This window comes from Moschus berezovskii, chromosome 6, assembly GCF_049115385.1.
Source record: "Moschus berezovskii isolate FMDL1 chromosome 6, NW_MosBer_1.0, whole genome shotgun sequence".
Taxonomy (NCBI): Eukaryota; Metazoa; Chordata; class Mammalia; order Artiodactyla; family Moschidae; genus Moschus; species Moschus berezovskii.
The window spans coordinates 44971362-46065024 of NC_142465.1; the positions used below are offsets into that span (position 1 = coordinate 44971362).

Consider the following 1093663-nt stretch of genomic DNA (forward strand, 5'->3'; position numbering starts at 1 on the left):
AAATTATTGGTATGGGTCTTTGGTTTTGAGGTAGATGCAAGTTCAAAACAGAGCCTGTTCACTAATATCTCTAAGCATATGGATAACAGATAAAGATATTCCCTTAAGAAAGCCTTGTTAAAGCTGAAACAATACATAACAAAAATAAAATCTAATTTTCTTACGTATTATCCTACTCATGGTGCAGGAAAGATTTCCCAGAAGAAAAATATTTGAAATATAGAACATGAAACATTTCAATAAATATATGCATGGATCTATCAAACATGGAACAATTCTTCAAATTTGTCACTTACTTTTGCAAAAGATGCAAAGTGCCACAACCAAACACAAAAATATTAACTTCATGGTGGTGATTGGGACCTAGAAACGGAAAACAGTCATCGTGGAGAATCAGATCCACAGGGTTCCTTCTGTCTAGAGCTTTTATACTCACTCATACCACTGTCTTTCATCATGGCCTAGGTGTGGTAAGCTTAGTGCTGACAGGGCAAAGGTAAATATCATAGCACACCAGAGATGAAATCCATCTCAAGTCAGTTTAGTGTCTTATTTCTGTGACATCTTCTATCTTGAATTAAGTCCAGCTCACGCCAAACGCAGACCATGCCTTCTTGCCACCCTAGGCAAACAGCTAAGGCAGGAACTAAAAGTCCCAGGATTAAAAACCAAATATGCCAATGATGTACATTTATCTGTACTCTATTAATCATTGCAAAAGTCTTAATACCTCAAGAAACTCAAATACTATGATTAAATATTTCAATTGTCTCTCCGTTAACAACGAAATGTATTTTAAACATTAACCTACCTGGAGACAAAGAACTCTTTTCTTATTGATATATTAACAGGTATTTCCTCGGAGAAATATGTGACTATCACATAGGGTATACATATAGACATACTGATGTATTTAAGCGCACCATGGTTATAGTAATTACTACTCACAAGGATACATAATTCTCCAATAATACACATTTTACCATGAAATTTATAATCAGGCATATAAGTAAGTAGAAGATGTATGGAAGCAAGAAAATCAGAAAAAATGTTTCTGGCCAAAACTTGAATACAAAATGTCAGCCATGAATGTTCTGGGATAGAAAAATCAAGCTCAAATTAGGATTTAGGAAGAGAAGATTCAGTCTGGGCTGGGCAGGTAGAAAGGGTTGAATGCCTGATACTGGTCAATTGAACCTGAAAAACAGAAGGGCTGACCCCATGGATCTGATGATGCTTTGATGCTTTTCATGGCTTTGATATGCTTCTCATCTGCTCCCAATCACTACCAAAGAAAAACTTCAGAGGGAAAACAGTCTTCAGTTTATTCTCTCCAGAAAAGCAGAAGAATCCCAAGAAAGGGAAAAGGTATAAAAACCTTCCTTCCTTCCCTTTTATTCACTCATGTCTCCACTAATTCCAAGGAAAAAGTGATGCCTGCCTCTTTTGAGGGCCTCCTCATAACATACTGAGTGCTTGTGCTCCTGGGCTCCCTGTACCTGAAGATCTTGTTGAATTCTTAGATCATTTTGAAAGGGACCAGAATTCCACAGATTTATATACTTAAAATTCACTTTCTTATTCAAAGTAACACATTTACTGAAGGCCAGGAATTTTTTAATCTGACATCAGTGAAAGTACCAGATTTTTACCTGTAGAACAGAGACCTAGAGAGAGGAACACAGAAACAATGGGGAAGAGAATTTCATGCCACAAACAGAGAGGGAGGTAACAGAGGACTACACCAACCATAATTTTTTAAAACCCAGCTCTGATCCTCTCAATAACTCACAAATAAAGACTGTATGGTGAGAATTTTTCTCTAACACAGAAAACGAAAGTACAATTCAGAGAGAACATTGCCACCATTAAATACTGTCATTTGTGATGTTCTTTTCTTTAATCGTACACTTCCTTGTGGAGATTTGGTCCCTTCCCATTATCATTGTGACATAATTATTCTTTCATGTGCTTGACTGTGGGTTTAGGCATGTAGGAGACCCGAATGAAACATAAAGTTACTTAGAGGCTTTTGGGGGAAATAAGAATATAAGAAAGATAGAATTTTCTATAAGTAGAGTTCAGTACACAGCACTATCGAAGTTCCAGGAAAGACAGAGATTTTTTCACCTTGAGCAAATCAGGGAAATTTTCATGGTTTCATAGTCTAAGAGCTGGAAAAAGGCTTGGACATGCAGAATCAGGGAAAGATTCCAAGTGGGAAATGCATTAAGAATAAAGGCAAATGCAATTTCAAAATTTCAGTGTCCTCCATCTTTCCAGATCACTACTTCTAGTAGTCTGATTATAACAATCCACTGATTCCCACTCAGAACCATAATCCATTGAGCCTATTTACCTTATTTTCATTTCATGGCAAGAGTGAATATCAACATTTTAGGAATAAGTGAAATGAAATGGACTAGAAAGTGTGAATTTAATTCAGATGACCACTATATCTACTTCTGCAGTCAAGAATTCCTTAGAAGAAATGGAGTAGCCCTCACAGTTAAAATGCAGTACTTGGGTGCAACCTTAAAAACAACAGAATGATCTCAGTTCGTTGCCAAGGCAAACCATTCAACATCACAGTAATCCAAGCTTATGCCCCAACAACAAATGCCAAAGAAGCTGAAGTTGAACTGTTTTATGAAGACCTACAAAATCTTTTAGAACCAAATCTAAAAAAAAAAAAAAGATGTCCTTTTCATCATAGGGGATTGGAATACAAAATATGGAAGACTAGAGATACATGGAATAACAGGCAAGTTTGGCCTTGGAGTAAGAAATGAGGCAGGGCAAAGGCTACAGAGTTTTGCCAAGAGAATGCATTGGTCACAGGAAACACAGCTATCCAATGCCTCAAGAGTCAATCTACACACGGACATCACCAGGGCAATACTGAAATCATATTGATTACATTCTTTGCAGCAGAAGATAGAAAAGCTCTATATATTTAGCAAAAACAAGACCGTGAGGGGACTCTGGATCAGATCATGAGCTCTTATTGCAAAATTCAGACTTAAATTGAAGAAAGTGGGGACAACCATAAGGCCACTCAGTTCCGTCACTCATTATATCTGACACTTCACGACCCCATGGACTGCAGCATGCTAGGCTTTCCTGTCCATCACCAACTCTCGGAGCTTGCTCAAACTCACATCCATTGAGTCAGTGATGCCATCCAACCATCTCATCTTCTGTTGTCCCTTTCTTCTCCTGCCTTCAATCTTTCTCTGCATCAGAGTCTCTTCCAATAAGTCAATTCTTCACATCAGGTAGCCAAAGTATTGGAGCTTCAGCTTCAGCATCAGTCTTTCCAATGAATATTCAGGACTTATTTCCTTTAGGATTGACTGGTTGGATCTCCTTGCAGTCCAAGGGACTCTCAAGAGTTTTCTCCAACACCACAGTTCAAAAGCATCAATGCTTTGGTGCCCAGTTTTCTTAATAGTCCAAATCTCACATCCATACAATGACTACTGGAAAAACCATAGCTTTGACTAGATGGAGCTTTGTCAGCCAAGTAATGTCTCTGCTTTTTAATATGCTGTCTAGATGGTCATGCTTTTCTTCCACAGAGCAAGCATCTTTTAATTACATGGCTGCAGTCATCTTCTGCAGTGATTTTGGAGCTCCCAAAAATAAAGTCTATCACTGTTTCCATTGTTTTCCCATCTATTTGCCATGATGTGATGGGATTGCATGACATGATCTTCATTTTTGGAATGTTGAGTTTTAAGCCAGCTTTTGCACTCTCCTCTTTCACTTTTATCAAGAGGCTATTTAGTTCTTCTTTGTTTTCTGCCATAAGGATGGTGTCATCTGCATAACTGAAGCTTTTGATATTTCTCCCAGCAATCTTGATTCCAGCTTGTGCTTCATCCAGCCTGGAATTTTGTATGAGATACTCTGCATATAAGTTAAGTAAACAGGGTGACAATATACAGCCTTGAGGTACTTCCTTCCCTATTTGGAACCAGTCTGTTTTTCCATGTCCAGTTCTAACTGTAGCTTCTTGAATTGCATATGGATTTCTCAGGAGGCAGGTCAGGTGATCTGGTATTCCCATCTCTTGAAGAATTTTCCACAGTTAGTTGTAATCCACATTAATCCAAGTCTCCTGTTGTGCTCCTGGACTCCCTGCTCCTGAAGATCTTGCTGAATTCTTAGATCATTTTGATCTAAGATCCATTTGATCCATTCAGGATGGCCTGAATCAAATCCCTTATGACTACACAGTGGAAGTGACAAATAGATTAAAGCAATTAGATATGCTAGACAGAGTGATTGAAGGAATATGGGTAGAGTTTTATATCATTGTACAGGAGGCAGTGACCAAAACCACCCCCAAGAAAAAGTAGTGCAAGAAGGCAAAATGGTTGTTTAAGGAGATCTTAAAATAGCCGAGAAAAGAGAAGTGAAAGGCAAAGGAGAAAGTGAAAGATATACCTAACTAAATGCAGAGTTCCAAAGAATAGCAAGGAGAGATAAGAAAGCTTTCTTAAGTGAACAATGCAAAGAAATAGACGAAAGCAATAGAATGGGAAACACTAGAGATCTTCAAGAAAATTAGAGATACCAAGGGAATATTTCATGCAAAGATGGGCACAATAAAGAACACAAACAGCAAGGATCTAACAGAAGCAGAAGAAATTAAGAAGAACTAAACAAAAAATATCTTAATGACCTGGATAGGATAAACATGACAGTGTGGTCACTCATCTAGACCAAGATATCTTTGAGTATGAAGTGGGCCTTAGGAAGCATTCAGTTCAGTTCAGTTCAGTCGCTCAGTCGTGTCCGACTCTCCGCGACCCCATGAATCACAGCACGCCAGACCTCCCTGTCCATCACCAACTCCCGGAGTTCACTCAAACTCATGTCCACAGAGTTGGTGATGCCATCCAGCCATCTCATTCTCTGTCGTCCCCGTCTCCTCCCGCCCCTAACCTTTCCCAGCATCAGAGTCTTTTCCAGTGAGTCAACTCTTCGCATGAGGTGGCCAAAGTATTGCAGTTTCAGCTTCAGCATCAGTCCCTCCAATGAACATCCAGGATTGATCTCCTTTAGAATGGACTGGTTGGATCTCCTTGCAGTACAAGGGACTCTCAAGAGTCTTCTCCAACAAAACAGTTCAAAAGCATCGATTCTTCGGCGATCAGCTTTCTTCACAGTCCAACTCTCACATCCATACATGACCACGGGAAAAACCATTGCCTTGACTAGACGGACCTTGGTTGGCAAAGTAATGTCTCTGCTTTTTAATATACTATCAAGGTTGGTCATAACTTTCCTTCCAAGGAGCAAGCGTCTTTTAATTTCATGGCTGCAATCAGCATCTGCAGTGATTTTGGAGCCCAAAAAAATAAAGTCTGACACTGTTTCCACTGTTTTTCCATCTATTTCCCATGAAGTGATGGGACCAGATGCCATGATCTTTGTTTTCTGAATGTTGCATAACTATGAACAAAGCTAGTTGAGGTAATGGAATTGGAGCAGCCTATTTCAAATCCTAAAAGATGATGCTGTTAAAGTGCTGCACTCAATATGTCAGCAAATTTGCAAAACTCAGCAGTGGACACAGGATTGGGAAAGGTCAGTTTTTATTTCAATTCCAAAGAAGGACAAAGCCAAGGAATGTTCAAACTATTACACAATTGCTCTCATTTCACATGGTATCAAGGCAATGATCAACATGCTTCAAGCTATGCTTCAACAGTATGTGAACCAAGAATTTCCAGATATACAAGCTGGATTTAGAAAAAGCAGAGGAACCAGAGATCAAATTGCCAACATCTGCTGCATCATAGAAAAAGCAACAGAATTCCAGAAAAACATCTAACTTCTGCTTCACTCACTCTGCTAGAGTCTTTGACCTTGTGGATCACAACAAGCTGTGGAAAATTGTTAAAGAGATGGGAATACCAGACCACATTACCTGCCTCCTGAGAAACATGCATGCAAGTCAAGAAGCAACAGTAAGGACCATAAATGGAACATGGACTTGTTCAAAACTGGGAAAGGAGTACATCAAGGCTGTATATAGTCACCCTGCTATTTAACTTATATGCAGAATAAATCATGCAAAATGCTGGGTTGGGTGACTCACAAGATGAAATATAGATGACTGGGAGAAATTCAGCAACCTCAGATATGCAGATGACCCCACCCTAATGGCAGAAAGCAAAGAGGAATTAAAGAGTCTCTTGATGAAGGTGAAAGAGAAGAGTGAAAAGCCGGTTTGAAACTCAACATTCAAAAAACTAAGATCACGGGCATCCAATTGCATCACTTCATGGCAAATAGATGGGGAAACAAAGGAAATAGTGAAAGACTTTATTTTCTTGGGCTCCAAAATGACTGCAGGTGGGGACTGCAGCCAAGAAATTAAAAGACGCTTGCTTCTTGGAAGAAATGCTATGGCAAACCTAGACAGTGCAATAAAAAGCAGAGATATTACTTTGCCAACAATGATCCATATAGTCAAAGCTATGGTTTTTCCAGTAGTCATGTATGGATGTGAGTTGGACCATAAAGAAGGCTGAGTGCCAGTGAATTGATCCTTTTGAACTGTGATGTTGGAGAAGTCTCTTGAGAGTCCCTTGGAGTACAAAGAGATCAAATCAGTCAGTCGTAAAGGAAATCAGTCCTGAATATTCATTGGAAGGACTGATGCTGAAGCTGAAGCTCCAATACTTTGGCCTCCTGACGTGAACAGCTGACACATTGTAAAACACCCTGATGCTGGGAAAGACTGAGAGCATGAGAAGAAGAGGGCAACAGAAGATGAGATGGTTGGATGGCATCATTAACTCAGTGTACATGAATCTGAGCACACTTGGGGACATAGTGAAGGACAGGGAAGCCAGGCCTGCTGCAGTCCATTGGTTCACAAAGAGTCAGACATGACTGAGCAACTGAACAACAACAACAAGAACTTTTCATTCACCTTCTCTTCCGTCAACAATTCACATACTTTCTTCCTTGACTTGAAGTCTATGATCAACCATTATCAGTACTCCCTGGCATGAATCCCCAGTTCCCTAGACCTTCGACATACTTGCTGGACAATAATACAACCATGGCTTAAATTAAACTTTTCCCTACCTATACTAGGCAGATAATCATCACAGGGTAAAAACACATGGTCATACTATTGTATCTCTGTTAAATTCACTACCCCAAGTGGATCCTTAAGACAGTCAGTCAATTGTAATACAAATTGCCAACATCCACTGGATCATGGAGAAAACAAGAGAGTTCCAGAAAAACATCTATTTCTGCTTCATTGACTATGCCAAAGACTTTGACTGTGTGGATCACAATAAACTGTGGAACATTCTGAAAGAGATGGGAATACCAGACCACCTGACCTGCCTCTTGAGAAACCTGTATGCAGGTCAGGAAACAACAGTTAGAACTGGACATGGAACAACAGACTGGTTCCAAATAGGAAAAGGAGTACGTCAAGGTTGTATATTGTCACCCTGCTTATTTAACTTATATGCAGAGTACATCATGAGGAACACTGGGCTGGAAGAAGCACAAGCTGAAATCAAGATTGCCGGGAAAAATATCAATAACCTCAGATATGCAGATGACACCACCCTTATGGCAGAAATTGAAGAAGAACTCAAAGGGCTCTTGATGAAAGTGAAAGAGGAGAGTGAAAAGGTTGGCTTGAAGATCAACATTCAGAAAACAAAGATCATGGCATCCGGTCCCATCACTTCATGGCAAATAGATGGGGAAACAGTGGAAACAGTGTCAGACTTTATGTTTTTGGGCTCCAAAATCACTTCGGATGCTGATTGCAGCCATGAAATTAAAAGATGCTTACTACTTGGAAGGAAAGTTATGACCAGCCTAGATAGCATATTAAAAAGCAGAGACATTACTTTGCCAACCAAGCTCCGTCTAATCAAGGCTATGGTTTTTCCCGTGGTCATGGATGGATGTGAGAGTTGGACTGTGAAGAAAGCTGATCGCCGAAGAATTGATGCTTTTGAACTGTGGTGCTGGAGAAGACTCTTGAGAGTCTCTTGGACTGCAAGAAGATCCAACCAGTCCATTCTAAAGAAGATTAATCCTGGGTGTTCATTGGAAAGACTGATGCTAAAGCTGAAACTCCAGTACTTTGGCCACCTCATGCGACGAGTTGACTCACTGGAAAAGACTCTGATGCTGGGAGGAATTGGAGGTAGGAGGAGACGGGGACGACAGAGAATGAGATGGCTGGATGGCATCACCGACTCAATGGACATGAGTTTGAGTGAACTCTGGGAGTTGGTGATGGACAGGGAGGCCTGGCGTGCTGTGATTCATGGGGTCGCGGAGAGTCGGACACGACTGAGCGACTGAACTGAACTACTGAACTGAAAGTATTTGCTTTAATGCTTGTCTAATTTGTATTTTTCTCCTTCCCAAAAGCCAATATTTCCTTCCCAACCTCCCTGTCATCAATCACCTTACTTCCAAATTTGCTAAGAAAATAAAGAAACATCAAAAGAGAAAATCTACATCCACACCCTGAACTCTGCTAACTTTCTTATAAATACAGATGAACACTGTGTGCTGCCACCTAAGCTTGACCTCCCATTTGTGTACTGGATGCCATCCAGGAACATCATGCCAGTAATTTGTTCATCTCTATCCATATTATCAAGTTTTCCCTCCTCGTCTGTATTATTCCCAACAGTATAAATATATGCTATTATTTGTCTTTACTAAAAGAAATGAATAAATGTAATAAAACAAACAAATTTATGTATCTGAACTATTTCTCCACAAACTTGTTATTTTTTAACTGTTGAACTCACTTCCCTCCCAGGTTTCTTACCACTTCTCCACTGCCCTTACTGGTTAAACGTCACAAGGGAGTTTCTTATGCTCATTGACTCCAGCTCCTGACTTCTCATTGTCTCAGGAACTTATTAACTTCCATTGTTTACTCTCTAGCACTTCACACAATATGCTCTTGTCCAGGACACAGGTGATACTCTTTTGTGAATCCAATGGTCAGTTTTCAGTTCTTACTCTTGCCTGGAAAATCCCGTGGATGGAGGAGCCTGGTAGGCTGCAGTCCGTGGGGTCGCTAAGGGTCGGACACGACTGAGCGACTTCGCTTTCACTTTCACACGTTGGAGAAGGAAATGGCGACCCACTCCAGTGTTCTTGCCTGGAGAATCCCAGGGATGGGGGAGCCTGGTGGGCTTCCGTCTATGGGGTCGCACAGAGTCGGACACGACTGAAGTGACTTAGCAACAACAACACAATAATATTTAACACAATTCTTCTTTCTTGACACACCTGACTTCTGCAATTTCCAGTTTTTTCCTTCTTCATTTCTTACTCCCCCTTATCTTCTGCTGATTCCTTCTCATCTACAAGCCCTCTTAACAAATGGACTAGAAGCTTAAATTTGGATCTCTTTTTCTAAACACTTTACTTCTGTGGTAAGTGTACCCAAGTTCTATGGATCTGCAAGGCCCTACTCCATCAGTCCCAACTCCGATCTCACCTCCTGCCAACTTGCTCTCTTGCTCTTTCCTCCAGGCTCAGAGGCCTCTCTGTCTTTGGTGAAGCTCACCAGACAGAATCAAAGTCTTTGCATTTGCTATTTCTCTAACTGAAATACTTTCTCTTTGGCTATCCACAGAATTTGCTCACTCACCTCATTAAAACTTGAGCTTTAATGATATATTTTGCAAAAAGCTAATGACCTGGTTTACATGTTATAATTATTTTCCTCCAAAAAACTCTTTTCAAGGCTATAATTAAACCTCAGCCTTAATGAGTTAAAGCCTCTCTATATGGAAAAGATTTAAATTATGTTAGATAATTTATATATATTTTAAATAAATGTCCAGGAGATAGTTAAATAGCATAAATATTTGTCACTATTACTATTTCTATACCCTAATGTTTTATTAGAATTAATATTTTAATTTGAAAGCAAATTAAAAGCACTTATAAGTTTCTTTTAAAGTCATTTTATACTTTTATGCAATTACTAATATGTCCTCTAAATACCAACCCCTCATCTCATATAAATCTTTGCTCAAATACTACCTTCTCAGAGACAGTTTCCCTGAATATTTTAAATTGCAAACCTCACCCCAAGGCCCTTCTTCCCTCTCTCTGCTTGACTTTTTCCTCCATAGCTTTCACCACCATCTAATGTATGCATTTTTATTTAATCTGTTTAATACATGTAACTATTATCTGTTGTTAATTTTACAATGCAAATTCAATTAGGACAAGTATCTTCAATGTGTTTTGTTCATTGTTGAGTCCCAATACCTAGAAAAGAGCTTGGCATATACTAGATGCTCAGTAAATATTGAATGAATCATTTAATGAATAATTTTTGTTGGACTCAAAAATAAACATAACATTAAATAATATGGCAATAATAATAATAATAGGTGCTAGTACTGAAGCTATTTATGTTAACAGATTTAATTCAACATAATACAGTATCACTGAGTTAGACATATTGTACTAAAACAGAGAACATATTGATAATTAAGAAAAGTTTCCCACTATTTGAACTTTCTAGTCCAGATTTACTCTCAATAAAACAAGGAAAATGCTATACTAGAAGTATTAATAGTTTTCTTAGAGTTTATCAATTCCGATTTGCCTAGTAATAAAAAAAATTGTTACAAAGTTTTAATATGTTTCTTAGTTTTTCAATCTAAAGTTAATAACCACAGATCAAATTTGATTTACAGTGGTGCTAAAAGTCAAGATGACAATAAAATGCCAGTAACTATATTTATATTTGTGATCTTTTAGTTTTTTTTTTCAATTTTCATTGTGAACCAGATAATTCAATGATTATGCATGAAAGCATGTAAGCTACAAACCGCATTTGTTTGACCCAAGTGCCTCTCTCCTCAACCACTCCTTTCAGGATTACACTTCAGGTTATTCTTTTTGACCTTCTAAGATTGCAAAGTAACCATCACTGGCATTATAAAAGGAAAAGTATTTTTAAAGGAATTAAAACTATCAGCTTAGCAAATGTTAAATAGTGTTCTTAAAAACAATTTTTCTAGGAGGTAGACTCACTTTGTTCCGGAATTTCTCATTAGATAGCTTGTGTTTACAAGGAAATTAAGCACTTTAACTCTTTTGTAATAGTATATTGTTTGGATAAAACCATCTAATAATACTAAAACATACACTGCATAACTATGGTACATTGTTTAAAACACATCCATCAAAAACAACAATAGCTAGATGTTTCCTTCTTGATTTTAAAGGATGTGGCTTAAGTGTCTGTACACAGAATGATATACTGGTGGAGGAAAAATCAACATTTGAAAGAACAGTGACATTAGAATGGGAAGATAGTTTGTTTTATCAATACTGTTTGTACCAGAAGCAAATACAGAAAATGTTAAACAGTGTATGTTTGGATTGCAGAACCAAGTTCCCTAGTTTCATATATTATGATCTGAAACTATGTTTGAAAGTTGAGTGTCTGGAAATTAGAACAACCTTTTTGCTGTATGGGAAGCTTCATATTAAAAAAAATACAATTGAATTTTTGAATATTATTTAAATTTATATAAGTAATTAACAATATTTAACATTATATATAGACAATGAATAATTTTCTACAGTAAATTACCACCTCCAATTTAACTTTGCCAAATGTTCTTGAAATGATATTTCATAAGCAGAAGAAACTGGTTATATAGGAACAGACTTTCAGAGAGTAATTTTATAAAAGAATAAACAAGAAACTTTGTCAGGGTTCTGATAAAGATATTATAGTGGCCTTGATACACATAGCTATTCAGTCAACTTCTCTGAATAAAATTTTAAGAGGAGTTAGAACATTGGCCTTCTCTTGATAAAGAGGTTTATGGAAGCCATATCCCTCACTATATGTCTTCTCTCTGCCCTGGTATCATTGAAATCGTTTCTTATGCTCAATGTAAGACATATTTTTAAAGATCCCTCTGCTGCTGCTGCTGCTGCTAAGTCACCTCAGTCGTGTCCGACTCTGTGTGACCCCATAGACGGAAGTCCATCAGGCTCCCCCATCCCTGGAATTCTCCAGGCAAGAACAGTGGAGTGGGTTGCCATGTCTTTTAATATTACCTTCTCACCCCATTTATTATATTGTTCCCTCTTTCCAGCTTTCTTCTGCTTCTTAGTATTCACTGCTGTCTTTTCATTCTTCCTGCACTTTCTTAGTTAGGCATCCTTCTCAACTCACTTCCATTAGCCTTCTACTCTATAAACAGAATTCTCTAAATGGTCACCATGGACAGCTTCATCACCACATTTATTTGCCTTGTTATTTAGTCCCAATAGATCCTTATTGAACATTCTGACACTTTTGATTCCACTGGGCATCTTTAAGCTGTCTCCTCCTCAGCCTGTTCCCTTCTATCTCTTCTGAAGCCAGATGTGCTCCAGCACCTTCTTTCTCCAGTATGACCCTCTTCATTGGCCATCTCATACTCTCACATTTTAAAATGATGGTGTTATAGAATGAATTATGATCCCTCAAAGATTCATATGGTCAGGTCCTAAACTCTAGTGCCTTCAACTGTAACCATATTTGAAGATAGGGTCTTTAAAGAATTAAATTAAAATGTCATTAAAGTGGGACTCAATCCAATATAATTGGATTGGTTCTTATAAGAAGAGAAAATTTGAACAGACATGTGTACAGAAAAGACAATCTGAACACACAGGGAGAAGATGGCCTTCTATGAGCCAAGGAGAGAAACCTAGAGAAGTTTCTTCCCTCACAGCCCTCAAAAGTAAACAGCCTTGTCAACTCCTTTATCTTAGGTCTCTAGGCTCCAGAACTGTGGGAAAATAGATCTCTGCTGTTTAACCAGGTGGCACTAGTGGTAAAGAACTCGCCTGCTATTGCAAGAGTCATAAGACACGCGGGTTTGATCCCTGGGTTGGGGAAATCCTCTTAGAGGAGGGCATGGCAACCCACCTCAGTAGTGGGTTGGAATTTTGCCTGGAGAATCCCATGGGCAGAGGATTTTTGTGGGCTACAGTCCACAGGGTCACAAAGAGTCAGACACGAATGAAGTTTCTTAGCAAACATGCTGTTTAACCACCCAGTCTTCAATCCTTTGTTATAGCAGCCCTAGCAAACCAATACAGATTACCTCTCAAAGGTCACTTACAGATCTACCTTTGACACATTGTTTTCTCTGTCTTGGATCAGCACTCACAACTACCTACTGAACATTCCCATCTGCATGTTTTACAAAAGGCAAAAATAAATGTCAAAAATGAAATAATCATCTGCCCCAGACCTGCTACTCTTTTCTACTTTTCAGTATGTCTTAATACTCAACACTCCAAGCTTAGAAGAATTATTTTGTGTGTATAGTGTTAACTGTAATGTTAAAACTGAGTAAGGCAGTGTGCAGTGATATTAGCTAGCAATAATAATTGCTAATAATAATTGATATTAGATCAATTAATAATAATAATTGCTAATAGCTAGCAATAAATGATACATTTCCTTATTTAGGGAATGTTTTGGAATGATTTGTTCCCTCTCAAACCATATGCCCTGCTAAAAAACTAAACACAAAGAGATAAGAAGAACTACAGAAATTTAAAACATTTTTTAGCAAATGTCTTCAGGACAATTTACTTCAGTCAGTGCAGGTAGATTAGTATGATCTCATTTTTAATTGAGAGATAATATGAGTAAGTATATAAAATGTAAATGTATAATTTAAGAAAATTTTATACAACCAAACACCATCCAATCATCAATGTTTTAGATATAAAACATTTTCCAGCATCCTAGAATCCCCTACCTGCCTGTTTCTCAATTATAATTCCTTTCCTCCTTTATAAAGATGATCACTGTCTTGACATTTGTAGTCACCATTTCTTTACTGCTTCTAGTTTTGCCATGTATCTATGCATACTTAATATAGCTCAATTTTTCTTTTCATTTTTATATGAACAGAAGCAAAATGTTTATGTTTTGCTTTAATTGCTCAATGCAATGTTTATGAGAATCACCTAGGTCTTTTATTTTATATTGTGTGTCTATGTGGAGCTATCTTTTCAGTTCACTTCAGTTCAGTCACTCAGTTGTGTCCAACTATTTGCGACCCCATGAATCACAGCGTGCCAGGCCTCCCTGTCCAACACCAACTCCCTGAGTTCACTCAAACTCATGTCCATCGAGTCGGTGATGCCATCCAGCCATCTCACTCTCTGTCGTTCCCTTCTCCTCCTGCCTCCAATCCTTCCCAGCATCAGAGTCTTTTCCAGTGAGTCAACTCGTCACATGAGGTGGCCAAAGTATTGGAGTTTCAGCTTTAGCAACAGTCCTTCCAATGAACACCCAGGATTGATCTCCTTTAGAATGGACTGGGTTGGATCTCCTTGCAGTCCAAGAGACTCTCAAGAGTCTTCTCTAACACCACAGTTCAAAAGCATCAATTCTTTGGCGATCAGCTTTCTTCACAGTCCAACCCTCACATCCACCTAATTTAAATACTCAGGTCTTCTTGTATAAAGATTGCTATCTTTTATCAGTTCTAGCCATTTCTTAGCCATTGTCTCCTCAGATACACTTCTCCCTATCCTTCTTCTAATGGTCCAATCAAAAAATTGAAATTCTTACCCCCATCCCACAGGATTCTTGAGTACCTAACATATATGATTAATCTATTTTGCTATACCTGCTGCACTATAAAAAATATCTTTTGACTTATCTTTAGGTTCACTAACTTTTTGTTCATCTAAAATGCTATTAAACTAATGAGAGTTGGACTGTGAAGAAAGCTGATCACCGAAGAATTGATGCTTTTGAACTGTGGTGTTGGAGAAGACTCTTGAGAGTCCCGTGGACTGCAAGGAGATCCAACCAGTCCATTCTAAAGGAGATCAATCCTGGGTGATCATTGGAAGGACTGATGCTAAAGCTGAAACTCCAATACTTTGGCCACCTCATGTGACGAGTTGACTCACTGGAAAAGACTCTGATGCTGGGAAAGGTTGGGGGCGGGAGGAGAAGAGGACAACAGAGAATGAGATGGCTGGATGGTATCACCAACTCTGTGGACATGAGTTTGAGTGAACTTCGGGAGTTGGTGATGGACAGGGAGGCCTGGCGTGCTGTGATTCATGGGGTTGCGGAGAGTCAGACACGACTGAGCGACTGAACTGAACTGAACTGATGACACTTTGGGGCTACCCCACTGGCTCAGCGGTAGAGAATCTGCCTGCAGTGTAAGAGACACAGGAGATGCAGGAGACACAGGTTTGATCCTTGGGTCAGAAAGATCATCTGGAGGGAAAAAGGGCAATCCACTCCAGTATTCTTGCTGGGAAAATCCCATGGACAGAGGAGCCTGGAGGTCAGTCTACAGGGTAGCAGAGTCAGACATGACTGAACATGGCTTGGTACATGCATATTTGCCCCCAAAAGTAAGTCAACAAAAGACTCAATTTCACTGTGCTCTCTGAATGCAAAGACAATAAAAAGGAAAAAGATGGCTTCTTTTTACTGTAAGTATTGTATTTCTCCTTTTTAGAAGTTTCACTTGGTTCATTTTCAAATCTCCTTAGTCATGCAATACTTCTGGTTTCCCGGTACCTGAAAAAATGTTCAAGCTTATCTTTCTTGCAGACTCTGTTTCGCAGTTCTAATATTTGGACTCTTAGATGACCTCTTTTGCTCTGGGTCGATCCTGAAGCTTCTCTCTCATGTTGTCATCTTTACTGGTAGGTTTCGTATATTAAAATGTACACCACTTGTCTTTAAAAACTTATGGTACTTGAGAAAAAGGACAAATATCTATTCCTTCAGAGAAGATGTAAGTTGTTTTTTATTTTCTAGGCACCTAAACAAAACAACTTTCAATAGTCTCTTGATGTGTTTTGGAAACACACGTGATGTTAATTTGGTCTGTAAATCAGTTATCAATTAAGAGTTACAATGTCTCAAATTTATTCAAGTCTCCCAGTTTTATTCAAGTACACTAGTCACATAAAACTGAAATTACCTCGTTTATGTTATAGTTTCCTCTTATAAGAAGGAACTGTACAGAAATTTTAAGAAATTAATAGACGTTTTAGAATGCCGAATTAAATTTCCCATATATGACTATGTGCCAGGGGTATTGTGCTAGTCTATAACGCAGCTCAGACATGGTGGATATGAAGCAGATAAATTTTTTAAAAACCCATATTGTAGGAGGGGAAGGGAGCAAAAAGGGATTGATTGCAATACATGAAAGTTACTTACAAAAAAAGTAATTCTTTGCTAAGGCAGAAGAGTTTTCATCAGATTATCTTCAACCTCGAGCCTCTTCTCTACTCCCAATTATCCTCCCCCGCTAATAACAAAAAGTCAGAGCATTCTCACTCCACCCTGTACCACAAAACATTACCCAGTTCAGAACAGGGATGTACCATAAGGAAATAGGCAGCTGCAGGCAATTCACTGGAGAAAATTGTAAATCCTATCAGTCACACTAATTTTCATATTAAAAAATTATGTCCATAGTTAACACCATTGACAGAGTTGCACTTAATATGTTTATTTCAGTAATTGCAGAAAAAATATCCTGTTAACTGTTTGCAGCTACCACCTTGACACAAGGAAATCCCCTTGCTATAATAGTCTGACATGGAATTTAGACCAATATAGGACAGAAAAAGCAAACCAGTAAACAGCAATGAAACTGACAAGAAGGCCATCTCTTTTGCTACTTTGGCACTGTTTCATCGATATATGTCTTACTGTCTTGATGAAAAATAGCTAAATAGTTCACACATAATCAATAATGCTTACCAGAATTAGATTTATAGAGGCTTCCTTTTCTTTACATCTAAAATTCCCATATAAAAGTATATTTTTATTATGGTAAATACTTATGATTTGATAATGGTTAGTAGTGTTTTTGCCTGTTACCCCAGGTGTTTCTTGACTTCCTAGTTTTGCATTCCAGTCCCCTCTAATGAAAAGGACATCTTTTTTGGGTGTTAGTTCTAAAAGGTTTTGTAGGTCTTCATAGAACCGTTCAGCTTCAGCTTCTTCAGCGTTACTGGTTGGGGCATAGACTTGGATTACCATGATATTGAATGGTTTGCCTTGGAAACAAACAGAGATCATTCTGTCATTTTTGAGATTGCATCCAAATACTGCATTTTGGACTCTTTTGTTGACCATGATGGCTACTCCATTTCTTCTAAGGGATTCCTGTCCACAGTAGTAGATATAATGGTCGTCTGAATTAAATTCACCCATTCCAGTCCATTTTAGTTCATTGATTCCTAGAATGTTGATATTCACTCTTTCCATCTCCTGTTTGACCATTTCCAATTTGCCTTGATTCATGGACCTAACATTCCAGGTTCCTATGCAATATTGCTCTTTACAGCATCAGACCTTGCTTCTATCACCAGTCACATCCACAACTGGGTGTTGCTTTTGCTTTGGCTCTATCCCTTCATTCTTTCTGGAGTTATTTCCCCACTGATCTCCAGTAGTATGCACCTACCAACCTGGGGAGTTCCTCTTTCAGTATCCTATCATTTTGCCTTTTGATACTGTTCATGGGGTTCTCAAGGCAAGAATACTGAAGTGGTTTGCATTCCCTTCTCCAGTGGACCACATTCTGTCAGACCTCTCCACCATGATCCGCCCGTCTTGCGTGGTCCCACATGGCATGGCTTAGTTTCATTGAGTTAGACAAGGCTGTGGTCCATGTGATCAAATTGACTAGTTTTCTGTGATTATAATTTCAGTGTGTCTGCCCTCTGATGCCCTCTCACAACACCTACAGTCTTACTTGGGTTTCTCTTACCTTGGACGTGGGGTATCTCTTCAAGTCTGCTCCAGCAATGTGCAGCCGCTGCTCCTTACCCAGGACGAGGGGTATCTTCTCTCGGCCACCCCTCCTGACCTTGAACGTGGAGTAGCTCCTCTTGGCCCTCCTGCGGCCATGCAGCCGACACTACTTGGAAGTGGGGTTGCTCCAAGAATGCTCAAACTACCACACAATTGCACTCATCTCACACACTAGTAAAGTAATGCTCAAAATTCTCCAAGCCAGGCTTCAGCAATACATGAACCGTGAAATTCCAGATGTTCAAGCAGGTTTTAGAAAAGGCAGAGGCACCAGAGATCAAACTGCCAACATCCGCTGGATCATGGAAAAAGCAAGAGAGTTCCAGAAAAATATCTATTTCTGCTTTATTGACTATGTCAAAGCCTTTGATTGTGTGGATCAAAATAAACTGTGGAAAATTCTGATGGAGATGGGAATACCAGACCACCTGACCTGCCTCTTGAGAAACCTATATGCATGTCAGGAAGCAACGGTTAGAACTGGATATGGAACAACAGAGTGGTTCCAAATAGGAAAAGGAGTACGTCAAGGCTCTATATTGTCACCCTGCTTATTTAACTTATATGCAGAGTACATCATGAGGAACGCTGGGCTGGAAGAAGCACAAAGCTGGAATCAAGATTGCCAGGAGAAATATCAATAACCTCAGATATGCAGATGATACCACCCTTATGGCAGAAAGTGAAGAGGAACTCAAAAGCCTCTTGATGAAAGTGAAAGAAGAGAGTGAAAAAGTTGGCTTAAAGCTCAACATTCAGAAAACTAAGATCATGGCATCTGGTCCCATTACTTCATGGGAAATAAATGGGGAAACAGTGTCAGACTTTATTTTTCTGGGCTCCAAAATCACTGCAGATGGTGATTGCAGCCATGAAATTAAAAGACGTTTACTCCTTGGAAGCAAAGTTATGACCAACCTAGAAAGCATATTAAAAAGCAGAGACATTACTTTGTCAAAAAACATCCGTCTAGTCAAGGCTATGGTTTTTCCCGTGGTCATGTATGGATGCGAGAGCTGGACTATAAAGAATGCTGAGTGTTGAAGAACTGATGCTTTTGAACTGTGGTGTTGGAGAAGACTCTTGAGAGCCTTTCAGACTGCAAGGAGATCCAACCAGTCCATCCTAAAGATCAATCTTGGGTGTTCATTGGAAGGACTGATGCTAAAGCTGAAACTCCAATACTTTGGCCACCTCATGCGAAGAGTTGACTCATTGGAAAAGACTCTGATGCTGGGAGGGCTTGGGGGAAGGAAGAGAAGGGGATGACAGAGGATGAGATGGCTGGATGGCATCACCAACCCGGTGGATATGAGTTTGAGAGAATTTTGGGAGTTGGTGATGAACAGGAAGGCCTGGTGTGCTGCAATTCATGGGGTCACAAAGAGTGGGACATGACTGAGGACTGAACTGATTGAGTAGTGTTTTTAGTGTTCCAATTAGAAGAAAAAAATTAATGACCACTTTTTTTTTAATAAATCGCTCTTATTTTTTGTACAGTACTCAAGAGTGAAAAATTCTTAAAATTTCTACTAGAATTTGAAAATACAATATATTATGCCCACTGGGTTATATCCTGAGGTCCTGACAACTGGTCGTACTATCAGTTCAGTTCAGTCGCTCGGTCGTGTCCGACTCTTTGCGACTCCATGAATCACAGCACGCTAGGCCTCCCTGTCCATCACCAACTCCTGGAGTTCACTCAAACTCATGTCAATAGAGTTGGTGATGCCATCCATCCATCTTATTCTCTGTTGTCCCCATCTCCTCCCGCCCCCAATCCCTCCCAGCATCAGAGTCTTTTCCAGTGAGTCAACTCGTCACATGAGGTGGCCAAAGTATTGGCGTTTCAGTTTTAGCATCAGTCCTTCCAATGAACACCAGGATTGATCTCCTCTAAAATGGACTGGTTGGATCTCCTATGGATACTGAATAAATCTCCAGGAGAAAACTTCAGTTGGCAACTCCTATAGTAAAATGTAACATACACAGATTAATACAAAGTTTAGATGGATTACAGACTTATATGTGAAAAACAAAACAACGTTTTAAAATTCACAAATGTGCTTTTAAAATGTTTATTACTTCATTTACATATAATGTTCATTTTGTATTTCTCCATAATTGTCTTTTGGAAAAATTGGCATGTAAATGCAAAATAACAATGAGAAATATCACAGGAACAAATGGTTTCATTATTTCTGACTTTTTTTTTGAACGTCACAACAAATAAAACATAGGTCCTTTTGAAAATGGAGAAAAAGGGTTAAGAATTTATAAATTACCATTAACATAAATTTAAAGGCTTCATATAATAAAATTCTGTTTCGAGTCTATTAACTAGACTAGTTATCTATCATAGGCTTCCCTGGTGGTTCAGACGAGAAAGAATCTGCATGCAATGCAGGAGACCCAGATTCGATCCCTGGGTTTGGAAAATCCCATGGAGAAGGGAATGGTAACCCACTCCAGTATTCTTGCCTGGAGAATCCCATGGACAGAGGAATTTGGTGGGCTTCAGTCCATGGGGTTGCAAAGAGTCAGACATGACCAAGCAACTAACACTTTCACTTTACTTTCATCCTATCACAGAGAATAGTTTGAAATAAGAAATCTTGGTCAGGGCCAAGAGATTTACCAAAAAAAAAAAAATTCTTTAAAGCAGAAATGACACTTAAATGGTTACCTAGGTACTTGACCCTGACACTCCTATTATGAAGGGAAGGGAAGTGAAGTGAAAGTTGCTCAGTTGGTCCAACTCTTTGTGACCCAATGGACTATAAGGTCCATGGAATTCTCCAGGCCAGAATACTGGAGTGGGTACCCTTTCCCTTCTTCAGAGGATTTTCCCAACCTGGGGATTGAATCCAGGACTCCTGCATTGCTGGTGGATTCTTTACTAGCTGAGCCACAAGGGAAGCCCAAGAATACTGGAGTGGATAGCCTATCCCTTCTCCAGCAGATATTCCTGATCTAGGAATAGAACCGGGATCCCCTGCATTTCTGGCAGATTCATTACCAACTGAGCCATCAGGGAAGCCCAACACTCCTACTTTAGGAATTTATTTAAACAGTTTAAGTATAATTTAGAAGACTAGGTTAACAGGTACCCATCATAGCTAAAGCTCCTTTCTGTTTCAGCAAACTGGAATGTTACATTCTTATCCCCATGGTCTTGGTGGGAGTTGTAAAATTCTGTAACTCTGAAAATAGAGTTTCTACCTGACTGATGTAGAATTTGCAGGTCGCAAATTAAGGAAGAAGATGAGTACTAATATTTGGAGTGAAGAAGATTGGGAACAAGTAGTCAGTGGTGTGGTTTAACACTTAAAATAAAAATTAAAACATAACAATATCACTTGAAGGACTGAACATTTTATTTACACCAATTATAAAACTTTATGATTTCACATTCAAAGACAGAGTTGCAATATAGGAAAGAAAATAGCTATGTCTTTCTTGGATAGGAGGATTTCAAAAACATGTTGGTTTCTTATCAGCATATTTTATGGCATTTTTTTTTAGATAAAGTGAAATTGTATGAGATGCATTGTTTATATTAGCAACAAAAAGAACTCATGTTCCAGCAAAGGGTTTCATTAGTGCAAATTCAATGACTATTTACAAGTATATATGATAACTGCATTTTAAAGCAATCTAAGAAGGAATGTATTACATTAAAATTTTTCTAATATTTTTATTCCACTTCACAGAATATCTAGACATTAATCCAGTAATAGATCTGTCTTAATCACAGAACACAAATAAACATAACCTTCATTATGAGTAACAAAAAAAAGTATCCACTTTGTAAATTTCAGTATGAGTACTACAATCCAGTACTTTTTAGATTTCCTTTTATTACTTAATCCACAAACTTAATTAGGATATATAAGAAATATTAACATTTAAAATAGTTCTTTAAAATATATTTTAACTGGTAACAATTTTGTACATTTTTACAAAATAAAATCTATAAACATTCCTTCATATACACATTAGCAAACAGGAAGTAGTAGAAATTTTTCTTTTTATACATAAACATTTTTTAAAGATATTTACAAGAGAAGATAACCATTTTTCCATCCAAAGATAAAGATTTCCAATATCCCTCTTATTCAACAGATATTCTTCTCATTTTTTCAGCTAATTCTTTTCTCACTTCAATATGTTTTTCTAAATTTTGCACTTCATGTGGAAGATTGATGTCCCAAACAGACAAGCAAGACTGTATCTCTAGAAAATTAAAAAACAAATCATGTTATAAAGATCTGCAATGAAACATTTTAATCTTAATTTTGTTAATTTATATTTAGCTATTGGACAAATGTGTATGTGTATATATGTGTGTGTGTGTGTGTGTGTGTGTACATGCTCAGTCGTGAATGACTCTTTGTGGCCCCATGAACTGTAGCCCTCCAGGCTCCTCGGTCCATGGAATTTTCCAGGCAGAAATACTGGAGCAAGTTGCCATGCCCTCCTCCAGGGCATCTTCCCAACCCAGGGATCGAACCTGGATCTCTGAAGTCTCCTGCATTGGCATCTAGGTTCTTTACCACTAGTGCCACCAAGAAATACACACACACACACACACATACACACGCACACACAAAATACACATATGCATATAAAAGTAACATACTAAATTATTACCATTTATAAGAAATTATATTTGGAAAGGTATTTAAAATACATTATAGAACTAACAAATTTTAACAATGGACCTTTAGTAACATAAAACTTCATTTTCTGAAAGAATAAAGCTTTTCCAAACACTTTTCAAAATCAGACTATGATTTGGATAATATGGAGTAGGTAAGATCTAAGGAAAAATACCTATGTTGGGTTTGAGCTAGTTCTCATTTAATAGTGGTTGCTAGCTCTACTTCACCTGAAAAATATATTACACTGCTAAATCACTAAAACTTAATTTTGAAAATTTATATCTAAATTATTTGAACCATAAAGAAGCTATTAAAAATGCCTAAAGTTTTATGCATATGTAATATTTACCTTAAATGTATAAAAACATAATATGTTATAATCATTCATGTCATTACAGTCTGCTTGGAATATAGTATCCTATTAAACATTACCTTTTTGGTGTTGTGCACCTTCAGCACTTTTCTGGTTATATCCCAAAACCAGCATGACGTTTTTAAGACTTCCTTTATTAAAAATAAAAGAGTTCTATTAAAACAATATAGTAAGTTGGACTTTAAAGAGTACAAAAGTTCATATTTTAAGATACAAAAACCTTGGAAATTAACTTACAATTCCACTACTTAAGAGATCCCTCAACTGAGTTTGAACAAAAAATACTCTGCAAGGCGATGAACAAAAAATACTCTGCAAGGTGACCAGTACGTTTTTAAAGTTAAAAAATTTGATCTACCATCTTGCTATGATTCTTATTGTGTGAATCTGAGAAAACAGCTTAAACTCTCTGCAAAATGGGCTCAATATTTATATATTACTCCTCCAACAAAAGCTATATATCAAAGAGAGAGTGTATGCAAAAGTGATTTTGATACTGTAATGTGCTGGTCAGATGTGAAGCATTTGGACAGAGAGTTGCATGAACATGTAATATGCTGACACACTGTTGTATAACCATACTTTATTCTCAAGTCATTCAATAATTTATTCAACAAATATTCATCAAATCCTATGAAGATGTACACCAGGCCTTAGGCTAGGGCCTGGGAATAAAGGGGTATAAACACAAGCAGACCCAATCCATCACAAAAATACGGTTAAGTTCTGTAAAACTAGAGTTCATGTAACTTTGGGGCTTCCCTGGTGGTTCAGCAGTAAAAAAAAAAAATCCACCTGTAACGCAGGAGACATGAATTTGATCTCTGGGTCGGGAAGATTCCCTGAAGGAAGGCATAGCAACCCACTCCAGTATTGTTGCCTGGGAAATCCCATGGACAGAGAAGCCTGGCGGGCTTTAATCCATGGGGTCACAAAAGAGTCGGACATGACCTAGCTATTAAACAACATCAACGGATGTAACTTTAGCAAATGAATAATAAAAATGTTGGAACAGGATGAAGACAACAGTAAATTCCTTTTACAGGAATGTATTAAAGAGAGATAAATGGAGTTAATGGTCTAGTGATGAGATTAGTTACTAAACAGTAACTAAATTAACTAGGCAAAATGAAACAGCACCCACAAAACTTTGAGGTAGGATGAAGCATGGTATTTAAGAGGGGCTGAACTTTCTTCTAGAGCAGAAAAAGCAAAGAAGAATACGGCAAATGACAAGGGCAAGAGAACTGAGGTGAAGCTAGATTATGCTGTATATTGTAGATTATGTTCAAATTATTTAAAAAATAAATTAAACCCATTGAAATTGCCCTATAATGTCAGTAATGAACAACCATCTGGATACCAAGTACATACAAATTAAAGGATACAACAACCTTGGTAAGACTAAAGAGACAACCCCCCCTACACCCACTACTTTGCTTGCATGGACAAGTGTCCTGGCAGTCGCCAGTCACTAGGAGCCCCTAACTCTAACTTTTGTGCAACTCTGATACCTATTCATGGAAAATCTGTGAGACTGAAGAGAAACACTGATCTTTCCTTAATACATTCCTGTAAAAGGAATTTACTGTTGTCTTCATCCTGTTCCAACATTTTTATTATTCATTTGCTAAAGTTACATCTGTTGATGTTGTTTAGTAGCTAGGTCATGTCTGACTCTTTTGTGACCCTATGGATTGTAGCCCACCAGGCTCCTCTGTCCATGGGATCTCCCAAACAACAATACTGGAGTGGGTTGCCATGCTCTCCTCCAGGGAATCTTCCTGACCCAGAGATCAAATTCACATCTCTTGCACTACAGGTGGATTTTTTTTACTGTGAAGCCACCGGGGAGGCCCCAAAGCTACATAAACTCTAGTTTTATAGAACTTAACCCCATTTCTGTGATCAACTCTGTATAAATACTAAGTCTATTCCCTAAAGCAATTAACTAGTCAAAATAAGAGTTAAGTGTGAGCATCATGTGCTATCATGATTTCTTCACAGTTGAGTAGAAAAGTAGGAACAACAGAAAACATAAATAAAACATAATGATTTTCCAGTATTTGTATTTAGATTATGAAGTACATATTGCTATAAGAATATACACTGTAGCAATATATACTGTAAAAAAATATAAATTTATTTATAGAAAGAAAAACTAAATGGTATTCCTTAACAAGGGTAGAAAGTTATAAACTAGGATCAAAATAATCATCTGCTTAAATTTCTTTGTCAAAAAGTTAACAATACTCAACATTTTATATTTTTGCCTTAATTATAAAGAAAAAAGAGAAAGCAAGACCTAAATTTAGTGTTCCCTTGCAATACCTGCTTCTTTTATGGGACTAGAAACATCTACTCACTTCATGCTTATAAGGCCCCTATTCAAAATATATCTTGCAAAATTTCCCTATGAATTTCTGAGACACTTCATACTATGTTGGGAAGTGAAGAAAAAACATATTCTTATAGTCTTAAGAGAATATGAAAAAAGATTTAAAGGAAGTAAACTTGCCTAACTGTGCAGTCATCATGACTCTAACAGAATCACAAAAGTTGTGAATTATACGTATAATTTGACGAGTTGAAAGATCAAGGAGTAAGATATGGCCTCCTCCAGTTCCTATCCAGAGAGCAGTGTTCTTCTGGAGGCAGAGAGTCTTCACTCTCCCAGAATAAGACATTTTGTGTTTCAATTCCTTGCTTACTCTGACCAGTTCCTCCCTAAACCATAAAGAAAGCATGCATTAATCCTTTTTGTTTAAAAATAAAGAGATAAAATAAATGTGACTATATATACAGACACACACACACATAAATATATATGTACAACATTTTGGATTATGAATACGTGACAAGATTTATTACATATAATTAAAGTTATATGAAACTAATTTTGTTAAATATAGAATGTCAAAGAGCCACATTTTGCTACTTAAAGCATAAATTATCAAAGATAACACAACAATTGCCTCTTAACTTCAAGAAGCTCTGAAATAAATAAGATGGATATAATTTTTATATATAACAAGCCTATGCATTTCAGCAAAAAATGAAAAGCATCTGCTTAATATAAAGAAAAAAGCATTAATTTCAAAATTTTTTCATGCAGTTTAAAAGTTATAAAAGAAAATAAAAACTATAGTCATCTACATGTAAAAGATATGAATCCAAATCACTGAATTTTTCCCTGAGCTAAAGAATAATTCATGACAAAAATGAGGTATCCAGAATGAAAAAATTCCAACAATTTTAGAACTCCAGGAAAGGACCTTTTACTAGGCAGAGCTGTCAGGTCTTCCCAACAGAAATCTCCTCACCAACCAGAGAAAAACTAAAGTGTTAATAAACTTTGAAATCTCAATTTATGGATATGGTATATAATCAAAATGTTCTCCAGAAGATTAAAAAAAAAAATCTATACAGTAAAACCAAAATAAAACTATATAGTAGCTAGCAAATAAGACTGGTGATGGTCCTGGATGCCAGCAGCAGCACACAAGGTATGCGGGTGATGTGAAGTCTCCTACACACTTGATCCTGGTCAGTCTAGCACATTTTGCACCCATATTTTATATTGTTTTGTGACTTTTTCTTTGTAATACCTTGAAGAAACCATATTATGTTTCTATTTTTCTCCAAAGATGAAATTTGCTGGATACCAACAGATGGTGCCAAAAAACATTAACGATTTTGTTTCTGAATTTTTTAAAACATTTTTTCTATTTAGAAGTATAAAGGAAGAAAAATAGGCCATAATTCCTCCCTCTATGAAATCTGAAGTGTAAGGACAGTTCTTACAGGCATAAAATAAAGAACCAATGACACTGTACCTACATCCAACAACACAGTGAACACTTAAAAATTTGTTAAGCAGATAGGTCCCATAGCACTCTTTCCACAAGAAAATAAATGAAAAAATATTAATTTACTTTAAAAAGTGCACACAATCTATTAGTTCACAGAGTTTTTCAGTCTTCTTATCCCACACTTCCACAAACGGGCTATTTTTCTTAGCGACATAAAGAACCGTGTCTACCACCACTGCTATGATGTTGGAATCACAGAAAGATGCATAAGAAAATCTAGAGGGAAAGAAAAGAATGTCATTTATTTTTTATTATTTCAAAATGTAATACAACTTCATATTAGCTGTTAATGCATATAAAGGATTAACACTATTTTGAAAAAGAAACAATTATTTCATATTATCCCCTAACCATTCTGAACAGAATACTTTGATACTTCACCTTCTTCTGGTTACTACATATTTCTTCCTTGATAATAAAATTTAGTTTCCTATTTTATTAATTTCAGTTTTATTTGGTTATTTATAGAATATTATATTATCTGAATATGTAAAGTATCTTGATTTCTAAGAAAATCATCATAATATCTGTAACTTTATAATACTGAAAAAAATCCATATTGTCAAGAATGACTAGGAAATTAAGGGTCACCCATTTACACTTAAAATCATAAGACCTTTAAATCCACCTTAGTGGCAGTCTTCAAATACTAAAATATATCTGTCTCAACACAAGCCAGTCAAGTTACGGGGGAAAAAATTCCACACCATCATCCAAATATTAGAAAGCAAACTGTGATTTTTCCCCTTTGAAAATAAAGGAAAATTTCAGACATTTTTAAACATCTACCTTCCAACCTAGTATATTTGGCATTTCACACATTTTGCAAACAGATTGGCCACCAAAGACCCCATCTGCATGGCAAACTCCAAGTTGTACTTCAAAGCTTAATTTAAATGTCAGCTCCTCTCAAATTCTTCCCTGACTTACTGAAACAGACCAGCCATTCCCTTTCCCATACTGATGCATTAAATATAAAATATTAATCTATATTTAATAATATTACAGACATTATTAAATATAAAATCATATTCATTAGTATGTCCTGACACTACCCTGTCTTTTTACCATGGTATCTGATTAATGGGACAGAGATGTTAAGACAACGGGTGACAACTTCTGAGAAGTAAATATTTCCAAGTGTCTGTGAAACTGGGTCTTAATCTCTTTTCAGAAATAAATATCTTTGAAAGCCTGATATTTATGGCCATTCTATCTAGTAAAGCACTGATATTCCAAATCTTAAAGGGAACTTTAGGGGGCTAATTGATACCATGACCTTATAACATTCTATGTAAAATACAATAATTGGGGGCGGAGCTTTTCTTCTTATATCTTCAGGCCTGTTTAAGTTGGTTAAAAGTGTAAATTACAGAATAAGAATGAGTGTGTGTGCTAAGCTGCTTCAGTGATGTCCTACTCTTTGCAACGTTATGGACTATAGCCCGCCTGGCTCCTCTGTCCATGGGATTCTCCAGGCAAGAATACTGGAGTGCGTTGCCATTTTCTTCTCCTGGGGATCTTCCCAACCCAGGGATTGAACCCAGGTCTCTTACATCTCCTACACTGGGAGGCAGGTTCTTTACCACTAGCGCCACCTGGGAAGCCAGAATGAGAGTAAGTGTAACCAAATATTTACCATATGCTAGGAAACAAATCTCTGGGGGAAAAAAAAAAAAAACCAACAAGAATATCCTCATGCATGAGAATTCACCATATATAGCAGTGTATCTCAATTCTGGCCACACTTTAGAATCACTTGAGAGCTAAACATAAATACAAACATGGGGGACCCACCCCAGTCTTAATTCATCTCCTTTAATTGCTCTGAGGTAGGTCCTGGGCATCAGATTATTTTCAGCTACCTAGTGGCTCCATTCTAAAGGAGATCAATTCTGGGTGTTCATTGGAAGGACTGATGCTAAAGCTGAAACTCCAATACTTTGGCCACCTCATGCGACGAGTTGACTCACTGGAAAAGACTCTGATGCTAGGAGGGATTGGGGGTTGGAGAAGAAGGGGATGACAGAGAATGAGATGGCTGGATGGCATCACCGACTCGATGGACATGAGTTTGAGTGAACTCTGGGAGTTGGTGATGGACAGAGAGGCCTGGCGTGCTGTGATTCATGGGGTCGCAAAGAGTCGGACACGACTGAGCGACTGAACTGAACTGGCTTCTAATGTGCAGCCAATTAAGAAGCAGGATGTCTAGTGGTATTGAGAAAATTATTTTTAAAAGTACATTTATAAAATTTTGTGACAGCTATTGTGAGGGGAAATAACAAATACAATAGAAGGGAAAAAAAATCTAATTGCCATAGGTGGGATCACAGACAGCCACCCAGAAGTGACTCTTGGACTAAAACAGACAAGAGGCATAGTAGTCATCCAGAAAAACAAAGAACCACATGTAAAGGCTGGAGTGAAGGGGAGTAGGCTGTCTTCAAAATTGAGACAAATTCATTTTGGCTAAGGCACAGAGGGTAAGGAGGTTGCAAAATATGAATCTACAGAGAAAAGCAAGAACTAAATCATGAAAGTCTGGTAAGTCCTCTCAAGGAACTTGGACTTCATGCAAAGGACATTGGAATACCACTGGTCAGTTTTAAGTAGGAGAGTGGCATCAGCTTGATTTGCATTTTAGAACAATCCCTCTGCCTGAAATGTTGAGAATGGATTGAAAGGAAGACAATCAGAGCTTTGAGAACTCTGCTATTGTTAAAATGGCCAGGCCTTTGATGGTAGATGGCAGCTTGGCCCATGGTAGCAGCAATCAAACAGTAAGAAGTATAAGTATTTGAGGGTCAAGAAGAGCATCAAGTGGATAAAGAGTTAGAATCAGAAGAATCAAGGATTTTTCCCAAGTTTCATTCTTGGGCAATTAGATGGATATTGAGAAACTAGGATATTCCCTGAGAAAAAGATTTCTCACTTAAAGCTAATAATAACCATGATAATTATCTAACATTTATTGAGAGCTTACCAAGTGCTGGATCTCATATTAAGTTCCTTATATTACTTTTTATTCTTCAGTTTTTCAAGTATCTCTTTGAAACAGGGTACATTACCATCCTCAGGTTAGAGAAGACCTAAGATTTGAGAAGTTCTTGCCAAGTTCACACAACCAATACATGACAAAGCCAGATATGAACAATCTATGCTCTTATCCAAACCCTACACTGCTTCTCACTGAGGAATATGATTAATAAGAACCAACTGCAATGCTTTGGTTAAAACACAATTTTAAAAACTGAAACAACAAATTGGAACAAGGTTTATATTTTATTTTATTCTGCTTGAAATTGGTATCACTAACTTTTATTTTGAGGAAATGTCTGCATAATTATCAGCTCTGCTGCTGCTGCTGCTGCTGCTAAGTCACTTCAGTCGTGTCTGACTCTGTGTGACCCCATAGACGGAAGCCCACCAGGCTCCCCCGTCCCTGGGATTCTCCAGGCAAGAACACTGGAGTGGGTTGCCATTTCCTTCTCCAATGTGTGAAAGTGAAAAGTGAAAGTGAAGTCGCTCAGTCGTGTCCGACCCTCCTTAGTGACCCCACGGACAGCAGCCTGCCAGGCTCCTCCATCCATTGGATTTTCTAGGCAATAGTACTGGAGTGGCTTGCCATTGCCTTCTCTAGAGCAGACTTAATTCCTAAGGTTCATTTCCTACAATCAATAGTTAAAATTATCCACAGGGAAAGTGTGCAAGATAAGTGGAGGAGAAGACCCTGAGTCGACCTCTTCTCACAGGCACATCATCACAACTATTGGAAAAACAATTACAGATTAAAAAAAGACTAGAACCTACCAGAAAAGATCTTCTACAAACAAAGATACAAAGAAATCAAATTGAGAGAGATAGAAGGGATTGGGTCATGATATAGTCAAATCCAATACCCCCAGGTAGGCATTTCACAAATGGGAGAATAGTTACAACTGCAGAAGCACTCCCAAAGGAGTGAGAAGTTCAAACCCCACGTCAAGTTCTCCAATCCAGAAGTCCTGCACCAGGAAGATGAGCCCCCAGAGCATTTGGTATTGAATGGCAGTGGGGCTTACTTTCGGGAGTCCCAGAGGGCTGGGGAAAACAGAGAATTCACACTTAAAGGGCACACACAATATATCACATAGTCTGGAAAAGAAGTCAGAAGCTGGGGTAGGAGGCAACTGCAGCTCACCCAGGGGACACATGCCAGCAGGCCAACACAAGCTTCAAGAAACCAGAGGCCACACAGCCAGATATTTCAGGAACCAGTCCCACCCACCAACAAAACGCTCTGGGACCCCTTAGCCCTGCAACAAGAATCCATGACTTGGTTCTGCCAGCCAGTAAGTCACACTAGCTCCACAACCTGGTTTTATCCATTGGTGGGCAGGCAATAAACCCTGGGTCTTCTGGACCCTGACTCCACCCACCAGCAACCCAGCACTAGTCCAGGGCTCCTCAAAGTTCCACAGTCAAATGCCTGGTAACCTAGTACCACAAACCAGAGGCCATCTCAGCCTCCACACAAGGCAAGATTGAGCAACCAAATGAACCAGAGGCCAACCAAGTTTAGCAGACTGCTCACATAGTCAGCTCCAACAGAAAGACCCTTACAGCCCTCATGGGGGAACCTGTAGAGAATATAGCACTGGTGATGAGAGGGGAAGACACTGCTGGGAACAAAAGATGTCTCCTGCAAAAGGCCAGTTCTTCAAAGTCAGGAAACATAACCAACCTACCAGATAAGTTAATATAGAAGAGCAATTTAGGCAAAAGTAAGTGACAGAGGAACATGTTTCAAATGAATAAACAAGATAAAACCCCAGAAGAGCTAAGTAAAGCTGAATAAGGCAATCAACCTCAGAAAGAGTTCAGAGTAGTGATCGTAAAAATGATCAAAGAACTCAAGAGAATTGACTCACAGAGCAAGACATTAGAAGTTTTAACAAAGATTTATAAAATACAAACAACAACCAAACAGAGATAAAGAATTTTTTTTAAGTGAAATTTAAAATGTACTAGAAGATTAAATGTATTAAAGATCAATAGTAGATTAAATGATACAGATGAATGAATCAATAACCTGGAAGAAGCAGTAGTGGAAAATCACTATGGCTTAACAGAAAAAAAAAAAATAATGAAAGAGACTTCTGGGACAACATCAAGCCAAATAATATTCATTATAAAGTGAATAAGGGTCCAAGAAGAAGAAGAGAGACAGAGAGAAAGGGGCTGAGAGCATAATAGAAGTTATAATAGATGAAAAATTCCCTAACCTGGGAAAGGAAATAGATATCTAAATTCAGAAAGCAGAGTCCTATAGAGGATTAACTCAAAAACAAACATACCAAGACACACTGTAATTAAATTTTTTTAAATAAAGAAATAGAGATAATATTATAATAAAAGAGAAGAACAACAAATAACATACAAAGGAATTCCCATAATATTATCAGCTTATTTTTCAGCAGAAAATTTGTAGGTCAGAAGGAAGTGGTATAATAAATTTAAAATGATGAAAGGGAAAAACTTAAAAACCAAGAATACTCTATCCAGAAAGTCTCCCATTCAGATTTGATGGAGAAATCAAAAACTTCACAGACAAGCAAAAGCTAAAAATGTTCAGCACAGCCAAACCAGCCTTAAAAGAAATGTTAAAGTAACTCTCTAAGTGATAAAGGAAGGGCCACAAGAAAACTGAAAATTATAAATTGAAAAACTTCATCAGTAAGGGCAAACTGGTACTAAAGACAGAAAGCATCCACACACAGAACTAGTAGTAAGGGTAAAAAACAAAAGTAGTAAATTCATGCATATCCACAATAAGCAGTTAAGAGACATGCAAAGAAATTATATGTAAAATATGGTATCAAAAAACCGTAATTGTGAGGGGAGGAGAGAACAAATGCAAGGTTGATAAAATGTATTTGATATTAAGAGATCAGCAACTTAAAACAGTTAAAGACTCTGCCTGCTATGCATGAGACCTGGATTTGATCCCTGGGTTGGGAACATCCCTTGGAGAAGGGAATGGCTACCACTCCAGTATTCTTGCCTGAAAAATTCAATTGTCAGAGGAGTCTGGCAGGCTACAACATGGGTTGAAAAGAGTCAGACACAACTGAGAGACTCTCAATTGTATTTTCTTCCATATATATTTCCACATGTAAAACTCACAATAGGGACAAGCCAAAAGTCTATAATAGATATAAAAATAAAAGAGAAAGGAATTTAAAATAGCACTAAAGATATTCATCGAAATACAAGAGAAAAGAATAAAAGAAGGAACAAAATACACCTGGAAAATGCACCTGCAAAAACAAACTCATTTAACAAAATGGCAAAAGAATATGCATATGAATAACTATTTTAAGTGTAAATTGGACTAAATGCTTTAATCAAAGACACAGTGGTAAAATGGACACAGAAGCAAGATTTGTATATATGCAGCCTACAAAAGACCCAATTCAGATATAAAACTTACTGAAAGTTCAGGGACAGAAAAAGATATTCCATGCAAATGGAAATCTAAAATAAGCTGGGGCAGCAATACTTGTATCAGAAAAAATAGATTCCAAACCAAAGACTTTTACAGGAAACAAATAAGGATATTACAATAATGATCAAGGGATCATTCAAAAAAAGATATAACAGTTGTTAACATATTCACCCAACACAGAAAAATCTACATACATAAACCAAATATTAACAGACATAAAGGGAGAAATCAACAGCAATACAGTAATAGTTGAGGACCACAATACACCACTTACATCAATGGACAGATCATCCATACAGAAAATCAATAAGGAAACATTGCCCTTAAATAACAAATTATACCAGATGAAATTTACATATATATAAACCGAAGCACATTCTATTCAAAAGCATTTGAAGGCACATACTTTACAAGTAGACATGTAACATACTCTTGGATAGATCACATGCAAGGCCACAAAATAAGACTCAGTAAATTCAAGAAAATTCAGTTCAGTTCAGTTCACTTGCTCAGTTGTGTTTGACTCTTTGTGACCCCATGAAACACAGCACACCAGGCCTCCCTGTACAGCACCAACATCCTGAAACTAACCAAACTCATGTCCATTGAGTTGGTAATGCTGTCCAACCATCTCATTCTCTGTCATCCCCTTCTCCTCCTGCCCTCAATCTTTCCCAGCATCAGGGTCTTTTCCAATGAGTCTGTACTTCACATGAGGTGGCAAAAGTACTGGAGTTTCAGCTTCAACATCAGTCCTTCCAATAAACACCCAGGATTGATCTCCTTTAGGATAGACTGGTTGGATCTCCTTGCAGTCCAAGGGACTCTCAAAAGTCTTCTCCAACACCACACTTCAAAAGCATCAATTCTTCGGCGATCAGCTTTCTTCATAGTCCAACTTTCACATCCATACATAACCACTGGAAAAACCATAGCCTTGACTAGATGGACCTTGGTTGGCAAAGTAATGTCTTTGCTTTTTAATATGCTGGCTAGGTCAGTCATAACTTTCCAACCAAAGAGTAAGTGTTTTTTAATTTCATGGCTGCAATCACCATCTGCAGTGATTTTGGAGCTCCCCAAAATAAAGTCAGCCACTGTTTCCCCATTTATTTGCCATGAAGTGATGGAACCAGATGCCATGATCTTAGTTTTCTGAATGTTGAGTTTTAAGCCACTTTTTCACTCTCCTCTTTCACTTTCGTCAAAAGGCTCTTTATTTCTTCTTCACTTTCTGACATAAGGGTGGTGTCATCTGAGGTTCTTGATATTTCTCCCGGCAATCTTGATTCCAGCTTGTGCTTCTTCCAGCCCAGCATTCTTCATGATGTACTCTTCATATAAGTTAAATAAGCAGGGTGACAATATATAGCCTTGACATACTCCTTTTCCTATTTGGTACCAGTCTGTTGTTCTATGTCCAGTTCTAACTATTGCTTCCTGACCTGCATACAGGTTTCTCAAGAGGTAGGTCAGGTGGTCAGGTAGTCCCATCTCTTGCAGAATTTTCCACAGTTTGTTGTGATCCACACAGTCAAAAGCTCTGGCATAGTCAATAAAGCAGAAATAGATGTTTTTCTGGAACTCACTTGCTTTTTCCATGATCCAGCAGATGTTGGCAATTAGATCTCTGGTTCCTCTGACTTTTCTAAAACCAGCTTGAACATCTGCAAGTTCACAATTCACGTATTGCTGAAGCCTGGTTTGGAGAATTTTGAGCATTACTTTACTAGAGTGTGAGATGAATGCAATTGTCTGGTAGGTTGAGCATATTTTGGCACTGCCTTTCTTTGGGATTGGAATGAAAACTGACCTTTTCCAATGCTGAATTTTCCAAGTTTGGGTACATATTAAGTCCAGCACTTTCACAGCATCATCTTTTAGGATTTGAAGTAGCTCAACTGTGATTCCATCACCTCCACTAGTTTTGTTCTTAGCAATGCTTCCTAAGGCCCCCTTGACTTCACATTCCAGGATGTATGGCTCTAGGTGAGTGATCACACCATCATGATTAACTGCGTCATGAAGAACTTTTTTGTACAGTCTTCTGTGTATTCTTGCTACCTCTTCTTAATATCTTCTGCTTCTGTTAGATCCATACCGTTTCTGTCCTTTTGAGCCCACCTTTGCATGAAATGTTCCCTTGGTATCTAATTTTCTTGAAGAAATCTGTAGTCTTTCCCATTCTATTGTTTTCCTCTATTTCTTTGCACTGATCACTGAGGAAGGTTTTCCTCTCTCTCCTTGCTATTCTTTGGAACTCTGCATTCAAATGGGTATATCTTTCCTTTTCTCCTTTGCTTTTCACTTCTCTTCTTTTTACAGCTATTTGTAAGGCCTCCTCAGACAGCCATTTTGCTTTTTTGCATTTCTTTTTTTGGGGGATGGTTTTGATCCCTGTCTCCTGTACAATGTCACGAACCTCTGTCCATAGTTCATCAGGCACTTTGTCTATCAGATCAAGTCCCTTAAATCTATTTCTCACTTCCACTGTATAATCATAAGGGATTTGATTTAGGTCATACCTGAATGGACTAGTGGTTTTCCCCACTTTCTTTAAGTCTGAATTTGGCAATAAGGAGTTCATGATCTAGAGCCACAGTCTGCCCCCGGTCTTGTTTCTTCTGCCTGTATAGAGCTTTTCCACATTTGGCTGCAAAGAATATAATCAATCTGATTTCAGTGTTGACCATCTGGTGATGTCCATGTGTAGAGTCTTCCCTTGTGTTGTTGGAAAAGGGTGTTTGCTATGACCAAATGTTTTCTCTTGGCAAAATTCTATTAGCCTTTGCCCTGCTTCATTCAGTACTCCCAAGGCCAAATATGCCTGTTACTCCAAGTGTTTCTTGACTTGCTACTTTTGCACTCTAGTCCCCTATAATGAAAAGGACATCTTTTTTGGGTGTTAGCTCTAAAAGGTCTTGCATGTCTTTATAGAAGCTTTTAACTTCAGCTTCTTCAGCGTTACAGGTCGGGGCATAGACTTGGATTACCGTGATATTGAATGGTTTGCCTTGGGAACAAACAGAGACCACTCTGTCGTTTTTGAGATTGCATCCAAGTACTGCATTTGAGACTCTTGTGTTGACTATGATGGCTACCCTATTTCTTTTAAGAAAATTGAAATCACATAAAATAGCTTTTCAGACCACAGTGCTGAGACCAAAAATCAACTATAAGGAAACAACTACAAAATACACAAATACATGGAAACTAAATAATATGATACTAAACAACATGGGTCACTGAAGAAATCAAAGAAGAAATAAAAAACAACCGAAGAGAAATGGAAATGAGGCATGAAGGTCCAAATATAAGGGATACAGTAGAAGCAGTTCAAAAAAGGTAATTTTATAGTGAAACAAGCTGACCTCAGAAAAATTAAGATTTTCAAATAAACAAGCTACCCTTTCACCTAAAGGTACTAGAAAAACAAGAACAAACAAAACCCAAAGTTAGCAGAAGGAAAGATATCATAAAGATAAGAGAAGCAGTAAATTATATACAGTCTAAAAATCCAATAGTAAAGATAAATAAAACTAAGAGCAGGTTCTTTGAAAAGATAAAATTGATAATCAACAAAAAAGAGAGAGGGTTCAAAATTAATAAAATCAAAAAGTAAAAGAAGTTACAATCAACATCACAGAAATACAAAGGATCATAAGGGATTGCTATGAATAATACTACCCCCCTCCCCCCAAAAATAGGATTACCTAGAAAAAAATGGATAAATTCCTAAAAGTGTACAATGTAACAATAAAGAATCAGAAAGAAATGCAAAATATGAACAAACCAATCACTACTATTGAAATTGAGCCAGTAATAAAAAAAGTCCCAATGATAAAAAATCCAGGATCAGAGAGCTTCACAGATGAATTTTACCAAACATTTTCAAAATAATTTAGAAAATTAAAGAGGAAGGAATATTCTCGAATTTATTCTATGAGGCCAGTATCACCCTAGTACCAAAACCAGACAAAGAAAACACACAAAAAAGAATATTACAGGTCAATACCAGTGATAAACATAGATGTAAAAATCCTTAACAAAATATTATTAACCCAAATCCATACATTAAAAGGATCTTCTACTATTATCAAGTAAGATTTAACCAGGCAATGCAAGGATTTTTCAGTATCCACAAATCAATCAATGTTATATACCACATTAACAAACTAAAGAATAAAAATCATATGATCATCTCAATAGAGGCAGAAAAGGCTTTTGACAAAATTCAACATTCATTTATGATTTAAAAAAAACTCTCCAGAAAGTAGGCACAGAGGGGACTATAATACAGGTCATATATTGCAAGCATAGAGCTAACATCATTCTCACTGGTGAAAAGTATTTCCTCTAAGGTCAGGGACGAGATAAGATGCCCACTCTCACCACTTTTATTGAAGATAATATTGGAAGTCCGAGACACAGCTATCAGACAAGAAAAAGAAATGAAAGGAATCTAAATTGGAAAGAAAAAAGTAAAACTGTCACTGTTTGCAGATGACATGATACTACACATAGAAAATCCTAAAGACACTGCCAGAAAACTAGTAGAGCTCATTAATGAATTCAATAAAGTGGCAGGATACAGAAATCTGTTGCATTTCCGTGCACTAACAACAAACAATCAGAAAGTGAATTAAGGAAACAATTCCATTAACAACTGCATCAAAAAGAATAAAATAACAAGGAATAAACCTACCCAGCAGATAAAAGACCTGTACTCAGAAAATGGTAAGACTGATGAAAGAAACTGAAGATGACAGAAACTGATGGAAAGATACACCATGTTCATGGATTGGAAGAATTAATAATATCAAAATGATCATACTACTCAAAGGCAATCTATATATTCAATGAAATCCCTACTAAAACACCAACAGAATTTTTCACAGAACATAAAATTTGTATGGAAACACAAAAGATTTAAATAGTCAATGAAATCTTGAGAAACAACGTAACTGGAGGAAACAGTCTCTGACTTCAGACTAGATTACAAAGCTATGGTAATCAAAATAGTATGGTACTGGCACAAAAAGGCACACGTATCCATCAAATACAAGAGACCAAAAATAAACCCACTCACTTAAGTTCAGTTAATCTACAACAAAGAAGGCAAGAATAACAACGTACAATAGAGAAAAGACAGTTTCTTCCATAAATGGTGCTGGAAGAAACAGACAGATATATGGAAAAGAATGAAACATAGAGGATTCTCTAACAACATATACAAAAATAAACTCAAAATGGATTAAAGACTCGAATGCAAGAGTGGATATCATAAAACTCCCAGAAGGAAACATAGGTTGAACACTCTTTAACATTGCAGCAATAATTTTTTTTTTTGGATCTGTCTCCTAACGCAAAGAAAATAATAGCAAAAATAAATGGGAGGAGCTAAGTAAACTTAAAAACTTTTGCACAGTGAAGGAAAACATCAACAAAATGAAGATAACCTACTGAATAGAAGAAAATATTTGCAAATGACATGACTGATAAGGTGTTAATATCCAAAATATATAAATAGCTCCTATAAATCAACATTAAAAATACCAAAACAAAATTAATAAAAGGACAGAGACCCATTAGGCATTTTTCCGAAGAAGACATACAGATGATCTACAGGCACATGAAAAGATGCTCACCATCAGTATCATCAGTTCAGTTCAGTTCAGTCACTCAGTTGTGTCCGACTCTTTGCAACCCCGTGAATCACAGCACGCCAGGCTTCCCTGTCCATCACCAACTCCCGGAGTTCACTCAAACTCATGTCCATCGAGTTGGTGATGCCATCCATCCATCTCATTCCCTGTAGTCCCCGTCTCCTCCCGCCCCCAATCCCTCCCAGCATCAGAGTCTTTTCCAGTGAGTCAACTCATCGCATGAGGTGGCCAAAGTATTGGAGTTTCAGTTTCAGCATCAGTCCTTCCATCAGAGAAGCTCAAACTAAAACCACAGTGAAATATCATCTCATACCTGTCAGAATGGCTATCATCAAAAAGACCACAAATAACAAGCATTGGCAAGAGTGTGGAGAAAAGGGAAACCTCATACACTGTTGCTAAGAAAAGGGAAACCTCATACACTGGTTGTGAAAATGGTGCAGCCACTATGGAAATAAAGTATGAAGATTCCTCAAAAAACTAAAAATAGAACTACCATGTGACCCCAAAATTCCACTCCTGGGTATTTATCCAAAAAAATTAAATATTTGAAATGATACAAGCACTCTAATAATAGGCAAGATATGGAAGCAACCTAAGTGTCCACCATCAGATGAATGAAAAAAGAAGATACGGTATGTATAAATATATAATAGAATAATACCCACCAATAAAATTATTGAAATTTTGCCATTTGCAACAAATGGATGAACTTAGAGGATATTATGCTAAGTGAAATAAGTCAAAGAAAGACAAATACTATTTGATCTCACTTATATGTAGAATCTAAAAAATAAAACAAACGAGTGAATATAACAAAATTAAAACACACTCACAGATATAGAGAACAAACTAGTGTTTATCAGTGCGGAGAGGAAACAGGGGAGAGCCAAGATAATTAGGAGATTAAGAAGTACAAATTACTATGTATAAAATAAGCTACAAGAATATACTGTATAACACAGGGAATGTAGCCAATATTTTATAATAACTATAAATGGAATATAACCTTTGAAAATTTCGAATCCCTTTGTTGTATAGCTGAAACTTATATAATGGTGTAAGTCAACAATACCTCAATAAAAAAAGAACAAAGAAAATTATCCAGAATATATGTGTAAAATTCATATCTTTAGTAAAATAATGAGTTGTCTTTCAAATTCCATGTTTAATTTGATACAGAGATAATGAAAATGATAAAAATTTAAATTGATGAACACTACTAAAATTACCATGGATTTTCATATTTTATCCCAAATGTGATTAGACTGGGTGATTTTTTTAACGTTCCAGTGCTTTCTAAGTTTCATAATGAATAATTACATTTTCAACAGAAAAATAAAGTATGCATTTTGAAAGATTTTTGTTGGAAACTACAGACAGTATTATTGACATGATTACAAAGAATAAACATTAATAAAATGGCAAATTAGCTGCACAGAAAGGAATAACTCACCGCTGATTTGTCCTTGTCTCAATGAGTTTCTGAATGGTGAAATCATCAGAAAATGAGAAAATTTTTGTACCACATCCTCCCCACATAATGTTTTTTTCAGTTAAGTTCACAGATTCACTCAAACACATCAGTGGAGTGCTGACATTTCCTATGTTGAGTATCTTCAAAGGAGTGGCTCCTTTACACTTTGCCAAAAAGAGAAAACACATTCAGTAAATTGAGTATCTACAGAGTGAAACATGTAAAATTTGAGCTTCCTAAAAACTACTTTCCCTCTTAAATGGTTTCAGTTCAGTTCAGTTCAGTCGCTCAGTCGTGTCCGACTCTTTGCGACCCCATGAATCACAGCACACCAGGCCTCCCTGTCCATCACCAATTCCCGGAGTTCACTCGAGGTATAAAAATAAAATTTCAGTATACATTTTTCAAATGGCTTATAAAAACAGGATTTAATCCAAATAGTATTCAATTATCTTTATAAGCAATCTCTTCACTTCTCCATGAAAAATTTGTACAGCAGCAACCTAAAAACTATACTATAATTATTTCTTTGTCTCTCATTAGATAATAAGCTTTTTTGATAATGAACAGTATGAATGGGTAGGATGTTAAATGACTAGATGAAACCACAGATGAATGAAGGGTGGAGAAATCAATGCTTTAATGATAAATGTGAATCTTAAGAACAGAAAGTCAAATGATTTCTTCAAGATTAAAGAATAGGTTGAATGCAAGCCAGACTTAAAACTTGTTTCCCTTGTCTTTCCCACAATATATTTATAAGAAATTATCTACTTCACTTATATAAAAATGGAATTATTTCCATCACTAACACTATATTATAAATCAGATCTCATTTATCAATTTTTCCTTGGTTCATTCATATACAGTTAATCAGCAAGCACTTATACAGAATCTATTGTGTACAAGGCTTTCTGAAGCAATGAAAAGACAAAAAGCAGTTTCAGGGAGTTCATAATCAGAAGCAGGGTGGTGATGAACAAACATAAAACAATTTAAATTTTGATGCAGAATGTGTTCAATATTTACCTTAACAGTTTTATCTTCAAAAATCGCTAAGTTGCCATCAGCAGTTCCAACTAAAAGGAAATTTTTTTGCTTGCTAAAAGAAAAAATGTCAAAATTGTAAAAAGAATGATTATATTGACCAAGATGGCTTCACATTCTCCCTAGCTTAACTAAACTTAAGACAGGTTTTTTTTCCTGGTTATTGGCCCTGACCTCCCTTTCCTTACAGCATTCACTTGAGAAAACGTACATTGTAACTTCTTTCTCGGCCCATTTAAAATGCAAATCTTCTCCTAGACCCTTGCAAGTTTTATAATTTAAGAATAACTTTCTCAAGGATATGGGAACCTTCTCTGAAATGTCATCAGGAAGGATGACATGCCTTCTCCTAGTCTTTTTAAGACAGTAGGAGCTCAATTTCAATAAGCAACAATCAGTAAACACAGATGACCTAATCACATTGACCCTACTCTTCCCCCAAAGGCCTCCAGAGGTTTTCCACTAGCTCCTTAAAGGGTTTACAAACTCTCCCATCTTTTATTTCAGCAGAGCTGAGTTCAATTTCTCTCCCCTATTGCAATTATCTTAAATATAAAGTCTTCCCTGCCTATTTGACTTCGTCTGATGAAATTTTTGACAGTATCCAAACAATAATTTTTGGATCATTGCCAATGGAGTTTATATTTCAGCCACCAAAACTTGGACTTCACATTTTTCTAACACTTATTTATTTTCTGCTACTGACTGAAGGATATGACATATAATCTAAATGACTCATGGACCCATACTGCCACAAATATTACAGCAATTAATCTATCACTCATATCTGAAATTCTGCCATTTCAATAACCGATAATGTTTAAGCCATTTTCACCTATTAACAACTTATGAATTCATTTACTGAAGTTTTGGTTTTTTAATCTGGTAGTTAAGTGCTATGCTTTAGAGGCATATAACAGAGTATCGATATACATGTATTCAGAGAAAGAATAAGAACTCTTTTTAGTAGAAGCCCTATGAAATTAAATTCCTGTCATGAGTTGTGAAGAATTAGAGCCATAGCTGAGGTAAAATGGAGCAAGGCTGGGGACCTGAAGAAATGACTGACCTATTTTTTAACTGCGTCAGCCTGATCTGTATACAGGAAAACACCAATATCTTTGAGGCCTCCGATAACTCCCTTTTTAAAAATTTTTTTATTTTTAAATTTTAATTAACTGAAATATACAATGCGTTTATATCACTCAATGAGTTATAACTCCCTTTAATACATGCAATCAATGGGAAAATGTTAAAAATTAGCAAGTTGTGCTGACACTGTAACAATTTTGCACATAATTAAGTCAACTAAAAGACAGGTAATGCTCCTTCAAGGTCAAATTCACAGTCTTACCTTTGCTTGGAAAAAGAATTGCAATACAAGCAAGTAACAGAATCAGTCATCTTTTCAAGGGTATGCCTCTTTCTCCCATCTTCAGTATTAATGACGAGGAGCACGCCAGACTGTGTTCCAGACACAATCCAACTTTCCTTTTCAACAGGAAGATACACCAAGGCAAGGCACAGTATTCTACTATCAGTAACTTCCTATTAAGAAAAGAAAACACACTCTAAAGGACTTTTTCTACCTTAAGTGGCTAAAATTTGTACAGAATTATATAATCCACATATTCAACTTTTTATTTTCCTGCTTTTAATTTTAAAAACAGTGCTGATTTTATTTAACTTGCAATAATAAATGTTAATTGGCAAAGAAAAAAAAAAGTCTGTCTAGAATGTACCTGAAACTAAAATTTAAAAACTGAAAATTATTTTCAGTTTCATTTCTCACTCCACAAAGTAATACAAGAACACTGTTCAACCTTAAAAATAATATTGAGGCACAACACATTTCAAAGCAACTACAAAATATTAGATTTTTTAAGTCTAGAAATTTACTTTGTATTTCCCAATACAATTAGTGACCCATCTTGTAGAAGTCAAGCCCAGATCTCCTCTGTCACCCACCCTCAGCTGCTCTGAGTGTTGGCCATTAAGAGCTCAAAGCTGCACCCTTCACTACCTTCAGCCCACAGGGAGCTGGCTTGTTCAGAAGTGGCTGGGAGATTACCCCACTCCTATCATTGGGCAAATTGTGGCAATGACCGACTGATAAGTGGGAATGATATATTAGACCACTTGCTTGGTGAAAGAATTAATCTGTGCTGTTATCATATTCCAGAGTTTCTTGTGGGTAATGATTGAAAGTTGGAGGGCTACATACAGTCCATGGGATCGAAAGACTGAGCATGAATGCACATACACAAAGCTTGAAGCTAGACTTCCTCAGAAACTACATTTTTGCTGAGCTTCTTCCCCTGACCTATGTGGCTTCCCATATCTTCTTTAAAGTTTCTCTCTACTTGTGTGCTCTGCTTAGTCATTCAGTCATGTCTGGCTGTTTGCAACCCCATGGACTATAGCCTGCCAGGCTCCTTTGTCCATGGGGATTCTCCAGGCAAGAATACTGGAGTGGGGATTCTCCAGGCAAGAATACTGGAGTGGGTTGCCACACCCTCCCTCCTCCAGGGGATCTTCCCAACCTAGGGATCAAGCCCAGGTCTCCCACATTGCAGGTGGATTCTTTACCATCTGAGCTACCAGGGAAGCCCAAGAATACTGGAGTGGGTAGCCTATCCCTTCTCCAGGGGATCTTTCCAACCCAGGAATCGAACAAGTGTTTCCTGCATTGCAGGTGGATTCTTTCCCAGCTGAGCTACCAGGGAAGCCCTCTCTTTCCATAAATCACTCATATAAAATCCTGTTTCAGGCTCTGTTTTTAGGGATCCTGACCTAAGACATACACTGTGGTTTTAAAACAAAACACATACCACTTAATTTCTTGTGAATGCACTTGTTCTAACAGGAACCTAATTTCATAACAATTCTACCTTAGCCCTTATTTAATTTCTTCCTAAGTAACTTTTCTTTTAAAAGAACCAGTTGATTTGCTGCAGTTCTACTTGAAAGTCATGGGTAGTGTTGAGAATCTCTCAGACCTCTTTCTTGGTTAGGCCCCGGACAATCACTGTCCACCTAGCAGTCGGACACCGATAGCTCTGTCACTGTGTCCCAAACCAAACACTGTGCCTTCAAGCCCTCCCTTGGCCCTGGCCCCAGCCAGACACTTCACACCTATGCACTGAATGCTCCCAAGTAACTTTTTTTTTTTTTTTTTTGAACAGAGGAAAATTTATGCGTCGAACCTGGACTGGTCACTTATGATAATATACATGCTACAATTCCATTCTCTCCAATCATTCCACCTTCACCCTCTCCCACAGAGTCCCAAAGACTGTTCTAAATGCCTATGTCTCTTTTGCAGTCTCTTATACAGGGTTCAGGTTACCATTTTTCTAAATTCCATATATATGCGTTAATATACGGTATTGATGTTCTTCTTTCTGGCTTACTTCACTCTGTATAATTGGCTCCAATTTCATCCACCTCATTAAAACTGATTCAAATGCATTCTTTTTGATGGCTGAGAAATACTCCATTGTGTATATGTACCAAAGCTTTCTTATCCATTCATCTGCAGATGGACATCTAAGTTGCTTCCAAGTAACTTTTTAATTGGAACAAGCTTTAAAATAACTCACAAAGTGATTTTTCTAGAATATCACTAATTTAAAGAGTATTTGGATTTACCTCAGAAGTATATCTTTCTGTATTTAAGTCAAGAAACGAGAGCTGTCCTTTGTCAGTGTGCCCACAGCCCAGCCAAATCCTCACATTCTTGCTGTTATGATTCATAGCAACCATGCATTCCACAGTAAAGCTTTTAGGTATTGATATACGTCTCATCAGACAGATTAACTCAGCTGAATTCAAAATGTCAAAGACCTGAGAAGTTTAAAAAATAACACAAAGCAAGTTAACACATGTCTGCTTGAAAGATTATGATGGTAGTTTAGTCGCTAAGTCGTGTCAGAGTCTTTGAGACTTTATGGACTGTAGCCCGCTACGCTTCTCTGTCCGTGGGATTTCCCAGGCAACAATACTGGAATGGGTTGCCATTTCCTTCTCCAGGGGATCTTCCTGACCCAGGGATCAAACCTGCATTTCCAGCTTAACAGGTGGATTCTTTACCACCAAGACACCTGGGAAACACCTTGAAAGATCACATCATTATGCATAATGTTACAGTTAAATGTTACAGTTCCATCAAGAAAAATCTAAATTTGTTATTTAAACTGTGATCCACCTAGAGTAATAATATTAACAAACTAGAGATAAAATTATATTAAAACAATACTTATTTTTAAACTGTGCATGGTATACACACTTTATTATGTAGGGTGTGTTTTGTAACTTGAAAAGAAATCCCCAAAGTGCCAAATTAACAGAAAGTTAGCAGAATCAGGAGCTATTCTTCACTCAGTTTTATACCACAGAAACACATCATGTTGAAGATAAATATGCAAGCCAACAATACACTAGAGTTTCTACCAGTTGAAGGGAAATGAAATTTTGATCTTTGGGAACAAGCTTCCCTGGTAGCTCAACTGGTAATGAATCTACCTGCATTGCAAGAGACCCCAGTTCAATTCCTCGGTTGGGAAGATCCCCTGGAGAAGGGATAGGCTACCCACTCCAGTACTCTTGCCTGGAGAATCCCCATGGACAGAGGAATCTGGCGGGCTACAGTCTATGGTGTCATGAAGAGTCAGACACAACTGAGCGACTAAGCACAACATGGTAACAAACTCACAAATCACCTCTAGATTCTGTTTTTGTTTTTCCTTAAGCACTAAAGAACTAGAGAGATCGCATAAAGCCAATGTAAGAAAACAACCAGGAGTAAAGAAAACGGAATTAGAGTCTCTTGTCACAGCCACTTGCCTGCCATGCAGGAGACTCCAAGAAAGCTCCTTTTCACCCAGTGCCTCATCTGACAAAGGTATGAGTTCACCTATCATGCCTAGCACACACAGTATTTTAAATAGGTATGAGAAAGTTTTTGAATACTGTCATATGCTAAAAGAAAAAAACCCTCAAGGTGATAGGTAAGCTATAAAATACAAGTGAAGTATAAGCAAAAATTAAAAAAAGAAAGAGTAAAACAAATAATTAAGCTTTGGAGAATATCACCAAGATATATTTTTTAAGTTTGTATGATTAATACTGGTAGCAACCAAAATTAAAAAGTAAGACAAGTAGTCAACATGATTGTGGGTTGTTTGATAAAGGCAGTGTATACATGTCCTCAGCTATTTCTCAGTAGGAAACTGAACAAAAAATTTTCAATTAATTATTATATAAAATTGAGAGTCCACAACATAAAAACACCTGTTATTTTGACATATTAGACGTTTTATTTAAAACATAGTAAGAGGGACTTCTCTGGCAGTCCATTGGTTAGGACTTCCACTACAGGGGGTGAGGATTTGATATGGTCAGGAAATTAATATCCTACATCATGAGGAACACTGGGCTGGAAGAAACACAAGCTGGAATCAAGATTGCTGGGAGAAATATCAATAACCTCAGATATGCAGATGACACCACCCTTATGGTAGAAAGTGAAGAGGAACTCAAAGGCCTCTTGATGAAAGTGAAAGAGGAGAGTGAAAGGGTTGGCTTGAAGCTCAACATTCAGAAAATAAAGATCATGGCATCTGGTCCCATCACTTCATGGGAAATAGATGGAAAAACAGTGGAAACAGTGTCAGACTTTATTATTTTGGGCTCCAAAATCACTGCAGATGCTGATTGCAGCCATGAAATTAAAAGACGCTTACTCCTTGGAAGGAAAGTTATGACCAACCTAGATAGTATATTAAAAAGCAGAGACATCACTTTGCCAACAAAGGTCCGTCTAGTCAAGGTAATGGTTTTTCCCGTGGTCATGTATGGATGTGAGAGTTGGACTGTGAAGAAAGCTGATCACCGAAGAATTGATGCTTTTGAACTGTGGTGTTGGAGAAGACTCTTGAGAGTCCCTTGTACTGCAAGGAGATCCAAACAGTCCATTCTAAAGGAGATCAATCCTGGGTGTTCATTGGAAGGACTGATGCTAAAGCTGAAACTACAATACTTTGGCCACCTCATGCGACGAGCTGACTCACTGGAAAAGACTCTGATGCTGGGAAAGGTTGGGGGTGGGAGGAGAAGGGGACAATAGAGAATGAGATGGCTGGATGGCATCACCAACTCGATGGACATGAGTTTGAGTGACCTCTGGGAGTTGGTGATGGACAGGGAGGCCTGGCCTGCTGTGATTCATGGGGTTGCAGAGAGTCGGACACGACTGAGTGACTGAACTGAACTGAACTGAACTGATGCCATGCAGTGTGACCAAGATATAAAAACAAAATAAAAGTTAAAAAACTGTAAGAGTTCTATTTCCAATAATATGATAGAAAAGGTTATTTGGACAAGCCTTCCAGCTAACTACAATTTAAAATGCTGAAGAAATTATTTTTTTAACCTCTTAAAAACATTAGGGATCTGACAACACCATACAGAATTATCAGGTCAAAATATTAATGAAAGGCGGAATCCAGAGAGGTCAGAAGAACGCCAAAGCCTGATTTTCCCTTAAGGCCCTCATCTACTGAAGTAAAACTGATGTGTGGTTTTGAATGCCTTGTGGGGCTAGTGGGAAAGAGTTAAAACTCGGGATGCCCAAAGTGGAGAATGTAGTAACGGGATAAAACTGGGATTCCAAAGGGCCGCATATTCAGAATAAATGAAACTAGAAATAAACCCATGCTCCACTCCCACTCCCACTGGTCTATAAGGAAAGTGGCCTTGGGACTTTACAGACACAGGGTGAAAAAACAAAAGAACCCTGAGAAACTGTTATTCACAAGCTTGCTCTCAAAATTTACAAATAAGATTCCCATCACCTAGGTGGTTCAAAAACATTCAAGCCAGGAACTGAGTTTAAAGCAATTCACAGCAAAAAATATCCAATAAAAGATGTGCAAGACCTGTATGCCGAATTGTAGAACTGTACTGAAAGACACTTAAGACCTAAAGAGAGAGATAACCCACATTCAAGAATACAGAGACTTAATATAAGGCTGTTGCCTATAGATTTAATGCAAGTCTAATCCAAAGCACAGTAGGATTTTTCAAAAATGTTAACAGTGATTTAAAAACTTACATGGAAAAACTAGACCAAAGAACAGCTAAGGCATTCCTAAAGGATAACAATTGGGTGGAGGGTGGCGGGGGTTGGGGGAAGACTATTAAAGCTTCAGGAATTAAGACAGGACTGTACTGGAGGAAAAACATGTAAATTGACCAATGGAAGAGAGTATGTGTGTGTGTATCTTTGAGAGTATATCACAGAGTGCAAATGGAAAGAAAAAAAAAAAGATAAATGGAAGACAAAGGAAGAAACAATTTCATAGATGAAACTGGAAAATAGATTATCCAAATGGAAAAAAAAAGAAAATTGGATCTAGGGAAAAAAAGAAAATTGGATCTAGATAAAAAAACAATTCTTGATGAATTAAGAACTTTATCAAAAGCAAAACTTTTAAACTTTATGAAGAAACCATAAGTAAATGTTTTTATGGCTCTGAGAGAGAGGGCCTTTTAAAACAAGATTCTAAAACTAATAGTCATAAAAGTAAGCACTATTAAGTTTATCTCTATTCAAGTTAAGAAATTCTGTTAAGCAAAAGTCACTCCATAGGAAATAAAAATGCGAACCATGAATTGGGAAAAGAAATTTGCAACATACGTAACCAACTAAGTTTTAGTATACAACGTAGAAAAGAAAGAAGCTGTTTTTAAATTTCATTTTTATGCAAATAATCTAATAGAAAAATGGGCAAAACAATGAACAAGCATTTTCCAGAAGAGGAAACATATATTACCAATGAATATATAAAGAAATGTTCATCCTTATTAGTAACTAGGAAAATGTAAATTAGTGTACAAAACTGAATCCATTTTGAAAAAAATTAAGAAGTCAGATAGTACAAAATTTAAGGAGAATATATTTTAAAAAATAGCTACAATAATATACAGGTGATGAAACTGTTAAGCTGGTACAACTAACTTCTTCAGAAAATGATTTAGACATTCCCATATTCCGTGATTCTGAAATTCAACTCTTAGATATATAACATAAAGCAATTCTTATGCAATTTGCACTAGGAGATGTACACTCATGTTCATAATAGTACTGATAATAGCAAAAAACTAGAAACAATACCCACTGATATGGTCATGGGTAAATACATTGTTGTGCATTCAAACAATGGAATGAAATAGCCGGGAAAGAAATCAACAGCTATGTTCAACAATATGGACGAAGCTCACAAAACAATGTTGGGAGAAAAACTGAAAAATCTCAGAACAGCATGTGACTGCTTCCATTGTAAATAAATTATGAATACAGGAATATTAAACTGGGTATTGAAACCTTAAAGAGGAAATAAAAATGATTAACATGAGAGTTTGAAGAGTGGCTGCACTGATAGGGAAAGAGAGTGATGTAATCAGAAGGAGGCATATGTGCGTTTCTGGGATGTTGGCCCTTTGTTTTGTGCCTAGGGTGGTGAGAGGATGTAAGAGTTTTGCTTTATAACTAACTGTTTTAAACTGTGAGTGTATTTATATGTTTCAGTATATATATATATATTATAAACAGATAAATGTTTTTATGTTCTGCACAAAATATTGATAAATTTTAATGATATGAATACCTGGGCAGAAGTAGGTCTTTCTTGAGGATTTTCTTTCAAACATTTTTTAATTAACTTCTCAACCATAGGCCATGGGGCACAACCATATTCTTTAACTGGATCTAAAACATTAAAAAACATATCACACTAAAACACTGAACAAATCCGAAAGATTATTTTATTTCTTCTCAATGTGTACGAGAGGTCCAGACACTGCAAAGGAAACACTGATCTCTACAATCCCATATTTACTATGAACTGCTTATCACTCTTAAAGCTAATTTTGTTAATTACCTCTACTAGAAACATCAAAAAAGTCCTTGATTTTTACAGTATAAAAAGAGACACATATACCAATTGAATAAAAATAGATTTTCATTTCATACCTTCATTTCAAATAGATTTTGAAAACACTTTTGTTCATATATTAGACTTTTTTGCAACTACGTTTATTTTAATATTTGAAGTAGACAAGCATGCAGTCCTCATATCCCCACAGTCAGGCTGTGAACATTTGTGTTTAAGTATGCCGTTTTTCTGATTGGTGCAGAACAGAGACCTGAAAACTTTTCCTGGAAAGCTAATTGATTATGCAAGAAGTATTTAGTCAAATAATAATAGATTTCCTTCTGTTGGGAATCTTTTAAAGGTCCCCCAAGAGGAGATAGTTATTTTCCCTGTAGCTGGAACACAGTGTACACTCAAAACTTTTAAGTGAAAAGCAGAAAATATGAGAAACAACTAAATATATTTAAAAGAATATTTCAGAATGCAAACTGAAGTAACAGTTAACAGTTAAGGAATGAAAGAAAAAAGTCCTAGAATTCCTTTAAAGCATGAGTGAAAGTGAAAAGTGAAAGTGAACTTGCTTAGTCGTGTCCGACTCGTTGCAACCCCATGGACTATAGCCCACCAGGCTCCTCCATCCATGGAATTTTCTAGGCAAAAGTACTGGAGTGGGTTGCCATTTCCTTCTCCAGGGGATCTTCCCAACCCGGGGATCGAACGTGGGTCTCCTGCATTGCGGGCAGACATTTTACTGTCTGAGCCACCAGGGAATCCCTTAAAGCATGAGGAAACCATTCAAAATGAGATCTGATCTCATTAAACACTCATTTACTAATTCTTGCTAATATTTACTACTAAAAATTTTTATAGTAAATAATTTGTTTTCATTCCTGCATAGAAATTACTTCACTCAAAAAAAATGAAAATACTCCAAGCTAATGGACACTTAGTAACTCTTCATGAGAAGAAAAGTCACTAAACCTGGACTTATAATAGTATTTCCTTTCCTGAGTATTCTTCTAAATATACCTAATAAATTAACATTTAGAATACTAAAAAGAAACCCTATATCTTCTATGTTTCTCATATGATTTATATTAATGTCACAGAATTTAAGAATATTCATGCACTAAACAAATTATCGGTTATAAAATGAATTAATATATAAATAAAATTAAATAATTTAGAAATGAAGCTGCTAAATTAAAATAAAATAATCTTTATTATAGATAAAACTTACCAGGTAATTTCCCTTGTATTGCCAATTCATCGAACTCATTTGGAAACTTCAAACCCTCTGCTATTCTACCTCCAGTTGTCAAAATGTCGTAAAGTAGCAAACCAAATGAATAAACATCAGCTTGTTGGTTATAAATAACATTTCCTCTAGCAACTTCAGGTGCACGAAAACCTGAAAGGAAACAGACATACTAATAAATATGCTCAAACCCAGGGCTTATACACCCAAGGAAGTATATATGTAGGCCTGTATGCTGATGAACAGAAGATGAGCCTAAACAGGCCATATCATCTCTAACTGGAGACATCTTAAGTCAATTAAGAGCCATGTCCCAGGACATTTCACCCACGGTCAATTCTGAAGAATAATAAGGACAAACATGCAATAATAAATTATTTAGTGATGTTTCACAGTTAAATAAAGCCTAAAAGAGGGAAAAATATCTACATCCTTCTTAATAATAACTATTCTCTGGGTAGTATTTCAAACAGAAGAGGTTGTCATATGTGAAACGAATCACTAGTTCAGGGTCAACGCATGTTATAGGATGCTCGGGGCTGGCATGCGGGGATGACCCAGAGGGAGGATAAAGGGAGGAGGGAGGTGGGAGGGGGGTTCAAGAGGGGGAACTTATGTAAACCCAGGGCAAATTCATATCAATGTATGGCAAAACCAACCAATATAATATTGTAAAATAATTTGCCTCCAATAAAAAATAATTACAAAAAAAAAAAAAGAAGAGGAGACAGGAGGCAGATTTGCAAATTTTACTCCAAGTCACCTTAACCTGGCTAAAATGTCAATGGACTTATTATTTCAAGAACGTGTGACTCTACTCCTTCAACTCAGTTGAAAACTAAAAAGAAAACCACAACTAAAACGAATAAAAGCCCTCTATCTCAAGTGAAGGTTAATGCCTTAAATTCTTTTATAAGGAAATAAAACCTTTCATCTCACAATAAAGATAAATCATTTTAATCACTTCAGAAAAAAAGAGTAATTTCAACATTACCTATAATAATAAAAATATTAACAATCTAAAGAAAGCCAACTATAAAGAAAATAAGTTAAATACTGTAAACTATACAGTAACTTAAAATAATTTTTAAGATGTTATAATGTAAATAAAAAATGTATAGTATAATTCTGAATAGACAAAATTATCACCTGAATTAATTTTCTTAGCTGTGATAATGGTATGGCTATTATGCAAGCAAACATCCTTATACAATACTAAGAAAATACATGCAAATACATTTCAGGATGACACAGCATGATATCTTCAACTCAATTTCAAAGACTCAGACTCAAACAGAACATAAAGAGAACAACAATGTGGCAACAAATTAATAATCAAATTATTATGAAGGGTATTTAGGTATATATTATACTATTCTTTCAACTTTTTCATAGGCTGAAACATTTTCAAAATAAACAGTTAATGGGAATGTGCAAAATTAAAACTACAAAGAAACACATTCAAATGTAACAACAATTATTTCCAATTATGAGTAGCTTTTATTTTCCTTTATAATTTCAAATTTTCCACAATGAACATATATGATCGCTATGGTAAAAATATATCCAGAAAAATACAACGAAGTATGTATTCATATCCTTCAAGGAGTAAAGGACTGAACTGAGAAACAATGTTTTTAACAGCACTTCTCAGCGAAAGACAAAGCTCGTCAACCCTTCAACAAGCTAGAAAGAGTCAGAAGGATGGAGACAACAAATTTGAGCATGATAATCTCTACTGAACTAACTGTAAACATTCTCTCATGAACATTTTGCCACATTTATTCCTCTTCTCTTTCTCTGTTACCATTTCCACACATTTGTATCTGTGTGTGTGTCTTCTTCCTTCTCTGTCACTCTCTCACTCTTTCTCTTTCTCTCCTTGTCTTTGTGCATGTACATAAAATATTTGACATTATAATAAGTTGAAGATAAAATATTTCAAACCTAAGTATAATATGTATCCTTAAGATAAGGATACATGGGGATCTTTAGGCAAGAATACTGGAGTGCGTTGCCATTTCTTTCTCCAGTAGACCACGTTTTGTCAGAACTCTTTTCTATGACCTGTCCATCTTGAGTGGCCCTGCATGGCATGGCTCATGGCTTCACTGAGTTATGCAAGCCACTTTGTCATGACAAGGCTGTGATCCATGAAGGAGATCTTAAGAACCCTTTGGACTACAAAGAGATCAAACCAGTCAATCCTAAAGGAATCAACCCTGAATATTCATTGGAAGGACTGTTGCTGAAGTTGAAGCTCCAACACTCTGGCCACCTGATGCAAAGAGCTGACTCACTGGAAAAGACCCTTATGCTGGGAGAGATTGGAGGGAATAAGAGAAGGGTGTGGCAGAGGATGAGATGGTAAGATAGCATAACTGACTCATTGGACATGAATTTGAGCAAACTCCAGGAGACAGCGGAGGACACAGGAGTTTGGCATGCTACAATTCACAGGATCACAAAGAGTCAGACACGACTTGACAACTGAACAACAGGATAAGGACATTTTCTAACATAGCGATAATATAATTCTCACACCTAAGTGAAAGAATTATATAAGTAGTTAAGATAGTTCTAAAATAGATCCCTAATAAACTGTACCTATGACATAATGTATATATATCACAACAGTTTCTAATTTGTATCACTATAGCATTTTACAGACACGTTCCTGAATAGGCAGATGAGAACTTTCCATTTTACAAAGAACATAATCATCACAAAAATGTTAGATGTTTTCCTAAGGACACACAGAAAATAAATGGTAAAGTTAAGAGTACTTAAAAATCGTGGTTGGATCTCACAGCAGGCTGGAGGCCATCCCTACTCACCAGCATGCCTCAACACCAGCTGCAGTTCCACCACAACTGGAGGGTGTATACAGCGCACACAGAGGATACTCTGAGTACCTGCCTCTGGGGGCCACGTGGGACTGCACTTATGATTCACAGAGTATATCTCCTTAATAAACCTACTCCTTCAAGAACAGGAGAGATCACAGACTTACTCAATACATACAAACAAAAACAGAAATTGAGGCAAATGAGAAGACAGAGGAAGCTGTTCCAATTGAAACAACAAAACAAAACTTCAGAAAAATAAAAACAGTGATAAGCAATCCACTTGATGAAGCATTCAAAGTAACGGTCATAAAGATGCTCAATGAACTTGAGAGAATAATGAAGGAACACAGTGAGAAACTGAACAAGGAAAAAACAAAAAAATTCCAAAACAGAGTTTATAACTGAACTGAAAAATCACTGCTGCTGCTGCTGCTGCTAAGTCACTTCAGTCGTGTCCGACTCTGTGTGACCCCATAGACGGAAGCCCACCAGGCTCCCCTGTCCCCGGGGGCTCAATAACAGATTAGATGAGGTAGATCACTGACAGTGATCATTCTTCTAAGATGATGGAAGACAGAGCAATGGAACTCATCCAGATAGAGAAGTAAAATAAAAATACTGCTTTACATGGACATACATTAAAGTACCTTTGTGGCATCATCACCCAGAATAACATCTGTATTATAGGGTTTTCGGAGGGAGAGGAGAGAAAATGGCAGAAAAAATATTTCAAGGAATAGTGGTAACAGTCTATAACAAATATAAACAAATGCATTACTTTGCCAACAAGTCAAAGCTATGGTCTTTCTAGCAGTCATGTACAGATTTGAGAGTTGGATCATAAACTAGGCTGAGTGCCAAAGAATGGATGCTTTCGAACTGTGGTGCTGGAGAAAACTCTACACATGGACATCACCAGATGGTTAATATCGAAATCAGATTGATTCTATTCTTTGCAGCCAAAGATGGAGAAGCTCCATACACTCAGCAAAAACAAGACCTGGAGCTGACTGTGGCTCAGATATTCAGCTCCTTATTGCAAAATCTAGACTTAAATTGAAGAAATTAGGGAAAAACACAAGGCCATTCAGGTATAATATAAATCAAATCCCTTATGATTATATAGGGGAGGTAATGAATAGAATCAAGAGACTAGATCTGATAAAAGAGTGCCTGAAGAACTATGGACGGGGATTCACACCACTGTACAGGAGGTGGTGACTAAAACCATAGCCAAAAAAAATAGATGCAAGAAGGCAATGTGGTTGTCTGAGGAGGCCTTACAAGTAGCTGAGAAAAGAAGAGAAGCAAAAGGCAAATGAGAAAAATAAACTCAACTTAATGCAGAGTGCCAGAAAATAGCAAAGAGAGATAGGAAAGACTTCTTAAGTAAATAACGCAAAGAAACAGAGGAAAACAATAGAATGGGGAAGATTAGAGATCTAGTCAAGAAAATTAGACACCAATGGAACACATTTCATGCAAAGATGGGTACAATAAAGGACAGAAACAGCAAAGATCTAACAGAAGCAGAGGAGATTAAGAAGAGGTGGCAAAAATATACTGAAGAACTGTAAAAAAAAAAAAAAAAAAAAAGATCTTAATGACCCAGATAACCACAACAGTGTGTCACTCACCAGAGCCATACATCTTGGAGTGTGAAGTCGAATGGGACTTAGGAAGCATTACTATGAACAAAGCAAGTGGAGGTAACAGAATTCCAGCTGAGCTATTTCAAATCCTAGAAGATGATGCTTTGAAAGTGCTGCACTCAATGCCAGCAAATTTGGAAAACTCAGCAGTGGCCACAGGACTGTAGAAGGTCAGTTTTTATAAAAATCTCAAAGAATGGCAATGCGAAAGAATGTTCAAACTACTGAAAGGTTGTGGCTGTGAGCCATGTGCTACACTGGGATTCATGACCTCCAGAAGAAAGGATTTCGAACCAGAGCCAGAGATGAAGCTTGACCACTCAGAGCTTTTTGTGTAGCAAAGTTTTACTGAAGTATAACAGAGATAGGGAAAGCTTCTGACATAGACATCAGAAGGGGACAGAAAGACTGCCCCATTGCTAGTTTTTAGCAAGACAGTTTGTGTCTGTTGGCAAGTTTCTAATCAGAGGAGAGAAATGCCTCAAGGCTGAGGGAGTTTCACCAGGCTCTTCTCCCACAATATACCCTTTTGACATATTGCATATAGTGACACAAGGTATGTCATCCCCAGCCATATAACAATTAATATGAATACTGGCTTGCTGAGCCATTATCTGCACAAGGTTTGAGCAAAAAAAAGAAGTCTGCCACTTGTACTTTATTCCTCTTGCCACTTGGGGACCTTGGGCCTTCCTACCTGTTACCCTTTCACTACTGTACAATTGCACTCATTTCATATGCTAGCAAGGTATTGCCCAAAATCCTTCAAGGTATGCTTCAACAATACAGGAACTGAGAATTTCCAGATGTACCAGTTAGAAAAGGTAGAGGAGCCAGAGATTAAACTGTCAACATCTGCTGCATCATAGAAAAAGCAATGGGAATTAAAAAAAAAAAATCTAATTCTTATTCACTGACTATACTAAAAGCTTGGACTGTGTGGATCACAACAAACTGAAAAATGCTGAAAGATATGGGAAAACCAGACCACCTTACCTGCCTGCTGAGAAACCTGTATGGAGCACCAGAAGCAACAGTTGGAACTGAACATGGAACAACAGACTGGTTCAAAATTGGGAGAGGAATATGACAAGGTGTATATTGTCACCATACTTATTTAAACTATATGCACAGAACATCACATGAAACGCCGAGCTTGATGAAGCACAAGCTGGAATCAAGATTGCCGGTAGAAATGTCAAGAACCTCAGATATGAAGATGATACCATACTAATGGAAGAAAGCAAAAAGAGAAACTAAAGTGCCTCTTCATGAGTGTGAAAGAGGAGAGTGAAACAGATGGTTTGAAACTGAACACTCAAAAAACTAAAATTGTGGCATCTGGTCCCATCACTTCATAGCAAATGGAAGGGTAAAAAATGGAAACAGTGACAGATTTCACTTGGGCTTCAAAATCACTGCAGATGGTGACCGCAGTCATGAAATTATTATACACTTGCTCCTTGGAAGGAAAGCTATGACAAAAGTAGACAGTGTATCAAGAGCAGAGACATCAGTTTGCCAAAAAAAGTTCATATTGGCAAAGCTATGGTTTTTCCAGTGGTCATGTATGAATGTGAGAGTTGGATCATAAAGACGGCTGAGTACCAAAGAACTGATGCTTTCGAAATGTGGTGCTGGAGAAGACTTGAGAGACCCTTGGACTGCAAGGATATCCAACCAGTCAATCCTAAAGGAAATCAGTCCTGAATATTCATTGGAAGGACTGATGCTGAAGCTGAAACTCCAATACTTTGGCTACCTCATGTGAAGAACCAAATCATTGGAAAATGTATCCTGATACTGGGAAAGATTGAAGGTGGGAAGAGAAGGGGACAACAGAAGATGAGATGGTTGGATGGCATCACCGACTTGATGGACATGAGTTTCACCAAGCTCCAGAAGATAGTGAAGGACAAGGAAGTCTGGTGAACTACAGCTCATGGGGTCACAAAGAGTCAAATATGACTTAGCAACTGAACAACAACGAAGACTCTTGAGAGTCCCTTGGATGACAAGGAGATAAAACCAGTCAATCCTAAAGGAAATCAACCCAGAATATTTATTGGAAGGACTGATGCTGAAGCTCCCATATTTTGGCCACCTGATGTGAAGAGCTGACTCACTGGGAAAGACCTTGATGCTGGGAAAGACTGAAGATAAAAGAAGAGGGAGGAAGAAGCTGAGATGGTTGGATAGCATCACTGATCAATGTTCATGAACTTGGGCAAATTCCAGGAGATAGTAAGGGACACAAAGGCCTGTCATACTGCAGTCCATGGGTTCACCAAGGGTCAGATACGACTTAGCAACTGAATAGCAACAACAAATGGTTGAAAATGTCCCTGAGGAAGATTTCCCTAATCCAGTCCCCAAACCTCTGAGATAAACAAAAAGAGACACACACCAAGACACATTATCTTTAAAATGGTAAAAGTTAAGGGTAAAAGTAGCAAGCAAAGCAACATATTACACACAAGTGAAATCCTTTAAGACTATCAGCAGACTCTTTGGCAGAAACTTTATATGCCAGAATAGAGAGACACGGCATGTTCACAAAGTGCTCAAAGGGAAAAAAAAAAAAAGCTTCTAACCAAGAATACTCTACGCAACAAAATTATCATTGAGAACTGTAGCAGAGATTGGGAGTTTCCCAGATAAACAAAAGAAAAAGGAGCTCACCACTTTTTCACTCTCCTCTTTCACTTTCACCAAGAGACTCGAGTTCCTTTCTCTTTCTGCCATAAGGGTGGTGTCATCTAAACATCTGAAGTGATTGATATTTCTCTCAGCAATCATGATTCCAGCTTGAGATTCATCCAGCCCAGCATTTCGCATCATGTACTCTGCATATAAGTTAAATGAGCAGGGTGACAGTATACAGCCTTGATATACTCCTTTTCCAATTTGGAACCAGTCCATTGTTTCATGTCTGCTTATGTTGTTTCTTGAGCTGCATACAGATTTTTCAGGAAGCAGGTAAGTTGGTCTGGTATTCCCAACTCTTGAAGAATTTTCCACAGTTTGTTGTGATCCACACAGTCAAAGACTTTAGCATAGTCAATGAAGCAGAAGTAGATGCTTTTATGGAATTCTCTTCCTTTTTCTGTGATCCAACAGCTATTGGCAATTTGATCTCTGGTTCCTCTGCCTTTTCTGAATCTAGCTTGAAGTTCTCAGTTCATATACTGTTGAAGCCTAGCTTGAAGAATTTTGAGCATTACTTTGCTAGCATATAAGATGAGTGCAATAGTGTGACAGTTTGAACATTCTTTGGCATTGCCTTTATTTGGGATTGGAATGAAAACTGACCTTTTCCAGTCCTGTGGCCACTGCTGAGTTTTCCAAATTTGCTGACATATTGAATGCAGCAATTTCATAGCATCATCTTTTAGGATCTGAAATACCTCAGCTGGAATTCTGTCACCTCCACTAGCTTTGTTTGTAGTGATGCTTCCTAAAGCCCATTTGACTTCACAATCCAGGATGTCTGCCTCTAGATGAGTGATCACTCCATTGTGGTTATTTGGTCATTAAGATCTTTTCTGTATAGTTCTTCTGTGTAGTCTTGCTACCTCTTCTTAATCTCTTCTGCTTCTGTTAAGTCCATACCATTTCTGTCCTTTATTGTACCCATCTTTGCATGAAATGTTCCCTTGGTAGCTCTAATTCTCCTGAAGTGATCTCTAGTCATTCCCATTCTATAGTTTCCATATCATGGCTACTTTAAATAATGCTGCAATGATCATTAAACTGCGTAAGTCTTTTTGAATTAGTGTTTCTATTTTCTTCAGGTAAATGCCCAGAAGTAAAATTGAAAGATCATACAAAATTTCTATCTTCAATTTTTTGAGTAACCCCCACCCATATAGTTTTTGGAGGCTAAAATAAATCATCAATTATTTATTATTCATTCAATAGATTTATTGTGTATCTTTTACATCAAGGTACTATTAAAAAACTTAGAACCTTTGGCATTTTCGACTGTTAGAAACATTAGGATTTAGAATTGTAAGATCTTAGAGTAGGGAGAGACTTGAGGGGTCATGTAGTTTAATTTTTAATTCATGGCACATAGCTTTTTCTTGGCGGGGGGGGGGGGTGCTTCCCTGGTGGCTCAGAGGTTAAAGCGTCTGCCTGCAATGTGGGAGACCTGGGTTCGAACCCTGGGTCAGGAAGATCCCCTGGAGAAGGAAATGGCAACCCACTTGAGTATTCTTGCCTGGAGAATCCCATGGATGGAGGAGCTTGGTGGGCAACAGTCCACGGGGTCACAAAGAGTTGGACGTGACTGAGCAACTTAACTAACTAACATAGCTTTTTACATTAGTGTTTTTTTTAATCCCTTTAGATAGCAATCCACAGATCTTATGGCTGCACAAAAGGTTAGAATTTTTCTCAAAATTAGTCAGAGACAATAAGAAAGATAATTTTGAGGATACAGAAAGGAATATTTACTTCAATAAGGAAATGGTTTCAACCTTCTTATCTTCTCCCTTTCAAAATATAAGTATCTTCACTGACACAATCCCCAGTAGGAGAATGTAATGTCTTTTATATAGCCAGGAATTACCTCAATTATATAAAAAAAAAAATACACTCTTAAGTGCTTCTTGAAGTTCAGCCAATGAATTTCTAATGATTTTATTTCAACCAATGAACTTCTAAAGATCTTATTTCTTGATCATGCTAACAGTTTCTTCTAAAGTTATCTATGGAAAACAGATGCCTTTAGGAAAAATCTCCCTCAAATAATAAACTCTAAATGATGACAGGGCTTTAATCCTTCAGATGGACTGGTCTGGATCAAACATATTGTCATGCTGCTGCTGCTGCTAAGTCACTTCAGTCGTGTCCGACTCTGTGTGACCCCATAGATGGAAGCCCACCAGGCTCCCCCGTCCCTGGGATTCTCCAGGCAAGAACACTGGAGTGGGTTGCCATTTCCTTCTCCAATGTGTGAAAGTGAAAAGTGAAAGTGAAGTCGCTCAGTCGTGTCTGACCCCTAGCGACCCCACGGACTGCAGCCCACCAGGCTCCTCCATCCATGGGATTTTCTAGGCAATAGTACTGGAGTGGCTTGCCATTGCCTTCTCCGAAACATACTGTCACAGATAGCAATAAAATGACATTTAATCAAAAAGGTATACAGAGCAACGTGAAATATACTAACCATAACTATATCTTTAAATGCAAAAATGCATAAAGCATTACTATAATTCATGTCTCTGAAAATGATAAATCTATTTGAAAATCATTAACTTCAAGAAGTCTGAGTAGATAACACTTTAAATCAGACTGTCCTATAAAATTAAATACTTAAAACATTGATTACTCTGCCCAAGCACTGTGACACAGCACTGAGACTGAATGGAAGACTTGGACCCAATATGCAGGGAAGATGCGACAAAGGCGACACCAGTGGAGCAAAGACATAGTCACAGAAATGGCAACAGCAGAAGTCGCTTCACAAAGAAAAAAGGAGTAGCTACATTATTCAGTGCAACTAATGAACTCTTGATGAGCCAAAAGTTTCAACATAATATGTAAATCTACATTTATGTGGCTGATTCATGTCAAAGTATGGCATAAACCACCACAATATTGTAAAGTAATTCATCTACAATTAAAATAAAATTTTTAAAAAGTATTAAAAAATATTCCAATTACATGGATAATACTGGAATTTAAAAGGCCTTCCTAATCACTCTATCAGAGATGGGTGATGTAAGTCAACAGGTTGAGAACTAGGTAATACATTGTCTTTCAGTTCAGTTCAGTTCAGTTCAGTTCAGTTCAGTTTGTCGCTCAGTCGTGTCTGACTCTTTGCGGCCCCATGAATCACAGCACGCCAGGCCTCTCTCTCCATCACCAACTCCCGGAATTCACTCAAACTCATGTCCATCGAGTTGGTGATGCCATCCAGCCATCTCATTCTCTGTCGTCCCCTTCTCCTCCCACCCCCAATCCCTCCCAGCATCAGAGTCTTTTCCAGGAAGTCAACTCGTCGCATGAGGTGGCCAAAGTATTGCAGTTTCAGCTTCAGCATCAGTCCTTCCAATGAACACCCAGGATTGATCTCCTTTAGAATGGACTGGTTGGATCTCCTTGCAGTTCAAGGGACTCTCAAGAGTCTTCTCCAGCACCACAGTTCAGATACCTGCACAGGACAGTTACTACTGACTCTGCCTTTGATATATCACTGACTAAATGTGTCAGGAAAAATTAAAGATTGTTTTGTCTAAAAGAATCAAACTCAGCAATAACATAATACCATAAACCAGATTAAAAGACAAACCCTAAACTGAAAAAAGTCTGCAATACAGGAGAGACAAAGAGTCAACATTAACTGAAATCAGCTTTACAAATAAGAAATGTAGATAAATGAGTAAAGACAGAAAAATATACAAAACATGAAAGGAAAAATACATGTCCTATATATAAATAGATATTTGAAAAATAAAAACATTAAACTATCACTTTCTGACTATTACCTTCATGAAGATTAAAAATAATAACAAACCTAGAATGGACAATAGGTGTTCTAATTCAAGTATTTATGGAATTTGAATTGATAAACCTTTCCAGAAGAAAGTACTGTTTCAAAATTCAAAATATGCTGATCCAGCAAAATGATCCTGAGAAATTTACTGTATAATAATTAGCTTCATAAATGGAAAATTTTTAATTTACAAGTCTTTTAATGAAAACTTTTTAATATTCAAAAAGTTAGAAAAAATAAATAAACAAGATAAGATATAGTTAAGTGAATTACTAAAATATTATGTAAATGTTAAAACTGATATTTAACACAGAAAGATTTCCCTGAAATACTAAGTAGAGAAAGAAAATAAAGAAGTAGTATTTATAATATAATATGTATATAAACCTCTTAAGCACATTTAAATCTCGATATATCTCTGTGTTACCAAAGTGTTATTATTCCACTAATTTATGAGAAATACATCTATCGACCTGCTCAGTATCATTCGCTGCTTTCATGTCAGGACCTTACGTTTTGGAAATAAAATCTTAACTTAAAATGACTTGCTTGAACTACTCATCATGGAGTCTTTCACGTCAAAAACCAAAATGGGGAGAGAAGGGGGATGGAGGGCATTAAAACCTAAGCTACCAACATAACATTTAATTATCAATCTAAATCATAAGCTCCTCCAAGCTACTCTACATGTTTCCTTATCACTGATGACTTCCCTGGAAGAGCAACTGCAATTTCTTCAAAATTGTTTGCCTTGTATTTAACTATGCTGGTGACCATAGTAGAAACAGGAAAAATAACATTTCAAGCTATTCAATGTAATCATCATTAAATTTAATTTGGGATGAAAATGAACATTTTTAACATTGCTTGTCATTAGAAGGCAAGAAATAGAAACATTTCCTGCCTGTTTACAAAAGGACAACGTTGTCATCTGATCTAATACTGTAAATGACCTATGGTGGGTATAGATTGTACTACTGTACCACATGGACACCCTGTTTAGCATCAATGACCCTCAAAAACCAGAAATTTTAAGCACTTACTAAAATCCTAAATATACATTGTTTTATTAGGCTGTTCAAATAAGTCATTTATTTAAACATGTGTCACTTCTAGGTAAAATAGAAATAGGGACTAGACTTACTATCCTGCATAAAACAGTGAAATAACTAGACAACAAAGACAGAACTCTGAATACTGGGAAAAGAAGACAGTGATCCCTGAGAGACAGCAAGCAAACAAGGTGGGTTCTCTGAATGCCTTTCAGAGGACTGGAAAAAGGAAAGGCAGGCAGAGCTGGGCCTCTCGGTTAAGAAGACAAAGCAGAATCTGGGAAAGCAAAGACAGATAAGGAATGTGCCAAGGGTGGTGCTAAACCCTTTATATGAATTTCTCTTTTCATTTTTACAACAATCCCTAAACAGATACTATTATTAGGTACTGCTGTTTAACCAAGGAAAGGAATTAGGTGATTTCTCCAGCCCCAGCTAATAAGTGGTAGAGCAAGGATTCAAACTAAGACACTCTCACTTCAGAGCCCAAGTTTAATAGAATTTATTTAAAACAATTCACATTTGCTTCATTTTTGTTCGAACATAAGTCTAAATCCTATTTATATATACTCACTCCCTTAACATTTTGTTTATATCACAGACTCAAACTCTCAAAATCTAGAGTAAATTCTAATCATTTTATTAAAAATTTTTTTACAAATAACACTTTCCCCAATGTGAGAAAGTACCAAAATTAACCTGCCTATCTTATAATTGATTAATATAGGCAATGACACTGTTTATATGATGCAAAGATGGGAATCACTTGGAGCTCATTTAAATAGCCTCACTGTCTGGGCTCCACGGTGACTCCATGGTAAAGAATTCACCTGCAATACAGGAGACCCAGGTTCAATCCCTGGGTCAGGAAGATTCCCTGGAGGAGGAAACGGCAACCCATTCTAGTATTCTTGCCTGGGAAATCTCATGGAGAGAGGAGCCTGGTGGGCTACAGGCCATGGGGTCACAAAAAAAGTTGGACACCACTTCGCAACTAAACAACACATGTCTGGGCTCCACCCAGACTAGTTAAATCAGAATCCTGGGACCCACACATTTGAAAGTCTTCCAGAAGCTTCTAACATGTACCCACACTGCGAGCTTCTGCTCCACATCTGTAAAGGACACAACCCCAGGGGATACATTCTTAAGCCTACATGCTGTCTAGTTACAGCGAGAATTAAAAACACAACCAAATAATCCTCCATCTATCACTTAGAACACAGGCAATTTCTTGTACAAATCGTTTGCTACATTAGTACATTTTGCCTGAAATGTCTCCTCCTGCTTTTCTATCAATATTTATTATTTTCTCAAATCTCAAACTTCTCCCTTAAGATGTAATTTCAAAATCACCTTCTCTTTGAAGGAAGTGCTAAAGACCTATGGCTCACTTAAAGACTTGCTCCTCTGCACTATCACTGTGCCTTGGACTATGTCTCCTGTTGAAACTGACACAATGCTTTATAATTATTGTTTATAGCCCTATTTTTCCTGGCAAAATGTGTGCTTCTGGAGGAAAAAAATTCACATTTATTCAGGCACATTCTCCAAGTTCACCACTAAAGCAACTGCTAACACACTTGGAGCAACTGCAATATGTCAGTCCTTCTCGATGTTACTTACATGGATTGTTTCATTTTATCCTGACAATAACTCTGTTGAAATAGGCATTATTTTTCTCATCACAAGTTACAGAAATGAAAATTGAGTCCAAAAAAATGAATCTTGATGAACACCACACAGCTATGTTAAGTAGTGTTAATACTTAATTTGGTGTTAAGTAGTAACACCAGATTGGCATTTGGTGTTTATAACATTCAATATATTATTGCCAAATGTATGGATAAATGAATAAAAATAAGAATATTTTCCCCTGGAGAATTATTATAACAATTACAATGTTAAAATAATTCAGAAAATATGATTCATTTGTCTAGAAACTGTATTTTTCAGATAAGGCTGCATTTTTACAAATGGAATGAATTAAGATGCATAAATCAAAGATATGAGAAATTTACAAATTAGGTCTGACTATATATGACAACTCCAGTGTTCTTGCCTGGAGAATCCCAGGGATGGGGGAGCCTGGTGGGCTGCCCTCTATGGGGTCGCACAGAGTCGGACACGACGGAAGTGACTTAGCAGCAGCAGCAGCATATATGACAAACTACATGTAAACATATACTTTGCTTTTACTTTCAGAAAAGTCTGAGTAGAGCATATTTCCTATCAGATGATAGGTATAACCAGAGAATAACATTTTTGTTTACCCAAAGACTATTGTATTTCTGTGGATGTTGACTGAGTGAAAGTCAGTATCCATCTCAGTCAATGGCACAAGGCCCAGAATTAACTGTTAATACCAACTGGATATAATACAAACATATCCAATTGACTGAGTTAAAATTGAATCTCTTTAAATTATTTGTAGTTGAAAGTTTCCATCCCATAATTACCTTTCAAAACGTAGACAGACATGGTGCTGTGGTTCTTGCCAGTAACTGAATTGTTAATACCTTTGTCCACAAGCTGTGACGGTCATTGGCTGGGACTGTGCTCTTAGGAGGCACAGGTTTGTATCCTGTGTAACCCTAAACAAATTTTAATAGCCCCTAAGCTTTAGTTTCCTTATTTCTAGACTAGGAATAGTAATACGACTTATGTCAGAGGGTCATAAGCATTAAATAAGACAATCAAGCCATGAAAACGTTAAGTGTGAGACAAGCACCTCTGTTAATGCCTTGAAAGGTTTGCTCCAATCACCTCCTTCCCTGAGACAAGAGTAATGAACCCACACTCACAGCCCACATGGGATGAATACACCACAGTAAGAGTTAGTACAAAAATATACAAGAATTTAACAAACGCATGGTCTTCTGTTTCTCTAAAATTTCTAAATTAAACCTTATATTGTTTCTCACGAAGTTTCAAGTAAAACATTAACAAAGAAGATTCATCAAAAAGGAAAAGAGAAGGAAAGAACTAAAATAATATGAGTGGTAATGATCTTCCACTCAAACATAATTGCTCTGGGGAAGGGATTATGATGGTGCTAGCAGTGGTAACAATTCCGTTCCGTTCTGTCGCTCAGTCGTGTCCGACTCTTTGCGACCCCGTGGACTGTAGCCTACCAGGCTTCTCCATCCATGGGATTCTCCAGGCAAGAATACTGGAGTGGGTTACCGTTTCCTTCTCCAGGAGAACTTCCCGACCCAGGGATCGAACCTGGGTCTCCCGCATTGGAGGCAGACGCTTTAACCTCTGAGCCACCAGGGAAGCCACTGTTATTTAAAAAGTTTAAATTTGAGTTCAGGGCTGATGTGATTAAAAGTGTTCTAACAACAATAAATACATTAATGATAAAGAAAAGCTCCAAAATACAGCTAGGAAAAATGCTTACTATGCAGCCTGGGGAAAAAGGGGGCAGAACAGAAAGGATCAGGCTCTGGGTTTTCCTGTCATGATTTTTCTCCTTTACTTGTGTTATTGCACATTGACAGAACAGATTAAAAGGGATCAGGAACAAGTATCTGACTTGATATGAAAAATCAGTTGGATACTGAACTACAGGCAGGTTTTGACCCAAACCAGGAAGGAAGACACTTAAAAAAAAACAAAAAAAAAACTGGATGGTGGAAGGGTCATGAGTTGGAAGAGAACTGAAACAAGCTGGCAGCTGGTAGCCCAGGCACAATCAATAAGGATCAGAGAGATCCACTGCCAAGTAGGGGGCTGAGGCTTCAACATCAGGTCTCCTTTCCATGAACAAAGTGACAGGGCTGAGGGGAGGAGGAAGAAATTGCAGGCCCCAGATGAGTGGCCTGGCCTGACTTCATGAGATATGACAGTAACGACAGATTTTCTAAGAGAAGAGGCTGTCAGGTGCCTACATCTCTAGGTGTGTTTATGAGGCCTTTGGAATCCCATCTTCAGTACTTGAGATTTATGATCCTATCATTTTGCTTTGTTTGACTGGATTTTTAAATATAAAACCTCATTTAAACCTCTGTAAGTACATGTTACAGTTGCATGTGATCCAGGGAAGCGACTATAGGCATACCTTGAAGATATTGTGGATCTGGGGCCAGATCACCTCAATACAGCAATAATAAGTGAGTCACACAAATGTTTTGTTTTTTTTCTAGTGCATATTGAAGTTGCTTACACCGTTGTTGTTTAGTCGCTAAATTGTGTCCGATTGTTTGTGACTCCATGGACTATAGCCCACCAGGCTCCTCTGTTCATAGGATTTCCCAGACAAGAATGTTGGAGTGGGTTGCTATTTCCTTCTCCAGGGGATCTCCCTGACTCAGGCATCAAACCCACTTCCGCTACACTAGCAGTTGGATTCTTTACCACTGAGCCACCTGGGAAGCAAAAAAAGGCAAATAGCTGTCCTTCTCCACCAACCAAAGCCTCTCCACCTTTTCTACATTACATAGAATATTTTACCATACAAACAGCTTGCTTTGATTACAAAAAGGCAAGTCTCAGTAAAGATTTGAAAATATTGAATGGCTGGATTCTTTCATTTTAAGTAAGAGGTTTTATAAAGGGTTAGCACTTGAAAGAAAGCTGATCGCTGAAGAATTGATGCTTTTGAACTGTGGTGCTGGAGAAGACTCTTGAGAGTCGCTCGGACTGCAAGTAGATCCAACCAGTCCATTCTGGAGGAGATCAATCCTGGAAGGATTGGAAGTTCATTGGAAGGACTGATGCTAAAACTGAAACTCCAATACTTTGGCCACCTCATGCGACGAGTTGACTCACTGGAAAAGACTCTGATGCTGGGAGGGATTGGGGGTGGGAGGAGACGGGGACGACAGAGAATGAGATGGCTGGATGGCATCACCGACTCGATGGACATGAGTTTGAGTGAACTCCGGGAGTTGGTGATGGACAGGTAGGCCTGGCGTGCTGTGATTCATGGGGTCGCAAAGAGTCGGTCACGACTGAGCAACTGAACTGAACTGAGCACTTGAAAGAAGCAAGACAAAGCACACCAGAAGCTCTTTTCCACATTAAGTAAAAAAGGAAAATATAAATAAGATATTATATCAGGAAAACTTCTTATAGGATGAAATATTTTAAATTTCTCAAGAAAACAATTTTAATTTCTCCAAGGCAGACACTGGGTAACAGCATAAGTCACACCATACAGCAGTTTATTAATAGTAACAGCATTATGTCCAAAATTAACTAAAGATAAACTAAAAGATAGTTTATTGCTAAAAACTGCTAACCATCATCTGAACCTTTAGCAAGTCATAATACTTTTACAATAGTAATATCAAAGGTCACTGATCACAGACCACCATAACAAGTATAATAATAATGAAAAACTTTGAAATACTGTAAGAATTACCCACATGTGACACAGAAACCCAAAGTTAGCAAATGTTATTGAAAACTGGCTCTGATAGCCTGGCTTGATGCACGGTTGCCACAAACCTGCAATTTGTTAAAAACAATAACAACAACAACAAAAACACAACAACTGCAAAGCACAATGAAATAAGGTATGCCTATATAGATTTAAAGCCAAATAGCTCTGGATTCAATTGTCATTTAGATTGAGCTTTATCTTGGCCACTTACTGCATGACTTTGTGCAAGTTACACAATCTCCCTGAGACTCAGCTTTCTCATTTTACAGATGAGAAGATAAAAGCTAACTTTCAGCCCTGGCATGAGGATAGAATAACCATGTGTCTAATGTACCTGGATCTGAGCCTGGGATATAGCAGGTGCTGGAGAGATGACAATTGTCTTATTATTATTGAACAATCCAGAAACACTTGCAGCCAGAAAATATACCTTGAAATATTTATGAGAATGCATACTCTACTTCCAACAGATAGCTATGTAAAATGAAAGAGAGGATATGTATATAAAAAATAATAAAACCAGACATTGGAAGCTGGGACCATTTGCTTATCTAAGGACATAAATTGAGGAAAGGAGAGAGGGTCGGGAACAATTTTGACTACTAAGATAAAGTATTTTCTTCTGTCTTAGGAATATGTTTTAATTGAGCTGCAGTCACCAAGATGATGTAAAGCCACTTGCAATTTTATTTACAAACAACCATGTAAGATTTCTCTAAGGATAGAGTTGGCCCCACTAAACAGATGTCAGCCCTTCAATTTTCTATTCCCACTCAAAATAAAATCTGAAAGACAGGATGTCTATACAGATCACTTGTCCTGTGACAGTTTCATAATAATGAATCTGAGACAAGAAGAGGAAGGAGAGCTGAGAAAGGGAGAGAGGATTTCACGTGGAAAGAACATGTCTAAGATCATGAAAACACAAGAACACAGGAAACAGGATTTTCACTGGTATAAAGTCAGTTAACAACTAAAGTAACAGGAGTATTAGGGTAGGTTTGGTAAAAAAAGGGCTAGAGATGACCCTTAAAAGCAACGTTAACTGATGATCTTATGACCAAATGTTTTAAAACTTTTCTTACAAACTTCCCAAATATCAAATTTTAATCAAAGTTCTTTTGACTTTCAGCTAACTTTGAGATGCTTTAGAGGACCCCTGAGGCATATCAAAGAAATATTAACTATATTATTCAGTATGATAAATTACATAGAGAACATTATCACATGAGCAATAAATCTACCTGAAAAATACACTTTATGAATGAATGCTATTTATACAGACATTCTAACAATTATATGAATTTGGATATGTCCTCAGTTCAGTACAGTTCAGTTGCTCAGTACTGTCTAATTCTTTGTGACCCCATGGACTGCATACGCCAGGCTTCCCTGTCCATCACCAACTCCCAGAGCTTGCTCAAACTCATGTCCATTGAGTCAGTGATGCCATCCAACCATCTCATCCTCTGTCATCCCCTTTTCCTCCTGCCTTCAATCTTTCCCACCATCAGGGTCTTTTCCAGTGAGTCAGTTCTTTGCATCAGGTGGCCAAAGTATTGAAGCTTCAGCTTTAGCTTCAGTCCTTCCAATGAATATTCAGGAAGGATTAGGATTGACTGGTTTGATCTCCTTGCTGTCCAAAGGACTCTCAAGAGTCTTCTCCAGAACCACAGTTCAAAAGCATCAATTCTTCAGTGCTCAGCTTTCTTTATGGTCAAACTCTCACCCATACATGACTACAGGAAAAACCATAGCTTTGACTAGGTGAACTTTTGTTGGCAAAGTAAAGTCTCAGCTTTTTAATATGCTGTCTAGGTTGGTCATAGCTTTTCTTCCAAGGAGCAAGCGTCTTTTAATTTCACGGTTGCAGTCACCATCTGCAGTGATTTTGGAGCCTAAGAAAAGAAATTCTGTCATTGTTTCCATTGTTTCCCCATCTGTTTGCCATGACGTGATAGGGCCAGTTGCCATGATCTTAGTTTTTTGAATGTTCAGTTTCAAGCCAGCTTTTTCACTCTCCTCTTTCATCAAGAGACGCTTTAGTTCCTTTCTCTTTCTGCCATAAGGGTGGTGTCATATGCACAACTGAGGTTATTGATATTTCTCCCAGAAATTTTGATTGCAGCTTGTGCTTCATCCAGCCCAACATTTCATATAATGCACTCTGCATATAAGCTGAATAAGCAGGGTGACAAAATACAGCCTTGACTTACTCTTTTCCCAATTTGGAACCAGTCTGTTGTTCCATGTACACTTCTAGCTGTTGCTTCTTGACCTGTATACAGATTTTTTAGGAGGCAGGTAAGGTGGTCTGGTATTCCCATTTCCTTAAGAATTTTGCACAGTTTGTTGTGATCCACACAGCCAAAGGGTTTTGGCATAGTCAATAAAGCACAAGTAGACGTTTTTCTGGAATTCTTTTGCTTTTTCTATGATCCAACGGATGTTGCCAATTTGATCTCTGGTTCCTCTGCCTTTTCTAAATCCAGCTTGAACATATGGAAGTTTTCGGTTCACGGACTGTTGAAGCCTCACTTGGAGAATTCTGAGCATTACTTTGCTAGTGTGTGAGATGAGTGGATCTGTGCAGTAGTTTTAACGTTCTTTAGCATTGCCCTTCTTCAGGATTGGAATGAAAACTGACCTTGCCCAGTCCTGTGGCTATGTCCAAGTATAATGCTATAGTTCTATTTGTTATGTTAGAATGTTTTATGTCATAACAGTAACCAAACTTCTTTATCAATTACACTTTAATAAAATATTTAAATATGATTTTAAGTCTTTTGTCATTTACAGACAGTTATTATACTCTGATGCTCTTACAAAAGTGCTTCATCTTCAAAAGGATTCACAGGAAGGCTACAGAGGCAGTAACAACAGTTCCATACCAAGATGATGGCTATGCAAAGATTCCAGCCTATATTCACACCAAACAAGAAGCCATCCTGCCCGAGGCCCCTAGATCAGGCATCCAGAGATCTTTACTTCTGACAGACAGGGTTGACACCCCTACTCAGCCCTGAAGCATCTACAGAAGATAAACATCACCCATCCACTTCCCATTATATACCAGGACTAAAATCTCTGAGGGATTGATTGAGACAGGGAGGTGGCAAGGTACAATCTTTAAAAGAATAACATAGCCCAAGAACATGACATAACCTGATTAGAACCAACTAGGTCCAAAGTGGCAGATGAGTTGACTTTCACTAGACCTTGAGCCTCAGTATACACTCACTGTAACACATCAGCAAGCTAATGACACACTCACAGGCAATGTGACAGTTCCAAGGCAGACCATAAAGGTCAAAAACTGGGCAATAGCCCAATGCCTAGAAACCTTCTCCTCTTTCCCAAAATAGCTGGAATACTCCTCCCACTCATCAGCCAATGAAATTACTCACCCCTGTAAAAACTTACCACCTTCATGGATCACAGCCTTGCTGTGGTGAAATGCCTTGAGTAACTCAATGAAGCTATGAGCCATGACTTTCAGGGCCACCCAAGATGGACAGGTCATAGTGAAAAGTTCTGACAAAATGTGGCTCACTAGAGAAAGGAATGGCAAATCACTCCAATATTCTTGCCTCAAGAACCCCATGAACAGTATGAAAAGGCAAAAAGAAATGACACCAGAAGATAAACCTTCCAGGTTGGTAAGTGTCCACTATGTTACTGGGGAGTGTGAAGAGGCTGGGTTAAAGTAGAAATGACTCAGTTGTGGATGTGTCTGGTGATGTAAGTATAGTCTGATGCTGTAAAGAACAATATTGTATAGGAACCTGAAATGTTAGGTCCATAAATCAAGGTAAATTGGACATGATTAAGCAGGAGATGGAAAGAGTGAACACCAACATCTTAGAAATTACTGAACTAAAATGGACAGAAATGGGCAAATTTAAATCAGATATCCATGATATTTACTACTGCGGGTAAGAACCTCTTAGAAGAAATGGAGTACCCCCTCATGGTCAACAAAAGAGTCCAAAACGTGGTTCATGGGTGCAGTCTCAAAAATGACAGAATGATCTCAGTTCATTTCCAAGGCAAACCATTCAACATTACAGTAACCCAAGTCTATGCCCAAATCACTAATGCCAAAGAAGTTAAAGCTAAACAGTTCTATGAAGACCTATGAGACCAACTAGAACTAACACCATCAAAGATGTCCTTTTTTCTCATATGGAATTAGAATGCAAAAGTAGGAAGCTAAGATTCACCTGGATTAACAGGCAAGTTTGTCTTTGGAGTACAAAATGAAGCAGAGCAAAGGTTAACAGAGTTTTGTCAAGAGAATACACTGGCCATAGTAAACACCCTCTTTCAACAACACAAGAGATGACTCTACACATGGACATCACCATAGGGTCAATATTGAAATCAGATTGATTTTATTCTTTGAAGCCAAATTGGAGAAGCTCTACACAGTCAGCAAAAACAAGATCTAAAGCTGACTGTGGCTCAGATCATCAGCTCCTTACTGTAAAATTCAGGCTTAAATTGAAGAAAGTAGGGAAAACCACTAGGCCATTCAGGTATGAAATCCCTTATGATTATACAGTGGAGGTGATAAATAGATTCAAGGGATTAGATCTGGTAGACAGAGTATCTGAAAAACTATGGACAGGGATTCATAACATTGTACAGGAAGCAGTGACCAAAGCCATCCTAAAGGAAAAGAAATGCAAAAAGGCAAAGTAGTTGTCTGAGAAGGCTTTACAAACACCTTAAAAGAAAAAAAAAAGAGGAGTGAAAGGAAAGGAGAAATGGAAAGATATACCCATCTGAATGCAGAGTTCAAAAGAATAGCAAGGAGAGTTAAGAAAGCCTACTTAAATGAACAATGCAAACAAAAATAGAAGAAAACAATAGAACGGGAATTACTAGAAATTTCTTCAAGAAAATTAGAGATATCAAGGCAATATTCCATGCAAGGATGAACACGATAAAGGATAGAAACAGTAAGGACCTAACAGAAGCAGAATAGATTAAGAAGAGGTGGTAAGAATACATAGAAGAACTATGCAAAGAGGTCTTAATAACCAGTGATAACTGGATGCAGATAACCAGGATGGTGTGGTCAGTCACCTAGAGCCAGATATCCTGGAGTATAAATTCAAGTGGGCCTTAAACAGCACTATTACAATGCTAGTGGAGGTGATGGAATTACATGTGAGCTATTTAAAATCCTAAAAAGATGATGCTGTTAAATAAATGCACTCAATACATCAGCAAATTTGGAAAACTCAACAGTAGTCATAGGGCTGGAAAAGGTCAGTTTTCATTCTTATCCCAAAGAAGGGCAATGCCAAAGATGTTAAAACTACTGTACAAGGTTTGCTTATACAGTAAGGTTTTCTTGTACTGCAAGGTTTGCTCAAAATCCATCAAACTAGGCTTCAGCAGTACATGAACCAGATGTACATGAACTTCCAGATGTACAAACTAGATTTATAAAAAGCACAGGAACCAGAGATCAAATTGCCAATATTTGCTGAATCATAAGAGAAAGCAAGGGAATTCCAGAAAAAACTTCTGCTTCATTGACTACACTAAAGCTTTTGACTATGTGGATACAACAAACTGTAGAAAAATTCTTTAAAAGATGGGAATACTAGATCACCTTACCTGTTTCCTGAGAAACCTGTATGCAGGTCAAGAAGCAGCAGTTAGAACCGGACATGGAACAATGGACTGGTTCAAAACTCGTAAAGAAGTCAAGGCTGTATACTGTCACTATGCTTATATAACTTCTATGCAGAGTACGTCACGCAAAATACCTGGCTGGATGAATCACAAGCTGGAATCAAGATTGCTAGGAGAAATATCAATAACCTCAGATATTCAGATGATACCACTCTAATGTCAGAAAGCAAAGAGGAACTCAAGAGCCTCCTGACAAGCATGAAAGAGGAGTGTAAGAAAGTTGGCTTGAAACTCAACATTCAAAAAACTAAGATCATGGCATCCAGTGCCATCACTTAATAGCAAATAGATGGGAAAACAATGGAAACAGTGACAGATTTTATTTTCTTGGCCTCCAAAATCACTGCACACGTTGACTGTAGCCATGAAGGTAAAAGACACTTGCTCCTTGGAAAGAAAGCTGACAAACCTAGACAGCAATTTTAAAAGTAGAAACATCACTTTGCTGACAAAGGTCTATATATTCAAAGCTATGGTTTTTCCAACAGTCACGTACAGATGTGAGAATTGGACCATAAACAAGGCTGTTGTTGTTTAGCTGCTAATTGTGTCTGACTTTTTGCAACCACATGGACTATAGCCTGCCAGGCTTCTCTATCCATGGGATTTTTCAGGCAAGAAACTGGAGTGGGTTCCCATTTCCTTCTCCAGGGGATCTTAATGACCCAAGAATGGAACCCATGTCTCCTTCATTGGCAGGTGATTTCTTTTACCAATGAGCCATCAGGGAATGAAGGCTGAGTCCCAAAGAATTGATGCTTTCAAACTGTGGTGCTAGAGAAGACTGCTGAAACTCTCTTGGACAGCAAGATATTTTTCCAGTGGCGAGAGTGGTAAGAACCTCCTGCCAAAGGAGGAGATACAAGAGATGCAGGTTTAATCCCTGGGTCCAGAAGATTCCCTGGAGAAGGGCCTGGCAACTCACTCCCGTATGCTTGCCTAGAGCCATGGACAGAGAAGCCTGGTGGTCTTCAGTCCATAGGGTCGCAAAGAGTTGGCCAGCAAGGAAATGAAACCAGTCAATCCTAAAGAAAATCAACCTTGAATATTCACTGGAAAGACTGATGCTGAAGCTCCAATACTTTGGCCACCTGATGTGAAGAGCTGACTCACTAGAAAAGACCCTGATGTTGGGACAGATTGAGGGTAGGAGGAGAAGCAGGCAAGAGAGGATGATATGGTTGGATAGCATCATCGACTCAATGAATATGAGTTTGAGCAAAGTCTGGAACACAGTGAAGGATAGGGAAGCCTAGCACACCGAGGTCCGTGTGGTCGAAAAGAGTCAGACACGACTTAGCGACTGAATAGCAACAACAACAAAAAAACTGACAATCCCATACCCTGGTGCCTCTCTTGCCTTCCAAGATGATCCACACTCTGTCTGTGGAGTGTGTTTCTCTTGAATAAACATTCTTTCACTTTAAAGAAAAAAAAAATGCTACATTAAAATATAAGGTAAGAAAATGATGCCCGTGATTTCTGGAGATCATAATATGACAGTATATGCATAATATGATATAATAAGCAGAATGGATATGTTTCATTTTACATAATAACCTTGACTCATATTGTTTTACAGGGTCAAAAAGAGACACTTCAAAATTTTTAAGTATTTAAGTGTTAACAATCTATCAACTATGAAGAAAGAAAAATGAAGTTCAGTAGTTAAAGGTTAAAACTTACGTACCAATCAGAACCCTCCTACACTGTTGGTGGAAATGTAAATGGTACAACCACTAGGTAGAAGAGTGTGGAGGTTCATTAAAAATACTAAAAATAGAGCTACCATATGATTCAGCAATTCCATCCCTACACTTATATCTGGAGAAAATCATAATTTGAAGAGATACATGTACCCCAATGTTCATAGCAACACTATTTACAATAGCCAAGACATGGTATCAGCCTAAATGTCCATTGATAGACAAATGGATGAAGAAGATGCAGTACATATATACAATGAAATATTACTCAGCAATAAAAAAAAGAATGAAATATAGCCATTGGCAGCAACACCAGGTGGACCTAGAGATTACCATACTAAGTCAAAGACAAATGTCATATCACTTATATGTGGAATCTAATTTTTTTAAAAAATAACACAAATGAACTTATTTATTAAAAATAAGACAACAGAACTTATTTACAGATATCAAAAACAAACTCATGATTACCAAAGGGAAAATGTGGCAGGGAGGGTTAAAGCAGGAGCTTGGGATAAACATACACACACTACTATATGTAAAATAGATAACCAACAAGGACCTACTGTTTAGCACAGGGAACTCTACTAAAAATTTTTAAATTAAAAAAAAATTCTTTTAATTAAAAAAATTTTTAAATATATATATATATGTTGCAACATAGAAGAGTGCAACAAAGAACTCCAGCAGCACCAAAGTCCTTATCTGAAACTCTTGGAGCTACAATGATTTAGGGATTTATACTTTTCAATATTTAAGAAAGTTAGTAATAATGCATATAATAAATTACAAACCTTCAGTGGGATCAGAGCCAGCACCCTATACTCAAACATGTTTATATTTCTGCCATGAAACATATACATTCACAGTGAGTATGAGAAATAAAGATCATAATGACAGTCAATTCCATTAGGAAAATTTCACCATGAAATCAGTTATTTAAAAAAAATCCTTGGATTTTCAAAGTTATTTAGATTCCCTAGTTACAAAAAAAGAAAAGGTTTATGATCCTAAATCTGGTTTGCCTCATTTTATGTAAGTGTTAACAGTAGCTAGATTAAAACTTTGGGGTTCCCGTACCACCTCTGTAATACTTCAATGCTTTTAAGAAATCCAACTTTTAGAAACATAACTTGACATCAGACATACTCTATGTTTTGTAATTTGACTTTTTCCCTAGAAAATTACATCAGTTGATTTTTTTGCCCTACTGGATACAATGACCAAAATCACAAATATACTGGTCACGATTATAAATGAACATCTGTTCGCAGCATGATAGGCTACAGTGTTCTCTTGAGTCTCCTGAACGCACAACTCAGGGCAGTGGTTATCTGTCCTGAAGAGGGAATTATCAAACAAACCTTGTCACCTACCTGGAGTGCCCTCTGATGTTTTTATCCCCATTCTACAGCAGTACTGAGCAATCCCATAGTCTGCAATCTTGGCGATGATGGCAGCATTGGGATACAGGGTGAACAGCAACACATTGTGGGGCTTTAAGTCACGGTATATAATCATGGCCGAATGGAGGTATCTGCCATAAAATGCACAGGAAATGTTATTAAAATGATTATATCATAATATATTTTGGCATTTTTAAAAAATATATATATTTAGGAAAAGCATCAAAATTCTGTGCTAAGTTTTACCTTCAAAGTTAAAAGATACTGTAGCAGGAAATCAAAATACGTAAGTCCAGTTTTACATAGAAAGTTTATGCATTTAAAACAAACTAAAAGACATGTTAATTATGATAAGTGATTTAAACTTTAAGGCACGACCACTTTAAGCAGAACATGTATTTTTTTGAAACTTTTCTGTGTACTTTAATAATCACTAAAAGGAATTCTGAATTCCCTCAATATTTTGTAAATATTTTAATTGGTTTAAAATGAAAATACATTAAACAAGAATTGATAGTATTTTGCTATAACTCCCATTTATGTAACAATTTTAGAAGTTCTTCATAGCCTTTAAAATTCTTCTCTCCTTTGATATTTACTTTTTTCTGAATAAAATATTTCCTAATTTTTTGGAAAATGTTTTCTACTTTTTCAACAGTTAACAAATTAAAATACTTTTTTTTTTTTTTTTTTTTTAGCTATTTGTACTGTATCATTTGAAGATGCAATCTACTTTAAACCCAGATCTACTAGGAATTATCAAAGAACAACTTGAATTGAGAGCTGGAATGAGTAAACCACTGTCTTAGGAAAGGTGATGTGGGGTATTTTAAAGTCTTTCCTTTTAGAAAGTGATCCATTCAACCGTTGACAACCAGAGTTTGACATTCACTGTAGGTGAAGAATAAAAACTAGTTAATATAAAAAACAAAACTAAGTTTTCCTCTCAACCAGGTCTTGCCCATTTTAGAATCATGGCCAAAGAGCTATTACTAGTTCTAAAGTAACTCTATTACCTTTCCTTACCCATCTAAAAAATTCAGATTTTCCCCCAGCTCTTTTTACCCTACCCCATGACATCAAATTTGCCATGGTTCTGCATATGACCTCACAACTATATTATGTCCTACCATGAAATTACATTTTTTCACAGAACTACAAGGCTGTATATTGTCACCTTGCTTATTTAACTAATATACAGAGTACATTATGCGAAATGCCAGGCTGGATGAAGCACAAGCTGGAATCAAGATTGCTGGGAGAAATATCAATAACTTCAGATACACAGACGACACCACCCTTATGGAAGAAAGCGAAGAAAAACTAAACAGCCTCTTGATGAAAGTGAAAGAGTAGAGTGAAAAAGTTGGCTTAAAACTCAATGTTGAGAAAACTAAGATCATGGCATCCAGTCCCATAACTTCATGGGAAATAGATGGGGAAACAATGACAGACTATTTTCTTGGGCCCCAAAATCACTGCAGACGGTGACTGCAGCCATGAAATTAAAAGACGCTTGCACCTTGGAAGAAAAGCTATGACCAACCTAGACTGCATATAAAAGGTCTGTCTAGTCAAAGCTATGGTTTTTCCAGTAGTCATGTATGGATGTGAGAGTTGGACTATTTAAGAAAGCTGAGCACCAAAGAATTGATGCTTTTGAACTGTGGTATTGGAGAAGACTCTTGAGAGTCCTTTGGACTGCAAGGAGATCCAACCAGTCCATCCTAAAGGAAATCAGTCCTGAATTGGAAGGACTGATGCTGAAGCTGAAACTGCAATACTTTGGCCAACTGATGCGAAGAACCAACTTATTAGAAAAGACCAGGAGGAGAAGGGGATGACAAAGGATGAGATGGTTGGATGGCATCATGGACTCAACGGACATGAGTCTGAGCAAGCTCTGGGGAGCTGGTGATGGACAGGGAGGCCTGGCGTGCTGCAGTACATGGGGTCGCAAAGAGTAGGACACAACTGAGTGACTGAACTGAACTGAAATTACATTTTTTCACAGAACTTAAGAGAGGTAAATTTAAATCCTTTGTTGTGGCTTTTGGTTTAGGCTCACCTTGTATCAATAAATATTTGCTCCATTACTGAGTACTAATCACTGCTAGAAGAATTAGGAGCAGAGAGGCAGAAATACCCTGAACTTTCCATTGATTGATGACCTAAAATGTATGTATCATTTAAATTCATCAATAGAAGATTCCTTCTCTTCCAGGATGTAGTTAGAACATTTGACATTAGGCCTATTCCTTTCAGTAGACATATTTTTGGCTGAAAGTAAGAGAGATATACTAATGAAGCTGACCTTAACAATAAGTAATAGGCTTAAAAGAAAAATTTACTGAGGGCTTACTGAAAGGCCATTAGCTACTCTTATCCTGTTGAAGAGAAAAGCTGGGAGATTAAGAAGAAAAAAGTTAAAGCCAAGTCATACATTACTGAATAGCATCCAAATCCTTCCTAATGCATGCCTCTTTCAGAATATTTAAAGACTACAGACTCTCACAAAACACTTTCCAAAGGTTAAAAAAATTAAACTTAATTTTAAATAATGTCAGTGGGAAGGAAAGATTATCTGGATTAGTTAAAATGCTCAATTACAGAATTTAATCTTAAAAGCACAGTTTTAATAGCTTTAAATAGCAGAATAGCTTTCAAAGCATAACAAATACGGATGTTGCCTTAGTAAGAATAATTCAGCCATAATTTATGTATTATATGACAATGATCATTGTCAAATATTTTATTAAAATAAACTGGCTAAACTCAATTTAGTTATTTTTAAATTGTGATTGTTATCAATGTTGTAAAGAAACTTCTTTGTAACTTACAGTAAACCTTATCTCACCCTGAAGAGAATTATTCTAAGAATAGAATATCTTCATTCATTTAACAAATATATATTGGGCACCTATGAGAGACAGTCCCTGGGGATATAAAGTCATCCTCGTCTCCCCGCTCTTTAGGGCCACAATCGAGAGGGAGAGATGGGTATTCTAACAAGATTGCAAAAATGTGATACTTCCCTAGCGTTTGGTACTACTTCCCTAGTAGTTCCAAAGCAGATTCTCCCAATAGACTATAAGTTTTCAACCTTGATAAGAGCAATATAATCTCTATCTTTCTTTTCCCTCTTCAGCAGCCAGTGCAAAGTCCTGCATGGAGCAGAATCAAGAAACATGTGTTAGCCAGGTCAACTCTTCATGGTACAGTCAGTAATCACAGTGAAGACAGTATGTGAGCAAATTCTAAAGGAATATGAGTTTTCTAGGAGGACGATTTTTTGACAAGACAGGAATGACAAATGCAAGAATAGACACAGATGCCAATGAGAAGTCAAGACCTTCAGCATGGTTGGAATGAGGGCAATGGAATGAAAGGAGTCTGGAGAGGCAGGCAAGAGGCATACATAAAGAGTTCTGAGGCTACGACAGGAATTTAGATGTGAGCTCCTTAGCACTTGAAATGCTAAGGAGTTTAAAGAATACTTAAATTTTTATTTTGGAATGATATGATATCAGAAACATTCGATAATTACCTATAAATATCAGACAAAGACAGCAGTAGCGGCATAAAAATAAATTAATCAAGGACCTACTGGACAAAGGAGTACTTACTTTTTGGCGGGGAGGGAGTGGTTTGGATGTGACTACAAAGAATTTTGTTGGCAAATGGGATACAAAGTAAAAAACAGATTCATGATGAAACAAGAGAAAATAAATTCAATTTTGAAAATATTGAAACAAACTTATAGGAAATATAGGTTACTATATCTTCAAAGGTTCAGTTCAATTCAGTTCTGTCGCTCAGTCGTGTCCCACTCTTTGCAAGCCCATGGACTGCAGCACGCCAGGCCTATCTGTCTATCACCAACTCCCAGAGCTTACTCAAACTCATCTCCATTGAGTCGGTGATACTCCAGCCATCTCATACTCTGTCGTCCCCTTCTCCTCCCACCTTCAATCTTTCGCAGCATCAGGGTCTTTACAAATGAGTCAGCTCTTCACATCAGTGGCCAAAGAATTGGAGTTTCAGCTTCAACATCAGTCCTTCCAATGAATATTCAGGACCAATTTCCTTTAGGATGAACTGGTTGGATCTCCTTGCAGTCCAAGGCCTCTCAAGAGTCTTCTCAAACACCACAGTTCAAAAGCATCAATTCTTCGGTGCTCAGCTTTCTTTATAGTCCAGCTCTCACACCCATACATGACTACAGGAAAAACCATAGCCTTAACTAGACAGACTTTTGTTGGAAAAGTAATGTCTCTGATTTTTAATATGTTGTCTAGGTTGGTCATAAGGAAAAAAGATAGGACATTGAAAGATGACCTCTCCAGGTCAGTAGGTGCCCAATATGCTACTGGAGATCAGTGGAGAAACAATGCCAGAAAGAATGAAAAGATGGAGCCAAAGCAAGAACAACACCCAGTTGTGGATGTGATTGGTGATGGAAGTAAAGTCTGATGCTGTAAAGTGCAATATTGCATAGGAACCTGGAATGTTTGGTCCATGAATCAAGGCAAATTGGAAGTGGTCTTAAACAGAAGATGGCATGAGTGACCATCAACATTTTAGGAATCAGCAAACTAAAATGGACTGGAATGGGTGAATTTAATTCAGATGACCATTATATCTGCTAATGTGGTCAAGAATCCTTTAGAAGAAATGGAGTGGCTATCATAGTCAACAAAAGAGTCCAAAATGCAGTACTTGGATGCAGTCTCAAAAATGACAGAATGATCTCTGTTTGTCTCCAAGGCAAACCATTCAATATCACAATAACCCAAGTCTATGCTCCGACCAGTAAGGCTGAAGAAGCTGAAGTTGAATGGTTCTAAGAAGACCTACAAGACCTTCTAGAACTAACACCCAAAAAAGATGTCCTTTTCATTATAGGGGACTGGAATGCAAAAGTAGAAAGTCAAAAAACACCTGGGGTTGCAAGCAAATTTGACCTTGGGGTACAGAATGAAGCAGAGCAAAGGCTTATAGAGTTTTGCCAAGAGAACACACTGGTCATAGCAAACAAGCTCTTCCAACAACACAAGAGAAGACTCTACACATGGACATCACCAGATGGTCAACACTGAAATCAGATTGGTTATATTCTTTGCAGCCAAAGATGGAGAGGCTCTATACAGTCAGCAAAAACAAGACCAGGAGCTGACTGTTGCTCAGATCATGAACTCCTTATTACCCAATTTATACTTAAATTGAAGAAAGTAGAGAAAAACCACTAGACTGTTCAGGTATGACCTAAATGAAATCCCTTATGATTATACAGTGGAAGTGAGAAATAGATTTAAGGGACTATATCGCATAGACAGAATGCCTGATGAACTATGGACGAAGGTTTGTGACACTGTACAGGAGGCAGTGATCAAGACCATCCCCGAGAAAAGGAAATGCAAAAAAGCAAAATGGCTATCTGAGGAGCGCTTACAAATAGCTGTGAAAAGAAGAGAAGCAAACAGCAAAGGAGAAAAGGAAAGATATACCCATTTAAATGCAGAGTTCCAAAGAACAGCAAGGAGAGATAAGAAACCCTTCCTCAGTGATCAGTGCAAAGAAATAGAGGAAAACAATAGAATGGGAAAGACTAGAGATCTCTTCAAGAAAATTAGAGTACCAAGGGAACATTTCATGCAAAGATGGGCTCAATAAAGGACAGAAATGGTATGGACCTAACATAAGCAGAAGATATTAAGAAGAAGTGGCAAGAATACACAGAAGAACTGTACAAAAACGATCTTCACGACCCAGATAATCATGATGGCATGATCACTCACCTAGATGCAGACATCCTGGAATATGAAGTCAAGTGGGCCTTAGGAAGCACCACTATGAACAAAGCTAGTGAAGGTGATGGAATTCCAGTTGAGCTATTTCAAATCTTAAAAGATGATGCTGTGAAAGTGCTGCACTCAATGTCTTCAAAGGTAGTTGAGGATTATAATAAAAAGCTCAAAGCAGCAGACAATTTAGAGATACAAGTTAATAGCTGAATATACAATATGTAAAATATAGATATGCAAAAGATAGAATATTTAACATGAAGAAAGTTCTTGGATGTCGCTCTAAACAGATCCATCATTTAAGGGGCTGCAAAATCATGTGACTTTATTGCTTCTTTCTAGATCTGTAGTTATGACTCTATGCTAAAATATATTTGGTAAGACAAACCCTAATGCTGAGTTTTTTAAATACAATTACTGCTGGTAGAAGATTGTTAGCTATTAAAATCTATTAGCCTTTTATGGCACAGAACCCAAAAGGTACCTTGGCATTATGCCAATAACAAATCAGGCAAATGATAGGAAAATATGCTGAGATCATTTACTTTATCAGAAACTGCTGGACTTGTTATTTTAAGTAAGGTCTCTAAGAACCAGAGATCAAACTGCCAACATCCACTGGATCATCGAGAAAGCAAGAGAGTTCCAGAAAATCATCTACTTTTGCTTTATTGACTACACCAAAGCCTTTGACTGTATGGATCACAACAAACTGTGGAAAATTCTTCAAGAGATTAGAATACCAGACCACCTGATCTACCTCCTAAGAAATCTGTATGCAGGTCAAGAAGCAACACTTAGAGTTGGACATGGAACAACAGACTGGTTCCAAATCGGAAAAGGAGTACGTTAAGCCTATATATTGTCACCATGCTTATTTAACTTATATGCAGAGTACATTATGAGAAACACTGGGCTAGAGGAAGCACAAGCTGGAATCAAGATTGCTGGAAGAAATATCAACAACCTCAGGTATTCAGATGACACCACACTTTCGGCAGAAAGTGAAGAAGAACTAAAGAGACTCTTGATGAAAGTGAAAGAGGAGCGTGAAAAAGGTGGCTTAAAACTCAACATTCCGAAAACTAAGATCATAGCATCCAGTCCCATCACTTCATGGCAAATAGAAGGGGAAACAATGGAAACGGTGAGAAACTTTATTTGTTTTGGGCTCCAAAATCACTGCAGATGGTGACTGCAGCCATGAAATTAAAAGACGCTTGCTCCTTGGAAGAAAAGCTATGACCAACCTAGACAGTATATAAAAAGCAGAGACATTACTTTTCCAACAAAGGTCCATCTAGTCAAAGCTATGGTTTTTCCAGTAGTCATGTATGGATGTGAGAGTTGGTTTATTTAAGAAAGCTGAGCACCAAAGAATTGATGCTTTTGAACTGTGGTATTGGAGAAGACTCTTGAGATTCCCTTGGACTGCAAGGATATCCAACCAGTCAATAAAAGAAATCTGTCCTGAATATTCATTGGAAGGACTGATGCTGAAGCTGAAACTCCAATACTTTGGCCAACTGATGCGAAGAATCAACTTATTGGAAAAGATCCTGATGCTGGGAAAGATTGAAGGCAGGAGGAGAAAGGGACTACACAAGATGAGATGGTTGGATGCATCACCAATGCAACAGGAATGAGTTTGAGGGCTCCAGGAGTTGGTGATGGAAAGGGAAGCCTGGTGTGCTGCAGTCCATGAGGTCGCAAAGAGTCAGACATGACTGAGAGACTGAACTGAACTGAAGAACCAGATAAAGTTATATAAAAGATGCCATTTTTCAAACAGTGATGAATTTTTTTAAAAATCAATTATTCATTTCACAAATAAGTACTTTGGGAATCATGTAGACGATTTAGGAAAAAACCAGGACCTGGAGTTTGTTAAATTAAGGAAAATGACCAATACAGGTTTTGAAATAAAGACAGAGTTGCACTTTCATAGATTAATTTAGTACACGGTTCCCCCCTGGTGTTCAAAAGTAGATACAGCAACCCAGATCCAAATCTGCTTCCCTAGTGGCTCAAATGGTAAAGAATCTGCCTGCAATGCGGGACACCAGGGTTTAATCCTTGGGTTAGGAAAATCTCCTGGAGAAGGAAAAGGCAAATCATTTCAGTATTTTTGCCTGGAGAATCTCAAGGGCAGAGGAGCCTGTCGGGTTACAGTCCACGGGGTTGCAAGGAGTCAGACACAACTGAGCAAGAAACACGTTTTTGGTAGCTCTGATGGCAAAGAATTTTCCTGCAGTGTGGGAGACCCAGGTTTGATCACTGGTTTGGGAAGATCCACTGATAAAGGAATGGCTAGCCACTCCAGTATTCTTGCTTGGAGAACTCCATGGACAGAGGAGTCTGGCGGGCTACAGTGCATGGGGTCACAAAGAATAGGACACAATTGAATGACTTTTACTTATCTTCTAATAATCTGTTTTTCAATAGCTTCTGGGCTTTTTCAGGAAAGGGAATCTACTTATTTTATTCTCCTATTATATTCCTTATTCAGTATTAATAGTTAAATCTCATATGTCAGCAGTTTAGTTTTGTTTGTGAGCAATGTTTGTTTTCCTTACCATCCATTGTATTTAAGTTTTGTGGATACTGCTCAAAAGGAATAGACACTATTTAAGAAGTGAAGGAAGAGAAGGAAATTTGCATCCACTTTGAGGCTACCACGCTGCAGGCAGTCTTCCCTCCTTCCTCTCCTCCCTCTCTCCTCAACGCCAACACATATATTGAGGATGTGCTATTCTTGGTGGTGCAGTACAACTATGAACAACCTGAAAAGGCCCTATGTCATGGCACTTAGATTGTGGTGGCAAAGACAGACAATAAACAAACTTTTAAACTGAAAATATAAAGAATACTACGCAGTGATAATTGCTACAGGTGCCCAAGAAACATGAGGTAGTCAAGGACTTCCATTCTGAGGAATCTGAGTGAAATAAGTGAGTCAAGAGGCTATCTGCAGGTTAGACATTTCTGGCTGAGAGAAGAGGTGGTACACAGCCCCTGGTATATTCCGGAAACCTCAGGAGGGGTGTGGCTGAGCATGGTGACCAGAGAGTGTGGTGGGAGAGGTTTGATAACAGGAGAAAGATGTGATCCAGCTTCCATATTAGAACAATCACTCTGGCAGCCATGAGAAGGATGACTCCAAGCTGACTGGAGTTGGGAGGGGTGGAGAAGGGGGAAATCAAGACTTTAATTTGGGATGCCTTCAATTATTACAGACAAACTCAGGACACTCTACATTAAGTATTAGATACCGTGTAGAGACTACAAAAAACAGAGAATCAGAGATTTAAAATACAAAAAACAGAGAATTAGAGAAATAAAATCAAAGGAAAGTAAGTACATTAAGCAGTGATTTATTCCAGTCTCTATCTCCAAAGGCCATGGCCTTTTCTCTCTGCTGTGTTCCCTCTCCAAGGCTCTGTCTGGGTACCATCCAGCTGCAGGGCTGGTGTACCTCGGAGACACAATATGGTCTTTCAGGACAACCTGACTTAAATAACTAGTCCCTTTTCTGAAATCTGACCTCATCTCTCCTCATCAGAATTATCCACGATAACTGAAACTTTCCTTGATACTTTGAAGCCTCACCCATATTTTTTTAGGGGAGGGAGGTCAATGCATGGTTAAGATCACGGGTTCTGCAGCAGGACTTTTGGATTCAAACTCTACTTCTGTTAGTTATGAGGTGTGCTTTTCTTACTCTTATTTTATGAAATTACAAACTCTGAACAGGGAAATGGTAGTTTTACACTCAAATTGTTTGTGAAATATTACCAGTACACATTGTTACAGGGAAGTGCTGTCCTCAAAGTCTGAAAGCAAGTTCGGGCTCACATTCATTATGCACTGAACAGAAATCAGCATGACCTAATCAATTACCTCAAGCCATCGGCCACATGTAGCATGATTCTGTGCTGCAGCGTTCTGGTAAGACTGGTTTTGTCTTGCTGAAGCAGGCGGTCCAGGGAACCCTTGGAGGCTAATTCCATCACCAACATTCGAGGACGAATCCCAGCTGCCAGCAAAGATATTAAGCTGGGATGGTGGAGGTGGCAGAGCACCACCAGCTCCTGCAAAGTCAAAAATCATTTAAGAGTAAATAGACCATCAGTTCTTACCCAAAGGCCTCCTTCCATAAGTCCATCAACACTTGGAGAACAGTTTTCCCTGAGTGACTGGATTACAGCAAACTTTCCATTTCTTCTTTGAGCTTATTTATATTTTCCATGTTTTCAGAACTAAATCACTGGTTTTGCAACTACACTGTGAATTAAACATTTAACTTCTCCTTTTCTGTTTGCTTTGCTTTATCAGAATGTTTAATGCTGGGACAATACATACACTGTGGCAACATTAATAGTTCATGTCAGTCTTACCTACTGAATCTTCCTTAGCCACAGATCCCTGAGCAGCCACTACTGATCCACTGTACTTGGCATCTGATGAACAGCCTGCCTATTATCTCTGGTTTGATGACTAGAAAGGTTTACGGAGAAGAGTATCTAAGTCTACAGAAATATCTGGCATTGATTGCCCCCCACCTGAAAACTCTCTATTGACTTCCTGTTACTTTTAGATTGAGATCCCAGGCACTTACATAGCATTCATGGCCTGACCTGATCTCTCAGACCTCATCTCCTTTCTCTCTCCTCCTTGTTCATCACCTTTCCGTAACACCTGTGTCATTAAATCCCCAACAGCCCAATCCCAGCATACACCCAGCTCCTTCCTTCCAGCCACAGGGTATTTGCCCTTGCTGATCCCTCTGCCTAGAAATCTCTTCAACCTTCACATTGCTAAAGTTTTCTTGTCATTCAGACCTTAGCTTAAAACTCTTACTTCCTCAGAGTGATCAGCCCTGGTAATCCCCAGGTGCAACAACCTCTTTCTAATCCAAGAAGTTAGCTGGAACTGAGAGTTCTCTATCCTGATTCTAGGTCATATCACATGAGATTTTATAATCTCTTTCATGATATGGTTGTTTTTGAATTCTATACACATATTATTCTGTATATTTCACTCTACTCTGAAACTATACTTGAAATTTATAGCTTCTGTGGTATTAAATTAATTCACGTTTTAAACTGTGCTTTCAGCAGAAGCTCTGCTTCTTAACAACTAGCTTCAAAGATGGGCAGTATCAGTGCCAACTGTATTTATCAGGAAACTGAAGTATGAAGAATTCTGCAAGCTGAAGGCTCAGTGCCCTAAGAGGAGATTTTTAAGAACTCAGGCTTCAAACTGCAATCATACTTCCGGAGTAGATAAAAATCTTTTTTTTTTTTTCCTTCTATGTCTGATTATCTCAGTTGGCTAAAATTGATGAGAACAAGTAAATTTAGCTCTGTTTTCTTTCATAGGCACAGACAGAAGCCTAATCCAAATTTCCTATCCTAGAAAAACAGCTCACTGATTGCAGACAGCAAGAAGCAAAAGACTGTAACAGATCAGCCCTGATTCATAACCACAGGTAGAATGACCCTCAAAATGTAGCACTGAAGTGTTTTTCTTTTTTTTTAAAGAAACACATTACATATACCCTATTTTTCTATTTCTATTATTTCCTTGGTTCATCTAGCTGCCCATACATTAATCAGTCCCACATGCTTTTCTAGTGTTCTGATTTCCAACAAGGTTTCCTGAGCACGTTACATAAAATTTGAAACATGTTGAAGACTAATGATCAAGACTGAAAAATCAATTTATACAACAAACTGCCTACAGACAGAAAAGAGATTGTGCCCAGATTTGATTCACTGACTTACAAAATATTATATATAAAATGTTTACTAGTTTATTTCTAGAGCTACTGTGTAACTTTTGGTACTAATAATTAAAATTATTCCAGGACATTTTACACAGACATGAAATTTTTTCATTATTCAGAGTAACTAATATATTGCAACTGTACTTTTTGTTTACATTAGTTATTTATATTCAGATATAGGCACAATTTTTTTTAATAAATCAAGAAAAATAAGAATGAATAGACTCAAAAATACAGTTGAGTTCTGGTGTAAGAGTTCTGGTGGTCCACACTGGATTTTATCTATCTTCACTGTGTCTCTCTCACTCATCCCTACTGTTGGGAAAGACTCAGAAAAAAAGAAATAAATCCCCACCAGTATTCAAAACAAGAAAGGGCAATCGAGTGACTACCTTGGTTATGCATTCAATCAACTTTCATTCTTCCTAAGAGTATCCTGGACTTTTACTGTGGCACCCAACCCTCACCTAAACAGCTGATGAACTTTAAGGGGAACTAATTCCAATCAGTTTAAGGGGAACTGATTCCAATCAGTCCATCACGGACTGAATACTGCAGTCCATGGGGTCGCAGAGTCGGACACGACTGAGTGACTGAACTGAACTGACTCCAATCCCAGTTTTAGGGAAAAAGGAGAATTTTTAAAAAAATACCCTGTTCATTACCACAGTGACTAGTTCAACAACACAGGCCTAAGCCAGTAAGCAACAGCACTGCCCTGAATATTGGTGCTTGCTGAAAAAAGAACATGTGACTTAACTGAGTCCAGGAGAAGTTTTCCAATGGACTACTGTTGTATGGATTTTGGTTCCCTTGCAAAATGCAAGAGGTGCCCTCTTTTCCCTTGGACTTGTGAAGCCTGGAACAAGAATTCTCAGAATATTTTGTTTGTTTTTCAACAAGAGAAACAAAACAAACCTATTTCACTCCATAAGGAAAGGACAAAAGTGGGATTTTATAAGGAAACTCATCTTTGAAAACAGGGTCAATACAAGCATGTGCCAAACAAGGGTTCCAGAAGATTAACAATGTATTATTTAATGTATAATATTGTTGCATTTCTTACTTGTCTTAACAGCCTAAGTGATGTATGTTTATTAAAAATCTTCACAGCCACTTCTTCTCCTTCATAGGCTGCTCGATAAACAGATCCAAAACTGCCGTCACCTTTCAAAAAGAAAGTACAAAGCACTTGGGTTAATCTGTGCAAGCAGAAAAACTCAATAAATTGTATCTTTTGTAATTATATCCATTTTGAAGAGAAATCTGACCCACGAGTTTCACTGAATCAAGTCTTCTTTAATGTCTGCTCTTCCTTCTACTCCAGGAACCAAGATGCAACTAAAGATTTTGTCTCCAGCCTTTCTGTCTTCCTTTTACACACTTCCTACTCAATTACCTCATGCATTCCCTAACTTCATCTATCTCTGTATGTAGAGAATTTTCACATTCAAATCTATAGTCCCAGCTACCACCTGAACTCTACCCTATATTTACTGCTCTGTGTTGGAGATAAGCACTGGCGTGCTCTTCTGAATCTCAACTGTATTCCATCAAAAGTCACATTCATCATCTTTTCTCCAAAATAGCTTTTATCCAAACTTTCATATATCTGATAAAAACAAAACTCTTTTTGTGGTCATTCTGGAGTCAAAAACCAAAAAATTATCTCATTCTTCATAAGATAATGTGCCTCATGACAGCCCCACAGCTGACCAGCTCTCCTGCGCTGCCTCTCTTATGCCCAAGCCTCCCTTTCCACTTCCACTACAGCTGCACCCTCTTGGTACCTTCATGCTTTCTGCCTGCACGTGGGGGCCTCATGACTTCATTACCCCTAACTCATTCTCTCTCTCCTGAAAAATTAGCTCTGTAATTACATTTTGATTATGTCATTCTCTTGCTCAAAACCAAATCATACTACATTGTCTACCAAATGAAATCCAAAATCAAGTTCATATTCATACTGCAGCCCCAAGTTCCCTTTGTGATTCTCCTCCTGGTTCTACTTCTTCCTACTCTCACTCTCTAGACTCTGGGCCAGTAGTTCTCCTAGATTTGCCTTCACAGTACATCCGAAGAGCTTTTTGAACATAGGAAAGCCTGAATCTATCCTCAAAGATTCTGACCTAATCAATCCCAGGAGGTACCGTTCATCAGGATTTTCTTTTCTTTTAACTCTGCTGGTAACAGCATAAACCACCAGGGTTAAGAACAACCGATCTAGCAAGCTGGAATAGCCAAAATTTCTTAGACATGCTTTCTATCTTCAGACCTCCATCTCCTTGTATGCCATGATTTACAGAGCTCTTGTTTCTCCTGCAGCTCAATCAGTACCTCTCTGATTGTAAAATGTTTGTGAACAACTGCGTGAATTGTGTGTGAAGTGAAAGTCACTCAGTCATGTACAACTCTTTGTGACCCCATGGACTGTAGCCCACCAGGCTCCTCTGTCCATGGAATTCTCCAGGCAAGAATACTGGAGTGAGGAGCCATTCCTTTCTCCAAGGGATCTTCCCAACCCAGGGATTGAACCCAGGTCTCCTGCATTACAGGTGGATTCTTTATTGTCTGAGCCACCGGGGCCCAACCTATCTGCTAAATAAGAGTATAAAACATAGGTGCTTTTGAAGGTAGTCAAAATGTACAAACTTCCAGTTATACGGTAAATAAATACTAGGAATGTATCATGTACAATATGATTACTATAGTTAACAGTGCTATATAATATATATGGAAGTTGTTAAGAGAGTAAATACTAAGAGTTCTCATCAGAACAAAAATTTTTTTATTTTTATTTTTTATATATTAATATATGCAAGGATAGATGTTAATAAAGTTACTGTGGTAATCATTTCACCATATATATGTGAAGTTATTACACTGTACACCTTAAACTTATACAGTGCTATATGTCAATTACGCCTCAATAAAATTGGGAAAAAACACAGGTGTTTCAAAAAATGAACTTTTTGAACACTTCTACATAACATTGCTCAAAATGTGTCCATTAATCCAAAACACATCTTTTAGTGCAGTAAAGAGGTATATTTGGGAGAGTTGTATGTGATGACTTGAGACTCTTTCAGAGAAAGAAAATAGCATGCCTGGTACTTGCCTGTATCTTTCTAATCACAAGTCAAGTTTGGTGTTGGATAAGATCTAAGATTCAGTGTTGACAACTCAGCATTTTGCGTTAACCTACTAGTACTAATATATTCATTCCAGAGTTCTAAGGTATTTAAAATCATCCTAAATTTCCCAATCAATGTAAAAAATAAAGGTACAAAGGAGTTTATTTACTCCTACATGTCATATACCAAATTTTAGACTTGGTTTATTAATAATATTAATATTCTGGCATATATTTTAATCATCCTCTCTGTGAAAATTTAATTAAAATTAAATGTAAATATTCATAACAGCAACAAATACTCTATAAAGTCAGAATTGTCTTTAAATACTTTACATTAAATAAATCCAATACTCTTCTCAGTTCCCAAGGACTCATGGGAATATTTAGAACTTGAGTACATCACCAATCTAATGCTTTTGAATTTTTAAACCCAAATTGGTTACTGTGACTATTTTAATGAAAATTTATGATTGTTATATGGAATAACATAACTGCCACTATCACTGCATAGAGGTGTTCCTCCTTTATTTATTGTTTCTGCAGCTGGAAAATGGCTGAATTACTCCTCTGAAAATTTCCTAACTGCCTTACCTATCACTGACAATCAAACAGTTAAAACAAATGCAAGGACGTGTTTCATAAATACCTGTGCTTTCACAGAGGTGGAACCTAGCATACAAATGTGTGTGAGCAAAGCAAATTCCAGATTTGTAACACATTATTTAAAATATATTATCCCAAAGGGAAAACATTATAAAAATATATGAAGACACTAAAAACTGACAATTTAATTATATGTGAATATTTGCTAAATTATAAATAAAAACCGTACCCTAATTTTTATTCTCAAACCAACAAAAACAGTTACCTAAGAGAAACTCTGGAGCTTGTTCAAATTCCAGTTCATCATTATTCAACATAATATTTCTAGGCAGATCAGCCAAAATCAAATCAGGAGCAATCTGAGATATTGGAATTGTGAGCCTTGGTTGATCTGGATTTACTAGGAGGTCTCCTGAGAAGTACATAAAACATTTTTTTAAAGATAAACCTTTAAGATTGTACATAAATTTGTCCTTTTGATTCACAGAAATAATCACATATTGTCCATGCTTTCCAAGTACTCTTAGGTTCACTTTCCAATCTTATTTTTCTCTAGAAAATTTGAAAATGTTTTAAAAGTTGAGTTACTATCTATTTGGAAGTTTAAAAACTCATTCCTAGGTTCACTCACTAGAAAGTAGAACTCAGAACTGCTAGGCTATTGATATATGACTAGGAAATTATATATTCTTTACTTTCACAGCATTCATGGAACACAGCATATGGCTGACATTACTAAGTTATTCCATGTATCATCTATTTTAATCTTCATAACAATTGAATGGCATAGTTCTGGTTAGTAATCTCACTTCACAGATGACATAACATTGCTCAGTAGCCAGTATTCTAACTCTCACACCGACATTTTTTCTGAGTCTAGAGTATAAGATCTTACGGCAACAAATATATTTTTCTGAACTGTTAACTATAATTGAATGTAGTGTCCTCTAACTTATCCCTTATAAATAAAATCAATCAATTTTTACATTTATTTCAAAACTCACTTTGCAAATATTGAAAGGATCACTTAAAAAATTTGTAAGTTGTGTCAACACATACATACCTTCTTCTGCTTTCTTCATCAAGTTGTCAAGCAATATTTTTTGATGCTCTTCACCATCATTAAAACTATATAATGCCCATTTCTTCAGCAGAGTTTCTCCTTCACCACAAATATCAATCTCCAATAATCCAGGAAACCACTCTTCCATGAGAGAATCAATGTGGTCCACAACTTGGCCCAAAAGAATACAGCCTATGTAATCCAAAGAAAACTTGATCAACATCCTAGCTGAACCTGATCCTGTCACAAACTGAAAAGAAGAACTAGAGAGATTTTTTAAAAAGTTTAGATTTCTTTAGTGGTACAATCTGGGTTTGAATTAATTTCCTTACCTTTTCTACAAGAGGGAACTGTAATTTTTAAGAAACTCTCTGGGTGATGATCTAAAACTTCAGATCCTACCAAGCAGTAAGCTTCAGGAGACCAATTCAAGTAGATGCCTTGTCGCCAATACATTCTGTTTGGGCGAAGTGCTCGTTCTGAAAGAAATTTAAATGAACCCAAATATAGCTATTATTTGTAGTTCCATAAACTGTAGGGGAAAAAAATCACTGCACCTACTACAAGTGACAGTAATAGAGATGTATTTGTTTTGAAGGAAAGTACTGGAATTGTTAATGATATGTTATCCTTTAAATATAATATTAAATATTTTATACTCAATTTTGATATGAAACAAACAGATGCCCAGTAGATTACCTAAGACAGATTTCAGGTTCATGGTCAAGCAGTTTAACATATGTAATAGATGAAAAAGAGAATCATAAGCAGGTTCCCATAACTTTTTTTTTAATTTTTATTTTTATTGGAGGCTAATTATTTTACAATATTATATTGGTTGGTTTTGCCATACATTGACATGAATTCGCCCCGGGTATACATGAGTTCCCCCTTCCAAACCCCCCTCCCACCTCCCTCCTCCCGTTATCCTCCCTCTGGGTCATCCCCGCACACCAGCCCCGAGCATCCTGTAACATGCATCGACCCTGAACTGGCGATTCGTTTCACATATGATAATATACATGTTTCAATGCCATTCTCCCAAATCATCCCACCCTCACCCTCTCCCACAGAGTCCCAAAGACTGTTCTATACATCTGTGTCTCTTTTGCTGTCTCGTATACAGGGTTATCATTTGCATCTTTCTAAATTCCATATATATGTGTTAGTATACTGTATTGGTGTTTTTCTTTCTGGCTTACTTCACTCTGTATAATAGGCTCTAGTTTCATCCACCTCATTAGAACTGATTCAAATGAATTCTTTTTAATGGCTGAGTAATACTCCATTGTGTATATATACCAAAGCTTTCTAATCCATTCGTCTGCAGATGGACATCTAGGTTGCTTCCATGTCCTGGCTATTATAAACAGTGCTGCAATGAACATTGGAGTACATGTGTCTCTTTCAATTCTGGTTTCCTCGGTGTGTATGCCCAGGAGTGCGACTGCTGGATCATATGGCAGTTCTATTTCCAGTTTTTTGAGGAATCTCCACACTGTTCTCCATAGTGGCTGTACTAGTTTGCATTCCCACCAACAGTGTAAGAGGGTTCCCTTTTCTCCACACCCTCTCCAGCATTTATTGCATGTAGACTTTTGGATAGCAGCCATTCTGACTGGTGTGAAATGGTATCTCATTGTGGTTTTGATTTGCATTTCTCTGATTATGAGGGATGTTGAGCATTTTTTCATGTGTTTGTTAGCCATCTTTATGTCTTTGGAGAATTGTCTGTTTAGTTCTTTGGCCCATTTTTTGATTGGGTCATTTATTTTTCTGGAATTGAGCTGCAGGAGCTGCTTGTATATTTTGGAGATTAATCCTTTCTCAGTTGCTTCATTTGCTATTATTTTCTCACATTCCGAAGGCTGTCTTTTCACCTTGCTTATAGTTTCCTTTCCTGTGCAGAAGCTTGTGATTTTAATTAGGTCCCATTTGTTTATTTTTGCTTTTATTTCCAATATTCTGGGAGGTGGGTCCCAGATGGAGAAATATACTGTGTTCGTGGATTGGAAGAATAAATATTGTAAAAATGAGCATACCACCCAAAGTAATTTATACCTTCAATGCAATCCCTATCAAGCTACCAACAATATTTTTCACAGAACTAGAACAAATAATCTCACAATTTGTATGGAAATACAAAAAGCCTCGAATAGCCAAAGCAATCTTGAGGAAGAAGAATGGAACTGGGGGAATTAATCTGCCGGACTTCAAGCTCTACTACAAAGCCACAGTCATTGAGACAGCATGGTACTGGCATAAAGACAGAAATATAGATCAATGGAACAAAATAGAAAGCCCAGAGATAAATCCACGCACCTATGGACACCTTATCTTTGACAAAGGAGGCAAGAATATAAAATGAAGAAAAGACAGTCTCTTTAACAAGTGGTGCTGGGAAAACTGGTCAGCCACTTGTAAAAGAATGAAACTAGAACACTTTCTAACACCATACACCAAAATAAACTGAAAATGGATTAGAGAGCTAAATGTAAGACCAGATTCTATAAAACTCCTAGAGGAGAACGTAGGCAAAACACTCTCCGACATAAATCACAGCAGGATCCTCCAAGAAAAATGACATATTAATTTTAATATGCTTTCCAGCTAACTTCTCCAAATATTAATTCTTCATTAAATACATACCTCTTCCTGAAAGCATGTAAGGTGAAATTTCAAGCAACCGATTGATTAATCTTGACCAAAAGCCCATTGGAAAATAAGGCATTTCATACAGTCGGATGATAATTTCAGAGTTCTCACAATGGGGAAGCTCTATTACAGGCCTGTGGTCAGACAAACTAAAAATAAAAGCACACTATCATTATATAGCTTCAGAAAATGGCCAACCATATTGACCAGAGTGCTTCACTACTTGAAATCAATGAACTGATGATAATAAATATTCTAAGCAATTTTATTTTTTAGTAATGTTATTTCGCTACATACTCTTCGTACTTCAAAATTTAATGTTCAAATCATGCTCAGATAAAGTGATGTATAAAAGTTTTTCAGTAATTCTATTTACATTATAAATAAATTATTATAGTTAGTTATGTATAACAAGTAAATGGATTATATAAAACTTCATACATATGTCCTAGAATCAAGTGTATATGTGTGTTTAGAATTAGTTACCATCCATCAATCAGTACGATTTGCACTTTTCAATGTCATTTACTTTATAATATTTCCCAGGTTTTATAAGGCAGTAAGAAAAATTTTTATAACGCAGGGCTAGAATTTAGGCCTCCACTGTGTTGGCCATATCCTCTGAAAATTCAGTCATAAATTATTTAAAGACTCTATTGAAAACTCACCATTTCTCCAGAATCTGCCTAATAACTCCTTAAATATCATATAAGAAACAAACGTACACAGCAACACAAACACACACACTCTAATCTCCACCTTTCTTAAATAAACTGAGCATTGTCAAATCAAATAATTATATATATATATATAATCAGTCATTTACATCTTTAAAACGTCAAATGTAGTTTTCATCAGAAGAAAATGTTATACTTCAGTACAAAGTTTACACAAGAAGAAGAAAAAAAATATTACATTCATCATAGACCAAAGTTACTTTCACAACTAAAAGAATATATTGTAAATTTCCATAGGGTAATTAAATTTTTAAGTTTTGGCTTACCTGCTTGGAACCAGTAAATATTCTTCTCCAATTGGCAAGGCAATCTGGAATTTTTCTAGTAGTTTAAAGTACTGTGCCATGTAGTTCTTTGGAAATCTCTTTTTTTTTGAAAGAAATTTTTCCACATCTCTACGTGAAATAATTCCCTTAGGATGTTTTGGAAAGCCTTCCACTTTCACTGTCAAAATCTGAAAGGTTTAAACTTATACATAATCATAGAATTCATTTTCTGAGAAGTTCTGAATTTAAAGAATTGCCTTTGCTCAGTAAAAATGATCAAAACAATTCTAATGTTGTCAAGTACAACATAGGACCTAATTTCTCTACCTAGCAGCCACATAAGCCTAGCATCTTTCACACACACACATAAACACAGAAATTATTAAAATAAGTGAGTGCATCCAGATCAGAAACTATGGAGATCCTGTGATACCAATGAACCACAAGCCTTCCCCAGTTCAATTAATACATCCGTCCATTACCCCACAGGCTTATTACAGTCTCATCAATAATATATTCCTGAGGAAATTATCTTCCAGACTGTTATCACTACAGATTTGCAACAGAAATTTTACTTTACATTTATACAATCAGAGGTGGGTTTCCATTAGTGGAAAGAGAGGCAGCTTAGCAAATGAAGTGATTCTCAAACAAAGTAATCACTGAATTTCAGTGGACTCCATGCAGTCTGAGTCACAGGTCGGGGATAAGTCTTGAAAATCTGCTTTTTTAACAAGAAACTCTGAAGATTCTAATGTGGAGACCATAATTTGCGCTTTGATCATCATCACAACAATTAAAAATATGAGTTGAGAAGAATTCAGGTTCAAATCCAAACTCTGCCAGTTGTATGACCTTGAGAAAAGTATTTAACTTCTTTACCCACAGTTTTCTTCTTTGTAAAATGAGAAATAAAAGTGACTGTCTCTTAGACTTCCATGAGAACAAAATAAGATAACATACATAAAACACGTAAAATACATATCACTATTTTTAGCAAATAGGAAGCCCTCACATTTTACCAATCCTGTTTACATATTCCTATTTATTTTACTTGGATAATAAACTAATTTTAAAATGAGATTTGCGCTTAATTTTCTTTAGTAGATTTATAATATTTAAGGGATACTTAAATAGAAACAAACACTATTTATATTGTTATCATCATGTGGTTGGGTAAAATACTGGATTATAAAATCCTCAGGTCTGAGGATTTGTCTTACTCCACTCTGTTTCTAATTTGTACGCATAATGTTATTGAATCAGTGAATAAATCATTAAACATAATGGTATTTAATGCAATGTATAATGGGTCATTAGATAATTAAAACTATAATTTGGGACTTCTCCTATATTCTGTACTTTATAGCCCAAAATGCTCCTAAAGTTCAGGTAGTGAGGAAAATTGCTGTTTTATTGTTTCTAAAGTTGCTAAGTCCCTGCTGGTCTGAGTCCTTTTGAAGGAGGTTGCCATTACAGCCATTATCCCTACCATAGTTTGGCCTCAGGTCAAACTACAGGGAAGGAACAAATCCCACCCATCAGCAGAAAGAAGTTTTAAAGATTTACTGAGCTTGGCATTGCCCAACAAAAGAAGACCCAGTTTTCCCAACAGCCAGTCCCTCCCATCGGGAAGGTTGCACAAGCCTCTTATCCTCATCTATCAGAGGGCAGACAGAATGAAAACCACAATCACAGGAAACTAACCAAAGTGACCATATGGACCACAACCTTGCCCAACTCAATGAAACAATGAGCCATGCCGTGTAGGGAGACCCAAGATGGAAGGGTCATGGTGGAGAGTTCTGACATTCACTGGAGAAGGGAATGGCAAACTACTTCACCATTCTTGCCTTGAGAATCCCATTAACAGTATAAAAAGGCAAAAAGATATGACACTGACTGTGAATATTTCAGGTAAGTAGGTGTCCAATATGCTACTGGAGACGAGCAGAGAAACAGCTCCTAAAGGAATGAAGAGTCTGAGCCAAATAGAAACAAAGCCCCATTATGAAATGAGTCTGGTGGTAAAAGTAAAGCCTGATGCTATAAAGAACAATATTGCAGAGGAACCTGGAATGTTAGGTCCATGAATCAAGGTAAATTGGAAGTGGTCAAACAAGAGATGGCAAGAGTGAATATCTTAGAAATCAGTGAACTGAAATGGACTGGAATGGGCGAATTTAATTCAGATGACCATTATATCTACTACTATTGGCAAGAATCCTTTAGAAGAAATGGAGTAACCCACATAGCAACAAAAGAGTCCAAAATGCAGTACTTCGGTACAACTCAAAAACAACAGAATGATCTTTGTTTCCAAGGCAAATCATTCAATATCACAGTAATCCAAGTCTATGCCCCAACCACTAATGCCAAAGAAGCTGAAGTTGAATGATTCTGTGAAGACACTCAAGACCTTCTAGAACTAACACAAAAAGAAGATGTCCTTTTCATTATAGGGGACTGGAATGCAATAGTAGGAAGTCAAGAAACACCTGGAGTAACAGGCAAATTTGGCCTTGGAGCACGGAATGAAGCAGGGCAAAGGCTAACAGAGTTTTGCCAAGAGACTCACTGATCAGAGCAAACACTCTCTTCCAACAACACAAGAGATGACTCTACATGTGGACAACACCAGATGGTCAATACCGAAATCAGATTGATTATATTCTTTGCAGCTGAAGATGGAGAAGTTCTCAACAGTCAGCAAAAACAAGACCTGGAGCTAACTGTAACTCAGATCATGAATGCCCAATGCAAAATTCAGACTTAAATTGACGAAAGTAGGAGAAACCACTAGGTTATTCAGGTATCAGTTCAGTTCAGTTCAGTCGCTCAGTCGTGTCTGACTCTTCGTGACCCCATTAATCACAGAACTCCAGGCCTCCCTGTCCATCATCAACTCCCAGAGTTCACTCAAACTCATGTCCATCGAGTCGGTGATGCCATCCAGCCACCTCATTCTCTGTCATCCCCTTCTCCTCCCGCCCCCAAGCCCTCCCAGCATCAGGGTCTTTTCCAGTGAGTCAACTCGTCACATGAGGTGGCCAAAGTATTGTAGTTTCAGCTTTAGCATCAGTCCTTCCAATGAACACCCAGGATTGATCTCCTTTAGAATGGGCTGGTTGGATCTCCTTGCAGTACAAGGGACTCTCAAGAGTCTTCTCCAGCACCACAGTTCAAAAGCATCAATTCTTCGGCGATCAGCTTTCTTCACAGTCCAACTCTCATATCCATACATGACCACGGGAAAAACCATAGCCTTGACTAGACGGACCTTTGTTGGCAAAGTAATGTCTCTGCTTTTTAATATGCTATCTAGGTTGGTCATAACTTTCCTTCCAAGGAGTAAGCGTCTTTTAATTTCATGGCTGCAATCAGTATCTGCAGTGATTTTGGAGCCCAGAAAAATAAAGTCTGACACTGTTTCCACTGTTTCCCTGTCTATTTCCCATGAAGTGATGGGACCAGATGCCACGATCTTTGTTTTCTGAATGTTGAGCTTCAAGCCAACCTTTTCACTCTCCTCTTTCACTTTCATCAAGAGGCTTTTGAGTTCCTCTTCACTTTCTGCCATAAGGGTGGTGTCATCTGCATATCTGAGGTTATTGATATTTCTCCCGGCAATCTTGATTCCAGCTTGTGCTTCTTCCAGCCCATGATGTACTCTGCATAGAAATTAAATAAGCAGGGTGACAATATACAACCTTGACGTACTCCTTTTCCTATTTGGAACCAGTCTGTTGTTCCATGTCCAGTTCTAACCAGTGCTTCCTGACCTGCATAAAGGTTTCTCAAGAGGCAGGTCAGGTGGTCTGGGATTCCCATCTCTTTCAGAATGTTCCACAGTTTATTGTGATCCACACAGTCAGAAGCTTTGGCATAGTCAATGAAGCAGAAATAGATGTTTTTCTGGAACTCTCTTGCTTTCTCCATGATCCAGCAGATGTTGGCAATTTGATCTCTGGTGCCTCTGCCTTTTCTAAAACCTGCTTGAACATCTGGAAGTTCACAGTTCACATATTGTTGAAGCCTGGTTTGGATAATTTTGAGCATGACTTTACTAGCATGTGAGATGAGTGCAATTGTATGACCTAAATCAAATCCTTTATGATTATACAGTGGAAGTAACAGAGAAATTCAAGGGATTAGATCTGATAGACAGAGTGTCTGAAGAACTATGGACTGAGGTTTGTAACATTGTAGAAGGCAGTGATGAAAACCAACCCCAAGAAAAAGAAATGAAAAAAGGCAAAACAGTTATCTGTGTATGAATTACAAATAGCTGAGCAAAGAAGAGAAGCAAAAGGCAAAGGAGAAAAGGAAAGATATACCTATCTGTATGCAGATTTCCAAAAGATAGCAAGGAGAGATAAGAAAGCCTTCCTCAGTGATCAATGCAAAAAAACAGAATGGGAAAGACTAGGTCTCTTCAAGAAAAATAGAGATACCAAGGAACATTTCATACAAAGATGGGCACAATAAAGGACAGAAATGGTATGGACCAAACAGAAGCAGACAGAGGTTAAGAAAAGGTCGAAAGAATACACAGAAGAACTAAACAAAAAAGATCTGAATGACCCAGATAACCACAATGGTGTGATCACTTACCTAGAGCCAGACATCTTGGAGTACAAAGTCAAGTGGGCCTTAGGAAGGACCACCATGAAAAAAGCTAGTGGAGGTGATGGAATTCCAGCTGAGCTATTTCAAATCCTAAAAGATGATACTGTGAAAGTGCTGCACTCAATATGCCAGTCAATTTAGAAAAATCAGCAGTGGCCACAGGACTGGAAAAGTTGTTTTCATTGCAATCCCAAAGAGAGGCAATGCCAAATAATGTTCCAACTGCCACACAATTACACTCATTTCACATACGAGCAAAGTAATGCTCAAAATTCTTCAAGCTAGGCTTCAATAGCATGTATACTGAAATCTTCCAGATGTTCAAGCTGAATTTAGAAAAGGCAGAAGAACCAGAGATCAAATGGACAGCATCCCTCGGATCATAGAAAAGGCAAGAAAATTCCAGAAGAATATCTCCTTTTGTTTCATTGACTATGTTAAAGTCTTTTAGACAAAGAACTAGACTGTATGGATCATAACAAACTGTGAAAAATTCTTCAAGAGATGAGAATACTGGACCACCTTACCTGCCTCCTGAGAAACCTGTATGCAGGTCAAGAATCAACAGTTAGAACCGGACATGGAGCAACCCACTGGTTCCAAATTGGGAAAGGAGTACATCAAGGCTGCATATTGTCACCCTGCTTATTTAACTGATATATAGAGTACATCATGCAAACTGTCAGGCTGTATAAAGCACAAGCTGGAATCAAGATTGCTGGGAGAAATATACATACCCTCAGATATGCAGATGACACCACCCTTATGGCAGAAAGTGAAGAAGAACTAAGAGTCTCTTGATGAAGTTGAAAGAAGAGGGTGAAAAAGGTGGTTTAAAACTAAAGATTCAAAAAACTAAGATCATGTCACCCATTCCCATTACATCATGGCAAATAGATGGGAAAACAATGGAAACAGTGACAGGCTTTATTTTCTTGGGCTCCAAAGTCATGGCAGATGGTGACTGCAGCCATGAAATTGAAAGAAAGTTGCTCCTTTGAAGAAAGCTATGACAAACCTAGATAGCATATTAAAAAGCAGACATCACTTTGCTAACAAAGGTTCTAGATGTCTAGTCAAAGCTACGGTTTTTCCAGTAGTCATGTATGGATGTGAGAGTTGGACTATTTAAGAAAGCTGAGTGCCAAAGAATTGATGCTTTTGAACTGTGGTATTGGAGAAGACTCTTGAGAGTCCCTTGGACTGCAAGGAGATCAAACCAGTCCATCCTAAAGGAAATCAGTCCTGAATATTCATTAGAAGGACTGATGCTGAAGCTGAAGCTCCAATACTTTGGTCACCTGATGAAAAGAGCCAACTCATTAGAAAAGACCCTGATGCTGGGAAAGATTGAAGGCAGGAGGAGAAGGGGACAACAGAGGACAAGATGGTTGGTGGCATCACCGACTCAAAGGACACGAGTTTGAGCAAGCTCCAGAAGATGGTGAAAGACTTGGAAGCCTGACATGCTGCAGTCCATGGGGTCAGAAAGAGTTGGGCATGACTGAATTCTGAACAACAGAGTCACTAAGACCTTGTCTGACAACTCACTCTCCATCCCCAACCACACTTGAAGCTTTCTTTGTAGCAATTTGTACCACCCAACACATTAAGTACTCTTGCTTTGGTTGTTTCCTCCCATTTGAACATCAACTCCGTGCATGTAAAACCTTATTTTACCTACTACTATATAGCCCAAGTACCAGAACAATATCTGGAACAGCATTAGGTTCATAATACATATTGTTGAATATGTGAATTTTGGGAAAATAAAGTTTTGAGCATTTTATCATACAGTTAGGCTTTATAGGCACTAGAGTCAAACCACTTGGTTTAAAATCCCAACTCTAATTCTTCCTGAATATGAATAATATTACATTTATCAGTATGCAATTTGATAAGTTATTTAACCTATCAACTTCTTCATCTTCAAGATGCGCACTCAAATAGTACCGTTTTTTTTTTTTTTGAAAAGCATATAACCTCTCATATGTCAGCCATTATTACATACTTACTCTATTTTACTTAAGACAAACTGATTTTAAAACAGAAGTTTGTGCTTGATTTTTTTAGATCTATAGAGCACTACCACTATTTGGAAAATATCTTGGTGCTGGGAAAGATTGAAGGCAAAAGGATAAGTGGGCGGCAGAGGATGAAATGGTTAGACAGCATCACCACCTCAATGGACATGAATTAGAGCAAACTGTGAGACAGTGGAGGACAGAGAAGCCTGGTGTGCTTCTGTCCATGTGATCGCAAAGGAGTCTAACACAACTTAGCAACTGAACAATAATCACTACTTGTAGCAGATAGTTTCCAAAGACGGACACATTAATTTTTTTCTCTCCCTACATATGTAGGTTGCTTAATCTTTCAAGATATATAATCCATACATTTTCCCTTAAATCTGAACAAGACTTGTGGTTGCTCTGGTTACCAGAACATGGCAGAGCTAACATTTTACCAGTTCTGTGCCTGGCCTTTAAGAGGTCTACATATGTATGAGGGGTCACAAGGAGTTGAACCAACAAACCAACAATGTGAATATAGCCTTCCTGAAATCTCCAGCCCATCTTAATGAGGAAGTCAAGCGAATGACCCTTGCCAATGCCATGTGGAGCAGACCCACTTGGCTGAAACCAGTAAACCCACAGAATAGTGAGAAACAATAAACTGCTGATGTTTTTCTCCAATAAACTGTTGATGTTTTTCTCCAAATTTACTTATGTACTCTATGTTTGTGGATATTCTGCTACATACCAATAAAAAAACTTAAACCTTTTTGTAAATTTATCACCATTAAAATACCTCCTATTATTCCTTCTGTTTGGCTATTTCTAAGGCTAACTTATGCTCATCTGCAAGGAATGCTGCTGTTGCTGCTGCTAGGTCACTTCAGTCGTGTCCGACTCTGTGTGACCCCATAGACGGCAGCCCACCAGGCTCCCCCTGTCCCTGGGATTCTCCAGGCAAGAGTACTGGAGTGGGGTGCCATTGCCTTCTCCTGAAAGGAAAGAGACTCTTCCAAATTCCTCATACATTTTATCAAAACTAAATCACCATGAAAGCTTTATAATAGTCCACACCATTGATCCAGTGAGTCCCTTTCATATTTCATCATATAGTTAGTTGAGTTTTGCAAACTTCTTTGTGTGTTGATGGAAACTTCTTTAATAAGTTTAGTGACCTAAAAGCTCAGGTCACAGAGAGCGTGGATGGGCTCATTAGAGCTTCTGCACCATAAATTATTTCTGCCCTTGCCTTGATGATTCATGGAGGTGAATACCCCTATTTATTTTTATTGATTTAGTGTCAGGCAAGTCATTCTTGTTTTCGCTTGATTACTTATACCCTTCATTCTCTTTAAACCTTAATAAAATAACATATTTAAATATATCAGCATAAATAAAAATGATGGCATTATTTACATTAATAATAAATTTAAATAATCATTTTACTGACCCTTTAGATCCATCTTTCAAAATAACTTGAGCTGTTCAAATTCCTAACTTAATTTTCAATTAAATTAACATGCTTATAGGATAACTAATAGTATAAGTATGCTAATGAAAAGAGCTTTCATGGAGTTTCCACTTAATTACACCATAGTATCTTCAGGGATTTTATTTAGTCATGGTGGAAATTTGATTTTGTTAAAAGACAGTGATCTTGATGCAAACCAATTCTTTATTCTATTGAACATGATGTATCCACTCTAATATCCACATGTGTGCAACTTTAAATATTCTCCATTCATAAGGAAACACATGCATTTTTTGGTGCAACTTTAGCCTTTTCTTCACTGTACAGAGTTTAGTTATTTTCTGATAGAATGTACCACCCAGGGTAACAATTCTTCAGGGTATAATTAGAACCTCCTTTCCTACACAGAATGCATATACCTACACTATATTTCTTTTTATTTAATCCATACCTGGCACATTTTTCAAAAATACATGAATACATCTTAATGGTTTTGATGATTTTTTTTTTATTTTCTGAAATAAGTATTTAATTACCAAATGGGTTAAATATAAAATTTCACTAAAATTTATTGCTCATTTTTACCAAACTACAAAAGCAATATAGAAGATAATATTGTTATTATTGTTATTTTACAAGGGAAAAAACAAAGGCTGAAAACATTAAGAAATGTCAAAGTTGATAAGTATTCAGGAGAGATGTGAACTCTAGAGTTTACACTTGACCACTATACTTTCCTGGCTCTATTCTCATTGAATAGATGAGTAATATCACACTTTCCATGGGTTATTATATTAGGGTGAAAATCTAACTTAAAAATATCTACCAGAATAGGAGTAATTGTCCAATTACAATTAATTGCCAACTGTAATGTTTCAATATGTTCTCAGGTTCCATGGTATAGGGTTTAGCGGTAAATGAGTTGCCTCCTTAAAATATCTTTTTTTTTTTTCTTAGATGAAATTTAGGAGCTATCATTCAGATTATCTGAAGGGCTTTAATTAACATTATGGTTGATTAGAAAAGAGATTTCTAAGGGTTAAAAAGATACATTTTAGTAACTATAAATTATACTTATAAGAAAAATAGCTGCCAGTGAGTACACATGCTGAAGACTCACTCCCCAAGCTCATTTCAATTCATGATTCATCCAGACATAGTCGTCCTCCCCAAGGTGATTTTGTACTTCCTAAAATATTTGGAAATGTCTGGGCACATTTTTGCTTCTCATACTGGGAAAGCACTACTGGCATCTAGAGGGTAGAGGCCAAAGATGCTGCTGTCATCCTACAATGTACAACAAAGAATTACCTGCCCCCAAATGTCCATAGGGCTGACATTGAGGAATCCTGAGCTGGTGTTGTTTGAGTGGGTTTCTGCAGCAAATCTACAGAGAGGATTATGGTAGCTAATTAATATAAACTCATTGGTAACTGATTATGATTGATAGAAGAAATCATTTTCCATATGAAATATAAAGACAGCCATAACTACCGCTTTTCCAAATGCTAAGCATTTAGAGTTTTATATTATATTGAAAAGTCACAATTTCCCTCCTTGTTGTCTACACAGAGATTTCACAGGCTCATCAATCCAATTATGTCTGCCAGGCTTCTCTGTCCAAGGAATTCTCCAGGCAAGAATATTGGAGTGGGTAGCCATTCCCTTCTCCAGGCCACTCTTCCTCACCCAGGGATCAAACCTGAGTCTCCTGCATTGCAGGCAGATTCTTTACCATCTGAGCTACCAGGGAAGGCCAGAGTTTTATATTCCACTGACGAGTCAAAATTTCCCTTCATGTTGTCTAGACAGAGGTTTCACAAGCTCATCAACCCAATTTTCTTATACTTATTTACCCCACAGATTTTCACAAAGCTTTCATTCAATTGATTATATCAATAAACAAGCCAAACAACTGTGAATATAGAAAATGGTAGAACAATTTGTGTAGAAGACTACATAAAGAAAAACTTCTTGGATCTAGAAAGGTACTGTGGAACAGAGTGACACAAACACCTGTCTACGAATTGAAAACAAAGACATTAAATTCTAAGATATCTTCTCCTCCTCCACGAAGTTCTTCTTTATGCAGTCTTCTACACAAGTTGTTCTACTATTTTCTATATTCACAGTAGTTTCTATCTTCAGTCAGTTCAGTCACTCAGTTGTGTCCAACTCTTTGCAACCCCATGAACTGCAGCATACCAGGCTTCCCTGTCCATCACCAACTCCCAGAGTTTACTCAAACTCATGCCCATTGAGTCAGTGATGCCATCCAACCATCTCATCCTCTGTCGTCCCCTTCTCCTCCTGCCTTCGATCTTTCCCAGCATCAGGGTCTTTACCAATGAGTTAGTTCTTCACATTAGGTGGCCAAAGTACTGGAGTTTCTACCTTAACTAAACACAAACTCTATAAAGCTCAGTACTCTGTGTCACCTGAAGTTCACTACCCCCATGCCTCAGAAGTATAATACACCAACCTGTGCCATGACTTTACAAAGCCACTTGGGTTCTACAAAATATAAGTCACTTAACTGCAGTGCTGGGTCTTGAAAATGAAGAAGAACCCCTGTAGGAAAAATCAAAAGTGAAACATGGAATTTAGAATATGAAAATATCAAGGGGCTTCAGAGAGAATCTAGTCCAATCTCCTCATTTTACAGATTAGGAAACTTCAGCATTGTTGGGGTCAGAGCTGAGACCAGAACCAGGGCATCCTAGCTTTCATCTCAGGCAATCATTGATCCTCCAAGTGCCAAGTTAAACCATCACAATAATAATTCTCCTGTGAGTGCACAAATAACCTCCACATATACTAAATTCATTTGATACTATGAAGGATTTAGCTTGAACTTAAGAGTCTCACAGCTCCTGAATACTACAGTCAAGCTTCTAGAACCCACATGTTTTAACTCTGGCTGACTTTTTCCACTACTGTCCTTATATAATTTCTAAATTTTTCTCTTATGACATAATATATGATTCAACATCAGTACACACGATGATCTTTCAAAAAGAAAAAAATCAGCTACCTATTAAAGAATTTTGTCAGTATTCTTTTAAATGTAAATTCTATACAAGGTTCAGATATATTTTCACCAACTCTACTGCAGAGCTTTGAAAAAATATGTAATAAACAAACCTGATTCATTTAGAAAGTGAACTGCATGAGGAAGCTCATTTTCATCTAACTGCAGCTGATGTTCTCTCACAAGTTGTAATAATCGTTTCCGGTCAATTACAGGAAATTCAATTGGCACATTTTTACGCTCTGATAAAATGATTTTCTCAAGTTCTACGTAGCAGTCTGGAATCAGCTGCCCAACAACAGGCTGATCTCGGATCTATGAAATTACAGATGACAAGCTGTAAAAATCCATTTTATACATCTATGTTTCAGGTGGTTGGCAAATTCTGTGCTAATCATTCAGAAAATGATTATTTTTAATAAAATCAAGATGCAATGTAAAACCAATTAAATTGTGAGAAATAAATAAGATTATCTTAAAATAAGAAAAAAAAAATGAACACAGAAGCCAATTTGGAAAGAACTATCAAATAACATTGTATAGAAATAATTATCAAGGTATTCTGAAAACCCATGGCAAAATCCAGGACAAATCATTAACCTTAAATAAAGGACCTACTATTTTCTAAGACATTAAATCTACAGGCAATAGATATGCTAACATAAAAGTCAGGATTGTAAGAGCTTTTGGACTTTATTTTTTAGAAGAAAATATCCACATTTAAAGTAAAACTAAATTTTGTTCTTGCTATTTGAAAATGTAATATTAGTGGGATGTACATATTAACAGTGACGTCTGGAGACAGACATGAAATTTCCTCACCAAGCTATGCTTTTTCATGGAGACCTGAACTTGGAAAATTAAAAAATCATCTAAACCCCAATGATTCTATATGAGAGGATGATTTGGGGTCTCTTACACTTAGAATCTAATTAAAATAAAAATTCTAATAGAATGACCTTATGATGAAAGTTTCTGTAATAAAAATATTTCCAAACATTTTTTCTTCTTAAAAATCTAATTTTAAATAGAAATAGAACTTTAATAATAGTAAATGCCTTTGCAAACCACCAGGTGGCAAACTCTCCTCATTTCTCAATCCATGAATATATTCTTGACAATAACGAATAAAATTTCTACTTGAATTCTTCAACTTATTACAAATAGAAATTGGGTTTATTATACCTGCTTGCGCGTGTGCGCGCGCGCACACACACACACACACACACTTTATACTTGTTCTTTTTCTACTCTTAACTTGATCCTTCAGGAACTTGATTTATAGCAGCCGTAACCATTACTTACATATTTACCTCCAGTCAAGATTGTTTTGAGGTACCCCTTGAACCAGAAATAATTTCACTAACCTCCACTTTTCATATCCCCTCCCTTCATTATTTATAAATTAAGATAAAACAGAACTTCAGATTGAAGTTTGTGTTTAACCCAAGAAGGGAAACCTACATATAAAAGTAAACAAGAGTTCTCACAGTAGTCAAGTAACAAAGGGATGGACTTTACAGGGCTGGATTACAGGGTGAGCAAAGGATCCCACTCTGCTAAGGGGCTGGACAAGACTGAGAGGGACATTGTTGGCACTGATTTCTATTTTGTCCTACTTCCTTTAACCTTTATCATCGGGTCACCAACAGGCAAAAACAGAAAGCTTTTATTCTAAACTCTGCATGGACACATGTTAATAAGAGTGAGACACACAAAGATTAGAAAAGATCAAGATAAAAGGAAAAGATGAAAAGCAAATGAAAGGCCAAACAAAAAAGATTTCTAATAGATTAAAAGCTGCTGACTGAATACAGGTTGAGGCACCTCAGGGAGGAAAGAATATTCAAGTTCTGGCAGGCTTATTGTTTTGGGGTCATCTGAATCACTATTCTGCAAAGCAGCCAAATGAATTTTCAAACCAATATAACAGAATGATGCATCCATTTGCAATATATACCTTCCTTCAAATAATACTGCCATTACTCAAAGCATTTGTTTTTAACCTCCTCATCCGGTATTGACTTCAAAGTTCATGTACAAGTACAGAAAGCAGACTGGTCTTATTGCCAGTAAACTGGTCTAACTTGCTATTAACCTAAAGTAGTACCAGTCCAGCTTGATGAATCAACTTTATTCATAGACTTCTTCAACTAAATTCAGGTTTTATCAAAACAAACTCATACTTTAAGAATTCTATTTTTTAAAATATGATAAATGGTCTGATATCAATGATAAAAGAGAAGCTATTAAAATATTATAAGTAACAGCAAAGTTCTGTAAGTACAGATATGGTCTCAAAAGGAAACTCCCTGGGTAAAGAGAATACTTAATTGAATATATTAATTTGGCGCATTTGTTTCTTAAAAGTCATATCACTCTTTAATCACACGTCTCACAAAAGGGTGGCAAAAACTAGAGATAAATGATATTTTATTCTTCTAACATAAAACACCATTGACCCACATTTGTAAAAGCTTTTATCGACTGTGATAAATGTGTAGAAAGATATAAATGTGCAAATACTCTCTCCGGGCACCACAAAGACTGGCACACTTATAAATGGCTCATTAAGTTTTGGACGGAGCATAATCTGTGCAAATGGAACAGAACTAAGCTAACTGGACAATGTGGTATAGCCAAGGTGACCATATAATTTATCATCCAAATTGGAATGCTCTGAGAATGTAGTGAGACACAATTAATAATTACACTGCGACTGTCCAGGCAAAACAAGACCCTTGTTAGAAGCCACAGCTTTGATCATTAGTACTAATGAGCTAAACCAATAGAGACTAACAGTGAAATCCACTATTGCGTTTGTCATATTGAACTATTCAAAGTGTTTTTCAGTACAGTTTCAGTTCAGTTCAGTTCAGTTCAGTCGCTCAGTCGTGTCCGACTCTTAGCGACCCCATGAACCACAACACTAAAGGCCTCCCTGTCCATCACCAACTCCCGGACAGTTTACACCTTGCTATCTGTAGAGCCCAGGTAAAACTTCTTTCTATTTTAAGTATTAAAAACAAACATTTGTTCACCAATTTATTTGTGTTTTATGAACTCTATGAACTATATTTGTCTTACCAGAAAGAAAAACTTTGTAAATCAAAAACATAATTCTTAAAATAAAGTTTGTATGAACTAGAATACTGCTTATACATTGTTGAAAACCAAATTAGTGACTGTGGTGACCAGATGAGAGAGCCTTCTCTCAATAATGAAGAAAAAAAAAATTGAAAGGGGATCACAGTGACAAAGAAATGAAGGAATAACAAAGACCAAGATGAACATAAAACAGAAACTCCAAAAGAAAGGAGCAGATGGAGAAAAAACAGTCAAAGAAAAATACAAGAAAGATAACTCCAAGATCCCAACATCCTTCTTTATCCTTTTGATTGAATCACTACTATAGGACGTTGGGAGAGAAAGGGCATCAGAAACATGTCCCCAGATTCTCTCAGGAACATTCTCGCAGCGTCTCAGACGTCCTTTAAGCTTCTCTTAGGATCCTCAATTATTTTTAATTCCCAATTCTGTGAGTTCAAAATTAAGTCTAACATAAATAATTTTAAAATTAAAAGTACTTGAATAACACTAACAGCTAAGAAAAACCCACACTTTTAAGATAGTTGTTCTCTTCTCAAGACTGCTGACATTTCTTAGCAGTTGCAGAATGTAAGAGTTAATAAATTATATTTATCTACCACCTAGGGTAGACAATGAACCATGTTACCTTGAAATTAAGGCTCTCATTGATGATGGTTTTGCGAAGTTTTGCCAAAGCATCGGATTCCTCAGTGGCATTCACAAAGTGGTAATCTCGTATTGCAGGAAACCCTCGTTTGTTCAAGAGTTCCTTGGTAATTTTACTGATACAAGCTTTGCGCTGCTTCTCATCGGTAACATCTAAATGTGTGCCAACAAGAATCACAGGGGAAGAAGAAGCACGGGCCTATGGGGAAAGATACAAAACACTCTTGTGTTTGTTTTAAAATCAAGACTGCTTATATTTCCATTGACATTCACGTTCTACGAAATTCACTTGAGTCGAAATGAGAATTCAAAAGACTTCAAGAAGAAAATGACAACTGTATTTCCTTCCTTAAACCTAAGGAAACAAATTAAACTTAAGAAATTTTTAAGTCATTTTTATGCTCCTTCTTAATCTAGTTATTGTCACTTTTCAGGTGGCCTATATGACAGTAATAGCACATTTCTTTCTTCTGTGCCTAAAATGGGTTTTTCCTAAGTGTGCTTGGGCTTCTAGATAAAATAGTATTTAATAACACCCAAATAATATCAGAGTAATACAATTTGTTTTATATTTTCTCTTCCTTATCTGTGAATTAAAGCTCATTAATTCATATTAGCATAATTCGATGTGGACTCTACAAAGAAAAAACAAGTCACTAAAGCAATAAAGCATTTGGACAGTAATTTGAAGTAGAGGATTTATTTGGCAAAAACAGAACTATGTTCAGCAATGTGGAACTGAACATTATTTTTCACACAAAGTTAAAAGCACACTGTATTTCCTTCCTGACCACTTGCCCAGTCCTCATCTCTTTGAGAGCGAAAAGCTTTATCTAAATTATTTCATCTGATTGATGACTGTCATTTATAACTGTGTTGCTACTTCTGTCTTGGATATTCCTTTGGAAAAGGTGTATGGATTCATTACATATTCCGATGTATTGTCTATAGGTTATAAGATAAAGTCAAGTATGTATCTGCTAATACTTTTTAAGTTGGCCTGTCTTTATATTTAGAAATGTCTCTTAATAGTAGGCTTCCCTGGCGGTTCAGATGGTAAAGACTCTCCGGCAATGTAGGATCCCTGGGTCAGAAAGATCCCCTGGAGAAGGAAATGGCAACCCACTCTAGTAATCTTGCCTGGAGAATTCCATGAACAGAGGAGCCTGGCAGGCTACAGTCCATGGGGCTGCAAAGAGTCAGGCATGACTGAGCAACTATCACTCACTCACGCAAAGAAAGTACTACTGCAATTATACTATTTGCTAATTCTGGATAGCTGTAATAAAGTTTTTAAGAAAGGAAGTTAAAAAAATTACCAAAATGACAAAATAAGCTTAATGGAGCCAAAATACATGCCAAAATTTCCTGGCAAATCCTTGTAAGGTTTGTTTCACAGAAGAGCCTACTAGAGAATTATTCAATGACCATTCATTTTTACTTTAGTCTCAATTCTAAAAAGGCACATATTTTTAAAACCACATATACATGAAGGAATATCTAACAGCAAGAGACAAAATGGAAAAATTACAAAATTTCAAATATAATATTCATCTGGGACCATCTAAAACTGTAAGTCCCATAGGGCTTTACACTAAATTTCCTCTGAGGACACAGTTGGTAATGCATAGATTGCTTCTTTTTCTTACTACAGTTTATTTTAAATTAAGAAACTAATATTATATATAAGTAATTATACCAGGGAGCTCCCTGATAGCCTCGTGATTAGGATTTGGGGCTTTCACTGCTGTGGTCCAAGTTCAATCCCTGGTCAAAGAACTGAGGTCTTGCAAGCCACACAGTGCAGCCAATAAATAAAATAAAATTAAAAAGAATATTAAAAACATATATTTTATATGTTTTTAATATATTATATTAAAATATATTATATATTAAAAACATATAGTCTAACATATATTCTCATTTTTAACAGATTAAAAGCGCTTCAAATTTCTATACCTTTCATTAACATGGAACATACTATTTTCATGTCACAACTTAATCCTAAAATTTCCTAACTCAAAGTTTAAGTGCTTCTAAATTTCTTGCAAAAAAGTATTTGAAAAGTCTGTTTGATGGTACTATTTGCCCCCAAATAAATCACCTTATATACAATAAGAAATGGGATGGAGAGGGAAGTGGGAGGGGGCTTCAAGATGGGGAACACATGTACACCCGGGGCAAATTCATGTCAATGTATGGCAAAACCAATACAATAATGTAATTAGCCTCCAATTAAAATTAAAAAAAAAAAAACTAGAACATTTAAATAAAGAATAAATTAACTAATTAAAAAAAAAAGAAAACCCATGAACTATATTCTATTTTCAAATTATTAGATCATATCACCTTTATATTGAAAAGCCAAGGCTTCATGGCGTCAACTTCAGCTTGCCCTTTGCTGAGGTCATAGACCGCAAGATACAAGGCTCGTTGGGTCATAAAGTGGGGGTGAGTGCTGTAGAATTCCTCACGACCTAAATAAAGATTGCAGAACTTTTCAGTCTTCCAAAGAATAGACAAGAATCCTCTTCTTTAAAAATAAAGGTAGGTGGCCCTACCCACTATTTACCATACAAAAAAAAAAAAAACAAAACAACAATCAAAAGATAATAGCTACAAGATTACACTGGGTTTTTACTAGGGATTGACAACTTCTTGCTTATGTGTCAGCTAACTAGCTTCAGCTGACACGTGCTGGTTCCTAACATTTCCTTCCATGGCTTCTCCATTCTGGTGGCAAGGGAAGAATTAGGAGAAATAAATGACTTTGGAATAATTCCATATGATCCATCAGGTCTCTGTAGTATTGGAACAGAAAATTCAGTTTTTAAATCCCTGTTTTAAAACAGATATCTGAATAAAAAATTTTAGCAAAATAAATACCTGCAAAATCCCATACATTCAGAATGAGGTCTTTCTTCCCTTTGCCTCTTATTTGGATGGGCCAGTCTTTGACATCAATGCCAACTGTGGGACCTTGCATCCCAAGATCTGATTTCTTGATTTTCATTAATTGCTGCAATAATGTGGTCTTGCCACTCCCAGTATTTCCCACAATCATAAGTTTCATTCGGTTATAGGGCACAGCCTTTTTCAACCGCTGCTGAAGAAACCTGGTATTTGAAAAACAAAAAATAATAAACTGCTTAACAGTGTACTTAGGCTATAGGTGAATTCTTACACACTGAATTATTTTAAATATCAAACTGTCATAATGTGCAGTATGCAAAAGAACACATAACTCATACTAATGTAATAATGCATGTGTCTTTCAATGCACTGTTAATACATCTACTTTGTTAGTGACGTTGGTCTAGCTGATAATGATTGGAAGCCTCATCAAATATAATGACACTAGAAACAATCAAAGTATCAAAATGTTTGTAATACTCATTAAAATTTTATATAAAACGCATACACACACTATTTCTTTAAATATCACAAATAAAACTCTAAAAATTATAAAGCATAAAATTTTACAAAGCCCATAGGATAAAGAATCAAGGTAGATCTATGTTTAGGTTTTTAAAGAATCTCCATAATGTTCTCCCCAGTGGTTGTGCCAATTTAATTCCCACTAACAGTGTAAGAGTGTTCCCTTTTATCCACACCCTCTCCAGCATTTATTACTTATAGATTTTTTGATGATGGCCATTCTGGCTGATGTGAGGTGATACTTCATTGTAGTTTTGATTTGCATTCTCTAAGAATTAGTGATACTGAGCATCTTTTCACATGCCTCGTGGCCATCTGTATGTCTTCTTTGTAGAGATGTCTATTTAGGTCATTCACCCACTTTTGAATGGACTGTTTGATCTTTTGATATTGAGCTCCATAGGCTGTTTGTATATTTTAAAGGTTAATCCTTGTCTGTTGCTTCATTTGCAAATATTTTCTCCCATAATGAGGGTAGCCTTCTCATCTTATTTATGGTTTCCTTTGCTGTGCAAAAGCTTTTATGTTTAATTAGGTGTCAATTATTTGCTTTTATTTTCATTATTTTAGGGGATAAGTAAAAAATGATCTTGCTGTGATTTATGTCAAAGAGTATTTTTCCTATGCTTTCCTCTAAAAGTTTTACAGTTTCCAGTCTTTAATCTATTTTATTTTTTTATATGAAATTAGGTAGAATTCTGATTTCATTCTTTTACATGTAGCTGTCCAGATTCCCCAGCACCACTTACTGAAGAGGCTGCCTTTTCTCTATTGTACTCTTGCCTCCTTTTTATAGATTCAGTTCAGTTCAGTTCAGTCACTCAGTCATGACTGACTCTTTGCGACCCCATGAATCACAGCACACCAGGCCTCCCTGTCCATCACCAACTCCCGGAGTTCACTCAAACTCATGTCCATCGAGTCGGTGATGCCATCCAGCCATCTCATTCTCTGTTGTCCCCTTCTCCTCCCGCCCCCAATCCCTCCCAGCATCAGAGTTTTTCCCAGTGAGTCAACTCATCGCATGGGGTGGCCAAAGTATTGGAGTTTCAGTTTCAGCATCAGTCCTTCCGATGAACACCTAGGACCGATCTCCTTCAGAATGGACTGGTTGGATCTCCTTGCAGTCCAAGGGACTCTCAAGAGTCTTCTCCAGCACCACAGTTCAAAAGCATTGATTCTTCGACGATCACCTTTCTTCACAGTCCAACTCTCATATCCATACATGACCAGTGGAAAAACCATAGCCTTGACTAGACAGACCTTGGTTGGCAAAGTAATGTCTCTGCTTTTTAATATACTATCAAGGTTGGTCATAACTTTCCTTCCAAGGAGTAAGCGTCTTTTAATTTCATGGCTGCAATCAGCATCTGCAGTGATTGTGGAGCCAAAAAAATAAAGTCTGACACTGTTTCCACTGTTTCCCTGTCTATTTCCCATGAAGTGATGGGACCAGATGCCATGATCTTTGTTTTCTGAATGTTGAGCTTCAAGCCAACCTTTTCACTCTCCTCTTTCACTTTCATCAAGAGGCTTTTGAGTTCCTCTTCATTTTCTGCCATAAGGGTGGTGTCATCTGCATATCTGAGGTTATTGATATTTCTCCTGGCAATCTTGATTCCAGATTGTGATTCAGTTCAGTTCAGTTCAGTTCAGTCGCTCAGTCATGTCCAACTCTCCGCGAACCCATGAATCACAGCACACAGGCCTCCCTGTCCATCACCAACTCCCAGAGTTCACTCAAACTCATGTCCACAGAGTCAGTGATGCCATCCAGCCACCTCATTCTCTGTCGTCCCCTTCTCCTCACCCCCCCCCCCAAACCTTTCCCAGCATCAGAGTCTTTTCCAGTGAGTCAACTCATCACATGAGGTGGCCAAAGTATTGCGATTAGGTGACCATAAATATGTGGGTTTATCTCTGGGCTTTCTCTCCTGTACTGCTGGTCTATATTTCTATTTTTTTTTGTGCCAGTACTACACTGTTTTGATTATTATAGCTTTGTAGTATAGCTTGAAGTTAGGGAACATGATTCCTCCTGCCCCATTTATCTTTTTCAAGATTACTTTAACTTTTCAGGGTCTTTTGTGTTTCCATACAAATTATAAAAACTTTTGTTCTAATTCTGTGAAGAATGCCATTGGTAATTTAATAGGAATTGCACTGAATCTGTAGATTGCTTCGTGTAGTATATTAATTTTCTATCAATTCTATCAATTCTTTCTCTATCAATTCTTCCAATAGAAGAACATGGTATATTTTTCCATCATTTTGTATCCTCTTTGATTTCTTTCATCAGTGTTTTTTAGTTTTCTGAGTATAGTTCTTTTGCTTCCTTAGGTAGATTTATTCCTAGGTAATTCATTCTTTTGTTGTGACAGTAAATGTGATTACTTCCTTCATTTCTCTTTTCACTCTTTTGTTGCTAGGGTATAGGAATGCAAGAGATTTCTGTGCATTAAATTTGTATCCTGAAACTTTATCAAATTCATTGATAACATCCCAGCAGTTTTCTGGTAGAATCCTTTGGCTTCTCTGTATATAGTAACATGTCATCTGTTAAAGAAGTTTTACTTCTTCCTTTTCAATTTATATTCCTTTTATTTCTTTTTCTTCGCTAATTGCCATGGTGAGGGCTTACAAAACTATGTTGAATACGTGGTGAGACTGGACATCCTTGTCTTGTTCCTGATGTTAGGGGAAATGCTTTCAGTTTTTCACCTGAGAATGATGCCTGCTTGAGTCTGTCATATGTGGCCTTTATTATGTTGAGTAAGTTCCCTCTATGCCCATTTTCTGGAGAAGGAAATGGCAACCCACTCCAGTATTCTTGCCTACAGATTCCCATGGACAGAGGAGCCTAGTGGGCTGCTATTCATAAGGTCGCAAAGAGTCAGACACGACTGAAGAGACTTAGCATGCATGCATGCATTGGAGAAGGAAATGGCAACCCACTCCAGTATTCTTGCCTGGAGAATTCCAGGGACAGAGGAACCTGGTGGGCTGCTGTCTATGGGGTTGCACAGAGTCGGACACAACTGAAACGACTTAGCAGCAGCAGCAGCATGACCATTTCTGAAGAGTTTTGATCATAAACGGGTGCTGAATTTTGTCAAAAGCTTTTTCTGCATCTATTGAGATGATCATATGCTTTTTACTGTTTAATTTGTTAATATTGTATACCACATTGATTTATTTGCATATATTAAAGAATCCTTGCATTCCTGTGATAAACTCCACTTGATCATGGTATATGGTCCTTTTAATTTGTTGCTGGATTCTGTTTGCTAGTATTTTGTTGAGGATTTTTGTGTCCGTGTTCATCAGTGATATTGGTCTATAATTTTCTTTCTTTCTTTTTTTTTTTTTTTCTGTAGGTCTCCCCTGGTGGCTCAGTCTGTAAAGACTCTGCCTGCAATGCAAGAGACCCAGGTTTGATCCCTGGCTCGGGGAGATTCCCTGGAGAAAGAATCTTTCTTTGCGATATCTTTGTCTGCTTTAACTATCAGGGTGATGGTGGTCTTCAAGAACAAATTTGGGGATGCTTCTCCTTTTGCCATATTTTGGAAAAGTTTTAAAAGGATAAAAGTTAACTTTTCTTTAAGTGTTTTACAGAATTTGCCCGGGAAGTCATCTGGTGCTGGACTTTTGTTTGTTGGAAGATTTTTAATGACAGTTTCAATTTCATTACTTATGACAGGGCTTTTATATTTTCTAATTCTTCCTTGTTCAGCCTTGGAGCAATCCCACTGCTGGGGCACATACCCTGAGAAAATTATAACTCAAAAAGACACATGTACCCCAATGTTCATTGCAGCAGTATTTACAATGCCAGGACATAGAAGCAGCCTAAGTGTCCATCGACATACGATAGTTAAAGATGTGGTACATATATACAATGGAATGTTACTCAGTCATAAAAAGGAATGAGATTGAGTCAGTTGAAGTGACGTGGATGAACCTAGAGCTTGTCATAAAAAGTGAAGTAAGTCAGAAAGAGAAAAACAAATATCATATATTAACACATATATATGTAATCTAGAAAAAGAGTACTGATGGACCTATTTGCAGGGCAAGAATAGAGACACAGACACAGAGAACAGACTTGTGGAAACAGGGTGGGGAAGGAGAGGATGAATTGAGAGAGCAGTACTGACATATATATACTACCATGTTTAAAATAGTGAGAAGCTGCTATATAGCACAGGGAGCTCAGATCAATACTCCGTGATGACCTAGATGGGTGGAATGGTGGGGAAAGGCTCAAGAGGGAGGGGATATATGCATACATATAGCTGCTTCACAATGTTCTACAGTAGCAACTAACACAACATCGTAAAGCAATTATATTCCAGCAAAAAATATCAAAAACATCAAGGTATAGTATATAAGCATACTGTTATATTCATCCTTGATAGTGAGGCTCTATTTGATACATGTATTCATATATGGTATACATAATGTATATATTAATATATATTGTACATGCATACATATAACGTACATGGAAAGGAAGAGCATATTGGTTAAACTACACTGATACACATAAATGATTTTACTATCAGCAGATAATATGTTGCTATTCCTAACAACCTTAATGCAAAAGTAACTGAAACTTATTAGAAGTGCCACAAGTGGCTAACAATACCTTTAAATTAACAGAACATGTACATGTTCTCAAAAATAAAATGGATGCAGAAAAATACATCTAACCATGTTAAAATGTTGCCACAGCTCAAAATTAGAATAGTAAACTAAATCCTAAGTGAATCTTAGGGAATATTAACTGATTCATTCTCACAATTAATAGGACTCTGAGGAACATTCTTGATAATCTGTTTCACTAATAAACAAGAAAATCAACGTTCCAAATATCTATTTATTAAGACTTCACCATTCTTTGTCATTCTTCAAAGAAGCAAATGAGAACTACAATTTCTAAATTAGTCCAGGCCTATGACGAGTTGACTCACTGGAAAAGACTCATGCTGGGAAAGGTTGGGGGTGGGAGGAGAAGGGGACAACAGAGAATGAGATGGCTGGATGGCATCACCGACTCTGTGGACATAAGTTTGAGTGAACTCCGGGAGTTGGTGATGGACAGGGAGGCCTGGCGTGCTGTGATTCATGGGGTCGCGGAGAGTCGGACATGACTGAGTGACTGAACTGAACTGAACTGATGTTCTCTCTAAAATGTTAAAAAGGTTTAAAAATATTTTAAGTTACATAGTAGCTTGATAGCATAATACTCTGGAAACTTCTTACAACTAAACGTTTAGTTAAGAATTGAACAAATTTTATATGAGCATCTTTTCCAGTTTCAGGAAGGAAAATCATGGGAAATAATTATGTAGGATGAGGGGTAGTCATGTTTTTTAGCATTGCTGCTGACAAACACTTTGATCATAAAATAGAAAATTAAATGTAAATAAAGAAAATTTAAAGAAGAGAATTAGGTAACTAGATAACTCGGTAATTAGGAACTACAAGTTCACTGATAATGCAACAGTTATTAATTGTATGCCAGACTCTGTGTTCAGTGCCACGAATGAAACAGAGAGTAAACACAGCCATGGTCCTCGACTTAGCGGATATTATAGGCAAGTCAAGGATACATCGAGAGGTGATAACTGAGCTGAAACCTGTAAGATAAATATAGATAGGAGCAGTTTCTGGAAATAAAAACATGATTTTATGGGTAGTCAGAAAGTGAAGAGGAACTCAAAAGCCTCTTGATGAAAGTGAAAGAGGAGAGTGAAAAGGTTGGCTTGAAGCTCAACATTCAGAAAACAAAGATCATGGCATCTGGTCCCATCACTTCATGGGAAATAGATGGGGAAACAGTGGAAACAGTGTCAGACTTTATTTTTGGGGGCTCCAAAATCACTGCAGATGCTGATTGCAGCCATGAAATTAAAAGACGCTTACTCCTTAGAAGGAAAGTTATGACCAACCTAGATAGTATATTAAAGAGCAGAGACATTACTTTGCCAACCAAGGTCTGTCTAGTCAAGGCTATGGTTTTTCCAGTGGTCATGTATGGATGTGAGAGTTGGACTGTGAAGAAAGGTGATCGTCGAAGAATTGATGCTTTTGAACTGTGGTGCTGGAGAAGACTCTTGAGAGTCCCTTGGACTGCAAGGAGATCCAACCAGTCCATTCTGAAGGAGATCGGTCCTAGGTGTTCATCGGAAGGACTGATGCTAAAGCTGAAACTACAATACTTTGGCCACCTCAAGTGACGAGTTGACTCACTGGAAAAGACTCTGATGCTGGGAGGGATTGGGGGCGGGAGGAGAAGGGGACGACAGAGAATGAGATGGCTGGATGGCATCACTGACTCGATGGGCATGAGTTTGAGTGAACTCCAGGAGCTGGTGATGGACAGGGAGGCCTGACGTGCTGTGATTCATGGGGTCACAAAGAGTCGGACACGACTAAGCAACTGAACTGAACTGAATTGAACAAGACTAACATGGTCAAATGGTAACAAAGAATAGAATAAAGTTCATTATTAAAGTTCATAAAGTATAAAATCACAAACAAGCATACTTGAAAGTTTTGGTAGTTTCAAAAATGATCAGGTTGAGTAGGTCATCAGCTTCATAGGAAAAACAGAAGTAATTTTATATCCTTTAAGTAACTACTGGCATATGATAAATACTTCCTACATGAAACCCAGATCAAGAAGCCATTACATTCTGCTCTATTTCATTAGATTGATAATTGGTAATAAGAGAACAAAGATTAATAATTTCCTTTTAGAGTCCATTTCTACTGAAAAGCATAATAAAGAGAAGTCATTTTCTCAAACTTAACTTGGCCAGGAGGAAATAAAAAGCTCTTCAGTGGCACCAAATGAACCCATTCACTAAGTAAAAGGCAAATGACATACAGTAGATCATGCTAGATGGTCCTTTACATTCTTTTTTATTAATTGTAACTATATATCCACCAAAGTAACCAGAAAAGGACATCGGAAACAAATTTAGTAAAAAAGAAAGAAAATCAAAATAAAATTATCTAACCTTATGATGTCTTTGGCTTTACATCCTACATGTTTAAAATCAAAATTAAGATGCAGTTCATCCAAAGGAAGATCCCATATTTTGCTTAATTTCCCCATTTCATTGGGAAAGGATCTCAGTTCCAAGTTGTAGCTAACATCAAGAGATGTCAGATTTTCAAGACAGCCAATCTCAGGAGGAATCTTAATGAAATAAAAAAGAGCAAACGCTGTTGGTGGAAAGGAAGAAAAGTGTGCTGCCAAAAAAACAAGATGCTACTAGAAAACAAGAGAGGCTCAGAGAATCTATGAGCAAACTGTACAGCCTTCCAACAGAGTCCTAAAACTTTCCAAAGGTTTGTCAGAGTTTCCATCAAAAATGTTTGAAAACATAAATATAAAGGACTTACCCAAAACAATCTATGGCATTTGCTAAACCCATTCTCCCTTGGAAGCATATTTCATTGCTTCTCAACATTGAAATAAAGAAGTTTTTTATATGTATTCAAATCCAATCGTCGGTGGCTTCAGGCTATTCCCTTTCACTATGTTCTTCAGTAAAACCAAAGGTCTAATCACAAATTTACATATAATTCAACATTCTCAAAATACAACTAAATGTTTAAACCTTAGGTGGCATAATAATCGCAATATTCCAAATTTTTAAGTAATACTCATTATTTTTATAATAGCTAACAGTAATCTGATGCAAAAAAGCTAGGTACCAAAACTATGCAGAATTATTCTGGAACCTCATGATTTTAGACACTTTACTCTCTTTGGCTGTTATATGCAATAAACTTGAATCTGGCAAAAAAATATGTTTTCTTGGATGAATGGATAGTCAATTTCAGATTTATAACAAAGACTGGTCCATTTGGGTGAGGGGGTGGGGGAGTATGATGGAAGAATACAGAAATTTAAGAATGTGGAAAACAATGTCAGCTGAAGAACATAGGCTATACATGGCCTGGTGAAACTTGAGAAATTCAGCATGTCTGAGAGTCTGTTAACAGATCAGAGATTTCATGATAAATTGACACAATTAAAGCATTACATGTATTTGTATTTAAACATATATAAATATATAGATATTCAAAATAAAAGAGTACAAAAGGCAATCTTTAAGGAAATTAAGCATGTTAGTATACCCATTTACCTCAGGGTAGGATTAGATTTTATTCAAAAAGTAAGCAGTATCAAATAACAGATTTTGAAACAATCATCTATGATAACAGACATTACAAAAGCACATTTTTTCAAACTGGCAATAATTTTAAACAAATATGATCTCTTTACCTCTTTCAGTTTATTATGAGAAAGATGTAGTTTCTCTATTCTAGACCATCCACATGCTTTTTCACTCAAGTCCAAGATACTGATCTGATTATGACTAAACAAGAGTTCCCTTAAGTTCAAAGATCTCCAGTGCACAGGACCTGGTAGATGTCGAATATCATTGCTGCTCATATCTAAGGACCGCAGGCTGAAACAATACATCAAGAATAAAAATCAAATGAGTATTTCCTAAATACATGAAATAACATCACAAATAACTTTCAGCAGAGTGAGAATAAGATATAATTTTAAAATAATACTATTTAAGTCAGTTCTAACGAGGTGGATGAAACGAGCCTGTTATACAGAGTGAAGTAAGTCAGAAAGAGAAATAACAACACTGTATATTAATGCATATATATGGAATTTAGAAAGATGGTAACAACAATCTTAAATGCAAGGCAGCAGAAGAGACACAAATGTAAAGAACAGGCTTTTAACTCTCTGGGAGAAGGCAAGGGTGGTATGATTTGAGAGACCAGCAGTGAAACATATGCATTACCATATGTAAAAAGATGACCAGTGCAAGTTCAAAGCATGAAGCAGGGCACTCAAAGCTGCTGCTCTGGGACAACCCAGAGGGATGGGGAGGGGAGGGAGGTGGGAGGGGGTTCAGGATGCGGGGACACATGGGCACCCATGACTGATTCATTTCGAAGTATAACTAAAACTGTCACAATATTGTAAGTAATCATGCTTCAGTTAAAAGAAATTAATTAAAAGAAAAATTAAAAAGAAAACATATAGTACACAGGTGTAGGGTTTTTGTATATGTAAAGGTATATACAGTAGGAAAAAAAGGCATGTCTTAATAGGAACATTTAAATAAGCCCTAATAAAAACAAAATTGAAGTCTAATTTCCCTACTTGAGAAATAAAAATGTCAATCAGAACGAAATATCATATCTTATAAACATTTATGATGCATGAGAAATCATAATAAATGCAAAAACCGTCATTAAAATCCTTGCCTTATATACAAGATTCACAGATATGTAGCTTCCATTTCTCTCTACAATCTCATTCAAATCTGGAGGGATTTTTCAGAGGTCAGGTCCTCAAGTTTATTATCACTTTTACCAGCTTGTCTCAGTGTGAAAATTATCATAAGACTGAGTATGATATCTTGTATACAGTAGGCCCTCAATGAAAATTTGTTGCTTTCATGCAGGAATAGCTACCCAAAAAGAAAATGAAGTGTTCAGTCATTTCCGACTCTTTGCGACTCCATGGACTGTAGCCTACCAGGCTCCTCTGTCCATGGAATTTTCCAGGCAAGAGTACTGGAGTGGGTTGCCATTTCCTTCTCCAGGGGATCTTCCCAAGGCAGGAATTGAACCCCCAGGTCTCCTGCATTGCCGGCAGACACTTTACCTTCCGAGCTACCAGGGAAACAAAGTTTGTAAGAAATAGCAGGAAAACACATGCCACATATAAGTTTAAATGATTAGAAAGACTAAAGATAGCAACTGTGGTATATCTGACTATGTAAAATGTTGCCTGGACTTTTACTACTGTTACTGATTCCTTTCAATAAGCATATTTGAAGCATGATAAATTAATTCTAAGCTCTGCTAGACCAAGATTCAGATCCATAAAGAAACATTGTTGCTCTACTTTGTAAATGTAGATTAGATTTTGCTCTAGTTACCTTATAAAAATGTTGAAAGCAATCAAATTAATTTGACCATATGAAAGGTAAGACATGTATGTGTGTCCAAAAATCGTCAAGTTGTTCAAAGGCAATGCCTCTTGGCTTTAAGACTAAGCTTGGAGCCTAAAGGTGGCCAAATACATGCTCATTTGTAAAACAAGAGAATAAATTTAAAGAAATACATATGAACACTGGAAATGTACGCCTGAAAATGGTGTCTGAAGGTATAATTAGTTCAGTTCAGTTCAGTCGCTCAGTCGTGTCCGACTCTCCGTATAATGAGGGGCTGTATAAATTTCTAGCTCTCTAGGAAGAAACTTTCTTTATGACGCTAATCTCCTAATCAATTTTTATAAATAAGTGGTCTCCAAACACATTTTCAGCAAAGTATTATGTTTAAAATATAAGACCATCTATATTCTATAGGTGCTTGTATGTCAGAATTAAGAGTCTGAAATCAAGCTACTAGAGTGGTGGTTTGAACTGCGACTTTGGGCAAGTTACTTCCTATCTTTAATGAAACAGTGTTCTCATTATAAAGTAGAGATGACAACAGCAACTACTGTTGCTGTTCATAGGATTATTAGGAAGATTAAAGATATGATCCACTGTTAAGCAGTTAGAACAGTGTTCCACACATTTTAATGCTAGTTTTAAATTGACTACTATATATCTGTCCACACCTTCCACAGCTAAATTACAACTAAGTATTATTTGCCTGTATATGTTTATATACGCACACGTACCTTTATGGATTTTGCTTATAATATGTAACACTAGTAGAGTAGTAATTTAAGATGACAACACCTTTGAAAGCCATTTAATATTTGAATTTGCAGTTAACAGGAAACTTTATTTTTAATGAAATTAACTAAAAATATTCCCAAATACCTGAAACTACATAAATTTTCACCAAAAATGTCATTCAAACATAACTGAAATATAATTTCAAAGTTAACAGTGTCTTAGCAACATAATTCCCAAAGCAAGGGAAATTTTAAAAGTTAAAGTGACAGCAGTACAATCTCATTTGATTATAATAATGTAACCATTCAGTTCTATGCAACAACACATTAAAATAAGAGTTTAAAAGTCCAACAACAACTTAGGTCTTTTGTCTAATAAAAATCAAACATTCATAGATTTTAAAACATTAAGCTTAGTAGGTTTAGAAATCAATTACATTTATACCTCTAAGTTAAAACCAAGTTTCTGAAAGTTCTGTTCCAGTTCATGTGGTTTTTAAAATGAAAATAATAAACTTACTGTGGGAGATGTAAAATTGCTTCTGGGACACACGTGAATCTGTTTTGAGATAATTTTAGGCTTGTGATAGAAGAAGGCAAAAAAGGCATAGCAGCTAAGAGAAAATAAAGGTGAGTTAATGGACATTTTAATCACTTTAACTAGATTTCTACCAGATTTCACACTAAGACAGCTATCAGTGATCTGACATGTAATTTAATTTCCATTCTCACCCTGACAATAAAAAGTTCTACTTTTAAAATTAGTTAATACTACCACAAAATATTAAAATAATACACCATAATTATAAGAATCTTCTAACCCGAAAGCTCTACAAGTGTCTGAATATAAACTCTTCTAACGTCTGCACAAAGGAGAAATCATTAGAATATTCATTTCAAAATATGTGTGATATTATGTGACATATAATATGCTTGCATGCAAGCGTGCTAAGTATCTTCCATCGTGTCCTACTCTTTGCAATCCTATGGACTGTAGCCTGCTAGGCTCCTCTGTCCATGGGATTCTTCAGGCAAAAATAATGGAGTGGGTTGCCATGCCCTCCTCCAGGGAATCTTCCCAACCCAGGGATCAAACCCATGTCTCTTCTGTCTCCTGCAATGCAGATAGGTTCTTTACCACTAGCACCACCTAGGAAGCCCTATATATATTATATGTTAATTCAGATTACTGAAGTAAGTTTAAAAAACCATTTTGGAGTATTTTACTAATCCACAGCATGATATAAAAATTCTCTTTAACACCATCTTGTAAAGAATATTCTATGGAATAATTATGAAAATGAAATTGAAAGTGATAGTTGCTCAGTTGACCCCACGAAACGTAGCCTGCCAGGCTCCTCTGTCCATGGCATTTTCCAGGTAAGTATACTGGAATGGGTTGCCATTCCTTTCTCCAGCATATCTTCCTGACCCAGGAATTGAACCCATGTCTCCTGCATTGCAGGCAGATTCCTTACCATCTGAGCCACCAGGAAAGTCCATTGAATAATTATGGATGTTACTCAATAAAAGAATTCTTTGATCATATGATCTTAAGAGAATGGGTAAACATTAGGCAAAATAAAGTGAAATATCTCAAAGATGTCAACACCCAAGTCTCCCGCATTGCAGGCAGACTCTTTATTGCCTGAGCCACCAGGGAAGTCACTCCAAAGCTGTCAACATTTTGATGTATTTTATGAATTTCCAAAAGGGAAATACAGTATTAATACAAGGTACCTCCAAGGAATAAAATTCTATGGAACATAATTTTGGAAACTAAATAAATCATACTGCCTGTTTCGTCACCTGTAAAAGTGCACCTAAATCAGATGAAGTCTCAGATTGTTTAGCGATCTGAAAATCTGATTCTGTGAAAGTGGTTTGAGAAATTATTTCTTAACATGTTCAAGGTTAATAAAATGGGTTATCCTTTATCAAGAAAATCTTCAAGGGTCAAAATGTTCCAGGACATGACTGGAACATTAGAAGCTGTCTTCCTGAGAAGCAGAAAGGTACATGCTATACCTTACCTATTTCCAAAAAGTACTGGTAGCAAAATAAATTACTATAATAGAAGTAATTCTTCACTTAGGAATTAAGAGTCTTTAGGTTCAGAGATTCCTGAGCTTTCTCATTCTATGTGAGAAAGACTCATAAAATCAAAGAACTGAAACTTCATTTCACAGAGGAGTTTTTAATGGTTAGGGTTCCATTGAGGTTATCACCTCCATAGGGTGTTTTTCCAAATACAAGGCCATTTCTACAACTATTAAATTTGTGTCACGCAAAGAAAGCAGATTCCTGAAACAACTAATTAATTAATTCTATGTTCCTGAACATTTCACACAAAAATCTCAGTACTTCACTTTCCTCAATTAGTCAAGCAGAGATCATACTTGTCCCACCCTATAGGACCTTTGTGAGATTCAGCTGAGATGACATATTGATCATATGCTAGCCTCAGGGTCCCTCAGATGCTCTCTTTTCTAGATCCAATTAAATGCAACAAACACAGACACTTCCCTATCTCCACAATGTAGATCCAATCCCCTTGAGGTACCCTCATAGCATCTTGAAACTTATCATCATAGCACTTAGCACAATACACAATTACATTCATCTGTTCCATCATTACTTACTGTCCCTCTTCTGAACTTAACTACATGTTCCTTAAGGACAGAGTCTGAATTGCTTTGCTCATTAGTGAGTGAGTAAATCTATACCCAGTTTCAGGTTCATGGTAAGAACATGGTCAATATTCAAAAGGGTGAAAGGAAGGGAAAGAGAAGGAAAGTAATTCTATGTAAATTAATATGGATTTTATTGTTAGTAGTTTCTCAAAAATGTATAAAAGTAAAATATTTTAAAGTAAGTAGTCAAACTATATTCTGCTATTTAATAGAATTAAAAATTATTTTACCAAGTCAGGTATAGAACAGGCATGTGGGTGGCAAGGTATGTATGGCCTCCATTAAGGAGTTAAAATAGGGGGAAAGTTCCCATTTACTACCATGAAAGAATTTTGTTCCTCAATATTAGAATTGGCAGACAAGCTAAAGTGAACATAAATCCCTGATGTCTCACATGCTAAGAGAACATAGAGTATTCCAGGATTTTTAACAAAAGTGACAATCATATAGTCTGTGATAATAATATTTTGAACAGAGCAAGAGCTCAATGAAAACAACACATTAAGCTAACTAATTTGAAAACTTATAAATGATTAATTTGATTTCTAAAAAATAATAATAGCACATATACTCCAGAAAACTGCTGAACAAATTTCAGTAGGAAACCCAGTATTTCTGCTTCAACCATCTCAGGCAGCCATATTGAAATTTTAGTATAATCACAGAACCACAGATTAATGACTACTTGTACTCCAAGATACTACAGTTTTGGGCTTCCCTGGTGGCTCAGTGGGAAAGAATCTGCTTGCAGTGCAGGAGACCCAGGTTCAATCTCTAGGTTGGGAAGATACCCCTGGGTTCAGGAGGGAATGTCAACCCACTCCAGTATTTTTGCCTAGAGAATCCCCTGGACAGAGGAGACCAGTAGGCTACAGTCCATGGGGTCACAAAGAGCTGGACACAACTGAGCGACCAACACTTTTCATAAGATATTGACATTTTAGCCTATGATAATAACAGCATGTTAAACAGCATAATATAATTTTTAATATTTTAGAATTTAAAAACTAGACTAATTTTTAGAGTAGCTTTAGGTTTACAGAAAAATTGAGAGGAAAGTACAAAATTCTCCCATATTCACCTTTTCCCCTCACCACCACCAGCCCACACACATACATCTTTTCCCCATTATGAACACCTAGAATAGAATGTGCTGTGTGCTTAGTTGCTCAGTCGTGTCCGACTCTTTGCAACCCCCTGGACTGTAGCCCACCAGGATCCTCTGCCCAAGGGGATTCTCCATGCAGGAATACTAGAGTGGGTTGCCATGCCCTCCTCCAGGGAATCTTCCCAACCCAGGGATTAAACCCAGGTCTCCCACATTGCAGGCAGATTCTTTACCATCTGAGTCACTAGGAAAGCCCTAGAATAGAATAGTTTGGTATATTTGTTATAACTGATGGGTTGATATTATTAAGTAAAGTCCACAGTTTACAACAGAGTTCACTCTTGGTTTACAATAGAGTTTACTCTTTGACAGGGCTTCCCTGGTAGCTGAGCTGGTAAAGAATCCACCTGCAATGTAGGAGACTCCGGTTCAATTCCTGGGTCGGGAAGATTCCCCTGAAGAAGGGATAGCCCATCCACTCAAGTATTCTTGAGTTTCCCTGTTGGCTCAGATGGTAAAGAATCTACCCACAAAGCAGGAGACCTGAGTTCAATCCCTGGGTTGGGAAGAACTGGAGAAGGGAACAGCTACCCACTCCAGTATTCTTGCCTGGAGAATTCTATGGACAGCCAACACTCTCTCCCTCACTCCAAGATCCTGGAAATTGCTGGTTGTTAGCTTTGCCTTTCCCAAAATGTCATGCAGTTAAAATTATACAGTGTGTAATCTTTTCAGATTGGCTTCTTTAACTTAGTAATATGCATTTAAGTTCCCTCCACATTTCACGGCTTGACAGCTCATTTCTTTTTATCACCAACCTGCAAACTTTATATTTAAAACTCTAGCATAATATTTAACTGAAACACCACCTTTAAATCCCCACCTAAAATGTTCATACAGGGCTCATGTGATTACTTTTATTTGTTCCATTTGACCCATATAACACTCAAAATGACTGGAAAGAGAAGTCTCATAAAAAGCACTTACCAAGAAAATTCATTCTGGCACTTAAAATCTCCACTTTAGGACAAGTCTCAAGGAAGTCCTCTGATAAAGATGAAATGTGGTTTTTACTAAGGTTTAAAATCTTCAGTTCCTTCAGGCTCAAAGGGGAACATATTTCTGATATCTTATTTCTAGTCATAAGAGACAAGATGAGGATTAAATTGCATAAATTCACAGGCTTCCATCTTCAAAAGTAGCATCAAAGCACATTTATTAACTTTTAAATTAATTGTAAAAACTTAAAGTCAACTGATAGAAGCTATATTATGAATTGTCTCAGTTTTTTTTATCACTTTACCATGTAAAACTCATTACTATGGAAACAATGTCACTGTGTGTCAACCTTATGAAACTTCAATGTGAGGCAACCCTTTCATCTTCAATGAACTCCACACTCACCCTTCTAAAATGAGCTGTTCCAGTTTCTCTACCACATCACCAAGGTTCTCAGGAAGAGAAGATATCTGATTATACGACAAGTTAAACTGTTTCAAGGTTGGGCACTTCACAGCGGGGTCCAAAACTGCTGAGGGCCCAATGTCATTTCGAGAGACATCAAGGTTAGCAATACAATTCATTTTCAACAAGTAAGTGGGAAACGATGTCAATTTATTACTATGCAGATCCAAATGTGTTAAACATTTCAGAGTCTGAAAAGACAAAATTTTTAAATTTTTAAATGAACCATCTGAAAAACTTAAATCTAGCTAATATTTCTGTCATCCATACCTCTGGTAACTACAACCATTAGGACTTTTCCAAAAAATTGAAAATACAATCGACAAGACAACTTCAGTATACTCACTAGTCCTATCTGCTCTGCTATAAAATGGGTAAAGAAAGGAAAAATATTAATAGGTGGACAGTGAAAGCAGGTTCACAAAATAAGGTTTAGAGTTTAATTCAGCTTTTGTGGTAAACTATTCTTGTAATGAGTAAAATGGAAGAATAATGGGCTCCAACAAATACTTGTACAAATGACTTAAAGAATAAGCAGTACAACATAATCCTTGGAATATATTTTTCTCTAGCTTTAACATATTGCTTAAAATTTTAATATAAGTAAGATATAACGGAATCAAGATTGCTGGGAGAAATATCAATAATCTCAGATATGCAGATGACACTACCCTTATGGCAGAAAGTGAAGAGGAACTCAAAAGCCTCTTGATGAAAGTGAAAAAGGAGAGTGAAGGTTGGCTTGAAGCTCAACATTCAGAAAACAAAGATCATGGCATCTGGTCCCATCACTTCATGGGAAATAGATGGAAAAACAGTGGAAACAGTGTCAGACTTTATTTTTGGGGGGCTCCAAAATCACTGCAGATGCTGATTGCAGCCATGAAATTAAAAGACGCTTACTCCTTGGAAGGGAAGTTATGACCAACCTTGATAATATATTAAAAAGCAGAGACATTACTTTGCCAACCAAGGTCCGTCTAGTCAAGGCTATGGTTTTTCCCGTGGTCATGTATGGATGTGAGAGTTGGACTGTGAAGAAAGCTGATCGCTGAAGGATTGATGCTTTTGAACTGTGGTGTTGGAGAAGACTCTTGAGAGTCCCTTGTACTGCAAGGAAATCCAACCAGTCCATTCTAAGGGAGATCAATCCTGGGTGTTCATTGGAGGGACTGATGCTGAAGCTGAAACTGCAATACTTTGGCCACCTCATGCGACGAGTTGACTCACTGGAAAAGACTCTGATGCTGGGAGGGATTGGGGGCGGGAGGAGAAGGGGACGACCGAGGGTGAGATGGCTGGATGGCATCACCGACTCTGTGGACATGAGTTTGGGTAAACTCCGGGAGTTGGTGATGGACAGGGAGGCCTGGCGTGCTGTGATTCATGGGGTCGCAGAGAGTCAGACACGACTGAGCGACTGAACTGAACTGAACTGAACCATAAAGTAGTCATGTATATAGTACCAGTGTTATTTCATAAACCCTTCTTTCAAACAAAATATTTTGTCTTAAAAGTTTATTTTCTATTTTTAATATATTATTTATTTATTATATTACTAATAATTATATATTTGTTATATTCCTAATGTTTATAATCTATCATTTATTTATATCATTATATATTAATTATATAATTAGGCATCATAAATATATTATAAATTATATATAAATTTTTTAAATTTGTACTATAGACAAACATGTTTTACAAACTATGCATAATATATGAATTTTAAATATATAAAAAGCAAGTTATATGTTATAAACAATATATATTATATAACAGAAGATATTTATAGTATATATAATGATGTATATATTACATGCTATATATACAATTATAAATATAATACTATCTCATAATTATAAAATAATATATAATATAAAACATTTATTTTGTATATTATATATAATTAATTATAAATATATTATAATTTATACAATACATATTATAATCATAAATTATATAGCATTTATAATGTATGAATGTTATATAATATAAACATTATTTGAATAATATATAAATGATATTTATAATTATATTTATATTTATATCACACATATATTATATTTATGTGATACAAATATTGTGTGTTTATTTATATTAGGGACTTACTAGGTGGCACTAATGGTAAAGAACCTGCTGCCAATGAAGGAGACGTAACAGACAAGGGTCAAATCCCTGCATTAGGAAGATTCCCTGGAGGAGGGCATGGCACCCCCTCCAGTAATCTCGCTTGGAGAATCCCAAGGACAGAAGAGGTCATAATATTATACTTAACTATGTAATTATATACTTAAAGTATATAATTTATATACATAAATATATAAATATATATTATAAAAATACATTTTCATATAAATAAGAGTTAACCATAGAGTCGGAGAAGGCAATGGCAAGCCACTCCAGTACTCTTGCCTAGAAAATCCCATGGATGGAGGAGCCTGGTAGGCTGCAGCCCATGGGGTCACTAAGGGTAGGACACAACTGAGCGACTTCATTTTCACTTTTCACTTTCACACATTGGAGAAGGAAATGGCAACCCACTCCAGTGTTCTTGCCTGGACAATCCCAGGGACGGGGAAGCCTGGTGGGCTTCCGTCTATGGGGTCACACAGAGTCGGACATGACTGAAGTGACTTAGCAGCAGCAGCAACCATAGAGTAGTCATGTAATAATACATGTTTTATTTTATAACCTCCTCTTTCAAATGAATTTTCCAGTTTGCTGTGATTCACACAGTCAACAGTTTTAGTGTAGCCAATGAAGCAGATGTTTTCCTGGAATTCTCTTGCATTTTCTATGATCCAGTGGATATTGGCAATTTGAACTCTGGTTCCTCTGCCTATTCTAAATCCAGTTTGTACATCTGTAAGTTCTTGGTTCATATACTGTTGAAGCCTAGCTTGGAAAATTTTGAGTATGAGCTTGCTAGCAAGTGCAATGAGTGTAATTGTGTGGTAGTTTGAACATTCTTTGGCATTGTCCTGCTTTGGGATTGGAATGAAAACACCTTTTCCAGTCCTGTGGCCACTGCTGAGTTTTCCAAATTTGACGGCATATTGAATGCAGCACTTTCACAGCATCATCTTTTAGAATTTGAAATAGCTCAGCTGGAATTCTATCACCTCCACTAGCTTTGTTTGTAGTGATTCTTCCGAAGGCCCATTTGACTTCACACTCCAGGATGTTTGGCTCTAGGTGAATGATCACACCATCATGCTTGTCCAGGTCATTAAGATCTTTTTTGTATAATTCTTCTGTGTCTTCCTGCCACCTCTTCTTAATATTTTCTGCTTCTGTTGGGTCCCTACCATTTCTGTCCTTTATTGAGCCCATCTTTGCATGATTGTTCCCTTGGTATCTATTTTTCTTGAAGAGATCTCTAGTCTTTCCCATTCTATTGTTTTCCTCTACTTCTCTGCATTATTCATTGAGGAAGGCTTTCTTATCTCTCCTTGCTATTCTTTGGAACTCTGCATTCAGATGGGTATATCTTTTGTTTTCTCCTTTGCCTTTTGCTTCTCTTCTTTTCTGTTATTTATAAGACCTCCTCAGACAACCCTTTGGCCTTCTTGCATTTCTTCTAGGGGATGGTTTTGACCACTGCCCCCTCCATCAATAGTTCTTCAGGCATTCTATCAGATCTAATCCCTTGAATCTGTCTGTCACTTCCACTGTATAATCATAAGGGATTTGATTTAGGTCATACCTGAACGGCCTAGTGGTTTTCCCTACTTTCTTCAATTTAAGTTTGAATTCTGCAATATGGAGTTCATGATCTGAGCCACAGTCAGCTCCAGGTCTTGTTTTTGCTGACTACAGAATCTTTGAATGTCCTAATGTATAATATAAATATTATGTATAATATATAAATGACATTTATAATTATTATGTAATGCCATGTTCTCTTCATGTTTTCTTTGTTTTAGCTAGGCTAAACTCTAGTTTTCCTTTACTTCAGTTCAGTTCAGTTGCTCAGTCATGTCCGACTCTTTGTGACGCCATGAATCGCAGCATGCCAGGCCTCCCAGTCCATCACCAATTCCAAGAGTTCACTCAAACTCATGTCCATCGAGTCGGTGATGCCATCCAGCCATCTCATTCTCTTTCGTCCCCTTCTCCTCCTGCCCCCAATCCCTCCCAGCATCAGAGTCTTTTCCAGTGAGTCAACTCTTCGCATGAGGTGGCCAAAGTATTGCAGTTTCAGCTTCAGCATCAGTCCTTCCAATGAACACCCAGGATTGATCTCCTTTAGGATGGACTGGCTGGATCTCCTTGCAGTCCAAGGGATTCTCAAGAGTCTTCTCCAACACCACAGTTCAAAAGCATCAATTCTTCGGCGATCAGCTTTCTTCACAGTCCAACTTTCACATCCATGCATGACCACTGGAAAAACCACAGACTTGACTAGATGGACCTTTGTTGGCAAAGTAATGTCTCTGCTTTTTAATATGCTATCTAGGTTCGTCATAACTTTCTTTCCAAGGAGTAAGCATCTTTTAATTTCATGGCTGCAATCACCCTTAGGGCAGAAAGTGAAGAGTAACTAAAAACCTATTGATGAAAGTGAAAGAGGAGAGTGAAAAAGTTGTCTTGAAGTTCAACATTCAGAAAACTAAGATCATGGCATCTGGTCGCATCACTTCATGGGAAACAGATGGGGAAACAGTGGAAACAGTGTCAGACTTTATTTTGGGGGGCTCCAAAATCACTCCGGATGCTGATTGCAGCCATGAAATTACTCTTTAGTAAATATTTATTGACAGTCAGCCAAGTGTCAGTCATTAGTTTCTTCACAAATTACTTCAGTAATTATCTATACAGCCTCTACTATACTTACTAGGCACTGAGGGTAGACATGAAAGGGTAGACATGAACACGCTGAAATAGTTTCTGTTCTCAAGGAGTTTATAACTTAGTGAGGACAATATACCTTGGATTCAAATTTATAGTGTGAGCATTGGAGGAAAAAGAGTGGGTGCCACGGAAATGTAAACCAGTTGGTATCCAAACTAGCCTGGAGATTGGATCTCAATGAGCCCCTGTAACTTGGAAGATTTAATCAGGTAAAAGGATAGAGAGGGGCCATATTTTAGACACTGTGGTGGGGGTAGGGATCACCTTTCTTTCTTCTCTCTCTTCAGATACATAAACTTTAAGGGAAAGATATCACTTCAATATATTTAAAAACCATACAATTCTGCTTTTAAAGTGTCAAAATTATGGTAAATTTTATAAGTTAGAAAAAGGGGAAATGCCCTTGCAACAAAATTAGTTTTTAAAAAACATATAATCCATTATCAAACTTTGAAGTTCAATCCAAGAATTCGTTTAATAATTTAAAAGTTAGTATTATGATCATTTTAATTTGTAAGCATATCTTCTTTGAATTCTAATCTATAGTACATAAAAATGAAGAACATAATAGTCAGAGAACTACCCTATCAGCAGATTACTTTAAAATTTAATTGCTATAAAATAGGAATCTTGAGCATAAAAATCAATTTTTAAGGTGCATATAATTTTAAAACTTGATTAATGCCTTGTGGATAGTTTAGTTGAGCCTCTTTGTTTTGCAGACAAGAAAATGAGGGCCTAGAGCAGTTGAAGCAATATGTTCTTACTGTCATACAGTTGGTAGCTGAAGAAAGTCAAGTCCATCAAACCAGATCTAATTTAATTTAAACAGTTTAAGTTGTCTTACTAGAATTAAATAATTGAAGGCATAATCAACATGCAACCTTGCCAGGCTTTAATACATACCATGAATCATCAGGACAGAACCTAGAATTCCTTTTTAATCAGATTTCCATTTCCACTGTCTGCCCCCAAAGATGCATCTGAAAGACCACATAAACTAAGATACTTGTGTGACAACCTGAACAATGGAGGAACTACTGTCCAAAGACACAAAAGTAGAACCTTCTTTTTAAAGATTTAAGCATACAACTTAGATACAAATGTAGATGCTCTTGAAATATCCTGAGAAATATAAAGATAAATTAAATTTACTTCACATAGTTGCTGTGGAAAACTTGTGAGTGCGTTCTGGTGAAGCTCCAGCTTTTCAAGATGCTCCAAATGACCACTTATACAGGAGTTCTGGCTCAGGGCATCAACATCTCTTAGTTCATTTGCTGAAAGGTCTAATGATGTAATATATTCTCTCTCAGAAGGCAGGGAAGAAATGCTCTCTGAATGCCTCATATGGGACTGGAATTTTGATGCTCCTTTTGTCAAAAACAAACAATGGAGATATAAGTAAGTAATTTAACTTTACTCCGTAAATGCTTATTGATCATCTACCAGTGTCAGCTTCTCTTCAAGGCACTGGAATAGAAAACCAAACTATGAACTTTTATCCCAGTGTCAGACATGAAAGTAAATAATAAATATTAAATCGGGTAGTTTAAGTAGCATAAAAAACAACAGATCTAGAGAAGAACAGTAAGAGTGGCACTGGTGGAGGGTTTTATTTATATTTTAGGAAAACAGCAGGAAGGATAAAAAGTGTCTGGCATAACACCATGAAAGCTTAAATTTTAAATTTATAGTTGTGTTCCCTAGTGGCTCAGTTGGTGAAGCATCTGCCTACAATGCAGGAGACCCAGGTTCAATCCCTGGGTTAGGAAGATTTCCTGCAGAAGGAAATGGCAATACCACTCTAGTATTCTTGCCTAGAAAATCCAATAGACAGAGGAGCCTGATAGGCTACAGTCCATGGGGTCGCAAAGCCAGACACGACTAAGCGACTTCACTTTCACTTTCATTTTTCTACAGAATGATTTCTATGGAATCACTAGGTAAATAAAATTTGAAGGTTACGTATGATGAAATTGGTACCAAGAAAATTTGAATAATCGGAGGAAATTTAACAAAGTGGTATATTCTGCTCAAAATATCTATTTATTCATGCTTACTTTCAACTACTTACTGAGTGAATCGTCTGATGAAAATATTTTTCTTTTTCTCTTTATTAAATCTTCATGATCAAAAATGGGTCCCTATTAAACAAATAAACATTTATAATAAAATTACCATCACTGTTTAGAGCAAAGAGAACATTTTCCTAACTGATTTCTTTAGGAGTCACTATAAGATTACTGGGCTTCCCTGGTGGCTCAGTTGGTAAAGAATCCTCCTGCAATGCAGGAGACCCTGGTTCAATCCCTGGGTCAGGAAAATCCCCTGGAAAATGAAATGGCAACCCACTCTAATATTCTTGCCTGGGAAATATCATGAACAGTGGAGCCAGGCGGGTTACAGTCCATAGGGTTGCAAGACTCGAACACAATTTAGCAACTAAGCGACTACCACTGTAAGGTTATTATTATTAATAGCTAAAGTATTCATGGAACCAAGCCACACCATAAGACAGAGACCTACTCTGTGCTCCACAGACATGATGCTCCACAAAGAAAAAAGAATATAACCATTTCAAAGTGTACAGAGCACATATATGCCCCAGATATGCTCAAAAGTCTACAAACATAAATTCAAAATAGCATATGCACGCATGTACGCACAGACACACACACACATGTGTGTGTACACATGTGTATGTGTGTATTATATATATATATTTATATATATATATATATACTGGCTTAGCTGGTAAAGAATCTACCTGCAATATGAGAGACCTCGGTTCAATACCTGGGTTGGGAAGATCCCCTGGAAAAGAGAAAGGCTACCCACTCCAGTATTCTGACCTAGAGAATTCCATGGACTGTATAGTCCATGGGATCGCAAAGAATCAGACACGACTGAGCAATTTTCACTTTCACTTTCATATACATAGAGAGAGAGCACTTTCACACATTAGGGAATTTCTGTATCTAGCTTTGACACACAATTTCAGTTATTAAAAGAATGTAAAACAAGATATATAATATTTAACTACAGTTTTTACAATATAACTTACCAATGAACTGGAATGTCTTTCCAAATTTGGTGAGCAACGCTGCAAGGCAGGATCTCGGTAAAATTCTCCTACGCTAATTGAATTTGATTTCTTTTTCACAAGAAATGAGCCTTCACTTCCTATTTTTAAACAATAACATAAAGGCAAGTAAAAAATGCTGACCTAATCATAAGATGCTAGCATCATAGTTCAATCACAAAACATTTTTAAGCACATTTTCATGAATGGAATTTACCCAATTCCTTTTGTAACATCTTTAAAGTAGAAAATATAAACTAGGCTGACTTTTCATTTTCAAATTCAACATTCTTTTCATCCACAACTATTTATTGAATGGTTGTCACAAGACTAGAAGCTGAGTAAATGCAGGATAAAGAGAAACAGGAAAAGTCATCCAGGCCTTAAGCGAGCTCACAGTATGGCAGGAAAAAGCCAAGTAAAAAAGAGGTAGTACAGTTACAAGTGCTAAAATTAATACATGGAAGCAGAGAAAGTTTATACATAAATCTGATCAGTGTTATTCTTTTCTGTTTCTCTGAATTTTTCTTAGAAATTTTTCAAACCTTGTGTTAAATATGGGAATCACACTCTAACATCCAGCAAGTTTAAGTACATTTTCATTTAATTACACATTGTGCAGTTTAATATATGAAATGACATTAAAATAAATACAATGAGTTTCAGTTCAGTTCAGTTCAGTTCAGTTGCTCAGTCATGTCCGACTCTCCGCGACCCCATGAATCACAGCACTCCAGGCCTCCCTGTCCATCACCAACTCCCAGAGTTCACTCAAACTCATGTCCACAGAGTCGGTGATGCCATCCAGCCATCTCATTCTCGGTCGTCCCCTTATTCTCCCGCCCCCAACCTTTCCCAGCATCAGAGTCTTTTCCAGTGAGTCAACTCGTCGCATGAGGTGGCCAAAGTATTGCAGTTTCAGCTTCAGCATCAGTCCCTCCAATGAACACCCAGGATCGATCTCCCTTAGAATGGACTGGTTGGATCTCCTTGCGGTACAAGGGACTCTCAAGAGTCTTCTCCAACATCACAGTTTAAAAGCATCAATTCTTCGGTGATCAGCTTTCTTCACAGTCCAACTCTCACATCCATACATGACCACGGGAAAAACCATAGCCTTGACTAGACGGACCTTGGTTGGCAAAGTAATGTCTCTGCTTTTTAATATATTATCAAGGTTGGTCATAACTTTCCTTCCAAGGAGTAAGCGTCTTTTAATTTCATGGCTGCAATCAGCATCTGCAGTGATTTTGGAGCCCAAAAAATAAAGTCTGACACTGTTTCCACTGTTTCCCCATCTATTTCTCATGAAGTGATGGGACCAGATGCCATGATCTTTGTTTTCTGAATGTTGAGCTTCAAGCCAACATTTTCACTCTCCTCTTTCACTTTCATCAAGAGGCTTTTGAGTTCCTCTTCACTTTCTGCCATAAGGGTAGTGTCATCTGCATATCTGAGATTATTGATAATTCTCCCAGCAATCTTGATTCCAGCTTGTGCTTCATCCAGCCCAGCGTTCCTCATGATGTACTCTGCATATAAGTTAAATAAGCAAGGTGACAATATACAGCCTTGACGTACTCCTTTTCCTATTTGGAACCAGTCTGTTGTTCCATGTCCAGTTCTGACTGTTGCTTCCTGACCTGCATACAGGTTTCTCAAGAGGCAGGTCAGGTGGTCTGGTATTCCCATCTCGTTCAGAATGTTCCACAGTTTATTGTGATCCACACAGTCAAAGGCTTTGGCATAGTCAATGAAGCAGAAATAGATGCTCTTCTGGAACTCTCTTGCTTTCTCCATGATCCAGCGGATGTTGGCAATTTGATCTCTGGTTCCTCTGCCTTTTCTAATACCTGCTTGAACATCTGGGAGTTCACGGTTCACATATTGCTGAAGCCTGGCTTGGAGAATGTTGAGCATGACTTTATTAGCGTGTGAGATGAGTGCAATTGTGCGGTAGTTTGAGCATTCTTTGGCATTGCCTTTCTTTGGGATTGGAATGAAGACTGACCTTTTCCAGTCCTGTGGCCACTGCTGAGTTTCCCAAATTTGCTGGCATATTGCGTGCAGCACTTTCACAGCATCATCTTTCAAGATTTGAAATAGCTCAACTGGAATTCCATCACCTCCACTAGCTTTGTTCATAGTGACGCTTTCTAAGACCCACTTGATTTCACATTTCAAGATGTCTGGCTCTAGGTCAGTGATCACGTTATCGTGACTATCTTGGTTGTGAAGATCTTTTTTGTACAGTTCTTCTGTGTATTCTTGCCACCTCTTCTTAATATCTTCTGCTTCTGTTAGGTCCATACCATTTCTGTCCTTTATCGAGCCCATCTTTGCATGAAACGTTCCCTTGGAATCTCTAAGTTTCTTGAAGAGATCTCTTGCTTTTCCCATTCTGTTGTTTTCCTCTATTTCTTTGCATTGATCACTGAGGAAGGCTTTCTTATCTCTCCTTGCTATTCTTTGGAACTCTGCATTCAGATGCTTATATCTTTCCTTTTCTCCTTTGCTTTTCGCTTCTCTTCTTTTCACAGCTATTTGTAAGGCCTCCTCAGACAGCCATTTTGCTTTTTTGCATTTCTTTTCCATGGGGATGGTCTTGGTCCCTGTCTCCTGTACAATGTCACGAACCTCCGTCCAGAGTTCATCAGGCACTCTATCTATCAGATCTAGTCCCTTAAATCTATTCCTCACTTCCACTGTATAATCATAAGGGATTTGATTTAGGTCATATCTGAATGGTCTAATGGTTTTCCCTACTTTCTTCAATTTAAGTCTGAATTTGGCAATAAGGACTTCATGATCTGAGCCACAGTCAGCTCCTGGTCTTGTTTTTGCTAACTGTATACAGATTCTCCATCTTTGGCTCCAAAGAATATAATCAGTCTGATTTCGGTGTTGACCATCTGCTGATGTACATGTGTAGAGTCTTCTCTTGTGTTTTGGAAGAGGGTGTTTGCTATGACCAGTGCGTTCTCTTGACAAAACTCTATTAGCCTTTGCCCTGCTTCATTCCATGCTCCAAGGCCAAATTTGCCTGTTACTCCAGGTGTTTCTTGACTTCCTACTTTTGCATTCCAGTCCCCTATAATGAAAAGGACATCTTTTTTGGGTGTTAGTTCTAAAAGGTCTTGTAGGTCTTCATAGAACCGTTCAACTTCAGCTTATTCAGTGTTACTGGTTGGGGCATAGGTCTGGATTACTGTAATATTGAATGGTTTGCCTTGGAAACGAACAGAAATCATTCTGTCGTTTTTAAGATTGCATCCAAGTACTGCGTTTCGGACTCTTTTGTTGACCAATGAGTTTAGTTGGCAGTATTGTTTTGAGAGAGAGGTGAGAATTGCTTTTAAAATTATGGACTTTCAAGAAAATAAGGATCAATGCTAATGCTGAAGCTGAAACTGCAATACTTTGGCCACCTCATGCGACGAGTTGACTCACTGGAAAAGACTCTGATGCTGGGAAAGGTTGGGGGCGGGAGAAGATGGGGACGACCGAGAATGAGATGGCTGGATGGCATCACCGACTCTGTGGACATGAGTTTGAGTGAGCTCCGGGGGTTGGTGATGGACAGGGAGGCCTGGCATTCTGTGATTCATGGGGTCGCGGAGAGTCGGACACGACTGAGCGACTGAACTGAACTGAACTGAATGTAGAGCCACTTTTGAAATCCATGCTATTTTAAATTCTATCACCCTTTATCTTTGAAGCACAAAATCTGTGTCAAAACAAATTGTAAAATTTACCTAAGCAACAATCAATTTGTTTTACAATTGCATTTCTGATATTATCCTTTATTTAAAAACACTTAAAGAGAATTCTCCTTTCAGCCCTGATGTATAACAAACACTGAACTTAACCTCCCCACAACAAATAACTAAAAAGTTGGGCAATTTTTAAAAAATAATTGGTTTCAGACATGGGCTTCCCAGTAGCTTAGTGGTAAAGAATCTGCCTGCCAAAGCAGGAGATGTGGGTTTGATCCCTGGGTTGGGAAGATCCCCTGGAAAAGGGAATGACAACCTACTCCAGTATTATTGCCTGGGAAATCCCACAGACAAAGGAGCCTGGTGGGCTACAGTCCACGGGGTCACAAAAGAACGAGACACAACTTAGCTACCAAACAACAGGCTAACTTAGAAGTGTTCTAGAATCAGTTGGATGCCTAAGGCTCCTTGACCAAACTTCCTTCGGGCTTCCCAGGTGGTGCCTGCCAATGCAGGAGATGCAAAAGACATGGGTTCAATCCCCTGGAGTAGGAAATGGCAACCCATTCCAGTATTCTTGTCTGGAAAATTCCACGGACAGAGGAGCCTGGTGGGCTACAATCCATGGGGTCACAGGGTCGGATACAACTGAGTGACTGACCTCCCACACACACACACACACACACACAGAGATATTGGGCTGCAGACAGAGTTCTTATTCTTCTTCTTCTAAGTCACTTCAGTCATGTCCAACTCTGTGTGACCCCAAAGACGGAAGCCCACCAGGCTCCCCCGTCCCTGGGATTCTCCAGGCAAGAACACTGGAGTGGGTTGCCATTTCCTTCTCCAATGCATGAAAGTGAAAAGTGAAAGTGAAGTCGCTCAGTCGTGTCCGACCCTTAGCGACCCCATGGACTGCAGCCCACCAGGCTACTCCATCCATGGGATTTTCTAGGCAAGAGTACTGGAGTGGCTTTCCATTGCAAACAGAGTAGGACTGTGTAATCCCTGAAAGAATGAAAACAAATTATGTGAACCTTTCAGGCTCCCTAGCTTCCTGCCTGTAGGCAACTTAAGAGCTATGGGCAGTGAAAAGGAATTTAAATAAAGCCTAGTGGCCTTCTTGAGATGAGGAAATGGAGATCAGTGTTCATGGAGACTAACTTAGATGGGAGTTGCAGAGCAGAGTTATGGACAGAAAGGAAAACAAATGAAGCAAAAACCTAATTCTTTGAAAAAGACCAATAAAATTGATAAATCTTAAGTGAAACTGAAGAAGGGAAAAAAAGAAAGACAAAAACTATCAATGTCAAGGATTAAAGATCAGATATTACTAACGATCATATAAATATTAACAGGATAAGAATTATTATAAATATCATTAAACAAACTGGTAACATATAAAGAGGACAGATTTCTTGGAAGTTTCAAATTATAAAAACTGAGAAAAGAAATACTAGAAAATTAAAATAACCATAAATTGATTACTTTTATAATTAAAAATATTCCCTCTCCGCACCAAAAATACATTCCTAAAATACAAGGCTTTACTAATGAATTCTACTAAACATTTAAGAGCAAGACCTCTCCTAAAAAAAGCCTTTCAGAAAACAGTGGAGTCAGGAGCAATTTTCAATTCAAGAAGCTAGCATTACTCTCAAGGAAACAAAACTATAGACCAATATCCTTCACAGACGTAATATCCTTAATGAAATTTTAGAAAATCATATAAAATAATATTTTGAAGAATAACACACCATAACCAAGTGAGATGTATCCCAGAAAAACAAGTTTGGTTTAACATGAGAAAATTATGGTAATAAACTAAATAACAGAATAAAGGGAGAAAATATGCCCATTGCAACAAATGCAGAAAAGCATTTTCCAACACCCATTAAGATAAAAAGTCTCAGCAACTAATTAGCAGAAATGAGCTTCCTCAACTTGATGAAGAGTATCTATTAAAAAAAAAAAAGATAACATCATACTTAATGATGAGACACTGAATGCTTTCACTCTAAGTTTGGAAACCAGGGAACAATGCCTACTCTTACCACTTCTATTCAACATAATACTAAAGATCCTAGCAGTGCAACAGGACATGGAAACATTTTAAAAGACAGATTAGAATGGAAGAAACAAGTCTTTTATAGCAAAAGGCATTATTGTGAACATAGAAAAAATCTATGGAGTCAACAAAAAACTGTTAGAAATCATGAGTTTTGCAAGCCCATAGAATACATTAATGTACAAATAAATCAACCACATTTCTATAAATCAGCTGTGAATGAATTATTGGAAATGAATTTAAAAACAATACTATTTACAATAGCATCAAAAAACATGCAATAAAAAACACTGGAGGGAGAAATTTAAATACAAATAAACAGAAATAAATACTACATTTATATCTCAGAAGACTCATTAAAACATCAGTTCTCTCATTTATTTATATATTTAATCTAAAGAAATTTTTATTGATGTTAATTCTGTATTATATAACAATAATATACTATTTATACATTAATTTTATATTAAATGTAGATTTAATTCTAATAAAAATCCCAGAATAAAATTAATTGATTCAAAATGTAATATATGGAAATGCAAACAAACTAGTATAATAAGAACAATTTTCAAAAAGAATACCACCAGAGAACTTATACTACCAGATTTTAAGACCAGGTATTAAGCTAAAGTAGTCAAGAGAATGTGGCTTTGGATAATGATCTAAATCAATTGCACAGAATAAAGAATGCATAAATAGAACAACATCTATATGGTCAACTAAATTAAACAAACACGCCATTAACTCAACAATGAAATAAACTATATTCAACAAATTATGTTAAAACAACTGAATATCTATGTGGAAAAAAGTAAATGTCAATTCTTCTCTAATACTATATACCAAAATTAACTTAAAATGGATTATAGACCTAAAGGTAAAAGCTAAGATTTTCATACTTCTATAAGAAAACACAGGAGAAAATATTCACAAATTTGAGATAGGAAAAGATTTCTTAAATGATATAAAAACAACACAAATCAAAAAAGAAAAAACTGAAACACTGCAGTTTTTAAAAGTTAACAATTCTGCTCTTTGAAAAATATCAATAAATAAAAAAGACAAGCTATAACTGATAGAAAATATTTATAGTTCATATATCTGTCAAAGGAATTCTACTAAGTATATATAAAGAACTCTTATAATAACATAATAAGACAATAATACAACTAAAAATTAACAATGATCTGAACAGACACTTTGCAAAGAAAATATATGAATGGTCAATAAGAACATGAAAATAATCTCAATATCAGTAGTTTTCAGGGAAATGAAACTTGAGCCCAAATGTGCTAATACTACACCCTCAGTAGAACTAAAATTAAACTGACATACAATATGTGATGAACATTTAGAGAAGCTAGAATTATTTCGTATATTGCTGATGGGAGTATAATATGGTATAACCACTTTAGAAAACAGCCAGAGATAAGCAGATATCCTATTTATATGAAAGTTGAGAAAACACTAATCTAGTATACTGTGACAGAAAGCAGACCAGTGGTAGGGAGCCGGTTTTTATGAAGAGGCGTGTAAAAAGACTTTTTTGGATGACAGAAATGTTGCATAACAGTGGTGATGATTACATGGATCTATAAATGAAAACATACACTTAAAATGTGCATATTTTACTTTATGCTAATTATGTCTCAATAAAGTTGGTTTCTAAAAATACTTGAACTTGAAACATGAAATTTTTGGAATAATCCTTACTTATCGCCTTCTCAAATATGTTTATTCTATCACCCAAAGTTTTCAATCATACTAATCATACTATTTTTAAAAAATCACCTCATCTCATTTTTACCAAACTACATTATGTTAAATGTCAGCATTAATCACTGTCATTAATATCTTGTCACGTCAATATTTATTTCATGAGTTATTAAAATATTATTTTTAATTCTAATAAACCTAAAAATATTTATAATATACTTCCCATTTGCAAGCACTCTCTCAGACACTTCACATACATTTTTCCAAATTCCTATAAATAATCCTGGAAGGTTAGCAACACGACCTTTAATAAGGGTAACAGGTTTACACAAACCAAAAAAGGTTCTAGGCAGTGATGGAATATGAAAAACAATTCAAGTCTGAGTCAGTGTTTTCACTGCAATAGCCACCATTCACTGATTTGGGGGAGTACAATAACACTTAAAAATGTACAGATATAATGGTTAAGTAACAGTAAGCATTAACTAATGAATACAGTTTTTCTCAAGTTTTTCCAAATGAAATAAATCAGGTTTTTGACTCAATTTCCATTGTTCCATGCCAGAGTGTGTGTGTGTGTATATATATATATATTAAAGCACAAAGGGAGCAATTTTTTTAAATAGTCACCTTCACTATCCAGGTCATCACTTTGACTAAACACACTGTCAATGTAAGACTCAGGAATGAAGGTCCACTCATCAAATTTATCAACAATTTCTTCAGAAAAATTTCCATTGCTGCCTGAGCCAGCTCCTTCCTCCACAGAACTTTTCATCTGATATCTGAGCACCATCCTTGCCAGGGTGGATCCTATATCTAAAAATAAAGATATATCAACTTCTTAGAAATCAGTAATTACACAAATATAAACATATCAAAGTTACTTATATAGTTTCATACTGGTAAGTGAAATTTTTATTCTTACTTTCAAGTCACTTAACAATCATTCTATAAAGTAGCAGGTAATAAACTTAAATTTTTTTAAAGTCATAAAAATTTACACAAAGTTTTCATGTAGGTGACAAAACTGAACCATTATAAAACTAACTTGACTCATGAAGGGGCCTGGACTTGGAAGCCTGACAGTCCTGTGTTCAAGCTGCTTGCAAGTTGTACAAGCTGCCTGAGTGTCAGAGTCCTAATCGGGAAGTGAAAACATCAGTACACACAGCACAGGATTGCAGAAAAAATTAAAGAAAATCATGCACATAAAGTTTTTAGAATAATACTTAGGACACAGAAGATAATAAATGATATTCTTATTTTTATAAACTATTTGAAAAGTGATTCATTCTACTAAGAAATTTGATAAAATTTCAAAATTAACTTGCTATTTTACTGAATTCTATATTAAGTGTTATAATGAACAAATAAGTTGACATAGTTCTCATTGTCCTAAATATATCCTGGAAATTTTCTTCAAATATTACTCTTATAGCTCACATTACAACATGTGTACATAATTCAGTCAAGTACTACCTGGAAAATACTTTAAAGCTTTGAATTCAAAATTTTTTTTACTCAGACCAGCTGTCAAAAAAATTAAGGCTATGCCCTGCAATATTAGGAAAGATTTGTCAGTACTTGTAAAAAATTTCATACAGACCCAAAAGAATACAATGAATATAAACCTCCCCTCATATCTTCAAAGGGTCCTCAATTCCTTTCCATCAGAAAACAAAGATTAAAGTTAAGCAGGTTGTTGGCATGAGACTGACTAAAGACAAAACATGGAATCTAATCATCTCTCATTAGTTCCAAGGTCCCCAAAGGCAATCAGAGAATCCATTTCTGGATTTTTTTTTCCGGACATACTATTCTCATATTCAAAATTTATGGCTACCATATCCCAACTGTGTTTTCACCAATACTATTAATAAAAGAAACACTGTTCTCTGCTTTTTTTTCCCCTTAAAAATACATTCTATCTCTGGACATTTGGATTTGCAAGGTGCTTTTCTCTCAGTGATTGCAAAGCATTATAGTGTATGAATATATCAATTTATTATTAATTTGAATAGTTTCTTTGGGAAATATTTAGATTTTTCCCCTAATTTTTTGTCATTATGAACAATATTTAATGTGCATCCTTGAACCTAATTTTTTGTACATATTAAGAATGCTGTATCATGGATTCTTATCACTACATTATTTGATCAAAAAACTACATTTGTTGTTGTTCAGTCACTCAGTCGTGTCCCTCTTTTTGCAACTCCATGGACTGCAGCAGGCCAGGCTTCCCTGTCCTTCACGATTTCCCGGACCTTGCTCAAATTCCTGTCCATTGAGTCGGTAATGCCATTCAACCATCTCGTCCTCTGTCATCCCCTTCTCCTGCCCAGTCTTTCACAGCAACAGGGGCTTTTCTAATGAGTCACATTTTCGCTCCATGTGGGCAAAATATTGGAGCTTCATAATCAGTCCTTCCAATGAATATTCAAGACTGATTTCCTTTAGGATTGACTCGTTTGATCTCCTTGCACTCCAGAGTCTTCTCCAACAACACAGTTCAAGAGCATCGATTCTTTCACACTTAGCCTTCTTTATGATCCAAATCTCATATCCATACATGACTTGGAAAAACCATAGCTTTGACTAACAGACTTCTGTTGGAAAGTAATGTCTCTGCTTTTTATTTAATATTCTGTCTAGCTTTATCACAGACTTTCTTCCAAGGAGCAAGCGTCTTTTAATTTCATGGCTGCAGTCACCATCTGCAGTGATCTTGGAGCCCAAGAAAATAAAGTCTGTCACTATTTCCACTGTTTTACCATTTTTTGCCATCAAGTGATGGAACTGGATACCATGATCTTTGTATTCTGAATGCTGAGTTCTAAACCAGCTTTCTCACTCTCCTCTTTCACCTTCATCAAGAGACTCTTTAGTTTCTCTTTGCTTTCTGCCATAAAGGTGGTGTCATCTCCATATCTGAGGGTATGGATGTTTCTTCTGGCAATCTTGATTCCAGCATGTGCTTCAACAAGCCTGGAATTTCACATGATGTACTCTGCATATAAGTTAAATAAGCAGGGTGACAATATACAGCTTTGACATACTCCTTTCCCAATTTGGAACCAGTCCATTGTCCCATTTCCAATTCTAACTGTTGCTTCTTCACCTGAACACAGATTTCCAGGAGGCAGGTAAGGCCCACTTGACTTCGCACTCCAAGATGTCTGGCTCTAGGTGAGTGATCACACCATTGTGTTATCTGGGCCATTAAGATCTTTTTTTTTCTAGTTCTTCTGTGTATTCTTGCCAGGTCTTCTTAATATCTTCTGCTTCTGTAGGTCAATGCCATTTCTGTCATTTATTGTGCCCATCTTTGCATGAAATGTTCCCTTGGTACCTCTAAGTTTCTTGAAGAGATCTCTAGTCTTTCCCATTCTATTGTTTTCCTCTACTTCTTTGCATTGATCAGGGAGGAAGGCTTTTTTATTTCTTGCTAGTCTTTGGAAATCTGCATTCACATGGATATATCTTTCCTTGTCTCCTTTGCCTTTCACTTCTCTTCTTTTCACAGTTATTTGTAAGGCCTCCTCAGACAACCATTGTTGTATTTCTTTTTCTTGAGGATAGTTTTGATCACTATCACCTGTACAATGTTATGAATCTGTGCATACTTCTTCAGGCACTCTGTCTATCAGATCTTATCCCTTGAATCTGTTTGCCACTTCCACTGTATAACTGTAAGGTGTTTGACCTAGGTCATATCTGAATGGCCTAGCGGTTTCCCCTCTTTCTTCAATTTAGGTTCGAGTTTGGCAATAAGGAGTTCAAGATCTGAGCCACAGTCAGTTCCCAGTCTTGTTTTTCCTGATTATATAGAGCTTCTCCACCTTTGGCTGCAAAGAGTGTTATCAGTCGGATTTCAGTATTGACCATCTGGTGATGTCCATGTGTAGAGTCATCTCTTGTGCTGTTGGAAGAGGAATCTGCTATGACCCGTATGTTCTCTTGGCAAGCCTCTGATAGCCTTTCCCCAGCTTCATTTTGTACTACAACGCTAAACTTGCCTGTTTCTCCAGGTATCTCTTGACTTCCTACTTTTGCATTCCATTCCCCTGTGATGAAAAGGACATCTTTTTTTGGTGTTAGTTCTAGAAAGTCTTGTAGGTTTTCATAGAACCATTCAACTTTAGCTTCTTCTGCATTGGTGTTCAGGGCACAGACTTGGATTACTGTGATACTGAATGGTTTGCCGTGATTATTGTGCTATTGAATGGTTTGGACAGCAAGGGGATCCAACCAGTCCATCCTAAAGGAAATCAGTCCTGAATGTTCATTGGAGAACTGATGCTGAAGCTGAAGCTCCAATACTTTGGCCACCTGATGCCTAAAACTGACTCGCTGGAAAGGACCCTGATTTGGGGAAAGATTGAAGGTGGGAGGAAAAGGGAACAACAGAGGATGAGATGGTTGATGGCATCACTGACACAATGGATATGAGTTTGAGTAAACTCCAGGAGTTGGTGATGGACAGGGAGGCCTGGCGTGCTACAGTCCACGGGCTTGCAAAGGGTGAGACACTACTGAGCAACTGGACCGAAACTGAATGGTTTGCCTTGGAAATGAACAGAGATCATTCTGCCATTTTTGAAATTGCACCCAAGTATTGAATTTTGGACTTTCATTGACTTCGAGGGCTACTCTGTTTCTTCTAGGGATTCTTTCCCACAGTAATAGGTATAATGGTTATCTGAATTAAATTCAGCCATTCCGGTCCATTTTAGTTCACTGATTCCTAAAAGGTCAATTTTTTTTAATTACATGTACTTTATTAAAGTACATGGATATATATTTAAAATATTAATGTTGTTGTTCAGTCACTAGGTCATGTCAGACTTTTTGTGACCCCTTGAGTTGTAGCACACCACACTTCCCTGTCCTTCACTATGCCCTATAGTTTGGTCAAACTCATGTCCATTAACTCTGTGATGCCATCCCTTCCATCCATGGAATTCTCCAGGCAAGAATACTGGAGTAGATAACCATTTTTTTCTCCAGGGACTCAATTCAGGACTCAAACTTGGTCTTCTGCATTGCAGGTGGATTCTTTACCATCTGAGCCACCAGGGAAGCCCCATAACACTAACGGATATTGCCAAATTTCCCTTACAAAAGGACAATTTGAATTTATATCAATAATGTGTGACATGCCTGTTTCCACTTATGCTTATCAACAGAATTTATAACCAAATTTTTCTATTTGAAATGCACTAGTATAGATGCTAATGGTAACTAACATACTTACTACATATAAGACCTATATTAACTAGAAAACACATCCTTAAGTGAAATGCAAAGGATACTAACTTGAAAACGCAAAGTACATATGTATATTTCTACACATATATTTTAATTCATATGTAAGTGTATAGCAAGTCCAGGGAAAAAAATAATCTACATTGATTACCTATAGGGTAAAACTGTTATTTAATTCCTTAGTGCTATTTAAGTTTTTCTATTTTTAAAGGCACATACATTATTTTATAATAAAAACTAAAATACTTAACAAAGAAAAGTAACCTCACAGAAAGATCTTGGTTATGATTTATCTTTATAAAATATGGATTTGCTGGGTCATAACGAACTTAATGTCAATTTCAAGCATTTCATGATCAAAAAAAAAAAAAATCCAAGCCTTTACAATATTTTTTACTTCAGTTGAACCAAATGGAATGAAAACTAAAAGATTAGTGATTTTTAAAAATACTACTAAAATTAAGTCTTCTACAAAAGTTGCTTGGAAATCCTTACTTGTCTCTTTTCTTAAATAAGATGTCTTATCTGGAAATAAAGGACCAAGCCAGGAAGGTTCAATTTTTCCCATACAAAATCCTCCAAGGCAGATGCTATTATTGGCCAGATCCAGGGCAAGCCGCCTCAAGAGTAAGCTGATTATCTGGCTGTTGCCTTTCCCAATGCTGATTGTCAGAGCTTTCCGAACATCCTGCTCACGAGATCCACTATTCAGTAACAATTCTACCAGTTTGGGACTGCTTGCTTTCTCACATACCTATTAAAGAAAAAGAGAAGGTAAGCATATATATTTTATTTTAATCATTTTTCCTTTATAATACTGGTAATCAAACCTGGTGTGACTTTCCTCTACATCTTTAAATTTTCAGTTCTGTTGCTTAGCTGTGTCTGACTCTTTGCAACCCCACTGACGCCAGGCTTCCCTGTCCGTCACCAATTCCCGGACCTTGCTCAAACTCATGGACATTGAGTTGGTGTTGCCATCCAACCATCTCATTCTCTGTCACCCCCTTCTCCACTGTCTACAATTTTTCCCAGCATCAGGGTCTTTTCCAATGAATCAGTTCTTCACTCACGTAGCCAGAGTATTGGAGCTTCAGCATCAGTCCTTCCAATGAATATTAGGACTGATTTCCTTTAGGATTGACTAGTTTGATCTCTGTGCTGTCCAAGGGGCTCTCAAGAATCTTCTCCAACACCACAGATCAAAAGCAGCAATTCTTCAGCGCTCAGCTTTCTTTATGGTCCAACTCTCACATCCATACATGACTACTGGAAAAGACCACAGCTTTGACTATATGGACCTTCGTCGGTAAAGCAATGTCTCTGCTTTTCAATATGCTGTCTAGGTTGGTCATTCATGGCTGCAATCACCATCCGCGGTAATCTTGGAGCCCAAGAAAAGAAAGTCTGTCACTGTTTCCATTGTTTCCCCATCTATTTGCCATGAAGTGATGAGACTGGATGCCATGATCTTAGTTTTTTGAAAGTTGACTTTTAAGTCAGCTTTTTCACTCTCCTCTTTCATTTTCATCAAGAGGCTCTTTAGTTCCTCTTCGATTTCTGGTCTTTAAATTTAGAATGGAACAAAATAAGGCAAAACTCATTCTTGAAGTAAATTAGGAAAATAAAGTAAGATTGAAAGTGAAAGATTTAGAACCATAAATATCAGAGCAGCATAAATTAAATCTGCCATGTGAGAGCCAGTTACCATGAAAAAACAACACGATATGAAGTAGAACTCATAGGCATGAAGTCAAAATACCTGAGGTTCCATCAATTTACACATTTCTCACACTTTCTGGACTCATTTGGTTATTGGACGATATCTGGGAAACTGATACCTTAACATAACAAATGCTACTTCATTTACTTGGCAAATGCCTTGCCTTCATTTGTGACATAGAATAACTAAGTGTGCATGTAAATATTATTAAATTCACCAATGTCACATGCAAAGAACAGTCATCATTCACTGGATTTCCAGGACAGGAATTTGAATTTCTACAAAGATATATGTTGTCTCTCAGTTTTCTACCTTACCCTGAAAGTTATATTTTCAGAGCATGTCCTCAAGGTGGATTAACATGGTAACTGCTACAAAAACTAGAGTGACCATAGTAAGCAGAGAGAAGCCTTAGCAACCTACAGAATAGCACACTGGCCCAACCCCAGCAAAAGCTTCTGAAAGGCAATGGAATCTGATGTTATCAACTACAAGAATAAAATCATAAATAATAAAATTATGATATCAGGTACTGTGTAAACACATGATCTCCAATTATTTTTTAAAAACCCTATGCCATAAAAAGTATTACTCCCATTTTATAGATGAATATTTAGGAAAAATATGTGATTTGTCCAAAATCTTAGAGCTACTTAATGAGACACTTGGATTTGAAATCACATCTGCAGATTCCAAAGCTTGTAATCCTTTCACAACCCAATATTAATGATTTAAAAAATAAATATATATCTATTTAGGTTTTCTGCCTATTTTTTAACTGAGTGGCTTGTTTTGATGATATTAAGCTTCATGAGTTGTTTTTGTAAATTTTAGAAAAATGGGCAGAAGACCTACTTAGACATTTCTCCAATGAAAACATACAGTCAAGAGACACATGAAAAGATGCTCAGTATGTTAAACTAATAGAGAAATGCAAAGCAAAACTACAATGAGGTATCACCTCACAACAGTCAGAATGGCTATCATCAAAAAATCCACAGAAGATGACTTCCCTGGTGGTTAAGGGGTTCAGTGGTTAGGAATACACCTGCCAAGGCAGGGGATGCGGGTTTGATCCCTGGTCCAGAAGATTCCACATGCCTTGGGCAACTAAGCCCATGCACCCCAACTACTAAAGCCTACATGCCCTAGAGCTCATGCTCTGCAACAAAAGAAGCCACCACTACAATAAGTCCACACACCACAACTAGAGAGTAGCCCCCACTTGCTGCAACTAGAGAAAGTCCATGTGCAGCAACAAAGGCATCCATAAATAAATATATATATATATATATATATACATATATCTTTTAATCCACAAACAATAAATGCTGGAGAGAATATGGTGAGAAGGGAACCCTCTTACACTGTTGGTGGGAATGTAAATTGGTGCAGATAATGTGTAAAATAGTATAGATGTTCCTTAAAAAACTAACATGGAGCTACCATATGATCCCGCAATCCCACCCCTAGGCATAAACCCAGAGAAAAACATGGCCCAAAAGGATATATGCACCCCAAAGTTCATTGCAGCACTGTTAACAGTAGTCAAGACGTGGAAGCAACATAAATGTCAATCAACAGAGAAGTGGATAAAGAAGCTGTGGTACATCTATACGTTGGAATATTGCTCAGCCATTAAAAAGAACAAAATAATGCCATTTGCAGTAACATGAATGGACCTAGAGACTGTCACAGAGAGTGAAGGAAGTTGGACAGAGAAAGAGAAATATTGTATGATATCATTATATGCAGAATCCCCAAAGAATAACACAAATGAACTTATTTACAACACAGAAACAGATTCATAGACTTAGAGAATAAATTTGCAGTTACCTGGGGAGGAGGGATAATTAGGGAGTTTGGTATTGACTGGACATATTGCTATAGTACTTAAATAACCAAAAAGAATCTACCACATTTAAAAAAAAAAAATGGAGAAGGAACGTGAGAATGATACAGACAAGATGAGATTAGACATGTATTGATAATTCTTGAAGATAACTGATGGATTTGTATGGATTTATTACACTACTCCTTCCACTTTGGTGTATGTTTAAAATTTTCCATAATAAAGAAAGTTTAAAAAAATAAAAATTATTTTAAAAAGAAGTGATTTTTTTTTTAAGGAAGGAGCAGAGATTAATCAGAGGTGATGGTTTCTGTGGGCCAAAATCTGTCTCTTCCCACCCCTCCAACCACCAGAGGAGCCAGTGGTGGGACCCAGAGACTGGCACCATCCAATGTGGTTTATTGTGTGCCTAGTCGCTCAGTTGTGTCTGACTCTTTGTGACCCATAGACTGTAGCCCCCAAGGCTTCCCTGTCCATGGGAATTCTCCAGCAAGAATACTGGAGTGGATTGCCATGACCTTCTCCAGGTGATCTTCCCAAACCAGGGATCGAACCCAGGTCTCCCACTGCAGGCAGATTCTTTACAGTCTGAGCCACCAAGGAAGTCCAATGTGGTCTATTAAGCACTTGAAATTTGCTGTGTCAAATGAGCTGTAAGAGTAAAAATACTTCTGGTCTTGTAAAATACAAAATATCTCATTAATAATCCTTATACTGATCACCTGTCGAATATTTTGGATATATCACAAACTTATTTAATAATATTTTGAAAATATTGATTAAATGAAATATATCATTAAAAGTCTAAATAAATAAAAGGAAAGATCTTAATATTCAGGGTACCGGGTCAGGGGGAAAAGTTAGTTGAGGGAAATTCCTGAATTCTTCAGAATTAACGTGTGTCCAAACACATTTGGGGGCTCCAAAATCACTGCAGATGGTGACTGCAGCCATGAAATTTAAAAATGCTTGCTTCTTGGAGGAAAAGCTATGACCAACCTAGACAGCATATTAAAAAGCAGTGACATTACTTTACCAACAAAGATCCATCTAGTCAAAGCTGTGGCTTTTCCAGCAGTCATGAATGGATATGAGAGTTGGACTATGAAGAAAGCTGCTGCTGCTGCTAAGTCACGTCAGTCGTGTCCAACTCTGTGCGACCCCATAGATGGCAGCCCACCAGGCTCCCCCGTCCCTGGGATTCTCCAGGCAAGAACACTGGAGTGGGTTGCCATTTCCTTCCCCAATGTGTGAAAGTGAAAAGTGAAAGTGAAGTCGCTCAGTCGTGTCCGACCCTTAGCGACCCCATGGACTGCAGCCTACCAGGCTCCTCCATCCATGGGATTTTTCTAGGCAAGAGTACTGGAGTGGCTTGCCATTGCCTTCTCCAGAAGAAAGCTGAGCACCAAAGAATTGTTGCTTTTGAACTGTGGTGTTGGAGAAGACTCTTGAAAGTCCTGTGAACTGCAGGGAGATCCAACGGGTCAATCCTAAAGGAAATCAGTCCTGAATACTCACTGGAAGGACTGATGCTGAAGCTGAAACTCTAAAACTTTGGCCACCTGATGCAAAGAACCTACTCACTTGAAAAGACCCTGATGCTGGGAAAGATTGAAGGCAGGAGGAGAAGGGGCTGACAGAGGATGAGATAGTTGGATGGCATAACTAACTCAATATACATGAGTTTGAGCATGCTCCGGGTGTTAGTGATAGACAGGGCAGCCTGGTGTGCTATAGTCCATGGGGTCACCAAGAGTTGGACACAACTGAGTGACTGAACCATGTGTCCAAGAAGTTTGAGGGGACAGTGCTCTGGTTTGATGGAACCAACTAAATGCCCACCAGCCTTCAGGAACACCCCCATCTTCAATCTGTTTTATCGAGAACCACAACAGTACTTTTTTAGTCTAGATATAATCAAGTCATTGTACTATTTTAAAATCTTCTAAAACCTTTCTGCTCCAGGACACTCCCTCAAATACAACATGCAATTTTTCAAACCTGATTTATGCTATTTCTATTTGAAACTACCATGAGGCAGGACATCCCTTTTATATTCTTTACTAATTATCTAGCACTATGCTTTCCACAGAGAAGATGCTCAATAGATTTTTATAGCAGAATTTTCCTTGGAGGACCCAAACTATCCAAGATGATTCCTGACATATGGTGACACGAAAAGTGAAAGTGAAAGTCGCTCAGTCATGTCCGAATCTTTGCGACCCCACGGACTATACAGTCCATGGAATTCACCAGGCCAGAATACTGGAGTGGGTAGGTAGCCTTTCCCTTCTCCAGGGGATCTTCCTAATCCAGGGATCGAATCCAGGTCGCCTATGGTGACATGAAGAGAGAAAATTTGTCTTTTATACCAGATAAAAGAAATAAAATTAGGAAAATAATTCATGAGAGGGAAAAAAAAATTACTGCTCAGATACCCTGGTGCTCAAGCAGTGAAAGAATCTGCCTGCAATGTCAGAAACCAAGGTTCAAGCCCTAGATCAGGAAGATCCCCTGGAGAAGGAAATGGAAACCCATTCTTGTCTGGAGAATTCCATGTAACCCTGGAGGGCTACAGTCCATGGGGTCTCAAAGAGCTGGACATAACTAAGAGACCAACACTTTCATACACAGTTCTGTATTTTAATAATGAGGATAATTCAAATATATATAATCAAAGTGCAACTTATTACCCTTTCCCATCTTCTCTCTCATACTCTAATTTATAAATAATGCAGCTCACAATCAAAGCCAAGTACCTTAAGCTAGCGTTCAAGAATGAATGTACAACCCTCTCCCCTTCCACCACCACTATCATGAATCTGTTATGTAAACAAGAGATTAAAGCAGGCACAAGGGAGGCAGATTTTCCACTACTTACATAGAAAGTTAAAGTTAGTCCTCAGGCAAGTTACTTAACCTTTCTGTTCCTCAATTCTTCACATGCTTAATAAGTACTAGGAGTACCCCTAAGGTTGTTGTCAGGATTTTATTAAGGGCTCAGAGCAGGGCCCAGGTGGCAATGAATACCACAGAAGAGCTTGCTATTATTTTTATTCAGGATTAATTATATTTGCTCTTCCCATCATGACCTGATAAGTCTTATTTTCAGGTGTCTATTCATGCATTTTCATACCCAATATTAATCCTCCAAAAGCCTAGTAAGATTAACTCCGCCCTTAATAATGCAACACTGGTACCTGCATAAGTTTTGACTATGCTACTTTTTACAAAATAAGGTGTGTTCAAACAGTCTACCCAAAAAAAATCAATGTTTACTATTTGTTAGATATAAATAATCTCTGAAAACCAGGATAAATTCTTTACATTTAAAGATGTGACTTTGTTTTAAGAAGAAAAGATATAAATAAGCACGTTAAGTTCCAAAGAACTTGGAAAGAACAAAATAAAAACCCTTTTATACAAAAAGATTTGAATAAATTGAGAGAAAAGTAGAAAGCAGTCCCTGTGCAGAATGTAGAGTAACTGTACTTAAGGGCTTTTAGGTGTGTTGTTTCTCTACGAAAGACCTGGAGGAAGCTCCCTTTCAGTTCTCTGGCATATCCAAGTAACATTAACACATGATCTGAAGATCACACAAAAGAAATACAATAAAAACATTAAATTATTGAAGGAAATGATTCAATTATTTTTAATAACAGAGAAGCAACTATTTTCAATGCTGCCTGCTTAGATGAAATTTGACTAAATTTAAATAATTTGATTATGTATTTGGTTTTAATGAATAAATTAATTGTGCATGAAAATGAGTTACACATTCAATTTCTTTTTATGTAGATTGCTAAGTAGTACTACCTTAATCTTATTGTTGACAAATTGATTTGAACCCATAGGCGAGCAGTAAATTAAATAAAGTGAGGCTTTAGAAGTAAATTATTGAAAAACACAGCACTCTGTTGGTTATTTAATAATGCATAGTCAGTTCAGTTTAGTTCAGTCACTCAGTCATGTCCAACTCTTGGCAACCCCATGGACTGCAGCACACCAGGCCTCCCTGTCCATTACCAACTCCCAGAGCTTACTCAAACTCATGACCATTGAGTCAGTGATGCCATCCAACCATCTCATCCTCTGTCATCCCATTCCTCTCCCACCTTCAATCTTTCCCAGCATCAGGGTCTTTTCCAATGAATCAGCTCTTCACATCACGTGGCCAGAGTACTGGAGTTTCAGCTTCAGCATCAGTCCTTCCAATGAATATTCAGCACTGATATCCTTTAGGATGAACTGGTTGGATCTCCTTGAAGTCCAAGGAACTCTCAAGAGTCTCCTCCAACACTACAGTTCAAATGCATCAGTTCTTTGGCACTCAGCTTTCTTTATAGTCCAACTCTCACATCTATACATGACTACTGGAAAAACCATACCTTTAACTAGATGGACCTTTGTTGGCAAAGTAATGTCTCTGCTTTTTAATATGGTATCTAGGTTGGTCATAGCTTTCTTCCAAGGAGCAAGCATCTTAATTTCATGGCTGCAGTCACCATCTGCCGTGATTTTGGAGCCCAAAAAAATAAAGTCTCTCACTGTTTCCATTGTTTCCCCATCTATTCACCATGAAGTGATGGGCCAGATGCCATGATCTTAGTTTTCTGAATGCTGAGTTTTAAGCCAACTTTTTCACTATCGTCTTTCACTTTCATCAAAAGACTCTTCAGTTCTTCTTTGCTTTCTGCCATAAGGGTGGTGTCAGCTGCATATCTGAGTTTATTGTTATTTCATCTGGCAGTCTTGATTCCATCTGAGCTTCATCCAGTCAGTAAGGCATATTAAAGCACTACATAATTGTTTTGTTGGAAATATTATTATTTAGAAAATATACCTGAATACTACTGCAAACTCTAAAATTTATACAGTGAAGACAAACTAGAAATGACACGTAATGCACTCTGAAACTTAACTGAATTCCTACTCTATGTACAACAGTGAGTTAGATATTCTGAATGATACACAGATGAACACTGTACATCTCTACCTTCACACAACTCACAAAGTATAAAAAAGTGTACAAAAATTGTCATGGATTTACACAGCAAGTAAATATTTTGCATAGAGGTCAGGAAGTGTGGGAAGAACTTTATTGAGGACAAATAATTTGGTTTATATTTTGAAGGCAGAGCAGAAGAATTAGATAGAAGTGTTTGCGCAGTGCATGAGGGAAGGGAGAGAAGGAAGGCACGACCACAGTGCCACTCAACTGCTGGGTGGCCCATAGAAGGGCTGTCAGTGTGAACACACCCCAAAGTGTGCAGTGCACAGCCTACGAGGTCACCTGTGGTAGCTCTGAGGGCAGAACTTTCTAAACAGAGAAGTTGAAAACAGAAAGAAAATACTTAAAAGATGAATCCAAACAAAACATAACTGTGTGGTGTGTCCCTGGAGAGTGATTGGCACAGAGATGCACAGTAGGAGACACATTTAAAAGTTATTTATCATCTTAACAAAGTAGCTAAACATGTAAAGGGAATGATTAGACGATAATACCTAAAGAAACACCCTATTTCTGAAACTGTGAATCTAAATCCTACTACAAATTACAAGCAATTGTGCCATAAATTGATAAATTCTGTAATGAAGAATCATACGATGTAGGTAAGAGCTATACAATAGCAGGGTCATAGAAAAAAAGACAAAAGTGAATCTTTGAATATTTACCTGACAAATCAAAGAAGTTGCTTCTTTTGCTCGATTGGCATCTGCTCCCAACAAAAGCAGGCATTCAACCATGATGCTGTTATTCTGATCACATGCTCTCTCCAGCATAAGACTTTTTAACTCATTATCAATAGCCAATTTTGCAAAGCACCTGCAACAAAGGTTTAGAAACTAGAAAAAATGGAAATGAGGATTAGAGTCAGCGAAATGTGTTACAGTTAGAATACTGGTAAAAAACATTGTACCTGTTGATCCTTTTGCTCCATGATACTGGAGGACAACTGATGGAATATTACTGAATCAAAGGAGTGATGCACCAGTAGCTTGGAAAAAGACACTGACAATTCCAGTATTGTCAAGACTGTCTGAAATCCCTGAAAGTGTGACCAAAAATAATAATAAGGTAATTATGGACAAAAAAGAATAAACAAATGATATAAAAGAGAGACTGTATACAGTACTTAAAACTTGGGGTGTTCACTTAGGTAAGTAGATACATTTATTGGGCTTGTACTTTAAAGCTGTAACCTTTGTAACAATGTAATAAATACACCTTGCTCTCTCATTACTCAGAAATAAGAAGATGCACACAGAGAATAATATGCTAAACTCTCGTCTAGCCAAACAGGAAAAAAACCTAAAACACCTAATTCACCAAAATTTGGCTTTTAAAGACTCCTTGCCTAAAGCCATACCTACAAGTTGGAAGTTAGATATTAATCAGGATTAGACAGCAGAGTCAGCAGAGCCACAAGCCCAAATAAATCAGTGACTTGAGTTCTTTAATACAAGACTGCAGATCAGGTTCTACAGAGAGCCTAGCACTTCCCCCAACAATTTTTTGTGCTATCTTCTGAAATTTTAATCTCAGACAAATGTGAGCTCCTAGACTGTGTTCATCTTGAGAACATTTTAGAAAAGCTCTAAGGACACTCTGAGGTTTACATCCTTTTAGCAAATCATTTATAAGGAACTGATCGGACACACCATTACTTTTTAGAACCACTCAAAGAGTTGTCTAGGCTCTATTTATGTGATGTTTTAGAGAAAGAATGAACTTTAGACTTGCCTATTATATACCTTGGGTACATTCACCAAAGATCAGTTTTACTTTAAAAATTTTTATCTTTCCAAAATATATTAGTGAGATCATCCAAATGTTAAAAATTATTATTTTGAGCTCTTAAGATGCTGTTTCTATAAATGCTTCCTAACATTTGACAAGAGAAGCAGTCTGAGGGGCATGTGGTCCACCCACCTCTAGAGGAGAAGTCCCTGCAAACAAATGAATACAATAGCAAAGCAGATAATACAAACACAGAGAAGGCATATAAGTCAAACTCAAAAACTTACAAGCACTGAACTGGTCAAATAAAGTATGTTGGCAGGCAAAATTTAGCACACTGGTCAACAGTTTACAACCTCTATGTAAAAATCTTAAAATTTATGCCTAGATGAATAAATACTGAGTGAGAGCTTCATACCTGCACAAAATAATTTACTTTACCTCGGATTACTTACAATCAGTTTTGTCTTGGCTTTAGTCAACCTAGGTTCAGGCACATTACAGAAAGCAGATATATAAAACCCATTATTGGTTCTAATCTAAGAATGCTATATGTTCAGCACTTTATAATTTAAAATCTCACATGGATTTTCGCATTTACTAATAATATTTGTGCAAAGATCATAGCTTAGACATTTTCACTCCTGGTCAATGCTGCCACTTTTGAAAATATTTGCTGAGTATGGTTTATGAAAATTGTAAACTTCATTACCAAAAACACTACAACCAAGGCAGAAATTCTTAAAAAAAAAAAAAACAAACTTGTTTTGTTAACATTAAAATAAAAGTACTCTGAAACAATTTACTTTGTCTTCCCTGAATTAATCCTAAACCAATATCTTGGATTCCTCATAGACAGCTAATATAGATTGCGTTTTAAATTTTGCTTAATGAAGAACGTTTAAAATATTGCTTCACTGAAAGAACAAAATTAAGGGGAAAAATTACTAAGTAAGCAGCTCAAATAAAACAAAGAAAATGGCAAACTTCACAATAATTGTAACTTTTATTTATCCAAAATCTGAGCAAATAAAAGTCCCTTGGACAGGAAGGGGATCAAACCAGTCAATCCTAAAGGAAATCAACCCTAAATATTCATTGGAAGGACTGATGCAGAAGCTGAAGCTCCAATACTTTGACCACTTAATGCAAAGAGCCAACTCATTGGAAAAGACCCTGATGCTGGGAAAGATTGAGGGCAGGAAGAGAAGGGGGTGACAGAAGATGAGATGGTTGGATGGCATCACCAACTCAATGGGCCTGAGTTTGGGCAAACTCCAAGAGATAGTGAGGGACTGGGAAGCCTGGTGTGCTTCCGTCCAATTCCATTGGGTCACAAAGAGTTGGACATAACTGAGCAACTGAACAACAACAACAAAGAAAATAAAGCTCAGCTAGCTGAAATTTCTTTAGCACATGCTCTGCTTTTTCACAGAAAAGATAAATGACAAATGTACTAATTTTAGAGATTTAGTAATGAAACATAAAATATTTTGAAATTCAACCCAGTTCTCTTCATCTACTCTAATAAAAATACTATGAAATGATAAATGGCTTTCAGCTAACTAGAAAATACCCATTAGTGCTAAGCAGGAGTTACACCAGCTGCTCTGAAAGAGAAATCTGTACAAGATCTCAATTCCCTTCAAGATAATGCACATACTTTTATCTGTACTTCAGCAGTATCCTTAAATCGTTGTAGGGTGGAAATCAGGATTTTTGCCAGCAGATGCCCAGTTCCCATGCATAAATTCTTCTTTGTAATCAAACATCCTATAAGACTTAAACCCAGACACTGAATTTCTAGAAAAATAAAAGAAAAAAAAAGTACTGTTTTAAATCTCAAAGCTGAATAAAAAATTTAAACATGTCCAACTAATAGCTAAAGGCCTATAAAAATCTAAACCCTGACTTCAGTTGTACCAACCTTGGTCATCTGGATACATCTGCAGTGTATGAAGCACCGAATCAATAGCACCTTCCAGGGATAATACCTCTAATGCATCAGGAAAATGTATTATAGACGATATTACTTTCAATCCACACTTCTGAATCCCAGGATTTCCAATGAACTAAAAGTCAAAAGGATAATTAAGAAAATCTGCTGTGTTAAAAAATGAATTCTAACACATACCTTAGTTAAAGCCAGCTTATAGGCTGATGAAACATAAACTCAGGAGTCCAAATAAAATTACCATTTTTGATTCTGCCTTGTATCACTAATTACTTTTATTTATTATTAAGAATAAGAACTAACCTTTTTGCACTTATTAAGTACCTCTTCTTCACCAGGCACTGTGCTAAATAATTTCACATGCTTTTCTTTTCAGAGTATCCTTATTAAATATATACTAATATGATTCCTATTAAAAGATGAGTTCATTGGATGTAGATTGTACACTGCTGAGACGATACCAAGTCAAAGACATTTGTTGTCACAACCTAAACTCTTAACCATAAAAAAGCAATGCCGTCCCTCATCATAGAAAATACTGAGAATTTACTCTTTTTATATTTACATGCTATACCTCATTTATTCCCCATCAATTTTCATACAATAGGTTCACCAACTTTAAAGATGCAGGAAAAAGAGCTCAAGTCACATAGCTAACAATTGTCAGGACTAGAACTTCCCTGGTAAAGAATCTGGCTGCAATGCAGGAAACCTGGGTTTGATCCCTGGGTCAGGAAAGAGGGCATGGCAATCCACTCCAGTATTATTGCCTGGAGAATCCCCATGGAGAGAGGAGCTTGATGGGGTACCATCCATAGGGTCACAAAGAGTCGGACATGACTGAGCAACAAAGCACAGCACAGTCAGAACTGGTACTTTAATATAAATGTTTCTGCCATAAAAGTCAAGAATCTTAATCTCTTCCAACCTTTTAAATTCAGTTCTTCCAGAATTTGATATTATTTGACAGGTATTCTAATAGCAGCCACTACTTTTCCAAGGCCATCCTTCTCATTGACTAAGGAGAAAACAATCAACAACACACTTTCCAATCATGTGACAATCACAATCACACCTCCCGTCTTTCAGTGTCTGGGACATTTACCGAACTCTTACACTCTGCTTTTCCATGGTGCTCTTCATGATGTTCTAGGGAGTCACTCACCTAGAGCCAGACATCCTGGAGTGTGAAGTCAAGTTGGCCTTAGGAAGCATTACTACAAGCAAAGCTAGTGGAAGTGATGGAATTCCAGCTGAGGGATTCAAAATCCTAAAAGATGATGCTTTTAAAGTGCTCAACTCAATATGTCAACAAATTTGGAAAACTCATTAGTGGCCATGGGACTGGAAAAGTTCAGTTTTCATTCCAATCCCAAAGAAGGACAAATGCCAAAGAATGCTTAGGCTACTGTACAATTGCACTCATTTCATATGCTAGCAAAGTTATGCTCAAAATCCTTCAGTTTAGGCAGTATGTGAACCAAGAACTCCCAGATGTACAAGCTGGGCTTCAAAGAGACAGAGGAACCAGAGATCAAACTGCCCACATTTGCTGGACCCTGGTAAAAGCAAGAGAATTCCGGAAAAACACCTACTTCAGCTTCACTGACTATGCTAAAGCCTTTGACTGTGTGGATCACAAAAATTTTGGAAAATTCTTAAAGAGATGGAAATACCAGACTACCTTACCTGTCTCCTGAGAAATCTATACATGGGTCAAGCAGTAACAGCTGGAACTGGACATGGAACAACTGACTTTTTCAAAATTGGGAAAAGAGTAAGACAAGGCTGTATATTGTCACTCTGTTTATTTAACTTCTATGCGGAGTACATTATACGAAATGTCAGGCTGGATGAATCCCAAGCTGGAATCAAGATTGTCAGCAGAAATGTCAACAGCCTCAGATATACAGATGATACCACTCTAATGGCAGAAAGTGAAGAGGAATTCAAGAGCATCCTGATGAGGGTAAAATAGGAGAGTGAAAAAGGTGGCTTGAAACTCAACATTCAAAAAACTAAGATCATTCAAAAAACTAGTCCCATTACTTCATGGCAAATAGAAGAGGAAAAAGTGGAAGCAGAGATAGATTTCATTTTCTTGGATCCAAAATCACTGCAGACTGTGACTGCAGCCATGAAATTAAAAGACACCTGCTCCTTGGAAGGAAACCTATGACAAACTTCTTCAGTTTATTAAAAAGCAGATAAATCACATCACTGACAAAGGCCCATATAGTCAAAGCTATAGTTTTTCCAGTAGTCAGATATGGATGTGAGACTTGGAACATAAAGAAGGCTGAGAGCTGCAGAATTGATGCTTTCTAACTGTGGTGCTGGAGAAGATTCTTGAGAGTCCCTTGGACAGCAAGGAGACCAAACCAGTCAATTCCCAAAGGAAATCAACCCTGAATATTCATTACAAGGACAGGTGCTAAAGCTGAAGCTCCAATCCTTTGACCACCTGATGTGAAGAACTGACTCACTGGAAAAGACCCTGATACTGGGAAAGACAGACAGCAGGAGGAGAAGGGGTGACAGGATGTGATGGTTGTGTAGCATCACTGACTCAATGGACATGAGTTTGAGCAAACTTCGGAAGATAGTGAAGGACAGGGAACTCTTCTGTCCACTGGGTCAAAAAGAGTCAGAAACCACTTAGCCACTAAATAACATCTTCACTATAGAGCTGAAATAGCTTCCGGTCAGACCTCAAATTCTGATGTAGCCTCTTCAATAAAAATCTACTGCCTTCCAACCTGTTTCACTTCCCCCTGTTGTCACTGAACAGATTTTTCATTCATTTCCCAATAGAGACCCTCAGTACCTCTCATGTGTTTTTTATTCGCATCTTTCTTCATATAGGTTATGGCTAGAAGCATCATTTTCTCATCTTGTATTGTCCTCCTCCACCGCTGAACTGCTCAGCTCAGATATCATTTCATCTATCATCTCAATAAGACACTCATATCCTTGTCTCCCTTGGCAACTTTCCTCACCATTATTTCCATCTTACCAATTCCTTGAGTAGTAGAAGTATATCAGCTTGGAGCCAGTTAAATTTGGGTTTCAATTGTCTCATCACATAAAGAGTTCCATGAATTCCTGGGCCATTAAAAATGAATGAAATAACATTTGCTGAGAAGTAGTATTTAGTCAGAAGGTATTACTCAAGAATATAAAGAAATTCAAAGCAGTACAAAGTGAAGCTGGAGGGATGGCTCAGTGTTTGTCCAGGTTTCTTCACCTTGAAAATGATTCTAATAAGGCAGTGTTGTTATGAGGGTGAAATGAGATAAATCATCATCCATGCAGTAAACACTGAGTGACGGCATAGTTCAGGCATTGGGATGAACGAACACTGTTCTCAGAAGTGAAAGACTTCTCACTGGGAGAGAATATCCCTAAATCGATCTTTCATTCTATCAAGCTACCACTCCTCTTTCATTTCTAAACTTATTAATAGAAAAGTCTACACCCACTTCCTCTACATTCTTCCCGCCTCTTAATTTCACAAAATCAGGCTTCGTCCTAACCACTACAAATTAAAACCATTCGAAGAAAAAAGTTCTTTAACAACTGAATTGCTGCTCTTTCCTCCCCCGATTTCCACGACACAGTAATCTCCCTAATTATTCTCAAACTTTAAAACTATGTATTTATCTATCTCATTCACAATCACTTCTTTCAACTCCAAACTTTGTCCAAAGAACTTTTCTTAAAACTCTCCTAGTCATGGATGGAATTCATATACTCTCATGGCTTCAAGCCACCATAATAACAGCAGCAACCACAAGGATAACCAAAACCTAAGGAGCATTTGCTAGGTTCCAGACATTCTTTTAAGCACTTCCTACGCATTAACTCATTTAATCTTCACACTCACCCTATGATGCAGACACACAATTATTATCCCTGTGTTATTGGTGAAAAAAAATTGAGACACAGAAAACTTTGAGCAGATAAAGCATAAGCTTAAACTCTCTTAAGTTCTAAGTACACATATTTCTCTTTGCTTGACACTAGTATCTTGAACTTAGGTGTTCAAAGTTAAAAGTTTATTATCTTCTTAAAGAAAAAAAGAAAACTCAGATTGCCATTTTGAACTTCCTGTTTTAATTAACAGTACCACCATCTCTGCATCCTAGGGAGGCCAGCTTGAGGAGTACAAGTGCAGTAGCACAGGTCCCTGTGTTCAGAAGGGCCCCAGACCTGGTTTAATACTCTGCAGCCACAACCTTGAAATTCTTAATTTTAAACACAGGGTCCTGCATTTTCATCTTGTACTGGGTCATGTAGCTGATCCTGCTCTTAATCTCAAAATGCACCCATAGGCTTATTTTTATGCTAAAATTAAGTCAAATTGGTACCTGATGGCTCAGACAGTAAAGAATCAGCCTGCAGTGTGAGAGACCCAGGTTCCACCCCAGGGTTGGGAAGATCCCCTAGAGAAGGAAATGGCAACTTACTCAAGAATTCTTGCCTAGGAAATTCCACGGACAGAGGAGCCTGGTGGGCTACAGTCCATGAGGTTGCAAACAGTCAGGCACAACTGAGCGACTAACACTTTCACTTATATTTATAAAGTACCTGTTCTTGTCCTTAATACCATCACCTCTAACAAGTTTCTACTCAACTATTGGTTCTGCTATCTTGAGCTTCCCTAATCTCTATTTCAGGTGCAGTTTGATGATACACCTGATTACTAGCAACAGGAAATCCATGATTTGTCTACATAGAAAGAACATGCAAAGTATCACATTATTATATGTGATGGAGTTCAAATGACTATTTGATGATTTTATACTGATATCTGATTTTGACAGTTTCATAAATTTGAAAAGTAAATACCATTATGTATATATGCATATATGATATTTACAAGCCTATAATGGACTTTCACTTACTAAATGTTCTATCTTGAAAATAGTGATTCATTACACTGTTATTCAAATGGATTGAAATTAATTGACTAGCAAGTTTTGTCCACATGAAATTTTTGAAAGTACCAATGTTGGACGTCTACAAATATTAATTAGAAGCATCCTGTTAACTATGCTTCACAATTTTCCAAGTCTTTTCAAAGACTACAAAAACAATCAAAATATTTTCTCTAGTGACTCAGCTAGCCAACTCAAGGGGAAAATTCCTATACCAGGCTCTTTCCTAACTGCCAGCCAAGTAAACTGCAACTCAGAAAAACTTTCCAGAAAAAAATTAATGTATGGCTAAAAAGAAGATACCATAGTCCAGGACTAACACTGAGATATATCCTAATAAAGTACATTCCAAGAAAATGAATCCTTTGGGCATCCAGATAAAAATACCAAACCATTTAAAAATGAGAAAAGAACCAAATTGGTCTTAGGCTGTTCCACTAAAACATTCTGTACTACAGAACAGTGAAACGCCTAAGAGGTTTTCAAAGAAAAGAAAACAAAACCCCAATACTTTGCAATCAACCAAACTGTTTTTTCAAGAGTCCAAATACAGAGACAACAACAAAGTGTTCAGGAAATGAATCTTTTTTTAAAAGAAACAGACAACTAAAAAATAAATGGAAAAACTGTAGCAAAAGAACTTTCAGTGAACACTGAATCCACATGACTGTAGGAAGAAGATGGAAATAACTTATTAAGTATGGTTATAGAATTGAATGTAAATATTTAAAACTTCTCAATGTACAATTAATTTATTTAACAAAAGTTGATTAGAAAATAGGTAAAAATAGGAAGATAGTGTGAATACTTCAATTTTCTAAGCTTTTATAGCCACAAGTCAAAAGAGAGTTTTAAATCTAATAGTAATAATATTAACTAACATTTACTGACTGTATACCATGTGCCAGGCATTGTATAGAGTACATGGCATGAATTACATCATAAAATTCTTCATAATAACCCTAAGTGAAAAGCCATTTATTATCTCCATATTATAGACAATGTAATGGAGGCTTTAAAAGACTTGTTCAGAATACATTAGTCTGTAGATGGTGAAGCCAGATTCAAATACAGATATCCTGATTCCAGGGGCCACACACATTAGAATACGTTATACACTTAAAGCTATAAAACTAAAGACCATATAATCTGCTTTAACTGAGTAATAAAGGGAAGAGAGAAGATATAAAGAAGTGAAAATATATTAATTTCACCAAAAGTATGCATAATGTATTAATATATGTGAAGGAAAAAATTGACTACCTGGGTAATATATGTGTCATATTCATGGAAAACTGTACATAGTTCCTTGGCAACACATTAGGAATCTCACCAAGTTGTTTTTAATTCCTACATAGAACTACACAGTTTCAAAATATTATAATTTATTTTCTTAGTATATACTGATAAGGATTATATTGTCAGGACATACTAAATTAACCTGTAGTAACAACCTCAAAACCATCTATTTCTGCTTTATTGACTATGCCAAAACCTTTGACTGTGTGGATCACAATCAACTGTGGAAAATTTTGAAAGAGATGGGAATACCAGAGCACCTGACCTGCCTCTTGAGAAACCTGTATGCAGGTCAGGAAGCAACAGTCAGAACTGGACATGGAACAACAGACTGGTTCCAAATAGGAAAAGGAGTGCGTCAAGGCTGTATATTATCACCCTGCTTATTTAACTTATATGCAGAGTACATCATGAGGAACGCTGGGCTGGAAGAAGCACAAGCTGGAATCAAGACTGCCAGGAGAAATATCAATAACCTCAGATATGCAGATGACACCACCCTTATGGCAGAAAGTGAAGAGGAATTCAAAAGCCTCTTGATGAAAGTGAAAGAGGAGAGTGAAAAAGTTGGCTTAAAGCTCAACATTCAGAAAACTAAGATCATGGCATCTGGTCCCATCACTTCATGGGAAATAGATGGGGAAACAGTGGAAACTGTCAGACTTTATCTTTTGAGGCTCCAAAATTACTGCGAATGCTGATTGCAGCCATGAAATTAAAAGACACTTACTCCTTGGAAGGAAAGTTATGACCAACCCAGATAGCATTTTAAAAGCAGAGACATTACTTTGCCAACCAAGGTCCGTCTAGTCAAGGCTATGGTTTTTCCCGTGGTCATGTATGGATGTGAGAGTTGGACTGGGAAGAAAGTTGATTGCTAAAGAATTGATGCTTTTGAACTGTGGTGTTGGAAAAGACTCTTGAGAGTCCCTTGGACTGCAAGGAGATCCAACCAGTCCATTTTAGAGGAGATCAGTCCTGGGTGTTAATTGGAAGGACTGATGCTAAAGCTGAAACTCCAATAGTCTGGCCACCTCATGCGACGAGTTGACTCACTGGAAAAGACTCTGATGCTGGGAGGGATTGGGGGCAGGAGGAAAAGGGGATGACAGAGAATGAGATGGCTGGATGGCATCACCGACTCGATGGACATGAGTTTGAGTGAACTCCGGGAGTTGGTTATGGACAGGGTGGCCTGGCGTGCTGCAGTTCATGGGGTTGCAAAGAGTCGGACACAACTGAGTGACTGAACTGAACAACCTCAAAATTACATAAGCTGGAAAAAGAAAAGGTTCAATTTTTATTTATGTCTCATATGTGTTATAGATCTGGAGGGGGCCTCTGCTCAGCACAGCCACTCTGGGAGTTGTGCTAACTGAGCAACCACCATCTCAAATATCACAGGTCACAGTCCCTGAGAGAGTGTTCTATAAGATGTGTCACCAATAATTAAATGCTTGATCACAATGAAATTAAATGAAATCACAAATGAAACCTCTACTTACAACTCTTTGGCCAAAACCATTACATGATTCAATCCAACTACAAAAACACCAATAAATACAATCCCAGAATCACCAGAAGGTGGTAAACAACACTAATGAGTACCATGTAAGCATTTAGTTTGCTGCCACATTCTTCTTACTACAAATAATGCCACAATAAACATTCTTGTTAAAAAACTTTGTGTACATGTACACATGTATCTATATTATAAACTCTTAGAATGGAATAGCTGGTTAGAAAACATGTCCATTTTAATGTAGATGAGTATTATTAAATTTCCTCCAACAAGGTTTTTATTTTGTTTTGTTTTTAATTTATATTTCTTTAAAAATGATTGTGGGCTTCCTTGGCAGCTCAGAGAGTAAAGAATCTGCCTGCAATGTGGGAAACCCAGGTTTGAACTCTGGGTTGGTAAGATTCCCTCGAGAAGGGAATGGCTACCCACTCCAGTATTCTTCCCTGATTTAGAACCTATGCCAGATTCATTTTTACTTTTAAATTTCATTCACGTGAGATTTGATTCTTTAAATGAGTAATGTAAATACGCAGCTTCCTTTGCTTTCTCCAGATCGCTAATGCCAATGTCACACCAGTATAATCACTAAAGTTTTATAATACATTTGATAATCTATTAATATTAGAGTCAGGCCATATTAATTATCTTCTTTTTCTAAATTATCTTGATTATTCATGCAATTATTTAATTAACTTTCTCAAAAGTTTACATTAGCTTACCTAGTTCCAGAAAATACCATTGTTGTTTTTATAAGGATTAATAAATGCAGATTAATTTTCATTTTTAAAAAATTAGTAATTTTATCAAAACAGAGGGTATATATTTTCCTATGTTTAACTCTTCCTTTGTACTCCCAGTTGAGTTTCAGAGTCTTCTTTGGAGTAGTTCTATAAACTTGTATTTACCTTACTCCTATGTAATTTCTCTTTGTTTTTGTTACTGCTGTTGCTTTCACAAATCAGCTCTTGCTTTCACTATATATTAATCACGACTGAAATAAGCATCTTCGGTATTTAAACTGAGTACATTTTGCTTTAAGGTTTTTGAGAAGCGCACAAGCTCTTTGATTTGTGTACATTTAATGAGAAGTTTGGTCTGACTTCATAAGTTTCCTGACTGAAGACAGCAGCAGTGCCACTGCACACAAAGCACAGATGTGACCAAAATGCTGAGAGCTCTATTTTCTACCGTGTTCTCCAGAGACAATACTGGGTAAATTGATCTCTCTGGAACAGATTACTGAAAGTTTTCATGTGTAGAAAAAGCTAAAAGGATCAAGCATAAATGCAATGTTAATATGTCAGACAGATTCAACTGCAGTCTGAATGTTACTGGATTTCTGTACACCTCCAGACATTGATTCACTTTAATAAATACTTTTAATAACCTTTGCATTGTAAACCTTAGTTGAATCTTAAATTCTACCTTATTTGGAAGTTTTCTATCCAAGAAAAGGCTTATTTTTAATAGCAATTCATTTTACTGCATCAATAGTATTTGGATCTAAAATCTCTGATGCCTTGTAACATTAATTAAGAGTGACACATGCAATTATGAAATTTTAGAACTAAAAAAAAAATACATTCATCTTTTAGAGCATTTTTTTTCTCAACCATGGGAAAGAATTACGGGAATTACACAGGGGAGATTTTTAAAAATAAAACAGTACCACTTCTGCTTCCCCGTGACCTTAATTCCTTGCCCACAAATGGCAGTCACTATTTAGTGAGATGCTGTGTCATTACCCTGGTGTGGCATGAAAAATAAAGAAAGGGGTAGGGAGGTTCTCGGGTTTCCCTGGTGACTCAGTAAAGAATCCACCTGCAATGCAGAAGACCCTGGTTTGATCCCTGGGTTAAGAAGATCCCCTGGAGAAGAAAGTGGCAACCCACTCCAGTAATTTTGCCTGGAGAATCCCAAGGAGAGAGTAGTCTAGTGGGCTGTAGTACACAGGGTCACAAAGAGTCGGACACAACTCAGTGACTAAACAACAACACGGAGGTTCTCAATCACTTCTGGGATTATATATCAAAAGAAAGTAAGACCTTGGAGCACGGTGAATTTCTTGGCATCACAGTACTGATGGAAATACTTCTCCCTTGACTGGCAACTCCTTCCACTCTATCACATCTGTATTCAATAATGTTAGGAAAGATGACATAACCAGAATCAAAGTTACCAAAAGTCTTTTCTGGTACCACTTGCTTTTCACCAACACACATCACGAATAAAATTAACTATTCTTTCCTCTAGTACTGAGCTTCTCTGTTGGCTCAGTCAGTACAGTCTGCCTGCAATGCAGGAGACCCGGGTTCAATCCCTGGGTTGGGAAGATCCCCTGCAGAAGGAAATGGCAACCACTCCTATATTCATACCTGGTAAATCCCATAGACAGAGGAGCCTGGTAGGCTACAGTCCATGGGGTCCCAAGAGTCAGACACAATTTACTGTACCTAAAGTACTGTTCATAAAACTAGTGCAGCTCATAAGTGCTAATACCAAACAACTTACTGTTGTTTTATGTATAGCTGTTACTTCACCAGCCATATTATGAGATCCATTACAGAAGGATACAAAGCATATTCATTTTTGTCTTCCCAGCGCCTAACACAGTTCCTTCCACATTCTTATTTTCACCAAGTATTTCTAGAATTAAATTCAACCCAAAGCTATATTCAAGAATCATATTAAAGTCTGAGTAAAAATGACTCAAATATATCATAGACAATTACATTATAAAGTTCAGGTTAAAATGAATTTTTGAAGATCTCTCTGCAGGTTCTACTATTCAATTCATGACATTTTTCAAAGTATACTAAATCACAAGGAATTATGTTCATTAATTACGTTGACTACTCTTTTCCTTTCATAAAAACATTAACCTAATCTTTACATCTTTGCCCTTATATCTTTTATAAAGAACCAATTCATCTTATGTTAAACTTCCAAACCATCTTAATTCCATCAATACCTTTTGCATTGCACAACATAAACATAATTCTCCTCTTCTCTTTTTTCAGACTTAGTATGATTATTAATTTATTAATTATAGAATATCATTGCAAATGTACATAGTTACGTGCATGCTCAGTTGCTAAGTCACATTCAACTCTTTGCGACCCCACAGACTGTAGCCCACCAGGCTCCTCTGTCCATGGGATTTTCACCGCAAGAACTCTGAATTGGGTTACCATTTCCTTCTAAAGGGAATCTTCCCAACCCCGGGATCAAACACATGTTTCCTCCATCTCCTGCATCACAGGCAGATTCTTTACTGCCGAGCCAGCAGGGAAACCCAGTGTTTGTAAATGCCTAATACTAGGAAGAAACAATGAACACTGAGCTATTTCACAGGTTATTTCTAAGGAGTACAGTACAAAAAAGCACAGGGAGTGAAGAAAAAAAAAAAACTTCAATGTCGTTCCCTGTGTGTCTTCATGGACCGAATCTTTCAGCATGGGATCAGAAAAGAAAGATCAGGAGGACAGAAAGAGAAAACAGCAGCCATGGCTCCTGATATCACTCATGAGGTTAAGGTGAACATCCAGAGTTCTCTCTCTGACTGAATTGACTCAAATGATTTATCAAAAGAGCCTGTCAAAATTTGTAATTGACAGTGCACTTCTCTTAGCTGGAATGGCACATCTCTTCACTCTCTTACATCCCTACTGTCATCTTCTGCTTATAAACATATAACTTCTTACTATCATAGTAAACAGAACATGGGAAACTGAAGCTAATAAAAGCCCCCATATATCCCCAAATTTCATATTCTAGTTAAGAGTATAAAGGCAGAATCTTATACGTACCCTGTTCAAAGCTGCCAGGACCAATTTGTGAATATCATTCCTGAAACACTGCTTTTCAATCATATTTAGCTTATGCTGATATTCAGTATCTTCCCTGTATTCTTCCGGGATGCCTAAATGCAAAATGCATACAAATCATTTTCTCATAAAAGATTTAGGCTGAATAGAATGTCATTTATTAGGAATGATTATAATTAACCCAACAATACATATACATGTTGTACCTTTTTCTAATCCATGGTTCTCTAAAGTTTAAGAAATTTTTAAAAATTGTTCATCACTGAATATAAAATAAATACACTGTATGTGGATGTTTACTGAATTTAAAGTAGCAAGAAGTTACTATGATGGAGCAATTTTCTGGAACAATCTTTTTTTTGTGTATTAACAAATAATCTGTACTCATTACATGAAGCTAGATTTTTATGCAATGGTGGACGATTTGAAAAAAGTTCAAAGTTATTTGGACTATAACATAAAAAGGTCGGATATGAAAGGTAGACATAAAAGAGTAGCTGGAATAGCAGTGGAAATTCCAGCATTATGATAGTAAAGAACATGTAGTTTTATCAAAAGTCCTCTAAGGCTGTATAAAAGTATTAAGTAAGTTGGACACGACTGAGCGACTGAACTGAACTGAACTTAAAGAAAACATACTTTATTAAGCTACATTGTAGCTAAACTATCCCAAAAAGGTTGAAAAACAGAAAGTCAAAAAATATTGAACATATACAGAACATATAACAGAACATGTAAGTAAAATAAATGTGAATAATGTTTCTAAAATCTATGACTATATAAATAATTATTAATAAGCAATATCTTACAATCTTTCATTTCAGTAATTTGTATTAATAAAAGTAATAAGTTGGCTGCATATAAGTTTTCATTTACTTAACAAAAATTTGAATACCAACAATAAATGCAAAGGATTTTGCCGCATGCTGAGAATACCACAATGAATTTGACGGGCATGATTTTCACCCTCCTGGAACTTTCAGTGCTCATTTTAAAATTTATTCAAACAGGTCCTGACATCCATTACAGCTGTATGACCTTGGACAAGCCACTTAAACTCTTAGTGTTTCATTTTCAGCGACGAAGACCAGATTAATTTCTAAAGCTGCCTATTATATCACAAGCAGATGTAACCATTAAAAGCAGTCCTGTTGAAATGTAAAAGCTTCATGCCAAATGTAAGGAGTCTTACTAACTGTCTTTCTTACATTAAGACCAAATGAACACTCCCAAAATTTCATCTCTGGTCTTTGCCATATCACTTGAGGTTCTACTATCCAGAATCGATATAATTTCCTTACCAGATAATAGTCCTTTAAACTGTTTGAACTGAAAACTTTTTCAAGAAGGGATCCATAACCTAATCATCTCCAGATTACCAAGAGTTCCAAGCACAGCTCTTTAGGTATAACAACTGTTCAATATCCACTTCTTGCATAAATGTGTCTTTAGAAAGCACCCATTCTGATTCAGGCTGGTGCTGGTGCTAAGTCGCTTCAGTCATGTCCGACTCTCTGTGACCCCCAAGGACTGTAGTCTGCTATGCTCCACTGTCCATGGGACTCTTGAGGCAAGAATACTGGAGTGCATTGCCATGCCCTCCTCCAGGAGATCTTCCCGACCCAGGGATTGAACCCAAGTCTCTTAAGTCTCCTGCATTGGCAGGCAGGTTCTTTACATTAGCACTACCCGGAAAGCCCCTAACTCAGGCTGCCTAGGGTGAAAACCTTGCTCCATTATATAAGCTGTGACCTTAAAATCTTTGTATCTTATGTCTCAGTTTTGTCATTGGTAAAATGGCCGGGGCGGGGGGGGGGGGGGGGGAGGTGTAGAATCTGACTGATTTGCTATGAGAATTTTAAAATTTTATATGAAGTACTTTGAATAATGCCTTACACATTTGTTATTAACTAAATATAATTGAATGGGTTTTAATAGTTTCATAACCTCTTGAATTATCTCCTCTGCAAAGTAAATAAATTCAATTTCTCCTACTGTTTGGATTTATATTCAAATCACTTTCCTCTAATACACTTCCCAATATGCTTATGTCCTTTCCCAAAGAATTTTGCACTGTTCCCTCTAGAACTGACACAGGCAAGAAGGAACAAGTCAAACGATATTTTATTAAAATAAGTAGGTCTTTAGTATTACTCTTTTAAAGCACAGGCTCAATCACTTCGATAAGTTATTGTTATAAAAAAGGAGGAAGTGAACAGTACCAGATTGAAAGCAATTTAAGTAACATAATACTAGATGCAATATGTGCTCCTGAATTAGATACTAAATTATACCAATTTGCTATAATGCACATCTGTTACAATTAATAGCTTGAATACGGTTTAGTTAATAATTGTATACATTTATATCTAAACATCTTATAAGTACCTACTTCAACTTAACATGTCAAAACCATAATCATATTCAACCTTAAAACTACTGCGGTATTGATATTACAGTTACTCATTGACATACTGAATTGTATGCTATAGGATGGTATGTGCTCAGTTGCTTCAGTCATGTCCGACTCAGTGCGACCCTATGGACTACAGCCCACCAGGCTCCTTTGTCCATGAGATTCTCCAGGCAAGAAGACTAAAGTGGATTGCCATGTCCTCCTCCAGGGGATGTTCTTGATCCCTAACTACAGGATGGTATAGTATGGCATAATTACAGCATGATAGAATATGGTTATTTGTGTGGCGTGCTATGGTAAAACAGTATGTTACCACAGAGTGAAGTAGATGATTAAGCCTTTACCTAATAGAGAAATGTATTTATATATTGATATGCCTATAAGGTATGTCTATTAATATATATTTTCATATATAAAGTATCAACACGAATTTATAATATTATTTTCAAGGGCACCTGTTTAATATACCTAAAAACATTATAAAACTATGATTTATCATTTAAATACATCATTTCATACATCTAAATTATTACTATCAATGTCATTCACTTCAGGATCATCTCAGAACAATAAAACAAAGGAAATTCTATATTCAAAACTTACTTCTTAACTAAAAGAGTATTATTTTATTAACAGACAATTCTGAATGTCTTTTGTTTATCTTTAAAACTCAAATCCACTCTCAGAAGAATAAGGTGACATCTTTAAAGACAATCAAAAGGATTTTGTTTGCTTTTTACAATCTATAAAACTTTTTAAAACTCTCAATAATATCCAAGCAAAATTATGTCTGTTAAATTATATCTCAAAGGTTGTTTGACAATTTGAATGGGACATGATTCAATTCAAAATTTACTGAATTTTTGTCCAAGTTTCCAGGGGATTTTAAAAAAAAGACATGACTAAAGAAAACCCTTTCCTTGAAAAATTCTATACTCTTATACTCAGAAATATAAATACCAATATGACTACAGAAAATGGTCAGTTTAGGAAGATTTCATTTTAAAAAGACCAAAAAAATGAACTTCAAAAGTACTGCGACTCTCACAGAGCAAAATAATAATAAAACCCCTGACATTCAGTAGTCAGAAAATCACATCAAAGGTGCCTCCTAATCACCTCCCACACACATCCTCTCCCGCTTTCTTGGCTGGGTTCTCACTATGTCTCATGTGGCCATCACAGCCTCCAGCCTAGTCTCCTTGCAGGAGGCTCTCCCCTGCCAATCATGCTCCACACCATACTACTGCTGTTATAAATGGCAACTTTAGTTATGACACTGCAACTTCCAAACAACTTTAATAAAATTTTTGAATTGACTTGCATTAAAAAAAAGCACGAACTGCTCAGCCTTCTGTTCAAGGTCCTTCCCTCTCAGCCTCTGCCCATCCTTCCACATTCAACCCCAGGCACTGCTCTCCTCAACACCAGCTCCACTCATCCCAGACCATGTGTTCTTTCTCTTTCTGCTTGAAATGTCCCTCCTGGCCTTTTTACCAGGTCAGCCTTACTCACCCTTCAACTGCAAACATCTCTCACATACTCTTTTGAATAAACTATTTGTGCTTCCATAAATATTTTCATAGACTTTTATAATGTGAAAGTGAAAGTTGCTCAGTCATGTCCAACTCTTTATGACCCCATGGACTGTAGCCTGCCAGACTCCTCTGCCCATGGGATTCTGCAGGCAAAAATACTGGAGTGGATTGCATGCCCTTCTCCAGAGGATCTTCCCAACCCAGAGATTGAACACAGGTCTCCCTCATTGCAGGTGGGTTCTTTACCATCTGAGCTAACAGGGAAGTCCCGTAACAGGCTCTCTCAACTGTCTGGTAATAAACTATCTGTCTCTCTACCTCTAAGCTCCCATAAGTAGTACAATCCTGTCTTTTTTCACCTGTTTTTCAGACTTTTGCAGTTATCACAATGTACAGAAAATACGAGGCAATTAATAAATACATGCTAAAGGAATGGAGGAGCAGGTGTTTTAAATGGGTTTGGAGGACAAAAAAGTCATAACAAAGGTAAGCAGGATGCAAATAGGGTAACAATGGACACTATTGTAGTTAATGAGTAAAACCCACATGGTTATATTTGAGAAAGATGCATTCAACCACAGAGCAAAAGAAGGACTGGAAAGAGGCAAGAGAGGAAGTGTGAAAATTAGTCAGCTATTATTATAATTGAGACAGAACACAAACAAAAACTTTGAATTCAGCAATGTCAACAGAAATACAAAAGAAATAGCAGAGATGACACTATCCTTGGAGTTGAAGCACCACACTATGTTGCAGTTATTTTTCTGTAAATAAACTATTGATGCTTCTTATTAAATTTTAATGTAAATTTATCTGACCCTTCTATCTCATCATTTTCCCTTTAGTTTTATTTTTGGGCTAGTGCAAAGATTTTAATTTGGTTAGCAGAAACCAGTCCTTTAATTTTTGCCTAGAAAGCTGATATTTCATGAAAAGTCAAAAAATTCATTTACAATGACAGCTCTTCCCACAATCAATTATGTAACTTACCTGGAACTATAAAATGTAACATAGCTCGAAGTGCTTCCAGCTGCACTGATAATGATGTCTCATGACTTTTCATGACTGTTATTATTTTGGGAACCACTGCTGCCATTGTATCCAGGGAAGGGCTACTGGAGATATAATATTGAAATGCTTATTAAAAGTCCAACCTGATTCCAATACAAACACCAATTTGAAACAAGTACAAGAAAACAGAACTATGTTATCAGAAAAGGCTATGTGAACTCAGTAATATGAGCAAACACAATTTAAATTCTTATTCGGTTAAACTTTGACCTCAAGAAGTTAAATTCACAGTAAATTGGGAAGTCTTTTACTTCGTTTCCCAAACAACCTCCTTTTGATCTGTACAGGGTCATTGGCAACAACCCCTGGAAAGAAGGTATTATTTGCATTTTCTAGGTAGAGAATTTAGGCTGACAGAGGTTAAACATCAAGGTCCTTTCACTGGAACATGACAGAGCCAGCGCTGGAATGCAAACTCTGACCGCCAAGTCCAGAGAGCTGTTTACAGCATAACCACCTGCCCTTTCCTGATTAACACCACTGGACTTCTTGTATGGTAGTCTTAATTAGTTTTATTTGCACTGAAGTCTTGGTTTCTCTAAGACATTTTAGCTATTATTTAACATACACACAAATGTATGTTAATCTACACATAAATGTAGATGTCAGTAGGTCCTACCAAATTTAATAGAGGCAGCCCTTGCTTTTACATAGTACCATATTGACTAAAACTTCTGCATATCAGATCTGGGTCCTCACTTTGCATGGGTCTGGGGTTACTGACATATAGTCCCTCTTTACCATCTTAAGTCCCAGTTTAAACACATTCCCTCTTTACAGCCTCTCTCCTTTGGTCACCCTAGCTTGATTCACCATAGGGTATTCACCAATACCCTATGATTTTACACATCCCTGTCATAGAATTATCACCCTTTATTGTAATTATCTGCTTACAAATGAGATTTTTAGGGGCAGGTACGTTTTCATAGCTAACTCTGAATCCCCAGTACTGGATTTATGCATTTTGCATATGAGGAAACAACCAGAAAGATTAATTACCCAGAATCTATAACATCTTAAACTGTCCATTATTCCACTGTATTTTCCCCTCCTTATAAAGGTTCACACACTGACAGGACCATAAACAATCACAATTTAACATAAACTTTTCATTTAAATGTCAAGAGCAACATTTAAAAAAGAGATATTGTTTAAGGTTATGATATATAAACATAAATAGATAAGCTGGACTTATTAAATTACATTAAATTATTACATTTATATTACATTAAAAACAATGTATTTTTACATTAAAAACATTGTAATGCCATTCATTCTAAGTCTGTAAATATGTTATATACAGTTACTCATGCTACATGCATTTCACTTGGTCATATATGAAAGTGAAAGTGTTAGTCATTCAGTCATTTCTGACTCTGAGACCCCAGGCTCCCCTGTCCATGGAACTCTCCAGGCAAGAATACTGGAGTAGGTAGCCATTCCCTTCTCCAGAGGATCTTCCCAATCCAGGGATCAAACCTGGGTCTCCTGCCTAGGAGGCAGATTTTTTACCATCTGAGACACCAGGGAAGCCTTATTAATATTTAATTCCTGTTAGTAAAAACAGTTATGCTTTATTGGGGGCTTAAAACGCACCAGTCATTTTCCTAAGTCTTTTGTTCAAACTTATTTAAACCTTACATGATAAGCTAAAAACTTATGAATTTGTTATCATTATTCCTCATCATCAATGAGGATTCTGAAGTTTAGAGATCAAACAGTTGACTCAAATTAGTGGGAAAATCAGGACTCAAAATCAGTTTTTATGTCAAAGTTATCTCGCGTTCTTTGACCTAATAAAGTACAAAAATGTGCTGAGCACATCCTTCGGGAGGAGACAACCCTCTGTATTAATTCAGTTTTAGTCTTTTAAACAAATTTTAGATAGATTCCACTCCCCTTCCCTCCCCACCCCACCACTACTTGCCATTCTACCCCAAACTGGCATTATCCACCCCCAGATAAATGATATGGTCTCTCTGTGCCACAAACTAGACATATAATCTTAACATCTCTGTGCTTGAACTAAAAGTGATAAAATGCTTCCCCAGGTAAGGAATGAAAGCAGGAAGAAAAAACAAAGCTAATTCTAATGAATGAATATTGATAAATATTAGTTGTGAGAAAGCAACAATTAGAAGCCATATCCTAATTTTATATTTTATATCTTCCACATAACAAAATTTTTAAAACTGTTTAAGGTTATGTGCTATATAAGCATCATTTTTCAAAGCACAGTAAATACCAATCATAAAGCACAAGAGCAAATTTTCAACATATTTCTATATAAATAAAATAAGTCTATGTATTACTGACATGAGATTATGCTGCAAAATGTTTCCGTCTTCAAATGCCTTGTTTTTCTTTTTATTCTTACAATTATGCTCAAAATATTGATATTCTACCTGGTCCAATATTATATATTCTACATAAATTCATAAATATTTATTACCTTTCTTCGAAAAGATGATTTAGCATTTTACAGCCACTTTCAGCGACTTCAGGAGAATGCATATGCTTCTGCATTAACTCCAATACATTCAGATATATTCCTTTTGACAACAGGATCTTTCTAAAATTAACTACAAGATTTTTTAAACATTACTTGAATAAATGAAAGGACATTGTCATAATCTTGCAATAAGACATACTATTAAAGATAATCAAAGTTCATCAGGATATATATACAACTATATATTAATTTATATTTCAGTGACAACTTAAATATCATTAATTTTTTAAAATATATACTATTTCCAATTTTTTCATATTTATTAACCACATGAGGTTTTAGTGTGAAAGTTTCATTCACAGAGAAAACTAGGGGAATGTGATTACAATCCACGTGAAAAGAATATTTTTGAAGAAATACATTTTTACATAAGAATGAAAACTAAATTTCATTCTAATTATAAAACAACTTCACAAAATAACTGAACTGGTGTAGAGCAGAGGCTCACTGGTGACCTGGGAATAAGTTATAGATGAGTGAAGATCCTATCAGCTCTTGAGGGATGGAGGAAGTAATGCTGAAACCAGGTTGGGTTGCCCTCAGCCTTCTCCACTTACTCCAGTGGACCATGCTGCTGCTGCTGCTGCTGCTGCTGCTGCTAAGTCACTTCAGTCGTGTCCGACTCTGTGTGACCCCATAGACGGAAGCCCACCAGGCTCCCCCGTCCCTGGGATTCTCCAGGCAAGAACACTGAAGTGGGTTGCCATTTCCTTCTCCAATGTGTGAAAGTGAAAAGTGAAAGTGAAGTCGCTCAGTCGTGTCCGACCCTTAGCGACCCCACGGACTGCAGCCTACCAGGCTCCTCCATCCATGGGATTTCCTAGGCAATAGTACTGGAGTGGCTTGCCATTGCCTTCTCCGAGTGGACCATGCAAACATTATCATTTCTATCTGTGCTATGATACACAAAGTTATGAAAAGCACTAATAAAAAACATATAAAACATAACTACATATTTTCACAAAATAATAACAAAGCTTAAGAAACACATAGATTGCTTTACAATTGATTTCACATTATGTGTGGAAAATGATTAGGAAATAATTTTCCTCTTCATAATAAACTTTTTTCAGTAAATGCCAATCCAGTGTCTTAAAAGTTTCCATAAACCTTAAAGTTTCCATATAAATACCACTTATCTTGAAGCCTCTATATAAATATCAATTCCAACATTATAAACTATATTTCAACACTGAAGGTGGCACGAATGAAACTGAAAGAGCTTTAAATACTATTTTTTTTTAAAAATTAGTTATGCATCTGAAATTGAGAATAAAAGAAAAGATCAGACAAAACTCATAATTAGAAGTAATATATGTATTCTAAATTACTGACAAAATCTGAAAACTCATACTTTTTCAAAATCTGAAAAATCATCAAAATATGGTAAGAAGTTGGTTATTCAAGTGTTGTTGAGGATGTGGATAAAAGACAATGAAAAATGGTACAGTGCTATGGAAAACAGTATAGAGATTCCTTCAAATACTATGAACAGAACTACCACATGATCCAGGTATCCCACTTCTGGATATTTATATTTTAAAAAATATGAAAATAACACTAATTTGAAAAGATATATGTACCCCTATGTTCTTCATAGTATTATTTATAATATCCAAGATACAGAAACAACCTAAGTGCCCATTAACCAATGAATGCATAAAGATGGTATGACATACATACCTAGTACAATACTACTCAGTCATGAAAAAAGATGAAACCTTGTCATTTGCACCAACATGGATGGACCCTGAAGGTATTATGCTAAAGGAAATCAGTCAGATGATGAAAGATAAAGACTGTATGATTTCACTCACAGGTAGAATATAAAAAACAGAATAAACGAACAAACCAATCAAAACAGTGTAGCAGTTACCAGAGGGGAAAGGGGTAGGGGAGGGTGAAGTGTGTAAAGGGGATGAACGGTGTGGTGATAAATGGAAACTAAATTTTTGGTAGTGAGCACACTGCAGTGTATACATAAGTAGAAATAAAATGTTGTACACATAAAACTTATTATAAACAAATGCTAGTCCAATAAAAAAAATTTACTGATTTTTAATTACTCAGTTAAAAAAAGAATAATTTTATTATTTTGCTCAGTCAAATCAGAAGCTTTAATAGCTCCTCCTAAAATGGCTAAATTCTAACTAAGGAAATACTTTAAATCATAGAAGTTATTCTAGATCAGCAGTTCCCACACTTCAGAGTACACAAGAATTCTCTCAGTGACCTTTTAAAACAGATTGCTGAGTTTCAACTACACAGTTTATGATTCACTTGGGTCTGTATGGGGCCCTAGAGCTTAAATTTTTAAAAGGTTCCCAAATGATGTTGATGGTCCAGAGACCACACTTTAACAATCACTGTCTTGGACATTAACTCAATTTGAGATTTGAAAATTAAGAACAGAAATTTCATCATACAGTACACCTTGGAGAAAACATTACACCACGGAGTCACTTTAGAGTTTATAGAACACTTTACACATCTCATTTACCAGCTCTCTACACAATATTCATGACCTCTTCTATACCATTTTAGCAATAAATTATCTGCTATAAAAGATCAATAACAAAAAGCAACTTCCTTCAGGCCTTCACTTCAATAGTCACCTTGTTTCCTCAATGCCTAGTCACAGTTTCGTCACCTCTGAACACTAACATATATACTCTTTCTTTGTTTTATTTATTTATTTTTTTTGCTTCACATTCTTTGTGATACAGTCAAGGTTCACATATCATATATATCAATTCGCCTTTTTACTTATCTTTCCCACTAGAGTATAAGCTTCATGAACCTGGGATTTCTATTTATTTGATGTACCTCAGGTGTATAAAGCTCAATAATACTAATTTTATTAACTAATTAATTAAATGAATAAAATGTCACACAAGATGTTTGAACCTTGACCTGGGATCCACCATGACAAAACCCAGTTTTGCTGACCACCAAACCAATAATTTTCCTATAAAACTATACCCACCCCTTCATATGCAATGTTCCCAAGTGTCTTTCAATGGAGACTGGAATGAATTGCTTAAGTTCTTACTATTTTCATAAGGCAGATCTCCAAGGACTATTCAAAGGGATCTGAGGAAAGTTAACATGGCAGAGAACCAAGAACAAAGAAGTATGAAATCAGAAAGACCAGATAATTAAGTTTGAACAAAGAAATCAAAGTTAATTTCAAATGTAACCAATCCTCAGGCACCATAGTAAGAATCAGCCCAGGGAGTGATCAAGATTGCACAGAAGATTCTTCTCAGGAAAGACCATGAACTCACTTCCTCCCATGAGCACACCAAAATTTTAATTACTTACAGTGCAACAATCTATGAAAATGAGATGCAGAAAACTAGCAGAAAAGATATTCCACAAGTAAAGATACAAAGGAACTGCATGAGATGATAGGAAGGATGGGGAATGTGATACAGTGAACACCCACACTACCAGATAAGCAACCAATAAACAAGGGAATAATCACAGAGGTTATTTACAGAAGTTCTCCCTATGAATCAAGGGGTCCAAGCACCTCATTAATCTCACAAACCCGGAGGTAATGGGCTTGAGCCCCTAGAACATCTGGCTTTAAAATCCAGCAGGGCTTGCACAACGAGAGAGCAAGAGGGCTACAGGAATCAGAGACTTTACTCTTAAAGAGCCCATGCAAAGCCTCATACACTTGGAAACCCAGCATACAATAAGTTTAAAAGAGTCTGGATCAGACCCACTTGCTGATCTTGGAGAGTATCTCAGGGAGACAGAAGGCAACTGGGACGCCCTTGGGAAAGCCTCTCTCCAGAAGATGCTGCTGATAGCCATTTCAAATAGCATATTTTACCACGAGGACATTGGTACCGGCAAGTGCCATTTTGGAGTTCTGCATCTATCCAATTAGCACTAGGAATCAGCTGTGCTTACCAGCAGGTCGGCACCAGAACTGAAAATCCCCAGGGTCCACAGTCAGCTGCCCTGGGATTCCCAGGCTCACAGCCAGCCAACCAGGGACATCACACTACCAACCAGCATGTTAACTCCAGCTCCAAAACCCTGTGTCTGTAGTTAGCTGCCCCAAGATCTCCCAGACCTTAAGTCAGCCATGCCAAGACACAGCTCCACTTGCCCATAGGATGGAACCAGTTCTAGAAACCCCTACACTGTGTAGTGAGCCATACTACGACCCAGTCTTGAGCACCAATGACCAGCAGCCTCTACTCAAGGAGGTCTAGGCAGCTAACCCACCAGAAATGGACCCCACCTACATCAGCACCACAACATTCAGTGGCCCACTCAGACCATGCAGAGGGCACCACTAGATCATGCAGCTCTGTTAACCAGAAAGGAGTGTACTTGTACTATAACGACACTTCTCCAAGATTAGGAAACATAATCAATTTGACTAAATATACAAACAAAACAAAGAATTACGCAAAATGAGGTAACACAGGAATATGCTCCAAATGAAGGAAAAAGATAAAATCTCAGAAGAAGAATTAAGCCAAATGGAGATAAGCAATCTATCAGACATAAGCTCAAGGTATGGAGAAAGCAAGAGAGTTCCAGAAAAACATCTATTTCTGCTTCATTGACTATGTCAAAGCCTTTGACTGTGTGGATCACAATAAACTGTGGAACATTCTGAAAGAGATGGGAATACCAGACCACCTGACCTGCCTCTTGAGAAACCTGTATGTAGGTCAGGAAGCAACAGTTAGAACTGGACATGGAACAACAGACTGGTTCCAAATAGGAAAAGGAGTACGTCAAGCCTGTATATTGTCACCTTGCTTATTTTACTTATATGCAGAGTACATCATGAAGAATGCTGGGCTGGAAGAAGCACAAGCTGGAATCAAGATTGCCTGGAGTAATATCAATAACCTCAGATATGCAGATGACACTACCCTTATGGCAGAAAGTGAAGAGGAACTCAAAAGCCTCTTGATGAAAGTGAAAGAGGAGAGTGAAAAGGTTGGCTTAAAGCTCAACATTCAGAAAACAAAGATCATGGCATCTGGTCCCATCACTTCATGGGAAATAGATGGGGAAACAGTGTCAGACTTTATTTTTTGAGGCTCCAGAATCACTGCAGATGCTGACTGCAGCCATGAAATTAAAAGATGCTTACTCCTTGGAAGGAAAGTTATGACCAACCTAGATAGCATATCAAAAAGCAGAGACATTACTTTGCCAACCAAGGTCCGTCTAGTCAAGGCTATGGTTTTTCCCGTGGTCATGTATGGATGTGAGAGTGGGACTGTGAAGAAAGCTGATCGCCGAAGAATGGATGCTTTTGAACTGTGGTATTGGAGAAGACTCTTGAGAGTCCCTTGGACTGCAAGGAGATCCAACCAGTCCATTCTAAAGGAGATCCGTCCTGAGTGTTCATTGGAAGGACTGATGCTAAAGCTGAAACTCCAATACTTTGGCCACCTCATGCGAAGACTTGACTCATTGGAAAAGACCCTGATGCTGGGAGGGATGAGGGGCAGGAGGAGAAGGGGATGACAGAGAATGAGATGGCTGGATGGCATCACCAACTTTATGGACATGAGATTGAGTGAACTCTGGGAGTTGGTGATAGATGCGGAGGCCTGGCATGCTGTGATTCATGGGGTCGCAAAGAGTCTGACACGACTGAGCGACTGAACTGAACTGAACTTAATAATCAAATGCATCCCTATTTTATCAATAAAATGATAAAGTAAATGAGAAATAAAAAGTTAAAAGAAAAAGTTGAGATCATCAACTTAAAATAATTTTATACACACATACACACAACTCACAGTAATCACAAACTAAAAATCAATAATAGACAAATGATGAAAAAAGAAAGTAGTATAAACATAACGCTAAAACAGTCATCAAATCACAAGAGAAGGAAGCAAAAGAAGAAAGGAACAAAAAGAACTACAAAAGAAAAGCATCCAAAACAATGAATAAATAGCAATAAGCACACACTAGACATGGCAAGCCACTCCAGTACTCTTGCCTGGAAAATCCCATGGATGGAGGAGCCTGGTAGGCTGCAGTCTGTGGGGTCGCTAAGGGTTGGACACGACTGAGCGACTTCACTTTCACTTTTCACTTTCACACATTGGAGAAGGAAATGGCAACCCACTCCAGTGTTCTTGCCTGGAGAATCCCAGGGACGGGGGAGCCTGGTGGGCTTCCGTCTATGGGGTCACACAGAGTCGGACACGACTGAAGTGACTTAGCAGCAGCAGCAGCAGCAGACACAGGGTACCCACTCCAGTATTCTTGGGCTTCCCTGGTGGCTTGGATGGTAAAGAATGCACCTGCAGTGCAGGAGACCTGGGTTCGATCCCTAAGTTGGGATGATTCCCTGGAGGAGGGCATACAACCCACCCCAGTATTCTTGCCTGGAGAAGCTCCATGGACAGAAGAGCTTGGTGGGCTACAGTCCATAGGGTTGCAAAGAGTTGGACACAACTGAGCGACTAAGCACACAGCATAAATAATTACTTCAAATATAAAGGGACTAAATGTTTCAATCAAAAGAAAAATAATAGTTGAATGAATAATAAAACAAGATCCATGTATATGCTACCTACAGGAGACTCAAGTCAGATCTAAAGACACAGACAGACTGAAAGTGAGGGGATAAAAACAGGTAATCCATGCAAATAGAAAAGAAAAGAAAGCTAGAGTAGCAATAATCATATCAGACTAAGTAGACTTTAAATAAAGGCTGTAACAAATGACAATGAAGGACATTACACAGTAATTAAGGGATCAATCAACAAGAAATATACAACCCAATTAAAAAATAGGCTGAAGACCTAAACAGATATTTCTTCAAAGAAGACATACAGATAGCCAACAAACACAGGAAATGATGCTCGACATTGCTCATTATTAGAAAAATCAAAACTACAATGAGGTATCACCTCACACCAGGCAGAATGGCTATCATCAAAAAGTCTACAAACAATAAATTCTGGAGAGGATATGGAGAAATGGGAACCCTCTTAACACTGTTGGTGAAAATGTAAATTGATACAGCCACTATGGAAAACAGAATAGAGATTCCTTAAGAAACTAGGACTGAAACTACTATATAATGCAGCAATCCCACTACTGGGCATATACCCTGAGAAAAACCATTAAATTCAAAAAGATACATGTACCCCAAGGTTCACAGCCGCACTACTTATAATAGCCAGGACATGGAAGCAGCCTAGATGAATGGATAAAGAAGATCTGGTACATATACACAATGGAATATTACTCAGCCATAAAAAGGAATGAATTTGACTCAGTTGTATTGAGGTGGATGAACCTAGAGCCTGCTTTACAGAGTGAAGTAAGTCAGAAAGAGTAAAACATATATTATCACATATATATGGAATCTGTAAAAACATGATTGATGAACCTATCTGCAGAGCAGGAATAGAGATGGAGCTGTAGAGAACAAATCTGTGGACATGGAGAAGAAGGTGAGGGAACATTGACATATATACACTACTATGTACAAAACAGATACCTAGGGGAAAACTGCTATAAACACAGGGAGCTCAGCTTGGTGCTCTGTGACAACTTGGGGGGGTGCATGGTGGGGGTGAGAGAGGCTCAGGGAGGGGATATATGTGTACTTAGAGCTGACTCATGCTATGGCACAGCAGAAACCAACACAACACTGTAAAGCAATTACCCACCAATTAAAAATAAGCAATAAGTTACAATCAAAACCACAGAAATATAAAGAATCTTAAGAGATCACTACAATTACATGACTATAAAGTGAACAACCCAGAAGAAAAGGACAAATTCCTAGAAATATACAATCTCCCAAAACTGAAGCAGAAATAAATAGAAAATACAAACAGATTGATTACCAGTAATGAAACTGAATCAGTAAACAAACAAACAAACAAAAAACAAGTAAACAAAAGAGAAAAAAAAAAACCTCTCAACAAACAAAGGTCCAGCACCAGAGAGCTTCACAGATGAATTCTACCAAACACTTAAAGAATAGTAAATGCCCCTACTTCTCAAACTATTCTAAAAACTGAAGGGAAAGGAATGCTTCCAAACCCATTCTACAAGGTCAGCATCACCCTGACACCAAAACCAAAGGTATCACACAGAAAAAAGAAAACTACAAGCCAATATCACTGATGAGCATAGATGCAGTAATCCTCAACAAATATTATTAAACTGAATTCAACAATACATTAAAGGAATCATACAACATGATTCATCCCAGGGATGCAAAGATGGCTCAATATTCACAAATCAGTCAATGTGATACACCACACTAACAAACTGAAGAAGAAAAACAGCATATGATGATACCAAGAGGCAAAAACAAGTTTTGATAAAATTTACTATCAACTTATGATAAAACTCTAAACAAAATGAGTTTAGAGGGAGGATATCTCAACATAATAAAGGCCTTATATGAAAAACCTACAGCCAATATCATACTCAATCAGGAAAGCCGAAAGCATTTCCTCTAAGATCAGGAAAAAGACAAGGATGCTCACTCACTTCATTTCTATTCAACACAATGTTAGCAGTACCAGCCACAAAAGACAGAAATACAGGACATCAAAATGGGAGAGGACAGTCACTGTTTGCAGATGACATGATATATGCAAAGAAATTTCTAAAGATGCCACCAAAAATGCTAGAACTAATAAATGAACTCAGTAAAGTTGCAGATGCAAAATTAATATACATAAATATGCTATGTTTCTGTATAATAAGAATGAACAGTCAGAAAGAGAAATTAAGACAACAATCCCATATACAACTGCAATAGAAAGAACAAATCTAACTAAGGATGTAAAAGACCTATACTCAAAAAACTATAGACACTGGTGAAAGAAAATGAAGATGACACAAACAAATGAAAAGCTATACTGTGTTCAATTGAAAGATTTAATACTGCTAAAACAACCAAATTTTCCCAGGCAATCTACAGATTCAATGCAATTGCTATCAAAACATCAATGGCATTTTTCACAGAACTAGACTAAACCATTCTAAAACTTGTATGAAAACACAAAATACCACAAATTGCCAAAACCTTGAAAAGGAACAAAGTTGAAGGTATCATGCACCCTGATTTCAAACTATACTACAAAGCTATAGGAATCAATATAATACGATGCTGGCCAAAAAAAAAAAAAACAGACACATAAATCAATGGAAGAGTCTAGAGAGCCCAGAAATCAAAACTTAGATGTTCATTTAATCTCCAACAAAGCATGCAAAAATATACAATGGGGAAGACAGCTTATTCCATAAATGGTGTTAGGAAAACTGCACAACTACATACAAAAGAATCAAACGACTTCTTTTCACATGCTATACAAAAATAAACTCAAAACAGATTAAAGGATTAAATGAAAACCTGAAATCATAAAACTCCAAAAAGAAAAAATGCTCTTTGACAATGATCTTAGCAATATTTTTTTTCAGTCTGTCTCCTCAGGCAAGGGAATAAAAAGTAAAAATGAATAAATGGGACTACATCAAACTAAAACCCTTTTTCCCAATAAAGGAAACCATCAACAAAATGAAATGACCACCTACTGAATGGAAGAAGATATGTGCAAATGATATATCTAATAAGGGGTTCATATTCAAAATATACAAGAATTCATAAAATTCAAGATCAGAAAAACAACATTGTTAAATTGTGGGCATCAGTTCAGTCCAGTTCAGTCGCTCAGTCGTGTCCAACTCTTTGCATAGAACACTATAAACATTATTCAAAGACTTGGGGATGGCCAACACACACATGATAGATGTTCAACATTACTAATCATCAAGGAAATACAAATCTAAACCATAAAAATTTATCATGTCACAACAATCAGAATGGCTGTCATCAAAAAAAAAAAAAGCACAAATAACAAATGTTGGCAAGGATGTGCAGAAAAAGGAATCCTCATAAAGAGTTGGTAGAAATCCAAATTGGTGCAAACATTATGAGAAATAGTATGGACACAGTTCAAAAAATTAAAAACAGAACTACTGTATGATCCAACAATTCCACTCCTGGATGTTTACCAAAGAAAACAAAAACACTAATTCAAAAGATATATGGTCATACTAAGTGAAGTAAACCAGACAAAGAAAGACAAACATGAAATTATTTATGTGAGAAATCTAAAAAAGTGATACAAATGAACTTATTTTCAAAACAGAAACAGACTCACAAACATAGAAAACAAACTTACGGTTATTAAAGGGTGGGTAAGGAATAAATTAGGAGTTTCGGTCTAAAATATACATACTGCTGCTGCTGCTGCTGCGTCACTTCAGTCGTGTCCGACTCTGTGTGACCCCATAGACGGAAGCCCACTAGGCTCCCCCATCCCTGGGATTCTCCAGGCAAGAACACTGGAGTGGGTTGCCATTTCTATACTACTATATATAAAATAGATAACCAACAAGGACCTACTATAGAGCACAGGGAACTATACTCAATATTTTATAAACTATAATGGAAGAGACCGGAAAAAGATACCAAGATACCGTAAAAAAGATACCAAGGGAACATTTCATGCAAATGGGCACAATAAATGACAGAAATAGTATGGACCTAACAGAAGCAAAAGAGATTAAGAAGAGGTGGCAAGAATACACAGAAGAACTATAAAAAAAGATCTTCACGACCAAGATAATCATGATGGTGTGATCACTTACTTAGAGCCAGATATCCTGGAATGGGAAGTCAAATGGGCCTTAGGAACTGTCACTAAAAACAAAGCTAGTGGAGGTTATGGAATTCCAGTTGAGCTATTTCAAATCCTAAAAGATGATGCTGTGAAAGTGCTGCACTCAATATGCCAACAAATCTGAAAAACTCAGCAGTAGCCACAGGACTGGAAAAGGTCAGTTTTCATTCCAATCCCTAAGAAAGGCAATGCCAAAGAATGCTCAAACTACCACACAATTTCACTCATCTCACACGCTAGCAAAGTAATGCTCAAAATTCTCCAAGCCAGACTTCAGCTGTATGTGACCCGTGAACTTCCAAACACAAGCTGGCTTTAGAAAAAGCAGAAGAACCAGAGATCAAATGGCCAATATCCGTTTGATCATCGAAAAAGCAAAAGAGTTCCAGAAAAACATCTATTTCTGCTTTATTGACTATGCCAAACCTTTGACTGTGTGGATCACCAAAATCTGTGAAATATTCCTGAAGATCTGGGAATAGCAGACCACCTGACCTGCCTCTTGAAAAATCTGTATTCAGGTCAGGAAGCAACAACTGGAACTGGACATGGAATAACAGACTGGTTCCAAATAGGAAAGGGAATACGTCAAGGCTGTATATTGGCACCCTGCTTAGTTAACTTATATGCAGAAAACATCATGAGAAACATTGGCCTGGATGAAGCACAAGCTGGAATCACGATTGCCAGGAGAAATATCAATAACTTCAGATAGGCAGATGACACCAACCTTATGGCAGCAAGCAAAGAAGAACTAAGCCTCTTGATGAAAGTGAAAGAGGAGAGCAAAAAGTTGGCTTAAAATTCAACATTCAGAAAACTAAGATCATGGCATCTAGTCCCATCATTTTTAATGGCAAATAGATGGGGAAACAGTAGAAACAGTGAGAGAGTTTATTTTTTTGAGCTCCAAACTCACAGAAGATGATGATTGCAGCCATGAAATTAAAAGATGCTTGATGCTTGGAAGAAAAGATATGACCAACCTAGACAGCATACCAAAAAGCAGAGACGAAAGAATTAAACAGACATTTCTCCAAAGAAAACATACAGATGGCTAACAAACACATGAAAAGATGCTCAACATCACTCATAATCAGAGAAATGTAAATCAAAACCACAATGAGGTAACATTTCACGCCAGTCAGAATGGCTGCTATCAAAAAGTCTACAAGCAATAAAAGCTGGAGTAGGTGTGGAGAAAAGGGAACCCTCTTATACTGTTCGTGGGAATGGAAACTAGTACAGCGACTATGGAGAACAGTGTGGAGATTCCTCAAAAAACTGGAAATAGAACTGCCATATGACCCAGCAATCCCACTCCTGGGCATACACACTGAGGAAAGCAGAATTGAAAGAGACACATGTACTCCAATGTTCATCACAGTACTGTTTATAATAGCCAGGACATGGAAGCAACCTAGATATCCATCTGTAGATGAATGGATAAGAAAGTTGTGGTACATATACACAAAGGAGTATTACTCAGCAATGAAAAAGAATACATTTGAATCAGTTCTAATGAAGTGGATGAAACTGGAGCCTATTAGCCTATTATACAGAGTGAAGTAAGCCAGAAAGAAAAACACCAATACAGTGTACTAACGCATATATATGGAATTTAGAAAGATGGTAACAATAATCCTGTATACGAGACAGAAAAAGAGACACAGATGTATAGAACAGTCTTTTGGACTCTGTGGGAGAGGGCAATGGTGGGATGATTTGAGAGAATGGCATTGAAACATGTATATTATCATATGTGAAACGAATTGCCAGTCCAAGTTCGATGCATGATAGAGGATGCTCGGGGTTGGTGCACTGGGATGACCCAGAGGGATGATATGGGTAGGGCAGTGGGAGGGCGGTTCAAGATGGGGAACACGTGTACACCCGAGCCAGATTCATGTCAGTGTATGGCAAAACCAATACAGTATTGTAAAGTAATTAGCCTCCAATTAAAATAAATAAATTCAAAAAAAAAAAAAAGCAGAGACATCACTTGGCCAATAAACATCCATCTAGTCAAGGTTATGGTTTTTCCAGTAGTCATGTAGGGATGTGAGAGTTGAACTATAAAGAAAGCTGAGCACCAAAGAACTGATGCTTTTGAACTATGGTGTTGGAGAAGACTCTTGAGATTCCCCTGGACTGCAAGGAGATCAAACCAGAGCATCATTAAGGAAATCAGTCATGAACATTCATTGGAAGGACTTATGTTGAAGCTGAAACTCCAATATTTTGGCCACCTGACGTGAGAACTGACTCATTTGAAAACACCATGATGCTGGGAAAGACTGAAGGTGGGAAGAGAAGGGGACGACAGAGGATGAGATGGTTGGATGGCATCACTGACTCAATGGACGTGAGTTTGAATAAACTCCGGGAGCTGGTGATGGACAGGGAAGCCTGGCTTACTATATTCCATGGGATCACAAAGAGTCAGACATGACTGAGTGATTGAACTGAACTGAACTGAACTGATGCACGTACGTATGTGTAAAAGGCTTCCCAGGTGTCAGTAGTGGTAAAGAACCTGCCTGCCAACACCAAATTCGTAAGAGACATGGATTCAATCCCCAGGTCAGGAAGATCCCCTGGATGAGGATATGGCAACCCACTCCAGTATTTTTGCCTAGACAATCCCATGGACAGAGGAGTCTGGCCGGCTACAGTCTATAAGGTCACACAGAGTCAGATACCAATGATGCGACTTAGCACACAGCATATATATGCCTGCTGCTGCTGCTGCTAAGTCACTTCAGTCGTGTCCGACTCTGTGTGACCCCATAGACGGAAGCCCACCAGGCTCCCCCGTCCCTGGGATTCTCCAGGCAAGAACACTGGAGTGGGTTGCCATTTCCTTCTCCAATGTGTGAAAGTGAAAAGTGAAAGTGAAGTCGCTCAGTCGTGTCCGACCTTTAGCGACCCCACGGACTGCAGCCTACCAGGCTCCTCCATCCATGGGATTTTCTAGGCAAGAGTACTGTGCTATATACCTGAAACTAACACCACATTGCAAATTAACTATATTTCAATAAAAACAAAAACAAAGAAAAAAAAGTACAGCAACCAGAAAAGGCAGTATGACTGAGGACTTTGTCCTTTCATGGATGAAGGTTTGGGTCACTCCAGAACCAGGAGCCATGGAAGTTCCAGTTGAGGACAAGGGAAATATGGAATGAGGAGATGAAGACGGAAACTATAGATGCTAACTTTATATATATACACACACCAGCTATCACCTGGTGTCAATTACAGAAATGAGTACTGAGTAGCTTTGGCTAGTCTCTCCATGATTGTTACATGCATGTGTCTATTTGTATAAAATACTCCTTCTCTTAAAAAAAAAAAAAAAGCAGAAGTTTAAATCTCACAAAATCATGGTTGTTTTGTTGACATATCAAATATTTCCACGCAGATAAGAACTACAGCACCAGCACAATGTGTTTTGCACATGGTAAAGGTTTGTCTAGGTTAGTCATAACTTTCCTTCCAAGGAGTAAGTGTCTTTTAATTTCCTGGCTGCAATCAGCATCTGCAGTGATTTTGGAGCCCAAAAAAATAAAGTCTGACACTGTTTCCACTGTTTCCCCATCTATTTCCCATGAAGTGATGGGACCAGATGCCATGATCTTTGTTTTCTGAATGTTGAGCTTCAAGCCAAACTTTGCACTCTCCTCTTTCACTTTCATCATATTTAAAAGCAGAGACATTACTTTGCCAACCAAGGTCCATCTAGCCAAGGCTATGGTTTTTCCCGTGGTCATGTATGGATGTGAGAGTTGGACTGTGAAGCAAGCTGATCACCAATGAATTGATGCTTTTGAACTGTGGTGCTGGAGAAGACTCTTGAGAGTCCCTTGGACTGCAAGGAGATCCAACCGGTCCATTCTAAAGGAGATCAATCCTGGGTGTTCATTGGAAGGACTGATGCTAAAGCTGAAACTGCAATACTTTGGCCACCTCATGCGACGAGTTGACTCACTGGAAAAGACTCTGATGCTGGGAGGGATTGGGGGTGGGAGGAGACGGGGATGACAGAGAATGAGATGGCTGGATGGCATCACCGACTCGATGGACATGAGTTTGCGTGAACTCCGGGAGTTGGTGATGGACAGGGAGGCCTGGTGTGCTGTGATTCATGGGGTCTCAAAGAGTCAGACACGACTGAGCGACTGAACTGAACTGAACTGAAAGGTTTGTCTCCTCTCTGCTGCTGCTAAGTCGTTTCAGTCGTATCCAACTCTGTGCGACCCCACAGACATCAGTCCACCAGGCTCCGCCATCCCTGGGATTCTCCAGGCAAGAACACTGGAGTGGGTTGCCATTGCCTTCTCCAATGTGTGAAAGTGAAAAGTGAAAGTGAGGTCGCTCAGTCATGTCCTACTCTTCACAACCCCATGGACTGCAGCCTACCAGGCTCCTCTGTCCATGGGATTTTCTATGCAAGAGTACTAGAGTGGGGTGCCATTGCCTTCTCCGGCTGTCTCCTCTCTAACGTGCCTCAACAAAAGCAGCAAAGTCCAGTGTTCATTTTCAAGAGTGAGGACCCACACCCCTGCAACTCAGGCCTCTGCACAGCAAAGGAAGGGAGACTCAAGAAGAGCAGCTCCCCTTTCTGTCACTTCCACTGACTCATTATCCTTTGAGAGCAACCCCGATCAATCTCTCAGGGCTTGCCCAGCCAAAGCCTTTTATGATGGTCTTTTCAGTGCCATCAGAGGTGAAGTAAGAAAGAATGAAAACAAAGAAGTGATTTTCCTCTTGATCTGACTTAAATAACCATGTACGGAAACATGCATGAGGAGGCTTTTTTCACTTTACTTGGGTTTTCTACTAAAAGCTGATGCTAACACTGGTCTTTTTTTTTTCAAGCTTTCAGTGTTCTGTATTTTTCTCCCTTCAAAAATATCCTTCAAGAGCTGCCAAGTCCTAATGCTTTTATGATTAGTTTTCTCCCAAGATTTTCTGGCCGTATTTCCTATTTATTAGGGCTGAGCCCTAATAAGAGCAGCCTGAGCCTCAATTCTAAACCTCAAGAGTTCTTCCGAAGGTATAACAGCTATTTTTCTTTCCTAAATAATGGAAAGCTGTAAGATTTACATGTAAAAGACTATTTTTTAAAATTTTTATAATGGACAATTTTAGAATATTTTATAATGGTGAATCTCTTTCCATCTACTGCATTCCTAAGAAAAAAACACAGGAACAGTGTATAAAGGAAACTGGGGCAGAAAAGTGACCATTGGCCACTGTTACAAATATTCAAAACAATACCACTGGACACAAGCTAAAAGTCCATCCATAAGAAACTGGAACATAAATGAGGACATAGGTATACTTTGGGAAAATACACAACCACCAAAAATGTTAATGTGGGAATTTATATTTAGCAACATAAAAAAAGAAATACAAAATTTGGTTATAAAAGATTATAATAGGATACCATTTCTCCAAAAAACATAAAATGTATTGCATATGTCATGTGTAAGTACATACACAGAAATCCAGAAGAAAAACATCAAAATGTTATTTTCTTCTTTATCTTTTTACCTATTTGTCAATATATCTATACATCAGATATATGTATTTACATATTTGAAGTTTTTACAATTATCACTTTTATAATTTTAAAAATACCACAAAACGTGTTTCATTATACTAAAAAATATGGTGTACCTCTTACCATTTTGTTCTAACAGAGTTGACAAAGCATTTGCAGATGCCTGGAAGACTTCTTTTGATGAAGAATGCATCAGCATGGACAGCATCACTTCCCTATGAGCTGGGAACCTTTCACAAATTCAACCACAACATTAATAGTAATCTCTTTAATAATTAACTCAAATATTTATTTACTGTTATCTAATCTAACAACCAATAAGGGCAGATAAACAGTGTTTTATGCCACCTCTACTCACAGGAGAGAATTATAGTTAAGCAGTGTTCTATTTACATTATATTTAAACACAGTAACTACTAATAACGTAGTATTTCTGTTTCTTCAAAGCAGATAAGCGGTAGAAGGAGAAAACAGAAGACTCAGTAGATATATAAATAGGTGCTAAGAGTAAAAAGATTAATCGAGAAAAAGGAGATGATGTAAGTAAGAAAGCAAAAATTAAGAATCATAAAGAAATAGAGTGAAATTTTTTAATTTAGAGCATAAATATGTTTTAATGATCTATTTATTTTAACAATATCCTGTGAATTTTAAGGGATTAGTATCTATGAATTGAAATTTTTATAAATTGCAGCATGAACTAACCTTATCCTAACTTCTTTAAAAGATTGCTCAAACCAGATTAGAAGAGTGGTTTAACACATATTTTTCAAAATTTACAGTTTCCATTCAAACTAGAGACATTTAAATAAATAGAATCTGTCATTAACTGCCTTCTAATTGGCAGTAGATCACTATGGAAATGAGGGCTTCCCTGATAGCTCAGTTGGTAAAGAATCTGCCTGCAATGCAGGAGACCCTGGTTCGATTCCTGGGTCAGGAAGACCCCTGGAGAAAGGATAGGCTACCCACTCCAGTATTCTTGGGCTTCCCTTGTGGATCAGCTGGTAAAGAATCCGCCTGCAATGCAGGAGACCTGGGTTCGATCCCTGGGTTGGGAAGACTCCCTGGAGAAGGGAAAGGCTACCCACTCCAGTATTCTGGCCTTGAGAATTCCATGGACTGTATAGTCCATGGGGTCACAAAGAGTCGAATACGAATGAGAGACTTTCACTTCACTTCACTATGGAAACAGACTGTCAGAATTTAAGGTGCAGAATATTACTATTCAAATTTCCAAGGTAAGTCATTCAAAATTTAAAATTGAGAGTCTATGCAGAGCCAACAGTACAAACATAAGCAGTTGCTCATGGACATGAAACAAATCAGACATACAGAACTCCTGGTTACAATGTACATCTTTGTCTGGTCTTATGATGTTTAAATGGAGCTCCCATAGAAAGCATCCTCAAGAGCTGACAGTTGTACAAATAACCCTCTCAAGAGAAGACAGGTTAACACTACCACATAAAGTGGGGAGTCACTAAAGGAGGCTTCTAACCATATCTAATTACTGATATTGACAACCTCCTGGCTAGTAACCACAATAGAAAAGGTCACAGATGGCTCTGTGATTTCTGTCAGTTGAGAATAATTAGTACTTTTAAATTATTAGCCAGAAAACTGAAAGGATCTTTCTTGATGATTCATAACTTACTGAATGACTCTTGATTCTAAATGTCTCAGTAATAACTCTCACACAAAGAGAGTTTTACTATTAAAGACAATGGGCATCAAAATATATATCCACAAGTATTTTATGGCAACACTTAATATAAATACCTATATCTAAAATATTTCAAACAATAAAAATTTCAGTGAATTGATTAAAAAATATGACTAAAATTTTCTATCATATAAAATCAAAACTACTGACTGGCCATCTTCATCTCCAATCTTCTCATGTAAACTGTTTTGATACATAAGGAGATTATTCAGGGCCCAACAGGCAGCCTCCTGGATTCGGGAAGGAAAAAAAGAAACCTGTCAAAAAACAAACTATTGAACAAACAATTTTGAAGGACTATTAAATTTATGACAGAGTCTAACCTGCACATGCTTGTTCTTTCTATGCCAAGTTAATGCTTTGTAACAGGCTTCCAGCCAAAACAATTTATCTTCTTCATCATCGTCATTCTCCTGATTCTCATTCTTTTCCTCTAAGTCTTGATTTAAGAAAATGGTCTCAGCTTTGGAAAAATGTAAACATATAACTTATGTATACTTTGAGTGACCAACTCTTAAGACCATTATTTTCAAACATTATCGACAGAGCACTGGTTAATTAAAAGACCTCTTTAATATATTACACAGTTTATCATATTGCTATTGCATGTAGATAAATCAGATGAGGGAGAGGGTACCAAACAAAACTAATAGGCTAGAGGAAGATTAATTAAGAAAATGAACTGCTAATAATAAAGCTAAATTAAGGATGTATTCACTGATATCTGAACTGGAATATTTACCACAACTTTAATTCCCTTCAAAGTATCCTCTATGAGAAAATGCGTCACATGAGGAAAAGAAAAAGCATCTAAGGGTTCCTTCTCTATATAACTTTCTTGTTATAATGTTAACATTCAAGATCAAATGCACCTGAAAGAATTTCCTTGTTAGTAAAGTTACTTACTGAGGAGTGCTAAACAGCTGAGTGCTGCAATTTGTAATACTGCATTCTCTGAATACTGCTGCACAGCTTTCACCACAAATTCATGCACCTCATTTAATACCAGGATATTAAAAAAATTACCTAAAAGTTAAGTGACATATTAGCAGAATTCTCATCCATAGAACTTATATTACCTTTAACTATGTAACAGTATTTAAATCAACATATTTGAGTAGTGATAACTATTCTTAATTACATTAAAACATATTTACTGTAATTAAAATCACTTAATGATTGCATAAAGAACTAAGAACATTTCATGCACTCATTCAACTATCTTGCTTAGACAACAGAAATGACTGGGCCAAAAAAACTGTATGTTTGAGTTATAAGACTTGTATTCTTTGATTTCCTCTCATGTCTCGTTCTTGTTTATTTGCAAAGTCCTGTCTGACTTTTTTGCGACCCCAGGGACAGTAGCCCGCCAGGTTCCTGTCCATCGGATTTCCCACATGATAATACTGGAACGGATGGCCATTTCCTTCTCCAGGGGATCTTTCCAACCCAGGGATAGAGCCCATGTCTCCTGCATTGGCAGGTGAATTCTTTACCACGAAGCCACCAGGGAAGCCCCCTCTTGTCATCATCACATAAAAAACCATGAGGTGGAGACTTCCCTGGTGGTCCAGTGGTTGAGAATCTGCCTTGCAGTGCGGGAAAGGGTTTGATTCCAGGTCGGGGAACTAAGGTCGAATATGCCCCAGAGCAACTGAACCAGAGCACTGCAACTACTGAGCCCACGTGCCACTAGAGTCTATGCACCACAATGAAAAATGCCTCATGATTCAGTGAAGATCCCGCGGCCACAACCAAGACCCAACACAGTCAAATAAATATTTTTATACATGGCACTACAATATTCAGTGTACAAAACAGCTGAATTTTCCTGTCTTCTAAAAGATAAGAAAAAAACCTCCCCTGTCATTAAATGCTTGTACTATAACTCACTAACAATTACCACATTTCCTTGTAGGAATAAGAATGAAACTTCTAGCTATATGTGTAATTAGATAATCCCTAAGATACACAGCCAGAATTGGAAAAGATTCTATACCATTAAAAGCCTAAAGCCCACACTAAATATTAATCAAAGTTTCAAAATCAAAAAGCAGATTAACTAGTATAACTCTTCTGTATCAGCGTCTTTCTATGTTCGTATCTCTTCACATTCATCCATTAAGCTGACATAATCCCCAGTCCTTAGTCTCTAGTTTTGGAAAGTCATTTCAAAAAAGATTCTTTTCTACTTTTACTGACTTATCTAAGTTTCAGTTGTCTCACCCCTTTACCCTACTATTATTTCTAAGTCACTGCCAACAGCTGCTCTACCACTGACCAACTTTGTGACTCTAAACAAATACAAGTAGCCTTATCTTATTTTCAGACAATTTAGGTGAAAATACATTATGTTACTAAAGCTGCCATAAAAAGATAAAAAGACAGTTCAACATTTTCAATATATATAACTGACCACCAAAACATTATTAGCCAGAACGATAAATCACTTTTGAAAAAGACAGAATATACTATAGAAAAACAGAAAAAGGCAAATCAGGTATTCCACAAAAAAGAAAGCACCAACAGCAAAGAAATATTTGAAAAGACATTCACCTTCCTTTACAATTTTCATGGCAATACAGATGGTAGTAGCATAAAACAAGAAATAAACCAATGTCCATGGATAGGAGAATGGATAAATAAATAGTGAGATACCCACATAATAGAATACTACATACAACAATGCCACGCTTCCCAGGTGGGTCGATGGTAAAGAATCTGCCTGCCAATTCAGGAGATGCAGGTTTCATCCCTGGGTCAGGAAGATCCCCCGGAGGAGGAAATGGCTACCCACTCCAGTATTCTTTCCTGGATAATCCCATGGACAGAGGAGCCTGGTGGGCTATAGTTCATGGGGGTCACAAAGAGTCAGACACGACGGAGACTGAGCACACACTGTGTGCACATACAGCTCCACGCAAAATATTCATGAGTCTCATAAACACAGTTTTTAAAAACTTGCAGAAGACAACATTCAGCATAATACCATTCTTATTAAGCAATAACAAGCACACGTTAACAATTTTATTTACAGAGATATATAAACACAGTAAAATTTAATTTAGAGCAAAAGATTTATTAACACAAAACTGGACAGTGCTCACCTCTGTAGAGAAAGTGGTAGAAGGGCAGAGCCCAGAGTAGCTTTACCAGCACTGGTAACGTACTAATACTTAAGTTTGATGAGGAGATCTTTTGCATTGCAGTTCACATTTCTATATGTTATGTTTATTCTTTTGCATGCAATAAATATTTACGTAATAATACTTCAAATATAGCATTAACAATAAAATGAAATTTCTAATATTTCACACATTGATTTTTGCCACTCCTTTTAAAATTCCACCTGAGCATGGCATGACAGTTTCCAACTTTACAATATTTCCATCCAGGGTATGTTTATCGGCTACCTATCCACCAACATACAACATATGTATGCTATACACACTTACATTATATAGACTGTGATAAAAAATTAACCAAGAGTTGTAACTTACCTAACGTAAGCCTATGGAGCAAGCAGCAACTCACTTCTTGAATTTTTTCACTGATAGGGAATGCTTTCATGGCTTCTACCACAATATTATAACACCTGACATTGCCACTCATGAGGACTTCAACATTGCTACCTAAATTTAAAGAAATCATAATTATCAATACGGCAAAAATTTTCCCCATTGAAATATGCATATAAAAACATCTCATAGATATTTTTTTAATTTATTTATTTTAATTGGAGGCTAAAGCTGAAACTGCAATACTTTGGCCACCTCATGCGATGAGTTGACTCACTGGAAAAGACTCTGATGCTGGGAAGGATTGGGGGCGGGAGGAGAAGGGGACAACCAAGAATGAGATGGCTGGATGGCATCACCGACTCTGTGGACATGAGTTTGAGTGACCTCCGGGAGTTGGTGATGGACAGGGAGGCCTGGCGTGCTGTGATTCATGGGGTCGCGGAGAGTCGGACACGACTGAGCGACTGGACTGAACTGAACTGAACTGAATTACTTTAGATTATTGTATTGGTTTTGACATACATTGACATGAATCTGCCCCGGGTGTACATGTGTTCCCCATCTTGAACTCCCCTCCCATCCCATCCCTCTGGTTCATCCCAGTACACCAACCCCGAGCATCCTGTATCATGCATCGAACCTGGACTGGTGATTCATTTCACATATGATAATATACATGTTTCAATGCCATTCTCTCAAATCATCCCACCCTTGCCCCATGGCAGTATAATGGCTACAATACCGAATTTAAATATCATTTTCTGTCAAATAGCTATAAAAATACTATGTTGTTCATTGCTAATATAGAAGAATTTAGAACACATCTCTAGGACTAAGGGAAAGTTGCTTTATTCCCGTATCTTGGCTTAAAAACGTAAACAAATAGGGAAATCTGAAAATGCTCTTATGTAAGTCAAAATATGTAAAGTCCTGGCCGTTAGTTTTCAAATAAATGAATTTGGGGCCTGTTTCCTAATGAGGCAGTATTCCATTGGATAATAGATTTTAATTGTTCTTTTTTCTCAAACCAATAGAAAGAAAAGCAAGATTATATCACATAACAGAAGAGCTAGAATCAGCCATGACCTATTCCTATTCATTGCAGAAGGCCAGCAGAATAGCCAGTGTAAAAGCCAAAAAACCAAGCTTCCTGAAGGCTCTGCCACAGACAGGGAAAAGAATGGAGGAAGGGGAGAGAAGAGACAGAATATTAAAATATATGACTAAAGGATAAACATAAATGAACCACAAGGAAGGAAAGAATTCACTGGAAAAGGCAATTAATCAATAGAGAGAGTATGTGAACCCCTGTGGAGAAAATTAATTTATATGTCTCAATGAAATATTTACTATTCTTAAAACAGACAGAAAAAGGTGTGCAAAACAATTTTCTTTCTTTTTTGGCACAATCAACTAACTTTTTTTCCTAAAAATATATTTTTAATGTTTCAATTGTACTTTACATATGGAAAAAATTTTGTAATTAAAGAAAATGACCTCTTAAAACAATTACCTGCTTGTACTCAGAACCACAGATATGATTTGCTCTAGATTCAAAGGTAAAGTCTATAATGCTTGCTTTTGTATTTTTACTTGCCACTTTCTTTGACCTTTTCACTATGAATCAGCACATTTACAGTGAGGATATGACGATGTGGGTGGAAAAAAAATGAATTTCAAAACAGCCAGTACAAAACAAATAAATATATAGCCAAGGAAAGGCAAAATGAAAAATATATTCAGTTTGTTGGCAGTAGATGACTCAGAGAAGTTTAAATTCCATTTTCCGGGGATGGTCCTAAGATGGCAGAGGAACAGGATGGGGAGACCACTTTCTCCCCACAAATTCATTGCAAGATCTTTTGAATGCTGAGCAAACTCCACAAAACAACTTCTGAATGCTGGTGGAGGACACCAGGCACCCAAAAAGGCAGCCCATTCTCTTTAAAAGGAGGTAGGACAAAATATAGAAGATAAAAAGAGAGACAAAATAGTTAGGGACTGAGACCCATCCCAGGGAGGGAGTCGTGTAGGAGAAGTTTCCAAACACCAGGAAACCCTCTCACCTGCGGGTCCACAGATTACGCGCCTAACCACAAACCCCAGCAGAGAAGTAACCCAGATGTTTGCACCCGCCAGCAGCGAGTGGGGGCTGAACAGGGAGGCACAGACTGCCCCTCCCTTCCCACAAGCCAGAGGCAGAGAGGCAGGCAGGAGACAGCCAGAGCTGGAAGACGAGGGGCAATCTCGGCCCCAGAGACAGCATCTTCCACCACACTGTGAGCAGGCTCCCAATTGCTAACCAGTCTTCCTAGGATCCTGGATGGTTGACATCGCCAGGAGGGTTGCAGTCAGAGATCAGTTCCCCAGAGGAGACACACGGCACACCTGAGACTGCACTCCGACTGCATACCCAGGAAACCAAGGGGCTGGGACCGGGGAGGTGATAAGATGCACTGCCCACCTGGGGAGAGTGTGCTTGCCAAGCTGGTCGCCTGAGTTGCTCGGACCTGGGAAGGGCACAAAACGCAGGCCCAACCAAGTCTGTGCCTTTGTGGAGTACCCAAGAACCTGAGTGGCTTAGACCTGGGAAGTGCATGAAACCCCGAGCCCACTTTGGACAGTTTCCCTGCAGAGCAACCTAGAGCCTGAACAGTGTAGACAGGGAAAGCACACATGCTGTGAGGAGGGGCAAACCCAGTGTGGCCTAGACATTGCGAGCACTCCCTACCACGCCAGTGTTCTTTGTTTGCAGTGTTCCTCCCTCCACATAGCAAAACTGAACAAGTGAGCCTAAATAAGTGACCACCTTACCCACTTTGTGTCAGGGTGGAAATTAGACACTGAAGAGACTTGCAAACAGAGGAAGCCAAAATAAACAAAGAAGAGAGAACCGCTTTGGAAGTGACAGGTGCAACAGATTAAAATCCTGAGGTTAGCACTGACTACATTGGAAAGGGCCTATAGAAATTAAGAAGTATAAGCTGGAACAAGGAACTATCTGAAACTGAACTGACCCCACACTGCCCTTAACATCTCCAGAGAAATTTCTAGATATATTTTACTATTATCATTTTCTAATTTTTTAATTTTTAAGTTCTTTATTACTTCTTTAATTTTCATTATTATAACCTACTAGTACCTTGCAAAAAAAAAGACTTTTTAAAGAAAATTTCCTAAATTTTTTAATAATTTTTGTGATTTTATTTTGTTTTTTTAATATTGTATTTTTGAGAGTCTAACCTCTACTCTAGATTTTTAATCTTTGCTTTTTGGTATTTGCTATCAATTTTGTATCTTTAAGAATCCAATCTTCAGTACCCATTTTTACTTAGGAGTGTGATTACTGGCTTGATTGCTCTCTCCCCCTTTTGACTCTTCTTTCAATCCCCCAGGTCACCTCTATCTCCTCCCTCCCGCGTCTCTTCTCTACCCAACTCTGTGAATCTCTTTGGGTGTTCTGGGCTGTGGAGAACATTTAGAGGACTGATTACTGGCTAGATTGGCCTCTCTCCTTTTGACTCCCCCTCTGCTCCTCCTGGTCACCTCTGTCTCCTTCCTACCTCTTCTCTTCTCCGTGTAACTCCGTGAACCTCTCTGGATGTTCCAGACTGTGGAGAGCACATAGGGAATCCATTACTGGCTAGATTGCTCCCTCCTCTTTTGATTCCCCCTCTTCTCCTTCTGGCCACCTCTATCTTCCTCCTCCCTCTTCTCTTCTCCATGTAACTCTGTAAACGTTTCTGGGTGTTCCTCACTGTGGAGAATCTTTTCACCATTAACTTAGATGTTTTATCATCGGTGTGGTATGGATGGAGAAGACTTGAGGTTACCATGAGAATAAGACTGAAAGCCAGAGACAGGAGGATTAAATTCAAAACTTGAGAACATCAGAAAACTCCTGACTCCAGAGAACATTAATCAACAAGAGCTCATCCAAAAGCCTCCATACCTACAATGAAACCAAGCTCCACCCAAGAGCCAACAAGTTTCAGAGCAAGGCATACCAAGCTAATTCTCCAGCAATACAGGAACATAACCCTAAGCATTAAAATACAGGCAGCCAAAAGTCACACCAAACCCAGAGACACCTCAAAACTCACTACTGGACACTTCACTGCACTCCAGAGAGAAGAGATCCAGCTCCACCCACCAGAACACTAATGCAAGCTACCCTAACCAGGAAACCTTGACAAGCCACTTGTCCAACCCCACACACAGGGAGGAACCTCCACAATAAAGAGGAACCACAAACTTCCAGCGTACAGAAAGGCCACCCCAAACACAGCAATCTAAACAAAAAGAAAACGCAGAGAAATATTCAGCAGGTAAAGGAATATGATAAATGCCCACCAAACCAAACAAAAGAGGAGGAGATAGGGAGTCTACCTGAAAAAGAATTCAGAATAAAGATAGTAAAAATGATCAAAAATATTGAAAACAAAACGGAGTTACAGACAAATAGTCTGGAGACAAGGATTGAGAAAATGCAAGAAATGTTTAACAAGGACCTAGAAGAAATAAAAAAGAGTCAATCAATAATGAATAATGCAATAACTGAGATCAAAAACACTCTGGAGGGAACCAACAGTATAATAACTGAGGCAGAAGATAGGATAAGTGAGGTGGAAGATAGAATGGTGGAAATAAATGAAGCAGAGAGGAAAAAAGAAAAAAAAGTTAAAAGAAATGAGGGTAACTTCAGAGACCTCTGGGACAATGTCAAACACCTCAACATTCAAATCATAGGAGTCCCAGAAGAAGAAGACAAAAAGACAGGCCATGATAAAATACTTGAGGATATAATAGTTGAAAACTTCCCCAAAATGGGGAAGGAAATAGGCACCCAAGTCCAAGAAACTCAGAGTCCCAAACAGGATAAACCCAAAGCGATATACCCCAAGACACATATTAATCAAATTAACGAAGGTCTAACACAAAGAACAAATATTAAAAGCAGCAAGGGAAAAACAACAAATAACACACAAGGGGATTCCCATAAGGATAACAGCTGATCTTTCAATAGAAACTCTTCAGTCCAGAAGGGAATGGCAGGACATACTTAAAGTGATGAAAGAGAAAAACCTACAGCCCAGATCACTGTACCCAGCAAGGATCTCATTCAAACATGAAAGAGAAATCAAAAGCTTTACAGACAAGCAAAAGCTGAGAGAATTCAGCACCACCAAACCAGCTCTTCAACAAATGCAAAAGGATCTTCTCCAGGCAGGAAACACAGAAAAGGTGTATAAACCCAAACCCAAAACAACAAAGTAAATGGCAACAGGATCATGCTGCTGCTGCTGCTGCTGCTGCTGCTAAGTTGCTTCAGTCGTGTCCAACTCTGTGCAACCCCATAGACGGCAGCCCACCAGGCTCCCCCGTCCCTGGGATTCTCCAGGCAAGAACACTGGAGTGGGTTGCCATTTCCTTCTTCAAACAGGATCATCCTTATCAATAATTACCTTGTATGTAAATGGGTTGAATGCCCCAACCAAAAGACAAAGACTGGCTGAATGGATACAAAAACTAGACGCCTATATATGTGTCTACAAGAGACCCACCTCAAAACAAGGGACACATACAGACTGAAAGTGAAGGCCTGGAAAAAGATATTTCACACAAATGGAGACTAAAAGAGAGCAGGAGTAGGAATACTCATAGCAGACAAAATAGATTTTGAAATAAAGGCCTTGAAAAGAGACAACGAAAGATACCACATAATGATCAAAGGATCAATCCAAGAAGAAGATATAACAATTATAAATAAATATGCATCCAACATAGGAGCACCACAATATGTAAGGCAAATGCTAACAAGTATTAAAGGGGAAATTAACAGTAACACAATAATAGTGGGAGACTTTAACACTCCACTCACAACAGAAAATTAGCAAGGAAACACAAACTTTAAATGATACAATGGACCAGGTAGACCTAATTAATATCTATAGGACATTTCACCCCAAAACAATGAATTTCACCTTTTTCTCAAGTGCACACGGAACCTTGCCCAGGTAAGATCACATCCTGGGTCATAAATCTAGCCTTGGTAAATTCAATAAAACTGAAATCATTCCAAGCATCTTTTCTGATCACAATATGGTAAGATTAGATGTCATGTACAGGAAAAAACCTATTAAAAATACAAACATATGGAGGCTAAACAACACACTTCTGAATAACCAACAAATCACAGAAGAAATCAAAAAAGAAATCAAAACATGCATAGAAACAAATGAAAATGAAAACACAACAAACCCAATCTATGGGATTCAGTAAAGGAGATCAATCCTGGGTGTTCAATGGAAGGACTGATGCTAAAGCTGAAACTCCAATACTTTGGCCACCTCATGCGACGAGTTGACTCACTGGAAAAGACTCTGATGCTAGGAAGGATTGGGGGTGGGAGGAGACAGGGACGACAGAGGATGAGATGGCTGGATGGCATCACCGACTCGATGGACATGAGTTTGAGTGACCTCCGGGAGTTGGTGATGGACAGGGAAGCCTGGCGTGCTGTGATTCATGGGGTCGCAAAGAGTCAGACATGACTGAGCGACTGAACTGAACTGAAAAGCAGTGCTAGGGCAACGTTATAGCAATACAAGTTTACTTCAAGAAACAAGAGAAAAATCAAACAAATAACCTAACTCTACACCTAAAGCAACTACAAAAAGAAGAAATGAACAACCCCAGGGTTAGTAGAAGGAAAGAAATCTTAAAAATTAGGGCAGAAATAAATGAAAAAGAAACAAAGGAGACCATAGCAAAAATCAACAAAGCTAAAAGCTGGTTCTTTGAGAGGATAAATAAAATAGACATTAGCCAGACTCATCAAGAAACAAAGGGAGAAGAATCAAATCAACAAAATTAGAAATGAAAATTAAGAAACCACAACAAACAACACAGAAATACAAAGGATCATAAGAGACTATTATCAGCAATTATATGCCAATAAAATGGACAACTTGGAAGAAATAGACAAATTCTTAGAAAACTACAACTTTCCAAAAATGAACCAGGAAGAAATAGAAAATCTTAACAAACCCATCACAAGCATGGAAATCGAAACTGTATCAGAAATCTTCCAGCATACAAAAGCCCAGGACGACACGGCTTCACAGCTGAATTCTAGCAAAAATTCAGAGAAGAGCTAACACCTATCCTACTCAAACTCTTCCAGAAAGTTGCAGAAGGTAAACTTCCTAACTCATTCTATGAGGCCACCATCACCCTAATACCAAAACCTGACAAAGATGCCACAAAAAAAGAAAACTACAGGCCAATATCACTGACGAACATAGATGCAAAAATCTTTAACAAAATTCTAGAAAACAGAATCCAACAACATACTAAAAAGATCATATATCATGACCAAGTGGGCTTTATCCCAGGGATGCAAGGATTCTTTAATATCTGCAAATCAATCAATGTGATACACCACATTAACAAATTGGAAGATAAAACCATATGATTATCTCAATAGATGCAGAGAAAGCCTTTGACAAAATTCAGCATGCATTTATGATAAAAACCCTCCAGAAAGCAGGCATAGAAGGAACATACCTCAACATAATAAAAGCCATATATGATAATCCTGCAGCAAACATTATCCTCAATGGTGAAAAATTGAAAGCATTTCCCCTAAAGTCAGGAACAAGACAAGGGTGCCCATTCTCACCACTACTATTCAACATAGTTTTGGAAGTTTTAGCCACAGCAATCAGAGAAGAAAAAGGAATAAAAGGAATCCAGTTTGGAAAAGAAGAAGTAAAACGCTCACTGTTTGCAGATGACATGATCCTCTACACAGAAAACCCTAGAGACTCCACCAGAAAATTACTAGAGCTAATCAATGAATACAGTAAATTTGCAGGATGTAAAACTAACACACAGAAATCCCTTGCATTCTTATACACTAACAATGAGAAAAAGGAAAGAGAAATTAAGGAAATAATTCCATTCACCATTGCAATGAAAAGAATAAAATACTTAGGAATAAATCTACCTAAAGAAACAAAAGACCTATATATAGAAAACTATAAAACACTGATGAAAGAAATCAAAGATGACACAAAGAGATGGAGAAATATACCATGTTCATGGATCAGAAGAATCAATGTAGTGAAAATGGGTATACTACCCAAAGCAATCTATAGATTCAATGAAATCCCTATCAAGCTACCAACAGTATTTTTCAAAGAACTACAACAAATAATTTCAAAATTTACATGGAAATACAAAAAACCCTGAAAAGCCAAAGCAATCTTGAGAAAGAAGAATGGAACTGGAGGAATCAACCTACCTGACCTCAGACTATACTACAAAGCTACAGTCATCAAGACAGTATGGTACTGGCACAAAGACACAAATATGGATCAACGGAACAAAATAGAAAGCCCAGAGATAAATCCATGCACCTATGGACACCTTATCTTTGACAAAGGAGGCAAGAATATACAATGGAGAAAAGACAGTCTCTTTAACAAGTGGTGCTCGGAAAACTGGTCAACCACTTGTAAAAGAATGAAACTAGAACACTTTCTAACACTATACACAAAAATAAACTCAAAATGGATTAAAGGTCTAAATGTAAGACCAGAAAGTATAAAACTCCTAGAGGAAAACACAGGCAAAACACTCTCTGACATAAATCACAGCAGGATCCTCTATGACCCACCTCCCAGAGTATTGGAAATAAAAGCAAAAATAAACAAACGGAATCTAATTAAATCTAAAAGCTTTTGCACAACGAAGGAAACTATAAGCAAGGTGAAAAGACAGCCTTCAGAATGGGAGAAAATAATAGCATACAAAGCAACTGCAAAAAATTAATCTCAAATATATACAAGCAGCTCCTGCAGCTCAATTCCAGAAAAATAAATGACCCAATCAAAAAATGGGCCAAAGAACTAAACAGACATTTCACCAAAGAAGACATATAGATGGCTAACAAACACATGAAAAGATGCTCAACATCACTCATTATCAGAGAAATGCAAATCAAAACCACAATGAGGTAACATCTCACGCCAGTCAGAATGGCTGCTATCAAAAAGTCTACAAACAATAAATGCTGGAGAGGATGTGGAGAAAAGGGAACCCTCTTAACACTGTTGATGGGAATGCAAACTAGTACAGCCACTATGGAAAACAGTGTGGAGATTCCTTAAAAAACTGGAAATAGAACTGCCATATGACCCAGCAATCCCACTCCTGGGCATACATACTGAGGAAACCAGAATTGAAAGAGACACATGCACCCCAGTGTTCACCACAGCACTGTTTACAATAGCCAGGACATGGAAGCAACCTAGATGTTCATCAGCAGATGAATGGATAAGCAAGTTGTGGTACATATACACAATGGAGTATTACTCAGCTATTAAAAAGAATGCATTTGAATCAGTTCTAATGAGGTGGATGAAACTGGAGCCTATTACACAGAGTGAAGTAAGTCAGAAAGAAAAACACCAATAAGGTATATTAATCCACATATATGGAATTTAGAAAGATGGTAACGATGACCCTATATGCGAGACAGCAAAAGAGGCACAGGTGTAAAGAACAGTCTTTTGGACTGGGGGAGAAAACTAGGGTGGGATGATCTGAAAGAACAGCAATGAAACATGTATATTATCATATGTGAAACAGATCGACAGTCCAGGTTTGAAGCATGAGCCAGGGTGCTCAGGGCTGGTGCACTGGGATGACCCTGAGAGATGGGGTGTAGAGTGGGATGGGAGGGGGGTTCAGGATGGGGAACACAGGTACACCCATGGCTGATTCATGTCGATGTATGGCAAAAACCACTACAATATTATAAATTAATTAGCCTCCAATTAAAATAAATTAAAAATAAATAAACAAATTCCATTTTCCATTATTGTTCTGCCCCATCTACTTTTAACAGTTTAACTTTCCATGAATAAGACTTTATAACCATTACTAAGGAAGGGTATTCTTTCACAAGAGTTTTTACTAAAGTCAGATTCCATGTCTGAAATCATACATTTATTATATACATTTACTATGTATATATGAGATAGAAAGTATGTAGTAATACTGTCAAAGTTTTAACCACACTTATTATATTACATTATCAGGTACTGCTCTACATTTTTAACATTATTTAACTGATTTAATCCTCACAACTTTACACATGTGAAGATGAAATTATTACCTGATAAATGAATGTGTAAATCCTGTACAAGCCCAAATAGGTAATAAACGAAATACAAAATGCTCAAGTGTACTTATAAAACAGAAGGAATTGAAATTTGAAGTAACAGAAGCATTCACTGGTGGCATACAGAGCAAATTAAGTTTTTTGTACTTTTTTATTATAAAAGTGGCTAGATTTCACAGCATCACCAAAATGCTAACCAAGAATCACAAAATAAAGTTCAAACTCCTTCCTGTGGCTTTTCAGGGCTTTTAGCATCTGATTATGTCTCCAGCCTCATCCACTAATTCTTCTCAAGCCCTTACCTCACCTCCATTAATCAGCATACAAGCAGATGCTCAGGGCTCTCGTAAATTTCACACACACATGCATCCACACACTTACAAATATAGTTTACTGAGCTACTTTTATCCTCTTGATATTTCTATGCTTGCTTGCTCTAGGATCTTTACACTTTAAGATGTCCACCCTTGGGTTACTGCCTGCACTTCTATTTCATCTCACATTTTTCTGCACACAAAGCTGTCCTCATCATTCAAGACTCTGCTGAGAGATCTTGCCAGACTCCCTGTTTGTTCTCATAACCCTAGGTACTTCTGCCAACATTTGCCTTATAATACTCTGTAATCACTTCTGTGCTTATCTGTATCGTGTGCAGTTCTATGGGAATAGAAAAGGTAAGAAATATTTATATTTTTGCTACTATTTCTCCAGCACAAAGCCCAGAGCCAGCAGCAATACTAAATCAATAAACAAATATTAATCAGATAAATAAACAAATGGATGGCTTTATCACCTACAGGTTTCCAATAAAAACACTTTTGAAACACACTCAGAAAGAACATATATTGTAATTTTCAGGTTCAAGAAAGAAACCATGTATGCAGGCTACTTACAAGGAATTGCTAAGGAATGTAAACAGTGCAGTACATGAAGCACAATTTCCTCTTCATCTTCAAAATTTTTTAACGCACTTAGCAATATCATATAATCTTTATTCTCAACAAATTCAGTCAGTTGCTCCTCTGAAACTAAAAAATGAAAGACAAAATACTGACAGAGCTGAAACATGATTTAAAAGTTTAATTACTCAAAAATATAATATTCATAATTCATGATAAGACAGTATATACAACAGACATAAATTAAAGACTATATTTTAGTAAATATCCCTTCCTAGGGATTTTAAAATAGGAAAACAAAAGATTGAGGTAAAATAATTTTGTTTTGACCCATATCAGTTACTATTAGTTACTCCATGTTTTGAAATGTAGTGACTAGTTCTCAGGAAACCAAAATTATTTACAATTTCATTTGAAAGATTCTAGAGAAAACTAATCTATGACTAATAAAGATGGCCTATTGAACATATCACAACACTTAAAAAGGAGTGGTTAGTGGTACACTGTTGAAGGGCAGCTAAGCTAAATGCAAGGGATGAACATTCATCAAGAGGGATGAACTTCAGCAAATGACAAGTAATGAGACTTTGAAATACTCTATCTTAATGGTCTTGATTTCATCAGAGAACAACAAATGTCCTCATTAATTTTCATAATTAGTCTTTGGATCAAGCAGTGAGTTTCATTTAGAGTCATTTTATTGGGTGGGAACCTCAAAAACATGTATCAAAATCTGGTTTATCTGGACTGAGAATAACACTGACATAAATGTTAGAAAATGCAGCACTCTTCATGATCAACATTAGTTTCTTTATAACAATAGTCCATGTAATATAATATGAAATTGATTAGGTTCTTCTAATAAAGATGGAGTGTCACCAAATCTTCTCATTTTATGGAACAGTTTCCAGAGTATAGTTTTAAATTTTGAAAATTAACTTTACAGGTATCACTAAGTCCTGGGGAACCTGATACCCTTCAAAACTTCAGAAGTGTTTCTACTCTACATTTATAATCACAATATTGTTAGCGTTGATCTTTCTATCACAGTAAGATCTTCTTTTCAACATTCCCTGGTGCCTCTGCACAGGTCTTGGATCACACAATGCTGGCAAGAATTATGTTAACCCTTCTTTCATGAATAAGGATGTGCCCTTAAACTGCAGCACAGAAGATTTCAAGCTCTCAAGACAATAACTCCTCAAACTCTATAATGCCCAATTCTTATCAAAAGCTTAGTTGCCAGATGTAACATTTAGAGAAGATAGCCTGAGAGACATGCACCTCCTCCATTCCTCTCCTCCACCGAGCCCCTTCACCAGAGAGATGAGGCCCAGGCCCAAGCTGTGCTCTTTGATAGTCTTTCACTGAAATGACACTGTGTTCCTTACAGAATGTGTGCATTTTATCATCTCATCCAAGGAGACTCAAGGAGGATTTTCTCCAAGTCTCCCATGATTGCTTCTTCTGATTAATGGGTTTACTTTTATTTCAAGTAACCTTGTCATCAGTGATGTTTCTGCCTCTTTCCTTTGCCTGATAGAAAGCAAAGAACCAAATTTCTGGTCCATCTCTCTGCAAAGATACAGGATCTGAAGTAAGCAATAAATTTAACCTAGCATCATATTTTCCCTTCACCCATTTCCTCATTCATTTTTCCTCTCTAATATATTATAAACATCTATAAACTCTTTGAAGTCTTTTTGGAATAAGGCAGGAAATTAAACAGTATAAGGTGATCTATTCCATTCCTGGAACTGCCAGAAACTGGAATAGGTAAACTGGTATGGACACAGGGCCCACTGAGGTTCTTCTTATTCTAAACCAATACATTGCTGGCTCTCACAATGATACAAAAGGTGCCCTCAAAAAACTTAGTCAACTGAACTGTAATGGAGATAACTAGCTGTGTGCCCTCAGGCAGGTACTTATTTCACTTCTCTGATCCATTTCTTCATCAAGCCAGTGGAAGAACCAAGGTTCCAACTAACTATAAAATTACATGGTTATCTCTGTCATCAATCTCAGTGTTATGTGATAAAACACATATTAGTCTTATTCCTAAGGGAAACTTTGTAAACTTTTTGTTCTTTATCCAGAGCCTTGAGCAATTTCTAAAATCTCTGGTGATGACTCAACATCATAAACCCAAATTTAACCTGTGCTTAACTTCATACTTTCACTTTTTTCTTTTTTAACTCCTGCACATCCAGTTTACAAAGTGAACCTATGCCTTGTTAAGCAATGGAAGAAAGTTTACTATAATTGCATAATTTATAATTCATGAATGAAATTTATTCTGTAAAAAACAAGCAATATTTCTGAATTAACTCCATTACCTATCCTTGACTAACAATTCAAATTTTAATAAATAGTACAGTTTTAAATATCTTATCATGATAATTAATCCTACTTTTCCTACTATAAACCCTTATAAACCCTTTTTTTCTTATATAAATATCAAAATAAAGAGTTTGACATTTTTAAATACCTCTCTCAAACAGCACATGTAAAACTTTACATCCAAGTTTCTGGACTTCATCACTGGCTGAAAATGTGCGCATGGCATCGAAGATTAACAAGAAAATATCATTTTCTTCATCCAATATCAGCAAAGTGATTTTACCTATTTTGAAGAGAATAATAAACTCCAAATAAATAGCTGCTTTAACATTTAATGTCTTAATTTTTACATGAGGGCTATGATGGTTTGTGAACTTCTCTTTTTGATGAACCACTTAATTGCCCCAGTTGTTCGCCCTATGGTCTATGGTCTTTCTAAATGAGATAAATCCCCAGTACACTTTCCTATTACTTTATGATTCCCAATCAACAACCATTACCAAGACCTCTTTTCCCAAACTCCTAAAATATTTCTGCCTCTTAGACTACATCATCTGAATGCTCCATGGCTACCCGAAACCTCACCTACTCCAATTGCATCTCTTCATCAATGATACCACCTTCGATCCAATAGTTACCAGAGAAACTTAAGTCATCTTCCTTCTTTCATTCTCCCTCTCTCTTCTCATTCTCTGCCCAAACAAAGAATCAACTCATACTAAGCCCTTCAAGTCTAACCTCTAAATATTTCAAAAATTCCTTTTGAACTAGGCCCCTTCATTTCTGTTTTGTTCTGGACCCCATCACCTCTCACCTAGAATGCAAACACAATTGCTTAACTGCTCTGCTTGGTGCAAACTCCTACCTAACTAGTTAATCCCCTGCACTATATTTCTAAAACACAAATGTGATCTATAATTCCCTTTGAAGTCTTCTAAGACATTCTCATACTCCTCAGTCTGACAAACGAGACTCTTCACAGATTACATGTATCTCATCAGCCTCACGTCCCTCCCTGCACTACTGACTCCAAACACGCTAAGCTCTCTGCTCATCACAAACACATTTCCTTTGATATAAATTTTTGCATTTGCACTAGCTGAGTGGAATGCCCTTGCCCTTTACTACACCAAATATAATGCTACCTTAATTCAAGACATAACATAACAAGCACCTATTCGGTCAATAAAAACTGGAGGAGAGGTAGTCATAGCATACACGTGTACAGCACATAACACATCAGACATAGGTTGAAGCACTGACAGTTCACTCTAACATATGTAAACCACCACAGTCCCACGAGATAGGTGCAATCCTCATGTCAGAGATGAGAAAACAGCCACAGAAGTGACCCAGTAACTCTGCCCAAAGTGAACAAACAAGAGTAGGAGCTGAATTAAAATTTATACAGGTCGTGGACATGCCCTTAAATCCCACAAATAAGCCGAGCTTCTCTCTGTGTTCCTATGGTGGTTTTCTTCCTATCTCTGTGATGGTACTTTTCTCATTAAACTGAAATTATCTCTTTAAATGCTTTTTATCTCTTTGTTGGGATGTTCAATTCTGTAGCCACTAATCTCATGAGACTACTTAAACTCAAATTTAAATTAAGTAAAATTAAATAAAATTAAAATTTAGCTCCTCACATTTCCCATGTTCAACCACCACATATGGCTATGAGCCACGATTTTAAACATGTACAATATTTACTTCATTGCAAAAAGTTATATTAGACAATGCTATTGTACTGTGAACTTCTTCATTGCAGGAACTCTGACTCAGCTGTCTGAGTGTTCTCTAGTAGCCAGCATAGCAGTAAGTGCCCAATAACTATCATATCAGTTAACAAATAAGCCAAACAAAAAGTGACTCATAAATTAGCCTCTAATAAAGTATCTGAAATGAACTCTAAAAGACATTACAAACTTCCCTAAAAACTCAAAATTCTCAATGTTATATGGAAGAAATTAACTAGTCTTTTGCAAAACACATATCTAATTTCCTAACTGCCTGCATGCTGCTAATCTCAACATATTCATACTGGGAGATTTTTCAAATTCATAAACCACCTGTCCACCGCCAAATGGAGGATAAATCTTCACACACTCCCAAAAAAGACTCCCAAGGATGAGTTTAAAATAAATCATGATTAAGACTAGTTTGGCGGAGGAAATGACAAACCACTCCACTATTCTTGCCTGGAGAATCCCATGGATATAGGTGCCTGGTAGGCTACAGTCCATAGGGTCGCAAGCGTTGGACACAACTTAGCAACTAAACCGCCGAGTTAGCACATACTATCACATATTTTAATAAAAGGCTCTGGTGAAGTGGTGAGGACCTTCAGGCCTTTCCTGTCCCTCTTCTTTCATTCTCTGATCTTCACCCTCTGTCTTCCTTTCTCTTTCTTCTAATGGGCCTTCATCACTTAGCAAGGATAATGAAAGCATTTAAAATCTTACCACCCACACATCCAGCTCCTCTCATGCTCGCCTCCTAGACCTCTGCAATGCTGCACGTGCTGTTCTCCTGACCTAAAGTACCCTTCACACGTTGAAGGAAAGCCTCCCTATCCTTTCTGATTAGCTTCCCTGTAAGCAGTCTTTCTTCTTAGAATCTTACATCATAGCAAGTGTCCAGCACAGCAATGATCACAACAATTGCACCACAGCAACACTCTTTGTTCCCAAGTCCATTATCCTTCAAGCAGAAGTTTACTCAGGGAAAGAACCTAACACATGAAATAAGAACCTGTTTCTACTGCTTTTTGCTGAGGCAATCTCTCTGGTTTCAGGGTTCACTCAAGGGATGTTTTTAGGATTATGCTTTTAAAGCATATGAAGTATTTTACATGTTAAACCTAGCATTTAGCAAGGACAAAAGAAGAAAGGCTATATATTTTTATTATTACATATTACTATTATGTCATATTCTAGAACATGTTTTATAGAAAACACATTAGAGATATAATGGAGAACAAATACTCATGACAGGACATGTATGGCTAACAAACTAATGGGAATATGAGATGTGGGACCAGATCAGAGGAGTAAAGCTGAGGACAGAAATTAAATTTGGAAATAACATACAAGGTGATGTTTAAGGCCAATATGTTGGGTGGTATTTTTCAGAGAAAAAGTTTGGAAAAAAGAGATAAGGAGAGAAAAGGAAAATGGATACACAGAATTTTGGAAGTCATCAATACTGAGGTTATGATATCATATTTTTTAAAATTAAAATACATTCAGTAAATGGTTTAAATTATTTTTTAACTTGTGCCAACATTAAAAATACGTGCGTATATACTACCTGAAGTTAGGAGAAGATCTAAGGCCTTCAATCCAACTGTTGTCAGGTTGACACTGGCATTATGAACTGTTAGCATTTTAAGAATCAATCTGTAATTAAAAACAAAAATCAAGATCATCCTAGATGTTCACTCTTTTAGATATTGTCTTTTACTCATCTACATTTTTATTTATCTCATTTCACTTCATTCCCTATATTGAAGCTAGGTGTTTTTTCCCTATAAACCTGAGCCAGGCTTACAATGATTAACAGGAAATTATTATGAGTCTCAACAGAAAAGTTATAACTTTTTCCTCAAAATATTTAAGTTCAATTATTAACTATTTCACTCAATTCTATATTCAAAATAATACAGAGCTAAATGTACTAAGGGATTAGTCATTTTACATGTGATACAAACTTGTGAATTTTATGTAACGCATATTTATTAAATTATAGAGATATAATTAAAATGTTAGCTTGTATACAAAAATTAAAAACCATCTGAATATTTAAATTATTGATTTCTTACTATTTTTAAAAGAGAAATTTATATTACAGAAAGTGAACCGAGTATATCAGTAATATTCAGTTAGTTCAAATACATTTGATTTGAGCCCCTGAGTTATTAATTTTAAAACATATAGTCTGTAGTCTATTCCTACTCAGGGCTGATTAATTTTAAAATATACAATCTATAGTTTATTCCTACCCAGTGCTGCTTGGCTCTCTGTTGTTAGAAAATAGAGCTTCACTTAGATTCAAGAAACTCGGCACCTGGTCTCTAGCAATGAGGTAAGGAATTGAGAGACTCCTTCAACTCTGTTAATTCTCCTCCTACCTATGCTGTCCCTACCTCTTCTTGAATCATTCCTACTATTCCTGAGTTCATTACCACACAAGAGATTTCTCCTTTTGTACTGTAAGCCTTTAGGGGGGAAAAGTCCTTGAATATAAGGAGATATGTTTCACAATAACTATTGGCTGGAAATGATCTAATACACTCCACTATAGAGGAGTGTGTCTATATTGTTCACACTACTTCTGGCCTAAAGGAGGGGTGTAATAAGTATCTGATGAACAGAAGATGAATAAATGATGAGTGAGCAAATAAACAAATGAAAAGAAACTTCCTGTAGAAACATTCACGTTAACTGGAACATTCGGTTTGTACTAAAATATGACTAAGTAAGTTTTCCAAGTCTCCCTAAAGTTACAGATTACAAAGCTTTGGGGATTTGGGAAATTCTCATCCAAACCAAGGGACTCATAACATTACAGCTATAAATTGCAGGCATATTTTGCCTAATTCTTCGTTAAATGCTGTATTCTTTATTACTGACATAGAATTTCAGGGATTAGTTTGGAGATGAGAATATCTATTAATTGTAAATAGTCTCTTTGCAAAGCACACTCTTTAATGCTAGAAACTGAAAAACAGCAACTCATATTTATCAAAGATGGAAAAATATACGGGCATAGGTATACTCGCCTATGAACAAACAGCTCTTATTTGTCTAAATTTGCAGCCATGGTTAAAACTAATAGAGATGTAAATTTTAGTTTTGCATTAATTATGTTCTCCACAGCAATATATCTTTGGAAATTATAGTATTCACTTTTCTGAGATAAAGAAAAGTCACATTAAGTATAAAGAACACCTAAACTTGATGACAGAAGATATTTTATTAAACGTCAAGAAACAAAAAAGATATCCAAAAGTTATCCAAAGTTATCCAAAAAGGATTTTCCTGCAAACACAGAAAAAATTTTCTTAACTAATTATGGCTAAAGAAGTAGTCTCATTTAAGAAGTCATTATGTTGAAAACTGCAATAACATAGCTAGTAAATAGCTATCAAGATTTGGCTGCAGATGTGCTGAAAGATAATTTCCTCTTTTTTCTTCATTTTGAAAGCTGCAGTTTAAGCTCATTAAATATATACATACGAATATACATAAATGTGCTTTTAAAGACAGTAAAGCATAAACTTCTAAATTACTATTTAGAGAACATTTTAGTTTCCATATTTTTGTTTTGAAGAAGCAGTGGTTTGTGTCCTGTGCGTGTGCTAAGTCGTTTCAGTCATGTCCTACTTGGTGCAACCCTATGGACTGTAGCCACCAGGCTCCTCTGTCCATGGGACTCTCCAGGCAAGAATACTGGAATGGGTTTCTGTGCCCTCCTCCAGGGGATCATCCCAACCCAAGGATTGAACCCACATCTCTTCAGTCTCCTGCACTGGTGGTAGGGTTCTTTACCACTAGTGCCACCTGGGAGGCCAGTGTTTTGTGTCAATTCTACTATTAAAAAGTAAAAAAAAAAAAATATTTTATTCATTTGAATTCATAAGCATTCATCAACAATCTACAATTTAATGAACTGTATAACTATTATTATATTATTAAAATAATAACAACACCTAACATTTTACCTCAAATCTCAAATGTTAGTTTTCTAAGCTCTCTATAAATGTAAATCATTGATTCAAGGAAAACTATATGTATTTTAAAGGATTTTCATCAGTTTGGCTTGAATTGCAAATACAATGTATCAAGAAATGGGCTGTCATACAGATATTTAGTGCAGTATATTTTTACATACTTACTGGTGAACCCCAAGGACTTCCCAATCATGTCCAATATCATGGGGTCCCATTAAGCTTTGCATTGTATTTGGACAGATTTCTATTAATTTGCATAAAAGTGACCAACCCACCTAAAAATAAGAAAGACAGATATTCACATTTTAAAACAAACACACATATATGGAACATATTTAGTCAGAGAATCTCTTCATTCTTAATAGACTAGGTGACTATTATTTTAAACTAGTTATTTTAAAACAAAATTACACTCAAAATGCTTACTCAAAATTATACTAAAAAGGAGTATAACAAAATTATACTCAGAGAGCAAGTCATATAATTATAAAACATCTTTCTCCAAAAATCTACTGAAAGGGCATACAAAAAGTAACATTTCTGAATGATGAAGGAAACAGATTGCCTATTGTCTAAATAAAAAGCAATAAAATAAAACTTTAAAAATAGTTTTGTCCGTCTAGTCAAGGCTATGGTTTTTCCCGTGGTCATGTATGGATGTGAGAGTTGGACTGTGAAGAAAGCTGATTGCCGAAGAATTGATGCTTTTGAACTGTGGTGCTGGAGAAGACTCTTGAGAGTCCCTTGGACTGCAAGGAGATCCAACCAGTCCATTCTAAGGGAGATCGATCCTGGGTGTTCATTGGAAGGACTGATGCTAAAGCTGAAACTGCAATACTCTGGCCACCTCATGCGACGAGTTGACTCACTGGAAAAGACTCTGATGCTGGGAAGGATTGGGGGAGGGAGGAGACGGGGACGACCGAGAATGAGATGGCTGGATGGCATCACCGACTCTGTGGACATGAGTTTGAGTGAACTCCAGGAGCTGGTGATGGACAGGGAGGTCTGGCGTGCTGTGATTCATGGGGTCGCGGAGAGTCGGACACGACTAAGCGACTGAACTGAACTGAACTGAACTGAACCAAAACTATGACGTACAGGAAAGGCTAGTCTCAGGCAGGGCTTTGTACTTTTTAAGGCACATCCACTTTACAGAATTTATTTTAAATATTTGGGACTTTAATTAAAAGAAGAAATGAAGTAGTTTGGAATGGAAGATTAGGAAAAGCCAGAAATTTTGACACCAAGTATAAATTATCAGGAAAGATTGCTCCCCAGATAATAAAGCTTGGACAAATGGCAAGAGAAGCAGCACTGTCTGATGACAGTGTAACATCTTTACAGGTAAAAGAGAAAGGCACTATGAGATGGAGAGTAGGTAGATGGACTCCTCTAGACTTCTTCAGTGTACCTAAATAGAGGTTGATGAGGTCGAGACATCACAAATGTTCTTAAAGTCTTTCACATTTCCAAATGAATTATGATTTTACTGATGCATTTTAAATATACCTTCATTCAGTTCACTTATACAAGTGATGCCAGACTGAATAAGTTGCTCTTTACTTCTAAAAAATACATTTTTAAATATTAATGATATTTTAATTCCAAACTGGAGATTAACTCACACTTCCTGCCATATATTCCTCTCCAAATGTAAGGATTCTTCAATTCTTTCTACTATGTTACAAAATTACACTTATGGTCACAAAAAGAAGATGCATAGATATTCAGTTCTACAGATTAATGGAGAAGCGCCTAACCATGACCTGTGATAAATACCAATATAATATGAATTTTGAAAGCTGGATTCATTGTCAGCTAGAGTTGCTCAGGGAAGAATATAATACAGAAAAAGTGTGATTTGAGTCAGATTTCAAAAGAACTATAAATTTGGTCACTTAAAACAGTGAAATGGAAACTTCTAAAACTGATGAGCTGTGAGGAAGAGAAGTAAGATGCTAATTAGTGAGGAGGCTGCCAGAGAGGGGCCCACTGCTAAATGTGACTGAATGTTTGAGTTGGAGCTGAGTGGCACAGAGTTGAATGACCAGGGGAGAAATTTCTATGCATCTGAAGAGGAATAATGGCACACATTTCCTAATTGTTTACCCGAATAAACAAGGGGTATTTAATATGATAAAAGTGATTATACAAGAGTTCTTTACAAATACTGTTTCTAGATCTTTTCTGGATTAAGCATGAATTGCTTTACTCTGTCATTACTTCCTCTTACACAATTTCAAATTCCTTGGAAAGGAAGCAATTTTTGACAGCTATTTTTACCTGTATTTGAGTAGACATCCTCCTCCACGTAAGCCGAACAGATATTGACAATCTAGATGTCATAGAAACTGGCTATTTCTGTGCTTTCATAAAATATATCAAGATTTTTTTCATCTAAGTGTTTCAAAAATAACATTTGGAACAGGTTCTGGTGGAAAATAAATCATAAATCACACAGGATGCTATACTCATCTCTGCACCTGCATGGCTGACTCAAGGAGAAAACCTGTTTTGCTTTGGTTGGTGAAATAGCAGCATCAGTAAAATTGCTTTGCAAAAAGACTGAAGCAACTGAGTTTCTATGATTAAACAGAATCACTAGCTGCAAAGTGGAGGCAACAATTGATCCATTAATGTATTCAATTAAAAGCTTATCTTTCAAAAAGGGAAACCTCCCATCTTGGACAGTCATAATACAATTGGTAGTTTCACTTCATTATAATTATTCTGTAAACTCAAGTTATCGAATTATGCACAATGGGAAACGTCTAGGGTTTAAAGAAAATTTTAGTCACTTGCATATATTTCACTCACATCGAAGATGGAAACTGTGTGAATAAAGTTATGTAAAACGAAGAACACAGAGAAATGTTCAGATGACTTGCAGGAAAAGAGATTTACAAGACAAATAGCCTAACGACCAACTGTCTAAAGACTGTGATTTATTAAGAAGAACTAATAAAGTATGAAAAGACATTGAAAATAAAAATTCAGAGTCAGGAATGTCATGTTAAATTCTGAAAACAAACCTTGCTGTTTATTTTTGAAGGGTAATTTAATTCCCTAAATTCATCAAGTGCTTTTACTTCAGTACTTTCAGCTGATTCAATGTATAAAGCTTTAAAGGATATCTATATTAATTTCCCCAGAATATGCATAAATTTGAAGAAGAAAATATTTTCTTTTAAGTAGAGTATTAAAACATGCCTTTGATAAGATCAATGATAATTTAAATCAATAATGTCAGTAGACATAGCATGGCCACAGTATTTGTACCAAACCACTGTACTCTTTAGTTATGTGAAAAGCTTATGAATTCAGCGCCTACTATATTTTGAAAAAAGATTTTGAAGGTGTGTGAAACTTGAGTCCTGACGCTGTCACTAGCTCTGTGGTCCTAAATGAGCTACTTCCTCTGAGAAAAAAAATATTCAGTGAGATTTCTGAGAGGGAAGTAAGATTTCAGCAAGAATCAAATGATAAATACACACACATAATGCCTTTTGCAGGTTAATATACTGCGCTGCAACTAGTAATTCTATTCCATTAAATCACCAAATCAAAAGACAATTCCTTATTTTCTTACATACTTTGTCTTTGGTACCTACTGGGCAAGGATATTGAATGACATTCATAACCACCCCAAACAAACATGTCTGGGATCTGGCAGTTTCTAAAATGAAGAAGAATTCAGAGGTGGGTATGTTGCAGATTGGTGATGGACAGGGAGGCCTGGTGTGCTTTGATTCATGGGGTCGCGGAGAGTCGAACACAACTGAGCGACTGAACTGAACTGAACTGACTGATGTTGCAGATTTCCTTGGATTCTCAAGTCTAGCACTACCTCCTCTGCAGACCAAGCCTACCCAGGGCCCAGCTATTCAGAGTTGTACCTGGCAGACGAGACTCTACCAAGAACAGAATCCAAAGAATGGAGTATGACAAACAAGGCAATTTTAAACACCAAAGCAGAGGCAAGTAAGAAGGATGATGTGGGTGGAGAGCAGCAAGCACAAAAGGCCAGTGCTGGAGAGTGAATCATGTTTCATAGGCAAAATTTCAGACACTGGGTATTAAAAGAATAGTGTCTTTATCATGCCTCCATTTTTTTCTTGGTCTTATTTGCTAACAGCCTGAAAATCAATAGTCAGATGGGATATACTTCAGTTGAAGAAAAATAAAAATAACCATTTATCTCACATATATATATCTTCACATAAAAGAAGCTAGGTATATGGTTCACCCAAGCTAGACATAGCTGGACACAGAGATAAGCATAAGATAGATAGATACAAACACAGATTCAGATAATTCTTACATCGGTCTAGCCTCTCAAGTAGATATTAAGAAACACTACACCTCGATAGAGTTCAAAGTTCAATTCTCTTTCCCCTTAGAATCTAACATGCAAATGAAAAAAACTAATGTCAGTTCCCAAATCTCAAAATCTACAAAGGAAGTTAACCTTAAGCAGTAATTTTGTTTTGACGGTGTATGAGACTTAATTTTCATCTTAAGGCTCCTTTTCAAATATATCTGAGATATTTCACAGATTTCTGGGTTTCCTATGATACAGGTTCTAAAAGTTTCACTTTTACATTCATTTTATATGAAATAGTTGAGAAGTACAGATTTAAACCTACAAGGGAATCCTAAAACATTACTCTCTTAAGATAATATACAACGTGTACTACAGCTAAAGAAGGTTAGAAATCTGTCTTCAAGTTTAAAAAAGAAAACCTTAAACCTATGAGTTTGCCAGTAACTTCAATTCATTAATTTAATTATTAATTCTATTACTGTTCATTATTCCTTTCCCAAACTATTCACAATGGTGTCATCTCTAGAACATGCTGTATATTGGGAAGAATCTTAGAATAATTTCATTTAAACACTTACGAACACATCTAGCCAATAAAAGAAACCAAACCTCAACCCGTTAACATTCCCCTCCCATCACCATCCATATTCTGTCAGTTAATTATATAAAGTTATTTCTTAAGGATAATTAAGGAGCACAGAGTAGGCCCTCTTACACCGTTAACATTTGATAATGATTTAACAATGTTTCCATCTTAAAACCACAGACAGTGGTTTGTCAGGACAAATCTCAGAAATAACCCAGAACTCTGGGTACAAAGTATCAGTAGAAAATCACCTATTTCCAAAGAAGGGGAAATGGGCGAAATGAAAGCAACTCTTTTACCTGCTGTACACTAGCGACTCTCATATACGAGTCCAAGACGATCAACAGAGGCACGTGGACATTTTTGTCTTGAAATAACTTGGAGGCTGGAAAAGAAGGGGGTTAAGGCAAAGGAGCAAAGTCACGATTCATGGCACCCCTTTTAAGTCTGAAAAGGAGGGAGAAAGCAGAAGAAGTGTGGGCAAGACCTTCCTAGAATTGTCAGCTCTTTTCTGCCCAAAGGAGTAGAGAGCTTTCGACTTCTCAAGAGTGCAGGTCTGTGCGGCCACAAAGTTGGGAGGAGAAAGTTTGTTAAAAAGGCCGGGGAAAGCGGTGGGGTGGGGTGCGGTGCGGGCGGTAAGGAACAGTTTCCCGACAAAAGATTACCGTGATCGGCGTAAGTAAACACCAGCATATCCTCCAGGATTTGAACCAGCGTCTCTATCTGTTTTCCTTCCTGGACATTGTTCAGCCTAACTATCAACTTCTTCAGAGATTCCTCGTCCTCCTCCTCGCACCCCTGGCAGCTGCCACTAGCCATGACCGACCCTGCGCCGAACCGGCCGCCCCTCCCGCACTAAGGCCGGCCGCTCCGGGAAGGAAGGCGACGAGCGCGGCTCACCGGCCGCAGCCAGCGCTCCCAGCCAGCCGCATCCGCACCCACGCCCGCCTGTTTATGCGAAGGCGGCGGCTCCCGCCCTCTCTCGGAGCCCTCCTCCTCAGCCTCCTCCTCCCCCACCCAAGGCCGAAGCCCCGAGCAGGGGCCTGCAGGAGAGAAGGCCGAGGTGTGGCCCAGCGCAGAACCTAGACGGGTGGGCAGGACTCAGCGAGAGCGGCCCGGCCCGGGTGAGGCCGCGCCCGTGTCCCCCGCGCGGCCGAGACCAGACCCTGGGCGGGCGCAGCCTCCCGGGACCGGAGCCCGCCCGCCCCGGTGGTGGGGCCGGGAGTCGCGCAATAAGAAACCGACTCAGCGGACTCCGCCGAATGCCCAGGCCCCGGGCACATCTGAGGCCGAGGAGGCGTGCGGTCCTCACCCCGGGCCACCCCCTGACCCGCCAGCCTGGTCTCCTGCAGCCCGCGGAAAGTCTGGGAACTAGGAAGGAAAAAAAAAGCCGCCACAGATCTCCAGATCCAAGAATAGAAATCGGGGCCTTGGGAAAAGAGAACGCCGCCCAGTTGGCCCCTTTTAGGAAAACGTTCTCTTTGGAGTTCCCCCTATTGGGAGATGAGGAATTTCCCCCCGCCCCGAGGGTGGACATAGTTAAGCAACCTAAATGTGCTTTTCTATGGTTGCTACGACTTGTTTGTAGGAAAGGAAATAAAGACATTTTTCCTGTTAACTGAGGCTCTGTTGGCCAAAAGGCCACGAAAATTAGCTTCTGAGTTTGCACTAGGTAAGATTCTGAATATTGGCTCCTACCAAAAAGTAATGGATTCTCATTGCAGTTAAAACTAAAGAGAAATAAACACGTGGTAAGTGATATGAACAGGGGACAGATACAAACCTGAACGTTGTCCTGTTGATATTCAAAATTACTAAAGTTTTTGAAAAAAAAAAAAATGTAGTAATGTGTGTTTCAAGAAGAGAAACCTGAGCAAGAAAAAGGAAAGACAAGGCTGGACAGAGATGACCTATTGCCTTCAGATCTGTCCTGGAATAGGGGTGAGGTCATTCACAAAGAAGTTTGAACTGGAAGTTAGTTCTTCACAATGTAAATCCTTTTATTTCACTTCTGTTACCCAGTTCTGACGACAATTTTGAAATGGGTAAGACAACTACTTACCCTTCTTTTACTGATGAGGAAATGGAGATTTACAGCGGAGTCGCTAAGGGAAGCCTTGTTGGTGTCACAGGGTTGGGAAGTTGAGTCAGGACTTAAATGCAGGTAGATCTCTTAACCTCAAACTGAAGGTTCTTTACACTCTACCACTTTAATCAAGTCATGGCAGTGTTTGCCTTAGGGCTTCCCTCATAACTCAGTTGGTAAAGAATCTACCTGCAGTGCAGGAGACCCCGGCTTGATTCCTGGGTCCCTGGAGAAGGGATAAGCTACCCACTCCAGTATTCTGGCCTGGAGAATTCCATGGACTATACAGTCTTTGGGGTCGCAAAGAATCTGAGCCACTTTCACTTTCACTTTAATAAAAATGAGCTAGACTTCCTTAATATGTTAGGTAAGTAGACTGGAAATTCAAATTCAACCTGAATATTGTGACTATGTTTCTTTGTCAAAAGACTTTTTTGTATTTACAGACCCAGACTCAGATGTTCACATTTGAAATGATAAAATATTAAATTTTGCTTAGAGGTAATCCAGTGGTGGGGGAAAGAGTGGATGGAGAGCTGAAACAATACAAACTTTTGAATTGATACTTGTTCACCATAGTGATGGGTTCCTATGGATTACTGTTCTATTTTCTCTGTATAAAATTTTTCATAATGAAAAATCAAAACAAAAATCTTTCAACCTTGTCATCTATATCATATCTGAAGGGTAGCTTTTCCTAATTGATCTTGTTTCAACTTCTGACTTACCAATCAGTTATCTCAAAATTCCTAGGAATAACTCCCTTTTATGCCTTCCTTCCCGGAGAAGGCAATGGCAAGCCACTCCAGTACTCTTGCCTAGAAAATCCCATGGATAGAGGAGCCTGGTAGGCTGCAGTCCATGGGGTCACTCAGTCGGACACAACTGAGCAACCTCACTTTCACTTTTCACTTTCACACATTGGAGAAGGAAATGGCAACCCACTCCAGTGTTCTTGCCTGGAGAATCCCAGGGACGGGGAGCCTGGTGGGCTGCCGTCTATGGGGTCACACAGAGTCGGACACAAGTGAAGCGACTTAGCAGCAGCAGCAGCATGCCTTCCTTCCCATTCCTATGTATCAGTTTCTCCTTCCCCGTCTCCTAGATTACTAAGTTTAAACAAGTTAAAAGCATAGCCCCCTTCCAAAGAAAAGTAAATCTAAGTAAAAAATGTCTCTTCTCCTCAGTTTATTCCTCTGCCTCTTACCTATTTATCATCCACTCTATATCAGCCAGACTGGTCTTAGGCCGTGTGAGGTCATGAATTCTCTGCTAGGAGCTTTCTCCCAGACTACTGCAGTGGTAAGGCAAAGTGTCTTCTTGGTTCTCAAAAATGTTTAATGGGTTGCCTAAAATCCCATCATTTTTTAACTCTTCAGATACTTAACAGAATGAAAAGGCAAACTTCAAGCACAAATTCATGACAGAAGTAGTGTTCAGTGGAAAATCAATTGGTGCTGGAACAGTTCACTAGCTTCCTGGGAAGAAAAAAATAAAACAGACATTGCTAATTGTATCAAATTACCAAAACAAATTCCAGCTGGATTAAAAAGTTAATGAAAGTAACTAAAAATAAAATACAAATTAGCAGTTATTTAATCTTTGTATGAGGAAACAAAAACTAAGAAAGAAACTACAGATTGATTATGTGACTCCATAAAAATTCAAATTTTCTGCAATCAAAGAAAACATAAAACTAAAAAGCAAATGGCAAACTGAACAAAAAATATAATACAAGTGACAAAAACAATTAGACTTAATCTATTAAAAGTTGTTACAAATCAGTGGGGGGAAAATCACACTCTACAGGTACCCCAGAAGAAAAATGGATTAAAGTTTTGAGCCAGAAATTCACTGTGAATGGGCAATAAGTATAAGAAGAGTACATTCATAATTATACAAAAATTGTAATATGTATTTATAAAATGTAATTTTCTGTGTATGAGTGTACAATAATAAAAATGAGAGAGAGAATCAGGAATACATTCCAAAAATATTTTTAAAACCTTTATGGAGAAATTATTAAGCTATATTAAAAGGCATTATTAACAAGGTATAAATAAGTGAATAGTCCATATCAATTAATGAGAAGATTAACTACCAAAAAGATGCCAATTGCCCCACAGAGTAATAAAAAAACAGTGCAAGACTAATGAAAATCTAAGCAAGATAGCAAGTTGGTTTTTTTTTTTTCCAACGAAACGGACAGACCTAGAACAGAAGAGACACTTTTGAAAAAGGACAAAGCAGGAGAATTACCCAATTGGACATTGACTCAGGAAGGCAATGGCAAGCCACTCCAGTACTCTTGCCTGGAAAATCCCATGGATGGAGGAGACTGGTAGGCTGCAGTCCATGGGGTCGCTAAGGGTCGGACACGACTGAGCGACTTCACTTTCACTTTTCACTTTCACACATTGGAGAAGGAAATGGCAACCCACTCCAGTGTTCTTGCCTGGAGAATCCCAGGGATGGGGGAGCCTGGTGAGCTTCCGTCTATGGGGTCACACAGAGTCAGACACGACTGAAGTGACTTAGCAGCAGCAGCACGGAGTCTAACAGCCTTTATCAGTCTCCCAGAGAGGAAAAAGCACCCTACAGTGTCTTCATGTGAATTAGAAAAATGTGCACCTCCTTCCAGGTAGACACAGTTCTGTATCAGGGTGCACAGAGGCATGATTTGGACTTCAGACTCTACTCATCCTGTCACCCTGGTGTCCTAATGCAAGGTATATGAAGCAATCTGTTTACTGTTATTATGTTGTAAGAGCTAATCTGTGCAAAAAGCCGATGAAAGAGTATCTGGAACCCAGAAACATATCCTTACAAATATGGAAATTATATGAGAGATGTTGCAGTGTGTAACAGTGGAAAGAGAATATTTGATAAATGAATCTGAGAATATTGGTTGTAGAAAAAAATATTAAAATCTTTATCTCAGACACCATATTAAAAAATAAATTCCATTGAACAATTTTATATGAAAAACATAACTAAATGTTTTGAAAGTTTTGAGGGAAATGACATTTTACAACATTAAGATACTGAAAGGTAAGACATAATCATAACAGTTCATAAAGGAAAAGATTAAATAACACAGGGAGCCCAGTCCAGGGCTCTGTGACAAGCTACAGAGGTAGGATGAGGGGTGGGGGTGGAAGGGGGACTCAGGAGGGAGCGCACATGTGTATACTTACGGCTGATTCATGTTGTTGAATGGCAGAAACAACACAACATTGTATAGCAATTATCCTCCAATTTAAAATAGAAAATAAGTAAAGGAAAAGACTGTTAAATTCAAATACATTAAAATTTTAAAATGTATACAAAGACCCAACCAACCAAGTTAAAAGATGACTCAAAGCTGGAAGTTTTTTGCAATGCATATAACCAAGAAAATGTTAATAAGAAAATGTAAAAAACAATATGATCTATCATAAATCATTAAGAAAAAGATAATCTAGTTTATATATGCGTAAAAGACATAAAAGTCATTTACAGAAGAGAAAATGCCATTTAAATCTATCAAAGATTCTCAGCCCCACTAAAAACAAAAATACAAATCAAAGTCATAATGAGATATGATTTCACACCCCTCAGATTAACCAAAAATGAAAAGTTTGATAATGCCAAAGATTGCCTAGAATATGGAGGAACTGCAAGAACTATAGGGGCTTCCCAGATGGCTCAGTGGGTAAAGAATCCTCCTGCAGTGCAGGAGATGCAAGAGACTTGAGTTCAATCCCTGGGTTGGGAAGACCCCCCTGGAGGAAGGGCATGGCAATCCACTGCAGTATTCTTGCCTGGAGAATCCATGGACAGAGGATCCTGGCAGGCTACAGCCCATGGGATGGCAAAGAGTCAGACACAAGTGAAGCGACTTATCATGGACATAAGAAATATAGGATACTTATATAGTACCTGTGAGACTGTGAATCAAAAAAAATCACTTTGGAAATCTATATGGAAGTATCTATAGAGTTGACAGTGTAAGCATCTTATGACCCATCACTTTCTTTCTAAGGATATTCCTTGGAGACACTCTCACATATGCATAGGAAATTTGCATTAAAATGTTCAGTTTGGCATTTTTTGCTTATAATGAAAACCACTTGAATATCCATCAACACTTACATTTCATATATTTATGTAATAGACTTACATAAATCTGTGAAAATTACTGAACAAGAGCTTCATGAATGCTTGTGTGCTAAGTCGCTTCAGTTATATCCAATTCTTTGTGACACTATGGACTATAAGCCCTCCAGGCCTCTCTGTCCATGGAATTCTCCAGGCAAGAATACTGGAGTGGGTAGCCATGCCCTTCTCCAGGAGATCTTCCTGACCCAGGGATCAAACCTGTATCTCCTTTTCTCCCTGCATTAGCGTGTGAGTTCTTCACCACTAGTGCCACCTGGGAAGCCTGAATCAACATAACTAAACAACTAAATACATATATATATAATACTTGGATTTTTAAAAGTTGCAGTAGGACACATATCCTACTGGGATATCAATAATCTAATATTAAACACACAGAGTTACATAGTAAAAGTGTAAAAATTATGCATGGGACTAATAAATTCTAGCCAATGGTTACCTCTGGGGAGAGGAAAGTAGAAATGCATCCAGGAAGAATACATTGAAGGCTAGAATTGTATCTGTAACATTTTTTTTCTTAAGCTTACTTTTGGATACATGAATGGTCATTATATTGTTATCTATGCTCTGTATTCCTAACTTATTTCATAATAAAAAAAAATTAAATGTATTTCAGTTCACTGGTGCTCAAAGCAATAAATTTAAAAATAGATTATTCACCAAATTGGCAAAGAAGTCCTTGAAATTTGTTTGGAAGTTTGTGTAAGAGGAAATAATAAATTATTCATAATATAAAAATAAAACATAAAATAGTAGGATTTTGATCCAAATTTTGCAAAAATAACCGAAAAAGTACATGTCTAATGAACTACTGAAAGTAGATAAGATAAACACATATGTAACAAAAATTCTTATGAGGTCATAGAAGTAAAAGCTGTTTTTATGTGGTATGTATTTTTCTGTATGTTTCAAATTTTTCACAGCAAATAATGTATTATAATAAAAAATGGTTTCCCAGGTGGCACAGTGATAAAGAATCTGCCTACTAATGCAGGTGACACAGGAGACACAGTTTTGATCCCTGGGTGGGAAAGCTCCCTTGGAGCTTTGGAAAATGACAACCCACTCTAGTATTCTTGCCAGTAAAATCCCATGGACAGAGGAACCTGGTGAGCTACAGTCCATAGAATCACAAAGAGTTGGACATGACTGAACGACAAGAGAGTTCCAGAAAACATCTATTTCTGCTTCATTGACTATGCCAAAACCTTTGACTGTGTGGATCACAATAAACTGTGCAAAATTCTGAAAGAGATGGGAATACCAGACCACCTGACCTGCCTCTTGAGAAACCTGTATTCAGGTCAAGAAGCAACAGTCAGAACTGGACATGGAACAACAGACTGGTTCCAAATAGGAAAAGGAGTACGTCAAGGCTGTATATTGTCACTCTGCTTATTTAACTTATATGCAGAGTACATCATGAGGAACGCTGGGCTGGAAGAAGCACAAGCTGGAATCAAGATTGCCGGGAGAAATATCAATAACCTCAGATATGCAGATGACACCACCCTTATGGTAGAAAGTGAAGAGGAACTCAAAAGCCTCTTGATGAAAGTGAAAGAGGAGAGTGAAAAAGTTGGCTTAAAGCTCAACATTCAGAAAACTAAGATCAAGGGCTCTGGTCCCATCACTTCATGGCAAATAAATGGGGAAACAGTGGAAACAGTGTCAGACTTTATTTTTTTGGGCTCCAAAATCATTGCAGATGCTGATTGCACCCAGGAAATTAAAAGACGTTTACTCCTTGGAAGGAAAGTTATTACCAACCTTGATAGTATATTAAAAAGCAGAGACATTACTTTGCCAGCCTAGGTCCATCTAGTGAAGGCTATGGTTTTTCCCGTGGTCATGTATGGATGTGAGAGTTGGACTGTGAAGAAAGCTGATCGCCGAAGAATGGATGCTTTTGAACTGTGGTGCTGGAGAAGACTCTTGAGAGTCCCTTGGACTGCAAGGAGATCCAACCGGTCCATTCTAAAGGAGATCAATCCTGGGTGTTCATTGGAAGGACTGATGCTAAAGCTGAAACTCCAATACTTTGGCCACCTCTTGCGACTAGTTGACTCACTGGAAAAGACTCTGATCCTTGGAAGGATTGGGGGCAGGAGGAGAAGGGGATGACAGAGAATGAGATGGCTTGATGGCATCACCGACTCTGTGGACATGAGTTTGAGTGAACTCTGGGAGTTGGTGATGGACAGGGAGGCCTGGCGTGCTGTGATTCATGGGGTCGCAAAGAGTCAGACACGACTGAGCGACTGAACTGAACTGAACTGAATGAATCACTGAAACTGCACTTCCGTTTTGCTATCTATGCCTTATATATACAGAAAGCAAGTACTGTTTTTTCTGGTTTCTGAACTAGAGATAAAAATTTCAACTGTGCTTGTGATGTAATGTTCTCCCCTTGTCAGTTGAAATAATCTCTCATCAAAATCAAATCAAGTTACTCTGAGATTAGAACAACAGAGTATCCACAGTCTTCAAGCTTGGTTTGGTCAGGAAATTAGTCTCCAAATTTATATGCTAATATTATATTTTAGTTTAGAATTTTTAGAAGTGCATATGTATATGAGTATTATGCAAAAATAAAAGCAATATCATATAAAACCAATTCAATATCTATCCCACCCAAAATAGATCATTGCCTTTGTGTTAAATGGACATACTATAGGTGATCAAAAATATTTCTTGAATTGAAAAGAATAAATTACTGTTCACAGTACCTCTGTTGATAAAATAATATTAAGAACAACAAAATTAAATGATGCATTTTTTATTAAATTTCTTCATTATAAAAAAGTAACTTGAAATTTCTTTTTAGGTGAAAAATTATTTTTACAACTCAATAATTAAATGGTATCTTGAGAACATAGTTTCATACCCCTTCAAAGGGTAGTTATAAAATAAAGATATATAAACACTTAAGTTCCAAAAGAAAGTATATATATCAATGATATCTTTCACCACTAGTACTGGAGTTTCTAGAAAATTTAGATGACTATCATAGGTGAATGATTTTACTTAAGTCTGTCATAAGCATACATCTTTCTAGACTATTTAAAATTTTGATTGTTTAATTAGTTTAGAGTGCTTTTTTGAGATTAATAAAAAGATAAATTTGAACTATAAAAATAAGCATAGTCTCGAATTCAGTTCAGTTCAGTTCAGTTGCTCAGTCGTGTCCGACTCTCCACGACCCCATGAATCACAGCACGCCAGGCCTCCCTGTCCATCACCAACTCTCGGAGTTCACTCAAACTCATGTCCACGGAGTCGGTGATGCCATCCAACCATCTCATTTTCTGTAGTCCCCGTCTCCTCCCACCCCCAATATTCAGTTACTAAGTCAATAGCTATTGTGTATCTACTGTGTTTGAACTCTGCTTTGTACATTAGGGACCCAGAAGATACAATATCTACCTAAAGTAGTTCACAGTCTAGTGAGACAGATATTCAAACAATTATGAAGCAAAACAGCACAGTGAAAGTGGAAGAAGTCCAGGAGGTACAGGAAGTGGGTAAGAAGGAGGAAAGGGAAGAATGGAGGCAAGTGTGTAAAAGAGGAAGTGTTTACCAGTGAGGTAAGAGCAGGAAGGACTGAGAACTGTGCTCTGGTTTGGGGCACTGAGAGACCCTACTGACCAGCGTTCTATGCAAGACTAGCCCTGAAGCCTGCGTGCTCTGCAAATGGAAATGAGTGCTTTACAAGCACAGTTAGTCTTCAGGTATTTTTCAGATCTTAATGAGGTGTTATTTTTCACATTTCGAGCATTCTGAATCTACTTCTTGCTCCTTACTATCTCTCCATTAGCGTCAGTTTTCTGCAGCGAACAGTTGGAAAATGTTTGTTTTATTGCAAACCAGAAAAAGCCAAGAAAGAAAAATCTTATTACAGTCCTTGTTGTTATTGGCAGCCAAATCATGGGAATTATAGGAGTGAGTTACCAACCTCCACAAGAACTTAGAGAAAAAATGATGCATAAAATCAACAAAAGCAGATGAGGCCAAAAATAATATATTAAAATCACTTCAAAGAGACACAACTGCACCCAGGCTGGCAACATATGTTTAACGAGTTAAATATATTAACATGTCTAAAGAATAAATATATTTATGTGAAGGGGATTGGTAGACAACCATGAAAAGACAGAAAAAGAACAAAATAGGCAAACTTGAGTAATGCAAACCCAGGAGAGGTTCCTATTAAGATGAGCTTTAGTAGAGTGGACCAAAAGCAGACTGCACTGTTGGAGAATGTCTCTTGACCATTGGATTTTGGACCTTCTGATGAAGCTAACCTATTATGAATGAATGAATTTAACATTTGTTTGTTGAACCGCTGTTACTACCAAGCACTGGGGGTATGAAAGTAAACATAAAGTTTGCAGTCTAGGGATGTCATAGTGCTGAATGTTAAGTGCTATACTGAGGAATATGTAGGTTAATATGAGAATACATTGAAAAGGGAACTTTGGGGGGTAGGAAAATAATGAGAGAAGCCTTTCTTCTACTCTGGAAAGCACCGGCATGGAGGTAACAGGGAGCAAGACAAACATTCTAGAAATTAAACAATATTCAGTATAAACAGAGCCAGGAGTACAAAACAGAGTTGATACACATTGGATGCCTCAGGAAGCAGATTCTGAGACTGAGATTAGTATGGGGAGGGTTATTAGAGAGCACTCTTTACTAAGGAGTATGGCAGGTTAGGAAGGAAACAGGACTGAGCAGAGAGAAAAGCTGGGCTGTGATGCAGTGTCATCAGAGGGCTCAACTAAAGCCACAAGGGCTCTGGAGCTGAGAGGGCCTGCAGAGAGTTCCAAGTTGAGATAATAGGACCAGGTTTTCATTTCTCCATGTGGACCAGTCATTGAATGCAAGTATTTGGGGGAATGGAGAGTGGCATGACTTTGTGTGAGAAAATTCTCTTTCGTTAAGGCAGTTCTGAAAATGGATGACAGCTGAGGGCTATCTGCCAACAATAGTCCCAGGAGCTAGCAGAATAAAGCTACAGTCCTCAAGGCAGATCTGGTAGCTGACTTACAGTACAATTACATGACAGCTGGGAGATAAAGCAGGGAAGGTGAGCCAAGATCACATCATGAAGGGCATTGTAAGTCATTTCAGGGACTTTGGCTTTTATATAAGGAAAACAAGGTGGACAGTGCACAGTTTTGCTTAAAATAGTGACGTATGAAGATTTGTGCTTTCACTATGGCAGGAGTATTGTTCAAGGTAAGAAAAGAAATTGAAAGGACAAAATTGGAGGAAAATAAGATTGCATTTGGAAACCCTTGAAAGAATCCAGAAGAGAGATGGCAGTGACTTGACTGAGGAGGCTATGGCAGTAAAGATTGAGAACAGCAATGTATTTGAAATAAAATTCAATCACAGAATAAAATGAACTAGCCTACTGATTTGATTGGAGGTGCAAAGGAAGAAGTACAAAACTTACCAATTAAGTGATGGTGGTGTCATTCATCAAGCCAAGAACTACCAGAGATAGGGCAGGGTCCAGTGGCAAGCTCAATTTTGGAATCATAGATGTTACATATCTGTTGTACATACAAGTGGTAAGTGGTTATATCTATAGGTCAGGAGGAAAGGGCAAAATGTGGCCCTCCACATTTTTATTTTGGCCTCCAACTTAAAAATAATAAATTATCCAGAAGGAAAAGTGAAATCTCCTATAGGACAAAAAATACTTGAGACTATAAAGGAGGACTCCAAAAAAGGTGACAAAGAAAGAGCAGCCAAAGATGCGGGAGAAAAACTGATGGAGAGTGATGAGTAAGACATAAGGGAGACAGCGAGCTCAAGGGGAAAATCTGCCACCATGCCCAAACTTTCCTGGTAGAGAGATTGGGGGTTCCCTTGCCAAGAGCTACACCAGGAGAGTAACGTGGATTGAAGCCAGACCACAGGGGACAGGAGTCAGTGAGTTGAACTCGAAGCCCAACTCTAGCAAGAAAGCATATATCTTGGAGGTGGTATTGAAGTGGCATCAAGAATGGGGTATTCTATATAGTTTAATGATACAGAAAAGGCCAGGAGGAGATAATTTATTGAAGGAACTCCAAGTGGAAGCCCTGTGCTCACAGGATCTGGAGTATAAATAACAGGGTTGGAATTAACCTCAGGGAGGTTTTAGAGTAACCTAAAGGAAGGAGGAAGGGTCATTATGGAGGCAGGTAAGTTTGTAGGTAGAATAATAGGAAATAAGAAGAGTTCCCATTGTAACGATGGGACACCTGTGAGATTGTCTGTGAGGGTGAAGGATGGGAACATGTTGGAGTTGGGGATTAAAAGAAAGAAAGCTTTGAATTTGTATTGAATGGGAAAATACCTTAATTGAGTAGCTTGTTGCTTCTAAACATTTAAATAACCTAGTCACCTGATTTCATGCTCAGCAAACCACTAGTGTTTATAAGCTGATTTCCCTGTAGTTTTCTCCAAAAGTTTTAGTTATTAATGTGATTGTTCTTATGATTACCGAGAAGAACTGTACTATGCAGGATGATACATGAATTCTGTTCCTCATGGCAGTTATATTTCTTATTGTAATTAGTACATTAACATTTTTGCTTTGTACTACTTGGGAGGGTAAGTTTGGTTTGTGTGAATGCCCTTGAATAAGTTCAGTGTTCATGTGTTGTCCATATAGGCCAAGTATCTGTGCCATCAAATTCAGGAGCACAGGGCAGCATGTCAGCGTTGCCATGTACTCTGGGAGAAAGCCCCCTTGGAGGAGAGCCAACCAGATGTTTCTGTCTTCCACTGTCTTGAATTTCATATATTCTTTTAAGCTCTCCAGTATCAATTATGGGACACATCCAAAACCAGAGCTAAACTAGGAGAAGTAAATTTGAAAGCATTACAAGATATAGAAAACAGTTTAAGTCAATTACAAAATAATAGGGTCAGAAAGGGAAACTTTTGACAAAAAATAGAATAAAACTTCTGATTTGTTGACAAAGTGACCATCTTCTTCTCTAAAGGCACACCAATTCATTCCTTCATTGACTCATTTAGTTTATAAGTATTGATTACCCACTGCCTACTGGGAAGACGATTATAAGCAAGTCAAATTAGCTCCTTTCCCTACAGTCTCTACTGCCAGGATGAAAAGTGTGCAGAGGGAAAAATAGAATGGAATAGAATAGAAAATGTAGCTTTGTCAATCTCCTGATAAATTTCTTCTGTGATTCAATCCAATTATTCAACAATAATTAACAAAAAAATCTTGTGCCATATTTCATAGAAAATAATATTAAGATACTAAAATATCTTTTAAAAAGGAAATAGTGTTGATTGAAAAAAAAATCAGGTAGGTGTTCATTGGAAGGACTGATACTAAAGCTGAAACTCCAACACTTTGGCCACCTCATGCGAAGAGTTGACTCACTGGAAAAGACTCTGATGCTGGGAAGAATTGGGGGCAGGAGGAGAAGGGGACAACAAAGAATGAGATGGCTGGATGGTATCACCGACTCGATGGACATGAGTCTGAGTGAACTCCGGGAGTAGGTGATGGACAGGGAGGCCTGGCGTGCTGTGATTCATGGGGTCGCAAAGAGTCAGTCACGACTGAGCAACTGAACTGAACTGAACTGAACTGAAGACATTAAGGAAACATCACCTTTATTTTTCTAATTTGAAGAATAAACAAAAGAGAATGATAGACAGCATTTCTATTCAAGTTAGTACAAATGTTGCAACTGAAAGGTAAGTATCAATAATAATAAAATAATAAGTTAATATAAACATCCAGAGTAGGATTTTATCATTAAAATACATTATGTCCTTTAGGAATATAGCAAAGTCTTTAGTACAAGGTGTTTAGAATACTTAAACAGCAAATCACAATATATTGCATACAATATAAAATACACACTTCACCATATTCTGTAACATAGACCTGGCAAGGATAAGAGAAATAGAGGAGATGGATTATCACTCAACCATAAAAAAGAATGAAATAATGCCATTTGCAGTAACATGGGTAGACCTAGAGATTATCATACTTTACTAAATAAAGGAAGACAGAGAAAGACATATTATATGGTATGGTCTATAAAAAAAATATGATAGAAAACAGAAATACACCCACAGACATAGAAAACAAACTTATTAGAGTTACCATAGGGGAAAGTTTGTGGGGGGGGATAAATTAGGAGTTTGCAATTAATATATACTTATGACTATACAGAAAATAGATAAACAACAAGGACCTACTGTATACATAGGAAACTATACTCAATGTTTTTTAATAATCTCTAAGAAATAATCTGAAAAAACATAGATATATATGTATATATAACTGAATCAATTTGCTGTACATCTGAAAGTAACACAACATTTCAAATCAACTCTATTTTATACTTAAAAAAAATAAACACGAGAAATAGAGAAGATGAAAGCAGTAACAGAAGTTCTGCTGACAACATAAGCTAAGTCAAGTTTTTTATTGTCATGCATTCACACACACACGCACACACGTTCTATTTATAAATGATCCCAAAGAGGACTGAAAATCTTTAAAAAGCAAAGATTTTAATGACCAGAACACTTGCTACAGCAGAGAGAAGAAAGAGAAACAGAAATCACAGCTTGCAGATGTAGAAGTAGCTATGACACAGGGACTATGCTCCCCAAGTGTAGGGTATTTCTTTGTGCTTCTGGTTCAAGGACATTATGAACACATCCTGGGAAAAGTTTAAAGTCATTTTCCTCCGTATTGAGCAATGCCTATGTAGTGCATTGCTACATAAATTTCTTGTCACAGATGGGAAGAAAGGAGTGGATGGGTCACTGGAAATAAAGGGACACAAAATTTAGTGAGTACCTCTATATGTGCTTGTCAAGTCACTTCAGTCATGTCTGACTCTTTGCGACCATATAAACTTTAGCCCCCCAGCCTCCTCTGTCCATGGGATTCTCCAGGCAAGAATACTGGAGTGGGTTGCCATGCCCTCCTCCACAGGATCTTCCGACCCAGGAATCAAATCTGCAGGAATCAAATCAAATCAATGCAGGCTTCTCATGCATTGACAGGCAGGTTCTTTATCACTAGTGCCACCTGGGAACCCAAGCACCAATAAATACTACTTTATTCATGACATTTTACATATGTAACATGTTTAAATTCAGCAACCCTAAGAGGTAGCTATTACTCCTATTTTTCAAAAAATAAGTTTAAAGAAGTAATACCATACAGAAAAATAAACTCAAAATGGATTAAAGACCTAAATGTAAGACTAGAAACCATAAAATTCTTAGAGGAAAATATAAGCAAAACACTTGATGACATAAATTAATGCAAGATCCTCTATGACCCACCTCCTAGAGTAATGGAAATAAAAACAAAAGTAAGCAAGTGGGAACTGATTAAACTTAAAAGCTTTTGCACAGAAAAGGAACCTATAAGCAAGGTGAAAAGACAACCCTCAGAGTGGGAGAAAATAATAGCGAATGAGACACTGACAAAGGATTAATTTCAAAATATACAAGCAGCTCAAACAACTCAGTACCAGAAAATCAACCCAATTAAAAAGTGGGGAAAAGACCTAAACAGACTTTTCTCCAAAGATGACATATAGATGGCTAACAAACACATGAAAAGATGCTCAACATTGATTGGAGAAATGCAAGTCAAAACTACAATGAGATATCATCTCACACCAGTCAGAATCAGTTCAGTTCAGTTCAGTCACTAAGTCATGCCTGACTCTTTGCTACCCCATGAATCGCAGCATGCCAGGCCTTCTTGTCCATCACCAACTCCCGGAGCCCTCAAACTCATGCCCATTGAGTTGGTGAAGCCATCCAGCCATCTCATCCTCTGTCGTCCCCTTCTCCTCCCGCCCCCAATCCCTCCCAGCATCAGGGTCTTTTCCAGTTAGTCAACTCTTCTCATGAGGTGGCCAAAGTATTGGAGTTTCAGGTTTAGCATCTGTCCTTCCAATGAACACCCAGGACTGATCTCCTTTAGGATGGACTTGTTGGACCTCCTTGCAGTCCAAGGGGCTCTCAAGAGTCTTCTCCAACACCACAGTTCAAAAGCATCAATTCTTCGGTGCTCAGCTTTCTTCACAGTCCAACTCTCACATCCATACATGACCACTGGAAAAACCATAGCCTTGACTAGATGGACCTTGGTTGGCAAAGTAATGTCTCTGCTTTTTAATGTGCTATCTAGGTTGGTCATAACTTTCCTTCCAAGGAGTAAATGTCTTTTAATTTCATGGCTGTAGACACCATCCACAGAGATTTTGGAGCCCCAAAAAATAAAGTCTGACACTGTTTCCACTGTTTCCCCATCTATTTCCCATGAAGTGATGGGACCAGATGCCATGATCTTTGTTTTCTGAATGTTGAGCTTTAAGCCAACTTTTTCACTCTCTTCCTTCACTTTCATCAAGAGGCTTCTTAGTTCCTCTTCACTTTCTGCCATAAGGGTGGTGTCATCTGCATATCTAAGGTTATTGATATTACTCCCGGCAATCTTGATTTCAGCTTGTGCTTCTTCCAGCCCAGCGTTCCTCATGATGTACTCTGCATATAAGTTAAATAAGCAAGGTGACAATATACAGCCTTGACGTACTCTTTTTCCAATTTGGAACCAGTCTGTTGTTCCATGTCCAGTTCTAACTGTTGCTTCCTGACCTGCACACAGGTTTCTCAAGAGGCAGGTCAGGTGGTCTGGGATTCCCATCTCTTTCAGAATTTTCCACAGTTGATTGTGATCTACACAGTCAAAGACTTTGGCATAGTCAATAAAGCAGAAATAGATGTTTTTCTGGAAAACGATTTTTCTATGATCCAGCAGATGTTGGCAATTTGATCTCTGGTTCCTCTGCCTTTTCTAAAACCAGCTTGAACATCTGGAATTTCATGGTTCACATATTGCTGAAGCATGACCATCATCAAAAAGTCAACAAACGATAAATGCTGGAGAGGGCGTGGAGAAAAAGGGAATGCACTGTTGGTGGGAATGTAAATTGATACAGCCACTGTGGAAGACGGTATGGAGATTCCTTAAAAATTAGGAATAAAACCATCATATGACCCAGCAATTCCACTCCTAGGCATATATCCTGAGGAAACCAAAACTGAAAAAGACAGATGTATCCCATCGTTCATTGCAGCACTATTTTCAATAGCTATAACATGGAAGCAAGAACATAGATGTCCATTGATAGATGAATGGATAAAGAAGTTGTGGTACAAATCCACAATTTTCCAGTAATTAATGGAGTATTACTCAGCCATAAAAATGAACACATTCGAGTTATTCCAAACGAGGTGGATGAACCTAGAACTTATTATACAGAGTGAAGTAAGTCAGAAATAGAAAGATAAATATCATATTCTAATGCATATATTCAGAATCTAGAAAAATGTTACTGAAGAATTTATTTACAGGGCAGCAATGGAGAAACAGACATAGAGGAAAGACTTACAGACATGGGGAGAGGAGAGCAGAGGATGAGATGTATTGAAAGAGTAACACTGAAAATTACATTACCATATGTAAAATGGATAGCCAACAGGAATTTGCTATATGGCTCAGGAAACTCAAACAGGGGCTCTGCATCAACCTAGAGGGGTGGGATGGGGAGGAAGATAGGAGGGAGGTTTAAAAGGGAGGGGCTGTATGTATATCTATGGCTGATTCGTGTTGAGGTTTGACAGAAAACAACAAAATTATGTAAAGCATTTATCCTTCAGTAAAAAAATAAATTTAAAAAATAGTGTTAGAGAAGTTATAAATTCCCTAAGTAAGACGTGGAGCTAGGGTTCAAATATATAACTGTGTGAAATGCTGGGCTCAATTAAGCACAACCTGGAATCAAAATTGAGGGGAGAAATATCAATAACATCAGATATGCACATGATACCACCCTTATGGAAGAACTCGAAAAGGAAGTAAAGAGCCTCTTGTTGAAGGTGGAAGAAGAGAGTGAAAAAGCTGGCTTAAAACTCAAACCATTCAAAAAACTAAGGATGTGGCATTCAGTCCCATCAGTTCAGTTCAGTTCAGTAACTCAGTCTTGTCCAACTCTTTACAACCCCATGGACTACAGCACACCAAACATCCCTGTCCATCATCAATTCCCAGAGCTTGCCCAAATTCATGTGCACTGAGTCTGTGATACCATCCACTCACCTCATCCTCTGTTGTCCCCTTCTCCTCCCGCCTTCAATCTTTCCCAGCATCAGGGTCTTTTCTGACAAGTTAATTCTTCACATCTGGTGGCCAAAGGACTAGAGCTTCAGCTTCAGATTCAGGCTTTCCAATTAATATTCAGGATTGGTTTCCTTTATGATTGACGGATTTGATCCCCTTGCAATCCAAGGGACTTTCAAGAGTCTTCTCCAGCACCACAGTTCAAGAGCACCAGTTCTTTGGCACTCAGCTTTTGTTATGGCCCAACTCTCACATCCATACATGACTACTGGAAAAACCATAGCTTTGACTATATGGACCTTCATCAACAAACTGATGTCTCTGCTTTTTAATATACTATCTAGGTTTGTCATAGTTTTTCTTCCAAGGGGCAAGTGTCTTTTAATTTTATGGCTGCAGTCACCATCTGCAGCAATTTTGGAGTCCAAGAAAATCAAGTCTATCACTGTTTCTATTGTTCCCATCACTTCATGGCAAATAAATGGGGGAAAAGTGGAAACAGTCACAGTCTTTATTTTCTCGGGCTCCAAAACCACAGTGGATGAGGACTGTAGCCATGAAATTAAAAGACGCTTGCTCCTTGGAAGAAAAGCTATGACAAACCTAGACAGCATATATAAAGCAGAGATATCACTTTGGTCACAAAGGTTCATCTAGCCAAAGCTATGGTTTTTCCAGTATTCACGTACAGATGTGAGAGTTGGACTATAAAGAAAGCTGAGCACTGGCCATCTAATGGGAAGAGCTGACTCATTAGAAAAGACCATGATGCTGGGAAAGACTGAGGGCAAAAGGATAAGGGGACAACAGAGGATGAAGTGATTGGATGGCATCACTGACTCAATGGACATAAGTTTGGTCAAATTCTGGGAGATAGTGGAGGACAGGGAATCCTGGTGTGCTGCAGTCCATGAGGTTCCAAAGAATCAAACATGACTGAGTGACTGAACAACAGCAACAACTGGAAGCTATTCTCACCAGGAAGGACTGGGCTGTATACAGTCATCACTCTGTATGGTCTGAAAGGGAGAAACCCCCAGTGATATGGCAGACCTGGGGCCCAGATCATCATTGCAGTCGTTGTTAGAATTTGTTTTGGCTGAAAGCATATCAAGTAAGAGTTTCTGTGACTTTGACTTCTGATTTAAAGTTCACAAAAGGAGAAGATTTGTTTTAAAAATTGAGAGCTAAATTTGGGTTCCCACACAGTTAATTTACACATCATAAAATATAACCTGTATTTTATTGGCCACACCAGGCTAGGAATCAACAGACACAAGCATCAGTTCTCTGGAGCTGTCATCCCATGATTTGGGCCAATGTCAGTTCCTTCATGGTCTTCCAAATATGCCTGGAGCCCCCAGGATGTATATCACATGTGTTCCCCAAAGTATTCTTTTGACTATCAAGTAGAAACTAACTTAATCTTTTCCTTGGTTAGATTATAAACTCCATGATACTCAATGAGTTTTATTCACTCCTGTGCCCACAGAGTTTAGTTTTTTTTTTTTCTTGTTTTCTTCATGGAAAAGCATTTTAAAGGATTTTGGCATTTAATTGGTTGCTCCAGCTTTTCATATCTACAAATTTTTATCAAGTTTCTAAAGAAGTTTTCTTTCTCTAGTTGCCTTTCCGTATATACCGGTTACAACTACTGATTCAGCAGGAATAGACTCTCCAATGTGTAAAATTTCTGGTCAGTATTTCCATTTGTGGAAGAGGGTGCCACGCAACAGGCAGTAATAGAAATCTTGAGTCGCAAATGTTTTTAACCAGAAAAGGGCCATTTCCAATCTGGCTATTACCTGAAGATGGGCCCTTGTTGCACAGGACTCATTTATCTCTGTTTCACTTCCTTTGTTGCGATATCAAACAGCCCCATGATTGCAGCAGCTCAGGTCCACTTCTGTTTAAAATAAGGAAGCGGCAATATGCTTCTACTTTCATTTTAGGTTTATATCATCACCTTTTAATATTTCACTTCTGAAAATGAGGTTACCTTCAAAAACTAACCAGATTAACTGATTTACCAGGTTAGGCAGAAGTCTCACAACCCACCCAGAACTACACAGGGTCAGGCAATATGGAAATAGGCACTGGTGGGTGGTTTGCTCAAGGGTAGGTACACTGAGCTTTCCTAAAGAGAAAATTCTATGTGATCATATTTTTTAAAAATATTTCAACTATGTCATTAGCATTTGGAAAATTTAAAATAGTTTAAACATTAACTTTGTAGTTACTGGTTCAAATGCAAGAGGCATTAGCTTAATGATAACTAAAAATTTCCATTTTTCCAATGGCTGGAAAGAGTTCAGTGGATACCCTACCTGTTCAGGGCAGTTGAATGAACAAATCATTGTTATTTAGCTGAATTTATATGTACAGTTTATAAAGGAGATGTAGGTTACAATTTAATGAAAGTTACAAACATCTGAGACAAACAATGGATCCAAAAGCATATCTCAAACCATTTTTTATACTCCTGAATGGTATGAAGCAAATTGAACAAAAGTCACCTACATAATAATCTCATAGCCAACCAGAGACAGAGAGTAACAGGCAGAAAGGCTAGAGTGCCCTAAATGGAGAAAATAGGCTGCATGTCAGACATTTTTTATGTCTCTTAGGTGGCAGGAGGAAACAAACTACAAATGTCAGATTTTTTTCCCTTCTCTACACAAAATTTAAAGGTTTCTTTTAAAATTCTGTGTTGCCATGATGACACCTGGTTCCACCTGAACTTAACTTTTCTCAAAACTTGAGCTAACCAATGTGTTTTTCTTATGGAAGTGTTTTCCTTAAGCTACATTAATGAACTATGTATTTACCCTAGACTCTGTCTTTCTTCAAGTCGGTTCCGCCTGGGACTCAGAACCAATAATGGATCAACAAACTAGCATGTTTCACTCATACAAATGTTCTCTTAAGCTATGTTAATGAGACTATATATTTGCTTGGAAATCCCCCTTTCTTCAAGATTCATGCCAATCATTTTATTGCCAGGGACGACTCACCTTGTGCCAATGTTCTCTCAAAATGCATGTTGTGGGTGAGGGGCCTGGTACCACTCTCTGAGTTTTGAGACATTTCCTTTCTCTAATTAGCAGCTTGCTAGGAGGTATATAACTTCCTGCTAAAGACCAACAGGGGGGCAGTCTTTCTGCCCCCTTCTGATGTCTATGTCAGAAGCTTTCTCTATGTCTTTTATACTTTAATAAAACTTTATTACACAAAAGCTCTGAGCAATCAAGCCCCGGATCGAATTCCTCTCCTCCAGAGACCAAGAATCCTGGTGTCGCTCATGGCTCAGCAACAACCTTTCAAGACTAAAATTAGTTTATAAGGTGATATGCTTTTGAACTCACTTAGTTTGACAATTTATCTACTACTTTGTTATATTGAACTTAGCTTGTGTGAATTCTACTTGGGATTCATGATATGGGCTGCTACAGAGTTTATGTAAATGCCACATTTTCCCTGCTCTGTAATGTACAGTAGTACTGCCCACCAGGTTCTCGTGACATAGGCTGATATTACACAGTGGTATATAAAACATAACCATGTAGTCTGGTCTTCTGTGAGTAAAATAGACAGCCTTTGGCAAGGGGCCTGCATGGCCATAGACATTTTATCAGTTTTAGTCCCTAGTACTTGAAAGCCGGTAAATTTGCAGTTTGGTAGGAGTCACTGACATAATTTACCAACTCTTTGATTTCAATTGTGTCTGTGAGGTGGGAGCCATCACACACTCTGCTCATCTTCCAGGGTAAGAGATGAGACCAAACGTTTAATGATTCAGCATTGCTGTGTGACACAGGAGAAGCAGAGCTTTAATCCACAGTTACTCAGGATTTTATTGTGATTCTTTTAATGTGAGACACATTTAAAACCAGAGTTTGAGCAAATTGTGTGTTTGTGACCTGTTACATTAAATAAGCAAAGGGAAAAATATCTTTCATTCCAACAAGCTTGTAAACTTTAGAACCTCTAGGCAAAATAACTGGAAGTTAGGGGTTATAGAAAAGTAAGTAAGGGAATTCCCTGGTGGTTGCACTTCCACGTGTGCAGGTTCGATCTCTGATTGGGAAACTAACATCCTTCAAGCACTGATGTGGAGCCAAAACAAAAGAAAACAGCAAGTATAGCACCAGGACCTCTACTCAATATTATTGGTAACCTATATGCTAAAAGGATGAATTATCAAGGCTGTATATCTTCACCTTGGTTATTTAACTTATATGCAGAGTACATCATGAGGAACGCTGGGCTGGAAGAAGCACAAGCTGGAATCAAGATTGCTGGGAGAAATATCAATAACCTCAGATATGCAGATGACACTACCCTTATGGCAGAAAGTGAAGAGGAACTCAAAAGCCTCTTGATGAAAGTGAAAGAGGAGAGTGAAAAGGTTGGCTTGAAGCTCAACATTCAGAAAACAAAGATCATGGCATCTGGTCCCATCACTTCATGGGAAATAGATGGAAAAACAATGGAAACAGTGTCAGACTTTATTTTGGGGGGCTCCAAAATCACTGCAGATGCTGATTGCAGCCATGAAACTAAAAGACGCTTACTCCTTGGAAGGAAAGTTATGACCAATCTTGATAGTATATTAAAAAGCAGAGACATTACTATGGTTTTTCCTATGGTCATGTATGGATGTGAGAGTTGGACTGTGAAGAAAGCTGATCACAGAAGAATTGATGCTTTTGAACTGTGGTGCTGGAGAAGACTCTTGAGAGTCCCTTGGACTGCAAGGAGATCCAACCAATCCATTCTAAAGGAGATCAATCCTGGGTGTTCATTGGAAGGATTGATGCTAAAGCTGAAACTGCAATACTTTGGCCACCTCATGCGACGAGTTGAGTCACTGGAAAAGACTCTGATGCTGGGAAAGGTTGGGGGCAGGAGGAGAAGGGGATGACAGAGAATGAGATGGCTGGATGGCATCATCGACTCTGTGGACATGAGTTTGAGTGAACTCCGGGAGTTGGTGATGGACAAGGAGGCCTGGCGTGCTCTGATTCATGGGGTCTCGGAGAGTCGGACACAACTGAGAGACCGAACTGAACTGAACTGATATGTATATTCACTTTGCTATGCACCCAAAACTGATATAACATCATACATCAACTATGTGCTGTGTGTTGTGCTTAGTCGCTCAGTGGTGTCTGACCCTTTGCAACCCCATGGACTGTATCATGCCAGGCTCCTCTGTCCATGGGAGTTCTCTAGGCAAGAATACTGGAGAGGGTTGCCATGGCCTCCTCCAGGGGATCTTCCCCCACTCAGGAATCGAACCCAGGTCTCCTGCATTGCAGATGATTCTTTACAATCTGAGCCACCTACACACCAATAAAAACTAAATAAAAATTAATTAATTATTTTAAAGTAATCAATTAAATTGCTAAACTTACAGTAGAGATTAATGCTATAAGAAAATAAATTATAGTGTTGGAATATTATATTCATTTGAGTTTTATTGGAAAGGAACATTCTTTCTAATGTTAAAATATAAAGCTTCTAATTAAACCAAGCTCAACAAATATCCTGAAATAAGACTGTAACAAGGGAGATAAATATAATATACTAGTCACAATGTGTCTCTACCACAGCTGTTTAAAATATATACATTATTTTAGGCTGAATACATCATAGCAAAGTATACTTGTATGAATAAGCACCTAGTAGCTTTCTTTTTATTGGAATAAATTCCTATTGTAAAGTTTACCCTAAAAGGAATATGCAGATTATTCAAATTTTAGTGGAACGAATCCTGTAGAAATATTTTACTATCATTGTTGACAATTTCTACTCTTGAAACTAGGAAGGATTTTAGTAAACATAACTTAAAAAATGAACATAAATTAATGAATAGAAAGATGTACTTTTAATGTGGTTTATAATTAATGGGGAAAGCTTAGAGACATTCATATTCACATAAATAAGTTTACTAATGAAATAAATATTTACAGTTCAGTTCAGTCACTCAGTCGTGTCCGACTCTCCGCGACCCCATGAATCACAGCACGCCAGGCCTCCCTGTCCATCACCAACTCCCGGAGTTCACTCAAACTCATGTCCACAGAGTCGGTGATGCCATCCAGCCATCTCATTCTCTGTCATCCCCTTCTCCTCCTGCCCCCAACCTTTCCCAGCATCAGAGTCTTTTCCAGTGACTCAACTCATCGCATGAGGTGGCCAAAGTATTGCAGTTTCAGCTTTAGCATCAGTCCTTCCAATGAACACCCAGGATTGATCTCCCTTAGAATGGTATGGTTGGATCTCCTGGCGGTACAAGGGACTCTCAAGAGTCTTCTCCAACACCACAGTTCAAAAGCATCAATTCTTCGGTGATCAGCTTTCTTCACAGTCCAACTCTCACATCCGTACATGACCACAGGAAAAACCATAGCCTTGACTAGACGGACCTTTGTTGGCAAAGTAATGTCTCTGCTTTTTAATATACTATCAAGATTGATCATAACTTTCCTTCCAAGTAGTAAGCGTCTTTTAATTTCATGGCTGCAATCAGCATCTGCAGTGATTTTGAAGCCCCCCAAAATAAAGTCTGACACTGTTTCCACTGTTTCCCCATCTATTTCCCATGAAGTGATGGGACCAGATGCCATGATCTTTGTTTTCTGAATGTTGAGCTTCAAGCCAACCTTTTCACTCTCCTCTTTCACTTTCAACAAGAGGCTTTTGAGTTCCTCTTCACTTTCTGCCATAAGGGTAGTGTCATCTGCATATCTGAGGTTATTGATATTTCTCCCAGCAATCTTGATTCCAGCTTGTGCTTCTTCCAGCCCAGCGTTCCTCATGATGTACTCTGCATATAAGTTAAATAAGCAAGGTGACCATACACTTCTCTTATTCTAGGTATTATGATAGGTGCTAAAGACTAAAAAGAAATAAAAGCTTTTGGAAATTTTGGGTAGAGCATAAAATAAACAGAAACAACAAAAAAGTAACTATTTGAAAGAGATTCCTCATTTGCAAGTGATATATGCATGAGTTTATAAAATCTGAATGAGAGATTGCAAATCATGTAAAATTAAACAGTTTACTACAATGACAAAACACAAGGTTTATGTTTAAAAAGTTCTTCTGTATATTCTTGTCACCTCTTTTTAATATCTTCTGCTTATGTTAGGTCCACACCATTTCTGTCCTTTATTTCGCAAATATTGGCGTGAAATGTTCCCTTGGTATCTCTAATTTTCTTGAAGATATCTCTAGTCTTTCCCATTCTATTTTTTCCCTCTATTTCTTTGCATTGATCCCTGAGGAAGGCTTTCTTATCTCTCCTTGTTTGTCTTTGGAACTCTGCATTCAGATGGGTATATCTTTCCTTTTCTCCTTTGCTTTTTGCTTCTCTTCTTTCCTTAACTATTTATTAGGCCTCTTAGGACAATCATTTTGCTTTTTTTGCATTTCTTTTTCTTGGGGATGATTTTGATCACCACCTCTTGTACAATGTTACAAACCTCAGTCCATAGTTCTTCTGGCACTCTATCAGATCTAATCCATTGAATCTACTTGTCACTTCTACTATATAATCATACGGGATTTGATTTAGGTCATACCTGAATGGTCTAGTGGTTTTCCCTCTTTCTGCAATTTAAGTCTGAATTTGGCAATAAGGAGTTCATGATCTGAGCTACAGTCAACTCCAAGTCTTGTGTTTGCTGACTGTATAGAGCTTCTGTATCTTCAGCTTGCAAAGAATATAATAAATCTGATTTCGATGTTGACCATCTGGTGATGTCCATGTGTAGAGTCATCTCTTGTGTTGTTGGAAAAGGGTGTCTGCTATATGACTAGTGTATTCTCTTGACAAAACTCTGTTAACCTTTGCCTTGTTGCATTTTTGCACTCTAAGGCCAAATTTGCCTGTTACTCCAGGTATCTCTTGACTTTCTACTTTTGCATTCTAGTCCCCTATGATGAAAAGGACATCTTTTTTTGCAGTTAGTTCTAGAAGGTCTTGTGGGTCTTCAAAGAACTTTATAATTTCAGCTTCTTTGACATTATTTGTTGGGGCATAGACTTGGATTACTGTGATATTGAATGGTTTGCCTTGGAAACAAACATGTATCATTCTGTCATTTTTGAGATTGCACACAAGTACTGCATTTCAGACTGCATAAAAGACAGAAATGGTACGGACCTAACAGAAGCAGAAGACATTAAGAGGTGGCGAGAATACACAGAAGAACTATACAAAAAAGATCTTAATGATCCAGATTACCGTGATGTTGTGATCACTCACTTAGAGTCAGAAATCTTGGAATGCGAAGTCAAGTGGGCCTTAGGAAACATCATGAAGAACAAAGCTAGTGGAGGTGATGGAATTCCACTTGCATTGCTTCAAATCCTAAAAGATGATGCTGTTAAAATGCTGCACTCAATATGCCAGCAAATTTGGACAACTCAGCAGTGGTCACAGGACTGGAAAGGGTCAGTTTTTATTCTAATCTCAAAGAAGGGGAGAGTCAAAGAATGTTCCAGCTACCACACAATTGCACTCATTTCACACGCTTGCAAAGTAATGCTCAAAACTCTCCAAGCTATCCTTCAACCGTACATGAACTGAGAACTCCCAGATGTTCAAGCTGGGTTTAGAAAAGGCAGAGGAACCAGAGATCAAATTGCCAACACCCACTGGATCATAGAAAAAGCAAGAGAATTCCAGAAAAACATCTATTTCTTCTTCATTGACTACGCTAAAGTCTTTGACTGTGTGGATCACAACAAACTGGAAAATTCTTCAAAGCAGGGGAATCCGTTCCGTTCTGTCGCTCAGTAGTGTCCACCTCTTTGCGACCCCGTGGACTGTAGTCTACCAGGTATCTCCGTCCATGGGATTCTCCAGGCAAGAATACTGGAGTGGGTTACCGTTTCCTTCTCCAGGGGATCTTCCCGACCCAGGGATCGAACCCAGGTCTCCCGCATTGGAGGCAGACGCTTTAACCTCTGAGCCACCAGGGAAGCCCCAAGCAGGGGAATAGCAGATCACTTTACATGCCTCCTGAAAAACCTGTATGCAGTTCAAGAGTAACAGTTACAACTGGACACAGAACAACAGGCTGGTTCCAAATTGGGAAAGGAGTCAAAGCTTTATATTATCACCCTGCTTATTTAGCTTATATGCAGAGTACATCATTAGAACTACCAGGCTTAATTAAACACTAGCTGGAATCAAGATTGCTGGGAGAAACACTGATAACATCAGACATGCAGATGACATCACCCTAATGGCATAAAGCAAAGAGGAACTAAGGAGCGTTTTGATGAAGGTGAAAGAGCAGAGTGAAAAAGCTGGCTTAAAACTCAAGATTTAAAAAACTGAGATCATGGCAAATAGATGGGGAAGCAATGGAATTTATTTTCTTGGGTTTCAAAATCACTGCAGATGGTGACTGCAGTCATGAAATTAAAAGACATTTGTTCCTTGAAAGAAAAGCTATGACAAACCTAGACAGTGTATTAAAAAGCAGAGACATCACTTTGCCAACAAAGATTCATCTAGTCAAAGGTATGGTTTTTTACAGTAGTCATGTATGGATGTGAGAGGTGGACCATAAAGAAGGCTGAAACCGAAGAATTGATGCTTTTGAACTGTGGTGTTTGGGAAGACTCTTGAGAGTCCCTTGGACTGCAAGGACATCAAACCAGTCCATTCTAAAGGAAATCAATCCTGAATATTCATTGGAAGGACTGATGCTGAAGCTGAAGCTCCAATACTTTGGCCACCTGATGAAAAGAGCCGACTCATTAGAAAAGAAACTGATGCCAGGGAAGATTGAAGGCAGGAGGCAAAGGGGCAACAGAGGATGAGATGGCTGGATGGTATCACTCACTCAATGGACATGAGTTTGATGAAGCTCTGGGAGATGGTGAATGACAGGCAGTCCTGTCATGCTGCAGTCCATGGGGTCACAAAGAGTCAAACACAACTCAGCAACTGAAAAAAATAATGTTAACAAAGTAGTTTGCAAGATAACAACAGTAGAGTTCTAAAATTCAACTGGGAAAAAGGATTTACATAGTTTCATTAACAGAAACAATAACTACTCCCTCCCCAAAAACCTTAGGCATTTTCCTAATAAGAAACGTGTTCAGTGTCTATTAAACATATAAATACACAGAGAAAACATCCTTAAAATTTTTTAAATGCATGATGACTTAAAATAAATGGATATTCCATGTTTCTCGATGAAATAATTTTTTAAAAGATCTACAAAGCTTTTGAATCATTAAAGTAATCTGCAAATTAATTTACAAATATAACATAATCCCAATAAAAATGTCTCTGGTTTTATTAGTGCAATAACGTTTATTTTAAAGATACATCTACAAAGGCACATTAGAAAAACTGATAAAATTTTGAAAAAAATTTTAGAGAGAAAATTTGTTTTATTAGATATTAAAGTATTTTGCAAGGTGAAAACAATAGGAGAGTAGATAATTGTTGCAAATATTGTTAAACAATGGTGCAGAATTGATAAATCTAAAACAGAATTTAGTGTATATGGGAACTTAGTACTGATCAGAGAAACCCTATGAATTAACAGGGAAGAATTAAATTTTTAAATAGTTTTGTAGAAACTCAAGTTATTCAATGGAAGCAACAAGTTTATTTCTCACATTAGAATAAACATCAGAATAAATTCTAGACAGATTATGAGACTAAAAATAAAAATTAAAAATGTAAAAGTGTTTTCTGAGTATAAAATTTTTAAAACTCTACTACAAAGGACAATATTATATTCAACTGAATTTTTAAATGTTTAAATACTGTGCATACAAATACACTAAACTTTTACTTGGCAAAGGACAGAGGGAATATATTTGCAAAGTATATGGTGGATAAAAACTTAACATTCTTTCTTCTTTCCTATTCTTCTTTCGTTCCCTCAACAAACATGTATTAAATTCTGATTAGTCCTGTGTAGGGACTGAGGACGCAGAGGCAGAGAGCATAGATGCAGTCCCTGTGGCTGCTGCTACCCAAAAGCTACTGTGCGTGGGGAGAGTGTAGAAAATGTTCCCCTGATGGTTGCAAATCGGGGAATGATCTCAGCTCCATGAGTTCTCCTCAGCTGATGCCCTTGGGCAAAAAACATGTACAGCTCTGTTTGGGAACTCTCCAGTTCTCCTGCCAAACCAGCAAAATTGTCAAGTGAACATTATTTGTAATCAGGCAAGGCAGAGAGATTACAGGGCACTTAAACCTGAGCTCAGGCTTTAGGGAAGATAGCTGGGAGATGTGAAAATTAAACTGTAGGAAAATGTGCAAAATTTACACAGAGAGACACAACAGTGTAAATGCAAAAATGAGATTATCATTTTGTAAAGAACTCTTATAACCAATGAAGAAAAAAAATGGCATCACAAAATAAAATTAGGCAAAATACATTGAAACTCATAAAATATTACTCAAAGACCATGAAAAGTTTCTCATTCTCCCCAGTAATCAAGGATATGCTAGTTGAACCAGCAACTGAGATGTCAGTTTTTCTATAAACTTGAGTTAAAAGCCCTGAACGAACTTATACCCTTTATTCAAGTAATTCCATTTCTAAAATTCTTATATCAAATAAAACAAAAATGATAGAAACACAAAAACATGTGTAAGGTTGCTCATTGTTAAACTTTGTGTATGCTATTAAAATCAACTGATAAAAAGATTAACCAAAGGTAGTGTATCCAATCCAGTCAAGTCCAACTCTTTGCAGAGTCATGTGAGACTCTTTGAACTGTAGCCCACCAGGCTCCTCTGTCCATGAAATTTTCCAGGCAAGAATACTGGAGCAGGTTGCCACTCTCTACTCCAGAGGACCTTCAGGATTCAGGGATCAAACCTGCGTCTCTTGCATCTCCTGAATTTCCTACATTGGCAGGCAGATTCTTTACCACTAGCGTCATCTGGGAAGCCCTGTGTATCCAATATAATAAAGTTCTAACACATGCTATACCATGGATGATCCTTGAAAACACAGGCAAAATGAAAGAAGCTAGTCACAAAAGATCAAGTGAAGTAGTGATGGTTGCTTAGATTTAGGGGCTGGGGAAGAAATGGGATGGGTGGACATGGGAGTAGTAACTAAAAAGCATATGGTTTCTTTCAAGATAATTAAAATGCTCTAAAATTGACGGTGGTGATAGTTACACATATTTGTAAATATATTAAAAATCATTGAATTGTATGCTTTATACGGATGAATTGTATGCTATGTGAATTATATCTCAATAAAGTTTTTTAAAATGGTAAGTATGATAGCAAATAAAAAAAAGAAAGAAACCCTAATGTCCAAAATATTTTAAAATAGTTAATATTTTTACCTAAATCTGTATATCTAATATTAACATTGGTCACCCAGCTATTTCTGAATGTTGGTATTTTAGGGTGATTTTTATCTCTTTTTTTCTCACTAAAACTCTCCTGTAGATGAGAGTGAAAGTGAAAGTCATTCAGCTGTGCCTGACTCTTTGCAACCCCACAGACTGTAGCCTGCCCGGCTTGTCTGTCCATGGAATTCTCCAGGCAAGAATACTGAAGTTGGAAGCCGTTCCTTCTCCAGTAGGCATCTGATTATTTTTTACAATTAAAGGAAATGACACATTAGGAAAAAAAAGATTAAACAAACGTGTAAAATTTAAGAAAATGCTCAAAACAAAACTTCTGAAAGAAAAATATAGGACCTAGAAGTTAGAAAATAAAAGTAGTTCATTGGATTTCTTTTTAATTGGTTCTCTTTTTTTTAAATTGTGGGTAATATTTTACACACTTAACTTTATGTCTGACACTTCCTGTTTGAGCCACAAGCAATTTTAAACTTCATTTCTCTCATGTTAGTCATTCAGAAGAAAAAGCAAGCTATTTGTAAACGATATACAGCTCTAAAAACTCTATGTTCTTCTTGAAATTTCAAGAGAATAAAATGAAAGAGAGATTTTAAAAGAGAATTATTCAGTAATAAGATTTCTAAGTTGATGATTCACTTAGAAATGAAAAAACGTAAATGACTACTAACAAAACATTTAAAACTATAACATGCCTTCATGTTGAAGTATGGAGTTTAAACCACTTAGAAGCAATCTTTTCTAAAACCATCTTCACCAGTTCAAAATGGAAAGAACATATTGTAGTTATGCAAGGAAATATCTATAATTTTAGAAATTTTTATGTAGAGGTGAAATAATATAATGTCTATCATTTGCTTTGAAATATTTCAGCAACACGAAAGAAAGCGGAAAAATGACGGATTATATCTGGCAAAAGTTTGATAATTCTTAATTTTGACATTTTTATATATTTATTTTGTGTTTTGAAAGTTTTCATAACAAAATATTTTTGAGTGGAAGGGACTTTTTAATGTTCTTTAAAAGAATGTAAATAGAATTTAAAAAAACAGATCAAAATATGCTGCACATAGAGGAAGTTTATAAATCTTAGTGAATTTATGTGTCGTTAGCATATTTTAATATAAAAATCTAAAGACACATAAATTCAATTTTTTATTCCAAACATCTTTTTTCTCAAGTGGAAAAAAAGTTTAATTCTCAGTTGAAATTAGAAGAGGTATGAGACTTTCTCTATATTGCTTGTCCTAAGAGGTAAAATTCTGACCAATGGATATAAACTAAAGGAGGAAAAATATTCCAGAGGTGGACTAGATGGCCTTGGGAAGTTGTAATTTACTACCTCTGAAAATGCAACTAGGCATTCCTTCTCTCAGAAAGCCAACTAGAGAAAGACTTGAACCATCAGATATGGGGTTCGATTAAAAGTTCTTTAACTTTGTTATTCAACCAGAGAGTCAGTGAGGCATAATAATAAGCTGGTTACAAGGTTTATAATTATCAGGCCAATCATGCTCAACCTCTGGGCACCTATGACAGAGTATCCATCTCTCAGGGAGGGTTGTTGTGAGGATTGAATGATAAAATGTATGTAAAACGTTAGAACCCTGCCTGGCCTATGCACTATAAAATATTTTGTTTTTCTAACTCAAAAATATCAAACTTTATGACGATGATGATTAACATCAGAAGTTTTGGAGTCAAATATCTGGTTTCTAACTCCAGTTCCACCACTTACTATAACCTCCCTATCTCTGTTATTTAAACCTCAGTTATTTTAGTTTTCTTGATTTACTATTTTTCTTTCTTTAGATCTTTCCATGCTAACCTCTAAACAAGTGTTAAAATTCAATACTACCTATTGAATTTTCCACAGTTTATTGTGATCCACACAGTCAAAGGCTTTGGCATAGGCAATAAATCAGAAATAGATGTTTTTCTGAAAATCTCTTGCTTTTTCTATGATCCAACAGATGCTGGCAATTTGATCTCTGGTTCCTCTGCCTTTTCTAAAACCAGTTTAAACATATGGAAGTTCATGGTTCAAATATTGCTGAAGCCTGTCTTGGAAAATATTCAGCATTACTTTACTAGAGTGTGAGATGAGTGCAATTGTGTGGTAGTTTGAGCATTCTTTGGCATTGCCTTTCTTTGGGATTGGAATGAAGGCTGCCCTTTTCCAGTCCTGTGGCCACTGCTGAGTTTTCCAAATTTTCTGACATATTGAGTACAGCACTTTCACAGCATCATCTTTTAGGATGTGAAATACCTCAACTGGAATTCCATCAACTCCACTAGCTTTATACATAGTGATGCTTCCTAAGGCCCACTTGACTTCACATTCCAGGATGTCTGGCTCTAGGTGAGTGATCACACCATCTTGATTAACTGGGTCATGAAGATATTTCTTGTACAGTTCTTCTGTGTATTCTTGCCACCTCTTTTTAACGTCTTCTGCTTCTGTTAGGTCCATACCATTTCTGTCCTTTATTGTGCCCATCTTTGCATGAAATGTTCCCTTGGTATCTTTAGTTTTCTTGAAGAGATCTCTAGTCTTTCCCATTCTAATGCTTTACTTTATTTCTATACATTGATCGCTGAGGAAGGTTTTTTTTTTTTATCTCTCCTTGCTATTCTTTGGAACTCTGCATTCAAATGGATGTATCTTTCTTTTTCTCCTTTGCTTTTCACTTCTCTTCTTTTCACAGCTATTTGTAAGGCCTCCTCAGACAGCCATTTTGGTTTTTTGGATTTCTTTTTCTTGGGGATAGTCTTGATCCCTGTTTCCTGTACAGTGTCATGAACCTCTGTCCATAGTTCATCAGGCACTCTGTCTATCAGATCTAGTCCCTTAAATTTATTTCTCACTTTCACTGTATAATCATAAGGGATTTGACTTAGGTCACACTTGAGTGGTATAGTGGTTTTCCCCACTTTCTTCAATTTAAGTCTGATTTTGGCGATAAGGAGTTCATGGTCTGAGCCACAGTCAGCTCCCAGTCTTATTTTCTGACTGTATACCATCAGTCAGTATAGTTTAGGTTTTGCTGGCTGTATTTCTCCATCTTTGGCTGCAAAGAATAAAATCAATCTGATTTTGGTGTCAACCATCTGGTGATGTCCATGTGCAGAGTCTTCTCTTGTGTTGTTGGAAGAGGGTGTTTGCTATGACCAGTGCATTTCTTGGCAAAACTCTATTAGCCTCTGCCCTGCTTCATTTCCTATTCCAAGGCCAAATTTGCCTGTTACTCCAGGTGTTTCTTGACTTCCTACTTTTGCATTCCAGTCCCCTATGATGGAAAGGACATCTTTTTGGGTGTTAGTTCTGAAAGGTCTTATAGGTCTTCATAGAACCATTCAACTTCAGTTTCTTCAGCATTACTGGTTGGGGCATAGACTTGGAGTACTGTGATATTGAATGGTTTGCCTTGGAAACAAAAAGATCATTCTGTCGTTTTTGAGATTGCATCCAAGTACTGCATTTCAGACTCTTTTTTGACTATGATGGCTGTTCCATTTCTTTTAAGGGATCCCTGCCCTCAGTAGTAGATATAATGGTCACTGAGTTAAATTCACCCATTCCAGTCCATTTTAGTTCACTGATTCCTAGAATGTCGACGTTCACTCTTGCCATCTCCTGTTTGACCACTTCCAATTTGCTTGATTCATGGACCTAACATTCCCAGTTTCTATGCAATATTGCTCTTTACAGCACCGGACCTTACTTCTATTACCAGTCACATCCACAACTGGGTGTTGTTTTTGCTTTGGCTCCATCTCTTCATTCTTTCTGGAGTTATTTCTCCACTGATCTCCAGTAGCATATTGGGCACCTACTGACCTGGGGAGTTCATCTTTCAGTGTCCTATCTTTTTGCCTTTTTATACTGTTCATGGGGTTCTCAAGGCAAGAATACTCAAGTGGTTTGCTATTCCCTTCTCCAGTGGACCACATTCTGTCAGACCGCTCCACCATGACCCATCTGTCTTGAGTGGCCCCACATGGAATGGCTTAGTTTCAATGAGTTAGACAAGGCTGTGGTCCATGTGAACGGATTGGCTAGTTATCTGTGATTGTGGTTTCAGTCTGTTTGCCCTCTGATGCCCTCTCTCAGCGCCTACCATCTTACTTGGGTTTCTCTTACCTTCTATGTGGGGTATCTCCTCACGGCTGAGGCTCCTGACCTTGGATATGGGGTATCTCCTCTCGCCCATGGCTCCTGACCTTGGACGTGAGGTTGCTCCTCTCGGGCACCGCTCCTGACCTTGGACTTGTGGTAGATCCTCTTGGCCATTGCTCCTGACTTTAGATGTGGGGTATCTTCTCTCTGCCACACCTGTGCCGTGCTGCCGCCACTCCCAAGAGATGGGAAGACCAAACCACCTGACCTGCCTCTTGAGAAACCTGTATGCAAGTCAGGAAGCAACAGTTATAACTGAACATGGAACAACAGACTGGTTCCAAATAGGAAAAGAAGTACATCAAGGGTGTATATTGTCACCCTGCTTATTTAACTTATATGCAGAGTACATCATGAGGAATGCTGGGCTGGAAGAAGCAAGCTGGAGAGAAACAAGCTGGAATCAAGATTACCAGGAGAAATATCAATAACCTCAGATATACAGATGACACCACCCTTATGGCAAAAAGTGAAGAAGAACTAAAGAGCCTGAAAATTCTTTCACTTTGATGAAAGTGAAAGAGGACAGTGAAAATTTGGCTTAAAGCTCAACATTCAGAAAACGAAGATCATGGCATCTGGTCCCATCAATTCATGGCAAATAGACAGGGAAACAGTGGAAACAGTGGCTGACTTTATTTTGGGGGGCTCCAAAATCACTGAAGATGGTGACTGCAGTCATTAAATTAAAACACACTTACTCCTTGGAAGAAAAGTTATGACCAACCTAGACAGCATATTGAAAAGCAGAGACCTCAACAAAGGTCCGTCTAGTCAAGGCTATGGTTTTTCCAGTAGTCATGTATATATGTGAGAGTCGGACTATAAAGAAAGCTGAACGCAGAATTGACGCTTTTGAACTGTGGTCTTGGAGAAGACTCTTGAGAGTCCCTTGGACTGCAAGGAGATCCAACCAGTCATCCTTAAGGAGATCAGTCCTGGGTGTTCATTGGAAGTACTGACGTTGAAGCCAAAATTCCAATGCTTTGGTCACCTGATGTGAAGAGCAGACTCATTTGAAAAGACTCTGACACTGGGAAAGATTGAGGCAGGAGGAGAAGGGGATGACAGAGGATGAGATGGTTGGAAGGCATCACCAACTCAATGGACATGAATTTAGGTAAACTCCAGGAGTTGGTGGTGGACAGGGAGGCCTGGCATGCTACAATTCATGGGGTTGCAAAGATTCGGACATGACTGAGTGACTGAACTGAATTATTGAATGTGTCCATGACAAAGTATTGATATGCAACAAATGATGTCCATCTTATTGTAACAATGGTGACATTCCTTCACTCAAAAATTGTATAAGCCCAAGAAAAAGTAGATGATGCTGATAATTTTAATATTTGGTTTCCAATAATATATCTGTTAAAACTATTATATACTGTGCTAGAAATTTACTTTAAGAATACAAAACTTACTGCAGAGAGAATTTACTGAGAGACACACTCATCATTAGCAAAGCTGAGGAACCCTTTGAATATGCTGCCTGGAACTCCACCAGAGTTCATCCAGTCACTGATTGGTACCGGTATTATTACAGATAACTTATTCTCTCCAGAGTATCCACATCCTATTGCCAGGAGACTCTTCCAAAAGTAAAATCTCTTTGGTGTTTATGACTTATTTCAAGATCTTTGAGATAAAAGTTAAGAAACATAAAATATGAGCATTTAACATATTTAAATACACTGTTAAAATTTCATCAGTATCTAATGGGAAAAAATGCATTTATCATTCTGATTACTGACTGCCATTCAACAACAGTTTAAGATTTACTAATTTGTTGTTAAAGAGATATTTTCAAGTAAAATCTGTATAGTTCTCTTCATACCCTTGTAACTGAAGCAGAGTCCAAAACTGAGGGCACTTTGGTTTAAAATAAGAAGCATGCAATTGGGTATCAGCATCTAGCTTAATGTTCTTCCTATGGTTAGTGCAAAAAAAAAAAAAAAAGCGAAATGTAACTGAAAAATGTCCAAAATATATGACCTTTGCAATTTAGCAATATTAGAGACTTGTGTGTGTTAAAGCACAAGCGGTTGTGTCTAACTCTGCGACCCTATGGACTGTAGTCCACCAGGCTCTGGTGTTCATGGAATTTTCCAGGCAAGAATACTGGAGCATGTTGCCATTTCCTTCCCCAGGGTATCTTCCAGACCCAGAGATTGATCACATGTCTCTTGCATCTCCTGTATTGGCAGTCAGGTTCTTTACCAGTTGAGCCACCAGGGAAGCTCATATTAAAGATTTACTTTGGAAAAGTATGCATAGAATGCTGAACTCACTGTATCAAGTAATTTTGTTTTGTTTTGTTTTGTTTTAACTCTGGTAGAATTTATATATGTATGTGTATATATATATATATATATGCATAAAAAGAAGATCTTAAACATCTTCAGTTCAGTCGCTAAGTCATGTCCGACTCTGCGACTCCATGAATCACAGCACGCCAAGCCTCCCTGTCCATCATCAACTCCCAGAGTTCACTCAAACTCATGTCCACAGAGTCGGTGATGCCATCCAGCCATCTCATTCTCTGTTGTCCCCTTCTCCTCCCGCCCCCAACATTTCCCAGCATCAGAGTCTTTTACAGTGAGTCAACTCGTCGCATGAGGTGGCCAAAGTATTGGAGTTTCAGCTTTAGCATCAATCCTTCCAATGAACACCCAGGATTGATCTCCTTTAGAATGGGCTGGTTGGATCTCCTTGCAGTCCAAGGGACTCTCAAGAGTCTTCTCCAACACCACACTTCAAAAGCATCAATTCTTCAGCGATCAGCTTTCTTCACAGTCCAACTCTCACATCCATACATGACCACGGGAAAAACCATAGCCTTGACTAGACGGACTTTTGTTGGCAAAGTAATGTCTCTGCTTTTTAATATATCAAGTTTGGTCATAACTTTCCTTCCAAGGAGTAAGCGTCTTTTAATTTCATGACTCCAATCAGCATCTGCAGTGATTTTGGAGCCCAAAAAAATAAAGTCTGACACTCTTTCCACTGTTTTTCCATCTACTTCCCATGAAGTGATGGGACCAGATGCCATGATCTTTGTTTTCTGAATGTTGAGCTTCAAGCCAACCTTTTCACTCTCCTCTTTCACTTTCATCAAGACTTTTGAGTTCCTCTTCACTTTCTGCCATAAGGGTAGTGTTATCTGCATATCTGAGGTTATTACTATTTCTCCCAGCAATCTTGATTCTAGCTTGTGCTTCATCCAGCCCAGCGTTCCTCATGATGTACTCTGCATATAAGTTAAATAAGCAAAGTGACAATATACAGCCTTGACGCACTCCTTTTCCTATTTGGAACCAGTCTGTTGTTCCATGTACAGTTCTGACTGTTGCTTCCTGACCTGCACACAGGTTTCTCAAGAGGCAGGTCAGGTGGTCTGGTATTCCCATCTCTTTCAGAATTTTCCAGAGTTTATTGTGATCCACACAGTCAAAGGCTTTGGCATAGTCAATGAAGCAGAAATAGATGTTTTTCTGGAACTCTCTTGCTTTCTCCATGATCCAGCGGATGTTGGCAATTTGATCTCTGGTGCCTCTGCCTTTTCTGAAACCTGCTTGAACATCTGGGAGTTCACGGTTCACATATTGCTGAAGCCTGGCTTGGAGAATTTTGAGCATGACTTTACTAGCATGTGAGATGAGTGCAGTTGTGCGGTAGTTTGAGCATTCTTTGGCATTGCCTTTCTTTGGGATTGAAATGAAGACTGACCTTTTCCAGTCCTGTGGCCACTGCTGAGTTTTCCAAATTTGCAGTCATATTGAGTGCAACACTTTCACAGCATCATCTTTCAAGATTTGAAATAGTTCAACTGGAATTCCATCACCTCCACTAGCTTTGTTCGTAGTGATGCTTTCTAAGGCCCACTTGACTTCACATTCCAAGAGGTCTGGCTCTAGGTCAGTGATCATGTTATCGTGACTATCTTGGTCGTGAAGATCTTTTTTATACAGTTCTTTTGTGTATTCTTGCCACCTCTTCTTAATATCTTCTGCTTCTGTTAGGTCCATACCATTTCTGTCCTTTATCGAGCCCATCTTTGCATGAAATGTTCCTTTGGAATCACTAATTTTCCTGAAGAGATCTCTTGTTTTTCCTATTCTGTTGTTTTCCTCTATTTCTTTGCATTGATCACTGAGGAAGGCTTTCTTATCTCTCCTTGCTATTCTTTGGAACCAACCTATAGGCCACAGTTAAAGAATTTCCTAAACCAAGAAGGATTCCCAAAAGTTTTCTAAGGAATGTAATCTTCCTCAGGGCCTATGACTCCAGACTGGCAAATCTTAACTACCTTCTATACATACTGGTAAGACCTGGTGAAGCCCCACAATAGGTGAAGGAAGCAGAATGTCACAACCCCAAGAGTGAGATTGAGATCAATATCCAACAGGGTCACCTTATGAACAAGAAAAAATCATGAAATAGCGGCCAATATTTCATAAGCTATTCCTAGAGTTCTCTGCCCACACTGATTGGCCTATGATTCAAACCTGCAAACAAGAGAAAGATGAATCTGTTCCAGACTTTAAAGATAATATGAAATTTTTTTCCTACATTGTGAAAGAAGGACAGGTATGCAGGGACATGTCTCAAGAAAAATAGCCTAGGTCCCAATTTTTGCTGAGTCTCTGAGATTCTCCTTATTCTCAGTAAAACCTTTGGAACCTTGGAAATAAAAGCTGTCATTGCTCTGCTTTTTCCTAGAGTGAATGTTTGCTTTTAAATTTCCCTTCACAAGTTTACACTCTAAGAATGTTACTCTCTGAAATGCTCCCAGGGTGTACAGTATAGAAAGGAATAAAGCAAGGCTGTCACCACTTTAAACGCAGTTTACGATTCATGCCCCAAAGAAGGGAAAAAAATAACTACTGCAAAGACAGGATGAGTCATATTCAGTCATTGAGACTTACTGTATGTTTAAAAGCGTAAGGATCTGTAGCAAAATGACCTCAATCTCTGAGCCTATTGTTAAAAAGAATCTGGGAAGCTTGCCATTTCATCAAACAGAGCTTGAGGAAATTAACTATTATAATTTGTTTACTTATTTTTTAAAATATTTATTTATTTGGCTGTGCTGGGCCTTAGTTGTGGCACATGGGATCTTTGACCTTCACTGCATCATGTGAGAACTTAGTTGAAGCATATGGGATCCAGTTCCCTGAAGAGGCATGGAACCCAGGCTCTCTGCATTGGGAATGTAGTCTTAGCTACTGGACAGCCAGGGAAGTTTCAAGTTTCTTTATTTAAATCATCATATACTTAAGCATTATTAGTAAAATTTCTAGCAAATACTCTTTTGTTCTAACACCCTTAAACAGTCATCTTGTAGGGGAGCATTTTTTGCCACTCCAAAATGTTTCTTTGGTAAATGAATCATTTTAAGTTGAAACAATCAAGGGCCAAAAAGGCTCAAGAAGAAACTTGGACTTTCCTCTTTAATGTCTAAAAGAATGTATAGGCAGAGGACCTTGTCCAGGAAGGGAGCTATTACTATGAATAACTATAGTATGAACTGAGTGCTTAGACAGGAAGGAACCAAGCAAAGTCTGTTTGTTGACATTTCATGCTGTGTCTCATTGTCTCTGCACAACTAAGCAAACATCTATTTACCAAACTTGTTTTTCCATAGTCATGTAAATTGCCTTCCTCTCCTTGAGTTCCAAATCAATTCCCCCCAATATCCCTTTTTTTCTTTAGCTGAGAATTGTAGTTAAGTAAGGGTTTTGTTCCTTTTAGTGAGTTACTCAGTTTTTTCTGGAGCTGTCCGGTGTGTACGTGTCATTAAAAGTTAGATTTTCTACTAAATCGTCTACTATTAACCTATCTCCACATCAATTTAATTCTTAGGTCAGTCAGAAGAATCTAGAAGGGTAGAAGAAAAACATTTCTTCCTCCCTTACAATCTCTACACTCACCTTTATCCATCTAAGCATGCACGTTAGAGACAATCCCAACAGATGATCTCATTTGTCCTCTCATATTGAAATCTTCCCAAAGTCAAGATTTCTCACTTTTAAATATTCTACTGGCTTTATCAAGAAGTTTGTGAATTTTCTTAAACTTTACACATAAACATTCTTACTTGCTTCATTTGGAGTTTATAAGTAAATTGTTATGTTAAAAATAGTTCACCAAAGGAGATCAAGATGGTAGAGAAGGAAGATGTTGGGCTCATCTCCCCTCACAAACACATCAGAACTACAACTGTATAGATCTGGTCTCACTGAAATCAACCTGGGGACTAGTAGAAGAGCTTTTCTGTAACCAAGGATGTGAAGAAAGTTCCACACAGGGTCTGGCAGGAAGGAGAAAGAGGCCTGCATCTACTCAAGACCTGCACCCCTAATAGAGAACACAGAAAAGGAGGGGGAAATCACAGGCTTGGTGATCTTCTCTGGAGATCAAGGAATTCAAGTTACTTATTAGGCACCCCAGCTCTGAGGTCTAAGACTGGAATAATGAACACAACTGGCTAGTTTAAAAGCCAGTGGGGCCTACAGGAGGATTGTAGAAACCAAGACTCTGCTCTTAAGAAGCATACACACAGACTTGCTTACTCCTAGTCACGATGTGTAGGCAGAAGATTGAAAACTGCCCGAGGCTCTGGCCAGCTTGCCAGGATTACAACTAGTGTGCCCCCAGACCCACTCAGCCCATATGAAGATCCCACTTTAGAGCCTCTTTCTTCATTACTACTCCCCACTAAGGCAGTGGTTGCCATTGCCAATGAGAATGTGCACATGGAGGGAATAGAACCAGTTCTGACCTAAGTCCTGCTTCTGACCAAGGTAGAGGAAATCATTGCCAGCATGGAAGTTGAGGCACACACTTGGGGAGCGGGGAGGGGGACAAGACTAATTTCAGGGAAGAGATTACCAACACGAGTGGCCATCAATGTGCACCCTCAAAGGGAGCAAGACTAGCTCAAGGATACAGACTGCAATTGCCAGAGCACCTGCCCTTGCACACACTCAGAAGGGAACAAGCTTAAGTGTAGGGTGAAGAACGCTTAGTACATGAAGAATGCATAATGATGCTCCCACATAAGGAACCACTTTAAAGAACAGAATACTAACTATTTCACCAAATTTTACAAAGGCAAAGTTAAACAAATATGATTCAAATTAAAGGAAAAAAAAAAAAAAACCTTGAAAGAACCTAATGATACAGAGAAAAATAATTTACCTGATAAAATATTTCAAATAAAAAACATAAAAAGCTAACTAACTGGGGAAAAGAATAGATGAACACAGTGAGAATTTTAACAAAGAATCAGAAGGTCTAAAAAAGAACAAATCAGAGCTGAAGTGAATAACTGAATTTTTAAAAAATGACACTAGAGAAAATTAAAAGCAGTCTCCAGTTCAGTTCAGTTCAGTCGCTCAGTCGTGTCCAACTCTCCGCGACCCCATGAATCACAGAACGCCAGGCCTCCCTGTCCATCACCAACTCCCGGAGTTCACTCAAACTCATGTCCACAGAGTCAGTGATGCCATCCAGCCATCTCATTCTCTGCCATCCCCTTCTCCTCCCGCCCCCAACCTTTCCTAGCATCAGAGTCTTTTCCAGTGAGTCAACTTGTAGCATGAGGTGGCCAAAGTATTGAAGTTTCAGCTTTAGCATCAGTCCTTCCAATGAACACCCAGGATTGATCTCTTTTAGAATGGACTGGTTGGATCTCCTTGCAGTCCAAGGGACTCTCAAGAGTCTTCTCCAGCACCACAGTTCAAAAGCATCAAATTCTTCGGCGATCAGCTTTCTTCACCGTCCAACTCTCACATCCATACATGACCACGGGAAAAACCATAGCCTTGACTAGACGGACCTTTGCTGGCAAAGTGATGTCTCTGCTTTTTAAAAAGCAGTTTAGATAATACAAAAGGACACGTAAGTGATCTGGAAGATAGAACAATGGAAATCACCCATTTAAAACAGCAAAAAGAAAAACGTAATTTTTTAAAGATGCAAATAGCTTAAGACATCTCAGAGACAACATCAAGGATTTAACATTTACCTTATAGGAGTCTCAGAAGGAGAAGAGAGAGAGAAAGGAGTAGAAAATGTGTATGATGAGATTATGGCTGAAAACTTCCTGAACCTGGAGAAGGATAGATATCCAGTTATAGGAAGCACAGACACTCCCAAACAAGATGAATCCAATGAGTTCCAGACCATAATGTGATTAAAATAGCAAAGGTTAAATATAACAGGAAAATTGTAAAGACACCAAGAGAAAAAGAGTCACATGTAAAATGACCTCTATAAGGTTATCAGTTAATTTTTTAGCAGCAACTTTGCAGACCAGAAGGGAGTAGTATGATAACCTGATGCAAACAGTCAACTCATTGGAAAAGATCCTGATGCTGGGAAAGATTGAAGGCAGAAGGAAAAGAGGGTGACAGAGGATGAGATGGTTGGATGACATCATCAAGCAATGGACATGAACTTGGAAAAACTCTGAGAGATGGTGAGGGACAGGGAAGTCTGGCAATCTGCAGTTCATAGGGCCATGAAGAGTCGGACACGACTTGGCAACTGAACAAAACAATAATATCTCTCATAAGAACAACAATAATATCTCTCAAAGAGATACAAAAACTCTTCAAACAAATATTAAGAAGCAGAATCCCAAAATATATTAAAAGGATCATATATGATGATTCAGTTCAGTTCAGTCACTCAGTCGTGTCCGACTCTTTGCGACCCCATGAATCACAGCACACCAGGCCTCCCTGTCCATCACCAACTCCCGGAGTTCACTCAAACTCACCTCCATCGAGTTGGTGATGCCATCCAGCCATCTCATTCTCTTTGTCCCCTTCTCCTCCCACCCCCAATCCCTCCCAGCATCAGAGTCTTTTCCAGTGAGTCAACTCTTTGCATGAGGTGGCCAAAGTATTGGAGCTTCAGCTTTAGTGAGGTTTATTCCAAGGATGCAAGACTGGTTCACTACTTACATATCAATGTTATACCACACTAAAAAATGAGGGATAAAAATTACATGATCACCACAGTAAAGTTAGAAAAAGTGTTTGACCAAATTTGACCCTCATGCATGGTGAAAACTCTCAACAGAGTTCATACAGAAGAAACATATCTCAACATAATAAAGGCCATTTGTGACAAACTCACATCTGATATTACAGTCAGTGGTGAAAACTGAAAACTTTCCCTCTGAAATCAGAAGGAAGACAAGGATGCCTGCTCTCACCATTTCTACTTAACACAGTATTGGAAGTCCTATCCACAGCAATCAGACCAAAAAGAAAGAAAGGAAGGTCATCCAAATTGGAAGCGAAGAAATAAAACTCACTATTAACAGATGGCATAATACTACTGGGTTGGCCAAAAAGTTTGCTTGTTTGTTTGTTTGTTTTCTGTAAGATGACTCTGCTGCTGCTAAGTCGCTTCAGTCATGTCTGACTCTGTGCGACCCCATAGATGGCAGCCCACTAGGTTCACCCATCCCTGGGATTCTCCAGGCAAGAACACTGGAGTGGGTTGCCATTTCCTTCTCCAATGTGTGAAAGTGAAAAGTGAAGTCACTCAGTCGTGCCTGACTCTTAGTGACCCCATGGACTGCAGCTTACCAGGCTCCTCCGTCCATGGGATTTTCTAGGCAAGAGTACTGGAGTGGCTTGCCATTGCCTTCTCTGAAGATGACTCTAGTAGTGCTAAGTTCTCTTTAATTTCATTCAAAACAGTTTTGTTAGATTGTTTTGTGACAGCTGCCATATCAGCATGCAGTTTTTAAAAAGCTTATCAAAATTGTTGAATTTTTGTGTAGCCAATTGAATAATTTAAATGGAAGGGGAAAGCAACATTTTTAGCATATTATGATTTATTATTTCAAGAAAGGTAAAATGCAACTGAAAAACAAGAAAAATTTGTTCTGTGAATGGAAAGGGTGTTGTGACTGATTAAATGAGTCAAAAAAGTGGTTTGAAAATGGGCCAAAGTACTAAACAGACATTTCTCCAAAGAAGACATATAGATGGCTAACAAACATATGAAAAGATGTTCAACATCACTCATTATCAGAGAAATGCAAATCAAAACCACAATGAGGTACCATTTCACGCCAGTCAGAATGGCTGCTATCAAAACGTCTACAAACAATAAATGCTGGAGAGGGTGTGGAGAAAAGGGAACCCTCTTAACATTGTTGGTGGGAATGCAAACTAGTACAGCCACTATGGAGAACAGCGTGGAGGTTCCTCAAAAAACTGGAACTAGAACTCCCATATGACCCAGCAATCCCACTGCTGGGCATACACACTGAGGAAACCAGAATTGAAAGAGACATGTGTACCCCAATGTTCATCACAGCACTGTTTACAATAGCTAGGACATGGAAGCAACCTAGATGTCCACTGACGAATGGATAAGTAAGTTGTGGTACATATACACAATGGAGTATTACTCAGTTATTAAAAAGAATGCATTTGAATCAGTTCTAATGAGGTGGATGAAACTGGAGCCTATTATACAGAGTGAAGTAAGTCAGAAAGAAAAACACCAATACAGTATATTAATGTATATATATAAAATTTAGAAATATGGTAACAACGACCCTATATGCAAGACAGCAAAAGAGACACAGATGTATAGAACAGTCTTTTGGACTCTGTGGGAGAAGGCAAGGGTGGGATGATCTGAGAGAATAGCATTGAAACATGTATATTACCATATGAAACAGATCGTCAGTCCAGGTTTGATGCCTGAGATGGGGTGCTCAGGCCTGGTGCACTGAGATGACCCTGAGGAATGGGATGGTAAGGGAGGTGGGAGGGAGGTTCAGGATGGGGGACACATGTACACCCATGACTGATTCATGTTAATGTATAGAAAAACCACTACAATATTGTAATTAGCATCCAATTAAAATGATTAATTTTTTTTAAAAGTGGTTTGAGATGTTTTGCACTGGAGATTTCTCACTGGACAATGCTCTGTGGTCAGGTAGACCAGCTGAAGTTTGTAGCAATCAAATCAAGGCATTAATAAAGAACAATCAACATTATGACAAGTGGGAAATAGCTGACATACTCAAACTAATCAAATCAAGCATATAGTGTCATTTGCCCCAGCTTGGTTATCTTAATCGCTTTGATGTTTGGGTTTTGTAGAAGTGAAAAAACCTTCTTGACCATATTTCTGCATATGATTCTCTACTTAAATGTAACAAAAAAATTCTAGTTTTAAAACAAATTGTGACAGTGATGAAAAGTGAATACTGCACAGTAATGTGGAATGGAAGATACCATGGGGCAAGTGAAATGAACCACAACCAATCACACCAAAGTCTGGTCTTTATCCAAAGAAGGATTGGGAAGGGAGTCCTCTCTTATGAGCTCCTTCTGGAAAACCGAACAATCTTTTATGCTTCAGCTGAATTCCATCACCTCCACTAGCTTTGTTTGTAGTGATGCTTCCTAGGGCCCACTTGACTTCCCACTCCAGGATGTCTGGTTTTCGGTGAGTGATAACTCCATCAATATTACACGGGGCATCAAGACTTTTTTGTATAGTTCTGTGTATTCTTGCCACGTCTTCTTAATATCTTCTGCTTCTGTTCGGTCCATCCTGTTTCTGCTCTTTATGTGCCCATCTTTGCATGAAATGTTCCCTTGGTACCTCTAATTTTCTTGAAGAGATCTCTAGTCTTTCCCATTCTATTGTTTTCCTCTCTTCCTTTGCATTGTTCACTTAGGAAAGCTTTCTTATCTCTCCTTGCTATTCTTTGGAACTCTGCATTCAGATGGATATATCTTTCCTTTTTCCCTTTGCCTTTGGCTTCTCTTCTTTTCTCAGGTATTTACAAGTTCTCCTCAGACAATCATTTTTGCATTTCTTTTCCTTGGGGATGGTTTTGATCACTGCCTCCTGTACAATGTTACAAAACTCTGTCCATAGTTCTTCAGGCACTCTATCAGATCTAATTCCTTGAATATATTTCTAACTTCCACTGTATAGTCACAGGGGATTTAATTTTGGTCATACCTAAATGACCTAGTGCTTTTTCCTGCTTTTTTCAACTTAAGTCTGAATTTGGCAATACAGAGTTCATGATCTAAGCCACAGTCAGCTCCCAGTCTTGTGTTAGCTGACTTTATAGAGCTTCACCACCTTCAGCTGCAAAGAATATAATCAATCTTATTTGGTATTGACCATCTGGTGATGTCCATGTGTAGAACCATGTGTAGAGTCATCTGTTGTGTTGTTGGAAGATGGTGTTTGATATGACCAGTGCATTCACTTGGCAAAACTCTGTTAGTCTTTGCTCTGCTTCATTTTGCAATCCAAGGCCAAACTTGCTTTTACTCCAGGTATCACTTGACTTCTTATTTTTGCATAACAGTCTGCTATGATGAATTTTTTGGTGTTCTAGAAGGTTCGTAGGTCTTCATAGAACCTTTCAGCTTCAGCTTCTTTGGCATTAGTGGTAGGGCCAGAGACTTAGATTACTGTGATATTGAATGGTTTGCCTTGGAAACAAACAGAGATCATTCTGTCATTTTTGAGATTGTACCCAAGTACTGCATTTTGTATTCTTTTGTTGACTATGAGTGCTATTCCATTTTTTCCTAGGGATTCTTGACCACGTTGTAGATATAATGGTCATTTGAATTAAATTCATCCATTCCTGTCCATTTTACCTCACAGATTCCTAAAATGTCGATGTTCACTCTGGCCATCACTTGTTTGACCACTTCCAATTTACCTGGATTCATGGACCTAACATTCCAGATTCCTATGCAATATTGCTCTTTACAGCATTAGCATTTACTTTCACCACCAGACACATTCACAACTAGGCATTTTTTCCATTTTTACTCAGCCTCTTCATTCCTTCTGGAGCTATTTCTCTGTTCTTCTACAGTAGCATATTAAACACCTACAGACCTGGGGGGTTAATCTTTCAGTGTCATATCTTTTTGACTTTTCATTCTGGAATAACATGGAATATAATTTATAAAAATATTTAATCACTATGTTGTACATCTGAAACTAATATAATGTTATAAATCAACTATAATTCAATTTTTAAAAAGGAAAAATATAGTCCACCAAATAACTATCCTATAATGGTTTTGACAATGTCAAAAACTTTTAAATTATGAGGGAAAAAGTCATGTACTGTTACTGTCTTCAGCAGAAACAAAATGTGGTTAAGTTTGCAATAGGATTTCCAGTAAAATGCATACATGATATGCTAAGCACTCATGAGGTGCTCAATAAATATTTGTTGATAAATGACTGATGCTTTGCCTTACAGGCAGGAAGTGCCACTTGTTGATAAGAACATGAGTACTTTAAAATGGAAAATTTTAGGAACTTGAAGAGCCAAATGCCACTATTTGAAATAGCACTATCAAATATGTAGTTGATCCATTAACTCTTGCTTATGATAAGGCAACTGAATAGGACAAAGAACCTACATTTTGAAAGTTTTTGAATAGGTATTCATATTTTGTCAAGTTTGAGATTTAGATAAAGCAACAGAACTTAGGTTCCCCCTCATTTTGCATAAAAAAACCATTTTAATAGGTTTTGATTTGCATAAATGGCTTTTCCCAGAGGACAACTACCCAACCATCAACAAATGAATCTCACCATTGGAAGCACATGTTAGAACAAAAGAGCATAGTTTGAATTATGGCACAATTGGGCAGAAATCACAGTACCAACATTTATAGTTGCATGTGATCAAGGGCAAATAACATGTTTGAGCCTTTATTCTCCTTACCTGAAAAATGGAAAAAGTAGCATTTATCTTTTAGGATTGTTATAGGGACAGTGATAATAAATGCATAATAAAATATGCATTGCATTTTAAAATAACTATTATCAAAATTACAAAGAATATTCCGACTTGAAAAAATGCTTTAAAATAAGACAAAATTATGGAATGATCATTGATCTAAAAATAATAACATTCAAGACTAAAATTCTGGATATAGAGCATAATACAGAACCTAAAGTAGTATTTCCTACTCAATATACTGTTTTTTATTTTTCTATTTGTATAAAAAATGTCAAGCTTACAGAAAAGTTGAAAAGTAACATACTGAATCCTGCATATCCTTTACTTGGTTTCAACTGTTGCAGGGCAGGAAACTTTCCTCTACTCTTCCAGGTTCTTCTGACTGTTCTAAGAGTTAAATTGACTTGAGACAGATAAACAGGAAAATATCAAACAAAAATTTAATAACATGTATTTTGAACTGTGGTGCTGTAGAAGACTCTTGAGAGTCCCTTGGACTGCAAGGAGATCCAACCGGTCCATTCTAAAGGAGATCAATCCTAGGTGTTCATTGGAAGGACTGATGCTAAAGCTGAAACTCCAATACTTTGGCCACCTCATGCGACGAGTTGACTCACTGGAAAAGACTCTGATGCTGGGAAGGATTGGGGGCAGGAGGAAAAGGGGATGACAGAGAATGAGATGGCTGGATGGCATCACCGACTCGATGGACATGAGTTTGAGTGAACTCCGGGAGTTGGTGTTGGACAGGGAGGCCTGGCGTGCTGTGATTCATGGGGCCGCAAAGAGTCGGACACGACTGAGCGACTGAACTGAACTGAACTGAACTGATACAGAGATGGCATCACCGACTCAATGGACATGAGTTTGAGCAAACTCTGGGAGATGATGAAAGACAGGGACGACTGGTGTGCTGCAGTCCATGGGGTCACAAAGAGTCAGATACCACTGAGCCACTGAACAACAATAATACAAGGGAGGAACACAGGAAAACTGAAGAACTTGCTAAAATGGCTGAAAACCTCACCTTAAATACCATCTTCAGCTCAACACAAAAGAGGATATTTCCTCCCCCTTAAAGGGGAGGAAAACAATTTACAGGAAGATAGAAAAGCAAATGAATGGTAAACAAATGTTTGCTGAGTCATCTAGAGACAGTGGAACTCAGAGTGCATGCACTATGATCTCTAGTCCCTGTGAAGTTTTCCACCCATCATATTTAGCCCATATTAATTGCATATATCTCTGGTGACATTTCTATTCTGTGAACAGGACCTTATCTAAATTCTTTAGACAACTAAGGGAGAATGAAAGAGATACTTTTTTTTTTAACCTCTCTTTTAGCTCTGAGAGCTGTTCTGAAGAAGTAAGGGAGGAACCAGGATACAGAGGAATTTTTGCGACAAGGATCATGTAGTCAGAATATCAAAAGACTACTGTTAATTAAGGAAAACCAAACATCCTAAGTTGAGAAATTTAGTACTTTTCAATATATGGGAAGATGCAAGAATCTGGGCCCCCTGGAACCATTCTTTAATATGCACCTCAGCTATCTGTGGCCAGTATCCTGTGTTTCCCCATTCTGAGTCTCCTCAGGGTGCATCTTCGGAGGTGGCTGCTATGCCTGACTACTTGATGGTGGGCATCCTGTTTGCATCCTGTTTCCTCAGGATTCATCGTGTTGGGGAGGGGTGACTGTAATGTGATGGCTTGATGGCTACGACAACCTTTGTTTACTGATACGGCAAACAACATTTTTTATTGATACTCACTGCTGACTTTTGTCTAGTTTTCGTTCTGCAGCTTCTCCAGACAGTAACTCCACTGTGCAAGGTTGAGTTTGTTACACAATACCCACCAACCCCAGAGAACTGTCTAAGAGAAAGGCACTTTCGCAATATTGCTTTCTCCCCTCATCCTTATTGTTGACTGAAACCACTCACCCTGGTCAGGTACCATAGTAAACATTTGCGTGAATTGTTTTACCACAGGAGGTCGTGGTAAGGAACATGGAACTAACAAGCCACCACCAACTGGAAGAATTAAGAAAAGATCAAAAGGAGATGCCACTCCTACCAACCTCCCAGAATCCTCCCCACCTTGTATCCATTTTGGCTGAGTAATGCATGCTCCACCAGGAAGGACCCAGAGTTACACTGATTAGTCAAAGGCAACCTGAAAACTAATCCCATCACCATTAAACCCAAAACTGATTTCCTTTAGGATTAACTGGTTTGATCTCTTTGCAATCCAAGGGACTCTCAAGGGACTTCTCCAACAGCACAGTTCAAAATCAATTCTATGACACTCAGCCTTCTTTATGGTCCAACTCTCACATCCATACATGACTACTGGAAAAACTATAGCTTTGACTATACGGACCTTTGTTGACAAAGTAATATCTCTGCTTTTTAATATGCTGTGTAGGTTTGTGAGTGAGACACTACTGAACAACTAGGTTTATCATAGCTTTTCTTCCAAGGAGCAATTTCGTGACTGCAGTCACCATCCACAGTGATTCTGGAGCCCAAGAAAATAAGTCTTTCACTGTTTCCATTGTTTCCCTATCTATATGCCACGGTTATACAGTGGAAGTGACATAGAATGCTTCAGTCAGTTCAGTTCAGTCGCTCAGTCGTGTCCGACTCTCCGCGACCCCACGAACCACAGCACGCCAGGCCTCCCTGTCCATCACCAACTCCCGAAGTTCACTCAAACTCATGTCCACAGAGTCGGTGATGCCATCCAGCCATCTCATTCTTTGTCGTCCCCTTCTCCTCTCGCCCCCAACCTTTCCCAGCATCAGAGTCTTTTCCAGTGAGTCAACTCGTCACATGAGGTGGCCAAAGAATGCTTACTATATGCTTAACTATTGTTCTAAAGTCTTTATAAATTTTATCACACTCAATCCTTTCAATAGTCGTATGAGATCTTATGACTCCTGTTTCATAGATCAGAAAACTAAGGCACAGAGACAAAAAATGAGAACAACAGCTGAGGTTCAAACTCTATTATTGTGGCTCCAGAGGTCACAGTCTTAAACATTACTCCATACTGCCTATACAAACCTTGCTTAATTTGGGGAGACCCAGTCTTACTTTTTGATGTAGGCACAAATAAATTTACCTCCTCCTTTGAGTTTCATCCATTTAAACAACCTGATATGTGCATCTCATTATCTTTTTATTTTCCTCCAGCTTGCCATCTAAACTATCAGTATTTCTACTGAGGAATCTTGTATTTCTTTGAGCTCTTTCAGTAAGCCTTCATTCACTTTTGCTTCAATTTCTACTATTTATATAATGACTTGTCCTTCATATGACTAACCTAGACAGCATATTAAAAAGCAGAGACATTGCTTTGCCAACAAAGGTCTGCCTAGTCAAGGCAATGGTTTTTCCAGGAGCATGTATGGATGTGAGAGTGAGTCTATAAAGAAAGCTGAGACCAAAGAATTGATGCTTTTGAACTGTGGTGTTGGAGAAGACTTTTGTGAGTCCCATGGATTGAAGGGAGATCCAACCAGTCCATCCTAAAGGAAATAAGTCCTGAGTATTCATTGGAAGGACTGATGCTGCAGCTGAAGCTCCAATACTTTGGTCACCTGATGTGAAGAACTGACTCACTGGAAAAGACCCTGATGCTGCAAAAGATTGAAGGCAGGAGGAGAAGGAGATGACAGAGGATGAGATGGTTGCATGGCGTAACTAACTCAATGGAGATGAGTTTGAGTAAGCTCCAGGAGTTGCTGATGGACAGGGAAGCCTTGCATGCTACAGTCCATGAAGCCGGAAAGAGTCAGATACGACTGAGCAACTGAACTGAACTATCTTTCATATCTGACTTATCTTTGACATTGTGTCCATGAGATATACATATGCATATTTATTTATATAAAACCATTTAAATTATCTAAAGAAATATGATAAAAATAAAATTTTCACAATTATTAAGCAACATGGCTTTTTTAAAAAAATGTAGTATTTCAACTAATTGTTCCTTTTATTTCATACTTTTCTTACAAGGGCTTTAATAATATATCTAAAACCTCATCAGAAAACTCTTTTTTATCTTTGTGGAAATCTTAAATAAACAAGTGTATTTGCTGTGCAGTCAGTCTGTTGAAAAAAAAATCACATACATAGATATGTGCCATTTCTCAGATCAAAGAAATTCTTTCAGCCACTTTATTGTACAAATGCCACTTTAAAAGAAAACTCTATATACTTTATTACAAAACTGAATCTGGTCTTTGTCCAAGTCCTTTAGAAAACCACCAAGTCCTGGCAATTGTCCATATTCTGATATTTCCTTATGCACACATATTTCAGTTTTTCTTAGTTAAGAAGAGGCAGATTAGGAGTCACACTTCTCCTACTTTTAAAGTTATTTGTAAGGAAACTTACACAAATTCTAATCATTCAAATAATTATATTTCATAGTTGGTGCATCATACAAATGCAAATAAGGCTACCTACTGTGTAATAAATCAGAACTCTTTTATGGCAGTTGTTTTCTGAAGTACCTTTTAGTTAGCACCTTAATAAACATATAAGAGGGTAAATTAATGTAAACTAACAGAGAAGTTGTGGGAAGGTGCTCAGAATAAATTATACAGTCCGGTTTTACCTAAAACCTATAAGAGAACCATGCTTTTCAAATGAAAATTATATATCTTTTTCATTAGCAGCTGAGTTTTTCCACAGGCAGTTTTGTACAAGAAAAGAATAATGAAGGGATTAAATTGTGATGTAAAAAGTAACAAGTATCACAAGCTTTTAAAATTTTCTGCCTGGGTACTAGAATTTGATTTTTATTTCTCTTTCAATTTCTGATTTCACAAACTTAATATATATAAAATTATTTATTGTATCACAGTAAAAGAGTTCCAATCTAAGTAACTTAAAACAATAAATATCTATTATCTTCACAGTTTTGGTGGGTGAGGAAATTTGGAAACAGATTAGCTGGGCCGTCTTGCCTGGGCTCTCTCACAAGGTTGCAATCAGAGATGACAAGGGCCACAGTCATTTGAAGGCTTGACTGGACTAGAGGTTACACTTCCAGTCATAGGGCTGCCAAGTTGTTGATGGTTTGGTGCAGGAGTCCTTGGTTTTTCACCATGTGAGCCTCTCCACAGGCTGCCTGAGTGTCCCCATGAAACAGCAGGTGACTGGTTTCCTCCAGAGTAAATTATGTAAGAGAGAGAACAAAGTGATACCATTTTCATAACCTAGACTCAGAAGTCACACACTGTCACTTCCACAACTTTCTGGTTGTTAGAAGTCAGTCAGAGTCCAGCTTACATTCAGAAGGAGGGAAGTTAGGCTCCATCTTTTGAAATGAGGTCTATCAAAATACAGTGTGGACATGTTTTTAAACCACAAAAAGTGTTTTCTACTTTATCCTTTACTTATTATAAAGAGAGTTTAACAAAAACCCAAAATTATAGTAATAGAGACTTTATCTAATTCTCAAATATTTCCTCAAATTTTTTCAACAAACTTACTTAACAGCCCTGTATATCCTGAAAATTTTTTCTCACAATTCTATTGCTGTTAAGCATATATACTTGTTCTGCTTTCACCATCAGTATAATGGTGGTTAAACATGAATACTTTGATATACTAGACTGTGAGGTTCTTATCAGGCTTTGAGATTTAAAACTTTCTGTTGTTCATCTACCCCTGAAGCCTTAGATTTTGTATAGTGTATGTATCTTGGCTGATATTCAAAAGTTTGGTAAATAAATAAGTGAAGCATCTATATTCCTTAATTGTTGGTTTAGGATTCTTGGATCTAGAATTTCCCATCATATTCATAAAGTAAAATCAGAGATTTTATAAAAATATTACATTTTGGGCCCTGAAAAGTTATGGCAAAAATATATGTCATGACTTATTTTCATAAGAAAATGAAAAGTCATAGGGAGATAAAAGTATTGAGAAGAATAAACTGGTATATCTATCTGTTCCTCCTCCTACCCCACATACGTGTGTGCATATGACCTGAGAAGAAATGGAAGGGAAGTTTTCCAAAGAATAACACCCAATTTTTAAAATACTAAAACCCAATAAAACCCTGGAAAATAGGAGGAAAGAGTCATCAGCAGAGTCATCACCTGAAAGTGGGGCCAAAAATTTATAAAGGGAAACAAAGGAGAGAAAGAGTTGTTTTGGAGAGTGGAAGTGTAGGGGGTCATAACAGGGAAATGGTGGCCCAGATGGTAAAAAAATATCTGCCTGCAATGCAGGAGGGCTGGGTTCCACCTTTTGACTGGGAAAATCCCCTGGAGAAGGGAATGGCTCCCCACTTCAGTATTCTTGTCTGGAGAATTCCAAGGACAGAGGAGCCTGGTGGGCTACAATCCATGGAGTCACAAAGAATCTGACAAGACTGACCCACTACCACTTTTCACTTTTGCAGGGGCTGACAGTGCCACACAGAGGTCCTCTTAAAATTAGTAGTCATGAATTCAAAGTGATAATAATCAGAATGATTATGTGTTTTTTCCAGCCACTTTCAGCAGCTTGGGTACAGGCAATGAACAGAAAGGGACTGAAGTTGACCTATAGTTGGAGTTTTGCCCTAACTGTAGGGAAAGCAAGACAAGAGATAGGTTATGGTACACCATGGAATTTAAAATGGGTAATAAGATGCAAGGACAAGACAGAAATGATGAACACAATGGCACCCCACTCCAGTACTCTTGCCTGGAAAATCCCATGGATGGAGGAGCCTGGTAGGCTGTGGTCCATGGGGTCTCTAAGAGTCGGACAGGACTGAGCGACTTCACTTTCACTTTTCACTTTCATGCATTGGAGAAGGAAATGGCAACCCACTCCAGTGTTCTTGCCTGAAGAATCCCAGGGATGGGGGAGCCTGGTTGGCTGACGTCTATGAGGTCGCACAGAGTCAGACACGACTGAAGTGACTTAGCAGAAAGATGGTAGAATGAATGGATTGGAGGTTCATTGGAATTTAGGAATTTGGGGTACCGATTTTAGCTGGAAAGACAGGGAAAATGGGATATCTGAGATTACAATATCTAAGTCAAGTCCTTGAAACTGGGTGATTAGGATGATGTGAAGGACAGGATCACCAGAGAAGTAAAAGAATTAAGAAGCCAGGAGATGTATACCTCAACAGAAAGGTTCTGAGAAAAACAACTGAAACTTAGAATGCATCCAAAGTATCGATCCAATATGAGCAAAAATTGAAGAGTTTTTGCATGTAAAAACTTGTAGAACATAACACCCATATGCTAAAAATGAAAACACTCTAGAGTAGAATACAGATAAAATCTATAACCCCCAAACAAAATAAAGTGGTGCCTAAGAAATGCTAGCTCCTATATATAAAAGTGAAGAAAGCTGGAAAACATTAAAACAGGATCTGTTATATTCAGACACTTAGAGACTTTTCCTTTAAATGGCAAAATTTAAATGATAAAAAATATATTAAACGACACAATATTATATTTTCTCTTTTCTTTTACTCTAATCACACCACACTATCAGTGTTATAGCAAGTTCATGCCTCTCCACTTTGCCTATAGGTAAATTACATAAATAGAAACCTAATAGGCAATTCTTATAACATGAGTATGTGAATAATAATTACATTTATAATAAAATGTAATCATAATTTTTGAAAACGTAAAACAATAATATGACTAAAAGATAATTAAAGGAGAGAACTGGAAGGAAAGGCAAGGTGGAGTATTAACTTCTTCATCTTTCATGTCAGAAAGTGGTAGATATTGCACAAATCAATATAAATAAGGAGTTCAAGTGTGTTATTTCAATCAGAACTAATATTGACACTATATATAACAATTTGGAAAGTGAAAGTGAAATAAATTTCTCATACTTCCTAACAGAGAGATAAATGATTACAATATATGGGTATAAATGTAACCACAAAAGAACAAAAACAAAGTTTTGATTGCAGTTGCCTAAGGAAAATGAAATAGCTTAGTATTTGGGAAGAGGAATTACTCATTTTCATTTTCTGACTTTTAAATTCTTTGACTTGAAAAAAATATTATTTCTGTCTTTCAAAATCACTAGTTCTAAAGATAAATGAATAGTGGGGCAAGGTTTGGGGTAGGGAGTAAGTGACACACTATTTCAAATATACTTTTTTATGTATCATCTTAAGATATAAGTAATTACATATTTACTTAAATATATAAGGATTTAAATTACTTTATCCCATAAAGACAGAAATGAATAAATATCACCATTTTTTAAATTTAAAAATTACCTATAGATCTCGCTTTTTCTTCTTTATTTACATCATTATTGTTAGTGTTACAGTTCTAAAAGAAATAGGTAACGGTAGGGAGGAAGAGAGGAGAGAGAGAAAAGGAAATTCAAGCAGAAGATTGAAAGAATCTGATCTGAAAGTTAATCATACAGAATAGAGACAAGATAAGACATAAACAGTATCCATTGCCATAAATGACAAAACTTGTATTTGTAAATAGTTTTGTAGTTCCAGTGGTCAGAAAAGAGATTGCTGTTGGGCCCAAAGAACACTTATACAAGATTAGGAAACATAAAGGATCTACACAGTAGATCAGAACAAGTACAAAGAATTAAACAAAATGAATAGACATAAGAATAGGTTCCAAACAAAGGAATAAAGCAAAATTACCTGATAGAGTTCAAGGTAATGACCATAAAGATGCTCAATGATTTCAGTGGAATAACTGAAGAATAAGGAGAAGTTTGACTAAGAGTTAGGTAACATAAAAAGGAGTTAAACAGAGATAAAGGACATAACCAAAATGAAAATAATATACTACATTCTACAGTCCTCCTGCTGCTGCTGCTGCTGCTGCTAAGTCACTTCAGTTGTGTAAAGCTCTGTGACCCCAGGCTCCCCTGTCCCTGGGATTGTCCAGGCAAGAACACTGGAGTGGGTTGCCAGACATGACTGAGTGACTGAACTGAACTGTGCACTGTTGTTGGTGGAAATGTAAATTGGTAAGGCACTATGGAATACAGAATAAGGTTTTTCAAAAAACTAAAAATAGAACTACCATACCATCCAGAAATTCCACTTGTGGACTTTTTTTCTTTAAAGAAACAAAAATACCAATTGAATAAGATATATCCTTTTCTATGTTCATAACAGCATTATTTAAAAAGCCAAAATATGGAAGCAAACTAAGGCTCTATTAATAGATGAACAGATAAAAAAGATGTGGTGCATATATATATGTATGTGTGTGTGTGTGTGTGTATATATATATATATATATATATGGGCTTCCCAGGTGGCTCAGTGTTAAAGAATCTGCCTGCAATTCAGGAGACACTGGTTCAATCCCTGGGTGGGGAAGAACCCCTGGAGAAAGAAATGGCAACCCATTCCAGTCTTCTTGCCTGGGAAATCCCACGGACAAAGAAAATCCATGGGGTCACAAAACAGTTGGACATGACTGAGCAACTAAATGACTATATATATATATATCTGCATATATATGTTTGTGTGCATGTGTATGTGTATATATATATATGTATATATGCACAATATTACTCAGTCATAAAAGAAAGAATGAAATCTTGCCATTTGGGGTAGCATAAATGGACGTAGTGAAATAAATCAGACAGAGATAGACAAATATCATATGATTTCATTTGTGTGTGGAATGTAAAAAACAAAACAAATATAAAAAGGAAACAGGCTCATAGGTGATGAGAATAAACTGGCAGTTGTCAGAGGAAAAGGGGCTGAAGGCTGAGTAAAATAGGTGAAGAACCTCCCATTACAAATAATTAAGCCACAAGAATGTAATACACAGCATAAAGAATATATGAAATAATATTATAATAACTTTGTATTTTGTAACATATAAAAAATTACACTATGTTGCAAACCTGAAACTGATATAATATTGCAAGTCAATTATACTTCAATAAAAATGAATACACAAATAGTGGAAACCTCAGAAAGTTGAAGGATTGGGGATCTTATTTTATTTTACACTTATTTAAGTATATTATTGTGAGTTTTGAAACCTCAATGGACCAATAGACAGAATAAAGACTAAAAAGCAAAAAATAGAGTGCTTTTTTTTCTCATAACTAATAATCCACTGATGGGTAGAGACAATATTTTATTTATTTAATCTGCCACAGTACCTATTCTGTGATTTGCACACAAATTATCACTCAATATGTAGTTTTTGAACTCAGTTGGACAATTGTAGAATAATCATCAATACTTTGTAATTCCTCTGAGAAAATTCTTATCCAAAATTTTGCTGAAAGGTGCATTAAAATATTTGAAATTGACTTAGAAGGCTATGTGTATTTGTATATTTTTCATTTAAAAAACATACTTACTTCACTTAATTTCAGGTAACTATAAATTTAATATCACTGGCCCAGGTTCCGAAAAGTAAAAAGAATTTCTGGGAGAGGTAAGTAGGAGACGAAAAATGAGGAGAATGAAGATGGTTCTAACACCAGTGATTCTAACAGGAAAGGGACAGGGAAAAATCAGAAGACAAAGCCAATTACGGATTCATTCTCTTGAACCCATGGGACCTCAGGTAAGCCACCTAGTGTCTATAAGCCTTATTCCTTTCGGTTGTTTGAATTTTCTATAAAATGGGGGAAAGTGGGAGACATGCTCTGCTTGCCTCATTGGATGATAATGAGAATGAACTGTGTTGGGGTATGTGAAAGCCGTACAGACATTACACAATGTGATACACCATCATTCTCATTACCGTTGTGACACTAGATAAGAGCACACTGTGTTCTATGTACCCTTGTACTTATCTAGCTCTGCTGCTGCTGCTAAGTCGCTTCAGTTGTGACCCCATAGACAGCAGCCCACTAGGCTCCTCTGGCCCTGGGATTCTCCAGGCAAGAACACTGGAGTGGGTTGCCATTTCCTTCTCTAATGCATGAGAGTGAAAAGAGAAAGTGAAGTCGCTCAGTTGTGTCCGACTCTTAGTGACCCCGTGGACTGAAGCCTACCAGGCTCCTCCGTCCATGGGATTTTCCAGGCAAGAGTACTGGAGTGGGGTGCCATTGCCTTTTCCATATCTAGCTCTAACTCTGTGCAATTAAATAATCAATTTCCTTCATTTATTTCTAACTCGAGAGAACATAATACAACATATTCCAAAACAAGTCTCACTTGCCCCCAGGCCATACAAAGACACACCAAGAACTGCCTCAGTGGACCGTCAATCTTTGGGATCTTGATCTTCAATCTTTGAGTCAGGAAGTGAACTGGTTAAAGTGTAAAGACTTTAAGTAACTTGTAATTGTCTTTTTCCTTGACTATGTGTGTGTGAGTGCTCAGTTATTTCAGTCATGTCCAACTCTTTGCAACTCTATGGACTGTAGCTCATCAGGCTCCTTTGTCCATGGGATTCTCCGGGCAAGAATACTGGAGTGGAATTCCAACCCAGGATCAAACCCACATCTCCTGCATTCCAGGCACATTCTTTACCCAGTGAGCCATGAGAATACCCTGACTATGCACAATTTCCCTATTTAAACTAATGTTATACTTTGAGGATATTATTTATAAATGTGATATTCACAATAAAATCAGTACATATCCTGTTTTGGAATTTAGTAAGTTCATCAGAAAGGGTCAGAGTTAAATCCCTAATGTTTAGTAAAAAATGCAAAGAAAATTCACAGCAGAATAGGCTTCCTATGTGGAATTCATAAAAGAGAACACTATTAGTGTGCTATCTTAATATGAAAGAAACATAAGTGTGAATGATCACTTACCAAGCATAATATAATGAGAAAAATGCTGAACTTAAGCTACTGAACATCTCTTAAATCTCTATTTTCTTACTGATGCTGTGAAATTAGTACCACCTGCCTTATCAAATTGCTGTAAAAATTTAAATTGGCAAGGCTTATTAAATAAGAATAAAGCATATCATGGCTTCCCAGGTGGTCCAGTGGTATCTTTACCACCTGCCAACGCAGAAGGTGCAAGAGATGCAGGTTCAATCCCTGGGTCAGGAAGTTTCCCAGAAGAAGGAAATGGCAGCCCACTCCAGTATTCTTGCCTGGAAAATTCCACAGACAGAGAAGCCTGGTGAGCTGTCTGTGAGGTTGCAAAGAGTTGGACGTGACTGAGCACACATATAAAGCACATCATAGTCTTAGTTTCCTTTTTTTTTTTTCATCTTTGTTGAAATCTGGGTTAAAGCAAATCCTGCTTCAAAGGACCATGAGTGTGTTTCCCTCTCTTGAAGCTCATTTCTGGTGAGCTTCTGCTCATTCAACTCTGTAATATACACCTCCATATTCTTGCTTTAAATAGAGACCTCTGTAATTTGCAACATTTCTTTCTTACCTGTAGATTCTCTAATTCCAGATCTCAGACTCTGGCTCTTTCACATGAAAAGTATCTTCCGTGTGCTCGCTGCTTATGTATACTTTATCATCCTCTACATACCACCTGTATAGGCAGAAACAGTAAGATTGCAGAGTGACTTTATTATCAAGGATCCTCATTCTACCGCTTCTTAAACCTCCAACCAACACATAGTGCGTTTTCAACTAATAATAGAAAGAGAAGAGATATTATTTATCCAGAAAGATAAACGTTATAATTTCAGGTTGCTGATTTAGTTTTTAAAAATTTACTTTTGTTATTCACCTGGCTTGTGCATAAAGCAAAAACTGAAGTGCAAACAGATGAGACAGCGATCAGTATATAAACATAACATATGCCAAAGTAGAACTGTTGCTGCAGCTATCCAAAGTTACCTAGGTTATCATTGACAAATATTAGTATCTTCCTGCAGAACAGAAGAAATTGACAGCCACCTGCTCCTTCTTGCCTGGTGGAGTGAAACAGACTTTATCTTCTACTGACTCTGCTAAACTGTGCATTACAGGTGATCCAAAGCCACTTTGCCAACTATTCAAAAAAATATTACTTCACTCAGCAGGAGGACTCTACCTTGCTAAAAGAAAGGAAAAGAGACCGAAGAAAATGTTTAATCTAAGACCATCATTGTATAGATCAGAATGCAGGTCAAATACTTTGCCAAAGTCATAAAAGTTAGTTAGTTGTAAATAAAGGGTGAGTAAAAACCTTTCTGTTTAAATTAAGGATTCTTTCAGGAAGGCAGCATAATGTACCATGGTTTTATATATATATACACACATATGTAATATATATTAATGTATATTATATAAAATATTATATATAATATACATTAATATATATAATATGCATTTAAAGAGCATAGTACCAGCACTGAGGGCTTCCCAGGTAGCGCCAGTGGTGAAGAACTGCCTGCCAATGCAGGAGAGGTAAGAGACACTGGTTCGATCCTTGGGTCTGGAAGATCCACGGGAGGAGGGAATAGCAACTTACTCCAATATTCTTGCCTGGAGCATCCCCTGGACAGAAGAGCCTGGCAGGCTACCGTCCATTGGGTCGCAAAGAATCGGACACGACTAATGTAACTTAGCACCCACACATATACCTGTACTGAGGGAGACTGTCTTGGTTTGTATTATAATTCTTCAATTATATAGAAGCTACCAAGTTAACCTGTAGGGACTTCAGTTTTCTTGAAATTGTCTTACAGGATCATTGTGAATAGTATATGAGACAATCCACATAATATGTAATTGTACAACATATAAACTAAACACATGATGGCAACTATTATTATTCAATGGGCCAGAAAATCTAAACCTGTTAGGTCCCAAAATAACTTAATATCTTCGAAAGAAGGGATCATCTTACATTCAATAGAAATGTAAAGTCACATAAACTTCAAAATTTTAAAGTTATGTCTACATCACCAATAATTCAGTCCCTTTAAAATTCTCTTTTCTTTATCTTTGGAATGATTATCCTAAGCTTTCAGTAAATTCACCTGGCCCAGAGCACAACCACATATAATGTGGATTAAGAAATAAGGGTTTTTATTTTTGTCTAAAACTCATTTGAGCTCTTAAACCAGATTCTAGCTATTTTATATAATAAAAGATAAAGAAACAGAATTTTTTAAATGTATAAAGTATGAGGAACTCTGCCTAATTTGAGCCTTGAGACATGATTTAAATATTATTTTAAGGAAAAGCCTCTTTACCCATTTATCTATTGATGGTCTTTACCTGGCTTCCATATCCTAGCTATTTTAAATAATACTGTAATAATATAGAGGTGCATATACCTTTTTGAATTAATGTCTTTTTCTTTGGGTAAATAGCCAGGAATGGAATTGCTGGATTAGTTAGTTCTATTTTTAATTTTTAAAAAAATCTCCATGATGTTTTCCATAGTTGTTTAGTTGCTAAGTTGTGTCCGACTCTTTTACCACCCCATGGACTGTAGCCCACCAGGCTCCTCTGTCCATGGGATTTCCCACGCAAGGATACTGGAGTGGGTTGCCATTTCCTTCTCCAGGGGATCTTTCCAACCGAGGGACTGAACCCACATCTCCTGCATTGCCAGTGGATTCTTTACCACTGAGTCACCTGGAGAGTCCCTTTTCCATAGTGGTTGCATCAATTTACAGCCCCACCAGTGTTGCACAAGCATTCTATCTCACCATTCTTGCAAACACTTGTTATTTGTTTTCTTTTTGATGCCAGCCATTCTGACGCATGAGAAGTGCTACCTCATTGTGGTTTTGACTTGCATTTCCCTGACAATTAGTGATATTGAACATCTTTTCATGTGCCTGTTGGTCATCTGTATGTCTTCTTTGGAAAAGTGTTTATTCGAGTTCTCTGCCTATTTTTCAATTTTGTTTTTCGATGTTGAATTATACATGTTCTCTGCATATTTTGGCCATTACTCTCTCTTTTTTTCTTTTTCTCTTTGTGTTTTTTTTTTTTTTTTTGCAGCACTGCACAGCTTGTGGAATCTTAGTTCCCCGACCAGAGATTGAATTTGACCCTGGCTGTGAAAGCACCAAGTCCTAACCACTGGACCTCCAGGAAATTTTCTGGCTATTAATACCTTATCAGGTGTATCGTTTGCAAATATCTTCTCCCATTCAGTAGGCAGCCTTTTCATTCTGTTCACAGTTTTCATCACTGTGCAAAAGCTTTATAGTTTAATGTAATCCAATTTGCTTATTTTTAATTTTATTTCCCATGCCTAAGGAGACATATCCAAAAAACAACAATACTAAAGAACAATACTAAATTATGTATTTTCAAGAAAAGAATCAAGATGAAAGAGTAGTGGTGTGGGGCCTCACCTACCATCATGAACATATCAGAACTACAACTCTATATACACTCTTGCCGAAATCAACCTGGGGACTAGCAGAATGCCTCTTCAACAACCAAGATTGTAGTGAAAGATCCACACAGAGTCTGGTAGGAAAGGATAAGAAGCGGTATGATTGGGATCTGTGTCTGTTAGGGAACACAAAAGAGGAGAGGGGATATCACAGGCTTAGCGATCCTCCTTGGGGAGTGATGGGCTCAGTTCCTATAGCAGACACCCCAGTCCTGGGGGTCGGACACCAGGAAGACAAACTATCTTAGCTTTCTTGAAAACCAGTGGGGCTGACTGGAAGACTGTAAGGGAACCCAGACTATGCGTTAAAGAGTGCAAGCACAGATTTGCTTAATTCCAGTCATGGCACAGAGGTAGCAGATTGAAAACTTACCTGCGGTTCTGTCTGCCTTGCCAGAACTGACCTTGTATAAAAGTTGTCACTATGTCCACCTGCAAATATGGGATGATAAGTCCTTTCAGTTCAGTTCAATTCAGTTCAGTTGCTCAGTCGTGTCCAACTCTTTGCGACCCCAGCGACCCCATGAATCACAGCGCGCCAGGCCTCCCTGTCCGACACCAACTCCCTGAGTTCACTCAAACTCATGTCCATTGAGTTGGTGATACCATCCAGCCATCTCATTCTCTGTTGTCCCCTTCTCCTCCCGCCCCCAACCCTCCCAACATCAGAGTCTTTTCCAGTGAGTCCTTTAGGTGAGAATTAAAGATCCAGGAAGGCATAGATTTCTATGAATTTAGTAAAGAAGGTTGTTCTGAATTTAACTCACCAAATAATAAGTCTGTTAGGAAGTTGAGGGATATAGACTAATGAAGAAAAAAAAAAAAATAACAGATTGATATGATCTGACACAAACACAGAAGTACCATTAACAAACCTCATTTAATGTAGTTTTTGGTAAAACTTTGGGTACTCAGCAAAGTTGGAGAAAGAGCTTTTAAGAATTGTCAAAAACATGTATGAATGTCAAAGAACTTTGCAAGGTGAAATACATGAGTCAGAAAGGGACAGATATTATTGTCCCCTTGTATGTGGGATACCTAGTGTGTGCGTGCGTGTGTGATAAATCACTTCACTCATGTCCGACTCTGTGCGACCCTATGGACTGCAGTTTGCCAGGTTCCTCTGTGCATGGGATTCTCCAGGCAAGAATACTGGGGTGGGTTGCCATGCCCTCCTCCAGGGGATCTTCCCTACCCAGGAGTAGTCAAATATGTAAGTAGAAAGTCTGGTAGTTACCAGGAGTAGGAGAGAAGGGGAAGTAGACTTGTCTAATACGTACACAGTTTTAGTTTGGAAAGATGAAGTCATGGATATGGATGGTGATGATGGTTACACAAATATGTAAATATACTTAATGCCACTGAACTGTACACTTTAAAATCATTAAAATGGCAAATTTTATGTTATATGTATTTTCAGTTCAGTTCAGTTCAGTCGCTCAGTCGTGTCCTACTCTTAGCGACCCCATGAACCACAGCACGCCAGGCCTCCCTGTCCATCACCAACTCCCGGAGTTCACTCAAACTCATGTCCGTCGAGTCAGTGATGACATCCAGCCATCTCATTCTCTGTCGTCCCCATCTCCTCCTACCCTCAATTGCTCCCAGCATCAGAGTCTTTTCCAGTGAGTCAACTCGTCGCATGAGGTGGCCAAAATATTGGAGTTTCAGCTTTAGCATAAGTCCTTCCAATGAAGACCCAGGATTGATTTCATTTAGAATGGACTGGTTGGATCTCCTTGCAGTCCAAGGGACTCTCAACAGTCTTCTCCAGCACCAAAGTTCAAAAGCATCAATTCTTCGGCGATCAGCTTTCTTCACAGTCCAACTCTCACATCCATACATGACCAATGGAAAAACCATAGCCTTGACTAGACGGACCTTGGTTGGCAAAATAATGTCTCTGCTTTTTAATATGCTATCTAGGCTGGTCATAACTTTCCTTCCAAGGAGTAAGCGTCTTTTAATTTCATGGCTGCAATCAGAATCTGCAGTGATTTTGGAGCCCAAAAATATAAAGTTTGACACGGTTTCCACTGTTTCCCCATCTATTTCCCATGAAGTGATGGGACCAGATGCCATGATCTTCGTTTTCTGAATGTTGAGCTTCAAGCCAACCTTTTCACTCTCCTCTTTCACTTTCATCAAGAAGCCTTTGAGTTCCTCTTCACTTTCTGCCATAAATACATAAATACATATACATATATGTATTTTACCACAAATGAAAAAAAAGAATCATCAGGAGAAAGATGGAGGAAACTGACTAGGATAATGCAATTGAAATGACCATGAGAAACTAAATGTGCATATCTACTTACTGACAGCAAGTTTCCTTATTGTAAAATTTGTTTTTACCTTAAAATGTGTAGAAAATCTCAGCAAAAGAGTGCCCCCTTGTGGACCTCTGTGAGGTGGCAAAATGCGTAATGAATAAGTTCTCTAAAATCACACAGTTCAGTTTGTTAATGTGGTGTATTACGTTGATTGATTTGCGGATATTGAAGAATCCTTGCATTCCTGGGATAAAGCCCACTGAAAAATAAAAATCATATGATTATCTCAATAGATGCAGAGAAAGCCTTCGACAAAATTCAACATCCATTTTTGATAAAAACCCTCCAGAAAGTGGGAATTGAAGGGACATACCTCAACATAATAAAAGCTATATATGACAAACCCACAGCAAACATTATCCTCAATGGTGAAAAACTGAAAGCATTTCCCCTAAAGTCAGGAACAAGACAAGGGTGCCCACTCTCACCACTACTGTTCAACATAGTTCTGGAAGTTTTGGCCACAGCAATCAGAGCAGAAAAAGACATAAAAGGAATACAAATTGGAAAAGAAGAAGTAAAGCTTTCACTGTTCGCTGATGACATGATCCTCTACACAGAAAACCCTAAAGACTCTACCAGAAAACTACTAGAGCTAATCAATGATTACAGTAAAGTTGCAGGATATAAAATCAACACACAGAAATCCCTTGCATTCCTATACACTAATAATGAGAAAATAGAAAGAGAAATTAAGGAAACTATTCCATTCACTGTTGCAACGAAAACAATTAAATACTTAGGAATATATCTACCTAAGGAAACAAAAGACTTGTACATAGAAAACTATAAAACACTAGTGAAAGTAATCAAAGAGGACACTAATAGATGGAGAAATATACCGTGTTCGTGGATTGGAAGAATAAATATTGTAAAAATGAGTATACTACCCAAAGTAATTTATACATTCAATGCAATCCCTATCAAGCTACCAACAATATTTTTCACAGAACTAGAACAAATAATCTCACAATTTGTATGGAAATACAAAAAACCTCGAATAGCTAAAGCAATTTTGAGGAAGAAGAATGGAACTGGGGGAATTAACCTGCCAGACTTCAGGCTCTATTACAAAGCCACAGTCATCAAGACAGTATGGTACTGGCATAAAGACAGAAATATAGATCAATGGAACAAAATAGAAAGCCCAGAGATAAACCCACGCTCCTATGGACACCTTATCTTCGACAAAGGAGGCAAGAATATAAAATGGAGAAAAGACAGTCTCTTTAACAAGTGGTGCTGGGAAAACTGGTCAGCCACTTGTAAAAGAATGAAACTAGAATACTTCCTAACACCATACACCAAAATAAACTCAAAATGGATTAAAGATCTAAATGTAAGACCAGAAACTATAAAACTCCTAGAGGAGAACGTAGGCAAAACACTCTCCGACATAAATCACAGCAGGATCCTCCAAGACCCACCTCCCAGAATATTGGAAATAAAAGCAAAAATAAACAAATGGGACCTAATTAAAATCAAAAGCTTCTGCACAGCAAAGGAAACTCTAAGCAAGGTGAAAAGACAGCCTTCAGAATGGGAGAAAATAATAGCAAATGAAGCAACTGATAAAGGATTAATCTCCAAATTATACAAGCAGCTCCTGCAGCTTAATTCCAGAAAACTAAGTGACCCAATCAAAAAATGGGCCAAAGAACTAAACAGACATTTCTCCAAAGAAGACATAAAGATGGCTAACAAACACATGAAAAAATGCTCAACATCCCTCATCATCAGAGAAATGCAAATCAAAACCACAATGAGATACCATTTCACACCAGTCAGAATGGCTGCTATCCAAAAGTCTACATGCAATAAATGCTGGAGAGGGTGTGGAGAGAAGGGAACCCTCTTACACTGTTGGTGGGAATGCAAACTAGTACAGCCACTATGGAGAACAGTGTGGAGATTCCTCAGAAAACTGGAAATAGAACTGCCATATGATCCAGCGATCGCACTCCTGGGCATACACACCGAGGAAACCAGAATTGAAAGAGACACATGTACTCCAATGTTCATTGCAGCACTGTTTATAATAGCCAGGACATGGAAGCAACCTAGATGTCCATCTGCAGATGAATGGATAAGAAAGCTTTGGTACATATACACAATGGAGTATTTCTCAGCCATCAAAAAGAATGCATTTGAATCAGTTTTAATGAGGTGGATGAAATTGGAGCCAATTATACAGAGTGAAGTAAGCCAGAAAGAAGAACATCAATACTGTATATTAACGCATATATATGGAATTTAGAAAAATGGTAACCTGAACCCTGTATAAGAGACTGCAAAAGAGACATAGGCATTTAGAACAGTCTTTGGGACTCTGTGGGAGAGGGTGAAGGTGGAATGATTGGGGAGAATGGAATTGTAGCATGTATATTATCATAAGTGACCAGTCCAGGTTCGACGCATAAATTTTCCTCTGTCCAAAAAAAAAAAAAAAAACAGAAATAAATGTTATTATATAGACATTAAAAAAAAAATAAAAAATAAAACAGGTAAAGAATTTTTAAATGGTAAAAACTAGCAACAATGAGGAAAAATACAAAGGAGAAAACAATAAAACTAAAGTTCAGAAATCAAATACACCCATAAATGACTCTGCCAACCTAAAAAATATTATAAAAATCCTGAATAAGAAAAAGATAAAAGATTAAAAATGAACTCTATGTATGCCACAGAATATTTCTTACACACTCCTGATTTTGTGGTTATTATACCACTTCATTGTGATTATGCTTTTACTTGCTTATCTCCTTTGCTGGACTAAGCCCCATGATATAGGGAATAGGGCCTAATTTTCTTTGTATCCTCAGTGCCTAGGTACTGCTTGCTTGATATAAAATAGGTGCTCAACATGTTTATGGGACTAATGAATACATATTCATTTTATTGTAATAAATCAAAACTCATGCACTTGCAAAAAAAAAAAAAAAGGGAAAGTCACTCAAAAAAAAATAAATAAATAAAATAAAATAAAATCACACAGTTCTTCTCAATCATGCATTCCAGTTACTGCACATAAGACATACTTGCATTCCTTTATTTCAGGTAACTCAAACACCTCTCAAAAGTTAATCCATAATTATAAACTAAAAGAAGAATGCTGATATGTTTTGGAGAGATTCTTTTCTCTTAATTTCTTAGTTAACAGTCAAAAGACTATTCATTTCTTGAAAGTTTTAAAGGTTCAAGTTTAGTGGCTCTAATGCTAATTGTAACCTAGGATATTTAAATTCATATTGGATTTCTGGAAGAAGTTTCTCTAATGGTAAAACAATACATTTTTAGTGGATTTTTTGTTGGAAGAGAGGGCTTAAGATTAACTTTAGGGTGGTAGAAGATTGGAGAGAGGTTCAAGAGGGAGGGGACCTATGCATACCTATGGCTGCTACATGTTGATGTATGGCAGAAACCAACACAGTATTGTAAAGCAATTATCCTTCAATTAAAAATAAAGTTTTTAAAAAGATCAGCTTTATTTCATTCATTGCTACATTTTGTTTTGTCATCTCAGTAGAAATGACACCTTTTTTCCTACTGTCATCCAATTTTACTGGTAATAAATAGAAAATTGAAGACAATAATTATCTCTTCTATTACCACAAAGTGGTATGATATCCTTCCAAGACAGATATTTTTATTTAACACTTTTATTTTAAGTTGCTTTTTGATGATTACATAATTATTTCTCTTGTTCTTTATTTTTTAACCTAATTTGGTGGCCAAGGAACATGTTAAATAAACTTTTCAAGATCATTGGAAGAAAGAGTGGCAAAGCAAATTTAACATTCTGATGTATGGATTTCCTACAGTAATCTTGGAGCTGCTGCTCTAAAAATATATTTTTTTAAGTAGAAGTAATCTTGTGGGGATAGGATTTTTCAAGGTAATTTTATTTTATGGGGTAAAATAACTTACAGATTTTGAGAAAATTTCTTTTACAAACCTAAGTTCCTAATGATGAATCTATCAATTTTGAAGAAGACAATAGAAAGATGAATTGCCCCTGCTGGCATCATTCACTTGACCTTGGAAATGTTAGAGTCATCCAGAAATCTTTTTGGAAATATTTTTTTAGTGAAAATTTCAAATTAAATATCTTTCTACACTTTGATTTCTGTTTACTTAGGATCTAAAACCTGAACCAGTCTGGTATTAATGCGATAACTGTGAGTTACTTAAACAATCTGTGGTTATCCACCTTGAAATGATTTCAAGACCGTTGAGTCGGACACGACTAAAGTGACTTAGCAGCAGCAGCAGCAGTTATAAGTTCATGACATAATTATAGTGTCTGATTAGCAGGCTATTACCATTTCCAATTGTAACTATGTGAAGATCTTTAAAAACTTCTTATTTTAGAATAATTTTAAATTTATAGAATAATTGCAAAGACAGAATTTCTATATACCCTTCACCCAGTGTCCCTTCATGTTAACATCTTACATTACCATGTTACACTTGTCAAAATTTAAAAACTAATATTGGTACATTGGCTTTATTAATAGCTGAGGAAAGAAGTGAAAAGCAAGGGAGAAAGGGTAAGATATCAACAGAAATTAAAGTTCCAGAGAATAGCAAGGAGTGATAAGAAGGCCTTCTTCAATGAAGAATACAAAAAAATTGAAGAAAACAATAGAATGGGAAAGACTAGAGATCTCTTCAAGAAAACTGGAGATATTAAGGAAATATTTCATGGAAGGATGGGCACGAAAACGTACAGAAATGGTAAGGACCTAACAGAGATTAGAGATTAAGACGCAGAAGAGATTAAGAAAAGGTGGCAGGAATACACAGATGAACTATACAAAAAAGATCTTAATGTCCAAGATAACCACGATGGTGTGGTCACTCACCTAGAGACAGATATCCTGGAGTGTGAAGTCAAACTGGCCCTAGGAAGCTTTACTACAAAGCTAGTGGAGGTAATGGAATTCTAGATAAGCTATTTAAAATCCTAAAAGAAGATGCTCCTGAAGTGTTACACTCAATATGTCAGCAAATTTAGAAAACTCAGCAGTGGTCACAGGAGTGAAAAGGTCAATTTTTATTCCAATCCCAAAGAAGAACAGTGCCAAAGAATGTTCAAGCTACAAGATAATTGAGTTCATTTTCCGTACTAGTAAGTTTATGCTCAATATCCTTTAAGCTAAGCTTCAACAGTACGTGAACTGGGAAATTCCAGATGTACAAGCTGAATTTAGAAAGGGCTGAAGAACCAAAGATCAAATTGCCAACATCCATTGGATCATAGAGAAAGCAAGGTAATTTCAGAAAAATATTTACTTCTGCTTCATTGACTACATAAAAACCTTTGACTGTGTGGATCACAACAAACTGTGGAAAATTATCAAATAGATGGAAATACTAGACCACCTTAACTTGTCTCCTAAGAAACTTGTATGCAGGTCAAGAAACAACAGAACATTACATGGAACAAGTAACTGTTTCAAAATTGGGAAAAGAGTACAACAAGGCTGTATAATGTCACCCTGCTTATTTAACTTACATGCAGAGTACATCATGCAAAATGCTGGGCTGGAAGAAGCACAAGCTGGAATCAAGATTGCCAGGAGAAATATCAATAACTTCAGATATGCAGATGACACCACCCTTATGGCACAAAGTGAAGAGGAATTAAAGAGCCTCTTGATGAAGGATTGATGTTTTTGAACTGTGGTGCTGGAGAAGACTCTTGAGAGTCCCTCGGACTGCAAGGAGATACAACCAGTCCATTCTAAGGGAGATCAGTCCTAGGTGTTCATTGGAAGGACTGATGCTAAAGCTGAAACTTCAACACTTTGGCCACCTCATGTGAAGAGTTGACTCACTGGAAAAGACTCTGATGCTGGGAGGGATTGGGGGCAGGAGGAGAAGGGGACGACAGAAAATGAGATGGCTGGATGGCATCACTGACTCAATGGAGGTGAGTTTGAGTGAATTCTGGGAGTTGGTGATGGACAGAGAGGCCTGGTGTGCTGTGATTCATGGTGTTGCAAAGAGTTGGACACGACTGAGTGACTAAACTGAACTGAACTGAACAGATGAAGGTGAAAGAAGAGAGTGAAAAAGCTGGCTTAAAACTCAACATTAAAAAAACTAAGATCATGACATCCAGTCCTATCACTTCATGGCAAATAGATGGGGAAACAATGGAAACAGTGACAGACTATTTTCTTTGGTTCCAAAATCACTGTGGACGGTGACTGCAGCCATGAAATTAAAAGAGGTTTGCTCCTTGGAAGAAAGGCTATGACAAACCTAGACAGCATATTACAAAGCAGTGACATCACTTTACTAACAAAGGTCCATATAGGCATAGCTATGGGTTTTCCAGTAGTCATGTATGAATGTGAGAGTTGGACCATAAAGAAGGCTGAACCCCGAAAAACTGATGCTTTCTGATTGTGGTGTTGGAGAAGATTCTTGAAAGTTTCTTGGACTGCAAGGAGATCAAACCAGTCAATCCTAAAGGAAATCAACCCGGAATATTCATTGAAAGGACTGATGCTGAAGCTGAAGTTCTAACACTTTGTCCACCTGATGTGAAGAGCAGACTCATTGGAAAAGACCCTGATGTTGAGAAAGATTGAAGGCAAAAGGAGAAGGAACGGCCGAGGATGAGATGGTTATATAGCATCACCTACTCAATGGACATCAATTTGGGCAAACTCTGGGAGATAGTGAAGGACAGGGAAGTCTGGCTTGCTGCAGTTCATGGGGTGGCAAACAGTCAGACACGACTTAGAGACTGGATTAAAAAAAAAATAATTGGTACATTACTAATAACTAAACTCCAAAACTTACTTCATTTATCCACTAATGTTTTTCTCTATCCCAGATTCTCATACAGGATATCACATTGCATGTAATAGTCATACCTCCTTAGTCTTCTTTCATCTATGACAGCTTCTCAGCCTTTGCCTGTTTTTCATGACCATGACCATTTTGAAAAATATGTACTTCACAGATTGTCTTCAAATTTGGTTTTGTCTGATGCTTTTCTCATGATTAGAGTTAGGGGTTTTTATGTGTGTAGAACACTGAAAAGGTGGCAGCATCCTTCTCATAACATCAAGTCAGAGATGCTTGATATCATGACTTATCATAAGATAACTTTGATCACTAGGTTAAGGTGCATGTGTGCTAAGTTGCTTCAGTCACATCCAACTATTTGCAATCCTATGGACTGTAGCCCACCAGGCTTCTTTGTCAATGGAATTCTCCAAGAAAGAATGCTGACGTGAGTTGCTATGCCCTCCTCCAGGGGATCTTCCCAAGCCAGGGATCAAACCTGCATCTTCTGTGGCTCCTGCTTTGCAGGCAGATTCTGTACCACTGAGCCACCCTAGAAGCCCTAGGTTAAGGTAGTGCTTGCCAAATTTTTCCATTATTACGTTGCTGGATTTTCAATTTTTTTTTTTGCTATTCTTTGGGAGGGATCACTGTGTCCAACCCAAGCTGAAGGTGAAAGTAATTAAGCTCTACCTCCTCAAGGGGGGAAGTATTTGCTTATGTTATTTGGAATTTTCTTTGAGGAAGATTTGTCTCTTCTCTTTCATTTGTTTATTCAATTATTTCTTTATATCAATATGGATTCATGTATATTTTACACTTTGGGTTATTATCCAGTACTATTTATTTTCTTGCCCACATTTTCCAGCTTTGGCCATTGAGATCTCTTTCAGACATGTTCCTATGGCCTTTTGACATGCCCCATTCTTCTGTTTTCTTAAGCACTTCCTTACTTTCCAACATTATAGATGCTCCAGGTTCATCTAGTATTTACTAATATTTCTATTGCCCCAGTCCTAGAGTCAGCTCTTTCCAAGGAGTTACAATGCCTTTTATGGCAAACGGCATTTAGAAACCAAGATCAGGGCACTCAGTGTGCTCGTTGTTAAGTCTTATCTTCTAGACCCTCTGAGCAAATATAACTAAGAAAGTAATTATGTATATTAACCTATGTATAAACATATGTATATAATTATTTCTGTATCTTTCCATTCATAGACAGATGATAGATGAATGGATACATAGATAGACATAGAAATTCATATTAAGTCTCTGACATTAACCTAATACCACAGGGATCATTCCTGCATTTTGTGAGACTTGCTTAAAAATACTGAGTCTTAATTCCTCTTATTAATCTTATCATTTTTGGTAATATGTCTTATATTACTAAACAATGTTTGCCTTTTAGGCTGCTGCCAGTGCACTTTGGTGACTAATGATGTTGCAATATCATTTTCTATAAGTCAAGTAAAAATTTTTGACCCATGTGGCAGACCCTGCTGTTATCTACCTAATCCACTCTTCTTTATTCCTCAAACTTTAGGGGTAGCAATGTGTCCACGTTAAAAATTTTCCTCCTCAGACTTTCTTTAAGCCTGGGTCACCTTCATGCAATCTAGGTTTACCAGTGCACAAGGAAGCCTGCTGGGTACAGCTTATGCAAAGACTATTGTTTTCCCACTGAAACACATATTTTGTTCTTCATTTTGTTCTCTTTCTACCATCTTAGACACATGATGTATGGAGGTGGAGCAGCTCTCTTATGAACAAATAGATAATAGCCATATACTAAAGGTGCGGAGCAGGAAGAAAGAAGGATCCTTGTTTAATGAGTTCTCTAAGCAACTACATCTAAAGACTACCTACCTCCAGACTTCTTGTTACATGGGGGAAGCTATACAACTCATATTAAACTAAACTACTACAGCCTGTTATATGAAGTTGAACAGTCTTAACTGATACAACCCATTTGGAGTAATGGAAGAATAACTTTTTTCTGTCTAACATGGATGCTATGTTATTGCAATATGTGCCATGAAATATTAGCCAGAGGTGGTTTGTTGTATCACATTTATATGTTGAAAAGCATAGTCCAGTTTTAAGGGTTGATATGCAAAAATTTTAATGGTATTAGGCCAGCAAGTTTCAGAATAAGACAAAGGTTCCTCCATAGATACCATGTGAGAGAAAAAAGCTGTGAAAAAAAGGAAATTGTGTAGGACCCTGAGGTCATAAATTTGCTTCATAAGAGACTGTTTTAAAGGATGTGTATCAATATCTTAGGAATATAATCTAAAGATTCTTGGGATGGCAGGAGGGAAATATGGTGAAGGAAGAAGGGAAAGCAGGGGTGTGTCAGAGTTCATGGGAGAATGTGCAATATGAAAATAATCATATTTGAGTTATAATGACTTTGATCAATATATTTAATTTTCTTTGAAAATTGATAATGATAATACTATTAATAGACATGTTTTATGTTCTAGGCAATATATTTTGCCTCATAAAAGTATTATAACATTAACTTGTCACATTAATACTTTGCAGTTAGCTACTCTTAGTATCTTTGCTTAAAAGATTAGAAAACAAGTGGAGAAGTGTAAACTCACATATCTAACAAGTTCTGACATTTAAGATCAAATATGCCCAGTTCTAGGACCTATGTCCCTACTCACTCACTGAACTGTTTTCTTGTTTTTGTTATTACTGTTTTTCAGTTGATCAGTCGTGTCAGACTCTTTGAAATCTCATGGACTTCAGCATACCAGGCTTCCCTGTCCTTCACTATCTCTCAGAATTTGCTCAAACTCATGTCCATTGAGTTGATGGTGTTTCCCTGGTAAATAACATTAAAGGAAATTATAGGTCTCTTACTTTATCAAACAGCACTTTATAAAAAGGGTTTTTAAAGGTTGAGTAATGCTATTTTACTCCCAGTGAAAAATGAAAAGAGGTTTTTCCTAGAAGTACTGATAAGAGTAAATCACATTGCCAAATTGACATAAGTGACATATTCCTAGATGAATATAAAAATTTAAACGGACAGTTGATTCACATGAATCTATGACATTAGGTCATTACAGTGTCACTGAGAAATCTTTTCTCATTTTAACATAAAAAATGAAGTATATTTGTTTCATGTAAATTGTTTGTGAGAAGAATATGTATAGTTCTACTACATGCTCATAATTCAACTTTGTATGAGATATTTTGAATCATGCTAGGAATGACAGGCAGTTTTAATGTTATTCTGATTTAGGAAATGCTAGTTATTTGGGAGCTTAACTGAAATGCATAAATTATGACTTTTGAAAGATATTAGAAGGAATTTTTGTCATTTTTTTCTATACATAGTAAATGTATGTCATTGAATTCTTGAAAATTATTGTTTAAGAAATTAGGAATTAGACATTTTTACTGAAATAAGAAGAAACACATTTTCCAACTTTCAAAGTATAGTTTTTTAGTAGGCACACTGCTTTTTTTGGTAACACTGCCTATAACAGATTTTCACACTACTTAGATTAGCTTGGGAACCACTGGATATTTACTTATGAACATAAAAACATTTGTGAAGAGCTTATGGCATTCTTTTTTTATTTTTTATTGAAGGATAATTGCTTTACAGAATTTTGCTGTTTTCTGTAAAACTTCAACATGAATCAGTCATAGGCATACATATATCCATTCCCTTTTGAAACTCCCTCCATTTCCCTCTGCATCCCATCCCTCTAGCTTGATACAGAGCCCCTGTTTGAGTCTCCTGAGCCATACAATAAATTCTTATTGACTATCATCTATTTTATGTATGATAATGTAAGTTTCCATGTTACTATTTCCATACATCTCATCCTCTCCTCCCCCTCCCCATGTCCATAAGTCTATTCTCTATGTCTGTTTCTCAATTGCGACCCTGTAAATAAATTCTTCAGTACCATTTTTCTAGATTCCTTATATATGTGTTAGACTGTGATAATTATCTATCTCTTTCTGACTCACTTCACTCTGTATAATAGGTTCTAGGTTCATCCACCTCATTAGAACTGACTCAAAGTCGTTCCTTTTTATGGCTGAGTAATACTCCATTCTGGATATCTACCACAACTTCTTTATCCATTCAATTGTCAGTGGTAATCTAGGTTGCTTCCATGTTCTAGCTATTGAAAATAGTGCCACAGTGAAGAAAGTGATACATGTGTCTTTTTCAACCCTAGTTTCCTCAGGGTATATGACTAGAAGTGGGATTGCTGGGTCATGTGGCGGTTTTATTCCTAGTTTTTTAACGAATCTCCATACTGTCTTCCATAGTGGCTGTACTGATTCAAATTCTCACCAAAAGTGCAAGAGAGTTCCCTTATCTCCACACCCTCTCCAGCATTTATCGTTTGTGGACCTTTCGATGAGGGCCATTCTGACTGGTGTGAGGTGGTATCTCACTGTAGTTTTGATTTGCATTTCTCTAATAATGAGCTGATAAGAACAAGAATTTATGCATTTGAACTGCGATGTTGGAGAAGACTCTTGAGAGCCTCTTGGACTGCAAGGAGATCCAACCAGTCCATCCTAAAGGAAATCAGTCCTGAATATTCATTGGAAGAACTGCTGTTGAAGCTGAACTCCAATACTTTGGTCACCTGATGCGAAGAGCTGACTTATTTGAAAAGACCCTGATGCTGGGAAAGATTGAAAGCAGGAGGAGAAGGGGATGACAGAGGATGAGATGGTTGGATGACATCATCGACTCAATGGACATGAGTTTGAGTGAACTCCAGGAGTTGGTGATGGACAGGGAGGCCTGGAGTGCTACAGTCCATGGGGTCGCAAAGAGTCGGACACGACTGAATGACTGAACTGAACTGAATAATGAGTGATGTTGAGCATCTGTTCATGTGTTTTTTGGCCACCTGTATGTCATCTTTGGAGAAATGTCTGTTTAGGTCTTTTTCCCACTTTTTGATTGGGTTGTTGGTTTTTCTGGTATTGAGTTTTATGAGCTGCTTGTATATTTTGGAAATTAATCCTTTGTCAGTTGTTTCATTTGCTATTATTTTTCTCCCATTCTGAGGGTTGTCTTTTCACCTTGCTTAGTGTTTCCTTTGCTGTTCAAAAGCTTTTAAGTTTAATCAGGACCCACTTGTGTACTTTTGTTTTTATTTCCTTTACTCTAGGAGGTGGGTCATAGAGGATCTTGCTTTGATTAATGTTATTAAGTGCTCTGCCTATGTTTTCCTCTAAGAGTTTTATAGGTTCTGGTCTTAAATGTAGGTCTTCAATCCGTCCAGTCCATTCTAAAGGAGATCAATCATGAGTGTTCATTGGAAGGACTGATGCTAAAGCTGAAACTCCAATACTTTGGCCACCTCATGCGAGGAGTTGACTCACTGGAAAAGAGTCTGATGCTGGGAGGGATTGGGGACGGGAGGAGAAGGGGACGACAGAGAATGAGATGGCTGGATGGCATCACCGACTCGATGGACATGAGTTTGAGTGAACTCCGGGAGTTGGTGATGGACAGGGAGGCCTGGCATGCTGTGATTCATGGGGTCGCAAAGAGTCGGAAACGACTAAGTGACTGAACTGAAATGAACTGAACTGAATCTGTTTTGAGCTTATCTTTGGGTATGGAGTTAGGAGGTGTTCTAATTTCATTCTTTTACATGTAGCTATCCAGTTTTCCCAGCACCATTTACTGAAGAGGCTGTCTTTGCCCCATTGTATATTCTTGCCTCCTTTGTCAAAAATAAGGTACCCATAAGTGCATGGGTTTATTTCTGGGCTTCCTATCTTGGTCCATTGGTCTTTATTTCTGTTTTTGTGCCAGTACCATACTGTTTTGGAGACTGTAGCTTTGTAGTACAATCTGAAGTCAGGAAGGTTGATTCCTCCAGTTCCATTCTTCTTTCTCAAGACTGCTTTGGCTATTCAGAGGCTTTTGTGTTTCCATATGAATTGTGAATTCTTTTGTTTGAGTTCTGTGAAAAATGCGATTGGTAATTTGATAAGGATCACATTGAATCTGTAGATTGTGCTTGGTAGGAAGTCACTTTCACAATATTGATTCTTTCTACCCAGGAACACGGAATATCTCTCCATCTGTTTATGTCATCTTTTATTTCTTTCATTAGTGTCTTATAGTTTTCTGTGTACAGGTCTTTTGTCTCCTTCAGTTCAGTTCAGTTCAGTTCAGTTCAGTCGCTCAGCTGTGTCTGACTCTTTGTGACCCCGTGAATAGCAGGGCACCAGGTCTCCTGGTCCATCACCAACTCCTGGAGTTCACTCAAACTCATGTCCATTGAATCGGTGATGACATCCAACCATCTCACCCTCTGTCATCCCCTTCTCCTCCTGCCGCCAATTCCTCACAACATCAGGGTCTTTTCCAATGAGCCAGCTCTTCACATGAGGTGACCAAAGTATTGGAGTTTCAGCTTTAGCATCAGTCCTTCCAGTGAACACCCAGGATCTCCTTTAGGATGGACTGGTTGGATCTCCTTGCAGTACAAGGGACTCTCAAGAGTCTTCTCCAGCACCACAGTTCAAAAGCACCAATTCTACAGTGATCAGCTTTCTTCACAGTTCAACTCTCACATCCATACATGACCACTGGATAAACCATAGTCTTGACTAGACAGACCTTTGTTGGCAAAGTAATGTCTCTGCTTTTTAATATACTATCTAGGTTGGTCATAACTTTCCTTCCAAGGAGTAACCGTCTTTTAATTTCATGGCTGCAATCACCATCTGCAGTGATTTTGGAGCCCGCAAAAATAAAGTCTGACACTGTTTCCACTGTTTCCCCATCTGTTTCCCATGAAGTGATGGGACCAGAGGCCATGATCTTAAGTTTCTGAATGATGAGCTTTAAGCCAACTTTTTCACTCTCCTCTTTCACTTTCATCAAGAGGCTTTTTAGTTCTTCTTCACTTTCTGCCATAAGGGTGGTGTCATCTGCATATCTGAGGTTATTAATATTTCTCCCAGCAATCTTGATTCCACCTTGTGCTTCTTCCAGCTCGTTTCTCATGATGTACTCTGCATATAAGTTAAATAAACAGGGTGACAATATGCAGCCTTGATATACTCCTTTTCCTATTTGTAAGCAGTCTGTTGTTCCATGTTCAGTTCTAACTGTTTTTTCCTGGCCTGCATACAGGTTTCTCAAGAGTCAGGTCAGGTGGCCTGGTATTCCCATCTCTTTCAGAATGTTCCACAGTTTATTGTGAGCCACACAGTCAAAGGCTTTGGCATAGTCAATAAAGCAAACATAGATATTTCTCTGGAACTCTCTTGCTTTTTCGATGATACAGAAAATTTTGGTAATTTGATCTCTGATTCCTCTGCCTTTTCTAGAACCAGCTTGAACATCTGGAAGTTCACAGTTCACATATTGCTGAAGCCTGGCTTGGAGAATTTTGAGCATGATTTTACTGGCATGTGAGATGAGTGCAATTGTGTGGTAGTTTGAGCATTCTTTGGCATTGCCTTTCTTTGGGATTGGAATGAAGGCTGACATTTTCCTGTCCTATGGCCACTGTTGAGTTTTCCAAATTTTCTGACATATTGAGTGCAGAACTTTCACAGCATCTTCTTTCAGGATTTAAAATAGCTCAACTGAAATTCCATCACCTCCACTAGCTTTGTTTGTAGTGATGCTTTCTAAGGCCCAGTTGACTTCCCATTCCAGGATGTCTGGCTCTAGGTGAGTGATCACACCATTGTGATTATCTTGGTCGTGAAGATCTTTCTTGTACAGTTCTTCTGTGTATTCTTGCCACCTCTTCTTAATATCTTCTGCTTCTGTTAGGTCCATAACATTTCTGTCCTTGATCGAGCCCATCTTTGCATGAATTCTTCCCTTGGTATCTCTAATTTTCTTGAAGAGATCTCTAGTCTTTCCCATTCTGTTGTTTTCCTCTATTTCTTTGCATTGATTGCTGAGGAAGGCTTTCTTATCTCTCCTTGCTATTCTTTGGAACTCTGCATTTAAATGCTTATATCTTTATCTTTCCTTTTCTTCTTTGCTTTTCACTTCTCTTCTTTTCACAGCTATTTGTAAGGGCTCCTCAGATAACCATTTTGTTTTTTTGCATTTCTTTTCCATGGGGATGGTCTTGATCCTTGTCTCCTGTGCAATGTCACGAACCTCCGTCCATAGTTCATCTGGCACTCTATCTATCAGATCTAGTCCCTTAAATCTATTTCTCACTTCCAGTGTATAATCATAAGGGATTTGATTTCGGTCATACCTGAATGATCTAGTGATTTTCCCTACTTTCTTCAATTTAAATCTGAATTTGGCAATAAGGAGTTCATGATCTGAGCCACAGTCAGCTCCTGGTCTTGTTTTTGCTGACTGAATAGAGCTTCTCCATCTTTGGCTGCAAAGAATATAATCAATCTGATTTCGATGTTGACCATCTGGTGATGTCCATGCCTACAGTCTTCTCTTGTGCTGTTGGAAGAGGGTGTTTTTTATGACCAGTGCGTTCTCTTGGCAAAACTCTTATTAGCCTTTGCCCTATTTCATTTCATATTCCAAAGCCAAATGTGCCTGTTACTCCAGGTGTTTCTTGACTTCCTACTTTTGCGTTCCAGTCCCCTATAATGAAAAGGACATCTTCTTCGGGTGTAAGTTCTAAAAGAACCGTTCAACTGTTCATAGAACCGTTCAACTTCTTCAGCATTACTGTTTGGGGCATAGGCTTGGATTACTGTGATATTGAATGTTTTGCCTTTTAAACAAACAGTGTTCATTCTGTCATTTTTGAGATTGCATCCAAATACTGCATTTCAGCCTCTTTTGTTGACCATGATGGCTACTCCATTTCTTCTAAGGGATTCCTGCCCACAGTAGTAGATATAATGGTCATCTGAGTTAAATTCATCAATTCCAGTCCATTATAGTTTGCTAGAATGTTGACATAGCTTATTGGGCACCTACCGACCTGGGGAGTTCCTCTTTCCATATCCTATCATTTTGCCTTTTCATAGTGTTCATGGGGTTATCAAGGCAAGAATACTGAAGTGGCTTGCCATTCCCTTCTCCAGTGGACCACATTCTGTCAGACCTCTCCACCATGACCCGTCTGTCTTGGGTTTCCCCACACAACATGGCTTAGTTTTATTGAGTTAGACAAGGCTGTGGTCCATGTGATCAGTGGCTAGTTTTCTGTGATTATGATTTCAATGTGTCTGCCCTCTGGCAACACCTACCCTCTTACTTGGGTTTCTCTTACCTTGGACGTGGGGTATCTCTTCACGGCTGATTCAGCAAAGTGCAGCTGCTGCTCCTTACCTTGGACAAGTGGTATCTCCTCATGGCCACCCCTCCTGACCTTGAACGTGGAGTAGCTCCTCTTTTGTCTCCCTAAGTAAGTTTATTCCTAGATATTTTATTTCTTTTGTTGCATTGGTATATGGGGTTGAGATCTTAATTTCTCTTTCTGATTTTTCATTATTAGTATACAGAAATGCAAGTGATTTCTGTGTATTGATTTTGTATTCTGCAACTTTGCTAAATTCACTGATTAGCGCTAGTAATTTTCTGACACTATCTTTAGGGTTTTCTATATACAGTATCATGTCATCTGAAAACAGTGAGAACTCTACTTCTTTTCTGATCTGGATTCCTTTTATTTCTCTTACTTCTCTGATTGCCGTAGCTAGGACTTCCAGAACTATGTTGAACAATAGTGGTGAAAGTGGATGCCCTTGTCATGTTCCTGATCTTAGGGAGAATGCTTTCACTTTTTCGCCACTGAGAATAATGTTTGCTGTAGGCTTATAATATATGGCCTTTACTATGTTGAGGTAGATTCCTCAACAATTATAATTCTGATTGGAAACTTAACACTTCTGCCAGCCATGTATAGTGATTTCCATAGTTCCACATCATCATAAGTTGATAAACATATTATTTTTTAGTTTTTACAAATCAAATAGTCATGTTTTTACATGTCTTTTTTTTTAAATAAAACTTTTTATAGTTTTTACAAATATCACACTTTGCCTATAATTACAGCTTCTTGATTACCAATGAATCTGATTATATTCTTTTTCTGCAAGGAGTTTTTCAAATATTTTACTCATTTTGGGGGGTTGTTTATCTTTTTAATATTGGTTTGCAAGTTCTTTGTGTATTCTAGATACTAATACTTTAAATTAAATTTGTTTTAAATATCTTGTATTTTGATTTGTTTTTGCTTTTTTATGAATGTCTTAGTTTTAATGTAATTGCATCTACCAGACGTTTCCTTGATAACTTGATTGTTTCTTGCTTGAGAATCTTTGTTCTGCAATAGTAAAAATTCTCATAGATTGTTTTATAAAAGTATTATAAAATTATCTAATTCACCTACAATTTATTTGTGTGTCTGTGGTTGCAATTTTCCAAAATGGCCTCCAACAGTCCCTTCCTGCATTACTCTTACCCTTATGTATTATCCCTTTACAATGAATAAAGTTAACCTGTGTAATAAATAGTATATGTGGAAATAATGATTTTTGATCCCTGAGTCTAGATAGTAAAAGGCATTGCAGTTTTTGTTTTACTCTCTCGTATCACTAGCTATGGGAGAAAACAGCTGCCATGTTGTGAGGATGCTTAAGCAGCCCTATGGAGTATTCCATGTAGACAGGGCCTGAACCCACTTAGCTAAGAGTCAGTAAGAAGCAGGTTAACAACAGTCATATAAGTCATCTTTGAAGTCGATTCTCCTAAGTCTTGCCTTCAAAAGACTGAAGCATCTACTCCAAGACAGAACAATCAAATAAGCTGCACTTGTACTTCTGATTTGTAGAAATTATATGAAATGCATATGTACTGTTAGCCCTAAGTTTGGGGCAAATATATAGAACAGTACAGAAAATTAACACATTAGATACATAAGATAGCATTTAGATTTCATTATTTTTCACTTGCAGAATCAGTTTTTCCAGCATAATTTATTTTAAAAGTCCTTTTCACTACAGCTATCTGCAAGAGTAGCTCTGCCATTTGAAGTTTCTACTTAAATGTGGATCTGACTCTGGAGTTTACTGGTCAATTTGTTTATTCTTGAGTTAATTCTTCATTAGTTACTAAGCTATATAATTATTCATATTTTGATAGCAATTACAATTACCATTCACCAACACACATTAACATTTTTATATATTTTAAAATTTTTAATTGCAGGATAATTGCTTTACAGTGTTGTGTTGGTTTCTGCCATACAACAACGTGAACCAGCAATAAGTATAAAATGTCCTCTCCCTCATACCCTAGTTTTTTTATATTTGATAAAGTAGGTTTCCAATATTCTACAAAAAAGTCTTACCTATTTTCAACTTTTTGATCTTTTATGTGTATACTGAGAATCATCTTATCATTCCTATAAGAAAACCTATTGAGTCTTTTAGTATTTTAGCATTTTGAATATTTTAGTCTGTGTGTACCCATTTGGAGTTCTGTGTTCTTCACAAAGAGCATATGATTTTTTTATTCGATTTATATCTAGGCACTTCAATTTCATAAACCAGCATGGAGTATTATAAAATGGAACATTAAAGATGATACAATTTAAAATAGCATAAAAAGCAACAAACTGCTCATACTATATGCCAGAAACTGGCATAGTATGCACTCCATAATATTTTAAAGAAGATTTATGAATGGATAAATGGTAAATAACTGAATGGACAATCATCTACCATTTATTTTTGAAGTGACCAGTGTGCCTAACTCTAGCTTATCTATTTCAAATACCATTTTACTTAGGGACTCAGTATTATTAGGGGATTTTCCCCCACAATAAGAAACTCTGGTGTTTCTAGTTCTCACCTCAGTATGGCACCAATTCAGTGATACAGGATCTAAAAGAATAGCTTCATATGGGCATAAGACAGCATATTACATCAATTTGTCTTTTCTTTTTCCATGATTCCCTTTTCTTCTTTATAACTTTTGACTTGTGTTATTGAGCTCTTCTGCTCAGTATATTCAGCTCAACTTTTGTACTTTATTGAGGCCTTTACATATCTTTTCATTTGTTAGACTAACAGTTATATATTTTTCTATACTTTGTCAAAGTAAATAAGTTAGTTTTTGTTGTTTTCTTTTGTTTACTATAAAAATTACTCTCTTACTCAATGGAAGAGATTTCAAAATTATATTATCATTATTATCCTTATTAGTTCCACTATATGTGAAATTTCTAAAAATTTCCAAATATTCAACCCTGGACACCTTTCAGTGATATTTTTTAAATCTCTTAGCTATTCAGCAATTTAATAATTCTTTTTTTGTTATTTTTTTCAAAATCTGAGGAAAAAATTGCATATTGGACTTGGGCCAACAGTATGTGTTTCTCTCTGTGGATAAGCAAAATTTCATAAGAACTAAGATGATTCGAACAGATGTTCATGATGTAACTGCCAGAAAAAGCACTGGGAGTCACAAAGATAAATTCAAATTCAGTGCTTGGAAATTTCCCAACCTTGCCCAAGCATCTTCTGAAGTAGTTATTTAATTGCTTATAGGTACATTTAAAGGCCTTCCATAATTTCATTTAAAAATCACTTCTGAAATTTGGACTGCCATTCTTGGAAAAATGTCTTTATCTTGTCTTTCAGTGGCTCATTCATCTATAAATATATGTGGCTCTCCATGATTAAGTCGCAGCTTATTTCTTGCCACTTCCTAGTTTCAAATCCTCTTCCAATTATATGGAAATTACAGCATCTCATAAAGCATGTTATACTATTTCTCACCTCTGTGACTTTGCTCACTTTGTTGTCTTTCTTCAGAATGCTCTCCTCTAACCCCCACTGCCATTACCTGCCAGACAAATACATAACTGTGTTTTCAGATTCAGTCCAACAACACCTGTTTTAGGAAACATCCTCTGACTTCCATTCATCTCTTACAGCAAATTAACCACTTTATCTTTTGTACTCTCTCTCTCCACTTTAGGCTTTTATATCATGGTACCTATATTATTGTTTTGGCTTATTTGAAATTGTGGCTATTCCTGGGCAACCATAAATTATTTGGAGCTGAACATTTTATTGTCCACTTTTGAATTACAGTGGCTCAGGCAATAAAGTATCCGCCTGCAATACAGGAAACCCAGGTTCAGTCCCTGGGTTGGGAAGATCCCCTAGAGAAGCAAATGGCAACCCACTCCAGTATTCTTGCCTGGGGAATCCCATGGACAGAGGAACCTGGCTGACTACAATCCATGGAGTTGCAAAGAGTCAGACACAACTGAGCAACTATGCACACAGTAGTATCTGATTTAGAGTATGAATTCAATAAATTCACCTTAAAGAAATGAATGAGTGAATGTCTCTATTTCCATCAGTGATTTAACACTTAACTAGTAAAGATTTTAAATTCTATTCTCCCACATTTAAAAATTCTGACTTGTATTTAATAAAATCACAGGCATCCATTAGACATTACTTTGTCCTTTTCATTTGTCCCTAGCACAAAGTAGATAAATAATCTCCACAATTGTTAAGAGAACACATTGTAATGTGTTGTAGCATAGAAAAGTTATATATAAAACATCACAGTGCAGGCACTTTATTCCAATGTTTGACAGAATGCTGGACCAAAACTTAAAGAATCTTGAAAAGAAGGAATGCCTAAATAAGGATACCATTATAATGTAGATTTATATGCTTAGAACTGCAGTATATTCCTTGAATAAGTTACTTCATTTAATGTGTACAGCTAATCTATAAGATTTATGACTGTTTTCCTCATAGCAGATAAGGAAACTAAGTCTCAGAGATTAATTAAATCCCCCAAGGTCACACAGACTTAATTTGACTCTGGTATTTCTAAACTGAAAGCCCATGAATTTTTTTTTCTCCTTTTCTTTTTTATTGTGGTAAGAACACAATGTACAATACAGTATTGTTACTAAAGACACAATGTTATACAGCAAAACATTGGAACTAAATCACCTCGAGTAACTGGAACCAGTTGATTAACAACTCTCCATTGCCACCTAGCCTCCCACAACACCATCACACTCTCTACTTCTATACATCTATTTTATTTATTTTTAATTGAAGTATAGCTGCTGTACAGGTGTACAATATAGTGATTCACTATTTTTAAAAGTTATACTCCATTTTGAGCTTCCCAGGTACCTCAGATGGTAAATAATCTTCCCACAGTGCAGGAGACCTAGGTTTGATCCCTGGGTCAGAAAGATCTCCTGGAGAAGAGAAAGGCAACCCACACCCATTCTTGCCTGGAGAATTCCATGGGGAGAGGAACCTGACTGTCTACAGTCCATGGGTCACAAAGAGTCAGACACGACTGAGTGACTAACACACACATGTACTCCATTTATAGTTATAGTATTTGCTACATTCTCCATGTTGTACAATATATCTTTGTAGGTTATTTTATGCCTAATAATCTGTATCTCTTAATCTTTTACCTCTATAGCCTCTCCCCATTTCCTCTCCCCACTGGTAATGTCTAGTTTCCTCTCTGTATCTATGAGTATGTTTATTTTTTGTTATGTTCATTGATTTGTTGAATTTTTCAGATTTCACATAAAAGTGATATCACACAGTATTTGTCTTTCTCTGACTTATTTCACTTAGCATAATGCCTTCCATGTTCATCCATGTTGCTACAAATGGCAACATATTGCCATTTGTACATATTTCTTATGACTGAGTAGTATTCCATTCTGGAATGAAATATATATATTACATTTTCCTTATCCATTCATCTGTTGATGGACACCTAGGTTGCTTCCATATCTTGGCAATTGTAAATAATGTTGTTTTGAACAGAGGGGCACATATATGTTTTGGTGATTTAGTGGTTTTTTTTTTCCTCTGAGGCATATCTAGGAATGGAATTGCTGGGTCATATGACAGTACTAATTTTAGGTTTTTGAGAAAACACTATATGGTTTTCCACAGTGACTGTACCAACTTACATTAATCCACCAACAGTGTACAAATGTTCCTTTTCCTCCACATACTCACCAATAATTTGTTGTTTTAGTTCTTTTAGTTGATAGCCATTCTGACAGGTGTGACTTGATATTTCATTGTGGTTTTGACTTGCATTTCCCTGATGATTAGTGATATTGACCATCTTTTCATGTGCCTGTTGGTCATCTGCATTTCATCTTTGGGAAAAAACTATACTCAATTTCATGCCCATTTTTAAGTTAGGTTGTTTGTTTTCTTAATGTTCAGTTGTACGAGCTGTTTATATGTGTTGCGTGTTAACCCTTACCAGTCCTATCATTTGCAAATATCATCTCTCTGTCAGTAGGTTATCCTTTTGTTTTGTCCATGATTTCTTTTGAGGTTAAAATCTTTTAATTTTGGTTATGTCCCATGTCTTTCTTTTGCTTTTATTTCTTTTATTTAGAAGAGAGATCCAAAAAATATTGCTGTGATTTATGTCAGCTTTCTGCCTATATTTTCCTCAATGAGTTATATAGTATCCAGGTCTTTAATCCATTTTGAATTTTTATATAGTGTTAGAGAATGTTCTAATTATTAGAGCTCATCAATGAATTCAGTAAATTTTCAGGATACAAAATTAATATACAGAAATCTGTTGCATTTATATACACTAAAAATGAACTTAAAAGCCTCTTGATGAAACTGAAAGAGGAAGGTGAAAAAGTTGGCTTGAAGCTCAACATTCAGAAAACTCAGATCATGGCACCTGGTCCCATCACTTCATGGGAAATAAACTGGGAAACAGTGGAAACAATCAGACTTTATTTTGGGGGCTCCAAAATCACTGCGGATGCTGATTGCAGCCATAAAATTAAAAGACGCTTACTCCTTGGAAGGAAAGTTATGACCAACCTACATAGCATATTAAAAAGCAGAGACATTACTTTGCCAACCAAGGTCTGTCTAGTCAAGACTATGGTTTTTCCAGTGGTCATGTATGGATGTGAGAGTTGGACTGTGAAGAAAGCTGAGTGCTGAAGAATTGATGCTTTTGAACTGTGGTGTTGGAGAAGACTCTCAAGAGTCCCTTGGACTGCAAGGAGATCCAACCAGTCCATTCTGAAGGAGATCAGTCCTGGGTGTTCTTTGGAAGGACTGATGCTAAAGCTGAAACTCCAATACTTTGGCCAACTCATGCGACGAGTTGACTCACTGGAAGACTCTGATGCTGGGAGGGATTGGCGGCAGGAGGAGAAGGGGACGACAGAGAATGAGATGGCTGGATGGCATCACCGACTCGGACATGGGTTTGAGTGCATTCCGGGAGTTGGTGATGGACAGGGAGGCCTGGAGTGCTGTAAATCATGGAGTTACAAAGAGTCAGACATGGCTGAGGGACTTAACTGAACTGAACTGAAAAATGAAATATCAGGAAGAGAAATTAAGGAAACAACCCCATTTATCATTGCATCAAAAAGGACAAAATACCTGTACTAAATCTACCTAAGGAGGGAAAAGATATGTACTCAGAAAACTATAAAACAGTGATGAAAGAAATTTTAGATGACACAAACAGATGGAAAGATACACTGAGTTCTTGGACTGAAAGAATTAATATTGTTAAAATAAATGTACTACTCAGGCCAATCTACATATTCAATGCAATCTCTGTCAAAATACCAATTGCCTTTTTTACAGAACTAAAATAAATAATTTTAAAATTTGTATAGAAACAAAAAAGATCCCCAATAGTCAAAATAATCATGAGAAAGAACAGAGCTTGAAGAATCATTCTCCTTGACTTTAGATAATACAACAAAGTCACAGTAATTAAAAAAAAAAAACTGGTATGATACTGCACAAAAACAGACACATAGGTCAATGAAACAGTATAGAGAGCCCAGAAATAAACCCATACAATTAGTCAATCAATTCAGAAAAAGGAAGCAAGAATATACAATGAGGAAAAGACAGTCTCTTCAAAAGTGATGCTGGGAAAACAGGACAACTACATGTAAAGGAATGAAAATATTTTTATACTTTAGAGTCATTATATAAGTTAAATCATGCAGTATTTGCCTTTCTTAAAGTCTGTGTTTTAATTTATTAGTTACTGTATGTAACGTGTTAACATTTATGAACAATGACTATATTTGTTATAGAAGTGTAACGGATTTACAATATTGTGTTAGTTTCTAGTGTAGAGAAAAATGATTTCAATATCTATTTTTACATATTTTATATATTTTTCTGAATCTTTTCCATTATAGGAAAAAATATCACAAGATATTGAATCATGCAGTATTTGTCCTTCTGAAAGCCTATGTGCTATAAGTAGGACCTTGCTGTTAATTTTATATTTATTAGTGTGCCTCTGTTAATCCAAAGCTCCTAAATGATTCCTCCTCTCCCCTTTCCCCATTGGTAACTATAGGATTCTTTTCTATGGCTATGAGTCTCTTTCTGTTTTGTAAATATTTAAGTATAAAGAAGGCTGAGCAACAAAGAATTGTGGTATTGGAGAAGACTCTTGAGAGTCCCTTGGGCTGCATGGAGATAAACTCAGTTAATCCTAAAGGAAATCAACCGTGAATATTCATTGGAAGGACTGATGCTGAAGCTGAAGCTCCAATACTTTGGCCTCCTGATGTGAAGAGCTGACTCATTGGAAAAGACCCTGATGTTGGGAAAAATTGAGGGCAAGAGAAGAAATGAGGCAACAGAGGTTGAGATGGTTGGATGGCATTACTGACACAGTGGACATGAGTTTGAGCAGATTCAAGGAGATAGTGATGAACAGAGAAGCCTGGCATGTCGCAGTTCCTGGGGTCGCAAAGAGTCAGACACAACTTAGTGACTGAACAACAAAAAAAGTTCATTTTTTTTCATTTTTAAGTTCCATATGTAAGTGATATCATATGATATTTGTCTTTCTCTGACTTATTTCATATGATAATTTCTAGGTCCATCCATGTTGCTGCAAATTACATTATTTTATTCTTTTTTATGGCTGAGTAAGATTCCATTTTACATATTAATATAATGCCACACCTTCTCTATTCACTCATCTGGTAATGGATATTTAGGGTGCTGCCATGTCTTAGCTATTGTAAATAGTGTTGCTATGAACATTAAAGTGAATACATCTTTTCAAATTACAATTTTTTCTGGATATATGCACAGGTATAAGATTGCTAGATCATAAGGGGATTCTATTTTTAGTCTTCTGAGGAACATACACACTATTTTGCATAGTGGCTGCACCAACTTACATTTCCACCAACAGTGTAGAAGAGTTACCTTTTCTCCACATCCTCTCCAGCATTTGTAGAGTTCTAAATGATGATCATTCTGACTTGTGTGAGGTGGTACCTCATGGTAGTTTTGGTTTGCATTTCTCTAATATTTACTGACGTTGAGCATCTTTTCATGTGCCTGCTAGACAATTGTATGTATTTTTTGAAGAAATGTCTATTAAAGTCTTCTGCCCATTTTTATATTGGGTTGTTTGGTTTATTGCTGCTGAGTTGTATTAGTTGTTTGTATATTTTGGAGTTAAGTCCTTGTCTGTCCCATCATTTGAAAATATTTTATTCCTTTTCATTTTTTTTAATGGTTTCCTTTCCTGTGCAAAAAGTTTGTAAATTTGATTGGGTCCCATTTGTTTATTTTTGTTTTTATTTCTATTGCCTTCCGAGACTGACCTAAGAAAACACTGGTACAATTTATGTCAGAGAATTTTTCGCCTATGCTCTCTTCTGGGAGTTTTATGGTGTCATGTCTTATGCTTAAGACTTTAAGTCATTTTGAGTTTATTTTTGTGCATGGTGTGAGGATGTGTTTTAACTTCATTGATTCACATGCAAATGTCCAACTTTTCCAGCTCCATTTGTTGAAGAGACTGTCTTTTTCCATTTTATATTCTTGCTTCCTTTGTCAAAGATTAGTGGACCGTAGGTATATGGGTTTATTTCTGGGCTGTCTCTTCTGTTCTGTTGATCCATATACCTGCTTTTGTGCCAATACCACACTGTTTTGATTACTATAGCTTTGTAGTCTTGTCTGCAGTCTGGGAGAGTTATACTTTCTATTTTGTTTGTTTTACCTCAGGATTGCTTTGACAATTATGCATCTATAATGCATTCTATATTATATCTATATATTCTATATATCTAATTCTATATATATTATCATTCTATACAAATTTTAAGATTATTTGTTGTACTTCTGTGAAAAATGTCTTGGGAATTTTGGTAGGAATGACATTGAATCTATAGATTGCTTTGGATAGTATTGCCACTTTAACAATATTAATTCTTCCAAACCAAGAGCATGGGATATTTTTCCATTTCTTTGAAACCTCTTTAATTTCCTTTATTAATGGTTTATAGTTTTCAGTGCAAAAATATTTCCTCTCCTTGGTCAGGTCTATTACCAAGTATTTTTTTGGTGCTATTTTAAAAGATATTGCTTTTCTATATTTACTTTCTCATATTTCATCATTAGCATAAAGAAATGCAGCCAATTTTTGAATGTTAATCTTCTTTCCCATTATTTGCTGAATTTATTTATTAGATCTAGTTAGTTTAATTTGGAGTCCTTAGGGTTTTCTATATATAGTATTGTTCCATCTTCATATAATGGCAGCTCTACCTTTTTCCCTGCTAAATCAAATTTCCTTTCTTTCTTTCTTTTTTTTTTTTTTGGTCTGATTGCTGTGACTAGGACTTCTAATTCTATGTTGAGTAGAAGTGATGAGAGTTTAGTTCAGATTTTAGCAAGAAGGCTTTTAGCTTTTTACAACAATTATATAGGCTGTGGATTTGTCACAAATGGCTTTTATTATGTTGAGATAAGTCCCCTTTAATCCTACATTGGCAAGACCTTTTATCATGAGTGAATGTTGAATTATGTCAATGTCTTTTCTGTGTCTATTTAGATGATCATGTGGCTTCTGACTATTCTTTCATTAAAATGGTGTATTACACTGATTTCCGGAGAAGGCAATGGCAAGCCACTCCAGTACTATTGCCCAGAAAATCCCATGGATGGAGGAGCCTGGTAGGCTGCAGTCCGTGGGGTCGCTAAGGGTCGGACACGACTGAGCGACTTCACTTTCACACATTGGAGAAGGAAATGGCAACCCACTCCAGTGTTCTTGCCTGGAGAATCCCAGGGACGGGGGAGCCTGGTGGGCTTCCGTCTATGGGGTCGCACAGAGTTGGACACGACTGAAGTGACTTAGCAGCAGCATTACACTGATTGATTTGCAAATGTTAAACCAAGGAGTATGTCAAGGCTGTATATTGTCACCCTGCATATTTAACTTATATGCAAAGTACATCATGAGAAATGCTGGGCTGGAAGAAGCACAAGGTAGAATCAAGATCGCTGGGAGAAATATCAGTAACCTCAGATATGCAGATGATACCACTCTTAGGCAGAAAGTGAAGAGGAACTAACAAGCCTCTTGATAAAAGTGAAAGAGGAGAGTGAAAAAGTTGGCTTAAAGCTCAACATTCAAAAAACGAAGATCATGGCATCTGGTTCCATCACTTCATGGGAAATAGATGGGGAAACAGTGGAAACAGTGTCAGACTTTATTTTAGGGGGTTTCAAAATCACTGCAGATGCTGATTGCAGCCATGAAATTAAAAGACGCTTACTCCTTGGAAGGAAAGTTATGACCAACCTACATAGCATATTAAAAAGCAGAGACATTACTTTGCTAACCAAGATCCGTCTAGTCAAGGCTATGGTTTTTCCAGTGGTCATGTATGGATGTGAGAGTTGGACTGTGAAGAAAGCTGAGTGCTGAAGAATTGATGCTTTTGAACTGTGGTGCTGGAGAAGACTCTTGAGAGTCCCTTAGACTGCAAGGAGATCCAACCAGTCCATTCTAAAGGAGATCAATCCTGGATGTTCATTGGAAGGACTGATGCTAAAGCTGAAACTCCCATACTTTGGTCACCTCATGCGACGAGTTGACTCACTGGAAAAGACTCTGATGCTGGGAGGGATTGGGGGCAGGAGGAGACGGGGACGACAGAGAATGAGATGGCTGGATGTCATCACCGACTCGATGGACATGAGTTTGAGTGAACTCCAGGAGTTGGTGATGGACAGGGAGGCCTGGTGTGCTGCAATCCATGGGGTCGCAGAGTCGGACATGACTGAGCAACTGAACATGGTGTATAGGCTTTTATATGCATGTTGTATTTGGTTTACTAAAAATAGTATTTTGTTGAGAATTTTTACATCTATATTTATCAAAGCTATTGATTGGCTTGTTATTTTCTTTCTTGGTGATGTTTTTGTCTAGTTTTGGTATCAGGGTGACTGTGGCTACACAGAATGTCTTTGGAAGTGTTTTCTTCTATCTTTTGGAAGAATTTGAGATGAATCAGTATAAGTTCTTTGTGTGAATTCATCTGTGAAATCATCTGATCCTGGACTTTGCAGGGAGATTTTTAAATTACAAATTTTATTCCACTTCTAGTGATTGGTCTGTTCAAATCATCTATTTCTTCTTGGTTCAGTTTTGGTGGGCTGTGGAAATTTGTCCATTCCTTCTACGTTGTCAAATTTGTTGGCATATAACTGCTCACAGTATTCTCTTATGATTTTTTGCATTTCTGTGGTATCAATTGAGATTTTCCTTTTTATTTCTTATTTTGTTTATATGGGTTCTCTTTCTTTTCTCCTTGATCAACCTGACCAGATGCTTGTCAATTTTAGCCTTTCCAAAAAAAGCTTTATTGATATTTTATATTTGTTTTAATCTGTATTTTTTTTATTTCCTCCCTGATCTTTATTATTTCCTTCCTTTTGTTGACTTTAGGTTTTGTTTGTTCTTATTCTAATTATTTTAGATATTACACTAAATTGTTGGCTTGAAATTTTTCTTGTTTTTTGAGAAAGACTTTTATGTTATGAAATTTCCTCTAAGAACCACTTTTACTGCACTCATGGATTTTTTTTTGAAACTGTGACTTCATTGTCATTTATACCAAGGTACTTTTAATTTCCTTTTTGATTTCTTCATTGAGTCATTGATTTTTAGTAGCATGTTTTTTATTCTCCACGTAGTCATGTTTTCCTCATTTCTTTCCTTGTGGTTCATTTCCAGTTTCATGCCATTGAAGTCAGAAAAGATACTTGAAATAATTTCTATCCTCTTAAATGTGTTGAAGTTTGTTTTGTGTCCTAGTATGTGGTCTATCCTAGAAAATGCTCCCTATGACCTTGAAAAGAATCTATACTCTAAATTTTTTTTGGCTGTAATGTCCTGAAAATATCAATTAAAGAAAACTGTTCTATTGTTTCATTTAGGATCTCTGCTACTTTACTGATTTTTTGTCTGGAAGATCTGTTCATTGATGTGAGAGGTTAATGTCTCCTACTCACTGGAAAAGACTCTGATGCTGGGAAAGGTTGGGGGCGGGAGGAGAAGGGGACGACGGAGAATGAGATGGCTGGATGGCATCACCGACTCTGTGGACATGAGTTTGAGTGTACTCCGGGAGTTGGTGATGGACAGGGAGGCCTGGCGTGCTGTGATTCATGGAGTCGCGGAGAGTCGGACACGACTGAGTGACTGAACTGACTGACTGACTGACTGACTGACTATTATATTCTCATCAATTTCTACCTTTATGTCTGTTAGTATTTGTTTTATGTATTTAAGTGTTCCTGTATTGGGTGCATATGTGTTAATGAGTGTAATAGTCTCTTCTTGTATTTATCCTTATATCATTATACCAGGGCTTCCCTGGTGGTTCAGACAGTAAAGAATCCACCTGCAATGCAGGAGACCTGGATTTGATCCCGGGGTTGGGAAGATACCTTGGAAGACAGCATGGAAACCCACTCCAGTATTCTTACCTGAAGAATCCCCATGGACAGAAGAACCTGGTGGGCTACAGTCTATGGAGTCACAAAGAATCAGACATGATTGGGTGACTAAGCACAGCACACAGTGTCCTTCTACATCTTTCTTTATGGCCTTTGTTTAAAAATCTATTTTATCTCATGTGAGCATTGCTACCATCACGTTCCTGTCATTTCTGTTTGTATGAAATATTTCCTGACTTGTAATCTGTGTGTCTTTCATTGTAAAGTGGGTCTCTGGTAGGCAGCATGCTGTAGGCTGTTGTTTTATTATCCAATCTGCCATTATATGTCTTTTGACCAGAGCATTTACTCCATTGATATTTAAGGTAATTTTTTATAAGTATGTATTTATTGCCATTTTAAACATTTTTTCCAGTTGCCTTTGTATTTCTTTGTTCCTTTCTTTTTCTGCTTCTTTTCCCTTTTGTGGCTTATGGTTTTAAGTTATGCTTTAGTTCTCTTCTTTTTGGTTTTTCTGAATCTGTTGCATGTATTTTATTTGTGGTCACCCTGATTTTTAAGCATGTTAATCCATTATTCTATCTACTTGCTTTATTTTTTTTTTTTTGTAATTAATTTATTTTTTATTGGAGGCAAATTATTTTACAATATTATATTGGTTGGTTTTGCCATACATTGACATGAATTCGCCCCGGGTTTACATAAGTTCCCCCTCCTGAACCCCCCTCCCACCTCCCTCCTCCCTTTATCCTCCCTCTGGGTCATCCCCGCATGCCATCCCCGAGCATCCTATAACATGCATTGACCCTATCTACTTGCTTTAAACTGAGAGTCAAATAAACTCAAACACATTCCAAAAAAAAAAAAAATTCTATATTTTCTTCCTCCCTTCCCCAACATTTTATGATTTTGAAGTCCTATTTTACATCTTCGTATTTATTCTTTGGCTATTTATTGTAGTCATAATTGCCTTCACAAATTTGGAATTTTTTCCGTTATTCTGTGTACTGGCTTATTTAAGTGATCTACAATCCTTTCATATGTTTGCTTTTCCTATTGTGATTTTGTTTTCCCTGTATATTCTTGCTTCTTTTATATGTAAACAAGACCTGTCAACATTTCTCTTATGGTAGATTTAGTATTTCTATATTCTTTTAGTTTTTTCTTACCTAAGAATTTCTTTATTTCTCCTTCTATTCTAAATGATAATCTTTCTGGGTAGAGTATCCTCGTTGGCAATTGGTTTTTTTTTTTTTTTCCTTTCAGGATTTTGAAAACACTTTGAAAAATTTCTTCAGAGAAATCAGCTGATTGCCATATGGGGATTCCTTTATAACTAAGTCTTTGTTTTTATCTTATTTCCTTTACAACCCTCTCTTTACTTTTAACATTTGCCACTTTAATTATAATATGTCTTGGTATAAGTCAGTTTGCATTCTTCTTGTTTGGGACCCTCTGTGCTTCCTGTATCTAAATATAGATTTCATTCTTTAGGTTTGAGCAGTTTTCAGCCGTAATTTTTTCAAATACATATTTCATCCCCTCCTCTCTTCTCCGTATGGAGCCCCTATTATGTGTAGATCAGCATTATTATATTATTTTATCCCACTGTTGTTGTTCAGCCACCATCACATCCAACTCTTCATGACCCTGTGGATTGCAGCACACCAGACTACCCTATCCTTCACTATCTCCTTCATTTTTTTTCATTTGTCTTTCTGCTGCTGTTCTGATCAAATAATTTCCATTATCCTATCTTTGAGATCACTTATTCACTCTTCTGCATTATTTAGCTTGTCATTTGCCACTTTTAGCTCAGTTTTCTTCTCAACAATTGAGTTGTCTGATTTTGATTGGCTCCTCTTTATAGGAACTAGAAAGTTCCTTGTTACAATGAATGATCTGCCTTTCTTAATTTCCCATCATTTTTATCATCCCCTTTTTGAACTAGAGGCATACTAGACTGGAGAAGTTTGTTCCATTATTTGTTCTTTGAGGAGACTTCTCTTGTCCTTTCAGATTGGAGTGATTTCTCTGCTTCTTCATTTTACTTCTTTTTCTCTGATTCTATGAATTTATGAGAAACAGTTATCCACTGTGGCCTTGAAGAGCTGGTTTTATGTGGGAGCATCCCTGTGTAGCCTGTATGAGTCCAACAGTTTTGGTGTGAGGGTTGCTTTTAGTATGAATACCCTCCACATCTTTCCTCTGGGTGTGCTGGACATTATGCCCTTTATTGGAATTGTGATTGGTGTTGTGGTGGCCAGAGACTGTCTTGGATGTTGGTCAGCACCTCTTCTTTGCTCTGTGGCTGTTATCCTTCTTAGGAGCAGAGTCTACTCCCAGTCGTTGCAGTAGAAACCCCTAGATCCAGTTATAAGCTGCAATGTGAAGTAGGTTGGACAAGACTGTTGTCTCAGGGAAAGAAGCCACTGAGAATTCTTCTGTAAGAACTTTCCTCTGGGAAGTGCACACTGTGATGTCACATGTCACCTGTTTGTGAGCTCACAGAATACACTGTCCTTGGTACTACCTTTGGCCCCATCTCATGGGAATGCTGGTAATTTTCTCAGATGTCCCTCAGGTACTGTGCTCACAATGCTGCTAGCAAAAATCTACTTAAGTCCAAGACTTGAAACTGCCATAGTTGTACCCCATACCCACTGTGTGGGTTCCAAGAATCAACCCAGAATCCAGCCCTGCCTCCACATGTGCCCACGCACAAAGCCCACCTCTGCTGATGCTGGACCCTCTCCCATGAGAATGCCAGTAATCCTCCTGGATGTCTGGATGTTCTGTAGGTGCTGCACTCACAAAGCCATCAGGGGGGTAAACCTGCCATTATCACTCCACCGGCAGGAATTGACTCAGAATTTAGCTCCACCTCCACGTGTTGGCAACCTGCCTGCTCTTATTTGCTCACAGAGCTTGTAGCATCTGATTCAACTCACTTCAAACATGCTGAGAATGAGAACCCTGGTTCCATTCTGCACACACTCCAAGTTGTGACCCAGAGCACACTGTATGTCCTTTGGGCTGTCTCTGCAGAGCCAAACTGAGTCCTCTTCTTGAGTCTGTTTGCTGAGGCCTGAGTTTCAGCACCCAGCTGCTGCACACAAGAGTAGGTGTGCATCTGGAGCTGGGGAGTGCAGCAAGGTAGCCAAGACCTTCCGTGCTGGTCTCTCTCTATTTTACTGCTGCAAGTTGGCTGCTGCACTCTCCTTTGAGCCACTGAAGCTCCTTATCTGTCCTGGTTGATATCCCAGCTAGTAAAGGGAGTTCCCAGGGTGAGGGAACATTTATTCTTTCAAGACTCTCTCTCAGGATTGCAGGTTTCGTCCAAATTGCTTTTGTTGTTGTTATTTGGTCCTACCTGGTTATGTGGTGATCTTTCTTGCAGCTTTGATTATATGAGACCTGCCAGTGTGCAATAGGCATTTTGGAAAATCTTCCCATGTAGAGATGTATTTTTAGTGTTTTTGTAGGAAGAGGTGGGTGCCATGTTTTTATGTTTCACCATCTTGATCTCTGCTGAGTTGCTATATTTTTTAAAAAAATTAGGAGAGCAACATAGTTTTACACATCACCACCAATCTCCTTAAAATATTTCAACTATTGAGAAACACTGACTTCATGTTGACAGATACACATTTTTCCAAAATTTAATATTTCCTTTAAAATTCAAAGTTTATCATTGGCAACAAATCTGTCAGTTGTTTCCCCTGAAGTAGCAAATTTGCTTTGTGCATTTTCAAAATAAAAAAAATTTGCCCAGTACTCAAGTCTGAATAAATATTGTTTGTCAGCATTCTTTTAATGGTCTCAAAAAGAATAAAATGCTTACAAATAAATTTAATGAAAGAAATGTGGGACTTATACATACTCAAGACTGGAAAGCATAAATAAATGGGAAGACATCCCAAGTTCATGGTTCAGAAGACTTACACCCAGGGCGGATTCATGTCAATGTATGACAAAACCAGCCAATATAATATTGTAAAATAATTAGCCTCCAATAAAAACAAAAATAAAAAAAAAAGAAAGTAGTTTTCAAACTAATATACAGATTCAATCCAATTCCTCTCAAAAATCCTATCTGACCTTTTTCAGAAATTGACAAGCTGATCCCAAAAATCATACAGAAATTTAAAGAACTAAGAAGAGACAAAATAATACTGAAAAATAAGATCTATGCTTGAAAGAATAGTCTTTTCAACAAATGATACCAGGACAGTTGAGTATCTATATACCAAAAAAAAAAAAAACACAAGAATAATTCAAAATAAAACATAAGCCTAGATTCATGAGCTAAAATTATAAAACCCTTAGAAGAAAATATAAAAGTAAATTTTCATGACCTTGGGTTATGCAGAGTTTTCTGAAATGTGACAGAATTTATCTGTCTATAAATAAACTATTATTAAAATGCAATAATAAGACAACCCAGGGACTTACCTGATTGTCTAGTGGTTAAGACTCCTTGCTCCCAGTGTAGGGGGCTCAAGTTCGACTTCTGGTCAGGGAACTAGATGGAGATGGAGAAACTCTATACAGTCAGCAAAAACAGACCTGGAGCTGACTGTGGCTCAGATCATGAAGTCCTATTTGCAAAATTCAGATTTAATTAAAGAAAGGAGGGAAAACCACCAGGCCATTCAGGTGTAACCTAAATCAAACCCCTTATGATTATACAGTGAAAGTGACAAATAAATTCAAGAGATTAGATTTGATAGAGTACCTGAAGAACTATGAATGGAGGTTCATAACATTGCACAGGAGGCAGTGATCAAAACCATCCCCAATGGAGAAAAAAATGCAAAAAGTTATCTGAGAAGGCCTTAGAAATAGCTTAGAAATGAATAGAAGTGAAAGGCAAAGGGAAAAAGGAAAGATATACCCATCTGAATGCAGAGTTCCAAAGGATAGCAAGGAGAGAAAAGAAAGCCTTCTTAAGTGAACAATGTGAAGAAATAGAGGAAAACAGTAGAATAGGAAAGACTAGAGATCTCTTCAATAAAATTAGAGATACCAAAAAACGTTTCATGCAAAGATGGGTGCAGAACATTTTTGAACATCTTAAGAACAGAAATGTATGGACATAACAAAATCAGAAGATATTAAAAAGAGGTGGCAATGATATACAGAACAGAAGAACTATGCAAGAAAGATCTTAGTGACCCAGATAACCACGATGGTGTAATCAGTCACTGACAGCCAGATATCCTGGACTGCGAAGTCAAGTGGGCCTTAGGAAGCATCACTAGGAACATAACTAGTTGAGGTGATAGAATTCAAGCTAAGCGATTTCGAATCTTAAAAGATGATGCTGTGAAAGTGCTGCACTCAATATTCCAGCAAATTTGGAAAACTCAGCAGTGGCCACAGGACTGGAACATGTCAGTTTTCATTGCAATCCCAAAGAAGGGCAATGACAAAGAATGTTCAAACTAGCATACAATTGCACTCATTTCACATGCTAACAAAGTAATGCTCAAAATTCTTCAAGCTAGGCTTCAACAGTACATGAACCAAGAACTTTCAGATGTTCATGGATTTGGAAAAAGCAGATAAACCAGAGAAGTTGCCAACATCTGGTGGATCATAAAGAAAGCAAGAGAATTCTAGAATTCTAGATGGGTTCAAAATTGGGAAAGGAGTATGTTAAGGCTATATATTGTCACCCTTCTTATTTAACTTATATGCAGACTACATCATGCAAAATGCCAGACTTGATAAAACATGAGCTGGAATCAAGATTGCTGGGAGAAATATCAATAACCTCACACATGCAGATGACACCACCCTTATGTCATAAAGCAAAGAGGAACTAAAGAGCCTCTTGATGAAGGTGAAAGTTCAGTTCAGTTCAGTCGCTCAGTCGTGTCCGACTCTCCGCGACCCCATGAATCACAGCACGCCAGGCCTCCCTGTCCATCACCAACTCCCGGAGTACACTCAAACTCATGTCCACAGAGTCGGTGATGCCATCCAGCCATCTCATTCTCCGTCGTCCCCTTCTCCTCCCGCCCCCAACCTTTCCCAGCATCAGAGTCTTTTCCAGTGAGTCAACTCGTCTCATGAGGTGGCCAAAGTATTGGAGTTTCAGCTTTAGCATCAGTCCCTCCAATGAACATCCAGGATTGATCTCCTTTAGAATGGACTGGTTGGATCTCCTTGCAGTATAAGGGATTCTCAAGAGTCTTCTCCAACACCACAGTTCAAAAGCATCGATTCTTCGGCGATCAGCTTTCTTCACAGTCCAACTCTCACATCCATACATGACCACGGGAAAAACCATTGCCTTGACTAGACGGACCTTGGTCGGCAAAGTAATGTCTCTGCTTTTTAATATACTATCAAGGTTGGTCATAACTTTCCTTCCAAGGAGCAAGCGTCTTTTAATTTCATGGCTGCAATCAGCATCTGCAGTGATTTTGGAGCCCAAAAAAACAAAGTCTGACACTGTTTCCACTGTTTTTCCATCTATTGCCCATGAAGTGATGGGACCAGATGCCATGATCTTTGTTTTCTGAATGTTGAGCTTCAAGCCAACCTTTCCACTCTCCTCTTTCACTTTCATCAAGAGGCTTTTAAGTTCCTCTTCACTTTCTGCCATAAGGGTAGTGTCATCTGCATATCTGAGGTTATTGATATTTAAGGTGAAAGAGGAGAGTGAAAAAGTTGGCTTAAAACTCAACATTCAAAAAACGAAGATCATGGCTACCAGTCCCTCACTTCAAGGCAAATAGATGTGGAAACAATGGAAACAGTGACAGATTTTTTCTCTTGGGCTTAAAAATCACTGAAGATGGTGAGAGCAGGCATGAAATTAAAAGTTTCTTGCTCCTTGGAAGAAAAGATTTGACAAACATAGACAGTGTATTAAGAAGCAGAGACATTTACTTTACCAACAAACATCAAAGCTATGGTTTTTCCAGTTCAGTTCAGTTCAGTCGCTCAGTCGTGTCCGACTCTTTGTGACCCCATGAATCACAGCACGCCAGGCCTCCCTGTCCATCACCAACTCCCGGAGTTCACGTGAGACTTGGAATATGGAGAAGGCTGAGCAATGAAGAATTGATGCTTTTGAACTGTGGTGTTGGAGAAGACTCTTGAGAGTCCCTTGGACTGCAGGCAGATCAAACCAGTCAATCCTAAAGGAAATCAATCCTGAATATTCATTGAAGGGACTGATGCTGATGATGAAGCTCCAATACTTTGGCCACCCAGTTCGAATAGCAGACTCATTAGAAAAGACTCTGATGCTGGGATATATTGAAGGCTGGAGGAGAATGGGATTACAGAGGACGAGATGGTTGGATGGCATCACCAACTCAATGGACATGAGTTTGAGCAAGCTCCGGGAGATGGTGAAGGACCAGAAAGCCTGGAGTGCTGCAGTCCATGGGGTCACAAAGATCAGACATGACTGAGCAACAACTGATCACCTGAACAGCAACAAATTGAAATATTCACTATACAGATGAACCTTGAAAACATTATACAAAGTGTAAGAAACCAGTCTGACCATACATTATATGATAGCATTTGTACAAAGTGTCCAGAAGAGATCTATAAAAACAAACTAAATCAATGATTATCCCTGATGAGAGATGGAGCTTGTAGGAAATACAGTGAATGCTAATGAGTCTGTAGTTATGTAGTTTCTTAGCTTTATTATATCAGCCATAATAAGACAAATCTCACAGCTCAAATATATGATTTTCAAATCCTAAGTATGTCAGTGTGTATTCTTGCCAACCAGGTTACCTTCCAGAATAAACAAGGGCAGAAAGTGTCCAAGAAAACTGATGGAGTGAGTCTCTTGTTAACTTCTGTGGTTCGTTTCGTAACCTACTTGATTAACTTCTGAAAAACTACATTCTTTTAAAGTTATAGTCCTTATAAGCTACAGGAGTTTTTAGCAAGATTTAAAAAATTATTTTCTTACAGTATACCACCAGAGACTAATGGAAGTAGGTGGGGACATTTATTTTTCTCTGACCTTTCCTTTCTCTAATGCATTCAAATACTATTTAATGCTCAAATGCCCTTTCGTTTCAACATCAAAGTATCTAATTCACTGTTTATATTTTGTTTTCACAATAAAAAAATTGTCCAACATAAAGAGTACTAAAATGTATTTCACTTTTTTATTGTAGTGAAATATACATAGCATAAGTTTATCATTTTAACCAATTTTAAGTATACCACATGGTGGGCAGTAAGTGTATTCACATCATTGTGAAACCATTGTGTGTGTGTGTGCGTGTGTGTGTGTGCGCGAACGCACGTGTGCATGTGCAAACTCACTCAATCGTGTCTGACTGTTTGCAACTCCATGGACTGTAGCCTCCCAGGCTCCTCTGTCTATGGAATTTCCCAGGCAAGAATACTGGAGGGAATTGCCATTTCCTACTCTGCGGAATCTTCCTGACACAGGGATTGAATCCTCATTTCTTACATCTCCTGCATTAGCAGGCAGATTATTTATAACCTTGCCACCTGGGAACACCCCCAACACCATCATAGAAAGTAACTTTTATATAAATAACTCAATAGAAAATAAAATATATAATCAAACCTTCAATTTTGGAGTTGTTTTTATTTTCAAAACTTTTTTTGATTTAAAAATTGGCTATGTTCTCCTCTAGGAGTTTTATAGTTTCTGGTCTTACATTTAGATCTTCAATCCATTTTGAGTTTATTTTTGTGTATGGTGTTAGGGAGTGTTCTAGTTTCATTCTTTTACAAGTGGTTGACCAGTTTTCCCAGCACCACTTGTTAAAGAGATTGTCTTTTCTCCATTTAACATTCTTGTCTCCCTTATCAAAGATAAGGTGTGCATAGGTGCATGGATTTATCTCTGGGCTTTCTATTTTGTTCCATTGATCTATATTTCTGTCTTTATGCCAGTACCATACTGTCTTGATGACTGTGGCTTTGTAGTAGAGCCTGAAGTCCGGCAGGTTGATTCCCCCAGTTCCATTCTTCTTCCTCAAGATTGCTTTGGCTATGCGAGGCTTTTTGTATTTCCATACAAATTGTGAAATTATTTGTTCTAGCTCTGTGAAAAACACCATTGGTAGCTTGATAGGGATTGCATTGAACTTATAAATTACTTTAGGTAATATATTCATTTTCACAATATTTATTCTTCCAACCCATGAACACGGTATGTTTCTCCATCTATTAGTGTCCTCTCTGATTTCTTTAACCAATGTTTTATAGTTTTCTATATATAGGTCTTTTGTTTCTTTAGGTAGATATATTCCTAAGTATTTTATTCTTTTCGTTGCAATGGTGAATGGAATTGTTTCCTTAATTTCTCTATTTTCTCATTATTAGTGTATAGGAATGCAAGGGATTTCTGTGTGTTGATTTTATATCCTGCAACTTTACTATATTCATTGATTAGCTCTAGTAATTTTCTGGTAGAGTCTTTAGGGTTTTCTGTGTAGAGGATCATGTCATTTGCAAACAGTGAGAGTTTTACTTCTTCCTTTCCTATTTGAATTCCTTTTATGTCTTTTTCTGCTCTGATTGCTGTGGCCAAAACTTCCAAAACTATGTTGAATAGTAGTGGTGAGAGTGGGCACCCTTGTCTTGTTCCTGACTTTAGGGGAAACGCTTTCAGTTTTTCACGTTGAGGATAATGTTTGCTGTGGGTTTGTCATATATAGCTTTTATTACGTTGAGGAATGTTCCTTCTATTCCCGCCTTCTGGAGGGTTTTGATCATAAATGGATGTTGAATTTTGTCAAAGGTTTTCTCTGCATCTATTGAAACAATCATATGGTTTTTATTTTTCAATTTGTTAATGTGGTGTATTACATTGATTGATTTGCGGATATTGAAGAATCCTTGCATTCCTGGTATAAAGCCCACTTGGTCATGATGTATGATCTTTTTAATGTGTTGTTGGATTCTGATTGCTAGAATTTTGTTAAGGATTTTTGCATCTATGTTTATCAGTGATATTGGCCTGCATTTCTCTTTTTTGTGGCATCTTTGTCAGGTTTTGGTATTAGAGTGATGGTGGCCTCATAGAATGACTTAGGAGGTTTACCTTCCTCTGCAATTTTCTGGAAGAGTTTGAGTAGGATAGGTGTTAGCTCTTCTCTAAATTTTTGGTAGAATTCAGCTGTGAAGCCATCTGGACCTGGGCTTTTGTTTGCTGGAAGATTTCTGATTACAATTTCAATTTCCATGCTTGTAATGGGTTTAAGATTTTCTATATCTTCCTGGTTCAATTTTGGAAAGTTGTACTTTTCTAAGAATTTGTCCATTTCTTGAAAGTTGTCCATTTTATTGGCATATAATTGCTGATAATAATCTCTTATGATCCTTTGTATTTCTGTATTGTCTGTTGTGATCTCTCCCTTTTCATTTCTAATTTTATTGATTTGGTTGTTCTCCCTTTGTTTCTTGATGAGTCTGGCTAGTGGTTTGTCAATTTTATTTACCCTCTCAAAGAACCAGCTTTTGGCTTTGTTGATTTTTGCTATGGTCTCTTTTGTTTCTTTTGTATTTATATCTGCCTTAATTTTTAAAATCTCTTTCCTTCTACTGACCCTAGGGTTCTTAACTTCTTCCTTTTCTAGTTGCTTTAGGTGTAGAGTTAGGTTATTTAGTTGGCTTTTTTCTTGTTTCTTGAGGTATGCCTGTATTGCTATGAACCTTCCCCTTAGCACTGCTTTTACACAGTGCTAAATCACAGCAGGATCCTCCATGACCCACCTCCCAGAATATTGGAAATAAAAGCAAAAATAAATAAATGGGACCTAATTAAAATTAAAAGCTTCTGCACAGCAAAGGAAACTATAAGCAAGGTGAAAAGACAGCCTTCAGAATGGGAGAAAATAATAGCAAATGAAGCAACTGATAAAGGATTAATCTCAAAAATATACAAGCAGCTCCTGCAGCTCAATTCCAGAAAAATAAATGACCCAATCAAAAAATGGGCCAAAGAACTAAACAGACCTTTCTCCAAAGAAGACATACAGATGGTTAACAAACACATGAAAAGATGTTCAACATCACTCATAATTAGAGAAATGCAAATTAAAACCACAATGAGGTACCATTTCACACCAGTCAGAATGGCTGCTATCCAAAAGTCTACAAGCAATAAATGCTGGAGAGGGTGTGGAGAAAAGGGAACCTTCTTACACTGTTGGTGGAAATGCAAACTAGTACAGCCACTATGGAGAACAGTGTGGAGATTCCTTAAAAAACTGGAAATAGAACTGCCATACGACCCAGCAATCCCACTCCTGGGCATACACACTGAGGAAACCAGAATTGAAAGAGACACACGTACCCCAATGTTCATCGCAGCACTGTTTATAGTAGCCAGGACATGGAAGCAACCTAGATGTCCATCCGCAGACGAATGGATAAGAAAGCTGTGGTACATTTACACAATGGAGTACTACTCAGCCATTAAAAATAATACATTTGAATTAGTTCTAATGAGGTGGATGAAACTGGAGCCTATTATAAAAAGAGAAGTAAGCCAGAAACAAAAACACCAATACAGTATATTAACACATATATATGGAATATAGCAAGAGGATAACGATAACCCTGTATACGAGACAACAGCAGAGACTTGGATGTTTTGGAGCAGTCATTTGGACTCTGTGGGAGAGGGCGAGGGTGGGATAATTTGGGAATATGAATTGAAATATGTATATTATCATATGTGAAACGAATCTGACATAATTGGGGGCTCCCCACCTCAACACTCTGTGGATTTAAGAGGCCGTTCCTTCTGGAAGTGTATAAATTAGCCGGGGATAGAACTTGCACACTGAATTTACTAATTAAGAAATGAGAAACCAGAACTAAAAAGGTGGCATAGAAATACAAGAAACTATTCTTAAGTTATCTTTTAAAACTTTGAACAGAGTTACAGATTTTGCCATTTGTTATAAATTGGTATATGTAATTTAACCAGAACCATGAGAAAGTTGGTATTGTGTGAATTCTGAGGCACTTTCGACATGTTGTAGGAGTGATGTGGACTTTCTTGAGTTTTACACATTCATAAGTGAATGGTCTGTATCCTGTGCCTTTGTTGGTTTTCTGTGAGCTGTAGTTTCTGGGAAGTGAGCAGCTCTCATTCCTGTAACTCTTGTAACCCAGTCATTCGGGTGCCTCCTTCATGAGGATTCAGTGCGGCTGTGGCACTGTTATCCCTCTGATAGGAACTCTAACTCAGTGTAAAGCCCCAAAGATCTGTTACTTATTTTTATTTTATATTGTACTATATTTTATTTACAGTGTTGTGTTTGTTTCAGGTGTATAGAAAAGTGATACAGTCATATATATATATATATATATATATATATATATATATATATATATATATGAATTAACAAAAGCAGTTCCTGTATTTTGATGGGGAGCTCATGGTTTATAATATAAATGGCATTATTTTGAGAGAGGGGTAACTTAGGTATGGTATTAGGTTTTTTTTCTTTTTGCAGCTTGAGGCAGTTGTAAAATAACTTAATGTAGCTTTTTGCAACTGTGTATTCTATAGTATTTTTTTCATTTGGTGAAATTTTAACTGTTAATGTTTTTGGCATTGTGCTTTGTACCATTTATTAAATAAAAATTATTTAAAAAAAATAAAAATTGGAGGATAATTGCTTTACAATACTGTGTTGGTTTCTGCTATACATCAATGTACAAAATACTTTTCAATATTAAAGTAAAACCACAATTCTAATAAAGAATGTTATCATAAATCTTCAAATAAACAAGCAGTTTTATTGATAAATTCATGATATTATTATTTAAGAAATTATATTTAAAATACATTTACATTTGTAATTTTTTCAACCCAAAGATTTTCATCTAGATTTCATATTAAAAATAAAATAAAAATAAAGTCATTGATGCATCATGAGACAGATTGCATATTAAATATATTAAATGTCAAGCTTTTTATTCTAGTTTCACTTAAAAAATAAACTTCCATAAGGCATGGACAGATGTTAAGATAATAGCAGCTGTGGTGAGAATACATTTAAGGAAAAATGACAGTGTTTAATTGTTAAGATTATGAATAGCTCTTTCAAAGTATTAGACAGAACCTGTTATAAGATATTTTAAAATAATCAATAACCCCTGCACTGTGTTTTTCACTTTGGTACCAGCTGCTACTTTTTATTCTCTCTTGACAAGACATCAAACTCCAAGGCCATGTCTCCCTTGCTGTATCAGACAGGCTCAAAGCATAGCTACCTACTTAACTAGGAGAATTATTCAATTAAGCTGAAATTTCCATTTTTTCCTCTTTTTTTCATGTTGTTCCTTCTTTATGCTTGAATCTTTTATCCATACCCTCTTCATTCTTAGGGACTTGCTATCATGCATTTTTTCTTCTTTGGCTTTATGTTCAAAGTTTATAGGTTCTTTCCCCTATTCAGTTCAGTTCAGTCGTTCAGTTGTGTCCGACTCTTTGCAACCCCATGAATCACAGCACACCAGGCCTCCCTGTCCATCACCAACTCCTATAGTTTACTCAAACTCATGTCCTTTGAGTCGGTGATGCCATCCCACCATCTCATCTTCTGTTGTCCCCTTCTCCTCCCATCCTCAATCTTTCCCAGCATCAGGGTTTTTTCCAAGGAGTCAGCTCTTCACATCAGGTAGCCAAAGTATTGGAGTTTCAGTTTCAACATCAGTCCTTCCAATGAACATCCAGGACTGATCTCCTTTAGGATGGACTGGTTAGATCTCCTTGAAGTCCAAGGGACTCTCAAGAGTCTCCTCCAACACCACAGTTCAAAAGCATCAATTCTTTTGCACTCAGCTTTCTTTACAGTCCAATTCTCACATCCATACATGACTACTGGTTCTTTCCTCTATAAAGAACCCCTATAGGTCATTTCTAGATTCCCCACACTTAGTAAAGAAAAAAATAAAAATTCTTTTTCTTATCCCTCTTATTCCCACTTTACCTAGTATTTAAGATCTCCACTGCACTTCATAACCAAATTTCTTTATAAAGAAATTCACATCTCCTCTCTGATTTCTCACCATCATTCCCTCTTTAATCTACTAGAAACTTGTCTCTACTGAAATTGCCCATTATGGGGCCACTAAGGCCAACAGGTAAATTTTTATCTTTCTACTTGACCTCTCTCTGTATTTAACAGTTTCATGGATCTTCACTCTTGAAACTCTTTTGCTTTGGCCTGTGTAACACTAACTCTCACAATCAGTCAGTTCAGTCACTCAGTCGTCTCCGACTCTGTGTGACCCCATGGACTGCAACATGCCAGTGTCCATCACCAAGACCCAGAGCTTGCTCAAACTTATGTCCATCAAGTGGGTGATGCCATCAAACCATCTCATCTTCTGTCGTCCCCTTCTCCTCCTGCCTTCAATCTTTCCAAGTACCAGGATCTTTTTCAAGTGAGTCAATTCTTCACATCATGTGGCCAAAGTATTGGAGCTTCAGCTTCAGCATCAGTTCTTCCAATGAATATTCAGGATTTGTTTCCTTTCGGATGGACTGGTTGGGTCTTCTTGCAGTCCAAGGGACTCTCAAGAGTCTTCTCCAATACCACAGTTCAAAAGCATCAATCCTTCGGTGATCAGCTTACTTTATGGTCCAATCTCACATCCATATATGACTACTGGAAAAACCATAGCTTTGACTAGATGGACCTTTGTTGGCAAAGTAATGTCTCTGCTTTTTAATATGCTTTCTGCTGCTGCTGCTGCTAAGTCACTTCAGTCGTGTCTGACTCTGTGCCATCCCATAGGTTTGTCATAACTTTTCTTCCAAGAAGCAAACATCTTTTAATTTCATGGCTGTAGTCACCATCTGCAGTAATTTTGGAGCCCAAGAAAATAAAGTCTGTCATTAGCTCTCACAGTTCTCCATATTTTTCACTCCTTCAGTTTCTCTTGTGGACTTTTCCTTATCTGTCCTCTTAAGTACTGATGTTTTCCACATATCCAACATGTAAACATCTATGATAGGACAGCATATTTTATACACAATGTATGGCAAAACCAACCAATATAATATTGTAAAATAATTAGCCTCCAATAAAAAAATTAAAAAGAAAAAAATACTCAGTTACAAATTCCGTTCTCAAAGCAAGAGAGGAGTAGGTGGAGGAGTAGGTGGACATGGAGTACACTTTTTTTCCATGGATACATCAAAAATACACCTTCAGACACAAAAGTGCATATAGAACACCAGCTGAGAATGGTCAGGAGTACCTGACCAGTGGAAAATAATATATAGAACCATGCAAAAGTCGAGATCAAGCCCTGAACATTTGGAGTGGGAGCACTGACTCCAAGACCCTAGACTACCAGAGAACTAACCCTAGGGAGTATCAAATAGTGAGAACTCACACAAAAGAAACCACTTGAGTACAAGACCCAGCATCACCCAACCACCAGTAGCACACTGTGCAGAACACCTCATTTAAACACAAACAAAACAAAAATACAAACCCAATTATCAGCATATAGGATTACCACCTCACTCAGCCTTGCCCATCAGAGGAAAAACAAACAAAAAAGTCAGCAGAAATCTCGCCCTATATGAAGCTTACACAAACCACTGGACCAAACTTAGAAGGGCAGAAAGCAAAAGGAAGAAAGAATTCAACCTTGAAGCCTGGGAAAAGGAGATCTCAAACACAATAAGTTTAAAGAAAAAAAATGAAAAGGCAGATAAATACTACACAAATGAAAGAACAAACTAGAAACACAGAAGTCCAAGCAAATGAAGAGGAAATAGGCAAAGTACCTGAAAAATAATTCAGAATAATGACAGTAAAGATGATCAAAAACCTTGAAATCAAAATGGAGAAAATGCAAGAATAAATTAACAAAGACCTAGAAGAATTAAAGAATAAACATACAAAAAAAACAATTACTGAAATTAAAAATATTCTGGAAGGAATCAATAGCAGAATATCTGAAGCAGAAGAACGAATTAGTGAGCTAGAAGTTAAAATGATGCAAATAACTTCAGAAGAGCAGAATAAAGTAAAAAAAAAAATGAAAAGAACTGAGGATAGTCTCAGAGACCTCTTGGAAAATATCAAATGCACCAAAATTCAAATTATAGGGGTCCTGTAAGCAGAAGAGAAAAAGAAAGGGCATGAGAAAATTTTTGAAGAGATTACAGTTGAAAATTTCCCCAACAAGGAAAAGAAAATAGTCAATTAAGTCCAAGAGGAACAAAGAGTCCCATACAGGAAAAACCCAAGGAGAAACACACCAAGACACGTACTAATCAAACTAACAAAGAATAAACACAAAGAAAGAATATTAAAAGCAACAAGTAACATACAAGGGAAACCCCATATGTTTAACAGCTGATCTTTCAGCAGAAACTCTGCAGTCCAGAAGGGAATGGCAGGATATACTTAAAGTACTGAAAGGGGAAAATCTACAACCAAGATTACTGTACTCAGCAAGGATCTCATTCAAAAATGATGGAGAAATAAAAAGCTTTTCAGACAAGCAAAAGGTCAGAGAATTCAGTACCACCAAGTCAGCTTTACAACAAACGTTAAACAGACTTATATAGTCAAGAAATACAAGAGAAGGAAAAAGATCTACAAAATTAATCCCAAACAATTAAGAAAATGGCAATAGGAACATATATATCAATAATCACTTTAAATGTAAATGGATTAAATGCTGCAACCAAAAGACACAGACTGGCTGAATGGATACAAAAACAAGACCCATATATATGCTGTCAATAAGAAACCCACTTCAGACCTCAAGACACATATAGACTGAAAGTGAGAGGATGCTTCAGGACATTCCATCCAAAGCAGAACACGCCCTCTCCTCAAAGGCACATGGAGCATACCATATCTTGGGTCACAAATCAAACCTCAGTAAATTTAAGAAAACTGAAATCGTAGCAATCACCTTCTCCAACCACAACATTATGAGACTATATACCAATTATAAGAAAAATAAGTGTAAGAAACACAAACACATGGAGATTAAACAATACATTTCTAAATAACCAACAGGTTACTGAAGAAATCAAAAGGGAAATTAAAAAATTCTAGAAACAAATGACAATGAAAACACGTCAACTCAAAACCTATGGGATGCAGCAAAAGTTGTTCTAAGAGGGAATTTTTTAGCAATACAATCCTACCTCAAGGAACAACAACAACAACAAAAAAAAAAACACTGAATAGACTACCAAACTTTACACCTAAAACAACTGGAAAAAGAAGAACAACAACAGAAAGAAAACATACAAGATTAGTAGAAGGCACGAAATCATAAAGACCTGAGCAGAAATAAATGAAAAAGAAATGAAAAAAAAACAATAGTAAAGATTAATAAAATTAACAGCTGGTTCTTTGAGAAGATAAACAAAATTGACAAACCTTTATGGCAATAAAATGGATAACCTGGAAAAAATGGACAGATTCTTAGAAAAGTTCAATCTTCCAAGACTGAACCAAGAAGAAGTAGAAGTTATGAACAACCCAATTACAAGCACTGAAATTGAAGCTGTGATGAAAAATCTCCCAAAAAACAAAAGCTCAGGACCAGATGGCTTCACAAGAGAATTCTATCAAACATTTGGAGAAGAGCTAATGACTATCCTTCTAAAACTGTCTCAAAAAATTGCAGAGGAATGAACATTCCAACTCATCCTATGAGGCCACCATCACCCTGACACCAAAAACAAAGATAACACAAAGAGAGAAAATCACAGGCCAATATCACTGATGAACATAGATGCAAAAATCCTCAACAAAATTTTAGCAAACAGAATTCAGCAACACATCGAAAAGCTCATATACCATGATAAAGTTGGGTTTATTCAAGGAATACAAGGAATATTCAATATATGCAAATCAATCAATGTGATACACCATATTAACAAACTGAAAGATAAAAACCATATGATAATCTCAATAGATGCAGAAAAACTCTTTGACAAAATTCAGTACCCATTTATGATTAAAACTCTTCAGAAAATGAGCATAGAATGAACCTACCTCAACACAGTAAAGACCATATATTATAAGCCTACAGCAAACATTATTCTCAATGGTGAAAAGCTGAAACATTTCCTCTAAATTCAGGAACAAGACAAGGGTGTCTACTTTCACCACGATTATTCAACATAGTTCTGGAAGTCCTATCTACAGCAATCAGAGAAAAAAACAAAACAAAACAAAAAAAGAAATAAAAGGAATCCAGATCAGAAAAGAAGTAAAGCTCTCACTGTTTTCAGATGATGATACTGTACATAGAAAACCTTAAAGATAGTATCAGAAAATTACTAGAGCTAATCAGTGAATTTAGCAAAGTTGCAGGATATGAAATCAATACACAGAAATCATTTGCATTTCTGTATACTAACACTGAAAAATCAGAAAGAGAAATTAAGGACTCAATCCCATATACCATTTCAACAAAAAGAATCAAATATCTAGGAATAAACTTACTTAAGGAGACAAAAGACCTGTACACAGAAAACTATAAGACACTAAAGAAAGAAATAAAAGATGACATAAACAGATGGGGAGATATTCCATGTTCCTGGGTAGGAAGAATCAATATTGTGAAAATGACTATACTACCAAACACAATCTACAGATTCAATGCAATCCCTATCAAATTACCAATGGCACTTTTCACAGAACTCAAACAAAAGAATTCACAATTCATATGGAAACACAAAAGCCTCTGAATAGCCAAAGCAGTCTTGAGAAAGAAGAATGGAGCTGGAGGAATCAACCTTCCTGACTTCAGATTATACTACAAAACTACAGTCTCCAAGACAGTATGGTACTGGCACAAAAACAGAAATAAAGACAAATGGACCAAGATAGAAAGCCCTGAAAAAAACCCATGCAATTATGGGTACCTTATTTTTGACAAAGGAGGCAAGAATATACAATGGGGCAAAGACAGCCTCTTCAATAAATAGTGCTGGGAAAACTGGACAGCTACATGTAAAAGAATGAAATTAGAACACCTCCTAACTCCATACCCAAAGATAAGCTCAAAACGGATTAAAGACCTAAATGTAAGACCAGAAACTATAAAACTCTTAGAGGAAAACATAGGCAGAGCACTTAATGACATTAATCAAAGCAAGATCTTCTATGACTCACCTCCTAGAGTAAAGGAAATAAAAATGAAAGTACACAAGTGAGACCTGATTAAACTTAAAAGCTTTTGAACAGCAAAGGAAACACTAAGCAAGGTGAAAAGACAACCCTCAGAATGGGAGAAAAGTAAAGCAAATGAAACAACTGACAAAGGATTAATTTCCAAAATATGCAAGCAGCTCATACAACTCAATACCAGAAAAACCAACAACCCAATCAAAAAGTGGGAAAAAGACCTGAACAGACATTTCTCCAAAGATGACATACAGATGGCCAACAAACGCATGAATAGATGCTCAACATCACTCATTATTAGAGAAATGCAAATTAAAACTACAATGAGATACTCTTGCACTTTTGGTGAGAATTTGAATTGATACAGCCACTATGGAAGATGGTTGGAGATGCCTTAAAAAACTAGGAATAAAACCACCATATGACCCAGCAATTCCACTCTTAGGCATATACCCTGAGAAAACCAAAATTGAAAAGACGTGTATCCCATTGTTCATTGCAGCACTATTTACAATAGCTAGAACATGGAAGCAACCTATATGTCCATCAACAAGTGAATAGATAAAGAAGTTGTGGTACATATCCACAATAGAATATTACTCAGTCTTAAAAAGGGACGCTTTTGAGTCAGTTCTAATGAGGTGGGTGAACCTAGAACCTATTATACAGAGTGAAGCAAGTCAGAAAGAGAAAGATAAACATCATATTCCAATGCATATATATGGAATCTAGAAAAGTGGTACTGAAGGATTTACTTACAGGGCAGCAGTGGAGAAATGGACATGGAGAGTAGCCTTGGGGGAGAGGGGAGAAGAGGGTGAGATGTATGGAAAGAGTAACATGGAAACTTATATTACCATGTGTAGAAAAGACGTCCAATGATAATTTGCTGTATGGCTGAGGAAACTCATGCAGGGACTCTATGTCAACCTGGAGGGGTAGGATGGGGAAGGAAATGAATGCAAAGTTCACGGGGGAGGGGATGTATGTGTACCTATGGCTGATTTGTATTGAGGTTTGACAGAGAACAGAAAAATTCTGTAAAGCAATTATCTTTCAACAAAACATAAATAAATTTTTAAAAATTCAGTTCTTTTTTCCCCCTCAATTTTCCCCTCTTTAGATGCTTTCTCTCTCAGTGAAGGGAGCCACCATTTACCCAGTTATTCAAGTCTAAGCACCACTCTTGGCTTCTTCTCCTTCCTCTTCCCCCATGGTCCCAGTTACCAGGTCCTACCAAATTCTCTGCTACCCAGTTCATAACCATTCTCTCTCAGTATTCTGTGCTTCAAACTCAGAACTGACTTCTGACCAGTTGCTTTATCATTCAGTTTGATTCTCCATGATGTTTCACAGTTTGTTTCATGAAACAATGCTGTTTCACATTTACAGTATTTAAATCTGGTCATATCATTCCTTTGCTTAAATATCCATCAGTGCTTCTACATGAGAAAATAAAGTTTAAATTTGCCTACAGTTTCTAACCAATACCTGCTTCCTCCCACTTTTCACTATATCCTCCCACTCCCATTGTTCCAAATAATCAAACTTTACTTCAGCCAAAGGGAATTTATTAGATTTTTTCCAATGTATAATGTAGTTTTCTTAAAATACTTTTCTCACTTTTCCATTGGTCTTCCCAAGTGGCGCTGTGGTAAAGAATCTGCCTGCCAATGCAGGAGACACAAGAGATGAGAATTCAATCCCTGAGTCAGGAAGATCCCCTGGAGATGGGAATGGCTACCCACTCCAGTATTCTTGCCTGGAAAATTCCATGGACAGAGGAGCCTGGAGGGCTACAGTCCATGAGGTCACAGTCAGATATGGCTGAGTGCACGCACGCACACACACACACACACACATGCACTTTTCCCTTATCCATTAAAGATAACCTAGAGTATCACTATGTCCATGAGGTCCTCACTGACCTCCTCAGGCACAACCTCAGTTTAGTTCAGTTTAGTTGTTCGGTCATGTCTGACTCTTTGCGACCCATGGACTGCAGCATGAGCATGCCAGGCCTCCCTGTCCATCATCAACTCCTAGAGTTTACTCAAAATCATGTCCATTGAGTCACTGATGCCATCCTACTATCTCATCCTCTGTCATCCCCTTCTCCTCCTGCCTTCAATCTTTCGCAGCATCAGGGTCTTTTCAAATGAGTCAGTTCTTTGCATCAGGTGGCCAAAGTATTGGAGTTTCAGCTTCAGCTTCAGTCCTTCCAAGAAATATTCAGGATTGATTTTCTTAAGAATGGACTGATTGGATCTCCTTGCAGTCCAAGGGACTCTCAAGAGTCTTCTCCAACACCACAGTTCAAAAGAATCAATTCTTCGGCCCTCAGCTTTCTTTATAGTCCAACTCTCAAATCCATACGTGACTGCTGGAAAAACCATAGCTTTTACTAGACAGACCTTTGTTGGCAAAGTAATGTCTCTGCTTTTAAATATGCTATCTAGGTCAGTCAAAACTGTTTTTCCAAGGAGCAAGCATCTTTTAATTTCATGGCTGAAGTCACCATCCGCAGTGATTTTGGAGCCCCCCCAAAATAGTCTGTCACTGCTTCCATGGTTTCCCCATCTATTTGCCATGAATTGATGGGACTGGACGCCATGATCTTAGTTTTCTGAATGTTGAGTTTTAAGCCAACTTTTTCACTCTCCTCTTTCACGTTCATCAAGAGGGTCTTTAATTCTTCACTTTCTGCCATAAGGGTGGTGTCATCTGCATATCTGAGGTTATTGATGTTTCTCCTGGCAATCTTGATTCCAGTTTGTGCATCATCCAGCACAGCATTTCTCTTGATGTACTCTGCATGTAAGTTAAATAAGCAGGATGATAATATACAACCTTGATGTACTCATTTCCCTGTTTAAAACCAGTCTGTTGTTCCATGTCCAGTTCTAACTGTTGTTTCCTGATATGCATACATATTTCTTAAGAGGCAGGTCTGGCATTCACATCTCTTGAAGAATTTTCCAGAGTTTGTTGTGATACACACAGTCGAAGGCTTTGGCATAGTCAATAAAGCAGAAGTAGACATTTTTCTGGAACCCTCTTGCTTTTTTGATGATCCAGAGGATGCTGGCAATTTGATCTCTGGTTTCTCTGCCTTTACCAAGTCCAGCTTGAATGTGTAGAAGTTCACGGTTCACGTACTATTGAAGCCTGGCTTGGAGAAAGTGGTCTCACCGGCCTATTCCTTCGCCATCTTATTCCTCCCCTGATTCTTGTATTCTTTTTCCTACATTCCATTGCCTCCCGTCGTTCTGTGTTCCCCGGCGGCTGTGACTCCTAGTTCGGACAGCAGGGGCGTGGAGACTGGAGACCCCAGCAGTGCAGACTTACTCCTGCTGAGCCCGCCTCCCACCCCCAGTCCTTGGTGGCAGTGCCCGCGCCCGTGGTTGGTTCCAGCGGTTGGCTCCAGCGCTGCTCGCGCCCACTGTCCCGCTTGCCCTGATTGCTTTCTCAGGCCTTGGGCACTTCGAGCTTGCAAGCATGCCGCAGATACCTTGCAACCCATCTCCCAGGGGGTCGCTCCCAACTCACTGCGCAAATGCCTTTCTCTCTCTCTCTCTCTCTCAGCTCGCTCCCACTATCTCTCGTGTTTCAGTTTTGTTTTCAATTTTAAAAATGGTCTGTCTTGGGCTTTATAATACGTCCAAATGAGTTTTAAGTTTTTTTTTTTTAATATATAGGTACCATTCAGGGAAATATATAGCTGTAATGTTTCAGATTAGAAAATTAGATCTGAAGCGTTCCAATCACTTCTACAGATGATCTTCAGCTCTAAACTGCTTCTATGAAGTGTTTTTCCTAGTTGCTAAATGTCAAGTCATACTCTATTTTGAAGTTACTCCTTATCTTTACACCATCGCAATGTTCTTAATCTTTTCTTTAATGGAAAAAAGCAGTAATTGTTATTTCTAGGCTTTAGAAATAACTGTCTATCCTGTCTTACCCTTGAATCTAAATCTTTGAAACCTACTGTATTTATTCTTACATGCTATCTACTCTCAATGTCTTCATATTTAATTCCCAGAAGGTATACCAAGAATTCATACAGAATTTGTTTTGAATTGTCTATGTGGCTTAAATAGCTTCAATTGGTCACATATGGAGACTGTGTGATAAACATAAATCGTTAGTTAGAAACTAGTTTTTTATTCATCCTGTAGGAGTATGTGTGCTTAGTCGTGTCCAACTCTGAGACCCCATGGACTCCTCTGGAATCCCACCAGGCTCTTCCGTCCATGGAAATTTTCCAGGCCAGAATACTGGAGTGGGTTGCCATTTCCTTCTCCACAGGTACTATTATAAGCCCTGGTAAATAGTACTATCATCGATACATTACAATCATGCAGAATGACTAATTGTGTTTTAAATGAAGTATCTTGGTTACCATCATTCTGTTCAGACTGACACCTTAAATTTTATATATTTTCCTACCTTAGTATTCCTTTTGCCTTAATTCTTCAATACATTATTTTTAAATTGTTGATTTGTATATAGGTTTGTATAACACCTCAAATCATTATGGAATGAGGTATCATGTGAATCAGTTCAGTTCAGTTCAGTTCAGTCGCTCAGTCGTGTCCGACTCTCCTCGACCCCATGAATCACAGCACGCCAGGCCTCCCTGTCCATCACCAACTCCCGGAGTTCACTCAAACTCATGTCCACAGAGTCGGTGATGCCATCCAGCCATCTCATTCTCCTTCGTCCCCTTCTCCTCCCGCCCCCAACCTTTCCCAGCATCAGAGTCTTTTCCAGTGAGTCAACTCGTCGCATGAGGTGGCCAAAGTATTGCAGTTTCAGCCTTAGCATCAGTCCTTCCAATGAACACCCAGGATTGATCTCCTTTAGAATGGACTGGTTGGATCTCCTTGCAGTATAAGGGACTCTCAAGAGTCTTCTAACCAAACACAATCCCATGTATAAACATATCTTCAGCATAGACACAATAAAGAAGTCACTCAGTAATTTATACATTCAATGCAATCCCTATCAAGCTACCAAAGATATTTTTCACAGAACTAGAACAAATAATCTCACAATTTGTATGGAAATACAAAAAACCTCAAATAGCCAAAGCAATCTTGAGGAAGAAAAATGGACCTGGGGGAATCAACCTGCCAGACTTCAGGCTCTACTACAAAGCCACAGTCATCAAGACAGTATGGTACTGGCATAAAGACAGAAATATAGATCAATGGAACAAAATAGAAAGCCCAGAGATAAATCCACTCACCTACGGACAACTTATCTTCAACAAAGGAGGCAAGAATATAAAATGGAGAAAAGACAGTCTTTTTAACAAGTGGTGCTGGGAAAACTGGTCAGCCACTTGTAAAAGAATGAAACTAGAATACTTCCTAACACCATACACCAAAATAAACTCAAAATGGATTAGAGAGCTAAATGTAAGGCCAGAAACTATAAAACTCCTAGAGGAGAACGTAGGCAAAATACTCTCCGACATAAATCACAGCAGGATCCTCCAAGACCCACCTCCCAGAATATTGGAAATAAAAGCAAAAATAGACAAATGGGACCTAATTAAAATCAAAAGCTTCTGCACAGCAAAGGAAACGACAAGCAAGGTGAAAAGACAGCCTTCAGAATGGGAGAAAATAATAGCAAGTGAAGCAACTGAGAAAGGATTAATCTCCAAAATATACAAGCAGCTCCTGCAGCTCAATTCCAGAAAAATAAATGACCCAATCAAAAAATGGGCCAAAGAACTCAACAGACATTTCTCCAAAGAAGACATAAAGATGGCTAACAAACACATGAAAAAATGCTCAACATCCCTCATAATCAGAGAAATGCAAATCAAAACCACAATGAGATACCATTTCACACCAGTCAGAATGGCTGCTATCCAAAAGTCTACATGCAATAAATGCTGGAGAGGATGTGGAGAGAAAGGAACCCTCTTACACTGTTGGTGGGGATGCAAACTAGTACAGCCACTATGGAAAACAGTGTGGAGATTCCTCAAAAATCTGGAAATAGAACTGCCATATGACCCAGCAATCCCACTCCTGGGCATACACACCAAGGAAACCAGAATTGAAAGAGACACACGTACCCCAATGTTCATCGCAGCACTGTTTATAGTAGCCAGGACATAGAAGCAACCTAGATGTCTATCCGCAGATGAATGGGTAAGAAAGCTTTGGTACATATACACAATGGAGTATTACTCAGCCATTAAAAAGAATGCATTTGAATCAGTTCTAATGAGGTGGATGAAACTGGAGCCTATTATAGAGAGTGAAGTAAGCCAGAAAGAAAAACACCAATACAACGTACTAACGCATATATATGGAATTTAGAAAGATGCAAATGATAACCCTGTACACGAGACAGCAAAAGAGACATAGATGTATAGAACAGTCTTTGGGACTCTGTGGGAGAGGGTGAGGGTGGGATGGTTTGGGAGAATGTCATTGAAACATGCATGTTGTCATATGTGAAACGAATCACCAGTTCAGGGTCGATGCATGTTACAGGATGCTCGGGGCTGGTATGCAGGGGTGACCCAGAGGGAGGATAAAGGGAGGAGGGAGGTGGGTTCAGGAAGGGGAACTCATGTACACCCGGGGCGGATTCATGTCAACGTATGGCAAAACCAATCAATATAATATTGCAAAATAATTAGCCTCCAATCAAAAAAAAAAAAGGGGGGGGGAAGTCACTCCTCCAAGTGAATAGGAAATGAACTTTGTTTTGCCACAGCAGATTGGAGAATGCAAAGCACTCAAGTCAGAAATCAGAAAAGTAAACACAAGGAAACAGTGAAGAAACCATTCCCAGATAATCAGTAACACATATTTTTGCAGAGAAATTTTTTAGAAATTATACTTATATTTTTAAATAAGGGATGATAGTTAAAGTGAACCTTGAGGAAACAATCAGTCAAAACCAGAATGTGGTAAATTTTACAGAACAAATGACCCAATTTTTCCATAAATAAATAAGTGGAAGAGATAAAAGAGAGAACGAAAGGGAGGAAGGAGAGAAAGAAAAAGAACTGCTATAGATTGAGAGTTGTATGACCTTGTTATAATCCTGACTACAATAAACTGATTGTGAAAGACATTTATTAGACAATTAAGGAAAAGTAACACATACTAAGCATTAGATAATATAAAGGAAATATTGTCAATTTTAGAAATGTGATAATGAGATTGTAGTTACACTTTTAAAGACCTTATATATTAAAGATACATGCAAATATATTTATAGATGAAATAACATCAGATATTTGCTTTCAATAGTCTAAATGTATTCATTTTAATCTGCAATTAAAATTTTTTTAAGTTTAAAAGTAAGAAAAATAAAGCATACCTGATTCATAGTAAATCTCTAATAGCATTTAAATAAATACAAATTATTGGGATGGCCAAAATATACAAACTTTTTGGCCATTCCAAAATATTCTTGTCTCAGTCCAGGTTTTCTCAAAAGTAGCAACAGAGATAAAGCATATTTAAGAGCATAGTCTGCCTTCCATATCCACAGTTTTTCATCTGCAGATTTAACCAACTGTGGGTCAAAAATATTTTTTAGAAATTCAGGAAGTTCCAAAAAAAAAAAGAAAAATTTGAACTTGCGAAGCCCTGGCAACTATTTACATAGCATTTACACTGTATTAAGCATTAAAAGTAATCTAGAAATGGTTTAAAGTATAGGTGAATAAATAAATAGATTATATGTAAATAGTACATCATTTTATATAAAGGACTTATCATTCATGGATCTTGTTATCCTCAAGATTTCTTGAACCAATCCACAGTGGATAATAAGGGACAACTGTAGTGTTTGGGGTATGTGATTTCAGAGAACAACATTGAGAGTGAGAAAGAGTGAAAATGGAGAAGAGAAAGGCAACAGTGGAACGTACACTGAGCTGGCTATCACTTGGATGACAAGGAGCTTAATCCTGCACAAATCAAATGCATCTCAGAACCATTCACTGGGTAAAGTAAAGAGAAAACATTTATCAATCAGTTTCCCCGGTGGCTCAGTCAGTAAAGAATCTGCCTGCAATGCGAGAGACACAGGTTCAATCCTTGGGTCAGGAAGATCCATGGAGAAGGAAATGGCAACCCACTCCTAAATTCTTGCCTAAATTTAGTCTGGAGGGCTACAGTCATTGGGATCACAAAGATGGACACAACTGAGCGACAAACACTTTCCCTTTCCCTTCTCCAATGATGAAGGCTAAGCCACAGGGCATTAACACCTCTAGATTTCTTAGTTACTCAAGCATGAATATTGAGAGAATTCTGTGATATCTAATGACTTACCTGATAGAAGCCTTCCAACAGAAAGTAAGAGTTGCTCAGTGTTGGCCTGAGGCAATGTGCTGTCAGGTTACACTTGAACGAATCTGGCTGAAGTCTTCAGGAGAACTAGTCTTCACAACTAAGATCAGAATAAAAATATTAGAAGAGGCACACAAAAGTTGTTACAATAGTCTAATTTTCTGTGCCTCGAACTCACATTTCCAGTTTCGTTCTATGAAGTCCAGTTACAGAATTCCTTTCAATATGGTGGCCAGCTGGCATTTCTGCCAAGACTGAATATAAGAAAGTAGGTGAAACAAGCTTCCATTGCCAATGCTGCACCTGATTCCAAGGCCATAGCAGACATTATTTATCTCCCTCCTCCATTAACAAATTTAGAATTTTCTCAGCTTAGACATGCAACATGGCTGATTTATGCTGTTTTCCTTCTGGAGTGAGCCTGACTTCTACCCACAAAGAGTCTGTGCTCTTGATATCCTTGTGCCTGGCAGTCTGGTTGCTACAATCTTCTATCCACAATTGTCACTGGGCATGGCAGCACCAAGAGACATTCAGTGGGCATCACCCAGACACTCTGAAAGTCCCTATTATGTATCTCCCTGACTTCATTTTGTAGCCAGAACCCTAGCTTCTCATGGTAAAATTCAGAATAAATTAACACTACCAACACAAAATGCCTTTCGTTCCCTTTTGTTATATTACAGTACTACAAGTTTTCAAACATAACAACCTAAAAGTTACCAATAATACACTCAGAATATAACATTGAATATGGTAACAGAACATTTATCAAAGTAAAAAATAATATAATTAGCAGCAGCATGTGACATGTTGTACTTTGGTAAACCTAACCTCAAACCATCACCTTAAAATACAAAAAACAAAACAGGTGGCTGAACAGGTCTCAAAATACAAACATATGTTGGATAAAAATTTCTGCCCATGAACCATTTTAAAAACTCTAATTTCTGTGATTGCCTTTTATTCTATTTTAAATAATTTATATTTTTTGATTCAGTACAAATTAAAAGGAAATAGGTGGGATTAATTTTACCAAGTGTGGACAGAAAAAAAGAAGTCTTCAGTTCAGTTCAGCTGCTCAGTCGTGTCTGACTCTTTGTGACCCCATGAATCGCAGCAGGTCAGGCCACCCTGTCCATCACCAACTCCCAGAATGCACTCAAACTCATGTCCATCGAGTCAGTGATGCGATCCAGCCATCTCATTCTCGGTCGTCCCCTTTTCCTCCCGCCCCCAACCTTTCCAAGCATCAGAGTCTTTTCCAGTGAGTCAACTCTTCGCATGAGGTGGCCAAAGTATTGGAGTTTCAGCTTTAGCATCAGTCCTTCCAATGAACACCCAGGACTGATCTACTTTAGGATGGACTGGTTGGATCTCCTTGCAGTCCAAGGGACTCTTCTCCAGCACCACAGTTCAAAAGCATCAATTCTTCGGCAATCAGCTTTCTTCACAGTCCAACTCTCACATCCATACATGACCACTGGAAAAACCATAACCTTGACTAGATGGACCTTTGTTGGCAAAGTAATGTCTCTGCTTTTTAATATGCTATCTAGGTTGATCATTGGAGAAGGAAATGGCAACCCACTCCGGTGTTCTTGCCTAAGAATCCCAGGGATGGGGGATCCTGGTGGGCTTCAGTCTGTGGGGTCACACAGAGTCAGACACGACTGAAGTGAGTTGGCAGCTTGGATGCTTGGCAGCTTGGCAGCAGCAGCAGCAGGTTGATCATAATTTTCCTCCGAAGGAGTACGTGTCTTTTAATTTCATGGCTGCAATCATCATCTGCAGTGATTTTGGAGGCCAAAAAAATAGTCTGACACTGTTTCTACTGTTTCCCCATCTGTTTCCCGTGAAGTAATGAGACCGGATGCCATGATCTTAGTTTTCTGAATGTTGAGCTTCAAGCCAACTTTTTCATTCTCCTCTTTCACTTTCATCAAGAGGCTTTTTAGTTCCTTTTCACTTTCTGCCTTAAGGGTGGTGTCATCTGCATGTCTGAGGTTATTGATATTATTCCCAGCAATCTTGATTCCAGCTTGTGCTTCTTCCAGCCCAACTTTTCTCATGATGTACTCTGCCTATAAGTTAAATAAGCATGGTGACAATATACAACCTTGACGTACTCCTTTTCCTATTTGGAACCAGTCTCTTGTTCCATGTCCAGTTCTAACTGTTGCTTCCTGACCTGCATACAGGTTTCTCAAGAGGCAGGTCAGGTGGTCTGGTATTCCCATCTCTTTCAGAATTTTCCACAGTTTATTGTGAGCCACACAGTCAAAGACTTTGGCATAGTCAATAAATCAAACATAGATATTTCTCTGGAACTCTCTTGCTTTTTCGATGATCCAGCGGATGTTGGAAATGTGATCTCTGGTTCCTCTGCCTTTTCTAAGTCCATCTTGAACATCTGGAAGTTCATGGATCACGCATTGCTGAAGCCTGGCTTGGAGAATTTTGAGCATGACTTTACTGGCATGTGATATGAGTGCAACTGTGCAGTAGTTTGAGCATTCTTTGGCATTGCCTTTCTTTGGGATTGGGATGAAGACTGACCTTTTCCAGTCCTGTGGCCACTGCTGAGTTTTCCAAATTTGCTGGCACATTGAGTGCGGCACTTTCACAGTATCATCTTTCATTATTTGAAATAGCTCAACTGGAATCCCATCTACTCCACTAGCTTTGTTCATAGTGATTCTTTCTAAGGCCCACTTGACTTCACATTCCAGGACGTCTGGCTCTAGGTGAGTGATCACACCATCGTGATTATATGGGACATGAAGATCTTTTTTGAACAGTTCTTCTGTGTATTCTTGCCACCTCTTCTTAATATCTTCTGCTTCTGCTAGGTCCATACAATTTCTGTTCTTTTTCGAGCCCATCTTGGCATGAAATGTTCCCTTGGTATCTCTAATTTTCTTGAAGAGGTCTCTAGTCTTTCCCATTCTGTTGTTTTCCTCTATTTCTTTGCATTGATTGTTGAGAAAGGCTTTCTTATCTCTCCTTGTTATTCTTTGGAACTATGCATTCATATGATTATATCTTTCCTTGTCTCTTTTGCTTTTTGCTTCTCTTCTTTTCACAGCTATTTGTAAGGCATCCCCAGACAGCCACTTTGCTTTTTTGCATTTCTTTTCCATGGGGATGGTCTTGGTCCCTGTCTCCTGTACAATGTCACGAACCTCCGTCCAGAGTTCATCAGGCACTCTATCTATCAGATCTAGTCCCTTAACTCTATTCCTCACTTCCACTGTATAATCATAAGGGATTTGATTTAGGTCATATCTGAATGGTCTAGTGGTTTTTCCCTACTTTCTTCAATTTCAGTCTGAATTTGGTAATAAGCAGTTCACAATCTGAGCCACAGTCAGCTGCCCATCTTGTTTTTGCTGACTGTATAGAGCTTCTCCATCTTTGGCTGCAAAGAATATAAGCAATCTGATTTCGGTGTTGACCATCTGGTGATGTCCATGTGTACAGTCTTCTCTTGTGTTGTTGGAAGAGGGTGTTTGCTATGACCATGTGTTCTCTTGGCAGAACTCTATTAGCCTTTGCCCTGCTTCATTCCGTGTGCCAAGGCCAAATGTGCCTGTTACTACAGTTGTTTCTTGACTTCCAACTTTTGCATTCCAGTCCCCTATAATGAAAAAGACATCTTTTTTGGGTGTTAGTTCTAAAAGGTCTTGTAGATGGACATCTAGGTTGCTTCCATGTCCTGGCTATTATAAACAGTGCTGCAATGAACATTGGGGTACATGTGTCTCTTTCAATTCTGGTTTCCTCGGTGTGTATGCCCAGGAGTGTGATTGCTGGATCATATGGCAGTTCTATTTCCAGTTTTTTGAGGAATCTTCACTGTTCTCCATAGTGGTTGTACTAGTTTGCATTCCAACCAACAATGTAAGAGGCTTCCCTTCTCTCCACACCCTCTCCAGCATTTATTGCATGTAGACTTTTGGATAGCAGCCATTCTGACTGGTGTGAAATGGTATCTCATTGTGGTTTTGATTTGTATTTCTCTGATTATGAGGGATATTGAGCATTTTTTCCTGTGTTTGTTATCCATCTTATGTCTTCTTTGGAGAAATGTCTGTTTAGCTTTTTGGCCCATTTTTTGATTGGGTCATTTATTCTTCTGGAATTGAGCAGACGAATGGATAAGAAAGCTTTGGTACATATACACAATGGAGTATTACTCAGCCATTAAAAAGAACGCATTTGAACCAGTTCTAATGAGGTGGATGAAACTAGAGCCTATTATACAGAGTGAAGTAAGCCAGAAAGAAAAACACCAATACAATGCACTAACGCATATATATGGAATTTAGAAAGATGCAAATGATAACCCTGTATACGAGTCAGCAAAAGAGACATAGATGTATAGAACAGTCTTTGGGACTCTGTGGGAGAGGGTGAGGGTGGGATGGTTTGGGAGAATGGCATTGAAACATGTATATTATCATATGTGAAACGAATCGCCAGTTCAGGGTTGATGCATGTTACAGGATGCTTGGGGCTGGTATGTGGGGATGACCCAGAGGGAAGATAAGGGGAGGAGGGAGTAGGGAGGGGGTTTCGGAAGGGGGAACTCACGTACACCCAGGGTGGATTCAAAACCAACCAATATAATATTGTAAAATAATTAGCCTCAAATAAAAATAAAAAATAAAGGAAAAAAAAAAGTAAGGTGTGCTTATTATAGAAACTTTAGAAAATCTAGACAGTTCTTTCTAGTCCTTTCCAGGACATTTTAAAACAAATTCGAAATGTCCAGTACATACCATTTTGATTTTCGGTGTTTTTAAATTAAACATCTTTTTGTGAAACAGAGAAAAAATAAAATAAAAGGTCTTGTAGGTCTTCATAGAACCGTTCAACTTCAGTGTCTTCAACATTACTGGTTGGGACATAGGCTTGGATTACCATGATATTGAATGGTTTGCCTTGGAATCGAACAGAGATCATTCTGTTGTTTTTGAGATTGCATCCAACTACTGCATTTCAGACTCTTTTGTTGACCATGATGGCTACTCCATTTCTTCCAAGGGATTCCTGCCCACAGTAGTAGATATAATGGTCATCTGAGTTAAATTCATCCATTCTAGTTCATTTTAGTCCACTGATTCCTAGAATGTCGATGTTCACTCTTGCCATCTTCTGTTTGACCACTTCCAATTTGCCTTGATTCATGGACCTAACATTCCAGGTTCCTATGCAATATTGCTCTTTACAGCTTCGGACCTTTTTTCTATCACCAGTCACATCCACAGCTGGGTATTGTTTTTGCTTTGGCTCCACCCCTTCATTCTTTCTGGAGTTATTTCTCCACTGGTCTCCAGTGGCATACTGGGCACTTACCGACCTGGGGAGTTCCTCATTCAGTATCCTATCATTTTGCCTTTTCATACTGTTCATGGGGTTCTCAAGGCAAGAATACTGAAGTGGTCTTATTTAACAGAAAAGTGGAATCTTACCTATTGCATCAGTTATGCCTATTCTGAATACATTTACTTATTCAATAATAATATAAAGTGCCTCCGTTTATTTTGTACATGTGTTGCAAACATCTCTTCTATGAATTTGCCTTAATCCCCACAATAATCCTGCAAGTTGGGAAACCGAAGGGTTATAGGAATCATCTTACACAAAATCAAACAGTAACTAAACACCTAAGCCAGAATTCCAGTGCTGTTACCTTCAAATCATCATCTGGAAGAGCAAAAGAAATCATTCATTTTATAGATGTAAATATTGTTGGAAATCTGTTTAGATTTGAATCTATTGGATTGTCATTCTTTGATTCCAAGTCAAGAGCAGAGATGTTATGAAGAACTGAGAGATAATTCACAAACTGTTGTTTTCAAACAGCTGGTTTTTGTATTCTTCCATCATAGGCAGAAGCAGAAATCCACTTTGTGAGCTGCAAGCCAAGGTGCCCTGATTTATTATAGTCAAGGAGTCATCATTTGACTTGTCACACTTTCTCTCCTGAGATTTTGATACTTGAGTATAGTGACACAATATGAAAAAACAGATGAAGCATATTTTCTCCAGGGGCCACATTCTTACAACACAACCAAGCAATTCTGGCAGCTTAGTCTTCGGAATCTGTCATTTTGTGGGTAGTTCTTTAGTCTTTCTGTAGGTTTTATAATATCATGATATCTTTCCAATTAAAATTTTTTCCTTACATTAGGCAGCCAGTTTATATAGCTAGCCATCAAAGAAGCCTAAATTATATACAACTACAACCAAAAGTGATCATTTCTTTCTCTAAAAATCTATTGAGTTGACAGTTCACACCACACAATTCAGCATCAGTGTTCTCTAATTCCACCAGGAATGTTGCCTTCCTAGTTCAAGTGTGAACTACTTGATCATTCCTATCATTATTATTTGGCTTCTTTCTTACAACCTAGCAAAATGCTATGTACTAATTGATGAATAGATTTCAAAAATATGCTTTGAAAACATGTTAAGATGGATACAGGACTTCCCAGGTGGCTCAGTGGTAAAGAATCCACTGGCAATACAGGAAATGTGGGTTCAGTCTCTGGCTTGGGAAGATCCCCTAGAGAAGAAAATGGCAACTTACCCAGGATTCTTGCCTGGGAAATCCCAAGGACAGTGGAACCTGGTGAGCTACAGTCCGTAGGGTTGCAAAAGAGATAGACATGAGTTAGCAACTAAACAGCAACAACAAGATGGCTAGAGTGGTAAGGGATAAGAAGTCAGATAAGTCAGGGGTAGGAAATGAACATAAAGATCAGGGAATGGAAAAACAGAAAGTCAAAGCCTTCTCCTTAGATCCTGGCTCAACCCATTCATCACTATGACAAAAACACAGTTCTCTATCAGACAGCTATTCAGACTGATAACAAGTACATAAAAAACAATCATGCTGGCCATGTCAGCTTGTGTTTACTCAAATCCCCTCTCTTCTACATGAGGAAAAGATACAGGATTATTGGATTCCCATGACTCATGAGTGAGTCATGAACACAAATTTGCACAAATATTTTAAAAGTTACATACATCATTTTTACCAGTATTGATGATTATTGAAAATATTAAGAAAATTGACAGGAAGAAATTATAATCTCTTATTAGATACTATAAATGCATTACTTTGAAGAGTTTCTAAAGTTGGAGTATAATGACCTATTTTCCTAGGCTTATGGAGTATAAACAATTTATTTAATACATACAAGAAAACCTCAATGGGAAAAGGTGATTACTTTTAGTATATTGAATTGTTTAGGGAGTACTTATCATCCCACTAAGTCATTCTGAAATATGTATTAAGAGTATCTTTTGGTGGTTTACAAGGCATAGTTGTTATCAGCCTGAATGTTGAGAAAACAAAAAGGAAGAAAACCTTTTCAGGAAAAATGTTTAGATTTTTAGAAAATAGTTAACACTTCTGGTTGAATACTGTAAAGGCTAATATTTCCTCCTAGCTTTTAGTCATATAAATGCATGCCTTTTGACAATTGCAGAAGGTGATTTCACCTCAGATTGGTCTCATTTACCTTGAGACAAATTAAATAAACATTACCTCTTTATGTCTACTGCTCTCCTTCCTTCCCATAATTTTCTTTGAAATTCTTTTTAAAACATGTTATTATGATAAAGTATACACATGGAAAACTAAATTAAATATGTCCTTGAAACTTTTGCATAAATAATATTTTATGCAGCTAGTAATAGTCTGTGAAGTCATTCAATTTTGAAGGACATTCACAAATTCTACCCCCTACAAAACTAGATAAAAAATTATTTGAGGAGTTAATCCAGGCAGTGTGTAAAGAAACACAAATAAATGGGAAGCAGGAATATAAGAAACAGGTCAGCTAAGTCTTATCCAGAAGTTAAGAAAAAATTTGAAAAAAAAAAAAAAGAGTATCATAAGTCAAGATGCTTGGAAGATTTCCCTTAGAGTAGGAAAATTTAACAATACAGGGTTGCATGTATTTCTGTAGGCATCCAAACATATTTCTTGATTTAACACAAAATATAATTTATATAGTAATATTGTGTTACTGTTGATTGGTTTTTTAATTTAATTTTATTAATTTTTTAAAAAATTTATTTATTTAAATTGGAGGCTAATTACTTTACATTACTGTATCGGTTTTGCCATACATTGACATGAATCTGTCCCAGGTGTACATGTGTTCCCCATCTTAAACCCCCCCTCCCACCTCCCTCCCCATCCCATCCCTCTGGTTCATCCCAGTACACCAGCCCTGAGCATCCTGTATCATGCATCGAATGTGGGCTGGCGATTCATTTCACATATGATACTATACATGTTTCAATGCCATTCTCCCAAATCATCCCATCCTCGCCCTCTCCCACAGAGTCCAAAAGACTGTTCTATACATCTATGTCTCTTTTGCTGTCTCGTATACAGGGTTATCATTATCATCTTTCTAAATTTCATATATATGCGTTAATATACTGTATTGGTGTTTTTCTTTCTGGTTTACTTCACTCTGTATAATAGGCTCCAGTTTCATCCACCTCATTAGAACTGATTCAAATGTATTCTTTTTAATGGCTGAATAATACTCCATTGTGTATATGTACCAAAGCTTTCTTATCCATTAGTCTGCAGATGGACATCTAGGTTGCTTCCATGTCCTGGCTATTATAAACAGTGCTGCAATAAACATTGGAGTACATGTGTCTCTTTCAATTCTGGTTTCCTCGGTGTGTATGCCCAGGAGTGCTATTGCTGGGTCGCATGGCAGCTCTATTTCCAGTTTTTTAAGGAATCTCCACACTGTTCTCCATAGTGGTTGTACTAGATTGGGTTTTGGAATAAATCTACAAAAGATTAGAGACTTAATTTTAGTGACTGTCATAAACTTACCTATCAATAGAATAACAAAAAATACACTATAAAAACCAGAAGGTAAATGGGGGGAAGAAAAGGAAAAATTGATAGATAAGGAAGGCAGGTACACTAAATGTCCTTATGCTTCTGAGTAGGTAATCTAAATATACTGCTCTTTATGAATCTAAAAATGGCAACCAGGAACCTACTGGCCTTGAAACTAATGAAGCATGAGCTTAAGGAATGCTCACTTACAAGGATTTTCTGAAATGCATTGAGGGAGCCCTAGCAGTTTTGCTGTTTTTAATATGTATGTTCAGTCACTGAATCGGGTCAACTCTTTGTGACACCATGGACTGCAGCATGCCCGGCTTCCCTGTCCTTCACAATCTCCTGGAGTTTGCTCAAATTCATGTCCACTGATTTGGTGATGCCATCCAACCATCTCATCCTCTATTGACCCCTTCTCCTTCTGCCCTCTCAATCTCTCCTTGCATCAGGGTATTTTCCAGTGAGTCAGGTCTTCATTTCAGGTGGGCAAAGTATGAAGCTTCAGCTTTAGCATCAGTCCTTCCAACGAATGTTCAGGGTTGATTGACTGGTTTGATCTCCTTGCCATTCAAGGGCCTCTCAAGAGTCTTCTCCAACATGTCAGTTTAAAAACATCAACTCTGATGCTCAGCCTTCTTTATAGTCCAACTATTACATCTGTATATAACTACTGGAAAAACCATAGCTTTGACTACATGGATTTTTGTCAACAAAGTGATGTCTCAGCTTTTTAACACACTGTCTATGTTTTCATAGCTTTTCTTCCAAGGAGCAAGTGTCTTTGAATTCCATGACTGCAGCCACCATCCCAAGTGATTTTGGAGTCCAAGAAAATAAAGTCTGCCATTGTTTCCCCATCTGTTTGCCGTGAAGTGATGGAACTCGATACCATGATCTTAGTTTTTTGAAAGCTGAGTTTAAGCCAGCATTTTCACTGTACTCTTTCACTTTCATCAAGAGGGTCTTTAGTTCCTCTTCACTTTCTGCTATTAGGGTGGTGTCATCTGCTTATCTGAGGTTATTGATATTTCTCCTGGCAATTTTGATTCCGGTTTGAGCTTCATCTAGCCTGGCATTTTGCATGATGTACTTTGCATATAAGTTAAATAAACAGGGTGACAATAGAGAGGCTTGATGTATTCCTTTCCCAATTTTGAACCAGTCCATTGTTCCATGTCCACTTCTAACTGTTGCTTCTTGACCTGCATAAAGGTTTCTCAGGAGGCAGATAAGGTAGTCTGCTATCCAAATCTTTTAAAGAATTTCTACAGTTGTTAAGATCCAAACATTCAGAGGCTTTAACGTAGTCAATGAAACAGACATATACAGCTTTCTCAGAATTCTCTTGCTTTCCCTATGATCCAACAGATGTTGGTAATCTGGCCTCTGGTTCCTTTGCCTTTTCTAAATCCAGATTGTACCTCTTCAAGTTCTTGGTTCATGTACTGTTGAAGCCTAGCTTGAAGGATTTTGAGTATGACCTTACTAGCATGTGAAATGAGTGCAGTTGTATGGTAGTTTGAACATCTTTGGCATTGACCTTCTTTGATATTGGAATGAAAGCTGACATTTTCCAGTCCTGTGGCCACTGCTGAATTTTTCAAATTGGAATATTGAGTGCGGCACTTTTACAGCATCATCTTTTAGGATTTGAAATAGCTTAGCTGGAATTCCATCACATTCATTAGCTTTGTTTGTAGTAATTCTTCCTAAGGCCCACTTGACTTCAAACTCCAGGATGTCTGGCTCTAGGTGAGTGACCACACCACCATGATTATCCACATCATTAAAACTTTTTTATATAGTTCTTCTGTGTATTCTTGCTACCTCTTCTTAGTCTCTTTTGCTTCTGTTAGGTCTTTGCCATTTCTGTCCTTTATTGTGCTCATTTTTGCATTAAACGTTCCCTTGGTATCTCTAATTATCTTGAAGAGATCTCTAATCTTCCCATTCTGCTGTATTCCTCTATTTCTTTGCATTGTTTACTTAAGAAGGCTTTTTTATTTCTCCTTGCTGTTCTTTGGAACTCTGCATTCAGATGGCTATATCTTTCCTTTATTCTTTGCCTTCCATTTTTCTTCTTTTCTCAGCTATTTGTAAGGCCTCCTCAGATAACCATTTTGCCTTTTTGCATTTGTTTTCCTTGTGGATGGTTTTGAACATCACCTTCTTACAGTGTTAGAAACCTCTCTCCATATTTCTTCTGACACTATCAGATCTAATCCCTTGAATCTATTTGTCACTGTATAATTATAAGGGATTTGATTTAGGTCATACCTGAATGGCCTAGTTCTTTTTCTTACTTATTTCCATTTAAGTCTGAATGGAAGTACTTTGGTAATAAGGAGTTCATGATCTGAGCCACAGTTAGCTCTCTATGTTCTTTTTGCTGACTGTTTAGAGCATCTCCATCCTCAGCTGTATAAATATAATCAATATGATCTTAGTATTGACAATTTGGTAACCTCCATGTGCAGAGTAATCTCTTGTGTTGTTGGCAGAGGGTGTTTGCTATGACCAGTGCATTCTCTTGGCAAAGCTCTGTTAGCCTTTGTTGCTTCATTTTGTACTCCAAGACCAAACTTGCCTGTTGCTGCAGGTATCTCTTGACCACCTGCTTTTGCATTCTAATCCCTTATGATGAAAAGAACATCTTTTTTGGTATTAGTTCTAGAAGATCTTGTAGGTCCTCATAGAACTGTTCAACTTCAGCTTTTTGGCATTAGTGGTTGGGGTATAAAGGTTTGCCCTTGGAAATGAACTGAGATCTTCCTGTCATTTTTGAGATTGCACCGAAGTACTTCATTTCAGACTCTTCTGTTGACTATGAGGGCTACTCCATTTCTTCTTAAGGAATTCTTGCCCTCAGTAGTAGATATAATGGTCATAAATTCACCCATTCCCATCCATTTTAGTTCACTGATTCCTTAAATGTCAATGTTCACTCATGCCCTTTCCTGTTTGACCACTTCCAATTTGCCTTGTTTCATGGACCTAACATTCCAGGTTCCTATGAAATATTGTTCTTTACAACCTCAGACTTTACTTTCACCACCAGACATATCCACAACTAAGGTTGTTTCCGCTTTGGCTCAATCTCTTCATTCCTTCTGGAGCTATTTCTCTGCTCTTCTCCAGTAGCATATTGGACTCTTACTGATCTTGGCGTTCATCTTTAAGTGTCATTATCTTTTTGCTTTTCATACTGTTCATCTGTTTCTCAAGAAAGAATGCTGAAGTGGTTTGCCATTCCCTTCTCCAGTAGATCATGTTATGTCAGGATTCTCTACCATGACCCTTCCGTCTTGGGTGGCCCTACAAGGCTTGGCTCATAGTATCATTTGTATATGTAATTTTGTATGAACACCTTCTTTAAGATAGATCTTCCCAAATGTATGCATTTTAGGCCCCACGTAATCTGGATCCACTTCTGGGCCATTCCAAGAATGCTGGGAGAGACACACACCCAGAGGACCCTGAAAGTTAAAATTTCTTTAGCTGCAAAGTAAATTCAACCCTGATGGCAACTATCCAAATAACTAAAAGTAGAAATCATTGACACTCTTTCCATCTACAAGGTGGCCTTGGTATAACTAGGAGTGGTGGGGGGAAAGAAGAGGGACATTTATACTTCTTATTTTATAGCCACTGGTGTGGTTTTATTTATTTATTTACCTGCAGATAGATTTCTAACAATTTATTAATCAACATGCACTTTCCTCTTTCACATGTACAAACACTATTGTAGCCACAATATATATATGTATATTTTATCAACAATTGTAGTAACGATCTTTATTTTCCCCTTACACACAGATTTACCTTGGGTTTGGTGCTATCTTTCAAGTTAATAAATTCCATTTGTGAAAGCAGCAGTGCCTAAGATAGTAAAAAATAAAAATATCTGGCATTAAATTCTTGTTCTTAGGAAAAACAGCTGCAGAAAATATCAGAGAGTGTATTTTCTTACCAAATACATGGTGCTATTGACAGAACACTTAAAATACAGTATTTTATTCTTTTAAAGAGTTTTCTCATGAATGAATTTTGTTCTTTCCCTAGATAGTTTAAAATAGAAATTCATGATTTTCATCATAAAATCTTTGTAACATTACAACAAGGGTATTTTTCTCTTGTAAATAGCTTGTAATATTGTTTGAGGCAGAGATATTCAGAACTTGTGGTAGAGTAAGAAAAAGCTAATTTATGGAGATATTTCAAAGTCTGATGAACTGCTTTGCCAAGATAAAGTGTTGCTTTTTTTCAGATAATTAGGCTGTTCTTTAACTGCCATGAAGGAAGGCAGACACTAACTCCATAGTAACATGCAGATCAGCATTTTCCTTTTTGATACCTGGGAAACTTCATTTCTCTGAACATCTGCTCAGACATTTCTTTTCCTCAGTAACAGATGAGACAACTCATAGCAAAGAAAATCTTTAAACATTTTTAAACCTGAAAACATTATTTGGCATTTCAGCTACTTAAACAAATGATATTAAGGAATTAAAGATTTACATATGAAATTGTTAAGCATTGAATAATGAATATTTAAAAGAGATTATTGGTAAAATAAAGATGGGAAACTAAAGAATCTCCGAAGTCTACTCAAGTCTGTGTTTCTTTGAGTAACATGAAGAAATTTAGAGGCAAAAACAAAGCTGAATTTTAAAAATTCTTAAGTACTTTTGGAAAGAAAACTTAACTATGATGGTGTAGTCAGCACTGTTGGCATGAGAGATAATTGGTGAAAATAATGGTCTGTTTGCAGGAGTGAGCAAAAAACACATGCCATAGGGAAGTTGTGGAACAGAGAAAAAATGTAAGAATGTGTAGGCAAAAATGCCTGCATGTGAACTGTCATTGATAGGAATCATTTTAGAAGACATTTAAAAGCCCCAGAGAAGATGGTGACAGCAGAGTTAACAATAAAAATTTAAGTTGCATGAGTTATTTTGATGTAGAGAAAATGAATATTTGTAATTACTGTACAATAACAAAGTACTATTAGGAGCAGAATACCATGCAAGAATATTAAGGATTACATAAATGATCTGGCATCTTATTCTACAATTCAAAAAATCAGAGGGATAGAGGAAAGCATTAACAAAGAAGAGCAGAAAATTATTGAAAATTTATCAGTAGAGAATATTCATTCCACAAAATCCTATATATCCTGTGTTATTTCTCCAAAATCATCTTATTCCCCTTCACCTTCCCCCACCATACCCTGTATTCTGGTTGTATGATCTTTATTTTACGTGACCATGACAAACTGCTTAACCTCAGATCCCCTGTTCATGCTATTTCTTTTGCTATAAGTGGTCTTCCTTCTGTTCTTGTTGACCAGTTCTTTCTCATCCTTTAGTCTTAGTTTGGCCGTTTATGATCCCTAGTAAAGATCCTTATTAAATAAAGATCAAAGCAGCTTATGACTATTGATTGCTACTATCTCCCATGTCAGCTATCCTTACATTTGTTTTCTGCAAAATGCATTTCAAAAATTACTAATATTTTACTTTTAACACTAGAAATTCATTTCAAAAATAGAAATTAAGCTCAATGAAGGAAAGGACTGTGCCTTTTCTTTTTACTATTGTAAGCCTAAGACCTAGGATGGTACTTGGCATACAGTAGGCACAAAATAAAGTATGATTGAATGAATGACTTGCTTATTAGTAAGCAACACATTAAGTAATATGATTGGATAAATAATAATTGCAAATTGTAATTAATTGCAATCATAAATAATACAATGAGATAGGTAAATAAACATCTGTTCTAAGGTTACCTTTGGCAAACATGCTGTGTTTTCCCAAACTGTTTGGAAATCCTATCTTAGCATAGACCACAAAAGCCCATGGTATAGGTGTTAGCAGTCTGGCCTTTTTGGTTACTATAGTTAGGGGCCTCCACCAAGACTAGTAGAGTAGCAGATTTTCCAAACATCAAAGGAAGAGGCAGATGCTAAGCAGTCAAAAGACTTTCAAGAAATGTTTGCAAGAGTCAAGGGTCCTCATACTGGGATTGACTGAGTGAGTGAAAGTCGTTCAGCATGTCTGACTCTTTGTAATTGTAGTCTGCCAGGCTCCTCTGTCCATGGTATTCCCAGGCAAGACTACTCGAATGGGTTGCCATTTACTTCTCTAGGGGATCATCCCATCCCAGGAATTAAGCCCAGGCACATTCTTTACCATCTGAGTCACCAGGAAAGCCCCATGCTGGGATTAATTGTGTACAAATGATAAGGAAGAGCTTTATTAAATAAAAACAAAAGAGTTTGTTGAACGGTTATTCAATTCAGTTGCTCAATCATGTCCAACTCTTTGCGACCCCATGGACTGCAGCATGCCAGATTTCTCTGACCATCACCAACTCCTGGAGCTTGCGCAAACTCATGTCCATTGAGTCAGTGATGCCATCAACCATCTCATTCTCTGTCATCCCCTTCTCCTCCTGCTTTCAATCTTTCCCAGCATCAGGGTCTTTTCCAATGAGTCAGTTCTTTGCATCAGGAGGCCAAAGTATCAGAGTTTCAGCTTCAGTCCTTCCAACAGTTATTACTGAATTCCTATTGAGTACCTATTAAGAATCAATTGAGTGCCAACCTTACTGCTAAGTCCACAGAAGACAAAGAATAAGAAGCAATTCTTGTTTTCACAAAATTCAGAATCTAGTAGAAGAAACACATGTATACATACAGGACGGTTTCCCACAATTTTGAGAATTATGTTTTTGAGAACTCTGTGACTAGATAATTTGTAAACTAAAAATCTAAGAATTTAAGAGGCAGTGGGAACGTGGGACAAAATTCAGAAAAAAATACCAGGAATGTCTTATTAAATATGAGGTTTGTATACTCTTAAAAACAATTTTTCAGTGCAAAAGGGATCATCCAAGAATTTCTTTTGATATTAAAGTTCGAAATTCAATTTAGCAACGTTCTTCTTTAAAGTGTTATTAATAAGTTGAATATGCAAATGTAATTTCAAGTTTACTTTAGAAGTTTCTGAATAAGGTTTGATCTGTCAAACTTAATATTTTAAACTATTTTAAACTACACTTATAAAACAAAATATTCAATTCCCTCCTTAAGTCCTTTATGACTTAAAATCTTCTGAAGTATAAAATTAATTCTTATAAAGATATTAAGCTTCTGCATAGTTTGTTCTTAAGTTCTTCTAAGTGTTTCAATGTATGCATTTAATAAAGATTTAGTTTAAAACCAAAAGTTTAAATCAATCAGTAAATTACTCATTTTAAGTTGAATTGAATGCTTGACACATGATGCTCTAAAAGTTCAACTCCTTTTTTTTCATTAGGACATTCCCAATACCCTCAGATTCTGTAACATAAAGATGTTAATATGATGCTTTTGATTCTTTTCAACTTTTCTATGCTTAGTTCTAATTATTTTAATAGTTGAGAGATGCTTACTTAATAAGGACATAATTATGCCATCCCAGTTGAATATCTGCATAACTTCCGCTTGGTTTCACAATCAGAGCTTTTGACTTTGATGTTGACTGGATTGCTATTAGAGACTGATGGGACAGGTTTAGCATTAGCTGTATCAATATGATTTATACTAAATCATATCATTGGGTTCCATTTACAGATATCTGATTCTTTTGTCAACTGATAGACGTGTCATAGCCCTACCTGGGTTATTTATATCACATGATTGGGCTTCATACTTTGTAAGCACTTAAAATCTGTACATGTATTTTCCGGTGACCCTTATCTGGAAGGAGTCCTCCATTTAAAATACAGTCTTCCTAATTTTCAGGATGCACAACTCTAATCAATAGTGATAAGCAATTCAATTTAATGTTTTAATGGCTTAGTGTGACTAATCAGGTTCAACTTCTTAGAATTTGAATTGTGAAGAAAGCTGATCGCTGTAGAATTGACGCTTTTGAACTGTGGTGCTGGAGAAGACTCTTGAGAGTCCCTTGGACTGCAAGGAGATCCAACCAGTCCATTCTAAAGATCAGTCCTGGGTGTTCATTGGAAGGACTGATGCTGAAGCTCCAATACTTTGGCCACCTCATGCGATGAGTTGACTCACTGGAAAAGACTGATGCTGGGAAGGATTGGGGGCGGGAGGAGAAGGGGACGACAGAGAATGAGATGGCTGGATCGCATCACCGACTCAATGGACATGAGGTTGAGTGAACTCCGGGAGTTGGTGATGGACAGGGAGTCCTGGCGTGCTGTGATTCATGGGGTCGCAAAGAGTTGGACACGACTGAGCAACTGAACTGAACTGATAACAATAAGAAAATTTTAAGATTGGCAGTTTTTAAAAATTTGCTGCTTTTAATTTTTCATGTATGAGGAACACATGGCTGGAGAGAAAAATAACTGATATGGCAGCTTTGTGATGACATCTGACACCCAAGCCCTTTCCATCTTTCTCTTAATATCTCCATTTTTAGATACAAAATATTTAACATGCTTAAAAATAATAATAAAGTCAGCATATAAAATAGAAAAATATTTTTAACAAGACATACATTTTAAAATATGTTTTTAAAAATAGATGTATTAAGATGTACAATAAACTGCACATATTTTAAAGTGTAAAATTTGGTAAGTCTGACATATGTATACACCTGAAAAACCATCATCACAGTCAAGGTAATGAACATAATCATCCACTGTCACTGCTTCTACTAGCCTCTGCGAACTCTCCTGACATTTCTCCTACTACCAATGCCATTCTCAGACAACCAATATTCACTTTCTTTTACTATAGATTCAGTTCAGTTCAGTCACTCAGTTGTGTCCGACTCTCCGTGACCCCATGAATCACAGCACGCCAAGCCTCCCTGTCCATCACCAACTCCCGGAGTTCACTCAAACCCATGTCCATCGAGTCGGTGATGCCATACAGCCATCTCATTCTCTGTCGTCCCTGTCTCCTCCCAGTCCCAATCCCTCCTAGCATCAGACTCTTTTCCAGTGAGTCAACTCGTCGCATGAGGTGGCCAAAGTATTGGAGTTTCAGCTTTAGCATCAGTCCTTCCAACGAACACCCAGGATTGATCTCCTCTAGAATGGACTGGTTGGATCTCCTTGCAGTCCAAGGGACTCTCAAGAGTCGTCTCCAGCACCACAGTTCAAAAGCATCAATTCTTCGGCGATCAGCTTTCTTCACAGTCCAACTCTCAGACTATAGATTAGTATGTATTTAATATAACTTTATATATATGAAATTTTACAGTGTATATTATTTTGTCTGGTGTGTTTCACTCAGCACGATTACTTTGAGATTCATCTACGCTGTTATATGTATCAATAGTTAATTACTTTTTATTTCTGATTACTTTTCCATGTATAGATATACCACAGCTTGTCTAATCATCTGTGATGGAGATTTCAATTGTTTTCATTTACTCTTTACTATAAATAAAGCTTCTATAAACACTAACAAAATGTTGTATATATATATGCTTTCATCTTTCATCTCTACTTAGGAATGGAATGACTGGATCATATACTGGATGTAATTTTAACCTTTTAAAGAAAATACCACACCATTTTCAATAGTTGTATCATTATACAATTCCACATGCAGATGAATGTTCCAATGGTTCCACATCTTGTCTGCACTTAAATCTGTAGGTTTATTTTTAGCCATTCTGTTAGGTATGTAGTAGTACTTTACCAAGGTTTAAATTTACATTTCCCTAATGAACAGTGAGTGTTAAGTGTCACTTCATATGCATATTTGCTACCCACACATATAGTCTTTGGTGAGTGCTTTTCCAATTATTTTGTCCATCTTTTAATTGAGTTATTATTTAATTTCAACAGTCTTTTATCTGAGTCGTTTATCAGATTGTTACTGTGGTTCAGTCACTCAGTCATGTCTGATTCTTTGCAACCCCATGGACTACAGTGCAGCAGGCTTCTCTTTCCTCCTCTGTCTCCCAGAGTTTGTTCAAACTCATGTCCATTGAGTTGGTGATCCATCCAACCATTTCATTCTCTGTCACCTCCTTCTTCTCCTGCCCTCAATCTTTCCCAGCATCAGGGTCTTTTCAAATGAGTCAGTTCTTTGCATCAGGTGGCCAAAGTATTTTTTTCAGCTTCAGCATCAGTCTTTCCAATGAATATTCAGGACTGACTTCCTTTAGGACTGATTGGTTGATCTCCTTGCTGTCCAAGGGACTCTCAAGAGTCTTCTCCAGCACCACAGTTCAAAAGTATCAATTCTTCAATGCTCAGCTTTCTTTATGGTCCAACTCTCACATCTGTACATGACTACTGAAAACACCATAGCTTTGACTATACAGACTATTGTCTGCAAAATGATGTCTCTGCTTTTTAATATTCTGCCTCTGTTTGTCATAGCTTTTTTTCCAAGGAGCAAGCATCTTTTAATTTCATGGCTGCAGTCACCATCTGCAGGGTTTCTGGAGATGCAAAATTGCAAATATTTCCTATCAGTCTGTAACTTATCTTCTCATATATTTAAAAGTCTATTTTTAAAATTAATTAATTTATTTTAATTGGGGACTAATTACTTTACAATATTGTAGTGTTTTTTGCCATACACTGACATGAATCATAAAAGAACATCTAAAACTAGTAACTTCAACAAAGTTACAAGATACAAAATAAACATACAGAAAACCAATTATTTTTCTATGTACTAGTTATAAAAATGTGGACACCAAAATTATAAATACATATACAAAAGAGATAGCTAGTTGAAAGTTGCTAATAACATAGGGAGCTCAACCTCTGTGACAGCTTAGAGGCGTGGAATGGGAAAAGAGTGGAAGGGAGATTCAAGAGGAAGAAGACATATGTATGTGTACTTATTGCTGCTGATTCACAAATTTGTTGTAGGCAGAAACCTACACAACATTGTAAAGCGATTATCCTCCAATTAAAAAATAAATACAGTTTAAAAAGAATGGAATAAAAATTTCCTTTTATCTACTTTTCAGTTTACTATGTATGAGTATTCTGGTATAAAGTTACTTTGGTAGACTTATAGTAGTTATGGATGTCTCAATTATCTGTAAAGTAGCTTCACAAACTTTTAAAATTAAACATATATGCATTGCTTAAATTTTCTTTAAAAAAGTAAATTTGACATGCAGAATGTTCTGATTTTGATGAAAACTAATTTATCAATTTGTTCTTTTATACATTGTGTTCTTGATAGTGTATTTAAGAACTCTTTGCCTAACTTAAGGAAGCAAAAATTTTCCCCTCTGTTTTCTTCTAGAAGATTTTTATTTGTCTTAGACTCTTACATTTGCATTTACCTGGCGGCGCAGACGAGAGAGACGCCGGCCCCGGCGCAACCGACCACGCACAGAGGCGTGGCCGAGAGGAGCTACCCCACGTCCAATAGGCGGAGGTAGAGCGGGCGCAGGAGGGCCGAGAGGAGCTACTCCACATTCAAGGTCAGGAGGGGCGGCCTTGAGAAGATACCCCTCGTCCAAGGTAAGGTACAGCGGCTGCACTTCGCAGGAGCGGCTGTGAAGAGATTTTCCACGACCAAGGTAAGAGAAACCCAAATAAGACGGTAGGTATTGCGAGGGGGCATCAGAGGGCAGACAGTGAAATCATAATCACAGGAAACTAGTTGATCTGATCACATGGACCACAGCCGAATGTGGTCCACTGGAGAAGGGAATGGCAAACCACTTCAGTATACTTGCCTTGAGAACCCCATGAACAGTATCAAAGGGAAAAATGATAGGATACTAAATGAGAAATTCCCCAGGTCGGTAGTTGCCCAGTATGCTACTGGTGATCAGTGGAGAAGTAACTATAGAAGGAATAAAGGGATGGAACAAGCAAAACCAGTACCCGGTTGTGGATGTGACTGATGATAGAAGCAAGGTCCAGTGATGTAAAGAGCAATATTGCATAGGAACCTGGAATGTTAGGTCCATGAATCAAGGCAAATTGGAAGTGGTCAAACAGGAGCTGGCAAGAATGAACATAGACATTCTAGGAATCAGTGAATTAAAATGGGCTGGAATGGGTGAATTTAACTCAGATGACCATTATATCTACTACTGTGGGCAGGAATCCCTTAGAAGAAATGAAGTAGCCATCATGGTCAACAAAAGAGTCCGAAATGCAGTACTTGGATGCAATCTTAAAAACGACAGAATGATTTCTGTTCGTTTCCAAGGCAAACCATTCAGTATTACAGTAATCCAGGCCTATGTCCCAACCAGTAATGCTGAAGAAGCCGAAGTTGAACGATTCTATGAAGACCTACAAGACCTTTTAGAACTAACACCCAAAAAAGATGTTCTTTTCATTATAGGGGACTGAGATGCAAAAGTAGGATGTCAAGAAACACCTGGAGTAACTGGCAAATTTGGCCTTGGAGCACGGAATGAAGCAGGGCAAAGGCTAATAGAGTTTTGTCAAGAGAACACACTGGTCATAGCAAACACCCTCTTCCAACAACACAAGAGAAGACTCTACACATGGACATCACCAGATGGTCAATACCGAAATCAGATTGATTATATTATTTGCAGCCAAAGTAGGAGAAGCTGTATACAGTTAGCAAAAACAAGACCAGGAGCTGACTGTGGCTCAGATCATGAACTCCTTATTGACAAATTCAGACTGAAATTGAAGAAAGTAGGGAAAACCACTAGACCATTCAGATATGACCTCAATCAAATCCCTTATGATTATACAGTGGAAGTGAGAAATAGATTTAAGGGACTAGATCTGATAGATAGAGTGCCCGATGAACTCTGGACGGAGGTTCATGACGTTGTAAAGGAGACAGGGACCAAGACCATCCCCATGAAAAAGAAATGCAAAAAAGCAAAATGGCTGTCTGAGGAGGCCTTACAAATAGCTGTGAAAAGAAGAGAAGTGAAAAGCAAAGGAGAAAAGGAAAGATATAAGCATCTGAATGCAGAGTTCCAAAGAATAGCAAGGCGAGATAAGAAAGCCTTCCTCAGTGATCAATGCAAAGAAATAGAGGAAAACAACAGAATGGGAAAAACAAGAGATCTCTTCAAGAAAATTAGAGATTCCAAGGGAACATTTCATGCAAAGATGGGCACAATAAAGGACAGAAATGGTATGGACCAAACAGAAGCAGAAGATATTAAGAAGAGGTGGCAAGAATACACAGAAGAACTATACAAAAAAGATCTTCACAACCAAGATAGTCACGATAACGTGATCACTGACCTAGAGCCAGACATCTTGGAATGTGAAGTCAAGTGGGCCTTAGAAAGCATCACTACGAACAAAGCTAGTGGAGGTGATGGAATTCCAGTTGAGCTATTTCAAGTCTTGAAAGATGATGCTGTGAAAGTGCTGCACTCAATATGCCAGCAAATTTGGAAAACTCAGCAGTGGCCATAGGACTGGAAAAGGTCAGTCTTCATTCCAATCCCGAAGAAAGGCAATGCCAAAGAATGCTCAAATTACCGCACAATTGTACTCATCTCACACGCTAGTAAAGTCATGCTCAAAATTCTCCAAGGCAGGCTTCAGCAATATGTGAACCGTGAACTCCCAGATGTTCAAGCAGGTTTCAGAAAAGGCAGAGGCACCAGAGATCAAATTGCCAACATCTGCTGGATCATGGAGAAAGCAAGAGAGTTCCAGAAGAACATCTATTTCTGCTTCATTGACTATGCCAAAGCCTTTGACTGTGTGGATCACAATAAACTCTGGAAAATTCTGAAAGAGATGGGAATACCAGACCACCTGACCTGCCTCTTGAGAAACCTGTATGCAGGTCAGGAAGCAACAGTCAGAACTGGACATGGAACAACAGACTGGTTCCAAATAGGAAAAGGAGTGCGTCAAGGTTGTATATTGTCACCCTGCTTATTTAACTTATATGCAGAGTACATCATGAGGAATGCTGGGCTGGAAGAAGCACAAGCTGGAATCAAGATTGCTGGGAGAAATATCAATAATCTCAGATATGCAGATGACACTACCCTTATGGCAGAAAGTGAAGAGGAACTCAAAAGCCTCTTGATGAAAGTGAAAGAGGAGAGTGAAAAGGTTGGCCTGAAGCTCAACATTCAGAAAACAAAGATCATGGCATCTGGCCCCATCACTTCATGGGAAATAGATGGAAAAACAGTGGAAACAGTGTCAGACTTTATTTTTTTGGGCTCCAAAATCACTGCGGATACTGATTGCAGCCATGAAATTAAAAGACGCTTACTCCTTGGAAGGAAAGTTATGACCAACCTTGATAATATATTAAAAAGCAGAGACATTACTTTGCCAACCAAGGTCCAACTAGTCAAGGCAATGGTTTTTCCCGTGGTCATGTATGGATGTGAGAGTTGGACTGTGAAGAAAGCTGATCGCCGAAGAATTGATGCTTTTGAACTGTGGTGTTGGAGAAGACTCTTGAGAGTCCCTTGGACTGGAAGGAGATCCAACCGGTCCATTCTGAGGGAGATCGATCCTGGGTGTTCATTGGAAGGACTGATGCTGAAGCTGAAACTCCAATTCTTTGGCCACCTCATGCGATCGAGTTGATTCACTGGAAAAGACTCTGATGCTGGGAAAGGTTGGAGGCGGGAGGAGAATGGGACGACTGAGAATGAGATGGCTGGATGGCATCACCGACTCTGTGGACATGAGTTTGAGTGTACTCCGGGAGTTGGTGATGGACAGGGAGGCCTTGGATGCTGTGATTCATGGGGTCGCGGAGAGTCGGACACAACTGAGCGACTGAACTGAACTCAACTGAAGTGACTTAGCACACACGTGTTGAAAGCCAGTTTTGCATACGTATGTGGATCTATTTCTTGACACTGTCACATTATGGCTGCTCTGTCTGTCTGTCTTTACATAAATGCCACACTACCTTGATTACTATAACTTTATATTATGGCTTGAAATCAAGTAGTTTTTTTATTTTGACTGACCAACTAAAGCATGTTAGTCCTCCAACTTTCTTTTTCATTTTAAAGTTGCTTTGGATATTTTATCTCCTTTTTCTTTTCATGTAAAATTTTAAATCAGTCTGTAAATTTCTTCATGAAAAGCCTATTGGAATTTTGAATCTGATTGTGTTTAACCTATGGATCATTTTGGGGGAGAGTTAATATTTTAATGAACCTTTCAACCCATGAAGGTGGCATATATATATCCATCTCCATTTTTTTAGGTCTTTAATTTGTTCTAGCAGTGTTTTATAGCTTTTTCACCGTATAACTTTTTCACATCTTTTGTAAGATTCATCCTGAATTATCTCACATTTTTATGTCACTACAAATAGCATTTTTATTTATTTTTGATTGTTTCTAGTATTTAGAAATACAATTGTTCTTTTGTTTATGATAATATATCTCATAACCTTGCTAATCTTATTGGTTCTAAGTAACTCCAGTGTTCTTGCCTGGAGAATCCCAGGGACGGGGGAGCGTGGTGGGCTTCCATCTAGGGGGTCACACAGAGTCAGACGCGACTGAAGTGACTTAGCAGCAGCAGCAGCAGCAGCTCTTTTGTAGATATCTTTGGATTTGCTAGAGACCAATATGTCATTTGTAAATAAAGACAGTTTGATTATATATATATTTTTACAATTTGGGTGAATTTTGTTTATTATAGTAAGTCCTCTACATATGAACCTTCAAGTTGCGCACACTCACAATTGCAAGGATGTGTTCTCATGTGGTCATATAGTTAGTTCACGTGTCTAGCAAACACTGTCACATGTGTGTGTTCTCTACAAGTGGTTGTGCTTTTGTGTACTTTACTTACAGTACTCTATAGAGTACAGTAGTACAATATCTTTATTTAAAGCTCAGGATGTCAGGAAGAAACATAAAAGCAGCAGTAACTTAGCTGGTACTGCTGAGAAATGCCTGGAATTGAAGGCCCAGAGAAAGGACAAAGAGAGACAAGAGGAAGAAGTAGCTGAAGAACCAAAGAGATTCACAATGCAGGAAATGGCAAGGGAATTTTCTTTATTTGAGGAGGCATTTTTAGTTTCTGAGGTATAGGCCATGAGCGTAGAATGGTACACGAAGGTTGGAGCAGCCATTCAGAAGGAACCAGAACATTTGCCATCAAGTGTGAGTGAAATTGCATCTTGTTCTCCATCTCCTACTGCTGAAGATGCTTCAGCTGTACCATCTCCCACCTTCTTTCCCACTTCCAGTCAGTAACTCTTCTTGCTTGCTGACTTGATGCCAGCTTCTGTATGCCAGATGTTGTACTGTACTACTGTATATTTTAATATACTGTACTGTAAGATTAATATTCGTTGGAAGGTCTGGTGCTGAAGTTGAAGCTCCAATACTTTGGTCACCTGATGCGAAGAACTGACTCATTGAAAAAGACCCTGATACTGGGAAAGACTGAAGGCAAGAGGAGAAGGGGGCAACAAAGGATGAGATGGTTCCATGGCATCATTGACTCCAGGGACATGAGTTTGAGTAAACTCCAGGAGTTGGTGATGGACAGGGAGGCCTGGTGTGCTGCAGTCCATGGGGCCGCAAAGAGTTGGACACGACTGAACAACTGAAGAAGACAATTTTAAAAAGAAAAAATTTAAAAGATGTAAGTTTTTATTTTATTTATTTATTGGCTATACTGGGTCTTCATTGCTGCATTCAGACTTTCTAGTTTCAGAGAGTGAGGGCTACTACTCATTGGGATGCGCAGTCTTCTCAGTGTGGTGGCTTCTCTTGTTTGGGGGCACAAGCTCTAGGCACCTGGGCTTCTGCAGTTGTTGCACACAAGTTTAGTTGCTTTGTGGCATGCAGCATCTTCCTGGACTAGGGATTGAACCTTGGTCCCCTGCATTGGCAGACAGATTCTTAACCACTGGACCACCAGGGAAGTTCACAAGTTTTTAGAAATAAGAGACACAAAGCAATTTTTCTTCATACTAAGCAATAACAGATATCTGAAACAATTTTTAATGTCAACAAAGGCTTTAAAATTATGAGTATATATAGTTGGCTGCTTTTTCCCCTTATTCACTCTGTGAGTTTCTCTTCCATTGGGATGATAATTTAAAGCTGTCTTCACTTAGCTTGTAAGTCTATGAAATATAGCTATGAACACCTCCAGGGTTCCTACATGAAAATTTCATGGTAGTTTCACAAAACAAAGATCATGTGGAAGAAATTGACTTTGCGTTTCTTGTCAGTGCACTATTGCATTCTTATTTTCTTACCAAATCACTCCCTGGTGAATATCTGTCATCATTAGCCAGTGGCAATAACATATTTACTGAATATTTCTATACTCAACCAAATATTTCTTACAACAATTCAGCGATTTAGAGAAAATAATGAAATTATCTTAGCTCCTCAGATGACAATTTTTCTTTTGCATTGCAAAATAAGGAATGCTTTTTCACACTTGGAAGGCTTATTTTTCTTTTTGATACTGGGAAGAGCTGCTAAAGTAGTTCCATCTCTTTCTTGTTATCCACAGAGTTCAGAGTAATTTTTCAAGATGATGATTGATAAGTATATTGACTTAGCTTTCAGCTTGAAAATTGTCAAAATTTTCTTTTAAAAGTTTTTCAAAATATGTATTCCTGTTCTGTGTTTTGGAACTTATGCCATTTTTCTTCTATTTGACAAATTTTCATTTAAATACTATGCAAAACCACATAGTGATAAGCAGGGTGATCCTGTCTGGTTAGTAGCTAGGTAAGATGTCTATTAATTAAGAAGTAGAACACAGAGTTTGTGCTTTGCCACTTGTGATCTAGGGTTCCCCAAATTAATGATGAAACATACTATGATCACTCACAGGCCAGAGGACTGTAAAACTGTGTAGATTGTAAAACCCAAGCAAATGGAGTTTTTTACTTTGTAGTTTAATCAGTCGACATTTCATCAAAATTTTTGGCACCAGTTAGGAATAAGAATTCCTAACCGTGAGCTGAACTGTGGTCTTGGAGAAGACTCTTGAGAGTTGACTGCAAGGAGATCAAACTAGTCGATCCTAAAGGAAATCAGTCCTGAATATTCACTGGAAGGACCGATGATGAAGCTGAAGCTCCAATATTTTGGCCACCTGATGCGAAGAATTGACTCATTGGAAAAGACCCTCATCACCAACTCGATGGACATGAGTTTGAGCAAGCTCCAGGAATTGGTGATGGACAGAGAAGACTGGTATGCTGCAGTCCATGTGGTTGCAAAGAGTTGGACACGACTGAGTGACTGAACTGACTGAAGAATAAGAGTAATTTTGTTGTAACAACTTTGTGGTTTTATGTTGTGGCTTTGAACTGGAGAAAATAAATACCATATTGTTTTTTAAAATTTTAATTTCAGTCCATTGATCTCTCTCCTCTTAACCTCTTAAGACAATGTTGACTCGGTAATTTGGTACATAATAATTTATACAATCAGCTATTTTTGCACATGGGTCTGCAGTGTTTTCCTATTGGGAATGAGGGCAACTGAGAGTGATGCAAAATAAAGTGCTTTTCATAAAGTTATATGCCCAAGAAATAGCGCATTTATTTCTATTAACGTCTATAGGCTATGTTATGTATTTCTTAAGAAAAAAAATACTCGTTTGACCAGTAAAAAATCTGACACTACTTGAGTTATATTTAGGATTGGGGTCAGGTGGCATCTTATACTTCGTGTTATCTCAACTTGTTATTTCATCACATTATGCACAGATATGGAAAGTGATGTCTTATAGACCTGAGCCAAACAAATTCCATGCGTGTTGATTTCCCTCATTAATCATTCAATAAGTATTTATTGGGTCCCTATATTTGCCAACAATGTGTTAGACTCAGGGGACAGAGTGGTGAACAGAACAAACACAGGCCCTGCTGTCATTCACTAAGGACACTTTTCTTTGACTTTGGGCTTTTGTGCCTGTATGCTGAGTCGTTTCAGTCATGTCTGACTCTTTGCTATCCTCTGAACTGTAGCCCTCTGGCCTCCTCTTTCCATGGGATTCTCCAGGCAAGAATACTGGAGCCGATAGCCATTTCCTTCTCCAGGGGATCTTCCTGACCCAAGAATTGAACTTTCGTTTCTTATGTCTCCTGCACTGGTAGGCGGGTTCTTACCACTAACACCACTTGGGAATCTAGTAGTAAAGCACAGTCACCCTATTACCATGCTTACAACTTCAGATAGAATCACACGTGAAACGAATCGCCAGTCCAGGCTTGATGCATGATACAGGGTGATCGGGGCTGGTGCACTGGGATGACCCAGAGGGATGGGATGGGGAGGGAGGTGGGGGGGGGGGCTCAGGATGGGGAACACATGTATACCCATGGTGGATTCATGTAAGTGTATGGCAAAACCAATACAGTATTGTAAAGTAAAAAAAAAAAAAAAAAGAATGCAAAAGGAAAAAAATCACTGTTGCAAATGAATTTAGAAGTTCGTTTACAAACTGCAAACAAACATATTGAATTTTTAAAAACAAAATGATTAGTGAGGAGCTCATCATGTTACAAGAAACATTTGAAAAGTATTTTCCATTACTAGTCAAACCACTGATATTGGCTGAAGAACCAGTGTCAGACCAAATTAATAATTTCTCAGTAGCAACTTCTTACTAGTTTCATTAGTGATTTCATTTTGAAACAAATATTTCCCACTGCTCTCACTTCAGATTTCTGCATCCTATTAAGGGATTTCTTGCAACTTCTTTTTGAAAAAATCTGTTTTTTTAACTAGTTATTTGCAGCTACTTATTTGTTTCAATAAAGACTATTTTGATACCCTTCTATCAAAGCTGAGCTCCACTAGAATTTTGTTCCTAGCACCAATTTGGTACACTATGCTTTGTATTATTGTGTGTATGCTCAGTTGCTCAGACATGTCTGACTCTTGGTGACCCTATGGACTGTAGCCTGTCAGTCTCCCCTGTCCATGGGATTTTCTAGGCAAGAATACTGGAGTGGGTTGCCCTTTCCTACTTGAGGGGATCTTTTCGATCTAGTGATCAAACCTGCGTCTCCAGCGTCCCCTGCATTGGCAGCAAATTCTTTGGCACTGAGCCACCTGGGAAGCTCACTTTGTGTTATTAAATGTATGTAAACTGGTGACTCATATGGTAAAGAATCTGCGTGCAATGCAGGAAACCTGGGCTTGGTTCCTGGGTCAGGAAGATCCCCTCCAGTATTCTTGCCTGGAGAATTCCATGGATTTGAGGAGCCTGGTGGGCTACAGTCCATAGGGTCACAAAGAGTCGGACACAACTGAGCAACTAACACTTTCACTTTCAAACACAGCCATGTTGGTTTTTAACTACTTGGGATATACTGCATTTGAGAATAGGAACTAGGTACTTTATTTTATTGTATATATTAGAAAATTGATACCGGGAAATGTTAGAACTTCTTACCACTTTGGAAGAAGCCAGCAGAGGGCAAAACTAACATAATAAGAATAACAGAGTGGAGAATAGGATAGAATCTGGATCTTTGATACTGTTTTTCAAAGACTAATCATACCATTTCTGATGCTGCCACCTCTGGACATTCAGACTTATGTAATGACACTCTTCTCTAGTGTATAAGCAGTTTGAGTATGGATTTCCTGTTACTCAGATTCAAGCCATCTAACTACTGATCTACTATTATTATCCTCCTTTTACAGAAGAGAAATCTGAAGCTTAGAGAAAATAAGAAGGTGGTTACACAATCAAGGGCTTCCCTGGTGGCTCAGAGGTTAAAGCGTCTGCCTCTAATGCGGGAGACCCGGGTTCGATCCCTGGGTCGGGAAGATCCCCTGGAGAAGGAAATGGTAACCCACTCCAGTATTCTTACCTGGAGAATCCCATGGATGGAGAAGCCTGGTAGGCTACAGTCCACAGGGTCGCATAGAGTCGGACACGACTGAGCGATGGAATGGAATGGAATGTACACAATCAAGTAAGTAGCAGAGTGAAGATATGAACCCAGGTGATCCTGCTTGCAACATCTAGGTTCACTCTGCTCCCACTCCTTATTACCCACTTCATGGAAAGCTTTCTTTTTATTTTTAAAATGTTTTTTAGCAATTATACTATTACTTATGTAATTAATAAGTAATTAATAATTACTAAATGACCAAATTGATAAAAGTCCTCGGGCCAACAACAGTGCCCAGAATTGAGTGTAGTAGTATAGACATTTGCTAGTCCTTCAATTCGGAGAAGGCAATGGCAAGCCACTCCAGTACTCTTGCCTAGAAAATCCCATGGATGGAGGAGCCTGGTAGGCTGCAGTCCGTGGGGTCGCTAAGGGTCGGACACGACTGAGCAACTTCACTTTCACTTTTTACTTTCACATATTGGAGAAGGAAACGGCAACCCACTCCAGTATTCTTGCCTGGAGAATCCCAGGGATGGAGGAGCCTGGTGGGCTTCTGTCTGTGGGGTCATACAGAGTCGGACATGACTGAAGTGACTTAGCAGCAGCAGCAGTCCCTCAATTAAGAACTACAAAGGTCAATACTGTATTTTTGTTATTAATGCCATGTTCCTCTTTCCTGATACATGTATATACATATACATATATATATATATTTGCTTGCCTTTTCTCTTAGAGGAAGAAGTGTTCTTCCTCTTGCCTATGGCTAGGTTAACCTCTCCCTTAGCCATCTTGCTCTTTCCCTCCCTGCCTTGTTTGAGACTGTTCTATCACTCATGCAGGATCTTGAATTATCAATTTATTCTTTTCACTTCAGTGTGTGTGTAGTCAGTCATGTCTGATTCTTTGTTACCCCCATGGACTGTAGCCCTCTAGGTTCCTCTGTCCATGGAATTTTCTAGGCAAGAGTACTAGAGTGCCATTTCCTACTCCAAGGGATCTTCCTTACCCAGGGATGGAACCTGTATGTCCTGTGGCTCCTGCATTGGCAAGCACATTCTTTATTACTAGTGCCACCTACTTCCATATGTGAATACATTCAAATCATGCCTAACTCCTCTACCCTTTCTCTTGGTCCTGATATCTCTTTATTCTCTCCTTCATCATGTTTACCAAGAGACTTCTTGAAAATGCAGCCGAGTTTGTTATTTCCACTACGTTGCTGTTAATTGAAATTTCTCTCCTCAAAGTCGCTGAGGAGTAAGAGGTGTTATAACCCTCCCCACCCAAAAGAGGAGGAAGTGATAATATGTTGTGTTACAAGTTCTGTTCCTGTTTGGGCATGTTTATTGTTGAGTGAAGCCAACATGTATTAAAATATCCTCCATGCTTCATGCTTTCTTATATTTCCTGTTTCACGCCTCCATGTAGAGAGCAAATCCAGATTGGGCGTCGTCTGTTGGGCATGCTGACCATCCTTTCTTTTTACCTTCCATTCCTGCCTCCTTTATTCCATCTCTTCTTTCTTAGAACAAGTCAAAGAAATGTCAGATTTTGGGGGAAGTGCATCTATTATACCTCAAAATTTGCCTTGGGACCCACTTCTTTGTACTTATTAACAGTATATTTATTTTGATGCTACCATTGTTTATTATATGTACAGGAAGTGAGAATGATCAATAGGGCAGGATTCTGACATTACTACTGGGTTTCTGAGCATATTACCAGCAAAATATTATCAAAACAATAGTCTGTTTCTCAGCAGTCACCATTGACTTTTTTCTCTCTTTCTCCTTACCCCTGCAGTTTTATTGTAGTATGACTGACAAATAAAAAATGTATATTGTTAAGGTATACAGTGTAATGTTTTGATATATACATACACTGTGAAATGATTACCATAATCAAATCACAATTACCTTTTTCTGTGGTTAGAACATTTAAGATATATTCAACTAGCAAGTTTCAAGCATGTGTGCAGTAAGTTGCTTCAGTCGTGTCCGACTCTTTGTGATCCTATGGACTATAGCCCACCAAGCTCCTCTTTCAATGGGATTCATCAGGCAAGAATACTGGAGTGGGTTGCCATGCCCTCCTCCAGGGGATATTCCCAACCCAGGAGTTGAACCCATGTCTCTTAAGTTTCCCTCACTGGCAGGCGAGTTCTTTACCACTAGAGCCACCAAGGAAGCCCAAATTTCCAGTATACGATATATTAACTATAGTCATTGTGGTGTATATTAGGTCTTCATCATTGACTTTCTAATAATTAACTTCAATGATTTCATAAGAGCTTTTATTCTCTTTGATCTCTGTGCGATACATTTGATACTACTAGCCAGCCCCTCCTTCTTGAAACACATTTGGCTTTTATGCCATATTACTTTACTAGCTGCTTCCCAGATGGCTCAGCAGTAAAGAATCCACCTGGCAATATAGGAGCCACAGGAGACGTGGGTTTGATCCCTTGGTTGGGAAGATCCCTTGGAAAAGGAGACGGCATCCCACTCCAGAGTTCTTGCCTAGAAAAATCCCATGGACAGAGGAGCCAGACAGGCTACAGTCCATGGGGTCCCAAGAATCAGACACAACTGAGCACTTCACTAGTTACTTTCACAACTCAAGTCTGTTGTTTTTATTGCCCAGGATTTGTCTGTCTTCTGGCAAAAAAAGACCCCAGATTTATTATGGGAGTATCATCCCCGCTCCAATCTAAGCCCATATGATTTACTTACATTAATAGCTCAAGCTGTGGGCACTAACTGGCCTTCAGATATGAGTAGAATAGGAAATAGATCTTGGAGCCTGCTGTAGCAACTTGGTTACCACATGGAATTTGAGAGTGGAGACTACACAGAAGGAAGCAAAGTGGTGAGATGGAGTTCTTGGTGACATCTTGGTTTTTGAGTCCCATATTTAGTTATATTTGAAATCAGTCTATTATAAACTTTTCAGAGACAAGAGACAATAAATCCTCCCTCTCCATAATTTTGGCTTAAACCAGTTTGATGTGTGTTTTTCTTTGTCATCTGAACAATATCAAAACTGTATTTACCTCTGTACATAAAAATGCATACATATAAATGCATAGAGAATGTTCTGGAAAGATACATTTCAAACTGATAGGCATGGTTATCTCTGGGGAAAAGGGACTATTATGGTGGGAGAGATGACTGGAAAGGGATTTACAGCTAAAACCATTCTTTGACTTATTTCCCTTTTCTATCTGGTCCTTAGCGTTTCTTGAGGTTGTAAAGCAAGTGTACCTAAAACTTGAGTTTTCAAATCCACCTTGTAAACAATAATGATGCTTATAATTATTAATTACTCTGCAACATGAATTAGGTATATTTTAAAATTCCTTTTCATTTCTAGTAAATGAGTCGTTGCTGTACCATCATCTGCTCTGAAAATAAGAAAACAAGCACAGGATAATTTAATAGCTTGTCAAAAGTGTACAGCAAAACAGTGATAGTGACGGGACCGATGTCTTTTGATTCTTGGCCAATGGGCTTTTTATTTCACCATAATCTGCAATTGTGGCAGGCTTCAGGAAACTATATTTTACTCATGCTGTGGTACTAAAATGAACTTGGCACTCTTCAAGGGCTGGGAAGAACTCTATTTAACTCTCTGATCCCTTTTGTCATGTCATATTTCTTTTAGGATGTAACCTGTTTTTAGGTAGTTAGGTGACCTGATGATACGGAATGGAACCACTTTAAGTAGTTTAGTGTTCTATAGCACAAAATTTGAATTTCCAGCGAAGGATGGTCAGGAGACAAGGTGTCCCTGCTAGGAGTAAATGAAAGTGTGTTTCATCTCAACAAGAGGGAACCGGCAACAGTATCAGTCGATTCTCGCCTGGTAGTAAAGCCCAGCTCTTCAAAAACGATGAAATGTCTCACCACCAGATGGCGCAGTTTTATACCAGCAGGCCTGGGAAAGGGCGCACTCTTACCTGAATCTTTCACAGTAGCATGAGTATTATTAAAGAGTTCAATGCTCTAGAGTTAAAAGCTCTCTCTGTTTAACGGATCCCTGGGAATTATGAGAGAACCTTACTTAGAAGGTTTAAACTTACACAATAAGTTTAAACAGTTAAGCCCTCTGAGTCCATTAAATCATTTTTCCTAGTTGCGGGAAAGCAAAGTGTATTATGGAGATAATCATGACTGATAATCCAAACCAAAGCAAAGCAATTTTGACAAATTCTAATGTAACTTTTTATTGAAACAAGACAACAAAATCTTTTTCTTTAAAAGCAAAAAGTTCTGGCCTGCAAGGAAAAATAGACCTCAAACTAAGAAGTCTTTTACTCAAATAAGGAAAATAAAGCTGGTGGCTCAGCAGTAAAGATGATAAAATAAGCTGCTTACAATGCAGGAGACCCAGGTTTGATCCCTTGGTTGGGAGGATCTCCTGGAGAAGGGAATGAGTACCCACTCTAGTATTTTTGCCTGGAGAATCCCATGGAGAGAGGAACCTGGCAGGCTACAGTCCATGGGGTCGCAAGAGTCAGACACAACTCAGCAACTAACGCTAACACTGAAATGATAAAGAATAGAATTATATGGTGCTTTCCCTCCTGCCCTGAGCCTGAAGAAAGAAAGCAAATCAGAGGGACATAGTTTCTTTTCTAAAGTGAAGCTGTATAGAATGATTTACTAATGACAAGTCAAGGGGGGGGAACCCCACAAATTAATAACCCGCAATTAACAGTTTAAAAAACTGGTGGAAAGTAATGTCATCTTTGCATTGTTTCAAGCAAATGGGGCAGGCTTACCCAGTGGCTCAGCAGTAAAGAATCCACCTGCAATGCAGGAGACACAGGAGACCAGAGCTGGATTCCTGGATTAGGAAATGGCAACCCACTCCAATATTCTTGCCTGCAGAATCCCACGGACAAAGGAGTCTAGCGAGCTACATTCCATTGGGTTGCAAAGAGTCAGACACGACTGAAGGGACTGAGCACACACATCACACAAACAAATGAGACAGTTAAAATTGCCCCCAGAAAATGGAGGACAGCAGTGTAGATTTCTCCAGGGAGACGACATCCTTCCTTGTAGTGAGTGTGTTGATGGAGATTGCCTATTAAACCTCAAATCAGATGAAATCTTGGGTTTACTTTGTACCAGTGGGAGCTATTAATACTTGGTGACACGAGTGGAACGTATAAACGTGAATTTTCTTTTACACATCAGGGATCCATGGAACAAGTTTTGTGATTCACCCTGGGAGATAGGTTAACTCAGTCCTCAAAGAAATAAGATTTCAGTTCAGTCGCTCAGTCGTGTCCGACTCTTTGCGACCCCATGAATCACAGCACGCCAGGCCTCCCTGTCCATCACCAACTCCCGTAGTTCACTCAAACTCAGGTCCACAGAGTCGGTGATGCCATCCAGCCATCTCATTCTCTGTCGTCCCCGTCTCCTCCCACCCCCAATCCCTCCTAGCATCAGACTCTTTTCCAGTGTATCGTTCCTTTAAAAGAAGCATAAATTGAGGAGGGACTGGCGATAAGAAACTGAATTGCTCCGGAACAGATTCATTTATATCACACTATTATAAAAGGAAGGAAGGGTACTTGTTATATGCCATAACAGGATATTTTTTCCTAGGCCCTTCCAGCCTTGGCCATCCTCAGGCTTTTCTAAAGTGGTTCTCTCCTTGCCTTTCCAAGCCGTGCAACCATCGTAAGCCATTTCTCCGGGTCTGGAAGCCTAGTACCGGGCTGGCAAACACTGGCTTGCTCCTCAGCTGCAACCCCCAAACTACGGGACTTGGAGCAGTTAAGAAACCGAGAGCCACGTTAGAAGGACCCTAGGTCAGAGGTCGCGATCGCCCGGGAGGTGGGGTTTAGGGGTCCGGGGTGGGCTGAGGCTGGCACCGCCCGGGGAGGGGCGGGGCGTCTCCCGGCCCCGCTGGCTGGGGCTGCACGTGACCTGCGGCCCCACCTCCCGCCTGCTCCGCAGCGCCAGCTCGGCAGGCGCGGGGCGTGAGTCTCGAGTGAGACCCGCCAGGCTCCAACTCCGCAGAGCCGGGGCCGGCGGGCAGCAACTTTCTCCCCGGAGTGGCCGCGGCGGCAGCTGCTACCGTGGCAGGCGGAGCGGGAGCCGGGAGGAGGAAGGCGGCGGTTCCTTGTGCCCGCTCGGGCTGTCCAGCCCTCCGAGACCGCCAGCCCGCGGAGCCTCGTTCCCCCGGGCAGCCCCGGGCCCCTGCCTTATGTCCCGCAAGGCGAGCGAGAATGTGGAGTACACGCTGCGGAGCCTGAGCAGCCTCATGGGCGAGCGCCGCAGGAAGCAGCAGGAGCCGGACGCGGCGAGCACGGCCGGGGAGCGCAGCCTTCTGGCGGCCGCGGAGTCGAGCGCCAGCCTGCAGGGCGCGGGCGCGGGCGGCGGCGGCGTCGGGGACCTGGAGCGCGCGGCGCGGCGGCAGTTCCAGCAGGACGAGACCCCCGCCTTCGTGTACGTGGTGGCGGTCTTCTCCGCGCTGGGCGGCTTCCTGTTCGGCTATGACACCGGGGTGGTGTCGGGGGCCATGCTGCTGCTCAAGCGGCAGCTCAGCCTGGACGCGATGTGGCAGGAGCTGCTCGTATCCAGCACGGTGGGGGCGGCCGCCGTCTCGGCGCTGGCCGGCGGGGCCCTCAACGGCGTCTTCGGCCGCCGCGCCGCCATCCTGCTGGCCAGTGCCCTCTTCACCGCCGGCTCCGCGGTGCTGGCCGCGGCGAACAACAAGGAGACGCTGCTCGCCGGCCGCCTGGTTGTGGGGCTCGGCATCGGTGAGTTCCGGCTTCGCGAAGGGCGCCTGCGGGGCCCCTGGCGACTCCGCCCTTGACCCTGGTCGCTGCGTTCTTTTCCCCCTTCAGGGTCCCCGTCCAGTGTGGCCAGCTCCCGAGGATACTTCGCACCTCTCGCTGCTGTTCTGAGAGCCCATCTGTTTGTTAGTCCGGCCTGTCAGTCTCCCTCCAGGGTGGGGTGGGGGTGGGGGCTCGCTGTGGTCTCCCCCGAGCCCACGTGGACTCTGTCGCCCACGTGGACTCTGTCGCCCACGGACAAGTGAATCCGCGTGATAGTTGCCTCTCTAAGCCCTTCCCGGAACCCGGCTCCTCACCAGCGGTTTCCTTGATTCAGCCTTACCTGATGTCTATCTAAGAGCTTAGGAGGGAGGATCTCTTTACTCTCCAACATTGTCTCACTTTTTCCTCCACTACTAGACTCTTGCCTCTTCTAGGATTCCGACTTCCGAACCCAATCAGTCTTAAAAGATACAGTAAGAGAATTTTTAAAGTTCTTCAAGTCATCTGGACTCGACTCTTTGCTGCTCCTCACTTTCCTTCTCGAGTCATTTATCCTTAGGGTAGAGTATTATTTTATTCTCTTGAGTTAGTTTACTTTTTGTATTGCCTTTTGCTTTCCTTCCCCCTCCTCCCCAATAAATTCTTGACTTTCTGTTTTTCTGACCTTTTCCTTTGAATCTGTATTCACCCGTTTTCCTTTTTGTTTTGTCTCTCCTGCTTTCCCTTGGGTCTTGTTCACCTCCTAAATTCACTTTGAAACTATTCTCCCTATGGATAAATTCCCAGCAAGGTAGATGTTTGCAGTTTACTGCCAAAATGAAAGGATTAAGATTCCCTTGGGATTGGTTTTTCACCCTGGTTGCTGAGCAGGGGAGGTGCAGTTGGTAAGTTCTTGGCAGATGGAAGCTGTTTGGAATGTGCGCAGTATTATTAGAAAGCACTTTTGAGACAAAGTGGGGGTTGAGACTTAAATCTTACTAGTGATTTTTGTAAGGCATGCCGCTGATGCTTTTTTATTGTTTCCTTTCATGATTCAGTTTCTTGTTTCCTTTAGGGTGCTGTTGAAGTATTTCTTCCTTATGGCTGGGGATTGTTTAAAGAGCCCTTTAAACTAGGGCTCCTAATGGTCTGTCCATTCACCACTTGTTTGACGTTTATGCTTTTCACCTTTTCTCTGTAGACTCTATAGGGGAGAGAGCCCTATTTATACAACTCCACATGTAGGAACCATAACCTGAAACCCAGCTCACTGCACTTTATATCCAGAATTGGTTATTTTTGGTTTCCCTTTTGTTTGTTTATTCCACTGTTAATTAGTGAAGCAGGGCAAGGCTCTCAGTTAGATGTTAAGTTGGCTTATTAAAGTCTGAAATGACCAAAAGGTACAAATGAAATGAAACCTCTCTGTAAGAAGTACCTAGTGCTTTCAGGATTCTCCTCTCAGCATTCTCTGCATGGGACAACAGATTACATTTTTTTGTTACTTCTGACATTGAAATAATGTAATTTTAGGTAGCAAGATGTGTTCAGTAAGACTGAGTCTTTTTTGTGATTTTGGAATTCAATACTGTTTTGCAGAGATCTCTCAGTGAAGTTTCCTAGTGTTTAGCTATGGCAAGTGTTAGGTATTTGGGTTTTTTATTTAGTCTGTCATCTGATAGGAAAATCAAGCCCCTGTTGTATGTTTAAGGGCCCTTTCCAGATGAGCAGAACAGTGAGGAACATTTATGCTTCAGTAAGAGTGGCTGGGCAGGGTTAGAGCAAGATAGAACTAGCTAGGCTCTGTAAGGAAGGCTTACAGAGAGGGTTGTTAATTAAAAGAAGGTACAGTTACCCCAAGAGAGGAAAGCCTAAGCTCTTCCAGATGGAAATGGTATGTTGATAAGTAGTATTTTGACAGTAGAGATAGGGAAAGGACCTTCTGGGGCCAAATTTGGGAATGAGCAAAGAAAGAAAAGCATAGGCCATACTTGAGGAACAAGGTGGATGCAGCAAAGAGGATGAAGCAAGAGGTGAGGTTGGAAAGGTTGGTGTGCAAGAGCAGCATCTATGTCTCTGGCACCAGGGTTGCTTGCCTGATATTGCAGGTAGTTTATTTAGTCCTGGTATGGCCTGTCTTGAGAAGGCAATGGCACCCCACTCCAGTCCTCTTGTCTGGAAAATCCCATGGACGGAGGAGCCTGGTGGGCTGCAGTCCATGGGGTCGCTAAGAGTCGGACACGACTGAGTGACTTCACTTTCAGTTTTCACTCTCATGCATTGGAGAAGGAAATGGCAACCCACTCCAGTGTTCTTGCCTGGAGAATCCCAGGGATGCGGGAGCCTGGTGGGCTGCTGTCTGTGGGTCACACAGAGTCGGACACAACTGAAGCAACTTCGCAGCAGCAGCAGCATGGCCTGTCTTACTCATGGAGGGGCACCACTTAGACTGGAAGCCCTGATATAAAGTTGTGTAAAAAGCTCTCCTCACTTATAAAATGAAGAATGTTTTAAAGTTATAAACAGATTTTCAAAGAGGCCACATTACACATCACCACCTTTCAAATTAGGATCTATGCGATGCATGTAATTGTATTTGTAAAATTCTTAAAACTCACAAAGATGACTAACCATTCAAATAAGAAATTACAAATACTTTTAGCTACAAGGAAATGAGTCCTTAGGATGAGCATTTTTTTTTTTTTAGGGATACAAAATTAGTTTTGCTTGTTTACTGCACTGAATCTGAATGTACATCATACTTTTAAAGTAGTTAGATTTTGTGTGTGGTCAGGAGGTTTTTGTTTTTGTTTTCTATTATCCTTTTGATATTTAGTAATACTGAAGAATACCTTTGTGTCTTTTGGCATATTTTTCTGGCAAATTTGTAATGGAAATTTATTTCTTCCACAAATTTACATGTGGTAAATATAAAGCTAATAAGGACAGGGTTTTTTGTTCATTTTGTTCACCAATGTACAGTACTCTCAGCCTGTAGGAGGCACTTGTACTTCATGACTAAATGAGTGTATGGTAAGCAGAAGCATTAAAAAGTTACATTTCTGATAGTGTATCAAAGTATGTAAGTATTGTTATTTTTTTAGAGTATTGTGAAATACTTGAAAGACTATATAAGGATTTTAGTTTGTTCAGTTCAGTTCAGCTGCTCAATCTTTTCCTAATCTTCGCAACCCCATGGACTGCAGCACATCAGGCTTCCCTGTCCATCAGCAACTCCTGGAGCTTACTTAAACTCGTGTCCATTGAGTCAGTGATGCCATCAAACCATCTCATCCTCTTTCATCCCCTTCTCCTCCCGCCTTCAATCTTTCCCAGCATCAGGGTCTTTTCCAGTGAGACAGTTCTTCACATCAGGTGGCCAAAGTACTGGAGCTTCAGCTTTAGTATCAGTCCTTCCAATGAATATTCAGGACTGATTTCCTTTTTGACTGACTGGTTGGATCTCCTTGCAGTTCAAGGCACTCTCAAGAGTCTTCTGCAACATCACAGTTCAAAAACATCAATTCTTCGGTGCTCAGCTTTCTTTATGCTCCAACTCTCACATCCATACATGTCTATTGGAAAAACCATAGCTTTGACTAGATGGACCTTTGTCAGCAGAGTAATATCTTTGCTTTTCAATATGCTCTCTAGGTTGGTCACAGCTTTTCTTCCAAGGAGCAAGCGTTTTTTAATTTCATGGCTGTAGGCACCATCTGCAGTGATTTTGGAGCCCAAGAAATTAAAGTTTGTCCTTGTTTCTCCATCTGTTTGCCATGGAGTGATGGCATATAGATGGAGAGCATCACTGTGAACCAAGCTAGTGGAGGTGATGGAATTTAGTTTGTAATAGTTTAATGAAATCATTTACTTGTTCAATAAATACTATTTAAGTTCATTATTGATTCTTTAACTTTTGGAGTAGGCAGTAGTTAGATAAAAATCCCACCCTGGAGGTATTTATTCTGTAATGGAACAGAAAGGCCATCAGCAAGCATTTAAAGTACAGTAGAGGTAAGGCATGGAGAAGGCAATGGCAAGCCACTCCAGTACTCTTGCCTAGAAAATCCCATGGATGGAGGAGCCTGGTTGGCTGTAGTCCGTGGGGTCGCTAAAGGTCGGACATGACTGAGCGACTTCACTTTCACTTTTCACTTTCACACATTGGAGAAGGAAATGGCAACCCACTCCAGTGTTCTTGCCTGGAGAATCCCAGGGATGGGGAATGCCGTCTATGGGGTCACACAGAGTCGGACACTACTGAAGTGACTTAGCAGCAGCAGCAGCAGCAGAGGTTTCTGTAACTCCCATGGGAGACACAGAAGACTAGCAATTGCATTTTTGCGGAGGAAGAAAATAGAACAAATAATATATAGAAACATTTAAATTGGGGTTTGGGGGGGTGAGTAGGAATTCAACAGATTTACAGAGATCCATGAAAGAAGCTATTATTTTTTAGTGCTTTAGTATGGGATAGGTACCCTGCTGTTTTTACATATGTTATCTCATTTAATCCTTTTAGCTCTAGAAACTGGTCTCCTTTTCCTGGATGCATACCTCATAGATAGTGTGGGTTCCAGACCACTGAAATAAAGTGAATATTGCAATAAAGTAAGTCACACAAGCTTCCAGTGCATATTAAGTTATTTTATACTATACTGTAGTCTATTGTATACAAATAGTATTATTTACAAAAAAAAACTGCATATCTTAGTTTAAAATAAAAACAAAAATGCCAGTAATAATGTGAGTCTTCAGCTAGTGATCTTTGCTGCTGGAGAGTCTTGCCTCCACATTGGTGGCTACTGACTGATCAGGGTGGTGGTTGCTGGAGGCTGGAGACTGGCAGTTTCTTGAAATAAGACTACAATGAAGTTTGCTGCATCACTTCCTTTCACAAGTGATTTTTCTGCAACATTTGTTGCTGTTAGATAGCATTTTACCCATAGTTATAACTTCTTTCAAAATTGAAATCAGTCCCTCTCAAACACTGCCACTGCTTTGTCAACTAACTTTATGTAATATTCTAAATCCATTGCTGCCATTTCAACAGTGTTCATAGCATATTCACTAGCATATTCATTTCATCTTGAGAAACCTGGGATACTCCAGGCAAGATCACTGGAGTGGGTTGCCATTTCCTTCTCCAATGCATGAAAGTGAAAAGTGAAAGTGAAGTCGCTCAGTTGTGTCCGACTCTTAGTGACCCCATGGACTGCAACCTACCAGGCTCCTCCGTCCGTGGGATTTTCCAGGCAAGAGTACTGGAGTGGGGTGCCATTGCCTTCTCCAATAAGCTTACACAGGTATTTCTCAAATAATTAGACTTGAAAGTCAAAATTACTCCTTGATCCATGGGCTGCAGGATGGATGTTATGTTAGCAGGCATTAAAGCAACATCAGTCTTGTACATCTTCAGAACTCTTGGGTAACCAGGCGCATTATCAGTGAGCAGTAATATTTTGCAGGGAATCTTTTCTGAGCAGTAGGTCTCGATAGAGGGCTTGAAATGTTCAGGAAACTGTGTTGTAAACAGATGTGCTATCATCCAGGCTTTGTTCCATTTGTAGAGCATAGGCAGGGTAGATTTAGCCTAATTCTTAAGGGCCCTGGGAGTTTTAGAATGGTAAATGAGCATCGGCTTTGACTCACTGTCACCAGCTGCATTAGTCCCTGACAAGAGGGCCAGCCTGTCCTTTGAAACCCTGAAGCCAGGCATTGACTTCTCTTAGAGTAGTCCTAGAAGGAATCTTTTAATATAAGGCAGTTTTGTGTATGCTGAAAATCTGTTGTTTAGTGTAGCCACCTTCATTACTTATCCTGCTTGTGTCTTCTGGGTTACTTGCTGCAGCTTCTCTATCAGTTCTTGCTGCTTCAACTTGTGCTTTTATATTATGGAGAGGGTTTCTTTCCTTAAGCTTAATGAATCAACCTCTGCCAGCTTCACACTTCTGCATCTTTCTCACTTCTCTTAACCTTCATATAATTGAAGAGAGGCCCTTCTTGGTCTTCCCTAGTGGCTCAGGTGGTAAAGAATCTGCCTTCAATGTGGGAGTCCTGGGTCGATTCCTGTGTTGTGAAGATCCCCTGGACCCACTCCACTGTTCTTGCCTGGAGGATTCCATGGACAGAGGAGCCTGGCGGGCTACAGCCCATGGGGTCACAAAGAGTTGGACATGACTGAGTGACTGAGCACACACACAGGCCCTCCTCTGGATTAGGCTTTGGCTTAAGGAAATATTTTAGCTGGTTTGATCATCTGTCAGACCACTACAGCTTTCTCTGAATTAGCAGTAGGGTTGTTTTGCTTTCTTATCGTTCTTGTATTCACCAGAGTTCAGTTCAGTTCACTTCAGCCACTCAGTTGTGTCCAACTCTTTGCAACCCCATGAACTACAGTACATCAGGCTTCCCTGTCCATCACCAACTCCCGGAGTTTACTCAAACTCATGTCCATCAAGTCAGTGATGCCATCCAACCGTCTCATCCTCTGTCGTCCCTTTCTCCTCCCACCTTTGATCTTTCCCAGCATCAGGGTCTTTTCCAATGAGTCAATTCTTCTCATCAGGTGGCCAAAGTATTGGAGTTTCAGCATCAGTTCTTCCATCATTTCCTTTATGACTCATTGGTTGGATCTCCTTGCAGTCCAAGGGACTCTCAAGAGTCTTTTCCAACACCATAGTTCAAAAACATCAATTCTTCAGGGCTCAGCTTTCTTTATGGTCCAATGCTCACATCCATACATGACTACTGGAAAAACCATAATTTTAACTAGATGGACCTTTGTCGGCAGAGTGATGTCTCTGCTTTTTAATATGCTGTCTAGATTGGTCATAGCTTTTCTTCCAAGAAGCAAGCGTCTTTTAAAATTTCATGGCTGCAGTCACCATTTGCGGTGATTTTGGAGCCCAAGAAAATAAAGTCTGTCACTGTTTCCATTATTTCTCCATCTATTTGCCATGAAGTGATGGGACCAGATGCCATGATCTTAGTTTTTTGAATGTTGAGTTTTAAACCAGCTTTTTCACTCACCTCTTTCACTTTCATCAAGAGGCTTTTTAGTTCCTTTTCACTTTCTGCCGTAAGGGTGGTGTCATCTGTGTATCTGAGGTTATTGATATTTCTCCTGGCAGTCTTGATTCCAGCTTGTGCTTCATCCAGCACGGCGTTTCGCATGATGTACTATGGATATAAGTTAAATAAGCAGGGTGACAATATACAGTCTGATGTACTCCTTTCCCAGTTTGGAACCAGTCTGTTGTTCCATGTTCAGTTCTAACTGTTGCTTCTTGACCTGCATACAGATTTCTCAGGAGGCAGGTCAGGTGGTCTGGTATTCCCATCTCTAAGAATTTTCCACAGTTTGTTGTGATCTACACAGTCAAAGTCTTTGGCGTAATCAATAATTCAGAAGATTTTTTTTTGGAATTCTGTTTGCTTTTTCTATGATCCAATGAATGTTGGCAATGTGATCTCTGGTTCCTCTGCCTTTTCTAAATCCAACTTGAACATCTGGAAGTTCATGGGTCATGTACTGTTGAAGCCTGACTTGGAGAATTTTATTCACTGGAGCAGTACTTGTATATCCTTCTACTTTCCTTTGCAGTTTGGCTAACAGTTGCAAGAGGCCTAGCTTGTGGCCTGTCTTGGCTTGAGTCATGCCTTCCTCACTGAGCTTAATCATTTCTAGCTTTCACTTAAGAGACCTGTGATTGTTCTTTTCACTCTGACACTTAGAAACTGTTAAATGCAGGGATGTTAATTGGGCTAATTTAAATATTGTGTGTCTCTGGGAAACAGGGAGGCCTGGGAGATGGGGAGAGAGGTTGGGGAGCCAATGGTTCCTGGAGCAATCAGAACAGACACAAAGTTCCCATCTTCTGTGGGTGTGGTTTGTGGTGCCACAAAACAATTGCATTAGTAACATCAAAGATCACTGATGGTAGTTCATCATAACAATTATAATTATAATGAAAGAGTTGGAAATATTGTGAAAATTAGCAGAATGTGACCCAGAGACTTGAAGTGAGCAAGTACTGTTGGAAAAATGGTGCCAATAGATTTGTTCCGTCAAGGGTTGCCACAGACCTTCATTTTGTAAAACATTTAGTGTCTTTAAAGCCCAATGAACCAAGGTATGCAATAAAAATGGTATAGCAGTTAAATGATGAGGACACTATGCAAAATCAGAATTAAAAAAACAGAACCTTGGAGTCTTTTGCTCTTTTCAATTAATGAGCGTTTAAGTTAGAGTTAACAGGGAGTGTAAAGGCACCAAAAAGTCAAAGCAGTATATGAAGCAAAAAGTGACTGAAGGATGGTGATGGGTCAGTCATGAAACTAGAATGAATTTTGGGGGAGGATTAACTGAATAGGGTTTAGTTGGTCTTGGCTATGCAGGGGCCGTCTTTGGGGATTTTCAGTTGTAAATAATACCAGATTAATATCTGTTGAATCTTTTTTAAAATTTTAAGCCATTCTGCTTTTAAACTTTTACTTCCTTCTTCAAACTTCTGTCAGTCCCCCCAAATGCAGGAGGCTGCAAATAAGAAAAAAAAGTTTATTTAGGGTCTTAATAACTGTGATTCGGTATATACAGAATCTAGTAACCCTGAAAGAGAAGAGTTAAGTAAAGGCAAAAGATCAAGAGGTTGCTTAAAGTTGCCTGGTAAGATTTGTGATTGTCTCCATTCAAGGTGGAAAATGTTGATCCTTAAGGAATCAGAATAGAATTAGAGTGCCTGCATGCTCAGTGGCTAATTTGCGCCTGATTCTTTCTGACCCCATGGACTGTAGCCCGCCAGGCTCCTCTGTCCATGGGATTTCTCAGACAGGAATACTGGAGTGGGTTGCCATTTCCTTCTCCAAGGCATCTTCCCAACGCAGGGATTGAGTCCACATTTCCTGCATTGACAGGTGGGTTCTTTACCACTGAGGCACCAGGGAAGTCCTTAGAATTAGAGTAGGGGTCCATTGAGTATCTTGAGTTCCTGGCCTGTGTTCTGTGTGACTTTACCAGATCAAAGGTCAGATTCCATCCAGGCTGAGAAATGCATTTTCTTAATGGGTGCCAGCTGTATTTAAGAGAGCTCTCTTAACAGTACTGACTCAGTTTTGATTCTCCTTTGACACCTCTTGCCTCTTTGAATTTTGTAGTATTAGAAATCCTTTGCTGAGATAGTTACTACTGGGTGGCTAAAACATGTAGTCATGAATTACTGAAATAGGAAGAGTTGCAGGGCCCTTTAACAGAAATCGTTGAAAATCATAAAAGATAACAAGCTGTAGAGTATAATTATTCAATCTATAATTAGAATGTATAAATATATTGAGAATCAATGATTCATGTAAAATAAGCATAAGAAATCAGAGGTTTCTGATTTATTTTATGGGTTCATTTTCCTTGAGTAGTTACAGCAAAATTAGCTTATTGCGTACCCATTCTGAAAATGGCATTATTTATGTTTTGGTTTCACCAGAGGTTCTTTTGGTTCCTCTGGTCTCATCCTTGACTTAAGTCCTGGGACCAGGCTTTTGCCAGTGTTCCTGCTCTACTACTTCTGACACCAGAATTTTTAAACTTGAAGACTCAAATTTCAAATAGGACACAAATTTGCAAACTCATGAGTTTATTGTATTTCTCCACTGTCATCTTATTTTTATATCCTTTGTACAGTTATTGGTTTCTATCCTTGGGTTGGGAAGATCCCCTGGAGTAGGGAAAGGCTACCCACTCCAGTATTCTGGCCTGGAGAATTCCACGGACTGTATAGTCCATGGGGTCTCAAAGAGTCGGGTATGACTGAGTGACGTTCACTTATACAGTTATATTTTTTATGAATTTATTTAGCAAAGTTGTACCTACAATCAAAGTTTTCAGTTGTGGCTAGGTACAAGAGGATTGAAAGAGTGTAAGTTTGTGCATTTTGCTTCATTTGATTGTTGTCTGTGATCTTATATCTCTCAAGCATAACACGCAGACTGCTGTGAAGGATCAGAGTATAAGATCGTAGTACTGTTTCCATTGTTAGTGTGTCCAGAGCCAAAAAGCACAGAATGTAATTTCACCCTTTTCCCATTGGCGTTGGCATTCGCTGCTAATTGTAAGTGATGCTGTAGCAGCTGTGTGGGGCATATCAAAGAGTGTCTCAGTTCAGATGTTTACTGGTGTTCAGAACCTTTACTGAGGATGGACATGCCAATCTATACAGCACTGGGTTTGCTGAGTTAACCTTAACTTTACGCCAGTTTCTTCTCTGTCGCCCTCCGTTCCAGTACTCCCTCTACTGGACCACAGATTGTAGCTGCTTTGCTGCCTTTAATTAGAATGTTACGGCCTATTGAGTAATACTTTTCAAAACCATATCAATGAAAAATTTATTTAAGGTAAATAAAGTTAGAATCAGATTTTTAGATAATCAGCTAGTGCTATATATTTTTGGTAACAAACTTTGTTCCCTTCCCCAATGCCCACAATTTGTTTCAGTTTTATTTTCTTTTAAAGCAGAATTTCTGTGTTGGATTTATACTCTCTACTGGTATGCAACCGACAGGTCAAGTAAAGCTTCATTTGACCTCTGTTTCCTTGTTTCATAAACATTAACAGTTTATGTGCAATGCCCCACCCTCTTTAACTCCACACTTTTATATCTGCTGGAGTTGGCATTATAGAGTTACAGTGAGAATTATGACCTAATTATGTTTGCTTAGTAGTATTGCATGGCCCTCCTTGTGTGAGCTGTCAGTGAGATGACGTGAGTGTTAATGTGAGTTCTGTGGTATTGTTCATATAACTTCTGTCTTAAACATTTTTCTTTTTCATCCATCCATACTTCCCTCTTCTGTATTTTAAGCTCAAAGTAAGAACATAGTCTGATTCACACTAATGTCTGGGTTTTAACACCTCTGGTGATGCAGAACCTGCTGGTAGATCTCAAATGGCAAGCAGTCTTTGCCATCTTTACTCAAAAGCACATAATACTATTTTTCTTTTTTCTTCCTGATTGAACTTTGTTCCTTTATGCATCCTTCCTGTCTTCACCTCTTTTCATTTCCTTGCTTTTCTTTTTCTTTGACTTCATAGTGAAGAGGGAACAACACTTTTATAGAGGAAACTTTGATTGAGGGACAATCTGTACTCAGCTGCTGCTAAGTCACTTCAGTCGTGTCCAACTCTGTGTGACCCCATAGACAGAAGCCCACCAGGCTCCCCCGTCCCTGGGATTCTCCAGGCAAGAACACTGGAGTGGGTTCCCATTTCCTTCTCCAATGTGTGAAAGTGAAAAGTGAAAGTGAAGTCGCTCAGTCGTGTCTGACCCCCAGCAACCCCACGGACCGCAGCCTACCAGGCTCCTCCATCCATGGGATTTTCTAGGCAAGAGTACTGGAGTGGCTTGCCATTGCCTTCTCCACTGTACTCAGCAGAAAACCCCAAAACATTTTCCACATATGAAATTTAACTTCCCTGGATGTATAGAGAAACAAAATAGCCAAGTGTTAGAGCTAAGTCTAAACTCAAGTTGGGACTACAGCATGATTCACACTTAGGTCTTTTATTAAATATTGGCACCATTGTTTACAATGTTTTCTGGAATATGTGTCTAAATCCACACAGCAGAAGCCTCGTTTCACAACAGGCTGAGCAGTGTGCGGGGGCCCCCAGCACCACAGTGCACACCGGCATCATGGTGGCACCAGCATCCTTCTCTACTCATTTTAGTATCTCCCTAGTCACTTAAGGCAGAACGTGACTTGGAAATTGATTTAGCTGCCAACACCCTGGAAGTGATACCTTAACTTTCATTTAATGCTTACTCTGTGCCAGATACTCCTCTAAATATTTTACTTATATTCATATAATTTTCATAATAACCCAGTGAAATAATACTATTACCAGCACACTTCCTTGTGCTTTACAGACCATTGTGCTTTTTACAAAATGGAGTTTTGTGGCAGTCCCGCATCGAGTTCATCAGTGCCATTTCACCAACAGTGTTTGCTCACATTGTGTCCCTGTGTCACATATTGGTGATTGTTGCAATATTGCAAGCTTTTTCATTTTTATTATATTTCTTATGATGACTTGCAATCAGTGATCTTTTGTTACCATTGGAAAAGATTAGAACTTGGCGGAGGCTCAGATAAGGATTAATGTTTTTCAGCAATAAAGTTTTTTTTTTTTTGAATATATATATTGTTGAAATATAGTTGACTTAGAGTGCTTCAGGTGCATAGCAAGGTGACTCAGTTATACAAATACAAAAAACCATATATTATTTTTGAAATTATTTTCCATCATAGGTTATAACATGATATTGACTGTGGTTCCCTATGCTATACCGTAAACCTTTGTTGCTTATTTCATATCTATTTTTAAATCAGAAATCTAGCATTCTGTTCATACTATGTCAAACAAGTGGAATCAAAATGTCATATTTTTTAGGCAAAAAATTATAAGTTTTCTAAAACATATATATTATACATATTAATATCTATACACAAAAACTTTTCTGCTACAGTCGGTAAGGCTTGAGAAAGAACATCCAAAAAAAAAAAAAAGAGAAATCGGAGAACATGAACTCAATGAAATGGGAGCACTGAATATGAAATAGAAAAAGTGAAACAAACTAGATAAAAGTAAAATCAACATAGAGTCCAGTTGTTTTTAAACATGACTGCTCATTAGAAACATCTGGAGCTCTGGAGAAGAAATTTAATACCTGAGCATTTGTAGTTTTCAAAAAATTTCAAGATAATCTTGATATGCATCTGGATTTTAAAAAGTCATTACAGGTTTTTCTATTAGATCCTAGTTCTGGTGATAGAGAGTTCTATTATTTTTCTGTTGCCCAATCATGATGCAGTGGTATTAAGTGAGTAATGTTACATAATCACAGTAGTAAAAGATGTTCATCTGTTTTCAATAGCCAGACAAAAAATAAAAGATAATTACAATTGCAGGCCATAATGGGAACATGATTAACTTTAACAATATAAAATAAATACATAGAATTTGGGGGGGCTGGGTCAAGCAGAGTGATGTGGTAAATGGAAGTGCATACATGCACATGTTTTCATCAACCCAGCCAGAGTATGTCTTTTGGTTGGTGAATTTAATCCATTTACATTTAGGGTAATTATCAATATGTATGATCCTATTATTGTTTTCTGAATTGTTTGGGATTTATTTTCAGTAGGTCTTTTCCTTCTCTTGTGTTTGCTGCCTAGAGAAGTTCCTTTAGTATTTGTTGTAAAGCTGGTTTGGCAGTGCTGAATTCTCTTTAACTTTTGCTTGTCTGTAAAGCTTTTGATTTCTCCATCAAATCTGAATAAAGTCTTGCTGAGTAGATTATTCTTGGTTGTTGGCCCTTTGTTTTCATCAATTTGAATATATCATGCCATTCCCTTCAGGCTTGTAGAGTTTCTGTTGAGAAATCAGCTGACAGCCTGATGGGAGTTCCCTTGTATGCTATTTTTCATTTTTCCCTTGTTGCTTTTAATATTTTATCTCTGTCTTTAATTTTTGTCAGTTTGATTATTGTGTGTCTCAGTGTGTTCCTCCTTGGGTTTATCCTGCCTGGGACTCTCTATGCTTCCTGGACTTGGTTGACTGTTTCCTTTCCCATGTTAGGAATGTTTTCAGCTATTATCTTTTCAAATATTTTCTCAGGTCCTCTCTCTCTCTCTTCTTCTGGACCCCTAAAATGCGAATGTTGGTGTGCTTAATGTTGTCCCAGGGATTTCCCAGGCTATCTTCATTTCTTTTTTTTTTCTATATTCTGTTCTGTGGCAGTGATTTCCACCATTCTATCCTCCAGGTCATTTATCTGTTCTTCTGCCCCAGTTATTCTGCTGTTGATTCCTTCTAGTGTATTATTCATTTCTGTAGTTTATTCTTTAGTTCTTTTCTAGGTCTTTGGTAAACATTTCTTACATCCTCTCAATCATTGCCTCCATTCTTTTCCCAAGATCCTAGATCATCTTCACTATCATTATTCTGTATTCTTTTTTCTGGAAGATTGCCTCTCTCCACTTCATTTAGTTGTTTCTCTGGGGTTTTATCTTGTCCCTTCATCTGGGACAAAACTTTATGCTATTTCATCGTGATTAACTTTCTGTACTATGGTTTTGTTTTAGGTGCTGTGACTGCTGCTTCTAGTTTCTTCTGTCTGCCCTCTGATGGATGAGGCTAAGAGGCTTGTGTAAGCTTCCTGATGGGAGGGACTGGCATGAGAAAAACTGGGTCTTGCTCTGGTGCACAGGGCTTTGCTCAGTTCAGTTCAGTCGCTCAGTCATGTCCAACTCTTTGCGACCCCATGACTGTAGCATGCCAGGGCTTCCTGTCCATCAACAACTCCCGGAGTTTACTCAGACTCATGTCCATTGAGTCCGTGATGCCATCCAGCCATCTCATTCTGTCGTCCCCTTCTCCTCCTGCCTTCAGTCTTTCCCAGCATTGGGGTCTTTTCCAATGAGTCAGTTTTTCACATCAGGTGGTCAAAGTATTGGAGCTTCAGCTTCAGCATCAGTCCTTCCAATGAATATTCAGGACTGATTTCCTTTATGACTGATTGGTTTGATTGCCTTGCAGTCCAAGGGGCTCTCAAAAGTCTTCTCCAACACCACAGTTCAAAAGCATCAGTTCCTCAGCACTCAGCTTTCTTTATGGTCCAACTCTCACATCCATACATGACTACTGGAAAAACCATAGCTTTGACTAGACAGACCTTTGTCAGCAAAGTAATGTTTCTGCTTTTTAATATGCTGTCTATGTTGGTCATAGCTTTTCTTCCAAGAAGCAAGTGTCTTTTAAAATTTCATGGCTGCAGTCACCATCTGCAGTGATATTGGAGCACAGAAAAATAAAGTCTGTCACTGTTTCCACTGTTGCCCCATCTATTTGCCATGAAGCAATGGGACCAGAGGCCATGATCTGAAGGTTGAGCTTTAAGCCAACTTTTCACTCTCCTCTTTCACTTTCAACAAGAGGCTCTTTAGTTCTTTGTCGTCTGCCAAAAGGGTGGTGTCATCTGCATATCTGAGGTTATTGATATTTCTCCCAGCAATCTTGACTCTAGCTTGTGCTTCATCCAGCCCAGCATTTCTCATGATGTACTCTGCATATAAGTTAAATAAACAGGGTGACAGTATACAGCCTTGATACTCCTTTCCCAACTTGGAATCAGTCTGTTGTTCCATGTCCAGTAATAACTGTTGCTTCCTGACATACAGATTTCTCAAGAGTCAGGTCAGGTGGTCTGGTATTCCCATCTCTTTCACAATTTTCCACAGTTTGTTGTGATCCACACAGTCAAAGGCTTTGGCATAGTCAGTAAAGCAGAAATAGATGTTTTTCTGGAACTCTCTTGCTTTTCCGATGATCCAGCAGATGTTGGCAATGTGATCTCTGGTTCCTCTGCCTTTTCTAAATATAGCTTGAACATCTGGAAGTTCATGGTTCACGTATTGCTGAAGTCTGGCTTGGAGAATTTTGAGCATGACTTTACTAACATGTGAGATGAGTGCAATTGTGCGGTAGTTTGAGGATTCTTTGTCATTGCCTTTCTTTGGGGTTGTAATGAAAACTGACCTTTTCTAGTCCTGTGGCCACTGCTGAGTTTTCCAAATTTGTTGGCATATTGAGTGCAGCACTTTCACAGCATCATCTTTTAGGATTTGAAATAGCTCAACTAGAATTCCATCACCTCCACTAGCTTTGTTCATAGTGATGCTTTCTAAGGCCCACTTGACTTGGCATTCCAGGATGTCTGGCTCTAGGTGAGTGATCATATCATCATGATTATCTGGGTTGTGAAGATCTATTTTGTATAGTTCTTCTGTGTATTCTTGCCACCTCTTCTTAATATCTTCTGTTTCTGTTAGATCCATACCATTTCTGTCCCTTATTGTGCCCATCTTTGCATGAAATGTTCCCTTGGTATCTCTAATTTTCTTGATGAGATCTCTAGTCTTTCCCATTCTGTTGCTTTCCTCTATTTCTTTACAGTGATTACTGAGGAAGGCTTTCTTATCTCTCCGTGCTATTCATTGGAACTCTGCATTCAGATTGGGTATGTCTGTCCTTTTCTTCTTTGCCTTTCACTTCTCTTTTCACAGCTATTTGTAAGGCCTCTGCAGACAACCATTCTGCCTTTTTACATTTCTTTTTCTTGGGGATGGTCTTGATCCCTGCCTCCTGTCCAGTGTCACAAACCTCCATCCATAGTTCTTCAGGCACTCTATCTATCAGATCTAATCCCTTGAATCTATTTCTCACTTCCACTGTGTAATCATAAGGGATTTGGTTTAGATCATACCTGAATGGTCTAGTGGTTTTCCCTACTTTCTTCAATTTAAGTCAGAATTTGGCAATAGATAGTTCATGATCTGAGCCACAGTCAGCTTCTGGTCTTGTTTTTTCTGACTGTATAGAGCTTCTCCATCTTTGGCTGCAAAGAATATAATCAATCTGATTTTGGTATTAACCATCTGGTGATGTCCATGTATAGAGTCTTCTCTTGTGTTGTTGGAAGAAAGTGTTTGCTATGAGCAGTGTGTTCTCTTGGCAAAACTCTATAAGCCTTTGCCCTGCTTCATTCTGTACTCCAAGGCCAAATTTGCCTGTTACTCCAGATATTTCTTGACTTCCTACTTTTGCATTCCAATCTCCTATAAGGAAAAGGACATTTTGTTTTCGGTGTTAGTTCTAGAAGGTCTTGTAGGTCTTCATATAACCGTTCAACTTCAGCTTCTTCAGCATTACTGGTCAGGGCTTAGACTTGGATTACTGTGATAATGAGTGGTTTGCCTTGGAAATGAACAGAGATTATTCTGTTGTTTTTGAGATTGCATCCAAGTACTGCATTTCAGACTCTTGTTGACTATGATGGCTACTCCATTTCTTTTAAGGGATTCTAGCTCACAGTAGTAGATATAATGGTCATCTGAGTTAAATTCACCCATTCTAGTCTATTTTAGTTCGCTGATTCCTAAAATGTGGATGTTCACTCTTGCATCTCCGGTTTGACCACTTCCAGTTTGCCTTGATTCCTGGACCTAACATTCCAGGTTCCTATGCAATATTGCTCTTTATAGCATCGGACCTTGCTTCCATTACCAGTCACATCCACAACTGTGTGTTGTTTTTGCTTTGGCTCTGTCTCTTTGTTCTTTCTGGAGTTATTTCTCCACTGATGTCCAGTAGCATATTGGGGACCTACTGACCTGGGTAGTTTATCTTTCAGTGTCCTATCTTTCTGCCTTTTCATACTGCTCATGGGGTTCTTAAGGCAAGAATACTGAAGTGGTTTGCCATTCCCTTCTCCAGTGGACCGTGTTTTGTCAGAACTCTCCTCCATTACCTGTCCATCTTGCGTGGCCCTAATTGGCGTGGCTCGTAGTTTCATTGAGTTAGACAAAGCTGCAGTCCATATGAGCAGATTGGTTAGTTTTCTGTGATTTTGGTTTTCAATCTGTCTGCCCTCTTATGGAGAAGGGTAAGAGGCTTATGGATACTTCCTGATGGGAGAGACTGGCTGAGGGGGAAACTGGGTCTTGTTCTGATGAGGGGGGTCATGCTCATTAAATCTTTAATACAATTTTCTGTTGATGGGTGGGGCTGTGTTACTTCCCTGTTATTTACCTGGGGCCAAACTATGGTGGAAGTAATGAAGATAATAGTGACCTCCTTCAAAAAGTCCCATGCAGACACTGCTACATGCAGTGTCCCCAACCCTGCAGCAGGCCGCTGCTGACCTACGCCTCTGCTGGAGACTCCTGGGCACTCATGGGCAATTCTATTGTTCAGTTATCAGTGGGAAAAAATATATATGCCTTTTAAGAGATAAAGAATGAATAGTGTTAGTAAAATCTGAAAAATAATCGTTTTAGAATAAAAAGAATTTTAATAATGGAGGCGTTCATATAAAATTTCATTATCATGTATTTGGGCCAAGTCTAATTTATGACTCCATGTCAGGAACTCATTCTTTACAACATAGCAAGAAAATTGGAAACTGAAAATCCTGTATGTATTTCAAGGATTAAACATTGACCATTTAATATTTGCTTAGTGGCTCAGAGGGTAAAGCGTCTGCCTGCAACGTGGGAAACCCAGGTTCAATCCCCAGGTCAGGAAGATCCCCTGCAGAAGGAAATGGCAAGCCACTCCAGTACTCTTGCCTGGCAAATTCCATGGACAGAAGAACCTGGTAAGCGACAGTCCATGAGATTGTAGAATCACATACGACTGAGTAACTTCACTAGCAACTGCTTATAGTTTTGAAAGAAAAATTCAATGGTGAAAACAAGTTGTAAACACATGTAACAATAGCTTTAGATTTTTGAAATATAATTATTAGAAATTAACATCAGCATAAAATTTGAACCAGTTACTGCTCTACCTAATTCTAATATTTACTATAAAATTATAAAGAAAATAGCTTCTAGAATTCCTGCCCCCATTATTTTTGGTAGACAAGTTTAGTCAGTGTACTGTGGCCCTCTGTGATTCTGTAGGTGAGTATAGTCAGTGTACCCTGCCCTTTGTGATTTTGTAGGTGGGATAGCGTGTGTATCTGGGCTGTCTCAGAGGCCATGCAGGGTCCCTCTGCCCATCTGGCACTGAACTTTGTGAGGCTGGAACACATAAAAAAACACACAAAACCCCAAACTGTTTAAGTTCTTGGTCATGTCTCTTGAAAGCAAGCTTTTTGGTAACTCTTGTAAAATCTTTCATTATATTTATTCCAATGTTAGGGAAATATTTAGAATTTTTAGGATTTTACTCTTCCTTCCTTTGCTTGTTTTTTTTTTAAAATGATTTTCAAAGGTAAGATTCATCCAGTACTGTGAATAGCAGAATTCTAACAGTTTATCATTTTTTTTCTTGAATATTCTCTTTGTCTGTGAAAATAATAATCTTCATTGCCTGGGATATAATGCATACTTCAGTTCAGTTCAGTCACTCAGTTGTGTCCGACTCTTTGTGACCCATGAATCACAGCATGCCAGGCCTCCCTGTACATCACCAACTCCCGGAGTTCACTCAAACTCATGTCCATCGAGTTGGTGATGCCATCCATCCATCTCATTCTCTGTCGTCCCCATCTCCTCCCGCCCCCAATACCTCCCAGCATCAGAGTCTTTTCCAGTGAGTCAACTCGTCGCATGAGGTGGCCAAAGTATTGGAGTTTCAGCTTTAGCATCAGTCCTTCCAATGAACACCCAGGATCGATCTCCCTCAGGATGGACTGGTTGGATCTCCTTGCAGTCCAAGGGACTCTCAAGAGTCTTCTCCAGCACCACAGTTCAAAAGCATCCATTCTTCGGCGATCAGCTTTCTTCACAGTCCAACTCTCACATCCATACATGACCATGGGAAAAACCATAGCCTTGACTAGACGGACCTTTGTTGGCAAAGTAATGTCTCTGCTTTTTAATATGCTATCTAGGTTGGTCATAACTTCCCTTCCAAGGAGTAAGCGTCTTTTAATTTCATGGCTGCAATCAGCATCTGCAGTGATTTTTGAGCCCCCAAAATAAAGTCTGACACTGCTTCCACTGTTGGTATTTTAATAGAAATATTATAAAATGTCAAAATATGGTAGATCCTAAAACAGAGGCTATTCTTTATGCTTAAGTGCATGTGTATTTTATGTGCATTCACTCATTAACTAATGTTAGTACTTTCCTTAGTTTAAGAGTGAATTAAGGAAAGTGCCTATAGTTTAGGTAAATTAGTATTCTTAGTGACAGTGCTGAGATTCAAATCCAGGTTTCTGATCAAGCACCATGTGTGCCCTACCTCCCCACCATGTGATAAGTGCAGTTTTTGGTTGTGAAGGCTAAGTGTAGTTATAATGATATTTCCTAAGTTAGTATGTATAGGTGTGTGTGTGTGTATATATATATATATATATATATATATATATATATATGTATAAAATATATAATATATAATTATTTTTATGTTTTATGTGGTATAATAGTATATTATTAAAAACAGAAAAGATGAACTGAATAAAAACTTCAGCAGCAGATCCAACTATTTGTAAGAGTTTCATATTAAATTAGATAAGATAATAGGGAAAAGAAAGAATTATTAAAAGTAACTGGGAAAAACAAATGATATGAAGAAAAATAGTGTAAATGAATTTTGACTTCATATTCTCATTAATACCATATTGGTTTAAGAAACTAAGTTTAAAATAGAAACATTAACAAATTAGAGATTAAAAATCATTTGATCATCTCAGTAGAATGCAAAAAAAGCTTTTGATAAATTTCAACATTCATTTGTGATTAAAAAAAAACTCTCCACAAGTTAGGTATAGAGGGAACATACTTCAAAATAATAAAGGCCATATATTACAAGCCTGATGTAGCATCATGCTCAGCAGTGAAAAGCTGAAAGCATTTCTTCTAAGATTGGGAATGAGACAAAGATGCCTACTCTCACCACTTGTATTCTATAGAGTATTGGAACTTGTAACCACAGCAGTCAGACAAGAAAGAAATAAAAGAAATCCAAATTGAGAAAGAAAGCAAGCTATCACTGCAGATGATATGTTACTACACAGAAAATCCTAAAGATGACCCCCCGCCCCGGCCAAAAAAAACCTACTGATGGCTTGTCAGTGAATTCAGTAAAGTTGTAGGATACAAGATTAATATACAAAAATCTGTTGCTTTTCTTTACACTAATAGTGAACTATCAGAAATTAGGAGAACAATTTCACCTACCATCACTTTAAGAAGAAAATATGTAGGAAATCTAAGGAGGTAAAAGACCTGAACTCAGAAAACTATGACACTGATGAAAGAAATTGAAGATGACACAAACAGATGGAAAGATATAACATGTTCAGAAGAATTAGTATTGTTCAAATGACCATGCTGTCCAAGGTGATCTATAGATTCATTGTAATCTCTATCAAAATACCAATGGCATTTTTCATAGAACTAGAAAAATAATTTTAAATTGTGTCTATAAACACAAAAGACCCTGAATAGCTGATGCAGTCTTGAGAAGAAAACAGAGCTGGAGGTATCATGCTTCCTGAGTTCAGACTATACTACAAAGCTGCAGTCATCAAAGCAGTCTGTTTCTGGCACAAAAACAGGCACAGAGATCAATGGAACAGGATAAAGAGCCAAGAAATAAAGGTGTACACTCGTGTTCATTTAATCTATGACAAAGGAGGCAAAAAAGGTGTCTTGGGAAAAGACAAGCTCTTCAATAAGTGGTGCTGAGAAAAATGGACAGCTACATGTAAAAGAATGAAATTAGAACATTTTTTCACACAGTGTACAAAAATAAACTCAAAATGGATTAAAGGCCTAAATGTAAGACCAGAAACCATAAATCTAGAATAAAAGTTAGACTACTCTTTGACATAAATTGTACTAGTATTTTTTTGGATCTGTCTCCAAAGACAAAGGAAATAAAGCAAAAATAAACATATGGGACCTAATTAAACTTAAAATCTTTTGTACAGCAAAGGAAAGCATCAACAAAGTATAAAAAAAAACCTATGGAATGGGAGAAATTATTTGCAGTTGATATGACAGATACAAGGTTAATGTTTCAAAATATATAAATAGCTCCTACAACTCAATATTGGGAAAATAGGCTAAAGACCTGAATAGACCTTTTCAAAAGAAGACAAAGATGAGCAGCAGGAAGATGGAAAGATCCTCAGCACTGCTAATCATCAAAGAAATGCAAATCAAAATCACAATGAGATATCGCCCACATCTGTCAGAATAGCTATTGTTGAAAGGACCACAAATTACAAAAATTAATGAGGATGTAGAAAAAAAAGAACGCTTGTATACTGTTGGTGCGAATATAAATCCATGCAGTCACTATGGAAAACAGTACGGAGATTCATTTGAAAACTAAAAATAGAACTTTTGTATGATCCAGCAGTTTCACTCATGGGTGGTTACCCATGGGGGGAGAGAGGGAGGAGAGGCAAAATAGGGGATTAAGAGAGGTTCAAATTACTATGTGTATAACATAAACTACAAGGATATATTGTACATTACAGGGAATGTAGGCAGTATTTCATAATAACTTTAAATGGAGTATAATGTATAATAACTTTGAATCACTCAGTTGTACACCTGAAAATAATCTCAACTAAACCTCATTAAAAATATAGTGTTAAATGTCATCAAAATAAAATAGAAATGGAGTGATTTCTTTATATTATAATTTTAAAATCTTCAATCATAGATTTTAAAAGCAAAGACAGATTGGAGGAATATTGTGATGCATTTATTTACCTAAAGCTAAATATATTTATGCTCAAAGCATATGAAGTAGATTGGTCACAGCAGGAAAGAATGCAATTAGTGAATAAACTCTTGGGAAAGTGTTAAACCTTGTTAAAAATTAGAAGTGAAATTTAAGGTAACTTTGTACTAATTAGCAAATTAGAGAAAACTCAGGGTTATATTTTAGGAAGAGGTTTTTTGATTTGGGATATATTATATCCCAAACATATTGGGACACCAGCAGTTCAGGATGGTAGAGTAGAAGGACATGTATTCATCTCCTCCTGCGAGAGCACCAAAATTGCAACTAGCTGTTGGACAACCATTGACAGGAGGACACTGGAACCCACCCAAAAGAGATGCCCCATGTCCAAAGACAAGAAGCTTGCAATGAGATGGTAGGAGGGGTGCAAGCACAATAAAATCAAATCCAATACCCACCGAGTAGGTGACCCACAAACTGGAGAACAATAATACCAAATAAATTCTCCCACTGTTGTGAAGGTTTTGAGACCCACATCAGGCTTCACAGCCTGTGTATCCAACAAGGGGACTAGGAATTCCCAGGGAATCTGACTTCAAAGACCAGCAGGATCTGATTACAGGACTTCCATAGAACTGGGGGAAACAGACGCCACTCTTGGAAGGCACAAACAAAATCTTGCACGCACCAGGACCCAGGGGAAAGGAGCAGTGACCAGACATACCTGCTGTTGGTGGAGCGTATGCTCTGTACATGTCAGTCAGCAGTAGCTTGACACTGGGATGGGGCACTGGCAGCAGCAGTCTTGAAAGGGGCCCCTTGGCTTAAGTCCTCTTGCCACTTAAGTTGCCACTGCCTCCACCATTGAGCCCATAGACCCCAGGACTGTGTTGCCTCGGGCTAAACAACTAACAGGGAGGGAGCACAACCCCACCGATCAGCAAGCTTACACAAGCCGTAGCCTTCTCCATCAGAGGGCAGACAGAAGAAGCAAGAAGAACCACAACCCCACAGTAGCTAGAACAAAAACCACATTACAGAAAGTTGATCAGGATGAAATAGCAGTTATGTCCCACATGAAGGACCAAGATATATCCCTAGAAAAACAACTAAATGAAGTGGAGAGAGGCAACTTCCAGAAAAAGAATACAGAATAATGATAGTGAAGATAAACTATGATCTTGGGAAAACAATGGAGAAGATGCAAAATGTTTACCAAAGACCTAGATGAACTGAAGAACAAATAAACAGAGAAGGAATCAATGGCAGAATAACTGAGGCAGAAAAATGGGTAAATGGCCTGGAGGATAGAATGGTGGAAATCACTGCTGCAGAACAAAATATAGAAAAAGGAATAAAAAAAAATGAAGAAAGTGTAAGAGACCTCTGGACAACATTAAACACACCATCATTTGCATCATAGGGGTCCCAGAAGGAGGAGAGAGAGAAGAAAGGACCTGAGAAAATATTTGTAAATATAATAGCTGAAAACTTCTCTAACATGGGGAAAGAAAATAATCAACCAAGTCCAGGAAGCACAGACAGTGCCAGGCAGGATAAACCAGAGGAGGAACACACTGAGACAGACACACGGTAATAAAACTGACAAAAATTAAAAACAGAGATAAAATATTAAAAGCAACAAGGGGAAAATGACAAATAGCATACAAGGGATAAGATTATCTGCTGATTTCTCAACAGAAACTCTATAAGCCAGAAGGGAATGGCATGATATATTCAATGTGATAAAAGAGAAGAATCTACAACCAAGAATACTTAGCAAGATTCCCCTTTGGATTTGATGGAGAAATCAAAAGCTTTACAGACAAGCAACACTTAAGAAAATTTAGCACCACCAAACCGGCTTTACAGCAAATGCTAAAGGAACTTTCCTGCTAGGCAGGAAACACAAGAGAAGGCAAAGATCTACCCAGAATAAACCCAAACAATTAGGAAAATAGTAATAGAATCATACATATTGATAATTAAATGTAAATGGATTAAATGCACCAACCAAAACACAGACTGGGTGGGCAGATGAAAACGTGTGCAAGTATGCACTTCCACTTTCCACATTCCTCTACTTAACTCCCTAAATAGTATGTAATTATTTTATATTGTTAGATTAATCATATTCCCATTATGGCTTGCAATTATAATGATCTTTTATTTTTTGTCTGGCTATTGATTGTGAATAGTGATAAACATCTACTGTTGTGATTTTTGCTTAATACAATAATGGTATCATGATTGGTCAACAGAGAATAATAGAGTTCTATATCACTGAAACTGCTATTTATTTATTTATTTATTTTACAGTTAAAAGTATTTTTATTAAAAAAGCACAAATGCAAAGAAATGAACAGAGGAAAATTTATGCGTCGAACCTGGACTGGTCACTTATGATAATATACATGCTACAATTCCATTCTCCCCAATCATTCCACCTTCACCCTCTCCCACAGAGTCCCAAAGACTGTTCTAAATGCCTATGTCTCTTTTGCAGTCTCTTATAAAAAAGTCTTTTAATATAAAAACCAGTATCACTTTTTAAAATCCAGATGCATATCAGAATTATCTCAGAATTTTTTGTAAAGTGCAAATGTCCAGGTATTGCTTTTTTTTCCTTCTGCAAAACTCCGGATATGTTTCTAATGAACAGCCGTGTTTAAAAACAACTGGAATATATGAGGTGATCTTTTACTTCTATCTAGTTTGTTTCACTTTTTCTATTTCATATTCAGTACTCCTATTTCATTTAGTTTGTTTTCCAAATTCTCTCTCTTTCTTTTTCTTTTTTGATGTTCTTTCTCAAGCTTTTTCCAAGCATAGTGGAGAAGCCTTTGTATACATATATATAGATAGTAGTATGATACATATATATTTTAGAAAACATGAATTTTTACCTAGCTAAAAATTTTATGACATTTTGATTCCACTTATTTGACTTAGTATGAATCAGTTCAGTTCAGTTCAGTCGCTCAGTCGTGTCCGACTCTTTGCGACCCCATGAATCACAGCACGCCAGGCCTCCCTGTCCATCACCAACTCCCAGAGTTCACTCAAACTCATGTCCACAGAGTCGGTGATGCCATCCAGCCATCTCATTCTCTGTTGTCCCCTTCTCCTCCTGCCCCCAATCCCTCCCAGCATCAGAGTCTTTTCCAGTGAGTCAACTCTTCGATTGAGGTGGCCAAAGTATTGGAGTTTCAGCTTTAGCATCAGTCCTTCCAATGAACACCCAGGACTGATCTCCTTTAGAATGGACTGGTTGGATCTCCTTGCAGTCCAAGGGACTCTCAAGAGTCTTCTCCAACACCACAGTTCAAAAGTATGAATAGAATACTATATTTGTAATTTATATTCACTCAGAATTTTGATACAATTCCATGTGTTTTGGCATCTAGTATTACTGCTAAAAGTCTAGAAAATTTATTATCTTAGTGATTAAATAAAATTGTGAGACTTGAAACTTCTAATCCAATTCTGAGAATATAAAGAAATATTATATTGTAAAAAAGAAATAGGAAATTAACCTGATACATGTTATTAACTAAAAGTATAGATTTTGTTCAAATCTCACAAAATTTTATGTTAGTGTCCATTATATGTTTTCTTACCTTATTCAAGACTCCACGTTGTATTTAATTGTATTGAGCAGCTCCAACTGCATGCCACAAATTCTGATAAATTCCCTTGTAATTTTTATTCTAAATCTTTTCTGATTTTCTGAATTATGGCTTATTATGTATACTCCTCTGCCTAGAAAATCCCATGGATGGAGGAGCCTGGTAGGCTGCAGTCCGTGGGGTCGCTAAGGGTCGGACACGACTGAGTGACTTCACTTTCACTTTTCACTTTCCACTTTCACACATTGGAGAAGGAAATGGCAACCCACTCCAGTGTTCTTGCCTGGAGAATCCCAGGGACGGGGGAGCCTGGTGGGCTTCCGTCTATGGGGTCGCACAGAGTCGGACACGACTGAAGTGACTTAGCAGCAGCAGCAGCAGCATGTATACTCCTCATTTAAAAGTGGACATTTAATTTCCAAATACATGGGGTTTTTTAAGTATCTTTGATATTAATTTTCTCCTTTAAATGCTTTCTTATCTGCAGTCACCCTCTGTTGTTTCAGTCTTCTAACTTTATTGAGGCTTTCAATTGCTAAGCCAAAGATCTCTCTTGGTAAATGTCACACTGCACTTGAAAATATGTGGGTTATTTTCAAGTATCTTTTGATATTGATCTCCAACATAATTCCACAGTAATTAGAGCATAGACTGTGTATGATTTCAATACCTTTCAGTTCAGTTCAGTTCAGTCACTCAGTCGTGTCTGACTCTTTGAGACCCCACTAATCACATCGAGTCGGTGACCATGACATTTCTGCACCTGGCCTCTGGTGCAGAGTTTCAGTATCTCGTAGTTTATAGTCTGTTGGAATTTGAATAAAATTTGTGTCCTACTGTTGTGTGAAAGTTGTATAAATCTTAATTATGTCAGTTTGGTTCGTAGTGCTTTTCAGGTGCACTCTATTCTTCTCCTTCTCTGTACATTCATTCTGTTCATTTCTGAGAGTTTGATATTGAAACTCCAACTAAAATCTTAATTTAGCTACTTAATTGTAATAGATGGTTTAATTATATGTAAGTTTCTTCTATATTTTCTAAGTTTTCTGTTAATGTTTCATCATAGATTCATAGTTTTAAAAATAAAGAAAAATAAAATATACTGGAATAATTTTCTTTAGAGAATATTCTAGATAATAGCCAAGCATATTTAACATGTTTCATGCATTAGTCCTCTGTTCATGAATTCAACAAACCTAGTTTGAATTACTCATATATTAGATACAAAAGTGAATACTTGGAGTGTGGAAGCTAATACAGTAAAGTCTATGTTCTTGGAGTTCACTTTGATCTGAAATTCTTTGATCTAGAAATTTTGCTTGAGGGATTTTAAAAATTGATAAAAAGAAAATAAAAACTCATTTTGCAAAAATATATTGATAGATACTATGCAATTTTTTAGAAATCTTGGAAGAAACCTCCAAGTGCCTAGCAATTGAGAATTGATTATATGGAGGAACATTTTATTGCTGTTACAGTGAATACATGGACCTGAGATGCATATAAATCCACAAATAACAAATCCAAAGAATAGAACCTAGGTATATGGATACACTGATTATAGTTACCTAAAAAGTTATGGCTGGACATAGAATTTTGAAGAAGGCATAAAATTGTACATATATTTACACATCACAAAATGGACTTTATATTTCATTTTTTACTATTTCCTTTATATTCATTATTATAACTTTACCTGGATTTAAAATACACAGAGATGAACCAGCAGTAGAATTGTTTCACAAATGAAATTTTCCCACATATTTTGTGGAATGACCTTTTTAAGAAGTGATGACCAAAAAAAATAAATGATGACCAAAATGTTATAAAGACTCTAATCATATGAGAGTTACATGGTTGTATTTCTTTCTCCCAAATTTTAAGTTATTGAATGTGTATCAACTGTTTATAATATATCATGAACATTTTTTTTGATCTTTTTTAAAAAATGAATCCCAGGCAAGAATCTTGCTTGCTTAATCATGGAGAAAGATAGAAATAATCAGACCAATGGTGTCCATCCGCAAATTCCCTTATCTCCTTCGTGTTTCCTCAGATGTTGCTTCCTGCACTGCCCGGAAGAGTATCTTCCACTATATGTGCTCCTGGACAAGGCCAGCCCCTCTACTCGTGTCTGAGAGCACATCCCTTCTCTCCTATTTAAAGCTGTAGTTCCATCCATTTCCCCCCTATTATATATTTCTCTTTCCTCTGTATCATTCCCATAAGCATGTACACATGCTGTGATTTTTGCCATATGGAAAAATCAAAAAATTTTCGACTTCACTTTATCTTTCAGTTATTACCCCAATTATTTTCTTCTTCTTTTTTTTAAATTAACAACACAGTTGTCAATAGCATTCCTTCTCTTCAGTTTCTCTCTTTCCATTTCTTGTGAGCCTCCCCTTCCAGATGGATTTTGCCTTTACCATTCCATCAGCATTACTCTTGTCAAGATTTTATATCCTCTGTGTTGATTCATCCAAGGACAGTTTTCAGATCTCATCCTGTTTGACCTGTCAAAGGCATTTGATACAGGAAATCATGACTTTGTGAAGCACTTCCTCTGGCTTCTCTGACACCACACTGTCCTAGGTTTTCCTTAGTCTCTTCTTTCTCAATGGCCTTTGCAGATTTTTCTCTTCTCTAACACCTCTCTAACTTTGGCAGGCCCCAGGGGTCACTCCTTGGCTCTCTCCTCTGTGTTTTGAATTCATAATGTGTGGATGATTGCAGCCCTTCTCACTCTGTTGCCTTCTGTGTGCTGACAACTCCCAGATCTAGACCTCTCTCCAGGCCTCCAGGCTTCTGTCTACGGCTTCTCATCCAGCTTCCTGCTTTGCCCACCATCTTCCACATACCAGGTAAGGGCATTCTTCCTGGTATTTGGGGAAAACTCTTTGGAGTTGCCTTTGACTTTTTCTTATGCCACACATTCAATCTGCCAGGAAATCCTCTGAATCTGTATTCCTATAGATTATGTAACGGTAATTAGCTTCTATTGTATCTAGACTATTTTTCATCACTTCCACTGTTATTCACTAACATTTCTGCTAGCGCTTCACTTTGTCTTTTTCTTGATACTTTTGGTGCCTTTTCTCCACGTGACAGCCAGAATGATTCTTACATAAATTAGATTATGCCAGTTCACTACTACTCATAGTGCCCTCATTAGCTTCGCACCTTCTCAGAGTAGAGCACAGTTGCTTGCACTGCTCTAGAAGTTTTGCCCTTCCCCTCTTCTCTTGTGATCTTACTTCCTCCCACTTCTCCCTACTCTTGCTCCTGACCTCTAGGGACAGACAAGCCATCATTGCAGGCTTCTGCAAGGGCTGTTTCCTCTACTAAGAAACCACTCCCCAGATATCCACTTCAGTGTTGGTGGTGGTTTAGTCTCTAAGTCATATCCAACTCTTGTGACCCCGTGGACTGTAACCTGCCAGGCTCCTTTGTCCATGGGATTCTTCAGGCAAGAATACTGGAGTGGGTTGCCACTTACTTCTCTAAGGGATCTTCCTGACCCAGGAATCGAACCCAGGTCTCCTGCATTGCAGGCAGATTCTTTATCAATTGAGCTACAAGGCCCCCTAAGACTTCAGTCTTACATCTTTACGTTTCCTCACATGTGTCTTCGTGATTTCTTCCTTAATCTCTGTTTAAAGTTGTGGCCCGTACCACTGGCATTCTCTGTTCTCATTTTAAAAATTTTATTTTTGTACTCTTATTTTTTTCTCCCTGTTTTGCTTTTCTCTTTGATACTTTTCACTGTCTGATATTTATATTTTTTTCCCTCCACTAGAATTTAATCTCCATGGTTTTTATTTTTCTGTTTTGTTTACTCCTTTTCCATGAGTGGGTAGGATAGTATCTGGCTAACAGCAGACATTCAGTGAATACTTAATGATTAAAAACTAAAACTGTGTAGCCCTGGTGAGTAACATTTTAGCTGAGATTGGATTATCTATGCATCAGGGATGTTGTAGGAAGAGTTTGCAGTGGGCGGCTGTAATGTTCTCTAGGGTTGCTGCTGACTCAAGTCTCTGGTTTCAAACTTTTTAAAGTAGTTGGGGAAAAAACAGATTAAGTTCAACTAGAGATTTAAAAGTTTCACATTGTTCTCAGTTCCTGGGACAAAAGCAGATCTCTTCCTCAGTCTTGCAAGTCCAAGAAAACAGAAGTTGATATGTGTGTGAGAAATGACATACTCTCAGGGATCTCTGGGATGAATTGAGCTTCCCAGGTGGTGACAGTGGTAAAGAACCGTCCTGCCAATGCAGAGACTCGGGTTTAATCCCTCAGTCAGGAAGATCCCCTGAAGGAGGAAATGGCAACCCACTCCAGTATTCTTGCCGGTAGAATCCCATGGTCAGAGGAGCCTGGCAGGCTACAGTCCATAGGATTTCAAAGGGTCAGACCTGACTGAAGCCACTTAGCACCTAGCAAGGATGAATTTACAGTAACTGCTTTGACGTACTGGCTTCCCTCTGTGCTGCAGAAAATGAGAGTTAGATCCCTGGATTAGGAAGATCCCCTGGAGAAGGTAATGGCAACCCACTTAAGTACGCTTGCCTGGAGAATCCCATGGTGGGCTACAGCGCATAGTCACAAGGAGTTGAACACGACTGAAGCAACTTAGCACTCACACTTTGACATACAGTGATGAATCAGTTAGTGTGCAAACTTACTACATGGTGCATGTCCTTTTCAGATGCAATTAATGCTCTATTGGCTCTTCTCTTTCCTTGCAGGGAGATTTGTGTTAAGAAGTATTATGATTCAAATAGCTGCATCTTTGTAGTTGAACCTGAAGTAAAATGGGAGAGGGTGTTGGAGAGTAATATTTCATTAAGACTATAAAAGAGACTTGTTTTATATCCCTGACCTTTAGTCATCTTTGTGATGAGGTTCTACTTTTTAACCTTGTAAACCACTTAAACCCTTAATAACTGTGAAAACATCCTTGCATCCCAGACATACTTTCTTATGTCTTTCTCTATACCTCTTCTGGTAACATATGTGATATTCACATCTCATTGACCTCGATGGTCATAGTAACGTAGTAGCGCAAATAAAATCTACCTGCAGCAAACAAGTCAGGCTCACAAAGAATTTATTTCAGAGAGTTTCTCTGTTGGCCAGTTGATAAAGTACTTTCTGTTAAAAGCTTAGCATAGCTGCAAGCACTCAGTAAATTCTCAATAAAATTTACCTGATAATCTTGTTGTTATTGTGTTTTTACATAGCTATTTTTTTCTATCATGTTGTAAATTTGAAAAGTGCAGAGACCATGTCTTTTGCTCACCTCCAAGCCATTTTTAAATCCCTGTGGTCTAGCTGAGTGCTGGCACCTGTGCATGATTGATTGATCTGAATTTTTCCTGCCATTTTTTTCTGTTGCAGACAGACATTAGTAACTATTGGGTCAGTGAGCAGAACTAGATTATGCTGATTAAGTTTTCCTGGCATGTTACTATGAAAACCTTTTGTAGAACTATAGTTTTCATATTAGTATGAGTACAAGTAGGCCACTTACCTAGTTTCACATCCATAATTTGTAGCGAAATGGCGAGAGAAAATTTGAAATTTTATTTGAATCAAACTTTAGGACTGGATGAAAAGAAATGGAATTTACTGCATTAATATATGAAATGTCGTTACTCTTTGTTGTGAGCAGTTGGCTTTTATTGAAGTGTAGGCTATTATGGTACATAAAAAATAAAACAAAAGATTCTAATAATGTGGGTTTTTTTTTTTAGATCCAGTTTTCTTCTTATCCTGTGAAATAAACGATACTTTAGTAACAGATGAATGAATTTATTGTCAATATTTAACTCACTGTGCAAAGTATGATACATAAAGTAGAATTTATAGATCTTATTTTATATAGCAAAGTATCTACATGTGTACATCTTTATCAAGAACTCTTACTAAAGATTCTGTGGCAGTAACTTCATTTTCTTTTTCATAAGACAATACATCAATAAAGTAGCCACAAATATAAAGGATATTATTGACTGTGAATGAGCAGATATTGAGATCCAGGAAGTAATAACTCATTTTGAAACAATGAGTTTCTTAATTGATTAAAAAAAATATGAAAACATGAATGTTGGAAAAGATGCACATGATTTTGTGATACTCACTCAATCATTTATTTAATCTTCATCTGTGCAAGAGATTTTGTTTCAGAGTGTTTTCAAAATTCAGTTCAGTTCCACTCAGTCGCTCAGTTGTGTCCGACTCTTTGTGACCCATGGACTGCTGCACGCCAGGCTTCTCTGTCCATCACCAACTCCTGTAGCTTGCTCAAACTCGTGTTCATTGAGTCAGTGATACCATCCAACCATCTCATCCTCTGTCGTCCCCTTCTCCTCCTTCCTTCAATCTTTTCCAGCATCAGGATCTTTTCCACTGAGTCAGTTCTTCGCATCAGGTGGCCAAAGTATTGGAGTTTCAGCTTCAGCATCAGTCCTTCCTATGAATATTCATGACTGATTTCCTTTAGGATTGACTGGTTGGATCTCCTTGCAGTCCAAGGGACTCTCAAGAGTCTTCTCCAACACCACAGTTCAAAAGCATATTTTGAAAAGTATATTTTTTAAAAAATTTAATTCCATTTTCAAATATAATTTATATTTATTAAGATTCAAATTCTAGTTGTTGATATGCATTAAAGATTTGCATATAGATAGATAGCCACTGCTGTGGTTATTAGTTTATCTTTTATTTGGTCTAAGTGAACAACTACTGGACTTAATCCAACTTGGATTAAAAGAATTTGTAGATGTGAACTCAAAGTCACTGACAGTAAATTTTTTTTGTTTTTATTTCCAAGCAATCATGAAGATGAGGTATCCAGAGATAAGACATAGAGAGAGGCACATAGTGCCTTACTGTTTCAAAAGGAAATGAGTTCTAGGAATTCTAGATCAATAGACATGACATTAATTTTCAGAAAAATTATAAAATATTACAGTCAAGATTTGGAAGCATTTAGAAAACAGTCTGATGTATGTAATATGTATTGTTAAGCTAATGTTTTTTTCTTTGAAAGCATTGCTGGGTTGGTAGATCAGGGAAATTCTGCAGGTAAAGATTTTGACATTTTCCTTTCATTTAACAAATTTGTAGAACATTTACTTTGTACTGGGTGGTGAACAAAATAAACTTTATTAAACCTGTGGATGATAATGATAGCAAGTAATCTCTGAAATTTAGTAGTTAGAAAAGATGAGGCTTAGTTGGATACTCTGTTAGGGTTGAAGAGTAGGCTCAGATTGAGGTCACTAACAGGGTACCATCCAAAGCTCCGTCCTTCACGCTCCATGCAGATCAAATCTAAGAAGCCCAGAGAAAGCTAAATCAGTGTCATGGTGGTTTAGTTGCTAAGTTATATGTGATTCTTGAGACCCCGTGGACTATATAGCCTGGCAGGCTACTTTGTCTGGGAGATATCCCAGGCAAGAATACTGGAGTGGTTTGCCATTTCCTTCTCCAGGGGATCTTCCTGATCCAGGAATTAAACCCACATTTTCTGCATTGCGAGTAGGTTCTTTAACAATAACAGAGTAATATTAAAAATATTTTTGAGACAATGGATGCTTTGAAAAATTAAGAAAAATTAAAAGTCACAGGTAATATATTTCTAATATCTTTATACTGCCTTTTACATTTCAAATATCAGTCCTTATGACCGACAGTTAGATGTGGTCATCAGTGAGACAGACTCCTCCGGTGTATGTCCGATAGGAAATCTATAGGAGTCCATACAAGTAGGCAGCCAGCTTTTGGGTCAGAGAGACCTCTTTAAAAGGTGAAGGAGAAATCTACATTGTATTCATAGCCTGACTGGAGGACCTTTGTATTACAACCTGATTATACAATTCGAAGGACTTTGATGATTACAGTGGAGAAGTGGGTGTGCTTAGTTGCTCAGTCTTGTCCGCATCTTTGTGACGCTATAGACTGTAGCCTGCCAGGCTTCTCTGTTCAGGGGGATTCTCCAGGCAAGAATACTGCAGTGGGTTGCTGTGCCCTCCTCCAGGGGATCTTACCAACCCAGGGATCAAACCCAGGTCTCTCGCGTTGCAGGTGGATTCTTTACCGTCTGAGCCACCAGAAGTGGTTTTTGTCAAATCTCCAAGGGAACTTGTTGTCTGAAATGGAATAAATCAGCTAAGTTTGCTTACTGCCTACAAAAGGAAACACTATCCCCTTTTTGTAACTTTCTATTGAGTTCAGTTCAGTCACTCAGTGTCTGAGTCTTTGCAACCCCATGGACTATAGCCAGCCAGGCTCCTCTGTCCACGGGATTCTCCAGGCAAGAATACTGGAATGTGTTGCATTTCCTTCCTAGGAGATCTTCTTAACCCAGGGACTGAACCCAGGTCTCCTGCATTGCAGGCAGATCCTTTACCTTTTGAGCCACCAAGGAACCCCTTTGTTAGTGTTGATTTAGGCTAAAGGGAAAGAAGAAGAGTGGGGCAGAGGATGAGATTGTTGGATGACATCACTGACTTAATGGACATGAACTTGAACAAACTCTGGGAGGTAGTGGGAGACAGAGGAGCCTGGCATGCTGCAGTCCATGGGATAGTAAAGAGTCAGACACAACTTAGCGACTGAATAACAACAATTAGTGCTTAGTACAATAAATGTGGTTTGACTCTCTAACAACACCTGAGTCATTTAATTTTATTACTTTTGACTCTTGTCTTTTGATTTACCAAATTCCCTTTCCTTAAATATAGTTTGAGTCTGTTTTTATGAAATCAGGAACATTATTTCCTATTGTTCTTTTTATTTTATTTTTATTGAAGAAGAGAGATTTTATTGTCACATATTCTTAAGTCCCACCATTCTTTATTTTTACAGTTTCATAATGGTCCACAAAGCTCAAGATCTGATTTTTCCTTATTTCACATAGCAGCTGAGTTATTCTTTTCCTATTGTAGAAGGAAAGACTTGCCTTCAGTCTCTTCCTCAACCCCAAGAATTAGTTTAAATGAGTTTTAAACTTTATCTTCTTCATATGGACAAATATAAATAATGACGTTATGAGGAAAAGTTATTGGGGATGATTATAAGTTAGTGGGTAACAGTTCTGTAAAAATTTAAGTTCATCCATCACCAAAATATCAGTCTTTCCCCACAGCATGACTACAATTGGCTTTTTTCCCCTTCTGCTTCCAGTCACTCAAAGACCAAAAGATAACTAAAATTTCTGACTCCTGCTGAAAATTTGGGAGCCTAAACCAGGCAACTTGGAGGAGATAAGACTCATCACAGGTCAGAGTAGAAGGGGTATTGCACAGTACCCTGCTCAAGACCTGGGTGGAATTCTCCTTTTCTCCTTGATTGTCCTGTTTGGTTTATACATTTATATACATATAAATTTATATTCACTGCTGCTGCTGCTAAGTCACTTCAGTCGTGTCCAACTCTGTGTGACCCCATAGGCGGCAGCCCACCAGGCCCCCCCCCCCCGTCCCTGGGATTCTCCAGGCAAGAACACTGGAGTGGGTTGCCATTTCCTTCTCCAATGTGCGAAAGTGAAAAGTGAAAGTGAGTTCACTGATAACTAAGCTCTAATTGTCTTTCCATATTAAATCTGCTTTTGAATAATTGATTTTATTTAATTGCCTATTATTTACCAGTTTTTTTTTTTTAACTCTTTTTTTTTTTATTTTTTCGAAAACAGTTTTCGGAATATTTACTTAAAAACAACCTTATCTTAAAATGGAGTAACTTTGGTTTTACGAGCACCAAGCAAAGTACAGAAGCAAAAATGAGTTACAGGAGCATTAAGTTCTACATTAGGTCACAGCGTCTAATCTGAAATCACACCCATAATATCATTTTTCAGGATATCTGGGAAATAGTTATTTCCCAGGATGTCTGAACCATAGCTACTCTATTTTGACTTTTAATTGTAAAAAAAAAAATAAAAAAAAATTTTTTAATAGCCAAAGCAGATTTCACCATTAATGACGTCAGTGTTTTTCTAGGTATGAGAAGATGCAAGAATTGGAACTCATAAAACCTTTTTCTGAAAAGATCTAACTATCTGAAGGCCTGTACTGCCAGTTTTTTGTTTTTTTTTTTTCAGAGCACAGAGTGCCTCATTCCTGATTTTTACCCTGAACTTCTTTCAGGGGGTGTTGAAGTTCAGCAGCTTGCAATGGTCATGATGTAATCTTTGTAGAGGCAGCTGTCAAGTACCAACTTCCAGTCAGCAGGGTCCCTTCATAGCCACATATCTGACCATGTGACACCATTTCATGGCCATTGTGTCCCGCGGTGCTGGGAAGGCTCATTCCCAGGTCTAGGGAAGTGATGGGCCACTCAGTGTGCTAAAATTGGAGCAGGCCTTGCAAGTAGCAAAAGTCTCTGGACCACTGTCTTACTTGCCTCCTGGTCCAGGAAAATATTTCCTCTTGTTGCTTTTTCCCATACCCAGAGTCACATTATTACAATTATTGATCTCATATGGCACTGTCAGTTCAGCATTATATCACAGGCTCAGGGAAACAAGTGACATAGAAAATAATATAGCCATAGCTAGCAGTTATTAGTAAATTAAGAATTATAAGTCAAGAACTTTCATTAGATAAAGCCTGGTATACCCTAAGTCACCTGACTTCATTCGTTAAATGATTATAGTCTGGTGTTAATCTCCTGGTTGTACACTATGAAGCATCCGACCTTTATCTGAAGATTGGTTACTGAGATAAGCCTTAGAAACTAACCTGGAGTGTCCTTTTTAATAACTTAATTAAATCTTTTAGCAGTATCACGTAATAAGGAACTGTCTCAGCAGTGAGTCTTAGTAAACACTGCTGCTGCTAAGTCACTTCAGTCGTGTCCGACTCTGTGTGACCCCATAGACGGCAGCCCACCAGGCTCCCCCATCCCTGGGATACTCCAGGCAAGAACACTGGAGTGGGTTGCCATTTCCTTCTCCACTTAGCAAACACTAGATATTAACAAAACTAGAAACTTAATTTAACAATTTACAAAACTTAATATTCTGTGATTTTTCATTATGGAGGCCCTGTAGCCAGGGAGGCTTTAACCCATCACATAAAAAATGAGGTTTGTCAGGGAGCTGGGAAAAGCCAAGCAGCCATCTTGGATTTCCCATAGCCCTGACTCTGATTTCCAGCTGTTGTTTTTAATTTTCCAATTTAGAAGCAGACTGTTGCCATGATTTAAGGACATTAGAATGGCACAAGTCTAACAGAGTTTTTGTATAAGCAGAATGAGCTTTTACATGTCTACAAACCTGACAACTGGATTAATTTCTAAAACTAGCATAGGATCAGGCCTATGGTAGAAAAGCATTTGATTTATATGCAGAGGGCTAAGAAGTCAAGAAAACATTATAAATGATCATACGAATCAGGTCCAGCATTTTGGGCAAGCTGTCTACCTCTGATGTCATCGTCTTCTCATCCTGGTGTAGTGTAGTTTCTTCTGAAAAAAGTCCTTCCATCCAGGTTGGAGACAGTCCTTTCAATTATGTCCTTTTTTTTTAGTCCTGGTTGCAGGTCACGAGGCACCTGATCTTCATACAAAGATAGATCACTGAGATAAGCTTCAGAAACAAACTTAGGGTGTTCTTTAAGAATTCAATTAAATTTTACATTAATATCACATAACAGCAAGGAACTATCCAAGAAATGAGTCTTACTACCTCCATTGGTAGACCGCCATTAACAAACTGGGATTTAACATTTATTGAAACATCCTTTTCCCCCTAAAATAACCCTCATTTTTACCAAATATAACCAAATTAAGACTTGTTTAAAAAATAGATCTGTTCTCAATAAACTTGACCTGATTATTTATATAACGATAGACCTTTTTTTTTTTTTTGCTGAGACTTTTATGGAGTCTCAAACTTTATTTATTTTATTTTTTTTATTGGAGGCTAATTATTTTACAATATTGGTTGGTTTTGTCATACATTGACATGAATCCACCCCGGGTGTACATGAGTTCCCCCTCCTGAACCCCCCTCCCACCTCCCTCCTCCCTTTATCCTCCCTCTGGGTCATCCCCGCATAGCAGCCCTGAGCATCCTGGAACATGCATCGACCCTGAACTGGTGATTCGTTTCACATATGACAACATACATGTTTCAATGCCATTCTCCCAAATCATCCCACCCTCACCCTCTCCCACAGAGTCCCAAAGACTGTTCTATACATCTGTCTCTCTATTGTTGTCTCGTAAACAGGGTTATCATTTGCATCTTTCTAAATTCCATATATGTGCGTTAGTATACTATATTGGTGTTTTTCTTTCTGGCTTTATTCACTCTGTATAATAGGCTCCAGTTTCATCCACCTCATTAGAACTGATTCAAATGCATTCTTTTTTATGGCTGAGTAGTATTCCATTGTGTATATGTACCAAAGCTTTCTTATCCATTCATCTGCAGATGGACATCTAGGTTGTTTCCATGTCCTGGCTATTATAAACAGTGCTGCAGTGAACATTGGAGTACATGTGTCTCTTTCAATTCTGGTTTCCTCGGTGTGTATGCCCAGGAGTGCGATCGCTGGATCATATGGCAGTTCTATTTCCAGTTTTCTGAGGAATCTCCACACTGTTCTCCATAGTGGCTGTACTAGTTTGCATTCCCACCAACAGTGTAAGAGGGTTCCCTTCTCTCCACACCCTTTCCAGCATTCATTGCATGTAGACTTTTGGATAGCAGCCATTCTGACTGGTGTGAAATGGTATCTCATTGTGGTTTTGATTTGCATTTCTCTGATTATGAGGGATGTTGAGCATTTTTTTATGTGTTTGTTAGCCATCTTTATGTCTTCTTTGGAGAAATGTCTGTTTAGTTCTTTGGCCCATTTTTTGAGTGGGTCATTTATTTTTCTGGAATTAAGCTGCAGGAGCTGCTTGTATATTTTGGAGATTAATCCTTTATCAGTTGCTTCATTTGCTATTATTTTCTCCCATTCTGAAGGCTGTCTTTTCACCTTGCTTATCGTTTCCTTTGCTGTGCAGAAGCTTTTGATTTTAATTAGGTCCCACTTGTTTATTTTTGCTTTTATTTCCAATATTCTGGGAGGTGGGTCTTGGAGGATCCTGCTGTGATTTATGTCAGAGAGTGTTTTGCCTACCTTCTCCTCTAGGAGTTTTATAGAATCTGGTCTTACATTTAGCTCTTTAATCCATTTTGAGTTTATTTTGGTGTATGGTGTTAGGAAGTGTTCTAGTTTCATTCTTTTACAAGTGGCTGACCAGTTTTCCCAGCACCACTTGTTAAAGAGACTGTCTTTTCTCTATTTTATATTCTTGCCTCCTTTGTCAAAGATAAGGTGTCCATAGGTGCGTGGGTTTATCTCTGGACTTTCTATTTTGTTCCATTGATCTATATTTCTGTCTTTATGCCAGTACCATACTGTCTTGATGACTGTGGCTTTGTAGTAGAGCCTGAAATCCGGCAGGTTAATTCCCCCAGTTCCATTCTTCTTCCTCAAGATTGCTTTGGCTATTTGAAGTTTTTTGTATTTCCATACAAATTGTGAGATTATTTGTTCTAGTTCTGTGAAAAATATCGTTGGTAGCTTGATAGGGATTGTATTGAATGTATAAATTACTTTGGGTAGTATACTCATTTTGACAATATTTATTCTTCCAATCCACGAACATGGTATATTTCTCCATCTATTAGTGTCCTCTTTGATTACTTTCACTAGTGTTTTATAGTTTTCTATGTACAACTCTTTTGTTTCCTTAGGTAGATATATTCCTAAGTATTTAATTCTTTTCATTGCAACAGTGAATGGAATAGTTTCCTGAATTTCTCTTTCTATTTTCTCATTATTAGTGTATAGGAAATCAAGGGACTTCTGTGTGTTGATTTTATATCCTGAAACTTTACTGTAATCATTGATTAGCTCTAGTGTTTTTCTGGTAGAGTCTTTAGGGTTTTCTGTGTAGAGGATCATGTCATCAGCGAACAGTGAAAGTTTTACTTCTTCTTTTCCAATTTGTATTCCTTTTATGTCTTTTTCTGCTCTGATTGCTGTAGCCAAAACTTCCAGAACTATGTTGAATAGTAGTGGTGAGAGTGGGAACCCTTGTCTTGTTCCTGACTTTAGGGGAAATGCTTTCAGTTTTTCACCGTTGAGGATAATGTTTGCTGTGGGTTTGTCATATATAGCTTTTATTATGTTGAGGTATGTCCCTTCTATTCCCACTTTCTGGAGGGTTTTTTATCATAAATGGATGTTGAATTTTGCTGAAGGCTTTCGCTGCATCTATTGAGATAATCATATGATTTTTATTTTTCAGTTTGTTAATGTGGTGTATTATGTTGTTTGATTTGCAGATATTGAAGAATCCTTGCATTCCTGGGATAAAGCCCACTTGGTTTGATGTATGATCTTCTTAATATGCTGTTGGATTCTGATTGCTAGAATTTTGTTCAGGAGTTTTGCATCTATGTTCATCAGTGGTATTGGCCTGTAGTTTTCTTTTTTTGTGGGGTCTTTACCAGGTTTTAGGATTAGGGTGATGGTGGCCTCATAGAATGAGTTTGGAAGTTTCCCTTCCTCAGCAATTTTCTGGAAGAGTTTGAGTAGAATAGGTGTTAGCTCTTCTCTAAATTTTTGGTAGAATTCAGCTGTGAAGCCGTCTGGACCTGGGCTTTTGTTTGCTGGAAGATTTCTGATTACAGCCTCTAGTTCCGTGCTTGTGATGGGTCTGTTCAGATTTTCTATTTCTTCCTGGTTCAGTTTTGAAAAGTTGTACTTTTCTAGGAATTTGTCCATTTCTTCCAGGTTATTCATTTTATTGCCATATAATTGCTGATAGTATTCTCTAATAATCCTTTGTATTTCTGTGTTTTCGGTTGTGATCTCTCCATTTTCATTTCTAATTTTATTGATTTGGTTCTTCTCCCTTTGTTTCTTGATGAGTCTGGCTAGTGGTTTGTCAATTTTATTTACCTTCTCAAAGAACCAGCTTTTGACTTTGTTGATTTTTGCTATGGTCTCTTTTGTTTCTTTTGCATTTATCTCTGCCCTAATTTTTACAATTTCTTTCCTTCTACGGACCCTGGGGTTCTTCATTTCTTCCTTTTCTAGTTGCTTTAGATGTAGAGTTAGGTTATTTAGTTGACTTTTTTCTTGTTTCTTGAGGTGTGCCTGTATTGCTATGAACTTCCCCCTTAACACTGCTTTTACAGTGTCCCAGAGGTTTTGGGTTGTTGTGTTTTCATTTTCATTCATTTCTGTGCATATTTTGATTTCTCTTTTGATTTCTTCTATGATTTGTTCATTATTCAGCAGCATGTTGTTCAGCCTCCATATGTTGGCATTTTTAATGGTTTTTCTCCTGTAATTGAGATCTAATCTTACTGCATTGTGGTCAGAAAAGATGCTTTTTCCGATTCAATTTTTTTGAATTTACTAAGGGTAGATTTATGGCCCAGGATGTGATCTATCCTGGAAAAGTTTCCGTGTGCGCTTGAGAAAAAGGTGAAATTCATTGTTTTGGGGTGAAATGTCCTATAGATATCAATTAGGTCTAACTGGTCTATTGTATCATTTAAAGTTTGTGTTTCCTTGTTAATTTTCTGTTTAGTTGATCTATCCATAGATGTAAGTGGCGTATTAAAATCTCCCACTATTATTGCATTGTTGTTAATTTCCCCTTTCATATTTGTTAGTAATTGTCTTACATATTGTGGTGCTCCTATGTTGGGTGCATAAATATTTATAATTGTTATATCTTCTTCTTGCATTGATCCTTTGATCATTATGTAGTTTCCTTCTTTGTCTCTTTTCACAGCCTTTGTTTTAAAGTCTATTTTATCTGATATGAGTATTGCTACTCCTGCTTTCTTTTGGTCTGTATTTGCATGGAATATCTTTTTCCAGCCCTTCACTTTCAGTCTGTATGTGTCCCTCGTTTTGAGGTGGGTCTTTTGTAGACAACATATATGGGGGTCTTGTTTTTGTATCCATTCAGCCAGCCTTTGTCTTTTGGTTGGGGCATTCAATCCATTTAGGTTTAAGGTAATTATTGATAAGTATGATCCCGTAGCCATTTTCTTTATTGCTTTGGGTTCGAGTTTATACCCCCTTTCTGTGTTTCCTGTCTAGAGAAGATCCTTTAGCATTTGTTGGAGAGCTGGTTTGGTGATGCTGAATTCTCTCAGCTTTTGCTTGTTTGTAAAGCTTTTGATTTCTCCTTCATATTTGAACGAGATCCTTGCTGGGTCCAGTAATCTGGGTTGTAGGTTATTTTCTTTCATCACTTTAAGTATGTCTTGCCATTCCCTCCTGGCCTGAAGAGTTTCTGTTGAAAGATCAGCTATTATCCTTATGGGAATCCCCTTGTGTGTTATTTGCTGCTTTTCCCTTGCAGATTTTAATATTTGTTCTTTGTGTTTGATCTTTGTTAATTTGATTAATATGTGTCTTGGAGTATTTTGCCTTGGGTTTATCCTGTTGGGGATTCTCTGGGTTTGTTGGACTTGGGTGATTATTTCTTTCCCCGTTTTAGGTAAGTTTTCAACTATTATCTCCTCAAGTATTCTCTCATGGTCTTTCTTTTTGTCTTCTTCTTCTGGGACTCCTATGATTCGAATGTTGGAGCGTTTAACATTGTCCCAGAGGTCTCTAATATTGTCCTCATTTCTTTTAATTCGTTTTTCTTTTTTCCTCTCTGTTTCATTTATTTCTACAATTCTATCTTCTAGCTCGGTTATCCTGTCTTCTGCCTCTGTTATTCTACTGTTTGTTCCCTCCAGAGTGTTTCTGATCTCATCTATTGCATTATTCATTGTATATTGACTCTTTTTTTATTTCCTCTAAGTCCTTATTAAACCTTTCTTCCATCTTCTCAATCCTTTTCTCCAGGTTATTTATCTATAACTCCATTTTGCTTTCAAGATTTTGAATCATTTTCACCACCAAAATTCGAAATTCTTTATCAGGTAGATTCCCTATATCTTCCTCTTTTGTTTGTGTTGGTGGGCATTTATCTTGTTCCTTTACTTGCTGGGTATTTCTCTGCCTCTTCATCTTGCTTATAGTGCTTTGCTTGGGGTGGCCTTTCCCTCTTCTGGCCGTTTGTGGAGTTCTTTATTATGTAGTTTCCTCACTGTGTGTGGGGTTGTGCGGGTGACTTGTCATGGTTCCCTGGTTAGGGAAGCTTGTGTCGGTGTTCTGGTGGGTGGAGCTGGATTTCTTCCCTCTGGAGTGCAATGAAGTGTCCAGTAATGAGTCATGAGATGTCAGTGTGTTTGGAGTGACTTTGGGCAGCCTGTATATTGAAGCTCAGGGCTATTTTCCTGTGTTGCTGGAGAATGTGCATGGTATGTCTTGCTCTGGAACTTGTTGACCCTTGGGTGGTGCTTGGTTTTAGTGTAGGTATGGAGGCGTTTGATGAGCTCCTATCGATTCATGTTCCCTGGAGTCAGGAGTTCTCTGGTGTTCTCAGGGTTCGGGCTTAAGCCTCTTGCCTCTGGTTTTTGGTCTTATTCTTGGAGTAGCCTCTAGACTACTCTATCTGTCATTTCCACAGTGGTTCCCTCTGTTTTAGCGTCTGTTTGCTGGTCTCTTCAGTGTCTAATTTCTGCCCTGACACTAGGATTTGGGTGGATACTTTTTAAAGGCTCAGTTGTTCAGTCCTGTTCTGGGAAGGGATGATCGCTGTAGACAAATATCTCTGGCATCTGAGGGGAGTGCTCGCAGGATCTCGGCCACACTGGGTTTGTCCCCACTCACAGCGCATGTGCTGTCCCAGTCTACACTGCACAGGCTCTAGGTTTCTCTGCTGGGAACTGTCCGAGGCCGGTGCTGGGTTGTATGTACTTCCCAGGTCTGAGCAGCTCAAGTTCAGGTTCTCAGGTACCCCACACAATGCAGACTTGGTTGGGCCTGCGTTTTGTGCCTTCTCTGGTCTGAGCAGCTCAGGGGACCAAGTGTTTGGCGAGCATGGTCGCTGTGACTTATCGCCTCCCCAGTCCCTGCCACTTGGTTTTCTGGGTGTACAACCAGCGCACCTTCTCAGGCGGATATCGACTGGCCCGAGCCCAAGAAGTCTTGATTAGCAACGAAGTCTGCCTTCAGTTTGGTATCGGATGCCTTTTTGGGGCCGCGATTGCCCCCTCCGACTCTGGCTGCCCTCCCTTGCCTGTCTCGGCGGGGAATGGGGGATGGCCCGACCTCAGCCAGCTCGCTCTGCTCAGTCCTTTGTTCTGTGAGCGGGGCTGGCGGAGTCTTAGATTAGAGCTTTCCGCCTTTTCGTGGGGAAGCTTTGCTATCCCCAGTTCTCTCAGATTGCCCACGCGGCATTCAAGCCCAGTCCTCTCTCTAAGCAGTTCAGCCAGCCCCCTCTTGCTAATGGCGTATCCAGGCATCTGCGCTGCTTCTCCGCTGGGAGTTACCGTTTGGTGGGTAATCTGTGGGTTTTAAAAACTCTGAGGTTCCAAGGCTCGCCACAGATTCACCAGTGAGAGTGTTTCCTGGTGTTTGGAAACATCTCTCTTTTTAAAGCCTCCCTTCCCAGGACGGAGCTCCGTCCTTACTTCTTTTGTCTCTCTTTTTATCTTTTATGTTTTTTTCCTACCTCCTTTCGAAGACTATGGGCTGCTTTTCTGGGTGCCTGATGTCCTCTGCCAGCATTCAGAAGTTGTTTTGTGGACTTTACTCCGCGTTCAAATGTTCTTTTGATGAATTTGTGGGGGGAGAGAGTGGTCTCGCTGTCCTATTCCTCCGCCATTTTGTTCCTTCCTTCTATTGTTCTTTTTATAAATAGAGTTGGTAAAATATGAAGATGGCAACTCTGGAAGCCATGTGTATGCTCTCTGTGGAACTCTCTTATTTTCTCTTGATTCTAAATGATTCATTCTTCCACTTGCTGATTCCTGTCAAGAAAATCAATTATTTAGTGTTTTGGAGGTGATTGGCTTGCAGATAATCTTGTGATTTTAAGTACTTTTTTGGTAAATGTACCAGTTTCTGAAAACTGTCAATTATTTCAACACTTGCTGGAGTTATAATTGAGTTACTTAGATGTTCAAAGATTAGTAGACTGTCAAAATTAGTAGGTGTGGGCTCCGTAGTACACGTTCATCTTCAGTTTTGTTGTAAAAAAATATTTCACCAAAGAAATTCTTATCTTGTAAAAATGAAAGCCAATTGTTTCCTTACATGCCTTTCCAGGAGCTTAGGTCCCCACTGCTCCCTCTCTCCTTATTTTCTTCTTCCCTCCCCCACGAACATTATACTTTGGTGTTTTAACTCTTTGATGAAAAGTTCGGTGTTTCCTAGTCTTAGGTAGAATGTGAATAAAAGCATCTTAAGAATTGCTTTGTTTATTGATCTGTAATATGCCACATACATAGCATACTTGCAATATTTCGAGACAAGGCCCCTGGCTCTTCACCCTGATTAACATCCCCGCAAATCCCACCCATATAGAACTTACAGATCTGTGATAGCTGTTCAGGTAATATTTGCCCATCATTAAAAGGCAGCCACTCTTGATTACTGGGTTTGAAAGTATTTTGAAGAATCTATGATTTTACTCTATAAACAATTTAATGGCTAGTCAGATACAGTTTCATGTAACTTATAATTCCTTGTAATGTATGTTTGAGATCAGTTTGAAAGATAGCAGTTTTAAAATACAGTGGTCTAGTAAGTAAAATCAGTGTTTAAATGTCCTCTTTTCCACTTTAGATATTGGTAAAATATTTAAGTTCTACCAAGAAGATTTTTTTTTTTGTAAGAACTGCTTATACTATAGTACTTCTTATCTTTAACTCTCTTCCTCGTTTGAGCTTCATGTCCTAAAAGAAATTTTATGCCACTGATTCCTTTTACTTAATTCCTAATACTTAATTACTTTTACTTTAAACACATTTTCAGGCCATTAAAAAAATGAGGATCTCTCTTCCTCCCTCTCATCCTTCCTTCATAGAAAAATTTAGTAAAGTACGGTGGAAAGAGAAACGTGGAAGATTAGGAAGTGATTGTAATACTCTTTCTGTCTGTAGTTTTTTATTTTATTTTAAAAGATTTTATTCTGATAAAAGCAGTTATCTGCTCTTAAATCTTTTAAGTGTATGGTAGAAGTATTGATATCTATGGTACAATGTTGTACAGCCAAACTATAGAACTTATTCTTTGGGCTTAACTGAAATTGTGCTTAACTGAATTTATGCCCACTGGTTAGCAGCTCCTTATTTCCCCCTCCCCACAGTCCCTGGAAAACACTATTTTGCTCTGTACCTCTATATGTTTGATTGTTTTAACTATCTGATTTTAAGTGGAATCATGTAGTTTTCCAGTTCATTCAGCCTGAGCTGTTTCCTCTTCCTGAAATTTATTTTTCCCCTCTAGGCATTGTTCAAAGTATTCTAATGTATTAACTCATTTGCTATTTACCCACACAATAATGTTATTTCTCATTTTATTCAAATAGGACCTCAGACATGTGAGAATGAATAACTTTATGAAGCACATGCATTTAGTAAGTTGTGGAGGTGATATTTGAACACAGTGGTTTTGACCCAAAATTTGATCTATTAACCACTGCACCATGCTTCTTTAAGCCAATAATAAGAATACCTGTCTGCCGAGTTGGCATGAGAAGTAAATGGGACAAACTGTACAAAGGTCTTAGGACAGTGCCTGGCATATAGTTAAATATATAGTAAGTGTTAGCTATTAGTATTATATTTTGATTTTAATAAGTCTAGCATATATCTTTGTCAGTGGAGTACTGCAAATAATATTTATAGATTGTAATGTAAGTTGTTCCATGAACTTAAATATTTTATCAACCCCTTCTGAGTCCTAGGTTTCTTAGCTTTAGTTATACTGTACCTATAGTGTATGTACTTTAGCTATAGTATGCACTTCATAGTGGTCTTGTGAGTATTAAATTAGGTAGCATTATATAAGAGTAACTTGGTACCTATAAATGCCTAGCAGTGTTGACTTACTCTGCTATGTGAATTCCTTAAAGACAAGATCAGTGTTTTATTATTTTTGCATTCAACTAAGGGTATATCACAGCTCCTGGTGCATAGTAGGTATTTTATAAATGCTTGTAGAATAAATCTATGAATTCTCTGAAAGGAGAAAGAACAGAAGGAAGGATATATGTATGGACATTTTTCTCCTGGAGGTAATTTTCTTCTAGAGAAAAAAGATCATTTGAAGGCAACTTGGATTTAAAAGCTTAGTTTTTTATTTTAAAATTAAAGGTTAAACTGTTCTGATATTTAATTATGAAGTACTGGGCAGCCAAACCTGGCCACTTAAGGACTGAAGAATGGAAGAGAAAGTGGAGAGGCAGAGAAAGAATGAAAAACTTAGTAAGTACTATGCTTCTTATAGCAAAATTCAGGCTTAAACTAAAGAAAGCAAGGGAAACCACTAGGCTGGCCAGATAAGACTTAAATCCCCTATGAATATACAGTGGAGGTAATGATTCAGGGATATTAAATCTAGTAAACACTGTGCCTGAAGAATTATGGACAGAGGTCCATAATTTTGTACACGAAGCAGAGAAGAAAACCATCCCACAGACAAAGAAAAGCAGGAACGCAAAATGGTTATCTGAGGAGGCTTTACAGATAGCTGAAGAAAGAAGAGAAGCAAAAAGCAAGGGAGAAAGCAAAAGGTATATCCAACTAAATGCAGAGTTCCAAAGAATAGCAAGGAGAGACAAGAAGGCCTTCTGCAATGAACAGTGCATAAAACTGGAAGAAAACAACAGAAGGGGAAATAACTAGAAATCTCTTCTGGAAAATTGGAAATAATCAAGGGATCATTTTGCACAAAGATGGGCACAATAAAGGACAGAAATGATAGAGACCTAGTAGATGCTGAAGAGATCAAGAAAAAAATACATGGAAGAACTGTACAGAAAAGATCTTAATAAACTGGATAACTAAAATGGTGTGGTCAGCCACCCAGAGCCAGACATTCTGGAGTGTGAAGTCAAGTGGGCCTTAAGAAGCACTCCTGTTAATAAAGCTAGTGGATGCGATGGAATTCCAGTAGAGCTATTCAAAACCCTAAAGGATGATGTCGTTAAGGTGTTGTATTCAATATGTCAACAAATTCGGAAGACCCAGCAGTGGCCACAGGACTAGAAAATGTCAATCCTCATCCCACTTCCCAAGAAGAGTAGTACTAATGAATGTCCTAACTGTTGGACAGTTGCATACCTCTCCCATGCTAGTAAGGTCATGCTTAAAATCTTGCATGCTAGGCTTTAGTATTATGTGAACCAAGAGCTTCCAGACGTCCAACCTGGGTATAGAAAAGGCAGCAGAACCAGAGATCAAATTGCCAGCATTTTCTGGATAATAGGGAAAGCAAGGGAATTTGGAAAAAACATCTGTCTCATCAACTACGCTGAAGCCTTTGACCATGTGGATCATAATAAACCTGGATGTGAGTCAAGAAGCAAATGTTAGAACCCTGTATGGAACAACTGATTGGTTTAGGATCGAGAAAGAAGTATGACAGGGCTGTCTGCTGTCACTGTTTTTTTAACCTCTACTCTGAGCACATCATGAGAAATACTGGGCTGGTTGAGTTACAAGCTGGAATCAAGACAGGAAGGAGAAGCATCACCAACCTCAGGTATGTGGATGATACCACTCTAATGGCAGAAAGTGAAGAGGAACTAAGGAGCCTCTTGATGAGGGTGAAGGATGTGAGTGAAAGTGAAATATTAAAAAAATAAGATTATGGCATCTGGCCCTATTACTTCATGGCAAATAGATGGGGGGAAAAGGTGGAAGTAGTGACAGATTTCGTCTTCTTGGGCTCTAAAGTCTTTGGCTGGTGACTGCAGCCATGAAATCAGAAGATGATTGCTTCTTGGCAGGAAAGCTATGACAAACTTAGACAGTGTGTTGAAAAGCAGAGACATTATTCTGCTGACAAAGGTCTGTATATGGTGTTCCCAGTGGTCATGTACAGTTGTGAGAGCTGGACCATAAAGAAAATGGAGCACCAAAGAATTTATGCCTTCGAACTGTGGTGCTGGAGAATACTCCTGTGAGTCCTGTAGACAGCAAGAAGATCAAACTAGTCAATCTTAAGGGACATCAACCCTGAATACTTGTTGGAAGGACTGATGCTGAAACTGAAGCTCCAGTATTTTGGTCATCTGATGCGAATAGTCTTCTCATTGGAAAAGACCCTGATGCTGGGAAAGATTGAGGGCAGAAGGAGGAGAGGGCATCAGAGGATGAGATGTCTGGCTGGCATCACTAATGTGATGGGCAGGAACTTGGGCAAACTTTGGGAGATGATGAGGGATGGGGGGGCCTGGCGTGCTGCAGTCCATGGGATCACAAAGAGTAGGACATGACTGTGTGACTGAACAAAGTATTATAGGCATGTTACACTCTAAAACCCTAGATAACACTCTTTAGTAGTAGTTTCAGAGTCTTCATACCAGTGATCAGGGGCTTTTGGAAATAGAATTAGATGATTAGCTTTTATTTTCAAAAAAATTACTTGCACTTTGCTTGTGTGTCTTTGATAAATCCTTTTTGAATGGAACTGTAGCCAAAGGTGTAGCAAGGGGCGTGGAACATTGTTGATGGTGTGTGTGTGTGTGTGTGTGTAACATTGTTGATGGGGTGTGTGTGTGTGTGTGTGTGTGTGTGTGTGTGCGCGCGCGTGCGCGTGGTTGTATTACCAGTCAAGCAAACAACCTGGTATCTGATGAAATTAAACTGAGGACATATTCTCTGTATCCACCATCAGAGCTAAGGCAGCAGTTCAGAGGGAAGATAATGCATTTTTAGGATTGTTATGATGTTCTATCTCAAGGCCTCACTATATTTCTTGGAATGAGGTAGTGAAACTTATTTCCTGAGACTGACCTTCAGGAACTACATAAGAGAAGTCTAGCTTGACAGGCCAGTCCCTTAACTTGGAGATTTCTCCAGAAACATGGTGCAGTGTTAGGTCAAGGGAACAAACTGGGATCTGTCCATGGCCTTAGAGGCACACCTAATCACACTGCCCATTAATTGTGTCTTGGCAGTTATGTGTTCCTTGATCTCTCTGCTTGTGGACCAGAGGCAGCAGTGCCTCTCTTGTTTTTTCCTCGTAGTTTCTGTTTGGCTTTTAAGACTGAATTGTCTGGAATATCTTCTGCTATTGGAGTAAGGAAAAGCGAGTGGTATTTTTCACCAGTGGGAAAAATGAAGTATTTCTTACCCATAGGAATGACACATGAGACGTAACTTGTTTGTGAGCCTCTCTTGTTTCTCAGTTCAGGCTGTTTGTTCACGTTAGATGACCACAAGTTAAGAAAATACGTGGCATCAAAGGAGACCACACTTTCTTTTATCGTGGAAATGTTTACTTTTATCTATTTTTATGAACAGATAAAATCAGAAGTCTTCAAATTAAGCTGTTTTTCAGAAAGATGTTAGCAGTTAGGAACAGGGAGATTAAGGAAAATATCACCCTTCTAGGCCACTTGCATTTTGACTGCCACTGTATCTGCTGTTGGTGCCCAGGTTAGCATCTTTCAGGTGCCATTACTTCAGATGTTTCCCAGTTTTTTGCCCTTGCTTGGAAGGCAGCGAAGGCAGCGTAGAGTGGTGGAGTGGAGGGAACTTGGCATATGGAGTTGGAAATCTTGTGCTATGGTCTTGATTTTGTCTTTTTTTCAAACATGGGATTTTAACCACTCTGAGCTTACTTTCTCCTTTGTAAAGTAAGAGTTTCATCAGGTTCTGGGTAGAGTTTCTTTTAACATAGGCACTTCATTGACCAGATGAGAGGAAGGAAAAAGGAGTGCTGAGATGATCTGCCACCTATTCAGGCCCCTTTCTCAGTGTGAAATGGACACAAAAACAGAGTGGTCAGGCCTTAGCAAGAGAGAGAGCTCAATCTTACTCTCATAAAATTACAAGCTGCCACATAGATAAATTCATTATGAAAATGAGACTTTACGTCCAACCTTGTACTATGATACTTTTTTTTTTTTCATTCATCCTAAATCATTTTAATTTTTAACAAACTGCTGTTTCTCTTCACTGAGAATTGGTACTCAGTTCCGGATAGCTCTTCAATTGAAAGACCTCATTTATCTTGAGTTTTGTTATTTGAGTGATCATTGTGAGAAACTTGCTTTGCTGGCTATTTGTGTATTATTTCTTATTAAGGCATCTTGTTGAAGCTGAAGAGTATGCTTTTTGAAAGTGTTTTTTCATGAGAAACTGTTGCATTGAAAAGTGGCTTTGTTTTCATAGACCTTACAAATCTAAATCAACAGACATGGGTTCAAAGTAGTTATTGGTGGATAGAATGCACAGGTAAGTACTTGAGAGCCCAGTGCTTGTAGTTTGAAGTGTTTTTAAGGATTAAAGATGGAGAAGAAAGCATGACCCAGGTCTGGAGTTTCCCATTTGATTATTTTTTATGGTATCAGTATAAACTGAAATTTTACCATTATCTTGCCAGATGTGAACTTCTTCCTTAATTAGATACATTTAAATATATCAGTTAAAAGCACTTGGTCTAATGTTCACTATTCTTTATATTTGTTACTGATATTGTTGGAATGCTTTTTACTGCCTCCCAAATCCATATTTGTATATACTTTAAAGGAGAACAGCTGCATTTTAAACTATGATGAGTGATATCTAGTGCTGGTTAAAATGGAGCAGTAAATCCTCTGCATCCTGTCAGTCCGCTGATTATAGCTGAAAAGTCTGGAAATGATGCAAAACACAGTTGAGGACCGAAAAGTAAATGATAGCGGGCAAATGGAGGGGCGGAGGGTGGCGGGAAAAATTTGAAGCGTAACTGGTATGGCAGTGAATTTACTGTTTGTCTTTTCCCTCCTTAATCTTGTGGCTTTAATCTGTGGGTGGGCTTTTTTCCCTTTTTCCTCTCCTGACCCTGCCTTCAGGCCAGCCACAGTCACAAAGCTGTGTTGCTGCTGTGGTAGTGGCGATGGTGCAGGCACCAGATGCTGTGAAGAACAGTACTGCATAGGAACCTGGAATGTTAGGTCCATGAATCAAGGTAAATTGGATGTGGTCAAGCAGGGGATAGCAAGAGTGAACATAGACATCTTAGGAATCAGTGAACTAAAATGGACAGGAATGGGAAAATTCAATTCAGATGACATTATATCTACTACTGTGGATAAGAATCCCTTAGAAGAAATGGAGTACCCTTCATAATCAACCAAAGAGTCCAAAATGCAGTACTTGTGTACAATCTCAAAAACGACAGAATGATCTCTGTTCGTTTCCAAGGCAAACCATTCAGTATCACAGTAATCCAAGACTATGCCCCAAAAACTAATGCCTAAGGAACTGAAGTTGAATGGTTCTATGAAGACCTACCAGACCTTCTAGAACTAACACCAAAAAAAGATGTTCTATCCATGGGGTCGCAAAGAGTCGGACACGACTGAGCGACTGAACTGAACTGAACTGATTCATCATAGGCGGTTTGGATGTAAAAGTAGGAAGTCAAGAGATACCTGGAGTAACAGGCAAGTTTGGCCTTGGAGTACAAAATGAAGCAGGGCAGAGAGCAAACACCGTTTTCCAACAACACAAGGGACGACTTTACACATGGATATTGACCATTTCACCAAATGGTCAATACTGAAATCAGATTGAAGTACTCATATATGCGTGACCATAACATGTTTGAATCCCGAATCTATTAAGGGGATAAATCAGACTCAAAGACTACATATTGGATAATAACATTTATATGACATTGTAGAGAAGGTAAAATTATAGGGATGTCAAACACTAATTCACTAGGTGTGGGGCTGCTGTTCAGCTGCAAATAGACAGCACAAAGGAAAGCTTTATGATGGTGGGAATCCTCGTCTTAATTGTGGTGGTGTTTACATTACTATATATTTATCACAATTCAAAGAACTGTATACTAATTGGGGCAAATGTTATATAAATTTAAAAGTAGTTTTTATTCCCTTTTTTACAAATGGGGGAATTGAAACTTGGAGATGTTAAAGAAAGTTTTAAACTAATAATAAGTGGTAGCTACTGCTGCTGCTAAGTCGCTTCAGTCGTGTCTGACTCTGTGCGACCCCAGAGATGGCAGCCCACCAGGCTCCCCCCGTCCTTGGGATTCTCCAGGCAAGAACACTGGAGTGGGTTGCCATTTCCTTCTCCAGTGCATGAAAGTGAAAAGTGAAAGTGAAGTCGCTCAGTTGTGTCTTGACTCTTAGCGATGCCATGGACTGCAGTCTACCAGGCTCCTCCTGCCATGGGATTCTCCAGGCAAGAGTACTGGAGTGGGTTGCCAGTGCCTTCTCCGAATAAGTGGTAGAGAGAGCCCTTATTTCTTTTCTCTTAACTGTGGATTTTTTTAGTCTCGGCAGTATGATTTATTAGACTGGATAGTTCTTTGTTGTAGGGAACGATCTTGAGCATTGTTTGATATTTATCACTCTCTGTGACTTATACCTATATGTAACTAGAAGGTGATCTGTATTATAGTGAAAGTGAAGTAAAGTCGCTCAGTCGTGTCTGACTCTTTGAGACCCCATGGACTGTAGCCCACCAGGCTCCTCCTTCCATGGGATTCTCCAAGGAAGAGTACTAGAGTGGGTTGCCATTTCCTTCATCAGGGGATCTTCCTGACCCAGGGATCAAACCCGGGTCTCCTGCATTCCAGGCAGACGCTTTAACCTCTGAGCCACGAGGGAAGCCACTAGTCTGTATTATAGTTGGTGACATTTAAATATTCATTTTCCATTTATTTCCAGTCTGGAGGGAAATCTACCAAGTCAAGTACTCTTTCACTTGAATACTTGATTGAGAAGATTGACATTTAAGGAGAGATACAGAATGGCTGTTCAAATAGAACCTCATTGGATGCTTTAATTTTACTGGGGTGACTAATGTCCAGGTGATGGCTCTCAATTTTCAAGTCTATAAATTTGATTTTTCTCCTGGTTCTTGTTGGGAGTTTTAAAGCATCAATTCTTCATCGTTTGGCCTTCTTTATAGTCCAACCCTCATGTCTCTATGTAATCACTGGAAAAACCATGGCTTAAAAGTGATGTCTTTGCTTTTTAATGTGCTATCTAGGTTTGTTATAGCTTTCCTTCCAAGGATCAAGTGTCTTAATTTCTGCAATCACTGTCTGCAGAGATTTCAGAGCCCAAGAAAAGAAAGTATGTTACTGCTTCCACTTTTCCCCCTACTATTTGCCATGAAGTGATGGGACCAGATGCCATGATCTTAGTTTTTTGGATGTTGAGTTTTAAGCCAGCTTTTTCACTCTCCTCTTTCATCCTCATCAAGAGGCTTTTTAGTTCCTCCTCACTTTCTGCCATTAGAGTGGGGTCATCTGCATATCTGAGGTTGTTGATGTTTCTCCTGCAGTCTTGATTCCAACTTGTGATTGATCCATTTTGCATGATGTACTCTGAATATAAGTTAAATAAGCAAGGTGACAGTATACAGCCTTAATGTACTCCTTTCCCAATTTGTAACCAGTCTGTCGTTCCATGTCCACTTCTAACTGTTGCTTCTTGACCTGCATACAGGTTTTTTAGGAGACAGGTAAGGTGATCTGGTATTACAGTTGGTGATATTTAAATATTCATTTTCCGTTTACTTCCAATCTGGAGGGAGATCTACCAAGTCAAATACTCTTCCACTGCTTTTTTTTTTCCAGGGAATTTTTTAACCTTTCAATGCCAGAAACACATGGACAAGTCTTCCACTTTGGCATCTTTTTCTCATCCTGCATTTCATGCAGACCAATTGGCATTCTGTTAACATACTTTTTGTTCAAACTAATAATAATATGACTGATTAATTTACATCAGATTCCATTCATGCCTTTCTGAGGGCACCTTATCGCCTTGATTTATAATTGCTTTGATGTTAGAAAACCTTCAATAAAGAATGTGTTTATAAACCTTGTCTTAGAGAAGGAAGCCATAATCATCATAGCTCTTGTGTAATGATTACAAATGGCTCTCTTAAACTGATTACACTTAAGTAATAATGAGCTTTATAAAATTAGCGGTGCACAATAATGATTTAATGTGAAACTGTTGATGAAATTCAAAATTTAAAAAATTATAGCAAGAACGTGTGAGTGATGCCTTCTTTGAAAAAAAAAGTTTAAATGGCAAATGATTAGGAGATTTGAAAACATGAGCTGTTTGCTAAATGGTTAAGAAACTGTTGAAAGAAACTACTTCCCATGAAAGATAGGCACCATTCTTTGCTCTTCTCACCACAGTTCATATATAATTCATATAGTCTACATTTCCATTGTAGCAAGATAGCATCTCTAGACACTGTTTTTTAAAAAATTGAAGTATTGTTGATATACAGTGTTGTGTTTTAGGTGTATAGCAAAGTGATTCAGTTATTCATATATATGTATGTATGTGTATATGTTTATATATGTATATATATTCTTTTTCAGATTATTTTCCCTTGTAGATTATTAAAAGTATTGAGTATAGTTCTCTGTGCTGTATAGTAACTCCTGGTTGGTTATTTATTTCATATACAGTAGTGTGTATATGTTAATCTCAAAGTACTAATTTCTTCCTCCTCACCCGCTAACTTTCACTTTGGGTAACCATAAGTTTGTATTCTTTGTCTGTGGCTCTATTTCTGTTTTGTAAAGAAGCTCAATTGTATCATTTTTTAAAAAGATTCCACATATAAGTGCTATCATATGATATTTGTCTTTACCTGTCTGGCTTACTTCACTTAGTATGATAATCTCTAGATTAATCTATGTTACTACAAATGGCATTATTTCATTGTTTTTATGGCCGAGCAATATTCCATTGTTTATATGTACCATATCTTCTTTATTCATTCATCTGTAGATGGCAATTTAGATTGCCTCCATGTCTTGGCTATTGTAAATAGTGCTACAGTGAACACTGGGGTGAATGTATCTTTTCAGATTCTCATTTTTTCCAGATGTATGCCCAGGAGTGGGATCCCCGGATCATATGGTAACTCTATTTTTAGTTTTTTAAGGCACCTCCATACTGTTCTCTAAAGTGGCTGTACCAATTTACATTTCTTTTTTTTGATTAATTTTTTATTGGAATATAGTTGATTTACAATGTTGTGTTAGTTTCTGCTGTACAGCAGAGTGAGTCAGTTATATATATGTGTGCATATGTCCACTTTTTTTTAGGTTCTGTTTCTATATAGGATGTTACAGAGTACTGAGTATTGAGTAGAGTCCTCTTTGCTATACAGTAGGTTCTTATTATGGGCTTCCCTGGTGGCTCAGAGGTTAACGCATCTGCCTCCAATGCAGGAGACCCGGGTTCGATCCCTGGGTTGGGAAGATCCCCTGGAGAAGGAAATGGTAACCCACTCCAGTATTCTTGCCTGGAGAATCCCATGGACAGAGAAGCCTGGTAGGCTACAGTCCACGGGGTCGCAAAGAGTCGGACACGACTGAGCGACTGAACAGAACAGAACAGAACAGGTTCTTATTAGTTACCCATTTTATGTACAGTAGTGTGTATATGTCATTCAGAGTCTCCCAGTTTATCCCTCCCCCAGCTTTCCCCCTTGGTAATCATGTTTGTTTTCTTTTTTTTTTTATTTTCTAATTTAAAGATAATTGCTTTATAGAACTTTGTTGTTTTCTGTCAAACATCAACATGAATCCAAAGATGGCTTCATTTTCACTGCTCCCTCCTTTTCAACTTTTTGACAACTCTACTTTTCAACCTCCTTTTCAACTTTTTTTCTTTTTTCTTTTCTTTTTTTACTTTTTTTATTGGAGGCTAATTACTTTACAATATTATATTGGTTGGTTTTGCCATACATTGACATATTTTGATTTCTGTAGCTTTGTAGTGTAGCCTGAAGTCAGGAAACATGATTCCTCCAGCTTTATATTTCTTCCTTGAGATTGCTTTTGCTATTCAGAGTCTTTTGTGTTTCCATACAAATTTTAAAATTACTTGTTCTAGTTCTGTGAAAAATGCTGTTGATAATTTAATAGTGATGGACATTGACTCTGTAGATTACCTTGGGTAGTATTGTCACTTTAACAGTATCAATTCTTGAAGCCCAAGACCACAATATATCTTTACATCTGTTTGTGTCATCTTCAATTCCCGTGATCAGTATCTTATAGTTTTTGGTGTCTTATAGTATAAGTCTTTTGCCTCCTTCAGTTCAGTTCAGTTCAATCGCTCAGTCGTGTCTGACTCTGTGACCACGTGAACCACAGCATGCCAGGCCTCCCTGTCTATCACCAACTCCCGGAGTTTACCCAAACTCATGATGTCCACTCATGAGCCATCCAACCATCTCATCCTCTGTCATCCCCTTCTCCTCCTGCCCTCAATCTTTCCCAGCATCTGGGTCTTTTCAAATCAGTCAGCTCTTCGCATCAGGTGGCCAAAGTATTGGAGTTTCAGCTTCAACATCAGTCCTTCCAGTGAACACCCAGGACTGATCTTTTGGATGGACTGGTTTGATCTCCTTGCAGTTCAAGGGACTCTCAAGAGTCTTCTCCAACACCACAGTTCAAAAGCATAAATTCTTCGGTGCTCAGCTTTCTTTATAGTCCAACTCTCACATCCATACTTTACTGGAAAAACCATAGCCTTAACTAGATGGACCTTTGTTGACAAAGTAATATCTCTGCTTTTTAATATGCTGTCTAGGTTGGTCATAACTTTTCTTCCCAGGAGTAACCGTCTTTTAATTTCATGGCTGCAATCACCATCTGCAGTGGTTTTTGGGTCCCCCAAAATAAAGTCAGCCACTGTTTCCACTGTTTCTCCATCTATTTGCCATGAAGTGATGGGACCGGATGCCATGATCTTAGTTTTCTGAATGTTGAGCTTTAAGCCAACTTTTTCACTCTTCTCTTTCACTTTCATCAAGAGGTTCTTTAGTTCTCCTTTGCCTCCTTAGGTAGGTTTTATTTGTAGGGATTAAAAATTTTTTTTTTGATACAGTGGTCAGTGGGATTGTTACCTTAATTTTTCTTTCTAATCTTATTAATGTATAGAAAAATTTCTGCATACTAATTTTACATACTGAAACTTTACTGAATTCATTGATGAACTCACTTTCTGGTAGCCTCTTTAGGAATTTTTATATATAGTATCATGTCACCTGCACACAGAATTTTACATCTTCTTTTTCAGTTTTGATTTATTTTTTCTCTGACTTGTTTCTTCATATTGCTTGACATATATATATGTGCAAAATGTATATATTGACAAAATTAATAGTTCATCTTATTGAAGGTTTATAAAAGAGAATTAACTTTATTACTAAATACCATAAAATGATTCAGAAACATTAAATGAATAATATGTAATTTCTTTCATTAATTTGTATACACTTTTCTGAATATAATATTTCTGTTAGTGGATACCGTAAAGACTTTGAGATCGTAAATAAATCTATTTTTCTCCGTTTCCTCTCTCTCTCTTCCCTTCACCAGATATTGTGCTGTGCTTAGTCCTTCAGTCTTTTCTGACTCTTTGTGACCCCATGGACAGTAGCCTATCAGGCTCCTCTGTCCATGGGAATTCTCCAGGCAACAATACTGGAGTGGGGGTGCTATTTCCTACTCCAGGGGATCTTCCCAACACAATGATCAAACCCACGTCTCTTGCATCTCCTGTATTGGCAAGTGAATTCTTTACTATTGTGCCACCTGGGAAGCCAGTGGTCACGTATGGATGAGGTGTAAGTGGCAGAGGTGTAAATTGAATATTGTCTGTTAGTGAAATCCATATACTTTGCTTTCCCCATATATGACTATGTGATTTGCTTTAATAGCTAAGTTGAATTAATTTACATAGGAATAGTAAAATTAAGTCTTAAGGATTGTTAAGTCTCATGATTCTAGAAGAAAATAAACATTTTAAAATTCAACTTAAGGAGTTAGCTTTTCATAGTTATACAGTTGTGATATAATCGTTCATTAAGATGTAATAATTTTCTTTACATTAAGTTACCTCTTTTTTACCTCAAGCCTAGAACTTTGATGAAACTGCCTGGCAAATCCAGTAATCTTCCCCTCCTATGAATTTAAGAGCGCTTCTTATTGTTGGTATTCATTTCACACATACTATTATGCATTTTTATTAGGTGTATGTTTTGTGTCTCAAGCTATATTACAGGTCCCTTTATTTAGGCATCTTATAGCATGTATTGATATTTTCTGAATGAGTGATTATTATTGCTCACTAATATCTTAGTTTTGTTTTGAAAACACGTTGGGTCATCTTCTCACAGCAAATGTTTATTAGGTAGAGTTTGAAGGAACTGAAAGCCTTTGCTATTCTGTCATTTCCTGAAAGAGTGCATATTATTTCCTTGACTAGATCTCATATAATATTCACTTTTCCATTACATTAGTTATATTGTAGTTAAGCGAGATTGGAAGAAATGTCAGTGGGTTTGTTTTATGGCTGACTTTGGAGCCATTACCTGAATATTATACTCAGTACAGCTTGTTTTTCCAGTCACTGTTTTTTTTTTTTTTTTTTCAAGCTGGATTTATTTATTTATTTTTTTAATGTAATTACTTTATTTTTTATTGGAGGCAAATTATTTTACAATATTATATTGGTTGGTTTTGCCATACATTGATATGAATTTGCCCCGGGTTTACATAAGTTCCCCCTCCTGAACCCCCCTCCCACCTCCCTCCTCCCTTTATCCTCCCTCTGGGTCATCCCCGCATGCCAGCCCCGAGCATCCTATAACATGCATTGACCCTGAACTAGTGATTCGTTTCACATATGACAACATACGTGTTTCAATGCCATTCTCCCAAATCATCCCACCCTCACCCTCTCCCATAGAGTCCCAAAAACTGTTCTATACATCTGTGTCTCTTTTGCTGTCTCGTATACAGGGTTATCATTTGCATCTTTCTAAATTCCATATATATGTGTTAGTATACTGTATTGGTGTTTTTCTTTCTGGCTTACTTCACTCTGTATAATAGGCTCCAGTTTCATCCACCTCATTAGAACTGATTCAAATGTATTCTTTTTAATGGCTGAATAATACTCCATTGTGTATATGTACCAAAGCTTTCTTATCCATTCGTCTGCAGATGGACATCTAGGTTGCTTCCATGTCCTGGCTAGAAAGCCCAGAGATAAATCCACGCATCTATGGACACCTCATCTTTGACAAAGGAGGCAAGAATATAAAATAGAGAAAAGACAGTCTCTTTAACAAGTGGTGCTGGGAAAACTGGTCAGCCACTTGTAAAATAATGAAACTAGAACACTTCCTAACATCATACACCAAAATAAACTCAAAATGGATTAGAGAGCTAAATGTAAGACCAGAAACTATAAAACTCCTAGAGGAGAACGTAGGCAAAACACTCTCCGACATAAATCACAGCAGGATCCTCCATGACCCACCTCCCAGAATATTGGAAATAAAAGCAAAAATAAACAAATGGGACCTAATTAAAATCAAAAGCTTCTGCACAGCAAAGGAAACGATAAGTAAGGTGAAAAGACTGCCTTCAGAATGGGAGAAAATAATAGCAAATGAAGCAACTGATAAAGGATTAATCTCCAAATTATACAAGCAGCTCCTGCAGCTCAATTCCAGAAAAATAAATGACCCAATCAAAAAATGGGCCAAAGAACTAAACAGACATTTCTCCAAAGAAGACATAAAGATGGCTAACAAACACATGAAAAAATGCTCAACATCCCTCATAATCAGAGAGATGCAAATCAAAACCACAATGAGATACCATTTCACACCAGTCAGAATGGCTGCTATCCAAAAGTCTACATGCAATAGATGCTGGAGAGGATGTGGAGAGAAGGGAACCCTCTTACACTGTTGGTGGGAATGCAAACTAGTACAGCCACTATGGAGAACAGTGTGGAGATTCCTCAAAACACTGGAAATAGAACTGCCATATGATCCAGCAATCGCACTCCTGGGCATACACACCGAGGAAACCAGAATTGAAAGAGACACGTGTACTCCAATGTTCATTGCAGTCACTGTTTTAAATATTATGACATACAGGCCTAAAACTTTCTGGCCAGACCTCTTTACCTGGCGGCTTATTCAAAGGACTCAAAATTATTTAATCAATAATCTTAAATGTCTGCATTTAGTTACATCCATTAGATGACTCCTTTTAATTTGTGTGCATGTGTATGTATCTATATGTGCATGCTATCTTAAATTGTTTTCAATGTGTAAATTTCTTAAAACTTTTTGAAAAGTGTGTCAAATATAAATATTTTTAGAGAGACTGTTGGGCTACATGAGCATGAATATTCAGATCAGATGGTCTTGCCATTTACTGGCTGTGTGACCTTGGGTGTTTTGTTTACTTTATTCAGGCTTCTGATTCTTTAGTTAATTATAGGGCTAACAGTGCTTATTCCAGAGTATAGTTGTGAGAATTAAAATGAAAGCATATATATAAAACCAGGCTCGTAGTAGATGTTCAGGAAATCATTATTAATCATCTCCTGATTTACATCACCTTCACTGTGGTTAAATTTTGTAATATACTATCACAATTAATTATTCCTATCCTCTTAAAATAATTTGGATGTTTAGGTCACTTCACATTGCAGTGGAGAAGTTAGAAGGTATCTATGCCATATAGAATTTTTATAGAATCCTAGTAAATAGCAGTATTTTTTAAATAGTCAGGTTTTGAGTGGTAGCAGAGAGATCTAACCTTGTTAATAAAACAGCCAGAAGAATCTGTAATTATTGTATAACCTCAGCACTTTATGTTCATGATGATAATCCTGTTTATGTAGCCTACTATGGGCTGGAGTTTCTTTCATTTTTTTCTTTCTGGTCTCACTTAAATATTAGTTCTCCAATTACTCATTTTTTTGGAGCTAGACTTTACACTTTTTTAGATTGAGCGTTATGACATCATGGTATCATCAGTGATGGTATGCACTGAAGTAAACTGCTGAGGTTATACAATAATTATAGATTCTTCTGGCTATTTTATCAACATGGTTAGATCTCTCAGCTGCTACTCAAAACCTGACTATTTAAAAAGTGCTGTTAGATATCTACTAGGATTCTATAAAAATTCTATATGGCATAGACATCCTTGAACTTCGCCATTGCAACCTGAAGTGACCTAAACAGCCAAACTATTTTAAAACGATAGGAATTATACTATAAATAAAATGGGCTTCCCTGTGGCTCAGTTGGTAAAGAATCTGCCTGCAATGCGGGAGACCTGGGTTCAACTTCTGGGTCGGGAAGTTCCCCTGGAGAAGGGAAAGGTTACCTACTCCAGTGTTCTGGCCTAGAGTCACAAAGAGTCAGACACGACTGAGCGACTTTCACTCATAAATAAAATAATATTACATTGCACATAAAAAAGAGGGGATTGTTTTGTCATTGCATTATAAAGATATCAGTGTTTAAGTTTTTAGGGAAAATGTGTTTTTCTTTGAAATAATTTTTACATTCAAGTTTCATGAATTTTGATTTACTAAATTAACCATCAAAGTACAGATTTTTGAAGGGTTTCTAATAATATGACAATGATTCATCATGATTTCTCCTATTGCTTCTCACTACTAGCACTTTAGTATTTTACAGTAGCATCAAATAGCATCTTGATAGAATATTAATAGTCTCGATTAAATATTCTGTTGTATTTGTTGTGACAGAAACAGTATACTGAGATACTGTTATGAGATATAACAAACTTGTAATGGATTCCATTTTGGTAATTTTAATAAGCAGAAAGCTGTAGGACACTTGATTGGATTGAGATTCTTTTGATCATGAAAAGAAGTTCTTTGTGCTGTGGGAGTCCATTAACTTTTTTAGAACCATTGTCATATTTATTCTTTCCTTTCTTCTTTCATCAATAAATAATTACTTCACCCTAGATATTTTCATTTAAGTTGAAATGGAAGAAAATAACATTTATTATTTGTTTTTGAAACTTGTTATTTTAAGACTACTCAATTGTAAGAAATGGACTTGATACTGAAGTATATTTATAACTGATACTGAAGATTTTTTTTAAACAAAGACCACAAGAGTAAAATAACCCAGTGTTTGACATGTGTTGCATAAATACTCAACACTTGGTTTTATCAAAAGGAAAAAAAAATAGTTCATGAAATTAGAGTCAGTATTTTTATGAGGTAAGTTGAATAAAACAAGATGAAGTTAATAGCATTTTTGGAGTTGAACACCTTATTTAATCTATCCCCTTGACTTTCTGATTGGAATCATTTCTCCAGTTATAAATAGCCCAGGATTAGTAGTCCAAATGAATGTGTGTGGCTATTGTCATTTCCTGGCTTTGGCATTTCTACAATTAGTGTGGAAGTTGCTGGCAAGTTCCTGGGTGAGTGTTTTGATGTACTGACTTAGAAGTGGAAGAATAAAACCAATTTCACAGCTGCTGTGTGATTCTGAACAGAGACACGGAAGCTGTTTTTTTTTTTTTTCAGTTTTATACTAATTTAGGTATATAGACATCATGCTTCAAACGAATTGTTGGCCGGGATATCTCTTTTTTCTATTGTTTATCTAAGGGAGAGCAAATTTGGTTTTCAAGTAAATATTGGGACGGTTTGTTTGTGAAAGTTCCAGAGAGCAGTCCTTTAACTGAATTTTCTCTCTGTCTTTTGGCTTTAAAATTAAGATGTTACAAATTGTGGAACAATCCGTAATCTACAAAATTAACTGAGAGATTGTTTTAGTGATTGAAATGTATAGATTTATCTCATTCATTGGGATAAAATAAAAAGTTATTTAGAGAGACTGATGAAAGGAGGTCTATATAAAAATTGTTAGATACTGGAAAATGGTAATTTTATCTGCATTTTACTAGCTGGCTATTGACTTTTTCAGTAAATATCATTTAAAAATGAGGAACAGTGAGTTCTTACTCTTGTATCAATCACCAAGTTCTCACAAAGATAGATAAAGCAAGATATGTGTATAATTCAAGTTTTCATAAGGAAGACTTTTCTCTCAATTTAGTGTCTAATTAGTGTAGTGTTACACACAAAGATTTTAGGAAACCTTTCTTACTGATAACGAATTTGAATGTTTATCTTAAACTCTTTAAATTTTTTTCCCTAAGTTTGCTACTTTTTGAAAACATGGAATCCAAAGAGGACATACAGATGGCTAACAAACACATGAAAAGATGCTCAACATCACTCATTATCAGAGAAATGCAAATCAAAACCACAATGAGGTACCATTTCACGCCAGTCAGAATGGCTGCTATCAAAAAGTCTACAAACAATAAATGCTGGAGAGGGTGCAGAGAAAAAGGAACCCTCTTACACTGTTGGTGGGAATGCAAACTAGTACAGTCACTATGGAGAACAGTGTGGAGATTCCTTAAAAAACTGGAAGTAGAACTGCCATATGACTCAGGAATCCAACTGCTGGGCATACATACCGAGGAAACCAGAATTGAAAGAGACATGTGTATCCCAATGTTCATTGCAGCACTGTTTATAATAGCCTGGACATGGAAGCAACCTAGATGTTCATCAGCAGACGAATGGATAAGAAAGCTGTGGTACATGTACACAGTGGAATATTCAGTTCAGTTCAGTTCAGTCGCTCAGTCATGTCCGACTCTTTGCGACCACATGAATCACAGCACGCCAGGCCTCCCTGTCCATCACCAACTCCCAGAGTTCACTCAGACTTATGTCCATCGAGTCGGTGATGCCATCCAGCCATCTCATTCTCTGTCATCCCCTTCTCCTCCCGCCCCCAATCCCTCCCAGCATCAGTTTTCTTTTCCAGTGAGTCAACTCGTCGCATAAGGTGGCCAAAGTATTGGAGCTTCAGCTTTAGCATCAGTCCTTTCAATGAACACCCAGGATTGATCTCCTTTAGAATGGACTGATTGGGTCTCCTTGCAGTCCAAGGGACTCTCAAGAGTGTTCTCAGCCATTAAAAAGAATACATTTGAATCAGTTCTAATGAGGTGGATGAAACTGGAGCCTATTAAACAGAGTGAAATAAGCCAGAAAGAAAAACACCAGTGCAGTATACTAATGCATATATATGGAATTTAGAAAGATGGTAACTATAACCCTATATGTGAGACAGAAAAAGAGACACAGATATATAGAACCATCTTTTGGACTCTGTAGGAGAAGGCGAGGGTGGGATGATTTGAGAGAATAGCATTGAAACATGTGTATTATCATATGTGAAACAGATTGCCAGTCCAGGTTAGATGCATGAGACAGGGTGCTCAGGGCTGGTGCACAGGGATGACCCTGAGGGATGGTATGGGGAGGGACGTGGGAGGGGGGGATTCAGGATGGGGAACACATGTACACCTGTGGCTGATTCATGTCAATATATGGCAAAACCACTACAATATTGTAAAGTAATTAGTCTCTAAATAAAATGCTGCTGCTGCTGCTAAGTCACTTCAGTCGTGTCTGACTCTGTGCGACGCCATAGATGGCAGCTCACCAGACTCCCCCATCCCTGGGATTCTCCAGGCAGGAACACTGGAGTGGGTTGCCATTTCCTTCTCCACTAAATAAAATAAATTATATAAAAAAAAGAAAACATGGAAACCCAGTGTAATTTTTTTCTAGGAATATGAAAGATTGCAGTAAAGTTTAGTTTCAGTTTAGCCATTAGTTTTTATTCTGAACTTACTCTTAAAGTAGTTTAGAGTTAACTTTTTAATTTTGTTTTTATTTACAAATACCCTTTTCTCATTTTTGCTGAAAATCTTCAAATATGTAAAGTATGCTTTTTCCTTTCTGTTTTTTGTTACCAATATTCAGTATTTTCTTCTTTATATAATCACTGTATTTATAAGCTGTGGATCTTTTGCTTTCTCTTTGTGTTGCTACAAAAGTAAGAAACCAAATTTAGTGTTTTGTTTGTGGCTCTGGTGGATCTTTAGTAATCTCAATTTCTGGTCAGGGTGCTACCTTCTGTTATTAGCTGGGTAGGTTAAACTGTCTTGTTACAAAACAGTAGCCTCATTATAAACTTTATAGGTTTGCTATTTGGAATGTATTTCTTTGGATAGGGGTTCAGTTTCATTTTTTAACATGTGGATGGCCAGTTATCTCACCACGATTTGGTAAAAAGGTCCAAAATTCCATCTTTTCCCCTTGACTTACAGTACCTCCTCTGATTTACAGTAAGTCCCCGACACATGAACCTACATACGTGAGTTTGCATGTCCAGTCACGTAAGTTAGTTCACGTGCCTGGTGCACATTGTCAGATATGTGCATCCTCTACAAGTAGTTGTGCTTTTGTGTACTTTATAGTAAAGTAGTACAGTATAGTAATATACTGTGTTAGTATGTAGTATACTGTATTGGTGTATACTAATAATTGGTGTATACTAATATATACTAGGGTTTTGTGGTGGCTCAGATGCAAAGAATCTGCCTTCCCTGTAGCAGAACTGGGTTCTGTCCCTGGGTCGGGAAGATCCCCTGGAGAAGGGAAAGGCTATCCACTACAGTATTCTTGCCTGGGGAATTCCATGGACAGAGGAGCCTGGTGGGCTACAGTCATGGGGTCACAAAGAGTCAGACACGACTGAGTGAGTAACACACACACACATAATATATACTAATACATTGCTATAATATATACTGATATATTACTACATAGTAGGAAATGGCAATCCACTCCAGTACTATTGCCCTGAAATCCCATGGACAGAGGAGCCTGGTAAGCTGCAGTCCATGGGGTCGCAAAGAGTCAGACACGACTGAGCGACTTCACTTCACTTCATACTACATACAAACAGTATACTACGTACTGATATAGTATGCATATATATATAGTATACTGTATTAGTATATAGTATACTTTATATAGTAAAGTAGTATTGTATCTTTATTTCAAGCCCAGGATTTCTGTAAGCAAACATAAAAGCAGCAGTGATATAGCTGGTACACCTAAGATGTGCCAGCTGTTATGCTTGTAAAGCTACTGTACTGTAAAATTAAAAATGTTTTCTTTATTTTGTTTGTCTTTATGTATTATTTGTGTGAAAAGTACTATAAACCTATAGTAGTAAAGTACTATATTACACAGTTGATTGTGTTAGTTGGATTCAGTTCAGTTCAGTTGCTCAGTCGTGTCCGACTTTTTGCGACCCCATGAATCACAGCACGCCAGGCCTCCCTGTCCATCACCAACTCCCGGAGTTCACTCAAACTCATGACCATCGAGTCGGTGATGCCATCCAGTCATCTCATTCTCTGTCGTCCTCTTCTCCCTAGGCTAATTTTGTTGGACTTACGAACAAATTGGACTTATGAACATGCTCTTGGAACAGAATTCATTCATATATAGGGGACTTATTTTTCAAGGCTTCCCCTTTAGCTCAATCCGTAAAGAATCTGCCTGCAATACAGGAGACCTGGGTTCAATTCCTGGGTCGGAAAGATCCCCTGGAAAAGGAAATGGCAACCCACTCCAGTATTCTTGCCTGGAGAATCCCATGGACAGATGAGCCTGGTAGGTTCCCAGTCCATGGGGCCACAAGAACCGGACACAACTTAGCGACTAAACCACCACCACCACTACTATATATCAAGCGTTGATGTATGAGTGTGTCTCATTCTGAGTGTTCTCTTCTGTTGGTCTATATGTGCTATGTGGTTCATATAGCATTATAGTAAATCTTGACACATGAGAGGACAAGTCCTTTATTTTTGCTATAGTATAGTGACAATTCTTGGTTTCTTGATTGCCATTAAAGTGTCAACTTGGAAATTTCTATTTTATTTTTAGCTTGTCAAGTTAAAAAATGACCCACGAGCTTGTTGGAATTTTGATTTGGAATATTTTGAATCCATGTATCAACTTGGAAAGAATTAGCATCTTTAAAATTCTAATCCATGGACATGGTTTATCTATCAATATTGAGATATTCTTTAATGTTGTAAAAATAAAGTCATATAATTTTCTCCTTAAAACTCTTTTTTTTCCTCCTGACTTTACAGTAGTGTGAAACTACTTGGAATTTTGATCTTTTTCCAGGTTAGCAGTATGGTATGATAGTCTCTAGAGGTAGGCAGTGTGCGAATTAAGAATTGTTTTTTGTTTTTTTCATCTGCTCATTTGTGGTACAGCACTTAAACTGGCCTTTTAGGTTTAAGCATGTCAAGAACTGTGAAGTGTGTTTGGTTTTATTCTACTGGTAAGCTAAAAGTTAACCTGCCATAGTTTTATGAATTCTGATAGGAGACATGAGTTTCCTGGGTCAGAAATGAATGACAGTTTTTATGCACAGCAATACCCAGAGAATCAGCAATTTTACCTATGCTCTGAGCCCCAGTTCCTGCATGGTGATGTGAAGAGAACCAGATAGAACTTGCACACATAGTGGATTGTGATGCAGGAGCGTGTCCCTGAACTTAAAGAATTCAAACTTTGTAATGGGCAGTAATCATGCCTGCTTTCTGCTTTGGTGGGAGATACTATCTATATCTTTAATATTGTATTCAAAACTACTTTTGCTCTGAAGAGAGATACCCTCTCCTGCATTACAACACTGTTTGCTGTACTAAACATCCTTGAAAAGATAGTATGAAACAAAGCAGTCAGTGCCTATTTGTAAAACATGCAAAACTCAAGAGATACACAGTGATAATCTCCCAACAGAGTTTGTTTCTTGAAAGTTGTTTTTCAGTGGCTTAATCGTGTCCAACTCTTTGCGACCACATGGACTGCAGCACACCAGACTTCCCTGTTCTTCACTATCTCTTGGAGTTTGCTCACACTTTTGTCCATTGAGTCGGTGATGCTGTCCAACCATCTCATCCTTTGTCATCCCCTTCTCCTCCTGCCTTCTGTCTTTCCCATCATCAGAAGAGTCTTTTCCAGTGAGTTGGCTCTTCCCATCAGGTAGTAAAGGATTGGAGCCTCAGTATTGGTCCTTCCAGTGAATATTCACGGTTGATTTCCTTTAGGATTGAATGGTTTGATCTCCTTGCTGTCCAAGGGACTCTCAAGAGCCTTCTCCAATATCACAGTTCAAAAGCATCAACTCTTCATCGCTCAGCCTTCTTTATGGTTCCACTCTCACACCATACATGATTACTGGAAAGATTATAGCTTTGACTATATAGACCTTTGTCAACAAAGTGATGTCTCTGCTTTTTAATACTCTGCCTAGGTTTGCCATAGCCTTCCTTTCAAGGGGCAAGTGTCTTTTAATTTCATGGCTGCAGTCACCTTCTGTAGTGTTATTGAAGCCCAAGAAAGTAAAATCTGTCATTGTTTCCATTTTTTCCCTTCTATTGGCCATGAAGTGATGGGACTGGTTTCCATGATCTTCGTTTCTTGTATGTTGAATTTTAAGCCAACTTTTTCACTCTCCTCTTTTATCTTCATCAACAGGCTCTTTAGTTCATCTTTGCTTTCTGCCATTAGGGTGGTGTCATCTGCATATCCGAGGTTATTGATATTTCTCCCGGCAATCTTGATTCAAGCTTGTGCTTTATCCAGTCCAGCATTTTGCATGGTGTACTCTGCATATAAGTTAAATAAGCAGGGTGACAGTATACAGCCTTGACGTACTCCTTTTCCAGTTTTGAACCTGTTTGTTGTTCTGTGTTCAGTTCCAACTGTTGCTTCTTGAGCTGCATACAAGTTTCTTCGGAGGCAAGTAAGCCGATTGGGTATTCTGATCACTTTAATAAATTCCCACAGTTTGTTGTGGTCCACACAGCCAAAGGCTTTAGTGTAGTCAGTGAAGCAGATGTTTTTCTGGAATCCCTTTGTTTTTTCCATGATCCAAATCTATGATTGTAGATTTGCCAGTTCTTTATATATTTCTATCATCTTTTGTTGTCTGTATTTTGAAACCATTTAATATTATATACAGTTTAACAGGTGAATTGAAGCTTTTATCATTAGCAAGTGAGTGACCTGTTTGATCTTTAGTAATAGTTTTTGCTTTAATGTTTTTTTTGTCTGGATGAATATGGCTATTTCAGCTTTGTTTTGTTTTGTTTAGACTTTTCCTTGTTTATCTTTTGCTCTCAATCTTAATCCTTTTAACTTGGGTCTTTTTTAGCATAAAAATGAAGTATAAATTTTAAATTCAGACAGATTGCTTTAAATTAAGGCTAATTTCTCTTTTTACCTGGTGCATTTGATAATTTTACACATATTATAATTATTGATATAATTGTATTTATATCTATGTTTGCTCCCCCAGCTTATTTGTGCTGTTTTCTCTCCTCTTTGAATTGCCTTGTATTTGTATTTTTTTTCATTCAACTTTTTCTCAACTAGTTTGGAGGTCATATTTTATTTGCATATACTTTTTAGTACTTGCCATTGAAATCCATATTTAACGTAATAAAGTCTGAAGTTACACAATGTCTTTATCTTCCTTTTGCATGATATAAATAACTTAACCAGGTAGCGCTAGTGGTAAACAACATGCATCCAATGCAGGAGACATAAGAGACCTGGGTTCGATCCCTGGGTTGGGAAGAGGGCATGGCAACCCACTCCAGTATTCTGGTCTGGAGAATCCCATGGACAGAGGAACTTGGCGGGCTACAGTCCATAGAGTTGTGAAGAGTCGGACATGACTGAAGTGACCTAGCATGCAACAGCACATTAACTCGCTTTAACTGCCTCCCAACTTTAATTCTATGTTTTCATGTATTTTGATTTTCTTCCTGAGATTGAATTTATACACCACAAAATACTGTTAATGGGATTTTGTTTGTTTGTTTATTTTATTCTTTAGATGTTCATGTGTATTTACCACTTTCTATCAATCCTTGGTGTTCATTGGAGGGGCTGATGCTAAAGCTGAAACTCCAATACTTTGGCCACCTCATGTGAAGAGTTGACTCACTGGAAAAGACTCTGATGCCGGGAAAGATTGGGGGAGGGAGGAGAAGGGGACAACAGAGAATGAGATGGCTGGATGGCATCACTGACTCGATGGACATGAGTTTGAGTGAACTCCGGGAGTTGGTGATGGACAGGGAGGCCTGGCGTTCTGTGATTCATAGGGTCGCAAAGAGTTGGACACGACTGAGTGACTGAACTGAACTGAACTGATGCTCTTCACTCATGATCTTTCTTGAATCGCTTATTTGAGATCACTTGGTGTCTGAATTGGAGAAGGAAATGGCAACCCACTCCAGTGTTCTTGCCTGGAGAATCCCAGGGATGGGGGGGCCTGGTAGGCTGTACAGAGTTGGACACGACTGAAGTGACTTAGCAGCAGCAGCAGCTGTCTGAATACTGTGATATTATAATTCATAGGAAAAATATATTTGGTTATTCAGGTGACCAAGATATATTTCTCATATATATTTGGTCTTCATCCCCAGTTCTTGGATCACAACTTGAAAACCCTTGGAATTTCCTAAGTATTGAGAGTAATAAGTGTGTCATTTTTTATGTTAAGGAGGTGACTTTTGGAAAGCAGTTAAGGATGGAGTGGTTGTCTTTGGACCCAACCTTGTGATTAGAAGGTTGGAACTTTCAGTTCTACACCCTGACCTTTGAGGAGGGGATAATTCAGTCACCAGTGGCCAGTGATTTAATCAGCCATGCCTATGGAATGAATCTTCCACTAAAACCCCAAAAGGGTAAGGTTCAGAGAGCTTCCAGGTTAGAGAACACGTGGAGGTGCTGGGAGAGTGGCTCCTGGAGAAGGCATGGAAGCTTTGCATCCTTACCCCGCTCCTTGACCTGTGTATCTCGATCTGGCTCTTCCTTTGTTGTAACCTTTTATAATAAACTGGTGATCTAATAAGTAAAATTTTTCTTTGAGTTCTGTGTGCTGCTCTAGCATATGAATCAAACCCAAGGGGAAAATCGTAGGAATCTCTGATTTATAGCTAGTCAGTCAGAGGTCCAGTTGGCATTCTGAGTTGAAGGGAGTCACTGGAAATTCTAGTTTCTAGCCAGTTGATCAGAAACACAGCCTGGACTTAACAACTGGCATTTGAAACTGGGTGTGTGTGCAGGGGACAGTCTTATAGGACTGAGCCCTCAACCTGTAGAAGCTGATGCTTGCTGTCTCTGAGCAGGTGGTTTTAGAATTGAGTTGAATTCTGAGACACCCTGCTGATGTTCAAGAATTGCTTTTTGTTGTGGGGATCCCCCTCACTGAATTGGGTCCCCAAAGAAATACATTTCTAGAATTTTCTTATTTTGGAATTTTTCTTTTATTCTTTTAGAAGTTAACGTAATAAACTTTTATTCTCAGTCAACATGTGTAGCATGCCAAACTGTTTTTCACAGTCTGTCATGGATCCAGGCTGATGCAGGCTACACTGTCAGCGGTACTATCTGAGATGCATGGGCTTCCTAGTAGGTGTTGTAGGCGAAGAGAATGCTGGAGGGTCTGTACTGGGAGTTAAATGAATGCATATTCCTTTAGCTCATAGCTTTGCAGTCTGTCATGCACAGCGCAGGGGAATCTTCCCTCATTCTTGGTTGGAGAGAAGTAGATACGAGTAATCACTGACTCTCCTTAGGTAGTTTTTTTTTGTCATTGTTGCTGTAAAGTCATTATCATTTTTTTTTTCTTCTAGTTTTCTTGAACTATAATTGACACACATCTCTGTATAAATTTAAGGCATACAGTGTAATTATTTGACATACATCATGAAATGATTACCACAATAAGTTTAATGAACATCTTTTATAGATATAGAATTAAAGAAATAGAAAAAATAATTTCCTTGTAATGAAAAATCTTAGGATTTATTTTCTTAACAACTTTCATTTACTTGTGTTAATTGTATTTATTATGTTGAATGCTCCATCCCTGGTACTTATAACTGGAAGTTTGAACCTTTGGACTACCTTCATCCAAGCCCCTCTCCCCTTTGTTTTTGAAAGTGAATTTTTGTCTGTTGGGGTAGAAACGTAGATTAATTTTTGTATTCTCTCAGCACACTGAAAATACCATTTTGCTGTCTTTTAGTTTCCACTGTTGCTGGCAAGAAATCAGCTGTCATTTAACAAAGAAGTTCTGATGTTAATTAGAAGATTGGAGATGGCCAAATAGTCTCATATTTTTTCTTTCAACTTTGCATTTCCAAAGAAACTAGTTATATATGAGAATTTCCCTTCTCATGTCTTTGATCCCCTTCCATAAGTATGAAGAAAAACACAGGCTTAAAGTTGAGACATAACTGAAGAGAAGAAACTTCAGGACTTGAGGGATCTTTTCCAACTTTTCCAAGACAGATGTTAATAAAAGGAACTTTTAATTCTTTTGCATTTAAAGTTACTTGTATAAAAGTTTTCATCAATTTGAAATTCGTCATTTGAAACTGGATTTAAATGATATTTAGCTACATGTCTCTCTGTTGGTCACCTACTCAGTCATCCTTCTACATCTGTTCCTTGTATCTGTCTATCATATGTCTTTCTACCTACTCTGCCTTCTCTTGAAGGGAGTTGACTTTAAATAAAAATTAGCCCATTGAAATATGGTATTGACATACTTATAGATAAGGGATTTTGCAAAATGCAGTTCAAAAAGGCTAAGAATGAGCTAGGTATTTTTACTATTAAATTATTAAAGTAAGATGTGAGTAGCAGCAGGGGTAAAAGTCATCTAACGTGATCTTTTGATCTTTTGTCAAGGAATTGGAAATCACCACTTCTTTTCTGGTTGTGTCAGTGTCACAAAGCTGCTTGAATAGAAATAAGACAATTTCAGAGTTAACGCCACTTAACTTGTATCAAACTGTGTTTGACTATTACTGAGTCAGAGCTGCCATTAGTTGTACAAGTAGAGTGAAAAGATGTTTATAAGCCGTGGAAAGTAATACGGGGTTAATTTAAATGAACCTCTTTCTAAAGCCAGCTCTTTTCAGTCTTCTAGCTTGTCATTATTTGTCATATTACTTGGAGTGTAACAGTGTTAGTCTGGTGTCTTGCTTCTTGCTTTTTATAAATGTTAAGGATTCATCTATTCTCTTTAGACCCTACAAGAAAAAAAAAAGCATTGCAAAACATTGATATATGTTTCACTGTGACTGGCTCATACAATTTCAGAGAACCAGCCAAATAATCCTAGAGTTATGTGTATATTCCTGATATATTAAAGAACAAAACATGAAGTTGATTATATTTATTAAAATAATCTTGACTCTGTGCCAGACAGAACGTAAGAATCTTCCTTCTCCTTCACTCCATTTTCGTTTATCATTAGTGAGATTTAGCTTCCTTATAAAATGATACAGAACTTGCGCTCCTAAAAGCAGACTCTTTTTTTAATGTTCAGTTCAGTTCAGTCGCTCAGTCGTGTCCGACTCTTTGCGACCCCATGAATCACAGCACGCCAGACCTCCCTGTCCATCACCAACTCCCAGAGTTCACTCAAACTCATGTCTATCGAGTCAGTGATGCCATCCAGCCATCTCATTCTCTGTCGTCCCCTTCTCCTCCTGCCCCCAATCCTTCCCAGCATCAGAGTCTTTTCCAGTTTTTACCATTGCTCTTTAACAAACTTCCATTTTCTGTTTTTTGTACAGTAACTGCAAAAATTGTACATGTAGTAGATAATTCCCTATTTTATAGTACTGAAATAACAGGGAGTGAAAGCAAAGTTGGCTATGTTACCCATCAAAATTTAGAAATTTATAATAGAAACTCCCATGATTACCATGGATTATCATTGAAGAGTCCGGGGAAGTAAGTGTATGTCATTGGAGAGCTTAAATACATGTGCTCCTTTCTTCTGCACTTTTATTTGGTTAAGATTTTACCACTTACATTAATTTTTGAGTATAAACAGCATAGGGATATACATATGATCTAGATAGATAATATTAGAAGAGGTTGGGAAAGATAATATCTCTTGGTGGGTGGCTTATGTGATTTTTACTACTTAAAAAAACTCAAAAGTCAGGGTCATTCAGGCTACTTTTTAGAGACACAGGAAATCATTAGTGGAGATCTTGGGTAATATGGACATTATGTTGCTCTATGAATCTATGCCTGATTGAACATTTTTTTTTAAAGCAGAAATTTTAGTTTAATAATTATTCAAGCTTAGTGTTCTAACCAGATAAAATGTTTAGCAATTGTTACCAAGTCCTGGCATAGGAAAAGGGCAGTTAATGCTTTGAAGTGGTTATCAGACAAGCTCCATAATTCTTTCTGTGTTGCTGAATAAATATGTTGCTTAGAACTGGTGACAGAGATGAACCATAGGAAAAATAGTTAAGTGAGCACTCAGTGGCATACTTATTCAGGTATATTTCTGTAGTCCAAACTAAGTGAGGGTCAGATCTCCTAGCTGCCATTGTTGTTGTTGTTCAGTTGCTAAGTTATGTCTGACTCTTTATGATCCCCTGGACTGCAGCATGCCAAGTTTCCCTGTCCTTCACTGTCTGCCAGGGTTTGCTCAAATTCATGTCCTTTGAGTTGGTGATGCTATCTAACCATCTCATCCTCTGCCTACCTCTTCTCGTTTTGCCTTCAATCTTCCCAGCATAAGAGTCTTTTCCAATGAGTTGGCGCTTCGCATCAGGTGGCCAAATGATTGGAGCTTCAGCTTCAGTCCTTCCAAGAATATTCAAGGTTGATTTCCTTTATAATTGACTAGTTTGATCTGCTTGCAGTCCAAGGGACTCTCAAGGGACTTCTCTAGTACTGCAATTCAAAAGCATCAGTTCTTTGGCGCTCAGCCTTCTTTATGGTCCAACTCTTATATCCGTTTGTGACTACTGGAAAAACTGTAGCTTTGACTATATGGACCTTTGTTGGCAAAGTTATATCTTTGCTTTTTAATATGCTGTTTAGGTTTGTCATAGCTTTCCTTCCAGGGAGCAAGTATATTTGAATTTCATGGTTTCAGTCACCATCAGCAGTGATTTGGAAACTCAAGAAAATAAAATATGTCACTGTTTCCAGTTTCCCCCCTGCTATTTGACATGAAGTGATAGGACCAGGTCTTATTTTTCTGAATGTTGAGTTTTAAGCCAGCTTTTTCACTCTCCTCTTTCACCCTCATTGACGTTCTTATAGTTCCTATTCATTTTCTGCCGTTAAAGTGACATCGTCTTCATATCTGAGGTTGTTGATATTTCTCCCTGCAGTCTTGATTCCAGCCTATGATTCATTCAGCCCAGCATTTTGCATAATGTACTCTGCATATAAGTTAAATAAACAGAGTGACAATATACAGCCTTGTCTTACTCCTTTCCCAATTTTGAACCAGTCAGTTGCTCCGTATAAGGTTCCAGTTGTCGCTTCTTGACCTGCATATGAATGTCTCAGGAGACAGGTAAAGTGGTCTGGTATTTCCATCTCTAAAGGTTTTGCTGTTGTTAATTTCAGAGTTAATTTAGAAATTGTTTCAAAATTAGTAAATTGGTGATTTATTTTCTGAAATATTTCTTGCTCGACAGTGTCTTTCACATGCTTACTCCTGAAAGACTAGCCAGAATATACTTGGTTCACGACATTTTCTCCTTAAATTTGCAGTTGTTTCTATATGGTATTTTATATTTTATTATTTTGTCTATAAGTTTTTGTTTTTTTTTTTTCCTTTCTGCTCCATAAGAGGGGAATTCCCTGGTGGCTCAATGGTAAAGAACCCACTTGCATTGAAGGAGACACAGGTTCAACCTTTGGGTTGGGAAGATAGCCTGGAGAAAGAAATGTCAACCTACTCCAATATTCTTGCCTGGGAAATCCCATGGATGGAGGAGTCTGGTGGGCTAGTCTGTGGGGTCATGAAAGAGTCAGGTGTGACTTAGTGACTAAACATCAACAACAGATCCATAAGAAAAGTCATCAATTTTTGTTAGTTTTGCAAATCAGAACATAGGTGGCTGTTACTACCTACCCCGGGCCGATTTAGTTTTTTTTTATAATTGTTTCTTTTTCAGAAATATCTTTTATAATTTTAATTTCTTTTTAAATGGAGTTATATAATTGACTTTATAACTCAGGTATCATTAATATCAAGAGTACAACATAATTATTTTATGTTTATAGTTACCACAACATGATCGCCACAATAAGTTTAACATCCATTACCATACATAGACACAAAATTGTTTTCCCTTGTGATGAGAACTTTTAATATTTAGTATGTAAGCAACTTTCAATTATGTGATAAAAATGTTAAGTCTAGTCACCATGCTGTATATTATATTCCCATGACTTATTTATTTTCTGTAAGTTATGAAAGTTTGTACCTTTTGCTTCCCTTTACCCATTTCTCCCACTCCCAACATTGACCCTGGTGATCACGAATCTATTCTCTGTATCTATAAGCTTAGTTTTTTTTTTAATTCCACATATAAGTGAGATTGTATGGTATTTGTTTTAATCTGTTTTAGTATAATGCCATCAAAGTCCATTCATCTTGTCCATTTCATTCTTTTTATCGTTGAATAATATTTCATTGTATAAACATACCACATTTTCTTTTTTCAACTGTCCTTGGATACTTAACGTTGTTTCTGTTTCTTCCCTACTGTAAATAATCCTGCAGAGAACATGTGAAAGTGAAAGTCGCTCAGTTGTGTCTGACTCTTTGAGACCCCATGAACTATAGCCCACCAGGCTCCTTTCTCCATGGAATTCTCCGGGGCAGAATACTGGAGTGGGTAGCCATTCCCTTCTCCAGAGGATCTTCTCAACCCAGGGATTGAACCCAGGTCCCTGGCATTGCAGGGAGATTCTTTACCTTCTGAGTTGCTAGTGGACATGGAGATGCATATATCTTTTCCAATTAGTGTTTTTGGATAAATACCCAGAAGTGGGATTGCCAGATTATACCATAGTTTTATTTCAATATTTTGAAGAACATTCATACTGTATTCCATAGCAGCTACACCAATTTACATTCTTACCAACAGTGCAAAGGGTTCCCTTTTGTCTATGTACTCACCGCTAGTTGTTTTCTGTCTTTTTTATATTAATAATTTTACCATGCTAACTAGTTTGAGGTGATAGCTCACTGTAGTTTTGATTTGCATTTCCCTGATTCCTTTTCATATTCCTGTTGGCCTTTTGTATGTCTTATTTGGAAAATATTGCTATTCATGTCATCTCCCAGTTTTTAATTGGATTGTTTGCTTTTTTGCTATTGAGCTGTGTGAGTTCTTTATATATTTTGGATATTAACCCGTCATATATATGATTTGCAACTTCCTTCTCCCATTCAGTAGGTTGCCTTTTCATTTTTGTGGAAGATTTCCTTTGCTATGCAAAGCTTTTTAGTCTGAAGAAGCTCCACTTATTACTTTTTGCTCTTATTAATAATCTTTGCTTTTGGTGTCAAATAAAAAAAAATTATTACCAAGACCAATTGACAAGGTGCATACCACCTATGATTTCTTCTAGTAGGTTTTTGGTTTCAGGTCTCAGATTCAAGTGTCTAATCTGTTTTAAGTTTTGTGTATTTGAGTTAAGTTTTGTGTAAGATAGTGGTCTAATTTCATTTTTTTTGCATGTTCCTGTCCAGTTTTCCGAACACCATTTATTGAGTGAATTTGTCTTTCCCCTATTGTATATTCTTGACTCTATTCTCATAAATTAATTGACCATATATGAGTAGATTTATTTCTGCATTCTGTTCTAGGCAGTTGGTTTCCATGTGTCTCTTTTTTATGCCAGTACCCTGTTTGATTACTGTAGCTCTGTGATAGAGTTTGAAATCAGGGAGCATGATGCTTCCAGCTTTGTTCTCCATTCTTAAGAGTGCTTTTGGTATTTGGAGTCTTTAGTGTTTTCATAGAAATTTAAAGATTTATTTGCTTTAATTCTGTGAAAAATGGAGGAGTCGGGAGGGTTACGGTCCATGGCATCTCCAAGAGTCAGACAGGACTGAGTCACTAACACACACACAAACCTAATCCAAAAAAAATATTGAAAGGTCATCTTTAAATATAGAAAAAGATTCTATAGGAAAGGGAAAATCACAGTTGGAAAGGAAAACATATAACAGGATTGAAGATCACTTGAATAAGCCAGTACATAGTTTGTACAGTACAAAAAACTAACCAAAAATTTTATAAAAGTGATTGTAAATAAAATCAGCAGCAAAAGGATAAACATGAAGATGTAAATAGACATTGAAATCACAAAATGTGGGAGTAAAAAATGTAAATTTTTAAGAATGTGTTTGAACTATATGACTATAAGGCTAAAGCAAATAGATATAGTTTGGGTTAACATAATTAAAAATCATGGTAACCACAAATCAGAAACTGAATAGTTACACAAAAAACAGAAAGGAACTCAACCATAATACAAAAGAAGACATTCAAACCACAAAAGGAAAAACATAAAGAAGAAATGAATAAATAACTACAAAATCAACTGAAAAGCAGGTTTAAGATAACAATAAATACATACCTATCAATAATTACTTTAAATGTTAATGTACTAATTGTTCTTATCAAAAGTCATAGAGTTGCAGGTTGAATGAGAAAACAAGAATCTGTAATGTTGATACAGGAGATGCAAGGGATAATGACACAAAGTGATTGAAAGTGAGGGAATGGAAAAACATTTTATGGAAATAGAAATGATAAGACAATGAGGGTAGCAATACTCACATCAGAGAAAATAGTCTTTCAAACCAAGTCTATAACAGAAGAGAAGGGAATTATATACTGATAAAAGGATCAGTATTGAAAGAGGATATGATACTTGTTAAGATATATGCACCTACAAATACTGAGTGACATTAGGATAGGAATTGACTATTATTATAGAATAATAGTAGGAAACTTTTTACACCTCTCTCATTGATGGAAAGATGTTGCAGACAGAAAATCAGAAAGGCAACAGCCATCCTAGATGACACAGTGGACCATTTGAACTTAATTGATATTACAGGACATCTGAATAAAGCAGAATGCATTTTTCTTTCAAGATCACATAGAAAATTTTCTAGGTTAGACTGTGTTAGTTCAGTTCAGTTGCTCAGTCGTGCCTGACTCTTTGCGACCCCATGAATTGCAGCATGCCAGGCCTCCCTGTCCATCACCAACTCCCGGAGTTCACCCAAACTCTTGTTCATCGAGTTGGTGATGCCATCCAGCCATCTCATTCTCTGTCGTCCCCTTCTCCTCCTGCCCCCAATCCCTCCCAGCATCAGGGTCTTTTCCAGTGAGTCAACTCTTTGCATGAGGTGGCCAAAGTATTGGAGTTTCAGCTTCAACATCAGTCCTTCCAATGAACACCCAGGACTGGTCTCTGGTCTCCTTTAGGATTGACTGGTTGGATCTCCTTTCAATCCAAGGGACTCGCAAGAGTCTTCTCCAACACCACAGTTCAAAAGCATCAATTCTTTGGCGATCAGCTTTCTTCACAGTCCAACTCTCACATCCATACATGACCATGGGAAAAACCATAGCCTTGACTAGACGGACCTTTGTTGGCAAAGTAATGTCTCTGCTTTTTAATATGCTATCTAGGTTGGTCATAACTTTCCTTCCAAGGAGTAAACGTCTTTTAATTTCGTGGCTGCAACTAGGTCACAAAAGAAGTCTCAACATATTTAAGAGGGTAGAACTTATTTCAAGTATCTTTCTAACCGCAATATTATGAAACTTGAAATCAACCACAGGAAGAAAAATGGGAAATAAAGCTATCAAATGGAAACTAAACAACTTACTACTAAAAAAACCCCCAGAAACCCAGTAGGTCAATGATGAAATCGAAGTGAAAATCAGAAAATGCCTTGAGACAAAAGGCAATGAAAACATAACCCTACAAAAATCAATGGGATGTAACAAAAGTTAATCTAAGAGAGAAGTTTATGGCAATACAGGCCTTCCTTCAGAATAAAGAAAATTATCAAATAAAAAACCTAACCCACCATCTAAAAAAATAGAATAAGAATAAAACCCCCAAAGTCAGTAGAAGGAAGGAAGAATAAAGATTAGAGAGGAAATAAGTAAAATAGAGATTAAAATAAATAGAAAAAGATCAATAAAACTGAGAACTGATTTTGAAAGGATAAACAAAATAGACAAACCTTTGGCCAGGCTCACCAAGAAGAAAAAAGAGAGCACCAAAATAAGCAAAATAAGAAATGAAAGAGGAGAGATAACAACCAATGCTGCAGAAATAGAAAATACAAGAAGAAAATATTACGAACAGTTATGTCAACAAAATGGAAAACGTAGATGAAATGGCCAAGTTTTTGCAAACATCCAGTCTGCCATAATTGAGTCAACAAGGAACAGATAATTTGAATAGGCCATTCACTAGAAGTGAAATTGAGTCTGTAACAAAATCTCCCTGCAAACAAAATTCTAGGACCAGACAGCTTCAGTGGGAAATCCTATAAAACATGTAAGGAACTTATTCATATCCTATTCAAACTATTCAAAAAGATTGGAGAGAACACTCCCAAATTCACCTGGTGAAGCCATTAACCTGGTATATTACAAAAAAGAAAAGACTGATATCTTTGATGAATATATATGCAAAAATCCTGAACAAAATATCAGAAAACCAAATCTAACAATTATACAAAGCCTTAGATACCACAATCAAGTTGGGTTCATTCCTGTGCCAAAAGGATGGTTCAACAGATGGAAATAAATCCATGTGATATAGCACATGCATTGATTATATGATCATCTCAATAGACACATAAAGAGCATTTGATGAAACTCAATATCCATTCCTGATAACTTTCACCAAAGTAGGCATAGCGTGAACATATCTCAAGATAATAAAAGCTATTTATGACAAGCCCATAGGCAACATTAATACTTAGTGGTGAAAAGCTGAAAGCCTCCTGATAAATTTAGGAAAAGACTAAGATGCATACTTTCCACTTCTATTTATAGTATAATTGGAAGTCCTAGCCACAGCAATCAGGTCCCCCGCCAAAAAAAGAAATATAAGATATTCAGTTTGGATGGGAAGAGGTGAAACTGTGGCTCTTTCCAGATGATATGATGCTCTGCATGTAGAGAACCATAAAGACTTCATAGAAAAACTGCTTGAAGTAACAAATTAATCCAGCAAGGTAGCAGGATACGATTCACATATAGAATTCTGTGCATTCCTTTATACTGCTGCTGCTGCTGAGTCACTTCAGTCGTGTCCGACTGTGTGTGACCCCGCTAGCAGTACAATATCAGAATGACTGAGTGAATTAATCCTGTTCAAAATCCCAACAGGAAATATCTAGGAATATGCTTAACCGAGGAGCTGAAGATCAACATGCTGACAATTATGAAACATTGTTAAAGGAAATTGAAGATGATTCAAAGAAATAAAAAGATATTTTTGATTGGAAGAAGTAATATTGTTAAAATGGCCATGCTATCCAAAGCAATCTACAGTTTTAATGTGATCCCTCTGATAATACACATAACATTTTTCTCAGAACTAAACAAATAATCCTAAAATTTACATGTAACCAAAAATATCCAGAATTGCCAAAGCAGTCCTTGGGAAAAGCACAAAGCAAGAGGTATAACTAAGGCTACAGTAATCCAAACAGCATGGTATTGGCACAAAAACAGATATATAGATCAGTGAAGCAGAATACAGATCACAGAAATAAACCCACACACATATGGTCCATCTACAACAAAGAAGGCAAGAATATAAAATGGAGAAAAGACAGTGTCTTTAGCAAGTGGTGTTGGGAAAGCTGGACAGCTGAGTGAATTAATGAAATTAGAATACTCACACCATATTCAGAAGTAAACTCAAAATTGTTCAAAAACCTAAGTATAAGACATGCATGTATGCTAAGTCTCTTCAGTTGTATCTGCCTCATTGTGACCCCACGGACTATAGCCTGCCAGGCTCCTCTGTCCATGGGATACCCCAGGCAAGAATACTGGAGTGGGCCATGCCCTCCTCCAGGGATCTTCCCAACCCAGGGATTGAACTGTGTCTTTTAATGTCTCCTGTGTTGGGGGGTGGGTTCTTTTACCAGCACCACCAGGGAAGCCCGTAAATATCATAGATGACACTATAAAACTCCAAAAAGAAAACAGAGACAAAACATTCTGGCACATAAATCATAGCAGTATTTTCTTGGGCCAGTCTCTGAAAGCAAAAGAAATAAAAGCAAAATAAATGGGAAGTAATTAAATGAAAGCTTTTTTTTTTTCCACAGTGAAGGAAAAAAGACAAAAAGACAAACTATGATATTGGAGAAAATATTTGCAGATGATGTGACTGACAAGTGGTTAATATCCAAAATAAACAGCTTTTACAACTCAATATCAAAAAAGAAACAATCCAATGAAAAAATGCACAGAGGATCTCAATAATAATTTTTCCAAAGAAGACGTACAAATGGCCAACAGGCACATGAAAAGATTGTCAGCATTGCTAATTATCAGAGAAAATAAAATCAAAACCACAGTGAGGTATCACCTCACAATGGTCAGAAAGGCTACCATCAAAATGTCTACAAATAATAAATGCTAGAGATGATCCTGGGGAAAAAAAAGAACCTTTCTACACAGTTGTTGGAATGTAATTTGGTACAGCCATTATGGAGAGCACTATAAAGTTTCCTTAAAAAAGTAAAAATAGAGTTACTGTGCTATCCTGTAATCCCACTCCAGGGCATATATTTAAAGGAATTTATAATTGAAAAAGATAGATGCACCCCAGTGTTCATAGCAGCACTATTTTTAATATCTGGTACAAGGAAACAACCCAAGTGACAATCAACAGATGATTGATTTAAGGAGAAGCGATAAATGTCATTGTGCATATAATGCACATACACACGTACACATATATGTAATGGAATATTACTCAGCCATGAAGAATGGGATATTGCCATCTGCAGCAAGATGGATGGACCTAATACATTTCATACTAATGAAGTAATTAGAGAAAACAAATAGTATTATGATTATCACTTATGTGTACAATATGAACAAATATGCAGATGAATTTATATAGAAAGCAAAATTGTTCAGTTGCTCAGTCATGTCTGATTCTTTGAGACCACATGGTCAGCAGCAACAAGGCTTCCCTTTCCTTCCCCATCTCCTGGAGTTTGCTCAAACTTATGTCTATTGAGTCGATGATGCAATCCAACCATCTCATCCTCTGTCGCCCCTTCTCCTCCTGCCTTCAGTCTTTCCCATTATCAGGGCCTTTTCCAGTGAGTCAGTTTTCTCATCAGGTGGCCAAAAGACTGGAGCTTCAGCTTCAGCATCAGTCCTTCCAATGAATATTCAGGACTGATTTCCTTTAGGATTGACTGATTTGATCTCCTTGCTGTCCAAGGGACACTCAAGAGCCTTCTACAGCACCACAATTTGAAAGCATCAGTTCTTCAGTGCTCAGCCTTCTTTATGGTACAACTTTTACATCTGTACATAACTACTGGAAAAACCATAGCTTTGATTATATGGACCTTTGTTGGCAAAGTGATCTTTCTGCTTTTAAATATGCTGTCTATATTTGTCATAGTTTTTCTTCCAAGGAACAAGCTTCTTTTAATTTCATGGGTGCAGTCACTGTCCACAGTGACTTTTGGAGACCAAGAAAATGAAGTCTGTCACTGTTTTCAATTCTTTCCCATCTATTTGCCATGAAGTGATGGGATTGGATGTCATGATCTTAGTTTTTTGAATGTTGAGTTTTAAGCCAGCTTTTTCACCTTCATCAAGAGGCTCTTTATTTCCTCTTTGCTTTCTGCCATTAGGGTTGTGTCATCTGCATATCTGAGGTAATTGATATTTCTCCTGGCAGTCTTGGTTCCAGAGGACTGGGGAAACAAAACTTCCACAGGACTGGGGAAACAAACTCTTGGAGGACACAAACAGCCTTGTGCACACCAGAACCCAGGAGAATGGAGCAGTGACCCCTATAAGAGACTGAGCCAGACTTGCCTGTGAGTGTCCAAGAGTCTCCAGCAGAGGCCTGGGTTGACAGTGGCCTGCCATGGGGTCAGGGCCCCTGGATACAATAGTCCTGGGAGCTGGGACATGCTGGCATCAGTCCTTTTGAAGGAGGTCACCATTACCACCATTTCCCCTACCATAGTTTGGCCTAAGGCCAAACTGCAGGGAGGGAACACAACCCCACCCATCAACAGAAAATTGGATTAAAGATTTACTTAGTATGGTCCTGTTCATCAGAGCAAGACCTAGATTCGCCCACAGTCAGTCCCTCCCATTAGGCAGCTTCCACAAGAGTCTTATCCTTATTCATCGGAGGGCAGACAGTATGAAAAACACAATCACAGAAAACTAAGAAACTGATCACATGGATCACAGCCTTGTCTAATTCAAGGAACTGTGAGCCATGCTTTATAGGTCACCCAAGATGGATGGGTTATAGTGAAGCATTCTTACAAAATGTGGTCCAGTGGATAAGGGAATGGAAAACCATGTCTTTGAGTACCCCATTAACAGTATGAAAAGGCAAAAAGATATGACACTGAAAGATGAACTCCATGTCAATCGGTGCCCAATATGCTACTGGAGAACAGTGGAGAAATAGCTCTAGAAAGAAAAAAGAGGCTGTGCCAAGTGAAAACAAAGCCCAGTTGAGGATGTGACTGGTGATGGAGGTAACATCCGATTCTATAAAGAACATTATTGCCCAGGAACCTGGAATATTAGGTCCATGAATCAAGGTAAATTTGAAGAGGTCAAGCAGGAGATGGCAAGATTGAACACTGATATCTTAGGAATCAGTGAACTAAAATGGACTGGAATGGGTCCATTTAATTCAGATGACCATTATATCTACTATTGTGGGCAAGAATCCCTTAGAAGAAATGGAGTAGCTCATATAGTCAACAAAAGAGTCCAAAATACAGTACTTGGGTGCAGTCTCAAATGTGACAGAATAATCTGTTCATTTCCAAGGCAAACCATCCAATATCACAGCAATCCAAGTCTGTGCCCCAACTACCAGTGCTGAAGAAGCTGAAGTTGAATGGATCTATAAAGACCTACTTGACCTTCTAGAACTAAGGACAAAAAAAGATGCCCTTTTCATCATAGGGACTGGAATGCAAGAGTATGAAGTCAAGAAAAACCTGGAGTAACAGGCAAGTTTGGCTTTGGAGTACAAAATGAAGTAGGGCAAAGGCTAACAGAGATTTGCCAAGAGAATGCACTGGTCATAGCAAACACCCTCTTCCCACAACACAAGAGATGACTCTACACATGGACATCATGAGATGGTCAATATCGAAATCAGGTTTATTATATTCTTTGCAGCTGAAGTTGGAGAATTTCTGTACAGTCAGCAAGAACAAGACCTGGATTTGACTGTTGCTCAGATCATGAGCTCCTTATTGCAAAATTCAGACTTAGATAGAAGAAAGTAGGGGAAACTTGTAGACCATTCAGGTATGACCTAAATCAAATCCCTAATCATTTTACAGTGGAAGTGACAAAGAGTTTCAAGGGATTAGATCAGATAGAGTGCCTGAAGAACTTTGGATGGAGGTTGTAACATTGTACAGGAGGCGATGATCAAAACCATCCTCAAGAAAAAGAAAAAGGCAGCATGGTTGCCTGAGGAGTCATTACAAATAGCTGAGAAAAGAAGAGAAGCAAAAGGCAAAAGAGAAAAAGAAAGGTACATCTTTTTGAATGCCAAGTTCCAAAGAATAGCAAGGAGAGATAAGAAAGCCTTCCTAAGTGATCAGTGCAAAGAAATAGAGGAAAATAATAGACTCGGAAAGACTAGAGATCTATTCAAGAAAATTACAGATACCAAGGGAACATTTCATGCAAAGATGGGCACAATTAAAGACAGAAATGGTATGGAACTAACAGAAGCAGAAGATATTAAGAAGAGGTGGCAAGAACACACAGAAGAACTATTAAAAAAAAATCTTAATGACCCAAATAATCACAGTGGTGTGATCACTCAGCTTGAGCCAGATATACTGGAGTGCACAGTCAAATGGGCCTTAGGAAGCATCATTACAAGCAAGGCTAGTGGAGGTGATGGAATTCCAGCTGAGCTATTTCAAATCCTAAAAGGTGATGCTTTGAAAGTGCTGTACTCAATATGCCAGCAAATTCGGAAAACTCAGCAGTGGCCAGATAACTGGTTTCTAACTGGGAAAGGAGTATGTCAAGGCTGTATATTGTCACCCTAACTATTTAACTTATATGCAGAATAAATAATGCAAAATGCCAGACTGGATGAAGCACAGGCTGGAAATAAGATTGCCAGAATTAATATCAATAGCCTCAGATATGAAGATGACACCACCCTTATGGCAGAAAGTGAAGAAGAACTAAAGAGTCTCTTGATGAAAATGAAAAATGAGAGTGAAAAGGCTGGCTTAAAGCTCAACATTCAGAAACCTAAGATCTTGGCAACTGGTCCCATCACTTCATGGCAAATAGGTGGAGAAACAATGGAAACAGTGACAGACTTTATTTTCTTGGGCTTCGAATTCATGGCAGATGGTGACTCTAGCCATGAAATTAAAAGATACTTGCTCCTTGGAAGAAAAACTAGGACCAACCTAGACAGCATATTCAAAAGCAGAGACAATACTTTGCCAACAAAGGTCCGTCTAGTCAAAACTATGGTTTTTCCAGTAGTCACGTATGGATGTGAAAGTTAGACCATAAAGAAGACTGAGTACTGAAGAATTGATGCTTTTGAACTGTGCTATTGGAGAAGACTCTTGAGAGTCCCTTGGACTGCAAGGAGATCAAACCTGTCAATCCTAAAGGAAATCAGTCCTGAATATTCATTGGAAAGACTGATGCTGAAGCTGTAATACTTTGGCCAGCTGATGTGAAGACCTGAGTCATTAGAAAAGACCCTGATGCTGGGAAAGGTTGATGGCAGGAGGAGAAGGGGACAACTGAGGATGAGGTGATTGGATGGCATCACGGACTTGATTGGACATGAGTTTGAACAAACTCTGGCAGTTGTTGATGGACAGGGAAGCCTGGTGTGCTACCATCCATGGGTTCTCAAACAGCTGGGACCCCAACTCTAATAGTTGACTGAGGTACTGAACTGAACTGACCTGAATCTTGGGTCCAGCTGGTACTTCATCCAGAGTACAGTATGATGTACCCTGCACCTATGTTAAATAAGCAGGGTGACAATTTATTGCCTTGACATACTCTTTTCCCAGTTTTGAAATGGTCCGTTGTTCCAGGTCTGTTTCTAACTCTTGCTTCTTGCCCTGCGTAGAGGTTTCTCAGGGGGCAAGTATGGTGGTCTTGTGTTCCTGTCTTTAAGAATTTTCTGCAGTTTTTTTGTGACGTTGTGATCCACACAGTCAAAGGATTTAGTGCACTCAGTGAAGCAAAAATAGGTGTTTTTCTGGAATTTCCTTGCTTTTTCTATGATTCAAGGGATATTGGCAATTTGATATTTGGTTCCTCTGACTTTTTTAAATCCAGCATGTACATCTGGAAGTTCTCAGTTCATGTGCTGTTGAAGTCTAGATTGAAGGATTTTGAGCATTGCCTTGCTAGCATGTGAAATGAGCGCAGTTGTGTGGTAGTTTGAGCATTCTTTGTCATTGCCCTTCTTTGGGATTGAGATGAAAACTGACCTTTTCCAGTCCTGTGGCCACTGCTGCTGAGGTTTCCTAATTTGCTGGCCTATTGAGTGCATCACTTTAACAGTATCATCTGTTACGATTTTAAATAGCTCAGCTGTAATTGTGTTACCTCCACTAGCTTTTTTCCTAGTAATGTTTAATTTATTATTACACAAGAACAAAGGGAGGTAGGCAGACAAATTAGCAGCACGGGATTATCAGATATAAACTAATTTATGTAAAATCGATGAGCAGCATGTATTTACTGCATAGCATAGGGAACCATGTTTGGTTTCTTGTAATAATTTATAATTGTAAGTAATCTGAAAAAATACATATATATCAGAATCACTCTGTTGTACACCTGAAACTTACACATATTGTAAATCAACTATACTTCACTAAAAGCATATTCATTCTTCTAATCCATGATCATAGACTATCTTTCCATTTATTTATGTCTTCTTCATTTTATTTCATCAGATTTTATTTTTATCACTGTAGAGCTTTCCATCTCCCTTATTTATTCTGAAATGTTCTTTTTGATTTAATTTTAAATGAGATTGTTTTCTAAATTCACTTTGTAGTAGTTTATTACTATGTGTAGAATTATCCTTTGATATTCTTTTTGATGCAATTTTAAATGAGATTGTTTTCTAAATTCTCTAGTAATTGATTACTATATGTAGAAGTGGAACAGTTTTCTGCATATTGATTTTTTATCCTCTAGTTTTACTGAATTCATTTATTAGTTCACAGTTTTTCTTTTTGGAGGCGATTTTAAGGATTTTCTACATGTAGTACTGTCATTTACAAATAGTGACTGTTTTCCTTGTCTGTTTGCAATTTAAAAGCTTTCTGTTTTATTATTTATTTATTTATTATGACTGCCTAATTGCTGTGACTAGAAATCCCAATAATACTTTGAATGAAATTGGAGAGAGGAATCATGCTTGCATTATTTGTGATCTTAGATTTTTTTTTCTGCACCCCATGGCTTGTAGCATGTCAATTTCCCAACCATCGATTGAACCCTGGTCCTAGCAGTGAAAGCCTGGAATCCTAACCAATAGACTAGCAGGGAACTCCTCCTCATCTTACATTAAAACCTGTTAGTTTTTTTTATCACTGGTTATGCATTTTGTGGACTTTCATAAATGGTCTTATTATCTTGAGGTATGTTTCCTCTGTATTCAGTTTGGAGAGAATTTTTATCATAGTGGCTGTTGAATGTTATCAAAAGCTTTCCCTGCACATATTGAGATGACTATATTATTTGTATCCTTCATTTTGTGAATATGGTTTGTTATATTGCTTGATTTGTGGCTGTTGAACCATCCTTGCGTCCCTGGGAGAAATCTCAGTTGATCCTTTTCATGTATTGTTTATCCTTTTTATATATTGTTGCATTTGGCCTGCTAATATTTTGTGAAAGTTTTTACCTCTATGTTTTTCAGGTACATTAGCCTCTGATTTTAGTATACATATATATTATGCTAGTACATATTTATTGTAATATTATTGTAATTTATTATAATATTTATTATATATGTACTTAATTTGTATATTACATATTGTGTCTGTGTATATATATATATTTTCTTTTGTAGTATTTTTACATGGTTTTGGTAGGGTAATACTGGGCTTGTAAAATGAGTTCAAAGTGTTTCTTCCTCTTGTTTTTTTTGAAAGCATTTGAAAAGGGCAGGTATTAATTCTTTTTTAATATTTGGTAGAATCACCAGTGATTCACTTTCCACTTTCACACATTGGAGAAGGAAATGGCAACCCACTCCAGTGTTCTTGCCTGGAGAATCCCAGGGACGGGGGAGCCTGGTGGGCTTCCGTCTATGGGGTCGCACAGAGTCGGACACGACTGAAGTGACGCAGCAGCAGCAGCAGCAGCAGCAGCAGCAGAATCACCAGTGAAGTCATGGTTATGGTCTTTGTAGGGAGGTTTTAAATTACTGATTCTATCTCATTTCTAGTAATCTGTATATTTACATTTTCTATTTCTCCCTCCAATCTCAGAAGATTGTATGATTCTAGGAATTTACCAGTTTCTTCTCTGGTGTCCAGTTTATTGTCATATTATGTATTATGTAGTTTCTTATAATCTTTTCCATTTCCGTGATAACAGTTGAAAGATTTCTTCTTTTATTTCTGGTTTTACTTGTTTGAAACACTTTTTTTCTTGCTTAGCCTAACTGAAGATTTGTCAATTTTGTTTATGTTTTTGAAGAATGAACTAGTTGTTGGTTTCATTGATATGTTTTTCTGTTGTCTTTTTAGTTTCTGTTTCTTCTATGATCTTTGTCACTTCCTTCCTTCTACTCTTTTTCAGTTCAGTTCAGTCGCTCAGTCGTGTCCGACTCTTTGCGACCCCATGAACCACAGCATGCCAGGCCTCCCTGTCCATCACCAACTCCCGGAGTTCACTCAAACTCATGTCCATCGAGTCGGTGATGCCATCCAGCCATCTCATTCTCTGTCGTCCCCGTCTCCTCCTACCCTCAATCCCTCCCAGCACCAGAGTCTTTTCCAGTGAGTCAACTCCTCGCATGAGGTGGCCAAAGTACTGCAGTTTCAGCCTTAGCATAAGTCCTTCCAATGAACACCCAGGATTGATTTCCTTTAGAATGGACTGGTTGGATCTCCTTGCAGTCCAAGGGACTCTCAAGAGTCTTCTCCAGCACCACAGTTCAAAAGCATCAATTCTTCGGCGATCAGCTTTCTTCACAGTCCAACTCTCACATCCATACATGACCACGGGAAAAACTCTTTTTAGGCTGTGTTTATTTATCTTTTAGTTCATTTATGTGTAAGTCTAGTTAGTTCATTTGAAATTTAAAGATTTTTTTTTTTTGAAGTAGGCATTTATTACTCTGAAATTGCCTCAGAAATGCTTCTGCTGCATCTCGTGAGTTTTGGTATATTTTTATTTTTCTTTGTTATAGGTATTTTTTAAATTTCATTTTTTATTTTTTTGTTAACCCATTGGTTGTTTAATATTATGTTGTGTAGTCTTCACATATCTGTGATGCTTTCAATTCTATGTATTTGAATAGAAGTTTTGTACCAGTGTGGTTTTAGTCTGTAAATTTGTGGCCTTACATATGATCTATCCTTGGTAAATGATTCATTTGCACCTGAGAAAAATGTAAATTGTTGCCTTTTTATGAAATGTTCTACATATATCTGTTCAAGGAAGGCCATAGTTCAAGGTATCCTTTAAGGCACATATATTTTTTATTTTCTTTCTGAGAGTAAGATTAAATCTCCCCAGTAGTATTGTGTTATTATCTATTACTTCCTTTAGGTGTGTGAATATTGCTTTATACATTTAGCTTCTCCTTTTTAGGGGTGCATAAATACTTGTCAATGTGATATCCTCTTTTTGAATTGATCATTTATCAGTATGTAATATCCTTCTTATCTTTTATTACAGGCTTTGTTTTCAAATCTTTTTTGTCTGAAATAAGTATATTTACTGCAGCTTTCTTTTGGTTTTCACTTTTCATGGAATATCTTTGATCATCCTTTCAATTCTCTTCTAAAAATGTCTTCAGTTCAATTCAGTTCAGTCGCTCAGTTGTGTCGGACTCTTTGCGACTCCATGAATCACAGCACGCCAGGCCTCCCTGTCCATCACCAACTCCCGGAGTTCACTCAAACTCATGTCCATCGAGTCGGTGATGCCATTCAGCCATCTTGTTCTCTGTCGTCCCCTTCTCCTCCTGCCCCCAATCCCTCCCAGCATCAGAGTCTTTTCCAGTCAGTCAACTGTTCGCATGAGGTGGCCAAAGTATTGGAGTTTCAGCTTTAGCATCAGTCCTTCCAATGAACACCCAAGACTGATCTCCTTTAGGATGGACTGATTGGATCTTTTTGCAGTCCAGGGGACTCTCAAGAGTCTTCTCCAGCACCACAGTTCAAAAGCCTCAATTCTTCAGCGATCAGTTTTCTTCACAGTCCAACTCTCACATCCATACATGACCACTGGAAAAACCATAGCCTTGACTAGACAGACCTTTGTTGGCAAAGTAATGTCTCTGCTTTTTAATATGCTATCTAGGTTGGTCATAACTTTCCTTCCAAGGAGTGAGCGTCTTTTAATTTCCTGGCTGCAATCAGCATCCGCAGTGATTTTGGAGCCCAAAAAATAAAGTCTGACACTGTTTCCACTGTTTCCCCATCTATTTCCCATGAAGTGATGGGACCAGATGCCATGATCTTAGTTTTCTGAATGTTGAGCTTCAAGCCAACCTTTTCACTCTCCTCTTTCACTTTCATCAAGATGCTTTTGAGTTCCTCTTCACTTTCTGCCATAAGGGTGGTGTCATCTGCATATCTGAGGTTATTGATATTTCTCCCAGCAATCTTGATTCCAGCCTGTGCTTCTTCCAGCCCAGAGTTCCTCATGATGTACTCTGCATATAAGTGAAACAAGCAGGGTGACAATATACAACTTGACGTACTCCTTTACCTATTTGGAACCAGTCTGTTGTTCCATGTCCAGTTCTAACTGTTGCTTTCTTACCTGCATACAGGTTTCTCAAGAGGCCGGTCAGGTGTTCTGATACCTTACATACTAAGTGAAACTTCTGTCGGCAGTGTTTGTATGGATCTTTTTATTTACATATTTATTTATCTGTCACTCACTCTGTGTCTTTTAATTGGCACTTTTAGTCCATTTCCATTTAAAATGATTGCTGTTGGATATATTTATTTCTATTTTCTTAATTGTTTTGGTTGTTTTGTACTCAATACTTCCTCTGTTTCTTTTTCTTTTACTCTTTCTTTGTGGTTTGATGACTTTCATTAGGGATATGCTTAGATTCCTTTCTTGTTATCTTTTGTGTAGCCACTATAGGTTTTTACTTGGTGGTTACCATGAACCTTACAATTTATATTTAGAACAGTCTGTGTTAAGTAAATAGCAACTTAAATTTTAATGCATTATAAAGCTCTATATTTTTACTTTCCCCTACACATTTTATTTTTGATATCAAATTTTACATCTCTTTGTATTGTATATCCCTTAATAATTATTGTAGTTATTGTAATTTTTGCTACATTTTATATTAAAAGCCTTTATATTAGTTTCCATAGGTGATATATGTGCTACCTTCACTTTATATTTGCCTTCACTAGTGAAACTCATACTTTCATATTCTTGTTACTAATTAGCTGCTGCTGCTGCTGCTAAATCACTTCAGTCATGTCCGACTCTGTGCAACCCCAGAGACGGCAGCCCACCAGGCTCCCCTGTCCCTGGGATTCTCCAGGCAAGAACACTGGAGTGGGTTGCCATTTCCTTCTCTAATTCATGAAAGTGAAAAGGGAAAGTGAAGTCGCTCAGTCGTGTCTCATTCTTAGCGACCTCATGGACTGCAGCCTACCAGGCTCTTCCGTCCATGGGATTTTCCAGGCAAGAGTACTGGAGTGGGGTGCCATTGCCTTCTCCACCCTTTCTTTATTCAGCTTTAAAAGTCATTGTAAAATGCAAGAATACTGCTGTGGGTTGCCATGCCCTCCTCCAGGGGATCTTCCTGAACCAGGGATCAAAGTGGCATCTCTTATGTTTTCTGCATTGGCATGCAGGTTTTTTACCAATAGCACCACCTGGGAAATCCTCACTCTGTATAACAGGTTCTGAGTCATTCACCTCATTAGAACTGACTCAAATGCATTCCTTTTTATTGCTGAGTAATATTCCATTGTATATATGTACCACAACTTCTTTATCTATTCATCTGTTGATGGACATCTAGGTTGCTTGCATGTAGTAGCTATTGTAAATGGCTGCTGCAGTGAACATTGGGGTACATGTGTCTTTTTCAATTATGATTTCCTCAGGGTGCATAACCAGTAGTGGGATTGTTGGGGCATATGGTTGTTTTATTCCTGGTGTTTTAAGGAGTCTCCATACTGTTCTCCTTAGTGGCTGTATCACTTTACATTTCCACCAACAGGGCAAGAGGGTTTCTTTTTTTTTTTTTTTTGATTCAGTCTCTGTGTTGTTTTCTTTGTATTAAATGAAGCAACCACCTCTCTCAGTCTTGAACACTGTCCTTGTATAGGAGATGAACCTTACTAATTCAGCTCTGCCCTAGCTCTTAATTGGTTTTCAAACCGTTGTGATTGTCCAGGCAGCATGTTTTATTTTAAGTAGTGCCTGGTAACTGAGGGATGTGAAGACCAGTTAGTGTCCCAAAGGGGAAGATATTAATCAGCATCTAGATTCAGGTTGGTTGGGAGGCAAATGCTCAGGTAATGAATTTTAAAGAATGCAAATACATAGTCACATGGGTCTGCTGGTTTAAACCCTGAGGACTCTCTGAGATAGGAGTCTGACAGTATCACCTGGTAGCAGTCACAAAAATCAGGGCTTCCGACCAGTCTACTAGTTACTTCCTGGGAGATACTGATGAGCTTAGTGAGGCAGAGGTGGGATGCAAAAGTTTTGTTCCCCATTCTAGTATTCCTGAGCACACCTTCATAGCCTCTAGTTGTGTGCCAAGGCTGAAGCCTGCCCCTATGGCTGAACTTCCACAGCTAGCAAGGAGTCTTCTTTCACAGAAAGACTTGGAGTGTGTTCCAATCTGCTATCTCTCTTGTGCTCTGGAAGTGGTAACCTGCTAAGCACTGTCATTTTTGATTGTTTCAGTCCTGTTGGAACTAGGAATATAAGCTCCAAGGGATATCTCAGGCAACAGTCATAGAAACTAGGGCACCAGTCATAAAAACAGGGCAGATTCTGGTGCTCTGGAGTGCTGTAGAGGGAGAATATGAAGTTAATAACTTTCCTCCAAGGTCTCAGGATAGGTTTATCGTCAGACCTTAGATGTGTGTTTTTATTAGAATCCTGCCCCTCATGTTGCTATGATGGCATAGTAATAGGCCTCTTTCACAGAAAGATTGAACTCCCAAGTCTATTGCCTCTTCCTGTGCCCTGGGGGTGGTAGCTGTCTAAAGATTCTTTCTCTGTTGATCACAGTCCTGTGGGACCTGTGAGCCAAACCACACTGGCCACCAGAGCCAGGTGTCAATAAATGTGTTTGTTCCATGGCTGAAGCCATGAATATCAAGGTATTGGACAAGGGCATGAGCTCCTTTCTGTAAGATACTAGTTAGCTAGAGTGAGAGAGAGGGAGATTGCAAAGATTGCATCCACCTGCCTTTATTCACTGATAGCCCCTCTATAGGCCTTCCAAGTGCACCAAACCAGAAGCCAGCCCCTCAGGCCAAAGCTCCTGGAGAGGCAGATAGGCTTATTTCTAAGAAAGATTAGGATTTATTTTAGCCTGCTTTCTCTGCAGGGATCTGAGAGTGGCAGTCTGCCAAGAGCTGTCTTTCCAATTGTTCTCATAGCAAGGGCACTCAAGGACCAAGCCTACTGGCCTCCAGAGTCAGGGACTTCAGGAAATCAAATGCATCCCTTGGGTGGTAGCTGCAAAAATCAAATCATGGGTTAAGGCCAGACTCCAGGTATGTGTAGAAGATACCTGGAAGGTATGTGTAGAAGTATCTCTGAAAGATATTGGAGCTCTGAAGCACGGCAGAGGGGGAGTACAAAGATGCTAAGAAAAGGTAAAAAGAAAATAAAAGAAACAAAAAAAAATAGGTGAAGAAAAAGAGTTGATACCCATTGGCTTTTGCAAGTCTGATGAGAGTGTGCAAAATAGCACCCATTAGTTGGAGCATAAAGATGACACTAGTGGGAAAGGGAAAATCAAAAAGAGTTGTGGTTGGGAGATGGTGCCAGGTTTAGCACGGCAGAGAGAGAGCAGGACGGTGGCACCCACTAGCCTGCCTACCCGCAGAATATCCCAGAAGACTCCTGCCCCTGAGACAATATTTTATTTAAAAGGAGAAAGTGAGTCTGTTTCATATAAAGTCTGGTCACTTTTCAAAGTGCTGTTTCTTCACTGGGCCCTGGGGCAGATGAGTCTGTGCACTGGCCCTTTAAGAGCCGTTCCTCAGTTCATTCCAGCCTAATTGGTCTATATGGATATGAGTCCTATAGGTCTTCAAAGCTAGATGTTTTGGGGGCTCATCTCTCAGGTACCCATCTTAAATGCTGAGGTGCCTGTCAGTTTTTAGTCTTTTTCCAGAGGAAATTATTTTATATATAGCTGTAGGTTTGGTGTGTCTTTCGGAAAAAGTGAGTTGAGAATCTTCTTAGGTCACCATCTTGAACTGGAACTTCTACTTTCCATTCTTGTAGAACATCTCAAATTGATGTTTCATACTAGTTCAAATTTCATACGTCTTCATCTTTGTTATATACTGTCTCCAATATGGTATTTGCTTCTGTAATTATTTATATATCTTGCTATTAAATTTTTGGTATTCTTGTGATCCTTCTGTACCCTACCCATTTCCCTGTTTAATTCTGTTCTGTTGTATTTTAATTTAAACCAATTCCCTCCTCCTGGCATTCTGTTCCTGATTTTTAGGTAAGGTCCAACCATATATTGAAGAACAACCTAAACAGTTTTTGGTGGGTGTTCATTTGTTGTTTTGCTATTTTAATATTTTCTTTAATAGTTCCTTCTATTTTATTCCACAAACCTTTCTATTGATTGCATGACTATATCTATAGCAACTTCTAGCCCTGAGCTTATTCTGTATATATTTCTTAAGTATTTTATCTATACCTATGAAATTAAAATCTATATTCAGGTGATTCACAGACTTTTAGCTCATGTTTAGGTCCATATTGTTGTCCGTAGAACATTTACCTCTGGATGTCACATAGAGCTAAGGCAAAGCACGACTGTTGCTTCTGTCTGCTAAATTCACTGCCTTGACGAAAATGTGTTGATTTCTTATTAACCTTTGTGCATTCCATTTGTCAGATGTAAAAGCATACTGCTTCTGCTTTTGTAGCATTTGACACAGCTGTCTTTCTCTTATAACCTTGAAACTCTATTGTAAAAGTATCTTACACATCTAATAATTTCTATATTTGCTGTCTCTTCCCATAAATAATTTTTTTCCTTCTCGGTTCTTTTCCTACCTTGCTACATCTGTGTGTTCCAGCAACACTTCTTTTTTCTTCTTATCTGAATGCTGAAATGTTATACTGTTACTTAAAATGATCTTTTGCTATAAGGGTGCTAAACTAGTATCAAGATTATTGTATATAGCTACATAGCAATGCATTTTGTTTGACTGTTTTCTTTGGCATAAAGAATTTTTTGTTCCTTAGCTGTGTAAGAAGCTTTATACATTATGTCTTATGCTCAGTTCAGTTCAGTTCAGTTCAGTCGCTCAGTCGTGTCCGACTCTCCATGACCCCATGAATCACAGCACGCCAGGCCTCCCTGTCCATCACTAACTCCCGGAATTCACTCAAACTCATGTCCACAGAGTCGGTGATGCCATCCAGCCGTCTCATTCTCTGTCGTTCCCTTCTCCCGCCCCCAACCTTTCCTAGCATCAGAGTCTTTTCCAGTGAGTCAACTCGTTGCATGAAAGCTTCTATATTTATGGTACCTGCCTAACTTATGTAAGAAATTTGAGACCCCTTCATGGACAATAATAATATTTCCAATATAATGAGTTAAAGCTACTTTTAAAGACTCATGGAAAAATACTGCAAGTTATAGCCAAATTTTAATAATGGTTATCTATGGGTGGTATGATTAGAGAAGATTTTTATTTATTTATTTTTATTTTACAATATTATATTGGTTGGTTTTGCCATACATTGATATGAATCTGCCCCGGGTGTACATAAGTTCCCCTTTCTGAACCCTCCTCCAGCCTCCCTCCTCCCTTTATCCTCCCTCTGGGTCATCCCTTGCACCAGCCCCGAGCATCCTGTATCATGCGTCGAACCTGGACTGGTGATTCGTTTCACATAGAAGATTTTTAATTACCTTTACTTCTTATTTGTAGTTTTCAAATTTTCCCTAATGAATAGCATCTATTAACACAAGGTTAAAAGGATATGGTTTTGTGTATTCATCCCATAGTACTTAGGAACGACCATAAGCCCAGGTCTATGTTTAACACATAGACAATGACAGCATGAGATATGAACATTTCATTAAAGGGCTTGTAGTCCTGCTTTGAGAAATAATGTGAGCTGTTACCAGTTAAAAAGGACATGAGCAGATCAATAGAATATTCTCAAGTAGTGTAAAGGAGGAGGCCATTTAGGCTGTGAGAGACTTAACTGAGTTGAAATGATGGTGATATGTTTGTAATGCTTTCTTAGGAGCTTTTTAATGCTGTAGAACATAAACTCTGCTCGTTATCCTTATAGATAGAATCTTTCTCATTACCCGGCTCTTCCATTTTAAGCACTATGTGTTGTGTATATTTTCATCACTTTGGGACTTACTGCTTTTTGAAGGTGCCCAGCAGATTTTTTTCTTTTTTTTTTTTTTTACTTAACAGGAACTTATTATCTCACTGCTCTGGGGGTCAGAAGTCCAAAATCAAGGTATCACATGTCTTATTATTCAGGAAAGAAACAGAAACAAAAACTGAATTCTAAGGTGTTAATAACCTGGTAAATGTAGATACTTGATATTTAAAAGATTACAGACATACAAGTCCTGGGCAGGACAGCAAAACTGAGATAGTTACAGTGAGAGAAACCATTTGTTTGGACAAATTCTTGCTATTAAAATTTTTTCTTTAGAGATCATAGAGGAATAATTAACAAAATGAAATTAGGACATCATAATCATTCTTGTTCAAGAAGCATTATTATTAAAAGCTAGCTTCATGTGCTTCTAAGAAGCTAATTAGTTGCTGCTTGGCTTATTGTGCTGAGAGGCTATTGCGATTCATGGGTATTTACCTATCACAACAGGATTTTCTAATGTTATTTGGTTATGAAATTATTTATACTCCTGACTCAAGGCTTTAAAAGGACGTCCAGCAGTGTTTGAAAGCCAACTTTTGAGCTCAAGAGCATTTTGTGCCATTTGTGGTGAATCAACTTGGCAGTATTAGAATGTGTGAATTGGGTTGTACTGCAATGGCTGAGGTGCAGTTTTCTGGTGAGACTCCTCAAGCTAAACATGATAATGAGTTTTATTTGATGTAGACCTTTTTATTTTGTAAGGGATCACACTTTCAAAAAATATTTGGAAATAATACCAACACAGGTTTTTGTGCTTGTATTTACTCTAGTAAGCTATTAATAACATCTTGTACTACTGTACTCTGTATGTTAATTTTAATTCATGAGTTTCTGTGCTCAGTTACTTCAGTTGTCTCCGACTCTTTGCAAATCTAAGGACCATAACCCACCAGGCTCCTCTGTCCATGGGATTCTCCAGGCAAGAATACTGGCATGGGTTGCCATTTCCTCCTCCAGGGGATCCTCCTGACCCAGGGATTTCTTATGTCTTCTATATTGGCAGGCTGGTTCTTTACCACTAGCGGCACCTGGGAAGTCTGTTTAATGTATATAATAAATAATTTGTTTTTTCTTTATGAGATATTTATTTTTGAAATAAGGTAGAAATCAAAAGCTCTTTCTAGAACACTCCTAAACTTTAAATAGCATTAATTACATTCATTTATGAACAGGGAGGCCTGGCATGCTGTGGTTCATGGGGTCGCAAAGAGTCAGACACGACTGAGCGACTGAACTGAACTGAATGAAGCACTTTGGAGAAGGGAACGGCAGTCCACTCCAGTATTCTTACCTGGAGAATCCCATGGACAGAGAAGCCTGGCAGGCTGCAGTCTATGGGGTCGCAAAGAGTCAGACACAACTGAGCGACTAATGCAGCATGAAGCACTTAGACTGTCCTTCATAAGAATAATAAACTTTATTGTTTCCCCAAAGTGGAAAGGAGATTTTGAGGTGACATAGCTTTAATGTCGGAGAAGGCAATGGCAAGCCACTCCAGTACTCTTGCCTGGAAAATCCCATGGATGGAGCAGCTTGGTAGGCTGCAGTCCGTGGGGTCGCTAAGTGTCGGACATGACTGAGGACTTCACTTTCACTTTTCACTTTCACACATTGGAGAAGGAAATGGCAACCCACTCCAGTGTTCTTGCCTGGAGAATCCCAGGGACGGGGGAGCCTGGTGGGCTTCTGTCTATGGGGTCACACAGAGTCGGACACGACTGAAGTGACTTAGCAGCAGCAGCAGCAGCTTTAATGTTAGAGATTTTTCCAGTGTAGGCATTATGTTTAAAAATCCACAAATTATGGCTTCCCTGGGTGTGGCACAGTGGTAAAGAATCTGTCTGCCAATGCAGGAAATGCAGGAGACGTGGGTTTGCTCTCTTAGTTGGGAAGATTACCTGGAGAAGGAAATGGCAACCCACTCTAGTATTCTTGCCTGGGAAATTCTGTGGACAGAGGAACCTAATGGGCTACAGTTCTTGGGATCACAGAGTCAGACAAGGCTGAGCACGCCTCCATGTGTGTTGTTTTATTGACAGCAAAGTGAATTATTTTTTTGGGCTCCAAAATCACTGCAGATGCTGATTGCAGCCATGAAATTAAAAGACGCTTACTCCTTGGAAGGAAAGTTATGACCAACCTAGATAGCATATTAAAAAGCAGAGACATTACTTTGTCAACAAAGGTCCGTCTAGTCAAGGCTATGGTTTTTCCCATGGTCATGTATGGAAGTGAGAGTTGGACTGTGAAGAAGGCTGATCGCCGAAGAATTGATGCTTTTGAACTGTGGTGCTGGAGAAGACTCTTGAGAGACCCTTGGACTGCAAGGAGATCCAACCAGTCCATTCTAAAGGAGATCAGTCTTGGGTGTTCATTGGAAGGACTGATGCTAAAGCTGAAACTCCAATACTTTGGCCACCCCATGCGACCAGTTGACTCACTGGAAAAGAGTCTGATGCTAGGAGGGATTGGGGGCGGGAGGAGACGGGGACGACAGAGAATGAGATGGCTGGATGGCATCACCGACTCGATGGATATGAGTATGAATGAACTCCGGGAGTTGGTGATGGACAGGGAGGCCTGGCGTGCTGTGGTTCATGGGGTCGCAGAGTCGGACACGACTGAGCGACTGAACTGAACTAATGCTTAACATATGCTTGTTGAAGAGATGTGAGTACAGTGAACCTGAAGTCTACTACTCTTCCTGATCATTGGCAGTCTTTTATAGTTCTCCATTTTCATAAAGCAGTTTTATAAAAGGAGACTTTGTATGTGTATGTGAAGTCGCTCAGTCGTGCCCGACTCTTTGCGACCCCGTGGACTGTAGCTACCAGGCTCCTCCGTCCATGGGATTCTCCAGACAAGAGTACTGGAGTGGGTTGCCATTTCCTTCTCCAGGGATCTTCCCAACCCAGGGATCGAACCCGGGTCTCCTGCATTGGAGGCAGACGCTTTAACAGTTGTCTAACTTGAAATTGTATAATCTCATTCAGTTCTCATTTTTGTTACTTAACACGACACCTGCTGGCAGTAAGTCGCATAGCAGGTAATAGGAGCAGAGAAGAGATCAGGCCTTCCTGCCCCTTGAAGTTCATGTGTGCTTGCTAAGGTCAGTTCAGTTCAGTTCATTTCAGTCGCTCATTCATGTTCGACTCTTTGCGACCCCATGGACCTCAGCACGCCAGGCCTCCCTGTCCATCGAAACTCATGTCCATTGAGTTGGTGATGCCATCCACCCATCTCATCCCCTGTCGTCCCCTTCTCCTCCTGCCTTCAATCTCTCCCAGCATCAGGGTCTTTTCACATGAGTCAGCTCTTTTCATCAGTTGGCCAAAGTATTGGAGTTTCACCTTCAACATCAGTCCTTCCAATGAATATTCAGGACTGATTTCCTTTAGGATGGACTGGTTGGATCTCCTTGCAGTCCAAGGGACTCTAAAGAGTTTTCTCCAACACCACAGTTCAAAAGCATCCATTCTTCGGCACTCAGCTTTCTTTATAGTCCAACTCTCACATCCATACAGGACTACTGGAAAAACCATTGCCTTGACGAGGTGGACCTTTGTTGGCAAAATAATGCTAAAGTAGTAGGGCCAAAAATAAAATGTTCCTTGACAAATTTCCAAAGGGTCACATTTGAAACAGAGACACAGCAGTCAGTCTTCCAGTGACACATTACAAAGAGTAGGGACCCTGGGTCTGTGAGATCCACTTTGACATTAACTTGGCTATGCGACTTTCTGAAAACCTCTTATTGTCTTTGGGACTGTGGTTCTTTATCTTTCCTAAGGTCCCATCACTTCATGGGAAATAGATGGGGAAACAGTGGAAACAGTGTCAGACTTTATTTTCTTGGGCTCCAAAATCACTGCAGATGCTGATTGCAGCCAGGAAATTTAAAAGACGCTTACTCCTTGGAAGGAAAGTTATGACCAACCTAAATAATATATTAAAAAGCAAAGACGTTACTTTGCCAACAAAGGTCCATCTAGTCAAGGCTATGGTTTTTCCCATGGTCATGTATGGATGTGAGAGTTGGACTGTGAAGAAAGCTGATCGCCGAAGAATTGATGCTTTTGAACTGTGGTGCTGGAGAAGACTCTTGAGAGTCCCTTGGACTGCAAGGAGATCCAACCAGTCCATTCTAAAGGAGATCAGTCCAGGGTGTTCATTGGAAGGACTGATGCTAAAGCTGAAACTCCAATACTTTGGCCACCTCATGCGATGAGTTGACTCACTGGAAATGACTCTGATGCTGGGAGGGATTAGGGGCAGGAGGAGAAGGGGACGACAGAGAATGAGATGGCTGGATGGCATCACCGACTCGATGGACATGAGTTTGAGTTAACTCTGGGAGTTGGTGATGGACAGGGAGGCCTGGTGTGCTGTGATTCATGGGGTCGCAAAGAGTCAGACACGACTGAGTGACTGAACTGAACTGAAGAGAGTAGTGAATAATACCTGTCCCACCTACTTTTTAAAGGATGACCTTACATGGAATGCAGAATGGTAACATAAAATGATTGTAGAAAGTAATATTGTATTCAAGGGTATGGTAATTGCTTGCTGGTCACTTTTCTTTTTTTCTTCTTTCTTAAATATTGGAAATTTTCAGGACTCAGTTCTAGGCATTCTTCTTGTGTTCCATTTTTAGGAAATCTCATACATTTCCGTGGTTTCGGTTATATATACCTTTCACATAGAACCATCTTTTAAGTTCCAAGTATTTGTGTAGCTCCCAAACTCTACTGGGCCCAGTTCCAGTTTGACATTGCATTTAAAGAAATACTGTCCAGCGACTAAAAGTAATTAAATAGTAATACTACTTTTTACTCAAGTCTCCAAGAACATGATAGCATGGAGGGTATAATTCAGCAATATTTCAAAAAATCTTTTACCCACTACCCCCAGTTAAACCTGTTAGTCCCTGTGTTATGTGCTCCCAGTTTTCCATACTGACCCTGAGACTCACTTACAACTCCCTGCAGACTTTTTCTCATTTGATCTTCTCACAAACCATGCTTGGCCCATGTTTTCTTCTCTATCGTTTTTGGCCTACCATGATAACAGCCCATGAACTAGGCTGGCAAAGACCAAATTCTCCCTTGAAGATGAGAGAGGAAGGAAAGGTTAGTTAGTTTGGCAAAGACTATTATTTGAGTAGGCAAAAAGAGGAGGCTGGGAACATTTACATGTAAATAACCTGTATTTCCAGCACACTTACAGAATGTTTTACTTGTTCTTTACTTATTTATTTCACAGAACACCTCTGATTCAGCCTGTCTAAAACTTGACCTTATTGTCCATACAAATTTGCTTCTCCTCAAATACCCTTATTTTCATATTAAGTGTCTATCATGCTCTTACTTATTTTGAACATCTGAACATCATTCTCTGGTTGGATCTCCTTGCAGTTCAAGGGACTCTAAATTCTTCCTCTCTTCATCCTTCACAGTTCCATTCACATTCCCTTCATCCTAGATACTGAATATATCCTTTTAGAATCTCTCCATTTCACCCACTCTGTACTTCTGCCACTGAACTCCTTGTTTCTCTGCAATCTATTTTCCATATTCCAGCCAGAAAGATCATTTTAAAACTTGCATCTGGTTATGCCTTTTCCTCCTTCACACTGTTCAAAGGTTTTTGAGTACCAAGCCTTTAATATGGTCTCTGCTTCCTAGGTGGCTCAGTGGTAAAGAAGCCACCTATAATGCAGGAAACTTGGGTTTGATTTCTGGGTTGGGAAGATCCCCTGGAGGAAGAGATGGCAAACCTCTCCAGTATTCTTGCCTGGGAACAGTCATTGACAAAGGAGCTTGGCGGACTACAGTCCATGGGGTCATGAAAGACATAGCGACTAAACAACAATATGGCCTCTAAGATCCCGTATACTCTGGCTGGTTTCTGCTTATGTCTCTAAACTAAGTCCCCTTCTTAACAGAATGCATCTCTTCCTGCCTCAAGGCCTTTGTCTAAGCTGGGTCGGGATGTCTAAAGTATCTTTCACCCTCCTCATCCTCTGTCCCACCCACTAACCTCCTCATCCAAGATTTCTCTGACTCCTCAGGCAGGGCCCAATCCCTTCGCTATAGACTCTTGTTCCACTCAGGTTTGATCTCTGGTCTGGAAGAGCTTCTGGAATAGAAAATGGCAACCTATTCCAGTATTCTTGCCTGGAAAATTCCATGGACAGAGGAGCCCAGCTTGCTATAGTCCATGGGTTGCAAAGGGTGGACATGACTGAGCACAGACACAATTTGTTCCCCTTATTTTTCCTGTGATGAGACCCGTTGCACTTGAAATCTATTTACTTGTTCTAACACATTTTGCCCAGTAAACCTTAGCCTGAAGTCAGAGGCATGTCTCTCTCCTGTAGCACTTCTTCCACTGTGCTTACCACAGTACGGAGTGCAGATCAAGTATTCATTGTACACTTGCTGATTGAGGATACTTCTTCCATGATTTGGGCTTAGTCTGCTTCTTATCTCTGCACATATTGTGCTTCGCACTCTGTTTATCCCTGAGAAAACCAAATGTGGTTTCACAGTTTTTAGGCTCATGCTCTTCTCTCTCGAATGTTTCCTCTTTCTAAGTTAGATGAAAGCCAGTTTAGAGTATTCTGTGCTATTAAATTGATTAGCAGTCAGATGGAAACTTTCAGTAGTTTAGGTGATGATTTAATTATAAAAGCTATTCTTACTTTGTCTGCTAATATATACTTATTATTTTGTGGAACTCATAAAATCATATGATTCTTTTCACTGTCTCCGTATATTGACAAATACTCCAGAAGCAAATAACATTGGTTGAAACCACAGAGTATATAGTTCTGAGACTTAATGTTCTGACTTGTGTGCAAATTCAATAAATATTTACCAGTAGTTTTCAACAATACAGTGAATATTCCAGAAGTAGATATATGTACTATTTAAATAAGTCTTGTTGATATGTTTATTTATTCTACCTTTGAAAAAAGAAAATATATAGCAGAAAATATTTAAAATAGATAAGATTGGAGATGATTGTGGTGTCGGGAAGGAATTTAACTCACAAAATAAATAACCATGAAGTCCAAAACACTTGGTGAAGTGAGCCTCACTGACTTCCTACATGATAGGGGAGATAAAAGATGGCTATGTGATTTATAATGCCCATAAGGAAACACAAATCACTTATTGAGAAGCATAACTGTTGCAAGTACTGAAACTAGAGAGAAATTTCTCTTGTTGTCAGAATGTGGTAAAGAGCACCTTTTAACCCTTGTACAGAAAGCATGTGCATGTGTGCTCAGGCATTTCAGTTCAGTTCAGTTCAGTCGCTCAGTCGTGTTCGACTCTCCGCGACCCCATGAATCACAGCACGCCAGGCCTCCCTGTCCATCACCAACTCCCAGAGTTCACTCAAACTCATGTCCATCAAGTCGGTGATGCCATCCAGCCATCTCATTCTCTGTTGAACCCGTCTCCTCCCACCCCCAATCCCTCCCAGCATCAGAGTCTTTTCCAGTGAGTCAACTCATTGCATGAGGTGGCCAAAGTATTGGAGTTTCAGGTTTAGCATCAGTCCTTCCAATGAACACCCTGGATTGATCTCCTTTAGAATGGACTGGTTGGATCTCCTTGCAGTCCAAGGGACTCTCAAGAGTCTTCTCCAGCACCACAGTTCAAAAGCATCAATTCTTCGGCGATCAACTTTCTTCACAGTCCAACTCTCACATCCATACATGACCACGGGAAAAACCATAGCCTTGACTAGATGGACCTTGGTTGGCAAAGTAATGTCTCTGCTTTTTAATATGCTATCTAGGTTGGTCATAACTTTCCTTCCAAGGAGTAAGCGTCTTTTAATTTCCTGGCTCCAATCAGCATCTGGAGTGATTTTGGAACCCCCAAAAATAAAGTCTGACACTGCTTCCACTGTTTCCCCATCTATTCCCCATGAAGTGATGGGACCAGATGCCATGATCTTCATTTTCTGAATGTTGAGCTTCAAGCCAACCTTTTCACTCTCCTCTTTCACGTTCATCAAAAGGTTACCATTCCATGGACTGTAGCCCGATAGTCTTCTTTGTCCACAGAAAGCACAGCAACAGGTTTCTTAGTGCTGCTACCTTCAATTGCCGCAGGCTCTTGTTTGGCATTACGAAGATCAATTCATTAAAAACAATTCTACGTGAGTCTATTATGCAACCCATTGATGTTATGGTGTCATCTGGTCATTGATATATATTGTCTAAGTATAAAGAGATTAAATTATGTCAGACAATCCTGCTTAATTGTTTTCACTATGCTTTTGGTGTGTATTGATTAGATGTTAGATTTTGGTTAAATAACCAGAGATAGCTGGAAATTGGAAGTGCCCCTGGGAAGCAAGCTAGATATGGCCAGCAGGATCAAGATTTTATTTTAAGAAATAATTTGGGATTGGTTTGAAGTTGTATGCCATAGAACTGTAGTTTTTAAAACACATGGTGAGCATCAGGGTCACCTGGAGGATTTTTAAAAGACAGGGTCATCTCCCACCTCTGTAGTTTTCTACTTAATAGGTTTAGGGTGGTTGAGGTGGTTGTATCCTTATTTTTTTAAAGAAAGCCACACTAGTGATTCTAGTACAGTTTGAGAATTGCTGCCATAGATTATACTGTATTAATTTTATATAGAAAAAATTTAAAGCAGATATAACCAAATACATGTTATCCCCAAATCATCTATTTTATGGTTAAGATCATCTGTTTTTGAAGACTGTAAATTTCCAAATTATTGTCCATTGCAAGCTCTTTCTGAAATGTACATCTAACCAATTGAGTAAGGTGATCTAATGTATGGACATCTAATTAGGAAACAAATTAAGAGTTTTGTTGTGTCTATAACTTTGAATAGTTAATGTGTATTTGGGGATAATATTTTATTCTCACCATTGCCTGATTACATTTCCATATGGACTAAAAATATTTTAATGATTATATTCTGTCTAGAGAGCATTTTCCTATTTTTAGTCTTCATACAGTTTTAAAGGATACTTAAACATGCTTTCTAAAGTTATCTGAGATCTATGACAGAGAATGAGATGACTGGATGGCATCACCGACTCAATGGACATGAGTTTGAGTGAACTCCGGGAGTTGGTGATGGACAGGGAGGCCTGGTGTGCTGTGATTCATGGGGTCGCAAAGAGTCGGACACAACTGAGCGACTGAACTGAACTGAATTGACAGGATTACTTTCATTTGTGGACTTTCAAGTGATAATATGAAAAATTATATTTATAGATTGGTATTTAACATGTCTTTACTTATATTCAATAGTTACTAGTTATAAACAAAATCTTTAAATATGTGGTAAACCTTTGTTTCAAATAGAAAACTGAGCCCCATACATGTGTGTGGGTATATGTCTTGCTGCTGCTGCTGCTAAGTCACTTCAGTCGTGTTCCGACTCTGTGTGACCCCATAGATGGCAGCCCATCAGGCTCCCCCGTCCCTGGGATTCTCCAGGCAAGAACACTGGAGTGGGTTGCCATTTCCTTCTCCAATGTGTGAAAGTGAAAAGGGAAAGTGAAGTCGCTCAGTCATGTCTGACTCGTAGCGACCCCATGGACTGCAGCCTACCAGGCTCCTCCGTCCATGGGATTTTCTAGGCAAGAGTACTGGAGTGGCTTGCCATTGCCTTCTCCGGGTATATGTCTTAGTCTATCTTAATATCTATGATAGCAGAAACCTTGAATGAATGATGTTTATTTTTCATTCTTTCTTTACAGGCATTGCTTCTATGACGGTGCCAGTGTACATTGCCGAGGTCTCACCCCCCAATTTAAGAGGTCGATTAGTCACCATTAATACCCTCTTCATCACAGGAGGGCAGTTCTTTGCAAGTGTTGTTGATGGAGCCTTCAGTTATCTTCAGAAAGATGGATGGAGGTCTGTAATCGTTCTTACATTTAATTTTCAAATAAATTATGACTTTAGGGGATAGAAGAAAAATTGAGAAATGATGGAAAATAAAAAATATAACTAGGTATTTTGAATCATTACAGCTAATTCATACGTGATGGTATTCAGCAAAATTAAGTGGACCAGAAGCTGATATTTATTTTAATAATAGACAAGGAACCTATCATTAAGAATTGATATTTACAGGATATTTTTGCATTTAGGTGACATTTCTCACACTGTGTATGGTATTTTTCAATATTTGTTTAAAATGAATGTAACAATAAATATGCATGGAGTTTTTGAATTTTATCAGTGATTGACAAGCTATTTATGAACTGCCGATATAACTAACGTCCTTTTTGGATTTAGGAAGCTACATTCTGATCTGAAAGAGAATTCAGTCTCTTTTTTTTTTGTAAAACAAACAATCTCATGTTAAAACTTAAGATATTATGGGCTTGAGATTTTGATATACTTCATGGTATTCAAAGAAACGGATTCATGTAACTCTTCCAGGGGTTTAATTTTAATAAAATTTCCCTATACTCTGTATAGATGCTGGAGGTAAAATATTCCACAGGACAGTATCTGGTGCATATTTTCATCGTGCTTAAAGTATTGAAATTAATTCTTAACAGGTGAAGAAAAAGAGTTTACTGCTACGTGGATATAGGGAATTAAACTTAAGTATGTAAGTGGCACAATGAATCGGAGTCATTAAAGACAGACTAATGAAGTTTTATTAAAAGTTATGTGAAGAAACTCACAATAGTCAGTAAGGGCCTGTGTTTGTCAGAAACCATTAAAGAGAGGACACATTTCTTTAAAGCATTAACTTTGTCTGCAGATGCTGAGAAACCACTTTCTACCTCTGAAGGAATGAATCTCTGGCAAAATGAAAGATTACTTAAAATTGAAGAAGCAAGAAATTCTTCTTTCTTTTCTTCCCTGTAGAAGAACAGAAAGGGAGATGATAACTTGTTACCAGCATCAGTTCAATTCATTTCAATTGCTCAGTCATGTTTATCTCTTTGCGACTCCATGAACTACAGGCACTCCAGGCTTCCCTGTCCTTCACCAGTTCCCAGAGATTGCTCAAACTTATATCCATCGAATTGGTGATGCCATCCAACCATCTCATCCTCTGTCATCCCCTTCTCCTCCTGCCTTCAGTCTTTCCCAGCATCAGGGTCTTTTCTAATCAGTTGACTCTTCGCATCAGGTGGCCAAAGTATTGGAGCTTCAGCTTCAGCATTAGTCCTTCCAGTGAATATTCAGGACTGATTTCCTTTAGGATTGACTGATTTGGTCTCCTTGCAGTCCAAGGGACTCTCAAGAATCTTCTCCAGCACCACAGTTTGAAAGCGTCAGTTCTTCAGAGCTCAACCTTCTTTATGGTCCAACTCTCACATCCATACAGGACTACTGGAAAAACCATAGCTATGCCTACCTGGACTTTTGTCGATAAAGTGATGTATCTGCTTTTTAATACCTGTCTAGGTTTGTCATAACTTTCCTTCCAAGGAGCTAGTGTCTTAATTTCTAGCTTGCAGTCAATGTCCACTGTGGGTCTGGAGCCCAAGAAAAGACAATCTGCCACTACTTACACTTTTTTCTCTTTCTGTTTGTCATCAAGTGATGGTACTAGATGCCATGATCTGAAATTTTTTTAATGTTGAGTTTCAAGCCAGCATTTTCATTCTCCTCTTTCACCTTCATCAAGAGGCTCTTGAGTTCCTCTTCACTTTCTCCTATTAGAGTGGTATCATCTACATATCTGAGTCTGTTGATATTTCTCCCAGCAGTCTTGATTCTAGCTCATCTTCATCCAGCCAAATCCAGTGAAATCCAGTGCATTGTACATGATGCGCTCTGCATAAAACTTAAATAAGCAGGGTGACTATATAGCCTTGTCATACTCCTTTTCCAATTTCAGACCAGTCTCTTGTTCCATGTCTGGTTCTGTTACTTCTTGATCCACATCTAGGTTTCTCAGGAGACAGGTAAAGTGGTCTGGTACTTCTGTCTCTATAAGAATTTTCCAGTTTGTTGTGATGCATACAGTGAACGGTTTAAGCTTACTCAATGAAGGAAAAGTAGATGTTTTTCTGGAACTCCCTTGCATTCTCCATCATCCAACTAATGTTGCCAATTTGATCTCTGGTTCCTCTGCCTCTTTGAAACCAGCTTGTACATCTGGAAGTTCTCCATTCACATACTGTTGAATGATTAAAGGATTTTGAGCTTAAAGGATTTTGAGCATAACCTTGCTAGCATTTGAATTGAGCACAGTTTTTCAGTAGTTTGAACATTCTTTGGCATTGACCTTCTTTGGGATTGAAATGAAAATTGACCTGTTGTAGTCCTGCGGCCATTGCCGAGTTTTCCCAAATTTGTTGGCCTGTTGAGTGTAGCACTTTAAGAGCATCATCTTTTCAGTTCAGTTCAGTTCAGTCGCTCAGTCGTGTCCGACTCTTTGCGACCCCATGAATCACAGCACACCAGGCCTCCCTGTCAGTCACCAACTCCTGGAGTTCACTCAAACTCATGTCCATTGAGTCGGTGATGCCATCCAGCCATCTCATTCTCTGTTGTCCCCTTCTCCTCCTGCCCCCAATCCTTCCCAGCATCAGAGTCTTTTCCAGTGAGTCAACTTGTCGCATGAGGTGGCCAAAGTATTGGAGTTTCAACTCTAGCATCAGTCCTTCCAATGAACTGAAATTCTATCACCTCCATTAGCTTTGTTTTTAATAATGCTTCCTAAGACCTCTTGAATTTATATTCCAAGATGTCTGACTCTAGATGAGTGACCACACCATTGTGGTTATCCAGATCATTAAGACCTTTTTTTGTATAGTTCTTCTGTGAATTCTTGCTTCCTCTTCTTAATCTCTTCTGCTTCTGTTGCTGCTGCTGCTGCTGCTAAGTCACTTCAGTCGTGTCCGACTCTGTGTGACTCCAGAGATGGCAGCCCACCAGGCTCCCCTGTCCCTGGGATTCTCCAGGCAAGAACACTGGAGTGGGTTGCCATTTCCTTCTCCAATGCAGGAAAGTGAAAAGTGAATGTGAAGTTGCTAAGTCGTGTCTGACTCCTAGCGACCCCATGGACTGCAGCCCACCAGGCTCCTCCACCCATGGGATTTTCCAGGCAAGAGTACTGGAGTGGGATGCCATTGCCAGGTTGTTAATATTTCTGTCCTTTTTCATGCCCATCCTGCATGAAACGTTCCCTTGATAGATAGCTCCAGTTTTCCCGAAGAGATCTCTGAAATGAAGTTGCTCAGTCACGTCCGACTCTTTGCCATCCCATGGACTGTAGCCTACCAGGCTCCTCTGTCCATGGAGTTTTCCAGGCAAGAGTACTGGAGTGGGTTGCCATTTCCTTCTCCAGGGGATCTTCCTGACCCAGGTATCGAACCCAGGTCTCCCACGTTGCAGGCAGACGCTTTACCGTCTGAGCTACCAGGGAAGTATGAAGAGATCTCTAGTCTTACCAATTTTTTTTTTTTGTTTTCCTCTGCGTTTTTGCATTGTTCAATTAAAAAGGCCTTCTTATCTCTCTTTGCTATCCTCTAGACCTCTACCTTCAGTTGGGTGTATCTTTCCCTTTCTCCCTTGCCTTTTGCTTATATTCTTTCCTCAACTTATATGTATAGCCTCCTTAGACAGCCTCTTTGCCTTCTTGCATTTCTTTTTGTTTATTTGGGATGGTTTTGTTCACTGCCTCCTGTGCAGTGTTTCAAACTTCTGTTCCTAGTTTTGCATGTAATTTATCTCCCAGGTCTAATCCCTTGAATCTATTTGTCACCTCCACTGTATAATCATAGGAAATTTGATTTAGGTCATACCTGAATGGCCTAGAGGTTTTCCCTACTTTCTTTAACTTGAGCCTGAATTTTGCAGTAAGGAGCTGATGATTTGAGGCACAGTCAGCTCCAAGTCTTGTTTTTGCAGACTGCATAGAGCTTTTCCATCTTGGGCTTGCAAAGAACATAATCAATCTGATTTTGGTATTGACTGTCCAAAATCAAAGTCCATGTGTAGAGTCCCATTTGGTGTTGACTCTACACATGGACATACATGGTGATGTCCATGTATAGAGTCACCTCTTGGTTTGTTGGAAAAGCCTGTTCATTGTGACCAACGTGTTCTCTTGACAAAGCTCTCTTGTCTTTTTAACTGCTTCATTTTGTAGTCCATGGCAAAAATTGCCTGTTATTTTGGGTATCTCTTGACTTTGTACTTTTGCATTTCAATCCCCTATGATGGAAAGGACATCTTTTTCTTAGTTCTAGAAGGTGTTTTAGGTCATCATAGAACTTGTCAGCTTCAGCTTCATCAGCATCAGTGCTTAGGGTATAGACTTGAATTACTGTGATATTGCATGGTTTGCCCTGGAAATGACCCTTGATTATTCTGTCGTTTTTGAGATGGCAGTCTTATGATGGCCAAGAGGATTGTGTAACTCAATAAAACCTTGATCCATGCCATGCATGGCCACCTAAGACAGATGGATCATAGGAAAGAGTTCTGACAAAACATGATCTGCTGAAGAAGGAAATGGCAAATCACTTCAGTATTTTTGCCTCAAGAACTCCATCAACAGTATGAAAAGCCAAAAAGAAAAGATACTAGAAGATGAGTGCTCCAGGTCAGAAGGTGTCCAGTATGTAATTGGAGAAGGACCATTATTAATGTAACAGCTCCATGAAAAATGAAGTATTTGGGCCAACATGGAAATGATGCTCAGCTGTGGATGTTTCTGGTGGTGAAAATAAAGTCTGATGCTATAAAGAATGGTAACCTTAACCCTGTATATGAGACAGCAAAAGAGACATAGGTGTATAGAACAGTCTTTGGGACTCTGTGGGAGAGGCTGAAGGTGGGATGATTTGAGAGAATGGCATTGTAGCATGTATATTATCATATGTGAAATGAATCACCAGTCCAGGTTCGACGCCTGATACAGGATGCTTGGGGCTGGTGCACAGGGATGACCTGGAGGGAGGATATGGGGAAGAGGGAGGTGGGAGGGGAGTTCAAGAGGGGAAACACATGTACACCCGGGGCAGATTCGTGTCAATGTATGGCAAAACCAACCAATATATTAATGTAAAGTAATTTGCCTCCGATAAAAAAAAAGGAAAAAAAAAAACAATATTCCATAGGAACCTGGAATGTTAAGTCTGTGGATCAAAGTAAATTGAACGTGTCAAGCAGGAGATGGTGGAAGTGGATATCAACATCTTAGAAGTCAGTGAACTAAAAGGGATGGGAATGAGGAAGTTTAATTCAGATGACCATTATATCTACTACTGTAGGCAGGTATCCCTTAGAAGAAATGGAGTAGCCCTCATAGTCAACAAAATATCTGAAGTGCTGTACTTGGGTGCAGTCTTGAAAATGACAGAATAATCTCGGGTTGTTTCCAAGCAAACCATTCAACATGGTTATTAGATGACATAAATTAGAGCCTGTTCTTTTCATTTGATATCTACCCACCTTTTACCTCGTTCAGCTTCTGAGAGTTTATTAGCTAAAATGTGATTACTGATCCTTTTTACGATAACAATCAAATTAAGATATACAGAAGTTGAAACTGACTGAGAAACTTCTCAGATGATTTTGTTGAAAAATTAAATCACCTTATTTTGCCTGATGGGTCAATGCTTCTAACCTCTTATTGTTTAGATGTAAATTGTTTTCTGCTGAACTGCTGGAAGATGAACTTTTCTAGAATTGCCAGTAGAAGATCAACCAGTAGAAGACTGATATTTTTCTAACACTGTAGTGTCATCATACATTCTATACTGGGAAGAATATCACTGGGTTCCATGAGGAGAGGGGAAATAGGTTTTTGAAAGTATCAATAAGATTCAGTCTTTTAAAATATATTTATTGAAATATAATTGATAAACCATTCAGTTCACCTGGGAAATCCCATGGACAGAGGAATCTGGTGGGCTGCAGTCCATGGGTTGCAAAAGGTTGGACAGGACTTTGTGACTAAACAACAATAACAATGGGATATATCACATATTAGGTAGCCATTCATTTGTTGATGGACATTTGAGTGATTTCTACTTTTTGGCTCTTAAAAATAATGCTACTTTGAATATCTGTGTACAGGTTTCAGGATGGAGATATATTTTCAATTCTCTCAAATGTATACCTAGGAGTAGACTTGCTAGGTCATATGGTAACTATCTTTACCTTTGGAGGAACTGTAAGACTATCCTCCACAGTGTCTATTGTATTTCACATTCCCATTTAGCAGCATATGAGAGTTCCAATTTTTCCATATCCTAATAAATGTGTATTATCTTCCTTTTTCCATGGTAGTCATCTCAGTGTGTATGAAATGGCGTCTTGTTGTGATTTGCATTTCCCTGAAGACTAATAATTTTGTGGAAGATTTTATTTTCATCTGATATAGTACTTACAAAAATGACAGAGTTATTTTGGTAGTTAACACCTATAAAAGGAAGTTATGTCACTGTTTGCCCTTTTCTGTGTTAATATTTTTAAATTGTGCTTATTGAGCATGGTGAGATTTAGTCACTACCCTCAGGCAAGGAAAGGTTTTCTATTTTAATTGTTGACTTAAACTTTGGCACTCTATAAACTCAGCAGTGGCCACAGGACTGGAAAAGGTATTTTCATTCCAATCCCGAAGAAAGGCAATGCCAAAGAATGCTCAAACTGCCGCTGCTGCTAAGTTACTTCAGTCGTGTCCGACTCTGTGTGACCCCATAGACGGCAGCCCATCAGGCTCCCCCGTCCCTGGGATTCTCCAGGCAAGAACACTGGAGTGGGTTGCCATTTCCTTCTCCAATGTGTGAAAGTGAAAAGGGAAAGTGAAGTCGCTCAGTCGTGTCTGACCCTTAGCGACCGCATGGACTGCAGCCTACCAGGCTCCTCCGTCCATGGGATTTTCTAGGCAAGAGTACTGGAGTGGCTTGCCGTTGCCTTCTCCGCAAACTGCCGCACAATTGCACTTATCTTTCAGTTCAGTTCAGTTCAGTTCAGTCGCTCAGTCGTGTCCAACTCTTTGTGACCCCATGAACCACAGCACGCCAGGCCTCCTGTCCATCACCAACTCCCAGAGTTCACTCAAACGCATGTCCATAGAGCCGGTGATGCCATCCAGCCATCTCATTCTCTGTTGTCTCCTTCTTCTCCCACCCCTAATCCCTCCCAGCATCAGAGTCTTTTCCAGTGAGTCAACTTGTCGCATGAGGTGGCCAAAGTATTGCAGTTTCAGCTTTAGCATCAGTCCTTCCAATGAATACCCAGGATTGATCTCCCTTAGAATGGACTGGTTGAATCTCCTTGCAGTCCAAGGGACTCTCAAGAGTCTTCTCCAGCACCACAGTTCAAAAGCATCAATTCTTCGGTGATCAGCTTTCTTCACAGTCCAACTTTCACATCCATACATGACCACGGGTAAAACCATAGCCTTGACTAGACGGACCTTGGTTGGCAAAGTAATGTCTCTGCTTTTTAACATGCTGTCTAGGTTGGTCATAACTTTCCTTCCAAGGTGTGAGCGTCTTTTAATTTCCTGGCTGCAATCAGCATCTGCAGTGATTTTGGAGCCCAAGAAAATAAAGTCTGACACTGTTTCCACTGTTTCCCCATCTATTTCCCACGAAGTGATGGGACCAGATGCCATGATCTTTGTTTTCTAAAGAACGTATAATTTACTTCAAATCCATAAACAATAATTAGCAGATGATTGTACAACATTGTGAATGTAGTCAATGCTACAGATCTATACACTTAAATATGATTAAAGTGGGAAATTGTATCTTGTGTATTTTATCACAGTTTAAGGGCTTCTCTAGTGACTTAGTGGTAAAGAATCTGCCTGCCAATACAGGAGACATGGGTTTGATCCCTGGATCTGGAAGATCCCCTGGAGAAGGAAACGGCAACCCAGTCCACTGTTCTTGCCTGGGAAGTTCCATGGACAAAGAAGTCTAGCGGGCCATGGCCCATGGGGTCACAGAAGAGTCAGACACGACTGAGCGATGACAACAACAACAAACACAATTTAAAAATTATAGAACTAAAGGAACAAGTAGACAAATTCAGGCTCATATTTGGAGAATTTTTAACTTTTTTAGCAACTGATAGGATAACTAGACAAAAATTAAATTTATAAAAATCTAGAAAACACTCTTAACTGACTAACCATAGTTGACATTTGTAGATGGCCTTACCCGACAGCTGCAATGTACACATTCTTTTTCAAATTTATATCAGACATTCTCTGAAACTGACCATATGTTGAATCATAAAATAAAAGTTAATAAATTTTAAAAGTGACTCTCACAGAGTCTGTTCTCTAACTATAGCAGAATTAAATTAGACATCAATAAAATAACCAGAATAACTTCAAATATTTGGAAATTAAAGCAACATGTTCTAAATAACTCAGGAGACATCAGAAGGAAAATGAGAAAATAATTTTGAGTTCAAAGGAAATAAAATATATCAAAATTTGTTGAATACAGCTTCAACTGTGCTTACAGCATAATATATATAGCTAGAGTGATTTTATTAGAGAAGTGGAGAAGTCAAATGATCTAAGTTTCATGTTAAGCTAGAAAAATATGAGCACATTAAAACTGAATAAAGCAGAAAGGATTAAATAATAAATAATAGAAGCCAAGGTACAGAGCAGGTAAACAATAGAAAAACTAAACAGTGTTGGTTCTTTGAAATTAGTAATAAAATTGGTAAACTGATTATGACTGATTTAAAAAGATAAAGTACAAGACACCATTTTCAGGAGTGAAAGCACATCATTTCTACTGATACAAAGATAGTTGAGGGAACACTTTGAACAATTTTGTGCCAATAAGGATTGGGGGGGGCGTATTGCTTGAAAATCACAACTCTACTAAAAACCAACACAAGGTAAAATGGAATATCTGAGTATTACTATGTTTATTAAGTTGAATCATTAGTAGTAACCTACCTGAAAAGCTAACTCCAGACCCATATGGTTTCACTGGTGAATTCTATAAAACATTTAAGAAAGAAATATTCCAAGCTTAAACAAAAGTTTTAAGAAAATAGAAGTAGAAGGAATACTCCCCAGCTGGGTTTTGAGACCAGCATGACTAATATTGTGGTCTTTTTTTATGAAATTAGTCATGCCTCAGCTGTCCAGTTTTTTATTTTTAGTACATTCAACAGTGACACATATTGGATACTCAATAGTTATACATACATGTTAATATTAAAGTATATCATGATAGGTGCCAATAAATTTTATGTTAAGAGATTATACATAAGGGCTGCTTATTGCTGTAACATTGAACTACTGGATGGGCTGCACCTTTGGTAGTAATGAAGATTCTAGTTCATTTGGAAAAACAGTGGTTCGAATTCATAACTTGTTAGTTCTGGAAGTGGCTTAAGTTACTATAAGGAGAGTAAATTCTAGACACTGATTGAAAGTATACGTAAAATATTTGTAAAATCAAACCCAATGATATATAAAAGAATAATAAATCCTTTATATAAACTGACCAAGATAGTTTTCCCGGGAAAGTCAGGTTGTTTACCATGTGAAAAGTAATTTGTAGAAGTCACTATGTTGAATTGTTTAAAGGAGGAAAGCCTAAGTGATCAAACTCAGTATATGCAGTAAAACATCTGACAGAATAACATTTATTTATGATCAAACCTTTTCTGCAAACTAGAAAGGAAGAGACTTCTTGAATTCAATAAAGGACATCTATGAAGAAATGTGAAGCCAACTTTATATTCAATGGGGAAAGCTTAAATGCTTTCCCTTATGATATAATTCAAGATTAAGATGTCTACCATCACCACTTATGTTCATTTGAATTCATTGAAATGGATAATTGACTTTAAAATTTTTACAGAAAAGTACATTCAGAAAACAAAGATCATGGCATCTGGTCCCATCACTTCATGGGAAATAGATGGAAAAACAGTGGAAACAGTGTCAGACTTTGTTTTTTTGGGCTCCAAAATCACTGCAGATGCTGATTGCAGCCATGAAATTAAAAGACGCTTGCTCCTTGGAAGGAAAGTTATGACCAACCTTGATAGTATATTAAAAAGCAGAGACATTACTTTGCCGACCAAGGTCCGTCTAGTCAAGGCAATGGTTTTTCCCGTGGTCATGTATGGATGTGAGAGTTGGACTGTGAAGAAAGCTGATCGCCGAAGAATCGATGCTTTTGAACTGTGGTGTTGGAGAAGACTCTTGAGAGTCCCTTATACTGCAAGGAGATCCAACCAGTCCATTCTAAAGGAGATCAATCCTGGATGTTCATTGGAGGGACTGATGCTAAAGCTGAAACTCCAATACTTTGGCCACCTCATGAGACGAGTTGACTCACTGGAAAAGACTCTGATGCTGGGAAAGGTTGGGGGCGGGAGGAGAAGGGGACGACGGAGAATGAGATGGCTGGATGGCATCACCGACTCTGTGGACATGAGTTTGAGTGTACTCCGGGAGTTGGTGATGGACAGGGAGGCCTGGCGTGCTGTGATTCATGGGGTCGCGGAGAGTCGGACACGACTGAGCGACTGAACTGAACTGAACTGAAAGGACCTAAAATTGCCAAAAACCATCTTGAAGAAGAAGTTGGAGAATTCACTGTCTAATTTCAAGATTCCTTGGTGGCTCAGATGGTAAAGCTTCTGCCCACAATGCAGGAGACCCGGGTTCAATCCCTGGATCGGGAAGATTCCCTGGAGAAGAAAATGGCAACCCACTCCAGCACTCTTGCCTAGAAAATTCCATCGATGGAGGAGCCTGGTGGGCTGCAGTCCATGGGGTCACAAAGAGTCGGACATGACTGAGCGACTTCACTCACTCACTCAAAGTAAATATAATCAATGAGAGACTGGTAAGGATTGACAAATCAGTGGACTAGAAAGGATGAATGTATCTCAAAAACATGATTGAAAGGAGCTAGACACGAAAGAGTATGGTCTCTACGATTCCATATAAAATTCATTAACATTCAGAATTAACTGTTGCCATACTCTCCTCCAGGGGATCTTCCCAACCTAGGGATCAAACCCAGGTCTCCCACACTGCAGGCAGATTCTTTACTGACTAAACCACCAGGGAAGCCCCAAAATTAACTGTGGGAACAGAAATTCAACCAGTGATGATCTAAGGCAATGGGGATTGACTGGAAGGGGGTGGGGTTTGAGGGAACTTTCTTGGATGATGGAAATGTTATGTTTCTTGACTAACATGTATGGATATAGATATATAAACTCATAGAATGGTATACCTTGGATCGTCTCATTATATTGTATGCAAATTTTACAAAATTAATTTGAATATTTTAATTTTGCCTATTTATATTTATTTATTTTGGCTGCACTGGGTCTTTGTTGTTTTGCAAGCTTTCCTTAGTTGTGGTGAGCTATGGATACTTTTGGTTGTGCTGTGTAGGCTTCTCCTTAGAGTGGCCTCTCTTGTTACCTAGAGCATAGGCTCTAGGTACAGTGGCTTCAGTAGTTGCTGCATGTGGGCTTGGTAGTTGTAGCTTGTAGGCTCTTAGAGCACAGGCCCAGTGGTTGTGGATCGTGGGCTTAGTTGCTCTGTGACGTTTGGAATCTTCCTGGACCAGGGATCGAACCCATGTTCCTTGCTTTGGCAGGCAGATTCTGATCCGCTGAGCCACCAGGGAAGTCTCTAATTTGAATCTTATATTGGTTCCTTCCATTATATTCCTTTTCTGCAATGGTCAGTGGTAATTTAAATGTTGTTTTTACCATGACACTTTTTCTAATATCCTCTGTTGAAATAATTTTTCTCTTTATTTTTACACTGTGACTAAATCTCAATCATAGCAATTATATAATACTATTTCATTCCATGATTACTAGGTATAAGTTCCTTGAAGCAAGGAAATGTCTCTTGATCATTTGTGTATCTCCAAAATCTCAAACGTAGAGCCTTGCATATGGAAGATATTCAGAGTTTGGAAAAAGAGGGTATATCTGCTCTCTTACTGTGAATTTTGTACAAGTCTTGATGCATTTTGCCATGTTGTTTAAAACTATCTAATATCTCTGTCGAATACCACATTCATTTATTTAAAAAGTATCTAATCTTATTCTATCAAAGCTAGTGTATCTTGCTGATCCTACTGTGACTATAACACTAAATAACCTCAGCCAAGTCATGTGCTTTGAAAAATGCCGGATTGGATGAAGGACAAGCTAGAATCAACATTGTCAGGAGAAATGTCAATAACCTCAGATATGCAGCTGACACTACCCATATGGCAGAAAGTGAAGAGGAACTAAAAAGACTCTTGATGAAAGTGAAAGAGGAGAGTGAAAAAGCTGGTTTAAACTCAAGGCTGTGAAAAGAGACAAAGAAGGACACTACATAATGATCAAAGGATCAATCCAAGAAGAAGATATAACAATTATAAATATATATGCACCCAACCTAGGAGCACTGCAATATGTAAGACAAATGCTAACAAGTATGAAAGGGGAAATTATTAATAACACAATAATAGTGGGAGACTTTAATACCCCACTCACACCTATGGATAGATCAACTAAACAGAAAATTAACAAGGAAACACAAGTGTTAAATGATACAATAGACCAGTTAGACCTAATTGATATATATAGGACGTTTCACCCCAAAACAATGAATTTCACCTTTTTCTCAAGCACACACAGAACCTTCTCCAGGATAGATCACATCCTGGGCCATAAATCTAGCCTTGGTAAATTCAAAAAAATTGAAATCATTCCAAGCATCTTTTCTGACCACAATGCAGTAAGACTAGATCTCAATTACAGGAGAAAAACTATTAAAAATTCCAACATATGGAGGCAGAACAACACGCTGCTGAATAACAAACAAATCATAGAAGAAATCAAAAAAGAAATCAAAATATGCATAGAAACGAGAGAAAATGAAAACACAACAACCCAAAGCCTGTGGGACACTGTAAAAGCAGTGCTAAGGGGAAGATTCATAGCAATACAGGCATACCTCAAGAAACAAGAAAAAAGCCAACTAAATAACCTAACTCTACACCTAAAACAACTAGAAAAGGCAGAAATGAAGAACCCCAGGGTTAGTAGAAGGAAAGAAATCTTAATAAAGAAACAAAAGAGACCATAGCAAAAATGAACAAAACCAAAAGCTGGTTCTTTGAGAGGGTTAATAAAATTGACAAACCACTAGCCAGACTCATCAAGAAACAAAGGGAGAAAAACCAAATCAATAAAATTAGAAATGAAAATGGAGAGATCACAACAGACAACACAGAAATACAAAGGATCATAAGAGACTACTGTCAGCAATTATATGCCAATAAAATGGACAACTTGGAAGACATGGACAAATTCTTTAAAAAGTACAACTTTCCAAAACTGAACAAGGAAGAAATAGAAAATCTTAACAGACCCATCACAAGCATGGAAATTGAAACTGTAATCAGAAATCTTCCAGCAAACAAAAGCCCAGGTCCAGACGGCTTGACAGCTGAATTCTACCAAAAATTTAGAGAAGACCTAACACCTATCATACTCAAACTCTTCCAGAAAATTGCAGAGGAAGGTAAACTTCCAAAATTATTCTATGAGGCCACCATCACCCTAATACCAAAACCTGACAAAGATGCCACAAAAAAAGAGAACTTCAGGCCAATATCACTGGTAAACGTAGATGCAAAAATCCTTAACAAAATTCTAGCAGTCAGAATCCAACAACACATTAAAAAGATCATGCATCATGACTTAGTGGGCTTTATCCCAGGGATGCAAGGATTATTCAATATCTGCAAATCAATCAATGTAATACACCACATTAACAAATTGAAAAATAAAAGTCATATGATTATCCCAATAGATGCAGAGAAAACCTTTGACAAAATTCAACATCCATTTATGATCAAAACCCTTCAGAAGGCGGGAATAGAAGGAACATACCTGATCTTCACGACCAAGATAGTCATGATAACGTGATCACTGACCTAGAGCCAGACATCTTGGAATGTGAAGTTAAGTGGGCCTTAGAAAGCATCACGACGAACAGAGCTAGTGGAGGTGATGGAATTCCAGTTGAGCTATTTCAAATCTTGAAAGATGATGCTGGGAAAGTGCTGCACTCAATATGCCAGCAAATTTGGAAAACACAGCAGTGGCCACAGGACTGGAAAAGGTCAGTCTTCATTCCAATCCAAAAGAAAGGCAATGCCAAAGAATGCTCAAACTACCGCACAATTGCACTCATCTCACATGCTAGTAAAGTCATGCTCAAAATTCTCCAAGCCAGGCTTCAGCAATATGTGAACCATGAATTCCCAGATGTTCAAGCAGGTTTTAGTAAAGGCAGAGGCACCAGAGATCAAATTGCCAACATCCACTGGATCATGTAGAAAGCAAGAGAGTTCCAGAAAAACATCTATTTCTGCTTCATTGACTATGCCAAAGCCTTTGACTGTGTGGATCATAATAAACTGTGGAACATTCTGAAAGAGATGGGAATACCAGACCACCTGACCTGCCTCTTGAGAAACCTGTATGCAGGTCAGGAAGCAACGGTCAGAACTGTACATGGAACAACAGACTGGTTCCAAATAGGAAAAGGAGTACGTCAAGGTTGTATATTGTCACCCTGCTTATTTAACTTCTATGCAGAGTACATCATGAGGAACGCTGGGCTGGAAGAAGCACAAGCTGGAATCAAGGTTGCTGGGAGAAATATCAATAACCTCAGATATGCAGATGACACTACCCTTATGGCAGAAAGTGAAGAGGAACTCAAAAGCCTATTGATGAAAGTGAAAGAGGAGAGTGAAAAGGTTGGCTTGAAGCTCAACATTCAGAAAACAAAGATCATGGCATCTGGTCCCATCACTTCATGGGGAATAAATGGAAAAACAGTGGAAACAGTGTCAGACTTTATTTTTTTGGGCTCCAAAATCACTGCAGATGCTGATTGCAGCCATGAAATTAAAAGACGCTTACTCCTTGGAAGGAAAGTTATGACCAACCTAGATAGCATATTAAAAAGCAGAGACATTACTTTGCCAACAAAGGTCCGTCTAGTCAAGGCTATGGTTTTTCCCATGGTCATGTATGGAAGTGAGAGTTGGACTGTGAAGAAGGCTGATCGCCGAAGAATTGATGCTTTTGAACTGTGGTGCTGGAGAAGACTCTTGAGAGACCCTTGGACTGCAAGGAGATCCAACCAGTCCATTCTAAAGGAGATCAGTCTTGGGTGTTCATTGAAAGGACTGATGCTAAAGCTGAAACTGCAATACTTTGGCCACCACATGCGACGAGTTGACTCACTGGAAAAGGCTCTGATGCTGGGAAAGGTTGGGGGCGGGAGGAGTAGGGGACGACAGAGAATGAGATGGCTGGATGGCATCACCGACTCTGTGGACATGAGTTTGAGTGAACACCGGGAGTTGGTGATGGACAGGGAGGCCTTGCGTGCTGTGATTCATGGGGTCGTGGAGAGTCGGACACGACTGAGTGACTGAACTGAACTGACTGAACTGAATCTCAACATAATAAAAGCTACATGTGACAAACCCACAGCAAACATTATCCTCAATGGTGAAAAATTGAAAGCATTTCCCCTAAAGTCAGTAATAAGACAAGGGTGCCCACTCTCACCACTATGATTCAACGTCGTTTTGGAACTTTTGTCTACAGCAGTCAGAGCAGAAAAAGACATAAAAGGAATCCAATTTGAAAAGAAGAAGTAAAACTCTCACTGTTTGCAGATGACATGATCCTCTACACAGAGAACACTAAAGATTCTACCAGAAAATTACTGGAGCTAATCAGTGAATATAGTAAAGTTGCAGAATGTAAAATCAACACACAGAAATCCCTTGCATTCCTATACACTAATAATGAGAAAATAGAGAAATTAAGGAAGCAATTCCATTCACCGTTGCAACGAAAAGAAAATATTTAAGAATATGTTTACCTAAAGAAACAAAAACTATAAAACACTGGTGAAAGAAATCAAAGAGGACACTAATAGATAGAGAAATATACCGTGTTCATTGATTGGACGAATAAATATTGTGAAAATGAGCATCCTACCCAAAGTAATTTATAGATTCAGTGCAATCCCTACCAAGCTACCAACCGTATTTTTCACAGAGCTAGAACAAATAATTTCACAATTTGTATGGAAATACAAAAAACCTCGAATAGCCAAAGCAATCTTGAGAAAGAAGAATGGAACTGGGGGAATCAGCCCTCTGGACTTCAGGCTCTACTTCAGAGCCATAGTCATCAAAACAGTATGGTACTGGCATAAAGACAGAATATAACAAAATAGAAAGTCCAGAGATAAATTCATGCACCGATGGACACCTTTTCTTTGACAAAGGAAGCAAGAATATACAATGGAGAAAAGACAATTTCTTTAACAAGTGGTGCTGGGAAAACTGGTCTACCACTTGTAAAAGAATGAAACTAGAACACTACCTAACACCAGACACAAAAATAAACTCAAAATGGATTAAAGATCTACATGTAAGACCAGAAACTATAAAACTCCTAGAGAAGAACATAGGCAAAACACTGTCCAACATAAATCACAGCAGGATCCTCCATGACCCACCTCCCAGAATATTGGAAATAAAAGCAGCATAACCAAATGGGACCTAATTAAAATTAAAAGCTTTTGCACAACAATGGAAGCTATAAGCAAGGTGAAAAGACAGCCTTCACAATGGGAGAAAAATAATAGCAAATGAAGCAACTGACAAAGAATTAATCTCAAAAATATACAAGCAACTCCTGCAGCTCAATTCCAGAAAAATAAACGACACAATCAAAAAATGGGCCAAAGAACTAAGCAGACATTTCTCGAAAGAAGACATATAGATGGCTAACAAACACATGAAAAGATGCTCAGCATCACTCATAATCAGAGAAATGCAAATCAAAACCACAGTGAGGTACCATTTCACGCCACTCAGAATGGCTGCTTTCCAAAAGTCTATAAGCAGTAAATGCTGGAGAGGGTGTGGAGAAAAGGGAACCCTCTTACACTGTTGGTGGGAATGCAAACTAGTACAGCCACTATGGAGAACAGTGTGGAGATTCCTCAAAAAACTGGAACTAGAACTCCCATATGACCCAGCAATCACACTCCTGGGCATACACAGCGAGGAAACCAGAATTGAAAGAGCCACATGGACTCCAATGTTCATTGCAGCACTGTTTATATAATAGCCAGGACATGGAAGCAACCTAGTTGTCCATCTGCAGACGAATGGATAAGAAAGCTTTGGTACATATACACAATGGACTATTACTCAGCAATGAAAAAGAATACATTTCTAATGTATTCTGTTCTAATGAGGTGGATGAAATTGGAGCCTATTGTATAGAGTGAAGTAAGCTAGAAAAAGAAACACCAATACAGTATACTAACGCATATATATGGAATTTAGAAAGATGGTAACGATAACCCTGTATACAAGACAGCAAAAGAGACACAGGTGTATACAACAGTCTTTTGGACTCTGTGGGAGAGGGCGAGTGTGGGATGATTTGGGAGAATGGCATTGAAACATGTATAGTATCATATGTGAAACGAAAAAAAAAAAACTCAACATTTAAAGAACTAAGATCATGGCATCTGGTCCCATCACTTCATGCAAATAGATGGGGAAACAATGGAAACAGTGACAGAAAATAAAAGACTTTATTTTCTTGGGTTTCAAAATCACTGCTGATGGTGACTGCAGCCATGAAATTTTCCTCCTTGGAAGAAAAGCTTTGGCCAACCTAGAGAGCATATTTAAAAGCAAATGTATTTGCTGACAAAGGTCCGTCTAGGTAAAGCTATGGTTTTCCAGTAGTCATGTATGGATGTGAGAGTTGGACCATAAAGAAAGCTGAGTGCTGAAGAATTGATGCTTTTGAACTGTGGTGTTGGAGAAGGCTCTTGAGAGTGCCTTGGACAGCAAAGAAATCAAACCAGTCAGTCCTAAAGAAAATCAGTCCTGAATATTCATTGGGAGGACTGATGCTGAAGCTCTAGTACATTGTCCTCCTGATGAGAAGAACTGACTCATTGGAAAAGACCCAGATGCTGGGAAAGATTGAAGCCAGGAGGAGAAGGGGACGACAGATGATGAGATGGTTGGGTGGTATCACTGACTCAATAGATGAGTTTGAGAAAGCTCCAGGAGTTGGTCATGGAGAGGGAGGCCTGCTGTGGTGCAGTCCATGGGGTCTCAAAGAGTTGGACATGACTGAGCAACTGAACTGAATTGAAGCCACTTGCCTTGAGTATTGACCTCAGATTTCTTTCAGAGGTTTTTTTTCCCTAAATTTGTTAATTGAGTTAATATTTTCTTTGACTTATGTCTATGTTTATAACTATGGCAATGATTTTTTTACATAGACTCATTTACTAGGTAACATAGAAATTGCTCATTTGCTGCTAATGTATCATTATTTTTACTAGAGGGAATACAACTTGACACAATATTTTTAATTTACCCCCAGTTGTGTGTCTCTTGTTTGTTCTGTCTCCCATGAGATTTTTAAGTGTATTAGTCATTGATAATATGAATGATCATTGATTAATACAGAATATAGCCCTTAATGGCAGAAGAAAATTAATTTCTTAGCCTGAGGTCTTAATTAGGCAGTATTTTATTTCTTTAATATTTTTTTTTATTTAGATATAATTGATTTACAATGTTGTGTTAGTTTCAGGTAAACTTGAAAGTGAATCTTTTATACAAGTGCATATATCTATTCTTTTTTAGATTCTTTTCCCATATAGACCGTTATAGAATATTGAATAGAGGTCCCTGTCCTAGGTCCTTATTTGTTATCTATTTTATATACAGTAGTGTATATGTGTCAATTTCAGCCTCCCAATTTATTCCTCCCCCCACTTACCTACTGGAAGCCATAAATTTATTACCTATGTCTGCAACTCTATTTTGGTTTTGTAGATAAGTTCACTTGCAGCCTTTTTAAGACAGTATAATTCTTATTTAATTTCTTCTGAGTGATGAACAAAACTTAAAATATATTATGAAGTAAGTTGTTTTAACTGTAGCAGATAGTAAGATTCAGTTCTGTTTTCTTGCATTTAAAACTTTTGCATTAAGTAGGAACATATATAAATCATAACATATTTGATGACTATTGAGTAAAATTTTATTATTAATATTTAAAGGTGGCTGTTCCTTTTGTAAATCCAAGAATAGAGATTTTGGAGTAAATGTATTACTCTGTATTATTACTTAAAGTATATGAGAAATATATGAAAAAAACTCAAAATTCATAGGACTCTTGAACATCAAAGTTGAGTAGCTCTAGATATAGGGCTGAACTGTGTTCTTGGATATGGTTTGAAGGGATTGGCTTATGCCTTTTTAAGGGGAAATTCTTACCAGTCTATATAGAGTATAATGATCAACATATTGGAAAGTTGCAGCTTGGGGAGATGTTTTTGGATTTACACAATACTGCACTCTGATTAAGTTTGTTCATGATGCTCAACTTCTTAGAGTTTGGCACTTAACTTACATTCAGATGTTTGAAGTTCAGCCTTAGCATTCTAAGTAAGCATAAAGTAACATAAATCTTCATAAAGTAACATTTTCAAAGAATTTACTGATTCTAACTGCTGATTCGTTCTATGATATTCAGTGAAACGTTTCAGGAAAAAAAGGGTTTAATGTTTATTTCATAATTACATGTGAAAGGATGCCAGTTTGAAATTGTAGAGTTTTAAAGAATAAAGCACAGCATCTTAGTATTTATGATACAGTATTCCTCTAATATATTTGTGTTCTTAGAAATGGGTTAACATACTAGCCCATAGAAATGGGGTAGCATAACATTTTTATTTCTAAATGAATAGAAAATAGATATAAATGCAAACTAGAAGATAAAGAATGGAGGTAAAACTGTTAGAATAACAAACACATTTGGGTTTTTTTTCCAGTTTATTGTAAGGCAGTATTCTATATTATTAGAGGATATTGGTAAAAACCCTCGCTGTACTGAAGACAGTTTCAGAGATTGTGTTTTGAAAAATATCAAGATTCTTTATGACTGGAAAAATGTAATATGATGATTTGGCTTAAAAATGTAAATTTTTAACAACCTGAGGTCTAGAGACAGGTAAGGAAGTGATTATTGAGCTGCACTTTAATGCTCTCATGGCTCATTAAGCGGATAATTGGCAAAATGACTGACGTGTCCAAAAAAATCCTTACTGTGCTTTTCCACATGAAAATGTCTTCTGTTAGTAGAATCCAGCACCTCAAGAGCCATAAAAATAATTTTATACAGTTTATTTTAAATATAACACTTTGTAATACAATTCCCCTAGCTGTGATAGTCTTTCTGTTATAGCTTGACTTACAATTAAAACCATAAATCGTATGTATGGCTCTTACATTACAAGGCCCTGGTAACCTTTTTCCTGTCATTTGAGAATTTGAGGAAGAAAAAGAATAGAGGGGAGAAAAGAAGTAAAAAAGAATATGATGCAGGTTAACAGTTACTCTCTCAAGCACAGTTCCTTTTGGGGAAGCCTCTGGGAGGCAGACATTGGAAAAAAAAGTGTAGAAAAAAGCAACTTTAGGTCTATTAATATCACACGTGTCATATAAAGGGACTTGCCAGGTGGTGGTCAAGAACCTGCCTACCCATGCAGGCAATGTAAGAGACGCGGGTTTGACTCCTGGGTCAGGAAGATCCTCTGGAGGAGGAAATGGCAATCCACTTCAGTATTCTTGTGTGGAAAATTCCATGAACACAGGAGCTTGGCAGGCTACAGTCCAAGGCATCACAAAGAGTCAGACTCAACTGAAGTGACAGCACAGCACAGCCCAGCTTGTCATGTAAAACATTTTAAAAGGATCAACTCTCAAGTCAAAATTTTGTTGCTCCAATCTTCTTTTAAATTATCTGTTGTCTTATTGTCTAGATTTTTTCCTGTATGAAAGTTTACCTGTATAGATTAAAGAAAAATGAAATCAAAATTCATTTTGGCATAGTGAACAGTAGAAGTTTACCCTTAAAAATTATATTTTCTTTTAACTAATAGTCAGCTGTTCTCATAGAAACACTCTGGTGTTGAGAAGATAAAAAGATATTTGGTTTGCCACTAGTGGTTCAGTGTTGTTAAGTCCAGTTTGCAGATCCCTAGCCCAGTGGGTGTCTAGCCCAATGCCGTGCTATGTTTGGCAAGACTGGGAGGACAGCACCCAGAGGCTCTTTCTCCTTTTCTTGTTGCAGGGCTTTACTGAGATGTGTTAACAACACTGAGAGATGTGTAAACAACAAACTTCTGAAGCTATCCTTCAAAGTATTTAAATATGAGACTAATGTAAATGTGTGCCCCCTTTTATGAATTTTGTCAAGTAATCATTAAACATTTATTGTACTTTAACTTAAAAGAAACATTTATTATAGGGAACCTGGGTTTTAATCCTAATTCTACTGCACACTAGTTCTATATCTTCTTTGTGCCTCGTTTCCTTGTCTTTAAAATGGTAATAATAATGGTACCTATGTCCTAGGGTTGTTTGGAGATAAATAAGATATTTTAATTCCTTTGAGCAGTGCTTGGCACCCAGTAACTACTGTTTGTGCTCTGTGTTAGCTGTTACTTTTGCTGTTACTGTGAAATGATCATATGTCCAAGCTGAGTTTATATGTTCAAGTAGATTTTCATGAATTTGGAACATAATTAACATCACTGTGGAACTACTAGTGATAAATACTATGCTTATGTGTTGACTGTGTTATCAGATAACCATCTTGTCATCAGTTCGGAGAGGGGCGGTTATGAACTACAAAATGCTGTGTCTTAAATATCCATCTATTCAAGGACGCTTGTCTTTCATTTCATAGGTGAGAGCAATGTGATTCCTTTAAAACAAGATTGATTGTAAATGTTCAGTTCAGTGAAGGACTTGTTTGGTTTTGGGTGAGGAAGAGGCCATCTGATAGCAGCAGCCATAGTGTAGAAGGTTGACACCGAGGAATGAAGGATGTTTGGTTTACAGAGTTTCGGTTCCTGACACTGGGAAGGCTTAATATGAGATGAAACCAGGCTTGTCTCGTTTGTTGATAGCTGGCCCAAACACACAATTTGAAAGTGTTGCTTAGTATTTGAGGTTCAGTCTTAGTGGTCTGGTGTGTAGGTCCTGGTACTGCTAGCTGTACCAGAGAATTCAGTTTAGAAAGTTTTAAAAGGTATCTTTCTAAGAGTGATCTTGATACTAAAGAAAATGCTAAAGATTTTAGAATTCAGGAAGGCTTGGCACTTTTTCTTGAGTCAACCTCCGTTCCCATTCTTTCAGCTTGATGTGCTGTCTGGCCTCTAGAAGGTAAATGGCATTTGCTTAAAATGTGGACCTTGTGTGCTTATTGTTCACTTTCACCCCTTGGGTTTTTAAAACACTTAGAACAGTGTTTTTCAGCTGTGAAGGCACATTAGTACCACCTTGGGAACTTTTAAGAAAATAGAATTCCCTTGTCTTAAAGCCCAGACCAATTAGTCATTGTCTCTGGGGAGGTTGGGACCTGGATGCTGGTATGTTTTAAAAGCCTCTTGGGTGATTCTAATGTGTAGCCAGGGTTTAGAACTCTTGATTTGACTTATAATAAGGAGATATCCCATGTCAGGGGGCTACTTGTTTGTTTGGGAATTGCCTGCCTCCTTATCAGTGTACTCTTGTCATTCATCTGGTTTTCTTGGATTTAGAGGACTCTTGGTGAGTCTATAGCAGTGCTTTAACTAGCCTAGATTGTATACAGGTCAAGAAGCAACAGTTAGAACCGGGCATGAAATAATAGACTGGTTCCAAATTGGGAAAGGAGTATGTCAAGGCTGTATATTGTCACCCTGCTTATTTAACGTATATGCAGAGTACATCGTGTGAAATGCTGGGCTGGATGAATCACAAGGTGGAATCAGATTGCTGGGAGAGATATCAATAACCTCAGATATACAGATGATGCCACTCTTACTGTAGAACGTGAAGAACTAAAGAGCCTCTTGATGAAAGTGAAAGAAGAGAGTGAAAAAGCTGACTTAAAACTCAACATTCAAAAAATGAAGATCATGGCATCTGGTCACATTATGGATGCAAAGATGGGGAAATAGATGGGGAAACAATGGAAACAGTGACCGATTTTATTTTCTTGGGCTCCAAAATCACTGCAGATGGTGACTGCAGCCATGAAATTAAAAGACGCTTGCTCCTTGGAAGAAAAACTATGACCAACATGGACAGCATATAAAAAGCAGAGACATTACTTTGCTGACAAAGGTCCAAAGTAATGGTTTTACTAGTAGTCATGTATGGATCTGAGAGTTGGACCGTAAAGAAAGCTGAGCACTGAAGAATTGATGCTTTTGAACTGTGGTGTTGGAGGAGACTCTTGAGAGTCCCTTGGGCTGCAAGGAGATAAAACCATTCAATGCTAAAGGAAATCAGTCCTGAATATTCATTGGAAGGATTGATGCTGAAGCTGAAGCTCCAATACTTTGGCCACCTGATGTGAAGAACTGACTCCTTGGGAAAGACCCTGATGCTGGGAAAGATTGAAGGCTGGAGGAGAAGGGGACAACAGAGGATTAGATGAGTTGTATGTCATCACCAACTCGATGGACATGAGTTGAGCAAGCTCTGGGAGTTGGTGATGGACAGGGGAGCCTGCTGTGCTGCAGTCCATGGGGTCACAAAGAGTTGGACACAACTGAGCGACTGAACTGAACTGAAAATAAGCTTCTTTGTTTTACTTTTAAAAGAGAAATCTTAGAATGTAAATGTATAAAACATGTTTATCTTGACCAGTCTCTGAAAATAGGCTTTAACTTCCTTAAAATTTGGCAGTAGAATGTGAGTTTCTTTTTCTTATCCTGGTATAAGTCATTGAATTGTAAATGTCAGATCAAGACTCTTTGCATTTAGAAATTTCAGAGGACCGGAGGGCTGAAGTATTCTGTCTCCTACAGGTGGCTTAGAAAACAAGCTAATATGTATGTTTGTGGGTTTTTTTTTTCCCCTTTTCTCCTCTTCTTTTTCTTTTAATTTTTTAAAAAGTTTATGTTCTGGGATTAAATAGTGCGTAATGAAGTGTACCAGGGAAGCCTACAATAGTGCAAAATATTACATGAGCATCTTTGAGTCTAAAAATGATTCGGTTTCTTTATTCATTTCAGTGCTTCTTTGAAGTATTTAGTGTATCCCTTTAATCTTAATTCATCACTAAAGGGGGTTTGGAGAACAGAATAAAAGATCGAGAAAGGTATAAAGAAATGAACATAAAGGGTTTCACCTTTAGTACTTTTCTTATTTATTTCCTAATTCGGCATATTTGGTTTCTACCTTTTTATTTGTTTTTGTTCAGTTGCTAACTTGTTTCTGATTCTTTGTGACCCCATTAGCTACAACATGCCAGGCTTCCCTGTCCTTTACTCTCTTCTGAGTTTGCTCGAACTCGTGTCCATTGAGTCAGTGATACCATCTGACCATCTTGTCCTTTGTTGCCCTCTTCTCATCTTGCCTTCAATCTTTCCTAGCATCAGGGTCTTCCAGTCAGTAAGCCCTTGAAGTCATCTTTTTATTGCTTTTCTTTTAAGTAATTGGCAGGGTAGGGTAATCTTTTCTCTTAAATTTTTAAAGAGAGAACACAACTGAATAGAAGTTTCATTCATTTACAGCATTAAAACATACATTTAAGTAACAGATTTGGTTATTACAAATTAACATCGTAAAGGAAAGAGGCCAGAAATATGCATTTGTGTGAGCCAATCTTTTTCGTTCTCATCAGAAGAAAAGGTTTGGTTACATCTTGAATTATAAAAATTTAGTTTCTTGGAAAGAATTATTCTGTAAGTAACTTTGCAGACCTAAATGACCCAGTAGGGTTTTGCATAAAATGTTATTATAGAAATGTGAAACAGTTATTTTCTGTTTAGTTTTTACAGACAGTTTATATTATATAGCTGTTTTGTATCATTTCACAAAACACTTACTAAATGACCACTGTGCAAGATACTTTATAAGGTCCTTTGCTGAATACATGGTTAAATATGCAATCAAGTGAAATAGGTAAATAATTAATGTAAGGTATAATGACATAAATTGAGGTTAAAAATGTTTTGTAGGTGAGCTGAGGAAGTAATGATTCACTACTGGTGTAACTGTCAAAATTAGTGTATTAAAGTATGAAACATGTCTAATAAGATCTTTTAATACTGTAGGTCAAGTGATTTATTTAGTCACTCATTCATAAACACTTTACTTTCTATATCTTAATTTTTTGAGTGTATTTGTCGCTACAGTTTTTCATAAGAGATACTCTGTAGCAGTTGTATTTTGCTTTTCTACTCTTTTTGGAATTAAAATGAAATTGCCTGGAAAATAATAGACTTGTCTATTAAAATAATAGTCTTCAGGATTGCTGTACTTATGGTTTAGCATAGCTTAACACCTGATGTGAAGAACTGACTCAGTGGAAAAGACACTGATGCTGGGAAAGATTGAAGGCAGGAGGAGAAGGGGATGACTGAGGCTGAGATGGTTGGATGGCATCACCAGCTCTATGGACATGAGTTTAAGTAAGCCTCGGGAGTTGGTGATGGACAGGGAAGCCTGGCGTGCTGCAGTCCATGGGGTTGCAAAGATTCAGACACGACTGAGCGACTGAACTGAACTGAAAAGTTAGAATAGCTTTGGAGAAAAGTGTATTGAGTCAGATGGATTCTCATTAATTTATGGATTATTATATAATCAGGACTGGCCTTCTGAGCTCTGCCACCGTATGTCTACCCTGGAAAATATTCTGGGAACTTGGATCAGTAGGAAGCATCTAAGTGTCCTAGATTGATTTTTTTTTTTTAAGGTGCTCAGTTGTATCCGACTTTTCCTAGATTCATAGAAGCCATCAGTTTAACGAGGCCTAAACTGATGGCTTCTATGAATCTAGGAAGAGTCAGACACAACTGAGCAATTAAAAAAAAAAATCAATCTAGGACACTTAGATGTTTCCTAGGGAGGTGGGAGGGGGGTTTAAGATGGGGAACACATGTACACCTGGGGCAGATTCATGTCAATGTATGGCAAGACCAATACAATAATGTACAGTAATTAGCCTCCAATTAAAATAAATAAATTAAAAAAATGAAAAATTAAAAAAAAGTAAAAGGATTGAGGCCTGGAGATGTTAGGAGATTAGTCCAGTGGTCAGAATAATTAGAAAAGATCCTTGATATTGATATATTCATATTGCTATTTTTGTTATTTCTCTGGTGGATTTAAAGTGGTGTGCTTATTGTCTATTTAGAATTTTGCCAGTCATTAAGAATAGACACTTATGTAGATGTATGACAAAAGCCATCACAATATTGTAATTATCCTACAATTAAAATAAGAACAGACGTCAAAGAAGAGGACAAATGAAACAACATAAGTAGCTTTTCCATATTCCTAAACATTTTAATAATCATTATTTGTGTCTGACTGTTATATCGGCTGCTATATGCTTTCCTATCTCTCTGTCCTTCCCCATCTCCTTGTCTTTTTTAAAAAACAAACTAAAGTACTTTTGGCCTGAAAACATATGCTGCTTGATGGCAAAATGAAATCATAACTGGTTATTTACAGAAAAGAAATAACTATAAAGAAATCTGAGCATATATTTTAATGAACAGTATGTCTTTTAACCAAATATTAGAGAATTTTGTCTTAACCCCATGTTTATATTGTAAATTGCAAAATTATAGTAGTATTAGATAGGAATGGTGATTATGGTGTTTTGCGTGTCGTGTTTGGTTCAGAATGTACATCCTTAATGAATGTGACTTTTGTCCATTCCTTTTCATTGTAAATTTGTGGGGGAGATAAAGAAGAATCAGATTTTCTCATTTTTCAATTTCCTGCTACAGTATAAAAATGTCATTATTTCTGATGACACACACATATATATGATGAAAAGAAAATCTTTCTAATTTTTACCATTATATGTTATTCCTAATGTGGTAAATGCAAACCTTTTATTCATACTCAGCATCTATAAGACCACATTTTACAGCAATATATTGATTTCTTATTGCAGGTACATGCTGGGACTTGCAGCAATTCCAGCAGTTATACAGTTTTTTGGCTTTCTCTTTTTACCTGAAAGCCCTCGATGGCTTATTCAAAAAGGACAAACTCAAAAGGCCCGTAGAATTTTATCTCAGATGCGTGGTAACCAGACCATTGATGAGGAGTATGATAGTATCAAAAACAACATTGAAGAAGAGGAAAAAGAGGTTGGCTCAGGTATGTTGATTTTATACATATATTAATTTAAGACTACATAATAATTTAACTTATAAATCATATTCTTTTAATTTTATTTAGTATATCTAAATGATGAAGTGGTTCTATATGTATAACTAAGCCAAAATAAATGTATTTTAATTTCAAAAGCAAGTAATTGTGTTATAAAAGGATGAAGAAAAAAATTCCCAGAATGCCACTGTCCTCACATAATTTTTATTTTTGTGATTACTTTTAAGTCAGATATACTTGATATAGGTGCCATTTTGTATGGGGGGAAATTTTTTGAATTTATTTTACATGTAAATCTATAATATATAAAAATAAACCTGCATTATTGACCTGTCTTAAATAAAAAGTCAGCATGAACTATTGTCTAAAACACTTAAGTAAAATTAAACACCTTGTTTACATGTGTTACATTAATTTCTGTACTAATTTTTCCATACTAATTAATTACCACACTAAGACTAAGCATATACCTTCTTATACTAGTTATGGAATAGTTTTGCATTTCCCTGTTTTCATTAAAATGTTTGTCTAATCACAATTTCACTATGTCAGAAACCAAAAAAAAAAGCAAGTTTCTGGTTAATTTATGTTGATGAATATAATTTCAGAGAAGAAATCATATAGGGATTTAAAAATTCTCAGACAGTCAGTATCTATAATCTTGACAGCCTGATTTGGGTCAGCAATTTGCCAGAGTTTTATGATGGGAAAAAATAGATTTACAATGCCTGTTGGATTCACATTCCCCAAAATTGTTTCATTTTCTCTCAACTTTCCTTCTGCCTCTACAGTAATTGGTTGTTCAATGGACATGCTTAACTTATATTAGTAAAATGGTTATTCATACATGAAAAAATACCAAGCACAAACACACCCCTTTATTGATATATGTCTTACACAAGTCTTGGAAGGTCTGTTCACTCACCTCTCTTACTATTCTTTGATAGAGCTGAAGAAACAGTAGAATGAATGCTTTTCAGAAACTGGTCACTCTGGTAGCCACACATGTCTGCATGTATGCTTAGTTGCTCAGTTGTGTCTAACTATTTGCAACCCCGGGAACTGTAGCCTGTCAGGCTCCTCTGTTTGTGGGATTTTCCAGGTAAGAATATTGGAGTGGGTAGCCATGCCCTCCTCCAGGGGATCATCCCAACCCAGGGATCGAACCCAGGTCTCCCACATTGCAGGTGAATTCTTTACCAACTGAGCCACCAGGGAAACTCAATGTGGCTTGACTTATATATACACAGCACAACACTGATCTTATTACTTCCTTGCTCAGAGCAAAGCCTTTAGCTAATTGTGAGCCCAACCTAGGTGAAGGTCATTTTTAACAAAAAGTTTCTCAGTATATATACCACCTGCCTGGCATTGTCAGCATTTCCAGTACTCTGCATGCACCTGTGCATGTGTGTGTAGCCACTTTAGTCATGTCCAATTCTTTGCAATGCTGTGGATTGCAGCCTGCCAGGCTCCTCTGTCCATGGTATTTTCCAGTCAAGAATACTGGAGTGGGTTGTCATGCTTTCCTCTAGGGGATCTTCCCAACCCAGAGATTGAACCCACATCTCTAATGACTCCTGCATTGGCAGGCAGGTTCTTTACTCTAGTGCCAACCTGGAAAGCCCAAGTACTCTGCACATTAGTGCATATATTAAAGAGAATTTTGCTTCAACAAAATAATTCATTTTTATGAGTTCAGGATTGTATTAGGTTTTAAAATATAATTTCAAATGTTAATTTAAATTACAAATAACTTATTTTATGCTTCCTTTCATCAGTTACTTGAATTAAATATGAGGTTGTTTTTGTAGTAATCAGTACACTTGAAACCCATGTGCTATTAATGTGTGAGTGGAAATATTTGCTGAGTATTGCTGATGCTGCTAAGTCACTTTAGTCGTGTCCGACTCTGTGCGACCCCATAGACGGCAGCCCACCGGGCTCCCCCATCCCTGGGATTCTCCAGGCAAGAACACTGGAGTGGGTTGCCATTTCCTCCTCCAGTGCATGAAAGTGAAAAGTGAAAGTGAAGTCGCTCAGTCTGTCTGATTCTTAGCGACCCCAGCTCCTCGGTCCATGGGATTTTCCAGGCAAGAATACTGGAGTGGGGTGCCATTGCCTTCTTCGAGTTGAGTATTAGGTTATATTAAATACTACTTAGAACATAAGTTTTTATTAATTTATGTGAGGGGTAGAACAACAACTTAATTAAAAAAAAAGCTTGTTCTTGTTTTGGAGTGGGTATACCACAGAGTCTACTACACAGCTTTGAACATGCAGCTTCATTTTGACTACTTTAGAATTTGTCTGACTGGTCTAGCCATGCAGTTGTTGACACTGCACATTGCCTCTCATGACTATTTGGAATGTATAATGAAATGGGTTTTTATAGATACTTGAGGTACACAGGATTGCAATTATCTGCATCTGCTTTGGTGGTGGTTGTGGTGGTTTAGTTGCTAAGTCATATCCGACTCTTGCGACCCCACGGACTGTAGCCTGCCAGGCTTATCTGTCCATGGGATTCTTCAGGCAAGAATACTGGAGTGGGTTGTCATTTCCTTCTCCAGAGATTGAACCCAGGTCTCCTGCATTGCAGGCAGATTCTTTACTAACTGAGCTATGAGGGAAACCTCACTTTAATTTTTATCAGAAGTCTTTGGGAACTACTTTCTGTGTTTAAGCTATTTAAATATTGGCTATTTAATCATTTCCATTTAGCTATTTAATCATTTCCTCATTAAACATTGCACATTTGGCACAAATTTTCTTTTTAAATTATATACATGAATGTATTTGTTACACATCACACATTCATTGAAAATTTAAAGGCAGCCATCATTTCAAAGACAAAGTGGTTATTCACTGAATATCAATATGTCTTATGCTTGATTAAATATTACAAACTTTATAACTAATAGGATTAGTAATTTATCCATTTCTGGATTTGTATTATTTGAGTACTATCATCTTACTAAATTTTAAAACTAATCCATTGTTCTTTTATAAAGGTAAACAATTAATAGCATTATGGCATGAATGCACACAGTTTTGCCCATGTTACATGACACCAGTAACTTGGGGCTTCATTTTTGTTATTGAGGAATCTGAGCACAATAAAACATATTTTGCACAGTATCAATTTTATTGCATCATTTTCATGTCCATGTGCAAAATTGTGTCAGTTCAGTTGGAAAACAGAGTGCAGTGCTAGAATTTGCCTTAATAACCAGGATGTTTTGCCCTCAGTCACTTTACATTTGAAGATAGGCTACCTGGACTATTATACATGAAGAAACAGCTAACTTTGGAAATAAAAATGTTCTGGCTCAGAGAAGATTGAACCATGTGTTGGAGGATTAGAGAGTGACGTATGTCAATCAGTCCATGGATTCTGTTGAGATGAATTTCAAGCCATGACTTGGAGCCCAGAAACTCCAAGCAGTGGAGGACAGTTGTTTGGAGGGAAGAACCTTGACCTAGGCACCATATATACCCTGATATTCCAGGAGGGTAGAAAGTAGTTGTTTAATAAGACCACTTTTTCTTTTAGGCAGAAATATTTTATCATCAGACATGGTGGCTTAGTTTCCTGCTACCTGTGAGCGTGCTAAATCTGATTCCAGATTAGTAAACCACGTCCTTCTCTCAGAGTTCCCAGTGGATTTGTGACTTTTGACTGTTGTGCTACTTAGTGAAGTGAAAGTCGCTCAGTTGTGTCTGACACTTTGTGACCCTGTGGAATTCTCCAGGCCAAAATACTGTAGTGGGTAGCCCTTCCCTTCTCTAGGGGATCTTCCCAACCCAGGGATTGAACCCAGGTCTCCTGCATTGCAGGTGTACCTTCTCATTTTGTGAAATTTTTTTCCCTTGGTCACTTGAATTTAAATTTGACATCTCTGAGGAAAATAGGGATAGTGGCTGAATTATGTATTAATTTTTTTGATGTGTGAAATGTCAGTGTATATGAGGCTTAATTACTTCTGGGTTCAAAACACAGTTTATGACTTTATGCAGTGAATGTTGTGGCTTCTCTTACCAGGTCAGCCACAGAGATGGGCTCATGGGCCGTGCTTGGAATAGGATGGGGTTATAATGGGATTTCATCTCTTTTGCACATGGCATGAAAGTCAACCTCAAGTTAGGTCCTTTTTGCCTTAGGCAACAGATCCAAAAACATTGCTTTGATTTATGTCAAAGAGTATTCTCTGTTTTCTTTTAGAAGTTTTATGATTTCCAGTTGTATATCTAGGTCTTTAATTTGTTCTGAGTTTATTTTTGAATATGATGTGAGAAAATGTTCTAATTTTATTCTTTTATATATAGTTATCCAGTTTTCCCAGCACCACTTATTAAAGAGACTGTATTTTCCTCATTGTGTATTCTTGCCTCTTTGTCATAGATTCAGTTCAGTTCAGTTCAGTCGCTCAGTCGTGTCCGACTCTTTGCGACCTCATGAATCACAGCACGCCAGGCCTCCCTGTCCATCACCAACTCCCGGAGTTCACTCAAACTCATTTCCATCAAGTCGGTGATGCCATCCAGCCATCTCATTCTCTTCCATCCCCTTCTCCTCTTGCCCCCAATCCTTCCCAGCATGAGAGTCTTTTCCAGTGAGTCAACGTGTCGCATGAGATGGCCAAAGTATTGCAGTTTCAGCTTTAGCATCAGTCCTTCCAATGAACACCCAGGATTGATCTCCTTTAGAATGGACTGGTTGGATCTCTTTGCAGTCCGAGGGACTCTCAAGAGTCTTCTCCAGCACCACAGTTCAAAAGCATCAATTCTTTGGCCATCAGCTTTCTTCACAGTCCAACTCTCATATCCATACATGACCACGGGAAAAACCATAGCCTTGACTAGACAGACCTTTGTTGGCAAAATAATGTCTCTGCTTTTTAATATGCTATCTAGGTTGGTCATAACTTTGCTTCCAAGGAGTAAGCGTCTTTTAATTTCATGGCTGCAATCAGTTTGACCAACCATAAATGTGTGAGTTTGTTTTTGGGCTCTCTATTCTCTATTCATTGTTCTGCATGTCTATTTTGTGGCCAGTACCATACTGTTTTGATGACTTCGTAGGAAGTCAGGAAGCATGATACCACTAACTCTGTTATTTTTTCAGTATTGTTTTGGCTTTTCAGTGTCTTTTGTGTTTCCATAAAAATCTTAAAATTACTTGTCTGTGAAGTGTACCACTGGTAGTTTGATAGGGATTGCATTGAATCTATAGATTGTCTTGGGTAGTGTGGTTGTTTTAACAATATTAATTCTTCCCATCCATCAACACGGTATATCTTTGCATCAGTTTGTATCATCTTCCATTTTTTTCACAGTGTTTTATAGTTTTCTGAGTACAGGTATTTTATCTACATAGTTAAATTTATTCCCTCGGTATTTTTTAATGTGATGGCAAGTGGGATTTAAAAAAATTCTCATTTGGCATTTTATTGTTAATGTGTAGAAATGCAGCAGATTTCTATATATTAAATTTGTATCCTATAACTTTATTAATTGATGAACTCTAGTGCTTTTTCAGTAGCATCTTTAGGATTTTCAACATATAGTACCATATCATCTGCAAACGGTGACCATTTTACTTCTTTCTTTCAGATTTGAATTCCTTTTATTTTTTCTTCTTCTTGGCTGTGGCTGGGACATCTGAAAAAAGTGACTAGAGAAGGCATTCTTACCTTCTTCCTGATCATGTAGAAAGTCCTTTCAATTTTCATTGTTGAGTATGACATTAGCTGTGGGTTTGTCATAAATGGTTTTATTATGTTGAAGTATGTCCCCTGTATACCCACTTTGTGGAGAGTTTTTAATCACAAATGGATGCGGAATTATGTCAAAAGGTTTTTCTGCATCTATTGAGATTATCATATGATTTTTATTCTTTACTCTGTTAATGTGGTGTATCACATTAATTGATTTGTGGATATTTAGCCATCTCTGGAATAAATTCCACTTGATCATGGTGTGTGATTCTTCTAATGTATTGTTGTATTTGGTTTGCTATTATTTTGTTGAAGATTTTTGCATGTGTGTTCATCAGTGATAATGGCCTGTAAATATTCTGTTTGGTTTTGGTATCTGAGTTATTCTGGTCTTGTAGAATGAGTTTGGAAGCATTCTTTCCTGTGTAATTTTTGGCAATAGTTTGAGAATTACAGGTGCTAACTCTTTTATAAATGTTTGGTAGAATTCACCTGTGAAGCCATCTGGTCTAGATGTTTGTTAGTTGAGAGTTTTTGATTATTGATTCAATTTCATTTCTGGTAATCAGTCTGTTTCTATTTTCTATTTCATTCTGGTCAGTCTTGAGAGATATTACATTTCTAGGAACTCGTCCATTTCTTTTAGATTATTCATTTTATTGGTGTATAATCATTCATACTGTCCTTTGTATTTCTGTGGTGTTGGTTGTAAGTATTCTTTTTTCATATCTTATATAATTTAATTGGGTCCTCTCTCCTTTTTTATCCTATACCAGAGAACAAGTATATTCATCAGGTGGTGTCATAGGAGAGTTGAAGGCTATTACTGACTTGCTTCTCAGAAGAAGCCTGTTAGATAGGACTCAGGGAAAGTCTGACATTAGGCACGCTTTCTGCCACTCCCTTCTAGGCTACGCATTGCAGGATGCATATTTTACATATCTTTGTTTTGTGTATTCCTCAACTACTTATAGCAGATATAGATGACTTTATACTGCTTTTGTCTTTTAACCCTTTTTACTAACTTTGTCCATGCTTGATTACTACCTTTACTGTGTTTTTACCTTTATTGTATTTTTGCTTTAACCAGCGAGCTTTGAAAATGTAAAAGGACTTTTTTTTTAATGAACAACTTCTTTGTATGTCCTATCTTATTATTATATATATATGTGTGTGTGTATATATATATGTAAATCTTTTTACAGTTAATATTGCCTCAGTACAGTTCATTTCAGTCGCTCAGTCATGTCCAATTCTTTGCGACCCCATGGACTGCAGCACTCCAAGCTTCCCTGTCCATCACCAGCTTCTGGAGTTTACTCAAACTCATGTCCATTGAGTCGGTGATGCCAGCCAACCATCTCATCCTCTGTTCCCCTTCTCTTCCTGCCCTCAATCTTTCCCGGCATCAGGGTCTTTTTCAATGAATCAGCTCTTCGCATCAGGTGGCCAAAGTATTGGAGTTTCAGCTTTAGCATCAGTCTTTCCAATGAATACCCAGGACTGATCTCCTTTAGGATGGACTGATTGGATCTCCTTACAGTCCAAGGGACTCTCAAGAGTCTTCTCAAACACCACAGTTCAGGAGCATCAATTCTTTGGTGCTCAGCTTTCTTTATGGTCCAACTCTCACATCCATACATGACCACTGGAAAAACCATAGTCTTGACTACGTGGACCTTTGTTGGCAAAGTATTGTCTTTGCTTTTTAATATGCTGTCTAGGTTGGTCATAACTTCCTCCAAAGAGTAAGCATCTTTTAATTTCATGGCTGAAGTCACCATCTGCAGTGATTTTGGAGCCCAAAAAATAAAGTCTGCTGCTATTTCCACTTTTTCCCCATCTATTTACCATGAAGTGATGGGACTGGATGCCATGATCTTAATTTTTTGAATGTTGAGTTTTAAGCCAACTTTTTCACTCTCCTCTTTTACTTTTGTCAAGAGGCTCTTTAGTTCTTCACTTTCTGCCATAAAAGTGGTATCATCTGTACATCTGAGGTTATTGATATTGCCTGCTGCTGCTAAGTCACTTCAGTCATATCCGACTCTGTGCGACCCCAGAGACAGCAGCTCACCAGGCTCCCCCCATCCCTGGGATTCTCCAGGCAAGAACACTGGAGTGGGTTGCCATTTCCTTCTCCAATGCATGAAAGTGAAAAGTGAAAGTGAAATCGTTCAGTCATGTCCGACTCTAAGCGACCCCATGGATTGCAGCCTACCAGGCTCCTCTGTCCATGGGATTCTCCAGGCAAGAACACTGGAGTGGATTGCCATTTCCTTCTCCAATTGATATTGCCTAGGTTTACCTAAAACACAGATACTTCCAAAATTGACTTATTTCATGTAAGAATGTCACTGATAAATTGCCCTACCCTTTGGGCACTAAAATTGTAATATTTGGGTGTATGTGAGAATAGTAGCACAGAGGTACTAGTTAATGCTTTAAACTGAAATTAGATCCAGGCCTACTGGTTGCTAGTCACTGTTGTGGTGCATTCAGGTTATCTGTGCAGTGTATAATCTTTGGAGAAACGTTTATGTCAAGAAGATTTGCATTGTTTAATTGAATCAACAAATCAGCTCAATAATTGCAAGAATGTTGACTTTGTGTTTTACCTTCATTGGGTAGTTTAATCTCCAGCCTGGAAAGAAAGAATGTTGTAGGATGGAAAACTTATTCAGGACCCTCCTGTGAGTTCATGTTTTAAAGCCTGATATGATTTGCCTCTAGCTGTTTGGAGGTCATACCTATGGTGTACAGGAAGGAATAGCTGTATCTCTCTCTCCTTTTTTCTTCCAGTAATTTTTCAGTTAGGTCATCAAGATTCATATCCTTATAAGTCAGTTTCCTTTTTTTTTTTTTATGAATTGATATTGTCTGTGGCCATTTCAACAAATCATATTCTGCAGAGAGGTCAAAAAGGGTAGATATATATATCATCTGTTTTAATGGAGATCCTTCCAAAAGTTCTGTAGATATCTAATTCCAGCCTAATGACATTTCAGTGAAATGCCCGTTGCAGTTGATATCTATTGCCCTTAGCTCAAAGTGTCATTTTTCCAAATATTTCTGGTAGTTTTGCTTATATTTTCTTTGTGTGATAGTAGTGTTTCCTGGGAGAAGGAAATGGCAACCCACTCCAGTGTTCTTGCCTGGAGAATCACAGGGATGGGGGAGCCTGGTGGGCTTCCATCTGTGGGGTCACACAGAGTCAGACACGACTGAAGTGACTTAGCAACAGCAGCAGCAGTGTTTCCTGACTGAAAGTAATGTATATTCCTATTTACTGGTTGATTTTGAAATAGATATTAACAAATTGTTTCTCAGCAAGATGGACAACCAATTTTCCATATGTAGGGAAAGAAAATGTTTCTAAAGAAAATGAAGTTTTTGCAAAATGGCCCAGGTTGTCAACTGTAAGGTTGTTTATATATATATATATATATATATATATCCTATGGTAAATGATAGATTAAAATAAAAGGTTAAGTGAAAAGCTACTTTAATTCTCTATCTTTGTGTTAACAAGCTGTAAGCTGAAGGATCGTTAAAAGAATATATAATTCTAATCAGTTTTTAGTTAAACTTATTTTCTTAGGCATGATGACTTATTTAAAAGAATTGCTATTTAGTTCAACATGGCTTTAAATAAGAGTTGCTTTGACCCCATAGAACTTTTAAAATAGTAAAAAATTGGAATAGTTCTTAGGTTTTACATTAAAATGTCATTGACTGTCCTCTTACAAAAAGATAAGGAACAGCATTGAGAAGATTTTCTCCTCTGTAAATCACTGAAAAAGGAAGTACTTTTCATATTGCCTATAGCCTTTCAAGCCATTTTTACTGGTTTATATTGAAAATTCAGATTATTTCAGAAAGTTGATAGTTGATGATTCATCTTTCTGCTTTCTCTCTAAGATGTACTTAAATCCATCTCATAGAAAAATTCATGCTTAAGACGTTTTGCTTGTGTCAAATTTTTCTTTTTTATTCCAACACCTTGTAAAGCTTTTCTGTATTTAATGCAGATAGGAGAAAACCCAACAAAGTACATTTCGAAAGGAATGTAGTTCTTGAGTTGCTGCTTCAGGGAAGTTCATTTCCAACTTAACACTAAATCCATCATTCAGCACAAATGATAGTCTGCTTTGTAAATAAAACCATCGTCTGGAGATTTTTTTCCTTGAGAAAAGACAAACTGTTGTGCCCTTTAAAGGTTACCTAGTGTTTGGAGAAGGTTAGAGGAATATCCTGAAGAAAATGCAATTTTCTTCATCTGAAAAGGAAAGGCACATGAGCCACTCTTGAATGTTGGGACTTTTTAGTGATAACAGGGCAGTTCCATTGATGGTCTGTCGAATCAATCACAATATTAATAACCATGTTGTGGGCTATCTGAAGAAAGTTGCCTATTTACGAATGTCAGAAGAGATCATCTCAAATGTTTGTCAAAGGTCCAAGGAATTACTCTTAAATTTTTCTAACGTTTTAAATTCAGTTTGCACTGGCAGATAGAGTGGTCACACAACGTTAATTTTCTCCTTCTTTTTTTATTTTTTTTTTATTTTTTTTTTTGAACAGAGGAGAATTTATGCGTCGAACCTGGACTGGTCACTTATGATAATATACATGCTACAATTCCATTCTCTCCAATCATTCCACCTTCACCCTCTCCCACAGAGTCCCAAAGACTGTTCTAAATGCCTATGTCTCTTTTGCAGTCTCTTATACAGGGTTCAGGTTACCATTTTTCTCCTTCTTTAACCACTTTACATGAAGCCTTATAAACACTCATGAGAGTGATTTTTAATCTGTTAAATTTAACTAATTTAAAATTTTTAATTTAACAAATTATTTAATTTTTAGTCTTAGTGAGCACTTACCATAGATATATACATTTTAGTTAACTTACTTATTTTCATTTAAATTATTTGAAATGTATTTGATAAGGAGATATGTGCTTGGCAGGATAGACTGAGGAGAAAAATACTGTATTTATGAAGCTAGACCAATAATAAATTACTGTAGAATTGTCTTCACACTTTCAGTATAGTGTTTTATCCCTGATTTTTTTCAAGATATTTCCTTGAAAATGATTCCACTGCATGTCTTAGAATAAAGTAAATCTTCAAAATACCTTTTTTAAAAGGTAGAATCTAATAAATGCTCTTTCTAGGGGATGAAGGAGACTTTTAAAACCAGGTTTTTATAAAAGCAAAGAGGATTTTTAGTGCTATCTTATTCATTATTCATATTTAAACAATAATAGTGTGAAAATGACAGTAGCAATAACTATTTACTGAAAGCTTAGTTCTGTAAATGTTTCATGCATGTGCGTGTGTGCACGAACACCATTCTCTGATTTTAAAACAATCCTACAGTGTAGACATTATCATCCATATTGTATTGAGAAAGTGGACCACTGTCACAGTCAAACAGCTGGGAAGTGAACGAGGCAGGATCTGAATCCTACCTCACCACCTCTCAAGCCTCTCCTTATTCTGCTTGGCTAATTGTTCATCTCATGCCACCTCATGCCACCTCTGTACTATGCAGTTTGAATGTATGTGCTGAAAAAAGAGATCAGTTTCTTAGCTTAAGAAGCTGTTTTATAACTCCCTTAAGTTTGTCTTCCTTTTCTAAAGGAAAAAATAGAAAACAACCTCAAAAATATAAATAAGACAACCCTCAGCGTCAGCTGGCAAATAATTTACTTGAGTTGCTTTCACTTTGAGAGCATATTTTTCTTCAGTTCTCTCATTTCCACTCGATGTCATTGCCTGAGTGGGTTTCTGCTGTTCATCTCTGGGTATCAGATAACAGCGACTTCTGCTGGTCTTCTTGCTTCTGGCATTCACTTTCATTTACCCTCTTCATTCACTTTCTCAGAGGCCTCCGAGGGTTATCATCCCAACACATACACAACATCACATCCCTCTCCTCAGAAACAGATTCCATGATATGTTAATAAACTTTCTTTAAAATCTGGTTTTAGTTTATCTTGCCAGTTTATTTCACTAGAGCCAAAATTTTGTCATCATTAAAAGGAAGATGCCACCTTGGAAGATGCCACCTTCATTGACTGAGTGGAGCCTCCTGACTCTCAGGGTGGGGAGCTGATGACTAGAGGTGGGGAGACGGTCTGGGTGGAGTTCCTGAGCTTCACTATTTGATCCAACCAGTGCTTGCTGCAAAGAAAATGTAAATATTGCCTCATACTAAAAAGTATATTACATTTGAAAACTAGTAACATGGTGAAGATTTCCTGTGCTAAGAAGGTCTTAACATGATCCATCATCATTTACATTTGGAAAGTTGTTGAGAAAGACTGAAATAGAAGTACTTAGGTATTTCTGCATTGTCTAATAGATGCTGATATTGTTTTTATTGGGTTGTACAAGTGTAGAAAGTCTACAAATTAGATAAAATCACGTTTCATCTGAAAGAAATTTAAAAAGGTAGTATAGGGATATTTTAATGTGTTTAATATGATAGGCGTAGCACGGTTCTCATTGGTGGTAGAATGACTTTTATTTTGATGCCTTCTTACAGGAGTCCCGAATTTTCTCTGTAAGGGCCAGATAGATGTGGCTTTGTGGCCACATCATTTCTGTCAGAACTACTCAACCTGCTATTGCAACATGAATGCAACCAGAGACAAACTGTGAAGGAATGAGTGTGGCTTGTTGTACCTGTCTTATTTTATTATTTACAAAAATAAGGAGCTGCCCAAATGGGCCAGTCTGGCTGCCCAATTTGGCCTATGGGTTATGGTTTACTGACCCCTTCTTAATCAGTCATTAAAGTTTTTTATGATGATAAGAAAAGTGCTATTTTCATGCTGTGAGATTTGCTTTTAAAAGTATTTGTTGTACTATAATTTTATACACAGAGTGTATTTGTTTATAAAGAAACACAAACTATTCAATTTCATTGACACTTTTTCTTGAACTGTAACATATTATCACACCATTTTAGTAGTTGGAACTGAACAAAATGAAACTCTTTTCTCTTAAAATGAATTCTCAAAGATAATTTTCTGATCTTTTTTTTTAAAGGTAGTGATTAACCTTTACTTATTGACTATCAACTATAAAAGAAGTGTTAGTTGCTCATTTGTGTATGACTCTTTGCAATCCCATGGACTGTAGTCCATCAGGCTCTTCTGTCCATGAAATTCTCCAGGCAAGAATACTGGAATGGGTTGTCTTTCCTTCAGAAATAATAGAAGAGAGGTAGTTAAAAAGTCAAGAGTTTGGGGCTTCCTTGGTGACCCAGTGGTTAAGAATCCGCCAAGATTATTCAAGGGGGAAGGAACAGTCTTTTCAATAAATGGTACTGTTACAGTTGCGTATCTACAGACAAAAAGAATGAAGTTGGACAGTTACTTTATATGATGTACAAAAATGAGCTAAAAAAGAGATCAAAGACCTTTACTTAAGAGCAAAATGTAAGATTTTTAGAAGAAAACACAGAGTAAAATCTAATCTTCAAGATACTGTGTGGAGCAATGATGTCTTGAATATGATACCACAAATACAGGTGGCAAAAAAAAAAAATGAATTAAGCATCCCCAAAATTTAAAACATTTATGTGTCAGCGGACACTATTTAAAAAATAAAAAGACAATCTATAGAATAGAGAAAACATTTGAAAATCATGTATCTGGTAAGGCTCTGGTATCTAGAATGCCTAATGAATTGTTATTCAGTTGATAAGTCATGTCTGACTCTTTGTAACCACAAACACTGTAGCATGCCAGGCCCCTCTGTCCTCCACTGTCTCCCAGAGTTTGCTCAGATTCATGTCCATTGAGTCATTGATGCTATCTATCTTATCCTCTGCCACCGCCTTCTGCTTTGGCCTTCAATCTTTCCCAGCATCAAGGCTTTGTCCAGTGAGTTGACTCTGCATCAAGGGGCCTGTCACTGTTCCCACATTTTCCCCTTCTATTTGACATGAAGTGATGGGACTGGATGCCATGATCTTAGATTTTTTAATGCTGAGTTTCAAGCTAGCTATTTTACTCTCCTCTTTCACGCTAATCAAGAGACTCTTGAGTTGCTTTTCACTTTCTGCCATTTGAATGGTATCATCTGCATATCTGAGATTGTAGATATTTCTCCTAGCAATCTGGATTCCAGCTTGTGATTGATCCAACCTGGCATTTTCCATAATGTACTCCGCATAGAAACTAAATAAGGAGGGTGACACTATACAGCTTGTTGTAATCCTTTCCCAGTTTTCAACCAGTCAGTTGTTCCATGTGCAGTTCTAACTAACTGTTGCTTCTTGACCCTCACATAGGTTTCTTAGGAGACAGATAAGGTGATCTGGTACTCCCATCTCTAAGAATTTCCCAGTTTGTTGTCATAACCAGAAAAAGGCTTTAGTGTAGTCAATGAAACAGATGTTTTTCTGAAACTCCCTTGTTTTTTCCATGATCCAGCGAATGTTGGTAATTTGATCTCTGGTTCTTCTGCCTCTTTGAAACCCAGATAGTACATCAGGAAGTTCTTGGTTCGCATACTGCTGAAGCCAAGCTTGAAGGATTTTGAGCATAATCTTGCTGTCATGTAAAATAAACACAATTGTGCATAGTTTGAACATTGTTTGGCATTGCTTTTCTCTGGGATTGGAATGAAAATTTACCTTTTACAATCCTGTGGCTGCTGCTGAGTTTTCCAAATTTGCTGACATATTGAATTCAGCACTTTAACAGAATCATCTTTTAGGATTTGAAATAGCTCAGCTGGAATTCCATCACCTCCACTACCTTTGTTTGTAATAATGCTTCCTAAGGCTCACTTTACTTCACTCTCCAGGATGTCTGGCTTTAGGCAAATAAGCACACCATCACGGTTATCTGGGTCATTAAGACCTTTTTTGTATAGTTCTGTATATTCTTGCCACCTCTTCTTAATCTCGCCTGCTTCTCTAAGGTCCTTACCTTTTCTGTACTTTATTGTACACATCCTTACATAAAATGTTCCCTTGATATCTCCAGTTTTCTTGAAGGGATCTGTAGTCTTTCCCATTCTATGATTTGCTCTACTTCTTTGCATTGTTCATTTAAGAAGGCTTTCTTATCTCTTCTTTCTGTTCTCTGGAACTCTGCCTTCAGTTGGGTATATCTTTCCCTTTGTCCCTTGTCTTTCACTTCTCTTCTTTCCTCCGCTATTTGTAAACCCTCCTCAGACAACCACTTTGCCTTCTTGCATTTCTTTTTCTTGAGGATGGTTTTGTTCACAGCATCCTGTACAATGTTATCAACTTCTGTCCATAGTTCTTCAGATACTCTAACTACCATATCTACAACTCTACAATATAGTCAAAAGGGATTTGATTTAGGTCATACCTGAATGGCCTAGTGGTTTTCCATACTTTTCAATTTAAGCCTGAATTTTGTAATAAGGAGCTGATAATCTGAGGTACAGTCAGCTCTGTGTCTTGTTTTTGCTGACCGTATAGAACTTTTCCATCTTTGACTGCAAAGAACATAATCAGTCTGATTTCAGTATTGACCATCTGGTGATGTCCATGTGTAGAACTACCTCTTGTGTTGTTGGAAAAGGATATTTACTATGGCCAGCATGTTGTCTTGACAAAAGTTAGCCCTTTGCTCTCCTTTTTGAACTCCGAAGGCCAAATTTGCCTATTTTTCCCAGTATCTCCAGTCCCCTGCGATGAAAAGGACATCTATTTTGGTGTTAATTCTAGAAGGTGTTATAGGTCTTCATAGAACCAGTCAGTTTCAGCTGCAGTCATTGGGGCATAGAGTTGGATTACTGTGAAGTTGAATGGTTTGCATTGGAAATGAACCACAATCATTCTGTCATTTTTGAGACTGCACCTAAGTACTGCATTTCTAACTCTTTTGTTGACTATGGGAGCTACTCCATTTCTTCTAAGGGATTCTTGCCCACAGTAGTAGATAAAGTGGTCATCCAAGTTAAATATGCCCATTCCTGTTCATTTTAGTTTACTGATTCTTAGGATGTCAATATTCAATCAAAATCAGTAGACATACTACTTTACACCACCAGGATATCCACAATTTAAAAGATGAAAAATAGGAGTGTTGATGGGATGTGGGGAAAACGGAACCCCATACACTGCTGTGCTATGCTTAGTCGCTCAGTCATTTCCAACTCTGCAGTCCCATGAACTGTAGCCTGCAAAACTCATCTGTCCATGGCGATTCTTCAGGCAAGAATACTGGAGTGGGTTGCCATGCCCTACTCCAGGGCATCTTCCCAACCCAGGGATCAAACCCAGGTCTCCAGCATTTCAGGCAGATTCTTTACCCTCCTTCCAAACTCCAGATATATACCTAAGAGAATTAAGAACATGTGTTCATACAAAAACTTGTACACAAAATGTTCATAGCAGCATAGTACAAAAAATGAAAATAAACCGAATGTCCATCAGCTGATGATTGGATAAATTAACTGTGGTATATCAATGCAGTCGACTGTTTTTCAGTCCTGAAAAAGTTATGTGGTATGTGGTTCAACAGATCACATATGAATTGTGAAAAGTTTATATTTAGCTGAAACAAGGCATATAACATCTGCATGTTGAATGATAGCATCTAGATAAGTGTCCAGAATAAGTGAATCAGTAGATTTGTGATTAACCAGGGCTTTAATGGGGAGTGATAACTAATGAGTATGGTATTTCTTTTATGGATAATGAAAATATTCTAGAATTAATGGTGTTTTGCTGAATAGACTAAATCCACTGAATTGGGTACTTTTTAATGGCAAAAATTTATGCTATGTGAACTATATCTTAGTAATTTTACAAAGAAGTCTAATTCACTTGGGTGGTCTAAGAGATAAAAAGATAAGCATATTGAGGTCTAAGAGACAAAATTTGACTAGGTCAATATAGCTTATGTTTTGTATAGGAAGGTGATAATTTAAGAATGTCTTTGTAAACTGGATGAGTGTAATTAACACTTTACCTCTGTGCCAGACATACATATTCATTCATTATTTGACACATGTTTATCAGTTTACTACTTGAAGGTTGTAGTAGTAAATGCAGTGTGTTATGGAAAGTTTTTAAAAACAAAAGCTCCTGTTTCCAGGAGCTTTTATAATCTACTAGATAAAATTAAACATCTAAACAAGGACACGGGAGTTATATAATATTTGAGTATAGATATCTTCTAGATATCAACATTTATATCTCAATAGACTGTATTTTTTTTATTTCTTCTGAAATTTTATGATTTTGTTTAAATATAAATCTGACCAATTGCTGTTTGTGTAAACATGTGCAAGATACTTAATTTTCTTGCTTAATATTGAATCTCTTTGACTCTAAAATCAGGTGAAGTCTGCACTACATCATTTTTGTGAGGTGTAACTAGGAGTATGTGCAGTGCCTTCTGTTGCAGCGTTACAGATGGAAGGGCTCGTTGGAAGTGGATTCCTCATTCTTTGTTTTATACATTAGTGAATGAATGTGAAAATCTCTCAGTCGTGTTCAACTCTTTGCAACCGTGTGGACTATACAGTCCATGGAATTCTCCAGGCCAGAATACTGGAATGGGCGGGTAGCCTTTCCCTTCTCCAGAGGATCTTCCCAACCAAGGGACTGAACCCAGGTCTCTAGCATTGCAGGTGCATTCTTTACCAGCTGAGCCCCAGGGAGCCCAGTACATGAGTGAAGTCAACCCCAAAATAACATTCCCACAGTCAAATTATAATGTACTTATTTTCATCATACAAAATATATATGTAAAATGTATGAGTGGCTTATCTGGTATAATGAATTCTTATATAGTGGGATCAACTTTGTTAAAAGGCAGACTTGAGTACCTTCAAGGTCTAGGTGTGATGTTTCTGACTTGGGTAGGTTACTTTACATCTCCAAACTCGATTTTCTTAACTTTAAAATGGAGATAATGCTGCCAAAGAAGTAGCAAGATATAAAGACTTCAGACAACTTTTTGAAATTATTCATTGTGGAATGAGCAGCTTTATCTATTATAATCTTCTGGTCAGTCTCTTTGGACCCATACTTCGCCATAGTTTCATGAATCTACAAGTTTTCTAACTTTGGTATTTGTCCTACATTCAGTGTTTTATGTATGGAGAGCTGCTTTCTTTACAGTCTCTGGAAATCAATAGTGGCTCTACGGGTAGCAGTTATTAAAGAGATACATTTGTGGAAGACATAGCTACTCATCGGTTTTCTTAATTTTATAAGGGTTAAGCGTAAAAAATAAAGACATTTCCTTTAATCATACTTCCATATAATATTCTCTTTTGTTATGAATCCTGAGCTTTTAAGCCTAGTTGGGCTGAGAGGGAGCAGACAGCAACTCGGAAGCCCTGCTGATCTCATATGATGTACATGTTGGACAGTACCAGAGGTTTCTGGAGTTGCCTCAGTATTTGTTTAGTGGTTCCATTCAGAGAGTAAACTGCAATTCACAAGGGCCTCTGTATTAGAACAGAGAATAAAATATACATATTTGTGCTATACTTCATTTCGGAGAGTTTGGGAAAGTCTGTTTAAAAGATTAAAAGAAGCAAAGGAAGTCATCAGTCAGTCAGTCAGTTCAGTTGCTCAGTTGTGACCAACTCTTTGCGACCCCATGAATCACGCCAGGCCTCCCTGTCCATCACCAACTCCCGGAGTTCACTCAAACTCATGTCCATAGAGTCGGTGTTGCCATCCAGCCATCTCATTCTCCGTCGTCCCCTTCTCCTCCCGCCCCCAACCTTTCCCAGCATCAGAGTCTTTTGGTAATTTTTTTTTGAGTGCCTACATCATTCTAGGCATGGAGAAGAGGGTGATAAACAAGATTCTCTGCTCTTAACATTAAGCTTCCCTTTGCTACTCTGTTATTAGTTTTAGAGCTCATTCAGCCTTTGTAGAAAATAGTTCATTTCTGCTCATTTTTTTCTCTCATCATTTATTTTTTTAAAAAACTTTTTTTCTTCCTAATTTATTTTTAAGATTAAAAGTATGTATACATTCATAAAGGAATAAATTCAAAGGAAATACATTAAAATGTTAACAACACTGGTTTACCTCCTTTGTACCTCTGTAGAAATTGAGGTTCGGTTCAGTTCAGTTCAGTTCAGTCGCTCAGTCGTGTCCGATTCTCCGCGACAGCACGCCAGGCCTCCCTGTCCATCACCAACTCCCGGAGTTCACTCAAACTCATGTCCACAGAGTCGGTGATGCCATCCAGCCATCTCATTCTCCATCGTCCCCTTCTCCTCCCGCCCCCAACCTTTCCCAGCATCAGAGTCTTTTCCAGTGAGTCAACTCGTCGCATGAGGTGGCCAAAGTATTGCAGTTTCAGCTTTAGCATCAGTCCCTCCAATGAACATCCAGGATTGATCTCCTCTAGAATGGACTGGTTGGATCTCCTTGCAGTATAAGGGACTCTCAAGAGTCTTCTCCAACACCACAGTTCAAAAGCATCGATTCTTCGGCGGTCAGCCTTCTTCACAGTCCAACTCTCACATCCATACATGACCACGGGAAAAACCATTGCCTTGACTAGACGGACCTTGGTTGGCAAAGTAATGTCTCTGCTTTTTAATATACTATCAAGGTTGGTCATAACTTTCCTTCCAAGGAGCAAGCGTCTTTTAATTTCAAATTGAGGTAGTCAACCCAAATTTTCTATATTAATCAGTATTAACACTCTTTAAGAATGAAAACAGCACATTCAAATCCAGTAAGATTCTTCCAGGCTAGATATTCTTTACATTCTGCATTAGGAACTGTTTTCTGCAAAATCCACAGCTACAGCATCAGGTAAACTGAAAATTCCAAGGTTAGATTGTTAATTATTCAACAAACAGCCTCTTTTGATGAAGATTCTGAAAAAGGGTAAATGTAAGATTTCACACATGGCTGGAAATAATATCAAGAAACATCTATGATGGGAGTGATATTCTAAGGAAGGATTGAATACCAATTCTAAAATTCAAAAAGGAGCATATGCAAAGATACCAGCCGACAAGAGTAAAAGAAAACTAATCATAAAAGGGGGATTAAAAAAATAATGTCACATTGGGGAAGGTCTTTCTAAACATAGCACAAAACTGAGAAAATGCAAAAACTATAAAAAGCAACATAAAACAAACAAAATTGGGAGACGTCTACAACTAATATTAGAAAAGAGTAACTTACTTAATACATAGACAACTTATATATATATATATATATATATATATAAAAAACAGATAACAGGGTGGTCCTGTGGTTAAGACTCTTCCCTTTCAATGGAGGGGGGCACGGGTTTGATCCCTGGTCAAGGAACAAGAATTCCACATGCCATGGGGGCATGGCCAAAAATGAAAACAAATAAACCAGACAACAAAAACATGTAAAAGATATAAATGCAAAATTTAAAATATTAATTATTTTGAGAAAGGAAGAGAGAAACTATCAGGGAAGAGTCCCTAGAAAGCATCTAAGACACTAGTAATATACATATATATACATACACACATATTCTTTCTTCAAATTAGGTGATGGGTTCACAGATGTTTACTCTTTAGTCACTCTCCCTATGTAGATATGTGTAGGTGTATATATATACACACACACTCATATATTTATATATTTATATATAAGAGTGTGTGTGCATGAAGCACAGACTCACAACTGGCAACTGTGAGGATGTCCTCTGCTAGTGATGGCATCCACTCAACACACACCCATCTATGGCCTCCAGCCGGGCCCCAGCCTCTTCTGAGGGTCCTTCAGTCTCTCATCATTTAGAACTTGGTGATTTGTTCTGCCCTTTGATTAAATAAAACTTCATATTTTGAGAAAAGACAAGAAAAAATTAAACATACATTTTTTTCTCTGCCCATTTTTGCCTCCTCCCTGCCTGTTAGAGTACATTGTGCATCTGCAGTATTAACCAGACCTCCCCAAAAATACCTGCTGAAGCATAAAGGTCAGGATTTCTTCTTTTGGAGGCAGCTGTGTAACTCTTCAGAAGATAGCATTCCTTTCTCAATTATATAAAAGGTCATGATGACCCACCACTCACAATGTACATGAAGAAATCTTTGGTGAACTTTATGTCCAATGCCAATATGTAATTCCCTTAAAGATAGTGGTTAGTGCAGAACAGATTGGTCAGATGGCTTGGAGAGATACTGTGCTGGACCTAATGGAAGTTCTTAGTTTTAATACTTGCTTATGACCTACTATTGTTCCTAGCTATATTATTTATATTCTGCTTATTTTATAAGATTGTTGTTTCTTGTATTACCAAATGTATAGGACTGAGTCTCAGATAAAATTAGTGATGGTTGTGTATGCTAAGTCACTAAAGCTATGTCCAACTCTTTGTGACCCCATGGACTATAACCCTCCAGGCTCCTCTGTCCATGGAATTCTCCAGGCAAGAATACTGAAATGGGTTGCCATGCCTTCCTCCAGGGGATCTTCCCAATCTAGGGATCGAACCTGTGTCTCTTACATCTCCTTCATTGGTGGGCAGGTTCTTCATCACCAGCGGCACCTGGGAAGCTCTTAATGATGCTTAGGTGATTTGAAACGATTGATCAAATAAATAGTTCTATCAGATCAATAAATGTAATTGTGTAACTCTTGGAAAGGGAAGAAGAAATGAAAGGAAACCATTCCCTGGACCATAACAGATTAGTAAAGCAGGTGCTCCAGAGGCTTTTGGTTATGGTTAACAGAGTCTACTCCACTAATAGCATGTTGAGTGGCCTATCAGTGTAACCCTTGATCTACGGATGCAAATTCCTAGCTATGAGACAAGTTAGTCATAAAATGCCTCCCAAACCTTGGTCAAAATTAAGACTGAAAAAAAGAATTAGGACAGAAAGGGAAGGGATTGTTGACTACCAACTGGATTGTTGACTACCATCCAGTTCTACAAGAATCAAGTCATTAATCACTGCAGTCACTGACCTACAATATAACCTGCAAGGAATTCCAGGCAAAGATCAGGATGAGGCAAAAGTGATAGAACTGCCCCTCAGATATTTTCAGGAGTGTTGTCATTCAGCAATATGTAAACCGTGAACTCCCAGATGTTCAAGCAGGTTTTAGAAAAGGCAGAGGCACCAGAGATCAAATTGCCAACATCCGCTGGATCATGGAGAAAGCAAGAGAGTTTCAGAAAAACATCTATTTCTGCTTCATTGACTATGCCAAAGCCTTTGACTGTGTGGATCACAATAAACTGTGGAACATTCTGAAAGAGATGGGAATCCCAGACCACCTGACCTGCCTCTTGAGAAACCTGTATGCAGGTCAGGAAGCAACAGTTAGAACTGGACATGGAACAACAGACTGGTTCCAAATAGGAAAAGGTGTACGTCAAGGTTGTATATTGTCACCTTGCTTATTTAACTTCTATGCAGAGTACATCATGAGGAACGCTGGGCTGGAAGAAGCACAAGCTGGAATCAAGATTGCTGGGAGAAATATCAATAACCTCAGATATGCAGATGACACCACCCTTATGGCAGAAAGTGAAGAGGAACTCAAAAGCCTCTTGATGAAAGTGAAAGAGGAGAGTGAAAAGGTTGGTTTGAAGCTCAACATTCAGAAAACAAAGATCATGGCATCTGGTCCCATCACTTCATGGGAAATAGATGGAAAAACAGTGGAAACAGTGTCAGACTTTGTTTTTTTGGGCTCCAAAATCACTGCAGATGCTGATTGCAGCCATGAAATTAAAAGACGCTTGCTCCTTGGAAGGAAAGTTATGACCAACCTTGATAGTATATTAAAAAGCAGACACATTACTTTGCCAACCAAGGTCCGTCTAGTCAAGGCAATGGTTTTTCCAGTGTTCATGTATGGATGTGAGAGTTGGACTGTGAAGAAGGCTGATCGCCGGAGAATCGATGCTTTTGAACTGTGGTGTTGGAGAAGACTCTTGAGAGTCCCTTATACTGCAAGGAGATCCAACCAGTCCACTCTAAAGGAGATCAATCCTGGATGTTCATTGGAGGGACTGATGCTAAAGCTGAAACTCCAATACTTTGGCCACCTCATGCGACGAGTTGACTCACTGGAAAAGACTCTGATGCTGGGAAAGGTTGGGGGCGGGAGGAGAAGGGGACGACGGAGAATGAGATGGCTGGATGGCATCACCGACTCTGTGGACATGAGTTTGAGTGTACTCCGGGAGTTGGTGATGGACAGGGAGGCCTGGCGTGCTGTGATTCATGGGGTCGCGGAGAGTCGGACACGACTGAGCGACTGAACTGAACTGAACTGAACTGTCATTCAGACAACATCTGGTTTCAGAGGTGCACTGTCTTTGGCTGAAGTGTGACTTCCTATGTCACTTTCTGTTCAAGAATGGTAAAATTGGATTTCATTCTTTTGTTTGAAAGACTATGATTTGTTGTTTTGAATGTTAGTGGACCAATGTACTAATGAGTTTCAGAAGCCACCTTATCCGTGGCAAAAGAACCTATGCCTTGTTTGCTTACATTAGGAAGAACATTTGATTGAACCTGATTCTTGTGTCACCCATACCTATAAAAGCACCCAAACTATTAACTTAGATGTCTGTTCCTAGTGATTGGCAATGACCTTCTACAGAGATGTGTGTTTGGTTGTACCTCCTTCACCAAAATCACATATACACTGCCCTCCCCCCTGCCTCTTCAAAACGGTTCTCAGAGCTCTCTGAGAGACTGCCTTTCAGGTTATAATTCTCAGTTTGGCTCAAATAAAAATTTCCATTTCTTGATTAGATTGACTTGATTAATTTTTTCATTGACACGTTTTTGAGAATAGTTTGTTAATGTCATATATATATATGTATATTTTGATTATACAAATTAAAAAAAAATTTTTCTGTAGCTACCACTATATGTATATTTTTAGTGTTTCCTTTTGTCTGAAGGATCATAGAAATATCTTTAGAGGACATTTTTTCCCCAACATCCTTGAACTTAGAAACTGGAAAGCACAAATTTAGAAGTGATATGTTCTGTCAAACTCTCCCTAGTGCTTGATTTTAACAGCATTGTCATTCAGTCCTGGTTTCAGAAGTGCACTGTCTCTGGCAGCTGAAACGTGACTTTCTATGTTACTTTCTATTCAGGAATGGTAAAATTTGATTTTATTCACATGTTCGAGAGATTATGATTTGTTGTTTTGAACATTAGGGAACCAATGTACTAACCTGTGTTTCAAAAGCCACCTTATCCATGGCAGAAATACGTTTGACTTTTTTGTTTACATTTGGAAGAATATATAAAGAAAGACAAAGGAAAGAAAAAGGTAGTGTCAAGTATGTCCTAAAGTAAGGTCAAACTGATGATATTAAAGCTAGATTTTTAGGTTTATTGTGGTTATGCATATGCAATAGAAAACCATAAGCATCACATCTTTCATTAACACGTGTTCAGATATTTTATAGTAAGTGGTTATATCTCCTTTGATTATACTGGAAACAACCTTATTTCCACACTTGGAGTTAAAACACTAATCACTTAATTTAAAGAATGAATCCATTGCCAAAGATAAATTTTGAAGAAACAGTGTCTGTTCCCAAATGGCAAAAGAACATCATTAATATTTTCTCTAGCTTTCAAAGACAGGAGACAGATGCTACTGATAAAATATTGTGAGCTCCTCATGGTTGTTTCCAATAAAGCACAAATGGTTTCGTGGTCCTATAATTTGAACTGTCAATCTCATTTAGTATGTTTGTGTTAAAACATCTGATTCCTAAAAAAATTGAGACAAGAAGTGAATTTGCTATTATATTCAACGTATTTGTGAAATATGGGAAATATTAATGAAAAATGTGATAAAGGGAAATTAGAGACCTGAAATATCAAACTCATTGAGATATAATAGATCTTAACATGACTCTGTTTAGTAAACAAAGCACCAGAAATCCCAGGTCATTACTCCTACCCTGCCTAGGACTAAGTGCCATCAGCAGGGCTCAGTTCAGTTCAGTTCAGTCGCTCAGTCGTGTCCAATTCTTTGCGACCCCATGAATCGCAGCACGCCAGGCCTCCCTGTCCATCAACAACTCCCGGAGTTCATTCAAACTCATGTCCATCGAGTCGTTGATGCCATCCAGCCATCTCATTCTCTGTAGTCCCCTTCTCCCGCCCCCAATCCCTCCCAGCATGAGAGTCTTTTCCAGTGAGTCAACTTGTCACATGAGGTGGCCAAAGTATTGGAGTTTCGGCTTTAGCATCAGTCCTTCCAATGAACACCCAGGATTGATCTCCCTTAGAATGGACCGGTTGGATCCCCTTGCAGTCCAAGGGACTCTCAAGAGTCTTCTCCAGCACCACAGTTCAAAAGCATCAATTCTTCGGCGATCAGCTTTCTTCACAGTCCAACTCTCACCTCCATACAGCAGGGCTAGCTTGCTGGATATGCTCCTTCTGCAGTTGCCTGGGGCCCTGCACTCAGATGGGCCCCGTGCTTCGATTAATGGTCTGCTTATTCATTCCTGCCTTGAAATTCTTAATAATTTTTGAACGGGGGACTCAGGTTTTCATTTTGCCTTTGACCTTGTGAACGGCTGATCCTGGCCATTGACAAATTACTTCTCTGAATTTCAGAAAAGGCAACAAAGATCCTCAGTGTGGAGTTCAGAGTTCAATAAAGTTGACTAGAAACTGAAAGCTCCACATTCACCCTGACCTCAGTGATTCTCAACCAGGGCAAGTTTGCCCCCTAGTGGACTTTACCAATGTCTGAAGACAGTGGCAGTTGTCAGCTGGGGAAGATGCTACTGGCATCTACTCATAGTAGGATGTTTAGTCTTCCAAATGCATAGGACAGTCCCACAACAAAAAGTTTGGGGGCCCCAAATTGAGGTTGAAAAAGCCTATGTAATTCATTATTTGTATCTCTAACAGTTGGTACTGCCCCAGGGAGGTTACTCAGTGGTTGTTGTCCAATCACTAAGTTAGATCCGACTCTGCAACCCCTTGGACTGCAACACACCAGGCTTCCCTGTCCTTCACCATCTCCCAGAGTTTGCTCAAACTCATGTCCTTTGAGCCAGTGATGCCATCCAACCATCTCATCCTCTGCTGCTCCCTTCTCCTTCTTCCATCCATCTTTCTCAGCATCAGGTTCTTCTCCAAGTCTGTTCTTCACGTCAGGTGGCAAAAGTATTGGAGCTTCAGCATCAGTCCTTCCAATAAATATTCAGGGTTGACTTCCTTTAGAATTGACTGGTTTGATCTCCTTGTTCTACGGGGCTCTCAAGATTCTCCTCCAGCATTCCTGATGAAGTGAGAATAGCCTGGGTCTTAGGGCTTCCCAGTGGCTCAGATGGTAAAGAATCCATCTGCAATACAGGAGACACAGGTTTGATCCCTGGGTTGGGAAGATCCCTTGGAGAAGGGAATGGTTACCTACTCCAGTATTCTTGCCTAGAGAAGTCCTTGGACAGAAGAACCTGGCAGGCTATAGTCCATGGGGTCGCAAAGAGATGGACATGACTGAGTGACTAACACACAACAGTAGATTATTGTATTCCTTCCCATTACAGACTGAAGAGTGAATCTGGTGATTAGTAAATGTAATCTAACATTTCCACAAGGTGCAGTACAGAGATACTATCTCCTAAACCATTTCTACTTCTTACACTTACCCAGTTAACTGGCAGGCTCCTGACCACTTTAGACCTCTGAATCACACTACACTGACAGTCAGTGAATGACTTTCTGGGATGCCTTTTATTTCTGCTGCCACCTGTTGGGCTGTCAGTTTACCAAGTCCTTGGGTTTGTTCCCAAACCAATTTATGCCATTGTGCTGATTGCTGCCATTGTGCAGTGTAATCAACTATTACATAAATTTCAGGAAAGTAATATATTAAAAAAGGAGAGAGATTTCAGTGAAAATCTAAGTTGACGCTTTCCAACTGTGGTGCTGGATAAGCCTCTTGAGAGTTCCTTGGACTACAGGGAAATCAAACTAGTCAATCCTAAAGGTAATCAACTCTGAATATTCATTATAACTACTGATGTTGAAGCTGACACTCCCATACTTTGGCCACTTAATATGAAGAACCGACTTGTTGGAAAAGCACCTGATGCTGGGAAAGACTTAAGGCAAAAGGAGAAGAGCGGCCTAAGATGACATGGTTAGATAGCATCACCAGAGTTGCTATCTATGGATTGCAATGGACATGAATTGGAACAAACTCTGGGAGATAGTAGAGGACTGAGGAGCCTGGTCTGCTGCAGTCCATGGGATCGCAAAGAGTCAGACGAGACTTAGCCACTGAACAAGATGGATCTAAAAGATTTGGGAGAGAATCATTAAAATCAGATTCTATAACCAACTTAAGTTTCCACTGTTCTTTATGGCAACTGTAGACAACTACATCTGTGGTTTTGCAGGACTAGCTAACTGACACATGCTCAGAAAAAGGCCTGACCCACATCGCAAGATTGCATAATGACTTTATATGTTTTGTGGTGATATGAATTGTTTTATTTAAGAGTGTAATTTATGATGATTTTCCTAATAATCAGTGTATCAGACAGCATGGTTTCTACTGTATTTTCTGGTAGAAATGAAGAATATAGTTAGGTACTCTACTTTTGTCACTTATAGTCACAAACTTCCCAGGTGACTCAGTGGTAAAGAATCTGCCTGCAAAGTAGGAGACACGGATTTGATCCCTGGGTCAGGAAGATCCCTGGAGAAGGAAATGGCAACCCACTCCAGTATTCTTGCCTTGGGAAATTCCATGGACAGAGGAGCCTGGTGGGCTACATCCATGGGGTGTCAAAGAATTGGACATGACTTAGTTACTAAAAAGCAGCAGCAGCAGTAGACCCAAACAACTCTCAGCTCAGTGAAGTCTATGAATTATTTTCCTTACTTCATGTTGTTCAGTCATGTCCGACTCTTTGTGACCCCATGGACTGCAGCATGCCAGGCCTTGCTGTCCCTCACCATCTCCCGGGATTTGCCCAAGTTCATGATCATTGCATTGGTGATGCCATCCAGTCATCCCGTCGTCTGTGCCCTCTTCTCCTTCTGTCCTCAATCTTTCCCAGCCTCATTTCCTTACTTACCACCACCTTATCTCTTAAGAAGATGTTCCTTTAGTTTTCAATCCCATAAACACCAATGTAAGCTCCGTCTCTTGCCAGATTCAATATTGATGTGTTCAACAGCTTCTTCCTTTTTTAGTTCATATATTCTATTTCTTGAACTTTCCACATGCCTGGATAGAATGGAGGAAATGTATCACATTCTTTTAGTATTTAACAAGTATACATAATATGAACAAAAGTGTAGTCAGATCAGTTAATTTCAAAATACTGTTTAAGTTGAGCTAAAAGACCATTTTTTTGTCAGTCAATGTGAATTTTCAGGATGCCTTTTAACTTGGTTTTATCTTGTTAGGACTCATGTCCCTAACTTGGAACAGAGTTCATGTCTCTAACTTGGAACAGAGTTCTGGGTTTCCTAATTCTAAACTTGTTGAAAGAAAACAGTGGACAACTTCTTAATAAATCAGTCCTTGATACATTTTGTTATACCCCCATGACACATTCTTGTTACACAACATATACATTTTATTTACCATCAGTTGTCACAATTTTGCAGATATTGTTCAACAGTTTAGTCATAAACATCTTATTTGGCTAGTGAAACAAAAGACTTAACAGTTACGATCAAAGACATCACAAACTACTTTTTTAAAAAGTAGTTTAATTTAAGAGGTTATACAAATATTGCCTCCATTTAAAAGTTTAGAATTTTAGATATAAAGCTAAATTCCTCTTTGCCCATCTAATATATACTTGAAATGTATCCTTCCAGACAAGGACACAACTCCATGCTGTCATCTCCCCACACCCATACAGATGTTTTTTTAGAGTTGTGGTATCATACTATATGTATTGATTAGTTACTTGACTGCTTTCTTTAGTCAAACTCAATTTGGTCAGATCTGATATAAATCTTGTTCATTCTTTTTGGGTGCTATATGATATCCCAGGTATGATTATACTTCATTTTATTTTTGTTTCTTTGTTACTGGACATTATATGTGTGATAATGAACCTCCTTTATATATTTTCTTTAGCACATGTATGTATATTTCCCTCAGGTAAATCCCATCTGGACCATCTGTATCAGAGTATATACACTATTGTCCTGATTCATTTGTTTCAGGGAAAGATTCTTTCTTAGCTTTATAGTGTATAGGACTAAGATCATAGAATCTAACCTTTTAGAAATCTAACACATCTTGGGTATCACCATATGATGTCATGAATTAGTCAGTTATTTATCTTTACTCTTTCTATTGTTTTTACCTTGGAGCTTCCTTCTACTCCCCCTGCTTTTGATGCATTAGTAAAATCCTTTTGGCTCTTCTATCCTTTCTACTTTTACTAACACAAGTTTCAGTCGACAAAATACATCACTATAAGGAATCATTTTATCAGACATTTGATTACATTCAGTCTAAAATTTTTAAAAATAGTGAAATACTTTCTTGAAATGCTGTGAGTGACTGATTCTTTCAGAATCATACCTACATTGGTTTAACACTTGGGATCTTCAGATATTGTTGAATTACCTCAGAAGTGGAAAATGCTTAGATTTAAAATCTAGTTTTTCGATTGGGTTGTTTTTTGAATGACCCGATCAAAAAATGGGCCAAAGAACTAAACAGACATTTCTCCAAAGAAGACATACAGATGGCTAACAAACACATGAAAAGATGCTCAATATCCCTCATAATCAGAGAAATGCAAATCAAAACCACAATGAGATACCATTTCACGCCAGTCAGGATGACTGCTCTCCGAAAGTCTACATGCAATAAATGCTGGAGAGGGTGTGGAGAGAAGGGAACCCTCTTACACTGTTGGCGGGAATACAAACTAGTACAGCCACTATGGAGAACAGTGTGGAGATTCCTTAAAAAACTGGAACTAGAACTCCCATATTACCCAGCAATCGCACTCCTGGGCATACACACCGAGGAAACCAGAATTGAAAGAGACACATGGACTCCAATGTTGATTGCAGCACTATTTATAATAGCAAGGAAATGGAAGCAACCTAGATGTCCATCTGCAGATGAATGGATAAGAAAGCTTTGGTACATATACACAATGGAGTATTACTCAGCCATTAAAAAGAATACATTTGAATCAGTTTTAATGAGGTGGATGAAACTGGAGCCTATTATACAGAGTGAGATAAGCCAGAAAGAAAAACACCAATACAGTATACTAACGCATATATATGGAATTTAGAAAGATGGTAACGATAACCCTGTATACGAGACAGCAAAAGAGACACAGGTGTATAGAACAGTCTTTGGGGACTCTTTGGGAGAGGGTGAGGGTGGAATGATTTGGGAGAATGGCATTGAAACATGTATATTATCATATGTGAAATGAATCACCAGTCCAGGTTTGATGCATGATACAGGATGCTCGGGGCTGTTGCGCAGGGATGAACCAGAGGGATGGGTTGGGGAGAGAGGTGGGAGGGGGGTTCAAGATGGGGAACACATGTACACCCAGGGCAGATTCATGTCAATGTATGGTGAAGCCAACCAATATAATATTGTAAATAATTAGCCTCCAATAAAAAAAATAAAAAATAAAAAAAATCTAGTTTTTCCTTTAAAACACATTGTATGTTATAAATGTGCTATAAATAAGCCACACATGTATGAAAACCTGGGGCTGATTGCCTATCTTATTTGAATAATGTTTCTTTACCTGAATGATTATACCACTACTCAGTGTTTAATGTCTTGTACATGTGAGGTGTTGTGCTTGTGTTTTTCCCTTTATTCTTACAGCAAGCCTAGAAACATGACATATTATTGTCATTTTATAGTTGTAAAAATTGAGAAAGAAGTTAAGTAAGGTTTCCAAGAGTGTCCCTATTAAGAAATAGTGAAGCTAAGAATTCAAAACAAAGCTTCTCTCATTAGAGCCGTATTCACTTTTCGCTGTCTGTATAGGACTACTCCTTGTCCACCATCATTTAAAGTCATGAGAGTCTAGTTTTAGAGTTGTGCTTAATTTTAAAATACTAATGATTAAAAAAAAACCTTTCAGTTGCTTTCAAGGATAATTGTAGATAAAACAATCACAGTTAATTTTGTCCGCTTTTATTTTTTTTCAAGTTAAGAAAAACAACACTTACCAAGGTTTAGAACATTTATATTGTTAGTTTCATTTATTTATAAACTATTGTCTTTCTGTTATAGATTAGACCCTATGCTTAAATTTTTCATATGTTGAAAATAATGCAGGCATATGGAAAATTTGAAAAAATCCTAAACCATTAAAAAATTAAAATTATTGGCAATTCCATCAGCTCTATTTCTAACAGCCAAAAGAACAAATGACTGTTACTTGCTGCAACACATGCCTGTGTGCTTACACACTAATTGCTTCTCAGGCACAGGGTGGGATGGGTGTGATTCAGTAGTTTCAAGAAATTCTTGTACTTGGTCAAGTTTAGTGAATAAGAAAGAAAGTAAATAATTGTACACATGTGTTTGCTGATTAGAATATCTGACTCATTCTTGTTATGAGGAAGAACCAATTAATGACTCACTGCTGCAAGCTGGAAAAATCAACAGTAAATGTTTATCTACTGGCATTATAGATACTTAAATGGGATTTCCTTTTCATTATTAGTGGTTAACTGAATAAAGAAATTAAAGATATCATCTTAGCATTCACGAGAATAAGAACTTGTTATCCATATTTGAACACTGTCTAGCACAACCGTAGGCATGCATTTTATAACTATTGTGAAGCACTTTTTTCCTAGAAAGACCTGAGTAAAGAGCTGGTTGTTTCCATTGACAGGAGGTAAGGAAGTTGAGTAAAACATCCACAGCTGTGCTTGCTGCCTCTACGTAAAATAGGGAGAACTCCCCTATAGATTTAGTATTGTTGTTGTTCTAGTACTTTTTTCTTAGCTTAGAATATCACAGAGATGTTTTACCAGAGTCTCAGAACTTACTAATTGTTTTGTTGCTATAGTTTCACTTTAGTATGATTTTCTTCTTACTTTTAAGCCTACACTTAGGGTAAATATGTTAATTATTATAAGCCTACACTTAGGGTAAATATGTTAATTATTATACTAAGTGCTTTACATGCTTTGTTTGTTCCTCACAAACTTGCTTTGATATATATTGACTATTTTACAGTGGAAGAGAAATGGAATCATAGGAAAAAAAAATAAAATTAATCAAAATGTTACAGATGGATGACAGAGCCAAAAACTTTTGCCTGGCACTTAAAGTAGAGTTTGATGGTAACATAACACAGTGTAGTTTAGAACAGTGGCTCTCAACCGTTGTACGTCTGAATCACATGCAGATTGCTCAGCAATCTGAGTCAGTAGGTCTGCCCTGAGTTTTCAGGTGATGCTAATATTGCCCTTTTGCGTTGTCACTTGGGAACCACTGCAGGTCTAAGTATTGCTCTTTGAAGCAGATAGGGTTTCACTTTCTGAGTTGTCCTTTTAGGTTACCATACACACCTTCTGGCTACATACCACACTGCCTCTGCAAGCTATCATTCAGAATTACGAGGTGCTCCCGTATGCCCTCTAACACCAGTAAAGTGCAATCATATAGCTACATGAAGGATTTAGTATCCACCTCAAGTGGATTTAGTTTTTCCTTCACCTTATTCTGTGACCTGTAAAGTTGTCAGGTTGCTTCAATTTAGAGATCTATTCATACCATAGCTATAGGCTTTCTTTTTTCCTCTTTACTTCTTCAATGATTTTAAAAATCCCAAAAGGTGAACATTTTCCACTCTGATTTCCTTTTGCTAATTTATTGAAAAATGCACATTTTTCCAGAAACAATGGTAAATGATTATGGATAGATTAGGGTTAGTCAATATTTTCCAAGGGCTTCTCAGGTGGTGCAGTGGTAAAGAATCTGCCTGCAATGCAGGAGATGCAGGAGACAACAGGTCTGATCCCTGGGTTGGGAAGATGCCCTGGAGTAGGAAATGGAAACTCACTCCAGTATTCTTACCTGGAAAATTCCATGTATAGAGGAGCCTGGCAAATTTCAGCCCATGGGGCCACAAAGAGTCAGACATGATTGGTAATTAAGCACACACACACATACACTATTAAATAAAGAATCATTTAACTTAGAAAATCGGGATAAAATTTTTTTGTGGTTAAATGCACATAATATAGTATTTACCATCTTTTTAATTTTTAAGTTACATTTTAGTAGTTTTAAGTACATTCATAGTACTGTGCTGCTATCACCACTGTTCATCTCCATAACTTTTCATGTTGTATGTCTGGGGGGATAAAAAAGAGCAGTGACAGATTTTGCAAGGAAAGATGTGACAAACCTAGACAAAGTATTAAAAAGCAAAGGCATCACTTTGCTGACAAAGGTCCATATGGTCAAAGCTATAGTTTCTCCAGTAGTCAGGTACTGATGTGAGAGTTGGACCATAAAGAAGGCTGAGCACCAGAGAATTGATACTTTTGAAATGTATTGAAGAAGACTTTTGAGAATCCCTTGGACAGCAAGGAGATCAAATCAGCAACCCTAAATGAAATCAACCCTGAATATTCATTGGAAGGACTGATGCTGAAGCTGAAGCTCTAATACTTTGGCTGCCTAATGCGAAGAGCTGACTTATTGAAAAAGTCCCTGATGCTGGGAAAGATTGAAGGTCAATGGAGAAGAGCCTGGCAGAGGATGAGATGGTTAGATAGCATTGCCAACTCAATGGACATGAATTTGAGCAAACTGGAAGAAAATAAAGGACAGGGAAGCCTGGTGTGCTGCAGCCCACGGGCTCACAAAGAGTTGGACACAACTTAGGAGCTAAGCAACAAATGTCTGAAATCCTGTACCCATTAACTTCTCATTCCTTCCTTCCCACTCCTTGTCTCTGAATTTGACTACCCTGGGTACTTCATTTAAGTGGAATCAGGCAGTATTTATTGTTTTTGTCTGGCTTATTTCACTTAGCATAATGTTCTTTAGGTTCATACGTGTGTGGCATGTGTTATGATTTACTTCCTTTTAAAGGTTGGATATTATTCCATTATACATATTTGGTAACATAATTATGTATAATGTAACTAATAATATACTATTGTATATACATGTACACACAGACATACATAGACATACACACCACATTTTGCTTGTCCTTTCATCTGTTGATGGACGCTTGGGTTGCTTCCACCTTTTGGCTATTGTGGATAATGCTACTTTGAACATGACTGTACAAATATCTGTTTGAGTCCCCACTTTCAGTTCTTTTGAGTGTATTCTCAGAAATGGAATTCTGAGTCATGTGATAAGTCTATACTTAATTTTTTGATGAATTGCTGGACTGTTTTTCATAGTAACTATCATTTTGCATTGTGATAGACAGTGCATGACTGTTTCAAATTTTCCATTTTCTCACTAAACTCTGGGGCCTTTCTATTTTTATGATAATAACCATCCTAATGGGTATGAAGTAGAAAAAAATTGGCATTTGAATAAAAATAGAGGAGAAAAGAACAGGTAAAATTTTGCTATTCATCTATAAAGTTGCGAGTTATAAATTTGGGTGGAGAGAATTTACATTTGAAATTGAAATTATTGATGCCAAACTCAGTCTCTTGTTTAATAAAATTAGCTATTTAATATTTTCTTTGAGAGAAGGTAATTTAGAATACTCAAATACCACACAATTGCTCTCATCTCACACACTAGCAAAGTAATGCTCAAAATTCTGCAAGCCAGGCTTCAACAGTACACGAACCATGAACTTCCAGATGTTCAAGCTGGATTTAGAAAAGGCAGAAGAACAAATTGCCAACATGCGTGGATCATCAAAAAAGCAAGAGAGTTCCAGAAAAACATCTATTTCTGCTTTATTGACTATGCCAAAGCCTTTGTCTGTGTGGATCACAATAAACTGTGGGACATTCTGAAAGAGATGGAAATACCAGACCACCTGACCTGCCTCTTGAGAAATCTGTATGTTAGGAAGCAACAGTTAGAACTGGACATGGAACAACAGACTGGTTCCAAATAGGAAAAGGAGTACGTCAAGGCTGTATATTGTCACCCTGCTTATTTAACTCATATGCAGAATACATCATGAGAAACGCTAGGCTGGAAGAAGCACAAGCTGGAATCAAGATTGCTGGGAGAAGTATCAGTAACCTCAGATATGCAGATGACACCACCCTTATGGCAGAAAGTGAAGAACTAAAGAGCCTCTTGATGAAAGTGAAAGAGGAGAGTGAAAAAGTTGGCTTAAAACTCAGCATTCAGAAAACAAAGATCATGGCATCTGGTCCCATCACTTCATGTCAAATAGATGGGGAAATAATGGAAACACTGAGAGACTTTATTTTGGGGGGCTCCAAAATCACTGTGGATGGTGACTGCAGCCATGAAATTAAAAGATGCTTGCTCCTTGGAAGAAAGGCTATGACAAATCTAGACAGCATATTACAAAGCAGCAACATCACTTTACTAACAAAGGTCCATACAGACAAAGCTATGGGTTTTCCAGTAGTCATGTACTGATGTGAGAGTTGTACCATAAAGAAGGCCAAGCACCGGAGGATTGCTGCTTTTGTGGTGTTGGAGAAGACTCTTGAGAGTCCCTTGGACTGCAAGGATATCCAACCAGTCCATCCTAAAGGAAATCAGTCCTGAATATTCATTGGAAGGATGCTGAAGCTGAAACTATAATACTTTGACCACCAAATGGGAAAAACCGACTTATTGGAAAAGACCCTGATCCTGGGAACGATTGAACACGGAAGGAGAAGGGGACGACAGAGGATGAGATGGTTGGATGGCATCACTGACTCAATGGATATGAGTTTGAGTAAACTCTGGGAGTTGCCTTTGGACAGGGAGGTCTGGTGTGTTGCAGTCCTTGGGGTCATAGTCGGACACTACTGAGCGACTGAACTGAACTGAACTGAATTTGGAAACACTATTTGATTACACATATTTCTGGAAGAATTGAAATGCATCTATAAAGGATGTCAAAAATATCACATTTATGCCTTTTTGGATGGTTCTTGGGGTCGCAAAGAGTCGGACACGACTGAGCGACTGAACTGACCTGAAGGAGAAGGAAGGAGAAGGCAATGGCAACCCACTCCAGTACTCTTGCCTGGAAAATCCCATGGACGGAGGAGCCTGGTAGGCTGCCGTCCATGGGGTCGCTAAGAGTCAGACACGACTGAGCGACTTCACTTTCACTTTTCACTTTCATGCATTGGAGAAGGAAATGGCAACCCATTCCAGTGTTCTTGCCTGGAGAATCCCAGGGACGGGGGAGCTTGGTGGGTTGCCGTCTCTGGGGTCGCACAGAGTCGGACACGACTGAAGTGACTTAGCAGCAGCAGCAGGAGAAGGAAATGGCAACCCACTCCAGTGTTCTTGCCTGGAGAATCCCAGGGATGGGGGAGCCTGGTGGGCTGCTGTCTATGAGGTCGCACCGAGTTGGACACGACTGAAGCGACTTAGCAGCAGCAGCAGGTATCAATTACTTTATCAGTAAATTCTGTATGTTGAAGAAGGGAAAGTATGGGGGAAGTTTTGTTAAAAGTAACAGGTCCGTTTTCAGCAAGAAAATCTTTGATTTAAAATTTTTACAGTGGTATATAGTTATAACAATTCCTGTTTCCTATATCACAGTGATTCTATTCTATTTTAACCATATAGAAACATAAAGCATAAAGCGAAGCACATGGATTAAACTCATGCAGCCTAGTTTCCAACTCTGATTCTCTACTTAAAAGCTAATAATTTGATCTCTGTACAGTATGTCAATTTTCTTAATCCATATTATTTTAAAAATTTATCCTTACTTTTAAAATATTGGAGCAATAGATACCCAAAGAGTTTTAGAAATCAAATTATCTTGAAGATTTATAATGCACAAAAACCCACAGTGTTCAACCTATGTTACCTCTCATCATCCTTCTCCACAGAATAAGCTCTTTACTCTCTTAGAAAATGTTCACCTTCAAATGTAAATAAATATGTTTATACTCTTATTTGACTCATCATTTGGTTAGTGTGGCCACTTTGACAGTGTCAGTTTTTCCAGTCCAAGGATATCTTTTCATTTTTTGTATCATCTTCAGTTTTATTCATAAGTATTTTAAAATTTTCAAAGTATAAGTCTTTCACCTCCTTGGTTTAGTTGATTCCTAGCTATATTACTCTTTTAGGTGCAATTTTGAATGGGATTTTTTTTTTTAACTGTCTCTTTTTGCTTGTTCATTATTATTGTATAGAATGACAACCGATTTCTGTATATTAATATTGTATCCTGTTGCCTTGCTGAATTCATTTATTGGTTCTAATTTTTGAGTGGAGACTTCAGGGTTTTCTCTCTATAAATGTCATCTGCAAATAGTAACAGTCTTGTCTGTTTCCTTTCAATTTGATATCTTTTACATCTTTTTCTTGTCTGATTGCTGTGGCTAGGACTTCCAATACTATGTTAAACAAACGTGGAGAGAGTTTGTATTCTTGATTTGTTCCTAAATTTAGCAGGAAGACTTTCAGCTTTTCACCATAGAGTATTATATTGACTGTGCATTTGTCATAAATTACCTAAATTATGTTGAGATGTGTTTTCTCTGTACTCATTTTGATGAGTTTTTTCTTTTTAATATATCATGAGACGATGTTGAAATTTGTCAGATGCTTTTCCTGTGTCTATTGAGGTAATCATGTGATTTTTTGATCCTTTGTTTTGTTAATTTGGTGTATATCACATTGACTGATTTGCACATGATGAACCATCCTTGTGACCCTGCAGTAAATCCAACTTGATCATGGTATATGACCCTTTTCATGTATTGTTGATTTCAGTTTGCTAATGTTTTGTTGAGGAATTTTGCATCTATATTCATTAAAGATATTGGCCTATAATTTTGTTTTCTTGTAGTGCCTTTGTCTGGTTTTGATATCAGGTTAATCGTGGCCTTGAAGAATGAATTTGGTAATCTTTTATTTTCTTCAAGTTTTTAGAATAGTTTGAGAATAATAGGTATTAGTTTGGTAGACTTCTCCTGTGAAGCTGTCTAATCTTGGATTTTGTTTGCTGGGTGCTTTTATTATTATTATTATGAATTTAGTTTCACTTCTAGTGATCAGTCTGTTCAAATTATGTTTCTTCTTGACTCAGTCTTGGCAGGCTGTATTTTCTAGAAATTTGTCCGTTTCTTCTGTGTTGTCCAATCTGTGTATAACCGTTCATAGTATTTTCTTAACGATTTTTTGTATGTGGTATTTGTTGTTATTTCTCCTTTTTTATTTCTTATTTTGTTTATTAGGTTCTTTCTTTTTATACTTTCCATGTTTGGCTACCAGGCTTATCAATTTTCATTACCTTTTAAAAAAACCGGTTCATGGTTTTATTGATCTTATTGTTTTTTTAATCTCTGTTTTATTTATTCCTCTCTGATCTTTATTATTTTCTTCTTTCTGCTGACTTTTAGTTTATTTTTCTTCTTTGTGATTCTTTTAGTTGGTAGATTATATTGTTTATTTGAGGTATTTCCTGTTTCTTGAGGAAGGCCTCTATCACTGTGAACTTTCCCTGAATCCCATAGATTTTGGAAAGTTGTGTTACCATTTTCATTTATATCAAAGTATTTTCTGATTTCCCCTGTAATTTCATCATCAGTAACATACTGTTTAGTGTACATGTGTTTTTTTTTTTTTTTCTTTCCCAGTAGTTCTTTCTGTAATTTATACTGCTGTGGTAGGAAAAAAAATGAATGGTATAATTTCTCTCTGCATAAATATGTTGAGGCTTGTTTTATGGCCTCAATACAAGTACTTGATCTAATATAGGTATTGCTCCCCCTGTTTTCTTGTTTCTACTTGCATGAAATGTCTTTTTCCATCCCTTTCACTTTCACTCTGTTTGTCTTTACCCTGAAGTGAGTCTCCTGTAGGCAGCATTTTGAAGGTTTTTTTAAATTTTATTTTTAAATCAAATCAACTGCCTTATGTCCTTTGATCAGACCATTTAGTCCACTGACAATTTAAAGTGATTGTTGATAGGTATGCACTTTTTGCTGGGCTTTCCTGGTGGCTCAGATGGTAAAGAATCCTCCTGCATTGCAGGAGACCTGGGTTTGATCCCTGGGTTGAGGAGATCCCCTGGGGAAGGGAATGGCTACTCACTCCAGTATTCTCACCTGGAGAATGCCATGAACAGAGGAGCCTGGTGGGCAACATACAGTCCATGAGGTCATAAAAAGTAGGACATGGCTGAGTGACTGAGCAACTGAACAACAACAATAATCCTTACTATATATTGACTTTCTTACTGGAATTACCGCTTTCCTATAGGTTCTTACCACTTTTACGTTTAGAAAAGACCCTTCAACATTTCTTATATGGTTAAGTTTAGCTGAATGCTTTCAGTTTTTCATCACTGGATAGGTTCTTTATCTCCTGTTCTAAATGATAATCTTGCTGTGTAGAATATCCTAGGTTGCTGCTTTTTCCCTTTCATTACTTTGAATATATTATGCCATGCCCTTATGGTCTGAAAGTCTTTGCAGAGAAATCAGCTGATAACCTTTTGTGGATTCCATTATATATGACTCTTTGTTTTTTTCTTGCTGCTTTTAGAATTCTGTCTTTAACTTTTGACATTTTAATTATGATATGTCTCTGTGTGTGTGTGTTTGGGTTCACCTTGTTTGAGACCCTCTGTCCTTCCTTTACATGGATAATTTTCTTCTTTAGGTTTGGAAAGTTTCCAGCCATAATTTCTTCAAATACATTTTTGATACCCTTCTTTCTTCTGGAACTCCTATCATGTGACTTTTCACACATTTGATGTTACCCCCCAGATCTCATATGTTGCACTTGTTTTTTTCCTGTGTCTTTCTGTCTGCTTTTCTGATTGGGTGATTTCTGTTATTCTGTCTTCCAGATCAGTTGTTTGTTCCTCTCTGTCATTTAGTCTGCTGTTTGCTTTTTAGAGTTTTCCTATTTCAGATATTGAATTATCTATTTTTGATTGGATCTTTTTGTATTTTTTAGTCGTTTGTTGAAACGATCTGTGTTTAAAACAATTCTGTTCCCTAATTCATTTAGCATTTTTTATTACCAATGTTTTTGAATTCTTCATGTGGTAAATTGTTTCTGTTTCATAACTTATGTTCTTAGGAATTTTCTCTTACCTTTTATTTGAGAGCAGTTTCTTTGTTAATTTTTTTTTTTTAACTTAAGTTTCTCTGTCTCTACGATTTTATTTGAAACAGTTACCTATTGTGGCCTTGAAGTGGTTCATATGTGGGGGCATCCCTATCAGGCTGTATGTACTCACTGACTTTGGTGAGGGACTGCATTTGATGTGGGCACAGTCATGTCTTTCCTCAGGGTATGCTAGTGGCTTTCACCTTGGTAGGTGGTGAGGCTAGAGATAGCAGAGCTAGATCTGCTCAGGCATGAGGCAGGACTTCCTATCTGCTCAATGGCCGTCACAGCCCTATCAGGGGTGAGACTTGTCCCTAAATTGCTGGAGCAGAAGCCCTGAATGTCAGACTCAAGCCGCTGTTTTCCCTTTAATTGTGTTTTTTCCCTCTCCCTACCCTGGAACTTTTGCCTCAAAGAGAGGGAGTGCTGAAGCCAGTGGCACTTGTGTGCTTACAGAGGTCTGATTTCTGCCAGTGTAGAAGTCTGTGGTTTCATTCAGGTGCAGCCCATGATTGTGTCTTTCCCCCTGTTGTGGCTGCCCCAGATCTAGTGCTAGGCTATGGCCTGGAGTGGGTGAAGTTGGAGCATTCACTAGGCTCAGATGGGGGAGCATAGTGGGATGGAAGTTCACGATTCACATATTGCTGAAGCCTAACTTGGAGAATTTTGAGCATGACTTTACTAGCGTGTGAGATGAGTGTAATTGTACAGTAGTTTGAGCATTCTTTGGTATTCCCTTTCTTTGGGATTGAAATGAAGACTGACCTTTTCCAGTCCTGTGGCCACTGCTGAGTTTTCCAAATTTGCTGGCATATTGAGTTCAGCACTTTCACAACATCATCTTTCAGGATTTGAAATAGCTCAATTGGACTTCCATCACCTCCACTAGCTTTATTCGTCGTGATGCTCTCTAAGGCCCACTTGACTTCACATTCCAAGATGTCTGGTTCCAGGTGAGTGATCACGCCATCGTGATTATCTTCGTTGTGAAGATCTTTTTTGTACAGTTCTTCTGTGTATTCTTGCCACCTCTTCTTAATATCTTCTGCTTCTGTTAGGTCCATACCATTTCTGTCCTTTATCGAGCCCATCTTTGCATGAAATGTTCCCTTGATATCTCTAATTTTCTTGAAAAGATCTCTTGTTTTTCCTATTCTGTTGTTTTCCTCTATTTCTTTGCATTGATCGCTGAGGAAGGCTTTCTTATCTCTCCTCGCTATTCTTTGGAACTCTGCATTCAGATGCTTATATCTTTCCTTTCCTCCTTTGCTTTTCGCTTCTCTTCCTTTCACAGCTATTTGTAAGGCCTCCTCAGACAGCCATTTTGCTTTTTTGCATTTCTTTTCCATGGGTTTTAGAAAAGGCAGAGGAACCAGAGATCAAGTTGCCAACATCCGCTGGATCATGGAGAAAGCAAGAGAGTTCCAGAAAAACATCTATTTCTGCTTCATTGACTATGCCAAAGCCTTTGACTGTGTGGATCACAAGAAACTGTGGAACATTCTGAAAGAGATGGGAATACCAGACCACCTGACCTGCCTCTTGAGAAACCTGTATGCAGGTCAGGAAGCAACAGTTTGAACTGGTCATGGAACCACAGACTGGTTCCAAATAGGAAAAGGAGTACGTCAAGGTTGTATATTGTCACCCTGCTTATTTAACTTATATGCAGAGTACATCATGAGGAACGCTGGGCTAGAAGAAGCACAAGCTGGAATCAAGATTGCTGGGAGAAATATCAGTAACCTCAGATATGCAGGTGACACCACCCTTATGGCAGAAAGTGAAGAGGAACTCAAAAGCCTCTTGATGAAAGTGAAAGAGGAGAGTGAAAAGGTTGGCTTGAAGCTCAACATTCAGAAAACGAAAATCATGGCATCTCGTCCCATCACTTCATGGGGAATAGATGGGGAAACAGTGGAAACAGTGTCAGACTTTATTTTTTTGGGCTCCAAAATCACTGCGGATGCTGATTGCAGCCATGAAATTAAAAGACGCTTACTCCTTGGAAGGAAAGTTATGACCAGCCTCGATAGCATATTAAAAAGCAGAGACATTACTTTGCCAACAAAGGTCCGTCTAGTCAAGGCTATGGTTTTTCCAGTGTTCATGTATGGATGTGAGAGTTGGACTGTGAAGAAAGCTGATCGCCGAAGAATTGATGCTTTTGAACTGTGGTGCTGGAGAAGACTCTTGAGAGTCTCTTGGACTGCAAGGAGATCCAACCAGTCCATTCTAAAGGAGATCAATCCTGGGTGTTCATTGGAAGGACTTATGCTAAAGCTGAAACTGCAATACTTTGGCCACCTCATGCGACAAGTTGACTCACTGGAAAAGAGTCTGATGCTAGGAGGGATTGGGGGTGGGAGGAGACGGGGACGACAGAGAATGAGATGGCTTGATGGCATCAACTACTTGATGGACGTGAGTTTGAGTGAACTCCAGGAGTTGGTGATGGACAGGGAGGCCTGACGTGCTGAGGTTCATGGGGTCGCAAAGAGTCGGACACGACTGAGCGACTGAACTGAACTGAGTGAGTGGGATGGAAGCAATTTGGACAGATGCCCTGCCTAGGGACTAGCCAGCACTCCTCACAAGTGGAGTGTAGGCTTCCCCAGCCTTTCTGTCTGTCCCAGCAGTTTTCCAATATGTCAAGGGAGTTTTGAAAGCATGTCCCTAACTTCACCACTCTGGGAGCTGAGGAATTATAGGCCTGGTGAATTTCTTAATGTAAAATCCCAACACATATTGAAGATTTCTTCTCTTTTGGGAAGATTCACTTTTTTATACAAAAGTTAAGGCATATCGGGGGTTTAGAATGTTGTTTAACCCCTTCAAAATTCATCTTAGTGGAAGTATTAGAATTAGCTTCCCAGTTGTGCAGTGTGCACAAGGCTTAGACTAATGATTCAGTAACCCTTGTAAGTGTTTGCTTACAGGACAACTCTGACTTTCAAGTTTGGTTCTTGCTGTCAGCTCCCATTCATTATTTGGTTAAATGTTTTTATTTTTAGTTTTTATCTCTTCCCTTCCTTGATTCTATACGGTATCCATTACTTTCTTAGGAAGTTAGCACGGCACTGAAAATCATATGTGTTAAAATTCATCTAATATTCTAGTTGTTAAATAGAGTAATTCATATAATAGTCTGCTTGAAGCAGAAATTAATTTATAAGCTCCCACTTTAGTAGATATTGCTTTTTAGAAGCTCAGTTTTATTCCTAATTATATAGCTTCTAATTTACAAAATTTTATATGATGAACTGTATGTAAGTTTCCATTTCTAGGCTAGTGGTTTTCACACACTTCTCTCTGTTGCACACCCATTATGAGTCCACCGTTCTTTACTGGAGAAGAGGATGAAGGTGGGGCATGGAGCAGGGCACTGAGCCTGTGACTGACATGCCTATTTAGCAAGTGTCCCTTTCTCACCTACAAATCACAGATGTAAATTATTGACCCATATTTTGTGTAATGAATAATCATATTCTACACTGAAGATTGGAGTCTCATATGTTATATGCTTTGCTCTGCTGAATTCCAGTTCAGAGGAATGACTTTTTTCCTCTGTTAAATCTTTGTATGGGTTTATAAATGTTCAAACGGTATGTTACCACAGTTCCAGTTTATCTGATTTATGTTGAGGCTTGCTGTTTCTGGAAAAATAGTCCTTTTTTTTCAAGGTTCTTTTTTATTTTATCCTTGATGACTACAGCCTTCAGAGTCTTAAGAATTAGACAAATATTTATATGAGAAATTGAAGAATGAATTAAAATGGATTCTAACTTGTATCAAGTCAGTGACTATTTTTGAAGATCAATTTCCAAATGTCTATAATGTGAGATGTACAAGACAGAGATATCTATAACCACAATATCCACCTTACAGAAAGCCATTTCATCTGATGATGTAACAGTGAGTTTTGTTTTGATAGCCTGAAATTGTTCATTATAAAACAGTCTTCTGAGATGATTTTTAGGTACAGTTAATTGTGTTTTCACCAAGAGAAGAGTCTAAAAGATTGTCCTCTGGGAATTGTAATTCATTAGTAATGGCTCATTTTATGTTACTAATGGGTTACTATTAGTAAATAACAACATAGCATTTAAATAAAATCCTACTAGAATTGTCTGTTATACTGATAGAAAAAGGTATTATTAATAGCATTCAGAATTTAGAGTTCTTTGAACTAGTATCAGGGATTCACTCACTTAAAAAAGCAGTAGAATTACAGTTGACTTTTGAACAACATGAGTTTGATCTGAGCAGGTGGACTTATATGAGGATATTTTTCAATGGTAAATACTACAGTACTGCATGATTCATGGTTCATCAAATCCATATATACAAAGTAACTGAGAATGCATTGAGTTTGCTATTAGTTTTATGCAGATTAACTCCAGTGTTGTTCAAGGATTAATTATATTTATTTTTAAAATATAATGCCTCCTTTGGGCAATTTTCAGATAAAATACTCTGATATGTAAAATGGTAATAGAGCAAATACTTAGTGTTATTTGTAAGTCACAAATAAGTCCACTGAGTCAGTGATGCCATCCAACCATTTCATCCTCTGTCGCCCCCTTCTTCTCTTGCCCTCAGCCTTTCCCAGCATCATGGTCTTGTCCAGTGAATCAGCTGTCCACACCAGGTGGCTCAAGTATGGGAACTTCAGCTTCAGTAACAGTCCTTCTGATGAATATTCAAGGTTGATTTCTTTTAGGAGTGACTAGTTTGATCTCCTTGCTGTCCAAGGGACTCTCAGGAGTCTTCTCTAGCACCACAGTTCAAAAGCATCAGTTCTTCAGCACTAAGTCTTCTTTATGGCCCTGCACTCACATGCATACATGACTACTGGAAAAACCATAGCTTTGACTATACAGACCTTTGCTGGCAAAGTGATGTCTCTGCTTTTTATTTGGCATAGTGAAATAAATTCTCAACAAAAATGCTGCTTCTAAAATCTAAGATGATTGATATCTTTAAAATGTTTTATTTGTTGAAGAAGGACTCAAAGTTATTTTTATTTCAGACTAAATTCATTTTGTGATTATGTGTAAAATCTCATCAAGTCTAATTTTATTTATAGACTTTTACAGCCCAGTGATGCTAAATAAAGTGAAATTTGCAAGATTGTAATTTCACTGCCCCGAATGTCATTAAGTCCCAAGAATAAAGAGTACTAACTCAGAAGTCAGAAGATCAGCATTTTTGTTCTGATTCCTTTGGCTATTAGTTTGTGACCTTGGGCAAGTCATTTCATGTCACTCAGTTTCATTATCCTCATCTTTTCCTGTCTTCTTTCCTCACAGAGTCTTTATGAGAGTGAAATGAGAAAATATTAAGTGATGGTTAAAAACTATAGAAAGATGAGGTATTTATTGTGTAAGGCCATGTTCTGTGATGTTAATTTTTAGGCAAGATTAGTGCATAGGCTAAAACAGTGAAAATGTGTTTGTTATCTGACTTTTTATTCCAAAGAAATTTTCAAAACATTCATGAATTGTTTTTAATGATTTTTTTTATGGCTCCCTTTGAAAGAAAAGTTTGAGTCATCACATAATGGCTTGTCATTTGTGTTCCCGCCCCAGTGTTGACAGCCAGTTTGCATTTTAGCAGTGCGATACTTTCAGATACTTTCAGTAGAAGGTCCAGCCTAAGTAAATGCCAAAGCCAGCAGATAGGGTTTAGGAAACTTTCTGCAAACAGTTGAACAAACCAATGTGTATCCATATGGTTTGTGAGCCCGAGAGACTTCTATTTCCTCAGCCTGGCTGACATTTGTTTGTTAACATAATTTCTCCTGAATGGCCATGCCCTCCTTGTTGTTTTCCTTCTTGATAAGGACCTGGAGCTTTGGGACAACAGGAAATGTTTTACAGCCTCTGTGTGGAGTTGGTCATCTGTTTAGTGTTTCTTAATGCTTAGTATTCCACTGAGATCAAGTAGAAGTGGAATGCTATGGATTAAATTTGTGCCTCCCCCAAATTTATGACATTCTAACCCCTAGTACCTTAGAAAGTGACTGTATTTTGTCAAAGGGCCATTACAGAGATAAGTAAGATTAATTGAGGTCACATTAGTGGATCTTAATTCATTGTGGTGTCCTTATAAGAAGGGGAAGAGACACCAGGGGTACATGTGCAGGGAGGAAAGACCACATAAGGACACAGTGAAAAGGCAGCATCTACAGACCAAGAAGAGAAGACTTCCAGAGACACCAAACATGTTCAGGCCTTGATCTTGGATTTCCAGCCTCCAGAACTGTGAGGAAATACATTTCTCTTTTTAAAGCTACTCAATCTCTGCTATTTTGTTGTGGCTGACTTGGCAAACTAATACAGAGTCTCGCAAATCCCAGGTGCTGAAATTCCCCATGTATATGTTGACCATGGGATTATGAAAAACACCCTGAAAAGAGTACATAACCCAAAGGTAAATTCAGTTTCAATTTGAATTTAGTAGAGGGTCACAAATTCTACAGCTTGTATGGTCAATCGCTTGAAGTTAGAAATGATGGCAAAGTTACTTTTAGCATGAAAAAGGCAAAGAGGACATTATTTTAGATAGTTAATTCATTTTAATGAAAGCTTACTTTTCTATCTTTCATAGCTTGATATACTTTTCTACTTTGAAATTATGGAAGAATTAATGCAAATGATATAAAACCTTTTTAGAGACATGCATAAGGTAAATTCTTTCTTGTGTTTTAAGTCATTGCTTTCCCATATTAGTAAATCACACAATTGTTTTGATGTTAAAACAGTCTAATTTATGTGTGAAGTTTTGGAACAGCAGCCACACTTCATTCATTCAGTTCAGTCACTCAGTCATGTCCAACTCTTTGCAACCCCGTGAATCGCAGTACGCCAGGGCTTCCTGTCCATCACCAACCCCCAGAGTCAATACCATCCAACCATCTCATCCTCTGTCATCCCTTTCTCCTCCTGTCCTCAATCTTTCCCAGCATCAGGGTCCTCTTAAATGAGTCAGCTCTTCTCATCAGGTGGCCAAAGTATTGGAGTTTCAGCTTCAACATCAGTCCCTCCAATGAACACCCAGAACTGATCTCCTTAAGGCTAGACTGGTTGGATCTCTGCAGTCCAAGGGATCTCAAGAGTCTTCTCCAATACCACATAGTGATTTTTAATTGGCTTAATTTTGATTTTCAAATACTGAGTCCCATTCACATGCCTATTTACTGAATTGGCTGTTTTATAAATAATAATACTCCCTTTTCATGTATGGTGCTGTACAGTTTTAAAGTGCTTGCCAGTGCATCATTTCATCTCATCCTCACTGAAACCTATTGAGACTGGCATTACTCTCTTAATTTTCTGGAAAAGGATTCCCAGAGAAGTTAAGACACTTTTTCAGAGTTACATACTGAATTGATAGATCTCATTTCCCAACTTACCATTCAAAGCTCTTTTATTTTTCCTTAGACCCAGGTAAAACAAGCCCCAAGGACTGAGAAATGCTTTTGATGTGTATATATGAGCATGTGTGTGAGGTATACACATGTGTTTTTCCTTAAGTTGTCTCTTCCTTTTCTCCTTGGTTATTTTGGGCCAGGCATTTTGTTGTGGGAGTGGGGATATGTATGCTTTTTTCCTTTTTCTTTTACATTTCTTGTGTATTGTGTGTGCACACACAGTTGAATGTACATACACATATATACAGTGTATATATGTATCAGTTTAGCAGTATTAAATATAGTGAAGCAGTGAAGAGATTAGTTCTTATCATCTTTCAGTTTGGATAGCAGGATGGGGGCAACTTCTGGCTGAAGAAAGTATTTTAAGATATCTACAGCTGTTACTTCTTTTTTCAGTAGATACTAGAATCTGTTTAAAATAGTTGAAGGGTAGGCCTCAAAGTCTGTTTCTCTCTAAAAACATCACTTGTAATCTTTAGTTTCCTAAGGTTATGCCATAGTTAATGAAGGTTATATGTTAGTGTATGGATAACTATTAAGATAGGTCATTGTTCCCCAGACCTAATACTGAATCCCTCCTTGACATTTCCTAGCAACTGACTTGTGTGGAGGATGCAGAAGGAAAGACATCAGGGACTTGCTCTGCATTTCTCAAACACCCACTGAGAAATGGTACCCAGATTTTATTGTTTCTCTTCATGGTTCCTACTAAAAGCATGCCTCTCACATTGATTAGCTTCTAAAATGGATAGTCATAGAAGATGAGCATTAAAAATTAAGTAGTGATGATAAAACATCAGAGTCAAATCATTGAAAAGTTTCATCAGTAGTAATATGTTTTAATAGTCATTGCTATTTATATAATCTTGATAGTTACTGGGATAAAGAGATAAAATCAATTCTGTTTTATACTTGAAAATTAAAATCTTTATTGTTATAAGGATATTCCTCTTAGATGCCTAATTACTTGTTTATATTTATAAAATAAGATGTATTCATCAGTTTTTTTTCCTTGAAAGAAAGAACAATGTGCTGTAAATATACATATATGTATATATATATATATAACTATTATATACACATCTGTGGATTTTAAACCTTTAAGTTGGCAATTTGAAAACTGCTTTGTGAGCTAAATGATGTTTTATTCAGTTCAGTTCAGTTCAGTTGCTCAGTCGTGTCTGGCTCTTTGTGACCCCGTGACACGTGACCCCGTGGCACGCCAGGCCTCCCTGTCCATCACCAGCTCCTGGAGTTCACTCAACCTAATGTCCATCGAGTCAGTGATGCCATTCAGCCATCTCATTCTCTGTCGTCCCCTTCTCCTCCCGCCCCCAATCCCTCCCAGCATCAGAGTCTTTTCCAGTGAGTCAAGTTGTTGCATGAGGTGGCCAAAATATTGGAGTTTCAGCTTCAGCATCAGTCCTTCCAATGAACACCTAGGATTGATCTCCTTTAGAATGGACTGGTTGGATCTCCTTGCAGTCCAAGGGACTCTCAAGAGTCTTCTCCAACGCCACAGTTCAAAAGCATCAATTCTTCAGTGATAAACTTTCTTCATAGTCCAACTCTCACATCCATACATGACCACTGGAAAAACCAAAGCCTTGACTAGACAGACCTTTGTTGGCAAAGTAATGTCTCTGCTTTTTAATATATAAGCAAAGAAAAATAACACCTAGAAAATAGGCCCAGTTTCTATTGAGAAACTGATAGAAATTTGATATTGTCAGGTTTCACACATGTTTAGAATAGAAACTATGAATTTGAACTTTTATATATTTTATTGTCATTTAATCTTATTTAATTTTGGTGGTCTATACTTTAAAGTATAATGTTAATAATAAGACATCTATATTTGAAAAAGATAGCTTTAAGATGAAAACAACTTGAATTAATGTGTCTTCCTTTTTTAACTGTCTCTCTGCCATTTGCTGGGGCTTCCCTGCTGGCTCAGCAGTAAAGAATTCTGCAATGCAGGAGAAATGGGTTTGATTCCTGGATCGCAGGATCCCTTGCAGAAGGAGTCGGATGTGACTTAGCAACTAAACAACAACTGCCATTTGCTATAATTGACACTAACTAGAAAAGGAGATGAAAAGTGTGATGCTGAAGATGGGAAAAGAGAGCAAGAGGAAAATGGAAGTAAAGCTAAAGCATGAGTTAAAAAAAAAAATGACTGCAGCCAATGAGAGATGGTGAGGTGGAATTCACATCTTTTCCCTATTGTCTGTAATAAAATAGTATCCTATTATTCCCCAGTATTGAGTATGCTAAAACAAGCTAGCACATACTAGGGAGAACTGGTGTTATCCACAACATATTCAGAGTGAAGAAAGGTTAAGTGTAGAAAGCATAGTCAGCTGGGCCCTTAAATGTGAGCTGAGCGCCATTTTCCTCATTCTTAGATTAGAGCAAGTCTTGGCCAAACGCTACACTGTGGGTCTTGATGATCCATAGAGAGATTTTCCTTGCTTTGCAGCTAACTTAGAAAGCTAAGTATTTTGCATCAGGTTCATTATATAGTCTTAACTTCAGAGATTTTTATCATAAAAATATTTCATTTTTCTTTACTCACTGAGCCCAGCTGTTGTTTTCTAAAACTGCCTTTTCTCATCGGTAAGCAGAATTCTCAAATTCTTTTCACCATATTTATGTCTATCTGATTTAAAACTTCAGTTTCCTATCTAAGTTAAAGCCTTGCCCTTTATCTCAGATGAGCTCTAAATATCACTGTTGTTCTGTCAGATGATAGTTGTTCAGGCTGCTCCATTGTACTGCCCTCCTCCCTTGCCCACCTACTATTCCTGTTGCCATTAATCTGCAAATCTCCCTCCTTCTCAAATAGACACAGGAGGCAGATCAGCAAAGATACCTCATAAACATATGTGCAGCTAGGCAGTGAGATACTGTCTCTCCAATTCAAGCAGGTACTTCCTATCTTTATGGATGGTTTTCTTGATCCCTTGTCTGTTGGATTGGGAGACAAAGACAACCCATCTCTTCTCATATGGGAGTCCGTTTTAGAATATGGGTTACTTAATTGCCCTTGGTCTACCACAGCTTTTCACACTATTCACACATCAGTATAGGGCAATTAAAATATATCTCACTTACCATGCTATAATTTTTTCATGTATCTTGGCATAAGGTTGCCTAAGGATTCTTTCTTTGAAAATACTTCAGTTCAGTTCAGTCACTCAGTCGTGTCCAATTTTTTGTGATCCCATGGACTGCAACACTCCAGGCTTCCCTGTCTGTCACCAACTCCTGGAGCATGCTCAAACTCAGGTCCGTCAAGTCGGTGATGCCATCCAACCATCTCATTCTCTCTTTTCCCGTTCTCCTCCTGCCTTCAATCTTTCCCAGCATCAGAGTCTTTTCAAATGAGTCAGGAGACCGAAGTATTAGTTTCAGCTTCAATATCAGTCTTTCCAATGAATATTCAGGACTGATCTCCATTAGGATTGACTGGTTGGATCTCCTTGCAGTCCAAGGGAGTCTTCTCCAATACCACAGTTCAAAAGCATCAATTCTTCAGTGCTCAGCTTTTTATATAGTCCAATTGTCACATCCATACATGACTATTGGAAAAACCATAGCTTTCACGAGACAGACATTTGTTGGCAAAGTCTTGTCTCTGCTTTTTAATATACTGTCTAAGTTGGTCATAGCTTTTCTCCCAAGGAGCAAGTGTCTCTTAATTTCATGGTGGCAGTCACCATCTGCAGTGATTTTGGAACCCAGAAAAATAAAGTCTTTTGCTGCTTTCATGGTTTCCCCATCTATTTGCCATGAAGGAAAGGGATCAGATGCCATGATCATAGTTTTCTGAATGTTGAGTTTTAAGCCAACTTTTTCACTCTCTTCTTTCAATGTCATCAAGAGGCTCTTTACTTCCTCTTTGCTTCCTGCCATAGGATGGTGTCATCTGCATAGATGAGATTACTGATATTTCTCCCTGCAATCTTGATTCCAGCTTGTGCTTCTTCCAGCCCAGCATTTCACATGACATACTCTGCATGTAAGTTAAATAAGCAGGGTGACAACCTTGATATACTCCTTTCCTGATTTGGAACCAGTCTGTAGTTTCATGTCCAGTTCTAACTGTTGCTTCCTGACCTGCATACTGATTTCTCAGGAGGCAGGTCACGTGGTCTGGTATTCCCATCTCTTTAAGAAATTTCCACAGTTTTTTGTGATCCACACTGTCAAAGGCTTTGGCGTACTCAATAAAGCAGAAGTAGATATTTTTCTGAAACTCTCTTGCTTTTTCAATGATCCAGTGGATATTGGCAATTTGATCTCTGGTTCCTCTTCCTTTTCTAAATCCATGTTGAACTTCTGGAAGTTCATGGTTCACGTATTGTTAAAGCCTGGCCTGGAGAATTTTGAGCATTACTTTGCTAGCATGTGAGATGAGTGCAATTGTGCAGTAATTTAAGCATTCTTTGGCCTTTCCTTTCTTAGGGATTGGAATGAAAACTGACATTTTCCAGTCCTGTGGCCACTCTCAATTTTCCAAATTTGCTGGAATATTGAGTGCAGCACTTTCACAGCATCATCTTTTAGAATTTGAAATAGCTCAACTTGAATTCCATCACCTCCACTAGCTTTGTTCATAGTAATTAAAGTGTATGCATGGCAATATATTGAAGTGTCTCAAGCACAGCTTCCTCAAAAGGGCAACAGAAAACCTCAAGTGTCACTTTTGTGAAGCAGAGACACCTAGTTGTAACCCCGAAACTACAGTTGCAAGAATCCCTTTGCCTTCTTTGGCCCTGTTTGTCTAAGCAGTGCATCATCAGAGCAACCATTTCCCAGACTATTCTCTGATAGGTGCTGAGATAATATTCCCAGAGGTGGTGAAGCCAGAAATGCAAGTGTGGACACAGTTCTACTTGTACTTTTGATAATGTCATTAGATTTAGAACTCTTACTCAGGAGAAAATGTACTGTTAAAATAGGTGGTGGCACTTAAAATCTTAACTCCCTGTGTGAAATGTCATTTATTTATTATTTGAATTTTTATTTATTAATTCATTGGACGTTTATTGACTGCTCTGTGTGCTCAGCTCTTATCAGACCCTAGGGTACTGGGAGAAAGATAAGACAAGTCCTTGCTCTGTTAGAAGGTATTTACTTTGTAATGAGAAGGTAGGAAATAACTAAGAAGGTAAATAAATATGTGTAAGACAATTTCAGATAGTAAAGCGAGGTCATATTTGAGGTAATATTTGAGAAATGTTATTCCAGAGGGCATGGCCATAGGTGTCACTAGAATAGATTTTCCACAGAACCCTGAAGTTTTACGTATTGGATATTTTTTTCTTCTCCTTTGGTTTTCTTTTCTAAAATCAGAGCTGTAGTACCATTATGTAGGGAAAATTCTCAGAGAATAAAATTGAAATCTTAACAGCAGAAAAAAAAAAGGGGGTGATTCAATAATAAACAGATTACTGGGAGTATGTTTATATTATTCAGGAGCTTAATTTATTTTATAGTAATTTCTTATCTGTAAAATTTCATGAGAACTGTGGTAATTTTCTTATTGTTAATCTTTACCCTGATTCTTTTCTGGATCATGGGGATTAATTTCTTTCCTGGAAGTTTTCTTAGCTCGAAAGTCAGTAGTCTTTCCTACAATATATTCTTAAGCTTCAAGATTTTGTGGAAAATATTGCGCATATGATAATGATATTTTTAGCCCTTTCTGAATCAGGGAACCTTGAATCTTTCAGGACTTAGTTTCAGTGTGATCTAGTTTGAATAAATGTGTCCCTGATATTCCCTATAAACAACTGGAGCAGGATATCCAACGTTGATTATTCATTGATTCAGAAAATATTTTTTGAATGACTGTTACATACCAGTTATAGTCATGGACACTGAAGATTTAGCAATGAACAAAAGAAAGTCTTCTTAAAGTTTTCTTTCCAGTGGGGAGAGGTGACCAATGAACATGTAGACATATGTATGACAGATGTTGAGCAATGGTGATAAAAACTAATGAGCATATAAAGTCTGGTAAAGTGCTCAGTCATGTCCAACTCTTTTGCGACCTCATGGACTATACCCTGCCAGGCTCCTCTGTCCATGGGGTTTTCCAGGCAAGAATATTGGAGTGGGTTGCCACTCCTTTCTCCAGGGGATCTTCCTGACCCAGGGATTGAACCTGGGTCTCCTGCATTGCAGGCAGACTCTTTACCATCTGAGCCACCAGGGAAGCCTAGTAAAGGCTGGTAGATATTGGGGCAATGTGGTTGTACTTTTTTTAATAGGTTGTTCCAGGAAGGTCAGAAAGGTCACATGTGTTCAAAAGACTAAAATAAGTGATCAGAGTGAGTCATTCAGATAACTGGGCCAGCGTGGCTAAGGCAGAATGATCTGGAAAGCTTTAGGAGGTAAGGTCAGAAAGAAGAGCAGATTATGTAGGAACTAGGGAGAAGGCAATGGCAAGCCACTCCAGTACTCTTGCCTGGAAAATCCCATGGATGGAGAAGCGTGGTAGGCTGCAGTCCGTGGGGTCGCTAAAGGTCGGACACGACTGAGCGACTTCACTTTCACTTTTCGCTTTCACACATTGGAGAAGGAAATGGCAACCCACTCCAGTGTTCTTGCCTGGAGAGTCCCAGGGACAGGGGAGCCTGGTGGGCTTCCGTCTATGGGGTCACACAGAGTCGGACATGACTGAAGTGACTAAGCAGCAGCAAGCAAAGGGATTTAGGCTTTTTCCCCAATGAGAAGGGAACCCACTGGAAGGTTATGAGTAGAGAATTAATGAAAATGACTTGGGTGTAGAAAGGTTCATTTGACTCATGTGCTTAATATAGACAGTAGTGAGACAATGGTTGAATCAGATGCCTTGAATTGGAAGCTACTGGAATAAACTGGAGTCAAGATTGTGGGGAGAAATAAAAATAACTTCAGATATGCAAATGACACCACCCTTATGAGATAAAGCAAAGAGAAACTAAAGAGCCTCTTGATGAAGGTGAAAGAGGAGAGTGAAAAAGCTCAAAGTTAAAACTCAACATTCAAAAAACAAAGATTATGATATCTGGTCCCATCACTTTATGGCAGATAGATGGGGAAAGAATGGAATCAATGACAGACTTCATTTTTTGGGCTCCAAAATCACTGCAGTTGGTGACTGCAGCCATGAAATTAAAAGATGCTTGCACCTTGAAAGAAAAGTTATGACCAACCTAGACAGCATATTAAAAAGCAGAGACATTACTCTTCCAGCAAAGGTCCGTCTAGTCAAGGCTATGGTTTTTCCAGTAGTCATGGATGTGAGAGTTGGACCATAAAGAAGGCTGAGCACTGAAGAATTGATGCTTTTGAACTGTCATGTTGGAGAAGATTCTTGAGAGTCCTTTGGACTTCAGGACGATCAAACCAGTCAATCCAAAAGGAAATAAGTCCTGAGTATTCATTGGAAGGACTGATGATAAAACTGAAGCTCCAGTTCTTTGGCCTCCAATGTGAAGAGCTGACTCACTGGAAAAGACTCTGATGCTGGGAAAAATTGAAGGCAGGAGGAGAAGGGGATGACAGAGGACGACATGGTTGGATGGCATCAGTGTCTCAATGGACATGAGTTTGAGAAAGCTCTAGGAGATGGTGAAGGACAAGGAAGCCTGGCGTCCTGCAGTCTGTGGGGTTGAAAAAAGTCAGATGAACTGAATGACTGAACGATGACAAAATTACTTGGAAACAAGAGTCCTGGGTGATTGCTATTAGGAGTGAGATGCGGTGGAGTATAGAATTGACAGTATTTTCTGATGCACTGGAAATGGGTTATAAGAGAAACAGAAATTAAGACGACCTGAGTTTTTTTGGCTTGAGGATTTTAAAAAATCAGGTACCCATTAATTAAGAGAGATGTGAAAGAAGCAAGTTATTATTATTTGGGAGAGGGGAATTAGGAATTTGTGTTGAACACACTTAGTTTGAAATGCCTTTAGACATCCAAAGAAGAAATTTAGCAGACAACTAGATGAGTAAATTTTTGGTTAAGGATATTGGGTAAATTTGGGGATATAAATTTGGGAATCATTGGTGTATAGCTAGTATTGAGAACATAATCTTTATAATGTCTTAATTATAGCACTTATTTCATTATTTTGTCATTGTTTTTTGACATATCTATCTAGGTTAATATCCTTGTCTACAGAGGCTGCATGCTTTTGACATTTAAGTATTTTTTTCATCGAAGTCTGATGTGGTGTGAAGCTGTAGGTTTCTGTAAGTGGCAGCTTTAACCAAGACCAGGGCCTTAGAAGCCCTGAAGGAAATAAGCTTAATGTAAATCTAGCCCTGTAACATGTTGGCAAGCACCATATATTTGCCTAAGGTTTATGCTCTTTGAAGTTGGTAAGATTGATGAGTATAGCCTAAATTGAGGCCCATAAACTGGTACCTGTCTTTAATTCCCCACCCTCTTTTTTAATCTGTTATTGGTTACATATAGAAATTGAGAATAAGCATTTAGAAACTTTTATAGCATTAGACTAATTTTATGTCTATTGAATCTAATAAAATTGTTTATGTTTTCTATGTCTTTTTAAAATTTCATTTTCCTAATTCATTTTTTAATTTATTTAACATTTCCATTAATTCATTTTTTAATTTATTTAACAAAATGTCAGTCTGCAGCAAATTGAAAAAATTTTTAAATTTGGTTCATCACAGATTGAGAAGCAATATTCATTATGTAGACGGCACTTCGGGAGAAGGCAATGGCACCCCACTCCAGTACTCTTGCCTGGAAAATTCCATGGGTGGAGGAGCCTGGTAGGCTGCAGTCCATGAGGTCACTAAGAGTCAGACTCGGCTGAACGACTTCACTTTCACTTTTCACTTTCATGCACTGGAGAAGGAAATGGCAACCCACTCCAGTGTTCTTGCCTGGAGAATCCCAGGGACGGGGGAGCCTGGTGGGAGGCCGTCTATGGAGTCACACAGAGTCGGACACGACTGAAGTGACTTAGCAGCAGCAGCAGAAGTCACTTCGTTAACTGAAGACTCAGCTAAATCAGTAGTTCTTACTGGAAAAAAGAGATTTAAAAGTAACCAACAAGCATGGTCAGTATATAGAGAATACATGTACATTGAAAAATTCTTTATATTTCATGCAGTGACATTGATGCGGGGAGGTATGATACAGTAACATGAAAAGTGGTAAAAGAACCACTCATCTGCAGGAAACTAGAAGACTGAGGGATTTGTATAATTTTTTGTTTGTCAAGTTGCTTATAATCATAAGTCTGACATTTTTGGTGAGTGGATTATAGAACCACTGCTGTTTGTAAAAATTTCCTTTTAGCACCCAAACTTTAGATGTTTCTTCACATGTCAGCGTGTTGTTTTGTGGTTTGCTAACAGTAATCTTCTGGTCTGCAATCCATCTGTTCATCAATCTTGTTTCTTAGCTGCTGGAACATTTTTACCCTTTTCATTCATCTTTTTGACATTTTAAAGGGAAGTTATCAAAAGACACACAGTGAATTAATAATCATTTTGGTCAGATCTTTAATATTTTCCTTAATTAATATTAACCATTATTACTTCCCATCAATACTTTTATTTCATTTTTATTAATAAGCAATATTAATATACCTTGCAGAATGCAGTTAACAACTAACTTGGTAATTTCAGGAAAAAGAAATAAGCAGATGTGATTTTAGGTGAGGCAACAATAAGGGGCAGTTTATGGCAAGCAGAAGTGAGCAGTAGCTGGAAGGAAGATATTAGTTCCCAGACTGGGAGTCCTAAACACTGTACAACAGGGGCCAACAGTTAGGGCCTGAGTCCTGAGTTCTTGCCTACCATTTCAAGAAAGAATTCAGGCAAGGAGGCAGAAGGTAAACAGAGTAAAAAATTCATTGCAAAAGAAAAGAACATGTGGAAAGACACACAGGTGAACTCAGAGAGAGAATCACATCTTTGGGAAGTTTAAATCCTTTATAAGGGAGCAGTCTTCCAGGTGTTTGTCTTCTTTTTGGCTAATTGTATTGTTTTGACCTCATGGTTAATTTACACTCCCCTGCGTGTGCATGCACCCCTCAATTAATATGGATCCCACTGCAAAGGCCTCTGGAAGGAGAGAAACGAACTTACTATGGTCTGAGATTTCTTGTCTTTTTGACCCCATGAAGGCTTTTGTGCATGCATAATGTGTCCCTTGCCCCACGTATGGGAAGTGTGTGATGCTTGATCTTTTAACAGGGTATAGGCCCACTCTGTCTCTATCATTAAAATGCTAGTTCAGTTCAGTTCAGTTTTTCAGTCGTGTCCGACTCTCTGTGACCCCGTGGACTGCAGCATGCCAGTCCTCCCTGTCCATCACCAACTCTCAGAGTTTATTGAAACTCATGTTCGTTGAGTTGGTGATGCCATCCAACCATCTCATCCTCTGTCGTCCCTTTCTCCTCCTGCGTTCAATCTTTCCCAGCATCAGGGTCTTTTCAAATGAGTCAGCTCTTTGCTTCAAGCAGCCAAAGTATTGGAGTTTTACCTTCAACATCAGTCCTTCCAGTGAATATTCAGGACTTATCTCCTTTAGGATGGACTGATTGGATCTCCGTGCTGTCCAAGGGATTCTCAAGAGTCTTCTCCAACACCACAGTTCAAAAACATCAATTCTTCGGCACTCAGCTTTCTTTTTAGTCCAGATTTTGTATCCATATATGATCACTGGAAAAACCATAGCCTTGACTAGACAGATCTTTGTTGGCAAAGTAATGTCTCTGCTTTTTAATAAACTGTCTAGTTTGGTCATAGCTTTCTCACAAGGAGTAAGCATCTTTTAATTTCATGGCTACAGTCACCAACTGCAGTGATTTTGGAGGACAAAAAAAGTCTGCCACTGTTTTCCATTGTTTCATCTATTTTTATAAGTGATAGGACCAGATGAAATGATCTTAGTTTTCTGAATGTTGAGCTTTAAACCAACTTTTACGCTCTCCTCTTTCACTTTCATCAAGAGGCTCTTTAGTTTTTCTTCACTTTCTGCCATAAGGGTGGTATCATCTGCACATGTGAGGTTACTGATATTTCTCCTGGCAATCTTGATTCCAGCTGGTGCTTCATCCAGCCCAGCATTTCTCATGATGTACTCTGCATATGTTAAATAAGCAGGGTGACAATATACAGCCTTGATGTACTCCTTTTCCTATTTGGAACCAGTCTGTAGTTTCATGTCCAGTTCTAACTGTTGCTTCCTGACCTGCATACATATTTCTCCAGAGGCAGGTCAGGTGGTCTGGTATTCCCATCTGTTTCAGAATTTTCCAGAGTTTATTGTAATCCACACAGTCAAAGGCTTTGACATAGTCAGTAAAGCAGAAATAGATGTTTTTCTGGAACTCTCTTGCTTTTTCGATGATCCATTGGATGTTGGCAATTTGATCTCTGGTTCCTTTGCCTTTTCTGAATCCAGCTTGAACATCTGGAAGTTCACAGTTCACGTATTCTTGAAGTCTGACTAGGAGAATTTTGAGCATTATGTTTCTAGCATGTAAGAAATCAGTGGAAATGAGCACAATACACAATATAGCAGAAGAGAAACAAGACTATATAAGAGTGGTTTCTTCTAGATTATAATTCTGGACATTGTTTCCCCTGTTTCTCATTTTTGGGAATTTTCCATGTTATTGACCTTAATTATATTATTATTATTACAAAATGATTTCCATACAGCCTTCTTCAAAACAGATAAGTAACCTATGTTATATGTAGGTAGGTAACTTACATCTATTTAGGTAGGTAGGTAAGTTACCTACACTTGTAACCTACTTATATGTAGGTAGGCAAACTACCTTACCTGCATCCTGAGAAACCTATCAACAGATCAAGAAGCAACAGATAGAATCAGACATGGAACAACGAACTGGTTAAAATTGGGAAAGGAGTACATCAAGGCTGTATATTGTCACCCTGTTTATTTAACTTATATGCAGAGTATATCATGAGAAATGCTGGGCTGGATGAAGCACAAGCTGGAATCAAGATTGCCAGGAGAAATATCAGTAACTTCAGATATGCAGATGATATCACCCTTGTGGCAGAAAGCAAAGAAGAACTAAAAAGTCTTTTGATAAGGGTGAAAAAGGAGAGTGAAAAAGCTGGCTTAAAACTCAACATTCAAAAAACAAAGATCACGGCATCTGGTCCCATTACTTTATGACAAATAGATGGGGAAACAATGGAAACAGTGATAGGCTTTATTTTTGGGGGTTCCAAAAATCACTACAGATGGTGACTGCAGCCATGAAATTAAAAGATGCTTGCTCCTTTGAAGAAAAGCTATGACACACCTAGACAGCATATTAAAAAGCAGAGACATCACTTTATCGACAAAGGTCCATGTAGTCAAAGCTATGGTTTTTCCAGTAGTCATGTATGGATGTGAGGATTGGACCATGAAGAAGGCTGCTGATCGAAGAATTGATGCTTTTGAGCTGTATTGTTGGACAAGACTCTTGAGACTTCCCTGGACATCAAGGAGATTCAACCAGTCCATCCTAAAGGAAATCAGTCCTGAATATTCATTGGAAGAAGTTCCAATACTTTGGTGACCTGATGTGAAGAGCCAACTCACTGGAAAAGACCCTGATAGTGGGAAAGACTGAGGGCAGGAGGAGAAAGGGATGACAGAGGATGACATGATTGGATGGCATCATGTACTCAATGCCATTAGTTTGAGCAATCTCCCAGAGATAGTGAAGGACAGGAAAGCCTGGTGTGCTGCAGTCCATGAGGTCTCAAATAATCAGATGCAACTGAGTGACTGAAAAACAAGTACTGTAGGCTGAAGAAGCAGTTTGATGGATTTGGCATTCCTCGTTTGATGTTCTTGTTTTGAAGATCTTAAAAATTATGTTAAACTTATTTGTTATTTCCTGAGTTATATTCTATAGATTACTTCTTCCATCTTTGCAAAGTTATATGACACCAAATCTCTGGCAGTTAATGAGCAGCTGGTGAAAAGCTATTTGTCTACTAGCTGTTTGTTTCGCTACTTTCAAAGCCATAAAGATGTTAAACATCATTAATCTGTATAGAATACTCTCATTCTTTAGTCAACAAGGACATTGTACATTTGAAAATGATCTGACAGTAACTATGGCTACTTTTTTTTTTGAGGCTAATTACTTTACAATATTTTATTAGTTTTAACATACATTGACATGAATCCGCCCCGGGTGTACATGTGTTCCCCATCCTGAACCCTCCTCCCACCTCCCTCGCCATCCCATCCCTATGGGTCATCCCAGTGCACCAGCCTCGAAAACCCTGTGTCATGCATCGAACGTGGACTGGTGATGCATTTCACATATGATAATATATAGGTTTCAGTGCCATTCTCCCAAACCATCCCACCCTCGCCCTCTCCCACAGAGTCCAAAACACTATTCTATACATCTATGTCAAATTTGCTGTCTCACATACAGGGTTGTTGTTACCATCTTTCTAAATTCTATATATGTGCATTAGTATACCGTATTTGTGTTTTTCTTTCTGGCTTACTTCATTCTGTATAGTAAGGTCCATTTTCATCTACCTCATTAGAACTGATTCAAATGTATTCTTTTTAATGGCTGAGCAGTATTTAATTGTGTATATGTACCATAGCTTTTTGATCCATTCGTCTGCTGATGGGCATCTAGGTTGCTTCCATGTCCTGGCTATTATAAACAGTGCTGCAATGAACACTGAGGTACACGTGTCTCTTTCAATTCTGGTTTCCTTGGTGTGTATGCCCAGCAGTGGGATTGCTGGGTCATATGGGAGTTATATTTCCAGTTTTTAAGGAATCTCCACACTGTTCTCCCTAGTGGCTGTACTAGTTTACACTCCCACCAACAGTGTAAGAGGGTTCCCTTTTCTCCACACCCTCTGCAGCATTTATTGCTTGTAAACTTTTGGATAGCAGCCATTCTGAGTGGCGTGAAATGGTACCTCATTGTGGTTTTGATTTGCATTTCTCTAATAATGAGTGATGTTGAGCATCTTTTCATGTGTTTGTTAGTCATCTGTATGCTTTGGAGAAATGTCTGTTTAGTTCTTTGGCCCATTTTTCGATTGTGTCATTTATTTTTCTGGAATTGAGCTGCAGGAGTTGCTTGTATATTTTTGAGATTAATTCTTTGTCAGTTGCTTCGTTTGCTATTATTTTCTCCCATTCTGAAGGCTGTCTTTTCACCTTGCTTGTAGCTTCCTTTGTTGTGCAGAAGCTTTTAATTTTAATCAGGTACCATATTTTTATTTTTTGCTTTTATATCCAATATTCTGGGAGGTGGATCATAGAGGATCCTGCTGTGATTTATGTCGGAGAGTGTTTTGCCTATGTTCTCCTCTAGGAGTTTTATAGTTTCTGATCATATGTTTAGATCTTTAATCCATTTTGAGTTTATTTTTGTGTATGGTGTTAGGTAGTGTTCTAGTTTCATTCTTTTACAAGTGGTTGACCAGTTTTCCCAGCACCACTTGTTAAAGAGACTGTCTTTTCTCCATTGTATATTCTTGCCTCCTTTGTCAAAGATAAGGTGTCCATAGGTGCATGGATTTATCTCTGGGATTTCTATTTTATTCCATTGATCTATATTTCTGTCTTTGTGCCAGTACCATACTGTCTTCATGACTGTGGTTTTGTAGTAGAGCCTGAAGTCAGGCATGTTGATTCCTCCTGTTCCATTCTTCTCAAGATTGCTTTGGCTATTCGAGATTTTTGGATTTCCATACAAATTGTGAAATTATTTGTTCTAGTTCTGTGAAAAATAATATTGGTAGCTTGATAGGGATTGCATTGAATCTTTAGATTGCTTTGGATAGTTTACTCGTTTTCACTGTATTGATTCTTCTGATCCATAAACGTGGTATATTTCTCCATCTATTTGTGTCCTCTTTGATTTCTTGCACCAGTGTTTTATAGTTTTCTATATATAGGTCTTTTGTTACTTTAGGTAGATATATTTCTAAGTATTTTATTCTTTTTATTGCAGTGGTGAATGGAATTGTTTCCTTAATTTTTCTCTGTGTTTTCTCATTGTTAGTGTATAGGAATGCAAGGGATTTCTTTGTGTTGATTTTATACCCTGCAAATTTACTCTATTCATTGATTAGCTCTAGTAATTTTCTGGTGGAGTCTTTAGGGTTTTCTATGTATAGGATTATGTCATCTGCAAACAGAGTTTTACTTCTTTTCCAATCTGGATTCCTTTTATTTCTTTTTCTTCTCTGATTGCTGTGGCCAAAACTTCCAAAACGATGTTGAATAGTAGTGGTGAGAGTGGGCACCCTTTTCTTATTCCTGACTTTAGGGGAAATGCTTTCAGTTTTTCACTGTTGAGGATAATGTTTGCTGTGGGTTTGTCGTATACAGCTTTTATAATGTTGAGGTCTGTTCCTTCTATTCCTGCTTTCTGGAGGGTTTTTATCATGAATGGATGTTGAATTTTGTCAAAGGCTTTCTCTGCATCTATTGAGATAATCATATGGTTTTTATTTTTTTTATTTGTTAATGTGGTGTATTATGTTGATTGATTTGGGGATACTGGAGAATCCTTGCATCCTAGGAATAAAGCCCACTTGGTCATGACATATGATCTTTTTAAAATGTTGTTGGATTCTGGTTGCTAGAATTTTGGTAAGGATTTTTGCATCTATGTTCATCAGTGATATTGGCCTGAAGTTCTCTTTCTTTGTGGCATCTTTGTCAGGTTTTGGTATTAAGGTGATGGTGGCCTCATAGAATGAGTTTGGAAGTTTACCTTCCTCAGCAATTTTCTGGAAGAGTTTGAATAGGATAGGTGTTAGGTCTTCTCCAATTTTTTGGTAGAATTCAACTGTGAAGCCATCTGGACCTGGGCTTTTGTTTGCTGGAAGATTTTTGGTTACGGTTTCAATTTCCGTCCTTGTGATGGGTCTGTTAAGATTTTTCATTTCTTCCTGGTTTAGTTTTGGAAAGTTATACTTTTCAAAGAATTTGTCCATATCTTCCAAGTTGTCCATTTTATTGGCATATAGTTGCTTATAATAGTCTCTTATGATTCTTTGTATTGTCTGTGTTGTCTATTGTGATCTCTCCATTTTCATTTCTAATTTTGTTGATTTGATTTTTCTCCCTTTGTTTCTTGATGGGTCTGGCTAATGGTTTGTCAATTTTATTTAACTTCTGAAAAAACCAGCTTTTGGTTTTGTTGATTTTTGCTATGGTCTCTTTTCTTTCTTTTGCATTTATTTCTGCCCTTATTTTTAAGATTTCTTTCCTTCTACTAACCCTCGGGTTCTTAATTTCTTCCTTTTCTAGTTGCTTTAGGTGTTCAGTTCAGTCGTTTAGTCATGTCCAACTCTTTGCGACCCCATGAATCACAGCATGCCAGGCCTCCCTGTCCATCACCAACTCCCAGAGTTCACTCAAACTAACGTCCATTGAGTTGGAGATGCCATCCAGCAATCTCATTCTCTGTTGTCCCCTTCTCCTCCTGCCCCCAATCCCTCCCAGCATCAGTCTTTTCCAGTGAGTCAGCTCTTTGCATGAGGTGGCCAAAGTATTGGAGTTTCAGCTTTAGCATCAGTCCTTCCAGTGAATACCCAGAACTGATTTCCTTTAGAATGGACTGGTTGGATCTCCTTGCAGTCCAAGGGTCTCTCAAGAGTCTTCTCCAATACCACAGTTCAAAAGCATCAATTCTTTGGCGATTTACTTTCTTCACAGTCCAACTCTCATATCCATGCATGACCACTGGAAAAACCATAGCCTTGACTAGACGGACCTTTGTTGGCAAAGTAATGTCTCTGCTTTTTAATATGCTATCTAGGTTGGTCATAACTTTCCTTCCAAGGAGTAACCATCTTTTAATTTCAGCATCTACAGTGATTTTTTAGCCCCCAAAAATAAAATCTGACAGTGTTTCCCCCGTTTCTCCATCTATTTCCGATGAAGTGATGGGACCAGATATAGTTAGGTTATTTATTTGACTTTTTTCTTGTTCCTTGAGGTAAGCCTGTATTGCTATGACCTTTCCCCTTAGGGCTGCTTTTACAATGTGCGATCGGTTTTGGGTTGTTGTGTTTTCATTTTCATTCATTTCTATGCATATTTTTTATTTGTTTTTAAAATTCTTCTGTGGTTTGTTGGTTATTCAACCACGTGTTGTTCAGCCTCCATATGTTGGGATTTTTAATAGTTTTCCTCCTGTAATTGACATCTGCTTTTACTGCATGGTGGTCAGAAAAAATACTTGGAATGATTTCAATTTTTTTGAATTTACCAAGGCTAGATTTATGGCCCAGGATGTGATCTATCCTGGAGAAGTTTCATGTGCACTTGAGAAAAAGGTGAAATTCATTGTTTTGGGGTGAAATGTCCTATAGATATCAATTAGGTCTAACTGATCTATTGTATCATTTAAAGTTTGTGTTTCCTTGCTAATTTTCTGTTTAGTTGATCTATCCATAGGTGTAAGTGGGGTATTAAAGTCTCCCACTATTATTGTGTTATTATTAATTTTCCCTTTCATACTTGTTAGCATTTGTCTTACATATTGTGGTTCTCCTATGTTGGATGCATATATATTTATAATTGTTACATCTTCCTCTTGGATTGATCCTTTGATCATTATGTAATATCGATCTTTGTTTCTTTTCACAGCCTTTGTTTTAAAGTCTATTTTATCTGATGTGAGTTTTCTATTCCTGGTCTCTATTTGCATGGAATATCTTTTTCTAGTTCTTCACTTTCAGTCTGTATGTGTCCCTCGTTTTGAGGTGGGTCTCTTGTAGGCAACATATATAGGGGTCTTGTTTTTGTATCCATTCAGCCAATCTTTGTCTTTTGGTTGGGGCATTCAACCCATTTACATTTAAGGTAATTATTGATAAGGATGATCCCGTTGCCATTTACTTCATTGTTTTGGGTTCGAGTATACACCCTTTCTGTTTTTCCTGTCTAGAGAAGATCCTTTAGCATTTGTTGGAGAGCTGGTTTGGTGGTGCTAAATTCTCTCAGCTTTTGCTTGTCTGTAAAATTTTTTTATTTCTTCTTCATATTTGAATGAGATCCTTGCTGGGTACAGTAATCTGGGCTGTAGGTTATTTTCTTTCATCACTTTAAGTATGTCTTGCCATTCCCTTCTGGCCTGAAGAGTTTCTATTGAAAAATCAGCAGTTATCCTTATGGGAACCCCCTTTTGTGTTATTTGTTGTTTTTTCCTTGCTGCTTTTAATATTTGTTCTTTGTGTTTTTTTCCAATTTGATTAATATGTGTCTTTGGGTGTTTTGCCTTGGGTTTATCCTGTTAGGGACTCTCTGGGTTTCTTGGACTTGGGTGACTATTTTCTTTCTCATTTTAGGGAAGTTTTCAACTATTATCTCAAGTATTTTCTCATGGCCTTTCTTTTTATCTTCTTCTTCTGGGACTCCTATGATTTGAATGTTGGAGTTTAACATTGTCCCAGAGGTCTCTGAGGTTGTCCTCATTTCTTTTAATTCTTTTTTCTTCTCTGTTTCATTTATTTCTACCATTCTATCTTCTACCTCACTAATCCTATCTTCTGCCTGCATTATTCTACTGTTGGTTCCCTCCAGAGTGTTTTTGATCTCATTTATTGCATTATTCATTATATATTGACTCTTTTTTATTTCTTCTAGGTCCTTGTTAAAGATTTCTTGCATCTTCTCATTCCTTGTCTCCAGGCTATTTATCTGTAACTCCATTTTGTTTTCAAGATTTTTTCAAGATATTTCATTTTCTCTATCACTATTTGGAATTCTTTATCAGGTAGATTTCCTATCTCTTCCTCTTTTGTTTGGTATTTGTTTTGGCATTTATCCTGTTCCTTTACCTGCTTGGTATTTCTCTGCCTTTTCATCTTGTTTATATTGGTGTGTTTGTGATGGCCTTTCCATATTCTGGTAGTTTGTGGTTCCTTTTTATTGTGAAGGTTCCTCACTGTGGCTGGGGTTGGACATCTGGCTTGTCAAGGTTTCCTGGTTAGGGAAGCTTGTACCAGTGTTTTGGTGGCTGGAGCTGCATTTCTTCTCTCTGGAGTGCACTGAAGTGTTCAGTAATTTGTTTTGAGATGTCAGTGGGTTTGGTGTGACTTTGGGCAGCCTGTGTTTTGAAGCTCAGTTTTATGTTCCTGTGTTGTTGGAGAATTTGCATGGTCTTTCTTTCTCTGGAACTTGTTGGCCCTTGGGTGGTGCTTGGTTTCAGTGTAGATATGGAGGCGTTTGATGAGCTCCTATTGATTAGTGTTCGCTGGAGTCAGGAGTTCTCTGGTGTTCTCAGTATTTGGAGTTAAGCCTCCTGCCTCTGGTTTTCAGTCTTATAGTAGCCTCAAGACTTCTCCATCTATACAGCACCAATGATAAAACATCTAGGTTAAAGATGAAAAGTTTCTCCATAGTTAGGGACACCCAGAGAGGTTCACAGAGTTACATGGAGAACAGAAGAGGGAGGGGGAGGTAGAGGTGACCAGGGCGAGAAGTTGGGGAATGAAAAGAGGAGAGAGCAAGCTAGCCAGTAATCACTTCCCTATGTGCTCTCCACAGTCTGGATCCCTCAGAGATGTTCACGGCGTTACACAGAGAAGAGAAGAGGGAAGAGGGAGACAGAGGTGACCAGGAGGATAAAGGGGGGAATCAAAAGGAGAGAGACAGATCCAGCCAGTAATCACTTCCCTATGTGCTCTCCACAGTTTGGATCCCTCAGAGATGTTCACGGCGTTACACAGAGAAGAGAAGAGGGAAGAGGGAGACAGAGGTGACCAGGAGGATAAAGGGGGGAATCAAAAGGAGAGAGACAGATCCAGCCAGTAATCACTTCCCTATGTGCTCTCCACAGTCTGGATCCCTCAGAGATGTTCACGGAGTTACACAGAGAAGAGAAGAGGGAAGAGGGAGACAGAGGTGGCCAGGATGATAAAGGGGGGAATCAGAAGCAGAGAGACAGATCCAGCCAGTAATCAGTTCCCTAAGTGCTCTCCACAGCCCGGAACACAAAAAGAGATTCACAGAGTTGGGTAGAGAAAAGAAGGGGGAGGGAGGAGATAGAGGCAACCTGGTGGAGAAAAACGTGAGTCAAAAGGGGTAGAGAGCAGTCAAGCCAGGAATCTTGCTCCCAAGTAAAAATGGGCACTGAAGATTGGGTTCTTAAAGGTACAAATTGATAACAAATACCAAAAAGCAAAGATTAAAAATCTAGAGTAGAGGTTAGATTCTCAAAAATACAATATTAAAGGAAAAAACAAAGTCACAAAAATTATAAAATATATATATGAAGTTTACTTTAAAAATTGGGTCATTTCCTTTGGAAAGTAATAGTAGGTTATAAAAATGAAAATTAAAGGAGTAATAGAGGCCTTAAAAAAAAGTTAAAAAAATTAAAAAAGATAATAGTAAAAATATATCTAGGACTTTCTCTGGTGTTGTTGTGGATAGTGTGGCGTCATTTCATTTTCAGATAGTTCCTTGATCCGGCTTACACTTCTCAAGATCTATAGGCCCCTTCCTATGTAGTCAGTGCTAACTGCAGGGTTTTAATCTATTGCACCTGTCACTTCCAAAGTGGTTCCCTCTGTTTATTTTAGCTTCTTCTGTTTGCTGGCCTCTTCAGTGTCTAATTTCTGCCTTGACACAAGGAGGTGGTGGTGGTCACTTTTTTAGGCTCACTTGTTGGATCGTGCTGTGGGGAGGGACGAACACTGCAAACAAATATCACTGTGTCTGTGGGGAGTGCTCCCAGTGTCTCGGCCATGCTTGGCTTGCCCCGGCTCATGGCATGTGTGCTTTCTCAGTCTACACTGCTTAAGTTCTAGGTTGCTCTGCTGGGAACTGTCTGAGGTGGGCCCTGGGTTGAATGCACTTCCCAGGTCTAAGCCGTTCAGGTTCAGGTTCTCAGGTACTCCACAAAGGCACAGACTTGAATGGGCCTGCGTTTTGTGCCCTTCCCTGTTCTGAGCAGCTCAGGTGGCCAGTTGCTTGGCGAGCACAGTCGCTGTGACTTACCGCCTTCCCCGTCCCTGCTGCTTGGTTTTCTGGGTGTACAACCAGCATGCCTTCTCAGGTGTTCTGTGTGTCTCTTCTGGAGAGCTGATCTCTGGCTGCGACCCTCTTGGTGGATGTCGACCGTCCAGAATCCCAAGTAGTCTTGGTTAGCAATGAAGCCTGCTTGCAGTTTGGTAGATGATGCCTCTCTGGGGCCGCAATTGCCCCCTTTTGGCTCTGGCTGCCCTTGCCTGCCTGTCTCCTGCAGGAGATGGGCCGGTCTGCAGCTGGCTAGCTCTGCTCAGTCCTTTGTTCTGTGAGCAGGCCTGGTGGTGTCTTAGGTTAGGGCTTTTCATGGGATAGCTATCCCACAGTCTGGGTTGCCATCTCTAGTTCGTTCCCTTAGGTTGCCCTCAGGGCATTCAGGCCTGGTCCTTACCCTAATCAATGCAGCCCATGCCTCCCTGTCCAGTCACCACTTGCCAGTGACAGATGCAAGCGTCTGTGCTGATTCTCCACTGGGAGTTGCTTTTAGGCACATAATCATGTGTTTTAATTATTTATTTATTTTTCCTCCCGGTTATGTTGCCCTGTGAGGTTCCAAGACTCTCCACAGATTCACCAGTGAAAGTGTTTCCTGGTGTTTGGAAACTTCTTTTTTAAGACTCCCTTCCCTGGATGGATCTCCATCCCTACCTCTTTGTCTCTTTTTATCTTTTATATTTTTTCCTACCTCCTTTCGAAGACAATGGGCTGCCTTTCTGGGTGCCTGATGTCCTCTGCCAGCATTCAGAAGTTGTTTTGTGGAATTTTCTCAGTGTTCAAATGTTGTTTCGATGAATTTGTGGGGGAGAAAGTGGTATCCACGTCCTAGTCCTCTGCCATCTTAGAACCTATCTATGGCTACTTTTTATCAAACATTATTAAAGAAATAAATGGTTTTGATTTTAAAATAAACACTTTAAAAATATTAAGTGGGATTATTTACTGGATGTTAATTATCTAGAATTTCTGCTTTAAGCCTTTATAATCAATGACAGTAATGATTTTCTAGTAATTTATGCATACATGTATATAGTATAGCATATTGATTCACATTTTCTATACCAGAAATTTATATTTATATTGAGTATAAACAAAAATTAAATAAAAACTATTATTGTATCCTTTTTCTTCATTGAACCCCTTGTTTATCAAATATTAAATTTATTATTGCTTTATTATGCAACTTTGTGAAGTTTATTCAAGACAGCCTGTGACTCTATTTCTTAATAAAGAAGAATTTACCTGTTCGCTCATTTTGAGGGCTCCAGTGTTCTTGCCTGGAGAATCCCAGGGACGGGGGAGCCTGGTGGGTTGCCATCTATGGGGTCACACAGAGTCGAACACGACTGAAGTGACTTAGCAGCAGCAGCAGCATTTTGAGGGAGAACTGTATTTTAGTGATGCCATTTGTTGTTCAGAAGACTTCTAATTTTATTAGAATTATCTTGAAAGCCAGTTCTTGAGCCATAAAACAATATGTTCCATTCACTCACTCATCAAACATTTACTGTATTCTTACTTTATCAGTTCTCTTTAGGTTCCAGATATACTATGGTGACAAAACCACATGGTTACTGAGCTCAAAAGCTTATAATGGAGTAGAGGAGACAGCATTAATAAAAAATACACACATTAAATGCTTCTAAAAGTAGTAATGAGAGCTATTAATATAAAGAAAAGAAACATGCTCATAAAGAAATTTAGATAGAAGGAAGATGGGTATTTAAAGCAGGCAAAGATTATGGAATAACTTGGCATAGCTCGTTAATTTATTGGCACTTCTTTTCCATCTCAAATGCTTTTTACTCAACTAAACAAGCCATCTTATCAATAAGGCCTGCCTTTGGATGATGCCACTCAAAAGCAAAATCCTTTTGCAAAGGATGAAGCCTTGTGACCCTGAAGATATCCAAAGTGTACCACTGGTGCTGAAGATGATTCTAAAAGATTTTCAGAAATACTTTGAGCTGTATTATCATCAGTGAAATGACTGTGTAACTTTCTTCCCAAGGTGACTTTGAAGGAAAAAATTTTGAAGTTCTAAATATGTTTCTTCAAAAATCATGCACATTACTTCATAATCATTTTTAATGTAATACAAATAGAAAAAGGCTATACTTCTTCTTGAGAGCCTAGTCCAGTGCTTTTTTTTTAAGGGAAAATGAAGATTGAGGGGAAAAAAAAATATCTATAATCATAAATGAAAAGAAATCTGTAATAATAAGCATTCTGTTTGGCTTAGTTGCTTGTTCAATGTCTGAAAGAAATTAGAAAAACAGTTTGATGTGGAAAGATTATGGATTTTATTTTATTTTTTTGGACTTTGAAGTCAGATAGGCATTGGCTTTTGCATTTACTAGCTGTTTAATTTTGAAAAAGTTGCTTTGTCTCTCTGAGCCTTTATTTTAGAATCTGCCAAATGAGGTAATATTACAACTATCTAAGGTAGCAGTGCAGATTAATTTTCATGGAGCTTGAATCTAGTAGAAATCGAATAAATAGTAGCCCAGACCAACCTTCATTTCTCTTATCCCTTCAGCCCCCTCTTTTAGTGTAGATATCAAACCTAACAAAATCCAGTCATTAGCTTAAAATACCTATTTTGCTTTTGTGTATTCATTTCTGATTTTTTTTTAATTTAATTTTTTAGTAAAACATGTTAGTGTATTACATAGATATCAATGGCAGGATTAGGTATAGAGAAATACAATAGACTTCATTTTTTCTAGATTTTATTCTTCATCTAATGATAACTCCAAAAAGCTTCAGCAGATGTTAAGTGTCTAGAAATCTGGGAGTTTGAGCTTTGGTAGATGAAAAATATGTAATGAAAAGTTCTTATCTGTATTATTTGATAAGGTAAGTCAGTTTGGTCCTCTGTACTCAAATGGTGTATTTCTGACATAAAACACTGCTGTAAGTTGGAAACACCATAAATAACGTTTATGAAAGTTACCGATTGTAACTTGAATCATGAAAATAATAAATAATCACTAGAAAACAATCAAGGGAGTTATACATGTGTTCATTTATTGTCAGCTTCAGTTAGAATAGCTCTCTTCTGTTCTCAACTCTCAGGTCATTCATTCACGTTCTGTGGCTCTTATCGCATCCCACTGTGATCAGTGCCACCTCAAGTGTAAGTTTCTTGAGGGCAAGGAACATATTTAATTTATCTTTGAGCCTAGCAGTTATTACAGTCCTGATAATGATGATAAATTGCATTTGATGGTGACTAGAAAGAACTTCGGAGAAGGCAATGGCAAGCCACTCCAGTACTCTTGCCTAGAAAATCCCATGGATGGAGAAGCCTGGTAGGCTGCAGTCCATGGGGTCACTCAGTCAGACACGACTGAGCGACCTCACTTTCACTTTTCACTTTCACGCATTGGAGAAGGAAATGGCAACCCACTCCAGTGTTCTTACCTGGAGAATCCCAGGGACGGGGGAGCCTGGTGGGCTGCTGTCTATGGAGTCGCACAGAGTCGGACACGACTGAAGCGACTTAGCAGCAGCAGCAGCAGCAGAAAGAACTTAACTTTGGTGTGGTCATAATGGGTACCTGAAACTATATTTTCAAGGGAGTGGTTATTTCAAGCTCTATTTTCTGTCCTGTTAGCAGACAGGAAGATGGGCTCCTGAGCAAGTGACATCTATGACGGTTGTGTCTCCTGTGTGATTCACGTTTCTGAATAGCGTCATTGTTCCAATGATGCGTGAGTTGTTATATTTGGACACTTAACCTAGAAGGGAGCATTCCTAGTCTGCTGTTAGTACCTATAATTATTTAGAATGCTCAAATTTAAGAATATGGTTTGATGTTTATTTATGACTCAGGATTTCTAAGAAATATACATTGTTGAATATTTATATGATTTTCCCCTTTAGGGTTGCTATATCCATCTGTGATGCTTGTTAATAGAAAATGAAATAAAAGCAGTTGTGCTTAAACAGCTACATCTGTTCTGTGCATAGGTTTTTTTGAAGTTTGTAAAGCTGCTCTGATCATATAAGTAAATCTTGAGACATGTGGCTTACTTGAATACTTATAACTTATTTTCAGATTCCTCCTGGGAAATCTTACATTTGGCTACAATCTCCAAATTGTTTTATCTGCCAAGGATAAGCAGGGAATGGGAAGCTTCAATTAAAATTAATGGAATCGTAAATGGAGAAATTTAGAAAAAATTTCACTACCTTTTAGTGGCACAGATATAGTAAAAATGTAGGCACTCTCCAAGTAGTTCCTTGAATAAAGCTTATAACATGGATTTATTTTAGTATGGGAATTCAAAATGCAGACAGGATGTGTGTAGTTAAAATTGCTCTGTTGGTTTAATACTGTTGTCGTTACGTAATGTCCACCTCTTTGCAACCCCGTGGACTGTAGCCCACCAGGTTTCTCTGTCCATGGAATTTTCCAGGCAGGAATACTGGAGTGGGTTGCCATTTCCTTCTTCAGGGTATCTTCCCGACCCAGGAATCAAACCCAGGTCTCCTATATCACAGGTAGATTCTTTATCATCTGAGTCACCAGGGAAGGAAGTACAAAGCTTTCTTGGTCTTCTCCTTGGGGCATTATTTTCTTCCTGTTCCATAGCAAATTAACAAAGTGTAAGCCAGGGCTTTCCCAGTGGCTCAGCAGTAAAGAATCCATCTGCAATGCAGGAGCTGCAGGAGATATGGGTTCTATCCCTATGTCAGGAAGATCCCCTGAAGTAGGGCATGGCAGCCCTCTCCAGTATTCTCACCTAGAGAATCCCATGGACAGAGGAGCCTGGTGGACTACAGTCTATAGAGTCAGAAAGAGTCAGGGATGACTGAAGCAACTCAGTGCACACACACACACACAAGCCAGGTGGAGGGAGTAATTGTATTTCTCTTCTACCTTAATTTTAAACATTACTATTTAACAGAAAGTAAACAGTGTGCCTGGGGCTTCTCTGGTGGCTCATATGGTAAAGAATCTGCCTGCAAACCTGGGTTCGATCCCTGGGTCGGGAAGATCCCCTGGAGAAGGGAACGGCAACCCACTCCAGTATTCCTGCCTAGAGAATTCTATGGACAGAGGAGGCTGGCCAGCTACAATCCATGGGTCACAAACAGTCATACATGACTGAGCAGCATTCAGTGTGCCTAAGTGAAATTTACTCTCTAAATCTGTCTGTTAAATATGTACCTAAACTGTAGATAATTGTAAAAAGGATCACCATGGTAAGCGGCAATATAGCCCTTTTCAGGCATAGCAAAAGTATTTAGTCATGTGATATAGGAGAAAAATCTTGGAGAGAAAGTATGCATGCTTTTTGATGTTACTATGAACTTTATAATTAAGAAAATTTTTTCCAAACTTTCTATTTTGTATTGGGATATAGCTGATAAACAATGTTGTGGTAGTTTCAGGTGAACAGCAAAGGAACTCAGTCATACATATACACATATCCATTCTCCCCCAAAGCCCCTTCCCATCCAAGTAACATTGAGTAGAGTTCCACTTGCTATACAATAAGGCCTTGTTGGTTATCCATTTTAAGTGTAGCAGTATGTGCATGACCTTAGTGAAGTCCCTAACTATCCCTTCACTCAGGCAACCATAAGTTTGTTTTCTAAGTCTGTGAGTCTCTGAACTTTACAATTTTTTAATATCAGAGTAAAATTGAGCTATAATTTGGTTATAACACATAAAACACTTGATCACTATAACATCTGAACACAAAACATTTGATTAATTTGAGATTTAGGAAATGTCAACAATAGTAAGGAATATTGCCTCTAAGTTTCCTTTGAAAAATTATTTTAAAGTTCACAAAGAAAATTTATAGTATAATTTATCAAAATTCATAATATGAAACTTCTCAGATGGTTTAAAGGAAATGATTTTCACTGATAATTCATCCTGTTCCATGCCATTTTTCTAAAATTGTCCAATTGCTTTATAAATATGGTATTTTAATAAGTTTGAACATATCTTATAAAATAATTTATAGCATTAACATTTAGATTCTCATTGAAGAAGTGCTTCAAAAATACTGGAAGTTTATACAGGGACTAAAGAAAACTTTTGAAAAATAATGTGAAGCTTTTGAAAATGCAGTCTGGAATTGCAGAACTCAGGACAGACTGCTAGTGACTTTCAGTGCTTACTTTGTCCAGGCAATGTGAGTGCATCATCTTGGTTTGTGTCATCATCACTCTAGTCTATAGATGAGGACACTGATTATAGCAGCATGGTTAGTGTTGAGGTCAGATATGGCCTGAGTCCTCTCCGTGTCATTCATAACTGTGTGGGAAGCCTTGGGCAACTTGTTAGGCTGGGGTTGTAGGAGAATATATTGATTAAGATAAGGAGCTTTGGAATCAGATCCTTAGCTACATTCTGGGTATTCCAGTTAGGATTTCTGTGATTCCGGAAGAAGAAATGAAAACACTTAACTCGTATATTTGTTGTTAGAATTAAATGATGTGTATAAATAAGTTAACATAGCGTGTGGAATATAGTAAGTGTTGAGTAAATGATGCCAGTGACAAAGGAAAGTGATCCTAATGGGGGTGGGTGGTAGAGCAGAGCTCATAGAAGCACAGGCATATCTAGAATTCCAGAGCACATGCTTTTTTTCCCACTGACTCTGATACTAGAAGGATCAGGCAGGATTGTACAGAAATGTGCCTTGAATCAAAAACAGTTGCAGTTTTTGAAGCAAAAGATTTCTCTCAACAAATATGCAAGTCATGAACTGTTTGGGGGATAGGCATTAGAGTTGAGGGCTCTACCCACGTAGAATCTTGTCTGGTGAGAGAGATAATCAGTACACTAGAAAACAAATATGCTGTGATATGGAGAACACTGCCAGGTGTGAGAGATAGATGCCTCTAATTGTTTAAGCAACTAGGTGAATGGAGGTTTTATTTTGTGGAAAGGGGAATGCTGAATAAGTGAATTGCTGGGAAATGAAGCGTACTGTTTTGGCTAGTATCATTTGAGGTTATGATTATATATTCAAATGCAGATATGGAGTAAAAAGTTGTATGTGTGAGTCTGGAACAATGATGTGAGGTTGGCGTGGCACTGTTAATTTGAGAGTTATGAGAGTGGAGGAGATCCATGGAGAATGCATGCTGCTACTGCTGCTAAGTCACTTCAGTCGTGTCCGACTCTGTGTGACCCCATAGACGGCAGCCCACCAGGCTCCCCCGTCCCTGGGATTCTCCAGGCAAGAACACTGGAGTGGGTTGCCATTTCCTTCTCCAATGTGTGAAAGTGAAAAGGGAAAGTGAAGTCGCTCAGTTGTGTCCGACCCTTAGTGACCCCACGGACTGCAGCCCACCAGGCTCCTCCGTCCATGGGATTTTCTAGGCAAGAGTACTGGAGTGGCTTGCCATTGCCTTCTCCGTGGAGAATGCATACCTGGAGAGAAAATAAGGGATCTGGGCAAAAGTGTGGATCTAGTGAAGGGGACTGAGTAGAGTCATCCACGTGATGGAGGAATAAATTCAGAAGAAAGTGGTTTCTGGAAATTAGTGATGAAAGTGTTTCAGGAAGGAAGGAAAAACAACTGTTTTCTATGTTCATAGTTTTAGGTTTGATCACTGAATTTACAAAGTGGAGGTAATAGGAGACCTTTATAAGAACAATTTCAGTGGATTGGTGAGCATGGAAGCCTATTGAGAATGGCGTTGAGAAGAGAACAGGAGGTAAGGAAGTGGAAATATGACTCTTGAGATTTGCTGTAAACTTGGACAGAAAAATTAGGTATGAAGTGAAGGATGATGTGGATTTTCTGCAAGTTGATTTTTCAGTTGTTTCACTATGAGTGTTACTATATCAAGATTATATTTCAGTGGAAAGGATCCAGTAGGCAAGGAAAAGTGATGTTTGGATAGAGGAAAGATAATTATTAAAGGAGCAGTATTCTCTATTGGCTCAGAGAGATAAGATTCAGATCTAAAGTAGCGAGGTTAGCCTTGTACTGAGGAGATAGCCCAATATACGTATGGGTAAAAATACAGGAAGATTGCCTTTGTGGTGGTGAGAAGATGAATTAGTTCTCCTTTAATTGTTCCTCTTTTCTCAGTAAAATAACAGTCAAGGTTATTATCAAGTGCAGTAAATATAATGGATGAATCATGAACATTAACCAATATCTGCAAAACTGCATTCTTGGGTAGCAGGATCCTGAGAGACATATTTCCCAAAAGAAGGGATTTGGGCTTTATGGACTGTGTTCTCTGTCCTACTTTAACCATAAATGCTGTTTCTGTGTTCCTACCTTGTGATTCTTACCGCTTTCAGTTGACCAGTGAGGTGTGAATAAAGATCCTAATGAACAACATATTTTATACCTTAAGTTTTTCACTATGTTTTTATGAGATGATTTCCTGAGAAGTACAACATCACAAGAGAAGTCTCTATACATGGACATCACCAGATGGTCAACACCGAAATCACATTAATTATATTATTTGCAGCCAAAGATGGGGAAGCTCTGTACAGTCAGCAAAAACAAGACTGAGTACTGACTGTGGCTCAGATCATGAACTCCTTATTGCCAAATTCAGATGTAAATTGAAGAAAGTAAGGAAAAACACTGGACCCTTCAGGTATGACCTAAATCAAATCCCTTATGATTCTACAGTGGAAGTGCCAAATAGATTCAAGGGATTAGATCTGATAGAGTGCCTGAAGAACTATGGACGGAGGTTCGTGACATTGTACAAGAGGCAGAGAGCAAGACCATCCCCGAGAAAAAGAAATGCAAGTCAAAATGGCTGTCTGAGGAGGCCTTACAAATAGCTGAGAAAAGAAGAGAAGCTAAAGGCAAAGGAAAAGGAAAGATATACCCATTGGAATGCAGAGTTCCAAAGAATATCAAGGAGAGATAAGAACACCTTCCTCAGTGATCAATGAAGGAAATAGAGGAAAATAATAGACTGGGAAAGATTAGAGATCTCTTCAAGAAAATTACAGATACCAAGGGAACATTTCATGCAAAAATTGGCACAGTAAAGGACAGAAATGGTATGGACCTAACAGAAGCAGGAGATATTAAGAAGAGGTGGCATTAATGTGCGGAAGAACTATACAAAAGTAATTTTCATGACCCAGATAATCACAATGGTGTGATCACTCACATAGAACCAGACATCCTGGAATGCAAAGTTAAGTGGGCCTTAGGAATCATCACAACAAACAAAGCTAATGGAGGTGGTGGAATTCCAGTTGAGCTATTTAAAATCCTAAAAGATGGTGCTGTGAAAGTGCTGCATTCAATAGGCCAGCAAATTTGGAAAACTCAGCAGTGGCTACAGGACTGGAAAAGGTCAGTTTTCATTCCAATCCCAAGGAAAAGCAATGCCAAAGAATGCTCAAACTACCACACAATTGCACTCATCTCACATGCTAGTAAAGTAATGCTCAAAATTCTCTAAGCCAGGCTTCAACAGTATGTGAACCGTGAACTTCTAGATGTTCAAGCTGGATTTAGAAAAGGCAGAGGAACCAGAGATCAAATTGCCAACATCCGTTGGATCATCAAAAAAGCAAGAGAGTTCCAGAGAAAACATCTATTTATGCTTTATTGACTATGCCAAAGCCTTTGACTGTGTGGATCACAACAAACTGGAAAACTCTGAAAGAGGTGGGAATACCAGACCACCTGACCTGCCTGCTGAGAAATCTGTATACAGGTCAATAAGCAACAGTTAGAACTGGACATGGAACAACAGACAGGTTCCAAGTCGACAAAGGAGTATGTCAAGGCTGTATATTGTCACCCTGCTTATTTAACTTATATGCAGTGTATATCATGCGAAATGCTGGGCTGGATGAAGCACAAGCTGGAATCAAGATTGCAGGGAGAAATATCAGTAATATCAGATATGCAGATGACACCACCCTATGGCAGAAAACGAAGAAGAACTAAAGTACCTCTTGATGAAAATGGAAGCTGCTGCTGCTGCTAAGTCACTTCAGTCGTGTCCGACTCTGTGTGACCCCATAGACGGCAGCCACCAGGCTCGTCCCTGGGATTCTCCAGGCAAGAACACAGGAGTGGGTTGCCATTTCCTTCTCCAATGCATGAAAGTGAAAAGTGAAAGTGAAGTTGCTCAGTCGTGCCCGACTCTTAGTGACCCCATGGACTGCAGCCTACCAGGCTCCTCCAGCCATGGGATTCTCCAGGCAAGAGTACTGGAGTGGGTTGCCAGTGCCTTCTCTGGAAAATGGAAGAGGAGAGTGAAAAAGTTGACTTAAAACTCAGCATTCAGGAAAACTGAGATCATGGCATCTGGTCCCATCACGTCATGGCAAATAGATGGGGAAACAGTGGAAACAGTGAGAGACTTTGTTTTTGGGGCTCCAGAATCACTGCAGATGGTGACTGCAGCCATGAAATTAAAAGATGCTTGCTCCTTGGAAGAAAAGCTATGACCAACCTAGACAGCTTATTAAAAACCAGGGACTTTACTTTGCTGACAAAGGTCCATCTAGTCAATACTGTGATTTTTCCAGAAGTCATGTCTGGATTTGAGAGTCGGACCATAAAGAAAACTGAATGCCAAAGAATTCATGCTTTTGAACTGTGGTGTTGGAGAAGATTCTTGAGAGTCCCTTGGACTACAAGGAGATCCAACCAGTCTACCCTAAAGGAAATTAGTCCAGAATATTCATTGGTAAGACTGATGCTAAAGCTGAAACTCCGATACCTTGGCCACCTGGTGCGAAGAACTGACTCATTTGAAAAGACCCTGATGCTGGGAAAGATTGAAGGTGGGAGGAGAAGGGTACAACAGAGGATGAGATGGTTGGATCTATTATCTACTATCTATTATCTATTAGATCCATTATCTACTTGATGGACTTGAGTTTGAGTAAGCTTCGGGAGATGTTGATGGACAGGGAAGTCTGGCGGTCTGCAGTCCATGGGGTCACAAAGAGTTAGACACGACTGAACCACTGAACTGAATGGAAAAAAACTGAGGGCATCACAGTCAATCTTGTACATATTAACTATCTTTATTTTTCATTGTCGACATATATATTGCTCCAACTCCTAATATAAATTATAAGTATAATTTATATATAGTATATTTTAGGCTTCCCAGGCAGTGCTAGTAGTAAGGAACCCACCTTTCAATGCAGGAAACATAAGAAATGTGGTTCAATCCCTGGGCCAGGAAATCTTTGAGGAGAGCATGGCAACCCTCTCCAGTATTCTTGCCTGAAGAATCCCATGGACAGAAGAGCCTAGCAGGTTACAGTCCATAGGGTCACAAAGAGTCAGAGAGAACCGAAGTGACTTAATACACATATACACACACACAATATTTGTAATGAGTCATGAGGTAATGAGAGGAACCACATATTTATTTACTTATTGCCATAAAGAATCTATAACATAGAGATTTTACTCCACCCAGAGATATTGACATGATGCAAGCCAGTTTTGAAATGATGGGGAAGCTTATGGTTAATAAACATCTTATACCTTTTGACATTTAAAATTATGTGTTACTGTTAGACCTTAAAAAATAAATGTTTATTAGATGAATAGCATTTAAAGGAAATATTTTATATAAGCCAGTTTCTTTTCAGTAATTCAGTTCAGTAATCTCTCAGTGAGCACTTGCTGTAAGCCACGCTGTGGAGACAAATATATCTGTAACACATGGACTAACCTGTTAAGGGCTTAAACACCTATTGATAGATAAAGAAATGCATACAAATGGTCACTGCATAAATAAAAATATAAGTGATATGAGAGGAGTGTGAAAAATAGAAGCAATAAGTAATTCTGACATTTGAGTCAGATTAGACAAGGTCCCCTTGGATAAGATACTATTTGAGCTGAACCTTGAGGGATGGGTAGGATTTGGGAGGAGGAGATTTGGTACTGGTTTAAGCACTCTGGAAACATGAAGAACTTGGAATAAGGCACAGAGCAAAGGCAGTGTATGTGTTACTAGGTGATGACAAGTTCAGTGGGGTTATATTATGGGAGTTAGATTTGAAACTAGACTATTTTGAGCTCCATACTAAAGTGTCTCCAAGTGTTGGGGCAAACAATCAAATTATATCTTAAAGAAGGGAGTGAAATGATTATGGCTGCTCACCAGTTTGATAATTGGTCACAAAGTATGAAATTGAAGTACGGGATAGTTTGAGGACATTGGAGAAGCATATTTGTTGATGAACCCAAAGTAGTATATTAGAAGCAGAGAAACTGAAATGAGGTGATATTTCTAGAAAGACTTCCCCCCCCTAACTTTTACCCCCTCAAAGGGATACAGAACAAGGATATAATATTTGTTTTTGTGTGTATGACTGTAAGTGTACGAATTTGATTCTGAATTTGAGTACCTACTGTTCTATTTTATTTGTTTCCTTATTTTATTATGTCTTATTTCCTAAATGATTTTGGGAAACTTAAGGAGGAACTTTGAGAAAATCAATGAAGCTAAAATAAAAATAAAAAATAATATGGGAAGTTGAAAATTAGAAAAGAAAGTCAATACTGGGCGACAATTTACTATGTAGATATATACTATCGACCATAAAGGCATAAACAGTAATGATTGGTTGCATACTTGATTCTAAGCCTCCTATAAACCTGAACAAGAAGAATACTATCAGTTACATGTTTCTCACTGACCATGAGGACGAAACATGGAGTAATACTTTCACTGGTATTTACATATTTTCTTACCTGAGGCTTCATATAGGGATTAGTGTGAGTAGGAGAAAATATTCTTCAGGAGAACAAATGTGGTAATGTTGTTATATAAAGTTAGTTCTTAAACATCAAGGCATTTGTTATATATTACTTTGGTGATCAAAAAGTACAGAGTTATATAAGTAAAATATTTTTTCCGTGTGCATTTTTTCAATTAAAAGATCAAGTTTTAGAAGTAAAAATATTGGCTACAATGGTGTTTAAAGGACTTGGGGTAAAACCTTGGAGAATACCTACATGGATATGGAGGATAAAAGAACAGGATCCAGCAAGGGTCGATGAAATAGAACAAAGAAATGTTAGAGGAGAAACAAAATTCGGTACTATCAGAGAATGCAAAGGAAAGGAGAGTTTTACAAAAGAATTGGACATAACTTGAAATGTAAGGAGATCAAAGAGAATGACTACTTAATCATTAGTATTAGCAATTAGAATATCATTAATGACCTTTTGAGAGAGTTGTTTCACTAGAATGGTGGAGGATGGGTTTGGGGGAGTTACAGTGGCAAGAACTGAGATATTATGTATAGATATTCTTTCAGAAATGATAAGACTGTAGTTTGGCATAATTGGGATAGAGGAATTGATTGAACGGGAAGAAAGGGGAATAATGAATGTCCAAGATCCAAGAGGAGGAAGGAGACAGGACCATATGCACGGAGGCTTGGGGAGGAGAGGATTATTTTCACTGAGCTGGAAGGGGAAGAGAAACAGGTCATGATATTGAGGAATTTTATTTTGAAAGGGAGCTAAGTAAGTTACAGGAATTTCCATCACAGGGCTCCTGTATTGCTTGAAGATTTGAGGTAATTTTCAAAGTGAGTTGAAAGTATGTGTGGATGGATATTCTATTTAAGTCATGACTCGCTTAAGTCAAAATATCATTTTAGAAGATATTTTTGAGGTTATGAAAATGCCATTTCCTCATTAAATATGTCATTTAAAAAATCAGGAATAATTTAGTTGCTTTGTCCCTTTACAACCATTCAATTCCCACACAGATGTATTACTTTTTCCTTAAAAGACCAAATGGCTTTATAACAGTAAAGTGAAAGCTTTATACTAAGAGGCTAAATAGAATATTTATAAGGAGTACTTTTTAGGAAAGTGCTAGAAAAATGACTTTTCACTGTTTTCCTAAAACATTTATAGTAACTTGATGAATAATGAATGGGAATAATTTATAATATCTACAGACCTCACTCAAATGCAACATTTGTTTATACTCCTACACAATTACATCATGGCTATGTTTCACATAAAAAGTCATGTATTTTTAACATTAATGTTGAATAAATTAGTTTCATTTAACAGTCTTAGAATCTTTTTGTTTTAAGGGACCTCGGAGGACAGGATGTTCTAGAACATCCCTGAAAAGCATTCAACCACACATTGCTTCACTTCTATTTAAATTTTGTATTCAAAGGATCTTGAGCCATATCAGGATGTAGTCTAAGTAAACCATGAATAAGTTGAGTAGCAAGATTAGAAACATTTCCACATCGCTGACAATGAAATAATGCTATGCTTTTTATATATTCATAACTGAGAAATATATAGAAACTAGTTTTATTTTGTAATTGAATTTTGTGGTACAATGAGCAGGTTGCATTTTTAAAACACAAAGTTTCAGCATTCAGAAGAAAGATTAAAGCATTCTAAGTAGAAAATAAAATTTCAGTCAGTATTTTAAATAGACTCATCCTGACTCCCTTCACAGACTGCTGTTGACCATATGGTAACTACAGACATGCCTCAAAATAAAATGGCCATATGTAGACTTTCAAATACCGACCTCATGCCTCGAGGGCCATATTTATTTAGAACAGCAACTTAAACCATATCAAGTAAAATTATGGTTGTGTCATGTTAAAAGATTAGAAGAATCTGTCTAATGAAATATAATCACGTTAAAAATGCCAAGGAAATAAGGATAGAGACCCACAGACATCTAAAAGCAAGGGCACAAGAAGAACTGTCTTTTGAATTCTCTTTGCCCAATCATTATACACAGTAGATTAACTATAAAAGCAGGATTAAAAGCTGTCTTATGCTATGGTCATCAAAATGGATTTTGTGAAAATGCTGAAGGGTTGATCAGCAGAAATGTTCACCATGTGTATCTGTCCTCAGGTTAGCGGGCACTGGATACAGATTGTTTTCTGCTAGCTATGCTAATTAGACACCTATATATATATATATATATATATATATATATATATATATATTTTTTTTTTTGTCTGATTCTTACCATACCATTTCTAGAGTAGGGTATGTGAAACTCACTTCTCCCATTTCCTGCTGCCCATTGTTCTCTGTTGAAATTCTGCTGTAGTTTTTAAGAACTTGTAGTCTTGTGGGCACGTGCCTATGAATTAAACAAAAGCATAGAAGAAGGAACAGAATTGTAGCAATTTGAAAAAAAATTATTTCTATCTTTAATGATATCTCATTTTCCTCATCTAAGTAAGAGTGAAGAAGTGGTCAAAAAGGGGGATCAGGACCTGAATTTCTGCAAAGATTCTGTAATGGTGATCATTGTAACTACAAAACCCCTCTCTCTATGCGTGTGTGTGTGTGTGTAAATAAATAATACACACATATATACATAGACACATATATTTATTTATATACAAACATACATATGTGTGTATGTGTATGTACGAGGGAAAAAGGAAGAGTTTAACTATTTTAACACCCTTGTAGTGCACAGGAAAGCCCTATTTCCCATAGGGCTGTATTGCCTAGCATACCTCTCATGTCCAAGATTTTATTTAAACAAAACTCCTGGTGATCATCCCTTCAGCATTTTCACTAAATCCATTTTGATAACCATAGCACAGGGCAGCTTTTCATGTTGATTTTATGCATTATACTGCTGTGTATAACAACTGGGCGAAGAAAATTTTAAAGACATTTTTCCAGATGCCGTATGGATGTGAGAGTTGGACTGTGAAGAAAGCTGATCGCCAAAGAATTGATGCTTTTGAACTGTGGTGCTTGAGAAGACTCTTGAGAGTTCCTTGGACTGTGAGGAGAGCCAGCCAGTCCATTCTAAAGGAGATCGATCCTGGGTGTTCATTGGAAGGACTGATGCTAAAGCTGAAACTCCAATACTTTGGCCACCTCATGCGACGAGTTGACTCACTGGAAAAGACTCTGATGCTAGGAGGGATTGGGGGTGGGAGGAGATGGGGACGACAGAGATTGAGATGGCTGGATGGCATCACCGACTCGATGGACATGAGTTTGAGTGAACTCTGGGAGTTGGTGATGGACAGGGAGGCCTGGCGTGCTGTGATTCATGGGGTCGCAAAGAGTCGGACACGACTGAGTGACTGAACTGAACTGAAAGCAGCCCTTAATACTCAGGGATTTGCTATGTGCCTAAAGTTAAAGTAAATTTTATTTGAGATCTTTAGTTTTCCTTTGGATGTAGTACTATTTTATTGGATTTCATTGAGTGGTGAGTTGTATTTCAGCTAGTATATATCACAGATTTATCTTAAAATTATGATCTTGAAGGAAATCACCCTTATAGACCACAAATTCTGAAAATTGCATGGTGCTAAAAAGGTCACTGAGATTTCTGAACCTAATACATGAAGAAACCTAAACCATGCCTTTACAAAGCTGAGCCCCTTCATTTAGATAGATGAATGGATGGATGGATGGATGGATAGATAGGTAGGGATATATATCACTATAATTATAAACAGAAGTTTGTGAAATTCTATTTTTGAATTTTTTTTGTTTCTTGTTCATTTAGATTACTTCATTCTAACCCAGATTTATAAGTCGTTTTTAAAAGTATTTTGAACTCACCCAGATTTATTAATCTTTCCCACCTTTTGTAGTTAATTTGTTCTTTCAGCTTTGCTTAAAGTAGCAAGATGAGTTGTTAGCACAGAAGCAATAAACAGATATGCAATTAAAAAAGCAATTCCTCACACAAATCAATAGCTTTTTAAAAGTAAAACTAATATACCAGCTTGTTAATGTGCATAAACTTCCTTTTCAATATTCGTTTGCCTTAATATTGATCACATGAGCAGGGGATGTTTAATTGATTGCTCTAGGTCACAAAATATTTTGTGGAAAAGAAAGTTAAAGTGATTATTGTGGTACTGTATTGTTCTTCGCCTATCTTTCTGGAATAAATGAAGCTGTATTTATGCCAGCTAGCTGGTTTTATTGTTGTTTATGTTGTCTTAGACCTGGGAAATACAATTTGTTCATTTGTATGGAACATTTTATTGGTAATTGTTTTCTTATGAAATTTTGTAAACTGAGATGACTAAATATATCCTCTGCCCCTTTCTCTCACATTCTCCTTCTGAGACCCCTGTAGTACACTTGATGCTACCGCTGAGTTCTGTTAAACTGTCCTCATTTTCTGTTTTTTGTTTTTTTCTTTTATCTTTTTTTCTGTTTAGCTTCAGTAGATTTCCACAGCTCTGTCTTCTAGCTCACTGGTCTGTTCCTCTGTATCATCTAATCCACTGTTAATTCTTTCCAGTATATTTTTTATTTCAGTTATTGTAGTCTCCATCAGTTTTTAGTTCTTAGTATTTTCTAAATCTGTTAAAAACTTCTAACCTCTTAATCTGTTCATCTGTTTTTCTCCTAAGTTCTTGGAACATCTTTATCATCATGACTGTAAACTCTTTATTGTTTAGAATTTCTTATTTTCACTTAGTTCTTTTGGGGTTTTATTTTGTTTATTTGTTTGGAACATATTTCGCTGTCATTTCATTTTGCTTAATTTCCTATTTTTATTTCTATGTATTTAGTAAGTTGATTATATTTCACAGCCTTGGGGAAGTACACTTTTGTAGGAGACATCCTATGTGTCCCAGCAGCCTACTCCACTCTGACTGCTAGAACTACATACTCTGAGGGTGCCCCCCCATTGTGGGCTATGTGGGTTGTTCTTTTATGACAAGCTTACTACTGTAGGTATTCTGTTAAGTATTTCTGGCTTCTGGCTTGGTTAGTTGCCATGCCCAGGCTTGTGTGGAAGCTGGCCCAAGGGGTCTCAAAGTTATTATTGGCATGCTGGTGGGTGGGGTAGGGCTTGAGTTCCCTGCACTAGTGCCAGCCTGTTGGTTTGTGGGTTGGGTACTGACACAGCCTGTGGGCCTCTGGTGGTCCTGAGGCTCTTGTTCATCCCCTGGTGGGTGGGATCAGAGCACAGGGGATTCTATAGCTGGTGCATACCCATTGGTTGGTGAGACCTTGACCTGGGACTTGTGCTGGGTTGGACAAAGCTCATCCTGGGGTCTCTGGTGCTAGGGCTGGGGGTCCAAGAATTTATGGGACTGCTGGAGGGTGGGTCCTGGGTCTCTAGTATCCTGGGGCTGGTGTCTGCCCACTACCGGGTAAAGCTGGTCCTATGTCTGGTACAGGCCCACGGGCTGAACTGCATCCTGGGATCTCTGACCACAGGACCCTGTGGTTCCCAGGCCTAGGGTGTTGCCTGATGTGTAGGACTGTGTCCTGGACCCTCTGGTGGACAAGGTCGTGTCCCAGGAAATCTGTGGGCTCAAGGGTCTTAAGGCAGTAGGCCTGTTGGTGGTTGGGGCTGTGTCCTTGTCTGGGTAGAGCTTGGCCTGATGCATCCCAGTTCAGGTAATAACAGACTGGTAGGCAGCACCAGGTCCTGGATCTAATAAGGTCCTGGATCTAATAAGCTGAGGGAGGATTCCTTTTGTCTGCAATAGCATCCTCATGTTAGAACAAGTTCCAAAAATGGCTGCTGCCAGGGTCTGTGTCCCCAGAGTGAGCTCCGGTAGCCTCCTGCCCCTCTGGAATGCTCTCCAGGATTAGCAAATGGGTCAGGCTCAGGCTTCTATCAAATTATTGTTTCTGCCCTGGGCACCCAGAGCATGTGAGATTTTGCATGTGCCTTTCAAGATTGGAGTCTCAATTTCCCCAAACCCCCTGGCTCTCCCCAAATTAAACCCTGCTGGCCTTCAAAGTCAAACATTTTAGGGATTCATCTTCTGAGTGTAGGACCCCCTGGCTGCAGAGCCCAGTGAGGACCTCAGACCCCATCACTCCTTGGGTAAAACCTCTGTAATTGAAGTGATTCTCCCATTTGTGGGACATTCACCTTGGGGTATGGATCTTAACTATATCGTGTCTCTACCCCTCTTACCATCTTACTGTGGTTTCTTCCTCATATCTTTAATTGTAAACATTGTTTCTTTTTGTTTTTTCTTCTGTTTTTCCAGATTTTCTCATCAGTAGTTGCTATGCTGGAGAAGGCAATGTCAAGCCACTCCAGTACTCTTGCCTAGAAAATCCCATGGATGGAGGAGCCTGGTAGGCTGCAGTCCGTGGGGTGGGTCGCTAAGGGTCGGACACGACTGAGCGACTTCACTTTCACTTTTCACTTTCACACATTGGAGAAGGAAATGGCAACCCACTCCAGTGTTCTTGCCTGGAGAATCCCAGGGAAGGGGGAGCCTGTTGGGCTTCCATCTATGGGGTCACACAGAGTCGGATACGACTAAAGTGACTTAGCAGCAGCAGCAGCAGTTGCTATGTTCAGTTCAGTTCAGTTCAGTCGCTCAGTCGTGTCTGACTCTCCGCGACCCCATGAATCATAGCACGCCAGGCTCTGTATGTAGTTGTAATTTCAGTATCCCCAGGGGAGGAGGGATTTCAGGGTTTACCTACTTTGTGATCTTGGCCACACTCAGAACATCTTTATTTCTTACTCCATATTTAATAACTTTCACATATTTTTTAACACAGGAAGGATACAATTATTTTTCTTTATCGTTTTTCTTTTATAAGAGGTAATTGAGAGTAGGAAAAGAGAGTTATGGGAGGAAAACTGCTTTGGAATTAGAAAATAAGTACATTTACAACCTTATAGATATGGCTCCTTTTTGTTTCTTGTTCCTGGATATTTTTGGAATAAATATGATATCCTGAGAATCATACTGACAGAAAACACTGTCTGTTTCCTTTAAAACGTTGTATTTCGAGGTACCACATAGCTTCCAGCAGTCATGCTTCCAGAATCTGGTGGAACAGTCATGATTTTAGATATTTTGCCCCACTATAAGATCATGGGCCCTTTAATTTGGCCTGATTTTTATTTTTTTGGTATCTTTATTCATGGTAACTCTGACATGTAAGGCTAAATATAGTAAGAAAGAACAGTATGAAATACATGAATCATGTTTTAGATTTTCATCTTTTTTCTCAATAGTACTTATTTGTTGAATGCTTGAATCTAAAAATAGATGTTAATAGAAATCTTTAAATATATAGAGACTTCAAATATCCATATGAACACATATACTTTTTAATTAAGCAAGTAATTAATGATTAGAACCATAGTTCATCTGTCTTAAAATATTTAACTAATATGTAGAAATATGTAGATTCTAGAAAGGCTACCTGTGATTTAAAATGAAAGCAGGGAAATAGGATCATTCCACTTTATCTGTGTTTGATAAGATAAATTCCATAGTTTGGCAGTATATATAATTGAGAAAAATGTCATTTATTACAGGAGCCTGTGATATAATTTCTATTGATTTATCAGCTTGTGTTTATCAGTAATCTGTGTAGATGTGTACTGATAATTATAGAAGATATATAAATTATGAGTATAGAATTCACCTATTTTTTATGTTAATGAAACTCTTTGAATTATTTTACGGAATCTTAAAAATGAAATCTCTTTGTTTGCCCTATGGAATTTACTGACAATATTTTGTTTAAAACTTTCTAATTGTATTCAACTGCGGATAAATTCTATAGAGCTGATGGATGAAATCATAGCATCATTATTGGAGTTTTGGTGCAATATACTCCACATGTATTATCACCTTTAATTAACAAGCACAGTTGTGAAGTATATGTTATCTCATATGAGGAATGTGAGACTCAGAAAGGGTGAAGAACCTGCCCAAGGTCACACAGTTTCTATAGAGCTGAGCTGGATTTGAATCTGGTTTTCCCTATATTTGGAGACACTTACTCTTGATACTGTTTGAGAATTACTTGCTTATGGGATCTATTTTTTGATCGCCTTTGTTTATATATACCTCTGTTTATATATACCTCTGATGAAGGAAATACTTTTAGAACTTAAGAAAAAAAATTCTTGGTAGTAACAAGAGTAGCTTTTTGAAAAACAGTATTTTAGTAGCATTAAGTCCTATCATAGAAAGCAGCATTTACTTTAGCAACTCAGAATAATAATGACTAGATTATTCAGTCTATGCATACAGGCCATAATGTACTATGATCAGCTCACGAGCATATATCTAAAGACAATTAGCGTAACACAGCATATTGGCAAATTGATTCTTTAGAAGAATTTCAGGATGTATTGGCATAATTGCTAGACTGTGAAGCAATGATTGAACCACATGGGATTCAATTTATCAATAGCAGCAATCCATTCTTCCAAATAGAATATATGCCAAACACCACCTTGTAATCACAAACATCATCTGCTGCATGTTGAAGGAAAAAACAGCATGGCTGTACTTAGGATCTTAGTTGTTTTTGTTCAGTCGCTTAGTTGTGTCCAACTCTTTGCAACCCAATGGACTGCAGCCACACCAGGCTTCCCTGGCCTTCACCATCTCCTGGAGCTTGTTCAGACTCATTTCGATTGAGTCAATGATGATATCCAACCATCTTGTCCTCTGCCATCCCCTTCTCCTCCTGCCTTCAATCTTTCCCAGCATCAGGGTCTTTTCTAATCAGTCAACTCTTTGCATCAGGTGGCCAGAGTATTGGAGCTTCAGCATCAGTTCTTCCGGTGAATATCCAGGACTGATTTCCTTTAGGATTGAATAGTTTTATCTCCTTGCAGTCCAAGGGACTCTCAAGAGTCTTCTCCAACACCACAGTTCAAAAGCATCAGTTCTTTGACTCTCAGCCTTCTTTGTGGTCCAACTCTCACATCCATATATGACTACTGGAAATACCAGAGCTTTGACTATACGGACCTTTGTTGGCAAAATAATGTCTCTGCTTTTTAATATGCTGTCTAGGTTGGTCATAGCTTTTCTTTCAAGGAGCGAGCATCTTTTAATTTCATGGCTGCAGTTACCATCTGCAATGATTTTTGGAACCCAAGAAAATAAAGTCCGTCACTGTTCCCATTGTTTCCCTGTTTGCCATGAAGTGATGGGAACAGATGCCATATCTTTGTTTTTTTGAATGTTCATTTTTAAGCCAGTGTTTCACTCTCTTCTTCCACCTTCATCAAAGGGCTCTTTAGTTCTTCTTTGCTTTTGCCATAAGGATGGTGTTATCTGCATATCTGAGATTATTGATATTTTTCCTAGCAATCTTGATTACAGCTTGTGCAGCCCACTCCAGTATTCTTACCTGGAGAATCCCATACACAGAGTTGCCTGGTGGGCTTCAGTCCATGGGGCCACAGAGTTGGACATGACTGAAGTGACTTAGCATGCATGCATGAACCCAATCCGCTTTACCCAATCTACCAATTCAAATGTTAATCCTATCTAGACACACCTTCATAGGCATATCCAGAAATAATATTTAATCAAGTATGTGGGTACCCTGTAACCCAGTCAAGGTGACATGTAAATTAACCATAACGCATAGTGTATGCCATGAAGCTAAATATCTCTATCTTCATAATTGTAAGTTCTATTACTATGTCCACTTAACTGGGGAGGAGATAAAGGCTTAGCAAAATTGAATAACATGTGAAAGACCTCAACATTGGCTGAGCAGTGGAGCTGGAGTTTCCATGGCGACCTGTGCAAGTACTGCCCACTACCATGTAGTCTCACCAAGGACACAGATACGCACCAAGCAGGACAGTAGAGAGCTGGGGAGGCACAGAGGGCACAGAAGCAAAAGCAAGAAATTTCCTGATACTTTGTGGAAACAAGTCAGGTGTATATTCATTAATTTTCATTAGAATTTGGCAGCTCACTGGACATGGGAAGTAGGAAGAGGGAATGATAGCCAAATGACTTTTTTTTAATCCTGTATTACATCATGAGGAATGCTGGGCTGGAAGAAGCACAAGCTGGAATCAAGATTGCTGGGAGAAATATCAATAACCTCACATATGCAGATGACACCACCCTTATGGCGGAAAGTGAAGAGGAACTCAAGGGCCTCTTGATGAAAATGAAAGAGGAGAGTGAAAAGGTTGGCTTGAAGCTCAACATTCAGAAAACAAAGATCATGGCATCTGGTCCCATCACTTCATGAGAAATAGATGGGGAAACAGTGGAAGCAGTGTCAGACTTTATTTTTTTGGGCTCCAAAATCACTGTGGATGCTGATTGCAGCCATGAAATTAAAAGATGCTTGCTTTTTGGAAGGAAAGTTATGACCAACCTGGATAGTATATTAAAAAGCAGAGACATTACTTTGCCAACCAAGGTCCGTCTAGTCAAGGCTATGGTTTTTCCCGTGGTCATGTATGGATGTGAGAGTTGGACTGTGAAGAAGGCTGATCGCCGAAGAATTGATGCTTTTGAAATGTGGTGCTGGAGAAGACTCTTGAGAGTCCCTTGGACTGCAAGGAGATCCAACCAGTCCATTCTAGAGGAGATCAATCCTGGGTGTTCATTGGAAGGACTGATATTCAGCTAAAGCTGAAACTCCAATACTTTAGCCACCTCATGCGACGAGTTGACTCACTGGAAAAGACTCTGATGCTGGGAAGGATTGGGGGCGGGAGGAGAAGGGAACGGCAGAGAATGAGATGGCTGGATGGCATCACCGACTCGATGGACATGAGTTTGAGTGAATGCTGGGAGTTGGTGATGGACAGGGAGGCCTGGCGTGCTGTGATTCATGGGGTCGCAAAGAGTCAGACACGACTGAGCGACTGAACTGAACTGAACTGAATATGAAATTAGGTAACATAGGGTCTGGGGAGAGAAATGGCGACTTCTCTTTACATGTCCTTGAGCTTGCACACCCTTTCTGGGTTCTTTCCTATTCCTCAGTTTCATAATACTTTACGTGTACCTCTGTTAGAGCCCTTAAACTGGTGTGCAGTAGCTTGCTTCATTTCTATGCGTGACTCCCTCCCCACCCCAATATTATGAAGTCTTCTGGGGCAGAGCCTCTTTCTGTTTCTGTACCTAGCAAAGAGTAGGCTCATGGTTGGTACTTCAGGTGTGATAAGTGGACTAGGTAATACTTGGTCTGAGAGGCTGCAGAGAATAACAGAATTCCAAGGAGATGGAGTGTTTGAAATAGATGTTGTGGGAATGTAATTGAAAGCCAACTCAAGATGAATAGAGGGCCTCTGTCCAGCATGGAGGACCTGACTCAGAAATGCTTAATTTGGCGTGAAACCAGGATGACCTGTTTTCCTAATTATTTGTAAATGATGCTCAGCTCCATAGATATAAGAATGGAGAAAAGAACAGATTGAAATGAATGATTTGAAATAGATAACTTGGGAATGAAGGCTGGGGATAATGGCAGTTCAGTTCAGTTCAGTCACTCAGTCATGTCCAACTCTTTGCGACCCCATGAAGTGCAGCATGCCAGGCCTCCCTGTCTATCACCAACTCCCGGAGCCTACCCAAACTCATTTCCAATGAGTCGGTAATGCCATCCAACCATCTCATCTTTTGTCCTCCCCTTCTCCTCCTGCCCTCAATCTTTCCCAACATCAGAGTCTTTTCCAGTGAGTCAACTTGTCGCATGAGGTGGCCAAAGTATTGGAGTTTCAGCTTCAACATCAGTCCTTCGAATGAACAGCCAGGACTGATCTCCTTTAAGCTGGACTGGTTGGATCTCCTTGCAGTCCAAGGGACTCTCAAGAGTCTTCTCCAACACCACAGGTCAAAAGCATCATCTTCGGCACTCAGCTTTCTTTATAGTCCAACTCTCACATCCATACATGACCACTGGAAAAACCATAGCATTGACTAGAAGGACCTTTGTTGGCAAAGTAATGTCTCTGCTTTTTAATATGCTGTCTAGGTTGGTCATAACTTTCCTTTCAAGGAGTAAGCGTCTTTTAATTTCATGGCTGCAGGCAAGTAAAGCCATTAAAAAGATGAAAGAAAAAGACTGCAGGATTGAAGTCTCATAAACACAGAGTATATATATTCCTGTATCTTGAAAGTGCTTTAGTTTTGTGTTTTGTTACTCATCATGTTCATATTTGTTGGTTTTTTATGCTAAGGACAATCAGCTCATTTAACTATACATATAAAATTTCTTGACATTTATGGCATGAAGAGATGTTAGATCAGTTCTTAGCTCTACATACCATAGTTATTAGTTTGTGACCTTTGAATAGTTGCCTAAACTCTATGTGCTTCTTTCCTCATTATTATTACATTTTCTTTCTTATTGGTAAGACTATTATGATGATGAAAAATGATTCATAAGGCATGAAGAGCTATTGAAATATTAGGAGATTCACTGAGATTTGAACAGGTGCCTAATACTCTTGGTGTTATGGACTGAATGTTTGTGTCTCCCTCAAATTTATATGTTGAAGCTCTCAATGCCTGATAGGACGGTATTTGAAGATGGGACCTTTGGGAGATAGTTTAGAAGAGGTCATGAGAGTAGAACCTTCTCTCATGAAGAAAGCCGACACCTCTCTGTCTCTCTTTCTCTCCCCCTCTCCCCGCCCAACCCCCTGCCTTCTTTGATCCCTCCCTCCTTTCCTCCCTTCCTTTTTCTCTCTGCACATGTACTGGTGAAAGGCCATGGGAGCAAACAGTGTGAAGGTGGCCCTCTGCAAGCCAAGAAAAGAGCTCTTTCCAGGAACTGAGTCTGCCAGCACCTTAACCTTCGGGTTCCTGGCCTTGGGAACTATGAAAAATAAATGTCTGTTGTTTAAGCCACACACTCTATGGTCTTTTGTTCTAGCAGCTCAAGCTGATAGAGATACTTGGTGATTGATAAAATAATTAAAATTAAATATGACTGCCCCAAAACATGCATCAGTTAGTAGCTATCAGACTGTCAAGCTTTTTTGCCTAGTTGGGGAGAAGACTTGGAAATGGTCATTGAGCTTTGGTGTCACTGTGGCCAGTACACTTTCTCTTTCCAGAAAGCTTGCAGGATGTGAGAATGGCCTTCTCTAGCTGCCTTCAGAAGAAGATGTGGTGTGGCATCCTTAATTGTGCTTGATTGTAGCCCAGTCATAGGTTCTCAGATTGAGGAGCAGAGAGAGTAATATTTGAAGCTGAGTGTTGATTGTCTTGTCCCTACTGAATGCCCTGCTTTCTCCATAGAGGCATCTTTCCCTATAACAACAATTTCATCTCTGAAAACTGTTAGCAGTGACGAAGCCTCTCACAGTTTGCAATTCATCAGACATACGTTCTACTTGTTCTTCCTTGTTTTCTTTAGTACATGATAAAATACATACATGCATATATATATAAAACAGCAGAAAGAGGTTAATAAGAGCGAGGAAAACCTTAAAGAACTTCTAAGGATCCTGCATCCTTGGCAGTTCTCACTTGGTTATCTCACAATTGACTTCAATGGTCGAGTTTAAACAAATACTGTTGTTTCTTCTTATTAATAACTCCTCTGTGACCTTATTTGAGTGATGGTCATGGACTTTGAATATCTGAATTTTCTCCTTACCATCCATTTCATGATTTCAGTCTTCTTGACATCTAAATTCTCTTTATTTGTGAAGTCATGAGATCTTTAACAGCTCTATTGAGGTATAAATTACATACAATAACTGGCCCATAGGTAAGGCTTGTAATTTGAGAAATTTTGATACATGTATTTACTGTGGAACTTTCACTACAATCAAAATAGTGAACTATCCATGCCTCTCAAAGACTTTGCTTTGTGCCCCTTTGTAATTCTTCCTTCTGTATGGAACCACTGGTCTACTTTCTGTCAAACCATTTCCAATTAGCACAAAGTTCAGAGTACTATGAATTCAGTATTTTAAATAGCTTATAAGGCTATATATAGTCAAGCTGTGTCTTGAGATAGCTTTGGAAAATTCTCTTTTAGGTTATTTGTCTGTTATATCCAAGATGTTGAATATAATGCCATAAAGTTGTTCATAATGCTCTTTTATTATTCTTTAAATATCTGTAGATATCTGTATTGATTTTAGTTCCTTCATTTATGATGTTGCTGATTTGTGTCTTCTCTCTTTTTTTCCCTGATCTTTTCCTATGGCTGTTGAAACAAATTACCACAAACTTGGTTACATAAAACAGTAGAAATTTATTCTCATAGTCTGGTTTAAAATAAGTTTTACTAGATTGAAATCAAAGTGTCTGCAGGGCCATGGTACCCACTAGAGACTCCAGAGAGAAATCTGTTTCTTGCTTAAAAAGAAAAAAAAAAAAAATTAACCAGCATTCCTTGACTTATGGCTACATCAATTCAACATATGCACTCATGGTCACATTGCCTTCTCCTATTCTGTCTGAATCTCTTTTTGCCTCCCTCTTATAGGGTTACATGTGATAGCTTTTAGGCCCAACTAGAATAATCCAGGATAATCTTCCCTTATGAAAAATCCTTACTCACATCCGCAAACACTATTTGTTTACATCTGAGGTAACATTAACAAGCTCTAGGGATTAGGAGATATATATCTTTTGAGGGGCCATTATTCAGCCTTTCACAATCTAGCTCAAAGTTTATCAATTTTATTAATATTTTCAATGAGCCAGATTTTGGTTTCATTTGATTGATTTTTTTCTCAGTTGTTTCCTTATCCATTTCATGGATTTCCATTCTGATCTTTATTATTATTTTATCTTGTGCTTTTTTTTTTTTGTCCCTCTTCTGATTTTGTAAGGAAGAAGAGAGTGAAACACTGGCTTTTTAATTGTTGCATATTGGAGGTAAATCTGATAACTGCTACTTCATCTTGTCTGGAAGTGGAAGTCAGGACTTGGAATTTTAGACAAAGTGTGGTCTAGTGCATTTCTTAATCATACCCAGAGAAACTTCTATAGTCTCAGCTTCTTCACAGTCAGCCTGTCCACAGGAATGGCTGCACTTGTCAGACTGTCCTTTACAGCCCTGCCACCAGAGCCCCGGCCACAACTGGATGATCATTGGGAAAGTTGTTGATACTTAGTATGAGGTGTTCAGAATGATGGAAAAGATAAACCCATTTGGAGTTTTTGCCTGTATTGTTTGATTATGTATTATATTTTGTATTCTGCATTTCCATTTTACTTTAGTTATCTAGAGGTTTTAGTTTTTATTGTGTGGGAATTTCTGTTTTTCAAAGACAAATGTTTTGTTAACAATAAACTGTGAAATGTTTGTGTACATAAAATGTTTTTAATTACAAAACTCAAAAGACATTTTATAAGTAGAGCATGACATTTTAAATTTTCACATTCTACCAATTAATATATTTGAGTATTTCTTGCCTCATAGCTTGCGTAAAATGAAGATTAATGGTTTGCATTAATTAAGTTAGTTTTACTGCCTAATAAAACTTGGTTTATGATTTTAATGAAAGAAAATTCTTTAAATCTGTTAATGCATAATTAGATATACAGCTGCTATGACCAAAATTTATCTTTAAAAAATATTTCACTATAATAAAGGAACTACCATGGTTTATTATTATCAGGAATTCCAAACTAAAAGAAAGTCTAAAACCCAGATGTAACCATATTTTGTAGCTGTAACATTGTTTTTCATTTTTATTGAAGTATAGTTGATTTATATTTTTAATATAAATTTATTTATTTTAATTGGAGGCTAATTACAGTATTGTATTGGTTTTATGATACATTGACATGAATCTGCCACAGGTGTACATGTGTTCCCCATCCTGAACATGTGTTCCCCATGTGTTCCCCAGCCCACCTCCCACTTCCCTCCCCATGGAGTATAGTTGATTTAAAGTATTGTGTTAGTTTCAGCTGTTCAGCAAAGTGAATCAAGTATACATATACATATACCTACTCTTTATTAGATTCTTTTCCCATATAGGTCATTACAGAGTTTTGAGAACCTATATACAGTGGGTCCTTATTAGTTATCTATCATATATATAGTAGTATACATATGTTAATCCCAGTCTCTCAATTTATCCCTCCCCCTGTTTCCCTCTGGTAACCATAAGTTTGTTTTCTACATCTGTGACTTTGTTTTGTAAATAAGTTCATTTTGTAACATATTTTTTAGGTTCTACATGTAAACAATGTCATGATTTTTGTATTTCTGTATCTGACTTAATTAATTGCAACACTCTAGGTCCATCTGTGTTGCTGAAGATGACATTATTTCATTCTGCTTCATGGCTTAGTAATATTCCATTGTATATATATACCAGATCTTTTTTATGCATTCCTCTGTTGATGACATTTAGGTTGCTTCCATGTCCTGGCTACTGTAGATAATGCTGTAATAAATATTGGGTGCATGTATCTTTTCAAATTATAATTTTCTCCAGATGAAAGGATCACATGGTAGCTCTACCTCTAAGTTTTTTTAAGGATCCTTCATACTTTTCTCTGTATGTACCAATCTACAGTCCCACCAACAGTGTAGGAGGGTTCACTTTTCTCCACATCCTCTCCAGCATTGATTGTTTGTAGATTTTTTTGATGGTGGCCATTCTGACCTGTGTGAGGTTGATACCTCATTGTAGTTTTTATTTTCATTTCTCTAATACTTTGTGATCTTTTCGTGTGTCCTTTGGCCATCTGTATGTCCTCTTTGGAGAAATACGATCTTTCATCCATTTCTTGATTGGATTGTTTGTTGTTTTTAATTTTTTATATTGAGCTGCATGAGCTATTTCTATATTAGAGAGATTAATCCCTTGTCAGCCGCTTTGTTTGCAAATATTTTCTCCCGTTATGTAGTTGTGTATTCATTTTATTCAGTTTCTTTGCTGTGCCAAAGCTATTAAGCTTACTTAGGCCCCACTTGTTTATCTTTTTTTATTTTCAAAATAAAATAAAGGATGTATATCAAAAAAGATCTTGAAGCGATTTATGTTAGAAAATTTTCTGCCTATGTTTTATTCTAAGATTTCTATAGTACCTAGCATTCACTTAGGTCTTTAATCAATTTTGAGTTTATTTTTGTGTGTGGTGCTAGGAAGTGTTCTAACTTTATTCTTTTGCATGTAGCTATCTAGTTCTCATAGCACCACTTACTGAAGAAAGTGTCTTTCAGTTCAGTTCAGTTCAGTCACTCAGCCATGTCCGACACTTTGTGACCCCATTGACTGTAGCCCTCCAGGCTTCCCTGTCCATCACCAACTCCCAGAGATGGCTCAAATTCATGTCCATCAAGTTGATGATGCCATCCAACCATCTCACTCTCTGTCATCCCCTTCTCCTCCTGCCTTCAATCTTTCCAAGCATCAGGGTCTTCTCTAGTGAGTCCAGTTCTTTGCATCAGGTGGCCAAACTATTGGAGTTTCAGCTTCAGCATCAGTCCTTCCAATGAATGTTCAGGACTGATTTCCTTTAGGACTGACTGGTTTGATCATGTAGTCCAAAAATGCTCTGCTTTTTAATTAACTGTCTAGGTTGGTCCTAGCTTTTCTTCCAAGGAGCAAATGTCTTTTTTTTTTTTTCATGGCTGCAGTCACCATAGCAGTGATTTTGGAGCCCAAGAAAATAAAGCCTGTCACTGTTTGCATTGTTTCCCATCCATTTGCCATGAAGTGATGGAACCAGATGGAATGGGAAAGACTAGAGATCACTTTAAGAAAATTAGAGATATCAAGGGAATTTTCATGCCAAGATGGGCATAATAAAGGAAAGAAAATGTACGAACCTAACAGAAGCAGAAGATATTAAGAAGAGGTGGCAAGAATACACTGAAGTGCTATACAAAAAAGATCTTCACGACCCAGATATTCGCAAAGGTGTGATCACTCACCTAGAGTCAGACATCATGGATGGGAAGTCAAGTGGGCCTTAGGAAGCATCAGTACGAACAAAGCTAGTGGAGATGATGGAATTCCAGTTGAGCTATTTCAAATCCTAAAAGGTGATACTGTGAAAGTGCTGCACTCAATATGTCAGCAAATTTGGAAAACTCAGCAGTGGCCACAGGACTGGTAAAGGTCATTCCAATCCCAAAGAAATGTCAAAGAATGCTCAAACTACCACATAATTGCACTCATGTCACATGCTAGCAAAGTAATGCTCAAAATTCTCCAGGCCAGGTTTTAAACAATATGTGAACCATGAACTTCCAGATGTTCAAGCTGGATTCAGAAAAGGCAGAGGAAACAGAGATCAAATTGCCAACATCTGTTGGATCATCGAAAAAGCAATAGAGTTCCAGAAAAACATCTATTTGTGCTCTATTGACTATGCCAAAGCCTCCGACTGTGTGGATCACAGTAAACTCTGGAAAATTCTTAAAGAGAGGTGAATACCAGACCACCTGACCTGTCTCTTGAGAAACCTCTGTTCAGGTCAGGAAGCAACAGTTAGAACTGGACATGGAACAACAGACTGGTTCCAAATCAGGAAAGGAGTATGTCAAGGCTGTATATTGTCACCCTGCTTATTTAACTTATATGCAGAGTACATCATGAGAAATTCTGGGCTGGATGAAGCCCAATCTGTAATCAAGATTGCCAGGAGAAATATCAATAACCTCAGATGTGCAGATGACACCACCCTTATGGCAGAAAGCAAAGAAGAACCTAAGAGCCTCTTGATGACAGTGAAACAGGAGAGTGAAAAAGTTGGCTTAAAACTCAACATTCAGAAAACTAAGATCATGGCATCCAGTGTGATCACATCATGGCAATAGATGGGGAAACAGTGGAAACAGTGTGAGACTTTATTTTTCTGGGCTCCAAAATCACTGCAGATGGTGACTACAGCCATGAAATTAAAAGACGTTTGCACCTTGGAAGAAAAGTTATGACCAACCTAGAAAGCTTATTAAAAAGCAGAGACATTACTCTGCCAACAAAGGACCGTCTAGTCAAAGCTATTTCTTCCCCAGTGGTCATGTATGGATGTGTGAGTTGGACTATAAATAAAGCTGAGCGCCAGAGAATTCTTCTTTTTGAACTGTGGTGTTGAAGACTCTTGAGAGTCCCTTGGACTGCAAGGAGATCCACCTAGTTTATCCTAAAGGAGATGAGTCCTGGTTTTTCATTGAAAGGACTGAGGTTGAAGCTGAAACTCCAATACTTTGGCCACCTGATGCAAAGAGCTGACTCATTTGAAAAGACCATGGTGCTAGGAAAGATTGAAGGCGGGAGGAGAAGGGCACAACAGAGGATGAGATGGTTGGATGGCATCACCGACTTAATGGACATGAGTTTGAGTAAGTTCTGGGAGTTGATGATGGATAGGGAGGCCTGGTGTGCTGCAGTCCATTGGGTCGCAAAGAGTTGGACAGGAGTGAGCGACTGAAATGAAGGAATGAATTATTGAACCAGATACCACGATCTTCGTTTTTTGAGTGTTGACTTTTAAGCCAGCATTTCACTGTCCTCTTTCACTTTCATCAAGAGGCTCTTCAATTCCTCTTCACTTTCTGCCATAAGGGTGGTGTTATCTGCATACCTGAGGTTATTGATATTTTTCCCGGCAATCTTCATTCCAACTTGTGTTTCATCCAGCCCGCATTTGCCATGATATACTCTGCATATAAGTTAGATAAGCAGGATGGCAATATACAACCTTGACATATTCCTTTCCCAATTTGGAACCAGTCTGTTGTTCCATCTACAGTTCTTGCTTCCTTTATCATAGTTTAGATGACCATAGGTGGTTGTGTTTATCTCTGGACTTTCTATTATGTTCCATTGATCTATATTTCTGATTTCGTGCCAGTGCCATGCTGTTTTGATTCCTGTAGCTTTGCAGTATAGTTTAAAATCACAGAACCTGATCACTCCAGCTCTGTTTTTCAAAACCCAGATTTAAAAAAAAAAACAACAAAAAAAACTAGGAAATAAATATGTGATGTTGTGTGATAATTTATCTCTTGTTATTTTGGCCAATAGAACTTTAATCCTAGTTTGTCATCATTTTCTCTATTTTTTTCTGCCCTCCCAAATAAGTATTGCTTAAACTGTCTATCAAGTCATGAAACAGGTTAATAGAGAAAATAGATACATCTATCCAAAAGATTATGATAGATTTCTTGCAGAAGACCAGTTTCTCATCTATGGAGTTTCCTAAAAGCTGAAAAACGAGTTTGGGTGTTTTTTGTTTTGTTCTGTTTTGTCACAATATCATAGTTGTCTTTAAATTTTTTCATGGTATATAAAGTAAATTATAAGATATTGCCCTTCATGAATCACATTCTTTCTGTGCTGAAAGGGCTTGCATAACTCAATGAAGCTTTGAGCCATGCTGTGCAAGGCCACTCAAGAAGGATGTGTCATAGTAAAGAATTCTGAGAAAACATGGTCCACTGGAGGAGGAAATGGCAACCCACTCTGTTATTCTTGCCACAAGAACCCTATTAACAGTATGAAAAGGCACAAATATATGACACTGGAAGATGAGCCCCCCAGGTGGGAAGGTGTCCAGTATGCTACTGGGGAAGGATGGAAGGCAATCACTAAATATTCCCAAAAGAATTAAGTAATGAGCCAAAGTATAAACAGTGCTCAAATGTGGATGTGTCTGGTGGTGAAAGTAAAGTCCGATTCTGTAAAGACAGGAGCCTGGGTGCTACAGTCCATGGGATAACAAACAATCAGCTACAACTTAGCCACTGAATAATCTTTTATTTGAATTTTTTGATTTATGGAAATAGGTAGATATTTATGTGATGGTTTGCACAGTCCTTATTTTGTGGTTCGTTCATAGATTTCTAAGTTTGCAGATGAGTCTGCTTTTCAGAGAACTGATGCAGATGTATTTCTATATTATCATAAAAGCTACCTATTTGAAACAACCTTCTTAAAACTATTTAATATAAAACAGCTTGACATTTATAATACTCTTAGCCTGCTTTCTAAATGGGTGTGTCCAGTCTTACCATCTACGGACAAAATTGTTGTAAGTCAATCAAGTCTTCATGAGATTATAATCGTTCCTATGTAGAGAGGAATATCTTCACCCAGTAGTGTTCAATACTAATTAATGCCCTGTCTTGATGTCCTGTATTAACTTTTATTGCTGAGAAAATAGCACGTTCTATTCCATTTCTTTTTTTTTTTTTTAGTAATCAGGGAATTTATTATTATTATTTTTTATTGGAGGCTAATTATTTTTACAATATTATATTGGTTGGTTTTGCCATACATCGACATGAATCCGCCCCGGGTGTACATGAGTTCCCCCTTCCGAACCCCCTCCCATTTCCCTCCCTCCCTTATCCTCCCTCTGGGTCATCCCTGCACACCAGCCCCGAGCATCATGTAACATGCATTGACCCTGAACTGGCGATTCGTTTCACATATGATAATATACATGTTTCAATGCCATTCTCCCAAACCATCCCACCCTCACCCTCTCCCACAGAGTCCCAAAGACTGTTCCATACATCTGTGTTTCTTTTGCTGTCTCGTATACAGGGTTATCATTTGCATCTTTCTAAATTCCATATATATGCGTTAGTATATTGTATTGGTGTTTTTCTTTCTGGCTTACTTCACTCTGTATAATGGGCTGTGAACTGGAATATTAGCTTTCCGGAAGATTCCAAAATAGTGAAATTTTCTCAGATTTCTACCTGACTTGGTTTCAGTATCAGCATCAGTTCAGTTGCTCAGTCATGTCCGACAGTCAGATTCTTTAACATTAGTTAAATACATTTGAATGAATTTTGTTACTTTAGTCAAATAAATTGTAATAAATTCTGTTCCTTGTTTAATTGTTTTTTAATGAATGCCATTCTTTCAGTTGATTAAAGCAATTTTTCCAGTGACTTTGTAAGTTGTCCCACATTGAGTGGATTTTAAGTAGTAATTAATTGCCTGGGAAGCAGAAGAACAGAGTGGTTATTACAGCTTATAGGAATTTAAGGAAAATAATTTCTAGCCATTACAGTTATATAGATCTTCCCCCAGCTCTCCCGCATTGCAGGCAAATGCTTTAACCTCTGAGCTACCAGGGAAGCCCCAATCTTCTCCCTAGTATCCATAAAATGTTTTAACTTGAATTGTCTCTAGTTGATTTTATAGTTTCAACTCACATATTTACTGTTTCAAAAATATATTATGCCTGTATTTCTATAAAAGTACACATGTTCTATTTTTAAATGCCAATTTGTGTTAATTCCACAGAGATTTGGGGAAATTTATCCTAATGGGAATAATTACTGTGGGAGCTAAAAATAATAGATGTGTCCTTCTTTTTCCTTCTTTTTTTAAAAAGCTGGACCTGTGATCTGCAGAATGCTGAGTTATCCCCCAACTCGCCGAGCGTTAATTGTGGGTTGTGGTCTACAAATGTTCCAACAGCTCTCAGGCATTAACACCATCATGTATGTATTTCTTTCTGACTTTTTACTGAAAAGATTGTGAGGAATTATTTTATATGGAAAAAAATAGTAGGACTCTTGGTGATTTGTTTTTGTTACATGTATAGAAGTCTCCTTTTGGGAGATACTTAACCTTACAGTATTAAAAAAAACAACATACAGTTTAAAAATCTTAACTAGAAGGAAGTGACTTATTTTGCTCATTGTAATTATTGATTTCTTACAATTTCTTTTTTATGCCATAAATTAGTTTCTTTTATTCTGAGGTACTAAATGTATCATTTTTCATAAGCTATTTCTTGATTCTCATTAAAAAGTAAACCAAAGGGTAAACCTGGCATTTATTAGAGATCAGTGGACACACAACTAGTTCCTTTTAGGGCAGTCCGTTACAATGCAATGTGATAAGAACATTAATAGAAGTATGTCTTTTACAACTAGAGTGCAGTGGACCAGGGATGGACTGGGAGCAAAGAAGTAGGGAATATACAAAAGTTGTGCGTTTTCTAGTTGTCACAGTAATTCTAAAAGTTGTATGTGTGTTGGGTGAAGCAGAGTGGATAGTGGGGGTTCTACTGTATTTCATTCATTCGATGTTAAACCCATTTGTGATGGTTGATTTTGTACTAGATACATAGCAGTGAATACAGGAGACACGGCCCTTGGCCTTATAGAGTATACAGGCTGGTGCAGGAAACAACACATTAAATAAATTCACAATTTAATACAGAACTTCAAATTGTCATAAGAGCTACGTAAGATTGTTCCAAGAGGAGACTTTTAAGATCCTACGTGACAGAATATGGGTTAGAAAAAAGCCATGATTTTTGCTGAGAATCTGGTTATTGGTGAAAAGCTGTGTTCTCAGAAGGTTTTTCCTATACATACTGGTTAAAATTATTCATTAGAAAAATACAAATTATGTAAAATTAGATTTTACCTAGTAAACAACTTGTTTTGGGGACTTTTGATTTTTTTTTAATTACTTGGGTTATAATGAATTATTCAGTGGTAATTTCAGAAGAATGAATTAGTTAAAGTAGTAACTAGGGCCTAAGGACCCATTGTATTAAGTTGGAATTTACTAAGAACTCCAACTTGAATATATCTATACCCTTTGTGAATCTGACTTTAATGGTAATCCTTGTTAGCTTTCTGAACTACATTTTAATACTGGTTCTCTCCTCCCCTCTAACATTTACTTTCATTTTTTCCTCACAATTATCACGTCTGTTAAGCTTATCTGCCAGTTTAGCACCTAATATTTTTGTTTCTGGATGTGGTATACCATGACTTTTCTGAGGCACATCCGCTGTCCTTAGTGTGGTAATGGTATGGAATTGTAACGAGGCTAGCACCAATCTTTCAAACAACGCAATTCAGTAATAATCCTATGTACAAATCTAGTTCTTCAGCCTATATTAACATATGTCCTATTTCCAAAAATCTTTTGTTTGTTCTACCCTTTTCTAGGCATTTAAATTTGACAAGTTTAAAGCATAGAAAGTGAATTTTTGTTGTGCTTTTTTTGTATTCCAATAAAACAAGGATCACAGACAGGGCCAATCCAATTGGTGGGTGAGGTGAAGCCAGTGTGTTCCTAGTTGAAATGATTGTTATATAGTCCACTTGTGATATCTGATGTAAAATGTGCTGATTCAGGTTTTCAAATTTTAATTGTTTATTTCTCCAAATTCTTAGTCTTTTAACGGTGAGATCAAGTGATATGACTATAAGGATCTTGATATTCCTTAAGATGTATGATAGTCATTAATGTATTTGCTTATCACAAACTAATACGTAATGTCTTCAATACAGCTGTTGCTTGTAGTTGAATATTAATCCTGGAAAGTAGGAATAACAAAATAAGGTAAATGATTGTTAATTTTATACTGTGTCTACATGATGCAGAATAGCTGTCAACTCCCTGCAGACTTTAATATAACCTTAGTATAAAAGGTTAGAAGACTAGACACTTAAATGATGTTACCTATGCTAAGTAACTGTTCGTTTTTCATAGTACATAACTTCAGATATTCATATTTTAAGCCCATAAAACTGTAAATCAATTTTATTAAAATAGACCATGCTATTTTTATTATTTGGATGGAAAATGACTAATTTAGGATTCTCATATAATGTGTTTATATGAGAATTTAACTTTATATGAGAATACTACTTTATCTAGTCTGTATACTATCTTTATTTAGTAGTCACTACTTTATCTAGTCTGCATTCATGTGTGTGCATGTATATGTTTTTCTTTTTCCATTTTTCCCCCATTTTCCTTAAGATACAGTAAATACTATCATAATTTTTGTTTCTTATAGTTTAAAATAATCTTTAAATGCAGCTTAATAGCTTTTTGTTGCCTTTACTAGAAAATATCTATTATATTTTTTCATTTTAAAATGTTATTTAATTCAGAATTCTGTTTTTATGAATAGTTTTTATGTATATTACTCTTTATTCTTTTTCGTTTCTTCTCTTTCAAGTGGAAAATGAAGTACGCAGTGCCCCTTTATATTTCCAACCCAAACTTAAGAATCTGTAGAAGTTGAAATGTTTTTTATAAAATCCATTTTCTACCCCAAGTTTGAATTCTGACTTTTACCAAGAACAGTTCATAAAAGATCATATGAAAAAATATTGAAACATAAATCATCCTTACAATTGTATTATATAATCTTACCATGTTTAGTGTTCTCTGGTCTCCCTCATAGGATCTTTATTTCTATACCCGTGAATTAATGTTCTATATCAGTTAAGGAAATAATTTCTTAGAATATTTATTCTCTGCTATGAAAAGATATATATGTGTGTGTGTTGTGAGTGTATCCAGGTATCTTATATTTGTAGAAGTCGTGTTTATATCCTAACCCATACCTTATCACCCTCCTGTCATATCGAACATAGGACTTCTAAGGTCTTAAAACTGTTACATACTTCAGACACTACATTTAACTTTTAGAAGAGGCAATTTTCTATTATGACTCTAATCAATAATTTCAAACATGCTCCTGAAAAAGTTATTCTCTATTCTCAAGAGAGAAGAACAGAGCAAATGGAGTTCTGTTTTCCTGATATATTCCTGCTATATTATGGCACTACCTCACAGACCAATAAAGTATTTCCATGTGCCAAAATAAATGGAAGAGTAGTGATCTATGAAGAATATGATGATTAATGTGAAAACAACTCACTTATGTAATTCTTATGTGATCTATTCTAAACTCTGGTTATAATGTTAATAATTTTCCAATTTCTAGCTAAAAGTTTTTATTTTATTAATAAAGGGATCATTCCCACATTATTACACAAGCAAAATGTGTATGGGTGAGTAATTAGGTGGTAGGGAGAGAGAGAGAGGAAAAAAAGAATAAAGAGATAAAGTAAAAGAAAGGAAATACTTGGCTGCATTTGGGTTTGTTAGCATCTTGCTTCTTTTGAGGAACTTAAAATAAGCTATATTTTGATATGTCTTGATAATCATAAAATTAGTCCATCTTGGACAAGTGGAAGGTAGCAGAGTTTTACTTGGGAAAACCAAGTGTTTAAATGGATCATTTTAAGGTTACACAGAAAATCTACAGTAAAGAGAAGGAAATCCAGAATTTTAAACTTTTATGTTAGCTTCAGGTAAAAGAGATTATAGGTGTATAAACTTCTTTTGGACACTCTAAATAGTTTGCTATTTTCAAGCTGCTCTTCTTTTAGATTAATGCTCCCAGATTCATCTTTTCTTTCTCTTTTCTACTAACTTAAAGTAGGGGTGGGAAATAGGCAATTACATAGGATGGGCAAATCATTCCCACCTGCATAACTGCTTTACTTTAATCCCCAGTGGATCACTACTTCTTTGTGTTTACTAGAGATAATAGAAGACTTTGGGAAAAAATGGCCTTGAAATACTAATCTTAATAGCTGTCATTTACTAAGCATGGTGGCTCAGACGGTAAAGCGTCTGCCTACAATGCCTACAATGCGGGAGACCCGGGTTAGATCCCTGGGTCGGGAAGATCCCCTGGAAATGGAAATGGCAACCCACTACTCTTGCCTGGAAAATTCCATGGACAGTGGAACCTGATAGACTACAGTCCATGGGGTCACAAAAAGTCGGACACGACTGAGCGACTTCACTTCACTATTAGGTTGTTGCAAAAGAAATTGTGGTTTTGCATTGTTGAACTTTGATTCTGAAATACTTTTGTAAATAAATGTGGTTATATTATACATCATTTTCATGTGCATTTCTTGTCATTTTTTTTTTTTTTTGCTAATGCCTTATTACTTGCTGTTTATTTTATATTTATTTTAGACTAGGGAAATGATGTTAAGCAAAAAAGCATATTCGAGCAATTTTCTTATTTGCGTTCAAAATGAGCCATAAAGCAGCAGAGATAACCCACAACATCAGCAACACATTTGACCCAGGGACTGCTTACAACTTTACAGTGCAGTGGTGGTTAGCAAATAGTTAACAAATTCACAGTACAGAGGATCTTTGAAGCTGATCCTGTTACAACTGCACGAGAAGTTGCTGAAGAACTCAACATCAACCATTCTATGGTCATTTGACATTTGAAGCAAATTGGAAAGGTGAAAAAGCTCCATAAGTCAGTACTTCATGATCTGACCACATATCAAAAGCATCATCATTAAAGTGTCGTCTTCTCTTACTCTTCACCATAACAATGAACCATTTCTCAATTGGATTGTGATGTGCAATGAAAAGTGAATTTTCATCGACAACTGCAACAACCAGCTCAGTGGTTGGACTGAGAAGAAGCTCCAAAGCACTTCCAAAAGCCAAACTTGCACAAAAAAAGGTCATGGTCACTGTTCAATGTTCTGCTACAAGTCTGATCCACTACAACTTTCTGAATCCTAATGAAACCATTATGTCTGAGAAAGTATGCTGAGCAAATTGATGAGATTACTGAAAACTGCAACACCTGAAGCCAGCATTGGTCAACAGAATGGGCCCAATTCTTCTCCATGACAACGCCTGACTGCATATCATACAACCAATGCTTCAAAAGTTGAATGAATTGGGCCACAAATTTTGCCTCATCTGCCATATTCTCCTGACCTCTTGCCAACTGACTATGACTTCTTCAAGCATCTTGACAATTTTTGCAGAGAAAACACTTCCACATCCAGCAGTAGGCAAAAAATTCTTTCTAAGAGTTTGTCAAATCCCAAAGCATGAGTTTTTATGCTACAGGAATAGACAGATTTATTTCTCATTTGCACAAATGTGTTGATTGTAATGGTTAATGTTTTGTTTAATAAAAATGTTTTTGAGTCTAGTTATAATGATTTAAAGTTCACTGTCCAAAACCAGAATTACTTTTATGCCAACCTAATACCTAGTACAACTCTAGCATGCAAAATAAATATTATCAGAAAAGGAAAAATAGGACAACACTTTTAGCCTCTTCAGTAATATAATTATTTATTAATGCCATGGTAAAAACAAACATGTTTACTGTTTTTTATATATAACACTATAAAAATTTTCATAGATGTGACCTCTCTTGTTCTTTATAAATATCCTGTTGAGTCAGCAAGGCATTTCTTCTGTTTATTCTCAAACTAAGGAAGCAAAGGCTTAATGAGTTAAAGTGACTTGTTCACTCTAACACAAGTTTTAGAGCTGAGGGTTGTGTTGTTCAATTGATAAGTTGTGTCTGACTCTTTCTGACCCCATGAACTGCAGCAAGCCAGGCCACCCTATTCCTCACTGTCTCTCAGAGTGTGCCAAAGTTCATGTTCATTGAACTGGTGATGCTATCCAACCATCTCATCCTCTGCAACCCTCTTCTCCTTTTGCCTTCAATCTTTCCCAGCATCAGGGTCTTTTCCAGTGAGTCAGCTGTTTGCATCAAGTGTCCAAAGTACTGGTGCTTCAGCATCACTCCTTCCAGTGAGTGTTCAGAGTTGATTTTCTTTAGAACTAACTGGTTTGATATCCTTGCTGACTAAGGGACTCTCAAGTTTCTTCTCCAGCACCACCATTCGAAAACATCAATTCTTTGGTGCTCAGCTTTCTTTATGATCCAAGTCTCACATCCCTACATGACTACTGGAAAAATCATGGATTTGACAATACAGACCTTTGTGATGTCCCTGCTTTTTAATATGCTGTCTAGGTTTGTCATAGCCTTCCTTCCAGGGAGCAAGCGTCTTCTAATTTCATGGCTGCAGTCACCATCTGCAGTGATTTTGGGGACCAAGAAGAGAAAATCTGTCACTGCTTCCACTTTTTCCCCTTGACGTGAAGTGATGAGATAGCATACCATGATCTTCACTTTTTCAGTGTTGAGTTTTAAGCCAGCTTTTTCACTCTCCTCTTTCATCCTCATCGAGGGGCTATTCAGTCCTTCTTCACTTTTTGCCATTAGGGTGGTATCATCTGCATATCTGACATTGTTGATATTTGTACTGGCAGTCTTGATTCCAGCTTGTAACTCATCCAACCCAGCATTTTGCATGATGAACTCTGCATATAAGTTAAATAAACAGAGTGACAGTATACAACCTCACTCGTACTCCTTTCCCAATTTTGTACCAGTCAGTTGTTCCATGTAAGGTCCTAACTGTTGCTTCTGGACCCACATACATATTTCTCAGGAGACAGATAAAATAGTCTGATATTACCATCTCTAAGAATTTTCCACAGTTGGTTGTGATCTACATAGTCAAATACTTTAGCATGGTCAATGAAGCAGAAGTAGATGTTTTCCTGAAATTCCTTTGCTTTCTCTGTGATCAAGTGAATGTCAGCAGTTTGATCTCTGGTTTCTCTGCCTTTTCTAAACCCAGCTTGTACATCTGGAAGTTCTCAATTCAAAAAGCTGAATTGAGCTTCTACTGAATAGGCTTCTACTGCTGAAGCCTAGCTTGAAGGGTGTTGAACATAACCTTACTAGCATGGGGAATGAGCACAATTGTGTGGTAGTTTGAACATTCTTGAACACTGCCCTTCTTTGGGATTGGGGTGAAAACTGACTGAGGGTAGAACCTGATTTTCTGACTCTGGGTCATCTGGGCTACCCTTTAGTGGTAGAACACCTTAAGTGCCTAGGGCTGTCACTTTAAAACTTGTTTGGGAGTGATATGTAAGCAAACCAAAGTTAGTGAAATTCATTAAAAGGATAAAAGTCCAAAATGACTACAAGCTAATAAAGTTGCATTCATCTCAAGAACTATAAAATGCATCAGACTAAACTGCTAGTACCCAGTTGAGGCCTTTGCTTTATATGCTGATCTAGAGTTCCTGGACAGGCCAACCTAATGGTATTATACTTCTTAATCATATTTACTAATTTAATTTCATAAGTGCAATAGTTTTGAATTTGTTCCATTATCATATTTTATCCCCAACAAAGTCTCCTAGTGTGAAAAATTACCATGCAATCAGGAAACATAGTAAAACAAGCAAGCCAGATGGTGGTAAATATAGAGAAAAATAAAGGTGACAGGAAATAAGAAAAGAATAAGGATTTGCTCTCTCATGTTGTAAGTCTGAACCAAATGTGATGTTTTACTCTCTCTGAAGTTCTCAGCAGGTAGTATGAATGGAACAAAATGCTAACTGATTAATGTGAGCCTTCTTTTCTCTTTGCCTCCTCAGTAGGGCTCAGAATATAATCCAGAAAGCCTTTGAAAGGTAATATGCATATCTCATTGGAATGTTTCAAGATTGAGTATATTGTAGTCATTTGTGTTCATTGGATGAAAGCTATTGAATAGTTGAGAAAAAAGTTTCATTTTTCACTCTTTTGATTGATGAATTTAGTGTTCTGGGAAGAATATTGATCCAGGAATCAGGATAATTTGTTTCAAAATCTATCTTTACCTTGGAAATTGGGCATGCCTGTTAATTCCCTTCATTCTGATTACCAATAAAGTGAAGTGCCATTCTGTGCTAAATCACTTCAGTTGTGCAACTCTTTCCCACCCTAAAGAAAATAGCCTACCAGGCTCCCCTGTCCATGGGATTCTCCAAGCAAGAATAGTGAGGTGGGTTGCCATTTCCTTCTCCAGGGGATCTTCCCGACCAGAGATCGAACTTGAGTCTCTATGCCTCCTGCATTGGCAGGCAGGTTCTTTACCACTAGCTCCACCTGGGAATTCCACAAAGTGAAGTAGATGGACTTTAATGTATATTTGAATGAGGAAAAATGGAGTTTCAAGTGAAAGTGGAAGGTCAAAATGTGTTTGAAATACTTTAAAACTTTCTTGGATGAAAAGTTGTCAGGAGATTGATTTTAAGCTCAAAAGAAAAATGTAAGCAATAAAATGTGAGCTTCATAAGAAATTTTATGAGAATATATTTTCTTGAATATGATAATCTTTTGTTTGCTTTGTGTAATTCACAGATAATTTTGTCCTATAACAGGAATCTTAAAACTTCATCTGCTCAAGTATTCATTTATTTATTTTTCAACCAGCATTTACTGTATTGTTAATAGAGTTTCAGATACTTGGAAACTAAAATTCTTGTCTTTAAGAAGTCTATATTCTTCCTAAGCAGATAGACCAAATATTTATAATGCATTATTATAAAAGCACAAATTAATATGCTATGTGATCAATGAAAAATGAGTGACTTAATTCTATCTGGAAAATGAAGGCACATATAAACAGTTTTTGTTATTTAAATGTTTTTCCTTATCTGGAGTCATTTTAAGGGCAGAAACATGGTCTTCAAATATTAACACCACTTACTGTGTTAGATCTGAACTTAAATTGAAACTCACTACTCGGATGTAAACTCTACAAGCTTCTTAACTTCTCAGAGCCTCAGTGACCTGAAAATCAGGAATAATACCTCCTGTGATTCTTGTGGTGTTTAAATGAGATATCCTTTTATGGCTCAGGCCCAAGGGAGGGACTGAGACCATGTTAATTTCCCTTCTGCTCCCTGTGTATAGCAGCTTAGAAGTGCCAGATCATTTGTGAAAAGCAGAGGCATTGCATAGTTAACTTGTCTTCTTTGGCCCAAACCCATCCATCAGTCCAGCATTTGAAGCATCCTCTGTAAAAACAAAAATGTTATCATACCCTTTTTTTTTTTGATACTTGTCTCTAATTTTCAAAATATAGGAAAAGTGAAAATAGTGTTTTTTTTTTCTAACTAATAAATGTGACAGGAGTGTTATCTGCTTCAGTGTTAGATACATTCTTTTCCTTTTATGTTTAGTCAGGGAGAAAAGACCTCAATGATGGTTTTAAAGTTAACTTTTATTGGAGTATAGTTGCTTTACAATGTTGTGTTAGTTTCTACCATACAGCAAAATAAATCAGCTATATGTATACATATATCCACTCGTTTTTGGATTCCCGTCCGATTTAGGTCACCACAAAGCACTGAGTAGAGTTTCCAGTGCTATACAGTAGATTTAGCTTTCTTTTTTATACATAGTAGTGTATATATGTCAATCCCAATTCACCCAACCTCCCCCTTAAACGTCTTTGGTAACCATAAGTTTGTTCTCTACATCTGTTATTCTATTTCTGCTTTGCAAATAAATTCATTTCAACCACTTTTCTAGAGTCCACATATAAGTGAACCAGAAAATACCTCAGTGACCTTTAAACAATAAGAACAAACAATGCCTCCCTAGGAAGTGTAGGAGCTGTGACTAAGTATACCCCGGGTGGCATGACTTGTGCTTTACGTCAAAAGACAGTCAAATCCTTTCTGCATGTTTTCTGAGTCAGGTATGGATTTAAAGTTTTATGATAATTAATGGAAATTTATTCCCTCCCCCCCAGTTTGTAAAGTACCCTAAGATTTGGGTTCCCTAGGACGTCTTCAGTGATATGATGATATGGTTTCCTTGACTGACCTTTCTGTCACTCATATGTCTTGCTGAAAGGTAAGCAGAAGAAATGGAGATGCTGTCAATGAATTGAAATAATAGCATGAAATCCAGGGGTGTGCTCTAGGAAATAGGCCAGCTCTGTCCCTAAAGTAAAACCTTGCTCCCCAAATCATATGTGAGTTTGAGAGTAACCAGTCCAGTTAGTTCCAGCTGCGTGTGTGCTAAGTCGCTTTAGCTGTATCCGACTCTGTAAGACCCTGTGGACTGCAGCCTGGCAGTCTCCTCTGTCCATGGGATTCTCCAGGAAATAATACCGGAGTGGGTTGCCATGTCCTCCTCCAGGGATCCTCCCGAACCAGGTAGCAAACCTGTGCCTTTTATATCTACCTGCATTGTCAAACAGTTTCTCTACCAGTAGCACCACCTACAAAATTGTAGAAATGTTCATTCTTTAAACAAATAAGGGGAAGGCACTCCTCCAGGGACTAGATATACAGAACATAATGTAGCCCATCCCCAGGGAACCTTGGTCTTTTCCTTTCATCTTTAAAAAGATGTAGTGCCACCTGTCTCGAAAGGTTGTTTGAGGATGAAATGAGGTAAGGAAATGTCTGCCTCACAGAAGGTCCTCAGATGTTGGGGAGTTTGGTTCTTCTCTTCCCACACTTGCATTTGTTATCCTCTCAGTAATTCAGCTATCTGGGCTGTCTTCACTTGGTCAGCATTCTTCTTAAGAAATTTCCCTTATTGGCACAGCACAACATTTCACCTTGAGTCTCCTTCATGACTTTTTCTACTCAGCTTACACACTCCCTAGGCCTTGGCTTACAACTCTGCTGGGAGATTTTGTTCCCTTCCATAGTTTCAGTGACCATCTACCTGTTAGAGTTGGTCTAGCGTACATTTCCAGATCAGAACTGCTCTGAGATGCATAGTCATATCCAACTGCTGGGCATTTTTATTTGGATATCCTATTCTCACCAACCTCTACATGCACAAAACTGACTCCCTATTGTTTCTCACCAATTCTGCCCTTCTTTCTTTTGTGAAAGATTTGACCTGTGGGAACCCAGGACTGTGGTTGGCGAACCAAGACATCCAAATTCAACTAGTTGCAGTTCCCTTCACGTTTACTCCCTTATCATCTGTTCCTGAACTTCCCGGGTGGCTCAGTGTAAAAAATCTGCCTGCCAAAGGAGGAGCCACAGGATACGTGGCTTTGATATTTAGGTCAGGAAGATCCCCTGGAGGAGGAAATGGCAACCCATTCCAGTGTTTCCACCTAGAGAATCCCATGGACAAAAGAGCTTGGAGGGCTACAGTCCATGGAATTGCAAAGAGTCAGATATGGCTGAGTGAGCACAAACACACAACATCTCTTATATTCTTCCTATTATCTTCATTTTCATTATCTGACCAAGGTTAAGCCATGCTTTAGTTAGAGTTCTTTGTATTTGCAGGTAACAGAATTTACTCAAACCTAACTTTAAAAAAAAAAAAACAAGAGTGGTTTGCAATAAGGGCACGGGGTTGAAGTCTAGAAATAAAGCTGAACCTGCCAAGGGGCTTGTGAAAAAAATTAATAGTCAATCTAAGAAAGAAATGGAAAATTTTATTTGGGCCAACCTGAAAATAACCTAAAGACAGTCTCTCAGAGAGTTCTGAGAACTGTTTTGAAGAGGCAAAGGAGGAGGGCAGTGTACATATGATTTTGGTGAAGAGGGTATGTGCAACCAAGCACACATGTCTTGTGGAAGGTTGTTGCTAGTCACTAAGAATAGACATCTAAGGCAATGATTTTAGTGTTTTCATAGGTATGGGAAACAAAAGAATCAGGTTCATAAAAATTTCTCCTGAAAATATCTGTCTGTCTGAGGAGCAGTTCTGTCAGTTTTGCCTCATCTTATCTTTACCCAGAATTCCTTTCAGGCTATATTGTTGATCAGCAACTGCAGCGATTAATGACTTGATTCTTATAGAACTGGATGGTTGGCATGTTCTTTATTGTACAATCCCTTCCCTGTCTATCTTAAATTTTTTTTTTTCTTTTCATCTTAATTTTGACCAAGGTTTGGGAGACGTTTCATGACCAACTTGTTTCATAGCATTAGGAATGCTCATGCCCAGATCAGGCAGGGATTTCCTTGACAGGCAACTCAATGTGCTATTACTGGACTAGGCTCTGTTAACAGTAGCCAGAAGGCCCTGGACCACCATAACACCTAATCTGTTATGGTCCAGAAAATGGTTCCCTCTCATTGCTTCTTCCCATACCTAGAGTTACAGTATTATAGTCATTGATCTTACAGAACTATTTATTTGATCAGTGGTTTCAAATCACCTAATCATGAATAATTTTATCTGAGGCTCCATCATACATTTGGTAGTAAAGAAAACAACAACCTTATAAAATAGAAAGAATATAAGTAATATAGCTGGTAGGTAATAAGTAGGTAGTTAAGCTAAGAACATCTATTAGGTTTGACTCAGTATATTACCAGGTTGTTTGAGCAGTCTGTTTTGCATCAGTTGCTATCTTTAAGGTAAATTATAAATAAGCATTGGACATACATAAAGTTCACCAAAGGTGTCTGCACCTACAAGGCAAATAGTGGGTCATTAAGACCACTTACAGGGTTGAGAAAGCAGTATTATCTTCTAAGGAGCTACATTGCTAATGCCAGAAGGAGAAAAAATTGACGTATATGGTTCAGTGGGTATTTCTCCCGTTGTGGAGATCTGGTTAAGGCATAATGCAGCTGCACACTAGAAGAAATGATGGAGGCCAAAATGGGCAGAAGAAAATATTACATTTTAATTCTGTCTTGCCTTAAAATATGAATTATTTCATCAGGGCTGAGAGCAGAAACTGGAGAGTCATGTGCTCAGCCTCTGTGTCCATGTGACAGTATGGTCTTGTTTTTTCTGGCTGTATGAATTCTCTTCCTTCTTTCTGTTTGAGATCTTTCTGTGGTTTTTCTCATCTGTGATCACACTCTGCCACCATAACCTTGGATGTACTTCTAAATTCAAGCATCCACAAAAGATTAACTGGAATTGTACCAATTCCTAATTTCTTCTAACAGCCTTTATTTTAAAGTCTGTTTTGTCTGATATGAGTATTGTTAGCTTCCCTGGTGGCTCAGAGGGTAAAGCGTCTGCCTGCAATGCGGGAGACCCAAGTTCGATGCCTGAGTTGGGAAGATCCCCTGGAGAAGGAAATGGTGACCCACTCCAGTACTCTTGCTTGGAAAATCTCATGGATGGAGAAACCTGGTGTAGGCTACAGTCCATGGGGTCGCAAAGAGTCGAACACGACTCCACTTTCACTTTCATTCCCTGTTTCTTATGATTTCCATTTGTGTGAAGTACATGCTCCTGTCCTCTACTTTCAGTCTGTAAATGTCCATAGGTCTGTGGTGGGTCTCTTGTAGACAACATGTATATAGGTCTTGTCTTGTACCCATCCAGCCAGTCTACATATTTTGGCTAGTGCATTTAATCCATTTACATTTAAGGTAATTATTGATATGTGTGATCCTATTACCATTTTGTTAATTGTTTTGGGTTTATTTTTTGTTGATCTTTTCCTTCTCTTGTGTTTCCTGCCCAGACAAGTTCCTTTAGCATTTGTTGTAAAGCTGGCTTAGTAATGCTAAATTCTCTTAACTTTTGCATATGTGGAAAGCTTTTGATTTCTCCATTAAAATATGAGTGAGAGTGTTGCTGGGTAGAGTTCTCGGTTGTAGTTTCTTGTCTTTCATCACTTGGAATATATCATGACATTCCCTTCTGGCTTGTAGAGTTTCTGTTGAGAAATCAGCTGATAATCTTTTGGGATTTCCCTTATATGTTCTTGTTTTTTTTTTTTCCCTTGTTGCTTTCAATATTTTATGGTTGCCTTCAATTTTTGTCAATTTGATTACTACGTGTCTTGGTGTGTTCCTCCTTGGGTTTATCCTGCCTGGGATGCTCTATGCTTCCTGGACTTTGCTGACTTTTTCCTTTCCCATGTTGGGGAAGTTTTCAGCTTTTGTCTCTTCAAATATTTTCTCAGGGCCTTTCTCTCTTCTCCTTCTGGCACCCCTTTAATGTGAATGTCAGTGCATTTGAAATTGTCCCAGAGGTCTCTTAGGGTGTCTTCATTTCTTTTCATTCCTTTTTCTATATTGTTTTGCAACAGTGATTTCTACCGTTCTGTCCTCCAGATCACTCGTCCATTCTTCTGCCTCAGTTATTCTGTTATTGATTCCTTCTAGTGTATTGTTCATTTCTGTTTGTTTGTTCTCTAGTTCGTCTAGATCTTTGGTAAGCATTTCTTTCATCTTCTCCATTCTTTTTCTAAGATCCTGGATCATCTTCACTATCATTATTCTGAATTCTTTTCCTGGAAGGTTACCTATCTCATCTTCATTTAGTTGTTTTTCTGGGGATTTGTCTTGTTCATTCGTCTGATACATAACTCTATTTCTTTTCATTTTGATTATTTTTCTGTGGTGTTAGCTCTGGGTGGGGGCTGCTTGGATTATAATTCTAGTTTCTTCTGTCTGCCCTCTGGTAGATGAGAATAAGAGGCTTGTGCAAGCTTCCTGATGGGAGGGACTGGCTGTGGGGAAAACTGGGTCTTGCTCTGGTGGGCAGGGCTGTGCTCAGTTAAACTTTAATCCAGTTGTCTGCTGATGGGTTTGGCTGTGCTCCCTCCTGTTTAGTTGTTTGGCCTGAGATGACTCAGTCCTGAGGTCTGTAAGCTCTATGCTAGGGCTAATGGCAAACTCCAAGAGGACTTAGGCCAAGATCCATCTCCCAAGACTGCTGCTGCCAGTGCCGCATCCCTGCAGTGGGCCACTGCCAAACCATGCCTCTGCAGAAGACCCTCAGACTCTCATAGGTAGGTCTGACTCATTCTCCTTTGGGGTCACTGTTCCTTTCCCCTGGGTTTTGGTATGCACAGGGTTTTGTTTGTGCCCTCCAATAGTGGAATCTCTGTTTTCCCCAGTCCTGTGGAAGTCCTGTAATCAAGCCCTACTAGCCTTCAACGTCAAAGTCCCTGGAGACTCCCAGTCTCTTTGCCAGATCCACAGGCTACAGAGCCTGATGTGGAGTCCAGAACCTTCACAATAGTGGGAGAACTTCTTTGATATTATTGTTCTTCAGTTTGTGGGTCCCCCACCCAGTGGGTATAGGATTTCATTTTATCATGATTGTGCCCCTCCTATCATCTCATTGCAGCTTCTCCTTTGTCCTTGGATGAGGGATATCTTTTTTATGGTGGGTTCCAGTGTTCTCCTGATGGTGATTGTATAACAACTACTTGCAAATTTTGGTGCTATCACCAGGGACGATAAGCACAGTGGGAAGATACTCCACTATCTTGAACCAGTCCCCTGAAAAATTTTAATCCTTTAATCACATAGGTGGCTCCCAGATTCCTAAGAGAGAAAATCAAAGTGAACCTCCCTTTGTGAGGGAGGATGTTAAGCCAAGATGACTGGGCAACACTAGGAGATGCACAGAGCATTTTTCAGCCTTAAATTTCACCTCCAACAGTTTATCCTTCTTATCTTTGTCTTTGAACCTTTTGAAACAAAGTCAAGTCTTATCCATCTTGACTTAAAATTATTTAATGATAACCACAGCATTCAGCAGATCTGAAAGTCTAGAACCATTTGTGGCATTACTTTTGTCCATCTCTTTCCTGTCCTGTTTTGGACCACTTCTCCCATGCTCTGCCTCCTGCTCTGTGCAACATTCTCTGCTTCTGATGATTAATTGAAGCCTCAGGGCCTTTATGTCTTTTATACAGTTCATGAGGTTCATGGCAAACAAACTGGGTTAGTTTGCCATTCCCTCCTCCAGTGGATCACATTTTGTCAGAACTCTTCACTATGACCTGTCCGTCTTGGGTGGCCCTACACCGCAGCCCCTTCGCCACAACAAGGCAGTGATCCATGAAGGGGATCAGAAGGGATGAGGCGTCAGAGGATGAGATGGCTGGATGGCATCACTGATGCAACAGACATGAACTTGGGCAAACTCTGGGAGATGGTGAGGGATGGGGGACCTGGGATGCTGCAGTCCATGGGGTCACAAAAAGTTGGACACAACTGGGCAGCTGAACAACATCAGGGCCTATGCATATTATTCTCCCACTTTGACTAGATATCTATCATAATAGTATTGTGCTTTGTTGGTGTTTCATTTAACATTTCTACTTTATAAAACTTCAGACTTATTTTTTTCCCAGTAAGATTATACAAATAATAAAATTGCCCCCCTCAAAGTACTACCCAGAGTGAGCCAGCTATATTTTCATTTCTACTGACTTTTGTTTTCTGTTCATCACCAGGGTCATAGTGTGGTGTTATACTGGATTTGGCTTTGTCTGTGTGAGTGTCTTCCTTAATTAGTTTGCAGTTATGACCTCAGGAAAACAAAAGCCATGGCATTCAAGATTTGAGAATAGGATTTTTCAAAACCACTGCCAAGTGAATTCTTTTCTTTAGAATTAGTGACGAACTACAAGGACATTTTTAATAACTTTTAATATTAGTTATCTACTCTAAGTTTAGTGTGAGTTTTGACATTGAAGGTCCTGTGACAAAAATTCTAAAGACAGATCTCTTGGCTCCTCCTTTCTCAGACAACTGGAGAGCTAAGGTAGCAACTTCTGTCCACGTTTGTGGTAGTACTTCCTGTGACTGATAGAGCTGCAGGGTTTCAGATGCTATTAAGCTGCTAGATGCAGAGACAAATAGTCTAATGACATGTTATTCTTGGCAGGAAGAAAAATGAACAGTGTTCCCTGCTGGAACATCTTCATTTATTTTGATAAGATTATTTTTATTGGGCAGATTAAAATATACAAAACTAAATATAAGGTGCTCCTGTTTCCATTTCAATAAAAACACACAGTACTGGAAAATAGAAAATGTATAAAGTATATGAATTTAGCTTTGGTTTACTGCATTGAATTAACAGTCTTCTTCTCAATTCTTCTGATGATCTTCAGCTTCCTTAAGGTTCTGCCCTCAGTCTCTTATCATAATTTTGTTTGAGAAATTTAATCTGAATTTTAGCTTCTTTGCAAGGACTAAATTTAGCCCTGAGACATATTTTCTTTGAAAAATGCAAAATTTTTGCTGTCGTTAAATTTCACACCTAAGTCTTGATTTCAAGGGATTGCATTGCCTCTTGGAGCGTTTGTGTTGCCTCTGGTCTTCCATAATCCCTGCTACTTTCCTTGGCTGGGCACAGTCAAGATGGTTGAGGTTGTGCTACCTGACCTAAGGAATACACATTCAATTAAACTTCTGCTTAGAACTTTCCCCATGTATGTCCTGTATGACATACAGATTGCAGATAATCAGATTGCTCTGATTTTAGGAATAGAAATATAGTCTAATTAGTACAGCAAAGCTGTGGACATTTTTAAGATGTTCAGTTTCATATTTTACTTTTAAGACTTATTTCACGTAGAAAAATTTTTTTTTGAGGCTAAGTGGATGAGACTACCATTTCTCAACACTTTGAAAGTGAAAGTCACACAGTCGTGTCCAACTCTTTGTGATCCCATGGACTGTAGCCTGCCAGGCTCCTCTGTCCATGAAATTCTCCAGGCAAAAGTACTGGAGTGGATTGCCATGTCCTTACAATTGCTTTTGTCAACTGAGAGAGAAGGTGTGCCGTAGCTGACTTTGGAATCAGACAGATCTGTCTAATAATGTTGTTAGAATTAAATGAGTACAATTAAATGTACTCTAAGGCGGAGAAGGCAATGGCAACCCACTCCAGTACTCTTGCCTGGAAAATCCCATGGATGGAGGAGCCTGGTAGGCTGCAGTCCATGGGGTCACGAAGAGTCGGACACAACTGAGTGACTTCACTTTCACTTTTCACTTGCATGCATTGGAGAAGGAAATGGCAACCCACTCCAGTGTTCTTGTCTGGAAAATCCCAGGGACGGGGTAGCCCGGTGGGCTGCCGTCTCTGGGGTCGCACAGAGTCGGACACGACTGAAGTGACTTAGCAGCAGCAAAGTGACTAACATAGCCACTCATTATTTATTGCATTATTATTTTATTTGGCATCAGACAGACGTGGAATCCAATTTTACTATGTTTCCTAATCAGTTATGCTACTTTGAATGACTTACATAGCCACTCTAAGTGTCAGCTTTCTTACTTGCAAATGGGATATAATCTACCTCCCAGGGTAGTTGTTTTCTCTCATCCTAACCCATCTCAGTGAGCGGTGCTCCCACCTATCTGGTTGCTCAGGCCCAAAACCCAGGAGTCATTGTTGTTATGATTTTCGTTTCCTTTTACTCCCAATCCAATTCTCCAGTAAGTCTTAGCCCCAAAACCATGATTTCCAAGCTGTGCAGAGGGCATAAGAAACTCCTGGAGGGAGGGAGGGGAGCAAGTGGGGATCTAGCAGTGGCCCCTCGGCAAAAAGCTATCACGGGGGTGGGGAAAACAAACACGGCTCCTGCTGACTCCCCTTATGGATCTGTTTGCTCCTTTTTATGGACCTCTTAATGGAGAGAAAGTAATCCTCCACAGAATGTCTGAATTCTTGCATTCTTTACCCTTCCATCACTGTGTTGATTTTTTTTTTTTTTTCCTTTCTTTAAATCCAAACTCCTGCCTCACTTTGCCTCTAAAAAGCGTTCACAGCAAAACACGTTTGGTCTGTTTTTAGATTCTTGAAGAATTAGTCTTTCACCAAGACGTTTAATGTGTTTAAAGCTGGGAACCCGTTGGGAGTTCACAAGTGCTGCATATGCTGGGTAGAAAAACAAAACAACCACAAAACCCCCAGAAAACAAACTTTTTTTTTAAAGCAGATTTGCCAAGGTTTAGCTGCTCATTTACGTGTGTGTGCATTTGTTCAGCCCCATGGTGGTGAGTTTTGTTTCTTAAAGCTGGGGTACAGTGGGCGTCAGGGACTTTGTTCTGAACCTGATGAGACATGTTCCTAAGGGCACAGAACCGTTCAGCCTCCAGGAAATGATCCTCACACAGAAGAGAGGAATCAGATCTTGTTTTTTGAAATTGGGATCTAAAGCCTGAAATAAATATTCATACTTTAAAAAAAAAAAAAAAAGAAACTCCTGGAAAGGGAGCCGAGGGATATTTAAATATGCAAGGGAAACACAACATGCTCAGACTACCCCTATTAAGTAATTTAACCTTAATAAACAGAACCATTAGGTATTTCTTTTGGGTTAGAGGTGCTGAAAAAAATTACTCATATACAAAGGGCTCCTTGAAGCCAAGAAGTTAGGGATATTTAGCTCTATGACGTAGTGCATATCCTTTTTCTATCTTCATCTCCATTACTACCAACCACGCTAGCCTCTATCATCTGGTTTGTTGTAATCATCAGTCTCCTCACTGGTCTTCCTATTTTCAGGTTTACCTTCCATAAACCATTCTTTTTTCCTTTTGATTTTTCTCAAACTCTCTTAAGTGTGTCCCCACTGTAGAGACTTTGCAGTTGCTTTTCTTTCTGCCTAGGAAGATCTTCCTGTAGATCTTCACTGTGGTTGATTCCTTGTCAGTTCAGTCGCTCAGTCGTGTCCGACTCTGCAACTCCATGAATCACAGCACGCCAGGCCTCCCTGTCCATCACCAACTCCTGGAGTTCACTCAGACTCATGTCCATTGAGTCGATGATGCCATCCAGCCATCTCATTCTCTGTCATCCCCTTCTCCTCCTGCCCCCACTCCCTCCCAGCATCAGAGTCTTTTCCAGTGAGTCAACTCGTCTCATGAGGTGGCCAAAGTATTGGAGTTTCAGCTTTAGCATAAGTCCTTCCAATGAACACCAAGGACTGATCTCCTTTAGGATGGACTGGTTGGATCTCCTTGCAGTCCAAGGGACTATCAAGAGTCTTCTCCAGGACCACAGTTTAAAAGTATCAATTCTTTGGCGATCAGATTTCTTCACAGTCCAACTCTCACATCCATACATGACCACTGGAAAAACCATAGCCTTGACTAGACGGACCTTGGTTGACAAAGTAATGTCTCTGCTTTTTAATATGCTATCTAGGTTGGTCATAACTTTCCTTCGAAGGAGTAAGCGTCTTTTAATTTCATGGCTGCAATCAGCTTGGGTCTAAATTTAAATGTCAACACCTCAGATAGGCCTTGACCCTGTTCCATTTCCTCCCTTCACTGTTACATCTCTCCATTTATTTTCTTCTAGGTATTTATCACTGCGTAAGTTATCCTCTTTGGTTGAATGCATGATAAGTGACTTCAGTTGTGTCTGACTCTTTGTGACCCTATGGACTGTAGCCCACCAGGCTCCCCTGTCCATGAGTTTCTCCAGGCAAGAATACTGGAGTTGGTTGCCATGCCCTCCTTCAGGGGATCATTCCAACCCATGGATCTAGCCTATGTTTCTTAGGTCTCTTGCATTGGCAGGCGAGTTGTTTACCACAGGCACCACCTGGGAAGCCCATCCTCTTTGTTTACTTGTTTGTTAATAAGCTCATGAGAGTAGAGCCCTCATCTGTATTGCTCACCTTTAAATTTTGCTCAGCATACAGTAGACACTCAAAGAATATTGGTGGCATTGGAAATGTGGAAAATGCTTGCTCAATTTCCTTTCTTCAGAACTCAGTGATGTCATTGATGATCATGTGCCCTTTGCTGTTTCTTTATAGTAAAGTCGTGCTGAAATTATGAAAGATGGGAAACTAAGTGTCTTGGCGGGGGGGGGGGGGTGTCAGATGTTAGATTATTTATTTATTCTGCTTTAATTGCACTCTACCTTTATTTGAAGTGCCTGATTTTTCCAAATCCTTAGTAAATTAATTAAGCAATTAATTAAACAACTGAGAAATAATTCCTTTTTCTATTTTTCTCTTACCCAAATATCCCTGAATTGACAAATCTCAGTTGGAGAAGTATTGGAGTAATATATTGTAAAATCAAACTCACTCTTGAATATTCCTTATTCCATTGAAACATAGAACCATAAACAGAATGAAGGAAAGGTATCCATGTAGCCTTTGAGTTTATCCCAAATGAATGAAATGGATTGCCAGATTGTATTGTACCACGTCAGTTTGCAGTTCAGTGAGATGAATATTTGCAATGATCATTAAAGAATAACCTCATGAGTAACAAAATGAAGATTCCATGATTGACCTCAATAAAGCTATAATACAGAATTACATATAATAAATTAAATTTATAATAATATTTTTATCATTAGCACAAAATGTAAACAAGTAAATTTGGATAAGTACACATAGTTATTTATATTCTGGCTATTTGTTTTCTTTACAGAGTGTACCTCGAGCTTGTTTTTCAGTCACTAAGTCGTGTCCAGCACTTTGAGACACCATGGACTGTAGCCTGCCAGGTTCCTCTGTCCATGGAATTCTCCAGGCAAGAATACTGGAGTAGGTTTCCATTTCCTTCTGCAGGGGATCTACCTGACCCAGGGATCGAACCTGTTTCTCCTCCACTGAGAGAGGTGATTCTTTACAACTGAGCCACTAGGGAAACTTACAAATTTTTTCTAAGGATTTAAAATTCAGTTGGAAATTCCCGGTGGTAACAATTTGGCTATGTTAAACTGGTACACAAAATCTCCTATGCCTTCTCATATCTGAAGTACTGAAACAATCTAGTCAGTACTGTTTAGGATAGCTTATAATTTACAGCTCAAGATTCCAAGTATTTTCCTTCAGCTCCTAGAATTCCTATAGTACCAGTTCTAGATGGAAGTAGAATGAGAGAACACAGATGTTCAGGAGGCCCAGGTATAGGTGTGGGTATAGGTAGGTAGCAGACTCTGTCAGCAGGACAATGGGTGTGCAGGAGAGGGCGTGGCAATAGCAAAGGCACTGGCAGGGTCAGCTTGTTGTAATGATGAATACTCCGGTTATTGTAGGGTGTTTGTCTTGCCCCTGGTAGGGGAGGAACGAAGTAGATGATGCTTATAGTTGTTCTGACAGTGTTAAAAGTGAAAGGGGTACAAGATCATTCCTATGTATCAATTGTTTTAGTAAGTTTTATGTTTGCACATAAATGGTTATCTCTAATATGGTTATGTTAGTTGATAATTCAAATGACTTCTAAAACCAAAAAAGCAGAAATGACTGTGGCTTCCCAGCATGAATTGTATAGTCATATAGTGTTTGCTTCCACACGTTCATTAGAAAGCCAATTCATGAATTAATTTTGTTATTAAAATTATACTAGCAACTTGGGTTGCATGCATAGGATGCATTTTTCATCAGCTAGGTGAAAAATATTGGTTAGATGGTTATTTTTATAGTAGAATATGAATCAGATGATGATCTATTAAAGTACATTAAAACAAGTTTCCTGTTTTGCTAATTTTAAAGTTTTATCAGTAAACAGTATTGTTGGGTCATTTATGTAGTGGATTAAAAAAGTCACAGGCTTGTTTTAACATTATTGATATTTTACATTCTCAGTTTAATTTTTACTGTAGTGTTACAGATATAAGTCAAAGTAGTACTCTTGCCTGGAAAATCCCATGGATGGAGGAGCCTGGTGGGCTGCAGTCCATGGGGTTTCACAGAGTTGGACACAACTGAAGCAACTTAGCAGCAGCAGCAGTGTAAGATTTACTATGAAAAGCGATTTTCCCTTTCCCTCATCCTCTACCTCAAGTTCTACTGTGTTCTTCAAGGACAGTTACTTTCACTTCTTTTAAATATCTCTTTCCATATTAATACCCTATATATTCTAAGTAAATAATAGTTATATAATTTTTATTGATTTCAGTGTTTGAAATTCTGTATTGATTTTGTATTACATAATAAGATAGTTCTTCCAACCATTACCATTCATATTCACATAATTCCTCCCACCCTTATAATTATATCTCAAGTTTTGGGGTTAACTAATGCCCAGTGTTTTCATCCTTGTGACTAGAAAACATTGTTTCCAGCTGAGCAACTCACCGCACGTGATTATGTGTACTTCTCTTGTGCTGCACATCTTCTGTTTGCTACTCAGGTGATACCTCTGTCCTTCTCCACCTTACTCTGCGTGAAGCCTGGCCTGATGAACTGACTGATACATGTGCACCAACATTTTTTTCTCCCCTGTTGTAAATAACTGCCTCCTCCTTTAACTTGGGCTTCTCTTGTGACTCAGCTGATAAAGAATCAGCCTGCAATGCAGAAGACCTGGGTTCCATCCTTGGGTTGGGAAGATGCCCTGGAGAAGGGAAAGGCTACCCATTCCAGTACTCTGGCCTCGACAATTCCATGGACTGTATAGTTCATAGGGTCACAAAGAATCAGACAGGACTGAGCGACTTTCACTTTCACTTCCTTTAATTTGCTCAGTGTTCCTTGTAACTCTCATTAATCCTTTCTGCATACTCGTCAGTAACCTAATGACAAACATCAGGAAATCTATCCTTGTATTTCTGCTTCCCCACCTCTTGCCTTCCTTGCTCACCCTCCTCCTGGAGCCTTCATTATTCTGCTCGCTCCCTCCCCCATCAGAATGCTGTCCAGTTGCAACTGTAGAAATTCTCTTTACTTCTCTTCTGGTTGGCTTCCCTGCTTCCTGGATCCCATCTCCTCTCTTTAGGCTTATGCCTTCCTTTTGGTGGTTCTTATTCTGCAATAGTTGCCTGTGAAAATCTTGGTGGAAGATTTTTTAAAAATAGAAAGAGACCATGAAAATCTTTATTCTGCCCCCAGACTTAATTATTGTTCTTCCTCAGAATCTTCAAGTGATAGACTTTCATTTTCAGACCATGCCTTCCAGCTGTACTTCACTGTGCTTGCTTTCCTCCAGTCTGAACTTTTGGTTGCCCACTGTTTCTAACAGTAAACCTCTTTTTCCTTCTGATTGCAGGTAGGGTGAGAGATCTGGCAGGGAGACCAGGGGCAAAAACTGATCGTTATAATTGTTATAGCTAATGTTATAAAGATTCTCAATTAGTCCTCCTTGTTTTCAATCTGAAATATCTGGCACCTCCAATCCTTGGATTTTTCCTGACTTCTGTTATGTAACACATCCCTTGCTCCCCCACCCTCATATATTCTGATAGTTTAATCAAATCATCACATATATAATCTCTTATCAGTCTGATGTTCTTTATCATCACATAGTTTTTAAAAACTTAATTTCTTTTATAGTAGTTTTAGTAGAAAAGGTGAGAAAATAAAAGTGCTGAGTTTTACTGGACAAAAGTATTTTAAAATACTAGGCAAATTACAATCAAGTTCATATTGAAATGCTTCTGTGAAATAAGATACATGTTATTTTAAAATATTACTTCTCTCGTAGATTAGGTGACCACAGTTAACATAGATTTATCTCTGAACTTTCTATCCTGTCCATTGATCTATATTTCTGTCCATTGATCTATAATAGTATAGTACCATACTATTTTGATTACTGTAGCTTTGTAGTATAGTCTGAAGTCAAGGAGTCTGATTCCCCCAGCTGTTTTTTTTCCTCAGCATTGCTTTGCCTATTTGAGGTCTTTTATGTTTCTAAACAAATTTTTAAAATTTTCATTCTAGTTCTGTGAAAAATGCCATTGGTAATTTGATAGAAATTGTATTGGATGATATGTTCATTTTGACAGTCTTGATTCATCCAATCCAAGAACATGCTATATCTTTTCATCTGTTTGTCAGCTTCTATTTCATTCATCAACATTTTATAGTTTTTGGAGTACAGATCTTTTGCCTCCTTAGGTAAGTTTATTCCTACATTTTTTAAATTCCTTTTTATGCAATGGTAAATGAGGTTGTTCCCAAATTTCTCTTTCTGATCTTTCATTGTTAGTGTACAGAAATGGAACAGATTTATGTGTATTAATTTCATATCCTGCAACTTTACCAGACTTATTAATGAGCTCTGATAGTTTTCTGGTGGCATCTTTAGGATTTTCTGTATATAGTGTTGTGTCACCTACAAACAGTGAGATTTTTGCTTCTTCTTTTTCAATATGTATCCCTTTTATTTCCTTTTTGTCTCCAATTATCACTGCTAGGGCTTCCAAAATTATGTTGAATAAAAGTGGCAATAGTAGACATCCTTGTCTTGTTCCTGGTCTCAATTAATATGTGTCAAAAGAGGCAAAAATATACATTGGAGAAAAGACAGTCTCTTCAAGAAGTGGTGCTAGAAAAACTGGACAGCTACATGTGAAAGAATGAAATTAGAATATTCTCTAACACCATATACAAAAATAAACTCAGAATGGATTAAAGACCTAAATATAAGACCAGCGACTATAAAACTCCTGGGAGAAAACATAGGCAAGACACTCTTTCATATAAACTTCAGCAATATCTTTTTGGATCCATCTCCTGGAGTAATGGAAATTAAATAAATAAATCAGACCTAATTAAACTTAAAAGCTTTTGCTGTAAAGCAAACAATGAAAATACACAAAATGGGAGAAAATTTTTGCAAACAGTGCAACCAACAAGGGATTAATCTCCAAAATATAGCAACAGCTTATATGACTCAAGTCAAAAAACAAACAACCCAATCAAAAAATGGAAAGAAGATCTAAATAGATGTTTCTCCAAAGAAGACATACAGATGGCCAAAAGGCACTTGAAAATATGATCAGCATTGCTAATTATCAAAGAAATGCAAATCAAAACTACAATAAGGTATGTCCTCACACTGGTCAGAATAGCTACCATCAAAATATTTACAGACAATAAATGCTGGAGAAAGTTTGGGAAAAAGAGAGCCCTCCTACATTGCTGACGGGGACATAAACTGATACAGCCACTATGGGGAACAGTAGGGAAATTCCTTAAAAGACTAAAAATAAAGCTACCATATACTATAATCATACTCCTTGGTATTTATCTGGAGACAGCCATAATTCAAAAACATGTGCACCCCAGTGTTTGGTTCACTCACTCAGTTGTGTCCGACTCTTTGCGACCCGATGAACCCCAGTGGTCACTGTGTCACTATTTACAGTAGCAAAGACATGGAAGTAACCTACTAATAAATGTACATTTATAAAATGAATTGATAAAGAAGATGTCATATATATGTACAGTTCAGTTCAGTCACTTAGTCGTGTCCGACTCTTTGCGACCCCATGAACCACAGCACGCCAGGCCTCCCTGTCCATCACTAACTCCCGGAGTTCACTCAAACTCATGTCCATTGAGTCGGTGATGCCATCCAGCCATCTCATTCTCTGCCGTCCCCGTCTCCTCCTACCCCCAATCCCTCCTAGCATCAGACTCTTTTCCAGTGAGTCAGCTCTTCTCATGATGTGGCCAAAGTATTGGAGTTTCAGCTTTAGCATAAGTCCTTCCAATGAACACCCAGGATTAATCTCCTTTAGAATGGACTGGTTGGATCTCCTTGCAGTCCAAGGGACTCTCAAGAGTCTTCTCCAGCACCACAGTTCAAAAGCATCAATTCTTCGGCGATCAGCTTTCTTCACAGTCCAACTCTCACATCCATACATGACCACGGGAAAATCCATAGCCTTGACTAGATGGACCTTGGTTGGCAAAGTAATGTCTCTGCTTTTTAATATGCTATCTAGGCTGGTCATAACTTTCCTTCCAAGGAGCAAGCGTCTTTTAATTTCATGGCTACAATCAGCATCGGCAGTGATTTTGGAGCCCCCAAAAATAAAGTCTGACAGTGTTTCCACTGTTTCCCCATCTATTTCCCATGAAGTGATGGGACCAGATGCCATAATCTTTGTTTTCTGAATGTTGAGCTTAAAGCCAACACTTTCACTTTCCTCTTTCACTTGTTTCAAGAGGCGTTTGAGTTCCTCTTCACTTTCTGCCATAAGGGTGGTGTCATCTGCACATCTGAGGTTATTGATATTTCTCCCGGCAATCTTGATTCCAGCTTGTGCTTCTTCCAGCCCAGCGTTCCTCATGATGTACTCTGCATATAAGTTAAATAAGCAGCGTGACAATATACAACCTTGACGTACTCCTTTTCCTATTTGGAACCAGTCTGTTGTTCCATGTACAGTTCTAACTGTTGCTTCCTGACCTGCATACAGGTTTCTCAAGAGGCAGGTCAGGTGGTCTGGGATTCCCATCTCTTTCAGAATGTTCCACAGTTTATTGTGATCCACACAGTCAAAGGCTTTGGCATAGTCAATGAAGCAGAAATAGATGTTTTTCTGGAATTTAAAAAAGAGAGGACTTCCATATAGGTCCAGTGGTTGAGAATCTGCCTTCCAATGAAGGGAATATAGATTTGATCCATGGTCAGGGATGTAAAGCCCCACATACTGTGGAGCAACTAAGGCTGCATGCTACAACTAGAGAGGCCCATGCATCATAGCTACTGAGTCCACATGCTCTGTAGCCCATGCGCCACAACAGGAGAAGCCTGCATGGCACACCAAAGAAGTATCATAGCCAAAATAAAGTAAAAATAAAAATTAAAACATTAAAAATATACAAAGAAACTTATTTCCAAAACAGAAAGAGATTCACCGATGTAAAGCAGATTTATGATTACCAAAGCGGGAAGGAGGGTAGAAGGAATAATTGGGAGGTTAGGATTAAAATATAGACACTCCTATTTATAACGTAGACCTACTGTATAGCACAGGAAACTACACTTAAAATTTTGTAATCAATTGGAAGAGAATATGAAGAAGAAAAAATATATGTGGCTTCCCAAATGGCTCAGTGGTAAAGAATCTGCCTGCTAAGGCAGGAAACACGGCTTTAATCCCTAGGTCAGGAAGAACCACAGGAGAAATAAATGGCAACCCACTCCAGTTTTCTTGCCTGGGAATTTCCACGGACAAAGGAGCCTGGCAGACTATAGTTCATGGCGTTGAAAAAGGGTCAGGTACAACTTAGGGACTAAACAACAACAACAACAAATATAAGTATGCAGATAAAAGTATATATGTACTTATATACAGATATAGGTATGGAAGTATAACTGAATCACTGTGCTGTACGTCTGAAACTAAGGCAGTATTGTAAATCAACTATCAGTTCAGTTCAGTTCAGTCGCTCAGTCGTGTCCAACTCTTTGCAATCTCCCTGTCCATCACCAATTCACGAAGTTCACTCAAACTCATATCCATTGAGTTGGTGATGCCATCCAGCCATCTCACTGTCTGTCGTCCCCTTATCCTCCTGCCCCTAATCCCTCCCAGCATCAGAGTCTTTTCCAGTGAGTCAACTTTTTGCATGAGATGGCCAAAGTATTGGAGTTTCAGCTTCAGCATCAGTCCTTCCAATGAACACCCAGGACTGATCTCCTTTAGAATGGACTGGTTGGATCTCCTTGCAGTCCAAGGGACTCTCAAGAGTCTTCTCCAGCACCACAGTTCAAAAGCATCAATTCTTCAGCACTCAGCTTTCTTCACAGTCCAACTCTCACATCCATACATGACCACTGGAAAACCATAGCCTTGACTAGACGGACCTTTGTTGGCAAAGTGATGACTCTGCTTTTTAATATGCTATCTAGGTTGGTCATAAATCAACTATTCAGTTCAGTTCAGTCACTCAGTCATGTCCAACTCTTTGCGACCCCATGAGTCACAGCACGCCAGGCCTCCCTGTCCATCACCAACCCCCAGGAGTTCACTCAAACTCATGTCCATCGAGTTGGTGATGCCATCCAGCCATCTCATTCTCTGTCGTCCCCGTCTCCTCCCACCCCCAATCCCTCCCAGCATCAGACTCTGTTCCAGTGAGTCAACTTGTCTCATGAGGTGGCCAAAGTATTGGAGTTTCAGCTTCAGCATCAATCCTTTTAAAAAGGAAAGTTATGTAAAACAAAAAAGTAGTGACTACTTCACTGTAAAAATTAGTTTTGTACATAATCTTCAAAATTTTTAAGATTTAAAACTTTTAATTATCATTTTCTGTATAGTAGAAAATCTAGCATTTTGGCTCTATTTTATGTATTGCTCATGTATTAGAAAGAGTAATCTTGGTCCCACCACTCACACAGAAAGTGCAGTCAGAGCCTTAATGATGAGTTGGCAGGCTCTAAAATTAAATCAGTAAACTTACTTATTAGAAATAGTAGGCATTGTAAATCAGCTATACTTCAATATAAACGAAAGAAATAGCATAGGGTTTATGTTATAGGCCTTTTCAGTCTGAGTAAGATTTTTCACTAGAATTAGTAAGCGAAAACTGAGCAAAAGCATATAAAAAATTAGTGCTCTTTGAAATTCATTTTCTGATCTATGAAATATCTTATATTGTTTGATCTTTGAAATAAATGTTATTGTTGTACAATATTTTTTACCTTTTAGAAATAATATTTCTATAGGTAAGTATTAAAATTATACAGAAATAAATTCTTAAATATATACTAGGCTCTTGTTACTGGAAAATTAATTCTTTTTTCACCAATTTATGCATTTGATACTAAGGTTACAATTACGCATGTTTTAAATTTATACTTTAATGTTTTTGTGTCCATTAACTTGTTTAAGTTATTTATTTATTTATTTCAGTGACTTCAAGCGCATATATTTTGTATCCCACACTTCCATAGGAACTTAATAAATGTTGAAACAAAGCAGTCATATTTTGTGTCAGCAAGGAAATGGCTACCTATTCCACTATTCTGGAGAATTCCACAGACAGAGGAGCCTGCCAGGCTACAGTCCACGGGGTCACAAAGAGTCGGACATGACTGAGCGAGTAACATACACACACACACACACACACACAGCTTAGAACATACTGAAGCTGAATAAATTACTCAAAGCATATCCTTTAGCTTTCCTGATTATTTCTTAAAATAGAAGTTTCTTAATATGAAACAAAATTTAGCCGACTTTCTATAGCATTGCATAGGGATTTTGAAAAACAGCTTTGAGGTTAACAATAGAAAATGTAATATTCTTTTCTTGTTTGCTGCTGCTGCTAAGTCACTTCAGTCGTGTCCGACTCTGTGTGACCCCATAAACAGAAGCCCACCAGGTTCCCCCGTCCCTGGGATTCTCCAGGCAAGAACACTGGAGTGGGCTGCCATTTCCTTCTCCAGTGTGTGAAAGTGAAAAGTGAAAGTGAAGTCGCCCAGTCGTGTCCAAGTCTTAGCGACTCCACGGACTGCAGCCTGCCAGACTCCTCCATCCATGGGATTTTCTAGGCAAGAGTACTGGAGTGGCTTGCCATTGCCTTCTCCGTTTCTTGTTTGATGTTTTATTATTTTAGAAAAAACACATTCTAATTAGATGTGGCCACATGTAATGAATATGTTTTTTTGAAATATAAGATATTGATTAACTTTAATAGACCCTGGGATCTTGAGCTAGCTTGTTATATTTTTAAGGTTTTATGTTTTAAATGACATTTATGGGAGAAAAAGACAAAAATATGTTTTGATTAGTATGTTTATGGTCTTTCCAGGAAGCATTACAATTCATATGACTCACCAATTTTTAGTTGGTTTACTGTGTACATTGATCATTATTCTATACCTAGTAGAAAATATTAAACTTTCCAAGTGTTTTGGTATCAGGTATCAAAGGTAGAAGTAAACTTGTGAAGTTCAAGATTGTTAAAAATTGTATAAAATGCACAAAGTATAATGGAGTGTTCTCATAAAGAGGAGAGAGAAACCTTATTACTGGACTCAGAAGGACCAGGGCATTTGATTTTGGTACATGAACTATAGGTTTTTGGCTGACAAGAATCTTATTTTTTTTAAATGCTTAGTTCACAATCTACTACTGTTTCATTTATAAGTGAACAAACTGAATGTGTTGGTTCTAAGGTACTATTAATTACGTATTGACACCTTGATAGATTGCTCTATCCATTCTGCAGCTTTTCTCAATAAAATGACATCAGGAAGAGATTGTTCTCTATCAGTGAAATGTATAAAAATTCTTCACATTTAAAGTTAGAACTATATTCAGTTTATAAAATTATAAACATTCATTAACTATTGAAATGATGATATGACTGTTAAAAGACCAGAGAAAGTTATGTCCGTTCCCTTCCATTCAGTTGCTCAGTCGTGTCCAACTCTTTGCGACCCCGTGGACTGTAGCCTACCAGGCTTCTCCGTCCATGGGATTCTCCAGGCAAGAATACTGGAGTGGGTTACCATCTCCTTCTCCAGGGGATCTTCCCGACCCAGGGATCGAACCCGGGTCTCCCGCATTGGAGGCAGATGCTTTAACCTCTGAGCCACCAGGGAAGACTATTGAAATGATGATATGACTGTTAAAAGACCAGAGAAAGTTATGTCAAAGTACTAAAAAGCAGTTTACAAAACAATGTTACATGTCTCACCCATTTATAACAGAATACTGCCTGTTCAATTCATCTCTCTATGCCTACCCATAAATATCAGAACCATGTAAATATGAAATTTTTGAAATTCCTCATAAGAAAAGTATAATGTTTCCTGAAACCATTCATTATAGCATATGTCTTTGAAGCTTCCCAGGCCTCTAAACCTAAGGTTTACATATTCTTGATATTCTTGAAAACTGTAATATTCTTGAAAACTGACTAAAGGGATATTGTTTCCTCAAAATGATTATCAGTCACTATTTAATAAAATATTCCTTGTCTTTGAGTGTAAGAATTACTTAAACCAAAAAGACTGCTACTCTAAACATATTTTCACGATTGAGGATGAATGTATTGTGTTTTGAGAGACATTTTCTTTCTCACTGCTTTAATGTTCTGAACTTTATTTGAATTTTTTTCACCAAGTTCCAAACAACCTTTATTTCAGTATTATAAATATTTAAGCAACCAAATAAAGAAGTGCATCAGATCCATGCACAGAGGAAGCAATAGGCTTCATTTTTATTTTGGAATCTATCCCTTTCTGGAAGGATGATATAGGATATTGTAAAAACTAGGTGAGAAAAAGAAATTAGTATGGTTAACTTAGATAAATTAGGAAACTTATTTTTTAATAGAATTATACTGCTGTGAAATGTTGGTAAATATTGATAAGTGACTTAAATGTGCTGTCATTTGATTTGAGTTTAAATAGTTTAGAAATCTTTAGTATTCTATTTGGTTTATCATGCATCCTCCCATGTAATAAAACTAAAGCATCTTATGAAGGAAAGGAATATACATTTTATTTTATTAAATTATTGAATCCTTCATGATAAGGATATAATTAAAATTCAGCCTTTCTAAAGTAATGGTTGTTTTAGTTTTGTTCTCTTTCATTAACATTTCATAGGCAACCCTAGAATTACCCAGATGTTGGAGACATTAGATAACAATTTTAAAGTGTTTTAATAGCTGTCGTCAAATAGCTGTCGTCAAAGAGATGAAAAATGAGATGTCTGTAATGAAAGAAAAGATAGGAGATCTCAGGGAACTATGAAGAATAACCAAATCGAAATTTTACAGCTGAAAAATAAAGTATCAGAAGTAAAAAGTTTACTTTGTGTGCACGTGCTCAGTCACTCTGTTGTGTCTGACTCTTCACAACCTCCTGGACTACCTGTAGCCTGCCAGGCTCCTCTGTCCATGGAATTTTCAAGGCAAGAATACTGGAGTGGGTTACCTTTCTACTCTAGAGGATCTTCCCGACCCAGGGATCGAAACTTTATCTTCTTCATTGGCAAGTGAATTCTTTACCACGGCTCTACCTGGGAAGCTGAGTTAACTAGATGACCTTAATATAAGAATGAAGACAATAAAAATCTGAAGAGAGACAGAAAACTTTTTTTTAATAGCCTCAGATTATATGAGGCAATTTCAGAAGATAAATGGGGTCCTGGAAGGAACAGAGTGAGGTAATGGAGCAGAAAAAATAATTTGACAAATATTTCCCTGGTAGTCCAGAGGTTAAAAATCTGCCTGCCAGTGCAGGGGACATGGGTTCAGTCTTTGGTCTGGGAAGATTCCACATGCCTTGGAGCAACTAAGCCACAGCTACTGAGCCCATGCTCTAGAGCCCACAAGCCACAGGTACTGAAGCCCACTTGCCTATAGCTGCGCTACATAACAAGAGGACCACCACAATAAGAAGCCTGTGCACGACAAAGAGGAGTAGCCCCTGCTCACCAAAACTGGAGAAAACCCCCCACTGCAATGAAGACCCAGCACAGCCAAAAATTAAATAAATAATAAATAAAGTCTAAAAAACAATAATAAAGTCTAAAAAACAATACTTGCTGAAATCCTCTGGAATTTGGAAGGGGATATGAATTTACATATTTTTGGACTCAGCAATCTGATTTTCATTGTTTAGTTTTAACAGTATTCTACATATTTTGGATATTTTGATAGCCTCAGATTATGTGAGGCAATTTTAGGAGTAAATGGGGTCTTAAAGGAGAAGAGTGAGATAATGGAGCAGAAAAAAAAAATTGAAAAATACTGGGGACTCTCTTACAGGATATGTTCTCAGATGCTCAGTCATGTCCAGCTCTTTGCAAACCCCATGGACTATAGTCTGCCAGGCTCTTCTGTCCATGGGATTGTCCCAGCAAGAATATTGGAGTGGGGTGCCATTTTCTCCTTCAGGGGATCTTCCTGACCCAGGGATTGAAACAGCATCTCTTACGTCTCCTGTTTTGGCAGGCGAGCTCTTTACCACTAGTGCCACTTGGGAAGCCCTTGTGTAGTATATGATTTGCAAATTTTTCTTCCATTATGTGGGCTACAGTTTTATTCTATTGATATTGTCTTTCAGTGCATATAAATATTGTCTTCTAAGAATTTTATTATAATTTTAGGACTTACATTTAGGTCTTTGACTATATTAATTTTTTAATGTGTTGTGCGGTAAGGATCCAGTTCCATTCTTTGCATTTAGAAACGCAGTTTTCCCAGCACCATTTGTTAAAAAGACTCTCAAGATTCCATGTGAATTTTCTATATCTATTTCTGAAAAAAAATCACTGAGACTTTTTGTAGGACCTGCACTGAATCTGTAGGTCACTTTGGACAGTATTGACATCTTAACAATACTGTTTTCCAATCCAAGAACATGGGATGTAGTTCCAAGTAGTTGTCTTTCTTAATTTCTTTTAGAGAAAATTGTACTTTTCATCGTACAAGTCATTCATATCCTTGTGTAAGTTAATTTCCAAGTATTTTATTCTTTTTGATGCTGTTGTCCATGAAATTATTTTTTTAATTTCCTTTTTAAATTGCTCATTGTCATTGTATAGAATTGCAACTGATTTTTGTGTGTTGGCTTTATATCCTGCTACTTTGCTGAATTTGTTTATCACTTCTGGCAGAATTTTTTAGGAAAGTTTGTGGGGTTTGGCATAAAAGATGATATCATCTGCAAACAGATAATTTTACTTCTTTTCCAATTTGGATATCTGTCATTTATTTTTCTTGCCTAATTGCTCTGGCTAGAACTTCAGGAACTATGCTGAATCAAAATGGAGATGGGTATCCTTGTTTTGTTCCTGATCTTGTGGGAAAAGCTTTCAATCTTTCACCATTGAGTATAATGTTTACTATGGATTTTTCTATTGCTTTTATTATATTGAGTTTTCTTCTTTTCATGGTTTGTTAAGTGTCTTCATTACAAAAGGATGTTGAATTTTGTCTTGTGCTTTTTGTGCATCAATTAAGACATGATTATGAATTTATCTTGTTGATATAATGTATTGCATTAATTTTCATATATTGAACCATCCTTACAGTCCCATAATAAATCCCACTTGTTTATGCTATATAAGCCTTTTAATATACTGCTAAAATGGCAACCCACTCCAGTGTTCTTGCCTGGAGAATCCCAGGGATGGCGGAGCCTGGTAGGCTGCCGTCTATTGGGTCGCACAGAGTTGGACACAACTGAAGCGACTTAGCAGCAAATTCAGTTTGCTAGTTTGTTCATAAAGAATGTTGCTCTTTAATTTTATAGTGTCTGTCTGGTGTTGGTATCTCGGTAACACTGGCCTCACTGAATAAGTTAAGAGTATATGTCTGTTAGGTCTAGTTATGTTAAGTTCTTATTTTCCTTACTTATCTTCTGTCTGGCTGTTCAATTATTAAAAGGAAGCTATTGAAGTCTTCTGACTGGAGTGTAGCATAGTTTCTGAATGTTCTTCTTGAGGAAGATGAAAATCAGTGATCATGTTGATAGTTGAGGTATTGCAGTGCTTGCATTCATGCAACATTTATTTTGCTTGATAAAAGCTCCAAAGCACAAGAGAAGTGATGCCAGCAATTTGGGTAGACCAAAAAATAATCACAAATCACTTCTTTTAAGTGGAAAGGTGAAAGTTCTTGACTTAATAAGAAAGGAAAAGAATCATTTGTTGAGGTTGCTAAGATTTATGGTAAGAATGTATCTTCTATCAATGAAATCATGAGGAGAGAAAAGTAAATTTATGCTAATTTTGCTTTCACATCTTGTTGGGTTTTGGTTGCTAAGTAGTGTCTGACTCTTTGTGACCCCATGTATTTCAGCATGCCAGGCCCCCCTGTCCTTCACTGGCTCCCAGAGTTTGCTCAAATTCATGTCCACTGAGTCAACGATGTTATCTAAACTGCAGAAATTATGGCCGCTGTGTGTTGTGATTTAAGATGAAATGGTATTATATTTGTAGAGTGAGATATTCTGAGATTTAAGATGAAATGGTATTAAATTTGTACAGTGAGATATTCTGACAGAAGGAAAGAGACCACATTCACATAACTTTTATTATAGTATATATTATAATTGTGAAAGTGTTAGTCATTCAGTAATATCCAACTCTTTGCCACCCCATGTACTGTGGCCCACCAGGCTCCTCTGTCCATGGAATTCTCCAGGCAAGAATATTGGAGTGGGTAGCATTCCCTTCTCCAGGGGATCTTCCTGACCCAGGGATTGAACCTGGATCTCCTGCACTGAAAGCAGATTCTTTACCGTCTAAGCATCAGGCTATTTTAATATTAGTTGCTGTTGCTAATCTCTTACACTGACAACTTGAAAATTAAACTTTACCATAGGTATGTTTGTATAGGAAAAAAACAGAGTATATGTAGCAGCTGGTACCATCTGTGGTTTGAGGCATCTAATGAGGATCTTGGATCTTATCCCCCATAGATAAGGGGAACTATTTTAACAGTATTGGGAGTATAGGAGTATGAGCACAGTATTTGTGTAGGTGGTAGTAACTGGGTGCTAAATCCTGCGACAGGGAATAATTAACTGATAATTTTATCAGATAGAAACTGATAAAATTTTTATGAAAAAAACACCAACTTACAGATGAATACAGAAGTAAATACCAACTGAAAGTAATGTGGCAATGACCTCAGAAATGACTTAGAAGTAATGTAAGGAACTAGTATTATTAGATACCTGTGTGACTTTTTAGTAAAAATCAGAATAATTTATCTAACAGTAAATGAGTCATGAAAAACTTTTAAATTTATGAGCCATAACTTGTAGGCTTTTGACTATTTCATTACCCTCAATTCAAAAATACTTTTCTTCTTTAATTTTCTTTAAATATGCATATAAGAAGTATTAATATATTGCCGTTCTGTTTGCTCAATTGGTATAAGTAAATGCAATCATGTGTTTCTATGGCTACTTTTTCTTTAAAGATTGATATCCAGTAGTAAAAGATAAATGACAGAAGTTGATAGCTTGAATTAAAATATATTTATTCAGCTTACCTTTTTTCTGACTTGTTTTACGTCAATAATGCAAATGCAAATCATATATCTGTATATATGGGAAAGCTGACATTTTCATTCATGGTGTATATTGAATACATATTTCCTAATATGTAATAGTGATATTAATAAATGTTGAAGAGTGGTTTTAAAGGAACGGTTCTTAGCAGTTTATCTGCAGTGTATTAACATAGACAAACAAAGAAACTTGTTCTTCATAATTAGTATCTGTGTGGAGTCAGGAAAAGGTGAAGGCCTTCAACTTGCTAAATGATTAATTCAGCTTCCCACATAACTTATTGAAATCAAAATGAAAACCTGCATATCTCTTATGCTTGAATATTTGGTAAAGGTCTTCATTTTAACAAGTTTAAGCATTGTGTTTTAAAGAATGTTTTAGGTTTTCAGACATGAGTTTGAGTGAACTCCGGGAGTTGGTGATGGACAGGGAGGCCTGGCATGCTGTGATTCACGGGGTCGCAGAGTCGGACACGACTGAGCGACTGAACTGAACTGAATTATTATTTGCTTACGAGTTTCCATTATTAATGTGTTTAGAAGAGGTCATTTTAACATAATACTCTTTCATTCTATTTCGTTCTTGTTAATTACCTATTATACACTATATTCAATACGCGTAATTTTGGAGGTTTAAGTATAAAAATACTTCACAAAAAATAGAATCATTATCGTGTTAGTGGAGAAATGAAAATAATAGAATGTTTTTAGTTTTAATTATTTTCCCAGTTTGTATACTTTACATATACTTATATCTTTACAAAAAAGATGTAGATATGATAATTTTGCCTCATAAACAGGTAAAATTTACTTTGAGGGAGACAACAGATATTGAGGTGCTAAGAGATTTGTGTTTCTGATTTTGTAGTATTTCTATTTTTGCTTATGTTTTTAGTATATCTTTATTATGGACACGAGTTTGAGTGAACTCCGGGAGTTGGTGATGGACAGGGAGGCCTGGCGTGCTGTGATTCATGGGGTCGCGGAGAGTCGGACACGACTGAGCGACTGAACTGAACTGAACTGATAACAAAATTTGCCTTCTTTGCCATTTTTAAATATACAATTCAATGACATTAATTACATTTGCAAGTTGTACAACCACTATCACCACTATCTACTACCAGAAGTTTTCATAACCCCAAACAGAAAATATATACTTGTTAAGCAGTAATTCCCCATTCCTGTTTTCCCTCAGCCTTTGATAATGTCTAATTTATTTATTCATTTATTTCTAAAAAATGGTATAAATATATTTATAAAGAATATGATATTTTGTAAATAATGTTTATTGTTATGTATAGGTTAAGTCACTTTAACTTATTGAAAAGTTGATTTTAATAATACTTTATCTGTTACTTGAATTAGTCTATTGGCACATCAAATGCATTCTAATTATGATGCAATAATTTAAAGTAATTTTCCTTTCCCTTGGCTAAAATGTTTAAGACCATACAAGGATTATTATCTTATCCTATATACTTAGTTTAGGTTTCTTCAGTGCAGGGTTTCTTCTTCTTAAATGCTGCCTCATGGCCAAATCAGAATTATGAATTGTCAAAATAGAATACAAAAATATCATACTATGCCCTTCACTGATCCCTTTGCAGGATGTTTGTTGATCATCAGTCATGGACCCCTAAGCAGTGATGTGTATCATGTGAAAACTCTTGACTCAGTATAAGCAACTAGAAGTGCTAGAAGCTCCCATGACTTTTCTGTGCAGGGATAGCTGGGATACATTCCTGCCTGCTTAAACACACTGAAGGCTCCTGAAATGGGGGATATGTGACAGCAGGGCAGGAGAGAGCACTCTTCCTTTGCCATTGGCTTCTTTCAAATAAAAGAACCCCCTAGTTCAGAAAGACTCTCCAAAATGTTGTTAATAACTGAAGGTCATAATTTTCCAGGAACAGAAAAGAAAGAGGGAAATTCATGTACCTGAAAACAAGCTAATCTTCTAAAGCAAAACACCAGAGATTGTACATACAACATACAACTCAAATTCTTCAACTTGAAAATTACCGCTTTTGCAATTCTTATATAGGTGATCCTGTTATCACTGTAATCACTGCCCTTCACTGTACACTGAAGTCAAGCAAAAGGAAACTTTGAAATTTAGAGCAGAGAAAATTTTAATTTAAGATCATGCAAGGTGTCCGGTTACTTATGCCTCCTAAACCCTGAACTCCCCAATGGTTTTCAGGGAAATATTTTTATAGGCCAAATTTGGGATGAGAGCTGCAGGGTTTGTGACTACATTTGATTGTGATGAGTTAACAGGACAGAGTTCCAGGAATCTTGTAGTTACCATCCTTCACCTGGGTAGGGCCCTTAGTTTCTGCAGAAGAACTCAAAGGTTAAATATTTTCCAGCAGGGGGATCTAGGACCCTGCCCTGAGGCTGTGGTAGTGTTTCTTGCCCATACCTCCTTGTTTTCTTGCATTACCTCCCACCTTCCTTAATTAGCAGCTGTTTGAATCTGTACTTTAGAACTCAGGGAAGATCAAGGAGTCTGAGCATACTCTTAGTTCAGTTCAGTAGCTCAATCATGTCTGACTCTTTGCGACCCCATGGATTGCAGCATGCTAGGCCTCCCTGTCCATCACCAACTCCCGGAGTTTACCCAAACTCATGTCCATAGAATCCGTGATACCATCCAACGATCTCATCCTCTGTCATCCCCTTCTCCCCACCTTCAGTCTTTCCCAGCAGCAGCGTCTTTTCAAATGAGTCAGCTCTTCACATCAGGTGGCCAAAGTATTGGAGTTTCAGCTTCAGCATCAGTCCTTCCAATGAACACCCTGGACTGATCTCCTTTAGGATGGACTGGTTTGACCTCCTTGCAGTCCAAGGGACTCTCAAGAGTCTTCTCCAGCACCACAGTTCAGAAGCATCAGTTGTTCGGCACTCACCTTTCTTTATAGTCCAACTCTCACATCCATACATGACCACTGGGCAAACCAAAACTTTGACTAGACGGACCTTCGTCAGCAAAGTAATATATCTGCTTTTTAATAAGCTGTCTAGGTTTGTCATAGCTTTTCTTCCAAAGAGCAGGCGTCTTTTAATTTCACGGCTGCACTCACCATCTGCAGTGATTTTGGAGCCCAAGAAAGTAAAGTCTCACTGTTTCCATTGTTTCCTCATTTATTTGCCGGGAAGTGGTGGGACCAGATGCCATGATCTTAGTTTTCTGAATGCTCAGTTTTAAGCCGACTTTTTCACTCTGCTCTTTCACTTTCATCAAGAGGCTCTTTTGTTCTTTGCTTTCTGCCGTAAGTGTATCTGCAGATAGCTATTGTAAATAGTGCTGCAAGAAACTTCGAGATATGTGTGTCTTTTTCAATTATGGTTTTCTCAGAACATGAGCCCAGTAGTGGGATTGCTGGGTCATATGGTGACCATGTTTCTTAATCCTAAGAGCTTTGCATAATAGGTGCTCAGTGAGTATTTAATTAATATTTTTATGCACATTTCTCATTGTCAATTAAGGGATTTTTTGTGCGTAAGCTACTTTTTTCATCTTCAAAATAATTGAAATGGGAAACTGAGAGTAGGGAAGAAAGAGAATTAAGATAAGCTGAATAATAGAGAAGAAGGGAAAGGAAGAGGAAAAGGCTGCTCTGCTTTCTAGCCCTATGGGCATTTGTGTTGTCAGAACATTTGCCCATGCTGTGTCTTCTGAATAAATAGCCTTTCTTTACCTTTTCCTTTTTTTTTTTTCTGAGCTCACTCTTATGAACTATTTAATCATCCCTTCATCAGAAAAGGCTTTTGACCACTTGGTTTAGGTCATATTCTCAAAGGTCCATATGCTTTTCTGGAGTCATTATTGCATTCTAGCTTTAGATTTATTTGTACAAATTTGATATGTGTATCCTACCCCAAGCTGGAACCTCTGGGAAGAGAGGGAACATGTTTAGTTTTTGCTACCAGCATAGTGGATGACCTCTAGCAGGTGTCTGATAATTATTTGTTGATGAGTGTGTGAAATGTGACATACTTTACTTGTGTAATTAAGAAAGAGGATTCTTGAAATCTCATGAGATCATAGAGGGTGGAGAATGAATAAAGCTGTGTTTTCTCCGTCCTGTATGTTAGGGAAGAAGATGGAATTACTAGTACCTGTGTACACCCCCTGAAAAGAACTGTCTCTGTTTTCCACCTTGATTATTTAAATCATATTCCCTCCCCAGAACATGTTTACAGAATTAGGAAACAAGAGATACTACTTTCATTATTAATGATGCTACATTCATTAATTATATAAACGCATGAACTTAAAATTCTTGCAGAAGTCAAGTTAATGCTGTGCTCTTCATAGATGGTTTTAATATATAATGAATGTAACGATGGTGTGAGCCAAAGCTGACCCAGCTGCCTGATGAGGTCTGTGTTCCAAGGGAAGATTTGTGGAAAACATGATTAATTTTAAAGTGTTTTTCTCCTCACGTGAAAAAGAAAATAATTGACCTTTGTGGTTATTACCATTTAGTTTTAGAATGTCAGTGTATGTGATATTGGTATACAAATAGTATATACAATTAAACTCTCAGCTGAGATTTCCGTTTTTTGAATTAAGATTTTAGCAGTAGCAGGAAGAAATTAGTTTTGGCACTCACTTTCACTTTCCTTAGCAGCAAACAGGGAGATCTGTGGTTTTTTTGTTTGTGTGTTTTGTTGTTGTTGTTTTTTATTTTTAATTTTTGTAAAGGGAAACACTGCTGGCCTGAATTTCTCAGAAAATTTCCTCCCAACAACTGAGAGCATAAGAAAATGTCTGTATATTCTGACACCTGAGTATGTTCAGTTATGTTCTCTATTATGTACTGCCCTACCTTAGATGTATCTGTGCCATGTGCTCTGTGTGGTAAGTCACTCTGTCATGTCTGACTCTTTGCGACCCTTTGGACTGTAACCCACCAGGCTCCTCTGTCCATGGGGATTCTCCAGACAAGAATACTGGAGTAGGTTGCCATGCCCTTTTCCAGGGGATCTTCCAACCCTGGGATCAAACTCAAGTCTACCAAATTGCAGGCAGATTCTTTACTGTCTGAGCCACCAGGGAAGCCCATCTGTGCCATAATGGAACGTAAAAATCATACATAATTTATACTTCTTGCATTAATTCTCAGTGATAGTAGATCTTGTCCTTTGAGGATGGTTAGATTGTTGGAAATAGGCAGTAATAAAAGGCATTTAGAAGACACTGTATGTCTTTGAATTAAGGTATGTGATTGAGCCTTCTTATTTTTTTAAAGTTTTCTTTAGAAAATGTTCTGTGAATCATAGTTGTCATGATGGAGTCAATCTTTGAGCTCTTTATGTCACATATACTCTTAAGCTTCAAAATTTTTTCATGATGACTGTGATTAATGTTTGGACATTTTGCATTCTGCAGTTATTTTTAAGTGCACAATGTCCTCAGTTGTCACGTTGTCATTTTGATGAACCAACTTGATCTTGATATTTTTAACCCTCAAATTTTGTGCTTTCTTTACACATATTACTCAAAAGTTCTGTTTCATCACTGGCTATTTTTAAGTTCCCTGTGAAAGATGACAATAAATGTTAAATCTTTTACTCACTGAAATTTGATGGGCTAGTTTTTTTCAAAAGTTCTGTGTTCAACTTTTCTTTCAGAAGGAATCCATATACTTTTAATTCCTCGGCCATAATTTGTCTTTCTGACTGAATCCGATATATGACCTTTCCCTGTGAGTATTTTACTTCCTCCTGGGCGTGTTTGTACAACTGCCTTATGCAACACTGTTGTAGTCTGCCAGTTACAACATTGCTCTTGACTTTTTTTGGTCATTGTTAATTTATTTGTCGAAATGATTGTCTTTACTGAAAGTTTTATATTAGATCTTTCTGGCTTTTATGCCAATATAGAGCATAACCAAGGCCCTGTTGTAGTTTCTTTTTTGATTTTTAATAATTATTCATTTGTATTTGGCTGAGCTGGCTCTTCGTTGCTGCTCACAGATCTTCTCTAGTTGCAGCAAGTGAGGGATATTATTTATTGGGGTGCACAGGCTTCTCTTTGTGTCAGTCCTCTTGTTTCTGAGCACAGGCTCTTCATGTGCAGGCTTCAGTAGTTGTTACACGCGGGCTCAGTAGTTGTGGCTCATGGCTCATTTATGGTGCACGGACTCAGGTGCCTCACAGCATCAGGAATCCACCCTGACCGAAGGCTGAACCTGTGTCCCCTGCACTGGCAGGTGGAGTCTTAAACACTAGGCCACCAGGGTAGTTTGCTGACCTAGTTTATTAGTTTTTGTAGGTTATCAATGCCATTCTTCTTTTTCTATTATTATTATTTCCTCCCCATCTTTCCTTCTCCATAGGAATTCAATGTACCTGTTCACTAATACTCAGTGAACTTATATATATATATTTATATGCACATATATATATATTGCTAGAAATCTTGTTCTCCTAATTTCCCCCCATATTGTTAGGTTGCCATATGCAGTTTTAATACTTCAACCTCTATATTTTATCCTAACCAAGAAAACTTGTGTTTTCTATTTCTTTTTTTGGTGTTTTAGAATAGATCTATTTCATTTAGATATTCAAGTCATTGGATTATAGTTATTCATAATATTCTTCATCTATTTTGTGCTTAATCTGTAGAACAGTTCATGATAGTAGTTAGCCATATTTCATTGTATGGTTAATTTATATTTTCTCTCTAGTCTTTTTGATCTCACTCTAGTGAGATATGTTTCATGTAAAATAAAAATTATCATTTTAAGTGAATAAGTATATGAGTTTTGACAAATGTATACCATCTTAATAAAGAATAGTTATGTTCCCCCAAAAGCTATCTCATGATTCTTTGGAGTCAATTTGCCCCCCTGTCCCTGACCATTGACAGTTACTCCATTGATTTTATAACTTTCAGTTCAGTTCAGTTCAGTCACTCAGTTGTGTCTGACTCTTTGCGACCCCATGAATCACAGCACGTCAGGCCTCCCTGTCCATCACCAACGTCTGGAGCGCACTCAAACTCATGTCCATCGAGTCGGTGATGCCATCCAGCCATCTCATTCTCTGTCGTCCCCTTCTCCTCCTGCCCCCAATCCCTCCCAGCATCAGAGTCTTTTCCAGTAAGTCAACTCTTCGTATGAGGTGGCCAAAGTATTGGAGTTTCAGCTTTAGCATCAGTTCTTCCAATGAACACGCAGGACTGATCTCCTTTAGAAAGGACTGGTTGGATCTCCTTGCAGTCCAAGGGACTCTCAAGAGTCTTCTCCAGCACCACAGTTCAAAAGCATCAATTCTTCGGTGATCAGCTTTCTTCACAGTCGAACTCTCACATCCATACATGACCACAGGAAAACCATAGCCTTGACTAGACGGACCTTGGTTGGCAAAGTAATGTCTCTGCTTTTTAATATGCTATCTAGGTTGGTCATAACTTTCCTTCCAAGGAGAAAGCATCTTTTAATTTCATGGCTGCAGTCCAGCATCCACAGTGATTTTGGAGCCCAGAAAAAAAAAGTCTGACACTGTTTCCACTGTTTCCCCATCTATTTCCCATGAAGTGATGGGACCAGATGCCATGATCTTTGTTTTCTGAATGTTGATCTTCAAGCCAACCTTTTCACTCTCCTCTTTCACTTTCATCAAGAGGCTTTTGAGTTCCTCTTCACTTTCTGCCATAAGGGTGGTGTCATCTGCATATCTGAGGTTATTGATATTTCTCCCAGCAATTTTGATTCCAGCTTCTGCTTCTTCCAGCTCAGCATTCCTCATGATGTACTCTGCATATAAGTTAAATAAGCAGGGGGACAATATACAACCTTGACGTACTCCTTTCCTATTTGGAACCAGTCTGTTGTTCCATGTCCAGTTCTGACTGTTGCTTCCTGACCTGCATACAGGTTTTTCAAGAGGCAGGTCAGGTGGTCTGGTATTCCCATCTCTTTCAAATTTTCCACAGTTTATTGTGATCCACACAATCAAAGGCTTTTGCATAGTCAATAAAGCAGAAATAGATGTTTTTCTGGAACTTTCTTCTTTTCTCCATGATCCAGCGGATGTTGGCAATTTGCTCTCTGGTGCCTCTGCCTTTTCTAAAACCTGCTTGAACATCTGGAAATTCATGGTTCACGTATTGCTGAATTATTGTATTACGTATCGCTGAAATATTGTGTTACGTATTTATAACTTTAGGCTTGCCTTTTCTAAAGTTTCATATAAATAGAATCATACAATATGGAGTCTTTTGTGTCTGGTTCATTCAGTTAGTGTAAGCCTTCTGAGACTGACTTATGTTGTATATACCGGTCCTTCTTCCCTTATTATTACTAGATAAGATTCCATCATAGATACACTTTTAAGATTATTAATTTGTTAATGAATATTTGAATTGATTCTAATTTCTGCCATTACAAATAAAGTTATTAGTGTGTATATACAAATCATTGAGTAGACATGTATTTTTCTTTTCTTGAGTAAATAGAAATGCAACTGTTGGGCCATACATGTAATTTTAACATTTTAAAAAATTGCCAAATTGTTTTCCAAAGTGACTGAAAAATTTTATATTTCCATGAGAGTTCTAGTTCTTCCATATCCTGCCCATATTTGGTATAGTCAGTCTTGATAATTTTAGCCATACTAGCGGAGGTGAACTGAAATCTCACTGTGGTTTTCATTTGCATTTTCATAATGGCTAAATGTTGGGTACTCCTTTTTTTGTTTATTTGCTATCCATATATCTTTTTTCAACTTTATACAAGTATAATTGGGAAAGTTGTAATATATTTCAAGTGTCTGACTTTAGGATTTGATATATGTATGCATTGTGAAAGAGCTTTTCCCCCATCAAGTAACACATCGATCACATCACATATTTATTCTAAGAACACTTAAGTTCTGCTCTTTTAGTAAATTTCAGTTACACAATACAGTATTATCAACTGTAGTAACCATATCCTCAGGCCCTCTTTATCTTAAACCTGAATATTTGTGTGCTTTCAGAAACCTCTATTTCTCACACCTCCAACTCCTGGTAACCACATCTTACTCTATTTCTATGACTGCCTTTTTTTTTTTAATTCTGCATATAAACTATACTGTGTAGTATTTGTCTTTCTCTAACTAATTTCACTTAGCATAATGCCTTCTAGGTTTCAGGTGGCAAGGTTTTCTGCTTTTTTAAGGATGAGTAATATTATATTGTGTGTATATATCATATTTTCTTTATCGTTATATCCATAAATAGATACTCAAATTGTTTTCATGTATTGGCTATTCCAAAGATTTCTTCAGTGAACTTGGGAGTACAGATATCTCTTCGAAATAGAGATTTGTTTCCTTCGTTTATATATCCAGAAATATAATCACTTTATCACATGGTAGTTCTGTTTTCTACCCTTGAGACATGGCCTCAATACCCAGATAGGAATACTGTTTTCCATAGTGTCTGTACAAGTTTACATTCCTAAAACTGTACAGGGACTCTATCTTTTTCCACATCCTCCCTGAATTTGTTCTTATCTTTTTGATAATAGCCATCCTAACGGGTGTGAAGTAACATCTCATTGTGATTTTGATCTGCATTTTCCTGAGAATTACTGATGTTGAGCATTTCACGTCCTGGTTGGTCAATTGTAAATCTTAGAAAAACGGTCTATTCAGTTCCTTTGTCCATTTTTTAATTGGGTTGCTTTTTGCTACAGCATTTTATCTTGCATATTCAGGAAATTACAAGTAGGGTGTGTGGTTTGCACAGATTTCTTCCTGTTCCATAGGCTGCCATTTCATTTTGTTCATTCTTTCTTTTGCTGAGAAGAAACTTTTTAGTTTATTGTAGTTCCACTTGTCTATTTTAGCTTTTGTTGCCTTGGTTTTAGTTTCAAATCCAAAAATTCACTGCCACGATCAAGGTCAGGAAGCTTCTTCCCTATGTTTTCTTCTAGGAGTTTAGTATTTAACAATTTTATTGTCAAAACTTTTATCCATTTTGAGTTGATTTTGTATACATTATTAGATAGAGATCTAATTTTATCACCTTGTGTGGATAACTAGTTTCCCCAATGTTATTTATCCTTTCCTCATTGCATAATTTTGGTGCCTTTGTTAAAAAATAATTGACCATATATGCATTGATTTATTCCTGGACTCTGTTCTGTTCCATTGACCTATGTATTTGTTTTTAATGCCAATGCCATGTTATTTTGATTATTGCAACTTTGTAATATGGTTTGAAATTTGATAGCATAATGCCTCCAGCTTTTGTTTTTGTTTTTCAAGGTTGATTCGACTATTTGAGGTTTTTTGTTGTTCCATACAAACATTTTAGAATTTTTTGTGTTCTACTTCAATGAAAAATATCATTGGAATTTTGATAGGCATTGCATTCAATCTGTAGGTTGTTTTTTGTATATGGACATTTCAGCAATATTAGTTCTTCCAGTCCATGAGAATGGAACATCTTTCCAATTATTTGTGTCTTATCTTAATTAATCCATTATAATAATATGTGACAGACCTTTCACCTTTTTGGCTGAATTTATTGCTAAGCGTTTTCTTTCTTTTTGCTTCTATTTTAAATGTAATTGTTTTCTTAATTTCTCTGTCCAATGATTCAGTGCTAGTAAATAGAAACTCAACTGATTCTTGTGTATCAATTTTATATCCCACAACTTTACTAAATTTCTTTCTAGCATTTTTTAATTGGAACCTTAGTTATTTTTAAAATATGTCATCTGAAAATGGAATCAGTTTTATTTCTTTCCAATTTGGATGCCTTGAAAAATATATATTTTTTCTTGTTTGATATTCTGTCTATGATCATCGGTGCTGTTTTCAATAAAGGTGGCTAGAATGGGCATTCTTGTCTTGCTCCTGATCTTAGAGGACAAGCTTTCAGCTTTTCACTCTATAGTGTGATTTTAGCTGTGGTTTGTCATACATAGCATTATTCTGTTATGGTACAGTCTGTAAAGTTTTTCAATAATTTTTATTGTGAAAAAATGTTGAATCTTGTCAATCATTTTCTGCATTTTTTGAGATTTTCTGTTACTTTTATCCTTCATTTTAGGAAAGTGATGTTTCGAATTGATTTATGTGCATTTATGAAATAAATCCTCCTTGATTAATTTCAAATGATCCTTATAATGTGCTCTTCAACTAGATTTGCTAATATTTCGTTAAGCATTTCTGCATCACACTCATCTAGGACATTGGCCTGTAACTTTCTTTACTTGTAATCCATTTATTTTTGGTGTCAGAGTAATGCTGACATCAAAATTAGTCTCCTTTTTATTTTTTGGAAGAATATGTGAAAGATTGGCATTAATTCTTTTGATACAATCTGGCATTCAAGTCATCTGCCCTGGACTTTGTGGAGAGGTTTTGGATTACTGATTTAATCTCCTTACTAGTAATTGGTCTGCTAGTATTTTCTCTTTCTTCGTCATCCAGTAGGTGTTGTTTCTGGGGTTTGTCCATTCTCCCAAGTTATCTAATTTTTTGGTCTATAAATGTTTATAGTAGTCATTATGTGTAATTGGGCTTCCCTGGTGGCTCAGAGGTTAAAGCGTCTGCCTCCAATGCTGGAGACCTGGGTTCGATCCCTGGGTTGGGAAGATCCCCTGGAGAAGGAGATGGTAACCCACTCCAGTATTCTTGCCTGGAGAATCCCATGGACGGAGAAGCCTGGTAGGCTACAGTCCATGGGGTCACAAAGAGTCGGACACGACTGAGGGACTGAACAGAACGGAACAGATGTGTAATTGATTATAGTAGTCTATTATAATCCTTAGCATGCCTGTGTTATCATTGTTCTGTCCCCTCTTTTATTTCTGATTTTACCCCTTTTTTTTTTTAGTGAATCTAACTAAAAATTTGTCAGTTAGCTTATCTTTTCAAAGGACCAGCTCTTAGTTTTATTGACCTTTTCTACCTTTTTTTGTTTGTTTGTTTCTCTTCCATTTTTTTGTTTCTGTCTGTATTTCTACTATGATCTTTATTTTCAGCCTTCTTCCTGACAGTAATGTTCATTTGTTGGTTGTTCAGAAACATGTTGCTTAATCTCTGTATATTTGTGAATTTTTAGTTTTCCTCTTATAATTGATTTCAAGTTTCATACAGATCTGGTCAGAAAAGATGCTTGATATGCTTTCAGTTCAGTTCTTTTCAGTTCAGTCTTTCAGTCATGTCCAACTCTTTGCGACCCCATGGACTGCCAGGCTTCCCTGTCCATCACCAATTTCCAGAGCTTACTCAAACTCATGTCAGTCGAGTTGGTGATGCCATCCAACCATCTCATCCTCTATTGTCCCCTTTTCCTCCCACCGTCAGTCTTTTCCAGGGTCAGGGTCTTTTCAAATGAGTCAGTTATTCTCATCAGGTGGCCAAAGTATTGGAGTTTCAGTTTCAGCAGCAGTCCTTCCAATGAATATTCAGTACCAATTTCCTTTAGGAATGACTGGTTGGATCTCCTTGATGTGCTTTCACTCTTCCTAAATTATTGACTTGTTTTCTGGCCTAACATATAATCTATCCTGTGAAAAGTGCACTTGAGAAGAATGTGTATTCTGCAGCTGTTGGATGGAACATTCCATATATATCTGTTCAGTCAGTGTGATAGAACGTGTAGTGTATATCTATTGCAGGAAGGGGACCCCTTCCAGGGCCCAAAACTGGGCTCTTATCTAAAACTCGGAAATGAATTGTCTGAGGAGACACATGTGCTGACAGAGCAAGAGATTTTATTGGGAAAGGGCACCCAGGTGGAGAGCAGTATGGTGAGGGAACCCAGGAGAACAGCTCTGTCACATGGCTTGCAGTCTCCAGTTTTATGCTGATGGGATTAGTTTCCGGGTTGTCCTTAGTCAATCATTCTTACTCAGAGTCCTTCCTGGTGGTGCAAGCCTTGTTCACCCAAGATGGATGCCAGAGAGAAGGATTCTGGGAGGTGGTCAGTCATGTGGTGTCTCCTTTTGACCTTTCCTGAACTCTTCCAATTGGTGGAGGCTTATTAGTTCCATGTTCCTTAGCAGGACCTTCTGTCATAAAACAACTCATACAAATGATTACTATGGTGCCTAGCCAGGGTGGGCAATTTCAATCAATGTGCTTCCCCTAACATATCCAGTGTTTCTTTATTGATTTTCTATCTGGATTATCTATCCATTTTTGAAAATGAGGTACCCTATTATTGTTGTACTGCTGTCTATTTTTTTCTTCAGATGCTTGCTTTATGTGTTTGGTGCTCCTATGTTGGATATATAGATATTTGCAAAAGTTATATCCTCTTGATGAATTGACTCCTTTATCATTATGTAATAACCTTTGTCCCTTGTTACCATTTTGGCTTAAAATCTCTTTTGTCTGATATAGGGGTAGTCTATCCACTTTACTTTTGCCTTCCATTTTCATAGAATATCTTTTCTCATCCCTTCACCTTCAGTCTATATGGGTCTTTAAGCTGAAATAAGTCTTTTAAAGACACTCCTTGGAAGGAAAGTTATGACCAACCAAGATAGCATATTAAAAAGCAGAGACATTACTTTGCCAACAAAGGTCCGTCTAGTCAAGGGTATGGTTTTTCCCGTGGTCATGTATGGATGTGAGAGTTGGACTGTGAAGAAAGTTGATCACCGAAGAATTGATGCTTTTGAACTGTGGTGTTGGTGAAGACTCTTGAGAGTCCCTTGGACTGCAAGGAGATCCAACCAGTCCATTCTAAAGGAGATCAGTCCTGGGTGTTCATTGGAAGGACTGATGCTGAGGTTGAAGCTCCAATACTTTGGCCACCTCATGCGACAAGTTGACTAACTGGAAAAGACTCTGATGCTAGGAGGTATTGGAGGCGGGAGGAAAAGGGGACGACAGAGAATGAGATGGCTGGATGGCATCACCGACTCGATGGACATGAGTTTGAGTGAACTCTGGGAGTTGGTGATGGACAGGGAGGCCTGGCGTACTGTGATTCATGGGGTCACAGAGAGTCGGACACGACTGAGCGACTGAACTGAGCTGAAGTCTTTTATAGATAAAATTATAGTTACATTTTTTATTCATTCAGTCACATTCTGTCTTTTAACTTGAAAACTTAGTTCATTTACATTTAAAGTAATAATTGGGAGTTAATGAGTTATTGTTGCCATTTTGTTCATTTTTTTATGGCTCTTTTGTAGTTTGTTTCTTCATTCTTACTCTGTTCCTTTGTTTTGATGATTTTCTGCAGTGATTCCTTTCTCTTTATCTTACTGTATCTACTGCAGTATTTTGTGGTTACCAAGAGGCTTACATAAAGCATCTTATTATTCTAAGGTGGTGACAACTTAACTTCAAATGCATAATAAAGCTCTATATTTTTACCTTTCTTCCTGCCAAATTTTATGTTTTTGATGCCACACTTTACATTTTTATATAGTGTATCTATCATTGTTGTAATTATAGTTATATTTAATACATTTGTCTTTTATTATTTTGTACTAGCATTATAAGTGATTTCCTCACCACCGTTATAAATCTCATTATATGATATTTGACTATATGTTTAGTTTTAACGTTGAGTTTTAACATGTTATCTTATTACTGATTAGTATCTTTCATTCTGGTTCTAGGTCAGTGATCACGTTATTGTGACTATCTTGGTCATGAAGATCTTTTTTGTATAGTTCTTCTGTGTATTCTTGCCACCTCTTCTTAATATCTTTTGCTTCTGTTAGGTCCATACCATTTCTGTCCTTTATCGATCCCATCTTTGCACGAAATGTTCCCTTGGAATCTCTAATTTTCTTGAAGAGATCTCTTGTTTTTCCTTTTCTGTTGTTTTCCTCTATTTCTTTGCATTGATCACTGAGGAAGGCTTTCTTATCTCTCCTTGCTATTCTTTGGAACTCTGCATTCAGATGCTTATATCTTTCCTTTTCTCCTTTGCTTTTCGCTTCTCTTCTTTCACAGCTATTTGTAAGGCCTCCTCAGACAGCCATTTTGCTTTTTTGCATTTCTTTTCCATGGGGATGGTCTTGGTCCCTATCTCCTGTATAATCTCACGAACCTCCGTCCAGAGTTCATCAGGCACTCTATCTATCAGATCTAGTCCCTTAAATCTATTTCTCACTTCCACTGTATAATCATAAGGGATTTGATTTAGGTCATATCTGAATGGTCTAGTGGTTTTCCCTACTTTCTTTAATTTGACTCTGAATTTGGCAATAAGGAGTTCATGATCTGAGCCACAGTCAGCTCCTGGTCGTGTTTTTGCTAACTGTATACAACTTCTCCATCTTTGGCTGCAAATAATATAATCAATCTGATTTAGTACATCACCTCATGCGACGAGTTGACTCACTGGAAAAGACTCTGATGCTGGGAAAGGTTGGGGGCGGGAGGAGAAGGGGACGACGGAGAATGAGATGGCTGGATGGCATCACCGACTCTGTGGACATGAGTTTGAGTGTACTCCGCGAGTTGGTGATGGACAGGGAGGCCTGGCGTGCTGTGATTCATGGGGTCGCGGAGAGTCGGACACGACTGAGCGACTGAACTGAACTGAACTGAGGAACGCTGGGCTGGAAGAAGCACAAACTGGAATCAAGATTGCTGGGAGAAATATCAATAACCTCAGATATGCAGATGACAGTACCCTTATGGCAGAAAGTGAAGAGGAACTCAAAAGCCTCTTGATGAAAGTGAAAGAGGAGAGTGAAAAGGTTGGCTTGAATCTCAGCATTCAGAAAACAAAGATCATGGCATCTGGTCCCATCACTTCATGGGAAATAGATGGAAAAACAGTGGAAACAGTGTCAGAATTTATTTTTTTGGGCTCCAAAATCACTGCAGATGCTGATTGCAGCCATGAAATTAAAAGACGCTTATTCCTTGGAAGGAAAATTATGACCAACCTAGATAGCATATTAAAAAGCAGAGACATTACTTTGCCAACAAAGGTTCGTCTAGTCAAGGCTATGGTTTTTCCCGTGGTCATGTATGGATGTGAGAGTTGGACTGTGAAGAAAGCTGATCGCCGAAGAATTGATGCTTTTGAACTGTGGTGTTGGAGAAGACTCTTGAGAGTCCCTTGGACTGCAAGGAGATCCAACCAGTCCATTCTAAAGGAGATCAGTCCTGGGTGTTCATTGGAAGGACTGATGCTGAAGCTGAAACTCCAATACTTTGGCCACCTCATGCGAAGAGTTGACTCACTGGAAAAGACTCTGATGCTGGGAAAGGTTGGGGGTGGGAGGTGAAGGGGACGACCGAGAATGAGATGGCTGGATGGCATCACGGACTCGATGAACATGAGTTTGAGTGAACTCCGGGAGTTGGTGATAGACAGGGATTCCTGGCGTGGTGTGATTCATGGGGTCACAGAGTCGGACACGACTGAGCAACTAAACTGAACTGAACTGATCCTTTCATTTCATCTTGAAGAACTTCCTTTAACATTTCCTGTAAGACTGGTCTAGTGCAGTGAACTCTTTTATCTTTTGTTTATATGAAAATTCTTTATTTTTCTTTTTTTTCTGAAGGACATCTTCGCTGGGTAGGGTATTCTTGGTTAGAATTTTTTGTTTTGCGTTTTGTTTTGTCTTTTTTTAGTGTTTTGATTATAGCATTCCGTTCCTTTCTCTCCTGCAAATTGTCTGCTGAAAGTTCACTGAAACTCTTGTGGGACTTTCCTTGTATGTAACAAATTGCTTTACTCTTGCCCCTTTTGAGATTACCTCATTGTCTTTAACTTTTAAGAAATTAATTATAGTGTGTCTTTTTCTGAATGTGTAATTCATATTACTTAGAATTCTCTGGGCTTCCTGGAGCTTTGTGTCTATTTCTTTTCCAAGTTCAGGGACGTTTTCAACAAACTTATTTATTTACTTCTTTGCATAATATTTCTGCTTTTTTCTCTCTCCTTTCTCTTCTGGGATCTCTATCATGTATGTATTGGTATACATGATGATCTATAAATCTCTTAACCTCTCTTCACTCTTTTTTATTGATTTTTTCTTTTTCCTCCTCTGACTGAATAAAATCCACTGCCCAGGCCTCAAGTTCTCTTGGTGTTTTTTTTTTTTTTTGCTTGCGTTAGTTTGTTGTCGAAACCCTGTACTGACTTTTTCAGTCAGTTTAGGTATTGTGTTCTTACAAAGTGGGGTTCCCTCATAGCTCAGTGGATAAAGAATCTGCCTACAATGCAGAAAACTTGGTTTTGATCCCTGGGTTGGGAAGATCCCCTGGGGAAGAAAATGGCAACCCACTCCAGTATTCTTGCCTGGAGAATTCCATGGACAGAGGAGGCTGGCAGGCTATAGTCCATGGGGTCACAAGAGCTGGACGCAACTTAGTGACTAAACTACTCCTACTGCTACTATTGTGTTCGTAGGTTCTTTGATTCCTGTTTGGTATTTATATTTTCTGCGACTGAGTTTAAATTCTGACTTTGTTCATGCATTGCTCCTCTGACCTCAGTTAGCATCTTTATTACTATTATTTTGAATTCTTTATTCAACAAATCAAGGATCCCCAACCCTCAGTCCATGTACCAGCCTTTGCTTGCTAGGAACTGTGCTGCATAGCAGGAGGTGAGCAATGGGCAAGCAAGTGAAGCTTCATCTGTATTTACAGCTGCTCCTCATCACTCATATTATCACCTGAGCTCCACCTCCTATCAGATCAGCGGCTGCATTAGATTTTTATAGGAGTGCAAAACCTACTGTGAACTATACATGTGAAGGACTGAGATTGCATGTCCAAGCCACTGTCATTTTTCTTAGTGTCTCCCAGTAGTAGAGGGTGTGCCAGGACCCATCAGTGGCCCAAAGTGAACCTAAATGCAGGCTCCATGGGCAGCAGCTAGTAAGTATGTAGTCAGACCTCTTCCAGGGCAAGTCTTCTCAGTTGGGCTTTTTTGGCTGTTCCCTCTTTGCTGAGCCCCAGGGGGATAGCCACAGCAGTGTTCATGCACCCAGTAACAACTGATTCTTTGTTTGCTATAGTCCTGTGGGACTTGTGATTGACACCCCATTAACTTTCAGAGCTTCTTCATTTGGGGGTCAGTCCCTTGGGTGATAACCTTAAAAGTTGGGGCACTGGGTGTGTAGTCTATACCCTTCACTTGCCAGGGAGAAGCTGGGATTTCAGGGTTCCATCTTGATTATGGTGTGATGCCAAGGGTGGGTTGTATCTCAGCCTTTCCTATCAGTTTCGATGTGGGTATTTTCTGTCACCTGATGTGTAGGGGTCACTCAGCTAGTTTCTGGATTTCTCTCAGAGGGAGTAGCTCCATTTGTTAGCTGTACATTTGATGTTTTCATGGGAGGAGGAGAGTTCAGAAGCCTATCTCACTATCTTAATCTAGTTCCTGGGCTAGGATATTCTTTCCCCAGGGTGTTGGTTCTGCCATCTATAAATATTTTTAGTTGAAACATTTGGTCAAATTGCATACCCGTATTTTCCTGAGTTGTTTGTCTTGTTATAACTGAGTTCTAAGAGTTTTTATATATTCTTTATCAGCTGTAAGGCCATTTCTCTGGGTGGCATTTGCAGTAAGCAGCCTTGAGAAAAAGATAATATCTCTCATCAGAGAAACACCAAACTTACTCCCACTTGCTTTAAAAATGGCACGTTTCCCCAAGGTCTGTGTTTATTGCCTATAATTTAAGCTATATATATTGTGTTTGCTACCAAGGGACTTCCCAGGCAAGGAAGAACCATTGCAAGTAATATGATACTCATGCTGCTTACTCTTCCATGTGTGATGATATCCTTTGTCTTTGATGTAGTAGTCTGTGTCTTCTAGCATCTGTGAAACAAGAGCAAGTTTACTTTTAGCTTACAAATAGGGTAAAATAGACCCTTTACTGTTTCTGACAGGATGTAGTTCAGTTACTTGTAAATCACGTGGTCGTTTCAAGTCTTGCTTTTAAGCGTTGTTGGGAAAGTTCCAGAACTAATTTCAGTGTGCACACTGATTAAATGCCATGGTAAAGACTTTACTCAATGCCCTGTATGAGTATTGGGCTAGTATCCATTCTGGCTGGTGTGTACACAGATTATTCCTGACCCAGGTGAGCTCTGGAGGACTTTTTTCCCACCCGTTCATTTGTTAGTTCTTTGCATGTTGTTTCTCCACACACATGCACCAAGCATTACTCACCAGAGGCTTTGGAGAGAGCTCATGGCAGACCTCTGGAGTACTCTTTTTCTCTGTGCAACCCTCCTGTCCACCACTGAGTTCCTGTGTGCTACAAGCTGGAAGCTAGCTGTGGCATTTGTCGAGTTCAGCTCATCTTCCTTTCTCTCAGTGTTCTCTGTCCTGTGCTAAGTACTTTCCAAAGTCTCAAAACTCTAGTTTCTTATATTTCACTTGATTTTCTGATTGCTTTGTGCAGTATGGTAAATTCAGGACCTGTTATTCCACCATTGTTGTAAGCAGACATTCTATTTCTTAATTTCTCAATTTCTCAAATAGAATGCATATCTTCAATGTTTCCACTCTTTTACTTTATGTGAAAAACTATTTAATTTCATCCTAGTGTTTTAAATGCATCTCACAGAGCCTTTGACGTGGTGAACTTTCTCACTCATTTAGCTCTTATGGGTTGTATAATTTGTCATGTTACTTGCATGTCATTTAACTATTAGTTGATTTAGCTATATGGTTTCTTGACCTTTTTATATTATCTTCCTTTTATTAGTTAAAGTTTAGTTGAGATTTATATAGAAATCAAGATGCATGCCTTGATTTATTTTTGGCATTTGCTGAGAGATCCTTTTGGTCTCAGTGGAACATCAGGGGAGTCCATTTTGAAGCGACCAGATTCTCTGCATCACCATTACTTTTTCTGGGAAGCCGCTGTATCCTTTAGAAACTAAAAAGGCAGAAGAATTAGGTTACAATTGGTAGTAACTTTGATCCTGTTTTATATAGAGTCAACACTTGGGTTGCCCTGTTTATAAAAATGGAACAAACCTAATTAGAAGTTGTTGAAAGAGTGACGGTACATAAAACATTCATATATTCTTAAAAAAATAAGCATTTAGCTTGTTGGGTAAAGTTTATATCTATATTTTGAGATCAGGCTTGTTAATAATGTATTTCACGTGAACTCTGTATTTGCTTCTATTTTCTACATAATTTATGCATTTCTAAGAAAGTTGTATTAAAATGTCTAGTGAAAAATTATACCTCTTCCATCTTAGTGGTTACATTTTCAATTGTATATATATATATTTTATATTATGCTTTATTAATGCACTACATTTATGAGTTTTATGTCTTATTAATACACTATATGTATGACCAAAGTATGTTTCTTTTCTTCTTAAATTGTTTGCTCTAATGTTTAATTTGCTATTTAATCTTTCATTTGGTTAATATTTACCTTATATATTTCTTTCCTTCTTTAATTGGTTAATATTTATCTTTTGTATTTCTTTCCTTCTTCTTCATCAACACGTCTTTGTCTTTTCTGGACAATTTATTACTAGATTTTTTATAAATCTGATCTGAGTCTTTTGATCACTGAATTTGAGAAACATGGTCTTGTCTTTCTATTGTATGGAGATTTTATTTCTTTCATCTAATTTTGTGTTTTTATCGTATTTTCTTTTTCCTCCTTTTCTATCTTCCATTATGTTGACAGCTCAGACTTAATTTTTTTGTTTGAAAGTTAAAAATTATATTTTTCTTTTGTTATCTCTTATTATTATTATTCATCATACTTTTTTTCTCTCCTAATGTGTAAAATTTGTATCTCTGTCTTCTACCTCAACAAGAATCCTAGCCATCCTCCAACAGACTTCGCTACTATGACCTTCCTTCCTTTTATGTTGGAACAATTTGGAATTTTTGTTCTATATTTTTATACTTATTCTGTTATCAGTAAATTTACTGTTATTCCTTGCCATTGATTCCCTTATCTCTTTGCTTTGTCTGAAATTCATTTTTCTTCTTGTTATAGCACATCGTCTAAGATACTTCTCAGAGGATCTGTAACTATGTGATACATTTTATGAGGCTAGTACCTCTTCCTAGACTATGTATCTGTGATCATCTCTCAGACCACTCTTGTTTTATCCCCTACTCATTCAGCAGCTATTTAGTGGTTATTTGTTTTGTAACATGTATTATCCTAGGTCTGAGGAAGGAAACAAAGCTATTAAAAATATCTGCCCTGTGGAATTTATACAAAGTGCAGAAGAAAGGGATAGAGAACACGAGGGGCCTGGTCAGCAGTCAGTCCCTGGTTAAAGCCCTGTACTTCAGCAGAGCTCCAGAGCTGCTTTGATGTTAACTTGCTATTTCTGGGTGATCCTGAGCTGGAGGTGCCCCTTCCTTGTCACATCGACATAACTGGGCATGTGATACTTTAACCAGGGAATTCCAGTAAGTGAAAAGGGGCCAGTTAGAGAGCTGTTCCCAGTCCAAGTCTATGACTTTTGACTCTTCATCTTTAGATTATATCTTTCCCTACCTGGGTTGGGAAGATCTCCTGGAGGAAGGCATGGCAACCCACTCCAGTATTCTTGGCTGGAGAATCCCCATGGATAGAGGAGGCTTGTGGGCCCATGAGATCACAAAGAGTCAGACATGATTGAGCAACTGAGCACAGCAGAGTACCATGTTAGAACAACTTCTTCCTGTTCCCTAGGGTTTCTTGTTTATAGTTGTTTTTATTGTTATAGTTGGTGTTTTATTTTCTAAGTAAGAGTCCCTTATACTGCAAGGAGATCCAACCAGTCCATTCCATTCTAGAGGAGATCAATCCTGGATGTTCATTGGAGGGACTGATGCTAAAGCTGAAGCTGCAATACTTTGGCCACCTCATGCAACGAGTTGACTCACTGGAAAAGACTCTGATGCTGGGAAAGGTTGGGGGCGGGAGAAGAAGGGGACGACGGAGAATGAAATGGCTGGATGGCATCACCGACTCTGTGGATATGAGTTTGAGTGTACTCCGGGAGTTGGTGATGGACAGGGAGGCCTGGCGTGCTGTGATTCATGGGGTCGCGGAAAGTCGGACACGACTGAGCGACTGAACTGAACTGAACTGAAGGTTTTGGAAACCACAAAGACTCAGTATTACCTGTGATAGCTGTGGGATTTGGCTGGGAAAGAAATTTATCAGCCTGATGGCTTATGGTGAACAATGTTGGATTTGTGATCTCTGAAAATGAAGATGTAGCTTTGGGGCCAGGGACCAGGCTTAATCACTCAGAGCTTTTGTGTGACAGAAGTTTTATTACAGTGAAAAAGGACAGAGAAAGCTTCTGACATAGACAACAGAAGCGGGGATGGAGAGTGCCTAGTCTTATCAAGGCCTTATATACTTTTTCCAGACCCACTTCCACAATATACATATTAAATTAACAAGATTTGAACTAACAATAGAAAGATCCTACCAGACCACTCCCACAACATTAAATTAGTCAGAAGGTTCTTGTTAAGAAGGAGAAACATGTCTTCAAGCAAGATACATTGTTGTTATATAATCATTAATACAGAGCTTAAGAAAAAACATACCCTTGAGCAAGATGAGGTGTTTTGTTGTATAATCATTAGCTCTGGGCTTAAAGAAAGTTAGTCTTAAAGATTGTTGTCATAACAACTCAGAGTTTAAAAAAAAAAAATCTTAATGGACTAAAACTAAGGAATGTAGAAAAAAAGGTTTGTCCTTTCCTTGTCCTTGAGGGCCCTAGACCCCTTTCTCCTCCTCAGGCGCCCTGTACACCTTATCTAAGAGTTAACTCTCTCAAGCCTGTGGTAGTTCATCTTGTCCAGAATTGATAGTCCTGGCAGAATTTATTATCACTTTTTATTATTATTACTATTTCAAATCCAAAAAGATGATGCTGTTAAAGGGCTACACTCAATATGCCAGCAAATTTGGGTACTCAGTAGTAGCCAAAGGACTGGAAAAGGTCAGTTTTCTTCCAATTGCAAAGAAAGGCAATGTCAAAGAATGTTCAAACTATCATACATTTGCATTCATTTCATATGCTAGCAAAGTAATACTCAAAATTCTCTAAGTTGGTCTTCAACAGTATGTGAACTAACAACTTCCAGATACAGAAGCTGGATTTTAAAAAGGTAAAGGAACCCAGAACCAGAGGTCAAATTGCCAACATCTGTTGGATCACAGAAAAAGCAAGAGAATTCCATAAAAAACATCTGCTTCCTCATTGACTACACTAAAGCCTTTGACTGTATATGGATCACAACAAATTGTGGAAAATTCGTAAAGAGATGGGAATACCAGACCACCTTACCTGCCTCCTGAGAACCCTGTATGCAGGAAGCGCTCTTAAAGAGCAGCAGTATTGCCAATCTTCCATTATCCTGCCTGGCAGTGTGTCTTGCATACCTTTGATTCTACACCATTCCCTACTCCTGTCTATGTAGTCCTGATTTTTGCATACATCCCCCACTGTCCTTGACTCTTTTAAATTTCCAGGTAAAGGACTTTGATATTAGATTTTATCTTACTTTACAACTCAGTAATTTCCTTGGTACTCAGAAGCTTCTCAGACCCTATCTCAGGGAAGGGTGCCAACACTGCAGAAGGCAGTGGGAATGAAATTTATCTAATAGTAACAGGGGAAAAAAAGGGAGGGAGGAGACTGTGAATTTGGGGTGCTGTTCTTACATTGAAACATAATATAAATTGGAGGCTGAAAAAAATGCCAAGAAAGAGTAAGGTCTATATTAAATTCCCAATTTAATAAGTCCTCTTGTTCTTTTTTCCCTTTTATTCCCTAATTTTTATTAAACCTAATTATCACAAAGGAGGCAACAGATGTTGAGGTAACAAGATCTTAAAACAACAACAAAACAGGTTATATATCTAAAGAGATATTTATATTAAATGACCAATCAGCAAAATAGGTGTCTTTAAAATAGTGTCAGTAAATGAAAAGAATCAGAACAGTGATGTTCTTAAGACAGGTCAGTAAATAAAAAGCAGACTAGCAGACTAATAAAAATCCAAATTCTATTGTTGTTTTAAGCTAAGTTTAATCATATTTTTGCCAAGACCAAAGTTTGAACATATTCAGCCTGCCATGTGCTCTGAGTATCTCATAAGAACACATGATAGAGAATATTGTTCCCTTAAATACGTGAAAGATCAATGAAATACAGATTTGTATTAAAATGAATAAGATTGGACACGTTGTTTTTCTTCCTTTAGCCAAACCTGCTAATCAAACCACTCATACACAACCATGCTCATACACACACAGCCCCACCAGGTTGTAGTAATTTTTTTTAGGTCAGAAAGTCTTAGAGAATGACAATTTGTTAAACAACAGATTTGAGCCCTGCAGCTGCTAGTCGTGTTCTTTGGGTTCCCAAGGTTATTGATTTCCTCCGCTGTAACAGATCGAGTACAAAAGAACAAGAGAGTGTCCATCTTACAGGAGACAGGCTGTCAGTATTAGTATTCCAAATGTATTTTTGTATTAATGTCAGTCAGTGATTATATCTGAAAGGATTATCTCAGACTTACAAAAATATCACCTATAACACATTGGTGGCTTGACAATGGTTATATCCTTTTAAATAAAATCACTTGACATTTCTTCAAGTATTAACTATGCTGTATGGGTGGTTGGAGCATAAATACATGCTTTCTATTCACCTCAGAGAAATGGTTAAGTTTTTAAAATATAGATGCCGCTGCTGCGTAGTCGCTCAGTCGTGTCCAACTCTTTGTGACCCCATGGACTGTAGCCCACCAGGCTCCTCTGTCCATGGGATTCTCCAGGCAAGAATACTTGAGGGGATTACCATTTCCTTCTCCAGGGGATCTTCCCAACCCAGGGATTGAACCCGACCGAGTCTCCTGCATTGCAGGCAGATTCTTTACACTGAGCCACCAGGGAAGCCCCTGAATATAGATATATTTATTTAAATATAGCAATTATTAAAATTGAATTACCCATGTAATAAATATCAGTTTCCAGAATTGCTGATGTGTTTGTTCATTAATTATTCAAGAAGGAAATGTATTTTTATGTGACACAGTAGACAGTACCACACAGGGAGGCAGGTCTAGTTTTTATTCTTCCAAGAGCTCTTGAAAAAGCCATTTAACTTTTGTGGATCTAAGGGCCATTCTTAAAAGAGGGGAAATTGTAGTCCCCTAATCACCCCAGACAAAATAGTAGGCCAGAGCTTTTCCCCTACTCTTGCGTTTTGTGTATGTGTGGTAAAATACCAGAGCTCCTTTTAATTTGCCTTTTATTTCAAACATCCATGGGCTTCCCTCATAGCTTAGTTGGTAGAGAATTCGCCTGCAATGCAGGTTTGATTCCTCGGTCGGGAAAATCCGCTGGAGAAGGGATAGGCTACCTACTCTAGTGATATATATTTTACTGTAACCTGGAGTTGTGGCATTGAATGATGGAGAGAGCTAAACATTTATGGATTCCTTATGTGTCTAGGGAGACTTGTCTATGTTAATTAACCTCAAAAAAAAAAAAAAAACCCTGAAAGAAATGAGAACTGGTCTTCATTGACTACCCATACCATACAAAATTACCTACATTTTCTCATTTAAATTTAAATGAAATTCAATAAGGATTTTTATTAGCACCATTTGAACAACTTGAATTCAGAAAGAAAAAAAGATGAAATAAATTTATTCATAGTCAACATTAATTTTTTTTAAATATTTGTAGCTTTGGATATATTATATCAGGCTTGCATGTATGTAATAATATTTAGCAATATTATAGCAATAAATTGAAAGTTAAACATTCTTCTGAAGTATTCATGGTAGGCAAAACAAAGAGCACCAAATGGAAAAAAATTGTCAAATTTTTTTTGCCACATTGTTGACAGATACAAGCTGTTTGTATTTTGTTATTGGGTAAATTTCTCAGTCCTATTGTAAATGCCATTCCTCTCATTCTGAAAAGCTAATTTCAGAAAAGAAAAGCATATTTAAAGTAGAATTTAGAAATAAGAAGGAATGACTTATAAAGATTGAGAAATATAATTGAGAAGTATTATACATTTAAACCTCACAGCAGTGTTTGGTAGAAAAATCTTATTATAATCCTTTTATCTTTATTTGAAAATTGAGTAGTCAAAATATTAATTTTCTTCCTGTTATTAATCTATATCCTAGAGGTTTCCAAACATGGAAAACTTATGTATGTCAGTAGATATAATCATTACTTGTCTCTACCCTAATGAATTACTCCCTTTTCAATATAATAATTTTTAAAAAACCTCTTAATACTTATTAATTTTCATGTCTTATTTTAATATAATCCATCTCTGACTTGTCTGTGTTCTTCACTTATAAATGACTGTTCAGGCCCTGTTATCGTCTGCATACCTGTTCTGAATTGCCCCGTACAATTTCATTCCATCTCTTTCATACATACAAAGTCTGTTTTTCTGGTCCTCCCCAATAGCAAACCCTGTTTGCTCTTTGCCTTACCCCTGCAGTCAAGGGCTCTCAGCAGTTGTGGTCCAAGGAGAAGTACTTGTCTAAATATTAGAATGAAAGTGAAGTCAAAGAAGGGCTTCCCAGGTGGCGCTAGTGGTAAAGAACCCGTCTGCCAGACAGAAAAGATGTGGGTTCATTCCCTGTGTGGAGAAGATCCCCTGGAGAAGGAAATGGCAACCCCCTCCAGTATTCTTGCCTGGAGAATCCCATGGACAGAGCAGCCTGGTGAGTTACAGTCCTTGGAGTTGCAAGTTGAACATGACTGAAGTGACTTAACACGCACGTACAAAGTCAAGGAAACATCTCCTCACTCCCTTAAAACTCACCCCTAGCACCACCATCCCAATATGTCTACAACCCCAGCATCTCCCCCTTAACCTTCATCCCATTCTCCTCAGCCACACCCTGGCTTTCTTTCCCTTCCCTCCCTCTTTTCTTCTTTCTCCATTTCTGTTTTCCTCCATTAACACAGTCTGTTGTGTCAAATCCAGGTTTCTCTTCCTCCTTGAGATTTGAGGAAAGGAATGCAGCCACATGGTTCTCTCTTTACCTATAATCTCGAAGCAAGGACATAAGTTTTTGTGGTTGTCTGTGGGAGATGAGGGTAGAGGGGCCATTTACTGTTAGAGTATCCAACAATGGGTAGGAATAACAAGAGAACATTTCAGGTTTCACCATTAGAATCTATACCACCTTCACCTTTATGCAACTTTTATTCTGTTTTCCTCAATGTTTTTAGAATAAACTGAGAAAAGAAATTTAAGAAAAAAGATACCCCTCGGTCTCCTTCTTGTGATTCATAAATTTTGAAGTCCCCCCTTGCTTCCTTTGTGGTTCTCATGTAGCTCTCACCATGGTTCCAAAACACCAGAACTTTTGAAGGTGTGGTTGTAAAGGTAGAATGCTCAGGAAAAGAGAATGGGTAGAATAGGAGTGTAGAGTCTAAGGTTGCATTTTCTTTCTATTACTTAGGGAAGGAGAGAGAGCTCTTGAGTTAAAATCAGTGGATAAATAATCAAGTAGGCAAATACATGTAAAAGAGAAAGTACTCCCAGAATAAGAATCTAGTGGACCTTTAGAGCTTTCTGTTTCATAAGCAGAGAGTTTTCTACACAAAAGTAGTAAGATTCTATTTCCAAGATAACGTGTAGGAGATAAGTAATTTTAGCACTCAAAGCTAGATCATGAAACATACCATCCCACTAAAATATCACTCTATATTATGGATTGGTCCTATATTCTGTCAGCATTATATATCAGGTACATCATGGATTTAATGGAGTTTTGTGAGAGCCCAGGGCCTCTAACTTCCTTTTATGAGGAAACTCATCCTGAGGGCCACACAAATATATTTTTGAAATCTTGTAAGGTAGGGATCGGCTTGTAAACTCATTGAACAAATTACTTGTTTCTTAATTTAGAAAATTAAATAAGGAAATTAGCATAGTCAGTTTAAATTTTTTCACTAGGTTTATAAGTAATACAAATATGTTCTTTCATCATTTTATATCTTGATGAATTTTGATGAATATGTAGATATTTTAATGACTAAATACATACCCCTACTTGTTACAGCCAATAAAATAGAATGACTTTCCTGTTTATATGGTTCATATATTATTTTAATTATGAAGAAAATTGTAAAGGGTTACTAAAATGGAATAACAACTAAATTAAACATTAGTACAACAGCATGTAAATATTGTAAGACTTCTGTTTATTTACTTTGACTTGTGTGTTATTAATAATTTACTTAGTTTCTGCTTATAAATAGTTCAATATATACAATGGAAGAAATCAAAGCAACAAAAAGCAAACCACTTGACTTTTTTTATTTATAAAATGAACCAAGTAAATATTCATTTTCTCTTCCTAACAGACACTGCAAAACAAATTTTATCTTACCTACTTTGTCTTCCCTCAGAATGATTTTACCTACTTTCATGCTTCAAGGAAAGAGGGGGAAAAAGCATTAATGCAATCATCTCCAATTTATCAACTTTTAATTCAAAATAGTCACAGAAGACATATGAGCCCCCTGGGCTTAAGTAGCTCTCACTTTAATGTGAATTTTAGTAATTGACTTAATATTTATTTGGCCTGAATAATGCAACTGACATCCTCTCTTCTACCACTTCATCCTCATCCTCTTGGTTGCCCAGCAACATAGAACAGAGCAGAGACCAAGTAGAACAAAAACAGGTTTAGCAATCATAGAAATTGATGAAATTAACTGTTTCTTCCGGATTAGATAAAACACTGGGGAAAGTTATCTAACGATTTATATATCTAATATGTATGAGTATGCATGTATGCACATACAAATTTAATCCTCATAAATAGTAGGAGTTAACAGTTACCCCTGTAAAAATTTAGTTAACAAGCTTGCTTTTGTTATTTAAATAGAGTTTCAGGTAATAATTTACCCTCAATTTTTTTCCTTAGGATAAAAAAGGAGAATTGGAGTTATTGCCCTCAGAGACTGAGAGCTAGGGGTATAAAAGCTAATAGGAAGCTGTGCCTTCTAAAATGGTCTCCATTGAAAGCAAACCACAGTTCTTTATATGCAAGAATTAGAGCTTATCTAATTAGTATGAATTTTATCACAAACAGGTTGGTCTGTAGCAGGAAAGTTGAGGTGTTTTTAGGATTTTGGATATTTTTCAGGTTATAAAAATCTTTTAAATCAGCTGTTTTAATTTACTTGAGAAGTAAAATTATAAATATGTTAAAGTCAAGTCAAATATAATTTACCTAACAACAATTATTATTCACCACAGCCAGAGATGTTTTGATAAAAAATTTCAGTGAATATCTCATCTATGAGAGATAATGGAATGGGTTACCCATGAAGGTACAGAAATTTTACAGGGAGTATTTTAGTATAACAAAAGACTTGTGCCATATCAGCGTCTGTTTGAATTTGGAGCAGGACTTTTCTCTTTAGGTTAGGTCTGTAATTCTGCAGTATACTTTAGAATGTTAATATTTATAGACATTAGCTGTCTTAAAGATACAATTCTAAACTAAAATCAGCAATGTCTATAAGACTTAAACTGAGGAAAATTCACTCTTATATGTTTACTGTATTTAGATTCAAAATGCCTTATTTACCTAGAGATAGTATTGTAAGTAAGAAAGGGGTAGAAATTGCCACAAATTGAAGCAACTCTTCCATAAGCTTAATTAAAATCATGATGATACATCCAGCCTGGAATTTAGTTTTATTTTCAGCTAGTCATCTGCAGCCATGCTTCCCACAGAGGGAGGTTGCCAGTCTCACAGCGCACTGTGCAGCTTGGATGAACAGTATTACAGGCTGCTTATGAGCATATTACATCTGGGATCTGTGGAGAGCAGCCAGAGCAGCAAGACAGCAATACTCAATGCAGGACATTTATTTTCTAGGTAGATTTCCTAGCCACCAAATGCTCACCACTTTTCTTCAGTACAGTTTTCAGAATATTGTAGAAAAATAAAATACATTTCCAATTCAGTTGTTCCTGATAAGATCAGCAAGTTATTCTGATTTTAAAATTCTCATTTTAAAATTGTTCTATGAACTTAAGTCCTTTTCTATAGGCATATTTGTGTTCTTCAAGTTAATTTAATGACTTCTTAGCTGAAGTGGTAAACTAGTTTTAGCTTCAGCAACTGAAGTAGCCATTCTATTGCTGACAGTTGGTTAGTTTGCCTATACCCGTCTGTGTCAGAAAGTACATGCCTTTTATATGTATGAACATGTGTACATACATTTAAAGGACAACTTCACAACAAAAAGGCAGTATGGAGGGTTCTTTAGGTCAGGAGCATGGCAGGTTTACATCTTGGGATGTAGATATTCATCTAAAAATGTATATTAAAGAAGTATGAGGGATTAAGAAGTCTGGATACAAAAATAAATAGAGCATTGCCCTGAACCCCAGTGGTTTGTAGTCTGGTTTACTTGGCTACAGTAGAGCAGGTCTTATTAAGAATGGCTGGAGCTTGAAATGAGGTCATTCCTTCTATCAGAAGAGGGCAAATGGTAGGACTTTGAATTCTTCTGCAATACCTATAATGTCCAGTCTGGCCAACAAGAATAAGTCTCTACAGCATGTGGTGGGCAGAAGTTGAAGGAGAGATTTTCCAACTTAAAGTCTTGAGGTATCCCAAAAAAAGATAGCATGGGACTTTCCTGATGGTCCAGTGGTTAAGAATCCACCTGACAATGCAGGAGACACAGGTTCCATCCCTGATTCAGGAAGATTCAACATGCCATGGGGCAACTAAACCCTGTGCTCTAGAACCCACAAGTTGCAACTGCTGAGCCCAAGCACTACAGCTGCTGAAGCCCGCATTTCCTAGAGCCTGTGCTCAAGATAAGAGAAACCGCCGCAATAAGAAGCCCTTTGCATCACAACTAGAGGGCAGCCCCCACTCGCTGCAACTAGAGAAAGCGCTCACAGCAACAAAGACCCAACACGGCCAAATAAATAAATAACTTAAAAAAAAAAATGGTGTTCAAAAAAGAGTTAACATAGCATGTCTAAGACTACCATCCTTAGGAACACTGGCTTTTATGGTTGGCCTCTGGCTGGTGTTTGGGAACGTGAATGATAATTTCCTATAGTGATTTAAAACTTTCTCCAAATGGCAGGAGTGGCTCACTGTGTATATATCTAAAACATTTTTATAAACAGTTTGTATTATACTGAATATCTGTTTTGCATCAGACAGGTTTGCAACAGCTTCAGACATGCTACAAAAATATTTTTAAGCAAATAACTATTTCTGTCATTCATTTTTAAAGAACCAAGGAAATACAGAAAATATAAAAACACAAATAGCTGCAATTCAGGGAGTAAATGAAGAACTAACACAGCCCTTAAATCCAGAGCTATATGTACTCCATCAGTGAGAGGACTGTCTTACTGGATCTTCTAGGATCCTCTAGCCTATAAACTAGCCCCCGTTATATACCATGGGCACTGATTTCTTTAATGAACTTCCTGGGGTAGACATTTCACAGGTGCTGTGACAACTCTTTACTGAAGAAATTAAGCATGTCATGTGTAACAAAACAGGTAGACTCTTGGAAGCTTGCACCTGTTTGCTAAAGACTTCACTGTAATAGGCCTTTTCCCTTGTTGAATTTTTCTTTGAATATTTTTGCTGTAATACATCATAATCATCATCAAGACTGAGAATGGTTGTAGGGACCCTCAACAAAGGCAGAATCTGAATTTCAAACTAATATGTAACATCAGGAGATCTGATGGACAGCAATATTTTATTTATTGTTTGTAGATCCAAATATGAAACTCCAAAAGATACTGGTCCAGTTTGAAATGCTTTTCTTCACTTCTTCTGACAATGTAAGAGGCATTTGGTCTAACTTGTTTTTCCCACCTCCATAGTTTTGAGTGATGGAAAACTTAAGTTGTAATTTATTGATTCTCATAACTGAACAATTCTGAGATAGAACTTGATTCAGTTTGATAGTCAAATTTCAATGATGCCTCCATTTCTGGGTTCTGCTGTGTCCCTTCTCCAACAAGGTCTTCCCTTATTGTCACAAGGTGGTTGTTGTAGCCGCAAGATTCATCCCTCCATTACTGAAAAGCCAAAATTGAATACTAGAGCTCATGAGTTTGGTTTTTCATATGCCCACATGAACCACATTGTAAATACCCTTCCCCTGCCCCTAGAAACGGTATGAGCCTACCATTCCCCTAAAAACATCAAGACTAAGAATGGTATTTTCCAAAAGTGTAGTGAAGAAAATATTAGGAGGCTAAAATCATACCCAGTTTTTACCATCCTCACTAACCCCACCACTTAAGAATCACTGATACCTCAATAGATGCAAAAATTTTTTTGACAAAACTCAACACTGGTGATAAAAAAAAAACAACAACAACCCTGCAACAAGAAGATGTATAAGGAATGTACTCCAAAATAATATAGGCCAATATGACAAGCCCACAGCTAACAAAATATTCAGTGGTGAGAGGATGAAAGCTTTCCTCTAAGATCAAGGACAAGACAAATATGCCCACTTTCATCACTCTTATTTGTCATTACTGGAAATCTTAGCACAATCAGGCAAGAAAAAGAAATAAAAGCTATTCAAATTGAAAAGGAAAACTGTCTCTGTTTGCAGATGACATAACATCACATGTATTGTAAAAAACTCAAAAAGTCCAACAGAAGTGCTCGAACTAATAGATAAATTCAATAAAATTGCAGAACACAAAGTAGACTTACAAAAATCAGTTGTATTTCTATACACTAGCAATTTATTCTCTGAAAAATAAAATAGGAAAGAAAGAAAACATTTCTATTTAAAATAGCATCCAAAAGAATTAAATATTTAGAAATAAATTTAATCAAGGAGGTGAAAGAAATACTGAAATCTCAGAGTATACTGAAAACTCTTTAAGACACAGGTGAAAGATATTGAACAAGACATAAATAGAGGCTGTGTTCATGAATTGGAAGAATTAATATTATTAAAATATTCATACTACTCATAGGCCTCTAAGAACTCAATTTATTCCCTATCAAAATTCCAGTGGCAATTTTTTGCAGAATTAGATAACCATAAAATTTGTATGGAATAACAAATGACCCTGAATAGTCAAAGCAAACTTAAGAAAAAAGAACAAAGCTGAAGGCATCACACTTCCTGATCTCAAATTATATTGCAAGCTATAGTAATCAAAACAGTGTGGTACTGGCATAAAAACAAAATACATAGAACAATGGAGCAGTATAGAGATTTCAGGAACAAATCCATACAAATACAACCAACAAATTCTTGACAAGGGAACCAAGAATACTTACTGAAGAAGAGATAATCTCTTCAATACACACTGCTGGAAAAACTGGGTATTTATATGCCAAATAATGAAAGAAGGCCTAACTTATACCACTGAAATTAGCTCAAAGTATGTTAAAAACTTACATGTAAGACCAGAAACCGAAAAATCCTAGATGAAAACATTAGAAAAAGTCTCTTGACATTGGTGTTGGCAATTTTATGAATGTGACCTAAAAGCACAAGCAGCAAAAGCAAAATAAACAAGTGATTACATAAAATTGAAATCCTCTGCAAAGTAAAAGAAATGATCCTCAAAATGAAAAGGCAATCTTTGAAACAGGAGAAGAAAATATTTGCAAACTCTGCATCTGATAAGGCATGAATATCCAAACTGTATAAGGAATTCATACAACTCAATAGCAAAAATACAATAATAATATGATTAAAAAGTAAACAGAGGAGTTGGTTAGACATTTTCCAAAGAAAATATGCAAATGGCCTACATCGTGTCATCTTTGTCACTTAATGACAAGTGATAAAGACACTCAATATCACTTGTCATCAAGGAATCCAAATCAAAACCACCATGAGATATGACATTACATTGTTAGGATGGCTATTATTAAAAACACAAGAGGTAACAATTGTTGGCAAGGATGTGGAAAAAAAGGGAACCCTTGTACAGTGTTGATGGGAATGTAAGTTTGTACAGCCACTGTGGAAAACAGTATGGCATTACCTCAAGAAATTAAAAATAGATCCAGCATATAACCTAGAGATTTCACTTTGAACTATATTTCCAAGGGAAATGAAATATCGCCTAGAGATACACTCTCATATTCATTCCAGCATTATTTGCAATAGCCAAGACATGGAACAACCTCCATGTTAGTAAACAGATGAAATGGTTATAGAAAACTACATATATATGTGTGTATGTGTGTATACATACATGTATTTACACACACATATACAGTAGGATATTGTTCAGCCTTAAAATAGAAATCCTGTCATTTGCAACAGTGTGGCTGAAACTTGAAGGCATTATGCTGAATGAAATAAATCAGACAGAGAAAGACAAATGCTACATGATCTCACATATGTATGGAATCTAAAAGAAAATCTTCTAGATTTTAGACAGCAGATTGATGGTTGCCAGAGGTGAAAGATGTGGGAATGATGAAGGTGGTTAAAGATAGCAAACTTCCAGTTTTACACGTGTTCTGGGGATGTAATGTACAACAAGGTTACCCTAGTTAACCATACTGAAAGTTGCTAAGAGAATAGGTCTTGAAATTTCTCACCACACACACACAAAATTGTAACCATTTAAGGTGATGGATATGTTAAATAACCTTCAGTTCAGTTCAGTTCAGTTCAGTCACTTAGTCGTGTCCGACTCTTTGCGACCCCATGAATCACAGCACGCCAGGCCTCCCTGTCCCTTATTTAACTATATATTCATATATTAAATTTTAAAAATCACTGATATACATGATAAATTTTACTGGTGTATCTTCAGTATTTTTGTGACTTTTGGAAAAAATTTGCCCAAAATAGCTAATGTATCTAATAGAGTATTTTGATTAAAGGACTGATCATATAGATTAGTGCCTACTTCTGAAACACTTTTCCAGTTAAGTCCTATACCTAAATTAATGGGATGAATGCCATATTTAGGTTCAGAATATTATTCAGACTTTATGTAATTGAGCCTAGGCCTATCACATCAGTGTAGATATTTAGCCTTATTTTTCCATCTATATTGGCTGTTGCTGCTGCTGCTAAGACATGTCAGTCATGTCCGACTCTGGGCGACCCCATAGACAGCAGCCCACCAAGATCCTCCGTCCCCAGGATTCACCAGGCAAGAACATTGCAGTGGGTTGCCATTTCCTTCTCCAGTGCGTGAAAGTGAAGTCACTCAGTCGTGTCTGACTCTTCACGACCCCATGGACTGCAACCTACCAGGCTCCTCCATCCATGGGATTTTCCAGGCAAAAGTACTGGAGTGGGTTGCCATTGCCTTCTCCGCTAATTGGATTCAAATTAAGTTAATTACCGGATTCCTATGGCCTTTTAATTTTGTCTCTTCCTCTTATTACTTGTCTCCTAAGCACAGTAATTTAACTTTCCATCGCCTTGAATAAAGGAAATGAGCTTTTTATGAATAAATGTTTCCCGGAATGTGGTCAGTACAATTCAATAGGGGAAAAGATGCAGAATAAAACATTGAATTCTTAAAGGAATTCATTGTCGAATTGCTTATTTATTTTAAGTTTGAACATGAAATTGCTGTGCCAGTCATCTCATTCACAGGCGATAACTAAAATTATATCAATTATGTAATTGTAAAATTATACCTACCCCACTATATCCTATTCTTTCTATTAGCCTATAAAAGAATAGGTCTTGAAATTTCTCATAAATTAACCTATGAGGTAAATGAAGATGACTGTATGGGATACATGAATTACAAGGCAAAGCAAGAAAATGCTAGCCTCTGCCTCTGAAATGCTAAGACTTCTTTAGTCACACCTTCTTCTAGGGTTCATTTTGATAAGAAACAAAAATTTCCTCTTATTTGTGATTTTAATATAAGTCCATCTCAGTTCAGTTCCATTCAGTCACTCAGTCGTGTCCGACTCTTTGCAACCCCATGAATCACAGCACGCCAGGCCTCCCTGTCCATCACCAACTCCTGGAGTTCACTCAAACTCATGTCCATCGAGTCGGTGATGCCATCCAGCCATCTCATTCTCTGTCATCCCCTTCTCCTCCCGCCCCCAATCCTTCCCATCATCAGAGTCTTTTCCAGTGAGTCAACTCATCACATGAGGTGGCCAAAGTATTGGAGTTTCAGATTTAGCATCAGTCCTTCCAGTGAACACCCAGGATTGATCTCCTTTAGAATGGACTGGTTGGATCTCCTTGCAGTCCAAGGGACTCTCAAGAGTCTTCTCCAGCGCCACAGTTCAAAAGCATCTAGAAGAGTTTAAAAACAACATGAGATCTTCTGTGGTATGTACCAGGGATGTTCAGTTCAGTTCAGTCGCTCAGTCGTGTCCGACTCTCCGCGACCCCATGAATCACAGCACGCCAGGCCTCCCTGTCCATCACCAACTCCCGGAGTACACTCAATTCTAAAGGAGATCAATCCTGGATGTTCATTGGAGGGACTGATGCTAAAGCTGAAACTCCAATACTTTGGCCACCTCATGCGACGAGTTGACTCACTGGAAAAGACTCTGATGCTGGGAAAGGTTGGGGGCGGGAGGAGAAGGGGACGACGGAGAATGAGATGGCTGGATGGCATCACCGACTCTGTGGACATGAGTTTGAGTGTACTCCGGGAGTTGGTGATGGACAGGGAGGCCTGGCGTGCTGTGATTCATGGATGTACCACTGTTTAATTCATTACAAGCAGGATGAACAGAGCATTGAAATAATACTGCCCATCTGAAGGAGAAAAGGACATATTTCAAGTTTTAAAGTAGTTCTCTCTCATATGCATACACACTTTTTTCCCACTCATTTCTTTTATCTTCCTTATCACCTTCCTTTTCCTGCCTTCTTTCACTTTATACACAAAGATGAAGAATATGTTAACTTGACTATGACGCAAAGTTACATCATTTATAAATTTAACTTGTTCATGCTGGAAGAGAATAATCCAGGAGATATAAACTGTTGCTGACTGTGGTTCCAGTCCATAAGCATATGCTCCAGTAAAATGGGGAAGTACAATTTACTATTTTCTCATGATGTCTCAATTCCCTGTATATCTTGTAATGTGAATATAATGCTGAGTTGAGTATAAATTCTTAAAGATAGGTATGCTTCATATAAAATATACCTAAAGATAAATCCACTACTTTGCTGGGGGCCTAGTTAAGGACACAGTAGTCTGTTCAGTGATAGAAAAAAACTTGAATAAAACATGGAATTCTTGAGTGGAAGAATATGGTCTGTCAATCTTCAAAAAGACATACAAATACTGTTTACTGTAATTTAAGGGTAAAGTAAAGGATTTTCACGGAGACGGCAATGGCAAGCCACTCCAGTACTCTTGCCTAGAAAATCCCATGGATGGAGGAGCCTGGTAGGCTGCAGTCCGTGGGGTCGCTAAGGGTCGGACACGACTGAGCGACTTCACTTTCACTTTTCACTTTCACACATTGGAGAAGGAAATGGCAACCCACTCCAGTGTTCTTGCCTGGAGAATCCCAGAGAAGGGGGAGCCTGGTGGGCTTCCGTCTATGGGGTCACACAGAGTCGGACATGACTGAAGTGACTTAGCCGCAGCAGCAGCAAAGGATTTTCAACGTAAATTATGAGAACTTAAGAGCCTCATCATCTCCACTGTATCATTTTCACTGTCACCTCTTGATCCTAATGATACAGGTATAGGAGTTTGTAAGCCTTATCTAAGGTATTCAAAAGATTTTTGTCTTTTCTTTGGATCTTTTCTGTGAAATAAGTTAATAATAGTTATCGCAGTCTGAAAAAGACATTTGACCAATCAAATTCAACTCTAGAACTTTTTCCTGAGGAAAATTCTATTAATTTCCTAAGGGAAAATCTATTAATGCAAATAGAAAAGTTGATATACAGATATGCTTATTACAGGACTTTTTATAGGAACAAAAGTAGGAAAAAAATATAAATGTTCAACAATGATGGACTATTTAATAATTCCACCTCAATATAATGATGCACTTTTAGTCAATAATAATGGATGATGTCTAGAAATTGTTTACTGTGCTAGGCACATAATAAAATTACATATATTAATGTAGTATAATTATTAACAGCCATTGGATTTAATCTAAAATATTATATTTATATATTTAGTTTAACTATGCATGGATATATTTTGTGATTTATGAATATATGCAGTAGAAGAAAATTTTAGAAGACTATAACAAAAATGTACATAACAATATAAATGAAATGTTAGAATGATTTATTTTTAATTTAGAAAATTATATTAATTTTAGGTATGCACCATGGTGACTCAGTATTTTTACAGATTATACTCCCTTAAAAGTCATTACAGGATAATGGATATAATCCCCTGTGTTATACAATATATCCATGTTGCTCATGGTACTTTATACCTCTTAATCTCATACTCCTAATTAGTCCATCCCCTCTTCCCTCTCCTATTTGTTAACCAATAGTTTGTTTTCTGTATCTGTGAATCAGTTTTTGTTTTACACTCATGTTCACTTGTATTTATATTCATGTGATTTACACTTGTAGTCGCTCGTATTATTTTTTCAAGATTCCACAGACATGTAAGTGCTATACACTATTTGTCTTTCTGTATCTGACTTATTTCACTAAGTGAAATATTTTCTATGTCCATCTACTTTGCTGAAAATGTCATAATTTCACTCTTTTTATGACTGATACCCTTTTAATGTATATATGCCACATCTTTTTTATCCATTCAGGGCACTTGTGTCATTTCCATGTTTTGGCTATTATAAATAATGCTACTGTGAACACTGGGGTACATGTGTCCTTTTGACTTACAGTTTTTGTTTTTTCTGTTTATATGCCCATGAATAGAATTGCTTATCTCATATGATGGTTTACTTTTAGTTTTTTGAGGAACCTCCATACTTTTCATAGTGGCTTCCCCAGTTTACATTCCCACCTGCGGCTGCTGCTAAGTCACTTCAGTCGTGTCCGACTCTGTGTGGCCCCGTAGACGGAAGCCCACCAGGCTCCCTCATCCCTGGAACTCTCCAGGCAAGAACACTGGAGTGGGTTGCCATTTCCTTCTCCAATGTGTGAAAGTGAAAAGTGAGAGTGAAGTTGCTCAGTCGTGTCCAACCCTTAGCGACCCCACGGACTGCAGCCTACCAGGCTCCTCCATCTTTGGAACTTTCTAGGCAATAGTACTGGAGTGGCTTGCTTGCCTTCTCCAACATTCCCACCAAGGGTGTACAAATCCGCTTCTCTCCCCATGCTAACATTTGTTCTCTGTAGAATTTCTGATGAAAGCCATTCTGAGAAGTGTGAGGACATACTTCATTATTGTTTTGATTTACATTTCTCTAAAAACTGACAATCTTGAACATCTTTTCATATATGGGTTGTTTCGTTTCTTGATATAGAGTGGTATGAGATCTGTTTATATATTTTGGTTATTACCCTCTTATTGGTAATGTCATTTGCAAATATTTTCTCTCATTCCATAGGGAAACTTTTCATTTTGTCTATGGTTTCCAGTGGTATGCAAAAGTTTTTTAAGTTTGTTTCAGTCCTATTTATTTATTTTTGCTTTTATTTCACGTGCCTTAGGAGACAAATCCAAAAATATTCCTACAGTTTATATCAAAGAGTATTCTGCTATGTTCTCTTTTAGGAATTTTATGGTGTCATATCTCACATTTATGTTTTTAACCCATTCTAAATTTATTTTTATATATGGTGTGAGTTCAGTTCAGTTCAGTTCAGTCGCTCCATCGTGTCTGACTTTTTGCAACCCCATGAACCACAGCACGCCAGGTCTCCCTATCCATCACCAACTCCCGGAGTTCACTCAAACTCATGTCCATCGAGCTGGTTATGCCATTCAGCCATCTCATTCTCTGTCGTCCCCGTCTCCTCCCACAACCAATCCCTCCCAGCATCAGAGTCTTTTCCAGTGAGTCAACTCGTCGCATGAGGTGGCCAAAGTATTGGAGTTTCAGATTTAGCATCAGTCCTTCCAGTGAACACCCAGGATTGATCTCCTTTAGAATGGACTGGTTGGGTCTCCTTGCAGTCCAAGGGACTCTCAAGAGTCTTCTCCAGCACCACAGTTCAAAAGCATCGATTCTTCGGCAATCAGCTTTCTTCACAGTCCAACTCTCACATCCACACATGACCACGGGAAAAACCATAGCCTTGACTAGACGGACCTTGGTTGGCAAAGTAATATCTCTGCTTTTTAATATGCTATCTAGGTTGGTCATAACTTTCCTTCCAAGGAGTAAGCGTCTTTTAATTTCATGATTGCAATCAGCATCTGCAGTGATTTTGGAGCCCAAAAAAATAAAGTCTGACACTGTTTCCACTGTTTCCCCATCTATTTCCCATGAAGTGATGGGACCAGATGCCATGATCTTTGTTTTCTGAATGTTGAGCTTCAAACCAACCTTTTCACTCTCCTCTTTCACTTTCATCAAGAGGCTTTTGAGTTCCGCTTCACTTTCTGCCATAAGGGTGGTATCATCTGCATATCTGAGGTTATTGATATTTCTCCAAGCAATCTTGATTCCAGCTTGTGCTTCTTCCAGCCCAGCGTTCCTCATGATGTACTCTGCATAGAAGTTAAATAAGCAGTGTGACAATATACAAACTTGACGCACTCCTTTTCCTATTTGGAACCAGTCTGTTGTTCCATGTCCAGTTCTAACTGTTGCTTCCTGACCTGCATACAGGTTTCTCAAGAGGCAGGTCAGGTGGTCTGGTATTCCATCTCTTTCAGAATTTTCTACAGTTTATTGTGATCCACACAGTCAAAAGTTTTGGCATAGTCAATGAAGCAGAAATAGATGTTTTTCTGGAATTCCCTTGCTTTCTCCATGATCCAGCGGATGTAGACAATTTGATCTCTGGTGCCTCTGCCTTTTCTAAAACCAGCTTGAACATTTGGAATTTCATGTTTCACATATTGCTGAAGCCTGGTTGGAGAATTTTAAGCATGACTTTACTAGCATGTGAGATGAGTGCAATTGTGCCGTAGTTTGGACATTCTTTGGCATTGCCTTTCTTTGTGATTGGAATGAAGACTGACCTTTTCCAGTCCTGTGGCCACTGCTGAGTTTTCCAAATTTGCTGGCATATTGAGTGCAGCACTTTCACAGCATCATCTTTCAGGATTTGAAATAGCTCATTTGGAATTCCAGAAGTGTTCTAATCTCATTCTTTTATATGTAGCTGTCCAATTTTCCCAGCACCACTTGTTGAAGAGGCTTTGCTTCCTCCATTGTACATTCTTGCCTACTTCATCAAAGATTTATTGACCATAGGTGTGTGGGTTTATATCTGAGTTCCCTATTTCATTCCATTCAGCTGTGGATCTGATTTTGCACCAGTACATCACTATGAACTCTGGACGGAGGTTCGTGACATTGTACAGGAGAGAGGGACCAAGACCATCCCCATGGAAAAGAAATGCAAAGAGCGAAATGGCTGTCTGAGGAGGCCTTACAAATGGCTGTGAAAAGAAGAGAGGCAAAAAGCAAAGGAGAAAAGGAAAGATATAAGCATCTGAATGCAGAGTTCCAAAGAATAGCAAGGAGAGATAAGAAAGACTTCCTCAGTGATCAATGCAAAGAAATAGAGGAAAACAACAGAAGAGGAAAAACAAGAGACCTCTTCAAGAAAATTAGAGATTCCAAGGGAACATTTCATGCAAAGATGGGCTCGTTAAAGGACAGAAATGGTATGGACCTAACAGAAGCAGAAGATATTAGGAAGAGGTGGCAGGAATACACAGAAGAACTGTACAAAAAAGATCTTCACAACCAAGATAGTCACGATAACGTGATCACTGACCTAGAGCCAGACATCTTGGAATGTGAAGTCAAGTGGGCCTTAGAAAGCATCACTACAAACAAAGCTAGTGGAGATGATGGAATTCCAGTTGAGCTATTTCAAGTCTTGAAAGATGATGCTGTGAAAGTGCTGCACTCAATATGCCAGCAGATTTGGAAAAATCAGCAGTGGCCACAGGACTGGAAAAGGTCAGTCTTCATTCCAATCCCAAAGAAAGGCAATGCCAAAGAATGCTCAAACTACCGCACAGTTGCACTCATCTCACACACTAGTAAAGTCATGCTCAAAATTCTCCAAGCCAGGCTTCAGCAGTATGTAAACCGTGAACTCTCAGATGTTCAAGCAGGTTTTAGAAAAGGCAGAGGCACCAGAGATCAAATTGCCAACATCTGCTGGATCATGGAGAAAGCAAGAGAGTTTCAGAAAAACATCTATTTCTGCTTTATTGACTATGCCAAAGCCTTTGACTGTGTCGATCACAATAAACTGTGGAACATTCTGAAAGAGATAGGAATCCCAGACCACCTGACCTGCCTCTTGAGAAACCTGTATGCAGGTCAGGAAGCAACAGTTAGAACTGGACATGGAACAACAGACTGGTTCCAAATAGGAAAAGGAGTGCATCAAGGTTGTATATTGTCACCTTGCTTATTTAACTTCTATGCAGAGTACATCATGAGGAACGCTGAGCTGGAAGAAGCACAAGCTGGAATCAAGATTGCTGGGAGAAATATCAATAACCTCAGATATGCAGATGACACTACCCTTATGGCAGAAAGTGAAGAGGAACTCAAAAGCCTCTTGAAAGTGAAAGAGGAGAGTAAAAAGGTTGGCTTGAAGCTCAACATTCAGAAAACAAAGATCATGGCATCTGGTCCCATCACTTCATGGGAAATAGATGGGGAAACAGTAGAAACAGTGTCAGACTTTATTTTTTTGCGCTCCAAAATCACTGCAGATGCTGATTGCAGCCATGAAATTAAAAGATGCTTGCTCCTTGGAAGGAAAGTTATGACCAACCTTGATAGCATATTGAAAAGCAGAGACATTACTTTGCCAACCAAGGTCCGTCTGGTCAAGGCAATGGTTTTTCCCGTGGTCATGTATGGATGTGAGCGTTGGACTGTGAAGAAAGCTGATCGCCGAAGAATCGATGCTTTTGAACTGTGGTGTTGGAGAAGACTCTTGAGAGTCCCTTATCCTGCAAGGAGATCCAACCAGTCCATTCTAAAGGAGATCAATCCTGGGTGTTCATTGGAGGGACTGATGCTGAAACTGAAACTGCAATACTTTGGCCACGAGTTGACGAGTTGACTCACTGGAAAAGACTCTGATGCTGGGAAAGGTTGGGGGCGGGCGGAGAAGGGGACGACGGAGAATGAGATGGCTGGATGGCATCACTGACTCTGTGGACATGAGTTTGAGTGAACTCCGGGAGTTGGTGATGGACAGGGAGGCCCGGTGTGCTGTGATTCATGGGGTCGCGGGTAGTCGGATACGACTGAGTGACTGAACTGAACTGAACTGAACCTCACTATCTTTTTTCCATTGAGGCACAGTTGATGTATAATATAAGTTTTGGTACACAACATATGTTTCCTTATTTTTAAAGGATATACTGTATTTATAGTTACTATACAATATTGGCTCTATTCACTGTTTTAAAATATATCCTTGTAGTTTATTGATTTTATACATAGTACATTGTACCTCTTAATTCCCTACCCCTGTTACCCCTCCCCACTTCCATCTCCCCAGGTATCCCCTAGTTCTCTATATCTATATCTGTTCTCTATATCTGTGAGTCTGTTTCTCTTTTGTTATATTCACTATTTTTAAAAAATTATTTAGATTCCATTTGCAAGTGATAATATATGGTATTTGTCTGTCCCTATCTGCCTTACTTTCTTTAATATAATACCCTCTAAGACCATCCGTGTTATTACACATGGCAAAATTTCATACTTTTATGACTGAGTAATATTCCATTGTATGTATAAAATTCCATACACACCACACACACACACACACACACACTGCTTACTGAAGGGACTGTCTATTCTTCATTGTATATTCTTGCCTTTGTCATAGATTAATTGGCAGTAAGTATGTGGGTTTATTTCTGGGCTCCCTATTCTGTTTCATTGGTTTATGTATCTGTTTTTGTGCTAGTATGATATTTTGATTACCAAGCTCTGCAGTGTAGTCTGAAGTCTGGGAGCATGATACCTCTAGCTTTATTCTTTCTTCTCAAGATTCTTTTGACATTTCAGGATCTTTCATGGTTTTATATCAATTGTGGGATTACTTTTTCTAGTTCTGTGAAAAATTTCATGGGTGTCTTGATAAGGAGTCCCTTAAACCTGCATATTGTTTTTAGTAGTATGACCATTTTTAAATGTTAATTCTTACAGTCCAATAGCATGGGATATCTTTCCATTTCTTTGCATCATCTTCATATCCTTTATCAGTGTTTTATAGTTTTCAGTGTATTAAGTATTTCACCTCCTAGCCTAAGTTTATTCTCTGGTATTGATAAACTTTTAAACTGAATTTTTGTTTGTTTTACTTTCTGATATTTCATTATTAGAGTCTTGAAAAGTAACATATTTGGGGGTGTATCCCTTTCAGTTCAGTTCAGTTGTGTCTGACTCTTTGTGACTCCATGGACTGCAGCACACCAGGCTTTCCTGTTCATCACCAACTCCCAGGGCTTGCCCAAACTCATGTCCAGTGAATCGGTGATGCCAGCCAGCAATCTCTTCCTCTGTCATCCCCTTCTCCTCCCACCTTCAACCTTTCCCAGCATCAGGGTCTTTTCCAATAAGTCAGTTCTTTGCATCAGGTGGCTAAGGTATTGGAGTTTCAGCTTCAGCATCAATCCTTCCAAGGAATATTCAGGACTGATTTCCTATAGGATTGACTGGTTGGATCTCCTTGCAGTCCAGGAGACTCTCAGGAGTCTTCTTCAATAGTTCAGGAGCATCAATTCTTCAGCTCTCAGCTTTCTTTAGGGTCCAACTCTCACATCCATACATGACTACTGGAAAAACCATAGCCTTGACTAGATGTACCTTTGCTGGCAAAGTAATGTCTGCTTTTTAATATGCTGTCTAGGTTTATCATAACTTTTTTTTTCCAAGGAGCAAGCATCTTTTAACTTCATGGCTCTAGTCACCATCTGCATCTGGTTTTGGAGCCCAAGAAAATAAAGTCTGTCACTGTTTCCATTATTTCTCCATCTCTTTGCCATGGAGTGATGGGACCAGATGCCATGATCTAAGTTTTTTGAATGTTGAGTTTTAAACCAGCTTTTTCACTCACTTTCACTTTCATCAAGAGGCTCTTTAGTTCCTTTTCACTTTGTGCCGTAAGGGTGGTGTCATCTGTGTATCTGATTAGGGTCAGAATATAGGGAGAATCAGCAAAGTAAGGAAAAAAGACATGCAGATTAATGAAATAGATGGAAGGATAAACAGCCTTGATAATTACAGAAATATAATGATGGTTTTCTCTCAGATCAGTCTCCTTTTATTACTTACTATATAAATAGTATACTATGTGAAGCAGAAGTGGAAATGTAAAGTACAAGAAATGCATGCTCTTTGGTGGTTTACAAACTTTTGAGAACAGAAGTTAGGTTGCCTCTTCTCCACAGGAGATAATTAATTGAGGCTTGATTAAACCTACTAACAAAACCATATCCATTATTGAGATAAACATATTTCCAAAAATAAGGATTATTTACTCCTATGATATCTTTACAAACCTATTAAAAAAAAAAGCAGAACTATAGACACCTAATTATGATGATCAGACCACTGATAAAAATAGTGGTTTCACAGTGAAAGAGACAGATTGTCTCAGCTGAGTGTCTCGGAAAGGCTGTAGATAAATTTTGAGCCCATATAGATTTAAGCAGTAGTGTGATTTAGTGGAATGAGTCTTTATCTGAGCCCATCCCTGCCACAGACCAGGCAAGTTCCTAACCTCTCTAAGCTTCCAGGTTTCTAATATGCAGAATTTCGAACTTTAAGGGATGTTGGCAGTAAAATAGGCCTGCAGGAAATGATATCCCTTATTTTCAAATTCCTTTCTTAGTCTTCACTATAGAACTCATGATGTAACATACTTTCATTGCTCCTGTAATTCATTAATTGAAGAAGTAGTAGGGTTGTACAAATATATCAGAGACTTTCTTAAGTAAGTTATAAACCTCCTGTCTTCTCTGGCCTAAACTGTTAATGATGTTGCTCATGAGCCACACTCTGTTACTGGATAGGAATATGTAGTCATCAGCAAAATAGAATGCCTTCCTTAAGATTATTGAGAGTTTAATGGAGGAGTCACAAAAATAAAGAAGCAGTTAACTTACAATGCAGAGATGATATGTTAATAGCAATCACAGCACATAGGTGGGAGCTCAGTGCTCAATAGAAAGGGTGAACGGGATTGGGGATGGTTTTCAATGGTTTCCCAGAGGAGAAACTTCTTATGTGCTGTGCTGTGCGTAGTCGTTCATGCATGTTCGAGTCTTTGTGACCCTGTGAACTGTAGCCCACCACTCTCCTCTGGTCATGGGGATTCTCTAGGCAAGAATACTGGAGTGGGTTGCCATATCCTCCTCCAGGGGATCTTCCCAAGCCAGGGAGCGAACCCAGGTCTCCTGCATTGCAGGTGGATTCTTTACCATCTGAGCCACAAGGGAAGCCCAAGAATACTGCAGTGCATAGGCTATCCCTTCTCCACGGGAACTTCCCAACCCAGGAATCAAACAAGAGTTTTCTTCATTGCAGGTGGATTCTTTGCCAGATGAGCTACCCAGGAAGCCCCAAAGCTTCTCATTTGTTGTTTTTAGTCGCTCAGTCATGTCCTGACATGGACTGCATTATGCCAGGCATCCCTGTCTTTCACCATCTCCCGGAGCTTACTCAAACTCATGTCCATTGAATTGGAGGTGTCATCCAACCGTCTCATCCTGTCGTCCCCTTCTCCTCCTGTCTTCAGTCTTTCCCAGCATCAGTGTCTTTTCTAATGAGTCACCTCTTCCCATTAGGTGGCCAAAGTATTGGAGCTTCAACTTCAACATCAGTCCTTCTAATGAATATTCAGGATTAATTTCCATAAGGATTGACTGGTTTGATCTCCTTGCTGTCTGACACTCTCAAGAGTCTTCTCCAACACCACAGTCCAAAAGTATCAGTCTTTGGCGCTCAGCCTTCTTAATGGTCCAACTCTCACATCCATACATGGCTACTGGAAAAACCATAGCTTTAACTAGAGGAACATTTATTGGCAAAATAATGTCTCTATTTTAATACACTGTCTAGGTTTGTCATAGCTTATCTTCCATGGAGCAGGCATCTTTTAATTTCATGGCTGCAATCACCATCTGAAGTGATTTTGGAACCCAAGAAAATAGTCTGTCACTGTTTCCATTGTTTCCCATGTATGCCATAAAGTGATGGGACTGGAGGCCATGATCTTCGTTTTTTAAATGTTGAGCTTTCAGCCAACTTTTTCACTCTGCTCTTCCACCTTCATCAAAAGGCTCTTTAGTTCTTCTTCACTTTCTGCCATAAGGGTGATATCATGTGCATATCTGAGGTTATTGATAGTTCTTCTGGCAGTCTTGATTCAAGCTGGTTCTTTATCAAGCCTGGCATTTCTCATGATGTACTCTGCACGTAAATTAAATAAGCAGAGTGACAATATACAGCCTTGATGTACTCCTTTCCCACTTTGGAACCAGTCCTTTGTTCCATGTCTGGTTCTGATTGTTGCTTCTTGACTTGTATACAGATTTCTCAGAAGGCAGGTAAGGTGGACTGGTATTCCTATCTCTTTAATAGTTTCTACAGTTTGTTGTGATCCACACAGTAAAAGGCTTTAGCATAGTCATTGAAGCAGATGTTTTTCTGGAATTCTCTTGTTTTTTCTGTGATCCAAGAGATGTTACCAATTTGATCTCTGGTTCCTCTGCCTTTATTAAATCAATTTGAACATCTGGAAGTTCTTGGTTCACACTGTTGAAGCCTGACTTGAGAATTTTTAGCATTATTTTGCTCGCATGTGAGATGAGTGAGATTGTGTGGTAGTTTGCACATCCTTTGGCATTCTTTTCTTTGGGATTGGATTGAAAACTGACATTTTCCAGTCCTGTGACCCCTGTTGAGTTTTCCAAATTTGCTGGCATATTGAGTGCAGCACTTTCACAACATCATCTTTTAGGATTTGGAATAGCTCAACTGGAATGCCATCACCTCACTAGCTTTGTTCGTAGTGATGCTTCCTAAGGCCCACTTGACTTCAGATTTCAGGATGTCTGGCTCTAGGAGAGTGATCACACCATTGTGGTTATCTGGGTCATTATGATATTTTTGTATAGTTTTTCTGTGTATTCTTTTAACTTCTTCTTAATATCTGCTTCTGTTAGGTCCATACCATTTTTGTCCTTAATTGTGCCCATCTTTGCATGAAATATTCCCTTGGTTTCTCTAATTTTCTTGAAGAGAGGTCTAGTTTCTCCCATTCTCTTGTTTCCTTTCTTTGCATTCACTTAGGAAGGCTCTCCTTAAGATATCTCTCCTTGCTATTCTTTAGAACTTTGCATTCATGTGTTTATATCTTTGCTTTTCTCCTTTGCCTTTCACTTTTCTTCTTTTCTGAGCTATTTGTAAGGCTTACTCAGATAGCCATTTTGCCTTTTTGCATTTCTTTTTCTTGGGGATGGTTTTGATCACCGCCTCATGTACAGTGTGATGAACCTTGGTCCCTAGTTCTTCAGGCACTCAGTCTATCAGATCTAATCCTTTGGTTCTATTTGTCACTTCCACTGTATAATCATAAGGAATTTGATTTAGGTCATAACTTAATGGCCTAGTAGTTTTCCCTACTTTCTTCAGTTTATGATGAAAGCATAAGGATTTGGCAATAAGTAGTTCATGATCTGAGTCACAGTCATCTCCTGGTCTTGTTTTTGCTGACCGTATAGAGCTTCTCCATCTTCAACTGCAAAGACTATAATCAGTCTGATTTCAGTATTGACTAAAACTAGCCATGTGTAGAGTCAACTCTTCTGTTATTGGAGGAGTCATCCCTTGTTTTGTTGAAGCTTTTTTTATGCATCTTCAAAATTAGATCTGAAAAAGTACTTTTGAAATTTTGAGACTCTTAGTAATTTAGTTGACCAATATTTTTCTGGTACCATTTGTTTTTAAGAATATGTATGTAAGAAAATATATCATTAACATGAAAAAATTTTTAAAAATTAATTTAGGTTATTCAAAATCCCATTTTTCAGAGATGACATTTCACTTTTTGTTTTGTGTATATACTTTAACTTATAGAGTTAACATCATACCATATATATGCATTTGTAAGTTTTTTACTTAGTAGTAGAAGTGTTACTATTTTCCATTTTATTACTTATCATTTTAATGTTTTTAATAGTTTTATAGAATTATTTCGTGTGATGAGGCTGTAGTTTGTTTAACCAGTCTCATAATGTAGAGTATCAGTGTTACAGTTTTGTGGTGCTGCTGTAGAAACACCATAGATTTACTGACAGAAAAATACCACTAATGTATTATCTTAAATCCTCTATGTCAGAAATCTGACAGAGGTCTCACTGGGCTGAGATCAAGATGTCAACAACACTGCATTCCATTCTGGAATGTATAGGGAAGAATTAATTTACTTGCCTGTTCAGCTTCAAAAGGTAATCCTTGATTCATGCACCCTCCCATCTAACACCCAGAAATCCATCTTCAAAGCCAACAGTGGAGAGTTGGGTCCTCACATGACATCACTTGACCTCCTTTTTAATCACAACTCTCTCTGACTCTTTTCTGCCTCCCTGTTTCACTTTCAAATGCTTGTAATTATGTTGGACCCACTTGAATAATCCACTAGCATTTCCTGATCTCAAGGTCAACTGATTAGTAATCTTAATTACATCTGCAACCTTAATTTTCCTTTACCGTGTAAAGTAACATTTTCACAAATTCTGGTCATTAGGAGGTAGGCATCTTTGGAAGGCCATTACTCTGTCAGCCACAATGTGGTTTTAATTTGTTTCAGTTTTATAAATAATGTATTATATTTTATTGTTGTTTAATCACTAAATTATAATATTTTATTGTTGTTTAGTCACCAGGTCACATCTGACTCTTTTGCAACCCCATGGACTATAACCTGCCAGGTTCCTCTGTCCATAAGATTTTCCAGGCAAGAAGACTGGAGTGGGTTGCCATTTCCTTCTGCCAGAGATCTTCTCCACCCAGGGATCAAACCCATACCTCCTACATTGGCAGGCAGATTCTTTAACAACTGAACCACCTGGAAATAATAATGATGCTTTAATGAATTTCATGAATTTTCAATTACATCTCTTTTTAAAAAGTAAACAGATGGCCAACATTTTCCTGTAAATTGAATCAGATTCTCCTTGTTCTTTACATGTGACTCAGTATTTTATATACTTTTAATTGCTTGATTTGGTACTAAAAAAAATGATACATATATTACTTAATACTGGACTGGTGACTGGGGTTATATTATAGAGTGTAGAGTTTCTATTCACATGTAGCAATTTTAATTAACTTAATAATGAAGTATAAAATATTATTGGCCAGAGACAAGTTGAAACTGTAAGCAAATAAAGATATGAATAATTATTTATTTTCAGTTGAAATAATTATATGGGATAATAAAAACAACAAGTAAGGGTTTAGAAATTAAAGCAATGTATTTTCACCACTAAAGCATAAATTCTGCCTGTACTCACCTGAAGTGTATAACAGTGTATGAGTACCCTACATACTCTTGAGAGTCCCTTGGATTGCAAGGCGATCCAGCCAGTCCATTCTAAAGGAGATCAATCCTGGGTGTTTATTGGAAGGACTGATGCTAAAGCTGAAACTGCAATACTTTGGCCACCTCATGCGACGAGTTGACTCACTGGAAAAGACTCTGATGCTGGGAGGGATTGGGGGTGGAAGGAGAAGGGGACAACAGAGAATGAGATGGCTGGATGTCATCACTGACTCGATGGACATGAGTTTGAGTGGAGTTGGTGATGGACATGGAGACCTGGTGTGGTGTGATTCATGGGGTAGCAAAGAGTCGGTCACGACTGAGCGACTGAACTGAACTGAATCCTACATACATTCACACTAATAATTATAGAATCACATGTTAGAGAGGAATCATATAATTCTATTAATGCATGTTAAAATTTCTCATTTAATATAAAAATGTATAAAAATTATCAGTACTTTAAATCTTGAGAGAAATATATAGCAATCTGAGAAAATATGATAATAATTTAGAAATGCATAATGAAAAATTTATCAAGAAAATGAGACTGATGGTAAATTTAGGGATTTGAATTGATGATAAATAAGCAGTCAGATGTGTATGATCTGCAAAATCATAGGCCTAATAAACTTTAAAATGAATAGGATGATATGACAACATAAACCAACTCTAGTTTGCTTATATCAGTTTTAAAAATAAGAGCAATCCCTTCATCTAATTTGAAATATTTCTAAAATCACAGTATGAGAGGTAACATTTTAAGTTATATTGTTCAATATAGGGAAAGTTTTCATTTGTGCTTTGAAAAAGTAAACACTTTGAACTATTCAGAGAGAAATAGTTCAGTGTTTATGGTTATTTGAAATCCTGGAATGATTTTAGTTGTTTTTATTGAGATATAACCAGGTCATAACTGAATGAGTCAGATTCGAGCTATATGAGTTAGCATATAAAGCTAAGTCCCACCACTAGTATTATAAAACTTTCATTACTTTTTAAGTATTACATATAGAAGAAAATACTGTCTATATTCAAAGGTACTCCATATTGAACTTCTTTGCCTGCTATGCCACTGTGGACATCACATTAAAAAAGTGATCATGAAAAGTTAGTTCAGTACCCTCTTGCAATTCTGTTTTGTGTGATAAAGGAAAAGTGAAAGTGAAGTTGCTCAATCGTGTCTGACTCTTTGCCACCCCATGGACTGTAGCCTCCCAAGTTCCTCTGTCCATGGGATTTTCCAGGCAAGAATACTAGAGTGGGTTGCCATTTCCTTCTCCAGGAGATCTTCCCAACCCAAGGATTGAACCCAGTTCTCCCGCATTATAGGCGAATGCTTTACCGTCTGAGCCACTAGGGAAGTCTGTGTGATAAAGGGGAAACATTAAAAAATGTGGTAAGTTTTACTAACTTACTATCAATAATTGTAAGTTGTATGTTTTAAGTGAAAAACCTATTATATAATGCTTCAATAAATTAGCATTTTTCCCATAAACTAGATAAGCCACAGAAATTGGAAATTTGAGGCAGCCAACTACTTTTACAGCACCACATGAATTCTCCAGGAGTTGCCCAAGTCAATCCAAATCATTCCATTATTTGATGTATGCCAGATCAATTCCATAGAATTTCTGAACAATCCGTTTTGTAAACAAAGCCGAGATTGCACCTGTGATATATGGTACAGAGTAAGGGCAAAATCATTTGCTGGAGTTCGCTGAAATTAGAAGGAAGAGAGAACACTGCTCTGTTCACACCACCTCTCTGGCTATTGCTGTATTTTAATCTATAAGGGGAAGGAAAAACAGAGAGGGGCCTCTTAAAGTGACAAGAATAAGCACATATTTCTTGGCTCCAGGTTCATGTGGTTCATACTGTCACATTTGTCCTTCCTTACCAAGAGGAAAAAACTTCTAGAGATTAAAAAAAAAAAAAAAAGATAGGGGCCATCCTAATATGGTGGAGGAATAGGACAGGGAGATCACTTTCTCCCCCACAAATTCATCAAAAGAACAATTGAACGCTGAGAAAATTCCACAAAATAACTTCTGAACACTGGCAGAGGACACCAGGCACCCAGAAAGGCAGCCCATTCTCTTTGAAAGGAGTGCTGTATGGATGGAGAAGTCTTGAGGCTACTGTAAGAATAAGACTGAAAACCAGAGGCTGGAGGCTTAAATCCAAAACTTGAGAACACCAGAAAATTGACCCTAGGGAATATTAATCAACAAAAGCTCATTCAAAAGCTTCCACACCTACACTGAAACCAGGCTCCATCCAAGAGCCAACAAGTCTCAGAGCAAGACATACCAAGGTAATTCTCCAACAACACAGGACTATAACCCTGAGCATTGAAATACAGGCAGCCAAAAGTCACACCAAGCCCATAGACACCTCAAAACTCACTACTGGACACTACATTGCATTCCAGAGAGAAGAGATCCAGCTTCACCCACCAGAACACTGACGCAAACTTCCCTAACCAGGAAACTTTGACAAGCCATTTGCCCAACCCCACCCACAGGGAGGAACCTCCACAATAAAGAGGAACCCAAAACTTCCAAAATACAGAAAGGCCACCCCAAACACAGCAATCTAAACAAAATGAAAAGGCAGAGAAATATTCAGCAGGTAAAGGAACATTGTAAATGCCCACCAAACCAAAGAGGAGGAAACAGAGAGTCTACCTGAAACAGAAATCAGAATAATGATAGTAAAATTGATCCAAAATCTTGAAAACAAAATGGACTTACAGATAAATAGCCTGGAGACAAGGATTGAGAAGATGCAAGAGATGTTTAAACAGGACCTGCTGCTGCTGTCGCGTCAGTCGTGTCCGACTCTGCGCGACCCCTTAGATGGCAGCCCAACAGGCTCTGCCATGTCTGGGATTCTCCAGACAAGAACACCAAAGTGGGTTGCCATTTCCATCTCCAATGCATGAAAATGAAAAGTGAAAATGAAGTCCCTCAGTCTTGTCTGACTCTTTGCAACGCCTTGGACTGCAGCCAACCAGGCTCCTCTGTCCATGGGATTTTCCAGGCAAGAGTACTAGAGTAGGTTGCCATTGCCTTCTCCATAACAAGCACCTAGTAGAAATAAAAAAGAGTCAATCAATAATGAATAATGTAATAACTGAGATCAAAAACAATCTGGAGGGAACCAACAGTTGAATACCTGAGGTAGAAGATAGGATGAGTGAGGTGGAAGATAGAATGGTGTAAATAAATGAAGCAGAGAGGAAAAAAGAAAAAACGATGAAAAGAAATGAGGACAAACTCAGAGACCTCTGGGACAATGTCAAATGCCCCAACATTCAAATCATAGGAGTCCCAGAAGAAGAAGACAAGAGGAAAGGCCATGAGAAAATACATGAGGAGATGATAGTTGAAAACTTCCCTAAAACGGAGAAGGAAATAACCACCCAAGTCCAAGAAACCCAGAGAGTCCCAAACAGGATAAACCCAAGGCAAAACACCCCACGACACATATTAATCAAATTAACAAAGAACAAATGTTAAAAGCAGCAAGGGAAAAGCAACAAATAACACACAAGGGGATCCACATAAGGATAACAGTTGATCTTTCAATAAAAATTCATCAGGCCAGAAGGGAAAGGAAGAACATACTTAAAGTGATGAAAGAGAAAAACCTACAATCCAGATTACTGTACCCAGCAAGGATCTCATTCAGATATTAAGGAGAAATCAAAAGCTTTACAGATAAGCAAAAACTGAGAGAATTCAGCACCACCAAACCAGCTCTTCATCAAATGCTTAAGGATCTTCTCTAGAGAGGAAACACAGAAAAGATATATAAACTTGAACCCAAAACAACAAAGTAAATGGCAACAGGATCATCCTTATCAATAATTACCTTAAATGTAAATGGGTTGAACGCCCCAATCAAAAGACAAAGACTGGCTGAATGGATACAAAAAGTAGACGCCTATATATGCTGTCTACAAGAGACCCACCTCAAAAGAAGGGACACATACAGACTGAAAGTGAATGGCTGGAAAAAGATATTCCACGTAAATAGAAACCAAAAGAAAGCAGGAGTAGCAATACTCATATCAGATAAAATAGACTTTATAATAAAGGCCATGAAAAGAGACGGAGAAGGACACTACATAATAAACAAAGGGTCAATCTAAGAAGAAGATATAATAATTATAAATATATATGCACCCAACATAGGAGCACCACAATATGTAAGACAATTACTAACAAATATGAAAGGGGAAATTAACAGTAACACAATAATAGTGGGAGACATTTAATACCTGACTCACACCTATGGCTAGATCAACTAAACAGAAAATTAACAGGAAACACAAACTTTAAATGATACAATGGACCAGTTAGACCTAATTGATATCTATAGGACATTTCACCCTAAAACAATGAATTTCACCTTTTTCTCAAGCGCACACAGAACCTTCTCCAGGATAGATCGCATCCTGGGCCATAAATCTAGCCTTGGTAAATTCAAAAAAATTGAAATCATTCCAAGCATCTTTTCTGATCACTGTATGGTCAGATTAGATGTCAACTACCGCTGCAGAATTGATGCTTTTGAACTGTGGTAGTGGAGAAGACTCTTGAGAGTCCCTTGGCCTGCAAGGAGATCCAACCAGTCCATCCTAAAGGAGATCAATCCTGGGTATTCATTGGAAGGACTAATGCTAAAGCTGAAACTCCAATACTTTGGCGACCTCATGTGAAGAGTTGACTCACTGGAAAAGACTCTGATTCTGGGAGGGATTGGTGGTAGGAGGAGAAGGGGATGACAGAGAATTAGATGGCAAATGGCATCACCAACTAGATGAAGGTGAAGTGAAGTGAAGTTGCTCAGTCGTGTCCAACTCTTTGTGACCCCATAGACTATAGCCTACCAGGCCCCTCCCTCCATGGGATTCTCCAGGCAAGAGTACTAGAGTGGGTTGCCATTTCCTTCTCCAGGGTATCTTCCTGACCCAGGTATCAAACCTGGGTCTCCCGCATTCCAGGCAGACGCTTTAACTCCGGGAGTTGGTGATGGACAGGGAGGCCTGGCATGCTGTGATTCATGGGGTCCCAAAGAGTGGGACACGACGGAGCGACTGAACTGAACTGAACAGGAAAAAAAACTATTAAAAATTCCAACATATGGAGGCTAAACAACACGCTTCTGAACAACCAACAAATCACAGAAGAAATCAAAAAAGAAATCAAAATATGCATAAAAATGAATAAAATTCAAAACACAACAACCCAAAACCTATGGGACTCAGTAGAAGCAGTGCTAAGGGAAGAAGCTTACATCAAGAAACAAGAAAAAAGTCAAATAAATAATCTAACTGTACACCTATACCAGACCACCTGACCTGCCTCTTGAGAAACATGTATGCAGGTTGGGAAGCAACAGTTAGAACTGGACCTGGAACAACAACTGGTTCCAAATAGGACAAGGAGTACGTCAAGGCTGTATATTGTCACCCTGCTTATTTAACTTATATGCAGAGTACATCATGAGGAACACTGGGCTGGAAGAAGCACAAGCTGGAATCGAGATTGCTGGGAGAAATATCAATAACCTCAGATACGCAGATGACACCACCCTTATGGCAGAAAGTGAAGAAGAACTCAAAAGCCTCTTGATGAAACTGAAAGAGGAGAGTGAAAAAGTCGGCTTGCAGCTCAACGTTCAGAAAACAAAGATCATGGCATCTGGTCCCATCACTTCATGGGAAATAGATGTGGAAACAGTGTTAACAGTGTCGGACTTTATTTTTTTGCGCTCCAAAATCACTGCAGATGCTGATTGCAGCCATCAAATTAAAAGACGCTTACTCCTTGGAAGGAAAGTTATGACCAACCTAGATAGCACATTAAAAAGCAGAGACATGACTTTGCCAACCAAGGTCCGTCTAGTCAAGGCTATGGTTTTTCGAGTGGTTATGTATGGATGTGAGAGTTGGACTGTGAAGAAAGCTGATTGCCGAAGAATGGATGCTTTTGAACTGTGGTGTTGGAGAAGACTCTTGAAAGTCCCTTGGACTGCAAGGAGATCCAACCAGTCCATTCTAAAGGAGATCAGTCCTGGGTGTTCATTGGAAGGACTGACGCTAAAGCTGAAACTCCAATACTTTGGCCACCTCATATGAATAGTTGACTCACTGGAAAAGACTCTGATGCTGGGAGGGATTGGGGGCAGAAGGAGAAGGGGATGACAGAGAATGAGATGGCTGGATGGCATCACCGACTCGATGGACATTAGTTTGAGTGAACTCCGGGAGTTGGTGATGGACAGGGAGGCCTGGCGTGGTTTGATTCATGGGGTCGCAAAGAGTGGGACATGACTGAGCGACTGAACTGAACTGTACACCTAAAGCAACTAGAAAAGGCAGAAATGAAGAACCCCAGGGTTAGTAGGAGGAAAGAAATCCTAAAAATTAGGGCAGAAATAAATGAAAAAGAAACAAAGGAGACCATAGCAAAAATCAACAAAGTGGAAAGCTGGTTCTTTGAGAAGATAAATAAAATAGACAAACCATTAGCCAGGCTCATCAAGAAAAATATGATAGGAATCAAATCAACAAAATTAGAAATGAAAATGGAGAAATCACAACAGACAACACAGAAATACAAAGGATCATAAGAGACTGCTGCTGCTGCTGTTGCTAAGTCATTTCAGTCATGTCCGACTCTGTGCGACCCCATAGATGGCAGCCCACCAGTCTCCACCACCCCTGGGATTCTCCTGGCAGGAACACTGGAGTGGGTTGCCATTTCCTTCTCCAGTTAATGAAAATGAAAAGTGAAAGTGAAGTCACTCAGTCGTGTCCAACTGTTCATTACACCATGGACCGCAGCCTACCAGGCTCCTCTGTCCATGGAATTTTCCGGGCAAGAGTACTGGAGTGGTTTGCCATTGCCTTCTCCGAACTGTCAGCAAATATATACCAATAAAATGGACAACTTGGAAGAAATGGACAAATTCTTAGAAAAGTATAACTTTCCAAAACTGAACCAGGAAGAAACAGAAAATCTTAACAGACCCAGCACAAACATGGAAATCGAAACTGTAATCAGAAATCTTCCAGCTAACAAAAGCCCAGGACCAGATGGCTTCACAGCTGAATTATACCAAAAATTTAGAGAAGAGCTAACAGCTATTCTTCTCAAACTCTTCCAGAAAGTTGCAAAGGAAGGTAAACTTCCTAACTCATTCTGTGAGGCCACCATCACACTAATACCAAAACCAGACAAAGATGCCACAAAAAAAGAAAACTACAAGCCAATATCACTGATTTACATAGATGCAAAACTCCTTAACAATATTTTAGCAAACAGAATCCAACAGCACATTAAAAAGATCATATATCATGAACAAGTGGGCCTTATCCAAGGGATGCAAGGATTCTTTAATATCTGCAAATCAATGTGATACACCACATTAACAAATTGCAAGATAAAAACCATGTGATTATCTCAATAGATGCAGAGAAAGTCTTTGAAAAAATTCAATATCCATTTATGATAAAAACCCTCCAGAAAGCAGGCATAGAAGGAACATGCTGCTGCTGCTGCTAAGTCACTTCAGTCGTGTCTGACTCTGTGCAACCCCATAGATGGAAGCCCACCAGGCTCCCCCGTCCCTGGGTTCTCCAGGCAAGAACACTGGAGTGGGTTGCCATTTCCTTCTCCAATGTGTGAAAGTGAAAAGTGAAAGTGAAGTTGCTCAGTCATGTCCGACCCATAGCGACCCCACGGACTGCAGCCTACCAGGCTCCTCCATCCATGGGATTTTCTAAGCAATAGTACTTGAGTGGCTTGCCATTGCCTTCTCCGAGAAGTAACATACCTCAATGTAATAGAAGCCATATATGATAAACCCACAGAAAACATTATCCTTAATGGTGAAAAATTGAAAGCATTTCCCTTAAAGTCAGGAACAAGACAAGGGTGCCCACTCTCACCACTATTATTCAGCATAGTTTTGGAAGTTTAGTTGCAGCAATCAGAGAAGAAAAAAGAAATAAAAGAATCCAGATTGGAAAAGAAGAAGTAAAACTCTCACTGTTTGCAGATGACATGATCCTCTATGTAGAAAACCCTAAAGACTCCACGAGAAAATTACTAGAGCTAATCAATGTCTATATTAATGTTGCAGGATATAAAATTAGCACGCAGAAATCACTTGCATTCCTATACACTAACAATGAGAATACATTCTCATTGAAAGAGAAATTAAGGAAACAATTCCATTCACCATTGCAACAAAAAAGAATAAAATACTTAGGAATAAATCTACCTAAGGAAACAAAAGACCTATATATAGAAAACTCTAAAACACTGATGAAAGAAATCAAAGATGTCACAAATAGATGGAGAAATATACCATGTTCATGGACATAGATAGACAGGGACTTCACCAAGGAGTCATCTTGGGCCAGGCCTCAGGAGGCTGCTGGGCCAGTGTAGGTGAGAAGGGTATGCATGCCTTATGCTCTGCCTGCTCCCATGCTTCCCCCGCCTCTCTGCTGCTCCACCTGCCCTGGGTCTTCAGGTACAGGCTGGGTGGGTGGAGCATCTAGAAGCCTTGGCCCCTGGGTTCTGAGGCCCCAGGTCATTGGGGCGCCTCAGTTCCCTCAAGATCGCCATGATGAGGATATGGGTGCTGTGCTCACCCTTTGTTCAGAACTCTGGGGCCCTGGCCCACCTAGAGCTAAGGGGTCTTTTAAAAACAGCTCTGTCTGAGCTCCCGCCCAGTCTCTTGACTGTCAGTCCTAGCTTGGGGAGGGAGATGTGGGTCCCTTCCCACAATCTGTGAGCCGAACTTGCCTGGCCTTTGGACCTAGCAAAGGCTTCTGAGCCCCTGGGCAGGGGTGGGGGATACCACAGAATGCTTCTTTCCCCCAGGCTTGCCCATCTGTCACTCCCTCGCTCCCTTGTTTTCCTTTAGCTCCTCTGGTTCTGTTTGCTCATTGGCTGCTGTGTTCATTCCAGAGGTTCCCCCCAGAAGTGGGCGGAGTGGGGGAGCTTTCTCCTTCAATCCCCTGGGGCACAGAGTGAAAATGAGTATACTACCCAAAGCAATCCAATCTATAGATTCAGTGCAGTCCCTATCAAGCTACCAAAGGTATTTTTCAGAGAACTAGAACAAATAATTTCACAATTTGTTTGGAAATACAAAAAACATCAAATAGCCAAAGCAATCTTGAGAAAGAAGAATGGAACTGGAGGAATCAATCTGCCTGACTTCAGACTGTACTACAAAGCTACAGTCATCAAGACGGTATGGTACTGACACAAAGACAGAAATATAGATCAGTGGAACAAAATAGAAAGCCTAGAGATAAATCCATGCATCTGTGGATACCTTATTTTTGACAAAGGAGGCAAGAATATACAATGGAAAAAAGACAATCTCTTTAAGAAGTGGTGCTGGGAAAACTTGTCATCCACTTGTAAAAGAATGAAACTAGAATGCTTTCTAACACCATACACAAAAATAAACTCAAAATGGATTAAAGATCTAAACATAAGACCAGAAACTATAAAACTCCTAGAGGAAAACATCGGCAAAACACTCTGACATAAATCACAGCAGCATCCTCTATGACCTGCCTCCAGAGTAATGGAAATAAAAGCAAAAATAAACAAATGGGACCTAATTAAACTTAAAAGCTTTTGCACAATGAAGGAAACTATAAGCCAGGTGAAAAGACAGCCTTCAGAATGGGGGAAAATAATAGCAAACGAAGCAACTGACAATTCATCTCAAAAATAAACAAGCAGCTCCTGCAGCTCAATTCCAGAAAAGTAAATGACTCAATCAAAAAAATGGGCCAAAGAACTAAACAGACATTTCTCCAAAGAAAACATATAGATGGCTAACAAACACGTGAAAAGATGCTCAGCATCACTCATTATCAGAGAAATGCAAATCAAAACCACAATGAGGTATCACTTCACACCAGTCAGAATGGCTGCTATCAAAAAGTTTACAAACAGTAAATGCTGGAGAGGGTGCAGAGAAAAGGGAACCCTCTTACACTGTTGGTGGGAATGCAAACTGGTACAGCCACTATGGAGAACAGTGTGGAGCTTCCTTAAAGAACTGGAAATTTGCCATCAGACCCAGCAATACCACTGCTGGGCATACACACCGAGGAAACCAGAATTGAAAGAGACACGTGTACCCCAGTGTTCATCGCAGCACTGTTTACAATAGCCAGGACAGGGAAGCAACCTAGATGTCCATCGGCAGATGAATGGGTAAGAAAGCTTTAGTACATATACACAAGGGATTATTGCTCAGCCATTAAAAATAATACATTTGAATCAGTTCTAATGAGGTGGATGAAACTGGAGCCTATTATACAGAGTGAAGTAAATCAGAAAGAAAAACACCAATACAGTATATTAACACATATATATGGAATTTAGAAAGATGGTAACGATGACCCTATATGCGAGACAGCAAAAGAGACACAGATGTAAAAAACAGATTATGGACTCTGTGGGAGAAGGCAAGGGTGGGATATTTGAGAGAATAGCATTGAAACATGTATATTATCATATGTGAAATAGATCGCCAGTCCAGGTTAGATGCATGAGACAGGGTGCTCAGGACTGGTGCACTGGGATGACCCTGAGGGATGGGATGGGAAGGAGGTGGGAGCGGGTTTCAGGATGGGGAACACCCGTGTACACCCATGGCTGATTCATGTGCATGTATGGCAAAAGCCCCTACAATATTGTAAAGTAATTAGCCTCCAATTAAATGAATTAATTTTTTAAAAACAAATTAAATTCAGATATAGTATATAAAATATAATAAATATAGTTAAATATAAATATAACCATAAAATATTATCTTCACAACACAATAATAGGTTGCTTTCTCATGGACCTGGAATAAATAAGTAATAAGCTACTGTTCCTGGAGAAGGGAATGTCTGCCCACTTCAGTATTCTTGCCTGGATAATTCCATGAACAGAGGTGCCTGGTGGTCTATAGTCCATGGGGTTCCAAAAAGTCAGACACGACTGAAAGACTTTCACTTTCACTATACTACTGTTAGTTTATTAGAATAGAAGCAATTAGAAGAATGATGTCTACCCTCTGGTATTTGGGGGGAAAAAGCCCTCCCTTTCAATATTTAATAGTTTTTGTGTCACCACCACCCTAATACAGGATGTGAGGAGCTCTACTTCTTTTTCTCCTACATTTGTAAAGATGCTCTTTTTGATATTTCTTTTCCCCTGTAAGTTTGCTTTTTAAGTTTATTTTAAGTGATTCTAGAGCACCCAGTGGAGAGGAGATTTTAGCTGGTTTTGGGCCTCTGGGACAAGCTAGTGCTCTATATTCCCCTAAGGGGCAGCATATTTCTGGGACATTTCTTGTAACAAGCTGGCTGCCCATCCATTAGCCCATCTCTGATAGTTTCTAAGTATAATTTTATGATTTTTATATTTTATGAAGTTCACCATTAGTGACATCTTATTTGACAATACAAGAGACTTTAGCTATAGAAATGAAAATACATTTTATGCAGAAAAAAATATAAAGTGGTAAATGTGCATGAGGGTTTATGTTTTGGCCTGTGCATAGAGTGGTAAACTGAGTAAGAATTTCCATAACAGTTTCTTTGGGATCCTGAGTATGTGTGAGAATGGTGAGCTTTTATGTTGAGTTAGTTACACCCTAAAAACGTTTATCATCTACTCTTACTGAGTTTGTATTATCATAAAGCGTTTGTGATGCTTGAATGATATAGTATGAACAAACCACATCCGGCTGCTATTTGGAATATGGGAAGTGCTCAATAGATGTTATTTCTCCTTTTCTACTTTTATTAGGTGATACATTCTGCCATGAGCTCCAACTCTAAAATTGAATTTTATAGACTCAAAAATTGCTGATAAACGTTAGCCATTATTACTGTTTTACTCATCTGTGCTTCTTATGAAGCAGCTTAGGTTTTCATCATAAAAAACAAAATGAAAAGGGCATTTGTAGAACCAGTTCTACATGTTTAAAGGAAAATAGAGAATTAAGACAATTCAGTCAATTCAGATACACAGATATCTAACTCAAAGTATTTTCCTGGTTTTTCAGAATTAGTAAGATGATTCAATGCTTTTCTGTAGTATTTTAATATTAATATGAATGTCTTTCATGATGTATCCCCTCAATAAATGTACACTGACTCACTGGTAATTGCTTTTCCTCTTTAGGTCAAACTTCATATGTACGGATAGGTCTAATTTTTTCTGTCATTTTTGAAAGGTCCTGCACTTCGCTAATAATTAAACAAAAGTATCCTGGTACTGGCTGCGTGCACTTGAAATGAACTAAGTGCAGTTTTAGGTCTTTCTTTGAACATCAAAGGACACAGTGTTGTCAACATGCCTGTATCAAGTCAGCCTAATTTGCTGTTTAATTATACATTGGTGTGGGAGCCTTCTCTTTGCAGTGTTTTCTGCCCAGGGCTGTTAGAGCTCAACTTGCTTCTCTGCTGTTAAAAAATTGATCAGTTTCCTTTCCATCAATATTTGGAAATGGAAAAATAAAATTTATTCATATTAATTCAGAAGTCTTTATTCATTTCAATCCTTCCTTATTCCAGAGAAGCTTAAGAGAACTTAATTAAATATATAGAGAGGTACAGATACAATAAACTTTAAAGATAGTGATTTAGCAAAAAGGACAAAGAAGGGCAAGATAAGATGATTTCTGTTCCAGAAACTTACTGTAGAGTAGTGTATTGCCAGGAGAAATATCAATAACCTCAGATATGCAGATGACACCACCCTTATGGCAGAAAGTGAAGAGGAACTCAAAGGCCTCTTGATGAAAGTGAAAGAGGAGAGTGAAAAGGTTGGCTTGAAGCTCAACATTCAGGAAACAAAGATCATGGCATCTGGTCCCATCACTTCATGGGAGATAGATGGGGCAACAGTGGAAACAGTGTCTATACAAACTAGTTCAGAAAGCCTGTCTTTTTCAAAGTGCCCTTGGAACCTCTTAAGTTAGAATCTCTTAAAATGAATCAATTCTGGGCAGAGGTGAGAGGGTGGGGATGAGCAAAGAGGATGAACAAATTGGAATCTTGTTTTTGTTACAATCTCCAGATTGAATTTTATTTGTGCTAAAGTTTGAGAATCTTGCTGTAAATGTTTTAGCAGCCAATACAATATATACATGTTTCACAGTGTTCCTACGGTAGAAATAAATCAGTTATCACAGAGAAACATAAAAACTCCTACTTACTAAAATCAGAGAAAAATTTCTCTCTGGGTGTCTTGTGGTAGCTATAGTATCCATTAATATTTATCTTTTCTTGGGAAGTTTAATTATCTAATCTTATAGGTATTGGTTTTTATTTCTTGAACAGTTAAGTCACACCATGCAATTCCTTCATCCATAGTATGGCAGGAACTAGGGAATAAAGAGAATTATCTCTACACTTTTTATATGTTAAATCATGGAATTCTCTGGCACCTAGTTCACAAAATTTCATTCTCCTTCCCTTGCCTGCTGTTGTTCTACAAGCCCCTCTTGCTCAGGAGATGAGCTCAGCATTTTGGAGAGTTTAAGAGTAAGCATATTAGGTGATTTCAAGTACATCCAGTTGGTGTGTTGTTCTTACCCTTTGAGAACTGAGCAATCCTGTTGACCTTGATAGCATCCTTTCACCCCCATATGCCTCTCCCTCACTCAGCTCAACTCTTTGAGCACCAGTGGATGGAGCTCCCTCTTCATTTATCACGGACTCCCTGAATCAAAGGCACACCTTAAATGTAGATCACATTTGGATCCTTGCCATCTCCTATGATATCAAAATCAAGAATTTCCTTCATGGCTCTAACATCCATCTATGCCACTGCAGTTTTTCTAGTCAGTGAACCCAATAGGTATTTGTCATTCTAATTATGATTTATATTCTCTCAAGTCCTTTCTAGATCTATCTGTGCATGACTCTTGCTTGAGCTGGTTTCAGATGCTCTCCCAGACTAAGTCTTGTAGTAACTATCAACACCTTTTGTATTTTGTCAGTCTTGGAACATGAGAAGTGGTAATTAGAATCACTAATGAACAATTTTGACTGTTGGGTAGAGTTAATCACTGCCCTTATGTTCAAATAGCACTGTGATATTACTGTCCCCATAAAACATGGCCCATTGGGATATAATTTTTGTGTGTAAGGCAGTTTCCCTGCCCTCCACAAACAATCCCAGATATTACATGTCTTTATATCTCCCACTGTCTCTAGCACATGGTAGGTCTTGAGTAAATGTATTTTAATTTTGTGTAATTGAGACATTCAGCCATTATATAATTTTCCACTTAAACATCTATTACTATTACCATGTAAATGTTTTTTGAATTAAATAGAAAATTTACCATTTTATCACAGTGTCTACTTTTTGGTGTTTGGGGAACTTAAAAAAATGTATCATCTCATCTAATAATAAATTGAGCAAAACAAAAAGTAAGTTGTAAGTGGCTTTGGATGAAGAAAAACACATATATTAGTTCCTCACGATTATTATACATTTGTTTTACTAAAAGTAATGTTGGGTTTCCTTTTCTCCTTGGCCTTTCGCTTCTCTTCTTTTCTCAGTTCTTTGTTAGGCCTCCTCAGATAACGATTTTGCCTCTACACCCATTTCCTTGGGGATGGTTCTGATCACCACCTACTGTACAATGTTACAAAACTCCATCCATAGTTCTTCAGGAATTCTGTCGATCATTTCTAACTGCTTGAATCTATTTGTCAAGAAAATTAAAGATATCAAGGGAACGCTTCATGCAAAGATGAGCACAATTAAGGACAGAAAAAGTATGGACCTAATAGAAGCAAAAGATATTAAGAAGAGGTGAGAAGAATACACAGAAGAACTATACAAAAAAGATATTAATGAGCCAGGTAAACACGATGGTGTGGTCACTCACCAGGAGCCAGACATCCTGGACTGCAAAGTCAAGTGGGCCTTAGGAAGCATCACTACGAACAAAGCTAGTGGAGGTGATGAAATTCCAGCTGAACTATTTCAGATGCTCAGAGATGATGCTGTGAAAGTGCTGCACTCAATATGCCAGCACATTTGGAAAACTCAGCAGTGGCCACAGGACTGGAAAAGGTCAGTTTTCATTCCAATCCCAAAGAAAGACAATGCCAAACAATGTTCAAACTACCACACAATTGCAACATCTCACACGCGAGCAAAGCAGTGCTGAAAATTCTCCAAGTGAGGCTTCAACATTGTGAACCAAGAACTTCCAGATGTTCAAGATGAATTTAGAAAAAGCAGAGGAGCCAGAGATCAAATTGGCAACATCCATTGGATCATAGAAAAGAGAAGTCCAGAAATATATCTACTTATGCTTCATTGACTGCCCTAAAGCCTTTAACTGTGTGGATCACAACAAACTATGGAAAATTCTTAAAGAGATTGGAATCCCAGCCCACCTTAACCTGCCTCCAGAGGAATCTGTGTACATTCAGGAAATAACAGTTAGAACTAGACATAGAAAATGGGCTGGTTCCAAATTGAGAAAGGAGTATGTCAAGGCTCTATATTGTCACCCTCCTTATTTAGCTTATATACAGAGTACATCAAGCAAAAAGCTGGGCTGGATAAAGCACAAACTGGAATCAAGATTGCCAGGAGAAATATCAATAACCTCAGATATGCAGATGACACCACCCTTATGGCGGAAAGTGAAGAAGAACTAAAGAGTCTCTTGATGAAAGTGAAAGAGGAGAGTTAAAAAGCTGGCTTAAAACTCAACATTCAAAAAAGATCAGGGCATCTGGTCCCATCACTTCCTGGCAGTGATTTGGAGTCCAAGAATATAAAGTCCTAAGTCTAGACAGAGTTTATAGTCTTGGACTCCAAATCACTGCAGATGGTGACTGCATCCGTGAAATTAAAAGACTCTTGCTCCTTGGCAGAAAAGCTATGACCAACCTAGACAGTGTATTAAAAAGCAGAGACAGCACTTTGCCCACAAAGGTCCATGTAGTAAAGGCTATGGTTTTTCTAGTAGTCATGTGTGAAAGTGAGAGTTGGACCATAAAAAATGCTGAGCACCAGAAAATCAATACTTTTGAACTGTGGTGATGGAGAAGACTCTTGAGAGTCCCTTAGACTGCAAGATCAAACGAGTTAATCCTAAAGGGAATCAATCTTGAATATTCTTTGGAAAAACTGTTGCTGAAGCTGAGGCTCCAATACTTTGGCCACCTGATGTGAAGAGCCCACTCATTGGAAAAAGACCCTGATGCCGGGAACGATTGAAGGCAGGAGAAGGGGAGGACAGAGAATGAGATGGTTAGATGGCATCACTAACTCAATAGATGTGAGTTTGAGCAAGCTCTGGGAGATGGTAAAGGATAGGAAAGTCTTGTGTGCCACAATCCATGGTGTTGTAAAGAGTTGGACATGACTTAGCAACTGAACAATAACAACAACAACAAAATGATTATAATAATGGTTTGGGGAGTAAGTTTTCAAATCAGTGTCAGCATCACCTGGAAACTTCTTAGAAATTCAAGTTCTTGGTCTTAGACCTACTGCCTCAGAAATTCAGAGTGGGGCCCAGGAATTTGTGTTTTAATGGGTCCTCCAGGTCATTCTGTTCAGTTCAGTTCAGTCGCTCAGTTGTGTCCGACTTTCCGCGACCCCATGAATCACAGCACGCCAGGCCTCCCTGTCCATCACCAACTCCCGGAGTTCACTCAAACTCACATCCATCGAGTCGGTGATGCCATCCAGCCATCTCATTCTCTGTCGTCCCCTTCTCCTCCCGCCCCCAACCTTTCCCAGCATCAGCGTCTTTTCCAGTGAGTCAACTCGTCGCATGAGGTGGCCAAAGTATTGCAGTTTCAGCCTTAGCATCAGTCCTTCCAATGAACACCCAGGATCTATCTCCCTTAGAATGGACTGGTTGGATCTCCCTGTGGTACAAGGGACTCTCAAGAGTCTTCTCCAACACCACAGTACACCAATAAATAAGAATTAATCATTTAGGAAATCTACACTACTTAAGACTGTAAGTACGGTTACAAGAAAGGAGGGAAAAAATGGGTGATGATGGATAACTGAAAAGAGATGGAGTATATGATCTAAAGTCTCCACAAGAGTGAATAATTGTGTGAGTGGAGGAATTCAAGTAAGCGAGTTGTGACCAGGTAGTGCATGTCGGCAACTAGGATAACTGAAAGATTTTAGAAGCAAATCAGCAGAGACTAGGTATTTTATGGGTGGACCATGTTGATGGAGATGGTGAAGCTCTATATAGTCAGCAAAAATAAGACCCAGAGCTGAATGTGGCTCAGATCATCAGCCCCTTATTGAAGAATTCAAGTTTCAGTTGAAAAAAGTAGGTAAAATCACTAAGCCATTCAGGTTAGACCTAAATCAAATCCCTTATGATTATACAGTGGAGGTGACTAATAGATTCAAGGGATTAGATCTGGTAGACAGAGTGCCTGAAGAACTAGGGGCAGAGGTTTGTAACATTGTATAGGAGGCCATGATTAAACCATCCCCAAGAAAAAGAAATGCAATAATGCAAAGCGATTATGTGAGGAGGCTTTACAAATAGCTGTGGAAAGAAAAGAAGCAAAAGGCAAGGTTGAAAGGGAAAGCTATCACAAACTGAATGCAGAGTGTCAGAGAATGGCAAAGAGAAAAGAAGGCCTTCTTAAATGAGCAATACAATAAAGTAGAAAAAAACAATAGAATGGGAAAGACTAGAGATCTCTTCAAGAAAATTGGAACTATCAAAGGAACATTTCATGCAAGGATGGGCACAATAAAGGACAGAAACAGTATGGACCTAACAGAAGAAGAAGAAATGAAGAAGAGGTGGCAAGGATACACAGAAGAACTATACAATGTCTTAATGACCAGGGTAACCACAATGGTGTGGTCACTCATCCAGAGCCAGACGTCCTGGAATGTGAAGTCACGTGGGCCTTGGGAGGTATTACTGCAAACAAACCTATTGCAGGTGATGGAATTCCAGCTGAGCTATTTCAGATTCTACAAGATGATGCTGTTAAAGTGCTACACTCAATATGTCAGCAAATTCGGAAAACTCAGCAGTGGCCACAGGACTTGAAGAAATCAGTTTTCTTTCCAATCCTAAAGAAAGGCAGTGCCACAGAATGTTCAAACTGCCATACAGTTGCCCTCATTTCACGTGCTAGTAAGATTATGCTCAAAATCCTTCAAGCTAGGCTTCAGCAGTATGAGAACTCTGGATATACAGGCTGGATTTAAAAGTGGCAGAGGACTAGAGATCAAATTGGCTACATTTATTGGATCATAGAGAAAGCAATGAGGTTCCAGAAAAACACCTGCTTCATTGACTATGTGAAAGTCTTTGACTGTGTAGATCACAACAAACTGGAAAATTCTTAAAAGAGATGGGAATTCCAAACCACCTTACCTGTCTCCTGAGGTAAGGTGTATGTCGGTCAAGAAGCAACAGTTAGCAACAGACATGAAACAACAGACTGGTTCAAAATTGGGAAAGGAGTACATCAAGGGTGTATATTGTGACTCTGTTTATTTAACTTATATGCAGAGTATATCATGCAAAATGCCAGGCTGATGAATCACAAGCTGAAATCAAGATAGTTGGGAGAAATAGCAACAATCTCAGATATGCAGATTATACCTTTAATGGGAGAAACTGAAGAGGAACTAAAGAGCCTCTTGATGAAGATGAAAGAGGAAAGTGAAAAAGCTGGCTTAAAACATAACCTTCATAAAACAAAGATTATGGCAATTGTCCCCATCCCTTCATTGCAAATAGAAGGAGAAAAATTGGAAGCAAGGGCAGATTTTATTTTCTTGGTCTCTAAAATCACTACAGACAGTGACTGCAGCCATGAAATTAAAAGATGCTTGCTCCTTGGAAGGAAAGCTATGACAAACCTAGACAGTATATTAAAAAGCCAAGACATCACTTTTCTGACAATGGTCTGTGAAGTCAAAGCTGTGATTTTTCCAGTAGTCATGTCAGATGTGAGAGCTGGACCATAAAGCAGACTAAACGCCAAGGAATTGGGGTTTTTAAACTGTTGTGTTGGAGAAGACTCATGACAGTCCCATGGACAGAAAGGATATCAAACCAGTCAATCCTAAAAGAAATTAACCCTGAATATTCATTGGAAAGTCTGATACTGAAACTGAGGCTTCTATACATTGGCCAGGAGATGTGAAGAGCCAACTCATTGGAAAAGACCCTGATGCTGGGAATGATTGAAGGCAAAAAAGAGAAGAGGGCAGCAGAGGATGAGATGGTTGAATAGCATCACCATCTGAAAGGACATGAATTTGAGCAAGCTCTGAGAGATAATGAAGGACAGAGAAGCCAGGTGTGATGCATTCCTTGAGGTCACTAGAGTTGGACACGACTTAGTGACCGAAGGACATGTTGACACTACTCTTACCAAGAATTATGACACAGATGTAAGAGTAGAGAAGAAATTGTGAGGAAAACACTGAAACTTCCATTGAATGAGAAGTGAGCAGAAAGTAGACCAATAATTTTAAAAGGATGGTTAAAGATGCTTTAATTCATTTATTTCCCTCACCATTCTCTGCCCATCCTCAGGTCTGAGGAAAAGACAGCCTGGACTCTAGATGCAAGGTATTAGAAGGTGGTACTCTTGTGACTAGATTAGTTAACAAAGCACAGGGAGAGAGAGGGCTGGGATGACAGGAAGGTTGAGGCAAATTATTATTCTACAGTTTAATATGAAAGTAAATGAGCAAGTATATAGGTGACTTAGAAGTCTTGGATTCCTGCTTGTTATGAAATAAGTAAAGTTGTGAGACATGGTGAGGAAAAGTGGAAGCCCTCTTAACTGACATGATGAAGATTTGCTCTTGTTTAACAGTTAACTGAAAAAGATAGTTATGAGGAAATAATTCATATATATCTTCAACATTATTTAGTTGTACATTAATTCATCACATCTACTGCTTGTACTTCCACATTGTTTTTCTTACATAAACCACTCAATATTGTCATCTATGAATTCTAGACTTCAGTCAGTACAGTTCAGTTCAGTTCAGTTCAGTCGCTCAGTCGTGTCCGACGCTCCGCGACCCCATGAATCACAGCACGCCAGGCCTCCCTGTCCATCACCAACTCCCGGAGTACACTCAAACTCATGTCCACAGAGTCAGTGATGCCATCCAGCCATCTCATTCTCGGTCTTCCCCTTCTCCTCCCGCCCCCAACCTTTCCCAGCATCAGAGTCTTTTCCAGTGAGTCAACTCGTCGCATGAGGTGGCCAAAGTATTGCAGTTTCAGCTTTAGCATCAGTCCCTCCAATGAACATCCAGGATTGATCTCCTTTAGAATGGACTGGTTGGATCTCCTTGCAGTATAAGGGACTCTCAAGAGTCTTCTCCAACACCACAGTTCAAAAGCATTGATTCTTCGGCGATCAGCCTTCTTCACAGTCCAACTCTCACATCCATACATAACCACGGGAAAAACCATTGCCTTGACTAGACGGACCTTGGTTGGCAAAGTAATGTCTCTGCTTTTTAAATAGAACAAGAACTGAAAGACACTTGAGAAGAGTCCTAAGGGCGAATCTTTTTAGAATTTTACATTGTATCCCCCATTTTTTTTAATTTATTTTATTGGAGGCAAATTACCTTACATTAATATATTAGTTGGTTTTGCCATACATTGAAATGAATCAGCCCCGGGTGTACATGTGTTCTCTTTCTTGAACCCCCCTCCCACCTCCCTCTTCCCCATATCCTCCCTCCATGTCATCCCCGTGCACCAGCCCCAAGCATCCTGTATCATGCGTCGAACCTGGACTGGTCACTTATGATAATATACATGCTACAATGCCGTTCTCCCCAATCATCCCACCTTCACCCTCTCCCACAGAGTCCAAAAGACTGTTCTATATGCCTATATCTCTTTTGCAGTCTCGTATACAGGGTTCAGGTTACCATCTTTCTAAATTCCATATATATGCGTTAGTATACTGTATTGATGTTTTTCTTTCTGGCTTACTTCAGTCTGTATAATTGGCTCCAATTTCATCCACTTCATTAAAACTGATTCAAATGCATTCTTTTTGATGGCTGAAAAATACTCCATTGTGTATATGTACCAAAGCTTTCTTATCCATTCATCTGCTGATAGACATCTAGGTTGCTTCCATGTCCTGGCTATTATAAACAGTGCTGCAATGAACATTGGAGTACATGTGTCTCTTTCAATTCTGGTTTCCTCCGTGTGTATGCCCAGGAGTGCGATTGCTGGATCATATGGCAGTTCTATTTCCAGTTTTTTGAGGAATCTCCACACTGTTCTCCATAGTGGCTGTACTAGTTTGCATTCCAACCACCAGTGTAAGAGGGTTCCCTTTTCTCCACACCCTCTCCAGCATTTATTGCATGTAGACTTTTGGATAGCAGCCATTCTGACTGGTGTGAAATGGTATCTCATTGTGGTTTTGATTTGCATTTCTCTGATTATGAGGGATGTTGAGCAATTTTTCATGTGCTTGTTAGCCATCTGTATGTCTTCTTTGGAGAAATGTCTGTTTAGTTCTTTGGCCCATTTTTTGATTAGGTCACTTAGTTTTCTGGAATTGAGCTGCAGGAGCTGCTTGTATATTTTGGAGATTAATCCTTTATCAGTTGCTTCATTTGCTGTTATTTTCTCCCATTCTGCAGGCTGTCTTTTCACCTTGCTTAGAGTTTCCTTTGCAGTGCAGAAGCTTTTGATTTTAATTAGGTCCCACTTGTTTATTTTTGCTTTCATTTCCAATATTCTGGGAGGTGGGTCTTGGAGGATCCTGCTGTGATTTATGTCGGAGAGTGTTTTGCCTATGTTCTCCTCTAGGAGTTTTATAGTATCTGGTCTTACATTTAGCTCTCTAATCCATTTTGAGTTTATTTTGGTGTATGGTGTTAGGAAGTGTTCTAGTTTCATTCTTTTACAAGTGGCTGACCAGTTTTCCCAGCACCACTTGTTAAAGAGACTGTCTTTTCTCCATTTTATATTCTTGCCTCCTTTGTTGAAGATAAGGTGTCCATAGGTTGTGGGTTTATCTCTGGGCTTTCTGTTTTGTTCCATTGATCTATATTTCTGTCTTTATGCCAGTACCATACTGTCTTGATGACTGTGACTTTGTAGTAGAGCCTGAAGTCCGGCAGGTTAATTCCTCCAGTTCCATTTTTATCCTTCAAGATTGCTTTGGGTTATTCAAGGTTTTTTGTATTTCCATACAAATTGTGAGATTATTTGTTCTAGTTCTGTGAAAAATATCATTGGTAGTTTGATAGGGATTGCATTGAATGTATAAATTACTTTGGGTAGTATACTCATTTTCACAATATTTATTCTTCCAATCCACAAACACGGTATATTTCTCCATCTATTAGTGTCCTCTTTGATTACTTTCACTAGTGTTTTTATAGTTTTCTATGTACAAGTCTTTTGTTTCCTTAGGTAGATATATTCCTAAGTATTTAATTCTTTTTCGTTGCAACAGTGAATGGAATAGTTTCCTTATTTTCTCTTTCTATTTTCTCATTATTAATGTATAGGAATGCAAGGGATTTCTGTGTGTTCATTTTATATCCTTCCACTTTACTGTAATCATTGATTAGCTCTAGTAGTTTTCTGGTAGAGTCTTTAGGGTTTTCTGTGTAGAGGATCATGTCATCAGCGAACAGTGAAAGTTTTACTTCTTCTTTTCCAATTTGGATTCCTTTTATGTCTTTTTCTGCTCTGATTGCTGTGGCCAAAACTTCCAGAACTATGTTGAATAGTAGTGGTGAGAGTGGGCACCCTTGTCTTGTTCCTGACTTAGGGGAAATGCTTTCAGTTTTTCACCATTGAGGATAATGTTTGCTGTGGGTTTGTCATATATAGCTTTTATTATGTTGAGATATGTCCCTTCTATTCCCACTTTCTGTAGAGTTTTTATCATAAATGGATGTTGTATTTTGTCAAAGGCTTTCTCTGCATCTATTGAGATAATCATATGATTTTTATTTTTCAGTTTGTTAATGTGGTGTATTACGTTGATTGATTTGCGGATATTGAAGAATCCTTGCATTCCTGGGATAAAGCCCACTTGGTCATGATGTATGTTCTTCTTAATGTGTTGTTGGATTCTGATTGCTAGAATTTTGTTAAGGATTTTTGCATCTATGTTCATCAGTGATATTGGCCTGTAGTTTTCTTTTTTTGTGGGATCTTTACCAGGTTTTGGGATTAGGGTGATAGTGGCTTCATAGAATGAGTTTGGAAGTTTTCCTTCCTCAGCAATTTTCTGAAAGAGTTTGAGTAGAATAGGTGTTAGCTCTTCACCTAATTTTTGGTAGAATTCGGCTGTGAAGCCGTCTGGACCTGGGCTTTTGTTTGCTGGAAGCTTTCTGATTACTTCCTCTATTTCCGTGCTTGTGATGGTTCTGTTCAGATTTTCTATTTCTTCCTGGTTCAGTTTTGGCAAGGAGAAGGGGACGACGGAGAATGAGATGGCTGGATGGCATCACCGATTCTGTGGACATGAGTTTGAGTGCACTCCGGGAGTTGGTGATGGACAGGGAGGCCTGGCGTGCTGTGATTCATGGGGTCGCGGAGAGTCGGACACGACTGAGCGACTGAACTGAACTGAACTGAACTGAACTTTTCTAGGAATTTGTCCGTTTCTTCCAAGTTATTCATTTTATTGCCATATAATTGCTGATAGTATTCTCTAATAATCCTTTGTATTTCTGTCTTGTCAGTTGTGATCTCTCCATTTTCATTTCTAATTTTATTGATTTGGTTCTTCTCCCTTTCTTTCTTGATGAGTCTGACTAGTGGTTTGTCAATTTTATTTATCTTCTCAAAGAACCAGCTTTTGGCTTTGTTGATTTTTGCTATGGTCTCTTTTGTTTCTTTTGCATTTATCTCTGCCCTAATTTTTATGATTTCTTTCCTTCTGCTAGCCCTGGGGTTCTTCATTTCTTCCTTTTCTAGTTTCTTTAGATGTAGAGTTGGGTTATTTAGTTGACTTTTTTCTTGTTTCTTGAGATGTGCCAGTATTGCTATGAACTTCCCCCTTAGCACTGCTTTTACAGTGTCCCAGAGGTTTTGGGTTGTTGTGTTTTCATTTCCATTCATTTCTATGCATATTTTAATTTCTCTTTTGATTTCTTCTATGATTTGTTCCATATTCAGCAGTGTGTTATTCAGCCTCCATATGTTGGCATTTTTAATAGTTTTTCTCCCGTAATTGAGATCTAATCTTATTGCATTGTGGTCAGAAAAGATGCTTGGAATGATTTCAGTTTTTTGAATTTACTAAGACTAGATTTATGGCTCAGGATGTGATCTATCCTGGAAAAGGTTCCGTGTGCACTTGAGAAAAAGGTGAAATTCATTGTTTTGGGGTGAAATGTCCTGTAGATATCTATTAGGTCTAACTGGTCTATTGTATCATTTAAAATTTGTGTTTCCTTGTTAATTTTCTGTTTAGTTGATCTATCCATAGATGTAAGTAGGGTATTAAAGTCTCCCACTATTATTGTGTTATTGTTAATTTCCCCTTTCATACTTGTTAGTAATTGTCTTACATATTGCGGTGCTCCTATGTTGGGGGCATAAATATTTATAATTGTTATATCTTCTTCTTGGATTGATCCTTTGATCATTATGTAGTTTCCTTCTTTGTCTCTTTTCACAGCCTTTGTTTTAAAATCTATTTTATCTGATATGAGTATTGCTACTCCTGCTTTCTTTTGGTCTCTATTTGCGTGGAATATGTTTTTCCAGCCCTTCACTTTCAGTCTGTATGTGTCCCTCATTTTGAGGTGGGTCTCTTGTAGACACCATATATGGGGGTCTTTTTTTTGTATCCACTCAGCCAGCCTTTGTCTTTTGGTTGGGGCATTCAACTCATTTACGTTTAAAGTGATTATTGATAAGTATGATCCCGTTGCCATTTTCTTTATTGTTTTGGGTTCGAGTTTATATACCCTTTCTGTGTTTCCTGTCTAGAGAAGATCCTTTAGTATTTGTTGGAGAGCTGTTTTGGTGATGCTGAATTCTCTCAGCTTTTGCTTGTCTGTAAAGCTTTCGATTTCTCCTTCATATGTGAATGAGATCCTTGCTGGGTACAGTAATCTGGACTGTAGGTTATTTTCTTTCATCACTTTAAGTATGTCTTGCCATTCCCTCTTGGCCTGTAGAGTTTCTGCTGAAAGATCAGCTGTTATCCTTATGGAGATCCCCTTGTGTGTTATTTGTTGTTTTTCCCTTGCTGCTTTAATATTTTTTCTTTGTGTTTGATCTTTGTTAATTTGATTAATATGTGCCTTGGGGTATTTCGCCTTGGGTTTATCCTGTTGGGGACTCTCTGTGTTTCTTGGACTTGGGTGATTATTTCCTTCCCCATTTTAGGGAAATTTTCAACTATTATCTCCTCAAGTATTCTCTCACGGTCTTTCTTTTTGTCTTCTTCTTCTGGGACTCCTATGATTCGAATGTTGGGGCGTTTAATATTGTCCCATATGTCTCTAATATTGTCCTCATTTTTTTTTATTCTTTTTTCTTTTTCCGACTCTGTTTCTTTTATTTCTACAATTCTATCTTCTAGCTCGCTTATCCTGTCTTCTGCCTCCATTATTCTACTGTTTGTGCCCTTGAGAGTGTTTCTGATCTCACTATTGTGTTATTCATTGTATATTGACTCTTTTTTATTTCCTCTAATTCCTTATTGAACATTTCTTCCATCTTCTCAATTCTTTTCTCCAGTTTATTTATCTGTAACTCCATTTTGCTTTCCAGATTTTGAATCATTTTCACAATTAAAATTCGAAATTCTTTATCGGGTAGGTTCCCTATATCTTCCTCTTTTGTTTGTGTTGGTGGGCAGGTATCCTGTTCCTTTACTTGTTGGATATTTCTCTGCCTCTTCATCTTGCTTATATTGCTGTGTTCGGGGTGGCCTTTCCGTCTTCTGACAGTTTGTGTAGTTCTCTTTATTATGTAGTTACCTCGTTGTGTGTGGGGTTGGATGGGTGACTTGTCAAGTTTCCCTGGTTAGGGAAGCTTGAGTAGATGTTCTGGTGGGTATAGCTGGATTTCTTCTCTCTGGAGTGCAATGAAGTGTCCAGTAATGAGTTTGAGATGTCAGTGGGTTGGGGGTAGCTTTGGGCAGCCTGTATATTGAAACTCAGTGCTGTTCTCCTGTGTTGCTGGATAGCTTGCATAGTATGTCTTTCACTGAAACTTGTTGACCCTTGGGTGGTGCCTGGTTTCAGTGTATATATGGAGGCCTTTGATGAGTACCTATCAATTAATGTTCTCTGGAACCGGAGATCTCTGGTGTTCTCAGGATTTGGCCTTAAGCCTCTGCCTCTGGTTTTCAGTCTTATTCTTGCAGGAGGCTCAAGGCTTTCTCCCTCTTCTGTTTTCTGGTCTCCTCAGTGTCTAATTCCCGTCCTGACACCAGGATGCGGTGGTGGACACTTTTTTTTCTTTTTTCCCCGGCTCTTCTATTCAGTCCTGCTATAGGGAGGGAGGAACTGCTAACAAATATCCCTGGCGTCTGTGGGGAGTGCTCGCGGTGTCTCAGCTACACTGGGAATGCTCCCGCTCGAGGCGTGTGTGCTTTCCCTGTTTATGCTGCTTCGGCTTTAGGTTGCTCTGCTGGGAGCTGTCCTCGGCTGGCGCTGGGTTGCATGCACTTCCCAGGTCTGAGCAGCTCAGGTTCAGGTCCTCGGGTACTCGACAAAGGTGCAGACTTGGCTGGGCCTGCGTTTTGTGCCTTCCCCGGTCCTAGCAGCTCAGGTGACCAGGCGTTTGGCGAGCGCGGTCGCTGCAACTTATCGCCTTCCCGGTCCCTGCCGCTCGGTTTTCTGGGAGTACAACCGGCGCAGTTTCTCAGGCAGATATCAACCGGCCTGAACCAAAGAAGTCCTGGCCAGCAAGGAAGCCTGCCTGCAGCTTGGCACGGGAAGCCTCTCTGGGGCCGCGGCTGCCCCCACCCCAGCGCTGGCCGCCCTCCCCGCCCGCGTCAGTGGGGGCTGGGGGATGGGCCACCTGCTGCCGGCGCGCTCCGCTCAGCGCCCGGTTCTGTGGGCAGGGCTGGCTTGGGGCTTTTCGCAGGCTTTTTCCAGCCCTCTCGCCCTTCAGCTGCAACCTCTGCTCTGGTATCTTAAGTTCGAGCCCTCAGTTTGCCGTGGGGCATTCAAGCCCGGTTCTCCCTCTAAGCGCTGCTGCCGGCGCCTCCCTGCCCAGCCTCCGCCTGCTAGTGAGGGGCGCGGGAGTCTGCGCTGCTTCTCCGCTGAGAGTTTCCTCTGGGCACTTAGTCTGTGAGTTTTAATTATTTATGTCTTTTGTCTCCCAGTTATGCGGCCCTCTGAGGTTCCACTCGCCAGTGTTTCCAGGTGTTTGGAAACTTCTCTCTCTCTTTTTTTTTTTTTAAGCCTCCCTTCCCAGGACGGAGCTCCATCCCTCCCTCTTTTGTCTCTCTTTTTATCTTTTTATCTATTTCCTACCTCCTTTCGTCGACTATGGGCTGCTTTTCTGAGTGCCTGATGTCCTCTGCCGGTATTCAGAAGTTTTTTTTGTGGGATTTACTCAGCGTTCAAATGTTCTTTTGTTGATTTTGTGGGGGAGAAAGTGGCCACCCTGTCCTATTCCTCCGCCATCTTCCCGTTGAATCCTGTATCCCCCATTTTTTAATGGTTGTGTTGCCCACAATTTTTTTAAAGTACTTTGTCTTTATTGACTTTTTAAAATCATAAATTTTAATATAATGCATCTTCTATTTTATTGATTTAGGTATTATTTGATTAAATTACATAAGTACAATGGTAGGCATAAACAGGTTGGAACAAACACATCTGATGTTATTCAACAGTTGAATTGTATGGGCTTCCCTGGTAGCTCAGATGGTAAAGAATCCACCTGCAATGCAGGAGACCCGGGCTTGATCCCTGGGTCGGAAAGATCCCCTGAAGAAGAAAATGGCAACCCACTCCGGTATTCTTGCCTGCAGAATCCCATGAACAGACCATGGGGTCATCTAGAGTTGGACACAACTGAGCAACTAACACTTACTTACAATTGAACAAATGGGAAATATGAGCCTGCATGAAGTCCTGAATATTCAGTCTTCTCTGAGCATATATTTTGTAGAGAAAATTAATAGGTTAATCTGGCAAATTGAGAACCTACTTCTTGCTGTTAAATTAACTATACTAGCAACAGTGAAAATGACAGGTTACGGCTTTAAGAAGCTGGAAAAAAATAACTTTTTCAGAAGTTCCTAGGAAATGCTTTGTTCAATAAAATCATACTATGCATGTTTTTTTCAGCATATGAGGTGCTCATGTTTATGCTTTTATTGCTAGTTAAAAGTCATTATTAGGCTGGATTGCCATTACCAAAGCCTACATGTTTTCTAGAGCTATTTTGTTTTTTTCAAAATTAAAATTCAAGGCTGAAAGCTACCTTTCACATATTCTTTAAGATAACAATATACATGTAATCTGGCTGTTACTGTTCTTCGAAATCTAAGAGATGTATGAAGCTGGTCTGTTAGAACACACTGCTTTCAGTCCTTTCATTTTCACTCTGGGGAAGAGATGGTGTGTGTGAGAAAACCAGAGGTTAACCAGGAAATCTTTGAAGAAGATGGTAATTTGTCAGGTAGATATTATAAAATGATTTTGAAAAGAGAAGGCATCCCTTCTTTGAATCTAAAAAGGGAAGAAAGCCTTTTCCAGCTCATATTCTCTTATAAAGAAAACTGTTATGCTTTGTGCAAATTTAGACTACTACATAAAGGCTCAGTTGCTCAGTCGTGTCTGACTCTTCGTGACCTCATGGACTGCAGCACGCCAGGCTTCCCTGTCCATCAACAACTCCTGGAGCCTTCTCAAACTCCTATCCATTAAATTGGTGGTGCCATCCAACCATCTCATCCTCTGTTGTCCCCTTCTCCTCCCGCCTTCAATATTTCCCAGCATCAGGGTCTTTTCCAATGAGTTGCTTCTTTGCATCAGGTGGCCAAAGTATTGGAGTTTCAGCTTCAGCATCAGTCCCTTCCAGTGAATATTCAGGACTGATTTCCTTTAGAATGGACTGATTTGGTCTCCTTGCAGTCCAAGGGACTCTCAAGAGTCTTCTCCAACACCACAGTTCAAAAGCATCAATTCTTCAGCACTCAGCTTTCTTTATAGTCCAACTCTCACATCCATACTAAGTAGCCTATTACATATATGGTTGGCTGATAGCATCATTTATAAAAATGCTGTAATTCACACATTTTAAAATGTAAATTAAATGTGTCATTTCATCAATACATGATCTGACTTTTGAAAACTAGGTTCGTGAATTATTCTGACCTAGGTATGTCATCCCCTGCCCTTGAAAGAGTCCAGTGAAAAGAAATATAGCTATTGTATGAATTCTTCTGGAACTGATTATCCTTTAAGTAAATATTCTTACCTTCATTCCTCACCTTCTCATTCTAACTGTTGGCCGTTTCCTTATTTTACTGTTCATTATCTCCTTTATGTAATAGAATAATAGAGTATCCCCTCCAAACATGTGCATCTCATAAACAACCTGTGAATATTTCTCATTGATTGGCAAAGGGAAATTAAAGTTGTAGATAGAATTAAATCTGTTAATCAGTTTCTCTTAATATAAAGAGATTATCCTATTTATATGGATTGACCTAGTATAATCACAGAGATCTTTATATTCAGGGGAAGCAGAAAGGAGTCTTAGAGTAAAGGGACCTGAAAGGCACTGCATGGACCCACCTTTGTGGGCTTTGTATCATGAGGAAATGGGGTCCTCAAGCCACAGAATGTGAAAGATGTTATAAGCAAAAACCAGCAAAGAAATCTATTTCCCCTGGAGATTCTAGAAAGGAATATCCAGGTGACACCTTTGATTCTTGACACCCAATAAAATCTGTGTCAGATTTCTGACCTATAAACGTGTTAGGCAATAAATTTATGTTTATTTAAGCCAGTGTGATTGTAGTAATTTGTTATGGCAGCAATAAAATCTAATACATCTACCAGTGTTTGAGAAAGAAAAATGAGGATGAAAACTCAAGGCAGTTCATCCAAAGAAAGATTTAGTGTGGGTTAAAGTTGCAAGGCTTGCTGACAGGAAGATAAAAGACCATCGCTGAATTTCAGCCTTTGCTCTCAGTGTTACACATAAATATAGAAAATCTACAGGGTACTATATCTAATCTAATGACCTGAAAAGTACTTCAAACAATTTACCCTTCTTTAGGTCTGCATCTAGTCTGTGCACTTTACTGTAGTTAGAGTGATCTTTTCACGAAACAAACTTAATTGTTTGTTGTTTCTCTTCACAGTCCATGTCATGGTTCTCCACTCCCTATAGAATAAAATCCAAACATGTAGCATGGCTCTCAACGCCCTTCTATAACAATAGGTTCTACTGAAGCCTTTTGTCATACTTCTCTTTCCTTTGAACCTTATTATGTTCAGCCACGGTAACATACTTTTGGTGTATAAATCCAGCATAGTAGTTTGTGCATTTTCCCTTCCTATGTGTCATTTCCTTTACCACCAGTGTCCTTCTAGATCATTGTATGTGCTGGCAAACCCCCGTCAATCCTTCAAAACTTAAACATTAAATTTTCTGGAAAATCAAGGAACTTTATAAAGGGAAATTATTTGGTCTGTCCTTTAATGCTACATTGTGATTTATATACCTTGCAATATCAAAATTATTTCTTTCCATGTCATTCTTTTATGGGAGCTTCTTTAGGGCAACAACTGCATCTGTGGGAATTCAGTAACTCACATGCATTAATAGTATGTCTTCAATATGTAAATACTAACTGAACAGTATGTTGTCTGATCTGGCCAGCACACCACAGAGATGTCTTTTTTTTTTTAATGTGTTTATTTTTATTTAAGGATAATTGCTTTAAAGTATTGTGTCGGTTTCTACCAAACTTCAACATGAATCAGTCATACAGAGATGTCTTTAAAAATGATGGTTTCTGATTTCTAGGCCAGGTTTTACTTATATTCTGCCTCTATAAATTTAAGTAACATAAAAAATTATTTTATACACCTAGGACACATTTTGCATTTTAAATAAAATTCTGATACTCACTAACTTACTTTGTTTGATACTACTCCTATTTCTAGCCATTAATTTAATGCATGCAATTTCATGATTTTATTGTGTCAAAATGAGAACAATGAAATACAGTTGTCCCTCCTTCAGTTATCCACAGGAGATTGGTTCAAGGACCCCCACAGATACTCAGATCAGTAGGTCTTCATGTCCCTCACATCCCATGAGCATACATGTCAATAATTACCTTAAATATTCATGGATTAAATGCACCAAATGAAAGACATAGGTTGGCTGAATGAGTACAAAATCAAGGCCCATATACATATACTGTCTATAAGAGAACCACTTCAGATCGAGGAACACATAAAGACTGAAAGTTAGGGAAGGGTAAAAAAGTATTCTATGCAAATGGAAGCCAAAAGAAAGCTGCAATGGTACTACTCATATCAGATAAAATAGACTTTAAAATACTGACTATTCTAAGAGATAAGAAAGGATACTGCATAATGACCAAAGGATGGATCCAAAAAGAACATATAAAAATTGTAAATATGTTGTTTCTTCTTGATGTTCAGTCATTAAGCCATGTTCCACTCTTGGTGATCCCATGGACTGCAGCTTGCCAGGCTCCCCTGTCCTCTACTATCTCCCAGAGTTTGCTCAAATCCATGTCCTTTGAGTCAGTGATACTGTCTAACCATCTCATCCTCTGCCACCTGCTTCTACTTTTAGCCTTCAATAATTCCTAGCATCAGAATCTTTTCCAATAGTCAGCTCTTCGCATCAGGTGACCAAAGGATTGGAGCTTCAGCTTTAGCAACGATCCTTCCAATGAATATTCAGGATTGATTGGTTTGATCTCCTTGCAGTCCACGGGACTCTCAAGAGTCTTCACTATCACCACTATTTGGAAAGCATCAGTTCTTCAGTGCTCAACCTTCTTTATAGTCCAACTCTCACATCCGTACATGACTACTGGAAAAACCATACCTTTGACTATATGAACCTTTGTTGGTAAAGTGATGTCTGCTTTTTAATACTCTGCCTAGGTTTGTCATAGCTTTCCTTCCAAGGAGCAAAGTGTCTTTTGATTTCTTGGTTCATTCATCATCTATAGTGATTTTTGGAGCCCAGGAAAAGAAAGTCTGTCAGTGCTTCCAATTTTTCCCTTCTATTTAGGGACCAGATGCCATAGTCTTCATTTTTTGAATGTTGAGTTTCAAACTAGCTTTTTGACTCGCCTCTTTCACTTTCATCAAGCAGCTCTTTAGTTCCTCTTCACTTTCTGCCATTAGAATGATATCATGTGCATGTCTCAGGTTGTTGCTCTTTTTTCCAGCTATCTTGATTCCAGCTTGTGATTCATTCAGCCTACAGTCCATAGGGTTGCAAAGAGTCAGACACAACTGAGCGACTAAGCACAGCACAGCACATGAAAACATTGACTACCATCCAGAAACTTTAGGCTGTAACTATAGAAATATTTCAGTTTACTGAATACATTGCTTAGATGCCCACTGTTGGATTTGGATAAGCTAACTTGTTTTGGAATGGCTTGAAAGCCAGTAAAATGTGTGTTTCAGAATATATCTTCAGAATTTGAATTCTGTCACATTTCATAGATTATTTGCCAGGAATATTTTTGCTTCTTTTGTTTTAAGGGTCAATTCAAAGTAATCTGATATAGCTACTGATATTTTCACCAAAAAAGAAATGTCGTATGAGAAACCTATCATCTTAAACATACCAAATATATCTCCCATTGTGCATCAATGAGTTGGCATTATGATTTTTAGAGCCAGTCTTGGTGGCTCAGATGGTAAAGCGTCTGCCTGCAATACAGGAGACCGAAGTTCGATCCCTGGGTCAGGAAGATCCCCTGGAGAAGAAAATGGCAACCCACTCCAGTCCTCTTGCCTGGAAAATTCCATGGACGGAGCAGCCTGGTAAGCTATAGTCCATGGGGTTGGAAAGAGTCAGATACCACTGAGCAACTTCACTTTCTTTCTCTTTCTCCAGTGTATTCATTTAGAATAAAATGAGTCTATAGGACCTAATCATGAAGATTGTTCTAGAGACTTACCAAAGAGCATCCCTTTTTAGAAACCACAAAGGCATTCTTTTTGTATATGTCATATAAGTTTCTCATCTCCTTAGTATACCAGTCAGCCCATGTGCTCAATCATGTCTCACTCTTGGCAAACCCATGGACTATAGCCTGCTGGGCTTCTCTTTCCATGGGATTTCCCAGGCAGGAATACTGGATTGGGTTGCCATATCCTACTTCAGGGGCTCTTCCAATCTCAGGGATCAAGCCTGCATCTCTCCTGTCTCCTGCCTTGCAGGAAGATTCTTTACCACTTACTGGATGCCAGATAGCTTGGCATATTATTTCTTCTTGTGTCTTTCAAGAAATTCTTGTACCAGATTTTTATTTTCTTTAAGATTAAGATATGTAGCAGTTCTGTTTGTTCTTTTAAGTACATACATTTACAGTGTACAGTGACTTCTGATTGATTCCATGTATTTGGAGCTTCTCCTTGATAGTTTTAGTGAAACGACAGCTGTCACTGTCCCTAGGTGTGGAGTGCATGTAACTTTTAAAGGTTTTAGCCCTCTGTTCACTTGCTTGAGTATCTCTTCTTAATGATACAAAGTTATAAATTTCATCTGGACATAGTCACTGTATTGTGGTCCTTTAAATGGTTTGCATGATTTCCATGTTAACTTGATACTATTTTTCAGTTCTTCCAGGTATGTTTTAGTCAGATAGATACTTTTCTATATGAATAACTGTGTTTCTTTGAATGACTAACAGCAACAACTGTTTTATTCTTGCCTCACAGGTACTACAGTGCAACCATTCTGCAGATGTCTGGTGTCGAAGATGATAGACTTGCTATATGGCTGGCTTCCGTTACAGCCTTCACAAATTTCATTTTCACACTTGTGGGTGTCTGGCTTGTTGAGAAAGTGGGCCGCAGGAAACTTACATTTGGTAGTTTAGCAGGTAGGTGTTGAAGAATTCAGTTATAAACTTCTCTAATGATTACAAATTAATCTTTTAAAATACAATACCATTACCACTTGTGATATAGCCATGAAATTAAAAGACACGTACTCCTTGGAAGGAAAGTTATGACCAACCTAGATGGTATATTAAAAAGCAGAGACATTACTTTGCCAGCAAAGGTCCATCAAGTCAAGGCTATGGTTTTTCCCGTGGTCATGTATGGATGTGAGAGTTGGACTGTGAAGAAAGCTGATCACCAAAGAATTGATGCTTTTGAACTGTGGTGTTGGAGAAGACCCTTGAGAGTCCCTTGGACTGCAAGGAGATCCAACCAGTCCATTCTAAAGGAGATCAGTCCTGGGTGTTCATTGGAAGGACTGATGCTGAAGCTGAAACTCCAATACTTTGGCCACCTCATGCGACAAGTTGACTCACTGGAAAAGACTCTGATGCGGGGAGGGATTGGGGGCAGGAGGAGAAGGGGATGACAGAGAATGAGATGGCTGAATGGCTTCACCGACTCAATGGACATGAGTTTGAGTGAACTCCGGGACTTGGTGATGGACAGGGAGGCCTGGCATGCGGTGATTCATGGGGTCACAAAGAGTCAGACACGACTGAGTGACTGAACTGAACTGAATAGAGTTTTTCTATTCATATAATAGAGTTTATAATAAAGGTCAAGAAGCAACAGTTAGAACTGGACATGAAACAACAGACTGGTTCCAAATCGGAAAAGGAGTATGTCAAGGCTGTATATTGTCACCTTACTTGTTTAACTTATATGCAGAGTACATCATGAGAAATGCCAGGCTGGATAAAGCACAAGCTGGAATCAAGATTACCAGGAGAAATATCAATAATCTCAGATATGCAGACAACACAACACTTATGGCAGAAAGCAAAGAACTAAAGAGCCTCTTGGTGAGAGTGAAAGAGGAGAGTGAAAAAGTTGGCTTAAAACTCAGCATTCAAGAAACTAAGATCATGGCCTCTGGTCCCATCACTTCACTGCAGATAGACGGGGAAACAATGGAAGCAGTGACAGACTTTATTTTGGGGGGCTCCAAAATCACTGCAGATGATGACTGCAGCCATGATATTAAAAGATGTTTGCTCCTTGGAAGGAAAGTTATGACCAACCTAGACAGCATATTAAAAAGCAGAAACATTACTTTGCTAACAAAGGTCCATCTAGTCAAAGCTAGATGTGTGGTAGTAGTCACTTATGGATGTGAGAATTGGACTATAAAGAAAGCTGAGCACCAAAGAATTGATGCTTTTGAACTATGGTGTTAGAGAATACTCTTGAGAGTCCCCTGGACAGCAAGGAGATCCAGTCCATCCTAAAGGAAATCAGTCCTGAATATTCATTGGAAGGACTGATGCTGAAGCTGAAATTCCAATAATTTGGCCACCTGATGCAAAGAACTCACTCATTTGAAAAGACACTGATGCTGGAAAAGATTGAGGGCGGGAGAAGGGGAGGACAGAGGATGAGATGGTTGAATGGAGTCACCGACTCAATGGACGTGAGTTTGAGTAGGCTGCGGGAGTTGGTGATATACAGAAAAGCCTGGCGTGCTGCAGTCCACAGAGTCACAAAGAGTCGGAAACAACTGAGCGGCTGAACTGAACTGAATAGAATTTCTCTGAAAAAAATTTTTAACTAAAAACTTATTATGATATGTAACTAGAAATTAGAATTGTAGTAACAATTAGAGCCTACTGTGGGTAGCATTTTGCTGTTATTTTGAGTTTTACTAAAAGGTACAAAATGAAAAGCAAAGTTCTAACATATATTTTATTTCTAAGTTTGGGGTAATATGGAAATAAATTTGGAGCATTCTTTTTTCAAAGTTCTTTCAACAGTGGAACATTGGAACCATATAATTTCTTCACAAATTTAGACATACTCTTTTTGTGTTTGAACAAGGCCTAAATCCCAGGGTAAATTCTGATTGATTTGGTATGTTTTCTGGGACAACTTAATAAGAAAAAACTTCTCACTTTAAAGTATCTTTTGTCTTTTAATCTTGCCCATTTTATTTATTATTTCTCTAATGCAAGGGCTTTTTCAAAAAGCCAAAATTATACCCTTCTCTGACACTGGCTTCAGATGTCTGTATCAAAGAATTTTCTAATCTTTTTCATTTATACAAGCAGATTTCTACTTATCAATTAGCTATCTTCTAATTATTTCTTTGTAAGTTTATTTAGAGTAAGAATACATTTTTCCATTAAAATATAAAGTTTCCAAGCCAGAATAATTAAATTCTATTTTACCTAAATATAACTAAAGCATTCATCCAATAGAACTGCTTCAAGTCACTTGTCCCAAATTTTGATGAGAAAATGCATGTAGGGTTTCATACCCAGTTATCAAGAATACATACTTCCTCTCACCCTTAACTCCAGAAGGAAGAGAAGAATTCATCCACCCTTTGTTTTTGCCTTGAATGAAAGCTTTGAGCTGAATAATGTAAGTTGAACTACAGTATCAGAACTGAGGGGAAGGCAGGGGGAAGAATGATTAAAAGGCAAAGGTAATTGCAACAGCCAATGTATACAGTGAAGCAGGAGGGTAAGTGAGGAAAGGTGAGGAACAAGGGAAGGTTAAAAGCCATACATTTACAACTTGTTCAAGGAACCAGAATTGTTCAGGCCTGGAGAAAAAGACTACAGAGACACCAAATAGAGCTCTTATTCTTGTAGATGGTAGATGTTATAAGGACATAGATTTTTACTTAATATAAGAAAAACATTCCTAATAACCAGACCTATGCAACAATAAGTTGGGCTGCCTCATTAGGGTAGTAAGCTCTCAACAAAAGGATAGATGGCCATTAGGCAGTGATGTGCTAAAGACAGATCCTGCAGTGGGTTGAAAATTGGATTTGCTGACTCCTGCAGCCAGGAAATTAAAAGACACTTACTCCTTGGAAGGAAAGTTATGATAAACCTAGATAGCACATTAAAAAGCAGAGACATTGCCAACAAAGGTCCGTCTAGTCAAGGCTATGGTTTTTCCCGTGGTCATGTATGGATGTGAGAGTTGGACTATGAAGAAAGCTGATCACCGAAGAATCGATGCTTTTGAACTGTGGTGCTGGAGAAGACTCTTGAGAGTCCCTTGGACTGCGAAGAGATCCAACCAGTCTATTCTAAAGGAGATCCATCCCGGGTGTTCATTGGAAGGACTGATGCTAAAGCTGAAACTCCAATACTTTGGCCACCTCATGTGACGAGTTGACTCACTGGAAAAGACTCTGATGCTAGGAGGGATTGGGGGTGGGAGGAGACGTGGACGACAGAGAATGAGATGGCTGGATGGCATCACCGACTCGATGGACATGAGTCTGAGTGAACTCCGGGAGTTGGTGATGGACAGGGAGGCCTGGCGTGCTGTGATTCATGGGGTCGCAAAGAGTCGAACACGACTGAGCGACTGAACTGAACTGAACTGAACTGAGGTTCAGGTAAACTCTTAAGAGGTAATAGATGCTTTAAAATTTTTTTAGTGGGCACACTTTTTTCACAGGGCCTTACTATATTGGTGCCTCAAGAGGTCTATTTTTTAAATAGAATTTTGGGTCTTAAATTTGGGATTTGGCTTTTGAGATTTTGAGAAAAATGCTGATTTTGAGAAAAATGCTGATTTTGAGATGGGGAAAATAGTTTTTCTAGCTGCCTCTGTCCCTTCATTTGTTGTATTCCAGGATTTTGAGTCATTATAGCTACAAAGCCAGACTGGGTTTGAATTTTGTCACATTGAACAAGGTTCTATTTTCTTATCTATGAACAGGGATTAATTATAGTACTTACTTCATCGGTTTATAGTAAAGACTAAACACATTTACACATGTGTAGCATTTCAAACAGTACCTGACACAGACACTAAAATGCTCAAAGAATTTTGCTATCACAGTATTGTTACTTCCAAAGAGTGATTATTTGTTTTTTTAACCATATTCCAGAAGCATTCCTGAACTCCTCTTCTGGATGTCTTGTTTCACCCCTCCATGTAAGTCCTCTTCCCCGGGGATTTCCAGAGCCCATCGCTGACTATTAAGAGAAGGTGAAGTGAAGTGAAAGTCGCTCAGTCGTGTCCGACTCTTTGCGACCCCATGGACTATACAGTCCATGGAATTCTCCAGGCCAGAATATTGGAGTGGGTAGCTTTTCCCTTCCCCAGGGGATCTTCCCAACCCAGGAATCGAACCACGGTCTCCTGCCTTGCAGGCAGATTCTTTACCAACTGAACTATCAGGGAACCAGAAAAAAAAAAAGAGGGGAAAGACCAAGAGTTTCTGGGTACTGCCTTTATGAGCAACCTGGAGGCAGTTTTCTTTCTTCCCATATGAAGAGATTGTCATTAAATTTGTAGTATTACAAGAAAGATCAGTTCTCTCAGCAAGCTTTGAAAATATTAACAGTCAGGACACCACAGAATGTGCTACTTTTAAATTATTCATAGGTTATATATTTTGGATTTCTTTATATAAAGAGTTTCTTTGGGTCTAGCTAAATATAGTTTATTTGTAGTACTTTTTGAAGACTGAGCACCTAAAATATTTTTAAGAATTTGTTTATTTAGTTGTTTTTTTCTTTTTATGTAGCACAGGGAACTCAGTGCTCTGTGGTTACCTAAGTGGGAAGAAAATCCAAAAAAGAGGGGACATATGTATTATATGGCTGATTCACTTTGTTGTACAGCAGAAACTAATGTTACAGTATTGTAAAGCAACTATTGTTGTTGTTTAGTCACTCAGTCATGTCTAACTCTCTGTGACCCTATGGATTGTAGCCCACCAGGTCCCTCTGTGCATGGGATTTCCCAGTCAAGAATACTGGAATCGTTTGCCATTTCCTTCTCCAGGGGATCTTGCCAACCCAGAGATCGAACCCCTGTCTCCTGCATCAGCAGGCAGATTCTTTCCATCTGAGCCACCAGGGAAGCCACAAAGCAACTATACTCCAATAAAAATTTAAAAGTAAATAAAGAAATAATAACATTTTTAAAGAAATTATTTTGATTTTTTTCACCATTTTTCACCTAATAAAATAAATCATATTTAATATTCTACCAGTGCTAGTATTAGAACACTGTTCTATTTAAAATTTCTTAAATTAGCCTGGAATTTTTAAATCTTTCATTCAGTTTTATTCCCTATTTTGTGTTTTATTGATTTTTTTTTTATATTGGGTGAAATTTAGTAAAAAAAAAATCAAAATAACTTTTTGAATAGGTACTTGTTCTTTAAAAATTACTATAAACAAACTGTATTTAGCTAGACCAGGACAAAGAAACTCTTTATACAAAGAAATATAAAATATATAGTCCATGAATAATTTTAAATGTAGGACATTTTGTGGTATTCTGACTTAATATTTTCAAAGCTTGCTAAGAGAACTGGTCTTTCTTGTAAATATTACCAACTTAATGACAGCCTCTGCTCCTTTTAATAAAGGGAGGCTTATATGTATGTAATTTTGTTGCTTAAATCAGAAAGCCAGAAACACTGTGTTATTTTCTGCCAGATATTTTGGTAGTGGAGTATTCCCTAAAACATCATTCACAGGTTGTCTTCATCAGAATTACCAAGGATACTTTAAATTGTGAATTCTTGGGGGCCCAACCCCCAATCTGCTAAATTGGAATCTTTGAAGATGAAGTCTGGAGCATGTGTATGTGATACTTAAGCACAAGAAGTATGTTCTGTCTGAGTCTTGGGTAAGGAAATTTTAAAAAAAAATATTTACTAATAATATAGGCCCTTGTATCAGATAGTTAATGTAACTTACTTCATCAGGTATTTTTGAGGATTCTATTTATCCAGCACACTACCTCCTATGGAGAACATTTTTATTAGGAAAATGACATCAGAATTCCAAAACGCTGCATGTTAACTAAGGAGGGACTCTTTTCTTATAAAGAATGTGCCCAAACTTCCCATTACACTGGAGGAGATCCTTTCATACAAGGCCTTCCTACATTGAACTCAATGAACCTGAGTCCACAGCCATTGAACCAATGAAAACTATAACAACTTTAAATGCCATTGAGTCACTGATAAAGCAGCTATGATTTATTAAGGGAAAGGAAATAGGTAATTCATGTAGTTTTAAGCCTTGAAGAGACATGAGCATGTGATAGGACGAGGTGACCATTTTAAAATTTACTCCATAAATTAAGTCATTTAAGACACCATTTCCTTCGCTTAAGGATTTTATCATCTCATAAGATAAGAGTCTTTACTCTGTCGCCAGCTGTCACAGTCACCTATGAAATCATATTTTCTGATCCCCATTTTATAGAGACTGATTCAGAGGTTGAGGTATATTCTAAACAGTTGCACTTTCAATAGGAAGCCAGGATTGAGAAACAAGACTATAATAAAGGTATGATACTGACTTTTAAAAATTTCCATCCATAGTAGGTCAAAATAGATTTGTGTTTAAGAAACAGAAACCTTCAACTAGGAATTTTGTACATCTAAATGGTTTTTTCCCCAAATTTTGCAAATTGGTTGGACTTTTTTGAGATGGATCCAAGAGATATAATATCTTTACTGCAGAACTCTCATCTGGGATATTTCTCCCATACTAATCCACGACCTCAATTGAATAGTCTTAACATGCAACCAGTCCATTCTAAAGGAGATCAATCCTGGGTGTTCATTGGAAGGTCTGATGCTGAAGCTGAAACTCCAGTACTTTGGCCACCTCATGCGAAGAGTTGACTCACTGGAAAGGACTCTGATGCTGGGAAGGATTTGGGGGCGGGAGGAGAAGGGGATGACAGAGAATGAGATGGCTGGGTGGCATCACCGACTCGATGGATATGAGTTTGAGTGAACTCCGGGAGTTGGTGATGGACAGGGAGGCCTGGCGTGCTGTGATTCATGGGGTCGCAGAGTCGGACACGACTGAGCGACTGAACTAAACATGTTTTGTTATTATCTTAGAAAATAGCCAGCATTCCAAAAATCTGTAGTACTGTGAAATCTGCTCTATGCCAGGCACTAGAATTGAATATATGTTAATATGTGTTAGGTATACTATCTTAGAGTTTACAGTTTATCACGGAGACCAGTTATTTTAAGTAGTGTTATCAAAGAAAAGTGCCATGTTTCCTTTGCATCCTAAAATATCAACTTTTCCTGATTGAAGCAAATCTTACCTGTCCCATGACAATATTCTGTGCAGGTAATTTTGAAAAATACTTAGGACCCAGCTTCTTTGATAGACAGATTAACTGTAAAACTCTTGGTTTATTTTGCATTATTTGAGGAGAGAGGGATGATTTTTATTTACCTGCTGAATATATCTTTTCTCTTTCTGAGAGACAGACTTGTTTTTTGTTTTCCAATTCAGGAATTGGTAGTTTTTTGAGAACATAATACCTCAAACTAGTTCTAGTTCTAGTTTGAACTTTAAGCCAGCAAGGGGAAAATGAACTATGATTGTATATGCATGACTCTTCAGCCTGGTGTGGTAAAATAGGCTCCTGATCTTTTCTTTAAGCCATCTCCCTCCTTTTCAACTTCTTCTAGATTTTGACAGTATACTGCTGCTGCTGTTAATAATTATAGTACAATAATTAACATTTTTAGCTTTATAAAAATCTTTCAGATGTATTGTGATATTTAAAATTCACTGCAGTTCTGCAAGATGAATATTGTCACTAAGCCCCATTTTACAACAGACAAAATTGAATGTTGGAAAGGTTATGTGCATTGTCCAAGATCATGGAGTCAAGAAACAGCAGAGTGAGAACTTAACCACAGTATCTAACTTGACATATCACCTCTATATTAAACACAAACACTTCAACTGTTATGTAATCCAGTTCCACTTTAACAGTGCTTCCCAAAGTTGTTCTTTTATCCATTTTAAAAATACATTTCATCATTCTTAAATAACTTTCTCATTTATCTAATAGAAACTTTACTGCTACATAAATGATCACCCTGAGCTCCATATTTTAAACATATTGCCTCATTCAAGTAAATTATACAAATGAATGCATCCATATTTTCTTCTTTCTTCCCGTGACCTTTTTTTTTATCCTCACAATGGCTGGAACAATAGTCAGAAATTTGAAAACTTGTTTCCTATCAGTATTTCTATAAAGGCCTCAAAAATGAGCTTTATAAGTGATATGTGAGTGTGTGTGTGTGTGTATACCTTTTAAGTGATTTTATATATATTATATATAATGTTATATCATTTTAAGTGATTTTATATAAAATCACATTCTGTACCCTAAAATCAAAGACAAATATTCCACTTCCAAATGCCAACAGGAAAAAGAATTGAATGTATGTGTTATGTCATTTCTGGGATTTTTAAGTCTTTACATAATGCTACTCCTTTTTATGAGAAATTCTCTTTCACCTGTTTTTGAAATATTTAGTTTGTTACTTTTTAGTTATTATTTGGATCGTACTTTGCCGACATTACTTTGCCAACAAAAGTCCATCTCATCAAAGTTATCATGTATGGATGTGAGAGTTGGACCATAATGAAAGCTAAGCACCGAAGAACTGATGCTTTTTAACTGTGGTGTTAGAGAAGACTCTTGAGAGTGATCCAAGGAGATCCAACCAATCAATTCTAAAGGAAATCATCCTTGAATATTCATTGGAAGGACTGATGCTGAATTTGCCACCTGATGCAAAGAACTGACTCACTGGAAAAGACCCTGATGATGAGAAAGATTGAGGGCAGGAGGAGAAGGGGACAACAGAGGATGAGATGGTTGGATGGCATCACCCACTCAATGGACTTGGGTTTGGGTAGACTCTGGGAGTTGGTGACGGACAGGGAGGCCTGGTATGCTGCAGTTCATGGGGTAGCAAAGAGTCGAACATGACAGAGTGACTGAACTACTACTACCATTTGGGTTCTAGATGATCGAATAACATTAGAACAATTTTCTTAGTAATAAAAGGAGCACTTGATATGTCTGTTGCCTTTTGTACTTCCTGACATGTTAGGCACTCAATAATGTCAGTTATATTAATTCTTTTTGAGACTGTCAGCATTCCAAAATGGTGTTTATTTAGAAAGTTATTACCAGTGCTTGGCTAATAAATGTATTTCTCACAGTGAACATGCTAGTGAGTTTTTATGAAAATACTTATATATGACAATGCTTATGTATGAGGATCTTTTTTTTAATCCAATGAAGATATATCAAGGTATATTTTTCAGAGAGATGTCTTGCTAAACCCAGTCTGCTTTGAAAGAATGTTGTCAACTCTTCTTTGATGTAAAACTTTTTTTTTTTTTTTTTAGGTACCAGTGTAGCCCTCATTATTCTTGCTTTGGGATTTCTGCTGTCAGCCCAGGTTTCTCCACCCATCACTTTTAAGCCAATATCTCCTTTAGGTCAGAATACTACTTGCACAAGATACAGGTGAGATTTTATAATGGTCCCCTTCCTTAACCTAATTTTGGTAACTTCTTTGTTTACTTATAACTTTCCTAAAAAATGAGAGATGAGTAGAAGCTTCCTAGGCATCCAGACTTAATGGTAGAAATGCATGCTTCAGGAAAAGTTAATTATTATACACAATTTTGGTGATATTTCTCTGGAAATTGGAAGCATATATTGATACAGAATCTAAGCAGGAATACTGAGAAGCTATTTTATATTATATATGACTCAGTGACATCTACATTCTAAGTGAAATGAACTTTAACAGTAATTAAGCTTTTCCATGATGTACATATCTGATACACTTATTATCTGGATATTCTATCAGTTTCCATGATGTGCATGTCTGATACAGTTTATTATTTGGATATTCTATCAATTAATCTTCACCATGTTCCACAAGTATCCCCTCATTCATTTAAGCAGAAAAGAATTTTTCCTCTCACTAGTAGGGTTCTTGAAGAGCAATAGAAAGTGGGAAAAGGTGCTGGAAGAGTGTGTTAATCGTCAGCTTCCAGTTTAATAACTGGTTAAGTTAAGCAGTATACACCCTATGTGATAGATTAATAGAGAAATGGATGAATGGATACATCGGCTGACAGATGAACTGAAGAATACACACTTGAATTAATTAAAAATTGAATGACTGAACAGGTCAATTAATAAATTTATCAGTAGAGTTCCACATTCCTTCGTGGTTGTGATTTCCTTTTAGGGCTTCTCAGGTGGCTCAGTGGTAAAGGATATGCCAGCCAATGCAGGAGACATGGGTTCAATCCCTGGGTTGGGAAGATCCCCTGAAGAAGGAAATGGCAACCATATCCAATATTCTTGTCTGGGAAGTCCCATGGATAGGGGAGCCTGGAGGGCTATAGGCCATGGGGTCACAAAAGAGTCAGACATGACTTAGTGACTAAACAACAACAAACAACAAAGTGTTTCAAAGTTTTTTTACTTCATTTTAGTGGCTGGAAAGCTAGCAACCCCTTTAAAATATATGGATCAAATAGCTTTAAAAGCAAAAAATGATATTCCTTCAGCCTCAACTAAACAAATGTAAGTCTCAAATCAAAGGGTAAATCATTTATTAAGTAAGGTACACCTATATGAAATTAAAACATTACATTGATACAGTAAATTCCACTTGGGATCACTTGGAGCTTCTCATTTAACAGAATTTATGGTGCCTTCTTATTACAACAGTGAGGAAGACATATGTAATTATGTCTTTCTGGTTGCAAATTGTAATACCCACTTGCCTTTGGAAATGAATGTTGTATATGTTTATCACTTTACTATTTTTAACAGTGTTTATGTTCTAAGGCAGATTTAAAGTTGTCTTAAAAGAAGTTAAACTTAACATAGACTATTTCTGTATATAGAAATTTTTACTTTCTTTCAATATCTGACCTCAACTGCTAGAAAGATGGTAGACCATTGCTAGAATTCTGCATGCTCTACTTTTGTTTTCTTGAAAGATATTTTTTTAAATACAGTGTTTTTAGCTCAGTTACCTCTAACAAATTATTAAAAAACTACTATTGTTTGAGAAACATAGAATGCTTTTTGATTTGATGTCTGATTTAGATGTAGCAGTTTAGATTGAGAATAAGATTGATACACTGCCAGGTAAACTAAAGGCAGAAATTCAGAGAATATGAATAAAAAAATTTTATGAAGTTCTGATACAGAAAAGAAATAACTAGGTTTTTAATGATATACATAATTAAATAGCTTTCCTGGTATCCACTTTTAAAATTTCAATTAAAATATTTTTTGCTCTAGTATAGTTCATTGCATGGCAATTTCTGATCATCAATCTATTAATCCTACCAATCCATCAAAATTATTATCGTCTAAATTACTATCAATATAGGTAGATGAGAATAAAATATTTTCTTTCACCTACCAATTTAAGAAAAAATTGTAGTGGAGTGAGAGAAGTGTACAACCTAATATTGTTCATATCACAAAGTGATAAGTTTTTAAAAACAGAACCAAATTTTATATGTCTTCTGGGAGTCACTGAATATACAAAGCAATTATTTCTCATGTAGTTCCTTTAAGAGAAGCATAGGTTTTGTGAGCAGTTGACAGTATTTATAGTATGTATGTATAGTCTGAATGATTTTATAAAATATATCTGAAGTCCCCTTACTGATTTTTTTGTTGTTAAAAGTATCTATACACATTTCACATTTCTTTACAATAAATATGAAAAATACAGTATACAACATACATGAAAGTTATTAAGAGAATAAATCCTGAGTTCTCATCACAAAAATGATTTGTTTATTTAATGTTATATATATAAGAGATGATGGATGTTCACTAAACATTGTGGTAATCATTTCATGATGTATATAAGTCAAATAATACTGTAAACCTTAAACTATGCAAATCTTTATGCTGACTGCCTTTCAATAAGACTGGAAAAAAAATTAAAAAGAAGATAAAAATGAAACAGTCATGTTTGCATGACTTTCAGATGAGTAATTCTCATACAGTAAATAAATATAGGTGGTATACTTTCCTCTTGGAATGATCTGTATAGGAAAACTGAGCAAAGAAAACAAATTTAAAGGGAGAGATGGTTTAATCTTAAGAACACTGTGTAAATTTTTCTTCATTTTGGAAATTGATATATGTTTGCCTCAGTTCAGTTCAGTTCAGTCGCTCAGTCGTGTCTGACTCTTTGCGACCCCATGAATCACAGCACGCCAGGCCTCCCTGTCCATCACCAACTCCCAGAGTTTAGCCAAACTCATGTCCATCGAGTCGGTGATGCTATCCAGCCATCTCATTCTCTGTCGTCCCCTTCTCCTCCCGCCCCCAACCTTTCCCAGCATCAGAGTCTTTTCCAGTGAGTCAACTCGTCGCATGAGGTGGCCAAAGTATTGCAGTTTCAGCTTTAGCATCAGTCCTTCCAATGAACACTCAGGATTGATCTCCTTTAGAATGGACTGGTTGGATCTCCTTGCAGTCCAAGGGACTCTCAAAAGTCTTCTCCAACACAGTAGCTCAAAAGCATCAATTATTTGGCACTCAGCCTTCTTTATAGTCCAGTCTCACATCTATACCTGACTACTGGAAAAACCACAGCTTTGATTAGATGGACTTTTGTCAGCAAAGTAATGTCTCTGTTTTTTAATATGCTGTCTAGGTTGGTCATAGCTTTTATGCCAATAAGCACGTGTCTTTTAGTTTCATGGCTGCAGTCACCATCTGCAGTGATTTGGGAGCCCCCAAACATAGTCTCTCACTGTTTCCATTGTTTCCTCATCTATTTGCCATAAAGTGGTGGGACTGTATTCCATAATCTTTTTCTTTTGAATGTTAAGTTTTAAGACAGCTTTTTCACTCTCCTCTTTCACCTTCATCAAGAGGCTCCTTGCCATAAGGGTGGTGTCATCTGCATATCTGAGGTTATTGATATTTTTCCCGGCAATCTAGATTCCAGCTTGTGCTTCATCCAACCCGGCATTTTGCACTCTGCATTGATGTACTCTGCATGTAAATTAAATAAGCAGGGTGACAATATACTGCCTTGACGTACTCCTTTCCCAGTTTTGAACCAGTCCTTTTTTTCATGTCCATTTCTATCTGAGAAGGTGCATTCCTCACCCCCACAGATCTGCCTCACCAGGACAGTGGAGAGTAAGTGCTTCAAGTACATCTTCCATTTTTTTAACTGCTTAACTGTCAGCATTCTTTCATTCCTTTTTTTCCTTCTTGAACATTATTAAGCGAAGAGTACGAAAATAATGTGGCTCTTCTTCTGTAGAGTAACATTTTCATGTTTCTTTCTCTAAATGAAGTTTCCAGACATCCAAGTTGACATAGTATTCTTTCATCTATAGACCTCCCTATGTTTGTGACACTAGTTTTGATAAACTGTATTATGCCTAACTAACTATAATTAGTTTGGCATAATAATTACTAATTATAATTAATGTCTTCAAAGTTCATTTACAATAAAAATATTTTTTCATTCACTTCATTTTTTTTCTCCATTAGCCAACCTTGAGTGAGTGAGCACATGTCATTGGCATTAGTGCTGTGACTGTTAGATTCAATCATAAAACTTTCATGTGACCTTAGAAATGTATAGAAACCCTATTAGCCCCTATTTGTTTTCGGCATTTGGCATATTCCTGAGTGATAATGTGTTTGTTTCCAGTAATTTTTAGCAACTTGACAATGAATATAGTGTAATACTATGAATGAGACTTATTGTTTATTGACTGTTATTTTCTAAAACCTACCGATTCCCTTTAAAATTTGCATATTTTAATTCTTTGGTCTGATGATACAGCTTAATAGGTTTTGAGGATAATATTAAATAAAACTACAGTAGAAAATATGCTATATCTGTTGAATAATATCCACAGACTTATTTCAGATAAAGATAACTGTAATTAAATTGGTAGAAAAGGAAAATGAGATTTGAAACAAAAAGCCAATATAACCTTATCATATATCTGTATTTCCAAATAATTGCATATGTCTTATGCTAGCACTTAAATACCCAATATGGAATTTGACATCTGGATAGAAGAATGCTGGAATAGATTCTTGGAGGACGTTAACCACTTATGGGACATAATCATTGAGTTCCTCATGACCTTTTTACCTTGAAGCCTGTATTTTCAGTCAAGGACCTGCAAAGCCACCACAATGGCAAGATCCCCTACTTAAATCTTATTTGTTTTCCACAGTCATGAAGTGCTTCTTGGGAAGCCTTAAAGACAAAAAACAAGGCTTTTTTATTTTATGATTGCAAAGACTGGGAGAAGAGCATTCCAGGAAGAGGGAACATATGTGTACAAGCCCTAAGCAAGGAGTATGGCTTCTTAAGGAGCTTACCCATGAGCAAGAGAATAGTACAAAAATAGACTAGATGGCAGGTCAGTGACAGATCATACTGGGACCCTCAAAAGCCATGAGAATTTTAGACATTTTGGAATACTGAGAAGCCTTTAAAGATTGATAAGAATGACTTAATCAGACTTGTGTTTCTAAAAGATCAGTCTTGCTGCTTAGGGAAGGACACAGGGTGATGAGTAGTGGAGATCAGATGAAAGAAATTGGAAGCCTAGGCAAGGAATAATGCAACCTTCACAGTGGTAGTGGAGACTCCAGAGATTTTGGGGCTGTGGGCCCCAAACAGTGTAACAGTGTAACAGACTGGATAATCAGATGAATGACATACAAGAACAAATACTCTGCATGTGGTTAGGATAGTACTCGGGGAACAGGAGTCTGGGGCTATAAAATCTCCCTGTAGCTCACTTCTTAGAACACAGTTTCAAGGATGCAAATCAGAAGAGCCTTTCCCTTGCTTTCCAGTTAAGTTCAGCAGTCCTGTAAAAAGAACAGTATTTACTGTCACTTACACTGTTATTTTATGCTAAAGCTGAAACTACAATACTTTGGCCACCTCATGCGACGAGTTGACTCACTGGAAAAGAGTCTGATGCTAGGAGGGATTGGGGGTAGGAGGAGATGGGGGCGACAGAGAATGAGATGGCTGGATGGCATCACCGACTCGATGGACATGAGTTTGAGTGAACTCCGGGAGTTGGTGATGGACAGGGAGGCCTGGCGTGCTGTGGTTCATGGGGTCGCAAAGAGTCAGACACGACTAAGTGACTGAACTGAACACTTTTATTTGAAATGTCATTTTCCCTCACTTTTGAACTCAAAAGACTTTTGAGAAAAGCTCTTTTGCATTTATCCATTTAGGTCTGAAGTAAAGGGGGAAGAAGTAAATGGGAAGGAAGTAAAGGGGAAAACGTGTATCTCTGAAACTTACAAGGATTTTTATTCTTATTCTAGACCTCTGATCATTACAATGAATAAATAAAATAAGCCTAGAATTCTGTTCACATTTCAAGTCAGTCCACTCTAGAATATTATCCCAATTTTGTCCTATATTTCAAAAGGGAATGCATTATCCATTACTGTGAGAGTAATAGACCGTAATCATAACCTCTGGTATATTTCCTTATAATAAAGACCAAGAAAACTACAGATAAAGTAAGTACTAGATAAGATTTATAAAAAACTTAACTGTTCTCTAAATAAATAAGCTCAAGATCACCTTCTTGTAAATCATGATACTGAACAAATGATGAAAACTGTTTAGGTATTAACATTTAAATATTAAATGTTATATTTATTATTTGTTGAATGGAGGTATTTTTCCATCATATTGTGAAAGCATGTTGCATAGCTCCTAATGTTTTCCCTGTCTGAGGCTGAAAAATGCCTATTGCTCTGGACCAACCTTTTAATTTAATTTTTTTAAACCAAGTATAGCAACCTGATTAAAAGAATCTCATCAGTGAATGTAACTTTGGAAACTATTATTGTAGGTGGCTGGGTGGCTCGGTGAGTGAATGGGTGGATAGATGGTTTCAAAAGAAGGTAGATGATACTGACTAAAGGAAGATTTTTACTATAATTTTTATTATAGAAGTTAGATATATGTCCTTGAAATTTTGGCAACATTTTGTTGCTACTAGAGCATTGATAGTTTCGGAAATTTTCTTCCAAATGCATCACCTTTACTTCTGCAGTGTGATCAGTAGTACCTCTTGCAGCTATGCGAGCAGACACAGCCGCATAGACATGAAGATCTCTGGGCATACAGCAAGTCTTTGTTCAGGTAATGTGTCCATGCAGTTTTTAGATTGTTGCATGGTTGTAGTACCAAGAGAAGGTTTTCCTAATACAAGTAACTCAGTTGCAAAATAAGATAGTATGACAATGCCTCTAGGACTATTAACATCTGCGTTATATGGTGAATAGGGCTACCCACTCCAGTATTCTTGCCTGGAAAATTCCATTGGCAGAGAAAAGCCAGGTGGGCTACAGTCCAGGGGGTTGCAAAGAGTCGGGCCCGGGGAGGGTGGTCGCAAAGAGCAGCTGACACTATTTGGTGAATAAGTTAGAAGACTAGAAAAAATGATATCATGTGTTCTAAACAATCTGGTTTTAGAAGCAGAGAAGCAGAAATTTATTCTTGTATAATTCTGTACAGTTTAGCAAATAAAAGAATACACCACTTTAGGACAATATGTGTACACATTTGTAATAAGTTTATTCATTTAAGAAACATTTTTGAGATCAGTAGGTCAGGGAATATTAAGATTAAAGGGGAAAAAAGAAACCTTTCTCCACATGGAGCTTACAGCTAGGAGGGAAAAAGATGCCAATAAGTAATTGCAAAGCAGTATGATAAAAGTTGATGTATGTATCAGCATGCCTGGTTGTGACATCACCTCTCCCAGGGCTGTCACAGAAGGCTTCACATGTGAGAGCTCTTCACCATACATTATTCTGGATCCCTTCTTAGAGTCATGCTTTTAACTGCATAAAATAAATTACATAGCAGTTCAAAGAAAATCAGTAATATTGAAATATGTGTGCCAAATTATTTTCCAAATAAACTTATTATATAGTAATCCATGTACTTCTTTATTAATATATTAAATAACAGATCTAATGCAGAGATAATGCCATTGTTTTAAAACCATGGAGAATGTAAACGATATTTTGAAATTTCTGTAATTACTATGCTGCTGCTGCTGCTAAGTCGCTTCAGTCGTGTCCGACTCTGTGACTCCAGAGACGGCAGCCCACCAGGCTCCCCCATCCCTGGATATAAAAATGTATGTGATTTCTATTGTTCTCAGTGCTTTACTGCCTAATTTCATAATTGAAGGAAATGCTAAATTTCAGTTAAAGGTTAATGAATTGCAGATATAGTTTTTTTTTTTCTCATTTGCATTTAAACACTCTGTGTTTAAGAACCCCTCATGTAGGAGTAAGCTTGATCTAATATTTCAAGGATGAGTAGGAGTGAGTAGAAGTGTCTCAGACCAATAAAATGGAAAAACCTTTGGGTTCGAGTTTATATACCCTTTCTGTGTTTCCAGTCTAGAGAAGATCCTTTAGTATTTGTTGGAGAGCTGGTTTGGTGGGGAGAATGACATTGTAGCATGTATATTATCATAAGTGACCAGTCCAGGCTCGACGCATGATACAGGATGCTTGGGGCTGGTGCACGGGGATGACATGGAGGGAGGATATGGGGAAGAGGGAGGTGGGAGGGGGGTTCAAGAAAGAGAACACATGTACACCCGGGGCGGATTCTTGTCAATGTATGGCAAAACCAACCAATATATTAATGTAAGGTAATTTGCCTCCAATAAAATAAATTTAAAAAAAAAAATGGAAAAGCCTCCAAGGGCATGAGAGCAACCTGTGCAAAGACATAGATGTGAAATAGATTTGCTTTTCAGGAATTTTTATAAAGTTTGATACCACTGGGGAAAGGAGTACCAGTCAGAAGATGAGGCAGAAGTAAAGGCAGGGCCTTATATACTAAGTGAAGACAGGTGGTAGAGGGGAACCATTCAGCAGCACCAGACGGGGGAATAACATCATCAAATGCAAGTTTACGAAGAGTTTTCTGCACGGATTTTAAGGCATAGTAAATATAAGCAAGTTCCATTGTGGTTTTTACAAAAATACAATACTATATAGCTGAGTGTGTTAGTTTGGTACCTAGGCTAACTATTGTAGGACTTGCACGTACAAATCAGACTTGTGAATGTGTTTTTCGAATGGAACTATCTGCGGAGATAGGATTAGGAGTAGACTGGTTTAATATTAAAGAGAAAGGATTACATAAAGGTGTTTGGACAGTTCAACTTTATAGATATTCAGTGTAGCTTAAGTGACCCCAGGTGATATACCAAGGGAGATAGATGGAGCATAATTCCAACAATAATAACTATTATTATTTTAAAACTATAATAGTTTCTATTATTTCTTTAATATATATAGATATCCTTGCACATTCTTTTTGAATATTATCCCATGTTATCGTTAAACTTCCCTAAGAGAAAGATACTAGTATCTAATTTTACAGGTAGGAAAATAAGGCTCAGAGAGTTTATATAACCGGCCTTGAGTGATGTAACTGGTAGACTGCAGAGCCACTTTGTTCCCTACATACTCTCTCTGCTTAGTATGGCCTCATGGCATTTTTCTCCGTGTGCATCTGAATTGCATAGTTAACAGTGAATATGTTTGTGAAAACCTATTACTCCCTGGAAGTTAGCACTGATCATTATGTGAATTCTATGGTAATTTCAGCGTAGAAGGAAATCTTTGGAAATAATGTACGTTACGACCAACTTGAAGGTAGATAGTAAAGTACCCTTCACAGAGGTTAAAAATGCACTGCTCATTTTTATCATTATCAGTAAATCATAAAGACATTGCTAGTAGTGCAGATGAGAATTAGAATTTAATTTTTTAAGTTTCTTTTTCTTTCTTTTGTTTGATTTTGAGTTTTATATGGTAAGTCTATGCTGATGAGTCTTATCCAGTTCAGTCGCTCAGTCGTGTCCCACTCTTTGCGACCCCATGAATCGCAGCAAGCCAGGCCTCCCTGTCCATCACCAACTCCCGGAGTTCACTCAAACTCATGTCCATCAAATCAGTGATGCCATCCAGCCATCTCATTCTCTGTCGTCCCCTTCTCTTCCTGCCTCCAATCCTTCCCAGTATCAGGGTCTTTTCCAGTGAGTCAACTCGTCGCATGAGGTGGCCAAAGTATTGGAGTTTCAGCTTTAGCATCAGTCCTTCCAATAAACACCCAGGATTGATCTCCTCTCGAATGGACTGGTTGGATCTCCTTGTAGTCCAAGGGACTCTCAAGAGTCGTCTCCAACACCACAGTTCAAAAGCATCAATTCTTCAGTGCTCAGCTTCTTCACAGTCCAACTCTCACATCCATACATGACCACTGGAAAAACCATAGCCTTGACTAGACGGACCTTGGTTGGCAAAGTAATGTCTCTGCTTTTTAATATGCTATCTAGGTTGGTCGTAACTTTCCTTCCAAGAAGTAAGCATCTTTTAATTTCATGGCTGCAATCACCATCTGCAGTGATTTTGAAGCCAAAAAAATAAAGTCTGACACTGTTTCCACTGTTTCAATCATGAATAAAAATTATTTCATGACAGAACCTATTAACATTTCTAGTTCATTTTGAAAGCAAAGGAAACCTTTATCTAAATTGATTAGTATATATATAAATATTAAACTTTGTGGAACCTACATATTTAGTTCTTTCTGATTTTTTGTTTTTATCATTGTGAGATTGATTTGTGACTGTTGGTTAGGTATATTCACAGAAGTTTAGTTAAATAATAAACTTATGAAATTTAAGGTAGTACTTTATCCCTCAAAGCAGTAGATCCTTCAAGTCTTGACCTGTGTAAGCAAATTCAGCAAAGAATATATATTATTCTTATTCATATGTATATACAATTATGTATTATAGTTAATTCTTGGTAGTTAGCATGCACTGTTCATACAGATACAATCCTTTACCTTTATTTTCATCTTTCATATCACATAAGTATGTATGTGCATGTGTGATGGCTTGCTTTGAATTATAAAAATAAACAAGAAACCCAAACAGGCTAAGTTAATATTGCTGCTTTTTGTCTTGCAAATGTGTGTACCCAAATGGTCTTCCATTCTTATGCAAACGGAGAGTGCCATTTTCAGTTCAGCTACAGAAGAATTTCAGGAGGGCTTGAGTGTTGTATTTTTTTTAATATCTATTCTACTAATATCTATAGGCCACCTTATTTTACTTAATACCTAGATTGTTGATAAATATATCCTTGCAGTAGAAGAACTCAGAATTTTAAAGAGCCATTTATATAACTCCTTATTACAGAAGGTAATACGTAATAACTCCTTATTATAGAAGGCTTCCCAAAGCTGTGCAGTAAGGAACTGGTTGGAATTAGATGAGATAAGGAGAAGAAGACAAAATCCAGGACAGACAGAATAATATATGTGCATAAACAAGAGGAGGCTTACTGTTGTCTACCAACTACAAGTATAGTTATCTTCTAGTTTCAGATACTCAGTTTCACAGAATTCATATTTTCTACTTTGATGAACTATCTGCCTCATACAGCTAGTTTTTTGGATATGCTCTGAGAAATGATAGTATTAATGTCTGGTGTGAGGTTCTAGCAGTAAGAGAAACAGCTTAACCCATGGAAGGGGGTTGTTTACTGAGGGTTCTTAAAAGTGCTTATGTTGGGCTTAGCAGAGCTGCATCAATTCTCCAACTCAGACGGTGTACAACTCTCTTCTGTTCTTTCCCTTTCTCTTCCAAGCAGAGGGACTCAGTTGCCAGTCCAGATCAGCATCACCAGTGAGTGTCAGTTCTCAGGGCCTGGCCCAGTCACCATCCTATCCCCTGCTATTGTTAGGTAGGCATGTGGAGAGCTTTAGGAGTCACCTGAGTTTGTAGAAAAAAAACAGCCAAGACCCTGCCCATGGTAATCTCTGTTGTGGAGGCTGAGGATTATAGAGACTCCCCAGGCCCTACCAGCCTTGACAGTGCCTGCTCCTGGTGTCTGTCACAGACTAATTCAGAAGTTCAAAAAACTGGGGCTTTCCAACCGTCTGTGGCAGAGGGCATTCCCTAGGGAAGGCTCTATGGTGGTAGTTCTGTCACAGATACCTCTCATGCTTTCAGCTATTGATTTCAGAGAAATTTTCAGAAATGGGGTGCTGCCTATAATTCCACTCAGACTTTAAATTATAAGAAGTCATATGTAGAGGTAAAAAGGATTTTGGACTATCTCTTTTTAAAAAAAACATATGCCATATGCAATGTTATTAAGAATATTATTATCGGATTTGTATTCTACGGATATCACCCTGGGCAGTAAGGTACAGATGTAGAAGAGCAAACTTTGGGGTCTAAATTGAGACCTGAAATGAAGGAAAAGGCTCTTGTCAGGTATTGGTGACTGGAATGACTTGTAATGTTATTTAGTATTTAATGTTGCTTAACTGCCCAGCTTTTGTGGCTTGTCTTCCCAAATGGAAATTTGTACTTGAAACATCGAATTATATTTTATGTTGTTTTTTTTCCCAGTTTTTTTGCTTTGCTCTGTTTTTTTCTTATTTCCTCTCTGCTTTCTTCTCTGTATTATCTAGCAACCATCATGTCTTATACAATGTATTTGTTTAGTGATTTAACAAAACCCTGAGATTCATGACTGTAGTGTTGATTTACATTTTTCTTACGTAACTGCAATAATTACATAAACTGATTTGAAATTCAGTAAGAAATTTCTCTGTCAATGTTATGCCTAACTCAGCTAACTCAAAGATTTCAAAAAACTCCCTTGTAGTACTCTGTAAACCACTCTTCAAGCCTGGTGATTTCAGTCAGTTCAGTTCAGTTCAGTCACTCAGTGGTGTCCGACTCTTTGCGACCCCATGAATCACAGCACGCCAGGCCTCCCTGTCCATCACCGACTCCCGGAGTTCACTCAAACTCATGTCCATCGAGTCGGTGATGCCATCCAGCCATCTCATTCTCTGTCGTCCCCTTCTCCTCCTGCCCCCAATCCTTCCCAGCATCAGACTGTTTTCCAGTGAGTCAGCTTGTTGCATGAGGTGGCCAAAGTATTGGAGTTTCAGCTTTAGATCAGTCCTTCCAGTGAACACCCAGGATTGATCTCAGTCGTGTCCAACTCTTTGTGACCCTATGGACTGCAGCAAGCCAGGGCCTCCCTGTCCATCGCTAATTCCTGGAGTGTACTCAAATTCATTTCCATTGAGTCGGTGATGCCATCCAGACATCTCATCCTCTGTAGTCCCCTTCTCCTGCCTTCAATCTTTCCCAACATCTGGGTCATTTCCAAGGAGTCAGTTCTTCGCATCAGGTGGCCAAAGTATTGGAGTTTCAGCTTCAGCATTTCCAATGAATACTCAGGACTGATTTCCCTTAGAATGGACCGGTTGGATCTCCTTGCAGTCCAAGGGACACTCAAGAGTCTTCTCCAACACCAAAGTTCAAAAGCATCTATTCTTCAGCACTCAGCTTTCTTTATAGTCCAACTCTCACATCCATACATGACTACTGGTAAAACCATAGCTGTGACTAGATGGACCTTTGTTGGTAAAGTGATGTCTCTGCTTTTTAATATGCTGTCTAGGTTGGTTATAACTTTTCTTCCAAGGAGCAAGTGTCTTTTAAATTTATTGCTGCAGTCACCATCTGCAGTGATTTAGGAACCCCCAAAATAAATTCTGTCATTGTTTCCACTGTCTCCCCATCTATTTGCCTTTTGGAGCCCCAAAAAATAAAGTCTGACACAGTATCCACTGTTTTTCCATCTATTTCCCGTGAAGTGATGGGACCAGATGCCATGATCTTTGTTTTCTGAATGTTGAGCTTTAAGCCAACTTTTTCACTCTCCTCTTTCATTTTCATCAAGAGGCTCTTTAGTTCTTCTTCGCTTTCTGCCATAAGGGTGGAATCATCTGCATATCTGAGGTTATTGACATTTCTCTGGGCAGTCTTGATTCCACCTTGTGCTTCTTCCAGCCCAGCATTTCTCATGATGTACTCTGCACATAATTTAAATAAGCAGGGTGACAATATACAGCCTTGACATACTCCTTTCCCTATTTGGAACCAGTTGATTGTTCCATGTCCAGTTCAAACAGTTGCTTCCTGACCTGCATAGAATTTTCTCAAAAGGTATGTCAGGTGGTCTGGTATTCCCATCTCTTTCAGAATTTTCCACAGTTTGTTGTGGTCCACACAGTCAAAGGCTTCGGCATAATCAATAAAGCGAAAATAGATGTTTTTCTGGAACTCTCTTGCTCTTTCGATGATCCAGTGGGTGTTGGCAATTTGATCTTTGGTTCCTCTGCCTTTTCTAAATCCAGCTTGAACATCTGGAAGTTCATGGTTCATGAACTGTTGAGCCTGACTTGGAGAATACTGAGCATTACTTTACTAGCATGTGAGATGAGTGCAATTGTGTGGTAGTTTGAGCATTCTTTGGCGTTGCCTTTCTTTGGGATTTGAATGAAAACTGACCTTTTCCAGTCCTGTGGCCACTGCTGTTTTCCAAATTTGCTGGCATATTCAGTGCAGCACTTTCACAGCATCATATTTTAGGATTTGCAATAGCTCACCTGGAATTCCATCACCTCCACTAGCTTTGTTCATAGTGATGCTTCCTAAGGGCCACTTGACTTCGCATTCCAGGATGTCTGGCTCTAGGTTGGTGATCACACCATCGTGATTACCTGAGTCATGAAGATCTTTTCTGAACAGTTCTTCTGTGTATTCTTGCCACCTTTTCTTAGTATCTTCTGCTTCTATTAGGTCACATGATTTCTGTCCTTTATTGTGCCCATCTTTGCATGAAATGTTCCCTTGGTATGTCTAATTTTCTTGAAGAGATATTTCAGTTCAGTTCAGTCACTCAGTCGTGTCCGACTCTCCGCGACCCCATGAATCACAGCACGCCAGGCCTCCCTATCCATCACCAACTCCCGGAGTACACTCAAACTCATGTCCACAGAGTCGGTGATGCCATCCAGCCATCTCATTCTCTGTCGTCCCCTTCTCCTCCCGCCCCCAACCTTTCCCAGCATCAGAGTCTTTTCCAGTGAGTCAACTCGTCGCATGAGGTGGCCAAAGTATCGCAGTTTCAGCTTTAGCATCAGTCCCTCCAATGAACATCCAGGATTGATCTCCTCTAGAATGGACTGGTTGGATCTCCTTGCAGTATAAGGGACTCTCAAGAGTCTTCTCCAGCACCACAGTTCAAAAGCATCGATTCTTCGACGGTCAGCCTTCTTCACAGTCCAACTCTCACATCCATACATGACCACGGGAAAAACCATTGCCTTGACTAGACGGACCTTGGTTGGCAAAGTAATGTCTCTGCTTTTTAATATACTATCAAGGTTGGTCATAACTTTCCTTCCAAGGAGCAAGCGTCTTTTAATTTCATGGCTGCAGTCAGCATCTGCAGTGATTTTGGAGCCCAAAAAAACAAATTCTGACACTGTTTCCACTGTTTTTCCATCTATTTCCCATGAAGTGATGGGACCAGATGCCATGATCTTTGTTTTCTGAATGTTGAGCTTCAAGCCAACCTTTTCACTCTCCTCTTTCACTTTCATCAAGAGGCTTTTGAGTTCCTCTTCACCTTCTGCCATAAGGGTGGTGTCATCTGCATATCTGAGGTTATTGATATTTCTCCCAGCAATCTTGATTCCAGCTTGTGCTTCTTCCAGCCCAGCGTTCCTCATGATGTACTCTGCATATAAGTTAAATAAGCAAGGAGACAATATACAAACTTGACGTACACCTTTTCCTATTTGGAACCAGTCTGTTGTTCCATGTCCAGTTCTAACTGTTGTTTCCTGACCTGCATACAGGTTTCTCAAGAGGCAGGTCAGGTGGTCTGGGATTCCCATCTCTTTCAGAATGTTCCACAGTTTATTGTGATCGACACAGTCAAAGGCTTTGGCATAGTCAATAAAGCAGAAATAGATGTTTTTCTGAAACTCTCTGCTTTCTCCATGATCCAGCGGATGTTGGCAATTTGATCTCTGGTGCCTCTGCCTTTTCTAAAACCTGCTTGAACATCTGGAAGTTCACGGTTTACATACTGCTGAAGCCTGGCTTGGAGAATTTTGAGCATGACTTTACTAGCGTGTGAGATGAGTGCAATTGTGCGGTAGTTTGAGCATTCTTTGGCATTGCCTTTCTTTGGGATTGGAATGAAGACTGACCTCTTCCAGTCCTGCACCCACTGCTGAGTTTTCCAAATTTGCTGGCATATTGAGTGCAGCACTTTAACAGCATCATATTTCAAGACTTGAAATAGCTCAACTGGAATTCCATCACCTCCACTAGCTTTGTTTGTAGTGATGCTTTCTAAGGCCCACTTGACTTCACATTCCAAGATGTCTGGCTCTAGGTCAGTGATCACATTATCGTGACTATCTTGGTTGTGAAGATCTTTTTTGTACAGTTCTTCTGTGTATTCCTGCCACCTCTTCTTAATATCTTCTGCTTCTGTTAGGTCCATACCATTTCTGTCCTTTATCGAGCCCATCTTTGCATGAAATGTTCCCTTGGAATCTCTAATTTTCTTGAAGAGCTCTCTTGTTTTTCCTATTCTGTTGTTTTCCTCTATTTCTTTGCATTGATCACTGAGGAAGTCTTTCTTATCTCTCCTTGCTATTCTTTGGAACTCTGCATTCAGATGCTTATATCTTTCCTTTTCTCCTTTGCTTTTCGCCTCTCTTCTTTTCACAGCTATTTGTAAGGCCTCCTCAGACAGCCATTTCGCTCTTTTGCATTTCTTTTCCATGGGGATGGTCTTGGTCCCTGTCTCCTGTACAATGTCACGAACCTCCGTCCAGAGTTCATCAGGCACTCTATCAATCAGATCTAGTCCCTTAAATCTATTTCTCACTTCCACTGTATAATCATAAGGGATTTGATTGAGGTCATATCTGAATGGTCTAGTGGTTTTCCCTACTTTCTTCAATTTAAGTCTGAACTTCACAATAAGGAGTTCATGATCTGAGCCACAGTCAGCTCCTGGTCTTGTTTTCGCTAACTGTATACAGCTTCTCCATCTTTGGTTGCAAAGAATATAATCAATCTGATTTCGGTGTTGACCATCTGGTGATGTCCATGTGTAGAGTCTTCTCTTGTGTTGTTGGAAGAGGGTGTTTGCTATGACCAGTGCATTCTCTTGACAAAACTCTATTAGCCTTTGCCCTGCTTCATTCCGTGCTCCAAGGCCAAATTTGCCAGTTACTCCAGGTGTTTCTTGACTTCCTACTTTTGCGTTCCAGTCCCCTATAATGAAAAGGACATCTTTTTTGGGTGTTAGTTCTAAAAGGTCTTGTAGGTCTTCATAGAACCGATTATTTAGACTTTCCTATTCTATTGTTTTCCTCTATTTCTTTGCATTGATCTCTGAGGAAGGCTCTCTTATCTCTCCTTGCTAGTCTTTGGAACTCTGCATTCAAATGGTTAACACAGATATTCAAATATAGCCGAGATATTCAAATGGATAACACAGATAATGCTTCATTTCCATTTGATTAGATTCTTCCACTGAGATTTCAGCACTTGTTTGTTTCAGTTCAGTTCAGTTCAGTCGCTCAGTCGTGTCTGACTCTCTGCTACCCCATGAATCACAGCACGCCAGACCTCCCTGTCCATCACCAACTCCCGGAGTTCACCCAAACTCATGTCCATAGAGTCGGTGATGCCATCCAGCCATCTCATTCTCTGTCATCCCCTTCTCCTCCTGCCCCTAACCTTTCCCAGCATCAGAGTCTTTTCCAGTGAGTCAACTTGTCGCATGAGGTGGCCAAAGTATTGCGGTTTCAGCTTTAGCATCAGTCCCTCCAATGAACACCCAGGATTGATCTCCCTTAGAATGGACTGGTTTAATCTCCTTGCAGTCCAAGGGATTCTCAAGAGTCTTCTCCAGCACCACAGTTCAAAAGCATCAGCTCTTCGGTGATCAGCTTTCTTCACAGTCCAACTCTCACATCCACACATGACCACGGGAAAAACCATAGCCTTGACTAGACGGACCTTGGTTGGCAAAGTAATGTCTCTGCTTTTTAATATGCTATCTAGGTAGGTCATAACTTTCCTTCCAAAGAGTAAGCATCTTTTAATTTCATGGCTGCAATCAGCATCTGCAGTGATTTTGGAGCCCCCCCAAAAAAAGTCTGACACTGTTTCCATTGTTTTTCCTTCTATTTCCCATGAAGTGATGGGACTAGTTGCCATGATCTTAGTTTTCGGAATGATGAGCTTCAAGCCAACCTTTTCACTCTCCTCTTTCACTTTCATCAAGAGGCTTTTGAGTTCCTCTTCACTTTCTGCCACAAGGGTGGTGTCATCTGCATATCTGAGGTTATTGATATTTCTCCCAGCAATCTTGATTCCAGCTTGTGCTTCTTCCAGCCCAGGGTTCCTCATGATGTACTCTGCATAGAAGTTAAATAAGCAGGGTGACAATATACAGCCTTGACGTACTCCTTTTCCTATTTGGAACCAGTCTGTTGTTCCATGTACAGTCAGTTTGAACTGAGTTATTAAGGAAAATGGTAAGACAAGAACCTAACAGTTTTAAATGAAAGAGACTAAGGTGAATTTATATATATCAGCTATCATATCTGAGTGAATTATATATATGATTAACAAAACAGGAGGAATATGCCATTCTGAGAGAATATTTTATAAAGTAATTAGAACTTTGAACTCTAACCAGGAAAGGGAAAAGTGTCATGTCCATATAATTCTGGAAGTAATTTAGGATCTGCAAGATGTTTGAAGACTAGAGTAGTAAAAGATAAAGGCAACAAATTGAACATACACTGGAAAAAGGTAAGAAATTTACCTGTTAGAGAAACTCAAATAAATGAATCTTTGAGACTTCAAGAGAGACACACATGGTAATTATTCTGTCAGAGAGAAATTGGAGCAACAAGAATTTTAGCACTAAAAAAAGAAGCTTAATTGCTCTATTACCCTATAAGGAAGAGTCACAAAAGAACAGTTAGCCATCTCCATCAGAGAAGTGCTGAGGTAAAATATATATGCTCATGAACACCTCAAAAAAAGGGATCACAAAGCACCAGGATAAGCTGGAGCCCTCAAATTCATCGAACCCTAGTTTTGCAGATAAGAGGCCAGCCATGGAGGCTCAGTCATTCTGGGGTGAATGTTATTAACTGGGTGAAGCACTAAGTCTTTGAGACTTTTAGGTCACCTCTCATGTTATTTTCAAGTTACTTTAAAGTTATTTAAATAACTTGAGGGAACCAGCAGGCTTGGTAAATGCCCCATTCACCACTGGACATTGACTGCATCACCAAGAAGATCCAGAATTACAAATTTGCATTCATAGGTACACAGAGACACTACTAGGGATTTTTTCCCTCACTTTTTATTGTTCCATCTGGTCTCTATTACTGCCGTTTACCAAGTGTTATGCCAGCTGTTAAGGGGGAAAAAAGCATAAGATATAGGCCCTTGTCAGGAATTGGCAATATCTTGCAATTACTTTTATTTTATTTACATTTTGAATCCATTTTACAGTTTCACATCTTCAGAGAGACTTGGGTAGAAACTGATATTTCAAAATATGTACAGAACTTAACAAGAATATGTTTTAAGCATTTGAATAAATTTATATCAGTTAAGAATTGTGTTTTGCTGTGGATAACAGAAGAACCCAAAATAACTGTCTTAAACAAGAAAGGAGTTTTTCTTTTGCTCTAGTAAGATAAATTCAAAAGAGGGGAGTTTGTCATCAGGGACCCAGGCACCTATCTTTTTGCTGTACCCCTGTAAGTATTCTTCACAAGTTTGTGAGCAAGGTCCACTGCAGTCATCTCTGTGACACAGGCCAGAAGAGGGAAATGTAGAAGCAGCAATGCTTCCTGGCTGAATCAGCTTGCTTTGAATTGAAGTCTTCCTGGAATCCCATACAGAACTTCTCACAGATCAGAATCAGTCCCATGAAACTGTCATAGCTAGTTTCAGTAAAGACTGGGAAATTCCGTTCAGTGGTTTGGGAGAAGAAGGGGTAGGGGGGCACAGTGTTCCAGTTAAAAATCAGGATTCTCTTACAAAGGAGAAAGCAAAGAAGGAATCTAGCGGTAGAACCCTAGCAATCTTTGACACAACAGTACTAGAGTTAACTTTATGGGACATGTATAAGCAGTGCTGCTTGACAGCAGGGAGGATGAATTAACTGAATACATGGGCTCTACCTACTTACTTTTTAAAATTTAGTTCTGTTTATACTGACTAGAAGTGTAAGGTCAGCTTTGCAGGTAGCAAGAAATATGGCCATCTTAGATAATGTATCTCCAGATTTGCAAGGGAGAAAGAATCAGTACAGTTTCTTCATTGATTATCATTCTTTTGGCCTTGTAAACCAGTAAAATAGCTTCTCTTTGTTATGTTTATTCAAAATAAGTGATTTGAATAAATGAATGGTTTGCTCATGTATTAAAATGAATATCATGGCAGCTACCATTTATCATATAGTCACTATTCCAGCTGCTGTGCCGAGAGGCTTACATGGATTCTCTTTCATCCTTCAGCAAAACTGGAGTAGATGCTGTTGGCAGCTTCAAAAGTACACAATGTGAGAGTCATGAGTCAAGATATATGTGGGGCAAAATGAGGACTATAGGCCAGGAGACAGCATTTCAGATAGCTCTGAGAAACTGCTCCAGAGAAGTTGGTATACATGTGATTTGATGGAGGTGGAGCACATATACATCACGCATATATGTTTTTGCAGAAGGTTTCTGCTAGTCACGAGGAGCAGTCGTCACAATGAAGGATTTTGGTGCCTTTCTAAATATAAGAAGGTACAAGAATAGGGCTCATAAAATTGACTCCTGAAAATGTATAACTATCTGAAGATCTATTCTTCCAGTTTTTCCTCTGATCTCAGAGTGCCCTATTTCTGTTCTCAACCCTGAACTCCTTTCAGGGGACTGTTGAAAGTCAGCAGCTGTAGCAGCACATGACTTAATCCTTGTAGAGGTAGATGACAGGTGCCAGTGGCATGGGAACTGCCAATTTATAGTTGACATTATTATTTCCCCCATTATACCAGTAACACTGAGGTTTAAATAAGTTAAGTGAAGAAGTTTTTGGCTTAGCAGACAGCAAATCTAGCTTTAACTAAGAATAGAGCTCTTAATCACGCCACTCTTCATTCTGAAGTTCACCAGCTAAACAGTGGGATGGTCCTACTGCCCAGACAGGTGTTACATACTCTTTGGAAAGTGGACAATAGCCCCTGATGATCAAAAGCCAGTAAGTCTAAAAATACCTATGTTGCTACATTTTCATTCATATAGTGTAATTAAGATACTCTAAGAAACCAGTTTTGTGAGTGGTAGTCTATTTGGGACTTACAGAAGATTTATTTTTATCTTGTTTATCTATTTTCATTTACATGTATTTGCTCAACTCAGAGAATTCTGGTTCTGCTTTTTGAAGGATCATCATAGAATATCTTTAATATAAAAGCAAGTGCTTTAGATAAAGTAAAATCATTCTAAAGTGTTTTAAATGATTCACCACCTTTGGTTTCCTTACAGCAGAGTGGTGTTAACCACATCGCTTTTAATGTGAGCATCTAATGCAAGTTTAATTGTTGTTTTTACTTTGTTTTGTTGGTATAGGGTACATGTTGTTTTTTTGGACCTCTGTTACACAGATAAATGAATGAAAAATGAAGAAGCGAAGAGATGAGATGCCCTCAAAAAGAAATGCCAAATTGGGCAAATTGGACTACCTATCCACTTAGATGAGAGGGAAAAAAGGACCATGAGAGCTATTCTCTTTTTATTTTCCTTCTTTCATTATGGAAATTTATGATATGTGTGAATTGAGATCTTTTCCTTAGAGAATAAGAATCACTGTGTGTTGGTATTAGTATTTTGACTCACCCCTGACGTCAATTTACTGGTTCCTATTGGAAAATACAGTTCTTTGTATTTTGTAAAACGCTGTCAGTGAGGCATGGTCTAGTTTGAAGAGCACATGATCACAGAAGAGTTTCAGACTTCAAAGGACATAATGATGCCCAGGGAGATGACTTTCAGGCCACCTCATTTCATCTTCATCAAGCAGTGCAGCTTCCAAATCAAGCGTTATTCTGGGGCTCCAGGGCTGATAGTTTCTCTCACTCTCCAAGTAAAACTCACTTTGTCCATCACTTTCAAACATACCTATTTCCTATGAAAATCAAGAACTCTTCCAAACCACCATGGAAGAGCTGGTGATAGTTCAGTTGCTCAGTCATATCCAACTCTTTGCGACCCCATGGACTGCAGCACGCCAGGCTTCCCTGTCTATCACCAACTCCTGGAGTTTATTCAAACTCATGTCCATTGAGTTGGTGATGCCATCCAGCCATCTCACCCTCTGTCGTCCCTTTCCCCTACCTTCAATCTTTCTCAGCATCAGGGTCTTTTCCAAGGAGTCAATTTTTCATATCAGGGGGCCAAAGCATAAGCAAAGCCATATAAGCCAAAATGTATTTGGCCTCTTAGTTTTATTTTCTCTGTGTGAGGCACTTTCTCTGTGTGATAAGCTTAGGGCCAGGTGTTGTAGGGTTTGATGAAAAATGTAACACAGACGTGATCACCAAGATTTTTTTCTTGCTGCATAAGGAAACACTTGGGTAATATGTAAAATAGAATTCTCAATTATCAAAGCAAATGAACAGACAAAAATAAGTCCCCAAAACAGAAGAAGTTTTAGGAACTGTTTGCACACATGGATAAAAAAAAATATGATCATTTTAAAGCAACGTATTTTTTTGTGTTAACCTGACCAAGATAATCACGATGGTGTGATCACTGACCTAGAGCCGGACATCTTGGAATGTGAAGTCAAGTGGGCCTTAGAAAGCATCACTACAAACAAAGCTAGTGGAGGTGATGGAATTCCAGTTGAGCTATTTCAAATCCTGAAATATGATGCTATGAAAGTGCTGCACTCAATATGCCAGCAAATTCGGAAAACTCAGCAGTGGCCACAGGACTGGGAAAGGTCAGTCTTCATTCCAATGCCAAAGAAAGGCAATGCCAAAGAATGCTCAGACTACCACACAATTGCACTCATCTCACACGCTAGTAAAGTCATGCTCAAAATTCTCCAAGCCAGGCTTCAGCAGTACGTGAACCATGAACTTCCAGATGTTCAAGCTGGTTTTAGAAAAGGCAGAGGCACCAGAGATCAAATTGCCAACATCTGCTGGATCATGGAGAAAGCAAGAGAGTTCCAGAAAAGCATCTATTTCTGCTTCATAGACTATGCCAAAGCCTTTGACTGTGTGGATCACAATAAACTGTGGAACATTCTGAAAGAGATGGGAATCCCAGACCACCTGACCTGCCTCTTGAGAAACCTGTATGCAGGTCAGGAAGCAACAGTTAGAACTGGACATGGAACAACAGTCTGGTTCCAAATAGGAAAAGGAGTACGTCAAGGTTGAATATTGTCACCCTGCTTATTTAACTTATATGCCCAGTACTCTTGCCTAGAAAATCCCATGGATGGAGGAGCCTGGTAGGCTACAGTCCGTGGGATCGGACACGACTGAATGACTTCACTTTCACACATTGGAGAAGGAAATGGCAACCCACTCCAGTGTTCTTGCCTGGAGAATCCCAGGGACGGGGGAGCCTGGTGGGCTTCCGTCTATGGGGTCACACAGAGTCGGACGCGACTGAAGTGACTTAGCAGCAGCAGCAGCAGCAGAGTACATCATGAGGAATGCTGGGCTGGAAGAAGCACAGGCTGGAATCAAGATTTTCGGGAGAAGTATCAATAACCTCAGATGTGCAGATGATACCACCTTTATGGCAGAAAGTGAAGAGGAACTCAAAAGCCTCTTGATGCAAGTGAAAGAGGAGACTGAAAAGTTTGGCTTGAAGCTCAACATTCAGAAATCAAAGATCATGGCATCTGGTCCCATCACTTCATGGGAAATAGATGGGGAAACAGTGTCAGACTTTATTTTTGGGGCTCCAAATCACTGTGGATGCTGATTTCAGCCATGAAATTAAAAGACGCTTACTTCTTGGAAGGGAAGTTATGACCAACCTTGATAATATATTAAAAAGCAGAGACATTACTTTGCCAACCAAGGTCCGTCTAGTCAAGGCTATGGTTTTTCCCGTGGTCATGTATGGATGTGAGAGTTGGACTGTGAAGAAAGCTGATCGCCAAAGAATTGATGCTTTTGAACTGTGGTATTGGAGAAGACTCTTGAGAGTCCCTTGGACTGCAAGGAGGTCCAACCAGTCTGTTCTAAAGGAGATCAATCCTGCGTGTTCATTGGATGGACTGATGCTAAAGCTGAAACTGCAATACTTTGGCCACCTCATGCGATGAGTTGACTCACTGGAAAAGAGTCTGATGCTGGGAGGGATTGGGGGCAGGAGGAGAAGGGGACAACAGAGAATGAGATGGCTGGATGGCATCACAGACTCGATGGACATGAGTTTGAGTGAACTCCGCGAGTTGGTGATGGACAGGGAGGCCTAGCTTGCTGTGATTCATGGGGTTACAGAGTTGGACACGACTGAACGACTGAACTGAACTGAACTGAAGGAAAATATGCGGCTTCCCTGGTGGCTCAGCGGTCAAGAATCTGCCTGCAATCCAGGAGACATGGGTTTGATCCCTCGGATGGGAACATCCGCTGGAGAAGGAAATGACAACCAAGTCCAGTTTTCTTGCCTGGGAAATCCCATGGACAGGGGAACCTGGGGTCACAAGAGTTGGGGTCACAAGAGTTAGACATGACTTAGAGACTAAACACCACCACCAAAGAAAATACATGAAAATCAGTAAAACTGTTCATTCACAAAGAATTCAAGGTACTATATACTCAAATTTCAAATTTTATACTGCAAACAATAAAAGTTAATTACTCAGAAAAAGAATTGATTCCCATTTCCACATTTTTAATCTAGAAATTATTTATGACCATTTTTAGGTGTGTTGATATAATTTTTCTTTTTGTTTTTAAAAATTATGAACTTATGTAAGTATATATTAAAAACAAACATATTCTTTTCAATTCAGTTATTCTGTGGAGGAGTATTTCTAAAACATATTTTGTGGAGATAGACTTACAACAATTCAAGGAAGAATTAACTAATTTAGAAAATAAGTAAAATTTTCCCTGTTATTTTCTTACCTTCATTTTATCCTGTAAAATGAGGAAAGAATGTGATTTCCAAAGTCCATGAAAGACTCAGACCCAGAATTAACTTTACCCTTCACTTGCCTCTCTCAGTACCCTTGACAAGTACTGAAAGCTGGGTGTATGACTGAGAGTCCAGATGTGTTTCCAAGTGCTTGGTCTTCACATAGACTGAATGCACGATACTTCAGTTACAGATACCTTGCTTTTTTGATTACTTAATTATGTATATTTTGTATGTTAAACAGATGAATGTTGTCTCTTCTAAACAAGATATGCTGTACTCCTTTTCAGCTTTTATTTTCTAATTCTGAAAATTTTCAGAATGGGATGTTTGTGGCTGTGGTTTCTATATCTTGAAATACACTTATGAGCTGCTCACTATTAAGTATTATACTGTTACATTTAAAAATAGTACAACACTAATCAAACAAATTGTCCTTCAGTGAACTGCTTAGTTAAACTCTGATTCCATAGTTATCACCATGATCCAAACTGTGACGTTAACAAGGGACTCTACCTACCCTCAACCTCAGAACATTGGAAGCTTCTCAATAAGAAGAAGAGCTAGTGTTAGGAACACTACGCAGAAATCAGCAACTTATATCTGGTGGTGTGATTAGTTAAATGCATATTGCATACATGCATGCTAAGTCCCCTCATTCATGTCCTACTCTTTTTGACCCCATGGACTGTAACCCGCCAGGCTCCTCTGTCCATGAGATTCTCCAAGCAAGAATACTGGAGTGGGTTGACACGCTTTCCTCCAGAGGATCTTCTCAATACAGGGATTGAACCCTCGTCTCTTGTGTCTCCTACACTGGCAGGTGGGTTCTTTATCACTAGCACCAGGGGCGTGTATACAGATTTATAGAGACAGTGTTTATACAAATGCAATCACAATAACATAAAATAAGACTTATGTAAAAGAGTCTTCAAATGGTGATGATGAAACCCAAACAAAACTTGTTCTTATGTTTTTATTTATTATTATTTGGGTAAAACTTTGTGACTGACATATAAAGTATCTGTCAACGAGATAGTGATCAATCTGTAACTCTTCAATAAAAACGTGTCAGTAATCATGCTACTGTAGCTAGTAACCAGAATGATACATAAACAAGTTAACTTGGTATGTAAGGCAGACTAGGAAAGGCATTACTAATCTGACAAGAACACACACACAAAAACAAAAACACCAGCGAATATTAGTGCTTTAAAGCAACGAAGACTCTGCTTATGTCTCAGGAACCTGGACAGAAAGTTCCAACATCTTGATGCCACCTCTTACCTCAAGGCTTCAAGATTCATCACAGAGGTGAATAGTGACCCATCACTATTACTTCTACTCACACTTTATGACCACAGCTATTCACTTGGCTGCTCCTAACTTCAACAGGGTATGGAATTATAATCTTCCATAAACCTTGAAATGGAGGGCAACTAGACGTTAGTGATCATTTCCTTCCTACTGACTCAATGGACATGGATTTGAGCAAACTCCGGAAGACAGTGGAGGACAAAGGAGCCTAGCATGCTGCAGTCTGTGGGGTCACAAAGAGTCAGACACAACTTGCAAAGGACCAACAAGAACAATTTATTTGCTGTTTCCTATTGGCCCAAGTTTTCTTTCTGCAAAAGGGCATACAGAATTTTCATTCTGTTGTGTCGTAGCATTGTTGTCTTGAAAACATATTCTTTTTTAGTGATACCCATTAAAAATGATGAAATTCTTCAGTTGACCACTGCTTTGGAAAAATTGAAAGCTATACCTGTACCAATACAGTTGGTTGAAGATCAAATGTGAAAACATGAAACATGTTTGACATGCATGAAATGGTTTGTTACTTCTTTTTTAATATTCAAAATAGTTACCTACTGTAGGACCCAACAATTCCACTCCGAGTCATTAACTCAAAAGAATTTTTAAAAATTTTCACCTAAAGTATTGTACACAAGTGTTCTTAACAGCATTATTAATAATAGATAAAAAGTAGAAATAACCCAACTGTTCCATAAACTAATAAATGAATAAATAAAATATTAATATGATATATACAAATAAAGGAATATTAGACACTTATAGAGAAGAATAAAGTACTAAAGCTTGAATGAACTTTGAAAAAATCAAATGGAAGAAGGCAGAAAGAGAAAACCAGGCATTATGTGATTCCATTTATATACAGAAACCTGTTGAGACATGCAGTAGATTAGTTCTTGCCAAGAGATGGTGAGAGGTGAAATTGGGAGATACGGTGTTTATTTGGAGTTGTTAGAAATTTTCTATAATTGGATAGTGGTGATGGTTGCACATAATAAACTCTGAGATGATTCAGTTCAGTTCAGTTCAGTCACTCAGTCGTGTCCAATTCTTTGCTACCCCATGAATCACAGCACGCCAGCCTCCCTGTCTATCACCAACTCCCGGAGTTCACTCAAACCCATATCCATTGAGTCGGTGATGCCATCCAGCCATCTCATTCTCTGTCGTCCCCTTCTCCTCCCACCCCCAATCCTTCCCAGCATCAGAGTCTTTTCCAGTGAGTCAACTCGTCGCATGAGGTGGCCAAAGTATTGGAGTTTCAGCTTTAGCATCAGTCCTTCCAATGAACACCCAGGATTGATCTCCTTTAGAATGGACTGGTTGGACCTCCTTGCAGTCCAAGAGACTCTCAAGAGTCTTCTCCAACACCACAGTTCAAAATAGTAAATTTTATAGTATGTGATTTTATTGAGATATAATTATCTCAATAAAAATTTTAATTAAAAGTTTGTGCTATAATGATCACCACTTTCCCAAATTTCTCTGCCTTCATTTTCCTGGGAGTATAGCCACTGCTTCATATTCTGTCTACACAAGAAAACAGAAAATTTCAAATCATTTGTGCTCAATAAATATTTATCTATCAGAATGTCAGTATCTTCAATATGCTAATAAATTTTCCATAAGCATAACTTTAAATTTCAACAAACCAAAGGCTAAGGAGAATAAAAATTGTGCTTGGAGTCAGAAAACCTGCAATAAAGACATGAACAAGTCTTGTTTATCTGAGCTTTGGTTTTCTCATCTCTAAAACAGGAATTCTAATGCATGCCGCACCAACTTGTTGAAAAAACCAGATGGCAAAGTGTATGTGAAAGTGCTTTGTAAATTTTACATGGCTATAGAAGCTGTAGTTATTCTTTTCTTTCCAATTTTAATTTTAGCATATTTCCTTTAAAACTTTTAGGCTATTTCCCTTTAAATAAACTTAAAATCTGGGCATTTGGAGTGAATACATTTAGGTCTGAATCCCAGCTCTGCCACATTTTAGCTATGTGACCTAGACAGTTCCTTCTAACTCAAGTTTCTCATCTAGAAAAAAGGAAAGTAAAGCCTCTCTCATAAAGCCACTGTATGATTAAATCAGCAAATGTAATTGTCTAGTACAGTGCTCTGCATGTGGTGAGCTCTCTGAAGTGTCACAGAAGAAAAAAACAAAGATCACCTGCCACAGTTCTCTTCAAGTCTACAAATGCTAATCGACTTTATTGCCTGGCCAACCTAGAATACCAATCTCTTAATGTTTCTTCTAATATATTTCTGTCCGTTCAAAAATGAATAATGTATAATGTCAACAGAGAAGTTTAATGAAATGTTTTTACCCTTTCAGGGTGGCATGTTGCACACTAATTAGATTGTATTTGGATGCCTATACAGAATTGATGCTTTTGAACTGTGGTGCTGGAGAAGACTCTTGAGAGTCCCTTGGACTGCAAGGAGATCCAACCAGTCCATTCTAATGGAGATCAATCCTAGGTGTTCATTGGAAGGACTGATGCTAAAGCTGAAACTCCAATACCTTGGCCACCTCATGCAACAAGTTGACTCACTGGAAAAGACTCTGATGCTGGGAAGGATTGGGGGAGGAGGAGAAGGGGACGACAGAGAATGAGATGGCTGGATGGCATCACCGACTCGATGGACATGAGTTTGAGTGAACTCCGGGAGTTGGTGATGGACAGGGAGGCCTGGCGTGCTGTGATTCATGGGGTCGCAAAGAGTCGGACACGACTGAGCGACTGAACTGAACTGAACTGAACTGATACATTCATTACCAAATTATTTTGTAAAACCTAATTTTACTCTCAAATTTTAAACTGAAAAATTTTGTATTTAAATGTGTGTTCATAGATGTACATGCATATTTACTTACATAAGTACATGTATGTACATATATAAGTTCAGTTCAGTCTCTCAGTCATGTCCAACTCTTTGTGACCCCATGGACTGCAGCATGCCAGGCTTCCCTGTCCATCATCAACTCCTGGAGCTTACTCAAACTATGTCCATAGATCGGTGATGCCATCTAAGCATCTCATCCTCTGTCATCCCCAGATCCTCCTGCCTTCAATCTTTACCTGCATCAAGGTATGTCCAATGAGTCAGTGCTTTACATCAGGTGGCCAAAGTATATTAGAGTTTCAGCTTCAGCATCAGTGCTTCCAATGAATATTCAGGACTAATTTCCTTTAGCTTTGACTGGTTTGATCTCCTTGCTGTCCAAGGGGCTCTCAGGAGTCTTCTCCAACACTGCAGTTCAAAAGCATCAGTTCTTCGGCACTCAGCTTTCTTTATGGTCCAACTCTCACGTCCATACATGACTACTGGAAAAACCATACCTTTACCTAGATGAATCTTTGTTGGCAAAGTAATGTCTCTTCTTTTTTAATATGCTATCTAGTTTGGTCATCACTTTTCTTCCAAGGAGCAAGCATCTTTTAATTTCATAGCTTCATTCACCATCTGCAGTGATTCTGGAGCCAAAAAAAATAAAGTCTGTCACGGTTACCATTGTTTCCCCATCTGTTTGCCATGAAGTGGTGGGACAGGATGCCATGATCTTTGTTTTTTGTATGTTGAGTTTTAAGTCAGCTTTTTCACTCTCCTCTTTCACATTCATCAAGAGGGTCTTTACTTTCTCTTCCCTTTCTGCCATTACAATGGTATCATCTGCATATCTGAGGTTGTTGATGTTTTTCCTAGCAATCTTGATTCCAGCTTGTGAGTCATCCAGTCTGGCATTTCTCATGATGTACTCTTAATATAAGTTAAATAAGCAGGGTAACAATATACAGCCTTGATATACTCCTTTCTCAGTTTTGAATCAGTCCTTTGTTCCTGGTCCACTTCTAACTGTTGCTTCTTGACCTGCATACGGATTTCTCAGGAGGCAGGTAGGTGGTCTGGTATTCCCATCTCTTTAAGAATTTTCCACAATTTTTTGTGATCCACACAAAGGTTGTAGCATAGTCAATGAAGTAGAAATAGATGTTTTTCTGTAAATCTCTTGCTTTTTCTATGATCCAACAGATGTTGGGAATTTGATCCCTGGTTCCTCTGCCTTTTCTAAATACAACATGAACATCTGGAAGGGTAAGTTCATGTACTATTGAATCCTAGCTTGGAGAATTTTGAGGATTACTTTGCTAGTGTGAGATGAGTTCAATTGTGCAATAGTTTGAACATTCTTTGGCATTGCCTTTCTTTGAGATTGGATTGAAAACTGACCTTTTCCAGTCCTGTGGCCACTGCTGAATTTTCCAAATTTGCTGGCATATTGAGTGCAGCACTATCTTATTGGATTTGAAATAGCTCAGCTGAAATTCCATCACTTCCTCTAGCTTTGTTCATAGTGATGCTAAGGACCACTTGACTTCACACTCCAGGATGTCTGGCTTTAAGTGAGTGACACACCATTGTGGTTATCTGGCTCATTAAGATCTTTTATGTATAGTTCTCTGTATTCTTGCCCCCTCTTTTTAATATCTTTTCCTCCTGTAGGTCCATGTTTCTATCCTTTACTGTGTCCATCTTTGCATGAAATATTCCTTTGGTAACTCTAATTTTCTTGAGATGTCTAGTCCTTCCCATTCTGCTATTTTCATCTATTTCTTTGCATTGATCACTTAGGAAGGCTATCATACCTCTTCTTGCTATTCTTTGGAACTCTGCATTCAGATGGGTATATCTTTCCTTTTCTTTGCCTTTCACTTCTCTTCTTTTTTTTTGCTATTTGTTCATTGGAAGGACTGATGCTAAAGCTGAAGCTCCAATACTTTGCCCACCTCATCCGAAGAGTTGACTCACTGGAAAAGATTCTGATGCTCGGAGGGATTGGAGGCAGGAGGACAAGGGGACGACAGAGAATGAGATGGCTGGATGACATCACCAACTCGATGGAGGTGAGTTTGAGTGAACTCCAGGAGTTGGTGATGGACAAGGAGGCCTGGCGTGCTGAGATTCATGGGGTCACAAAGAGTCAGACACGATTGAGCGACTGAACTGAGCTGAACTGAACTTAAAAGGGCTCCTCAGACAATAATTTTGCCTTTCTGCATTTATTTTTCTTGGGGATGGTTTTGAAACCACCTCCTGTACGAACCTCCTGTACGAACCTCCTGTACGAACCTCCGTCCATAGTTCTTTGTGCACTCTGACAAAACAGGCTCAACAGGAGAGAGGAATGGCAAACTACTTCAGTATTCTTGGCTTGCGAACCCCATGAACAGTATGAAAAGGCAAAAAGATAAGACACTGAAAGATGAACTCCCCAGGTCAGTAGATTCCCAATGTGCTACTGGAGAAGCATGGAGAAATAGTTTCAGAAAGAATGAAGAGGCTGAGCCAAAGCAAAAAAAATGGCCAGTTGTAGATGTGACGGGAGTAAAGGCTCATGTTATAAAGAACCATTTTACATAGGAACCTGGAATGTTAGGGCCATGAATCAAGGTAAATTTTCAGTGATCAAATAGGTGATGGCAAGAATGAATATCAACATTTTAGGAATCAGTGAACTAAAATGGACTAGAAGGGGCGAATTTAATTCAGATGACCATTATATCTACTACTGTTGGCAAAAATCCCTTGGAAGAAATGGAATAGCCCTAACAGTCATTGAAAGAATCCAAATCAGTACTTGGATGCAATCTCAAAAACGACAGAATGATGTCTGTTAATTTCCAAGGCAAACCATTCAATGTCACAGTAATCCAAGTCTATGCCCCAACCGCTAATGCTTAAGAAGCTGAAGTTTAACAGTTCTGTGATGACCTGCAAGATGTTCTAGAAGTAACACCAAAAAAAAAACATGTCCCTTTCATCATAGGGGACTGGAAGTCAACAGTAGGAAGTCAAGAGATACCTGGAGTAACAGGCAAGTTTGGCCTTGGAGTACGAAATGAAGCAAGGCAAAGGCTAACAGAGTTTTGCCAAGAGAATGCACAGGTCATAACAAGCAACCTCTTCCAAAAGATGCCTCTACGCATGGACATCACCAAATGGTCAATACTGAAATCAGATTGATTATATTGTTTGCAGCTGAACATGGAGAGGTTCTATACAGTTAGCAAAAGCAAAACCTTTAGCTGACTGTGGCTCCGATCATGAACTCCTTATTGCAAAAATTCAAACTTAAATTGAAGAAAGTAGGGAAAACTACTATACCATTCAGGTATGACCTAAATTAGATCCCTTACAATTATACAGTGAACCTGACATATAGGTCCAAGGGATTAGATCTGATGTACATATATAAATATGTAATATATGTACATATATTAGATCTGATGTACATATACATGTCATTTTATATTTGCAAAGTTGGAATTGAGGTTTTTATTTTTAAGAACATAGACCAAAGGTTCATATAGTATAATAGGAAAACACTTAGCCCTATTGAAGGTGATGAGCTTCAATAGAATAGCCCTATTGAAGGTGATGAGATTCAATAGAAGAGCTTGGCAGATAGAACTCTCTTCTTCTACCTCCTTCCCCTTTAAAGAGTTTCTTAGTGTATTTTTCTGAGATAAAATGGGAGAAACAATCCAAGAATTCATAAAAGAAGGTTAGACAATCAGTGACTCAAAATTAAAGCCTAAATTATTAGTAAATGTTTAAAAAGAAACACACACTCTGACAAATAAGTTAAACTTTCCTTATTTAATAGCACCAAAGAACAAGAACCTGTACTTGCTTTTCATCAGCAAGCCTCACTGCTGTGAATAATTTTTTGCCTGTAGTTCCAGAATCCAGCACATTCTCAGCCTCAGTTTCTAAAGGGAAGCGATGAGAAATGTGTTCCAGAAGGTTGCCACCAATTACTTGTGGATTTGATCTGAGCACCATGAATTGTACGGAACAATTCACCAGCTGATTTCAGGCTTCAGTCTTATGATCTCATGGACCAAGTATGATGAATGAGATGTAACTTTTCTAATGCAACTGCAGGGAGACCTACCAAATCTGCTGTCAATATAAATGACATTCATTTATGTCTCTATTTATACAACAGGTTTTTATTGAACAAGCTTCCCTGGTGGCTCAGTGGTAAAGAATCCTCCTGCAGTGCAAGAGACACAGGTTCGATCCCTGGGTCAGGAAGATTCCCTGGAGATGGAAATGGCAACCCACTCTAGTATTCTTGCCTAAGAAATCCCATGGGACAGAGGAGCCTGGCAGGCTTCAGTTCATGGGGTCACAAAAGAGTTAGCCACTACTAGGCAACTAAACAACAACAATTTATTGAAAACTTATCTGTCAGGTAACATGGAAATCACTAGGAATAAAAGGTGTACAAGACAATAATCTCTACCTTGAGAAGGTCCCAGTGCAGTAAGGGAAGGCAAACGTATCAAAAACCTTAGAGAAATGGTGAGATGGGCAGTAATAATAGATGTTTTTGATCTACTGATAGCATAATGATACATCTAGTTCTGCTGGGAACTGAGTTCCACAAAGAGATGATGCCAAATATGAGTTTTTGGCAACTGTGTAGGAAAGTAAAGGTGGAAAGTAATAGTCCAGACAGGAAAAAAAAAATGCGGAAAATCATAAGAACATGTTTTATTCTGAATCCTGCAGTTTGTATGAACAACCATGGCATCTGTGAAAAAATAGCACAAATGATTGACAAGAAGAAGCTAAATCATGCCATAATAGAATGATATTCATCCTATAGGCAATAGAAAGCTTTTATAGGATTTAAACAGGAGAGAGTTCTGATCAGGTTAGATTTATGACAGTGGAGGAAATGGAGTGGAAGGAGTCTAGAAGTAGAAAGTCTCAGTGTAACACTATTGGACGCGTTCAGGTAAGAGGTGGTAAATTCAAATCAAATTCCAAATGAGGGATTTTAAGAATGGAGAGCAGAGGAATTGCATGTGCCTTGGAGATAGATATGATGGATGTAGCTATTTAAATGTGTGTGGTCTCAGATCATGCTCAGGTTATTAAATTGTGAGACACAAAAACAAGAGAAACAAGTCGTGGAGTCTCTGTGTATCACTGATAATAATGGTTGTGTACCACTGATGTTTCCCAGCAAAATTTATACAGTGTAATGAAAGAAGATTGCCAAGAACAGAACTAGGGAGGTAGAAAAGATGCATCAGTGTAAGAGGTGGAAGAAACAAACAGCATAGTGTCAAGGAATGAGAAAATTTTAGGAAAGAGGCAAGTTATTTAGGAAATTTTACCATAGTGTGATGTTTAGAAAGAAAATCGCTCAAAGTTAAAAATGAGAAAATCATCAACAATCTCAGAGCACTTTTTAAGGAGTGGTGAGGCATGACTTGCTCTATAAAATAAGCACCAGTAGTCCCTATCCTTTTAAATAAATTTCCAACCATTTAAAGTCCCCCAGAATTTCTTATTTTTTAAAAAAATTCTCACAAGTTCCCTACTTTCACAGTCAAAATTGACAGAGGGTGTTCCCTGACATCCACACTTAGGCTGAGGAAGAAGGCAGATGTCCTGGGGTTCTCTTCCCAATGCTCATGTAGAAATCTGGTCCTGCAGAGGGCTACAAACAAGGCAAGCTGTTCCTCCAGTAAGAGTAAATTGGGTTCCAAGTTGCCTACCTTAAGGCAGTGGGACCAGTTAGGAGTGAGGAGGGCATACTAAAGAGAAAAGAAAGTTTAGAATAAAATGAGTGTTAAATTCATGCATGAGGAATGAATGAGTAAGCAGTTACCCACAGAGAATGAAAGTTGACCTGTGGCAACAGATTATCCTAGCATCTGCATTTACCACACTGATTTTTTTTTTTTAATGTAGCCCATGTCAAGACAGGCATTTTAAGACCACTGTTCTAAATGTTCTATTTCATTGGATTTAATGCGATATTCAGTTCATTTGCTCAGTCATGTCTGACTCTGCGACCCCATGGACTGCAGCAGGCCAGGCCTCCCAGTCCATCACCAACTCCTGGAGTATACCCCAACTCATGTCCATTGAGTCGGTGATGCCATCCAATCATTTCATCCCCTGTCATCCCCGTCTCCTCCTCCCATCAATCTTTCCCAGCATCAGGGTCTTCTCAAATGAATCAGCTCTTCACAGCAGGTGGCCAAAGTATTGGAGTTTCAGCTTCAACATCAGTCCTTCCAATGATCACCCAGGACTGATCTCCTTTAGGATGGACTGGTTGGATCTCCTAACAGTCCAAGGGACTCTCAAGAATCTTCTCCAACACCACTGTTCAAAAGCATCAATTCTTCAGTGCTCAACTTTCTTTATAGTCCAACTCTCACATCCATATATGACTACTGGAAGAACCATAGCCTTGACTAGATGGACCTTTGTTGACAAAATAATGTCTCTACTTTTTCATATGCTGTCTCAGTTGGTCATAACTTTCTTTCCAAAGAGTAAGCGTATTTTAATTTCATGGCTGCAGTCACCATCTGCAGTGATTTTGGAGCTCCCCAAAATAAAGTCAGCCACTGTTTCCACTGTATCCCCATTTATTTGCCATGAAGTGATGGGACCAGATGCCATGATCTTAGTTTTTTGAATGTTGAGCTTTAAGTCAACTTTTTCATTCTCCTCTTTCACTTTCATCAAGAGGCTCTTTAGTTCCTCTTCACTTTCTGCCATAAGGGTGGTGTCATCTGCATATCTGAGGTTATTGATATTTCTCCCCACAATCTTGATTCCATCTTGTGCTTCACCCAGCTCAGTGTTTCTCATGATGTACTCTGAATATAAGTTTAATAAGCAGGGTGACAATATACAGCCTTGACGTACTCCTTTTCCTATTTGGAACCAGTCTGTTGTTCCATGTCCAGGTCTAACTGTTGCTTCCTGACCTGCATACAGGTTTCTCAAGAGGCAGGTCAGGTGGTCTGGTATCCACATCTCCTTCAGAATTTTCCACAGTTTATTGTGATCCACAGAGTCAAGGCTTTGGCATAGTCAATAAAGCAGAAGTAGATGTTTTCCTGGAACTCTCTTATTTTTCGATGATCCAGTGGATGTTGGCAATTTGATCCCTGGTTCCTCTGCCTTTTCTAAAACCAGCTTGAACATCTGGAAGTTAATGGTTCACGTATCGCTAAAGCCTGGCTTGGAGAATGTTGAGCATTACTTTGCTAGCGTGTGAGACAAGTGCAATTGTGTGTTAGTTTGAGCATTCTTTGGCATTGCCTTTCTTTGTAATTGTAATGAAAACTGACCTTTTCTAGTCCTGTGACCACTGCTGAGTTTTCCAAATTGGCTGGCATATTCAGTGCAGCACTTTGACAGCATCATCTTTTAGTATTTGAAATAGCTCAACTGAAATTCCATCACCTCCACTAGCTTGTTTGTAGTGATGCTTCCTATGGCCCACTTGACTTCACATTCCAGGATGTCTGGTTCTAGGTGAGAGATCAAACCATCGTGATTATCTGGGTCGTGAAGATAATTTTTGTACAGTTCTTCTGTGTATTCTTGCCCCTTCTTCTTAATATCTTCTGCTTCTGTTAGGTCCCTACCATTTCTGTCCTTTATCGAGCCCATCTTTGCATGAAATATTCCCTTGGTGTCTCGAATTTTCTTGAAGATAACTCTAGTCTTTCCCATTCAATTATTTTCCTCTATTTCTTTGCACTGATCACTGAGGATGGTTTTCTTATCTTTCCTTGCTCTTCTTTGGAACTCTGCATTCAAATGGGTGTATCTTTCCTTTTCTCCTTTGGTTTTCACTTCCCTTCTTTCCACAGCTATTTGTAAGGCCTCCTCAGACAGCCATTTTGCTTTTTTGCACTTCTTTTTCGTGGGGATGGTCTTACTCCTTGTCTCCTGTACAATGTCACGAACCTCTGTCCATAGTTCATCAGACACTCTGTCTATTAGATCTAGTCCCTTAAATCTACTTCTCACTTCCACTGTATCATCATAAGGGATTTGATTTAGGCCATACCTGAATGGTCTAGTGGTTTTCCCCACTTTCTTCAATTTAAGTCTGAATTTGGCAATAAGGAGTCATGATCTGAGCCACAGTCAGCTCCTGGTCTTAAAAACAAATGAACTGTTTTCTCTAGAGCCAAGTTCATACTTGACTTCACAGAGTAGAAACTGAAAATGTTCTAAGTTAACCTGAATCTCATTAAAAGGTTGTCTCAGGTAAGAGAAGAAGACACATTTGGTTAAGACCTTGAGTGCCATGTGAAACATGTAAATGATTGGTTAAATGAAAATAGGACATCATTTCTCTCGCTTAGACACTAAGCTGCCTTTTATTCTGCCTTTTTTTTACTTTAATTGAAAATATTTAAAATTTTTAGAACCAGCTTTTTTTCTAAATATTTGCATACTTATTTTTCTCCCTTTCAAAAAACTAAGGTCAGATTAACAAGTTAAACCCTTCCTTGAAACTAACAAGTAAAGAACTTTTTGGTTCTAATTGTAGTTTTGTCTGGATTATATATTTTCCAGTCTCCTAGTAGAGTTTCTAGTACACTGTGCTAGTTTCCATAGCAGTTTCATCCTGTAGTAGAACATTGTCTACTGTATAATCTCCCCACAGTCAAAAACAATAGCATTCATTCTGAGCATAATTATCTACTACTATTTCTCTCTAAATATCATTTATTATGTCCTTTTACTATGAAATTTTGCAGGCTACGATGTAAAAGAGCGTTCTCTTTTTGTGTGGCTCTCTTCTTGGGACTTCAAGGCAATTGGCCCTTGCAGGTTCTATTTCTGCAAGTGAGTTATCAAAATTGCTAACCAGTTCCATTTGGGTTGTGGATTAAATGTTTGCAAATGGCAACTTTAGCCTCTGGCAACTTAAAAGCAGGGCTTAGCTTGAAGTACCATTTGACAATTGGTGTTACTTTCTTTTAATTTCATTACCAAAATATCTCAGATATTCACTCCTACCTACCCGCCTGCCAAAATAATTTTTCATTAATGAGAAGAAACAGATTAATGAACTTACAGTGTGCCTTGATTTAAAGAACTATCATCATTTGATTCTTTCATAAACATGCGTTGGGTATCTAGGCTACAATAAGATTCTTCAGTTGCAGAGTTGATAAGCATGGCTTTTTCTCTTGGGTCCTTGCAACCAGTCAATAAAGGACATTGTAAGGTGTTTGTTTGTTTGTTTGTTTTTAATTTTTATTTTTTTCTTGGAGGCTAATTACTTTACATTAATATATTGGTTGGTTTTGCCATACATTGACACGAATCTGCCTCAGGTGTACATGTGTTCCCCTTATTGAACCCCCCTCCCACCTCCCTCCTCCCCATATCCTCCCTCCCGGTCATCCCCGTGCACCAGCCCCGAGCATCCTGTATCATGCGTCAAACCTGGACTGGTGATTCGTTTCACATATGATAATATAAATACTTCAATGCCATTCTCCCAAATCATCCCACCCTCGCCCTATCCCACAGAGTCCCAAAGACTGTTCTATACACCTATGTCTCTTTTGCTGTCTCGTATACAGGGTTAAGGTTACCATCTTTCTAAATTCCATATATATGCGTTCAGTTCAGTTCAGTTCAGTCGCTCAGTCGTGTCCGACTCTCCGCGACCCCATGAACCACATCACGCCAGGCCTCCCTGTCCATCACCAACTCCCGGAGTTCACTCAAACTCATGTCCATTGAGTCGGTAATGCCATCCAGCCATCTCATTCTCTGCCGTCCCCATCTCCTCCCACCCCCAATCCCTCCTAGCATAAGACTCTTTTCCAGTGAGTCAACTCGTCCCATGAGGTGGCCAAAATATTGGAGTTTCAGCTTTAGCATAAGTCCTTCCAATGAACACCCAGGACTGATCTCTTTTAGATTGGACTGGTTGGATTTCCTTGCAGTCCAAGGGACTCTCAAGAGTCTTCTCCAGCACCACAGTTCAAAAGCATCAATTATTCGGCGATCAGCTTTCTTTTTTTTTTTTTTTTTTTCTTGTTTTAATTTTATTTATTTATTTATTTTTTTGCATTACAATAGTTTAATATGAACAATCAGAACTAATTAACAGTATAACAATATTTTACAACTGAAATAATTAAAATAAACTATAAAATTACTACCTAAAACAGGTCTGATCTAGCTTATTTACTTTCTATAATTTCTTCAGTGCTGCAAAACCATTTATTTCTTTTTTTTTTTTCATGTTTTAATAAACACTTCGTCTTTTTGTATTGCTTTTTTTTTATCACAATAATAGAAATATAACATCATATATCACTGTAAAACACATTTCCACATAAATGCTGATAAGCACAAAATATTTTTCATCATTTACATTTTAACTGTAATAATATATGGCAGAATTAAAGCTGCATCCATCATGTGTCTAACTCACCTTGCTGTAATGAATTTTTAAATGTAATGGTTTCTGTCGCAAAGTAAAATCGTACATAATGTCTAGTGACACAGTACGCTGGTGGATGGGTGGATTTGGAAAATGGAAATGCAACTTCATTTTTAATTAGATTTATAAACTTCACCACCTCCACCTCCAGCCAGCTTCCCAACCCTCCCTCCCACCACCATTATTTATTTATTTATTTATTTTTTTAAAATGAGGCTTTTAATTAATGTTTGACAGAGCTGATTCAGGTTGAATAGACTAAATTTCTTTAAACAAACTTACTTATACTCCAGAGTCCTTTAAAAACTTAATAGCATTTATACATTGAAGGTATTTGATTTTCTTGTAACTAGCACTTCAAATGCAACAAGCATTTGACCCAACAAGTAAAACTTTCTACAGTTCATAACTTTTATAAATAAAATAAATTAAATGTACAGTGAATAAGTTCTCTGAAATATTTCAATATTTCTGCAGGTTTAGTAACATCGTAAAATACATTTCAACTAAAATTCACAAATCTAAAAATCTGTTAGGCATTTTTAGGCATTTTAAGTTGGAAATGAAGACCAATGTTACATCGTAATATGCCAATTACAAATAGTACTTCAAATAGCAAATACTACAGTTTGTCCCAAACTTTAAAAACTATTCATGAACTCAACACTGAACTATTGATGGCTATGAGAATTGTTTCCTAGCCTTTTTGAAAATTTCAACCCATTTACGTTTAAGGTAATTATTGATAAGTACGATCCCGTAGCCATTTTCTTTATTACTTTGGGTTCAAGTTTATACACTCTTTCTGTGTATCCTGTCTAGAGAAGATCCTTTAGCATTTGTTGGAGAGCTGGTTTGGTGATGCTGAATTCCCTCAGCTTTTGCTTGTCTGTAAAGCTTTTGATTTCTCCTTCATATTTGAAGGAGATCCTTGCTGGGTATAGTAATCTGGGCTGTAGGGTATTTTCTTTCATCACTTTAAGTATGTCTTGCCACTCCCTTCTGGCCTGAAGAGTTTCTGTTGAAAGATCAGCTGTTATCCTTATGGGAATCCCCTTATGTGTTATTTGCTGCTTTTCCCTTGCTGCTTTTAATATTTGTTCTTTGTGTTTTATCTTTGTTAATTTGATTAATATGTGTCTTGGAGTATTTCGCCTTGGGTTTATCCTGTTGGGGACTCTCTGGGTTTCTTGGACTTGGGTGATTATTTCTTTCCCTATTTTAGGGAAGTTTTCAACTATTATCTCCTCAAGTATTCTCTCATGGTCTTTCTTTTTGTCTTCTTCTTCTGGGACTCCTATGATTCGAATGTTGGAGCGTTTAACATTGTCCCAGAGGTCTCTAATAGTGTCCTCATTTCTTTTAATTCATTTTTCTTTTTTCCTCTCTGTTTCATTTATTTCTACAATTTTATCTTCTAGTTCGCTAATCCTGTCTTCTGCCTCTGTTATTCTATTGTTTGTTCCCTCCAGAGTGTTTCTGATCTCATCTATTGCATTATTCATTGTATATTGATTCTTTTTTATTTCCTCTAAGTCCTTATTAAATCTTTCTTCCATCTTCTCAATCCTTTTCTCCAGGTTATTTATCTGTAACTCCATTTTGCTTTCAAGATTTTGAATCATTTTCACCATCAAAATTTGAAATTCTTTATCAGGTAGAGTCCCTATATCTTCTTCTTTTGTTTGTGTTGGTGGGCAATTATCTTGTTCCTTTACTTGCTGGGTATTTCTCTGCCTCTTCATCTTGCTTATATTGCTTTGCTTGGGGTGGCCTTTCCCTCTTCTTGCAGTTTGTGGAGTTCTCTTTATTATGTAGTTTCTTCGCTGTGTGTGGGGTTGGACGGGTGACTTGTCCGGGTTCCCTGGTTAGGGAGGCATGTGTCAGTGTTCTGGTGGGTGGAGCTTGATTTCTTCTCTTTCCTTTAGAAGACAATGGCTGCTTTTCTGGGAGCCTGATGTCCTCTGCCAGTATTCAGAAGTTGTTTTGTGGACTTTACTCCGCATTCAAATGTTCTTTTGATGAATTTGTGGGGAAGAAAGTGGTCTCGCCGTCTTATCCCTCCGCCATCTTGTTCCTTCCTCCCCAGAACACTGGATTCTTATATTCCACTTGATCGTGGAGTACCTCTTCCCAGCTGCTCCAGCAAGGCGCAGCCGCTGTACCTTACCTCGGACGAGGGGTATCTCCTCAAGGCTGCCCCTCCTGCTTTGAATGTGGCTCAGCTCCTCTCGGCCCTCCGGTGCCCAAGCAGCCACCGCCTCCTGGACGTGGTACAGCTCCTCTCAGCCACCGCCCTAACCCTGGGCGCGGGGCAGCTCCTCTCAGCCACGATTCTGCACGTGGTCGGTTGCGCCGGGAGCCGGGCGTCTCTCGCGTCTGCGCCGCCGGGAGCCGGGCGTCTCTCGCGTCTGCGCCGCCGGGAGCCGGGCGTCTCTCGCGTCTGCGCCGCCGGGAGCCGGGCGTCTCTCGCGTCTGCGCCGCCGGGAGCCGGGCGTCTCTCGCGTCTGCGCCGCCGGGAGCCGGGCGTCTCTCGCGTCTGCGCCGCCGGGAGCCGGGCGTCTCTCGCGTCTGCCCGATCAGCTTTCTTCACAGTCCAACTCTCACATCCATACATGACCACGGGGAAAACCATAGCCTTGACTAGACGGACCTTGGTTGGCAAAGTAATGTCTCTGCTTTTTAATATGCTATCTAGGCTGGTCATAACTTTCCTTCCAAGGAGTAAGCGTCTTTTAATTTCATGGCTGCAATCAGCATCCGAAGTGATTTTGGAGCCCAAAAAAATAAAGTCTGACACTGTTTCCACTGTTTCCCCATCTATTTCCCATGAAGTGATGGGACCAGATGCCATGATCTTTGTTTTCTGAATGTTGAGCTTCAAGCCAACCTTTTCACTCTCCTCTTTCACTTTCATCAAAAGGCCTTTGAGTTCCTCTTCACTTTCTGCCATAAGGGTGGTGTCATCTGCATATCTGAGGTTATTGATATTTCTCCCGGCAATCTTGATTCCAGCTTGTGCTTCTTCCAGCCCAGCGTTCCTCATGATGTACTGTGCATATAAGTTAAATAAGCAGGGTGACAATATATAACCTTGACGTACTCCTTTTCCTATTTGGAACCAGTCTGTTGTTCCATGTCCAGTTCTAACTGTTGCTTCCTGACCTGCATACATGTTTCTCAAGAGGCAGGTCAGGTGGTCTGGGATTCTCGTCTCTTTCAGAAATTTCCACAGTTTATTGTGATCCACAATATATGCGTTAGGATACTATATTGGTGTTTTTCTTTCTGACTTACTTCATTCTGTATAATAGGCTCCAATTTCATCCACCTCATTAGAACTGATCCAAATGTATTCTTTTTGATGTTTGAATAATACTCCATTGTGTATATGTACCAAAGCTTTCTTATCCACTCATCTGCAGATGGACATCTAGGTTGCTTCCATGTCCTGGCTATTATAAACAGTGCTGCAATGAACTTTGGAGTACATGTGTTTCTCTCAATTCTGGTTTCCTCAGTGTGTATGCCCAGCAGTGGGATTGCTGGATCATATGGCAGTTCTATTTCCAGTTTTTTGAAGAATCTCCACACTGTTCACCATAGTGGCTGTACTAGTTTGCATTCCCAGCAACAGTGTAAGAGGGTTCCCTTTTCTCCACACCCTCTCCAGCATTTATTGCATGTAGACTTTTGGTTAGCAGCCATTCTGACTGGCGTGAAATGGTACCTCATTGTGGTTTTAATTTGCATTTCTCTGATTATGAGTGATGTTGAGCATCTTTTCATGTGTTTGTTAGCCATCTGTATGTCTTCTTTGGAGAAAAGTCTGTTTAGTTCTTTGGCCCATTTTTTGATTGGGTCATTTATTTTTCTGGAATTGAGCTGCAGGAGCTGCTTGTATATTTTGGAGATTAATTCTTTGTCAGTTGTTTCATTTGCTATTATTTTCTCCCATTCTGAAGGCTGTCTTTTCACCTTGCTTATGGTTTCCTTTGCTGTGCAGAAGCTTTTGATTTTAATTAGGTCCCATTTGTTTATTTTTGCTTTTATTTCCAATATTCTGGGAGGTGCGTCTTGAGGATGCTGTTGAGATTTATGTCGGAGAGTGTTTTGCCTATATTCTCCTCTAGGAGTTTTATAGTTTCTGGTCTTACATTTAGATCTTTAATCCATTTTGAGTTTATTTTGGTGTATGGTGTTAGGAATTGTTCTAGTTTCATTCTTTTACAAGTGGCTGACCAGTTTTCCCAGCACCACTTGTTAAAGAAACTGTCTTTTCTCCATTTTATATTCTTGCCTCCTTTGTCAAAGATAAGGTGTCCATAGGTGTGTGGATTTATCTCTGGGCTTTCTATTTTGTTCCATTGATCTATATTTCTGTCGTTATGCCAGTACCATACTGTCTTGATGACTGTGGCTTTGTAGTAGAGCCTGAAGTCTGGCAGGTTAATTCCCCCAGTTCCATTCTTCTTCCTCAAGATTGCTTTGGCTGTTCGAGGTTTTTTGTATTTCCATACAAATTGTGAGATTATTTGTTCTAGTTCTGTGAAAAAGATCGTTGGTAGCTTGATAGGAATTGCATTGAATGTATAAATTACTTTGGGTAGTATACTCATTTTCACAATATTTATTCTTCCAATCCACGAACACAGTATATTTTTCCATCTATCAGTGTCCTCTTTGATTACTTTCACCAGTGTTTTATAGTTTTCAATGTAGAAGTCTTTTGTTTCTTTAGGTAGATATATTCCTAAGTATTTAATTCTTTTCGTTGCAACAGTGAATGGAATAGTTTCCTTAATTTCTGTTTTCTCATTATTAGTGTATAGGAATGTAAGGGATTTCTGTGTGTTGATTTTATATACTTCAACTTTGCTGTGTTCATTGATTAGCTCTAGTAGTTTTCTGGTAGAGTCTTTAGAGTTTTCTGTGTAGAGGATTATGTCATCAGCGAACAGTGAAAGTTTTACTTCTTCTTTTCCAATTTGGATTCCTTTTATGTCTTTTTCTTCTCTGATTGCTGTAGCCAAAACGTCCAGAACTATGTTGAATAGTAGTGGTGAGAGTGGGCACCCTTGTCTTGTTCCTGACTTTAGGGGAAATGCTTTGATTTTTTCACCATTGAGGATAATGTTTGCTGCGGGTTTGACATATGTAGCTTTTATTATGTTGAGGTATGTCTCTTCTATTCCCACTTTCTGGAGGGTTTTTATCATGAATGGATGTTGAATTTTGTCAAAGGCTTTCTCTGCATCTATTGAGATAATCATATGATTTTTATTTTTCAGTTTGTTAATGTGGTGTATTACATTGATTGATTTGTGGATATTGAAGAATCCTTGCATTCCTGGGGTAAAGCCCACTTGGTTTGATGTATGATCTTCTTAATGTGTTGTTGAATTCTGATTGCTAGAATTTTGTTAAGGATTTTTGCATCTATGTTCATCAGTGATATTGGCCTATAGTTTTCTTTTTTGTGGGATCTTTACCAGGTTTTGTGATTAGGATTATGGTGGCCTCATAGAATGAGTTAGGAAGTCTCCCTTCCTCTGCAATTTTCTGGAAGAGTTTGAGTAGAATAGGTGTTAGCTCTTCTCTAAATTTTTGGTAGAATTCAGCTGTGAAGCCGTCTGAAGCTGGGCTTTTATTTGCTGCAAGATTTCTGATTACAGCTTCTATTTCCATGCTTGTGATGGGTCTGTTCAGATTTTCTATTTCTTCCTGGTTCAATTTTGGAAAGTTGTACTTTTCTAAGAATTTGTACATTTCTTCCAAGTTATTCATTTTATTGCCATATAATTGCTTATAGTATTCTCTAATAATCCTTGTATTTCTGTGTTTTCGGTTGTGATTGCTCCATTTTCATTTCTAATTTTATTGATTTGGTTCTTCTCCCTTTGTTTCTTGATGAGTCTGGCTAGTGGTTTGTCAATTTTATTTACCTTCTCAAAGAACCAGCTTTTGGCTTTGTTGATTTTTGCTATGGTCTCTTTTGTTTCTTTTGCATTTATCTCTGCCCTAATTTTTATGATTTCTTTCCTTCTTCTAACCTTGGGATTCTTCATTTCTTCTTTTTCTAGTTTCTTTAGATGTAGAGTTAGGTTATTTAGTTGACTTTTTTATTGTTCCTTGAGGTGTGCCTGTATTGCTATGAACCTTCCCCTTAGCACTGCTTTTTCAGTGTGCCAGAGGTTTTGGGTTGTTGTGTTTTCATTTTAATTCATTTCTATGCACATTTTTATTTCCCTTTTCATTTCTTCTATGATTTGTTCATTATTCAGCAGTGTGTTGTTCAGCCTCCATATGTTGGCATTTTTAATAGTTATTCTCCTGTAATTGAGATCTAATCTTACTGCATTGTGGTCAGAAAAGATGCTTGGAATGATTTCAATTTTTTTGAATTTTCCAAGGCTAGATTTATGGCCTAGGATGTGATCTATCCTGGAAAAAGTTCCATGTACACTTGAGAAAAAGGTGAAATTCATTGTTTTGGGGTGTAATGTCTTATAGATATCTATTAGGTCTAACGATGTATTGTATCATTTAAAGTTTGTGTTTCCTTGTTAATTTTCTGTTTAGTATCCATAGGTGTGAGTGGGGTATTAAAGTCTCCCACTATTATTACATTGTTGTTAATTTCCCCTTTCATACTTGTTAGTAATTGTCTTACATATTGCGGTGCTCCTATGTTGGGTGCATAAATATTTATAAGTGTTATATCTTCTTCTTGGATTGATCCTTTGATCATTATGTAGTTTCCTTCTTTGTCTCTTTCCACAGCCTTTGTTTTAAAGTCTATTTTATCTGATATGAGTATTGCTGCTCCTGCTTTCTTTTGGTCTCTATTTGCGTGGAATATCTTTTTCCAGCCCTTCACTTTCAGTCTGTATGTCCCTCGTTTTGAGGTGGGTCTCTTGTAGCCACCATATATGGGGTCTTTTTTTTGTATCCATTCAGCCACCCTTTGTCTTTTGGTTGGGGCATTCAACCCATTTATGTTTAAGGTGATTATTGATAAGTATGATCCCGTTGCATTTTCTTTATTGTTTTGGGTTCGAGTTTATATACCCTTTCTGTGTTTCCTGTCTAGAGAAGATCCTTATAAAGGACATTGTAAGTTTTATAGTAGAGGTGTGCACAGAGCAAAAATGAAGGTCATCACCATCATCTGTACTACATATTGACTTGGAGGAGATTTAAAATATTTTGTATTAAAAGAGAGGGATCTCCATTTTATGTAATTTAGCAATTCCTTTAAAAAAAAAAAACAGTTTCTTAAAGTAAGGCACACTTACAATCTCTGCCCTTGAAATAAATATGTAAGAGTAAGTATTTGTGAGATGTTATAGCATCCTAATATGTTTTACACTGTTAAAGTTTGTGTGAATTTAGAATGAGAGTGTATACATTTCTGTCTTTTCCTTTCATGTAGAGTCTTGCAACCAGTTGGGTTCTTAGAGATCATGTGCCCTTGGGATGGAAAACTTGAAGTCCAAAATTTAGGACTCACTCCAGGTCATACTGTGAAAGGGAACAAATAGGGCCTAAGATATAAGTCTATTAAAAAAAAAAATAAGTAGCAGATCTTTGGAGCTTTACACTGAGTTAGAGTTCCTATCAGAGGGATAATAGCACCACAGCCGCACTGAATCCTCATGAAGGAGGCATACAAATGACTGGGTTATCCCTCTGATAGGAACTCTAACTCAGTGTAAATCCCCAAAGATCTGTTATTTTTATTTTATATTGTACTATATTTTATTTACAGTGTTGTGTTTGTTTCAGGTGTATAGCAAAGTGATACAGTCATATATATATATATATATGAATTAACAAAAGCGGTTCCCGTCTTTTTATGGGGAGCTCGTGGTTTAGAATATAAATGGCATTATTTTGAGAGAGGGATAACTTAGGTATGGTATTAGGTTTTTTTTTCTTTCTGCAGCTTGAGGCAGTTTTAAAATAACTTAATGTAGCTTTTTGCAACTGTGTATTCTATAGTATTTTTTTAATTTGGTGAAATTTTAACTGTTAATGTTTTTGGTATTGTGCTTGGTACCATTTATTAAATAAAAATTATTTAAATTGAAAAAACAATAAAAAATACAATAAAAAAAATTTAATCTGTGCTTAGAATATTTTTATGAGCACTGACTTTGTAACAATATATTTAAATTCTAAGCTTTTATATTTAGGAAATTTCATGTAAATTTATCAGGTCATATTCAAGAAAGCATTAAATAGCAAATCATGAATAAAAAATAGCCACTTCTAGAAATTGTCCCTTTTTTTTTCAATCCTATTTGTTAAAGTCACAGTTATGATATATGCTCTCTGTAAAAGGTCAATTAGCAGATTCCCCAGGATATTTAAAGTCTTGTGTTATCTTCCAAATGTCAAGTCTAAGTTAGAAATGTTACATTTGGGAGAATTTTGCCATAAGATAGTCCATATGATGAAAAATATATATTCCAGGTCAAGGATAAGGGAATGGTAGGAAATCATACTCTGCCTCCAGGGTTCTGAGAGACTCTACAGTCCAGATCAGTCAGCCACCTCTGTTCCCAAATAGTGGCCCACTCCCTGAGATAGTGATGAAATTGAACACTGATTGCTGAAATTGTTTGACTGATGTGAAGTAGTACAGAAAGATAGTTTTCATGCTTTTTTAATATGAGAAAGCTTCAACCAGCATATAAATTATGGGGTAAGTTCTGAATGTATAAAGAGAAGAAAATAATCAATGGGTTAAAGCGTTGGTCCCAGTAAAGGTCAAGGGGAGTAAGATTAAAAGTTCTAGTAGAATGATGACCTTCGAACAATTCTTTTTTAGAGCTGGAGGAAAAGAGGTGAGGATAGCTGTGGCTATAGATATCTTTGCTCAGTCTGAATTTAAAGTTGAAAAAGTTCATTCCTAATCCCTTCAGTTTTTACTGGGAACCAAGAAAGACCTAAATCTAAAAGATCTGTAAAAGGGAATAAGGATTACTATTGGAGGAAAGTTGTGGGCATTTGGGATATCAGTTGTGGGATTGCAAACAGATAGACATTTCTGTGCAGCAGTGAAGATCCAGCTTCAGCTGAATACTGTGCATGTATACTGTTACCAGTATTACTTGTTATGTTAATTCTCCAGCAGTGCAGAGCAATTTTGATATAGAAAGTAAGAACAAAGATGGTTAGAAAGAACCAGACATAAATGTTTATAGGCAAGAGAACCTAAATACAAACATGTTCAGGATCTGGTGGTTAATGTGGTTTAACATGAAAATCTGACAGAGAAGGACTCAAAGCTGTGAAGTCAGTGAAGCGTCAGGAAGAAAGGAGTGTGGGAGAACTCTGGGACAAAGAACAGTTATTCTAGGAATAAGAAAGAGATCTTGAAGGAAAGGAATGAAAAATCTATGTGTGTTTTAGATCAGGAATCAGCAAACTTACTGTAAAGGGTAAGATAGTAAATATCTGTGGCTTGGCAGGCCATATAGATTCTGTTATACTTCTCAGCTCTGCCCTTTAAGTTGTAGGCATTCATAGATAAGTAAACAAATGGACATGGCTATGTTTCAATAAAACTTTATTTTTAAAATGGACTGATTTATATTTGTCTCAAGAGCTATAGTTTGCCGACTCCTGTTCTAGATAACGACCATTTCCAGGATGTGGGGGAAGTTGAGTGGTTAGAAACCAATGGGTTATGATGTTATAAGATTAGTATATTGACTATAAACCATCTAAATGTAACAGACACTGAGCGAACACTTCACCAAAGAACGGAATAACACATTCTTCATAAGTGTACAAGAAGCATTCTCCTAGATAGGTCATGCTAGGCTGCAAAATGAGCCAAGGTAAATTTTAAAAAGGATTAAAATCATACAAAATATGTTCTCTGATTACAGTTGTGTGAAATTAGAAATCACAAATAACTAACAAATCTTGGAAATTCACAAGCATGTGAAAATTAAATAACACACTCCTCAATTGCCAGTGGATCAAAGAAGAAATTACAAGGAAAATTACTAAATAATTTGAGATGGGTGAAAATGAAGACATACCCCACCAAATATGTGATGCAGCTAAAGCAGAGCTTAGGGAGAAATTTATAGTTATAAATGCCTACATTTAGAAGGAGAAAGATATCAAAATCGAAAATCTAATCCTCTATTTTAAGAGAAAGAAGGGACAATAATCAGGTCTGAGATGCCCTGAGGAGATAGAATGGGATGAAAGCCCAGATAAGAGAGGTTGACCTTAGCTGAGAAGGACAGCTTCTCCTTGTAACTAGAATGTGTGCATGCCTTCTAAGTCGCTTCAGTTGTGTCTGACTCTTTGCAACTCTATGGACTATAACCCACCAGGCTCCTCTGTCCAAGGGCTTCTCCAGACAGGAATACTGGAGTGGGTTTCCATGCTCTCCTCCAGGAGATCTTCTTACCCAGCAATCAAACCTGAGTCTCTTGCTTCTCCTACATTGGCAGATGGGTTCTTTACAAATAGGAAAGTATTAATAGAATGGTTTATATATTTGCTATAAGATTATAAATTTCCAATTTTTACCACTTTCAACTGTTTTCTCTGTAAAACTTGAGTTGAGCTCCTTTGTAGAGAGTAAAGAGAAATGAAGCATTGGAGATCTGAGGAATAGTTTTTGTGCCGAATGGTTGAAATAGTCCTCCAATGGAGTTGACCAGGAAAAACTATTAAGAATTTTGGCCTGTTGAGGATCCTTTTGAGGCTGGTAGTAGTATGTTATAGAAGAACTACTGATCTGCCCTGCTGTGTAATTCCTTCAGTTTCACTGAGTATGTAGGTAAAGGCACAGAAAAGGCAAATGTTGACATTCATATAATAGCTAGATGGGTGAGATAAGAAGATAAATAGGCAGGGAAATTTAGGATATTGAAATGATGAGTCATGGGCAATAAGCTAGTTAAGGACAGAACTTAAGAAAAAAAACTTGCTTCTGGTTCAAGATGGTGGAGTAGAAAGATGTGCATTTATCCCCTCCTGAGAGAGTACCAAAATCGCAACTAGCTGTTGAATAACCATTGACAGAAGGACTCTGGAACCCACCAAAAAAAGATACCTCACATCCAAAGACAAAGAAGAAGCCACAGCAAGGTGGTAGGAGGGGCACAATCACAATGAAATCAAATCTCATATCTGCAGTGTGGGTAACCCACAAACTGGAGAACAATAATACCAAAGAAGTTCTCCCACTCTTAGGAAGGTTCTGAACCCCACATCAGGGTTCCCATCCTGGGGATCCAACAGTGGGACTGGCAGTCCCCAGCACATCTGACCTTGAAGACCAGTGGGATTTGACTATAGGACTTCCAAAGGACTGGAGGAAACAGACTCCTGTCTTGGAGGGTACAAACAAAATCTTGTGTACTCCAAGACCCAGAGGAAAGGAGCAGTGATGCCACAGGAGACTGAACCAAAACTCCCTGCAAGTGTTGGAGGGTCTCCTGTGGAAGAATGGGTTGGCAAGGCCTCACCACAGGGACAGGGCCACTGGCAGCAACAGGCCAAGAAGGTCTCCCTTGGTGTAAATCCTCTTGGAGTTCTCTATTAACCCTACCATAGAGCCCATAGACACCAGAACTGGGTCCCCTCAAGCCAAACAAGTACCAGAAGGGAAGGCAACCCCAGCCATCAGTTTTACTGATCAATGCCCTGCCCGCTAGAGCAAGACCTAGTTTTTCCCTTTGCCAGTCCATCCCATCAGGAAGCTTACACAAGCCTCTTAGCCTCCTTCACCAGAGGACAGACAGAAGAAGCAAGAAGAACCACAGTCCCACAGCAGCTGGAACAAAAAAGACATTACAGAAAGTAAATCAGGATGAAAAAGCAGAAAGTTATGTCCCAGATGAAGGGAAAAGATAAAACCCTAGAAAAACAGCTAAATGAAATGGAGATAGGCAACCTTCTAGATAAAGAATTCAGAATAATGATAGTGAAGGTGATCCTGGATCTTGGGAAACAATGGAGAAGGTGCAAGAAATGTTTACCAAATACCTACAAGAACTAAAGAACAAACAAAGAGAAGTGAATAATACATGAGATGGAATCAATAGCAGAGTAACTGAGGCAGAAGTACAGATAAATGACCTGGATGTCAGAATGGTGGAAATCACTGCCACAGAACAAAATATAGATAAAGGACACATAGTAATCAAACTGAAAAAAATTAAAGACAGGATAAAATATTAAAAGTAACAAGGGAAAAATGACAAATAACATAAAAGGGAATTTTCATCAGGCTGATTTCTCAACCAAAACTGTATAAGCCAGAAGGGAATGGCACAATATATTTAAAGTGATGAAAGGGAAGAACCTACAATCAAGAATATTCTACCCAGCAATACTCTCATTCAGATTGGATGGAGCAATCAAAAGCTTTCCAAACAAGCAAAAATTAAGAGAATTCAGCACCACCAAACCAGCTTTACAACAAATGCTAAAGGAGTTTCTCTAGGCAGGAAACATAAGAGAAGGAAAATACCAACAAAAAATAAACCCAAAACAATTAGGAAAATGGTAATAAGATCAAAACTGTTGATAATTTCCTGAAATTTAAATGGATTAAATGTACCAACCACAAGACATAGGCTGGCTGGGCAGATGAAAACATGTGTGTATGTATTTCCACTTAGCACATCACTCTGCTTGACCCCCCAAACTGTATGTAATTATTTTATATTGTTAAGTTAATCATGTTCCCATTATGGCTTGCAATTGTAATTATCTTTTATTTTTAGTCTACCGATTGATTGTGAAAACTGACAAACATTTTTACTATTTTAAAAAATGGTATACATGTGAAAAAAATTTTTAATAAAATAAAAATCACCCCTCTTATAAGGGGAAAAGGGATAAATTGGGAAATTGGGGTTGACATATGCACACTACCATATATAAAATAGATAATTAATAAAGGCCTACTTACAGCACAACGAACTCTATTCAATACACTGTAATGGCCTATAGAATATGCGTGTATATATAACTGAGTCATTTTGCTGTACACCGGAAACCCACACAAATTGTAAATCAACTATACACCAATAAAGTTTTTTTGAAAGATTGAAAAGAGAAAGAAAGGAAAAAGCTAATGAATAGGGAGCAAATCAATTAACTGGAGGTTGTCATGAGGTCTAATATACAAGTCAACATCATTTTTATTCACTAACAAGTCCCAGCTCCTGGAGTAGTGCCTGGCACAGAGTAAGTGTAATATATTGTAAATGTTAAATGAATGATCATGGCAGAGCAGAAATCATTTAGTAAGGAAGATAGAATAATAGGAGGTTGTGGTCAGAGTTGATGTTTGAGCAGGTGATGGAGGAGGTGAAGCATCATGGATAATGCTTCATATGTCTGGCATGCACATGCAGTAGGTAACTGATTTTTGAGCTTTTATATGAAATAAGTATTTTTCAAAAAATTTAAATAGTCATTTTCTACAAATGGGTGAACTGACATTTACCAAATAATTATCATTTAAAGCCACTAAAACTATCAGAGTTTTTAATTCTACCTCATATAGGCAGAATAAACAAAATACTAGTAGGAATGATCTTCCCTTCCAAATTAGCCTAGTCTAGTTCTTAAAGCCAGAAGCTCAGAGTACTTCTCATGATTTCTATTTTATTTTGTTTATCACAGGTATGGACAATTTTAGGTTCACAATACTATATCACCTTTCTAAAGTATATTGATCTTTTGGTAGGCTTTGAAAGACCTCTTTTTTTGCTTTCTTGAGAGTCCCTTGGACTGCAAGAAGGTCCAACCAGTCCATTCTAAAGGAGATCAGTCCTGGGTGTTCATTGGAATGACTGATGCTAAAGCTGAAACTCCAATACTTTGGCCACCTCATGCGAAGAGTTGACTCACTGGAAAAGACTTTGATTCTGGGAGGGATTTGGGGGCAGGAGGAGAAGGGGATGACAAAGAATGAGATGGCTGGATGGCATCACCGACCTAATGGACATGACTTTGAGTGAACTCCGGGAATTGGTGATGGACAGGGAGGCCTGGTGAACTGTGATTCATGGGGTCGCAAAGAGTCGGACACGACTGAGCAACTGAACTGAACTGAATAAGGCTAAAGTCTCATTAAAAATAGACTGTAAAGATTTACAGACAGAATGGCAGTGATCTAATTTTTAAACAATGCCAGTCTTTTCCATTTAGCTAAATGCATCAAAGAAGTATTTTGATTTTGATGATTCATGTCTTTTTCAGATAGCTTGCATTAGTTCTTACCCTGTTTCTCTCCCACACCCTACTGTGTAATTACTTGTACAAAGTAGATACTTAATAAGTCTGTACTAACTTATCTTTAATTATGTAATAAGTTGTTCCCTGAAATACCCTTCTCTCTACTTCTTTCCCTGGTAAATTTCTCTTATGATCCAGCTCAAATATCATCTCTGAAATTATCCCCCATTCTTACAGGCAAATAATCAGGTCTCTGCCCTTAGAGTATTTCTGTTTTCTATCATATCATCATTATTAGCAGGTGTAGCTATTTCTTATCCTAGCCTTTTATCTACCACGGAGCAGAGCAGGGACTTTAACTTATTCATCTTAGGGGCTCCATACCTTGTATGTGCCTACTGTATAGTTCCAGGTTTGTCTGGCAAATAGTATGGCAGTGAGGAAACTCATTCTACAAGCACAGTGTTGGCTTATATTGGGAAATCCTGTCCTCTAAAGGATTTTGCCTCTTTAAAATTTTCCTAAAGTTAGGATATTGCTGTTAGGTGAGCAATGATTAGTTAGTAATGGCTCTGTAATCCAACCAGTGGATAAGAAAAATTAGCCTTTTCCCCTATACCAACCTTTTTTCTTTTCTCTTTTTCAGAAAAATTTATGCAGTTTTTAAAGGTTACAACTTCTTTTAATTAAGCATATAACATAGTTTATTTTCAATATATATTTATTAAAAGTACAAGTGTCCCCCAGGATGTTAACTCTGACCATTCTTAGGATGGTGGCATTTTTATTTTTTAACTTTTTCCTCTAGGTGTAATTTTTTTTCATTCTTTGAATTTTCTATTGCATGATCTATATTAGGAAAAAATTCCATTTTTTAAAAGATATGGTACATTATGGAAACATTTAAGAGAAGTAAATGCTTTGGTACAGTTTGGAACCAGGTAGCTGGTTTAAAATGGACCAGTCTGTGCTCTGGTAACAAATCTCAGTGGCAAAAAGTATATTTGCTGCTGGCAGAATGGAGTTCTTCTACATACAATACTGCACATCCAGTCCACCTCCATTTCAAAGTGGTTTCCAAATTTGCTGCATCCAGAGTAGGGAGAGATGGAAGAAATCAGCCAGTTCTAACCTGCCTTATCACAAGTTATTTGCCAGAGCCAAACCGAGTCACATGGCCCTGAGCTTACTGCAGAGTGGAAAATGCAGGGAAGCACATAGAATACAGTGTGTGCTGAGCATCAGTTGTCTCTGTTAACATGACTGCAACTCGTTTCATTTTACAGTTACTGTAACGAATGTATGTTGGATCCAGACTGCGGTTTCTGTTATCGTATGAATAAATCAACGGTCATTGACTCTTCCTGTGTTCCAGTTAATAAAGCATCCACAAATGAGGCAGCCTGGGGCAGGTATGTTGCTCATTACATAAGAATATACAATAAAATTTCAGCTTGAGACTTATATTTAAACTTACAGAATGACTGCACTTATGCACTCTACTACTTTTAAATTGGTCTTCTTTTAAAGAATCTTTGTTCTTTATAACTACATTACTTTGCAACATGTTCCAATGAGAGTGGGTAGAAATATTGCAAGTGTATGCTTCACAAACTTAGCATATAAACTCAAGCCTAGACTTCAGGAAATCCAAATTCCAGACCCAACTCTGTTCTAATAAACTACAGGAGTCTGGACCTTGAGGCAAGTATCGCTAAATATTGCCACAGTAGTTTCTCCCACTGGGTATTTTTTCATTATACCAATAATTTTCAAACTCCCAAACTTAAGTGAAAGACAGAAAATTGTGAAGTCACAATGAATTCGTATCATTTTAAATTCTTTAATTCATATTGTATGTTTCTGGAAGTCAGAGAAATTAAACAAAATAAGGATAAATTTGGTAATTTTGGGCATGTATGAGAAACTGTGAATCTTTCTTTTTTTGACAGATCCCATTGGTTTAGAGTAGACACATAAATGAAACATTTGTGTACAACAAATATCCCCTATTTATGAACTAGCATTCATATTCATGAACACAGAAACATGTAAATATTATTTGACATGGCTTTTGCATTTTAAATTCTCAAAAAAAGATTACCATGCTCTCGTGCTGTCTGCCTCCTAATACTGGGGAAGGCAATGAAATCTGTAATAAAGTGCTTGTATCTCCTAGGAGCCAGAAAGTATAATGTATCATTATTAATAATTAGGCTGTTTTCATTAATCATTTTATTATGGAATTATTCCAAAGTAGTAGTAGTAAATTATATGATATTGAGTGAAAATCCAGATCACATTTTAAATACACTGATTAAAAAGAAATATGTAAAAGAAGTATAATTATTACTTAAAATGAAAACTTGAAATAGCTTCTTTTAAAAACACCTAGTGTATGCTTTCACTAGTCAAGCTTTATTAGGAAGTTAATTAATTATTTCTGAATGTAATACTTTACAGTTTTAATCCTTTTGATTTTTTTCAATAGAAGAAGCCTGAAAGTTTCTAGTCAAGAATTATGAACAATTTGAAATCTATGTATGTAGTTTCCTGTACTTCATATAATTAATTTAAAAACTTATGGGGACACTAAAATTATGTTTATCTCTTTCTCACAAGAAGGTCTATAGGTCGGTGGTCTCAAAATAAGAGTTTTATTCTTTTTGCAACTAACAAACTTTACAACTATTTAATAGAAATGTGTATTACTTCTTTTATTTACACCTATTTTAGATATTATTTATATTTTTGTACCATTATTCCTGGGCTACACCCACTACTAGAGAAAAGTGAAAATAGATAATACCCAAGTAGGAAAAATACAAAAAACTAAACAAAATACGCAAGAAACTTTTATGCTTGTGGAATATTCTTATTAATAGAATAATAAACTAAAACTCTTTACCTCCCACCTCGGAAGGAAAACAGATTTTCTCACTCTACTCTGTGCTGAGCAGCAATCTTCCTCTTAGCCTGGTCACCATGCTGGGTTGCCTCAATCTCTCCTACAAAGAAAACAAAAAATGCAGGATGTGTTTACTGTGAAAAATTCCTACAACAGATTCTCTAATTATAGATAAAATAGCATTCATTATATTTTTGTTTATTTTGTTGATAGGTATTATGCAATTACCTAGAAAGAAATTTTCAGGGAAAAAGCCACCTTTACCTTGGATTCCTATTTGAGATATACTATTTATAGATGTTTTAGGGTCAAGTATTGAGGCAATTCAATGACATATTCACAGATCTCTGTTGTTGTTCAGTTGCCAAGTCGTGTCTGATGCTTTGCAACCCCATGGACTGCAGCACGCCAGGCTTCCCTGTCCTTCAATATCTTTCAGAGTTTGCTCAGACTCATGTCCATTGTGTTGATGATGCCATCAAACCATCTCATCCTCTGCTGCCCCCTTCTCCTGTTGTCTTCAATCTTTCCCAGCATCAGGGTCTTTTCCAGTGAGTCGGCTCTTCACATCAGGTGGCCAAAGTACTGGAATTCTTCAGTTCACGTACTTGAAGACTTCACATACTTCAAGACTAGCTCGAAGGATTTTGAGCATTACCTTGCTAGCATGTGAAAAGAACACAACTTTACGGTAATTTGAACATTCTTTGGCATTGCCCTTCTTTGCAGATGGGATGAAAACTCTCCTTTTCCAGTCCTATGGCCACTACTGAGTTTTCCAAATTTGCTGGCATACTGAGTGCAGCACTTTAATAACATCATCTTTTAGGATTTAAAATAGCTCAGTTGGAATCCCATCACCTCCACTAGCTTTGTCCATAGTAATCCTTATAGGGCCCACTTGACTTCACATTCTAGGTTGTCTGCCTAAGTGAGTAACCAAACCATCATGGTTATCCGAGGCATTAAGACCTTTTTTGAATAGTTCTTTTGTGTATTCTTGCTACCTCTTCTTAATCTTTTCTGCTTCTGTTAGATCCTTGCCTTTTCTGTCCTTTATTGTACCCATCCTTGCAAGAAATATTCCCTTATTATCTTCAGTTTTCTTGAAGAGATCTTTTCTTTCCCATTCTGTTGTTTTCCTCTATTTCTTTACATTGTTTACATAAGAAGGCTTCTTGCATATTTTTTTTCTTGGGGATGGTTTTGGTCACTGCCTTCTGTACAATGTTACAAACCTCCCATCCATAGTTTTTCTGTTTTTTCATAGTTTTTCTGGTAGGCATTCTGTCTACCAGATCTAATCCTTGGAATCTATTCATCTCCACTGTATAATCATAAGGGATTTGATTTAGGTCGTACCTGAATTGCCTAATGGTTTTCCCTACTTTCTTCAGATTAAGCCTGAATTTTGCAATAAGTAACTGATCATCTGAGTCACATTCAGCTCCAGGTCTTGTTTTTGCTGACTGTATAGAGCTTCTCCATTCTCAGCTGCAAAGAATCTCTAGTTGTAGCTGTTTCCTGAAAAACACAAGATAGAAGGGTAATACCATTCGTGATGAAGAGTATGCTAATTTTTATCTCAACATAATGAAAAGTATTTGTCCATATAATTAACTACAATTAATTTGAAATAAAACTTTGACATTCAGTATGCTTTTCTATGTGAGCGTATGTGCCCGGTTCAGTCTTGTCTAAGTCTTTGCGGCCTTATGGACTGTATGTAGCCTGCCAGGTCCCTCTTTGCATGAGATTCTCTAAGCAAGAAAACTAGTGTGAGTTGCCAGGCCCTCCTCGAGGGGATCTTCCCAACTCAGAGATTGAACCCACGTCTCCTGCATCTCTTCATTGCATATGGATTCTTTACCACTTAGTCACCAGGAAAGCTTTTTTATATTTCAATCAAAAAGTTTTCTGTTTATCCTTGTTCTCCAAAAAAGATATACAAATGACAAAGCTCATGAAAAACTGTTCAGCAGCAGTAGTTATTAGGGAAATGCAAGTCAAAACTACAAAAGATATTACCTCAGACGCCTTGGGATATAAAACAAATAACAAAGAAAAATAAAACAATAATTATGTGGAAGATGTGAAAAATTGGAAACTGTATACACTGTAGATAGGAATATAAAATGGTGCAGCCACTATGGAAAACAGTGTGGCAGTTTTTACATGATTTTAAGATAGAATTATATGTCATCTAATAATTCCACTTTGGGGCACACATCCAAAAGCATTGAAAATAAGGTCTTGAAGTTTTATTTGAATACTGTATTCATAGCAGCGTTGTTTACAATAGCCAGAAGTTGGAAGTGACTCAAATGCTCCTTGACAGACAAATGGATAAGCAAACTATATACATACAATTAAACATATTTAAAGAAAATAAATTCTGGCTACTACAACATGAATGAAGCTTGAATATGAGAAGATGAGTGAAATGAGCAAATACGAAGTGATTCCATTAAAATGAGGTACCTAAGAGTACTCAGGTTTATAGAGAAAGAATGAAGAATGGTAGTTGCCACAAGCAGAGGGAAGAAGGAAATAGGGAGTTGTTGTTTAATGGTTATGGGGTTTCAGTTTTGGAAAATGGAATGAGTTTTGGAGATTGCTTGCACAATAAGATGAATATACTTAAAAATTTAAATAATTAAGATAGTAAATTTTTTTAATGTGTATTTTACAATTAAAATTTTTAAAAAGGAAAACCCATGTTAAAATCATTTAACAAGCTTCTAGAAAATTCAGTACATTGAACTAATAGAAAATCTTTCCTCCTGCCCATCATCCTCTGCATCTCCCACATGCTTCCCACACAGAGACAAATATAGATTTAATTCACAGCTGAACTTGAGAGAAATGCCCAAATGCTACCAGTGAGAGTGAGAGCAGCAAAAGCCCATGTGGAAACCGAACAGCACACAAGATATCAGAACAGAAGCCAGTCTAAAAGGTGAGAGGCTAATGTTTTAGGTGCTGAGAAGACAAAACTCCAAGTCTTTCCTCTAGAACTATGATGGGCCACCTAAGCTCTAAAACAGAGACCAAAAGAACTGTTGGGATGTGCTAGGCAAAATTCTCTGTGACCCACCTGGGACCTTGAGTTGAAACAGTGTCACACATGAGAAAGCAAAACCAGAAGCCTTCACTATAGGGAAATATGGCTTCTAATTTCATATTGCCTTTGTGAAGGGGAACCATCAGTTGACAAACATGAATAGTAAAAAATCAAAATGTGGGTCCCAAACTGGAGACATCCATAAAGCTAACTCAGCAAACATGTAGTTATCAGAACCCCGGACACATGAGACTTCCATCAAAAGCAAATATGAGATAGCAGTAAAATTTTAAACTATATCAACTTATGAAAGAAAGGTACCACGTGTGACAGACAGAAGAATGAACACAAAAAGAACCTTACATTACCAAAAAAATTTAAGAGACTTTAAAATAATACGTTAGAAAAAAAGGAAATAGTATAATTTTTTCAATTATACTGAAAGTTGCACCCTTATAATTTGCACAGTGTATATATATTTGTATATGTATGTGTCTGCAGGAGAAAGCAATGGCAACCCACTCAAGTACTCTTGCCTGGAAAATCCCATGGACGGAGGAGCTTGGTAGGCTGGAGTCCATTGAGTCGCTCAGAGTCAGACACAACTGAGAGACTTCAGTTTCACTTTTCACTTTCACGCATTGGAGAAGGAAATGGCAACCCACTCCACTATTCTTGCCTGGAGAGTCTCAAGGACGGAGGAGCCTGGTGGGCTGTCATCTAAGGTGTCACACAGAGTCGGTCACGACTGAAGCAACTTAGCAGCAGCAGCAGCATGTATGTGTCTGTATATTTATACAAATTTATGTGCAAATACACAGACACACACACACACACACATATATATATATATATATAAAACACATGTTATACTTAGGTGAATTTTGTAAAAAAGAAAAACTTGGAAAGCTAAAATTCTAGATAACATAAAATGTAGTATGGGAGCTTTGGGGGGAAAGCCTTCTACATTCTTTGGTTTCCAGAAAGAAATGGAGATTATAATTAATTTTGCAACATGTCAAATATAGATATTAAAAATATAAGTGTGATCTCTTAAAGATATATACAAGCACAGAGTAAAAACCAAGAAAAACTAATAAAAACAAGAAAAGGGGGAAATTACAGGAAAAAAAAAAAACATAGTTAAAAGAAAACAGAAAAAAAGCAGCAAAATTAGTTACATATAAATGTACCTGTTATTACAGTAAAAATAGCTCAATTAAACATACCTATTGGGCTTCCTTCATAGCTCAATCAGTGAAGAATCTGCCAGCAATACCGGAGACCCGGGTTCAATTCCTGAGTCAGGAAGATCTCCTGGAGAAGAAAACGGGAATCCACTGCAGTATTCTTGCCTGGAAAATCCCATGGACAGAGGAGCCTGGCAGGGTACAACCATGGGGTCACAAGAGTCAGACATAACTTAGTGACTGAACCACCACCAAACATACCTATTAAAGACAAAGACTTCCCTGATAGCTCAGTTGGTAAAGAATCCGCCTGCAATGCAGAAGACCCCAGTTCGATTCCTGGGTCAGGAAGTCCCCTGGAGAAGGGATAGGCTACCCACTCCAGTATTCTTGGGCTTTAGAAGATATTAAGAAGAGGTGGCAAGAATACACAGAAGAACTGTACAAAAAAGATCTTCATGACCAAGATAATCACGATGGCATGATCATGCACCTGGAGCCAGAAATCTTGGAACGGGAAGTCAAGTAGGCCTTAGAGAGCATCACTACGAACAAAGCTAGTGGAGGTGATGGAATTCCAATTGAGCTATTTCAAATCCTGAAAGATGATGCTGTGAAAGTGCTGCACTCAGTATGCCAGCAAATTTGGAAAACTCAGCAGTGGCCACAGGACTGTCAGTCTTCATTCCAATCCCAAAGAAAGGCAATGCCAAAGAATGCTCAAACTACCACACAATTGTACTCATCTCACATGCTAGTAAAGTCATGCTCAAAATTCTCCAAGCCAGGTTTCAGCAATATGTGAACCGCGAAATTCCAGATGTTCAAGCTGGTTTTAGAAAAGGCAGAGGCACCAGAGATCAAATTGCCAACATCCGCTGGATCAAGGAGAAAGCAAGAGAGGTCCAGAAAAACATCTATTTCTGCCTTATTGACTATGCAAAAGCCTTTGACTGTGTGGATCACAATAAACTGGAAAATTCTGAAAGAGATGGGAATACCAGACTACCTGACCTGCCTCTTGAGAAACCTGTATGCAGGTCAGGAAGCAACAGTTAGAACTGGACATGGAACAACAGACTAGTTCCAAATAGGAAAAGGAGTACGTCAAGGTTGTATACTGTCCCCCTGCTTATTTAACTTATATGCAGAGTACATCATGAGGAACTCTGGGCTGGAAGAAGCACAAGCTGGAATCAAGATTTCAGGGAGAAATATGAATAACCTCAGATATGCAGATGATACCACCCTTATGGCAGAAAGTGAAGAGGAACTAAAAAGCCTCTTGATGAAAGTGAAAGAAGAGAGTGAAAAGGTTGGCTTGAAGCTCAACATTCAGAAAACAAAGATCATGACATCTGGTCCCATCACTTCATGGGAAATAGATGGGGAAACAGTGGAAACAGTGTCAGGCTTTATTTTTGGGGGGCTCAGAAATCACTGCAGATGCTGATTGCATCCATGAAATTAAAAGACGCTTACTCCTTGGAAGGAAAGTTATGACCAACTTAGATAGCATATTAAAAAGCAGAAACATTACTTTGCCAACCAAGGTCCGTCTGGTCAAGGCTATGGTTTTTCCCGTGGTTATGTATGGATGTGAGAGTTGGACTGTGAAGAAAGCTGATCGCCGAAGAATTTATGCTTTTGAACTGTGGTGCTGGAGAAGACTCTTGAGAGTCCCTTGGACTGCAAGGAGATCCAACCAGTACATTCTAAAGGAGAAAAATCCTGGGTGTTCATTGGAAGAACTGATGCTAAAGCTGAAACTCCAATACTTTGGCCACCTCATGCGACGAGTTGACTCACTGGAAAAGACTCTGATGCTGGGAAAGCTGGGGGCGGGAGGAGACGGGGACGACAGAGAATGAGATGGCTGGATGGCATCACCGACTCTGTGGACATGAGTCTGAGTGAACTCTGGGAGTTGGTGATGGACAGGGAGGCCTGGCGTGCTGTGATTCATGGGGTCGCGGAGAGTCGGACACGACTGAGCAACTGAACTGAACTGAACTGAAGCAACTCCATTTTCATTAAAGAAAAAGCTCCTCACATTGGATTTTTTTTAAATGCAGTTATATGCTGTTTACAAAAGGCAGTCACAGAAAGATGGAAATAAAGGAGTAGAAAAAATTAGGTATGTGGTCTACTGAGATGACAAAACAATAGCAGAGATTATAGAATTTGGAAAGCTTAATATTATCAAGTTTGATTTAAGAGTTAACGAACCTAACACAGAGAGAATTTCATTCTTTTCAAGCAAGCATAGAGCACTTATGAAAATTTACCATCTTCAAACATAAAGAATAAATTTATTTAAATGTGAATTCCAATAAAATCTAAGTAAATCCAGATAATCAGTATTGTGCAAAATGTTTTCTAACCAAAATGCACTGGTAACACTGCAAAGCAATAGAAAGATATTTATCACCCCTTCTAATTATAATCTGAAAACTTAAAAAAAAAATAACTTCAAATTAATGAATGAGTTAAGAACAAATCATAATAGAAACCAAGACATGGAAATTAGTAACTGACAAGATCCTCAAGGAGTAAGAGCTTAATACAAAGTGAGTTGGTAAAGTAAGCAGAGGATAGAAATTAAAAGAGGAAAAAGTAATGGAAAGCAAAAAAATACTGGAGAGGATCAAAAGTTGCTTCTTAGAAAAGACAAATTTAATGGAGAAACCTTTGGCAATACTGGTTAAGTACAGAGAGAAGGCACACATAAAATTAAAATGAGAAAATGGGACATTATAAAATAGTAAAGATTTAAAAGTCTTAAGAGACTATTAATAATATTGTCTAGTACATTTGAAAACAGACAAAACAGACAATTTTCTGGGAAAATAATGTAAATTTCCAGAACGAACTCAATACCTCTGTGAAGTGTGGTTTTTGTTCCTGCTGTGCAGATGAACTCAGTGAGGCTTAGAGGCTGAATTACTTTCTCAAAATCAAAAAGACAGTAAGGCCACTGCTTTTAGGGGAGCAGCAACTGGGTAGGAGAAAGATGCACATTTGTTTAGTCAGTTTCATATATGAGCTTTTATCATTTACTTCATAAGTGGCACTGGGCTTTTCTGAGCCCCAGTCTTCATCTGTAAAATCAGAATAATATTATTGCCTTGTTGAACAATATGGTGTTTATTTGTTTTCATCAAAGTATAGTTGATTTACAATACTGTATTCTTTCAAGATGTATAGCATAGTGATAGTTATTTTTTCAGATAATATTCCATTATAGGTTATTTAAGATATTGAATATTATTCACTGTGCTATACAGTCAATATATTTTATGTATAGTAGTTTGTGTGTGTTAATTCCAATCTAATATACAGTATAACATAATATTCCATTGTACATATACATATGTGTGCATATATATATATAAAACACTTCTCTATCCGTTCATCTGTTAATGGACATTTGGTTACTTGTGTCTTTTAACTATTATAATTAGCTCTGCTGCTTTGAACACTAGGGTACATATATCTTTTTGAATTAGAGTTTTCCTTCTTTCTGGATATATACTCAGGAATGGGATTGCTGGGTCATATGGTAATTCTATTGTTTCTTTTTTGAGGCACCTCCATACAGTTTTCCATAGTGCCTGCACCAATTTACACATCCAACAACAGTGTTCGAGAGTTTCCTTTTTCCACAACAGTATGGTTTTTATGAACTTTAAATGAGTATTTCTGAAGACGCTTGTAAAAATGTAATGTTCTGCACACATGTAAGTAGTAAATATCCTGCACTAATTTTATTTTTTCTTATATTTGTCAATACCACATTTTCTAGATTAGAATAAGCACTTCCTAACAGATAAGTACATTAGAATACTTTCTATTTATTTGTCTATGTCTATTCATCCACCTCTTCTTCTCCTGGCTTTCTATACACAAAAATATAAATAATCTATTCTGGAACTTCAAACATCCCGATTCTTTAAAAGTATTGCTAATTAGGGATACTATCTTAATGTGCTGATTCAGTGTTTGTTTCCTATAATATAACATGTTCGCTCTGTAATTAGATACATCAAAATAGCTAGATAGATCCTTATTTGGCAATTCATTGTTTTAACTTGCGCTGATTCCTGGTTTATTGTAATCATTCAGCAGATATTTTTCTCAAAGCTGAACTCTGATGCAACACCCAGCCTGTTTTCCCAGCCACCCACTTCTCTTCCATATAGAATTCTAGTCAGTCAAAACCCCCTGCTATCACCCTAGTATCCATTATGATTTCCCATCTCTTTGCCTTTCCTAATTCTGTGCTTTCTGCCTAGGATTTATCCTCCTCTCTCTTTTGAATCTCTGCCTCTGACTTCTACGGATTATTTTTTGCTCAGATCAGATATCACTTTTTTTCCTTGCAGTCTCTTCGATTAGCCCCTGAGAACAATGCTTATTATATCCCCTGTTTTCCTCTAGCACTTAACTGTCTAACAGTGATAATTATATTGTGTTATGTGATAATGATTTGAGTTTGGATGTATCTTTTCTCTTAGATTATAAATTCCAGTGTTCATATCCTGCACTATTTTAAATCCCTCACTGCCCTACCAGTCAATTCAGTCAATAATTATAAAAAAAAAAAAATGGAAAAGACTGCCATCACCAGAAATTATATAAGGGTTTGAAAGTACCAGAGTTCCAAATGGGAGGATACAATGTTCCCATCATTTTATTTTAGTGATATCCTCTACATTCTTACTTATTTCCAAGAAAGGACACCTCTAAAGGAAAAATGGGAGTGATATGGTTTTAATAAACAATGTTAAATGTTTACCTGGTCCTCATTAAAACACTCAGAAAGTTGTAAAAAATAAAAATCATGTACTCCTGATATGCATACTACGCATTGCTTGTAGTCATACTACATGAAAAAAATACCTTTTTTTGAATTGGAGGGTAATCGCTTTACAATGTTGTGTTCCTTTCTGCCAGGCAGCAGCACAAATCAGCTGTACATATATCAGCTGCACATAATCAGCTATACATATATTCCCTCCATCTTCTGCCTTCCTCCCACCCTCACATCTCACCCTCTAAGTCATCACAGAACATCAGACTGAACTCCCTGCATTATATAGCAACTTCCCGTAAGGTATTTTACACGTGGTAATGGACAGGGAGCCCTGGCATGCTGTGATTCATGGGGTCGCAAAGAGTCGGACATGACTGAGCAACTGAACTGAACTGAATGTATGTATTTGATAATTATTAGAAGAAATATTCAGCACATTTCCTTGAAACATTCATTGGTATACTAGACAAGCGATATTTCTATGGTGACAGTATATAATATGGAAGTAGACCAAATAGCAAAAGGAAATTTCCCCTTTATCACCTTTTGTGTTTTAATTTGTAAAGACATTTATCAGTTTTGCCTTTAGAAACAGGAATTTATTTTATCATTAACAAAATATGTTGTTGTTTAGTCACTAAGTCATGTCTACCTCTTTGTGACCCCATGGACACACCAGGCTCTCCTATCCTCCACTATCTCCTGGAGTTCGCCCAAATTCATGTCCATTAAGTCAGTGATGTTATCTGACCAACTGCTACCCCCTTCTCAGTTTGCCTCCAGTCTTTCCTAGCCTCAGAATCTCTTCCAATGAGTTGGATCTTGGCATCAGTTGGCCAAAGTATTGTAGCTTCACCTTCAGCATCAGTCATTCCATTGAATATTCAAGGTTGATTTCCTTTGTATTAACTGGTTTGATCTCCTTGCTGTCCAAGGGACTCTCAAGAGTCTTCAGCACCACAGTTCAAAGGCATCAATTCTTTTTCACTCAGCCTTCTTTATGGTTCAGCTCTCATAATCATACATGACTACTGGAAAAATCATAGCTTTGGCTATACATACCTTTGCAAGCAAAGTGATATCTCTGCTTTTTAATGTGGTATCTAGGTTTATCAAAGTTTTCCTTCCAAGGAGCAAGTATCTTTTAATTTCATGGCTGCAGGCACTCTCAGTGATTTTGGAGCCCAAGGAAAGAAAATCTCACTGCTTCCGCTTTTTTCCCTTCTGTTTGCCATAAAGTGATGGGACTGGATGCCCTGATCTCAGTTTTTTAATGTTGATTTTCAAGCCATCTTTTCACTCTTCTCTTTTACCCTCATCAAGAGGCTTTTCAGTTCCTCTTCACTTTCTGCCATTACAGTGATAGCATCTGCATTTCTGACATTGTTATTTCTAGTTTCCAGCTTGTGATTCATCCAGTCTGGCATTGCACATGATGTACTCTGCAAAGAAGTTAAATAAGTAGGGTGACAATATGCAGCTTTGACGTATTCCTTTCCCAATTTGGAACCAGTCCATTGTTCCATGTCCAGTACTAACTGTTGCTTATTGACCCACATACAGGTTTCTCAGGAAACAAGTAAGGTGGTCTGCTACTCCCATCTCTTAAAGAGTTTTCTACAATTTGTTGTGATCCACACAGTCAAAGACTTCTGTGTAGTCAATGAAGCAGAAGTAGAAGTTTTTCCTGGAATTCCCTTTATCTGTCTGATCCAACAGATGTTGGCAATTTGATTTCTCTTTCTCTACCTTTTCTAAACTCAACTATACGTCTGGAAGTTCTCGGTTCACATACTGCTAAAGCCTAGCTTGAAGGATTTTGAGCTTTACCAAACTGGCATGTGAAATGAGCACAATTGTGTGGTAGTTTGAACATTCTATGGCATTGTCCTTTTTTGGGATTAGAATGAAAACTGACTTTTCCAGTCCTATGGCCACTGCTGAGTTTTCCAAATATGCTGGCATGTTGAGTGCAGCACTTTTAACAGCTTCATATTTTAGGGTTTTAAATAGCTCAGCTGGAATGCCACCACTTCCAATACCTTTGTTCACAGTAATGCGTCCCGAGGCCCACTTGATTTCTCACTTCAGAACGTCCAGAAGTGACCACATCATCGTGGTTATTTGGGTCATTAAAACCTTTCTGAATAGTCTTCTATGTATTCTTGCCACTTCTTAATTTCTTCTTCTGTTAGATCCTTACTCTTTTTGTCCTTCATAGGAAAAAACAATAGAATGGAAAGGACTAGAGATCTTTTCAAGAAAATCGGAGATATCAGGGGAATATTTCATGCAAGGATGGGCCCAATAAAGGACAGAAACAAGCTATATCAGTATCTTATTTACAAGATTGATATTTGTATTATTCATATTAAGGATTTAAAATATTCACACTGTGCTCCTAAACTAATAACACTATAGCTCAATATTACTTTTCCTAGTATTTATTTTGTATCAAGGGAAGTAACAAGGAATCTAATACAAAATTCCTTAGTTAATTTTGGTTTTTATAATTTTTAATTTTTTATTGATTTATAATCTTTAAGGTGTAGAGCAAAGTGAGTAAATTATATATACACACACACACACACACACACACACACACACATTATTTTTCAGATTCTTTTCTATTTTAAGTTATTGCAAGATACGGAATATGTACCCTGTGCTGTACAATAGGTCTTGTTGTTTCTCTATTTTCCATGTAGTAGTTTGTATCTGTTAATCTCAGATTCCATAGTTATCCCTCCAACTCCTTTCCCCTTCGGTAGCCATAGTTTGTTTTCTACATATGCACGTCTCTGTTTTTTATTTAAACTTTTTATTCTGAATTGAGGTGTAGCTGATTAACAACAATGTGATATTTTCAGGTGAACAGCAAAGGGACTCAGCCATATATGTACATATATCCATTCTCCCCCAAACTCTCCTCCTATCCAAGTCTGCCACATTGAGCAGAGTTCCATATGCTATACCATAAGTCATTTTGGTTATCTATTTGAAATATAATATTGTGAACATGTCCATCCTAAATGCCCTTACTATCTCTTCTCCCCATCCTTCCCGCAGCAACTATAAGTTCATTCTCTAAGTCTGTGAGTCTGTTTATGTTTTGTAAATAAGTTCATTCGTATCACTTTTTTAGATGTCACATAAAAGTGATATTGTATGATATTTGTCATTGTCTGACATAGTTCACTTAGTCTGGTAGTCTCTGGGGCCACCCATATTGCTGCAAATGGAATTATTTCATTTTTTTCATGGCTGAGTAGCATTCCATCGTATATATACACCACATCTTCTTTATCCATTCATCTGTTAGTGGCTATTTAGGTTGCTTCCAGTATTGGCTATTGAGACTAGTGCTGCTATGAACATTGAGGTGCACTTATCTTCTTGAATTTGAATTTTCTGTAGATGTATGCCCAGGAATGGGAATATTGTTCTATATGGTAACTCTTTTCTTAGTTTTTTAAACGACCTTTGTAATGTTCTCCATAATGTTTGTACCAATTTGTATTCCCACCAACAGTGTAGGAAGGTTACCTTTTCTCCATACCCTCACCAACATTTAATATTTGTAGATTTTTAATGATGGCTATTCTGATATCTACTACTGTGGGCAGGAATCCCTTAGAAGAAATGGAGTAGCCATCATGGTCAACAAAAGAGTCCGAAATGCGGTACTTGGATGCAATCTTAAAAATGACAGAATGATTTCTGTTTGTTTCCAAGGCAAACCATTCAGTATTACAGTAATCCAGGCCTATGCCCCAACCAGTAATGCTGAAGAAGCTGAAGTTGAATGGTTCTATGAAGACCTACAAGACCTTTTAGAACTAACACCCAAAAAAGATGTCCTTTTCATTATAGGCGACTGGAATGCAAAAGTAGGATGTCAAGAAACACCTGGAGTAACAGGCAAATTTGGCCTTGGAGCACAAAATGTAGCAGGGCAAAGGCTAATAGAGTTTTGCCAAGAGAACGCACTGGTCATAGCAAACACCCTCTTCCAACAACACAAGAGAAGACTCTACACATGGACATCACCAGATGGTCAACACCGAAATCAGATTGATTATATTCTTTGCAGCCAAAGATGGAGAAACTCTATACAGTTAGCAAAAACAATACCAGGATCTGATTTTGGCTCAGATCATGAACTCTTTATTGCCAAATTCAAATTTAAATTGAAGAAAGTAGGGCAAACAACTAGACCATTCAGATATGACCTAAATCAAATCCCTTATGATTATACAGTGGAAGTAAGATATAGATTTAAGGGACTAGATCTGATCGATAGAGTGCCTGATGAACTCTGGACCAAAATTCGTGACATTGTACAGGAGACAGGGACCAAGACCAACCCCATGGAAAAGAAATGCAAAAAAGCAAAATGGCTGTCTGAGAGGCCTTAAAAATAGCTGTGAAAAGAAGAGAAGCGAAAAGCAAAGGAGAAAAGGAAAGATATAAGCATCTGAATGCAGAGTTCCAAAGAATAGCAAGAAGAGATAAGGAAGTCTTCCTCAGCGATCAGTGCAAAGAAATAGAGGAAAACAACAGAATAGGAAAAACAAGAGATCTTTTCAAGAAAATTAGAGATATCAAGGGAATATTTCATGCAAACATGGGCTCAATAAAGGACAGAAGTGGTATGGACCTAACAAAAGCAGAAGATATTAAGAAGAGGTGACAAGAATACACAGAAGAACTGTACAAAAAAGATCTTCACGACGAACATAATCACGATGGCATGATCACTCACCTGGAACCAGACATCTTGGAATGTGAAGTCAAGTGGGCCTTAGAGAGCATCACTACGAACAAAGCTAATGGAGGTGATGGAATTCCAATTGAGCTATTTCAAATCCTGAAAGATGATGCTGTCAAAGTGCTGCACTCAATATGCCAGCAAATTTGGAAAACTCAGCAGTGGCCACAGGACTGGAAGAGGTCAGTCTTCATTCCAATCCCAAAGAAAGGGAATGCCATAAAATGCTCAAACTACCACACAATTGCACTCATCTCCCACGCTAGTAAAGTCATGCTCAAAATTCTCCAAGCCAGGCTTCAGCAATATGTGAACCGTGAACTTCCAGATGTTCAAGCAGGTTTTAGAAAAGGCAGAGGCACCAGAGATCAAATTGCCAACATCCGCTGGATCATGGAGAAAGCAAAAGATGTCCAGAAAAACATCTATTTCTGCATCATTGACTATGCCAAAGCCTTTGACTGTGTGGATCACAAGAAACTGTGGAACATTCTGAAAAAGATGGGAATTCCCAGACCATCTGACCTGCCTCTTGAGAAACATGTATGCAGGTCAGGAAGCAACAGTTAGAACTGGACATGGAACAACAGACTGGTTCCATGGAAAAGGAGTACGTCAAGGTGGTATATTGTCACCCTGCTTATTTAACTTATATGCAGAAAACATCATGAGGAACGCTGAGCTGAAAGAAGCACAAGCTGGAATCAAGACTGCTGGGAGAAATATCAATAACCTCAGATATGCAGATGACACCACCCTTATGGCAGAAAGTGAAGAGGAACTCAAAGGCCTCTTGATGCAAGTGAAAGAGAAAGTGAAAGGGTTGGCTTTAAGCTCAACATTCAGAAAACAAAGATCATGGCATCTGGTCCCATCACTTCATGGGAAATAGATGGGGAAACAGTGGAAACAGTATCAGACTTTATTTTAGGGGGCTCCAAAATCACTGCAGATGCTGTTTGTAGCCATGAAATTAAAAGACACTTACTCCTTGGAAGGAAAGTTATGACCAACCTAGCTGGCATATTAAAAAGCAGAGACATTACTTTGCCAACCAAGGTCCGTCTAGTCAAGGCTATGGTTTTTCCCGTGGTCATGTATGGATGTGAGAGTTGGAATGTGAAGAAAGCTGATCGCCGAAGAATGGATGCTTTTGAACTGTGGTGCTGGAGAAGACTCTTGAGAGTCCCTTGGACTGCAAGGAGATCCAACCAGTCCATTCTAAAGGAGATCAATCCTGGGTGTTCATTGGAAGGACTGTTGCTAAAGCTGAAACTCCAATACGTTGGCCACCTCATGCGACGAGTTGACTCACTGGAAAAGACTCTGATGCTGGGCGGGATTGGGGGTGGGAGGAGACGGGGACCACAGAGAATGAGATGGCTGGATGGCATCACCGACTCGATGGACATGAGTTTGAGTGAACTCCGGGAGTTGGTGATGGACAGGGAGGCCTGGCGTGCTGTGATTCATGGCGTCACAAAGAGTCAGACACGACTGAGCAACTGAACTGAACTGAACTGATTCTGACTAGTGTTAGGTGATACGTCATTGTGGTTTGGTTTACATTTCTCAAATAATTAGAAATGTTGAGCATGTTTTCATGTGCCTGTTACCCATCTGTATGTCTTATTTGGAGAAATGTCTGTTTAAGTCTTCTGCCTATTTTTTGTTTTGGTTGCTTGTTTTTGTATTATGGAGCTATGTGAGCTGTTTGTATATTTTTTTAATTAATCCTTCATCAGTTGCATCATTTGCAAATATTTTCTCTTACTACATAGATTATCTTTTTGCTTTATTTGCAGTTTCCTTTACTGTGCAAAAGCTTTTAGGTTTAATTAGATCCCATTTGTTTATTTTTGTTTATTGTTTTTCCTTTACTCTAGGAGACAGAGCCAAAGAAAATATTCCTGCAATTTATATCAAACAGTGTCCTGCCTTTGTTTTCCTCTAGGAGTTTAAAAGTATCTGGTCTTACATTTAGGTCTTTATTTTGAGTTTATTTTGGGGTACAGTGTTAGAGAATGTTCTAATTTCATTCTTTAAATGTAGCTGTCCATTTTTCCTAGCACCACTTATTGAAGAGAGTTTCTTTTCTGCAGTGTGTATTCTTGTCTCATTTGTTGTACATTAATTTACCTTAAGTTTATGGATTTATATCTGCGTTTTCTATACTATTCCATTGATCTTTGTATCTGTTTTTGTGCCAGTGCCATGCTATTTTGAAGACTGTAGCTTTGTAGTATAGTCTGAAGTCAGAGAGCTTGATTCATCTAGCCCCATTCTTCTTTCTTAAGATTGCTTTAACTTTGATATCTTTTGTGTTTCCATACAAATTTAAATTTTTTTTTTCCTTTTTTGTGAAAAATGCCATTGATAATTTAGTTTGGATTGCACTGGATCTGTAGATTGCCTTGGGCAGTGTGGCTATTTTAACAGTATTCATTCATCCAATCCAAGAATAGAAATATGCCTACTCAGTCTCTCCAGTCATGTTTGACTCTTTACAACCCTGTGAACTGCAGCCCACCAGGATCCTCTGTCCACAGGATTCTTCAGGCAAGAATACTGGAGTGGCTTGCCATGCTATCCTCCAGGGGATCTTCCCAACCCAGGGATTGAATGCAAATCTCCTGTATCTCCTGCATTGGCAAGAAGAGTCTTTACCCACTGGGCCACCTGGGAAGCCCCAGAAATACATATAGAAATATACATATAGCAATACATAGTATATAGAAATGTTCCTTGTATATTAATTTTGAACCCTAAAACTTTATCTAATTCATTGATGAGCTCTGGTAGTTTTCTGTTGCCACCTTTAGAATTTTCTATGTATAATGTCATGTATAATCTATCTATAAAATCATATCATCTGCAGATAGTGACAGTTTTACATCTCCCATTTCAATTTGAATTCCTTTTATTTACTTTTTTCTTCTCTGATTGCTGTGCCTAAGAGTTCTAAAACTATGTGAGAGTTGACATCTTTATCTTATTCCTGTCCTTAGAGTGAATGCTTTCACCTCTTCACCACTGACTGTGATGTTAGCTGTGCGTTTATCATACATGGCCTTTATTATGTTGAGATATATTCCCTATATTTTATGCCCAATTCCTAGAGAGCTTTTGCTATCAAGGATGTTGAATTTTATGAAAATCTTTTTCTGCATATAGTAAAATGATCATATTGCTCTTATTCATTTTTATTACTGTGATGTATCACATTGACTGATTTGTGGATATTGAAAAGTACTTTAATCCCTGGGATAAATCCCACTTGATCATGGTATATGATCCTTTTAGTATGTTGCTACCTTAGGGCTTCCCCGGTAGCTCAGCTGGTAAAGAATCTGCCTGCAATGCAGGAGACCTAAGTTCAATTCCTGGTCAGGGAGATCCACTAGAGAAGGGATATGTTACCTGCTCCAGTATTCTTGAGCTTCCCTTGTGGCTCAGCTGGTAAAGAATCCTCCTGCAAGGAGGGGGAGCTGTGTTCGATTCCTGGGTTGGGAAGATCCCTTAGAGAAGGGAATGGCTACCCACACCAGCATTCTGGCCTGAAGAATTCCACGGACAATATATATAGTCCATGGGGTTGCGAAGAGTCGGATACAACTGAGCAACTTTCACTTTCACGTTAGGTGTGTTTGCATTTTGTTGAGGATTTTTGCATCTAGGTTCATATGTGATATTGGCCTATAATTTTTTGTGTGTGTGATATCTTTTTCTGGTTTTGTTACCAGAGTGATGACAGCCTCACAGTTTTCCTCTTTAAGCTACATTTTTTTTAATGCGTTTGCTTGAATAATAGTCGTTATGCTAGTTTAATCCCTTTAAGATCTGTAGCTGTATACTATATGTTTCTAAGTTTTATCTATCCATAAATAATTTCAGAGATTGTATGCCTCTTGGTTCTTCTTTTTTCATGTCCAGAAGCTAAGATTCTCCTGGATTTAGTGACTATGTATATTACAGATTCTGATGCTATTTATGTTGCAAAGTGTGCAAATCAAAAAAGAACAAACATTTGTTAATAACTTATCTCCCCCCTCAATGTTAGTCTGTCCAATTTATTGGTTGACATTTAATTATAATAAACACAATTTAACAGTTTTATATAAGAAAGTAGTAACGTTCATAATGTTTTGACTATCCTTCATCTGAGGTTAAAACCTTCCATTTCTAGTCACTTCTTTTACCTTCTTCATTTTAGAAATTATTCTTCAATTTGTATCATCTGAAAAGTAGTCTGTGAGTTTTTTCTCACTGAAGAAAACTGTAGGACTTTTTATATGAGGATAAGGGTCAAGACATGAATTGCATGTGCTTCGATCACAGTTTCAGAGAGCCTTATTCAGATTTGACTTTTGTAGATGTATTTTCATAGATGTATAAATCATATTGGTAATGCCATTGATGCCGGGAAAGATTAAAGGCAGGAAGAGAAGGGGACAACAAAGGATTATTGGTTGGATGGCCTTACTGACTCAACGGACAAGAGTTTGAACAAACTCCAGGAGATGGTGAAGGACAGGGAAGCCTGGCATGCTGCAGTCCAGGGGGTTACAAAAAGTCAGATACAACTAAGTGACTAAACAGAATGATTTGGGCAAATAATTTTATGTAATACTTATATAGGGCATGATATTATATCATATATAGAGATACAATTCTCCTTAAAATACATTAAGAAAAAATCAGTTAGCATTCTTTTTTAATATTTATCTATTTATTTGGCTGTAGCAGTTTTAGTCATGTCACAGAATCTTCAATCTTCATTGTAGCATGCAAAATCTTTAGTTGTAGCATGCAAACAAATCCCTTAGTTGTGACAGGGATCTAGTTCCCTGATCAGAGATCAAACCCAGGCCCCTACATTGGGAGCACAAACTCTAGAACACGAGGGAAGTTCCAGTTGACATAATTTACCATGACATGATTTTAACACTTGGAAGGAAACATTATCTAACTGGAAATTAATATCATTGTCTTTTTTATTCCATTTTTATTTTAATTATCTTCTGTTCATGACAAGTGTGTTTGAATGTATTATTGTTCAAAATATCTGCTGTACTGTCTTGGGAAGTATTAGATGTCCATGGCACATTCAGTCTTATCCACATGACTTGTTCTAGCCAAGGAAATGGAAGTGGAACCAATCTGTGTCACTTCTAAACTAAAACTTTAAGAGAAAGGATTGGCCGTATCCTCTTTTCCCTCTGCAGTAGAGTTGGCAGTATCCCAGAATAGAAGATGTTCCATTAGCTTTGGTCCCAGAGTAGAGAAAAGGTGGAGCAGAATCACAACTGACCTCAGATGGACCAGTAGCATGAGCAGCAAATTAGCCTAGTTTATGGCACTTGATTTGGGGTTAGTTTGTTATCTCTATATAACCTACTCACTTCTAATAAAGCAAGATGAACTGTACTCCCCTGTGCAAGTGGCATGAAATTTACTTACATTATAAAAGGAAGATTATTTTTTTAAACTATTAAATAATAGTACAGGGAAAAGTTGGCTTAAAACTCAACATTCGAGAAACTAAGATCACAGCATCTGGTCCCATCACTTCATGGCAAATAGATGGGGAAACAATGGAAACAGTGACAAACTTTATTTTCTTGGGCTCCAGAATCACTGCAGATGCTGACTGCAGCCATGAAATTAAAAGACTTTTGCTCCTTGGAAGAAAAGCTATGACCAACCTAGACAGCATATTAAAAAGCAGAGACATTACTTTGCCAACAAAAGGTCCATCTAGTCAAAGAAATGAATGTGAGAGTTAGACTATAAAGAAAGCTGAGCACCAAAGAATTGATGCTTTTGAACTGTGGTGTTAGAGAAGACTCTTGAGAGTCCCTTGAACTGCAAGGAGATTAAACCAGTCAACCTTAAAGGAAATCAGTCCTGAATATTCATTGAAAGGAATGATGCTGAAGCTGAAACTCCAATACTTTGGCCACCTGATGGGAAGAACTGACTCATTAGAAAAGACCCTGATGCTGGGAAAGATTGAAGGCGGGAGGAGAAGGGGATGACAGAGGATAAGATGGTTGGGTGGCATCACCAACTCAATGGACAAGAGTTTGAGCAAGCTCTGGAAGTTGGTGATGAACAGGGAAGCCTGGCATGCTGCAGTCCATGGGTTCACAAAGAATCGGACATGACTGAGTGACTGAACTGAATAGGAAAAAGAAAGATGTGGTGGTTAACAAATGCCTTAACTTTGAGGAATATTGCTATATGTGGTAGGAACTGCTACGTTTACAAATATATGCTAATGTGAATGGCTTTTGATTTAGAAGGCAAAATTCTGATAGAAAAAGGAGGGAAATTTTTTTAAATGAACAGGTAGAAGGTAAGGGAAGGCATTTGGAAATTTATTAGTATAAGGGATACATGGAAGGATGGTATCTGTGCTTTAAAATATTGTTATATATTTTAATAAAGACATTTAAAGGAAAGACTATATACATTACTATGATATAGAAAGAATAATAGCATTAGAAATCCAAATACTCTCAGAAGTTTCTTGCTAGACACCAGGTGTGAACTAAAATCCAGATATTGAAATTAAAGAGCTGCTGCCTCTATACACATCATTTAGTATTCAAGTCCTTCCTACTTTCATGATTTCAGTGCTAGCTTCAGAAAAACAAAAACAAAACAAAATTGGTTTTCCATTAGATTTTTTCTGCGTTTGCAACTTCTACAGTTGTACAGTAACAACTGCATGTTTTATCCCTGGGTATTTGCACAGACATTCATGAATTAGTACCAATCAGAATTCTGTTTCAAAATAAGCCCACCATGGCAACCTGGAAACTGAAAGCAAAATGCTCTGTCCCTGTGGTTTCTGGGAAGAATTACTTATAACCCTGTCCACAGTATCGTCACTTGTCATTTCTTATGATAAGTGCTGCCCTATTTCATTTAATAATTTAGTTTTAAAATAAATAGTTCCAAAGTATTAACCAACTTTCAAAGGCAATATGTGCCCTAGAATCCTCTATGAAATAATTTTTTTCCTTATTGTTGTTATTTATTTGTTTGATATATGAGTTATGCGGGAAAGATTGGAAAGTTATGCATGTATAAACTCATATATGTTAACATTTTTATGTCTAATTATTGGTAGGTTGGATTTTCATAACAGTTTAAATTCTATTCATGTTCGTATGGCATTTGTAGCTGGAAATACAAAGTATTTTTTCTGAAGGTACTTTATAACACTGGAATTTGATATTGTGCTATGTGATTTTAAAAATGTACTTCAAAAGACACCGACATTACCTCAAGATTTATAATCTAGAACAGCAACATTTATGCATGCAGATTTCAAAGATACTGTAAATAAATGAATGTTTCTTTACAAAGGTATGAAAAAAATTTTTTTATCATGTACACTTCTTGGGCTCAAAACCATTCAGGAGAGCAAGTGTGTGAAAATATGTTGTAGAATGAGCAAATATGAGATGAGTTTAATAAAAAATAATAATAACTCTGGCTTTCAAGAATTCAAATAATGGAAGGCTTGATGTTTATGGTAAACTATGAGGTAGATGCAAAATACTGACTGTAAAATTTATAAAATTCTGTGTTCCTACCTTAAAATGTTTTAAAATAATGTTGAATTCCCCCATCATGGTGACTTACTTGAACTTTCTGTGACTCTTGTTGTTCAGACACTAAGTCACTTCTGACTCTTCATGACTCCATGGACTGCAGCACGCTAGGCTTCCTGTCCTTCATTGTCTACTGGAGTTTGCTCAAACTCATGTCCATTGGTTGGTGATGCCATCTAATCATCCCATCCTCTGTTAACCACTTCTCTACCTGCCTTCAGTATTTCCTAGCATCATGGTCTTTTCTAGTGTGTGGGCTCTTCACATCAGGTGGCCAGAGTATTGGAGTTTCAGCTTCAGCATCAGTCCTTCCAATGAATATGCAGGGTTGATTTACTTTAGGATTGACTGTTAGTTTTTCTTCCAAGGAGTAAGCATTTTTTAATTTCATGGCTGCAGTCAACATCTGCAGTGATTTTGGAGCCCAAGAAAAGAAAATCTTTTCCACTGTTTCCATTTTTTCCCCATCTATTTGCCATGAAGTGATGGGACTAGATGCCATGATCATTAAGTAATTATAAGATCATGTTTTTCTGTGACATAGCTGAGGAAAATGTCTCTGAGCTGTAGACCCATTAATCGTTAATTTGTTTTATGAGCTTTTAAGCCTCATGAAAATATGCCATATATTATTCTTTATTCTCCTTTCCAACTTTATTGAGGTATGATTGACAAATAAAATTTTTTTATATATAGGTTGTGTTATACAATATAATTTTCTTAAGGTATATAACATAATGATGTATACATTGTGAAATGCCTACCAGCATCAAGTTAATTTTGACATCTAGCACTTCACATAATTACCATTTATATCTTTGTATGGGGTGAGAACACTTAAGATTTACTCTCTAAGCAAATTTCAAATACAAAATTCAGTATTATTACTGTAATCACCGTGGTATACATTAGATCCCCAAAACTTACTACTTGTTTAATTGAAAGTTTTTGCCTTTTGACCAACATCTGCCTATTTCTTCCATCCTCCAGACTCTGACAACCACTAGTCTACTCTGGTTCTATGAGCTTGACTTTTTAGATTCTACATATAAGTGAGATCCATACAGTATTTGTGTTTCTGTGTCTGATTTATGTTATTTAGCATAAAACTCTCCTCATTCATCCATACAGTCACAAATAACAGGATAATTCTCTTTTATAGTTGAATAATATTACAGTGTGTCATGTGTTTGTGTATACATATACATGTATAAGACCATGTTTTCTTTGTATGTACATCCATGGTGGGATAGTTAAGTTGTTTCCATATCTTGGCTCTTGTGATAAACACTGCAATGAATGCTCTTTTGATGAAGAATCTTATTCTTGAAGAATATTTCATTGAAAACTTAAAAATATGATGTGTGATGTGCAGAAACCCATTTTATTAAAACACTTGAACTGTCCAAACTTTTGAAGCATCAGGGACAGAAAGCTAGAGTTCAGATAACTACACTGATTTCAGTTTTGTGGGTGCATGCTAATTCACTGAAAACATGAGTACTTGAAAAATCATCTCATTTGTTTTAGCACTGATCTCAGAACTATTGTTTGTTGTTGTTCAGTCACTAAATCATGTCTGACTCTTTGAGATTCCATTAACTGCACCAGGCCAGGCTTCCTAGTCCCTCACCATCGTCTGGAGTATGCTCTGACCCATGCCCATTGAGTGGGTGATGCCATCCAGCCATCGCATCCTTTATGCCCTCTTCTCCTTATGCCTTCAGTCTTTCCCAGCATCAGGGTCTATTCCAGTGAGTCAGTTCTTTGCATCAGGTGGCCAAACTAGGAACTTCAGCTTCAGCATCAATCTTTTCAATGAATATTAAGGGCTGATTTCCTTTAGGTATCTCCTTGCAGTCCAAGAGACTCTCAAGAGTTTTCTCCAGCACCACAGTTCAAAAACATCAATTCTTCAGTGCTCAGGTTTCTTTATGGTTCAGTGCTAACATCCATTGACTACTGGAAAAATCATAGCTTTGAATATACAGACCTTTGTCAGCAAAATCATATCTCTGCTTTTTAATATGCTGTCTATGTTTGCCATAGCTTTTCTTCCAAAGACCAAGCATCTTTTAATTTCATGACTGCAGTCACCATGTACAGTGATTTTGGAGCCCAAGAAAATAAACTATTCACTGTTTCTAAGTTTCCCCATCTATTTGCGATTAAGTGATGGGACCAGATTCCATAATTTTGGTTTTATAATGTTGAGTTTTAAGCCAGCTTTTTCACTCTCCTGTCTCAATTTCATCAAGAGGTTCTTTAATTTCTCTTTGTTTTCTGCCATAAGGGTGGTGTCATCTGCATATCTGAGGTTTTCATATTGATATTTCTCCTGGCGATCTTGATTCTAGCTTGAGCTTCATCCAGCCCAGCATTTTGCATGATGTACTCTACATATAAGTTAAATAAGCAGGGTGGCGATATACAGCCTTGACATACTCCTTTTCCAAGTTGGAACCAGTCCATTATTACATGTCCAGATCTCATTGTTGTTTCTTGACCTGCATACAGATTTCTCAGGAGGCATGTAAGGTGCTCTGGTATTCCCATCACTTTAAGAATTTTCCACAGTTTGTTTTGTTGGAGAAAACTCTTGAGAGTCCCTTGGACTGCAAAGAGATCCAACCAGTCCATCCTAAAGCAAATCAGTCCTGAATATTCATTGGAAGGACTCATGCTGAAGCTGAAACTCCAATAGTTTGGCCACTTGATGTGAACAAGTGACTCATTTGAAAAGATCCTGATGCTGGGAAATATTGAAGGCAGGAGAAGGGGATGACAGAGGATGAGATGGTTGGATGGCATCACTGACTCAATGGGCTTGAGTTTGAGTAAACTTCGGGAGTTGGTGATGGACAGGAAGGCCTGGCGTGCTGCAGTCTGTGGGGTCACAAAGAGTCAGACACGACTGAGCAACTGTACTGAACTGAATTGAACATACACTAATAAAATTTTCCAAGTGAGACTTCAACAGTACATGAACCGTGAACTTCTAGATGTTCAATCTGGATTTAGAAAAGGCAGAGGAACCAGAGATCAGATTGCCAACATGGTGCTGGATCATAGAAAAAGCAAGAGAAATACAGAAAAACATCTACTTCTGCTTTATTGACTTCATCAAAGCCTTTGACTCTGTGGATCACAACAAACTGGCTTTGGGGGAATCTGGGTGTTATTCTGATGGACAGGGCCATGCTCACTATAATTTTCTGTTGATGGGTGGGACTGTGTTCACTCCCTGTTGTTTGGCCTAAGACCAGGCAATGGTAGGGGTATGGTAATGGCAACCTCCTTCAAAAGGGCTTATGCAAGCACTGTTGTATTCAGTGCCCCTACCCTGTGGCAGGCCACTGTCGACCCAGGCCTCCACTGAAGATTCTTGGACACTCAAAGGCAAGTCTTGCTCAGTCTCTTGTGGGGTCACTTATTCTTTCTCCTGGGTTCTGGTGCCCACAGGTTTGTTTGTACCCTCCAAGAGTCTGTTTCCCCAGTCCTGTGGAAATTCTATAATCAAATCCCACTGGCCTCCAAAGTCAAATTCCCTGGGGTTTCTCAGTCCCTTCCCAGATCCCCAGGTTAGGAAATCTGGTGTGGGTCCTAGAACTTTCGTAACAGTGCGAGAACTTCTTTGTTATAATTATTCTCGAGTTTGTGGGTCATCTACCTGGTTCACTGTGTGGTGGGGCTTCCAGCAACCTCCTCCAAGAGAACTTATGCCACACTCCCTGCCTCCCAGGTATGCTGCAGCAAGAACCCCTGTCCCCACAGAAAGCCACTACTGACCTGTCTGTCTGCAAGAGACACTGAAACACTCAAAGGCAGATTTGGCTTAGTCTCTGTGTGGTCCCTGGTGGCTAAGATGGTAAAGAATCTCCCTAGGTTCCACCCCTAGGTTGGGAAGATCCCCTGGAGAAGGAAATGGCTACCCACTCCAGTATTCTTGCCTGAAGAAATCCATTATCAGAGATGTCTGATATCTTGGAAGCAGTGAACATTTAGCAAATAATTCTTGATAACAGTGTTACAATTTTGCTCCTTTAAATAAAAGTTAAGAAGGAAATAGTCTATGTCTTCTACAGTTAAACCGAGAAACATATTTAATGCTGCTGCTTATTTAAGTTTGAGAATTTCTATGTGTTTATTTCTGGAACTCAGGGAACAGTCTGTTTCTGTTACCGAGACAGTCTTTTAAGGCAGCTCAGGAAACAGTCTGTCTGTTACAGAGCTTACCCAAGAATCTAGAATGTGTAGATAACACAAACAGAAGTTTATCAGTATCTGTATCTTTTATATATATATATATAGTGAATGGAGTTGCTCGGTCGTGTCTGACTCTTTGCGACCCCATGGACTGTAGCCCACCAGGCTCCTCTGTCCATGGGATTCTCCAGGCAAGTATACTGGATTGGGTTGCCATTTCCTTCTCTAGGGGATCTTCCTGACCCAGGGATCGAACCCAGGTCTCCTGCATTGCAGGCAGATGCTTTAGCCTCTGAGCCACCAGGGAAGCCCCATATATATATATATGTGTGTGTGTGTGTTAATGTAAGAAGCTCAGGAATGAGTAACTCAAAGAGCTGACTTAGAATTCAGGTTTGTGTAGCATTTTCAACATAGGACAATACATTTTAGAAAAGTCACAAGACAAAAGCAAATACCTTGAGTCTCTAGAGGTGGCAAACTATAGGAAGGCAAATACATGGGAAGGGAATGGGAGATCATGGCTTGTTGGGAAAGTCTGTTACATAGGTTCCTCTAGTGCCAACTCCAGGCTGATAAGGGTCTACTGTTGTCTACATGATTAACGTTTGTCTTTCTTGGTAGAGATAGAAAAAGGGATGTACTTCTAAATTTATGTCCTGTTTTTAGGAAAATAAGGGAAAGGCAGAACGCTTTTCCTGGAGAATGAAAAAATCGTTTTTGTCTAAAGGCAATTAATAAGCAGCAAAAGCTGTGGTGGTGGTTTAGTCACTAAGTTGTGTTGGACTCTTGTGATTTCATGGACTGCAGTTAAGGAGCCTCCCAGGCTCCTCTCCCATGGACAGAAAATCATGGGAAATCACAAGAGTCCAACACAACTTAGTGACTAAACCACCACCACAGCTTTTGCTGTTTCTTAATTGCCTTTAGATAAAAATGATTTTTATATTAAAAAGGCTATTTTGGCATGACATATTTTGGTTTCCTTGATTTGGTATGATAAAGGGAGATCATACACCTAAGGGATATCATTTCGGTCAGGAGCAGCCCAGGGAAGCTCAGAGGCAGAATACAAATGCAGGAAGTAAATTAGAAAGCATGGGGAGAAGATAAAGAGCTGGAAAATGTTATCATAAAGATAGCCAGATTGGAAGGGCAAAGTAGATAAGAATCTGGAGAAACAAAATGAAGATAAAACAGTGCAAACATAGACAAGTGCCAGGAAGGCAGCTCAGGAAACACACTGAACATAGTCAGCCTTTCCTGCGGTTAAGTTTTTTCTCATCTGCAAATCTCTCTTATCTGGGCAAGGAACTGCCTTTTTTTGTTTGTTTGTTTAAGATAAACAGCATTTTGTTTAATCAATTATTATTAGTTATTAAAAATACAGGTGAGATTTGAAAAGCAATTATATCCTAAATTTTTATTAGACAAAATAAGAGTATGCTCTTTTAAAATCTTTGTTGTTCATCATTGTCAACATTTAAAAATCCACACATCCAGTTTGGTAAATATGAGAACACTCATGATCCACCCTTATAAGTAAGCAGAATTTCTCTCGGTGTTGGAAAAGTCTCATAAAATTAACAACTTTGAATTTTTCTTGCAGATTTAATGTTTTGCAGCTATATATTAGGGCTTCCCTGGTGGCTCAGTCGGTAAAGAATCCGCCTGCAATGAAAAAGACCCTGGTTCAATTCCTGAGTCAGGAAGATTCCCTTGAGGAGGGCATGGGAACCCACTCCAGTATTCTTGCCTGGAAAAATTCCATGGACAGAGGAGCCTGGTGGGCTATAGTCCATAGGGTCACAAAGAGTCAGACATGACTGAGCCACTAAGCACTGCACAGCACAGCACAGTAGTATATATTAATACATTGTGTGTGTTGTGTGTGTTAGTCACTCAGTCACGTCCAACTCTTTGAAACCCTGTGGATTGTAGCCCACCAGGCTCCTGTGTCCATGGGATTTTCCAGGCAAAACAACTAGAGTGGGTTGTCGTTTCCGTCTCCAGGGGATCTTCCCAGCCCAGGTATTGAACCTAGGTTCTCCTGCATTGCAGGCAGATTCTTTACTGAGTCACCAGGGAAGTCATTAATGCATTAGGTATAGATATTTCTTAAATATATATTTAACATATAAAAAACTAAAGATAAAATAGTATGTATAAAATCAGATAATATTGTCTACTTTGTACAAATAACTTTATGAATGTAGATGAAGAGTAGTATACCTCTGTTTCATTAAACTGTTTTGCAACCATCAGTTTCTTTTCTCAACTGGTTTCTATCAATTGTTCATGTCTTATAGTGCGACCATTTCATTTCAGGCAAGGAACTGTTTTCTGCTTTAGATGAGGAGGTGATAGAATATAAACTATTGAGAACCTAAATTTGTAGAATATGTAATCCACAACTGAGAGCTGTTAGAGCCCTTTCAAAATTGAAATAGGAATGGAGCTTATCACACTGTGAATTTACCTGTGATTTGTAACAGCAATGTTACTTTGACTGATGATCTTCTTCATCCCACCCCACATATACACACTACTCCTAAAATGAGTGACATAAAACTGGTTGTGAATTAATCTGAATCTTTGGAAAGACACTTTCTAGCCCTTGTGAATTGGAGTACTCCTGAGTGAGATGTTCAAAGAAGTTTGTTAGTATTTTCCCAGTACCATTCATTCTTCTTTATCTCTCAGCTCAAATAATTGAATGAGATATTCTGTGTGTGCTGTTTTATAAGAAAAGTCACTCACTACCTACATATTCTTTCCCCCTCATTCAAGAAGTTTGTAACTTTTGGCATTCTAAAATTGTGAATGATCCAAACTACAGTGGAATAATAATATACTTGCCCAAGAGAAATGATCAGGCACACCTCATGTATTTGATATAAAACAAGTTCAGAGCATCTGATCCTCTATGCCTTTTTTTTATTAAATTCTTTCAAACTCTTAAAAGTAATGATATTCAGAGTTCTGAATTCAATAAAGCATTGCTTATCACCAACTTATCCCTAAGAGTTCAGTACAATAAAAATGAATGGATAGAGTTTCTGGCAGCATAGCCCATAGAGACATAGGGAAGGGCAGATTTGTTTGTATTTGTTTGGTTGCTTTTTAACCTAGTGTTTTTTTAATTTATATGAATTTTCCTTTATATTCTAAAATATAGCATGTTCAGCTTAGTATTATAACTATTATTCAGTTCAGTTCAGCTCAGTCGCTCAGTCATGTCCGACTCTTTGTGACCCCATGAATCACAGCACGCCAGGCCTCCCTGTCCATCACCAACTCCTGGAGTTCATTCAAACTCATGTCCATCGAGTCGGTGATGCCATCCAGCCATCTCATTCTCTGTCGTCCCCTTCTCCTCCCGCCCCCAATCCCTCCTAGCATCATAGTCTTTTCCAGTGAGTCAACTCGTCGCATGAAGTGGCCAAAGTATTGGAGTTTCAGCTTTAGCATCAGTCCTTCCAATGAACACCCAGGGTTGATCTCCTTTAGAATGGACTGGTTGGATCTCCTTGCAGTTCAAGGGACTTCCCCAGCACCACAGTTCAAAAGCATCAATTCTTCGGCTATCAGCTTTCTTCACAGTCCAATTACTTATCCATTAATTTTTCTAGACAACCCAGCCTACCATCTCATACTTCATCCCATCATTTAAAAAAGGAAAGTCTTTGTTCTTTGGAAATATGCTTTTATTCTGTAGCACATGTGGTAATTTCAGAAGCATGACAATAAAAAACATAGACCCATCCTACAAACAAACACTCAGTTCACTAAAATTTTAAGAGGAATAGGCAAACTCTAGTGAAACTATTTCAGGCTTTTTCATTAGGATACATGTGCCTCATGGATTTAAATGCTATAGTTAGAATTTTGTCAACACTGGATCTACAGTATAGCTAACTGAATAATACTTGAACATCTAATTGAATTTCTTGAATAAAAATATTGCTCTGAACAAAAAAAACATATTTTATAAGCCTCTGTATTTATAATATTACCAATTGATTTGAAATGTAAACACGAGAAGATTATTTTACATCTCCATTTTTGGCTACACTTATTTTATATGTGGCTTTCTTACGGAGTGATATAATTTATCAACTAAAATAGCAGTTAATTATTTTTTCCAGACTGGAAATATAAGAAGTTATTTCATTATAGCTAGCATATAGTAAGATTCAGTACTTCCCCCTATTATTTCAAAGCACCCTATTCTCAGCCACTTAAGGACTACTGCTCTCCAGCACTTTATCTATAACCTACAATTATTTTTTTATGTTGCATTATGGTTATTTATATACCTATTTTCCTCTGACTATTGGAAATTTCTCAAGGGCAGAGTTGAGATAATATTGTTCTATATACCAGACATTTTGCCTGGCACATAAAAATCTCTCAGTACGTGTGACTGTTGTTGAAAGTATAGTAATAAAATATTAGTGCTCCAGCCACCAGTCCTCTAGGTGTTTTGACAGAGAATCTGCCAATTTCATTCTTCTGGATGATTTTGTGTCATATGGACAAGGCTAGACTTTTTTGAGAAACTTAGAGTAGAAACGTCAGTGGTTAACAGTAAAGGTCATGATATCATCATATCCACTACAGCTCACAGGATTCTAAGCCTTATTCTATTTCCTCTTTTTCTATTTCTGACTCATAGTCGAGTATATGGGATTTTGGAAGTTCTTTTCAAAGATCTAAAATCAACTGCTTTCTGGTATAACAGAAAGAAAGAACAATATGGAGTCAGAAGACTGATTTTTGTCTGTACTCTGTAACTAACCACAGTATGCCCTTGGATCATTTTACTGTCTTTCATCAGTTTGCTTATTGTTAAAAGGAAAGGAAGGATTTTACTTGCCATGCAGAATCATTGAAAAGTCAAATGAAAATATGTGTGAAAAGAATATATACACTTGATTAAAAGGACCTGATTATAAATCTCATTTCCACAATCTATAGAAAACTTCTATAATCTGAGATAACTTCCTGATATAACTGTGTAAACTGGAATTGCATACCTATTTGGCAAATATAAAATTAAAATTTTCTTTCTTAAACATGAAAGTATTTTGAGGTAAAAAGAGTTCTTTTCCCTATAAATGCGTTTTTAAGTTTATGAGAACTTTTGTAAATTCATTTTCACTAAATCTTACACAGTTATTCTTAGTATTATCAGAATTTTTTTTTAATTTCTTTGGTGAGTATGTTATTTGATGACATAATATCAGTTCAAGCCTTCTTGCATTTTTCTCAAAGTAATAGATGTTCCACTTTACCCTCTATTTGTAAAAAGTTTAAGCTGGTAAAAAAATAAAATGTACACTGAAGAAATTATAAATAACTCATTAAATGTTATTGATAAGTGTATTCCTCATAAACTGCCCACTGCCGACTCTACATGTAGCTCATTTTCTTGAGTGGTAAAGTAATGACATTCAAACTCCAGTAGTACCGTCTACCCCGGAATGACTGGTTAATTTTTTGAAGTCTTGTCCCTAGTCTTCACATTCTACATTAACTTAGCCCCTACTTGTAATAAAGAAATAAACAATATTATGCAGGCAAAATTTAAGGAAATACTCATGAGCAGTTTTCCTCCTTTTGAAAGAAATTATTATCTCCTTACAGCATTTGGCAATATAATATTGGTGAAGCAATAGGAAATCACTCATACTGGAATTTGTCCAAAGTTGAAATTTTAAAATATGGAGTTACTTAAGGTTTGTCAGGGTAGGTATAAGAGAATTTCCAAGACTGACATTCTTCAGTATAAAATGGAAACCCCAGCTCAAAAATGTACATAGTGTAAGAGCTCTATTTAATTAAAATTACAAATTAAATCTTTTAAATTATTATTTTTAATTTTAAATCAAATGGAAGTTGTGGTGGAATTCAGAGATGGTGGTAGTAGCAGCAATGTTTTTAAATCTCCCTGAACTCTTTCATTCCTACTATCTGAATAAAAGCAAACAGTTGCAAGGAATGACCTTATTTGAACTTGATTCAAACAAACTGAAAAAAAAAAATCTTTTTACAGTTCAACCAGAGAAATCCGAACAGTGATTGGCTATTTAATGATATTAAGAAATTGTTAATTTTTTAGATGCAGTAATTATATTGCTTTTATATTTTTAAAAGTCCTTACAGAGATACATATTGAAATAGTTAAAGTTGAAATATAGATACTGCAGATTTGGTTCCATATCATTGCAGTAAAGCAAATATCACAATAAAGAAAGTCACACAATTTTTTGTTTCCCAGTGCATATATAAGTTATGTTTGCACTATACTGCAGTCTATTAAATATGCAGTAGCATTATGTCTAGAAAACAATGTAAATATCTTAATTTAAAAGCACTTTATTGCTGGAAAATGCTAACCATCATTTGACAAGACAGAGTTGATACAATCCTTCAATTTCTAAAAAATTCAGTATCTGTGAAGCACAATAAAATGAGGTGTGCCAGTAATATGATCTGGAATTTGCCTATAAATAATCTGAGAGAGATGAGAGTTAATGGGTGTGTAGATTTGGGGGATTTAGGAGGAGAGGCTGCATCACACTGCTTATGGTATCTTAGTTCCCCAAGTAGGAATTGAACCTTGGCCCTTGGCAATGAGACTATGGAGTTCTAACCTCTGGACCTCGAGGATAATTTCCCAATGGGTGTTTAGATGAAACAAAATTATCTTTGCATTTGTAGTTGTTGAAGGTTTATTATGGATATATCAGATTAATAATACTCATCGTCTTTTGAGTACATATGAGTATATTTGTAGTAAAAGAAAAAGTTAATGTTATATCAAAATAACTTGATTTTAGTTTAAATCAATGACTAAAAATTAAAATATAAAATGATAGTTAAGCAAATAGAAGTGGTGAAGTGGAATATGGAAATGTATGTGGTTAAGGCAATAGAAATCATTAAAAAAGAAGAGTAAAATAACAAAGGTCAGATGGGAGAAATACAAGACAAACAGATGGTAGATTTAAACCAATTGTATTGATAAACTACTTTAACTGTAAATGATCTAGAAACTCTAAATAAAAATGAGAAATTGTCCAAGTAGATTTGTCTAACAAGCACATGAAAAGATGCTCAACAACACTCATTATCAGAGAAATTCAAATCAAAACCACAATGAGGTACCATCTCATGCCTGTCAGAACTGCTGCTGCTGCTGCTAAGTCTCTTCAGTCGTGTCCGACCCTGTGTGACCCCATAGACGGCAGCCCACCAGGCTCCCCCATCCCTGGCATTCTTTAGGCAAGAACACTGGAGTGGGTTGCCATTTCCTTCTCCAATGCATGGAAGTGAAAGTGAAGTCGCTCAGTCGTGTCCAACTCTTCGTGACCCCATGGACTGCAGCCTACCAGGCTCCTCCATCCATGGGATTCTCCAGGCAAGAGTACTGGAGTGGTTGCCATTGCCTTCTCTGGACTGTCAGAACAGCTGCCATCAAAAAGTCTACAAACAATAAATGCTGGAGAGGGTGTGGAGAAAAGGAAACCCTCTTAACACTGTTGGTAGGAATGCATACTAGTACAACCACTATAGAGAACAGTGTGACGATTCCTTAAAAAACTGGAAATAGAACTTCCATATGACCCAGCAATCCCACTGCTGGACATGCATACCAAGAAAACCGGAATTGAAAGAGACACGTATACCCCAGTGTTCATTGCAGCACTGTTTACAATATCTAGGACATGGAAGCAACCTAGATGTCCATCAGCAGATGAATGGATAATAAAGTTGTGGTACATATACAAAATGGAGTATTACTCAGCTATAGAAAAACACACCTTTGAGTCAGTTCTAATGAGGTGGATGAAACTGGAGCTTATTATACAGAATGAAGTAAGTCAGAAAGAAAAACACCAGTACAGTATATTAACGCATATATATAGAATTTAGAATGGAAAAGGCAATGGCAAGCCACTCCAGTACTCTTGCTTAGAAAATCCCATGGATGGAGGAGCCTGGTAGGCTGCAGTCAGTGGGGTCGCTAAGGGTCGGACACGACTGAGTGACTTCACTTTCACTTTTCACTTTCACACATTGGAGAAGGAAATGGCAACCCACTCTAGTGTTCTTGCCTAAAGAATGCCAGGGACGGGGGAGCCTGGTGGGCTTCCATCTATGAGGTCACACAGAGTCGGACATGACTGAAGTGACTTAGCAGCAGCATGGAATTTAGAAAGATGGTAATGATGACCCTGTATGCAAGACAGCAAAAGAGACACAGATGTAAATGATATCATTGGACTCTGTAGGAGAAGGCAAGGGTGGGGTGATTTGAGAGAATAGCATTGAAACATATATATTACCATATGTGAAATAGATGACCAGTCCAAGTTTGATGCATGAAACAGGGTACTGAAAACCGATGCACTGGGACAACCCAGAGGGATGGGATGGGGAGGAAGATAGGAGGGGTTTCAGGATGAGGAGACACATGTACACTCATGGCCGGTTCATCTCAATGTATGGCAAAAACCACCACAATATTGTAAAGTAACTAGCCTCCAATTAAAATAAATAATTTTTTTTTTTAAAAAGCAGTATTTAACTATTTTCTGTCTGGGGAGAAAAAGCAGTTTAAATATAGAGACATTTCTGAGTTTAGAAGAGAAGGAATGGGAATATCATTAGAGATAAAGAGAGACACTTCATAATAATAAAAGGGCCAATTCATCAAGAAGACATAAAAATCTTAAATGTATATTTCTCTAATAGCATAGTTCAAAACTGCAAAAAGCAAAAACTAGATCCACAATTATAATTGGAGTTTTTCACCACTCTCTCAGTAGTTTATAATACAGACAAAAATAGTAAATATATGGAAGACTTGAACAGTACTATCAGCCAATGGGACCCAGTCAACTTTATAGAACATTTCACCCAACAATAGCAGAATACATACTCTTTTCAATGAAACATTACTAAGACCTGTAGTATTCTGAGTTATAAAACAAGTTTCAACAAGTGTTAAATAATTAAGTTCATATAAAGTGCATTCTCTGACCACAATAAAATTAACTTAAAAATCAATTTTTAAAAAAGTTTTCACAAAAATTTTCTACGTAAAGGAAATTAAACAGCACACTTCCAAGTAGCCCATGGTGTAAAGAAGTCACAGGGTAAATTAGAAAATATTTTCAACCCACTAAAAATGAAAAGACATCAAAAATCTTGGAATGCAGCTTAACGCAATGCTTGGGACAAAAGTATGGTTTGCTGTAATTATATTAGAAATTAAGAAAGGTCTAAGATCAATGTTCTAAAAGCTTCCAATTATGAAGCTAGAAAATGAAGAGCAAATAAAACCAATAGTAAGTAGAAGAAAAGAAAAGATACATGCTGCTGCTGTTGCTGCTGCTAAGTCACTTCAGTCGTGTCCGACTCTGTGTGACCCCATAGACGGAAGCCCACCAGGCTCCCCCGTCCCTGGGATTCTCCAGGCAAGAACACTGGAGTGGGTTGCCATTTCCTTCTCCAATGTGTGAAAGTGAAAAGTGAAAGTGAAGTCGCTCAGTCATGTCCGACCCTTAGCAACCCCACGGACTGCAACCTACCAGGCTCCTCTGTCCATGGGATTTTCCAGGCAAGAGGACTGGAGTGGCTTGCCATTGCTTTCTCCGGAAAGGATACATAGAAATCAATAAAATAGAAAACAGGAACAATAGATAACATAAATATAATCAAAAGCTATTTTTAAAGGGAGCAATGCATTTGATTAAGTTATACCTCAACTCATCTAGGAGTAAAAAAAAGAGCGAACATATAACTCATGACTATTAGAATTAAAAGAGAAAACTTAGATGAAGTGGACAAAATCTTAGAAGACACAAATTACCAAAACTGACACACACAAAGATTGAAAACTTATTCACCTTATATCTATTTTAAAAACCAAATTTGTAACTAAAAACCTCCCCACAAAGAAAACCCCAGACCCAGATGGCTTCATTGGTGAATGATACCATATATTTAAGAAAGAAATAATGTCAATCTTATAAACTCTTTCAGGAAGTAGCAGGGGAAGCAAAGGATGGGAGTACTTAATATTGGCATCATCTTGGTACCAAAGCCATACAGAAACTACCAAAAACGGATTACAGACCAACATCCCAGTATCCCTCATCTATATATAGATACAGAAAATCTCAAATTGAATCTAGTAGTATAAAGGAATGCTAGATTGATTTATCCTCTGAAATCAATCAGCATAATGCATCTTAGAATAAAGATAAAAGTACTTATAATCATCTCAACATATACAGAAAAATTTTTGACAAAATTCAATACCCATTTGTAATTAAAAATATTCTCAAAGGATAGCATTAGAAGAAAGCTTCCTAAAACTGATAAAAGATATTTGTGGAAAAAACGTACAGCTAACATCATACTTTATGGTGAATACAGTATTTTTCCTCTAACATTGAGACCAAGGAAAGAATATCTATTCCTACTGCTTCTATGCAAAATTTTATTGGAAATCTTAGCTGGTATAATAAGGTAAGAAAAAGCATGCAAGCTGGAAAAGGTGTTTTCTATTTTCAGATTACACTATTTTTACACAAGAGCTATTAAAACAAATAAATGAAGTTAGCAAGTTCTTAAAAAGGACAATATACAATAGTAAATTTTATTTCTACTACTTATCAACTGGCAAATTAAATGTGTTTAAAAAACAAAGTTAATTATAATAAGAAAAAGATGTATAAATTCTTAAAGATAAATTTAACAAGAAATGTCAAGATCATTACACTGAAAACTGCAAAATGTTGCTGAATGAACTGATGATCTAACTAGGTATAGAGATACACCAGGCTCATGAAGTAGAAGACTCAGTTAGAAGACTCAGTTAAGATGTCAATTCTCTCCAGTTAGAAGATTCAGTATTGTTAAGATGTCAGTTTTCTCCGTCTTGATCTATACATTCAGATAGTACCAATCAAAATCCTAACCACTTATTCTGTAAAACCATGGCAAGTTGGTTCTAAGGTTTATGCAGAAATGCTAAAGAAGTGGAGTGGCCAAAACATTTTTGAAAAAAAAATAGTGAAGATTGGCTTGAAGGATTTCAAGGTTTACCATGAAGTTACAGTAATTAAGACAATGTGAAATTGGCAGGACATCTGAGTGAAATAGAATAGAGTCCAGAAATAGATCCATACATGTATAGCCAGTTGATTTTTAACAAAGTTACAAAGTTAATTCTATAAGGAAAGCATATCGTTTCAACAAATGCTGTTTAAGAAAAGTTGGCTATCTGAATGGGGGAGAAATGGACCTCAATCCTTATCTCACACCATGAACAATTAATAACTCAAAGTGGATCATAGGCCTAAATGTAACACTTAGAATAGTAAAATTTTCATAGGGAAATGCAGGAGGATTCTTTGTGACTTCAAGGTAGGAAAGAATTCTTAGGAAGGTAGAACTCAAAAAGCATGAGCAATAAAAGAAAAAAGAAATTGATAAATTAGAGCTCATAAAAATTAAAATCATCTACTCTTTGAAAGACACTTAAAAGAATGAAAAACATATATACTAGAAGTAAATATTTGAATACATATATATGACAAAGAACTTTATGGATAATTAATGTTATAATAATATAAACAACAACAACCCAAATAAAGACCAAAAGATTTGAACACTCTACGAAACACAATATAGTAATGTCAAATATGCACATAATAACATCATTTGTCATCAGAAAAATGAAAGTAAATGTGACATGCCATGCCATAGATCATCAATAGAATAGCTAAAAATACCTGGGAAGCTTTGATGCTTCCCAGGTATTGGCACAGTGGTAGAGAATCCACCTACCAGTGCAGGAGACGCAAGAAACTAGACTTGGATCCATGGGTTGGGAAGGTCCCTTGGAGTGGGAAATGGCAACCCTCTCCAGTATTCTTGCCTGGAAAATTCCATGTGTTTGCAAAGAGTCAAACATGACTGAGCCACTGAGCATACACACACATCAGCATCATTCAATGTGAGATGCTTCCTTTGTCTCTCCCCTTCAGTCTACATCCTGTTAAACATCCATAACTCAACAAAGGATCACAATACACCAAGATGCTGGAGAGACCTGTGCATCTGAACATGGGTAGATTGGAACACATACAGGAGGCAGAACCAGGGAAATACTGGTGCCCCAATCCTGGTCCTTGGCTGCAATGGAGACATCCATGACCCCAGCTCTCCCCACCACTTTCTCCCTCCCATAGTGGTGGTGCCCATGACCCAGGTGACCCCAGACATGGCAGAGGAGCCCTCCATCACCATGCCCTCAGGGGTGACAACAATACCATTAATAGCAGCAGCAGCACCAAGGTACCAGGAACCCTGGAGGAACTAGCAACAAAGACAAGGGCACCAGGGACACCTCTGGCAGAAACGCTAGAGGGTGGAAAGTGCTGGTTCTCCAGTATATCCAGAAGAAGCCCAGATGAGGGGTACCAAAAACTTGTGTTACAGTGCCACCTACTGAAAAACAAAGACCTCTAATTATCAGTCTGTTCAATTGTTGAAACCAAAACTTTACAATTCCATTTACCATTGTATCAAAAAGAATAAAATACCTCGGAATAAGCCTAAGGAGACAAATGACCTGTACTCTGAAAACTATAAGATACTGATGAAAGAAATTGAAAAAGACACAAACAGATGGAAAGATGTATCATGTTTGTGGATTGGAATAATCAATATTGTCAAAATGACTACACTACCGAAGGCAATTTACAGATTCAATGCAATCCCTATCAAAAGAATTTTAGAATTTGTATAGAGACACAAAAGACCCCAAATAGCAAAAGCAATCTTGAGAAAGAAACATGGAGCTGGAAAACTCAGGCTCCCTGACTTCAGACTATGCTACAAAGTTACAATCATCAGAACAGTATAGTACTGGACCAAAAATATAAATATAGATCAATAGTACAGGATAGAAAACCTAGAAATAAGCCCATGCACCTATTGTCAGTTAATCGATGATGAAGGAGGCAAGACTACCCAACATTGGAAAGACAGTCTCCTCAACAAATAGTTCTGGGAAAACTTCACAGCTACATGCAAAAAAATGAAGGTTATTCTTTAGCATCATACACAAAAATAAGCTCAAAATGGGTTGAAGACCTAAATGTGAGACTGGACACTGTAAAACTCCTTGAGGGAAACATAGGCAGAACAATTTCTGACATAAACCACAGCAATATCTTTTTCAATCCATCTCTCAGAATAATGGAACTAAAAACAAAAATAAACAAATAGGACCTACTTAAATTCAAAAGCTTTTGCATAGCAAAAGAAACAACGAACAAAACAAAGACAACACACAGGTTGGAAGAAAATATTTGCTCAAATGATATAAGTCAGATGGAGGAGAAATTTCATATGACATCCCTTGTATGTGGAATTGAAAAAGAAATTATGCAAATGAACTTACAAAACAGAAAGAGACTCACAGACTTAGAAAACAAACTTATGGGTGCCAGGGGGAAGAATGAGGAAAAAGGATAGTTAGGGATTCTGGGATGGACATGTACACACTGCTATATTTAAAGTGAATAACCAACAAGGACCTACTGTATAGTGCATGGAACTCTGCTCGATGTTATTTTGGCAGCCTGGATGGGAAGAGAGTTTGGAGAAGAATGGATACGTGTGTATGTATGGCTAAGTCCCTTCACTGTTCACCTGAAATTATCATGATATTGTTAATAAGCTATACCCCAATAGAAAATTAAAAGTTTAAATTAAAAAAATCAAGTTCAATTCAGTTCAGTCGCTCATTTGTGTCCAACTCTTTGCAACCCCATGGACCACAGCCCTCCCTGTCTATCACCAGCTCCCGGAGTTTACTCAGACTCATGTCCATTGAGTTGGTGATTCCATCCAACCATCTTATCCTCTGTCGTCCCTTTCTCCTCCTGCCCAAAGCTTTGCCTAAAAAGAAAGTTGATTGCTATTCAATTTTCTATTCAAATATACCAACAGAAGAATGACTCATCTAGCACCATGAAAAACCACAATAACACAATATCTCTCACACACACACGAATAATAATAATAATAAACTTCTGAAACCAAACTTAAAGTCTGGTAAGGTTGGTATCTTAACTAATAAAGAACTCAAAATAACTATCATGAAGAAACTCAAAAAGCTAAAAGAAAACTCAAAAAGGCAATTCACTGAGTTTGGAAATAAAATTAATTATCAAAAGGGATACTTTGCCAGAGATGGAAACTGTAATAAAGAACCAAATAGAAAGTATGGAGCTGAAAATCTCTCTCACTGAGCTGAAAAATTCTTACAAAGCATTGGAAATAGTACTGACCATACTGAAGAGAGAATTAGCAACCTTGATGATAAAAATCTAGAAGTCATTTAAATAAGAGCGATAACTGATTTTTTTTTTAAATACACCCTATAACAACTATTCCACACCATTAGAAAAGACAATATAAGGATAATGAGTATCCCAGAAGAAGAAAAAGAAGGTAACAGAGTTTATTTGAAAAAGTAGTAGCTGAGAAGTTTCCACACCCAAGGACAGAGCTATATATTCAAATCAACAAAGCTAATATAACACCTAATTATCTAATTACAAAAAAATGTTCTCCAAAATACACTGTCAATCATAAGGAAAAAATTTTAAAGGCAGCTATGGCAAAAATGGGCACCAGTTAGGCTGATGGCCCAGTAGAGTATCAGTGCATTTCTCAAAAGAAACTCTATAGGCCAGGAGAAAATGAAATGAAGAATGAAAACTGAAACTATTGAAAGATTAAAAAACTTATCAGCCAAGAATATTGCAGTGAAGTTATCATTCAGATATAAAAGAGAAATAAAGTCTTCCCCAAGACAGACAAAACCTGAGGGAGCTCATCACCACTAAACCTCCCTTACAAGAAATGTTGAAATGAACTTTTCTACCTGAACTTAAATTGCAAAGAGACATAAAACTTGAGTAAGGTGATAAATAGTCAGAAAATTACATTTCTATATCAGAATAGGTTATTAAACAATTATAGCGTAAATGTTAACAGGAAAGAAAACTAAAAAATGACCTCAATTTGGCAACAAACGTGCAACATAAAAAGGGGTAATTTGTGACAATAAAAGGGGAAGAAGAAAAGGATGAAACCTGAAGATAAAATGCTATCTTAAGGGGAAAAAAGACTATTTATATAAACCTCCTAGTAACCACAAAGCAAAAATGTAGAACAGACATAAAAACATTAAAAAATTTAAAAACATAAAAAATTATGGAGAACCACCAAGTAAAATAGCAAACAGAAACTCAAGGAAAAATAATCAATGGAGATACTGAGCAACCAGTAAACAAAAGATAAAATGGCAGTTCTAAGTCGGTGTCTATTGGTAATCACCCTAAATGTAAACAGACTGAATTAACCAATCACAATACACATTATGGCTTGATGGATTAAAAGCAATATCCAACTACACGCTTTCCGCAGGTGACTCAGCTCAGCTCTAAGGACAGACATAGGCTAGAAGTGAAGGGATACTTCAAGCAGCCAAAAGAAAGCAGGTAGTAGCCATACTCATATCAGAAAGGAAAGACTTTATGCTAAAGAAAGTATTAAGAGACAAGGATGGATATTAAGTCATGATATTTATTAACATATTTGCACTTAACACAGGATCGTCAAAATAAATAAAACAATTATTGACACATCTAGGGTAAAAGCTGGCAGCAGTACAGTAATCATAGGGACATTTAACACCCCGTTACATCAATGGAAGGGATTCCCTGGTGGCTCAGATAGTAAAGAGTCTGCTGGTAATGCTGGAGACCTGGGTTCTATCCCTGGGTTGGGAAGTTCCCGTGGAGAAGAAAATGGCAACCCACTCCAGTATTTTTGCCTGGAAAATCTCATGGACAGAGGAACCTGGCAGGCTGCAGTCCATGAGGTCACGAAGAGTCAGACACGACTGAGCAACTTCACTTTCACTTTCTTTTCACTTACCTCAATGGATAGATAATCCAGAGAGAAAGTCAGCAAAGAATATCAACCTTAAATGAAACGTTTTTAGGTCAGGTGAACTTAATACATGTATACAGTTCATTCCATCCAAGAGCAGCAGAATATACATTCACAAGTACACATGGAACAGTCTCCAGAATAGATCACATTAGGCCACAAAACAAGTCTCAGTAAATTTAAAAGTTTGAAATCATATTAAACGTCTTTTCTGACCACAACAGTAAAAATCTAGAAATCAGTGATAAGAAGAAATGAAGATTCCTCAACACAAATGAAAATATGGTATACCAAAATCTGTGGGAAGCAGCAAAAGTGGTACTTTTATAGCAATATAGGCCTACCACAAGCAATGAGAGAAATGTCAAATACACAATCTTAGCTTACAGCTAATGGAACTAGAAAAAGAAGAAATGAAGCCCAAAATCAGTAGAAAAGAAAGAAATAATAAAAAAGTGGAAATAGATGAAGACTGAAAAACAAAAAGATCACTGAAACTAAGAGTTTCAAAATGATAAAATTGACATGCATTAGCTATACTCACAAAGAAAGAAGCCTCAAATAAAATTAGAAATGAAACAAGCTACAATGGATTCCACAGGGGCAAAAAAAAGGGTTCGTTTATAAGACATTACTATGAACATATTGAACAATCTGGAAGAAATGGATTAATTCTTAGAATCATACAACTTTCCAAGATAGAATTATGGAGGAAGAGAAAAATCATTAGTAAGATTGAAACAGTAATCAAAAAGCTTCTGGAACTTCCTTGGTGGTGCACTGACTAACACTACCTCCTCCCAATGCAGGGGGCCCAGGTTTGATCTCTGGTCAGGGGTCTAAGGGGCTTACCTTGTGGCTCAGCTGGTAAAGAATCCACTGGCAATGCAGATCTGGTTCTATCCCAGGGTTAGGAAGATCCCCTGGAGAATGGAAAGGCTACCCACTCCAATATTCTGGCTTGGAGAATTCCATGGACTGTACAGTTGGATATTGTCTTTTAATTCCATGGGGTCACAAAGAGTCGGAAGCGACTGAGTGACTTTCACTTTCAGGGGCCTAAGATTCCCCATGCTGTGGCAACAAAGAGCCAACATTCTGCAACTAAGACCCAGCACATCCTACATAAATAATATTTTTTAGAATAATTATGAAAAACATTAATTTTTTAAAAACTCCCAAAACATAAAAGTCCAGGTCCAGAAGCATGCACTGATGAATTCTACCAAACAAATTCAAGAAATTTTTAATACCTGTCCTTCTCAAACTCTTCCAAAAAATTGAAGGGGAAGCAATACTTCCTAAATCATTCTATAAGGCGTATATTACCCTAATACCAAAACAAGACTAGAAAACCCCCCAAAAAAGAAATAGAAGCTAATATACCTTGAACATAGAAGCAAAAACACTAAACAAAATATTGGTAATCAAATAAACATACATTAAGAGGATTATACATGATGATCAAGTAGGATTTATTCCATAGATGCAAGGATGGTTTAACAACTACCAATTAGTCGATATGATCAACCATATTAACAAACTGAAGGATAAAAATTATGTGATTATCTCAACAGATGCAGAAAAAAATATTAAATAAGATTCAATTTTCATTTATAATAAAAACTTCCAATAAAATGGGTATCAAAGAAATATACCTCAAAATATTAAAGGCCATATATGACAGACCCACAGCTAACATATTCAGTGATGGAGAACTAGAACCAGTCCCTCTCAGATTAAGAACAAGAATACCCACTCTTTCACTTTTATTCAACATAATGTTGGAAGTTCTAGCCAAAGCATTTAGTAAAGGAAAAAAAAAAAATACATGGCATCCAAATTAGGAAGGAATAAGTAAAATTGTCACTAGATGACTTCAAATGTAGAAAGTCCTAGACAACCATAAAATGAAGTAAAGTTTTAGAGTACAAATTAATGTACAAAAATATTTATTGTGTTTCTATACAATGATAATAAACTAGCAGAAAGGAAAATTAAGGAAATAATCTCATTTTCACTCACAGCAAAAGAAATAAAATTAAATACCTAGGAATAAATTTAATCAAATAGATTAAAGACCTATATACTGAAAGCTGTAGCCCATTGTTGAAAGAAATTGAAGACACAAAGAAATGGAAAGATACTTCATGCTTATGCATTGGAAGAATTAACATTGTTAAAATGTCCATATTACTTAATGCCAGCTACACATTAAAAGCAATGCCTATCAAAACCCCAATGACTTTTCACAAATAATAAAATTAAAAATTCAAAAATTGCAACCACAAAAGACCCTGGATAGACAAAGCAATCCTGAGAACAAATCTGGAGGTATCATGCTCCCTGATTTTAAGGTATACTACATAGCTGTAGTTTTCAGAACAGCATGATAATGTCAGAAAAACAGACATACAAATCAATGGAAGACAAGCTGGAGCCCAGAAATAAACCCACAAATATACAGACAACTAATTTACAAATTACTTTTTTTGGATTGTCTGAGGCGGCCTTTCAAATAGCTGTGAAAAGAAGGGAAGCGAAAATCAAAGGAGAAAAGGAAAGATACCCATTTGAATGCAGAGTTCCAAAGAATAGCAAGGAGAGCTAAGAAAGGCTTCCTCAGCAATCAATGCTAGGAGGTAGAGGAAAACAATAGAATGGGAAAGACTAGAGATCTCTTCAAGAAAATTAGAGATACCAAGGGAACATTTCATGCAAAGATGGGCTCAATAAAGGACCAAAATGGTAGGGACCTAGCAGAAGCAGAAGATATTAGGAGGTGGCAAGAATACACAGAACTGTACGAAAAAGATCTTCACGACCCAGATAATCACAGTGGTGTGATCACTCACCTAGAGCCAGACATCCTGGAATGTGAAGTCAAGTGGGCCTTAGGAAGCATCACTACAAAGAAAGATAGTGGAGGTGATGGAATACTAGTTGAACTATTTCAAATCCTGAAAGATGATGCTGTGAAAGTGCTGCACTCAGTATGCCAGCAAATTTGGAAAACTCAGCAGTGGCCACAGGACTGGAAAAGGCCAGTTTTCATTCCAATCCCAAAGAAAGGCAATGCCAAAGAATGCTCAAACTATTGCACAATTGCACTCATCTCACATGCTAGTAAAGTAATACTTATAATTCTCCAAGCCAGGCTTCAGCAATACGTGAACCTAGAACTTCCAGATGTTCAAGCTGAATTTAGAAAAGGCAGAGGCACCAGAGATCAAATTGCCAACATCCGCTGGATCATGGAAAAAGCAAGAGAGTTCCAAAAAAATTTATATTTCTGCTTTATTGACTATGCCAAAGCCTTTGACTGTGTGGATCACAAGAAACTGTGGAAAATTCTTCAAGAGATGGGAATACAAGACCACCTGACCTGCCTTTTGAGAAACCTGTATGCAGGTCAGGAAGCAACAGTTAGAACTGGACATGGAACAACAGACTGGTTTCAAATAGGAAAAGGAGTGCTTCAAGGTTGTATATTGTCACCCTGCTTATTTAACTTATATGCAGAATAGTTCATGAGAAACGCTGGGCTGGAGGAAGCACAAGCTGGAATCAAGATTGCTGGGAGAAATATCAATAACCTCAGATATGCAGATGACACCACCCTTATGGCAGAAAGTGAAGAGGAACTCAAAAGCCTCTTGATGAAAGTGAAAGAGGAGAGTGAAAAAGTTGACTTGAAGCTCGACTTTCAGAAAACTAAGATCATGGCATCCGGTCCCATCACTTCATGGTAAATAGATGGGGAAACAGTGGTTGACCTCATTTTTCTGGGCTCCAAAATCACTGCAGATGGTGACTGCAGACATGAAATTAAAAGGCGCTTACTCCTTGGAAGGAAAGTTATGACCAACCTAGACAGCATATTGAAAAGCAGAGACATTACTTCATCAGCAAAGGTCCGTCTAGTCAAGGCTATGATTTTTCCACTGGTCATGTATGGATGTGAGAGTTGGACTATAAAGAAAACTGAGCCTCAAAGAATGGATGCTTTTGAACTCTTGTGTGAGAAGACTCTTGGGAGTCCCTTGGACTGAAAGGAGAGTCAACCAGTCCATCCTAAAGGAGATCAGTCCTGGGTGTTCATTGGTAGGACTGATGTTGAAGCTGAAACTCCAATACTTTGGCCACCTCATGCAAAGAACTGACTCATTTGAAAAGACCCTGATGCTGGGAATGATTGAGGGCTGGGGGAAAAGGGGACAGCAGAGGATGAGATGGTTGGATGGCATCACCGACTCAATGGACATGGGTTTGAATGGAGTCTGGGTGTTGGTGATGGACAGGGAGGCCTGGCGTGCTGCGGTTCGTGGGGTCACAAAGAGTCGGACATGACTGAGCCACTGAACTGAACTGAACTGAATTTACAAAAATAATGACCCAAAACATACACTGGAGAAAGAAAAGTCTCTTTAATAAATGATGTCAGGGAAGCTAGATAGGCACAAATAATAAGGAAAGTAGATCACTGTAATACACCAATGGATAAAACTGGATCAAATGGATTGAATACATACATGCTAAGTCGCTTCAGTCATGTCTGACTCTTTGCAAACCTATGGACTGTAACCCACCAGTCTCCTCTGTCCATGGGGATTCTCCAGGCAAGAATACTGGAGTGGGCTGTGATGCTCTCCTCCAGGGGATCATCCCGACCCAGGGATTGAACCTGTGTCTCCTATAGCTCCTGCATTGCAGGTGGATTCTTTATCACTGAGCCACCAGGGAATGGATTGAATACTTGAATGTATGACCTGAAATCATAAACTCCTAGAAGAGAATATAAGTAGTACACTTTTACATTGATCTTAATAGTGTCTTTTTGGATACTGGCAAGAGAAAAAATTGAAAAAAGTGAAAATAAATTAATGGGACTGCCATCAAACTAAAAAGCTTCTGTACAGCAAAGGATACCATCTCCAAAATTAGTGGAATGGAATATAATCATCAGCCCTTTAGTACTGAGCACACTGTAGTGTATACAGAATTCAAATTATAATGTTCACATAAATATTAGATAATGTGGTAAGCCAATTTTACCTCAATTAAGAAAAGCAATGGAAAAAGATCCCATGTCTTCCTTACCCAGTTTCTCTCGGTAATAACATTTTGCAAACCTATACTACAATATCACAGCTTGGCTGTTGACATTATTGCAATCCACCAGTCTTATTCAAGTTTCCCCAGTTTTGTTTGTATATGTCTGTGTCTTTTGTGTCACAGTTGTATACCTGTGTATCCACTAACACAGACAAGTTCCATCACAAGGATCCCTGACATTGCTGTTGTAATCACAACCACTTTCCTCCACCCTTCCCCACTCAAATCTCTCCATCCCTTCCCTTAACCGCTGACAAGCATTATATTTTCCATTTCAATAATTTCATCATTTAAGAATGTGACCTTCTTTACAACCTTTTTTAAAGGTTACATACTTAAAGGTCTTCAATAACCTTTAAATATGTAACCTTCAGAGACAAGCTTTTTTAACCAGCATAATTCTCTGGAGATTTGTATTGATATATCAATAGTTACTCCTTGGAAGGAAAGTTATGACCAACCTAGATAGCATATTAAAAAGCAGAGACATTACTTTGCCAACAAAGGTCCGTCTAGTCAAGGCTATGGTTTTTCCCGTGGTCATGTATGGATGTGAGAGTTGGACTGTGAAGAAAGCTGATCGCCAAAGAATTGATACTTTTGAACTGTGGTGCTGGAGAAGACTCTTGAGAGTCCCTTGGACTGCAAGGAGATCCAACCAGTCCATTCTAGAGGAGATCAATCCCGGGTGTTCATTGGAAGGACTGTTGCTAAAACTGAAACTCTAATACTTTGGCCACCTCATGCAACGAGTTGACTCACTGGAAAAGACTCTGATGCTGGGAGGGATTGGGGGCAGGAGGAGACGGGGACGACAGAGAATGAGATGGCTGGATGGCATCACCAGCTCGATAGACATGAGTTTGAGTGAACTCCGGGAGTTGGTGATGGACAGGGAGGCCTGGCGTGCTGTAATTCATGGGGTCTCAAAGAGTCGGACACGACTGAGCGACTGAACTGAACTGAACTGATCAATAGTTTGTTCCTTTTTATTGCTGGCTAGTATTGCATAATACTGGCTATTCCACTTTTTAACCATTCACCAATTGAAGGACATCTAAGCTATTTCCAGTTTTAAATTCTGAAAAGTTATTTTGCAATATTTTAACTTCATTATTACATGACAAAATTTAAAACAGCTAAATTGTTTTCCATATATAATTTAAAACACTTAACAGAATTTTCAAATATTACAATGTTAACCATTTGTATACGGTCTAAAGTACCTTTAAGATCTTTTTCCTCAGTTGAACTATAAGGAAATTTACTTGAATTTTATAATATGCAGATAAATGATAAATGCAGTAATCATCCTGTGTCACTTCTAATTGGAGCCTAGGAGAAATATATCTAGTAGTGTTTAGGGAAAAGGGATTTTGTTCTAGATAAAGTAATTCCTCAGGCATCTAGGGTCAGTTAGATATTTCCCTTAAGATTAATTTACAATCTGTTGGGCAATAGAATGGTTCTGACATATCCTTCATTTCATTTTCAAAATGATTGAGAGCTTTTGGCCTGATATTTCAACTTCACAGGTTTCAGGAAAGATCAGGGAAATCAACTCTAAAATACAAATTTCTCAACAATTTTAAATTTGTTTTTGTTTTTGAAATTACATTATTTGGAGAACTTGTAAATTGATTTGCATTTTCAAATACAAATGGTCTTGTGATTTTAAATAATCTGTTCTGCTTTAGCTAAGATTTTGTTATTTTACGCTTTCTCAGACAGCAGTCAGTATCAGAAAAAAAGGCTGTAAAAATTTCAGGGAACATGCTATAGCTAAGAAAGTGTTTAATGAATAACTAGCCATTAATTGTCTCTTGCTGTTTTATTTAATTACCCATCAGTCCCCAACTTTTTGACACCAGTGACTGGTTTCATGGAAGATAATTTTTTCACAGACAGAGGGGTGGAGTGGTTCAGGTAATAATGTGAGCAATGAGGGAGATAATGCATGCCTTAATGAAATTGATGGGGAGCAGCAGATGAAGCTTCACTCACATGCCTGCCACTTACCTCCTGCTGTGCAGCCCAGTTCCTAGCAGGGGTTCAGGGACCCTTACAATTACCCATGAAACTAGATAAATTCTCCCCACAGCTTTCTGCTCTCTGCCTGTGTTTCTAAAATGTCCATTCGGCTATCTTTTCTTTTTTCCATTCAATAAACAAAAGTGAAGAAAAGGCCAGGTAACTCCCCTTTCTCTGTCATTTGACAAAGATCTTGACTGAACTGCCCACTCAGATCCAGTTTCCAAGGTACCTGACTTACTGAGGAAGTGTCACCCAGAACTCCTTTCACATCCCTTTGCCTTTTAATGAACAGGTTATTTATACAGAATATATTTTTATTCAGGTATAGTTGATTTACAATATTATATAATTTTTAGGTGTGCAATATAGTGATTCACAGTTTTTAAAAATTGTACTCCATTTATAGATATAAAATATTGGCTGTATTCCCTATGCTGTACAGTATATCATTGAGGTTCATTTATTTTATATATAGTTGTTTGCACCTCTTAATTCCCTATTTCATTTTGCCTCTCCCCCTTCTTTCTTCCTACTTGTAACGACTAGTTTGTTCTCTATTATATTTGTCAGTATGTTTATTTTTTGTTGTATTCACTGGCTTGTATTATTTTTCAGATTTCACACATAAGTCATATCATACAGTATTTGACTTTCTCTACCTGACTTATTTCTAAGTATTAGTTCAGTTCAGTCGCTCAGTCGTGTCCGACTCTTTGCGACCCCATGAATCACAGCACACCAGGCCTCCCTGTCCATCACCAACTCCCGGAGTTCACTCAAACTCATGTCCATCGAGTCGGTGATGCCATCCAGCCATCTCATTCTCTGTCGTCCCCGTCTCCTCCCACCCCCAGTCCCTCACCAAATTCATCCATGTTGTAGCAAACAGCAAATTTTCATTCTTTTTTATGGCTGACTAGTGTCCAGCTGTGAGTGTATACACCACATCTTCTTTATCCATTTATCAATTGATGGACACTTAGATTGCTTCCATATGTTGGCTATTGTAAATAATGCTGCTAATAACATTGGGGTTTTTGCTATTCAGTGTTTTGTATTTCCATACAAATGGATTACTACAAACAACTGTATGCCAATAAAATGTATAATCTATAAGAAACAAATTCCTAGAAATGTACAATTTTCCAGGACTGACCCAAACAGAAACAGAAAACATGAATAGACCCAATACAGTACTAAAATTGAATCAGTAATAAAAACGCCAATCTTTGCTTCACAGGTGAATTCTACCAAATATTTAGAGAATTAACACCTATCCTTCTCAAACTATTAGGAAAAATAGCAGAGGAAGGAATACTTCTGAATACATTCTAAGGGGCCAGAACCTCTCTGCTACCAAAACCAGAGAAAGATATCACACACAAAAAATATAGGTCAATATCATTGATGAACATAGATACAGAAATCTTCAATAAAATATTAGCAAACTGAATCCAACAATACAGCAAAAATACCATACACCTTGATCAAGTGAGATTTATCGCATGGATGCAGGGATGGTTGAGTATCCACAAATCAGTCAGTGTGATACATCACATTAACAATTTAAAGCCTAAATCCATGTGATCATGCCAATGGATCCAAAAAAAACTTGACAAAATTCAACACCCCTGACTGACTCAATGGACAAACTCAGAGCAAACTCCGAGAGATGGTGAAGGACAGGGAAGCCTGGCATGCTGCAGTCCATCGGGTCGCAGAGTCAGACACAACTTATCAACTGAACAATAATGATAACAACATCCATTTGTGATAAAAAAAAAAAAACTCTTCAGAAGGTGGGTATATAGAAAACATGTGTGCATGCTCAGTCACTTAGTCATATCCAACTCTTGCCACCCTGTGAACTGTGGCAGGATCCTTTGTCCATGGGATTGTCCTGGTAAGTATACTGGAATAGGTTGCCATTCCTCCTCCAGGGAATGTTCCTGACTCAGGGATCAAACCAGTGCTCCTGCGTTAAAGGCAGATTCTTTACCACTGAGCCACCAGGAAAGCCATAGAGGGAACATAATTCAGTATAATAAAGACCATATATGATAAGTCCATGGCTAACATGACACTCAGTGGTGAAAAGTTAAAACATTTCCTCTAAACAAGACAAGCATGCCCACTCATGCCACTTTTATTCATTGTGTGTGTGTGTGTGCTCAGTCACTCAATTGTGTCCGGCTCTTTGTGACACCCAAGGACTATATAGCCTGCCAGATTTCTGTCCATGGAATTTCCCAAGCAAGAATACTCGAGTGGCTTGCCATTTCCTTCTCCAAGGGATCTCCCCTACCCAGGGATCGAACCCAGTCTCCTGCATTGGCAGGCAGATTCTTTACCACTGAGCCACCTGGGAAGCCCTTTATACAGCATAATATTAGCCATTTTAGGTAATCAGACAAGAACAATAAAAGGAATCCATGTTGCAAAAGGAGAAGTAAAACTGTCACTGTTTGCAGGTGACTTGATTATACTATATACAGAAAACTCTAAAGATGATACCAAAAAACTACTAGAGCTCATCAATGTATTTGGTAACGTTTCAAGATACAAGAGCAATATACAGAAATTTGTTGCATTGCTATATAGTAATAATGAGTTATCAGAAAGGGAATTTGAGGGAATACCATTTACCACTGCATCAAAAAGAATAAACTATCTAGGAATAGACTTACCTAAGGAGGTAGAAGACCTGTACTCAGAAAACTACGAGTATACCAATGAAAGAGATTGAAGACAACAGAAACGGGGAGATTAGAAGAATTAATATTGTTAAAAAGACCAAACTACCAGAGGCAATATCAGAGTCATTACAATCCCTATCAAAATACCAGAAGCATTTTTCAAAGAATAGATCTTTCAGTGAGAGCTGTCAGCAGTATTTACAACTTCTTCAAAGCTTTTTTTAAAAAATACATGTTTCAGTAGGTAAGTTTTAAGTATAGTTTTTACATGCCTATAGCCTATGGGAGTAAGGACTGTGAAAAGGAAAAAAAAAAAAAAATCAGAGGCACTAAGAACCTGAAAGGAAGAGTATAATATAGGTGGCTGCTGCTGCCTGGAAAAACTCATCATTTACCCTGTGGCCCTCTTCACAATAGATGCAGAATCCTTCTTCCCTCCCCTTCTACTGCCCTTGTTTCCAACTACTGGCCTCTCTTCCCTGGATTACTTCAGAAACCTTTTAAACTCATCTCCCTACTTTAGCCCTGGCCCCTCCACAACCACCTGTCTATTGTGTTCTCCACAAAACTTCCACAGTAACCCTTTAGGACTGGAAGCCAGATCACACTGCTGTTCTATTCAGGACTCTCTCAGGCTTCCCGTGAATAAAAACCACCCCTACAAAGTCCTATACACTCTGCTCAGGTGAAACACACTTCTCTGACCTCGCCTTCCAATACTGTCTTCCTTGCTCACTTTGCTACAGCTTCTGTTCTTGCAAATACTGAGCAGGCTTCCATCTTGGGCTTTCACACTTGCCTGGAAAGCTCTCTCTTCACATATCTACTGGGAGTACACCCTTCCATCTCTGCTCAATCATCACTTTACATTAGAGTCCTTACCTGAGATCCCTATTAAAAAAAAAACAAAAAAAAAACAACTATCCCTGCTGGACTCATTGTACTTTTAACTCTCTTTTGTTTCTCTTTTCAGTAATAATGATACTATGTTTATATTTATATATATAAACATATTTGTGTGTTTATCTGTTGTTTTCTGTGTGGTCACTTAAAATGTAAGCTCCATGAGAGCAGAAATCTTTTCTGTTTAGTGCTGTGGCACCACAGACTAGAAAAATACCTTGAGCCTAGTCGGAGAAGGCAATGGCAAGCCACTCCAGTACTCTTGCCTAGAAAATCCCATGGATGGAGGAGCCTGGTAGGCTGCAGTCTGTGGGGTCGCTATGGGTCGGACACGACTGAGCGACTTCACTTTCACTTTTCACTTTCACACACTGGAGAAGGAAATGACAACCCGCTCCAGTGTTCTTGCCTGGAGAATCCCAGGGACGGGGGAGCCTGGTGGGTTTCTGTCTATGGGGCCACACAGAGTCGGACACGACTGAAGTGACTTAGCAGCAACAGGAATCATGTGGTAAATATTGTTGCATAAAGTAACCAATCTGTGTCCCCTTTGTGGTATATACTGCAGTTAGCAAAAGAGGAAGAGCAACCTAAGAGCAGAGGAACCAGGGAATACTAAAGGAAGCCTAAGTATATAACATGAAAATAGTAAGTAAATTGGTTTTGACAGGTAATAATAATTAACTTAGCAGTTTTGAGAATGAATGTTAAAGTCTATCGTCATGATTATGAAGTTGTCAGTTTTATTTGAAAACTATGTTGCTGTACATAGTGTTGCTCTGCATAGCTTGAACTATATTTAATCAGATGTTTATAAGATTAGAACTATTATATTTTTCCAATGAAATGAACCTTTTATTATTATGAATCATTTATGCTTGATGACTAATTTTGCCTTAAAATCCATTGTGTCCTTTATTGTGTGGTTTCACCAGTTTTCTTTTCGTTAATTTGTTTGTCACATCTTATAATTATTATTTCAGCTATCCACATCCATATACTTAGGCATGTCTTCTGAATAACATGTGTAGTAATTTCCCCCTCCATTCTAACCAGTGCCTGTTCATCAAATTACGCCTTGTTTACATTTATCCACATGCAACACAGTTTTCTGTTCATAATTTCTTTCTCTTTTCTTGAAAAATATTTGATATATATTTTTATATTAGTTTCAGGTGTGCAACATGATCTGACATTTGCAAACATTATGAAATGATCACCGTAGTCATTTGCCCCATACAAATTTATTAAGAATAGTATTTGCCATATTGCTTATGCTATATATTACATCCTCATGGATTATTTATTATATAACTGGAGGTTTGTACCTCTTAATTCCCTTCACCTGTTTTTCCCAGCAATTCCTACCTGCCTTTCTTCCGAAAACCACCAGTTTGTTTTCTATACCTATGAGTCTGTTTTTCTGTTTTCTTTGTTTTAGATCTCACATATAAGTGAGTTCACATAGTATTTGTCTTTGTCTGACTTATTTCAATTAGCATAGTACCCTCCAAGTTCATCCGTGTTGTTGCAGAAAGCAAGATTTCAACTTTTTATGGATGAGTAACATTCCAGTGTGTGTGTAACATGTTTTATCCATTCATCTGTCCATGGGCATTCATCTATCCAAGGTTGTTTCCGTATCTAGGCTGTTGCAAATAATGTTATAGTGGGCATAACGGTACATTTATCTTCTTCAATTAATGGTTTTTTTCTTTGGGTAAATACCCAGAAGTGAAATTGATGGATAATATGATTCAGTTCACTTCAGTTCAGTCGCTCAGTCATGTCCGACTCTTTGCGACCCCATGAATCGCAGCACACCAGGTTTCCCTGTCCATCACCAACTCCTGGAGTTCACTCAACCTCATGTCCATCGAGTCGGTGATGCCATCCAGCCATCTCATTCTCTGTCGTCCCTTCTCCCGCCCCCAATCCCTCCCAGCATCAGAGTCTTTTCCAATGAGTCAACTCTTCACATGAGGTGGCCAAGTATTGAAGTTTCAGCTTTAGCATCAGTCCTTCCAATGAACACCCAGAACTGATCTCCTTTAGAATGGACTGCTTGGATCTCCTTGCAGTCCAAGGGGCTCTCAAGAGTCTTCTCCAGCACTACAGTTCAAAAGCATCAATTCTTCGGTGATCAGCTTTCTTCATAGTCCAACTCTCACATCCATACATGACCACGGGAAAAACCATAGCCTTGACTAGACGGACCTTTGTTGGCAAAGTAATGTCTCTGCTTTTTAGGTTGGTCAAAACTTTCCTTCCAAGGAGTAAGTCTCTTTTAATTTCATGGCTATGGTAGGTCTATGCTATTATGAATTTTTTGAGGAACCTCCATACAGTTTTCCACAGTGGCAGCAACAGGTTGCATTCCCACCAACAGTGCACAGGTTTCCTGTTTCTTTACATCCTTGCCAATACTTGTTATTTTTGGTCTTTTTAATAATAGTCTTTCTGACAGGTGTGAAGTGACATCTCATCGCAGCTTTGATTTGCATATCCTTGATGGTTAGTGATGCAAAACATCTTTTGTGTGCCTGCTGCCCATCTCTATGTCTTCTTTGGAAAAATATCTGCGAAGATCATCTGGTCATATTTAGTTGTGTGGGTTTTTCATGTTGGGTTGTAAAAATTCTTTGTATGTTTTTGGTATTAATCCATTATTGGGTATATCATTTGCATAAATCTCCCTTTCTGTATATGACTTTTTCATTTGGTTGATAGTTTTCTTCACTGTTCAAAAGCCTTTTAGTAGGATATAATCCCATTTTTGTATTTTTGTTTTTGTTTCCCATGCCTTGAGGAGACAGGTCCAAAAACATTATTCCTAAGACTATGGACGGAGGAGCCTGGTGGGCTGCAGTCCATGGGGTCGCTAAGAGTCGGACATGACTGAGTGACTTCACTTTCACTTTTCACTTTCATGCATTGGAGAAGAAAATGGCAACCCACGCCAGTGTTCTTGCCTGGAGAATCCCAGAGACAGGGGAGCCTGGTCGGCTGCCGTCTCTGGAGTCGCACAGAGTCAGACATGACTGAAGCGACTTAGCTTCAGCAGCAGCAGCAAGACAAAGGTCAAAGAACCCACTGCCTATGTTTTCTTGTAGGAGTTTAATGGTTTCAGTTCCTAATTTCAATTCTTTTATCTGAGTTTATTTTTGTACATTGTCTGATAAAGTATAATGAGTTCAGAACTGTTCCATCCTCTTTGGTTTTTTGGAATAGTTTAAGAAGGATAGATGTTAGCTCTGTAAGATTTTGTAGAATTCACCTCTGAAGTCATGTGGCTTGGACTTACGTTTGTTGTGAGTTGTTTTGATTACTGATTCAATTTCTTTGCTGCTAATTAGTAGTCTGTTCATATTTTTTATTTCTTTCTAAGTCAGTCTTGGGGGATTATAGATTTCTGGATGTTTAGCCATTTCCTCTGAATTGTCCATTACATTGGCATATAATTGTTCATAGTAAACTTTTATGATCCTTTGTAATTCTGTACTATTGGTTATAACTTCTCCTCTCTCATTCATGATTTTATTGATTTGAGCCCTTTTTTTTCTTGATGTATCTAGCTGAAGTTTTATCAATCTTGTTTATCTTTCCCAAAGACCAGCTCTTAGTTTCATTGGTCTCTTCTATTACGTTTTTTAGTCTCTATTTTATTTCTGCTCTGATCTTTCTTATTTCTTTCTTTCCATTAATATTAATATTGGATTTTTTTGTTTTTCTTTTTCTTCTAGTCCTTTTGGTGAAAGATTAGATCATTTATTTGTGATTTTTCTCATATCCTGGTAGACTTTTATCACTCTAAACTTAGAACTACTTTTGCTGAATATTATGTATTTCAGTGTGTTTTTATCTACTTTTACTTGTTTCTACATCTTTTTTTTTAATTTTTTATCTGATTTTGTCCAGTGACCCATTGGTTGTTTAGTATTGTTTATAGTTCACATTAGTGCATTTCGTAGGTATTTTTTTCTTTTAGTTGATTCATAATCTAATACATTTGTGGTCAGAAAGCATCATTAGTGTAATTTTAATATTCTTAAATTTTGACTTTCTATCCTGGAGAAAGTTCCTCACGCATTTTTTAAAAATGTGTGTTTTGCCTGTTTTTCATGGCATGTTTTCTGTATATCTACTAAACCATCTGATCTAATGTGCTGTTTATGGCCAGTGTTTCTTTATTGATTTTCTGTCTGTATTGTCTTTCCATTGATTTATGTGGTATGTTAGTCCCCCCAGTAGTATTGTCTTACTGTCAATTTTTTTCCCTTTATGTTTGTTTCTATTCAATTTATGCATTTAGGTGTTCCAGCATTGAAGGAATATATATTTGCAATTGTTGTATCTTCTTCTTGATTAATCCTTTTGTCCTTACGCAATGTTCTTCTTTGTCTCTTGTTACAGTCTTTGTTTTAAAGTCTATTTTGTCTGATAGAAGTGTTGATACTTCAGCTTTCTTTTGATTTACATTTCATGCAGTATCTTTTTCCATCTTTTCAATTTCAGTCTGTGTGTAGCTTTAGATCTGAAGTCAGTCTCTTGTAAGCAGCATATATGCAGATTTTGTTTTCGTATCTGTTCAGCCAGTCTATACATTTGCATTAGAGCATATTGTCGATTTAAAGTTAATTATTGATTGGCATGTACTTATTGCCCTTTTGTTCATTTCTTCTGGTTATTTTGTAGTTTGGGGTTTTTTGTTTGTTTGGGCTGTCTCCTTTTGTTTGTTCTCTCTTCCTTTGTAATTTGACTATCTTTGTGTTATGCTTGAACTCCATTCTTTTTTGTGTGTTTATCTAAGTTTTTGGTTTGTTATTACTGTGAAGTTCATATTTAACTATATATATATGTAATACACATATATAAATATATGATTATTTTAAGCTGATAATCTCTTAAATTCAAACACATTCTAACCACCTTACATTTTAATACCCCCAATGTTTAATGTGACATCATATTTTACACCTTTTGTTTTGTGTATCTCTTAAACTTTTATTGTGAATATAGATGATATTGATACTTTTGTCTTTTAACATCCCTTCTAGCTTAATGAGGTTTTGTTTTGCCACCTTTAGTGTATATTTTCTTTTACCAATGATATTTTCCATTTTTTATATTTGTAGTTGTGGCCTTCTTTTCCACTTAGAGAAGTCTCTTCACCATTTCTTGTAAAGCTGGTATAGTGGTACTGAATTCTTTTAGCTTTTGCTAGTCTGCAAAACTCTTTATCTCTTCTTAAATCAAGTGATAACCTAGCCAGATAAAGTATTGTTTTTGGAGGTTTTTTCCTTTAATTTCTTTGAATATAGCATGCCACTCTCTTCTAGTTTCTGCTGTAAAGTCAGATAATAGTCTTTTTAGAGTTTCCTTCTATATCGTTGCTTTTCTCTTGCTGCTTTCTTAATGAGTCTCACTCACTCACTGAGTGAAGTGAGTGAAGCCACTCAGTCGTGTCCGACTCTTTGCGACCCGGTGGACTATAGCCCACCAGGCTCCCCTGTCCCTGGGATTCTCCAGGCAAGAATACTGGAGTGGGTTGCCATTTCCTTCTCCAGGGGATCTTCCCGACCCAGGGATTGAACCCGGGACTCCCGCATTGCAAGCAGATGCTTTAACCTCTGAGCCACCAGGGAAGCCCAAAATTCAGCCATGGAGAATGCGGGTATTCTCTCTTTATCTTTAATTTTTGCCTTTTTATTTATTGTGCCTTTGTATAGACCTCTTTGTTTTTGATTTTTTGTTTGTTTTATGTATAATAACAATTTTACTGCTATTATTAATAATGCTACAATATATACTCTTTTTTTCATATACAAAAGTTGTTTAATACCATTTTACAAAACCGCCACAATTTCGTAATTAGCCTCCAATTAAAATTTAAAATAAGTCAAACTTGTACAATACATACTCTAAGAAAAATTTCCTGTCTAGTAGCAATTCCATTTTTTTTAATTAATTATTTATTTTACTTTACAATATTGTATTGGTTTTGCCACACATTGACGTGAATCCTTCATGAGTGTACATGTGTTTCCCATCCTGAACTCTCCTCCCACCTCCCTCCCCATCCCATCCCTCTGGGTCATCCCAGTGCACCAGCCCCAAGCACTCTGTATCATGCATCAAACCTGGACTGGCGATTCATTTCACATATGATATTTTACATGTTTCAATGCCATTCTCCCATATCATCCCGCCCTCGCCCTCTCCCACAGAGTCCAAGAGACTGTTCAATACATCTGTGTCTCTTTTGCTGTCTCGCATACAGGGTTATCATTACCTTCTTTCTAAATTCCATATATATGCGTGAGTATCTCTATTGGTGTTTTTCTTTCTGGCTTACTTCACTCAGTATAATAGGTTCCAGTTTCATCCACCTCATTGGATTAAGCTTGTTTGGGACTATCTTTGCTTCCAGGACTTAGATGTCTGTTTCTTTGCCAGGTTAGGGAAAATTTAAGTTCTTCTTTCTTCAAATAATTTCTCTACTTTTTTCTCCCACTGTTTTCCTGTGGGATCCTTATAATATGAATTTAGGTATAACACTTCTTGTCTCTGAGTCTCTTTAACTTACCTTCATTTATTTTTTTTTCTGTTCAGCTTAGATGATTTCCACTACTCTGTCTTCTCTAGATCATATATCTGTTTCTCTGTAATATCTAATCTACAATGATTCTTTCTAGTGCACTTTTTAATTTCAGCTATTGTATTTTTTAGCTATTTGGTTCTTCACATCTTGTAACTCTGTTGAAATTCTCACTGTGGTCATCCACTCTTCTCCTTAGTTCACTGAGCATCTTTATGATGATTTCCTTGAATACTTTATCAGATAGATCACTTATCTCCATTTTGTGTAGTTCATTGTCTGAGTTTATTTCTTGTTCCTTCATTTGCAATATATTTCTTGGTCTCCTCATTTTGCTCAGTTCTCTGTGTTTATTTCTTTGTTAGGAAGGTCATTACATTTCCCAGTCTTGAAGAACTGACCTTATATAGAAGATCTCCTATGTGTCTGGGCAACACAGTCCCCCCTGTTCACTAGAACTGTGTGCTCCAGGGGTATCTTTTAAATGGGATGTATATGCTCTTCTGATGTGGGGAGACTGACTGCTATGGGCATGTGGTAGGCTGGATTTGTTCCCAGTGTGTGACTGCAGGTCTGCTGTTTTATGGGGCCAAGTCCCTCCTAGTCTTTCTGCACTAGCACCTCAGGGTTGGTGCTAACACTGGGGCAGGTTCCCAGCACTACTAGGCTGTAGGAAAGATTCCAAAATAGCACTTGCCAGAGCCAGTATTAGTTCAGTTCAGTTGCTCAGTCATATCCAACTCTTTGTGACCCCATGGACTACAGCACACCAGGCCTCCCTGTCCATCACCAACTCCCAGACTTTACTCAGACTCATGTCCATTGAGTTGGTGATGCCATTCCATCATCTCATCCTCTCTTGTCCCCTTCTTCTCCCGCCTTCAATCTTTCCCAGCATCAGAGTCTTTACAAATGAGGCAGCTCTTCACATCAGGTGGCCAAAGTTTTGGAGCCAGTGTTATCACAGTATAATTAGCTCTCCAAACTTGCTGTTTCCAGTATCTCCTTCCCACAGGAAGTTCCAATTGCCTCCTGCCTCTCCAGGTAGCTCTCCAAGATCAGCAAGTGGGCCTGACACAAACCCCTCTGTGCTGGGAAGTCAGCGCATATAAGATTTTGCATATGCCCTTAATAATGGAATCTCTGTCTTGAAGTCCTTCAAGCTGTCCTTCTGAATGTAAGCCCCACTGGTTTTTAGAGCCAGACCTTCTGGGAGTTCGTCTTCCTGGTGCAGGATCCCCAGGCTGGGAAGCCCAATGTGGGGCTCAGACCTATCACTCTCTGAGGAGAATCTCTATGATTGTGATATTCCTCCCTCTTGTGGGTCACCAACCTGGTCGTCCTGATTATAGCCCATCTTTGGCCCTACTACCCATCTGATTGTGGTTCCTTATTTATGTTTTTAGTTATGCAAAATCTTCCCTGGTAGTCTTCAGGTTGTTCTTATAGATAATTGCTCTATAAGTAGTTATAATTTTGGTGTGTCCATGAGAGGAGATACAACAAGTCCATCCTAAAGGAAATCAGTCCTGAATATTCATTGGAAGGACTGATGCTGAAGCTGAAACTCCAACAATTTGGCCACCTGATGCGAAGAGTTGACTCAGTGGTAAAGACCCTGATGCTGGGAATGATTGAAGGCGGGAGGAGACAGGGACAACAGAGGATAACATGATTGGATGGCATCACTGACTCAATGGACATGAGTTTAGTAAGCTCTGGGAGTTGGTGATGGACAGGGAAGCCTGGTGTGCTGCAGTCCATGGAGTCGCAAAGAATCAGACACAACTGAGCAACTGAACTGAACTGATGAGAGAGATTATTTCAGGGTCTTCGTCCTCTACCCTTGGCCATCCCCTCATAATTTCTTGTTCCATATTTTTCCTTCTGTTTTTTTTCTAAACTTACATTCATAAATATATGGCTATATATAAGAAGAAATATGTGTGTGCTTAGTTGCTCAGTCATGTCCCACTCTTTGTGACCTGATGGACTGTAATCCACCAGGCTCCTCTGTCCATGGAGATTCTCCAGGCAAGAATACTGAAGTGGGTTGCCATCCCCTCCTCCAGGGGATCTTCCTGACCCAGGAATTGAACTGGGGTCTTCTGCACTGCAGGCAGATTCATTTCTAGCTGAGCTACTAGAGAAGTCCAAGAAGAAATATATATATTTATATTTATTTATATATTAAGAAGAAACATATACATAAATATAAATATATATGTATATATTTCTTCTTTCTACTGTATCCTTCAGAAACCTTTTCTACAAGAGTATTGATATATAGCTCTCCCAGGAGTTGTCTGAAATTTTGCTTATTTTTGCATCACTGTTTATTGATAATAATCTGGTCACAGAAATCTAGATTTACAGTTTTTTCTCATAATACTTTGAAAACGTCATTTCATAATCTTCTGAATAGCCAGATGCCAGGTTAGTTATCATTTATTTTAAAGTATTCTTTGCTTTCTTTGGATGCTTTAATCCCTGTTCTTTGTCTTTAGTATTCTGTAGTTCCCATAATGTATGTTAATATGAATTAATTTTACTTATCCTGCTAGTAATCATTGTTCTTCATAAATATGAAGTCTTATTTTTCATCAATTACCAAAAATTCTCAGCATCCTGTATCTCAAAATATTGTCCCTCTTCCCAAATTCTCTCCTCTGTCCTTCTGGAATTTCAGTGAGGTGCATGTTGGCCATCATATTCTGCCTTCTCTGTCTTCATTTAATGTCTTTTTTAGCACCATGTTCTGAGAATTTATGTCAGATCATTCTCCAGTCTTTAATTTTCTTCACTGGGGTCTAATCTGAGGGTTAGCACCTCTATTGAAGGGTTTCTTTCCTAAGATTATTTAAGTCATATTTGATTCTTTTTCAAATCTGAATATTTTATAGTCTTTTATTCATATCTTAGCTGTCTTCTTTAAGTCATTTAACTATTATTATATATATATTTTTTTTGCTTCTGGATTTTGTTGATATTCTTTTTCATAGAATGTCTTTCTACTATTGTCACGAGATCTAGCTCCTACTTGCCATTCACATCTCACTTCTCTGCAAGACCAGAGGCATTAAAAACTTCAAGACAGTGACAACAGAGCATTAAACCAGCTCTTCTAAGCATGGGCCTGTGCAATAGCACATGTCACATATTCATGAAGCTGGCCCCATTTTCCCTGACTAGTCAATCGAATGCCCATTTCCACTTAGTTTTTCTCTATGTTTTTCACTCTGGTATTTCTTTCTTCATGACAGTTACCATTATCTGACGTTATTTATTTGCAAGCCCATCTCCAGCAGCTAGAATATAAAATCTGTGCAAAAAGAAACTTCTATATTGTTCACTGCTGTAGCACCTGGAATGGTGCATGGCTCAATAAATATTTTGTTTTATGAGTGAATAACTTAGTTCATTATTTTTAAGGTTACAAAAGCAATTTACTTTAAGGTCAAAGATATTCCAGAATGACTTACCCTATCCCTAAAGCCAGAAAATCTCAAATATATGTATGCATTTAATAGATATAAAAGTAAACCCACAATCAGAATTTTAAAGGACTAGCTTAGAAGCTAGAAAAATATTCTTCCCATTCAGATGCTCGAAAATGGCTTCTGGGACCAAAAGCCCTTAAATGACTTATGTTTTTGTTTATATAATACAAAATGATATTTGATGATGTTGTTTATTATAGAAAAAAAGATTAATATTGTCAAGGCTGCCAAGAACATATGAAGGCAGATTTTACCTATTTTTTTTAGTAACAATTTTATTTTATTCTTTTCAGAGTTCCAGTAAAGTTCAAAACTATCATATGGACTAACTAGGCTTTATTATCTGGAAAATTTCAGTGATATTGAAATTTATCGTTAGTATATTATCTTGCTGCTAGATTTTATTGTAACCTTGATCCAAGAACAGTTAATCCACTATGGTCAGATAACTGAGTACCAAGCTTCACAAGAGGAAATGAATTTGAATTTGTTAACTTCTGTAATTTCCCTATACTTACATGATTTTACAACTTTACCAGAATGCACTTTAAAATATTTTTATGAATGTGTAAGTTATTCTAGACTAAAAATCACTCTAAAAAATTTCTAGTTGGTTGTTTGATTAATGTACATTTTAACTAAGTTTTTGTTAATGCACAATAATTGAGAAATAGGTTAATGGTCTCCCCAATAACAGCAGCAAAACCATGGATTAAAAATGTGACCATCAATTGCCAGAACTCTTTCTTATTGCATCTCTTTTAATTTAGGTGGTAAAGCCTACAGTGGTTTTTTAAATGGTGCTGTAGCTATTTAGAATTTTACAAAAGTATGACAGGTAAAATATAAGGCATTTTAATGAAGTGCTGGATATTATACCTGATAAGCATAATATTGCCTCAGGTCTAAGAAATGAATGACCATGTTCTGATCATGATCTTAGGTTTTTATCTATTCAACCTAGTACCTACCATTGAGTTTACTTTTCATTTTTAACAATTGCTTTAAAATAATCATTATCTCTTCAAATTAAGTCTTTAACAATAAAGAATTTTCCATCTGTTCATTACATAGCTCTTTATATTTCCGAAATGTGTATTTTTGTTGAAATGATCTATCATGGGCTTTCTGGTTAGTTATATTCAATGAATAGTGATAGAATCTTATAGTTGTAAGTGCTCTTAAAAATGATTGAGTCCAAGGGCAGTGATGTGCCCTTCTCCAGCCATTTCTTCACCGTGTCTTACCCTGGCACACATTACTATTTCGTTACAGTCTCCTTTCCTAATGAGGTCCAAGCAGCCTGGGAATCTTCCTCAGCACAATATTGACTGTCCTCCAACTAATAATTCCTACATCCTAGTTCTTTCATTTTATAGATGAGGAAACTGAATTTCATTCATTTTAAATAATTTGTTAAGACTGACAAAGCCAACTACTTAATGGCCAAGCTAGAACAAGAAGGTAAGTCAGCTGACTCCCAACTAAGTCCTATTTCTCTCAGCACTAGTACCTTCAGTGAATATTCCTATTCTAGTAATCTTTTAATTCAACTACTGGGCTTGGAAAAAAATTAATAATATATATACCCACTTGCTACATGAAAGACACCCAGGAAAACTGAGTAGCTCCTTAAAATGGTCCAGTCCCTCACTTAAATAACATCGTCAGCTTCAGCTAAAGACAAAAGAAGATATTGGGGAGGGAAGGGAGTCAATTATGGGATCAACTATCTGACTTTTAAAATAATCTCATAGTGGAATACTAGCAATTTTAAATCTTATCTTTGTGCCAAAGGAAATTAGGCTATGTTAAAAGGTCAGCCTCTCAAGTAGATTGTCATCATCTCTAAGGGAATTTCTCTGTTTATGACTCTGCTACCTATAGAGCCTCCTTTGGGAATGGGCCTGCCAAATCTTACCGAGAATAAGTTGCTTTTCTGTTTATATTATTTTCAGACAAGACTTTACCCACAAATTTTTCTTAGTTTACAATTCTCATTCAGAGCATGTCGGTATCAATTACCTCTCTGCACAAATGCCAAGGATTTGAAGTTGTATAACTGGTGTGGGAAGTTCAGAGGCAGTTTTAAAATTTCCCTGATTTCTCTGTGTACTAAGAAAATTGGAATACTTCCAACTAAATATCATGATAAGTATTGTGTATAAGTTTTCTTCGTAAGGGTCTGTTTTTTGTGGAATTGAAGAAAAAACTGGCATCTATCTTGATTACATATTTTGTATGTAACAGCTTCTTTAGTACAGATCAGGAACAAATTCTTACTGTAAAGATTCAGACAGGTTACAAATTATGCTGTTATATATTTGATTCTCTCTGGACCAGTGAACCGAAAGGTCTACCAATTTTCTTTCTGGATAATGTGAACTCATGGCTCAACAAATGCTCTTCAATAGTCAGACTTTAGTAGTGGGAAGATATTATATTCCTCTTTGTGCATTTTTTTATGATAGGCCTTTAAATGCACTTAGTTACTGCATGTCACTGACATCCATGTCTACCTTTTGAATTGCTATTAGTTGTACAGACCAATTTGTATCCTTGATTTGTTCAATCTTTTTGACCCACGAACTCACTGTATCTCAAGATTTTTTTTTTTGAGCTATCATACTTGTTTCCTTTATTTGCCTTGCTCAGCCAATAGCAATGAAAATGAAATTTAGTTTTACTCTAATCTTGGAAATTATTCTGCATAGTTCCCTGAAAAAGTATACATTGGGGATGCTAATGTTCAAAATTAAGATAATTCTACAGATGGTTGTACATTTCCTGAGGTGGGAAAGGCGGGTAAGGGTGATGAGATCGCATATAGTTTAAAGACAGTTTGTTTCATAACCTCAATTTATTTTGGGGGCCATTTATAAAGTATTTGAACTTCTTTTAGTATAAAGGGGTGTGAGAGATTTTTATGTTTATACAAAGGTACCTTGGGAAATGTTCTAAAAGCTTAGGAAAATCTTGAGTAGAGTTGATGTGTCCCATAAGTCTCTCTGCTACCTTAGCACTAGCCTGGGGTATTCCTTGGAAGTATACGCATACACCTTGTAAAGAGGCTGAACTCAGAAGGCATGGCTAGAGGACCTACGTAGGAGTGAAGCACCGGCTCTACAGTTAGAAAAAATTAATGGGCTCTTATACATAATAATATGTTATAAATTTTTGATGAATTAAAAGTTACATGGAAAAATAGATTTTAATTTACTGTAAAGGTGTCTTCTTTTGCCTTTCAATTTCTTATTAAGATTAATTGATCTTCATTCTATATTCAAAAGCCCCTATCAGTTCAGTTCAGTTCAGTTCAGTCGCTCAGTCGTGTCCGACTCTTTGCGACCCCGTGAATCACAGCACGCCAGGCCTCCCTATATTAGTAATCTATTTCTATATTATAAAACCCCCAAATTTAGCAGCTTCACACAATAAACATTTATGGTGCCATATGCAGGAGGAGAAGGGGAAGACAGAGAATGAGATGGTTGGATGGCATCACCGACTCAATGGACATGAGTTTGAGTGAACTCTGGGAGTTGGTGATGGACAGGGAGGCCTGGCGTGCTGTGATTCATGGGGTCGCAAAGAGTCGGATACGACTGAGCGACTGAACTGAACTGAACTGAACTGAACGTTTGTATGTGTCAGAATCCAAAAATAGCTTGAGAGATTCTAGTTCAGTGTTGTTCATAGACTGCTGTCATTTGAAGTCTTAACTGGAGCTGAAGAATTCACTTACAAGGTGATTCACTCATATGCCTAGAAAGTTAATGCTGGCTGTTGTCAGTCATGCCTTAGTTTCTCTTTGTGTGTAGCTCCCCTTCAGGCTGCTTCAGTGTTCCCATGACATGGCATCTAGCTTCCCCAGAACAAGTGATCCAAGAGACAGACAGATGGGGGTCAGAATATCTTTCATGAACTAGCTTCAGAAGTCATACTGTATTATTCCACAATATTGTGAGTGAAAGTCGCTCAGTTGTGTCCAACTCTGCAACCCCATGGACTATAGCCTGCCATGCTCCTCTGTCCACGGAATTCTCCATGCAAGAGTACTGGAGTGGGTAGCCTCTCCCTTCTAGAGGGACTCTTCCCAACCCAGGAATCAAACCAGGGTCTCCTGCATTACAGGTGGATTCTTTACCATCTGAGCTACCAGGGAAGCCCATTAGTTACACATGTTAACCCTATTCAGTGGAAACTACACTGGGGCATGTGTACCAGGAAGTGGAATCACTGGGGGACATCTTACGGGCTGCTTCCCCCAACTCCAAATAAAAATCATGTGCAAAGTAAATTTTAATCAAAAACATAAACAAAGCTTTTATATTTGTACAGAGAGAATGTATACTTTTGAGTATGTGTCTATGTATGCCTATATCTACCATAATCAGCATATAACATGTATCCATTAACTTTTTATTTTAGAGCACAGTTGTATTTGGACTATGATTACATTATCTTTTTTATGTTTATCATTCTCACAGAATAAAAGCTACCAATATGAGACAACAAAAATTAGGCAATTGTCCTCATCATCTGTGTAAAACAAATTGAAGTATTTAGCTATAAGAAGAGATGGGTTATTGGACTAGTTCCTCATTTTGTGTCAAATCACCACTTATATATTTTTTACATATTACTGTTGTTTATGAAAACAGAAAATCATTTTCTGCTACAGAACCATAACATAAATGAGAAAATATTGAGCTGAAATGGGAAATTAACATTATAATTATACCTCAGGAAATGAAAGTCAGAAATCCAGAATAAGTTCAGTATATGCTGAAAATGTCATTTTTTAATGTACTTAAAGATAATTATATTGCAAATATAATACAATTTTACCACTGTTTCCCAGTTGAAAGGCTTAGGGATGCTTGCATGCTTAATTTAAATTCCTTGAAGAGGTATATGTTGTTATCTTAGCATCAAAACTTATACACATAATAAAAATGAATAGTTTTCACTATTAATTAGTTGGTTATATTTACCCTAAGCAAGGTATCAAATAAAAATTTTAGGTAATTTTTTAAGTTTTAAAGAATAATCAAAAATCAATCTACTGCACTGTCAAGAGTAAAACAAACCATCATTCTAAATGGAAATTTGTCAATACTTATCAAGAGATTTAATAATGTAGTCAACCTATGATTAGCAACCCCAGTTCTAGAAATGTGTAATAAAGAAATAATTGGAGAGGAACTTAAGGTTCACGGCAGCATTATTATTATTTAAAATATTTTAATAATATCCAGTAAACAATAAAATAAAAGATGCTACATACTAATTATGTTATTTAGTGTATAGATTACACTATTGTAACCAAATGATCTATCTAAATAAAGTTTATTTCAGTCAATTTCAATGTTCCAGACATACTAAATCTTGTAACTCTGTACCACAGCATGGTCCATAGTCAAGGGACATAGGCCTCTACTCTCTTTTTCTGTTAATTTGAAGAATAATAGCTTCTACGTAGTTTCAGCCAACTCACCATTACCATCACTTTGTGCCAGCCAATGGGAATGGGGAAAAAGGAATGGAGAGCAAGCAGCTGTCTTTTAAGAAAATGACCTGGAAGTCATATACCTTATTTCTGCTCACATTCCAATGGCTAAAACTTAATAACTTTGTCACACTCAGATAAAGTGAGAATGTTAAGGTCTGTACCCTGCATTGTGAGAGTGGATGAAATATGAGAGCTGCCATGCATAACATAGAAAACATTATTTTAAGTGAAAGAAACCAGTTATAAAAGGTCACATACTATATGATTCCATGAAGTGTCCATAATGGGCAAATCTCTAGAGACAGAAAGTAGATTTATGGTTGTCAGTGGCTAGAAGGAGGAAGGGTTGAGGGGACTGCTAACTAGAGTGGGGTGATAAAAATTCTTTTAGGGGTATTCCAAACTTAGCGATGATAGTGGCACAACTCTGAATATACTTAAAAAAAAACAATGCTGAATTATATACTTGAAAATGATGAATTTAATGGCATGTGAATATATTTCAATAAGACTGTTAGAAAACACTGTTCCCATGGAAAAGAACCAGAAGTCAGCCCTTCATGTGGCTTCAGCCTGAATTCATGCTCCCTATGCTTCAGCAATATGTGAACCGTGAACTTCCAGATGTTCAAGCAGGTTTTAGAAAAGGCAGAGGCACCAGAGATCAAATTGCCAACATCCGCTGGATCATGGAGAAAGCAAGAGAGGTCCAGAAAAACATCTATTTCTGCTTCATTGACTATGCCAAAGCCTTTGATTGTGTGGATCACAATAAACTGGAAAATTCTGAAAGAGATGGGAATACCAGACCACCTGACCTACCTCTTGAGAAACCTGTATGCAGGTCAGGAAGCAACAGTTAGAACTGGACATGGAACAACAGACTGATTCCAAATAGGAAAAGGGGTACATCAAGGTTGTATACTGTCCCCCTGCTTATTTAACTTATATGCAGAGTACATCATGAGGAACACTGGGCTGGAAGAAGCACAAGCTGGAATCAGGATTGCCGGGAGAAATATCAATAACTTCAGATATGCAGATGACACCACCCTTATGGCAGAAAGTGAAGAGGAACTCAAAAGCCTCTTGATGAAAGTGAAAGAGGAGAGTGAAAAGGTTGGCTTGAAGCTCAACATTCAGAAAACTAAGATCACGGCATCTGGTCCCATCACTTCATGGGAAATAGATGGGGAAGCAGTGGAAACAGTGTCAGACTTTATATTTTTGGGCTCCAAAATCACTGCAGATGCTGATTGCAGTCATGAAATTAAAAGACGCTTACTCCTTGGAAGGAAAGTTATAACCAACCTAGATAGCATATTGAAAAGCAGAGACATTACTTTGCCAACCAAGGTCCATCTAGTCAACGCTATGGTTTTTCCCGTGGTCATGTATGGATGTGAGAGTTGGACTGTGAAGAAAACTGATTGCCGAAGAATCGATGCTTTTGAACTGTGGTGTTGGAGAAGACTCTTGAGAGCCCCTTGGACTACAAGGAGATCCAACCAGTCCATTCTAAAGGAGGTCAATCCTGGGTGTTCATTGGAAGGACTGATGCTAAAGCTGAAACTCCAATACTCTGGCCACCTCATGTGACGAGTTGACTCACTGGAAAAGACTCTGATGCTGGGAGGGATTGGGGGCGGGAGGAGACATGGACGACAGAGAATGAGATGGCTGGATGGCATCACCGACTCGATAGACATGAGTTTGAGTGAACTCCGGGAGTTGGTGATGGACAGGGAGGCCTGGCATGCTGTGATTCATGGGGTCGCGGAGAGTCGGACACGACTGAGCGACTGAACTGACTGAACTGATATCTGTAAAACCTCCAGCTAAGGTCTTAATCTAAAGTGGGTCCTTGTTTTACAGCAGCCCCCTTGGGTTTAGCAGAAGCAAATGTGAATTCTCTTTGGAAATATTAACCTCAATCAAAACTTCAAATCATTCACAGAGGTAAAAGTCCAAGGAAAACAAACGGTTCACAGACCAAATCATAAAACATCTAAGGATACTAGCCGCCTGAATGGGAATCAAAGAAACACAGGACAACAGCAATGACCTGCAGAGGTTTCAGGTATTAGGTTTGTTTTTTCTTTTTATATATACATATATATAATCACAATATGTTTTAAAAATAAAAGAGAATTGAAAATTGAGCAAGGAATAGACAGATTTTTTTAATAATTATAACATTCTAGAAAAGAAAGATAATACATTAAGTTAAAATTTTGCTTATAGATTTATTAACAGATTCGACTTAGTAGAATTGATGAACTGGAAGACAGATATTAAAATGTATCCTTAACAAAGTCTAAAGAAACAAAAAGATGAAAAAATATGAGAAAACAGGATATAAGATGGATTAGGATAAGAAGTCTAATAAATTTCATATGGAGTTCTAGAAGGAGAAAATAGAGGTAATGGGGAAGAGACAGTATTTGAAAATATGACTGAGAATATTCCAGAATATTTGAATCCACAGATTTAAGAAAGTATCCCCAGCAGTATAAGTAAGATGCTATCCACACTAAAACACCTTAGTGTGAAACTGCTAAACAAAAATCTTAAAAACAGCTAATGAAGGTAGAAAAATAAATCATTTTTCAAGGCAAACGCAATTAGATTACAGCTTATTTTTCAACAGAATCCAGAAGAGAATTGAACTATATTGTTGATATGCTGAGAGAAAATATACATCAACTTATAATTCTTTGTTTGTTGAAAATATCTTTCAAGAGTCATAGTAAAGGGCTGCCAATTTCTCAGAAATTCTTTGAATCTCAAAACGTGACAGAAAAGGTACTTTATTAAAGCATTTGCCACAGGGAGAATAGCCAATGGAAGTTTCTCTTTGAAAATGAAGGTTAAGATTTTATACAAGAACAGTCTTTGGGACTCTGTGGGAGAGGGTGAAGGTGGAATGATTGGGGAGAATGGAATTGTAGCATGTATATTATCATAAGTGACCAGTCCAGGTTCGACGCATAAATTTTCCTCTGTTCAAAAAAAAAAATAAATAAATAAAGTTTTGCTACTATTACTGCAAAAAAAAAAAAAAGATTTTATACAAGAAAGAGATAAAAGCAGCCATGTGCCAGCTGTAAGGTTGATGGGTGTTGGTCAGGCAGGTGTCTTACAGAAAGGAGATGTCTTCCTTGCAATTTGACCATCACAGGCCATTATGTCCTCTTCTAGGAATTGTTGGCTCAAAAGAGGGATTTAGAGGGAGAGGGTTAGTTTTCAGTACCAGAGAACAAGGAGGTGGTATAAATCAGAGCAGAAAATGTTGACAGTTCCCCAAAGCCCATCCCCTTAAATACAAGGAAGACAGAGTCTAGCATCTGCCAGCCTTAATGGGCCTGTTGAGATAAAAGTTATTAGAATGGAGGTCAATTTAAGGATTACAGTTCCTTTTGCTTCTGTTTTGAGATAATATTCTGGGATCATTTGTTTTGAAAGGATGTTCCTGCTTAGCTAAATGACCCTAGAAATTACACATTTAATGAGAAGAGCAGATGAATGAACAGCATTTGGAGGAATGTTCAAAGCTGAATTTCTGACAGAAATGTCTGAGATGCCCAGGCCCATTTACCCAAGGCAGAGTCCATTCCAGAAGTCAGAACAAAGTTGCCTATACAGAGAACACTTTTTGTGGCTTCATATCAAAAAGGTTCTGAGGGATGTACAAATACACATCATCTCCAAAGACTGTACCAGAACTCCACTCCGGAGACTAAGATGGAGGCAAAGATGACTTGGCAATTCCATATGAATATTAGAATCAGCTTATTTATTACAAGAAGCCTGCTAAGATTTTAGTTGGGTTTTGTGTTGTCTCTTACAGATCAGTTTGGGGGAAACTGCTATCTTTAATAATGGACAGAGTATATCTCTGCACATATTTAGTCTTTAATGTTTCTGCAGTGTTTTGTAGTTGTTAGTATATATCCCTTCCACATTTCTGTCAAATTTATTCCTAAATATTTTATATTTTGGATGCTGTCCTTAATGGAATTTCTCTTAATTTCCAATAGTTTGTTTTTGTATGTAGAAATATAATAGAATTTTATATGTTAATTTTAAAAACATAACCTTGCTAAATACACATAGTCTAGTAACTTTTTTTTGTTAATTCCATTGGATTTTCTATATATATAGCCAGATTCTTTGCAAACTTTAAAACTTTCAATAGAAAATATAGTTACATATCTTTATGACACAGGAAACATGAAGGATTTTTTTAAACCAGTTCTAGAAAATACAGACCATAATGGAGATTATAGATGTATTTCTGAACTTTGATTTATGAAAGAATACCTTAAAGAAAGTGAAACAAGAAGCCCTACAGTGATAGAAACTATGTAAAATATATATACTTGGCAAAGTCTTAGTATTTAGAATTGTGTTAGAACTGGACATGCAACAACAGACTGGTTCCAAATAGGAAAAGGAGTACGTCAAGGTTGTATATTGTCACCCTGCTTATTTAACTTATATTCAGAGTACATCATGAGGAACGCTGGGCTGGCAGAAACACGAGCTGGAATCAAGACTGCCGGGAGAAATATCAATAACCTCAGATATACAGATGACACCACCCTTATGGCAGAAAGTGAAGAGGAACTAAAAAGCCTCTTAATGAAAGTGAAAGAGGAGAGTTGAAAAAGTTGGCTTGAAGCTCAACATTCAGAAAACAAAGATCATGGCATCTGGTCCCATCACTTCATGGGAAATAGATGGGGAAACAGTGGAAACAGTGGCTGACTTTATTTTCTTGGGCTCCAAAATCACTGTGGATGTTGATTGCATCCATGAAATTAAAAGACACTTACTCCTTGGAAGGAAAGTTGTGACCAACGTGCTACTGCTGCTGCCAAGTCACTTCAGTCGTGTCCGACTCTGTGTGACCCCATAGACGCCAGCACACCAGGCTCCCCTGTCCCCGGGATTCTCCAGGCAAGAATACTGGAGTGGGTTGCCATTTCCTTCTCCAATACATGAAAGTGAAAGTGAAGTCACTTAGTCGTGTCCAACTTGTAGCGACCCCATGGACTGCAGCCCACTAGGCTCCTCCGCCCATGGGATTCTCCAGGCAAGAGTACTGGAGTGGGGTGCCATTGCGTTCTCCATATGACCAACCCAGATAGCATATTAAAAAGCAGAAACATTACTTTGGCAACCAAGGTCCATCTAGTCAAGACTATGGTTTTTCCAGTGGTCATGTATGGATGTGAGAGTTGGACTGTGAAGAAAGCTGATCACCGAAGAATTGATGCTTTTGAACTGTGGTGCTGGAGAAGACTCTTGAGAGTCCCTTGGACTGCAAGGAGATCCAACCATTCCATTCTAAAGGAGATCAGTCCTGGGTGTTCATTGGAAGCACTGATGCTAAAGCTGAAACTGCAATACTTTGGCCACCTCATGCGACGAGTTGACTCACTGGAAAAGACTCTGATGTTGGGAGGGATTGGGGGCGGGAGGAGAAGGGGACGACAGAGAATGAGGTGGCTGGATGGCATTACCGACTCGATGGACATGAGTTTGAGTGAACTCCGGGAGTTGGTGATGGACAGGGAGGCCTGGTGTGCTGTGATTCATGGGGTCGCAAAGAGTCGGACACGACTGCACAACTGAACTGAACTGAACTAAATAGGGTAGCCACAAGCCACTGTGGCTTTGGCACTTGAAATGTGTCTCATCTTAACTGAAATGTGCTGTATATGTAAAATGCAAACCAAATTTCAAAGACTTAGTCCAATAAATGCTGGGGAGGATGTGGAGAAAAGGGAACCCTCTTATACTGTTGGTGGGAATGCAAACTAGTACAGTCACTATGGAGAACAGTGTGGAGATTCCTTAAAAAACTGGAAATAGAACTGCCATACATTCCAGCAATCTCACTCCTGGGCATACACACCGAGGAAACCAGAATTGAAAGAGGCACATGTACTCCAATGTTCATTGCAGCACTGTTTATAATAGCGAGGACATGGAAGCAACCTAGATGTCCATCTGCAGAAGAATGGATAAGAAAGCTTTGGTGCATATACACAATGGAGTATTACTCAGCCATTAAAAAGAATACATTTGAATCAGTTCTAATGAGGTGAATGAAACTGGAGCCTATTATACAGAGTGAAGTACGCCAGAAAGAAAAACACCGATACAGTATACTAACGCATATATATGGAATTTAGAAAGATAGTAACAATAAACCTGTATACGAGACAGCAAAAGAGACACAGGTGTATAGAACAGTCTTTTGGACTCTGTGGGAGAGGGTGAGGGTGGGATGTTTTGGGAGAATGGCATTGAAACATGTATATTATCATATGTGAAATGAATCACCAGTCCAGGTTTGACGCATGATACAGGATGCTCGGGGCCGGTGCACTGGGATGACCCAGAGGGAGGATAATGGGAGGAGGAAGGTGGGAGGGGGGTTCAGGATGGAGAAAACATGTACACCCAGGCGGATTCGTGTCAATGTATGGCAAAACCAACTAATATAATATTGTAAAGTAATTAGCCTCCAATAAAAAAAAATAGGAAGTCCTTTTTAAAAAGTCCAAAAAAAAAATAAGTATAATATCTTCTTAAAATTTTTATATTGAATACACATTGAAGTGAAAATATTTTCAGTTCAGTTCAGTCGTTCAGTCACGTCCAACTCTTTGCGACCCCAGGGACTGCAGCACACTTGGCTTCCCTGTCCATCACCAACTCCCAGAGCTTGCTCAAACTCATGTCCATGGAGTCGGTGATGCTATCCAACAATCTCATCCTCTGATAAGATGAAAATATTTTAGATATATTCAGTTAAGTAAAATATATTACTAAAATTTATTTCATGTGTTTCCTTTTGATTTTTAAATGTGGCTACTAGAAAATTTTTCGTTATATATGTGGCTCACATTATATTTCCATTGGGTAGCCGTAATCTACAATATACCTAGATATTTCTGTGAACCAATTGGAAAAATAAAAATAAGAAAAATGGGGAAGAACAGACATTTTACAAAAGTAGATACTTGAATGGCCGATAAAAGTATGGGAAAAATGCTCTAGATTTTAAATAAATGCAAATTAAAACTAAAATGGATTACCACTTTGATCTACCACAGAGGCAGATGATTAAAAAAAAAACTGGTTAGGTTCAGTGCAGAGCTGCTATCCCTTGTCTGCAACTGGGGAGAATCTAAATTTGGTGCAACTCCTTAGGTGTTATCCATGAAGTTGACTGTGCATGTATCTATCATCCAACAATTTTACTTCCTCTAGTAGAGAAATTCTTAGACACATGCACCAGGGAACATGTTAAAAATATGTTCATAGCAGCATTATATACAGTTTTTTAAAACTGGGGGGAAAATGGTTGAATGGGTAAATCGGTATATTCATACAAGTATATACTATAGACCACTGAAAATGAACTGTAAACTAAAGGAATCAACATGGATGACTCTCAAAAGCTTAATATTAAAGAATGAAGCAAGTCATAAAAGGAAACATGTTGTATCCCATTATATAAAATTCAAAATCAGGTACAACCAAGCTATTTATTTTTTAAGAATGCATGTATAGATACTGTTATTATACAGAGAGACAGCATGATTATCACTGAATTAATGATAGTCACTATCTGTGGGCCAAGGGAGGGGATACAATCAGAAAGTAGTCAAGAGACATCTTCTAAAGTCTACTACTGAAGTAGTCCTTAACCTGGTTGATGAGTATATCAGTGAGTAACTTATTGTTGTTTTTTAAAGTATACATAAATATTTTATAAGTTATTTGTATGTATGATAGATTTTAATAAATTATGACAGGCTATAAAACAGTTATATCACTGAAACTAACTTTATTTGCATGCACACACACACACACACACACAAAACTAGATTTTTAAATATGTATGGGAAAAGAAGGGCTTCCCAGGTGGTGCTGGTGGCAAAGAATCTGCCTGCCAATGTAGGAGACCTAAGAGATGTGGGTTCAATCCCTGGGCCTGGAAGACCCCCTGGAGAAGGAAATGGCAACCACTCCAGTATTCTTGCCTGGAGAATCCCATGGACAGAATCCCATGTAAGAACTCTAAGGAAGTAAACCAAAATATTTATTTAATGATGAGGATGCATGTAGATGAGTAATTCAAGGGAAAGTTTGAATATTTAAGCTGTAGGGCAGCTTTGATTGTTGAGGTGCTTTCTCATAGATCTCAGCATTCCTCTAGTTGTGCTTATTAAAAAGATAAGCAGCATTATACTACAGACAAAAAGGCAAGCTTGAGTATATTTAGGAAAGTTCTAGATGCTTCCTAATTCTTTTGCACATATAGAAATTTATGACTCGTTCATTTGAATGTACATAATCTCCAAAAAGTGGAATACTTTTTATGAATATGCTCCAGCAAGAATGTGTAATAGAATGTTATTTTGATTACTATGTAATTGTTCTTAGGATATATACTCATATTTTGGTCAAATTTATATGATGAATGAACCCTATTACATGTAACAGTATCACATATTATCTTACCAGTAAAACTTGTACATTTAGTAAATAATACCTCTCCTCACTTGGTGGACTCATGGCTAGCAAATGTCAGTTTTGCATCAATAAACTTAATGGATTTGTCCTTTTTTATTTTTAGATGAAGGGAATATGAGACTCGTCTCTGAATGATTTCCATTCACTCTGCAGCATGATTCATTTATTTATTCACAGGTCACCTTCTCTTGTCTCTTACCCTTGTTATTTTTTCATTTTCATCCTAAAATTTATGATAATGATCTCAAAGACAATGCTTACACTACTTTACAGAAATACCAAAAAGTTCATTCATGATTACATGAAAGGGAAGCTTGTTTCAATAAGGACTAAAGAGAAAGCTAAGAAACTATAACAATTTACAATTTACTAAATTTACTAAGTAAATTTACTAAATTTACTAAGAAACTATAACAATTTACAATTACAATTAACAAAAAGATTGTGACTGGAATAAATAAATAAGCTGAGCTGAAGGAAAAAATAATGCCCTAGGAATCCAGATGATGTTACTTCCTTCTCCTTTAGAAAGCCTATCATATCCACAAGGAAATATTGCAATGTATAGAATTTTCTAGAAGAAAAAAATATTCTTTTTTATCTTTGGACCCCAGCCTGCCAAATACATGCATCTTATTATAGCAAGAATGATTACTGTTATTTTTATAAAAATGATAATTTTATTGCCTGATTTTAAAGGAAGGTAGCAAGCCCCAGGTTAAATAACTTGCTAAATGTCATTGGTAGAAGCCAGTAAGTAGTTAAGCTAGAATTCAAGCCTAGGTCTGTCCTGTTGCAGAGTTTGTCCTGTTAACATCTGTACAAAACTGACCATATGCCCAAATCCATCTTCATTTCCTCTGTAGCTTTTAACCAGATCAACTCATTCCTGATATATCAGTTCAGTTCAGTTCAGTCGCTCAGTCGTGTCCGACTCTGCGACCCCATGAATCACAGCACACCAGGCCTCCCTGTCCATCACCAACTCCCGGAGTTCACTCTAACTCACGTCCATCGAGTCGGTGATGCCATCCAGCCATCTCATTCTCTGTCGTCCCCGTCTCCTCCCACCCCCAATCCCTCCCAGCATCAGACTCTTTTCCAGTGAGACATTACAAGACCCTAATTTTAACTTTTTTAGAAGAAAAAATTTACAGAATAATTGTGACTATAACTTGACTCCTATAAAAATTCCTGCTATTAGAAGTACTAAGGCAAGAGCAAAGCCAGATGGGACCAAAAAGAAGCCCAGAGTAGCCTGTTTACTTCAATCTCAAATTTAAGTAGCACTCACTTTCCAAAGAAAATAGTCTTTTACCTTTTATAGAAGAGAAACGATTTAGATACTATGTTTAACCTCTTCAGCTACCTCCCACACTCCCATAGGGTATGTGAGGATAGTACAAAATGATTCACTCACAAAACTGAGCCTATATTCTCTGTCTTGAAGTTTCTCCAACTCCTAAAACTTTGTGATATTTGGTTTTCTATGTTGTTATCAGGCAGCCACACTAATCTAACCATCCCTGAGGAAACATCTCTGAATTTTGTGTTCTCTCTGTATATGCCAATGATGTATGCTTAGAATGTATTTCAGATGTTTTGGGACCTCATTTTAAGGGATAGAACTTTGAGACCTGTTATCAACCACAAGGGTCCTTTTGGAAAAATTTCTACCCAAGGTAAACTCAAGCTTTTCTCAATAGGAGACTACCTTTTACTTTTTAATAAAAGCATAGCAAGCCTTCCTTTTTTAAGTATGTGATTCTTACCCTAAAATTTGTCTTTATCCAATAAACAAGAGTTTGAGTAAACTCCAGGAGTTGGTAATGGACAGGGAGGCCTGGTGTGCTGCTGTCCATGGGGTCACCAAGAGTCGGATATGACTGAGTGACTGAACTGAACTAAGACTTTGGCCTTATTTCTAGGCATACTTCCATGACCGTGGTTATCCTAACTCCACAGAGTACAAGTTTACCTAGGATCCAAGATAGAACCCAGACATTTAGTAATTCCCAGGTCACATGTTCATGCGTCACTCATAATCTCAGACAGTCCATTGCTTCTTCATTTGCCCAGAATAGTCCCCATCACCAGGCACTAGAGGTGATCTCCTAAACAACTCTGCAAATACAGGCAAATGTGCCAAAGTTCCCTCCTTCAAGATATGTCAGAGTCCTACCCAAACCCACCCTCCACTTCTGTCCATTGCTACCAGACCCTTTTCTCTTTGTAAAGAAAAATACCATGTGGTGGGGGGGCTGGGTAGGGAGCAATGTAAACTCTCCCATCTCACTTCAACTGCCAATTTTTTTTTTTTTTTTGGCTCTGTTTCTAATGATTTCAGTTGGCACCTAGCTTGTAGTAAATGTTTGTTGAATGAGGGAATGATTTAATATTTAATTTCATCTATTCTAATGCTTATTCTCATGCCTAGAACCCACAAGCATTTATTTGTTGAAATGCTAAATTAATTACATGAGTAATTACTTGGAGTTAAAATATATGTGGCTTTAAATATATGAAAATTCATACAAAGATTAAAAGGTAGATTACATTGCTAATTCATTCTATCCTTAACATAAAATTGCTTTGGACATAAAGTAATTTCAAAATTGTAAGACAGTGTTTTATTGTTAAATTGTCAAATGGTGAAAGTAATTTATTCATTTGAAAATAGTTTGTGAATCCTAACTGTGTGCCTGCCTCTAGAGTGGGCCTGGAGGCACAAGGGCGATGGTCTTGAGTAAAGTGGAGGAGGTGCCAGGTGAGACTGTACAGAGGCCTCCCCCTAGTGTAAAGCCACATCTATTTTTAGGAAGATGAATGTGATGGTGAGTATGACACAATTTTCTTTGCTCCAGTGCCATGAACAGATAAGGAAGAATTTGGTGGATTTCAGTGGACCTCTTTAGCTTAATATTCAACCATATGGTAGAAAAACCATCTTTTACTAAGAGGAATTAAGATACATCTTTTCTGTTTTATACTCTGTCTCATCGCTAATAAAAAGGTGTTTCAGAAGTTTCTGTACAAATCAGGATTTGAGAAAACAGGAAATTGTGGTTATAATGCTTAATTTGTGAAGCTATTACGTTTTCACTTTAGCAGTAATATGAGGTAAAGTAATGTGAAACTGCCTTACAGTTTATAATTTTATGATAATGATTTCCATCTCATTGTTTATAAAATTTTTATGTCAATAACAAATGGCACTATTTCCTTTTAAGTAATTGCTGAGATATTACATGTATATTTTTATCATACTCCAAGCAACTTCTAGGAGTACTTTTCATTCCTTATAACTGCATCAGACAAAGTCTTTAGGTAATTTCATGTTTTAGAATATGTATTATTTAAAGATTGCTACACTGCCATCTTGGGGCTTCCCAGGTGGCTCTAGTGGGAAAGAACATGCCTTCCATTGCAGGAGACATAAGAGATATGGGTTCGATCCCTGGGTTGGGGGATCCTCTGGAGAAGGAAATGGCAACCCATTCTAGTATTCTTGCCTAGAGAATCGCATGGACAGAGGATCCTGGTGGGCTACAGTCCAAGAGTGGCAGAGTCAGACACAACTAAAGCAACAGCACCGCATGGCACAGTGCCATCTTATTATATTAAAACAACTGTTCTCCGTGTCATACATTTGTACTGTTAACATCACTGTCCTCAAATATGTCAGTTATTGAGTTTTTTATGTGATATTTTAGTGTCCAGTTCATATGAGCATTCTTCTCGATCTAATTGTTGTTTTGTGGTTTGGAGAAAAATGGATACTGAATCAAAAAAGAATGTCCAAGACACAGAGGCCCGGGTCAGCCATGATGCTCCTTATTTTAATTCCTAATGCTCTTTAGGAAGCATTTTGTTCTCACTTTAGAAAGAGATTTAAATGACTGGCTTTACTACCAGCATTAAGGAAGAACACTGACTTAGGGAATATTTCAAGCACTTTTTATCTCAATTCATTTTCCATTTAAATTCCATAAAAAGTAAGTACCCCAAGAAAGAGAGGTTTTCGTGTATATGTTAACTGGTGGGATGATTATGTTGAAGGTTAAGTAAACAGAAAACACTGAATTTTAAGTGTAATTTCAATTACACAGCAGAGGAAATCTTAGAAAAAATCACTTAAAAGACTTATATGCAAAATGGGAAGAATAATGCTATTGCATCATTTAGGAGAACTAAATGAGTTAATGTGATCCAACCAGTCCATCCTAAAGGAGATCAGTCCTGGGTGTTCACTGGAAGGACTGATGTTGAAGCTGAAACTCCAATACTTTGACCTGATGCAAAGAGCTGACTCATTGGAAAAGACCCTGATGCTGGGAAAGATTGAGGGCAGGAGGAGAAGGGGACGACAGAGGATGAGATGGTTGGATGGCATCACTGACTCAATGGACATGGGTTTGGGTAGACTCCAGGAGCTGGTGATGCACAGGGAGGCCTGGCGTGCTGCAATTCATGGGGTCGCAAAGCGTCGGACATGACCAAGCCACTAAACTGAACTGAACTGAATGTATATTAAGGTGTTTTGTATATTGTGAAACTTTATACAAATATTAGCTAATTTCATTAAATGATGATTTACAGTTATTCAAAGATATTTCTGTTGGGAGCACAATTTTCATAATGAAGCCATAGAACTCACACTTCATGGAAGGCAGCTGTAGAATGGATTGAAAAGAACCCAGGAACAAACAAAAAAAAAGAACCCAGGAACAAATTATAAAATTGTTTGTATTAAGATAGCCTACAGCAGTAAATGAGCTACATTCATTCCCATGCACCTGCGAATAAAAACAAGAGAGGGATCCTGGGAGGCACTCTTGCAGTGGAAAGAAAATCAGATCAGAGTCTTGGTGTGGTTTGAAATTCTTTAAGTTTGAAATGATACAGATGGGTTTTGCAGTGACTCGCTGGAAAAGACTCTGATGCTGGGAAAGGTTGGGGGCGGGAGGAGAAGGGGACGACGGAGAATGAGATGGCTAGATGGCATCACCGACTCTGTGGACATGAGTTTGAGTGTACTCCAGGAGTTGGTGATGGACAGGGAGGCCTGGCCTGCCGTGATTCATGGGGTCGCGGAGAGTCGGACACGACTGAGCGACTGATCTGATCTGATCTGATCTGATGGTATGGAAACGTACTACCACAGGCAATAACTTTTTAAATTAAATAGAGATAACCTTCTTAGAATTAAAATATTTTTAATGATAAATATATCTGTCTTCTCTAATGTTTACAATATAATGGAGAAATTGGTGTCAGATGACCAATGACCAGTTTAATGGAAACTGATTAAAGTATTTTACTTTTTTGTTTAACAAACATTTATTGAGCATTGCTTATGTGCAAAATGTTGTGCTAAGTACTAGCCTATGAGGCCCAGGGAAGGAAGAAGGAATATAGAAGTATTGTGTGCTCACTGGAGAATTGTACCCAAGTAAAACAGAGGCTGTAAAAGAAGTCTGGTAGGTTGGAGCAGGAAATAGCCATCTACTCCAGTATTCCTGCCCAGAAAATCCCATGGCAAGAGGAGCCTGGTGGGCTACAGTCCATAGGGTTGCAAAGAGTTGGACACAACTGAGCACATACACACAGGAAACTAAGATCCTATACACCTTGGAGCAACAGAGCCCACACACCACAACTGCTGAACACACACACCACAATTTAGTGCAGCGAAGGACACCACATGACACAAAGAAAAAACCCTGCACGCTGCAGCTGAAACCTGACACCAGAAAAATAAATGAATGAATAGATTTTTTTTTTTTTAAAGTCAGGTAGGAGAAAGAATCTTTCAGTGTGGAAAAACCTCAAGTCTCTGGATTAAAACTTGAGAGGGACGGTATAGCTCCCCATCATGGAATCCTTGTCACAGCATAGTCACATGAAGGCCCTTCATATAATTGTATTACCGATTTTACTTGCTTTAGTATTTTTTTTTGAAAATTTGTTTTTCATTATTATAAGATTATTAAATTATTAAGTAGTAATAGCAATAACTCTACTGAATACATTAAGCCTTTTCATTCATTCATTTACAAATAAATGTCTACATTGTGCCACATACCAAACATCATTTAAGATAGCACAACAAATGGCTATCAGCTTATATACCAATGATTGGAGCAGTATGCCTGCAGCAAACCCCATTTAGCATAATCCCTCTCATTTCTTGTCTTCCTCAGTGGCTCAGTGGTAAAGAACCTGCCTGCCAATGCAGGGGATGTGGCTTCAATCCCTGGATCAGGAATATCCCTTGGAAAAGGAAGTGGCAACTTACACCAGTATTCTTGCTTCGGAAATGTCATGAATAGAGGAGCCCGGCAGGCTACAAAAGAGTCAGAAATGACTTAACCATGAAACAACAATCTCATTACTCACTGTTCTAGAGCCCATAACACACAAATGAACTTTTCCTCTGTGTTTGCTGCTACTGTTTCCATTACACTGTTTCCCTGACTCCATTCAATTTGGTTCGGTCTCTCCTTTCCACCCTGTACTTCAGAATTCCTCATATGATTGCCTCATAATGGCAAGAAATGAAAAAAGAAAGGAAAGGGAAGGAAAGAAGAAAGCCTGAAATTGAAAGTAAAAAAAAAATAATAACATTGATTTTCTTGAAAAAGGAAGTGTTAGTCGTTCAGTCATGTCCAACTCTTTGCAACCCCATGGACTGTAGCTGGTCAGGCTCTTCTGTCCAGGGAATTCTCCAGACAAGAATACTAGAGTGGGTTGCTATTCCCTTCTACAGGGGGTCTTCCCAACCCAGAGATCGAACCCAGGTCTCCCACATTATAGGCAGTTTCTTTACATCTGAGCCACCAGGGAAGAGGGAAATTCTTAATATGATTCCTAAAGGAATTCTTGAAAATATTTAGTACAGAATAATTGGAATAAGTATAGTATCTCCTCCAGTGACTACATAGGGAACATTTATTTTTTTATACCATATTTCAAATTTGAAAAAAACCTTTTTGAGGGAATGGATATGCGTGTCCATTAGATACACTCTGTGCACTCTTTTCTGGACCTGTAAAATTTGGATTAGAATCACACTCAGTACTCTATCATAGAATTTAGCCTTTATATTGTTAGAACTTCTCATGTTGAGAGGAACAGAGACACACTTTGTTTCCTCAGTTACTGGAAGCTTTATGGTAAAGGTGCATAGAAAAGTAAGTGGGGAAATGAGAAAAATATTCAACTTTTATGCAGCCCTGCTTCATGGAGATCTAGAATACTAATCATCAGACTGGTAGCTGTCTGCTCTTGGTCTTTCTCTTCTGCACTTCCCCCATCACTATCAACTACATCACTCTTCTTGTGACCTCTGTTTATTCTTCTCTCTCTGAGTCTTTCCACTTCTGTATTGCTGTGTCCTCTTCAGATGTTTCATATTCTGCTTTCCTGAAAGAGGAAGAATATAGATTGTTTCTCAACATTCTCTGGTATAAAGCATCCACCCTATACCAAGGCTGTTGATGCCTTGGTGTCAAACATATTTATATCCAGGCAGGGAGTTTATGGGTCACAGTATTACTATTTGCATATGGGAGACCTCTCCCCAACTTCCCCAAGCTGTGGGTAGAGATGGGGCTTGTGATATTCCTGAGAAGGGAAACAGCGTTAGCGATGACTATGGTGTATAAATATGCCAACCAAAGCTTTTGAAGCCTTTTGCACAATATGAAGGAACAGTGTGATGGAGAACATATGTAATTCAAAGGCAAGATTTCCCTTCCTGTCAGTGCCATTTGAAGCAGGAGAATGGCTAATAACTTTAATGTCTGCCTTTAGTATGGGAAAAATTATAGAGTAAAAAAAATGGGAAAAAGAATCCCAAGATTAGTTGTCCTCAGTTCAGTTCAATTCAATTGCTCAGTAGTGTCCTACTTTTTGCGACCCCATGAATTGCAGCATGCCAGGCCTCCCTATCCATTACCAACCACCAGAGTCTACAAAAACCCATGTCCATTGAGTTGGGGATGCCATCCAACCATCTCATCCTCTGTCGTCCCCTTCTCCTCCTGCCCTCAACTTTCCCAGCATCAGTGACTTTTCCATGAATAGGCTCTTTGCATCAAGTGGCCAAAGTATTGGAGCATCAGCTTCAACATCAGTCCTTCCAGTGAACACCCAGGACTGATCTCCTTTAGGATGGACTGCTTGGATCTCCTTCCAATCCAAGGGACTCTCAAAAGTCTGCTCCAGCACAACAGTTCAAAAGCATCAATTCTGCGCTCAGCGTTCTTCACAGTCAAAATCTCACATCCATACATGACCACTGGAAAAACCATAGCCTTGACTAGATGGACTTTTGTTGGCAAAGTAATGTCTCTTCTTTTCAATATGCTGTCTAGATTGGTCATAACTTTTCTTCCAAGGAGTAAGCATTTTTTAATTTCATGGCTGCATTCACCACCTGCAGTAATTTTGGAGCCCAAAAAAATAGAGTCAGCCACTGTTTTCACTGTTTGCCATCTATTGGCCATGAAGTGATGGGACTGGATGCCATGATCTTAGTTTTCTGAATGTTGAGCTTTTTTTTTTAATTGGAGGCTAATTACTTTACAATATTATATTGGTTGGTTTTGCCATACATTGACATGAATCTGCCCCGGGTGTACATGTGTTCCCCTTCTTAAACCCCCCTCACACCTCCCTCCTCCCCTTATCCTCCCTCTGGGTCATCCCCGTGCACCAGCCCCGAGCATCCTGTATCATGAGTCAAGCCTGGACTGGTGATTCATTTCACATATGATAATATACATGTTTCAATGCCATTCTCCCAAATCATCCCACCCTCGCCCTCTCCCACAGAGTCCAAAAGACTGTTCTATATACCTGTGTCTCTTTTGCTGCCTTGTATACAGGGTTAAGGTTACCTTCTTTCTAAATTCCATATATATGCATTAGTATACTGTATTGTGTTTTCCTTTCTGGCTTACTTCACTCTGTATAATAGGCTCCAATTTCATCCACCTCATTAGAACTGATTCATATGTATTCTTTTTAATGGCTGAGTAATACTCCATTGTGTATATGTACCAAAGCATTCTTATCCATTCTTCTGCAGATGGACATCTAGGTTGCTTCCATTTCCTTGCTATTATAAATAGTGCTGCAATGAACATTGGAGTGCATGTGTCTCTTTCAATTTAGCTTTCCTCGGTGTGTATGCCCAGGAGTGCAATTGCTGGATCATATGGCAGTTCTATTTCCAGTTTTTTTAAGGAATCTCCACACTGTTTTCCATAGTGACTGTACTAGTTTGCATTCCCACCAACAGTGTAACAGGGTTCCCTCTTCTCCATACCCTCTCCAGCATTTATTGCATGTAGACTTTTGGATAGCAGCCATTCTGACTGGTATGAAACAGTATCTCATTGTGGTGTGGGCTTTATCCCAGGAATGCAAGGATTCTTCAACATCCACAAATCAATCAATGTAATACACCACATTAACAAACTGAAAAATAAAAATAATATGATTATCTCAATAGATGCAGAGAAAGCCTTCGACAAAATTCAACATCCATTTATGATAAAAACCCTCCAGAAGGTGGAAATAGAAGGAACATTCCTCAACATAATAAAAGCTATATATGACAAACCCACAGCAAACATTATCCTCAATGGTGAAAAACTGAAAACATTTCCCCTAAAGTCAGGAACAAGACAAGGGTGCCCACTCTCACCACTACTATTCAACATAGTTCTGGAAGTTTTGGCTACAGCAATCAGAGCAGAAAAAGACATAAATGAATCCAAATTGGAAAAGAACTAAAACTTTCACTGTATGCTGATGACATGATCCTCTACACAGAAAACCCTAGACTCTACCAGAAAACTACTAGCGCTAATCAATGATTACAGTAAAGTTCAGGATATAAAATCAACACACAGAAATCCCTTGCATTCCTATACCCTAATAATGAGAAAATAGAGAAATTAAGGAAACTATCCCATTCACTGTTGCAATGAAAACAATAAAATACTTAGGAATATACCTACCTAAAGAAACAAAAGACCTGTACATAGAAAACTATAAAACACTGCTGAAAGTAATCAAAGAGGACACTGATAGATGGAAAATATACCGTGTTCGTGGGTTGGAAGAATAAATATTGTCAAAATGAGTATACTACCCAAAGTAATTTATACATTCAATTCGATCCCTATCAAGCTACCAACAATATTTTTCACAGAACTAGAACAAATAATCTCACAATTTGTATGGAAATACAAAACACCTCGAATATCCAAAGCAATCTTGAGGAAGAAGAATGGAACTGGGGGAATCAACCTGCTGGACTTCAGGCTCTACTACAAAGCCACAGTCATCAAGACAGTATGGTACTGGCATAAAGACAGAAATATAGATCAATGAAACAAAATAGAAAGCCCAGAGATAAATCCACGCACCTATGGACACCTTATCTTTGACAAAGGAGGCAAGAATATAAAATGGAGAAAAGACAGTCTCTTTAACAAGTGGTGCTGGGAAAACTGGTCAGCCACTTGTAAAAGAATGAAACTAGAACACTTCCTAACACCATACACCAAAATAAACTCAAAATGGATTAAAGATCTAAATGTAAGACCAGAAACTATAAAACTCCTAGAGGAGAACGTAGGCAAAACACTCTCCGACATAAATCACAGCAGGATCCTCCATGACCCACCTCCCAGAATATTGGAAATAAAAGCAAAAACAAATGGGACCTAATTAAAATTAAAAGCTTCTGCACAGCAAAGGAAACTATAAGCAAGGTGAAAAGACAGCCTTCAGAATGGGAGAAAATAATAGCAAATGAAACAACTGACAAAGAATTAATCTCCAAAATATACAAGCAGCTCCTGCAGCTCAATTCCAGAAAAATAAATGACCCAATCAAAAAATGGGCCAAAGAACTAAACAGACATTTCTCCAAAGAAGACATACAGATGGCTAACAAACACATGAAAAAATGTTCAACATCCCTCATAATCAGAGAAATGAATGTTGAGCTTTAAGCCAACCTTTTCACTCTCCTCTTTCACTTTCATCAATAGTCTCTTTAGTTCTTCTTCACTTTCTGCCATAAGGGTGGTGTCATCTGCATATCTGAGGTTATTGATATTTCTCCCAGCAATCATGATTCCAGCTTGTGCTTCATCCAGCCCAGTGTTTCTCATGATGGAATCTGCATATAAGTTAAACAAGCAGGGTGACAATATATAGCCTTGATGTACTCCTTTTCCTATTTAGAACCAGTCTGTTTTCCATGTCCAGTTCTAACTGTTGCTACCTGCCCGGCATACAGGTTTCTCCAGAGGCAGGTCAGGTGGTCTGGCATCCCCATCTCCTTCAGAATTTTCCACTGTTTATTGTGATCCACACAGTCAAAGGCTTTGGCATAATCAATAAAGCAGAAATAGGTGTTTTTCTTAAACTCTCTTGCTTTTTCGATGATCCAGCAGATGTTGGCAATTTCATTTCTGGTTCTTCTGTCTTTTCTAAAACCAGCTTGAACATCTGGAATTCACGTGTTCTGGAACCTGGCTTGGAGAATTTGAGCATTACTTTGCTAGCATGTGAGATGAGTGCAATTGTGCAGTAGTTTGAGCATTCTTTGGCATTGCCTTTCTTTGGGATTGGAATGAAGACTGACTGTTTCCAGTCCTGTAGCCACTGCTGAGTTTTCCAATTTTGCTGACATATTAAGTGCAACACTTTCACAGCATCATCTTTCAGGATTTGAAATAGCTCAGCTGGAATTCATCACCTCCACTAGCTTTGTTCGTAGTGATGCTTCCTAAGGCCCACTTGATTTCACATTCCAGGATGTCTGGCTCTAGATAAGTGTGAGTGATCACACCATCGTGATTATCTGGGTCGTGAAGATCTTTCTTCTACAGTCCTTCTGTGTATTTTTTGCCACCTCTTCTTAATATCTTCTGCTTCTGTTAGGTCCATACCATTTCTGTCCTTTATTATGCCCATCTTTGCATGAAATGTTCCCTTGGTATCTCTAATTTTCTTGAAGAGATCTCTAGTCTTTCCCATTCTGTTGTTCTAATTCTTTGCATTGATCGCTGAGGAAGGCTTTCTTATCTCTCCTTGCTATTCTTTGGAACTCTGCATTCAGATGCTTATATCTTTCCTTTTCTCCTTTGCTATTAGCTTCTCTTCTTTTCACAGCTATTTGTAAGGCCTCCTCAGACAGCCATTTTGCTTTTTTGCATTTCTTTTTGGGGATGGTCTTGATCCCTGTCTCCTGTACAGTGTCACGAACCTCCGTCCAGAGTTCATCAGGCACTCTATCTATCAGATCTAGTCCCTTAAATCTATTTCTTACTTCCACTGTATAGTCATAAGGGATTTTATTTAGGTCATACCTGAATGGTCTAGTGGTTTTCCCCACTTTCTTCAATTTAAGTCTGATTTTGGCAATAAGGAGTTCATGATCTGAGCCACAGTCAGCTCCTGGTCTTGTTTTTGCTAACTGTATACAGCTTCTCCATCTTTGGCTGCAAAGAATATTATCAATCTTATTCCGGTGTTGACCACCTGGTGATGTCCATGTGTAGAGTCTTCTCTTGTGTTGTTGGAAGTAGGTGTTTGCTATGACCAGTGCGTTCTCTTGGCAGAACTCTATTAGCCTTTGCCCTGCTTCATTCTGTGCTCCAAGGCCAAATTTGCCTGTTACTCCATACTTTGGCACTCCAGTCCCCTATAATGAAAAGGACATCTTTTGTGGATGTTAGTTCTAGAAGGTCTTGTAGGTCTTCATAGAAGTGTTCAACTTCAGCTTCTTCAGCATTACTGATCAGGGCATAGACTTGGATTACCATGGTATTGAATGGTTTTCCTTGGAAACAAACAGAGATCATTCTGTCGTTTTTGAGATTGCATCCAGGTACTGCATTTCGGACTCTTTTGTTGACCATGATGGCTACTCCATTTCTTCTAAGGGATTCTTGCCCACAGTAGTAGATATAATGGTCATCTGAGTTAAATTCACCCATTCCAGTCCATTTTAGTTCGCTGATTCCTAGACTGTCAATGTTCACTCTTGCCATCTCCTGTTTGACCATTTCCAATTTGCCTTGATTCATGAACCTAGCATTCCAGGTTCCTATGCAATATTGCTCTTTACAGCATCGGACCTTGCTTCTATCCCCAGTCCCATCCACAGCTGGGTGTTGTTTTTGCTTTGGCTCCATCCCTTCATTCTTTCTGGAGTTATTTCTGCACTGACCTCCAGTAGCATATTGGGCACCTACCGACCTTGGGAGTTCATCTTTCAGTGTCCTATCTTTTTGCCTTTTCATACTGTTCATGGGGTTCTCAAGGCAAGAATACTGAAGTGGTTTGCCATTCCCTTCTCCAGTGAACCACATTCTGTCAGACCTCTCCACCATTTCCCATCCATCTTGAGTGGCCCCACATGGCATGGCTTAGTTTCAATGAGTTAGACAAGGCTGTGGTCCATGTGATCAGATTGGCTAGTTGTCTGTGATTGTGGTTTCAGTCTGTCTGCCCTCTGATGCCCTCTCTCAAGGCTACCGTCTTACTTGGCTTTCTCTTACCTTGGACATGGGGTATCTCTTCATGGCTCCTCCAGCAAAGCACAGCTGCTGCTCCTTACCTTGGAGGCGGGGTAGCTCCTCTCGGCCGCTGTCCCCCGACCGCTGATGTGGGGTAGCTCCTCTCGGCTGCTCCTGTGTCAGTACGGCAGCCGCCACTGCACTGTCGCAGCCGCCCTCTTAGTCCTATGAGTCACTAAAGTTTTGAACTATAAATTCAAAAGTGAAATCAATCATCATCTGAGTAGATGTACTTTCCCCTCAATTTTCCATTCTTCCATTTAGTCTTACCCATGTGACTTTATATTCTAGATAATATTTTGAGTTTGATATCCCCACACTGCCAACTTTATGGCATTTTCCATGTTTCCAGATAATCTTTACAAAGTAGACCACAACAAGGCTGGCTGTAGGTATGATGATGTAGTAAGAAAAAGAATGATGAAGTATTCTCTTATTAAGTAATACAGTGAAAATTTTTTCTTACATGAAATGGGGTTGAACCTTGAATGCTGATGAGAACTCTCTCCAAGGCAGAGTTCAGGGCTCCTCTGACTTGGTGATTCTTTACAGTCAATCCAGAACTTCAGAGACATGTGTGGAAGGAACCAGAGAGGCAACCAAGGACCATGTCCTCTTATTTGTGGCCATAATTGTACTATCCATTGTACTGTTAGCCAGTTTGATACCAAAATGAAAGTAACTGAAGTTAAATCTAAGACATTTTGACCAGGCTTCAAACCCAGACCATCCTCTGTATCTTGCCCCAGCTTATTTTTTGGCTATTATTTTAATGGCTCCTTTATTCTATTCAGCTGTGGTACCCTTATTGACTTAACTATCCTCCGTTGTAGTATATCTTCATTATTTCTAATTATTTAACTATTTTATGCCTGTGATAAATAAAAGTACAGTGACAGTATATCTTCCAGCATACAATAATTTTTCATTTAGATAATTTCCTAAGGATACATTTTAGAAATGAGACTTTGGGTCAGGAATAATTGGGTATGAATATTCTTATGTAAAACTGCCAGATTTCATTCCAAAAGGAAGTTGAATTGAAGTCACTCAGTCATGTCTGACTCCTCCGTCCATGGGATTTTCCAGGCAAGAACACTGGAGTGGGTTGCCATTTCCCTCTCCAGGAGTTCTTCCTGACCCAGGGATTGAATCTGGGTCTCCCCCATTGTAGGCAGACGCTTTACCATCTGAGCCACCAGGGAAGCCAAAAGGAAGTTACACTAACTTAAACTCTTACCAGAATTAAAGACTATACCAATATTACTGTATCTTCATCAGCTTTAAGTATTGCTGTTATTTTCATTTGCTTGCCAACTCATTTTCTGTCCATCTTTTCCCCATATTAGGGCATATTAACTAGCCAACATACTGGTATATAGCTTCAATTCGGTGTTGTTATTCAGTCTCACAGTCATGTCCAACTCCCTGCAACCCCACAGGCTGCAGCACACCAGGCCTCCCTGTCCCTCACCATCTCCCAGAGTTTGCCCAAGTTCATTCCATCAGTGATGCGGTCCAGCCATCTCATCTGACACTCTTTTCTCCTTCTGTCCTCAGTCTTGCCTAGCATAAGGGACTTTTCCAAAGAGTTGTCTGTTTGCATCGAATGACCTAAATACTGGAGCTTCAGCTTTAGCTTCAGTCCTTCCAGTGAATATTCAGGATTGATCTCCCTTCAGATTGCCTGCTTTGATCTCCTAGCAGTCCAAGGGAATTTCAGGAGTCTACTCCAGCACCACAGTTCAAAGGCATCAGTTCTTTGGTGTTCTTCATTCTTTATGTCCAGCTCTCACAACTGTACAGTGATTTATATATAAATAAAGCTTTTTTGATTCATTTTTAGAAATGGCTGTAGCTCCAAATTTCTAGTGCTTTTGAAATTTACCCATGTCCATGTTTAATCATCTCAATAATTCTAAAGGTTTTATTTTTAAAAGAAAACAACAGTAATTTTAAAAAGATACTAGATGATTTTTTTTTCAACTTGCCTTTATGTAGGAAAAATGTGAAACATGAAAATAGAGGGGAAAGGCTTGACTATAAAGAATAATCCAAGACCAAGATGTTCACCATGGTCTTCATACTACATGCTCGGGAGCTATACTTCTCTAAAATTGTTGAACTCCACATATTTTAGTTTAAACGCTGTGTTGCCAGACTTGGCAGAAGTTTGTTTCATGTTAGTCTATTAGTAAACAGAAGTTACACTGTCTGAGGAGTAATGATTCAAGTTTGTTAAAGTAATATTTTCTGATTGGATGCCAACCACTCCAGTACTCTTGCCTGGAAAATCCCATGGACAGAGGAGCCTGGTAGGCTGCAGTCCATGGGGTTGCTACGAGTCAGATATGACTGAGCGACTTCACTTTCACTTTTCACTTTCACACATTGGAGAAGGAAATGGCAACCCACTCCAGTGTTCTTGCCTGGAGAATCCCAGGGACGGGGGAGCCTGGTGGGCTGCCGTCTATGGGGTCACACAGAGTCGGACACGACTGAAGTGACTTAGCAGCAGCAGCAGCAGCAGCAGTAGCAGCAGCAAGGGTACTTGTAAATTTATATCACCCTAGTCCTCTGATTGATTGACACTGTGTTTCTTTATTTCTTCTCAGACAAAAGTGAAAATGCCCTTTCCTGGAGAGGTACTCTGTCCTTTTCTAGGTACCTCTACCACCACCATTAGACTATAAACATGTGTAATCAAACCATCAGTTCAGTTCAGGTCAGTTCAGTAGCTCAGTCACGTCCAACTCTTTGCGACCCCATGAATCACAGCACGCCAGGCCTCCCTGTCCACCAACTCCGGGAGTTCACTCAAACTCATGTCCATCGAGTCGGTGATGCCATCCAGCCATCTCATTCTCTGTCGTCCCCTTCTCCTCCTGCTCCCAATCCCTCCCAGCATCAAAGTCTTTTCCAGTGAGTCAACTCTTCACATGAGGTGGCCTAATTCCTATAAAGAACTATGAGATTTAACCCTTAGCAGTGTCCATTTGGTTTTGAGGTGATAGCTTAATGATCTTGTTTAAAGAAATCACAGTTCTGCATCAGGAATTGGAGATGAAATCTTGCTTCCCTAACACTTCTCAGAAATGAATTGACAAGTGAAGCCTGTGTGGTAAGCCAGTAGAAGAATGGTAACTGTGTCACAAAATTGTAGTAAACTGAAAGGTTGGGGGCGGGAGGAGAAGGGGATGACGGAGAAGGGGATGACAGAGAATGAGATGGCTGGATGGCATCACTGACTCTGTGGACATGAGTTTGAGTGTACTCCGGGAGTTGGTGATGGACAGGGAGGCCTGGCGTGCTGTGATTCATGGGGTTGCGGAGAGTCGGACACGACTGAGCGACTGAACTGAACTGAACTGATTCCTTCCTTTCTCCAAAACCCCATCTTTTTAAAAAAATTTATTTCCTTTTTTAATTGAAGGATAATTGCTTTACAGAATTTTGTTGTTTTCTGTCAAACCTCAACATGAATCAGCCATAGGTATACACATATCCCTTCTCTTTTGAACCTCCCTCCCATCTCCCTCTCCATCCCACTCCTCTGGGTTGATACAGAGCCCCTGTTTGAGTTTCCTGAGCCATACAGCAAATCCAAAATCCCAAGTCTTTCATAAACTCTTCTGGGAAGATGGCAAAATTCTGTAGGTTTCTCAGTGATTAAGATTGGAAAGATAAAATTTGAAGTTTTGTGCTATAAAAACAAGTCATATTTTTTTCCATCCCCCATACATGAACATGAAACACATAAATAATTTCATCATACTGAATAAAGGAACAATACAAAAAGCATGTACTGTGTAGGAAGCAAGGAATAAGTTATGTATGGTTAATTGTGGCAAGAGCAAATTGCACCACTTTATTCCTTTGGTTATTTCTTTGGTTTAAAACTGTTTAGAAATGTGATGGAGAAATAACACCAAAAAAAAAAATAGAAATAGCTCTACGTATGAACTGATTTGGGAGTAGGTGTTGAGTAGGCAAGGGAGAATTGTTCTACCTTCAAAGAAAGCTGTTAATTTCTAGATGCATTATTAAGGGAAGCACTGTGGACTTCACAGCTAGAACAGGGAACTAATCTTTTTTTTTTTTAATCTACATATCAAGTCTTAGTCTAGTCTGTTAGTAAAGAGTAGTTCTCTCACTCCACCAAAATGAGACCTATTTTGCTTGCTTGCATATAATTCTTCTTTGTTCACTGCAGTGCTCTCTTCTCAGCTGCTATTATTCCAATTATTTTCTGTTTTTGCTCTAGGATGTGGTGAGAAGGTGCCTCATCAGAGAGCATGACTCTTTCTAATCCCAACCCACACACTTATGTCAAAGTACTTTTGTTCTTTCCCCAGAGCACTGTGTTCTTCCACCAGCAGTCACTAAGCCAGGAAAGCATGAGGGTATTTTGTAATAAAACTTGGAATATATACTTTTATTTTTTAGTTGGAATTTCTAGTGTTTATATTTTGAAGGTCACGTGTGATGTCACATTCTTAGTCATAAGCTGTCTACGCATTACTAGGTAAGTAATTCTGCCAGGTTCATGCCTGCAGCGCTTTCCTAAAATCAGCATGAGAATGAAGAGGAGTTAGCCTTCTATGTGTATAAATGTGTGTGTCCAGATGGTTGAAAGCTACATCACAGCGAGCAGAGTCTACCTGAAAAGATCCTGCTTTCCATTGTTCAGCAAGCAATCATACAGGAACTTTGATAATAATGAGTTGTAAATAGTGAATAGAATTTTTCAGTGAATTTTAGTGATCTATTTGTAAGCATTTCTGTCCTCAGCAATCTGTCTTTTCCCTTTCCTTCTCCTTCCCTTTTTCCCTTCATTCCCCTCCCCCTCCCACTTTCTATCCTATTCTCTCATTTTAAGATCTTCATAAGCAAAATATTATTTGACAGGTGGGAAGTGAAAGTGGAGGATTTACTGATCAGGGGATCGCTAATGCTGTTTAATACTTATCATTTAACAAATGTTAAGGATTCACCATTCAATGACCATTGTTCTCTATACAGAGTTCTAGGATGGACTAGTGGTTGAGATTTTTTAAAGGGAGGGGAATACAAAAATAACCATTCTTTGGCAAACAGATAAATTGCTTTCTTTGTCAATTAATTTGAACAATCAATCTTTGTAACAAGTCTATTGTTAAGGACTCTTACTTTACAGATGGGTTACCCAGATGATGCTAGTTATAAAGAACCCACCTGCCAAAGCAGGAGACATAAGACTCAGGTTAGATCCCTGGGTTGGGAAGATCCCCTGGAGGAGGGCATGTCAACCCTCTCCAGGATTTTTTGCAGGGAGAATCCCATGGACAGAAGAGCATGGTGGGCTGTAGCCCATAGAGTCACAAAGAGTCAGACATGACTGAATGACTTAGCACACACATATACATTTTGCAGATTATAAAACCAAGGTAACTTTCCCAAAGTTAAACAGTGGGTAAGTGGCAGAACTGAGATACTGAACTGTGCAGCTTGATGCTAGACCCTGTGTCCTTAACTTTTGTGCTGTGCTGCCTGGGATGAGAGCTCAGGATGGTAGAGGAGGGAGTACATTCAGATAGCATAATACAAAGCACTATGTGATAACAATATAGATGAGGAAAATGAAAAGGCATTGAGAGGAGGAAGACTATTTCAGACAGGTGAATGGGTGGCGTCTGTACTAGCCTTGAGGGCTAGGTAGGTTCTGATAGTAGAAATCAGGAATGAGAATCTGCCTTCAGTTAGGAAAAATGGCATGAGTACAAGATGCTGAGTCTGGAAGGTAGGTTCAGAAAATAAGTAATCTAGTTTAGCTGGAGAAAAGGATTGTGTACACAGTACAGAATAAATGAAAGGAAGGGAGTCACCAGCTTCCCAGGTCATACTCTCCTCCTCTGATCATTCATCCCTCAAGGTTTGGTGGTGGTGGTGGTTTAGTTGCTAGGTCATGTCTGACTCTTGCTACCCCAGGGACTGTAGCCTACCAGGCTCCTCTGTCCTTGGGATTTCCCAGGTAAGAATATTGGAGTGGGTAGCCATTCCCTTCTTCAGGGCATCTTCCTGATCCAGCAATCAAATCCTAGTCTGCATCATAGGCAGATTCTTTACCACTGAGCCACCAAGGAAGCCCTCACAGGATAAGGTAGGCTACAGCCAAATTTTGCAGGCCCCATTTCATGGGCATTTGGAATAAGGAGGATGATGTGTTTTGAGCTGTGAGGTGGCATGAACAATACTCTAAAGAGCTCAGCTTGGTGGATTAGTAGTTTGAAGAAAGCAATGTGAGAAGCGGGAAAAATAACTAAGATTGTATTTGTTTTCTATTGCTGAAAAACAGTCTTACCACAATATTAGGTTAGCAGCTTAAAACAACCCACATGTATGATATCAGTTTCTGTGGATCAGGAGTCTAGGCATAGCTTAGCTAGGTCTTCTGCTTAGGGTCTCACAAGATTACAATCAATGTTGGCTGGGTCTGTAGTTTCATCTGGGGCTCAGTTAGGAAAGGATTAGCTCTTGTTAGCAGAATTCTATAGCTTTTGTACTAATGACTCTGTTTCTTGCTAGCTGTTAACCAAAGGCTACCCTCAGCTCCTAAAGATTTCTCTCAGCTCCTTCCATGAGCATTTCAATACTGGCATTCCATAACATGGCAGCTTGCTTTTTCAAAACCAACAAGGCCACCTCACGCGACGAGTTGACTCACTGGGAAAGACTGATGCTGGGAAGGATTGGGGGCGGGAGGAGAAGGGGACAACAGAGAATGAGATGGCTGGATGGCATCACCGACTCTGTGGACATGAGTTTGAGTGAACTCCGGGAGTTGGTGATGGACAGGGAGGCCTGGCGTGCTGTGATTCATGGGGTCGCGGAGAGTCGGACACGACTGAGCGACAGAACTCAACTGAAGGAAATTAGAGACTTCAGCTTAATAGCACTATAATCTTAATCAAATGTGTCCTGTTACTTTTACCACATTCTGTTGGTTTTTAGCCAACAAATCAAAGGTCACCCCCACACTTAAAGGGAGAGGATGACCTACGAGCATGAACATCAGGAAACACACAGGTAGAGACTCATAAAGGCCCTATACTAAGGTCTGCGACAGCCAGATACAGTTGGTGAAACCAACACTCCAGAATCTGAATTAAGTTGGTATGAATGAAAATAGAAAGGAAAAGTCAAATTCAAAAAATTATGTCTAGGAAAGATAATTATGATATCTTGCAAAATTCATTGCATATATTAACTCACACATGCCTCAAAATATCTCTGACATAGCTACCAGGAAAATCCTTATTTCACAGGTGAGAACACAGACTTTTAGAAGTTAAGTGCCTAGATCACATACATATGGCTTCAAATCTGAGTATCCTAATATAGATTTTAAAAGTAGGATATCAGTCCCAGAGTTCATTCTCTTAGCCACCCTTCTTTACTTGTGCTTCCATGGTGCCTCAGCTAGTAAAAAATCTGCCTGCAGTGCGGGAGACCTGGGTTTGATCCCTCGGTTGGGAAGATACCCTGGAGAAAGGAAAGGATACCACTCCAGTATTCTGGCCTAGAGAAGTCCATGGACTATATAGTCCATTGGGTCACAGAATCAGACACAACTGAGCAACTTTCACTTTCAAAAGTATAGAGAATTTAAAGAGAGATAGATAAGAAAGACTGATGATTTTATCTAATTTCAACTCTGTTTCAACTCAGAGAAATGTCATGAGAGGCACTATTAAAATAATATGTATTGTGTATTTACTACATGCCAGGTAGTGTGGTTAGCACTCAATATTCATCATCACATTTAATGTTCCCAACAGCCTATGATAATAGTCTTTTCTCCTGTTTTACAGATCAGAAAACATGACTGTGCCTATACTCACTAAACTCTAGTTTCCACAAAAAAGGGTTGTTATTTTGTTCATAACTATATCTCTAATGTCTGACACATAAAAAAAAGTGTTCACTATATAAATTTTTGAATGAATGAGCATAGCTTATAAGTGGTAGAGTTATGATAGGAACTCAGAATAGCCTCACTCTACCTCCTCTAGAAAATAATGCATTCCACTATAGTCTAGAAATCTATATATGGATGTTCAGCACATATGTAAATTCAATTAATGGAGCTTGAGGAAGAGGTCATGTCTAGGTTCCCTGTAAGGGAGCATCTATGTGGATATCAAAATCCCTAAAATTAGATGAAATGATTAAGGGAGAGGGTATAAGCCCCAAACCAGAACCTGAGAGAACATCTGTATTTAGAGGCTGAGGGGAGGAAGAGTCGTTTTAAAAGGCAATGAAGACAAATACATTAGAGAGTCGAGATGGATATATTGACATAAAAATAAAGGGGAAAGAGAAGGGAGGAGAGTTTTCAGCAATATCAACTACCACAGGGTAATCAAAGAGCCTCAGAATTAAGGCAAGATAATTACAGTTGAGAATTAGGAGGCCATCAGTTTGGGGTGAACAATTCAGAGAAAATAGGGCATGAGTAAGAATCAGGAGAGTGTCTGCGGATGAGGACCTCACTACTGTAATCTACTTTATAATTTCAGATGAGCTAGCAGTAGTAATATGAAAGGGATGAAAGATTTTAATAGGAGTAATTTTTGTGTGTTGTAAATAGAAGGGTAGGCTCAAGTAGGAAGAAACTAAAGATGGCATAAAGAGAATTGACTATTGATGGAACATACCATAGAGGAAATAGAAGCAAATGTAGAACCACTAATAGGAAGGGCTGTCCTTAGAAGAGGCAAGAGACATGTTACCATTCAAAGTAGGAGAAGAATCTGAAATAAAATAAAAGCAAAGGTCCAATAGAGAAAAATTGACGGAATTCAAATTGAAAGTCTTCAATTTTTATGAAAACAGAGGCAAGTTCTTCATACCCAGGAAAGGTGGGAAAGATTTCAGGACTAGAGGATAGTAAGAAATATTTTATTAATTGAGGGAACAGTTGACTGAAGGTTTATTCAATGTTTACTCTAAAATAAGCAGAAAATTCAACAGAGAAGACAGTAAAGAATCATTGTTAGGAACCCAACTGAGGAGAAATAACATGAACTTTTAATAGATGTCATTAGCATAGTTTCATAATTTTACCCAGCTTCTGAAAAGTGGTTATTAATGGAAGTTAATAGTCCTGCACAGAGTTGGGAACTGAAACTATTAGAATGACAGGCAAGCATGGAAGAATGAAAGATGGATTCTAGACATCAGTAAAGACAATATTGGCGTGGTCTGAGTTGAACAATGATGTGACTGAATACTGAGAGGAATTGAGAGTCTAAAGATGTGATTTGGGTACTAGAAATAAATAACATGTTTATAATCAAAAGGAATGAGGTACGTTTGAGACCCTGAAGTAAAGTAGTCAAGCTAATTATAATACCCTTTCCGCAGTTTCAAAGGTTAAGTAAGGAACTATGAAACCAAGATATCAGATGAGCCAGAAATAAATGTAAACTAATATGGCAGAGGATGAGAAGGGTGGAAAAGATAACTGACCAGGACAAGACAATTAGGGTGTTATGATGGAGGTCATAAACACAGGAATAAGAACAGAGCTTAGATGTCAAGGTTCAAAAATAGAGGTTGATAGCGATAGAACAATAGCATAAGAAATAACAGTAGAAGAATGTTTTTCAGGTTGATCAGGTCTTCAGATGTGCAGTCAGCAGAGAGAGACTGCTAGAGAAGCAAGTGCATATAGCAGGAAGGTAAAGGGTTATTTTAAATAAGATAGAAGCATTGCTCCCTGCCCATACTACCTTATCACCCCTTTACAGGTGATCCTTCTAATCCTTAAAATTACCTGTAAGGAATTTTCCCCCATTTTACAAATGAAATATTCTGGTTCTAAAATTTGAAATTTTGCCCTTACTTCAAAATCTAAAGCTTTACAACATACTGACTTTCAGTGGTTTTTAAACTGTTACTGCAGCCTTCAAAGACTAACTAGAAATCATGTCTGATATTTGAAATGGATATGAAACACAATGGTCTTTTTTAAGGTATAATTTACATATATAACTATATTAGTTTCAGGAGTACAATATAATGATTCAACATTAGGGTATACTGGGAAGTGATCACTACAATAAGTCTAAATAACATCCATCTCTACCCATACTAATAATTTTTTTCTTAAGAATTTTTAAGATCTACTCTATGCAATACAATATTATCAACTGTGGCTACTATGCCACACTTTGGCCACCTGATACAAAGACCCAAATCATTGGAAAAGACCTTGATGCTGGGAAAGATTGAGGGCAAGAGGAGAAGGGGACAACAGAGGATGAGATGGTTGGATGGCATCGCTGACTGAATAGACATGAGTTTGAGGAAACTCAGGGAGATAGTGAAGGATGGGCAAGCCTGGCATGCTGCCATCCATGGAGTTACAGAGTCAGACATGACTTAATGACAACAACTACAACCATGCCACACACTACATCCTCATGACTTTTTATTTTATAACTAGACGTTTCTGTCTTTTGGCGCATTTCACCCCACACTACTCCCCACTCCTGATGACCACTGATCTGTTTTCTGTATCTATGAGCTCCTTATTTTTATTAAGAATACATATACAAATGAGATCATATGGTATTCGTCTTTTTCTGATTTATTTCACTAAGCATAATGTTCTCAAGGTCCATCCATGTTGTCTTGAATGGAATGGAAAGACTGAGTATCACTTCATGGCAGATAGATGGGAAAACAATGGAAACAGTGACAGACTTTATTTTCTTGGGTTCCAAAATCACTGCAGATGGTGACTGCAGCCATGAAATTTAAAGACACGTGCTCCTTGGAAGAAAAGTTATGACCAACCTAGACAGTATATTAAAAAGCAGAGATTACTTCACCAACAAAGGTCTGTCTAGTCAAAGCTATGGTTTCTCCATTAGGCATGTATGGTTGTGAGAGTTGGACCATAAAGAAAGCTGAGCACTGAAGAACTGATGCTATTGAACAGTGGTGTTGGAGGAGACTCTTGAGAGTCCCTTGGACAGCAAGGAGATCCAACCAGTCCATCCTAAAGGAAACCAGTCCTGAATGTTCATTGGAAGGACTGATGCTGAAGCTGAAACTCCAATACTTTGGCCACCTGATGTGAAGAACTGACTCATTAAAAAGACCATGATACCGGGAAAGATTGAAGGCAGGAGGAGAAGAGGAAGACAGGATGAGATGGATGGATGGCATCACCAACTCATTGGACATGAGTTTGAACAAGTTCTGGGAGTTGGTGGTGGACAGGGAAGCCTGGCGTGCTGCAGGCCATGGGGTTCCAAAAAGTTGGACACACCTGAGTGGCTAAACTAACACACTGACTGACCATTTGTTTGTCTTTTGAAAAATGTCTCTTATGCTCCTCTGCCCATTTTTCATTCAGATTATTTTTTTATTATTGAGTTGCATGTACAATGTTTTGTTCTTGAATTATATTCAGCTGTAAAAAGTTTCATGTGAGCTTACATATATAGTCCTCCTTTTTAAATTTTTTTCAAGAGAAACATCTTGGTTTCTTTTCCTTCATGAAATTAAGGAACTTACAAATGCATTCTAGATAATACATTGAATTTCTGCAACTACAACCTAAAACCGTAAGTTAATATTTATCTTGCCTTACTTTTCAGGTGTGAAAATGAAACCAAATTCAAAACAGAAGAAGTATTTTGGGCTTACAATTTCTGCCCTACTCCATACTCCTGGACTGCACTTCTGGGCCTTGTTTTATATCTTATTTTCTTTGCACCTGGTAAATAAAAACTCTATTGTTGTTATTGTTATTTTAATTAAATTGTCTCTATTTAGAGAAGACAAGCTACTCTTTTAAATTCCTTACATGCTACTTTACTGAAATTCTTCATTTTGTACTTCTCAGGAATGGGACCAATGCCTTGGACTGTGAATTCTGAAATATATCCCCTTTGGGCAAGAAGCACAGGAAATGCATGTTCATCTGGAATAAATTGGATTTTCAATGTTCTGGTTTCATTGACATTTTTACACACAGCAGAGTATCTTACATACTATGGTAAGATAATATAGTTTCATTTTTATTTTCTACTCTTGTTTTTAGATTTGCTGTCATTTGTGATTGAAAAACTAAATGGTTATATTTTTGCTATTATAATTATCTCTGTAAGGCTGTCTTATTCCCCAGAACCCTTGGAAATGTTTCTGGGAAAAGATAAGAGAAACTGTCCTTTCCTAAGCAGTATTGCTTCTTGTCCCTCAGTGCTTTATAGCTTTCACCCACCCACCTACACTTCAAACCCAAACATCTCCCAGCTATCCCTCAGTTGGAAGTCTTTACAACAAGGCCTTTAGTTTAATGGAAAAAACATAAACAACAGAGAATTGTAGAAAGATCCTGCAGTCTGGTGGTAATGCTTGAGAATGTCTCTTAACAGGGATGGGTTGTATCCAAGAGTAGAATCAAAGTAGGGTCAAAGTAGCTCCCCCAAATGTGCTATGTGCTGTGCCTTCCACTCTATCATATCTGCTGTTCAGACCAAAGTATTTCAGGATCCACTGAGACCAGCACTTACCACTGCTGAAACTATAAATGTAGCAGAGGTGTTCATGTGAAAAATGCAGAGAGACCATAACTCAAAGAAAACAATCTTGAGGAGTGACTGAGTTAGGAAAAAACTTTGGGAAGCTACTTCAGGTTTATCTTTACTAAAATGAAAAGGCGTCTGTTTAACAAGAGAATTTCTTTATTGTCTGTATGAGTTTATAGGTTGTGATTGGATTCTAAATGATGAAATAGGGGTTTTCATGATAATCTCCTGAGACTTTGTGATTATGTACTGAATGTCTATTGCTTAGAACCCCCCCGTTCACCCCTCCCCCATTCATGGATCACATACCCTGGAGACGGGTCTTGCATGATTCAATGAAGGTATGAGCCATGATGTACAGGGCCACCCAAGATGGACGGTTCATGGTGAAGAGTTCTTAGAAAATGTGGTCCACTAGAGGAGGAGATGTCAAACCACTCCAGTAACCTTGCCTGGAGAACCCCATGTACAGTATGAAAAGGCAAAAAGATATGACACCAGAAGATGAGCCTGCCAGGTCAGAAGGTGTCCAATATTCTACTGGGGAAGAGCAGAGGACAATTACAAATAGCTCCATAAAGAATGAAGGGGATGAGCCAAAGTGGAAACACTCAGTTGTAAATGTGTCTAGGGTGAAAGTAAAGTTTGATGCTGTAAAGAACAGTATTGCATAGGAACTTGGAATGTTAGGTCCATGAATCAAGGTGAATTGGACATGGTCCAGAAGGAGATGGCAAGATTGAACATCAAAATCTTAGGATTCAGGGAACTAAAAGCGAAGAGAATGGGTGAATTTAACTCAGATGAGCATTATATTTATTACTGTGGGCAAGAATCCCATAGAAGAAATGGAGTAGCCCTTGTAGTCAATAAAAGAGTCTGAAATGCAGTACTTGGGTGCAGGTTCAAAAAGCAACAGAATGATTTTGATTTCTTTCCAAAGCAAACCATTGAACCTCAGAGTAATCCAAGGCTGTGTCCCAACCACTGATGCCAAAGAAGCTGAATTTGGTGCTAGTGGTAAAGAACCTGCCTGCCAGTGCAAGAGATATAAGAGACTTGGGTTTGATCCCTGGGTCAAAAATATCCCCTGGAGGAGGAAATGGCAACCCACTCCAGTATTCTTGCCTGGAAAATCCCGTGGACAGTGGAGCCTGGCAGGCTATAGTCCATGCGGTTGTAAAGAGTTAGACATGACTGAAGCAACATAGCATGCACACATGCTTGCCCCAGCCACTGATGCCGAAGAAGCTGACATTGATGGGTTCTATGAAGATGTACAAGACCCTCTAGAACTAACACCAAAAAAATATGTTCTTTTCATCTTCAGGATGTAATTTAAAAGTAGGAAATCAAGAGGTACCTGGAATAACAGGCAAATTTTGCCTTGGAGTACGAAATGAAGCAGGACAAAGACTAATAGAGGTTTGTTAAGAGAACACGCTGATTATGTATAGTGAATACCCTTTACCAATAACGCAAGAGACAACTCTACAAATGGACATCACCAGATGGTCAGTACCTAAATCAGATTGATTATGGTCTTTGCAGTCAAAGATGGAGATGCTCTATACAGTCAGCAAAAACAAGGCTGAGAGCTGACTGTGGCTCAGATCATGAACTCTTTATTGCCAAATTCATACTTCAGTTGAAAAAAAGTAGGGAAAACCAATAGGCCATTCTGGTTTGACCTAAATCAAATCCCTTATGATTTATACACTGGAAGTGATGAATATTTTTAGCAGATTAGATCAGGTAGAAGAACTATGGACAGAGGTCCATAACATTGTATAGGAGGTGTTGACCAAAACCATCCAAAACATAAAGTAATACAAGAAGGCGGAGACGGAACAAGATGGGGAGACGGAACAAGATGGCGGAGGAATAGGACAGCGAGACCACTCTCTCCCCCACAAATTCATCAAAAGAACATTTGAACGCGGAGTAAAGTCCACAAAACAACTTCTGAATGCTGGCAGAGGACGTCAGGCACCCAGAAAAGCAGCCCATTGTCTTCGAAAGGAGGTAGGAAAAAACATAAAAGATAAAAAGCGAGACAAAAGAAGTAAGGACAGAGCTCCGTCCCGGGAAGGGAGGCTTTAAAAAGAGAGAAGTTTCCAAACACCAGGAAACACTCTCACTGGCGAATCTGTGGCGAGCCTTGGAAGATCAGAGGGCCACATAACCCTCTTTTTTTTTTAAGATTTTTTTAAAAACCCACAGACTACCCACCAAACAGTAACTCCCACAGGAGAAGCAGCGCAGACGCCTGCATACACCATTAGCAAGCGGGGGCTGGGCAGGGAGGAGCCGGCTGAACTGCTTAGAGAGAGGACTGGGCTTGAATGCCGCGAGAACAATTTGAGAGAACTGGGGAGAGCAAAGCAGACTGTGGGATAGCGTCCCCACGAAAAGGCGGAAAGCTCTAACCTAAGATTCGGCCAGCCCCGCTCACAGAATAAAGGACTGAGCAGAGCGAGCCGGCTGCGGTCGGCCCATTCCCCATCCCCCGCTGAGACAGGCAGTGAGCGCAGCCAGAGCCAGAGCGGGCATCCGCGGCCCCAGAAAGGCATCTGATACAAACTGCAGACCGGCTTGTTGCTAATCAGGACTTCTTGGGCTCGGGCCGGTCGATATCCCCCTGAGAAGGTGCGCTGGTTGTACACCCAGAAAACTGAATGGCGGGGACTGGGGAGGCGATAAGTCACAGAGACAGCGCTCTCCAAACATCTGGTCCCCTGAACCGCTCGGACCAGGGAAGGCACAAAACGCAGGCCCAACCAAGTCTGCGCCTTTGTCGAGTACCTGAGAACCTGAACTTGAACCGCTCAGACCTGGGAAGTGCATACAACCCGGCACCGGCCTCGGACAGTTCCCGGCAGAGCAACCTAGAGCCTGTGCAGTGTAGACTGGGACAACACACGTGCTGTGAGCGGGGGCAAACCAGGTGTGGCCGAGTCGCTGTGAGCACTCCCCACAGACGCCAGAGATATTTGTCTACAGCGTTCCTCCCTTCCCAGAACAGGAATGAACAACTGAGCCTTAAAAAGTGTCCACCCACCCCCTAGTATCAGGGCGGAAATTAGACACTGAAGAGACCAGCAAATAGAAGCTAAAACAGAGGGAACCACCTTGGAAATGACAGATAGAGACGTCTAGAGGCTACTCCAAGAATAAGACTAAAAACCAGAGGCAAGAGGCTTAAGCCCGAATCCTGAGAACACCAGAGAACTCCTGACTCCAGGGAACATTAATCGATAGGAGCTCATCATACGTCTCCATACCTACACTAAAACCAAGCACCACCCAAGGGTCAACAACTTCCAGAGCAAGACATACCACGCAAATTCTCCAGTAACACAGGAAACTAGCCCTGAGCTTCAATATACAGGTTGCCCAAAGTCACTCCAAACCCACTGACATCTCATAACTCATTACTGGACACTTCATTGCACTCCAGAGAGAACAAATCCAGCTCCACCCACCAGAACACCGACACAAGCTTCCATAACCAGGGAACCTTGACAAGTCACCTGTCCAACCCCACACACAACGAGGAAAGTACATAATAAAGAGAACTCCACAAACGGCCAGAAGAGGGAAAGGCCACCCCAAGCAAAGCATTATAAGCAAGATGAAGAGGCAGAGAAATACCCAGCAAGTAAAGGAACAAGATAAATGCCCATCAACACAAACAAAAGAGGAAGATATAGGGAATCTACCTGATAAAGAATTTCGAATTTTGATGGTGAAAATGATTCAAAATCTTGAAAGCAAAATGGAGTTACAGATAAATAACCTGGAGAAAAGGATTGAGAAGATGGAAGAAAGGTTTAATAAGGACTTAGAGGAAATAAAAAAGAGTCAATATACAATGAATAATACAATAGATGAGATCAGAAACACTCTGGAAGGAACAAACAGTAGAATAACAGAGCCAGAAGACAGGATAAGCGAGTTAGAAGATAGAATTGTAGAAATAAATGAAACAGAGAGGAAAAAAGAAAAACAAATTAAAAGAAATGAGAACAATATTAGAGACGTCTGGGACAATGTTAAACGCTCCAACATTCGAATCATAGGAATCCCAGAAGAAGAAGACAAAAAGAAAGACCATGAAAGAATACTTGAGGAGATAATAGTTGAAAACTTCCCTAAAATAGGGAAAGAAATAATCACCCAAGTCCAAGAAACCCAGAGAGTCCCCAACAGGATAAACCCAAGGCGAAATACTCCAAGACACATATTAATCAAATTAACAAAGATCAAACACAAAGAACAAATATTAAAAGCAGCAAGGGAAAAACAGCAAATAACACACAAGGGGATTCCCATAAGGATAACAGCTGATCTTTCAACAGAAACTCTTCAGGCCAGGAGGGAATGGCAAGACATACTTAAAGTGATGAAAGAAAATAACCTACAGCCCAGACTACTGTACCCAGCAAGGATCTCATTCAAATATGAAGGAGAAATCAAAAGCTTTACAGACAAGCAAAAGCTGAGAGAATTCAGCATTACCAAACCAGCTCTTCAACAAATGCTAAAGGATCTTTTCTAGACAGGAAACACAGAAAGGGTGTATAAACTCGAACCCAAAGCAATAAAGAAAATGGCTACGGGATCATACTTATCAATAATTACCTTAAACGTAAATGGGTTGAATGCTCCAACCAAAAGACAAAGGCTGGCTGAATGGATACAAAAACAAGACCCCCATATATGTTGTCTGCAAGAGACCCACCTCAAAACGAGGGACACACACAGACTGAAAGTGAAGGGCTGGAAAAAGATATTCCAGGCAAATAGAGACCAAAAGAAAGCAGGAGTAGCAATACTCATATCAGATAAAATAGACTTTAAAACAAAGGCTGTGAAAAGAGACAAAGAAGGAAACTACATAATGATCAAAGGATCAATCCAAGATGAAGATATAACAATTATAAATATTTCTGCACCCAACATAGGAGCACCGCAATATGTAAGACAATTACTAACAAGTATGAAAGGGGAAATTAACAATAATGCAATAATAGTGGGAGATTTTAATACCCCACTTACATCTATGGATAGATCAACTAAACAGAAAATTAACAAGGAAACGCAAACCTTAAATGATACAATAGACCAGTTAGACCTAATTGATATCTATAGGACATTTCACCCCAAAACAATGAATTTCACCTTTTTCTCAAGCGCACACGGAACCTTTTCCAGGATAGATCACATCCTGGGCCATAAATCTAGCCTTGGTAAATTCAAAAAAGTTGAAATCATTCCATGCATCTTTTCTCTCCACAATGCAGTAAGATTAGATCTCAATTACAAGAGAAAAACTATTAAACATGCCAACATATGGAGGCTGAACAACACGCTGCTGAACAATGAACAAATCATAGAAGAAATCAAAAGAGAAATCAAAATATGCATAGAAATGAATGAAAATGAAAACACAACAACCCAAAACCTCTGGGACACTGTAAAAGCAGTACTAAGGGGGAAGTTCATAGCAATACAGGCACACATCAAGAAACAAGAAAAAAGTCAACTAAATAACCTAACTCTACATCTAAAGCAACTAGAAAAGGAAGAAATGAAGAACCCCAGGGTCAGTAGAAGGAAAGAAATTGTAAAAATTAGGGCAGAGATAAATGCAAAAGAAACAAAAGAGACCATAGCAAAAATCAACAAAGCCAAAAGCTGGTTCTTTGAGAAGGTAAATAAAATTGACAAACCTCTAGCCAGACTCATCAAGAAACAAAGGGAGAAGAACCAAATCAATAAAATTAGAAATGAAAATGGAGAGATCACAACTGACAACACAGAAATACAAAGGATTATTAGAGAATACTATCAGCAATTATATGGCAATAAAATGAATAACCTGGAAGAAATGGACAAATTCCTAGAAAAGTACAACTTTCCAAAACTGAACCAAGAAGAAATAGAAAATCTGAACAGACCCATCACAAGCACGGAACTAGAGGAAGTAATCAGAAATCTTCCAGCAAACAAAAGCCCAGGTCCAGACGGCTTCACAGCCGAATTCTACCAAAAATTTAGAGAAGAGCTAACACCTATTCTACTCAAACTCTTCCAGAAAATTGCTGAGGAAGGGAAACTTCCAAACTCATTCTATGAGGCCACCATAATCCTAATCCCAAAACCTGGTAAAGACCCCACAAAAAAAGAAAACTACAGGCCAATATCACTGATGAACATAGATGCAAAAATCCTTAACAAAATTCTAGCAATCAGAATCCAACAACATATTAAGAAGATCATACATCATGACCAAGTGGGCTTTATCCCAGGAATGCAAGGATTCTTCAATATCCGCAAATCAATCAACGTAATACACCACATTAACAAACTGAAAAATAAAAATCATATGATTATCTCAATAGATGCAGAGAAAGCCTTTGACAAAATTCAACATCCATTTATGATAAAAACCCTCCAGAAAGTGGGAATAGAAGGGACATACCTCAACATAATAAAAGCTATATATGACAAACCCACAGCAAACATTATCCTCAATGGTGAAAAACTGAAAGCATTTCCCCTAAAGTCAGGAACAAGACAAGGGTGCCCACTCTCACCACTACTATTCAACATAGTTCTGGAAGTTTTGGCCATAGCAATCAGAGAAGAAAAAGACATAAAAGGAATACAAATTGGAAAGAAGAAGTAAAACTTTCACTGTTCGCTGATGACATGATTCTCTACACAGAAAACCCTAGAGACTCTACCAGAAAACTACCCTCGCTAATCAATGATTACAGTAAAGTTCAGGATATAAAATCAACACACAGAAATCCCTTGCATTCCTATACACTAATAATGAGAAAATAGAAAGAGAAATTAAGGAAACTATTCCATTCACTGTTGCAACGAAAAGAATAAAATACTTAGGAATATATCTACCTAAAGAAACAAAAGACTTGTACATAGAAAACTATAAAACACTACTGAAAGCAATCAAAGAGGACACTAATAGATGGAGAAATATACCATGCTCATGGATTGGAAGAATACATATTGTAAAAATGAGTATACTACCCAAAGTAATATATACATTCAATGTAATCCCTATCAAGCTACCAACGATATTTTTCACAGAACTAGAACAAATAATCTCACAATTTGTATGGAAATACAAAAGACCTCGAATAGCCAAAGCAATCTTGAGGAAGAAAAATGGAACGGGGGAATTAACCTGACGGACTTCAGGCTCTACTACAAAGCCACAATCATCAAGACAGTATGGTACTGGCATAAAGACAGAAATATAGATCAATGGAACAAAATAGAAAGCCCAGAGATAAATCCACGCACCTATGGACACCTCATCTTTGACAAAGGAGGCAAGACTATAAAATGGAGAAAAGACAGTCTCTTTAACAAGTGGTGCTGGGAAAACTGGTCAGCCACTTGTAAAAGAATGAAACTAGAACACTTCCTAACACCATACACCAAAATAAACTCAAAATGGATTAGAGAGCTAAATGTAAGACCAGATACTATAAAACTCCTAGAGGAGAACATAGGCAAAACACTCTCCGACATAAATCACAGCAGGATCCTCCATGACCCACCTCCCAGAATATTGGAAATAAAAGCAAAAATAAAAAAATGGGACCTAATTAAAATCAAAAGCTTCTGCACAGCAAAGGAAACTATAAGCAAGGTGAAAAAACAGCCTTCAGAATGGGAGAAAATAATAGCAAATGAAGCAACTGATAAAGGATTAATCTCCAAAATATACAATCAGCTCCTGCAGCTCAATTCCAGAAAAATAAATGACCCAATCAAAAAATGGGCCAAAGAACTAAACAGACATTTCTCCAAAGAAGACATAAAGATGGCTAACAAACACATGAAAAAATGCTCAACATCCCTCATCATCAGAGAGATGCAAATCAAAACCACAATGAGATACCATTTCACACCTGTCAGAATGGCTGCTATCCAAAAGTCTACATGCAATAAATGCTGGAGAGGATGTGGAGAGAAAGGAACCCTCTTACACTGTTGGTGGGAATGCAAACTAGTACAGCCACTATGGAGAACAGTGTGGAGATTCCTCAAAAAACTGGAAATAGAACTGCCATATGATCCAGCAATCGCACTCCTGGGCATACACACCAAGGAAACCAGAATTGAAAGAGACACATGTACTCCAATGTTCATCGCAGCATTGTTTATAATAGCCAGGACATGGAAGCAACCTAGATGTCCATCTGCAGATGAATGGATAAGAAAGCTTTGGTACATATACACAATGGAGTATTATTCAGCCATTAAAAAGAATACATTTGAATCAGTTCTAATGAGGTGGATGAAACTGGAGCCTATTATACAGAGTGAAGTAAGCCAGAAAGAAAAACACCAATACAGTATACTAACGCATATATATGGAATTTAGAAAGATGCAAATGATAACCCTGTATACGAGACAGCAAAAGAGACACAGATGTATAAATCAGTCTTTGGGACTCTGTGGGAGAGGGTGAGGGTGGGATTATTTGGGAGAATGGCATTGAAACACGTATGTTGTCATATGTGAAATGAATCACTAGTTCAGGGTCAATGCATGTTATAGGATGCTCGGGGCTGGCATGCGGGGATGACCCAGAGGGAGGATAAAGGGATGAGGGAGGTGGGAGGGGGGTTCAGGAGGGGGAACTTATGTAAACCCGGGGCGAATTCATGCCAATGTATGGCAAAACCAACCAATATAATATTGTAAAATAAAAAAAAAAAAACAAGAAGGCAAAGTGACTGTCTGAGGAGGCTTTACAAACCAGTAATGCTGAAGAAGCCGAAGTTAATCGGTTCTATGAAGACCTACAAGACCTTTTAGAACTAACACCCAAAAAAGATGTCCTTTTCATTATAGGGGACTGGAATGCAAAAGTAGGAAGTCAAGAAACACCTGGAGTAACTGGCAAATTTGGCCTTGGAGCATGAAATGAAGCAGGGCAAAGGCTAATAGAGTTTTGTCAAGAGAATGCACTGGTCATAGCAAACACCCTCTTCCAACAACACAAGAGAAGACTCTACACATGGACATCACCAGATGGTCAACACCGAAATCCGATTGATTATATTCTTTGCAACCAAAGATGGAGAAGCTGTATACAGTTAGCAAAAACAAGACCAGGAGCTGACTGTGGCTCAGATCATGAACTCCTTATTGCGAAGTTCAGACTTAAATTGAAGAAAGTAGGGAAAACCACTAGACCATTCAGATATGACCTCAATCAAATCCCTTATGATTATACAGTGGAAGTGAGAAATAGATTTAAGGGACTAGATCTGATTGATAGAGTGCCTGATGAACTCTGGACGGAGGTTCGTGACATTGTACAGGAGACAGGGACCAAGACCATCCCCATGGAAAAGAAATGCAAAAGAGCGAAATGGCTGTCTGAGGAGGCCTTACAAATAGCTGTGAAAAGAAGAGAGGCGAAAAGCAAAGGAGAAAAGGAAAGATATAAGCATCTGAATGCAGAGTTCCAAAGAATAGCAAGGAGAGATAAGAAAGACTTCCTCAGTGATCAATGCAAAGAAATAGAGGAAAACAACAGAATAGGAAAAACAAGAGACCTCTTCAAGAAAATTAGAGATTCCAAGGGAACATTTCATGCAAAGATGGGCTCGATAAAGGACAGAAATGGTATGGACCTAACAGAAGCAGAAGATATTAAGAAGAGGTGGCAGGAATACACAGAAGAACTGTACAAAAAAGATCTTCACGACCAAGATAGTCACGATAATGTGATCACTGACCTAGAGCCAGACATCTTGGAATGTGAAGTCAAGTGGGCCGTAGAAAGCATCACTACTAACAAAGCTAGTGGAGGTGATGGAATTCCAGTTGAGCTATTTCAAGTCTTGAAAGATGATGCTGTGAAAGTGCTGCACTCAATATGCCAGCAGATTTGGAAAATTCAGCAGTGGCCACAGGACTGGAAAAGGTCAGTCTTCATTCCAATCCCAAAGAAAGGCAATGCCAAAGAATGCTCAAACTACCGGACAATTGCACTCATCTCACACGCTAGTAAAGTCATGCTCAAAATTCTCCAAGCCAGGCTTCAGCAGTATGTAAACCGTGAACTCCCAGATGTTCAAGCAGGTTTTAGAAAAGGCAGAGGCACCAGAGATCAAATTGCCAACATCCGCTGGATCATGGAGAAAGCAAGAGAGTTTCAGAAAAACATCTATTTCTGCTTCATTGACTATGCCAAAGCCTTTGACTGTGTCGATCACAATAAACTGTGGAACATTCTGAAAGAGATGGGAATCCCAGACCACCTGACCTGCCTCTTGAGAAACCTGTATGCAGGTCAGGAAGCAACAGTTAGAACTGGACATGGAACAACAGACTGGTTCCAAATAGGAAAAGGAGTACGTCAAGGTTGTATATTGTCACCTTGCTTATTTAACTTATATGCAGAGTACATCATGAGGAACGCTGGGCTGGAAGAAGCACAAGCTGGAATCAAGATTGCTGGGAGAAATATCAATAACCTCAGATATGCAGATGACACTACCCTTATGGCAGAAAGTGAAGAGGAACTCAAAAGCCTCTTGATGAAAGTGAAAGAGGAGAGTGAAAAGGTTGGCTTGAAGCTCAACATTCAGAAAACAAAGATCATGGCATCTGGTCCCATCACTTCATGGGAAATAGATGGAAAAACAGTGGAAACAGTGTCAGACTTTGTTTTTTTGGGCTCCAAAATCACTGCAGATGCTGATTGCAGCCATGAAATTAAAAGACACTTGCTCCTTGGAAGGAAAGTTAGGACCAACCTTGATAGTATATTAAAAAGCAGAGACATTACTTTGCCAACCAAGGTCCGTCTAGTCAAGGCAATGGTTTTTCCCGTGGTCATGTATGGATGTGAGTGTTGGACTGTGAAGAAAGCTGATCGCCGAAGAATCGGTGCTTTTGAACTGTGGTGTTGGAGAAGACTCTTGAGAGTCCCTTATACTGCAAGGAGATCCAACCAGTCCATTCTAAAGGAGATCAATCCTGGATGTTCATTGGAAGGACTGATGCTAAAGCTGAAACTGCAATACTTTGGCCACCTCATGCGACGAGTTGACTCACTGGAAAAGACTCTGATGCTGGGAAAGGTTGGGGGCGGGAGGAGAAGGGGACGACGGAGAATGAGATGGCTGGATGGCATCACCGACTCTGTGGACATGAGTTTGAGTATACTCCGGCAGTTGGTGATGGACAGGGAGGCCTGGCGTGCTGTGATTCATGGGGTCGCGGAGAGTCGGACACGACTGAGCGACTGAACTGAAAGAAAAAAAGTGAAAGGCAAAGGAGAAAAGGAAAGATATACTCAACTGAATGCAGAGTTCCAGAGAAGAGCAAGGAGAGAGAAGAAGGCCTTAAATGAACAATGCAAGGAGACAGAGCAAAACAATAAAATGGGAAAGACTAGAGATTATCATCAAGAAAATTGGAGATATCAAGGGAACATTTCATGAAAGAATGTGCACGATAAAGGACAGGAACATTAAGGACTTAAGAGAAGCAGAAGATATTAAGAAGAGGTGGCAGAAGTACAAAAAAAGTCTTAATGACCGGGATAAACTCTATGACTGGTCACTCACCTAGAGCGAGACAACTTGGAGTGTGAAGGCAAGAGGGCCTTAGGAAACATTACTAGGAACAAAGCTAGTGGAGGTGATGGAATTCCAGCTGAGCAATTTAAAATCATAAATATGATGCTGTTAAAGTGCTGCACTCAGTATGTCAGCAAATTTGGAAAATTTAGCAATAGCCACAGGACTGGAAAAGGTCAGTTTTCACTCCAGTCCCAAAGAAGGGCAGTGCAAAAGAATGTTCAAACTACCATACAACTGTGCTCCTTTTACATGCTAGCAATGTAATGCTCAAAATCCTTTGAGCTAGGCTTCAGCAAATCATTAATTGAGAACTTTCAGATATACAAGCTGGGTTTCAAAAAGGCAGAGGAACCAGAGATCAAATTGCCAGCATTTGTTGGATCATGGAAAAAGCAAAGAAGTTCCAGAAAAACATCTACTTCTGCTTCATTGACTACACTAAAGTCTTTGACTATGTGGATGACAACAAACTGCAGAAAATTCTTAGATGTGGGAATACCAGACCACCTTACCTGTCTCTGAGAAAGAGGTCAAGAAGCAACAATTAGAACTGAACATAGAACAACAGACTGGTTCAAATTTTTTGAAACGAGTATTGCAAGGCTGAATACTGTCACCCTGCTTATTTAACTTCTATGCAGAGTACACCATGCAAAATGCACATGAGTGAACATTGGGCTGGATGCAGCACAAGTTGGAGTCAAGATTGCTGGGAAAAATATCAACAACCTCAGATACACAGATGATATTACCCTTATGGCCAAAACCAAAGAGGAACTAAAGAGCCTCTTGATGAAGGTGCAAGAGGAGAGTGAAAAGACTGACTTGAAACTCAGCATTCAAAAATCTAAGATTATAGCATCCAGTCCCATCACTTCATGGCAAATAGAAGGGGGAAAAGTGGAAGCAGTGACAGATTTTATTTTCTTGGGCTCCAAAATCACTGGGGACAGTGACTGCAGTCATGAAATTCAAACATGCTTGACCCTGGAAGGAAAGCTATGAGGAACCTAGACAGCATATTAAAGAATAGAGACCTCACTTTGCCAACAAAGGTCCATATAGTCAAAGCTATGATTTTTCCAGAAGTCATGTACGGATATGAGAGTTGGACCATAAAGAAGACTGAGTGCTGAAAAATTGATGCTTTCGAATTGTGATGGTGGAGAAGAGTCTTGAGAGTCTCTTGGACTTCAAGAGATCAAAGCAATCAATGCTAATGGAAATCAACCCTGAATATTCATTGGAAGGACTGATGCTAAAGCTGAAGCTCCAGTACATTGGCCACCTGATGCAAAGAGCCAAATCATTGACAAAGATGCTGATGTGGGGAAAGATTGAAGGCAAATGAAAAAGGGCGCGGCAGAGTATGAGATGGTTAGATAGCATCACTGACTCAGTGGACATGAATTCACACAAAGTGTGGGAGATATTGGAGAACCCGGGAGCCTGATGTGTTACAGTCCCTGAGGTCCCTAGTCGGACAGGAGTTAGCAACTGAACAACAAGTGCTTAGACCATTCTCAGATCCTCTCCCCCATTCCTCACTGCACCTCACCTCATCTCACCTCATCCCATATTCTGGCTACTTATAATTTCTTTTTGTGAGAACAAATTTATTTGTCAGTTTCTCTATCTACCCTCTCACTGCTGGACCTTGAACTTAGGCCAGGATTATACTTTGTTTGCCAATATATTCCCCATGCCTTCCAGGGCATCCTATTAAGCACTCAAAAGTGTTTGTCAAATGAATAAATACATAGTTGAACTTTTAAATGAATGATGAATATGTGGAAACATCATATGTCTATTCCTTCTCTCTTAGGAACATTCTGATTTGGTGTTTAGTTTTATTTAAAACTATTTATCTAATACTTTTTTTTTTTCTAATCTTTATGAAACTCATTTCTCTCCCAAACACGATTTGAAACATTTAGAAATATTTATTTTCTTGGAAAGGAAACGCACTGGCATTTTAAACTGGATGTATATTTAGTATGTTCAGCTTTATCCCATTTGGCAATTAGAATGTTTTACATAAATTTGTAAGCTTATCTTCCTAACAGCATAAATATAAACACAATAAATATTTACCCATATCTTCTGGTCCTTGAGAATACTTAAATATTTAAATATGGACTTATTTCTTGAGAAAGCATTTTTTAATGGAAAGTCATAGACCAAATAATAAAAGTCTATATAGTAAGACTTTTGAAAGCAAAGCTCCTCTTCTTCAATCAGTTCTTTCAGGAAAACATAAGGCCACAGAAGTAAAATTTAAATAGGGCATAGCCAGGCTTCTTTCAAAAACATCTCAGTAGAAGCTTTTTGTTTTGCATTAAGCCAGACTTCTTTCTTGTCAGCGCACTGTCCATTAGGTTTTCACTAGTGGAACAATAGCTCAGCTCAGGTTAGAGTTTTTCTGTTTATTGCTCTATATTTTAACCTAGGGGTTACTGATTGATATAAGTTATCTGTTTATATTCCTGACAACAAATAGGCACCATAATGATATATTTCTCTGGAAATATTCATGTCTTCTTTTACTTCCTTTTTTATTGTTTCATAAGACCTCAAGTCTTGATTCCTTCCTAAACTATACTGCCTACAAGGGACTGGGCCCCATTCAGTAATGTTTATTACTAAAAATTATCATTAAAATGTCACCAGTATATCACTTTATTTATATCACATATGACTAAATAGATCCCTTGGTGAGCATTATTAAAGTGTCTGTGTTGAATCTTTTAACTCCTCATTTTGTATAATTCAATTAAATATCTGTTTTAATCTGAAACTTAATATAAGGACTCTAATAAGATTTATTTCCTTTAAAATAAAATTGCACTTTTTAGCAATCCTAACAGATTTGCTACAGACATTTTTTTCATTTTCATCCTAAAGGGGCATAATTAAGAAAATGAATTACATAATTGACTTGCCCATTACATGAAGCAGATTACAGCCTCCCAGGCCTGCCTACACTTCTGTTGGCTTAACCACAGGTCGCACCAGTGAAGCCTATATACACAGTTGTAGCATTTGCCGTCTTTAGATTATTCAGATTTTTATAGAAGTATCTTGTTTTTTAATAGAATTTCCTTTATGTTATTTGGCTTTGGGAATCTTGTTCACACAGACAAGAAACTGTGTGGCCTTTAAGAATATCAGTAATCCAACTAATTGCTTTTACTGTAGAAGTTTAGTATGAAGAGATTTGATTTTTTACTTCCAATCATGCCATTGTACTTAAATTGTGAAACATGATGAATAGTTTCTCAATATTATATTTTACAAAGGCAGACTATATTTACTCCATTAGATATTTTAGAGTTTAGCATCCCAGTTTAGTCTAAAATGTTTTATCATCTGCATCTATTGTTTTCTTACCTCCACAATTTTGCTTATCTGTATTCAGAATACAAGACTTCACCTTCTATCATTTTTTTTCCCTCAAAATTCCACATGCTCCAAGAGCCAACTTGTCACAGCACCCCTTAGATGAAAACATTCTTGATTTATTAGTCATGCTGATCTTACTAGTCACTATTCTTCCCTATTCATTTAGTATAATTTAATAATGTTGTCTATCACTTTTCCAGGCAACTGACATCCAAAATTCTTTCTATTCTTTGCAGTTTATAGCGAGGGAGGATTTATTTTCCCTGTCAGATCAGGAAGCTAAAATCAAGACAATTCAAGAAACTGCACAAGGATTCAGCCTGTATAACTTTTTGACTTTCAGACGCACAGTGTCTACAGAGCCTTCCTCTCACTGTAACACTCAGATATGCATGCCAGATGACCTATTATTATTTTTTTATCAAGTATGACATAAAAATATATAAACTTGTAGTATAATGTAGACCAAACTGAAATGAAATAAAGGAGCCTTGTATTTGTAAATGGAATTTTATTTTTATTAAAGAAAAAATTTGATTTATACAGGTCCAGCTCCTTAAGAATTTTATAGTTTCTGATGATTTAAGCTAACAATGTCTTGATTTAGTCAATCCTTTTATGTTTTAATATCTCATAATTTACCTCTGTTTCCCTTTTATTTTCTCATGGCTGCTCCTTCAATGGAGCAGATTCTTGGGGTAGCCAGGTCAGCAGCATTTTTCCTCTGTAGTTTTACTTGAGTCTTCCCAAGAAGTGTTTCTATGGATAGTACTTCAATGGTTACTTCTAGGCCTGTCTTTAAGAAAGTAGTCTTAAAAATATCTTTCCACATTCTGTAGTGACAATGAACTGATAAATATTTTTCAGTTTGTACTTTTCAGCTTCAAACTTGACTTTCAAATATATAGTCATGTTGTCTGGTTTAGGCCTTTATTTCAAATCTATTACCCAACGTATGCCATCTGGCAGTCAACAAGAGAATATTTGTTCTCTAAACTCTCCAATGAATCGGCACTGTACTAGGAACCCAGAGACAAGCCATAGACTCTGGTCTTGAGGAGAACACAGGCCACTTTTGCTGGTCTCCTCCTCAAGCATACCATTACCACCTGTCCTATACCTCATCCTATTGGGTTGTAAAACTTACAGAATTACAGTTAAAACCATAAATTTAAATAGGAGCTGAGAAATCATCTTATTTTACTTAATGAGGAAACTGAGGTCCAAGGAGGAGGTTAAATGACTATCTAGAAGTCACATATTGTTTTTGTTGTTCAGTCTCTCAGTCATGTCTGACTCTTTGTGACCCCAAGGACTGCAGCATGCCAGGCTTCCCTGTCCTTCACCATCTCCCAGAGCTTGCTCAAACTCATGTCCATTGAGTAGGTGATGCCATCCAACCATCTCATCCTCTGTCATCCCCTTCTCCTCCTGCCTTCAATCTTTCCCAGCATCAGGGTCTTTTCTGACTCAGCTCTTTGCATCAGATGGTCAAACCATTGGAGTTACAGCTTCAGCATTAGTCCTTCCAATGAATACTCAGGGTTGATTGCCTTTAGGATTGACTAGTTTGATCTCAAGAGCCTTCTCCAACACCATAGTTCAAAAGTATCAATTCTTTGGCACTCAGCCTTCTTTATGGTCCAACTCTCACATCCATACACGACTACTGGAAAAACCATAGCTCTGACTAGATGGACCTTTGTCAACAAATTAGTGTCTCTGCTGTTTAATGTGCTGTCTAGGTTTGTCATAGCTTTCCTTCCAAGGATCTAGCATCTTTTAATTTCATGGCTTCAGTCACCACCTGCAGTGATTTTTGAGCCCAAGAAAATAAAGTCTGTCACTGTTTCCATTGTTTCCCAATCTATTTGCCATGAACTGATGGGACTGGATGCCATGATCTTAGTTGTTTGAATGCTAAGTTTTAAGCTAGCGTTTTCACTCTCCTCTTTCACCTTCATCAAGAAGGTGTTAATCCCAGAAGATCTTGTAGATCTACACAGAAAAATTCAACTTCAGCTCCTTCAGCATTAGTGGTCGGGGCATAGACTTGTGATATTCAATATCATATTAATGTGATATTGAATGGTTTGCCTTGGAAAGGAACTAAGATCATTCTGTCATTTTTGAGATGACACCCAAGTACTGCATTTTGGACTCTTTTGTTGACTATGAGGGCTACTCCATTTCTCCTAAGGGATTCCTGCCTGCAGTAGTAGATATTATGGTCATCTGAATTAAATCCACACATTCCTGTCCATTTTAGTTCACTGATTCCTAGAATGTCGATGTTCACTCTTGCCATCTCCTGTTTAACCACTTCCAATTTGCCTTGATTCATGGACCTAACATTCCAGGTTCCTATGCAACATTGCTCTTTACAGCATCAGAATTTACTTTCACCACCTGACATAGCCATAATTGGGCATTTTTTCCCCTTTGGCTCAGTCTCTTTATTTCTTCTTGAGCTATTTCTCAACTTTCTCTAGTAGCATATTGGACACTTACTGAGCTGGGAGTTTCATCTTTCATCATACCTTTGGCCTTTTCTTACTGTTCATGGGGTTCTCTAAAGCAAGAATGCTGAAGTGGTTTGTGATTCCCTTCTCCAGTGGACCATGTTTTGTCAGAACTCTCCACCATGACCCATTCATCTTGGGTGGCCGTATACAGCCTGGTGCATAGTTTCATTGAGTTAGAATGTAGCCCACCAGGTTCCTCTGTCCATGGAATTTTCCTGGCAAGAATACTGGAGCAACATGCCATTTCCTTCTCCAGAGGATCTTCCTGACCCAGGGATTGAACCCACCTCTTGCTTCTCCTCCACTGGCAGGAGGATTCCTTACCACTGAGAAGCCCCAAGTGCTATTGACACATACACACAAAAATGGACTGTAGGAGCCTCAGAGAAGGAATGGGACACTAGTTAGGAGACTCTTACAGTACTTCAGGTAAAGAGGAAGGCTTTTAAATCAGAGATGTGCACAAATGGCAAAAAGTGGTCATCTTTGGATTGTATGTGAAGGTAGATCCAACAGGATTTTCTAAGAGTGGATATTGGGTGGGAGAGTAAGAAAAAACTCTGTTGACTGCTAGACTTTGAGCTTTGATTCAAGAAATCAGCAGTGTAATCACTGAATATGGTTCTGGAAACATTACACTCAAGATAAATGAGAAGAGAATTTCTTCCTGAAAGTGTCTCCAGTCTAGTGGCTAACACAAATATATTCACATGATTATAATGCTACTTTGTTGTTATATACCACTTTGCTGAGGCAAAGTGTTGTGAAAGCACAACCCTAACCAGGGAAGTGAGGAAAAATTTCAAAGCAGAAGTTATTCTGAGCCTGGGCTATCATTCTTCTTGAGTTTGGTATTACATAACTTGAGTTTAGAAAGACAAACTCTATTATATTCACAGAATTAAAACAATTAGAGTAAACCAAATAAACCAAGCTGTAAGCAAATTTTTGCGGTCCATTTCAGACCACAGTCATGCATTATTGACCAGAAACAGAAGTTAAAATCAAGTCCCCTTTCCACTGTAAGCCTTTACATATATAGTATTTTCCATTGCAGGAGCCTTCTTCCTTTATGCTGGATTTGCTTCGATGGGTCTCCTTTTCATCTACGGCTGTCTTCCTGAGACCAAAGGAAAAAAATTAGAGGAAATTGAATCACTCTTTGACAACAGGCTATGTACATGTGGTGCTTCAGATTCTGATGAAGGGAGATATATTGAATACATTCGGGTAAAGGGAAGTAACTACCATCTTTCTGACAACGATGCTTCTGATGTGGAATAATTATCAGCTGCTTATATATTTAGTCATTTAAACAAACTTGGGAGAGAAGAACAGCAATTGGTGACCTCACTGCCCTGCTTTTAATCTGGTTCTTTCCACAGTCTAGTTTTGAACGACTTCATATCCTAGAATATTTGATTCCAAGGAAGATACCATCACAATGACATTTTTTTCACACAGAGAGATGTAAAACATTTACGGAGATTTTAAACTAATAATTATTGAACAAATGTGTGTAATTCCCTCCTGAGATAGTTTAAAATGAATATTGTACCCAGTGACTTCAGTGATATCCTTTTTTCCTAAGACTATATATAATTATTAGTGGCAATTGAGTCAGTGCTAATCCAGCCAAATCATATATGTATGATATACTTACAACAAAGGATGCTAAAATATGGTCCAAAGGTATTTTCTGTCAAAGCGTGGTCTGTTGGCCCTAATTTTTCCTAAGGATGAGGCGCTTATCTGTGATCAGCTATTAGAAAAAAGTTCCATTTAAGCTTTCATCAACAAATTCAAAAGTGTCTCCTACAAGGGCACAGCTGTCCTTATATCCTTTGTATTCTACATTTTCGTTTCTCTCTCCAACTCAAATCTTGAAAATTCTTCAGCAGCTGACTCTGTACAGAATCTTTTGAACATTTAAAAAGCAGGTCTTTTAGGGTTTATTTTCCTACATATTTTTTGCATCAGTTAAGAAGTATACATTTGCACAGATTAGCTAGTAAGTTTTGATAAGTATATTTTATTGCTCGAAAGAAAGAAAAGATTTTTATGGACCTTAAAGATTTTTAACCCTGAGTTAGTCACTTAAGTGTGCAGCTGTAAACACAAAATAGCACTAGATCTTCAACTGTATTTCAGGGTCAGTTTTTGTTCAAGCCAAAATCCCCTGTATTCACAACTTCACTCATCAACTCTGGATTCCTACTATTTGTGCCTTCATTTGTGTTCTATAAATAGCTTCTAGTAGACTATTTTTCCTCTCTTTTAATCAAATAATTTCTGAAACAAGAAAGGAAGGAAGGAAGAAAATCAGCAACAGAAATAACCCTGCTGTTTATGTTTGTTTAAGTAATGAGACTTCTATTTTTCTTAACTTTTTATTAACTCTTCCTAAGGGAATTGTCACATTTTATTACATAATGGTACTTGTCCTTTTTTTTCCTCTTTAATTCTAAGAGTATAAACTGGTTTTTATTTTGCACACTTTCTCATTTTCTCTGACATTCTCTTAAAAATAGATACATAGATTTTTCTGTGGGTGTATCCTTTTTCTCGTGCTTGACTTGGATTTTTTTCCTTCTTGTCTAAAAACTGGGATTTTCCATTGAAACAGATTAATGGTTCTCATGTGTCTTTTAGAAATGTTGACTTACTATATTTCTGCAGTGTTTTTTCAAAGTATTCATTAGTTTCTATGCTCATTCATCAGTGAATTCCAATTTTTGTTCATATATTAAGAACTTCATGGTATATAAAAAATCACTCACAAAATTAGTTCCAGTGAAAATATGAATGAGTCTTCTGAGGTCAGTTAAGAGTGCAAACATTTGATGCATTTTAACATGTCTCTAAACATCCAATAAGGTATTCTTTGGAGTGAAAGAGTGACTCTAAATTCAGTATATTTCTGCTAGTCTCCAAGATGGTTTGGTCTCTCTCAAAGTCTGACTTTAAGAATGTCATAAGATCATTATGACAGCTGAGAATGTAGCCAAGGAGGTTCATTCTCTAAAGTTAAGAATCCTTCCACCAAAAAAGAGTTTTCTCCCTTTGATCATTTCACTTAATTAAACAAATATATATTTTTGAGAGCTTTTTTCCCTGAATTAGGTGCTCTGACAATTGATTTCTAAGGGGATATTAATTTTTATTTTCCCCAGAAAAGTAGATATGCTTTAACAAAGAAAGTTATTATTCTATTGATATTTCTTATCCCATGAGAAATTTCTTATTTGTATAATATTTCACACAGGGAAAATGAAATATTGTATGATAAAATCAGAATATAATGTGGAAGAAAAGTATTTAAACCCATAAAGTGATCTCTTTAGAAATGTGTTTTCCTGATTTATCTAAATAATTCCCACAATTCTTCTGTTTATTGTATACATGGCCTTAACTATATGCTTATACTCAGCTGAGCTGAATGCCCAGTAACTTTATTAAAGGAACACTTGGGCTTATTATTTCCTATGTCAGAACATGGCCTGTTCTCCCTGACATAAGTAAATGGTGTTTTCAACTTTGTATCCATAAATGCACATAATAACAGGGAAAAATAGCCACAGTTCTTGTCTTCTATTCTCAATTCCTTCTATAAAGGACTACTTGTTATTTATATAGTGATAAAGATAATATTCCTATCTTTGAAGTACAAGACAGAGAGGCACAGTATAAGAATTATTTATAATTTTTTAATGACAACTACTTGAAAAGGAACCTTATAAAATTAGGGTATTATTTTTAGATTCAGTGAACATTTATAGTATATTAAAAATTAAGTATTTGAATTTTGCAGGTTTTTTAATAATATGCACCTTCTAAGTTATCAGCATCTTTGGCTACCACTGTCAACTTGAAAACATTCCATTTGAAATATCATCAAATATATATTTTATAGGAAAATTTATATATGGTATGATTTGATCTATCATATTAAAACACATTAAGCATCACACTGTTAGCTGAAATATGTTTCCTTCTAAATATGCTACAAATTTAATAGAAGTATATTGTGATTTAGGTAAATATAGGAAAGATGGTCATAACCTCTACTGAGGCCTAGCTGGATGGCTGGTAAGATATGCACTAGACTTAAGAGAGTATAACATTTCATTTGCATCTGAACACATAAGGCCGAATGTTAAAATCAGATAGTTTTTAAAGATTAGGTATTAATATTTTTCTTAAATATAAAATTCCTAATAATTTTGATTGTTGCACCTTAGTCAATAATTACCCAAAACATGATTTTAATGTATATATAAAAGTTCTAAACTAAAATTAGATTTAAAAGGTATTATTTCCATCTGAAATTTTATCACCAGTAATATGCAGTAGTTAGTTCCCAGATGGAAAACACTGAGAGTAATGTTATCAAGTACTTTTCATATTTTTATTTTACCACTGAACCATTTTAGTGCATGAGTCTTAATATTATTTCTTAAGTTATTCACTCTAAAATGGGAAATCTGTGAAAGTAGAGAATTTAGAAACTGTTTAATTTCAAAATCAGTTATCCAGAGGAAGAATTAACAGGGAAAAATATAAGCTGACAACTTATCCTTTTGCCTTTATATCAGAAAGTAGAATTGAAATGCTTTATAATACTCCATAGATCTTGGGGGGAGGGTATTCTATAATGTCCTCTTCATGGCATCTAAGAAAATCTCACTAGTCTCATTAGCTTAATGACACTAATATATTTTATAAATGCTATAATACAGTAAGATGGGTGGGAGGATTCTTTTGACTTTCTTTCATCAGTAATTAAGAACAATAAAATTAATAAGGTGTTTTGTTATAATTAATTTATTTTACTATTCTCCTAGTTATGAAATCGCAAATTAGACTAAGCACCTAACAACTAACATTTATACAGTTGTTGTGTCAGTTTTAAGATGCCACATTCAGACATTTTCAGTAACTACAAATAAAAGAATGACATACCATGCCAGAAGCTGAGAATTCATAATATGTACTTTATACCAAAATGTATTGAGTTTTGGATAAATTTTACAACTTATGTGTAGCTTCTGCCTGTTAAGAGACTCAGAATTGTTCTCTGGATTAATTTTAGCATCCTGTTTTCTGTCACTTTCTGTTTTCTTAGCCTCATGTACAATAATGTTAACCTAATTTGATGAGGTGATCCAGGTTGCTAATATCACTGCTATTTTCTAGAAATCGCAATCATTTTAAAATGCCAACAGCTAACTGCTCCCAACTCTCTTAAAGATCATCTCTTAGAGAAGGAGATTTTTGTGTGCCAGTAATCATCAGAGAGAGATTTTGTAAGTGTTAATGCTATTCAGAAATACATGAAAGAATTTTATCTCATAATTTGCTTGTAAGTGTAAAACAATACAATTCTCATAAGTCTTTACTTTTTATGTATAAAACAAAGTTTACACTTGAATGATTTGGTCTGTGGAATGTTAAATATCTGTTTTCATTTAGCAGTATTATTCAGCTTTTGATTTTAGACAGTTAAATCCATGCATTTGATTTTATCATATCTTTTTCTCAAAAAGAAACATAGCTTACAAGTACTAAAAATTTAAAACCACAAATATTTTATAAAATTTTAGCAAATTTACTCATCTCATTTGAAGGTTAAAAAAATGAGACTCAACTCTTGCCAAAGTAGAAATTTATGATCTACATGTCCAAACTGGTTCCTAACAGCTTTTGGACTATATTTCACTTGATGTTATAGTATCTTTTATTTGTACTAACTGTTCAAATTTCTATTTAAAAGCTCTGATATGCATCTAGATTAAATGGAAACACAGTTTTGTGCTTTTAAAATATGTTTTCAAAATGTATGTTTTAATTTCCAAGAGTGCATGTCATATAGTGTTTATTTCATGTCTTAACAAATCCAATATAAATATTTATTCCTACATGTGACATGAGATATCTCTTAAAAATTTGAATATGTATCATTTCCTTCAAAGTCATCCTAGCTATAGTTGTATCAAAGTATTGTATATTTTATGGAGATTTAATGATGTATATGTAAATGTTTTTTAAGTTATTTTATTGACCTTCAGTCTTTACATAAAATTAAATCTTTTTTTTAAAGTGTCAGTGCCAGAACTGTAAATGAAAATAATCAAATAAAAGTTAAGACAATTCACTACTCATTTATCTTCCTTGTAGGTTTATATTTTAACCAATTATCTTCTTTGGATTTTAGAATCTAGGTTACATAGTAAAAGCATCTACAAAGATTACTTATATCTGTATATTTATGCAATGCTATTCATTTTAATGATATTTTAACTTTAAAAAATATTTTAATACCTAAAAATTATTGCAAGGAATTATTCTGAATAGTATATATTAAGCTGTGAAAAGAAGTACTCAGAAATCCTTGAAGAAATTTCTTACTGTTGTCAGAACCAGACAATGACATGAACCACTGTGTCAGACTGACAAAAATTATGTGAGGTTGTTGCTTTGTAAATGAAAAAATACCTACTGGATGACCAGTTGACAGTTCTTTTTGGAATTATATATGCTATTCTCCATTACCATTCTCCCCCTCTATAGCTTTTATTGGTAAGCATTATATTATTATTTGATCTGTGTAACCATTAGAATTACCTCTCCGTAGTTAGGGTGAGCCATCTTGAGTCCAGCTGTAGAACAGGTTTGAGGAGATCCTCTGGAGACCCTAGATCCACTGTCACTCAATGGCTTACAGTGGAGTTGCATCTTAAGCAAGGATTCTGATGTCAACAGGTAAGACAAAACTCCTACAGTTAAAATAACCCTTGAAAAGCCCCTAAGTTATACACAAACTGTTCACACATCTTAACACCTGAATTGTGCATTTCATATCTGTATCAGTGATTAGCAAAGTCTTCATTTAATTGCCCAGTCTTATTGGAATGCTGTCATCCTTTTATGGATACTAAAACCAGTTCAGAACATTTTGGTGACTTGTCCAAGATCACACACTAGGAAATATGTACAAAATTTTTCTGTGCAGTGATTACTCTACAGTCTTTCTCTATTAGTCCTCATTTGGAATGTCTTCTTGTCAGATCAAGGCAGAAAGACTGAAAAATAGACATTGTGTTTTTCCTGTATTAGAACTGAAAGGATGTGAAGGAAAAGAATCAGATACCTCATTTTAACCTGGACTATAGACACAAATCTTGAAAACTTTTGATCTGGGGATTCTTTTCCAAATATGAAGCAGTATACAAATGGTCCCCAAGCTAAAGAGGTTCAAGTTAATTTTTCAACTATAAGAAGACATGAAAATGATTCATATTAAGTAAAAATTGTACTTTGAATTTTTAATTTTGATATTGTCCTGGGCTAGCCAGATCTGGTACAATAGTCTCTCCTGTGATGCTAGACAGGACAGCAGCCAGAGCTCCCAATCAGCCATGAAATCACCAGGCTAGAAAACTGATACACCTATAACCATCACATAACCGCAGAGCCATTCTGTTTTCACTTTCAAAATAGTATTCAATAAATTACATGAGATAATACCTTACTATAATATAGGCTTTGTGTTAAATGGTTGTGCCCAACTATAGGCTAATAAACTTAATTCTGAACACATTTCAGGTAGGCTGGGCTAAGCTACTAGGTTTCACTAGGTTAGTATTAAGTACATTTTCAACTTTGAATTGGTTTGTCAGGGTGTAACCCCATCAGAAGTTGAGGAATATCTATATAGTACATTGTTTAAGAGGTCAGGCTGATGCAAATTGCCTAGGTTTGGATCCCAGCTTTTCCACTTACTGCCTGGTAACCTGAATTACTGAATTACTCTGTGTTTCACTTTCCTATATATATATATATATATATATATATATAAGTGAAGACATTACTAACTCCCTCATACATGTGGCAGGGAGGAGTCAAACCAGTTAATCATGTACAGCACTTAGAGGAGTGGGACATTCCTTAGGGATTGTCTTAGGGATTGGCTGTTCTTAGTATCATCATCCATAAGCTCTCCCTAATGCTGCTAAGACCATGATATGCATATAAATTCCCTTCCTTGGGGCAGGAACACATGGACTTCTTTGACATGTATCATGCAGGCTGTATGAGTGCAGCAACCAGAATTCTTTTGACCAGAATGGTTTAAGCTGACTAGCCTGATACCTCTCTTCCTTTCTCTATCTTTTCCGTGAGCATCCTCATGAATGGCACAATGGATGAGAAGTACAGCCTTCTCATATTCTTCAGATTAACAGGATGTAACATGCAATTGCTATTTACGTGATCTCCAAGCCATGAAAAAAATTTAAATCTCTCAGTTAATTATCATTTAAATTCCTGTCAGCATTTAAAATATAATTTTGAAATCTTCTCCAGATGACAGTAGACACTAACCCTTCACCAATAGGCTATATTGAAATTAAGCTCATATTATTACTGATGCTATTAATTTAATATAGAACATTAAAGGTATTTTTACCTCTAATATTTTATATACTTTTACACTAAAGTTACAAAAATTAATTCCAGATGTTCACCATGCAGAGGAAGTAATTTTTTTACATGAAAGAAAATATTGGCATGCTTTATTTTATCAAATAAATGTTAAACTCAAAGGATAGATTTTATAGAGCTACATCTCTCAAAGTGTTGTCCCCAGGCTAATAGTGCTGGCATCACCTGTGAATTTATTAAAAATGCAAATCTGTGGGCCTCACCCTGACCTACTAGATCAGAATCTCTGGAGATGTAGCCCAGGAAACTCTTTAAAAATATAATTGACATATGTAACACTGTGTAAGTTTAAGGTATACAAGGTATTGATTTGATACATTTATACATTGCAATAGAATTACCACCATAGTGTTATCTAGTACATCTATCACATAGCTATCATTTCTTTTTCTGTTGTGAAACAAGATCCAGTCTCTTAGCAACTTTGAATTTATAATACAACACTGTTGTCTGGAAAGCTCACCAGGACTTATTTGTTTGTACCCTTAATCATCTCCCCAGTTCCTCCAACCCCCAGCCTGCTAACCGCTATTCTACTCTCTATGAGTTCAGCTCTTTTAGACAAGGAAACTATATTTTAACAAACTCTCCAGGCAATTCTTAAGAATGTGATACGGGAACCATTGAATTAGAATTTTGAAACTGTCACTTTAAAAAGGAGTCAATAGTATGTTCTTTCAAATAGTAGGCTCATCTACTGAAAATTGAACTGATTGAGTGGATTTATCTTCAAGTTACTTAGGAATTCATCAAGCTAAGTCACTTCCACCTCAGGGGTGTTACACATGGTTTTACCTTTGCCTGGTCACTCTATTTGTGCCCCTGTTTCTTTTTTGTTATTCAAATATCAGCTCAAAGTCATCTCTGTGGCCTACCTTGATTATGCAACTTAATTACTCCCTTTCTCCCACAGTATATTACCAGGTAACCTTGTTTTATTTTCTTTCTAGTACTATCACTACTTGAAAATTATTTTTATTTCTTGTCTGTTTCTCCCACTAGAATATATACAACATGAGAGCAGAGAATTTTTATTATTTACCACTGACTCTCCAGCACCTCATATAATGCTTACCATATAGTATGTGCTCAATAAATATTTGAAGAATCAATGGATGCATGCATCACAGGTGCTTCTATGGTCCATGAAGGAAGAGAGGAAACTTTTTATAGGCTAATAAAATGATTAAAATGATACCATGACACCAGGCCAAAATCAAAAAGTATGCTTTGAAGACAAACTTTTGATTAGGAAAGTTATTTTAACCAAACAGCAAATTTCCATGTGGTATATGAATGTATGTGTATTCACATAAACACATTTGGATGATAAATTTTGTTATAATTCCTATTAAAAAAGGATAAATCTATTAACAAAAGTTCTTAAATATTAGTATAGTAAGCTTGGAGTGGAATTTGCATGATTTATAATAAATTAATCTACTTACACATTTTGATTATAGATAACACCTCACTATATGCCAGATACTTTATAAATACATCATTTTATTCTATCTTCACAGAAATCCTATACATAAAGGACTGTTATTACCACTACTTTATAGATGAGGAAATAGTTGAGTTACAGGAAGTATAGTAACATATTCAGTAGCATAACTTGTAGAGTCTGAACTTAGACCGAGGTCAATTTCTGTCACTGTTGTTGTGTTTTGTTTTGTTTTTTTACAATGAGCTTTATCATGGAAAAATTGAAACTTGCCACTAAATGAAAATTTTTGTACTATTTTTTTCCTACAGGGTCACTAGTTATGGATTTAGAAACTAAAACATAACCAAAGGGTAAAGCTTAACAGTATAATTTAGAGGCAGATGTGAAAGGATTCCCCGGTGGTGCAGTGGTAAAGAATCTACCTGCAACACAGGGAAAGGCTACCCACTCCAGTATTCTTGCCTGGATAATTCCATGGACAGAGGAGCCTGGCAGGATAAGTCCATGGGGTCGCAAAGAGTTGGAAACGACTAAGGAACTTTCACTTTCACTTAAGTAAAAAATGGTCAGTAATTTCTGAAAACATGTCTGAATTTACATTTATGAATTAACCCTGAGAATCCTAGTGAGTTTCCTTGCTCTAAAGTCATCTCTGTCTGAAATGAATATAGCTACTCCAGCCTTTTAATTAGTGCTTTAGCTTGTTATATCCTGCTCTGTCCCTTTACTTTTAATGTATATGTTTTATATTTAAAGTAGGTTTCTTGAAGGCAATGCATAGTTGGATATTGGTTTATGATCTACTGTGACAATCCATTTTTTAATTGGTGTATTTAAACCATTGACATTTAAAGTGATGTAGTATCTATCATATTTCTTACTATTTTCTATTTGTTGCCTTTGTTCTGTATTCCTATATTTTCCACTTTTTCTGCCCTTTGTGATTTTAATTGAACATGTTATATATATGATTCCATTCCTCTTTATATAAGCATATCAATTATAATTTTTTTCTCATTCTTTAAAGTGATTTCCCTAAGAGTTTCCAATATGTATATGCAATTAATACAAGTCCACTACAAATAACACTATACTCCTTCACAAGTGATACAAGTACCGTATAGTAACAAAATATTCCTAATTTCTCATTTCTGTTCCTTGTATCTCTGCTCTCATTCATTTATACATAAACTATTCGTTGGATGCAATGTTTTTATTACTATTTTGAATAAACTGTTTAAACAATTATGGATTAGAAAAATAAATTTTTTAATTTACCTTCACTTGTACCTTTTGTGTTGTTGTTGTCCTCGTACAGACCCAAGATTCTGACATACATAATATTCTTTCTCTCTGAAGAACTTCTTGTAACATTTCTTGCAAGTTAGGTCATATAGCAACAAATTCCCTCAATTTTCATCTGAGAAAGTCTTTCTTTTTCACTTTTGAAGGATAATTTTATAAGACCTAGAATTCAAGGTTGGTTTTTTTTTTCTCTCTCATACTTTAAACATTACCACTCCACTCTCTTCCTGCTTACCTGATTTCTAAGATATCAGATGTAATTCTAATATTTGCTCCTCTATAAATAAGGTGTTTTTTTTTTCCTTCTGGCTTTCTTCAAGATTTTTTCTTTATTTTTTATTTTCTGCAGTTTGAATATACCTGCCTAAGTGTAGGATTTTCTGGCATTTATCTGAGCTTCCTAGATCATTGATCTGTTATCCAATGTAAATTTAAAGAAATTTTCAATCATTATTGCTTCAAATATTTCTTCTGTTTCTTTCATCTACTTCTGATATTTCCATTATATGAATGTTACACCTTTTGGAATCATTCCACCATTGTTGGAATTCCCAGGTAGCTCCGTGATCAAAAATCCACCAGTGCAGGAGATGCACAATTCTTGGATATTCTGTTCATTTTTAAAGCTCATTTCCCTTTTGATTTAGTTTCGAAAGTTTCCATTGACATAATCTGAAGTTCAAGGATTTATTTCTGAGCAGTGAACCCATCTCATTCCATTAGTGAACCCATCAGAGTCAGGCTTCATTTCTGTTAAAATGTTTTTGGTCTTTAGTGTTTCTTTTAGATTCTTTCTTAGAACTCTCTGCTCTCTGCTTAACATCACTCCTCTGCTTTTACATGTCGTCTGCTTTTTCCATTAGAGCCTTTAGCATATTAATTATAGTCAAAACGAATTCTCACTTTGATAATTTCAACATCCTTGGCATATCTTAATCTAATTCAGATGCTTGTTCTGATTCTTCAAACTATGCTTATTGCCTTGTAATACGCCTTATAATTTTTTTTTGTTGAAAGCTGGGCATGATGTACTAGATAAAAGGAACTCCAGTAAATAAGCCTTTAGTGAAACAGTAATAGGGTGTGGGTAGAAAGAAAGTGTTCTATAGTCCTATGATCAGGTCTCAGTATTTAGTGAACCCCTGGGCTATGAATTCTTCACAATTCTCAGTTTTTTTCTTCCCTTAGGTGAAACAAAATGTCTATAGGGAACTAGCAAGGGGTATTTCCCTTCCTCCAGATCAGTTAGACTCCGATAAAGTCCCAGCAGGTAGTAGTTTTCTATTGACCTTTTTAAGAACAGAATGCTCTGGCCTATTTCAAAATGATTCCTTTTTCTTCCTCCTGTCAGAAGCCTGAGAGAATATTTCCCAATGTCCACTGTCAGAACTTGGTAGAACTCTTAGAAATAAAGCTAAAAAAAATTGTATGAGAGCCCCAGTATGACTATGACCTCCTGTAATTTTTAAGTCTTAAACTTTTCCACACTGAGCTTCCATAAATTACAATTTAGTTTTGTCACCCTGGCACTGGTTTCCATAGAGGTTTCTGTCTTGACTTTCTGCTTAGTAAGTTGTGATTCTCTGTGTCCTCCTGTCTCCAGTTTTGTTGTTGTTCAGTTGCCCAGTAGTGTCCTACTCTTTGTGACCCCATGGACTGCAGCATACCAGGCCTCCCTGTCCCTCACCTGTCTCCAGTTCAGGGGGCAGCAATTTGTCCTGTTGGCTCCCCTGATGGCTCGGTGGGTAAAGAACCCACCTACAATGCAGGAGACACAGGTTTGATCCCTGGGTCAGGAAGATCCCCTGAGGTAGGAAATGGCAATCCAATCCAATATTCTTGCTTGAAAAATCCCATGGACAGAGGAGGCTGGTGGGCTACAGTCCATGGGGCCATAAAGAGCTGGACACAACTGAGTGCTCATGCTGCTGCTGCTGCTAAGTCACTTCAGTTGTGTCCGACTCTGGGCAACCCCATAGATAGCAGCCCATCAGGCTCCCCCATCCCTGGGTTTCTCCAGGCAAGAACACTGGAGTGCGTTGCCATTTCCTTCTCCAATGCATGCATGCATGCTAAGTCGCTTCAGTCTTGTCCGACTCTGTGTGACCCTATGGGCAGAAGCCCACCAGGCTCCTCCGTCCACAGGATTCTCTAGGCAAGAATATTGGAGTGGGTTAACATTTCCTTCTCCAGGAGATCTTCCCGACCCAGGAATTGAACCCAGGTCTCCCACACTGTAGGCAGACACTTTACCGTCTGAGCCACCAGGGAAGTCCTTACATGCCAGACTATAAGCCTAATAAGCTTTCTCAGCTCTATAATATACAATTAGGAAAACTCCAGCTGACTTAGACACAATACCTTTTTATACACTTTAAGAGACTTCTTTTATACAAGGATGAACCACCGGACAAGTGACCAGAAGATACTGAAGCCTCCTCAGGGGTGATTACAGGCAGGGAACTCCCTGAACTCCCAGACAACTATAATTTTAGAAACCAAAAATAAATATATTAACTCTATTTTTGAGGTTCAATCAGAAATCTCAGGTAACCTGAAGGTGTCAACAGATAAGACCTCAAATTACTAGATGATGGAACTCATTTATGAATGCACTTGATAAACATAGTATAAATATAACTTCCAGTTACATGACCTCTATCTGTATCAAAAAAAAAAAAAAAGATGTTTAATTGTGGGAAGAAACCCAAGAAAGTGGCCTCTTATGAAAAAGCATCCAGCTAAACACAAAAAAGGAAATATTCACAGTCAGTGTACTATATACCATTGCTCCATACCCCAAGAGCTATGAAACGAATCATGACAAAATTCCTCTATCCTCAGTGATACTGCTTCTCCTCAGTAAAATGATATTATAACATTCGAATCATGTTCCCCAATAAGATGGTGATTAAGCTGGTTGAATTCTATTCAAATGATTATATATCCCCAGGATTATAGTAGGTCCTGTGTAAGCTAGTCTTATAAAGGAGAGGATGTGACCCACGAGAAGCTTAAAGTCCAGTTGGAATGACAGAAAAGGAGATATGTAAATCCAATGAAAATTCTAAAGGCATAATAAAAATAATTTTTCAGAGAGAACTATAGAAATTAATTTTAACTAAGTTAAGAAAACTTGAAGAACATTCTATAAATTAAAGATGTTTTAAAATGTAAAAGAGCATGCTAACAACTATTAAAGGGGAAATGGATGGAAACACAATGATAGTGAGGGATTTTAATACTCCACTCACACCAATGGACAGATCATCCAGAAAGAAAATTAACAAGGAAACGAGCTTTATATGATACATTGGACTAGCTGGACCCAATTGATATCTACAGGGCATTTCACTCAAAAATGATGGATTTCATCTTTTTTCAAGTGCATATGGAACATTCTTCATTATAGATCACATCCTGGGCCACAAATCAAGCTTTGGTAAATTGTAAAAAATTGAAATAATTTCAAGCAACTTTTCTATCACAATGCAGTAAGATTATATATAAACTACAGGAAAAAAAAATTATAAAAAACACAAACATATGGAGGCTAAACAACTTGCATGCCTCTGAATGATCAACAGATCACTGAAGAAATCAAAAAGGAAATCAAAATATACATAGAAATGAATGATAATGAAAACATGACAATCCAAGACCTATGGGATTGAGTAAAAGTAGTGCTAAGAGGGAAGTTCATAGCAATATAAGCCTACCTCAAGAAATGAGAAAAACATCAACAACCTAACCTTACACCGAAAGCAACTAGGAAAACAAGAACAAAAAAACAAAAGTTAGTAGAAGGAAATGAATCATAAAAGTCAAAGCAGAAATAAGTGAAAAACAAATGAAGAGAATGATAGCAAAGATCCATAAAACTAAAAGCTGGTCCTTTGAGAAGATAAATAAAACAGAAAAACTCTTAGCCTAACTCACCAAGAAAACAAGGGAGAAAATTCAAATCAATAAAATTAGAAATGAAAATGGAGAAATTACAACAGACAACACAGAAATACAAACAATCATAAGAGACTACTATGAGCAACAATATGCCAATAAAATAGACAACTTGGAAGAAATGGACATTCTTAGAAAAGCATAACCTTCCAAAACTGAACCAGGAAGAAATAGAAAATTTTAACAGACGAATCACAAGCATGGAAATTAAAACTATAATAAAAACTCTTCCAACAAGCAAAATCCAAAGCGATGACTTCACAGGTGAATTCTACCAAAAATTTAGAGATGGGAATACCAGACCACCTGACCTGCCTCTTGAGAAACCTGTATGCAGGTCAGGAAGCAACAGTTAGAACTGAACATGGAACAACAGACTGGTTCCAAATAGGAAAAGGAGTACATCAAGGTTGTATCTTGTCACCCTGCTTATTTAACTTATATGCAGAGTACATCATGAGGAACGCTGGGCTGGAAGAAGCACAAGCTGGAATCAAGATTGCTGGGAGAAATATCAATAACCTCAGATATGCAGATGACACCCCCCTTATGGCAGAAAGTGAAGAGGAACTCAAAAGCCTCTTGATGAAAGTGAAAGAGGAGAGTGAAAAGGTTGGCTTGAAGCTCAACATTCAGAAAACAAAGATCATGGCATCTGGTCCCATCACTTCATGGGAAATAGTTGGGATAATAGTGGAAACAGTGTCAGACTTTCTTTTTGAGGGCTACAAAATCACTTCGGATGCTGATTGCAGCCATGAAATTAAAAGACGCTTACTCCTTGGAAGGAAAGTTATGACCAACCTAGATCGCATATTAAAAAGCAGAGACATTACTTTGCCAACAAAGATCCGTCTAGTCAAGGCTATGGTTTTTCCCATGGTCATGTATGGATGTGAGATTTGGACTGTGAAGAAAGCTGATCGCCAAAGAATAGATGCTTTTGAACTGTGGTGCTGGAAAAGATTCTTGAGAGTCCCTTGAACTGCAAGGAGATCCAACCAGTCCATTCTAAAGGAGATCAATCCTGGGTGTTCATTGGAAGGACTTATGCTAAAGCTGAAACTCCAATACTTTGGCCACCTCATGTGATGAGTTGACTCACTGGAAAAGACTCTGATGCTGGGAGGGATTGGGGGCAGGAGGAGAAGGGGACGACAGAGAATGAAATGGCTGGATGGCATTACCGACTCGATGGACATGAGTTTGAGTGAACTCTGGGAGTTGGTGATGGACAGGGAGGCCTGGTGTGCTGTGATTCATGGGGTCACAAAGAGTTGGACACGACTGAGCGACTGAACTGAACTGAACTGAATACCTATCCTACTTAACTTTTTCAGAAAGCTGCAGAGGGAGGAAAACTTCCAAACTCATTCAATGAAGCCACCATCCCCCAACACCAAATCCAGACAAAGATGCCACACACAGAAAAAGAGAAACTACAGGCCAATATCACTGATGAACATAGATGCAAAAATTCTAAACAAAATTCTACAAAAGGAATCCAACATCATATTAAAAAGATCAAACATCATGATCAAGTGGGTTTTATTCCAAAGATTCAAGGATCCTTCAATATTTGCAAATCAATCAATGTGATCATACCTGGGTCTACTGCATTGCAGGCAGATTCTTTACCAACTGAGCTACTAGGGAAGCCAGCTTAATCAACCTGATACAACATGTTAACAAATTGAAAGATAAAAACCATATGATTATTTCAATAGATGCAGAGAAAGCCTTTGACAAAATTCAACTCCAGTTTATGGTAAAAACTCTCCAGAAAGTAGGCATAGAAGGGACATACCTCAACGTAATAAAACCACATACAACAAACCCAAAGCAAACATTATCCTCAATGATGAAAAATTGAAAGCACTTCCTCATTAGGAAGTGCTAATTTTGAAGGTGCCCACTTTCACCATTACTATTGAGTAAGAGTAGAATAAACAAAAAAGAAATCCAGATTGGAAAAGAAGTAAAATTCTCACTGATTGCAAATGTTTGATCCTCTACCTAGAAAACCCTAAAGATGCCACCAGAAAATTACTAATCAATGAATGTAGTAAAGTCACAGGATATAAAATTAATAAACAGAAATCCCTTGCATTCCAATATGCTAACAATGAAAAATCAGAAAGAGAAATTAAGGAAACAATCCCATTCACTATTGCAATAAAAAAAATAATATAGGAATAAGTTTACCTAAAGAAACAAAAGACCTGTATACAGAAAACTATAAAACACCAATGAAAGAAATCAAAGATGACACAGATAGATGGAGAAATATACCATATCCTTGGATTGGAAGAATTAATATAGTGAAAATGAGCATACTACCAAAGCAATCTATATATTCAATGCAATTCCTATCAAACTACCAATGGTATTTTTCACAGAAGGAGAACAAATAATTTCACAATTTGTATGGAAACACAAAAGAGCCTTAATAGCCAAAGAATCTTGAGAAAGAATAGAACTGGAGGAATCAACCTTCCCTACTTCAGACTATACCACAAGAGTATAGTCATCAAGACAGTATGATACTGGCACAAGGAAATATAGATCAATGGAACAAAATAGAATGCCCAGAGATAAATCCACACACCCGTGGATACTGTAACTTTTACTAAGGAGACAAAAATATACTATGGAGAAAAGACAGTCTCTTAAATAAGTGGTGCTGGAAAATTGGTCAACTACATGCCAAAGAATGAAAGTAGAACATTTTATAACACCATACACAAAAATAAACTCAAAGTGGAATAAAGACCTAATTGTAAGACCAGAAAATATAAAACTCTTAGAGGAAGACATAGGCTGAACATTCTCCAACATAAAGCACAGCAAGATCCTCTATGACCCACATCCCAGAGTTGTGGAAATAAAAATAATAAACAGATGGGACTTAATTAAGCTTATAAGTTTTCTCACAACAAAGGAAACTATAAACAAGGTGAAAAGACAGCCCTCAGAATGGGAGAAAATAATAGCAAATAAAATAACTGACAAAGAATTAATCTCCAAAATATACAAACAGCTCACACACCTCAATACCAGAAAAATGAACAAATGGGCAAAAGACCTAAACAGACATTTCTTCAAAGAAGACATACAGATGGCTAAAAAACACATGAAAAGATGCTCAGTATCACTCATTATTAGAGAAATGCAAATCAAAACCACAGTGAGGTATCAACTCACACCAGCCAGAATGGCCACCAACAAGAAGTCTACAAAGAATAAGTGCTGGAGAGTGTGTGGAGAAAATGGAACCCTCTTACACTGTTGGTGGGCATGCAAACTGGTACAGTCACTATGGAAAACAGTGTGGAAATTCCTTAAAAACTGGTAATAGAACTGCCATATAACCCAGAAATACCACTGTTGAGCATATAATCTGAGGAAACCAGAACTGAAAGATATACATGAACCAATGCTGGTCGAATATGGAAACAACCTAAATGTCCATCAGCATATGAGTAAATAAGGAAGTTTTGGTACATATACACAATGGAACATTAGTCAGCTATAAAAAGGAATGCAATTTGAGTCAGTTTTAATGAGATGGATGAACCTGGAACCTATTATGAAGAGTGAGGTAAGTCAGAAAGAGAAAGACATATTGTATGTCAATGCATACATATGGAATTTAAAAAGATAGCGCAGGCTATTCTACATGCAGGGCAGCAACAAAGACACAGACTGAAGAACAGAATTTTGGACTCAGTGGGAGAAGGTGAGGGTGTGATGATCTGAGAGAATAGCATTGAAACGTATACATTCAGTTCAGTTCAGTTTCGTTCAGTCGCTCAGTTGTGTCCGACTCTCCGCGACCCCATGAATCACAGCACGCCAGGCCTCCCTGTCCATCACCAACTCCCAAAGTTCACTCAAACTCATGTCCACAGAGTCGGTGATGCCATCCAGCCATCTCATTCTCTGTCGTCCCCTTCTCCTCCTGCCCCCAACCTTTCCCAGCATCAGAGTCTTTTCCAGGGAGTCAACTCGTCTCATGAGGTGGCCAAAGTATTGCAGTTTCAGCTTCAGCATCAGTCCTTCCAATGAACACCCAGGATTGATCTCCCTTAGAATGGACTGGTTGGATCTCCTTGCAGTCCAAGGGACTCTCAACAGTCTTCTTCAACACCACAGTTCAAAAGCATCGATTCTTCGGCGATCAGCTTTCTTCACAGTCCAACTCTCACATCCACACATGACCACGGGAAAAACCATAGCCTTGACTAGACGGACCTTGGTTGGCAAAGTAATGTCTCTGCTTTTTAATATACTATCAAGGTTGGTCATAACTTTCCTTCCAAGTAGTAAGCGTCTTTTAATTTCATGGCTGCAATCAGCATCTGCAGTGATTTTGGATTACTGTATGTGAAATAGATGACTGATGTGAGTTCGATGCATGAAGCAGGGCACCCAAAGACAATGCTCTGGGACAACTTAGAGGGACAGGGTGGGGAGGGAGGTGGGAGAGAGGCTCAGGATGCAAGGACAATGTATACCTATGGGCAATTCATGTTGATGTAAGGCAAAAACCATCACAATATTGTAATTATCCTCCAATTAAAATAAATTAATTTTTAAAAAATAATGTAAAGGGGCACTTTTGTTCATGAAATCACTACTCATGTTACATTAAGGTTTTAGTTCATTCAGACAACACAAATCAGATTTTTTTTAACATAGCTTTAATTTTATTATAAAAGAATCAGGAATAGTAAATTTTAACCATTATCACTTAGCTTGAAGGAAGCAAAAAGAAAATTTTTTTTGAGAACAGAAAATACAACCTTTTAAAAAACAAAGAAAATTTGGGGAGGGGGGACAGTCATTAGATGGTGGAGGAATAGGATGGAGAGACCACTTTCTCCCCCACAAATCCATTGAAAGATCATATGAAGGCTGAGCAAGTTCCACAAAACAACTTCTGAACGCTGGTGGAGGACACCAGGCACCTAGAAAGGCAGCCCATTGTCTTCAAAAGGAGGTAGGACAAAATATAAAAGATAAAAAGAGAGACAAAAGAGTTAGGGATGGAGACCCATCCTGAAGAGGCAATCATGAAGGAGGAGAAGTTTTTAAACACCAAGAAACCCTCTCACTGGCGGGTCTGTGGGGAGTTTTGGAATCTCAGAGGGCAACATAACCGGGAGGAAAAACACACACACACACACACAGATTACACGCCTAACCGTAACTCCCAGCGGAGAAGTAGCCCAGACGCTCATGTCCACGATCAGCAAGCAGGGGCTGAACAGAGAGGTGCAGGTTGCGTTGCTTAGGGTAAGGAATGGGCCTGAATGTCCTGAGTTCAATCTGAGGGAGCTAATGTGAGATAGCAACCCAGACTGTGGGATAGCCAGAGAGAGAGAAAGAGAGAGAAATTTCTCACAAAAAGCAGTAACCTAAGGCACTGCCGGGACGCTCACAGAACAAAGGACTGAGAGAATACTAAAGGAGCCCCATACCCCTGTGGAGGCAGAGAGGCAGGCGAGGGACAACCAGAGCCAGAGGGTGAGAGGCATCCTCGATCAAACTGCGAGCAGGCTCCCAGTTGCTAACCAAGTCTGCCTGGTATCCTGAAAGGTTGAAATCTGCCAGGAGGGCTGCAGCCAGAGATCAGCTCCCCAGAGGAGACACACCGCACACCTGAGACGGCACTCCCACTACGCACCAGGAAACAGAGCAGCTGGGACTGGGGAGGTGATAAGAGTGCAGCCCACCTGGGGAGAGTGCGCTCACCAAGCACCTGGTCACCTGATCTGCTCGGACCTGGGAAGGGCACAAAACTCAGGCCCATCCAAGTCTGTGCCTTTCTGGAGTACCCAAGAACCTGAACCTGAGTGGCTTAGACCTGGGAAATGCATGCAACCCAGGGCCTGCTTTAGACAGTTCCCCTGCAGAGCAACCTGGACCCTGAGCAGTGTAGACCAGGAGCGCACACATGCCTTGAGCAGGGGCAAACCCAGTGTGGCCCAGACACTGCGAGTACTCCCCACAGATGCCAGTGATATTGGTTTGCAGGGTTCCTCCCTCCCCACAGCACAACCGAACAAGTGAGCCTAAATAAGTGACCACCTTTGCCCACTTGTGTCAGGGCAGAAATTAGACACTGCAGAGACTTGAAAACAGAGGAAGCCAAAATAAACAAAGAAGAGGGAACTGCTTTGGAAGTGACAGGTGCAACAGATTAAAACCCTGTAGTTAGCACCAACTACGTTGGAAGGGGCCTGTAGACATTGAGAAGAAGTATAAGCTGGAACAAGGAAGTATCTGAAACTGAACTGACCCCACACTGCCCTCAACAGCTCCAGAGAAATTCCTAGATATATTTTACTATTATCATTTTTAAAATATTTTTTTTATTTTTAAGTTCTTTATTTCTCCTTTAATTTTCATTTTTATGACCTATTATTACTTGAACAAAAAAGACCCTATTTTTAAAGCAAATTTCATATTTTTTTATAATTTTTGTGATTTTGTTTTTTAAATATTATATTTTTGAGAGTCTAACCTCTAGTCTAGATTTTTAATCTTTGATTTTTGGTATTTGTTATCAATTTTGTACTTTTCAGAACCTAATCTTCAGTACTCATTTTTACTTAGGAGTGTGATTACTGGCTTGATTACCCTCTCCCCCTTTTGACTCTACTTTTTCTCCCCCAGGTCACCTCTATCTCCTCCCTCCCAGTTCTCTTCTCTACCCAACTCTGTGAATCTCTTTGGGTGTTCCAGGCTGTGGAGAACACTTAGGGAACTGATTACTGGTTTGATCTGTCTCTCTCCTTTTGATACCCCTCTTCTCCTCCTGGTCACCTCTATCTCCCACCTCCCTCTTCTCTATGTAACTCTGCGAACATCTCTGGGTGTCCCTCACTGTGGAGAATCTTTTCTCCATTAACCTAGATATTTTATCATTGGTGCGGTACGGATGGAGAAGTCTTGAGGCTACTGTAAGAACAAGACTGAAAACGAGAGGTAGGAGGCTTAAATCCAAAACTTGAGAACTCCAGAAAACTCCTGGCTCCAGGAAATATTAATCGACAAGTGCTCATCCAAAAGCCTCCATACCTACACTGAAACCAAGCTCCACCCAAGAGCCAAAAAGTTTCAGAGCAAGATATACCAAGCTAATTCTCCAACAACAGAGGAACGTAACCCTAAGCATTAAAATACAGGTGGCCAAAAGTCACACCAAACCCACAGACACCTCAAAAGTCATTTCTGGTCACTTCATTGCACTCCAGGGAGAAGAGATCCAGCGCCACCCACCAGAACACCAACGCAAGCTTCCCTAACTGGGAAACCTTGACAAGCTTCTCATCCACCCCACCCACAGGAAGGAACCTCCACAATAAAGAGGAACCAGAAACTTCCATACAGAAAGGCCACCCCAAACACAGCAACCTAAACAAGATGAAAAGACAGAGAAATGCTCAACAGTTAAAGGAACATGATAAATGCCCACCAAACCAAACAAAAGATGAGGAGATAGTGAGTCTACCTGAAAAAAAATTCAGAATAATGATAGTAAAAATGATCCAAAATCTGGAAAACAAAATGGAGTTACAGATAAATAGTTTGGAGACAAGTATTGAGATGATGCAAGAAATGTTTAACAAAGGCCTAGAAGAAATAAAGAGTCAATCAATAATGAATAATGCAATAACTGAGATCAAAAACACTCTGGAGGGAACCAACAGTAGAATAACCGAGGCAGAAGATAGGATAAGTGGGGTGGAAGGCAGAATGGTAGAAATAAATGAAGCAGAGAGGAAAAAAGAATTAAAAGAAATGAGGGCAACCTCAGAGACCTCTGGGACAATGTCAAACGTACCAACATTCGAGTCATAGGAGTCTCAGAACAAGAAAACAAAAAGAAAGTCCATGAGAAAATACTTGAGGAGATAATAGTTGAAAACTTCCCTAAAATGGGGAAGGAAATAGCCACCCAAGTCCAAGAAACCCAAAGACTCCCAAACAGGATAAACCCAAGGCAAAATACTCCAAGATACATATTAATCAAATTAATGAATATAAAAGACAAAGAATAAATATTAAAAGCAGCAAGGGAAAAACAACAAATAACACACAAGGGGATTCCCATAAGGATAACAGCTGATCTTTCAGTAAAAACTCTTCAGGCCAGGAGGGAATGGCAAGACATACTTAAAGTGATGAAAGAGAAAAACCCACAACCCAGATTACTGTACCCAGCAAGGATCTCATTCAAATATGAAAGAGAAATCAAAAGCTTTACAGACAAGCAAAAGCTGAGAGAATTCAGCACCACCAAACAAGCTCTTCATCAAATGCTAAAGGATATTCTCTAGACAGGAAACACAGACTCGAACCCAAAATGACAAAGTAAATGGCAATGGGATCATCCTTATCAATAATTACCTTAAATGTAAATGGGTTGAATGCCCCAACCAAAAGACAAAGACTCGCTGAATGAATACAAAAACAAGACCCCTATATATGCTGTCTACAAGAGACAAACGTCAAAACAAGGGACACATACAGACTGAAAGTGAAGGGCTGGAAAAAGATATTTCATGCAAATGGAGACCAAAAGAAAGCAGGAGTAGCATTATTCATATCAGATAAAATAGACTTTGAAATAAAAGCTATGAAAAGAGACAAAGAAGGACACTACATAATGATCAAAGGGTCAATCCAAGAAGAAGATATAACAATTATGAATGAATAAATATGCACCCAAACATAGGAGCACCACAGTATGTAAAGCAAATGCTAACAAATATGAAAGGGGAAATTAACAGTAACACAATAATAGTGGGAGACTTTAATACCCCATTCACACCTATGGCTAGATCAACTAAACAGAAAATTATCAAGGAAACACAAACCTTATATGATACAGTGGACCAGTTAGACCAAATTGATATCTAAAGGAAATTTCACCCCAAAACAATGAATTTCATCTTTTTCTCAAGTGCACACAGAACCTTCTCCAGGATATTGCATTCTGGGCCAAAAATCTAGCCTTGGTAAATTAAAAAAAAATTGAAATCATTCCAAGCATCTTTTTGGATCACAATGCAGTAAGATTAGATGTCAACTACAAGAAAACTGTTAAAAATACAAACATATGGAGGCTAAATAACACGCTTCTGAATAACTAACAAGTCACAGAAGAAATAAAAATATGCATAGAAATGAATTAAAATGAAAATACATCAACCCAAAACCTATGATATTCAGTAAAAGCAGTGCTAAGGTGCTAATGAGAAGGTTCATAGCAATACAAGCCTACCTCAAGAAACAAGAGAAAAATCAAATAAATACCCTAACTCTACACCTAATGCAACTAGAAAAAGAAATGAAAAACCCCAGGATTAGTAGAAGGAAAAAAAATCACAAAAATTAGGGCAGAAATAAATGAAAAAAAAAAAAAGGAGACCATAGCAAAAATCAACAGTGAAAAGCTGGTTCTTTGAAAAGATAAATAAAACAGACAAATCATTAGACAGAGTCATCAAGAAAAAAAGAAGAATCAAATTAACAAAATTAGAAATGAAAATGGAGAAATCACAATGGACAACACAGAAATACAAAGGATCATAAGAGACTACTGTCAGAAACTATATGCCAATAAAATGGAAAAATTGGAAGAAATGGACAAATTCTTAGAAAAGTACAACTTTCCAAAACTGAACCAGGAAGAAATAGAAAATCTTAATAGACTCATCACAAGCATGGAAATCCAAACTGTAATCAGAAATCTTCCAGCAAACAAAAGCCCAGACGGCTTCACAGCTTAATTCTACCAAAAATTTAGAGAGGAGCTAATACCTATCCTACTCAAACTCTTCCAGAAAGCTGCAGAGGAAGGTAAACTTCCTAACTCATTCTATGAGGCCACCATCACCCTAATATCAAAACCAGACAAAGATGCCACCCAAAAAGAAAAACTACAGGCCAATATCACTGATGAACATAGATGCAAAAATCCTTAACAAAATTCTAACAAACATAATCCAACAGCATAGTAAAAAGATCATACATCATAACCAAGTGGCCTTTATCCCAGGGATGCAAGGATTCTTCAAATTTCACAAATCAATCAATTGACACACCACATTAACAAATTGAAAGATAGAAACCACGTGATTATCTCAATAGATGCAGAGAAAGCCTTTGACAAAATTCAACATCCATTTATGATAAAAACCCTCCAGAAAGCAGGCATAGGAGAAACATACCACAACATAATAAAAGCCATATTTGATAAACCCACAGCAAACATTATCCTCAATGGTGAAAAATTGAAAGCATTTCCCCTTAAATCAGGAACAAGACAAGGGTGTCCACTCTCACCACTACTATTCACTACTAGTTTTGGAAGTTTTAGCCACAGCAATCAGAGAAAAAAGGAAATAAAAGGAATCCAGATTGGAAAAGAAGAAGTAAAACTGTCACTGTTTGCAGATAACATGATTCACTACATAGAAAACCCTAAAGACTCCACCAGATAATTATCAGAGCTAATCAATGAATATAGTAAAGTTTCAGGATATAAAATAAACACACAAAAATCCCTTGCATTCCTATACACTAACAATGAGAAAACAGAAAGAGAAATTATGGAAAAAATTCCATTCACCATTGCAACAAAAAGAATAAAATACTTAGGAATAAATTTACCTAGAGAAACAGAATACTATATATAGAAAACTATAAAACACTGATGAAAGAAATCAAAGATGATACAAATAGATGGAGAAATACACCATGTTCATGGATTGGAAGAATCAATATAGTGAAAATGAGTATACTACTCAAAGCAATCTACAGATTCAATGCAATCCCTATCAAGCTACCAATGGTATTTTTCAGAGAACAAGAACAAGTAATTTCACAATTTGTATGGAAATACAAAAAAGCCTCGAATAGCCAAAACAATCTTGAGAAAGAAGAAAGGAACTGGAAGAATCAACCTGCCTGACTTCAGACTATACTACAAAGGACCAGTCATCAAGACAGTATGGTACTGGCACAAAGACAGAAATATAGATCAATGGAACAAAATAGAAAGCCCAGAGATAAATCCACATACCTATGGACATCTTATCTTTGATAAAGGAGGCAAGAATATGCAATGGAGAAAAGACAATCTCTTTAACAAGTTGTGCTGTGGAAACTGGTCAAGCACTTGTAAAAGAATGAAACTAGAACACTTTCTAATACCATACACAAAAATAAACTCAAAATGGATTAAAGATCTAAATGTAAGACCAAAACCTATAAAACTCCTAGAGGAAAACATAAGCAAAACACTCTCTGACATAAATCACAGCAGGATCCTCTATGACCCACCTCACAGAGTAATGGAAATAAAAGCAAAAATAAACAAATGGGACCTCAGTTTAGTTCAGTTCAGTCACTCAGTCGTGTCCGACTCTTTGCGACCCCATGAATCACAGCACGCCAGGCCTCCCTGTCCATTACCAACTCCCGGAGTTCACTCAGACTCACGTCGAACGAGTTGGTGATGCCATCCAGCCATCTCATTCTCTGTCGTCCCCTTCTCTTCCTGCTCCCAATCCCTCCCAACATCAGAGTCTTTTCCAGTGAGTCAACTCGTCGCATGAGATATCCAAAGTATTGGAGCTTCAGCTTTAGCATCAGTCCTTCCAATGAACACCCAGGATTGATCTCCTTTAGAATGGACTGTTTAGATCTCCTTGCAGTTCAAGGGACTCTCAAGAGTCTTCTCCAACACCACAGTTCAAAAGCATCAATTCTTCGGCAATCAGCTCATGCAGCTCAATTCCAGAAAAATAAACAACTCAATCAAAAAATGAGCCAAAGAACTAAACAGACATTTATCCAAAGAAGACTTATAGATGGCTAACAAACACATGAAAAGATGCTCAGCATCACTCATTATCAGAGAAGTGCAAATCAAAACCACAATGAGGTACCATCTCACACCAGTCAGAATGGCTGCTATCCAAAAAATCTACAAGCATAAATACTGGAGAGAATTCAGAGAAAAGGGAACCCTCTTACACTGTTGGAATGCAAACTAGTACAACCACTATGGAGAACAGTGTGGAGCTTCCTTAAAAAACTGGAAATAGAACTGCCATATGACCCAGCAATCCCACGGCTGTGCATACACACAGAGGAAACCAGAATTGAAAGAGACACGTGTACCCCAATGTTCATCGCAGAACTGTTTACAATAGCCAGGACATGTAAGCAACCTAGATGTTCATCAGCAGACGATGGATAAGAAAGCTGTGGTACATATACACAATGGAATATTATTCAGCCATTAAGAAGTATGCTTTTGAGTCATTTCTAATGAGGTGGATGAAATTGGAGCCTATTATACAGTGAAGTAAGTCAGAAAGAAAACACCAATACAGTATATTAACACGTATATATGAAATTTAGGAAGATGGTAACGATGCCCCTATATGCGAGACAGCAAAAGAGACACATGTACAGAACAGAATTTTGGACTCTATGGGAGAAGGCAAGGGTGCAATGATTTGACAGACTAGCATTGAAACATGTATATTATCATATGTGAAATAGATTGCCAGCCCAGGTTCGATGCATGATACGGGTGCTCAGGGATGGTGCACTGGGATGACCTTGAGGGATGGGATGGGAAGGGAGGTGGGAAGGATGTTCAGGATGGGGAACACATGTACTCCCATGGCTGATTTATATCAATGTATGGCAAAAACCACTACAATACTGTGTATTAATTAGCCTCCGATTAAAATTAATTAATTAATTTTTTAGAAAAAGAAAATTGTATTTTCTTAGCAGATATAGCTATTTTCACTCCAAATCTCACATTTTTTTCTTTTTAACTATAGCATTTCAAAAGGAAAACAAGAGCCTCACTGATTCTGTCAGTTTTTATTTCTGACCACGAGTTATCTTTGCAAGTGAACCCATTATGCAAACCTAAGTAAACCTTAATATTTTCACTTTTGCTTGACAAAGTGCCCCTCCTCAAAATAAAAATAAAGCTAACAGACCAAAAAAAAAAAGCCATTAAAAATTACAACACATTGTTTTAGTGAAAGATAAATACCTATCTCATATTAATTTGATACATTTTGAAAAGCTATAGTTCACCTATATTGTCATTCCTAATTCCAATTTCACCATAGGAAATCTAACATAGGAATTCACTAGGAAATAAAATTGACAGAAAAATTATTTAAAGCAATTTTGGCTGAAAACGCTCCTAATCTGTCAGAGTAAAAAGATATCCAGGTCCACGAAGCAAATAAATTTTCAAACAAGATGAAACAAATGAGATGCCCACCTAAAAACATAATTAAAATGTTGACAATTAAAGCTGAAGAAAAATCTAAGCACAGCAAGAGAAAAAAAAAAACACAACCAGTTGTGCACAAGGGAACCACCATAAGACTATTAGCTGAGTTTTTTTAAGCAGGAACTTCACAGGACAAAAGACAGAAAAGAAAAACTTCAACCAAGAATACTGTATACAGGTAGGTTATCACACAGAGTTGAATGAAAGACAGAGTTTTCCAGACAAGCAAAACCTAAAGAAGTTCATTACCACTAAACCAGACTTAAAAGAAATGTTAAAGAGACTTCTATAAATTGCAACAAAAGGTTATAACTAGTAATAAGAAATTCTACGGATAAAAAAACTGCAAATATACTAAATGTAGTGAATTAATACATCAAAAATTATTCAACATATTGCAGTGAAATTCAATAAAACCTTCTCGGTTCAGTTCAGTTGCTTACTTGTGTCCGACGCTTTGTGGCCAATGGACTGCAGCACACCAGGCTCCCTTGTCCATCACCAACACCCAGAGCTTGCTCAAAATCATGTCCATCAAGTCCGTGATGCCATCCAACCATTTCATCTTCTGTCGTCCCCTTCTTCTCCTGCCGTCAATCTGTCCCAGCATTAGGGTCATTCCCAATGAGTCAGCTTGCATCAGGTGGCCAAAGTATTGGAGTTTCAGCTTCAGCATCAATCCTGCCAATGAATATTCAGGACTGACTTACCCTAGGATTGACCAGTTGTTTTTTCTTCTTTTATTTTTTTATTATTATTTTTTTAATTTACCAGATGCCATGATCTTTGTTTTTTGAATGTTAAGTTTTAAGCCAGCTTTTCACTCTCCTCTTTCATTTTCATCCTGAGACTTTAGTTCCTCTTCACCTTTTGCCGTAAGGGTGGTGTCATCTGCATATCTTAGGTTATTGATATTTCTCCCAGAAATCTTGATTCCAGCTTGTGTGTCATCCAGCCCAGCATTTTGCCTGATGTACTCAGCATATAAGTTAAATAAACAAGGTGATGATATACAGATTTGACATACTCCATTCCCAATTGGGAACCAGTCTGTTGTTCCATGTCCAGTTCTAACTGTTGCTTCTTGACCTGCATACAGATTTCTCAGGAGGCAGGTAAGGTCATCTGGTATTCCCATGTTTTTAAGAGTTTTCCACACTTTGTTGTGATCCACACAGTCAAAGGTTTTAGCAAAGTCAATGAAGCAGAAATAGATGTTTTTCTGGAATTCTCTTGCTTTTTCTATGAACCAACAGATGGCAATTTGATCTCTGGTTCCTCTACCATTTCTAAATCCAGCTTGAACTCTGGAAGTTCTCACTTCATGGACTGTTGAAGCCTCACTTGGAAAATTTTGAGTATTACTTTGCTAGTGTGTGAGATGAGTACAATTGTGCAGTACTTTGATCATTCTTTGTCATTACCTTTCTTTGGGATTGGAATGAAAGCTGAACTTTTCCAGTCTATGGCCACTGCTGAGTTTTCCAAACTTGCTGGCATATTGAGTGCAGCACTTTCACACCGTCATCTTTTAGGATTTGGAATGCTTGAATTCCATCACCTCCACTAGCTTTGCCTTAGGCCCACTTGATTTCACATTCCAGGATATCTGGTTCTAGGTGAGAGATCACACCATCATGGTTATTTGGGTCATTACACCTTTTTGTATAGTTCTTCTGTGTGTGCTTGCCACCTGGTCTCAATAGCTTCTGCTTCTATTAGGTCTATACTATTTCTGTCCTTTATTGAGCCTGTCTTTGTATGAAATGTTCCCTTGGTATGTCTAATTTTCTTGAAGAGATCTCTAATCTTTCCCATTCTATTGTTTTCCTATATTTCTTTGCCTTGATCATTTAGGAAAGTTTTCTTATCTCTCCTTGCTATTATTTGGAACTTTGCATTCAGATGGGTATGTCTTTCTTTTTCTCCTTTGCCTTTAGCTTCAATTCTTTTCTCTGCTATTTATAAGGCCTCCTCAGACAACCATTTTGCCTTTTTGCATTTCTGCTTCTTGGGGTTGGTTTTGACCACCTCCTCCTATAAAAAATTACAAACTCTGTCCATGGTTCTTGAGGCACTCTATCAGATCTAATCCCTTGATTCTATTTGTAACTTCCACTGTATAAATTAAGGGATTTGATTTAGGTCATACCTCAATGGTCTAATGGTTTTCCCTACTTTCTTCAATTTAAGTCTGCATTTGGCAATAAGGAGTTCATAATCTGAGCCACAGTCAGCTCCTGGTCTTTTTTTACTGACTGTATAGAGCTTTACAGTAATCCAGGCCTATGCCCCAACCAGTAATGCTGAAGAAGCCGAAGTTAATCGGTTCTATGAAGACCTACAAGACCTTTTAGAACTAACACCCAAAAAAGATGTCCTTTTCATTATAGGGGACTGGAATGCAAAAGTAGGAAGTCAAGAAACACCTGGAGTAACTGGCAAATTTGGCCTTGGAGCACGGAATGAAGCAGGGCAAAGGCTAATAGAGTTTTGTCAAGAGAATGCACTGGTCATAGCAAACACCCTCTTCCAACAACACAAGAGAAGACTCTACACATGGACATCACCAGATGGTCAACACCGAAATCCGATTGATTATATTCTTTGCAACCAAAGATGGAGAAGCTGTATACAGTTAGCGAAAACAAGACCAGGAGCTGATTGTGGCTCAGATCATGAACTCCTTATTGCGAAGTTCAGACTTAAATTGAAGAAAGTAGGGAAAACCACTAGACCATTCAGATATGACCTCAATCAAATCCCTTATGATTATGCAGTGGAAGTGAGAAATAGATTTAAGGGACTAGATCTGATTGATAGAGTGCCTGATGAACTCTGGACGGAGGTTCGTGACATTGTACAGGAGACAGGGACCAAGACCATCCCCATGGAAAAGAAATGCAAAAGAGCGAAATGGCTGTCTGAGGAGGCCTTACAAATAGCTGTGAAAAGAAGAGAGGCGAAAAGCAAAGGAGAAAAGGAAAGATATAAGCATCTGAATGCAGAGTTCCAAAGAATAGCAAGGAGAGATAAGAAAGCCTTCCTCAGTGATCAATGCAAAGAAATAGAGGAAAACAACAGAATAGGAAAAACAAGAGACCTCTTCAAGAAAATTAGAGATTCCAAGGGAACTTTTCATGCAAAGATGGGCTCGATAAAGGACAGAAATGGTATGGACCTAACAGAAGCAGAAGATATTAAGAAGAGGTGGCAGGAATACACAGAAGAACTGTACAAAAAAGATCTTCACGACCAAGATAGTCACGATAATGTGATCACTGACCTAGAGCCAGACATCTTGGAATGTGAAGTCAAGTGGGCCTTAGAAAGCATTACTACGACCAAAGCTAGTGGTGGTGATGGAATTCCAGTTGAGCTATTTCAAGTCTTGAAAGATGATGCTGTGAAAGTGCTGCACTCAATATGCCAGCAGATTTGGAAAACTCAGCAGTGGCCACAGGACTGGAAGAGGTCAGTCTTCATTCCAATCCCAAAGAAAGGCAATGCCAAAGAATGCTCAAACTACCGCACAATTGCACTCATCTCACACGCTAGTAAAGTCATGCTCAAAATTCTCCAAGCCAGGCTTCAGCAGTATGTAAACCGTGAACTCCCAGATGTTCAAGCAGGTTTTAGAAAAGGCAGAGGCACCAGAGATCAAATTGCCAACATCTGCTGGATCATGGAGAAAGCAAGAGAGTTTCAGAAAAACATCTATTTCTGCTTCATTGACTATGCCAAAGCCTTTGACTGTGTGGATCACAATAAACTGTGGAACATTCTGAAAGAGATGGGAATCCCAGACCACCTGACCTGCCTCTTGAGAAACCTGTATGCAGGTCAGGAAGCAACAGTTAGAACCGGTCATGGAACAACAGACTGGTTCCAAATAGGAAAAGGAGTGCGTCAAGGTTGTATATTGTCACCTTGCTTATTTAACTTATATGCAGAGTACATCATGAGGAACGCTGGGCTGGAAGAAGCACAAGCTGGAATCAAGATTGCTGGGAGAAATATCAATAACCTCAGATATGCAGATGACACTACCCTTATGGCAGAAAGTGAAGAGGAACTCAAAAGCCTCTTGATGAAAGTGAAAGAGGAGAGTGAAAAGGTTGGCTTGAAGCTCAACATTCAGAAAACAAAGATCATGGCATCTGGTCCCATCACTTCATGGGAAATAGATGGAAAAACAGTGGAAACAGTGTCAGACTTTGTTTTTTTGGGCTCCAAAATCACTGCAGATGCTGATTGCAGCCATGAAATTAAAAGACGCTTGCTCCTTGGAAGGAAAGTTAGGACCAACCTTGATAGTATATTAAAAAGCAGAGACATTACTTTGCCAACCAAGGTCCGTCTAGTCAAGGCAATGGTTTTTCCCGTGGTCATGTATGGATGTGAGAGTTGGACTGTGAAGAAAGCTGATCGCCGAAGAATCGATGCTTTTGAACTGTGGTGTTGGAGAAGACTCTTGAGAGTCCCTTATATTGCAAGGAGATCCAACCAGTCCATTCTAAAGGAGATCAATCCTGGATGTTCATTGGAGGGTCTGATGCTAAAGCTGAAACTGCAATACTTTGGCCACCTCATGAGACGAGTTGACTCACTGGAAAAGACTCTGATGCTGGGAAAGGTTGGGGGCGGGAGGAGAAGGGGACGACGGAGAATGAGATGGCTAGATGGCATCACCGACTCTGTGGACATGAGTTTGAGTGTACTCCGGGAGTTGGTGATGGACAGGGAGGCCTGGCGTGCTGTGATTCATGGGGTCGCGGAGAGTCGGACACGACTGAGCGACTGAACTGAACTGAACTGAACTGACTGAACTGAACTGAACTGATAGAGCTTTACCATCTTCAGCAGCAAAGAATGTAATCAGTCTGATTTTGGTATTGGCCATCTGGTGATGTCCTTCTCTAGAGTCTTCTCTAGTGTTTTTGGAAGAGGGTGTTTGCTGTGACCTGTACATTCTTTTGGCGAAACTGTTAGACTTTACCCTGCTGCATTTTGTACTCCAAGGCCAAACTTGCCTGTTACTCTAGGTATCTCTTGATTTCAAACTTTTGCATACCAGTCCCCTATGATGAAAAAGCTATCTTTTTGTTGTTGTTGTTAGTTCTAGAAGGTCTTGTAGGTACTGAACAAATAAATCATAACTCAGATATCTTATGAAATAGTTTAGGAAATATCACTTAATATTTTGTGGGCATCACTTTCTGTGAAGTCAGATGAATAATTTCAAGTAAAAGCAACTCAGGAAAATAATAATGCTTGGATCTGATCTTACCTAAAATGAAGTAGTTCCCTATTCAGTTCAGTTCAGTTCAGTCACTCAGTCGTGTCCGACTCTCCGCGACCCCATGAATCACAGCACGCCAGGCCTCCCTGTCTATCACCAACTCCCGGAGTACACTCAAACTCATGTCCACAGAGTTGGTGATGCCATCCAGCCATCTCATTCTCCGTCGTCCCCTTCTCCTCCCGCCCCCAACCTTACCAGTTATTAAAGAGAGATTAGAATTGACTAATATGAAACATAATGAAGTTTCAGTATAATTGGGTTATGCTAAGAAAGGAACTTTTCTTTTGTACTTCTTTTGTGGTCTACATTCTTAACTCGTCTCAATTTTTAAACACTTGCTTTCTCTCTGACTCATAAATAACATATCATTAAAAGTCCTTAATACAACAGATGAGTCAAAAATATTGTTCATACTGAACATGTTCAGTGAAACCAGAAGTATTACTGAGAACCAAATAACCAATAGCAACTCAAAGAATTAGCTATTATGGTGACATATAACAACAACAACAAAAATAGTCCTTTAATGTGAGCATGATTGCACCTTAATAGAAAAACTAGCATTTACTGGCATATTAATAGGACTTAAAATGTCTAAAACTGTGAAATATAATATCAGAAAGAATTTCTGCAAATTTTCTCCATTCTCTTTTGTAAATTAATATTTATTGGATATAGTTCATTTACAATGTTGCATTAGTTTCTGTTGTATAGCAAAGTGAAGCAGTGATACATAAAAATATATCTACTCTTTTTAAGATTCTTTTTCCATATAGGTCATTACAGAGTATTTCAAGATACCTGTGCTATACTGTAAGCCCTTATTACTTATCAATTTTATATATAGCAGTGTGCATATGTCAATCCCAATCTCCCAAATTATCCCTCCTCCTCCTTTCCACCTTGATAATGATAAGTTTGTTTTTCTACATTTTTGACTCTGTTTCTGTTTTGTAAATAAATTCATTTGTACCATTTAAATGATACCCTGTATCTTTCTCTGTCTGACTTACTTCACTCTGTATGACAATCTCTAGGTCCATCTATGTCTTTGCAGGTGGCATTAATTTTATGGAACCTGGACCAGAGTGATGTCCTTGGGCATAAGGCAGGATGTGGTGAATGTAGGATGAGGTTGAGGGAGGAAGTAGGACTCCTTATAAAACTATACCCAGCAGAGAAGTAAATCTTGGAAGTATATAAACTGGATTGTGTACTGACTTTATTTTTTGGCTCCAAAATCACTGCAGATGGTGATTGCAGCCATGAAATTAAAAGATGCTGACTCCTTGAAAGAAAAGTTTTGACCAATATAGACAGCATATTAAAAAGCAGAGACATTACTTTGCCAACAAAGGTCCGTCTAGTCAAGGCTATGGTTTTTCCAGTGGTCATGTATGGATGTGAGTGTTGGACTACAAAGAAAGCTGAACGCCGAAGAATTGATGCTTTTGAACTGTGGTGTTGGAGAAGACTCGAGAGTTCCTTAGACTGCAAAGAGATCCAACCAGTCCATCCTAAAGGAGATCAGTCCTGGGTGTTCATTGGAAGGACTGATGTTGAAGCTGAAACTCCAATATTTTGGCCACCTGATGTGAACAGCTGACTCATTGGAAAAGACCCTGATGCTGGGAAAGATTGAAGGCAGGAGGAGAAGGGGATGACAGAGGATGAGATGGTTGGATGGCATCACCGACTCAACGGACATGGATTTGGGTAGACTCTGGGAATCGGTGATGGACAGGGAGTCCTGGCATGCTGCAGTTCATGGGGTCACAAAGATTTGGACACTACTGAGAGACTGAACTGGAACTGGAACTGAATACCTAGAGGCTTCAGTGGTTTCCCTCTGAAGGTAGAAGGAACCCCTGCCTGCCCATCTTGCCTTGGGGCTGCCACTCCTGCTTTGGAGTCTCCTATCCTCAAAGTCAAAGCTATGGTTTTTCATAGTCAAAGTTATGTTTTTTCCAGTAGTCATGTATGGATGTGAAAGTTGGACTACAAAGAGAGTTGGACTATAAAGAAAGCTGAGTGCTGAAGAACTGATGCTTTTGAACTGTGGTGTTGGAGAAGAATCTTGAGAGTCCCTTGGACAGCAAGGAGATCCAACCAGTCTGTCCTAAGGGAAGCTAGTTCTGCATATTCATTGGAAGGACTGATGCTGAAGCTGAAGCTCCAATACTTTGGCCACGATAGTGAGAAGGTCTGACTCAATAGAAAAGACGCTGATGCTGGTAAAGATTGAAGGTGGGAGAAGAAGGGAAAAACAGAGGATAAGATGATTGGATTTCATCACTAACTCAATGGACATGAGTTTGAGTAAACTCCAGGAGTTGGTGATGGACAGAGAGGCCTGGCATGCTGCAGTCCATGGGGTTACAAAGAGTCGGAATGACTGAGCTACTGAACTGAACCCTCAAAGTCTTCCTTCTGCCAAATCACCCTCTTCTCACCAAGCCCAGCCACCTGTCAAATTCCAGTTTAAGTGCCACTTTCTCAGCAACTTTGTTATCCCTCAAATTACATGATGGGCTTTTGCGCATACACACACACACACACACACACACACACACACACACACACACACACACACACACACAAACTCAGCAGTGGTCACCGGACTGGAAAAGGTCAGTTTTTATTCCAATCCCAAAGAAAGGCAATGCCAAAGAATGTTCAAACTACTGTAAAATTGCACTCATCTCACATGCTAGCAAAGTAATACTCAAAATTATACAAGTGAGGCTTAAACAGTCTATGAAGTGAGAACTTCCAGATGTTCAAGCTGGATTTAGAAAAGGTAGAGGAACCAGAGATCAAATTGCCAACATCTGTTGGTTCATAGAAAAAGCAAGAGAATTCCAGGAAAACATCTGCTGCTGCTGCTGCTGCTAAGTTACTTCAGTTGTGTCCGACTCTGTGTGACCCCATAGACGGAAGCCCACCAGGCTCCCCTGTCCCTGGGATTCTCCTTTATTGACTACGCCAAATCCTTTGACTCTGTGGTTCACAACAAACTGTGGAAAATTCTTAAAGACATGTGAATACCAGATGACCTTACCTGTCTCCTGAGAAATATGTATGCAGGTCAAGAAGCAACAGTTAGAATCAGATATGGAACAACAGACTGGTTCCAAATTAGGAAAAGAGTACGTTAAAGCTGTATATTGTTACCTTGCTAACTTAACTTATACGCAGAGTACATCATGTGAAATGTTGGGCTGGATGACACACAAGCTGGAATCAAGATTTCCAGGAGAAATAACAATAACTGCAGATATGCAGATACATCACCCTTATGACAGAAAGTGAAGAAGAACTAAAGAGCCTCTTGATGAAAGTGAAAGAGGAGAGTAAAAAAGCTGGCTTACAGCTCAACATTCAAAAAACAAAGATCATGGCATCTGGTCCCATCACCCCATGGCAAATAGATGGGGAAACAAGGGAAACAGTGAGAGGTTTTATTTTGAGGGGATCCAAAATCACTGCAGATGGTGACTGCAGCCATAAAATTAAAAGACTCTTGCTTCTTTGAAGAAAAGCTGTGATGAACCTAGACAGCATATTAAAAAGCAGAGACGTTATTTTGCTGACAAAGGTTCATATAGCCAAAGCTATGGTTTATGCAGTAGTTATGTATGGATGTGAGACTTGCACCATAAAGAAAGCTGAGCAACAAAGAATTGATGCTTTTGAATGGTAGTGTTGGAGAAGACTCTTGAGAATCCCTTGGACTGCAAGAAGATCAAACCAGTCAATCCTAAGGAAAATCAGTCTTAAATATTCATTGGAAGGACTGATGCTGAAGTGGAAGCTCCAATAGTTTGGCCACCTGGTGTGAACGGACTCATGGAAAAGACCCTAACGCTGGGAAAGATTGAAGGCAAGAGAAGGGAACAACAGGAGGAGAAGAGGATGAGATGGTTGGATGGCATCACGGACTCAATAGACATGAGTTTGAGGAAGCCTGGGTGTTGGTGATGGACAGGGAAGCCTAGCATGCTGCAGTCCATGTGGCTGCAAAGAGCCAGATATGACTGAGCAACTGAACTGAACTAAACTGAAAGCAGAGTCATAAGGGACATAGGCTTTCAAGTTACATCTTTGATTTGAATTCTGTCTCCACTGTTGACTATACTATCTTGGAGAAGTCACTTCACCAATTTAAACTTAAATTTCCTTGTTTATAAATTAAGGACAATAATCCTCATAATGTTGTTGCAAGGATTCAAACAGGTGGTATATATAAGTTCCTCTTCTGTTTCACATAGTTAAGGTCAATCGACACATAATTACTGATTTGTACTATGTACTATGCACTCTTCCATGGATACAGCGGCTCTTCACTTGTAGGACAGGCCTGTACTATAATTTACAGGGCTTCTTTGAAAAATAGGAATGACTTTCTCATCACCCACAGGCAAAGGGTTGGGAGCAGTAAAAAGTATGTCGTGGAAAAACATCTTGAAAACAAGATGTTGAAGTACTGATGTGACTGATGGAAAATGATTAGTGACTGTTCCCATAACCAGAACCCTGAGGGAGTTGCTGAGAAAGGTCATCACTAGCTGAAGGGCTCAGAGAAGGAAATGCAACCGAATCCAGTATTCTTGCCTGGAGAAATCCAGGGACAGAGGAGCCTGGTTGGCTGCCATCTATGGGGTCGCACAGAGTCGGACACGACTGAAGTGATTTAGCAGCAGCAGCAACTAAAGGGCTAAACAGAGTCATGAAAGGCCTGAAAGTTTGACATTGAGGACTCTGCACTGTATATCTTTATCCCCGATCTGAGATTGTAAAAAACAGTTATCTCTAGATCACGCACAAGGAAGTAGATGTTAGCAATAAAAAGCATGCAAGGATTAGGATCTGGGCTTTTGCCTGCAAACAGCATCAGCCCCCTGTTCCCCACCTTATTTCTGAGTCTTATTTTTCTTTATTCTTCTGCGGCATCACTCCCTCAGGTCAGTTCATTGTCGGGCTGGTCCCAACAAAACTTACATATAACTCAATATATTTTAAGAGTTATCATCAACATCATGCCATGAAGGAGTCAGGGATGAAGTAAAAGAGATATCAGAGTTATGAACTGGAGCCAAAGTCAGAAAGGAACTAAGGTAAACAAACAAGATCAAAGATTCAAAAGGGAAAAGTGAAGTAATAAAACTATATAGTTAAATGAAGTTGCTTTAAAAGAGCCAAGAGATGTACTCTGTGTTATGCTTCAATCCATTTAAGAATATCAAGTAGATTTACATAGTACCTACTGTGTGAAGAGAACTATTTTGGGTTATACACATTAAAAAAAAAAAATAGTGCAAAACAGTGTTATAACTCTCAATATCAAATGTAACGGTGAGAAGAATAAGACATGTAAACATAAACTGTTCTGGTAATCTAATGTGTAACAAATCACCTCAAAACCTGACACATTTTGATCATATTCAGTCTAAGCAGGGCTACCTGGGAGAGCTTATTTCTACACATCTTTGTCTGGGGCTTCTTGAAAATAGGGGTCTAGTGCCTGGATTGAAAAACCTGGAAAAACTGGGAGTGAGAAAACTTGGGCTCCTCTTGCATCTTACTTATCTCTACATGGTCATTCAGTGTGGCCTCTCCAGCATGGAGGTATGGTAGCCAGACTTCTTAAATGGCAGCTCAGGGCAACAAAGGCAAGTGTTCTGAAAAATGCAAAGAGAGAGCACTAACTGGAAATATCAGTTTATATGACATACTCTTGGAAGTCCTGCAACATCACTTCTGCCACATTACATTTGCTAGAAGCAAGTCACTAACGGAAGGGCAATTAGACCACACTTTTTATGGAAGGAGAGTCAAAGAATTACAAGCATACCTTTACCTCAAACTATATTCCTTCTGCATGCAAAATATACTCTCCACTTTCCAAGGCACAGAAGCGTCATCTATTATGGCATCATGCATAGGTTCAAAGTCTAAAATCTCATCTAAGTGTGTATTAAACTTTTCAGATGTTATGTATCAAGTGCAGCTCCTCAGGTTTAGCTCTTTTCAATCTGTAGATCTGGTGAACTAAAAGGACAAGTTGTAGGTTTTGCACATGCCAATATATCAGTGAAAGAGGCATAAGAAAATCACTGTAGACTTTTGCATTAAAAGCTAGGGGTAGGGAATAAAAAATGGCAAACAGCAGTTATGAGTCCATACATAATTCTGAATACCAGCCAGGAACATACTGATGGTTCCTTGACTCAGGCCTGTTGCCTGGGTATAGAGAACAATAAGTATATAGGTCTTAGCTCTATTTGCCAGGCTTATGGTTCTACTCCCTTATTCATCCTTTTCCATAAAAATATTCTGATGTTTACAGATTAGTTTTATCAGCTTGTTTCCTACCAGTGGAAACTTCAAAAGTCCAAAGGTCTATTTTCATGTTGTACTGTCTCTGTCCCTTGGTAGTGTTCTTGCAACAATACTTCTCTTAGAACTGTGGATTTCTTTTGAATTGTAGTAGGGTTGACCCTAATAGTCAAGAGCTAAATGCACAAATTTCACCATAATAATACTTTCGCTCTCCTTAGCTGCTTTAAGGAAAATCTTTAGTATTCTTTAAAAGCCCTATTGTTGAACAGAAACAATTTGCAGTGCATGCTTTTTAAACTCCTTAGAGATATTCATCTGAGATGCCACCTTAAATTTTTCTTATTTGCAAGGAGTTGTAGTGTAACACCCTTGATATCATCTTTATTATCTATTTTCTTGAGAGTGTCCTGGAATGATTTTTGTCCAAAAGCCTTTTCATAATTTCAGCATCATTTGCCATCTGAAGAAACTGAGATTAAAAACAGCTTTATTTTTTATTTCAGTAAGTCCTGGATCCATTATATATAAAGACATTTCTTTCACTTAATATTCTCATCTTGCATTTTACTACCAGTAGCTAGAAGAAGCCAGATGGCGTCTTCAACACTCTCCTTTGAAATCTCAGTTAATTTTCTACTTCTACTTTGTTCTATTTCCCACATTACTTCAGTTCATAGTGTTCCTTAATTTTCTGCCACCACATAATAAATATACCTGTCCTTCCAACTTTTAGTAACATTATCCTCAATTTCTTTTCAACTCACCAATAAACCACCAAAAGTTTCTTCAAGGGCCATTAGACTTTAATAATATTCTCAAGATCCTTCCAGTTTCAGCCCGCCACTCAATCCCAGAGCCACATTTTCAGTTTCTGTTATGGCAGTACCTCACTTCCAGGTACTAAAGTGTGTTTTGATGATCAATTACAGGAAAACAAACCCCACAAATGTACTGGTTAAAAACATTTATTCTTTTCATGAAGCTGCAATCTAGGCAAAACCTTGGTATAAGAAATTAAAGAAAACCTAATCAAGTGGACAGATATAGTCATTGATTATAAAGCTCACTATTATGAAGACATCAGTTCCCCCAAATTACTATACAGATTCAGCACAATGCCTATCAAAATTGAACTAAATTTTTTCTCATAGAAATTGATAAGCTGAGGCCAAAATTCAAATGGAAATACACACAAAGCCAAAATCATTTCTTAAAATCAAGTAGTAACACTACATGAATTTTTCAAAACTCGCTATAACACTGCATTAAATAAGACAGTGTGTTATTTCTATAAAAAGATATGAATATATAGATCAATGGAATGTAATAAAGAATTCAAACCCACACTTCATGATCAACTAATTTTTGACAGGGGTACAAAGTTAATTCAACAAGGGAAATCTGTTTTTCAAAAAAGGTTACTGGATCAATAGAATATCTATCTATAGAAAAGCAACAACAACAAACTCTTACAAAATTTTGGTTGTTGTTCAGTCTCTCAGTCATGTCTGACTCTTTGTGACCCCATGGACTGTAGCATGCCAGGCTTCCCTGTCCACCATCTCCCGGAGTTTGCACAAACTCATGTCCATTGAGTCAGTGATGCCATCCAACCATATCATCCTCTGTTGTCCCCTTCTCCCTCTGCCTTCAATCTTTCCTAGCATCAGGGTCTTTTCCAATGAGTTGCATCAGGTGGCCAAAGTATTGGAGCTCCAGTTTCAACATCAGTCCTGCCAATGATGATGAAGAATCTGCCTGCAATGCTGGATACCTGGGTCGAAAACATCCTCTGGAGAAGGGAATGGCAACCCACTCCAGTATTCTTGCCTGGAGAATTCCATGGAGAGAGAAGCCTGGCAGGCTACAGTCTGTGGGATGGCAAAGAGTTGGACACAACAGAGACTTAAACTTTACATGATACCAAAAAGTTTAGCTGGAAATGAATTATAAATCTAAATGTAAGAACTTAAAATATAAAAGTTCTAGAAAGAAACAGAAAATTTTAGTGACCATGATTTTTCAAAAAAGGTAAGTTAGATTTTATTAAAATTTAAAACTTTTGCTCTCCAAAAGACACCATCAAGAAAATAAAAGACAATACAGTCTGGGGAAAATAGAGTCAGTTTTGCTAAAACAATTATTTTGAGAAGGTTGCCACATGATATATTAAGGAACATTTTGAGAATGACATACATTGTCATTCCAGTTTGATTGAGATGTAACTGACATGAAAGTGAAAGTGAAGTCGCTCAGTCGTGTCCGACTCTTTGCCACCCCATGGACGGTAGCCTACCAGGCTCAGCGGTCCATGGGATTTTCCAGGCAAGAGTACTGGAGTGGGCTGCCATTTCCTTGTCCAGGGGATCTTCCCAACCCAGGGGTCGAACCCCGGTCTCCTGAATTGCAGACAGACGCTTTACCATCTGAGGCACTAAAGCACTGCATATCATATGACTTACAGGCTTCATGAAACAATTATCACAATAAGTTTAGTGAACATCCATCATCTTATATAGATACAAAATTATAGAAAGAAAAAATTTTACTTGTGATGAAACCTCTTAGAATTTACTGTTAACTTTCATATGTAACACACAGCAGTGATAACTATGGTTATCATAATGTATATTAGAGTTCTAGTAGTTTTTAATCTTATAATAGCAAGTTTGTACCATTAAACTGTCTTCATCCAAGTCCTCCTCATCCGACCCCAGCCTCTGATAACCATTAAGCTAATCTCTTTTCTATTAACTTGTTTTTGAAATTATGTTAGTTCTTATTATACAACATAATGATTTAATATTTCTATATATTTCAAGATGATCATCATAATAAGTCAAATTACATTAGGTCACCATACAAAGATACTACATACTTATTGACTATCTTCTCCATCTTTACATTTTATACATATGACTCATATTTTGCACCTGGAAACTTGTACCTCTTGATCTCCAACACCTGTTTCTCTCGTTTGCACCCACTTCCCCTCTGACAGTCACAAGTTTGTTCTTTGCTGTTTTGTTGCATTTGTTCATTTGTTTTTTAGATGCCACACATAAGTGAAATAATACAGTATTTGTCATTCTCTATTTTCACTTAGCATAATACTGTCTAGGTCCATTTATGCTGCTGCAAAAGGTGAGATTATATTATTTTTATGGCTGATAATATTCCATAGTACATACTATGTCTTCTATGTTGATCCATCTGTTGATGCGTATCAAGTTTGCTTGTATATCCTGACTATTGTAAGTAATATCATAAAGAAAAAAGGCCTACATAAATCTTTTATAATTATTATTCTCATTTTCTTCAGCTAAATACCCAGGAGTGGAGTGGTTGGATTACATGGTAGTTCTATTTTTAATTTTTTGAGGAATCTTCATACTGTTTTCCAAAGTGGCTGCACAATTTACATTCCCTTTAACAATGCACGAGTCTTCCCTTTTGACACATTTTTGCCAACCCTTGCTATTTATCTTTGTTAATAAACATTGTGACATAATTGAGGAGATAACTCACTGTGGTTTTGATTTGCATTTCCAGGATGATTAGTGATACCAAGCATCTTTTAAAAAAAATTATTTTGTTGAAGTATATGTGTTAATTTCTACTGTACATCAAAGGGATTGAGTTATACATACATATATATGTATGTATATTCTTTTTTGTAGTCTTTTCTGTTACAGTTTATCATAGAATATTGAATCTAGTTCCCTGTGCTATATAGTAGGACCTTGTTTTTTATCCATTATCTGTATAACAGTTTACATCTGCTAATCCCAAATTCCCAGTCCACCCATTCTGTACCCCACCATCCACTTAGCAACCACAAATCTGTTCTCTATGTCTGCAAATTTGTGTCTGCTTCATAAGTAAGTTAATTTGCATCATAATTTAGATGCATGTAGCATCTAAGTGATATTATCTGGTATTTGTCTTCCTCTTTTTGACTTAATTCACTTAGTATGATCATCTCTAGGTCCATTCATGTCATGTCAAATGGCATTATTTCATTATTTTTATGGCTGAGCAATATTCCGTTATATATACATATATATAATTTCTTCTTTATTCATTGATCTGTCTATGGATATTTAGATGGTTTTAATATTTTGGCTATTGTAAATAGTGTTGCAATGAACATTGGGGGGCATGAATATTTTTAAACTATAATTTTCTTGAGATATATGCCCAGGAGTGGGATTGCTGGGTCATATGGGAACACTATTTTTACTTTTTTGAAGAATCTCTGTACTGTTTTCTATAGTAGCTGCACCAATTTACATTCCCACCAATTTACATTCCCTCCAGTGTAGGAGGGTTCCCTTTTCTCCACATCCTCACCAACATTTGCATTTGTGAACTTTTTAATGATGTCCATTCTGGTTGTCAAGTATCTTTTAATGTGCATGTTGGCCATCCGTATGTCTTCCTTGAAAAAATTTTCTAACAGATCCTTTGTCCATTTTAAAATTATTTTTTCAAATAACTGGTAAGAAAATGCCAGTTTAAATTTTATTTTATTATTGAGGTATAAATGATTTACAGTATTACATTAGTTTCAAGTGCACAACATAGCTTATACTACACTTATTATAAGATATTGGCTATATTCCATGTTCTATACAACCTGTCCTCCCTTGTAGCTATTTTATACATGATTGTTTGTACCTCTTAATCCCCTGTCTCTTCTTGCCTCTCCCTTCTTCCTCTCCTACTAGCAACCACTGATTTGTTCTCTATATCTAAGAGTCTGTTTCTTTTTTGTTATATTCACTAGTTTTACTTTTATATTTTACATATAAAATATGTCCAATAATTGTCTTTTTTCTGACTTATTTCACTATACATAATACCCTCCAGGCCCATCCATGTTGCAAATGGCAAATTTTCATTCTTTTTTATGGCTGAATAGTATTCCATTGTATTAGGATACATATATATATATATACATATATACACACACATATACACGATGTCATACACACATACACACGTGTATGTTCAGTTGCTAAGTTGCGTCTGACTCTTTGCAACCCCATGAACTGCAGCACTCCAGGCTTCCCTGTCCTTCACTATCTTCTGCAGTTTGCTCAAATTCATGTCTATTGAGTCAGTGATGCTATCTACTCATCTCATCTTCTGCCATCCCCTTCTCCTTTTGCTTTCAATCTTTCCCACCATCAGAGTCTTTTCTAATGAGTCAGCTCTTTATGACACGTGGCCAAAGTATTGGAACTTCAGCTTCAGCATCAGTCCTTCCAATGAATATTCAGGACTGATTTCCTTTAGGATTGACTGGTTTGATTTCCTAGCTGTCCAAGGGACTCTCAGGAGTCTTTTCCAGCACCACAGTTCAAAAGCATCAATTCTTCAGCACTCAGACTTCTTTGTGGTTCAACTCTCACATCCATACACGACTACTGGAAAAACCATAGATTTGAGTATATGGACTTCTGTTGGCAAAGTGATGCTTTTGGCTTTCCTTCCAAGAAGCAAGTGCCTTTTAATTTTGTAGCTGCAATCACTGTCTGCACCACTTGGAGCCCAAGAAAATAAAATCTGTCACTGTTTCCACTTTTTCCTCTTCTATTTGCCATGAAAGTGATGGGACCAGATGCCATGATCTTGTTTTTGAATGCTGAGATATATGTGTATCTCACATCCTCTGTATCCATTCATCTGTTGATGGATACTTAAGTTGCTTCCCTATCTTTGTTGTTATAAATAATGATTCTATGAACATTGTGGTGCATGTACCTTTTCAAATTAGTGTTTTCATTTTCTTCAGATATATACCCAGGGATGGTCATATAGATCATAGGGTAGTTCTGTTTTTCGTTTTTGAGGAATCTCCCTACTATTTCTCCACAGTGACTGCACCAAATTTACTGTCTCACCTATAGTATATAAGGGTTCCCTTTTTTCTGTGTTGTGTTCTCTCCAACATTTGTTATTTGTAGACTCCATGATGAAGAAGGAAATGGCAACCCCCTCCAGTGTTCTTGCCTGGAGAATCCGAGGGATGGCGGAGCCTGGTGGGCTTCCGTCTATGGGGTCACACAGAGTCAGACAAAACTGAAGTGACTTAGCAGTAGCAGGAGCAGACTCTATGATGATAGCCTTTCTGACAGATGTGAGGTGACTGTGGCTTTGGTTTGCATTTCTCAGATAATTAGCAATGTTGAGCATGTTTTCACTTGTCTATTGAGTATCTGTATGTCTTCTCTGTAAAAATGTTTGTTTAGGTCTTCTTCCCATTTTTTTGATACGGTGGTTTTTTTGATACTGAGTTGTATAAATTATTTTTATCTTTTGGATATTAATGACTTGTCATCACATCATTTGCAAATATTACTCCCCATTCCATAGATTGTCTTTTTGTTTTGTTGATGGTTTCCTTTGATGTTTAAAAGCATTTATGTTTGATTAGGTCTCATTTATTTATGTTTGCTTTTATTTCTTTTGCCATGGAAGACTGATCTAAGAAAATATTGTTACAATTTATGTCAGAGAATATTTAGCCTGTGTTCTCTTCTAGGAGTTTTATGGTGTCATGTCTTAACTTTAGGTCTTTAAACCACATTGAGCTTATTTATACATAATGGTGCAAAGGAGTTTTCTAATTTCATTGATTGACATGTAGCTTTCCAACTTTATGAGCACCACTCCCTAAAGAAACTGTTTTTTCCACCTTATATTCTTGCCTAATTGATCTAGATTAATTGACTATAAGTGTATGGATTTATTTCTTATGCTTTCTATTCTGCTCCATTGATCCATACATCTGTTTTCATGCCAATACCATGCTACAGTGATTATGGTAGCTTTGTAGTGTTGTCTGAAGACTGTGAGGGTTATGCCTCCAGCTTTATTCTTTTTCTCTGGATTGCTTTGGCAATTTTGGCTCTTTTGTGATTCCGTATAAATTTTATTTATTCTAGTTCTTTGAAAAATGTCATGGGTACTTTCACAGGGAGAACATCAAATCTGTAGATTGTTTGGGTAGTATGGTCATTTTAACAGTATTAATTCTTCCAATTAAAAAAAAATAGGATATCTTTCCATTTATTTGAATCATCTTCAGTTTTCTTTATCAGTGTTAAATAGTGTTCAGTGTAAAGGTCTTTCACCTTGGTTAAGTTACTCCTAGGTTTTTGTTTTTGTTTTTGTTTGAGTGGGATTTTAAATTGAATTATTTTTTACTTTTTTTTTAAATATTTCATTGTTAGTGAAAAGAAATGGGAGAGATTTCTTTATGTTAATATCTTGAATTGATCTATCACTTTTTATGTGGAGACTTTAAGGTTCTCTATATAGAGAATAAGGAGAAGGTAATGGCAACCCACTCCAGTACTCTTGCCTAAAAAATTCCATGGACAGAGGAGCCTGCAGTCCATGGGGTCGCTAAGAGTAGGCTGCAGTCCATGGGGTCGCTAAGAATCTAACACCACCGAGCGACTTCACTTTCACTTTTCACTTTTGCATTGGAGAAGGAAACGGCAATCCACTCCAGTGTTCTTGCCTGGAGAATCCCAGGTACAGAGAAGCCTGGTGGGCTGCTATCTATGGGGTCGCACAGAGTCGGACACAACTGAAGCGACTTAGCAGCAGCAGCAGCATATAGAGAATAATGCCAGCTGCAAATAGTGACAGGCTTACCTCTTCCCTTCCAATTTGGATATGTTTATTTCTCTTTCTTGTTTGAATGCTGTGAACTGAACTTCCAATACGATGTTGAATAGAAAAGGTAGGAGTGGGCATTCTAATCTTGTTCCTGAATTTAGCAGTAAGGTTATTAGCTTTCCACCATTGAGTATAAGTTGACTGTGGTTTGCTGTAAACAGCTTTTCTTATGTTGAGCTACATCATCTCCAAACATTTTTAGTGAGAGTTTTTATCATAAATGGATGTTGAATTTTATAAAATGTGTTTTCTGAGTCCATTGAGATGACCATGTTTTCATTAATATGGTATGTATCACATTGATTGGTTTATGTGGAACCATTCTTGTGACCCTGGAAAGAATTCAACTTGTGATTGTATATGATCTTTTTCCAAGTATTGCTAGATTTGGTTTGCTAATATTTTGTTGAGGACTTTTGCATCTATATTCATCAAAGATATTGGGATATAACTTTTTGGTAGGGTCTTTTTCTGGTTTTGTTATCAGGGTGATGGTGACGTCATAAAATGAATTTGAGACTGTTTTCTCCTCTTCATTTTTTTTTGTAACTGTTTGAGCAAAACAGGTATAAATTATTTGTATAACTCCCTAGCTTCATTCACTTCTCTTAGCTTCATTGATCTTTTCAAATTTTAGTCTGTATTTTGTTTATTTCTGCTCTGATATTTATGATTTATTTCCTGCTACTAATTTTAGGTTTACTTTGTTCTTTTTCTAGTCCCTCTGGGTATATGGTTAGGTTTTCTATTTAAGATTTTTCTGTTTCTTGAGGTAGGCTTGTATCACTGTTTATAAACTTCCCTCTTAGAACTCCTTTTCTGGTGTCCCATAGATTTTGGACCACTGTGTTTTCATTTCATTTTCATATGTCTCCAATATTGTTTTATTTCTTCTTTCATTTCTTCAGTGATCCATTGATATAGTATAGCTTTCATGTGTTTATGTTTTTGCAGACTTTTTCTTGTAGTTGATTTCTAGTCTTATAGTTTTGTGGGTAGAAAAGTTGCTTGATATTGTTTCAATTTTCTTAAATTCAGTGAGACCTGTTCTGTGGCCTATCATGTAATATATCCTGGAGAATTCTCAATGCCACATGAAAAGAATGTGTAATCTGCTGATTTTGGATGGAATGTTCTATTTATAAATATACTAAATTCACCTGGTCTTAATGTGACATTTAAGGTCAGTGTTTCCTGGTCGATTTTCTGTCTGATGATCTGTCCATTGATGTAAGTGAGGCTTAAAGCCCCCTATTATTATCAAGAAACACCAGGAGTAACAAGCAAATTTGGCCTTGGAGTAGAGAATGTGGCTGGGCAAAAGCTAATAGAGTTTTACCAAGAGAATGCACTGGTCATAGCAAACACCCTCTTCCAACAACACAAGAGAAGACTCTACACGTGGACATCACCAGATGGCCAACACCGAAATCAGACTAATTATATTCTTTGCAGCCAAAGATGGAGAGGCTCTATACAGTCAGCAAAAACAAGACCGGGAGCTGACTGTTGCTCAGATCATGAACTTCTTATTGCCAAATTCAGACTTAAATTGAAGAAAGTGGGGAAAACCACTAGACCATTCAGGTATGACCTAAATCAAATCCCTTATGATTATACAGTGGAAGTAAGAAATAGATTTAAGGGACTAGAACTATGGATGGAAGTTCATGACATTGTACAGGAGACAGGGATCAAGATCATCCCAAAGCAAAAGAAATGCAAAAAAGGCAAAACAGCTGTCTGAGGAGGCCTTACAAATAGCTGTGAAAAGAGGAGAAGTTAAAAGCAAATGACAAAAGGAAAGATATACCCATTTGAAGGCAGAGTTCCAAAGAATAGCAAAGAGAGATAAGAAAGCCTTCCTCAATGATCAATGCAAAGAAATAGAGGAAAACAATAAAATGGGAAAGAGTAGAGATATCTTCAAGAAAATGAGAGATACAAAAGGAACATTTCATGCAAAGATGGGCACGATAAAGGAGAGAAATGGTACGGCCCTAACAGAAGCAAAAGATATTAAGAAGAGGTGGCAAGAATACACAGAAGAACTGTATGAAAAAGATCTTCAAGATGCAGATAATCACGATGGTGTGATCACTCACCTACAACCAGACATCCTGGAATGTGAAGTCAAGTGGGACTTAGGAAGCATCACTATGAACAAAGCTAGTGGAAGTAATGGAATTCCAGTGGAGCTATTTCAAATCCTAAAAGATGATGCTGTGAAAGTGCTGCACTCAATATGTCAGCAAATTTGTCACTCAATATGTCACCACCCTTATGACAGAAAGTAAAGAAGAACTAAAGAGCCTCTTGATGAAAGTGAAAGAGGAGAGTGAAAAGTTGGCTTAAAGCTCAGCTTTTAGAAAACTAAGATCATAGCATCTTGTCCCTCACTTCATGGCAAATAGATGGGGAAACAGTGGTGGACTTTATATTTTGGGGCTCCAAATTCAGTGTAGTTGGTGACTGCAGCCATGAAATTAGAAGATGCTTACTCCTTGGAAGGAAAGCTATGACCAACCTAGACAACATATTAAAAAACAGAGACATTACTTTGTCAACAAAGTTCAGTCTAGTCAAAGCTATGGTTTTTCCAGTAGTCATGTATGCATGTGAGAACTGGACTATAAAGAAAGCTGAGTGATGAAGAATTGATGCTTTTGAACTGTGGTGTTGGAGAAGACTCTTGAGAGTCCCTTGGACAGCAAGGATCCAGCCAGTCAATCCTAAAGGAAACCAGTGCTGAATATTCATTTTAAGTGTTGAAGCTGATGCTCTAATACTTTGGCCACCTGATGTGAACATTTGGCTCATTGGAAAAGATCCTGATTCTGGGAGGAATTGGGGGCAGGACGAGAAGGGGATGACAGAGGATGAGATGGCTGGATGGCATCACCAACTCGATGGACATGAGTTTGGGTAAACTCCAAGAGTTGGTGATGGACAGGGAGGCCTGGCGTGCTGCCATTCATGGGGTCGCAAAGAGTCGGACATAACTGAGTGACTGAACTGAACAGTGGTTCAATGGTAAAGAATCCACCTGTAATACTGGAGGCACAGGAGATGTGGGTTTGCTCCTTGGGTTGGGAAGATGATACACTGGAGGAGGGCATGGGAACCCACTTCAAGTATTCTTGCCTGGAGTATCCCATGGACAGAGGAGCCTGGTGAGCTATAGTCTATAGAGCTGGACAGGACTGAAGCAACTTAGCACACATGCACACACTAGCTAATATGTGTTTGATTTACACCTTTTATATCTATTACCTTTGCCAATGAGAGTTTGTTCTTTTGTCATTTTCCTGTTTCTAGTTATGGCATTTTCTTTTTCTTCTTTATATATATATAATTGAATTATAATGTATTAAATATATTATTATAATTAAAATCATATATATTATATATATAATTTCTTAATATATATCTATATATTAGACTTAAAATGTTTCAGGTTCACAGCTGGTGATTCAGTTATACGTATACACATATAATTTTTTTCAGATTATTTTCCATTATAGGTTATTACAAAATATTGACTTTAGTTCCGTGTGTTAAATGGTAAATATTTGATGCTTGTTGTCTATATATATTTTTTAATTAGAAATTAGCATTCTATTCAATCTAAGTCAAAGAAGTGAAATCAAAATTTCATATATTTTTAGTGGTGCAAAAATTCATAAGCTTTCTAAAATATATATAGTATGCATATTTATATATATGTATACAAAAGCTTTTCCAAGTGCATGATAAAGGCTAGAGAAAGAACATAAAAAAAGAAGAGATGGAGAAATTGGAAAACATAGACTGAATGAAATGAAAGAACTGAATATGAAAGAGAAATAGTGAAACAAACTAGATAAAAGATCATCATAGAGTCCAGTTGTTTTTAAACATGACTGCTCACTAGAAACCTATCAGGAGTTCTGGAGGAAAAAAAAGCAATACCTGAGCATTTTTATTTTTTAAAATCTTCAAAGATAGTTCTGATATTCATCTGGAATTTAGAAAATGATTACAGGGTTTTATCTTAAATCCTAGTTTTGGTGATACAGAGTTGGATTATTTTTCTGTTGACCAATCATTATACAATGGTATTAAGTGAGTTCAGTTCACTTCAGTCGCTCAGTCATGTCCAACCATTTGCGACTCCATGAATCACAGCAGACCAGGCCTCCCTGTCTATCACCAACTCCCGGAGTTCACTCAAACTCATGTCCACAGAGTCGGTGATGCCATCCAGCCATCTCATTCTCTGTCGTCCCTGTCTCTTCCCGCCCCCAATCCCTCCCAGCATCAGAGTCTTTTCCAGTGAGTCAACTCGTCACATGAGGTGGCCAAAGTATGGGAGTTTCAGGTTTAGCATCAGTCCTTCCAATGAACACCCAGGATTGATCGCCTCTAGAATGGACTGGTTGGATCTCCTTGCAGTCCAAGGGACTATCAACAGTCTTCTTCAACACCACAGTTCAAAAGCATCAATTCTTCGGTGAACAGCTTTCTTCACAGTCCAACTCTCACATCCATACATGACCACGGGAAAAACCATAGCCTTGACTAGATGGACCTTGGTTGACAAAGTAATGTCTCTGCTTTTTAATATGCTATCTAGGTTGGTCATAACTTTCCTTCCAAGGAGTAAGCATCTTTTAATTTCATGGCTGCAATCAGCATCTGCAGTGATTTTGGAGCCCAAAAAAACAAAGTCTGACACTGTTTCCACTGTTTTTCCATCTATTTCCCATGAAGTGATGGGACCAGATGCCATGATCTTTGTTTTCTGAATGTTGAGCTTCAAGTCAACCTTTTCACTCTCCTCTTTCACTTTCATCAAGAGGCTTTTGAGTTCCTCTTCACTTTCTGCCATAAGGGTAGTGTCATCTGCATATCTGAGGTTGTTGATATTTCTCCCGGCAATCCTGATTCCAGCTTGTGCTTCTTCCAGCCCAGCGTTCCTCATGATGTAGTCTGCATAGAAGTTAAATAAGCAAGGTGACAATATACAACCTTGATGCACTCCTTTTCCTATTTGGAACCAGTCTGTTGTTCCATGTCAAGTTCTAACTGTTGCTTCCTGACCTGCATACAGGTTTCTCAAGAGGCAAGTCAGGTGGTCTGGGATTCCCATCTCTTTTAGAATGTTCCACAGTTTATTGTGATCCACACAGTCAAAGGCTTTGGCATAGTCAATGAAGCAGAAATAGATGGTTTTCTGGAACTCTCTTGCTTTCTCCATGATCCAGCGGATGTCGGCTATTTGATCTCTGGTGCCTCTGTCTTTTCTAAAACCTGCTTGAACATCTGGAATTTCACGGTTCACATATTGCTGAAGCCTGGCTTGGAGAATTTTGAGCATGACTTTACTAGCGTGTGAGATGAGTGCAATTGTGTGGTAGTCTGATCATTCTTTGGCATTGCCTTTCTTTGGGATTGGAATGAAAACTGACCTTTTCCAGTCCTGTGGCCACTGCTGAGTTTTCCAAATTTGCTGACATATTGCGTGCAGCACTTTCACAGCATCATCTTTCAAGACTTGAAATAGCTCAACTGGAATTCCATCACCTCCACTAGCTTTGTTTGTAGTGATTCTCTCTAAGGCCCACTTGACTTCACATTCCAAGATGTCTGGCCCCAGGTGAGTGATCACGCCATCATGATTATCTTGGTCGTGAAGATCTTTTTCGTACAGTTCTTCTGTGTATTCTTGCCAACTCTTCTTAATATCTTCTGCTTCTGTTAGGTCCATACCATTTCTGTCCTTTATCGAGCCCATCTTTGCATGAAATGTTCCCTTGGAATCTCTAATTTTCTTGAAGAGATCTCTTGTTTTTTCTATTCTGTTGTTTTCCTCTATTTCTTTGCATTGATCACTGAGGAAGGCTTTCTTCTCTCTCCTTGCTATTCTTTGGAACTCTGCATTCAGATGCTTATATCTTTCCTTTTCTCCTTTGCTTTTTGCTTCTCTTCTTTTCACAGCTATTTGTAAGGCCTCCTCAGACAGCCATTTTGCTTTTTTGCATTTCTTTTCCATCGGGATGGTCTTGGTCCTGTCTCCTGTGCAATGTCATGAACCTCCGTCCAGAGTTCATCAGGCACTCTATCTATCAGATCTAGTCCCTTAAATCTATTTCTTACTTCCACTGTATAATCATAAGGGATTTGATTTAGGTCATATCTGAATGGTCTAGTGGTTTCCCCTACTTTTTTATTAAGTGAGTAATAGCTACATAATCAAGGGCTTCCCTGTTGACTCAGAGGGTAAAGCGTCTGCCTGCAATGCAGGAGACCCGGGTTCTATCCCTGGGTCGGGAAAATCCCCTGGAGAAGGAAATGGCAAGCCACTCCAGTATTCTTGCCTGGAGAATCCCATGGACAGAGGAGCCTGGCCGGCTACAGTCCACGGAGTCACAAAGACTCGGACACGACTGACAGACTTCACTTTCTTTAGGGTTCAAGTACCCACTCCAACGTTCTTCCCTGGAGAATCCCAGGGACGGTAGAGCCTGGTGGGCGACCGTCTTTGGAGTCTCACAGAGTCGGACACGACTGACGCGACTTAGCAGCAGCAGCAGCATGGAATCAAGTAGAGTGATGTGGTAAGTGGAAGTGCATACATGCACGTGTTCTCATCCACCCAGCCAGTCTATGTCTTTTGGTTGGTGCAGTTAATCCTTTTACATTTAAGCTAATTGTTGATATGTATGATCTGATTACCGTTTTCTTAATTGTTTTGGGTTTATTTTCTGTAGGTCTTTTTTTTCTCTCGAGTTTCCTGCCTAGAGAAGTTCCCTTAGCATTCACTGGTGGTGCTGCATTGTCTTAACTTAGCTTGTTTGGCAAGCTTTTGATTTCTCTATCAAATCTGAATGAGAGTCTTGCTGGGTAGTGTATTCTTGGTAGTAGGCTCTTCCCTTTCATCACTTCAAATATATCACTTTTGAGATAGCCATTTATAAAGCCATTCTCTTCTGACTTGTAGAGTTTCTGTTGAAAAATCAGCTGATAGCCTGATGGGAGTTCCCGTGTATGTTATTTGTCATTTTTCCCTTGTCACTTTCAATATTTTTGTCTTTTAGCTTTGTCAGTTTGACCGCATTCATTGTAAACCTGTTCTTCCTAGACTTTGTTGACTATTGTCTTTCCCATGTTAAGGATGTTTTCAGCTATTGTCTCTTCAAATATTTTCTCAGATCCTTTTTCTCTCTCTTCTTGTTCTGGGAACCCTATAACGCAAACGTTGGTGCATTTAATGTTGTCTCAGAGGTCTCATAGGCTGTCTTCATTTCTTTTCATTCTTTTTTCTATATTCTGTTCTGAGGCAGTGATTTCAATGATTCTGTCCTCCAGATCATTTATCTGTTCTTCTGCCTCACTTATTCTGCTATTCATTCCTTCTATTCAGGCTTCCCTGGTAGCTCAGCTGGTAAAGAATCTACCTCCAATGCAGGAGACCCTGGTTCAATTCCTGGGTTGGGAAGATCCCCTAGAGAAGGGATTGGCTATACACTCCAGTATTCTTGGGCCTCCCTGGTGGTTCAGCTGGTAAAGAATCTGCCTACAATGTGGGTAGACCTGGGTTCAATCCATGGGTTGGGAAGATAAGATCTCCTGGAGGAGACATGGCAACCCACTCCAGTATTTTGCCTGGAGAATCCCAGTAACAGAAGAGCCTGTCTGCCTACAGTCCATGGGGTCACAAAGAGTCCAAGCATAGCTCAGCACAGTGTATTATTCATCTTTGTTTGTTCTTTTTTCTTCAAGGTCTTTAGTAAGTATTTCTTGTTTCTTCTCCAATGCTTTTCTGAGATCCTAGATTATCTTCACTATCATTATTCTGAATTTTTTCCGGAAAGTTGCCTATCTCCATTTCATTTAGTTATTTTTCTGAGGTTTTATCTTGTACCTTCATCTGAGACATAACTTTCTGCTTTTTCATCCTGATTAACTTTCTGTAATGTGTCCTTTGTTTTAGCTGCTCTGGGACTGTTGGTTTTCTTGCTTCTTCTGTCTGCTCTCTGGTGAATGAGGCTAAAATGCTTGTGTAAGCTTCCAGAAATTGAAGAAAGTAGGGAAAACCACTAGACCATTCAGATATGACCTCAATCAAATCCCTTATGATTATACAGTGGAAGTGAGAAATAGATTTAAGGGACTAGATCTGATTGATAGAGTGCCTGATGAACTCTGGACAGAGGTTCGTGACATTGTACAGGAGACAGGGACGAAGACCATCCCCATAGAAAAGAAATGCAGAAGAGCGAAATGGCTGTCTGAGGAGGGCTTACAAATAGCTGTGAAAAGAAGAGAGGAGAAAAGGAAAGATATAAGCATCTGAATGCAGAGTTCCAAAGAATAGCAAGGAGAGAGATGAAAGACTTCCTCAGTGATCAATGCAAAGAAATAGAGGAAAACAACAGAATAGGAAAAACAAGATACCTCTTCAAGAAAATTAGAGATTCCAAGGGAACATTTCATGCAAAGATGGGCTCGATAAAGGACAGAAATGGTATGGACCTAACAGAAGCAGAAGATATTAAGAAGAGGTGGCAGGAATACACAGAAGAACTGTACAAAAAAGATCTTCACGACCAAGATAGTCACGATAACGTGATCACTGACCTGGAGCCAGACATCGTGGAATGTGAAGTCAAGTGGGTCTTAGAAAGCATCACTACTAACAAAGCTAGTGGAGGTGATGGAATTCCAGTTGAGCTATTTCAAGACTTGAAAGATAATGCTGTGAAAGTGCTGCACTCAATATGCCAGCAGATTTGGAAAACTCAGCGCTGGCCACAGGACTGGAAGAGGTCAGTCTTCATTCCAATCCCAAAGAAAGGCAATGCCAAAGAATGCTCAAACTACTGCACAATTGCACTCATCTCACACGCTAGTAAAGTCATGCTCAAAATTCTCCAAGCCAGGCCTCAGCAGTATGTAAACCGTGAACTCCCAGATGTTCAAGCAGGTTTTAGAATAGGCAGAGGAACCAGAGATCAAATTGCCAACATCCGCTGGATCATGGAGAAAGCAAGAGAGTTTCAGAAAAACATCTATTTCTGCTTCATTGACTATGCCAAAGCCTTTGACTGTGTCGATTACAATAAACTGTGGAACATTCTGAAAGAGATGGGAATCCCAGACCACCTGACCTGCCTCTTGAGAAACCTGTATGCAGGTCAGGAAGCAACAGTTAGAACTGGACATGGAACAACAGACGGGTTCCAAATAGGAAAAGGTGTACATCAAGGTTGTATATTGTCACCTTGCTTATTTAACTTCTATGCAGAGTACATCATGAGGAACGCTGGGCTGGAAGAAGCACAAGCTGGAATCAAGATTGCTGGGAGAAATATCAATAACCTCAGATATGCAGATGACACTACCCTTATGGCAGAAAGTGAAGAGGAACTCAAAAGCCTCTTGATGAAAGTGAAAGAGGAGAGTGAAAAGGTTGGCTTGAAGCTCAACATTCAGAAAACAAAGATCATGGCATCTGGTCCCATCACTTCATGGGAAATAGATGGAAAAACAGTGTCAGACTTTATTTTTTTGGGCTCAAAAATCACTGCAGATGCTGATTGCAGCCATGAAATTAAAAGATGCTTGCTCCTTGGAAGGAAAGTTATGACCAACCTTGATAGTATATTAAAAAGCAGAGACATTACTTTGCCAACCAAGGTCTGTCTAGTCAAGGCAATGGTTTTTCCCGTGGTCATGTATGGATGTGAGAGTTGGACTGTGAAGAAAGCTGATCGCTGAAGAATTGATGCTTTTGAACTGTGGTGTTGGAGAAAACTCTTGAGAGTCCCTTATACTGCAAGGAGATCCAACCAGTCCATTCTAAAGGAGATCGATCCTGGGTGTTCATTGGAAGGAGTGATGCTGAGGCTGAAGCTGCAATACTTTGGCCACCTCATGCGATGAGTTGACTCACTGGAAAAGACTCTGATGCTGGGAAAGGTTGGGGGCGGGAGGAGAAGGGGACGACGGAGAATGAGATGGCTAGATGGCATCACCGACTCTGTGGACATGAGTTTGAGTGTACTCCGGGAGTTGGTGATGGACAGGGAGGCCTGGCGTGCTGTAATTCATGGGGTCGCGGAGAGTCGGACACGACTGAGCGACTGAACTTAACTGAACTGAACTGAAGCTTCCAGATGGGAGGGACTGGCAGTGGGAAAAACTGGTTCTTGCTCTGGTGGGCAGGGCCTCAGTAAAGCTTTAATCCAATTCTCTGCTAATGGGAGGGGTTGGGCTGTAGTTTTTTGGCCTGAGGCATCCCAGCACGGGGGTCTACAGCCTCTCTGGTAGGGCTAATGGCAACCTCCAAGAGGGCCAAGGGGTACCTTTCCAGATGTGCTGCCAGGGCCCTTATCTCTGTGGTGAACCCCTGCCAACCCACACCCAACAATAGCAGGTAGTTTTGGTTCAGTCCCCTGTGGAGTTACTGCTCGTTTCTTCTGGGTGTTGGTATGCAGAGATTTTGTTTGTGCCCTCTAAGATTGGAGTCTATGTTTCCCCTACTCATGTGGAAGTGCTATCATCAAATTCACTGGACTTCATGGTCAGATTCCCTGGGGACTCCCAGGCCCTTTGTCAGATCCCCAGACTAGGAAGCCTGACTTGGGGTTCAGAACCTTCAGAGCAGTTGGAGAACTTCTTTGGTATTATTTTTCTAGTTTGTGGGTTGCCCACCTGGTGGATATGCAATTTTATCATGATTGCAGCCCCTACCGTCTCACTGTGGCTTCTTCTTTGTCTTTGGACATAGGATTTTTTTTTTTTTAATTGGGTTCTAGTGTCCTCCTGTTAATGGTTGTTCAACAACTAGTTGAGATTTTAGTGCTCTTGAGGGAGATGAGTGCACGTCCTTCTACTTTGCCATCTCGAACCAGAAGCTATGGCTTTTTCTTTTTCACTTAGAGAATTCCCTTTAACATTTGTTGTAAAACTGGTTTGGTGGTGCTGAACTCTTTCAGCTTTTACTTGTCCATAAAATTTATTTTGGTGGACAATGAGTTTGAATGAAATCTGAATGAAAGCCTTGGTGGGTGTGTGTTGTAGCTTGGTTGTAGCTTTCTGCCTTTCATGTCATTAAATATATAGTGCCACTCCCTTCTAACCTGCACAACCTGTGCTTAAAAGTCAGCAGGTAACCTTATGGAAATTTCCTTTCATGCAACTTATTGCTTTTCCCTTGCTGTTTTTTAGTACTCCCTCTTTTTTGTAATATTTATTTCGCTGAGTCAAGTCCCAGTTGTGGCACTCTGGATCTTCATTGCATCATGTGGGGTCTTTCATTGTGGTGCTAGTTGTGGCATGTGGGTGCGTTTAGTTGCCCTGTGGCATATGGGATCCTAGCTCCCCAGTCAGGGATCAAATCCATATCCTCTGAACTGCAAAGCAGACTCTCAACCATTGGACAACCAGGGAAATCCCACTCCCTCTTTTTGACATTTTAACTACAATGTATCTTGGTCTGTTACTCTTCTGGATGATCTTTTTAGGGACATAGTTCTTCCTTAATCTGGATATTTGCTTCCTCTTCCATCTTAGAGACATTTATATCTTTTATGTCTTCAAATATATTCTCTGCCCCTACTTTGGGTCTTCTCCTTCTGGGACCCTTCCCCTATGATGTGAATGATAGTGAACTATCCTCATTTCTGTTTATTCATTCTTTTTTTGGGTCAGCTTCAGTAATTTCCACTATTCTGTCTTCCAGCTCACTGATCTGTTTCTCTGTATCATTTAATATTGATTAAATGATATTGATTCCAACACTGATTCCTTCTAGTGTATTTTAAAATTGCAGGTGTTTTCTTCGTCTCTGGTTCTTCTCTGCATTTTCTCTTTGTTGAAGACTTCCAACTATTCTTCCAATATTCTCCTGAGTTTTTGTACATCTTTACAGTCATTACTTTGAACTGTTTATTGGGTAGACTGCTTATCTCCACTATACTTAGTTTCTCCTCTGGGGTTTTATCTTGTTACTGTTTGTGGGGAGGCAGGGGGACTTTTCCTCTGTCACCTTATTTGCTTTTTTCTTTTCAATGTATCTGGTAAGTTAGTTACATTTGCCAATCTTGGAGAAGTGACATTTTGTAGGAGATAGCCTATGCTTCCCAGCAGTGCACTCCCATCTGGTATCCAGAGATACACGCCCCAGGGGTGTCCCTTATGTGGGCTGTATGTGTCCTATTGTTGTGGGCTGACTACTATCAACCCTCTAGCACGCGTGGCTGGCTCCCAGTCCATATGGTTGCCAGAATCTACCTTGTGCAGAGTCTGCTTGCCACTGGTGAGTGGGGCCAGGTCATGAGGTGGCTGACTCTGGAGCCTAAGGGGGTCCCAGGGCAAGCATTGGCCTATTGGTAGATGAGTGGGTAGCTAGGCTCTGGGGGTGGATGGTTGTGAGCCTGGGGTTCCTGAATCTAGTATCAATCTGCTAGTAGGCAGGACTTGTTCCTGACATGTCCTACTTCAAAGTCCAGGGAATCCTAAAGCTGGTGTCAGTCCATTTGTAAGTGGGCCTGAATCCTGGTATGGATTTTGAATGGTCAAATGTGTCTTGGAGGTGGTGTCAATTTGCTGGTAGGCAGGCCAGGACCCAGGAGGTCCTGAATGTTGTGCTGGCCTATTGGCAGGTGGACCCAAGACCCAGATCCAGGGGAGCATCATGTGTCTATGTCACTGACTGATGTTCAGTTGCATCCACAAGAAACACTAGGTGAATGCAAAAAACTACCTATTTGAACTGAGTCACATATGTATAAACAAAATGAACATACATCCATCAAAAACCCAGCAGTTGCCTCAATTCACTGTATTATATTTTAAGTTGTCACATCTGTGGATATCTATATAAATAGACATATAGATATCAACATTCAAAACCTATCTAAGTATCTTGATTCAAAAAAGTCAAGCAGTACATGTCAAAGCTGTCATTGTCGCTCAGTCACATCCGACTCTTTGCGACCCCAAGGACTGCAGCATGCCAGGCTTTCCTGTCTTTCACAATCTTCCAGAGCTTGCTCAAACTCATGTCCATTGAGTTGGTGATGCCATCCAACCATCTCATCCTCTTTAGTCCCCTTCTCCTGCCTTCAATCTTTCCCAGCATCAGGGTCTTTTCTAATGAGTCAGTTCTTTGCATCAGGTGCCAAAGTATTGGAGCTTCAGCATCAGTCCTTCCAATGAATACTCAGGATTGATTTTCTTTAGGACTGACTGGTTTGATCTCCATGCAGTTCAAGGGACTCTCAAGAGTCTTCTCTAACACCACAGTTCAAAAGCATAAATTCTTTACATAACTTGTCAGTACGGATTACCTCCTCTTTCTTGGTGGCTCAGACAGTAAAGAATCCTCTGGCAAAGCAGGGGATCTGGGTTTGATCCCTGGGTTGGGAAGAACCCCGGGAGAAGGGAACAGCTACTCACTCCAGTATTCTGGCATGGAGAATTCCACAAACAGGGGAGCCTGGCAGGCTACAGTCAGTCCACGGGGTTGCAAAAGTTGGACATGACTGCACGACTTTCACTTTTCTTTTTCATGGATTACCTCAGAAGCAAAGCATAAGCCAAGAATTTAAGTGCATGTAGTATGTTTGGGGTGTGATCTCAAAAAACACTGTTATGGAATTAAAGATGTGAGAAAGGAAACGAAGCATGCTAATAAAGGGCTTACTATTACTATCAAGTAAGTCACAACTGAAAGCAACTGAAGCTTAATACTTCTGAGCAGCTCTGGAAGAACAGTGTTTCTATAACTTCAGAATGTATAAACATCACCTATTTTTTTCATTAAATTATTTCACCAAGAGAAGATCTAAACTAGTATTATCTTTTGAGAAGTATGTTAAAATGTATTGTTATATATGTCTTTTTTATTACATAAATCCATACTTACTTTCCTATCCAAATATATTTATCTCCCTAAGAGTTTGAGTGAACTCTGGGAGTTGGTGATGGACAGGGAGGCCTGGCGTGCTGTGATTCATGGGGCCACAAAGAATCAGACACGACTGAGCGACTGAACTGAACTGAAAGAGTTAGTAACTGCAATGTTAAGGAACAGACCATAAAACTTCAGGGGTTCCAAGAGCACCCTCATATTTAATAGTTTGCTGGTAGGATTCAGAACTCACTGAATGCTGTTATATTCACAGTTACAGTTTATTATAGGGAAAGGAGATATTAAAACCAGCCCAGGTAAAAAGCACATAGGACAGAGTCTAAGGAAGTAATACAGAGCTTCCAGTCTTCTACAAGTCATGGGGAGTGTTAATTTCCTGGTATCAATATGTGACAACACGAAGTACTGCCAACTGCGGATGCTCCCATGAGCCTTGGTGTCCAGAGTCTGTCTTTGGCTCCATCACAGTGGCATGATTGACTGCCCACATGGCTGACTTCAGTGTGATCTTACATCACACTATCTGGCTTGGCTCAAGGTCCCCAGGCAAACAAAGTTACTTCTATCAGGCATAACACTCCATGAGCTTAAAGATTACCTTACAAACCCAAAGGTAAAAAATCCAGATCTCTTATAAGGGAAGTTTAAATCCTTCACTATATTGCATCTTACTTCCCTTTTACTGTGTGCAGTCATTACCCTATATTCTTATTTACTTCACTAGGCTTAACTGCCACATTATGATATTGATAAAAATGTAACTAATCATGGACTTTTGTAATGAATGTGCTTTTAATAACTGGTAGACTTTCAATTGTATTGGAAAAAATCAATTTGATATTTGAAACCAATCTGATTCAAAGCTCAATCTTACTCTAATATCACCAGTATAATCTTCTTTTCCATATATAGGCCTTTACTATAATATATCATATTTTGCAAAATAATGCTCAGGATAATCAATCCACTATGGAATACCTTTTATTGAATATCAGGATATTCAATATCCTGGCCTTTTGAAAACTATCAATGTATGTCAGATAATTATATTCCCCTTTCATGAGAGGATTACTATCCTTAAAATTACTTAGGAGTTAATTGTGTTCTCTGAGGCCAGAAAGAGAACTTCCTAAAACTAACTAAAACCCTGAAGACTGCTACTGTTTAAATATTAGTTTAGTGTTTCTAAATTATTATGTTTCAGATCACCTCTGCAAAACAAACTGTGGAGTGATATGTACATGAATACATGTAAAAATGCACTAATCACTTTAACAGAAATCCCTATTTTATTTTTGCTAGTTAGATAGAATGCCCCTTGTTGATCACTTTGTAACATACAGATGTCCATTTTCTAAAGTGCCTAGTGTCAACATTTAAAACCTTGACAACAAAAATAAGTGTTATGTTGGAAACAAAGCCAATACTTTACAAAAGCGAGATTCTAATGCAGTATTTATGAAAATTTTATGTAATATTAAAATTAGAAAACATAAATAACTTTCCAATGTTGAATAATTCTTTTACAAAAGTGCTGAAACAATTTTTTTTTACTCTTGAAAAGAAAAAACATTCCTTTGAATTAATATAAGCACCAACAAAAAATTTTTCTCCAAATTAGAAAAATATTTTATCTAAAAATTAATGCCAGAATTTTTAACAACAGTATAATGTTTAAGATAAGTAGCTAAGGAAATCTTATAATTAGGCTATAAAACATATTTAATATTATTTAGTATTATTTTGTCTTAAATTCTTAGAAGAGAATATTTTTGCCAAAGATACAACTGCACTAAATTTTAAAATAAATGTAACAAGAACTGTCAACTAAAAAATACAGTCACAACCTGAAAGTAGACAGTTATTTTATTTGGGGGGAATGTTTAGAACTCTGAGCCCTGGAGACAGCATCTCAGTAGCTCTGAGAATACTGTTCCAAGAGGGCAAGAGGGGAAGTCAGGATATATATAAGTGCAACAAAGGGAGCAGGCAGTCTGAACATCAAAGATAAGTATCAAGGAATTTAGCATTCTATGTATGGGAAGATGCAAGTCTCTGGAATCACTGAATTCATTCCTTTCATATGAACCTCAGCTACCTGGGGCCAATCCTGTTTCCTTTTTCATTTTGATTCTTGCATTCCCCCAGCTCCTCAGCAGTCACCATGGGGAGTGGCAGCATCCACTGGATCCCAGTTTTGGGAGCCTTCATTCACATTTGGAGGTCAGAAAATGCTGATGACTGTGACATTTCTTGTTTATTAACATGGCAGGAGATATTTTTCACAGAAGTAACAGTTAAACATTTTTAATCAATAAACAGCAGCATTTCATAATAAATAATCAGCATAAGAACAATAGTAAATTTACATATATATTATTTTCTAAAAAAAATTTAAGATATACTAAAGCTATTAAAAATACCTATGGGAAATTAAAGCATAAATTAGTAATACTAAAAAATAAATACATCTTCTGAATACTTTCATCTAGTTGCTTAGCTACAAAAATATTCTTTATTATGTTAGTGAAATTCTAAACATTAAAACAAATGCAAAAACTCAGGTTAAGGTTTTAGAATATTAGTTGTTTTTAAGGATTTCCTGCCCTCCAGTGGTATCTGCCTTAACATTTTCATTGTACCTTTCAACATTACAAAAAGAAGACACATCATTTCTACACTTACATTTTGAAATTATATCACATTGTATGGCAGCATCTAATTTTTCCTCCATTATAAGTTCACTCTCCGTTTGTACCCATGCATCGCACCTTGCAACCTGCAGAATGCAGTTATTACTGGTTTTGCTTTGCAATATGTGTGCTGAATTACACTGAGACTCTGGAAACTGATGTATATTATTATTCACTGAAAACTGGTTAAAATTCTCATTTTGTTTATGAAATTTGACATTGTTATTAATAACCTTATCACATGGAAATTTTTCCATGTTTTCTAAATAAAAATTATTAGTTGTTTCTTTGGTTTTGATGGATCTCCTATTTGAATCTTCAGTTTGATCTTCATCTTCAGATTGCTAAAAGAAATTAGTAATTTTGCTGTAAATTATGGTTATATTAAAAAAAATTATTCAACCTTGAAGCAGACATTCTTAAAATTCACATTATAGAAACTTTCAAAAAAAGAAAAGACTTTGATAGGTGGCAAATCAACCTAGATTTTTTTAAAAATCAAGGTTATAGATTTTAAAATATCATGATACAATATTAAGAATTCTTATATTAAAGGGCTTCCCTGGTAGCTCAGCTGGTAAAGAATCAGACTGCAATGCAGGAGACCTGGATTTGATTCTTGGGTTGGGAAAATCCCCTGGAGAAGGGATAGGCTACCCACTCTAGTATTCTTGGGCTTCCGTGGTAGCTCAGCCCGTAAAGAATCCGCCTGCAGTGTGGGAGACCTCGCTTCAATCTCTGGCTTGGGAAGATTCTCTGGAGAAGGGAACACTACCCACTCCAGTACTGGCCTGGAGTCCATGGGGTTGCAAAGAGTCGGACACAACTGAACAACTTTCACTTTTTCACTTATATTAAAGATGGAAAAACACTAAAAAGAAAAGACTTTTGTCTCTTATTAGTCCCCATAATCATAGGTGACATTATCCTACCTTTTCACAGAGATGAAATGATATAGAACATATACTCTTCAACTACTTTAAGAGTGGACTAGAAGTATAACTTTGAATTAAAAAGCTAACACATACAATTTAGTATTCACTCCTTGACTCTTAAGTTAATAACTATATTATATCTTTCATGGACTCAGTCTTAAGAAGACTTATTAAGAATAGCATTAATAAACAGAAAATCAAATACACAGAAGAAAAGTTAAATAGTAATAAATATAACAATCACTATATAAAAAGTCAAATGTTAAAATTTTTAATAGGCCTAGCTTTCAATTTAGTAATTTTAATTTTTAAATTTCAAGAAAAATTATCTTTTAATTACTAAACAAAATATTACTTTTAATTAAAAAATCCGATATAAAATCTTATTTTAGCTAAAAATACAAAGCAAAGTTAACATTAAAAAACCTAAAATGAAATATAAGACTCAGCTGATTGGCACTAAAATAGGAAAAGTAAGCCCAATAAATAGTATTAAAACTGGCAGGGCACAAATTAGAGAAAATAAAGTTCAATACACTTATTCAAGAAATAAATATTCAGTTAGCATCTGCAATGTGAGTGAAGCAGACATGATTGCTGCGCTCTATATCACACATATCAACAGAAGAATGTTGGATCCCATCAAAAAAAGATACCCCACATCCAGGGTATCCCAGGAGGGGCGAAATCACATTAAGAATCACACCCCATACCCACCAGAGACGTCAGAGGTTCAAACAAACCTTGTGTGCACCAGGACCCAGAGACCCCACAGAGACTGAGCCAGAGCTGTGAGTGTCTCCTGTGGAGGTCAGCAGTAGACTGCTGGAGGGGCAGGGGCTCTGGGTGCAGCAGACCTGGGTATGGCATAAGCCCTGTTGGAGGAGGTCGCCATTAACCCCACCATAGATCCACCAGAACTTACAGAGGAATGGGAAACACAGTCTTAGAGGGCACAAACAAAAGCTTGTACACACCAGGACCCAGGAGAAAGGAGCAGTGACCCAACAAGAGACTGACCCAGACTTGGCCGTGAGTGTCCAGGAGACTCCAGCAGAGGCAGGGATCAGCAGTGGCCTAGCTGCAGGGCTGGAGGAACTGAGTGCAACAGTGCCTGCATGGGACCATTTGAAGGAGGTCTCCATTATCTTCATTACTTCCACCATAGTTTGCCCTCAGGTCAAATAACAGGGAGGGAACACAGCCCCATCAATCCCCATTGGATTAAAGATTTACTGAGCATAGCCCAACCATTCAGAACAAGACACAGTTTCCCTCTCAGTCAGTCTCTCCCATCAGGAAGCTTCCATAAACCTCTTATCCTTCTCCATCAGAGGGCAGACAGACTGAAAACCACAATCACAGAAAACTAACCAATCTGATCACATGGACTGCAGCCTTGTCTAACTCAATGAAACTATGAGCCATGCCGTGTAGGGTCACCCAAGACAGACAGGGCATGGTGGAGAGTTCTGACACAATGTGGTCCACCGGAGAAGGGAATAGCAAACCACTTCAGTATTCTTGCCTTGAGAACCCCATGAATAGTATGAAAAGGCAAAAAGATAGGAAACTGAAAGATGAACTCTTCAGGTTGACAGATGCTGAGTATGCTACTGGAGATCAGTGAACAAATAATTCTAGAAAGAATGAAGAGATGAAGCCAAAATAAAAACAATACCAGTTGTGGATGCAACTGGTGATGGAAGTAAGTCCGATGCTGTAAAGAGCAATATTGCATAGGAACCTGGAATGTGAGGTCAATGAATCAAGGCAAATTGGGAGGGGTCAAACAAGAGATCACAAGAGTGAACAAGAGATTTTAGTAATCAGAGAACTAAAATGGACTGGAATCAGTTCAGTTCAGTTCAGTCGCTCAGTCGTGTCCAACTCTTTGCGACCCCATGAATCACAGCACACCAGGCCTCCCTGTCCATCACCAACTCCCGGAGTTCACCCAAACTCATGTCCATAGAGTCGGTGATGCCATCCAGCCATCTCATTCTCTGTCGTCCCCTTCTCCTCCTGCCCCCAATCCTTCCCAGCATTAGAGTCTTTTCCAGTGAGTCACCTCTTCGCATGAGGTGGCCAAAGTATTGGAGTTTCAGCTTCAGCATCAGCCCTTCCAATGAACACCCAGGATTGATCTCCCTTAGAATGGACTGGTTGGATCTCCTTGCAGTCCAAGGGACTCTCAAGAGTCTTCTCTAGCACCACAGTTCAAAAGCATCAATTCTTCGGCGATCAGCCTTCTTCACAGTCCAACTCTCACATCCATACATGACCACGGGAAAAACCATAGCCTTGACTAGACGGACCTTGGTTGGCAAAGTAATGTCTCTGCTTTTTAATATACTATCTAGGTTGGTCATAACTTTCCTTCCAAGGAGCAAGCGTCTTTTAATTTCATGGCTGCAATCAGCATCTGCAGTGATTTTGGAGCCTCCCAAAATAAAGTCTGACACTGTTTCCACTGTTTTTCCATCTATTTCCCATGAAATGATGGGATCAGATGCCATGATCTTTGTTTTCTGAATATTGAGCTTCAAGCCAACCTTTTCACTCTCCTCTTGCACTTTCATAGAGGCTTTTGAGGGGTGAGTTTAACTCAGATGACCATTATATCTAATACTGTGGGCAAGAATCTTTTAGAAGAAATTGAGTGGCCATCACAGTCAACAAAGGAGTTTGAACTGCAGTACTTGGATATAGTCTCAAAAAGGACAGAATTATCTCTATTCGTTTTCAAGGCCAACTATTCAAAATCACATTAATCCAAGTCAATACCCTTTAAATTAAAACACGTGTACTCCTTGGAAGGAAAGTTATGAACAACTTAGATAGCATATTAAAAAGCAGAGACATTTATTACTTTGCCAACAAAGGTCCGTCTAGTTAAGGCTATGGTTTTCCAGTAGTCATGTATGGTTGTGAGAGCTGGACTATAAAGAAAGCTGAGTGCTGAAGAATTGATGCTTTTGAACTGTGGTGTTGGAGAAGACTCTTGAGAGTCCCCTGGACTGCAAGAAGATCCAACCAGTCCATCCTAAAGGAGACCAGTCCTGTGTGTTCATTGGAAGGACTGATGATAAAGCTGAAACTCCAATACTTTGGCCACCTCATGTGAAGAGTTGACTCATTGGAAAAGACTCTGATGCTGGGAGGGATGGGGGCAGGAGGAGAAGGGGACGACAGAGAATGAGATGGCTGGATAGCATCACCGACTTGATGGACGTGAGTTTGAGTGAACTCTGGGAGTTGGTGATGGACAGGGAGGCCTGGCATGCTGCTATTCATGGGGTTGCAAAGAGTCGGATATGACTGAGTGACTGAACTGAACTGAACTGAACTGATGCCCTAACAATTAATGCTGAAGAAGTTGAAGTTGAACAGTTCTAAGAAGACCTACAAGACCTTCTAGCACTAACACCCAAAAAGATGTCCTTTTCATTATACGGGACTGGAATGCAAAAGTATGAAGGCAAGAGATACCTGGAGTAAGAGGCACATTTGGCCTGGGAGTACAAAATGAAGCTGCAGAGGCTAACAGAGTTTTGCCAAGAGAATGAACTGGTCACAGCAAACACCCTCTTCCAACAACACAGGAGAAGACTCTACACACGGACATCACTAGATGGTCACTACTGAAATCAGAGTGATTATATACTTTGCAGCCAAAGATGAAGAAACTCTATACAGTCAGCAAAAACAAGACAGAGAGCTGACTATGGCTCAGATAATGAACTAGTTATTGCAAAATTCAGACTTAAATTGAAGAAAGTAGGGAAAACCACTAGACCATTCAGGTATGACCTAAGTAAAATCCCTTATGATTATATAGTGGAAGTGACAAATAGATTCATGGGATTAGATCTGTTAGACAGAGTACTTGAAGAATTATGGATGAAGGTTTGTGACACTGTACAGGAGGCAGTGATCAAGACCATCCCCATGAAAAAGAAAAGGAAAAAAGCAAATGGTTGTCTAAAGAGCTGAGAAAAGAAGAGATGTGAAAGGCAAGGAAGAAAGGAAAGATATAGCCATTTGAAAGCAGAGTTCCAAAGAACAGCAAGGAGAGATAAGAAAGGCTTCCTCAGTGATCAATGAAAAGAAATAGAGGAAAACAATAGAATGGGAAAGATTAGAGATCTCTTCAAGAACATTAGAGATAGTAAGGGAACATTTCATGCAAAGATGGGCACAATAAAGGACAGAAATGGTATGGACCTAACAGAAGCAGAAGATATTAAGAAGAGATGGCAAGAATACAGAAAATAACTGTACAGAAAAGATCTTCTTGACCCAGATAACCACCATGGTGTTCTTTTGGCAAAACTCTGTTAGCCTTTGACGGGCTTCATTTTGTACTCCAAGGCCAAACTTGCCTGTACCTCCAGGTAGCTCGTGACTTCCTACTTTTGTATTCTAGTCCCCTATGATGAAAAGGACATCTTTTTTTGGAGTTAGTTCTAGAAGAATAGCAAGGAGAGATAAGAAAGCCTTCCTAAGTGATCAGTGCAAAGAAATAGAGGAAAATAATAGAATAGGAAAAATTAGAGATCTCTTCAAGAAAATTAGAGATACCAAGGGAACATTTTATGCAAAGATGGGCACAATACAGGACAGAAATGGTATGGACCTAACATAAACAGAAGCTATTAAGAGGTGGCAAGAATACACAGAAGAACTATACAAAAATGATCTGAACGACACAGATAACCATGATGGTTGGATCACTCACCTAGATCTCCAGATCCTGGAATGCAAAGTCAAGTGTGCCTTAGGAAGCATCACTATGAACAAAGCTACTGGAGGTGATGGAATTCCAGTGGAGCTATTTCAAATCCTAAAAGATGATGCTGTGAAAGTGCTGCACTCAATATGTCAGCAAATTTGGAAAATTCAGCAGTGGCCACAGGACTGGAAAAGGTCAGTTTTCATTCCAATCCCAAGGAAAGGCAATGCCAAAGAATGCTCAAAATACCGCACAATTGCACTCGTCTCACACGCTAGTAAAGTCATGCTCAAAATCTCCAAGCCAGGCTTCAACAGTACATGAACCATGAATTTCCAGATGTTCAAGATGGTTTTAGAAAAGGCAGAGGCAACAGGTATCAAATCGCCAACATCCGTTGGATCATCGAAAAAGCAAGAGAGTTCCAGAAAAACATCTACTTCTGCTTTATTGACTATGCTAAAGCCAGGCTTCAGCAGTATGTGAACCGTGAACTCCCAGATGTTCAAGCAGGTTTTAGAAAAGGCAGAGGCACCAGAAATCAAATTGCTAACATCTGCTGGATCATGGAGAAAGCAAGAGAGTTCCAGAAAACCATCTATTTCTGCTTCATTGACTATGCCAAAGCCTTTGACTGTGTGGATCACAATAAACCGTGGAAAATTCTGAAAGAGATGGGAATACCAGACCACCTGACTTGCCTCTTAAGAAACCTGTATGCAGGTCAGGAAGCAACAGTCAGAACTGTACATGGAACAACAGACTGGTTCCAAATAGGAAAAGGAGTACGTCAAGGCTGTATATTGTCACCCTGCTTATTTAACTTATATGCAGACTACATCATGAGGAACGCTGGGCTGGAAGAAGCACAAGCTGGAATCAAGATTGCTGGGAGAAATATCAATAACCTCAGATATGCAGATGACACCACCCTTATGGCAGAAAGTGAAGAGGAACTCAAAAGCGTCTTGATGAAAGTGAAAGAGGAGAGTGAAAAAGTTGGCTTGAAGCTCAACATTCAGAAAACAAAGATCATGGCATCTGGTCCCATCACTTCATGGGAAATAGATGGGAAAACAGTGGAAACAGTGTCAGACTTTATTTTTTTGGGCTCCAAAATCACTGCAGATGCTGACTGTAGTCATGAAATTAAAAGACGCTTACTCCTTGGAAGGAAAGTTATGACCAACCTAGATAGCATATTAAAAATCAGAGACATTACTTTTCCAAACAAGGTCCATCTAGTCAAGGCTATGGTTTTTCCCATGGTCATGTATGGATGTGAGAGTTGGGACTATGAAGAAGGCTGATCGCCGAAGAATTGATGCTTTTGAACTGTGGTGCTGGAGAAGACTCTTGAGAGTCCCTTGGACTGCAAGGAGATCCAACCAGTCCATTTTAGAGGAGATCAATCCTGGGTGTTCATTGGAGGGACTGATGCTAAAACTGAAACTGCAATACTATGGCCACCTCATGTGATGAGTTGACTCACTGGAAAAAACTCTGATGCTGGGAAAGGTTGGGGGTGGGAGGAGAAGGCGACAACAGAGGATGAGATGGCTGGATGGCATCACCGACTCTATGGACATGAGTTTGGGTGAACTCCGGGAGTTGGTGATGGACAGGGAGGCCTGGCGAGCTGTGATTCGTGGGTTCACAGAGAGTCAAACACGACTGAGCGACTGAACTGAACTGAAAGCTTTTGACTGTGTGGATCACAACAAACTGGAAAATTTTTCAAGAAATGGCAATACCAGGCCACCTGTCCTGCCTCCTGGGAAATCTGCGTGCAGGTCAAGAGGCAACAGAACTGGACATGGAACGACAGACTGGCTCCAAATCATGAAAGGAGTACGTCAAGGCTGTATACTGTCACCCTACTTATTTAACTTATATGCAGAGTACATCATGTGAAATTCTGGGCTGGATGAAGCACAAGCTGGAATCAAGATTTCTGGGAATAATATCAATAACCTCAGATATGCAGATGACACCACCCTTATGGCAGAAAGTGAAGAAGAGCTAAAGAGCCTCTTGATGAAAGTGAAAGAGGAGAGAGAGTGGAAAAAGTTGGCTTAAAACTCAACATTCAGAGAACTAAGATCATGCATCCAGTCCCATCACTTCATGGCAAATAGATGGGGAAACAATGGAAACACTGAGAGACTTTTCTTGGGCTCCATATCATTGCGGATGGTGATCACAGCCATGAAATTAAAAGATGCTTGCTCCTTGGAAGAAAAGCTATGACCAACCTAGACAGCATATTAAAAAGCAGAGACATTATTTTTCCGGCAAAAGTCCGTCTAGTTAAAGCTAAGGTTTTTCCATTAGTCATGTATGGATGTGAGAGTTGGACTATAAAGAAAGCTGAACACTGAAGAACTGATGCTTTTGAACTGTGGTGGTACTGAAGAAGACTCTTGAGAATCCCTTGGACTGCAAGGAGATCCAACCAATCCATCCTAAAGGAAATCAATCTTTATTATCCACTGAAAGTATTGATGCTGAAGCTGAAACTCCGATCCTTTGGCCACCTGATGAGAAGAACTGATTCAATGGAAAAGACCCTGATGCTGGGAAAGATTGAAGGCAGGAGGAGAATGGGATGACAGGGGATAAAATGGTTGGTTGGCATCACTGACTTGATGGACATGAGTTTGAGTAAGCTCTGGGAGTTGGTGATAGGGAAGCCTGGCATGCTGCAATCCATGGGGTTACAAACAGTTGGACACTACTGAGAAACTGAACTGACTGACAGCACACACTCTTATATGTGGAAAGGATGTTAATCACATAATTACAAATTGAAAAAAGCATTATGAAAAGCAAGAATAAAGTATTATAAGAACACATCTAAGGGGCCTGATTTAGATTGAAAAGTAAGGAGGGGCTTCAAAAGCACTGACATGTTTAAGCTGACGACTAGCAGAATATATTAATATAAATGTCCTGAAGCAGAAAAGAGACCAGTCAGCTAAGGAAGTCGCATGTCACTGTGTGGTGAGAGAGGAACACTAGAAGTTGGAAATGTAGTCAGAAGCTATAATCACACATGGCCTGAGGCCACTTTAAGTAGTTTAGATTCTAAAGCAAAAGAGGAATTCACTGAATAATCAAATAGGAAAAATATCACTCAATTTAAGCTTTCAAAAGATCATAATGATTGCTAAATGGAAAAAAAGTGGGGCAAGAGTGGAAGTAGACCTCTTGGGAAACAGCCATAATAATTTATGAATAAGATGATGATAGTGTACTGACACTTAGTAGGTGAGAGAAGTAGATAAATATCCAATTTATTTTGCAGGTAGAATTGATTGAAGTGATGAAATGAATATGGTTAGGAAGGCATGTTGAGACTGAAATGCCAAACTAAAGTTTCTGGCAACAACTGTGTGGGTAAAAAACTACCCACTACTAATCTACTAATATTAGAACTATCAGGAAAACTGATATAAGGAGATCAGGGGGTGTTCAGCTTTTTGTGAAATATCTAAGAAGATATCCAATAAGAAACTGGACACTTAATTAAGGATCTCAGCTGAATTCATAAAGTTGAGAATTATCATCAACCAGGCAATAGAATTAAAAAGTCACTGGAATATATAACATCATCTAGAGTTTGGAGTGCAGGTTAAGAGAAGAGAAGGGTCCTGAAGCAAACCCTAAACATTACAATTTATATACAGGGAAAGGTGTAAGAGAAGTGGGCAAAGGCATAAAGTAGCGTACAGAGAGGTATGAAGGAGCCTAAGACAGTGTGCATCACAAAAGCAAAGAGAAGAAAACATTTCAAGAAAAGAAAGTAATTACTTCCATTAATGTTGCTAGAAATTCTTGTAAAATAAAAACTGAAAACTGCCCAATGATTTTGGCACCATTAGAGGTCACTGGTATCCTTCCTTAGCAAGAGCAGTTTGGATAGCAAGCTAGAGACAAAGGTAGATGAAAGGAAGAAGGAAAAATTAATGGAGAACTCCATTTAAACATGTGATTTGTGAGAAATCCGCTCAGAATATGATGGAACTCCAATTATTCAGATTATAGTTCCCACTCAGCACTAAACATGTCACTCCCATTATTCAGATTATATTTTATAGTTTTCTTTATATAAGCCTTGAGACTTTCTTTTTGTATGTATTATTAGTTATTTAAGGTTTCAATTATTGTGAATGGGTTCTTCTAAAAACTCTTTTAAAAGAAACACGCATTTACCATATATATATACACACATCTTAATATGAGTGTGTTTTGTAAATAACAATGAATACATTATAAACATGAATGAATGAATGATGCTTCATAAACATGAATGAATGATGCTCACATTTTAATTTACATTCTTAATATTTTCACATTTTTATTTACATTTATTTTCACTATTATCTCAACTTTTTTTTCAGAATGAATAATTAAACTATGAGAAATACAAGTTATTCTAAATTAGTACAGCATATATTAACAAGCAAAAAAGAACATAACTTACCATCTCTGAACTAGAACTGAAACAACTATCTGTGGGCCTTGGAGAGTAACTGGAAGACTGACTGCTCTGTAAAGAATCAAGATCTGAAAATAAAGATTTAATTTGCCAAGTTTATTAAGGTACCACATATTTGTTAATTTGTGAAGACTAGTATGTATTAATATATACACAGGCAGAAAATAGCTGCTGGTAAATAAGTTCAGTTAACATACTATGAAACATTTTAAAAATTAAAATTTTGGATATGTGGCAGCTTGCATTTTTGACAGGGTATTTCGGATTTATTCTCCATGTATCTGCCTTCCAATGCAAGACATGTGAGTTCTATCATTGAGTCAGGAAGATCCTCTAGAGAAGGAAATGACAACCCACTCCAGTATTCTTGTTTGGGACATGCTATGGACAAAGGAACCTGGTGGGCTATTGTCCACGGGGTCGCAAGAGAGTTGGACATGACTTAGTGACTAAAACAACAACAACAAAACATGTGTATCTACAAGTAAAACAAGGGGAGAAAATATAAGGGAAGAAGTGAAAACAGAGAAATTGAACTGATTTTTTCCAGTATAATGAACCTTTATGAACAAACAAAATGTCAGTCCATAGTAAAAAGGATAAGCCAAGGTACCAGACATTTGCTAATTTAGTAAATGAAGCTTCATCATACAATTGAAACGATATTTAACCTATGATTTCATAACTTCAGAATTTTAAAGCTATTTGTAAATTCAAAATTAATATAAAAATATATCTTTTGACATTTGATGACTGCAACACTGTTAAATTTATTTTTTAAAAAACTGTATTTCAAAAATTAACTCAAAGCACCTAGTATGTTATTCATTATCTGCTTAATATATTCTCTTATGATTCCAAGAAAAGTTTAAAAATGGGCCTCATAAGTAGGTCATGACTGCCTAGAATGCACAAATACAATACTATATATAGATGAACAGTAGGTTCAACCATTCCTCTTCTTGCTTGTAAAAGTGATTTTGCTATTAGAAAAAGCAAAAGGTAATGGAATGTAGTGGAACAACATAAATCACATGCCCTCCTATATACAGCAGACCATGACTACTCTTCATACCTCAGGCTGGATTTGGCGCCTTCTGTAACAGAACCTGTCAGTCAGCTGAGAGGTAGAGAGAACTTAGGTAAATTCAGTTACCCTCAGTTCATCATTTTAGAAAGAATGTATATTCTCACAAAGGTTCTTCTTAACAGTGGAAAGCAGAGAGCAGAATGAACGGTAGGATTTTACTAACAACATGAACTAAGGGTATTCCCCACAATAAGATCCATTCCATTCATAAGTACAGTAAACCCACAGTTATTAGTAGAGAAGATAAATGTCTATTAAATGAATGTAGATCAAAATGTAAATTCAAGACTTGATTTATTACCTTATGTAAGGCACTGTAACAGAGAAGGCAATGGCAAGCCACTCCAGTACTCTTGCCTAGAAAATCCCATGGACGGAGGAGCCTGGTAGGCTGCAGTCAGTGGGGTCGCTAAGGGTCGGACATGACTGAGCGACTTCACTTTCACTTTTCACTTTCACACATTGGAGAAGGAAATGGCAACCCACTCCAGTGTTCTTGCCTGGAGAATCCCAGGGACGGGGGAGCCTGGTGGGTGTCCGTCCATGGGGTCACAGAGTTGGAAACGACTGAAGTGACTTAGCAGCAGCAGCAGCAAGGCACTGTAATAGTTTTTAGGAATACATGGCCATAATGCTCAAAGGATTCGGCATTTTGAGATGAGGAAAAACAAATACAGTTTTTAAAAACAGTCACAAAGTTAGGGGCAACAATAAAAGTGATAGAATATACAAAAGCAGTAGAGACCTAAGTGTGATGAGTTCTAGGGAAAGAGATTTGGTGAATAGTAATAAAGAAAGCACAAGATAAAGAATAGGTTTTATAAGATGAATAAGCAAGTTCCCAAAAGAAAAGATGAAAAATAGTGTATATGATGGGGGAAAAGAAAGTGTAGAGGTGCACTTTAATACTAAGGAAATTTTAGACTGTCTACCAAGGTATCTAATTGGGGATTAATTAAAGAAGGGTAAAATGTATGAAAACATAGATCATTGAGAGATTAACACAACAATCAAGTTATGATGTGATGAAGATCTGCAATAAAACAGATTTGGTTGAAGAGGCAAGTGATTCAAGTTTCAAGACAGTTTTTAAATATCCTCAATTTTTATTATAAACTTAAAAACATTCTAGCAATCTGATAGAACATTAATTCCAAAATGTGAGAAAGATTAAACATGCACTACACACACATATATTATATAGGCCAATCTCACCAACAGCATCAATGCAAAAAGTGTATATGAGTTAAAATTTTATACAGAAAACTATAAAACACTGGTGAAAGAAATTAAACAGGACACTAATAGAGAAATATACCGTGTTCGTGGATTGGAAGAATAAATATTGTGAAAATGAGTATACTACCCAAAGTAATTTATAGATTCAATGCAATCCCTATCAAGCTACCAATGGTATTTTTCACAGAGCTAGAACAAATAATTTCACAATTTCTATGGAAATACAAAAAACCTCGAATATCCAAAGCAATCTTTAGAAAGAAGAATGGAACTGGGGGAATCAACCTGCCAGACTTCAGGCTCTACTACAAAGCCACAGTCATCAAGACAATATGGTACTGGCATAAAGACAGAAATATAGATCAATGGAACAAAATAGAAAGCCCAGAGATAAATCCACGCACCTACAGACACCTTATCTTTGACAAAGGAGGCAAGAATATTCAATGGAGAAAAGACAATCTCTTTAACAAGTGGTGCTGGGAAAACTGGTCAGCCACTTGTAAAAGAATGAAACTAGAACACTCCCTAACACCATACACAAAAATAAACTCAAAGTGGATTAAAGATCTAAACGTAAGACCAGAAACTATAAAACTCCTAAAGAAGAACATAGGCAAAACACTCTCCGACATAAACCACAGCAGGATCCTCCAAGACCCACCTCCCAGAATATTGGAAATAAAAGCAAAAATAAACAAATGGGACCTAATTAAAATTAAAAGCTTCTGCACAACAAAGGAAACTATAAGCAAGGTGAAAAGACAGCCTTCAGAATGGGAGAAAATAATAGCAAATGAAGCAACTGACAAAGAATTAATCTCAAAAATATACAAGCAACTCCTGCAGCTCAATTCCAGAAAAATAAACGACCCAATCAAAAAATGGGCCAAAGAACTAAACAGACATTTCTCCAAAGATACAGATGGCTAACAAACACATGAAAAGATGCTCATCACTCATAATCAGAGAAATGTAAATCAAAACCACAATGAGGTACCATTTCACGCCAGTCAGAATGGCTGCTATCCAAAAATCTACAAGCAATAAATGCTGGAGAGGGTTTGGAGAAAAGGGAACCCTCTTACACTGTTGGTGGGAATGCAAACTAGTACAGCCACTATGGAGAACAGTGTGGAGATTCCTCAAAAAACTGGAAATAGAACTGCCATATGATCCAGCAATTGCACTCCTGGGCTGCACACCGAGGAAACCAGAATTAAAAGAGACACACATACCCCAGTGTTCATTGCAGCACTGTTTATAATAGCCAGGACATGGAAGCAACCTAGATGTCCATCTGCAGATGAATGGATAAGAAAGCTGTGGTACATTTACACAATGGACTATTACTCAGCAATTAAAAAGAATACATTTGAATCAGTTCTAATGAGGTAGATGAAACTGGAGCCTGTTATACAGAGTGAAGTGAGCCAGAAAGAAAAACACCAATACAGTATACTAAGGCATATATATGGAATTTAGAAAGATGGAGGTGGGAGGGGGGTTCAAGATGGGGAACACATGTACACCCAGGGCAGATTCATGTCAATGTATGGCAAAACCAATACAATATTGTAAAGTAAGTAGCCTCTCATTAAAATAAATAAATTAAAAAAATTTAAATATCAAATTAAAAAATAAGAAGAGCAAACTTAATCATAAATCATGATTTGGTGGAATTTATTTTAGGAATGCTAGAATGGTCCATATCACAAAATCCTTTGGCAAAATTCACTATTTTAAAAGACATACATCACAATTAGATATCACCTCACACCCACTAAAATGCCCACTTATTGAAAAAAATGAAAATAATAAGCGTTGGTACAGATTTCAAGAAATTGGAACCCTGGTGCATTATTGCTGGGAATGCACAATGGTATATCTGATATGGAAAACAGTATGAATATTCTTCAAAAATTCTAAAATAGGGACTTTTATGGTGGTCTAGTGGTGAGGAATTCATCTGCCAATCTAGGATTGAACTCCTGTCTGGGAAGATTCCACATGCTGTGGAGCAACTAAGCTTGTGTGCCACAAGAACTGAAGCTCCCATGCCTAGAGACTGCACTGAACAACAAGAGAAGCCGTCATAATGAGAAGCCCACACACTGCAACTAGAGAAGCTCCCACTTGCCACAACTAGAGAAAGCCCACACACAGCAGTGAAGACCAAGTGCAGTTAAATAAATAGATAAAATTTTAAAGCAGAACTTCCATGTGATCCAGCAATTCCATTTCTTGGGATACATTCAAAAGAATTTAAAATGGACTCTTGAAGAGATATTTGCACACCTATGTTCACTGCAATATTACAATAACCAAGAGGTCAAAGCAATCTAAATGTCTGTTAACAAATGAATGGATACACAAAATGTGGTTTATACATACAACGGAATATTTTTCAGCATTATAAAAGAAGGAAATCCTGTTGTATGCTACGACATGGATGAACCTTAAAGACATTATACTAAGTGAAATACATCACAAAAAGATAAATATTATATGATCACACTTATATAAGATATATAAAATATTCAAACTCATAGAAAGAATTGTGGCTACCAAAGGCTGAAGGGAAGAGAGGTATACCTTACTCTTTGAAACTGTTGAAAGGGTGAATTTTATAGTATGTGTTTTGGGGTATAAAAAAAGAGATATGAGGGAAAAATAATAATCATTTTCATAGATGCCAATACTCTTTCCCAAGTTACAAACTGACTCAAAATCACCTCCTAAAAAGACCTTTCAGTAAAATAACACATATGTGCTTGTGTCCAAAATCCAGATTCAATGTAAAAACATGCGGTGTGCATTCACATTAAAGTAGCAACAAAAACAACAAACCTATAGCTGAATCTAAGAGACATTCAGAATCTACTTGAGAAAAACCTTAAAGTGCATAAAGGAATTTTAAACAGCTATTACAGATACAAAATTAGACTGAATTAATAAAAAAATCCTTCTTCTTAGATAGTACTACTCAACATCATTAGGATGACAATTCACACTTAATGTAAACTCTTCAGTTCAGTTCAGTCGCTCAGTTGTGTCCGACTCTTTGCGACCCCATGAATCACAGCACGCCAGACCTCCCTGTCCATCACCAACTCCTGGAGTTCAAACTCATGTCCATCGAGTCGGTGATGCCATTCAGCCACCTCATTCTCTGTCGTCCCCTTCTCCTCCCGCCCCCAATCCTTCCCAGCATCAGTCTTTTCCAGTGAGTCAACTCGTCGCATGAGGTGGCCAAAGTATTGGAGTTTCAGCTTTAGCATCAGTCCTTCCAATGAACACCCAGGACTGATCTCCTTTAGAATGGACTGGGTGGATCTCCCTGCAGTCCAAGGGACTCTCAAGAGTCTTCTCCAGCAAATTTTGAAAACCCAGCAGTGCCCATAGGACTGGAAAAGGTCAATCCTCATCTCAATCCCAAAGAACAGCAGTACTAAAGAATGTTCAAACTACTGGACAATTGTACTTATCTCCCATGCTGGTAAGGTTACGCTCAAAATCCTCCAAGCTAGCTTGTGTGGATCATAACAAACTATGTAAGACTCAAAGAGATGGGGAGACCAGACCACCTTACCTGTCTCCTGAGAAAACTGAATGTGGGTCAAGAGCAACAGTTAGAAGCCTGTATGGAAAAACTGACTGGTTCAGGATTGAGAAAGGAACATGACAAGGTTGTTTATTGTCACCCTGTTTAACTTATATGCAAAGCATATCATGCAAAATGCTGGGCTAGATGAGTTACAAGCTGGAATCAAGATTGCTGGGAGAAATACCAACAACCTCAGATATGCAGATGATACCACTCCAATGGGAGAAAATGAGAGGAACTAAGTGTTCATTGGAAGGACTGATGCTAAAGCTGAAACTCCAATACTTTGGCCACCTCATGCGATGAGTTGACTCAATGGAAAAGAGTCTGATGCTGGGAGGGATTGGGGGCGGGAGGAGACGGGGATGACAGAGAATGAGATGGCTGGATGGCATCACCGACTCGATGGACATGATTTTGAGTGAACTCCGGGAGTTGGTGATGGACAGGGAGGCCTGGCGTGCTGTGATTCATGGGGTTGCAAAGAGTCAGACATGACTGAGCAACTGAACTGAACTGAAATAGCCTCTTGATGAGGGTGAAGGGGAAGAGTGAAAAAGCTGGCTTAAAACTCAATATTAAAAAAAAAACACAACAAAACTAAGATCATGGCATATGGAAAAGTTGGAAGCAGTGACAGAGTTCCTCTTCTTGGGCTCTAAAAACACTGAAGATGGTGACAGCAGTCATGAAATTAGAAGACAACTGCTTGTTGGTAGGAAAGCTATGACAAACCTAAACAAGTATGTTAAGCAAAGACATCACTTTGTTGACAAAGGTCTGTACATTCAAAGCTATGGTTTTTCCAGTAGTCATGTATGAATGTGAGAGTTGAACCATGAAGAAAGCTGAGCACTGAAGAACTGATGCTTTTGAACTGTGGTACTGGAGAAAGCTCTTGAAAGTCCTTTGGAAAACAGAGATCAAACCAGTCAATCTTAAAGGAGATCGACCCCGAATACTTTTTGGAAGGACTGATGTTGAAGCTGAAGCTCCAACACTTTGGCCAGCTGACTCACTGGAAAAGACTCTGATGCTGGGAAAGATTGAAGGCAGAGGGAGAAGAGGGTGACAGAGATGAGATGGTTGGATGGCATCCCCAATTCAACAGACACAAACTTGGGCAAACTCCAGAAGTTGGTGAGGGACAGGGAAGTCTAGTGTGCTACAGTCCATCAGGTCACAAAGAGTCAGACACAGTGACTGAACAAATAAAAATGAATACATTTCCTTGGCAGGACTTCCTTGGTGGTCCAGCAGTTAAGACTCCATGTTTCCACTATAGAGGGCACAGGTTAAGTCCCTGGTTGGGGAATTAAGATCCCACTAGACACGTGGTCTCTTTTCCCCCCAAAAAACCCTTTTCCTTGGAGTTACACAGTTGATGTTAAAGTTATATATAAAAATATCAAAACTAATCAGAAAAATCTTTAAAACGCACAAAGGGAGGTGTAACTCTTAGAAATTAAACATTGTTGTGGCTGTTTAATTGTTAAGTTGTGTCTGATTCTTGTGCAACCCCATGGACTGTAGCCCGCTAGGCTCCTCTATCCATGGGATTTCCCAGCAATAATACTGGAGTGGGTTGCCATTTCCTTCATAGTATAAAGTAATTATAATAAAAATAATGTGATATTAGCACATATGAAATAGGAAAGCTCAATAGAATGGTAAAGAAAGCCCCAGAACAGACTAAAGTATATATGGAAAACTGACACAAGAAGATAGTATTACAAATACCTAGGGTAAAGATGCATTTTTTAAAAACTTGAATCAATATAAACTCTTAAATCAGGATAAATTCTCAGTGCAAAAAAATACAAAATCATACCAATACTAGAAGAAAATATAAGTGAATTCATTTGTAACCAGGGAATATAATGAGTCTTTCTAATTAAATCCAAAAGTATAAAAGATAAGACTGATAATATTAACTACATAAAAAATGTTCAGCCTTTTGCAAAGCAGGAGATACCATAAGCAAAGTACAAACAAACAAATCAAAAATTAATAATAAACTAGGTGAAAATATTTGTGATACATCACAAAGACCTAAATCTCTTTAATATATAAAGAACTCTTAAATATCAAGAAAAACATGTAAAAACTCAATGCTCCTAAGGACACAAATGAAGTTCATAGAAAAAAAAATCACAAATAATCATTACACATTTTTAAAAGATGCTCAGCTTCACTCAAGTAAAGGAAGTACAAACTGAAACTTCTATTTCTTTATTTTTATAAGATTCACAAAAATTCCCAAGTTGGACTACAATCACTATTAGTGAGGCAGTGGAATAAAAATCACATTTATGATAGGACTGCAAATGATGCAATCGGGAATTCAGCAATCTCTATCAAAAACAGATTTTGGCAATAACTATCAAAAAAAAAACCACAAAAACTCCACAATGTATCTCCTCTTTCATTCAGCAATCCCATTTCTAGAAATTATCCTGAAAATGCACCTCTACAATTGAGAAATATGTGCTCAAAGTTTTCACTGAACATTGTAAAAATGAGATACTAGAATCAATTCAAATGCCCACCAACAGGGCACTGTCTGAGTAAACTACAGATCATCCACATAATGGATTACTAAATGGGCATAAATAAAGGATTAATAAATGCCTAGTATTAATATAAGGAAACCTACAGAAAATTTGTTAAATAAATCCATTTAATTTATGTATAAAATATACTGTATTAAGATATCCTACATTACATTTAGAGTGAGAAGGGCAGGGAAACAAGACACACATATATGTGCATTTATATACTTTTTGGCTTTATTTTGGGCCTCCCTGGTAGCTCAGCTGGTAAAGAATCCACCTGCAAAGCAGGAGACCCTGGTTCAATTCCTGGGTAAGAAGATCCCATTAAGAAGGGATAGGTTACCCACTCTAGTATTCCTGGGCTTCCCTGGTGGCTCAGACAGTAAAGAATCCCCGTGCAATGTGGGAGACCTGGGGTCAATTCCTGGGTTGGGAAGATCCCCTGGAGGAGGCATGGCAATCCACTCCAGTATTCTTTCCTGGAGAATCCCCATGGACATAAGAGCCTGGCAGGCTACAGTCCATGGGATTACAGACAGCTGGACAGACTGAGTGACTAAGCACAGCACAGAAGAGTGCATATCATATGAACTAGTCAATTCTACTTCTAGAAATAAATCCTAGAAGAATTTTTTATACATGTGTTCCAGGAGAAGTGTCAAGATTTGCTAAAGTAGCATTGTTTATCATAGCAAAATATTCAAAACAACTTAAATAATCATTGCCAAAAGACTGTGTTCTGTTCCGTCGCGACCGACTCTTTGCGACCCCGTGGACTGTAGCCTACCAGGCTTCTCCGTCCATGGGATTCTCCAGGCAAGAATACTGGAGTGGGTTACTGTTTCCTTTTCCAGGGGATCTTCCCGACCCAGGGATCGAACCCGGGTCTCCAGCATTGGAGGCAGAGGCTTTAACCTCTGAGCCGCCAGGGAAGCCAGTGTTACATTAATACAATAGAAAGCTGTATAGCAGAAAATAAATGATGAAATGTATTAGGGTCACAAGTGTCAGCATGATTGAATCTCAAAACATATTTCGAGGTGAACACACACACACAAAAGTAAGTTACAGAAAAATATAGAGATCTTGCCTCAATTTGTCGTAGAAAGCTGAAAACCAAGCAATTGGAAAAGTCTACATGTGCTATCACAAAAATCAAATTCAGGATAATAGTTACCTCTAGAGGGCAGGATAGGAAGTACAACGGAAAAGGTATTCAAAAGTATTGATTATGTATTACTTCTTAAACTACAATCAAGGGGAGAAAAAGGTATCTTTTTTTAATCATTCACTAAGCAGTACATATATATTATATATACTCATCTTGTATAACATTTTATAAAAGATGAAGTTAATTTTAAGGGGCCAATTATGCAATATATTCTAAGATACTTATAAAATACATTTGCTGGCAAAACTCTAAGAAAAAAACAAAACTTCAAATTTAACTGATTTCTGAGGATTTCTCCCTAGTGGTCCAGTGACTAAGTCCAGACTCACAGTGCAGGGGGTCTGGGTTTGGTCAGTGAACTATATGCCACGTGCCACAATATAAGATCCTGTGTGCTGCAACTAATTCTGGAACATCCAAATTAAAAAAAAAAAAAAAAAGATTTTAAAATTTAACTGATTTCTGTTAAAATGTTATTTTTAAAAGAATAAAATTCACTTATAGTTACACTGACAGGTTTTCCTAGTAGATGTTGTCCCGCCTTTGAAAGAACACATTCCTCCTTCTTCCATCAGAATCTAGAAGCAAAACAAAATTTTAACAGCTCCCAAGTATATACCATAATATCTACTTAGAGCTACCTTTTAACCACACCAATTCAACTTATAGCACTCATCTTTCATATTACTTTAATTGAACAAAGATGATTATAAAACCGCAAAGAAAAATTCACCTGTGATGAAAAGTAATTGAAACAAAATTTAAATTGGTTTAGAAACAGAAAGCAACAGAACAGATATTTGCCAGGAAATAAATTACTGACAAAAAGGAGAGACTTTGGGTAATCTTAGTAAATGCAGTTGAAAGAAGACAAAGACATTAAAGCAATTTGGATATCTATTCCATTATTCTTTTTAATTTCTTAAGTTGGATATCAGTTCATTTAATTTCAGATTTTTTTTTAATAATAAAAGCTCTTAAAGGTATAAATTTTCTGTAGAATACACCACTGGTTTTGATTTTCATCAGTTTCTATGTAATTTGTATTTGCATTTCTTTTTTCTTTTTGTTAAACCCCCAGTATTTCTTAATTTCCAAAAAGGTAAGGGAGGTTAGGGCTTCCCTGATGGCTCAGTGGTAAACAATTCACCTTCAAGGCAGGAGACAAGGGTACGATCCCTGGGTCAGGAAGATCCTCTGGAGCAGAAAATGGCAACCCACTGCAGTATTCTTGCCTGGGAAATCCCATGAACAGAGGAGCCCGGCAGGCTACAGTCCATGGGGTCGCTGAAGTGTTGGACATGACTTAGTAACCGAATAGCAACAACAAGAAGGGAAGTTAAGCACCTTTTGTTGCTGCTGTTCATCTCTACTTAAGTGAATTTTTATTACAGAATGTGGCTATGAATCTTTTCAAAGAAAAGGATCTTACAGTTTTTTTATGGCTTACTGTATGAATTATATTTGTAAATATACCATGGACTTATAGAAAATAGATATTCTCTGTTGGTAGGATATAGTTTTTTAGATAGATAGGTAGTATAAAAGAGAAACTGTCCAACTGCTCACTGAACCTGTTTCTCTTAGGCATACAGCTAAACTTCATTTCTTAGCCTTCCTTGGAGCTGATAAGAATGAGCTATTTAAGTTCTGGTCATGGGCAAAAGTGGCGCACACTACTACCAGTCTCTGCTATAAAATTTTTCTCCATAATCCTCCATTTTCTTTCCCCTCTGATATCAACATACAGTGCAAACATGGAAGCTTACCAGTTGAAGACAGAGTCCCTACCAGCTCAGGGTCCTGAATAACTTTTTGGAGCACAGCCTCTTCTCTAACCCTAGTATTCAACCATTTTAAAAAGTCTTGTATATTCAGTTCTTAACACATTCATGCTTTTGAACTGTGGTGCTGGAGAAGACTCTTGAGAGTCCCTTGGTCTGCGAGGAGATCCAACCAGTCCATTCTGAAGGAGATCGATCCTGGGTGTTCATTGGAAGGACTGATGCTAAAGTTGAAACTCCAATACTTTGGTCACCTCATGCAAAGAGTTGACTCACTGGAAAAGACTCTGATGCTGGGAAGGATTGGGAGCGGGAGGAGAAGGGGACGACAGAGAATGAGATGGCTGGATGGCATCACCGACTCGATGGACATGAGTTTGAGTGAATTCTGGGAGTTGGTGATGGACAGGGAGGTCTGGCGTGCTGTGATTCATGGGGTCACAAAGAGTCGGTCACGACTGAGCGACTGAACTGAACTGAACTGAACACGTTCAAGCTCCAAACGTGCACCAGAAACCCACAAGCTGAAAAAGCTACGGAGACCCAAGAGTAGGCATATACTCCGATACAAACTTCAGATCTTTTGATAGAGAATAACAGAAAAATAAGACCAGACCAAACAGAAAAAAAAAAAACAAAACACTTAATTATTCAAGGAATTTCCCCCATCCTCCAGTTCAGCAAGTGTTCACAATGTCTGCCCAGAAGGATTTCATAATTGGTATGGATAAATAAGTTTCTGTCTCCTCTTTTCTAAATGGGCATTTTAGTGCATTTATACTGTCCTTGTCCTACTACAATTTCCTTCATATATATATATATATATATCTTTTCCTGTCTTTTTATGTTCAACTTTATTATGTTCTACATGTTTCCTGAAAAATATGTAGATTTTTTTTCTTCTCAATTTGATATTCCTTGAATCTTGGTAAGAAAAATCAGCCTTTTAATAAAATTTAATATATTAATTGCTAAGCAGGATTCGCGTGAACTCCAGGAATTGGTGATGGACAGGGAGGCCTGGCATGCTGCGATTCATGGGGTTGCAAAGAGTTGGACACGACTGAGCGACTGAACTGAAACAGGATTCATTCCTTACATTTTATGTTTACTGTTTATGAAGAAGTGTTATTTCACTTTTTTCCCATCTGTTCTACTGTGACATCCCCACTCTTTTATATTCTGACATTCTTCCATCTGTCTCCATTTCTCTAGTGATTATCTTCCCATTTTAAACAAATATATTTAAACTGTATTCCTCCACTATTTCAAAATTTCATAGGCTGCAGTTAAAGATGGCAATGTAGAGGGATCCTGAACTCACTTCCTTCCATGGACACACTGAATCTAAGTTACATACAGAATAGTATCTTCCAGCCCCACCCCCCCATTCCCCCACCTCCCGCCAAAGAAACAACTACTTCAGTTCAGTTGCTTAGTTGTATTCGACTCTTTGTGACCCCATGGACTACAGCATGCCAGTCTTCCCTGTCCATCACCAACTCCCAGAGCTTATTCAAACTCATGTCCATCGAGTTGGTGATGACATCCAACCATCTTATCTTCTGTGATCCCCTTCTCCTCCTGCCTTCAATCTTTCCCAGCATCAGCATCTTTTCCAATGAATCAGTTCTTCACATCAGGTGGCCACGGTACTGGAGTTTCCGCTTCAGCATCTGTCATTCCAATGAATATTCAGGACTGATTTCCTTTAGGATTGACTGGCTTGATCTCCATACAGTCCAAGGGACTCTCAAGAGTCTACTCCAACACAACAGTTCAAAAGCATCAATTCTTTGGTGCTCAGCTTTCTTTACAGTCCAACTCTCACATCCATACATGACTACTGGAAAATCCATAGCTTTGAATACATGGAATTTGTCGGCAAAGTGAGTGAATGAGTGAAAGTCGTTCACTTGTGGCCAACCCTTTGCAGCCCCATGGACTATACAGTCTATGGAATTCTCCAGGCCAGAATACTGGAGTGGGTAGCCTTTCCCTTCTCCAGGGGATCTTTCTAACCCAGGGATCAAACCCAGGTATTCCACATTGCAGGCAGATTCTTTACCAGTTGAGCCCCAAGGGAAGCCCAAGAATACTGGAGTGGGTAGCCTTACCCTTCTCCAGGGGATCTTTCTAACCCAGGGATTGAACCCAGGTATCCCACATTGCAGGCAGATTCTTTACCAGTTGAGCCCCAAGGGAAGCCCAAGAATACTGGCGTGGGTAGCCTTACCCTTCTCCAGGGGATCTTTCTAACCCAGGGATTGAACCCAGGTATCCCACATTGCAGGCAGATTCTTTACCAGTTGAGCCCCAAGGGAAGCCCAAGAATACTGGAGTGGTAGCCTATCCCTTCTCCAGCGGATCTTCCCAACCCAGGAATCGAACCAGGGTCTCCTGCATTGCAGGCAGATTCTTTACCAACTGACCTATCAGGGATGCCCTGGCAAAGTGATGTCTCTGAATTTTATTTTCTTGGGCTCCAAAATCACTGCAGATGGTGCCTGCAGCCATGAAATGAAAAGATGCTTGCTCCTTGGATGAATAGCTATGACCAATCTAGACAGCATATTTTCATCCAAGGAGCAAGCATCTTTTCATTTCATGGCTGCAGTCATCATCTGCAGTGATTTTGGAGCCCAAGAATATAAAATCTCACACTATTTCCATTGTTACCCCATCTTTTTGCTAGGAAGTGATGGGACTGGATGCAATGATCTTTGTTTTTTGAATGTTGTGTTTTAAGCCAACATTTTCATTTTCCTCTTTCACTTTCATCAAGAGGCTCTTTAGCTTTTCTTCACTTTCTTCCATAAGAGGAGTGTCATCTGCGTACCTGAGGTTACTGATATTCCTCCTGGAAACCTTGATTTTTATCTTGTGCTTCATTCAGCCCAGCATTTCACATGATGTCCTCTGCATATAAGTTAAATAATCAGAGTGACAATATACAACCTGGATGTACTCCTTTCCCAATTTGGAAACAGTCCGTTGTTCCATGTCCGGCTCTAACTGTTGCTTTTTGACCTGCATACAGATTTCTCAGGAGACTGGTATTCCCATCTCTTGAAGAATTTTCCACACTTTGTTATGATACACACAAAGGCTTTGGCATAGTCAATAAAGCAGAAGTAGAATTTTCTGGAACTCTCTTGCTTTTTCAATGATCCAGAGGATGTTAGTAATTTGATCTGTGGTTCCACTCTCTTTTCTAAATCCAGCTTGAAGATCTGGAAGCTCCTAGTTCACATACTGTTGAAACCTAACTTGGAAAAATTTGAGCATTACTTTGCTAGCATGTGAGAAGAGTGCAGTTGTGTGGTAGTTTGAACATTCTTTGGCATTGCCTTTCTTTGGGATTGGAATGAAAACTGACCTTTTCCAGTCCTATGGCCACTACTGAGTTTTCCAAATTTATTGGCATATTGAGTGTAACACTTTCACAGCATCATCTTTTAGGATTTGAAATAGCTCCACTGGAATTCCATCACCTCCACTAGCTTTGTTTGTAGTGATGCTTCCTAAGGCCCACTTGACTTCGCATTCCAGGATGTGTAGCTCTAGGTGAGTGATCAAACCATCGTGGTTATTTGTGTCATTCAGATCATTTTTGTATAGTTCTTCTGTGTATTCTTGCCACCTCTTCTTAATAGCTTCTGTTTATGTTAGGTCCATACAATTTCTGTTCTTTATTGTGTCCATCTCTGCATAAAATGTTCCCTTGGTATCTCTAATTTTCTTGAAGAGATCTCTAATTTTTTCCATTCTGCTGTTTTTCTCTATTTCTTTACATTGATCACTTAGGAAGGCTTTCTTATCTCTCCTTGCTATTCTTCTAGAACTAACACCAAAAAAAGATGTCCTTTTCATCATAGGGACTAGAATACAAAAATAGGAAGTCAAGAGCTACCTGGAGATACAGGCAAATTTGGCCTTGGAGTACAAAATGCAGCACGTCAAAGGCTAACAGAGTTTTGCTAAAACAACGTACGGGTCATAGCAAACACCCTCTTACAACAACACAAGAGATGACTCTACACATGGACATCACCAGATGGTGAAAAATGAGATCCATCCATGATTATATTCTTTGCTGCTAAATATGGAGAAGCTCTATACAGTCAGCAAACACAAGACCAAGAGCTAATTGTGGCTCAGATCATGAACTCCTTTATTGCAAACTTCAGACTTAAATGAAGAAAGTAGGGAAAACCACTAGACCATTAATGTATGAACTTAATCAAATCCCTTATGATTGCATATTGGAAGTGATAGATTCAAGGGATTAGATCTGGTAGACCGAATGTCTGAAGAAATATGGACAGAGGTTTGTGACTGTACAGGAGGCAGTGATCAGGTCCGTCCCCAAGAAAAAGAAGTGCAAAAATGCAAAATGGTTGTCCGAGTATGCCTTACAAATAGCTGAGAAAGAAAGCAAAGCAAAAGGCAAAGGAAAAAAGGAAAGATATACCCATCTGAAAGAAACAACCAGCTAGGAGCCAAATTGAGGAAATGTAAACGTATTGGCTAAATGAGAAAAAAACACAAAAAAACAAAAAACCTCACATTGAGGCCGGTAGGACAGGCTAAGATCAATCTTAGATTACTCTGAGACACCATAAACCTCACTCCAGGTGCAGCAACCCACAATCAGGAAGGAACCTACAATTGAAAGTGTCTTCATTAAGAGCTAATGGTTTGAACCTTATATTTGATTCCTGAACTTATAAGACCTGTATCTGAGAGATGAGCCTCCCAAATATCAAGCTTTGAAAGCCAGTAAAGTCTGTGTCCATGAGATCCAGTTCTCAAAGGGTTTACACAAGCTCCATGGAACTACTCTCCAGGGCTTAGAGTACAGGCAGTCCACTGACTCACTCAGTCTTTCTGTGAAAGAAGCCCACTAGTTTATCTTCATAGATGTGGCCTTAACAGAAGGCTTCTGATTAAACTCATATCTAAGGGCAGGCTGTAATTCTCTCCAGGGACCTCAGAGTCTAGGCATTATTTTCATGCTCCTTCTGCTTTGATCTAGGTCACCAGTATCTCCCAAAGATGAAATTATACACACAGATGAGATTATACACCTGAGCTTTTGTGGTTTCCATCCTTTGTCTGACTCTGGTAGCCAACGCATCTTATACTCGGAGGTCCTGTAGCACTATAACAAATGGAGAAATAGTTCTCAGATGGTCATTCCCCTCAGAGCACAGCACAGAGGCAGCAGACTGAAACATACCCTCAATCTTTCTGTGAAAGAGGCCTACCTGTTTATCTTAAATCTTCAGCCTCAGGGACAGGATTCTTATTTGACACACTTTTAGAGGCATACTGAAATACTTTTTGAAGACCACAGAACTCAGCAGGTGCCATCTTTGCCCTTTCCTTCTGCCAGATTCTAAGCTGTCACAAAGAATGTTACCTGCCATATCAGTAAACAAAGGATGTTGCAGCCATCAAGACATCAGCTAGTGCAGCCTCCTCTGCCCCCTCCACCTATGGGTGCACCCTGACGGGATTCAGGGTGAGAGAAAACAGGATACTGGACTTAGATAGTTAAGGTATATATCAAATAAATTATTTTAAGAAGTCCAGCACTTGCTTCTTCTCACACATAAAGAAGTGCTATATTGATTAACTTGAGATGTCTGGTTTTTCTTTAATTCACAGTAATCCTTTGATGCTCAGACTGTTTTCCGCTTTTGTAGAAATACCTGTATATCCTGGCTCCTCCCTTACCTTGAAGGAACAGCTCCTTAGAGCTGAGAGACTGTCCCCTGGGCAAAAGACCCTAGTATACCTGCTCAAAAAAAAAAAAAAAAACACCAAAAAAACATAATTCTCAACTTTCAGGATGTGATTTTTTTTTTTTTCAGTTGACACTGGTATCTTCCAGAAAAGAGCTTGTGCACACATCTGGTACCCTGACTTTTGAGGCTGCTGCCCAAAGGACACGTCCCTTGCTATCCTGGTTCCGCTGGCCGGTATGGCTTGTGTTCACAGGTTTAACAGGTTGTTGGCTGTTGGTGTAGTAACTAAGTCGTGTTCAACTCTTGTGACCTCATGGAGTGTAGCCTGCTAGCCTCCTCTGTCCATGAGATTCTCCAGGCAAGAATACTGCAGTGAATTGCCATTTCCTTCTCCAGAGTTCAACAGGGTGTTTGAGAATTGTTTCTTTGTTAAACAGGGTGGTAGCAAACAAAGAAAAACTCTCAACTGGTTATCACACCAGGTCTCAGTATAGAGGGGGCAGAAAGAAATCCACATCTCAAAGTCTTCTCATGAAAGAGGTATATTTACATACCTTATAGGCTATTGGCTGAGGGTCCAGCTTCAAATCAGACTAAAACTATATTTTGACTGGCAGGTTTTGGCACACCCACAACTAGGAGCCACTTAAAGCAAACTAAGATGCTTGGATAATCACAAAGATTTGAGAGACAACCAAGACCTAGGGCAAGGTTGAAACATAGTGATCATCACTTACGTGAAGCTACTCCTTCAAGACTATGAAAGGCAACTTTCCTATCTCATGTGTGAAAACCAACAGAGTGTTAGGAAAATGAAGAAACAGAAGAATATTTTCCAGATGAAAGAAAAAGATAAAACCTTAGAAACAGACCTTAATGAAATGGAGGTAACTGATTTACCTCATACCTTACAAAATAACAGTCAAAATAATTGATCACTGAGATCAGGAGATCAACATGTGAACAAAGTGAGAATTTCAACAAAAAAACATAAAGGAAAATATCAAACAGAAATCAGAGCTAAAGAATACAATAACTGGACCTAAAAATACAATAGAAAGCTTCAACAGAAGACCAGATTAAGATGAAGAAATGATCAGAAGACTGAAAATAGGGAAAGGAACCTATCCAATCAGAGTAGCAAAAAAAGATAAAGAAATGAAAAAGAGTGAAAATACGAAAATACAGTAAAGGACTTATGAGACACTATCAAGTGGACCAATATTCACATTCAGTTCAGTTCAGTCGCTCAGTCGTGTCCGACTCTTTGCACCCCATGAATCACAGCACGCCAGGCCTCCCTGTCCATCACCAACTCCCAGAGTTCACTCAAACTCATGTCCATCCAGTCGGTGATGCCATCCAGCCATCTCATTCTCTGTCGTCCCCTTCTCTTCCCGCCCCCAATCCCTCCCAGCATCAGAGTCTTTTCCAGTGAGTCAACTCGTTGCATGAGGTGGCCAAAGTATTGGGAGTTTCAGCTTTAGCATCAGTCCTTCCAATGAACACCCAGGACTGATCTCCTTTAGAATGGACTGGTTGGATCTCCTTGCAGTCCAAGGGATTCTCAAGAGTCTTCTCCAGCACCACAGTTCAAAAGCATCAATTCTTCAGCTATCAGCTTTCTTCACAGTCCAACTCTCATATCCATACATGACCACTGGAAAAACCACAGCCTTGACTAGATGGACCTTTGTTGCCAAAGTAACGTCTCTGCTTTTTAATATGCTATCTAGGTTGGTCATAACTTTCCTTCCAAGGAGTAAGCATCTTTTAATTTCATGGTTACAATCAGCATCCACAGTGTATTCACATTACAGGAGTCCAAAAAAGAACAGAAGAATTAAAAAGGGCAGAAAAATGATTTGAAAAAAAAAATAGCCAATAACTTCCCTAACATGGGAAAGCAAACAGTCTTCCAAATACAAGAAGACAATATAGCTCCAAGTAAGATGAATCCAAAAAGACTCATAAAGACATTAACTTATCAAAAGTTAAAAACAGGGAGAGAATCTTAAAAGCAGCAAGAGAAAAACAACTTGTTACGTACAAGGTAACCCTCATAAGAACAGCAGCAGGTTTTTCACCATAAACTTTTCAGTCCAGTTTAGTGCCGTGATCTTAGTTTTCTGAATGTTGAGTTTTAAGCCAACTTTTTCACTTTCCTCTTTCACTTTCATCAAGAGGCTCTTTAGTTCTTCTTTGTTTTCTGCCATTAAGGGTGGTGTCATCTATATATCTGAGGTTACTGCTATTTCCCCCAGCAATCTTCATTCCAGTTTATGCTTCATCCAGCCCGGCATTTCGCATGATGTACTCTGTATAAGTTAAATAAGCAGGGTGACAATATACAGCCTTGATGTACTCCTTTCCAATTTGGAACCAGTCCGTTGTTCCATGTCTGGCTCTAATTGTTGATTCTTGACCCGCATACAGGTTTCCCATGAGACAGATAAAGTGGTCTGATATTCCCATCCCTTTAAGAATTTTCCACAGTTGATTGTGAACTACAGTCAAAGGCTTTAGTGTACTCAATGACGCAGAAGTAGATGTTTTTCTGGAATGTTTTTGCCTTCTCTGTGATCGAGTGAATGTTGGCAATTTGATCTCTGGTTCCTTTGCCTTTATAAATCCAGCTTGCATGTGAAGTTCTAAGTTCACATACTGCTGAAGCCTGGCTTGAAGGCTTTTGAGCATTACTTTGCTAGCATGTGACATACCAACTGTATGGTAGTTTGAACATTCCTTTAGGTGGTAGGTCGGGTTTTTTTTTGAGATTTTTCTTGCTTCCTGATGAAGTCCTGTATTGGTGTAAATTTCCCTCTTAGAACTGACATTTTAATTATATGTCTTACTATGGGTCTGTTTGAATTCATCTTATTTGGGACCCTCTTTGCTTCCTGTCCCTGAACATTTCTTTCTTTCTTTAGTTTTGGGGATTTTTCAGCCATATATCTTCAAATACATTTTCATAAACCTTCTCTATCTCCTCTCCTGGCAGCCCTATGATGTGAATGTTGACACCCTTAACATGATACTAGTGATCTCATAGATTGCATTCATTTTTCTTCATTTATCTTTTTGTTCTTCTGATTTAGTGATTTCTATTATACTAAATTCCAGATCATTTATGCATTCTCCATTATTTAGTCTGCTATTCATTCCTTCTAGTTAACATTCTAAAATGTTAATTTTATTTCTAGATCCAAGCAATAATTTTCCCAAAGTAAAAAAAAAAAAAATGTAAAAAGGTTACCCTAAACAGAAATTTTTCAGAAAGAGCTAACTAAAATTAATTTCAAATACTAAGATATGGCATGATAATACAACTCACTTAACTGGAAAGAAAATGTAAGATTGTACTTTACCTCACCAACTCCAAAGTCCCATGATTGCTCAGAATGCAATTCTTCCAAAGGGATATTACCCCTAAGGGTTATAAATAAGACAGTATTAGAATGTGCTTTAATCCCTCTGAAATTACTGTTCTAAATTATGACTCCCAAAGTTGATTAAAGGTCAGAATTATAAGAGAAAGTGAAGTCACTCAGTCATGTCCAACTCTTTGCAACCCCATGGACTGTAGCCTGCTAGGTTGCTCTTCCATGGGATTCTCCAGGCAAGAATACTGGAGTGGGTTGCCATTTCCTTCTCCAGATTATAAGGGAAGTTTTTAAAAATAAGGATTCACAAGCTCTATCTTATATGTAGGTCAAACTTGATATTTTATATTTTAAAAACACCCTCAAGTGATAAGTATCTGCACACAGGTTTGGGAGCCATATTCTAAATCATTTTCATAAAGTATATTTTAAAATTCAAGTTTTAACATTCGATTTTTCATTCATGAAACTGAATATTTGGAAGTTTTTACAATGAAGAACCTAAGTTGATTTTATTAAATGGTGAATCTCTTTTTTAATTAATTTAGTGCCAGTCCCATAAAAATGGCATCTGATATTCTTTGTATTAATAGATATTATATATATTTTAAGAAAGTATTCTCAAAATAAAAATCTATCCTAATTCATGGTTTTCAATTACCAAGATTGAAAATAAATAATAAATAAATCATAACTATTACCAAGAAAGTTAAGCTTATTCTGAACGAAATTTTCTTTCAGTTCAGTTCAGTCACTCAGTCGACTCTTTCTGACCCCATGAATCACAGCACCCCAGGCCTCCCCGTCCATCACCAACTCCCGGAGTTCACTCAGACTCACGTCCATCGAGCTGGTGATGCCATCCAGCCATCTCATTCTCTGTCGTCCCCATCTCCTCCCGCCCCCAATCACTCCCAGCATCAGAGTCTTTTCCAGTGAGTCAACTCGTCGCATGAGGTGGCCAAAGTATTGGAGTTTCAGTTTTAGCATCAGTTTTCTTTAATTATCTACAACATCAGTCCTATAAATTGTTGATATGCTTGTTTATGCTATTAACCTTTGACTTCTATTACTCCCTCATTCTGAGTCTATATTAACCAAGCAAATTTCCCATGGAGAGCTGCCAAAATGTAGAAAATATGCTTCTCATGCCAGTAAGCATTCCTATATATGTCATCTTTCTATTTCTTATTATAAATTAATAAATTGACATTCGGGAGGGTAAATAAACTTGCTGAACACATAAATCAGTTTTTTTCAAATCAACTAACACTACGAGGAGTTAACTAACACAACTAACATTAGAAGGAGATCCAACCAGTCCATCCTAAAGGAAATCAGTCCTGAATATTCATTGGAAGGACTGATGCTGAAGCTGAAACTCTAATACTTTGGCCACCTGATGTGAAGAACTGACTCACTAGAAAAGACCCTGATACTGGGAAAGACTGAAGGCAGGAGAAGGGAATGACAGAGGATGAGATGGTTGGATGGCATCACTGACTCGATGGACATAAGTCTGAGTAAGCTCTGGGAGTTGGTAATGGACAGGGAAGCCTGGCATGCTGCAGTCCATGGGGTTGCAAAGAGTCAGGACACGACTGAGTGACTGAACTGAACACTACGACTTAGATATTTTTGCACTGGTTATTATGAAGACCAAATTATCAACTAGGGTGATATTACCAAGGTTCTGATGACTGATTTTTTAAAAATATTTATTTGGCTGCACCAAGTCTTTAGTTGCAGCAAGCAAACTCTTAGCTGTTGTATATGGGATCTAGTTCCCTGAGGAGGAATTGAATCCGGACCCCCTGCATTGGGAGCATTGAATCTTAGCCACTGGACCACCAGGGAAGTCCCTGACAATTGATTTCTGAGTCCAGTCTTCCCACCCTAAGACAGCAAAATGTCTACTTCCCTTTGTATCCTTCAAAATGCATTATTTTAGACCCCAATTGGCATTCCTCAGATTCATCTAAAAACTTACCTATAGTTCACCGAATATTTCTGTATTTTTTCCTGGGATATCTTCTCTTGGTAATCACTTTCAAATTTTCCTTTAAAAATAAAATTATGCATTGAAATAAAACTTTAGCATGACCCATATGAAGGGATGCCACTAGTCTACAATGTCATATAATGTCATTCATCCTATTTTTAATTTCATATTCCTCCAAACACACACATATATATTCATTAAAACTAAAAACAAAAAAAATCCAACAATCTGTTTAACACCAACCTTTTTTATTAGAGCTGGCTGAATAAAAATCTTTCTCAAAAGATGTACTAAAATTATTTCTTTCATTATTCTTGTACTCTTCCTGGCAAATCTTGTTTGGCTGACACTTTTCTGAACAACTTGATATTTTAAAAGTAGAATTACTAAAATCCAACTCCAGATCTGTAAAAATACTTTTAATGTGGCTATCAATGAAATGGTTTTTATCAGAATCAATGGCTGCACATATATCTTGTGTATTATCATAACCATACTTGTCAAAGGTTTCCTTTATCTTCTGTTCGTCTAGGTTTAATAAATCAATCATATTTTCACTAATAAAAGAGTCACAATTATCTGATAGAAGGCTGGAGGTTTGCTGGCTCATATCTTCACTTGAAAACCTTTTTCTATTTTCTTTCCAAATATGTTGTAATGAGTTATTTTCAGTAATGAAGTGTGACTGTCTTCTCTCATCCATGCTTCCACAATCTTCACCTACAACTACAGTAGGTGTCCTTGTAATGAAGTTTCTATTTCCTGGACTTTAGGATAAATAAAACATATTTAGCAAGAAAAGAACAGGGCATTCTCATTCAGAAACACCTGAAGCTAAATTCTTACAGAACATATTGAGTAGCTATTAACATTTAGCAGCAGCAGCAGCAGACCATGTTCACATTTTTAAAATTTAAATAAATGATACTGCCTTAAGTGGAAATTTGTTTAATATGCTATCCTAGTATCTTAGTGAATACAAAAATAATCTATACTTAATTTTGTACTTCAACATGAAATACTAGTATTTAGTTCAACTTACATTATATTAACAAAACAAAAGATGAAAATCCCATAATAATGTCCTAGACAAACTCTGAACATAAATGCTGCTTCATTTAAATAAAGAAAGATATTTTGAAGACTATGCAGGAAAGAAAATTATCCCTAGTGTTAAAATGTCAAATAAAATTGTTATAAGAACATTCTATCAGATATTTCTCAGTCTAACAAGGATCTCAACCTAACAAAATCTCTCTCAAGTTCCCAAGGAAGAGCAATATACATAAAAATGTATACATAAGGATTGATAGTAAATCCAAGAGATGAATTAGAAAAAAAGGTACCTTGCAAATTCCCTTCTAATGCAGAAATCATAATTCTAAACTATGTCTAATTTATATAAAAGAATCAAAACTATCATGGTATGTAACTGGAAATCAAGATATTCTGAATTTTGTTGCCTTTGAGTATCTACAAATTTACATAGGATTGGCTTTTTTTTCCTAGAGATTAGAGATACCAACTAAAACTATGATTGAGTTCCAATTTTATTTTTAATTAAAGTACTACTCTGCCTTGGACTGAAAGGAAATCCAAACAGTCCATTCTAAAGGAGATCAATCCTGGGTGTTCATTGGAAGGACTGATGCTAAAGCTGAAACTGCAATACTTTGGCCACCTCATGCGACGAGTTGACTCACTGGAAAAGACTCTGATGCTAGGAAAGGTTGGGGGCGGGAGGAGAAGGGGACGACAGAGAATGAGATGGCCGGATGGCATCACCGACTCTGTGGACATGAGTTTGAGTGAACTCCGGGGGTTGGTGATGGACAGGGAGGCCTGGCGTGCTGTGATTCATGGGGTCATGGAGAGTCGGACACGACTGAGCAACTGAAGTGAACTGAACTGAATGTTATTCTATTATACCAAAAGACATAACCTATAGTATGCAATAATATACACTATCAACACAAGAGAAAATTCTATTACTCTAAATGAGAAAATAAATTTAAAAGCACTGCATAAGTTAGAAAGCATACTACAAATGTAAATCATTCTAAACATTTGCAAAATGTGCCAGAATTGAAAAAGACATGTACACCCCAATGTTCATTGCAGCACTGTTTATAATAGCGAGGACATGGAAGCAACCTAGATGTCCATCTGCAGACGAATGGATAAGAAAGCTGTGTAACATATACACAATGGAGTATTACTCAGCCATTAAAAAGAACACATTTCAATCAGTTCAAATGAGGTGGATGAAACTGGAGCCTATTATACAGAGTGAAGTAAGTCAGAAAGAAAAACACCAATACAGTATACTAACACATATATATGAAATTTAGAGATGGTACCGATAACCCTATATGCGAGACAGCAAAAGAGACACAGATGTACAGAACAGTCTTTTGGACTCTGTGGGAGAAGGCGAGGGTGGGATGATCTGAGAATAGCATTGAAACATGTATATTATCATATGTGAAACAGATCGCCAGTCCAGGTTCAATGCATGAGGCAGGGTGCTCAGGGCTGGTGCACTGGGATGACCCAGAGGGATGGGATGGGGAAGGAGGTGGGAGGGGGGTTCAGGATGGGGAACACATGTACACCCATGGTTGATTCATGTCAATGCATGGCAAAACCCACTACAATATTGTAAAGTTATTAGCCTCCAATTAAAATAAATTAAAAAAATAAGGTATTTACAGTAGTAATCTATAGGGAATGAAATTGTGATTTTTTAAAATTTATTTTTGGTTGTATTTATTAATTTTCTTAAAAGGTACATGTACTATTTCTATGATAATTTAATAATATTTTAAATCAACTAAATAAAAAAATCAAATGCAAAAGAAATTTGCAAAAATGTGGGCAATAGAAAAGTGTATAGTAAACAGCTGTTGCTCACAAGAAATAGACTGGAAGATGCAAAAAGAAAAATTAGGAAGTGAAAAGAGCTAGCCTATTGCCAATTATTACCATAAAACATAAAGAGAAGAAATTATTTTGATTGAGAAAAATCAGGCAGGTGGCATTTGAGTTGGGGACCGAATGTTGGGCAGAACTGTTACTTATACAAATGGAAGTAAGAAATGATGGGAAACATATAAAAGACGTATTAAGACAAATCAATCCAGTTTTTTTAACAATTTATTTTTCCTAGAGATAAAGATAAAATTCATCAAAATTATATACCAAAATAGGGATAAAGTTATTATCTGAATAAACAGTATTCAACAGATAATTAATACAAGTCTGCTGTTTCTAAGTTGCTTCAGTCATGTCCAACTCTTTGTGACCTGATGGACCATAGCCCATCAGAATTTTCCGTCCCTGGGATTCTCTAGGCAAGAATACTGGAGTGGGTTGCCATGCCCTCTTCCAGGGGATCTTCCTGACTCAGGGATTGAAATCGCATCTCTTGTCTCCTGCATTGGCAGGGACTTCTTTACCACTGTTGCCACCTGGGAAGCCCAATGTATGCCTACTATGTAGTAAGGAGACAGTAGAGTTTATATTCTCGGAGAAGGCAATGGCAGCCCACTCCAGTGTTCTTGCCTGGAGAATCCAAGGGACGGCGGAGCCTGGTGGGCTGCCGTCTATGGGGTCGCACAGAGTCGGACACGACTGAAGCGACTTAGCAGCAGCAGCAGAGTTTATATTCTAGTGAAAAAATATATTAAACAAATAAGATAATTAACAATTATTAAGTACAATGAATGGAAAAAATTAAACAAAAAGATAGTAACAGCTCCTTTAGACATGCTACAGGATCACATGATGGAATAACATGTTGGAGGTCCTATTCCAGATAGTTTGATCAGGAAAGTCCCTAATAAGGACTGATAAGTAAGCTAAAGGTACAGAATGGTTACACATGTGAAGAAAGGAGTAAATACACCTCTGGGGGATGGACTAATAAGCACAAATGCAAAATCTACAGCATGTTTGAAAAATGAAAAGAGGAGGAATAAGACCAGATTATAATCAGTAAAAGAAAACTTATGACTTAAGGTTTAAGTACAAAAGGGCCAAAAATCATGCAGAGCTTTATTTTTGAAAAGAGTAATAAGAAATACTTTAAGATTCTAAGTACAAAAGCAAAATTGACTACTTTCTGCCTCTGAAAATATCAGTCTGATTTCTGGGCAGATATGAATTTGAGGACTTTTGACTGCCCACATGAAGTAAAAGAGACCAGATTAACCCTCCCAACTGACACAATTAAAAAACTAGACAAAATACATGAGACAATGATTTTCAGACATTGGTCATCAGGTATAACAGAATAATGATTCCTGAGAGAGAGAAAGCAAATTAAATGAATCCCATAACTGCCCCTAGTTTACTGCCTTGAGACTGTCTGTATCCATGCCATGGAATACTTGAAGGAAAAACCTAGTCAGAGTCCTAAGAATCCCCTTCTTGAGGAAACAGAGCAGAGGGTTCAGGGAGACTACAGAAAACAGAATTCACAGGGCAGAGTACCATGAAGGAGGGTGTTTCAAAATAAAAAAGCAAACTGGAGATCTACAGAGAGTTACCAAATTTTTAACCAAGTACTTACCAGCAAATGCCTATGAAGCAATTACTCAAGACTGGGAAAAGAAACCCAATGTGAGAAGGTGGAACAGTTTCAGGAACTCAGATAAAGATGGGAATTTTGTGTTTCCATCAACCAGAGTGGAAACTCTTGTTATCCAAAGAAAACTAGAGAAGACTCAGAAGAGTATTGCCTCAGCCAAGGGCAAAATAGCTACAGACTGAATGAAGGTGTACCTGGTGCTGCTTAACGAATTCTAAAGCAAGTCTCAAAAGAATCATGTTACTTCCGAGTAACTAAACTGTATCCCAGAACAAAGCTTAGGATATCTATAGGAATATGACATTTCCAGAAACCAAAAAGATGATTTACAAGGTGTAGAAGCTAAACAAAATTATCAAGACTGCAAAGAAGCAGCAAGTTGCAGTCGTTAATAAGGAGGAAAATCAGTTTTTAGAAACAGACCAAGAAATGACACAAAATGATATACTTTAACTTTATACACAAGGACATTAAAAGATTTATTCTAACTATATTCCCTATTTAAAGAAGCTAGACAAAAGATTAAGCATGTTGAATAGATACCTGGAAAATAAACAGAGAAGTTAAATCAAACTTCTAGAGATGAAAAATGCACTGAATAGATTTACCAGTATTGGTTACCAAAGAAGATACAATTAGTAAATTTGAAATTCTAACAAAATATATATAAAATGCTGCTGCTGCTGCTAAGTCACTTCAGTCGTGTCCGACTCTGTGTGACCCCATAGGCGGCAGCCCACCAGGCTCCCCCGTCCCTGGGATTCTCCAGGCAAGAACACTGGAGTGGGTTGCCATTTCCTTCTCCAATGTGTGAAAGTGAAAAGTGAAAGTGAAGTCACTCAGTCATGTCTGACTCGTAGCGACCCCATGGACTGCAGCCTACCAGGATCCTCCGCCCATGGGATTTTCTAGGCAAGAGTACTGGAGTGGCTTAAATGAAAGGAGAGGAAAAAATTTTTAAATAAATAGAGCATCAGTAAACTGTTATACAAGTTCAGTTGGACAATTTTATATAATATTTAGATTCCCAAAGAAGAGGGGAGAGGAATCAGAAAAAATATTTGAAAAATTAATGACTGAATTTTTTTCAAATGTGGTAAAAACAGTAAGTCCACAAATCCAAGAAACTCAACACATCCCAAACACAAGAAATAGAAAACAAACATTCTAATCCTAATGGAGAGAAATCTATAGTAGAAAATTTGTAGTAGAGAAACCGTGATAAAAAAAACTTAACAGAGAAAAATACATATTATATACACAGATATTTAGAAATTTAGCAAACTTCTAGTTGGAAACAAGGCCACTCAAATGTCTTTGAAAAATGGTACTCATCCCTGACTGAATGTGAGGTCTTATACTCAAGATGTTTAAAAACAACCTCCAACTCATCACTGTCTGACCTCTGAGCGCGGCTTTTCAGCTGTAAATATATTAAAAGAGAAGAAAGATATCAAATCACTAAGTTAAACGTACATCTTAAGAAAATAGAAAAAAAGAAGAGCAAACTAAATCCAAAGTAAGTAGAAAAAGGAAATCATAAACATCATTGGAAGCACGGAGTCTTGAACACTGGACCACGAAGGAAGTCCCCCTTTATATTTTAAACATGTAAGTCATTTCATTTTCTTGAAGTGATATTCTTGCTTTTTATTTTATTTTTTATTGGAGGCTAATTATTTTACAATATTATATTGGTTGGTTTTGTCATACATTGACATGAATCCGCCCCGGGTGTACATGAGTTCCTAAAATCTGTCTCTGAATAATTTTGGAATCCTTCCATAAAAATTTTAAAAAATTATTAGCAGCTGATTTAGTGCATTTATGGAACATGGGCGATTTCAATATATCATTACATTGATTTTTCCATATAACCCTGAAGGAAAGATGCTACCGCTAGTCTAGATGAGGTAGACGAAATGCCAAAAGATATAAATAAGTTAGCTACAGTCTCGTGACTAATAAATGAGAGATCTATTTTTCAAAATAAGTTTGACACTAAGGTATAATATCTGTATTTTTAACAATTTATTTTAAAATCTATATTTGCAAACAAAAAACATCTCTGCTAAACTGTCTCTAGTTGAGTAAGTCAGATGAAGGGGAGTCATGACCTTGTCAGTTCTGTCTCCTTTGATTGTCACAATTTCCTTTAAATACTGACCAGGAATGTACTTTTTAACATTTCTCTAATTTCTCAAGACTTATCTATAGAAGAACCCTTGGCAAAATTGATCTTATGCCTCTTTTGCATCCAGTATTTGGAGATGATTTAGACTAAACTTCAGTCATTATCATTTAGACTAAAATTTAAAATACCCAGTTCTGGATAATTTCTTCTTCCATGAGAAGGTTTCTAGGCCCTTTCAGTTCTCTGCTGCTGCTGCTGCTAAGTCACTTCAGTCGTGTCCGACTCTGTGTGACCCCATAGACGGAAGCCCACCAGACTCCCCCGTCCCTGGGATTCTCCAGGCAAGAACACTGGAGTGGGTTGCCATTTCCTTCTCCAATGTGTGAAAGTGAAAAGTGAAAGTGAAGTCACTCAGTCGTGTCCGACCCTTAGCAACCCCAAGAACTGCAGCCTACCAGGCTCCTCCATCCATGGGATTTTCTAGGCAATAGTACTAGAGTGGCTTGCCATTGCCTTCTCCGTTCAGTTCTCTAGCTACTGTCAATTCAGTTCAGTCGCTCAGTTGTGTACGACTCTTTGCGACCCCATGGACTGCAGCACGCCAGGCTTCCCTGTCCATCACCAACTCCCAGAGCTTATTCAAACTCATGTCCATTGAGTCGGTCATGCCATCCAACCATTTCATCCTCTGTGATCCCCTTCTCCTCCTGCCTTCAATCTTTACCAGCATCAAGGTCTTTCCAAATGAGTCCATTCTTCACATCAGGTGGCCAAAGTATTGGAGTTTCAGCTTCAGCATCAGTCCTTCCAATGAATATTCAGGATTGATTTCCTTTAGCATCAACTGGTTGGATCTCCTTGCAGTCCAAGGGACTCTCAAGAGTCTTCTCCAACACCACAGTTCAAAAGCATCAATTCTTCGACACTCAGCTTTCTTTATAGTCCAACTCTCACTCTGTAAATGATTACTGGAAAAACCATAGCTTTAACTAGACAGACCTTTGTTGGCAAAGTTTAGGTTCATGAATCAAGGTAAACTGGAAGTGGTCAAACAGGAAATGGAAAGAGTGAACGTCAACATTTTAGGAATCAGTGAACTAAAATGGACTGGAATGGGGAAATTTAACTCAAATGACCATTATATCTACTACTGTGGGCAAGAAGAAATGGAGTAGCCATCATAGTCAACAAAAGAGTCCAAAATGTGGTACTTAGGTGCAATCTCAAAAATGACAGAATGACCTCTCTTCGTTTCCAAGGCAAACCATTCAATATTACAGTAATCCAAGTCTATGCCCCAACCAGTAATGCTGAAGAAGCTGAAGCTGAACCGTTTATGAAGACCTATAAGATCTTCTGGAACTCACACCCAAAAGATGTCCTTTTCATTATAGGGGACTGGAATGCAAAAGTAGGAAGGCAAGAGATACCTGTAGCAATAGGCAAATTTGGCCTTGGAGTACAAAATGAAGCAGGGCAAAGGCTAACAGAGTTTTGCCAAGAAAACGCACTGTTTGCCAACAAAGAGCAAGCACCGTCTTCCAACAACACAAGAGATGACTCCACACATGGACATCACCAGATGATCAACACCGAAATCATACTGATTATATTCTTTGCAGTCAAAGATGGAGAAACTCTAAACAGTCAGCAAAAATGAGACCGGGAGCTGACTGTGGCTCAGATCGCAAACTCCTCATTGCAAAATTTAGACTGAAATGGAAGAAAGTATGGAAAACCACTAGACCATTCAGGTATGACCTAAATCAAATCTCTCACAATTATACAGTGGAAGTGACAAAAAGATTAAGGGAATAGATGATAGAATGCCTGAAGAACTATGGATGGAAGTTCATGACAGTGTACAGTAGGCGGTGATCAAAACCAACCCCAAGAAAAACAAATGCAAAAAGGCAAAATGGTTGTCTTACAAATGGCTGAGAAAAGAAGAGAAGCAAAAGGCAAAAGAAAAAAGGAACGATATACCCATGTGAATGCAGAGTTCCAAAGAATAGCAAGGAGAGATAAGAAAGCCTTCCTCAGTGATCAGTGCAAAGAAATAGAGGAAAACAATAGAATGGGAAAGATTAGAGATCTCTTCAACAAAACTGAAGATACCCGTCCGTCTAGTCAAGGCTATGGTTTTTCCCATGGTCATGGATGGATGTGAGAGTTGGACTGTGAAGAAAGCTGATCGCCGAAGAATTGATGCTTTTGAACTGTGGTGCTGGAGAAGACTCTTGAGAGTCCCTTGGACTGCAAGGAGATCCAACCAGTCCATTCTAAAGGAGATCAATCCTGGGTGTTCACTGGAAGGACTGATGCTAAAGCTGAAACTCCAATACTTTGGCCACCTCATGCGACGAGTTGCCTCACTGGAAAAGATTCTGATGCTGGGAAAGGTTGGGGGCTGGAGGAGAAGGGGACGACAGAGAATGAGATGGTTGGATGGCATCACCGACTCTGTGGACATGAGTCTGAGTGAACTCCGGGGGTTGGTGATGGACAGGGAGGCCTGGCGTGCTGTGATTCATGGGGTCGCATAGAGTCGGACACGACTGAGCGACTGAACTGAACAGCAGAATTAACTATAATAAATCTCTCTACATATTTTTAAAAATCATCAACAAAATATTACCAAAAAGAATCCAGCACTTTATGTAATGGGTTATAGAACATGACTAAGCAGCTTTTATGTCAGGAAGGCAAGGTGGTTTAACATTTGAAAGTAAAGTATATACTAATAGAATAAAAACAAACTGTGATAATTTCAAAGGACATAGAAAGAGCACATGATAAAAGCCTTCAATAAACTAGGAATAGAAGTGCAGCCTGACAAAGGGCACCTACAAAAACCTAAAGCTAACATCGTACTTCGCCTTCCCAGCTAGCACAGTAGTAAAGAATCTTCCTGCCAAGTAGGAGAAATGGGTTTGATCCCTGGGCTTGGAAGATCCCCTGGAGAAGGATATGCAAACTCATTCCACTATTCTTACCTGAGGAAATGACATGGACAAAAGAGTAATTAAATATGATGTTCTATTTGTTGTTTAGTCACTAAGATGTGCTCAATTCTTTTGAGACCCCATGGACTGTAGCCCACCAGGCTATCCAAAAATTGCAGGCAGATTCTTTATCAGCTGAGCCACAATGGAAGCCCATCCAAAAATAAAATTAAGAAAATAACTGCAGGTCAAACAAGTGGAATCAAAATGTTATAAATTTTTAAGTGAGGCAAAAATTCTTAAGTTTTCTAAAATATATATATTATCCATATTATAACATTTTGATTCCACTTGTGTGACTGAGTATGGATCAGTTCAGCTCAATTCAGTCACTCAGTCATGTCTGACTGTTTGTGACCCCATGGACTGGAGCACACCAAGCTTTCCTGCCTATCACCAGTTCCCAGAGCTTACTCAAACTCATGGCCATTGAGTCGGTGATGCCATCCAACCATCTCATCCTCTGTCATCCCCTTCTCCTCCTGCCTTCAATCTTTCCCAGCATCAAGGTCTTTTAAAATGAGTCAGTTCTTCACATCAGGTAGCCAAAAGATTGAAGTTTCAGCTTCAGCGCTTCCAATGAATATTCAGGACTGATTTCCTTTAGGATTGACTGGTTTGATCTCCCTGCAGCCCAAAGGACTCTCAAGAGTCTTCTCCAACACCATAGTTCAATAGCATCAATTCTTCAGTGCTCAGCTTTCTTTATAGTCCAACTCTCACATCCACACATGGCTACTGGAAAAACCATAGTTTGAATAGATGGACGTTTGTTGGCAAAATAATGTCTCTGCTTTTTAATATGTGTCTAGGTTGGTCATGGAGAAGGAAATGGCAAGCCACTCCAGTACTCTTGCCTGGAAAATCCCATGGATGGAGGAGCCTGGTAGGCTGCATTCCATGGGGTCGCTAAGGGTCGGACACGACTAAGCGACTTCACTTTCACACACTGGAGAAGGAAATGGCAACCCACTCCAGTGTTCTTGCCTGAAGAATCCCAGGGACGGGGGAGCCTGGTGGGCTTCCGTCTATGGGGTCACACAGAGTCGGACATGACTGAAGTGACTTAGCAGCAGCAGGTTGGTCACAGCTTTTCTTCCAAGGAGCAAATGTCTTTTAATTTCAAGGCTGTAGTCACCATCTGTAGTGATTTTGGAGCCCAAGAAAATAGTCTCTCACTGTTTCCATTGTTTCCCCATCTATTTGCCATGAAGTGACAGGACCATATGCCATGATCTTTGTTTTCAGAATGTTGAGTTTTAGCCAATTTTTTCACTCTTTCACTTTCATCAAGAGGCTCTTTAGTTCTTCTTTGCTTCTGCCATATGGGTGGTGTCATCTGCATATCTGAGGTTATTGATATTTCTCCTGGCAATCTTTACTCCAGCTTGTGCTTCATCCAGTCTGACATTTCACATGATGTACTCTGAAAAGAAGTTAAATAAGCATGGTGACAATATATAGCCTTGACATACTCCTTTCCAGATTTGGAACCAGTCTGTTGTTCCATGTCCAGTTCTAACTATTGCCTCTTGACCTGCATACAGATTTCTCAGGAGGCAGGTCAGATGGTCTGGTATTCCCATCTCTTTCAAGAGTTTTCCACAGTTTGCTGTGATCCACACAGTCAAATGGTTTGGCATAGTCAATAAAGCAGAAGTAGATATTTTTCTGGAACTCTCTTGCTTTTTTGATGATCCAATGGATGTTGGCAGTTTGATCTCTGGTTCCTCTGTCTTTCCTAAATCCAGCTTGAACATCTGAAAACTCCCAGTTCACATACTGCTGTATGTTGAAGCCTGGCTTGGAGAATTTTGAGCATTACTTTGATAGTGTGTAATGTGCAATTAGTGTGATGAGTGCAATTGTGCCGTAGTTTGAGCATTCTTTGGCATTGCCTTTCTTCGTGATTAGAATGAAAACTGACCTTTTCCAGTCTCTTTTAAGATTTGTAAAGAAACAGCTCAGATTTTATTTTTTCATAAACATATCTCAATCAGGATCCTTTCAATAAAACAAAACAATTTTAAGAAAATAAAATAATTGCAAGGATGTTGGCCTGTAATTTCTTTCTTGGTGGTATCTTTGTCTGGTTTTGGTATCAGACTGATGGTGGCTTCATAGAATGTCTTTGGGAGTATTCCTTCTTCAGTTTTTGGGAAGAGTTTGAAAAGACTCAGTATAATTTTTTCTTTGTATGTTTGGTAGAATTCACCTGTGGAGCCATCTGGTCCTGGACTTGTTTGTAGGGCATTCATTATTGTTTTTACAGATTCTATTTTACTTCTAGCAATTGGCCAGTTAAATTTATCTATTTCTTCTTGACTCAGTTTTGGCAAGCTGTATATTTCTAGAAAATTGTCCATTTCTTTAAGGTTTTCAAATTTGTTGGAAAATAATTATTCACAGCCATTTCTTAACTTTTTTATTTCTGTAGTATCAATTATGATTTCTCCTCTTTCATTGCTTAGTTTCCTTTTTTTGGGTCTTCTCTCTTTTCCTCCTTGTGAGCCTAGCCAAAGGTTTATTAATTTTGTTTACCTTTTCAATGAAGTAACTCAGTTATATTGAGTTTTTCTACTGTTTTTAATCTTGATTTTATTTCCTCTGATCTTTATTATCTGCTTCCTTTGGCTGACTTTAGGTTTTGTTTGTTCTTTGTCTACTTCTTCTTAGGTGGTAGGTTGTGTTGTTTAAGATTTTTCTTGTTTCTTAAAGAAGGCCTGTATTGCTGTGAACTTCCCTCTACGAACATCTTTTGCTGTATCCCATAAATTTTGTAAGGTTGTGTTTTCATTGTCACTTGCCTCAAGGTATTTTTTAACTAATTTATTTATTTATGCTTGACTGTGCTGGGTCTTCATTGCTCTGCAGGCTTTTTTCTAGTTGTGGAGAGCCAGAGCTACTCTTCATTGCAGTGCATGGGCTTCTCATTGTGGTGGCTTTTCTTGTTGTAGAGCACAGGCTCTAGGGCATGCAGGCTTCAGTACTGAGCCCATAATGAAGCATATGGGCTCAACAGTTGCAGTTCCTGGCCTCTAGAGCACAGGCTCAGTAGTTGCGGCAAATGGGCTTAGCTGCTCCATGGCATATGGGATCTTCCTGGACCAGGGATCAAACCTGTGTCTTCTGCATTGACAAGCAGATTCTTTAACACTGAGCCACCAGAGAACCCAACCTCCAGGTATTTTCTAAATTTCTTCTTTGATTTCATTACTGACCCACTGTTTTTTCAGTAAGAAGAAAATTACAGGTCAATATCTTTGATGAACATAGATGTAGAAATTCTCAACAAAACATTAGGAAATCAAATCCAACAACACATAAAAAAGATCATACACCATTACCAAGCTGGAGTCATCCCACAGTTACAACAATGGTTCAACATACACAAATCAATGTGATACATCAACAAAAGAAATGATAAAAACCACAAGATACAGAAAAAAAATTTGATAAAATTCAACATCAATTCATGACAGAAACCCTTATGAAAGGGTAGAGAGGGAATATATTTCAACATAATACAAAATATTTATGTCAGACTCATAGCTATATAATACTCAATGGTGAAAAGCTAAAATCTTTTCTGCTAAAATCTGGAACCAAACAAGGATACCCACTCTCATCACTTCACTCAACATAGTACTGGGAGTCCCGGCCACAGTAATCAGAAAAGAAAAAGAAACAAAAGGTATTTGAACTGTTAGGGAAGTAGCAAAATTGTCAATTTACCACTCGATAGTAAGATGACATGATATTATATCTAGAAATCACTAAAGACTCCATACAAAAAGTATTATAACTAATAAATTCAGCAAAGTAGCAGGATATAAGATTAACATACAGAAATTGGTTCCATTTCTTTATATTAATAATAAAATAAGAGAAAGGGAACATGAAAAAAATCAGTATCTTTCAAAACTGCATAAAAAAATGCTTGGGAATAAACCTCACTAAGGAGGTAAAAGACATATCTGTAAACTACAAAACATTAACAGTAGAAATTGAAGATAATTCAAAGAAATGGAAAGATATCCCATGTTCTTGGGTTGGAAAAATCCATACTGTTACAATGGCCACACTATCCAAAGCAATCTATAGATTTAATGCAATCCTTGTTAAATTTTCCATGATGTTTTTTCACAGAACTAGAATTAATAATCCTAAAACTTACATGGAACTATAGAAGTCCCAGAATTGCCAAAGGATCCTGAGGAAAAGAACAGAGCAAGAGTCATAACTCTCCAAGACTTCAGATAATACTACGCAGCTGTAGTAATCGAAGCAGCATGTGACTGGCACAAAAACAGACATGTGGATCAATACAACAGAGTAGACAGCCCAGAAATAAACCCATGCAACTACATACAGACAGTTAATCTTTGAAAAAGGAGGCAAGAATACATAATGGGGAAAGGGTAGTTTCTTCAGCAAGTAGTACTAGGGAAGTCAGACAGCTACACAGAAATCAATGAAGTTAATAGCACACCCTTCCAAATTACACAAAAATAAACTCAAAAGGGCCTAAAGACTTAAATATAAGGCAAGACACTGTAAAATGTCTAGTAGAGAACACAGGCAAAACATTCTTTGACATAAACTGTACCCAGTATTTTCTTAGGTCAGTCTCCCAAGGCAACAGAAATAAAAGCAAAGATAAACAAAGGGGATCTAACCAAACTTGCAAGCTTTTTCACAGAAAAAGAAACCATAAACAAAACGAAAAGACAACCTATAGACTGGGAGGAAATATTTGCGAATGATACAACTGACAAGGGATTAACTTCCCAAATAGAGAAACAGCTCTTACAATTCAATAACAAAGAAATAAATAACCCAATTGAAAAATGGGCAGAAGACCTAAATAGACAATTTTCCAAAGAAGACATACGTATGGCCAATAAGTGCATGAAAAGATTCTCTGTTAGAGAAATGCAAATCAAAACTTCTGACTTCACACCAGCCAGAATGGCCACCATTAAAACATCTACAAATAAATGCTGGAGAGGGTGTGGAGTAAAAGGAACCCTCCTTTGATACTGGCAGGAATGTAATCTGGTACAGCACTAGGGAAAACAGTATGAAGGGGCTCCTTAAAAAGCCAAAAATAGAACTACCATATGATCCAATAATCTCATTTCTGGGCATATACCCAGATAAAACTGTAATTCAAAAGACAGATGCACCTCTATATTTGTAGCAGTACTATATACAATAGCCAAGACATGGACATAACCTAAAAGTCCACTGACGGAGGAATGGATATAAAGATATATATTAAATATATATGATGGAATATTACTCAGCCATAAAAAAGAATGAAACAGTGCCATCTGCAGCAACATGGATGGACCTAGAGGTTATTACACTAAGCAAAGTCAGTCAGAAAGAGGAAGGCAAATACCATATGATATAATTTATATGTAGAATCTAAAATATGACACAAACATACCTATCTATGAAACAGACTCATGGACATAGAGAACAGATTTGTGGTTGCCAAGTGGGGCTTGGGGGAGAGGAGAATTAGGAGTTTGGGATTAGTAGATGCAAGCTATTATATATAGGATGGATAAACAACAAGGTCCTACTGTATAGCACAGCAAACTATATTCAATAACCTGTGATAAACCATAGTGGAAAAAAATATGAAAAAGAAATATATATGTTTAACTGTGTCATTTTGCTATACAGCTGAAATTAACAAGTGTAAATCAACTATACCCCCCAAAATTTTTTTAAATGAAAATAATTCCATTCATAACAGCATAAAAAGAATAAAATACTTGTTTAACAATATAAACATGAGGCTTATCAAAAGCTACTGTAATTAATTTCATTACATAGAAAACTACTGCAATTATTGAGAAAAAATGAAAGGATGTTAAATAAGATGGAATGTTATTCATCCCTAAGAATAAAAATTATCATATTTATGGCAACATGAATGAACAGGGAGGATATTATGCTAAGTGAAATAACCAGACACAGAAAAATACTGTGAGATCTCACTTAAATGCAGAATCCCAAATTAAAAAATGCAGAGGGTAGTATCATGGTTGCTAGGGGCTGAGGAAGTAGGGGAAATGGAGAGAAATCGGTCCAAGTGTACAAATATCCAGTCACAAGATGAATAAGCTCTGGGGATCTAATGTATAACAAGGAGACTATAGTTCTTAATGCTACATTTCCTCTTGAAATTTGTTAACAGAATAGATCTTAAATGGTCTCACCATACATATAACAATGGTAACTATGTGAGGTGATCGATGATTATGGTAATCATTTGAATATGTGTATGCCTGTTAAATCATCAGAGCAGACAACTTAAATACATACAGTTTTTATTCATCAGATCACAGGTCAATAAAGCTGAGGAGAAAGAAAAGCTCACTTCAAGTACACTGGAAAGTTCTCTCATGACCTCTAAGTTCACACCTCCAAAAAGTAACCACTATTCTGCTTGCTGTCTGAACATCATATAAATTAAATTGTACAATGATTCTCTTTTTGTGTTAAGATTTATGCATATTCTTGCTTGATATGACATATATTAGCAGCTCACTTTTTTCATTTCTGGGTACTATTCCATTATATGAATATTATATAATATTCTATTCTTAATGGACATCTGGGTTAGTTCAAGTTTGGGGCTATTAAGAATAAATCTCTTATGACATACATATGACAAAAATTGACTAGGAGAAACATTTCATCTTCATGGATTAGAGGAGACACTATTGTTAAAATGTTAAAATTTTCCCAAAATTGGTTTATAGATTCAAAACAATCCCTATAAAAATCAAATTAAACTTCCTTTCCCCAGAAATGGACAGGCTTATCCTAAAATTCATATGAAAATACAAAGGACTAAGACAAGCTAAAACATTTTTTTTAAAAAAGAATAAATTGGAGGACTAATACAGGAGATCAATCCTGGGTGTTCATGGGAAGGACTGATGCGAAAGCTGAAACTCCAATACTTGGCCACCTCGTGCGAAGAGTTGATTCACTGGAAAAGAGTCTGATACTAGGAGGGATTGGGGGTGGGAGGAGATGGGGACGACAGAGAATGAGATGGTTGGATGGCATCACCAACTTGATGGACATGAGTTTGAGTGAACTCCGGGAGTTGGTGATGGACAGGGAGGCCTGGCGTGCTGTGATTCATGGGGTCACAAAGAGTCGGACATGACTGAGCAACTGAACTGAACTGAACTGAATACAATTCCCAATTTCAAAACTTACAGTAAAGCTTTAGTAGTTGAGACAGTGTGACAAACATAAAAACAGACATGATTTTTCAATAGAACAGAACTGAGATTACGGGGAAAATACTTTATACTCTTGTCAATTAATCTTCAACAAACATCTCAAAGCACTCAATGGGGTAAAGATATTCTTTTCTTTCCATAAATGCAAATGATGAAATTAGTTCCTTATTTCATCACACCATATCCTTATGATCCTCATACTACACATAAAAAATTAACTCAAAATGGAAAATGTTATATTGCAAAACCACAAGACAGAAGTAAACATAAGAGAAAATCTTCATAACCTTGCCTCAGGCAAAGACTTGTTAGCTTTGACACCATATGCATGATTCATATATAAAAAATTAACCAATTGCATTTCATCAAAATTAAAACCTTTGTAAAAAAAAAAGGTTAGTGTCAAGAAGACACCATTAAGAAAATGAAAAGGCTAAGCATTTCACCAAAGATACATAAATGATTAGTAAGCACATGAAAAGATGCCAACATCATTAAAATCCCAATAAGATACCATTACATGTTGACTAAAGTAGCATAAATTTTAAAAGACTAACCATACCAAGTGTTGTCAAGAATGTATTGCAAATGAAACTCATTCTTTGCTGTTGGGAATGTAGAAATGACACGAATCACTTGGGAAATAAGTCTGCCAGTTTCTTAAAATGTTAAACACATACAAGCCATTCCATATGTAGGTATTTGGTGGTAGTTTAGTCACTAAGTCATGTCTGACTCTCGGGCGACCCCATGGACTGCAGCCTGCCAGGCTCTTTGGTCTATGGGATTCTCCAGGCAAGAATATGGAGTTGGTTGTCATTTCCTTCTCCACGGAATCCTCCCAACCCAGGAATCAAACCCAGATCTCCTACATTGCAGGTAGATTCTTTACCGACTGAGCTATGAGGGAAGCCCTGTAGATATCTACCCAACAGAAATGAAAGCATATATTCAAACAAGATTTCGACATCAATGTTCATAGTAGCTTTATTTTGGAATAGCCAAAACTGGGAGAAAAAAACCCAACTGTCCATCAACAGATGAATAAACTTTGCTATATTCATACAATGGAAAACTACTCAGCAATAAAAAGAAATGGACTTACTGATACACACAATAAACAAGAAAGATGAATCTCAAAGTAAATATGCTGAGTGAAAAAAGATAAACCAAAAATGGGAAAACATACAGTATAATTCACTTACAGACTAATTGATAGTAACAGAAATCAGATCAACAATTGCCTTGGGATGGGAGTAAGTGATGTAAAATGACCAGAAGGATGGATTTACAAAGGTGCCCAAGAAACTACAGGAGATGATGAATATGTTCATTATTTTTAAAATACGCCAAAACTTACCAAAGTGCACATTTTAGGTAAGTTCAGTTTGTTATATGTTGATAATACATTAATAAAGTTGTTTAAAAAAATCTCAGAACAAAGAGAGAAAGAATTGTTCTGTGGCTTTTACAATTCTCCAGGCAAGAAGCAGTGCTTGCTTAGACTGGGATGGAACCCTTAGAGACAAAAACGTAAGTAAATAATATTAAGGTTTCTTTAAATGCAGAAATGACAATACTTTGTTGGTGAAATGTATATTGAGAGATGAAGAAAAGGAAGAAATCAAGGACAACTTTTATTTTGGCTTAAGCAACTGAGTGAATAGTGGTGCTATCTACTAATATGAAGACTTGGATAGGATTACAGAGTCAAGGTTTCCCATCACAATTAACAAGAAATAATTCAAACTGGTTTGACAAGTTCAATGGATTTTTTAAAAAAAGAGCTAGGGTTTATATACAGACACCTAGAAAATAAAAATAGGGCACTGATCAACTACCAGATATGAAAAAGAAGTTAATATGATATGACACAGTAAAGGAAACTAGTAATTCATGGAAATTACAAAACAGGTGCAAAACACCTTGCCCCAAATATTTTTTAAAATAAATCAGTTAAAGGTCAATTCGACAATAATTACTTAAAAGTGATTTAATGAAATACTATATTTAATTGATAGTGTTTTTTTTCTGGCAGTAATATTTAGGTCTGTTTACATCTCTAACTAAAAATAGTTGTGTCTGTTAAAAGCAAATTAATAATTTAAGAAACAAATGCTACAGGTTATTACCTTCAACATCTTTGCTTACCTGTTTAATCTTTCAAATAATGGTCTAGATTGTGCTGTTTCATATGATGGATTGAAAGTATCTTGATTTTCATTTAATTTAGAAACCAAGGAATGAGAATAATTAACATTACTGAGCTGAAAAAGAAAGGAAGAGCTGCCAAACTGGTAATGTACAGATGCACAATTTAAATTATTTACCATAAAATGTCACTGAAGTGAATATACATATATTCAAAAAATGTATTATTTTAATCTAAAAGAAAATAATTGCATCCTAATTGAAAATAAAATAGTTTCTAACAATGAAAGCATATCAGTATTTGAGTGATTATTAAAATAATACGGTTGATACTATGGTGAGCTAAATATTTTTTCACTGATTAAAAAATACCCAGAACACCAGGATCTTGAGTAAATAAAAGTTAAATTTCTCTCATAGAAATCACATAATCTCTTCTAAGAAAATAGCTGTACTTTACTCAGTTTTTCCATCTCCTGAGTAAAATTTTAGACTGCTACTTTAATATTTCTGAATATCAATATCACTGAGTGCAAGATGCAGAAAGGATTGGAAGACTATTGAGACAAGCAATTGAAATAATAATCCATTTATTAATGTGGAAAGTATCATAAGACATTTTATTCGCTCAACATTAATCCATCCAGCAATAATAATTTACATCTGCAGGGTATATTTATCTGTAAGCCATGAAACATAGAGATAAGTCCAAAGAAAATCAATGACAGAAATAGAAAAAAAAGAGAGGGAGACAAAAAGAGATACTGAAAGGCTTCAAAAAAATATAAAGGTCTAAAGTAAGGGAAAGTTGAAAATAAAGTCTGATAATACATCTCACATCTCAGTCTCAGAGAGACACTGACAGAGTAACAGAGACAAATTCATTCCTCAGAGCGAGTAACAAACAAATAGAAAGAGAAGGGAATATTATAAATTGGCTCAAATATTAAGTTCTCCAGGGCAGTGAGAAGTGAGTCCCAGAAAAATTTTTTTCTTTTTTTTTCAGTTCTTTGTATCTTATAATTACATTTCAGTTCTTCTTACTTTTCTTCAAATCCCTCCAATAAACTATTAAATATTTCACTAAAACTTCACAATGTGACAATATGCCTTAGACAGGTACAAAAGACTTGTTGCTGTCTTCTGCTCTAGTAAGTATAGCATTATTTACCCTTGTGCAGATAATCACTAATAATCTATAAGTAGATTATTTAAATAGATCACAGAGCATTTCATTCTCTAGCCAAAAAATTATCTAAAGAATAAGCATGAGTTTTAAGCAGATCTAGGACTTTTCACTGCATCCTTCAAACATTATTGGGTTCTTAAATTAATAAAGCTAACACATATCATTGAAACATAATATCAGTACTTCAATTTTTCTTTTCTGAAAAACAGAAAACTTACATTAACAAAAGTGAATCATGATAATACCATAACTATAACTAATAAATTTATAATTATAAATTAGTTTATAAATAATACATAAATATGGCATAAACCACTGCACGCTAAAATTGGGAGGAATTCAAAATAAATATTCCTGCTAATAAGACACAGCATTTATATAACCATTTTCCTCACTATCATTATATATTAATACAATAATCCCTGATGGCTCAGCAGGTAAAGAATCTGACAGGATTTCTTGAGACACAAGAGACACTGGTTCAATCTCTGGTCAGGAAGATCACCTAGAGGATGAAATGGCAACCCACTCCAGTATTCTTCCCTGGAAAATACCATGGGCAGAGAAGCCTGGCGGGCTAGAGTCCATGGGGTCACAAAAAGTCAGACATGACTGAGTGACTAAGCACAAGCAAACACACAGTAATTTTTAATAATTTCATTTCTAAACTCTATGTAAATTTAATAAAAAATCATTTCTTGGCATTTTCTATGGAAGATATATTTCAGAATTTTAAATTTTTAGTATTCTTAACCTTAGCACATAAAATAATTAAACATTTTAGCATTACACATCTCTACATATATGTATAATTATAACTGAGATACATATAACCAGTTGGCATCTGTCAAATCATGAAAAGAATCAAGCCATCAAAATTCATACTTAATAGGCTACTATGATATCACTGAGGTTATATATTGCTATTCACAGGACCCTTTCTATAACACATCAGCTGTGCCACCATGACATCACCAACTATTTATTTACTGTAATTACAATCATCATACTATTATGTAACACACTGAATGATTTTCAGTTTCACTATCAATTTTATTAAAAAATGATTTTTTCAAAGATTTTTAAAGAACATTTCAGTTTTTTAATTCATAATCTCCTACAGTGCAGAAAATTAAGTTATAACATAAGAACTTTATACCTAATTTATATCCTGTTGTGACTATATCTGGCAGGAATGATATAGATGAACCAAATGAACAAAATGGTCAACACTGAAATCATATTGATTATATTATTTGCAGCCAAAGATGGAGAAGCTCTATACAGTCAGCAAAAACAAGACCGGTAGCTGACTGTAGCTCAGATCATGAACTCCTTACTGCCAAATTCAGACTTAAAGAAATTAGGGAAACCACTAGACCATTCAGGTATGACATAAATCAAATTCCTTATGATTATACAGTGGAAGTGAGAAACAGATTTAAGGGACTAGATCTGATACACAGGGTGCCTGATGAACTATGGACGTAGGTTCGTGACATTGTACAGGAGACAGGGATCAAGACCATCCCCATGGAAAAGAAATGCAAAAAAGCAAAATGGCTGTCTGAGGAGGCCTTACAAATAGCTGAGAAAAGAAGAGAAGTGAAAAGCAAAGGAGAAAAGGAAGGATATTCCCATTTGAATGCAGAGTTCCAAATAATAGCAAGGAGAGAGGAGAAAGCCTTCCTCAGTGATCAATGCAAAGAAACAGAGGAAAACAACAGAATAGGAAAGAAAATTAGAGATACAAAGGGAACATTTCATCCAAAGATGGGCTTGATAAAGGACAGAAATCGTATGGACCTAACAGAAGCAGAAGATATTAAGAAGAGGTGGCAAGAATACATGAAAGAACTATAAAAAAGACCTTCACAACCCAGATAATCACGATGGTGTGATCACTGACCTAGAGCCAGACATCCTGGAATGTGAAGTCAAGTGGGCCTTAGAAAGCATCACTACCAACAAAGCTAGTGGAGGTGATGGAATTCCAGTAGAGTATTTCAAATCCTGAAAGATTATGCTGTAAAAGTGCTGCACTCAATATGACAGCAAATTTGGAAAACTCAGCAGTGGCTACAGGAGTGGAAAAGGTCAGTTTTCATTCCAATCCCAAAGAAAGGCAATGCCAAAGAATGTTCAAAATACCGCACAATTACACTCACCTCACATGCTAGTAAAGTAACGCTCAAAATTCTCCAAGCCAGGCTTCAGCAATATGTGAACCATGAACTTTCAGATGTTCAAGCTGGTTTTAGAAAAGGCAGAGGAACCAGAGATCAAATTGCCAACATCTGCTAGATCATCAATAAAGCAAGAGAGTTCCAGAAAAACATATATTTCTGCTTTATTGACTATGCCAAAGCCTTTGATTGTGTGGATCACAATCAACTGTGGAAAATTCTGAAAGAGATGGGAATACCAGAGCACCTGACCTGCCTCTTGAGAAACCTGTATGCAGGTCAGGAAGCAAAAGTCAGAACTGTACATGGAACAACAGACTAGTTCCAAATAGGAAAAGGAGTACGTCAAGGCTATATATATTGTCATCCTGCTTATTTAACTTCTATGCAGAGTACATCATGAGAAACGCTGGGCTGGAAGAAGCACAAGCTGGAATCAAGATTGCTGGGAGAAATATCAATAACCTCAGATATGCAGATGACACCACCCTTATGGCAGAAAGTGAAGAGCAACTAAAAAGCCTCTTGATAAAAGTGAAAGAGGAGAGTGAAAAAGTTGGCTTGAAGCTCAACATTCAAAAAACTAAGATCATGGCATGTGGTCCCATCACTTCAAGGGAAATAGATGGGGAAACAGTGGAAACAGTTTCAGACTTTATTTTTGGGGGCTCCAAAACCACTGCAGATGGTGATTGCAGCCATGAAATTAAAAGACGTTTACTCCTTGGAAGGAAAGTTATGACCAACCTAGATAGCATATTAAAAAGCAAAGACATTACTTTGCCAACAAAGGTCCATGTAGTCAAGGCTATGGTTTTTCCAGTGGTCATGTATGGTTGTGAGAGCTGGACTATAAAGAAAGCTGAGTGCTAAAGAATTGATGCTTTTGAACTGTGGTGTTGGAGAAGACTCTTGAGAGTCCCCTGGACTGCAAGGAGATCCAACCAGTCCATCCTAAAGGAGAGCAGTCCTGGGTGTTCATTGGAAGGACTGATGCTAAAGCTGAAACTCCAATACTTTGGCCACCTCATGCGAAGAGTTGACTCACTGAAAAAGACTCTGATGCTGGGAGGGATTGGGGGCAGGAGGAGAAGGGGACGACAGAGGATGAGATGGCTGGATGGCATCACCGACTAAATGGACGTGAGTTTGAGTAGACTCCAGGAGTGTGTCATAGACAGGGAGGCCTGGCATGCTACGATTCACGGGGTTGCAAAGAGTTGGACACGACTGAGCGACTGAACTGAACTGTGACTATATCTACAGCAAGTTACAACCAATATTTTAAAATCTATAAATAAGAAAAGAACATATCATAATATATAATAGTATCAAAATGCTAAGAACCTTCGACTCAAAGATACTTATTCATCCTATCTCTTTTTATATGAAACTTTCTGAAGACTAGGTATTATTCTAGGAATGAAATTCTTTTTGTAATATTTCCACTGGAAGATACTTCTGCTGAAAAAGATAGTGGAGTGAAAATGCAGTTTTCTGTTCTGTTGAACTGAAGTTAAAACATTCTATATGAGCCCATGACTTGTGATAACTACAGGAAAGGCACAATCATTTGATTTGCCAAAATGTATAAACGAGAGGTGAGAAAAGTGAAAAACAGAAGCAAAGAAGGTCATGAGCTTCAGAAAAAGTTCCAAGGAAAGAAAAGCAAGTAAATCAGCAATTCACAAGACTTATTAAGACCAGAGAGTTTTTCAGCTAAGATTATACTTAAGAGCTCCTTTTCACTGGACTTTATCATTCTCGGTCCTCTCAACCCTCAAGTCCCATTCTGCTACATGACATCTTCTAAAAATGGAAAGCCTCAGTTTCATTAATACACAGCACAGCTGATAAGATTTTCAAGAGATTTTAGTATCACTGTTTTAACCTTTCTGTAGTTTAATTTTAGCAATTGAAAGAAAAGAAAGGATAAACATTACTATAGCCTTATATCTTAATATTTCAAACTTTAATCACAATCTGTTTATTTTCTAATTGAACAGAATTTTATTTGCTAAAGGTAGCTCTTTTAAAGTTATGACCAACCTATATAGCATATTAAAAAGCAGAGACGTTACTTTGCCAATCAAGGATCTGTCTAGTCAAGGCTATGGTTTTTCCAGTGGTCGTATATGGATGTGTGAGTTGGACTGTGAAGAAAGCTGATCGCTGAAGAATTGATGCTTTTGAACTGTGGTGTTGGAGAAGACTCTTGAGAGTCCCTTGGACTGCAAGGGGATCCAACCAGTCCATTTTCTCAAAACATAAACTGTAGCGATGTTGAAGAGTATACTTCTCCCTAAAAATTTGTTGTTCTTTCTTTAATTACTTCGAGAAATAGTACTTGATTTTTTCTTTATTGTATATATTTGACTTTTAGTCACATTCTAACATGAAAGAGAATTACAGAATGTGTCTTGCACAAAGCATGGTGCTTTTAATAATTAAAAATTTCCCACCATAAAAAAAAAATAAAGGAAATCAATCCTGGGTGTTCATTGGAAGGACTGATGCTAAAGCTGAAACCCCAATACTTTGGCCACCTCGTGCGGCGAGTTGACTCACTGGAAAAGACTCTGATGCTGGGAGGGATTGGGGGCAGGAGGAGAAGGGGACGACAGAGGATGAGATGGCTGGATGGCATCACCGACTCGATGGACATGAGTTTGAGTGAACTCCGGGAGTTGGTGATGGACAGGGAGGCCTGCCGTGCTGTGATTCATGGGGTCACAAAGAATCGGACACGACTGAGTGACTGAACTAACTAACTAACTAAAGGTAGCTCTAAGAGGGAAGTGTACAGTGATGTAAGTTTACATCATGAAACAAGGAAAGTCTCAAATGAACAATCTAATCTTATACCTAAATCAACTAGAGAGGAAGAATAACCAAAACCCAAAATTAGTAGAAGGAAAGAATTCATAAGTCTCAGAGAAGAAAATAAATGAAGTAGAGACTAAAATACAACAGAAAATCAAAAAATTAAAAGTTAGTTCTTTGAAAATATTAACAAAATTGATAAACCTTTACTCAGAATCATCAAGAAAAAAAGGGAAAGGGTCCACATCAATAAAGTGAAAGTTTCAGTCACTCAGCTGTGTTTGACTCTTTGTGACTTCATAGACTGTAGCTTGTCATACTACTCTGTCCATAGCATTCTCCAGGAAAGTATACTGAAGTGGGTAGCCACTCCCTTCTCCAGGGGATCTTCCTGATCCGGGCATCGAACCAGGGTCTGTAGGCAGATTCTTTACTGTTTGAGCCACCAAGGAAACCCCAAATCAATAAAATTAGCAATGAAAAAAGCTACAACCAACACCACAGAAATACAAAGGACCACAAGAGACTACTGGGTTTTCCTGGTGGCTCATCGGTAAAGAATTTGCCTACAAAGCAGGAGACCCAGGTTTATAAATCCTTAAAAAGGTACAATCTCTCAAGAATGAACAAGGGATAAATAGAAAATATGACAGACCAATTATAAGTACTGAAATTGAAACTGTAACTTTAAAACTTTCAACAAACAAAAGCCCAGGACCAGAAGATTTAACACATGAATTTTACCAAACATTTGGAGAAAAGTTAACATCTATCCTTCTGAAACTATTTCAAAAACTGCAGAGAACGGTACACTTTCAAACTCATGGTATGAAGCCACCATCACCCTAATACAGAAAACAGACAAAGGTACTTCCCAAAAGAAAATTACAGGCCAATTATCACTGATGAAAAATCCTCAACAGAATATTAGCAAACTGAATCCAACAATTCATTAAAGGGATCATATACCAGTAGTCACGTACTAGACCATAAAGAAGGCTGAGTGCTGAAGAATTGATGCTTTTGAATTGTGGTCCTGGAGAAAACTCTAGAGAGTCCCTTGGACTGCAAGATCAAACCAGTCAATCCTAAAGGAAATGAACCCTGACTATTCATTGGAAGGACTGATGCTGAAGCCGAAGCTTCAATACTTCGGCCTCCTGATGCAAAGAACTGACTAAAAAGACCCTGATTCTGGGGAAGATTGAAGGCAGGAGGAGAAGGGGGTGACAGAGGATGAGATGGCTGGATGGCATCACAGTCTCAGTGGACATGAGTTTGAGCAAACTCCGGGAGATAGTGAAGGACCGGGAAGCGTGGCATGCTGCAATTCATGGGATGCAGAGCCAAACATGACTTAGCGACTGAACAACAAATGCCATGATCAAGTGGTATTTACAGGAATACAAGGTTTTTTCAATATCCACAAATTAATCAGTGGAATATACCACATTCACAAACTGAAGAATAAAAGTCATATGACCATCTCAATAAATGCAGAAAAAGCTTTTGATAAAATTCAACACCCATTTATGATGAAAACTCTCCAGAAAGTGGGAATAGAGGGAACATATCTCAACATAATACAGGCCATATATGACAAACGCACAGTAAACATCATACTCAACACATTTCCTCTAAGATCAGGAACAAGACAAGGATGTCCACATTTACCACTTTTACTCAGTGCAGTTTTGGAAGTCCTGGCCATGGCAGTCAAAAAAGAATGAGAAATTAAAAAAAAAATCCAAATTGGAAAAGAAGAGGTAAAACTGTCACCATTTGCAGTTGACATGACACTATATTTGCTTCCCTGGTGGCTCAGCTGGTAAAAAATTTTCCCACAATGTGGGAGACCTGGGTTTGATCTCTGGGTTGGGAAAATCCCCTGGAGAAGGGAACAGCTACCCACTCCAGTATTCTGCCAGGAGAATTCCATGGACTGTATAGTCCATGGGGTCACAAATAGTCGGACATGACTGAGAGACTTTAACTTTCACTTTTATACACAGAAAACCCTAAAGATGCTATCAGAAAACTTCTAGAGCACATCAGTGAATGTGGTAAAGTTGTAGGATACAACATTAACACACAGGAATCTATTGCATTTCCATACACTCACAATGGAGGATCAGAAAGAGAAATTAAGGAGACAACCTCACTTACCATCACATCACAAAGATGAAAATATCTAGAAAGAGACCTGTCAAAGGAGGCAAAAGACCTATACTCTGAAAATGGTAAGACACTGATGAAAGAAACTGAAGATGACACAAACAGGCAGAAAGATATACCATGTTCCTGAACCGGAAGAATTACTGTTGTTAAAACAACTCCCTACCCAAGGCAATTTACAGATTCACTTTGGAGTATAGTATGAAGGTTCCTTAAAAACTAAAAATAGAGCTATCATACACTCCTGCAATCCCACTCCTGGGCATATATCTGAAGAAAACCTTAATTTGAAATGATACATGCATCCCAATGTTCATCACAGCACTATTTACAACAGCCAATACGTGGAAGCAACCTAAATGTCCACGAACAGATGACTGGATAAAGAATATGTGGTATATATACATTTACTCAGTTATAAAAAAGAACAAAATAATGCCATTTGCAGCAACATGGATAGGCCTAGAGATAACCATACTAAGAAAAGTAACCCAGACAGAGAAAGACAAAAATCACAGGGTATCACTTATGAGTGGAATCTAAAAAAAACAGATACAAATGAACTTATCTACAAAACAGAAATAGACCCACAGACATAGAAAACAAACTTATAGTTACCAAAGTCAAAAGTGGGGAGGGCTAAATTAGGAAATTGGGATTAACATATACACACTACTATATGCTTCTCAAGTGGCTCAGTGGTAAAGAATCTAGCTGCTAATGCCGGAGCCACAGGAAATGTGGGTTTGATCCCTGGGTTGGAAAGATCCCCTGGAGGAGGAAATGGCAACCCATTCCAGTATTCTTGCCTGGAAAATTCCATGGACAGAGGAGCCTGGTGGGCTACAGTCCATGTGGGTCACAAAGAATCAGACAGACATGACTGAGTGACCGAGCACCCATCCACTACTATATACAAAGTGAATAACCAATAAGAACCTATTGGATAGCCCAGAGAACTATACTCAATATTTTGTAATAACTGGAACTTCCCTGGGGGTCCAGGGGTTAAGAATCCACCTTGCAATGCAGGAGATATGGATCTGATCCCCGGTCCAGGAACTAAGGTCGCATAAGCTGCAGAGCAACTAACCCTGCATGCTGCTACTACTAAGTGCATGTGCTCCAGAGCCCATATGAAGAACACACATGCCACAACTAGAGAGTCCATGGCCTCAATGAAAGATCCCACATGACTCAGTGAAGATCTTGAGTGCTGCAAGTAAGAGCTGATGCTTCCAAATAAATATATAAACAAATACTTTAAAATATATAGTTTGTAATAACCTATAAAGAGAAACATTCAAAAAACTAATGCCATCACTTCATGCCAAATAGATGGGAAAAAACTGGAAACAGTGACAGACTTCCTTTTCTTGAGCTCTAAAATCACCGTAGACGGTGACTGCAGCCATGAAATTAAAAGATGTTTTGTTGGATGACACTACTGACACAATGGACTGGACAAGAGTTTGAGCAAACTTTGGGAGATAGTGAAGGACAGGGAAGCCTGGTGTGCTGCAGTCCACGGGATCACAAAGAGTTGGAGACGACTGAGCTACTGAACAACAATAATAAAGGAAAAAAATTCAAATATATACCCAAAACTAACACAACATTGTAAATCAACTGTACTTCAATTAAAAAATAAGTAAATAAAATTTTTAAAAATTAAAGTTTGCTTAAAAAAATAATCATTTGGAATACTTTGAAAAATAATCCTAGGATCAACAAGACTATTGAAAATCACATTTTCATATGAAATCAAATAATCTGATCACTGTGTGAAGAGATGAATTACTCAATGATCACATGAACCAAAAACAGGAATCTCCAAATGAACTACCCTTTACAGCTTGTCAGTAACAAGCAGAAGCAAATGTTACGCACACATAGGCCTCATCTACCTTATCAGAACTCCAAAATGTTTCTCATAAGCAATTGGTTAAAATATTCTTAAGGTATAGGTCCCTTATATTAAAAACTTTTAAAAGAATAATTATAAATACTAAGTTTTTCCAGTATTTGAAAAATTTATGTCATTTGTTGGCATATCACAATTATCAAAATAATAAAATTTAATTTAAAAAACCTCACCTGAACTGGGTCAAGTTCTTCGCTGGTGTCTAGTCTTTGATAGTATACACTAACAAAAATAAAATTTTAAGGTTAGAAATATAGCTGGCAATAAAATTGACCATCTTTATATATATATTTAAAATTCATACTGTTACATACAAATACATGAAAACATGGAACTCTAAGTAACTCTTTTCATTCCAGATCATAATATTATTGAGTTTTCTAAAAATTATATTGTCATAAGAGAGATATTTTATAAGAAAGTCAAACTATGTGTACAAAAAACTTAGTATGGACATTTGATCATTTGATAAATGTCTTAATAGTTTAATGATATTACAACAGCTGAACAAATAAAAACTGGAGCTAGTATAGAAGAATAAATCCTCTGTATATCTTCCAGTGAGTAAAATGGTAAAACAGTAATGACCATTTAAATAATATATAATAATATATGATGTTATAGTATATATTATATATTAATGTAATATATACATCCAATAGATACATTAATATAACCAAGCTAAAACCTACTTGTTTTCTATATCATCAATGAAGAGTTTAGATGGTACACAGTTAGGTGACATTGGAAGTTCTATATCATGCTTTCTTAGGGGCATTTTTATGTCTTTATTCATATTCACATGCATTGGTTTTCTCATGGTTTCTAAAATGAAAAAATATATAATTTACAAAAAATTATATGAAAAATAAAATCTTTTAAAGCATCATTTGATATACTATGTTCATTAAATAAATGCACATTTTAGAAATTTACTGAAACCACCTGTATTCTATATATGCTAGAAGTCATTACAATACTATCTCAGATATTTTGAATCATTCTTTTTACTTTATCATCTTAAATACTCCTCTTGAAAGGGGTTCTACCAAATCCCTTCTACTTTTTTCTTCCTCTAATACTTCCTTGAAACCCAGACCATATCAGATGTTGTTTTACACATTCTCTTAGCACTATATAGATTCTGTATCATAACATTAACTATCCTTTGTTGTTCTTGATTAACTGTTTCCCTCACTAGATTTTTTTAAATTTATAGAAGCAGAATCTTTGTCTCTCTTTATAGAAAAAGTCTCTGTTTTGTCTGTTCAGTACTTGTAACAACTTTTCTTCTCTGGGAAATGCTTTTTACACATGCATCAACTATACAGTTCTATGGAGACTTTCCACCATCTTATAAAACCCTGCCTTTCGGTAAAAATAATTGCTGAAGGGGTAGACATCTAACCCAAGAAGAATTAAGAACTGTTCCCTCTGGTTAGGAGTAATTGTTCCAGTGCTAAGACCTGGGGTAAGGCAATGCTCCTTCAGCGGAATTTTCAAAAGTTCAGGACCAGTGAAACATCTCTCAGTATTTCTCTAATGGCAAAACTAGGAGAGATGAGCAATGTTAGTTTTTTAAGGTAATGTTTTAAGCCCCAAGGATGAAGGCAGTCTGAGAGAATGAAGCTAATATCTGAAGTGAGAAAAAATCTTGATTGAATTCAAAGCCTCTGATTCAAGCAGTTTCTGAAGCCCAGCTGCACCACTGCCCTTCCTTTTAATTAAGTACCTTGGTCCTTTCAAGGCTGCTGTAACTGGATGCCATAGACTGGGTGGATTATGAACAACAGAAATTTATTTCTCAGTCTGGAGGCTGGGATGGTCCAAGATCAAGGTCCTGGCAAATTTGGTGTCTGGTGAGGGCCTACTTCCTGTTTCTCAGAAAACCATCTTCTCATTGTGCTCTCAGATGGCAGAAAGGGAGAAAGAGCTCTCTGGGGTTTCGTTGTTGTTGTTGTTCAGTCACTAAGTTGTGTTCAAATCTTTGCAGCCCTGTGGACTGCAGCATGCCAAGCTTCTCTGTCCTTCACTATCTCAGACTATGCTCAGATTCATGTCCATTGAGTCCGTGATACTATCTAACCATATCATCCTTTGCTGCCTTTTTCTCCTTTTGCCTTCAATCTTTCCCAGCATCAGTGTTTTTTCCAGTGACTTGGTTCTTCACAAAGTATTGGAGCTTCAGCTTCAACATCAGTCCTTCCAATGACTATTCAGGGTTGATTTCCTTTAGGACTGACTTATTTGAACGTATCAATTCTCTGGCACTCAGCACTCTTTACATCCAGCTCTCACATCAGCACATGACTACTGAAAAAAACCATAGCTTTGACTATATACATACCTTTGTCAGCAAAGTGACACCTCTGCTTTTTAATATGCTGTCTAGGCTTCTCATAGCTTTCCTTCCAAGGAGCAAGTATCTTTTAATTTCATGGCTGCAGTCACTGTCCACAGTGATTTCAGAGCCCAAGAAAAGAAAATGTCACTGCATCTACTTTCTGCCCTTCTTCGCCATGAAGTGGTGGAACTGGATGCCAAGATCTTCATTTTTTGAATATTGAGGTTTAAGCCAGCTTTTACACTCTCCTCTTTCACCCTCATCAATAGAATCTTTAGTTCCTCTTCACTTTCTACCATTAGAGTGGTATCATCTGCACATCTGAGGTTGTTGATATTTCTTTAATAAGGGTACAATTGTATTCATGAGAGTTTCACCCTCATGACCTAATTGCCTCCTGAAAGTCCCTCCTGAACCATTACAAGTTGGAATTTCAATATATGAATGTGGATGGGGGGGACACAAACATTCAGTTCATAACATTATTTGAATGTCTGTTAGTTGAGCCTTACTTATAAAGTCTTGTTTTAAAGGAGAGTAAAAATACCTCTATCCTCTACCCTTCTAAACTCCCAACTGGGGCTCCTGTGACAAAAGATGGATTAACAAGAGGAAAGCATACAAACTTATTTAATATAAGTTTTACATAGAAAACGTCATAAGAAAATAGAGACCCAAAGAAGTGTTTAAACATGAGTATTTTTATGTTAGGTTTGATGAAGAATGGAAAAGTTATGGAAAATGTGATAGGACAAAAAAGGAGTATGAGCACAGTGTGTAGTAAATTGGGGGAAGCAGCAGTCCTGTTCATTTAGATTCCTCTCAGTGTCCCTCTGTCTTTGAGATAAAGATGTTCCCTGGTTGAGGAACTAAGATCTTGCACGCTGTATATGGCCGAAGGAAAAAAAAAGTAAAAACTATACGGCTCAAAATTATAGAACTCTTAAAAGAAAATACAGCAAACATAAAGGGTAAGCTCTTTGTCCTCCATTTTGGTAATTTTTTGCATTTGACATCAAAACAAAGGCAACTAAAGCAAAAATAAACAAGTGAGACTACATTAAACTAAAAAGATACCACATAGCAAAAGAAACCACTAACAAAATGAAAAGACAACCTAAGGATCGGGAGAAAGTATTTGCAAATCACATATCTGATAAAGGGTTAATATCCACAATATATAAAGAATCACATAACTTATTAGCAAAAATAAAAAAACTAATTTAAATATGGGCAGAGGACTTTATTAGATAATTTTCCAAAAAAGGCATACAAATGGCAAAGGGTACTCAATATTAGTAATCATCAGGAAAATGAAAAGCAAAACCACAATAATACATCTTCTCAAACCTGTCAGAAGGAATTATCAAAAAACAAGAGATAACAAGTGCTGACAAGAATGTGGAGAAAAGGAAACACTGGTGCACTGTTGGTGGAAATGTAAATTGGTTCAGCCACTATCGAGAACAGAATGGAAGTTCCTCAAAAAATTAAAAGTAGACTAACACAAGATTCAGCAATACTCCTTCTGGGTATATATCCAAAAGAAACGAAAAAGGATCTTGAAGACAGATCTGCACTCTCACGTTCACTCAAGTATTATTCACAATAACCAAGATATGGAAACAACCTAAGTGTCTGTCAACGGATGAATAGAAAACAAAGATGTGGTGTATACATAAAATAGTCTTCCGCCTTGAGAAAGAAGAAAATCCTGCCAATTATGACAACGTGGATGGAACCTGAAAATATTATGCTAAGTGAAATAAGCTAGACAGAAAAAGACAAATATGGCATGGTATCACTTACATGTGGAGGCTTGGGGAAAACAAAAGTCAAACTCATAGAAACACAGAGTAGAAAAGTGGTTTCCAGAGGCTGAGAATGAAAGAGAAGGGGAAATAGGCAGAGGCTGGCAAAAAGGCACAAACTTAGAGCTTTATGATGATTAAGATCTGAAGATCTAATGTAAAATATGAGTATAGTTGATAACAGTATTATATAAGTGAAGAAAGTGAAATCAGATTTACAATAAAAAATTTTATTGCTAAAGTCCATGAATTATGTATTTACTTTTACTACAGTAAAAGTTTTTTACTTGTGTAAACTGCTCTGTGGAGGGAGAAACAAAAAATGACAGAGAAAGGAAAAGAGGGGACACTAAGAATACTATAATCAATTTCTATCTATCATTTATGAACTCTTTTAAGCTCTCATTTTAGCACTTGTTTTAAAAATTAAGTATCAGACAAAGGTCCCTTGAGATAGAAAAAAAAATAGTCTGATTAAACTTTTTTATTTACTTAAAGAATCAAAATGCAAGCCAAAATGAACTTTATTTTGAAGTATTAAGACTACTACAATTAACATCCCAAGAATGCCTGAGAAATTATTTAAGTTGTGAGATACGAAACTCATCATTGAGACAAAAATCTTTTCAGTTCTTCCTTTTTAAACAGATTCTCTAAATAGTATAAGATGATAAATACATTTATTTCCTGCTCTTTAGCTGAACTTTGGTAACTAACTGCCAAGACAGAATAATGTAACAACTGAAACAGCTGCACTGTAATAAGTCTAACCGTGCCTGATAAACTTAATTTTATAAAACCTTTATACAAACTAAAAGTAAAAATAAAAGGATTAAGGAATAAGAGATTTTAAGCAAAAATTAACAAATCTTATTTAAGCAGGCAACTAAGTTTTAAAAGTTTCCTTTCCACATCCTTTGAGTTCTAAAATACACTTATTAGAAAACTAAATCTTATAATCACATTGAAATTTAAAAAATGGTATTAGAAAATTTTACTTACCAGATGTTTTCTTCTGGCAAGATATCTGATTTACCATATACAGGTTAAGGAGGTCTAAACTGACAGTAGAATTTTTGACAGGGGATAAAACTCCCAGTAATTTCATTTTTGATTTTAACCTTTTCTTTTCAAAATATTCCTAAAATAATTAGATAGAAAGTTACTGCAGCAACTATATGGTTTCAGGCAGAATCATAAATATAAAAAGCAATAATGCAATCAAATAAATGACAATATTTGTATATTCTTGTGACACACTTTATATATTTACATATGAATTAAAGTCAACCATGAAACTAGCAGTTTGCCTAAAGAGTCTAAATTTCACAGCCTCCTATACTACTGGTGGTAGAAATGTGAGATAATTCTCATCTGATAGCTTCTATTTCCTTTGAAATATGAGACAAGGTCATCTAATTAGTACGAAGGAAAAAAGAACAGGGATGGGGAAAAGAGGCTTGAGGAGACAATGGACGGTATGAAATTTTCAAAGAGTAAGAAGGTGACATGACTAGAGATCAATCCTTTAGGAAAGTGCCGTGAGTCTTTTCTTATAAATGTTCAAAAGAATGATCCAAATAGTTTTAAGATTTTTTAAAAAAATAGCCTGGGGACAGACTACATTCATAGATTATTTAGTATCAAGTACCTATGTTACACACCATTGTAGGCATAGGAGATACAGAATGATTAAAAGTGGCAAGATCCCTTTTTTATTAATATATATTAATAGGGGTGGGAGAAGAGAACAGAATCAATAAATTTATGAGAAAATACCAGACTTTGAAAAGAGTGATAAATAAAAGGGAATACTGAAGAAAGAGTAACTGGAGGATGGGGAGCTATTTAGATGTAGTGATCAGAGAAAGTCAATCTAACAGATACTTTAGCTGAGACACAAATATTGACAAGCCAGACACAAAATATCTCGAGGGAGACTATTCAGAGAAAGGGAAGAAGAGTGGCAGAAAGAAGGTCACTGTGGCTGAAATACAATGAACAACAGGGAAGCAGTAAAACATAAGGTCAGAGAAGCAGGCAGGATGCAGATCCTTTAGGTCCTTTTAGGCTATGGTTGCATGCGTCCTGCTCAGTCATGTCTGACTCTTTGTGACCCCATGTGTGGCCCACCTGGCTCCTCTGTCCATGGAAGGACAAGAAAAAATTTATCAGGTAAGAATATGGAATGAGTTGTCATTTCCTACTCCAGGGGATCTTCCCATCCCAGGGATTGAATCCACATCTCCCGCATTGGCAGGCGGATTCTTTACCACTACACCACCTGGGATTGTCAAGTTACGGTTACATCAGAATTATTCTAAAAGCAGTGAAAAGCAATTGAGGTATTTAAGGAAATGATAAATTCTGGCTTGTGTTTTTCTAAAACAGAAAAAAAGCAAATCATGCTAACAATTGTGTGAGGAACAGAATACAAAAGAGTAAAAGAAAGAGCAAAAAAATTTTGATAAATTCAATGACATTAAAAGTGAGAACTTTCCTTCAAAGATATCATTAAGAAAGTAAAAATAAATGCTAGTGAGTACACATATAACTGGCAAAGAATTCCTAGATATATAAAAACACAGTAAGAAAAAGACAAACAACCCAAATAAAAAATGAAAGAAATACTTGGAAATGTATCTCATGAAGCAGAAAATCTGAATGAAAATATAGTCAGCCTCAGTAGTAATAAAGAAAAAAAAGGTTAAATTTACAATAAGGCATCATTTCACTAAGGTAACACATATCCTACTTTCATCACAATCACTCCCTTAACTTTTCTTTAAATTTTACTACCTCTGAGGCTTCCCTGGTAGCTCAGTTGGTAAAGAATCCGCCTGCAATGAAGAAGACCCCAGTTCAATTCCTGGGTCAGGAAGATCCACTTCCCACTCCAGTATCCTTGGGTTTCCCTGGTGCTCAGCTGGTAAAGAATTCATCTGCAATGCGGGAGACCTGGGTTCAATCCCTGGGTTGGGAGGATCCCCTGGAGAAGGGAAAGGCTACCCACTCCAGCATTCTGGCCTGGAGAATTCGATGGACTATATAGTCCATGGGCTTGCAAAGAGTCGGACACTACTAAGCGACTTTCACTTTCACCTCTGAACATATTTTTACTGTTTTAGGACATTTTGTAAATGAAATCTCACTGCCTGTATTTTTCTGTGAGTTTCTTCATTTGCTCAACATTCTGTTTTTGAGATTTATCTACAATAATTACATGCAGATGATACATTTTCACTGCTATACCTTGGGTATACCACAAGTTGCTTACTGGTGGTATACAGTAAGCACAAGTGGTATACTTGCAGCACAAGTCTACTGCTCCTGGACATTTGTTTGGTGCTCCCTTTTCTCTCCCCTGTACCCTGTCCTTCTTCTTCCTCTCTTTCTTCTTCTCTCTCTCTCTCTTTTGCTTGCTATTTAACAACAACAAAGATCCAAAGAAGCATGTACATATCTCAAGCTGCACATATGGAAGTTTCCTTGGGATATATATCACTTTTTTGCAAGATACATGCTCAACTTTACTATGTAATACAATCAATGTAATTATTTTTTAAAAACACTACAAAAAGTAGGAGATAGGTTATAAGGTCATTATAGTACCCTGGGCAACAAATGATAATGATGTGGATAAGGGGGCTAATAGTACTAACTGTGAGAAGTGAACAGACTTGGGATATACTGGAAGTAGATGACAACAAGAATCAACAATGCTCCATAATTCTGTGCCTGAGAAAAATGGGTAGCTAATTAAGCTACCTATAAGAATGAAGAAACTAAGATGGTATTCCAGTTTCACTCAAGTGAATTTATTAACCTTGGAAAAATGATCCAAAATATCACTGTTTTTATAACACTATGAGACACAATAAAAATAGATTTTCTTTACCTTTTGCTTTCTCCTTTCCTGCTTGATCAGAACCCTGGTCCTGAAAAGGGAAGCAGGATTATTTTATAATGATTAAATAAATGGTCTCTAAAACAACTGCCATTTTATCTGAATTGAAGACTTGAAATTAAAATCTAAAAGTAGCAACAATTATTTTCTGAGAAGAAACTATTAAAATGTTCTCAAATTATTTATAAAATATATACTGTTTCACAAAATTTTCCTGGATAAAAAAATCCAAGAACTAATAAAACAGACTATAGTCTACGGTGAATAATTAAGCATAAAACAAATCAGTTATAAAAATCAAGATAAGCAGAGAAATCAGTGCATTGGAAAGAATGTATCATCACTGAAACACTCTTATCTGATAGCAATATTTTAGGTCAACACTGCTATTTTCTTTGCCTTTCCTTGTAATTCAATATTCTACTAAAATTAACACAGAATAGAGAGAAGATGAAAATCTATATAGGATCTAACGAAATGTTAAGTTTATTATTAGAGCAACTTCAGTTACATTAGCTACGTGTATCTGAAACCTCAGAACTTCTTTAAAACACTGCTAGTCATTATAGATGTGCTTCAGACCACATAACCTTCGTGCCAAAAACTGCACTGAATCCCAATGATAATGCAACATTTAAGAGTTATAAAATATTTGCTCTATTAATAATAGTGAAATGCTATAAAACATTTATTGATAATATAAGCAAATATGCAAAATGTATCTTTTGGACATACATGAATTGTGGTCTCCAATTCAATATTTAAGAACTATAAATAAAATAAAATGTATTCTGGTTATATGATATTATGCAATAACATGAAAATAAAATTTCTAATAATGAGTACCATCTATCTTGCATCATTCTAGATACTCCAGAATCTTTACATGTAAAAACTCATTTAATCTTCACAGCAACTCTATAAGGTAAATTCTACTTTTACTCCCACTTTACTGATGAAGAAACTAGACACAGAGAGGTTAATTAATTTGTCCAAGGTCACACTGCTAATAAGTGATACAGCCAGGATTCAAATTCAAGAATTCTAGCTTTGAAATTTTAAATCAGTGCCTTCTACTTCCTTCTAAGCATGCTGCTGCTGCTGCTAAGTCACTTCAGTTGTGTCCGACTCTGTGTGACCCCATAGACGGAAGCCCACCAGGCTCCCCCATCCCTGGGATTCTCCAGGCAAGAACACTGGAGTGGGTTGCCATTTCCTTCTCCAATGTGTGAAAGTGAAAGTGAAGTCGCTCAGTTGTGTCCGACCCTTAGCGACCCCATGGACTGCAGCCTACCAGGCTCCTCCATCCATGGGATTTTCTAGGCAATAGTACTGGAGTGGCTTGCTAACTGTGAATAAACAGAGCTGTCCATTTTTAAAAACGATTTTCATAAACTACATGAAGGACAGTTCTGATTATCCCTAGACTCAGCTGCTTACGTTCAGTAAATTGATCACTTTGAAGTCATTGAAAAATAAATCCAATCTATCATGCTCCATGCTGCATCCTAAGTATACTGTTGGCATTCAAACTGTAGGAAAAAAAGGAAATAAATTACATTTCATTAACTCATCAAATGCTAAGGCTAGAATGGACCTTTGAGATTAGTTTATTCTCCATCATTTCAAAACTTAAAAAACTACGGCACAGAAAACGAAGTGACTTTTCAAAGTTCAGAAATATAAGAAGATGCTGTAATAAAACTTAACAATCCAGACGATAAAGAGAAAATAAAAACATCAATTTTATAAGTAGTTCCACATTGTAAAGATCAATATAATCAGGGATAAGTCAAAAACTAATAGTCTTCTTATGTATAAAACAAATGAACTTATTCCAGGTTGATTTTCCATTATCCAGGACATTATCTTATGGCTTTTACCAAATTCTATGTACTAGATAATCCCCATTTCTATTTGCCTAAGAAAAAGTTAATTAGGAATTCAAGACCAATTGCAAGATCAGCCTACTATCACTAAACCACAACAAAAGTAAAAATGGATCCTGATGTATAAGTCAAAGGTAATTTCTTAAACTAAACATTTTAGACTATTATTAAGGCAGCAATGTTATTCTAAGCAGTACTCTGTGTCTAAATGTTTTACTGAATATAGTCACTTTCAACTACCTACATTAAAAAAGAATATCAGTTAGGATTCATAGTTACAAGAAAGGAAAGCATCTTTGGTTAATTTAAATAAAGGAAGTTGGGTAACCAGTAGATCTGCCAAAGGGCTGAGGAAGCATGTTTGGCAACTGGCAGGAACAAGGAAGACTAAGCAGCTGTGGTGTCACAGTCAAAATTACACTACAATTAGTCTCAAAAGGATACCACTGCTAGCTCTTGTGAACACTGGACACCACTGACTGCAGCATTTCTACTACTGAACAATGAACAACCACCTCTTCTGGCATCTTCCAGCATTACTAACCCTGAAAATTCAATCCTGTTGCAGCTCCTGCAGCTGCCTACAACTAGAATAGGCACCCTGCAGGCCTTATTTCTTTGGGTTACTAACTTGATTCAAGGTTAAAGATAAGTGCATCAGTCTGAGCTTAGATCATATGCCAATTCACTAGTAGTAAAACAGGCTGAAACAGGTATGTTATTTTTCTTTTTTTCTTCTAGATTCTACAGAGGTAGGTAGGCTGTGCTGTGTGTGCATGCTAAGTCACTTCAGTTTTGTCTGACTTTTCGTGACCCTACAGACCATAGCCTGTCAGACTACTCTGTTCTTGGGATTCCCCAGGCAAGAATACTGAGGTGGGCTATGCCTATTATCAAAATTCATAAGGTGAGAAACACCTCAGAAGTAGACAAGCTCAGATACTGGGTTGTCAAAGAGTGTAAATGTTCACTAAAGAGGAAAAAAAAGTCAAAGTGAGAGTGGCTCAGTTGTGTTCGACTCTTTGTGACTCTGTGGACTACACAGTCCATGGAATTCTGCAGGCCAGATTACTGGAGTGGGTGGAGCTGTCCTTCTGCAGGGGATCTTCCCAACCCAGGGATCGGACCCAGGTCTTCTGCACTGCAGGTGGATTCTTTACCAGCTGAGCCAACAAGGAAGCCCAAGAATACTGGAGTGGGAAGCCTATCCCTTTTCCAGTGGATCTTCTTGATCCAGGAATTGAACCAGGGACTTCCCTGGTGGCTCAGATGGTAAAGCGTATCCCTACAATGCGGGAGACCTGGGCTCGATCCCTGGGTCGGGAAGATGCCCTGGAGAAGGAAATGGCAACCCCCTCCAGTAATCTTGCCTGGAAAATCCCAAGGATGGAGGAGACTGGTAGGCTATAGCCCACGGGGTCACAAAGAGTCGGACACGACTGAGCGACTTCACTTTCACTTTCCTCCTGTATTGCAGGCACACTCTTTACCAGCTGAGCTACCAGGGAAGCCCCATTAAAGAGATGTACAGTTAAAATAGTTAACAATCCAAGTGATTTTTTTATTTGGCTATGTCAGGTATGTATCTGTATGTATGTACTTATACGTGTGCATGTTGGGAGGGCTCTCCTCTCTATACATATACATATTCCTAACAGTTGCTTCTAACGGTTTCACTAGATTAATATTAAAATAAGACAACAAAGTTGTTTCTTTCTCCCAAGGGTTAACCAAGATTGTGTCAGACAGAAAAAAAATTTTCATCTGCCCTTCTAGGTTCTTCTGACTGGTCTAAGAATTAAGTTGACATGAGACACATTAACAGGAGAAAGCCAAACAAAAGTTTAATAATATGTATGCATGAAAGTGATGGTTTAGTCACTCAGTTGTGTTTGACTCTTTGCAACCCCGTAGACTGTAGCCTGCCAGGCTACTCTGTCCATGGGGATTTTTCAGGCAAGAATACTGGAGTGGGTTGCTATTTCCTTCTCCAGGGGAACTTCCTGACCTAGGGATCGAAAACTGGTCTCCTATACTGCAGGCAGTCTCCTGTATTGCAGGCAGATTCCTTACTGACTAAGCCACCAGGGACCCAGGGAAGCCCTTCCAAGTTAGTTGCTCAGTCATGTCTGACTCTTTGCAACCCCATGGACTATAACCCACCAGGCTCCTATGTCCATGGAATTTTTCTGGCAAGAATACTGTAGTGGGTTGCCATTTTCTTCTCCATATATGAAAGAGACCAAGGAAAACTGAGTAATTAGCCAAAATGGCTAAAGTCCTTACCTTAAATACCATCTTCACCTAAAGACAAAAAAGGATATTCGGAATAGTGGTTTGGGACTTCACAGGGGAGAAAGGCAATTCATATGGAGATGGAAAAGCAAATGTTTGGTACATAAATGTTTCATGGGCCACGCAGACAATGGGACACAGATTGGAATTTGATCTGCAGGCCTTGCCAGGTTTCCCATACCACACCCAGTCCATATTTGCAGATACCTCTGATGACAGCTCTGTTCTGGGAACAGACCCCCTATATGAAATATTTGCATATCTTATATTGGACAAGGAATCAATATCTAAAATATGTAAGGAGCTAGGAACTCATAATACTCCATAACAAAAATTCAAATAACCCAATTTAAAAATTGGTAAAGGACCTAAATAGACATTTTTTTTCCAAAAAAAGACAATAAATGGACATTCCAAAAAATGGCCAACAGGTACATGAAAACATGCTCAACATAACTATCAGGAAAATGCAGATTAAAACCACAATGATTTATCATCACACACCAGTTAGGATCACTTTTATCAGAAAGAAAAAAGATAAATGTTAGGAGTACTTCCCTGGTGGTCTGGGGGCTAAGACTCCTATTACCAATGCAGGGACCCTGGGTTCAATCTCTGGTCAGGTATATAGACCCCACATGCACCAACTAAAGGTCTGCATGCTGTAACTAAAGATTCGGCATGTTGTGGTGAAGATCAAAGATCCCGACTGCTGCAACTAAGGCAGGTTACAGACAAATAAATAAATATACAAATAAATGTCTTTTTAAAAAGAAAGAAATGCTGGGAAGTGGAAAAGAGGGAACCCCTGCAAACTGTTAGTAGCAATGTAAATTGGTGCGGCCACTATGGAAAACTGGAGAAGGCAACAGCAACCCACTCCAGTACTCTTGCCTGGAAAATCCAATGGACAGAGGAGCCTGGTAGGCTGCCGTCCATGGGGTCGCAAAAAGTTGGACACAACTGAGCAACTTCACTTTCACTTTTCACTTTCATGCATTGGAGAAGGAAATGGCAACCCACTCCAGTGTTCTTGCCTAGAGAATCCCAGTGATGGGGGAGCCTGGTAGGCTGCCATCTATGGGGTCACACAGAATCAGACCCGACTGAAGCAACTTAGAAGCAGTAGCAGCAATGGAAAATAATATGGAATTTACTCAAGAAATTAAAAACAGAGCTACTACATACATGATTCAGCAATCCCACTTTTGGGTATGTATCCAAGAGAAATCAATATCTCAAAGAGACCACTCTAGTTACATGTTCATAGCAGCATTATTCCATAGCCAAGATATAAAAACAATCTAAGTGATAGATCAAGAAAATGCAGTACATATATACACAATGGAATGTCAATGAGCTTTTAAAATGAATGAAATCAGAACTTTCTTGGCAGTCCAGTGGTTAAGATTATGTGCTTCCAATGCAAATGGTGGAGAACTAAGATCCCACATGTGGTGTGATGTGGCCAAAAAAATTAAAAAGAAAAAAAAAGGTATTTAACAAAATGAAATTATGTCATTTGCAGTAACATGGATGAACTTGGAGGGCATTATCATAAGCAAAATAATCCAGGCAGAGAACAACAAATATCACATGGTAACAGTTATATGTGGAATCTGAAAAGAAAAAAAAAAATCAAACTCAGATTCAGAGAATAGAAAAATGTTTCCTGAAGGGTGGGGAAATAGGGAGGGAAAGCTCTGTAAAAAAGGATACAAATTTTCAGTTACAAGATGACTAAGGTCTGATGATCTAATGTATACCATGGTAACTACAGTAGATAATGTATCATATAATTGAAATTTGCTGGGAGAGGAGAACTTAAATGTTCTCACCAAAAAATAAATCTGTGAGGTGATGAATATAATAATTAACTTGATGAGAGGAATACTTTCACAATATACACATATATCAAATCATCATGTTGTATACTTTAAATGCCTTGTATTTTTGTTTGTCAGTAATACCTCAATAAAGCTTGAGAGAAATAAAGTAAGATAGTAATCTTACTGTGTTTTCTAATACCCCTAAATAATAGGGGAAATGATGGACTTCATATCTGACAAAGAAGAAAGATGTCCACATAATTAAAACAGCTTGCCATTTTTAAAATATGAATCCCCAGAAGTCATCTGCTTAGTTTTGCTGTTGTCCTGTTGGTAAACCATGTCTGACTCTTTGCGACCCCATGGACGTCAGTGCACCAGGCTTCTCTGTCCTTCACTATCCCCTGGAGTTCGCGCAAATGCACGTCAGTTGAGCCGATGACGCCATCCAACCATCTTATTCTCTGTTGCCCTCTTCTCCTGCTGCCCTCAATCTTTCCTAGCATCAGCATCATTTCCAATAAGTTGGCTCTTTGCATAGGTGGCCAAAGTATTGGAGCTTCAGCTTCAGCATCAATCCTTCCAGTGAATATTCAGGGTTGATTTCCTTTAGGATTGACTGGTTTGATCTCCTTGCAGTCCAAGGGACTCTCAAGCGTCTTCTCCAGTACCACATATCAAAAGCATTGATTCTTCAGCGCTCAACCTTCTTTATGGTCCAACTCTGATATCTGCATGACTTCTGGAAAAACCATAGCTTTGACTATATGGACCTTTGCTGGCAAAGTGATAGCACTGCTTTTTAATATGCTGTCTAGGTTTGTCATAGTTTTCCTTCTAATGAGTCTTCTAATTTCATGGCTGCAGTCACCATCCACAATGATTTTGGAGCCCAAAGGAATAAAAATAGGTCACTGTTTCCACTTTTTTCATTTCTATTTGCCATGAAGTGATGGGATCAGATGCCATGATCTTAATTTTTTGAATGTTGACTTTTAAGTGAGTTTTTACACTCTTCTCTTTCACCCTAACCAACAGGCTTTTTAGGTCCTCTTTGCTTTCTGCCATTAGGGTGGTATCATTTGCATATCTAAGGTTGTGGATACTGCTCCCAGAAATCTTGATTCCAGCTTGAAATTCATCCAGCCCAGCATTTGGTATGATGTACTCTGTAGTCAAGGTTATGGTTTTTCCAGTGGTCATGTATGGATATGAGAGTTGGACTGTGAAGAAGGCAGATCGCCAAAGAATTGATGCTTTTGAACTATGGTGCTGGAGAAGACTCTTGAGAGTCCCTTAGACTGCAAGGAGATCCAACCAGTCCATTCTGGGGGAAATCAATCCTGGGTGTTCACTGGAAGGACTGATGCTAAAGCTGAAACTCCAATACTTTGGCCACCTCATGCGACCAGTTGACTCACTGGAAAAGACTCTGATGCTGGGAAGGATTGGGGGTGGGAGGAGAAGGGGACCGCAGAGCATGAGATGGCTGGATGGCATCACCGACTTGACGGACATGAGTTTGAGTGAACTCCGGGAGTTGGTGATGGACAGGGAGGCCTGGCGTGCTGTGATTCATGGGGTCGCAAAGAGTCGGACACAACTGAGCTACTGAACTGACTGAACTTAACTGAACTCTGTATAGAAGTTAAATAAGTAGGGTAACAATATACAGCCTTGACTTACTCCTTTCCAAATTTTGAACCAGTCCATTAATCCACATCTGGTTCTAACTGTTGTGTCTTGACCTGCATACTAGTTTCATAGGAAACAGGTAAGATAATTCTGGTATTCCCATCTCTTTTAAGAATTTCCATAGTATGCTGTGATCCACACAAAGGCTTTTTCATAGTCAGTGAAGCAGAAGTAGATGTTGTCCTGGAACTTCTTTGCTATTGCTATAATTCAACAAATGTTGGCAATTTGATCCCTGGCTCCTCTGTGTTTTCTAAACCCAGCTTGTACATCTGAAATTTCTCAGTTCACATACTGCCTAGTTTGACTACAATGATATTAAATATGTAACTAACAGCCATGATTATATTTTAAAGTCTCCTCAAGTTTATGTAAATATTCTCCAATATATTTTACTACAAAGTACACTAAAACACAGCACTGATTCTTAGGAATACTTAGGAGCATGACTTCCATAGCCTGTCCATCATTCAGATTTCAACCTTGTTTTCCATCCCTTCACTTCATATATTCTAACACCCAACTAAATTAAAATATACATTTCTCTTTTTCATATATAGATAGTTCTCTCACCATATTTTTGTATTCAAAACTTTTAATACTTTATGGCTTCATTCAAATGAAGTTTTGTCATGAAATTTATATGTACTTTACATAAAATAACTTTAAGTGTATTTCTAGTATCATCTTGAAATTTTAACTACCAGAGAACTGCGAGTGGTAAAGTAGAAATGAGGCTCATTCTTTAACGATTATTATGCTATTCGGGAAAATGGATTTTTAAAAACACATACTGCAACTATATCTTTCAATAAAAGTTTTAATGAACACTATTAGTTGCCATTATAGCACATAATAAAATCAGTAGGTCATAACATCTTCATAAAACACAAGTTATCAATTCTAAGAAGCAGGAATATAGATATTTATTACATTATTTTTGTTAAGAAAAAAAGTAGAACAGGTGTAAAGAGGTTAACAGAGGGAAAATGGGGAAAGAAGGGAATAAAAGTAAGGGGGCAAGTGAGGGAGGGGCAGAGAGAGACAGAAAGAAAAACTATGCTGAGTACAGAAATATATCAGGGCATCTGCCCCTTGCTAGTCTTTCTAATAAGAAAATATTTAAAGCAAAATGTTAAAGAAATATTTTCTCTTGGGAAAAAAAGACACAAAAGCAATAAAGTTGTCAAAGAAATATAAAACACAATACTAATGTACATTTTACACAGATATGCAGGAGATACTGAAACAATTGGGTTGGCCAAAATGTTCCTTTTTTGTTAACCCAACTGAACTTTTTGGCTAACTCAATACATTAGGGGTTTAAAATTATAGGTGTCATATGCCTTAATTATCAGTTAGTCTTGACTTATTCTTTGTTCTTTTGTTTTTTAATTTGCTTATTTTTTAGTGCCATGGTGCCATGCAAAAGAAACTATTTCCAGTTTGTTAAAATCATATAATAATACCTTAAGTGTGATTAAAAGTGAAAAATATAAATAAAATTAATAGAGTAATAACTAACAAATGAAAGATAATATTTTATAGCTCATGTTACACTGAAATTAATATTAACTTAAAACATCAAAATCTAGCACTGTTAGCTAGCAGACTTATTAAGATTCAGGGCAGTAATTAGCCTAGAAAAAGTACTTACATTGGCTTTCCTTAAAACTAAAGCCAGTCTACCTGATGTGTTAGGAATACTAATGATATATTTTAGAATATTATAATTCTAAATAAATTCTTCTCTTATAATACCAGAAAAAAGTTTTTAGATGTGTACATACTATAAAAGGCAAAGTATTGTAAAAAATTTGGCAAATCAATATGGCAGAAACACATCTATTAATAATATTCAGAATACAAAGCCTCATTAAATAAGTTCTTAGATACTTAATTCTTAAGAGTAGTTTCACACAGAAAACAATTTTTATAGTTACAGGCTGTAATGATAAACATGAGCAGCCATCTCTTGAATCACACAGTGGAAGAGATTTTAGAATGTGAATGATACCCCAACATAGGTGTATATTTCAGGATATTCACAATGAATTTTTAAGAACATTATTTTCAATAATTATAATTCACTAAAATATTCAACAGCTGACATTTTTTCATTCCATTCAGGGAATATTTTGAGTAAAGATTTCCAACTGTTTTTGAACAAAATGTCATCAAAATTTAGAGGACATGCTTACAAAAATGTTCAATAACAATGCAGGACAAACAGACTGATTCATAAAGTAATTCTTTTTGGCTGTTCAGTCACTCACGTGTGTCTGACTCTTTGCAACCCCATGGGCTGCAGCTTCCCTGTCCCTCACCATCTCCTGGAGCTTGCTCAGACTCATGTCCACGGAGTCAGTGATGCCATCCAACCACACCATAAGGACTTAAATGCTTGTAAAATTCAATTAATGAAAGGCAGCAAAGACAGAAAGCTTATAATGACATGCGGAAGTATTTCTTTGTATTCAACATTATTATTGTCTCAAAAACTTTGTAATTCAGATACATTAATTGTGCATCTATAAAATTATTTGAAATTTTGATAAGTTCCGTTTTTGTTTGATAAATTATCAAGCCTCTTTGGATGAACTATGAAATATCTGTAAATTCCAACCAATTCCATGTATAAATTGGTTATTTAGGATACATAATTTAGGAAGAATCCTGTTTTACCCATAACACCATGATCCACCAAATCTCTGTTCATACTATCTTTGTAGAAATAATTCTACCTTTAATGTTCTACAGTTCCATGTATCAAATTACTGTCTGAAACTATAATCTCCTTAAAATAACTAACTACTAAATCTGAAAGTAAATCCTTTGCTTTTTCAGTAGATTTGTGTCTTCAGATTATTCTGTGGTCAATGATAAAGCCATGAAAGGTGATAACTGCTGGCACACACCATGTACACAAGTTACAGATTCATATCAACTTTAATGAAAAGCAAAATGTTAGAACTTATCATTAAGCATTAGTTTTTCTTTATTTGAGCTCCATGCTGCCAAAAATTTACAAGAGTTTTACCCAAAAATATAACAAAAGAAAGTAATTGTTGACAGAAGCACTATAGCAACAACATTTCAACTACCCTTTGTATGTTCTCTGACAGGTCTGACGAGCCTCTATTCCTTGTAGATATTTCACTGACACCTAGTCTAAAATCTTCCATGTTTCTAATTGGTCCCAACCCCATGCATGGTGTCTGTACAAATCTCTCCATGGTACAACTAGCTATTAAAACAGCGGCCAGCAGGGATTGTTGTTGTATTAGTCACTAAGTTGTGTCCAACTCCTTTATGACCCATGTAGCCCACCAGGGTCCTCTATTCATGGGATTTCCCGGGTAAGAATACTGAAGTGGGTCGCCATTTCCTTCTCCAAGGGAACTTTCCTGAGCTGGGGATCAAACCCATGTCTCCTGCATTGGCAAGCAGATTCTTTGCCACTGAGCCACCTTGACCACCAGCAAGGATAGCAGCATTAAATACTTCGCCTACTCCAACAAGTTAGGTGTTGTGAGCCACTCATATCCTAGCACACTTTATTTAAAAGCATGTGCCGATAAAATAGTATTTGTATATATATGTGTAACTGAATCACTTTGCTGCATACCAGAAACTAATACAACATTGTAAAGCATCTATACTTCATTTAAAAATAAAAATAAAGGACTTCCCTGGTGGTCCAGTGGTTAAGTATCCACCTGCCAATGCAAGGGACATGGGTTTGATCCCTGCTCCTAGAATATTCCACATGCCATGGGGCAACTAAGACTGTGTGCCACCACTATTGAGACTGCACTCTAGAGCCTGTGAGCTACAACTTCTTAAGCCTTCATGCCCAAAGCCCACGCTCCACAACAAGAGAAGCCACGGCAATGAGAAACCTATGCACCACAACTAGAGAACAGCTTTTGCTTTCTACAACTAGAGACTGAAAATGCAGCACAACCAAAAATGAAATAAATAAATACATTTAAAAAATTTTACAAAACAAATAAAAATAAAAAACCCCATACCCCAAAATCCCTCCAAGACAAAAGCTGAACTGGACATGCTACTAGGACTACAAGCATAAACCATGGCTGTCCCAAGCAACTAAGATGACCTTCACTGCATGGCGGTGGTGTAGTAGTTAAGTCACGTCCGACTCTTGTGACCCCATGGACTGTAGCCTACCAGGAACCTCTGTCCATGGGATTTTTCAGGCAAGAATACTGAAGTGGTTTACCATTTCCTTCTCCAGAGGATCTTTCTGATCCAAGGATCAAACCCTGGTCTCCTGAATTGCAAGTGGATTCTTTACCAACTGAGATACCAGGGAAGCCCTGTTCACTGTATATTTAAGTATTATCCCATTTAACAGATGAATAAAGAGATGTAGAGACAGAGGCTAATTTCCTGTAAAGAGAATTTATCATAAAGCTTAAGTTTCAGGGCACTTCACTTGAATATGCATGCCCCTGTGATAATTTTGTAATCACAATTTTGAATTTTTTACATAAAGTGGGCTCCTTACAACCTAGATCTGCTTTTGTACAGAGAGGTTTAAAAATCAAACCAAATTCACATAGCCTGCAATACCCAAAAGGAGTTAGCACTAGTACCAATTTCATTTAGAGAATTTATAGTCATATCAGAAAATGAAAAAATAGTATTAGTTGTTTTTAGTTCCCTAAGCAGAATTCTATCTGATATATCTTGGGAGTCTTGCTGTATTCCAACCTACACACTACTAATACCACAAATCATCATAAAATGCCACTTTCATTATATTACTTCTGAATTTGAATGAGTCCTCAATAACTAACAGATTAAATTTCAACTTTTCAGTCTTTCACTTCACTATCAAGCAGACACAACACGCATTTTAAAATATTTAAATGTATAATCTTATCTCAAATTACTTATGTAGTATTCATTTTCTTGTTGTCTTTTTCCATATGAAGTTTCACTTTTGTTTCTAATTTGTCAAATCCTATCTAAAACTATCTTATGTTTTACTATTATTCACAGTATCTATTTTTTAAATTACTTATTTTAGCCTCTGATCTTAAACATTTTCAAGCATAATGGCATGTCATATTCCCCCTCTCCCAATAAACTATAGAATCAAATCTATCATTGACTAAATTTCAATTATTTTGTACCCCCACCTGGCACAACACCTGATGCATAGTATTAAACAAACGTTTTGCCCAGATGAACATTTTAGGCCTACATTTAGAACTGCAAACCTCTCCATCATCTAAATATAAACAAAATTTTATATGTGTCTTTCTAATAACACTGGTTACATTCTTTAATCTAAGTTATAAAAAGTTGATCTCATTCTGAATAGCATATTGTGGCCCAAACTGGTTACATCTTTATATTCTACCTCCTCCTCTGTCCTACCACCTTCATTTCTGAGGAAGCTATGAATTTGGTGAAAGAAGTCACCGGTCAATAAACAAGGAAAATAAAAGAGAATATTTTCCAAATTTAAAGAATTAGTGCTTATACCTGACTTATCTCAAATTTACACATTAACCTGAGTAGAAAAATACAGGGTCTCAGTGGTGACTTATAAAAAATACAAAACAAAAAAAAAATACAAAACAAAAATTAGAGTTCTAGGTCAAAAATATCCAGATAAGTAAACAAATTTTTAATTGGTAACAATGACAAATTACTAATATTTTAATTTCATCTGGAGAAGGCTGGAAAGGGCACTTTATAATAAAAAAAAAGTAAGAGAAATATAATTTTAGAACAGTCTATTAAATTGAAAAATCTGACATTATCACTGATTAGCAAGTTTCAGGGACAGTAGATTGGGAATTGCTATCAGAGATATATAAATTAGTTTCAACTTAGATAAAATATCTTTACCCTAAATGAGACTTTGCTTGAAATGAAATGTTATGACATTTTACAAAGATGTCCAAGCCATAACACCAAAGAAAACACAAGTAGTTTAAAAAGGAATATAAGGGAACCTTATTTCTTTCATAGCCCTTTCCCTAACAAAAGACATGTTATATATAACTAACTGGTAGAGCCCTAAATTGAAAAGCAGCAAAAAGTCAAATGCCAAGTTTATTTTATGCCAAGGAAAACTGTAAAGACCTTTGCAATTGTAAAGATCCTCCTATTAGATGATTCTTTAATTAAACTTAATTTATATCAGGTTCCTATAATATACAAGAATACTCTGCTTCAATTTAATGCATGCAATCAAGTTACTATGACCAAAACAAACTTGCTACAGCCTGCTTCTTTCATTCCCTTGACAAAAATGTATAGGTCCCTTAAGTGTTTTTCTGTCCTTATATAGACCCCCTTACTATCTGTTAAATAATTCCTCCAAATTCTTTAATACCTCCGCCCTCAACCCAACTCTTCTAGGAACTACTGCTAAAGATTAGGTCTCCAATTTGATTATTTATCTTACCTCCTTTACAACTTTTAAGAACCTGTATCTTATTGCTTCTTCATGGTGCTTGTTCTGTGCAGTACTGCTGTCCTTCAAGGCTTAATATAATTTCCTGCTTCTCAGTTCTCTAAATATCCACAGCCCTTTATTTATTTATCCACAGGCCACTTTTACAAGACTCATGTTTAAGAACCCGCCTGCAGATGCAGGAGACATAAGAAATGCTGGTTTGATCCCTGGGTTGGGAAGATTCCCTAGAGGAGGAAATGGCAACCCACTTCAGTAGTCTTGCATGGAGAATCCCATGGACAGAGGAGCCTGGTGGGCTACAGTTCACAGGGTCACAAAGAGTTAGACATGACTGAAGCAACTTAGCAAGCACAGTGGTTAAGCACAGTGTTCTGAAGACCTAACTCTGCCACTGACTAGCTAGGTGATCTTGTGCAAGTCACTTAACATTAGTGGTTTCCCCATCATTAAAATGAGGATACATTTGTACATACCTCATAGGGTTCTTGTTAAGAAAAAAATGAATTAATATACAAAAAGAACTGTGCTTGTTAGATATTAAGTGCTACTTATCCACAAAGGAGAAAGGGACGACGGAGAATGAGATGGCTGGATGGCATCACCGACTCTGTGGACATGAGTTTGAGTGTACTCCGGGAGTTGGTGATGGACAGGGAGGCCTGGCGTGCTGTGATTCATGGGGTCGCGGAGAGTCGGACACGACTGAGCAACTGAACTGAACTGAACTGATCCACTATTACAGTCATTTACCTAATTCTAATCTCACCATTCTACCACATATTCTTTTTGTGGGGCAAAATTATATCCTTTTATATCTGAATCCCCCTATACATACTAACAGTGCCTTAAATAGGACATATTTGTTGAATACTTATGTTGAATATTATGACAAAGCAGTTGTTCTGAGGGAACTCAGTAAATGTTCTCCAGTTAATTCCTTTGTCTATATTTTAAGTTCCTAATAGTTCTCAAAATTTTCAACTGCAGAACAATCCTAACATCAGAGGAGAATAAATAAGTACTCCAGGATGGTCTAGTAAAAGAATTAAAATTTCTATTCTACAGTAGCACCATTCAGCTGTTAGTGATTACTAAGCCTTGTCTGGGACTCTGAGGCCCTTTAGGGTCTCAAGATCAGACTCCATGATCAACTAATCTTGTCGACAGTATTAATAGAAAGTGGAAATACTTACTGTTTCATTACCAATCTGGGTTTGACCCTAAGGAGCCCATTCACCCCTTCCACCCTCACCATGCATGAGAAAGTTTATTTTAAAATTGCATATTTTATCTTAAAATTTCACAAGAGTTTTGCAATTTGCTCTATAATGTATCCAAGATAGTTTAAATTTTAAAATATTATTTTCCTCTTATCTCTGGGTAAAACTGATGCTCCAAGGAGATGTGTCTGTCATGTTTTTTCTATCGTTTCTTAAGCGTCCTAGTAACTAACAATTCTAGGTACAGTACTATCTCACTTTAAGAAACACAGTCTTTGACAACAAATTTCTTGTGGTATGCTCTAGTCAAATCCTCCCAATAGCAACTCCCCAGATACTACTCCCTGAATAATCAGAAATTTGAGATATATGACAGAGTAAAAATAGCAACAACATTTTCAGGATTAAAATGTAATACATTTTTAAAAGCTTCAGCATCTGTGAAATGACTTATTTAATAGTCACATTTTCAAGAATATTATAATCAAGTTGTATGAAATTATAACCATATATCAAGTAAATCTTGCAAAGCCAGTATGAAAATTTTCACTTTTCTCAAAGTGTAAGTTTGATGTTACAACTTACTTTCTAGCCAGAAATAATGATAAATTTCTAAAATAAAATGCTAACATATTTTTCAACAGAATAAATGCATCTGCTAAAATTATTGGGCACAGTTACAATATTTGGTGAATGCAAAAGATGTCTTTCCTCATAAAATTCATTCGAATTTAAATGTGTTTTAGTGCATCCATATACTACTCTCCTGGGTCTACTTGTAAAAAAAATGTATTTAATGGCTCAGTTTCAATCAGAACAATTTTTTTATCAAGGAATTTGATCAAATTAAATTATAGGTCTACATAATTTCCATCCTGTGGACTTCAAAGTCAACAGCAATGAATAGGTTATATAAAACTAAATTTCCAACCTATTATGTTTTACTCCTAAATACAAAATACATTGGAAATTCTCTGTAAATTAGTAAAGTAAAAATTGTTTATTCTACCTTCCTTGGAAACAAACTATACTGGATTTTTATGGTTGATGCTGATCATGCCTCCCATTAAAGGATTTAAGGGCAGCAACTTCCTCCATACTTTTCAAGTTCATGCAAAAATTACATATTGACCCAAAGAAACCCCTTCCAAGAAAGAAGGGCAGAACAGAAAGAAGGCAGAAAAGGGATCAGGTGCTGAGAGGCCTCATTAGAGCAGGACGCAGGACAGAGAGCAGGTACAGACCTCGTGGAAAGTGACTCCACGTGTGAAGCCTTGGGAAACACAGCGGGAAGAAACGGGATTGCTTCTGGTTTAGGAATAGAGACTTCGCTCTATGCCGTCCATGTTGTATAACGATTAAAAAATCCACTCCTGGCAAGTTCTTTCCAGTTAAGTCTGTGCAATGACCTCCAGGGCCTAGGAAAGAGGCGCCATTATGGGAATGAATATCCAGGGACTCAAGGGCTACAATCTCAAGCGCCAGCAGCAACTTACCGGGAACCCCCGACCCAATTCATCTCCTCAAAAGTTCGGAGCGAGGAGACACTGGGGTCCTGACTGCGGGTGCTCTGGCGTCTTCGTTTTGCGCTGAGCGACAGGTTCCTTGGCCTCAGATGGCTCCTTCCCGCCTCCGGGCAGTATGGCCCGGCCTCCCGACAGCCTCTGCGGCCTGGGGTGCGCGGCTTCCCGGCCTCCCGGCAGCCTCTGTTGTTTCTGCAGGGAACCTATCCCGACAGAGCCGGAAGCGACGCTGTGGGAAAGCCATGAGTCCACGTCAAGGAGGAAGAACACAACAGTTTTAACCGCTCAGACAGGGGAAACCTGAGTAAATGAGATACCGGACTGTGGCCACGGGGTTAGTGTGTCAAACTACCTACACTGTAATTTTATTTAGTTCTCTATTGGTCTCAGCCCTTCTTCAGGTCAAAGACGAGCCTTGCTGAATAAAAAGAAAGCGAGGACAAAGTTATAGATCCATAATCCTAAAAATAGTTCCATTCCCACTTACCGATTCTCCAAATCGTTTAAAATCTTTCACTTTTAGTTTTAATGGACTTCCCTGGTGGCTGAGACGGTAAAGCGTCTGTCTGCAATGCGGGAGATCCGGGTTCGAGCCCTGGGTTGGGAAGATACCCTGGAGAAGGAAATGGCAAGCCACTCTAGTTCTATTGCCTGGAAAATCCCATTCCCACTTACCGATTCTCCAAATCCATTAAAATCTTTCATTTTTAGTTTTAATAGTTAGTATACAGTTGTCTATTAGAAACAGTGCACTATAGTAATTGACAAGTCTGAATATTTTGTAATTTTTTGAGAACGCCACATCAAAACTTGATTTAGCTATAAAAGCCCAGAGACTTTAAACTCTTTACTGGAAAAAACTCAAAACAAAATTGAGTTTTACTCTTCATTTCTGTGTTATATTTGAATATCCTTACAAAAATGTATCTTACAAACTGTTCGATTATATTTTGATTAGAAACTAGAAATCTCTTTTCCCAAACAAATGCACAAAGTTCTTTCTTTCCCTCAAGTGTCGTGATCGTTTTTCACATATTAACCTGGAGAATATCTCATAATTTCAAATGTAATACATTTTCTGTTAAGTCATTAGGAAATAGTACCTAAAATAGGATTATGTCCCAGGGCAGGCATCTTGTATAATCATGGGCTAAGTTGCTTCAGTTATGTCCGACTCTGTGCGATGCCATGGACTGTAGCCTGCCAGGCTCACCTGTTCATGGGATTCTCCAAGCAAGAACACTGGAGTGGGTTGCCAGTCCCTTCTCCATATATAATTATAAAAGTACTGATTTTTATAACAAAAATTCAGTGAAGTACGTCTATCATTGGTTTGATTTAGACTAGATATTAAGTTTTATTTGTAACAACTGAAATGTTGACCTAAGATTTCATTGTCAATATTATGCCTCACATGAAAAAGGCTGGCACAACTGATAGATAATGAGTCAAATACTGAGTTATTTTGGGCCAGAGGGCAATTAAGTAATCTCTTGGATCAGGAAACAGTTCAAGAAAGAAATACAGCACTAATAAAATATTATTTAACATTTGTTGAAAAAATCCATCCAAAATTCTTAAATCTTAAATTATCATTATTACTAAAAATCATTTACTTTCTGGTGACTTACTATCTAAAAACACAAACATTCATTATCTGCAGGATATATTTTATTTATTGGTATATGTATATCAGTTTATTATAAAAATTATTTCTGACGTTTTACAGTTTATAAATCATATACTTTTTCTAATATATGTATATATACTGTATCATATATAAAGTGTATTTAATTCTGCTCTTCAATGAACATTGGTAGTGTTCACTTTGACATGGACATTGAGAGTATCACACTTGAGAACAGACTAATTTGATAATTATTGCTTATTTTTAATTTTTACTTACTTTCAATATTTTTCTAAGATTTTTCCTCCCGTTAAGAAAATTTTACTTTTCCACATAAAAACATGTAAACTCGACAAGCTATGTTTGCTATAGTAAGTAGTGATTTTTTTTTCACCTCCCTTTTCTCTAGTTTCAAACACAAACTAAATTAACATTATTGTTGCTTAAATTGCATTATGAAAGAAAGACCTTGACATTCTTAGTTTCTCATTTAAATGGCATATGTTTCCAACTGGAATTACCTATCTGGTTTTCTACCATCTCTGCCTTTCCTGAAGGCTTGAGTCTAGTCTCAGGATCTCAAATCAATCCTAGCCTTTGGGAGCAAAGTGGGGTTATATGGGGGTTGTGGGATTTAAGTGGTGATAGGTCTGTACTTTAGTGGTTTTACAACAGGTTAAATCTTATATTGACCTTTTCCCAGGTCTAGTAACTAAACTTCAACTTTCCTTGTACCACATTTCTGGTAACCAAATTTCTATCTTGATTATTTTCTTTATACCCATTTCGTCATTCTAATAAGTCTTTCACTCTAGGCTTTAAAAGCTTTTCCTGTACCTAAGTTTCACTTTCAGTTGGTAAACTGACCTGCCTATATATTTAGGTCTCTAATTTTCTTAGCTTGTAGATTTCCCACTGCTCTTCTTCTTCCCTGATCTTGCCCTACACCAGTGATGCAAGCCACTTCCTTGACTGCCAACTGCTTTCTGATCCATGAATCCCTCTGTGTATCATGTTTTGCCAACTGAACATCCTCCTATACCCCAAGTTCAGTTTCTCCTGACCCTCCACATGTCCTGTCACGGTCAGGAGATGTGACATAAAGAATTCAATTTTATAAATGTAAGGCAGCCTTATTTTGACACTGGAAAAGCATGGGATTAGGAACAAAAATTTTTTTGAAAATAAAAATGGCACTATGAGCTCTATGTACCGACTTAGAAAGTCTTAATGGAATGATAGATTATGCTGCTAATATGGCCAACTATCAGAGTCTTGCATGAATTTGTCACTTATGTATTAGTAAATCTGCTGAATTGAATGCAAACAAATGAAGAGACCTATGATGATTCTTGGACATCATATAAGTATTTGGAAAAGGAGGAATGTTTATGGTTACTTATAAAAGTGATGATAGTTCTTTAGTCACAGTCAACTGAATAGTGAAGATCATTCGACAATGAGGTTTAATATTCTAGCACAGTGACCGACAAACTTTCTTAGAGGGCCAGGTAATGATTATTTTGAGCTCTACTTCATCTACCTAATTCTGTCTCTGAGCTCTATTTCATCTACCTAATTGTCTGTCTTTATTGCCACAGACAATAAGCAAATATATGGGTGTGGCTATGTTCCAATAAATCTTTATTTATGGACACAAAAATTTAATATAATTTTCATGTCCCAAAATATTCTTCTTTTGGTGTATTTTTGGCCAGAGTTTACATGTAAAAACTATTCCCAGGTGGCACTAGTGGTAAAGAACCTGCCTGCCAGTGCAGGAGATGGGGGTTCAGTCCCTGGGTCGGGAATATCCTCTGGAGGAGGGCATGGCAACCCACTCCAGTATTCTTGCTTGGAGAATCCCAAGGACAAAGGAGCCTGGCCAGCTGCAGTCCATAGGGTCACACAGAGTTGGACACAACTGAAGCTACTAAGCACTCAGTCTTAGCTCATAGGCTACATAAAAATTGGTGGGACAAATGTGGCCCACTGGTTAGGTTGTAGTTTACCAACCCTATTCTCATTTAATGGACATCTTCCCAGGATTCCAGTTGACTAGAAATGTGTGTGGATGTTGTGGTGGGGCAGGGAGGTCAATGAGGGGTAGAGAAGCAAAAATGTTATGCATTTTTGAGAATAACTCATCTTTGCCTAAAAAACATGTCTGTTACATTTTTTAAAAATATGCACAATTTTGCTTGATTGTTTACAGTTTAGTCCTCCATTAGAGATGCTGAGAATATTTTTGAACACTTGATTTTTATCAAATAATCAAAATGGAGATGGGAAGTAGATTAACTTTAAACCTAAACAAAACAAACAAAACATAAGCTTACAAAAGACAAGGAACTCTTGCAGAATGAAGTAGGATGGTAGAGAAGCTATTTCTAACATCTAATTCCCCTCTGACTCCCAAATGGTTAACTTTTGAATATAAAGGCACATACCTCCAAGTACCAACTCTCTAAAGGACATAGGGGTGGTAGAAGTGAAACACTGCTCTCATTTATTTAATAGTCAGTTTGTAAATAATCACCAGTGTATCAGATCTCCATTGTTAAGAATAGCAGTTATGAGGCTTGAAGATTTTTATTATAAGGACAAGTAAACTTTGGAATGAAGTCATAGCAAAGAATTATTTGCTATTACACTGAAGACTTATCTCCCATTTATTTACGAAACAATAGCCTCATACAACTTGTTTGATAGGTTCTGGGATTTCATGTGAAATTACAGACACTAAAAAAAAAAAAGGGCGAGGGGAGAGTGCTGAAAAACAGATCCAAATATTTGATACTTTGTTTTTTCCAGTATCCCTCCCATATGCTACTTTCTTCTCCCTTTCAGATTCATTCCATACCCTTTATCTGTTGATCCTCTCCTCCGTCATCTCCCCGGTTCCTTCTCCGTCATTGGAAATCTCTCTTTTTAGCTCTTGGAAATCTCCCTTTCTTTTTGCTCTTCTGTGGTATCTACTAAAACGTTAGAGAAGTGATGTATTTTCTGAAACTTCTGTGGGTTTCTAAGTGACGCTGAGCATGCTCAGTCGCCTAAGCAGGTTTTGTCGCCAGCAGCTGCCCTGATTCGACCTCTCCAAAAATAGACATTTAACTCTCTGAACTGTTTAAGGGTATAATTCGTTTTGCTCTCTCTTCATTTTCAAGGTTCAAAGGAAAGCAGCGAGGATTCCAAGGGTCCCTTCGTCCTTA

At 37.9% G+C, this 1093663-nt stretch overlaps 3 protein-coding genes across 7 annotated transcripts; 1 reads left to right on the forward strand and 2 right to left on the reverse strand.

Moving 5' to 3' along the window:
• Positions 1-21237: 21237 nt before the first annotated feature.
• On the reverse strand, positions 21238-231571 carry LRRK2 (leucine rich repeat kinase 2). 4 transcript variants are annotated; one of them, XM_055396301.2, is made up of 51 exons: positions 230711-231569; positions 230345-230430; positions 225298-225407; positions 222711-222799; positions 219550-219684; positions 217053-217187; positions 205947-206078; positions 203353-203472; positions 202770-202909; positions 202597-202676; positions 200844-200950; positions 184377-184506; positions 181844-181965; positions 176882-176994; positions 165285-165429; positions 165021-165160; positions 162537-162665; positions 162292-162462; positions 153536-153794; positions 148403-148591; positions 140255-140373; positions 139265-139334; positions 138343-138560; positions 132268-132518; positions 131851-131999; positions 127583-127676; positions 124624-124810; positions 123347-123528; positions 115767-115996; positions 115230-115357; positions 112861-113079; positions 109238-109439; positions 108576-108664; positions 97979-98166; positions 96970-97124; positions 94653-94799; positions 94321-94512; positions 93523-93669; positions 90585-90685; positions 87631-87821; positions 77897-78057; positions 51644-51814; positions 50137-50237; positions 45119-45313; positions 42822-43015; positions 41450-41522; positions 40400-40584; positions 26851-27003; positions 25434-25642; positions 22975-23046; positions 21238-22114 (listed from the first exon to the last, which is right to left on the reverse strand). In XM_055396301.2, the coding sequence occupies exons 1-51, from the start codon at positions 230862-230864 to the stop codon at positions 21993-21995; spliced, it is 7581 nt and encodes a 2526-aa protein (XP_055252276.2). In that variant the 5' UTR covers positions 230865-231569; the 3' UTR covers positions 21238-21992. The 4 variants fall into 4 exon arrangements, with proteins under 4 accessions (XP_055252276.2, XP_055252275.2, XP_088693100.1 ...); XM_055396300.2 differs by having other exon boundaries at positions 181844-181968; XM_088836974.1 differs by lacking the exon at positions 45119-45313 and having other exon boundaries at positions 181844-181968; positions 230711-231571.
• A 157590-nt stretch (positions 231572-389161) lies between these two features.
• Positions 389162-948588, forward strand: SLC2A13 (solute carrier family 2 member 13). 2 transcript variants are annotated; one of them, XM_055396779.2, is made up of 10 exons: positions 389163-389993; positions 498554-498713; positions 525855-526063; positions 629515-629623; positions 750667-750830; positions 760137-760257; positions 815084-815209; positions 918609-918730; positions 918857-919009; positions 938175-948588. In XM_055396779.2, the coding sequence occupies exons 1-10, from the start codon at positions 389438-389440 to the stop codon at positions 938399-938401; spliced, it is 1947 nt and encodes a 648-aa protein (XP_055252754.1). In that variant the 5' UTR covers positions 389163-389437; the 3' UTR covers positions 938402-948588. The 2 variants fall into 2 exon arrangements, with proteins under 2 accessions (XP_088693101.1, XP_055252754.1); XM_088836975.1 differs by lacking the exons at positions 918609-918730; positions 918857-919009; positions 938175-948588 and adding an exon at positions 821019-824027 and having other exon boundaries at positions 389162-389993.
• Positions 948589-1001446: 52858 nt separating this feature from the next.
• REDIC1 (regulator of DNA class I crossover intermediates 1) lies at positions 1001447-1058478 on the reverse strand. Its single transcript, XM_088836691.1, is given in 9 exon segments — positions 1001447-1001982; positions 1011795-1011877; positions 1021986-1022049; positions 1032377-1032437; positions 1034382-1034451; positions 1034637-1035160; positions 1053552-1053667; positions 1058291-1058358; positions 1058361-1058478. Coding segments are annotated over 9 exon segments (1548 nt in total). The 5' UTR covers positions 1058467-1058478; the 3' UTR covers positions 1001447-1001526.
• Positions 1058479-1093663: the final 35185 nt, after the last annotated feature.

Bases quoted from the DNA above. Each gene is read 5' to 3' on its own strand.
- LRRK2 (XM_055396300.2), bottom strand. From the start codon at position 230,864: ATGGCTAGTGGCAGCTGCCAGGGGTGCGAGGAGGAGGACGAGGAATCT. The intron at 165,430-176,881 runs GTACGTATAAGA...TTTGACTTTTAG, and splicing joins TCCTGGCAGCTTTGAACAGG to TTCATTGGAAATCCTGGGAT. The intron at 148,592-153,535 runs GTAAGGATTTCC...CTTTATTTTTAG, and splicing joins TTATTTAAGAAAAGAGACAA to ATATAGGATCCACCCTGGCA.
- SLC2A13 (XM_055396779.2), top strand. From the start codon at position 389,438: ATGTCCCGCAAGGCGAGCGAGAATGTGGAGTACACGCTGCGGAGCCTG. The intron at 815,210-918,608 runs GTATGTTGCTCA...CTTACTTTTCAG, and splicing joins AATGAGGCAGCCTGGGGCAG to GTGTGAAAATGAAACCAAAT. The intron at 919,010-938,174 runs GTAAGATAATAT...TTTCCATTGCAG, and splicing joins AGAGTATCTTACATACTATG to GAGCCTTCTTCCTTTATGCT.